The following is a 1,153,433-nucleotide window of genomic DNA, read 5'->3' as shown; positions in this document are numbered from 1 at the left end:
AAAGGTGAGGCAGCAACTAGGCCCTTCCGTCTTCTCCGGTGCCAAAGGCACCCCAAACTCATGCGCCATCTGCTGAAATTGGCTCAAGGCCGTTCCACAATCTCCCGTCTGTCCCACTCCAACAAACAAGAAATCATCCAAGTAGTGAGACACCAGCCGGTGCCCACTGCGGTCCACGAAAGCCCACTGCAAAAAGGAGCTGAAGGTCTCGAAGAGCGCGCAAGAAACCGCACAACCCATCGGCAACACTTTGTCAACGAAAATGGCCCCATCAAACTGCATCCCCCACAAGGAAAAATCCGCCGGATGAATGGGAAGGAGGCGAAAGGCCGACTTGATATCACACTTGGCCAATTCCGCCTCCGTCCCGCAGGCCCGGACCAATCCAATGGCATCATCCACCAATGCATACAAGACCCTGGAGTCCTCCTCCGCGATGAAGTCATTCACCGAACCTCCCTCCGGCCACGACAGATGATGGATCAACCTGAACTCCCCCGGCTCCTTCTTGGGCACCACCCCCAGAGGGGAGACCATGAGATCCGACATCGGCCACTCCTCGAACGGACCCGCGATCCGGCATTCCAAAACCTCCTTCTTCAATTTGCGCGCCACCACCTCCGGCAATTCTTTTGCCGACCGCAAGTTCTCAGCCCAACGCTGCCCCCTCAGCCCCTGATAGCCAATCCGAAAACCCTCCACAAACCCCCAGTACAGTCTCACCGCAGCCTCTCTATCAGGATACCGGGAGAGCCATGGACCCATGGCCTCCACCCTAACCGGAGTATGGGCCCTTGGGCCCAGCCTGTCCCCTGCCTCTTGCAATCTTCCACTGCTCCGAGGGTGTAGCCAGCGTGAGGCATTGACGTCCCCCGCACTTGGAACACTCATGTTTGAATTTACAGGAAGGCCGATTGCAGAATCTCTTATTGAAGCCCCAACAGGCCCCAGTGGATCCCGTCTTGTACTGCTGTCCAGCTGCCCCTGACCACACCGCCTGAGCTCCGTGCCCTCCGGCAGCCCCTGACCCACCCGCCCCAGATTGGGCGGGGTGCGACTGAAAGGACCGATAGGCGACTGGAAGACCACTGGCCGTATGTGTAGAAGCCGCTGCCTGCGTCGAGGACATCCACTGAACCCAGAGTTCTTGGTCAACGTCTCCCCACGGCTTGTCCGGGTTAACACTAATCCTGGCCCTGAACTTCTCGTCATAGCTCAACCAGGCAAACACCCCGAAATGCAACTGCGCCTTCCTAATCACGTCATATACTTAAATAGCGCAATCACCCAATCCGTGTGCTTCTCACAATAGATACTCGCATAGATCAAAAAGGCCGACGTCCAATTTTCCATTGTCACCGGCACTCTCAGCCGTCTGGTCAACACCCACTCTTCCTCCTTCGACCCTTCCTTCGCCTGAATTTCCCTGTGCAAGAGTTTAAAAACATCAACGTATTCATGCTTCCAAATCCATGCCTTCGTCTTCTCAGATAAATGAGACCCGAGAGGCATCGCCATACCCATGTACGGCAGTTTCTTCCGTGCCTTCTCAACCCCCTCATCCTTTCCCCCATTGTCCTCTGTCTTATCCGTCTGTGCACTGGCCATCACAACCGGTTTCTTACCATCCATCGGAGTTGGCCCCGCTCCACCCGAGGCCCCAAGCTCCCGCACAGACCCGTCCCCCACACCCACCAACCGGCAGGCCTTCTTCCTCCCTTCTTTCACCCCATCCCCCCAAGCGTCCCACCAAGCGCCCTCACCTGATAGAGTTGCAGAGGCGTCCCATTCAGTCCTCCGTGTGTCTGCCGGCTTCACAGCCCCTCGGCTGGCCCGACCGGCGCCAGCCCGTGCCTCCGGGAAAACTCCCGGCTTGCTCAATGCCACTTTACCCTTCCCCCAACTCTCAACCTCTCGCACCTCGCTTCCTCCAACTCATCCTCCTCATCCTCATAGTCCAACACCTCATCCTCCACCAACTCACGCACCTCAGTCACCACCCTCTTAGCACCTTTCCCTTCTCATTCCAGGCACAAATTCGCACTCCAACATCGCCGGTGCCCGCTCCCTCGGTGGAGGGCAGGCCGCCGCGGACCCCCCTGCTGCTTCGTCCCGGTGTTTGGAGGCCGCTTTGCGCCCCGCCGGCCCACCCCGGCCTCTGCCAGCTGCACCTGCCGGCCTGTACCCCCCCCCCGAGCCGTATGCGCCCGGGGAGGCCCCAGTGCCACCAGGTCTCTGCGTCGCCAAGGCAGTCCCTTACCCCTCTACCCAGACCCACTCACCAACGGCCCCAGGAACCCCTACATCCGGGCCCGTGTCAGACCTCCCCCCACGCGCAGGTACCGGGGCCCCTTTGCCCCCAGGCACCCCACCCGCCTTCGCCTCCCTGGCCGCACATAAGCACTGCCACTCACCCTCCGCCTCCTCAATAATGCGACGCTGGTTGCGGATCCGCTCCTCCTCCGACATGAGCTCCCACCTAGCGTAACATGACCCCTGCCTCTCCAAGTCCCCAAAGGGACCCTTTCCTGACGGGGGCACCGTGGGGGCCCCTTTCCCAGACCCCAATCCCCCCAACTGCTGTGCCTTCCGTGGGCCTTTGCCCTTGGACCCCTGTGCTTTGACCACATCCTTCCTGCCCTTGGAAAGGTCCACTGGCTGCCCCCCGTCAAGACCCCCCTCCTCCTCCCCAGACTCCCCTTCTGACAGCATGAGGGCGTAATCCTCCCCAGCCGCCTGCTCCCAGTCACCCAGGTCCTCCTCCCCACTGCCCTCACTACTCTCGCCATAATCCACTAGCTGGCCCCCCCCTCCTGACCCCCCAACCAGGGGGGGCAAGGGGACCAAACCCATCTGGGGGTTCCTCGCAGGCTGCAGGTGGGCCCCGAGCCCCTCCCCAGGACCACCCTCCCCACCTGGCACCACACTGCCTTCTGTATCGCGAGCAGGGAGGCTCAGCCGCCTCCCTCCTTGTTTGGAGCATCCTGCTCCTTTTTTCCCCTCCCCTGCCCTGACCCACCTCCTCGAGCCCCCAGGGGCTCATCCAGGCATGCGGCGACGGCCGCGGAAACCCCCGCTGCAGTGGCCCTATGTGGTCGGGTCATCCCGACCCATGATTGGTCTAAAACGCCGGGCCGGAGGAGGTTGGCCCTCCCAGCCCGGCCCAGCACCTGTAGGGCCGCCCGCACCACCTCGGCATCGGGTGTTGCCATGACGACTCCCGCCGTGTTCCGCACTCCGCTTTGCCTACGCTCCTTCTGTAGAATCCTGCTCGAGCCGCACACCGGGGCACCAGTGGCGACGCGCTCGTCAAATATCACTCCCCGCCTACACTAACTACCAAAAACACGGTGAGCCACAACACCAACTAACCTAATCCCTGAGGCACTGGGGACAGGAAGAGGAAGTCCTTCCCCTCCTGTCCCCTTAAGTAACCTCCTAACCCCCACCCCCTAATCCCACCCCTTAACTAACTTCCTGCCCGCCCGTCCTATCGCGCGAACACCCCGAGGAAAAGACTGGTCTGCCGACCTGCTTTCCCTGGGGGCCGCACTCTCTCCTATCACTATGACTTGCAAAGCTGTTGTCAGGCATGCTCTAACTATTTCATACGCACCGCTCCTGCATTAAGACCCAAGCCATTGTGTGTCCGTGAAAATACAGGCCTTCCCTGTGCAGTTTTGTTTTCTCACATGCATATTTGTTTTTCAGGCCCCGGGAAAGTGGCGGTCCCCAGGGCTACGGGGGGGCGTGTGCTCGCCCCCACGCATTATCAGTTATAATGGCCCCCGCTACATAATTCTGGATTGCCCCCGGACCTGACCTACTCGGGAGCTTAAAAAAATCAAAGCCCGCGCTTCAATTTAAAAAAAAATTCTACCGGATTTGTGGACCAGACACGAATCCGGCTGAAATTATTCTTGAAAATGCTTTTTTTGACCAGGCCTAGGGCGTCAGGGTGTTTCTACCCTGCCCCCCTTTTCTTGTTTTTTTCAATGTTTTTTCTCCTTTTTTCTTGTGATCAGGAGGATTTGCGAATCCTCCTCGGTCACCAGATATCGATATTTTTTATTTGTACATTTCTCAGGAACTACTGAATGGATTTACACCACTTAAAGCAAAGAGTGAACTCTAGACCAAGAGCTAAGTCTCTGCCAAATTTAGTGTAATTCCGTTCAGCAGTTTGAGCTGTAGTCGCAACAAATGTTCCTATGGAAATTAACATGGAGAAAATGGTTTTGGGACCCCCCTTTTTTCTTGGCCCCCGCTTGATGAATCACCCCAAAACTTTCAAGATAGGTGCTGACCGAAGCACCCCATTAGTTACTGCATATATCCATATTAATATAAAAAAGAGAGAGCCCAAACCTTTGAGGCGGGTCATCTCAGGAACCGCAGCACCAATCACAACACCCAATACAGCGTTGGAAAGGGAAGTTGCAGCAGAAGGACATAGGCTATACAGACGCCCACCATATACATTGAAAAGGTAAAAGTACCGTGCCAGCAAAGTAGTCCCTTGTGGGCGTGTCTGTGTTGTGCTGTGGGCATGTGCTGGGGGCGTGACATACGTTGGAGACGTGTGGAACGTTCCGCCCTTCATGCCATGTCTCATATCGTGTGCTAATCCCACCCTGCTCCCTTTAAATACCCCTGCACCCCATAATCATAGCCCACCCTTACTCCTTAAAATACCCCAACACCCTTAAACACTAACCCATCTTAACCTTATAAATATACACTGTTCCCCAAAACCCAAACCTATCCCTAAACCCTATAAATACCCCTGCACCCCAAACACCAAACCTAGCCCTGAACCCTATAAATACCCCTTTACCTCAAAATCCAAACCTACCCCTGAACCCTAAAAATACCCCTGTACCCCAAAACCCAAACCTAGCCCTGAACCCTAAAAATACCACTCTACCCCAAAACCCAAACCTACCTCTGAACCGTAAAATACCCCTGTACCCCAAAACCCAAACCTAGCCCTGAACCCTTAAAATACCCCTGTAACCCAAAACCCAAACCTACCCCTGAACCCTAAAAATACCCCTGTACCCCAAAATCCAAACCTAGCCCTGAACCCTAAAAAGAACCCTGTACCCCAAAACCCAAACCTACCTCTGAACCCTAAAATACCCCTGTACCCCAAACCCAAACCTAGCCCTGAACCCTAAAAATACCCCTGTACCCCAAAACCCACACATAGCCCTGAACCCTTAAAATACCCCTGTACCCCAAAACCCCAACCTACCCCTGAACCTTAAAAATACCCCTACACCTCAAAACCCAAACCTAGCCCTGAACCATAAAACTACCCCTGTACCCCATAACCCAAAACAATATCTGAACCCTTAAAATACCCAAACACCCCAAAACATATACCTCAGTACCCCAAAACATATACCCCTATACCCATACTCACCTTATCCAAACATTAAAAAAACATGCTTTTACCATTCATGCATTTACAACGAATTTCGTTGAAAATGTATGCGTGGTAAAAACATATAAAATGTAATGCCATGCGTTATAATGGCATTGCGGAGTCATGGTACTTTCGTAATGAAAGTATGCGGAGTGTTGGTATGCGGAAAGAAAGTTGCGGAATAATGGGTGTTTACCCTCCCCTGGTAAGTACATTGGTGGCACGGCGGCCCACATCTCCAGCAACATACTCATATTTTTTCACCACCCATTTGAAAAATGCACAGGTCTCTCTCATTGATGGCCAGCACCTACATACACTTTTAGACACACCTCCCGCCACAAGTTCTAGAATTACGAACTTTAGAGCTGGGGAGCTACGTTCAAATCTCGGCATCAGCTCAACATCCTGTGATTCCAGGCAAATCGCTTTGTCTCCCCGTGCCTACCACAAATGAATGTGTTCTTCTGTAATGTAACTTGTGCTCATGCCATGTTGTCGAGTTTGCGCTATATAATATTGCAAGGAAAAATAAAGTAGGGAATCTCGAACACGCACTCTTAAGTGCATCAGCAGTGCACTGTGAATCGGAGCGTTTCACAGGCCTGTCACAGATAAGAAATGCTATCAAAACGAAATCCTACAAAACAATATACTACTGGCCGGCATCAATTCATATCCGGACAACGTCGGGACGGGCTGCTAGTATAAGTATATATATATATTTTTCTTCTTTTTTTTAACACAGTCCAGTCAAACGGACAAAGGAATACAGCACACCACTCCAGTACACAACTCTTTATAACTAGTTGGGAGTCCTCTAGATGTAGGTGGGACTCTTCTGAGTCCCAAAGGCCTTTCAGATTCGGTATTTTACCACCCAATCCAATTGGGTGGTAAAATACCGAATCCAGGTGTGCTTGCACATGTGTGCATGCACACCTATGCCATGTGACAGACAGACATGCCCTTAGGGCATGTCTGTGTGCCACATGGCACACATGCCTGTATTTGGGGTGCTAGAGGGTGTCAAAGTGACACCCCCTGCACCCTTGCTGGAATCGGTATTTACCGATTCTGTAAATACCGATTCGGTAATGCCCATTGATTCCTATGGGCTTCAATGCCCATAGGAATCAATGGGCATTACCGAATCGGTATTTACAGAATCGGTAAATACCGAATCTTAACGATTTTGTATTTACCGAATCTGTAATACCTACACCCCCCCCCCTCTATTTTACCACTTCTTAAATACCGAATCGGTAAAATTCGGTATTTAAGAAGTGGTAAAATATAATTACCTACATCTGGGCCTATGTTCTTCCAAGTCACTTTGCTTAAATATTCCTGGCAGTATGCTTGTGGCATCTCAGGAAGATACGAAGAGTTCAAGGGGAGCAGAATGGTTGTCTTTAGAGCCTGCAGATCCATGGACTGAGAAATGAGTTTGACTTGCTTATTGATGGTACTCTTCCAGGCCGAGTATGGAATAGTGGCTGAGAGGAGAGATGACTTGTCAATCTCTAACACTCTGATGGCTTTTACAATCTGGGAATTCCAGGGATTGCCAGGACTAGACAGGATTCCTTTTAGCTGGGATTTAAGAGTGTTATCGCCTGCTTTTAGGGTCCTAATAAAATATTTCAGGATGTCGGCCTCGCAGTAAAGAGATTGTCTTTGTAGACCCAGCTCCAATCGTAGTCTTGCCCGCTGAATGAAACTAGGGAGATGGAAAAGTTTTTTATAAGTGGAGATTTGGGCAAGCTCAAGGCTGGAGGAGCATGCACCAGGAAAGGCCTGGTGTCCGTAGGTTAGCGCAGGAAGTAGAATAGCTTTAGTCACCTTCAGGATGGCTTCTGCAGAGGGGCTGCTCAGAGTTTGGTTCAGCCCGGTCAGGGAGTATGTAATTGCGCCTGCTCTCTTTTGCAAGGCGGCTAGGTGAGCTGTAGGCCTGGACGTCTCGTTAAACCAGACTCCCAACTAGTTATATTTTACTATTGTGTTAATCCTGGCGGGCCCGATATTCCATGCCAGCCTTTTCTTGTTCTTGCATCTGCCAAATACCAGTACCTTCGTCTTTGCCTGGTTGATTTTCAGGGCGTTGGTGGTGTTATATGTGTGAAGCGTACTTAATGCCCGTTGGAGACCCGATTTAGCTTGGTCCATTATAACAATATCATCTGCGTATTGTAATATGTGAAGAGGCTTTTTGGCGGGTCCCAGTTTTGGCGGGAGAAGATTACTATTCGCCGAGATCAGCTGTGTAGAGATTGAACAACAGCGGGGCAAGAACACAGCCTTGCTTTAGCCCGTCTTCGACGGCAATTCTTGAAGAAAGTGTCTTTGGGCCGGTTTTAATTCGCACCCACGTGTTCTTGTGCAGGGAAATTAGTGCTCCTAGTAGGTCGTGTGGAATCCCCCATTTGTTCAGCTTCCTCCACAAGATGTTCCGATACACTTTGTCAAAAGCCGCGCTGTAGTCTATGAAGCAGCAATAGAGTGGGAGGTGGTTTTTTTGTTCCGCTTTTTGACTCAGAGTGGCTAGAGTAATGATGTTGTCTATTGTGGAGGCCGATGCCCGGAACCCAGTTTGGTAGTATGGTATTATGCTATTTTCTTCGACCCATTTTTCAAGCAACCGAAGAAGACACCGAGCATATGCCTTTTCCTCCAGATCTAATAGGGCAATGAGGCGGTAGTTGGCCGGTGACTCAGGGTCTCCTTTCTTGAATATGGGGCATAGAGTTTAACCTAACCAAGAGTCTGGTAGCTGGCCTGTCGCGAACACGTTGTTATATAGGGAAGACAAAAGGTCCGCCCACTCTTCCGGGGCACTTTTAAATATCCCAGCAGGGAGTCCGTTGGGCCCTGGAGCTCCGTCTTTTTTCATGGCTCGCAGATACTTGGCGACCTCAGCTGCAGTGGTCAGTTCAAAAGTTTCTATTTGAATGGAAGCAGCGCGATCTCTTAATTCAATCACCGCGGGGTCCCCAGAGTCACTGCGATAGTGATCGGACAAATGCAGGGCCCAGGCTTCTTCACAGACTGTGTTTCCTCTCTTCTTGTTGGTGGAGCGAAGTTTGTTCATATGATTCCAAAACTGGGACTGACTTTTGCCCTTGAGAAGGGCACACATTTTTACCCACTCAGACTGTTCTTTGAGTCTCTTGGTCTCCCATAAGGATTTCTTGTAGGTCGTCCGCAGTGATGCCACCTTTTTGGCAGTGTGTATGGTTCCAATCAGTTTGTGCTGGCGGACGGCCTTCCTGAGAGACTTTCGTTGGGAGGCTAACAATGGGTCATGGGTTTGCTTCGGATGTGGCCCGAGTGTTCTATGTTGAACCGCGGGCCCTGCCAGGAGATCCTGTAGCTTAGCAATGGCGTTATCCCACCGGTAATGTGATTCTGTCGGGGCACTGTGTCTGAAGTTAAGGGTTTCGCCCTTGAGCCAGGTTCTCACCTTGGCAGATCCCCGTGAGTCCCATTTAATTCTTCTAACCATGGTGTGCAATTTGTCCCGCGTTGAATGCCCCACATCTGTCGTTGCAGGTCCAGTGTAGCCGTTATGGGGTTATGGTCACTCTCCAAACGATGCTGAATTTCCATCCTGGCCAGACGATTGCCCAGAAGCGGTGAAAGAAAAATGTAATCGATGGTCGAGATTCTCCTGAATGTTGGCAAGAAATGAGTGTCCGGGTGCAGTTACAATGAGATTTGCTGAGCCGAGCGGAAATTATGGGATGTTAGAAAAGTGATCATCGCTTCTTGCTCTTTGTTTTTCCTTGCTAAGAGGCCGTTGGTTGCGAGGTCTTTGATGTTAAAGTCTCCTAGTAGCAGTGCCTCCGTGGATGCAAATTCCGCTAACAGGTCTTCCAGTTGTTTTATCATTAGATCCGTTGCAGTTGATTTTGCGGCTTTTGCTGTATTATGATCAATGTTAATTAGGAGGATAGAGCGTGCCCTGCCTGAAAATGACAGACCGGTAATCAAGACCGTCTGCCCTGCCGTCAGGTTCCGAGAGATAGGTGTGGCCGTTAACCTGCACCTGTGACTGATGAAAATGGAGAGGCCCCCTGAGGGTCTTCCATAAAAATTGACCTTGGCGGCCGGTTGAAAAAGTTCATAGTAGCCAAGCAGAGGCGACGGAGATAGAGACCAGGTCTCCTAAAAACAAATTATGTCGCTTTTGTTCAGGAATTCAACGGCTGATTTTGAAGCAAGGGTTGACTTTAGCCCGCTCGTGTTCCAAGATGTGATAGTTAGTTTGGAATCGGGCCAGTTGGTGTTCTTGTTAGGAGGATCGCTGTTGCTGGGCGAAGTTGATTGACGGCTCTGGGACAAGGTCCCCGTAGCGCATGTCGTTGGCATGGGGGACAGGGCAATTGCGTTTGCAGCTTATCAAACCCTGATTTTTGTAGCATGCAATGTTTAGGAGATTGTCAACTTTCGACGCTTCTGGAAGCCAGGCATGTGTTGCGCCCCGGGACCCCTTCAGTACGCTGGTGAGCTGTTTCACAGGGGCCTGTGGTAGAAGAACGTGGGGGTATTTTTGTTGAGTGGGAACCCACATTTCAATGCCCCAGTTTTCAAATTGATTGGCTTCCTTAAAAATTGCATTCCAAATGGATTCCTAGGACCACATTGTAATAGTGGCCTCTGAGCCGCCTTTCCCTGGTATTGTGGAGAACTTAACTGATGTAAGGTCTGAGGAGGTGACGCCGGCCAGTGCTGGAATGCAGTTGAATAAGCGGAGGAGGTTGCGTCTGTTAAGGGTATCGTGTGGGCCCTTGTGCTCATAGTGTGGATAAAAGACTAGTTCTGCTCTCTTTTACGGGCTTTGGTGATCCTGACTCCTGCCTGTTCCGGGTAAAGGAGCTGTCGCCATCAGGAGTTGGAAGCGTGCTTCAGGTGGGTAAATAGTCCCCCCCGATTGACTTGTCATTCCCGAGACTTGTGGCACTTGGGGCAAAAAATGCCTCTGCGGCTGCATGTAGATGTCCCAACAGGCTTTAGTTTTGTCTTCTAATCGATGGGGCACACCGCGGTCTGTTGCATTGCCCACTGTTGAGCTATAAAGATCCGTGTTCGTGATTTCTGCCAATCCCTTGGATTTAGGTAGACTATTCCGGTCTTCCATTATTGCTTCAGTGATCTGTACAAGGTTATTCTGGTTCCCAGCGCTGTGATCTTTGGTACTTATTCCTGTAGATTTGTTTGGCAGTAATACGTTTACTGTGGTTGTGATGAGCGCGTCTGAGGCTCTTGTGATCCCGGGACTGCCCAGAGTTGATGACCCGGGCAGTTCGCTGGTGTCCATTGAGACCGCAGGGGTCGTGCTTTTGTCAATGTTTTTTATTTTGGGTTTTACAGGTGGGTTGAAAATGGGGAAGTAGGGGAGACCCCTCGATTTATTAACTTGTAAATTGGGTGCCGCTTACCCTTCAAGCCCCGCTCTTCTTTTCAATAAGCGTTGTTTTTTAGATTGTTTTTTAAGTTTTTTTCTCTCCCTCCTTGACAGTGAAGTTTTCGTTGGAGGCTTAGAAATTGTATGAGTCGGGCCCGTGTGGGTACTATCGGAGCGATCGGATCGCGTAGTTGATACTTGCGTCGATGTGGATTCAGCGAGTTCCAAGCCCTCTATGAGCGAGCCGGGGCTGGTCCCTGATGAAAGGCCGGCCGAACTTTTGGTAGCTTGGTCGGCGCAAGGGAATGTGTTTTTTCTCACAGAGCATGGGCCGGCTAGTGAGGCAGAGCGCAAAGGGTCTTCAAGGATAGATGGAGTTTGAAACTCTTGCATGGGCGTGGGCTGAGGTGTTCCTTGTCTGTTGCTGTGGCACTCTACGCTGTTCAAGATTGCGCCCAGGATTTCGGGGAGGGACGAGAGTTTGTTGATTATTGGGCTGCAGGAACAAGGATTCCGATTGCCCATTGTCCACGCCGAGCCTTCGAGGGTGCAAATCCTGGAGCCCAGATCTGACAGTGCTGAGGCCGGAGTTTGCATTAGATCGATCTGCAGCTCAGTTTTCTGCGACTGCCATAGCGCGGCCTTTGCAATCGCGTCCTGTTTGGCGTGGAGGGATGTCAGTGAGACCGAGATAGAGTTTATGGGATCCGACAAAATGAACACGGATGATTCCTGGTCCTCTGGAGGGATTCTGAAGAAGTTTGAGGAAGGGCTAAAGCCTGGTGAGTGGGCGAGTGATTCTTCAATTTGACTTTCTAATGAGGCGAGGAATCGATTGGATAGTTTGTGAGATAATGAGGGGCCATCATTTTTTGGGCTCTTGTTTGAAAGTAGGGGGTCGTTTCGGCTAGTTGAAGGGGCCCCTGAGCATGCACTTGGGCTGGGTTGTAATAGAGCCTTCGGTGTTAGGTCTGTAATGTGGAAGTTGTCAGTGTATTCAAGTGATGTAAACGGAACGCTGCCATGGACTTGGGCTTGGACTTCTAGCTTAGTCGCGTTGTTTAGGATCGTGATGTTTGTAGAGTCTGAGCTGAAGACTGGTGAGGATGGATTTCCTGGAGCTGCGGAGAAGGCACACAGTGAGAGAAGAGAACTGTCATGAGTCGTGGCGGTGAGCTCCTGGGAGAGGATGAGCAGCTGATGTGTCTTATGAGGTGACTCGTGGAGTATCTCTTGAGTGATGGGAGATTCAGGTGAGGGTAGAGAGGGTCTCTCCGGGGTTGAGTTTTTACCTAGGCAAGTCCTGGGGAGCAGTGGTTGTCAGACTGGATGTCAGCATTTAATTCAGTATCCTGCTGAGATGGTTGGGTAGAGAAGAAGCCCTTTTGGGCAGGGGTTTTAATAAAGAAGTCGCTAACCCGCGGTTGCGATCGCGATGATAGGCCACCTGTGTTTGACATTTTGTCTTGGGGTGGTGGTGACTCCTGTTGGGCCCCGCCGGGGGAGGCGGAGCGGAGGGTAATACCCTTCCTCCGTGGGAGTCTTCTGAGTTGCTTGGGGTTTTCCATGGTGGGCCCGCGAGGTATTAATCGCCGGTGTAGCAGGGGGGTTACACTCCTCCTGACCTGGCAAGAGTGGTAAGTGCACAGAGGTGGAGGAGGAAAGCCAGATAACAGGGACCAGGGCAGGGCTTCTCACCTGTTAACTGGTGGCCCCTCTCGACCACCTCGAGCTCGGCGGCTTGGTGGCGGATTGGTGGCGGTGTGGCGTCTTCCCTTGGCAACGGGTCTTGCCCTTCCGGTTCGTCCTGCACCCAGCTGACTCTTTGAACCGCTTAAACCCCCGTAATTGTCAGCTGCTTCCCACTGCACCTCGGCACGGCACAGCACCGCAGCACACCCGGGCTCTCCTTTTCCTGCCTCGGCTAGGAGTCGGGCTCCACTATCCGCGGCTCTGAAATGAGGCTGGGCAGGTCCGGGGCAGGTCAGCCGAGCACTGCTGTAGTTAACCGTGAACAATAGGAGTCTGCCCAGGTTAGCAGAACCGCTGCTACTATTGCTGTTGTGGCGGTTGCAGATCCAGCAGAGGAATTATCCGATGGCAATCCTGAGGCCCCCCCGCAGCAACCGGGTCCTGGAGCCTGGGCGAGGGCAGCGGAGCTATAGCCCAGGAGCTACGGTGAAGGGGGAGATGTTGTGAAGGGCGAGATGTTGTGGTGAGGTCCGCAGCTTCAGCTTCCACAGCTTCAACAGCGCCAGCGGGCGGACGCCGGTGGGTAACGTCCAACGAGTGGCTCCCGCGGTCCCCCAGCAGCACGGCACCTTCTCTGGGCTGGGCAGGGCAAGTCGTATCTCACGGCAAGTCGTATCTCACGGCAGGCCGGTCGCACCAATGGCACCCCCGCGCCCCCGGCCGCCGGTGGCACAGCTCACAGAAGCAGAAACGGGTAAAGCGAGTAAAACAGGTAAAATGCAAGCGGAGCACACGGGGCTGGCCACAGGCGTTGTCAGACCTGGTCAGACGCGCCAAGGACCACCACGCCCGGCTCTTACTTCGCGGCCGCCTCTATCGGCAGCCGCGCTTGCGTTTTTTCCCAATCTCACCTCATTAGGTGCTGGCAGTGCCGGAGCAGGATCGGGTGCCGGTAGGTTCACCCAAGAGACCTCACACCGCGCATGTGAAAAGGCTGTGGAATTTCCTTTCGGCTTCCCGGTCCCTGTCTTAGGTTCACGAAAGCCCGGGTTAAAGGCTACTCTTTTTCCACATACAGCGGCTCAGCGGCTCAACGGCTCAAGCTCTCTCCGCGATTCACTCTCTGCTCCTCCCTCCTTTTGCGATGTGGAAATAAGAAATGTCCATCACATCACCCTAAATGTCCCAGCAACAGTCCCCCTGCGGCGAAGTAAAAAAAAGTGCAGAGGTTCCTCTGGAGTTTTTATTTTTCCTTTGAGGCTCCTGACTCGCAGAAGCTGACTCGTGGCTCCTAAGAGTCAGCTGTTTTCTCGGCAATTATCCTTCTCCAGCCGCATTAGACAAGGACAAGGACTTGCGGTGCCAGCCGCGAACAGGCGACCTGGCAGGCACCCGAAAGAGAGCCAGCAAGCAGGGCAGCCCACCGCGGGTCTCGGCGTTTTCACTCGATATCGCACCCGATTTCGCACCCGGACTCAAAAGCGCGGGCAAAATTCGGTGCTGCGGCCGTCCGAATCTCGCACTGCTTCGCTGTTCCTGCGAGTTGCCTGCCTTCCTCCAACCTCCAACCTCGTTCGCCTGACTTCCGTTACGCCAGAGCTTTCCGGCCCAGGACAGCCAGTCATCACCCTCTATATGTTGCCAATTCTTCCCCCCTATTCATGCCAAATGGCATCCTGGTATGTAATTGATTATATATTGTGATTCATGGACGTGCAGCTGTTTTCTCTGTCACCACCCCGTATAGGTTTAAAAACACTATCTATTCCAAGGAATTTTAGTTGTTTGTTGTCTCTGTAATGTGTATTGTAACATTGTCTAGCCACAGGATAATTGAAATCCAAATTGGCTATGGCCCTGTGATGTTCCAAGATATGCTTCTTCAATTGTAACTTAGTGCTGCCTATGTATCTAAAGCCACATGGGCACTACAGAATGTAAACTACAAATCCAGTATTACAAGTGACGAACTTGTGAATTTGCCTCTCACTCCCATCCTGGGTCATAAAGCTCTTACAGCTGTAACTGTTTTTACACGCTTTGCATGAATTACATTTATAGAAACCCTCTTATGATTGTAACCAAATTGTGGAGGGTTCAGCTGCCTGGAAACTGTGCACAAGCTTATCTGTAATCGCTGTTCTATAAGTAAGCATAGGGGCAGCCCCTACACTTTTTCCATTTACTGGGTTGGATTGAATAAGGACCCAGTGTTTTTTAAGGGTTGTTTTAAATTTGTTTGATCTCCTGTTAAAGCTGGTAATCATACTAGGTATACCTTCTGATTGTTCGTTTCAGAGGTTTTGTGTGTTATTTTGGCTACAATGCTTTTGTTATCACGGTATTGTGGCCCTGATATTATGATTACACTATAGTTTTGAGGCAATATTTTGATGGATACCACATACTCTTGGATTCACTAATACCAGAGTACTGGTAACTCTTGGGGTGCAGAAATACAGGGAATTTTCAGGTTGAAACTTGAGGTAATCAGTACTTACAGGTCTTAGTCCCTCTATAATTTCTAATTTTTCCCATTACTTCAGGTATTCCATGAATGATTATGGCCCACCTTTTTGAAGTCTACATTAATGAATTACTAAATAAAGTGTGAGCATTTAGGGCAATTACTTTCTCTGCTAGACAGGTTAGAGCCATAAGCTTATCATCAGGATAACTATCCGGTCTAAACCCTTTCTGTTGATAGGAAGAAGGCTTGTATGCATCACTCAGTCCTCACGATGTTGCAGAAATATATCCCACACAAATGCTGAAGAGGGCAATTAACCTGTAAGCTCATTCATGTTTCAAACTGTGGTAAAAGACCTCTCCCAATAAAGCGGGTGTGATACTTTTTAAGCAAGAGAACATAAATCTGGGACTTCCAAATTACTCTGGACAAGCCATTCAGCTCAAGAATGGGAGGGTTTAGCTTTCATGGTAAGTATCTTAATTCACTTCGGGTTCATGTTTAAAGTCAGTAACATTAGTCCTACAGCTGCACTGTTGCAATATATGACTTATAAATGCATTCAGTTATATTTCTCAGATGATTGAAAGCATTACAGCATATTGTTCTCTCTGATAGATTCTAGTTCATTTAGACACTGGCATCCAAAAACCTTCTGTGATTTTTAATCAATGTACTCACACATTTGATACCAATTGGGTAGCCTTTAACCAGTGCTATAATTAGCAAATTTATTTATACTTTTACATAGTTATTTCATAGTTTCCTTTACTTACAAGCAAACCACAAGTCAGAGAACAAAACAGTTAAGGCAAATATTGAAGCCTTAGGCCCCCATTAGGATGGCAGGCGGACTTTGCCCGCCCGCTATTCCTGTGGAAAACGGGACCGCCCACGACCTGAGCGGCAGTCCCGCCATGCCTATTATGATGTGCCCGCCACACTGGCGGGCGCATCATGCATTTTTAACATTCTGAAATGTTAAAAATGCATGGCATGCATTTGCATACACAAAGCGGCAGGCACCGCGCCATGCCTGCCGCTTTGTGTATGCAAATGTAGAGGGGTACCACAGGTACCTTCATGTGCACCCCCCACCTCACCTTAACCATGGGGGCCCGCATGGGGCCCCCAAAGTAAAGACTGCATGACTTTCCAAGGCATCTGAATAAGGCCATCATAATATGGCTGGCGGAGTCTGATAGACACCGCCAGCCACATGAACCCTTTTCCGCCCCGGCCGCAAGGCGACCGGGGCGGAAAAGCGGCGGACGGTGTTTCCGTCCGCCGCGGTCCCCCCTGCCATTGTAATATGGCGGGGGGGAAATAGGTGGTGGGCAGTCAATGATGTCGGGCGGATTGCCACCGCCTGCATGGCGGTGGCGATACGCACGACATCCTAATGGGCCCCTTTGTATTGATTGGTCAACTCATTGGTTATCACCATCACAAAGGTCATCCATTTACCCTTATGTGTGACATCTAAACTACAGGACAGTTTCATAACACACACTCTTCTGACCTTATTCACAAAGATTGCCATAGAAAGTAAAGAAATTGCTTTAGTAAAACTATCATTTGGATTACAGTTCTGTGATCGGATTCACTTAGGACTCCAGAAGTACTCAGCAAAATCTATTATTGTTCTAGATTTTCTTGTTTACTTCAATGCATAAAATAATACATTCAAAATTTCCATATTCTAAATTCTACTTTTGTAAATCTGATGCTTCTGTGCATCTGCTAATCTAACTTTAAATTTTTGTTAATCCAATTAAAACGTATCCCCTTGGAAAAACCACTCCTCTAAAACCTCTATTATCCTGTTAACTATGGTGGTGATATTGCCCCAAGCCCACATTGAAAATGAACTTACTCTTGCTCCCTGCCCTTCGGGGTAATCAAGGTTTTGTTTCTCAGGAACAAACTGCCACCTTGAGTGTTAATTCCTGAAAAACAAAATTAATGAAGAGTAGACCTCCTTGACTTGGCTGTGTACCCCATCATTTGGTTACAAAAGTTCCCCTCCTGTGTCGACAGATTTACCTGAAATTATTGGCTGCTGTTGCAGAGGACTTTAAATAATGTAGGGATTCTGCTGAAAGTTTATGCAGAGGCAGGGTCACTGACACCCACCCATGTTTATTGGACTCCCTCAGAAAAATACATTTCTGGGCTTTACTTGTCCAACTTGTCCAACTAAAACGTTCCAGTAGAAGGGAGGTTTCATACTTCCCTCCTTCTGGACAATACAAACATTTTGGTATATTATATTCTGACAATACTAACGCAAGGGGGTCGGAGGGAAAGTTTAACGACTACAATGCTACATCCCTCAAGACTATTGAAAACCAACTAATAAGTAGCATTTGGTCGAGACCTCAGAAAAGGAATGTGTGTGAGCTGATAGCGAAATCGTTCACTGGGCACTCTCAAATAATTTGTAGTGTTCCCATCAGAGTTCCATCCTGTACCGACCTACATCATTTGGGAATATAACTGATAGCACAGAGGGAGTGACCTAATGCACGATTTGGCACAACGGTGCCCTGTTGGTATGCGATAGCCCAATGTAGTTAATTACTTGGTAGGTATCAGGAGGTAACCAATAAGCAGTGCTAAATAGTGTGATAAACAAAATATATCAGAAAGAAGTGGTGTAGCTAAAAAGGGGTAAAGGAAGGAAAAAAGTTTAATGGAAACCTTCCGTTCCCGCTGTTTAAAAACAGTGAAAAAGGTAGTGTCAACAAATAACTACCTTGACAGTTGTAATGGTCATGGTCGACATGTTTCTGCAGTTTTACCTTGGGCCCATAGGTCACCTACTGCTTCATCAGGACCTTCAATACTACTGCTTAGTTAAGTGCATAAACAAAAAGGGGAGTGAAGAATAAATATCACCTTTAGTTCTCCTGGTTGGAAGACCCCCGGATTTCACAATGTGACAAACACACCAATATATAAAGAAAAAAAGAGAAGAGAGAGCTCATTAGCTAATTCCTCACAAACAGCAAAGGTCATGCAAAGTACCTCACTGTGGCTGGTAATTAATTATGACAATTACAAATCTTGTTCCCTCAAGCGCGAGTCACAAGAGAGCAGAGATACCTGTAGTAAAATACACTCACCCAAAGTTCTGGAGAATGTCGCCCCACCTCACCCGGCATTAGCGCAGGTATAACGGAGCCCCGCTCTGTGTAAACAAACATAAGCAAACAAGGGGAGGGGTTAGGGGAAGCACAATTGGGTTGGGATAAGCCACTAGGTCCTGTGTTCTTATTCCCAAGCAATAAGTATCTTAACGTGAGCCACACAGGTTGACTGTTATGTTATTGCTTGGTGTATCTATGAAACATGGTCCCCGGCTCATATGCATCAAGAGGCATGCACTAATTCAATATACGAGCCGATTGTTGTTAAATGGGACAGTCTAAAAATGCGAGCGAACGAAAAGCACGTTTAGACTACGCACTGGCACGTATTTATCGGCAAAACAAACTCTTTGGGATCGTAAACTGGAAGCGCTATCTGCTTGCCATATAACTCACCTCTCCGTCGGTACTCCAGACGTCCATCTGGGCTGTCTGTGGGAGGTACCGACGGGACAGGTCAGCCTGCTTTTACATGTTCCGGTATCTCTCGAGAAAGGTAGGCGCGGCGCTCTGACGTAGCTGCGCCGCGCATAGACTCATGGGTAATGTAGTTTCTCATGCTTCCGATCCGACCGGCAACAAGATAAATACTGTGTTCGTATAATCGTACTGAGGTCACTCTTCCTATATATTCAGAGCATCCTCTTTTGGCTATGAATACTGAAGGATCCATAGCCCTTTGAGAGTGGTAAATAAGGCGCCTCTATTTTATCGCGCCGCGCCACTTGCTCCTGGGTAATGTAGTCTCTTGGGTGTTAGTTCTGTCGGACCACTTATATTGATACTGGTCCTGTCTCATTCGGTACAAATAAAAATAAAAGCAGTCCCTTGTTAACAGTTCAAATTGGCCTAAATCACTTAGGATACCGACCAGTCTGTTACTAAATCTTTTACTCATCAAGGGATGCGATGTCAGCCGCTAGGAAAGGAAATATGGACTACATGTGACATTATAGCGACATCCATGGAATGTCTTCATTCAGTCCTTGTTTGTCCGTCCGGAGTTTGTACACCCATTTCTGTTCACGCCGAAATAAGAAACTTTTAATATCAGTAATATGGGTGGGTATCATAGGCTGCTCTAACACCGTCCAATGCAGATCAGAGGGTGTGTGTTTTGCCTGTAGGAAATGGTTTGTGAGTCTAGTTGATTGTCTAGAGCACCTGATCGAACTCTTATGTTCTGAGATGCGTGTCTTAATCTTTCGAGTTGTCATACCCACATATCTTTTATTGCACGGGCAAGTGATTAAGTACACTAGGTTGGAGCTATTACAATTAGTAAATCTCCGCTGTTCCCAGGGACGATCAGTACCAATATCAATTGTCTGTGATTTGGTAGTATTAGGACACGCTGCACAATTACCACAGGGATGGTGTCCCGTGGCTGCTGGCATGTCCCACAGTCTGCCCAATGCTCGTGGTAGTTCACTTTTAGGACGGGTATGGACTAACTGGTCTTTCAGGTTCTGTCCTCTTTTAAAAGCGAATAGTGGAGCTGGTATGGAGTTGGTTCCAGTATTCAGAATGCTCCAATGTTTCTTCACTATTCTCTGAATTTGGTTTGACTGCGTAGTGAATGTGCTCACACAGGTAACCCGATCTTGTTGGGGTTTAGGCGGCATAATCTCCAATAGCCCTTCACGGTTATTATTGGAGGCTCTCTTTTTTGATCTGCGAACTAGATGTTTCGGGTATTCTTTTTGTAAGAGATCCTTTTCTAGACCTCCTGCATGGTGTTCAAACCGGTTTCTGGTAGAACAGTTTCTTTGAATGCGCAAAAATTGCCCATAGGGCAAGTTGTCGCGGAGAGACTTAGGGTGACAACTATGGTAATTCAATAGCGAATTCCGTGCCATCGGCTTGCGGAATAATTCAGACGCCAAACCAGTCGACGTAGATGTTATAAGGAGATCAAGGAATGCCAGCTGTGATCTGCTATGTTCCATTGTGAACCGCAGGAAGCGATTCCTTTCGTTCAGCCACTCGTGAAATTTACTGAGTTCAGCTTCACTGCCCCTCCAAATCACTAGGATATCATCTATATATCGCTTCCACAGACGCACATTGTCTGTGAAAGGATTGGTGTTAGAAAAGATGTTATCTATCTCAAATCTATGGACATATAGATTTGCTAGGGACGGAGCAAAAATGCTGCCCATACTTGTCCCGCTCACTTGAAGGTAGAGTGAATCTTCGTACTGAAAAAAGTTCTCAGTCATAGCTATATTGGCCAAAGTCATTATTAATCTTACTGGGGTGATTGAATCAAGGTCTCTTTCTGTTAGAAGCGCCTCTACTACTTCTAATGTTTCTAACTGCGGAATCGAGGTGTATAAACTCTCCACACCAAATGATACCAAGATGTCCGTTCTACTATCGTATTCAATATCAGGAAGAAGTCTCAATACATCTTTGGTATCTTTGAGGTAGGTAGGCATTTCGCTCACCATTGGTTTAAAAAAACATCAACAAAAGTTGATAACGGCTCTAATAAAGAGCCGATCCCTGAGATGATGGGACGACCTGGAGGCGGACGTTGGGGTTTATGTATTTTCGGTAAATGATAGAAATAGGGAACTCTGGGATTCACTGTGCACAGATATTGCCCTTCTTTTGCTGTTATCCAACCCTCACTAAGGGCTTCTTCCACGATCTGACCTATTTGTCTAGTCAGTCTATCAGTGGGGTCTGAAGTTAGTCTTTAATATGCCCTGGTGTCATTTAGTTGGCGAAGGCACTCTCGCCGGTAGGCATCAGAGTCAAGTAACACAATCGCCCCGCCTTTATCCGCCGGTTTAATAACCACGGATTGATTATTCGCCAAGTCGGTAATTGCATCTTGTTCCCTTCGCGAGAGATTGTGGAAAGGTCTGTGCTCTTCACGAAAAAGTTCTTGTAAATCATGATCCACAGCTTCTTCAAAAGTAAGTACTTTTGCTGGGAGTCACAATAGGACTCCCAGCAAAAGTACTTACTTTCTCTCGCGAAGGGAACAAGATGCAATTACCGACTTGGCGAATAATCAATCCAATCTGATGCCTACCGGCGAGAGTGCCTTCGCCAACTAAATGACACCAGGGCATATCAAAGACTAACTTCAGACCCCACTGATAGACTGACTGGACAAATAGGTCTGATTGTGGAAGAAGCCCTTAGTGAGGGTTGGATAACAGCAAAAGAAGGGCAATATCTGTGCACAGTGAATCCCAGAGTTCCCTATTTCTATCATTTACCGAAAATACATAAACCCCAACGTCCGCCTCCAGGTCGTCCCATCATCTCAGGGATCGGCTCTTTATTAGAGCCGTTATCAACTTTTGTTGATGTTTTTTTTTAACCAATGGTGAGCGAAATGCCTACCTACCTCAAAGATACCAAAGATGTATTGAGACTTCTTCCTGATATTGAATACGATAGTAGAACGGACATCTTGGTATCATTTGGTGTGGAGAGTTTATACACCTCGATTCCGCAGTTAGAAACATTAGAAGTAGTAGAGGCGCTTCTAACAGAAAGAGACCTTGATTCAATCACCCCAGTAAGATTAATAATGACTTTGGCCAATATAGCTATGACTGAGAACTTTTTTCAGTACGAAGATTCACTCTACCTTCAAGTGAGCGGGACAAGTATGGGCAGCATTTTTGCTCCGTCCCTAGCAAATCTATATGTCCATAGATTTGAGATAGATCACATCTTTTCTAACACCAATCCTTTCACAGACAATGTGCGTCTGTGGAAGCGATATATAGATGATATCCTAGTGATTTGGAGGGGCAGTGAAGCTGAACTCAGTAAATTTCACGAGTGGCTGAACGAAAGGAATCGCTTCCTGCGGTTCACAATGGAACATAGCAGATCACAGCTGGCATTCCTTGATCTCCTTATAACATCTACGTCGACTGGTTTGGCGTCTGAATTATTCCGCAAGCTGATGGCACGGAATTCGCTATTGAATTACCACAGTTGTCACCCTAAGTCTCTCCGCGACAACTTGCCCTATGGGCAATTTTTGCGCATTCAAAGAAACTGTTCTACCAGAAACCGGTTTGAACACCATGCAGGAGGTCTAGAAAAGGATCTCTTACAAAAAGAATACCCGAAACATCTAGTTCGCAGATCAAAAAAGAGAGCCTCCAATAATAACCGTGAAGGGCTATTGGAAATTATGCCGCCTAAACCCCAACAAGATCGGGTTACCTTTGTGAGCACATTCACTACGCAGTCAAACCAAATTCAGAGAATAGTGAAGAAACATTGGAGCATTCTGAATACTGGAACCAACTCCATACCAGCTCCACTATTCGCTTTTAAAAGAGGACAGAACCTGAAAGACAAGTTAGTCCATACCCGTCCTAAAAGTGAACTACCACGAGCATTGGGCAGACTGTGGGACATGCCAGCAGCCACGGGACACCATCCCTGTGGTAATTGTGCAGCGTGTCCTAATACTACCAAATCACAGACGATTGATATTGGTACTGATCGTCCCTGGGAACAGAGGAGATTTACTAATTGTAATAGCTCCAACCTAGTGTACTTAATCACTTGCCCGTGCAATAAAAGATATGTGGGTATGACAACTCGAAAGATTAAGACACGCATCTCAGAACATAAGAGTTCGATCAGGTGCTCTAGACAATCAACTAGACTCACAAACCATTTCCTACAGGCAAAACACACACCCTCTGATCTGCATTGGACGGTGTTAGAGCAGCCTATGATACCCACCCATATTACTGATATTAAAAGTTTCTTATTTCGGCGTGAACAGAAATGGGTGTACAAACTCCGGACGGACAAACAAGGACTGAATGAAGACATTCCATGGATGTCGCTATAATGTCACATGTAGTCCATATTTCCTTTCCTAGCGGCTGACATCGCATCCCTTGACGAGTAAAAGATTTAGTAACAGACTGGTCGGTATCCTAAGTGATTTAGGCCAATTTGAACTGTTAACAAGGGACTGCTTTTATTTTTATTTGTACCGAATGAGACAGGACCAGTATCAATATAAGTGGTCCGACAGAACTAACACCCAAGAGACTACATTACCCAGGAGCAAGTGGCGCGGCGCGATAAAATAGAGGCGCCTTATTTACCACTCTCAAAGGGCTATGGATCCTTCAGTATTCATAGCCAAAAGAGGATGCTCTGAATATATAGGAAGAGTGACCTCAGTACGATTATACGAACACAGTATTTATCTTGTTGCCGGTCGGATCGGAAGCATGAGAAACTACATTACCCATGAGTCTATGCGCGGCGCAGCTACGTCAGAGCGCCGCGCCTACCTTTCTCGAGAGATACCGGAACATGTAAAAGCAGGCTGACCTGTCCCGTCGGTACCTCCCACAGACAGCCCAGATGGACGTCCGGAGTACCGACGGAGAGGTGAGTTATATGGCAAGCAGATAGCGCTTCCAGTTTACGATCCCAAAGAGTTTGTTTTGCCGATAAATACGTGCAAGTGCGTAGTCTAAACGTGCTTTTCGTTCGCTCGCATTTTTAGACTGTCCCATTTAACAACAATCGGCTCGTATATTGAATTAGTGCATGCCTCTTGATGCATATGAGCCGGGGACCATGTTTCATAGATACACCAAGCAGTAACATAACAGTCAACCTGTGTGGCTCACGTTAAGATACTTATTGCTTCGGAATAAGAACACAGGACCTAGTGGCTTATCCCAACCCAATTGTGCTTCCCCTAACCCCTCCCCTTGTTTGCTTATGTTTGTTTACACAGAGCGGGGCTCCGTTAAACCTGCGCTAATGCTGGGTGAGGTGGGGCGACATTCTCCAGAACTTTGGGTGAGTGTATTTTACTACAGGTATCTCTGCTCTCTTGTGACTCGCGTTTGAGGGAACAAGATTTGTAATTGTCATAATTAATTACCAGCCACAGTGAGGTACTTTGCATGACCTTTGCTGTTTGTGAGGAATTAGCTAATGAGCTCTCTCTTCTCTTTTTTTCTTTATATATTGGTGTGTTTGTCACATTGTGAAATCCGGGGGTCTTCCAACCAGGAGAACTAAAGGTGATATTTATTCTTCACTCCCCTTTTTGTTTATGCACTTAACTAAGCAGTAGTATTGAAGGTCCTGATGAAGCAGTAGGTGACCTATGGGCCCAAGGTAAAACTGCAGATACATGTCGACCATGACCATTACAACTGTCAAGGTAGTTATTTGTTGACACTACCTTTTTCACTGTTTTTAAACAGCGGGAACGGAAGGTTTCCATTAAACTTTTTCCCTTCCTTTACCCCTTTTTAGCTACACCACTTCTTTCTGATATATTTTGTTTATCACACTATTTAGCACTGCTTATTGGTTACCTCCTGATACCTACCAAGTAATTAACTACATTGGGCTATCGCATACCAACAGGGCACCGTTGTGCCAAATCGTGCATTGGGTCACTCCCTCTGTGCTATCAGTTATATTCCCAAATGATGTAGGACAGTACAGGATGGAACTCTGATGGGAACACTACAAATAATTTGAGAGTGCCCAGTGAACGATTTCGCTATCAGCTCAGACACATTCCTTTTCTGAGGTCTCGACCAAATGCTACTTATTAGTTGGTTTTCAATATTATATTCTGAAGCATATATTCCTGGCTCACAAGGCCTAGAAGTCTACATTTTACTGATAGATTTTATGGGTATAATCATAAAACAATTGCTTTTGTTGTTTCACATTGGTGCTGGGCTAGATATGTGCAGCTAAATAAAGAAACACATCAAACGTGTCTTAAGTTTCTTGCATATACTGTTTCTGTGTTGGTGCCTCTAGAGATCCAAATATACTGCAAATTTTGTATCTTAATAGTCATAAGATCATATGGGTGCAAACTAGGTCTACTTTTGACACCAACATTTTTCTGTGTGAGAGTGTCGGGATAATTTGCTGTACTTTAAAGAAGTTGATTAAAAGACCGACTCAGTCCATCTTTCAAGAGGATTAATTGCCAATTATGTGTTATTCTGTTCAGGAATTTGTCTTCAGCACAGTTTTAATTTTGGTGGCTGACAACACCTGCTCAAGTCTAGTTCTTCCCATGTAGATGCACAGAATTATATGTCAGGGGCTCATTATGATGGCGGACACACATCAGTTCGCCTACCATCATAGCGGTTCTGGGACCGCCCACCTGACATGCTTTGGTCCCACCAGCCCAATTAGGATGCGTCCACCAGTATGGTGTGCGCATCCTGGCCTTTTAACATTACGGACAGTGCTGCTGGCTGCAGCACCTTTTGCAATGTTAAAATGGCACAATGTGCATTCCCATACACAACGTGGCAGGCACCGAGCAGTGGCGGTCCCTCCGTCATCGTAATGAGCCCCTAAGTTCCTGTGTGCAGGACAGAGGTAAAAAATAATTTGTGAAAATTCTGGCAGAAGATTAAGAAACAGGATATTTAAGCCAATGTTATATTTCATTACATAGACAGAATTTAAAACATATGTCTTAATTATGTTTCCTTTTGGCTCATAGCATCCTCGGGTCGATATCTGCCCCTAACTAATTGTTCACAAACTGCTCACGAGAGTTGCAGGCCTTGAAGGAAACTATCCTTATTGAAGAGCTACTCGCGTGATATTCGTCTGAACATGTAACTCATAAAAGTCAATATTGTGCCCAACTTTCTAAGTGAATTGTACCTACCTTTCAATTTCACACACACCTGTAGTTTTCGTACGATGCGCAGAATCGTAAAATGCAGTATTTTTCTGATTCTATAACCCTGAACCGCTGGGATTCTGACACCAAAATCAATTACAGTAGTCTCTTTTCCCACAACAATCTCTATGAAGACATAATCATTTGGTATTGCCAGCCTCATGAAATTAATGTGCCTGATTGCAAAAGTTGACAAAACAGAGAGCAATTTTGTTCAACTATTAAAATAAATCTTCACATTTCCTTTAATAATTTCGAGTGGACTAGCAAATATCAAAATTTGGGCTACCCTATTAAATAACTCTGGTTGCGCAAAAAGAGCCATAGAAGGTTTATTTGTTTGCATAACATCTTAGCACCATCAGACATTCCTCTACTGCCACCTTTGCAAAGGAACAACAGTTACGACCAATTCTGATTATAAGTGTCCATCCCTGAATGCCAAACCGCCCAGTCTCTGTTGATATAATCTCATCCAGGCTGAAATATCTGGTTTATGTTTTGAATTAAAATCCTATGCCAGGATTCTTATCTCATAAACTGTAGACTCCGCTGAAATACTCCCAATGCTGCTTCTGCTTTTTCTTTTTCCCTGCTTTTGGTGTAAACTGAAATGTGTTGCTATTCTTGTACTCTAGTGTATAATATTCCATTATATCAGTACACTATTCAAAATCATTAGGTATAATTCACTTTACTTTTGGTGAGAGAACCACAGCACTCTAAGGAAAGATAGCAAATCCATATTGTTTTCTGATTCTGCAAATATTACGGAACAAGGGGGCATATGTATCAAGCCCTTTCCCCGTTCACAAACGGGCCAATTCTGAGACTCGACCTGTTTGCGAACGGGAAAAAGCCTTTTGGGATGTATCATCCCAAAGGGCCTTCCCAAAATAGGGAATCCCTGAATTTGCAAATCCCTATTTTGCGAATGGATTTAAGGAATTACAAATTGCGATTCCTTAAATGCAATGTAGGAAGCACCCAAGTTGTGCGATTTTGGCTTAAGAGATTGCAAATTACCATCAACTTCAGGTTGGTGGTAAATTGTGATTTCTTGGAAAAAATTCACCTTTTTTACATTTTTAAAAGTGCCATGTGGCACACATACATGCCCTTAGGGCATGTATGTACGCCACATGTGCACACATGTGCATCTCAGGGGTGCAACAGGGTGTCCTTTCGGAACCCTTGCACCCTTCAAATTGCGCGCGCTATTTGCGAGTACCAATTGGGTAGTTTCAAATTGCGCACGCAACTCGCATTCATTCCCATGGGCCCCTTAGCCCATAGCAATGAATGGGAAGCCATTCCTTGATTGAGACTCGAAATTTGCGAGTCACAATTAAGGAATGTGAAAGGATCACAACATATTTGCTGATTTTTTATTACATCTCATTCTGCAATTCTCAATAGCGAGTCTCTAAAAATCGCTTTTTGAGAATTGCAAAACCATACATTGATACATATGCCCCAAGATGTAGGTGACTGGATAATGAATAACTAGTCAAACTTATTAAAGTCAATATTCTTCTTTTGTGCAGATGAAATTGTAAAAAAAAAAACTGCCATTTCTCTTCATTAACCGCACCCACTTAGGCACAAATCACAGGGGAAGTTGGGAGCAGGTTTTACATTTTTTCTGGGCCATCTAATCCACCCTTGAGTACTTTGTACTTGAGCAGCTTTAACCCACAACAAGCCATTTCTCCCCCTAGAAAATTGAACTAATTCAAGAAATCTTGTTGCGACTTTCTTTTACACGTTCCTAAGATATCTTTTGATAACAATAGTGTGAGAGGGACAGGCGGAAGAAAAAACGAGGAGGCCAAAGTCGGGGCTCAATGACGTTAAGATTTATTTGAATGTCCAACACAGAAGTAAAATAAGCAGGGAATTGAGCTGTCTTCGTCCCCTTGTGGCCGTGGCTGTTGTCTCTATTCTCCTCGGGCCATTCTTCTCTTTGGTGGGTGTCCCGGGAGGCTCACAGATGAGAGGAGAGAACAAAACAAAAAGGAGCGGTAAGTCACTCTGATCCTTGGTTACTCAGGCAGGATAGAACCCTCCACCTTTCTCTATGGTTGGTAGGCATGCAGTCTCCAAAAAAAAAAATAATAAGCAAAAGAAACCAAGGAAAGGGGCAAAGAGCCAAGGTTCAAGTCATCTGACCTCTTCCTATCAAGGTCTCTTGAAACGCTTTCTGCGTTGGTGGGGGGGGGGGGGGGTTGTGCAGGGTTCAGTGTAGGGCAGGTCGGTGGCCAGACGTGAGGGTCATGCACAGGGCAAGAAAAACGGCATAAATCAGCAGTGCCCATAGTGATCCCTTAGTGAATTACCCTCCCTTTATTCCCTCCCTTCTCCCTCACCCAAGTCAACTACCGCGTCAGCTGCAACTCTCCTGAGCTGCGGTGGCTCTCCAGCGTCCTCCGGGGCTATCCACCACTCATCCGACCAGACTTCTGGTCCTCCGCCTTCATCAGGGTCTTGAGGGTGGAGGCTTTCTGGAATTTCCGGCTCTTCTCCAGTTGCGGGTCTTTGCTTTCGTAGTACGGCATCTCTGCTCTCCTGCTCTTCCAGGCTCAGCGCGCCTTCCGGTTTCTCAGGGATCTCCTTTAGGTGCTGAGGCCCCGGACTTTCAGTTTCGCATTGGTCGAGGTCTCCCAGCTGGGCCACGCGTACCTGCACGCAAGAGGTAGCAGGCAGAGTTAACTCTTGATTCCCCAGCATTCTGGCACATTCAGTATTTCGTATGGTGTCCCTGTTGGCACTCTCACAATTAGAAATAGAATTGTAACAACCCTAAAACAATCTTTTAAATATAAAATGTAACATTGCAAAACTCTCGAGTTAGCATTTTTACAACCTGGAAAACCTGCATAACACTCTTCTGTCTTTGAGGTCAAATTCTCTGGAAGATCTAAAATGGGATTCCTGGATAAAATAGAGTATAGTTTTGAGTACATTTGTGATGTGCATTTTTTTTGTATTTTGCACATGCTTAGAACAGACCATTCTTAGAAGGAAAGTCTTGGTGCATCTGTCTTTCATAACTGATCAAACCATTGTGAATTAACCTTTGATTCACCTGGGATACCACAAAGCGTTGTGGTATGTTCTGTACTCAAAAATATACACTTTCATTAGTAATTTCAGTGGCGGCTGGTGGAATCTGAAAGTGGTGAGGTGTAAGAGCAACAACTGAATCATAGCGCGAGTGAGCGAAGCGAGTGAGCCCGATGTTTATGAGGAGTGTCCTGAGAAAATGAAAAAAAAAATGGATGAAAAAAACTATTCTTACACTGACTTCAGCCTGCCAACCTCCCTCCACTCACAATGCTATGTTAAGGCCAGAGCTGCCGACTTTGGAACTGGGAACGAGTTTCAGTTCGCAGCTTTGGCTGAATATTCTGTGATTCTGGTCTCTTAATCTTCCATGTGCTTATAAAAAGTTAATGTGACCTAGTGTAATGTAATTGGTGCTCATGTAAAGCACTTCAATGCATTTGAGTCACATTTGCGCTATAAAAAACTGCACAAAGAGGTTCAAAACAAAGCCTTCACTAAATGAAAGACAAATACATACCTATTTAGTGGCTGATTTGTACTAAGTGAAACCATAACATCTGGATAAATCACAGCTTCCCACCTTAAAAGTGTGATCAAATGCAAATATCTTATTTCACCAAAACTCCACTTTACTCATTATCATGTATGAGAGCACTTTCAAACATGTGAGTTCAGAAAAAAACCTATTGTGTTTGATTTATTACAATCTTATTTGCCCTATAGTAGGCTGGGCCACATACAGAGTTTACATGACTTGTGCCTTTCCTCTTATTTCACTAATTGTTCATGTTTAAAAACTATCACTTTTAAAAAGTACTTCTCAGTGCAGTGCTATAGTATGACATATTAATGTTAAAGCTTCCACATGTTAAAGAAATACAATTTTTTTAATTGATATCATAATATTTTAAGTGATGTTTGCTGTGTGATTTACGCAGAAAAGATTTTCAGGCCTTGGCTTATGCAAGGGCTCTAGGGGCCATATGTATCAAGCCTTTTTCGATTCGCAAAGGCCGGAATTCGCCGAATTCCGGCCTTTGCGAATCGCAAAAGGCTTTTTTGCATGTTTTGATATGTAAGAAAAATCGCATCATAAGGAATCGCAAAATTTGCGATTCCTTATTTTGCTATAGCATTTAAGGAATCGCAATTGTGCGATTCCTTAAATGCTATGTAGGAAGCATTTTTCTATAGCGAATTTAGCTTAAGAAATCGCAATTTACCACCAACTTTCAATTGGTGGTAATTTGTGATTTCTTTAAAAAATGCACAAATTGGCATTTTTGAATGTGGCATGTGACGCACATACATGCCCATAGGGCATGTATGTGCGCCATATGCACACACATGCTGATTTCAGGGGTGCAGCAGGGTGTCCTTGAGACACCCCTGCACCCTTGAAATCAATCTCATTTCGATTAGCAAATTGCGAATCGCAAAATGAAATGCATTTCACAATCATTCCTATGGGCCAAATGAATAGGAAATTATTCCTTATTTGCGAATTCGCAAATAAGGAATATTTGGGAATCGCTAAAAAATTGCGATTTTCTACATACATACCATTTTGCGATTTCTAAATAGCGATTCCTTAAAAATCGCTATTTAGAAATCGCAAATGGTGATGATGATACATATGGCCCTAAGAGCCGGGCCAGACCTTTGGCTCAGCTATCCGTGTTAAATTCCTTCCCTCCGTTACTTTCAAATGGCTCGCTTAGCGGTGTTTATAGCAGCTCACCATCTTGAGGTCAGGCTACAGTCAGTGCACATTTTTCACAGTGCCTGTCAGTGGATTAAAAAGGCATTTGACTACATAGTCATCCATCCATACATGCTAACCAGACCTCAGTGCCAGTGTTCTAACCCCTTACACAATTTATGAATTGGCTACTCCCTATTGGCATCAGGTGACTTACTACTAAGTCCCCCTTTTGCTTGTAATTAATTTGTGCCTTCCTGCTCGGTCCCGCCCCGGTCCGCCGCGTCCATTGTGGGCGTTTGCGCGGAGGGTGTCTCCTCGGCGCTAGGGTTAGCGCTCTAGCATTCCCTATTGCTTCCTATAATATGACGGCAAGCCTGCGACCACGCAGCGGACGCGCCTAGTGCGCGCCAAAGGCGCGCACAAGGCAAGCCCGTCTGCGCCCGTCCGCGCCCGTCCGCGCCCGACCGTGGCCAGGGGCCATACCCCCTGCTCCTGCTCAGATTGAGACGGCAGTAAGGAGAAGCTATACTAGAGATCAGTTGCTCTGCCTTCGGTCTACACCTAACACCGTATGTATTTACAACGGGTTACCTGAGGATGTGGCTCAGAAATGTAGGTCATGTAAGTTGGATTCGTCTTTACATCTGACGAACATAAAGGGGGCAGACCAACTTACCATGTTGTTAGTGAACTGTCGTTCATTTAGGAAACACAGTTTAGACATTTATGATGTCCTTACTGATCTCCAGCCTGACTTGCTGTTTCTTACAGAGACATGGTTGGACGAGGCTTCGGCGCCGGAGATTCTGCCTACAGCTTACTGAGAATTGATAGGGTGACCCAAAGAGGGGGGGGGGGATTGCTATGGTGTATAATACTAAGCTTGTGTGTTCATTAGAGCAAGTAAAAATTAATAATTGTGAAGCCGGCCTTTTTTCCATTAAGGTGTCCCCTGAATGCATAATTATGGGTTATCTCCTATACCGTCCCCCCGGGAGCAGTAAGCAGTTTGTGGAAAGCTTATTGGAATCGGTAGTTCAACCGGGCCCACGCTATAAGAATTTCTTGATATTGGGCGAGCTCAATATACATTTTGAGGATGCTACTTGTGCTGTGGCACAGTCTTTAATTGTCTCATTAAATTCACTGATGCTTACGCTTTTAGGTAAGATGTCAACTCACCAGGCGGGTCATCTTTTAGATCCCATATTTGCTAATTGGAATGGTGTAAGGGTGTTAACTCCCATTAGGACCTTGTGGTCGGATCATCACCTTGTTCCATTTACAATAACAGATGGGTCAGTAAGAACAACTTGCACAAAATCTATCCATTCTAAACGTAGGAATTGGAACAAATTTACCCAAAAGGCATTTGAATATACACTAATGCAGGATAAGCCCCCGCTTAGTAACACCTTTAATAAGGCATGGATGGAGTTCGAACAATGGATATCGAAGGCACTAGATAAGGTGGCCCCATGGACCTCAAAAGCCCCTGTACGTAAGACTAGGTCGGCCCTGTGGTATACCGATGAATTGCGCATGGCCAAGGCCAGATGTAAAAGATCTTAACGTCTGTTTCGCAAGGATTATGACCCAGCCCGTAAAGAGGCATATAGGTTGAGTCTGAGGGAGTACCACGGTGAGATTAACAAGGCCAAGAGAATATTTATCCAAGGGAGAATAGATTCCTCGGTAAATTCTTCAAAAGAGCTCTTTTTAATCTATAAGGAGCTCACGGTGCCTACACGGGTAGAGACTAAAGATCTCTATTCCACGGAGATTTGCGAATCTATCGCAGATCACTTTGTGAATAAAGTGGAACAGATTTATAAGTCCTTTCAGCAGGATCCAGGTGATGGAAACCTTATGGGGGATATTGGCCAGACATCTATTAAGAAAGCTCATCTTAGGGAATTCACGGTCCCCCCAAGGGAGGAACTGATAAACCTTATCATGAGTATTCAGTCAGGATCCCCTTTAGATGTGGCTCAGCCTAAAATCCTTAGTGAGCAGGTCCATCTCCTGTGGAACTACATTAGTAACTTGGCGTCCCTTTCATTTCAAGAAAGACATGTGCCTGAGGAATGGAAACTGGCACAGGTAGTTCCCATTAAAAAAAAGGCTAACTTGAATATTTCCCAATTGGACAACCTCCGGCCCATTTCTCTTCTTCCTTTCTGTGCTGAGGTGGTGGAAAAATTGGTGAATAACCAGCTGGTCAAATTTGTGGAGGATAATCAACTCCTGCATGCCTCCCAGTTCGGTTTTAGGGCTAAACATTCAACTGAGACTGCCCTCCTTTCCTCAACAGAGATGCTTCGTCAGAGAGTTGATGAAGGACAGACTGCCGCTCTAATATTGCTGGACTTAAGTGCGGCATTTGATACCGTGTCGCACTCTAAACTCCTGACTAATTTGAGTGAGTTGGGGGTTGAGGGGCCAGCCTATGAATGGTTGGTCTCTTTCTTGGCGGACAGAAAATTCCAAATACACTGTCCCCCCTTTAGATCCACGTCCCGTACTCTAAAACAAGGGGTCCCGCAGGGCTCAATTTTGAGCCCTACGTTATTCAATCTTTATATGGAACCCCTGGCTAGGATGGTGGAGTCTTATGGGGTGGACATTGTATCTTATGTGGATGATACGCAACTGGTGGTTACTCTATCTCACAACCCAGTTGAGACGGCGGATAATTTCTATGCATGTCTGGCATCTCTAGCAGCTTGGATGAAGGGCAATTGCCTTCGCCTTAATGGCAATAAGACTGAACTTTTGGCGATTGGTTCATCTCCATCCATTTGGTCATCCACGTGGTGGCCCATGGAATTGGGCCCGACACCTGTCCCCTCTAATACAGTGAAGAACCTGGGTGTTCTGTTGGACACCAATCTTTCGTATTTCCAACACATTGCCAAGATAGAAGGGAAATGCTATGGCATATTGAAGATCCTACGTAAGATCTTGGATCTTTTACCTATTACAGCGAGGAAAACACTAGTGCATGCCTTAGTTACGTCCCATCTTGATTATGGGAATTCCCTGCTGTGTGGCCTCAGTAATAAGGGCCTGAACCAGTTGCAATGTGTGCAAAATGCGGCGGCCAGGTTGGTTCTAAAGCTGCCTAGGAAGTCCTCGGGGAAAGGTGCGTTACAGACTTTGCACTGGCTCCCCGTGAGAGAACGTATTCGGTTCAAGACCATGTGCATAAGTCATCGGATTGCACATGGCAAGGGCCCGATGCATCTGCATAGGTTACTTACCATATATCGCCCGAACCGTCTTCTGAGATCTATGGGCAGTATGCAGTTTTCTGTCCCCCGCATATATAGATCACGGATGGGTGGGCGCTCTTTCAGGTTCTTGGCAAGTAAGCAGTGGAATGATCTTCCTATGGAGCGTCGTATGGAACCGTCGGAAACTAGGTTCCGACAGAAACTCAAAACCTATTTGTTCCCTGCACTTTAACATCTTCTTATTATTTCCCCCCCTCTTTCGTTTTTTGTTTCCCAGTGTAGGTGATGATCTTGTCCTTTATTCTAGTAGGAATGCATCCTAGCGCTGAGACGCAATGTTGTAGTGTATTCAGGCGCTTAATAAATGTTTTTATTATTATTATTATTATTATTAGTATATAGTACCAAGAGTACACAGGCATGTAAGTTCAGGGATGTGAAATTCCTATAGCCCGACGCCCAGGACATATTGTATGGGGTCAAGGGCAACAAGTTTTAATGTGCATTTTGTCCTTGGGACAAGCAGGCCCAACCCCTTGAGGCGCAAACCCTTTGGTTGCCAGTTTGCAGTACCACATTAAGGATCAGGGAAGGGTACTGCCTGCAGTTAAGTTAATATTTGTGTGAATATGTTAATACTGTCAAAACTTGTATTTATGGGTCATTAATTGAGAGCCTTTATTATTAGGCTGAGCGCTCTCAGTAAGTGTAAGTTCTGACTGCACTACTGACAGTGGTTCCAGTATAAAAATGTGGAAACACGGTTTCGAAGTTTAGCAATATGAGGCTATGCTTAATGCTTCCAGAATGCTCTCTGATTAGATGCAAAAATTTGCAGAAGCTTGAAAGCAAGATTAATGATTCTTTGCTTTCAATATAAAATGTAGGAAAAAATGTTTTTGCTAAACTACTGGAGTTTCAGTTACCATTTCTTTTCAGCATCATTTTGTAAAATGTGTTGATGCATTCTAGTATTTCCACAAAATATTCATATTAGAAAATCAGTGTAACCAGTTTCAATGAGATTTTGGGAAACAAAAATAAACAAGCATTTGCAAAGCCAGTGGGTCTGAAATGGTAGTCTGCTTTTTAGTTTTGGCAATGTGTGACTTGTTTTGGCCTGCTTTTTGTAAAACCATTATTGATGTGAGAGCTGCTGGGCCCTCACCAATATAACAAACATTTGCAAAAGCAAAAAACACACTGCCACATTAGTTACTGTCACTGAACAAAACGACTTTGTGTGCCGACATGCTCCTTGTGAAGGAGCAGAATGATGTCACTCACCGTGAAGCCAGCCGATACAGAGCGAGAATTTTAAGGAACACAAAAGGTCATGATTAACACCAGACCAAATTAGGGCCCAATTATTAAAGAAAGTCTCAAAAGTGCACCATTGGTATATGTCCTTGAATTAAGTGCAGCGCCAGCTATATGGCTTTCGTAATTCCCAAGAATTTACAGCAGTAGGGCAAGAAATAGTACTCCTAGAAAATATTTGTGAACTGCATTTTAGCATGAGCAAATATGCATGTGTAGATTAGCTCATGCGAACACCTGAGTGTTTGCAAGTTCATTTTTCCTCCAACCACTTTTTTCTCAACTCTGGAAGAAGGTTTACATCTGCCATTGTCAGGAGTAAATTTCCAACATTTCTCAGTATTGGAAAAGATTAGAGAAGAGTTGTTGAAAACCCTTAAAACATGCTAGTAGGTTTGCACAGACTCAAAAGGACATTCCAACCCTGGAACTATTATTTACCACTATTTATTTATTTATTTATTTTTTGCATTTGTAATGCGCACAGATACCCACAAAGGGTTTCCCGGCGCCATGGCTAAGAGAACAAGACACAGAAAGCAACTGCTGACAACAGATCGGCAACTATTTATTTAAACAGTTATTTATTAAACAGCCAGGTTTTAACTTGTTTCTTAAAACTGACAAAGTTCTCCTCTTTGCGCAAGGCTAAAGGAAGGGAGTTCCAAAGAACTGGTCCCAGGTGGGAAAAAGATTTACCTCCCATTCGGGCCAGTTTGAATCTGGGAACCATGAAGGTTGCTCCAGGCTGAAATATCTGGTTTATGTTTTGAATTAAAATCCTATGCCAGGATTCTTATCTCATAAACTGTAGATTCCGCTGAAATACTCCCAATGCTGCTTCTGCTTTTTCTTTTTCCCTGCTTTTGGTGTAAACTGAAATGTGTTGCTATTCTTGTACTCTAGTGTATAATATTCCATTATATCAGTACACTATTCAAAATCATTAGGTATAATTCACTTTACTTTTGGTGAGAGAACCACAGCACTCTAAGGAAAGATAGCAAATCCATATTGTTTTCTGATTCTGCAAATATTACGGAACAAGGGGGCATATGTATCAAGCCCTTTCCCCGTTCACAAACGGGCCAATTCTGAGACTCGACCTGTTTGCGAACGGGAAAAAGCCTTTTGGGATGTATCATCCCAAAGGGCCTTCCCAAAATAGGGAATCCCTGAATTTGCAAATCCCTATTTTGCGAATGGATTTAAGGAATTACAAATTGCGATTCCTTAAATGCAATGTAGGAAGCACCCAAGTTGTGCGATTTTGGCTTAAGAGATTGCAAATTACCATCAACTTCAGGTTGGTGGTAAATTGTGATTTCTTGGAAAAAATTCACCTTTTTTACATTTTTAAAAGTGCCATGTGGCACACATACATGCCCTTAGGGCATGTATGTACGCCACATGTGCACACATGTGCATCTCAGGGGTGCAACAGGGTGTCCTTTCGGAACCCTTGCACCCTTCAAATTGCGCGCGCTATTTGCGAGTACCAATTGGGTAGTTTCAAATTGCGCACGCAACTCGCATTCATTCCCATGGGCCCCTTAGCCCATAGCAATGAATGGGAAGCCATTCCTTGATTGAGACTCGAAATTTGCGAGTCACAATTAAGGAATGTGAAAGGATCACAACATATTTGCTGATTTTTTATTACATCTCATTCTGCAATTCTCAAATAGCGAGTCTCTAAAAATCGCTTTTTGAGAATTGCAAAACCATACATTGATACATATGCCCCAAGATGTAGGTGACTGGATAATGAATAACTAGTCAAACTTATTAAAGTCAATATTCTTCTTTTGTGCAGATGAAATTGTAAAAAAAAAAACTGCCATTTCTCTTCATTAACCGCACCCACTTAGGCACAAATCACAGGGGAAGTTGGGAGCAGGTTTTACATTTTTTCTGGGCCATCTAATCCACCCTTGAGTACTTTGTACTTGAGCAGCTTTAACCCACAACAAGCCATTTCTCCCCCTAGAAAATTGAACTAATTCAAGAAATCTTGTTGCGACTTTCTTTTACACGTTCCTAAGATATCTTTTGATAACAATAGTGTGAGAGGGACAGGCGGAAGAAAAAACGAGGAGGCCAAAGTCGGGGCTCAATGACGTTAAGATTTATTTGAATGTCCAACACAGAAGTAAAATAAGCAGGGAATTGAGCTGTCTTCGTCCCCTTGTGGCCGTGGCTGTTGTCTCTATTCTCCTCGGGCCATTCTTCTCTTTGGTGGGTGTCCCGGGAGGCTCACAGATGAGAGGAGAGAACAAAACAAAAAGGAGCGGTAAGTCACTCTGATCCTTGGTTACTCAGGCAGGATAGAACCCTCCACCTTTCTCTAGGGTTGGTAGGCATGCAGTCTCCAAAAAAAATAATAATAAGCAAAAGAAACCAAGGAAAGGGGCAAAGAGCCAAGGTTCAAGTCATCTGACCTCTTCCTATCAAGGTCTCTTGAAACGCTTTCTGCGTTGGTGGGGGGGGGGGGGGGGGGTTGTGCAGGGTTCAGTGTAGGGCAGGTCGGTGGCCAGACGTGAGGGTCATGCACAGGGCAAGAAAAACGGCATAAATCAGCAGTGCCCATAGTGATCCCTTAGTGAATTACCCTCCCTTTATTCCCTCCCTTCTCCCTCACCCAAGTCAACTACCGCGTCAGCTGCAACTCTCCTGAGCTGCGGTGGCTCTCCAGCGTCCTCCGGGGCTATCCACCACTCATCCGACCAGACTTCTGGTCCTCCGCCTTCATCAGGGTCTTGAGGGTGGAGGCTTTCTGGAATTTCCGGCTCTTCTCCAGTTGCGGGTCTTTGCTTTCGTAGTACGGCATCTCTGCTCTCCTGCTCTTCCAGGCTCAGCGCGCCTTCCGGTTTCTCAGGGATCTCCTTTAGGTGCTGAGGCCCCGGACTTTCAGTTTCGCATTGGTCGAGGTCTCCCAGCTGGGCCACGCGTACCTGCACGCAAGAGGTAGCAGGCAGAGTTAACTCTTGATTCCCCAGCATTCTGGCACATTCAGTATTTCGTATGGTGTCCCTGTTGGCACTCTCACAATTAGAAATAGAATTGTAACAACCCTAAAACAATCTTTTAAATATAAAATGTAACATTGCAAAACTCTCGAGTTAGCATTTTTACAACCTGGAAAACCTGCATAACACTCTTCTGTCTTTGAGGTCAAATTCTCTGGAAGATCTAAAATGGGATTCCTGGATAAAATAGAGTATAGTTTTGAGTACATTTGTGATGTGCATTTTTTTTGTATTTTGCACATGCTTAGAACAGACCATTCTTAGAAGGAAAGTCTTGGTGCATCTGTCTTTCATAACTGATCAAACCATTGTGAATTAACCTTTGATTCACCTGGGATACCACAAAGCGTTGTGGTATGTTCTGTACTCAAAAATATACACTTTCATTAGTAATTTCAGTGGCGGCTGGTGGAATCTGAAAGTGGTGAGGTGTAAGAGCAACAACTGAATCATAGCGCGAGTGAGCGAAGCGAGTGAGCCCGATGTTTATGAGGAGTGTCCTGAGAAAATGCAAAAAAAAATGGATGAAAAAAACTATTCTTACACTGACTTCAGCCTGCCAACCTCCCTCCACTCACAATGCTATGTTAAGGCCAGAGCTGCCGACTTTGGAACTGGGAACGAGTTTCAGTTCGCAGCTTTGGCTGAATATTCTGTGATTCTGGTCTCTTAATCTTCCATGTGCTTATAAAAAGTTAATGTGACCTAGTGTAATGTAATTGGTGCTCATGTAAAGCACTTCAATGCATTTGAGTCACATTTGCGCTATAAAAAACTGCACAAAGAGGTTCAAAACAAAGCCTTCACTAAATGAAAGACAAATACATACCTATTTAGTGGCTGATTTGTACTAAGTGAAACCATAACATCTGGATAAATCACAGCTTCCCACCTTAAAAGTGTGATCAAATGCAAATATCTTATTTCACCAAAACTCCACTTTACTCATTATCATGTATGAGAGCACTTTCAAACATGTGAGTTCAGAAAAAAACCTATTGTGTTTGATTTATTACAATCTTATTTGCCCTATAGTAGGCTGGGCCACATACAGAGTTTACATGACTTGTGCCTTTCCTCTTATTTCACTAATTGTTCATGTTTAAAAACTATCACTTTTAAAAAGTACTTCTCAGTGCAGTGCTATAGTATGACATATTAATGTTAAAGCTTCCACATGTTAAAGAAATACAATTTTTTTAATTGATATCATAATATTTTAAGTGATGTTTGCTGTGTGATTTACGCAGAAAAGATTTTCAGGCCTTGGCTTATGCAAGGGCTCTAGGGGCCATATGTATCAAGCCTTTTTCGATTCGCAAAGGCCGGAATTCGCCGAATTCCGGCCTTTGCGAATCGCAAAAGGCTTTTTTGCATGTTTTGATATGTAAGAAAAATCGCATCATAAGGAATCGCAAAATTTGCGATTCCTTATTTTGCTATAGCATTTAAGGAATCGCAATTGTGCGATTCCTTAAATGCTATGTAGGAAGCATTTTTCTATAGCGAATTTAGCTTAAGAAATCGCAATTTACCACCAACTTTCAATTGGTGGTAATTTGTGATTTCTTTAAAAAATGCACAAATTGGCATTTTTGAATGTGGCATGTGACGCACATACATGCCCATAGGGCATGTATGTGCGCCATATGCACACACATGCTGATTTCAGGGGTGCAGCAGGGTGTCCTTGAGACACCCCTGCACCCTTGAAATCAATCTCATTTCGATTAGCAAATTGCGAATCGCAAAATGAAATGCATTTCACAATCATTCCTATGGGCCAAATGAATAGGAAATTATTCCTTATTTGCGAATTCGCAAATAAGGAATATTTGGGAATCGCTAAAAAATTGCGATTTTCTACATACATACCATTTTGCGATTTCTAAATAGCGATTCCTTAAAAATCGCTATTTAGAAATCGCAAATGGTGATGATGATACATATGGCCCTAAGAGCCGGGCCAGACCTTTGGCTCAGCTATCCGTGTTAAATTCCTTCCCTCCGTTACTTTCAAATGGCTCGCTTAGCGGTGTTTATAGCAGCTCACCATCTTGAGGTCAGGCTACAGTCAGTGCACATTTTTCACAGTGCCTGTCAGTGGATTAAAAAGGCATTTGACTACATAGTCATCCATCCATACATGCTAACCAGACCTCAGTGCCAGTGTTCTAACCCCTTACACAATTTATGAATTGGCTACTCCCTATTGGCATCAGGTGACTTACTACTAAGTCCCCCTTTTGCTTGTAATTAATTTGTGCCTTCCTGCTCGGTCCCGCCCCGGTCCGCCGCGTCCATTGTGGGCGTTTGCGCGGAGGGTGTCTCCTCGGCGCTAGGGTTAGCGCTCTAGCATTCCCTATTGCTTCCTATAATATGACGGCAAGCCTGCGACCACGCAGCGGACGCGCCTAGTGCGCGCCAAAGGCGCGCACAAGGCAAGCCCGTCTGCGCCCGTCTGCGCCCGTCCGCGCCCGTCCGCGCCCGACCGTGGCCAGGGGCCATACCCCCTGCTCCTGCTCAGATTGAGACGGCAGTAAGGAGAAGCTATACTAGAGATCAGTTGCTCTGCCTTCGGTCTACACCTAACACCGTATGTATTTACAACGGGTTACCTGAGGATGTGGCTCAGAAATGTAGGTCATGTAAGTTGGATTCGTCTTTACATCTGACGAACATAAAGGGGGCAGACCAACTTACCATGTTGTTAGTGAACTGTCGTTCATTTAGGAAACACAGTTTAGACATTTATGATGTCCTTACTGATCTCCAGCCTGACTTGCTGTTTCTTACAGAGACATGGTTGGACGAGGCTTCGGCGCCGGAGATTCTGCCTACAGCTTACTGAGAATTGATAGGGTGACCCAAAGAGGGGGGGGGGATTGCTATGGTGTATAATACTAAGCTTGTGTGTTCATTAGAGCAAGTAAAAATTAATAATTGTGAAGCCGGCCTTTTTTCCATTAAGGTGTCCCCTGAATGCATAATTATGGGTTATCTCCTATACCGTCCCCCCGGGAGCAGTAAGCAGTTTGTGGAAAGCTTATTGGAATCGGTAGTTCAACCGGGCCCACGCTATAAGAATTTCTTGATATTGGGCGAGCTCAATATACATTTTGAGGATGCTACTTGTGCTGTGGCACAGTCTTTAATTGTCTCATTAAATTCACTGATGCTTACGCTTTTAGGTAAGATGTCAACTCACCAGGCGGGTCATCTTTTAGATCCCATATTTGCTAATTGGAATGGTGTAAGGGTGTTAACTCCCATTAGGACCTTGTGGTCGGATCATCACCTTGTTCCATTTACAATAACAGATGGGTCAGTAAGAACAACTTGCACAAAATCTATCCATTCTAAACGTAGGAATTGGAACAAATTTACCCAAAAGGCATTTGAATATACACTAATGCAGGATAAGCCCCCGCTTGGTAACACCTTTAATAAGGCATGGATGGAGTTCGAACAATGGATATCGAAGGCACTAGATAAGGTGGCCCCATGGACCTCAAAAGCCCCTGTACGTAAGACTAGGTCGGCCCCGTGGTATACCGATGAATTGCGCATGGCCAAGGCCAGATGTAAAAGATCTTAACGTCTGTTTCGCAAGGATTATGACCCAGCCCGTAAAGAGGCATATAGGTTGAGTCTGAGGGAGTACCACGGTGAGATTAACAAGGCCAAGATAATATTTATCCAAGGGAGAATAGATTCCTCGGTAAATTCTTCAAAAGAGCTCTTTTTAATCTATAAGGAGCTCACGGTGCCTACACGGGTAGAGACTAAAGATCTCTATTCCACGGAGATTTGCGAATCTATCGCAGATCACTTTGTGAATAAAGTGGAACAGATTTATAAGTCCTTTCAGCAGGATCCAGGTGATGGAAACCTTATGGGGGATATTGGCCAGACATCTATTAAGAAAGCTCATCTTAGGGAATTCACGGTCCCCCCAAGGGAGGAACTGATAAACCTTATCATGAGTATTCAGTCAGGATCCCCTTTAGATGTGGCTCAGCCTAAAATCCTTAGTGAGCAGGTCCATCTCCTGTGGAACTACATTAGTAACTTGGCGTCCCTTTCATTTCAAGAAAGACATGTGCCTGAGGAATGGAAACTGGCACAGGTAGTTCCCATTAAAAAAAAGGCTAACTTGAATATTTCCCAATTGGACAACCTCCGGCCCATTTCTCTTCTTCCTTTCTGTGCTGAGGTGGTGGAAAAATTGGTGAATAACCAGCTGGTCAAATTTGTGGAGGATAATCAACTCCTGCATGCCTCCCAGTTCGGTTTTAGGGCTAAACATTCAACTGAGACTGCCCTCCTTTCCTCAACAGAGATGCTTCGTCAGAGAGTTGATGAAGGACAGACTGCCGCTCTAATATTGCTGGACTTAAGTGCGGCATTTGATACCGTGTCGCACTCTAAACTCCTGACTAGTTTGAGTGAGTTGGGGGTTGAGGGGCCAGCCTATGAATGGTTGGTCTCTTTCTTGGCGGACAGAAAATTCCAAATACACTGTCCCCCCTTTAGATCCACGTCCCGTACTCTAAAACAAGGGGTCCCGCAGGGCTCAATTTTGAGCCCTACGTTATTCAATCTTTATATGGAACCCCTGGCTAGGATGGTGGAGTCTTATGGGGTGGACATTGTATCTTATGTGGATGATACGCAACTGGTGGTTACTCTATCTCACAACCCAGTTGAGACGGCGGATAATTTCTATGCATGTCTGGCATCTCTAGCAGCTTGGATGAAGGGCAATTGCCTTCGCCTTAATGGCAATAAGACTGAACTTTTGGCGATTGGTTCATCTCCATCCATTTGGTCATCCACGTGGTGGCCCATGGAATTGGGCCCGACACCTGTCCCCTCTAATACAGTGAAGAACCTGGGTGTTCTGTTGGACACCAATCTTTCGTATTTCCAACACATTGCCAAGATAGAAGGGAAATGCTATGGCATATTGAAGATCCTACGTAAGATCTTGGATCTTTTACCTATTACAGCGAGGAAAACACTAGTGCATGCCTTAGTTACGTCCCATCTTGATTATGGGAATTCCCTGCTGTGTGGCCTCAGTAATAAGGGCCTGAACCAGTTGCAATGTGTGCAAAATGCGGCGGCCAGGTTGGTTCTAAAGCTGCCTAGGAAGTCCTCGGGGAAAGGTGCGTTACAGACTTTGCACTGGCTCCCCGTGAGAGAACGTATTCGGTTCAAGACCATGTGCATAAGTCATCGGATTGCACATGGCAAGGGCCCGATGCATCTGCATAGGTTACTTACCATATATCGCCCGAACCGTCTTCTGAGATCTATGGGCAGTATGCAGTTTTCTGTCCCCCGCATATATAGATCACGGATGGGTGGGCGCTCTTTCAGGTTCTTGGCAAGTAAGCAGTGGAATGATCTTCCTATGGAGCGTCGTATGGAACCGTCGGAAACTAGGTTCCGACAGAAACTCAAAACCTATTTGTTCCCTGCACTTTAACATCTTCTTATTATTTCCCCCCCTCTTTCGTTTTTTGTTTCCCAGTGTAGGTGATGATCTTGTCCTTTATTCTAGTAGGAATGCATCCTAGCGCTGAGACGCAATGTTGTAGTGTATTCAGGCGCTTAATAAATGTTTTTATTATTATTATTATTATTATTAGTATATAGTACCAAGAGTACACAGGCATGTAAGTTCAGGGATGTGAAATTCCTATAGCCCGACGCCCAGGACATATTGTATGGGGTCAAGGGCAACAAGTTTTAATGTGCATTTTGTCCTTGGGACAAGCAGGCCCAACCCCTTGAGGCGCAAACCCTTTGGTTGCCAGTTTGCAGTACCACATTAAGGATCAGGGAAGGGTACTGCCTGCAGTTAAGTTAATATTTGTGTGAATATGTTAATACTGTCAAAACTTGTATTTATGGGTCATTAATTGAGAGCCTTTATTATTAGGCTGAGCGCTCTCAGTAAGTGTAAGTTCTGACTGCACTACTGACAGTGGTTCCAGTATAAAAATGTGGAAACACGGTTTCGAAGTTTAGCAATATGAGGCTATGCTTAATGCTTCCAGAATGCTCTCTGATTAGATGCAAATATTTGCAGAAGCTTGAAAGCAAGATTAATGATTCTTTGCTTTCAATATAAAATGTAGGAAAAAATGTTTTTGCTAAACTACTGGAGTTTCAGTTACCATTTCTTTTCAGCATCATTTTGTAAAATGTGTTGATGCATTCTAGTATTTCCACAAAATATTCATATTAGAAAATCAGTGTAACCAGTTTCAATGAGATTTTGGGAAACAAAAATAAACAAGCATTTGCAAAGCCAGTGGGTCTGAAATGGTAGTCTGCTTTTTAGTTTTGGCAATGTGTGACTTGTTTTGGCCTGCTTTTTGTAAAACCATTATTGATGTGAGAGCTGCTGGGCCCTCACCAATATAACAAACATTTGCAAAAGCAAAAAACACACTGCCACATTAGTTACTGTCACTGAACAAAACGACTTTGTGTGCCGACATGCTCCTTGTGAAGGAGCAGAATGATGTCACTCACCGTGAAGCCAGCCGATACAGAGCGAGAATTTTAAGGAACACAAAAGGTCATGATTAACACCAGACCAAATTAGGGCCCAATTATTAAAGAAAGTCTCAAAAGTGCACCATTGGTATATGTCCTTGAATTAAGTGCAGCGCCAGCTATATGGCTTTCGTGAATTCCCAAGAATTTACAGCAGTAGGGCAAGAAATAGTACTCCTAGAAAATATTTGTGAACTGCATTTTAGCATGAGCAAATATGCATGTGTAGATTAGCTCATGCGAACACCTGAGTGTTTGCAAGTTCATTTTTCCTCCAACCACTTTTTTCTCAACTCTGGAAGAAGGTTTACATCTGCCATTGTCAGGAGTAAATTTCCAACATTTCTCAGTATTGGAAAAGATTAGAGAAGAGTTGTTGAAAACCCTTAAAACATGCTAGTAGGTTTGCACAGACTCAAAAGGACATTCCAACCCTGGAACTATTATTTACCACTATTTATTTATTTATTTATTTTTTGCATTTGTAATGCGCACAGATACCCACAAAGGGTTTCCCGGCGCCATGGCTAAGAGAACAAGACACAGAAAGCAACTGCTGACAACAGATCGGCAACTATTTATTTAAACAGTTATTTATTAAACAGCCAGGTTTTAACTTGTTTCTTAAAACTGACAAAGTTCTCCTCTTTGCGCAAGGCTAAAGGAAGGGAGTTCCAAAGAACTGGTCCCAGGTGGGAAAAAGATTTACCTCCCATTCGGGCCAGTTTGAATCTGGGAACCATGAAGGTTGCTCCATTTGAAGAGCGGAGATTCCGTACAGGTACGTGGGGCCTAACCAATTTCTGCAGATACCGTGGTGCGGTTCCCGCTCTGATCTTGAACATGTAGGTCAAGGCCTTAAACCGGACCCGGTTCTCAACTTTCAACCAGTGTAGGTCTCTAAGGTGATTCGAGATCCTTGCTGTCCTAGGAATCTTACATAACAGCCTGGCTGCGGAGTTCTGGACCAGTTGTAACCGCCTGGTTACAGCTAAATTGGAGCCCAGATATAGAATGTTACCGTAGTCAAGCCTAGATGTTATTAGCGCATTGACTACGGTCTTCTGGGTATCCACGGGCAGCATCCAGATAATCTTCCGCAGCCATTTAATGATCGTGAAACAAATACCAGCCACTTTATTAGCCTGTTGTTTCATCGATAAAGAATCGTCGATACACACCCCTAAGTTTCTAACCTGGGTAGCTGGACTGGGGAAAGCGCCCAAGGATGGCGGCCAGTGCCTCTCCTGCCACAGATCACGATTTTTTCCCAGGAGAAGAATCTCCGTCTTCTCCCCGTTGAGCTTCAGCTGGTTTGTTGACATCCAGCTGAAGACCTCCTGAAGACCAAGTTTCAGAGCTGAAGGGGATGAAGACTCTGAGTTGGTAAGGGAAAAAATAATCTGTGAGTCGTCCGCGTAGGTCATAAGTTCAAGACCTACCCGCTCTGCTAAATCAGCGAGGGGGCGGAGATAAAGGTTGAAAAATAATGGACTTAAAATTGAGCCCTGGGGCACGCCATGGGGTGACGGAAAAATATCCGACTGGGCGTGTGAGGACGAGATCTGAAACGTCCGGTTGCTCAGATAAGATCTAATCCAGTCCAATGCGGTCCCTCCGACACCATCCCCACTCAGCCTGGCAAGCAGTCTGTTGTGCGAGATGGTGTCGAAAGCCGCGCTCAAATCGAGCAGGACGAGAGCCACCGTTTGTCCGTCGTCCAAAAGTCCCCTGATCTTCTCCGTGACTCCCAGGAGGGCAGATTCGGTGGAATGGCCTGCCCTGAAGCCCGACTGGGAATAATGGAGCAAGTTGTTGTTCTCCGTGTACGATGAAAGCACGCCATGGACCACTACCTTCAGTCCCAGTATGTAGATCTGCAGAAACGTAGCAACAAAGGGATTGCCAGTATTCAAACACTACTATGGAGAGGCTATATAAGAGCTCTTATATAATGAGATTGCTGCCATAATTTGTCGCCGCCCAACATGGCACCAAAGGAACAAGTGGAATTTGTTACAGGACAAGTAGATTTATGAAGAAACCTGATCCATGGATATTTTAATAAATTCCACACCCCTGTAAGTTATAGTGTCCACCCAGGGCAAATTACAAAATAGCTACAAGCCTGCCACTGCAGCCTGGAAGAGCAGTTTTAAACTGCTAGTTCGACTTTTCCATTTAAGTCAGTGTTGAAGATACCACTTCCATTAACAATATGTAGCAGTCTCCGCTAAGGAAGGCCTGTCAAGGAATGTTATATTATTAAGTGGGAGATATAATATGTCCTTACATTAAAACATCCAAATTGTCGATTTACTGGGGAAAAGCAAGTATCTCCATTGGCTGGTAAAGAATTACAGGCCGCCACCACAGTCCTGCTAACTTCTGAATAGAACTACTAAAATGGGTACTTCAGGTATCAAATTCATTGTCAAATTTAAAATCACTTTTAAGTTAAGGCAACTTTTAGAAAATTGACACTCTGTTGTCCAGGTTATCCTGTGGCCTGTCACAGCTGCTGTCAACCAGACAGCCTTTGACCCTCTTGGGGAGTTGTGTGATCAATCCCCCCGCCCTAGAACAACAGAAGCCTACCAGAGAGGAAGGTGTTACCGCCCTCCCCTCAAAGGGAGCAACACATGGCGTTGGCCCAACAGGCAAACTTCAAAGGAGTTGCCTCCTATGGTGAGAACATGGGGCTGCCCCTTTGTTCAGGTAAATGGGCTGGCACCGGGATCAGAGAGAGGAAACCAGTTGGCAAACTGTTTGTTCTGTGGACGTATAGCCCACAGGTAGCCACTCCTTTAGGGTTGGCTACCAAGCTTCTAACTTCCAAGGAAGGGTTCCGACATCTCGAGACTGGGCAGAATAATGCACTCAGGGATTGGTAGATGCCACACATAGCTGGAGGTCTTCACAGGTCAAGCAGGATCCTGGTAGCTTATTGGCTAGTGATTGTATCATCCCCAAGGCATTTCCTGGGCATAAAAATGGTACCCCTGGTACCCTGAACCTCAGACAGATCACATCTGAACTGGAGAGAGGATCGAAGAAAGACTTGTCTGCTGACCCCTGGACCTGGCAAGAGATACTGCAGCAACTATTGGACTGCACCTGCTGCTCCTTGGGCTTGTAAAGAGAGGTCTATGGCTCCTGGCTCTTGAAAAAGACACGCTAGAGTGCCAGACTGAAAATGTGAACTTCAAGGGTCAATCATCAGACCCCCCTTTCCAGCATCAGGACAATAAAAACTGAAGTAGCCCATCCTGTTAAGTCAGTAGCCACTCTCAAGGATACGCAACTGACCTCGCGTGCAGCCAAGAAGACCGCCCCTTAGGTTTTAAAAGTGCACCTGTGTCTGCTGGACTCGGGAGAGTCATCAGAGTGCGGACTGTTTGCCCAAGACAGACACTAGCCCTCACCAAAGGAAACCACTGGGACTGCTGGGTTTTGAAGGTTTGAATTCGATCTGCCTCGGTTGTTAGGGAATAACCAAAACTTTCTTTGGTCAAATTCACTGGCGATGTTGTGAATAGTGATGCATTGCTTTGCATTGTGGTCAAACCTAGTGTCCTATATTTCTTAAAGTGATTTTATTATCATTAATTACATTGAAGATCAATAACGTAATTGTTTATTTAAATGTCTCAAAGCTTCATTCAGTTGAGTACAGGAGTTATCATTGGCATGTTGCAGATTGTGTCTTTTTAGTTCCAAACCTTGAACGAGAACATTCTTCAGCTAGATCTTTCTTCGATAATATGACTCAAGTAATGCAAGGTTGATGATAAATGTTACCAGAAGTTTAGTAACCAATCCTACAGATCTGACCGGCTGCAACTACTCCACTGATCATTGAACAGGTTCACAAGATCATCCTCTCCAGAGCTTACACAGAGGTTAGGTTTAAGGTATTTTGTAACAGGTGATGCCCTTTGTTAAAAACCTTAAAATAGCTACCAAACTGTCAACAGTGGCCTCTTTGTTCTATCAGTGATATTCAATAACATTTCCTGTAACTTCAAAACCTGAACAGTGGCATTACCCTCTAGAAGAAGGGTCACATTGAGTCCCATGCAGAGGTCCGTGTAAATTGGCAGACCCTCCTGAAGCTTTCCATTGACCTTGGGCCCTAACACTATGAAATAAGAAATACTGATATCTATTTAAACAGGATTAATTTACCACCGATATTTTCTGGGTACAGATTCTACCAAAAATATATATGATTGAAAGGTTATCTCTGTCATTTAAAAGCTTACAAAACCCATGACAGTTCACAACTGTGGGGCATATTTACAAGCCCCTATCACCACAGGAACTGCACTTTTTGCGATGTTCCTGTGGCCTTGGAGGCTTTGCCTTATTCACAAGGCGGGTCCTAGCCACTTAACCCACTAGACGTAGCGTGAAAGGGGTGGGCAATGGGTGTTGCAGTGGGCGTTCCGCTGCAAAACCCATCGACATTGATGCTGCCCCTATTTACAAGGGTGGTGTAAATAGGAGACAGCGTAAAAATTAAGACCAGTGAAAACCTGGTCTTAGCATAGCAAAACAAGTGTGAATGCTTTATTTCTCCTCGGTATTGCTGTTTCTGATTGCCATGAATGATTATTTATGTGCAGGAAGGAGTCCCTTCCTGCACATAAGCAATCATTAAAAAAAGATGACAATTTGCAATGTCTACATGTGCTGCCCATCCAGCACACATAGGAGTTGCAAATCGCCATTTTGCATTGTTTATGTGCAGGAGGAGAAACCCTCTTGCACATATACAATCATTCCCTCAATTCAGGCACCTTTGCACTATGGTGCAAGGGTGCCTGTGTTGGCACTAGGCAGCTGCAATTAGTGCCAGTACAGGGAGAAATGCAGGGAAGTGCCGTATTGTTGTAAATACGATGCATCCCTGTGTTTCTAAAGTAATGGAGCTCAGCGTTAGTAAATTTGGAGCTAACATGCGCTCCGACACTTTCTTGTAAATATGCCCCTGTATTTGTGGTTCTGTAGAAGCAATACAGGTCTATGTGTCAGGTCCTAATCTGACTAAAACAGATTTGGCAGCCCAATTGTCAACTCCCTCTGGATTTGTCGGCTCACCTTTAAAGCACTGCTTTTCCTGGGTGGTGTCCCAGTGCACTAATATCTTGTGGGCAATGTGCTGTTCATTAGTCCCTTAGCATGCTTGAGGCTAGGAAGATGACCCTCATGACTCGCAATATGGTTCTTATGTGTGTTTGGCTCGAATTATTCTCTCCTTTCCCTCTAACCTCATCAGGTTTAAGTACTATTTTCCCCTATTACAGGTGCAAGATATAATTATTATCTTTTATCTGTTTCAATGTATTGGACTGGGAATTCAATCACTGCCCTTTCTGGATGTGGAAATAAAACACACTACCGATGGTTTGATGTCCTCACTGTACCTAAAAAACAACGACAAAAATAATGCATTACACTATCGGAGCTACCACCTGAGAAATTTAAAAAACAATCTCCCCTACGGACAAATCCTAAGGGTGAGGCTGAATTGCTCAAGAGTAGAAGACTTCGAGACACATGGCACAGCTTTATGTCATAAGTTACAGGAAAGAGGATGCCCGAGCAAACTTGTGAGACACTCTATGAAAAGAGCACGCTGGACCCCTAGAGAACATCTATTGGAGAAGAATCAGAAACCATCAACTGAACGAATAGGGTGCGTCTCCACATTCCGCCCTCACACGCAACCAGTGCAGAAAATCATCAGAAACCATTGGCAGCTAGTGGAAGATGCCATTCCCAACATTGGTAAACTAACCAAATTATGTCTACACGCCCTCCAGCGAAAAAGGAGACCCAAAGTACGCTATTCGGTCTAAGTCCAGTGATCGGGCACCGGAAATGTGGAACATGTTCAGTATGCAACATGACAGTAGAAGGCACGCTGTTCACAGTTGGCAAAAAGTAGGAGGCACGCTCAGTTTACTAATTGTAAATCAAAATATGTCATATATGCCTTGTATGCCCTTGTCAAAAAACCTACATTGGCAAAACAACGCAGGAAGTACGACAGCGCATCATTCAACACCGGTCCAGGGTGAAGAACAAAGGGGCATATTATCAACACAGGCGATAAAATTATCGCTTGCTTTATCGGCAGAAAACTGCCGCTAAAGCCACTTTTGCGGCAGTTTTCTGCCGCAAAAGCGGCTTTAGCGTCAGTTTTCTGCCGATAAAGCAAGCGATAATTTTATCGCCTGCGTTGATAATATGCCCCAAAGTGCTTACGGCACCATTAGTTTCCCATTTTTTGGAAATGAACCATGGCCTGAATGATTGTAAATGGACCGTCCTGGCATCAATAAAAATTTCTGTGGGTGCAGGAGGCGATCCGGATGTACAGTTGTCTCGAAAAGAGGCCTTCCTGATAATGAAATTTAACACGGCTTTTACCGGACTGAATGAGATTTCTGAGTTGAGCAACCTCAGATAATATGATGCTATTCGTGACCAGCCAAAACTGTAAAGATGAAATCGCAGCCACACACTGTGGGTTTATGATAGAGTGCGGTTTGGTACATAAGTAGCAGCATCGGTATATACTTGCAGCTACACGCATTGCGAAGCAGTTTTATTCTGCTGGAGAGAGGCGCGCACTACAGGTACCAAGTGCCCCAGCGAGTTCCCGGATCGAATGGCCCCTTTAAGTTACCACGGCCCGCACACCCCATTCCAACGTGATGCGAGCTGACACCTACCCCGGAAGTTGCTGGCTGTGAGCAGACTGAGGGAACACGAACGAACTGAGCTTTTTCACAAGTAAGCGCGAATACTGCCGGAAAATCGCAAGTGACATCGGACCCAAAAGTCCAGCAAACTTACATATGTTATTTTTGCATTTAGATTAAGATACGGGCAGTTAAAGAAAAATCGCTGCCCCATGGTATTCAATTAAGAGAACACACGGACGGTTCGACTAGATCGGGAGGTCCCAAGGTATGTTCTAACAACAGCCACTTTGATCTCCAGAACAGCTACAACCTTAGATTTCGTTATCTAACAGATTAATTATCATTACTTGCAGGATCGCGCCCCTTATCATTTACAGTCCACCGTACTGCAGTATAACCATTGCGAGGTAGGGGCCTAATGCAATCATTGCATGTTTATACTGAGTCATATTTGGTAGTGTTTTATACATCACACTGACAGTGTCCCTGTTTCCACACAATATTTCAGAGTGGTATTGCTTCCCTACAAACAACATACATCTGCCCCGTGACGACCCAAAGAATTACAGGTTTATATAGGTTGTGCGACAGGGTATAAGAGTCAGAATGGGTGGAATCTTATGAGTCCTTTCTCACACCAATCACATATTTATTTGTATGTCCCACAGGGAAGGCCATCTTCCAGTCCATGTCCTGAGGAGAACCCTTAAACAGAACCAGGGTTCGAAACGCGTTGACCCTGTGCTGGAACAGGATGTACAAAGGGTGTTACAGGATTAGAATTAGGATTAAGTCCTCCTGTTATTAGCCCCTTGAAATTAATAGGTTCCAGCATAGCTAGACAAGCAGGCCTGTAGAAAAGAGACTGGTGCCCCATGAATTGAATGACTAGAGGCATCTTTTCTTGTTTATTATTCTTGTATATGGTGTTAATATGAATGTTTATACTTACATGGTTCATGAAATGTGTATATGTACTATGGTGTTATATGTAAATGTCGTTATTTGAGGTTGCTTTATGTCTGGATATATTGAAATGTTTTGCAAAGCTATGAATTAAGTAAAAAAATTACTAAACAAAACATTTACCTGCTTAGGAGTATTGACTAGGTGGGGTGATAAGGTATAGAATTTTCCAACACCTCCTTGTTACTTTGTACTTCAGTAAGGAAAGAACCATCACATCATTCTTCTTGAATTGTCTATAAGAGTGCATTCCATCTACAACATCCCTCTTCAAAGGAATTTAAAAGTCAACTGGTTTCCTTTACTGATGTCCTAAAGCCAGATATTGAATCTAAATTAATTGTTTCATTTTATACATACAGTGTTACTATCTTCCTGTTTATATTGTTTCAAAGACACTTTTCTTCATCAATGTTTCAGGAATTTTGTAATTCATCAAATTTTGTAATTCATCACACGTAGTGTTTTAAAACAAAACGTATATCACAAAATGGTAACACAAAATCAAAATAGGAAATTTCATAGACACAACAACAAATAAGTATAATATTTATGTAGAATGTATTGTAAAAAAGGAGGTCATTTTTCTAAGGTCCTTTTTGGGTACTTGGACGTACATAATCTGTATGTTCCACAGCTGATGCACTATATGTAGCAAACTAGCAAACCCATCTTTGGGGCCTATTAGGATGGCGGGTGGACCTGAGTCCAGCCGCCATCCTCGCGTTGTTGGGACTGGCTGCCAGACATGCGGCGGTCCCGCAACGCGAAATAGGATGCGACCGCCACCCTGGTGGTCGCATTCCACCATTTAACATTGCGGCACTCGCCGCGATGTCAAAATTGCATGCCTGGCATTTCCCTGCACTATGTGGCAGGCACCACGCAGTGCCTGCCACTCGGTGCAGGGAACTGCAGAGGGTACCATGGGTACCCCCAAGTGCACCCCCCTACCCCTCAGGGGCCCGTAAAGGGCCCCCAAAGCCAATTCCCACCAGCCAAAGGGCCTGTATACCACCAACATCGTAATATGGCAGGTGGTATCTGCTAGGCAACGCCACCATATTACTGGCCCACCACTGCCTGGTCGGCAATCGGAACAATTGCGACCGGCAGAAAAGGGGCAGACGGATTTGCATCTGCCCCAATACCCCCGTCATCATAATATGGCAGTGGTATTTCTCGTTACGATGGTGTAACAGCGCCACCGCCGGCTTGGCTCTGGCGATCGTTACACCCTCGTAATGAGCCCTTATGTGTACTGTTTCTTTTACTACCTCTGATATTTGACATCTCAAATGGACTTAGCTCATCAATGTTTTGGTTTTTCCTTGCAGGCTGTGGTGTATTGGCTGTGCTCATAGTTGCTCTATTTCTGGATCAGATTAATCTCACAGAAGGTCATGAAAAGAAAGACAAAAAGCTGACCATATGCATGTCTTTTATGGCTACCTTCCGGCAACTGAAAGATAAACGGCAATGTCTCCTGATTCCTTTGACAATGTTCAGCGGTTTCCAGCAGGGATTTTTTGCTAGTGATTACACAAAGGTACGCATTAGTATGGGAAAGTGTTTCTCAAGCTTTCTCTTGAAAAATGTGTTAATTAATTGTGATTTGTTTTGTTATAGTTATTTATTGCTTCCAATGCATGTACCAAGATTCATAAAACAAAGAAATCACTTGTTAGGTTTTGCAAGACACAATTTTATCTGTTTGCCAGAGCACATGCAATTAAAACACACCACATAGAAAGAGGGGCAATGGGTCACGTTTGCTTGTAAAAATGTAATTCACATTTTGAAGGAAAAATGAATCAGGTCACCATCTGGACTCTTTCCAATCTGACTTTAAATCATGGACTGGCACTGAGTCAGAGTTGCTTGATGAAATGTTCATCTTTGACATTAAGTACAAATTGCACCTAGCTCTCTTGATAGTCTTAAACACACCTACTGGTTTCAATACCCTTGACTACAGTATTTGATGTAGAGAACAAAGGAGGTGATCGGGGTAAAGAATTAGCAGTTAAATGGTTGCAATCTTTTGCAGAAAATAGGGAAGTCAAGATCATTCTGGGCAATGTTTCATCTCTCCTTAATAAGGTACACCTTTGGAGAACAACTGTACCCATGGTTTCTCCTATGATTGTTCAACATATTTGTAAAATCATTTCATGATTTAATATTTTGTCCGAATGTAACATTTCACACCAACAATAATGACATACAGTTTGCCCTTAAACTCTTCAACAATAAGGGTGATGACAGAAAAGAGTGACACGCTTTGAAACTTGAAAGTGAAGTGATGGATTCCAACTTTCTGTGCTTTGATGAGTATTAAGGTTCATTTTTCGCCACAGATAGTTATTACTAATTATACTGGTGTTTTGTAACTATTGTCCTTGGGGTGTTTGTGTTTGCCCCCTGTTGCTGTGGTATAGGATTATGGGGACAAATGTGGGCCATACATATCATTCTAAGTTTTGATAGATTTGTTATTTTATTTAATTCATTGGTTTATCTTTTTCACCTTTATTCGAATTTATTTTTATTGGGCAGTTAGTACGGTGATTGACTCACTTGGAGCAGCTGGACTCCACTTCTGCTTTCCATTGGTCATTGCTTCATATTTCTTTCGACTCTCTTAATACATGGTTGGTTCTGTCTACCTGATCTCTCACTTTTGATGTGCAGGGACTTTACAACACGGCTTCAGCGATGGATGCACACAATCAGTGTGCAAAAGGGGGAGCCTATCTATGGCCATCTACACCCAAATACACAAGTAGGCTAAGAATGCTGCACAATTATACTCAGTGAAGTGCCTATGGTACATACCAACACAACAATCTCCCTGCCCATCCTTATAATTCTGATTGGTAGGCCTCCAAACATGTCTAAGTTTGACAATTTAAATATCTTAAGCATTAGTGCTAAGTTGAACCAAGTTTCACTGGTTGGTCTCACCCCTGGGAGGCCTTCCTGTGGAATCATTTTGCCCATGTCTCTTTTAATTTTTATCCTTTTTTATTATTAATGTTTCTATTGGATGTTCTTTGTTTTGATACTACTATGACTACTTGTACAATACGCAATTGTGCTCTGTATTTGTTTGATCTTACAGTCATTGGAAGAAAATCCAAAACGGGCCAGGATTGTATCTTTTTGAAGTCTATGTACTTTTTCTGGTGTTCATCCTTGTAGAAGCATTGACTGTGCTTTCTATGTTTTTGTTCAGAGTCAGACTGGTATTAATTGGCTTCATGATCCCTTGTATAATCATCTTCCTCCCTGGTTAACTCCTTCCTGATAGGAGCTTCTCCTGTGGCTGCGTGCAACCTAGCATTTCCACACAGATTCGCCTGATGCACTTTTGCCTTGCCCCGCCATCTCACGCCCTTATGCATAATCCATTCAGTCGTCCTCACATTTCAGCGTTGGGGCAAAGTAAAGTGGATGGAGATTCAGTCCTTACCCTTCCTGCATTTTGAGTTTGCTCCCAATAGCTGTCAGCTAGATACACTGTGTCAGGTACTCTGCTATCAATGTGTGGCACTGTTTGGAATTCAAGTAGCTGTACTTCTAAATAATTGAACAGCTACTCTGTACTCACAATTAAATACTCCAGTTTCTTCACCTGCCTTCCTTCTGAATATAAGATTAAGAGCTAATAAGGAAGTCAAAATCTTAAATATTTCTTGGCTACAATCCCGCACTGCTGTGGATTATTGCTAACTTCCCATTATATATTGATTTAGAATCATTAACCGACTGGTGCGGTTTAAGTATGTGCTTCACTTACCAGTTTGATACATTGTTTTTCTGTCACACAGTGTTGCTACTAATTGTCTCATATTATTTATTATGCATCCCCACAACCTACCTCATCAGATCGACTGAAATTATCTACTTGGTGAGTAACATTTATTCTCAGATACCCCCTTCTTGTCCTCTCAAGCTGCATTCTAACCTTAATTTGAACTTCTTGAGCACCTGGATTTATTGATTCAACATCTTGCAAGTGCGGAACAATCATGCACCCTGTATCCTCTGCATATTTGTCAGGGCTTCTAGGACCCCATTAAATATCAAAATATTTTTCTAATTTACTTCCGTATTATCCTCAACCAACCCATTATATATCATTTTATTTGTAAATACTGTCCCTTGATTTTATTCCAGACCACAAAATTCTTAAACTGTCCCACATCCTGATAATGACCTCTTATTTGCCACACAGTTCAAAACACCATCATCTATAGAAAATACATAGACTCACTGACCCCCATGGCAAAAAATCTTCAGTAGTCCAGTCATGGATCTTGTTTGCATACACACCTGTCGCTTACCAGCGTGATCACTATTTACAGCACTCTAAATACTGAGTACAATATTATGCATAAATACATGCATTGAGTACTTTGCTATTTTGGTTCAGTATGTCTTACCTTTGTTTAGGAATTTATATTCGAATGAATTATGCATTCACATGGTGAGAAATGTTAGTATTGAAATGAGTATACCGTGAACCACTGTGTTTCATTATTAGTAGCAGAATGCTAAGCCATGGCATCTAAACGTTTTGGAGCTGCTGTTAATTCCTGAAGGTTGACTTTTTTGATTCTAGTTCTGTACCTAAATTCTACAATAATTTACTCAATCTTATGGTTCATAACTCTTTTGACATAATATGCATAATGGAGACCATGTTAAAAGAATCAATCAATCAATCAGGGGTTTGTAAAGCGCGCTACTCACCTGTGAGGGTCTCAAGGTGCTGGGGGGGGAAGGGTGGAGAGCATCTCCGGATCAGTCGAAAAGCCAGGTCTTGAGGTCCTTCCTAAACGTGTGCACGGTCGACGAATGTCTGATGTTCACAGGGAGCATGTTCCGAGTCTTGGCTGCAATGTGTGAGAAGGCTCTTCCATCTGTTCTGTGTCTGCAGATGCCGGGGACCGCTGCCAGAGTCTGGCTGCTGCGTTCTGGGTGGTTTAGAGTTTGTTTAGAAGGGTCTGTTGATGCCGGCGTAGAGTGCGTTGCCATTGTCCAGTCTGCTGGTTATTAGCGCGTGAGTGAAGGTCCTTCTGAATTCCGGGGGATCCACTTGAAAGTCTTCCGGAGGATGCTCAGGCAGTTGAAGCTGGTGGTGGCAACGGCGTTGATCTGGCAGTTCATGGAGAAGGAGGAGTCGAGGATGATGCCTAGGTTTCGTGGGTGGTCTGTAGGAGTGGGTGGATTCCCGAGGGCGGAAGGCCACCAGGTGTTGTCCCAGGCAGAGCTGCAGGGTCCGAAGATAAGGACCTCTGTCTTTTCTGAGTTAAGCTTCAGAATGGACAAGTGGCATGTATAGAAAGACCTTCTCCCAATTTTGTTGCTTAACTAGAAAGGCAAACAACTACCTCCTAGATAGACATCTTGGCAATTGTTATATATATTACTTCTCGAAGAACATGTTATTGTCGTTTTGTGTACTATTTCCCTGGAAATTCTAGTGTCTTCATTTCAAATTTTGATGAGGGTATAACCTCTTTTAGTCAGTCTCAATCTTTCCCTAGAGCTTAGGAGATTTGTAGTTACATCTGATCAACTACCCGGACACATGTTTTCAAGAATTTACTCTCTATTTCAAGCATAATACTTGCAACAACATTCTACGGTCACTAGTCATGTAACAGGTTACCTGTTTGACTTACTAATCACACTTGAAAATTAACAAAAAGAAATTTAAAAAAAACAATAAGTAAATTGTATTATGCACAGAATATTCTAGCAAGCGGGGGGTTGACCCGTACATAGGAGCAAATGAACATTAAATTCAACCAATTTCTACAATAAATCATCTTGCAACAAATTTTGTTTTATATTATACAGTAAAGTAAAAAGGAAGTCTGTCAAATTAACTTCGCACCTCGAACACTGAATGTGCTATTTTTAAAAATTGAAGCATGAAAGCTGTGTGCACTCTAAAACGCTATTCATCTTCAGCACCAAAGACTTGAACATAGCGACCAAGATCAACCGGTCCCTGTGGGAAACCATGGTTGACGAAGAGCTCTGCTGCCATTGCACATAGAATCAATTACAGAACAATTCATTATATTATTTTAGATTAAGATCAAAGGTTTGTGTGACTTCTGCCTTTGGCACGCTTGGATTTTATGATCTAAAATCAAGAATATTATCGGAGCATATGAACATTGCCTATCACAAGGATTAAATGCGCATGGCCAAAAATATGAGGTCCTATTTTAAACTATGAAAATATTTTATACTGTATTTCTTTTGTTTATGTGAACATTGTTATCATTTTAATTAACTAAGCAATAAAATATATCATACCATACCACTTGAAAATGACATTATGGCATTCATATAATAGACCCCTATCATATTTAATTCCCAAGGATCTGTGACTCACCTACAAGCTCAAACCTTGGTTGAGAAACAATTTCGCTGGATGAATTATTTCCTAGTTTGGATGCATTTTCAAATTTGGCTTACTTAAAGTGAATGCCTCTTTCAAATCTGGGGAATTCTGCGCACAGGTCTAAAACCTCCTACACTGCCTTTCAGCCATTTACTAAAGACTAATTTAATCTTGAATTAAATCTGCTTACTGGTATAGGAATATGCTCCATAAACTTAAATGTGCTTCTCAAAAAGCTAACGATCAGTGGTGGCACAAATACCACATAATTTAAACTGAATACAACAACTCCTTGTAAGCCTGCTAGCGGGCTATACACCAGGTTTCTTCTCAATATTATTGTGCCAGAGTACTCAATTCTAATAAAACCAAAATAAAATATTTAAGACTGTGGATGAACTCTCTAGTATTAATTACCTAACTCTATCTTCTTACTTCTCACATTTTCTTTTGAAATTAAACTGACATCTTTTTTTTTATCTACAATCTTACTAAATTCAGAAGCAAAAATTAGTAGACTTGACGTAACTTAACATAATATGTGTTTGGATGAGGACTCCAGTGCAAGTAGGCATCTTGTGTTTTTTGTCTGTGCCTACTTTCTTGTTATGTGCTTGTCTCCATTTTGTAAACCACCTAGTGAGTGTTGACCAAAAGCATTATATTTCCAAAATATTATTTGATTTTTTCAGGCTCCCTACTGGTCTCATAGGGATCCCTGTGTCCTAATATACCCTCCAATAATATTAGGGTTGTGTCCCCTATATGCCCAAATTTACTAAATATTGTTCTGGTGTGTGGAGCGCCTTGCTTTGTGCGTAGGAAACATATAATTTGTTCAGATTTTCATTCAATCTTTTCCAGCCTCTTTTCTGCTGGCCCGGGGGCTGTAGGGCCCCTGCCATTTTCTCATATATTATTACTGCTTTCCTCATTTTCCCCACATTTCCTAGATATTGCCCCTGGGGGACTTTTATTGTATACTTTCAACAGGCATTATTTTTTCAGCATTTCAATTGCTTGATCAATTGATTTTTTTATTAATCTCCATGTTCTTCTCCTGGGAGTCTTTTCGGCGCCTGCATATTATTATTCATTTTCTAAAGGCCAACATTTTCAACATTGCAAAGGGTTCATGTTTACTACTATCTCATCATGCTAATATTATTTCATTCATTGAATTCTCTACATTGGGCAAGTCTGCCAATCAAACTTTTCATCTCTTTTTTACTGCAGTTATAATAAACAGGCTCATGTGCTTTTCTCTTTGAGTATTTCCAGACATTTGATCTCAGCTCATCCCAAAAACAGAAGATGACATCCAGAAATTGGTACATTGGATTAAATTGACAGTGCCAAGCCGGACGTCCCAGAATCAACCAGAACATTGAACAGTTTAGCATCAAAACATCTTCGTTTATTTAACCCACATGCACTACCTTGTAAACTTGGTGCTTCCTCTTTTGACCAGCACAATATTGGAAGTTGCCCTTGATCCAGTTTACCACTACTAAAATTATCTGTTCATCAGATAGAAATGCCTCTACCTCTCAGTACTGCAGTGAAGGCAGTCTTTGCTGACAGTAAGAATGTGTTGCTTCAACAAACAGAAAAGGAAGAAGAGTCCAAGACAGGTAAGAGCAGGGCGGGAGTTTGTGCTTGCTTCATTTTCAGCATCATCTTCTTCTGTATCTCCTCCTCTAAGAAAATAAAAAAGCCAAGCCCTCATCCTTTCCCAAAACAAAGCTTCAGATGATACTGATAAATATGATACCCCAAATATACTGTAAAAGGAAACTTCCAGAATGCTCTGTTGGTGGTGACAATGGTAACAAAGATAACGCCACCCTTGGCAGTATTGATAATGGCACCTGGCAAATGCTAGTCCTTTGTATTCAATTGAAGCACTAGATGTCACCCTCTATGCCCCATTGTCTTCAAATAAAATTAAAAAAAATACACAAGCAATATCTGCTTTTCCCAACCCCTGAACCCACTATAGCTGGTTCTACAAAATGTTTGGCACCCTGTTAAGGAATGTATTTTCCATTGAGAAGACCCAGGGACACATTGAGGTGCTCAGTGTTTATAAAGGTGAGGTGTATCATCGGAAGTTGAGCTTATATCTTGGTACCAAGAGCTCATTCACCAATGTTACAAGAAAACATTCATTCAAATGGCCAGAACACCACCAGAAGTCTTCTTCTAGTTCAGCTCTAGATAGAGTGGTTGAATGAGATAATAATGACAAAGCTGCAAAAAGTCCAGATGTCAGGGCACCAAGTTCACCCCTACAATGCAGGCAGCATAATTAAACTCAAGCTTGCACAAGGAAAAAGATTTATAGTCACCCATTTGCCCTCAGGCACCACATATTCATAAAGGACACATTCTAATAGGAAAAAAATTAAAGAATGCTATCATGGCTGGGTTCACAAGGAAACACCATACCATGAAAAGCATTTAATGGCTGGTTTCTAAAATGGAAAGCTGGACAAAAAGTTGGCACAAGAACTTCTTTTTCTGTGGTGGAAGGCGATAGGTTCCTTGAAGTTGTGGTGACCATTTGTGGGACATTGTTACATCAATGTCAGCAACTTTCCAGAACTGGCAAGGATCAAGAAGTGGACAGCTCACATACCTTGCGGTGTGCAGTTAATCTTGCTTGGTGCCTTCACAGCTTGGATTGTCATGGTGTTTCTGTTGTTGTGGTCACCTGGGCAGCTGTTCCATGATCAGTTTGGGGCATAAGATAAGTATGGGCTAGGCAACAGAAGTCAAACTTGAGGTTCTTCCTCATCTGTTAGGCTGATGTTCATTCCCTTATTTTATATCACAATCATAATCACCTTGCAGCAATGTCTTAGCCATAATTTTTCTACTCTTATTTAGAATCTCCCTTTGAATCTTCTGATGGATGTATTTACTTGTCTATTTCCTCTTCCCTGAGATCAGGGAGAGATGATACCTTGCTATTACATTTTGTATTTATATTCAGCTTCACTCAAGAACTACAAGATTTGCCTTTTGTGGCTTTTTCTTCTAACTGTGATCATCTAAAGACAGCTGACAACTTTCATATGATGTTCATGATGACACCATGCAACTGAAAGTATTTGCCTGACAAGCTTTCCCAACATTCTACAGAATTCATTGCCATAGTCATGACATGGCTTTAATCTAGGGGTGCTAAATGTTGCAACCCCTAGATAGGGGTTGTCCCCTGATGCACAGCGTATAAAACAAGGAATTGTTTTAATAAATGTTCATACTAAAGTTTCAAAAGCAAAGTCTTTAAGTACTGAAAAGTCTTTATTCAAGATCACTTGTTTTCAATGATCCAATTTTTCATAATTGACAGTCTTCACAACTTTTGTGGTTTGAATAAACTAATGATGTATACACATCCAAAATGTTTTTAACCATCATCCCAATGCAGTTCGGGCATTGAAGTTGCCCTTCGTCAGGGGATTAATCTAAAGAAAAACAAAATGTAGGGTTCTCAAAGGAGGAAGCACTCAAGTAGGCTTTAAGAGTCAATATCATTGTAGTCATGCAGGTGCAGAGAGTTTACGCCCAAAACTAGGAAAAAGTTACGGTGTCAGTAGTACAGCCATTTTGCAGTATTTAAAAAAAGTGGACAAGAAGGAACTATCAAGGTGTGTTGCTTATAGATGACGTGATGAAACAAATAGATCACGTTGTAGTCAATAATACAGGAAAAATGTGAGCCTCACCCAGTGAAAATGAGCTGTTACCTATGTGTGAGTATAGATGTGCTGGTGAACGGTGAACAAAATCAATTTCTGAAGTGCAAGTAAAACGCGAAAATCGTGTTCAGTGCAATGTTATAAAACACCAAGTAATGAGAAAATAAACTGGTTCTCACGTGTGGGCATATGCGCCGGATATTCAACGCTCTGGAAAGAGATATAATAATAAACGTGTACTCCGGTTAGGAAGTTAGTTTACGAGCGCATTAAACATGTGCAGGTGAAAAACGGGTCCGCAAATGGCGGAACTTGGGTCCGCAAATAGCGGTACTTACATATGTAAAACGGGGAGTGAAGCAAGTGACGATATCTCGGTAGTTAGTCCGCGCGGCTGGTCAAAGGTTCACGAACAGCGTGAGCTTGCGTCAGTGATGTGAAGTTAATAGTGTTAGGCGATAGAAATAAAAGAGGGACTGTTAGGAAGAAAAGGCGCGGGCGCCATATTGGAACGGTGTGAAAGCTAGTGTAGGAGATGGGAAACCCTGAAAGCGGTGGCTTGTCGTTGAATATTTGGAAACCACTACTATTCTTTTGTTGGTATCTTTGGTTTTGACAGCTAATAGATCTTGTCTGTTGAGTGGTTCACATCTGGTTTTAGCCGATCTTAAGATCTCCGCTGGGTATCCGCGATCTCTGAATCTCATTAGCATGGAATCGATTTGTTGTTGACATTGGTCCGGAGCAGATACTATGCGTTTGACTCTCAATAGTTGTGAGAATGGTAGGTTGTTTTTCAAGCCCTTTTGGTGGAAACTGTTGTAATGCAAAATGCTATTGCGATCAGTGCTTTTTCGAAACAAGGTGGTGGAAAGTTTGCCTTCGTTGAGTTGAACCTCTACATCTAGAAAGTGTATGCGTTCTTTTAGCATATCTTCGCAACACTGTGTGGTTTAGACAGTAAGCCTTGTTTGCACACGACAAATCCTCAATTCAATTCAACCGATGATAACAGGCTGTGCGTATCCACTACTTTAACTGTTTAATCTAGGGGTCTCAGAATTGAATTAGTTGACATTGATAATAGCTATAACATTGCCCATACCATGTCTGTTAGCAGATTCTGAATATTCTGTTTTGCTTGAAGTGCATGAAGTTGTAGCATTTCAGGAACTTCAGTGTATGTTTCCTGACTCAACTGCATGCATCTAAAAATATTAGGAGACAACACCTCATTAACTTGTTTTTGTGGCATGCATCTTCATTGGTGTTCTCATCTCATTCAAGAAGTTAAATACCACCACGAAGGACTTGACCAGTTGTGGGGGTTCAAGCTACTTTCTGCTGGATAATAGCAGGGATCCAAACATTTAAAAATATCTTAGGGTATGCCCATAAGATGTTTCTTTTAGTTAGTGGGACCCTGGCTATGATAAAGAAACACAGAGGATGTTTTTAAAACAATAGTTCATACATCCAATAAGTCTCGTCTACATGTTTTGGCAACTTCTGGTGCCACATTTGGTCACTGGCCTTCTGCAAGGCTGGGGTGCTCCCTAAGAACTGTGCATTTATGTTATACCATATATTCAGATTATGCATAAGACTCTCGTTGCTGTTCTAGAAGACATTTCTCTAAATGTAATTCATGTTGTGGTTAGAAATTAGATAAAAACAAATATATCAAAATATGAAAATACTGATTTTACTCATCATATACAGTCATTATATGAACATCCCTTTTGTACTGAACACTTCAAATCAAATTCATGTATGAAAATACACACACTTTCTAAATCAAAAAATCAAATCCCCACATCAGCAACAGAACAAAAACAGCCGGGTTTCTAAATCCAGTAAAACTGTAAGAATGCACAGTGGTTACTTTACTTCCAGTGTTTTGAATCTTTTCTCAGTTTTCTCCAGGTGGCAAGAATTTTGGCCTGATTTAAGTGAACACGACAGGTGTAAGAGTGGACTATTTTGAGGAACACTTCAGAGTAATAAGAACTGTGGCTGCTGCAGCAACTACAGTAGCTTGAGGGCCAGTTGCATGACAGCTGGATGATGGCTGATGTGCTGTGATAGATGATGCTGACCATGCCACACGTTTAATATAAAAGTAAACTTTCTGGGGGAAAGATTTAACAATTTTTAAAAACCTATTTCCAAGGGGAATATATGACCACTATAAAATGAATATTTACCCAAGTTTTATTATTTCCCCTTATATGGCATCTAGCTTCAAATTATTTTTTGAAACCCCAAATCCATGTGTGTCCTCCTTTACCCTTGTTGTGTTTCTCTATATAGCATTATACAATTCATGGCATTTACATAAATCTTGTAATTACACATAAAACATACACACATAAGACAATTCAATCATAACAAATATTTCAAAACACCAAATATAAGATATGCACATTTTATTCAATGTAGAGCCCTTTTATACAGTCATAAGTAAATAGTGACTAGTTTTCAAAAGTTCATCCTGATTCAATCTAACTGAATCTTATATGTAAATGCCATGGACACATTATCCAACTATCACCTATGCCAACTTCTCCTTCTCCTGGTTTGCATCAGTGAAATCCACTGCATGGCCATTATGCTGAGCCACAACCCCTGAGCTATCTCTTTCTAGACCAATTGCCATGCTGCTTCCTCAACCACCTGGGCCTGGCCCTTCATGGTAGCAGAAATTCCTATTGGAGGAAGAAAAAAGGCATTGGTGGCCACTGTATGTAGCACATGTGTTTGTACAGTCAGAATGAGTTGATGGTCATTATCCCTAACCTACCCTTCTCTATCTCCTGCAATTTATTATCATACAGCTAATGATACAACTATTATTCCTGGGTTAGATTTAGGTTAACCTTAGGGCTTGTTCTTGGGGTATCTTTACTGTATGGGTCGGCGTAAGTGTAGGTGTTGTGATTATAGGCTTGGAGTAAGGTTTGGTTTGGGGCAATTTTAGATTTTGCTAGTGTTACAGCAATAAAAGCATAAGCAATTATTCAGGCAATGGTGTTAAGCATGTGTAGCTACCATAGACATTGAGTACTCTTACGTACATAGCAAGCAATTGTGTACCAAATCCAATTTAAAAGTGAGGCATAATTACATAAATTCAAGTTAGCTCAGCATTCAGCAAGGAGTTTTTCACAATGCTAAATGAGAACTGTGTGCATATATAAGATTTGGTGCTTGCAGCACAGATGTGAATGCTAAACAGAGCCAAAATATCCTTCTGCAAGGTAAACATATAAGCATGTCAAGAAAAAAAAGAAATTGTTCTAGGCTAAAAAGTGGTCTGATCTTAGGCAGCTGAAATGTATGTAATGTGGGCTTTCTGGCAATCATGAATGAGGGGCCACTTGAATTTCAATCGCATGTAGCTGCACATGTTTAGGTGAAACTGTACTCTCCCCTATATAATGAGTGTAGGTCCAAATAACTAGATCTGGCTGTAGAGGGAACAGTTGTATTAGCATTTTTGTTGAAAACAATAATGTGACAAGTTGTTGCAGCGTTATGAGTAATGAAAGCAAAAGTAGTGCTCCGGGGCTTGCCTATAAACCGCTTGATCTCTTTTTTTCAGAACAAGTCAAATGGGTTCCAACTTTAATCCATACTTTTAATGCAGTTATCATACATGCCAATAGACCCAATTGAGGTGGGAGACTCCAGATTTTTTGAGCCAACAATTGCTTTATTTTGACGGCCTTCCACCAGAAATTGTCTCTGCTTCAATAGAAGTTAATGGGAAATACGTCCTCACGATTATTTTTTTTATTTTATTTTTTTATAAGTCTTCCACTTTCCTCTTCTAAAATGTTGTCATGTATGAGTTTCAGGGTCTGAGCAAGTTCCTGTTGTTTGGAGATGTGCTCTTCATATTCCATTTAATAAGAAAGTGCCAATGAATGGAATCTGGCAAGACTGTGAGGGGCCAAAGCACCACACACTGTTGATGGGTGGAACGCAGACATGGACCGGTGCATGCTGCGTGAGAAATATGTGTATGTCTCTAGAGGGTGCCCCAAGAAATGGATAGGTATTTGAGCAAGTGGAATAACTACCATGGTAATATCTGTGAACCCCCAGTTGTTCTCTCTTTGGAAGATCCTGCAACACCGTAGAAATCGCTACAATACTGTAATAATGTACATTGTAAAACGGTGAAGAATGTGCCCATGATCATGCAAATGTGAAATTGTGATTGGGATATCGTTTTATTGTTTAATAAAAAGATTCATTACAAAAAAAGAAAGGGCCAATGACTGAGGCAGGAAACTATCATACTATTTTCTCGAACAATGCAATTTCCAAAATAATTGCCAGTCATAAAACAGGAAATGATCTTGGTTGAAGGTGAATGATGTACTGTCTTTAGCACAGCATGGAAAGTTCAGAGTACCCTTGACAAAGATCTATGTCCTTTATGATTAATATTAAGTACTGTCTCATAGAAATAGGAAACCTGTTCCTGATGTTTATAGATCTTAAAGTCATGTTTAACGCTTTCAATCATCATCTATTATAGGACGCTCTCACAACAGCAGGGATTCTCTTGGCTTTAATAAGTATCATAATTCATTTACATCCTAACAGTATAGATAGAGTACAGTTAGGTACAGATGGAGAGTTGAGTGCACCATTGCCCTGCCCAACAAGTGTACTCTAACGCTGCATGGTGGCACCCACCATTATTTAACATGTTATTAATGATGTTGATGGTTGCTAAATATGAATGATGATGTTCCTTAAATCATTGGGCCTCCAGTGCCCCTGCTGCTCTTTGTAATCAATGCAATTATGTTGCCATGTAATGAAACTTGGCATAATAGAATATGTCCAATACTGTCATAAAAATTATTTGGTAGTTATTAAATACAAGTCAAAGGTAATGGTTTGTACTTCAAAGGATTCGATTAAGATGTCTTCTTCATACAAAAGATACCTCTATAAAATGTGGTAAAGTTTTTACTATTTTGGCCTTTGTTTAGCCAGTAACCTGTTGTTCAAAATTGGGTCACTAGTTGGCAGAGGTACGCACCCTGTCCAAGTCGGGACCACAGTCCTAGCCACTACACAATCAAAATTAGCATGTGCTCACCCTCTTGAAGCTTGGGACAGAGCAGGCAGGTTCAAATTAGAACACAATGTGTAAAGTATTTGTGCAATAACTCATACAGAAACACAGTAAAAACGCCACCAAAAGACTCCACAACAGTTTAGACAAATAAAGTCTGACGTTTTAAACAAAACAAAACCTAAATAATAAAAATCCAATGTGCAGAAGTTGAGATATTGGATTTCGAGGAAATAAATGCAGTAAAAAGATTAAAAGCAAGTAGTTTTGAAAATGTTAGTTTAGGTGACACTGGACCGAGGTAAAGTCAAAGTTCGGGCTGACCGTGATGGAGCGCCGCTCGGCTACAGGACCCTTGTAGGTCCCGATGAACTATGTACCTTTACTGGACACAAGCAGTGAGATGCAATGATTTTCTCCATGCACTGAAGGTGATGGTCAATTCCGAAGACAGGTATCGGAGTCAAGAGGTATCGAGCGATACACCAGATTTTGCCACACATTCAAGGGAATGCAGGGTTCTCACCAAGCTTCAGCGCCGGTGATACACTGTCCGATGAGCCGATCTCTGAAGGCACAACAGAGGTTCTGAGGTGATACCCCAATTTTACTCTCGCAATCGGATCGATGCGCCGGTTCTGCTACAGGCAGACAGAAGGTGCATTAAAATCCATGTTGCAAGTATCTGGGCCACTTCCAGTGCGCCAGACACAGGAGCAAGGGTAGAGGCTTTGATATCCCTGAGCCTCAAACAACAAAAGGCATGCTAACAAGCCCCTGGAGATCCCTTAGAAGAAGGCAGAGTGCAGCTTGTCTTCAGCAGCGTCAGAGAGCAGCAGGGAGCAGGGCAAAAAACAGAAAGCCTTTCACATCAACAGTCCAGTTAAGTCCATTGAGCAGAACAGACCTTCTTCTGACAGCGGTTCAGGTGTAGGTCCAGAAGTGTCTGATTTTCTGGGGTTAGAGATCCAGTACATATACCAAAATATGCTTTTGAAGTGGGGAAGACTTTAAAGAATGGCTTTGAAGTGCACCAGTATCCCTTTCACCCTGTGGGGAAGGGAGAGTAATCAGTCCTTTGTGTCGGGCTAGGCCACTGCCCTTTGAAGTGTAAGTGTGAGCCCCAGGAAGGGGCATCAGAATGCAGATGTATGTAGATATGTACTCAGCCGCACCTAACTTTCCTGTGTTTGTGGCTGGCTGGAGGGAATGCACAAAGAGTAACTGTCACCCAGCCCAGATGTGTATTATAGACAGGCTGCAAAGTACATAGGGGCATATTTACAAGCCTCTATCACCACCAGAATGTCACTTTTTTGGCGTTGTGTTGGCGATACGGTCTTTAACTTATTTACAAGGCAGTGTTAAGACACTTAACGTGGTTTAATGCTGCCTTGTAAATAAGGCACCCTTTAACCCTATAGTTAGCGTGAAAGAGGTGGGCAATGGGTGTTGAGTTGGGCGTTTTGCCGTAACACCCATTGATGTTGATGCTGCCCCATATTTACAAGAGGGGCGTAAATATGGGGCAGCGCCAAAATTAGGACCAGGAAATTCCTTGTCTTAACAGGGCGCAATGAGGAGAAATGCTTTATTTCTCCTCATTTTTGCTGTTTTTATGTGTGCTGCTTTGTGCAGCACACAAAAAAACAGCAAAACACCATGCATGATTTTTTATGTGCACGAAGGTGTTCTTTCCTGCACATCAACAATATATAATTTTTTTAATGAGTAGTTGCAACTTCTATGTGAGCTGCACAAAGCAGTTACAAATCACCATTTCAGATTATTTAGGTGCAGGGAGGGACACCTTCCTGCACATAAACAATCATTCCCCACAATGCAGGCAAGGGTGCCTGCATTGGGGCTAGACAGCTGAAAGTAGCGCCAGCGCAGCGGGAAATGCAGGGCTGCACCATATTGTTGTAAATATGATACAGCCCTGCGTTTCAGAAGTTGCGGAGTGCGGCGTTAAGCCAAGAAGGCTAACGCTGTGCTCTGTCACTTCTTTGTAAATATGCCCCATAGAGCAGTAAGAGCAGAGAAATGCCCCCTTTCTAAAAGTGGCATTTCTACAATAGTAATGTTAAATCCGACTCTACCAGGAAAGAGGATTTATCAGTGACATTCCAAAGATATGAATCATGATGCCTTTACTCCTTTCTAATTAGGAATTACAGCTTAAAAGTATTTTAAAGAATTCCCAATGTTTGCGTCTGAGAGGAGTTGGCCTCACAGCAGTGGAAAACAAATTTAGCAGTTTGTCACTACTAGGACATGTCCTACCTTTTGGTTGCACTACACCCTGCCCTTAGGGCTTCCTAGGGCCTACCATAGGAATGATTTAGGGGTAATAACAGGGGAGCTTGAGGCTTGGCAAGTAGTTTTAAATGACAAGTCGAAGTGGCAGTAAACTGCACACACAGGCCCTGCTGTAGCAGGCCTGAGACATAGTTAGGGGGCTAATTAGGTCCGTGGCACACGCAGTGCTGCAGGCCCATTAGTAACATTTAATTTAAAGGCCCTGGGCACATGTAGTGAACTTTACTAGGGACGTATAAGTACATTAAATATGCCAATTGGGCATGAAGCAATGTTACCATGTTTTAGGGAGAGAACACATGCAGTTTAGCACTGGTTAATAGTGGGAAAAGAGTGCATAGTCCTCAAGCCATCAAAACATAGTACAGACACATTGATAAGACAAGAATACTTTGTCATGCACAACTTAAGCTATCAACAGATTTATTATAAAATATGGTAGTAGAATTCCTTAAAGAGGCTTTGGAAGTCTAACATTGTTTAGAAATCTGTGAAGATTAGATAGGAAGACAAGATAAAATCAATTAATGCTATTGATGGCCACAGATGCATTATGCGATAAAGGACATGAATGGACATGGATAAAAAATGGATAGAGTTATGTTAAGAGATATCTTATCCCATGATGGTGCAGGACAAATATTGTGTTTACAGATTGAAAAGAAATCATTACATCATAAAATAATCCCAGCAAATTTGGGTGCCAGAATATACCATTGTAGCCTAAACAGACTACAAAGAGTTCTTGTTTCTGGCGTTTAGCTGAAAAATAAATATTACCCAGCTGCTCATACCACAATAACTATTAGGTATTTGGAAATGAAGGTTTTTGAATCATGTGAAATTTAGCTGGGTTTTATGACAAACTCGCTATTGCCTATTTACAGCACTAATTGGAGAAATTGGTCTCACAATGAAATATAATTATAAAGAATGGGAATACCCTACCAATGGGAAACAAACCACCTAGAATGGACACGCTAATGACATATATGTCGCCTTACTAGTTCAACGGTCTGTTCAGTGCTACTGAGATCTTCTGTGAGCTACAGTCGAGATTCAACTATTATGTCCATTTCTTGGCTTTTGGGCAGGCATCCAATACCAATGTGGGTCAGTGAATGCACTTCAAAATTCCAACCCACAAAATACTGTCGTACCTACTACCTACATGTATCTAGCCACGTGTAAGATCTAGAGACCTACTCTGATGGAAAATGTTGATCCTCATACTTCTCGCAACTCTTCATCCTCCAATTTCCTGGAGCACTCCTTTCTTCTTTCTTCCATCAGTGCTTTTTCCTTTATTCATCACTTTACTCTCTCACTCTCTGGCTTACCTTCTCATTATCCTTCCTTCTGTACATCTTGCCCTTCCCTCCAGTTCTCATTCCACTTAACGAAGACCTTCTCCATGCTTCCTTTTGCCATTCTCCATCTTCTGCATACATTACCCCTCACCTTTTTTTACCTGCCATTAACCCTTCTTATTTCCTCTCCCATTCTCCCGGTTTCTGTTTCCACAGCACTTCTTTGTTTCTATTCCTGCATCCCCTTTGGCTTGTTCTTACTCCCTTTGTCTGTCTCTCTTATGCTCATTTACCCAACCTTTTCCCACTTCTCCTTCCTTTAGCACCACTCCATTTTTTCTTCCTTCAGCTCTTTTCTTCCTTTCCTAACCCATTCAACTTTCCTATGCCATTCCTATTATGAAATTACAGACCTGTATGTCACAAATTCACAAATGGAGACTGCAGGGGCGTAAAGCAGGCCCCTGCAGCACAAAGGGCCCTAAATCTTCAAGGGACATCCACCCTTTTGTAGGGGACCTCCATTCAGCCATTGGCCAATGTATATCTGTTTGATACTATAGACCGATGGGGTCCTTATCACATTCTGTGGTGGTGGGTCATCATGTTGCGTTACACTACTGGCAGACTGCCCTGTTCCCATACTTACAGAGTACACTACTGCACTGAGCAACTGTACATTCAGCCCAGTTTACTGCCCAATTCTGAGATTTGGGGACACTTTATTAAAAGGGTCACCATGCCTTTTTTTATTAAAAGGTGTATGGGATCCTGAACCTCACTTCTTTTGTGCCCTGAGTTTGGTCATTCATATTGATAGCTCAGTAAGCTTTTACTCACATAAGCTTACCCTCAACTCTCCTACTGGGCCCATGGAGTAGGATCTTTACTCAGACTTAACACTTCACCTCTGAGGCAATGGTCCTCTGATGGATCTTTCTCTGTCATAATAGGGGTGAGGAGACAGGATGTCCATCTGCCAGATACCCAATGAGGGCCACTGATTGGTGGAGTTGCAGTGCAAGCATGGTAAAAGATTTTTGTACGCTTGCTCTCCTTACTATTCTAACCATACTGGGCCCTTTAAAATCTACGGTATTACCATTTACCACAGATGCAATGATCCTCTGATGAATCTTTCTTCGCCGATAAGAGGGGTGGACATTAGGGTGACCAAGCATCACATTAGCTGTCCGATCCGGATCATAAATTGACAGCTTACTTACAAATTTGAAATCAGGTTTAAGTACACCACTTTCAAGACCATGCTGTAGAACTAAAGAATTGCAATAGGAAGACCCAATCTCCTAAAAAAGTTAAGTCGGACTAGAATTATGCAAAGCTAAATTCTGCAACAGCCACTCAGAATAAATGAAGCAGAACTTGATATTCTGTAAAAGCTCTCTGATTCCCTCGACAACTCATTTAAATCATTGGAAAATAGCATGGTTGCAATTGAAGAACCAACAATACTCAATAATAGAGTCAGAAAGATATTACACTAATTTGTTTATTGTATTAGAGATTCAACATTCATCGCAATAAGCAGTATTTTAAGTAATGCAGTTAAAATTGCCACAGCTTGCAATACAATGCCAACCATTTGGGCCAAGCTTCAAAGAATGATTGTCGCAGAAATCAATTTCCTAAGTTACAGAGTCCCACTGCCATCAAAGCCAGAAGGAAAGTTCATTTATCTAACAATTCGCGATCCTAAAGAAAAAAGGAAAAAGGTTAAGATTTAAAGTCCACTAAGGGTGAGTCCATTAACATAGGACAAAAGAAGTAAAGACAATTACATGGTTCGGCAAACAAGAGTTTTAGTCCATCAACTAACGACTGTAGCTGCCACAAAAGCAGTCCAAAGTAAAGGATAGTGCTCTAAAATCATAAAAATTAGATCAATCCTCTCGCACAGGGAAAAGAAAAAGTATGGTGATGCCTCTCCTTTGGTGTTTCTTTTTTTACAAAGTCTCTGTAAGAGTCGTAGTGATGTAGCATCACATAATTGTTGGAAGATTGTCATGTACTCAGATTCATATAATATCTCTAAGGGCATTTGCAACTACAAGATGGTCTCCCATGCTAGTCATGAGAAACAAGAGATTTAAAGTCCACATAGGCCTACCAATGGTGAAAAATAATACAAAGTATCAGTTTGTAGTAACAGCTGAAATCATGTTCCCATACGAACAATTCACTGTGAACGTTGAGGAAATATTTAGGAACGCTGAATGTTACACACATACTGAAGAAATAAGGCAAAGATTTTACTAGTTACAAAATAACCATCTTAGAAGGCCAATGAATAAGACATTATTAAGAAAGAGCACTTTTGTAAAAGGCCTCAGGTTGGCATGACAATTTGAAATGAAATAAACTCTAAACCTGTATCAAATGTTAGCAAGAAAATCATTTCATATTGAAAATAAAGTTGAACTTTCATCAAGTATCATCACCTGAAAATGACTATGGTTAAAAATTGCCTACAACCCATTTCTTCTCAACTTTCACAAGGGTATACGATTTTCTAAGTTCATATCACTAAAATCATTTTTTACTTTTTATAAACGATAGAATCTCTAGTATTATCAGTTTAAATTTCAAGTTCCCAACAAGTATTTTTACAGTTCTTCACCAACTTTTCTACATGAAGCATTCTAATGGAAAGCAATAGAAACAATAGGCCATTTTATTAGAAGCACATTATTTTATCAGCAAATGCCAATAAACAACATTTTCATAAGTATTCTCATTAGTGCAACTCATTTATATGTATTAGTATTGTTTTGTATATATGTTTCTTCATCTTTCATTTCAAAGCAAGCTGTTACGGTACTTCTACTACACTTGTCTTAGTTTCGTGCGTAACTGTGTCTAATGTGTGCAAGGTACGCTTTCAGCTTTTCATGTCTTAAATCAGTAAATGTGTCAAGCATTATGATTTCTTAAAAATTGCGTCATCAGTAGCCAACTTACAATTTGGTGATCAGGTTCAGGTATATCACTTTCAAGACTAAGCTATAGAAATAAAGCATGCCAATAGGTAGACCACACCTCCTGAAGAAGTTCAGTCTAACAGGCATTGTGAAAACTAGGGGGCATATTATCAAGAAACGGCGTTAAAATTATCGCCGCTTTAGCGGCAGAAAACTGCCGCTAAAGCAGCGATAATAGGCTTGATAATATGCCCTTGTGAATTCCCATAGAAACCCATGTTCTGGTGTGCAAATTGGCATCTATGGAAATTCTCAAGGGCATATTATCAAGCCCATTATCGCCGCTTTAGCAGCAGGTTTTTGCCACTAAAGCGGCGCTAATGTCAATACTGTGCTTGATAACATGCCCCATAGTGCTTTGCCGTGCCTACACAGAACAAGAGCAAAAGAACTTGATGTTCTGAAAATAGTCTATGACTATCTTTATTATACAATTAGAATTTTAGCATAGTTTCTGTAAAATAACATTAGAGACAATAAGACTTAGACAACTTCAGAGTATTTGGTTATTCTATTAGAGATCCAAATCAATGCATATAAGTAACATTTTAAGATGTCGAGTCATAAATGTAATGGTTCAAAATATATAATCACAAATCCAAACATGGACAAAGGGGATCAAATTAACCTCCACTAGGGGCACAGTCCATGGGTATGAGGTAAGGGAAATAGAACATAAATCAGGAACGTTCAAGTCTGGTATCTCACCAAACTAACCCAAATTGTCCCACAGGCAAGTTCATCAGCAAGAGTAAAAACAACAGAACTTAATAGAAATAGTTTGGCAGGCAAGTTTGAGGCAAGGAAAAATGTCAAAGGACAGTCTGAGTTAAAACGGTCTGGTACTCCTCCTCCTGTACATCATAGTTAAATAGCTCATGTTTCTCATCATGACATCAATTGTTGGTCCACAATGTTTTGATCATCATGTGATCATCCTTGCCATCTTTCCAGGTACAAATCCTGGCTGACAACAGCTGATAGCCAGAAACCGGTCCTAGGATACTTGATACTGATCCAGGGAAGACATGGCTTGGCTTTTCGGGCTGGACTGTTCCCATGAGGCACAGGGTCAAGACTGATTTGCATATGGCCATGTCTGAACTGGGGTGCCGTGATGAGCAAAATTCTGATGGATTAAAGCCATATTTGTGACTGGGGGTGAATGTTTTGCCAATGTGCAACATTCTATCCATCAATGTGTGTTTTGCTGTACGCCCTATGTGGGAAGGGTATGCCCAGACGTGGTTCCCTTGCTAACTACGCAAGTGGAGTCAAGCTATCCTGGCTGATGAAGGCTGATAGCCAGAAACCTGTCCTAGGATGCTTGATTCTGATCCAGGGAAGACATGGCTTGGCAGTTCGGGCTGGACTATTCCCATGAGTCACTGGGTCAATACTGATTTGCATATGGCCATGTCTGAACTGGGGTGGCGTGGTGAGCAAAATAACGATGGATTAAACCGAGATCTCTGACTGGGGGTAATGTTTTGCCAATGTGCAGCATTCCGTCCATCATCTTTTGTGTTTTGCAAATTGTTACTTGAACATAATTCATGAGAAACTAATGTCCATGCATCCTCACATGTTAGTTGACTCATAGCGTATCGAGTTTGCAACTGTTTACGAATGTAGGGGAAGTTCTCTTTCCCACCATTCATACTTAAAGGATCATTGGTAAATTCTCTTTGTCAAAAGGATATCATATGAATCCAGGAACAAATAAAGCAACATTTGAGAACGCCTCAAGTCCATTGCACAAGACTGTGAAATAATGCAGCCTAAAGCGAAAAACATCTTCAAGTGTTTAAATTCGAAATTCATCTTTTAATACTATACAATCCTAATAAAGTTTAAGCATTTCGAAATAAATCACAAATATCATATATAAAATTTTTGCAAAGTTGTCAGTAAATGTTACACAGAAATGTTTAGCTTCAAGTATGGCCAACTGCCACTATTTCAGGAAAGTAGCAACATACAAATTAATTCTGAAAGTCATTAAAATAAAATTGTTTCTAAATTCAAATGATATTAATACTTTTAGGCACTTCTCCTGAACATTTCAGACATCTACTTTTTGACATTTAGGATTTGCACCAAAGTCGAGTTTGTTAGTACACTGCAATGAAGTCAAATAGCAATGCTAAGTTATCATCAACTTTCATAACATTTCTTGTTAATAATATAAGGTAATTAGTTACTTAAACATCTTACATCCACTAATTGATTAATCCTACAGTTTCTTCCTAGTCAAGCATGTTTTTAGGGTTCTGGCTTATCACTTTTTCTAACATTTCTGTGTTGTTTTTCTAAATGTGTGCAAGGTGCAAGTTCATTATTTTGACTGTAATTGTATGCGTATGTTGTGTAAAGGCATGATCAGCGTTTACTCTTTCTCAATATCATTCAAATACATGTTTATGGTAGCTTCGTAAAAAGAACTGTTGCTTAAGAATGAGTAACAGGGACTCATAATTCTAAACAATGCATGTTTTTCTTTCCTTCTCTCAGTCCTACGTGACCTGTGCTCTGGGGATACAGTTTGTGGGATATGTGATGATCTGTTTTGGTGCCACCAATTCCATCTTCTCAATGTTGGCTGGAAAGCTTTCCAAGTACACTGGCAGGGTCACCATGTTTGTACTAGGTAAGAATCTCCATGTGTACAGGTTAGTGAATGGGCGACGAAAGGCTGAAGGAAAATCTCGTCTTAAATCCTTCTTGTGTGAAAAAGCAGCACACCGTTGCATCACAGTTTATTCCATAAAAAAAAAAAAATATATATATATATATATAATATATATATATATATGTATATATATATATATATATATATATATATATATATATATATATATATATATATATATACATTTGCTCTTCGCATTTCTATTTCTATTCTATTTGGTGCTTATGAAGAATCTGAATGGCAAGCTATGGGAAGTAAGGTCAACGTTTTGAAATGAGCTGTAGCAGAGCTCTTACATCGTCCAAACTACTGGGGTAAAATCAGTTTTCCTTACGGGTATCTTTGAGTTACATTTGGTTGTTTGGATTAAACAAAAAGACAAACTGTTATATCTAGTGTATTTATCTATGCATCTTCCCCGTTGCTTTGGCCATGGCTGTTCAGCCAATGTGAATGTGCTGTGTGGAATCTTGGTGTGGTGATGATGTATCGGAATGTTTCCAACATGATCGGGCACTGAAATCAAACCACATGAAATTGCTCACTACTCCCTGCTTTCGTAAGGCCAGGATTGGCGGCAGAGCTTTTGCTTTCAGAACCACGAAGCTCTAGAACGCCATGCCTCTTTATCTCCGAATGGCAGAACCAGAATCAGCCTTTAGTAGAGCTTTAAAAACCTGGCTCTTTAACCATACTTAGTCTCTCTTATATGCCTCTGTGCATTCTGCAGTGTTAGCGCCTGGACGCCTCTGTTGGAGGTAGCTGCATGCTCTAAATTTCTACATAAAATAAATAAAGAGAAAATAAATGTGTGGGTGCCTGTGAGGTGAGAAGTGTCAGTTGGAGTATGGGCTGAGCAGTAGGGAGGCTGCTCCTGGTGGGATGTTCTAGGATCGATACTATGAGCGAAACAAAGAGCCTACTATGAATACTCTAATCTGCAACTAAGACACATAAATTATCATCTAAAACTACACCTCAGCTACCAAATTTTTATCCACAACACAAAACAACACAAACTGATGAATACATGTGTGAGGTTGTATTTGTCATAAAACTAAACAGCCAAATAGTATTACAGTAACAGATATAAAAAAACTGTAAGCAAAAGATGTAAGCAAAATGCCTCAAAATTGAGAAAATTAAAACAGGGATTTCATATTTAATAAAGAATGTGTAACTTTTGATTAGGAACGTATGGGTAAATGAATTACCACCGATGTCAATGTGAGCATTCAAAATAGTCAAAAAATTACATTTCCTATCAAAGAAGCATAGGGTCCAAGCACACGTGACCATCAAGATGACGGCCTGAAACTGAAAACTGGTTAACTTTAAAAATGGTGGTGTTTATATACTTGAGTAGAATTAAACAAAGCAGGCAATGACAGCTAGCCAACCTTCTGTCCTACAGATGTCTAGGGTTCGCCCCCTGAAACTATTTTGACGGACATGGGGCCAAATTGTGCACTTACAGTATTGAAATATTCCAGTATCCTCTTTAAGTGCTGTGCAAACCTTGTACCACCCAAAGGAATTTGGTATTTAATGATGAGCAAAGCAGGCGATAACATCCAGATGGGGTTAAGGGTTGTTACTACCCAATAAAGCAATGAAAATTGTGGTAAAACATTTATTTTTCGGCACATTATTCCTAAAGTCTGGCTAAAGAGCTACTGGCATTGAAGGCTAGTCACCCAATATAGGTATGCAATTTTGTATGGTCTATAAATCTTCAAAATGCATATAGCAACGTTTTTTCTTTCTACATTCTGTTTCCTTTAGGTTTTTTTTCCTGCCACTTCCAATTAGAATCTTGGTATCCTGTGACAGAGGATAAATCTGGTAGAGGCAGGGATGAAAACTGAAAGATATTCATATGTTACTGTCAAAGGTCATCTAGAGCTAGATAAATCTTACAGGCTCACAGAGCAGTGGTATAAACAAGGTGGTCCCAGATATATAACCAATCAGTTCAAAATTGAAAATACATACAAGAAATAGTTATAACAACATTGTTTTTAATCACAACGTGTAGCATTCACAAATATTGTAAAAATCAATACACAGTAAAACACATATAATGCCCCTGAAGGGTAGGATCGAGAAGAGGTAAGTGATGAAATAGTGAAAGTATGGAAATAACAGAAGGTTGGTCATTAATACCCAAATACAACAAAGATATTTGGAAGTTAACACAATGGAGAACAAATCAATGTTGGATTAGGTAATCATACCTCAACACAAAATCATGAATGATAATTTAACGAGAAGGCTAAACACAGAAGAGAAAGTCGACGTTTCGACCCAGGTAGATGCAGGCGTGCTTTAAACCTTGCTAGAGGGTCTTCATCAGGACGGGGAGTGTGAAGAGTGGGGCAATCGATCTGTACAAGAAATTTAATAAATATTATTTATGGGTCACAGGATGATCCCAAAAATTACTAAAATCATCTAAGGAAGAGAAGGAAACGCATTGATGTTATAAGAGGAATACATTACGGGGCACAGCTAGTTGTCAGAAAAACCCATTGGGTGCAGTAACTCAACATATTGGCACGGATCACAAGAAAGTAATTTAGTTCTCAAGGCAGCCCATATCAAGCATAGGACACAGAATAAGTAACGTCCAGAGGAAGGCTGCTAGATCACTAAACAAAGACCAAAATGGTTGTGAGGTCTACGATGTTGTTACAAACGGGTTTGTTGTCATTTAACGGCTCACACAGGTACGCGCTAGGAGCCTAACCAGCCATTATGCTAGTATATAGTCAACCTACTGGGCGAAGGATAAATTACCTAAGGTTAGTGTAATACACCCATAAACGTTATATTCGGTTACACAAACTTATCAGGAATTCAAGGTACATGCAACAACAAAAAGGCGACTGATTGTCGATTAGATTACATGATTGATATAAACACCGTAGGTTAGTGCGGCCATGCATACCTGATAGGCTGGTCCGTTATCAAGGCGTCATGAAAATAACAAATTTGGATGATGATGTCGTGTCTGAATTTAATAAAACAAACATAATGAGCGAGTCACTAGGATACTTCAGAATTATTAAATAGTTATGTACATACTACTGTGGCAAGTTGTCCAAACGCATACCTGGTGCTCGAGTGGTATTGTACAGTGATGGCAGAATCTGTTGTATTGTCGCAGTCTATTGAGATACAAAGCGGGGGGGGCCTGATTTAGAATACGTAAAGTATCACAGGCAATACAGTTAAACCAAATTTGTATATATACCCCACCCGTCACATACCTGTAACGGTGAAAGACACCGCCGGAGATGGGAGTCACTTAGGAAACTATAGCCGGTCTCGGCCGGAAATGGGAGTCACTTAGGAAACGGTAGCCGGTCTCGGCCGGAGCAAAGGTGAGCGCTCAATTAACGTGTTCAGGATTCACGGCAAAGGCGGGGGCTCTGTAGAGTAGCGGAACAAACATTAAGTAGCCGCTCTAGCTTAGGAGAACTCGACTAATCACAACGTTTACACTGAAAAAATGGGGGGATGGAGTCAAACATACCTCTAGCAGTGTAAGGACGGGGGCTTCTCTTAGGATTCAAGGAGCAGAAAAAGGACAAGGGCGTCTCTTAGGATACACGGAGCAGTAAACAGCAAAAAGCCGTCTGCTACGGGTCCCAAAATAACTTCCTGGTTGAACGGGTGTCCGGTCACGTGGTCACCGTAATAGAGAAAACACTCGGAGTGACATACTATTGTGGAAAAAAGACTATTGTGACAAAGTCTACAGTCATGCATGGAATGATTTGTAGACCATATTGGAACCAAATCAGACGTGACATATTGATGTGTGAGTCTACATAGAATCACATGATCAGTTGTGTCCTAATGCTAGAAATAGCGATATACCGTGTATAAGCTCATGGAGCCGATATATTTATTTATTTAGAGAGGAGACCTTCATAATGATACACTGTTAGTAGGGTAATATAAATAAAATTACGTCGATAAGAGTAAATAATAACACGACATGCAAGATTGTTCCATTAGATATAAAATCAAAGCACATCATAACTCGGTCAAATCAGTTAAAGCATGTTGCACCAGTTTCATATTATGATGTACACAACCACTATTGCTACATTGTATTTTGGAATCCAGGAAGATATTTTACGGCGTACCTATCGGCACGATGGTAAAGGGCGTGTAAACAAACTCAACAATGAATAACTGAACATAAATTCGAACAGCAGAATTTTTGGCGTACCTGTCAGGCACGATGGTAAAAGCCAAACATGAACAATTATTCATATCAATTTCATGAGACACAGGGCATATTACTGAAAAAGCAAGTTCCATTTACAGATTGGCCATCTGGGCAAAAGTGCTGTCAGTTTCATTTAACCCTGTTCGTACAGAATCAAAAAGGAACATCCATCTTGCTTCATGGACATTCAGGACATTGGAGACACTGCCACCCCTAGCCCCCAATGTGACTTTTTCAAGAATTACCCATTTAAGGCTTTCAGGCGAGTGTTGTTTTGCTTTGAAATGCTCAACTAGCGGGGCTCCCACTAACTCACATCTGACTCTGCTCATATGTTGCAGAATCCTAACCTTGGCCTTCTGCTGAGTTTGTCCTATGTAAATTAGGTCGCAATCACATATAATAGCATAGATCACGTTCTGCGTATTACAGTTCGTTAGTGATTTTAGTGGGATACGATGATCTTTATACTCAAAAACCTTCGTTTGAATTGTGCTATCACACGCTTTGCACTTGGTGCATCTGTGGTGACCCGTGACAGGTGGAAGATTCCAGAGTGACAGCACAGTGGTTGGTTCCACTGGGGGGAGAAAAGATCGGACAACATAGTCTCTGATATTCTTACCCCTCTTGAAAGCATGTAGGGGTGGAGTTGGATAGCCGATATCATCCGATATTAACGGCCAATGTTTATTAATGATTTTCTTTATCCTGTTGCTCTCAGTTGTGAAAGTGGTTACACAAACCATCCAATTGTTTTGTTTGGTATTGTGCATTTTGGGTTGTAGCAGGCATTCTCTCTGGTTGTACCACGCTCGTTTCTTAGCCCTCTTTACCAGACGTCTGGGATATCCTCTCTGTATTAATCTGTTCATAAGATCATCTGCTTGCTCCATGTAATGTACTTTGTTTGAGCAGTTTCTGCGAATGCGCAGAAACTGCCCAATGGGTAAATTATCCCTGAGAGATCTGGGGTGGTGACTTCCATAGGGGAGGAGCGAGTTTCGTTCCGTTGGCTTACGAAAAAGAGTTGTCCTTAGAAACCCATCATCGTCATAGATCGTAAGATCAAGGAAGTTAACATGGGATAAATCCGATTTGAATGTGAACTTGATGTCTGTGAACTGTGAATCCAGCCAATTTTGAAAGGCAAACAAATCGGTATCAGCACCATTCCAAATAAGAAGAATATCGTCAATGTACCGGACCCATAATCCAAGATGGTCTTTGAAAGGGTTCCGGTCATTGAGTATGATATCCTCTTCAAAAGCAGCCATGAACAGAATGGCAAGATCTGGAGCAAAGGTAGCCCCCATAGCCACCCCCTTCGTCTGTAAATAAAAGTGGCCTTAAAACATAAAGACATTTTTCATCATGGCTAGTCGTAGAAGTCCCACAATAAATTCTGTCGGTACCGGTGTTGGGGCTGTCCTCCGATCAAGGTATTGTGTCATAATGGTTAAGGCCTCCTCCTGTGGGATACTTGTGTATAAAGAGGTGATATCACAAGTGACCAAGATCTGTTTTTTGACATCATAGGGTAGGCCATCGACAATGTTTATAGTGTGCATGGTGTCACGAAGATAAGTAGGCGTAGCCTCAGCAAGGGGTTTCAAGAAGAAATCCATATATCGTCCCAAAGGTTCCAACATTGATCCACACCCCAATACAATCGGTCTTCTGGGTGGCTGATTCACGTTCTTATGTATCTTTGGTAAGGTGTATATCGTGGGTAGTCTTGGGGTTTGTTGGTTCAAATAGTTAAATTCTGCCTCCGTGAGGTAACCTTCATCAAGGCCCAGTCTGGTTGTGGATAGGATATCAGATGCCAATGTCAGTGAAGGGTCAGTGTTGAGTTTTTTATAGCTGATCCCATCATCCAGTTGTTTGTAAATTTCGTTCTTATAATTCTGGGTATCCTGGACCACAATGGCACCACCCTTGTCAGCCGGCTTGATTATTATTTCTCTATTGCTTCCAAGGGATTGGAGAGCCTTCTTCTCATCCCTACTGATGTTAAAGGGATGGTACCGGCGTTGTTCAAGAATTTGATTAACGTCACGTAATACCACCGCTTCATAGGCTAAGATTTTATGTGACATGATGTTAGCAGATGGTACAAAAGTAGAAGGATTTCTCAGGCCGGTGTGTGATTTACACTGGAAGGGTGATTTGTTCTGAAAGAAATATCTCAAACTGACCTTTCTAAAGAACTTGAAGAGTTCGGACCTGATGGTAAATTGGTCAGGGATGTTGGTTGGTACATATGATAGTCCTTTCCCCAGAACCTTCAATTCGTCCTCAGAGAGCTGATATTTTGAGATATTCACCACCGGATTGGGAGGATTTACCAACGATATACATTGCGGCGGGTCGATATCTCGCCGTGCTGTTCCGGTTGGAACCGCACCTGTTTCTGGGACCTGCCGCGGCCACTCTCCCAGTTCTGATTGCCGGACTGCTGGCCACGTTTGTACCCTCTGGACCAGTTGGTTCCTTGATTCCGCGGAGGTTGCCATTGCCCCTGGCCCTGTACTAAAAAAGGTTGTTGGCGGGGTTGGTAGTTGTATTCTTGTCCAGTATGGGAGTGGCTTGGTCCAGATGGATCAAAATCACCGTCGGAGCCGTAGGAAGAGTCAGAGAAGGTCTTATAGTTGCGTCTCCCACGCTGGTGGCCTGCTCCCCTGTTGATAAATTGACCTTGAGTGTCTTGGCGATAGTAATACTCCTGTAGATAGGGGTACGTTTTTTTCTTATCGTACAATCTAAGGTCACGGGCTAACTTCTCCAACTTTTTATTTTGCGTTGTTAACTCGAAATCTTTCAGCGTAGCATCCAAGTTGGTTAGTGCCTCTTTAGCATTGGTTAGTGCTTTATCACCATTAATTTCGGCTTAAAGGGCTGCAATTTCTTTGGAAATAGACTGAACTTGTTCTGCTGCAGTCTCCACTCCCAGCACCATCCAGTGCCGGGAGCAGTTGTTGGCCACGTAACTAAAGCCCTCTTTAAATTTTGGAACCTCGACAAAAATGGCCAGTTCGATCTTAATTTGCAGGCCGACTGGAATAATGTTCTCCTGAAGGTAACGTGTAAGCAGGTGACCGTGCCACCTTGTTCAAATTAGTTTCTTTTCCAATCTTTCCAAGCGAGATATCTTATCTTTAAGTGTAAAGTCAATAGTTGGTACATTCGAGGGGAGAAAGGTGTTAGCAGGATCCCCTATCAATTGCGTGGGGCACTTAATTAAGAGGCCATATATGGTTGAAAATGACAATATAAATTGACAAATCCCATTTAATTACAGGTACGTATATTGTGTAAATTTTGAGTCTAGAAGTGTGTGCACTATCAGTATTTTTTTCAGGAATAATGTTCTTATCTACAGCTTTCACCAACTCAGTTAGCTATGTGTGTACGTTAGTGTGTGCGTTACTGTGTATATGTGTGCATGTGTGTGAATGCTCTGCTTCAGTGCTTCTTAACCTTTTCCATGCTCTTAACGAGCTGAGCTCGTCATGAGGCACGGCGCTCCGGTGCTCATGACGAGCTGAGCTCGTCATGAGCCGTGGAACGCTCACACGCGGGGATAATTCCCCTGCTGTGCCGAGCGTTCCACGGGAACGGCTGGGGTCATGACAAGCTCAGCTCATCATGAGCACACGAGCACTGTGCCTCATGACGAGCTGAGCATCGGGGCGCTGTGCGCGCCCCCTCCCCCCAGCACAGCGGGGGAATATCCCGCACGGAAGGTGTCGGAGAAGAGCTTCATTAGATTCACTAAAATAGAAGGACATACCTCAGATAAAGTGTTTTCGGTGTCCTTGATTTCTCATCATTGTTGTGTTCCCTATTGTATCTTTGTTTTCTGACATCATGTACAAAAGGTGCCGACGCATTGACGATGCTTGTTCTGCCTCTGTTTCTAAATGTGGGAGACTATTTCTCACCATATAGGTGAGTGTCCTCCTTAACTATATTGACAGATTGCAATCTGGAATTAAAAATGTGTCTAGGGTATGGTTCTTGACTTCATAGATTTGTATCACCATGCACATATTAAAACCACAAGCATGTATTGACCTTAGTAAGTGGAGGTCGACAAGTTTCGCTATCCTAACTATTTGACAGATCCTTCAGGACCTGTGGACTATGACACTGTTAAGATCTCTCCAAGTTTCTCTTTTGTTTTCTAAGGTATTTATGGCCAGATGTTTGACAGTATTTAGCATGTGCTAATGGTTTTGCGACCCGTTTGCACATGCTAAATAACTGTGGCCAATGTACAAACACTATTTTGCGAGTCGCAGATAAATTGCGTCTCACAAAGTAGTGTTTAGGGACTCGCTATTAGGAAGGGACGTTCCCTTCCTTTTAGGGACTGCAAAGCCAAGTACCAATGTTTTGCGACCGCAATTGCGGTCGCAAAACACTTTCAAATGACCACCCTCTTCAAGAGGGTGGTAATGGAGGGGCAAATGTGAAGGGGTCCCCAGGGAACCCTTCCCATTTGTGACTGGCTCTGAAATTATTTTAAGGGCAGGCAGGCAGTGGTCCCAGGGACCACTACTGCCCTTAGAAGATGAAAAGAATCTAGTGTAAAATAGAATGGGCGATCTACTCCAAAAAAGGCAAACGAGGTAGAAAAATGGGGCTGGAAGTCTGGGATCTCATGGGCAAATGGATCAATGGGGTGTAGTCTGTATGTAACTTATTGATTTGTCTATTTGCCTTTATTTGCTGGGTCTTCCTTTTCCGTTTCTTTAATTATATGTAGAATTTTTGCCTTTTCTTTCCTCTCTTCCTTATCTAAACCCTCGCTCTGGTTTGCTTCCTTGCGACTTTTCTTCTTCTTTTTCCTTTTTCTCGTGTCTGCTTTTCCTTTCTCTCGCTCTTTTTTTTTCTTTATTTATTTTTAAGTACTCGATATAGCATAAATACTAAGAGATATTTTGCCACCTACCCTTTATGGGTAACTTATTTTATAAGTTTTTGTCTGCCCATTTAATAAAAAACAGAGAGTAATGTAGTGGTGGTGCGCAGGGGGTGGGCGGGGGGGGGTTCTTCTGGTCACTTGTGATTTTAACTTTGTATTTTGGTTTTTCTGAAGAAAAAAAAAGAAGATGAAAAGAAAACATGTCATTTTTTTTCTAAATGTGTCCCGGTTTCCTTTAAGGAAAACGGGCTACATTTTTTTTTTAACTGCTTTATTAAAAACAGTCCCAGTCATGGTGGTCTGCTGAGCCCAGCAGGCCACCTTCCCTGGGAGGGCCAGCCATTCCGAATGGGGTCGCAAATTGGAAGTGGCTAATTAATATTCATGAGCCACACATTTTGCGACCCCATTGGGAATTGCAATCAGTGTCACTGTACTACATTTTAAATTGCACCTCGCAATTTGCGACTCGCAATCAAGCGCAAATTGCGAGGCGCAATTTACAAGGGTCGTACATCTGGTCCCTAATATCTTAACCAAAACAAGCTGACCCAATTGTGCCTTGTTTGTCACATATCATAAATGTTATGCATAAATTACTTAAAAGCAAATCTCCTTTTAACTGTACTCAAAAGGTAAGGTGCACCCCAGTGAATACCTTATTGGTTGGTGTTTACAGTGGCCTTTGTAGCGTCATGGTGCCAATTGAAAGGTTCTTGACTGTTGCATTATATATTAGTTTCGTTTTTAACTTAAGGCCCAGGGTACTTAGTAAACCTAGCTGGAAAGGGAGAGTTTACTGTCACTTAATTGGTTAGTACTATGGCATGATCTAGTAAGTCAAATATGATTTGATATACAAATATCAGCTTTGCATACCTTTTAGAAATGTCATGATTTTGTCACAAAATATTACCTTACCAATTTTGGACAATACATGACTTGATACAAAATTCCACTTTTCATAATGGATCAAAAAAGTTAATTCCTCAAACACATCAATGTTATTTTCATTTAAATCAGCTTTTGTTCATTTTTACAAAATACAAACACACGCTTGTCATTTTAATCTCATACATGCTACTGCCACACATGGAAAGATTCAGTCATTTATGTCAATTTTCGTCTTCATCAAATGTAAGGGATGTCTATTATATGGGAAGAATTTCTATCTCGATTATGCTACACATAAATGCCGAGCTATTGACTAGACAGTACAATTTTCAGGCTAATACATCTGCCCAAGGACATCAACGATGAAGTGATAAATGCCCACAACATGTGAAGGAGGTGCAACATTAGGTTAGGGATTGCAGGAACTAGGTAATGAAAGATCTTAATATGTCATGGATGGGCACACTTATGTGATTTATAGTCACAACAGTATGCAAGATTCACACTGTGTAGGGGTCCCTGGTTCTCTGAAAACTACATATGTTGAAACTGACTTCTCAGACCCGTGCTCAAACACATCCATTTTCACAGACACACACCCAAGGATGCACACATATGCATACACTCACACAGATGCTCTTCACCACAACGCAAACTTATTTTTAGGTTGTGCCTATAGCAGCAGCACGCATGCGCTGCTCACTTTGCAAGGCATGCAGTAATGGAGTATGGAGTGATAGCTCTGTGGAAGCTCCACCCACTCTCCGCCCATATTTTTAATTGGTTTGTGTCATTGTCTTTTGTAAATGCAGCCATCTGATTGATTATGAGGCATGTTAGTCCCTCCTCGTTAATGCCATGTCATCATTTGTACCCTCCCATGGCTAATGGCCTCTTTACTTTGAGTGTTAGGTAGTACGGTACGTGTTTTTTAGACTGTGAGCACTACTTTGTCCGTGCCTTCTCGCCCCCTACTCCCCCGCCCATACTTCCATTTTCCGTGCTCCCCTTCCCATTGTACGTGATGCAATGCAATCGGTCTCGCGTGAATGCCGGTCCTATTGCATTGCAAATGCTTTTTTTTAAATTGAGATGGAGTCACTACTCGTGCAATCCCAATATAAAAGGACTCGTGCAATCCCAATATAAAAGGTTTGCTCTCTGTGCTTTGCCCCTTAAAGCGACCCCAACCCCTCCCCCACCTGTAGCATTTAAGCTCAAGCTCATCCCTGCATTGTGAGCCGGGGCACCTTGCTCCGAAGACTCCATTAAAACAGATCAATATGCCCAGACGGCCCAGGCAGTGGAGAATCAGTTTCAATTTCTAGACATAGCAGCTGAATTCTTTAAGGAATACCCATTAGCTATAACTGTCATTCAATATAGCAGAAGGAAGAGGGCAAGAGAGCAAGCATAGCAGAATATGTTTGCTCCATGTTTGAGCGATAAAGGTACTCTAAGTACTCATCAGTCGACCTGGTCTTAAAACTGAAAGAGCATTTTTATAAAGCACTGCGATTGTTACTAAGTGTAAAAAATTAATTAAACAAGCGGGGTTGTATGACGTTACAATGCATACTTTTACAACGCATACCTTGACAACGCATTTTTTACAACGCAACATCCATTACAACATATTCCATTACAACGCATTCCATTACAACAATTGTTTAAAAACTACCTTTACAACGCATTCCATTACAACGCATTCTACCTTTACAACGCATACCTTTACCACGCATAACGTTACATTGCATGTATGGTAAGTATTGGATAGTGTAGGGGTAAAAATTACTATTCTAACTCCAGGGGGTGCAACAGAAGGGTAAGTGTTGGATAGTGTAGGGGTAAAAATTACAATTCTAACTCCAGGGGGGTGCAACAGTAGGGTAAGTGTTGGATAGCGTAGGGTTAAAATTACTATTCTAACTCCAGGGGGTGCAACAGTAGGGTAAGTGTTGGATAGTGTAAGGGTACTATGCGTTGTAATGTTATGCGTTGTAATGGTATGCGTTGTAATGACATGCGTTGTAGTGGTATGCGTTGTAGTGTCATGCGTTGTAATGGTTGAGTTGTAATGGCATGCGATGTAATGGATGTTGCGTTGTAAAAAAAATTGTTGTAATGGTAGTGCATTGTAAAAGTTGCGTTGTAAAGGTTGTTTCCCAGGAAGCGGAGATCAAGACATGGGGATACAGAGTGAGAAACTCCAGCCAAGTATCATGCATCAGGTGTTAGACTCACGCATTCCAGTGTGGTACTCCGCATTACCGCACTGAAATGCATTGTCATGCATATGAATAGTCTCTGAATTTAAGCTGTGATACTCACCGAACTGCTGCCTAACTGTTAAGTATGGCAGGGCTGCAGTGCACAGCCCCGTAGATTGCGAGCGCTGCTCCAGGCTTGGGCTAAGGCTTCAGGCAAGCTCACAATCCCTGCTTAATGCTACACCTGTATCATTCTTGTGATGCCCTGTGGCGCGGCGCGGCGCCTGACATCATCGGGGCTCAGTCAGGTTGTGTCAATGCTGGCGCGGCGAGGGACATCACATCCTGCTGCGGGAGCAAGGAGTTTCAACTGTTAGGCGGCTTGCAGCTACTGGTATGCGGGCGGTGGTGCATATTTAGTCCTGGCTGTTAATTACTCCCCCCTGCCGAATGCAGTTGAGAGGAGTCAGTGATGACCAGAGTTGCAGTTATCGCCAGGACATTCTGTCACTGGATGGCCCGCTCAGCACTCTCCCTGAACAGCCTTGACGGACAATTTTCACTGGAGGCGGGCCAGGGAGGCAGATCCAAATCCGAAGGCCTGAGCCTGTCTTGCACACACTGGGTATGAATGGCCTGCAGTTAATGGAGCGCCACCGTCCTCCGGTCCAAGTAAGTACCAGCCTGCATTTTAAAATGACACAATTGCAAATGGCTGCCTGGCGCGATCAGGCAGCATGCTGTGCCTCTCGGTGTTCGTTCCTCTTAGCCTAGGTGACAGTGAGTTGCTAAGAAAGAGGCCGTTTGGTTTACAGACTAACGATAAAGATGATTTATAGTTTGACATTGGAGTCCCCGATCATAATACCTTCTCTTTTTATCTACTACTTCATACCTCCGTGAGCATCAATTCTACCTCGTGAGGAGGAAAGTATGTATGGTAGGCCTGACCCGGTGTTGTTTGCGAGCGCCTTCACTCACTGAGCCATTTTACCACGCTGAAACTGGATCGCCCGAGTATACAGATCCTGCTTTACAAACAAAATGACTAAGTTACAGCTTGAAGGTCCAGATGCAGCTGTTGAGGGAAGTGTAGGATGGAGCAATCATCACCCCAGGTCTTATAGGGGTGAGAGGCATGAAGGGCAAGAGAAAAGTCGTTTTTTTGAACTGAGAGAAGATAGCATTTCTACACTATTAATAAGTCAGTCAGTCAGTCAATAAAGATGTATTTCGGCAGTTTTCAACCATAAAAGCAGTATACAAAACACAATAAAAGATTCAAAATTTTAGACTATTGATCCAAAGGATAGTATAAAAATTTACATTCGACCAGATTAAAAGTGTGAGTAAAATAAAGATACAAAAATAACATATTACAAAATATTAAAATTGAAGGTAAAAATAGGGAGGGAAGCATATGACAAACACCACATGACAAGAATATTTAATAGTAATCAAATCAAATAACTTTATTCGATTCCACAGAGGAGTCATAAAAGTGTACATTAATATCATAAAACCACAATACATATGTTCATATATAAAATTTACAGTACGTTAAGAATAACCTTAAGTTGATAAAAACATTTATAAATGGTTTACTTTGGATAAAAATCGTGTAAATCCCAAACGGATATAGGGCCGTCTCTTTTTTGGGGTGGGTAAGCTCGTAAAAGGGGGACTATGTTCCTATCTCTAAATTTTACTAGGACCAGATCCCCATTTATATCTTCAGTTTGAGACCCTAGCCAGCCTATCCTTCTAACATTCAGGATACCTCCATCATGATCATGTGCAAGTGGTCAGTTTTTGAAAAACCAAAATATGACTTTATTTAAAAGTTCCTGACGGCTTTCAAATTTCCCACAGGGAGCAGGTGTTCCTGATAAAACGAGAACAAATGGGGCAGCTTCAGGCGGCAAGTGTATCGATTCTAAACTACTTGGGGTTGGGTCCTCTCTGGCGGCGTTATGCCTATTAAACCCTGGTTTAGGGACAGCTTTGGGTATGGTAGGTTTTTTAAGGAGCTGTGGGGAAGTTTGGGAGTGTTTAGTTTGATTAGTAGACAGAGAAACTTTATTTGAGGTGGAGAAATCAGAGCCATTGGGTGTTGCCTTCTTGAGGGTAAAAGGGGAGTTAATAGTAGTATTTATCTCTTTTGTTTTGGGGATAGCCATAAGGGGTCTTTCCCCGTTAGATGGATCGTTATTAGATGGTTTGAGATTGGCTAAAACAATTTTCTCAATCCCGGTTATCCTGTCACCCAGGGCATTGATTTTTCCTACCAATGGTGATACGATAGACTTAAATAATAACTCTATCTGAGACAGTAAAAGTACTTGGTCTACATAAGTCCCATTCTCTACCGTAGTTAAGGGGGGGTTGGTGACTGGCGCTAAAGGACCATTGCACGATTTTGGTGTATTAAAATGATTCCCACTTGCAGTAATCTCATCGTGGTTCCTTTTCTCATTAGTTCCCTGAGGCGAAGCAACACCTTGGGTATTGTCTATTAGAGATGGTAGTAGTAGGTCACCTTGGTTCCTAATTGGGGAAGTACTCCTAGTGGATTTAACATGGAATGGGGATGCCACTAGAGCATACTTAGTACCACATAGAGAATTCATTTCCTCCCAAAAAGATAAATTCTGTGAGCTAACAAGATTCGGTGGGGAAGATTGCCTAATGCCTATCAATGGTAGCGGCTCATTAGTATCTTCACAAAGAGTGGGCAGTGGTCCATTTATCACCGTAAAGTTTAGAGTCCCCTGTCCTGGGTCTAGTGTATGAGATGATTTCTTATTAGTCCGCTTAGATGACATAGTGCCACCTGAGAAGAAAACAGTCACACTAAACAATAATTAATTGGAAAATATATCAAACAAGTACTACCACAGGTTTCTGCACCAAGGGGGGTGGCCTGTCCCGTCCTCCTCGGACCTTTGAGGGCCTTAGAGGGCCCGCCCTTTGCCCGGGCTTAGCCCGCGCTGAGTCACGCGCGCATTCCGCGTGCGCGTTGGGGTTACCCAAAGTTAAAGGAGGAGACACAGGAGGGGGCGGGAAGAGGACCAGCTGCAGCCGATCAGCGCCGCTGAGCAGGCTGGTCCTCGCAGTCCCGCCTCTGTCCTGACTGTAGGGCGGGTGATTCCTGGCTGCTCCACAGTCCTTGGGGTCCAGGCAGAGTCCCACAGCCACAGGAAGGTTCAATGTCCCACGAGCGGCGAGAGGTGGCGAAGTGGCCGGCAAGGCAAGAGAAACGGCGGGATCCGCCGCAGCAACAACCCTCCCACGTGTCCCGGTAAGGCTCCTCCCTATTGAATAGTAGAAGATGCTTATCATTCCTAAAAGTTCATTTACTGCAACCTAGCTTGGGAGACTTTCTATAGCCTTAATCCTAGCTCTGCGAGTGCACCACATTGAAAACAAAAACCTTGAGGTGGCAAAAGCTATCAATGGGGTAGAGTCATATTTCAGGATCCTATATACTGCTAGGTAGTTCCTGAGACCCAAGTTATTACATAATTGCCGAATCCACCTTGCTCTGGCTTTTTTATAAAGGGGGCAAAAAAAACACAACATGGAGGTACGAATCTTCCTTTTCAGTGCTGCCAGGACAACCCAAGGGAGTAGTAGAAATACCTCTCCATTTGTTTGTTAGAGCCCTTGATGGCAGTGTTCCATGCCAGAATTGCAGGTAAACTTTATTTGCCATGAGGGGCTGGATGTTGTCCAGAGTCTGTTCAAATTTATAAGTATGTTTGACCACCGAAAAACTATTAGTTAGGGCACCCAGTCGACTGTTCTCTGTTAGACACGCCAAATTGTATTCCTTTAGTGCCAGGGAGAGTAATTTCTTGGAAATGAGAGGACATGCGTGCTCCGGTGAAGTTCAGAGATTTGGTCTCCCGATTTTAGTACAAAGATGTCTAATGTGCTGAAGCCATGGTAACTTCCCTGCACCCAAGATGGGCAGGACATTCTTTAATTCCTCTCGGTAGGTAACACGTTCGGGGGTGCCCCAGAGTCGTCGCCAAAAGAGGAGGGGGCGGTTGGCAATTATATCCTTTATAGGGTCAACTCCCAGATCTAACCTCAAGGGGATAAGTGGTGTACCCTTCGGTAGCCGCAGAAGACATCTAAAAAAGTTGTTCTCTGTCAGAACCAGTGAATTCTCGATGCGATGGCCCCACAGTTCGACCCCATAGAGGGTTCCCCCCCTGGCTTGAGTCTTAGAGATTTCCACCGGGGGCCCACCATTTTCAAACTGCATTTGTTGTGGACCTTAGGAATACCACGGAAGATTGTGTCAATTTAAGGTTTGCTTTTGTTACTTGGGGCCCCCAATCCATTTGGTTATTGATACTGACCCCCAGGTATTCAAAAGTGGACGTTCTCTCCAAAGCTACCCCATTCATTTGCGGATGAGTACAATTGAGAGTTTTTGATCTCTCAATTGTTCTTAGAGAGCTATTTGGTCTTAGAGAGATTAATCTCAAGATTTCTGTTTTTACAAAAGTTACAAAACTCTGTCAAAGTCCTTTGCAATCCCATAGGGGACTTGGATAATAAAAGCGTGTCGTCCGCAAACATAATTGCAGGGATCTTACGGTTCGCCAGTCGGGGGGAATCCAAATCTTTTATGGCCAATAAATCAGCAATCAGGCCATTAAGGCAGAGAGAAAAAAGTATTGGGAGTGTTTTTTTTGTTGAGTAATCTGCGAGGTGACCTGTGAGGCGGAGAGCGCAGGCTGCGCTGAGAGGAGGAGGGCTGCCTGCCGCCCGAGCAATGACCACGACACCACCTATACCCGGGCTTTGGACTACAGCCCCCAGGGTGCATCACTGCCCACACACCTGCTGCTAGTCAGGGGGAGGCACTGACATCGCACCTAAAAGCGCTGCCCCTGTGCCGCGGGAGTGTTTTTTTTGTTGAGTAATCTGCGAGGTGACCTGTAAGGCGGAGAGCGCAGGCTGCGATGAGAGGAGGAGGGCTGCCTGCCGCCCCGAGCAATGACCGCGACACCACCTACACCCGGGCTTTGGACTACAGCCCCCAGGGTGCATCACTGCCCACACACCTGCTGCGAGTCATGGGGAGGCGCTGACATCGCGCCTAAAAGCGCTGCCCCTGTGCCGCGGGAGTGTTTTTTTTGCTGAGTAATCTGCGAGGTGACCTTTGAGGCGGAGAGCGCAGGCTGCGATGAGAGGAGGAGGGCTGCCTGCCGCCCCAAGCAACGACCGCAACACCACCTACACCCGGGCTTTGGACTACTGCCCCCAGGGTGCATCACTGCCCACACACCTGCTGCGAGTCATGGAGAGGCGCTGACACTGCGCCTAAAAGCCACTCCCCTTTCTCCCCGGCGCCGAACAAAGCCGGGACTAAGCCCGGGACCAAGGAGGGGCCTGTCTGTGCCTGGGAGAGACTGGACTGGCCCCCTCCAGTTGACTTTGGTAACAGATTATACTTTCTGCTCATTTACTGTGGGATGTAGCGGTTACTGTTGGGGCCTGCAATTTTTTAGTCAAGTGGTACCTCCCTTTATGTTGCTTATCTTATATGCCAGAATACCCTAGTTTTAACAGTAGCATAGCCTTCTGTTAACAATGGGTAAATCCTACCTTTAAACGCCGACCCATGACAAGGCAGAAATCCAAATTACCCTGCCTGGGCACCCATCCCACTGCGATAAACAAAATGCTCCAACAAGCTATTGGTGCTGTATCCAGCGCTATTGAAAGTACAGAGAGGCGCCTGTTGCTTACCCACTTGACTGTATCTGATCCAATGAACCAAGGGTTAAAGGTCTCTCATATTTCTAATACCTGCATTACTGCGACTGAATCCTCTGCCGCAGAGATATCATGTGCGCAACCCCTACCATTGGAAACCTCAACATTAACATCTGAACATGCTAAGGGCCCTAAAAACAACAAAAAAGCTAGCTTGAAACAAACAAAAGTGAGGAGAGGCAAGACAACTAAGAAAGCGCAAATAGCTACCACTGAGGAAAATGGGGGACCTCACCAGGGTATTGATCCAGCCCAGTACCCACAAATCCCCCCAGAATGGGCACGTCATCTGCTGGCAGATTTACAAACTCATCTAGAGATTTTCATTAAATCACAGTTTAAAACTGTGCTAAGTTGGATTGACAAAGTAGTTTTCATGTTTAACACTAAGGGACGTCCTGTGGGTGGGAACACCGGTGTAGCAGTAATGGAGAGGAATACCACTACTATAGACACTGCTAATCGAGACAATAGTTCACCCTCAGCAGCCCATATATCTTTACAAGGGCCCCTGCACCGAGGCTTCCCCTTGAATTGCCCTCTACCCCAAAGCCCAAAACAACTGCTAGCACACATAAAGAATGCACAAATGAGGCCAATGTCGTAAACCCCCCATCTAACACCCAGGGCGAAAGACAAAGGCATGAACACCTGACACTAGCACCTACTGGTGCTAAAACAAAATCATACTACAATGATACCAACAGTCATCTACCCTGTCTGAATTTGCCACCAGTGGCATCTCCCTATGTAGTTGTTTTAGCCGGGGTCCCGAACCTAAAACCAGACCACTCAGAATCTTACCCTGAAATAAAAAAATAAGATAGTTTTCTGGTTGAACAGGAATAGACCATTTAATGTCCCCGAGCAGGGAGAAATATTGTTTGCTCGCAGGGTTAGTTGGGTCGGGTCAAGGTGTAAAGACATCTCGGGGGACTGCGTAGTAATTAACTTTAGGGACCGAGGTGTGGTCAACTATATACTCGAGTGGGGGTGTGGGAACACAGCTGGCACTATACAGTCACTCCCACTAGGTTACTTTTACCGACCGGATGTGATGACCTCTACGGGAAGACCTGACTACATGACAAGGGAAACTGGTACATTGAGGGCTCATAGGGGCTGTCAATCCTTATCTGCAGTGTTCGATGGGAATTTTGGTGTCCCCGTTAATAATAGATTTAGTTCCCTGGAACTGGTGGAGACGCACTCAGATTCCAATGGCACTTGTCGAGAGATGACACGTAATGAGGATAGATACACCTGGAGGGAGGTATTGAGTCCTTCCCATGCTTTGCAACCACCCTCAGATAATACAGAAAACAATGGGCACCCCTCTACCCGAGCTGAGCTAGCCTGGGGATCCACTTCTGCACCCAACCCCATGGTAGTTGAGCGCCCCAATATTAGGATTATATCCTGGAACATTGCAGGAATCAGCTTAAACCTGAATATCCCTGACTGGGGGAATATATAGACATGTTCTATCTGTGCCTATTCCAGGAAACCTGGGCACTGATAACCCCTCATAGAGCGGGATTCATCTCATTCCCAAACCCCGCTTCCCAGGGCTCTAGGGGGAGACCGGTTGGGTGTCTTTGTATCTGGGTGGGCACCCACTTAGGATGCTCTGCGAAACTGATTCACACCCAATCTCCAGACATTTTGTGTCTCCTTCTATCTTTTGTTGATAGTCCCAAGGTAGCCCTCATTAATGTGTACTCTCGCCCTACACCAATCACGCAGACTTCTCATACTTTGGCCTTGCTTTACACTTTACTTTTGTCCCTCTCCACTTCTGTACATAAAGTTATAGGGGGGGATTTTAAATCTCATTATGAACCATTGCCTGACATCAACTCTATTATCCACGATGAAGATTCAGTATGGTCCATCCCAGAATGCAATATGTATCCTGCTCGCGGTGGACCCCCTTAGGGGTGCAACTCTATAAGCCTACAATTTCCCATTCACTTAAAGCATGCAATGGTAGATTCCCTCAGGATATTCCTGGTAACATCACTTACAACAGGCCTGGAAGCAGCTCCACCATAGATTATATTATGGTTAGTGTTGAATTTTGGAGCTGTATAAAAAACTTCTGGGTAAGTCCTAGGCCCGATAGTGACCATAATTCAATGGTTCTGGAACTGAAATCTATCGCGTGATATGGTAAAAAACATCCCTCTGAGAAGCTTGTCCCCCATTCTAATTTAACTGTTGCCAATGGAGGGAGAAGGGTTAGATGGACCAAATTTGTACAGGCCAAGGACAAGGTTGCTGCACTATGCAATCTCGCCATTCCCTTTCTAGAGAATGATTTTAGCATACCACATGACAGTTTTAGCCAGGTCTATCTCTCCTCTTTTCAGAACATCCATCAAGAATTATGCGGTAAACTAGCGGGTTTCTTTTATACTACCACTGACTCCAAGGCAGGATCTCATAGTAAAAATCAATGGCACAATAAATCATGTGGCTTAGCCAAACGTGCTCTACTTGTGGAAATTAAAAAGGGAACTCCCTTGAGCATAAGAGCTGCTAGGGCCCATTATAAGAAAATTATTGCCGAGGCAAAGCGGGAATGGGAGGCGGACAGATGGGAGATTATTAAATCTGCCCTCGATAACCGTGACCTAAGAACTTTTTGGAACCTTGTCAAGTCTGGCAATACAGAAGGAGCACCAGCAATCGTGCCCAATGTTAGCGAAGCTGTTTGGAGTTGTCATTTTAAGAAATTATACTCCATAGACATTGAAGATACTATCCTAGACCCGCTAGTTGCTTTTGCGATCCCCAGTGCTACAACCGATCTCAGTAGTATAGATAATAACATCCCTCCATGTACTATGCAAGAAGTGGGGGTGGCTCTGGATTCTTTACTGCCAGCGAAGGCCCCCAGCCTGGATAAAATCCCTGGTGACTTGTATCGTAGCGAACGCAAGGTTTGGGCGCCCTATCTATGGGTATTCTTCAATGCCCTCCTTCAGGGCATGAAGCTACCCCAACCTGGCTGGGAGCAGAAATTGTGCCAAATTCAAAAAGGACTCTCCTTTAGACCCGGTGAATTACCGCCCAATTAGCCTAATTGATGTCTCCCAGAAACTATATGCACGCTTTTTATTGGCAAGGTTGCAGTCTTGGATGGAGGAACATCAGATTCTTACACCATTACAAGCAGGATTCCGGTCGAAGGTTTCTACCATCGACCAGGTATTCAGACTGCAAATGATCCACTGGAAGACTGTCATTATGGAAGGGGGTAGTTTGTACCTTACTTTTGTTGATCTAAGATCTGTGTTCGACATGGTCAGGCGTGACAAGCTCTGGGCCAAATGAGAGCCATGGGTGTGCCACCATATCTATGCGACCAGATCGAATGCCTGCACTATTAATACGTTGTTTTTTGTCATAAGTTGTAGGTTAGTGAGCAGTTGTGCAATACCAAGCTACAACTTTTAACAAAAACAGCATATTATTAATCAAGTAGGCGAAACCAGTGTATTCCTAATGCTTGTTAGGATATGGATGCACACTTGTTATTGATAAATTGATTGTTTGTAACACTAATTTATTTGCTGCACACACTTAGCTGGTTCATTCGTTATGATGTAAAACACCAGATGTGAATGGTCATGAGTATGTTATTGTGCAGGACTGAGAGGTGGTGCTACTAGTCACATTACGAATAAAAGTGTGTGAAAAGAAAAAGGAAACTAATGTGATAGGTCTTAAAAGGTTGGCACACACACTCATCCATCCTGCAGTGTCCTTAGTTCCCAAGTGCTATGCAGCAGTTTAAGATCTTTTAACGGTTTTTCGTTGCTCAAATAAGTGTGATTTCTTATATTTATATGTTTCTCCCTTCCTCATTGCTTGATTTTGATCTCGAGAAAGTGTCACTCATAGTTGTTGAATGTCACTCATAATGAGCAATCTGAAACCTTGGCAGCTATGCTCTAGAAGAGACAGCGAATGAGAGAGAGAGAGGGGAGACAGAGAAAGAGTGAGAGAGAGTAAAACAGCAAAACATGTTTAAATAGGAACACAGCTGACAGACAGATGCACCTCGTAAACATCTCCACGTCAATGGAGTTTGGAAACCTGAATACATTTTTGCCGCTCATGCAATCAGAAATCAATTGTTCATTGACCTCAGTGAGACACGTTCTAAAAGATTTCATTGGCGCAAATGCTATTCCACGAGCGCGACGCTTTCTCTTTTTCCAACACTAAAATCAGCCTGCGTATTGTAGCTCCTCCCACCGCCGCTGCCGGGTTAAGCAGACTGTGCCATTGTTATGGGCTGAGCTGAGCCTCTCCTGGGATCGCCTCTACAGCCGCAAGGACCACGGTGATCTGCCGCTGCCGGCCTTGGACCTGCCCACCTCCCCTTCAGCAGCTGATCCCCAGCTGTCCACACCACTCTGCAGCATGGTGGACAGAGAGCCACCTGGGCATAGTAGGTGTTTTTCATGCTTGTGTTTTGGGCAGTTGCAAGTAGCATGAACCCGACCCGAAGTAATTAGAGCACGTTCCATGAGCACTGGTTGCAGATGGACGTATTCATTTTTAGGCACGGGGAGAATGAGTGAATAACCCAGCTTTTCATGAGCACTGGTGTGTATCGACTGACCACCGCCTTTCTGCACCATTCTGCAAGATACTGCTGTCACCTGCAGTTCAGTTATTCCAACTCCAGCTCGTAGCTTCAAGCACTGCCCGTGTCCTGCTTTCAATTCACACATTGTCCATGTTGATAGTAGCTCTCCCTCCCCATCTCATGCTGTCCAGGCTCCCCGTTCCCCTCCCGTTGTCAGCATAAAGCACGTTTGTGCCTCAAACAAGCTGAACATGAGGCTACATCCTACCATCTGGGCTTTATTTTAAATCTCACCTAGTGATTTTTCTGTCGTGGTTCCTTACTCACCCCCACCCCTCCCATCATTGCCTTTCAATATCAACACATTCACCGTTTCAGAGCACAATGGCCCCTCATTCCATTTAGGCTTGATTTTAAATATCGTCTAAAGCTTTTTTTTTATTGTGGTTGCTTATTCACCCCCACCCCTCGCATCGTTGCTTGAATGTCCCACCCGCCACTCCACTCGTTTATGCTTCTTTAACTTAAAACTGTAGCATTTTCTTGCATATAAGACTATCTGTGCCAGTGGTATAATTATACATTTAATGGCTTCTGTCGGGACCCAGTACTGGGTGAGCAAAAAGTCATTGTGGATGTGTTGGATTCATCAACATTTTAGGGTGCAGTACTTTAATGTGGCCCAAAAATATCCCAGGGACACCTAGTAACATTCCTGTCGGAACCGTTCCTGGGTGAGCGAAGGGTCATTTGGGAGGTGTTGCATTCTTCATCATTTCAGAGTGCAGTGCCTTATGTGGCCAAAAGAGGTCCCAATGGAACCTAGTAACAGCCTGTGGGACTGCACTCTTTCCCTGCTTTTGTCGTGATAGCTTACTCACGAATGTCCCCCTGCCCCTCACCTCACTTGTGATTCTTTAACTCAAAGCTGGGGCATTCTCTTGCATATGAGACTGTCTGTGCCAGTCGTAAAATAATGCATTTTTATGGCTTCTGTCAGGACCCAGTACTGATTGCGCGAAAAGTCATTGTGGATGTGTTGGATTCATCAACATTTTAGGATGCAGTACTTTATGTGGCCCAAAAATGTCCCAAGGACACCTAGTAACAGCCTATTGTACTGTACCCTTTTCCTGCTTCGTGCATTTTCTTTTTTTGCTTATGCTCCTGCTGGTAGTCCAAGAGTCCCTTATGTCTGGCACAGTAGAACACTGTTGCTATACCCACAATAATGTGCTGAATGGTTAAATACTTATAAGATCCCAAAGGTGAGACCGATTGCATTGCAAATGCTTGTTTAATTCAATTGGTGCAGTAAGTCTTCCTAAAGATTTGCTCCCTGCTCAGGCTATGGGTAAATAGTTAAACATCAGGCAGAAACTGTCAAGTTCTACCTTTCTCTGCTCAAAGTTAAAACCATCAGGCAGTGTCAGCCAAAACTCAGGAGAGGCAGACGCATGGGGAGATCCTTCCTTTTGCCAGCACTACTGCATACACATTTGTGTGTGCTAGTAAAGCTCAAGGGTTTTTATTAGCATTCACACTGGAGGAAGATGACTGCTCAGCCAACCATCCACCCACTTAAGGGTTCTTGTTAGGAACAGTCCCTAGCTAAGCTGATGGTTGGAGTTAAGGACCTTACTTCATGGACATCAATTAGGGATTGTCAGGGGTCGCAACTGTCCCCCGCTGTAACCCCAGCCACCTTGCTTGTGACCCCTGGCTGTTTGTCAGACTGGACAAGCGCTCTGGTGGCTTAAATCACAGCAGTGTGAGCAACACTTGGTTGCACTGCTGTTCTTAAGCTTTGCCTGCAGAGACATAATGATGGCTTTCAAGCTGGGCCTAGGTGGGGTAAAGAACTTACCACACTCCTCGTTGCTATGGTAACCCCAGGTCAGCTGACAGAGTCCTTAATTTGATACATTGTCAGATTGCCAGCATCTCCGCTTTCAGGAACTATACATGTGAGAGGTTCTTGATCCAGTGCTAAAAGCAGAGTGGCCTCAGGCTCCGGGTAAGAAATGTTGACTAGTGCCCATGTGCAAATCATTGACAGATCCGCCATTTGGCCAAGGTAAGTGGTAAATCATCCGGAACTTCCCATCCCTTTTTTTGGGTACCACCCCAATGGTAAAATAATCAGATCTAATAGGGTCCACTCCCAGAATGGGCCCGCCATCCTGCCCTCAGCTACCTCTTTGTTTCTTTGCTGCCTCCTAAGAGAGATCCCTGGCCGATTTCAAATTGGCCGCACACCTCAAGCCTGTAGGACCCTGGTACCCTACCCAAAACCCTTCAATGTACCCCCATTCCAATTGCAGAGCCACCTACCTGTCTGAGTACTCAGAGAGCCTCCACACTAATTGGGGTAAGGGCCCTTAGGTCCAGACTCCCCCCGGCCTCAAGAAGTCTTCCACTGCTCTATGGGTGTGGCCAGTGTAAAACACTGCTAGAGGGCGTGGCGTTCCCCAGACTTGGAAGATGTGTGCTTAAACTTAAAGGTGTGTCAAGAATAGAACCCCTTCTTGAAGGCCCACCATGCCGCAGTGCTGGGTCCTGTTGGTTTCTGTGCATAACCCGCTCCCTGAGGATAGAGTGGACGACATCCACTGCATCCATAGCTCCGAATCCACTTCCCCCCATGGCTTATCCAGGTTAAGGCTGACCCTAGCCATAAACTCCTTGACGTAGCAGAGCCAGGCAAACCCCCAAAAATGCATCTGTGCCTTGTGAATAATGTCCATGTACTTAAGAAGCACAATCGCCCTATCCAAGTGGCATTGACAGTATATGTTAGCATACATCAAAAACACTTCCTTTGCCTGAATTGCCCTATGCAGGAGTTTGAATACATCGACATATTCATGCTTCAAAATTATTTTCTTCGTTTTCTCTGACAGATGGGACCCTAGGGGCATCACCAACCGCATGTTTTTAAGGTGGCCTCTTTCTAAGCTTATCCTCCTCAGTCTCCTCCATCCCTTCTGTCCCACTGACTCCAACCATACCATCTTTTTGGACTCTGATACCCAACACCTTCTTTCTTGCAGATACTTGTTCAGGCGCCCCAATAGCCGCCGCAGTGTCTAGCAGCGCCACCCGTGAGTTATCCACAACCCCATCCCCCAAAACTCACCAACCTACAAGGTTTACCCCCACCTCTAGGGTACTCAATATCCCACGCTGTCCACCATTCACCCTTACCTGTCGACAAAGCTCGATCCACCATCTTCTCCCTGCGACGTCCGCCACGGCTTCATGCCCCTTTTGGTCTTGGTAGTCCCCTTGCCCACACTAGACATCTGTAGACTCCAACTTCGCCAGTTGTGGGCTCCTTCCTTTCAGGCCTCCCTGCAGGTACCATCGCGTCACCACGCAACTCACCCTCTTCCCATTCATCACGGTCATCATTATAATCCAGTATCAATGAATCATCATCTACTGCAGCCACATACTCATACTCCTGCATCACTCTTTTCTACAACTGCACCGGCACATCATGCTGCAACCCAGGAGGCTCCTGCTGGACTCCATGTGCGCAAGCTCTTGTCAGAGGGCAGGCTGCCATGGACCCCCATGCTGCTTTGGGCCAATGTCAATGGGCCATTTTCTACCCAGCTGGCATCTCCAGCTGTCTCCCGGCCTCAGATGCCAATCTTGCTCACCCTTCCCCACCACGCTGCACCAACTTGGGGTGTCCCATGCACCACCGGGCCCACTAGCCGCACTGGCTCCTGACCTTCTACTTCCCCCTCCTGGTCCTCAGGCACCCATACCCACTGCCCACCTGGTCTGGGGTCTGCCACCCTGTGGGACTCGCCATAAGGGTCCTCCACCTGCAGTGGCAGGAGCTGAAGCCTTTTTCCTGGCCTCACATACACTGGCCCAATTCTCTTCAGTCTCTTGAATGAGCAGGTGCAGCTCATGTGTGCGATCCACTATATCCACACCCTGCCACTTACTGGGCCTGGAATCAAAATGGCCCAAGAGCCCGGACCCCCCCCAGGGCCCATCACGGCTACCTCCTGCTGTAAGGGTCCCCCTAGGCCCTTTCACTTGGAGCCTAATGCCAGTCACTTTAACTTTTTTAGTAACTGGGCCCAGGAGCCCAGCCTCTTTCCCAGACAGTAAGATCAGAGGCCCAGCCAACCCACGGAGGTCCAAAGTATTTCAGAAGGAGGGTGCGCCACTGCGTCCTCCAATTCCTTGGGCCCGCCCTCCTGCATATCTTGTTTCTCCTCAGCCGAGGATTGGCAGGCCAAGGCGCTTCTCATCCGGCCTTCCCACCATGTGCCAACCACAGCATGCTTTACACCTCTCCTGCGGGCCGCCCCTCTTCCCCGGCTGGTAGTGGCCACATAATGACAACCCGCTACCGCCACAACGCCGGCATAGACGGAGTCAGGCATCTCATACTCACCCAAACCGGGTACAGAGCTCCAGGCCTAAGAAGGTCGACTCTACCTACCTCTCCCAGCATCTTGAGTGCCGCCCTGGCAGCATCATTGTCGGGTGCTACCACCAGCTCCGCACATCAGAAAGTGGCCTGAAAGGAACTAGGCAGCCGGCAAGACACAACACCTAACTTCAAAAACTAACTTCCCAACTGGTGGTGCACAGTGTCAGGAAAAGGCAGGATACACCCTTCCTGACGCCTATATATCCCAAACCAAACCTGCCACATCCCTCCTAACTAAGCTGACCCCACCCGGTCCTGCAACCAGCATGAAGCACCATGGGGGAAGACTGGTCTCCGACCTTCTCCTCCCCTGTGGGCCGACAATCTGCTGAAAGTAAGGGGGTCTGTGAATAAAAGGGTATACTGTTATCACCAAAGGCAAAGCACAAAACCCAAGTGAAAAGCATGTCCAGGCTGTGGAACCGAATGGCATGAGCAGTGTAAAAAACACAGCCAGCCCTCGCCTTCAGCCCAATCTTGACTGGCATGGAGGGATGGGGCTGCACTTCACCTGCTCCAATGGTGTGTGACGTGTGCTAGTAAACTGCGGTGGAATTTGATGACTTGATCACAAGAACTGTCCTCAGACCGGACAAAGTACTTTCTAAAATAAAATAAAAGTTTCAGAACTACAGTGGGCTAGTCTCCACCCTCTGTGGCATAAATGTGAGCACAGTAAGCGCCTGGCTGTGCATTCTGTGGAATAAATGTGAGCGCAATAAGCACCAGGCTCCAACCTTTTTGACATAAATGTGAGTACAGTAAGTGCCATGTTCCACCTCCTGGGGAATAACTCTGAACGTAGTAAGCACCAGGCTCCACTTCCTGTCAATCAATCAATCAATCAATCAAGCAGACTTGTAAAGCGCGCTACTCACCCATAAGGGTCTCAATGCGCTGGGAGGGCGGAGTCGCTACTGCTCGAACAGCCAGGTCTTGAGTTGTTTCCTGAAGGAGAGATGGTCCTGGGTCAGCCGTAGGTGGGTGGGGAGGGAGTTCCATGTATTGGCCGCCAGGTAGGAGAAGGATCTTCCTCCGGCGGTGGCATTGCGAATTCGTGGGATGGTGGCGAGGGCGAGGCTGGCGGATCGGAGCTGGCGGGTGGGTGTGTAGAATGTGAGGCGGCTGTTGAGGTATTTGGGGCCCATGTCGTGGAGAGCCTTGTGTTCGTGGTTGAGGAGTCTGAACATGATCCTCTTGCTGACGGGGAGCCAGTGCAGGTCTTTCAGATGGGCGGAGATGTGGCTGTGACCGGGGATGTGCAGGATGAGTCGTGCCGAGGCGTTCTGTATGCGTTGGAGTCCTTTCTGGAGTTTGGCTGTGGTACCAGCGTAGAGGGTGTTCCCGTAGTCCAGACGGCTGGTGACGATGGCCTGGGTGACCGCCTTCCTGGTTTCGGTGGGGATCCACCGGAAGATCTTTCGGAGCATGCGCAGGGTGTTGAAACAGGATGACGAAACGGCGTTGACGTGCTTGGTCATCGTGAGGGAGGAGTCCAGGATGAAGCCCAGGTTGCGTGCATGGTCCGTTGGCTTGGGTGCGGTGCCCAGGGCTGGGGGCCACCAGGAGTCGTCCCAGGCAGAAGGGGATGGTCCCAGGATGAGGACTTCCGTCTTGTCTGAGTTCAGTTTCAGACGGCTGAGCTTCATCCATTCCGCGACGACTTTCATTCCTTCCTGGAGGCTGGCTCTGGCGGTGGCGGAGTCGTTGGTGAGGGAGAGGATCAGCTGGGTGTCGTCGGCATAGGAGATGATGTTAAGGTTGTTTTGGTGTGCGATGGCTGCGAGGGGGCTCATGTAGACGTTGAAGAGGGTGGGGCTGAGCGACGATCCTTGCGGGACGCCGCAGATGACTTCGGTGGCCGTGGATCGGAACGGTGGGAGGCAGACTCTCTGGGTTCTTCCGGCGAGGAACGAGATGATCCACTCCAAGGCCGTTCCTTGGATTCCGGTGTTGCTGAGGCGCTGTATCAGGTTGCGGTGGCATACAGTGTCGAAGGCTGCTGAGAGGTCCAGGAGGATAAGGGCAGCTGTTTCCCCGTTGTCGAGCAGGGACCTGATGTCGTCGGTTGCTGCGATGAGGGTGGTCTCGGTGCTGTGGTTTGCTCGGAAACCGGACTGTGAGGGGTCGAGGGAACCGTTTGTCTTGAGGAAGGTGGAGAGTTGTTTGTTGATGGTCTTCTCGATGACTTTGGCAGGAAAGGGGAGGAGTGAGATGGGGCGGAAGTTCTTGAGGTCCGTGGGGTCTGCGGTGGGTTTCTTCAGGACTGCGCTGAGCTCGGCATGTTTCCAGCTCTCCGGGAAGGTGGCGGATGCGAAGGAGCCATTGATGATGTCCCGGAGTTGGGGTGCGATGATGGAGGTGGCTTTGTTAAAGATGTGTTGTGTGCATGGGTCGGTAGGGGAGCCGGAGTGGATGGTGTTCATCGTGCGGGTGGTGTCTTTGGTGCTGACCGAGGTCCAGGTGCAGAGGGTGGTGGTTGGGTGTGCTGGTTTGGCGGTTGGGTACGTGGTCTGTGCGCCGAAGCTGTTGTGTATGTCGGCGATCTTGCGGTGAAAGAACGTGGCGAGTGAGTCGCAATGGTCTTGTGAGGGTGAGATGTCGTTGTTGCAGGCGCTGGGGTTGGTGAGCTCTTTAACAATGCTGAAGAGTTCCTTGCTGTTGTGGGTGTTGTTGTCCAGGCTTTCTTTGAATGTTGTCCTTTTGGTGGTGCGGATCAGCTGGTGGTGTTTGCGGGTGGCGTTCTTGAGGGCTGTCATGTTTTCTGTTGTTTGGTCGTGGCGCCAGACTTTCTTGAGGGTGCGGCAGTTTTTTTTGGGAGTTTTTGACTTTCGTTGGTGAACCATGAGGCTTTTTTGCTGCCGGGTCTGCTGGGTGGGTTCTTCAGTGGTGCGAGGTCGTCGGCCCAGTTGGTGAGCCACTGTGTGAGGTTGCGGGCTGCTTCCCTGGGGTCCGTCGTGTTGGTGGGAGGGTTCTGGCTGAGGGAGGTGGTGAGCTGGTCGGCAGTGATCTTGCTCCAGCTTCTGCGGGGAACCTGTTGCGGGTGGTGGTGGTGGGTCGTGGTTCTCCTGAAGTCGAAGTGGACGCAGCTGTGGTCTGTCCAGTGTAGTCCGATGGAGAGACTGAAGGAGATGTGCTTGCTGGAGGAGAAGATGGGGTCAAGCGTGTGGCCGGCGTAGTGGGTGGGGGTGTTCACCAGTTGCTTGAGTCTGAGGTTGGCGAGGTCATCCAGCAGGGTGGTGGTGTTGCTGTCATTGTTGTTCTCCAGGTGGAAGTTGAGGTCCCCTAGGAGGATGTAGTCTGGGGAGGTTAGGGCGTGCGGGCCGACGAAGTCTGCGATGGCTCCGCTGAATAGTGTGCATGGTCCCGGAGGTCTGTAGATGAGAGTGCCTCTGATTGTAGTCCTGGCGTCTGTGTGTATCTGGAAGTGAAGGTGCTCGGCGGCGGTGAGGGTGTCGTCGGAGTTGGTCGTGATGCGGATGGTGTTTCTGTGGACGATGACGACGCCTCCACCGGTTTGGTTAACGCGGTCCCTCTTGGTGATCTTGTAGCCATCCGGGATGGCTATGGCGATGTCAGGGGCTGAGGAGGCATTCGTCCAGGTTTCTGTGAGGAAGGCGACGTCTGGTGTTGTTGTGTCAAGGAGGTTCCAGAGTTCGACGGCATGCCTGTGGATGGAGTGGGTGTTGAGCAGGATGCACTTGAGGTGATTGTTGCTGGTGCTAGACTTGGCAGGTGCGGTGCAGGTTCGGAGGCAGGTGAATTTGCAGTCGTGGCAGGTGAAGGGTCCGTGGGTGCGTTTCGGGGTGGCTCGGTAGCAGGTGGGGTTCCGGCCGGCGTTGAGTGCGTGGACGGTGGCAGCGTCGTAAGTCCATCGGGTGGGCTAGCATCGTCGAGGGCCAGGGGTCCTGGCGCTGGGCGCGGTCCAGGCGCGGACGGGCGTAGAAGGGTTTGCCTTTGGCGCACCTTCGGCGCACAATCGGCGCGCCCACTGCGCGTGAATGCTGTGCATGAATGCTGTGCGTGAACGCTGTGCATACGCGTGAACTCCGCCATAAATGGCCAAGTGGGAGGGAGGAGCAGCTGGGAGGCGGGAGCGGGGCGGCGGATCGGAGGGGGGGAGAGGACACAGAGGAGAAGAAGGGGCGGGCCGCAGGGGAGCAGCGGCGGGGAGCTGGGGGTTCACGGAGCGGGAGAAGGCGGTCACGAAGGGCGGCGAGGGGGCACAGAATACAAGCAGTGGTACAATAATACAAATACAGGGCACAGAAAGAAAAAGCAAACTACAGTGAGAGTACTACAGAATAATCATAAAAAGGGCGCTCTCGCGCAGGGCGGCGAAGGGCAGAATACAAGCAGTGGCACAAAAACACGATTACTGGGCACAGAAAGAAAGGATTACTGGGCACAGAAGAAAGCAAATACCGTAGGAGTACTACAACTTATCAGGGAAGCGGCGAACTCGGGCAGCAGCGGTGAACACTCACGGCGGGGCCGCGCTGTGCGAACAGGGTCAGAGGTCACAGCTCACCACCTCACGGTCCTCGCCATAAATGGCCAAGTGGGAGAGAGGTGCAGCTGGGAGGCGGGAGCGGGCGGCGAATCGGAGGGGGGGAGAGGGCACAGAGGAGAAGAAGGGGCGGGGCCGCAGGGGAGCAGCGGCGGGGAGCTGGGGGGTCACGGAGCGGGAGAAGGCGGTCGCAAAAGGCGGCGAGGGGGCACAGAATACAAGCAGTGGTACAATAATACAAATACAGGACACAGAAAGAAAAAACAAACTGCAGTGGGAGTACTACAGAATAATCACAAAAGGGCGCTCGCGAAGGGCGGCGAAGGGCAGAATACAAGCAGTGGCACAAAAACACGATTACTGGGCACAGAAAGAAAGGATTACTGGGCACAGAAGAAAGCAAGTACCGTAGGAGTACTACAACTTCAGGGAAGCGGCGAACTTGGGCAGCAGCGGTGAACACTCATGGGGGTGCCGCGCGGTGCGTGGAGTGACCGGCCCTGCGAGCAGGGTCAGAGGTCTTGAATAGATATGAGCACAATACGCGCCAGGCTACACATTTCAAGACTCCAACTTCTGTACCATAAGTGTGAGCACAATAAACTCCAGACTTCAATTTCTGTGACATAAATTTGAGCACCGTCAATGCCAAGCTCCACCTTCATGAAATAAATGTGAGCATAGTAAGCACCAGCCTCTTACTTCTGTGGAATAAATGTAAGCACAGTAAATGCTATGCTGGAACTTCTGTGAAATAAATGGGAGCTCAGCAACCCCCAGGCTCGAACTTCTGTGGAATAAATGTAAGTGTAGTAAGCGCCAGTATTCTATGGGCTAAATGTGAGCACAGTAAACACCAGGCTCCAACTTCTGTGGAATCAACGTGAGCACAGTAAACCCGACTCCAACTTCTGTGAAATAAAATTGAGCTCATAAGGTGAATGGCTCTAACTTCTATCAGAAGGCCGAGTGCAGCATGGGATTAGATACAGACGGGATAGACTGCAGGGCCTGGCCGCTGGCTAGGCACAGCAGCCAACCCCCCGCCAGCGGTTCCATTAATGTATGGTAATTAAATGTTACTTTATGTTTAAAAAAACAAATTCCTAAGTTACATTTGTAATGTAGCACAGTGAGCTATGAACTGTCATCTAAGAGCTGCAAGCAAGCTGCATGTACATGTTAGAAAGTTATGTTTGTTTTCCAGTCTTTCTATCGTGATGTTTATAGGATACTTCTTTTGAATCTGTAAATTTTCTAGCCTCTGTTTGTGATGTAAGTAACCAAATGTTAGATGCATCACTTCCTGTGATAGCACCAAGCGAAAGGTCATGCAATGTCGCTTCGTTTGATTTCATGGGGTCCAAAGGTCAAGTGTTGTCACTTCCTGTGACGTCATCGAGTCAAATGCCTTGATATGTAATTTCCTATGACATCATCGGGGTGGGTCAAAAGGCAAGTAATGCCACATCTTGTGATGCCACCAGGTCAAAGTATGTGTAATGTTACTTTATATGACATCAGGCGGAAGTTACATGGCATGTGATGTCACTTCCGTAACGCCTGGCATTTTGGTGAATGGGAGTCCATGCCTCACTTTAGCTAATAACTAAATGAGTACCTAGCCTGATAGTACTGGAGCTCTGTCCACTCTTTTCTAGCAGCCAGCAATCACTTTGGCTTGGCCAGGTTAAAAACCATATCTTCTGAAGGAAAGGTTTTTGGAAGTTGGTGTAAATTAGCAGGATGAACCTGGAGTTAGAATCAAGTTAAATAATAGCAAAGCCAGATGCCACTGATTCAAAAACTCAGTGAGCACTGTTTGCACAGATGAGGCTCCACAGAAAAGGATAGGGCTCTTCTATTAGATATATATAGCATACATATAGGCCTGATTCAGAGTTCGGTGGACAGGTTACTTACTCCATAACAAATGTGACAGATATCCTGTCTGCCATATTACAAGTGCCATTGAATGTAATACACTTGTAATACAGCGAACAGGATACCCGTCACATTTGTGACAGACTGACCAGCCTGTCGAACTCTAAATCACGCCCTTAGACTGCACTCATGAGCAACTCTAAGAACATGGTGTCATGGCTGCTTCTTATTCCCTAAACTGCTGTAATCCATATGATGCAGCAGGAACATGCCAGAAAGAACCATTTGTCATGTGTAAAGACATCTTCCTTCTTTAAGTAAACCACTTCTCAACTGTGTCTTGAAGTCACATTGCCTCGATGCACAATGGGCAGAAGTAAAGAATGCTAACTATTCACTTACAGTGTCTTTACAGTAAGAGGTTTAACATGTTATACTTACAGCAGACGCTGAGGTAGCCTTCTAATTTTTAAATGCCGGCTTTAACTTCTAAAATTCATATTTCCATTATTTTACCTACATTTTGAGTACAAATTATTTAAATATGTTTTTATTAAGTTATGCATTTCTGGGCCCTGGCAGCTCCCAAACTGGATCAGACAGGATTTCTATAATTATATTACCAGTGGCGGACACCACTAACAAAGGGTGGGGAGGTGGGTGGGCGTAGTGCGAGGGTAATAATGTTTTAAAATAACTTACCTGAAGCCACTGGCCGCCTCCCACATCGCGTCGCTCTTGCTGTGCTGTTCCAGGTTCCAGCAGCCCCTGGGACAGGTTCCCATCCAATCCCCGTGCTGCAGAGTAGCGCGGGGATCGTACTGAGTGGGCCGTAAAGACGCTCTGCACAGGTCAGGGAGTCTGTGGAGAGAAACCTAAGCGTGCATGTGTGTTTTGGTTGGCCTGAGATGGCTGGTTAAACATGTATGCGCATAGGGAGTGTACAAGCACAACACAGGATAGCATATATTAGCATATGTATCAAAACACAGCTACCTGTGCTTGCCTTGGTGTGTGCCTTGCCAAAGCCAAGCTGGCTTCTGTGACCCCAGGGGATATCTTGAACCCAATCCAGCCTGGGTAGAGTTACCATTGTTAAGAACAGTGAAGAACTCTATTTTAAAGGTGAAGCCAATAGGTGTGCTGGCAGAATTCCAGCATTGGAAGTGGCCTGCTGCCATTTTGAAGCCCCCTAGAATAGATACTTCTGGAATACTTTTGTCTCAAGTCTGAACTGTTGAAAGTGTGATACCTTTGGTGGGATAGGTTCAGTGACTTCAACCATCAGCGAATCAGAACACTTCTCGGGATCCTGCGATCCTGCCATGCGGTGATGCTACTTGACGGCCTTCTGTTAGCCTGCTGCCATCATGAATACTAGTTTCCAACCTGTGCTGAACTTCAGTATTCAAACCCTCTTTGAAATCAGATACACTCGAGTTCCATTACAGGGTTTACTTTTCAACCACTAATGCATTATGGTACTTGCAAGCCTTACCTTACCATGAGAGCTGAAGAGGCGATTTTTGGTGAATCCTATTATACTTGAAACTATGTATAACCTCTTCCAGCATGCCCATGTGCTCCCTTGCATAAATTCTAGTCACATTACGAAACCAGAACCAATCCTTGTTCCAATCTGAATTTTCGTTCTGCCTACTGGTTGCTCTCTGGAACCACTGTGCGCTCCTTCAGGAAGAACGCTAGAGGAGGGACTTTGACAACTCTCTCCTGCACCATGTTGAAACCTGCTCACATCTTTTCTGAATTCCAATTACCCAGTGTGGCTGGGAGCCAGGAGGGGGGATTTAAGCCTGGTTTCTACATTCAGAACTTGTGCTTTTACTGCTGTTGCTGGGAGCTCCTGCTATCTTCTCCAGTTGCCTGCACTGCTGAATCCTTGAAAACTTTGAGAGCAGTTCCTGATTTCTGCTACTGCTTTTTGCAGTGTCCTGCTTTCCTGTGACTGCCCCGAGCAGCATTGTGCTTGTGTTTCATTGTGCTTATGTGTTTCCATTGTCTCTGAGCGTCACCTTCGTTTCTTGCTTGATTTCTGTGTTTTCCCTGTTTGGCTTCTGACCACGTATTTGCTGAGTTGGCAGAGGTTCCCTTTATTACCTTGTTCTGAATTTATGTTTTGTCCTTATTCTGAATTCCTGTGTTTATTCCATGTATCAGCAGGGCATAACTTCTTTCAGTGCCTGTTGGGTACGTCCTCAAGTTCCTTGCTCTATATCCTAGTTCCAATTCCCTGTACCAACAGGGCATTACTTGCTCCAATGCCTGTTGGGTACATCCTCGAGTTCCTTGCTCTAAATCCTAGTTCCAGTTTCCTTGTACCAGCAGGTCATAACTTGTGCAAGTGCCTGTTGGGTACATGCTCGAGTTCCTTGTTTTGAATCCAAGTTCCATTTCCCTGTACCAGCGGGGTATTACTTGTTCCAGCGACTTTTGGGTACAGCCTGCCCTTGATTCCTGGATTCCTGTTTTTGATTTCAGAATCCCTGTACATAATTCATGATCTTGTTTTTCATCTGGTCTGATTGTTCTCTTGTCTATTCTGTGTTCTATGTATTATTTAGACTTTGGTTTTCTGTTTCATTCCAAATTTGGACCTCTGTCTGTTGCAGTCCATATCCGTTTACAGTGTGGCCCCTTCCTTAGGTCATTTTTTGTTCTTGTCTGTCTCCTACCCTGTGTTGTTTAGTTGCCTCAGTTATAATTTGAGTAGCCTGGTATAACCTTGCCTAGTCTCCTTGCTAAGGGTTATCTCTGGAATCACTCAGCCCTGCCTTCGCTCCCTGACAATATTGCTTTGCTAATAGTAAGTAAAAGAAGGCTGCTGTCTTTCTGGGCTGATAGGGCCCGATTCACAGAATGAATTTAAGACTCAATCCTAAACTTACTACTATTTTGGTATTCACAGAATGCACTTACTACTTTTGGTATTCACGGAATGAACTTACTACTTTCGGTATTCATAGAATGAATTTACTACTTTCGGCATTCACAGAATAAACTTACGACTACTAACTTTACGGCCGCCGCCGGGCCATAATTTCTGCCACCGGGCCGTAATTTACAGCACTTTGGCGGAATTTACGATTCCAGGCCGCAATTTACGAAATAGTGCCGGAATTTACGATTCCGGGCCGGAAAATCCGATTACGGTCCGGAAGATACGAATTTTGGCAGTTGGTCATGTTAGCCAAGGGTAAGCACCTGTTCAAGTGCCAACCATCCGCCACCATGGATCAGGTGATACACTGTAGCCAATCCCAGCCAACAGCTCCATTTTGCCATGGTGAATGTTGCCAGTGCCTACCATCCCCCACCATGCTCCAGCTGAAGCCAATTAGCAATATTTGACCAGCACTAGAAAACACATAAAAGCAGCACACATTGAAGGAACATGTTTGTTCACAGAGAGTTTGTGTCTACAACGTTCACAGTGCCACAGAAAATGGAAATGAGGAGAAAAAGGAACTTTACAGCAGAGGAGACCACCATGCTTGTGGAGTTCATAGTCAGGCACCACAAGCGCCTCTTTGGACTCCCACCCTACTGCACCAGTGGGGCACAGAAGGCAGAGCTATGGCAGCAGATAGCCACTGCTGTCTCAGCCTTGGGGGAGGAGAGGCGCACAGTACAGGACATAAAACAAAAGTGGTAGGTCGAAAGGCAGAGGTTGAAGGAGAAATACTCCAGGATTGAATTAAGCAGGATCCTCCCTGCTGCCTGCCCTGGACCCCGCATCCAGCTCACCACACAGGAGGAGGATATCCTCACAACAATACACCCCCACTTGGTCCATGGCCTGCCTGTCAGTGACGTCCGCTACGTAGTACCAGGTAAGTGGAATGAAAAGAAAAAGTGCATGAAAAGATTGTCTGTGTTACACTGTCATTGGTATTAAGGAACTTGTCCAAAGTGTAAATATAGTCAGTCAGAGACTCATGTGTCACCCTCTGTATGTAGCACCACAAGTCCCAGAATCCTTTGCATTAGAAATGGCAAATCGTTCCCCCCCTTTTGAAAACATTGGCACAGTACTGCAGCCGTACATACATGACCTTGCAAATTCAATAACTGTTCATATTGACTGAAAATGTGCAATGCTATATGGAAATGCTAAATAAAGTTAAAAATATAAAGTAGCAATTGACAATTATTAGCAGGGAATCGCCAGTACCAATGTGACATGCAATTCAAACCTTGAGCAATCACGGATGTGTTGTGTTCAGATGGTGGTGCACTGTGGCGCAGGGATAGAAAGATGTGTGTTGAATCTGATGGTGTGTAGGTGGGGCTTTGCCTGAGTCGTGTTGCAAGAGCGATGCAACTCCAATAATGTCCATGCACTGCCCATACCTAACGTGCTGCACCACTCCTTACGTCTGCTTCAAGCAGGCGTAAGGCTGCGTCGCAGCGGCCTCTGAAAAGTGACTCTGTGAAACCTTGTAGATTTCACTGAATCACTTGTAAGCGGAATAATCCAAAGGAATGCCCACCCTGGCTACATCGAAGCTGACGCAGGTTCAATGAAGCACAGGGCCTCACAATGCAACGCTTCACTATAGAAGCGTCACGTTGCGAATTATCCTAAATGTGTCGTCTGTTGCACACCACCGTTGTGTCACAGAAGTGATGCAACAGCAGTGTAAATCTTATTCAAGGGGCTTGTAACCCTGCCACAAATTCTCCAAGAAGTACATCACCCTGTGCCACCCTAAATCACAATGTTTAAGAAAGACAAGGGAACCCAAAAGGTATGCCATAGGGACCTTGGGCAGTATCATGTTACAAAAAACAGTGGTCCCTACTCGTGGACACAATGGTATACTGAGCTGATAATCACACACCTGATAAGTGTTATGTCTTTTGTTCAGCCTGACAAGAAATTTATTTAACAATTTTCTTAATAAAAACTGAATGAACACATTAATAACAAGTGGGCACAGCCGTGACCCACAACATTCAGACAAAACAATGAACAGAATGGTAAAAGGAGCAAAGCAAAAATATGTCTGTGTATTTGTAGTCAGTGTTACAGACAGAGATTGTTATAACCACACCATTGCATTTCACAATATTTTAAATGTCATATTGCATACAGGGGTTTTTTGGTCGACGACGTTTCGATGCCTAAGTTAAATGAGGGGCATCATCATCAGGACAAAAATACAGTCATTGTTGTCTTTAAATATTACACTGCCTTTTAACGCAATTGCGTATCGCATCAGGCAATTCAACGGATCAGCAGATACTATGAACAATGGTGGAATCGGTACTGGTGTTGCCCCACCGTCCGCCACAGCGCTGCCGCCTTCTGCATGTCGAGCTATTATGCTCCCAATCCAGACGACTTTCCACGCTGGAAACTGCAGTTCGGGCTGGACTGTTCCCATGAGGCACAGGGTCAGACTGATTTGCATATAGCCATGTCTGAACTGGGGTGGCAGAGAGTGCTAAAGAACGGTGATGGATCAAACCCAGATCTTTTGACTGGGTGTGAGTGTTTGATTGGTTCAGGTGCTCCGTCCATCACCACCCCCTTTTGTACCGCTTTTGGCCGCCATAAGTGTAGCAGGGTATGCTCAGACGTGAGTCCCTTGCTCACTTTGCCACTGGATTCAAGCAAGCCGGGCTGAAGACGGCTGGAATGCCAGAAACCGGTCCTCGGAAGCTTGTTTCCGGTCCAGGGAAGGCATGGCTTGGCAGTTCGGGCTGGACTGTTCCCATGAGGCACAGGGTCAGACTGATTTGCATATAGCCATGTCTGAACAGGGGTGGCAGAGAGGGCTAAAGAACGGTGATGGATAAAACCCAGATCTTTTGACTGGGTGTGAGTGTTTGATTGGTTCAGGTGCTCCGTCCATCACCACCCCCTTTGTCCCGCTTTTGGCCGCCATAAGTGTGGCAGGGTATGCTCAGACGGGAGTCCCTTGCTCACTTTGCCACTGGATTCAAGCAAGCCGGGCTGAAGACGGCTGGAATGCCAGAAACAGGTCCTCGGAAGCTTGTTTCCGGTCCAGGGAAGGCATGGCTTGGCAGTTCGGGCTGGACTGTTCCCATGAGGCACAGGGTCAGACTGATTTGCATATAGCCATGTCTGAACTGGGGTGGCAGAGAGGGCTAAAGAACGGTGATGGATCAAACCCAGATCTTTTGACTGGATGTGAGTGTTTGATTGGTTCAGGTGCTCCGTTCATCACCACCCCCTTTTGTACCGCTTTTGGCCGCCATCAGTGTGGCAGGGTATGCTCAGATGTGAGTCCCTTGCTCACTTTGCCACTGGATTCAAGCAAGCCGGGCTGAAGACGGCTGGAATGCCAGAAACCGGTCCTCGGAAGCTTGTTTCCGGTCCAGGGAAGGCATGGCTTGGCAGTTCGGGCTGGACTGTTCCCATTAGGCACAGGGTCAGACTGATTTGCATATAGCCATGTCTGAACTGGGGTGGCAGAGAGGGCTAAAGAACCGTGATGGATGAAACCCAGATCTTTTGACCGGGTGTGAGTGTTTGATTGGTTAAGGTGCTCCGTCCATCACCACCCCCTTTTGTACCGCTTTTGGCCGCCATAAGTGTGGCAGGGTATGCTCAGACGTGAGTCCCTTGCTCACTTTGCCACTGGATTCAAGCAAGCTGGTCTGAAGACGGCTGGAATGCCAGAAACCGGTCCTCGGAAGCTTGTTTCCGGTCCAGGGAAGGCATGGCTTGGCAGTTCGAGCTGGACTGTTCCCATGAGGCACAGGGTCAGACTGATTTGCATATAGCCATGTCTGAACTGGGGTGGCAGAGAGGGCTAAAGAATGGTGATGGATCAAACCCAGATCTTTTGACTGGGTGTGAGTGTTTGATTGGTTCAATAGCTCCGTCCATCACCACCCCCTTTTGTAACGCTTTTGGCCGCCATAAGTGTGGCAGGGTATGCTCAGACGTGAGTCCCTTGCTCACTTTGCCACTGGATTCAAGCAAGCCGGGCTGAAGACGGCTGGAATGCCAGAAACCGGACCTCAGAAGCTTGTTTCCGGTCCAGGGAAGGCATGGCTTGGCAGTTCGGGCTGGACTGTTCCCATGAGGCACAGGGTCAGACTGATTTGCATATAGCCATGTCTGAACTGGGGTGGCAGAGAGGGCTAAAGAACGGTGATGGATCAAACCCAGATCTTTTGACTGGGTGTGAGTGTTTGATTGGTTCAGGTGCTCCATCCATCACCACCCCCTTTTGTACCGCTTTTGGCCGCCATAAATGTGGCAGGGTATGCTCAGACGTGAGTCCCTTGCTCACTTTGCCCCTGGATTCAAGCAAGCCGGTCTGAAGACGGCTGGAATGCCAGAAACCGGTCCTCGGAAGCTTGTTTCCGGTCCAGGGAAGGCATGGCTTGGCAGTTCGGGCTGGACTCTTCCCATGAGGCACAGGGTCAGACTGATTTGCATATAGCTATGTCTGAACTGGGGTGGCAGAGAGGGCTAAAGAACGGTGATGGATCAAACCCAGATCTTTTGACTGGGTGTGAGTGTTTGATTGGTTCAGGTGCTCCGTCCATCACCACCCCCTTTTGTACCGCTTTTGGCCGCCATAAGTGTGGCAGGGTATGCTCAGACGTGAGTCCCTTGCTCACTTTGCCACTGGATTCAAGCAAGCCGGGCTGAAGACGGCTGGAATGCCAGAAACCGGTCCTCGAAGCTTGTTTCCGGTCCAGGGAAGGCATGGCCTGGCAGTTCGGGCTGGACTGTTCCCATCAAGCACAGGGTCAGACTGATTTGCATATAGCCATGTCTGAACTGGGGTGGCAGAGAGGGCTAAAGAACGGTGATGGATCAAACCCAGATCTTTTGACTGGGTGTGAGTGTTTGATTGGTTCAGGTGCTCCATCCATCACCACCCCCTTTTGTACCGCTTTTGGCCGCCATAAGTGTGGCAGGGTATGCTCAGACGTGAGTCCCTTGCTCACTTTGCCACTGGATTCAAGCAAGCGGGGCTGAAGACGGCTGGAATGCCAGAAACCGGTCCTCGGAAGCTTGTTTCCGGTCCAGGGAAGGCATGGCTTGGCAGTTCGGGATGAGGCACAGGGTCAGACTGATTTGCATATAGCCATGTCTGAACTGGGGTGGCAGAGAGGGCTAAAGAACGGTGATGGATCAAACCCAGATCTCTTGACTGGGTGTGAGTGTTTGATTGGTTCAGGTGCTCCGTCCATCACCACCCCCTTTTGTACCGCTTTTGGCCGCCATAAGTGTGGCAGGGTATGCTCAGACGTGAGTCCCTTGCTCACTTTGCCACTGGATTCAAGCAAGCCGGGCTGAAGACGGCTGGAATGCCAGAAACCGGTCCTCGGAAGCTCATTTCCGGTCCAGGGAAGGCATGGCTTGGCAGTTCGGGCTGGACTGTTCCCATGAGGCACAGGGTCAGACTGATTTGCATATAGCCATGTCTGAACTGGGGTGGCAGAGAGGGCTAAAGAACGGTGATGGATCAAACCCAGATCTTTTGACTGGGTGTGAGTGTTTGATTGGTTCAGGTGCTCCATCCATCACCACCCCCTTTTGTACCGCTTTTGACCGCCATAAGTGTGGCAGGGTATGCTCAGACGTGAGTCCCTTGCTCACTTTGCCACTGGATTCAAGCAAGCCGGGCTGAAGACGGCTGGAATGCCAGAAACCGGTCTTTGGAAGCTTGTTTCCGGTCCAGGGAAGGCATGGCTTGGCAGTTCGGGCTGGACTGTTCCCATGAGGCACAGGGTCAGACTGATTTGCATATAGCTATGTCTGAACTGGGGTGGCAGAGAGGACTAAAGAACAGTGATGGATCAAACCCATATCTTTTGACTGGGTGTGAGTGTTTGATTGGTTCAGGTGCTCCGTCCATCACCACCCCTTTTTGTACCGCTTTTGGCCGCCATAAGTGTGGCAGGGTATGCTCAGACGTGAGTCCCTTGCTCACTTTGCCACTGGATTCAAGCAAGCCGGGCTGAAGACGGCTGGAATGCCAGAAACCGGTCCTCGGAAGATTGTTTACGGTCCAGGGAAGGCATGGCTTGGCAGTTCGGGCTGGACTGTTCCCATGAGGCACAGGGTCAGACTGATTTGCATATAGCCATGTCTGAACTGGGGTGGCAGAGAGGGCTAAAGAACGGTGATGGATCAAACCCAGATATTTTGACTGGGTGTGAGTGTTTGATTGGTTCAGGTGCTCCGTCCATCACCACCCCCTTTTGTACCGCTTTTGGCCACCATAAGTGTGGCAGAGTATGCTCAGACATGAGTCCCTTGCTCACTTTGCCACTGGATTCAAGCAAGCCGGGCTGAAGACGGCTGGAATGCCAGAAACCGGTCCTCGGAAGCTTGTTTCCGGTCCAGGGAAGGCATGGCTTGGCAGTTCTGGCTGTACTGTTCCCATGAGGCACAGAGTCAGACTGATTTGCATATAGCCATGTCTGAACTGGGGTGGCAGAGAGGGCTAAAGAACGGTGATGGATCAAACCCAGATCTTTTGACTGGGTGTGAGTGTTTGATTGGTTCAGGTGCTCCGTCCATCACCACCCGCTTTTGTACCGCTTTTGGCCGCCATAAGTGTGGCTGGGTATGCTCAGACGTGAGTCCCTTGCTCACTTTGCCACTGGATTAAAGCAAGCCGGGCTGAAGACGGCTGGAATGCCAGAAACCGGTCCTCGGAAGCTTGTTTCTGGTCCAGGGAAGGCATGGCTTGGCAGTTCGGGCTGAACTGTTCCCATGAGGCACAGGGTCAGACTGATTTGCATATAGCCAGGTCTGAACTGGGGTGGCAGAGAGGGCTAAAGAACGGTGATGGATCAAACCCAGATCTTTTGACTGGGTGTGAGTGTTTGATTGGTTCAGGTGCTCCGTCCATCACCACCCCCTTTTGTACCGCTTTTGGCTGCCATAAGTGTGGCAGGGTATGCTCAGACGTGAGTCCCTTGCTCACTTTGCCACTGGATTCAAGCAAGCCGGGCTGAAGACGGCTGGAATGCCAGAAACCGGTCCTCGGAAGCTTGTTTCCGGTCCAGGGAAGGCATGGCTTGGCAGTTAGGTCTAGACTGTTCCCATGAGGCACAGGGTCAGACTGATTTGCATATAGCCATGTCTGAACTGGGGTGGCAGAGAGGGCTAAAGGACGGTGATGGATCACACCCAGATCTTTTGACTGGGTGTGAGTGTTTTATTTGTTCAGGTGCTCCGTCCATCACCACCCCCTTTTGTACCGCTTTTGGCCGCCATAAGTTTGGGAGGGTATGCTCAGACGTGAGTCCCTTGCTCACTTTGCCACTGGATTCAAGCAAGCCGGGCTGAAGACGGCTGGAATGCCCGAAACCGGTCCTCGGAAGCTTGTTTCCGGTCCAGGGAAGGCATGGCTTGGCAGTTCGGGCTGGACTGTTCCCATGAGGCACAGGGTCAGACTGATTTGCATATAGCTATGTCTGAACTGGGGTGGCAGGGAGGGCTAAGGAACGGTGATGGATCAAACCCATATCTTTTGACTGGGTGTGAGTGTTTGATTGGTTCAGGTGCTCCGTCCATCACCACCCCCTTTTGTACCCCTCATTTCTTTAAAGACAACAATGACTATATTTTTGTCCTGATGATGATGCCCCTCATTTAACTTAGGCATCGAAACGTCGTCGACCAAAAAAACCCCATATGCAATATGACATTTAAAATATTGTGAAATGCAATGGTGTGGTTATAACAATCTCTGTCTGTAACACTGACTACAAGTACACAGACATATTTTTGCTTTACTCCTTTTACCATTCAGTTCGTTGTTTTGTCTGAATGTTGTGGGTCACGGCTGTGCCCACTTGTTATTAATGTGTTCATTCAGTTTTTATTAAGAAAATTGTTAAATGAATTTCTTGTCTGGCTGGACAAAAGACATAACACTTATCAGGTGTGTGATTATCAGCTCAGTATACCATTGTGTCCACGAGTAGGGACCACTGTTTTTTGTAACAGCCTAAATCACAAAGCAGAAGGTGAGAGTATCATCAGATGTAAATATGTCATACACATATTCTGTTGTCCATTTTCCACTCTGCCACGCCATTACATCCCCAACACACCACTGCTCCTACCTGCCCCGTCTGCAGCAGTACTTCACAACACTGTTAGCACGCAGAAGATATGGCAAATCCCCGAAAAGTTCCACAGGCACATTTCCCATTTGTTTACTTTTCTCTATTCTCACCCATTGACACATCCAGCCAGAGCACAGACAACTGCAGTAGCAGAGGTCACCACCTCTATTGGGAGGAATCGGCAATGTACAGAGGAAGGCATGACAACCATACTAACCGGTAAGTCAAACTGGCCAGGAGATGGTCAAAATGCATACATTGTCAGGAGATGACAGAGCGACAAATAGTGCCCAGCTATGTAAGTCAACCAGTGATGCAAAATTTGCTCCATTACAATTGGAGATGTCAATGGACATTCACCTTTACCATATGACATTTGTAAACAGCGAAAGACAAAATATAAAATGTCTTGGCTTATCATACCTTTGTAATTGTGGTACACAACATGTATTTCACCAACAGACCCAGAGCGGGGAAACCAATCCTGTAATCGAGGGCCACAACTAGTCAAAAGGGTGTACCCACTATATTGTAATAGTGTGTGTAGACCTAATCAAGAAAGTCTATTTGCACATATATGGAAATGAAAAACAAACAGTGAGATACCAGTCTCTGTAGTATTGACAATGCATACACTGTCCAACTTCAAATGTTTCCAAAATACATTATATTGCACAGTCCACACAGCTGGTCATGTACTGCGTACATTGGACGGATCATTTTCTGGGCATCAACAAAACACGATAGTGGACCTTACCTCTGAATTCTTAGACATGTCATTGTGATATAGGTAGCATCAAGGTAGTGGTCCCATTCTAAGTGATGTATGGGATCACTCCTTACATTATGTATGACACACTACTGCAACGGTTATGCCCACAACTGCTTGTGCCCGTCCTCTGTGCCAGAAATTGAATGCATCACATGTGGCAGCAGGAATGTAAAGTTGCAAAACACACTTATCATTGTAGGTATAATGCGGTCCTCCCAGAATCAAAGACACACACTGACTTCTGCTACTACGTTGGACTTGACATCTGTCTAGGGACCGCACACTGCTCCTGTGCTGGGCCAAGGTAAGTCAACCTTGGCTGAATGCTCATTAATTGTGCCTTTCACCTCCACCGTATGTGTTGTACAAAACTGTTGTCCTGCATCACAATATGCTCACATAGGGCATTTGAACACATGGCACGATCAGACCCTGGTGGCAAATGAGAGACTGACACAAAATGTATGCCCAGGTGTGTGCAGAATGGACATACAATAGAACAATGTGTCATATGAACTGACCAAAACACAACAGGCTTGCAATTCAATGATAGGATGAATTCCTAGCAAACTGTACATGGTTAAATCAAAATCACATTGGTATGGCTGAGGCACACACTGGTGCCACTTGTGTACCTTTCAGATGGGTGTAGGGACTGCTAAGTTGACTCTTCACGCAGTTACACCTGCAAAATGAATTGGCTGAAGAGCAACAGGATAATCCAGTGCAGGCGGAAAGCCTCAAAGCTTCTCTCCTCATCTGCAATGTGTGATCATAACCAAATGTTATTTTCTGCTTGCCTCCCTTCTATCGTATTCACATGTATACGTGTGTGTTTGACATATGAGGTTTGGATGTCTGCTGCACAAGACACCATCCTTTATCATGCAAGTAGTACCATGATGTTGGAATTGGAGTATGGGAACAGAGAACACTCAAAGGATGAACATTAGTAATCTGTGTCCTCTTATTTATAAATGAGCTGTGTGACCTCATGGGTAGGGAAGCACAAATGGGCAACATCATGTCCCTGACAACTGCACATCTCACACATGAACTCCTTTCGGACTTGTTAACAGACAACATTACACCCATGAAAAAAGTTAGTCTCAATGGTAAAGGTGAAATCAGTGTGATGCAGATGAGTCAGGGTCATTTATCCCCTAACCTTGAAATGGTCCCATGTTTAAATATCGATAACAAAAATATAGTTAACAAAAATAATATAGATGTAAAAATATCGATTACAAAAATATCGACTCCCTATATTTAAACAGGTAAGTACAATAATATCGACTCAAAAATATAGATGTAAAAAATATCGATTTAAAAAAATAAGATAACTTAAATTAAATATTTAAATAATATTAATATTATTAACAAAATAAATTAAATTACATTTATATTTTAACTAATTATAACAAATAAACTTAATTTAATCAATATAAACATAATAAATGTGTACATATTAAACTTAATTTAATCAATATAAACACAATAAATGTGTACATATACATATATTTTCTTAAATACATTTTATTATTATCTTTATTTAATGTATAAACTTAAATAATTATATGAAAATAAAATAAGCCCATATATAAAACATTTTGAATAAAATAAGATATGCTATATTCAATTAACACATTAAAGTATAAAAAAATATAATACATACATTTATTAACAAAATAGAAAAATTAGTAGTTAAAACATCTGAAAGCGAAGGGGTAAAAATTACTATTCCCACTCCAGTGAGTGCAACAGTAGGCAAAGCGCTGGATAGCCTAGGGGTAAAAATTACTATTCCCACTCTAAAGGGTGCAACAGTAGGGAAAGCATTGGATAGCGTAGGGGTAAAAATTACTATTCCCACTCCAGAGAGTGCAACAGTAGGAAAGGGTTGGATAGCGTAGGGGTAAAAATTACTATTCCCACTCCATAGAGTGCAACAGTAGGGAAAGCGTTGGATAGCGTAGGGGTTAGAATTACTATTCCCACTCCAGAGAGTGCAACAGTAGGGAAAGCGTTGGATAGCGTAGGGGTAAAAATTACTATTCCCACTCCAGAGAGTGCAACAGTAGGGAAAGCGTTGGATAGCGTAGGGGTAAAAATGACTATTCCCACTCCAGTGAGTGCAATAGTAGGAAAAGCGCTGGAACCCAAAACAATAAAAAAAAAAACTATCAAAATGTTTATTAAATTTAATTTCCAATATAAACATAATTATTATATACTTTTAAATATATTATTATTAACAAAGATAATAAAAAATAATTATTTACACAATATTTAAAACTATAATATCCACCACACACACCTAAAATTAATTACACAATTACATTTAATATTTACTAATTAATTAATGAAAATTAATGTCTTTTTTTATTAATTAATTAATTATTTACTTACCAGCTTTCACACCATTTACACTTATAAACACCACAACACACACCTAAAATTAATTACACATTTCAATTAATAATTACTAATTAATTAATGGTAATTAATTTAAAAAGTATTTAATAATTAATCAATAAAAAATGTATTACTTACCACCCTTCACACCATTTACACGTATAAACTCCACAACACACACCTAAAATTAATTAAACAATGAACATAATGAATTATTAATTGACTAATTCAAATTAATTGACAACTAATTATTAAACTATTATTAATAAATTAACACATTAATTAATCAATTAATTTTATATAATTAAATTACTTCCCACCCTATTACCCTATAAACCCACGACCCGCTACGGAACTAATAACACAAAATTCAACATAAAATACATTAATAACTAATACAATTCCAAAACATATAATAAAATGACAAACAATTCTCATTAAAACACTAAAATACATAACATTATTAATAAATCAATATTTTTGTAAACTATATTTTTGTAAACGATATTTATTACAACTATATTATTGTTATCAATATTACTTACCTGTCAGTCGATATTCTGGTCAAACTATATTTTTGTTGTCGATATTTCTTCCACTCGATATTTCTGTGAAGATATTAATGTCCCACGATATTTCTCCGTCGATATTCCTACTCTGCACCCTTGAAATATCAGTAACTTTCTCATACAAGTTTGTCAGTTGATGTGTCATCTTATTGATGTCAGTGCTGCATGGATGTAACAGCTGTCAAATACTGCTTGGGAGCAGGTGCCCACATGTAAAGTCAATGAGGTAAACATGCTGCACATCGTCCTTGATTATCCGCAAATGGTTAATGAGAATGACATGTTGGCTCATAGCTACAATCTGTTGTACTAAAATATGCACATGTATTTCTCATCACAGGTGCTGACAGGATGAGACAACTACAGCGGACAACATCCCGGGGGACGCATGACATCCTGGCTGGGACGCATGACATCCTGGCTGCAGCTGTGAAACTGTTGCGCACCTGTTCTTCAGGTAAATCGGGTATGAGGTGTGTCACCAGCTTAGATTACTAAGCCATGACAGAGATCGAGATCCCCTTCTGCATGGAATCAACAGTTGTTGTTTACAAAGTGAAATACAAACCAGGAGTGTCACATATGCCTGTCTGTCAACTGGTGATGCAGATCATTGAGAATGTAGTTTCTACCCTCTACAGCTATGTCTACAACAACTATGAGGAGACAGGTGCAGCAGGATACACCAGGGGGGGACGGCGAAGGGACAGAGGGTTGTGGCTGGAGCTGGTGAGTTTGCTAGTATTATGTACATCTCTGTGTAACACCTCAGTGCTATGGTGCAAACGGTCATTTGTGGTGGTACCCAACCAGATCACAGGATCCTCATCTGCTGACGCAAAGTACAGTTAATACAACCCTGGTGTCGCAGTACATGTAATACCTGGTCAATCACTAATACGGTTGCAACCTCTGTGTTTCAGATGATGCTGAGGGAGAGGATGACAGACCAACAACCAGTGCTGGCACACGGGGAATCAGAGGGGAGAATCCCCTGATCCTCCAGGCAGTAATGTCGGCAGCAACTCATGTCCAAGAGGAGGATCAAGATCAAGAGGACGTTGACTTTGAGGAGGATGATGAGTACATATCCATTGACTCCGGGGATCACAATATTGACGTCACGGCATCACATCCTCTGACAAGCAATGCTCGTCTGCCTCCTCTCAAACCAACAATACCACGGCATACATCAAACCAGCCACGGCTCACACACATCCAATCACAGACATCACTCCCTCACAGCCCTCACGTTCGGGACCGACATGGTGGTTCCCCTACCCGCTCTTCCCTACGCAGTGTATCACTGCCACCCTCTCCATCATCTGTGGGAAGTACCAGCCCTGTTGTGGTGCAGGTTCCCCAGGGCACCCTTCTCCTGCCCACAGTCTTCCACCTGCCACCCCTCCTGTTGTTCGACCTGCTCATCTCATCTCTGGAAGACACCTGCAGAGGGGGCCTGCACGTGGTGATGGTGGCCAGTGGGAGCAGGACTTCTACCAACAACAGGCAGATGTGAGACAGGACATTCGTGCCATAGGGGCTACCCTGTCAGTCATGTCAGGGTCCCTGCAGGACATGGTCCAATTCCCTCAGGGAGTGGACAGGGTGTGCCAAGCTTTGGATAGGATGGATAGCACTTGGCAGGAAATGTCTAGGAATATGACTGACCTGATATCAATCCAAAGGGAAGAGAGTGCAAGATGCCATGCCTTGGCCATGAAGATGATGGAGGGCATGGTGAGAGTGATCCAAAGTCTACCTTCACGGCCAACGCAGGGAGGGGAACAATCATATCGGCCTGCAGGACAGACCATCCCCACACCTGTAACACCAACTGCACAGCACCACAACCAAGGTAAACAAACACACCAGCACCCTGAACAGGCACCCCCACCACCTGCACAAACACCACCAACCTCTGGACAGTCACTCCCACCAGCCCCACCACCTGCGCAAACACCAGCAACCTCTGGACAGTCACTCCCACCACCCCCACCACCTGCACAAACACCACCAACCTCTGGACAGTCACTCCCACCACCCCCACCACCTGCACAAACACCACCAGCCTCTGAACAGTCACTCCCACCACCCCCACCACCTGCACAAACACCACCAACATCTGGACAGTCACTCCCACCACCCCCACCCCCTGCACAAACACTACCAACCTCTGTTCAGTCACTCCCACCAGCCACACCACCTGCACAAACACCACCAACCTCTGGACAGTTACTCCCACCACCCCCACCACCTGCACAAACACCACCAACCTCTGGACAGACACTTCCACCACCTGCACAACCTGCCCTTGTCCATGTACAGATACCAAATGTGCAGACACCATCTGCTCCTGCACCTCTTGATCACCCTGTACAACACCCACTTATACGAAGGCGACAAGCTCAACCTCACCCCTCACCGCGTTCATCACCCCCACTATTGCGGAAAAGCAAACACGATTGCCAGTGACATTCATGTTGACAATTTGTCTTGGGGTCCTTAGGTGTATCGTGAAAATAAAGATCTACAAAAGTAATATCCTGTTGTGTATCATGTCCTATCTAACGATGTAGGCATGTGTGTGAGACAGTTACAAGTGTAGCACATCATAGCAACACGTCATTATGAGCATAGCATATGACATCTAAATATGTGTCCATCTTTGGAAACAGACATTCAAAATGAAGTCAAACAAGTTATACAAAGTAGAATTACTCAAAGATATTTATGTAGGAACAAATACTGACCATCCGTTTGGAAGGGAGAAAGGAAAATAAATGATGATCTTAATGCAGAAGGAGAAGGGAACTTGGATTGGGGTGGGGCAAAACAAATATAATACGTCATGGAGCGTCAGGGAAACCAGTCTATTTACAAGGGGAAAATAAATCTTCATCCAAAACAATGTGTCAGTCTAAAAGTCAAGTGTCTTTCTGGTCATCCTCTAGGACCACAATGTCTAGATCCTCAGGGTCTGACACATCCACACGGCTGGCTTGTGCAGGAACAGGCACCACATGGGGACCTGACACGCGAGGAGTACGGGGGGAAACTGTGTGGGGCAACGGACAGGGGGACACAATGACGGAAGTATGGGAAGGGATTTGGGAGACAAAAGACGACATAGCTGTGCTCAGGGACTGCATGTGGGTGCCGAGGTTGTCCATTGATCGGACAAGGTCAGCTCGCATAGAGCGTATCTCCAGACACACTTGTAGCAACAAGCGAGCGAACCTGTCAGGTTGACCCTCGACCATCCAACTCAAGTCCCCTGGCACAGCCACAGGAGGAACAACACCGGGAGGGGAGGGTGGGGACAGAAGGGATGTGGTGCTTCTGGTCAAGAGCTGATTTGTTTGGCTTGGCGGCTACGAGGAGGGGACAGGTTTCAGGGGATCGAGCTGGAGCCCCCGATGGCATGGGGGACTCTAGAGGTAGGGAGGGGCAGGTGGCAGGCCCAGATTGAATGTTGGCCTGCCGCGGGGACACCTCTTTGTGACCCGCTGGTGATGAGTGTGTGGGTGGTGAGTAGCTCTCCACCACATCATGGTCCTAGGTGTCTGGTCCTTCTCCCCCTTCAATGTCCACAGCCTCCACCCGGGACGTAGTACCAGAGTCTTGTTCTTCCTCATCCTGGGTGGGCGCAACCCCCTGGCCTGCAGATGTAGAGGGCCCCTCCTCCTCCTCATCTACCTCGCTGGTGGAAAGAGGGTGTAGCCGCCGGCAAACTGATGTCCTCCTGCTCTGGACTTGTTCCTGCATATCTTCTGTCTCACCAGCCGTGCCTGCAAAAGTATAAGCAAAATCCTGATGTGGTGGTTGTTTCATGCAGGATGATACACATACATAGATGAGCCAAGGTCAGATTTTGTTCTCCTCTAATCACACTCTACAGTTGTCAGGGGCCGATTTACAACTTCTGGCGCATCTCTGCTAATCAGCAGAGAGGTGTGCCCGAAGAGTTGCGACGCATCTGCCCACTCGTGCGCCACCCCAGATGCGCCACATTTACAAAGTGACACACCGTGGCCCTTGGGTGGGCAGATGCATGTTGCATCCCCGGTGGAATAGCGGCGTTTTGCTGGAGTGGCGTGGCAAGTGCGACCCCACTCCATCAAGGCTCGGGGGTGAACGATCGCTAACATGCTGCGTCAATCATTACACCTGCTTCAAGCAGGCGCAGAGTTTTGACGCAGCATGGCCCTAAAAGTGACTGACTGAAATCTTGTAGATTTCACTCAGCCACTTTTAGGAGGCGTTCCTGCACCGGATGCGTCACGTTGTAATTACCCAGCAGCATGGCGCTTTGTTTTCTCCGCCGCTGCATCACAAAAGTGACCCAGTGGCGGCGTAAAAGAGGCGCAAGTGCCTTGTAAATCTGCCCCTCAGTCTTTATGGACTTAGTGGGGGTTGGGAGCACACTGCCTCACAGTCCCAGCACTGTTTGCCCCTTTGCATCCTGGTAAATGCAGTACACAGTTCAAACTTAATTCAAAATCATCTGTGATGCAAGGATCTCAAAGTCTTTCTTGACTCCATGGCACATGATGCTCTGTCTCAATTGGAACCCAACTCTACAGGTGCAATGCGAATCACAACATCCAATAGCCTATGGCCTGCCATGCGCACACTGGACAGTCTCTGTACCATAGCTCATCCAATGCACACATCAGTTATGATTTACTTGGTTCAATGATAGTGGTGCTGGCAGAGCCGAATTGAACATGAATGCATAAGTGTGGCTCAGTTACCCATTTGTCATGAAGTAACTTCAACTCCCAAAATGCACTCTGCCCTGTACAGTCCATATGCCACAGTGTGCTTCTTTAATCTTGGTGACTGCTGCTTGGACACGGATTTAGTGAATGTAGGCATGGGACACACAATGGTACAGCACTGTTTTACTCACATCATACTCCCAAACACATATTGCATATGATGCACTTACTAGGTCCCTGCTGCTCATGCTCCTCCAGCTGAGCATGGAGGGTCGGCCAAGCTGCTCGCAGGACCCTCCTGTACAGTGGGGAGAGGCGAGGACGATGCATATGGTGCTGGGAAGACAGGCCAGCCAGCTCCATAGCCTTGTGACGGGCCCAGCGCTTTAGGTCCTCCCAGCGCTTGCGGCACGCCCTTGCACTCCTGGTGGTCACTCCCACTGTACTGCAGCGCTCTGCGATGTTGGCCTGGCCCGGGCTGCAGTGCTCAGCTGGTGCTCAGAGTCCCCATATAGCTGAGGAAATTTCTCCAGCAACCCCTCCACCAAGATGTCCAATTCCATAAGGATTGACTCAGCATGGCAGGCATAGGGTCACCGCTTGTCTTGCTGGAGCTGCGTTGCGCTTGCAACGCAACTCCAGCAGTGCTTCACCTTTATGGCAGCATATGCGTCACGCTCCTTGTCTATACTTGCCCCAAGGCGCACCACATTGTAAATGCAGTGCATCCATGATGGCGCTAGACGTGTCTGCTGTGAGGCACAATAACTGGGGCATCCCTGCTGATATGCAGGGATGCACCAGGTATTGTAAATCTGCCCCTTGGTGCCTGATTCTCCCATGACATCATCACTCACATTCAGGGCCCATCATTTGTGGTGGAGTCAAATCTGTTGAGGTCACAGGCCTAAGTATGCAACCTTTTCTGAATTGGTGACCCATCCTTATGTGGTCCAGGTATGTCTCTCAGGACATGTATTGTTTGTCATCAGTGTGAATAGTTGGTTTTAGGGATGTCCACTACACTGATTGCTGACATGGGCACATGACCTGAGGCACACTCCACCTTTTGACTACTGTCAGCAGCTATGATTTGCATGCAGTTAGTGTGGCTTACAAAGTCGTCTCAGGGTGGGATTTATTGACACTGTCGTGTCTATCCAAGTTTCATCATTGATAACAGACAGCAAACCGCATTTTGTCCATGACACGACAGGTTGCTCATGTGAGAAACGTCGCAACGAGTTGATCACGGACTTGTACGCCCTGTCGTCGGTCATGTGCAATGGCCCGGTTTCCCAGGTTCAGAGGTAGCCGAGGTTCCAGAGGCATGTGTAAGCCATGCATTAAAGCAATGTTGTGCAGAACACAACAGGCTAATATAATCTTGCACACAACGTCTGGGTAGTACTGCAGCACCCCCCCTGTATGGTGGAGATATCTGAATCCCAACTTCAACAGCCCAAAAGTGCGCTCTATGATGACTCGAGTCCGTATGTGTGCCCTATTGTACCTACGCTGAGGTACAGTGTTTGCACGCCTGAAAGGGGTGAGGAGTTGTGGGGAGAGTGCATAGCCAACGTCGCCTGAGGAGGGAAGAAAGGGCAGTTGTTAAAATTTCCCTTTTTGACTTGCACGGAACATGATCTATACGTTCGTACACGCAGTGTCTATTGGGCCATGATTCTCATTGTACAATGGTTAATATTGGGGGGCATTCAGACATTTCAATAACACATATCACTCATTTTTAGTGCTTGGTATTTACCCAGTAGCCACATGTTGCCAAATTCTCCTGCAGAGGTGACATGCGGAATATAAAGCTGTCATGTGTACTGCCTGGGAACACTGCATGCACGTCGATGAACTTCCCACTTGCATCACAGACAGCTTGCACATTGATGGAATACCATCTGTGTCTGTTGCAGAAGATGTGTGCAATGTGGCGGGTTGGCTGAAGTGCCACATGGGTGCAGTCAATTGCACCCAGCACACGTGGGAATTGTGCAAGGAGATAAAAATCTCTTGCTGCTGTTTGTCTCATGGCCAGTGCATGTGGCATTTGTATGTAGTTGGGGGCTCTAGCAGTGATGCATCTCAGTACCTGATGCAGGCACCGCGACTGGCTCGCCTGGGAAATGTCCACAAGGTCAATGGTGACCCTTTGGAAAGACCCAGTGGCAACGAAGTGTAGGGCAGAAAAGATCATGAGGTATGCTGGTATTGCATGTGAGCAGCAGGTCACAGAATCAAGTTCCTGCTCACACTCACAGACCATATCCAAGATGACTTCTGGTGGGAAACGGTACCTGGCCCTTACATCTTGGCTGATCATTCCAAATAGGTTGATCCTCTGCCTGAAAATCCTCTCTGCTCTCCTCTTCCTCTTCAAGTAGTTTTGCCGCATGGCAAGGGGCAGTGCTACGAACACATTCAGTGACATCCTGAAAAGGTTTTTTTGTGTCTGCTCTGCATTTATCCATGTTGGTGGGCTGGGATTGGCTGCAGTGTGTCAGCTGATTAATGGTGGGGAATATTAGGCACTTGAAAAGGTGTTTACCCTTGGCTAACATGACCAACTGCTAAAAATCGTATTTTCCGGCCCGTAATCGTGAATTCCGCCAAAGTGGCGTAAATTACGGCCCGGCGGTGGAAATTACGACCCGGCGGCGGACGTAAAGTTAGTAGTCGCAAGTTTATTCTGTGAATACCGAAAGTAGTAAGTTCATTCTGTGAATCCCGAAAGTAGTAAGTTCATTCCGTGAATGCCAAAAGTAGTAAGTGCATTCTGTGAATACCAAGATGGTAGTAAGTTTAGGATTGAGTCTTAAGTTCATTCTGTGTATCGGGCCCATAGTGAGGCCTTTGAAGCAGCTTTCCTTTTTTTCCAATCTTTGGAAGAGCGTCTCTAAGATCAGACCACTTAGCCATCTATTGTCTCAGGGAGAAAAAGTACAAGAATTGTATCTTTACAGAATAATTAGTCGATGCTGGACTTTAGCTGAGCGAGTCCTGAAGACAATTGATCCTACTCCCACATCTTTACAGCTGTAGATTTGACCGCAAGGAAGATTTTCAGGAACCTTAGAATTTTGAACTTAGAAACGTATTAACTACGGGAGGACTGTGACAAGGTTAAGATGGTATTTGACCAAGATGCAACATCAGCTAGCAAGATATTCTGATCATCCGATACTGAGCATTGTGCAATGAAGTTCAAAGTTTCAGAATATCAATGGAAATAAGGTATCCAACCTCATTGTGCACTGTACAGTCATGGCTCCCAGCCTTGTCCTGTTGGTGGATTTAAGCTTCCAAAATAGTGACTAAATTCGAACATAGGGAGCAAGAAAAGACAAATGCAGCAAGGTGCTAATGTAAGTAGGCTATGAGAAGCCTGATGCATGGGATGCACAACAAGGCACTCCTTCATCTCCTTCATGACTATGTGAATGTCATACCACCTGATTATCAACAAATCCCTTATAACCAAAAACAGTGATATGAACCCATAACTTGTTACAATACCATGGGCAGCGGTCGAACATCATGATAGAGATTTGTGAAAATTGAACCCTCCTATCTTTCTGGTACGCATTTTGCACCTCCCTCAAATGGCTCCTTATAGCAATGAAGCACATAGAATGTTCATACTACATTAAGCAGTAGCTTTGTAAATCAATGATTTAGGTAGTAAAATAATGTTAATGTTCCTGTAAAAAAGAATATGTGCATGTTTTTACTTGACTTCTGTGTAATAAATATGGCATACCTCTCAGCGGTGTATTTCCTTGGTTATTGAACATATTAATGAAACATCATTAATATGATTATTATTGCAATAAAAATAAGGCTTCCTGCTGAACTATGATGGCCCTGTTGCCTTTTTGTGACATCCCATTCCCCTTGTCTGTGCAATAGTACTTCTGATTCATGGTGCACATGTTCATCTGGGAATATCCACATTGCTCTATAAAATATTCCTGCACAAGGTCTGCTGCCTTCAGCTTGCCATGTAGAAGGGTAGGGATTTTGTGTATTCCGCTATACAAGCACTCCGTTTTCTGTTTGAGGATGATGCATACTTGAGAATAGCTAATGTCAGTGGCTCTCTCCGGGATGCAACATTTTTGGCTGTGTAATTAGTTACGTATCCTCTCTTCAATTGTGATTGTGTTGTGGTAGGAAGTCAGCCATGCATTCAGTGAATGTCCAGTGTAATCTACTAGACAAACAGATATGCAATTTATTTTAACCTGTGTTACATCCTCTACAAAGGTGTGTGTGGCCACGCATATTGTTGTGACCTTCACATACACCCATGCATCATGTACTTTTTGTGGTATGTTTAGAAAAAGTTTTGGAAAATGCTATGTGAGCTTCAGTGTGTTTAAAGACTGCCAGATAGAGTCACGGATGGTTATAAGCCTATGATAACGTCTCCAGCAATAATTCCCTGAAGAGAGCCAGTGGCATACCATTGTATTCATCTCAGCAAACATGATTCACTTTTTTATCTCTAGGTGTTCCTCGAGCTTTGATGAGGTAAGTACTGATTTAAACATCCTCCATATGTTCCTCATCATTCTAGTCAGTCAGATTTTATTTCTGATTGTAATTTCTTCGTTCCATTTAGTCCCTTCATTCAATGTATGGGCTTTGTGAGAAATTGTCGGTTGTATTTAACTATTCATCTAATGTGGCACCATGTGCATGAACATAATTTTGGTAATATCCTTTGCATACAGAAATGTGGTAGGTGTGGGTGTGCATGACAGTTTTTTTCTGTGTTTCATCAATTGCAACTGATATCTTACTTGTTGTGTACTGTAATGGTAAACAACATTTCAGCAAGATTTAGTTTTCATGGTCTTTTTCTGAGGAGGTAGGTTTATATGACTTAAGTGTTTCTGCACAAGGGTGGAATGTAATTTGCTGAGTGCAACAATCACTCAGATGTGCATGTAGATGGGTTAATACAAATACGTTGCTAACAGCCTATGGTGCTGGCAACTTTGTCTACCAGACATCCATCTGCACTTTGCTCACACTGATAATCCCTATATATTAACAATTGCACAAATTCTAAAAAAGAGATGCCTACACTTGTATTTTCAAATTAGCATTTGCTAAATGTGGCTGATTCTTACACAAGTGCTACGCAGCAGAATGCTGAATAAAAATCATACATTCACCCCAGTCAAGAGATCTGGCTTAAATCCATTGTTCTTTTGCTCACCCTGCCACCCCAGTTTTGACCCAGACATATGCAAATCAGTCTTGACCCTGTGCCTCATGGGAACAGTCCAGACCGAACTACCAAGCCAGGTCCTCACTGGACCGGAAACAAGCATCCTGGGACAGGTTTCTGGGTATTACCCTTCATCAGCCAGGCTAGCTTGAATCCAGTGGCACAGTGAGCAAGTGACCCACGTATGGGCACACCCTTCCCATTTAGAGTGAAAAGTGCTACGCAAACAAATGATGCACGGAATTCTGAATAAATCATGCATTCACCCCTTGTCAAGAGATCTGGCATGAATAAATTGTTCTTTTGCTCACCATGCCACCCCAGTTTAGACCCAGCTATATGCAAATCAGTCTTAACCCTGTGCCTCATGGGAACAGTCTAGACCGAACTGCCAAGCCAAGACCTCAAAGTGGTCCCAGGATGATTGTTTCCGGTCCAGGGGTGACCTGGCTTGGCAGTTCGGGCTGGACTGTTCCCACAAGGAACAGGGTCAAGACTGATTTGCATATAGCTGGGTCTACACTGGGATTGTGTGGTGAGCAAAAGAATGATGGATTGAACCCAGATCCTTGTGACTGGGGGAGAATGCTTGCATTGTCCAGCATTCAGTCCATCAATTGTTTCTTTTCCATATGTCACCATTAGTGGGAAGGGTATGCCCAGACGTGGATACCACGCTCACTACACCACTGGACTCAAGCTAACCTGGCTGATGAAGGGTGATGCCCTGAAACAGGTCCCGAGATGCTTGTTTCCGGTCCAGGGATGCCCTGGCTAGGCAGTTCAGGCTGGACTGTACCCACAAGGAACAGGGTCAAGACTGATTTCCATATGGCTGGGTCTAAACTGGGGTGGGGTGCTGAGCAAAGAATGATGTAACCCAGATCCTTGTGACTGGGGGTGAATGCTTGCATTGTCCAGCATTCCTCCATCAATAGTTTCTTTTGCATATGATTCTTAGACACACACACACACACACATATATAAACCAACAACACCCACACATAACTCCCACCCTCTCTCTCTGTGTCTCTCTCTCTTTCTTCTCCATCTCTTTCTCTCTCTCTCACACACACACAGAACCACAATCACCCTCTCTCTTTCTATCTCTACCTCTCCCTCTCTCTCCCTCTCTCCTTCTCTCTCCGTGACCGGGATGCGATTCTTGTATCCCTTTGAGTTGTAACAAAGGCCACTCCTTATAAATTTATAAATCCAAAGAAAGTTTCACTATCTATAATGCTAATAACAAATATGGTGTTGCTGAGACAGTGTCCTATCCTTACAGCTGCAGCTACCAGCGCTTCCTGTATCATTGCCTTATTACTCTGGAAACCTCACCCTGATCAGTTTGTGGTGTTCTTCATCTTTCCTGCTCTGTGGAGCATGTCTGATTCCATTTGTCAGACCTTGCTGAATGGTAAGTTTTCTTTTGCGCAATTTCAGAAATATAAAAAACTTATATTAAAATATATCAAATTACCTAATCCCATATTGGGTGGCAGATCAAGGAAAGATGTGTATCTCGTCTTATGTGTAAACAAAATTGGACCGATCTGTCAAGATTTAGTACAGGACTCAAAACTGTATGTACTGGGGAACAGAATGTGTTCCTTCATGAAGCCCTCACCCACCAACCTAGTTGGTGGCATACTTCATCATCGGGCCCACCCAGTGACACTGAATGTGTCCCGGTTGTGCTTCAACTCCTGTATTACAGCGGACCTGGTATGTTACTGAGAGTGCAGTGGTGGTGGAGTGATACGTGAACAGGTTATAAACTATCCAGTGGTCCTAGTGCCCGCAGGGGCTGTCTTTAATATCTGGGCCTCTGGTAGCGTTACAAACAAGGCAGTGGATGTAGGTGGAGTGGTAATTATGAACTCCTGCATCCAGTGGTAGGTCTACGTGTTTCAGCCAGGCCTTTTCTTAAACTGGCTTTCCTCAGGACCAAAAAACTGTGAAAGTGGATACTACACTAATAGTGAGTGTGTGGTTTTGAAATGTGTTGCATGCGCTAAGGGGGCATACGTGTGGGAGGAGGGATTCCCTCTCCAAGCATAACTGCACATACAACATAAATGACAGACAAAACATACAGGGAAGAGTCTTAGCATGGTTGCAGTAGGAACAGCGAAATAGTATAGTTTCTGGTGATGATGTGCATATAAAACCGGTAATATGCGGTTAATTGTGTAGCCGTATTGGTTGTACGGATAGGTGATCATACCCACATATGCGCTGACACGTGTGGTGAGCTATATAGTAAAGCACACACACATAATTAACAGGTGGATACTGTGTAGTATGTTCTTAGGCTAGTGTTTTGTAACGAATGCCCCTATAGAGAAGTCCAGCAGAGGTATGGACCCTGTAAGAAAAAAGTGGTGGCCGTGGGCTTTGTATAACCTGTGGGGAGAAATTCTAACTCGGTAGTAGTGCTGGTTTGTCTGGCGTTTGTTTCTCCCAGTAATGGCAGTCACGACCCTTTCAAAACCTGTTCGGCAGCAGCGGCTCTCCGTAGGAAATGAGCCTCCATGTAAGCCGTCTTTAAAAACCCCAAGCGGTAAGTTCAGGTGTACCACATTGAGGCCAGAGGCGTCTGTTTTGAAAAGATAGCCATGGAAAGCAAACAGACATGTGTAGGGCTGACTGCGGGTGATGACGCTGGTGTCACGTGGATCTAACGCGTGCCTGTTGTCACGGTAACCAGTGAACACATTTGCAAGCGCTGTTTACGTGAGCGGCAGAGAAAAGAGAAATAAAATGGAAGGAGGGCGGAATAGCCCGAGGGTTTGGTGCATGCCTCCAATGATTAGTGCGTATTAAAAGAAGGTGCTCAGTACATGGAGAGGCACTGCTTGAATTAAGGATATGAGATTAAAAGATGAGGGTTAAAGTTTAAGGTTATGCGCAAACCCTAGGTGGGCCCACAGATTGATTGGAAACGCAAAAATGTATTTAAGATCCATGGTCAGTGGTAAGGAGTTCACTCGGAAACTACACCTAGAGTGGGGCGTATTAGAGCCGAGAACCCTGTATGGATTCACAGAGTATATTTAGGACCCAAAGTCAGTTAAAGGTTGGATTCACATGGAGATTACGCCTAAATGGGGGCATGTAAGGTGTTCATAGGCCCGTGCTAGGTTCTAAGGCTGTGCCAGGGGACAGAATCATTCAGTCCTTCATGGTCAGTGGACAAGCGGTAGATCCACCGCTGTTCTTTTGCCAGCAATATATTTTTTCAATGTTCAGTGGATCATGATTGAATTGTTTGATCACTGTCCAGATCATGTCATTGGGAGTATGACCACTCTGTATGAAATGGTTAGTGAGATGGCTGATGTTCTTTTTGCACCTGATGGTGCTGCGGTGCTCTACTATGCGAATCCTCACCTTCCGTGTTCGCTGGGGCAGGTGATTAAATAGTCGACGCTACTTGAGTTACAATTGGTGTGTTTTGCCTGCTTCCAGGTCTTGCCAGGTTCCAGATTATGTGTTTTGGTTTGGTTAGTGAGGTGACATACACTACAATCATTACACGGGTAGTGTCCAGTGACTTTGGGGAGACCCCATGTGGTGAGGATGGTGTTGTTAGCTGTGGTCTGTTTTTTAGGTTGTGTCGACACTAGTTGGTCTTTTAGGTTACTGGCACGTTTGTAGGCAAAAAGTCCCAGTCTCTTGCCCCTGAGTTGATGATGCGCTAATGTTTCGGGATAATACTGGCAACTTTATTTGAGACCATGTTGTATGTGGTGACATGTCATTGGTGCGTCTGGTTGATCTTTAGTGATGGTTTCAAGTAGGGCCTCCCTGTTTTGGTTAGGTGCCTGTTTCTTGGGTTTTGCAATGATTTTGGGTGGGTATCCACGTTCCTGTAGTTCGGATTCAAGTGTGTTGGCCTGTTGTTTGAAGTCATTGAGGTTACTACATGTCCTGCGGATGCAGAAGAATTGTCTGAAGGGAAGGTTTTCCCTCAGGGCTCTGGGGTGAAAGCTGTTGAAATGTAGGAGTGAGTTTCTGGCTGTGGTTTTGTAATGGATGTTGGTGGCCAGTGCTCCTGCTTCCGCTGTGACGTTTAGATCAAGGAATGCCAGGGTGGATGTGCTGGCTGTGCTGGTAAACCGCAGGTAGGGATCCCTTTCGGTCAGCCAGGTGAGGAATGAGGTCAATGATTCTGGGGAGCCCTCCCAGATCATGAAAATATTGTCAATGTAACGTCTCCACAGTAGGATTTGCCTGAGATGTGGATTCGTGGGGGATGAAACATGTAGTTGTTCAAGGTGGTGGATTACACCAATTGTAACTCAAGTAACATCGTCTATTTAATCACCTGCCCCTGCGGCCTCGGCTATGTGGGCATGACGACACGGAAGGTGAGCACTCACACAGTACAGCACCGCAGCACCATCAGGTGCAAAAAGAACATCAGCCGTCTCACATGATCTGGACTGTGATCGAACAATTCAATCACGATCCACTGAACAATGAAAAGATACTGCTGGCAAAAGAACGGCGGTGGATCTGCCGCTTGTCCACTGACCATGAAGGACTGAACGATTCTATCCCCTGGCAAAGCCTTAGAACCTAGCACGGCCCTATGAACACTTTACACGCCCCCAATTAGGCTTACTCTCCTTGTGAATCCAACCTTTAACTGACTTTGGCTCCTAAATATACTCTGTGGGTTCCATACTGTGTTCACGGCTCTAATACGCCCCAATCTAGGCGTAGTTTCCAAATGAACCCCTTAACCACTGACCACGGATCTTAAATACATTTTTGCGTTTCCAATCAATCTGTGGGTCCCACCTAGGGCTTGCGCTTAACCTTAAACTTTAACCATCATCTTTAATTTTAATCTCGTATCCTTAATTTAAACAGTGCCTCTCCATGTACTGAGCACCTTCTTTTAAAATGCACTAATCATTGGAGGCGCACACCATACCCTTGGGCTTTTACACCCTCCTTCCATTTTATTTCTCTTTTATCTGCCGCTCACATAAACAGCGCTTGCAACTGTAATCACTGGTTGCCGTGACAACAGGCACACGTTAGCTCCACGTGAACCCAGCGTCATCACCCGCAGTCAGCCCCACACTGTTTTCCATGTCTATCTTGAGAGCCGCTGCAGCCGAACAGGTTTTGAAAGGGTCGTGACCTCCATTACCTTGAGTAGCAAACGCCAGATCAACCAGCACTACTACCGGGTAAGACTTTCTCCCCACAGATTTTACAAAGACCACGGGCCACCACTTTTTTCTTACAGGGTCCATACCTCTGCCGGACTTCTCTATAGGGGCATTCGCTACAAAACGCTAGTGTAAGAACCTGCTACACAGTATCCACCTTTTAATTATGTGTGTGTGCTTTACTATATAGCTCACCACATGTGTCAGCGCATATGTCAGTAAAATCACCTATCCTTACCACCAATATGGCTAACAATTAACCGCATATTACCCGCTTTATATGCACATCATCACCAGAAACTATACTATTTTGCTGTTTCTACTGCAACCATGCTAAGACTCTTCCCTGTATGTTTTGTCTGTCATTTATGTTGTATGTGTAGTTATGCTTGGAGAGGGAATCCCCCGTCCCGAATCTATGACAAAATATCGACTACAAAAATATCTACCTACCAAAATATCGCAACAATTACTATTCCAACTCCAGAGAGTGCAAGAGTAGGGAAAGTGTTGGATAGCGTAGGGGTAAAAATTACTATTCCCACTCCAGAGAGTGCAACAGTAGGGAAAGTGTTGGATAGCGTAGGGTAAAAATTACTATTCCCGCTCCAGAGAGTGCAACAGTAGGGAAAGTGTTGGATAGCGTAGCGGTAAAAATTACTATTCCAGCTCCAGAGAGTGCAACAGTAGGGAAAGTGTTGGATAGCGTAGGGGTAAAAATTACTATTCCCACTCCAGAGAGTGCAACAGTAGGGAAAGTGTTGGATAGCGTAGGGTTAAAAATTACTATTCCCACTCCAGAGAGTGCAACAGTAGGGAAAGTGTTGGATAGCGTAAGGGTAACAATTACTATTCCAACTCCAGAGAGTGCAACAGTAGGGAAAGTGTTGGATAGCGTAGGGGTAACAAATACTATTCCAACTCCAGAGAGTGCAACAGTAGGGAAAGTGTTGGATAGCGTAGGGGTAACAATAACTATTCCAACTCCAGAGAGTGCAACAGTAGGGAAAGTGTTGGATAGCGTAGGGATAAAAATAACTAAGTTATAAATAAATGTATTTTTTTAAATAATAAAAATATTAACTATTAAATAAATATAAACCATTTACAAATACCAATACATAACTATTAAAAACATGATTAGCAATATTTTTTTAACCCCAAAAATTAATAAAAAATAGCATATAATAATAATTAATTACCAATTATTAATTATTTAACAATTATGTATTTAACAAAACAATTAATTAAAGAACATTATTACTTAATTACATTCAAATTACTTCCCACCCTATTTCCCTATGAACCCACAACCCGCTACAGAACATAATGATCAATCAATTAATTAAAATTAATTATCAATTAATTAAAATGAATTACCAATTAATTAAATTTAATTTCTAATTCTTACTAATTATTAATTAATTTAACATAATTAAATTACTTCCCACCCTATTCCCCTATAAACACACAACCCACTACAGAACATATTTATCAATTAATCAATTAATTAAAATTAATTACCAATTAATTAAAATTAATTACCAATTAATTAACATTAATTTATAATTCCTACTAATTAATAATTATTTAACATAATTAAATTACTTCCCACCCTATTCCCCTATAAACCCACAACCCGCTACAGTAATAAAATACATTTAATTAAATTACAAAAAAATAAATTAAAAACATATTAAATACATAATATACACAAAAATAATTTAAAAATCGATATTAGTAACATCGCAATTATTAACATCGATATTACTGACATCGATATTTAAAACTTCGATATTACTAATATCGATATTAAATCTATCGATATTACTTACCTTCTATATTTTGTCCCTTCGATATTTAAACTTCGATATAATTGTATATCGATATTTTGTCTGCATACCCCCCTCCCACACGTATGGCCCCTTAGCGCGTGCAACACATTTCAAACCACACACTCACTATTAGTGTAGTATCCACCTTCACAGTTTTTTGGTCCTGAGGAAAGCCAGTTTAAGAAAAGGCCTGGCTGAAACATGTAGACCTACCACTGGATGCAGGAGTTCATAATTACCACTCCACCTACATCCACTGCCTTGTGTTTAACGCTACCAGAGGCCCAGATATTAAAGATAGCCCACACGGGCACTGGGACCACTGGATAGTTTTTAACCTGTTCACGTATCACTCCACCACCACTGCACTCTCAGTAACATACCAGCTCCGCTGCAATACAGGTGTTGAAGCACAACTGGGACACATTCGGTCTTACTGGGTGGGCCCGATGATGAAGCATGCCACCAACTAGGTTGGTGGGTGAGGGCTTCATGAAGGAACACATTCTGTTCCCCGATACATACAGTTTTGAGTCCTGTAATAAATCTTGATAGACCGTTCCAATTGTGATTACATATAAGCTCCTTGGGGATACAGATTGGCTTCCCAATCCTCTCTCTCTCCTTGATAATGGATTATCTCGTCTTATGACCAGGCTTTAGGATGAAGTAGGACAAGGCTAGTCGAGTGACTGTATATTAATTTCCTATTTAAGTTTCAGAATACAGAAATGAATATGTTTGAGGGCAGTTTTCATCATTTAAGGGAATGTTCTTTGCAGCTTTTTCAGCTATTTTGAGAAGCCAAATGTCTTTTACTATTTAGAAGCCCCATGAGCCCACTGTTGAGCTAAAGGGATTAGGTATGAATGCTTTATGTCCGTGTGAATCAATCAATCAATAACCTGTACTGTGTTTTGCACTCAAATATTAGTTATTCTGGTGTGCAGTTCTGTACAGCTTCTATTTATCACATCTATTAGTTGTTGCCCAATATGTTAATCCCAAGGGATCTACAATTGGTCCAGCAGGAGTGGGTATAAGATAGAATGTCAAAAAATTATCTTGCACTTCCTCTCTTGTCACCTCTATTAGTTTGTTCATCCATGCAGACAGTAGAGCCTGTACAATGAAGCAGTGGCTAGACCTCTGTGTTTCTGAAGTATACAGCTTGCAGCTCATGTTCTAACTGATAGTGTTACTGAGTAAATATGCAAACTGTAGACAACAGTCTTTTAGGACAGAAAAGAGGCATGTGGCCCTCTTCACAACCTGCACCTGGGATCAGAAAACAATCAATCATGACATGGTCACAAGTGCTGTATGTTGGAAATGGCTGCATGTGAAAAAAAGTTTTGTGCATGTAAAAGAAGCACCTTTTACATTGTAAATTATCATGGAAAAGCATTTTTATGACGCCTGCTTTTCTGAATTTTCACTGCTCACTGATATTATGAACACCAACATAAAATATTCCAGCTTTGGACAACATGTAACCATGTTGCTCAAACGTGCAAAATTTGTTTGCATATGCACACCTTTACATGATATAGCAAATGCATTGTCTTCGCTGTCGGACAGCACTGGTCACTTAAACATCTATATGAAACACTGTCCTTTCTGTTGCTACACCCCCTACGTTGTTCTCCCATGCTCCTTATAAACAGGTAAAGATTCTAGGTGAGTCTGCATGTCAGATAATAAAACACTACAGGGTAGGATCCCATCGCCAACAAAGAATTCAGAACATATATGTGGTAGTACTCACATAAGGGAGAGAGGGGGAAATTGGAAACAGGGGTTCCCTCAATTCCCCATATCCTAAGCAATGCATATCATAAGGGAAGAATCCTCCTAAAATATGGTTAAACGCTCACTGTTAGGAGGGTATTTCTGTATTTAAAAAGGGGCTCTCACCCACACATTTCTATGTGGCATGCTTCATCACTGAGTCCTCACCTGGTGGGGGTGTGAGTGACACCAGGTGGGCTCTACACTACTGCTGGTGGGTGCACTCAGTTATATATTTAGGTTTGGGACCGGGAACAGCTAAAATGTCCTAAGGTGTCTAACCATGTTGCTTTATTTATATTTATATTCAGTCACCTTAGACAGATTAAAAGGCATATGGGCGAAGATGGATAGGTATTCTCAATGATCTTTGAGTCAACATGTTTCAGCTGTTAAGCAGGTCACTAAGGTTATCCAGCTATATTCAGGACTTGCCTGGCCCCGTTTATGTATTTTTTCACTTCTATATTTCAGACGGATATATGACGTTACCACGCGGTCTTTTACCACGCAGACCATTACCACGCATTTTTTACAACGCAGGATCCTTTACCACGCAGACCATTACAACGCTGGTATTTACAACGCAGGTACTATTACAACGCATACCATTACAACGTAATTATAGGTAAGTAAATAATATGGTAAAATAATTTAATTATTAATAATATTTTTTTAAATTAATAAATTATTATTTTAATATTTAATATTTTAATTATTTATATTAATATTTATTTATTGATTTTTAAATATATATGTTAAAAATACCCCTGTACCCCAAAACCCAAACCCAGCCCTAAAACCTAAAAATACCCCTGAACCCCAAAACCCAGACCCAGCCCTGAACCCTAAAAATACCCCTGTACCCCAAAAACTGAAAACTGACCCTGAACCCTAAAAATACCCCTGCACCCCAAAAACTGAAAACTGACCCTGAACCCTAAAAATACCCCTGTACCCCAAAAACTGAAAACTGACCCTGAACCCTAAAAATACCCCTGTACCCCAAAAACTGAAAACTGACCCTGAACCCTAAAAATACCCCTGTACCCCAAAAACTGAAAACTGACCCTGAACCCTAAAAATACCCCTGCACCCCAAAAACTGAAAACTGACCCTGAACCCTAAAAATACCCCTGTACCCCAAAAACTGAAAACTGACCCTGAACCTAAAAATACCCCTGCACCCAAAAACTGAAAACTGACCCTGAACCCTAAAAATACCCCTTTACCCAAAAACTGAAAACTGACCCTAAACCCTAAAAATACCCATTTACCCAAAAACTGAAAACTGACCCTGAACCCTAAAAATACCCATTTACCCAAAACCCAAACCTAAAATATTTTAAATAAAATTATATACTTACCAATACTTACGTTGTAATGGTATGCATTGTAAAGGTACCTGCGTTGTAAATACCAGCGTTGTAATGGTATGCGTGGTAAAGGGTCCTGCGTTGTAAAAGTTGCGTGGTAAAGGTAGGTCGTGGTAAAAGTTGTATACCATTTCAGACAGATCACTCTTTGTGTTGCCTAATCATTTTTTAGCGTGCACTCATTCAGACCACTCTACCACCTCTGTTCCCACACTTTGGGTAATGTGTTTCATGCTCAATTTGTTGTACCATTTCTTGGGTGGACCTGAGGTGTCTGTACTATCATAAAGTCATGCTTGGTAAGTCATTCAAGGTGTCCATATTTACTCATTAGAGATGTGCAAACCTATTGAATGTATCATATTCAAGAGGTAATTGTCCTTTTTCTCAGTACCTCTACCTTGTGACGGCATTGGCGCAGGTCATTGTAAGTTACGTACAGAGATGGTGTTCCTAGCATGCCCCAAAGAAAATTACAAGGAGGCAACCCTCACGACACACTGTGATTAGGGCTATCTCTTAAAGGGATCAAGAAAAGCAAAATGGAAAGAATGGACAAGTCATGTTATGCTGCAGTGTGTGTGCAGCGGCAGGCCCTATAAAGGGAGTGCCACCAGTAACTAAGTAGGGGCCATATTATCAAGAAAGGGCGATACATTATCGGCAGATTCCTGCCACTAAAGGGGCCATAATGGGCTTGATAATATGCCCTTGTGAATTCCCATAGAAGCCCAGGTTAACACAATAACCTGGGCTTCTAAGGGAATTCACAAGGGCATATTATCAAGCCCATTATCGCCACTTTAGCGGCAGTTTCCTACCGATGAAAGCGGCGATAATGTATCGTCCTTTCTTGATAATATGGCCCTAAGTACCCAAACCAACACTGATTTTTATTGATCATGATGTGATGGCCACCGTGTTTGGTGAACAGACTTTGAGTCCGAGCAATCATGGCACTGGCACTGTGTGTAATGCTCTGGGCCTGGAGGCTGAAAGAAGGGCAGCGCCTTGCCCTTTGGCATTAACCCTTTTCTGTCTAATAGTCGACATAATTAACTGTTGACTCGCATGAAATGCTGTTTTTCCATGCGTTTTTCATCTCTTTCGGATATACTTTGGTTTCAGTATTTTAGTTATATCTGTTCTCCCCGGTGTGTAATATGGCGAGGTGCACTGTTGTAAGTTTATTTCCTATGTCATCCTGCCCGGCCATGCACCTATTTTAGTGCCCTAACTCCTACATTATGGAGTTTGGACAGGCCACGTTACCTTTTTATTCCTTAATACCATGTGTGAAGTAACAGTGGGATATAAAAATAGTACATATTTATTTATAAAATATTTATTAACCTATTGTTAATTTAGAGCAGAATGTAACATTACAAAATAATGACATTAATTGGGCAAAGGTTGTCCCCGAAAATTTTCTAGAGGAACTGCTTCCTAAGATCAAGGGTAACAGGGCGACTTGAATGGATTGCAATGCTGATCACACAGAGACCATTGGTGCCTTTGAGATATTATGTTCTCAGATCTCTGAAGACTTGTCCATTAAAACACATCAGGGAGGTAACTCTCAATGCAGATGGTTTGATTCTAGCTGCTCTAGGGCCCACAGGGCTCTTTTACAAGCCTTGAAGGCCACCCCAAGAAATAAGGAGCTCGTCGCCGAGCTGAGGAGGGTTTATAAACAAACAATAGCTAGACGGAAAAACGAGATAAAAAACGAGCATGGGAAAGTTTACTCTCAACTGACATCATGCGCGATAGTGGACAGTTCTGGGTTACTTTAAATCACCCTTTTTTTCTCTGACTCAGAGAACACCATTTTGTATTGTGTCATCCCTGATGATAAATGGCTTAAACATTTTAAAGAGGTTTATGACGACCCAGGTTCTGGTTCCCTGATCGTCCCACTAGTGGTACCCGATTCTCCACCTTTATTTTTTAACTCTGCAGAAGTAGAGAGAGCGATATTAGAGACATCAAAAAACAAGGCTCCAGGCCCAGATGAAGTTCGTGCTGATCTTTATCGCCATTCTCCCAAACTCTTCCAGTGCTAATACTTTCCCTGCCTCGTGGGCCACCTCGAATATTGTGCCGATTTTTAAAAAGGGGCAACAAGGAGACCCCTCATGTTATAGACTGATTTCCCTTTTAGACTCCACGGTTAAAATTCTGGGCAGAGTCTTATTGTATAAATTAAGGGAAAACATAGAGCATTGTGGAGTTTTGTCTAATCTACAATACGGGTTTAGAGAAAAGAGGGGCACTCTGGATCAGTGTTTGAACCTTCATCTTTTAATTGCTAAATACACGGTGGCGAAGGAGGGGTCCTTATTTTTGGCCTTCATGGACCTCTCCTCGGCTTTCGACCTGGTGAACGGGCACAAGCTGTGGTCGATGCTTTTGGAGATCGGCATCGACCCCTCACTCGTCAGTTTCATGGGGTCCCTTCACCAGGAGTTCTTTGCCTCAGTTAGAGTCACCAAAGAGGGCAGGTGCACACGCCACTTTAGATCTGAGAGGGGGGTCAGGCAGGGCTGCACTCTGGCCCCTCTTCTTTTTACCAATCACATTAATGGTCTGGGTAATTACCTTGACATACCGGGGGTTGATGCACCGTGTGTAGGAGATTTAACAATACCAGTTCTCCTATTACCGGACGACGCAGTTTTGTTGGCTCACACTGGGGTGGGTTTACAGAAGCTGCTGGATATATTTGGTGTTTTTATGGATCGGTTGGATCTGAAGGTTAACATAAAAAAATCTCACACCATGATGGTGGGTAAAACCCGAAATAAGTATAAATCCAAAGTCTTCTTTTGTAAGGAAGAGATGGTCTCCAGGGTTTCCGTATTCCCCTACTTACGGGTTCTCCTTGATGAGAAGGGTACGTGGGGCTCTCAAATTAAGCATAAAAGCATCTCTGTGGCAAGATCTATGTCAGCTCTTTTGGGATTTTCATAACGCTTGGGGGCACGTCCAATGGAGGCCCTCTTGAAGGTATATAACACAAAATGCATTCCAATTGCTACATATGGTGCCTCTATATGTGGTTATGTATCTCAGGACAAGATACAATTAGCGGAAAATAGGTTCCTGAGATACCTTTTGACAGTCCCTCAGTCTACTCCCACTTTCTCAATACATTTAGAGGTAGGCCTGGACTATGTCACATATAAATTGAAAATGGCCCCTTCAATTTTCTGGGCTAAAACCTGGCTTAACCCTGAAATAACCTTGAACCACGCTATCTTGAGTGACATTGTAGCATTGGATTATGCTAAAAGGGTACCCTGGCTGGAATGCCTGAGAACAACATTTGAACGGTTAGGCCTTCCTGAGCTGTACTTAACCCCATCTTGCATTAGGAAGGAGGACGTAAATTGGATTAAGCAGCACTTTGTAGGTAGCAACAGACTAGATCATGAGGTGCGGAAATTAGTAAAACCCACAGTTAGATCTCACTTTATGTTACTGACTCACTTGAGCCATACCTGAAAATTGTGACTAAACCCTATCATAGAGTTTTACTGATAAAATTTAGATTTTATCAGATACATTATTCCCTGGGTACATACCAAATATGGGGTAATCCAGAATGCTGCCCGCCCTGTAACTGTGATAATTTTTCATCACAGGATACCATGCAATTCCTCATGTTTTGTGGGTTTTATGCAGAAATTAGGAAAAAATATTTGCTCCGGATCCTGCGAGAAGCTGGTTTTAGCCAAGTCAGACCTGCTCTTATATTTCTCCAGATGTTAGGCAGTCCCAGCACTACTTTCTCCGTGGCTAGTTTCTTAGTGGCAGCATTAAGAATTAAATCGGAAAATCTTGAGACAAATGTATAAACCTGCCTGTTTTTTTATAAATTAATTGTATTTTATCTGTCTTATATAGGCTCGCACTGAAATTGTATATATATGAAATGCTCAACTTCTGTATGTATGTATGAATTGTTGTTTCTTTTATGATTTTAATCAATCGAATAAAGTATTTTGACTGACTGACTGACTGACTGACATTAATTCTAACAAATGCTATACAGCACTTTTAATAATTATTAATGCACAGTATATCTATTTTTTTCTTCAGGTGGGAGTTTATTTTTAACATTTAAACTTCTCTTGTATGTGCCTGGTTTCATGTAAAGTTAGGTTTTACGATTTAAATATATCTGGCTTTGGGTAGAAACTATAATTGACATTTGCACTCCTGTGTGCAAGGCAATTTGACCACTGCACTGGCTTCACACCGGAGTTGATCTATGCTGCTGTTTGTGTTGCTTTGGACTAGAAAGTGCCACCTTGCAATCATACAGATGAGTGTAAGTCTAGGAGCAGATGTATAATTTATCAATTACCAGGAAAAATGCATTTTCTGCAGCAATCCGTCCAACATGTCAACAATTCTTCTTTTTTTTCACAGCTCTTTATGGAGTTTTATTTGCTGAGCACAAAGAGGCTGCCTTTGCCAACTATCGTCTCTGGGAGTCACTGGGCTTCGTCATTTCTTTTGGGTACAGCTCCTTCCTGTGCATTTACGTGACGCTTTACATAGTGCTGTCTGTCATGGCGCTTGGCTTCACTCTCTATGGAATTGTGGAAATCATCGAATCCAGGAAGCGACCAGTGACATTAACAGAGATTCAAGGAAACTAGAAGTCCCTGAGCATCAAAAATCCAAGCATCTCAGCACACACTATCTATTCGAGGAGACACAAATAAACTCAAACTCCAATATGTAACCACAATGCATGTTTGAGAAAATAATCTTTTATTATGATATGACAATAAAACCAACATCAGATAGTCTAAATTGTGCTCAGAACTTGGGTGTAGAGTCTCGAAGAGCTGGGTTACCTCTCCCGGACCCCGTTTTATTGATCATGACCATTCCTACTCATGTGCCCAAGTCCAGCACCACTACTCAACTTAGAGTCGACTGTGTTATTTGAAGTAGAGACTTTGAGGCAGATTTACAAGCCCCTTGCATCACTTTTACGCTGCTGCAGTATCACTTTTGTGACGCAACAGCGGCGTAAAAGATGCTGCAAATTTACTACGTGACGCATCTATGGAGATGCGTCACATTGTAAAGCCCTGCGTTACATTATACCTGTGCCAGGTATAATGTATGCAGGGTAGGCGTTCCCACGCAGGAAAGCTTCGTAAAAGTGATGCAGTGAAATCTTATTTCACTGCGTGACTTTTAGGATGCCACTGTGTCAAAACTTTACACCTGCTTGAAGCAGGCGTAAGCAGTGATGCAGTGTATTGGAAATAGGCCACAACACGCATTGCTGAAGTTGCGTTGTGCTTGCGACACAACTCCAGCTATGCGTGACTTTTCCACCAACAGATGCATTACAATTTCTGACGCATCGGTCAATCCTTGCGCCACAGTGCGCCATTTTGTAAATACGGCGCATCTCTGGTGGCGCAAGGGTTTTTCACTCAGGCCCAGGGAAACTGACGCACCTATACAGATGAGTCGGTTTCTTGTAAATATGCCCCATGGTTTTTCTAACTGAAAGGTGAGGTTGCTTTAGCATTGCCTCACTTTTATCATGCACACTGTAAACAAATCAGTATCAGAATTTCATTGGCTGTCATAATTTAACAAACCCTCAGTAGGCCTGCCACATTTAGAACCAGGCAGAACGTAAGTGTATGGTTAACGGAGCCCCATTAGCTCTGTCAATGGAGCACTTCTGTGAAAGTCTAAATTAGTCATAAAATGTACCTTGGTTAACAATGCAGAAAATGTGCCTGATTTAATTTTATCGTATCTGTAGAAAAGAAAACGGAAAACATAGAAAATGATTTTTCAAATGTGCCTAATAAGTAAAATAGCTTTAACCATGGGATAAGATGTGTTTTGAACAAGTAAAAAATAAACTTGCAGGTTAAATAAGTAGTAGGCTCTCATAGCTAATGTGCTCCTATGACTAGGCCCTAAAAATATTTGCGACTCCTAATTGACAGTAAAAATAAAATGCCTTTCAGAAACTCTGTCAATGGAGCACTTCTGTGAAAGTCTAAATTAGTCATAAAATGTACCTTGGTTAACAATGCAGAAAATGTGCCTGATTTAATTTTATCGTATCTGTAGAAAAGAAAACGGAAAACATAGAAAATGATTTTTCAAATGTGCCTAATAAGTAAAATAGCTTTAACCATGGGATAAGATGTGTTTTGAACAAGTAAAAAATAAACTTGCAGGTTAAATAAGTAGTAGGCTCTCATAGCTAATGTGCTCCTATGACTAGGCCCTAAAAATATTTGCGACTCCTAATTGACAGTAAAAATAAAATGCCTTTCAGAAACTGGTGACCTAATCCTCAAACTATACAAAGGCTCATCATTTTGAAATGTGCTGTTCTCCGAGACATGTATTTCTTTTGCTTCCTCACACCATATGATGTATTTCTTTTGCTTTTTCACACCATATGATTTCCCTCATTTCACTAAACAATGTATTCTGATATAGATATATATATTTTTTTTATTGATTTATTGTTCAGTTCATAGCATACAAACCAAACCAAAACAACACAACAACAAAGGGCAAAGAAGACTACTTCAAATTGAGACAACATAAAATAAGAAAAAATAAAACAATATACATAAATGTATTACATACACACACAGCTGGAAATACTAAATATATCATTACATCGTATCAATATAATTATTGCAGCGAGATTTCTAAATGTTGCAACATAGGCTGCCATACTTTCAATCCTAATTGCTTCTTTTTCAATGACTTAAGACGATACAAATTATATTCAAAGTAAAATACATTATAAAATTTAGCTCGCCACATTTCATACGCAGGTGCCTCTGGTTTCAACCACAATGTAGCTATGCACAGTCTAGCCACCGCCATAGCCATAAGAATAAAATAACGATTAGAGTAATTATTCTGTATAGATTCTGTCCTGCTGCAGACCCCAAAGAGCATCATTTCCCGATTTATTACACAAGGCACTTTAGTTGTTTCTAACAAAAATCGTTCAATACATAAGAAAAGCTGCGTAAGTGCATTGCAATCCAAAAATATGTGAACTATATCTGCTTCCTTCATTTGACATCTAAAACATCTACCATCATACCTAGCACCCCACTTCATCATTTTAGCTGGTGTATGGTATAAATTAAACAAGAATTTATAATGTTGTGTACGCAAATTTGCAGACAGAATTACTACATTTGCCATATCGATCGAAGTTTGTAATATAAAACCAGAGTTGTCCAATCGTCCCTGCCATTTAGAATCTTGAAGATCCAAATCGTCTCGCTGTTTAGAGATTAACATTCATATAATGTTCCTATCTTTGCCCCTTTATATATAGCTTCAATAAATTCATTATGCGAAATATCTTGTAGCCAGGCATGTTTATGTAAGAAATCACGTAACTGTAGATATTTAAAAAAATCGTCCTTGGTTACAGTATATGTTGCTATTAAATCCGAAAAGGCCATCAGTACACCATCCTTATACAAATGCCCCAAATGGCATATCCCGTTATTCCTCCAAACTTGCATCTTTGCATCCCAGAATATCCCCGGGAATATTTCTGTAGATTCTAATGGTGTATAAAAATTAATCCGTCTTATAGTCAAAATTTTGCGTATCATTTTCCATCCCTTATACGCTGCGATCATGATTTTAAATCACGTACGTTTAAAATAACTTGGCTCAACAAATTTCAACAAAGCTGCACGGGCCGTACTCCCTGCAACCATCTGATAGATATTAGGTGATTCAAACTGTCGTGTCACCCCCCCTGTTAACATATATTTTGAGTTTTGTATAAGGCACACTAAATAATATAAAAGAAAATTTGGAACACCCTACCCTCCACGTGAAAGTGGAAGCATCATATATTTTGATGCCCGACGAGCTTTCTTCCACCCCCAAATGAACCTATCAGTAACAGACTGAAGCTGCATTAGTTGTATCCGCGTAAGCTCTAGAGGAACTGTCTGGAAATAATAAAGTACCTTAGGGAGAATACACATTTTTAATACATTTTGGTTCCCGACCATTGACAAATGTAGGCATTCCACGTTTTCTAGTTGTTTTTTAACAGATCCTACAATGTCAGCCCAATTTACATCTATTATTTCCTGGACAGACATCCTGATTTTAATCCCGAGGTACTTGGCCTCCGGTGTTACACAAGGTTCGCCAGGGCACAGCCCAGCCGTACAAACAACTTGAGTTTTTGAGACATTTAGCTTGTACCCGGCAACCTGGCCAAAGCTTATCGTAATTTTTTCTACCGCTCTTAGAGCAGACACAGGGTCTGAAGTCAAAACTGTGATATCGTCCGCATATGCCAGAACACGTATTTTGTGCTCACCAACTAGCATCGATTGAATAAGGTTGGTAGACTCCAAAAGCTGTAATAGTGGTTCTATGTAGATAGCAAAAAGCAAAGGGGAACCCGGACATCCCTGCCGTGTTCCCCTAGTTATATATATAACTGGAGATTCCTATCCCATAGTACAAATTTTACATACTACGTACTGCCTGCATAACTTTGGTCCAAACACCATCCTATACATTATAACTCATAAGAAAGCCCATGTAACACGGTCAAATGCTTTTTCAGCATCAAGAAAGATAATTCCAATATCCTTTTGTACTGTATTGGCAAAATCTATAGCAGATATAACCCTATGGAGATGATTGATCGTACTTCTAACATGTTTCTGATGAGATACAAGTGAGGGGACAACTTGCAGTAGCCGAGTTGCCAATATTTTAGAATAAATTTTAGCATCAGCATTAATTAAAGATATAGGCCTATATGACCCTGGAGACCTAGGTGGCTTATCCTTTTTTTTTTAAAACTACGATGTTAGCATCATCCCACGAAACCGGAGGGTTTCCACCTTGAGCTATTATGAAAGTAGTAAGCATGTCCTCTTTGATAATTTCAAATAATAGACGATAAACCTCCAAAGGGAGTTTGTCAGGGCCAGATGCTTTCCCTAGTGCCAACTCGTCTAATGCAGTCTGTAATTCCACCATGGAAATTGGAACCTCCAACTTCTCCCTCTCAAAAGGCCCAAGTTTACAAAAATCAAAATCTTGAAGATAAGACTCAATTAATTCCTCAGCGACAGGGTCTTGAGTGTAGAGTTCTTGATAATACCTACAAAAAACGTCCATAATTTCCTCCATAGTTTCCACCATATCCCCACTAGCATTTTCTAGTGCTTCTATACGCTGCGCCGCCTGCCTACCCCGCATTCTTTGAGCCAAGCATCTACCTGTTGCCTCACCGTATTCATATCTTTCAGTTTTATAAACCTGATATTGAACAGCAATATCCTGACTCCATATCCCATTAATTCTAGCTTTACAGCTAGCAACCTTAGTTTGAGCCATTCGGGAGTCAGTTTTGGACTGGATTATGGCAACAAGCTCGCATTCTGCCTTGCTAAGTTCTTCAATCAATCCAGTTATCAAAGCTTTTTGTTTTTTTTGCTTAGCCCATCCATAGCTACATATTTCCCCCCGCAAGCCCGCTTTAAGCGAGTCCCATACCATAGGTTGAGAAGCAGTGCCCCGGTTAAAATCTAGGAATTGCTTAGCCCATGCTTTGATATGATTTATAAATTGCTCATCACAGATACATTTTTTACTAAAAGTGAATGCACGTACTTCACGTTTCATTTTACAGTATGTCAAGTCTAATACAACTGGGTTATGATCAGAAGTAATACGCGGCATTACTTGTATATTCGCACCTGCGGTAAGAAATCGGGGAAGGAATATATAATCTAATCTTACTAGTTTAGAATGGGGAGAGGAAAAGAAAGTATACCCCGGGTTCCCAGGCTGCAACGTTGCACACCCATTGACAAGTCCATGTTGGAGTATCAGCTGACTTAAGGCCCTAAATACCTTAGGCTTACGACCTTGGTAGTTCTTGAAAGAAGGGTTCCAAGTTTGAGTGTCTCTATGCACATTAAAATCCCCAAGTATCATCAAAGGGGTTTCCCACTGTGCCAGTTCTATATTTAAAAACTCAAACATTTCGGCCTCGTCAAAATTAGACCAATATACTGTGCATACTGTAAACTTAGTTGTCCCAATTATGCACTCTGTGATCGCCCACCGCCCAAAGTTGTCTACCCGCATCCTACCCGTTCCTGCAATCCCCGACTAGTCACAATCGCAACGCCTCTATTCATAGTAGTTCGTTTTGAAGCAGCAAGCAGCGTAAACCCCATCGTAGAGAGGATTGTGTGATTAAACCAAGGAATATGGGTTTCCTGCAAGCATAATACATCAGGATTGATAAGCCGCAGTTCATTAATCACCCGTTTTCTCTTCACAACATTATTAAGACCGCAGACATTGAAAGAGCAGATTCGTAAACACCTAGCCAACATCAAAACATATAGAATGCATGTCATTAATTATTACTGATAACCAAGAAGCTATACCTAATCCACAATGCTCAAAAAGACTGTTATGAACTGACATTTTATTTTTTCCCCCAGAACCCCACACCCCCACCTCATTCCCCTGGCACCGAGTGCCCCTTACCCCACCCACACACACACCAGCAACACCGAGCCCACCCACCCCCGAAGTGCTCCCCCCTTAACAAAGGCAATAGGGTAAAACACCCTTGTGATGTTCGGTGAGTGGCTCCCGAGAAGACTCGGCTCAAATCCTACTTCTTTTTTAGATAAATAAACAGAACATAGCAGCAAAAAGGAAAATCATGATCGGATGAAAGTTAGACCGGATAATCAAGCCATAAAAGTAAATAGTCTTTTGCTTCCACTTCAGATGAAAAAAAACGGGTCTGGCCTTTATACACAATTTTTAGAATTGCTGGCTGTAAAAGAAATACTTGTGACCCCTTAGCTTGGAATGGAGCAATTAATTGCCGGAGCTTCCAGCGTTTCTCAACAGTTGAGTGGCAAAAATCTGGCCGCACAAAAAACTGTATGCCTTTGCCAGTTCTCTTCCGATCGGGTCTGGCCTTGTGAGTACCTGTCTTGCCAGAAAATTATTTAACGAAATCATAATTGCCCGTGGTTGATGAGGTCCTGCTTGTGTACTTCTTGCTGGTCGCAGCCGAAAAGGGAACCTATGGGCCCTTTGAATCTCACGTGACCAGTCCCATTCTGTCACCTCAGGGAGTACCTCCTCAAAGAGTTCTGCCACAAATTGCCGTATGTCCTGCCCCTCTAGATTTTCCGGGACCCCGAGAATTCGTAGGTTGTTCCAACGAAGACGGTTTTCCAACTCGTCAATCTTATCCTAGACATCATTTCTGTGTGCTTTTATGCCTGCTAGATCAGCCTTTTGCGACACCATCTGATCTTCCAAAGATGATATCCTGGCCTCTGCTTCTACCTTACGATCCGTAAAATCATTGCAAGTCTACGAGGTGTCAGACAGTATTTTGCAGCTTCTTACAAGCTGTATGGGTCTTAAGGTGCTCAGCTCGGGCCTCCAGCCTATGATCGTTGATAGACTTATAAATCTCCTCCAATGATACGGAACCAGATGCTGAGCTAGGTATCACGGTTACCCCTGCACCATCTATTTGATCAGAAAGGTCTAATCTCTCCAATAACTGCGTTCCCGTAGATAAATCCCAATCAGTCACTTCGGTATTAGTAACCGATCCAGCACTGCCTCCTCTATCCTGCCTCTTCCGTATAGTAGAGGCCTGAGCCGAAGTACTTGTGGAAAAAGTATTCTGGTATTGTCCGCCATCTATATTAGGAGAATTTGAAGTATGGTCTCCACCACTATCCTCTGGAAGTGACAGTTCATCTTCCATGTCCGACCCTTCGGACTGTTCTGACAATGAATAAAATTCTCCATCCTTACTGCTTAGTAGCTCCGGTGCTTCCCCCTCACTGGCAGCACCTTCTCCATCCTCCTTAGCCCTCAATTCATGACCATCTTCATCAATCTCAGCCGAGCTAAAAGGTATCACTGAGAGTATTGTTGCCAGGGGCGGAGGAACTAGTTCCAGATTTACGCCATTGCTGGAAGTCACTTCCTCTATATTAAGATTAGAGCTAGAATTACTGCTGGGGTTAGGGGTATTAGGAGTATTAGGAATAGTAACAGCAGCACAAGTTTTGTTCCCCCCGACAGCACTCTGAAACATTTGTGGGATCTTTGGATTACCCACATTAGTATCTTTACTCATCCCAGCATGACCCAAGTCGTGGACGTCCTGCATTTCCTTGGACTTCGCGGCAAGTGCGGCACGTGTACCAATTGTCCCTTCCCCAGCAGGTCTAGTTTTTTCACCCCTAGCCACTTTTGGTGGCATAGTAAAATGGAGCTACCGCAGTTTTAGAAAGAATTTAAAGAAGATTCTGGCTCCTTAATAAACGTAAATGATTATTTACAACAACAGTCCTGATATAGCTATAATAGTCTTTTATCACACAATTCCAGTGACCAAAGATACGGTACACTGACTTGGCAGTACTATTCAGACTGTACTCCAATATTATTCCACTTGCAACATTAACCAGCAAATAAAATCAAAGTCCCAACAAGTAGCACGTTTGCTTCCTTCTTTTGTTTGATTTACCGTCATTTACAGTCATACGCCTGCTCCCCCGGTACCTATACCATGCAGCCTACACCCGTCGCCATCGTAGTGAATGAGCCAGCAGCCAGCAAACGTTGCAATGAAGGAGCGATGAAGGAGCGAGCAGCCAGGCAAACGCGGACTCGACACTCCACACTAAACCTCCCAGTGCGGCACACCCCAAACTGAAGCACCGCAGGTATTCACAGTAAAAGCTGCAGCACACGCCCTTGACGCCACTCCCGGGCTCCCGAACATAGAGCCGTTGCGGTCAGCCCACAAGGTCCTCAGGGCGCCGTAGCCCCGTTAGTGCAGCAAACAGTAACCCAACGGCAAATTTTTCCTTCTTTTTCTGCTGCCGTGTCTTCGCTTCCTTCCTGTGCTGGAACACATTAGTCAGCCAGCAAGCAAACAGCAAGATCCAGGTGAGCCGAGACTCGGGGTAGAGAGCTCCTCACACACACGTCCGAACGGACGCCATCTTGCCTTTGAAGAATCTATTCTGATATATTTTAAAAGGAATAGAGAATTAGTAATTTTGAACTTAATAAAGATATTTTTTTGTATGGTCTGAAGACTTACTGATAGAAATATTTCACTGCTTCAAACTATCCCTTTGTCCATACAATGGGATACTGACAACAGCTAACAGGAGAGGCCTGAGAAAGTTCTTATGATAGTGCAAGACATATTAGAAACTTTTACATAACTGCTCACTGGTGTAAATATTACTGTGAGGAATGGGAGAAGCGACATAGACCATTGGAATACCCATTCCTATTGGGCGAACCATGCTGGATGTTGCAATTGTTTTATGCTTTCATATTTACGTGTTCCTAGTTAGAGAGGGAACGTCATTCTTCTTCCCTTTTCCATGCCACCTTCCCCTTGATGTTTTATGCATTATTTCTCCCTTTTTCTTGTCCAGATTTCTGTGTGCTATTGCTACCAGCGATTCCCTATCACCCTGATCTTTTGACTGGGAGATGTTTTCTTACTGCCTATCATAGCTACTGCTGTGAATAATTCCCCTTGATTTAATTAACAAGTTGCTACTGCAACTTGCATATGGAATTCGGCTGAAATTCCTGAACTACTCTTCATGAGAGGTTCATTCTTCAGCTAACTAAATGCTCCGGAATCTTGCTCTTTCCCCCCCAAAAAACCTCTCTCTGGGTTCTTATTTAGGTGTAAGACGTAGGGGCTCATTATTATGGCGGAGGATCGCCACCGCCGGGCCGGCGGTGGTGGTCCTTCTGCCACCACAAAGAAAATTTCCCACCGCCAAATTAGGATGGCAGCGGAAATCCCAATGTGTCCGCGGTGGGCGCAAGGTCCATCCGCCAGGGTTCCACAAGGCGGTCATTTTCTGCCCGCCTTGCGGAACCAGGACACAGGGCAGCATTGCGATGATGAAATCCCTTTCTGCGTGGGCTGGATTTGGGGGGCCATTGCAGGCCCCCTCTGTGTGTGGTGGGTGCACTGGGAGAGTACCCATGGTACCTGCTATATTTCTATGCACAAAGTGGCAGGGACCGCGAGGTGCGTGCCACGTTGTGCAGGGAAATGTACTCAATGGCCATTTAACATTGAGGCGGGTGCTGCAACCAGCAGCACCCGCTGCAATGTAAAATTGCTGGATGCAACCACCACAGTGGCGGTCTCATCGTAATTAGGCGTGCAGGACCGCCGCCTTACAGGCGGATGGTCCCGATCCCGCTACGATGGCGGCCGGACTCAAGTCCGCCCACCATTGTAATCAGCCCCTTAGATCGGGAATGTTTACTTTATGGAACAAACTGTTTATATTGTGCTGATTCTAAGAAAGCTTTTCTTGATATTTCTGTAAATTGATTAAGCTGATCAAAAAAGACACAACAATACTTATTTCTTTTTGAGAAATAAAGCCTTAAAACTATTCCAAACCTCTCATCATTGACTGAACATTATGTTTCTGAACGTTGATGATTACATTTGAAATGAAATTTGTTACAGCTCCATTCTACAACAACACCAAAGATCCATTGGTCTGAAAACTAAGGAATGCCCCAAAAATAGGAGGCTTTTGGCTTGAGCCTGCACTGGTCACATCAAATTGCCCTCCCAGATTTTGGGCACAAACAATTCGGTTTACGTCCTGAATGGAGCTATAAAATACATCCCAAACCATACTTAAAAGTCCAGATTACTAATTATAGTGTCCAGAGCTTGCAGATTCTAAAAGGTAGCATAGTAAGGCAATTGCTCTTTAGAAGGTGAGAGTATCAATGGGGTAAATGTTGTGGTTGTGAGCGGGCTGTATTCTTTTCTTTTTAGGGTTGTGCGAGTGAATGGTGAGAATATTGATAAGAGATTGAAGAAGAAGAGATTGAAGATTTTAGTCTTGACATGGTTGAAAGATCCTGGGATAGTATACAATTTAAACCATGTACGCAAGATTTAGGTGTAGAGTGTGAGGTACCAACACCTATATCGGTAATATAGCTGTTTGGGATATGTTTGTGATTGACTAATGTTAATTGATGTTTGTGGAACCTAATTGCACAAATGAGGGAACCTGCATTGATTTGGGTGATTTCCCACTGGTCGGGAACTCATTTGAGATTTTGTAAAATTTCTAGAGCAGTGGTAATACTGCAATTCTTTTAGCAGAGCAAACAAGAAGTTATTTGAGAAGCTATCTAACAGACATGTGTGAATGCGAAGGAAAATGGTGAAGGATGGTGACCTTTGTGAGGAGTGGGAATTGTGCGTTATTGTCTTTCGTACTGAGATTGGTCAGTTGGTGTGATTTTGTGCTGGGATTGTTTGGTAACTTCACAGTGTCGTGCTGGGATCGGATCTTTAAAATGTGAATACAGTCTTTGGACTGTTGATTGGGTTCATGAGAAATAATGGCTGAAATTGTTTTGGGTTGCTGAAATTTGACATACACGAAACAACATCATAACATTCATTTAATTGAACTGTCAAAACTAAATTGTCAACATGAAATGTTTTAAAGATTTTAAGAAATTGGTGAGAGGAGTTGTTACTATTCCAGTATGTAATGGAGAGGAGGCACAGCTCGAGGGCATTCCGGCATACATTTTGACTACTGAGCATGGTTTAAACACATCTTTGGCACAACAGTAGCAAAGGCTTACTGAAAATGAGGGTGCACTGAGTTTTCATAGCTATGGGATATTTAACACCAGAATTCTGGATCACTTGAAGGGGAAATTGTATGAAATTAAATCACCACCTCGACCTATTCAATATGATGCATTTTTGGTTTGAGAAAAGGTTGAAAGGGAAATAGAGGGAGTGCAAAATTATGCAAATGCTCGGTGAGATGAAGAACAGCATAGATGGAGGGAAGCTATTATTAAGACAACTAGGTTATATCCAGTACTTACTTCAGAAGCTGCTAATAAGGAAAAGAAAAAAGCTGTCATAAAGAAAGAAGGGGATGAATCTGATATTTATTCAGGGGATGAGATATTAGAACAGATGCTAAATTACAAACCCCCACCATTGCATACTACACTTGCTGAGTGAGAGGATCTGAGTACCAGTACTAGTCAAACAGTGGTTACTGCCCCTGTGAATTCAAGTTTAACACTCATTGAGTGGCCCTTACAAGTCTTGCAGATTGTACCACCAGTTATGACTCGATCACCTGCTGTAGTTCCTACTAGGACAGCAGTAGCTGCTGGGCCGACAACAGCCCCGATACCTTTTGTTAATGTCCCTATTGCATTTCGAGTAGTTGCAAGTTCTCCTGTTTTAGCAGCAGTAAGGTCAGAAGTACAGCCAGTTGCTAAGTTTCTATTCGTTCCAACTTCTAAAAATGTACAGATAGTTTTGTGGAAGTCCTCATAAATGCTACAAACTTTGGTAGATGGAGAGGGACATTGGTCTTTACATCCCGAGGGCGATTTACATGTCATTAGTGAAGAGTACAAACCAGCATGGCTTGAAGAAGCTATGGGAGAGAATAAAACTGAAACTGGAGAATCACTAGAGAAGCCAGGAACATAAAAGGAGAGACCCTTAGCTATACCAAATGTAAAGGTAGAACTAGAAGAGATGACAGAGGGATGTTTGGAATTTAAACATTTAAATAAATACCAGGGGAGAAAAGTAATTTACCTGTGTAAAGAGGTTACACAGAGAGCAGATTTGGTACATGATCAATTGACTAAAGGGCGCAATTAGAGGAACATTAATCCCCAGGCACTGCAAAACGCTCTAGCAGCTTCAGAACCAGTTCTAACACCAGAGATAAAACTGGCAAGAGCTAACCTCACGAAGTGGGTTACGTCCGCAGTATACACTTCAGCTCCGGTGAGAAGCTTTACCTGTAAACGTGCCAAAAAATCTGAACCTTGGTCAGCGATGCACCACGTGCTCAGAAACAACTATGCAGAAAACTAGAGAGACGGTGGACACGGAATTATGATGATAGTGAAAAATCCATGTATGCACAATCACTAACTGTCTATAAAAAAATTATCCTGGACAGAAGAAGTAACTATTGTTCAAATAAAATTCGACAGGTAGGTAATTCTAGTAAGATACTTTTTTCAACCCTCAAAAAGTTAGTCACATTACCAGAACCAATAAAAACAGATAACCACAAAATCCGGAGCTCCCACGGACCCCTGCCCGCCAAAAATATATCAAAAGGCTTCAGATAATGTTAGCAAACCCTCCACTTACTGTTTAACAAAATCATAAACACAGGCAGTTTTCCCGACACCTGGAAAACGGTTTCAATTCTGCCCTTATTGAAAAAATCCAATCTAGTTCCCAGCAATACCAGTAATTACAGACCCATCGCCAGGATTCCTTTTCTAACTAGGGTATTTGAAAAGATTCTGAACTCACAAATGTCTGCATTTGTTTCTTCAGCAGACCTATTGGACTACTCGCAACATGGTTTCCGTCAGGGACATAGCACGGAGACTGCCTTGCTAACAGCAGTAGGGGAGCTCCGGGCAATTTTGGATACGGGTGCCAGGGCTGCCTGGATCCTTTTAGATCTATCTGCGGCGTTTGACACAGTGAGCCATGACATCCTAATCGGGAGGCTCCAAGAAGCAGGTGTCAAAAATACTGCTCTTAACTTGATCAAATCCTATCTGAACAAAAGGTATCATTATGTTCAGATTGGTGACTCCTGTTCTGAGCGGTTTTTCCTTCCTGGTGGAGTGCCGCAGGGCTCAGCATTGAGCCCTAAATTGCTCAATCTGTATGTCACCCCCCCTAGCGGACAATATTAGGCAGTTTTGTTTTTCTTTGGTCTCCTACACGGACAACACCCAAATAGTGGTGTCCATTACAAACAACTCAGAGGAAACCGCAAAACGTTTTTAGTCAATGTATGTCCCAAATTGACCAGTGAATGACAGCAAACTGCCTAAAGCTCAATGGGAGCAAAACTAAAGTGCTTCTGTTAGGATCTGACACCTCCTTCTGGCAACAGAACTGGTGGCCTTCAAATATGGGATCTTTCCTGACCCCTGTCTGTAAGGTGCGGAACCTGGGCTTCATTTTTGATGATAGACTTATGTTTCAATATCAGGTCAGCAAGGTTTCCTCCTCGTTCTTTTGATACTAAAAGCAATTAGAAAAGTATGTAATTTCATTACCTGCGAAGCAGTAAAAACCCCGGTAACAGCATTAGCCCTAACCATACTTGATTATTGCAATGCTTTGTACATTGGCCTTCAGAAGCAATATATGATCAAACTACAACGGGCCCAAAATGCAGCTGCCGGATTGCTGCTGGACATTGCTAAATTCCAGCCTATTGCCCATGGTTTAAAGAAACTTCACTGGCTTACCATGATAAAAAGGACAGAATTCAAATCCCTTAGTTTAGTTTACAAGGCTCTGCAGGGAACTGGACCAAGGTTTCTGAGACAACATTTTTCTTGGTACCAGCCTGCTAGAAACCTCCGTTCATCTCAAAGTAAACTTCTTCAGATATCCAAATATAAGAAAGCACGTTGGGGGGGAAGAAGTTTCATTTTGGGTACAGTGAAACAGTGGAATTTACTCCCAACAGGGATCAAGAACAGGCCGACATTGCTCACTTTCAGGAAATCACTGAAAACCTGTCAATTTGCTAGCTAACTCCACGTTATAATCCAGATGTAGGTTGACTTTCCGCTGAGCGCATAGACGCCCCCGGGCAATCTTGCGTTATACAAATCCTAAAATCAAATCAAACCAAATCAAATCAGTCTAGAGTGGCATAGTGACAAAAAGATAATGACCTTGAATGCAACCCAGAGTAATTACACAAGGCTGAGATTAATTCATGCATTCTACCCATCACTTTTTAAGGTCTGGGGTGCAATTGCAGCTGTCACCAGGCAAGTGTGGGATATTCACTAAAAGGGGCTTTGGTTCCACCCACATGTTGGTAACCAGTAGTACATGTTTTGGTCAGTCAGAAGTTTTGTGCTTCCACAAAAAACTACTTGTTTTTCACACAGCTGCGATCATTTTGCTTGCTTACCCAGCTTCCTAAGCTTGAATGTTCAGGGGCACAAACATGATATTTTAATGCTGTAAAAGTGTCTTAGATAACTAGATATGTTATGGTGCTTGACTTTCTCTGTCAAAATACAAAGAAAATGTCCTGTTAGGATTCATTCGTCATTAAAGTTATAAATCATTAACTTGCCGCCGCAGCGGGCCTTGATAGCATGAAAACAAGGAGAGAACAGAATTAAACTGTCTTTTATTTTTTTGCTTATAAAATTATTTCTTTTGGTAAATGATATGGCAACAAAAAATACTACACAAATTGTATGGTTACTAAACCAGTAGTATTAAACACCTTCTGCTGGTAACATGGAGAAACAATACCATGATCTGTCACTTGTTTGTCATATTTAACAAGCTGAGCAACCAAATAAATGATACATCGATGGGCAGAAAGATGTCAAGCGTCGACGTTTCGGTCCCCGTTGGTTAACATAATCCATAGGACCATCTTCAGGACCAGAAGTTGCACATAAATCTAAAACATCAATATATACATAATTACAAAGATCACAAAATACTCCTTGTAGATACTTATCTGTCTACTTATCCCAAGAAAATTCCAGGTGCATTAAAGTAAGAGCAGCCATTACCAATAGTAACAAACAAATTCCCATGTGACCTTCAGACAACCAAACTATCGTGTCAGTACTACCATCACCACTAGCGAATATACACCAAACTATATGAAACCTAGGACCATACTAATGTGTCTAAAAACTATCAATCCAAAATCCACTCTTCACTCAGTTCTTCCCAAGAAGACCTCCAGCCGGAAGTACTCCTGAATGTTGCCTCTCTTTTACAGAACTCTTTAGAGGGTCTAAAAATGGCAAGAATGAAAAGCCCATTTACCCTCATCTCAATTACCAGGATTATGCAACTATCGAATGTCTAACACAGTGCTTATGCCATCTCCCCAAAGTACTTACTAAGTTGATGGGCTTTTGGGACCGAAAATCAATCAGTTAACGCTGGTCAAGACGCTACAGTCGTCTGTCAGCACTGCACGAAATTGCAGGAACTTCTCACGTCATCTACAGATATAAAATAAACGACTACATTACTTCTCCGGACTCTCTGTGAGCCAACTCTATTTTGCACATGGTCAAACCCTTCCTACAATGCTTACTTGATCGTGTTGTAACGCCACCTCGTAGTCGGCTGCTTCTAGCACGGGGTCAGTGCTTACCGATAAACGCAGATATCCTGGCGCACGCGTCATGACGTCATTCCATATTACGGTAGCGCCATGTTGGTAAAGGCAGTACAGTCACTTAGAACTAAACACAGAAGATGCCGAACGCTACAAAAGCATTACTACTTAACAACGCAAATCTTTATAGATTCAACTAAATAGATCGCTATTATACTGAATCTACAGGATGTGCTAGATCTCGAAATATAACGCCAATTTTAATCTGACCTCATTGATCAGAATAAATACCGATAAAGCTACACCAATGACTGGGAGCGTTCAAGAACAGGACAAGTACTCCAATTTAGTGGCCCACCTAAGTGTGTAATCCAGAACCAACAATGTTAAACTAAACCAAACCAGGCGGCCATCTTACAGTGGAGCCACGCTCCAGTATGTTCATGCTCTAGTGGAAAAACTTCTTATATATGTCATATCACAAAGTTGCCACAGTGTGCCACTCAATAAAACAGTTAAGTCCCTTTTCTACAGTGTTACACATCCAAATCCACCAGTTTTCTCTTAGGGTAAGTAGACGGTCAACATTGTGGTAACGTTTGTTAGTCCTTATTACATCGATGACAAACCATTGCATATCATTAGGCAGATGTGCTTGTTGATGGTAATGTTCCACCAACGGAGCAGTAGTAACATTGCATCTTATACGAGACTGGTGTTGCAATATACGTTTTTTTACTGCTTGTTTAGTTTTACCTATGTAAGATAGCATACATGGACACTGTATACAGTAAATGACATTTCTGGTGTTACAATTCGAATGATGAAACAATTTAATATTTTTGTCATTAACCTTACAATTTTTAGTTGCTTTAGTAGTAGCACATGCTGCACAATTGCCGCATGGGTAATGTCCAGTTATCGGAGGCATGCCCCACTGTGTTTGTATCGTGTTGGCTACTGGCTCCTTGTATGCTTTCACAAGGAAGTCTCTCAAATTCCTAGCTCTCTTAAAGGCAAACCTAGGTTGCGTAAGATGAGGTTCTACCTTCTTAATCAAATGCCAGTTGTTATTGATAATTTTTCTGATCTGGTGTGATTCCGAGCCAAACGTGGTTACACATGTCAATCGATTCATACTGACACCCATGATATTTGTATCATCTTTTTTAGTTAGCAACGCATCTCTGTTGTAGTACCACGCGCGCTTCATCGCTTGTTTCACCAGTCTGCATGGATATGATCGCATTACTAATTTCGATTGCAAGATTCTTGCTTCGCGGAAATAATCTTCCTTCTTGGTAGAGATGCGCCTGAGGCGCAAAAACTGCCCAAAGGGAAGATTATCGCGTAAACTGCGCGGGTGGTGACTATCGTACTTCAAAAGGGTGTCAGCAGCACAGACGGTAGGAGGGCAGACATGAGGAATGGTTTACTGTTCCAGCACCCTCCCCTTCTATTATTAACTGTAGACTTCAGAGTACAGATTTATGTTTGAGAGTAGTAATGGATACCCAGGTCTACACTAATCTACATGGATGTTTAGGTTTGGTTTGACAGTGCAACTGTCACCTGAACGTATGGGATCCAAAAAGTAGAACTGTCTGTACTACCCAGAGAGGAGCATAGGTTCCATCCACATGTTGTTTCTCCTGAGTACAAGATTTGCTTGGGTCAAATTTGTGTCCTTTCACTAAAAAGAATGTTTGTAGTGCAATGTCTGGCTTATGGTCAGTACATGACAGATTTGTTTATGGCGACAAGACAATGATCATGGTGAAAAGCCATAACTATTTAGAAAATGTTATGATAAAGGTGCTAGGCCTAATGTATTTATTGTTAAAACTATATCTTAGAGTGAGTAGGTATTTAAGTGTTGATTATTATTACTCTATATTACATCCAATTGTATTTTGTTAATGGAATCTCACAGATTAGCATAGTAAGTAAGCATGGGCGATCCGCTGAGTGATGCTGTGGTGGCGCTGAGTGATGCTGTGGTGGCGCTGAGTGGTGCTGTGGTGGTGCTGAGTGATAATGTGGTGGTGCTGAGTGATAATGTGGTGGTGCTGAGTGATGCTGGGATAGCGCTGAGTGATGATGTGGTGATGCAGAGGGCAGAAAGGCACAAAAAGCAGTCTATCAAAGGGCAGAAGGGCAGAAAAACAAGGGAAAAACGAGTCTAACAGAGGGCAGAAGGGCACAAAAACCAGTCTAACAGAGGACAGAAGGGCAGAAAAACAAGGGATAAACGAGTCTAACAGAGGGCAGAAGGGCATAAAAAACTAGTCTAACGGGGCAGAAAGGCACAAAAACAAGGGAATAACAGAGGGCAGAAGGGTACAAAAAACGAGTCTAACAGAGGGCAGAAGGGCACAAAAACAAGGGAAAAATAAGTCTAGCAGAAGGGCACAAAAAATTAGTCTAACAGGGGGCAGAAGGGCAGAAAAACAAGGGAAAAACGAGTCTAACAGAGGGCAGAAGGGCACAAAAACGAGTCTAACAGGGGGCAGAATGAATCCCGCCCTGCGTGGTTGTCCACGAAGATGCCACATTTTTGTGCAATACCTCTACTCAACTGGAGTACTTTCTACTGTCTAATCAGTAAGTGCTCCCTCGTTGGCTAAATGTATCGGGGCAGATTTACAATAACTGGCGCATCCCCAGGGATGGGCCAGTTATTGTGCACCGCAGCTCCACCACCCATGGTGCGCCACATTTACAATGCGGCGCACCATGTGGCAAAAACGGCACAGATGCGTGACTCATCTGTGCCGTAAAAGCAGCGCATTGCTGGAGCTGTGTCGCACTTGCGACGCAGCTCCAGCAATGCTCTGGGGGGCCCTATCTCCCCAATGCTGCATCAAGCCTTGCGCCTGCTTCAAGCAGGCGCAGGGTTTTGACGCAGCATTGGCCTAAAAGTGACTGAGTGAAATCTTGTAGATTTCACTCAGCCACTTTTAGGAGGAGTTCCTCGAACACCCTCCCCTGCGCCGGAATGCCTCCTGACGGCGCAGGGCTTTACAACGTGATGCATCTCTCAGATGCGTCACGTTGTTAATACCCAGCACCATGGCGCATCTTTTGTGCTGCCGCTGCGTCACAAAAGGTCTCGGTAGAGGGTGGCAGTGGTGAACCAGAGGGTGGCAGTGATGAACCAGAGGGTGACAGTGATGAACCAGAGGGTGGCAGGGGTGAACCAGAGGGTGACAGTGCTGAACCAGAGGGTGGCAGTGCTGAACTAGAGGGTGGCAGGGGTGAACCAGAGGGTGGCAGTGATGAACCAGATGGATGGTGGCAGGGGTGAACCAGAGGGTGGCAGTGGTGAACCAGAGGGTGGCATGGGTGAACCAGAGGGTGGCAGTGGTGAACCAGAGAATGGCAGTGGTGAACCAGAGGGTGGCAGTGCTGAACCAGAGGGTGACAGTGGTTAACCAGAGGGTGGCAGTGGTGAACCAGAGGTGCTGTGATGAACCAGAGGATGGCAGTGGTGAACCAGAGGGTGGCAGTGGTGAACCAGAGGGTGACAGTGCTGTACCAGAGGGTGGCAGGGGTGAACCAGAGGTGCTGTGATGAACCAGAGGGTGGCAGTCGTGAACCAGAGGGTGGCAGTGGTGAACCAGAGGGTGACAGGGCTGTACCAGAGGGTGGCAGGGGGGAACCAGAGGGTGCTGTGATGAACCAGAGGATGGCAGTGGTGAAGCAGAGGGTGGCAGGGGTGATGTGACAGACCATGGGTATAGAAGGTTTCCTCTGTGAGAATCCTTGCCAGACTTTACACCTCTATTCAGAACATATTTGTAAATTTTCTATGGTATAGCTGATGGCTGCCCTGTGGGAAGGATTATAGCAAATACAGCAGGTCTAGTTGGTTATGGTGACAAACAAATGGGAACACCTTAAGGCCTGGTTGGTTCCCTAAGAATTTTTTTTTACCAATGCCCTATATCTGATCTGTTTATTGCTATAGTTCAAACCTTAGTTGTCAAATATGTGTTGTCAAAATAATACATTTAATATTCTGTTTTTGTTGACTTCTCAAAAGCATTTGACAGGGTGCATAGACCTACACTCTGGAGGAAACAGGTCAGACTGAGGATGCCTTTAAATTTATTAAGAATGATTATTGCATTATATTCTTCCACCTGTTGTAAACTCCTGATGGGTGGGAAGAAGGGCTTGCTCCCAAGATTTCCACAGATGATGGTATGAAACAGGGCTGTATTGTAGCTCCTCTTTTGTTCTATAGTTACCTTTATGATTGACCTGCTCAATACATTAAAATTGAACGTCAATGTCAATCCCATGGCTGCCCTCACCAAATTGCAATGTACAATTGTCCAACACGCTGACATCATACCCCTCCTAAAGAAAGTCTCAGATGACCGCAACGATGTCCAAAATTACAGTCCGCCTCTCCGCAATACCTCCACAAAGCAGGACTTTTGCATCTACTTACCATGGACATTGACCGAATTGAGGTAATAGGGTGGACTGAGTCCTGAAGAAGACCGTTGTGACCCTTGAATCTGGGCACAGGGTATTTTGGTCGAAACATGTTGACTATAGCAGTCCTGGGGGGCTGATGTGAGTCTTTAACCCTCACAGATATACCAGACCCTCCAGGATATTGCGGCATAGATTTGCAAATTTAGTGGCACAAAAATGGAAATTTAGCGGCACTTTATTTTACTCCTATCCATTCCTTTTCAGCCATAAATCAATGGTTCTGTTTTAGCAGATAATTCCACTTTGAAATAGGCATGTTTAAAGTGTCTGAGAGTGTTTGCTTGCCATATTCTCATTTTTGGTATATCTTTTAGCATAGGTTTAGCCAAGCACAATGGCACAGGGTTGCTGGCCATCTTGCTGCATCTGTGGAACTGAGTCCTGCCCCCAAAAAGCTGTTGTCAAGGTCCTGGACCCTTGACTGGAGTCAGAGTATACTTCTTCCAGCTGATCTGAGGGTTTCAACAGAACCCAGGCAGATTGACGCAGAGCCATGCATTACAGCACAGCGCTGCTCCTCATTGGCAGCTTCACCGGATCTCAGTGCTCCTCAGCTCCTGATCGGCAACTGCAGTGGGTCCAATGCAGAGTAAAATAGTGAAAGACTCTATATCAGCTGGGATCACCAAGGTTGATAGGGAGTGAACACTAGTGCCCATCCTAGTGATAGTAGCAGGGCCTTGTGGAGATGGAAACAAATTGAGTTAAATAAAGCTCTTATACACTGGTAAGGAGCAAGTAGCCCAACCATAATACAGATTACTGATGAAAGAGACAATCAGCAGTAAAGGGACCACGCCATGTTGTGCCAAGTGCACTTGCGTGTTAAGAAACAATAAGAGTGGCCCTACATAAGCGAGCTGCTGGCTAAGAAGCTACCTAGTCGATATAAGTAACTTCATAGAGATGTGTGGTAATGTTCCAAATGCCAAATGTAATGGATTGCGGGACACCAGCAGAATGCCTGTGAACATGAACAGGACAACATATGAGAAGGCAGACTAAATACAATTATTCAAAGATGAAAAAAGACTCACTGACTCAACAACAAGATCAACACGCTTGAAGGGAACTATAATGACATACGGCACTTCGGTGGGGTTACATTTTCTATAATGTCTGGCATTTGTAGAAAAATCCTAGATGCCTATTATTCGTTATAACTGTGCCGGCAAAAAGCCTGTGAAAATGAACATGTAGAAAGCACAAGAGCAGACTGATTTAAGGCAATGGAGATAGACACTGTATGAAAGGAAACACGAAGGAAAACTGATTAAAATTATATAAAGTAGTAAAGGAGGTCAACGGGTGAACAAAATCATAGATTATTCTGAGAGAGTTAATTGCAATTAAAACTCACCAGTCCTTCAATAATTCCGAACCGAAAGAGCCAAATGTCCAAAACGCAACCACAATTGCAAGTACGCCTGCAGAATAGTGAAAAATGAAAAATCCCTAGTATTACTTAACTAAACATATTTAAGGTCCGTACTTTGCTTATTGGAAATGTTGGGGCCATAAACTTTCCAGTTCGTAACACACCTCTGCCAAAAGGAAGGGAGTATCTTCATCTCAGTGCACACAACAAGCTTTCGGTGCTGTAAATCACTGCCCTGCTAAACACAAATGATTTCTGTAAACACTACCACATGAAAACAGACACAAGGCAAGAAGCAAAAAAAGAAACCTTCCTAGAAAAACGGCACTTTCTCATCTCGGAATATAATGAAAGCAGCATCCAACTAGACTTTAAAAGGACAGGAGGGGCCCCATACTGTGCCACAATGCCACATGCCATTTAAGAACAGTTTAAAAATAACAGCATGTAAACCCTTCCTGCTCCCGGTGACTCCCGTGTGTTCTCCTTTCACAGCGCTCTGTCTCTGGTGTGAACTGAAGGCTCTCGGTCTGAGAGATGTTAACAATTGACGCCGATTAAGACTAATCCGACCCCCGAGGAGCTTGCAACACCTGATTTCGTGGGCACTTTTGTAAAAAGCATGGCCTTTTTTCAAAAAGTGCCGATTTTGCGAATATTTTGCAAATCGCAAAATCCTGGAGGGTCTGATATACCCACCCCTTTCTACTTTTAATTCTGTCCGTGGGACTCCGGAATAAATAATGCTTAGAGAACCCACGAGGCAGTTTTAACATCACTCTCACTGCACTTGTCCTATCACGTTTTCCCAGCCTGGGTGGTAACACTTTGTACTCACCTTTTGTGTATACTTGTACCTGTTCGTCTGTATTATTTTATGTTATCCCCTTCCCTATGCTCCACCATGTGTGTGGCTAGGCCAGGGTGTATTGCAAGCAGACCCGATGATGAAGCTTGTCACACACAATTTTGTGTGTGAGTGAGGGCACTTCTTACCAAAACTGTTGAGTCCCTGTATGCTTTATCTGGATCTCTGTCCCTCTCTACCCCTCTGTGTGGGTGCAGGTTATTATTGTAGGGTTTGGGGTAGTGTAGTAGAATACCCTCTCCCCCTTATTTTTGTGTTAGATAGTTTAGGAGCGGCAGCTTGACCACAGGGGGCTCTTTTGATTTTAGAATCGCTAATTAAACTTGTAGAGTGTCTGTTTGTAGCTGACTGATAGATGACTTGTACCTTTCCTTTTCTTTTTTTGGTAGACGCCCTGTATACTTTGTAGCAACTTTCTTAATAACAAACCTTTTTCACTGAGTGGGTGAGTGACTGAATACACCCTGAGCCAGCAGAGATGGCTTTAATCCCGGGTTCATCTTTTGGTGAAGATATTGTTTCGGAGAATTTAGCAGGTCCATCACTTTTAGGAGATACCGTGGTTAATCAGGTCCTGACACAGGGGGAACTATGGGATACCCTATTGGAACTTAAAATGACACAGGTGAAAACTATACTACATGGGGCCATTTTAACTGAGTATGTGAGGGTGAATGCAGCTCCTCGTGGTCTACTTGTGACTAATGAACCGCTCGTCTTTCTGGAGGGAAACATCCTTTACAATGCAACTTTTACAACGCAGTACCATTACAACGCAACTTTTACAACGCAAGTTATTACAACGAATTGCGCTGGAGGGCGCTCTAGGATAGGGAATAGTTTAATTACTATCCAACACCTTCCCTACTATCCACGGGGACTGGAGTTGGAATAGTAAATTAAACTATTCACTATCCAGCGCCCCCCAATGCAAGTCGTTGTAACGACTTGCGTTGTAAAACCTGTGTCGTAATGGCATGCGTTGTAAAAGCATGCGTTGCAGTGACATACTGTCATGCCTCGGTTCTCCCCTACGCTATCCCTTTAAGACATGGGATATTTAAAGAACCAGGAAACAGAGAACGACGCTTCACGTTCTCGCGTCAAGCTTCCCTAGTTTCCGGTTCCGTCTACTCCTTGTTGCCTGACCTAGCAGTTCCTGTTTCGCTTCCCTGTTCCGTTGCCGGTTAAGCGTATTGCGTCCCCTGCCTTCTCCTAACTCGGGAGACGCCTACGCAGCATTGGTTTGGCAGTGTTCAGCTGCCTTCGGCGTACCTCGAGACGCCTATCTCCCTCTTCCCCTTTCCGTGTGCCTCGCCCGGCGGCCGGGCTTAGCTCCGCCATCCGGCCGGGCACAGCATTCTCCGGTGTTGATAAAGAGCCTGTACTCAGCGCCGGAGTATACTTCCTTGCCATCTACTAGTTGTGTTCTCCACCCGGCGGCCGGGCCTTGCTCCGCCGTCCGGTGGAATCCATTTCAGAGGGTTCGTCCCTAATTGTCCTCAGGCTGCATTCTCCACCCGGCGGCCGGGCTTTGCTCCGCCATCCGGTGGGGATTGTTTTCCCTATTTTGTTTTCATCTACTTGTGTACTGCACCCGGCGGCCGGGCTTAGCTCCGCTGTCCGGTGTCAGTATATTCCCCAAATTATTATTTTCTTTTCTTAGCTAGTTAGTTAGTTGCTCCCTCTCTATTTACCTGTTCCTATCCTATTTCCACCTAGTCCCTATTATCCCCCATTTCCAGAACATCAGCCATATTCGCTGAGATATTACTGGAACCCTCCTTCCTTGATATTTGGTGGCACTCTTGCGTGGATCAGGGTGGGTGCATATTCCTCACTACCAAGAATCGCGGTAAGAGCGCACATGCGCTACCAATCTTTTACTAGTACTATATATACATATGTATGACTTATATGTCCTGCTTTGGTTCTTCTAGATGGTGATACACTGTGTAAGATATCTCCAGAAGTGTTGGGTGAAAGTGTCTTCGAAGACTGGTCTATTATAGTTGATGTAAGAAGGGAGTTATATGGGCCGTTATTGTACCTAACACCATCTCACATGCAGGTGCTCAACAGCCTATTGTGTCATCCCTGTTATAGCTCCAGACGCTGTGCCATTGTCTTCACCTTCACATGTTACCTCTGCTACATACTAAGAACCTGGGGTATGTGATATGGTTGTATTTGTACGTTGGTATATTCTAGTTACTGGATTGGAGCTAGAATTGTTGACTTCCTCTTGTTATTACAGCCTACCTGTTTGTTCCGGTTCCTTACGTAGAGACACCATCGTATTCACTACTGGAGAGTACCATCAATCATCGTTGTCTTCCCCCATCTTTCCTTGTTTTGTCTCCCTGTTTTCCCCTGGCGTGTCTCTCGTACTCTAGTGCTTGATAGAGTCGGAAGACCGTAGGGGAAGGCTGCGGATTACTCTTCGGATTCCTGACGCTCCTGTGGAACCAGCCTGCAATCCTTACACATACATCCCTTTCTGGAGGATGAGGCTTCAGACGTTACTGGGCTTTGGTGGCATAGAAATGCACCAGGGAATGGCTGGTCTTAATCATCAGCACAGCCAAAAGACTCGCCGATGCCCTGTTATTTCAAATCCAGACTACTGAGGCAGGTTTGAGAACAGATGTGTTGATAGCAACGTTTGATCACAACTTGGATCAAGTCAATACTGAACTTGGGGAATAGAAGGGATTACTTTATGAACTCCAAAATTTCTAAATTACAAAAAGACTTGAAAAATTTCTCTAGAGAAAAGGTATATCCCTACACTACAGATGAGTATATCCAACTAAAACTTAGATAAAACGACAAGGGGGACAAACAAGGGAGACCTCGCCATTATACCACCAGTAGCTCGAGTGACAGTAGCGATAACGACTACTCTTAAAAAAAGAGAGGAAGGGGAAGAGGTCGGGCTTCTGGCGGGGCCCGAGACCACCTATTTTTCATCACCCTTTCCAACAATACTAGAACCAGGGCTTTAATTGGCCAATGGGGGTTTCCAACCACATCAAGCTTTCCAGAACCCTCAATTTGAAGACCCTCGGTTCCAGAATCGCCTTTTTCAAGCAGCCCAATTTCAAAACTTTCAGGGACCTTTTTTAGGGAGAGGCTGGAACAACGGCAGGGGGAAACAGAGAGGGCAACAGAGGGTGACGTGGGAGGACCAAGACCCAGAGATTACACAACGGGTCACGAGGAGCATGGCATCGAACATGACACCGGGGCCGAGCCATCCACCTCTTTAGTGGTGAACTTATCCTCCTTAACACTCTCAGAAGTCCAATGTAAATTGCTCAACAAGGGTTTGGGCTTTGTCCCCACCAATCACTTGAACCACTTTCAGTTGCGCCAAGACCTAGCAACTTTTTTCAGCAATCTTAGACTTCGCATTTTTTTCCAGGACAAGGAATATACCGACCCTTACAAAGGTGATACATCCTTCCGACCCAAGTCTACCTTCACTCCCCAACTTGCTGTGCTACCTCTAGGGTTAGGGACGTTCGAACAAGCAGTGGTGTATGACCTTGAAAACTTTCAAGAGAATAAAACACGTGGGTTTTCAAATGTATCCAATGCAGAGAAAAATCATTGAAAGAATTAGAGGGGAACCCTACTATTATTATGAAACCCGCTGATAGGGCGGTGTGATTGTCATTTTGGATAAGATTGCTTACAATCATGAATGCATCCATCTGTCATCGGATGAGAGAAATTACCAGAGGTTACCTAGGAACCCCACGCAGGAAATTACGAAAGAGATTGTCACTCTGGTTGAGGAGGCTCTCTCCAATGACTGGATCTCCGATCATGAAGCTGATTTCCTGGTTAACAAACAACCGAGGTTTCTATATTTTTAGGTCCTCCCTAAAATTCATAAGCCATCTAGACCACCACCCGGGAGACCTATTGTGTCGGGGTTGAACTCATTGCTGGAACCTTTGTCGCAATTTTGCGATTTTTATTTGAAACCCTTGGTACAGCAATTACCGGCATATCTTGGGGAAGCCCTTGACATCCTACAACATCTGAAGGACCTACCTTTTGATCCGGATTCTGAGTTTCTCATAGGCCTCGATATTGAGGCCTTACACACTAACATCCCTCAAAGGGACACTCTTAGAAGATATTCTGTTCACCACTGACTGGCCCTATTTAACACCCAGGGCAGTCATCTTACACCTGGCAGAAATATCCCTGACAAGAAACTTTTTTGAGTATGACGGAACACTGTACTTACAAACCCATGGAACATCTATGGCAGTGTTTTCACCCCGAGTTTGGCGGGACTTTGTGTAGGAGCCTTTGAGAAAACTGTGATTTATGACGTCTCGTGTCCCTGGTCTTCCAACATCAGGCTATGGAGTCATTATATAGACAATGTCCTACTTATTTGGAAGGGTGATGAGGCTTCCATTGATGAATTCTTGGAGTGGCTGAATAGCAGGAACCCGCTACTTCACTTTACTTACACTGCCACGAAAATTGAACTACCTTTTCTGGACCTTTTGATTGTACCTAGAGGAGGGATGCTCCACACGAAGGTTTATCACAAACCCACCGACAAGAATTCCTTGTTAGCGTTTGAGAGCTTTCATCCGAAATCCCTCTGAGAGAATTTGCCGGTAGGACAATGTTTCCGGATTCTGCAGAATTGTTCTGAACAGTTTGATTTAACGGAGGAGGCCTTGGTCTTAACTGATAAACTCACCAAGAGAGGATACCCTAAAAAGGTTATCAAGAGAGATGGAAAACCAACCGGGAGGTACTATTGACTAAGACAACTAGACCTGAATCTAACAAACCGGTGTTTGTATCTACTTTCAATACATCCTCGCAACAAATTAAACGGCTGATTTTGAAGAATCTGAGAATTCTTACTTCCAGTAGTTTGAACATGGAGAAAACTTTATTTTAGTTCCGACGAAGTCAAAATTTGAAGGACCTTTTGGTCCATACTAGACCCAGGATCACCAGAGGGGGTGGAGGCACTACATCCAGTTCCCTACCGCCAGTAAGGGGACACACACGGTGTGGTTCATGTAGCGTATGTCACCTCACCAATAACACGAAAAGTATCGACATCGGTCTTAATTTTCCCTGGGAACAGAGATCCCACACAAACTGCAATACCGAGGGGGTCATTTATTTGATCACGTGCCCCTGTGGGAAGCAATATGTGGGCATGACGAGTAGAAAAGTCAAGACCCAAATTATGGAACACCGCAGCACTGTTAGATGTGGCAGATCTAACCCAAAGCTGACCGCACATTTCCTAGAGATGGGACACACCACGGAGGATCTCAGGTGGACCATAATTGAGAGACCACAGGTTGCCCCTACCAATGTCACCTCTGGCGGGGATAGAAATAGAACCCTGTTTTTACGGGAACAGAAATGGGTGTATCGCCTAAAAAGTCACCTTTTAGGGCTCAATGATGAAATCCCGTGGCACTCAATTAACAGATGAGTCCCTCACAAGGGGATCTAGGATATAGTTTTGCATTAGTAATGTTGCCAGCAGGTTTTACATTGTGTGATGTGAGGGTTTTGCTTGTATATCTCAATATGGTTGATAAGTAAATATGGGCTGTACCATTCATGACCCGGGAGAGCATCTCGACTGTTTGGGTTTGACTGAATGTTGATACATGTGACTAGAGGCCCAGGGTTGGTCAGATACTCTATTTTGAATCAACCTTGGACTTTTTTTGTGGTATAGGAGCATCATAATGGTCTCCCCTTTCTGTCCTCGCGTGTGACTTTACTGTGGTTTGCTCCAGCTATAGATGAATATCTGACCAATTGTGTAAGGCAGAATGATCTGACCCTTCCTGCATTTATTCATTTACCTTACGGGATCCGGGCCCTTGAGTATGGAATGCAGAAGTTCCTTGCAGGACCGGCAGGGCGGAGTCTGGGTGGAATCACAGGACGTGGTATATCACGTCGGCACAGCGTCCTGGTTCTCAGGGCCTGATATGTTTTTGATTTTTGGCAATATGTTTACATCTTTGCACAGCCGCACAATAAACAAAGCGGAATTTTGTAAAATAAACATTTAAACATTCTTTGCTGTATGCATGTTGAGATTGGGACGTTCGCTTGCTCTTACGGTCCTTGGGTGACTTCATACATTATATACAGTCACGTGGGGAGGTATACAACGGTAACCACGCATTTTTTACAACGCGGTACCGTTACCACGCTACTTTTACCACGCAAGTCGTTACCACGACTTGCGCTGGGGGGCGCTCCAGGATAGTAAATAGATTAATTTACTATCCAACTCCTTTCCCTAGAGTCCACGGGGACTGGAGTTGGAATAGTAAATTAAAAAATTTACTATCCAGCGCCCCTCCACGCAAGTCGTTGTAACGACTTGCGTGGTAAAAGTAGCGTTGTAACGGTACGCGTTGTAAAAGTACGCGTGGTACCGTCATATATCCACGTGGGGAGCATGCTACTGACTGATTGGCCCTGGGACCAGGAAATAAAGTATTTTATGTGAAGCTTTGCCTGGCCGCTTTCTAACTGCACGGCAGTACCGCGGCCGGACGACTTGGCTTTGAACCGTCCTAGGGACAGTAAGTGGGACCATGGAACCCCTTTTTTTCTTTTTCTTTTTTTTTTCTTGTTCTTTTTCTTTTATTTTTACTTGTACAATTCGCATATAAAAAGGATCATCCCTAAGCCCCAACATCTACATGACCCCCTCGCAGACATTGTCTGATCCCACGGGCTCAACATAATCTCTAAAGCAGATGACACTCAACTAATCCTCTCGCTCACCGAGGACCCCTCCAACGCCAAAACCAACTACTGCAAATCAATGACATACATAGCCGAATGTATTAGAGACAACTGCCTCTAACTCAACTCCGACAAAAATGCTCTGCTGATCTTCGGGAAGAACACCTCCGCATGGGGTCACATGGGATCACAGCTGTTGACTTACAGAGCTCGGTCCCACCCCCACACCAATGGATCACATACACAGCACAAGTTGCGCTGCTCGCTGCTGAAGCTGCTAGGCATGCTCAAAGGCAATCTGTTGAAGTCCACCAACGAGGACTTTGAGGTACTTACTGACCTCAAATTAACAGGTAACTACCACCCAGTTTCTCACAAAGAATTGTAGCAAATTGCTGTATTCTTTTTAGGTCCTGAAGAAAGACCCCCTGACCCTTTCGGGCAGACAAGGGGCTGAAACATGTCGACCTTTTCTGGACACCACATGCGTAGGGCTAATAAATACGTCCACACACGCATGGAATGATTTTTAGACAAATCTGATACCTAGACTAATAACATTTCTTGAACCTAGGTAAACAAGATTTTTTTAAACTCCACCACTTTATTTCACAATCACTACAACACTGTTCGCCACTCACCATCTCGTTGATCACTATTGCAATAACCAGTGGTTTTCCTCCGGATGGAGGAAGCATACAACAAAAACTTTACCCAATGATGATACTGTCACTTTTTTAATATAAGGCGGAGAACTAAGATATACCGCCTTGCCATTTGAGTACGTGATTGAGGGTTTTTTATTGACAACTTGGACAATTATTGCAAACCCTGGTTACTCAGGTCAAGTGATCCATTCTTGATTGACTCCTGTTCTACCTCAGATGTTTTTAAAAAGGCAACCCATTGAATAAGTTATTCAAGTGACTTTTACCACTGTTTGTTAAAAAAAATATATAAACCTTATCCAGATATAGTAACATTTAAGCAGACTCAACATATCTATCCCTTTTGAATTTTAATTTCAATCATCTTTATTCGGATACAAAGATAATATATCCATTAAAGCACATTCAAGACAGACGCAATATAAGAACAGCACAATAATCAGTAGGAGAGGGGTTAATGAGATGAAAAAAGTTGATAAGCATGACCATCATAAATTCAATACATGTTAAAAATATAAAAAACAAAGCAGAGTTCATCAATTATGCAGTAAAAGTTAAATGCGATGTGGAATAAAAATAACAAATTAGACTTCAGGGTGTACACATTGAAATACGAGCACGCACTGCAGCTTTCAAAAAAGAGCCAACCCAAAAGATTAGCTCTTCATCTTCCAGGGCAATGACCATACTGTAAGGTGCCTTATAAGCAGTCTCAAGTGTGAACTTGAAAAATGGAATCAAAAACAATTTAGTATATTTTAAATATTACTTGCAAAAAAAAACAAGAAATGCAGCATAGATTGTTTACCTTGACCATCACAAGGGCACAACAACGTATCAAGGTTAGGGCTAAACCCCACAGGACAACATAGCGAGAATTTTATCGTATCAGCCCTTAGGCAAAAAAGCAGAAACCTCTCCCATCGGCTGATAGGTTTTAAAAGATAGCTATATGGAGAATGGGAGATGTTCTCAATTAGCATGTATCTAGCAACAGAGGATGTCAAAGCCTCTGTGTCATGTCTAGTTTTACTATAGAGAGTGTATAAGGCCTTCTGCAGGGTTTTCTTGCTTACACTTTCATAATCTGTGGGGTTTAAACATATATATTCATAATTCACACTAATAAGGCTCCTCCGGACAGCAGCTATTTTCCCTGCCACTATCCCACTTAATGCAATCCGTTATAATTTCTCTGGTAAGTCAAGCCACAGGGTTCTTCCAGGCAGCAAGCCAGAATAGGGCAGGACGTGCCTTGATGTAATCTTCAATATATGGCAGTTTAAGTTAACTGTGACAAGCGTACTGTAAGGAGGAAATGGGGGCACCCAGGAGTTTGCGCCAAAATCTGTTCTCCTCCCCCTGAATGCTACCACAGTTGCCAAAGTCCCAAACTTCTGCGCCCTAAGTGGAGGTAGGGGTACATTGCAATTTAAAGATTTTAATAAGGGCAAATACTACCTCTGAATTCCTGGGTCGGGGCATACCAAGTATAATATTGATAGAGTTAGAAAACTTTTACCTGCTATATGCTACATGATCAACCCACGCTCCATTGGCGGCAAATACCAGCCCTAAGTAAGGGAAAGTGCGAGTGCTATGTAAACTATCTGAGTCTAAAATAATAGAGTTATCAGAATGCTTTTTCGACCCACATGCCATTAAAAATGACTTTTTAAAATTAGTACATAGGTCCAAACTAGCCAAAAAATCAACAATACCCTGCACCAAGATACATAAGGCTTTAGGGGTGCAGCCCATTAGGACCACATCGTCGGCGTACAGCAGGGTGGGGATTAAATACTGGGGACATCATGGGTTACTATTACCAATGTCTTATGATATAAAGAATTAAAAAAAGAGGGGCCAGGACGCAACCTTGCCTGACCCCTCTGCCGACCTCGATGTCTTTTGATACCTCTCCGTCCATGCCAATCTGCACCCTGGCTTTCAAATATTTATGGAAATAAGCTAAAAAAGATACTAGTGCCTCGTACAAGCCATAGTTTAGAAGAATGGACCAAAGTCGAGACCTATTGACAAAGTCAAAGGCCGAGGTAAGAACAATGAATGCCAGGTAAACGGGGGATTTTTTAGCTATTGAGTATTTATTGATAATCAAATTGAGGTTGAGACATTGCTCTACGGTGCCAATTATGCTCCTAAACCCCAACTGACAATGATGAAGAATATAGTTATCCTCGGCCCAGACCCTGATCTTATTATACAATATCCCCACCCAAAATGTTCAACGTATTGTTGATCAGGAAACTTGGCCTGTAACCGCTTGGGTTGGATCGGTCACCCTTTTTAAAAATCGGCACGATAATTCTGGTGGCCCAAGTCTTTGCTATGGTAGAAACTGATAAGTTATTAAAAACATTTAATAACAAAGGCGCCCAGAAATCGGGTTGATTTTTATTCAAATCAATAGGCAGACCATCAGGGCCTGGGGTTTTATTTCCCAGGCTCTGATCAATTGCCTCCTCTACTTCGGACAAATTAATCTGAACCCTAGTAGCGGCTAGATGTTCAATGGCGACCTTGTCTGAGGCAGGGGCTAGGTAGATCTTTGAGAAATGTGCTGCCCATGTCTCACTAACGATATAACTGCCAATCACAGACAAAGGTTGGCCTAACGACCTCATTACTTTAAGAGCCATCCAAAAATCATTCCCATTTTTTTTTTTTTCACAACAGGTTTTTATTGATTGAATTCAGGCAAAGCAAGAACGTGGCACTCCACAGTCAGGAGAGACCACCAGACATGTTGATACACAGTATATTAACAGGCCAGAGTCCAATCAAGAGTTATAGTCAATACAAACTATAGAACGTCCCCTCCCTCCCCTACCCCCAGAACTCCCACCTCCCAACTTCACGCTACCTCCCGGTTCCCTCCCTAACCCTATGCACGTGTGTAGAAGAAGCAACAGTGCTTGGTCGTGGTGTGGCAGTTATGACGTATTTCATAGGCCTAATCAATGTTGTGCGTCTAGGGGTCTTCCTCAGGGTCCGCAGGGGGATCTAGCGGCAATTCTCTATAGTCAGCCCATCTTTACCATATCTTAAAGTGCTTACGGGGGCATCCTCGTGCTTCGAAGATTGGTCGTTCGAGACCCATACAAAAGTCCAATCCAGCTCTCCATACACACAGAGGAGGGGGCTTCTCGTCCTTCCAAGCGCGGGCTAGGTCCCGTTTAGCCAACACCAGCCCCAATAACAACAAGTGGCGTTTATATATATTCCCACCAACCCCTTCAAGAATGTGAAGTAGTCCCAAGCGATGGGTACACGGGAGGTCCCATCCCAGCACTTCAGACAAACAGTTCCACACACCCCTCCAGAAACCAGCTATTCTAGGACTCGACCATACTGTATGGAGCAGTGTACCCACCGCTGCCCCACAGCGCAGACACTCCGGTGAACCAATCAGTCCCGCTTTCCACAATCGCTCACGGGTAAAGTAGGCCCTATGGAGAATTTTATATTGGATTAACCTAAGCCGTATTCCAATAGCTGTTCCCCGCGGGGACTCCAGGGTCTCCCTCCAATCATCTTCATCTATGGATCCAATATCAGCCTCCCAGGCCGTACGCAGGGGAAGGAGGGTAGAGGAACAGTGGGTGACCAGCGTCTGGTATATTCGGGAGACCTTTTTCTCTCCCAGGTCGCCCATGAAGACCTTCGCCTCAATTGGGCTAAATTCGGGGAGTGAGTCCAGAGTGGAAATACTGGGCCTCAGAGCATGTCTAAATTGTAGATATCGAAAAAACTGGGTCTTGGGCATGTGGAACTCCGCACTGAGCTCTTGGAACGACTTGAGCATAGTCCCTGTCATAACATGTCCCAGCAACGAGATCCCGATTGCGTCCCAACCGTCGAATCCCGACAGCGAGGCCAACTCGGGAAGGCGTCCATTATGCCACAGCGGTGTCTCAGCAGTTAGTCTGCCCCACCAGCCCATACGACGTAGCGCCTGCCGCCACACAGGGAAGACCGTCCTTGTAACACTGGGCAGTGTCCGCCGCAGTCGGGCCGAATAAAGGATCGTGTGGAGGGTATTGTCGCCCATTAGTGTGCGCTCTAGTGCATAGGCTGGATCACCGCCATCGCTGTACCACCAGTCATTTAGCACGAGTAGATGAGAGGCTTGATAGTAGGACAGAAGGTCTGAGGTGGCAAGGCCTCCACAATACGTAGACAAAAAGCATGTGCGCAGCGCCACCCTGGCATCCCCACCCGCCCACAGAAAGTGTCGTAAGACAGAGTTGACCTGCTGAAACCACCGAGTCGCGATGGGGTGGGGGTAGTTCTGCAGCTGGTATAGGAGGCGCGGAAGCGCCACCATTTTAAAGATTGCGGACCTACCAAAGATGGAGAGGGGCATCCGAGACCACATTTTTACGTCTGCTTGAACCCGCTCCCAAACAGGTACTATGTTTCGTTCCCAGGCAAGAGTCGCCGATTCCGATAGGAACACCCCCAGATATTTCAAACCGCCGGTAGCTACCTGCAGTCCCGATGTCCAGGGGTCCGTCACCGCATCCCCCCCAAGGACCCATAGGGTGGATTTGCGCAGGTTTAGGTAGAGGCCCGAGACCTCACCAAAGACCCGCATTATCTCCAACACCCGAGGCCCCGAGCGTAGTAGGTCAGTGAGAAAAAATAGGACGTCATCTGCGTACAGCGCAATTCTGTCAGAGAGGTCTCTAGACCACACAAAGCCCCGCATCTGTGCATCTATGCGCACCCAAGCAGCCAGAGGCTCCATGGCAAGGGCGAATAAGTAGGGGGATAGAGGACATCCTTGTCGGGTCCCCAGTCCAATGCTGAATGTCTCGGACACCGCTCCCGCGACCTGCACCGCAGCCGTGATGTCGGTATAGAGTAGTTTGACATATGACAGGAACATCGGGCCTTGATTGAGGCGGGATAGGAGCGCAAAGAGATACGTCCAGCTCACCGAATCAAAGGCTTTGTTTATATCGGCAAGCAGCAAGGCCGCCTGTTCTCCTGAGGCCCCCATGGCATCCACCGCGGCCTGTGCACGCCGAATATTATGGCGCGTCGCCCTGTGAGGCATGAAGCCTGCTTGGTCCGGGTGGACCAGGTCCGTTATGTAAGGGAGCAATCGATTCGCATGGGCTTTTGCCAGTATTTTGGCCTCCACGTTAAGCAGGGAGATGGGGAGATAGGAGTCATGTCTATCCGGGGGTCTGCCTGGTTTCTGAAAAACCACTACCTCGGCATGACGCCAGTCTGAGGGCAGCCTGCCCCGTGTACGCGCAGTCTCAAGTGCACGACGATAGTGGGCACCAAGTTGTATGTGAAATTTCTTATAAAACTCACAAGGGTAGCCGCTCGGCCCGGTGGCCTTGCCTACATTGTGCTGTCCCAGGGCGTCTCCCAGCTCCTCCATCGTGAGGGGAGCATCGAGGGCCCTTCTGGTCTCATCTGAGACCGCCTTAGGCGGCAGATCATCTATGAATTTGGCCACGTCATCAGCAGACAAGCGGTCACACGGGGCATATTGCGTCGTGAAGTAGTTAGCAAAGCTCGCCGCTAATTCGTTCGGGTCAGTAATGACCGTCCCGTTGGCAGCAGTAAGACCCGGTAGCGTAATGGGTTGAAGACTACGTTGACAGAGTCTATGAAGCAGTGTACATGATTTATCTCCCCATTGATAGATCCTGCTCCGCATGGCCAGCCACGCCTGTTTGGCCTCATCCATTAAGACCGATGCATATGTTTGCTGCGCCTGAAGAAGCAAGTGTATCGCTACTTCATCTCCTCCTCCCCGACTCTGCTGCTCCAGCGTTTCTACCAGTGCAGCCGCCGCTGTGATAGTCTCTCGACGCCCGCGACGAGCCGCAGTACACCAGGCAATGTCCACCCCCCGTATTGTGGGCTTCAGGGCCTCCCACACCACCTCCGCATCAACCGCGTCCGTCAGGTTTTCACGCCAATAATGATCTATTGCCTCCCGAAGATGTCGGACATAGCCGGGTTGTTGGAGATGCCACGAGGATATCCTCCAGCGGAATGGTTGACGTTTCTTAAGAAGCTCTACTCTGACCGACACTGGGGAGTGGTCGGATAGGCCCCTCGGTAAAATCTCCGCCGCTCTCACCCTGCACAAGTATACTTTGGGCACAAACACATAATCCAGTCGTGAGAAGGAACCATGCACAGCAGACACGAACGTGTACTCGCGTTCTGTTGGATGAATGTGTCGCCAGGTGTCCACCCAGCCCAAACCCTCACTCATAGCATGCAACCTAGAGGGGGGGGGGGGTTTCAAGCACCTCCCGGCTCCTCCGGCGGTCCATACAGACATCCATCACCTCATTCCAATCTCCCCCAATCACCGCCAAGGAATCCGGGATGTCGCTCCACACCGTAAACAGCCGTTCAGCCAGGGCCCACTGCAGAGGGGGGGGGCATAGACACTTCCAAAGACCACAGGTTCCGTGCCCACCATCCCCTTGACAAAGAGATAGCGGCCCTGTGGGTCCACCCACTGCTGTTCATGAATGTAGGCCACCCTGCGATGGATTAAGATAGCTACCCGTCTGGACCCCCTGGTGAATCTGGCATGGAAAACCTGATGATAGCCAAATCTCTGAAGACTAAGCACCTTTGTACCCAACATATGAGTTTCTTGTAGTAAGAGCACGTCGGCCACCTCTCTCTTCCCCCAGCGCAAGACCGCCCCACGTTTGACTTTGTCCAGCATTCCCCTGACATTCCATGTAATTACGCGCAAGGACTCCACAGGGAGTCGATGTATTGACTTAACCATAATTAAAGGGGACCCACCAAGGAGGCCCTCCGCGCCAGCACCACTCATTGCGCACCAACAGCAATATTCTCATAAAAAGCACGTGCATTCCCCCCCTCTTCCCTTGAGCCCAAACACAACAAGAAAGGCAACATCTGCTTCCTCCCAAACCCCCCAACCTCCCCCCTCTCCAACCCTTTCCTTCCCAACAACTCGCACCTCACACCCCCCCCCCCTATACCTCACAAAACACTGAAGTACCTGTCGCGGCACGGGCAGCCTTGAGCCCAAAACAGAGGGCCCAAGACCAACCATGCCAATGGATCCCAACTCCCTGAGCCCAAAAGTTCCTAACCCCCTCCCCAATCTCTCCCACCGTAGCAGGAGAATGGCAGCCCCTAATGGGTCATCCCCGAGCCACACTCCACAACCCCACTCATGTTCAGTAATTCAGTCTCGAAGCAACGTTGAGGCATCAAAGGCACAGTCAGTCCACTGGGCTGCCACAGCAGCTTCTCCAGCCATCGGGAGCCATACCTCCGAACAGGGAGCACAGAGTACCTGAGGCTTTCAGTGATCTCTTCCGGACTGGTCAGAGTCTTCCGTTCTGCCGCTATCCTGTGCACCAGTGGCTGAAGCCGACCGCTTCCGCGATCTGGACCTCCGATGTCTCCTGCTCCTGGCCGCTCGGTCTCCCCGCTCCTGCGATGACCCCCGCGAAGAGCCCGGGTTCAGTCCCGGCTGGGCATGCGGTCTGAGTGCTACCGTTTCATCAGTCCATTTGAAGAGCGCCTCTGGAGAGTCGAAGAACAGTGTTTTAGACTGGAAGATCACCCTCAGGCGAGCCGGGTACAGCAGAGAGTATTGGAGATGCAGGCCCCGCAGCTTCGCCTTTGCGTTCATGAAGGATTGACGTTGTTGCTGTACGAGATTGGTATAGTCCGGGAAAATCATGATCTTTCGGTTCTCGTATAAGATAGCATCTTTGGTTCTCGCTTCTTTCAAAATAGCATCCCGGTCGTGATAATTCAAGAGTCTGGCTATTACCGCCCTGGGCTGTTCCCCCTCTGGCGGCCTCTGTGTCAGGGCACGGTGGGCGCGTTCAACAACAAAGCAGCTGGAGAAAGCTTCCGGGGGCATCCAGCTCACTAGCCATTGAGTGAGAAACAATTCCATGTTCCCCTTCTCACATCGTTCCGGAAAGCCGATGAAGCGGAGATTGTTTCAACGCGCGCGTCCCTCCACATCCTCCGCCCTGAGTGCTAGGCCCTTCTGCACAGTTTCCATCGCTGCCATCCTCTTTTTCAGGGAAGCCACATCATCTTCCACCACCGAGATTCTGGATTCTGCCTCTGTTATCCGCGCCACTGCGTTCCACAAGTCTTGGCGCAGCAGGGTGACATCTGCGCCAACAGCGCCTATCTTGGCATCCAGCATGTCTCTGGACTGGGTGATGGCAGCCATAAGCGCAGCATTGTCTGGTCCCCCTCCCTGTCCCCCTCCCGAGGGTCCGGGGCCCCCACCGGGTCCCGTAAACTTGTCAATGGTCGGCTACTTGGTGAGGCTGAGGAAAATTGAATTTTGCCTTGTCATATGTGCCTACGTGTTCCCCATCCTATGATATATGTACATGATCGATATGCATATATCCCCCTATGATCGATTAAAGACGCAATTATAGTTGTGTCCAACGTTAGTATGCCAGTTTCCAGTTCTCGTGAAAGCAACGAGTATTAGGCCTATGTTGCCCACGTTTTACATTAATGCACGTTAATTTATTGAATTGTCCCCGTTTCTAGGCCTCAAAGGGCCTGAGCACCAGATTCAAGCTCCAGTCTCCTGAACCCACTCCGAGGAGCGATGCAGCCCCCACCTGCATCCCTGACCCTTCACTTACTTCCTGCCGCGCAGCGCGGTGCCCGGCCTGGTTCTGCCTGCCTGTCTGCCAAGAATATGTTATGCCTCCAGTTATCAGTTCAGCTCTCCGTCTTCACATTCCTAAGCTAACGAACCGCATAAACAGCTTCAGCTATAGTCTAGTCTTTCTGTCTCCATGTAAGAGAATTAATTAATATCCATAGAAGATTCATAGCACACACAATACATGTAGAATATATGCATGCACCAGCCTTAGTGTCAAGTAGCCTTTGCCCTGATAACTTTTAGATTCTATCAACATGTACTCCAAAACACCAGATACCAGATATGCTATAGGTACATGTCGTCCTGACATCGCAGACTTTCGTCTCCTCTTCTAGTGCAGAAGTCATAGCCCCCAGTTCTCCCCGGTAACACGTCATGGCCCGTTTGCGCGCACCACTAGGTAAAAGGTTCCAGCTGCCCAGGTAGCCCCCTCCATGCATCCACCCACTTTTATGACACTTCTGTGACGTTCTCATCACATGTCCACGTGCACGCCCTGTGCACGCCTTCTTTTCACGCCCATGTGTTCTTATCTTACGCTTGTCACTTGTTACGCCTACTGTATGCAATGTAATTCTAATGTTTTACTATATATACCCTGTACTGTTAATGAGACGTTGCAGCTGCCACTCGTGCCATTCTATTTCAGGCTGTTCCGATCCTGTCCCTTCCCTTGTGCCTGATTAAAGCCTGTTAGACTCAGATACATCGGATCTTGCCTCTTATTTATTGAGCTATCTGTTTTATTAATGTATTCAAAAATAGTACCGGTAATTAATTATTTATTTACCACATAATGGCGCCCGAATAGGGACGAGCCCCTTCCCCACGCGCCGGCGATGTAACGCAGGCCCCCTGACCCTTCTACAGCCGTGACGGAACACTACCGTGCACGTGCAGATATTTCTGCTTCATCAAGTCTCCCTCAGGCTCACGGAGGAGACGGAGACTGCGGTCCGGCATCCAGACGAGGCGGTGAGGAATGCGGTTCGTCCCGACCAGAGCCCAAGCCGAGAGAGAAAGGTCCGAGGTATCCGGAGGCCCACCTGTAACCGAAGCCCGAGGTCCGAAGCGCATGCGTAGTAACCAGACGTCGTAGCAGTCCAGTCCAGTCCGAGGCCTTCAAGTTTTGCTTCCCAGTGAGTACCGTTGCTGGGGGAGTATCTAGACAGGTTCATTAGTTTGTCCCTGGTCCGATGGGTTTGGGTACGCAGATCCAGTCCGACGTGTCCACCTAGGTGGATACGGTATGACGTGTCTCTTTACGAGACCGGTATGTTCTGTACTGTTTTAGCAGTGCATCCAGTAATTCTAGTAAGTCCGTTCTCGAGAAATTCAAGTATTATGTTTTCAGTGTATCAGGTAGTATTCTGTTCGAACTGTTATTAATGTATTTCTATGTCGTGGTATGAGTGATTTGTTTGCCATTTCATTACTGTGATTATTGTGTATTGTGTTTAGTTTAAGTACGACCCGATTATGCCTCTGTTCTCGAAATTACGTCAGATCAAAACCAGAAAAGGGTTACTCGAAGAATCAGTTCCTGTCCCTCCTAGGGACAGTCATGGACATTTTATGTATCACAAGCATGGCTTAGATGCCATATTATATCTAGACTTATGGGTGGATTACACCAAGGATCTTGAGGAGAAATATAGATGGCCTGTATCAGGTACATGGGATGCCGAGTGCATCATGCGAGTAGAAGAAGCATTATGGAAAAAGAAAGCCAGACAGTCCCAGAAAGATGCCATCGAGTTATGGCGCAAAGAATCTCATAAAAGAACCGAAAAAGAATTCAGAAAAGCAGAGTTAAGTAGGGAATCCGCAGAAAAAGCCCAAGAAAGGGAATTAATCGAAGAAGGTGAACGAGTTAGAGCAGAACAGTCAGACAGACAGAGAAATGCCCTTATTAAAGGTATGTATCCTCTTCTTGCCGAGGACTTGCCGAAAGCGACCCCGGAAGCACCCTGTAATTTACCGCCACCATTGGTCCCGATTAAGCTACGTCATAAACCGACTGCAGCTGAAATTTTTCTTTCGTCCTACTTGGACGATACAGTCCCAGAATATGCAAATCCTATTCCGCCTGCTCACCCGCAGCACCCTGTCAATAATGTAATTCCTGCTCCTCCAGCCACTGGTCCCGGGGACCACGTTAATGTGCCAGTGCCCCCGGACCAGCCCACATTAGGTGTGCCTGTTTTGCCAGCCACTCTACCAGCACGTACAGTATTAACTGACGATTCCAGTTCAGGAGGTGCGGGGGGAGGTGCTCCTATCACCCCGCCTCAAGTAAGACGACTGACGCCGCGAGAAGCAGCGTTACAGCGTACGCCAAAAGTGGCTACATACGCAGACCTCAAGCGACTTCTTAATGACTGTATATATGATCCAGTTCCAGGCGAAGATCACATGGTATTATATTCAGTACGTTTAAGACGGGTTGCCAACTTTTTGGCCACCCTGCCTGACATGAAAGAACATCTAGACAGAATATATCATTTTGTCCGTACAGGGGAGAATCCAGGAAGTATTCACGAAGCTATGGCACACAGGAAAGCCGAGATTCAAAATATGATTTTACAGTTCTTGATTAACTGTTTAATAAGAGAGCAAGATCATCCTGATAAAGACCAAGACGAGATGAAAGGCCTGACTAGGTGGAGTGACAATATAGCCGAGGGAAAACACAAGACACTAGGTAGTATAGAAAGTATGTACAAGAAAATACGTAGGGAAATTATAAGTATACACCAAAAGGAGGAAGCAAAAAGAGCAACTGAGAAAGAGAATGACTCTTCCAGTGAAGAGGTAGACAGCGAGAATCCCTCCAGAATAGCGTATGTAGGTAGAACTAGACTTTCCGACCGACATTCACGTCTAGATTACAAGAAAGTTTTTCCTCCTCCCGTACCAGAACAGTGTTCTCTTGAACAAGTATTCCAGGCCACCGATAAAATTCTGAAATCACGAATAGGTTATAGTGAGCTTAGTACAATGCATGAACAAGAACTAGCCCGATCAGCAGTCCGTTGGACTAGTGATTCTACCACGTTTCCAGATGAAATAGTGGCCCAAACGTTTCTGAAACTGCCCCCAGCCGAGCAGCGTCTGGTGGGTACGTATATGATCCAGCACCTCATTACACTGTATGAGGATCAGCATTCTGATCCAGGTCCTTTACATGATGTACTGAACGAGTTACTCTTAAACAGATGGAAAGGTCTAGGTACCGATTTAATTAGTGTCATTTTAGAACAGCGCCACAAATACAGAACGTTCCTGAATCCACATTTTGTTCCTGTCCCACCTCCAGTAAGAAAATCATTCTACATAGACAGACAGAATCCGTTACGAGAAGTACATCCAGTTAAGGGAGAGGGGGGTGATCTAGAACGAGTATTTGTTTACACCCCTATCACGAAAATAGAACTTCTGGAAATGAAAAAGTTAATACCCTGTCACGATAAAGATCCAGCAGGGTTCCATCGTGAATTAAAGGACATGCTCCGTATGGGAGAATACAGGTATCCTGATATCATTAAAATGTTAAAGGTCCTGTTGCCTGCGGGCATATACGAAAAACTTAAAGAAAAAGAATGGGAGGTGGGAGAGAAAAAGATAGATTGGACCGCATTAGAGACTGAAGATAATACACGAGTTCCAGGTACCGGTCTTGGGGAAAAAGCTAAAGCATTGCCCGAGTTACTGATACAAGTCTTGCCAAGATTACTAGCCACGAAAAAGGAAGACTGGGATGCCATCTCAGCCTGTAAACAGAAACAAGATGAAGACACTAGTGATTTTTATTCTAGATTTGAGAAATGTTTCATTATTATTAGTGGGCTGAAAACAAGTAGTGAATCGTATCCACATCTTTTTGTTACCAAACTAGTCGAGAATTCTTTACCACAAGTAAAAAATCGAGTACTGAAAGTCGAAAGTACCTGGCAAGCTAATACTCCGTCACAAATGCTCCAGATGCTCCAGTATCACCAGAACAGAATTAGGGAGGAGCAGGAACATGAAAGGAGACGTATGAAAGACACGAAAATGAAGGTACTAGTTGCACAGTCTGTTCCACAAGACAGTCAGAAGAGGGGTCCGAATCAAGCTAGTCATCCTGCAACTCCCGTTAAAGGGACATGCAATTACTGTAAACAGCCAGGTCATTATATAAACGAATGTGCAGTTCTGAAACACAACATAGCTACTGGTAAAACGAAAGAGAGACCACGTCCGCCTAGACAAGAACAAGTTTCACAGACTTCCCAGCTACCGCAGAATGCACAGCAGACAGTTACAGTACCGCAGCCTATAGCTGCCACACAGCACGTTACACAGCAGATGTACCAGTATGCACAGTCAGAGTATCCAGATTATCAGCCGTATTCATGAAACAGCCTAGAGAGGGAGGTTGGCTTGCCTCTCATCGAGATTCCTGTAGATCAAGAGGGTCCCTATGTGCATAGTCAAGTATTAGGGAAAGACAGAAAGTTTCTGATTGATACAGGGGCAAGTAGGACTACCATCAGTCATGACGAGGTTCCAGGGGCTCCGCTCTCAGGCTCTAGAAATGTTTCCCTTGGATTTTCAGGAAAGCCTATTGTTAATGAAATATCGTAACCAGTTACTCTAGAAGTTGGTCCATTGTCCCGAACTACAGACTTGTTACTTACGAAATCATGTCCAGAAAATTTACTAGGCATTAAAACTCTGAAAGAATTAGGAGCAGTTATATGCTGCTCCCCAGAAGGGGTGCGACTGTTTTTGCGAGATTTTAAAGGTCATTATGTATTACGTGATTTTGATCCAAGATTATTGAATGTACCACAGAATTTATGGGCGCAAGGTCCAACTGATGTAGGTTGTATGCACATCACACCCTATCGTGTTACCCTGAAGCAAGGTGTTGTATTACCACGAATCCGACAGTACAAATTGCCACCTGAGGCTGTAGCAGCCTTATCCAAAATTATTGACGAGCTTATTGCTCAAGGAGTAGTTGTAGAAACTGACTCCAATGTATGTAATTCTCCTATCATTCCGATTCTGAAACGTACTGATCCCAATGCACCTCCAGTTTATCGATTAGTGATTGACCTTCGAGAACTTAATAAATGTATCATACCCCAGTACCTAGTGGTTCCAGATATTTCTTCCCTATTAACTGCCATTGATTCCGAAGCTACGTTCTTCACTGTTATTGATCTCAAGAACGCATTCTTTAGTGTCCCCATTCATCCAGACAGCCAATTCCTTTTCGGATTCTGTTTAAATGGTAGGAGCTATAAATTCACACGAGCTCCTCAAGGTTTCACAGAAAGTCCTAGCATTTACAGTCAAGCACTTAAAAGACAACTAGACAATATTCACATGCCAACTGACACTGCCCTGCTCCAGTATGTCGATGATCTATTGATCACAGCCCGTTCTGAACGTGACTGCGAACGAGCGTCACTTACAGTCTTGTATTTTCTGGCCAAGATGGGGCACAAGGTGTCCCCTTCTAAATTGCAATTCTGTGTCCAGCAAGTGGTCTACCTAGGACACTTACTGTCCAAGAGGGGTAGGCAGTTGACACCTGACCGTATCCAGTTAATAGCACATCTTCCACAGCCCAAGACTCAGAAGGAGGTACGAGCTTTTATCGGCCTCACTTCTTACTGCAGACAATGGATTCCTCAGTACGCATATCTAGCCAAGCCACTGATACAGTTAACGACACAGGAGGCAGCCGTATCGACTGTCCTCCCTTGGACCCAGGAACATAGACTTGTTTTCAATGAGTTAAAGAAAGCTTTATGCCAAGCACCTGTTCTAGCAACACCAAACTATAGTAAGCCTTTTACACTTTTTGTCACTGAACGTGATGGTAGCCGCAGTACACCAGGCAATGTCCACCCCCCGTATTGTGGGCTTCAGGGCCTGTAGACAACAAGGGGGGACGGAGATGGACAATATTTAGAGGGGTCCAGTGTACTTGTCCAGGGCACAAGCAAAAAAGGGTGTACACTGTTCCCCTGGGGTTAAACAAGTAATAAGGTCTCTCTCACAGCTAGCTGAGAGTCAGCTAGAGGGTGTGGGGGTGCCGGGTAGTCAGCAAGTTCCTTGACGGAACTAAGGAAGCCTCACACAACTGATGAGCTGGATGACATGTCTCATTCAGCCTACTGGGGATGTTGTTTATATCATCGGCTTCCTGCTCCTGCGTCGGGCCGGCGCTGCAATGCCCGACGGGTAACAACAAGTGTCACACTTTTGCGGAGGTCTTTTGTTCCTTGCCGTGATAAGTAGAAACTTGTGAGGCTTAAAAAGTGAGGTAGTGAGCAAAACGGTGAAAAATTGTTAAAAAAAAAAAAATAAGTTGGATAATCCACAGGGAAGTCTTTATTCAGGTAGTTAGCCACTTTATTAAAAGGTATAGGGAGGGGTACTGAGGACCAACGTAGCTATTGGTGTGGCCTCATATCGACCCTCCATCTGGTCAACATGTTTCATGCCCAGCGGGGCAATTCGTCAGGACCGAAAAAATGTGCTCATATGAACCTAATGTGCCCCAGAAGGTGAGCTACAGGCTTCAGGGCCTCCCACACCACCTCGGCATCAACCGCGTCCGTCAGGTTTTCACGCCAATAATGATCTATTGCCTCCCGAAGATGTCGGACATAGCCGGGTTGTTGGAGATGCCACGAGGGCTATCCTCCAGCGGAATGGTTGACGTTTCTTAAGAAGCTCTACTCTGACCGACACTGGGGAGTGGTCGGATAGGCCCCTCGGTAAAATCTCCGCCGCTCTCACCCTGCACAAGTATACTTTGGGCACAAACACATAATCCAGTCATGAGAAGGAACCATGCACAGCAGACACGAACGTGTACTCGCGTTCTGTTGGATAAATGTGTCGCCAGGTGTCCACCCAGCCCAAACCCTCACTCATAGCATGCAACCTAGAGGGGGGGGGGGTTCAAGCACCTCCCGGCTCCTCCGGCGGTCCATACAGACATCCATCACCTCATTCCAATCTCCCCCAATCACCGCCAAGGAATCCGGGATGTCGCTCCACACCGTAAACAGCCGTTCAGCCAGGGCCCACTGCAGAGGGGGGGGGGCATAGACACTTCCAAAGACCACAGGTTCCGTGCCCACCATCCCCTTGACAAAGAGATAGCGGCCCTGTGGGTCCACCCACTGCTGTTCATGAATGTAGGCCACCCTGCGATGGATTAAGATAGCTACCCCTCTGGACCCCCTGGTGAATCCGGCATGGAAAACCTGATGATAGCCAAATCTCTGAAGACTAAGCACCTTTGTACCCAACATATGAGTTTCTTGTAGTAAGAGCACGTCGGCCACCTCTCTCTTCCCCCAGCGCAAGACCGCCCCACGTTTGACTTTGTCCAGCATTCCCCTGACATTCCATGTAATTACGCGCAAGGACTCCACAGGGAGTCGATGTATTGACTTAACCATAATTAAAGGGGACCCACCAAGGAGGCCCTCCGCGCCAGCACCACTCATTGCGCACCAACAGCAATATTCTCATAAAAAGCACGTGCATTCCCCCCCTCTTCCCTTGAGCCCAAACACAACAAGAAAGGCAACATCTGCTTCCTCCCAAACCCCCCAACCTCCCCCCTCTCCAACCCTTTCCTTCCCAACAACTCGCACCTCACACCCCCCCCCCTATACCTCACAAAACACTGAAGTACCTGTCGCGGCACGGGCAGCCTTGAGCCCAAAACAGAGGGCCCGAGACCAACCATGCCAATGGATCCCAACTCCCTGAGCCCAAAAGTTCCTAACCCCCTCCCCAATCTCTCCCACCTTAGCAGGAGAATGCAGCCCCTAATGGGTCATCCCCGAGCCACACTCCACAACCCCACTCATGTTCAGTAATTCAGTCTCGAAGCAACGTTGAGGCATCAAAGGCACAGTCAGTCCACTGGGCTGCCACAGCAGCTTCTCCAGCCATCGGGAGCCATACCTCCGAACAGGGAGCACAGAGTACCTGAGGCTTTCAGTGATCTCTTCCGGACTGGTCAGAGTCTTCCATTCTGCCGCTATCCTGTGCACCAGTGGCTGAAGCCGACCGCTTCCGCGATTTGGACCTCCGATGTCTCCTGCTCCTGGCCGCTCGGTCTCCCCGCTCCTGCGATGACCCCCGCGAAGAGCCCGGGTTCAGTCCCGGCTGGGCATGCGGTCTGAGTGCTACCGTTTCATCAGTCCATTTGAAGAGCGCCTCTGGAGAGTCGAAGAACAGTGTTTTAGACTGGAAGATCACCCTCAGGCGAGCCGGGTACAGCAGAGAGTATTGGAGATGCAGGCCCCGCAGCTTCGCCTTTGCGTTCATGAAGGATTGACGTTGTTGCTGTACGAGATTGGTATAGTCCGGGAAAATCATGATCCTTCGGTTCTCGTATAAGATAGCATCTTTGGTTCTCGCTTCTTTCAAAATAGCATCCCGGTCGTGATAATTCAAGAGTCTGGCTATTACCGCCCTGGGCTGTTCCCCCTCTGGCGGCCTCTGTGTCAGGGCACGGTGGGCGCGTTCAACAACAAAGCAGCTGGAGAGAGCTTCCGGGGGCATCCAGCTCACTAGCCATTGAGTGAGAAACAATTCCATGTTCCCCTTCTCACATCGTTCCGGAAAGCCGATGAAGCGGAGATTGTTTCGACGCGCGCGTCCCTCCACATCCTCCGCCCTGAGTGCTAGGCCCTTCTGCACAGTTTCCATCGCTGCCATCCTCTTTTTCAGGGAAGCCACATCATCTTCCACCACCGAGATTCTGGATTCTGCCTCTGTTATCCGCGCCACTGCGTTCCGCAAGTCTTGGCGCAGCAGGGTGACATCTGCGCCAACAGCGCCTATCTTGGCATCCAGCATGTCTCTGGACTGGGTGATGGCAGCCATAAGCGCAGCATTGTCTGGTCCACCTCCCTGTCCCCCTCCCGAGGGTCCGGGGTCCCCACCGGGTCCCGTAAACTTGTCAATGGTCGGCTACTTGGTGAGGCTGAGGAAAATTGAATTTTGCCTTGTCATATGTGCCTACGTGTTCCCCATCCTATGATATATGTACATGATCGATATGCATATATCCCCCTATGATCGATTAAAGACGCAATTATAGTTGTGTCCAACGTTAGTATGCCAGTTTCCAGTTCTCGTGAAAGCAACGAGTATTAGGCCTATGTTGCCCACGTTTTACATTAATGCACGTTAATTTATTGAATTGTCCCCGTTTCTAGGCCTCAAAGGGCCTGAGCACCAGATTCAAGCTCCAGTCTCCTGAACCCACTCCGAGGAGCGATGCAGCCCCCACCTGCATCCCTGACCCTTCACTTACTTCCTGCCGCGCAGCGCAGTGCCCGGCCTGGTTCTGCCTGCCTGTCTGCCAAGAATATGTTATGCCTCCAGTTATCAGTTCAGCTCTCCGTCTTCACATTCCTAAGCTAACGAACCGCATAAACAGCTTCAGCTATAGTCTAGTCTTTCTGTCTCCATGTAAGAGAATTAATTAATATCCATAGAAGATTCATAGCACACACAATACATGTAGAATATATGCATGCACCAGCCTTAGTGTCAAGTAGCCTTTGCCCTGATAACTTTTAGATTCTATCAACATGTACTCCAAAACACCAGATACCAGATATGCTATAGGTACATGTCGTCCTGACATCGCAGACTTTCGTCTCCTCTTCTAGTGCAGAAGTCATAGCCCCCAGTTCTCCCCGGTAACACGTCATGGCCCGTTTGCGCGCACCACTAGGTAAAAGGTTCCAGCTGCCCAGGTAGCCCCCTCCATGCATCCACCCACTTTTATGACACTTCTGTGACGTTCTCATCACATGTCCACGTGCACGCCCTGTGCACGCCTTCTTTTCACGCCCATGTGTTCTTATCTTACGCTTGTCACTTGTTACGCCTACTGTATGCAATGTAATTCTAATGTTTTACTATATATACCCTGTACTGTTAATGAGACGTTGCAGCTGCCACTCGTGCCATTCTATTTCAGGCTGTTCCGATCCTGTCCCTTCCCTTGTGCCTGATTAAAGCCTGTTAGACTCAGATACATCGGATCTTGCCTCTTATTTATTGAGCTATCTGTTTTATTAATGTATTCAAAAATAGTACCGGTAATTAATTATTTATTTACCACATAATGGTGCCCGAATAGGGACGAGCCCCTTCCCCACGCGCCGGCGATGTAACGCAGGCCCCCTGACCCTTCTACAGCCGTGACGGAACTCTACCGTGCACGTGCAGATATTTCTGCTTCATCAAGTCTCCCTCAGGCTCACGGAGGAGACGGAGACTGCGGTCCGGCATCCAGACGAGGCGGTGAGGAATGCGGTTCGTCCCGACCAGAGCCCAAGCCGAGAGAGCAAGGTCCGAGGTATCCGGAGGCCCACCTGTAACCGAAGCCCGAGGTCCGAAGCGCATGCGTAGTAACCAGACGTCGTAGCAGTCCAGTCCAGTCCGAGGCCTTCAAGTTTTGCTTCCCAGTGAGTACCGTTGCTGGGGGAGTATCTAGACAGGTTCATTAGTTTGTCCCTGGTCCGATGGGTTTGGGTACGCAGATCCAGTCCGACGTGTCCACCTAGGTGGATACGGTATGACGTGTCTCTTTACGAGACCGGTATGTTCTGTACTGTTTTAGCAGTGCATCCAGTAATTCTAGTAAGTCCGTTCTCGAGAAATTCAAGTATTATGTTTTCAGTGTATCAGGTAGTATTCTGTTCGAACTGTTATTAATGTATTTCTATGTCGTGGTATGAGTGATTTGTTTGCCATTTCATTACGGTGATTATTGTGTACTGTGTTTAGTTTAAGTACGACCCGATTATGCCTCTGTTCTCGAAATTACGTCAGATCAAAACCAGAAAAGGGTTACTCAAAGAATCAGTTCCTGTCCCTCCTAGGGACAGTCCTGGACATTTTATGTATCACAAGCATGGCTTAGATGCCATATTATATCTAGACTTATGGGTGGATTACACCAAGGATCTTGAGGAGAAATATAGATGGCCTGTCTCAGGTACATGGGATGCCGAGTGCATCATGCGAGTAGAAGAAGCATTATGGAAAAAGAAAGCCAGACAGTCCCAGAAAGATGCCATCGAGTTATGGCGCAAAGAATCTCATAAAAGAACCGAAAAAGAATTCAGAAAAGCAGAGTTAAGTAGGGAATCCGCAGAAAAAGCCCAAGAAAGGGAATTAATCGAAGAAGGTGAACGAGTTAGAGCAGAACAGTCAGACAGACAGAGAAATGCCCTTATTAAAGGTATGTATCCTCTTCTTGCCGAGGACTTGCCGAAAGCGACCCCGGAAGCACCCTGTAATTTACCGCCACCATTGGTCCCGATTAAGCTACGTCATAAACCGACTGCAGCTGAAATTTTTCTTTCGTCCTACTTGGACGATACAGTCCCAGAATATGCAAATCCTATTCCGCCTGCTCACCCGCAGCACCCTGTCAATAATGTAATTCCTGCTCCTCCAGCCACTGGTCCCGGGGACCACGTTAATGTGCCAGTGCCCCCGGACCAGCCCACATTAGGTGTGCCCGTTTTGCCAGCCACTCTACCAGCACGTACAGTATTAACTGACGATTCCAGTTCAGGAGGTGCGGGGGGAGGTGCTCCTATCACCCCGCCTCAAGTAAGACGACTGACGCCGCGAGAAGCAGCGTTACAGCGTACGCCAAAAGTGGCTACATACGCAGACCTCAAGCGACTTCTTAATGACTGTATATATGATCCAGTTCCAGGCGAAGATCACATGGTATTATATTCAGTACGTTTAAGACGGGTTGCCAACTTTTTGGCCACCCTGCCTGACATGAAAGAACATCTAGACAGAATATATCATTTTGTCCGTACAGGGGAGAATCCAGGAAGTATTCACGAAGCTATGGCACACAGGAAAGCCGAGATTCAAAATATGATTTTACAGTTCTTGATTAACTGTTTAATAAGAGAGCAAGATCATCCTGATAAAGACCAAGACGAGATGAAAGGCCTGACTAGGTGGAGTGACAATATAGCCGAGGGAAAACACAAGACACTAGGTAGTATAGAAAGTATGTACAAGAAAATACGTAGGGAAATTATAAGTATGCACCAAAAGGAGGAAGCAAAAAGAGCAACCGAGAAAGAGAATGACTCTTCCAGTGAAGAGGTAGACAGCGAGAATCCCTCCAGAATAGCGTATGTAGGTAGAACTAGACTTTCCGACCGACATTCACGTCTAGATTACAAGAAAGTTTTTCCTCCTCCCGTACCAGAACAGTGTTCTCTTGAACAAGTATTCCAGGCCACCGATAAAATTCTGAAATCACGAATAGGTTATAGTGAGCTTAGTACAATGCATGAACAAGAACTAGCCCGATCAGCAGTCCGTTGGACTAGTGATTCTACCACGTTTCCAGATGAAATAGTGGCCCAAACGTTTCTGAAACTGCCCCCAGCCGAGCAGCGTCTGGTGGGTACGTATATGATCCAGCACCTCATTACACTGTATGAGGATCAGCATTCTGATCCAGGTCCTTTACATGATGTACTGAACGAGTTACTCTTAAACAGATGGAAAGGTCTAGGTACCGATTTAATTAGTGTCATTTTAGAACAGCGCCACAAATACAGAACGTTCCTGAATCCACATTTTGTTCCTGTCCCACCTCCAGTAAGAAAATCATTCTACATAGACAGACAGAATCCGTTACGAGAAGTACATCCAGTTAAGGGAGAGGGGGGTGATCTAGAACGAGTATTTGTTTACACCCCTATCACGAAAATAGAACTTCTGGAAATGAAAAAGTTAATACCCTGTCACGATAAAGATCCAGCAGGGTTCCATCGTGAATTAAAGGACATGCTCCGTATGGGAGAATACACATATCCTGATATCATTAAAATGTTAAAGGTCCTGTTGCCTGTGGGCATATACGAAAAACTTAAAGAAAAAGAATGGGAGGTGGGAGAGAAAAAGATAGATTGGACCGCATTAGAGACTGAAGATAATACACGAGTTCCAGGTACCGGTCTTGGGGAAAAAGCTAAAGCATTGCCCGAGTTACTGATACAAGTCTTGCCAAGATTACTAGCCACGAAAAAGGAAGACTGGGATGCCATCTCAGCCTGTAAACAGAAACAAGATGAAGACACTAGTGATTTTTATTCTAGATTTGAGAAATGTTTCATTATTAATAGTGGGCTGAAAACAAGTAGTGAATCGTATCCACATCTTTTTGTTACCAAACTAGTCGAGAATTCTTTACCACAAGTTAAAAATCGAGTACTGAAAGTCGAAAGTACCTGGCAAGCTAATACTCCGTCACAAATGCTCCAGATGCTCCAGTATCACCAGAACAGAATTAGGGAGGAGCAGGAACATGAAAGGAGACGTATGAAAGACACGAAAATGAAGGTACTAGTTGCACAGTCTGTTCCACAAGACAGTCAGAAGAGGGGTCCGAATCAAGCTAGTCATCCTGCAACTCCCGTTAAAGGGACATGCAATTACTGTAAACAGCCAGGTCATTATATAAACGAATGTGCAGTTCTGAAACACAACATAGCTACTGGTAAAACGAAAGAGAGACCACGTCCGCCTAGACAAGAACAAGTTTCACAGACTTCCCAGCTACCGCAGAATGCACAGCAGACAGTTACAGTACCGCAGCCTATAGCTGCCACACAGCACGTTACACAGCAGATGTACCAGTATGCACAGTCAGAGTATCCAGATTATCAGCCGTATTCATGAAACAGCCTAGAGAGGGAGGTTGGCTTGCCTCTCATCGAGATTCCTGTAGATCAAGAGGGTCCCTATGTGCATAGTCAAGTATTAGGGAAAGACAGAAAGTTTCTGATTGATACAGGGGCAAGTAGGACTACCATCAGTCATGACGAGGTTCCAGGGGCTCCTCTCTCAGGCTCTAGAAATGTTTCCCTTGGATTTTCAGGAAAGCCTATTGTTAATGAAATATCGAAACCAGTTACTCTAGAAGTTGGTCCATTGTCCCGAACTACAGACTTGTTACTTACGAAATCATGTCCAGAAAATTTACTAGGCATTAAAACTCTGAAAGAATTAGGAGCAGTTATATGCTGCTCCCCAGAAGGGGTGCGACTGTTTTTGCGAGATTTTAAAGGTCATTATGTATTACGTGATTTTGATCCAAGATTATTGAATGTACCACAGCATTTATGGGCGCAAGGTCCAACTGATGTAGGTTGTATGCACATCACACCCTATCGTGTTACCCTGAAGCAAGGTGTTGTATTACCACGAATCCGACAGTACAAATTGCCACCTGAGGCTGTAGCAGCCTTATCCAAAATTATTGACGAGCTTATTGCTCAAGGAGTAGTTGTAGAAACTGACTCCAATGTATGTAATTCTCCTATCATTCCGATTCTGAAACGTACTGATCCCAATGCACCTCCAGTTTATCGATTAGTGATTGACCTTCGAGAACTTAATAAATGTATCATACCCCAGTACCTAGTGGTTCCAGATATTTCTTCCCTATTAACTGCCATTGATTCCGAAGCTACGTTCTTCACTGTTATTGATCTCAAGAACGCATTCTTTAGTGTCCCCATTCATCCAGACAGCCAATTCCTTTTCGGATTCTGTTTAAATGGTAGGAGCTATAAATTCACACGAGCTCCTCAAGGTTTCACAGAAAGTCCTAGCATTTACAGTCAAGCACTTAAAAGACAACTAGACAATATTCACATGCCAACTGACACTGCCCTGCTCCAGTATGTCGATGATCTATTGATCACAGCCCGTTCTGAACGTGACTGCGAACGTGCGTCACTTACAGTCTTGTATTTTCTGGCCGAGATGGGGCACAAGGTGTCCCCTTCTAAATTGCAATTCTGTGTCCAGCAAGTGGTCTACCTAGGACACTTACTGTCCAAGAGGGGTAGGCAGTTGACACCTGACCGTATCCAGTTAATAGCACATCTTCCACAGCCCAAGACTCAGAAGGAGGTACGAGCTTTTATCGGCCTCACTTCTTACTGCAGACAATGGATTCCTCAGTACGCATATCTAGCCAAGCCACTGATACAGTTAACGACACAGGAGGCAGCCGTATCGACTGTCCTCCCTTGGACCCAGGAACATAGACTTGTTTTCAATGAGTTAAAGAAAGCTTTATGCCAAGCACCTGTTCTAGCAACACCAAACTATAGTAAGCCTTTTACACTTTTTGTCACTGAACGTGATGGTACTGCCTTGTCTGTTCTCACACAAGATCAAGCAGGACAATACAAGCCCTGTGCTTATTTCTCTAGCACATTAGATCCGGTGGCCCAGGCTCTGCCTGCGTGCCTCAAGTCAGTTGCAGCCACAGCTCTAGCTATCAGACAAAGTGATTCCATAGTGTTAGGACATTCCCTGACAGTACAAGTTCCACACTCTGTGGAAGTTCTTTTAAACCGAACACAGACTCAGCACTTGACAATTGCACGTTTAACAGGTTATGAACTGACATTGTTTCAGCCACACATAGAAATCAGACGCTGCAACATTTTAAATCCAGCTACACTGTTACCTTCAGTTACTTCAAATCCTGCCACACATGACTGTGTGGAAGTTGTTAACACCACGACGAAGCCAAGACAAGACTTGACAGACATTGCATTACCTGATCCCGACCTGACACTTTATGTGGATGGTTCATGTATGAGAACAAGTACAGGAGAACTAGTAGCCGCGTATGCAGTGACTACTGAAGCTGAAGTTATAGAAACACATCGTATTGACACCCTGTCTGCTCAAGCAGCAGAGCTTGTCGCTCTGACCCAAGCCTGCATACGAGCGAAGAACCTGAAAGTAAATATATACACAGATTCACGTTATGCATTCGGAGTCGTACACGACTTTGGAGTGCTCTGGCAAGAAAGAGGTTTTATGACTTCTCATGGAACCAAGATTCAGCATGGCCCCCTCATTCAAGCTCTGTTAGATGCAATACATTTACCGACAGCTATCGCTATCATGAAGTGCAAAGCACATACGAAAGTCACTGACATCATTTCCCAGGGTAACGACCTGGCAGATCGAACAGCCAAGCTTACAGCTCAGACTCCAGATATTCCAGTTAACACGACACAGACAGACATTCCAGATCATACTACTTGTATGACAGTTAAGGACCCTACACAAGATGTACTAGACATACAGTTACATGCTACCCCAGAGGAAATCAAGAAATGGTCCGAACAAGGAGGGGTCCACACATCAAGGATGGTTGACGAAGGGAAAAGCCACATGGTTTCTCCCCGACTCTATGGTTCAAGTCATTATTAACACCGCACATAGTCCAGCACACTTAGGAGAAAAGGCCATGTTAGACAGTATTCAGAACCTCTGGTTTAACAAGCATTTACGAGCAGCAGCCAAGCAGAAAGTGCGTACCTGCATGATCTGTTGTCAGTTCAATCCAGGTAAAGGTGTCCTGGTGGAACAAGGTGGATTCCATCCTCCTGACCACCCTTTTGAAGTCCTCCAGATGGATTATATTCAGATGGATCGATGTCGAGGTTTCAAGTATGTCCTCGTAGTTGTATGCGCTTTGTCCAGGTGGACAGAAGCCTATCCAGTCCCAGATTACACTGCTGCGACCACTGCCAGGCAGTTGGTTCGTGAGTTTTTCCTACGCTATGGATTACCGAGGGTCGTGTATTCAGATAACGGCCAGCCATTCTCATCCGAGCTTATGAAACAAGTATCCCTTCTGTTAGGGTACCAGTGGAAGTTCCACTGTGTACGACATCCCGAAGCAGCTGGTCTCGTAGAGAGACATAATCAGACTCTGAAAATCCGCATTGCCAAAGTATGCGCAGAAAAAGGCGTAGATTGGATGGTAGCCCTGCCAGTCGCTCTTTTTTATATGAGAATGGTCGCTCACTCCCGTTCAGGTCTGTCTCCTTATGAGGTAGTGTTCGGTCGTCCCCCAAACATGTGGGGTACACCTAGACCACGTACAATAACTGATGTTGACAGTAATATGCTGACAGATTACCTGGCTTCCTTGATGTCTGCACTACTCTCTTGTCGTTCACAGGTTGCCGCTGCTTTTCCAGACAACACTCAAGTAAAACCGCACGAGGTCATACCAGGCGACCTAATCCTCGTGAGGAATTTTGATCGTTCAAGTCCGCTGGAGCCCCGGGGGAAACAACCAAGACTTGTATTGATGACAACAAGGACGGCGGTCAAGATCGAAGGCCGCAAGGGGTGGTTGCACTCCAGTCATGTGAAGCGATTTCATGGACTTCGGCCAAAAACTCTTTTCAAAGACTGGCCCGTTCTCAAGGACTGCCCAGATACTGACTCTAAACTTCCCCTGTTAGAGAAAACTCCGCAGCAGGAGTATAAAGAAAAACTGAGGTCTAGTAAGTCAGCCAGTTTAATTGTCTAAGTCCCTCTCGGGTGAAACGGTTAGACAGGTTCCTGACATGTATGAGATAGACCCACACAGTGAGAGAGTTAGTCAAAACTCTAAGAGAATACGATACTGTAAGAATCTTCGAAGTCGATGTATTATTACTTTATTACTTTTGTTATTTCTGAGTCTTATGGTTACCTGCATAAGTTATGCCTTACATTTATGTTTTCCAATTAATTCGCATGTACATTTTTCCTCTAATGCTACAGTAGAGCACACTTTTAGCGACCTGCCTCCTCACGAGTTATCCTATCGTCTTGCCATGCGCAATAATACGTTTATCCGAACTTTTACACTATTCACATCAGACCAGCAATGCCACTAATTGTTGGGTGTGTGGTCGACTCCCCCCTTTCCAGACACCGAAGGGAGTTCTGCCACTCTCTCCCTACCCGTTTTCACACAATGGTTCGTGTGGAGCACGGTCCACGTTAACGTCATCCTCAAATGATATGTCCCTTCTGAATAGAACATGTTTCCCAGACAAGGAAGGTCCTTCCCATAGAACAGGGTTAGATCTAGAAAATGAAGTATATGATCTAGGTAATTATTCCTCGAATTTCATGGTTTTGAATGTTCAGTCCGAAACTACTCCAGATTTGCCTACTATTTCAGTTCTACCAGTGAAGGGTGAATTCTGTGTCAGAAAGAATGGTTCCGCACATGTAGGTCATAGTGATTGTACTACTGTGGTCGAGTATAGTGACAGTGGGAAATCTACTTTCAAAGCCTCACGTCATTCTTATTTTGTATGTGGCCAGACCGCATATGTACGTCTGCCCCTAGATTGGGATGGAACATGTTACATTGCCTTCCTACTGCCACCAGTTTTTCTAGCCCCATCCGATTATCACAGAAATACACATCTAGTACACGTTAGACATAGAAGGGAGATCGAGTCCCCGATTGTCGATCAAACTGAAACTGCCTTAGAACAGTATCAAGACTTCAATAAAGGTTTCTTTTTCTTCATAGGTCCTGTCCAGAATAGTAAACTGATACGTAGGCTAACCAGAACCCTTGAAGCAGTAGTGAATGAGACTACTTCCGCTCTAGGTAACTTAACTGAAGAGCAATCTGCTATGAGATTTGTCGTGCTCCAAAATCGTCTCGTCCTTGACGTCATACTGGCCGATAGGGGAGGAGCTTGTAGAGTCATCGGATCTAGTTGCTGCATTTTCATTCCTAATAACGCACCGTCTGTTTATTCAGCTATAACCAGACTTCATAAAATAGCCCATCAGCTACACCAGAATCCAGGCACCTGGACATGGTCCGGTTGGCTCTGGAGTATAATATCTGCATGGGGATGGAAAGTATTGTCATTCCTGGGTATAGCAGTAATGATCATATTCAGTTGCTGCCTCTGTTTACAATGTGGCCCTGCGATTTGCGGCTTGTGTGCTACCTCTTGTATTCCTAGTCCTAAGTCCCGTTCCAAGAAAATTCGAGACGAGCAAATGATGTTATATGAACAGATAGATGGTATCATGAATATTGATGTTTCCTGATGGAAACGTAGGGCACATGGAGGGAATGAGGAAAATTGAATTTTGCCTTGTCATATGTGCCTACGTGTTCCCCATCCTATGATATATGTACATGATCGATATGCATATATCCCCCTATGATCGATTAAAGACGCAATTATAGTTGTGTCCAACGTTAGTATGCCAGTTTCCAGTTCTCGTGAAAGCAACGAGTATTAGGCCTATGTTGCCCACGTTTTACATTAATGCACGTTAATTTATTGAATTGTCCCCGTTTCTAGGCCTCAAAGGGCCTGAGCACCAGATTCAAGCTCCAGTCTCCTGAACCCACTCCGAGGAGCGATGCAGCCCCCACCTGCATCCCTGACCCTTCACTTACTTCCTGCCGCGCAGCGCGGTGCCCGGCCTGGTTCTGCCTGCCTGTCTGCCAAGAATATGTTATGCCTCCAGTTATCAGTTCAGCCCTCCGTCTTCACATTCCTAAGCTAACGAACCGCATAAACAGCTTCAGCTATAGTCTAGTCTTTCTGTCTCCATGTAAGAGAATTAATTAATATCCATAGAAGATTCATAGCACACACAATACATGTAGAATATATGCATGCACCAGCCTTAGTGTCAAGTAGCCTTTGCCCTGATAACTTTTAGATTCTATCAACATGTACTCCAAAACACCAGATACCAGATATGCTATAGGTACATGTCGTCCTGACATCGCAGACTTTCGTCTCCTCTTCTAGTGCAGAAGTCATAGCCCCCAGTTCTCCCCGGTAACACGTCATGGCCCGTTTGCGCGCACCACTAGGTAAAAGGTTCCAGCTGCCCAGGTAGCCCCCTCCATGCATCCACCCACTTTTATGACACTTCTGTGACGTTCTCATCACATGTCCACGTGCACGCCCTGTGCACGCCTTCTTTTCACGCCCATGTGTTCTTATCTTACGCTTGTCACTTGTTACGCCTACTGTATGCAATGTAATTCTAATGTTTTACTATATATACCCTGTACTGTTAATGAGACGTTGCAGCTGCCACTCGTGCCATTCTATTTCAGGCTGTTCCGATCCTGTCCCTTCCCTTGTGCCTGATTAAAGCCTGTTAGACTCAGATACATCGGATCTTGCCTCTTATTTATTGAGCTATCTGTTTTATTAATGTATTCAAAAATAGTACCTGTAATTAATTATTTATTTACCACAAGGCCACCACCTCCTCCTCTGGTCATGGCCTCTAACCCTCCGAGGGTCACCGACAGCAGGCGCAGGTTCGGTTCAGCACCGGGTCTTCTATAGCGATTGTAGTCCCAGGAAGCGGCCCCTTCAGTAGTTCTCCCCACGCTGCGGGGTGCAGATATCGGTATCTCCTATCCGGCACCGGTCCACGGGCAGGTCAGGGCAGGTCCTGGGAACTACATCCCAGATGTCCGCAGTCGTTTTGCCTTCCACCCCTCCGATCGGCTTCCAGCACCGGCTACCACTCCTGTACGAATCAAGGACCCAGGCGGGGGAGGGGAAACACTCACTATTCGCTGGAAGTCCAGTCCGCCATCCACAGGGGGTCTGCAGCGAGGTCCCTAATCCGCAGTGTCAGGACCACTTCTGTCGATCACAGCCCAGGCGAGGCAGCCGCCCGTGGTGTCCTCTGGGTGGGGACCACGAAACTCGAGGCCCCGGCTGCACTAGGTCCACAAGGCCGCCGCGCCAGGCCGGACAGCCCCCAGCAGCCGGAATCGCCTCTCTTCAGGCGGGGGGCCCCTCGGAGGGTAGTGTCGGTCCCCCCGGTCCCTCAAGGCAGTCTAGATGCGGGGCAATCGGCGGGCCGGCCGCGCCGCGCAAGCACCCCCGGGCGTCCGGCCGGACGGCCAGCAGCAGTCGTAGTCTCTACTCCCCAGGCGGGGCCTCCGGAGGGCAGCGCCAGTTGTCCCCGTCTCTCAGGGCCGCCAAGATGCGCGGCAAGCGGCGGGATAGCCACGCCGCGCAAACACCCCCGGACGGGAGTCTCCAAAATCGAGGCCCCGGCTTTTCTGGTGTGTGCTAGGCCGCACGCTCCTCGCCTTCTCCCGGCCGCGCACGACCGGGCGGGGGCTCTGTGGACCACACCGGAGGATTGAGGGAGCCCTCGGCAATGTGTGCCACCCTCGGGTCATGGTGTGTAAACTCGGGGAGCAGGATAATTGGCCGGATAATGAGCGGGCCGACGGGAGCTCTAGGAAGCTGCAACCGCCATCGCCGCTTGCGAAGCCACGCCCCATTCCCATTTTTAAGTATAACAGCTTGTGCAAGATTGTCCCAGCGTTCTTTAACCATTTCCTCCTTTCTAGTTGAAATCTTTTTAAATGTATTACATCTTTTTTTAAATTATTTTAAAAGTTGCAGATATGTGTTATGATCCATATGTAAATCTTAATATATTGCTGATATGTCATGAGATATAATTCAATTCAATTTTTGACTTTGACATTTGATCTGTTTAGTGCAAGCATGTATGATAAATGTAATAGGCCTGGCTTAGTGATTGTGTTAAAGTCAATAGGTATTTAAGTGTGGGCTGTTATTTATCTTTATTAAAACTTACAGATAGGTATTTTGTTTACCTTTGTAGGCAAGGCGTTTGCACTGCAATAAGTATTGTTAGAATCTCTTCTTAGTTGCCTGCCAGGACCCTGCAACAAAACAATTCATTCAAGGAAAGCATACCCTGTCTTCCTCCAGGCTTTATATAGCAGGCAATCCTTCCTCCGAGTCTCCACGGGACCAGGAGTGTTCTGAAGAGAGGTTCTGGGGATGCCACTTTTAACCCCAATGCCAGACTGCGGGTGAGGGATTATGACTAACCCTAAACTGGTTCTGATCAGTTCTTCTCTTTCCCTTGGGTCTAGCTCGGGCCTGGCTAGTGAAACATGAGGCAAGAAGGCCAAGGTTTAAGCTGCATTTCCCAGTGACCGGACAGGCATCTTCAGAAGTCAGGAGGGGGCAGGGTAGAGCCCTTAGGATATCCTTTGATGTGCAGGAAGGGATTGGGTAAAACTCTAGGCCATCCTGCTCAGGAGAGGAACATCCTTTCTCACATCAAAGGCTCTTTTTTCCCTGTTTGATAGGAATACACATTACTCCACAGGAGAGCCATTACAAGTCATGTGACCCTGGATACTGACAGAAGAGCACATCTGATTTACGCTGAAAAATGCCAACTTTCTAATTTTCAAAATATTAATTAAAAAATCTGGCTTTACTATTAAAATGGATTTCATATTGTTATTTGTAATACAGTAGTGTATGGAATCTAAAGGGAATGTTCTGTGGTGTAACTCTAAGGCTTTTGGAATGAATACTGGCAGTTGCTGGAGGTAGGTCCAGAGTCAGGCAACATTCGCCTGTATGCTGATAGTATGCATAATAAATATTCAAAGGGCGTCTTGATTGAGAGTGGTTTGTAAATTGCCACATTGATGATGAGTGGAAGAACTATGTATTGCATGCAATATCATCTAAAGCAAGGTTTGCCCACACTCACAGGCACGAGACCAAAGTGTTTGACTGTGAAGGCCTTATTGCGCTCTGAACTCAGTCAGCCGACGTTGGGAGCTACTGTGGGGTGAGCCCTTCAATTGGCAAAGGCTGCATACTGGCTGGGGGCATTGTGAGAGTCTGAAGGCATGTGTTTTCGCAAATTTTGGAAAAAGCTGGTATTTGTGGTGGGCATGCATGCGCGTTGTTGCATTTTGAATGTCGCGATTTTAAAGTCAGGCATTCTACAATACAACCAAAGCACTTGGTCCCATTTTAAAATGAGGCAAATCAGGCAAATTGGTGCAGTAAACCATAAGCAACAATACAAGAGTAAATCTCAGTGGCCAGAGTGATTTTGACAAACAATCACAGGAATAAAAATTAAACTGCAAGGATACGGAAGTAATGCAAGACTTTGGTCAAATTACGGTGACCATTTTAACACCAGCCATATCTAATTGAATGTCATTGAAAAACAATGAGGCACTTTTTTTGAGCCAGGCAAAAAATATATATATATATTATTGTTTTTTTCTTCCTCTTTCAGCCAATAGTTATGTTACAGATGTGGATTACAATTCCCGCATTTAAAAATGTGTCTGGCTTTAGGAAAGCTAAGTAGAGAATGTGGAAAACCCCATCATTTTTATAGTGTATGTAGGTCTAAGAAAGACAAAAAGGGAAGTTGGACAAGAAAGAAAACTGGAACAAACAGAAAATTGCCAGATACTAGGAAAAAGCTAGGAAATACTGAATATCTAAGGCAAATGGAAGGCATTGAACATGACTTTATGAGAAGCAAGAGCAATCTGAAAGATTGTATATCATGTGTGAGGAAAATGACATAAATCATGTAACCGTGATAAAAAGAGAAAACATATGAATTTTATGGTTGGCTCTCAGAAAGTTGTGTTTGTCCCTGACAGTGGAGCAACATGCAACATTATGGGGCCGATTCCGATCCGGTAAAATAATCCGCCATACGATTCGTATTCGTAACCGAATCTGTACGAATGGGAAACTACCGTCCGACCTGCGTATTACGATCCATTTCCGTCGATTGCCGTACGAATATCAGCGAACCGTACGAACCACAGTCGATGACCCGTACGAATTAGCATCGGAAATCCTACCGTACGATTTGTAAACATGCCGTACAACCACACTAGTATGATCCTGTATGGAAAGCCTGTCCGCGATTCGTACGGGCCAAAGTATTCGCGCATGAAGAATGATTCGTACAGGATTTTTTGCCTCACAGCAAGCCGCATCAACACATACCACCCGTGTACCCCTCGATGAAGCGTACGCGAACCCCCCCACCCGCCAACGGCCCGTACAAGTCACCCGCACGCACAAGTACGACACGCACACCCCCCCATCAAGCCTACGTGAACCCCCCCACCCGCCAACGGCCCGTACAAGTCACACGCACGCACAAGTACGACACGCACACCCCCCTCAAGCGACCAAGAACCCCGCCAACAGCCCGTACAAGTCACCCGCACGCACAAGTACGAGTCGCAGAACAACACTGAACATGTCTCCTGTGTACACCCCATTGAGAAACAATGTCCTGGTCACAGCCAAACAGGTAAACAGAGACCAACTCTAACACCCACCCCATTTAACACACACACCACCAATTCAAAATAAGCCACACCCACAAATTGACCAATAAAAGGGCCCACACATACAACCCAACATCCTTTGCAAAATACCTATTTGCTAAACCAAGAGCCTTCCAGCACATCAACAACTGCACCCATTAACCTTCACACATACACCCCATCTCATCTACACCCACACCACCCCCTTCACAATCAGACCAACACACCCTCATCCATACACACCATCACCCCCTCAATCACATACACCCCACACCATGACCACACCCAAGAATCCAAAGTTCACTAACCCGGAGAATGAGATCCTTACAGATGAAGTCATCAGAGTCGAGCCACAGCTGTTTGGCGCATTGGTCAGACAGACCAGCATGGCTGAAAAAACACGCATGTGGGAGAGGATCGTTGACAAGGTCAATGCTGTTGCACCCATCAGGTGCACCAGGCAGGAATGCCAGGCCAGGTGGTATGATCTACGGAGGATGGTCAAGAATAAAATGGACCAGGACTACGCCAATGCACACTACACTGGAGGTGGTGGTCCCCGCAGACCTCCAGTATACCATCCCTGGGAGGAGAAAGTCATGGCCCAGCTGCCACCGGTGGGAGTACACGGAATTGAAGGAGCCGTTGAGCCTGGTGAGTGTACAAAAAACACATGTTACATGGGTGGACTTACAACAGTGCCCAGCAGCATGGGGTTGGGTGGCCATGAGTCCCAGCAGTACACAACAGAATGGGGGTAGTTGCAAGGGGGAGGCACAAAGGGTGGAAGGTGTAGGGTAGGAGGCTGCTCTCATCCCATATGTCCCAGGTACACACCCAAGCACCATGCCCAATGCACAGGGATAGGGAAATTTCACACAAGATAGTAGACCACAGCTTCAAAACAATTTCATGTTGCTGACACACTTTTCGGAGATGCATCATTTTGTGACACAGTAAGGCAGTGGAGCAAGCGAGCGAGCATAAACAACCTGTCACCATCCCTCTGTTGCCCTCCTCCCTCTGTCTGTCTCCCTCCCTCTGACTGTCTCCCTCTGTCTATCACCCTCTGTCTCACTCCCTCTGTCTCCCTCCCTCTGTCTCCCTCCCTCCCTCTGACTCCCTCCATCCCTGTCGCCCTCTCCCTCTGTCTCCCTCTCCCTATGTCTCCCTCCCTCTGTCTCCCTCCCTCTGTCTCCCTCCCTCTGTCTCCCTCCCTCCCTCTGACTCCCTCCATCCCTGTCGCCCTCTCCCTCTGTCTCCCTCTCCCTATGTCTCCCTCCCTCTGTCTCCCTCCCTCTGTCTCCCTCCCTCCCTCTGACTCCCTCCATCCCTGTCGCCCTCTCCCTCTGTCTCCCTCTCCCCATGTCTCCCTCCCTCTGTCTTCCTCCCTCTGACTCCCTCCATCCCTGTCGCCCTCTCCCTCTGTCTCCCTCTCCCTATGTCTCCCTCCCTCGGTCTCCCTCCCTCCCTCTGACTCCCTCCATCCCTGTCGCCCTCTCCCTCTGTCTCCCTCCCTCTGTCTCCCTCCCTCCCTCCCTCTGACTCCCTGCATCCCTGTCGCCCTCTCCCTCTGTCTCCCTCCCTCTGTCTCCCTCCCTCCCTCTGACTCCCTCCATCCCTGTCGCCCTCTCCCTCTGTCTCCCTCCCTCTGTCTCCCTCCCTCCTTCTGACTCCCTCCATCCCTGTTGCACTCTCCCTCTGTCTCCCTTCCTCTGTCTCCCTCCCACCCTCTGACTCCCTCCATCCCTGTCGCACTCTCCCTCTGTCTCCGTCCCTCTGTCTCCCTCCCTCCCTCTGACTCCCTCCATCCCTGTCGCCCTCTCCCTCTGTCTCCCTCTCCCTATGTCTCCCTCTCTCTGTTTCCCTACCTCGGTCTCTCTCCCTCTGTCTGTCTCCCTCTGTCTGTCTCCCTCTCCTTCCCTCTGTCTCCCCCTGACTCCCTCCCTCACTCTCACTCTGCCTCCCTCACTCTGTCTCCGTCTCTGTCTGTCTCCTCCCGCTCCCTCCCTCTGTCTCCCACTCTCTTTCCCTCTCCAACTCAATATGGCTCTCTGTCTCACTGCCTGTCTCAGTCTGTGCCTCAATCTGCCTGTCTGTCCTTGTGTCCCTCCCTTTCTCTCCCTCTGTATCCCTCCCTCTGTCACCCTCCTCCCTCTGTATCCCTCCCTCAGTTTTCCTCCCTCTGTCACCTCACCCCAGCTTCCTGGGCACACACCCAGTTGCACCCGAGCACTGCACAGGCCTTATAAAGACCATAGAGCAGAGTGTCTTGGGATGTCTCCTAATTACCAGCAGTCATGTATTAAGTGCCTGCGACACACCCACCATTTGCAGGCGAGACAGTACTTAGTCAGGACACAGAGTTTGGAAAGCTCTGTAGTACACAATGGGCCCAGGTGTAGGCAGCACAAGTCCCTCCTGTGATCATTGCAAACACAAACACCAGGACAAGGTCAGACATCCTGTGCAGGAACCCACAACCACGATTATGGCAGCATGCTACATGAGGGCTCAGCCAAATCACGAAGGATGGACGCTTGCAATTCCCACTCAAACTACTAGCATGGCCTGTCACACCCCCCCTTACAGAAACTTATCCCCTGGGGATAGGCAATGGAGTGCAACACTGTCACAATTGTCATGTACCACAACTAAACACTCACTTATACAACTTTAACATGCACATTGCAGATGCTCCAGTCCATTGTGCCTCTCACACAATGCACGTGCCCCATCTTCTGAACGTTGTGGATGCACTTAAGTACCAACATGGACATGGGTATTGACAAGGTGATGCGTCTTGGAGAAGTGTGACGTTCTAAAGCCATGATCTAGAAGTGGGTGTACAGGTCCAGGGGTGTTGGCATTGGTTGGCCATCACAGAAAAGCAACACCTTTCCAAAGTAGATGAATTTATCCTACTAAATAATGCTCTGTATCTTACATGAACATGCTGCATCTAAACTCTGTGCATGCTTGACGCAGGCATAAGGATATACACTGTATCCTGGATGTTGCGTGAAACAGAGCACTGCTGTATATGTGTTGTGCCGGCAAGACAAGACACAGCAATGGCTGTGTCAGTCATTATCAAGAGAATGGAAGAAGGAAAATACCCCTGAGTACATGTCAATTTGCTACCACTACATACACAACTGAACAATGACAACAATGTAAAGCTGGTGGAACTGTGATGCTGATAATGGTTAACAAATTAAGATGTCACATGATAGTGCATTAATAGTGTCTGTCTCTCCCACACACAGGGCAACGTGTGGAGACCACCCCCAACCAGGGGGAGAAGGATCCCAGTCCCAGGCTCAGCAGGACCCTGACCCCACCGACAGGGAAGCCACTCAACGCATTGTGGATGACCCCAACCAACCTGGTCCCTCTGGATCCCAAACCCCTGCAGCAACTGTACCAGCTACATCTGTGCTAACCACCGGAACCATTCCCACCACATCCCAGCAGACAGGTCAGAGCCCTGCCCATGATCCACCAGAGAGCCTGTCTGAAAATGAGGCACACCCTTTGTCGGGCACCCCTGAGGTGGCAGACAACATCCATCCTGCCAGCACTCGGGGGTCCCGTCGATTGGATGTGCCCACAAGCGCAGGCCGTGCTCGTGTGGGTCAGGGTGGTGGGAGGTGCGCAAGGCGGAGGCGAGATTCTGGCCAGTCAGCTGCAGGGCCCGGTATGACTGAACTGACTAACATCCTGGAGGCATACCGGCGGGACACCAGGGAGGTAAGCCAGGTAGCGGAGGCCCTCAACCAGGTGAAACAACAGCAGGCTGAGCAAAATGCCAGGCAAGAACAACATTATGGACGGGTGGAGGCAACACTGGCTGAGCTCTTGACGGTACATCGGGAAATGAGCCAATCACTACGTTAGATTGCTGCCAACATGCAGCACCCTCCCTGTGTCACCAGACCAGCAACATCAAGGCAAAGTGCAACACAACCACAGGGAGGGAGGAGGAGGAGGAGGAACTGTCTGACGTAGCGTCCCATGCATCATCCATGCCTGCACGTGAGGGTCCCCCAAGGAAGAAGGGTCGTCCACGGCTAAGACGTTGAGAGGCAGTGGGGCATGCACAACTCCCAGGACACCTGACCTGGCATATTGGCCTTGGGTGCAACAGCATCACCTATGAGACTCTCCCACATGGACTTGCTGGTCACAGTCTGCCCAATGATGCCAAGCACTGTGGCCTGGACTCTGTTGACTCAAACTGTAAGGCATCTCATCTCCAGCAGTGAACTTTGGATTCCCCCCCTTTCTGTACAGCACCTACTCACGTTTCCTGCACAAGATCACCCAATAAATATTAGAAACATCATACGCATTTGTGGAGTTATCTTGTACCCACAGTATAAAAGAATATGTGTGTGCAAATGTATGAAATGCAAGAGTATTCAACAAACTGCAGCCATCCACACACTTGGATCTGAGTCCGGGTGAGGACACACATAGGTCACAATATTCTAACAACTAGATACATGGATGGAAACACACACCTGTGATGGTTAGTAAATGCTGGAGGGGGGTTTGGATCACAAAACTGCAATTACAGACAGGCACAGGAGAGTCACTTGGAGGTGTATAGATCAGTGTTAAAAAGCTAGTTTTCCACGTAGGGAGTACCTACATCTGTGTCCTCAGGTATGTGAACTATCATCAGCATGCTGCTGTACTGTGGATGTGATGAATGGGGCACAGGCCAAGGGTGGCAGGACAGACTGTGGGCAATGGGCTGTAGCACTCTACCCAAGCTCACCTGATTACGTGAACTCCCCCTACGGAGCTACAAGTACTAAACTCCTGTGATGGGTGCAACGCATCCAGAACAACTAACCACGTCTGACAATTATCTACACCAGAACGGCCACATCACACCACACCCAAGAGAAGTGGTCATGGTGTGTGTCCCCTGTGGCTACTTGACTGACTGTGACGGCTATGTTGAAGTGGTGTGACAAGGTTGTGTACTGCCACATTACTGTAAGGAAGGCGAGTTGTGCTGCTGTGGTGTTAACAAGGTAACACTGTACAATATTGTGCCTATGGAAGGTGTGTATGTGCTATACAAGGCACATGACCTGGTGGTACGTAGACACACTGTCATGTGGCTCAGCATAGTCTTGCCAGTATGTGTTGCACACACAGGCATAGAAGCTGTTATGGGTGAGTTTGAGGCATCCTGATACCAGGAGGATGATTGTCTGGTGTTCTCTGTGTGTAGGGTGGCTGGAGCATGCTCTACAAATGGATGGAAGGAGGGGTATCCTGTAGGCGTGTGTGGTCCTGGATCTGGCTAGTGTGCGCTGCATTGTGGCTGTGAATGCAGCAGCAGGAATGAGTGAAGACATGACAGCCGGAGGGGTGTGACAACTTGCAAAACAAACACATACCACAAGGGCATTGGCATGCCACAAAGTGACATGTGTATGTGAATGCAGGAGTGGCTGCTTCACTCAGGGTCACTGCAAATAAAATGGCACAGTAATCACCAAAGATCACGGTCACAGGATCAGGCCCCTTAGGGACAAGTGGGCACAGGACACACAGCGTCAGCAGGTGAAGTCTACAGGTAGTGTGTTCCAAGCTAAACAGCAGCTACACAGCCATCTACCTCACACACAATATAGTACTTTAGCCTTAACCAATACCATGCATGCTGTCACTGTACACGTAAACACATAACAAGAATGAGCTTACTTCATGCCATGTAGTATACATTCACATTAGAAGGACATGTGCGTTGACATCAAGGAGGCACAATATTCAGTGGAAATCACACGTCATGCACAACATGATGATTTACCTGGGAAGGCCATGGAGCATTATCAAACATACATGGTCATTGGCATTGGTCAGAAGACAAAAAAAGTCTATGAATGATGTCACCTGTAATGCAGTAGAACGATTCGCTACAAGACTGCCAGGTACTGGCCGTACCTTTCTTCATCAGAGTGGTGTGATGCTCAAAGGGTTCCACCTCCAAATAGCCCCTTGGTCTGAGTACAAATGACAGACACAATAGGGTGATCAGGCGAGGGAAGGAGAGGATGGGAACTGCAGGGAAGGAGACCTGAAACAGAGGCAAATAACCATTAGGAGTACTTTCTCATGTCACTGACACTACAAATACCTCATGAGATACACTGTACCAGTCACACCTGTGAAGTGTAACGACTGTAGCCAATTTGAGATCACTCATTATGCTATCACATAAGATCCGATGCTGTAACACGGACACATAAAACCTAGGACAGTCTGTCATCTATTTGAGTCTTGTGTAACGCTCACAAGTCTGCTACTATGCAATGAGATCTATGTGGACAAAAACGAATTCACGATGTCTGATGATGTGTACCCTACAAACAAATTAAAATATATGACAATGCTACTTACGCAAAGTGTAATATCTGTATTTGTTTATGTGTACCCGTAAGGGCCATGTAGCCAAACTTGACATCACCCACAACAGCTGTAAGAATCACATATGATGAGGAAGCTAATGACCTACATGCAATGAAGGCACTCTGTAGCCAGTCTTTTGCTCTATCAACTTTGCATCACTAGGCTAAACATGACAAGCAGGTTGAAAATAACTCAACAGCAAGTGATGTGGATCCAAGCCACATAATGAACGCTACCGTCGCACAGAAATGCTTCACGGGACAAGAGAATCATGTGAATGACCGCACTCCACTGGTGCAACACAATAATTTACATATGCATCATCCCACCATTGTCATGTCTACTGCAAAACATACATGGCATCATGTTAATGAAAACAGAACTGCTACTCACTGTGAAGGCTGGCGTAGCAGTATTCTCAACCTGCACTGAGGCAACGACATGACAGTGACATGACATACTGCAACAAGGGGTAATGCATCCATGCGAACCGAATCATAGGACAGTTGTCTTAACATGTGGAACATACACTGGGCCACACCTACACAACATGGTTTTTTGGTAAACAAACTGGACTAGCCCACAAGGTTGAGGTGATGATCCAGAAACATTCTAATGCACACAGTGAGGCTGCAATCCCCCACAGAGTCCGTGGTTGTGACCTCAAACACAATGTCAAACCATGGTATATGCAATGTTTCATTGTCAATGTCTACACACATTGATGCATTCACCAGAGTCTAGAACTACTACAGATGACTGTCAGATGAGGTGACTATCCTGTCATGGGAGTGGGCCTACATGTAATAAGAAACATGATGTTGCATGTATGCATGGTCTAACAACATGCGCATGAACATGTACCACACAATTGAAACCATACCAACGCTAAACAGCCTCATATGAGTCCTTACCCAAATTGACTTTTCCACATGTCCATGCATGCTCCGTTGATTCGGCTGACGTTGCAATCATAATGAGCAATAGCAGGCTGACCACGATGACACCAACGGACAACAGGCAGGGCGAGCTGGGGATGAGAGGCACACAAGGGGTCAAGTTCCGTATAATGTCATTCTGACATTGTCCTGTTGAATAGCCTGATGTTGTAGTACACCTGTACATTCCAAGTACACACATAGCACGTATGTGTGTTGCATTACATCTGCACCTGTGTGACACTGCACAACAAACATCCAAGTGACATTGCATACAGTCAGTTGCATACACAGCATGCTACCCATGCAACTCTATAGTACATGTTTTACCAAAATGCACCTATGACTCACCATTATGAAAAGAAGTTGCGGATGAGGTGACTCCGGATATCATCTTCAACCTCCTCGTCACTGGCATCCTGGGCAAGGCCTTCATCCTCAACGGGCGGATGTTCCAGCTCATCAGGATCAAGGATGAGTGGCACAGCCTCCTCCACTGCCATGTTGTGTAGCATGCAGCACAAAGTGAAGATGTCACACACCTTGAGTGGGGTGTATTGGAGGGCTCCACCTGTCTTGTCCAGGCACCTGAACCGGCTCTTCAGGAGTCCAAATGTTCGCTCGATCACCCGCCTGGTCTTACCATGAGCATTGTTGTACCGCTGGTCTGCAGCTATCCTGGGGTTGCGTAGCGGAGTCATTAGCCACGGCATGTTTGGATATCCTGCGTCTCCTGCAAATTGACATCATGGAAATGAGTGTGTAATATGATGCAGTTCATGAAGTTATGACATACTGACATACATGGCTAACAGAGTTTACCCACCAACAAGACATGCCCGATGGTTGTGCAGATGCAGCATCATCTGTGGTACCCTGCTACGCCTCATGATGAATGCATCGTGGCACGATCCTGGAAAACGTGCACAAACATGTGAGATAAGCATGTTGGCAAGACACACCACCAGGGCATTTATCGAGTGGTAGTGTTTCCTGTTGCGGAAAACTTGCTCCTGAGCCTGTGGTGGCACCAGAGTAACATGTGTACCATCAATTGCACCAATTACATGTGGCATGCGTCCCAGGGCATAGAATTCCCCCTTGACATGTGTCAACTGTTCTGGAGTAGGGAATTTTATGAATTCATCAAGGTGCAGCAACATAGCAGCCAATACATCGCTTAATACCCGGCTAAACATGGTTTGTGACATCCCTCCCACATCAGCTATGGTAAATTGGAACGTACCTGTGACAAAGAAATGTAGGGCTGCCATCACCTTTACCTTGGGTGTCAGCGCAGTTGGATACCTGTGTCGTGGTTGCAGATGTTGCTCCAGCCTGTCCGTCAGGTCCTTGATCAACTGTCTGGTGAAGCGGTAACGCCGTATGCAATTACGTTCCCTAATGGCATCCAAGTCTGGTAACGGCCTTGCCAGAGGGGGTGCCCTGCAAAACATATTTAGTAGAAAATGTGTACAACTGTCAGAAAAAGACAATAACAATGTACATGGCACAAGCAACACTGCTTCAACAAATCTAGACAATTTTGAGTGTGGCGTGGGATACACACTGAGGAAACAAGTGCCAGCTGCCAGCCACTCCTCCGTGAAAAGTAAAGACCTGTGGTCTGTGGAATGGATATGACATGCATACAAATGATCTGATGGGAAGGTCTGAGTGAGCATTACAATGTATCACGTCAGTGACACACATCACGTGAATTGCATTAGGAGGTTGTCTGCACATCCAGACAGCTGACAGCAATACACACACCCACATCACATGTGCCATCATTTGCACAGATCTGACATATTCCTATTGCGGTGTGATATTTCCAAAACTAATACATGGACATCATCAGACAGCAGAAATGTTTGATTTGTGACAAATGGTCTATGATGCCATCACACATGTGAGCAGTTCATTTGCACAAGTGGCATGGTGTGGGTAATGTGAAACCCTGTCATCACGGCAAGGACCCATCATAGATGCTCCTACAGCAGATATACTGAACAGTATGAACAAGTTACTTACCTTTAGTAACGAAATATCTGTAAGAAACAGTAGTTAGTACCATATTCCTACCTTGGAATACATACCCCAGCAAGACCAAGCCCTGTGGTGGGTCTTCAAACCAACAATCACACCATTAAGTCCTGGAGGACCGAACGGCCAAAGAAGACATCCCTCTGGACTTGGCTGTCCAGGCAGTAGTGTCTTGCAAATGTGTGCATCGAGGCCCACGTAGCTGCCTGACAAATGCCCTGCAAGGGGACTCCCCAACCCAGGGCAGTAGTAGCCACCGTGGCCCAAGTCGAATGGGCCCTCAGGCCAACAGGAGACTCCTTCTTTGGCAAGGGTTACCAAGCATTCATACACAAGACACCCACAGAGAGATGGTCTGCTTGTGTACCAGACTTCCCTTTTCAGTGCCCACGTAACCAACTAAAAGTTGTTCATCCACCCGGAACTGGCGTGTGCGATCCAGATAGTATGAGAGCACACGTTTTGTGTACAGACGGTGTAGTGGCTCTATCTCCTTTGAGGGATGCGTAGGCGGAAATAATGTGGACAAGGTGAGAGATTGCCCGATGTGTAACTCGGTGTCAAACTTGTGCCGGAAATAGGGTATTGTCCGCAACGCAAGCTTGTCCGGATGGACTGAAAGGTCAGGAGTTTATGGAGAAAGAGCCTGGGGCATCACATACCGAACATGTGGAAATGTGTGTCTGATGCCTTTCAGAAAACGAGTCACAATAGGGGACTAGAACATGCAAGGTTGATCAGGCAGCCTTAGTAAGGCTGAAAGGGCAGGAACGTAGCCCTTGATAGTGCCCAGAGCAGAGCCCTGCTGGGCATAAGAAAGAAGTAAGAGATGAAATCCATGAAGAGGTGCAGAAAGAGGGTACACAGCCTTCCGTGTGCACCATGCCACAAATTGGGTCCACCTGCAGGCGTATGACGACTTTGTGGAGGGACGCCTGGCAGCATGGATGATATTACAGACTTCAGGATGAAAGGCAAATGGCCTCTACTGTCGCCGCTCACTCTCCAAGCATGGAGGTGGACACTGTACAGGTACGGGTGGACGACCGTCCCCTGCTGCAGCGACATAAGGCCCTCCAGAAGAGGCAGACAAACCGGGGGATCAACTGACATAAGGATGAACTCGGGATACCAGTACCAACGTGAACATCCGTGGTAAGTCCAAAGTGGAGCAGGGTAAAGTGAATATGCTTGTGGCCTAACGTGAACTGCAGGTAGCGCCGGTGGGCCGGCAGGACGGGGATGTTGAAATTACCATCCTGCAAGTCCAATGCTACCATCCAGTGTCCTTGGTCCAGGGCAGGTAGGACCTGAGCCACTGTCGGCATTTTGAGCTTCTCCTTCCGGAGGAAGCCATTGACGTTCCTTGTGTCCAAGATAGGGCGTAGGCCCCCATTGTCCTTCTTGGGTAGCAGCAAGTAGTGGGAGTAGCAACCACACCCTATTGCTGGCCCAGGAACGGGCACAATGGCCCCTTTGGCCAAGAGGGCTGTAACTTCTGCATGCTGAAGTTGCAAATGATCCCCCGATACGCGTTGGTATTGCGGTGGCATGGCTTGAGGGGTCGCATCAAGGGTGAGGGAATAGCCCCTTGGGACGATTTGCAGCACCCACCTATCCGATGTGACAGTGTCCCAGTGGTGGAGGTGATGGCGAACCCTGCCCCCCACTGGTGTCAGATGGCCCTGTAGGCACAGACTAGGAGGGTTTGTAGGCAGATGTTGCTGGGGAAGGTGTGGACTGACCTCGCCGTTGTCACCGACCGCCACCACGGCGGTTAACCCCGCCGCCACGGCGTTGGATGTGAGTCAGCGGTGCGTGGATGGCAGTACGTGTGTGTGTGCCACTTCCTTGTCCGCAAAATGAGCTAAAGGTAACACTTTGCTGTTGCGTGGCCGACAGGCCCATGGACCTGGCCGTAGCCCTGGAGTCCTTGATGTGCTCAAACGCATGGTGTGCCTTGTTGCCAGAAAGGCAACGGACATCAACGGGCATGTCCATGAGTGTATTATGGTCATCGTCAAAAAATTGGGCGTACTTCAACCAGGCTTTGCAACAAATCGCCTCCGTGGATGCCAACGCTCTGCCCAGTGAGTCGGTGCTATCCAGCCCACACCGGATCGAATACCGTGACGCAGATCGGCATTCTACAAGGGCTTGGCCAAGTATTGCCGGTACCTACAACATGCACTCTGGCAGCAGTTCCGCAAACGTGTCCCACAGAGAGTGTGTGTAGCAGACAAAGAGGCATGTGATGTTGGAAGACCACAGTCCCAGACTCAGGGAGGATGATACCATCTTTCCGTACTGCTCATACCTCTTGGATACCCTGTCCAGCAGAGCAAACAGGAATGCGGTCTGTGATTTGGAGGCCTGGATGCCCAGGCTCTCTGGGGTGGGAGGACAGGAAAAATGGGTCGTCCGGGGACGGGTGTGAGCGTCTGGCAACGTGCCTATCTACAGCCAAACCTGCAGCGGGCCTGGACATAGTGGCCAAATTAGCGTCAGTAAATGCCTCATGAAACGGCTGCAGAGGCTCAGCCGAGCTTGACTGCAGTTTAAGGACCTCAGTGAGGAGGTTGGTCCTCACGGGCGCGACGGGGAGATGAAGGGGCAAGGCTTTGGCCGCCCACGTAAACACAACACTGTACGTTGCCCCCTCCTCCAAAGACACGGTGGGATTTGAGACATTACCAGTGTCTGGAGAGGTGTCCAGACCACTCGCATCCCCCAGTCCACCTGTCCAGTCATCTTGGGACTGACACTCACGTGTCAGTGGGTCTTCAGAACCCTCCCAATACTCCTTATCACCCATTCCCTGATAATCAGGGTTGTCAAAAGATGTGCCCGGCTCGTTGAAGTGAAACTCTCCATGCAGCATCAAATGCGGCGTTCAGCCGCGCCGTTCCCACGCCGGAGCCGTATAGAGTGTGGTATCGGGGACGGCACCACCCGAGGACGGCGCCGAGGGTGACACCTGGGGGACTGTTGCCGGTGAGGTCGTGAGGTGAACCAGCGAGGACCAGGATCACCAATCGGATCCAGTGTGGCCCAGCGGTGCCGGGACGAAGGCGCCAGCGGTGCCGGGACGAAGGCGCCACCGGCGTCTGAGCCAAAGCAAAAGTCGGCATCGGGGCCAAAGCACCAGACCCGCTAGTGCCCCCAGACGGGTCTGCTGGGCCCAAGGCCGCGGCGTAGCCCGTCGGTGGAGTGAGGGACATCATGGCCATGAGGAGGCGCACTAACTCCTCCTGCGTCGCATGCTGGCCAGGGACCGGAGGTCGTGGTGCAGGCTACGACGCCCGCAAATCTGACAGAGCCGCGTGGGCGGTGTCACCCAAATCCCGTGCAGCATTGCACGTGCATTGTGGGGAGTTTGAAGTGCGATGACGTCTCTTTGACTTCTTGTGGTTACCTGACGAATTTGCCCAGGAGGAGTGATGTCAAATCCCGGGGCTCTGATGGCTCAAACCCCACGCCTGGTCACTCGACCTACGTCCAGACCATGAGCTATTGCGGTGCAGGGCCAACTGCTGGAGTCCGAGCCGCTTGCGGGACTACTCCCACCTAGCTTCAAAAGTCTTGGCCCGGCAGTCGGAGCAGCTCTTGTTGTCGTGCTTGACGTCGAGACAGTGGAGACACCGACGGTGAGGGTCAGTCACCGACATCAGTCAGTCGCAATCCTCACAGGCTTGAAAACGGCCATCCCTATAGGCACCGTCCTTTTTCAGACAATCCAATTTAAATGATCAGAAGTGATCGTACTAAGATTTGAAACAAAATGAGTAAGGTTACACTTATACGGGAACTGCGCTGCTGGTTTGAAAAAAGAGGACCTGACGTCAGCACGCGGAGGCGACGTATAAGTACTCAGACAACGTCATCACGGCGCACACAACGCCAACGACACACGCGGAGCCGCAGACAACGCCTACCGACACACAAGGGTACTGCTAAGCCCAAATTGGCAGATCCAGTCTGACGCTTGGGGATATTCTAAGGTGAGGTATATAATACTGGCCTGTTTCTTCCATATGCAAACAGCATGCACAATGTCACACATGGCACACACATGACGTGGTCACACAGGGTCATGCTGTGCGTCAATTCAAGATCTGTGACAGTGGGCATGTTGCTGTCATCATGTGACAGTTCCCTGTACTGAATGGTGTGCCATTCCAGTGTTGATGTGCATCACAATATGTTGATGACGTTACTCAGGTGCGAAGTGTTGAATGTATGTGAAACACATGTGCACAATGATTAATGACATGTCTCAACAGCTCTTCACACATCAACTGAGCCACAAGGTCACAGTCCCTGTGCTTCTTCGATGTCTGCCACACCTGGGGCCTGCTGATGTAAGGATGCCATGCTGATGTATGCATCCTCATCGTCAACATGAGTCTAGACTACATCCCTGCCAGGTGATTTCCTGGGGTCACTCTCCCAATGGTGACATGAAGGAGGTCAAGAACGCAGCCTACACAAGCGTTCACTTGAGCATGTCTGACGCACTGTACCCCAATGGTACGTGTGTGTGTACGCCTCGTTTCCCTATTGCATTGTAGCCATACGCGAGCACTGCGTACCCCAATGGTACGTGCATGTGTACGCCTCGTTTCCCTATTGCATTGTAGCCATGCGCGAGCACAGCGTACCCCAATGGTACGTGCGTGTGTACGCCTCGTTTCCCTATTGCATTGTAGCCATATGCGAGCACAGCGTACCCCAATGGTACGTGCGTGTGTACGCCTCGTTTCCCTATTGCATTGTAGACATACGCGAGCACAGCGTACCCCAATGGTACGTGCGTGTGTACGCCTCGTTTCCCTATTGCATTGTAGCCATACGCGAGCACAGCGTACCCCAATGGTACATGCGTGTGTATGCCTCGTTTACCTATTGCATTGTAGCCATACGCGAGCACAGTGTACCCCAATGGTACGTGCGTGTGTACGCCTCGTTTCCCTATTGCATTGTAGCCATACGCAAGCACAGCGTAGCCCAATGGTACGTGCGTGTGTACGCCTCGTTTCTCTGTTGCATTGTAGCCATACGCGAGCACAGCATACCCCAATGGTACGTGCGTGTGTAGGCCTCGTTTCCCTATTGCATTGTAGTCATACGCGTGCACAGCGTATCCCAATGGTACGTGCGTGTGTACGCCTCGTTTCACCATTGAATGAGTTGCATTTGCGACGGCAATCGCACCGTACTTGTGTGGGTATTCAAATAAATACATAGGGAACATCTAGGGGAACAGTATAATGATTAGAATGCAGCCAGGTTGTCATGGATACAGAGAGTTTTGAGCCTCCTACAGGTGTTCTGGAAAATTCAGTTGGTCAAAAGTATACAATGTTGCTAAAGTTGTTCAGCTCTGGCTCAGTTTTCAAACCATGCATATGTGTGTCATGGCCTTATGTGTGATGGGATTGGATGAAACATAGGATGCAAACTATGGTGGCCTATCACACACTACTCCTTGGACTCACATACCCTCTGCAGCACAGATATAAGGCAGCATGTGGCTGTGGGAGGGCACTTGCCTGCATAACATTGGAGTGGAAAACACAGCTGCTGTCTCTGTATCCTCTGGACCCTGATTAGCTGAGCATGGAGAGGGCACCTGCATTCAGTGATGGTGAGAACAAGGCCCTGCTGGATGCCCCCCTGCCTAACTTCAGCAAGCTGTATGGGAGACCAGAGGAGCAGGTGAGTGATGTGTGCACTACCTTGGAGTGTGCACCTGTTGTGTGTGTGACACTATAGTCACTGTGCATGTATAGTGGATAGATGCTATGTTGTTGGGAGTGAGTGCCAGTGTGTACAGTGTTGTGTGAAGAGAGTTATTTGTTGTAGTGGGGTGTGTGACAGCATGTCACGTGCTGTAGTGCACCCTGATGTAGCATATACTGCTCAGTGAGTGCCATGCTCAAAGAGTGGTTTGCACCCCTTATGTCATCTGTAGTCTTTACATGGCATGTAGTGCAGTTCTGTTTGCTCACAGGCCACATACTCCTGGGCAATGATGCAAGTGTGTGGAGCATCCGATGCCCTGTTGTCCTCAAGTATTTTGTGCACATATGTGTGTCTTTGGAACATGGACCAGGTGTACTGATGTTCTTTAACTTTACATTCGTGACAGGTGTCTGCCTATGAGAAGGGTGACATCTGGCTGGCCTTCGCCAGGGCTGTCAGGAGTGACGGGGGCCTCGCAGGAGGCTCAGAAACATCAAGAAGAGGTGGCAGGACATCCGGTGCTGGACCCGCCGCATCGCCTGGGTACAGCTGAAGCTGGAAGCTCCACGCCGGCATGGCGGCACCCGCCACCTCACCCCCCACATGCTCCGGGTCCTGGAAGTGGTGTTCCCAGACCTCCATAGGCAGTTGCAGGGGAGACAGCAGCAAGAAGGGGGTAGGTACATGTCTGTTTGTTGTCATGTGTGTCGCATGCTACGGGCATGCCTCAGAGGCATGCTTACACTCCCACAGTTGTAGTGGTGTTGTCAGACAGGCACTTAATGCATTGGCATGAAAATGGCCAAGTTTCATCAGATGCTTGTTTACATGCCTTGCCCTACTCAACATTTGCCCAGCGCTTTGACAACACATTTTCTTTCACAGGTACTCCTAAGGTGCAATGTGTTATTATGCATATCCGGTTAAACATCATCATGTTGGAGGGAGGTCTGTGACACCTGTTGGTACCTTACATGTAGCACTACATGTGCACTGTGTCTGCCCTTCTTCATATTTTGGCACTGATCAGGAGTGTCAACATGTGTTTTCTGCACGAGTCAGCCTCAATGGCCTTTGTCCATGGTGTACTTTCTAATTGTCATGTGTTTGCTACAGGTGCACACTGTACATGTAATCTAATTTTGGCATGTGCATACTCACACTGTGCAGTGTGTGTGTGCATATACTCAAAATAAGTAGCATGTTGTTAGGAAATTCTTATTGATGGTCAGCCACACAATGTGACTTTGGGTGTAGTCAGCTGTAATGCCAGTGTGAGGTCATGGTACACTTGGTCCAGGTCCCAGGATGGCATCACATGCCAGTTAATGAAGGAGTTGTCCCATGTGGCACAGGGTCACTGCAATTCAAACATGACCAGGTCTGGTTTTGTGTGGCAGGGTGGGCAAATGAACAGTGATTCATCATCAGCTATCCAGTTGTCGCCAGTGCCTCATCAATGTGTGTCTCATACTGGTTGTTGCCTTGCCTGTTACTTCTATCCTACTATACATTGAACGTAGTTTCTCTTCAAATTGGCCAAGACTAGGCTTAGCATTGTGCAGAGTTCAGTGGCTTGTGATTCATGATGCATGCCATGTTTATAGATGTGGCCAAATGATTTGTAGCTGATATGTCAGATGTGTACAGGTGACTGATATGTTTTTCTTATTCTCCTTGCCAACAGCATCATCACCACAATCTGGAGGAGACACAGGGCCGGACCAGGCAGAGGGACCCAGCGACAGTGCCACCTGCTTTGAGGAGTCAGAGGGAGGCAGTGGCACAGAGGGTGAGGAGAGTCTGCAGGCCGGACCCCATGTGACCGACACATCCTACCATGCAGACGCCTCGGAATCAGACTCTCAGGAGGAGGGGGAATATGCAGCAATGGTCTCTTCTTCATCTTTGGCTGGCCTCTCCTCCTCCAGTACCATCTCCACCCTCCCAGTTGTTAGGGTCCCTAGGGTCCATGCTAGCCCCCGTGTCTCCTTTGTTCCCGGCACCGCAGCACCTGTCCCTGTGTCCCCTGCTGCCCTCAGTGCTGAGTCTATGGACCTACTCCGGCAGATTGTAGTAGGTCAGACATCCATGTTGACTGTCCTCCATGGACATACACGACTCATTACACAGTTGGTGTCGTTCATGGAGGGCATGTCATCTGCCATGTCTGATCTACGTCGGAGTGTGGCTGCCATAGAGTCAACACTGACTGCAGCTCTGTGCACCCATCTGCATCTGTCCCTCCCATCCTTCAGACCCATCCACCTCAGCCTCTCCCATACCTACCCAACATACACGCAGACGCCACAGGTCAGACACAACAACAGACACACCGAGCACACCCACACGGCAGAAAAAGCACAAATCTCCATGCAGCCAATCTCAAGGGGATGTAGGCACACCCACAGGGAGAGGGGACACACCTCACACACGCGTCCACAGACCCAGGACAACAGACTCACAGCCCTCTACCTCCACTCCCAATGTGTCCCTGGGTTCAGGTGGTAGTTTTTCCGAACTGGCTGAAGTGTGCAGCCAAGTTTATCTTGCAACTTTCAGCGATGCACCGGCCAGTGTGGATGAATCCACAACACCTGCACCCACTACACCTGTCCTTCCCTCTCCATGCGGTGGACAACATCCATGAAGGCACAAACTGTTTTTCTGACTTGTTTGGACTGGCCATTGGCCTTCTGTAAGCAAGAACTCTTATTTGCGCTTTAAATTTTGAACCAGCTGAATAAAGCTATTTATTTCAGTTTCTGTACTTTAGTTTGTCTGATGATGTCTGTGACTGCTGGATGCCTGGGAGCTGGTGTGATGTTCAAATTTGGGTATAGTAACATGTGTCTATTTCCTGATGGTAATGAGGTTAACAATGGTATGTTTTTGCTTTAACTGCTGTGCACTGCTGGGCACTGCTGGGGGTCTTAGCCACACACACACTCTAATGCTGGGCACTGCTGGGCACTGCTGGGGGTCTTAGCCACACACACACTCTAATGCTGGGTACTGCTGGGGGTCTTAGCCACACGCACACTCTAATGCTGGGCACTGCTGGGCACTGCTGGGGGTCTTAGCCACACACACCCTATGCTGCTGGACACTGCTGGGCACTGCTGGGGGTCTTAGCCACACACACACTCCAATGCTGGGCACTGCTGGGCACTGCTGGGGGTCTTAGCCACACACACACACTCTAATGCTGGGCACTGCTGGGGGTCCTAGCCACACACACACTCTAATGCTGGGCACTGCTGGGCACTGCTGGGGGTCTTAGCCACACACACACTCTAATGCTGGGCACTGCTGGGCACTGCTGGGGGTCTTAGCCACACACACACTCTAATGCTGGGCACTGCTGGGGGTCTTAGCCACACACACACTCTATTGCTGGGCACTGCTGGGGGTCTTAGCCACACACACACTCTAATGCTGGGCACTGATGGAGGTCTTAGCCACACACACACTCTAATGCTGGGCACTGCTGGGGGTCGTAGCCACACACACACTCTAATGCTGGGCACTGCTGGGGGTCGTAGCCACACACACACTCTAATGCTGGGCACTGCTGGGGGTCTTAGCCACACACACACTCTAATGCTGGGCACTGCTGGGGTCTTAGCCACAAACACACACTTTAATGCTGGGCACTGCTGGGGGTTTTAGCCACACACACACTCTAATGCTGGGCTCTGCCGGGGGTCTTAGCCACACACACACTCTAATGCTGGGCACTGCTGGGCACTGCTGGGGGTCTTAGCCACACACACCCTATGCTGCTGGGCACTGCTGGGGGTCTTAGCCACACACACCCTATGCTGCTGGGCACTGCTGGGGGTCTTAGCCACACATACCCTATGCTGCTGGGCACTGCTGGGCACTGCTGGGGGTCTTAGCCACACAAACACTCTAATGCTGGGCACTGCTGGGGGTCTTAGCCACACACACCCTATGCTGCTGGGCACTGCTGGGGGTCTCAGCCACACACACACTCTAATGCTGGGCACTGCTGGGCACTGCTGGGGGTCTTAGCCACACACCCTATGCTGCTGGGCACTGCTGGGTGTGTTTTCTACACATCTCTTACACTTACACTGACATAGCAGACGTATATCCCACACGTCTCACTGTTACACAGGTGATATGCGGTAGCGTACTGTACCCCGAGGTCGATGACGTAGGTGCGGCACATCTCTGTATTACACTGGTGATGTGCGGTAGCGTACTGTACCCCGAGGTCGATGACGTGGGTGCGGCACGTCTCTGTATTACACTGGTGATGTGCGGTAGCGTACCGTACCCCGAGGTCGATGACGTAGGTGCCGCACGTCTCTGTATTACACTGGTGATGTGCGGTAGCGTACCGTACCCCGAGGTCGATGACGTAGGTGCGGCACGTCTCTATATAACACTGATGATGTGCGGTAGCGTACCGTACCCTGAGGTCGATGACGTAGGTGCGGCACGTCTCTGTATTACACTGGTGATGTGCGGTAGCGTACCGTACTCCGAGGTCGATGACGTGGGTGCTGCACGTCTCTGTATTACACTGGTGATGTGCGGTAGCGTACCTTACCCCGAGGTCGATGACGTAGCTGCGGCACGTCTCTGTATTACACTGGTGATGTGCGGTAGCATACCGTACCCCTAGGTCGATGACGTAGGTGCGGCACGTCTCTGTATTACACTGGTGATATGCGGTAGTGTGTGGCGCAACGTACCCAGACATTACAGTCGTGCAATGGAGATGTGTGCGTGTGGCACCAGGTACAGGTATGTTGGACTTCGTTGTACTCACCGTCTGCACCGTCGTCGGTTTCTATGTACGAAGTGGCGGCCGTACAGGATTGGGATGACACGGACGATGGCGTTCATGTCTTGTTTGTCACGTACCGGGGTGCGGTTCGTGCCGGACTTTGGTTTTACGGTAGTTTTGAGCTCTCGTAGCAGAAGAGCCGTACGGAGTGTGTTCACAACGGATCATACTTCCTGGTTCGGAAGAAGCGGTCTATTTACGTTCGGACGTAGCTTTGAGCGTCAGCCGACTATAAATCGTATGGACTTTCGATTTGTACGGCGTTTTTATGAGGCGTACGGAGTGACGCTTTTGGTTGGGATTGTACTTGCTGATTCGTACGGGGACGCTTACAGGTACGATTCGTATGGGGAAAAACGCTCCGAACGGCAATTCGGAGCGCTTTTTACCAGATCGGAATCGACCCCAAAGTGTATAACTCAGTATAAAAAAAAACAAAGAACAACTGTCTCTCATTCCGTCAAGTGTCAGTGTATTGCAATGGGAAACCAAAAATCCTGTTTCCTGTTTAGGGAAGATTGAAGCAGTCCTACAGAATGGAGATGTATTCAGTAAAGAAGAAATACATGTTCTAGAAGGTGAAGATCTACAAACAAATTGGATGAGAGACAACATATAGAAACAGAACAACGTGTGAACATTCAATGAGACCACCATATTCAAATGCTGTTATTCGTCTTTTATTTTCAGCTGTGCAAGGTATGCAGATGATGAAACCAGCCAACGCCTTTCACCCAAACATGGGCTTATTCAGGGCTGTAATAGCATACAATATTGACTAAACTTTAGTATATTGACAAGAACTACATGTATATGTCACAAAATACATGTTACAACTATAACAGCGAATATTAACGGAAAGACACCAATTGACCATGGATAAAAGAAGGGAAGAAAGAGGAATGTCTAGGGTCATAGAAAGCCAGTGCAGAGAAGTAAGGAGTGGTACGGTGAATAGCAAAGGTGAAAAGAGGAAAAAGGATGAAAAAAGACAAACATGAAAGTAATTAGTGAGAAACATTAGCAAAATATGTGCCGTGAGAAGAGTTTAAAATCATAACGAGTGCTCACAGTATCCAAAAGGATCAGTGAGTCACCTGTGAGTTGTATCTACACCAGGCCCCATGCTGAGTGGCATATGAGTAAAAATCTTTAGTGGTTGGCTTACCAAAAAATGTTAATGGTAGATACGATCCTTCAATGGCCGTCTATTTAACGGTGACAATTGTAAGTTCTAAAAAAGAAATGTAAGGGTATATCAGCAAAGCTGTTCCCTTGGATGCATTCACATACTTAGGAGTCAGTCCAATAAACGTACCTGATTAAGTACATTTATTTTTTATGGGAAAGCTCTCCAGTAGGAGGAGGATTCTCGCAGAGTATAGCCTACAGGAAAATATGGTATGTCAGAACAATGTTCTTAAAATGTGACCACAGCAGAAGTAACATGTTAAATTAGTGATGCCCTATGTTAATCACTAAACATAGATACTGTACGACCCCAGTTAGTAAAGGACCTACTCCACAAATAATTAAGTGCAGAGAGTTTTCATAAAGTCATAACCTATCACTAGCCAATACTAGCCTTGCAAGCCGTAAAGACGAGTTTTTATGGACCTGTTCTTTAGAAACAAATTTATAAAAGAGACGTGAGCCTAGCAGTTGCACCATCTGTCCACTTGGTTACAATAGAATCACGAATTTTCAATACAACACAAACATCCAGGACAGCATTTGACAGTTTATCAACTGTCTAACAAGGTTTGTTGTTTATGTCAGAATCTGTGGCTGCGATAAGATCTATGTTGGTAGCATGACTAGACAATTGAAGGTTCGCATTCAGGAACATCGCAGATCAGCAATTAATGGGGACACATCATATGCCATTGCATCACATGATTGTAAGAGGGGCTTGCACAGGTCGCGCTTCCGCTTTCATGGCATAGAGAGCATTGGGAGTGATCAGCGAGGCGGTGACAGTGCTCTGACACTGAGACAACTGAAAGCCAGGTGGATATGCCCACTACACTCGTCCAGCCTAGAACTTAACGCTGATAGGGAGATGCACTTCTTCCTTTAGATCCTCTTACCCATGGTCTGCCCCAGCTTGCCTACGAAATAACTTTGTGTCACTGAAGCTGTAATTTAGTGACACCATTCCTGTAGATACACAACAATGCTGGTTGAGTTATAGTAGGCACTGATGTCTAGTGTTATTGCATCACACAACATGACATTGGGGTATACTCCCGTCCAAACGCCACCGGAAGTACCTTCTTTAGAGATTACATGAGAAACTGTGGCAAAAAACACATTGTTTGAACTGATGAATACTTAATTGTGTGTTTCCTCCGTAATATTGTAGCTGTTCAAATTCTCTATGTGTACCTGAAAGTGAAATTTACATGTGTTTCTAAACCAGTTTGGCCACATAGACTCTAAACTATCTGTCATTGTGTGTAGGCTGTCACCTTTGTTCAAATGTCTAATGGCAATGCAACCGTTTTGCCGGCTAGTTTGTTGTATGTTGATCTCCTAAAAATACTGTGTTCTGCTAAATACTTTCTAACAGTGTCTTGTTGGGTTGGACCTCAGCTAGGCCTACCAGTCCTAGGGGTTCACCCTTCTCTGCAAAAAGTCCTCAGACCAATAGAATAGAATTTGGCACGGAAACTGGAATATAAAACAAAGCTTTAATTAATAAACCTCATGAGGTGGAACCAATTCACACAACACCCTTCGGTAGTGTATGAAGTAGCACACTGAACAGAAGGAGCATGGTCCTTGTATACCCACACAGGGGCTCAAAAGAAGGCAGTACAAGTACAGAAGAGAAGGGTTACATACATAAAAGGTCATACAGAAATGCACAGTCAACAAGTGGGAGTAGCTAGCAATTGCTAATTCTAGTAAACACATCCTGACAATTACACAATAAGGACAGGTGCATGGACAGTCACAGTCTCCTCTGCGCATGTGCAGAGTAGCAGAGCCTAAATATAGTCTGTCTCTAAGCCGAGTACAAGAGTAAACGACAGCAAGGTAGGACAGAGCACATGGTGAGGATATGGCATACAAGATGGCTTCAGCTAAATGCTAACCCCTATCGCTGCAAAATTACAACAGACAACCCTTTTAGCATTATCTGAAGACATTAGTTCATTTGGGGTAATCTAGATTCACATCTTGTACATCCATTTTCATTATTTCAGTGACTTCTTTATTTAGCATTCGTTGGGCTCTAATTTCTGCAACATTTCGCTTGGCAGGTGTACAGGCAGTAAGGCAGACGGAGCAATGCATTGAACCACATTGTATACATACACAGCATATAAATAATATCATGAGCATTATACATAGGATTGTCAATAGCTTCCAGCCCCAAGTGACAACGAGTGTCCAGAACCAACTTTCTAAAGTCCAGGTGCCAGTCTCTGGGTGAATTTCAGCAGTAATCTTATGTAGATTAGAAATTACATCAAACACTGAAGGTGAGTGGTCAGGAATGTAGACGCAGCAACTACTACCAATGATGCAACATGCACCACCTCGATCAGCCAGAATTACATCCAAAACCATACAATTTTGGAGTGCTACAATCCTCACAACTTGCAGCTCTTCCGTAATGTTCCCAAGTGCCATAGCTGTCTGATTGGTAACAGCTTCTACAACACGAGTCATTTGTCTTATCTTTCTACTGTTTAATCCGGCACCCATAAAGAAAAACACGCCCAAATTGAAATCAACATATTGTTTCAAGGTGGTATAATTCTGGTCCACCTCATCAGTACTTATTGACCTCTTATATCTGTTCTTAGATATATCAGTATACAACTTAAAGTCTCTGTGATACGATGCAGAAGCCAGAAAAACAGGGGGCAACAGAAAGGACACATAGCATACTCCTGACCATCCAACAGGTAGTTGGTAGTATCCCTTGTTAGTGCAGACACAGTAGTTATTATGTGGGGATATAAAACTACTGTTATTGGCACCTTCAATGGTCCCCGGGTCGGGGTTCGTGGGCCTCACCAGCAGATCTGTCAGGAAGAGCTTCTCGAACCTGTTGATGAATAGAAATCAAACTGTCAGTCAACTGTGCTAAGTAATCATTCATCAGAACACACGGTACATCATGTATGGGGCGTGGCTTAGGAACTCCCCAAATGTTCATCGGTCTCCAAAATACCACTTCATATGGTGTGAGCCCAGATCGTGAATGTGGTACTGATCTAATGGACAACAATGCCAAGGGTAACACATCTGGCCATTTCAGAGACATGGAAGCCAGTATTTTCGCTAATTTTAATTTCAACGTAGCGTTATACTTCTCCACTAATCCTGCTGATTGTGGGTGGAAGACTGCATGGAACTTCTGTTTGATCCCTAATCCTTTCAGAGCATACTCAACAACTTGCCCAATAAAATGAGGTCCGTTGTCACTCCACAAAAGTTTAAAAAAAACAAATCTAGGGAAGAATTCCTTTAAAAGCACCTTTGCTGTGGTGAGAGCCGTATTATTCTTTCACAGGCTCGTTGGCTAGCACAATCCTCTTCAACAATAGGCCTACTACCCCTTTCCAAGTTCAAAAAAGCATTGTGCTGTGCTTTATAGTGCTTAAGAGGAATTTCATAATTACTTGCTCGTGATCCAGTAATGTCCATCATCTGTCAATCTATATCGCTGCAACGTTTTAGTGAGGTATATCTGTTGTACATAGAGACAGATCCCAGTGCATCATACCTTCCCAAATTATTAACTTTGTTGTAGCAATACTCATTTTTTGGCCTATATAAGTATCCAAGTGGAACAGCAGTGATATAATCGCCCAGATATGCAATGGACTCCACCAAGGTGTTACAAAGAATATGTATGAAATTTCCTACCAGTTCCCTGCTACGGAAGTTAACTACCATAAAATCTCCCTGACATGTTTTCCTAGAACTCCCCACCCAGTTCAATCTTCTCAACATTATGATGTTTTGCTGTAGTAGATTAGCAGTGAGTTTAGACTTCATAGAGATCCAGTGCATGACTTGGTTCTTCAATGTGTCATATGTTTAACTTTTAGTTTCCATAGCTTTTGGGACATTTTTCAGAATGACCACATAGGGACTCGCCTGTGGGGGTAAGTGCAATGTTTCCCCAAAGTTATTTTTCGATGGTTTTAACTCCTCTATCCTTTCTGGTTTATTTTCTTTAGTTGTTGTTGTTGAATTAGCAAAACCCACTTTGTTCACCCAAGTCGTTTGACCTGATGACCAGTCATTCCGTTGTGGGGATGTAAAAGGCATAGATCTAGCATGCTTATTGTCTGCTATAGTAGGGACTCCAGGGCCATCTTTCTGTTTCCCAGTTGTTGTCTTTATACTCAGTGCTTTATTCAAAATTTTGGGGATGGTGAAGATAATTTGGTGACCAGTTCCGTTAGATGTATAACATCCCTTTTAACTGAGTCGATCTCTGACACCAGTCGGCGTTCGATACTATCAATTTTACCATGCAATTTTTTTAAAAGATTCTCCAGATTTAGAGTTTATGGGGCATGGTTATCCGTGTCAGTACCCCCCGACCATTTGTCACCCCCAGCGTTTCGCTCCTTTTTTCGGTTTAGTCTTGGATTTTACTTTGGTTGTCTGAATTACAGTAGGCATGGGCTTTGCTTGCGGGAGTTGTTTTGGGTTTTTTGCAGGTGGGGAAACTAATTCCAGAGAATCAGATAACACAGAGATTTCCAGAGGAGAGAATAAGACACAGGGATTAACAATGCCGGTGATATTTGCTGTATTGTTTCCACATCCACTTGTGGTTTCTACCATAGTGTCCTTTTCATTCCCCTTATTCATTGTGGCTAATGGACTATGTAGCGTGCTCCCGTCCTCTGTTAATGACCTTTTCATAGCAGCGTCTGGGGCATCTTTTGTAGCTGCCAGTTCTTCCTCAACCTGAGATATCTCATTATTAATTACCCCCACAGCATTTCTCGGAAAGTTAGTGATGGGCACGTTTTTGGTGGCGAGCTTCCCGCCATTAGTGGTTAATTTTCTCTTGTCCATAGTTTACTGATTTTACGTTTATTTAAGTAATTTAATATAGATGAGCTCCTTACCGTTCGAGTATTGCTCTTTAGAGCCAAATAAGGTGGCCCAGCCCAGCCCTGTTCTGTCCGTTCTCACATTTTTGTCACATTGAATACATTGTGAACTTTTACCCTCTCTTCCCATGTTGTTTATGCCTTGACATTTACGTATTATCATTATATATGTGGTCAAATGGGATAGTTGATCACCTTCATATTGTCATGTGATTCCCCATATTGTCACTCTTGACTTCCTTCTCTTACTTCAGTGGTGAAGGGAAGGGGCGGGGCCTGAGGTGACTTGTGTGTGTGTGCAAACACACCCTGTGGTGTGTTTTAAGTTGGGGAATTAATTCCTCTTCAATCCTGAGGGCCCCTGGGGGCCAACAACCCCACCAGGTCTTCCATAGAAAGGCTAAAAGGGATACATTCTCAAGAGCAACAGTTGCGATTTCTGATTTTGCAAAAAGATTGGGGAAGAAACCTGTTCAGGCTCTTATTAGGATCTACCAAATGAAGTGTATTTCCATTGCTAACTATGGGAGCAATATCTGGCACTATACGGACACCATGGAGCCGCACATAGTGGGAAATACATTCCTAAGACAGTTGTTAGCGGTTCCACAGTCAGTATCTTCATATATAGTGAATGAAGAGCTGGCAATGGGGTATTTTTATGACCTATTAGCGATCTCCCTTTTGTTGAGATGGGTGAGGATATGGACTAACCCAGACTTAGAACCTTAATCAGGCAGTGATCAATGATTGCTTGGTATTGGATAGGGGATTCACATTTGGTGGCTCAGATATAACTGCTAAATTGTGACGATCCAAGCTATTTGAGAACTCGACGGGTATTATAAAGAGAGCTCTGATTTGGATGAAAAGGCATTGCCTCTCAAACATGGAGTCAGAAAGAGAGGTGAGGGAACTTATCAAACCTACTGTACTTTTACTAATAACGTGTCCGTCATTAATTCCCTAATTAGTTCTGGTCACAATACCTCACCATTGCTTCCTGCTGACAAGGTTTAGATTACACCTTTTACACTGGTTATTGGCGTTTCCGCAGAGAAAATATAAGGTGGATAAGATGGATCCTTGTTCTTGTGAGAATTTCTCTACACAAGATACTACGCATTTCTGCATGTTTTGAGACCATCATCGTGCTTTGCGGCAATGTTTCATAGTGCCTTTGCTAAGAGAGAAATGCTTTTAGTATTTAAGACCAGCTTTGATTTATCTCCAAATTCTTACAAGTCCTTTAGTATGTTTTAATGTTGCTGTTTTTTTTACATGAGCTCCCAAAATCGAGAAGAAGCAATTAGGAAAATGTTTTGTGCATGTTACATGTATTTCTACTATATATATATTACCTAGGTAGTTATAGTTAGGACCTAGTTTCTATTCAAAAAGCATTATTTCTTTCCCCAATAACTTTTGTGCCGGTTGACGAATCATCAGGAAATTTTCCGAACTAGTGGGGTGCTCCAGTCTGCTCCTATCTTGAAAGTTTCGGGGTGATTCGGCAAGCGGGAGCTTGAGAAAAAAGGGGGGTCCCAAAACAAGTTTTCTCCATGTTAATTCCCAAAGTAAACTTTAGACACGGCTACAGCCCAAACTGCTGAACGGAATTACACCAAATTTGGCAAAAAGGTAGCCCTTGTTTAAGAAAGAACTCTTTTTGTTAAATGTGTCAATCCGTTCAGTAGTTCCTGAGAATTTTTCAAAAAAGAGGTAAAAAAATGCATTTCCCATAGCAAACTTTAGACACGGCTACAGCTCAAACTGCTGAGCAGAATTACACCAAATTTGGCATAAAGGTAGCCCTTGCCTCAGAAAAAAACTATTTTTCTGAGATGGTGTAAATCCGTTCAGTAGTTGCTGAGAAAATCAAAAAATATTGATATATAGAGGCACGGAGGATCCGCGCACCCTCCTGATCACGAGCTGCATTCTAATTGGCTGTCAACACTTCAAAGCAGGAAGTGTTGCACAAGAAAACAGAAAAACAAAGGCTCAAAACAAGAAAAGGGGGCAGGGTAAAAACACCCGGACCGCCTAGGCCTGCTCAGGGGGTCTCAAAAAGATATATATTTTTTTTAAATGGCCAAATTCACACTGGGGGTGCAAATCTAGCAGAGAAAATAAAAAAACGAAGTGCGAGCTCCTGCGCTTCATTTAATTGAAGCCCCTGGGTGGGCCAAGTCCCCGGGGACCGCTACCCCCTGGGACTTTGCAGCAATATGTGCGGGGGGCACACAGCCCACAGCCCCGGGGACCACCATCCCCGGGGCTTGTTTTGTGGGGGGCCTTGGATGACCCCCCAGCACCGGGGACCACCGCCCCGGGTCTTTTATTCATTAATTAGCAGGGACACACAGCTCCCCGCTACACTTGTGTGTGGGGGCTCACCCCCCACATGCCCTGGGGACTGCCACCTTACCGGGAGCTAATATTTAAATGTTGGGCCACAGGGACCACCACCTCCCTGGAGCTTTGCCAATGTTGGGAGGGGGGCCATGCAGCCCCCCTCCTGGAACCTGTAATGACCCTGGGGACCGCCACACCAAGGGCTGGCTCCTGCAGTGTCCCAAGGTGCCCACCCCCGGGAAACTGATGTTTGCTATGACAGGGCTAGAGCCGTGCATCTCCCTCCCTGTCGTAGCAAACTCTGTAATTTAAGATGTCATCAGTGATGTCACTGACCATGTCATGAGTGATGTAATATGTGACATCATCAGCAGTGCATTGCGGGGGTACGAATTATAGTTAGCTGAACTCACTATAACAGTGTAATTTTGATGGTTTTGTACAAGTGAAATGTCCAGCTAACTATATCGTCCCTGAAACTATGGTTTTTTCAGTGAATTTCTAAGGTTTTTTAAATGCTAATTTCTAACTATAATGTGCCTGAAATCTATGTTTTTTTCAGTGAATATATATATACACACCCACACACATATATATATATATATATATATATATATATATATTATATATATCCTACTGGCGGTCGCCAGAAGGGAGTTATAGTTAGGACCTAGTTTCCATAAGAGAAGCTTTTTTTGATTTGCCAATATCTTTGGCGCCGTTTGACAAATCTTGCAACTTTCCAATTCTGCTGTGGAGTGCAGTGGGATTGCTAGTAGGTCTTCTAAGTCCACGCCACCCCTTTCTCCTTCACTCTGCGAATGCTCCTCCTGACACACTACTTTTCGGGGGATACAGACCACTTTACTCCTGAGGGACTTTGGGGGCCAAGAAGGGGATTAGATACTAGATGATAGGGATTTATCCCCTTTTTCCTCATCTTTAAACCTATTTATAATATTTTAGGAAGAAATACCAAGGGCACTGTATTTTTACAGGGTAATAGGAATCAATTGTGAATTGTGGCATAACATTAGTAGGCATTGTTTTGAAATTGGACAAATGGTGGCTGATAATATATATGTGTATATATACATTCATTGATTTTTACAGAATTAATTCTGGATATGTGTAGTTGAGGTACTCACTACCTATTGGATGTACATATAGCTATTTATCTATTTATTCCATGTGTATATAGAGATGTTTTAAATTATTGTGTATATATGGTTATGCATTTATGTACCTATTTATTCATTTAAATATTTAAATATATTTGTACATATATCGATATACGTGGATTATCCATTGACTAGTCAGCACCGGGTTAAATATCATAGCATGCCTGATAAAATGATGCATTTATGCAATTACCACTGTAGCTGATTGCGTGTCCTCTTGCAGTCATGGAACCGTTTTATAATTATATGTAACCTTGAGAATATTGTCCATCAGAAATGTGAGAAAACAACATTTTGATAAGGTTATCTATTACATTATAGCGTTCTGTTACTGGATTAAACTGAGCACTGTTTTTTGCACTTTTAACCAGGTGGTATGTTTACAACCGATGACAACACTTATCTTTTAAATTGAAAAAAGGAAAAAAGTGTATTTAACTGTTTAAAAGGAATGCCATGGGTAGTTTGGCGTCATGTGATCAAGTCCCCAGGGAGGGTCAAAACGGTGCACAGTCTAAACATCAAGTTTGAAATAACGACCTACAAAAATATTGTGTTGGAAATATCGAAGGTATATAATATCGAGGTCAAGAATATCTTTGGACAGAATATCGACCCGAAGGTAAGTAATATTGATTTTTTTATATCAATGTAAGTAATATCGAAGGTACTAATTTCGATATTTGTATTATTGTTTTGTATTTTATTATGTATGTATAATATTTTTTTTGTTAAGTATTTTACTTGTTTTAAATTATCTGTGTATTATTTTTATATATTAATAATGTTATTTTTAAGTAAATGTTATGTTTTAGTACCGGAGCGGGTTGTGGGTTTATAGGGGAATAGGGTGGGAAGTAATTTAAATATACTAAATTAATTATTCATTTTTAGGAATTATAAATTCATTTTAATTAATGTTTGTGTTTATTTCTGTAGCGGGTTGTGGGTTTATAGGGGATTCGGGTGGGAAGTAATTTAATTATAAGTTACAGAGAGAGACCTTACCGTTCCAAGTAGGGCTTTCACGTTGGGAGACATCCTTTGCAGCAGCGCTAACAGCGCTTGAACACCTACAGGCTGTTGGTCCCCCCCGCCGCCGCAGCAGGAACACCACGCGGCCTCCGAGCGGGGGGACTACAGCCCCCACAATCCTTTGCGGCCCGACTCCGCCCTGACCCGCCCGCTGACGCGCCCGGAAGGCGCAGAAAACAGCAGAGCCCCATCTGGGGAGCGGGCAAGTTACAGAGAGAGACCTTACCGTTCCAAGTAGGGCTTTCACGTTGGGAGACATCCTTTGCAGCAGCGCTAACAGCGCTTGAACACCTACAGGCTGTTGGTCCCCCCCGCCGCCGCAGCAGGAACACCACGCGGCCGCCGAGCTGGGGGACTACAGCCCCCACAATCCTTTGCGGCCCGACTCCGCCCTGACCCGCCCGCTGACGCGCCCGGAAGGCGCAGAAAACAGCAGAGCCCCATCTGGGGAGCGGGCAAGTTACAGAGAGAGACCTTACCGTTCCAAGTAGGGCTTTCACGTTGGGAGACATCCTTTGCAGCAGCGCTAACAGCGCTTGAACACCTACAGGCTGTTGGTCCCCCCCGCCGCCGCAGCAGGAACACCACGCGGCCGCCGAGCGGGGGGACTACAGCCCCCACAATCCTTTGCGGCCCGACTCCGCCCTGACCCGCCCGCTGACGCGCCCGGAAGGCGCAGAAAACAGCAGAGCCCCATCTGGGGAGCGGGCAAGTTACAGAGAGAGACCTTACCGTTCCAAGTAGGGCTTTCACGTTGGGAGACATCCTTTGCAGCAGCGCTAACAGCGCTTGAACACCTACAGGCTGTTGGTCCCCCCCGCCGCCGCAGCAGGAACACCACGCGGCCGCCGAGCGGGGGGACTACAGCCCCCACAATCCTTTGCGGCCCGACTCCGCCCTGACCCGCCCGCTGACGCGCCCGGAAGGCGCAGAAAACAGCAGAGCCCCTTCTGCGTCGCGGGACGCGCGCGGGCTAAGCCCGGGCAAAGGGCGGGCCGTCTGTGGCAGTCCGGGGCAGGAAGAGGCAGGGCAGGGCCCCCCCTCTTACGTCGGACCTGATATTTATCTACAGGTATTTATTCACTATCCCGGTAATCGAGTATCGACTGTTTAGCCACACGGGCTGTACACTGGACTAACCTGGTGTATAGGGGTATTAGAAGACACTTTACTTCAAAACACTCAAATAGGAGTGGAATAATGGCTGGGAATTTATTGAACTCATCGCTACCCGCCACTCTAGGAATGAGTATATTGGGCCCTCTCGATAAGTTTTTTGCACGGACAAAAAGGGATATAGATAGAGAGCTAGAGTTGGCTGAGCGGAGAGCAGAGCGACGCCTCTCTATTGAACTACTTAAACAGACACCCTTACAATCCGCCGTAACTGAGGTTACTTCAACGCCAAATAACTCTATAGTGGGTGAGACAGATTCCGACCTATTCAATACAAATGACATTCCTCTAATCTTTAAAGAAGGTCCACCTGTAACAACACAAAAGGAGCATGTTAGCCCAATTATTATCACCCAAAATTCACGGACTTCAGCCGAGGTTATTGTATCGCTTTCATTAATAGACCTGGATGCAGATGCGGCATGTAACACCGTGCCCGTGGCCACATCCCCTCTTGAAGCTGGGAAACAAGGGAATAAACACACAGATAAACCTGCAGCTGGAACCATACAGAGTAAGAAAAGTGGCGAAGTTTGTCATTCCCCGCCAAGGAAAAAGGCGCGAAAGACTGGGAACAAAAAAAGGCCTGAATCCGTAAAAGCGCCACTGCCCCCAAAGAACTCTAATAATAAAACTCTCAAGGCCACTGTGAAAGAAGTACCAAGTAAGACACAAGCAGGGGAGAGTGTGCCTTTATTTAGCAAGACACACGGAGGGCTTATAGAGGACATTGAATATCTTCTTAGATCCTTTATGCTTCCTATCTTGGAGAGGGTAAAAATGCTGGGTAAAACTGTGGATCGTATATTGGAGATCCAAACAACCGGTGTCATGGGACAGAGCAAAGGGGGAGCAAATGGTCAAGCAGACACGCATTTAACACAGAACACAGTGTCTTACACTAAGGCTCAGCCACAAACAACCATAACTCATAATGATAAAAGGGTGACACCGACGGGAACTCTGGCACCCAAGGCGGGAAAAGCTATGATTATGACAAAAAAGGCCCCCGCAGTGGTAGAGACAAGGGGAACAACCAATCCACCTCAAACTCTATACAAAACAAAACATCTTAAAAATGTAGATCTACCCCCTGAGTCACTAAATTATGTCATTATAATGACTGGGGTCCCCAAGTTAACAGAGGGTAGTATAGAGCCTGATACATCCCTAAAAAACAAAGTAAACCACTGGCTGAAGGCTAACAGACCACTCCCACCACATTTAAATGGGGAGATTATATCTGTTAGACGCTGTGATTGGGTGGGCGTGACACCAAAAGAAATTGAAGGTGATATAATCATCATAAATTTCAGGGATCACAGGGTAGTTAATCATATCTCTGATTGGTTTTCGGGAAGGCAGGATGGTTCTGTAGCCACCCGAAATTTGAGTTATTTCTACCCTCAAGGTATGATGAACCCCCGTACCCAACCTCCAAAAAGGAACCACCATAACTCCCGTGCACCAGCTAACTATAGACAACAACCCACCTTAGATAGGCATAGGTACAATGAGCCGCCACCTGGCTTTCCGCCACATCACCCCAATAGACTTGGACACAGCCTAAATAGGGACAGGTATTACGATCTGCCACCTACCCCCTTGCCGCAATACTCCAATACGTTTGAGTATGGCCTAGGTAATAACCATAACAGGTACTATGACCTCCCACCCACCTTCTTGCCTTTTCATTTCAATGAGTTTGAGTATGGTTTAGGTAATAAACATCACCATACAAACCCAAATTCTTATTGGAATATTCCTCTTCATAATCTCTTTGAACCATTTTCGGGCCTAGATTCAAATGATTGACTTATTAAATCCAAAATTAAAACAAAAGGAAATAAGGTGAGGGATAATGAAACTACACATAAGAGTCCAACATCTGACAAAGGCCCAGGAAGAAAAAGAAACATGACCCTAGACACTGAAATAGGGATGATGAATAAAATTAAAAAGGCAAGTTGTACAAGGGATAAGGGTAATGAAATTTCAACAAAGAGGGAAGCCAGGAAGAATGTTGGGGGTGAGGCAAACCTGATAACTAGAACTAAAGAACGGCTAATAAATGTAGTAACGTGGAATGTGTGTGGGATTGCTAACAAAGTGGCAGAAACTCTTTGGGGTGAGTTTGTAACCAGTATTGACATACTCTGTGTCCAGGAAACATGGGCTTTAAAGGAGGTGCATTTAGAGGGTTTTAAAACTTTCTATGTTCCCGCAGTAATTTCCAACCATGGCAGGAATAAAGGGGGTCTATGTGTCTACGTGTCCAACCGCTTAAACACCAGTACTAGTACAGGTAGATCCACGTCACCCTACTTTCAATTGGTCACGATTGATTTAAATGGTAGGAGTGTGCTGATAATAATTAATTTCTATAACAATATCGAAAACGCACACTTCAGGGAAGTACTAATGGATGTGTACAAAGAAATGAGGGAGGTAAAACCCTTGAAAGGGAAGGAATTAATCTGGATTTGGGTTGGTGACTTCAATGTAAATATATGTACTAGTGACACATGTGGTTTTGCAGAATATGGGGTGGGGGAACAAGGGGAGAGTAGTCATTTCGCTCATCAACCTAAAGGGGAAATCTTAAATGACATTATGGCCAAGCTTGATCTAGGGTTTGCAAATAGGCTATGTTACCCAAAGGTTGACTTCACTCCAACCTTTATGGCAAGAGGACTACAGTCAACTATTGATTTCATAATTCTACCAAATAGGTTTGGTTGTAGTGTTATGAATTTTGAAACCCTTGCTATGGGTCTGAGCGATCACCTGCCATTAAAGTTGGTACTTAACATACAGGATGTTAAAATAAATACACTAACTGAGACTTTAACATGGACCCAGAACTTAGAGGTAGCACGACGAAATGGTATTGCTTTAAAATGGAGCATGGCAGACCCGGAAAAAATTATGCAAAGAATAGTCCATGAGGCTCTCCCATCTCTACTTGTATGTTTAGAGGATAATCCCACAAGTGGAGAAATACTGGAGGCCTTTCTTATCATTACGGAAATTATAAAGGGCGCTCTGACCAGAAAGTGCATAAAAAAGCAAAACACTCCAATGGGGTGGTTTAACACTGAATGCACTAAGGCACATAATGCGCTAAAAAAGGCCCTAAAAGACCCAGTAAGGGATCCTGAGACTATCAGAGTATTAAGGAAAGCGTATAAGGTTACAAGAGATCAAAGGAAGAAAGCAATCAAGGAGAAGGCTTGGCAAGATTTACTGGAGGCAGCGGAAAGTAGAGACCCTAAACAATTTTGGCAGGTAGTTAACTCACCATTTTTTAATAACAAGGCGACAGTTAAAATAGATATAGCTATAGATGAAAATGCTTGGGTAGAGTTTTTCTCTAATTTGTATTGTGACCCGCTAACCGAGCCACAATTACCAAGTAAATATCACCCGATTCTACTAGAGTTCGAATTAGAGGAGGTCAAGGCTGCGATTAAATCATCTCAAAACAATAAAGCCCCGGGCCCTGATGGAATCCCAAGTGATCTCTACAAAATGAACACAGATCTCTGGGCACCTGTATGTTTACGTGTAATGGGGGCATGTTGTGATATTGGTTTCATTAAAACCTGGGCAGAATCACTGATTATCCCTATATACAAAAAGGGGGATAGGGAAAGTCCATCAAATTATAGACCAATATCACTACTGGATACAATAGTAAAAATTGCAGGAAGAGTAATCCTGACTAGGCTCCAGGACTGGGCTGAAGATCAAGATATCTTGACTCCAGTACAATATGGTTTCCGACTAGGGATGGGCACTGTGGAACAAGTATTAAACTTTGTTCTTTTGCAGGGGAAATATACTAGTGCAAAAGAGGGGTCGTTCTACGCAATCTTCGTCGACCTTTCGTCGGCGTTTGATTGTGTCGTACATGATAAACTTTGGTCGACATTAGAAGAAATGAAAGTGGACCCTTCGATAGTCCTCTTCCTAAGACAATTATATTCGAATGCCTCTGCCAGAGTAAGGTATGGGCTGGGGGGGGAATGCACAGGGTCTTTTCGCATACAGAAGGGGGTGAGGCAAGGGTGTGTGCTGGCCCCATTCCTTTTCTCTCTTTACACTAACAGCTTGGAGAGGGAATTGGGTGCCAGCAACATTGACTCTCCTAAGGCCGGGAACACGCAGATCAGCTCCCTTTTGTATGCGGATGACGCTGTGTTGATGGCAAGAACAAAGGTTGGCGCGCAAAAAGTATTGCATAGATATATAACATACATGGAAGAGAGGGGCCTCAACCTGAATGCAAAAAAGTCTTTTGTGATGGCTTCTGGCAAAGGAGGAGCCAGATGTAAACAACTTAAGGCGGCAGGCACCCTACTACAAGCCACAAAAACATTTCCGTATTTAGGGGTCACAATCGAGGCAACAGGGGGATGGGGCCCCGAGGTAAAAAACAGAGCGCTAGCATTTAAACGCTCAGTTGCGGCGATAAACCATTTTGCCAGTAAATTGGGTAGAAAACAACCTGGTATAATGCTTAATATATATGTGGCCAAATGTAGAAGCATCGCCCTGTATGGGGCAGGGATATGGGGATATCATGATGTGACGATGCTCCAGATTATTGAAAACAATTTTTTTCGTTACCTTTTGTCCCTTCCGAAAAGTATGTCAAATTATAATTGTCATGTAGAAATAGGTATGGACTATTTGACGTACCTGATTAAAATCCAGCCAATCCTACTCTGGAGGAGAATTTGGGCAACGCAAGAACTGGCTCTCAATCGAAAAATTATTCTGGATGTTAAGAATTTAACCAATGCAAAAAGAATTAAATGGCTTGAGTATGTGAGGAAAGCCCTGACGGACATTGACAAGCCAGAATGGTATGATAAACCTGAATTAATTGCGAAAATTCCCAAACAAATCTTAAAAAATATGTGCATGGAACATTTTAATACCTTAAGGCTTGGGAATGAAGTTAGCAAAAGAACTGTTCTTGAACATCAGCCACTGTTGATTACCCTCAAAATGCAACCCTACCTAACTCTGACCACCTTGGGATTTGAGCGTTTTGTCCTAATTAGATTCAGGTTCAATATATTTCACCGCCTGGTCTCATATCCGGAGAAAAATGACTGGAATAGAACTCTGGCCCCATGCCCATGCGATAACATATCTATCCAGTCTACCTTCCATTTGGTACTCTTTTGCAAACTGTATAAAAAAGAAAGGGCGAGATGGTTGAAATCTTATCTTAGAGATGGGGCTTGGAGGCAATGTAGGCCAGCTTATTTACACCTCCAACAATTAGGAAACCCCCTTTGTATTAGCACTATGTCAATGTTTTTAAAAAGTGTCGTAAAATTACGGAATTTATTATGAATTTTTTAATTATCGATTTACCACCATACTTGGATTTAATGCTGTTTTTATAACTATTTATTGTGTGTATCTATAATGTGTAATTTGTTTACTATGTACTGCTTTTATGATTTTTTACTTGGTGAAAATCGAATAAAGTATTTGAAACTGAAACTGAATTATAATTAATTAATGATTTATTTTTGTTCATTTGAATGGGTAAATATATATTTTTGTATTAATTATTAATTGGCAATTAATTATTTTAATTGATAATTAAGTTTTTTAGCTGGCAATTAATGTTTTTAATTGGTAATTATTTTTTATTAATCGGAAATTATTTTTAATTAATTGGTAATCAATGTTTCATAAAAAGTATTATATGGTATGACAAATAATGTTATTGTTTAATATTTTTTAATTGTGAATTAATTTAAATATTGAATATTTTTGGTAATGAAAAATATTTTATTATTCAATATTTATTATTTGGTGACTATTTGTAATAATTAATATTTATTGGTATTTATTGTTAATTTATTGTTAATTTGTTGTTAAATAATTATTCAATTGTAATTATGTTTTTAATAATTATTAATGGGTATTCGTAAATGATGTAGTGTTATTAAAACATTTAAATATTTATTATTTTAAATACAACTTTTTTTTAATAAGTATGTTATATTTAGATTCTACGCTATCCAATGTTTTCCCTCCTGTTTCACTCTCTGGAGTTGGAATAGTAATTTTTACTCCTAAGCTATCCAACGCTTTCCCTACTGTTGCACTCTGTGGAGTTGGAATAGTAATTCTAACCCCTACGCTATCCAATGCTTTCCCTACTGTAGCACCCTTTGGAGTTGGAATAGTAATTTATACCCCCACGCTATCCAACCTTTTCCCTACTGTTGCACCATCTGGAGTTGGAATACTAATTGTTACCTCTACGCTATCCAACGCTTTCCCTACTTGCCCCCTCTGGAGTTGGAATAGTAATTTTTACCCCTACGCTATCCAACGCTTTCCCTACTGTATCACACTCTGGAGTTGGAATAGTAATTTTTACCCCTACTCTACCCAATGCTTTCCCTAGTTTAGCACCCTCTGGAGTTGGAATAGTAATTTTTACTGCTACGCTATCCAACGCTTTACCTACTGTTGCCCTCTCTGGAGTTGGAATAGTAATTTTTACCTCTACGCCATCCAACGCTTTCCCTACTTGTCCCCTCTGGAGTTAGAATATACATCTTTACCCCTACGCTATCCAACGCATTCCCTACTGTTGCCCCCTCTGGAGTTGGAATACCAATTTTTACTCCTACGCTATCCAACGCTTTTTCTACTGTAGCACCCTCTGTAGTTGGAATAGTAATTTTTACCCCTACGCTATTCAACGCTTTCCCTACTGTTGCCCCCCTCTGGAGTTGGAATAGCAATTTTTATCCCTACGCTATCGAACGCTTTCCCCACTGTTGCATTTTCTGAAGTTGGAATAGTAATTTTAAGTGTTACGCTATCTAATGTTATCATTACTGTAGTGTTTTGGTGACTTTGAATAGTAGTTTTATTTATTTAGCTATTTAATATTTTTATTATTATTTTTGATAATGTAGTATATTATGAATTTTAAAAATATTGAAAGTATATTTAATTTTTTTAATGTATTAAATGTATTAAATATAATTATTTACTTTTTATTTATGGTATTGTTTTATGTGTGTAGATGTATTTGTAATTTATAATACTTTTTAATAATTTATAGGTTATTAAAATAATTATTACAACATATTATTAGGTAAGTATATATAATATATTTTATGTATATGTTTATTTAATGTTATATTATTGTATATGTATTATGTATTATTTTAAACATTAATAAATATTTGTAACTATGTTTATTTGGTTTATAAGTATTATTTACTTTATTTTACACTTTTTTCATTTTAAAAAAAACAACTTATTTTTAATTATGATATTTTTAACTTCGATATTTTTGTTTCGATATTTTTGTACTTACCATGTTGTAGATAGGCGGTCGATATCTTGCTTCCGATATTCCAACGTCGATTTTTGTGTAGGTCGATATTTTTTCCGTCGATATTGTGTCAGTGATCCGGACGAAACGCCTCATGGCTGCCTACACTGTTTGTACGCTGTAAAGAATAAAACAGAAGGTATTTCAAGATTTATGCTGTCCATGCTCTTCATTTGCGTCCCGAGAAGGAAAAGCAGAGACGAGGAGTATTCTTCGATATATATATATGTATATATATATATATTCACAAAAAAAAACATAGGTTTCACAATCGTTATAGTTAGGAATTAGCATTTAAAAAACCTTTGAAATTCACTGAAAAAACCATAGGTTTCACACTCGTTATAGTTAGGTTTCACACCAGTTATAATTAGCTGAACATTTTACTCATACAAAACCATTGAAATTCCCACGTTATAGTTAGTTGGACTCACTATAACTCGCGCGCCCGCAATCCACTGCTGATGATGTCACATATTACATCATTCATGACATGGTCAGTGACATCACTGATGACATCTCAAATGACATCACTGATGACATCTCAAATGACATCACTGATCACATCACTGATGACATCGTTCATGTGACAATACGATGCACCTCCTCACACTCTAATCTAACCTTTGATACATCCAGTGTTAAATACAGACTACCATTCCAGAAACCATTGACACACCAATACCAGTCACTACATACGCACTCACTGATTCCTAAGTCTACACACATATCCACTCATTCACACATACAATGACTCATACATACAGTCAGTCATCAATACAACACTATTATATGGACTCATACACCTATACAGATACTCACACACTGTCACTCATTCATAGAGTTACTTACACACCTAGTCAGTCATGCAAAGAATCAATCACACTCCCATTTCCTCATCTATACAGTTATACACACAAAACCTTACTTATTCAAACATAGATTTACACATACTTACTCTCTTTTACAATCACTGTTAGAACTACACATTAATCCATACAGTCACTTACGCAATCACAGGCTTTCATGTATAGTCATTTATATATGCCAACTATCACATGCATTGTTTTTTATATATGTACTTACTTGGACATGTAGCACTGAGAAATCCATTCACTCACCAACACAACCATGCACACAGTCAACCGCCCATACAGTTCTTTCCACATGCACTCTTGAACCCATATACTAAGTGAATCAACTGCTCACACATCTATGCACAGTCACACACATCCCAGGCACCCACACACACACTCAGCCTCACATACAAATACTTGGGCAACCAATCAATAACCCATATAGCCACTCATATAACTACTGATCAACACATGCAGCAGATTACACAACAACAGACATAATAATGCACACATTCAGACAGTTTAGTCACTAACCCATGCATTCAGTAAGACACATTTAATCTCCCACTCATACAGTCAGTCACGCACCTACTAAATCCATTATCCAGACACTCATACATACACTCATTCTTCAATATGTTAAACATATTTTAACTTTACAGGAACACACAGACACTGGATGATGTCATCAGTGATGTCATGAGTGATGTCATTTGAGATGTCATCAGTGATGTCATCAGTGATGTCACTGACCATGTCATGAATGATGTAATGTGTGACATCATCAGCAGTGGATTGCGGGCGCGCGAGTTATAGTAAGTCCAACTAACTATAACGTGGGAATTTCAATGGTTTTGTATGAGTAAAATGTTCAGCTAACTGTAACTGGTGTGAAACCTATGGTTTTTTCAGTGAATTTCAAAGGTTTTTTAAATGCTAATTCCTAACTATAACGAGTGTGAAACCTATGGTTTTTTCGGTGAATTTCAAAGGTTTTTTAAATGCTAATTCCTAACTATAACGATTGTGAAACCTATGTTTTTTTTAGTAAATTTCAAATGTTTTTTAAAAGCTAATTCCTAACTTTAACAATTGTGAAACCTATGTTTTTTTCAGTGAATTTCATTGTTTTTTAAAAAGCAAATTCCTTTGTATATCGACTTTGTAACATACGATTTTTTTTATTAGCTGTTTTTTATAAGTATTATTATATATATATATTTTTTTTAAAAATATTTGTTCAATGTATATTTTTTTTAATCATTTTTTCCTGGTGCGCTCAGGGTGCGCGCACCGGTAAGCTCTCCCGAGAGCACAGCGAGAGCGCTATTTCTGCGTTCGTTAAAAAAAATATGTATGAAAAGTAAATAATAATGCAAGACATTCAGTACCATACTTATAAAAGCAGTATTTTTAATTTACGAAATGAAAATGATTTTGCATTTCTGTAAAGCTACCAAAACGTCACTGAGGCCCGCCGCGTAAGCGCCCCCGGAAGCGCTCCGGAGCACGTAGCGTAAGCGCGTCAAGCCATGTGACCTTAAAATAACACTTTTCATTGGTTCAGAACATTTTTTTTCCAAATATTGAGAAACCCACCCATTTCTCTCACTATGGCTTTGTACTTGGAGAGAGGAGGAGGTGTTCTGTGCATTATCTGCTTCTCAAAGTTTTCTGATCTACAGCAATGGCTGAAAGGGAGTCATCCAGCAATGATTCTGATGGTTTTTTGCATGAGGACCCTCCTCACCACAAAACAAAGGACCACTTAATTTGGAAATTTTTTGACATCCCTGAAGGAAAAAAAAAGGTTAATGCTGCTAAGGTAACCTGCAAGATATGTGGCACTATTTTATCCAGAGGCAATCCTAATAGGACATATAGCTTTGGAAATGCCACCTTAATTAGGCATGTCCAGAGAAGACACCCAAATAACACCTTCGGGAACAGCACATGGAAGAATGGTCCCTAATGTGCAGCCGGTTTTTTCAGGCATGAAATTTCTATGCTTGGATTGTGATGAACTGCTCTGTTATGGGGAGCAGAGCGTTGAACTCATTGCTATGAAGAGACAGGAACACCGCTGCCCTCCCCGTCCCTAATTTTTTACATTTTTTTTGTTCCTGTTGAGCATTTTTGGAATCCCAGTTTTTGTTTTTCCACTGCAAAAAATACAAAAAAAATATAAAATCGTTATAAAAAAGTATAAAAATTATTTTTTAAAAAGAAGAAAAAAAAAAGTTTTTTTCAGAACTACCTCCAATTGCCAAAAAAGAGCTGTATTTTCACTCTAATTTTTTACACTGTTTTTCCCCATGGTGCGCTCAGGGTACGCGTACCGGTAAGCGCCCATGTGCGCGCACCCTGAGCTTACTCCGCGAAATTTTTAAAAAAACTAAAACGTTTTTTTGCCCTTCGGAGTCCTCCTAGGCCCCCCTGATAAAACATAAGGGGGGCAGGGTGTCTATACCCTGCCCCCTATCAACGTTTTCCACTTTTATTTTTCACCTCTTGTGTCTCTGTTCTTCAGAGTCACAAGATGGCGGACTATGCAGACCATTTAGAATGTTTACAGACACCCAAGAGCCAATTAGCTTTTGAAATTTAGAACCAATTAAAATGTTTCTTTGGTTTTAAATTTGTGTGTGATGAAGTTTCATTGGTTTTCGACATGAATATACATGAAAAATGAGAGGGAAACAGCCATTTTGTGATAGTACTCTTTGAGGTACATTTTTGAGGAATTTTTGGTGTTCTATTTCTGGTCTGAAATTTACACAGTACTAACTCTTCTACTGCTTTCTAAAAGGTGAGTTGTTAATTTGTAAGGGGAATTTAATACTTGATAAAGCTAGGTTTATATTATCTAGTACTAAAAACGATAAAGTAACGTGATTTTTTTTCTGCAATTTACAGCAAGAAATTTGAAAAGAATATGGATCTGAATGAGGACACAGTTGATATTAATTTTGAAATTTCTGCGACTTTTGTTGAGGCGAGTTTTATTGAGGTCTTGAATGATCCTAATGGTAACACTATCCATGAAGAAGACCTTTTTTTGAGAGGAGATGGAATGGGGGATTTTAATGATGAGACTTTGGATGCTGAATTAATCGAATGTTTGGACTATATTGAATTCCAGGACTCATGTATGGAGACTTCTGATGAGGAGATTCCTGATCAGTTAATGTTAGAAGTTCTTCTAAATTATGAAAATTCTGAAGAATAAATTTATATTTAGAAATTATAAATTGTTTGAGAAATTTTTTATTATTCTACTTGTAATTTATGAGATAGTAGTGAAATGATTGTGGTAGAAAGTGAAACTTATAGTATAGAGTGCAACATTTCTGTGTTACATAGTAAGTTTACTCACAGTTACTTCCCTTCTCTTACTATATTTTCTCCAATGTGCATTTCACATCTCTTCTTCATCTCATGCCTTCTTTCTCTCACTGTCTCTCTCTAATGTACACTATCTCTGCCATTTTGTGTACTTTCAAAAGACAGTGCAATGTAATGTGAGAGTCTACCTTATAAACACACAGCTATATCAAAGATTGTGCACGCAGCTTGTAAATATGCCTCTCTTTTTTTGTATAATGCTCCAAAGGTGGAGTGCAAAATCATATTTACAAGACTCTTGCACAATTTTTGACATGGGTGCCAGCAGAAAATGCATGCAGAATATTAAAATTGGCACCCAGACAACAAAATGAAATGCTGTGACAGATGTTTAAAGCTTTTTTTAATGACATAAGTTGAGATAGAATATACAAAAAAAGAGAGGCATATTTACAAACTGCGTGCACAATCTTTGACATAGCTGTGTGTTTATAAGATAGACTTCTTTATAAATTGTTTTTATGCTTGGATTCAATGCTGGTTTAGAAATTGTGAAATGGTTTCATTGGACTTGTAAATATGCTCCTTTTTTTGAAGCGCCTTGTGCAACTTTTAGCATGGGTGGAAACAGTGAATGTATGGAGAGGGATAGGAATAGTAGATAGAAAACCATATGAAATGGTGTGGGAGATGCATAAAGTATTTCAGTAATGGTTTCAATTGAGATGGAATATAAGATAAAGAGGGGCATATTTACAAGACTCTTGCGCAATTTTTGACATGGGTGCAAGCAGAAAATGCATGCAGAATAATAAAATATGCACCCAGACAAGAATATGAAATGCAGTGAGAGATGTTTAAAGCTTTTTTTTAATGGCATAAATTGAGATAGAATATACAAAAAAAGAGAGGTATATTTACAAGCTGTGTGCGCAATCTTTGACATAGCTGTGTGTTTATAAGGTAGACTTCTTTATAAATTGTTTTTTATGCTTGGATTCAATGCTGGTTTAGAAATTGTGTAATGGTTTCATTGGACTTGTAAATATGCTCCTTTTTTTGAAGCGCCTTGTGCAACTTTTAACATGGGTGGAAGTAGTGAATGTATGGAGAGGGATAGGAATAGCAGATAGAAAACCATATGAAATGGTGTGGGAGATTCATAAAGTATTTCAGTAATGGTATCAATTGAGATGGAATATGAGATAGAGAGGGACATATTTACAAGACTGTTGCGCAATGTTTGACATGGGTGCAAGCAGAAAATGCATGCAAAATATTAAAATTGGCACCCAGACAAGAATATGAAATGCTGTGAGAGATGTTTAAAGCTTTTTTTTAATGGCATAAATTGAGATAGAATATATAAAAAAAGAGAGGCATATTTACAAGCTGCGTGCGCAATCTTTGACATAGCTGTGTGTAGGAACATTATGATCATTGTTCGAGCATTAGAAAACCACCGCTGCCATCCCCAGTCCCAATTTTAGTGAGAGAGGAAAGGAAAACGAGTGAGGGAGCAAAAAAAAGGGACGAGAGGGGAAGGGAAGTGAAGTAGGGGGATCGAAAGAAGGTGAGTGTGTGAGTATAACTAAGTTATAGGGAGTGAGCGTGACAGAAGAGGAGTGAGAGACTAAAGAGACAGAGAGAATGAGACTAACAGAGAGAGAATGAGGTAAGGGGAGTGTAGAAGTAAGAGGATAGATGGAGTAAGGGAAGGAATTAGTGAAGTGAATTAAGGAGAGTAAGGGAAGGGAAAACAGTTAAAGAGCAAAGGATGGGAAGAGAGAGGAAGGAATGTAAAGGAGAAGGTCTGAAAGAAGATGAATGTGGGAGTATGGCTCAGTAATAGGGAGTGAGCATGATAGAAGAGGAGTGAGAGACTAAGAGGACGGAGAGAATAGGGGTAACACAGAGAGAGTGAGAAAAGTGGAGTGAGTAAGTTAGAGGACAGAGGGATTGACAGAAGCAGTTACTGAATTGCAGAAAGAGGAGTAAGGGAAGGGAAAAGAGGGAAGGTGTGAAGGATGGGAAAGAGAGGAAGGAAAGTAAAGGAGACAGTCCGAAACAAGGTGAGCGTAGGAGTATGGCTGAGTTATAGGGAGTGAGTGTGATAGAAAATGAGTGAGAGACTGAGAGGACAGAGAGAATGGGGCTAACAGAGAGAGAATGAGGGAAGGGGAGTGTACAAATAAGAGAACAGAAGGAGTAATAGAAGGAGTTAATACAGTGGAATAAGAAAGTAAGGGAAGAGAAAAGAGTGAAGGAGCAAATGAAGGAAAGAGAGAGGAAGCATACTAAAGGAGAAGGTCTGACAGAAGGTGAGTGTGGGAGTATAGCTGAGTTATAGGCAGTGAGCGTGACAGAAGAGAAGTGAGAGACTAAGGGGATGGAGAGAATGAGGCTAACAGAAAGAGATTGAGGGAAGGGGAGTGTAGAAGTAAGAAGACAGAGAAAGAGAATGAGTAACTGAAGTGGAGTAAGGAGAATAAAAGAAGGGAAAATATAAAACAATGAAGTAAGAGAAGAGAGAGGAAAGAAAATAAAGGAGAAGGCCTGAAAGAAGGAGAGTGTAAGAGAAAAATGTGAAAAAAGAGAGTAAACGTGGGGATTCAGAATAAGTGAGGCAAGCGCAATAAGGGAACAGAGGTGTGGGAGTATCAAAGTAGAGTAGTGAGGTTATGGAAAACAGTATAGTGAAAATAAATATTGTACATGAAACTTACCTTATAAGTAATGTAAATTGAATATCATATTTCCATTAAAATTTATATCTGTGAAAGACAAAAAAAAATAGATTATTTATAATATATATTTTAGAATACAAGAGACAAAGTAAGATAAGTAAGGAAGTGTGGGTGATGGAAGAGGAGTGAGAGAGTAACAGGATCGAAAGACAGAAGCTAAGAGACAGGGAGTGAGGGAAAGGGAGTGAAGATGTGAGAGGACAGAGGAATTGAGAGAAGGAGTGAGTGAAGTGTAATAAGGTGAGTGAGAGAAGGGGAATTATTGAGGAAACAAAGAAAAAAACAACGGGAAGGGGAGTGAAGTAGAGTGACTGACAGCTGGAAAGTAGTGAATGGGAGAGAGGGAAAGGGCAGTGAAGGAGTGGTTAATAAGAATAAGTGAGGAAAGTGGAATATGGGAAGGGAGGTAAGGGAGTGTGAAAAAAGGCCACTGAAGATGAGTTAAGAGGAGTGATAGAGGGTGGAAATAGGTGAGTGAGCATAAGAGAATGGGAAAGTAATATGTATTTAATAATAATTTCAACATCATGTTAAATAGTTTATTTTTGCTGTTCTCAGAATATATTGAATTTCACTTAAAACAGTGACTTCAATAGTACTCATCATATCACATCGGGCCAAAAAAAACACTATCAAAATGATTGTGTTTAAAAAACCCATTGAATAATTTCTTAAATATTGTAAAATTTTAAAAACCATATGTAAACTCACTTTTGATCCATCCACTTTTCCACTAGGCCAAATAGTATATGGAAAGTGCTTTTCTATGTAAATTAGTCCAGAGTATTCTTAATGTCTCATTTACCCGACTTTCTGAAAGAAAAGCTCCAACACCTTTTACATTATGAAACAAGAGTTTTACTTCCAACTCTAGCTTACTTTTTTATAAATAATTTGTATAATTCTCACAGCACACACTATATGATAAAAATATACTATCTCTATGAGAACTACATGTTTTTTATTATCCTCATCACTCTCATTCAGAAAGTAATTTTGAAGAGCAAACTAAGTTATATTAACTGCTGCAATCTTCATAGGCCAATTACCTTCCCTAAAACTTCGGTTGTAAGAACACTAGGTAAGAATTTAGTAAGTCAGAAGGCAAACGTTGTTTGAAAGTCAATTGAGTATCGTTACAGAGCTTCCACCCTTTTTCACATTTTAAATAACATGTGTAATGTCCTGATGTTGTTGAAGGACCATCATGGTAAATAATTGCTGCAGTTGTAAAGGTTCTTCCTGAAATTGATAATTGAGAAGCCACAAAATGTTTAATTAATGTTGTCAATTTAGTTCCATCAGGTCTACATCGTTGGAACATTAAAATAACATACTGTCCATATCTTCTTAAAAATAAAGTTGATAGCATTGCAGATTTACATTGACTACAGACCATGTTTTGATTTGCTGCTCTAACTACATTATTAAAAGACACTGATTTGCAGTCTGGTAAAGTCAAATATATAAATCTTTCAGTGTCTACTGTAGTACTACTTGAAAAGGAGCAATTGTCACAGTCATGTTGCCATTTATAAGAAAGGCCAAAAAGATTTTTTACATCTACACCTTCATCTTGCAAAACAACAAGCATATATATTAGAAATTCCTGACAATCTTGCTGAATATTCTGTGTAAATTGATTTAGACCAGAACATATGGCTAAAACCTTTCTTATTTCAGAAACACTTTGTATTTTTGTTCTATCACTGCTACATTTCTCTAATACAGAATTTAATAAACAACAAAGTGTTTGATCACGATTTTCAGCAATCTGTTCTTTTATAGTTTGGAGAAAAAAAACAACATTAACCACTACATTAGCATAACAGTTGACACCAGAACTATTTTCAAACTGAAATCCAACTACATCTTTAACTGAATCCATTTAGTTTCTGCTTACAATTACTGTTTCATCTACTTTTTTTCTTTTTGCTACAACTTCACCACAATTTTTCTCATTTCTTCTTTTTCGGCCTACCACACGCTTTTCATACAGAGGATATTGAGGTAAATTTGGAGCATACTCTCTTCTTAACCTATTATATTCTTTTACACAATTTAGATCTGCAATAATCTTTGTCTCATCAAAATCAATCAAGTACAATCCAGATAAAGTTCTGACTCGAGATAAAGCAACATATGCCATGCCCTCCTTGAACACAGAATTTCCAATATTCACCAAAGCACTATCAACACTTAAACCTTGAGATTTATGAATAGTTACTGCATATGCCAAAGAAACAGGAAACTGTTTTCTGCAGACATATAAACCTTTCACTACCAAAAAACGAGCAGAACAACGACTGATTTGTTGTACGTCTTCAATACCATCAAATTGAATTTTTATAATTTCCATTCCATCTCTATTTCGGTAATTCACAAAATCCACAACATGACCCATTGCTCCATTTACTAAACCTCTTTCCACATGTAAATTACGTCGTAAAATTATACGACAATTTAAAGATGCATACAGAGTCTTTTCCATACCAGCTATTTTAGATATTGTCTTCTCTAAAGAATCCAATTTTGTTTTCAACTTTTCTGACAAAATAATAGTTGCTCCTTCATGTTCTATTTTATCAATAGCTTCCAGTTTCACAATCTCTTGATTTTCCAACTTTAACATTTTGATGTTGAAGATTGAACATTCTTGCAGAGTTGGCATCAAGCATATGACAGATTTGTTTTCAGGAAATTTCTTAAAAATATTCTCTGGGAGAATATTTTCCTTTGGAAACAAATTTGAAATGAATCGTCCATCTAAAGCTTCTTTGCCATGCTCAGTTAGGTTTCCAATTCTTACATCTTGTAGAATATTTTTATAATCTTCATCCTTTGCCTGTGGCATATTTTGAAGTAGTTCTACATATTTGAAATTTAGCCAAATGTTAACATTTCCAATGCTTCCTAAGCACTTCCTGGTATCGTCATGCGTAAGCATTTTAAACACTGGCTGTCCTTTCGCTGGAGTTAGTTGCAGTAGATCTCCAAAAATATTGATGTGTTTGCCTCCAAATAACACATCATAGTCAGTTTTAAGAGTTTCTTGCATTCTTACATGCACAAAAGCAAGCATTACATTTGATACCATGCTTACTTCATCAATGATAAGAAGTTTCATTTTCTTTAGGACTCTTGAAACTTCACAACAAGCTTCTCCAGATAGCTTTTGGTATTGTAATTTGTTATCATGCTCCACTGGCAGCATCAATAAGCAATGTAAAGTAATCCCCTTAATGTTGTGTGCTGCCAACCAGGTTGGAGCAGTAACAACACAAGAGAGCGATGATTCCGTTGTTTTCTGCAAATATGTTGCAATCGCTTTAATCAGGAAACTTTTCCCAGTTCCTGCTTCTCCACTCACATACAGTCGGATAGGTACAAATGATGTACATGAGCACTCTTTTTTCTCATGAGATAAACCATGCTTAATTTGTTGTGTGACTTGATCATATATTTGTCTCTGCTCAACGTTTAGTTCTTTTTCCAAATCTTCTAAGTCAACTCCATCCTCCTGAGCTTGTTCCATGGCTCTTTCAACTTCATCCATGGCAGTGGCAGCTTCATTTTGTATAATTGGTCCTCCTAGTGGATCCTGACTCAATGAAGCAGAACTCTGACTATCTTGAGAACTGTCTCTAGAAATCTCTGCTGCAATTGTAGCTTCTTGCTGTATTTCCTCGTTCAACATTTCCAGATAATTTGAAAAAACAGGACATTCTATTGTATCCTTGGTTGCATTGAACGAATCTTCATAAGTAAGAAAATCTCCAAGTAGTTCCTCTTCTCTAAGCCAAGGTTTAAAGAGTTGTAAAAGAGCTAAGTAATAAAATTCCCTTTTCTCTGGAGAATCACAACTCAATTTTCGATGATTAATCAAATGGCCTTTTTTTTGTTTTACTAGACAGCCTTCACATCCAATTACAGCATATACACCTTTATTGATGTCTTCTGTGACGTTCTTTTTAAAAATGTAGGTTTGCAGAACTTCATAGAGACAAGCATTCTCAAGGTGAGTACTTCTATTTGGATAGTATGTATCCAACATGTTTGTCTTCAAAATATCTGTACTGTCTGGTTCTTTCTCCGCCAAATACTCAATTTCTTGTACAGATTTCAAAACTCAGTTTCGTGTTGCAGCAAGACCTAGACTCACCGAAATGATGGTTCTAGATTTGGCATATAGACTTGCTGATGACAACCAATCAGAACATTCATATGCTCCAATTTCTCGATGCGACAACATCTTCAGACTGTAACTGTATAATTTCTTGCTTAGACTCTTTTCATGTGAAATTTCCTCCCACATTTCCTTCAGTTCCGTTTTTTCTGATTTTGTGATGTGAGACGTCACATATCGAGCCACAGCAATAGAGTTGTCAGCCACATATTGAATATCCATGTTAGCATTCCACATGGACAAAATGACTGGGTTTTAGTCATTTATTTATTTAGATTCCTCATTTCTTCTTAGGTTGTATGTATTTTTGGGTGATTTCCTTGTCACAGTATGTCGCAGAGAAGACATAAAATTGTTGACTCTTCCTTTCAATGTTACTGGACGTGGAAATGCAAAACGACATTTCGTGTAGAATTTGTCCTTGGATTTGTATTTTCGACGACAGTATTTCCCACAATGATGGGTTTGAAAGCGTAAAACTTGGTGTCTTAAATTGTTTTCTTCTGTACTTTTTGGAACAGCACATGTAGAATACTGCTCAATGAAACTCATCACTTTCTCATCTGAATCTGTTCCAAATTTAGGTGCATCTTTAATCCATAGCAACATATGTATATGAGGAGCACCTCTTGCTTGATACTCCTTTCTCCAAAAGAAATCCAACACCTCTCCAAGCGGAGGATTTTTTTTGTTTGTAATAAAAGACATCATAGCTTCAAACCTATGATTGAAATACCTGCATACATTAACTGGATCCAAAGAGCACAGTTCTCCAGGTGTCTTGTATTCAATATTTTCAATGTTTTTATTTGCCTCTCGTAGAAATTCAAGTAAGTCTTCCCAAGCATACTCAGCACAGCTAAGAGTGAGGAACCATGTAGGAGTTCCTAAGTTTCTTAGCATACATTTCAATTCCACATGATGACGGTACTAATACTCGTTAATACCACGCTGACATGCGATGAGATTAATTAGCTGAGATTCCAAAATACTGTCTTGCAGTTTGACTTTATCCATAAAGTCCCTTGCCGAAACATTTTGTAGATGTGATCCACTTTTCAGTATATGGTTTACTGCATAAGAAAGTCCAGACAAGTCACTCTCAAACAGTAGATGGAACAAATATGGAATGCATTGACGAAACCTTGGATCTTCTGCATATAATCTTGAAGTCCGGTATTCAGATGCAGGAATTTAAACGAGCTTCCAAACTTTCTTCCCATACACTAATGGGACTTCTTTCGGCTTTTTTCATCTGAAACAAGTCAATAGTATTCCCCATTACTTCTTTGGAATGCAAAGGATGAACAATATAATGTTCATAAATTTCTTCACTTCTAGAGACATCAACTTTTTCCATTTGCCCGGCAGAGACATCGGTGTCCTCTTCTACAGTTGTTTCTTCTTCTCCCACATACACATTTCTATAGTACTGATTATTTTTTACCAAATACAACGTTGCCTTCTTGACTTTCCTAACATCCACTAATTCTTGCCAGATTTTCTTACTTTTTGTCGGAACACCATTAACTAGAATAACCAGAGGTTCCTCTTCTACTTTTTCAACACCAATTGTATCAATATTTTTCTTAAAATCTAGAGGCAAATAAACAACTCTTCCCTTTAATCCTCTCTGTAAATCTGAAGGAGGCAATTTCCCTGTCTTAGGCTCCAAGCGAACAATAGCCTGAAAAGGATGCACACATTGAATCAGAATAGACTCATAGGTATTTAAATCCATCAATTCAGAAGGAATGTCTACCAACTCCATATTATTATGAAGAGCTCTAGCAGGCATTTTATTTTCATTTCATTTATTATAGCAATATGTACAAATACGTTGATCAGAGCCCAAATCAAAACAATTTTCAACCAACAAATAAGTTGCAAAATCCTTCCACTCATTATTATTTATCTTTTCGCTTTTTACATATAAATTAACTAATCTAGTCTGATGCTTATAATGAGTTCATCGACAACAAACACAAGAAAAATTAGGTATTTCACTTGAATTGACCTTAAACTCTATAATTTCATTTTCAAATTTTTCTGTACTTAAAATCTCTACATTCTCTTCTACATTACCTTCTATTACTGTATCAATTTCTGCACTGACCTCTTTTTCACCAAAGTAACAAAACTCAATTTCATCACAAATGTTTTTGACATCTAATTCAGTTCCATGCAAAAGAGCACTGTTTAACTGTTTTAGTTTAAGTGCTGGACTTTTTGCATAGTACAACCTTCTCACTAATTTCCTCACTTTATTATGATGCACTGCTAACATCCTAAAATAGTGAAAAACACTCTGACATACTTTTCTTGAAAGACAAGCCAGTGAATGCCCTTGCAAACCTGTTTTTTCTCTCACTCTACAAGGATCTAACACTTGTAAAATTTTCATTTTTTGTTTCTTACTTTTCTTAGTATATGTTCGTAAAAAAGTGTGAAACAAATCAATTGATTCCTGTCGGATACTACAAATACTACAACAATTCCATGTATATCCTGGAGCCTTAGGACATCTCCCTAAAACTTCATCAGGTAACACCTCTTCTGTATTTCTAGGCACAATCTCTTCTTTTTCAACCGGACAACCGTCCTTCACCTCATATCCTCGACTATTGGTGTCAACTGCATGCACCAAATCATTATCCTGAAAGTAACTTTCTTCATTAAAAAATGGCTCAGAACTTGAACTATGCTTCCATTCTCCAGAAAAAACATCACAGAAATTAGTTTGATTAATTACTCTCCTCCACTTACATTTTGTTTTGAACACATTGATTACCTTATCAAGTGTATGAATTCTATTCATTACTAAACTAAACAATTTATTTTTCACTTTAAATGCGTCATCCACAATCTTAACTATGGTTTTTTTTCTTGTAAAAAGCGGTCTTTTTTTATACCTTTTCACATTTTTTAATAAATTTAATACAATTCTGTTGTAAAACATTCGTCTACGAATGTCAGAAAATTGTTTGCTTCTTCTTTTGCTTTGCAAGATATCGTCTCCTTGTACACGTCTAACAATTTTAGAAGGACATCCTGTCTTTTTTGAAGTTACAGGTGTTTCATTGTTCTTAGTTAAAAAATCTTTTTTTTCTTGACATTTCAATACCTTCCTGAGAAAATGTTTACTTTACTTACCAGGAGCATTTTTCTTTTTCTCTGCAGATTTTATTTTGGTTGGTTCTTGATTTTCTTTTTCCTTAGACCTTAATTTTCTTTTATAATTTTTTTCTCTTCTTGTTTTAGAAGGCATCTTTTTGTTTGTTTGTATAGATGATTATAATCTGTGGAAAACAAAAAATAACATATTAAAGACCACTACAAACATATTACATAGCAATTACAATAAGTAAACAATATTAACACTAGTATACAACAAAAGGCTAATTTACATTACATGTGCTTTGCGTTGTGTCAAAAACGATTTACTAATTAATGTTATATCTTGTTTATATATAGGTGGCCTGTTTTTGGCCTGTAGATACAGAGAAATAATTAGTGCAGAGTTGCACATACTGCTTGCCGAGACAGAGATGGTAGATTACATGTAATATCGTGGACACGTGCCTATGATCACACCAAATCTATTGCATTTTCAATGCTTGTTTACCTTGGTTCCATCAAGAAAGCAGTCAGATGTGTCACACATTTGCCATAAATTTAGAATCTTAGCACTTTATTTCAAGCTTCACTCACAGTGTGATCTTAGGCAGATTAATTGGATTTTAGATATAATATACCATGTCTGTCACTGCCAACAGTATGTGTGACACCGAGGGCGAGATCTATTGCATTTTCAATGCTTGTTTACTTTGGTTCCATCAAGAAGGCATTCAGATGTGTCACACATTTGCCATAAATTCTGAATGTTTGACATTAATGCTGGTCCAGAGATAGTGTAAAGGTTTCATTGGCATACTTACAAGCCGCTTCCGCAATGTTAGATATCATTTACTAATTAATGTTATATCTTGTTTATATATAGGTGGCCTGTTTTTGGCCTTTAGATACAGAGAAATAATTTGTGCAGAGACACACATACTGCTTGCACAGACACAGATGGTAGATTACATGTAATATTGTGGACATGTGCATAAGATCACACCAAATCTATTGCATTTTCAATGCTTGTTTACTTTGGATCCATCAAGAAAGCATTCAGATGTGTCACACATTTGCCATAAATTCTGTATCAGCTTTAATGTTAAACATTGCGCACGCGGCTTGTAAATATGCCAATCAAACCAATACACTATCTCTGTATCAGCTTTAAAGTTAAACATTGCGCACGCGGCTTGTAAATATGCCAATGAAACCAATACACTATCTCTGTATCAGCTTTAATGTTAAACATTGCGCTCGCGGCTTGTAAATATGCCAATCAAACCAATACACTATCTCTGTATCAGCTTTAATGTGAAACATTGCGCACGCGGCTTGTAAATATGCCAATGAAACCAATACACTATCTCTGTATCAGATTTAATGTTAAACATTACGCACGCGGCTTGTAAATATGCCATTGAAACCAATGCACTATGTCTGTATCAGCTTTAATGTCAAACGTTGCGCAAAAGTCTTGTAAATATGCCCTTCTTTATCTTATATTCCATCTCAATTGATACCATTACTGAAATACTTTATGCATCTCCCACACCATTTCATATGGTTTCCTATCTGCTATTCCTATCCCTCTCCATACATTCACTGCTTTCACCCATGCTAAAGGTTGCACAAGGCGCTTCAAAAAAAGGAGCATATTTACAAGTCCAATGAAACCATTACACAATTTCTAAACCAGCATTGAATCCAAGCATAAAAAACAATTTATAAAGAAGTCTACCTTATAAACACACAGCTATGTCAAAGATTGTGCACGCGGCTTGTAAATATGCCTCTCTTTTTTTGTATATTCTATCTCAATTTATGCCATTTAAAAAAAGCTTTAAACATCTCTCACGGCATTTCATATTCTTGTCTGGGTGCATATTTTTTTATTCTGCATGCATTTTCTGCTTGCACCCATGTCAAAAATTGTGCAAGAGTCTTGTAAATATGCCCCTCTTTATCTTATATTCCATCTCAATTGAAACCATTACTGAAATACTTTATGCATCTCCCACACCATTTCATATGGTTTTCTGTCTGCTATTCCTATCCCTCTCCATACATTCACTGCTTCCACCCATGCTAAAAGTTGCACAATGCGCTTCAAAAAAAGGAGCATATTTACAAGTCCAATGAAACCATTACACAATTTCTAAACCAGCATTGAATCTAAGCATAAAAAACAATTTATAAAGAAGTCTACCTTATAAACACACAGCTATGTCAAAGATTGCGCACGCAGCTTGTAAATATGCCTCTCTTTTTTTGTATATTCTATCTAAATTTATGCCATAAAAAAAAGCTTTAAACATCTCTCACAGCATTTCATATTCTTGTCTGGGTGCCAATTTTAATATACTGCATGCATTTTCTGCGTGCACCCATGTCAAACATTGCGCAACAGTCTTGTAAATATGCCCCTCTCTATTTCATATTACATCTCAATTGATACCATTACTGAAATACTTTATGAATCTCCCACACTATTTGATATGGTTTACTATCTGCTATTCCTATCCCTCTCCATACATTCACTACTTCCACCCATGTTAAAAGTTGCACAAGGCGCTTCAAAAAAAGGAGCATATTTACAAGTCCAATGAAGCCATTACACAATTTCTAAACCAGCATTGAATCCAAGCATAAAACACAATTTATAAAGAAGTCTACCTTATAAACACACAGCTAACATTATGGAAAAAGGTAAAAATGTAATTCCTTAATTCACACAGACACTCACTGTGATACTTGTCAAAAATCTTTAAGCTCTCTATCTTTTTTAAAAGGCTCATTACTCACCTTTAAAAATGCTTTGGAAGATGTCAAACAGTGTCAGTCACAGTCAACAGAAATTCTTAAGCAGAATATCTGAACAATGCTTCCTTCACTGGAACCTTTCAATAATGGCACAGATCTTTTCTCATTTCAGACCCATATTCTTGTACATAGCCAATAAAAATTGTTCCCACACAAATTCAAAACCAAACTGCACATTTTAATTGGTTGTACATTTCAAGACTTTGAAACTCACATAACATTCACCCATCCCCCCAGTGCTCATTCACCAAGTAACCATGGTAACTCCCTCTTAAACCTGCACACAGTTCACAAGTTCATCATAGTATGTTGCAAAAAAATCCACAAAGGCTGTTTGACCTCTCAATCTACTAGCTAATGAAATGAAATGTTTCTTTTTCTCAACCATTGAAATGACTTCTTACAAAAAAAACCATGCACCCTAATTTTCAGTGGAGATTTTTTACAAAGCTCCAATCATTTCTGGTTATTCATCTGCACTGATTCTCAAACACTTTTTTTCATAATCAAACTGCCATTTCATTTCCACAACTCATCTGTCTAGAAGCACATCTACCTTCAAAATGACAAAAGTCTGGTTTGTGGGTCATAGCTATGTCCACTGGAGTCAAAATTACGCAGCTAACAGAGGTATTTACAATCTTGATTTACCAAATGTGGACGTTGTATGGATTGGACAGAGAGGATTGAGGAGTCACCAATTGATACCATTGGTAAAATCCTTTATGCATTTACCACACCCTGACCTTATAATTGTGCACTGTGGCGGAAATGACTTAGGCACTTTGACTGGGGTAGGTCTGGAAATGCTTTTAAAGGACATCTTTGGGCAATTGATGTCACTTTTTCCAAAAACTGCCTTGGTATTTTCTAATATATGCCAAAGGCAAAAATGGAACTGGTCCAACCAATTTTGTCCACAGATTGAGAAAGCAAGGAAACATGTCAATAAATCTGTTTCTGCTTACCTCAGAGACTATGGTATGGGTTCCATTTACCACAACAACTTGCGTTACAGCATGCAAGACATGTATAGGAGAGATGGTGTGCATTTTACAGATGAGGGGAATAGAGTTTTCCTCTTGAATATAAGACTCTGCATCGGTACCTACTTGTGGGTACAAAAAACACCTACTTAACACAACAGCTCTTTTCAGAGCTAACTTACCTCTAAACACTCTACATTATTTTTTTACTCTATTTTTTTATACTGTTTTTCCCCGTGGTGCGTTCAGGGTGCGCGTACCGGAGAGCGTACCCGGGAGCGCAGCCAGCGCTTACCCCGCGAAAATTTAAAAAAAAACAAAAAACGTTTTTTTGCCCTTTAAGGTCCTTCTAGGCCCCTCTCAGAAAACCTAGGGGGTCAGGGGGTCTCTACTCTGCCCCCTTTTAATTATTTCCCACTTTCTTTTTCACCTCTTGTGTCTCGAGTCTACCGAGACACAAGATGGCGGACTCTCCGGACTGTTTAGAATGTTGACAGACACCCGACAGCAAATCAGCTTTCCGCTCGCGCACTCCCGTAGCGCGCCGGGTGCGCTCCCCGGTACGCGTACCTGTAAGCGCTCGAAGAGCGCATATAGATATATATGTGCTTTTGAAGTTAATTTTCGTAAAAACTACTGGAGCAATTTTCAGCAAATATAGCAAAGGCACATCTGCGTACCAGTCCCTACAATTTTGCCAAGTTTGGTGTAATTCTGTTTAGCCGTTCGGGCCGTAGACTTGTCAGACCGTCCTATGGAAATTAACATGGGGAAAACACGTTTTGGGCCCCCCCTTTTTTCTCGGCCCCCACTTCACGAATCCCCCCGAAACTTTCAGGGAAGGAGCGCAGCGGAGCTGGCCAAAAGTTTGGAAAATTACACACAAATTCCTCAACCGGCGCCAGAGGTATTCCCAATAGAATGTTGCGGAATTCCTATGGTAGCCAATCCTAACTATAACTACCTACTTGCGACCGCCAGTAGGTAATATATATATATATATATATATATATATATATATATATATATATATATATATATATTTTCTCTCTCCACGAGTACCGGATAAGTCGGACTTGCTGTCAGCGGGCCGTCTGAGCACGGGTACCGGAAGTCCCCAAAACCGTTTTCCAAAGTCAGCTTCGTTATCAAGACAGACTGCTCGGACACTTCTCTTGTGCAATTACAAATAAAGATTTATTGGCAACAACAACGCGTTTCAGCGGTTAAGCCTTGATCACGCTAACTGTCTCATCAAACAAATGCCATTTAAATCCACATATCCAGACATAGACATAGACATAGGACTACTTTACAGGTCACATAGTAATGTCAGTAATCGTGTCGGCCATTTTTGCATGTCTTTAGAAGCAAAGCAAATCAAATGGTTGAAACATAATCAATGTACATATTATATAATCATTACTCTATTTTCGCAGGAAAACGTGAAAGTTCAAGTTACCACGCTTAAATGTAAATAAGCAGGCAAATTCGACAACAAGTCCAGCCCAAGTGGGCAAATTGTAATAACAATGCTGAATAGCAAATCAAGCTCGCCCAAGTGGGCGAACCATAAGATGGTTGTATCACGAATATCCTGTATATTCCGATTACTGAAAACTTCGTGCATATTAAGCATTATCTGGCCAGACAATCATATGTACCTGAAAGTAGAAAAGTTAAAATTACTAAAAACAACAGCTCTGACAAACTATTCAAATCCAAGACAAAATCATATTCAATGTAAATGTACTGCTAATTCTTCATTGACATTAAGTCCATTAGGTACAGTGCATTCAAAATCAATATTGTAAGTTGATTCAAGTTTGCGTAAAGACAGTTCACAATTACCGCCTCTCATTCCCAGGTCTACCTTATCAATCACCACCATCCGTAACTTTGTTGCATCACTAAAATGGTGTGACTGAAAATATATATATATATATATATTCAAAATGGGATTTCTTTTGTTTGTTCAAAGAAGTCATCCAGCACTCATTCGTGGATATTTCTCAATTAGGCTTTTTATTTGGTATTAAATTACATCCATCAACGCGTTTCGGGAGTCAAGCTCCCTTGATCACGATGTTTGTATCGCCATTGAATGCTTCTATAAGTACACAGGTAAGGTAATGAACATAGTAAAAGGACCATACAATGCTCAACAGGTTGTCTGTAAATGAAGCGGCCATTTTGACACTTTAAAGTTAAAAGAAATGTTCGTGCCGTAACAGTGAAAGGATATTATCTGTTCCGGCGCAAACCTTAAAAAAAAGAGTATCAAACATCAATGTTCCAATTTAAAATATGCAAGTACATTACGAACATCACCATCATAAAAACAGTAAAAGTTCAACAATTTTCTTGGCCAGTGCCCCTTAGCAATGCTTGCCTTAACAAATTTATAAAAAGAGGATTATTTACGTTTTCTTATCTTTTCCTGCACAAACTACATTCTCAATTTCTTTCTTGAATTTAGGCCTCAGACAACAAATTCTATCATCTTTTTTAACTCGGTTTGTGGCTGAATTAGATAAATTTCATTGGAATGGAAAAAATAACTACTTGTATCGCTCTCCTAATTCTGATTACCTCATTATTACATCATAAAGTGCAAGTGCATAACGTAAACAATAATAGTCATTGACTGTAAACAACTACTCTATAGATTGCATTTTGCCCACAATTAAAGTGCCAGTGCATTAGTAAACAATAATACTCTCTTATTGCACATCAATTTGTAAACATTAATAATCTCTTACTGTAAACAATCACTCTATATATTGCACAAAGCTCTACGAGCAATCAAAGTGCGAGTGCTTAAATCTACTAAATGTCTAAGACAAAAAGTGCTAATGCTTAAACAACAACATTAGTTAGTAATTGTTTTTAGCAAACACTACACTAATATTGCACATCAAGTTAAAAAGAAGAAGAGGTGTCAGCGCACAAGTAGTTAAAAAAAAAAAACATTACTTGGTACATTCCATTCTTATCAAAGCCACTTCAAATTTAAAAGTTACACTACCTTACATGTGTTAAAAGAAGCATAAAAGAAAAAAGAATTTGAATTTAAAAAAACTTTTTTCTTTAAAAATATTCACAATTCATAGTTTCAATATGCAGTTTTGGTACACCCGAGGCTGCTAAGTCATAATCTAGGTTAATGCATAATCAGGCTAGACAAGTATACAGATCCTCTTCCACGTTCAATCCATGTGGCTCTTTACTATTGAACTCTAGGATGAAATACGTTTCCAATTTCCTGAGCACCTCTTTTCTATTTCCTCCTCTTTTTTTCTTTGAGACTTCCGCAATACATGAGTATTGGAGGCCCTTAGGGTTACTTTGATGATGTAACTCAAAGTGCCGAGCCACAGGGTAGGATCTGTCCTGATTAACTATGGCACGTCTGTGCTGCAAAATTTGTTGATGCACTGGTAAAATAGTACTACCAATGTATATCTTGGGGCATGGGCATTGTAGCAGGTAAACCACATATTCACTTTTACAATTAATGGCACTTCTGACTGTCACAGTTTTATTAAAAGAGGTTTTAAAGTCAGTACAGTTCATTCCATGCTGACAGGCTTTACACTTTGAGCATCTCTTAAAACCAGATTTTGACTTCAACCAGTCGGCATTGCTCTTCTTTCTGTCTACAAACTCACTTTTCACCACTAGATCTTTTAAGGACTTGGATTTTTTATACGTAATTTCAGGATTCTTTTTGATCATCAAACCAAGTACCGGATCATTCCTCACCAGATACCAGTGTTTTCTCAATATTGTTCTGATTTCTTTATGTTTGGTGTTAAAGGTCGTTATAAATCTGGGAGAAACCTGTACGTTTTGTGTCTTGTCCAAATTCTTCTGCCTCTGAGTTCAAGATGGTTCAAAGAGTATATTTTGTCTAACCAACATTCTGGCTTTGTTAGATGCCCCTTTCAAAATCGTCTCCTTGTAACCTCTTTGAATGAATCTCTGTATCATTTCGGTTTCAATCTTATCATACTGCTCATCGCTGCTGCAAGTGCGCCTCGCTCTATAAAATTCCCCAAACGGAATACTCCTTATCAGAGCTGTTGGATGGGCGCTTCCTGCATGCAGGATTGAGTTTCCTGCAGTTGTCTTACGGAACACTGTGGTTTCTAGTCTACAGTCAATGGGGGTAATCCTAATATCAAGGAAGTCTATTGTCTTTTTGCTAGAGTTTCCCACGAATTCTAGATTTAATGAATTCTGGTTCAACTCATCTATGAATAGATCGATAGATGTCTCCGTGCCCTGCCACAGCACGAAGACATCGTCGATATATCTAACCCATAGTAGAATATGTTCCGTCCAGTGATCAAGGGGACCCCCTCTGAACACCCGCTCCTCCCACCAGCCGAGATGTAAATTGGCGTAGCTGGGGGCAAAGCAGGTGCCCATCGCGGTCCCCCTCTCCTGGAGATAAAGATCACTGCCAAAAAGAAAAATATTTTTCGTAAGACACCACTCCATGATTTCAAGAATCATTCTATTCTGTGAAACAAGTCGTGCCGGTCTCAAATTCAGATAATGCTCACAAGCCCTCAGCCCATCTACATGTCGTATGCTTGTGTATAATGTAGAAATATCTAATGTTAAAAGAACCATCGTTTCAGGATCCCAACATATATCATATATACACTTCAAAAAGTCTGTTGAGTCTTTCAAATAAGAAGGGAGTGATCTAACAATAGGGTTCAAGAAATAGTCAATATATTGCGATGCATTCTCAAACAGGCTTCCACATGAGGAGATGATGGGCCTCCCTGGTGGACTAGTGGCATTTTTATGGATCTTTGGCAACATATAGAAGACCGGACCCACTGGGTTCTCCTGTTTTATGAACTTATACTCATCCCAGCTGAGTAGTCCATTTTCTTTCCAGTGGTCCAGTCTTACATGAAATATATATATATATGTATGTATATGTAACCAAAAATGCCCAGAAGCTTGAGGCCGCACAGCACTGCAGGTGAGTAACAACTCTATTTAAATCAAGCAGGCAGCTTAACATCCCTTTGAAGTCCATGGCCTGACGCGTTTTGATGCCGCTGTTTGCATCTCCTCAGAGGCCGTGTCAGCAGAGGTGATTTGTGGCTACCGCGTCTCCCCTGCGTGTTTCCGTAATAGGGGGCTTCAGTGCTCCTCCTTTGGAGGTAGTTTGTTTTTAAATGTACGCTGGAATTTGAGGTCTCATTTTGCCAGTTAACGCCCTCTAGTGGGTTACCTCTGCTGCAGCTAATTATGGACAATTTTTCTCGGGCCTCCATTGAGCCTTGGATGAGACTCTGCCAGCTTCATTAAAGGTGCCCTGCAGCTTCGGAAAGAGGAAACTTCCTCTCTCCTAATGCCCATTAGTTTCAGGCAGTGCGATCCCTCTGCGGCCTGGAACCGCCACATAATATGTAACCAAAAATGCCCAGAAGCTTGAGGCTGCACAGCACTGCAGGTGAGTAACAACTCTATTTAAACCAAGCAGGCAGCTTAACATCCCTTTGAAGTCCATGGCCTGAAACGTTTCAATGCCGCTGTTTGCATCTCCTCAAAGGCCGTGTCAGCAGAGGTGATTTGTGGCTACCGCATCTCCCCTGCGTGTTTCCGTAATAGGGGGCTTCAGGGCTCCTCGTTTGGTGGAAGTTCATTTTTAAATGCACGCTGGGATTTGAGGTCTCATTTTGCCATTTAACGCCCTCTAGTGGGTTACCTCCGCTGCAGCTAATTATGTACAATTTTTCTCGGCCCTCCATTGAGCCTTGGATGACACTCTGCCAGCTTCATTAAAGGTGCCCTGCAGCTTCGGAAAGAGGAAACATCCTCTCTCCTAATGCCCATTAGTTTTGGGCAGTGCAATCCCTCTGCGGCCTGGAATCGCCGCATAATATGTAACCAAAAACGCCCAGAACCTTGAGGCCGCACAGCACTGCAGGTGAGTAACAACTCTATTTAAACCTAGCAGGCAGCTTAACATCCCTTTGAAGTCCATGGCCTGGCGCGTTTCGATGCCGCTGTTTGCATCTCCTCAGAGGCCGTGTCAGCGGAGGTGATTTGTGGCTACCGCATATGTATATGACTTTGATTCCTTCCGCCTCCTTTCCCTCCAGCAAGAAAGTCACGGCACCGCAGCAGATACGTTGTTCACTAAATTTTTATTTTTTAAAACACCATGTGCAAAAGTGCAAAATTACAGGACGGCCTACGCGTTTCGGCTACACTTAGCCTTCAACTGGACCATAGAGTCCCAAAGCGTCTAGAGTGGTTTTAAAGTGTATGTGTGCAAGTACCCTTTTCTATGTTCTAGAAACACTAGACAGATAACCTTTCTCTCATGCAATGGACCAGTGTTGCCACCATTTTCCCACTGTTAATTTTTGTATTCATTTTCATCTCTATTTCGCATGAAAGGTATGTAGTGTAGTTTCTATCATCCCAATAGGCTCTGCGCATTGGAATAATACCTTCAATAGTATAGACCTAGACCAGACGTTAACTAGGTCTTCTACTGTCGATATTAGACTTAAAGTTTTGGGTTTGCCAGCTAGCTCAGAGTTCACTAGAAACTTTCTCGAATAGGCAAGGAGGAGTTGCACCTCCCTGGATAGACAAGAAGGGATTTAGTTTCTGACAACCATAGAACATGACAACTTTGCTCTCCCCTAATCAAGAGTGTATCTCTAGAGTCGTGTGAAAACAAAAGACAACTTATTTTACTCAGTCAGTACGTGCATTCTTAGTCTCACCAGATTGTAGAGAAAAGGTAGAGACGGGCGTGTTCAATAAAAGATGGTATTTATTGATCAGTCTCTTTTCTCATACAAGAGAAATGGATCGATATTATCGCAATACTTATGGTTAAGTAAAGTGTATACAATAAAAGCAGAAGTATAAAATAATACTGTAAAAACATTTATATGGTTTCTAAGCCATAAGGTGGTTTAAAATGGATAAAATAGATACATACACATATACATTTGACTAATCGTACTCAACTGGTGTTTCTAACTACGCCTACCCCAGTGTACCTGACCTAAGCCTAATACGTGGGCGGGAATAGAAAGTAGCAGTTTAAGTTAAGTTTGTTTTGCCAAGTGACTGACTCAAGAATTCTCTGCAAGGGGTTATTCAGTTCTGTACCTGGAATCTAGGATGAATGAGGGATGGTATCTCTCGTCTCTGGTCTCGATATTCCAGGCTGCCTGCGAGGGCAACCCGGAAGCGCCGGAGCTGGATTTCTCGGCAGGAGAAAGCAGCGTCTCGTTCTCAGCGCGTCAGGAAGGCGGGGCTGCGCCAGCGGGGTCTGCTCTGCTCTGGGCTTCGGCAAGTCTGGCTGCTCCGATCTCGTCACCACCGCGTGTGTTTGCTTAAGGCAATACCGGTAATATTTATACCTGTAAGGTGCCGAGATTGACGTAAGGATGGACATAGATACGTCAATAAGGATGTCATACGAGCTGGTCGTTAGCACATTCTTTTGCTGAAGTTCTCGGTGAAATCAAAACAATGGCCGCAGGGTTTTTCCCAGGTTGTCATAGGTTTGATTTGTTTTGAGAACTCCGTATGCCTTATCAGGGGCTGGAGGAATATTGCTTGTCTAATTAGATGGCAAGAGTTATGACCTAATCAGATAACACGTTCCTGTGCCGTTGTGTGGCTTCATCAGATAACGGTTTCTGCATCATGGGATGGCTGCTAGTTAACTTGTTAACCAGAACAGGGTCAGGAATAGGGGGATCGATACAGAACCTATAGGAATACATCACACCCACTCCACACTAACTATGGCCATGTTTACGAATCTAGGCATAGTAAAACATACTGTAGAGTATCGTGTATACCTTACCACCCCAAAATACATATAATGCATTTCGAAATTATCTAATATACGGAAAAAGCAGTCACATGTAATATATGCACTCAAGCTGTAGAATAATGCTAAAGTAATCACGCATATGTATACACTATTGCTAAGTTGTATATGAGAATTTACACATGAAATGGCTCTTAATACAGAAAAAAGTTCGAGACCACTTCATCACAGAATAAAAATAGTTATGAACATACCAGCGGGCAGCTAATGTCTATAAAGTTTCTAAAAATAGAAATTTTAGTTCTCTAAGAATAGTTCTTACTTTAAGCAGATGATAAGTGTCCCGAAAAAATCGTAAAAATATTTTGGGGCTGCTAAAAAAATTGATGTCCGTGAACTGGAGGGGAAATTGTTCATGTAATTTTATCATTAAAGTTGAAGGCCAAATTCAGGGTGTTGGGAACGCCGTGTGCTAGCTTGCTCAAAAGTCTCTATTTCTGCTCTGGTGAGAACATCATATCATTTAGACTGTCGAAAAAGCTGTCAACAGCTTCCTGGGAGAGTTCCACTAACTCGGAAAAAGGTGTAACCATGCATTTGTGCGCATGATTGTGTCCATTGATGTTTTGATTAGTATTGCTGACAGAAGGTCGTACCTGATCGATGCTGCTTTCATCTTGAACTTCACTACCCCTTAATCGTAGTGGTGAAGTTTCCACGAATGCCGTCATCAGGATTGGTAGCCCTTGAGGGCAGCACAAAGCATGAGCCGTTATTGGACTCAACAATGTTTCTGCATCCATTGGCGCATCTGATTGTAGCGTCAGACAGGTGTCCAACACGCATTCTTCTCCGCACAGCAAGCACCTTAATACAGGTAAAACACATCGATGCCACATTGGTCGAAATGAAAGAAACCAAGTCATGTTCAGGTCTCTAAGCCGGGAAAGTCCCAGGATTTTTGATATCCGGTCCCGGTATCCAATGGCTCGGATTGTTTCTTCCCTTGTCGCAGGTGTTTTGTCTGTGACATGGTTTGCCATAACGAAATATAAGGACTAAGAATAGGATTCCTGCAATTAGTCCCAAAATGAGGGGAAGTCCGCCAAAAATCGAATGGACGAAATCTGGAAAAATACCCATTATGGCTTTGAATGGTGTTAATGCCATCAAAAATACTGTCTTAAATACTTTTGAGACTCCACTGGTATCGGAAATATTTAAGATTTCATTCAGAATTTCTGCGAAATGTATAGGGGAATTAGTTGATAACAATGAGTGAATCTCTGCAGTCGTCCTTGCGACTAGGAGATCATACGTTTCTTTTGATGACGTGAGCCTGGTCGGCGTCTGAAGAAGCACTGTTTTCATTCTGCTTAAAGTATCTATTCGAATAGAAGTAATTTTCAAGTTAGGCCATGCCCTTGCCTCCCTGTCTGGAAAGGAGCTGGGGAACAATAAGCGTCCACAGCACTTGACCTTCGCAGTCGTAGTTACGAGATAAGGAGTCCCGGGCATAAGACTACAACATCTGCGGTCCACAATTAGAATGCAACTCCCATTATAGAGTCTTTGAAAAAATGGTTCTATCTCTGTTGCAGGTGTGCCTAGCTGGTGACATGAAAGGTTATTTGAGTTCCCTTCACAGGCTCCATGCAAACTAATTCCATTACACAGCAGTGTACCGCTTAGTGACATCGCACAATTATTGCCACTAAGAAACACTTTCTGTCCTTTATTACTGACACATGCATGTGAATAGGGCAAGTTCTATGTTGTCTTAATGTACCCTTTTCCCAATTTTTCGTACATGCCAGCCTGTATATATTTTTGGCAGTATTGAAACCTGAAGGTTGATATTGGAATATTAATTATCCCATGTATTATCCATTCACTGACAGGTCGTTCTGACATTGTCACTGGTAATCTCTCGGGTTTCTCAATGCTCAGGATTGTATAATCAGCACCCTTCTGTGCCATACTGATTTGTTTATCAGTAAGGTTAAAGATATTGAATAGTGACGTTGTGTTGATTAAACGCCAAGGCACATAGCCTGAACGCAGGTTTTGTAACGTCCAGCCAAGCTGTACAATAGAACGCAATTGAGACTGACCGTGTTGTAACAACAGTAAGTCTTGCGATATTATGTCGATTGCTGAAGACACAATGCTGTCCAAAGAAAAAATTCTGGAGGACAGAGTGATTAACCCATTGTCCACTACAGAAAGTGATTTTTCCTAATTAATACGGTCAATTTCCCGTATACTTTCTGCTGTCTCAATTTGAGTAACCTTCCAGGCCTCGTTGTAAGCTGCATATACAGAGACTGCTATGAAGCGTTTTTGACGCTGTTTGCGCGGTCCCATAATGAAATCACGCAAGTCAGCACCATCAGTAAGTAAAGTTAGGTGTTGCTTAATTTCTGTCAGTGTGGAAGTTTGTAGCCATTGAAGGCATAATTTGCCCACACTGTAGGTGGTTATTATCCCTGGGTGTTGTCTTTGGGAATATCTAGGGTCTGGCCTGGTCAATGTGAACCCCTGTGTTTTGTTCAGGAATCTATCTTGACAGTTATTAGTATCTGTGGGCCAGATCAACCATTGTTTCCAATCAGGATGTGTTCTGTTTTGGTTTAATACATAGTTTACGTCTATCTCTTCATCTGTAGAGCTATTGCTGTTCATAGTTGGCTTTGGAATAGACGGTTTATTTAAGTCTTTGATTTTGGCTAAGCCAAGACAGGTGGTTTGTTGAACAGTGTCATTTAAAAATATAATTTGTTCTGGGATCATGCAGGCTCTAAACAATGATTCTATACCTTGTACTTGCCATTCTTTTGTACCCCAAACACTTTTTACTTCAACATTTTTGTCCCAATAATCAAAACCAAAAGTATTCATTTGTTCAAAAAATGAGTCTGAATATATCAATTTCGTGTTTGTTATCATGGTCTTTGTCCCTGTCTTATTTGACAATTTGAAATAAAATGTTTCAGCATTACTTGTGTTGAACCCTGAAAAGTATGAATATTTGTCATAGAAGGTTCTTGAGCTTCCTTTTGGAGGCGTTGCACAATGTTCCCATTGATTATCATTTAAAACATTTCTAGGTTGTGCAGATTTATGTAGAAAATGGTTACCATAGTGGTTGTAACAGTACATACTATCATAATTAGACGAACCCTGCAAATAATCATGTTTGGTAAATTTAGCAGACATCACTAGGTCAGACATCATATTATTTATACTTTCAAAGTCCCAATCATCAGCAAATGAGCTTGGTTTTACAAAGTCACTCAATGAGATCTTGATTTGGTGTGGATATTTCAGGATTTCAACCGGACCATAAATTTCGTAGTCAGTATTGTCCCATGCTACCCCACCCGGTATAGGATTGGCTGTGAAGTTGACTGAAGAAAGTTCTCTTTTCTCGACGTGTGAAGATGTGTGTGGTTTGAGGATCAAGTTGATTTTCTGACTTGCTGTGTCCATTTTAGCATATTTTCCCTCAATGAAGCGTCCCAAAGTTAGTACCATGATGAGCCAAAGTATGAGGATAAATGCACCAAAGCCCACCCAAAATTCAATCCATGGAGAAATCAGATAGGTTTCTTTCAGTTGTTTCAAAAGTTCTTTAGCTTTATCTTTAAAGGTTTTTGTTGATGGCTGTGTTTTTGATTCACTGAGGTCTTCAGAGGAATCATCGAAGTTTATGAAGTAGCCGGATGCAGTTCTGTCAATTGTTCCAATTGCTTCAGGATTACTGTTTCTTGCATATTCGTTTGTTACTTTATTGTAGGTTGGTGTGTCTGTACTAAATGTTTTTATTTGGGTTTTCAGAGGTTTAAGTTCCATTGCATTGTTGCACAGTCCTTGTTGTTGTTCTGTAGGCGTTTCGAATGTGATTAGCCTCTTAGTTAGGACCTCTGTATTGGTAGCAAACCTTGGTGTTCTACTACTTATCGGGAGTCCACTTGGCCTACTGTTTGTTATCGGCCACATGATTGTGGTTTTACCAGGTCGATGGATACAACTCGGTTCTCCTTTTTACCAGCAAGCGGCGGTAGTACAACTGATCTTGTCCCGTTGACAGACAAGACAGGAACTGCTTTTCTGTAAGAAGGCCCAAATTCCTTCTTTACCGCGATCTTTTCTCTGACTAGATCCCCGACTTTTGGAATCCAGACAGGTCTTGCTGGGACTGGTGGTGGTTCTTCAGTGGTTGTTGGCTGCTGTTTCAACTTTATGTTGCTCAGGTCTTTTCTTGTTTTGTTTAAGTCCTGCAAAATAGCCAAACGATCTTTGATATCAAAGCATTTTTCCTTCACCACTGAAGTCTGACTGTCAAGATCTAAGACTAACATCCTAGTTCCAAACAATAATTCGTACGGACTGAATCCCTTCAGAGAATTTCTTGGCAGGTTGTTTAGACTACGTTGGACACTTATTAGATGTTTGACCCACCCAGCTCCCGAACCTAATATCCTTTCCGTTATAGATAGCTTTATGCCTTGGTTTTTTCTTTACACCATCCCGTATCCCTCAGGAAGGAAGTGAGAAGAATCCCGCTGTGCTATGCTCATTTAGCCATGTTTCCCCACAGGCTTGAGGGCTAAAGTGAAAACATTGGTCAAACGTAGCATGCTCCTAGCGTATATGCCATTTAGACTCGCAAATCTTTGTATAACAGTCCAGACGTCAGCCGAGTGCTGGGGATCTACATTATAAGTGGAAACTAGCCTGTATATGTTAATCGGACGCTTTGCTTTTTACTGTTGATCCTTTCTGGAGTGAAACGCCACGGTAGTATACCGTTTCTCTCGCCACTGCGATCTCTGTTGCAGTCCGGGCATTTTTTTACAAAAATGTGATGCTGCAGGCTCATGCCTGGCCACCAGTACATTGATTGTAATTCTTCCAGAGAATCTTTTAGTTTGAGGTGTCTGAGACCCTCGCCCATATGTGCGTCTGCTATTAACAACGTTCTCCTGTCCTTGTTTGGAATTACTCTATCCCCCACTCCAGGGATTCGAGCAAAAGGGACGGAGTTTGCATCGATTATGTATGTATAATTGAGTGGATAGTTGATCGGTAGCGCTGAGCAGTCGCCTTTTGATGACGTTCTCACCGCCAGCACTGTTTCACCGTCAATGTATTTCACTGTACGCTTTTTTCGAGCTACGGAAGCCGATTTAGTTGCTACCGCTGTGGCTGTCTCAGCCAATGAATTCCCTGCAACGTGAACGCCATCACGTTGATGACTCAGTGTATGTATCACGTGAGTTTTTGGTAGTTCTTTTTGTAACAGAACTATTTGTTCCCAAAGCAGTTTTTGCTTTATTGTTGCACCTGTGTCATCTTTGTAACCGTTTTGAATCCATGTCTGCAAATCGTTGTTATATGATTTGACGCAGTAATATGAATCGGACACTATAAGTGTCGGGAATTCGCGATCTGCATTATCTAGCGCAATTTTCAATGCTATTATTTCAGTCTGTTATTCTGAATTAGTTTCTACTGAGTGTGTTTTTGTTAATAGAAGTCTTAGTTTACCTCCGCGCCACACTTCTTTTGTAATCTCACATGTGGGGTTGTATGCTTGTTCTCCCCAAACGGAGGGTTGAGCATGTCCGTCTGTATAGATTACACAGGCGTATTGTCGTAAGGGCTGAATGTCGATTGGCAGAGGGAATGTTCTTTCATATTCTAGATTGTTCAATTCTTTTAATTCTGGATCAAAGTAGTATTTTACTTTGTCCGTTGTAATTTAATTCACCCATTGTATCCATTCCGGATTCAATCTGTTGTTGGTAAATTACACGGTGTTGTTAATGCCTCAAAGGCTGATTCTGCTGTTCTGACTGTGATACGTCTACCGTCAGCTTTATCTTTTTCTCTAGCTATTGCGGTTTGAACTGCATGAACAATGTTTTCTTTAATGCTGAACTTCTTTTCAGCTTCTGTGTACAAGTGTGATTTGAATGCAATTGGTACCTTTTCTCCCTCATTAGAGGTCAGGTATGTGAATCCGCATATTCCTGGGATGACTCGAATCACAAGATTGCGTGTGTTATCACGTGTTTCTAATTTTGTTTTTATTAACATGTCAGTTTGTAAGGATCTCAGAATTTCTGTGTGTATTTGAGTCCAATTGGTTCTTTTAAAATCTGATTTTATTAGATCATAAAGGGGCTTGACCCTTTCTGCGTAATTTGCAATGTATGTTCTTCCGAAATTTAGGAAGCCTAGAATTGACTGTAGGTTTTTTAGTGTTCTAGGTGCTTGGAGTACGGCACATTTCTCTAGGAAATTGTCAGCCAGGCTTTTGCCTTCACTTGATAATTCATATCCTAAGAACAGGACTGTTAGATGGGCAATTCTAGATTTTTTAAAGTTGAATTTGTAATCCTCTGCTGCGAACCCAAGTATTATGGTGTTCACTCTCTTCAAGTGAGTATCCAAGTCATCATCTGTTAGGTATATGTCGTCGACATAAGATAATGCTTCGTCATCATATGTTTGTAGTAACTCTGTTACTCTCGCTGAGAATAATCCTGGGCTGTTCTTGAACCCCTGGGGTAACCGACAGAATTGTTTTTGAGCGCCATTTATTGAGAACGCGGACAAATATCTGCTCTCTGGTGCTATGTTTTGACAAAAGAATCCATTAGAGATGTCTAATGTTGTTTTGTATTTTTTGCGCACTATGTTATTCATTAGCGCTGCACTATGCGAGTTTTGCACTGCAAAAGTTTTGCAACATGAGTTAAGGTGTCTGTAATCCAAAACTAGACGATATGTATTGTCTGGTTTGGAAACCGGAAACAAAGGGTTGTTCATTTGAGAGGTGCAAGTTTCAATCACCCCCTGGTATTCTAGTTGAGCTAGGATTTCTTTTACCTGTTTTTTAGCTTCTTGCTTAATTGGGTACTGTCTTTGTGCAGTAGGTTGTGTTTTTAACCCCTTCGACGCTCATGACGAGCTGGGCTCGTCATGCAGTAGCCTCCTGCTACGCTCATGACGAGCCCAGCTCGTCATGAATAATGGTAATCATGATTTTCCAGCACAGGGGAAAAATCCCCATAGCATTCAAAAGGTTAACTGGATTTTGTGAGGAGGAGAGTCCTCATCCCATCCTACGTGATTTTTATATAAAGCAGGAGCTTGAGCTACTGCCCACTTTCTGGCAAGTGTGTATTTTTTATGAATTGGGATATGATTTGAGAAGGCAGGCATAATTATTTCTTCGCCATGAGGGCAATCCCTGACAAACTCTGGTGGCCAGTCTTTTTCAGCTAGAAGGATGTCATAGCCCTTGGAGAGATTATCCCAAAATAGTCCCCTTATTTTTCTAGTCTTATCCCCTTCTATACGTAAAGTTATTTCATATATTTTGTGAGGTTTGCTAACTCTGGTGTCTGCAGTTTCCACTTGAAGATATTCATTCGTGTCCACTGTCTCCAGATGATTCATAAGGACTTTGCGAGCTATGCTCACTTCTGCTGCGCTGTCTAGCATTGTCTGAGCCCATTCTCCGTTTTTCAGTTGTGTCCTCAGTATTCTCGGCATTGTTAACTACTTTAATACTGGCTACCTTCTTTTTTGGAAATTGTAATTTCTTTTTTAGATGAGCAGGTTCCTTGTCTTTGGACTTGGCGTGCTCTTCTCTTTGTTCTGATCGTCCTCTTCTTTCCGATTTCTGCGAGGAAGTCTGAAAAGATTGAGAGGGGCGTGTATCAATTTCTTGATATCTATCAGGCTTCTTAATATTATCCCTATTTCTAAGGTTGTATCTTTTCCCAGAGGGCTCACTTTGGGGAGACCTGTGTCCTTGGTTTGGAGATCTTTCTCTCCGCCGAGGAGACCTTCCTCTGGACTGGAATTTCTTTTCTTTAGAATTGGATTGTTTGTTTCCATCCCAGCTCTTTTTTTGTGATGTTAAATTATTATTAAAAAATACTTTTTCAGGACTTTCAATCAGTCGGGGTTTTACTGGTATTCCACCTAAACTATCTCTACCTAGTTCCTCATAGGATTTTTCTATAATTCTGGCAATTTCAGCTGGTTGGTCTGCTATATCTGTTTCTTTTAACCTTTGGCGGATCGCCACGTTTGCTGCTTCTCCCTTTATATTGGCTAGTAATATAGCCGAGACCTGCTTGAAGTCTTTTAGTAATTTCATACCAAGAGTTAAAGCGGGTTCTGGACCGTATTCATCTTGAATTTGTTTTAGCACATCTGGTATTACCGAGATGGATGGAACACCATGCGTTTTTGTGTAAATGGAAGCAAAGACTGTACCCCAAGTGTCACAGTCCTCCACGTGTGGTGCGATTCCCATTGGAAGACAGATAGTCAGAATCCTGTGTTTTTCCAACGGGGTGGTGTCTGGAAACACCGCCTCTATTTGGGTGATTTTTTGTGCTAACCAGAATGGTATTTGTTCCCTTTTAGCTGGTACTTTACCTAGGCAGGACTGTATGTTCTGTGGTGTAATTTTATTTGTGTTCCCCTGATGAGGGGTCAGCTGTGGAATTTTAATTGCTGGTTGGATTGTTGAAGTCCGCATTACATATTGGACTAATTGTCTATGTAATTTTATTAATTGTTTTAGTTGTATTAAAAGATCTGCTGCAGACATTCTTTCGATGTCTGGATGTGGTGTGTATCCGGCTAGGACCGGCCACGTTGCTCCTGGTCTACCTAATGGACCGAGCCTGGTGATGTGATTATTATGTTTTAGGGCGCCATTAAACAAGAGCAGGTGCTCTTGAAATTTGAGTGGTACTTCCACCTCCTCGAAAGGAGTGTACTCATTAGGAGGATCCTCTGTTTTGTAATAGTGGAAGTGCTTTGTTACAACGTTTGCTGCTGGAAAGTGTATCCATGAATAGAATACCTCTGTCTGCCGATATTCGTGTGCCTCAATTACGAATATGACTGTGCCACCTCTAGGTGTCAGTCCATTTTCTATAAGTTTTAAAGTTATAGATTTTCTTACGTTGACCGGGATGAGTATTATACCCGGGTCTGTTTCTTGCATAGCATTATCAGCTGCTACGAGTTCAGCTGCTATTCTAGCTGCCTCTCTTTCTCCTTCACTGTCTGACATCGTAATGTCCAGAAGGTTATTCCGTTTGTTTGCAGATCAGGTTTCTTAAGGAAACAAAGATTAGATGCACAATATTTTGGAACAGTGTATCCTTCAACGTTGACTAAACCAAGAACCATACATAGGAGTTTCCTCCTGCGAAGTTTGGCGGATATGACCTTTCACCCACTCCAGACGTCTTTGGAGTATTATGGGAAAAAAGGGGTCTGAGTGAAAAAGCACGACTGAGTTACTCTAATGTCTTGCGTTAGTTTTATCGCCTTTCCAAACGTTTGGGCGCCATGTAGTGTAGTTCCTATTATCCCAATAGGCTCTGCGCATTGGAATAATACCTTCAATAGTATAGACCTAGACCAGACGTTAACTAGGTCTTCTACTGTCGATATTAGACTTAAAGTTTTGGGTTTGCCAGCTAGCTCAGAGTTCACTAGAAACTTTCTCGAATAGGCAAGGAGGAGTTGCACCTCCCTGGATAGACAAGAAGGGATTTAGTTTCTGACAACCATAGAACATGACAACTTTGCTCTCCCCTAATCAAGAGTGTATCTCTAGAGTCGTGTGAAAACAAAAGACAACTTATTTTACTCAGTCAGTACGTGCATTCTTAGTCTCACCAGATTGTAGAGAAAAGGAAGAGACGGGCGTGTTCAATAAAAGATGGTATTTATTGATCAGTCTCTTTTCTCATACAAGAGAAATGGATCGATATTATCGCAATACTTATGGTTAAGTAAAGTGCATACAATATAAGCAGAAGTATAAAATAATACTGTAAAAACATTTATATGGTTTCTAAGCCATAAGGTGGTTTAAAATGGATAAAATAGATACATACACATATACATTTGACTAATCGTACTCAACTGGTGTTTCTAACTACGCCTACCCCAGTGTACCTGACCTAAGCCTAATACGTGGGCGGGAATAGAAAGTAGCAGTTTAAGTTAAGTTTGTTTTGCCAAGTGACTGACTCAAGAATTCTCTGCAAGGGGTTATTCAGTTCTGTACCTGGAATCTAGGATGAATGAGGGATGGTATCTCTCGTCTCTGGTCTCGATATTCCAGGCTGCCTGCGAGGGCTACCCGGAAGCGCCCGAGCTGGATTTCTCGGCAGGAGAAAGCAGCGTCTCGTTCTCAGCGCGTCAGGAAGGCGGGGCTGCGCCAGCGGGGTCTGCTCTGCTCTGGGCTTCGGCAAGTCTGGCTGCTCCGATCTCGTCACCACCGCGTGTGTTTGCTTAAGGCAATACCGGTAATATTTATACCTGTAAGGTGCCGAGATTGACGTAAGGATGGACATAGACACGTCAATAAGGATGTCATACGAGCTGGTCGTTAGCACATTCTTTTGCTGAAGTTCTCGGTGAAATCAAAACAATGGCCGCAGGGTTTTTCCCAGGTTGTCATAGGTTTGATTTGTTTTGAGAACTCCGTATGCCTTATCAGGGGCTGGAGAAATATTGCTTGTCTAATTAGATGGCAAGCGTTATGAACTTATCAGATAACACGTTCCTGTGCCGTGGTGTGGCTTCATCAGATAACGGTTTCTGCATCATGGGATGGCTGCTAGTTAACTTGTTAACCAGAACAGGGTCAGGAATAGGGGGATCGATACAGAACCTATAGAAATACATCACAGGTAAAGTACTCTTTTCAAAACGAACATAATAATCACCATATCACTTCATATAATATGTAAAGTACATTCAATTAAACAATGTGATAAAGTGAAAACATTTCTCTAAATTTCTATCCATGGAATTCAAAGATTTTATCAAATTTACCAAGAATATACAAAAACTATTCAAAAGATGTATATTAATATATATATACCATTTGTAGGAACATGCTCTTATTCAACTGACGTAAATATTTATAATAGAGAAATACACGAAAATGAGTATTGGTACTATACACTTTTCAAGCAGTGTTATCATTCAGTTAAATGCATATATATATGTATATATATATATATATATCCTACTGGCGGTCGCCAGAAGGTAGTTATAGTTAGGACCTAGTTTCCATCATAGAAGCTTTTTTTGATTTGCCAATGTCTTTGGCTCCGTTTGACGAATCTTGCAACTTTGTAAATCCGCTGTGGAGTGCAGTGGGATTGCTAGTAGGTCTTCTAAGGCCACGCCACCCCTTTCTCCATCACTCTGCAAACGCTCCGCCTGACACACTACTTTTCGGGGGATGCAGTCTACTTTACTCCTGAGGGACTTTGGGGGCCAAGAAGCCCACCTGGTACCTCTTGTAAGTCCTATGCAATGGAATTCCTGAGCGCTCGTTGGAGGCCCTGCCCCCTTTCTCCACCACTCTGCAAACGCGACTACTAGTTAACCAAACATTTGCAATTCAATAGGTCTCACATTTGTGAGAGTTAGAGCGATTGGCATTGTAAATGTAAACGCTTTTTCTAATGTTTTTTGGAGTGTAGTGGATGTACATTGTGTGTAGTGGAATTATGTTGTATGTTCTGCAGTGAAATTATGTGGATAGAAAGTATGTGGTATTTAGTGTATAGGAATTGTATGGAGTGGGACTATGTGGTATGGAGAGTAATTATGTGGTGAGGTAGTCTGTGTTGTGGAGTGGTCACCTCAGGTTTATTCTTCCTCGATTCCATAGAAGCTAAACTATAAACTCAATGAGACACAAAAAAGAAGCAACCACAGAGGAGCACTTCTGGACATAGTCAGAGATATGAGCAGGGCCACTGGAATAATGCGACTGTTCGGCCACATCGACTTTCAAACAATTGTACATTTACTGCCTTTGCCACACAATCCATATTCTGCAGATTTGAACAAAAATGTTTTTTTCTAGCTCAAATGGCTAAAACATTACCAAAATGGCAGTAACACGTGTTAAAGCATGGTGGAAGGCCCTTACTTATTGCTAAATATGGGTGTTAGATTGCTACTAATGGTACGAAACCTCTCTAGCTTCTTTCTGTTCTGCTCTTGCCTGTTTCTGCATTTCTCTTGCTTCTTTATGCACCTCTCTTGCTTCTTTCTGTACCTCTCTTGTTTCTTTCTACACCTTTCTTCCTATTACTGTGCCTTTCTTCCTCTCTCTGCACTTATCTTGCTTCTTTCTGCACCTTTTTTCCTCTTTCTGAACTTATCTTGCCTCTTTCTGCACCTCTCTTGCATCTTTCGGTACTTCTCTTACTTCTTTCTGCACCTTTATTTCTCTTACTGTGCCCTTCTTCCTCTTTCTGTACCTCTTTCTGTACCCCTCTTGCCTCTTTCTGCACATCTCTTGCCACTTTCTGTGCCTCTCTTCCTCTTTCTGTATATTTCTTCCTCTTTCTATGCTTCTCTTGCTCCTTTCTGCTCTTCCCTTGTCTCTTTATGCAACTCACGTGCCTCTTTCTGTACCGCACTCTCTTTTTCTGTACTTCTCTTGCTTTTTCTGCACCTCTCTTGCTTCTTTATGCACCTCTCTGGCTTCTTTCTGCACTCCCCTATCATCTTTCCGCATCTTCCACTTCCTGTGTCTTTCTTTCTCTTTCTGCAACTCACTCACTTCATTCTGTACCTCTCTTGCCTCTTCCTGCACCTCTCTTGCCTTTTTCTGCACCCCTTTTGCCTCTTTCTGACCTTTCTTGTCTCTTTCAGCACCTCACTTGCTTCTTTCTGTATGTCTCTTGCTTCTGTCTGCTCTTTTCTTGCTTCTTTTTTGCACTTCTCTTGCTTCTTTCTGCAGCTTTCTTTCTCTTTCTATACCTTTCTTCCTCTTTCTGCAGTTCTCTTGCTTCTTTCTGCACTTTACTTGCCTCTTTTTGCGCCGCTCCTGCACTTCTCTTTTCTCTTTCTGTACCCTGGTTGCCTCTTGTTGCACTTCTCTTGCTTCTTTATGCACCTCTATTGTTTCTTTATGCACCTCTCTTGCTTCTTTCTGTTCTTCTCTTGCTTTTTATGCAACTATCTTGCTTCTTTATGCACCTCTCTTGCCCCTTTCTGCACCTTTATTCTTCTTTCTGCATCTTTCTTCCTCTTTGTGTACCTCTCTTGCCTTTTTCTGCACCTCTCTTAGCTATTTCTACATCGCTCTTGCCTCTTTCTGTACATCTCTTGCCTCTTTCTGCACCCCACTCTCTTCTCTTTGCACCTCTCTTGTTTCTTTCTGTAATTCTCAAGCCTCTTTGTGCACCTCTCTTGCTTCTTTTTGCAGCTTTCTTCTTTTTTGCAGCTTTCATCCTCTTTCTATACCTCTGTTCCTTCTTTCTGCACTTCTATTGCTTCTTTTCGGTACCTCTCTTGCCGAGCCTCTTTCTGCACCTCACTTGCCTCTCTATGCACCCCACTCTCTTCTTTCTCCAGCTCTTTTGATTCTTTCTGCACCTCCCTTCTTTTTGTACTTCTCTTGCTTCTTTCCGTACCTTTCTTCCTCTTGCTGTGCCTTTCTTCCTCTTTCTGAACCTCTCTTGCTTCTTTCTGTACCTTTCTTGACTCCATGTGCACCTTTCTTCCTCTTTTTTCACTTCTCTTCCTTCTTTCTGTGCCTTTGTGCCTCTGTTTGCACCTCTCCTCTTCCTGTACTTTTCTTTCCCTTTCTGCAGCTCTCTTGCTTCTTTCTGCATCTCTCTTACCTATTTGTGCACTTCTCTTGCTTCTTTCTACACTTCTCTTTCTTCTTTCTGTGCCTCTTTTGTATCTTTCTGCTCCTCGTCTTCCTCTTTATGCACATTTCTTCCCCTTTCTGTACCTCTCTTGCCTCTTTCTGTACTTCTCCTCCTTCTTTCTGGACCTCACTTACCCCTTGCATCTCGCTCTTTTTTTTCTGTATCTCTCTAACTCTTTCTGAACCTCTATTGCTATTTCTGTACCTCCCTTGCATCTTTCTGCACCTCTCTTGCTTCATTCTGCACTTCCCTTGCTTCTTTCTTTATATTCTTCTTCTTTCTGCATCTCTCTTACCTCTTTCTGCACCTCTCTTGCTTCTTTCCGAACCTTTCTTTCTTTTTCAGCACCTTTCTTCCTATTTCTGCACCTCTCTTGCCTCTTTCTGCACCTTTCATCCTTTTACTGTGCATTTCTTCCTCTTTCTGCACCTATCATGCTTCTTTCTGCACCGCTCTTGATTCTTTTCTGCACCTGTCTTGCATTCTTTCTGCACCTCCATTGCCTCTCCCTGCACCCCACTCTCTTTTCTTTGTACCTCTCTTCTTTCTGCACCTCCCATACTTCTGTTGCTTCTTTCTGTACCTTTCTTCCTCTTACTGTGCCTTTCTTCCTCTTTCTGCACCTCTCTAGCCTGTATCTGCCCCTATCTTCACCTTTCTGCAGCTCTTGTGCCTATTTCTGCACCTCTCTTGCTTCTTTCCGCACTTCTCTTGCTTCTTTCTTTACCTCTGTTGCCTCTTTCTGCACCTCTCTTGCCTCTTTCTGCACCTCTCTTGCTTTTATCTTCACCTTTCTTGCTTCCTTTTGCGCCTCTTGCCTATTTCTGCACATCTCTTGCTTTTTTCTGCACCTCTCTTGTCTCTTCCTGGACCTCTCTTACCTCTTTTTGCATATCTCTTGCCTCTTTCTGTACTTCTCATGCTTCTTTCTGCACCTCTCATGCTTCTTTCTATACTTCTCTTGCTTCTTTATGTACCTTTCTTCCACTTTCTGTGCCTTTTTTCCTTTTTCCTCTCTTACCTTATTCTATAACTCTCTAGCTTCTTTCTGCACCTCTCTTGCCTCTATATGCACCTCTCTTTTTTCTTTCTACACCTCTCTTGCCTCTTTCTGTACCTCTCCGATCTCTTTCTGTACCTTTCATCCTCTTTCTGCACCTCTCTTGCCTCTTTCTGTACCTCTCTTGCATCTTTCTACATCTCTCTTCCTCTTTTTACACCTTTCTTCCTCTTTCTGCACTTCTCTTGCTTTTTTTTGCACCTCTCATGTCTCTTTCTGCACCCCACTCTCTTCTTCTGGCACCTCTCGCTACTTTCTGCACCTCTCTTGATTTTTTCCACACTTCCCTTGCTCCTTTTTGCACTTCTCTGGCTTCTTTCTGTACCTTTCTTCCTCTTTCTGCGCCTTTCTTTCTCTTTCCGCTCTTCTTTTGCTTCTTTTTGCACTTCTCTTGCTTCTTTCTGCACCTTTCTTCTTTCTGCACTTTTCTACCTCTTTCTGCACCTCTCTTAGTTCTTTCTGCACTTCTCTTGCCTCTTTCTGCACCACTCTTGCCGCTTTCTGTAATTCTCTGCTTTTTTTCTGCACCTCTCTTGCTTCTTTCTGTTCATCTCTTGCTTCTTTCTGCACCTCTCTTGCCTCTTTCATCACTTCTGTTGCTTCTTTCTGTGCCTCTCTTGCTTCCTTCTGTACTTCTCTTGCTTCTTACAGCAGCTTTCTTACTCTTTCAGCCCTTCTCTTGCTCTCTTCCGCCACTTCTGTGGCCTCTTTCTACGTTTTCCTTGCTTCTTTCTGTACCTTTCTTCCTCTTTTTGTATCGCTCTTGTCTTTTTCTGCACCTCTCTTGCTTCTTTCTTTACCTTTCTTCCTTTTGCTATTCCTTTCTTCCTCCTTCTGCACCTATCATCTTTCTTACTGTACCTCTCTTGATTCTTTTCTGCACCTCTGTTGCCTCTTTCTGTAGCTCACTTGACTCTCTCTGCACTTCAATCTCTTCTCTCTGTAACTCTCTTGCTTCTTTCTGTACCTCCCTTGCTTCTGTCTATACCTTTCTTCCTCGTTTTGCACCTTTCTTTTTCTTTCAGCATCTTTTTTCCTCTTTCTGCACTTCTCTTGCCATTTTCTGCACATCTCTTGCTTCTTTCCGCACTTCTCTTGCTTCTTTCTGCACCTTTCTTCCTCTTATTGTGCCTTTCTTCTTCTTTTTGTACTTTTATTTCCTCTTCCTGTACCTCTCTTGCCTCTATCTGCACCTTTCTTTATCTTTCTGCACTTCTCTTGCTTCTTTCTGTGCCTTTCTACCTCTTTATGCACCCTCTTGCCTCTTTCCATACCTTTCTTCATCTTTCTGCAAATCGTTTGCTTCTTTTTGCATCTCTCTTACCTATTTCTTCACCTCTCTTGCTTTGTTCTGCACTTCTCTACTTTCTGCACCTCTGTTGCCTCTTTCTGCACCTCTCTTGCTTCTTTCTGTACTTCTCTTGCTCTTTCTCACTTTTCTTGCTTCTTTCTGCACCTTTCATCCTCTTTCCATGCCTTTGTTCCTCTTTCTGCATTTCTCTTGCTTTTTTCTATACATCAGTTGCTTTTTTCTGTACCTCTCTTGGTTCTTTCTGCACATCTGTTGCCGCTTTCTGTACTTCTCTTCCTCTTTCTGTAAATGTCTTCCTCTTTCTGTGCCTCTCTTGGTTCTTTCTGCTCTTCTCTTGCCTCTTTCTACACCTGCCAGGCCTCTTTCTGTACCGCACTCTCTTTTTCTGTACCCCTCTTGCTCCTACTGCACCTCTCTTGCTTCTTTCTGCACCTCTCTGGCTTCTTCCGCACTCCCCTATCTTCTTTCCGCATCTTTCTTCCTCTTCCTGTGTCTTTCTTTCTCTTTCTGCACCTCACTCACTTCTTTCTGTACCTCTCTTGCCTCTTCCTGCACCTCTCTTGCCTATTTCTGTACCTTTCTTCCTTTTTCTGCACCCCTTTTGCCTCTTTCTGCACCTCTCTTGCCTTTTTCTGTACCTCTCTTACCTATTGCTCCTTTCTGCACTTCTCTTGCTTCTTTCCACAGCTTTCTTCCTCTTTCAGTACTTCTCTTGCCTCTTCCGGCACTTCTTTTGTCTAATTCTGCATTTCCTTGGTTCTATCTGCACCTTTTTCCTCTTTCTGCACCTCTCTTGCCTCTTTCTGCACCTCTCTTGCTTCTTTATGCACCGTTCTTACTCTTGCTGTGCCTTTTTCCTCTTTCTGCACCTATCATGCTCCTTTCTGCACCTCTCTTGATTCTTTTTCGCACCTCTGCTACCTCTTTCTGCACCTCACTTGCCTCTCTCTGCATCTTACTCTCTTCTCTCTGTACCTTGCTTGCTTCTTTCTGTACCTCCCTTGCTTCTGTCTATACCTTTCTTCCGCGTTCTTCATGTTTCTTCTTCTTTCAGTACCTTTTTTCCCTTTTCTGCACTTCTCTTGCCACTTTCTGCACCTCTCTTGCTTCTTTCTATATTTCTCTTGGTTCTTTCTGCACCTTTCTTCCTCTTACTGTGCCTTTCTTCGTCTTTCTGCACTTCTCTTTCTTCTTTTTGCACCTCTCTTGCCTCTATCTGCACCTTTCTTCATCTTTCTGCACTTCTCTTGCTTCGTTCTGCGCCTGTCTACCTCTTTATGCACCCCCTTGCCTCTTTCTTTATCTTTCTTCCTCGTTTTGCACATCTCTTTCCTCTTTCTGCACCTCTCTTGCCTCTTTCTGCAGCACCTCTCTTGCCTCTTTCTGCACTTCTCTTGTTCTTGTTGTACCTTTCTTCCTATTTCTGCATCTCTCGTGCCTTTTTCTGCAGCTTTCTTCCGCTTTCTGCAGTTCTCTTATTTCTTTCTGCATTTCTCTTTCCTCTTTCTGTACTTCTCGCGTGTTTCTGCACTTCTCCTGCTTCTTTCTGTATCTCTCTTGCCTCTTTCTGTTCCTCTGTTACTGCTACTTTCTTTCGCATTCAGCACCTCTTTTGCTTTTTCTGCACCTCTTTTGCCTCTCTTTAGTAACTCTCGTATCTCTTTTTGAGCCCCTCTTGCCTCTTTCTGCACCACTCTTGCTTCTTTTGGCACTTCTCTTGCTTCCTTCTGTGCCTTTTATCCTCTTGCTGTACCTTTCATCCTCTTTCTTTAGTTCACTTGCTTCTTTATGTACTTCTCCTGCCTCTTTCTGCAATTCTCTATATTTTTTCTGCATCTAACTTGCTTCTTTTTGCATCTCTCTTCCTTCTTTCTGCACCTCTCTTGCCTCTTTCTTTACCTCCCTTGCCTCTTTCTTCAGCACCTCTCTTGTCTCTTTCTGCAATTCTCTTCCTTCTTTCTGTACCTTTCATCCTCTTTTTGCACCTCTCTTATTTCTTTCTGCACCTCTCTTGCTTCTTTCTGCACCATTCTTCTTCTTTCTGTACCCCTTTCCCCTTTCTGTACCTTTTTTCCTCATTCTGCATCTCTCCTGCTTCTTTCTGCACATCTCTTACCTCTTTCTGCACCTCTCTTTCTATTTCTGCACCTCTATTGCCTATTTCTGTACTTCTCTTGCTTCTTTCTGTATAATTCATCTACTTTCAGCACTTTTCTTCCTCTTCCCACCGTTCTCTTGCTTCTTTCTGCACCTCCTTTGCCTCTGTCTGCATCTCCCTTGCTTCTTTCTGTATCGCCTTTGCCTCTTTCTGTACCTTTCTTCCTCTTTCAGCATCTCTCTTGCCGTGTTCTATACGTCTCTTCACTCTTTTTACACCTCACTTGCCTCATTTTGTATCTCACTCTCTTCTTTCTGCATCTCTCTTGCTATTTCTGTATCTCTCTTGCTGCTTTCTGCACCTCAGTTGTCTTGTTCTGCATCTCACTCTCTTCTTTCTTTACGTCTCTTGCTCTTTCTGCGCCTCTCTTGCCTCTTTCTGCATCACCCATGCTTCTTTATGCACTTCTCTTGCTTCTTTCTGCACGTTTCTTCCTCTTGCTGTGCATTTCTTCTTCTTTTTGCACCTCTCTTGCCTCTTTCTGCACTTCTCTTGCCTCTTTCTGTACCTCTCGTACCTCTATTTGCACCTTGCTTCCTCTTTCTGCGCTTCTCTTGCTTCTTTTTGTGCATTTATGTCTTTCTTTGTACCTTCCCTGCCTCTTTCTCTACCTTTCTTCCTCTTTCTGCAGTTCTTTTGCTTCTTTCTGCATCTCTCTTACCTATTTCTTCACCTCCCTTGCATCGTTCTGCACTTCTCTTCTTTCTGCACCTCTCTTGCCTCTTTCAGCATCTCTCTTGCATCTTTATGTACTTCTCCTGCTCTTTCTGCACTTTTCTTGCCTCACTCCTTAGCATTGCCCTGCCCTACTAGCTTCTGGGTCATCATTCAGGCCATTGCCAACTTGCTCATTTTCACAGTCGTTTACGTAAGGGTATAGATGTGCTATGTTGCCTGGTTTTTGGTTGCCTCACTCCCCAGCATGATGATGCCTTCCTAGTTCTGGTTTGGGTAGTGATGCGCAGGAACCAGGCAGACAAAAATCAGGAAGGAAGCAAATAGCATCTGAGCAGGACATGGTAGTGAGTGCTCTGTCTCAGCGCCTGATGCATGCAGGCCTTATGTTAATCTGTATGTCATATATTGCGATGCTGATTATGACTGTTATGTAGAGCAGCTGTCACCTATCACTAAATCCAGTTGTTATGCATCATTATAATTTGTCTGCCTGATAATTATGTTTGGTGATTCTCAGCCATACTTGACTCATTTCACATAACAAAGCTAAATCCATCAAGGACGCCATAGTCTCCACAAGACCAAAACCCAGTCAAAAAACACAGATTACAATCATCAACGCCTGGGGCCTGCCAAAAATTGTGGGCCACTTCGCATGCGGAGACTGCAGTGTGTGCCATCTCACCAGCACCACAAAAACACTTGACTTGGAACCAGGAAAGACGTGGGAATTACGTGCCCACACAAACTGTAACACGGCGTATGTAGTCTACCACATTGTATGTCCCTGCAACCTTACATACATCGGTATGACCAGTAGAAAAATCAAGACACGTATATGCGAGCACCGCAGCACCATTCAGTGCAAAAAGAACACCACGAAAATGACCAACCACTTCCTTGAAGTAGGCCACATCACAAACAACATGAAGTGGGTGGTCATTGAAGCCTTGGATCCCAACACACCAAATATCCATAACAAACTACTGAACAAAGAACAGAGATGGATCTACCGCTTGTCCAGCCACAAGTCTGGCCTCAATGACAATATACCAATGAACAGCCTTGGAAACCATAAAGTACTCACCATTAACCCTGATTCATCCATGTAGCAATTATTTATTAGTATTTTTTTCCCCAAGTCACTACTGATAAGTTTTTTTCCCATGCATTGACTGATGCGAACTCCACCTTATACTGATTTAACATGGCCACTGTGTCAATGATTCTCAAAAACACCTATACTTTGCGCCCAATGACTATCATCTAGGCACTTCGTGTACCAACCACCTTATTGCTCTCACAGCTCCACAAGAGCTACTACACATCATTGGTCCCACCCAGCACCCAATGATCAAACCTAAAAACACTGGTTTTAGTCATTATGTGCAATTTTTTTGCCAATTTTTTGGCCTCTAGAACACCCTTACAATATGGCCGCCGAACTGACATCCAGCACTGGAAATTTTGCACATGCGCACTTTTTCACTTTATCTCACACGCCGCTAGAGCACTCCCGGTATCTCCAATCTACAGGAGCCCCTCCCAACGCACTAATGTAACACCCCAGACCCTTATAATACCAAGTTACAAACATAGTGACAGGCCCCACGGACCCCACTCCAAGATGGCCACCATTAGAGTATCATTCCGGGCACCCTTTAGGCATGTGCCCAATATCCCAACAATGACTTGCAGTCTGAAAGTTAGGCGCATGCCCACAGGCAAACTCGGCACCGCTGTAGCCGGTTACTGAAGCGGTCACCATCGGAACACCATTACCAGCCGGGACACGAAGGGACCCACAGCAGGTATACCGGCGGAGGACACAGCAGTACCAAGTAAGGCCTCGCCTACCCTGAGACGCTGTTTACCGGCCAGCACTCTGACCGACTGCAGCTCACAGCCCTGCCCTGTCTCCCTTTACCTTATAGATCGGCATAGCAGTGCCTCCACCCCGCACCCCGAATCTGCCTTAGCACATTGTAGCAAAGTAAATATTGGTGCATTTTTAAACTTTCCTCATGTATGTTATGTTTGTATGTTTTTAACAGCATGTTAGCAACACTGAAACGTGATAGAGATCTCACTGTAGCCTCGACCACTTTTTATAATTCACTGCCTTCTATAAAACCTAGCGGGGCACATTCATTTGATTACACTAACTGCACACAGCGTGCCACGGGAACGCCGGGTTCTCTCCCTAGCGTACCCTGAGCACGTTTAAGTGCTACATAATGAGTACTTCCACAAGCGCCTTCTCAAGCTCATTGATAAGCAGCACAACACTACCTCCTACAAAGGCATGCCACACAGTATCGTCTCCATGCCGCTCATTGCCTGAGCCTCAGTCACTGTAACGGCCTATTGGACATATACTGCATGACACTCTAATTCATGCAAAGATTGCATTTTATGTTGCTGATACTATGAAGTATGTTGCTGAACCCTCTATTTCTGTGCATTGTCCCATCTTTTCCCTTACAGGAATCTTTCTGCTACCAATAAGTGCCTGTGAGTACTTGGACACTTATTAATTTTTAATTTTTATAGACCACACACCATAGCGAGTGTGTAGGTATAACACTGTGACACGTGGCACCCATTTTTTGCCACTCACTTCACTTTATTGGTCCTGAAGAAAGTCCCGTGATACATATAGAGAGGACTGAAACATGTAGACCGCTGCACATAAGTCAACACATAGGAAGAGAATTCCCATTTGTAGTTGCACTTCACATATTTTTAAACAATATCCTGGGCCGCCAAGAATAAAACATTAGGTAAGGATTCCCAGAGGTATTTTTTAGATCACCTTCACTCACACCACACTGTTGCACGACACCCGCTCCGCTGTAGTCAGGCGTCGAAGCACAACCAGGTGGCACTCGGCCGCCTGGTTGGGACTCCGATGATGAAGCATGACACCAACCAGGTTGGTGTGTGAGGGGTCTTTTAACAACACCCAATGGGTCCAGTCTCCAGGCCACTAACACAAGTGACTAAGAATACACACATACACATAGTGGGCTTGTCCACACTGTTTCTACAGTTACACTCAGTGCCACAGTCTACCCCAGCCTGCATGTGAGGGCAGCATCTGGACACTGAGCGTGGTGGGATGCACTGCTCACGCACTCCCTGGCCCATTGTTCCCTTCCCTGCAGCCAGACATAACTGTATGATGGTGATCACCTCCAGTTCATCGGCAGCCAGCCTCCTCATCTATATCAAGAAGAGTAGAAGAAGATGAGAACTCGGTGCTCCCATGCCGCAGCAGCACCACAACACCCCACACAGGCAGAGCAGCATAGGGAATGCCTAGCCCGACCATGGACCCTAGCCCATCATGGCTACTGGTGCATTAACCTTTTCCGATACCGCAGCAGTCCAAAGTTCCAGCCAGTATCCACAGCCCCAGAGTCTATTCAGGCGTGTCCTCTACCAGGGGAGCGAGCGCTTCCCGTCCGCCAATACTCCGAGTTAAGGGCGTATGGTGGACCATCATCTGTAAATACAAGTCCAGGGAAATGCCAGCTCTGGAGGAACAGAGGGGAAGGGATGGGGTATAAAGTGCTTCAGGATTTCTCTTTGCCAGACTGGAACCTGCCACAGCAGCACTGACATCAGCATTCAGCACAAAAGCATGGCCCGCCCTGGAGGCTCGAGGGCTGTGCACCACGGAATGCATTCTGGTGACGAAATAAAGGCTAAAGGAGGAGCTTGGTGAAGGATAGCCCACCTAGAGCTCAAGGAGGATACTGGAGAAACCTGCCCAGGGCCCGCGACCTGCCCTCCCAGCCATGTGCCCTTGTCTGTGTGCTTGCAGCACTGCTTAGAGCTCCACATTCCTCACTACACTCCACTCAGCCAGCAGTTGCAGAGCTTTTACTGAACTCCGCTCTCCGAGCGGAGCAGCAAAAACTCTACTGGGGGAGCAAAGTTTGCCGCCCACCCTACCAGAGATTTAGAAAAAGCATGCAGAAAATAAGGGGGACAGCAAGGGCCAACAACCAATCAAAAAGCATCATCTTAAAGGATCAGCTAACCAAAGCAGCATAAAAGCACAAGTAGCTGGCATGGGAGTATAAGTACAAGAGAAAATGACACGAGGCTGAGTGGATCAAAATCTTCGACCTAATTGCAGCCAATAAACACCAAATATTCTGACAGTACTTTAACAACTTATGCCATGGGAAGGGCAAAAGAGGAAATTCGGTGCCAGTAGAAATATGGATCGAATATGTTATTTCTCTTTATACAGCACCCCGAAAACAAATCTGCCTTAGACAATCTATCGTCCACGTTGTAAAAGGTAGAGCAAGGGAAGCAGGCGGGGCTAGACCAGTGGCACCCATGATTCTCCCAGCATTGAACGGTCAGACGGTCAACATGGTCTTGAAAAAAATCAGAAAACCTGTACTCAATGGCTTCTCAGGATCAATAATTGGAGAAGACATGCAGTTCTGGGCCACAGTGCTGGCCCCATTGTATGCTGAATGCAGGCTATACGAAGATGTGCTGGACTGATCGAAGAGCTCCCTCTTGCAGCTCATCTTTAAGGGCAATAACACCAATCCCAAAGACTACAGGCTTATAGCACTGCTGAACATTGAGGGGAAAGTCTATGCTAGTATACTTCTTCATGAGCTAGCCAACTGGGCTGCCGCTGAGGGCTTGCTGCCTTTTTTCCAAACAGTATTTCAAGCAGGAGGATCTACAGTGGACAACATTGTCACCCTCACTTATCTTGGCCATCAGGCTGTAAATCATAACTGTCGTACAGTTTCAACTTTCTCAGTAGGAGCAGGATGTTACTCCTGCTCGGACTGAGGGTCAGTTCTCCACCTGGAATCGGCCATGGCACAAATTGAATCGGGATCATCTGGTTGCTTGCCTTTTGGCTCTTCACCCGAATCTGTCTGAGGATTCCAACGAAGCATATAGAGTATTCTCTGAGTGGATAGAGCACCCATTAGACAGATTAGTCCCTATGAAGCGTTGAGTCAATCGCAAAACCAAATCACAACTATGGTTCAAGACTGAACTCGCTGATATGCGTAAGGGGGGCAAGAGATTAGAACGGATATTGAGAAGCGACTTTGGCTCCGCGGCCTAAGTCAGCTATCGGGCAGCGATCAAAAGATATCATAAGGCCATATATCAGGCACGTGCTGTGTTTATCTCCAATCAAATACGTGAGAGTGCAAAGCCCTCTAAGAGTACATACTCTATTCTTGCCAGTCTACAATCTAAACAAGCAGCGGCTCGGTCAACCATTGAGTCCAACAAACAGTGTGAGGACCTTGCCCTCTTTTTTGTGGAAAAGGTGGACGCCATCTATCAGTCCTTTCTGGCCACTCATAGCAACTTGCAGGAGTCACGCGGCTGTCAACAGGTTAACACCATCCACACTTTCCGTCAATCACGGCTGACCAACTTTCTGGTCTCTGCTATAGGATCAAGTCAGGATCTCCTGTCGACCAATTTAAACCAGACCAATTCAAGGAAGTGCTGTCAACTATTTTACCTACCCTGAATCAGTTGATAAATGGGTCCCTCAGAACAGCTACGGTGCCCAGGGCCTCGAAACAGGCTAAAGTGATTCCTTTACTTAAAAAACCTACGCTTGACCCAGCCAAACCAGAGAACTACCGCCCTATCTCCTTGCTTCCATGGGCGGTTAAGATTGCAGAGGTTTATGTGAACTCCCTCTTATCAGATCATTTGACCGCTAATAACCTACTGGATCCCTCTCAGAATGGTTTCAGGCCTGGCCATAGCACGGAGTCAGCACTCCTAGCAGTCACAGAACACCTCTGGTCAGCTGTAGACGAGGGTCAAACGTCGGCGCTGATTCTGTTAAATCTGAGCGCCTCATTTGACACAGTGTCGCATGATATACTGCTGCGACGCCTTGCAAAGGTTGGAATTACGGGCTTGGCTTTGGAGTGGCTTGGCTCATTTCTTCATGAGAGGTCATTCACGGTTATTGCCCCCCATTTACCTCCGGCAAACATCTAGTTAAACAAGGGGTGCCTCAGGGCTCCTTCCTTAGTCCCCTGTTGTTCAACATTTATGTTCAACCATTGGCGGCAGTTGCCAGCAGCAGGGGTCTGACCATGGTCTCCTACACTGACGATACTCAGTTGCTGGTGGCACTCTCCAACAACATCGAGCGGGACGCCCTTCAAGTTTCAGGGCGACCTTGAGGCAGGGCGACCTTGCGGCAGTGGCCGAGTGGATGAACAGCAATTGCCTCCAACTGAACTCTAACAAATCAGAGGAACTGTTAGTAGACAGGGACCATGGTCGGTGGAGTGATCTCTGGTGGCCAACCAGTCTTGGCAAACCCCATTCCCCCAAACAGGCATTAAAAAACCTTAGGGCTGTCTAGACTCTTCCTTAAATGATCAAGTCCAAACGAAAAAAACGTCCGGGACCTGTTTTGGACTCCTCCGGGGGCTTAGGCCCCTGTTGGGCTGTTTTGATGCTTCAACGCTGCAAGTCATCATTCAGGCAACGGTTTTGTCTAGACTTGATTATGCCTGCTCCCTTTATCTAGAGTCCAACAAGGCGGAGGTCGCCAGGTTGCACAGGGCACAGAACGCAGCTGCTAGAACGCTTTTAGGTCTACTCAAATTTTACTCTGTGATTAATGCTATCCGCCATCTGCACTGGTTACCGGTGGCCAGACGCATTGAATTTAAATCCTTATGCATCGCTTTGAAGGTTCTGAAGCTGGCCACGCCTTCCATTCTGGCTGATCTCTTGTTGCCTTATGCCCCTACACGATCTCTCCGCTCACAGGGTCAGCACTTGGTGGTCGTTCCCCGGCCCGCAGAGTCCGGGCTGGTGGCCGCTCTTTCTGCTACAGAGCCACCACCCTCTGGAATTCACCCCCTATGCAGATCCGTGGCCTTGATAATTATTAGGCAATTAAGACCTACCTTTTCCCTGCTTTCTAGTCTCCTGCCTGCTTTCTGCTGTGTTTGTGTTTCCTGCATTAGCGCCAGGACGCCCCTTTGCAGGGGCAGCTGTTGCGCTGTACAAGTTAAGATAACATAACATAACATAACATAACATCTGTTTGTTTGTTGGGCAACATACACGTTGGGATGGTGCCAGACTGCCTCTATGCACCTCCTCAGGTTATGTTGGCCCATAGTCCTGATAGCTCTCAGTGCCATCATAAGCACCCCTAAACATAATGAGGTAACACATGGTTTAGGCAACCTCAGAACATGACAAACCTGCTTCCACAGGAAATCATGGTAACAGATCTAGAACATTTATACTCAGACACGCATGCATACTCATGAGGATACACAAGAAATACGCACATTTTTATTGAACCATTGTGATTCTTGTATAGAATATATGCGCTGCATTGATTAATAGAGAGAAGCAGATAAAAGTGAATAGCAATATAAGAACAGCGAAAAGGATGAACAGTTAGTGTACTCCTACCATGCGTTCCCTAACCTAGTTGCCTAGAGTGGATATTCTGCCTAGATTCCCCTGCTGGATGACCTAACTCCCCATTACCTGAAGGTAAGTGTTTGCAGGTCCCTGTCTTGGTCATAAGAGGATAAACAAGGAAACAGATGGGCTGATACTCTGATTCAACGACCTCGCAATGACTGCAGAGTGCTCCTCTGATTTGAGCATGGAAATGCGTGTGTATTTATAATAACATCATCCATGCTTCTGTTTCGAGGCTTCAGCTATGCTGGCATTTTTTTATTCTCTTGTGATAGCCATGTCGCCTCAAGGACAAATAACAAACAACAACATTTGCACAATGTGTGTTCAGACCCTGTACTAAATGTTCAAGGTGTTGTGATAGTGTACTTATGAAGTGAAATTGTAAGCAATGGGGTTTCCTAGAAACTAATCCTGCACCGTCACACCAGCAGATGTGTGCCAAATGTCATCTTGTAGAAAAGAAGGCAACTTAAGAAACGTGGGCATGTGAAGATGGCAGTGTTTCGTCCTGGCCCTACCCTAACCAAGTGACATAACACTCTACCTGTTTTCGGTTGTTTCATCTACTACTCTGCAGCTTTTGATGGAGTAGTCCAGCACATTCTCTGGCAGAAGTGGAACACCTGTCCCAAATTACTGTGGTCTATCATGTCACTCTATACCAATACATAGGTGAGGGTCAAGTTCTCGGGGGATACAGCAACAGCAAATATTACCAACAAGCGGGGGTTAAGACAGGGGTGTGTGCTTGCCCCAATTATATTTAACCTATATATAGCAGACTTGGGCCTGGCAATATTTCATGCCTACCTAGCTACCCCAAGGATTGGAGTCAGGAAAAATCACCTCATGCATTATGCAGACAACCTCGTCCTTTTAGATCATACAAAAGTAGGATTACAAAAGACCCTGAATGTTCATAAAACAAAGAACAAACTTGTGACCAATGCTAACAAAACTAAAATTGTGAAAGAAAGTTCATGAAATGGAGGCTGGGGTCACAGAGGCTTTACAGTGTACAAAACTACAACTATCATGGGGTTTGGTTGAGCAAAACGGGCAAACCAGCCATGCATCTTCAAAAGATGAAGCCAAAGGAAAGATGGTCACACATGCCCTCTGCAAATTAAATAACATTCTTAACAGTCCAACGACCACGGTCATCAGGATGGTTCTCAAGGCTAAACTCCTGCCATCAGTAAACTATGTGCTAAAAGCCTTTCCATGTATACTTGCAGCTGAACTCGACAAACTTCAATGTACAGAGTACAAGAAATTGTTTCAACTGCGACCCTACACAAGAAACACATTGATTAGACTCTAGATCGGCCTCCTTAATCAAAGCCTTCATGGCCGCATTGGCCAAAGTGCATGGCTGCCTTGGCCATATATTTTTATCAGGCAACTGCTGCACCCGAGAATGCGATGAAGGCAGTAATCAAGTTAATCTTTGAAAGCAAGAACAATCCCTGGTCCATTCACCTTCAAGCGACAGTGGATACCCTGCACCTCGCAGAACTGGGCCCCAGATACCACTAATCACATAGCCATCAAATCAATAGCAACTGCTGCTCTACTCATCGGAAATAAACACCAAAATGCTACATGTGAGAGACCTACACGCTTCCCTATTGGCACCCCAAATAAGCCAATCATGCAAACCATATCTTTACCAGTCATTGGGAAAACATAGTTTAAAAAAAAATATCTGGGCAAGACTGGTGCCACTTCCAATCAAGGAACTGAACCCAGCCTGGAAATCACTTGAAAATATCACACATTGCATACTGTGCGACTACAGAAGGGAATCGCTGGCTCACATAAAATGTTGGTGCCCTGCACTGCAAAGTACCCGCCACACACTCCTGAGGCCTATTCTTCTACAGCTGGGCACACACTCAGTATTAGAGGCTCAGCCCCTCTTATCCTGCCTTGAAACATTGGCAGAGATGGCCAAACTTGAAAAATTTATATACCAAGCCCATCTGTTGGCCTCTAGCACAGAACAGTCAAATTTACAATTGACGCCCCACCTACATCAGCCTTAGGGCATGGATGGGGCTTTGCACTGGAACACTTTGATCACAGCACTTGAGTATGTTTGAGCTTTGAAATACCCTGTGTAACTGCACTGAAAAGCTTATATTTTTTCATCCAGCAAGACATAAAATAAGTGATCTTAAAAAGAAAATAATAATAAAAATAACCTGTTTGCGCTTTGATAAGTTTCATTTTCTTATAAACTGTAGTCTTATTTTATGCTGTTTTTACATTTGTAATAGTTTTAAGTAATCATACAATAAAGTATTCATTCATGCATAACATAACATACCATTCTGTAGCCTTCTCTGGGCATAAGATACATTTCAGTCCTCCAGCAAATTTTGGAAGACTTTTTGGTATAGGCTTTCAGCTTGTTAAAGATTTCAGCCAGTTACTGAAGCACCATCTGGTTCAGGAATGCCGCTGTCCAGTGCCATGATAGTGCTCAGTAATCACCATGATTTGTTTCATTATCACACACAAGGCTGCAGATACAATATTGCTACTTGCAGAAGTTCGCAGATCGGATGAGTTTCCACGACAACGTCCTCTGAGTTTATGTTCCTGATGTCACTTGGAACTCTTCTAAACAGAAATGTGCCCCAGTAGTCTTGTTGAAGCATTCTATTCCTAAACCATTTCTAACGCCTGACCAAAGCGTAATGAATCCACAAGTCTAGGGAAGATTACATATTAAAAATATAAATATTTCCGTACATGCTGTAGCGTGCTACAAACTACCCATATATCATCGATAGACGAAGCAAACTTATTATGAAACATTTAATTTTTACTTTTTATTAATTATTGAAATACATCACTAAATAAAACATATCAAATATAGTAGCAGACATTAATGCGTATCAACACACTACAGGATATTAGATTCATGAGTGAAGAGTCAGTATACAACATGTTTTGAGCTTTAGATTTATGTGTGCTACATTGATATCCGTTATTATTAGCTCTGATGATAGAGTACAAATGTCCTATTTCACATATCAGATGTATTCACCTATTTTTTGTGATGCCTTTTCTGGAGTGATCTTTTTAACTTTGTACATTTGTTGTCATATTTTCCCAGCTCTGTATGGCGTTTTATTTGACAAGCACCAGGCCGCCTTTTCTAACTATTGGCTCTGGGATTCAGTAGGATTCGCCATTTCCTATAGATGCAGCGCAGCCCTGTGTGTCTATGTGAAGCTTTACATAGTGCTGTCATTTCTGGTGCTTGGAATGCCTCTCTATGGAATTGTTGAATACATCGAAGGCAGGCAGCGACCTGTAACAGCTACAGAGATGCAAGAAAAATCAGGGCCTAGATGTATCAAGATTCCATTTTGCGAATCTTAAATAGCGATTTTTAGCGAATCGCTATTTAGAATTAGCAAAATGGAATGTATGTAAAAAATCGTTTTTTTTTAGCGATTCCTTATTATTCTTTAATTGCGAATTCGCATTTTGTGAATTCGCAAATAAGGAATAATTTCCCATGCATTCCTATGGGCCAGGAGGCCCATAGGAATGATTGTGAAGTAATTCTCAAATTGCGAATTCGCAATTTGCTATTCGCAATTTGAGAATTATTTCAAGGGTGCAGGGGTGTCTCATGGACACCCTGCTGCACCCCTGAAACTTACATGTGTGTGCATATGGCGCACATACATGCCCTATGGGCATGTATGTGTGTCACATGCCACCCTCAAAGTTGCAAAATGTTGGGTTGTGAAAGGATTTCGCAAATTAACACGAACCTCAAATTGGTGTTAATTTGCGATTCCTTAACCTGAATTCGCAATTGAAAAAAGCTTCATACATGGCATTTAAGGAATCGCAAAATTGCGATTCCTTAAATGCTTAAGCAAAATAAGGAATCGCAAATTTTTGCGATTCCTTATTTTGCTAATTCCACATACATCCCAAAAGATGCAAAATGTCCGTTTGCGATTCGTTAAGGCCGAAATTCTGCGAATTTCGGCCTTAACGAATCGCAAAAGGCTTGATACATCTAGGCCCAGGTCTCCTGGTTATCAAAAAAACAAACATCCCAACATACCCATACCTAAACAAGCAGGGATGAATAAACTGACAACAAGAAACACAAAAAAAGCTGTTGAGAAAATAGGTTTTATGGGAATACAGGAGGCTAGCAATATGCATACACCTTTCATGCACTCCTTCTGGGCAGCACTTAGAGTCTTGTAGTGGTTGATTATATGTTTGATATCTGTATGAGGTTAACTTTACCCAATTTATGGGTATCTTTTGGGAAGAAGATTGTGTTTATCGGAGTATTTTTATTTAAAGGAATGTATTTATTTATGTGTTAAATAATATTAATTTATGTAAATTGGTGTTATTCGAAGTACTAAATGATTTGTTATTTTCACATTGGTTTCTTAGAGTATGAGTGTAGTAATAAGTGTTTTTTCCGTTACTCGTTATCTTGTATTCGTTTTTGTCTCACGCTGATCTGCTTATTGGCTCGAGTGCAGAGTGCGGTTGATCATCCTTCAGAAGCATGAGGGAGTTTGGCTGTTCTCCGTGTGTATACTGTTCTACACGTGCATGAGGCTGTGATTGCAGGTGCAAGCTCCATGATTGAACAATGCATTGGAGCATAGGACGGCTTTAAATATTAACGCTCAGCTACGTTGATGGCTTGTAGGCTATTTCCTAAAGGAAGTTAGGCATTTATTGACATCGCTGCCTATTTCTGAAGGAGATAGGCATGCAAAGCCGGTTCTATGGTACTGTGCTGCCTGGTAGGATCGTTTGTTCTCGGGAGCGGTTCGAAAGTGCATTGTTTAGAAGAGGGAGAGCTTGTTTGTTTAAAAAAAGCAGGAAACTTTGGATTAATTGAAAATAAACAGAGGAAATTATAAAATATAATAATAAGAAGGTCAGGTGAAGAAAAAGGCAGGTAAGTTGAAGAAATGTCACCATTACTGAAAATCTGAATGAGGGCTCCAATCAGGAGGAGGTAATAAGGAAAATTATGAGTAAGAAGTTAAAGGGAGCCGTAGAGCACACACGGCGGTATGTGGCTGAGGAGGAATATTTCTCTGAATTGGATTAGGAAGACCTAAATAGAGGTCCTGTTGGAAAGTGCCTTAGAGAAAAGAGATGGATATTTGATCCAGTGACAAAGGTGCCCAAAGCAGCTCACAGAGAACAAGTGTCTGAAGCGCCACACAGATTGGTCAGTTTTACACTTAGAGAGGAATAAAACCCAAAGCTGGGAAAAATATCAAATGAAGATCTAGATAAGTATATTTTAGATTTAGAATATAAGGATGTATTTAAATCAGGAGAGTGAGATAAGCAGTAAGAATAGGATTAGAGATATGACAATGGTGATTGATCTGTTTGTGGAAAAATAGTTTGACTTAAGGGATATTAGACATCCCAGGGACAAGGACTGGTTGCCTTTGGAACATGTTTTAGAATACACTTAGCCCAGATTAAGTAAATCCTTGGAAAAGGAAAAAAGAAATATCATGTAGGCAGAGTGTTCCAGGCCCATAATAGATGAAAAGGTGACTATGACTCCAAATTTGGCTCCCAAGTTAATTCCCACCTAGGGCCCAATTACAATGCGGTTAGGAAGGCCTCCTAACGGCATTTGCTCCTTCCGTATCTGTCCGGGAACGTGTTTTCCCGACCGTAGGCCCAATTATGATGCAGTTAGTAACCTAGACTCCCATTGAAGTCAATGGGAGTCCAACCAAATTGTATCTGGAAGCATCCGGATGCATCGTACCTTGGTCAGTTTTACACGGAGAGAGGAATAAATCCCAAAGCTGGGAGAAAGATCAAATGAAGATCTAGTTAAGTATATTTTAGATTTAGAATATAAGGATGTATTTAAATCAGGAGAGTGAGATAAGCAGTAAGACTAGGATTAGAGATATGACAATGGTGATTGATCTGTTTGTGGAAAAATTCTTTGACTCAAGGAATATTAGACATCCCAGGGACAAGGACGGGTTGCCTTTGGAACATGTTTTAGAATACATTAAGCCCAGATTAAGTAAATCCTGGGAAAAGCAAAAAAGGTATATCATGTGGGCAGAGTGTTTCAGGCCCATAATAGATGTGAGGTTACTTTGACACCCAATTTGGATCCCAAGTTACTTCCCACCTAGGGCCCAATTACAATGCGGTTAGGAAGGCCTCCTAACGGCATTTGCTCCTTCCGGATCTGTCCGGGAACGTGTTTTCCCGACCGTAGGCCCGAATATGATGCAGTTAGTAACCTAGATTCCCATTAAAGTCAATGGGAGTCCAACCAAATTGTATCTGGAAGCATCCGTATGCATCGTACCTCGGTAGGTCGGACTCTCCCCATCCGAATAAGTCGGAAACCATTTCCAAACGGATTCAGCCGGGAAGATTTCCTAATCAGAATATAATCGGGCCTTAGGTGTTGGACATTCTGGGCCCCATAGTAAAAATATTTGATGCTGTGGGGGAAGCTTTTTAAAGGGTACTGATTTCGATCTCACTCTGGTAAGAGTGTGACGTCGGCGTGCGGTTTGCTTTTTAGGCAACACAAACGCAGGTCTTTTGGCAGAGAGGCACAAGATGCTGCCTATGCATATTAATCCAAAACTAAGTGAGTTGGCTGGAAAAGAGTCAAGTGAAGATGCAAAAGGATTGTTATTCAGGAATGGGATGGGAAGGTGAAGTCCCTAACCTAATGCGTAAAAACATTCACAAGTCTAGATAAGGGGCAATACTCTATGCGCAGGGTATTCGCAGGCAGTAGTTTTTATGGCAGGACTGGTAGGAGAGGGCACTCTTATGGCCAGACAAATTTTAGAGCCCATTATCAAAATGAAACATACCAAGAGTATAGATCTTCCAGGGGAAACCATGGAGGATCTTAATTTTACTCTCAGAGGGTCAGAGGACAAGACCGTAGTCAGCAGTGGAACAGGGCAACATCCCAGTCAAGGTCAAGGACAAGGTGAGTATGAGGACTGTTTCTAGTTTTATCACAACAAGTGTGGGAGGAAGGTTGAGATATTTCAAGGAGCAATGGGAGTCAATAACAAAGGATACATGGTGCTAGAAACAATAGAAGGTTATCGAATAGAGTTTGATACAGAACCATACCAGCTGAGGGAGCCAAGCATGTTGGTATTCCAGAGATATCTGGGGAATGTTATTCAAGAGGAGGTGTTACAAACGTTAGATAAGAATGGGATAGTAAAGGTAGATGAGAAGTAAAAGAAATGTGTAAGCACTATATTTCTAGTGGAAAAGAAGAACAAGGGATGGAGACAAGTGATACATTTAAGAAATGTTAATCACTACGTGACATATCAACATATCAAAATGGAAGGAATTCATTTGCTGAAGGATTTGCTTCAGGATTGGATTGTGTGGTGAAATTAGATCTCAAAGATGCATATTTCACAATTCCGATAGCAAGGGAGAGTCAAGGGTATTTGCTGTTCAGATGGAAGGGACTGTTGTATCAGTTCCAACTTCTCTGTTTGGGCTCTCGGCAGCTCCTTGGTGCTTCACAAAGGTGCTAAGGCCAGCTGTAGCTTGGAAAGTGGAATCAGAATGATTATTTACTTGAACAGAATACTGATAATGAATCAAAATGTAGACAAGTTAAAAAAGGGGCCGGGTATGGTAATATGTGCTTCAGAATTTAGGTTTTGTGATAAATTTATAAAAAGCTGTTATGATCCCGATACAGATAATAGAGTTTGTCGGTTTTGTGGTGGGCACAGTGGTAAGTCAGTCACGGTTACCAGAAAAGAAAATGAGGAAGATAAGGCAAGGAATGAACTTGTTGTCAAGAAGTGAAATTGAGAGAGTTGGCTCTGGTGATTGGCCTTTAGTCATTGTCAATTCAAGCTTTATTTCCAGGGGCCATTACATTGCAGGGCCCTTCAGTGTTGATGGTTTGGTGGAGGGTTTGTGGTACAGAGACATGGTGTCTCTGAGCAAAGATGCGAGAGAGAATTAGTGTAGTGGAAGGAAAATTTGGAAACAAGGAACGGTTGGGCTATATTTGGGACAAAGCTGGATTTCGCTCTAGAAACTGGTGCAAACAATCTATGTTGGAGAGCTACTTGCTTAAGTCAGGAAAAGGTTGAGTTTGGACAATGGTAGAGAAGAAAGAGTATATATATTTTTGAGAAATGTAAGCAGGTTTGTTTGCACTTCAGAATTTCCAGAAACATTTGAGGGAACGTTCATTGCTATTAAAGACGGACAATCTAACTGTGACATCATATATAAACAAATTGGGAAGAAGCAGGTCAAAGAGATGGAAATGTGGGAATTTAGAGCACATTATAGATTTTAAAGCAGCATATTTGCCTTAAAACCAAAATGTGATAGTGGATTAAAATTCACAAAATGCGATGGATTACAGCAATTGGAAATCGAGAGAGGATATTTGTCAAAGGATTCTAAGGTTGATGGGACTTTTGGAGGCGGGTCTGTCTGCCTCCAGGCTGACTTATCAGTTGCCAGGTTATGCCAGTTGGAGACTGGATCAAGGAGCAGTAGATTATTTTATGTAGGATTGGATGGGAATGAGAGGTTATACATTTTCCCCATTCTCTATGATTCAGAGAGCATTGGTACAGGTGAGTAGGCAAAGATGTCAGTTGGTACTAGTTACTCCTTTTTGGAAATCTCAACCATGGTTTCCAACAATGATGAAATTAGCAATTAAAAAATGTACTTGAAAATGTCATGCAAAGGTCTGTTATTAGGCACAGAGAACAAGGAGCACACTCTGGTGGAGTCAGGTTCTCCCAGCCTTCTAGTTTGAAGGCTATCAGATGCTCGGGAAGATTCATTAGACTTTCGAGTACAGCTTCAGCTTTACACAATGAGTCATGGGCTTCAGGTAGAAGGAAGAGAAATAGAGGAGCACGGAAGGTATGCTTTCGTTGGTATGTGGAAAGCGATTTTGATCCTGTGGAGGCAGATGATGTTGTAGAGGTGCCATACTTCTTAACAGAATTACTTGCGAAAGGGATGTCAAACAGGATGGTGCATTGCAACAGATCAGCTGTGGCAGCTGGTCATTCATTACAGCAAGGTTTGTCTGTGGGTAGGAGTCATCTGGTCTGCAGAGTGATGAAATGGATTCGGTTGAAGAGACTACCTAATGCAAAGTGTCAGGCTTTGTGAAAGTGAGAGTGTTACAGTTATTTGTGGATTGGCCACGTATCAAATATTTTGAGGAAAGGGAGTTAATTAGGAAGTAAATGACATTATTATGTCTCATTTAATACAGCAGAGTTTCAGATATTCACACCTTGGAGGTGCCTCGTAGATTTGTTTTAGCCTGATGGATTAGTTTTTGAGACTTGTTAGTGGAGAAACTATGTCAGGGTCTATTCTTGTACCCTAGATTTGACAGTTCACCATATTTGTGCGTTGTATGATGTTTAAGGAGTATGAAACAAGAATGTTAGATAAGCGATGTGCAGGGGTAGAGCAGTTGTTAATATCATATGTAAAACCATTTAAAGCTTCTACAAATGCAACTATAGCTAGATGGCTAAAGGCTGTAATGAAGGAAGCCGGTGTAGATATGTCAGAATTTACAGCTCATTCTGGTAGGGGTTCTATGGCAAGTAAAGTCTGTGTGATGGGAGGACAATCGGAGGACATCATGAAGGCAGCAGATTGGTCTACGTCTGAAACATTCAAGAGGTTTTATTTCAGAGCAGTAGAAAATGTTACAAACTGTAACTTGAAAGGCTTTGAACATGCATAATGCTAGCTGCCTGTCTTGCCACAAAATGATGATTCATTTAGGTTTACTGACTAAAGAATCACTCACAATTTTATTAAAGACAAGCAGTCTAGCATCATCCCACCCACCTCTCCTTTCTAAGGAATACAGTGAGCAGGGAATTCATCAGAGATGTCATTGTTTTTTAATCTAATGGACATTTTAAGAAATGTAATTGATTGCAGCAGATGTAACCGTTGATATTTGAGAAAAGAATATATTATATTTCATTTATTTCTGCAGATATTTAGGAGTGTTTAAGTGGTCGTATTATGGAAGAAATATGGAAGAAGTTGGAGGAAGAGACAAACAATAGAGGAAGAAGATGGAGGACATGGTGTATTAATGGGAACTGAAAGTTCTAAATTACATTGTGATGTTTTTTGAAGTTCTGTTTTGGAAACATTTTAGGTTGCTGCTCAGAAGGAGTGAATAAAATGTTTATGCATAAAGCTAGCCTCCTTGTCTTTAATAAAGTCGCGATTTTTTATTCTGTAAACCTATAAGAATTGTCAATCTTCTTTACAATATGATTATTAAAAGTGAAATCAAGTATTTCAAGTTGTGCCCAGCGCTTGAAATTATAGCCTTGAATACACCATGCTTTTCTTCACAGGGACCACATCTAATTTAGCGTGACTCTTACGATGCATGTGGCCAATATTGGCACCAGCGTTCGACCAATTCTTTTTAAAATGTAAATAATAATGTATCATTGAATTTAACATAGGCACATATTGTGCTAAAATGGTCAGCACATTTTGAAAAAGGAACTTTGTATATGTGAATGAAAAGTAAGTATGATAATTCCATAACTCACTTGTATCATGAGATAATTAAAACAATGTAAATATGATCCTACTGTAACATGTCAGATGTATTATTCCCAGTGCTTTCATGCAAGGTCTGAGATTTCACTACAATTATCCAAATATGAAAATGCTGTGTTTATCAAGATTATTTAATATTTCGACCATGTGGACTACATCACTAAGACCCTAAGACCCTTAATAATGTGACAGACCTTGTTAGCTGCAGGTGCAAAATAATTTGCATAATTATGCGGTTGGCATTTCTCCTTCTATATTTTCTACCAGAATGCCATTGCAATGTGTATAGCATAGCACTCACTGACTCTGTCATCACCCATGATTATGCGCAGAGTGACATTCGGAGTGTCAATATGGGCACTTACTAACAATACTGCGTCATTAGACATTTCAGCGCCCTTCACATCTCTAATACATGCAAAGTCATGAGAAGGGAGAAACATGAAATACAACATGTAAGTTAAAGGAAATTCTGGCCCAGTAGTAGGTGCTCAGTGAACCTTATATGTCGGCAAGCGTGTTCCAGTAGGGATATTGATAGGTAAAGGGAGAGTCCTCATATCCCCAAGACTGAGAGGTCATGCAGGTCCACCCAATACCCACTATAGTCTATCCCTGTGCAGGGAAGCAGCACCTCCAACTCAACTAGTATTCCCCTCCCTGACCTTCTCTTCCAATGCCAGTAGCACTGAGGGCACAAAAGTAGCCCACTCCAGCGGTATAGTTCCTAGATCTGGTAGACCCTGAAGCTATTGAGCACCTCAAAACACAAGTCCACAATAGTTTTTTTACAAAGCCTTGTAAATCCCTCTGCAACTGAACTATGTTATGACTTAAACACAATTGTTATGATTAAATCAGTTTTTATTGATTTGTTTGCAGAAAAGATAACACATAACACAACAGCTCACCTATATCAAGATGGGGATGTGAAACCATCAGCAGCACATCATCTCCATAGAGTGCTAGTATTTGATACTGACCTCCCATAGCAATACCGTCTTTATGCTGCCTGATCCTCTCAGCAAGGGGCTCCATATACAAGGTAAACAGGAGCGGCAACAATGGACACCCTGCAGTGTCCTTCAGAAGATGGGGAAGAAGCAGGACTTCAGCCCATTAACCCGGCCTGAGGCCGTGGGGCCAGGGTAACCAGACAAATTTCAATTGTGAAATCGGGGACCCAGGCCCACCCTCTCAAGGACGAGTCATAAGAAAGGCCAAAGTAGCCAATCAAATGCTTTCACGTAGCCGATTGATACCAACACAGCTGGGATGCGGGATCTGCTAGTCTTATCATTGAGATGCAGATACGTTTAGTGTTGTCACTGTAACTACGCCCCTGGATGAAGCCCGCTCTATCCAGATCTATCAAGCCTGTCATGTAGGTCTCCAGGTGGGTTTCCAAAATACCCATAAAAATGTTGGTGTCAACATTCGAGAGCTAAATAGGGCAATAAGAAGTGCAATGAGCAGGGTTGTTCCCCTACTTCGATATTACCGGTATAGTTTCTATTGTCATAGTACCAGTGAAGGTCCCTTGCATGCTGAAGGAATAATATAATCTAGTAAAAACTGTGGCCAATTGGGGAGTGAACATTTTGTAAAAGCTCGCAGTGAGCCCATCTTGACCTGGAGCTTTGTCTAATTGCAATTTCCCTATTGCTCTCAGGACCTCATGCTCTGCTGTGTCCACATCCAGTACTTTGAGCTGTGTTCTAGCTAAAGTGAGTGGCCTCCATGTTCTATGTGAGCCTGTCTTCCTGTGTGACTCCTCTAAATGTTTCACTTGGTCTCCAAGGCAGAGCATTTCCCCTTCTGTCTTTGTGTAGTTTTGTGGCTCCAGCTATGAAAGCCCCCTGACTACAGCTTTGAGTGTATACCACAGCAACGCTACAGGAGTGCTGGGATTATCATTAATCATAAAATACATCTGGATAACCTCCAGGATTTCCTCAACAGTGTGCTCATAGGCCAGCAACTTGAGATTCATTCATCATGTACACGATCATGGGCAATGTGCAGGTAAATGTAGAGTCATGGAAATTAGAGCGTGGTCCGACAGGGCCGTCACTCCAATGTCTGTGTGTTGAACTGCTGATGCCGGGTTGCTGGTAACCGGAAAATAATCAAGTCTAGTGTATGTCTGGTGGGCGGCTGAGACAAAAGAATACGCTTTCACAGGGGGGCTCATGGCTCTCCACACATCCACCAGGCCTGCCTCCATGAGCCATTGTGGTCCTGGAACAGTGAAGGACCCTGTCAGGCCCACCCGCTGAGCTGAGTGGTCTAGGAGAGCGTCCTGAGTAAAATTGAAGTCTCCTCTTAACAGAACGTTGGTGTCTTGGGAGGTGAGAACTTTCCCAATTGCTTGCTGATTGAACGCTTCTTGATGATCGTTGGGGGCATATAGATGGACCACAGTGTAGTTATGCGGATGGAGGGAATGTCGCAAGGACAGCAGCCAGACAGTAATTTCAGAATGCATCTGGAGAACTTGCCCCTGGAAATGTTTGGCCAGGAGGATTGCCACTCCCGCTTTCTTCCCAGGGCCCAAGGAGAAGAACCGTCTATCAAACCATGTTTTCTTGTAAGAAACATATATCACTCTGGGAGACTTTCAAGGAGGCCAGTAATGTCAAGCACTTTGCTGGAGCATTAAGACCCTGTATGTTAAGTCGCAATATCTTCACCATGGTTAAAAGAGGTAAGGCCACTAGGAAGTCCAAAAATGGGGCATAGGCTAAAAAGCCTCTCTTAAAGACCAGTAGGCTCTGAGCAAATGGTTGTGGGTGCAATATGGGAACAGGCTGGGTACATCTTAGGAATTGGGAGACAGTCAAACAAGAGAAGATAAACCAGTGGCGTGGCAAAACAAAGTATATGCAGGGGGCACAACACTTCCGGATCAAGTTCAGAGCTCTCAGGCCAGGGATCTGCCAGTGCCAGAGTTGGCCCCCCATAGCTCAAGCCCCGACACCACAGGGTCTGTGGGAACTTTTGTTATGCCACGGAGAAAAGCATTACAACCTGCATGATCCAATATACTGTGTGTTGTGGGTCCATGTCTCTGCCGAGAATATGGGTTGGAGGAGGAAGGGATAACACGGGAGATTTGCTGCATACAGAGATTGACAGATAAGACTTTCTTAATTTTCAGGAGGTGTAAGTACACAGCTGGGTGAGCAAGGCTTCCCTGCGGGGGCAGCCCATCATCAGAACTTTGGGATGAGCCAGTAATGTACGGAGAGGGAAAGTTCCCTCATAGGCGACGAGGCGACTTCTCATTCTGTGGCAGAGACTGGGGACCACTCCCTCTGTGTAAGGTGCTGAAGCAGGACCAATCACTCCCTTTGACTCCTAGTGGCAGATGGTTTGCCGGCCTTCTTCCAGAATTGGTGGCAGGATCTTCTCATGGTATGAGGTGGTGGAGAGTGGGACTGTTGATGCTTTGTTGACTTAAGATCAGGTTTCTCCTGTTCCTGTCCCAAAATTGAAGAGGCCTCTCCCAGTGTGTGGACTGCAGGTGTTTCCCCATTCCATATGAAAATAAGGAGAAACGGGTGGCACCGCCTATAGCGAATCACTTTCTCCCTGAGTACTGTGGTCACCGGTTTCAGGGCCCTGCACCATTGGAGCATGATAAGCGACAGGTCTTGATAGATCCACAGTTGTATGCCTTAAGATGTAATAGCACCTTGGTGCCTTACTGCACCATTTTCATTTCTTTCTGATGATAGTTATGCAGGCTTTTAAGAATGTCTGTGGGGTTCTGGACATCCTAGAGGGGTGGCCAGCCCTGTGGGTGCAATCCAATTCTGGGACGATGTGGCAGAAGGGGCAGAGGACATATTCCTCCAGACGTCCACCATCTGCCTGAAAAGTAACCCCCTTTACGAATGTTTGACCTTCGGCACCTGTTTTTAAGTCTTCTAGATGATAGTTGAGATCTGCATTTTGATCTTGAAGCTCAAGGATTTGGTGACAGCATGTTTCTAACTCGTCTTCTCTAGCGTTGTTTCCTTGCTCAATCATGTAAATTTGTTGACCTGGTCCCCCACCTCTCGACTAATTTCCTTAATGTCACCAGCTACTTGCTACTTCCTGTTTTAGGGTCATAATATCTTCCCGCAGTGTTAGCAAGAGGGTTTCAATTAAATCTCGAGTCACAGGGGATTGGATTCATCCTATTGTGGGTTTTTTTCTGAAGATATTCATGTGTGGGGCTTGTATGGTGTTCAGAGTCCTTCATGCCATCGCCCTGCTTTGCTGCAGTCTTAGAAAGCAGGTCCTTAATGGATGAATCCGTCTTGCCACATGGAGTTATCATTTCTACAGGGCAGCATCTCCCACTTTGTGGCCATTCTGCATATGTGCAGAGAAGAGAGGCCCCCTTTCAGACCGCTCCCCCAGTGTCTCCTCCAACAGTGGCACTTGGCAGTCTGTGTCGCAGCTAGGGCTGGTTCAAAGGAAAGGCGACATTGGTTATTGGCAGAACCCTCCCACTGGGAAAGAAGGGCTCAACAGGGCTCCCCTTTAGGATCCAGCAAGGCCCATGCCACAAAGGATAGACCTAAAGGCCCGGCCATCTCGGCTAGTCCCGGCCTCCCAAGCAGCTATGACCATCCATAAGGCTCTCTCCATCAACCAGGCCTCTGCTCTAGTAAAGACGAATACATTGGGTCAAGGGCAGCCTCGAGGTGCTCCCAGGCCACCAAATATACAGTCCCACAGGGCCCAGCACCAAGGAGGAAGCAGATTCATCCACAGCCCTGCCGCTACTCTCATGGCTCACTGGATTCACCCGTGTCAAGCACCAGGCTTTTTACCATCCATCGGGCGCTGCTGCTCACTGGTCAAGAGTCCATGGGGTGGCAGAGAGCCCTTACGAGACCCAGCGTGGTCTCAACTCGCCCAGGGACGGGTATCCCAGATCGCTGCTCCTGGGCTCCTATTCACCACCCACCTCAAAGGGCACAGGCCTGCCAGACACTTCGGGGTGGGCTGTGGCACCATCCAAGCCATGTCGCTCCCCACCGGCAGGCTCCATGACTCCCGGAGGCCCGCGGGGAGTTCAGAAGGTTTCTGCAGGTTTGGGAACACCGCTGATCTCTGGACGGGAGCCTGCTGGGGGGTCGACTCCAGCAGGAAACTGGAGTCAGCAGACATCCCATACATCAGGGCGTAGTCCTCCGACTACGACTCTCCCTCCATGCAGTTCCCCAGCCTCAGGGGGCTCGTAGGGGTACCAGGGGTGCACTGTAAGGCAAGGCATAATGGGTACCACCTCTAGTGCGGGCTCCCCGGCCAGGGCACACCACCGGCCCTACAGGTCTGTGGGGGCCAGCAAGGCTGCACGCCAACTCTCTCAGCCCTTATTTCACTGTCCATCAGCCGTTCTTCTGCAGAAACGACTCAATTCGTGCAGCAGAGCTCCATAGTCAAGCCCCTACACGGTGGGCATCTTGGACACATCCCCTTAAACACAATTTTTCATTTTATTTTTGTTATTTCAGTGATATGTTGTCCAATATAATACAGTTGTGAGATTTACCCTGCTAATGCTGAATGCACACCAACTGTCACTCGTGGAATCCTCCTTACGCGACTACTGCTGTGGAACTCTGAGTGAAAACATTCTACTATCTTATTATATCAATACAAGATCACCACATAACATCACCTTTTTGTATATAGAACAAGCAATGCATTACAATAAGACACAAATTAAATGATAAATAAAAAGATCAATACAATAATAAAATATCGGAAACTATAAATCAAAGGATGGCAATGACCCAAAACATTTGATACCCAACCAGGATAATTGCCAATGTTGTTGTTTACAGTTATTATTATTATTAAGCAACTTGTATCGCGCAAACTAAACCCGAAGGTGTCAAGGCGCCTATAAAACCAATCAAAAAGTTTGCAGAGCACCACTAAGGGTATGCACGTGTAAAAAGGTGGGTCTTTAGAGCAGATCTAAAGGCTTGTAGAGTGGGGCGGGACCTTACTTCCAAAGGGAGGGCATTCCACCATTTAGGTGCCAAGTTAGAGAAGGCCTTACCTCCCCATCTTGCTTTTCTAACACGAGGTACAGAGAGAAGAAGTTTGTAACTAGAGCGAAGATTCCTGCCGGGGTTATGCTGAGATAAAATCGATCCTATGCCTGTAGGGCTGGATTTAGCTAGGGCTTTGTACACCATACACATGGATTTAAAAAGGATACGGTCCTCAACGGGGAGCCAGTGAAGCTGCTTTCGGGCTTCGGTGGCAGAGGCACGTTTAGGTAGGTCAAGAACAAATCTCGCTGCCGCATTCTGGACCACCTGCAAGCGCTGTAGCTGACTCTTGTTCAGTCCTGCATACAGCACATTGCAATAATCCAGTCGCGAGCCCAGAAGTGCGACAGCAAGTTGCTTTCTTGCCTGGAGTGACAGATAGTGCCTGATTTTCCTTAGAATGTGGATAATCCCCCAGCAGGTCGATACAGTCCTGTTGACCTGTTGGCACATACTAAGGGTGGGGTCGATCATGACTCCCAGATTTTTTGCTGACGAGGTGGGCTCAGGACATAAGCCCAGCGAGTTCGGCCACCATTCAGCCGACCAGATCGTTTCCTTTCCTCCAAAAACCATCACCTCCGTCTTCTCTCCATTCAGTTTTAGTGAGTTGTGAATCATCCACTGGCCAACTGCCTCCATACAAGATCTAAAATTGGCGGCAGTTGACGTAACTGACTGGGAGAGAGAGACTAAGATCTGGGTGTCGTCCGCGTAAGAGACTACCTCCATCCCAAAAGATCTAATAAGTCTGGCAAGGGGGGTCACATAGATATTGAAAAGGGTAGGACTAAGCGCTGACCCTTGAGGGACCCCACATTGCACAGACAGGGATGGAGATAGAAACGATCCCAGCATTACCCTTTGTTCTCTGTGGTCGAGAAAAGAGGAGAGGAGTCCCAGAGCAGACCCGCGGACCCCAATCTCCCTCAGGCGAGATGTTAACACCGCGGGAGATAGGGTATCGAAGGCCGCTGTGAGATCTAGAAGGATCAGGAGGGATCAGGAGTTCACAGATATTTTTCTGTATTTCCAAATTCCTCCCGTGTTGATCTCCTCAGATTACCATTATCTGCAATGGGCCTTTTTTTGGTGCCCTGAACTCACAGAGACATCTAGAGAAGTAGACGATGCCTCTAGACCAGGGCTTAATACCGTTCCATGGAAATTACCCCCTTCAAACCTTATGGCATTGCCACATACTTTTTCTACAGTCACTGGCTCTCCATAAGTGCTAACTCCTTTTTTTTACAGTTTTGTTTTTAACTCAAACCACTTTTCCGTCTTGAAAAGAATAAGGTTTGGTACACTTCCCGAGATGATACATAACCTTTGTTTCTTTTGAGCTTCACACACCCTACTAAACATAGCTTCTTGATCCACATCCACGTTAGCTTTTTACCCAATAGATCTAAATAACTATGCAGGATATAGAACATATGTTAGCTGTCTTCCTCCTAGTAGAATGAAGGGAGACACCTTTGGGATCAAATGTGGAGTTCTACGATAGAACGACAACATGCTCTTCACAGCCCATTCAGCATCATATCCGTTTTTTTTTTCGCCCACTTGATACATTTCACAACCACCCTATTCATTCTCTCTACTTTTAGATTGGTTTGAGGATGGCAGAGAGAACTCCTGAGATGCTTCAATGGTGGAGAGAACTCCTGTGATTCTTCAATTCTGATTCCCACAGAAACCTTTCCAATTCCACATTCAAGAATTGTACCCCATTGTCGGAAATTATATTCTCAGGGAAACCGTCTCTTGTGAAACTCTCCTTCAGGAACAATAATGCATTGCCAGTTGTGGGTGCATGTACCTCTGGCCATATGCTGTAATAGTCCATTAATACAAATACATAGTGATGTTCATGGGGTAGGAATCTGAACATTTCTACCATATCAATCCCTAACTTGACCCAAAGTTTTTCAGGAAACTGAATAGAAGCTGAATCATGATGAGATGAAAAACAGACTCAGAGGGTGCCAATCCAAAAGCCATCTGGCAGAACTGATATGTGCCAAAAGGTGAATTAAAAGCGGTATAAATGCCTGGAAGACTCTTCTAGCACCACCTGATGATAGGCTGAGTCTAGATCAATCTTAGAGAAGCATTCTGCTCTCCCTAGCTCTTCCAACAAATAACTGATTCCTGATAAGGGATGGAAATCCACTCAGATCTCTCTGCTCAGGCTTCTAAGATCAACACCAATGAGTATACGCGCTACCCCCATAGGTGACAACCATAAACTAGACTCAATAAGTTCAATGACACTTTTACTCTGCATACTGACCAATTCCTTCTGTAAATCACCTCCTAGACTGAACGGCACTGACCTTATCTTATGCTGGGATGGCTCCCTGTTTCATCTTTATCTTGTCTTTCAACCCTGTGATTTTCCCCATGTGCAGGAAAAGACCATAGGAAACTCAAGTTCAGTGGAATGTGATGGCAACAATTCTTTAACGCAGCGAACACAAGGAGATGATGGATGGATCGCTGAAACTTTTCAGACACTCACCCCTAGTCACTATTAGATCTGGGTTGAATATATCATTGTTCTTTAGCGCACTTTGCCACCCCAGTTCAGACCCAGCCATATGCAAATCAGTCTTGACCCTGTTTCTCCTGTGATCAGTCCAGCCTGAACTGCCAAGCCAGGTCTTCCCTGGATCAGAAACAAGCATCCTGGGACAGGTTGTGGGGTAATACCTCTCATCGGCTAGGCTAGTTTGAATCCAATGGCAAAGTAAGCAAGGCACCCACGTCTGGGCTTACTCTGCAAACGTAGGGAAAACAAAGCAAACACAAGGAGATGATGGACGGAGCGCTGAAACCTTTCAGACTCTCACACCCAGTCACTAATTCTTTAACCCCTTCAATGCTCATGACGAGCTCAGCTCGTCATGCAGTACACTGCTTGTGTGCTCATGACGAGCTGAGCTCGTCATGAACAATGGGATTGATCAATCCTCAGCATGGAGGATTAATCCCTGTAGCATTGATGGTGTTAACAACCAGAACCTGTTCACTTGTTACAGATTTCAGTAGTAATCGAAGAGTCCCTGACGGAACCACCCCAATATGTTGAGGCCTTTAACCATTACATATACTTTACCTTGGACTTTACGTCCCTTCAAATTTAATACCACTTAAATGAACCCTCCAATTTGATTTGTCTGCCTTCATATGAATCCAGGGTTCGATCAAGGGGAAACAATTTCTTGTCTTGTCTAATTTGGCAAACCCTGACAAAATGTCACAATTTAGCAAATTTGTGACATGCCTAGCCAGACACCCCTTACCTCCCCTTCCATGGGGATTGTTAATGAATGTGAAACAAAAGTTTGTACGTTTAAAGAAATTCTTTTTACTAGACATCACCTGTGGATTACTTCAAACTACATAAACATTCTCTTTTACAGAAGTAGAAACATTCAATTCCTTCAACGATAATTGTGCCAATCGAACACTTTTTGCCTCCTTAATGACTTTTTCTAACAATGGATTACCCATGATTTATCACTTTTGTTGAATATGTATGTCACAGCAGTGACTAATAAAATGAACTCTAATTAATTGATCAGTATACACTTCAAATTGACACTGTGAGCACAATTTGCTCAAAATACTTATTTATGCATCCACATTCTCACTTTATGTTCGAACTGTGGTAAATAAAATATTACCCTGGCAGAATTTCTAGGCATTAACAAAGTATCATGCATCAAATGAGAGACAGGATCCGTGGTGTCCAAGTTAAAATGGGCTTTATTCCAATAACTCGAGTCAAAGGGAGAATATGTTCCATCACCACTGAGGTTCAGGAAGAGTAATCTGACATTTAATAACAATGAACAGAATATATACATTTTACTCCTTGTACATAGGGAGGAGCGCTCCAGGCAGAGCAAGAAAGAAGGAGATAAGAGCATGTGGGCGTGTATGAGGGTGCATGAGGGTGTACACTTGATGAGTCATAGGTAGGTGATAGGTAAGTGTCATAGGTGGGTGGGTACTTAGAGGAGGAGTATGCATGACCAGCTGGAACTCTGCCCTAATTGTGCAACTCGAGCATGGCGTGCAATTGACGTGTAACTGGGAGGAGAGATGACTTTCGGCCTAGCAGAGACATCTCTTGTGTCAGGGCGAAAAGCACATCTTGTACAATCTGATATGATAGGGGATGTATTGTCTGAAGCAAAAGGTTGTTCATCACTAGAAATAAAGAAAAAGCATATATTCCTCCATTCATTGCATGGGGGCTGAGACAGAGAGTTAGGCCTTATCTGTCGCAGACGGGTTCTGTTTGCTTTTCCTCACCGGGCAGGGATGCCACTCTGTACTGAAAACAGATAACTGTTATTCATAACACTGTCTTGGCAGGCTTCTTGCTGACGTGACTGCAGTTTTCAATGTGCCAGGAGTCATGTAAACAATATTTCAGAAAGTGGTTTCAGGCTCCAACCACAAGAAAAAAGGGCTCAGTACGATATTTATTTAAAAGTGCACAATGCAAAATGCAAAATACATGAGCCTTCATGTTAGCTTAATGTTTGGGAGACTTGATGACTTGATGACTTGCAGGACATGTTTGCAGAGGCCTAGTGATTCAGGCCACTACGAGAAATATGCATGGGTGACATGCACATGAATGTAACATAGGGTGTATGTAGTGGACATTTTTGGTCAGGCAAAATATCATTTTCCTCATTCCCTCCTTGTCACCTACATAACCCTTTAGGATACATCTATATTCATGAGACCGTATAGCTGATCATACAGAATAATTTCTTCATCTTTATCCTTTGTACATGTGGATGGGGAACGCAAGCAGTTGCACACAGGCCGCAAATCGCCAGGCCACACTGCAGACAGAGATAGTATCATGACAAACTGCTCCTGGGCCAAGTTCGCCAGGGCAGATGCAGTCACATTCACTACTGCTTCAAGGGTTCTTGTTAACTTGCGTATTAGTTGAGTTTGTCTAACATGTTCTAGTTGTGAATCTCTGTGATAATGGGACGGGGCCAAGGAAACAGGTGGCAATAGGAATGCTATATAACAAGTCCCACCCCAGTCTAAGGGCAGATGTACATAAGCTGTCTGACCGCAAATGAAATAGGTATGGCGTGACGTTTTGAAAGAAGAAAGTCCTTCTGAGAGTAAAGTTCCTTGTAAATAGCTCCTTGTAAATATGGCTTATGAAGAGCATGTCATTATTATAACTTGTTGAGTTTCTTGTAAATATGGCTTGTGAATAGCGCCATGTGGTCATGGTTTGTGCAGAGTATGTTGACATTACGTTAGGCAGGAGAGAGCTGGATTTGTTTGCGGGGGGCGTGTCTTTGAGCGGAAATTCGTACCCGTTCCAGTGGAGTGCTTTTTGGTGAGGATGTAGGGCATCGCTTGGACTACTTTGATGCCAAATTTGAAAAGGATCTGAGCTGTGGAAGTGGTGGAAAAAGCATGTCTTGTGCGGAGGTGCGATTTGCCATGTTATCCAATGGGCGTTTTTTCCTAAAAAAAATTTTTTAGAATCTATTTCGGCAGAACTCCCTTTGTTTTCTGATAAGGGGGTAGTTGGCCACATACCCAGCAATCAGTTGCATTGCTGGTCTGGCTGGTCACGTATGCATACTGGATGAATGTATATGTGAGGAAATGAAAAAGAAAACATGTAGCAATAAACTAACACCAATTATAACAATGCACAGAATAAAAATAATGATCAAGGTAACAATACATCTACTGCGTAATGTCTTGCAGTATTTTTCCTTTTTATCTCTCATCTTGCTATTCTCATATGTGATCTTATACATGTCAGAAACTGGTCTAACCGATTCACCACCGGGTGGGCTTAAACAATTAAACTACGTCTGACTTACTAGATCTTAGTTTGGACCTATACTCTTGCTGAGGGGTCTTTTCAAGCAAAGGCGGCACAAAGTCTGTATTGTCATTAAAGTCAATGTTCCTTGCAAATGTTCCACATTGTCCGAAATACCGCTTAACGTGATGGGCATGGATCCAGCCCTTGCGTCCCTCCACTTTCAGCGCGGTCCTCGTGGTAAGAAGCACCAATTTCGGGGTCTTCCAGCGCGGCTCGAGGGGGCTGGAACGATCAAAATTCCGGATGCACACAAAGTCCCCTGGGACTATGGCGTGTTCCTTGACCTGGGTGTTGTCAGGGAAGGCGGCAGCAACCTGTGAACGACAAGAGAGTAGTGCAGACATCAAGGAATCCAGGTAATCTGTCAGCATGTTACTGTCAATATCAGTTATCTTTCTGGGCATAGGCGTACCCCACATATTTGGCGGTCTACCGAAAACCACTTCATACGGAGATAGGCCTGTTCTGGAATGTGCTACCATACGCATGTAAAAAAGGGCAACCGGCAAGGCTACCATCCAATCCACGCCTTTCTCTGCACAGACCTCTGCTAATTTTGTCTTGAGGGTCTGATTATGTCTTTCTACAAGGCCTGCTGCTTCTGGGTGTCTGACACAATGGAACTTCCATGTATAACCTAACAGAAGGGACACTTGTTTAATTAATTCAGAGGAGAATGGCTGGCCGTTATCTGAATAGATCACCCGAGGTAATCCATACCTGGGGAAGTACTCGCGCACTAACTGTCTGGCTGTTGTTACAGCAGTATAATCTGGAACTGGATATGCTTCTGTCCATCTAGACAGTGCACATACAACTACCAAGATGTACTTGTAACCTCTACATCTGTCCATTTGGATATAATCCATCTGGAGAACCTCAAAAGGGTGGTCAGGAGGATGAAATCCGCCTTGTTCCACCGGGATGCCTTTACCTGGATTGAACTGACAACAGATCATACATGTTCATACTTTCTGCTTCGCTGCTGCACGCATGTGCTTGTTAAACCAGATGTTCTGTAAGCTGTCTAACATTGCTTTTTCTCCTAAGTGTGCTGGACTATGGGCTGTGTTAATGATTACTTGTACCATGGAATCTGGGAGAAACCATGTGCCTTTTCCCTTAGTCATCCAACCTTGGTCAGTCTGGACCCCTCCTTGTTCAGTCCATTTCTTTATCTCATCTGCAGTGGCATGTGTCTGTATGTCGAGTACGTCTTGAGTGGGATCCCTGACTGTCATACATGTTGTCAGTAATGGTACCTCTGTCCTTGTCGTGTCTGTTGGTGTCTGGGCTGTAAGTTTGGCTGTTCGATCTGCCAGGTCATTACCCTGGGAAATGGTGTCTGTAACTTTGGTGTGAGCTTTGCACTTCAGGATAGAAATGGCTGTAGGTAAATGTATGGCTTCTAACAGGGCTTGAATAAGCTGGCCATGCTGAATCTTGGTCCCATGGGAGGTCAGGAAACCTCTCTCCCTCCATAGTACCCCGAAATCATGAACAACGCCAAAGGCATATTGTGAATCAGTATAAATGTTTACTTTCAAGTGCTTAGCTCTTATGCAGGCTTGTGTCAGAGCGATGAGCTCTGCTGCTTGTGCTGACAATGTGTCTATTTTCTGTGTCTCTATGACCTCTGTAGCAGTGGTCACAGCATAGGCCGCTACTAACTCTCATGCACTCGTTCTCATGCATGATCCATCTACATAGAGCGTTAAGTCTGGGTCTGAAAGTGCAATATCTGTCAGATCTTGTCTTGGTTTCGTCACTATATTCATAACTTCCACACAGTCATGTGGTGGTGCATTTACTGTACTTGAGGGCAACAGTGTTGCAGGATTCAGAATGTTACAACGTCTGATCTCTATGTGTGGCTGGAATAATGTCAGTTCATATCCTGTCAGTCTTGCTACAGTCAAGTGTTGTGTCTGAGTTCTGTTTAAGAGAACCTCCACTGCATTTGGAACCTGTACTGTCAGAGGGTGGCCCAATACTATTGAATCACTTTGTCTTATGGCTAGGGCTGTTGCTGCAACTGATTTCAGGCATGCAGGCAGAGCCTGGGCCACTGGGTCTAGCGTGCTAGAAAAATAAGCACAAGGCTTGTGTTTTCCTGCTTGATCTTGTGTGAGGGCAGATAACGCTGTTCCTTCTCTTTCAGTTACAAAAAGCATAAAAGGTTTGCTGTAACATGGAGTCGCTATTACTGGCGCTTGACATAAAGCTCTTTTTAATTCCTCAAATGCCAAGGTGTGTTCTTGTGTCCAAGGGAGGACAGTCCCCCCTGCCTCCTGTGTAGTTAACTGTATGAGTGGTTTGGCTAGAAAGGCATACTGGGGAATCCATTGCCTACAGTATGAAGTGAGGCCAATAAAGGCACGTACTTCCTTTTGTGTCTTGGGCTGTGAAAGGTTAGCAATGAGCTGTATACGTGCTTGTGTTAGCTGTCTCCCCTCTTTGGAAAGCAAGTGTCCTAGGTACACTACTTGCTTTTCACAGAATTGCAACTTCGAAGGGGACACCTTGTGCCCCTTGTCTGCCAGAAAATGTAAAACTGTCAATGATGCATATTCGCATTCTTTTTCTGAACGTGCTGTAATCAGGATATCGTCCACATACTGTAGTAACGCAGTGTTGGTAGGCATGTGAATGCTGTCTAGCTGTCTTTTCAGAGCCTGACTGTAAATACTAGGGCTTTCTGTAAAGCCTTGAGGAGCTCTTGTAAATACAAAGCTACGACCTTTTAATGAAAATCCAAACAGGTACTGGCTGTCTGGGTGAATGGGAACACTAAAGAAAGCGTTCTTCAAGTCGATAACAGTAAAGTAAGTAGCCTCTGAATCAATAGCAGTCAACAATGAAGAAATGTCTGGCACCACTGGATATTGCGGTACTACACATTTGTTCAATTCTCGCAGGTCAATAATCAATCGGTACACTGGCAGTACACTAGGATCAGATCTTTTAAGGATAGGAATGACAGGCGAGTTACATACATTTGAGACTGTCTCTACCACTACCCCCCGTGCAATAAATTCGTCAACTATTTTCAGTAATGCTGTTTCGGCGTCAGGTGGTAACTTGTATTGTCTAATACGTGGAAGTACTACTCCTGCTTTGAGTGTGACATGGTGAGGCGTAATGTCCATGTAACCTACGTCAGTCGGTCCTTGTGCCCACAGGATCTGTGGCACGTTCTTGAGTCTGTGGTCAAAATCAGTCAGTACATAATGTCCCTTAAAATAACGTAAGAACAGGCGTACTCCTTCTGGAGAACAGCAGATAACTGCTCCTAGATCTTTTAATGTCTTCATACCAAGTAAGTTTTCTGGACATGACTTAGTAAGTAGCAAGTCAGTGGTACGTGACAGTGGACCAACCCCTAGGGAGACTGGTTTTGATACTTCATTAACAATAGGCTTTCCTGAAAATCCCAGGGAAACATTCTGTGAGCCTGAGAGAGGTGCCCCTGGAACCTCGTCATGACTGATGGTAGTTCTGCTCGCCCCTGTGTCAATCAGAAACTTTCGATCCTGACCTAGAACACGACTATGTACATACGGACCCTCTTGATCTACAGGAACCTCAATAAGGGGCAAGCCTACTTCCCTCTCGAGGCTGTTTCATGAGAACTGTTGATACTCTGGATAGTCAGACTGTGTGTACTGATACATTTGTGGTGTGGCATTAACAGGCGGTGGTGGAGGATAATTTGCTACTGTCTGTTGCGTGTTCTGTTGCGTGTTATTCTGTCTAGGAGTGTACTGTCTCTCCTTTGTCTTGCCTGTAGCTATATTGTGTTTCAGAACAGTGCAGTCCTTTACAAAGTGACCTGGTTGTTTGCAATAATTACAGTTCCCTTTGACAGGTGTCGTGTTATGTTTGTTTGAAGTCGCCGGTACCGTCTGGGCAACCAGCACCTTCATTTTTGTCTCTTTCATGCGTCTCTTTTCATGATCCTGCTCTTCTCTAATCCTATTCTGATGATACTGTAGCATCTGTAACATTTGTGAAGGGCTGTTTGCTTGCCAAGTACTCTCAACCTTCAGTACTCTATTCTTGATCTGGGGTAAGGAATTCTCTACTAATTTGCTCACAAAAAGATGTGGAAATGACTCGCTACCAGGCTTAAGGCCACTATTAATAGTAAAACATTTCTCAAATCTAGAATAGAAATCACTAGTGTCCTCGTCTTGCTTTTGTTTACATGCTGAAATAGCATCCCAATCTTCCTTTTTAGTAATCAATAATCTTGGCAAAACTTGTATCAGAAATTCAGGTAGTTCTCTAGCTCTTTCTCCAAGACCAACTCCTGGGGCCCTGCCCTTCTCTTCTGTTTCCAATGCATCCCAACTTAACTTTTTCTCACCCACTTCCCAGTCTTTTTCCTTAAGCTTTTCATAAATCCCTGCAGGTAACAGTACTTTTAATAGCTTCAGAATGTCAGCGTATGTATAATCTCCTATGCGGAGGATGTCTTTTAATTCACGGTGAAATCCCCCAAGGTCTTTATCATGACAAGGCAACATCTTTTTCATTTCTAAAATCTCTAGTTTCGTTAAGGGGGTGTAAACATACACTCGTTGTAACTCATTGGCCGCATTCTTAACGGAATGAACCTCTCGTAGGGGGTTCTGTCTGTCTATGTGTACGTTATGTCTGTCATGGTGTAAGACTGGAGGCATGTATGTAGTCAGAGAATCTATGTACTTATGTCGTTGATCCAGGATTACATTAATTAATTCAGTACCTAAACCTGTCCATCTATCTAGTAAAATGTCGTCAAGTATTTTATGCAAGTGACCAGGATCAGAATGCTGACTTTTATACAACGTTATCAAGTGTTGAACCATGTAAATACCAGCCAAACGCTGTTCGTTCGGTGGAAGGCTTAAGAAGGTCTGAGCCACTATATCACTACTATATATATTGGCATTGGACACCCACTGGGTGGCTGACCGGGCCAACTCTATTTCGTGTTGTGTGGGAGGTCTCTCACTCCCTATCCATTGTTTCAGTGCTTTTTCAGTAGCCTGGAATAATGCTTCAAGGGAATACCTTTCTTTTATAGCTGGCCCCTGTTTACGGTAATCAAGGCACTTGGGTCTGTCAAACTGTCGCGCTTTTCCTACATAATTAATCTTGCCTTTCGGATCCTGACGATCCTCTACCTCTTCGGATGATGACTCGCCCTTCTCGTCAGACTCTTTTCTGTGTCTTTCTATTATTTCTTTTCGTATTTTCTTGTACATGGCATCTAAGCATGAGCGCAAAATCCGCTCCGATCGCGGATTTTGCGGATTTTCGGTAAATCCGCGATCCGCGAACTCTCGCGGATTTACCGAGAATCCGCAATCCGCGATCGGAGCGGATTTTGCGGTCAAAAGTTCAAGCCTGCATAATTTACGATGGCGCCGGCAAGCTGCCAGCGCCATCCTCAAATGGTTACTTAATTAGCTTCGACAGGAAGCTCTAATAGATAAGATACAGCAGGGGCTCGAGCGCCTGCTTTATTTTAACAGTTGGAGCTTCCTGTTGAAGCTAATTAAGTAACTATTGCAGGAAGGCGCTGGCAGCTTGCCGGCGCCATGGTAAATTATTTCAACGGTGCCCTAGTTGAAGCTTTAATTCAGTGACTCATTGATCAGCCCAAAAATTAATCTGCTGCTCTGATCGGTCTCTGCCCTTTTATATAAGCATGAGCGCAAAATCCGCTCCGATCGCGGATTTTGCGGATTTTCGGTAAATCCGCGATCCGCGAACTCTCGCGGATTTACCGAGAATCCGCAATCCGCGATCGGAGCGGATTTTGCGGTCAAAAGTTCAAGCCTGCATAATTTACGATGGCGCCGGCAAGCTGCCAGCGCCATCCTCAAATGGTTACTTAATTAGCTTCGACAGGAAGCTCTAATAGATAAGATACAGCAGGGGCTCGAGCCCCTGCTTTATTTTAACAGTTGGAGCTTCCTGTTGAAGCTAATTAAGTAACTATTGCAGGAAGGCGCTGGCAGCTTGCCGGCGCCATGGTAAATTATTTCAACGGTGCCCTAGTTGAAGCTTTAATTCAGTGACTCATTGATCAGCCCAAAAATTTATCTGCTGCTCTGATCGGTCTCTGCCCTTTTATACACACAAGAGGCATGCTCGCATGGACGCCCCGTCCGTTTGGCCCCGCTCACACACTCGAGGTGTGCACCGTCTTCCCGCCATTTACCCACTATGATGGACATTTCACTAAAGGGACCCCTGCGCACTTCGGCGCGATTGCATAGTAACACACACTTGGTCGCTGGAACTAGTTGAAGCGCAAATGCAGTGACTCATGCATCAGCCCCAAAAAAATCGTGAGCGTTGGGAGGCTGGGCAGATGTGCCTTCTTCCCAAATATACCATCGATGCTGCTCTGACCTTTTAGACACACAAGAGGCATGTGCGCTCGCGTGGAAGCCCCGTCCGTTTGGCCCCGCCCACACACTCGAGGAAGCCCCGCCCCCAATCCGCAAATCCGCTGAATCCGCTAAATAGGCGGATTTTGCGGATCCACGATCCGTGGATCCGCTAAATCCGCGAATCGTGGATCCGCAAAATCCGCCCATGCTTAATGGCATCTATCTGTCCCTGTTTCTCATGTCGACCGGCATCTATGTGATCACTCCATTCTATCAAACCTGGCTTTACATCTCCGTCCCCTTCGTCCTGTTCCCTGATCAGGCAGTTAATAATAAAACGTAAGACATGGTTCTTAACCCCTGCTTTTCTCTGTGCCATGGCTTGTGCTATACTATCTGGTCCCTCCCCCGTTCTAATAAAACGATACATGCTATCTAGGTGATCTTTCATGTCTGGTAATGTCTCTTGATATGCAACAGCTTGTCTTAGTCTACGTGAAATCACGACCATTGAACCCTTTCCTGGTTCTGTATCATATACACAAAATGGAATGGCTGCATCTACAGTAGGCACCCCTCCCACTGCCCCGGGACCTACGTCATCTTTTGCTAGCTGCTGCTGAAGTTGCTGGAGCTGATCTGCTTGTGGGGGTGGAGGAAAACCTGCATTAACGTAGTCTGGAAGGGACTCGTCTAGATACGAGGAAATGAACGCATCTGATGCTGTCGGCTTTATTCTATGTACTCTATATGGTACAGGTGGTGGCGTTCGTGACCTACTGGATCTTTCTGAGGTGGTCACTTTAGTTAGTTCTTCTGACAGAACGGGATAAATACCATTAACAACGGCGTTTCTTTCCCTATCAGTCTGTTCTGTTTTGACACGTTCCCCCTCCTCCCGCAGTTCCTTTTCTCTGGCTTTCTCCCCAGCTTGTCTAGTTCTATCTGCTTTATTCAATTCTTTCTCTGTTCTCCTATGTGACTCTTTGTGCCACAATTCGATGGCATCTTTCTGAGAGGGTCTTGACTTCCTTTTCCATAGTGCTTCCTCCACCCTCATAATACATTCAGGATCCCATGTTCCCGAGATTGGCCATCTATACTTTTCCTCCAGGTCCTTTGTATAGTTTACTCATAAATCTAAAAACAAAATGGCGTCTAATCCATGCTTATTATACATATAATGACCAGGTGTGTCTCTAGGCGGGATGTTAACTGATTCTTCTAGTATACCTTTTCTGGTCCCTATCTGACGTAACTTTGAAAACAGTGGCATGTTTGAAACCAATATTCACAAAAACAATCAACAATCATTCACACACAACAAATATTAAACACTAAAACAGTTACAACCTAAACTGATACAGAGAGCTAAACATGTACTTGAAAAACTTTATGCACTGAAATACAGTACAACCATACCGGTCTCAAAAATGAGATACGTCTTGACCGTTCCCACGTTTAACCGTGGGCCCGTCTTTACCGGTCTCACGTGAATGAGACACGTCTTGACCGCTCCCACGTTTACCATGGGCACGTCTTGAATCTTGATGCATTCCCCATAGTGGTACTCACCGGGAAGCAGCAGAACTTGAAACTTGAAGGCCTCGGACTTCTACGCATGCGCCTTGGAACAGGTGGACCTCTGGAGACCTCGGACCTTGCTCTTTCACGGGCAGGGCTCTGGGTTGAGACGATCCGCGTTCCTCACCGCCTCACATGGATGCCTGGTCGCAGTCCGTCCTCCTCCTGGGCCTGAGGGAGTAGCGGGAAATCCCAATGGCGTGTACACTTTAAAGTCCGTCACGGCTGTGGAAGGGGGCAAAGACTAGACCAACAACTCCGGCGAGTGGGGAAAGGGACATGGGCCTATTCGGGCGCCAATTAATGTGGTAAATAAAATATTACCCTGGCAGAATTTCTAGGCCTTAACAAAGTATCATGCATCAAATGAGAGACAGGATCCGTGGTGTCCAAGTTAAAATGGGCTTTATTCCAATAACTCGAGTCAAAGGGAGAATATGTTCCATCACCACTGAGGTTCAGGAAGAGTAATCTGACATTTAATAACAATGAACAGAATATATACATTTTACTCCTTGTACATAGGGAGGAGCGCTCCAGGCAGAGCAAGAAAGAAGGAGATAAGAGCATGTGGGCGTGTATGAGGGTGCATGAGGGTGTACACTTGATGAGTCATAGGTAGGTGATAGGTAGGTGTCATAGGTGGGTGGGTACTTAGAGGAGGAGTATGCATGACCAGCTGGAACTCTGCCCTAATTGTGCAACTCGAGCATGGCGTGCAATTGACGTGTACTGGGAGGAGAGCTGACTTTCGGCCTAGCAGAGACATCTCTTGTGTCAGGGCGAAAAGCACATCTTGTACAATCTGATATGATAGGGGATGTATTGTCTGAAGCAAAAGGTTGTTCATCACTAGAAATAAAGAAAAAGCATATATTCCTCCGTTCATTGCATGGGGGCTGAGACAGAGAGTTAGGCCTTATCTGTCGCGGACGGGTTCTGTTTGCTTTTCCTCACCGGGCAGGGATGCCACTCTGTACTGAAAACAGATAACTGTTATTCATAACACTGTCTTGGCAGGCTTCTTGCTGACGTGACTGCAGTTTTCAATGTGCCAGGAGTCATGTAAACAATATTTCAGAAAGTGGTTTCAGGCTCCAACCACAAGAAAAAAGGGCTCTGTACGATATTTATTTAAAAGTGCACAATGCAAAATGCAAAATACATGAGCCTTCATGTTAGCTTAATGTTTGGGAGACTTGATGACTTGATGACTTGCAGGACATGTTTGCAGAGGCCTAGTGATTCAGGCCACTACGAGAAATATGCATGGGTGACATGCACATGAATGTAACATAGGGTGTATGTAGTGGACATTTTTGGTCAGGCAAAATATCATTTTCCTCAGAACTCTTGAAAAACTTGTGACGAAGAACCACTAATCTAGGTTGGATTTTAAATCTTGCTTCAAATTTTTTTACAACTTCCTGGTACTCATATAGGTCATCCCCCACCATTACTGCCAAATCCAGAAGGTGTTTGAAAATGTCCCTACCTTCAAATCCCAGGGAATGGAACAATATTTCCTTACCTTCAAATCCCAGGGAATGTAACACATTTTTTTCTTTCTTTTCTGCTATGAACTGGGATGCCCCTGTATCTCCCAGGTCCATTTCAAAGGAATCAAACCATTGTTATCATGGAACTGCTGGATATGTGATTCCGGAAACAATGGCAGTGGATTTACTGATTGCATCTCACACACTTTATCAAAACAAAATCTTAAGAAAGCCTGATATCAATAGGTGATTCACATGGCATACACAATATGCAATAGCTCTATACCCTCTAAACAATTACTGAAAAGAACCTATAATGGAGACAATATGTGTCTTTGTTGTGAAAAGCGTCTGAAAAATGCACTGTTTGTCAAGTAAATGTTATGATGATCGAAATGTTGTTCAAGGTGTATGTGTCATCGTGCTTCTACGTGCTTCTAAATGATTAACTTTTATACAGCACAATGCCAGCACCGTCATGGAGAGAGATGTGCGTGTCAGCATGTTTCAAAATGCCTTCGAAGGGACCAATAAAACCCAGTACATTTACAGTGAGGAAACAACTATTTTGCTAGGCTCTACCGCTGTTTCTGTATATTGATACTCGTAAAGAAAAGCCCTCCGCACCCGCAAAAACATTGTGAAGTGCTGCCGATAAGCCTGTGGTGTTGCCTGATCTTAAAATGGCGGTGTTCTATATGCCATCAGTACTGTTGCATTGCCTGATGCTAAAATGGTGGTATGAAAATGCATTGGACAGCCAATCAACACTGACCCAATCGTTCTAAGCTGCAGTAGGGTGGGTGCATATATGCTGAATAACTAAGATAGAGTTTGTTCTGCTCCGAGCACCGCCTCTCACTCCACCCCTCTTGCCTTCATCTACCCTTGAAAATGTTTGTAGGAACTCACCTTTATGTGTGGTGTTGTCTGACGAAAGCGCTCCTCCCCAGGGCTTCTACTCGCTTAAGCAGAGATGAAAACTCCTGACCTCAGTGTAGTGTTAAATAAAAGACAAAGACAAAGTCCTGACTATCTTCTGATGTGATCTCAACCCTGATGGGTAACGCTAGATGAGGAACACACAATGGGTAGGTTCTTAGCAGTTTCTCTTACTCAGCTCATTGCCACAATTTATGTCGTAATCAAAGCAGGAACAGTAAGCTGTGAAGTAGTGATTTTATTGTAATAAGTCTCAACAATGAGCCACCACCATGTAGGCCGTCTCAGGAGCACAACAACTAATGGAATGCTCCTACTGCTCCTATTGCTGTAGAACTCTGAGTGAAAATACTCTACTACCTTATTACATCAATTCATGATCACCACACAGTTAGCTATAATCAGTGTAAGACTACCAATCCTCTATAGTGCAAGATTGCTTACTTCTTTAACTGATATGGCACAGTCATGCAACCAATTTCATTGGTGGCCACTCTGCCTATTGGGAATATAAAACCAACAACCAGGTGCGTAACAAAGGTCCTGCAGCCCCCGTAGCGCAGAGGGCCCCCCTCTTCCTGGGGACCCCTCAGCACCTGCAAAGACAGTGAAAACATACGCTTGTGCAAGCCTCTGCCACCACAGAGCTAAAATACAAAGCACTGCAACATTATTACTGTAATGTTACTGAGTGCAGGCTTCTCCACGGACATAAGAAACAACACTGCAGGAGTGGTAATGGTGGTCAGTGTTCAGCTGCCAGAGCTGAGCCTGCGGAAAGTTACAGGACTGGAAGGGAACAGAAGCTCTATCCTACTCTGCTGTATGGAGGCCCAACCACTTTGCCTGCCATATTACTTTGGCCACTTCTCCTCATCCACCCTAGCGAGCGATTCCAGCCATTGCCTAGTACAGTTCCTAAGATGTCACAAGTAGCAACTCATGAGGAGAAACAGTACTACTGCAGCTGCATTTATAGAGGTGAAATGCACATTTATTTTACTTAGCTTACAAGATAATTACAGCCTGACGCATAGTGATAATGTTTGCATGGCACTCACTCGCAGGCAATAGGTAGTAGAGCTTGGGCTACATATCTCATTTTATGCTAAAAAGCAATTAACAATTCTTGTTTCTGACATTGCAATTAACAAACATTTTCCTTTTGTAGCGGTAACTTAAGAAAGCAATGGCAAAACCGAACATAATAGTAGCACTAGTGACGCGCTGAATGAGGTAATTTCACCTACTGTGGAGATCTATGCATACCAAGCAAGCCTCTGGGTATGATTCTAGTACGGAAGCTCAGTTGATTAATGCACTTGCAACAAAGGTGTGTGTTGAATCCGCTATGCACACATTTCAAATGGCACAACTATATGAATATTCCTGGTGCATTGAACTGCTGTAACCGGCCCATCATAAAGTAGCCTTCTAAGATTAATATGGGAGAATCTAATATATGAAAAATGGGTATGAATGAAACCTATGTATTTCTCAAAAGTACACTTGTGGATTTGGGGTTACCCATACACTCAAGTGATTCAGAGGGTATTTTAAAAAATGTGTTCTTTTTTATGCACTGGCATATATTTGGAAGCCAAAAATAAAAAAAATAGACAATTGGCAATAACATATGTTCTACCATTCTTTGTTTCCACACTTCTACTGGAAAAAAACTATACACCGTGGAAACCCCACATTTTCTCCATCAAAATCTACCTTCTTTGATGATGTTGAATGCTGAGGAATTTCGACCCGGACTCAACATCCACCTTAAACAACTTCCCAACCAATAGATTTCTGAAAACTAGACAACCAGGGTAGTCCAACATGATCTGGGTTGCACAAATCCTACTAACGTTTCTCACTCACAATATCCAGCAAACCTCAAATTTTGGTGAAAAGCACAGACTTTTGCCATATTTCTGAGAGGAACAGGTCCAAAATCTGTAGAAAGCCTTAAAATTCACGCCACCCGGTATTACCACACTTCTTCTGATAAAAACAATACTGCCCTCCTGTGGGTGGGCTTAGTGCTCACTACGTGGAAGGCCACAAAATATAACATACACAGATCACATTTTCCCAATCAAATTCAACTATTATTGGGATGTGGGTATCTGTGGAGGTTCGGCCAAATTCAGTCAACTTTCAAGGAAACCCAAAAACTCTGACATTTTGGAAAACTAGACACCCAGAGAAGTCCAGGGTTACCTGGCTTGTGTGTCTCACCCTAAATGTTCTGCACACATCAAACTTTAGATAAAAGCACACATTTTCCAAGTGTTTGTATCTGCAGAGATCATCACAATTCTTAGGACTTAGCATTTTTCTACTTCCCCCTAAAAACAGTGCCCCAGTGTGTGAATGGGCCAAGCATCTGTGAGAGGAAAGGCCCCAAAAACCAACTCAAATTTTCTCAATCAAATTCCACCCAGTTTTGCAATGAGGGTATCTGCAAACTCCTGAAACCTACCAAGCCCACACTTTTCTGAAAACTAAAGATGTAGGGGAGTCAAGAATTATCTTGCTAGTGTGGCCTTATCTTACCTGCTATGCCTTGCAAATCTCGTAGCTAAAGATGCATTTTCCTCATAATACTATGAGAGAAAGTTCTGGAATAGGCATAAAGCATTCCCATACTTCTCTGTAAAACATTGGTACCACACTTGGGTGGCTCAATTTGGCCTTCGCCACAGAAACAGATCGAGCCAGGGTCTATTGAAGGAAGTGACCCGCTTGGGGCCACCCGGGTCTCCTCAGACCACCCCTTAGCCTTCCTTACCAAATGAAGAGTGGTAAGAACAGGGAAGAGTTTACCAATAATCGTTTTATTCAGATGCACTCAGAGTGGAGCTGCGTCTGCACAGTCTCGAAGAGTGGTACAGAGGGAACTGAAATGAACAAGCATAGAGATACATTATGTACATTTCATAGCTAGGAAAAACACATCGACAGTGGAATTTTTCCAGGCAGATGGAGCTTGACAGTGAATACCAAAAAAATAGGTTTTGATTCTCGTATCTCACACAACCTAGCACAGTCTAAGGTTGTCTCACCCTGCGCCTGCCACCAGACAAATGGGAGAGGGCCTCTATCTAGTGAGAAAGGTATGCACTAATATGAACCGTCTGTTCATTACTGAAGCAAAACCTAAACTAAACTTTACAAAGGCTTTTTCTCAGAAATAGCAAAGGATAATTTTTGATCATGATTCAAATTGGCACCTGAACATAAAATAGTGCAGCAAATGCTGACTTATATAGGGTACTGCGTAAGCAATCTTTGGTCCATTCTGACAGACCCTCCTTTTAGCATGAGCTCAAACATTTTACGACCATAGCGGGAAAGAACAGAATTGAAAATAATAGCAACATATGAAATTAGGGTACAGTTAGGAACATTCCATATCATCGACATCAAGCAGTGAAATATCAAGGAGAGATGAATTCCAAAATATTCCTTCATCCATGTTCATCAGATCATCAACATCTTTCTGAAGCATTATGGCTGCATAGGTGTCATGAATTGATATTTTCTTTTTGGGTGTAAAAACAGGGGCACAATTGGGAACAACAAAAAGGGAGACACTGAATGAGGATACAACAGAGCATCAATACCACAATAAGATAAATCACATTTTCAAGGATCCAACTACAACTGACGAAAAGCGACCAACTCCAGTTCCCACTCTCCATTCCCTTAACATTTTCAAGAATATCTAGAATATGCTTGGGAATATTCTTTTCCATATTCTTAGTCCTGACCACACACTGATTGCCAACTACTGCGCATACACCACCACTTTCAGCTACGATAAAATTCACTTCATATCTAGTCTGTTCCGAATATATACGCATACTTTCCAACTGAGTGGTGAAGTCGCCCAAACCTGCTACTGTAGTATTAGAATTTGCAGCATGCACCCAAATTGTTCTATAGCTTTTTCACCCCTGCCCATGGAAGAACCACCCAATGTGGAAATTGAGGAAAGGATGTATCCAAGAGTGATACCATTACTGTAAATATTGACCTCTATATTAGTCACTCCCTCACAAAATTATTTCATTAGTGTCCTTTTAATCCATCTTATTTTAGGTTTGGCATATTTACAAGGCACACCCAAAGGCAATACCATTCCAAGAGCTATATCATATGTACCATTATAGACAGTGGAATAAGTCCCATTAGACAAAAAGAAAAAACCCTACATGTGCATAAATTGGCCCCTCAAAATCCACTGTAGCATGCCTAGAATTGATTCCAAATGTACTTGAATCCATTTTATTCACTAAAGGGATTGTGTGTTTGTGCAAAACTATTCCTGAACAATTTATATACAATGAAGTATTCATACTATTCACAATGGGACAACAAGCAGGGTAATAACCAGCCTCTCAATTCCCTGTAATGCCAACCCACTAATGTTACGTTCTGTTCTTCCATATAAAAATGATTGCAATTTGTATTGTTATCACAACCCAGATAACCCACCTCCAGTGGCTCTCTGTGATATAACATGGACCCCGATAACCAAAACCAAACACTCCTTTCACTTTTGTAAATTGGGGTGGTAGAGTATATGTGTAGTTTACGAGTGACAATAGATATGCAGTCCACAGACTGGTGACATCTTGAGTGGGGTAACAAGCAATCCCTTTACCAAAGAACCTCTTATAGGTTTCCAGGAATACATTACTCGGAACTGTTCCCTTACTTCACACCGGTAAAATGACCTTATATTTACTGCGTAAAGGCACACTTTGAGCATTTTCCAAAACCCAGGATACCCCACACAGTATTATTATCAGCAGAATTAAAAGAACAACACACATTAATTTGCTTTTTCTGGACCACTGCATACTATGCTGTGCAGCTGTGGTAAATAAATAATTAATTACCGGTACTATTTATGACTATAATAAATAAACGGTTTAGCTCAATAAATAAGAGTCAAGATACGAGGTAGCTGGAGTATACAGGCTTTAATGAAGCATAAAAGGACAGGAACAGGACAGCCTGCATGGGAATGGGATGGCAGCTGCCGGGGGCAGGATCTGGGCAAGAGTGGCAACTTTTAATAACAGTACATTAGTATATATAGTTAAACAAAATACATGGTAGGCAATACAGTAGGCGTAGCAGTAGGCGGAGCTTTTAGCAGTCGCGAAAGATAAGGACTGAATGAGGTAACAAGAAGGCGTGAACAGGGCGTATACATAGACATGTGATGCAAACGTAACAGAATATGTCATAAACGGGGCGGAAACATGGAGGGGGCTACCTGAGGAGCTGGGACCTCTGACCTAGTGGTGCGCGCAAACTGACAATGACGTGTTACCAGGAGGAACTGGGGGCTATGACTTCTGCGCTGGAAGAGGAGACTAAAGTCTGGAGTGTCAGAGCGACATGTACCTAAGCATATCTAGTATCTAGTGTTTAGAGAACATGTTGATAGAATCCAAAAGTTATCAGAGCAAAGGCTAACAGACATTAAGGCTGGTGTATACATAGTCCTATATGTAGTGCGTGTGCGGGGAATATTCTATGAATATTAATACAGTATTTCTCTTACATGGAGACAGTAAGGCTAGACCATGACGGAAACTTATTGATGCGATTCAGTAGCTTAGGAATGCAGAGAAGGAGGGCTGGACTGATAACTAGAAACATAACATACTCTTGGCAGACTAGGAGGCAGAGCCAGGCCGAGCCGGGCACTGCGAGGCATGAAAGTAAGCTAAGGGTCAGGGATACAGGTGGGGGCTGTATCGCTCCTCGGAGAGGGTTCAGGAAACAGGAGCTGAATCTGAGTCCGGGCCCTTTTGAGGCCTAGAAACGGGGACTTTTCAATGAATTAACGTGCACACTGTAAAACGTGGCAACGTAGCTTTACATAGGCCTGATATTCGTTGTATTCACGAAGACTGGAAACTGGCATACTAGAGATGGACACAACTGTAATTGCGTCTTTAATCGATCATAGGGAATACATATGCATATTAATCATGCACATATAACATAACATGGGGAACACGTAGGGACACAGAACATGGCAAAATTTACTTTTCCACATTCCCTCCTTGTGCCCTACGTTTCCATCAGGAAACATCAATATTCATGATACCATCTATCATTTCATATAGCATCATTTGCTCGTCTCGAATTATCTTGGAACGGGACTTAGGACTAGGAATACAAGAGGTAGCACAAATGCCGCAAATCGCAGGGCCACATTGTATACAGAGGCAGCAACTGAATATGATCATTACTGCAATACCTAGGAATGACAATACTTTCCATCCCCAAACAGATATGATACTCCAGAGCCAACCGGACCATGTCCAGGTGCCTGGATTCCGGTGTAACTGATGGGCAATTTTATGAAGTCTGGTTATAGCTGAATAAACAGACGGCGCGTTATTAGGAATGAAAATGCAGCAACTAGATCCGATGACTCTACATGCTCCTCCTCTATCGGCCAGTATGACGTCAAGAACGAGACGATTTTGGAGCACGACAAATCTCATAGCAGATTGCTCTTCGGTTAAGTTACCTAGAGCAGAAGTAGTCTCATTCACTACTGCTTCAAGGGTTCTGGTTAACCTACGGATTAACTTACTATTCTGGACAGGTCCTATAAAGAAGAAGAAACCTTTATTAAAGTCTGTATACTGTTCTAGAGCAGTTTCAGTTTGATCGACAATTGGGGACTCGGTCTCCCTTCTATGTCTGACGTGTACTAGATGTGTGTTTCTGTGATAATCAGATGGGGCTAGAAAAACTGGTGGCAGTAGGAAGGCAATGTAACATGTTCCCTCCCAATCGAGGGGCAGACGAACATATGCGGTCTGACCACACACAAAATAAGAATGACGTGAAGCTTTAAAAATAGATTTCACACTGTCACTATACTCGACAGTAGTAGTACAATCACTATGTCCTACATGTATGGAACCATTATTTCTGACACATAATTCGCCTTTGACTGGTAGTATTGAAATAACAGGTAAGTCTGGAGTAGTATCAGACTGAACATTCAGGACCATAAAATTCGAAGAATAATTACCTAAATTATAAACTTCATTTTCTAGATCTAACCCTGTTCTATGGGAGAGACCTTGCTTGTCTGGAAAACATGTTCTATTCAGAAGGGACATATCATTTGAAGATGACGTTAACATGGACCATGCTCCACACGAACCATTATGTGAAAACGGATATGGAAAGAGTGGCAGAACTCCCTTCGGTGTCTGGAAAGGGGGGAGTCGACCACACACCCAACAATTAGTAGCATTGCTGGTCTGGTGTGAATAGTGTAACATTCGTATAAACGTGTTATTACGCATAGCAAGACGATAGGATAACTCGTGAGGAGGCAGATCACTAAACGTGTGCTCTACTGTAGCATTAGAAAACTTATTTACATGTGAACTTGGAAAACATAAATGCAATGCATAACTTGTGCAGGTAATCATCAAACTTAGAAACAATAAGAAGCTTAGAAAAACGATACATCGGATAGAGTTTTGACTAACTCTCTCACTATGGGGGTCTATCTTATACATGTCAGAAACCTGTCTAACCGTTTCACCCGAGGGGGACTTAGACAATTAAACTGGCTGACTTATTTTACTAGACCGGAGTTTTAACTTATACTCCTGCTGCGGAGTTTTCTCTAACGGGGGAGGCTTGAATTCAATGTCAGTAGCGGGACAGTCCTTGAGAATTGGGCAGTCTTTCGAAATGGAACAATCCTTGGAAAAAGTTTTAGTTCGTAGTCCATGGAACTTCTTGACGTGAGACAGATGGACCCACCCCTTGCGGCCCTCCAACTTCACGGCCGTGCGGGTGGTCAGAAGGACTAGTTGAGGTTGCTTCCAGCGGACTTGAACGATCAAAGTTCCGTATCAAAACGAAATCCCCGGGGATGACCTCATGCGGTTTCACTTCAGTGTTGTCTGGAAATGCGGCGGCAACCTGTGAACGACAAGAGTGTAGGGCAGACATCAAGGAAGCTAGGTAATCTGTCAGCATATTACTTGAAACATCTGTAACACTGCGGGGTCTAGGTGTACCCCACATATTTGGGGGGCGGCCGAATACGACCTCATAAGGGGACAGACCTGATCTGGAGTGTGCGACCATGCGCATAAAGAACAAAGCAACTGGCAGGGCAACTAGCCAGTCTACACCTTTCTCTTGACATATCTTAGCAATACGGATTTTCAGGGTCTGATTATGTCTCTCTACGAGACCGGCTGCTTCAGGATGGCGCACACAATGGAACTTCCACTGGTACCCTAACAAAAGGGAAACATGCTTCATTAACTCTGATGAGAATGGCTGGCCGTTATCAGAATACACGACCCTAGGGAGTCCATAACGGGGGAAGAATTCACGAACCAACTGCCTGGCAGTGGTCGCTGCTGTGTAATCTGGAACTGGATATGCTTCTGTCCACCTGGACAAAGCGCATACAACTACAAGGACATACTTGAAACCTCGACATCGCTCCATCTGAATATAATCCATCTGGAGGACTTCAAAAGGGTGGTCAGGAGGTTGGAATCCACCTTGTTCCACCGGGACACTTTTACCTGGATTGAATTGACAACATATCATACAAGTACGGACCTTCTGCTTGGCTGCAGCTCGTAAGTGCTTGTTAAACCAAAGGTTCTGGATACTGTCTAACATGGCTTTCTCTCCTAGATGTGCTGGACTATGTGCGGTATTGATAATTACTTGAACCATAGAGTCGGGGAGAAACCATGTGGCTTTTCCCTTCGTCAACCATCCCTGATCTGTCTGGACCCCTCCTTGTTCGGACCATTTCTTGATTTCTTCGGGAGTAGCATGTAACTGTATGTCTATGACATCTTGTGTAGGGTCCTTAACTGTCATACATGTAGTCGGATCTGGAGTGAGTGTCTGTGTCGTGTTAACTGGAATGTCTGGAGTCTGAGCTGTAAGCTTGGCTGTTCGATCTGCTAGATCGTTACCTTAGGAAATGATGTCAGTAACTTTCGTATGTGCCTTGCACTTCATGATAGCGATAGCTGTCGGTAAATGTATTGCATCTAACAGAGCTTGAATGAGGAGACCATGCTGAATTTTGGTTCCATGAGAAGTCATGAAACCTCTCTCCTGCCAGAGCACTCCGAAGTCGTGTACAACTCCGAATGCGTAACGTGAATCTGTATATATGTTCACTTTCAGGTTCTTGGCACGTATGCAGGCTTGGGTCAGAGCAACTAGCTCTGCTGCTTGAGCAGACAGGGTGTCAATACGGTGTGTTTCAATAACTTCAGTGTCAGTAGTCACTGCATACGCGGCTACTAGTTCTCCGGTACTGGTTCTCATACATGAACCGTCCACATAAAGTGTCAGGTCAGGATCAGGTAATGGAATGTCTGTCAGGTCTTGTCTTGGCTTAGTCATAGTGTTAATGACTTCCACACAGTCATGTGTGGCAGAATGTGAAGTAACTGACGGTAACAGTGTAGCAGGATTTAAAACGTTGCAGCGTCTGATTTCTATGTGTGGCTGGAACAATGTCAGTTCATAACCTGTTAAACGTGCAATGGTCAAGTGCTGAGTCTGTGTTCGGTTTAAAAGAACTTCCACGGAGTGTGGGACTTGTACTGTCAGGGAGTGTCCTAATACTATAGAATCACTTTGTCTGATAGCTAGAGCTGTGGCTGCAACTGACTTGAGGCACGCAGGCAAAGCCTGGGCTACTGGATCTAATGTGCTCGAAAAATAAGCACAAGGCTTGTACTGTCCTGCTTGATCTTGTGTGAGAACAGATAATGCTGTTCCATCACGTTCTGTGACGAAAAGTGTAAAAGGCTTACTGTAGTTCGGTGTAGCTAGAACAGGTGCTTGGCATAAGGCTTTCTTTAATTCATTAAAACTAAGTGTATGTTCAGATGTCCAAGGGAGAACAGTCGATACGGCTGCCTCCTGTGTCGTTAACTGTATCAGTGGCTTGGCTAGAAATGCATACTGAGGAATCCATTGTCTGCAGTAAGAAGTAAGGCCAATAAAAGCACGTACCTCCTTCTGTGTCTTGGGCTGTGGAAGACTCGCTATTAACTGGATACGGTCTGGTGTCAACTGCCTACCCCACTTGGACAGTAAGTGGCCTAAGTAGATCACTTGCTGGACACAGAATTGTAATTTGGAAGGGGACACCTTGTGCCCCTGCTCGGCCAGAAAATACAGAACTGTAAGTGACGCTCGCTCGCAATCACGTTCAGAACGGGCTGTGATCAGTAGATCATCGACATACTGGAGCAGGGCAGTGTCAGTTGGCATGTGAATATTGTCTAGTTGTCTCTTGAGTGCTTGACTGTAAATACTAGGACTTTCTGTGAAACCTTGAGGAGCTCGTGTAAATTTATAGCTCCTTCCTTTTAAACAAAAACCAAAAAGGTACTGGCTATCTGGATGAATTGGAACACTGAAAAATGCGTTCTTGAGGTCTATTACAGTAAAAAATATAGCTTCAGAATCAATAGCTGTCAATAGAGATGAAATATCTGGGACTACTGGATACTGGGGTATGATACATTTATTAAGTTCTCGAAGGTCAATCACTAATCGATATACTGGAGGTGCATTTGGATCAGTACGTTTCATGACTGGAATGATAGGAGAATTACATACATTGGAGTCAGTTTCTACAACTACTCCTTGAGCAATGAGCTCGTCAATAATTTTGGTGAAGCTGCTACAGCCTCAGGTGGCAATCTGTACTGTCTGATTCGTGGCAGGACTATACCTTGCTTGAGAGTCACACGATGGGGTGTGATTTGCATGAAACCTACATCAGTTGGACCTTGCGCCCATAAATGCTGCGGTACATTGGACAATCTTGGATCAAAATCTCGTAATACATAGTGACCTTTATAATCCCTTAAAAACATGCGTATTCCTTCTGGGGAACAGCAAATGACTGCACCTAATTCTTTCAATGTCTTAATACCTAACAAATTTTCTGGACATGATTTCTTAAGTAACAAATCAGTAGTTCGGGACAATGGACCAACTTCTAGAGTAACTGGCTTTGATATCTCGTTTACAATAGGCTTTCCTGAAAATCCAAGGGAAACATTTCTAGAGCCTGAGAGCGGAGCCCCTGGAACCTCGTCATGACTGATAGTAGTCCTACTTGCCCCTGTATCAATCAAAAACTTTCTGTCTTTCCCTAATACTTGACTATGAACATAGGGACCCTCTTGATCTACAGGTATCTCGATGAGAGGCAAGCCTACCTCCCTCTCTAGGCTGTTTCATGAATACTGTTGATAATCCGGATACTCGGTCTGGGCATACTGGTACATCTGTTGTGTAACATGCTGTGTTGCAGCGATAGGCTGCGGTGCTGGAACTGTCTGTTGTGCATTCTGTGGTGACTGAGAAGTCTGTGAAACTTGCTCTTGTCTAGGCGGACGTGGTCTTTCTTTAGTCTTACCAGTGGCTATGTTGTGTTTCAGAACTGCACATTCGTTTATGAAATGACCTGGCTGTTTACAATAGTTGCATGTCCCTTTAACGGGAGCTGCAGGATGACTGGCTTGATTCGGACCCCTCTTCTGACTATCTTGTGGAACAGATTGTGCAACTAGTACTTTCATTTTCGTGTCTTTCATACGTCTCCTTTCGTGTTCTTGCTCTTCCCTGATTCTGTTCTGGTGATACTGGAGCATCTGTAACATCTGGGACGGGGTACTAGCTTGCCAAGTACTTTCGACTTTCAAAACTCGATTTTTAACTTGTGGACTTGAATTCTCGACTAGTTTAGTAACAAAAAGATGAGGGTATGATTCGCTACCTGTCTTTAAACCACTGTTAATAATAAAACATTTCTCGAATCTAGAATAAAAATCACTAGTATCTTCATCCTGTTTCTGTTTACATGCGGAAATTGCATCCCAATCTTCCTTTTTCGTGGCTAGTAACCTAGGCAAAACTTGAATCAATAACTCTGGTAATTCTTTACACTTGTCCCCGAGACCGGTACCTGGTACTCGTATTTTATCTTCAGCTTCTAGAGCTGTCCAATCAATCTTTTTCTCTCCCACCTCCCATTCTTTTTCCTTGAGTTTCTCATATACCCCTGCGGGCAACAGGACCTTTAACATTTTAATGATATCTGGATACGTGTATTCTCCCATACGGAGCATGTCTTTTAATTCTCGATGGAACCCTGCTGGATCTTTGTCGTGACAGGGAATTAATTTCTTCATCTCTAAGAGTTCCATCTTTGTGATAGGGGTGTAAACAAATACTCGTTGCATTTCACCATCTGGTGTCCTAACTGGGTGTACTTCTCGTAACGGATGCTGTCTATCTATGTAAAATGGTTTACTTTCTGGAGGTGAGACGTGAACAAAATGCGGGTTCAGAAACGTTCTATATTTGTGGCGCTGTTCTAGAATGACACTAATTAAATCAGTACCTAAACCTTTCCATTTATACTGGAGTAACTCGTTCAGGACATCATGTAACGGACCTGGATCAGAATGTTGACCCTCATACAGTGTAATGAGGTGCTGGATCATATACATACCCACCAGTCGCTGCTCGGCTGGGGGCAGTTTCAGAAACATTTGTGCCACTATTTCGTCTGGAAAAGTGGTAGAATCAGTAATCCATCGGACTGCTGATCGGGCTAGTTCTTGTTCGTGCATGGTACTAAGTTCACTATAACCGATTCGTGATTTCAGAATGTGATCGGTAGCTTGAAATACTTGTTCAAGAGAACCTTGTTCTGGTGCTGGATGATGGAAAACTTTCTTGTGTTCTAGGCGTGAATGTCGGTCTGGAAATCTAGATTTACCTACATACGCTATTCTGGCGGTATTCTCGTCGTCTACCTCTTCAGTAGAAGAGTCGTTTTCCTTCTCGCTTACTTGTGCTGCTTTGCGTTTCTCGTGTAACCTTATTATTTCTTTACGTATTTTCTTGTACATACTCTCTATACTACTGATTGTCTTGTGTCTACCCTCGGCTATATTATCACTCCACCTCGTCAGGACTTTCATTTCGGTCGGATCTTTGGTCGGATAATCTTGTTCCCTTATTAAACAATTGATTAGAAACTTTAATAACATTAGCTGGGTCTCAGCTTTCCTTAAGGACATGATTTCACCAATACTTTCTGGATCTTCTCCTGTACGGATGAAACGATATATTCTGTCTAGATCTTCTTTCATATTCGGTAGGGTGTCCAAATACTCGGTCACCCGTCTTACACGCAATGAATATATAACCATATTATCATCGCCTGGGACTGGATCATAACGGCATTCGGTGAGAGCTCGTCTGATATCTGCAACAGACTGATATTTGGGCGTACGCTGTAACGCACGTTCATGTAACTCGACTAACCCTATACGTTTATTTGGCGGCGGGGTGCCAGGAGGACCTCCTCCCGCAGCCCCTAAACTGGAATCGTCGACTGATACTCTTCGTGCTGGTAGAGTGACTGAAGTAGCGGGAACTTGTACTGTGGGCTGGACCGGGGGTACCGTAACAGGTACTGCAACAGGTGCCCCGGTGGTTGGAAGAGCAGGAATTACATTATTTACAGGAGCTGGCGGAGCAGGATTCGCATACTCTGGGACTGTGTCGTCCAAATAGGACGAGAGAAAAATATCAGCTGCGGTCGGTTTGTGACATAGCTTAATCGGAACTAATGGCGGCGGAAAATTACATGTTGCTTCCGGGGTTGCTTTTGGCAAGCCCTCGGCAAGAAGAGGATACATACCCTTAATGAGGGCATTCCTCTGTCGGTCTGACTGTTCGGTTTTAACTCGTTCACCTACTTCGATTAATTCCCTTTCTTGGGCTCTTTCTGAGGATTCTCTACTTAATTCTGACTTTCTGATTTCTTTTTCGGTTCTTTTATGAGATTCTTTGCGCCATAACTCGATGGCATCTTTCTGGGACTGTCTGGCTTTCTTTTTCCATAATGCTTCTTCTACTCGCATGATGCACTCGGCATCCCACGTACCTGATACGGGCCATCTATACTTTTCCTCTAACTGTTTGGTGTACTCCACCCATAAATCTAGATATAATATGGCACTTATGCCATGCTTCTGATACATAAAATGACCTGGACTGTCCCTAGGCGGGACAGGAACTGCTTCTTCGAGCAGACCTTTTCTAGTTTTTAACTGACGTAACTTTGAAAACAGAGGCATGATTAGACTGGAGTCTGGACACAATACAATACACAATGAACACAATAATAACTTGAAAGAACAATTCATCCATACCACGACATTGAAAACACATGGAATAACATTTAAAATAACAGTTCGGACAAGATACTACCTGAAATACTGAAAACAGAATACATGAATTTTCTCGAGAAACAGAACTTACTAGAACAGAAACTGGAATGACTAGATGCACTGCTAAAACAGTACGAACTTACCGGTTCCCTCAAGAGACACGTCAGGACCCGCATCCACCTAAGTGGACACTTCGTGTTGGATCTGCGTACCCAAACCCACGGACCAGAGACAATTCAATTGACCCTGTCTAGATACTACCCCAGCAACGGTACTCACCGGGCAGCAAGAACGGAAGGCCTCGGACTGGACTGGACTGCTACGACGACGGACGGACGAACTTCGGACTTCAGTTACAGGTGGGCCTCCGGATACCTCGGACCTTGGACTCTCGGCTTGGGCTCTGGTCGGGACTCGCCGCGTTCCTCCACCGCCTCGTCTGGACGCTGGACCGCAACCTCCGTCTCCTCCGTGGGCCTGAGGGATACTTGAAGCAGAAATATCTGCACGTGCACGGTATGGTTCCGTCACGGCTGCAGAGGATCAGGGGGCCTGCGTGGCTTCTCCGGCGCGTGGGGAAAGGGCAAGTCCCTATTCGGGCGCCATTATGTGGTAAATAAATAATTAATTACCGGTACTATTTTTGACTATAATAAATAAACGGTTTAGCTCAATAAATAAGAGTCAAGATACGAGGTAGCTGGAGTATACAGGCTTTAATGAAGCATAAAAGGACAGGAACAGGACAGCCTGCATGGGAATGGGATGGCAGCTGCCGGGGGCAGGATCTGGGCAAGAGTGGCAACTTTTAATAACAGTACATTAGTATATATAGTTAAACAAAATACATGGTAGGCAATACAGTAGGCGTAGCAGTAGGCGGAGCTTTTAGCAGTCGCGAAAGATAAGGACTGAATGAGGTAACAAGAAGGCGTGAACAGGGCGTATACATAGACATGTGATGCAAACGTAACAGAATATGTCATAAACGGGGCGGAAACATGGAGGGGGCTACCTGAGGAGCTGGGACCTCTGACCTAGTGGTGCGCGCAAACTGACAATGACGTGTTACCAGGAGGAACTGGGGGCTATGACTTCTGCGCTGGAAGAGGAGACTAAAGTCTGGAGTGTCAGAGCGACATGTACCTAAGCATATCTAGTATCTAGTGTTTAGAGAACATGTTGATAGAATCCAAAAGTTATCAGAGCAAAGGCTAACAGACATTAAGGCTGGTGTATACATAGTCCTATATGTAGTGCGTGTGCGGGGAATATTCTATGAATATTAATACAGTATTTCTCTTACATGGAGACAGTAAGGCTAGACCATGACGGAAACTTATTGATGCGATTCAGTAGCTTAGGAATGCAGAGAAGGAGGGCTGGACTGATAACTAGAAACATAACATACTCTTGGCAGACTAGGAGGCAGAGCCAGGCCGAGCCGGGCACTGCGAGGCATGAAAGTAAGCTAAGGGTCAGGGATACAGGTGGGGGCTGTATCGCTCCTCGGAGAGGGTTCAGGAAACAGGAGCTGAATCTGAGTCCGGGCCCTTTTGAGGCCTAGAAACGGGGACTTTTCAATGAATTAACGTGCACACTGTAAAGCGTGGCAACGTAGCTTTACATAGGCCTGATATTCGTTGTATTCACGAAGACTGGAAACTGGCATACTAGAGATGGACACAACTGTAATTGCATCTTTAATCGATCATAGGGAATACATATGCATATTAATCATGCACATATAACATAACATGGGGAACACGTAGGGACACAGAACATGGCAAAATTTACTTTTCCACACAGCAGGAACCACTGACTGCTCCTCCTCTATAACCTTTCTACAAAAAGGGTGCATGATTAATTCAAAGGAGTACAATGCAAGAAAGTAAAAAGCTCCCAGTGTCCGTCAGTGCCTCAGTGGTACAGGCTCCTATTGTCCATCAATAAGTTGGCACTCTAAACCACAGGAAGTAGAGCTTGCTCTGTCCTAAGCTATTTTAGTCTATCCTACGTCGATAAAGGTGGCATACCAGCAGTATACTTTTTCCCTAACTAATGTTCAAACAGCAACGGCAAAGTAAACACAGAATCTTCCACTTCTTTCAATTATTTGTTGGTACTGTTACTCAGCATTACCTATCTTGTCCAGTCCATCGCTAATCTTTTTTCTCCTTGGATTCGATAGCCCCCAGCCGAGGGCACAAATAGTACCTGGAAGCCCCAGGCACTGTATGATCAATGAACAAAGGCTCCTGGATAGCTCGTATTTCTGGTGGAAGAGCCTCATTCAAAACATCCTCATTCTCCTCAACTGTCTGCGTCCGGGTTAATTTGGCATCACTAAAGGGGACAAACATGGGCACTTGCTCACACTCAGTGTCGCCTATGCGCTAGTCATATGGCAACGGTAAAGGAACCCTCCAACATTGGGTGGAGTGCACCCAGTTCTTTCAAACAGCAACCGTTACAGCCGTCCGTGTCACCAACAGAACCTGCTCAGGACATTTCCAGCAGGGCTCCAGACTTTTCTTCCTCTGGAAGTTCCTCACCAGGACAAAGTCCCCAGGCTTAATGTCGTGGCCGAGTCCTTCTACTATAGGAGGTAGGTTCTCCCGCACCTGTTGGTGAATAGAAAGTAGACTTTCTATTAACTTGCCAAGATAATCAAGCAACACAAGATATTCAATATCAGAAAATTTATGAGGATGTGGTACGCCCCATATTTTTGCCGGGTGATGGAACACAACTTCATAAGGTGAAAAGCCTGTTCTAGAATGAGCTGTGGTTCTAGTTGACAAAAGAGCTACCGGTAGAGCATCTGGCCATTGTAACCCTGTTGTGTCTTGGATTTTTGCCAATTTCAATTTGAGAGTACCATTGTACTTCTCAACCAAACCAGCTGACTGAGGATGATTGGCAGCATGAAATTTCTGTCTAATATGCAAACCTTCACAAATCAATTTCATCACTTTCCCATTAAAATGAGACCCGTTGTCACTCCAGATAATTCTGGTCAAGCCGAATCGAGGAAAGTACTCTTTAAGGAGTACCTTCGCAGTTCTAATGGCTGTATTATCTTTAGTGGGGTAAGCCTCAACCTATTTGCTGAACGCACATATAACCACCAAAACATACTTAAGATTATTGCATCTTTCTAGTTCAATGTACTCCATCTGGAGGACCTCAAACTGAAAAGTAGGTGGTGCAAAATTACCAGGTGGTGTAGGGATACCCTTCCCTGGATTATGTCTCATACATGTCATAAAATGTTTCACCAAATGGGCTAACAGTTTACAAATACCCTTCGCACTAATATGGGCTAGACCATGGGCATGGTAACCAACATCCTTCCTCATTTAACTGTGCTGTACTCTCCTGCTATTTCGCTAATTCCTCTACCGTGGCTTCACTTTGTATCTTCTTCACACTTTCAACTATATTTTCAAACATAGCAACTTCAGGAACACGCCCAGCTGGACCTACAACAAACATGTGTTTCATTCTTCTTCGGGCCTTCTCCTTGGCTACCAGATCTGCAAAAGCATTTCCTCTATCTACATCATCAGTGACCTTCCTATGTGTGCTGCACTTAATGATTGCTAGTTTCTTGGGGAGCATTAGAGCATACAAAAGCTGCAGTATAAGGTGCCCATATTGAATCTTGGTACCAGGGAGGTTAGGAAACCTCTCGCTGTCCACAATCGCTCAAAATTATGCGTGACCCCAAATGCATACTGGCTTTCACTATAGATATTGCCAACCAGTCCTTCACTCAATTTACAAGCTAGAATTGGGGCAGCAAGCTCAGCGTCTTGAGCTAACAATAGGGGACCTATAATGTCCTATGAATATCCAATTTATTTTTAGTTATATATTGCATCCAAGTTCCAAAGGGCATGGGAGGCCAAGTCCTCCACTTCACAGGATCGGCCAATCCCCACTGTCCATGGTTGGCTCGGTCTTGCACTTTAGCTGTGTACAGCCAGTGTTGTTTATAAGGTCTTGAGTGGCAAGCCTTCAGCGGTATGCAGTGGAGTTTGGCTGCAGAGCATCACCTTCAGCCATGCTCTGCATTCAACCCGACATGGTAGACAAACCCACTCTGCGCATTGCCTTTGTCCATGCACAGCGGAGCTTGGCTGCTGCTCTAAGTGTGAGCTAATGAGCTGTGAGCACGCCACGCTGGCGCTATCTTAACCTGTGGGTTGGCACTTCCCCAACATCAATTATGCGGGTGGACAATCCTTGAGGCGCTAGACCTTCATCCATGCCCAGCGAGGGAAGGCCAAAGGATCTGGGCTGCAGCAGAAGTAAAAACACCTTGTATCCATTATGCGCCTATTTTCTTTATTTGAATGTCTATGTTTAAAAGAAACAAACAGAAGATAATTCTATTATTTCTTCTAAAAAAGTTCAATTTTTTACAAATAAAAATGGTCACAGTCAAAAAAAATCCACGGCAGGACCTCGATATTTGCAAACCCAGTTGTTGATTTACAGGTCCATGATACTTGAACCTAGCTTGAGGCCCTTCTTGAAGTTTGTAAACACAGTTTGAATTCCAGAAGTCTGCAGACCCTCCTTGAAGGTACATGGACCCAACACAAAGAAAGAAGCGAACCCATGTAGAAAAGGCAAGTGCTGTGGGACTAGTCTAACTTCAACTACGCTTAAAAATTTGTCCATTTTGATCTGTTATCCTCAGCTGTATAGGTGTCCTACATTCTCAAGTGGCTTTAAAGTAAATGAGTTCAACCCATTTAGTAAGTCAGAATTTTTTGCTTTCTGGTCACCTGGTCTTTGGACTTTTATTGTGGGTGACTCTCACTCACAGTAATTACATGCTAATTGGACTGTGTGAGGTTACCACCAAAGTCTTTCTTTTCAGATAAGGCACTGCGCTGATTACACATGAACATGTGCGCACATGCGGGTGAGCTGTCTGTGTTAAATGACCGTCACTTGCAGCTCGCTATTTGCACGCAGGTAACTTGGCACAGGTGAGACCCTGTAGAGGTAGGTGCTAATCTGGAATAACCCTTATAATATTAGTTTTACAAACTAGATTGCGTTCTGTCAGGTGTTGCAATTGCTTTACAGGAAAATTGGTGTTGAATTGTCACACCTATATATGAAGATTAATGTTTGTCCTTCAAAAAGCTGGTAGAGTGTGAGTTTATACTGACCATTATTCAACACCCCCAAAAGCATATCACCTAAATAAACAACATACGACAACAATTATAATTCTTGAGTATATTCAAAGTCATATATCTAAATACAAATATTTTTCTTTTTCATATAAGACTGTCAAAAACGCAAGCATATATATCAAATATGTGAATTGGTGATAAAGTGACAAAGAGTGGAAAAACAATTGACATTTGTGAATGTACCCCTTTATATTGTGGTGTTTCATGTACTATAGATGGAGAGGCTATTTTAATTATGAGGGTCATGACTCACTAGGGGTCGAATGTGATTTCAAAATGTCACGGAAGGTATTTCCATCTGCCATATGTATACATTTGTAAATTGATGTGCAGTATTAGTAGTGTGTCTGTGTGTAACAAATGCAATTTTCCTTTTACAAAGAAAAAGCACTGACTGCACAATCATTTATTGAGTGTTTTTATTGTGTGCCAGAGGACCGCGATTAGAAGCCCACACCACCTCCCCTGAGTAGGCCTTGGCTGCTTTGCTTTCCTACCCTAAGAGTCAGGTGCCACATTGGGGTACTTGGGGGCATATTATCAACAACTAGCGATATTTATCGCTAAATGAGCTAAGCGATATTTTCTTATCGACGCGCATCGCCGGATTTTATCGCAGCGCTAACGTGTTATTAACAACGTTTATCTCAAATGCGATAAAATATCAGGCGATAGCGGCTCAATGCGTGAATATCGCTGGAAATTTCCAGCTATTTTCAGGCATTAACGCCAATAGGGTCTCAACCTGAATATCCAACTCCCATTGGATATCCAGGTTAAGAAGTGGTCTGAGCAGGCGTTAGTTTTTGTGGATATACGCGCTTAGCGTGAATTTTTTAATCGCTGTGGCTGCGTTGATAATAGGCGATAGCGATGTTAGCAACTGCTTCCAGTCACTAACAGGTTGGGTACGCCCACTTTGCATGTCATTAGCGATACATATCGCTGCCGTGCAAAGCGGGCACCAAACCACTTGCTATTGCCTACAAACTGTCGCTAACTGCTGTTAGCGACAGCTTGCTAATAGGGCGATGAAATTATCGCCTCTTTAGCGGGAAAAAGTCCCGCTAAAGCGGCGATAAGGCCCTTGATAATATGCCCCTTGGTTCCCAGTAAAGAGACTGTTATCCTTCACAACTAATAGCCCAATTTCTTACAGGCTTATTTAATGGTTTTTGCTTTGCCTTGTCTGTTATTCTATGCTGTTAATTTTTTATCTTGTCTCAGTCTTTAGCTTCGCATCCTTTTATTATGCACAGACAGAACTATGGTGTCAATTTTGTTTTAACTTCTCTTTCTCCCCTGTATTTTTTTCTCTTTTGGAGTTAGCTGACCTGGGTCCACACCAGGGCTGTCTTAACAGCATTATAAGCCGCTGGTCAAAACAGTGCACTGGGCCCTGCCTACACAAGCATCCACAGGAATAAAAATGTTTAACAGAAAATGAGTGTTAAATTCTGGTCTGCATGGGACCCTATGCAAGTGGAGCTACCGGGCAACTATCCAGCGTGCCCATGCGTTAAGATGGCACTGGTCCACAGCCCTCCACTATCTCCTCTTATGGAAATTGAAGCTGCTTCTTCTGGAGTTGAATGCCTCCCTGACAGCAGTTCTTTGTATCTTTATGACAGCTTTATGTTGGACCACACTCGGGACTTGACCTGCTGCATGTATATGGCACCATCTCCGTTCTGGGTAAGAGATTATGGAGGAATGTTATGGTTGCTGTCTTTCTTCATTATTCTTAGCATTGCTCACCCTTTTTTTTTTTTTTTGACTTGTTTTATTGTTTAACAAGCTGACAGATAAAAAAGACATAAATAAGTGCATACATGAATTAAAGGACATCAGAGTAGATATATTATATAGCAAATAAAATAATATATAAAGACAAAGAGGAAGTTCCAAATTCATTGTCAGTCAATATAAGTACATATCTTTACATAAAGGAAAAAAAAAAAAAAAAAAGCACTGAGTAATTTTTATTCTAGGAAGGTTCCCCAGTTTCTATTAAATTTGATCAGTGAGCGCATTCCCCTAAGATTTGCTAGGGCTAGCTCCATGGCATGTATCTCTGTTGCTACACCAGTCCCAAACCGTCGGTGGTTCCGTACAAATCCAGGCTCTAGCCAAGGTTAATTTAGCACAAGACATGAGTATAGCTGATTGTGGAGATGACAAGGGATAAGAGTCTAGTAAGACCGAAGCAGCCGTAAAGGTAGGTAGCATAATGTTCTTTATTCTTAATATATTCTGTATGTCCCCCCAATAGGTCTTAAGTTTGGGGCATGAGAACAGCATGTGTATTAAATTGGCTGCGTCGGCTGAGCATTTAGGGCATTTAGTGCAATCACCATAAACGGCATTAGGGGACCATCTAGAGATTCTTTCAGGGGTATAATAGAGCATGCAGGTTGTTCTGAATTGTTGAAGCCTAAGGCTGGATGACCGTACAAGTTTATTGATATTAGAAAGAGAGTGCTCTATTTGTTTCGGAGTAATATTTAGGCCCAATTGAGTGCCCCACTTCACGGCTAGTTTAGCACTATCATTCGTTTTAAAGTTACTGAGTGATTTGTATGCTTCGCTTATGACTGATTTGTTCTTGTTTGAGTATAAGCAGGTCCATACATCGCATTCAGCAACATTTTGAATCTTTTTTTTATTAATCAAGTAATCATGTATCTGTAGATGTTTGTATCTTGTGGCTTCCGGTAAGTCATATATTCGTTTAAGCGTATTAAATTCCAAGAACCCTTGTGTGTCATACAAATCCGCCAAAACCCTGATCCCAAGTGCCGCCCAATTGTGAGTGATATTATCCGTAAAGATAGCCGGGAGACCTGGGTTGCCCCATAACGGAAGCTTTGGATGAAAGAAAGATGTTTTGCAATATGTTAATACATTGTCCCAGATCCTAACAATGTCTCTAGCAGTCTTGAATCTCACCCTCTTGTAATAATTCGGGTCATTAACTCTGAGTAAAAAAAAAAGTGAATCTTGTTTCAACATAAAAAAATGAAAAAATAAAGCTCCTTCTCCATGGAGTAAAGATTGCAAACGTGTAAAGAATGCTGACCAGAAATATAATTTAAAATCTGGAAAGTTGAGCCCTCCCATATTTGTATTGTTCTTTAGCAATTTTAGTGACCTTCTCGGCTTCTTATAGCCCCATATAAAGCTACTCAGAACTCTATCTAAATGTTGAAAGAACTGATTGTTTAATGTCAGTGGGATGGATCGAAATAAATAGACTAACTTTGGCAGTACCTTCATCTTTATGAGATTAATTCTTCCAATCAGATTCAGGGGCAATCTATTCCATTTTTTTAGTAGTAGAATGGTTCGTTTGATCAGTTCATTATAGTTTATATTGTTAATATCTTGTATTTTGGCCGTTATTTTAACCCCTAAATAGGTAGCATCTTTGCAGATCTTGGGGACAGCCACGGCAGGGGAGTAGTTGGCTATAACTTGTGTCTTCTAGTGGATCAAGTTTATAGCCAGACACCTTCCCGAATTTCGAGGCCTCTATAGAGATCCCTTTCAATGCTTTGACAATATCAGAAGTATAAATGGCAATGTCGTCCGCATAGGCTGTCATTTTCAGCTCCTGTGAACCGGAGCTGAAAGGTACAATCAAAGTTTGGGAGTGTAGGGCAAGCAAAAAAGGTTCTAGCGAAAGGGCAAATAAAAGAGGTGAGAGGGGACAGCCCTGGCGGGTACCACGCATAATTGGAAATTCTGAAGAGGTCAAACCCCCGTAGCTAATGCAAGCCGTGGGATTATCATATAGTGACTGTATGCCCTTCAGGAAGTTCCCCCCAAAACCCATCCTAGACAGCGCGCTCCAGAGATAGTCCCACCCCACTTGGTCAAAAGCTTTTTCAGCGTCTAATAAGATTATGCCGAGTGGGGTGGATTCTGCCTCCGCAACGTCAAACGCCGTGATGGCCATGTTTACATGTGTCGTAGTGTCTCTCCCGGAGATGAACCCATGTTGTTGTGGATTAACAATTTGGGGCATAATAGGAGCTAGTCTAAGTGCCATAATTTGTGTGAATATTTTCGCATCAGTATTTATCAGGGAGATTGGTCGATATGACCCTCTCTCCTCCTTGGGCTTATCTTTCTTTAAAAAAAAATTATTTTAGCCCTGTTCCAAGACTTGGGAGCCTTTCCGTTTAGCCCGACTGATTGCATAACTTCCAGCATTAGCTGTTCCAATTCCATTTTACAGGCTTTATATAATTCCAGGGGTATTGTATCCTCTCCTGCAGCTTTCCCGGCAGGCAGGAAGTTGATGGCCTGATATAATTCTGCCATCGTTATATCGTCGGATAGTGAGCCCAGGCCTAAGATGTTCTCTACATTCAGTGAATATTCCTCAACATAGCCTCGGATTAAATCGTGGTTTACAGAGTTGTCTGGGGTATAAAGATTTCTGTAGTAATCGGCAAATTGCTCAAGTATATCTTGTGGTTTGTTAAATAATTTGTTGCCATGCCCCCGGATATTAGAGATTAGAGTGTCTGCTCTGTCTTCGGCGACTTTATAGGCCAGGATTTTGCCGATTTTGTCCCCCCCCCCCTCGTATTGTGCAATTTTAAATTTGTGAATCTTGGCGCTATTTTTTCGGATAAAATTAGTTTTTGTGTCGTTTTTAACCGCATGCGTGCAGGCAGAATTCCGCTCGTACGCTGAGATTTTTTAAAGCGCATGTTACGTGACGAGCTGGGCTCGTCATCAGCGTGCCAGGAGGCTACCTCATGACGAGCCCGGCTCGTCATCAGCGTGGAAGGGTTTAAGCGCACTAAGTTTGAGGCTGATTTCGCCAATTGTTGGAAGATTTAACTGAAGCGCAGAAGCCAGCAGTTCTTCTTGTTTAGTTATGCTTGATATTAGCATGGCCTTATGCTTCCTTCGTTCTGCGTTTTGCCCGATCACATAGGCCTGCGAGAAACCCCTGATACTAGCCTTACAGGCATCCCAAACCATACAGCATCCGGTTGAGTTCTTATTAATATTTATACATTCAACAAGGCGAGCTTTAAGCTGCGTCAAATTGGTTGAGTCAGAGATTAAGTATCTAGGAAAAGAAAATGGTCTAGGGGGTGTCCTAATGCTTGGTGTGTCAAATGTCAATATTAGTGCGTTATGGTCTGAGGTAATTCGGGGGCATAAAACCATGGAGCTAGTTCGCAGTAAATTATCACTAGCTAATGCCATGTCCAATCTGGTGCACAGTTTATGGGGTGCTGAGAAATATGTATACCCCGGTGTTTTTGGGTGTAGATGGCGCCAAGCATCTTTGATATTATGAGTCTGGCATAGGTCTAATATAGATGACCTGGTCTTATGCATCCTCTGATGAGTGCTCGGCTTAGTTGTATCAGTTTTATAGTCCATGATGCAATTAAAATCCCCCATTATAATAATTTCTCCCTCCCAATCCAAAAGTTTCATATTTAATTGGTCAAAAATCGTTGGTTCATCTAAATTTGAGCCATACACCACGCATAAAACATATTTGTTGTTTCCATAGTTAATCTGAGCGATAGCCCATCTGCCGTCATTGTCGTGGGCAGTTTGGGTTACTTCAACCCTGAAACGCTTATCTTTGAGGATGGCTACCCCTCTTGTGGGGCTCCCATAAGTAGAGCAGACCATCATATCATACCCCAATTGGCTTAGTATTTTCCTGTCCTTCCATATAATGTGAGTTTCTGACAGTAAACAAAAATGAGGATTGTGTAATTTTAGCTCCTCTGACACCAAGGATCTTTTGTTTTTGCTGTTGAGCCCCGCTACGTTCCAAGCTAAACATTTTATTACATACATTTGCAAAGTAGCAGGAAAATCATACCCAGCTTCAAATAATCAAGTAATTGTTCTTGGTCTTGGTCCCTCAAACAACTAACACAGCCGATAATCCATTCAAAAAACAGTGTTTTGATGTCTTTATCAAAATTTTTATCATATTCTCCCCTGTCAGCCTGCAAACACATTTTAAGTGATTTTTTTCTCCCCCCCCCCAACTCCCCTAAACCCCAACCTGCGGAGATGGGTCCCACCCCCCTCCCACCCCCTTGGCTCTCTCCCCTGCCGGGGAAGAGCCACTCTCCAGCTATAGCTGCCGTTGATAAGGCAGCTCGTGTGGTGGATCACCCTGAGAGGCTCCTGCCCCCCCCCCCTTGTCAAACATCATTGTACATACTAAGCAAGTGTAAAAATAGAGTGAAACTTGTTAAGCATTTCTCATATATTGAGGAGTAATCCTCTGTTAACCCCTCTAAGCTAAATCATATCTTTTGGAGAAATTATATATTTATGGTTTTTATTTTTTTGTGCTTTTATTTCCCCCATCACCCTTAGTGCCAGTTGTGGTTATTATTTTACACCCGGCTCTAGCTAGAGATGATACTAGAAAGGTAAGCATCTGCCTCCTTAACATCGTTGAAGAAATGTGTCCGCCCATTTCTAATAACCTTAAGGCGGGCGGGTTCTTGAAGGAACACCTGCCCTCCAGAAGACTTAATGGGGTCCATCAGTTTACGGAGCTGCCACCTCCTTTCCATGGTGTCCCTGCTTAGGTCTGATCGTGCAAAAAATGAAAACTCCCCTACAGCTATTGGAGAGTTAGGGCGGGCTCTCTGCCAGACCGACTGGCGCAAAAGAAAATTGCCAAAATAAATTAGAAAGGGACGTGGGAGTTGATTCTCTCTATTTTTTTTAAACAAAGGCAGACGATGGGCCCGCTGAATTTGCGAGTCCCAATCCCAGTCTGCCAAGTCGTGAAAAGCCTTCTGGAGTACCCCAACAATGTACGCTCTTGGGTCTGAGCCCTCAGATCTCTCCGGTATACCAAATAGTCTTAGATTAGATCTTCTCTGCCTGTTTTCCAAATCCTCGACTTTTAACTGTAGTGCAGTCAGCTGGTCATCATGCTTTCCTACTGTAGCTGTCATTTTAGTGGTAGAGTCCTCCACCTCTACCAGCCGTTGCTGCAGTTCCTTGGTTTCCTGCGAAATCCCCCCGATTTTAGTGGTGAGGTCGCACAAAGAGGATTGCATCTTATTGTTGTCCTCCCTAAGTTGGAGGTAGTGCTCCTGTGCTTCTGCCCGTTGGTTGCTCAGCTGTTTACTCAATATCTTTAGTATTTCGTCCAGAGGGGAAGAATTGGCAGTTTCCGCTCTTAAGTCTTGTCTCATTGATCCCTCATCTGGTGAATTCCCCCTGCTTTTAGCCATAACAGGTGACGAAGAGGCTAGAACTGGGCCGGGAGTTGACCCCTCCGAACAAGGGAAGCTGATGTTACCTGTTATATGGGCAGCTAAATTAGTATTAGGATGCAGGGCATCGTTTGTGTAGGCTAATGTTAGTCCCGGAGTACCAGACGGGGCAGGCAGATTTCCCTGCACCTGAGGCTGTGCTTCCTCTGTATAGTCCTCTGAAGGCAGACTAGCAGGGTTGGTTGAGATGCTTTTATCCGGAGTGATCAGTACAGGTACAGGTATAGAGTCTGTGGGGCTTGTTCCTGAGAGCCTTAATGTCATGGTTTTGACCAAGCCCTTCGTTTCAATCCATTTTCTAAGTGGGCTTTTGTCCGGCAGGTTCTTCTTTAAAGCTTGGTTATTGCCTAGTTTTGAACGTTTAGAGATAACACCAGCCTTACTACCTCTTCTTGTTTTTTGTTTACCCTTCACCTTAACCTTAGAAGTGCGCCCCTCCGCAAGAGGGTTGGCAATAGAGCCATCCTCGGCTTCCGTCTCGGTCTCAGCCTCGTAGTCCTCATAGGAGTCCGGCTCAATGTCCACTATAGACGCTGTAGGCACTATATGCACTATATGCTCATTTTGTGCCCCGTGTTCATCGTCTTTCAAGTGAGCTTCTGGTAATCTTCCCAGACTGGTTGGGCCTGGATCGCAGAGTGCTGGCTGAGTGACACTTGAAGGGTCAGGCCGTGGTACAGGGGCTAATATGGCTGGGTCACCTCCCCCAAGCAGTGGCTGTTCAGCGTCAGCGTTACCATGCTTCACTAACAGTGGCTGCGAGGCCGAGGGGTTAGTCGAGAGTCCCTCAGAGTCAGTGCCAGCATGAATATCGTCAACATTGTTGTCATCATGGCTATGTGTAGGCATTGCTGTTTGCCCCCCTCTTGGGTTGCATTGGGGTTTGTAGCAACTTTTCTTAAGGACTGTGGATCTATTTCTCCTGCCACCCCCCCGTTTTGGTGGTCAGTTCAGGCCACGTTTTAGCTGTCTTAGGGGTAAAGTCCTTACAGGTTTTAAGTTGAGTCCCTGCTAAGAGAATAGGTGGTCTCAATACCTGTTTGTCTTTGACCAAATCTTCGGCTGGGTTCCGTTTCTTGGCGGTAACAGCTGGCTCCCCAAACGATGTGGCGCCTGCAGCTTTCTTTCCGCCAAGCAGAGCGGAGCCCCTGCTGTCTTCTGATGAGGCGCCCTCGTTTATAACCTCCGCAATGGGCGGGGGTGGTGCCGCCACTGCTGCTGCTGCTGCTGTAGTTACCGGAGCGGCTGTGGCGGGGGGGGCCGCTGTCGCCTGCTTGCTGTTCCTCGTCGAGCGCGGCGGGTTCGGATTCTTGGGAGAAATTCTCCCAAGCCTCAGAACGCCGGCAGTCACTCGCCGGCTAAGCCCAATCCAACCGATCCCGGAGCTGCTGAGCAGGTCGTAGAGCATCCGCCGGAGCAGCCAAGCCGGGTCTGGGAGTCGGAGCATCGGCATTCGAAGAAAAGAGACATCAGTGAAGTTTTTCTTTTTTATAAAAGATTTGGAAGTTTTAGCTTGTTAGCTCAGCACTTATATGCTCAATCCGTTTCTATCACATCTCAATTTCCAGTCAATGCCATTCCGTTAAATCGCAAACCCTTGCGAGGTCAGAAGAGGGGAGAGTGGAGCCTCCAGGAGAGCCAGCGGCACGGATCCTCACTCCGCCATCTTGGACCGAAACCTCCTGAGCATTGCTCACCCTGATCCCATCAGCTACAACCAGTCCGCCCTTCCTTGACTGATCCAGCCTTTGGTTCTGGCATGCATATGTCATGGAATGCTGGGAATGGACGTATTTTTGTGGCGCCGACTGGAGTGGCTGCGCCTTACATTTGTAGCAATCTTCAGAGGTTTGACTGTCTCGATTTGCGATTCACCTCACGAGTGCTAACTGGACAAATACTACAAGCGTAATTAAGATTATCAGTGGAAAAATAGTGGCATTATCTTCTCAAACACGTTCCAGGATCACATACTTGCTCTTTGTAATCACCTCATTTACAATGTTTCTTCCCTGCGAATCTCATTCAGTCTTTGCTGACAGATATGAGAACGGCCTGACTCATCGCCAAACTTTATAAACAGCTGGATTAATGATACTCATTTCCTTGTCCACTCCTTTACATTAGTGCTGCTTTTCAAATTAACCCACAGCCTGCTAAAGCAACCTCTCTGTGATGTCCCCAAGTTCATTGGCTTTCAAGTCTGTCTTTTAAATATGCTGAATTATGGGTTTGACTGATATAACTACTAGCGGAAGTAAATACACTGAAGTGCAATATATTAAAAAATGCGGATTAAGCACTGGTCGCATAATAAGCCTCTGTTCTCATTTGACACTTGCTTTGTGTGGTTTATTTCCTTGTATTAGGTAATCCGAGACTGCCAGCACATTAATCTATTTGGCATGAACTATTAAATATTCTTTGTGTGTTGCAATTCATCATAACAGACGGCGTGTTTGTTTCACCTTACATCTATTGACTGTGAACAGAGACCTTTTGTAATCAGCTGATATTAGAAGACATTTCTCATGTGAACGGTGTCAGGAAGTTGTTTGGCGAGCAAGTAGTGTTTGTGGAAAAAAAATAAGTGCAAGGGCTCTTGTCAGGCGGCCACTGCAGCTTGCACCACACATTGGCCCTGCCATGCTGCCAATGATGGTAACAATGCAACTAACAACCATCACACTCCTCTTACAAGTTTGACAAGTAGGACTATTCCAGGCCCCCAAAACTATAGCAATGGCTTGGGCAGCAGGGAATAGTCATTGTAATGTATATTGAATTCAAAATTAACTGTTGTTGTGGTCATATCTAAATTAGCCAGACAGAGCCACCTTGTGGCAGACTGCCTCAAGTGCTGATCTTGACAATTTTTGTAAATAGGTTTGTAAATAGGCCCCTGAATGTATAACTGTATTAGAGATGAACAGAAATAACTTTAGCACAGGGATTATCTGTTTTATTCTGTTATTAATCTATATTTTTCTCTACCTTTCATAAATGTATTTATTTATTTATATGAAGGTTTTATATAGCGCAAACAAGAACCTTGTGAGTATCAGAGCACTTTACAGGACAAATGTAAGAAACTGAGAAAATCATAGCAAAAAATATGAGTGAGTCTAACAAGCTGGCAAATATATTACACGGATATATAAATAGTTCAAGTATATTTACCCATGAGAATTTCACTTTTTTCTTGAAAGAGGCAGTAGAAGGGTTCTGCCTCATTTCTGGGGGGCAAAGCATTCCAGATCCTGGGAGCCATTCCTGAGAAGGTCCGGTTGAATGTTTTATTCTTGGTAAATCTTTGCGGTTTCAAGAGAAGATTCCTGGATCTCCTGATGGATCTGTCACCACAAGAGAGCATAAGTTTCTGAGCTAGATCGGAGTATTGTGATGTAGGGCCTTGTGAGTCAAATCAAATCAAAACCAACTTTATTCGGTTTTTCATCATTGTAGAAATACCATAAAAGTTCATAAAATACATTTTATACACTTTCTCATTTAAAAATCTATTAAAATATGATATTAGTTATTGCTATACAATAAAACGAAATTTGCATATAAATGACAATTCATAAAAATGTTACCATAACGTAACTTGCAGTTTTTACAAAGATTTGTTCAGTTCCCTGATGTGTAAACAAGACGAGTTATCTTTATCAAAGATTCAGGCGATGACGAAGGCAAAACTTAAGAAAGCATGCCATAGCTTTTGCTATTATTTCATCTTCAAGGTACTGAAGCGTCAGGAATGCTGGACGAAATTGGCGCATACCCCAGTTTCTCAGTATGGGTAGTATCCAACGCCTTCGTGGAATAATATAAAATTTGCAAAAGAGTATTACGTGCATGGTCGATTGAGTCGAAACAGAATCACAAGGGCATGGGAACGATTTTGATGGCCAGTCGTTTTGAGAGGGAAAGGAAACCATTTGATGGAACATATTCCGTCTGAAACGTGTTAACAATAGTTTTTCAAACTGGCTTAATCTGTACAACAAGTAAGGTTCAATAGAAAACACAGTCTGAGCTAATAAACCCTGTTGGGCAGAGGGTTTCCCTAACTCCTTTAGTAAGCAGACCTGCCCCAGGTGTGCCAGGCATGCTTTTTTCAAATCTGCCTTTGAGATCTCTGCTATTGTTAATGGTTCAGCAAAGAATTTTTCGTAGCCTAGGTCTGTTAGTAGAGCCTTGACGTATGCCAGCCATTTTATCTTACCACAATGATCAAGTGTCTTGATGTCTTGTACAATTGATCTTGTTAAATGGCATTGTTCACTTACCCAAATTCGGCGCCACAACATTACTGGTTGCATTTTTATAGTGTCAGATATATAATCTATGCCGAGCTCTAGGTGACAGCCATATGTGGGAGAGCTCTTCGGTACTGCAAGTAAGTATCTGACAAAGGAATTTTCAATTTTTTGCAGTTCGTCCACATTTGCAAGGCCCCATATCCCAGCGCCGTATGTGGCAGTACTGACACATTTTGCGTGGTATATTTTCAGTAGTTCTAATGGAGGTCTCTTGTCCAATTTTTGTGCGAACGATTTTAATGCAGTAGTTGCTCTTAAAAAGGCCAGCTTCCTTGCATTAATCGCTGCCTTCCATTTAAATTTTTCGTGGATTACAATTCCTAGGTATGGGTATGTTGCAATTCTGCCCAGCGCCTCCCCGTTCACGTATATACTTTTGATCTTTGCAGATTTTTTACTTCCCACATGCATTGTAAAGGTTTTTTTTACATTCAGGGACAGGTTTAGACCTAACAAAAAACAACTGTGTGGGAGGGTCTATAGGGGAAACAAATTTAGAGACCTACAAAGTATCCTATCCCCCAATCCAACTATACCAAACACAGAAGGGATACTGGAGGTCTATCATGGGCTCAATATTGTGTGCCAATTCCAAAATGACGCATGTATGAACAAGTGTCTGATCACAAAAGGAAGATAAAGTGTGAGAACAAGACAGAAAATACTCCCATCAGCCCACCACTTGGCGGAAAATCGTCATCTGGGATTTTTTGTACAAAAACTGGTATCTGTTAGGTCTCTCACCTGATGATATTGTGAGGAGACCTAAAAACAGATCCTCCAGTGACGAAAAGAATGTATGAATAACATGGCTGGATGGGAGGGGTTGCAGTGAAACAAAAAAAGGGGAAGTGAAATAAAATTACCTAGTGTGATGCCAAGGCAAAGTACTTTATTAGGGGGGTCATCACAGAGGTAATGTTAAAAGCAAAAGTATGTGGATAGTATATACACAAATATTACTATCAATCAGATGGATCTGGTCGACATGTTTCAGCCTATAAAGGCTTTCTTCAGGACCTATGATATAGGATACTACTGCAACAAATACTAAACAAGTTAACAATCACTTGATAGAAAAACCACAAACTATGTGGGTGCCTACCGTGTACCATCTAGTAGGTCAGTGGATTCTCACCTGTATTAAAATATAAGAGACAGACACGAGACATACATGCAAAAATTATGAAAAAACAGCATTGTATACACTGTACAACACATATATTGGCCTTACATCCCATGTGGGACAAATATAGTGAAAAAAAGAACTCACCCAATGAATTTATGGGGAGAGGCCTCACCTCGACTGGCACTCGCTCAGGTCTAAAAAGAGGCCCCGCTCTGAGGAAATAGAAAAGGTAACAACATATCCATTTTCAAAAGATTCTATTGAAAGTAACAGATTAATGATATGTTAATCCATGTTCATTATGAGTGTTCCTTTAACTACCTGTTTAAAACATAAAGCAGTGGACAAAAGGATGTGGACCAAAGGCCAGTCAAGGCTGACCGATGACACTTAACAAGCATTCTCTAAGACATAAAAATGTATGTTGGTAGAGCAAGAATTTAACCAACATCAACTGGAGACAAAAAGATCAGCCCAGGAAAACAGGTTAGCTAGGTACACCAAAGCCAGCATTCAAAAGGAGTCGCTTGTTGAAAGGAAACAGTTCAACCCACCTATCCGTCGGTACCTCGGGCTTTAACTGAGCCGAGGGGGAGGCACCGAGGTCAGGGTAGACTGTGCTTTTAAAGCCCACGGGCTGACCAGAATGGAAACCGCCAACCGTGGCCGGTGATTGGTCCACGTGTGGGCCAATCACATCGCCCATATGGCCATATCAACCAATAGGCCCAACGGACATGAAAACCGCCAACCGTGGCCGGTGATTGGTCCACGCGTGGGCCAACCACATCGCCTATATGGCCATATCAACCACACAAACTAGTCGTATGACTAAAAAGTATGCAAACGGCCCATTGGATAGCGGGCCGTTTCAGCGTTCACCATTGGTCCGTGATCGACCAATCACAGTTCACAGTGCTCAAAAAACGGCTTGTTGCCATCCATAGCCAGCTCAGCACTGAATCCCCGAGACATAAAAATGACTGATTCTAGACACTTATATACACCGGAAGGAAAGAGGGGAGGGAGAACTCCGCCTTTGTCGGCGGGTATGATTGTTATACTCTGGTCCTTTGACAGAGTGTTGAGCGCCAATCTTTCTTCCTTAGACAGATTTTGAAAGGTGTCATGTTTGGAGAGATCCAGAGAGCCTATTTGGTGGACCACTGCCTTTTCAAAGGCACCAGCCTTGGGCGGTACCTGTTGTAATAAGTGAGTGAAAGTCGATTTATTTTTAAGACCGGTGTTAGTGTCTGGGTCTGGTTGATTTTCATCCCTTGTCGTGTCAGCAAAGAAAAAATGGAGGCAAACCTTCCGGAAGAATTTTTCAACTTCCCCACGTAATTGGAAAGCATCTCCACTCTGTGTGGGGACAAATCCCAAGCCCTTGTTAAGGACTTGATGTTCTATTGTGTTCAAAGTCTGGTTGTCAAAGAATTGAGGCTGCGGTTGAAATTGGGGCATGGGTTGAGGGAATTGTGAATAGCCCCAGGGCGCAGGTGGCCACCATGGACCTTGTTGGTAGTAGGGACCTTGTCCACCTCGCCTCCGATTGGGCCGATTGTGTTGGCCTCTACCTCTTGCTGGGGGTGTTGTACTAGTCCCTGCTTCTGAGTCACAGAGTGGAGATGCTTTCCAATTACGTGGGGAAGTTGAAAAATTCTTCCGGAAGGTTCGCCTCCATTTTTTCTTTGCTGACACGACAAGGGATGAAAATCAACCGGACCCAGACACTAACACCGGTCTTAAAAAGAAATCGACTTTCACTCACTTATTACAACAGGTACCGCCCAAGGCAGGTGCCTTTGAAAAGGCAGTGGTCCACCAAATAGGCTCTCTGGATCTCTCCAAACATGACACCTTTCAAAATCTGTCTAAGGAAGAAAGATTGGCGCTCAACACTCTGTCAAAGGACCAGAGTATAACAATCATACCCGCCGACAAAGGCGGAGTTCTCCCTCCCCTCTTTCCTTCCGGTGTATATAAGTGTCTAGAATCAGTCATTTTTATGTCTCGGGGATTCAGTGCTGAGCTGGCTATGGATGGCAACAAGCCGTTTTTTGAGCACTGTGATTGGTCGATCACGGACCAATGGTGAACGCTGAAACGGCCCGCTATCCAATTGGCCCTTTGCATACTTTTTAGTCATACGACTAGTTTGTGTGGTTGATATGGCCATATAGGCGATGTGGTTGGCCCACGCGTGAACCAATCACCGGCCACGGTTGGCGGTTTTCATGTCCATTGGGCCTATTGGTTGATATGGCCATATGGGCGATGTGATTGGCCCACGCGTGGACTAATCACCGGCCACGGTTGGCGGTTTCCACTCTGGTCAGCCGGTGGGCTTTAAAAGCACAGTCTACCCTGACCTCGGTGCCTCCCCCTCGGCTCAGTTAAAGCCCGAGGTACCAACGGACAGGTGGGTTGAACTGTTTCCTTTCAACAAGCGACTCCTTTTGAATGCTGGCTTTGGTGTACCTAGCTAACCTGTTTTCCTGGGCTGATCTTTTTGTCTCCAGTTGATGTTGGTTAAATTCTTGCTCTACCAACATACATTTTTATGTCTTAGAGAATGCTTGTTAAGTGTCATCGGTCAGCCTTGACTGGCCTTTGGACCACATCCTTTTGTCCACTGCTTTATGTTTTAAATAGGTAGTTAGAGGAACACTCATAATGAACATGGATTAACATATCATTAATCTGTTACTTTCAATAGAATCTTTTGAAAATGGATATGTTGTTACCTTTTCTATTTCCTCAGAGCGGGGCCTCTTTTTAGACCTGAGCGAGTGCCAGGCGAGGTGAGGCCTCTCCCCATAAATTCTTTGGGTGAGTTCTTTTTTTCACTATATTTGTCCCACATGGGATGTAAGGCCAATATATGTGTTGTACAGTGTATACAATGCTGTTTTTTCATAATTTTTGCATGTATGTCTCGTGTCTGTCTCTTATATTTTAATACAGGTGAGAATCCACTGACCTACTAGATGGTACACGGTAGGCACCCACATAGTTTGTGGTTTTTCTATCAAGTGATTGTTAACTTGTTTAGTATTTGTTGCAGTAGCATCCTATATCATAGGTCCTGAAGCAAGCCTTTATAGGCTGAAACATGTCGACCAGATCCATCTGATTGATAGTAATATTTGTGTATATACTATCCACATACTTTTGCTTTTAACATTACCTCTGTGATGACCCCCCTAATAAAGTACTTTGCCTTGGCATCACACTAGGTAATTTTATTTCACTTCCCCTTTTTTTGTTTCACTGCAACCCCTCCCATCCAGCCATGTTATTCATACATTCTTTTCGTCACTGGAGGATCTGTTTTTAGGTCTCCTCACAATATCATCAGGTGAGAGACCTAACAGATACCAGTTTTTGTACAAAAAATCCCAGATGACGATTTTCCGCCAAGTGGTGGGCTGATGGGAGTATTTTCTGTCTTGTTCTCACACTTTATCTTCCTTTTGTGATCAGACACTTGTTCATACATGCGTCATTTTGGAATTGGGACACAATATTGAGCCCATGACAGGTTTAGACCTTTCATAAAGGCACAGTATCTATCTAGCGCTCGCTGCAACTCAACAGGAGTTCTTGCTAGGATAACCGCGTCGTCGGCGTATAACAAGGCTGGTATCTGCCGACGACTAATTGAAGGGAGATCTTTGCTTCCCTCGAGCATAGCTATCTCTAGGCCATTTGTGTATAGGGTGAATAGAAAGGGGGCCAGCACGCATCCCTGTCTGACCCCTTTTTCCACCCTGAAACTTTCCGTGAGTTGCCCCTTTGTCCCACATCTTACTCTCCCCGTTGTTCCTGTGTATAATTCCCGCAGGAAATCCACTACCGAGGGGTCCACGCCCATATTTAAAATGATTTTCCACAGCCTCGAGTGTACTACACAGTCGAAGGCTGCGGATAAATCAACATAGACCATATGCAGCGCACTGCCCTTGGCTTCCATGTATTTTCCAGCTAATAGAGACAGGTTTAATGCTTGGTCTACTGTACCTAGCCCCTCTCGGAACCCGTACTGTATTGCGGAAATGATGTTATGACTGGTTGTCCACTCCTGGAGTCGGTCGAGAAGAATCCGACCTGCCTTCTTCCCGAGCGAATCCAGGAGCGAGATAGGTCGGTAACAGGATGGGCTGTTTCGGTCCCCTTTTTTAAATATGGGGACCAATATCGAAGTTGTCCAGGATTCTATTAGACCCTCGTCTATAGTGCCGTTTAAGACGTTTGTCAGTAGTGGGGACCAGAGATCTATTTCATGTTTGAAAATGTCCACTGGCACTCCGTCCGGGCCTGGGGCTTTGCCTGACTTTGAGGATTTTATTGCTTTTTGTACCTCGTCATATGTGAATCGCAATGCTATTGGGTAAGTGACCTGGGTCAGCGGATCTGTATGGTCTGTGGCCCGTGTGTTCCCATTACTGAAAACTTTGGAGAAGTAGTTCGCCCATTCTCTGTCGCTAATCGCAACGTCAATGGATGGTAAGTCCTCCCTGTCTGTTAAAAAAGGTGATCTAACTATTTGCCAGAAAGCTGCACTATCTTTTAGTTCTGAGCTTCTAGTTAGTTGGTCCCAAAGATCAGCTTTCAGCTCTTTGTTTCTAGTTTTTAGGGCTAGGCCATATTCCTTTCTTAGTCTAACGACCTCCCCTCTGTTTCTCTTTCCCCTAGTTAGGGCTTCCTTTAATCGTGAATACGCTTTAGTACAAGCCGGGCTAAACCAGCCTTTTTTTCCTGGCTCTTTCGTTTCTGTGTTCTGGTAAGTTCTTGTTTTATGTTTTGAGAAATGGTGTTAAAACTAACCAGAACCTCTTTGGATTTTGACCTAGGATCAAGACAGTTTATTATGTCTGGGTGGCTTTGCTTGACTATTTTTGCAGTAGTCGCTCCTTGGTCGATTTTTCCCCATTTTAATGTGTATCCATTTAATGATCCTAGTTCCAGCTCTTGCTGGTCTAAAATGTTCATTATTTCGGGATCTTTATGAAGTTTTGACTCGTGTAAAGCGATGATGCTTGGGAAATAGTCGCTCAATGGGTTTTTAATTACTTCAAAGACTTCGATGTTTTGCCCCTTACATGATGATATCAGGACGTAGTCTATCAAGCTTACTAGTCCCCTTCCATTAAATGTTGGCTCAAAGGCTACTGGGGGGGTTTTAATCTCATTAGCGAAACCTAGTTCCAATTCCATCATTGTCTCATTCATTTTTTCTCCCTCGATCGAATGTAAGAAGTGTGTTATGCTGTTACCATTATCCGCTTTAATTCCACACTTATCAGCGTTATTATTTCTGCATAGATGAAGATTGAAATCACCACCCCACAATAACGTGCATGACTTCTTAATATACTTCCCTCGAAGATCTTGGAGAACTAGGGAAATCTCTGATAAAAGATTAATTAAGTCACTTACATTCAGATTGTTGTAAAAATTTAGTATTACATAGATCTCTTGTTTGGTTCTCTTCAGAACTATTAGCTGGTAATTCTCTTCCAACTTTAGGGGGAGAACATCCTCGCTATGTAAAGTATTTTCAATGTACGTGATTAGACCTCCACTACTTCTTCCAGAAGCTGATTTTTTTGCTGCGGAAAAAAAGGTCCTATACCCCGTTATGTGTATGGGGTTAATAGCCCAGGTTTCCTGAAGGCAGATGATGTTGCTCTGCTTTACCTGGTTCAAGAAGTCAACGTTTGTCTGTTTGGCAGATAGACCAGCTATATTCCAATATATGAAGTTTAATTGGGAGGTAGGTGGATTAGGGCTGGGAAGGGATGATGCAACCATTAAGTTGTCTGTTTGCCTAGGAAAATCTATTGGGACAGGGAGTTGCTCCTTAGCCTGCGTCCGGAGACCACCTACCCGTGTAGGCATGGTTTGACAGCTGAGGATGCGGAATGCGCTCATTGTCGGTTCCGCTTCGTCACTTTGCTACCGGGCACTGTGGAGCAAGCCGCGCTAGTATGTGGCCTTCTCAATGTGAGATCACTGCGGAAGCATAGGCTTGATATATTCGATCAGCTCACGGAAAGACAGTTTGATCTTTTGTTCCTTACGGAAACGTGGTTAGACCAGTTCTCTGATTCGGATATTATCGAGGCTATGCCGGAGAATTACTCTATGGTTAGGCAGGACAGGCCAGTGGGGAAAGGAGGGGGGATTGCGATCATTTTTAAAAAATATCTTGGTTGTCTATTGGAGATGGCCCAGGTGGCAGATAGCGAGGCGAGAGCCTTTACTATAAAAATCAATGGGGGTATGACGATTAAAGGCTTTCTTATATACAGACCTCCGGGGCCTTGCACTAAGTTCAGGGAGAGTTTGCTAGATAAAGTAACAGAGGCAGCGTTACGCAGGGATAAATTCCTATTACTGGGAGATTTAAATCTACATCTGAATAGCCCAGGGGATAAAGGAGTGGAGGAGTTCTGCAGGGACATTCAAGCCCTTCAGCTAGAACTTAAGATCTCAAGCCCCACTCACCGTCAAGGCCATCTTTTGGACCCGATCTTTGCAAATTGGGGAGGGGTTGAGGTCTCTACAGTTGAGCCGATCCCCTGGACAGACCACTTCCTGGTGGTATTCTCCATAAACAGCATTAAGGCCATAAAACATATTCAGGCACCCCTGAACTACCTGAGGAGGAAGTGGGCAAAATTCTCCTTGGAGGATTTTAATGAAGCACTGACACGAGAAGGCCAGCCAGGAGGAGAGGACATAGAATCGGCTGATCATAACCTGAATAGGTGCATTAAAGAGGCGCTAGATCATTCTGCACCACTCTGCCGAACATCCGCGGGTGGCCGCACGAAGAGAACAGCCCCATGGTTCAATGGAGAGCTACGGCGGACCAAGGCGGAATGTAAGCGAGCGGAAAGATCATGGAGGGTAGCGTATGACACTCAGGCTAGGGAACTGTTTTTAGAAAAAAGGCGGATACATCACAGGCTGATTAAGAAATCGAAGGCGGCCTTTTACGCTGGAAAAATCCTAGGGGCAAAGAACTCGGCTAAGGAGCTCTTCTGCATTTATAAGTCCTTGACAACTATAGATTCGTCTGCAGACCCGGAGAATTGTTCGACGGAATCATGCGATCGAATCGCCGACTATTTCTCCACTAAGGTTGCAAAGATCTATTCGACCTTCCCTAATCCTCCCCCCACAGGGGTTGAGCTTGATGTAACATCTGAGGGCATGGAGAACCGGGGGCTTCTCACAAGCTTCAGCACCCCCCCTCCTGAAGAGCTAGTCAGGATTTGTCTCTCTGTAAAATCTGGCTCCCCTTTGGATCCGGTGTCCCCTAAACGGTTGGGAGACAGCCTGGAGGTCCTGGAGCCTTATATAAGGCATGTCCTGGATGTCTCTTTTAAGTCTGGAATGTTACCCAAGGGGTGGAAACAGGCAGTGGTGCTCCCCCTCCGGAAGAAACCTCACATTAGTTTTGAGGTGTTAGAAAATCTGAGGCCCATCTCGCTCTTGCCCTTTATGTCCAAAGTGGCTGAGAAGGTGGTAAACACTCAAATTATGGAATATGTGGAGGAGGCAGGGTTGCTCCATACCACGCAGTTCGGCTTTAGACCTCGCCATTCAACGGAGTCTGCCCTACTGATGGCAACAGAACATCTGAGACAGGGTGTAGATGAGGGGCAAACGATGGCCTTGATCCTGTTGGACCTCAGCGCGGCGTTCGACACTGTAGCACATACCACCTTGCTACAGTGTCTGAGCAGAGGTGGCATTGCTAACACTGCGCTGAGGTGGATCCAGGCCTTCTTAACGGGCAGAACCTACCAAGTTAGGCAAGGAGATTGCTACTCCAAAGGGGTCCCTTTGGGCCAGGGCGTGCCTCAGGGCTCGTCTCTGAGCCCGACCCTTTTTAATCTGTATGTAGCGCCTGTTGCCTCCATTGTACTGAGTCATGGCCTCCAAATAGTATCTTATGCCGATGATACGCAGCTGGTCATCTCCCTGTCGCACGCGCCCTGTCTTGCGGCAGACGGCTTCCGGACGTGCATGAAAGATCTTGCCGATTGGATGGCTATGAACTGTCTGAAACTTAACGGTAGCAAGACAGAGGTGCTTGTGGTGGGGAGAGACCAGTCCGCTTGGTCATCGGCTTGGTGGCCACCCTGTCTAGGGCCGACCCCCACCCCCTGTCAGGAGGCAAAAAACCTGGGAGTGTGGTTTGATGCGGGTCTCACTTTTGGGCCCCAAATCAACCGTGTGGTGGGTATGTGCTTTGGAGTCTTGAAAAGGCTGAGGAAAGTTCTGGAACTGTTGCCCATGGAGGCCCATAAAACCCTGGTACATGCATTGGTGACCGCAAGGTTGGATTATGCGAACCTGCTGTACCTGGGGGCACCTGGGAAAAGTTTTGGTCGCCTTCAAGTGCTGCAAAATGCGGCAGCACGTTTGATCCTTAGGCTGCCCAAAAGGGCTCCCTCGAGGGAAGCCTTGCAGAAGCTACACTGGCTCCCTGTGAGGAGCAGAATAGAGTACAAGGCCCTCTGCACCTGCCATCGGATACTGAATGGCAGGGCACCTCGACCACTGCAGAGCTTGATTGAATCCTATGAACCAGCTCGAGCGCTAAGATCTGCGGGTGGAGAACTGTTGAGAATCCCCAAGGTTAAGAAAGCCCGCATGGGAGGCAGATCTTTCAGGTACTTAGCGGCTAATCATTGGAACAAACTTCCAGTGGATCTACGCTTAGAACCGGCAGAAACTAAGTTCCGTGCTAAACTAAAAACTTACCTATATGTCAGATAGACTGCCCGCCCTTCAGTTAAAATCCCAGCTTCTGCCCCTCTCACCTTAGCGCGGGGACACGCCGGTGTGCGTAACTCAGCGCTCTACAAATGCCCCTATTATTATTATTATTATTATAGGATTGGAAGGGGCTATTGGTAGTTTGTCCAAGTCGCCCGGCCGATGTTGCAAGGAAGCAATGGAAATATACTTTCCAGGAGTAAGTGTTATATTTTTATCCTCTGTACCTGGGATTTTTCCTGTAAGGAGTTCTCCTATATTGAATGTGTGCAAGTTTACCCCTGTAGACTGGTCCTGATTCAGTCAGTCGTTATAATCCAGACCGGACAATGCTGTGAATCTATTATAAGTGGGGATGCTATAAGAATTACCTTGTGCTGTAGCAACTTGGCGCCAACGGGCGTCTCTGGGCTCATAGTGAGGCGTTGTAGACAGATAAGGGTGAGTTATCAAATGTGGATGATTTTGGGCCTGATGCCACTGTACAGGACCATTAGGATAAGTAAATTGTGAATTCTGGTGAAGAAAGGGAGAGTTACTTTTGGTTGGCAGATATTGGTCGTTAAACGGAATAATCAGATTGTTTGCTGTGATGGGATATGTACTGATCAGGTGTCTATAAAAATATCCCAAAGGGAGAAGGGTGGTATTAAATTCCCAGGAAGAGGGGGGGGGGCCCTGTCCAGAGTTTTTTCAGCCCATTGCGGATTTTTAAAGTTAACGGTTACACAGTCCCCCTCAAACTTTTTCTTCAAAGGGCCTATCCATCCTACTCTCTGGGTGTGTATAATCTGTTCAGAGCTTTCCATCGGGAAATTCCAGTTAGCTATTAACCAATGTAGAGTCTTGTTCTTTAGTGATGAGGGGGTTTTGTCTTGATTGTACCTAAGTTTAGGGACGTTACCCAAAACCAACACATAGACCCCGCACTCAGGGGGCAGACTAATGCGTGGAGGTATCTGCTTTGAATTATAAGGTACATCATGAGTTGTTCGGGCCCTATGAAAGGTTGGCACAGTGTCGCTAGTTTGGCTTAATGTCTTTCCTTCACTTTGAGAAGTTATACGAGTTTTCCCTGGCTGAGTATTTGAGATATGAGTGTTCATGTCAGTATTATGAGTGGAGCTAGTAGTTGCTTCTGGCTTATTTGTGGCGGTTTCTTTATTTGAGGAAATACTGGGTTTTGGTTTTATTACAGGGTTTGAAACTGGGGTGATCTTGGATTTAGAAGAAGTAAAATTACTAGTGTTTGTCTTGGAACCTACATTTATTTGTGGGCCAACACTCAAAACTTTTTTGTTGTAAGCTGTTAGTTCGTCAAGCTGCTTTTCGATACGGGCAAGCCGAGATTCGATTGGCGACATAAAAATACTTAAAAGGTCGCCGAATCTTTTGACTAGTTGGTCATTTGCTATATTTGCATCGGGCTTGTCCACATGCACATGGGAGGTCCCCTGGGAGTCTTCGCTTACTATCTCTATGGATGAGCTTATGCCATTTGCATTTAAGTGTATATTTGTGCCTTTCCTGGGTTGACCTTTTTTAACAGTGCGTTTTCTAACAACGGGGGTGATAGATTGGGCCGTTTGTTTTGTTTGCTTACGAATTGCACCCTCTTGCCTGCCTCTTTGGTGTCTCTCATTGTTTTCCACTATCTTTTCTGGTGTAGGGTCAATGTTTAGTTCTGGGGTCCTTTCTAATTCTCTGCTTAAATCTAGGTCGGAATCAATTAAGGGATTTGAAGCTGATAGATTGACCTCATTAGGTATAGTGTGAAGGTCAACTCTAGTTTCGCGAATACAGTCTGTGTGTGGATTTTTGGAGCTAACTGGGGTTCTTGCTGAGGCAATGCTCCCAAGGGAAGATCGTTTTGCAATTTCTAAGTCTTGCGAGACCCTATGCTCTAGGAGCGAAATGCTAAGTTCAATTGCTCCGTTAGTCCTTGTTATAAAATTGTCTATAGGTCCTATGACAGGTAATCCTCCAGCGGCTGTCTTGCTTCTACTGCCTCTAGTGGACATACTGAATAGAATAAGAGAAAATTGACTTAATCAAAACAAATGTTTCAGGAACCAATTAACAACAAGACGTTTTTGTACAGGGGAAGGAGCCTTCTAATATCCGAGCACGATGAAAACAATCACAAACCCTAGCAGATGGGGAAATACAGTCGTTATGGGAGTGCACCCGACCTCTTCGTCCTCTGAGGCCCTCAGAGGGCCCGTCCTTTGCCCGGGCTTCGTCCGGCGCTCCCGCGCGCTCCCGCGCGCTCCCGCGCGCTCCCGCGCAATGTGTAACTGGTGTAGTTATAATGTGTTTCAAGGCGACCTGGGGCGGGGCTAGCAGGGGGCGCAGACCAGCTGACAGGGGTCAGGCAGGGACTCCTGGGAAATAGAGTCCCTGCAGCGCAACACCCCTGTTACGGTGAGTCCTCTCACCCCTGGCACGCTCGAAGTTTCAGGGAGTGGACCCGCGGCAATTCACGAGCCGCGCAGCGGCACCCGCGAAGCGGGTGCGGCAAGTCGTTGCTCCACAGGCAGCAAAGGGATTGATGAGAAACAGCGTCCCAGGTAGGGTCCTCGGAGGTTTGTAGTTTCCCTCTTTGCCCAGGTAGGGAAGTTTCCTTTATGATTTGTGCCGTCCAGGGGGCGGGGCTAGCAGGGGGCGCAGACCAGCTGACAGGGGTCAGGCAGGGACTCCTGGGAAAGAGAGTCCCTGCAGCGCAACACCCCTGTTACGGTGAGTCCTCTCACCCCAGGCACGCTCGAAGTTTCAGGGAGTGGACCCGCGGCAATTCATGAGCCGCGCAGCGGCACCCACGAAGCGGGTGCGGCAAGTCGTTGCTCCACAGGCAGCAAAGGGATTGATGAGAAACAGCGTCCCAGGTAGGGTCCTCGGTGGTTTGTAGTTTCCCTTGTGAGTCATACATGCGATTTTCAGATGAATTCTAGCCTTGAAAGGTAGCCAGTTGAGGGCTCTAAGGTCTGGGGAGATGTGACAGTTTATTTTGGAGCCTGTGATGAGTGTGGAAGCTGTGTTGATTGTAGCTCTTAGAGGGGCCTTTGTCGATCTGGGACACTCCCATATTCCACTTTTGGGATTACTAGAGCTTGAACTGCCTGTTTGAAGTCGTTTGCTGGCAGTGAGGGTTTAAGTCTTCTCAAGATGGTCATCTGAAAATGTGCTCCTTTTGCAAAGGTGCTGATGTGTTTTTGCATGTTTATATTTCTGTCCAGCGTTATTCCCATCGATTTGCCTGAGTCGATAATGAGAGGTTGACCTTTGAGTGCTGTTAGGTCATTCAGCCAATCGAGGATGACAGTCGATTGGTTGGGGGGAGCGATTAAGAGGAATTCAGTTTTAAACGTTTTTAGTTTGAAATGTTTTTGGGCCAGCCAGGTCTGTGTTTTTTGAAGTGTTGAATTGAGAGATTTGATGTCCTCAAGTGAGTGGATCTGAAGGAGCAAGGATTCGCACGTAAAGCGCCTTGCTTGTAATCATGAACCTCAAATAACTTTAACTTATTAATCAACCTGTTTGTCTTATTATTTGCCCCTTATTATGACATTTTGGGTGTCCGAGAGACGCTTGCCTATGTGTTTACTAATCCTAATATGCTTGCTACTTAAGATGGCTGCTGTTACGCGGGACTTTCTTTTGCGCATGCGTCGGTCATGGTCAGGGGATGTCATGAGGAAGTACAATCAGGTAATGTTGTATATGAAAGGGAAGGTGCCTGCAAAAGAAACTGATTGGACCCGAATAGATAGAACTACCCAGAATCGAGATGAAACTGTGCATTCATACTATGAACGACTGTTACAGGTGTTCAAGACATACAGTGGCCTGGATAACATAGAGATGAAGGACATGGCCCATTTCATTTATCAATTTGTGTTAGGGTTAAGGCCTGAAATCTCACAGTGGATCAAAGACAATAAAATCTGCTGGCAAGCTAAACCAATTGATGAAGTCCTTAAATATGCTAAATACTGTGAAGATGAGCTGGAAGATAAACAAAAAGAATTGAAAGAAAAAGTCATGTGGGCACAGGTAAAATTGGCAGAGCACCAGGAACAGCAGTTAAGCAAAATGAATAATAATCAGAGTCAGGGCCCTGGGGGTGGGGGTGGGGGAAAGCCGAGAGTAAAAATGAGCAGAGAAGAGGCACGGAAAAAAATTTCCCTGCCACGGGTGCGGAAAGATAGGACACTGGAGAGACGAGTGTAAGGCTGTACAGAATGGTAATGTGCAAAGTAATGATTTGAATCCACAGACGCAGAATGAGACACCGCGGAAGACCCAGCAGCAGGTAAAACAGAATCAGTTGCCTCGTGCACCTAGGCCAAATTACAGTAGCAAAGCACAACAGAGTGAAGATACTGAAGTTTGGGAAGGAAGGGAGGATAGAAATGCAGCAACTTCACAATTTCTGTTAAATGACACATTCCTCTGGGACGATACCTACTGACGGTGCCTGAGGGGGGAGGACGGGGAGTGCGTGCTTGGCGCCTCTTTGCCGGTGGACCAGTCAGGGCCATACATTGAAGGAAAGGTTAAAGGAAATGACGTCACCTTCCTGTTGGACACTGGGGCTACCCGTTCTACTGTAAGAACAGCAGACGTTTCAAACCTACCCCTCTCGGGAGAAGCGATCCAAGTAGTGGGCGTTTCTAATCAGCTAGTTAGTACCCCAGTTACAGAACCTATGGAGATTAAAATTGGGACTTTTAAAGAAAGGCATAGGTTTGTTGTTTGTGATTCCAGTCCTGTAAACCTATTAGGACGAGATTTGTTGTGCAAAATGAACTGTACCATCTTTTGCACTCCAAATGGTGTTGAAATTCAGACCCCAGATGAAGACGGAATATACAAATTAATGTTAGCAAGACTCGACTCAGAAATTAAAAGACTGACAAAACAAGACTTACCTGAAGAGCTCCAACAGACAGTGAAACCGGAGGTATGGGATTAGATGTAGGATTAATGGCAAATGTTGACCCAATTAAAAAAGCAATAAAAGAAGATGCAGTCTACCCAAATACCAAACAGTATAAAATGAGTGCAGAAGTAAAAGCAGGGGTTGCTATTGAAATCAAATGGTTGATAGAAGCAGGCATTTTACAAGAAGTGTTGAGCAGTCCTTGTAACTCACCGATAATTGGCATAAAAAAACCTAGTGGTAAGTACAGGGTCGTACAGGACCTGCGCAAAGTTAATAAAATTGTAGTTTCTTGCTGTCCTGTCGTGCCAAACCCTGCAGTGATTCTATACCAGATACCATGGAATGCTGGATGGTTTACAGTCATTGACTTGTGTCATGCATTCTTTTCGATTCCATTGCATCCAGACAGCAAATTTCTTTTCTCATTTGAATTCAACAGCCATGTCTACGTCTGGAATCGTGTTCCTCAGGGGTACACAGAAAGCCCTTCTATCTTTAATCAAATTTTGAAAAAGTGCCTTGAAACTCTGGTATTGCCTGGAAAATCAGTCCTGGTGCAAGATAAAGACGACCTCTTGGTGGCGTCTAAGAGCAGGAAAGACTGTGTTGTCGACACCATTGCCTTACTGAACCATTTAGGTGAAGGAGGACATAAAGTGTCACCAGAAAAACTGTAATTCTGTACCTCATCAGTAAAATATCTGGGACACCAGATAGAGAGAGGTATCGGGAAAGTTACCACAGAAAGAATTAGGATAATTCGAAACATGGAATTGCCAAACACTCAGAAAGAAATCAGAATGTTTCTAGGAGTTGTAGGATACTGTAGGCAGTGGATTGTGGGATTTGCAGTCCTAGCAAGACCATTGATAAAAATGACAAAGAAAGGAGCAAAAGATCCTGTGGAATGGGATGACGACAGCATGACTGCTTTTGTAAAATTGCGAGAATGTCTGTGTACAGCTCCTGCATAAGGAATGCCTGACTATTCAAAAGATTGTGCACTTTTCTGTGATACACAAGACAATTGTGCACTTTCAGTCCTGACCCAAATTCATGGTTTAACACGACATCCAGTGGCATATTTTTCTTCCACATTGGACCCAGTAGCAGCTGGATTACCTGGATGTTTGAAAGCTGTAGCTGCAACCTGCATGAGTCTTGAACAGAGTGAGTCCATTGTGATGGGACATCCAGTAACTGTGTATGTTCCACATTCAGTGTTGATCTTGTTGACAAGAACTAAAACTCAGTATCTCACACCAAGTCGGCTGACTAAGTATTAAAGAATCCTTGTAGATGCAGGAAACGTGACCATTGCTTGATGTAATATTCTGAATCCAGCTACCCTACTGCCTAATTCATTTGCAGCAGAAGTGAGGGAGGAAATTGAACATGACTGCATTGATTTGACCGAGTTTAGTACAAAACCACGCCCAGATATAAAGGAAGCACCCTTAACTGACGAAGATTATGAGTTATATGTAGATGGCTCGTGTCTGAGACATGAGGAAGGAGGCCTAAGCGATGCTTATTCAGTATGCACAGTGGGAGGTCCAGTAGAAGCATCCTATTTACATGGAGTCAAGTCTGCACAAATAGCTGAATTGGTTGCTTTGACAAGAGCTTGTAAAATTGGGAAGAATTTGAAGATAACCATATATACTGATAGCCAGTATGGTTATGGGGTTGTGCACGACTTTGGCCAATTATGGATGCAAAGGGAGTTCCTGACTTCTTCAGGCACCCCTATCGGAAATTGAAAATACGTACAGGATTTACTGGAATCAATCCAGTTACCAAAAGAATTGGCTTTGGTCAAGTGTGCTGCTCAAAAATCTGTCAATGATACCGTGACAGCAGGTAATTGATATGCTGACCAGTTAGCCCAACATTGTGCAAGATACCGAATAGCAATCAATATAAAGGTTGGGGGAAACGGAAACAGCTGCCAATTTCTGATGCTAGAGGTAATAAATACATGGGAGGAAGTGAGAGACTTACAGGATGCAGCAGAAGCAAAGGAAAAAGCCTTGTCGAGGAATGAAATACCTACTTGTCATTGTCGGCCTGTTTTCAAAATGGGTGGAAGCTTACCCTGCACATAGAAATGACAGCATCACGGTAGCCAAACTATTACTTAGGGTACTCATACCTAGGTACGGTTTTCCAGTCACAATTGAATCTGACAGAGGAAGTCATTTCCAAAATAAAATAATAAAGCAGATTTGTGAAGCATTCAAAATCACGCAAAAACTGCACTGTGCATCTCGCCCAAAGGCTTCTAGAGTAGTAGAACAACTGAATGGCACAATTAAAGCAAGATTGGAAAAAAAGTGTGAATACACTCAATTGGAATGGCCTGATGCTTTGCCACTTGTGTTGATGGGACTCAGAAGTATTCCAGACCGAAAAACGGTGTTCAGAAAAGGGGGTGGTGATGAACAGAGTGCCTGAATTAAGCAGACCGGTTTCTGTCAATTCAGGCGTCGTCGGCCCGGCTTGCTTGAATCCTGATGGTGCAGTGAGCAAGGGACTCACATCTGAGTATACCCTTCCACGCTTATGGTGCACAAAATTATTCAGAAAAGGGGGTGGTGATGAACAGAGTGCCTGAATTAAACAGACCACTCTTACCCAGTCCAAAGATCAGGGCTTGATCCATCACCGTTTTTTAGCTCACTGCACCATCCCAGCTCAGAACTTGGCTATATGCAAATTAGTCTGTTCCTGTCCCAGTGCATGATGGGAACAGGGCAAACCTAACTACCAAGCCAATTCTTGTACTGGGAAGGAAACAAGCTTCCGGGGACCGGTTTCTGCCATTTCAGGCGTCGTCGGCCCGGCTTGCTTGAATCCTGATGGTGCAATGAGCAAGGGACTTACATCTGAGTATACCCTTCCACGCTTATGGTGGACAAAATTATTTAGAAAAGGGGGTGGTGATGAACAAAGTGCCTGAATTAAGCAGACCACTCTTACCCAGTCCAAAGATCAGGGCTTGATTCATCACCGTTTTTTAGCTCACTGCACCATCCCAGCTCAGAACTTGGCTATATGCAAATTAGTCTGTTCCTGTCCCAGTGCATGATGGGAACAGGGCAAACAAAACTACCAAGCCAATTCTTGTACTGGGAAGGAAACAAGCTTCCGGGGACCGGTTTCTGCCATTTCAGGCGTCGTCGGCCCGGCTTGCTTGAATCCTGATGATGCAATGAGCAAGGGACTCACATCTGAGTAACCCTTCCACGCTTATGGTGGACAAAATTATTCAGAAAAGGGGGTGGTGATGAACAGAGTGCCTGAATTAAGCAGACCACTCTTACCCAGTCCAAAGATCAGGGCTTGATCCATCGCCGTTTTTTAGCTCACTGCACTATCCCAGCTCAGAACTTGGCTATATGCAAATTAGTCTGTTCCTGTCCCAGTGCATGATGGGAACAGGGCAAACCAAACTACAAAGCCAATTCTTGTACTGGGAAGGAAACAAGCTTCCGGGGACCGGTTTCTGCCATTTCAGGCGTCGTCGGCCCAGCTTGCTTGAATCCTGATGGTGCAATGAGCAAGGGACTCACATCTGAGTATACCCTTCCACGCTTATGGTGGACAAAATTATTCAGAAAAGGGGGTGGTGATGAACAGAGTGCCTGAATTAAGCAGACCACTCTTACCCAGTCCAAAGATCAGGGCTTGATCCATCACCGTTTTTTAGCTCACTGCACCATCCCAGCTCAGAACTTGGCTATATACAAATTAGTCTGTTCCTGTCCCAGTGCATGATGGGAACAGGGCAAACCAAACTACCAAGCCAATTCTTGTACTTGGAAGGAAACAAGCTTCCGGGGACCGGTTTCTGCCATTTCAGGCGTCGTCGGCCCGGCTTGCTTGAATCCTGATGGTGCAATGAGCAAGGGACTCACATCTGAGTATACTCTTCCACGCTTATGGTGGACAAAATTATTCAGAAAAGGGGGTGGTGATGAACAGAGTGCCTGAATTAAGCAGACCACTCTTACCCAGTCCAAAGATCAGGGCTTGATCCCACACCGTTTTTTAGCTCACTGCACCATCCCAGCTCAGAACTTGGCTATATGCAAATTAGTCTGTTCCTGTCCCAGTGCATGATGGGAACAGGGCAAACCAAACTACCAAGCCAATTCTTGTACTGGGAAGGAAACAAGCTTCCGGGGACCGGTTTCTGCCATTTCAGGCGTCGTCGGCCCGGCTTGCTTGAATCCTGATGGTGCAATGAGCAAGGGACTCACATCTGAGTATACCCTTCCACGCTAATGGTGGACAAAATTATTCAGAAAAGGGGATGGTGATGAACAGAGTGCCTGAATTAAGCAGACCACTCTTACCCAGTCCAAAGATCAGGGCTTGATCCATCACCGTCTTTTAGCTCACTGCACCATCCCAGCTCAGAACTTGGCTATATGCAAATTAGTCTGTTCCTCTCCCAGTGCATGATGGGAACAGGGCAAACCAAACTACCAAGCCAATTCTTGTACTGGGAAGGAAACAAGCTTCCGGGGACCGGTTTCTGCCATTTCAGGCGTCGTCGGCCCGGCTTGCTTGAATCCTGATGGTGCAATGAGCAAGGGACTCACATCTGAGTATACCCTCCCACGCTAATGGTGGACAAAATTATTCAGAAAAGGGGATGGTGATGAACAGAGTGCCTGAATTAAGCAGACCACTCTTACCCAGTCCAAAGATCAGGGCTTGATCCATCACCGTTTTTTAGCTCACTGCACCATCCCAGCTCAGAACTTGGCTATATGCAAATTAGTCTGTTCCTGTCCCAGTGCATGATGGAAACAGGGCAAACCAAACTACCAAGCCAATTCTTGTACTGGGAAGGAAACAAGCTTCCGGGGACCGGTTTCTGCCATTTCAGGCGTCGTCGGCCCGGCTTGCTTGAATCCTGATGGTGCAAGGAGCAAGGGACTCACATCTGAGTATACCCTTCCACGCTTATGGTGGACAAAATTATTCAGAAAAGGGGGTGGTGATGAATTAGTCTGTTCCTGTCCCAGTGCATGATGGGAACAGGGCAAACCAAACTACCAAGCCAATTCTTGTACTGGGAAGGAAACAAGCTTCCGGCCAGGGACAGACTAATTTGCATATAACCAGGTTCTGAGCTGGGATGGGGCAGTGAGCTAAATAACGGTGATGGATCAAGCCCTGATCTTTGGACTGGGTAAGAGTGGTCTGCTTAATTCAGACACTCTGTTCATCACCACCCCCTTTTCTGAATCGTTTTTGGCCACTATAGCTGTGGCAGGGTATACTCAGACATGAGTCCCTTGCTCACTGCTCCATCAGGATTCAAGCAACCCAGGCCGACGAGGCTGAAATGCCAGAAACCGGTCCCCGGTAGCTTGTCTCCTTTCTGGTGAAGAATTGGCTTGGTAGTTTGGTCTGCCCTGTTCCCATGATGCACTGGGCTAGGGAAAGACTAATTTGCATATAGCCAGGTTCTGAGCTGGGATGGGGCAGTGAGCTAAATAACGGTGATGGATCAAGCCCTGATCTTTGGACTGGGTAAGAGTGGTCTGCTTAATTCAGACACTCTGTTTATCACCACCCCCTTTTCTGAATCGTTTTTGGCCACTATAGGTGTGGCAGGGTATACTCAAACATGAGTCCCTTGCTCACTGCTCCATCAGGATTCAAGCAAGCCGGGCCGACGAGGCTGAAATGCCAGAAACCGGTCCCCGGTAGCTTGTCTCCTTTCTGGTGAAGAATTGGCTTGGTAGTTTGGTCTGCCCTGTTCCCATGATGCACTGGGCCAGGGACAGACTAATTTGCATATAGCCAGGTTCTGAGCTGGGATGGGGCAGTGAGCTAAATAACGGTGATGGATCAAGCCCTGATCTTTGGACTGGGTAAGAGTGGTCTGCTTAATTCAGACACTCTGTTCATCACCACCCCCTTTTCTGAATCGTTTTTGGCCACTATAGCTGTGGCAGGGTATACTCAGACATGAGTCCCTTGCTCACTGCTCCATCAGGATTCAAGCAAGCCGGGACGACGAGGCTGAAATGCCAGAAACCGGTCCCCGGTAGCTTGTCTCCTTTCTGTTGAAGAATTGGCTTGGTAGTTTGGTCTGCCCTGTTCCCATGATGCACTGGGCTAGGGAAAGACTAATTTGCATATAGCCAGGTTCTGAGCTGGGATGGGGCAGTGAGCTAAATAACGGTGATGGATCAAGCCCTGATCTTTGGACTGGGTAAGAGTGGTCTGCTTAATTCAGACATTCTGTTCATCACCACCCCCTTTTCTGAATCGTTTTTGGCCACTATAGGTGTGGCAGGGTATACTCAGACATGAGTCCCTTGCTCACTGCTCCATCAGGATTCAAGCAAGCCGGGCCGACGAGGCTGAAATGCCAGAAACCGGTCCCCGGTAGCTTGTCTCCTTTCTGGTGAAGAATTGGCTTGGTAGTTTGGTCTGCCCTGTTCCCATGATGCACTGGGCCAGGGACAGACTAATTTGCATATAGCCAGGTTCTGAGCTGGGATGGGGCAGTGAGCTAAATAACGGTGATGGATCAAGCCCTGATCTTTGGACTGGGTAAGAGTGGTCTGCTTAATTCAGACACTCTGTTCATCACCACCCCCTTTTATGAATCGTTTTTGGCCACTATAGGTGTGGCAGGGTATACTCAGACATGAGTCCCTTGCTCACTGCTCCATCAGGATTCAAGCAAGCCGGGCCGACGAGGCTGAAATGCCAGAAACCGGTCCCCGGTAGGTTGTCTCCTTTCTGGTGAAGAATTGGCTTGGTAGTTTGGTCTGCCCTGTTCCCATGATGCACTGGGCCAGGGACAGACTAATTTGCATATAGCCAGGTTCTGAGCTGGGATGGGGCAGTGAGCTAAATAACGGTGATGGATCAAGCCCTGATCTTTGGACGGGGCGTGGCTTAGCAAGCCACGATGGCGGCTGTGTCCTGCTGAGGCTCCGCGATCGGGCTAGCATCTTGCCCATTTCCGATGATCGCCTGGAGCCTCAGCCTACCAGCGACTACCCCATAGCGGCTTACCTGCAGTGGGGCACCCTCTGGCTGCATTGTGGGAGCAGCGGACGACCGCCGGACACTGACCGGTCCCTCTTCGTGTCTGGAGCCAAGTGTCGAGCGCCGGAGGTGGCGGGCGCGGCTCCTCCTGCATCTAGTGGCACTGCCGGACTCCTACCCCCGGGGGGGCGACCCCGCGCCGAAGCGGACTGCGGACGGCGCCGGTGCCCTGGTGAGGTACGCAGCGACGGACAGCAGACGTCCACTACGGAGCAGACGACTTGTGGAGGCGGCCTGGCGCGCAAAATGGCGGGCGCTCTGAGGTAGTAGCGCTATACCGGCGCTTCCTCACGACTGAGAGCCCGACCCCGGGGCTGTCCGGCTCACCGCCGCGGCCCGGAAGACACCAGCGGATGTGCCGCCTGTGTAGTGCTGGACCCCTCGGGCGATCACGACCCATCCTGGAGGCGGTAGGTGTCGGCCCTTCCCCCTCCCCCCGCCCCCTTCTCCTCCCGTGTACCGGCGGCCCCCCTGCCCCCTCTGGTGCTTGCCGAGGGATCGCGGACTGCACCGACCCCTACTCCCGGGGGGGGGGGGAGCCAGAACGCCTCTATCTGTTCGTGTGGCCCGGAGGACCTGGGTGCCTGACCCTAAGATGGCGCCCGAGGAGACCAGGGCGCCGTGATCAACGTGGAACCTACCTCGGAGGCGCGGTGTTCTTCTGTCCCTGAGGCCGTGGCACGCCATATCGTGAACACTTCTCGGCCTGGGGGGACCTCCCTGGACCCTACTCCCTGACCCCCCCGCCGGGGGTAGCCTGGGAGACAGCGCTGCGCACCGGGGAAGTGGGGACGCAAGATCCAGTCTCACTGAGGGCATCCAATGGTGGTGGTGCCCCCCGGTTGTACATCTCCTCCTACCTGGACTGTCGCCCCCTGCAGTCACAAGTTACTGAGAAGCGCCCTGACCTGGCGGAGGTCCTCTAGACGTGGAGCAGTGACTGCCCCGGGATTGCATGGGTCTGGTCGTTTAACCTGCGTTGAGCTGCTGCCTACCTGAACGCGACGAAGGGAGGTGACCCGTTGAACGCAAAGTGCACAGGGACCTGGGGGTCCCCTTTCCATCTTTGACAGCACTCATGGGGAAACCTAATTCCTCGAAAGGGACGACTGTCCCCGAGACGGCCCCCGAGAGGATGCCGCAAACAAGAACATGGACGCAAGCCCACGCGTCGCAAACCGACCCTACACTGTCGGCAAAGCTGGACCAGGTGCTGGCAGCAATCGAATTGTCCCGCCTTTCGATGGAGGAACGATTAGGCGCCCTAACAACGGACATCAGTCTAATCCGTGACGACCATCGCAAGCTGGCGGACAGAGTGAAGGAGGGAGAACGAGTCGTGTCCGAGCTGCAACCTGCGATGAAAACACAGGACGCGGAGCTGAAGGAGATCCTACACCGCGTGGCGGCCCTCGAGGAACGCACAGTGGACTTGGAAGGGCGCTCCAGAAGATGTAACATCCGCGTCCTCGGTCTGCCGGAAGGGATCGAGAACTCGGACCCTCTGACGTATATGGAATCCTGGACCAAATCTTTCACACCGGAGGCAGACAGATCGCCATACTTCTCCATTGAAAGGGCCCACAGGGTCCCGGCCCGGGCGCCCAAGCCGGGCCTTCCTCCGCGACCCATGTTGGCTAAATTCCTACATTTCCGAGACCGCGACGCGGTGCTCCGTGCGGCCCGGACGGCGGGCCCCCTACAAGTGGAGGACCAACATGTAATGGTGTTTCCGGACTATGCACGAGAAGTCCAGCTCCAGCGCTCCACCTACCTAGACGTCAAGAGACGCCTCCGCGCAAATGATCTTCAATACTCCCTGCTGTTCCCGGCCCGCCTGAAAGTGCTACACAAAGGGAAAGCCCTCTTCTTCAACACGGCGGAGGAAGCACAGGATTGGGCTGAGTTTCACTGCCCAATAATCCCTAACCCTGGACCCCAAAGAGCTCGCAACAACGACTTTAGACGATCCAGACGACGAGGGGCAAGCCGGGCCCGATCGGGCCGCCCCAGGGACCGGGAGTCACCCCCCACGGGCTCACCCGACCTCACACAAATTATGCAGGAGCGACGAGAGGCCTTGAAAGCGGTGACCGGACTGCGCACGTCGCCCACGACGTCGGATCTGGAGGGTCAACCACACCTGTTCACTCCTGAGAAGGACCGGGACAGTGATGGAACAATGTCACGGATCGGGCCGATCTCCTCCCCCCTTGTTGCGGGGCACACCTTGGACGCTACCCTGGCCAACCGACCTGGCGCCTCTTCATGACCTGGCACCTCCTCATGATGTCAGAACTTTCCACTGTTATATCCTTTTCATGGTGGCCTATTGTATTGCGCGACGTCTAGGAGCCTAGACTGCTTTGTTTAATAATTGTGAGCGCTTGCGAGCGATAGACGCTTATCCTACCAGAGCCCGACCCGCGCACAGGCCCAGCAGCGACACATGCTGCCACCCCCGCAGATACCCGTTGTATTTCTCCCCTAGTGGGACACTTGTTTGGATATGCCACCTCCGGTGAGATATCCTCAGTATTGGGACTGTTTCCCACCCAAGGTTCTGTTTACTGTTAATTCCCAAAGTCCCTCCCCCATGATTGTGGAAGCATGGCGCACTAGAAATACACGCGACACATACACACTGGCGACCGTCGGGGGCTTCAAGGGGGTCCCTCTCCCACTCATGACACCGTACGAATGGCGGACTCACGCTCAGACATAAATGTCCTTACACTGAATGTGCGGGGCCTGCACACTCCCAGCAAACGCTACTCTGTTTACTCATACATTAAACGTATGTCAGCCAGTATTGCGTTCCTGCAAGAGACGCATATGAACACCACCGAACTCTCTCGCTTGCAGGTCAAATGGCGAGGGACCTTCTGTGCCACTCACTATTCAACGTTTGCGCGCGGCGCGTTAATTTGGGTCAGGCCAGGTACTCCCTTCCGAGAGCTCCGACGAGTGATAGATAGAGAGGGCAGGTATGCGCTCCTAGAGGGAATACTTGATGGTCAGGGTGTACTCCTTGGCAGCATTTACGCCCCCAATACAGATCAGGACAAATTTTGGGACCACCTCACGGGCGTTCTAGCCCAGTTCACTACAGTTCCGTGGGTGTTGGGAGGTGACTTTAACTGCACGCTGGACCCCACCCTGGACCGCTCGCATCCTCCCCCCGTACATTCCCCGGCTCCCCGACAGGCAGAACTCTTCAGGGCATGGACCACGCACTGGGCACTCACTGACGCATGGCGACACCTACACCCACTGACTCGCATTTACTCCTTCCACTCGATTCCACACAACCTCAGGGTCCGCCTGGACCGTTTCCTCTGCTCTACACCGATCCTCCCCAAGATCACTTCCACAGATTACCTGGGTCGGATCCTCTCGGATCATGATGCTCATATCATTCGCCTAACTTGGCGCCCCCCGCACCCACCGGTCCCCACCTGGCGCCTCCCTAGGGACTGCCTTTCAGATCCAGTATTCAGAGACACACACGAATCCAGTATCCGCGACTATTTTACGCACAACACTAACACGGCATCGTCGGTACTAGTGGAATGGGACGCGTTTAAGGTGGTGGCGCGGGGAGAATGCATCAAGCAGGTGGTGGGAGTGCGTCGCACCTTGGAACGGGCGCTCCAAGCCTCGGAACAATCTTTGGCCGCACTCACTAAACGGCCTGACGACTCGGAGGAGCACGCCGTGCTCGTGGCCAAGACTAAGACGGAGTATCAGACTGCCTGCGCTGACCTCCGCAGATACAATTTTAGGGCTTACGCCTCTAGGGTGCATAAGGACAGAGATAAAACTGGAGCGCTACTAGCCTGGATGGCGAGGCAGGATACCGAAATCAAGCCAATCACGGATATTGTCGATCCGGACGGTGTATTGGTACACTCGCAGGCCGAGATCCTCCTAGCGTTCCAGCGCCACTATACGCAAGTGTACGGGGCCCCGGCCCAATCCTCCCCATTCTCTGTGGATCGTTTTTTGAACCCACTGACATTGCCCGCGAACTCGGATATAGACAAGCGCACCCTCAACGCCAAGATAAAACCCTCTGACATCACCCAGGCAATACGTGCCATGTCCAGGAATAAAGCGCCGGGACTGGACGGTTTCCCGCTGGAGTACTACTCGACTTTCTCGCCCCTAATAGTCCCCCATTTATCACGGGTGTTTGAGACGTCTCTTCATCTAGGGAGGTTACCCCAGTCACTGCGGGAATCCGTGATTGTCACCTTTCCCAAACCCCACAGAGACCCACTCCGCATGGGGTCGAATCGCCCCATCACGCTCCTGTCGGCCGACTGTAAAATCCTGGGGAAAATTCTGGCTGACCGTTATGTGCAGATTATACGCCCGCTGGTCCACCCAGATCAATGCGGCTTTGTTCCGGGAAGGAACACCTCCCAGAACCTCCGCCGAATCTTCCACGTTCAAGACCAGATACGTGGCAGATTTCCCCGCGCCGCCTGCCTCATTATGGACCTGGAGAAGGCGTTTGACACCCTCACCTGGCCCTATCTCTTCTCAATCTTGCAGCGCCTAAATATTGGCCCAACGCTCATAGCGTACACACGCCTCTTGTATACCGACTTGACCACGCGGGTACGTATCGGGAAACGCATATCACCAGCATTCGCAGTTCGGCGAGGTACGAGACAAGGGTGCCCCCTGTCGCCTCTCTTGTTTACGCTAGCAGTCGAACCGCTGGCGATTCGGCTCCGTCAGGAAGGTAGGGAATGGGGCATTCCACTTGCAGACAACACGCACTGCGTGTCCATGTACGCGGATGATCTTCTCATATACGTCCGTGACATCGAAACGGACATAACCCCTATAGGGACGACGCTGGCGGACTTCGCAGAAGCCTCGGGACTACAGGTGAACTGGGACAAGTCCACGGTTTACCCCTTACACCCGAACCTATCCCCCCGGGAAGTCAGGCTCGGAGCACATACCCTCTCATGGTCCGCGGAAGCCCCCCGTTACCTTGGTGTCCGCTTGTATCACTCCCCGGCTGACCTTTTCGAGGGGAATCACCGCACAGCACTTGCCAATCTGCGCCCGGCGGTCGCTTTTTGGAATAAGCTCCCACTGGCCCCGATAGGAAGAATAGCTCTAGCCAAAATGATAATGCTCCCCCGACTCCTTTACCACTTCACGAATTTGCCGGTAATACCACCCAGATCCTTCTTCCGCGACGTAGACTCCCTCCTAGGGACCCTTATCAGGGGCGAGGGCCGCCATAGGGTCGCCCTGAAAACCCTTCAACTTCCTACGACGCTGGGAGGACTCGGAGCTCCGTCCTTCGAGTCATATTTCCTTGCGGCACAACTCCAATGGCTATCATACTGGACGGCGGACCGTTATCCCCAGGAAACTGTCACCTCGACTGGCAGAATCGCAACCCCGGAACTCACCCGTCTTCTTCTCCCGGGCACCAAGCCACGGCGTACGTACCCCCTCCAAGTGGCGATAGCGCGCCGGTGCATGATGCGGATCCACCGAATGTCCCCTAATAGGCCTCCGTATTCCCCGTTGTTACCATTGGTAGGCAGCCCCAGGCAAGACTCCTATTACACAGCTCCGTTCTTCTCCGAATGGTCGCACTGCGGCATCACGGATCTGGAATCGCTATTTGAGGAAGGCCAGTTAAAATCCCTTGACCGCTTGACCGCTGAATACGGGCTCCCTCCGGGCCAATTCCTCAGATATCGACAGCTGATTGACGGATACCGGCCCCATTTTAATCTCTGTACTGGCGAGCCAGACACGCATCCAGTAATACACGCTGTCCTGCGTATGGGGGTGGGACGCCACTTAGTTACCTGGCTGTATAAATCCATCCGGGAACTCTTACACGCACCTCTGACAACATTGCGGGCTACATGGGAGGAGGATATAGGTCGCGCACTGCATGACTCGGAGTGGACTAGAGCGCTCGAGGCCCCTAAACGCGTATCTAGGAACGCCCGCTTCAAGAACATCCAATACTATATCCTACACAGGGCGTACCTCACCCCAGCGCGATTACAGAAGTTCTATCCCTCCACACCATTCTTATGCCCCAGATGCTGCTCCCCTGCTGCAGACTTTCGCCACATGTTCTGGAGCTGTCCAGACCTTCACCCCTTTTGGCAAGCGGTACACAACACACTGTCTGACCTGACAGGTCTCACTACACTATCCACCTGGGAATCTAGCGCATTAGGCATCTTCCATGTCCCTAAGCAAGCCCCAGTGCATAGGCGCTTCGTGTCCTTAGCGCTCCTGCTGGCGAACAGATGCATAGCCATGCGCTGGCGATCCCCGGAGGGCCCCCCTATAGCAGCATGGACGGGGGCAGTCGGTAAATGGGCGGCGGCGGAGGAGGATGCTCTTAGAGAGGAAGAAGCCAGGGGTGCGCGTAAATTTCCCATATCCATGGAATGGGCCATGCTCCTCTACAGTTTTCGACAGTCCACGCAAGTGGGTGACCCACCTACCCCTTCCCCTCCCTCGACCCGGGGAGACCGTTTACGTCTGTCTGTTGTCCCCCTCCCTGAGGTAGGGTCCGGATACCCCCTGCATCCTGATTGACTTCCCGCCCTTCTGGAGTGCAGGCTGAACAGTTCCTTGGGCCCGTTTATTCCCCCCCCCCCCCGGCGCCCATCGCCGATATTTCCATCGCGCTAGCGCCCACATGCTTCCCCCCCACGGTTTTGTCCCCCCCGTTTTCTGGTAACACCATTACACGGACTGAACAGGCCCCGATCCCCCGCCCTTTGAGACGGGACTTTATATTCCTGTTCTCATGCACTGTCCTCCTAGCTATACAGGTTCATTGTCTTCTGACCTGCACACATGGCTGCATGGTATGTATTGTTTCTGGAGGAAATGGATATTTGTACCAGTTGGTTAAATAAAAAACACGTTGCACGCATGGCTGAATGTTGAGGCCACGTCAGCGGCTTATTCACACTGTACCGTATACTTTGATGCAACAATAAAACAAATTTCAAAAAAAAAAAAAAGCCCTGATCTTTGGACTGGGTAAGAGTGGTCTGCTTAATTCAGACACTCTGTTCATCACCACCCCCTTTTCTGAATCGTTTTTGGCCACTATAGGTGTGGCAGGGTATACTCAGACATGAGTCCCTTGCTCACTGCTCCATCAGGATTCAAGCAAGCCGGGCCGACGAGGCTGAAATGCCAGAAACCGGTCCCCGGTAGCTTGTTTCCTTTCTGGTGAAGAATTGGCTTGGTAGTTTGGTCTGCCCTGTTCCCATGATGCACTGGGCCAGGGACAGACTACTTTGCATATAGCCAGGTTCTGAGCTTGGATGGGGCAGTGAGCTAAATAACGGTGATGGATCAAGCCCTGATCTTTGGACTAGTTAAGAGTGGTCTGCTTAATTCAGACACTCTGTTCATCACCACCGCCTTTTCCGAATCGTTTTTGGCCACTATAGGTGTGGCAGGGTATACTCAGACATGAGTCCCTTGCTCACTGCTCCATCAGGATTCAAGCAAGCCGGGCCGACGAGGCTGAAATGCCAGAAACCGGTCCCCGGTAGCTTGTCTCCTTTCTGGTGAAGAATTGGCTTGGTAGTTTGGTCTGCCCTGTTCCCATGATGCACTGGGCCAGGGACAGACTAATTTGCATATAGCCAGGTTCTGAGCTGGGATGGGGCAGTGAGCTAAATAACGGTGATGGATCAAGCCCTGATCTTTGGACTGGGTAAGAGTGGTCTGCTTAATTCAGACACTCTGTTCATCACCACCCCCTTTTCTGAATCGTTTTTGGCCACTATAGGTGTGGCAGGGTATACTCAGACATGAGTCCCTTGCTCACTGCTCCATCAGGATTCAAGCAAGCCGGGCCGACGAGGCTGAAATGCCAGAAACCGGTCCCCGGTAGCTTGTTTCCTTTCTGGTGAAGAATTGGCTTGGTAGTTTGGTCTGCCCTGTTCCCATGATGCACTGGGCCAGGGACAGACTACTTTGCATATAGCCAGGTTCTGAGCTTGGATGGGGCAGTGAGCTAAATAACGGTGATGGATCAAGCCCTGATCTTTGGACTGGGTAAGAGTGGTCTGCTTAATTCAGACACTCTGTTCATCACCACCCCCTTTTCTGAATCGTTTTTGGCCACTATAGGTGTGGCAGGGTATACTCAGACATGAGTCCCTTGCTCACTGCTCCATCAGGATTCAAGCAAGCCGGGCCGAGGAGGCTGAAATGCCAGAAACCGGTCCCCGGTAGATTGTCTCCTTTCTGGTGAAGAATTGGCTTGGTAGTTTGGTCTGCCCTCTTCCCATGATGCACTGGGCCAGGGACAGACTAATTTGCATATAGCCAGGTTCTGAGCTGGGATGGGGCAGTGAGCTAAATAACGGTGATGGATCAAGCCCTGATCTTTGGACTGGGTAAGAGTGGTCTGCTTAATTCAGACACTCTGTTCATCACCACCCCCTTTTCTGAATCGTTTTTGGCCACTATAGGTGTGGCAGGGTATACTCAGACATGAGTCCCTTGCTCACTGCTCCATCAGGATTCAAGCAAGCCGGGCCGACGAGGCTGAAATGCCAGAAACCGGTCCCCGGTAGCTTGTCTCCTTTCTGGTGAAGAATTGGCTTGGTAGTTTGGTCTGCCCTGTTCCCATGATGCACTGGGCCAGGGACAGACTAATTTGCATATAGCCAGGTTCTGAGCTGGGATGGGGCAGTGAGCTAAATAACGGTGATGGATCAAGCCCTGATCTTTGGACTGGGTAAGAGTGGTCTGCTTAATTCAGACACTCTGTTCATCACCACCCCCTTTTCTGAATGGGAAGAGCAATGCGGCAAGCATGGGTGCCAGGATACAAACTGATAAGCATATCTGATGATTTGGTACGAGAATACTGCAAAGAACTGGCCGACCAAGCGCGTTCTATCTCTCACTAGGTTGGGGAAGACGCTGTTGCCAGGCCAACGACTCCAGCGCATGACCTGAATCCAGGTGACTGGGTCGTGATTAAGAAACATACTCGGAAAAATTGTCTTGCACCAAGGTGGGGTAAGGCACGCCAGGTAATTCTGCTAACCACCACAGCTGTGAAGGGTGCAGGAGTACCTCGCTGGATCCATGCCAGCCACACGAAGAAAGTGACTGAACCTGAAGAAACTGAGGTTGAAGGTTGTGCAGCTGAGGGGTCCCAAGAAATCGGTCCTGAAGTAGCTGACGAAGAACAACCGAGCTCCAGTCAAGAAGATTGGGTCCCAATAATCGACCTGACTATAGATCCTATAAGAATCAGAAGGCAAATCTATTTAGATAGACAGTGGGATAGTGAGGACGAGACAGGTGAAGAGGAAGACACTCAGATCATCAAAATCCAAGTCAAATCTGATTCTGAGGAGGACCAGATAGGGAGAGAACAGGTAATTGACACTCCACCAAGAACTTCTGAGCCAGAGGAGGGACAGATAGATCTCAGGGAGGAAGTTCAAGCGGAAGAAAATCAGGAGTTCGAAGAGCTTGAACAGGACCAGATAGGAATAGACAATTGTGTTCAGGAAGAAGAAAACGAAACAAACCAAAGCTAAAATCAGTATACACCTGAACAAGGCCAGTTTAGGGACCAGGCAGAAGAAACTGATGAAAGACCTGGACCTAGTCAGTTAGGGAAAACTACAGAAGACGATCTTGAAGCAGATGTTCCACAACTAAACGAAAATAAAAGAGGGTTTGAAGAGAGCCAAGATACAGTGTCAGTTAAAAGACTCAGAAGAGGTGACTCAGTACCTAGATTTGTAAAAAGACTGAGACTGCGACTGAAGACAATAAATGAAGAACCTGAACAGATAAATGAAGTCTCAAGTCAAACTGATCCAGCTGTAATAAAATGAAAGCGAAGAAGTGCTTGAATAAAAAGACTGAATAACAAGTATCAGAGTCCTGAGTGTACTTACTTTGTATTGGAAGAGTTTGAAACTTTGGAAATAAGTGGCGAAAGTGATGAAGAATTGATTAATGACCAGACTGACGAAGAGGCGAAACCAACCTGAAAGTTGCCCGAATAAGCAAGTTGTACAAAGTTACAAAGAGGGGTTGAAGCTTCTTTTGAGTCAAAAATGTCAGATTCTTCTGTGAATGGGAGACCGAGACGAGGTTGTTTAAAAACATGCTGCCAAGTATGTTTATGTAGTGTAGCAGTAGTACTGATACTTTGGATAGGACTAACAATTGCCATTCCTTCTATGATGAGTAAAAACCCGAACCCGTACCCAAATAATCACCTACCAGAAGACACTGTAGAATCACACACTAGAAATACACCGCAAACAGTAGATGCACCAGAGAAGACACTTAGCCTTAAGCAAACAAAATTCGACTTAGAAGCACCAGATGAGGAAGGATTACATTACAATAAAATCAAGAACAAATTCCATTTAAATGTTTTCGCAAACCTGTTAGTACATTATGTAGAAGCTATGGAAATAGAGGACTGTTATGTCTGTATGAAGCTGCCTACTTCGGTTGCTGAAGGTGTGACATACCACCATTTGCCACTAACCTATGGAATCTCCTGTAGTATTCTAACTAGTGTATTTTATAGAAGAGGACCTTTACAGTATTATTACTCAAATCTTGATGTGATATTTTCTGAACTTCCTGTGCGACAAAACCTAAACCCTGTACATACAACTAGAGATGTAGATAAATACATGAGTGACTACTTTCTAACTGTAGGTAAAATTAATATAGATGACGCACACAAAGATAACCTGACCTGTTCATTACACAAAAAAGAGAAAATGTTTCTGAACATGGTAGAGAAAAGAAGAGAAAGTTTCCAAAAGAAAGCAAAAGACAAGAATCAGAACATTCCCAAATGGGCTGAAAGCATAGGGAGCACCTCAAATGGTGGGGCTAATGCTGCTATGTTGCTGGATTTCAAAAAGAAAGGGAAACTTTGTCTTCAAAGAGAAAGAACCAGTTATTATAACAATATATTCATTGGTTCCAGTGAATGCAAACATAATTACAAGGTAATTGGGGGTTGGGGTTTCAAAGATGGGTCAGAGTTTGTGTTTCCTGGAATTTATTATATATGTGGGAACAAGCCTTATTTCAAATTGCCCGACCATTGGTACGGAAGCTGTTACTTTTGTATTGTCTTCCCAAAGATATACCATGTGGGGAAAATCGCTGGAAGCACTGAAAGCACTAATGAATTAGTCCGTAGTAAAAGAGAAAGTGTTGGTGAAATAGTAGGTGATATCTTTAGTTCATTGATACCTACAGTGGGAGTGGCTCTGAACACACACAGAATTTGCAAATGATCTACAGTAGTGGATCGGTGGGTATCAACTGATACTGCTGGAGGTTTCCTGGTGGTCAATACCGAAATGGTTGTGATCAGATCAATGGTTTTACAAAACAGACTTGCTCTTGATACATTGTTGGCAAAAGAGGGGAGAGTCTGCAGAATGTGGAAAGCGCAACATTGTTGCACTTACATACCTGACAAAAGTGTGGAAATTAAAGGGTATGTGAGAAACATTACAAATTTGGAAAAAGAGCTCAATCCACTGGAGGTTGACAGTGCCTGGAAGAGACTTACTGATGGTCTCTCCGCTGTAGGTAGTTGGTTTTCTAACTTAGGTAAAAGTCTTGTGAGCAAAATACTGATGCCAATAGCGGGAATGGTGTTAGTAGTGTTCATAATAATAATTTGCTGCAAATGTCGAAACACAAAGAGAAATATACTGTGAACAAGCTAGGAGTGAAGAGAAATGTTGATGAGCTTGAATTAGAAGAATTAAATAATCAAATTTATAAAAGGGTGAAAAATTCTCACCCTAACAAAGATACTGAGAAAAAGCTGAATAGAATGTTTGAAGAGATTGAACTGGGTAAAATGTGAAAAGTTGGCATCTGGTTCCATTAATTTGTGATCATATAAAATATCATCAAAGAGGGGTTTGATGGAGCAAGGATTTGCAAGTAAAGCGTCTTGCTTGTAATCATGAACCTCAAATAACTTTAACTTATTAATCAACCTGTTTGTCTTATTAATTTGCCCCTTATTTTGACATTTTGGGTGTCCGAGAGATGCTTGCCTATGTGTTTACTAATCCTAATACGCTTGCTTCTTAAGATGGCTGCTGTTACGCGGGACTTTCTTCTGCACATGCGTCGGTCATACCCATGTGACATGACGTACTCGCAGTTATGGTGGGAAACTCTTTGCACTTGCGCAGTAGAACTAAGATGGCTGCTTTGTGTCCTCACATGCCTGAAGCTTGCAGCGATGCTTTTGCTATGCTGTTCGTTCTGCATTCATTTTTAAGGCTATAATTATTATGAAATAATGGGAGTAATATAGGGATTCATGGTATACAGTGCATTATTTTTTTCTGTGTTCTAAAACTGTTCTTTTCTATTTTATGGTACATTACAAAATGTGGCCTGCCTTCCCTTGCCGTACTCCATCTTGAGTGAAACTGAGTCTGCGCGAGATCTGCGAGTCTCCCGAAGCAGATGACCTTTGAAATGCTGCCAAGGAGCTGACTGACTGAGAAGATGCTCATGAGAACCTCACCTTACGAACTCTAGTCGCATACATTGTATTTGTAGAAAGGAACACGTATTGTTGTACATCATAAGAACCTGAAGTTCGATGGGCGGTCTTGAAAAATGCAAATTATGAGCTTGAGAAAGTCAAATCCTAGGTGGTGTGATGACCTGTCCTTTTTTTTGTCCAATAGAAATTGGGGATCCTTACACTTGCAACATTTGGGGGGTGGAACACTGACCTGAAAACAGTATAACTAGCCTAGGTTAGCTAGAGAATTTGTCCGACTTGTCCGAATAGCTGACCTGTCACTGACCCAATGCACTCAATAGCTGATCGAGAAACAGAGATGCAGCGGAGCACTCTGTCAGACAGACTCACAGACCCATTCAGGGTTTGAGAACCTTAAGTGCTGGTGAAGCACTTTTGCTGGGGAATTCGATAACCCATTCGGGGTTTTGACTGATAGCTGCAGAGAGGGTGTAGCGCAGGCGTTGCAACTGAACTGCGGGTGCTGGTCTCAACTTTGATGGTCCTGTCCTGATCCTAATCTGGTTTTCCTGTCCTGGGTTTCCATTCTGCACCTGCTGGCCTACTGGCGACTGCATTCCTCGGGGTTCCTACTGTCCTTAACTGACCCGTGGCCAGGGTTGGTCTCCGCACCGTTCTAGGTAAATATAAATCTGTGAGAGAAACACATTTGCGTCCTTTTCTTGCCCTTCTTGAAATAGCTAAAGTCTTAATTTCACATTGTTCCTTTCTTCTTACCCTTCCTATCCTGATCAATAATAAAGTCATACGTTTTGCGGTTTATTAGCATGTTCCATTTTTCCCCATCCTTTAAGTAAATGGTGACATGCAGGTTATGAAATATAGATGTTCCCTTTCTTTACCCTCCTTTTAGCCGAATTAAATTGATGACTCTAAATCATTAGCGTGTTCCATTTTTTCCCTTCCTTCTTTTAGCTGCATAGTTACTTCCAAATCCTTTAGTACGATTTAAAGTTCTTTTGCCTTACCCACCTTCTAGGGGTACTCAAACTGTGACATTCTAGCATGTCCTTGTTTTTCCTGTCCTTTAGACACACCATAATAAGTCTAATTTCTGAAATTTCATACTAGCATGTTCCCTGTTCTTACCTTCCCTTTAGAGTTCTAAATGGTTGGCATAATCTATTTTCTGCATGGTTACACGATTTTCATGATTTTGGTCATTGATAGTTTACTCGCTGTGAATTTCATGCTTTCTGACTTTGACGAGAACTAGATAAAGGTTTTCAGAAACTTCCTGAGTCTGTGGTTAGTATAAATATAAATGTTATTGTATTTTGGTGACTGCTTATCTTTCCAGCTGGCTCCCTGATCCGTTGTGATCATAGGTACCTGTGACGAGGATTGGTAAGTCGGGTACATAGAAAAATAGGTAGGAACGAACTGGGTTACTGGTAGTAGAATGTAGGTTACCCGATCAATAAATATGGTAAATTGAATTTATGGGCCCAAATGTGCATATGGTAAAAATTATAGTCGGGTGACCTGCACGCTCTATCAGATCTTTATGTAGAGTTGTGGGTCATCTGCGTACATGTGATCATGGACCTTAGAGGAGTTATGAAGTTCAGTGAGGGGTTCCATGATAAGGTTGAAAAGTGCGGATGAGATGGATGATCCCTGTGATACTCCTAAAGTGACCGGGACGGATTTGGATAAGGATTGATTTATCTTGAATCTTTGTGATCTATTTTGGAGGAAAGAGGTGAACCAAGTACAGATCCAGATATTCCAATTCTGTATTTTAGGAGATCAAGCAAGTTGTTGTGTTTGATGGTGTCAAAGGCCGAAAGTAAGGTCAAGCAAGATTAGTAAGCAGGCTTAGTTTTGGTTAAGGGTTTTTAGAGCGTCATCTATTATGTGCTCATGGCTGATTCCGTACAGTGACCTGCCCAGAAGCCTGAATGGTATTGGTTGAGCAGGTTGAACTGATCCATGTGGTTGCCAAGCTGTGTGTGAACACATTTTTCTAGGAGTTTGGCCAGAGTGGGGATGCTGAATATTGGGCGATAGCTGTTTAATTCTGACGGATCCGCTGATGGCTTCCTTAAGATAGGGATTACCTGCCCTGCTTTAAGGATTTCTGGGATGGTTCCTTGAAGTAGGGAGGTGTTTATAATCTTGGTCCATAGAGACAGTAACAGTGGAATTAAGTATTTTAAGTAGTTTGTGGGAAGAGGGTCTGTGAAGTGGCTGGTGGGATTCAAGGCTCTTAGCGTTTTTAGTATAGTTTCTTCACTGTGCATGTTGAAGGAGGACCAGGATGCTTTGTTTTTGAGGTCGAACTTTGCGGAGCCTATGGGTAGGGCTCCCAGCGGGGGCAGTGAAGTGTTCATATGAGTGTCAGTAAAAGATATTAGGTTGTTGAGCAGGTCCTTCTTTATTTTTATTTATTTATTTATTTTAAGTTTTATAGAGCGCGAACTTGCCCCGTGAGGGTATCAGAGCGCTTTACAGGTTGAAAGAGTAATACAGAGAGAATAGCAATAAGTCAGGGGGGTAAATAGCGATGAGGGTCCTATGGTAGGCAGGGAGTCAAAGGGTATGTACAAGGAAGGAGGGGGTGAAAAGGTACAAGGAGCATTTTACAGAATAAATGATCATACGTTAGGGAGGAAAGTGCAGGGGTGCTTTACGTTAACTCAGTGATCAAGGATCATACATACATCATCATACAATAGAACAGGGTATCACAAAGGTGATAAGTCTCTCGGTGCTAGTTGCACGGGTTAGTAAAGGAATTTAGCCATGAGAAAGGATTTAGCCTCTTTTTAAAGCGTGCCAGGGAGTGGATACTTCTAATGTCAGGCGGGAAGGCGTTCCATATTCTTGGAGCAGATCCGGTGAAAGTGCGATTGTAGTTTTTTTTTTCTTAAAACGTGCAGGCCGGAGTAGAAATGTTTTATGTCTTCATAGTGAAGGTGGCAAATTCCTCGCAATTGGCTAGAGTGTCGGGGTTATCCTGGTGGTGGGGGGTACACCTTTAGTTTGACCTTTGATTTATACGAATAGCTTTTTGGGACAGTTTCTAGCTTGGTCTAATTGATTACTGAAGAAGTCCGCTTTTAATCGTCTGATCTTTCTGTGATAGGAATTTCTTGAGGTTCTTAGTAGCTTGAGGTGGTCAAAGGATGGAGCAGGTCTCCACAGTTGTACATTTAATCTTAGGGATTGTCTGTCTTCATTTAAGCTACCATCATACCATGGTTTTGAGTCTTTTGTTGTGACTCTATTCAATTGTAGGGTAGCTAGTTTGTCTAGTACCATATTCATGGAGTGGAAGTAATGTTTAATCAGACTATGTACATCGGATAAACCTTCAGGGTGAAGCAGGATGTTAGGATTGGATGTTGAGAGTAAGTCGAAACTGATATTTCCCAGATTCCTCTTCCACATTTTCGGTCTTGTGGGTTGTGCAGAGAGTAATTTAGCTGATTCATTGATGTGGAATGTAATGATGTGGTGATCAGACCGCTCACAAGGGAGGATCGATTCTAGCTGAGTGGAGTCAGCCTTGTAAATTAGTAGATCGAGGAATGTGCCTTTATCATGTGTGAGGCTGTTGCAGATTTGGCTAAGGTTAAGGTCTGCGAGGAAAGCTTTGAGGCTATTGACCCCTGTGTCGTCCAGGTCATCCCAATGGAGATTGAAGTCACCAAGGAATATTTGAATATTTTGAAGACAGGCACTTGTAGCAAGAATATCCATGAGGTGTTCAATGAATGAGTGACATCTTGTAAGGCGCAACTTAGCCCAAGGGCATCAAGGTGCCTACATGATGGTACTGCTTGTATTATGGACGATAACAAGATTACAGATAGGCCTCTGTAAAGAGCAATGTTTTTAGTGCCTTACGAAAAAGCAGGATGGATGATTGTCCTTTAAGTTCGGAAGGAAGAGTATTCCACAGCCTAGGGGCAAGGGAGGAAAAAGTCCTCCCTCCCCACCTGGCTTTAAAGGTCCGGGGGACAGACAGAAGGTTTTTATTGGAAGAGCGAAGGGCTCTGCTAGGGGAGTAATGAAAAAGAAGGGACCTTATGCCTTCTGAGCTTGCGCCATACAGAGCCCCATGGATGAGGCACAGGATCTTAAAAGAGATCCTAGCCTGAATAGGTAGCCAGTGCAGGTTCTTCCTGGCTAGAGAGGCTGAGGAAAATCTAGGGGCGTCAAGAACAAGCCTAGTGGCCGTGTTCTGCACTATCTGAAGGCGCTGAGTGAGCTTTTTATTGATGCCTGAATAGAGCGCATTGACCTGCTTTTGGGCTTCTGGGGAGAGGTAGTGTGCGATCTTTCTCAGAATCCTGATGACACCGCAGCAGGTGGAGACCGTTCTACTGACCTGAAGATCAAAGGAGAGCGTAGAGTCTATCAGCACACCCAGCTTCCGGGCGGATTGAGAAGGCAGAGGGCACGCTCCAAGGGACGGAGGCCACCAGCCACTTGACCAAATGTCCTGATTGCCCCCAAATATCAGAACTTCGGTTTTCTCTCCGTTTAACTTCAGGAAGTTCCGGATCATCCACTTAGAGACTGCCTCCATGCAGTCCCTGAAGTTAAGTGCGGAGGTACTCACCGATTGGGAGAGGGAGACCATAATTTGGTCGTCAGCTTATGACAGCACTTCCAGCCCCAAAGATCTTACTAACCTGGCAAGTGGGGCCACATAGATATTAAAAAGAGTGGGACTCAGAGAAGATCCCTGAGGGACCCCACACTGCACAGGTTTAGAGGGGAGAAAAACTCATCCACCTTGACCTTCTGTTCTCTTTGGTTAAGGAAAGAGGTCAAGAGGCTCAGTGCTGGGCCCTCAACTCCCATCTCCCTAAGACGTGTTACCAAGACAGAGGGAGACAGGGTATCGAAGGCAGCTGTCAAGTCGAGCAGGACCAGAAGGGTAGTCTGGCCCCAGTCGACTTTCGAACGGATGTTATTGATGACCACCGTAAGGGCAGACTCAGTACTGTGGGCCCTTCAAAAGCCGTGTTGGGATGGATCCAGCAGGCTAGAGGCTTCCAGAAAAGCGTTCAGATGTTGATTGAGATAAGCCTCGAGCATCTTCGCTGGGGCGGGCAGCAGGGATATAGGGCGAAGATTCTTCAAGACTCCGGGGTCCAGTGTGGGCTTCTTCAGAAGAGGCTTGACAACCGCCATTTTCCAGGAGGATGGAAAAATGCCTTCAGTGATTGCTAGGTTCATCACTTCTAAGAGAGGGGGCAGCAGTACCTCCCTGCAATCCTTAAGGATCTTGAGGGGACAGGGATCCAGAGGGGATCCAGATTTTATTTTGTCGAGGAGCAGGTTTAGCTGTTCGGAGGTGCGGAGAGGGAAGTTGATAAGGCTACTCCGGGGGTCGTTCACCTGGCATTCGATGGAGAGGGGAGAGGCACGGGGGTAAAGCTCCCAGCTCGCAATTAAGAGATTCAAGAGCGGTATAGATGTCCACTATTTTCGTGTGGAAGAAGGTAGAAATCTTGTCACACAGCTCTTGAGATCCTACTATGGGTTCCGGCGTTTGGAGATTGGAAAGGGAATCCACAATCTTAAAAAATTCCCTAGGGGAGTTGAGGGAGGCCGTCAGATTGGAAAAATGGGCTTTCTTTTCCTCAATTACTGCCGATTTATACTCTTTCAGGAGACGTTTATGTTTTTCCTTCTCTTTAGGGTCGAGACGCATCAGCCAGAGCCTCTCCTGTTTCCTACAACCCTGCCTTAACAGCCTGAGCGAATCGGAAAACCAGGGAGCTGAGGGTCTCTTTCTGGCGGAATAATGCTGCTTAATGGGGGCCTAGAAATCTACTGCTCTCGTAATGGTATTAGAAAATTCGAGGGCGGCGGCATTGGTGTCCCTCCAGGTGGACGATCTAAAGCAAGTCATGAGGGGAGCAAGTGTCTTGTTTTTGATCATCCTATAGTTCCTTCTCAATTCCCATTTCCTAAAGTCAGGGAGGGGAGTAGAGGAATGGTGAGTTTTGAGTTCAAATGGGACTGCCATGTGGTCCGACCATGCTAAGGGAATGGGGGAGCCTATCCTTAATCTGGGGTCTTTAGAAAAGACTCCACCCAGAGTATGACCGGCTAGAGGGGTAGGATAGTCCACAAGTTGCAGCAGACCACATGAGGCCACATGAGGCCAAGGAATCTAGAAGAGAAGAAGTATCACTAGAGCATGTGTTTTCTAAATGGAAATTGAAATCTCCCAATATGGTCAGGTTGGGTCTGTCGATGAAGGGTTCTAGAATTTTCAACAGATCGTGACTGAAAGGAGGCCTGGGGCCCGGGGGCCTATAAAGCAAAAGGCCAGAGAAGGAAACTGTAGGGAAAGAGTTTAGAGAAAAATACATAGCCTGGAAGGAATCTGAGGGGGTAGAGAGGGACTTCTAACGACAGATGGAAGAGCTCTTGTGCAATATGCCCAGTCCTCCTCCCCTGCGTCCGACTCTGTCCATCCGAGCTAGAGCATAGTCATCGGGGATGGCATTGACAAGCTCAGGACCAGCGGATTCAGATGCCCAGGTTTCCGCAATGAAGACGCAAGAGGGCTTCCTAACGGAAACTAAATCCCTAAAGGCAATATTATTTTTGACTAATGATCTTGCATTAACAAGAAGGCCATCTTCAGCGATTGACAAGGGAGGCTTTTGCGTCTCCGAAATAGGCTGCTTTTAAAGGTGTCGGGAGTTTTAGGGGGGCTAATTTTGATGGAGCGGCTACAGCTGAGGATACCAAGGAGCGCCTCTGGGGGAAGCACATGATGGCAAGGCAATCTGCGGGGCTTAAGTGACAATAGTTCATGGAGAGAGTAAAGAGGACTTACTTGGGGGCAATATGGAACAGATCCAGTCTCCCTGGCCCCTGGCGCGTACTCAGTGCGGACTGGCGCAGACGGGCTGAACTTAGGCGTGACTTCGGCACGCGTCCGCTAAGCGCGGAGATAGCCATCTGAACTAAATAGGGATGGACCTAAATGGCAAGCCCCGCATGACCCTATGCAGCCAATCAGGGCAGGGAAAGCAAATGTTTGCCGGTGCCCTCCACAGCAAACAGGAAATCCCGTGGTGGACCGGGGCGCTGGTAGGAGCAGCGTAGAGCAGGTAAGAAAACGCGGAGCGGTATAGCGGGAGACACAGTGAAGGTCACAAATTAAAAAGAGCGACACAAATCAAAGCAACATCCAAATCATGCAGCTGAGATAGGCATTTAAAAAGCAACGTTTAAAAACGAGGCATCGCAGTCATGCACTCGGTACCATAACACAAACAGACTGAATTCTAGCCATCCGAACTAAATAGGGATGGACCTAAATGTCAAGCCCCACGTGACCCTATGCAGCCTATCAGGGCAGGGAGAGCAATTGTTTGCCGGCGACCTCCACAACAAACGGGAAATCCCGCGGTGGACCGGGGCGCTGGCAGGAGCAGCGTAGAGCAGGTAAGAAAACGCGGAGAGGTATAGCAGGAGACACAGTGAAGGTCACAAATTAAAAAGAGCAAAACAAATCAAAGCAACATCGTAATCATGCAGCTGAGATAGGCATTTAAAAAGCAACGTTTAAAAACAAGGCATCGCAGTCATGCACTCGGTACCATAAGACAAAAAAATGATGAAGGTGAGGTTATCACATGGAGGGTGGTAGAATGTGTATAGTGAGCTTATTGGTTTCTTATTACTAGTGATGATTAAGCAAAGGTATTCATAGGAGGATAAAACCGGGAAGTGGGAATAGTTGACTGATAGATTGCTCCGATGAATGCACACAATACCACCACCTGGCCTGTTAGTTCAATCTAGTGATGTCATAGTTTCAGGGTACCAGTATGTCTAGGATGGGCCTAGAAAAGTCATTTTGCCATGTTTCGGTCAAAATTAGTAGGTCAGGTTCATTGGTGAGAATGAGGTCAGCTATATCAGTTGCATGTCTTGATGCCGACCTGCAGTTTAGAAGTATGCATTTTAGTTGAGTCTTGATGGGTGCTGTGTTGGGTTCGAGTATGAGGGGGACTCGCATGAAGTTGTTTTCAACTATACCTCTAGAATTGTGTCTTGTAACTCTATGGGTATTAGAGGGAATGGATTGGATTAAGGAATGTTTAAGCAAAGTTATCTGGTTGCGCAGTATTAAGTGGGAGATACGGTAGCTCATAGGAACGGAGTAGGGTGCTTAAGTCTTTCGCTGATAGAGAGTTTTTCCTATGGACCAAATGGGATGAGGCATTGGGGTATGGCACTGTTCTCCATCTTGAGGGCTCATGTTTCAGGAAGCTTGCGTGCAGTTGTTGGGTGAGTTTTGAATGTTTGATGTGGAGGAATGTTCTGGATTCTAGTTCTGGGTGCGTGAATTTCGGTTGTTGTAAAATCGAGGAATGAAGAGTTTGGATGTCCTCTTTGAGTTGTTGTAGAGATAGTAATATCTCATCGAGTCTGGGATCGGTAATGAGACGTAGATATTTAATCTATGAACTGTGGATGTGGGAGGTGTGGTTGTGCCATGTGTGTAGAATAGGGGGAACCGTAATCTGGTACATTGCACTGCAATCTTCCTGTGTGTTTATCAATGGGGGGGTGTACAGGCGAGGTGCTAAGGGGTCTGGATGTGGGTAATGTGAGTGTAGTGGTGTGGGGAGAAAGGGTGTGTGGAAAGGCGGGATGTGAGGAGGTAAGGGTATGGGGTGTGATTGGAACAGTGTGAATAATGGTGGTGTTGGGGTGGATTAGGAATTGGGGTGCTGTCTGCCATCTCGAGGATGTGAGGAGGTATGGATGTGGGAAAAGAGTGGGGCAGTGGACGTATTGGAGAGGGGAGAGGGAGCAGGTGGGAAGGTGGGATACAAGGTGATAAGGGTGTGGGGTGTGCTTGGGACAGTGAGAATATTGGAGGTGCTGGGGAACAAGTAGGACATGGGGAGATATGTGTTATCACCAGGGGTGACAGTTAGGTCTGGGGTGGGTGTTTATGCAGGATGGGACAACAGGGGAACACGACTGAATGGGGAATCAGACACGGAGTTGGTGAGTGAACTGAGATTGCGATCGGCTGGTGGGGTGGGATGGGGTGTTGCAACTTTTTCCTTGATGAGAGGAAAGATATTATCCAGTAGGTTTAGGTTACGGTCCGATGATTGCATGAGGATGATCCCATTATGATAGATGGTATTTATTGCTGCAGCTTTGTAGATTTGGGAGGGGTTGATAGATAGCGTGAGATCATGTGCTGTTTTCCGTGTTGAGGCGATCAAAAATAGGGTGAGAAAGGCTTTCCTTCATTGGGCTCTTCTTTTGGTATAGAATATGATGTCATTGGTTATGTGTCCTTTGTTAGTTGAGAAGTAAGGTTCAAAGATAGGGGTTTGGGTGAGATGTTAAAATATTGTATTTAAAGCCTTTGGTTGCTTTTTTAGTAAGGTTGGGGTGTAATTAATGGAATAGGTGTGTAGTCCAATGTGCTCCATAGTGGAGTTGAAGCTTTTTAGCGGGGGTAGAGAGGGTCGGGGGAATACGTGAGGCAGTGTGCACTATGAAGTTGAGGTGGAGTTAGTTCAGAAGGGCACAACTGTTACCTATGACATTTTTGAAAGGGGAATCAAGGATGTTGACTGAGTTCTCTGGGAACCAACCCATTCAGAATGAATCAGTCCAAGATGACCGCCCTGTTTACTACCTAGATCTGTTCCTGTGAGGTAGTCCTCTTTCACTTTCAATTGTATGGTCCTCTTGGGGTGTAGTCTTGTTTCTGTTTTTATATGCAATGTGATGAGTGGTCCTTTCTTTATTTTCTATGGCTTGATATTATGAAGAAGTCCTAAGTCTCTTTCTGACAAAATCCATGTCTGGTTAGTGTTTCTCCCTTGTTATACCTATTGCTGCCATTTTGTAAACTGTGTAGAGGCAAAATGGTGACCTTCGCCCACTTACATAAAGGAGATCACAAAACAAAATGGGCTCCCAGCTGTGTGTAAAACGGTCTGCAGCAACCAAACAAACAAACAGACAGACCAGGTCATACAGATCCTGATGATCTCCTACTACTGTGCATCAGAGACTGCAGTCCACAATGAATGAAGCCCACATGAGCAAAAAGAAAAAAGCCACAAATTGCAAATTGTCAGCAGACCTTTCTGTAATCACGGCAGGAACAAGGACCCACCTGAGTCTGAGGTCCCACAGCACTGCCCTGCTCCCCCAATTGAGCACCAAATGTTGAAGCCCACAAATCAGTTTGCAAGAGCAGCGTGAAAATCGCAAACTGCAAGTTGTCTGCAGTCGCAGCGGGCACGAAGACCGATCTGAGTCAAGGGTCACGCTGCACAACAAGGAGACGCCAGAACTGCTCTCTCTTTCCAGAGTGTGTACGAGCCTCTGCTTCAGTCCGCCTCTCCAACTTTTCTGGACCGAACTCGAGAGAATGGCAGGGAAGGCGCTAAGCCTGTGAAATGCTGATGCCCCAAGTGCGCCGATCAGGTGCACGTCCTCAGCGAGCTCTACCAGTCAAGCAGTCTCGGATCCTCCCGCTTCCTGGGAGATTGCCTCTCTTGGACCCTATGCTTCCTGGGAGATCGCCAAGCGATCCGACCATGCCCTCCTTAGACAGGGCTCCAAGGGCGAAGAGGGGAGAAAAATAGATGACGGTGACCGCTTCCCTGTTTGTCACAGTCCGTCTCACCCCCGACTGCGGTCTTACAGTAGGGGGATCGCAGCAGGAAACCAGCAAGGAGATAATGCTGTGTGCCCCTAAGCTCAAGAACAGTGACCCACAGCAAGAGTCCCCAGCAGGCAGGGCTTCTCAACTGCCGGGGGGGGGAAACGGTCTTCATGGCGGGCATCTCCCTGTGTGTCCGCAGCCATGCCCGCAATCGAGCACGGTCCTGTGGGAGAGAGATCATCGCTGAGATTGGTCGTGGGACTACCGCTATGGATGCCTCCCGATTCCTAGGTCCGTAAATATAGTCACTTGGTGTGCTAGAATATATGATTTTGTTTTCTTCTCTACCTGTTGAGACTTGAAGGTCACCTGTTTGTGCTTGGGTATTCCTGATTAGTAATGGCTTGGACAGGGACAGAAGACATAGAGGAAATGTTGTCATTACTTACAGGCAATCTTTACAGTCATTACACCCTATCACTTATCTGTCACTAGAATAGCCCTTGATGAGAGGCTTAGAATGTCAGATGGGAATACCAATCCCGTTTATAGCACACATATAAGGGTGAGCAGGACTTGCATCTTAGCTTTTCCAGAAGTCTTCTCTGTCATGAGGAAGTAGGATACACTTAATTTGCAAATACTTTGATGAGGGGAATTTGAACTAGGAGTAATACAATTTCCTGGGAAGTAAGTAGAGCTTCTACACAAATAGAAGTCATTGTTAAAATAGAATTTTTAGCAAATCATATTTCATGCATCACAATTAAATGCTGTATCTTTAAAAACAAATATATATTGATTTTATGGTAGAAATGTATTTACAAGATATGTTTACTTAATTTCTTTGTACTAATATATTGTTATATGGGAACAACTTGTGTGTGTGATGATAATATTAATAGCAATGCTGAAAATACTAATACTAGTACCACTGCTAATAAGAACTCCTTTTTTTGTCAAACATATTTTTATTGGTTTTAGAGGTAAGACATCACACCACAAAACCAAACGACGTAAGGAGACAACAATACCGCATATATGCTGAGAGTTAATGAGAGCTAAAGCATCATATACCCTTTGTGTACTAGGACTCGACAAGCCCTTAAAAACACAACATGAACCTCACGGACCCCCCATATTGAACAATTCAGCCCGATCTCATGGAAGGTCGGAGTAGGCTCTAGCAGTCATCCCTCCTCCCCCCCCTAACTCCCTAAAAATAAACACAAAATACAAACTATAGTGTCAGGGTAAAACAAAAATGATATGTAGATCCTGGTGAAGTCTGAACTATGGAGAGGGATCCCCATGCCCCCGGCACCTCCCTGACTAGTCGGGGGAGCCAACAGACTCTCTAGATGTGAAAGAGATGGTGGCTCGCAAGCGTGGCCCACATGCAAACAGGGGTAGTCGACAATGTCCCCCATTCTTTCCATTGCCAGAGCGTGCCATAACCTGGCATGCCATTGGATAAGAGAGGGGGCCTCAATTTTCTTCCATGCAGCTGCAACAGCCATTTTAGCGGCGCGAGGCACAACCACATCACGGAGCTATCCCCCTGTGTTTGGCCCTTCAGGATGGGGTCCCTAATCCCCGGGAGAGTGTGCTCTACTGTGTCTGGGATCGGATGTCCCAGAATTATTTTGATTTGGGAGAGTACCTCCTTCCAGAAGGGCTTGATATGCAGACAGTCCCATCAGATATGTTTGAAGTCCCCCAGTAGTCCACAACCCCTCCGACACCTGTCGAAGGAAGTAGGGAAGATAGCGTGCAGCTTCTGAGGGTGTAGGTACCATCATTTTATAATGAGCCTCCCTTAAAAACAAGGAACGGTTATACTTGGGAATATCTCTATTCAGGGCGGTCCATTGTTTCCTCTCTAAAGGGGTAGCTAAAATTGAGTCCCAGAACTAAGCATGGGCGTAAAATCCGTTCCGTGCGTGGACTTTGCGGATTTTCTGCAATTTCGCGGTCCGCGAATCTCGCGAAATTGCAGAAAAATCCGCGAAATCACGTGTGGGACGGATTTTAAAAAACTGAAGTACATGAAGCACTTACAGGGTTACAGCAGGTGCCCAAGTTGAAGCTAATTTCTTTGTAACCATTTACAAAATGGTTACAAAGAAATTAACTTCAACTTGGGCACCTGCTGTATCCCTGTAAGTGCTTCCTGACCGGCGCCTCCAGAGTTGTTGCCTACTTGCAACTATTCTCTGACCCTGCTCTGACCCTCGAAGCAGGGTCAGAGAATGATTACAAGTATGGCACAATGCTCCAGGCTGTCACAAAAATTAAACCACAACAGGAAGCACTTACAGATAAGGAAGCAGGTGCCGGACTTGAAGCTCAAATTCAGTAACACATTAACCAGCCCCCGGTTGAGGCTGGGCAGGTGTGCTTTCTCTCCATAATCTACAGTGGTGAACCAGAGGGTGCTGTGATGAACCAGAAGGTGCAGTCGTGAACCAGAGGGTGTTGTGATGAACCAGAGGGTGGCAGTGGTGAACCAGAGGGTGTAAGTGGTGAACCAGAGGGTGCTGTGATGAACCAGAGGGTGGCAGTGGTGAACCAGAGGGTGGCAGTGGTGAACCTGAGGGTGGCAGTGATGAACCAGAGGGTGGAAGTCATGAACCAGAGGGTGGCAGTGGTGAACCAGAGGGTGGCAGTGGTGAACCAGAGGGTGGCAGTTATGAACCAGAGGGTAGCCAGGATGAACCAGAGGGTGACAGTGGTGAACCAGAGGGTGACAGTGGTGAGCCAGAGGGTACTGTGATGAACCAGATGGTGGCAGGGGTGAACCAGAGGGTGGCAGTGGTGAACCAGAGGGTGGCAGTGATGAACCAGAGGGTGCTGTGATGAACCAGAGGGTGGCAGTGGTGAACCACAGGGTAGCAGTGGTGAACCAGAGGGTGGCAGTGATGAACTAGAGGGTGGCAGTGATGAACCAGAGGGTGGCAGTGGTGAACCAGAGGGTGCTGTGATGAAACAGAGGGTGGCAGTGATGAACCAGAGGGTGGCAGCGGTGAACCAGAGGGAGCTGTGATGAAGCAGAGGGTGGCAGTGATGAACCAGAGGGTGGCACCGGTGAACCAGAGGGTGCTGTGATGAACCAGAGGGTGGCACTGGTGAACCAGAGGGTGCTGTGATGAACCAGAGGGTGGCAGTGATGAACCAGAGGGTGACAGTGATGATCCAGAGGGTGGCAATGGCCAACCAGAGGGTGGCAGTGATGAACCAGAGGGTGGCAGTGATGATCCAGAGGGTGGCAGTGGCAAACCAGAGGGTGACAGTGATGAACCAGAGGGTGCTGTGATGAACCAGAGGGTGGCAGTGGTGAACCAGAGGGTGACATTGGTGAACCAGAGGGTGGCAGTGGTGAACCAGAGGGTACTGTGATGAACCAGAGGGTGCTGTGATGAACCAGAGGGTGGCAGTGATGAACCAGAGGGTGACAGTGATGATCCAGAGGGTGGCAATGGCAAACCAGAGGGTGGCAGTGATGAACCAGAGGGTGGCAGTGATGATCCAGAGGGTGGCAGTGGTGAACCAGAGGGTGGCAGTGGTGAACCAGAGGGTGGCAGTGATGAACCAGAGGGTGGCACTGGTGAACAAGAGGGAGCTGTGATGAACCAGAGGTTGGCAGTGATGAACCAGAGGGTGGCAATGGTGAACCAGAGGGTGCTGTGATGAACCAGAGGATGGCAGTGATGTAAATGTAATGTAAATGTGTTGGACTTGTAAAGCGCACAGCTGCCCGTGAGCGTCCCGGCGCTGAAGACCGCTGGGGAACCCGTCCTGGCTTTCCCAGTGAGATGGTCCCTTCTGGGTATCTCCAAGGTGAAACCAGGCATCCCCGGCATCTGTGGAGGGCCGTTGTAGAGATGAGGCAAGCTTAATGCCCAGAGTTGCCGAGTGTGATCCCTGGTTAGAGTAGGCACCGAGGCGAGAATTGTTGAGTCCGCTGACCCTGGTCCACGATCCTGCCGCGTCGGGAATTGAACCCTAGTCCCGGGCCGTTCTCTGCTTCCGGGTCTGCCGCCTCTAACCAGTGAGCCACACCTCTCCACCAGTGATCAACCAGAAGGTGGCAGTGGTGAACCAGAGGGTGGCAGTGATGAACCAGAGGGTGGCAGTGATGAACGAGAGGGTGGCACTGGTGAACCAGAGGGTGCTGTGATGAACCAGAGGGTGGCAGTTAATAACCAGAGGGTGACAGTGATGATCCAGAGGGTGGCAGTGGTAAACCAGAGGGTGGCAGTGATGAACCAGAGGGTGCTGTGATGAACCAAAGGGTGTCAGTGGTGAACCAAAGGGTGACATTGGTGAACCAGAGGGTGGCAGTGGTGAACCAGAGGGTACTGTGATGAACCAGAGGGTGCTGTGATGAACCAGAGGGTGGCAGTGATGAACCAGAGGGTGACAGTGATGATCCAGAGGGTGGCAATGGCAAACCAGAGGGTGGCAGTGATGAACCAGAGGGTGGCAGTGATGATCCAGAGGGTGGTAGTGGTGAACCAGAGGGTGGCAGTGGTGAACCAGAGGGTGGCAGTGATGAACCAGAGGGTGGCACTGGTGAACAAGAGGGAGCTGTGATGAACCAGAGGTTGGCAGTGATGAACCAGAGGGTGCAGTGGTGAACCAGAGGGTGCTGTGATGAATCAGAGGATGGCAGTGATGTAAATGTAATGTAAATGTGTTGGACTTGTAAAGCGCACAGCTGCCCGTGAGCGTTCCCGTGCTGAAGACCGCTGGGGAACCCGTCCTGGCTTTCCCTGTGAGATGGTCCCTTCTGGGTATCTCCAAGGTGTAACCAGGCATCCCCGGCGTCTGTGGAGGGCCGTTGTAGAGATGAGGCAAGCTTAATGCCCAGAGTTGCCGAGTGTGATCCCTGGTTAGAGTAGGCACCGATGCGAGAATTGTCGAGTCCGCTGACCCTGGTCCACGACCCTGCCACGTCGGGAATTGAACCCTGGTCCCGGGCCGCTCTCTGCTTCCGGGTCTGCCGCCTCTAACCAGTGAGCCACACCTCTCCACCAGTGATCAACCAGAAGGTGGCAGTGGTGAACCAGAGGGTGGCAGTGATGAACCAGAGGGTGGCAGTGATGAACCAGAGGGTGGCACTGGTGAACCAAAGGGTGCTGTGATGAACCAGAGGGTAGCAGTGATGAACCAGAGGGTGACAGTGATGATCCAGAGGGTGGCAGTGGCGAACCAGAGGGTGGCAGTGATGAACCAGAGGGTGGCAGTGATGATCCAGAGGTTGGCAGTGGCGAACCAGAGTGTGGAAGTGATGAACCAGAGGGTGCTGTGATGAACCAGAGGGTGGCAGTGGTGAACCAGAGGGTGACAGTGGTGAACCAGAGGGTGGCAGTGGTGAACCAGAGGGTACTGTGATGAACCAGAGGGTGGCAGTGATCAACCAGAGGGTGGCAGTGGTGAACCAGAGGGTGGCAGTGGTGAACCAGAGGGTGGCAGTGATGAACCAGAGGGTGGGACTGGTGAACCAGAGGGTGCTGTGATGAACCAGAGGGTGACAGTGATGAACCAGAGGGTGACAGTGATGATCCAGAGGGTGGCAGTGGCAAACCAGAGGGTGGCAGTGATGAACCAGAGGGTGGCAGTGATGATCTAGAGGGTGGCAGTGGCGAACCAGAGGGTGGCAATGATGAACCAGAGGTTGCTGTGATGAACCAGAGGGTAGCAGTGGTGAACCAGAGGGTGACAGTGGTGACCCAGAGGGTGGCAGTGATGAACTAGAGGGTGGCAGTGATGAACCAGAGGGTGGCAGTGGTGAACCAGAGGGTGGCAGTGGTGAACCAGAGGATGCTGTGATGGACCAGAGGGTGGCAGTGATGAACCAGAGGGTGACAGTGATGAACCAGAGGGTGGCAGTGGTGAACCAGAGGGTGGCAGTGATGAACCAGAGGGTGACAGTGGTGAACCAGAGGGTGGCAATGGTGAACCAGAAGGTGGCAGTGATGAACCAGAGGGTGGCAGTGGTGAACCAGCGGGTGGCAGTGATGAACCGGAGGGTGGCAGTGATGAACCAGAGGGTGGCGCTGCTAAACTGCCTGGGAGCCCTGTGGGTGTGAGCCCCCACGCTGCTGAGCTGCCCAGGGGTTGTGGGCCCACGCACTACTGAACTGCCCCAGGGCCCAGTGGGTGTGAGCCCCCGTGCTGCTGAACTGACCCGGAGCCCTTTCAGTGTGAAAATCATTCGTGCTCAATTGCCTGGGAGCCCTCTGGGTGTGAGCACACATTGTGCTAAGTGCCCCCCTGTCCCCAGTACATATATACTTGCACCGCACAGCATCATTATGCTCTTGCACCATTATGCTCTTGCACCATGAAGTCTGGTGCCTGGATGCTCCTGATCCGTGTAGGTGGTATCACCGTCTGGTGCAGTCAAAATGTAAAGTCATAACTTGCTACACAGCACCAATAAACACGTGTCCCCCCCTGGCACCCGTATGCGCATGTACCAGGCGTGGAGCACCCGCATGCCACTGCACCCTACTGCCCAGGGCCAGCATATGTCTGTACGGGTCAGTTTAGTATGAGATGGGACATTGTCCAGCAGCAGCAGCTGCATGCGCCTAAACCCACTGAGGAGGATCAGAATGGCATTGTACCAACACGTGCAGCAGAGCTATTTTGGACATCTGAAGGATTCTGGGGTCCTGAGCCAAACGTATTTTTGCATCCATGAGTTTCCCGAGCGCCATCCCTGTGTAGCTCCTGTGACCAGGAGGCTGCTTTCTCCTCATCTGCTGCTCTGCTCGGTCTCTGACCCTTTATAAACAAGAGGCATGTGAACTCGCATAGAAGCCCCGCCCGTTTGGTCCAGTCCACCACACACTAGTGGTATGAAACGTCTTCCCGCCCGTCCCCACTATAATGGCCAGCTCACTCAAGGGACCTCAACGCCTTTTGGCGCGCTGGCAAAGTTACAGGCACACGTGGTCATATATTTGTGCAAATGACACAAAAATACGCACGTTTGTGGGAAAATTAATGAGCTTGCGGATTCTTTTGCCATTTCGCACGAATTCGCGGACCGCAAATTCGCAAATTTCGCCCATACTTACCCAGAACCTTTGGTGTCTAGGGGTGTGGTGTAAACCCAGAGACCGTACGAGTGAGTAAAGGAGAGAGATGGTCCCCCTGGAAGAGGCTCCGGTCTGAGCAAATTTTTCGATCGGGAGTAGGTCCCTAGTGGCAGCCTATCGTATCTATGGTTGGAGAGCCCAGTGCTTAATTTGCGTGTAGGAATACTCCTTCGAGGGCTGTAGGTGGAAGGCTTAGACACATTCTACAAAGGTCATCAGTTTCCCCTGTTCGGACAGATGAGAGAGTAGAAGACAACCTCCCTCCCGCCAGGCCTCAAATGACCCCTTCTGCAGCGCTGGATGAAATTCTGGGTTACCGTTGATGTGCATGTATGGTAAAGGGAAGGTGGCAATGGGGGTGGATCTAACTAGCTCATCCTAGCCCCTAAAGTGGTAGCTGTAGGGGTGCTAATATAGGCATTTCAAGGCTGATTGTGTTTCTGCCTCCACAGGAGGTCCCAGATGGTCCTACCCACTATCTGTCAGTCCATGTGCAGCCACAGTTTGTCTGGTTCTCAGTGGGACCATTCTGTAATCACCCTAAGCTGAGCTGCTCTATAAGACCCCAGGAAATCCGGAAGAGCCTACCCCCCTCCTCTCTCGACCTACTTAACACTCAATTAGAGAGTCGAGCTCTTTGCCCTTGCCAAATAAACTTGGTAATCGTTGTCTTCAGTTCAGAGAAAAGCGCCCGGTCAACTGGAACAGAGAGGCCCTGAAATAGATACAGTAGGCGCTTGAGGACGTTCATTTTGATAGCATTGACTCGCCCCAACCCAGAAAGGTAGGTAGTCCACCATCTAGTCAAATCCGCCTTAAGCTGGCACAACAGGGGTGGGTAATTAGCTCCATAGAGATGTTTAGCTTGGGGGTGAGTTTAATGTCCAAGTATGTGATTTTTTTTGCTCCGTCCGTCCTCGGAACACGGCGACCGGGAACACACAGAGGAGGGATCCCGCACCACAGTGACCTTTCGTTTTGCAGTAACGCGAAAGGAACTCACTCCGTTACTGACTTTTGGGATCCCCTCCCGGTATTGACTGACACTTACACGTGTCTAGTCTCCCCTGTCTTGTGCTGATCTTATGCGCTTCACAGAACGTTGCTGTCATATTAGTAGAGACAGAATCTATTTTGAACCCGGAACCAGGGCTCTTGGCATGTATTAAAGACTGACCACTTGTCAATCTTGATTTGGATTCGTCGCTCGACTTACCTACGTGTAGCATCGACCCGTAGATGCCTGGGTCTTTTCACCAGCCCTGAAGAGTCGTGTTGACTTAACTGTTGGGAACACGACGAAACACGTGTCGGCTGAATGTGGATCCAATAAAGTCCTGGAAAACTTAAAGAACTTGAAGATCTGTTGTTGTATTTACTCAATTGAAATCACTATTGTACTTTTTGTGCACACTGCTTGTGGTTGCGAGAGTTTAGCTGTTAGTTCATGAACGAAAGTTTAGATTTTCTTGGAACGGTTTAGGGTTTAGCCGTTCGCTCTTCACGCACCACATCATAGACATCATTTTCCTATGAATTGTAACGTGTACTCTAGGTAGAGCGCCTGGGTATCTGTAATTACAAACCCTATCAGCTGCCTCATCGCTGGGAGAGAGGATTGCGGCTATGTTACAGGGAGTAGCACGTAATCCACAAAGAGAGAGATCTTGTGTAACCGTGGGCGTAGTAGGCGTAGTGGGGCTACGCGAAGCTACGCGAAGTGGGCAAGAAACTACTTCCACCTACGCACTTCGCGTAGCCCCACTACGCACCACCCGCCTCCCTCCCGCCCTCCCGAAATACTACCCGCCTCCCTCCCGCCCTCCCTAAATACTTAAATAACCTTTTTAAAAAGAATAAAAACCACTTACCTTGTCCGCTGCGTCTCCAGGGCTCCCTCTCGTAATTGCGCCGCCATCTTGGATACTAATGCGCATGCGCGGCCGCCAGCGCATGCGCATTTCTCGTGGGAAAGGCGCAGGCGTGGGCGGCCGCGCACGCGCATTAGTGTCCGAGACGGCGGGCCGATTACGAGAGGGAGCCCCGGAGACGCAGCCGACAAGGTAAGTGGGTTTTATTCTTTTTAAAAACGTTATTTAAGTATTTAGGAAGGGCAGGAGGGAGACGGGTGTCGGGCAACTTCGCTACGCCCACGTACGCCCACTTTGCAAATGGCGAAGTAGGCAGCACTACGCCCACTCTGTGGGCGTAGCGAAGTACTACGCCCAGGGTTAATCTTGTGTTCATCCGTGCCAAACGGGACACCGCCATGTCTGGATTGTACTGAATGCGCTCCGCAAGAGGTTCAATGCTGATTGCGAACAATAGGGGGGACAGCGGACACCGCTGCCTAGTTCCCCTGGAAAGTTTAAAGGGTTCCGATGTGACCCCATTTACTAAGACCCTGAATCTCAGAGCGCACATCATGCCAATGAAGGTCTCGTTAAAGCCAAACCATCTTAGTGTACAGTTCAGAGAGGCCCAGTCAAAGTGGTCAAAGGACTTCTCCGTGTCTAGCGAGAGAAGGACCGTAGGTATGACCTTCCTCTGTGCTTTCTTAATAATGTGAGCGACCCTCTAAGTGGTTATCATGAGTTTGCCTCCCTTTGATGAAACCCACCTGATCTGACTGGACGAGAAATGGCATAATAGTGTCCAAGTGTGAGGCCAATATTTTAGAGTATAACTTGGCATCCAAGTTCAGGAGCGCTATAGGCCTATAAGAGGCGCACCTAGTGGGATCTTTTCCCGATTAGAGGACAATGGAGATCAGAGCCTCTCCCATAGAAGGGGTCACTTCCTGCCTATCAGCCATATCGTTAAAAAGCTGCACTAGGCTGGGCACCATTTCCGCCGCAAAGGTACGATAGAAGTGGGCATTGGGGCTACTTAAGTCTTCATTTACAGAGGCTGCGACCTGGGGTAGGTTCAGAGCCTCGAGATAATGGTCCAGAACCTGTGCATCTAACAAGTCTGCAGTATACAAGGAGTGATAGAATTCCCCTACGACCTTGGCTTTCCCTATTTCGCTTTAGTGGGAGCGTCCCTGCCCGTCGATTATGTGTTTAATGTAATCCTTTTCCTGTCTCGCACGCAGTTGGCTTGTCAATAGGAATCCAACCTTGTTTCCCCCCTCGTAGTTTTGCACTTGCAAGAGTAATAGGGTTTTTTTCAGCCACATTAGTGTAGATAGCCTGGAGCTTCCCCTTGACCTGTGTAGTCTTACAGAGGGTTTGAATCGGGGGGTTAGATTTGCGGGCAGCTTCAGCCTTTCGGAGCTCCCCCTCATGAAGGAGACACTCCCCCTTATGTTGTGTTTTGAGGGTGGCATCCCGTTCGACGCACTTCCCTCATATTTGAAGGTGGCATCCCAGTTGTTGGCCAGGGAGGTTTGCGCCAGGTCGTTAAGTTAAAAAAAAATCTGTGATTGCCTTCCTTTACTCATCTCTTAAAAGCCGATCCCTAGAGAGGAAGTTAGGAAAAAACACCTGGCAAGCTTAGAGCGTGGGCGGGCCAATCAAGAACTAGCTCTAGGGGTGCATGACCTGACAAGCAAATTGGGTGGAACTGGGATCCCGCTATTGTAGGGAGGAAGGACTGACTAATGAATGCATGGTCGATCCTGGAGTATGACCTATGTGAGTGCGAGAAAAAGGAATAGTCCCGTGTCGTGGGCTGGGCATTCCTCCAAACATCTACCAGTCGTATACCCTGTAATATTGCTTTAAGTAGTTTGCTAAATACCGCCCCCGCCACCCTGTGTGAGTGAGTAGTGTCCAGGGATGTGTCCCATATCAGATGGAAGTCGCCAACAACAAGATGTCGCCTCTTGCGAACCCTTCCAATGTAGCTAAAAAAGAGCTGAGGAAATCATGTTGCCTTGCTTTGGGTGCAAAAATCGTGGTAATAGTGCACAGTCAACCCCATATTTCACCCCAACCAACAGGAACACCCCCTCTTTGTCCATTTTAGTGTCATTGTGGAGAAAGGGGATTGAAGAGAGTGCACCACCCCATTGTGTTTGGTGTGAGAGGAAGAGCGAGAGATCTGTGGGCAGGCCCTGTGTTTCAATTGTTGTTCCTCTTTACATTGGAGGTGTTTCTCCTGCAGGGCTGCTATTTTAATCTGGTGATCATTTAGGAATTTCCATATCCGTTGCCTCTTGTTATGTGAGTTAAACCCCTTTGCGTTCCAGTTAACCCAATCAGTCATCATACAAACTTGGTAGCTTGACCACCCACTCTCATTCCCTTGAACATTGCCCACAATGTTCCTCCCTCAGAGGAGAACCTCATTTCGAGCAGTATCTGGGGGGACCAAATTCGGCCTCCAAGGCCCATAAACAGCTCTCTAGGCATAAATAAGCCACTAACTTACAAACTCTTTAAATGTTTAGGACAGCATGATAACTTCAAGCCTTTACCCCCTACCACCTCAGCTCACAAGTCAGGGTGTCTGGGACCAGACTGGATCGATCCCAGTGCCCCCGCCGTGGCCCTTGAACCTCTGGACGTCTTGGTTGTCTCAGGCGGGGCAAAAATCTCAGAACGACAAAAAAACAGGACCTCATCAACCCGTAGTGTTTGTGCCTGTTCTCCGCTGTTGAAGCCAAGGGCCCCCCTTGCTTCTTCGGGCTCACCGTCGCCTCTACTCTCCTCGACTCCACCACTTGCGTCGGGACTGGCATCTCGATACCCAGGATAGACGCTGTCTCTTCTAGTTCTGTGCAGTGAAAGTTCCTGTTGTCCAGTGTACCGGCTAATCCAAAGGGGTAAGCCCAGAGGTATTTCACCTTATGTTCTCTTAAGGCTGCAGTGACAGGTCGGGACTGCTAACGCCGAGCGAGTGTGACTTGTGCCACATCCTGGTAGTTACACTTTGTGTTCTGGAAGGACACCTTGTTGAGGGCTCGCCGCGCCTTCTGTAGGGCCAACTCCTTAGTTTTAAAAGAGTTGAATTTCGCCAGCACACCCCTGGGCCTTTTGGCATCTCCTGGGGTTTGAGGCCCCACTCTGTGAACTGTCTCTAGTCGAACCTCCAATTCAGAATCTCAATGGGGCATATTATCAAGGACTGCGTTAAAATTATCGCCGGTTTAGCGTCAGAAAACTGTCACTAAAGCAGCAATAATGGGCTGGATAATATGCCCTTGAGAATTCCCATAGAAGCCCATGTTCTGGTGTGAACGTGGGCTTCTATGGGAATTCTCCAGGGCATATTATCAAGCCTATTATTGCCGCTTTAGTGGAGTTTACTGCCGCTAAAGCTGCAATAATTTTAACGTTGTTTCTTGATAATATGCCCCCAAGTACTGTTGAAAACAGCCCCACCATAAGGGCCTCCAGATCCGGGCCCTCGCATCCTTCTTCCAGGCCTCTCACAAGTATGTTCTCTCGACGGGAGCGATTTTCAAGGTCTTCACATCTGAGCACCGTGGCTTTCAACTGAGCAAGCAGGTTGTCGGATTGGGCCTCCAAGGGTCTCACGCGTTCCTCCACCTCCTGGTGTTTTGCCTCAAGGTCGAGAGCAGAGGCCCCAATTGAGTCAACATCAGATTGCAGGACCATCAACTGGCCTCCCATTTCGATCGTAATCGCTTCATAAGAGGCTCCCATATCAGCCTTGATATCATCCCGGAGTTCTTGCTTAAATTCTCGAGACAAGGCCATCATGTCTTCTCGTGTGAGCGCAACACAGTCGTCGGGCCGTGTTGTCTCATAACTGACTGACCCCTTGGTGGCGGGGGAGAAAAAGCTGGAGACCTTTCTTGGCTGTGCCTATTTGGGTGGCATAGGGACCCCCACATACTGCTTGTAGGTCTCCCCACAGTAGTAAATATCATGAGGAACTGGGCGCTGCCTCTGCCCACCATCTCTGCACACCTGAGCCGATCAGGAGTCTTTCCGTATCGGGTGAAAGAAGCTCAGTGGCGTTGAGGTAAAGTGTTGTGGGGACCAGGGCTTGCCGTACTGCAGTAGAAGGCGTTACCTAGGTGACCCAGAGTTCCTCGGGGTTCACAGCCAGGGACCACCACCTAGGATGGGATCCACGTCCAGGATGCTCCGCATTCAAGACAGGGCCCCTGAGGCCTGGGGATCCCTGCCTTGCTTCTGATGCTTTCGTATAGCCCTTAGGCAGTCACTCATGATCAGCTCCAGTAAGGGTGCAACGCCCCCCAGGGTCCATGGATACTCCACCTGAAGAACCGGGTTATTTAAGACCCAGCGGCGTCAGGGGACACGCCCAAAGTCTCCGAGTTCACCTGTCTTCTAAACACAGAGACACAGAATCTTCTTGGTGACGTCAAAGATCAAATTTATTGGCTGCAACCAGAAACAGAGGTCCACAAAGTACAATGGCTGTATATTCGTAGGAGACTGCTCAATTTTTACAAAGCAAGCCATCCTTTTTATGCCAAAAATCACATTCCAGACAAATACTTTACATTTACAAACTGTCCAATCACATGCCTCCAAATCAGAGGTATCGCATGACGGTAAAACCCACTTTTTAGTTGCCCAGCCCACGATCGATCATTGGTCGAATCCTACATTCTTCATCAGACAGGTCGATCGAACCCATCATAAAAACGGGCACCTCCTCATCGTAAAACGGGTCATAAAGAAAGGAGCAGAGACAGGTGTGAGTCCGATAAGACATAGTTGTGTGTAATAAAGTGTTTATGATCTACTGTGCCTTGATCCTCAATCTCGATGATCTTCTGGGAAGGAACTGGGCTAACAAGTTCGGCTTCAGGCAAGAGGGTCGTTCGCTCGGGTCATTTAGAAGTCAGCTAAAGTGTACGTGTGCTAGAGACTCGTTTGGCCGAAGTCATTGGCCTATGTGAGGGCAACCACAAAATGGCTGCCGTATACAAAATGGAACCCGAGAGTTCAGAACGAATCCCTAAATACGTAGTGAATCCATCGGTGTAACGTGACGAAAACACTCATGCTTGCCGTACTAACTGGTTACGGTTTGCTAATACCAAATTCGTAACAAAACAATGACCTTTATGAAACGGGTTCAGAATTCACGGAACCTCAGACCCTCCTTTTGCCCTTACATAGGCAATTAACCTACACTCACGTTAATCTGAGTCCAGGTCTATATTCATCAGATCATCAAGATGTTGCTGAAGCATAATCCTATTGCTTAGTACCTCTCTGGGAACAGGGCTCCTTGCACATGTAGTAGCACGGAGGCCACATATAGCCGGAGCACACTGCACACAAAGACAGAACAGAAACAGAATCGCTAAAGCCATCCCAATGACCATAAGAATCTTCGATCCCCAGGTGGATAACAGTTCCCAGAACCATCCCATTAACGACCAATCTCCTTTATCCACTTGTATAGAATCGGAGATCTTATGTAACTTGGAAATGGCCTGGTATACTGTTGGAGCATTGTCTGGTATGAAAATACAGAAGCTCGATTGGATCACTTTACACACCCCACCTCGATCTGCAAGTATGACATCTAACGCAACTCTATTCTGGAGTGTCATAAGATGATCCGACTGGAGCTCCGCAGTCAAGTTACTAAGGGCACCGGCAGTTTCAACTACGGTGGACTCAACCACTCTCGTCAGCTGCCGTATGTTTCTGCTGTTAGCCATCGGTCCCCAAAGCGGCAGAAAACCCTTAAAAAAATCTCCTAATTCTTGTCCTGCAGTGTCTTCCTTACTGAAGACACCTCTAACAATTCTCGTCTTGTGGTAATCTGCCGCTGCTGTATAGGTGGGAGGCAACAGAAACGGGACAAAACATGTGCCCGAGAAGTCAGGGGGCAACCATGTGTATGCCCTATCGTAACGGACAAAATAGGTACCCTTAACTGCTAGAAACGATGGGGAAGTTTGGGACGCAAAAACATACGTCTCCGCGCAGATACTCTTCCCTAACTGAGCTCTCGGATTCTTGCCATTACCTTGCAGACAAAGATGACCCTGATGGGGTACGATTCAAATCGGAGAGGATCTTTTTGCTCGCTGGTTCTCACTCAGACTAACTCCATATCCAGTCACGTTCCATCCAATATACGCTAGTGTCTCTTCTCTCGGGATCGTCTCGTAGGAGCTAAACCCTCTAATCATATCGACTATTCCCTTAACTAGAGCACTATTCTTTGGATTGTCCTTTATAGAACGTAGGGGGTAAACTTCACGAGCATAGATGAACATCGTTCTGTATGCCCACACAGAACCATTGTAGCTGAATGGCAGGACCAGGCAAGGAATACCTTTATCAGTAGTATGCGGCATAAGGCCACACACCCAACAGTTAGTCGTGTTTACTACTAGTTGGTGTTGGTGCAGAAGCTGAACAAAGGAGTTATTTACGAATTCCAATCTTCGAATGGATTCATGTTCAGGCAGCGGATGAAAAGAATGTGAAGAAACAGTAGAAGAAGGTATAGGTTGTGTAGTGGGTGCAAACGTCACTTGAAAAGAGAATACAATATATCCCATTAAAAACATCATCAAGCTAAGTAACATAAAAAGACACAATATTAAAAAACATTTCCTGCTCATAATTTTACACATTTTGCTCTTAAAATTCGTTTCCTTAACAGGTCTCTCCATCTTAAAAAACTCCATCCTCTAATCATGCCGTTGGCGGCGGTTGGGTGTTCCGTGCTAAGGAATGCACCTGTCAGTCCAGGGAACGCCCTAGAACCAACCGGAACCGTTGACCTTGTGTCTTCGGCTTGCACTCCAAAGACTTGACACCGCAACCCTAAAGCTGAACCCGGATGGCGGTTCGAAAAACAAAAATCGGTCAAAACAGTTTCTCAGATGGGAGAGCTGAATTTCAAAAATAGCAAAAAGGAACATTTGGTCACTTTATTTGTCCCATGACTCTTGGTCGCAAATTATAACGGCCTTTATCAGGCAATGTCTGGTCGCGAAACAGCAGTTCAGGCTCAGTAGTGTCCAATCGAACTGGCCGTGGCACAGCTTCTTGTAGAAGATCGTCGCTTTCTCGCTCAGAACTTGTCCCAATTAAACGTGCATCGCTAAAAGGCATAAGGCGAGGCACAGTGTCAGATTCTGAGTCAGGAATGCCCTCCTGGACCCACCGGTCGTACGGCAGAGGCAAAGGGACCCTCTTACAGTGTACGCCATGGATCCAGTTCTTTTTCCCTTGTACTCGCACTGCAGATCGCGTTGATAAGAGTACCAAGTAGGGACCAATCCAGCGAGGCTGATCGTTCTTTGTCCGCTGAAAGTTTTTGATCAGCACCCAGGAGCCAGGATCGATGACATGTCCTGGATCGTCAGAAGCCTGTGGCAATGTATCATGAACCTGTTGGTGTAAGACATGCAATTTAGCCGTCAAATCATACAGATAATCAAGCAATACAGGGTGTTCAATCTCGCTAAATTTCGTCGGCCTCGGCACTCCCCATATGTTTGCCGGGCGACCAAAAATTATTTCATAAGGACTAAGTCCCACTCGAGAATGTACAGTCATCCTGGTTGACAAAAGTGCTAATGGCAATGCGTCAGGCCATTTAAGACCAGAGCTGTTCGAGCAATAGCAGACCCCTTCCCCCAAGCACCTTGAGTAGTGCGCTATACAAATGTTATGATTGATTGATTGATTGATTGATTAAGCTCACCTGTATTTTGGCAAGTTTTAACTTAAGAGTGCCATTATAGCACTCTACTAGTCCAGCTGATTGTGGGTGATTTGCAGCGTGGAATTTCTGTCGTATTCCTAACCCCTCATACACTCTCTTCATCACTTGACCCACAAATTCACTCCCATTGTCACTCCAGACCATTCTCGGCAACCCATATCTAGGGAAAAACTCCTTAATAAGGGCTTTAGCTGTGGAGAAGGCAGTATTATCTTTTAGGGGATATGCTTCTACTCATCTCGAAAAGGCACAAACAACCACGCGTACGTATTTCAGGTTGTTGCATCTCTCCATGTGAATGAAATCTAATTGCAAAACCTCAAACGGATACATTGGAGGCGCGAAATGACCAGCTGGAGTTGGGGTTCCCTTACCAGGATTGTACATCAGGCAAACCATACAATTCTTGACCACATTCTCTGCACACTTAGGAATTCCAGCATTCTGCCATACTGGAGCCAACAACTTACAAATTCCTTTCACACTGATATGAGCCATTCCATGAGCCATCGTAACCACTGCAAGTACGTACGCATCGGGTAACAACCATCGCTGATGCTCTGACAACTCAACCCAACAACCATTTGCATCCAATTTACCCGTACTTTCTCTCCATACGCTCAACTCTCTCTCTCTGTAGCTTCAGCTTGGATAGACTTCACACTTTATATCGTATCCTCACACATTCCAACGTCACCAATCCATCTTGCAGGGCCAGCAACATACATTCGGCTCATCACATCCCTTGCCACATCTTTTGCAACTTCATCGGCAAACGCATTACCGCGACCAACGTCATCGGTAACCTTTTTGTGTGCACTGCATTTCACAATCGCGACTTGCAACGGCAAGGTGAGTGACTCAAGAAGTTCGTTCACCAACTGACCATTCTGAATCTTTGTTCCATGAGACGTGAGGAACCCACGTTCCTTCCACAAACGTCCAAAACTATGAGCCACACCAAACGCATACTGGCTGTCGGTATATATGGTTACTCTCTTTCCTTTCGATAACACACACGCTCTGGTAAGTGCAATCAACTCGGCTGCTTGAGCTGAATTATGTGGGATACGTGCAGCTTCAACAATCGTATGCAAAGTCGTAACAGCATATGCCGCAGTCGTATCACCATTCGGAAGCTTGAAGCATGAACCATCCACCCATAAGGTACCATCACACTTCACAAGAGGAGTATCCCTAAGATCTACTCTCCCTTTCGTTTCCTCTTCTGTCCTAAGAAAACAATCATGCTGTTCAGAAACGTCTGTCTCTCCTGAGATTGGCAACAATGTGGCTGGATTCAACGTATTGCATCTCTTTATGTGCACATGACTCGCTAAAAGTGTCAACTCATAACCTGACAATCGAGCACTAGTTAAGTGCTGTGTCTTAGTCCTGTTTAACAAGGTATCCACTGCATGTGGAACCATTACAATCAACATATTATTCATCACCAAACCAGCAGACTGTCGAATGGAAACAGCTGCTGCCGCTCCCAAACAACTCGGCAACCCTCTAGCTACCGGATCCAAAGTCGACGAGAAACACGCGCATAGACGTTGCTTGTCCCCGAAAGATTGTGTCAACACTGCCAACGCACATCCCTCTCTCTCGTGGACATACAACGTAAAGGGCTTCCTGTAATCGGGGGTACCCAACACAGGAGCCGAACACAATGCATCGCGCAATTCAGAAAAACTCTTCTGACAATCATCAGACCACGGGAGGGGATTCGGTGTATCTTCACAGGTCAATGCCACCAGAGGTTTGGCCATCAAAGAAAAATTCGATATCCATTGTCTGCAATATGACGTGATACCCAAGAAAGCACGCACGTCTCTCTGTGTAATGGGCACACTCATTTTTGCAATCGCCTGAATTCGTTCTGGGGTCAATCTTCTTCCCTCCTTCGATAAGAGATGACCTAAGTAGGTCACTTCTTGTCGACAATACAGTAACTTCGAAAGAGACACTTTGTGATGAAAATCAGACGAATGACGCAACAACGACAATGTAGCTTCCTTACAAGTCTCCTCAGTATCGGCAACGACTAACAAATCGTCAACGTACTGGAGAAGAGCAGCACCATCAGGTAAAGCAATTGTATCAAGCTGTGTTTTTAAGGCCTGACTATAGATAGAAGGACTCTCGCAGTAGCCTTGAGGAGCTCTTTTAAACCGGAAGCTTCAGCCTCCTAAAGAGAAGCCAAAAATATCCCTACTCTCTTCGGCAATCGGGATGCTGAAGAAAGCATTCTTCAAATCAATTACGGAAAACCACGTGGCCAAAGCTGGAATCATCGTCAAGAAGGCAGTAATATCTGGATCAACAGGAAACTGTGGCACAACTATCTTATTCACCTCTCTAAGATCGATCACAAACCTGTAAACAGGTGGCTGAGAAGAGTCAGTGCGTTTCAAGACAGGCAAAACAGGGCTATTGCAAACATTACCTCTTGTTTCCTCAATTACGTCTTTCTCAATTAGATCGTGGATAATCGCTAACAACGCTCTTTCACCATCACTGGAGATCCTATATTGAGGAATGCGTGGCATTTTAACGTTCGCTTTCAGCGTCACAACATACAGCGGTATCTCCAAAAGACCCACATGATTAAGACCAGTAGCCCAAATAGTATCAGGAAGAGAAGACAATTCTGTCGGGAGTTGATCCCTCGACAAATACATCGGAGAGACCACTTTCTTGCCCAATGTAAGTTGCACTCCCGAAGGAGAACAATACAATGTCGCATACAATCTTTTCAACAGATCCAATCCCAACAAGTTCTCACCACAACCTGTCGTCAGAATAAGGGGTGCTTCGAGTTCACGAGGTCCAACAGAAAGAGACAAGGGATTAGAAATCGGATTTCTAACTGGGGCGCCAGAAAAACCTACCGAAACATTCGTTAAGCCAGACAAAGGTGCGCCAGGGAGTCTAGAGTGCATAATAGAACTCTTCGTAGCACCAGTGTCCAACAGAAAAGGCTCTGACACACCTGATGTAATCACTTCAACATAAGGTCCACTCTGGTCTACTGGAACTGAAACAACTCCCTCTCTTCGTCCATGGCTGTCCTAGCAATCGTTACCATCCACATTTTCACCTTCGACATAGTAGTCATCAGCATAGTACTGAGTCGTTCTACCAGACGCGTTATTTTGCTGATCAAAACAATTAATTGAATTCTGCTGAGGGAAAGAACGCGCGTTCTGGGGGAAACCTCCACGTCCCCTACCTCTAGAAGCTTGTGGAACACCCCGACCTCTTGCACCAGAAACACCATTCATACGCTGTAACAAAACAGGGCAACTATGTTTAAAATGACCCTCTTCTTTGCAATATGCACATTGGTTAGGGGCCTACAGGGAAACGCGGTTGGGAAGGCTCAAACCGTTGCGAGCTCCGCTGAAACTGCTGAGGTTGCTGATAATCACGTTGGTTATTACGAGGCGGGTACGCTTGCTGTAAGAGAACCTTCGTCTTCAACTCTTTAGTCTTCTTGTCTGCTCTATCCTTCTCATCCTTATCCCTATTTTCGTAATATTGTGCAGTAGCCAATATCTGTGCTGACGAGGAAACAGCCCAAGAACTCTCTGAATCCTTTAACTTAGTACATAATTCAGGTAGTAAATTATGTACAAACTTATCAACAAACAACCATTGACCACCCTCGGTACTCATGTCTTGACCACTATGGTCAATAAATGTTTCTTCAAACCTCGTGAAGAAATCAGATACGGTTTCATCCTTCTTCTGCTTACACGCAGACAACTTGTCCCAATTAACTCTCATAGCAGGCATTAATGTTTTCATGTAAGTAATGATCTTACCAGGGAGTTCTGCAACTACGGGCTCAGGTTTAGCACCACCAACTTGTCGGCCATCCGCAGCGCTAATGTTAACCCATGAATCACCTAACTCCTGCGCATGATTAGTATGACGAATCAATCCCCTCAAAGGCTGCGGGACCACATTACTAAACAACATGTCTATATCCGCTAGATTCATAACACATGAGTCTGCGGTCTGTGATAATTCCTTGTAATATCCGGCAGGATTTTTACGGGGGTCAGGTAAAGTCTGTCTAAGGGCCAGAACTTCAGCTCGTTTCCACGGTACATGCACCCAAACACGTTGAAAATGAGCCGGTGCAGCTACAATACCAAGACCTACATCAGCCTGAACTGCTTCCTTCCATACCGGAGGAACCTCTCTCATTGGGTACTGTCTCACCTTTCTCCTAACAGAAGGGTCAGGCTCAAACAGCGACCGAGAAGGAGACTCACTCCTGAATGAAAGCAGCGTCGCTACCGCTCTTTCAACGTCGGGACCCACAATCGTGCCTTTCGCAAACTCGGATTGCACATTGGACAACTCAGGCGGAGTTAGTTCCAGATCACCATCTTCCCATTCCTCACGAAGGAACGTGCACATCTTATCAAAGACATATCTCTGCTTTGGTTCTTCCTATTGACGGAAGACATCCATAACAGACTCTACATCATATCTTAAAGGACGAGTGACCCATTTATGCGCTAAATGATCCAATACTTCCCTCTCTCGGGAATCAGGCAGTTGGCTACGCAACTGTTTACGCTCTGAAACGGGGGTCATACTAAATGCCCCAAAGAAAGGGGACAAAAGACTAGTAACAGTATCAGTCATTCTCTGTCGAACAGAAGGAGAAGTTGACAGGACAGGAGATAAAGCTGACTGAGAAAAATTCAACGTAGGAGCAGGAGCAGAGGAGGCAGCGAGAACAGGCGGAAAAGCCACAGGAATTAAAGGCGGAGCGGGTAGCAAAGTCAGCAGCCCTTGAGAAGGCTGTGCCATAGGAGTAGGAGCCAACTGAAGAGGAGCTGGCTGCTGTGCAATAGCGAGAGGAGGTTGCGCAACTAAAGGTTGCGGAGGTGCTGTAGCATTCTGCGCATAAGGGGGTGGCGAATTCAACAAATGTGACATCAAAGGATCTTTCACAAGATCCTTCATCGCATCTTGCTGAAGAGGCGGCAAGACTGGGTAGCATTTATCAATCGCCATTTTACGTTGCCTGTGGAACTGCTCACTCGCTTGTTGTTCTTCATTATCTTTAAACTGTAAAGCAGCTTGCATTATCGAGATACCCTTTTCTCTTTTATTCTTCTTCGCTAATTTAATTTCTCTCTGTTTGGCTTCCTTTCGCCATAGGCGAAAAGAGTCAAACATCGCCGGCCGGACTTTCTTCTTAAAAAGTCTAACCTTTAGATTATTTAAAACTTCCGTGTCAAAACTACCATATTGGGGCCATTTGAGGACACCGTCCTTCCTTGTGTATCTAACCCAAACTTCATTATACGTGATGGGGCCCACGCCATGTTTCACATAGAGCTCATAGGTTGGAGTTCCAATCGGAGGAACCGGACACGAGTCCTCCAATCGGGAATCCCTATTTCGACCACAACAAAATATTCTTCCAAGTCTGCTAAGACCAGGCATCTTCGCTCTCTAGTCTAGCTTCAAACTTCAAGGGAGTATCGAATACGATAGTCTCGTGAATACAAAAGTCCCTCGGCTTTGGAGCTTGCAAGTTCCAAATCAAAGATCCCAAGGGATACCCAAAAACAAAACTAAGGACTGGGAGACGCTCCACTCATACTTAACTGAAGTATCGATGACGTCGCCAGAAGGTCCGTCTATTGTCTCGCTCTACAAATCATCAAAGGCTCCAAGACATGGCGACACTCAGGGCAGCAGTCCTTCGTAGCCATCGGAAAGTGGGAAACCTCGCAGCAAAGACTTACGGACCACGATGACATACAGGGGTCGATGAAGTGGCAGGTCTTCCTCCAGAATTTCCACACGAAGCTCCTCACGATCTTCAGGCTTGGACCGGTACCGCTGAAGTCACCCTACGTTGGGCGCCAAATGAAGAACCGGGTTATTTAAGACCCAGCGGCGTCAGGGGACACGCCCAAAGTCTCCGAGTTCACCTGTCTTCTAAACACAGAGACACGGAATCTTCTTGGTGACGTCAAAGATTGAATTTATTGGCTGCAACCAGAAACAGAGGTCCACGAAGTACAATGGCTGTATATTCGTAGGAGACTGCTCAATTTTTACAAAGCAAGACATCCTTTTTATGCCAAAAATCACATTCCAGACATTTACAAACTGTCCAATCACATGCCTCCAAATCAGAGGTATCGCATGACGGTAAAACCCACTTTTTAGTTGCTCAGCCCACGATCGATCATTGGTCGAATCCTACATTCTTCATCAGACAGGTCGATCGAACCCAATCATAAAAACGGGCACCTCCTCATCGTAAAACGGGTCATAAAGAAAGGAGCAGAGACAGGTGTGAGTCCGATAAGACATAGTTTTGTGTAGTAAAGTGTTTATGATCTACTGTGCCTTGATCCTCAATCTCGATGATCTTCTGGGAAGGAACTGGGCTAACAAGTTTGGCTTCAGGCAAGAGGGTCATTCGCTCGGGTCATTCAGAAGTCAGCTAAAGTGTACGTGTGCTAGAGACTCGTTTGGCCGAAGTCATTGGCCTATGTGAGGGCAACCACAAAATGGCTGCCGTATACAAAATGGAACCCGAGGGTTCAGAACGAATCCCTAAATACGTAGTGAATCCGTCGGTGTAACGTGACAAAAACACTCATGCTTGCCGTACTAACTGGTTACGGTTTGCTAACACCAAATTCGTAACAAAACAATGACCTTTATGAAACGGGTTTAGAATTCACGGAACCTCACACCAATCGTCGCCGCAGCCCTTCTTTGTTAATGTGCTAGGAAGTCTCTTGCGATGATAGACCGATGAGACAGGGAAAGGCAACAGGGACGGGAAGCCTCCAGCTGGAGCCTCCTAATGAGGCTTTGTACAGGTGCCTGACTGTTGCCATATTAGGGTCAGGCAGCGTGCAGTTCAGCATGTTTCAGGCGGGCAGCATTGGTGTAGAGGGCCCCCCCGGCTCATCACCGCAGCTGATGTTTGCTTACGGGGGGTCCTCCAGTATCTCCGCTTGCTCTGGGGGCTCACCTCTGCCCTCTCGAGTCACCATTGGCCGGTCGCGTCTTCCCACGTGGGTGCCAGTAGAGCCAGGCGCTGACGATCTGTGGGCAGTGTCAACATCTGAGGGTGAGGCAAGCGCAATCTCCTAAGCCTGCAATCCACCCATCACTCATGTGGTCTTTTGGAGGTCCTGGTGCCACGGAAAGTATTTCTGCGATATCTTCCTCCTCACATCTCACTTGGTGGTCCATTATTGCTGCCAGTCAGCCTTTACATCTCCAGGTGCCTCAGGTGGGCAGGTGACCTGGATTTAAGGTGATTAGTGCATCCCAGACTTCAAATTCTTTAGGGCCTGGCGCTGAGCCAATCGGAGTTACGTCCGGTCGACCATGATGGTTGGCCACGCCCCTAATAACTCCTTTTTTAATGGAGATACAGCATTTACAATGCCATTTTTACCACGCAATGCCTTTACCACAAAACCATTACCACAACATACCTTTACAATGCAATGCCTTTATCAGCCATGCCTTCATCATGCATATGCCTTTAACACAGACGCCTTAACCATGTAGGTAAGTTCATTTAAGGTAAGTATGTGAGTGTGCGTGGATATATCTGAATGTAGTTACAGTTAGGAGCTAATTTCCATAGGAAAAGCATTTTTCGACTTAGCGTCGTTTGACCAATCTTCATGAAATTTCCTTAAAAAATGTCAAGGTAGGCTCTGGTTGTCATGGAAAGTATGGTTGTAATCCGTGCAGTGGGGCCCGAGAAATTGGGGAGAGAAATAAGCGTGCTTTTGTAATGTTAATTTCCATAGGAACCTTTAGCCACAGCTACAGTCCAAATTGCTGAACGGACTTACACCAAATTTGTCAGGGAGGTAGATTTTGGGTCAAGGGAGTGCCTTTTGCTTATTTGGTGTAATTCTGTTCAGTAGTTGTTGAGAAATGTAAGTTTAAAATTATAGTGATATCTCTGGTCATGAAGTCTTCGTGAACAAATATATGTTCGTGCAGGGAAATGCACTGCTCTGATTGGCTGCCAACACTTCAACCAGGAAGTGTTGGCATCCATCTTGGGACTCGGCTTCACCAAGTCCCCCTAAAAAGTGAAAATAAAGAAAAGGGGGCAGGGTAGGAATACCCTGACCCCCAAATCATGGTCTTGGGATCCCCCTGGGACCCTGCCATGGCATAAAAACATATATATATATATATATAAAAAAATTTTAATTGCCGCAAATTTGCGATATTCTTGAATTTGTGGCAAAAACATTATTTTAAAAGCAAGCGCGGGCTCCTGCGCTTGCTCCAAAATAACCCCAGCGTGGGCCAGGTCCCGGTGGCTTATCATTTATATAAGGGTGGGGCACACTGGGCCCCGGTCCTATGGCTTATTAAAGTTCCAGGGACCGCTACCTTCATGGGCTATTATTTTTATTAATGCAGGCCGGCCCACTGGACCCACCGGCAGCCCCGGGAACTGCCACCTCTCCAGGGCTAATTGAAACAATATGGGGGGGACTCTCAGACCACCCCTGCCCTGAGGACCGCCACTTCACTGGGGCTAATTTCAATAGTATGGAGGGGCCTCACGTGCCCCCCCACCCCAGCAAAAGTGGCCCTACAGCCTCCCCATAGCCCTGGGAACCTCCACCTCACAGGGACTAAAATCAATAAATAATTATGTTTTGGGGGCTCTGCGCCTGCCCAGCAGCCCCGGGGACCACCACCTCTCCAGGGCTATCTATATACAAGATGGGAGGGGGCAGTGTGGCCCCCCTACTGGAGCCCTACATGGCCCTGAGTGACCACCACCCCCCTAGGCCGGCTTCAGCACTTTCCCGGGGAGCCTGGCTCAGGGACATTGCAGTATTCTATGGGATGGTGGGGACACTGCACCCGCATACACTGTGAGAGATCGTAACTTAGTTTGAAGACATTCGAATCTTCTCGCCTTTCATACTCAAACATCCCCAGATTAAGGCAATCTTGCCGAAATGCATTGGGATCACCATAATCTATTAACCAACTAAAATGCATTCTGGGAATTGAAGTGTATGAAGATTGAAATATATTCAGAAGAATTGTGATGTAACAATTCCAGTAAATTCGGTATTTCAAGGACAAAAATTCATTCTTTACAACGTTTTTGCCTATCTGAGCAACCTTTGTAATAAGGACTACAGAACCTGTGCCCGGGGGACATACCCCACTTGTATGGGGATGCACCTAGTTGATATTCAGTGCACTCAGGTTCGGGGAGTGACACCCTGGAGCACAGCACAACTACACAACCACGTTTAGCCCTGGTAGTGCGCACACTAAACCCGTTTGGGGGCACTGCTCTCGCCATCTGATAGCAAACATCTCTGCCCTGCTGAGGACACGGACTGGACCCATCTCACCTGAACCCAGAGTGACTCCAGTGAGTTTTTGGTTTGCCCTCTGTTCTGAAGTCTCAGGGCCATCAAAGACTTCCTACAACTCTGCTGCTGGACTCTGTCATCTGTGAGTCCTCCCTTGCCTGAGGTGGCAATCCAGTCCTGGGCTTCTGAAGTGGGTTCTGCTGCTGTTTTGCTTCAAAATCGAGGCAGTGATGACTTTGCGCCGAACGGAACCAACGCAGTGCCCTTTGACACCAACGCAGTGCCGATCTGAGGACATCCCTGTGTGGCTCGACAACAATGTGCGACCTGACTGTGAGATTCAACGCCTTCATCATAAAGGGTTCAACTCCAATCCGGTACTCAACTGCGAGGTTCAACAATGATGCTTCAACTCGATTGCATGAATGGGAACTCCCATATCGAGTTTTCAATACAGACACTTGCTCCATCCACTGTACTTTTTCAGCAAGCCCTGCGTTGGTCCTGTAGTCAGCCTGCCCTCCACCCTGGTCAGCCTGAACTTCAAATTTACCCCAGTCCAGCACAACCTCAAGTAACCCCTAAGCGCTATTTGACTCTAAGCACTACTTTTTGGTTTCTTCTTTAAAAATTCATGAATCTGGTTCAACCTATTGGAATATTGTTGTTTGGGTCTTGACTTTCTCATAAAAATATTCACTATTTTTCTAAACCTATGTGAAGTATTTTGTGGTGTTTTCATTGAGTTACTGTGTATTGCACAAATATAAATTGCCTTTTTAGATAAGCCTGCCTGCTCTGTGCCAATCTACCATAGGGTGAACACAGGTTATCTTTTAGTGTGAATCTAGCTTACCCTGACTAGGATTGTGGTCCTTACTTGGACAGGATGCATACCTCTGCCAACTAGACACTCCATTTCTAACAGAAAGAAATGCCCAGACGTGGGTCCCATGCACACTGTGTCACTGGTGCAAAGCTGTACTCAGCTGATGAGCCTTTAACTAGGGCAAAATTGGTCCTGGGTTGCCTGTGTTCTAATTCAGGGAGGACATCAATTGGTATTTCAGGCTGGACTGTTCTGAATAGAGCAGGACCAAGACTAATTTGATATGTCTGGGTCCATATGTAGGTGAAATGGAGTGCAAAATAATTATTGATTGGGATTCGGTCCGGGTAATCAACAGTGGCTGAGATTAATTCATTCATTCTATTTATCACCTTTTTTGTAAACTTTCTAAAACTTCCATTTTCCAAATTGTAACCTAAAATCGGAATTTGCCATTAAAGAGAATTTTAGATTCAATTTTTCAGACTGCAAACATGAAATGTTTACCTGATCCCAATTAAATTGGAGGACTTTTTTAATGTAATAAACAACCCAATGCTATACCATGGGAGAGGTAAGTCTCACAGTAGTGAAAAACCTACCTAGACATGTGAAATGTAATAGTACATGTCCAACCTTTTATTAACATTGCACCCAATCCTATGGGCTACGAAGGACATACCTTAGCGATGACTTATATGAAATAAAGGGAGGTTTATGGCTTGGCAAGGGTGTTATATTGCCAAGTTAAATTGACTGTTTAAAACTGCATTCAGGCTGCAATGGTGGGTCTGGGGCATATTTTATGGGGCTATTTAAGTGGGTGGTACAGTAAATAGTGCATGCCCACTATTAGCATTTAATTTAGAGGCCCTGGGTATATGATATATCACTTTACTAAGGACTTAAAAGTAAATTAAATATGCCATTCAAGTGTAAGCTGATTTTACCATGTTTTAGGGAGTGAGCACAAGCACTTAAGCACTGGTTACCAATGGTAAAGTGGACAGAGTCCTAAAGCCAACAAAAACAAATTCAGGAAAATTGGAGGGGTAAGACAAAATTTTGGGGGTTAGACAACCCTAATTCTGACAGATCTAATTGTAAGGCTATAGGGTGGTAAGCAGTAGCGGCTTGTGGAATTTATGATTGGTGGGCGAAAGCAATCAATTAATTTTTGCATGCGAGCAAGTGAAGCCCGATGTTTTTTTATAGTGGGTTGGGGGGCACATTTTTCATAAATTGTGTACTATTTTTGTGATAATTGGACCAAAAATACAGGTATTTAGGGTCACCCCAACACATTCATTCAAGCAAACATTGCCAATTTTTAAAATGAGTAGAATGGTAATTTCACAATATTTTTCCAAAAGCTGCAGCAGTTGGGACATTCTGTGGCAAGGCACCATCTTCAGGAAGCGAATAAACTGCAGACCTCTGCTTCATTCAATTACTTCTGTCTTCCCACAGGGGCAGGGAATTCATATTTGTCATGAAAGGGAAAGGGCTGCTTAAATGCTTCAAACCAGTATTGCTTAAACATTGCAAGGGGACAGTTTGACAGGATCGTGACCTAACCAATTAGGTTACACAAATTTCTTTTTTAGGCACAGGGAGATTAGGTGATTTTCTAAAAATCACAGGATGATGAGTCAATGCGGAGACTTTAATTAGGCAACTTGCTTTCTTGATATAGGAGTATTTCTTGGATAAATAACTACTTTTCAGAAGCATCTATCCTCGTTCCTTGTGAGCTAGTCAGGATTTAAAATGTTGCCAACTTCCTAATGTGTTGCCTAATCACACTAAGGGAGCGCAAAAATGAATAAAGGGAAAGGAAGACGAGAGTGAATATGAATTCATTAGAGGAAAGTGAGAAACAGATAGGGATAGAAGAAGGGAGAGCAAGAGATAGGAAGAGAGAGCATTTGAAACTTTTGCGTACCCTTTTTTAACCCAAGTTTGCTGAGTCGTGTGTTTGGAAGTGGTGCATGATTTTTGTAGATGCTCTTTCCATTTATTCCACTATGAGCCTATTTTTGAAGTGTTTGCATCGCTCAACATGGCCCATGCAAGACGCAAACCCTAAAATGCAATTTATCAAGTCAATCAAGGCCACTTTGAGTGGCTCTGTGTGGCTTGATAAATCAGGAGTAACACAACACCGTTCAAACCGCTGTGTTACGTTACTCTGCCCTAGGAAAGTGTTCTTGGGTGTCGCATGGGTGTTCCCGAGCAACTCCCATGGTTTTGATGTATTCCTAGATTTATCATCAGTGGTGGACCTGGGAATGGACCAAAAAGATACACCTTCTCAGGGGAGGAATACCAAGTAGAAATATCTTCATTTCTCCTTGTTACTTCCTCTTTCTATGTGTGCTGCATTCTGCAGCCTGTGTAGGTAGAGGAATATGCCTCTGAGGATTGTTTTTGTGCAGGAAGATGCCCCTTCCTGCACAAACATGAGCCTGCATGCCTTGCAGGGACTCATGCAAGGGTACCTGCATTGGCGCTATGCAGCCCCCTGTGCGCCAGTGCTTAGGAAAGGACAGGAATGCACTGTATTGTAAAAAATACACCACAATCTTACCTTTTCCCTGTAATGCGGTGCACCAAGCTAAATTATTTTATAAATAGCCCCCCAAATCTCTCATAGTGTTGAAGCTGATATGAGGAATTCGGTTTTTGTTTGAGTTTCATTTCTCTTTGTGTCATCCAAATTGATAATCTGCCACAACAGTGATATGCCCTGATACCATTAAATACTTTCAACCTCTCAAGCTACTCCTAGCACTAGACCCCAGCCCATGTGTGACCACTTTAACATCTTCTGGCTCTTTATCCAAATGCACTTTGCATCTTGGAGCTGATAGTGTCAGATCCGAGTGCTGACTGAAAGCTATAGAATTTAAGTAATAAGCGAGGACAGGTTGATGTTGTCACATTTGCTCCTGGGCCACTCGGCAGCAAGACTCTCTATTTCCAACTTTACACTCTCTCAAGATCTGTGTGTGGGAGGTAATCTGTATAATGTTCTTTTGTGAAAGGTTTAGGGCGTTGAGACAAGAAGGGGAACAGAAAAGCTTTCATTCCAGTGCAGATAACTGACATATATACCACACAACGCTCACTGCGGCCCTGTGATAGGCACGCATTGGATTAACTTGCAAGTGCCTGGGAGCCATCCATCATCTGAAGTTATGTGTGATAGGTCAGGCCTGGTCTGATAAAGAATGCTTGCTTTTCCTCCCTGGAGCTCATTCTGCCTCAAACTCCCTGTCTCACTGCATGTTAGACATCACTGTTCACAGCACGGTGCCTCATTGTTTTCCGACTAACACAGGATTCGCTAGAGTAAAACCATGCAGTAATACTACTACAACAGGGCTGCACTGACTGTAGGAAATGTGATAGACAGTACACAGCACACTGAGGCATTTACTGCTCCTTGTACTCTATGTAAAGTTGTTGGGCCTTAGGCCACCATATACTAATATTGATTACACACACACTGGAATATCGTTCCTGGAACTAGGCCAGGACATGTGCGCCCGGCCCCTTTTATTATCAGGGTCACATGTGTTGGATGGGGGTAGGGTGTAGTATAACCCAGCCCTCGGGGAGTGGCTCGCACATCAAACATTAGAATAGTGACCAGTCGGTCATTACACTCTGTACAATGCCAGTAAACATAAATGTGAGAAATAAAAGCGAGACCAACAGAGCAAAAACATTATATCAGTGTAGCATAGAGCAGTTTTAAATCCTAGTTTGCTGACTAATAGACAGCAAGCTAGGATAGGACTGACTTCCTCAACTTATAGGCTTGTCATCCTCTCCGTTGGTTTTGTAGACGCAGGTACTGCACAGCAACAGTGGTTTAGTTTCCACCAGCGGTGCTGGAATTAAATGCTCTCACTGGCAGAAATGTTCTAAACAGAATACTTGAGGCACAGAAGCATGCAGGTATTTAAGGGCGGGCTGGAACAATGTCAGCCATAATCTGTGGAAAATTCACCACCATGGCAGATGCGTACTGTGTCTAACACGTGCTCTCCATCTCACTGGAATCAAGCTATCCTGGCTGATGAGGGCTGAAAGCCCGAAACTGGTCCTAGGATGCTTGTTTCCAGTCCAGAGAGGACCTGGCTTTGCAGTTCGGGCTTGACTGTTCCCATGGGACACAGGGTCAAGACTGATTTGCATATGGCTGGGTTCAAACTGGAATGCATGGTGAGCAAAAAAACGCTGAATTTAGGCCCAGATCTCTGTACTGGGGTGAATGTATGAAATTGTTCTGCATTCTGTCAATCAACTGTTGTTTTTGCATTTGTCACCCTGAGTGGGACAGGTATGCTCAGACGTGAGTCCCATGCTCTCCATGCCACTGGAATCAAGCTATCCTGGCTGATGAGGGCTGAAATGGATAGGATAGGATGGATAGGATGCTTGTTTCCAGTCCAGAGAGAACCTGGCTTGGCAGTTCGGGCTGGACTGTTCTCATTGGGCGCAGGGTCAAGACGGATTTCCATATGGCTGGGTTCAAACTGGAATGGCATGGTGAGCAAAAAAACGATGGATTTAGGCCCAGATCTCTGTACTGGGGTGAATGTATGACATTGTTCTGCATTCTGTCCATCAACTGTTGTTTTTGCATTTGTCTAAGAATACCAGCCTGACTGCCTGTCTGACGTCCATTGGTGCAAGCATCACTCAAGGCAGTCCAACTCACTCCATAATAATGGAAATGTTGGTGGTAATTGCTTTTTGCAATTACCATACATAAAGATTGTAAAATTACTAGGATGCAGCACCTCGAAATAGCTTCAGGAACTACCCCTTGTGGTAAGATATTTTAAGGGTTATGGGGTGGGTACGGGTGTAGGGTGGGAAGGGTAATTAAAAATTGAGTTTTTGGGGGAGTTTCCCCCTTAATAAAGAAAACAATTTCATTTTAAAATATTTTAAGAAAAATGGGATTTAAAAAAAAATGCATTTACAGACGGACAGACAGAGTATTACAAACTCCCCTCCGGCTCTTGACTAATTGGATTGTCATTCTGCTTTCCTTTGGGGTTTATAAGGAGCATTTTTGCATCTCGAAAGCATACTTAATCATCCAGCTGTTTGTCACATTCAAATATGTATCTCCTGTGTGCATGCTAAACAGCCCTCCCACATACAGGGCCATACACATTACCTTAAAAGAGGTTTTGTGCTCTATATGTTTATGAAAGTGGCCCATTGAAATTAAGAGAATTTGGAGCCACAATTCAAAAGAAAAGACTCGACCAAGTTTAGTGCATTCATTTCTCAGGAAACAATTCGAACAAGGAGACAGAGGGCCCGATTCACAGAATGAACTTAAGACTAAATCCTAAACTTACTACTATTTGGTATTCACAGAATGCACTTACTACTTTCGGGATTCACAGAGTGAACTTACTACTTTCGGGATTCACAGAATAAACTTACTACTTTCGGTATTCACAGAATAGATTTAAGACTACTAACTCTAAGTCCGAAATCGGGGAGTAAATTACGGCCCGGAGGCGGAGCTTCCGGCTTGGGGGCGGAGCTTGCGGCCCGGAGGCGGAGCTTCCGGTCCGGAGGCAGAGCTTCCGGCTCGGAGGTGGGGATTTTTGCCATGCTGGAATCTCCAACTCTGGGCCGGAAGCTCCGCCTCTGGGCCGCAAGCTCCGCCTCCGGGCCGCAAGCTCCGCCCCCAAGCCGGAAGCTCCGCCTCCGGGCCGTAATTTACTCCCCGATTTTGGACTTAGAGTTAGTAGTCTTAAATCTATTCTGTGAATACCGAAAGTAGTAAGTTTATTCTGTGAATCCCGAAAGTAGTAAGTTGACTCTGTGAATCCCGAAAGTAGTAAGTGCATTCTGTGAATACCAAATAGTAGTAAGTTTAGGATTTAGTCTTAAGTTCATTCTGTGAATCGGGCCCAGAGAGGCGAGCTAGGCTTTTAAGAGCCTTACACTACAATCACGTGACAAATCAGCGAATCCTGATCCACTGTTTCTGAAATCAGTTTTTTAATGAAACACATCCCTGCCGTGACTTCCGAAGAGTTTATTTTTTCAAGCACGAAGGGTTAATTCTGAGGGTTTTTATAGTGGTATGTTTACATCAAACATGTTTTGCTTTTATTATAGATCCTAAAAGAAAAAAACATGTCAACTCACGTTTCAAGCAGCTAAACCTGAACAACTGGTTCTGTCGGAGTGTTCCACCAAACGGAGCTACAAACCTACCTACTGTGGCGTGTGCACAGACAAGAGGTGCTGCGTCCCCAACAAGTTCATAATGATCACCGTACAGTTTGACTGCCCAAAAGAAGGGTCCTTCAAGTGGAAGATGATGTGGATCACATCATGTGTTTGTCAGGAAATATGCACTGATCCTGGAGACATGTTTGCTGAACTTAAATTTATGTAAAAGGCCAGATTATTGCAACCTCTCTAAACAGATCACAACATGCTACCTGACGTTCGAAACCGGAAACGAGGATGTGAACATTCTTGTTGCCCTCCAATATTTTGTTTAAAACAAAAAGATGTGTTTGATATCACTATTTCCCTCACTGTTTCTCCTGTCATTTCCTCTTTCTCAATGTCAAAATTATTTGATGCATCTTATAATTATTATTGTGCCTGTCTTTCTTGTCTGATTCTCTATTCACTTTAGTTTAACATGTCACCTTCCATGCTTTGTCCTCTTAGATGTCAGCAAGGTTGCCTAGAGCAGGCAGCCACAGACAGTGACATGGCTATCAATGATGCAGCAGGTGCAGTGGTACCGAGGCTCAGAGGCCTTAGGCTCTATTTTCCTACTGAACGAGCAGACGGGGGCGGGAACATTGTTCTTCCTTGCACGTGGGCCAATGGCACCTTTACTGCGCCACCAGCCACAGTGGCCAATAAGCACCCTGAAACGGAGGCTGCTGAGGGTACTAGCAAACAATGTATCTGTAGTGGAAAATAAAACTCTTCAATCCTCTTCGACTCACCAGGTAGAAGTGAATGATAACCAAGGGTGAAACTCAATTTAAGGTGTGTGGATTTTAGTAGAGTATCACACAAACATCAACAGTGTAGTTAAGTTTGACTGTCCAGTCCAAGTTGTGGGCTGCCTGACACTGTATATTAACTCACAATATATTAGGTCTGTTCAGGAAGTTTGGAACAGATTTGGCAGGAGAATAATGTAGCAGTACAGAACTGGTAATACACTTACACCCAGTTCATAAATGGACTCTGTTTGTGAAGCCCCAATCGATAATGATGCAGTTTACAGGAACAAAATGTAGCCGCTCTAAATGGGTAATTTGTAGTAATGAATTGAGGCTTGAGTTTGGACATTGGTGGACAGGATACACTATCGTCCGCCTGCCTTATTTAGAGACAGGGACCTTAAGTATTCCACCGACAGAGCTGCTGTCAACAAAAACTCCCTCCGTCGGCCCGATGGAATACAAGGCAGTTGGAGGAAGGACTATACACCACCCGCCCCAGTTAGGGTGGATGGTGTACTGTCTTTCTTTTTAATTTTGTTTTACTGTTTGTTAATGCCAGGAAAATCCTGGTGGTGAGGGACCAGAAAAAAACTTTAATAAAGCCAACACCTACCTGGGAAAGACACATGTTTTTCAAAAACAAATTTCTGCTTTGGGAGTAAAATGTTTGGTGTGGCCCACCAAATCGTCTGTGGCCATCCAACAATCTTTAAGTACACTGAAAAGAACCAGCTTGATGGCGTTTCCTTTCAGTGTTCGGAGATGACCACTGGGCGAGCAGTCACCTTTAAATTTGACAAACAGTAGTAAGATTAAGAGTAGGTGCAAGCAAGTGTGAATGCCAGCAAGTGAGAGCAAGAGAGGGCAAGCAAGTGAGAGTCAAGCAGTGAGAAAAGAGAGAGTGAGTGAGAAACTGTCTATGAGAATGAGGGAGTGTAGGTAAATGTTAGTGAGAATGAGGGAGTGCAGGTGAATGAATGTAAGTGAGAATAAGAGAGTGAGAATGCAGTGTTGTGCTTGCAAGTCTGCAGTTGTCCCTAGCACACTTAAGAAAATATTGGCTTACAAACAAACATTACAAAATGATGCCACTGGTATGTTGGAGGTTATACTTGGCACTGGTGTGTTAGAGGTAATACTTTGAACTGACAAACTACAGGTAATACTTTGCATTGGGATACTGGAGTAATGCTTGGTACAGGCATACTAGCGATAATACTTGGAAGTGGGATACCCACAGCAAAATGCTGGCACTGGTATACTGAAGGTAATGTGTTGCAAAATAGGCACCTGTGTCAAAATACTGACACTGAGATACTAGAGGTAATTCATGGTGTATGGGCCACGAAAAACAAATGCTGGCGCTGTCATAATGTAGGTAGTCCTTGGCATGTAGGAGGATACAATTTCATATGAAAGAGACTTAACCATGACAAAGTGCTGGCCGTAACAAACTAGAACTACTTTTTGACATAAGGTTCACCCATACTATATAGACAACAAAACATTTTAACATTCTGACACTGCCCTATTGCACGTCATTTTTGGCATAGGGAGGCACTTAGGTGGCACCCATGACTAAAAGGTATCTGTTACACAATGGACGTAATTATGGCAATATGTTTTGGAAATAAATTGGGCTCGACTCCTTGGAAGGGTTTCACTGGTTTGGCACATGATAAAAGGACTAGTGTTAGAAATTGGGGCTCTTGTTGGCAGAAGCATGCACCTCATCCAAGTAGGGACCTCAATCCTAGTCAGTGAAAGCTACATACACACTAACGGCCACATGCATCATTGTTACCGTTTGCGATTTCTTAATTGCGAAAATTAAGGAATCGCAATTAAGAAATCGCAAAAGGCTATACATCAAGAAATCACAATTTTTTTAGCGATTTCTTAAAATTCCTTAATTGCGATTCACAATTTGCGAATCACAATCAAGGAATCCCTACCTATTGATTCCTATGGGCCTAGAGGCCCATAGGAATGAATGGGAAGTCATTCTCAATTTGCGATTCGCAATTTGCGAATCGCAAATTGAGAATGCAATTTCAAGGGTGCAGGGGGGGTCCAAAGGACCCCCCTGCACCCCTGAAATATAACTTTAAGTGCATTTTTCACACACACACATGCCCCAAGGGCATGTGTGTGTGTAAAATGAAACTTTCAAAAATGCACTTTTGTGCATTTGTAAAAATTTTCGCAAATTACCATGAAGGTCAACTTCATGTTAATTTACCTCTCCCTATTTGCGAATTCACAAATTTAAAATGTTCTTGCATTGCATTAAATAAATCTCACATTGCGATTTCTTAAATGCAATCGCAATTTTAGAAATCGCAACATGATTGCGATTTCTAAAATTGCGAATAACATGATGCATCCCAATTTTGTCAATTGCATTCGCAAAAAGCCGAAAATTGTGATTCGCACCGTTTGCGAATGCAATTGACAATGATGCATGTGCCCGTAAAAGATAACCTGTGCTCACCCTCTGGTAGCTTGGCACAGGGCAGCAAGGTTTATCTAAAGAGGCAATGTGTAAAGAATTTGTACAACTCACACACAAATACAGTAACAAAACCACAAAAATACTCCACATAGAGTTAGAACAATAGATTATATTTATATGAGTAAAACAAGACTAAAATGATAAAAATTCAATAAGTAGTACCAAAAGTTATGAAGGATTAAAGAATAAATCAAAAACTGTTGCTTAGAAGCAAATAGCACTTGGAGGTTACTTGGAGTCGCACTGGACCAGGGTAAATCCAAAGTTCAGGATGACCGCGATGGAGGGCAGGCTAGCTACAGGACTCATGCAGGTCTCGTTAAAAGAGTGCTTTATATGGCGCAAGTGTCGACGTCTCATTGCGTCGGTTTCGATCTGCACAGGCGATGAAGGCTTTGTTGTTAAACCTCTTTACAATGCAGGCGCTACGGCTTCGTCAAACCGCCCTGTCTGGTGCCGTCGAACCGCACAGTCCATCGAGGCAATGTCATCAATCGGCTCCTGCGGTGAAGGGCAACACGCCGAATCAGATTGGCGTAAAGTCAGCACTGAGTCTGTTTTGATAGATCTGAACAGCTTGAGCTCACTTTAAAGGGCCCAGGACTGGTTTGACACCACTTGGCATGGCAGTTCTCACATATGGCAGAATGCAGGTGCTGTTGCAGAGTTGTGTGAAGTCTTTGACAGCCCTGAGACTTCAAAATATGAGGCAAACCAGCAAGCTCTTGGAGTCACTCTGGTTCAAGTGAGATGTGTCCAACCCTTGTACCCAGCAGGGCAGACTAGCAGGCAGCACAGGAAAGCAGAAATGAAGGTATTTCAGAGCAGACGTCAAGCAGAGTAGTAATTCATGTAGCACTGCAGTATTTACTCCTGCCAGAGTTTGTTACAGGTCCAGTTGTGTATTGTTTGATAGGGTCAGAATCACGGAACTTATACCCAGGTGTTCCTTTGAAGTAGGGGTGATTTCAAAGCAGGCCTTTGAAGTGCACAGGTCCTCCTTTCTTCCCAGCCCGGGCTCCAGACTATGAGTAGGGGGTAATCAGTCCTTCGAGTGGGAAACAGGACGCTGCCTATTCAGGTGTAAGTGTCCGCTCCCAATCTCTTTTCCTCTCCAGGAAGAGCTATCAGAATGCAGATGAGTTCTGTGTGACACCCACTCTTCCTCTGTTTGTGACTGTCTGGAGGGGAATGCCCAAAGTGAAGCTGTCACCCACCCCACACATGTATTGGAGATAGGTTGCCAAGGACACAAAGCAGTTAAGCAGAGAAATGTCCACTTTTAAAAAGTGACATTTCTAAAATAGTAGTATTAAGTCCAACTTTACCATTAAAGATGATTTATCATTACCATTCCAAAGATAAAAAAAACATGATGCAGCTACTCCTTTCTGATACAAGTCAAAAGAAAAGAGGGAGGAAGAAGCAGAGGTTAATTTAGCTTCCAAGAGGTACTGACTATCTATCAGAAAGGGGGGAATTAACAACATAAGTCTCAAAACCAAAGTATCAGAACCTTTTGTCTCAGAGACCCTCAACTAAAATGTTCACAGACTGTGGTGTATGTAATCTCCCCTTAGTGTGGTTCAGTGGATGGGGTCATCATCTTGTCTAGCCACTTGAATGTCCTATTCTGCAAGTGACATAAAAAACCTCTACCAGGAGGGAGACTGCCTTGATGTTGAAAGTGGTGAGTAATTTAAAATTATCCTACCCTGAAGGCGAATCTTTATTAGGCGAAAAGAACAGGATAGGGATAAATCTAAAAACAAAGCAGTGATTTGTGGATGAGTCACTGGCCCACAACACCTAGTGGTCGGTTCAACATGTTTTGGCCTGGAACAGCACCTACAGGTCTATGGCCTTCAGGACCAAAGGAATATATATGGAGTCAATTTCAAAATACTTTATTCGGCATTCTTTCATAGAAGCCATAAAAGTAACATTTTAAAATACAACACGTTCGATGTCTTAAAAACAATAAATTGATAACAGTGTTTCACAATGATAAAAACAATTTAAAGCGGCATTAATACAAAAAGGGGGGGCTAAAATGACCATTAGAAAAGACCTTTGAGACACAGTAATTTTAAAAGTCCAGACATTTTCTGTAGTTCTTTGCACATTTCAGGAAGCCAGCCACAAACGGCATACAGTCAGGTTTAAGCAATTGCAGATAAAACAGAGCGGGATGTACTTGTGCAAAATTTAGCTTTTTTAAAAGAGATTTCAAATAAATAGTCCTGGGCATTTCATAGTATTTACAAAAAAACATGAAGTGAAGTAGGTCCTGTGGAGACTTAGAGTCGCAGCCACAGGAAGCCAACACACTCCCTTTATGACTGCCCCTTGGAACTGCCAATACAAAATGAAGAAGGTTAAATCTGAACCTAGTTAATAAAAATCGCTCATAAGTGGGCAGTGGCCACAATAGATACGGCTCAATGTCTAGAGTGGTTTTGAGTATCAAATGTGTCCTCACACTAGGTTTCAACAGTTCTTTCTCTTCTCTTTCCATTTTCCTAATTTGTGTGAAGGAATGCTTTACAAATGCGACATCCAGACTATTGATACCTTCAGGATTTAAAAACAAGTCCAAGCGTCCCAACTCATAAAAACAGGTTTTTAGGTATTTGAACCTGGGAATATTTATCATATGGTCAAGGCTCAGGGCCTCTCTAAGTATAGTGTGAGTGAGGTTTATGTGTTTGTTGAGCCAGCATTGCAACCAAAATGTAAGTGGACGTAAGCCAAAGTATCACTTAAATAGGGCATGCCTGTTTCCTCATGGACAGACAGATTCGCAGTCCCCTTTGGGACGCTCAATAATTGTTTTCAAAAATTGTTTTCTGTCACCTGAAAACCCTCGAGGTCGCAATATCCCCATAGATCGCTACCATAGCTTGCTATAGATAAGCACTTAGCCCAATACATTTTTAGCATCGCTGCCACTGGCCAGTTGCCCATTTTGGCAGCAAAGCCAAAAAGTGCTGCATTTGCCCTGGTTGCCTGGCCCTTTTTTTTGTTTAGGAGTGCAGCCCAGTTAAGCAGGTGATCCAGCAGGATGCCCAAATAGGAGAATGTTGTACAATTCGGCACCCTCACTCAGTTCACCACAAAGGAGTACTCTCTTTTAGGACGAGGCCCTATGTGCATCACGTAAGATTTTGAATTGTTTATGGACAGGTCACGCCTGTCCATAAAACCGTGAAATGCATCAAGTAGTGTTTGGAGCCCTTTGGGGGTTCGTGCCAAGAGGACTGCGTCGTCCGCATAAAGCAGGACTGGCAGTCCTCGCTTTCCCACATACGGAAAATCGGCCCCAGTTTCTAGCAAGGAACCTTCCAGATCGTTAATATATAAATTAAAAAGGAAGGGGGCCAGTATGCACGCCTGCCTGACCCCCTTTCAATATTAAAGTTCCTAGATGCCTTCAGGTCATTGGAATATCTAATGTTGGCCTTGGTGTCTCTGTGAAGGTCCCTCAAGAAGTCAACCAAGGCGCGCTCCACCCCCATGGCCTCCATGGACCACCACAGCCTTCCCCGATTAACGCTATCAAAGGCGGAAGAGAGGTCCATGAAGGCCATGTAGACGGATCCAGAGCGAGCCATGGTGTACTTCCCTATGATGGAATAGAGGTTTAGACATCGGGCCATAGTAGAATGCCCTGGGGGGAACCCGTACTGAATGTCCGAGATAATATTGTTGTCCTCCGCCCAGGTACACAATCTTTTTAAAATTGCCCCCCCCAATGACCTTAACAACAGAGTCAATCAGAGAGATTGGCCTGTAATTCAGCGTGCTGTTTCGGTCCCCTTTTTTGTACACAGGGACGATCGTCGAGATGCCCCAGGATACAGGGCATCCTCCTTTGGCTGCAGCGTTACCCACGGCAGTCAGGATGTCGGCCCAAAACGAGGGTTTTGATTTAAAAAGGTCTGGGGGAATACCGTCCGGGCCTGGTGCTTTTCTATTAGTCAGGTTAGCAATGCCCCCTTCAATTTCATTCATGGAGAACATCAATATTTCCTTATCTGTGAGCTTATCATGGGGGTCTATCTGGCTCCCTATACTTCAGGGCTTCCCGGATAGTGTGTTATTAGTGAGTGGAAGTACTCACCCATCTTCATCAGTGAGCACAATTTGCTCAAGACGGATCATGTTTATAGGTGACGTTTTCAGGCCTATTACTTAAATATTTCATTTGCATCATGGTGTTGACAAATGTAAAACAGGAGTTTTAGCTTGGCTTTAAACTGGTGCAGACAGGTTTGAAAGACTGTGCGAGTTGCACAATCAGTGCCCAGTAGTAGCATTTAGGAAACAGGTCCTGTGTATATGCTATACCACTTGACAAGGGACTTGCAAGTAAACTGAATAGGTCAACTGTGTATACACCAATATTACCATGTTTAGAGGAGAAGGATATGCACTTTAGCACTGGCAAGAAGTGGTAAAGTGCTCAGAGTCCTAAGGTCATCAAAAAGGTCCAAAAAATAGGAGGAGTAAGGCAAAAGATTTGTGGTGACCTTTCAAGGAGGGCCTTTTTCCAACAACTAGAATATATAATGACTCCTTTTTCAAAGCCTATGACATGTTTATGGGCTAATTCTACTTTAAAGTGCGCTATTTGAACCGATTATTTTGCTAAATGTTCACAGGGGGACACTGTCCAAAGTTTCCAGGAGGAAGTCAGACTCACAGTCTTAACTCGCTTGCTGGGATTCGAGCCAAGTATTATGCCCCATCACTTTCAATGGCCATCAGGCATCGCTTTGTGTCACAGTAGTACAGAAAAGTATACTGCTATCAACTCCAGATTTATCTTAACAGGATACACATTTTGCAAATGGTTACATAATGGAGCAAATTGTCTCAGCACCAAACGTGTCTTATGGAATGTACTAAAACTTCAATCACTCCTCCTCTCTCATTTTGCAAAAAACGTTTTCTTCATTAAAATTTAAGGATAATTGTTTGATGATTGAAGGCAACTTTCAGAAGAACTCCAGCATCCTTCTCTCAATACCTGGCACACTCTGGACACCTTCTGAAGACTTCATTCATACTGGCCTCTTGGTGTCTCCTGGCCAGTACTGTGCATTAATTAGAAGTCCTTTTCTTTCAACACTTTAGGGTCAATTCAAGGCTAACCATACTTTAGTTCATAAAATTCTCCCTTGCATCTTTAGTTGTGCCTCTATCCTTAACTAAAGGTGCCAGAACGAACTGCTGATTCCTTGGAACGAGCAGACTAATACAACTTTTATCCAGTTCCCTATCTACATCGTTTCTGTAGTGAGCTGCAGACAAGCAGCTCCAATCTTTCAACAAAGAGTTTAATATTCGTGACCCATTCCAGCTAGGCTTCTGTCTATAAATTAAGCATCCTTGGTAATCGATGACCTGAAATTCCAAATCGATGGCTTTAGCTCACTGATTTTATTGCACATATCAGCTGCTTAAGAAGATATTGATTCATCCCTTATTGTCAGATAAAACTAGGGATTAGAGCCAAACATTTTCGTCTACTGAATCCAGAGACATTGCCCTGCCGTTCTCTAATTATTACCTGTAGACTCTTGCCTTAATACTTATTGCATACATCACCAAATGTCTCATGAACATCAATGATATCCACATTTTTTAAAAATTAATCTGAACTTGTTTTCCAATGGCCAATTGGCGGACGTCCAAACACATTCTCAAATTAAATGCAATTAAATCAGAAATTCTGCTTTCAGGCTCCACTCCATCCTGAGGGATACTTGTGTCTGGAATTTACATATTGACCGCATTGAAAGCCTTTGGCAATGGTTAGAAACCTATGCATTTTATTAGACGGATGTTTATTCTACATGCACAAATTAGCTGCTTTTATACTCTTAAATTATTAAAGCACATCGTAATTTTCCACTTCTTTAGTCATCAAATTGCTGCCGTTAATAGGTTGATCTCATCCAATTTAGATGATTATTTCTTTTTTTTAAAAATATTTTTATTGGTATTTACATGTTACAGAGTACAAAGTGACATACAACAAATAGCCAGTTTGTCGGGCATTTGCATAGGTCCCTCCGGGTTTCATTGGTGGTTGTGCTTACATCCAGTTTGGAGATTGGTTGTACAGTCTTCTCGAGTCTGCCCCTCGTTCTGGCGCCCATATAACATTGAACATATAGGTTGGTGCGGGTGGTTGCAGTTTAGTTGGAACATACAAAAAACGTGACATAGAACATAAAATTGACGTGCGGTTGTTTAGTGTCAGGTCGACAGGTCGCCTTGGAATCGTGTTCGGCTGGTTTGGTTCTGGATTTTTGTTTTTCATGGCGGTTTGTAAGGGTTTAGGAATATGTATAGTTTCGCCCACAATCCTCTGTTGGGGTTCTTCCATGGTGTGTGTCTCAGTGCAGTGTTGTTCGCCCCTCTGAGAAAAGTTACCCAGTTCAGCCACCCTTTGAATGTGACTTTGGAAGTATCTTTCCATTTGGCCAGGACTGATTTGACTTCTGTCGTCAAGAGGAAGTCTAGGATGAGTCTGTCCTGTTGGGTGGGTACGTCTGTTGTGATATGGGCAGTGGTAGTTGTGGCAAATGCTCGTTCAAGAGTGCAGCCTATGGTTTTGTTGATGAAGCTGTCTACCTCCCCCCAGAATTTGCTAACCTTACTGCAGTGATATATGAGGTGTGCGATGCCGCCCTTTTCTGTTTTGCAGTTCCAGCTTCTGTGGTTCTCTCTCAGTCCTATTATTGCTAGGTGCGCTGGTGTCCAGTATGCTTGGTGTAATAGCCAGAAGTGTGTTTGTGCTAGTATCGGTGATATCATGTTTTTCGACGGGGCTGCCCAAAAGGTTTGTAGTTCTTGTTCCGTGAGTTTGGTACCCAGCTGGGTTTCCCAGTAGTTGGTGTTTTTGGCATTGAGTCTGGTGGATGTTGGGCTGAGGAGCTTGCACAGGTGTGAGACCTGGTGGCCAGTTGCTTTTATTGTTTCCATGTATTGAAAGATTGAGGGTTTGTGCTTGTTTAGCTTTGATTTTGTCAGGGCAGTTTTGATAGCCAGGCAATTGTATAGTTCCCTGTCTGGGAGTGTGTGTTGAGCTTTCAGGTGGTTGAAAGTGTGGGGAGACCCTTCGGCCTCTAGCTGTGCTGGGTAAGAGAAGCCTAGCTATCTCCATGACTTTATTTCCAGGGACTTCCCCCTGTATTTAATCTTGGGGTTTGCCCAGAGTGCTTCCCAGTGTGAGTTTCTGATGCTGTGCTCTAGCTTCTGGTCTACCCCTTAGCAATTTCTCAACAATATTCAATGAACTCGGAAGGCAGCTGCCTTCCCTGATTGATATTAAGTCATGTAGTTCAAACTTCACATTCACGTTTATTTATGATAGGTAATTAAAACAACTGAATAAAACACCAAATTATAAAAAAAATCATAAACATGCAATTTAAAAATCTATACACCCTAAAAGAATTAATTTTCTATGGATTTTGCCAGCTTTTTTTGGAACAAACTTCTTAGTTTTACAAAGTGAGGGCTCAAGCTAACTTGAATTGAAGCTACTAATGCGTGCCTGGACGCGTGGAGCATTCGTCTCGCTGGTGCCCAAGCGGAACAGGCACACAAAATGTGATCTATGATTTCCTTGAAATACCCCCAGAGTTAAAGCTGCAAGTCACTTGGATTGCACCACTTGGGCAAAAGGTCCAAAGTTGGAAGTCCTCCCAAGCGATATAACAAACGTTTATTGTTTGAGAAGTGTTTAGTTATGTGATTTTAGTAGAGTGTAGACCAGGTCCACTAGAAAGTCATAGTGCTGTACATGTTAAAGAGTAGAATAATGCAACAGTGCACACTTGAATGACAGTGCAGAGCAAAAGTACATCAAAATCATATTGCGGAACACACAGACTATACAGTAATGGCTAATCAATCTAGATTGCAACAAACGTGCTTCCAACAACAGGAGAAGAAGTTGACATAAGAGATTGTAGATTATAAAAATTACCAAAAGATAAAAATGAGAAAAAAGTTACTAATTGCACCATTGCACGTATCTGTTTTGTAACAGTGTTAAATGTCTTTCCAGGAGTTGGAAAATGTGTGCATGAAACAGAGAGCCTGAGCAAGGTGTTTTCAGATTGTTGGAAAGTGTCAGAAAGGGATTGGAAGATGGTCCTTTGTTTTCTAAAATGGGGGTTCTCAGATCGGATGAGGTCTAAACCTTGCAGTGCGTGCTCCGTCACTCAATGAATAGCTTACAGATTAGATACTGAGATACATTACGTGTACTGCCCTGACCAGAAAGAGAGTTTGGAATACCCATCAACCATTCAACAAGCATTTGCAATGCAATAGGTCACGCATTAATTAAGTTTGAGCTATTGGCATTGCTAAATATTGCAACACCAATTGCAATAAAAGTCTATAAATTGAAGGTAAAAAAAAGGTGTATTTATTTTTATAGCAATGATGGCATGCTGCGCTTTACATGAATATGTTTAAAAGTAAAGTGCGCCATACTGCGATTGCTGCAATAGTTAATTGTGGATGCGTTAACAATTGATGTGTGCACTGAGGCTGGTGGTGTGTGTGCCTGTAGAAATTGTGCACTGATGGCTGGTGGTGTGTGTGCCTATAGAAATTGTGCACTGATGGCTGGTGGTGTGTGTGCCTGGTGGAGGAGTGCACTGCTGGCTGGTGGTGTGTGTGCCTGGTGGAAGCGTGCACTGATGGCTGGTGGAGTGTGTCTGGTGAAAGCGTGCACTGACAGCTGGTGGTGTGTGTGCCTGGTGAAAGCGTGCACTGACAGCTGGCGGTGTGTGTGTGCCCGGTGAAAGCTTGCACTGACGTCTGGTGGTGTGTGCTTGGTGGAAGTGTGAACTGACGGCTGGTGGTGTTTGTGCCTAAACAAAGCGTGCACTGACGGTGGTGGTGTTTGTGCCCGGTGAAAATGTGCACTGATGTCTGATGGTGTCTGTGCCTGGTGAAAGTGTGCACTGACGGTGTGGTTGTATGTGTGGTTGTGTGTGTGGTTGTGCGTGGTTGTGGTTTTGTGTGTTTTTGTGTGTGCGGTTGTGGTTGTGTGTGTGGTGGTGGTTGTGTGAGTATGGTTGTGTGTATGGTTGTGTGTGTGTGTGTGGTTGTGTGTGTGTGTGGTTGGTTATGTGTGTGTGTGGTTGTGTGTGTGGTTGTGTGTGTGCTGTTGTGTGTGGTTGTGTGGGTGTGGTTGTGTGTGTGTGGTTGTGTGTGTAGGTGCGGTTGTGTGTGTGTGGTTGTGTGGGTGTGTGTCTGTTTGGGGTTGTGTGTGTGAATGTGTGTGTGTGTGTGGTTGTGTGTGTGGCTGTGTGGATGTGGCTGAGGTGGTTGTGTGTTAGGTGTCGTTGTGTGTGTGGTTGTGTGTGTGTGGTTGTGTGTGTGGTTGTGTATGTTTATGTGTGTGTGGTTTTGTGTGTGTGGTTGTGTGTGTGGTGTTGTGGTTGTGTGTGTGGTTGTGGTGTTGTGTGTGTGATTATGTGGTTGTGTGACTCCTTTGGCATTTCCAGATGTGAGACTTCAGAGCATACATCATTTAGGAAGTTTTGCTTGTCAGTCGCGGCCATAGAACACAGCTGGCGGGGCACTCCTGCACTCAGTCGGCTATGAGCCCCCGCCCCAATCATACAGCACAGCTGGCTGTCAGACTCCTTTGCACACGCAGCCGGCTACGAGGCCCCCCAATCATAAAGCGCAACTAGATGTCAGACTCCTGGAATGCACCCGGTTGTGAGGTCCTGGGCATTCAGCGAAGCTGCTGGCTGTCAGACGCCTGGGCACGGATTCAGCTGACAGTACAACTGGCTGTCAGACTCCTGGGCAAGGACAAGACTGTGAAGATCCAGCTGGCCGTCATACCTGGGCTTGAAGCTTTACCCTGAGATCTCTGGCACAGCTGAGCACAGCTGGCTGTCAGACTCCTGGGCACGCACCCGGCTGACCGCCCCAGGCATACTGGCTGTCAGGGTTGTAGTAGTGCAGTCGTTACTTAATACAATAGTGGGTCAATGCCCCACTCACAAGGCAGCAACAGAGAGCAGACCCGACTGGGTCATCAGGTGCCCTGCTGGTGTCGTGCTGCTTGCAGGACGGGATGGTGCAGTGCTTAAGATTAGCCGGTACGTTTTCTACAGGTCCCGTGTCACAGTGCGCAATGCTCGAAGGATCATGGCCAGTTGAATCCGAGCCTTCCACCTACAGGGAGGTGGCTGTGGCTTCCCCCCTACTGCTGTACCCCGTGGTCTAGGCCTGACCTGGCATCCGGATCCACATGGCACAAGTCCTTCAGTTGGAGGAGGAAGAGAAGAGGTGGGGGAAGTAGGTGTGCACCTTGTGATGACAGTCCGCATTGGCTTGTCAACTGTGCTCCGGTGTTCAGTTTTTCAAGGCCGCCCTCTCTGTCGTCTGTAGGCGGGTATTCTACTGTCTGACATACATGTATCGCTGGTTCACGCTCAAGCTCCCTTGACCCTACCAGTTAGGTCGCTCCCCCTCTGCACAGCACCGCCTGTGTCTCCGTGCACCCACGGCCGCTGCTGAGGAAGTTCGAGGCCCTCCACCACCCGCAGGCTACCACCTGCGCCTCATCCCTGGTGGCCAGTGGTGGACCGTAGGTAGGTTTGTTCATCCTCCGCTTTATTGCTTTTATTGTATTGCCTGTATTTTCATTGTTGTGTCTGTGACTGCTGTTGTCTGTCTTCCCCCACTGCCTGTACGTGGTCCGTGCCCCTTTTTCTTCCCTCAGTTCCCCTCGCTGTCCCTGTGCTCTCTCTGCCCAGTCTTTCCTTCTGTACCCCTCGCTGCCCCATGTCCCTGCCAGGTTTTCCCTTCTGTTCCCCTCGGTACCCCCGTGCCTCTCTGCCCGTCCTGCCTTCTGTTCTTAGCTACCCCTGTATTTCTGTATTCTGTATTTTGCCTTCTGTGCCACTCCTTTTTCCCTCGTTCACGTGCCCCTTTTGCCTTCTGTTTCACTTGTTTTTTGTGCCTGTCTGCCCTCTGTGCCACTCGTTTTTCCCTCATTTTTTGTGCCCTTCTGCCTTCTGTTCCACTAGTTTTTCTTTCTCTTCTGCCCTCTGTTCCACTCATTTTTTGTGCCCTTCTGTGCCACTAGTTTTTCCCTCGTTTTTGTGCCCTTCTGCCTTCTGTGCCACTCGGTTTCCCCTCGTTTTTGTCCCTCTTTTGCCTTCTGTTCCACTTGTTTTTTTTGCCCTTCTGCCCTCTGTTCCACTCGTTTTTGTGTTCCCTTCTGCCCTCTGTGCCACTCATTTGTCCCTTGTTTTTGTGCCCTTCTGCCTTTTGTTCCACTCGTTTTTGTGCCCTTCTGCCCTCTGTATCACTTGTTTTTTTTTTGGGTGGGGGAGGGGGGTTGTGCCCTTCTGCCCTCTGTTCCAATCATTTTTTTGTGCCCTTCTGCCCTCTGTGCCACTCGTTTTTCCCTTGTTTTTTGTGCTCTTCTGCCTTTTGTTCGACTCGTTTTTTGTGCCCTTCTGCCCTCTGTTCCACTCATTTTTTGTGCCTTTCTGCCCTCTTTGGCACTCCTTTTTCCCTCGTTTGTGTGCCCCTTTTGCCTTCTGTTCCACTCGTTTTTTGTGCCCTTTTGCCCTCTGTTCCACTCATTTTTTTGTGCCGTCCGCCCTCTGTGCCACTCTTTTTTCCCTTGTTTTTGTGCCCCTTTTGCCTTCTGTTCCACTCGTTTTTTGTGCCCTTCTGCCCTCTGCTCCACTTGTTTTTTTGTGGCCCTCTGTGCCACTCATTTTTCCCTCGTTTGTTTTTGCCCTTCTCCCTTTTGTTCCACTCGTTTTTTGTGCCCTTCTTCCCTCTGTTCCACTCATTTTTTGTGCCCTTCTGCCCTCTTTGCCACTCCTTTTCCCCTCGTTTTTGTGCCCCTTTTGCCTTCTGTTCCACTCATTTTTGTGCCCTTCTGCCCTCTGTTCCACTCGTTTTTTTGTGCCCCTCTGCCCTCTGTGCCACTCGTAGTTTCCTTGTTTTTTGTACCCTTCTGCCTTCTGTTCCACTCTTTTTTTGTTCCCTTCTGCCCTCTGTGCCACTCGTTTTTCACTCATTTCTGTGTCCCTTTTTCCTTCTGTTACCTTCGTTTTTTTGTGCCCATCTGCCCTCTGTTCCACTCTTTTTTTGTTCCCTTCTGCCCTCTGTGCCACTCGTTTTTCACTCATTTCTGTGTCCCTTTTTCCTTCTGTAACCTTCGTTGTCCCTTAACGTCCCCTGCGGCCCCGCCCCCTGACTGCCCACTGCCCATGCGCTGCCCCCGCCTCCCACCTCCCAGCTGCTCCTCCCTCCCACCTCCCCATATATGCCGGCCGCTGCACGGTGAAGAGAGCGACCCTTGACCGTACCAGGTAGGTCGCTCCCCATCCGCACAGCACAGCCTGTGTCTCCCTGCCCCAGCTGCCGCTGCTGAGGACGTTTGAGGCCCTCCAGCACTCGCAGGCTACCACCTGCGCCTCATCCCTGGTGGCCAGTGGTAGGCCGTAGGTAGGTTTGTTCATCCTCCGCTTGTCATGCGTGGTCTGTTAACGGCCTTGTTGTCTCAGGAGCGTCACTGGATCAGGAAGCTAGACCCCAACTTCACCCTATCACCATCACATGACAGGTTTTAAGATACTGATGCATGCACTGGTGACCAGGGGGAAAGAGGGAAACAAAACAAGGATAGGAAGGGGAATAAGAAATAAATGCTTTAGTCTTCTCAATGGCTGGATTCAGGTAGATCTTCAGAAAGGCAGTAAAGGCTGTATAAAAGAGAAAGCAAATGATGAACAACATTCTCTCTCTATAGTGTCTGTGACTATCTATGCATCTATGGGAAAGGTACCTTATCTTGATATATATCTTTCCTTGCTTCCCTCTACAAATAAGCATAGGCCCAGTTTAATAAGTGTATGCAGAAGCGTTAGCTCTGAAAAACAGAGGACAAAGAATTACTGGTAAGGAATATGTCTAACCTTAATGTAGATGCGTGCTTTCCTCTCTGTCTCACCTTGTGTTTAGAAATCTGGCAGAATAAATACTGGGTTCCAAAATATGTAGAATATATATACTAGACTCCAAATGTACTCAAAAACACTATAAACTGCGTTATCAATGAGGTCTGTTGAACATCACAGACTTTAACGAAATATCAATATCATGAATCAGAATGCTACTCATAAACATTCTCTGACGTATCAAGACAAAACATGCCGAAATCCTACCGGCAATATCCTGTAGGATTCGAATTCAGGTTTTCCCCCAATAAAGGAGTAACTAACAAAAGAGCAGACCGAAACAATAACATGTAGCTTCGAAAGTTCAGAACGTTCAAAAGAGCGTGAGAACAGAATATAGGCGGCTCGAATAGATAGTACTCACGAACAGCGATATCCTAAAACCCCGCGCCGAATGCCTATCTCCTCGGACACCCGCCACCTTGACCCGGAAACGGAAACTGGAACCTGGCTTGAACGCGAAGCAGTTCCGGAGGCGCTGGGTGGGCATAAATTCTTGACTATACTTCCTGCGCATGCGCGAGCTCTTGCGCACGTCACTCATGAGGAATACAGTGATTTTGCCAACCATTCTCCATGTCATGTTGCCAACCCCGCGTACAGGCATGACACCGCTTTATTGCTTTTATTATATTGCCTGTATTTTCGTTGTTGTGTCTGTGACTACTGTCGTCTGTCTTCCTCCGATGCCTGTACGTGGTCCATGCCCCTTTTTCTTCCCCCGCTGTCCCCATGCTCTCTCTGCCCGGTCTTTCCTTCTATACCCCTCACTGCCCCCGTGTCCCTGCCCGGTTTTCCATTCTGTTCCCCTCGCTGCCCCGTGCCTCTCTGCCCGTTCTGCCTTCTGTTCTTAGCTGGCCCTGTATTTCTGTATTCTGTTTTTTGCCTTCTGTGCCACTCGTTTTACCCTCGTTTTTGTGCCCCTTTTGCCTTCTGTTCCACTCGTTTTTTGTGCCCGTCTGCCCTCTGTGCCACTCGTTTTCCCCTCATTTTTTGTGCACTTCCGCCTTCTGTTCCACTCGTTTTTTGTGCCCTTCTGCTCTCTGTTCCACTTGTTTTTCCCTCATTTTTGTGCCCCTTTTGCCTTCTGTTCCACTCGTTTTTTGTGCCCTTCTGCCCTCTGTTCCACTCGTTTTTTTGTGCCCCTCTGCCCTCTGTTCCACTCGTTTTTCCCTTGTTTCTGTGTGCCTTTTTCCTTCTGTTACCTCCGTTGTACCTCACCACCCTCGCTGCTGCGTCCCCTATGGCCCCGCCCCCCTGACTGCCCATTCGCTGCTCCCTCCTCCCACCTCCCAGCTGCTCCTCCCTCCCACCTCCCTTCTGTTCCCCTTGCTGCCCCCGTGCCTCTCTGCCCGTTCTGCCTTCTGTTCTTAGCTGGCCCTGTATTTCTGTATTCTGTTTTTTGCCTTCTGTGCCACTCGTTTTTCCCTCTTTTTTGTGCCCCTTTTGCCTTCTGTTCCACTCAGTTTTGTGCCCATTGGCCCTCTGTGCCACTCGTTTTTCCCTAGTTTTTTGTGCCCTTCTGCCTTCTGTTCCACCCGTTTTTGTGCCCTTCTGCCCTCTGTTCCACTCGTTTTTCCCTCGTTTTTGTGCCCCTTTCGCCTTCTGTTCCACTCGTTCTTTGTGCCCTTCTGCCCTCTGTTCAACTCAATTTTTGTGCCCCTCTCTGCCACTCGTATCCCCTCGTTTCTGTGCCCCTTTGTCCTTCTGTTACCTTTGTTGTCCCTCACCGCCCTCGCCGCTGTGTCCCCTATGGCCCTGCCCCCCTGACTGCCCATTCCCTGCCCCCGCCTCCCAGCTGCTCCTCCCTCCCACCATCCAATATATATGCCGGCTGCTGTGCAGCCACGCCGCTGGCATGCCAAAGAATAGCATCAGTGTCTCGACTAGCACCGACGACACTCCCAGCACCGCTGAACACATGTATTTCCAGATCCACACAGACCCTAACTCCACCCTCAGAGGCACCCTCTTCTACCGACCCCCCGGGCCCCGCACCCAGTTCAGCGACTCCATCGCCGACTTGATTAGCTCGCACGCCCTGACCTCCACCGACTACATCCTCCTCGGAGACCTGAACTTTCACCTTGAGAACAACAACGACAACAACTCCACAATCCTAATCGACAACCTCACCAACCTCGGACCTCGGACTGAAGCAACTCGCCACAATGCCCACCCACTCCACCGGCCACACGCTTGACCCCGTCTTCTCCTCAAGCATGCATGTCTCCGTCAGCCACACCAACGAACTCCTCTGGACTGACCACCGCTGCATCCACTTCGCCTTCCAGAAACACACCACACACCACCGCACCCAACAGATGCAAAATCTCTGAAGACCAACTACATGCAAACCTCGCTCTCAGCCCACCCACCGAACCCTCCAACACTGACGACACTGCCCACAGCCTCAGACGCTGGATCAAGGACTGCACCAACACCCTCACCCACTGAAGAAACCCCCCCACAGAGACACCAGCAAGAGGGCCAGCTGGTTCACCCCAGAACTCCTAGCCTCCAAGCAAGCCTGCCGGAAACTAGAGAAGAAATGGCACAGTGAACCATGCACACAATTCACTCCGGCTCTCCGTCAGACCCATTCCCGTACCACGTCTTCAACAGAGCAAGCAGCTCCATCACACCCCACCTGCGCAACATCATCAATCTCTCCCTCGAGACTGCGACCTTCCCAGAGATCTGGAAACACGCCGAGATCAACGCCCTACTAAAAAAACCTAAGGCAGACCCAAGAGACCTCATGAACTTCCGGCCCATCTCTCTGCTCCCCTTCCTTGCCAAGGTCATCGAGAAAACCGTCAACAGACAGCTAACCCGATACCGCGAAGAAAACAGAATCCTGGCCCCTTCCCAGTCAGGGTTCCGCAGCAACCACAGCACCGAGACTGCCCTCATCACCGCCACCGACGACATCAGGACCCTGCTGAACAACGGCTAGACCGCAGCACTCATCCTCCTAGACCTCTCTTCCGCCTTCGACACCGTCTGCCACCGCACACTAAGTTACTTACAAAATGTATTCCAAATACAGCAAAATCCATGTTCTGCCAACATTATCCATTCATGAATAATAATGCTGCCCAAAAAAAAAAGGAAAAATACAACTGTACCAAAAAAGAATAATCCACGTAATGATAGTCCTTTCGAAATCCATAAAAAACTTGAAAATATATAAAAGAGTAAAAACACACTCGAGGAAAACAGAATAATATAAAGAAGTGTAAAAAATATATTAGTTAATAAAACTAACACACACTTCTTTAAAAAGAAAAACGACTCCTTCCGATACGAAGAGCTCCTGAAAGTAAAAACACGCAAAACAAAATAACACAGTCCCACCCACATAAAACAACACATAAACACTTCCTAACAATAATATTAACTTTACATTTCATTAAAATATACTTTAAACACCGAAATACTAACTCTCGAACCAGGCCTAGACAACCGTAACAATACGTAAAAACACCACATGTAATTCCAACATATAACAACGCCTAATTCAAACAACTAACTTATAACTACACTAAACAGTATCAAACTAATATCATAAATAATATAAAACACACTTAAAACATATTAAACAAACCTTACCTTTAGCGTTGTGAAATGTCTCCCAACCGCGAGCTTCACTTCAACCCAAATGACACAAAACGACATAATGCGATTACAAAATAAGAGACCCAAAACATAATAAAAAGGTTGACATAAAAATCATATCATTTAATTTATTTAAATGTTACTTGACAAGTAAAAAATACAATACTATGTCAATAAAATTGGACTAATTTTGTACTATTATTAAAATATGTAACAAAATATACCTATGTTATAAAACTATAAAAATAAATATGACAATAATAATATTTATTATTATAATTTAAAATAAACTAATAAAAATGTACACAAAACTTTAGAAATGTTTTTTATAAATTATATAATTAAACATCTGTTAAAAATGTGTTTTCAAGTGTAAATATTGTAAAATAATTAATATTAATATTCAAAATAGTAATGTTAAGTTTTAAAAATTAATATGTACACAAAGCATGTATTCAAAGTTTAAAAATGTACATTTTATTTAATAAAACTACACTTTCTTTTCAAAACTGTATACAATACCTAATATTGTATTAAATATAATTTCTTAATAAATTGTACAATTTACTTTATAATTTAAAAAATGTGTAATGCATTGATATATTTGTATAAAACAAAAATATAATAAAAATGTTTTCTGTTTTATTCTACTTATATTAAATTACTAAAAAAATATAACAACTACAAAAAAATGTATTCATTGTATTTTTTATTTACATTAGATACAATGTAAATACGTAATATAGTACTTATTCTTATACACATTATAAAACAATTTCTACTAAATATACTAACTCCTATTTGTAGGTGCTGGACACTAATTAACTATAATTTACTCTTCCCACTCCAGTCTACATTAAATTGGGGTAGGTGCTGGACACTAATTAAATATAATTTACTATTCCCACTCCAGTCTACATTAAATTGGGGTAGGTGCTGGACACTAATTAAATATAATTGACTATTCCCATTCTAGTCTACATTAAATTGGGGTAGGTGCTGTACACTAATTAAATATAATTTACTATTCCCACTCCAGTCTACATTAAATTGGGGTAGGTGTTGGACACTAATTAAAATTAATTTACTATTCTCACTCCAGTCTACATTAAATTGGGGTAGGTGCTGGACACTAGTTAAATATAATTTACTATTCCAAATCCAGTCTACATTAAATTGGGGTAGGTGCTGGACACTAATTAACTATAATTTACTATTCCCACTCCAGTCTACATTTAGGGGCCCATTCCGATTGCGTTCGGAAATTGTCCCGACCGACTCGTACCGGTAATGGAGTCCGACCGACACCTATAGGCACCGTACGATCCGTGCAGTACGATGTAAAGCCTGTGACTTGCAACCGAGCCGTACGGAAAGCAAGCCGTATAACCGAGCCATACAAAAATCAGCTATCCGGCCGGAAAATGGACATGAGCCACACCGACCGACACAAACCCGGAATGAACCAGACCAATACGTACCCACGACATCCGAGATGCACAGTACAACGCAAAATGCATGAAACCCGACCGATTCGCACGGAGCCCAAGCCGCACGACCGACACTGCCCGGAAACGTACCTGAAGCTAGAGACCACAGCGATCGAATTGCATGCAACACAGAACACAATCAGCGTGACAGACACGGAGCAGCCCGCACAAGCCAACATGAGCGTCCAACTTGCTCAGAAGAACGTCTCCTACATGCCCACAAAAAACAATGAGAAAACACAAAAAAAGGACCAGCCGAGCAATGACAAAGTCAATAAATAAAAAAATTAAAAAACACACAGACAAACCCACAATTCCACCTATAAAAAGGCAAAAAAAACACTTCCATGATCCTTTGCAAATACAACAGGGCAGCCAGCACAGAACAACTTGAGACACCAGTCACAGACTCACACACAACTCACCCATCACACAACCTACACACCACCAGCACCCCTCCAAAAGCTCTCACACATACACCTACCAAATCAGACACCCATCCACCCACCCTCACTAGTATCCACACACCCACCCACATCACTCCTCACCACCACCCATCACCATGCCCCTAAGAAGAATCCACAATTCACAGACACTGAGTTAGAAATATTGGGAGATGAGATCCTCAGAGTGGAGCCACATTTGTTTGGCACATTGGTACAAAGGACCCCCATGTCACAGAAAACCAAGATGTGGGAGCGGATCGTGGACAAGGTAAATGCACAAGCACCAGCATATTGCTCAAAGACCGACATCCAGAACAGGTGGTATGACGTGCGCAGAAGGGTCAAGAAGTTCTTCCAGAAGGAACACGCCTTGAGCCAGCGCACTGGCAGTGGCCCTCCTGTCAAACTAGTAAACTTCAGGTTCTGGGAGGATAAGGTGTGGGACCTCCTACCACCAGAGGGCGTCCATGGCCTACCATACTAGAGCCTGGTGAGTACACAACCAATATACTCAATATTGTGTCACAATACACACACATCACTGTTAAGGAGACAGTGAAACCATGCACTGATAGCAAAGGCATAATAAACAAAAGTCAATCAGCCCAAGAAGTGTATGCAAGTCAGATAAACACAATAATGGCCACATCATAGTGATTTGTAAGTGTATCATGACATGTACAAACCTACCAACAAATAGGGCAAGGCAGTGGCACTAATCTGAGTAAACACTGTCAGACATTCTTGCCACCACAGCCACTATCTCACAGTGAAGCTGACTGACAGGAAGGAAGAGTGGGTATGCTGGTGAAGTGAGTTTATACAAAAACATGATGGGGTTGTTGTCACAGATAATGCCCTCCCTCCCAATTTGACCATCAAAAACTCTCTGAAGAATGCTCACCTCAGAGGGGGTGGAAATGGGCTGGAAAGTACTCTGGGACTGGACTCTGATGTGGGGAGCACAAGGCCCTGCTGGGAATTGGCCACCATCAAACACCAGAAATCCACTGTCTGCCATCTTGACAGCACAGGCACGCCCCTCACAGGGAAGCAGAGTCTGAAAGAGGGAAGTGAGGCCATGCTGGGAAGGGGGTGTAGCCCAGAGCTTTATGAGACTTGCAGTCACTCATAAACCTCAGCCACCTACATGGCCCAGCAAGCCCACACTGCACCATGTTAACCTCACAGGGGGTGGAAATGGGCTGGCAGGTACCCTGGGACTGGGCTCTGTTGTGGGGAGCACAAGGCCCTGCTGGGAATTGGCCACCATCAAACACCAGAACTCCACTGTCAGCCATCTTGACAGCACAGGCACACACCCTCACAGGGAAGCAGAGTCAGAAGGAGGGACGTGAGGGCATGCTGGGAAGGGGGTGTAGTCCAGAGCATGGTGGGACTTGCAGTCACTCACAGACCTCAGCCACCTACATGGCCCAGCAAGCCCACACTGCACCATGCTCACCTCCCAGGGGGTGGACATGGGCTGGCAGGTACCATGGGACTGGGCTCTGTTGTGGGGAGTACAAGGCCCTGCTGGGAATTGGCCACTATCAAACACCAGAACTCCACTGTCTGCCATCTTGACAGCACAGGCACACACCCTCACAGGGAAGCAGAGTCAAATGTTAACAGGGATTATACTCCTGTGTCAGCCACCTGATGGCCCTTGAGTACCAATGACCATCTACATCGAAATCCATACATGAGCTGGGTGTGCGCACACATCTACATGCACATTAAAAGGCTTCATTTTGGCAGGACAATGTGCTACCACAATAGCAACCTCTGTCTGTGACAACTGAAGACAATGCAGTGTTCAGGCATGTATCCAGACGTCCCGTTGCAAATGTCATTTATATCAAACATTGTTACAAAAATCAAGGAGGGGTAAATGGATCACTCTTCCTGTGCAACCCGGTTCATTACTTATTTTGTTGCCTCCATTGACAGCCTCACATATGTACACATGCGTAGAGCGTGATATCATGCTTTTCCGCATCAGTGTACTGTAGCAGCATCATCATTGGCTTCCCATTGTTGCAAATATGCTGTGCCTCCCCCTGGAGGTAAAGTGGCTGGTTCCCCAGTAGTGCCCAGAGATTAAAGCTGAGAGTGTGTGTCTGTGCTCAAGTGCTGTGAGTCAAAAGCACTTACAAATAAAAAGGAAAAATGGTGTACATTGTGATGTATGAAGTTACAAACAAGGGTGTTGCGTGTGTGGATCCAGCTACAGATCCACCGCACCAGGGTCGGTCACTGTTGGTCAACATGTTGCAGCCCCATGTGATCCTAGAGCTATTTTCTCCTCTGGGCACTACTGGGAAAGCAGCCAGTCTATCTCCAGGTGGATGAACATCATATTTGCAACAATGGTGACCCAAAGTAAATGCTGCTACAGTACACTGAGGCAGCAATTCAAGAAGCACCACCCCCTTCCTGTATACGTATATGAGGGAATTTACTAAGGAATGAAATCATGTAAATACAATGGCTGCACAGGATGAGTGATCCCTTGCACTCTGCTGAACTAAGCCTTTTTTGTTACCCTTGTGCATTTGATTTAGCTGTGGATATTGTTGATGCTGTTTACCATGACCTTGCTGTGATGATGCTGGATTTACAAATGTCTCCTACTAAGGTGTTGATGTGGTGTACTCCATGTGGACCATGAGATATGTTTCCTGTTCAGGTCGGTATACATGTCATTCTTTGCAGCTGACTGGGTGTGTTAGGATTAACTAATTTAGCACAGGGATGTTAACATTTCATTGGCATGGCCACATCTGTGGCTTGCACCCATGCACATACGATGTGCTTCACATTGTATAATTTGACACTTTCCCTGACTGTTGTCTCATCTCAATTGTATGTGCAGGTGCGGGCATCATTGGTGTAAAGTCAACTGTGTCCTCTGTGCAACTTGCTAGACATATGTATTGTCTATGTGCAAGTTACTTAAGGGGCTGTACCGTACCCAGGCGTATGTCACCAGTGCCTACATTGGGTGGTAAATGATGGTTGACTGAACAAGTGTTGTGCTGACATGTCCAGGAATCATACATACTGTTTGGCATGTGCTGATATTTCCATGATGACATTTACCTTGAGGTCACTGTGATGATGGGGGATTTTCACCCTTTGCCACAATGCTCAACTTTAGCTGCAGTTTGTGTCCACACATTTTACATTGGACGTACACACTGATGGGGGTTATGACAACATTAGCCCAGTGACATTTCAAAGCTTGACTTGTGTAGCCCACACTCAAGTGTTGTTCACACGTGTGATGGTAGTTGCATTTTGTGTCATAAATCAAATTCACTGTTGGGGGTATTTGTCAGGCACTACACACTGTTGGCATGATGTTGTGGGGAAATGTATTTTGGCAGACATACCTGTGGTTGATGTTTGATGGATGTGTTGCACATCATCCACCCTATGGGTGGGGGTGTCAATTTTGTCAGACACACTGACCCCTATGGGTGTGTGAGGCAGTAGTGATGGGCAACATGCCCCTATGGGTGGGGTGGCAGTATGGATGGGCAACATGCCCCTATGGGTGGGGTGGCATCAGTGATAGGCAACATGACACATATGGGTGGGGTGGTATCAGTGATAGGCAACATGCCCCTATGGGTGGGGTGGCATCAGTAATAGGAAACATGACACATATGGGTGGGGTGGCATCAGTGATCGGAAACATACCCCTATGGTGGGGTGGCATCAGTGATAGGAAACATGACACATATGGGTGGGGTGGCCTCAGTGAAAGGCAACATGCCCCTAGGGGTTGGGTGGCAGTGTGGGCGGGCAACATGCCCCTATGGGTGGGGTGGCATCAGTGATAGGCAACATGACACATATTGGTGGGGTGGCATCAGTGATGGGCAACATGCCCCTATGGGCGGGGTGGCACCAGTGATAGGCAACATGACACATATGGGTGGGGTGGCATCAGTGATAGGCAACATGCCCCTATGGGTAGGGTGGCATCAGTGAGAGGAAACATGACACATATGGGTGGGGTGGCATCAGTGATAGGCAACATGCCCCTATGGGTGGGGGGCATCAGTGATAGGAAACATGACACACATGGGTGGGGTGGCATCAGTGATAGGAAACATGACACATATGGGTGGGGTGGCATCAGTGATCGGAAACATGACACATATGGGTGGGGTGGCATCAGTGATAGGCAACATGCCTCTATGGGTGGGGTGGCAGTAGTGGTGCCCATGGGTTCACTAAGGAGGTGTGGTACTGGTGGACAGGGTCTGGACCCCCTGGATGTGTGTGACATTTGGCGGGTACGTGTCGTTTGTTTGTATGGTGGGTGTCCGTCTTACCGTCTGCGCCGTCAGTGTCTGTTCCTGATCCGGTCATATATGTACAGGACTGGTATGACCTGCGCGATTGGATTCATGCTCTGTCTCGATCCGTTGCTAGGTGCTCCGTTTTGAAACCGTGGATTGGGTTACTGGCGCGATTCGGAGTTGATATGCAGCTCTTCCGGGTGCTGTGACGTGCTGTACGTGGCAACCCGTCTGGAACGTAGGAAGTACGCATCGTACTTGACCGGCCAGAAGGAGCAGTGTTTATGGTGCCGTGTGGCGCGAATTGTGTGTTTCCGGGTCAGGCTCAGATGGAAATTGTGGATGGAGTCGGAACGTGCGTGTTGGTCAGGAATTAGCCACTTTTCCGCATCATACTTCCTCACCCGCAGAAGCTGGAACAAGATCACAGCCGACCAGCTCGCGACCTCCCTGAGCATGAACCCTCCCACCAGCACAACTAACCCAAGCCAGGCGGCCACCAACCTCACGAAGTGGAACAACAACTGCGCAGACGACCTCGCCCCTCTGAAGACCAGGCCTAGCAGACCCGGCAGCAAGAAAGCCCCATGGTTCACCGACGAACTCAAGAGCTCCAAGAAGAACTGCCGAGCACTCGAGAAAGCCTGGCGCAGAGACCCAACACCGAACAACATGACTGCCCTCAAGCTAGCCACCCGAAAACACCACCAACTGATCCACGCCACCAAGAAAACTGCATTCAAGGAACGACTGGACAACAACTCACACAACAGCAAGGAACTCTTCAACATCGTTAAAGAGCTCTCCAACCCCAACGCCGGAAACAACGACATCACCCCTTCATAAGACCTCTGCAACTCCCTCGCCTCCTACTTCCACAACAAGATCGCGGACATACACAACAGCTTCAGCACTCAACCGACGCACACCACGACTGAACCACCGCCCCCCACCACCACCCTCCGCGCCTGGACCCCGATCAGCACCGAAGACACCGTCCGCACGATGAACTCCATCCACTCTGGATCCCCGACCGACCCCTGCCCTCACCACGTCTTCAACAAGGCCGACGCTGTCATCGCACCCCACCTGCGGGACATCATCAACACCTCCTTTGACACCGCTACCTTACCAGAGAGCTGGAAGCACGCCGAACTCAGCGCTCTACTAAAGAAGCCATCAGCCGACCCCACCGACCTCAAGAACTACCACCCCATCTCGCTGCTTCTGTTTCCTGCAAAAGTCATCGAGAAGACCGTCAACAAGCAGCTGGCCGCCTTCCTCGAGACGAACGGATCCCTCGACCCCTCGCAGTCTGGCTTCCGGGCCAACCACAGCACCGAGACCGCTTTGATCGCAGCCACCGACGACATCCGAGCCCTGCTCGACAACGGAGAAACAGCTGCCCTCATCCTCCTAGACCTCTCCGCGGCCTTCGACACTGTCTGCCACCGTACCCTAGTGCGGCGCCTCAGCAACGTCGGAATCCAGGAGAAGGCACTGGAATGGATCATCTCGTTCCTCGCCGGAAGGACACAGAGAGTCCGCTTCCCCCCGTTCAGATCGGAAGCCACCGAAGTCATCTGCGGCGTTCCTCAAGGCTCCTCGCTCAGCCCAACCCTCTTCAACGTCTACATGAGCCCCCTCGCAGCCATCGCACGCCAACACAACCTCAACATCATCTCCTATGCCGATGACACCCAGCTGATCCTCTCCCTCACCAACGACCCCGCCACCGCCAGAGCCAATCTATACGAAGGGATGACAGACGTAGCCAAGTGGATGATAAACAGCCGCCTGAAACTGGATTCGGACAAGACGGAAGTCCTCATCCTGGGATCTTCACCCTCCGCCTGGGATGACTCCTGGTGGCCCCCCGCCCTGGGCAGCGCACCCAAACCAACAGACCACGCACGCAACCTGGGCTTCATCCTAGACTCCTCCCTCTCCATGACCAGGCAAGTCAACGCCGTCTCCTCGTCGTGCTTCAACATCCTGCGCATGCTACGTAAGATCTTCCGGTGGATCCCCACCGAGACCAGGAAGACGGTCACCCAGGCCCTCGTCACCAGCCGTCTGGACTACGGCAACTCCCTCTACGCCGGAACCACCGCCAAACTCCAGAAGAGACTCCAGCGGATTCAGAATGCCTCAGCACGACTCATCCTGGACATCCCCCGACGCAGCCACATCTCCGGACACCTGAGAGATCTGCACTGGCTCCCGGTCAACAAGAGAATCACCTTCCGTCTCCTCACCCACGCACACAAAGCCCTACACAACCAAGGCCCAGGATACCTCAACAGCCGCCTCAACTTCTACGCTCCCACACGCCAGCTTCGATCGATCGGCCACGCCCTCGCCTCCGTCCCCCGCATCCGAAGAGCCACCACTGGAGGAAGGTACTTCTCCTACCTGGCCGCCAAGACTTGGAACTCCCTCCCGACTCACCTCCGCCTGACCCAGGACCACCTTGCCTTCAGGAAGCAGCTCAAGACCTGGCTGTTCGAGCAGTAGCGGACCCCCCCTCCCCTAGCGCCTTGAGACCCTCCGGGTGAGTAGTGCGCTATATAAATGCCTTGATTGATTGATTGATTGACCCGCTCCTGGTGCGGTTCGGCTGTAAGGTAAGGCTACTAACATGTCTCGGAGGGCTGACCGACCGAGATCGGAATCCACCCCATAATTGGGGTAGGTGCTGGATACTAATTAAATATAATTTTCTATTCCCACTCCAGTCTAAATTAAATTGGGAGAGGTGCTGGACTCTAACTAAAATGAATAAATTATTTTACAAAAAAAAAAAAAAATTACATTAGAATTTAATTTTTTGCAATTTAAAAAAAATGTCTATTTTAATTCTATATCTTTAAAACACTCCTCACTCCTAACACCTATACACCAATCATCCCACTCCTAAAATTATTTTCAAAATTATATTTTGAAGAAAATTACTTTTTTTTATTTTCAAATTTATTTAAAATTTAAAAAATATTAAATTTAATTTATACATATTTAAAACACTCACCACCCTTAACATATTGTATTTTGAATATATATATTTTAAAACATTCCCCACCCTTAGCCCCTATAAACCCAACATTCCTCTCCTTAAATTATTTTTCAAATCTTTTTTAAATAATTAAAAAAAAAAACATTTTTAATATTTATTAAAAATTGTAAAAAATATTACATTTTGAATATATATATTTAAAACACTCCCCACCCTTACTCCCTATAAGCACAACATCCTGCTCCTAAAATAATTTTTCTTTTTTTCTAAAATAAAAAATACAAATTAAATTGTACATTTTATTAAAATTAGTAAAAAATATTACATTTCAAATATATATGTTTAAAACACTCCCCACCCCTATCCCCTATAAACCCAACATCCCGCTCCTAAAACTATGTATGACATTTTCTAAAATATAAACGTTTTTAAAATATACAATACATATTTATATTACCTTTAAAATTACATATTAAAACACTTTTAAAAAAATGTCATAATATACTAAAACTTACAAAATACTACATATTATCGCCATTTTTACACAGCGATATTTTGACATTCGATATTTTTCTCATCGATATTAAAACACACATACCTAAAACTATATTTTTACCATCGATATTTAAAAAATCGATATTTTTTACTATCGATATTACAACATCGATATTCTGTCATTTCGATATAAAAAAATCGATATTTTGACTAGAACAACCACCGGTGGGAGATCCTTCTCCCCCCTCGCCACCAAGACATGGAACACCCTCCCTCTGAGCCTACGACAGACCAAAGACCTGCTGACCTTCAGGATACTACTCAAGACCTGGCTGTTCGATCAGTAGCGTCCCCCCCCCCCAGCGCCTTGAGACCCTCGCGGTTATGTAGTGGGCTGTACAAATGATTGATTGATTGATTGATTGATGCCTAATCGGACCACAGCTCATCTTCCAGGCTCTGTGTCTTGTTCGAGGGGCTAATTACAGGTGGATGCCATAAGCCCGTCTGCTTCTACAGCTACGACGTCTCACTGCTTATGCTGGCCTGCATGTATCGCGGGTTAGCGCTCAACCCTGATCGCGCCTGTGCACCACTCGCGGCTTTGTTTTTTTTCCGAATGCTTTCAGTTTTAACCTGCAGACTTTTGAATATGACTTTTCCGGGAATGACACACATACAGTTTTTCTGAGTTCTTTGGCCCCTGGCGATATCTAAGGGCTCCACCGGGCTGCTCTGGCCCTGAGACAGAGTGTCTCCCTGGTTTCACTATTCCTTCCTTTTACTTGTCAGGCGCTCCCTGGAACCCCGTAGTGAGGAGAGCAATATCCAAGGGTCACGCGGAAGCCAATGGTAAGCACTTACGTGCACCGGCTGCCCGCGGTGAACTCGAGGGAGGCAGGTTGCACAACTGGGCACAGGCAGCGCAGGCCGATCCATGGCTAGAACAGTAGGGGTGGATAACAGCCTGAGGCACTTCGGGACATTCCAGCATCAAAGGCTGCTTCGGCCACGTGCAGACTGCGAGGCTTGTCTCTTAATTACCCATGGGGCTGGGGAAGAATCGGTTCTATGTCACGCTACGCTTGTCATGGAAAGACTGAGCGGCTTGGGGTAGAGTCAAGTATTGGGCGTTCTCTTTCAGATAGGTGAGGAGACAGTCTCATGACATGCTAAGTTCAGCACAGGATTGACTCTCCTCCAGTCGTACTTGCCTTTTAAAGGCAGGTTTATGTCACATAAATGTCCCCGGGGTTAAGGGGTGCTGGGGCAGGCCTCGATCACAGGAGTCATCCTGTAATGCGAGGTTTTAGCCACACCTTCCAATGGTCCATTCCAACCTGATTGATGATTTCACGTATCATGGCTGCACACGAAATCTAAGCCATGGCTTACATCGACTAGTCAGGGTAACTGATAACTAATACTAGATCTACTTTTCACTGCCATGTTGACCGGACCCTTTCCAAATGCCTCCTGGTGGCCTGACCCGTGATTGGCTCTCTGGAATTAGAAATAGTTATTCTGAGTTTTCCTTCTCAATCTTGTCCTGTAGGAATCTTCAACATTTAAATCCAAATGACCACACGTGGCCAGTGTCCACATGGTAGTTCTGTTTGCACCTGGGCCTTACAAGGACACAGAGGGTTCTCCCCACCCGCAGCTGCCATTGCTGTCACGCCTGAAGTGCAGGGCGCCCCTCATACCCAGACCTGCCCCAGTGCAGCCTCGGCAGAGACTCCCTAGAGTGCTTTGAGGTTATTTAGAGGGCACAAGGGCGCCAGAAGCTTCTCGGACCCCCCAGGTTCACACTTAAGACTCTCACTCTTAAGTCAAGAGTACACATTCAGGCCAGTTTAGGACACGCATGGTTTGCTGGAAGCCTGCAGCCCTCAGACTGAAAAATGCAGGACAGCCATGACCAGTCTGTGATGCTGAGGCTGGCTCGAGGTGGGGATGGCAGTTCATTACTCGGGGTGATTAAACCCCTTGCACTGGGATGGGGGTCGAGAAGGCCTTTAGATCTCTGGGGACTGGTCGACACCCAAGGAGAAGACACGGTGGGGGGTCGCACCCATCACGACCTGTGGCTAGGGTGCCAGAGGGCGATTACTGAAACAGTGGCTGCGGAGTTACGATTTTGAGCTTTGTGCCTTCAAACAAAAGCTTAGGTGTCAGAATTTGTGACGACCTTTGAACTGTTAGCTATAGGGCAGGGCGTGGCACCCTGGGTAGTTGTGACCATAGGAGTCGCTAAGGAAGTGGGTGGAACTTATTCTAAGCCCCGAGCGCCTCCTTCAGGTTAAGGGGCTCACTACCATTCGACGATATAAGGGAGTTCAGCAAGATAATTCACCTTTCCAGAATATTGAACATACTTTATGAATCCCTGTGACATGTGGGTTTGTTCATTATATGGGCGGTCCCAAATTACTTTGCACAGCTTCACTATTGCCCTTTGTTTAATGAGCAATATATTAAAGATAGGTAAACAATACCCAAACATTGTGATTTCCGTCAGTACCTGGTGTGTGGTCTACAAACAAAATAAATTCTTTCACAAAGCAAAGAGTGCTTCTAAAATCCTATAGTCTTAAATACATAATAAAATAGTTCAAATTCCTTTTCTTTTTTTACAACCAAATAGTACAGTCCGATATTTCACTTACTGTTTTCAGTAAATAATTCTCCGTTTGGAAAAAAAAAACTATTTTTCCTGTGTAACTGACCCAAAATAAACATGTAACAAAATACTTAACAGCTAACGTGATATGACCCTATGTTTCTGCCTCTGGCCTGTTGACATTTACAAACTACTTGGACTTGTGGCCTATGATGCCTCATAACCCCTGAATGGCCATTTAGGCCCATTTTGTTCAATTATCCGTTATGTGTCCCATGTACATGTAGTATATATCGAGGTATGAAGTTCGGTCTACAAACTGCTTTCACAGTTGGTTGTTTGAGAATGCCACACGGTCGTCATATTACTTGGCCACAACTTTTCCATTCTTTTAAAGGCAAAGAAGGAATTAGTGTTGTGTGACTGATATTTTTCCATTTCCATTTGCTAATAAGAAAGCAAATATTCCGAGGCAGGCCTGCGTGTGCAGGCCTCTCCCCGCAGACTCCGATGGCAAGCTGGCCGGCGCACGGCAGTGGCATGGGAAGAGGGCTCGGGTGAGGCTGGCCTTGGGGTTTGGCTACGTGACCGCTAATGCCAACTATAAGCACAGATCCTGGAAAGGCTCGTGTTCCACGCCCTGTGGCATTGCAGGTGGGCACCGTGTTCTCTTGCCAATGGGAACTGAGCATACATGGAACAGAAAGGGCTCTGGGAGTCCAAGGCAGGCCAGCCTCTAGTGACGCGAAACTTACTGACAGGCCTATCTCGGAAAGACAGACAGGGCTGGCTGGATCAGGCTTGTTCTCATGTCCTGCTAGCAGGCTTGTGCTTGTGAAGGCCTGCGGGGCTGGGTCAGGGTCAGACGTGTGAATGACTTGACCCTCTGCATATGGTTGCCATCCTTTTTCAAAGCAAGACTCGAACTTTACTAAATTAAGGCCTAGACTTAAGGGGTGCTTGCGCAATACTGCTGAATTTTCCTCTGCGCTCACTGGCTTTTAATATGGTAAGTAAATGAATGGAAAGTTTTCCACACAAGTGTGCCGCTCTAAATCTGAGTAACTAGCCCTGTGGGAATTCTGAAGGTGTAAACCCGCTATGGGCCCCTATAGCATGGTGCTCTTCTAGCAGTGACAACACACGTCCCTCTGACTGAGGTGGGTCTGCTGAGATATCTGATAAGCCCAAACCGGAAGTGTTGCCAATGCTAACCCCACCAGCCTGTACGGGGCCTTGGCCTGCCACAAAATGTCTGGTTTTATAATAGTTGATTCTGTCACTTGCAGCAGACGTAAACCAATTATGTACGTCACCACGAATGGTTGGTTCTGAATTATTCCCTTTAAATGCCCTACCGTGTTTCCTCCTGAGACTGCATGAGTTTGTCAAATGAGATTAAACATACTAATGTCACGTGTGGCAGCGGAGATACTGGTGCTGGCTATGCTTGGAGCATATTAACAATGCTTCTTCTCACAGGAAGTTTGCAAGCTTGTGACACTGGACATTCAGTCAGCACTGAAAAAATTGTAAAAAAAAAAAAACACGCCCAAGAGTGGTGTGCGCGCGCCACTGCGAAGCATATATTTTCAATTATCGCGCCCGTGTCTGGGCACGATAATTTAAAACATATGGGCTTTGGTGCGCGTAACAGACACTAATAGGCCATGGGTGGAGCTATGCGACCGCCTATGGCCTATTGCGTGTTCTGTTAAAAAACAACACGCACTACAAGCCCAATCAAAATGGACCATAGGAAATGAACACGCACGAGCGTGTGCATTTCCTAGGTCCATTTTGAAAACCTGGACAAAAGGACTCTCGCTGCGCGAACACTGCTGCACAGTGTATCGCTAGGCGCAAGACCTAAAAACAGCATTGGCATAGCCAATAGGTCTTGCCTTTGGGACCTTATAAGTGTTTAGCCAGAGCAATTGGCTCTGCCAATGCCTTTAGGCTATGTTGTAGAGCAGCGTGGCTGCTGTGCAGCATGTTGAAAAGTTATATTAAAAAAGTAGTATATGCATTTTTGTTAACTTATATTCTGTTTTGTTTTGCTTATAACCTTTGTGGAAGAGGTGTGGCGCAGCGGCCAGGGTGACTGATGCTGGATGTTGGGGATCACGGTTCGATCACCGGTGGCAGGGGTCTGCCCAGCACCATGTAACTCTGGGCAATTGCTTGCTTAATTTTCCCGATGGCCCCCAGTGCCGGGAAACCTAGGATAGCTGTGCGCTTTACAAATACAGGATTATTATTTATTATTATTATTATAATTTGCAAAGCTCTCTGATACCCTCGGTGGTCATGTTCGCGCTACATAAAACGTTAAAAATGAATAAATAAATAAATAAATAATGGGCCGCAGAAGCTGGCCTGCAATATTTTCTATCACAGACCGAGAAGAGGCGAAGATGTCACTGGCCATGGGAGGTGTGTGGCATGCGTCGGGGAAGGTTAGAAGAAGTTGAGTGAGCTGGTGTGAAAGGAAAAAAAAATTCTTGGCGAGGCGGCTGCTCGTGCACTTTCTCGTGTCGACATTGTTGACACCAGGCACGTATTAACAAGCCAGGAGAAATTATCTGCTGGTGGTAGGCAGGGCAAAAGACACAGCGAGGCGAAACCAGTGCCAGAAATCCGCCGAGCAGCTAGTTAAACCACTCAGTCGTTCCCGAACACAAGAGATCTTTTTGTGACTGCCAGACTGACGGATGTGCCTTCATTCAGCAAACATCCGACCTCTTTCTTTTCAGGATATGGACCGCACCAAAAACGAACAAGGTACAGTTGACGTCCGAACCATGACGTGTATACAGTAGTATCGGGCATGCATGTATTTTGCGTAACGGGGTGGGAGGAGTGTCATGGATAGGTTTGGAGATTCCGAGGAAGGTAACACAGTAGCGTAACGCAAAATGTTTGGCCACCCGGCAGAATGTAAAGTAGACACTTGGACAGCCCCCCCCCCCCCCCCCCCGCCTCCCGAGTCCGCATATAAAGCGTTTATGTATTAGTCATGGGCTATGTGGGGCCCCTTCAGGAGTAGGAACCTCTTGAAGGGTTGCCCCCCCTTGCAGGGTTACGTCACAGAACACAAATTCAATGAACTGTAAATGTGCTCTCTGGGCATGTGGTACCCGCCCAATCCCGGATTTCACGGCTCATTTGTACAAGCCACGTGGAAAAGAAGGAAAGGGCAGTAACCATGTTACATACTCACAGCCCTCTTCGAGAGATCGCTCGGACAAGTCTGGTAATACTTTGCAGACTCTTCACTCGCTGCCCGTGTGACTCTTTTTTCCAGAGAGGCAAGAAAAAGCAATACTTTTAAAGTATTATAGTTATAGTTAGTTACCTTAGGACACGAATCTTTTGACTTTTGGTGGTTTTATGTCCAGCATCTAGATGCACTGAGATGGCGGATATATTCCTCAACAAGAGATGTGTGTAGTTTGCATCCACGTGCGCATGTTTGAGTTATGTTTATGTGTGTGTACGACCATGACTGTGGATGTGTGTGTTTTGCGTGTTTGTTTTGGGTGTTTGTATATTTGCTAGTGCGGCTGTGTTAATGTTTATTTTGTGTGTCAGTATGTGTATATAGATGAATATGTGTGAGGCCCCTTATTTGAGTCTGGATCCGGGCACCTCTGTTCACCTCAGGCTAATATATGGCCGAGTGTCCGCAGGGCTGTTAAATCTTCACCTTGACCCAGGCGGTAGTTTATTGGCATTCTTTGCCATCCAGTCAGTGCCTTGGTCAAATATACATGGGAAGTAAGCAGTGGTCGAAGTAGAGGGGATCTGAGGGGCACGACATGCCCATACATTTTAGGTCGAGCCCGAGCCAGCGGCATGCGCTGCTCTGGCAATCTGCTGTAGTGGAGTAGGGAATAGCAGCCCAGCCCACTTTCTGCCCATATTTGCCATTGGCTTGTGTCATTGTCCGTCCTTAATACTGGCTTCTGATTCGTAAATAGGCTTGTTAGTCCCTCCTTAGTACCGCCTCCTCTTCATTTGCCACCTTCCATGGCGACTGGCCCCTTTACTTCGGTTGTTACACAGTACATGTTATTTAGACTGTGGGCACTATTTTCTTTATCCAGTTTTATTTACTGCAGGCACAACGTGATTTGGTACCTTCTTTACAACACCACCCTGCCTCCCGTTGTCCATGCCTTCTTTACCCCCCCACAGTCCGCCATCCCTCCTGTTGTCGTGATGCCGACCATTTGCAATAGTTCATGCATTTACGCGAGTTTGAGCTCAGGCGTTTGTATTTGTCCCCAGAGCTATAAATTAATACATCTCCCAGTAGTATCATCAGAAGGGTTCAAGGCAGGTCTCATTCATTTTCTCTCCCACCTCTCCTGGTTTTGAATTCCTGTTTTAATTCTCACCAAAGTACTTTTTGTTGACTAATGCCTCTGCAAAAGGAAAACAGCACTAAAACTTAAAGAAACTAGGATCACTGTTGCTAGATTCTGCCATGACATGAGCTTCTTATCAGATCAGTTTTTGAGGTTGCCAAACAGTAGTGTATGTCAGGAAAAATTGCATAGGGAGGAGAGGCTCGTGTTTTTGACTAATGTGTCAACATGTTGTGACGTAAGACCAAGTGTGACGTGTGCTTAAGAGGTACATCTGTTGCTACAATCAGTGGCATTTCCCTAATTAGTTACTGACCTCATGCTGACTATCGCCTGTGTATATGGTGACTAGATTACTAGATTGTTAATAAGCCTCCTTCTTTGTTTGTTTTTTTATCCATGTAAGAATTTGGGTAACTGGTTTAGGGGGGTGAAACTCCACTCAAGCAGCAATCAAAATTCTCATCTGGGTGAAACACAAGCAAACCTCAAATGAACCTATGTGCTCCCCAAACCACATGTGATTTTGATCTCCTGGTTGCCACAGAATATTGTTGCCAGATCTGCTCACTACAGACTAATTTTTTTGAATCCGCATTATTACTTTGTCCCATGATTTACTACACTTAGGGTGATTTCTAGTGCCCAAAGTTATCTGCGAAGTGCGACTCATGCAAATGTCCCTTCATTTTATTGTATTTCTGTGTCTAGCAATGTTTTTACTATATCTGATTTTTATTTTTAGTTTATCACTTCTGGCAACATTTCTAGCTTATGATAAGGTGAGCCTTGGTGCCAGTTTCCCTGTATGCAAAGGTGGCATTTCTTTGCTCCGCTCCGCTGTGCTTTGCTTTCTAGCTATGATTTTGATTGTTGTTTTTTTAAAACTTTATTCATCATTTTCCAAAAGAAAAGCAAAAATAAGGGTAAACATACATGAGAAAAACATACAGATGAATCATAGTGTGTCACTCTAGTCACATACGTATAATATACAATAATCAGAACATACTCAAATAACACACTTGGGCCAAGGCGAAAGGCACATGGGGGGGACGCAGATCCTAGGTAGTACATCGGAGGGAGCGAGACCATACATTTGGATCAACGGGATATTAACATCGCCTGAGTTTCCCAATCAACTTGAAAAAAAAGGGGTAAAATAAACAGGGGTAACGTACCATGCATTACACAAATCAAGTGACAAAGTCAGTAACCCTGCACAATCCTTCAACCAATCCCCTCAGGTACAATATTATGAGTAGGGCTAGTCTGGCTCCTGGCCATGGCACCGGCGATATATGTTCGGTACGGGCCCCGAATATCAATGGGTCTGGAAGTAGAGGGAACCATGGTGGAATACTCCTCACTGTTGATGTTGCAAAGCGCCAAGCTCCGGAGCCAAGAACCGTGTGACGGAGGGGGGCGGTCACACCATCGCAATGCCACCTCGCCCGTAGCCAATAAAAAACCCAGCGCTGCTAGCTTACGTACTGCCCGTAGAAATTCGGCCACATAGCCCAAAAGGGCAATCTCAGGGGTGGGAACCAGATTCAGGAGCAGCATATCACCAAGTGTGCGGTGCACCCGGGACCAATAATCATGGATCACAGGACATGACCACGAGAGGTGTACAAAGTCCGCAAAGGGGCCACCGCACTTCGGGCAAGCGTGGGGTCTTGCCGGGTCTATCCTATGCAATCGCGCTGGTGTGTAGTATAATCTACGCAAGAATTTAAAGTGCAGAAGCTTATGTTTACTATTGAGGGAGATGTCTTTGGTCGCCCTACAGCACCACTGCCACTGTTCGTCTGAAATAGGGTAACCCAAATCTGCCTCCCATGCGGTTCGCACTCCTAGATCCGGGGAAGGGAGAAGTTCGCAGCACTTATGATATAACTTAGATACCAAATGATTGCCCGAAGGGTGTTGAATGAGAAAGGTGAGGGGGGACATCTCCTCAGGAGGGAGGGGGAACGAGAGGAACGAGGCACGCAGTAAAGAGCGCAGCCTGGTCAGCACAAAGGAGTCCATAAATGATCTCTCCGTGAAGCGTTGATCTTCTGTGAGTGAGAAAGCATGGCCGTCAGGGAACAAGTCCCCAATGGTAGAAATGTGGAATTTGGTTAATGTTTGCCGCACCACAGATTCCCCAGTTATTGGTAGCCAGGTGGGGTTGGGCAATGGGAGGGCCGGAGAGTACAGCTGGTCAAGGCCAATAAGTCGACGCAGTCTTCCCCACGCCCAGCAGGTCGATGAAACAGTTTGAATATCCCGCGGGTCTCTGGGAAAGCCTGATGGTAGAGTGGTAGATAACAGCCCCAGCAAGACCAAGTCGGCTTCCGGTTTCAGATAAACAATCCGGGCGTCAGGGTGGAACCATGGATATGCGTAGGAGCATTGTGCTACCTAAAAAAAAAAATAGGTAAAAATCAGGGACACCAAGCCCACCAAGCTCATATGGGAGTGTCAACACGCGCCAAGAAACGCGTGGAGTCTTATTTCCCCACACCAGCTTTAGTAATAAGGAGCGTAACTGTGTGAAAAATATTTTGGTAAGGGGCACAGGTATGTTATTGAAAAAATATAAAAACCGTGGCAGTACTATCATTTTAATTATGGCGATACGCCCAGCCATGGACAATGGGAGCCGATTCCATCGCTCAATCTGGCCCTCTAGGGCAGTCATCGCAGTACCGTAGTTTAGTCTAATGATGGATTCAGTATCTAAATGAACGTGGACTCCCAAGTATTTCACGGAGTCCCAGTTCCACGTGAGGGGAAGAGACTTGGCCATTCTACTGTACTGGGCGTAAGTGGAAATATGACAGATTTATGCCAGTTTACACGCAGACCCGAAAACTTGCCAAATCGAGTTATCTCCAAGATCAAAGGCTCAAGGTTGATCTGGGGCTGCCTGACATAGAGGATGGTGTCACCCGCGTAAAGCGAAATTAAGAATGGGCCTGTGCGAAACTGGAGACCTCGGTGCAAGTGCTTCTCCTGAAAATGACGGACCAACGGGTCCATCACTAAAATGTACAACTGTGGCGACAGAGGACAACCCTGACGTGTGCCACGCGTCAGGCGGAACTGGTTAGTGATAGTACCATTAAGGCGCAGTCTGGCCGTAGGAAGAGTATACAATAACTCCATCGTATTCACTAAGCACTCAGGCATTCCCATACGGCACATTACAGACATAAGGAATGGCCACTCTAAAGAATCAAACGCCTTCTCGGCATCTAGGAGAACCGCCGCTGCCGGAGTGGCAGGGTCAACACAGTGCAGAATGGAAAAGAGGGTTCGGAGATTAAGTGTGGTGGAGCGATGTGGCACAAAGCCAGATTGGGCCGGGGATATAATGGACTCCATTAGTAACGAAAGGCGGATAGCGATGACTTTCGCTAGGATCTTGTAGTCCAGGTTTAATAAAGATAGGGGACCGTAAGATTCACACAAAGTGACATCCTTTCCCGGTTTGGGGAGCAGGACTATGACCGCCTCCTTAAGGGTGGGGGGCAGACATCCCGTTTCGGGTGCCTCGGCGTACATTTCCACCAAGCGGGAACCAACAGTTCCTTATAGGCCTTGTAAAAGTCGTCCGAGAAGCCGTCCAAGCCAGGGCCTGAAGACCCTCTCATGGAGTTAATAGCTTCGACAATATTGTCTGGCGTGATAGGATCGGCCAGAAAGTCTTTCATCCAATTCTCCAAGTACACCATCGCTATCTCATTAAGGTAGTTACCTCGGTCAGTGGCGTCATCAGCTAACGTGGAAGTGTACAAAGATGTGTAATAAGATAAAAAGGTCTCACAGATCTCGGGTGTGGTGCGCAGTGTGTCTCCTGTCGGGCCCTTGAGTTCCGTGATGTAGGAAGATTTGTAAGGGGGGCGTAGCAGTTGTGCCAACAATTTGTCCGGTCGGTCGCCTTCACCATATTGCCTAGCCGTGTGTGAATTAGTCAAAAATCTGAGTTCCCTGTCGGCCTCCTCCCTAAACTCCACCATCAACTGTAAGCGCTTAATCTCCCTCTCCTCAGTATGTTGTTGAAGCTGTTCTGCATCTAGCGCCGCTTTGGCATGCTCTATTCGGGACAGGGCAGCGCGGACATCGCGCAGCGTGCCAGTGTGTTTAGCAATGCATACACCCCTGATGGTTGCCTTAAACCCCTCCCACAGGACAGCCCAGGTGTCAACCGTACCTGTATTGAGCTCGAAATATTCCTCAATGGCCCCCCTAATTTCTTCTGTGAAAACCGGGTCTGATAAAGCTTTTCCGGGGAAGCGCCACTGTCTTTCATAGCCACCCACCCTAGGAATCCTCAATCTCAATACTATAGGAGAATGGTCAGACAAGGTGCGTGGGAGCGTAAGGAGGTCGTCAACCCACCCAACCACTTCCGGGGAAATTAGCCTATAGTCAATCGTGGTCCAGGTATCATGGAACCCGGAGTAGTGCGAGTAGGCCGGTGACGTGACATGCATAGACACATCGATGTCTATGAGGGAAAAGTGGGAGCATATATCAAGGAGAACTGGAAGTGAGTGGTTTTTAGTGTCTGGGGCAGAGGATGCACTGTCTCTGGATGGATTAAGCAGCAGATTAAAATCGCCACCAACTAGCAGTAAACCTGGGTCCGACTTCAGTAAATGTACCTGTAACTCGTGGAAAAAAGCAGGAGTGTCTGTGTTAGGGCCATAGACTCCAACGAGAGTGATCTTGTGGCTCAAAAGGCTCCCCGCAACGATGACATATCTGCCATCTTTGTCAATTACAGTGTAAGTTAGCACAAAGGGTACCCGCTTATGTACACAAATAGCGACCCCCCTGGAATATCTGCTATAGTGGGAGAAGAAGCGGTGTGATCCCCAGCTTCTGGCAACATGTGAAGTGTCATCCAATGATAAATGAGTCTCTTGCAAAAAAACTATGTCAATCCTATGCCTAGCAATGTAGTTAAAAACTTGCTTACACTTCCTGGCATTGTTTAGTCCCCTAACATTCCAGGACATCATCGAGAGTTCAGAGGGGCCGAGCTGTAAACCTAACCTGGCCATGAGTACAGGGAATGGAAAGTTGACCTATACCATGAGCAGTTCAACACGATAATTGCTATTGTGGAAATGACGTGACACATTATCAAAAAACAATACCAAACAAAAACCCTCTCCCACCCCCCACCCAACCTCTCACAAACCCCAAAGAGGAAAACCCAACCCAGTGTGGCGGTTGTAGGAAACCGGCTATTTCTGGTAGGCTAAGGCTGATGCCAAAGCCAGGCAGAAACCACCATTCCCGTCAGGGCAAGGAAGTCACACGCCAGGATAACCCCTGCTCACCCTCTAGGTAGCTTGGCACGAGCAGTCTAGGCTAAACTCGGAGGCGATGTGTAAAGCATTTGTGTCAGTGCACAACAGCAACAACATACTAGGTACACCACAAAAGAGACTCCACACAAGGTTATATTAAAATAACTTTTGTATTGTCAAAACATATCAGATAGAAATTACACATGTACATTGTGCCAACTGGCACGGCAATATTCACAAGGGATTATGTACAAGACAGGGCCACATGGGCCACTGTCGGAATCAACACTTTGCAGATATAGAAATACTTATGTAAGTACCACCTATGCAACCCTAAACCCCTTAGGAGACTGTCACGCAGGGGACCAGGACCTCACTAGGACCACCTGTACTAAAAAGAACAACCCCCTAAGTATCACACAGCATTTAGGGGTCTAAGAAAGAACACATTACCCATGATGTATGAAACACATTCAGAGGAGTAGTAAAGGAAAACCACCTAAGTAGCACACAGCGTTTTAGGGGTCTAAGAAAGGACACATTACCCATGATGCATAAATATACATTCAGAGGAGTAGTAAAGAGAAACACATAATGCATAAACCTACACATTCAGCGGTGTTAAGAATAAAGCACATGATGCAATGAAATTACATTCAGAGGTACCAGAATAATACAGTAGCGCAATAGTCACATGATGTCTAAAAACATTCAGAGGTGCAGGAATAAGACATGATGCAAGAAATCCCATTCAGAGGTGCAAGAACCATACAATTGCGCAAAACCTACATAAGCCACCACCTGTGGCAGTCCCTAGGCCAACTGGCCTAGTTGGGGCTAGCACGCCCTGAGTCTCAATGTCAGGGGCCTAAACGATGCAGGGGCCCACTACTTGCTGGGCCCCTGGGAACACTCACAAGGGCCTAAACGTTGCAGCTGGCACTAAGTGCTACGCAGCTGGGAAGGCCGGGCACCACTGTGCCCTCGCTGTCCCACACAGGGACTCTCTCCTGAAATTGCGCCTAAACGGTGCAGCTGCCCACTAATTGCTGGGCAGCTGGAGAATCATCAAAACTGTGCCCGGGCCCTCACTGGCCCTCAGGCGCAAACTGCGCCACGCTGGAGCCCCACGGGCTCTACCCACAGCTAGGTCCACGTTGGAGCCACACAGGCTCTGGCATGACACTGCGCAACGTTGGAGCCACCCAGGCTCTGAACAAATATGCCCCCTGAGCCTAGCAGGCTCTTAGAACAACCATGGTGCTTTCACTGGCACCAGACCTACACAAGCCCAGGAGGGGACGGGCATCGACAATATGCCCCGAGGTTTCCCAGGAGCCATCTCGACTCCTTAAACAAATATGGCCTGCGTTGGAGCCTCTATGGGCTCGTAGGGAAGTCACCCACTCCGTTGGAGTCCCACTCGGGGGACTCAGAGTTACGACACGCCCCCTGCGCCTCCCGGGGCTCTCAACATAAATATGGGCTTTGGAGCCTCAGGCTCCGTCGAAACTTGGGGGCGGCCCACTGTCAGCTGGGGCCGCCCTACCTCCACTCCCGCCCAGGTGCCGCTCTCCGGCACCAACAGCAGCTGCACGGAGCCCCCCCAGCCCTTCCGACTCACCGGGCTCTCTGGGGCGGGCTCCTCCGGGCGGCGTCTTCTCTGCTGGGCGGCGGCTCACTCTCGCCGGCTGCGGTAGGGGCAGGCACCGACCATGTGCCTCGCGCCCCCTCCGCTCTGCTCACTCGGGGCTCCCTCAGCACACGGGAGCCCCAGCAGCCATTCCTCGGCACGCCTTCCTCCGCGCGGCAGCTCCGGTCACATGGGAGCCTCGCTGCTCCCGCGCCGGACCTCTCTCTCTCGGCAGGGCTCCCTCGGCACACGGGAGCCCTGTCAGCTGGCCGCCACGTTTCTCTGGGGCTCCCTCAGCCGAGAGGAGCCCCGTCCACCGCCGCCATCTCCCGCGCCTTCTTCGTCCTCTCCCCGCCGACTGCGGGGGGGCGGGACTTCCGGCCGGCCGCGCTGAGATTGGCCGGACGGCCGACCACTTCCGGGTCGCTGCGGGCAGCGCAGCGGCCCTCCTCTTTAGGCAGGCAGGCGGGGAACCACGATCCGAGGGGTGGCACCCTCGATACAACCAGCCCCCATAAAAGTTGAAGCGCTATTAAGCGCTTGGGGCCAAGTAGCGCTGTGAAGACAAATAAAGCGCTCTCCAGCGCTTGGGGCAATAAAGCGCTCCAAAGCGCTAGAAGAATAGGCAAAGCGCTCCTAAGCGCTATTGACCAGCAAAGTCTTACAAGCAATGCAGCAGGCAAGGGGACAGTCAGGAAGAGTCCCCCAGCAGTCCATCAGCCTCCAGGGGCTGGGCAGCGCCCGCCCCGGGTAGATTCCCGTCAGCAACAGAACAAGACAAGAACAACTTGGAAGGGAACAGCCCCTTCTTATACACAGAAAAGGCTTTGAAGTCTTTTGAAGTCTTTGTGTAAGCGAGCCCTAAGCCCTGGGTGCATCTGGTTTCCCTCTCCTGTCAGCCTCAGGTCAGAGGTGACAGTGGGCCATCCGGAGGGAGAGGCAGCAGGGTGGGCTGACAGGCACCGCCTGGTACCACCAGAGCTCTTCCCTCCCATCCGTGACAGCAGATGGGGGCCTTTCATCTATGGCTGACTCAGACCCCCTCCTCCAGGGCCCTGCAGACCCCGTCCTACTCACCAGACAGTCCATCTACCAGCAGGCCCAGGCATGCCTGGGCCAGGCCCATCAGCCAATCACGTGCCAGCAGACTCACTACACAATTATGCCAACTTCTAAAAGTGGCGCTTCTAGACTAGACACAGCCATGCCGCATATACCATTCTGCAGCATTCCTTACCACGAGTTCACACATATCAAACTCGACCCTGCACTCCCCATGCATCAGGAATCTACCATGGGCATACATATTCCCCATTCATTCCTATGGGAGGGCAGGTCGCTCACCATCCATACACAGAGAGCACACGCACTTTACACTGTACCACAGTGAAAAAGTGCGCAGAGGCCTAAAATCACCAATCCAGGTTCCAAAAACAGGCTAGGAAAAAGCAAAAAGTCACGGGGTGAACCTGCCCATAGGATCGGGTCCAACACATCCCCCTTCCAGCCAAAACGCAGGGTAGACCAATCACTACACTGATGGTCTTCAATGCTTTGGGCGACAAAACCACGGAAACGGGCCTGCAGGGCAGGGCCACCTTCCAGTTTTTCGCCACTCTGAACCCACAGGGATTTCCCTCAACAAAAGCTCTCTGACACAACTAGGATACCCCACTGGTAGACACTAGTCATCCACAGCCAGGACCAGGCCCTAGGCCATCCATATATCACAGGTCCTAACCAATCCACAGAGTGGGGGCAGAAGCCCCTGGCACACAATAGCCAATCTCCACTCTCTCTCTCTCTCAGGGTAGCTACACTACCACTGATCCTACAACCTAGGGACCACACCCTCAGGCTGACTAGAGGTCACGGGCAAGAATGCCCCACCCTACCTCTATTCTACCAATGTTAGAACTGGGGGTCTCTAGTTGGCAGAGGTAAGTATCTTAGACCAAGTAGGGACCCTTGCTTCTAGCCACGATGAAGGAATAACCCTCACAGGGAAGCACTCACCAGAACACAACTCTCCTACCAGATCAGGACCTCACTCCGTCACTGGTCTATCACCCGGAAACTATTCCACTTCTGAGGTACAAAGCACACAGCACAGTCCCTCTTCAAGCAGGTGGGGGGCACAGCACACAGCAAAGCCCCCTTTCCTCCACCTTAGTGGAAACAACAAACTGCAGGTGGGCCCCAGAACACACAGCAAGGGCAGCCCCCTCAGTCTCTTCAGCTGATTCACTTTGGTAGAGTTCCTCTTGACCTAGAAGTTTCCTAATCTCCCAACCTAGGATCCAAACCCTCAGGTTGCACCGGGGTCAGAAGTACACCGTCCTTCTGCACCCCCTTCCAGTTCCATGATTACAGGCCCAGTATGTCTCAGGCTAGACAGAGCACACGCCAGCGGCGTAGCAGCGACACACTCTCCTCCAGTACTCCCTATCACAGGGTGATTCTCAGTATGTTCCAGGCTGGACAGAGCACACGCCAGCGGCGTATCAGCAACACACTTTCCTCCCACCGGGGTCAGAAGTAAGGACACCGTCCCTCTGCACCCCCCTCCAGAGTTCTGCACCCTCCCACCTTGGAGCTGTACCCCTGGAAGCCAACAACCGGTCAGGACACTGATTACAGATGCCCTTCCCTCCAGGTCAGGCTGAACCCGAACCTGGCCTCCCCCCTCCTCGGGGAATGACCTCCAGAGGCCCAAAAAAATGGTCAAGCACTCTAGACGGTCAAATGCCCAGCGAACCAGGACTTCTGCACCCTCCACTTAGGAGCGGTACTGCCCAACACCAGGACCGCCGGAGTTCTGATTACAGACACTCCCCGTCCTCTAGACACAGGAAGCTCCTCCTCAAATGACTTGTAAGTACAGCCTAGGCCCCTGACCTGGCGCTCCCTTAGGGAACCCTCCAGGCCCTGAGACAGGGTTTCGGCCCAACGTGGGACACACCGTCTCACACTCACTCCGCCTCCACTGAGACAGGACGCGAGCCCCTACACCCCTACCATCCTAATGGGACTTAGCCGGGCTACACATGAACCTCTTCACCTACACAGGATCATCAGATACACAAGCCACTACTGTTAGAATCACTCCCTAATGTCTCTGTAAGACATCCAGCGCACCGCCAGACATCCACCTTCTTGTCCAATGCCTCTGCAGGACGTCCTGCACACCACCAGAGGTACACCTCACGTGCAAGCTCCTTACAAAAAAACTCACACGAACTCCTCCAGTTCAAGACACCACTCATCCACACACTCCCCCTCCAGACTGGTGAGACAGTTCCTCACTGCCTCTGACTCTCAACCTGTCACCCTCTTACTGAGCACCAGGCACCATACTCTGGGAACTGGGAATGGGACTACACGCACTGGACACATTTAAGCTGCCACCACTGGATCCTACCATACGGGGGAATCCAGACACACACACTACACTCAGGGAATAACCACCCTCCTGAGCAAGCAATTTCTCCTCCACCCTCCCTCTCTTCCATCTACCCACACAGGGACAGGAATAGGAGTTGGACACTGGACCCAGCAAGCGATTCCTAATCTATGGGAACCTCCCCTCTCTACTGGCGTCCCGCCCTGTCATTTTCTCTCACCTGCCACTAAACATAAAGCGCAGGAACACCATCTGAAAATGACACTCTTGAGGAAAAACAAAATCAAAAACAATAATCCCAAATATGTGACTATCTGAAAAACGCAGAGTTTTTGTAATGTAGCCAGTTGTTGCTATGGCACTGTGCAAATACAAGTCCAAATCTGCACCGCTGACCAACAATGTAGGTTACCGGCTATTTCTGGTAGGCTAAGGCTGATGCCAAAGCCAGGCAGAAACCACCATTCCCGTCAGGGCAAGGAAGTCACACGCCAGGATAACCCCTGCTCACCCTCTAGGTAGCTTGGCACGAGCAGTCTAGGCTAAACTCGGAGGCGATGTGTAAAGCATTTGCGTCAGCGCACAACAGCAACAACATACTAGGTACACCACAAAAGAGACTCCACACAAGGTTATATTAAAATAACGTTTGTATTGTCAAAACATATCAGATAGAAATTACACATGTACATTGTGCCAACTGGCACGGCAATATTCACAAGGGATCATGTACAAGACAGGGCCACATGGGCCACTGTCGGAATCAACACTTTGCAGATATAGAAATACTTGTCAGTAATTAGAATAAAAGTATAGAGACTTCACTGTAACACAAAGTAACAGTTATAGATCACATCCAGTAACTACTGGGAACAGGTAAGTACCACCTACGCAACCCTAAACCCCTTAGGAGACTGTCACGCAGGGGACCAGGACCTCACTAGGACCACCTGTACTAAAAAGAACAACCCCCTAAGTATCACACAGCATTTAGGGGTCTAAGAAAGAACACATTACCCATGATGTATGAAACACATTCAGAGGAGTAGTAAAGGAAAACCACCTAAGTAGCACACAGCGTTTTAGGGGTCTAAGAAAGGACACATTACCCATGATGCATAAATATACATTCAGAGGAGTAGTAAAGAGAAACACATAATGCATAAACCTACACATTCAGCGGTGTTAAGAATAAAGCACATGATGCAATGAAATTACATTCAGAGGTACCAGAATAATACAGTAGCGCAATAGTCACATGATGTCTAAAAACATTCAGAGGTGCAGGAATAAGACATGATGCAAGAAATCCCATTCAGAGGTGCAAGAACCATACAATTGCGCAAAACCTACATAAGCCACCACCTGTGGCAGTCCCTAGGCCAACTGGCCTTGTTGGGGCTAGCACGCCCTGAGTCTCAATGTCAGGGGCCTAAACGATGCAGGGGCCCACTACTTGCTGGGCCCCTGGGAACACTCACAAGGGTCTAAACGTTGCAGCTGGCACTAAGTGCTACGCAGCTGGGAAGGCCGGGCACCACTGTGCCCTCGCTGTCCCACACAGGGACTCTCTCCTGAAATTGCGCCTAAACGGTGCAGCTGCCCACTAATTGCTGGGCAGCTGGAGAATCATCAAAACTGTGCCCGGGCCCTCACTGGCCCTCAGGCGCAAACTGCGCCACGCTGGAGCCCCACGGGCTCTACCCACAGCTAGGTCCACGTTGGAGCCACACAGGCTCTGGCATGACACTGCGCAACGTTGGAGCCACCCAGGCTCTGAACAAATATGCCCCCTGAGCCTAGCAGGCTCTTAGAACAACCATGGTGCTTTCACTGGCACCAGACCTACACAAGCCCAGGAGGGGACGGGCATCGACAATATGCCCCGAGGTGTCCCAGGAGCCATCTCGACTCCTTAAACAAATATGGCCTGCGTTGGAGCCTCTCAGGGCTCGTAGGGAAGTCACCCACTCCGTTGGAGTCCCACTCGGGGGACTCAGAGTTACGACACGCCCCCTGCGCCTCCCGGGGCTCTCAACATAAATATGGGCTTTGGAGCCTCAGGCTCCGTCGAAACCTGGGGATGGCCCACTGTCAGCTGGGGCCGCCCTACCCTCAGCACACGGGAGCCCCAGCAGCCATTCCTCGGCACGCCTTCCTCCGCGCGGCAGCTCCGGTCACATGGGAGCCTCGCTGCTCCCGCGCCGGACCTCTCTCTCTCGGCAGGGCTCCCTCGGCACACGGGAGCCCTGTCAGCTGGCCGCCACGTTTCTCTGGGGCTCCCTCAGCCGAGAGGAGCCCCGTCCACCGTAGCCATCTCCCGCGCCTTCTTCGTCCTCTCCCCGCCGACTGCGGGGGGGCGGGACTTCCGGCCGGCCGCGCTGAGATTGGCCGGCCGGCTGACCACTTCTGGGTCGCTGCGGGCAGCGCAGCGGCCCTCCTCTTTAGGCAGGCAGGCGGGGAACCACGATCAGAGGGGTGGCACCCTCGATACAACCAGCCCCCATAAAAGTTGAAGCGCTATTAAGCGCTTTGGGCCAAGTAGCGCTGTGAAGACAAATAAAGCACTCTCCAGCGCTTGGGGCAATAAAGCGCTCCAAAGCGCTAGAAAAATAGGCAAAGCGCTCCTAAGCGCTATTGACCAGCAAAGTCTTACAAGCAATGCAGCAGGCAAGGGGACAGTCAGGAAGAGTCCCCCAGCAGTCCATCAGCCTCCAGGGGCTGGGCAGCGCCCGCCCCGGGTAGATTCCCGTCAGCAACAGAACAAGACAAGAACAACTTGGAAGGAAACACAGCCCCTTCTTATACACAGAAAAGGCTTTGAAGTCTTTTGAAGTCTTTGTGTAAGCGAGCCCTAAGCCCTGGGTGGATCTGGTTTCCCTCTCCTGTCAGCCTCAGGTCAGAGGTGACAGTGGGCCATCCGGAGGGAGAGGCAGCAGGGTGGGCTGACAGGCACCGCCTGGTACCACCAGAGCTCTTCCCTCCCATCCGTGACAGCAGATGGGGGCCTTTCATCTATGGCTGACTCAGACCCCCTCCTCCAGGGCCCTGCAGACCCCGTCCTACTCACCAGACAGTCCATCTACCAGCAGGCCCAGGCATGCCTGGGCCAGGCCCATCAGCCAATCACGTGCCAGCAGACTCACTACACAATTATGCCAACTTCTAAAAGTGGCGCTTCTAGACTAGACACAGCCATGCCGCATATACCATTCTGCAGCATTCCTTACCACGAGTTCACACATATCAAATTCGACCCTGCACTCCCCATGCATCAGGAATCTACCATGGGCATACATATTCCCCATTCATTCCTATGGGAGGGCAGGTCACTCACCATCCATACACAGAGAGCACACGCACTTTACACTGTACCACAGTGAAAAAGTGCGCAGAGGCCTAAAATCACCAATCCAGGTTCCAAAAACAGGCTAGGAAAAAGCAAAAAGTCACGGGGTGAACCTGCCCAAAGGACCGGGTCCAACAGCGGTGAAATACAACATTATGTATGGGGGAAGTACATTGCAAACTGAATTGACCGCAGCAAATAAACCCAGGAAACAAAGGCGTTCGCCATTGGGGGTAGCAACGCCATGACATCCGGGTTAACCAATACAAATGACCATGTAATAACCAGACCTGTAGAACATCAGACAATCCCCAAATTGACCATGTCATAAGAGGTGAACCAAAAAACATGGGTAGGAGTCAAAATGTCCGCCAGGGCCTGAGCTCGAGAACAGTTCCACGCTGTGCTGGGAGTCTCCCTCTGACCGGAGAGGGCGCTCTGGAGCTAGCATTAGCCTGAGTGCCTTTGTTCTTATAAGATTGACAAAACTCCAGAACTTCCGTCGGGGTGTCGAAAATGCGGGCCTTGCCAGCGACTTCCACCCTAAGGCGCGCAGGATAATGCATACCATACTTAAGACCTAAATTGCGTAGAGTAGCTTTCACCCCAGTGTATTTCCGTTGTGCCTCTTGAACCATGAGGGTGATGTCTGGATAAAAGGACAGGGAATCGCCTAGCCATCGTATCTCCCCTTTCTCACGGGCCGCTCGAAGGGCAGCATCGCGGTCCCTGAAGTTCATGATCCTGGCTATAATGGGACGCGGCGGTTGACCCGGTCTTGGTCGGGGACCCAGGGACCGATGAGCCCACTCCACCACAAACCCTGGAGTAAATTGTTCCCTGCTGAACAGGTCGATGAGTAGGTTTTCAACAAAGATGTCCATCGGACCAGTTTGGGTAGATTCTGCCTTGCCTAAAATACGAACGTTGTTGCGCCGTCCCCGCGCCTCTAAGTCTTCATTTTTTATGGCCACTTCCTTTAGGATCTTTTCAACGCGCTCAAGTCGCTTCAGCGCTTTGGCGTCCGCGTCCTCAACATCGGAAACATGGGCTTCAACAACATCTAGCCGGCGATCATGTGCTTGCACTTTAGAACCCATGTTGCCAAGCTTTTGCTCCAAGGTGTCAAATCTGCTGTCGAGTGATTTGAATCCGGCCCTCATTTCGCTCATCATGGCCGTGACCAAGGAGGTGGTGTCGCCCTGAGGGGGGGGAGGTATCGCGTCCGATGAGGATCCAGTAGAAGTGTCCGTAGCCAGCATGGAGGCCTGGTCAAAGCTGAGCTTTCGCTGATTAGGGTCTCTTTTCCCCATGCTGACTAGTGGGCAGCAGGGTGCGGAATGTCAAGTAGAAAGGTAGGTGAAGGATAAGCGAAATGGCCGCCTACAATCGATCAAGAAAGTGCGTGCAGAGTGGGATCGCAGCAGCGTTCAAATAATTCCTCCGAAGATGGGAGGTCTCACAATAGTCAGGCAGCCAAGGCAGTGGAGTGGTGCCTATGAAATCAGGAGCCAAGCAGTTGTGAAGGCAGGCTACACACCGAGAAAGACACCCCCAATACTCTGCAGCTGGTCAAGACAATACACCTTCCCCAGGTTCCAGAACGATCAGGACCATGAAGGCAGCACCCTCCGACAAAATGGTGGACCAGGTCTGCTGTGCCGGCAGGTAAGGAGCAACAGGATCAGCCGCTACAGCGCCACATTCACCAGGCGGCTACGGGAGGAAGACACCGAGGGGAGGCGGGGCCACCCGGCCTCGCAGCAGCTCATACCCCCAAGATGCCCGCCACCACCCACGCGTCCCCTCGCGGCACCTGGGCCACACCGCACAAACCCCCAGAGTCCGCCGGGACCGGCCGCTACTAGAGTCCCCAGCTCCGGCCCACGCTCCAGGCCCTAAGGCCACAGTGCGCCCCAGAGCCGTGGAACCAGCACGGTCCAACCCCCGAGCTGGACCAGAGGAAGCGCGCCCAAGCCCCCAGTGCCCCAAGCGAACGCGGGGTGAAAAACGATGCGCTTCCGGCGCAGAACTCACCGGATGGCCAGGCGCAGATAGAGAGGACGCCGGTGGGGTGGCGCTCCGTCTCCTCCGCCGAACGGACCCTGACACGGCACCCCCAAGCCAAGGGCGGGTGTCAGATGGTGGCGAATTGCCACAGCTACAGGATGGAGGCACGTAGCGGGTTCAGGTCAGGCTTATGTCCGCAGGATGGTGTAAATTGGCTGCCCGGACGGCGGAGCTTCAGTCGGAAGCGGCCATCTTGGTCGCCTCCGTGGCCACGCCCCCCCATGATTTTGATTGCTTTATATCACTCTGGTTAATTTACCAGGATCCATGGCTTTGAGCTCGATTAATTATCTGTTGTGCTTTTCTGTACACGTCTTGTTCAGCTTTGGATTGCTTGCTTTTTTTGGGGCTCATTTGCATGTATTTGTGTTTCAGAGTTATGGGGGACAGGGAGTGCCTGCATCATCCCAACATCCGCTACAATGCGGCATGATTACCACTGTCTGCTAGACGGCCTAAGAATTAACAGCATTTGTAAGGGCCTTTATTACTCATTAGATGTGTGCGTGCCTGGTCTGTATGGATGGGGGTCCAACCCAAAGCACACAGTGTTGTTGTGAAATACTGTTACTATCCTCAGAGGTAAATTTCCAATCTGTCGTTGAAATGGTTAGTGGAGTCGCATGTGCGGCGTGAAAAGGTGAAGTTGTGGTGTGTTCGGACTGCAAGCAACATGTGCAGATCTCGGTATGTCAGAGCCACACCAGTTTCAAGGGTTGCACTTTTCAAGCTGCCCTTGACTATGAAAAACCTCATGTTGCCGAATTTGTGTTTTACATGCATATAGCAGAAACTGCATGCACACAGTTGGGTTGAGGTAGTTCAGACAGTAGTCACATGCAGCCCCTGACATTATTCTGGAAACTCACTGATTTATTGTATTTTATACACAATGCATGAAAGCTGCATCTTGACTCAATTAAAGATGAGATTGAAAATTGTGAATATGTAAAATAATGTAAGCAGATACTTAGTACATGCCAATGCTCATGTGTAAGAGATGGTTGCTGTGCCCTTGGTTTAACATAATGCAAAGTTCGGCTTTCGCCTTGTTTCTTAGTGCAGTCATTTCACTTAAAATACTTAAGCCCATCTCGGTCTCACTGTAACCGTTTCAGAAATTAAATATAGCTTCTTGGAGTAGTAATAAGGCACATTTTGGTTGCTTTAAATCCGATCAGGTTTACCCATCTATATGCAATGCTGAAGGGTTATGTCCTTTGTAATTAAATCAGCAGACTTCTGCTGTGTGCTGTATTTTTGCTCTGTATAATGAGTAGTACTAGCTCTGAGAGTTTGTCACTGTGCATTGTCCTTGATATGTAGTGCATTCAAATAGCTTATTGAAGTCTTGCACGGAGAGCCACTACTCACCTATCTGAGCTATAGGTCTTTAGTCAAAGTTCTAACAAAAGCAGTCGAGACTTGCTTTGGACAATGGAACGTGTTCTCTCTCTCTGTTTCATGTTATGGTAAATGGCAGTGTTAATCAGAGGGGACATAAACCATGCAAGCCATGTCTGAGTTTTGTTTTATGTAATGAACGGTCACAAATGACATGCATCTTCCCTTTACTGGCCATTGAACATCTCTGAGCCTCATTAGTAGAGTTTTGATCAAACTTATCAAACCTTGTAAATCATGCAAAGTTAAGAAGGGTTGCTTTTCCCTGCAGCATTAAATGTGCGCATATTGTCAGGTACAGACTATGGGGCCCATTAGGATGGCGGGCGGATCGCCCCCGCCAGGCTGGCGGTAGCCACCGCCTGCCTGGCGGGGGCCTTCCGCCCGCCATCCTTGCTGCAAAGACCCCCCACCATATTAACATGGCTGGGGGGTCCGCGGCGGACGGAAAGACCGTCCGCCGCTTTTCCGCCCCAGTCAGGGCGACCGGGGCGGAAATGGGTTGTATATGGTAGCAGTGTCTATCAGACACCGCCAGCCATATTACAATGGGCATTCAACAATGCCTTTCTGTGGCTGCAATGCCGCCACGAAAAGTTATGCGGAGTCTCCCTGCGGGGGCCCGTTGCGGGCCCCCAGGGACTCCAGGGGGTGCACATGGGGGGTACCTATGGTACCCCCTGCATTTCAATGAATAACGTGGCAGGCACCGCGTGGTGTATACTCGGGGTTAAAACGGCCTATGCTAGATTATATCTGTGTATATTATGGCCTGGGCCAATTTATACACTGGGGTATATTATGGCCGAGGGAGCTCTTGTGTGCGATGGCGAGTCCTCCTCCTGGGCAGTTGGGGCGGTCCTTCTTCTGGATCTTGTATCGGTCGGGGATGGTGGTGGCGATGCCAGGGACGGAGGTGGGATTGGCCCATATTTCCATGAAGAAGCCAACGTCTGATGAGAGGGTGTCTAGGAGGTCCCAGATCTCTATTGTGTGTCTGTGAATGCAGGAAGTGCAAGTTGAGGAGGATGCATCTCAGGGCTTCGAGGCTGCTGGTGTCCGGCGCGGGGACAGTAGCTGTGGCGGTGCAGAGGGTAGTGAAGATTTGTCGGCAGTGTCAGCAGGAGAACTGGCCGTGGGTTGTGGCCAACGTAGACAGCTGGCAGTTGTTGTTCCTTTCCGGAGTCGAGTGCGAGGAGGAAAGCAGAGTCGTAGCGGTAGGTGGTCGGAGAACCAGGGTTCCTGGCGCTGGTCACAGATGGGCGCAGACAAGCTTGCTTTTGGCGTGCTTTCAGTATGCCAGCGGTGCGCCCGCTACGCGCAGCCGCCATTAAATAGAGGAAAGGAAGTGCAGCTGGGAGGTGTAAGTGGGAACCGGCAGGGGGCGGGGCCTCGGGGGCAGCAGCGGCAGGGAAGAGGATGGCGACAACGGGCACGGAGGACACAGACAAGGGCACAAATAACAGGCAAAATAAACAAACACAAAGTTAGAGAAAAAGGCAGACAAAGACAGAAAACGGGCACAAACACAAGACCGACAACAGCGGACCTGCAGAAGAGCAAGGCTCTCCCACTGTACCTCCAGGGATGAGGCCCAGGTTGGAGCCTGCGATTAGAGGAGGGCCTCAAACACCTACCAGCACTGGGCAGTGGCAGCGGCAAAACAGGGGAGCTGCTAGGGGAGAGAGCAGGTCTCTGACTAGGTCAGAAATCTTGCTCAGACACCCGAGCAGTGGCCGACATTAAATAGGGAAGGGGCAGGAAAGCACAGGATCATACTCCCATCCCCTCTTGAAAAGCTTCAGTTACTTAGCTGAAACAATGCTAACCAAAAATAACACTCCAAAGCAATGACTGAACGGATTGATGGAAAACATTTTCATTTGAACTCAATTTGACCCTGCTTTGAACCTCATTTATTATTATTGTTTTTTTTACCGTTAGGAGGCATATAAAGACTGAGGGCTTTAAGTGGGAAACAAATAGCTACCTGTTAAATCCGAATGACTGAAAACAATGTCTGAAAATCCATCACCACTTTTTGTTTACTTTCTAAAGAAGCTATTTTGTAATCTTCCTTTCTCCATTCCCTCTTTACCTTTCCTCCCTTTGTACATTCCCTCCCCCCTCCTTTTGTAACGGTCCTCTAGAGCTTACTTTAGAAAGTTGCTGATGGGAGTTATCAGTTGGAGAGCAGATGACTGGAAATAAAGACGCACTTGAATCATCTTGCCCCAGCGTCTATACTTTATAATAGCTATCAACATTCATGTTTTGAGTTTGTTGCTTGGTTGTTTGTTTGAAATCTGTGTTTTTTCAGCCAATGGATTTGAACAATTAGTCTTCATCAACTGGTTATAGCATGTTCTTGTTTTCAACTACACAAGAATGCCTAAACGACATGGTGAGTACGTTGAGGTTTAAGGAGGTATTCATGGCCAAGTGATGAGTGGAGAAACAGAGAATGACATAGGCATACTTTACGTTATATTGTCCTGTTCTGTTAGGCTAATGGGCTGGACATAGGTGTGTGTTTTTTGTGTGTTAGGGGTGTGATTTGAGGCACTTGGGGAAGAAGACTGTAAAGTAATCAGGCATTTCTTTTGCCACAATCAGAGTTGGTGTTTTTTTTTGATGCCCAGTGTTGATATTGTGGATGGAGGTGATTGCTTGCAGGTTATCGGGGAACTACTTTCAATTTAGAGTTCCAAGCAAGTCGAAGAAACGATATTTAGAAGTGGCACATGCGCCTTTCGGGTGGAAAGCAATTAGTGGTTGGGGGAACATTGGGGGCGGGAGGAAGGGGCGTTCAGTGAATTGTGACTGTATACCTTATTCATAACAGTTGGATAAAAAGACTGACCTACACCATGTGGCCTGTGATCAAGGTAGTCTTGTTTAAGCTGCACTGGCATTCTGTAGTTAGAAAAGGGGGAGGGTGTCAAATCGATTCTGTTGTCGTCCATTGTCTGCTAGGGGCTCAGACCCTGGGGCTTGGGGTACAGATTAAGTAGCAGTGTTTTGCTTTGGCTTCAAAGAGGACACTATCGGGGGCAAAGAGGCAGTGATGGAAGATGTAGCTAAATATGCTATTGGTCTTGGACAGGAGATGACAGACTATGCTAATGACGGTGGCCGTGGAGGTCACAGTTGTATGGATGGTGACCAGATCATTATGGTAGTCGAGTGCTAGGAGGTACAGAACATTGCTCACTGAAAATAATTTTCCAAACTCCAGAGAATATGTGTAGTCTCTGTAATGCATCACTGTTTGCTAAATGGCCTGGGGTGAAACAAGGGTTCTAACTAAGAAGTAGAATGCGTTCTTTCAGGGAATACAAAGTGTCCTTTGGGTACAGCTCCCGACATTATTAATGTTAAATTGTGAAAGTGTCAAAACATTGATGTGACGGAATTAGTTTTGATATATGCTAAATTGAGCTGTGTGGCTGAGTCAGTTTTAGTTAAAGGTGAGTTTGGGACTTTCCTAAAGAGATGTAATGTTTGTTTATGCGTATACACAAGATCATTATGAGTTTTAACCTGGCCCCTTTCCTGACAAAGCATTCCTAATCTAGGGGTACACCTATTGATTTCCCGTGCCATTGGAGTTCTTAACTCGTTCTTTAAAAAATGTCAGAGTCGAATGTGTCATAATTTGAAATCTAATTTTTGGACTGGCACATCTTTTATGCTAAATGCATTTTTGAAACTTTTGGAAACGTGAAGCCAGTATAACAGAAAGTGCGCCTCTACCCCAATTTTGACCTTTGCATTTCACACCTTCATTTGTATAGTTTCAATTGGGATCATATGCGCAGTGCCGCTATTACCTGAACAGGAAGGTGCAGGTTCTTATGCAATAAATCCCCTTATTTCCTCAAATTCACAGGCTTCTGTTGAAACGAGTGATGGAGTTTTACAAAGGAATGCACAAATATAGGGGCTTATTTACAAGCCCCTTGCGCCACCCGTACTTCACTTTTCCCATGTTAAAAATGATGCAAACGTGACGCAAGGAGCTTGTAAATCTGCCCCATAGTTTCCATGGTGATTGGTGCATTCAGTGTGTGTAAACATAGTTCACGCAATGAACACCAATCCCATCCCTGTGCCAAAGGCAAAGAATCTAGGTTTTCTGATTGACAAGGACTTAACACTCACCTCACAAATTAATCAAGTTACCTCGCCCTGCTTTATTATGATTAAGGTCGTGCGAAAAATACTGCCATTTATTCCTTTCTCTTTAAGAAAAACGGTATTAGGAGCCTTGGTTCTATCGTGAATCGACTACTGCAATGCGCTGTATGTTGGAACTGGGGAAAGCCAGCTTTCCAAACTTAAGTCATTGCATAACGCTGCCGTAAGAATACTGTTGGATCTTCCAAAACATCACCCGACGTCGAGTGGCATAAGGCAGCTACATTGGCTCCCAGTCCGACGATGGGTTGACTTTAAGGCGTTATGCCTAGTTCACAAAGCTGTATAAGGAGGAGGTGAAGCGGATATCAAATCTCTCTTTCCACGGTATGTACCGACCCGTGCATTAAGGTCTGGCAGTGTGGGGCTGGTCTGCCTCCCCACGATAAGAAGAGCCAGATGGGGAGGCTAGGGTTTTTCAGTTCAAGCGGCAAAGCAATGGAATTCCCTCCCTACAGAGCTACGCTGGCAAGCTAACAAGATCTTGTTCAGAAAGGCATTAAAAACCTGGCTTTTCATAAAATCCTAGTTCAGGAGCAGCCACTCCTTATCCTCACTCAGCGCCAAGACGCCTTGGCAATAGTGCGCTTAATAAAAACTTCAGTCACTCAGTCAGTCAGTTGTACATGTTGCCGGTAAAATTGTAGTTCACGTTGTCAATGGTATGGCCAAATGGTCCGATTGTAATTCTCTAGGTGAGTAGTACATGCACCGAGTAGTATGTAGTTTTGTGCAACTTCAGTAAATTACGTTTGTTTAGAGAGTTGTACATGCAGTTAGTGGAAATGTTGTGTTTTAGTGGAAACCAGTGTACATCTGATACTCTACGCCTAGTAGACTACTGTTCTTCATGCAGCGAATTCCCGCTCTATATATTAGTCAGATGAGACTAGAATGTTCATCCTGCTTGGGGTGGCGCATGCTTTGCTTTTTGAGGCCATGGTAGTTTGGTGTCATAAGTATGTTTTCCTTTCTATGGTTCCAGGACCTTTTGGCTGTTAGGGTGGCGGGCTATGCTGATGTCTCTTAATTCTTATTTTTCATTTGCATTTTCTGGTGATTCTGATATTGTCTGATGAGGTGGAAGGGATGTGTTTGATATTTGTTTGTGCTATCTTGGTAGATTATTGGAAAGGATGGAACATGTTTTATCTTGTCTTGAGTGGTTATACCATGGAATGTGCTGTCGGTGACTGGCACGGAACTGCCTTTGGGGCATTTGGAAATAGATGAATAAACAGGAAAACGTTTTGCTTGTATCCTGAGAGATGATTAGTTTACTGGTATTTCCGTGGATCCTAAAGTTCTTTTTCTTTCAGTCCCATAGCTTCTTGCTTCAAGGTCTGTGTTAGGGGGTAGTTCAAGAAGGCAGATTTTTATGGGCATTTCATAGCTACGTTCTCTTTGCTATTAGGTCATGTCTCTTAAACTTGCAAGAATATAAACTCTAAAGATCTCAAAGACGAGAGAATAAAGACGCTGACCAACTCAGAGAGAAGGCTTCAAAGCAAAAGAAACACCAGCAGTAGAGCCATACACAACCAGCTCTGACTAAGCCTTTTATTGTGGAGTTGAGGTGTAGAGGGTTGACCATACCTTCCAGGGTGGGTAGAAACAACTTCATTCATCATCTGCCACTTTGGGAGTGATTGCCAAGCCCCTTTCAGAAGATAGTATATACCATTCTCTCTGCTCTCACTCTCCTGCCTCAAAGTCTATACTCATTGTTTAGGAAACAAAAAGCAGTGACAGCATTTTTTATGACTATTTCGACAACAACCACTTTAGCACAAACATGAATTCAATTTGGCACCCAAATACCATATACCATAAAACTGGATGAATTGAACACAGATGGTGACTGCACCTTGAGTAATGTTTTTTTTCCTTAATGGTGAGAGGTGGCGATGTCAATGCAGATGGCATTCACGAGACCCAATCAGAGAACAAGACTACTGCCTAGATCTGGTAAATATACGGGCTCATATAGAGTCCCACACATATGAAGTTAGTCAGAAGCTCACTAGAACCAACTTATTTTAACATCACACGGCCACAGCGATATTAGAAAAAAGATTTCATTTTTATTTTATTTTTCAAATTTTCAATTCAAACATCAGATTGAAAAAATCATTATAAATACTTAATATATAATCGCAACATTCAAACAGCGTCCCACACATCCCTTCCAAGAGTCATACAAAAACACACATACAACAACAAAATTCATTCATCCTTATCACAACACAATCAGATTGCCAACTGATGCAGATGACTCGGGTCCCATGGGGTCTCATACACAGTTGAGACCAGATTAAGCAATTTTGGGACTATCTTCAAGCGCCCATGGGTGCGGATGAGGATTATGGCGACAAATAGGGAGACTTGCTTCCTGACTGTGCATAAAATGTAAGCTCTTGGTAAATTTGCCTGTTCTGTGGTCACTTAAAGGTATATTACAAAATGTAATATCCCTGCAGGCAACAAAATGCTAATGTCTTTCTGTGTGGATTATGTTGACACTCTTTTAGCATCTAAAGTTGGTATATCCGGGATTTCAGTTTTCCAGGATCCTATTGTCCGACAATAGGTATTTTTGTTATCCATTTACCAGTGCCTTTCCAGTTTCTCTTAAAAGAAGAAATAGAGTCTCTGCCATCTTTAGTGAGGGGCTAGATAAAATATTCCTATTTGAAAGTGTGTGACCAACAGTATCAGATACGTTTTAAGGTCAAGCCAGCTCGCATGTGCTGCTCTGGCGATCTGCTGTAGTGAAGTAAGGAATAGAAGCCCCACCCACTTCTCTGCCCATATTTGCTATTGGCTTGTGTCATTGTCCGTCCTAAATACTGGCTTCTGATTCGTAAATAGGCTTGTTAGTCCCTCCTTAATACTCCCTCCTCTTTACTTGTGACCTCCCATGGCGACTGGCCCCTTTACTTCGGTTGTTACACAGTACATGTTATATAGAATGTGAGCACTATTTTCTTTATCCAGATTCTCTTACTGCAGGCACGATATGCTTTGGTGCCTACTTTACAACCCCGCTCTCCCTCCCGTTATCCGTGCCTTCTTTAACCCCCGCACAATCCCTCCCGTTGTCACCACTTCTTTGCCACCCGCCCTCCCTCCCGTTGTCATGAGGTCTACCATTTGCAATAAGTCTCGAATTTACGCGAGTTTGAGCTATTGGCACTGTAAATGACAATGCCTTTTAGTTAGTGTTTTGGTTTTTAAAACATAAATAAAACGCATTGTCATTTACAAGGCCAATAGCTTAAACTCACGTAAATGTGAGACCTATTGCATTGCAAACGCTTATTTAATTTTAGAAAACAGTTCCCCTATTTTGTGTAAAAAGACGACCATCCCGGGACGGCTAATTCTGACAATTAAAAGGCTTCAGCTGACATGTAAGGAAGACAGTGTCCTGTGCTGTGAAACCGAGGGAACCACACACAGATATGCAAGTCAGCTTGCCAGGGCACCTGCTTGCCTGAAAGAAATCTAAATGTGCACAACTGGGTAATTCACAAATGTAAAGTGTGTCTGGAAGGGTATTGGCTTTAATTGATGTAATCTCTTGAAGTTTCCTGATGACACACCTTTATGTTTTAGAGAGGCAATCTAAGGTAGCTACCAGCTAAGCTGAAAAGTGTACTTTTAAAAGACAGTTATAAATAAACTGCATTATGTGCATTCTGGGTATTACTAAACTCTGTATTTAGAAAGCACTTTTTTTATCGTAGACCTCTGCACATTTTGTTGCAGCCTTTCTTATATTGTGAATCATGCAAGTTCAAATTAATGACATACAGGTTCATAGTGCTTTCTGTCACAGACAAAACAGGGACCTTGTTGCACTAAACATGCACAAGTTACTATTCTCCAATTGCACCAATCAGGATTCAATTAAGTAGCTCTCTGGTGCAGTGCATTAACAAAAAGAGGTTTCATAATGTCTGATTGTGCATTTCCCACTAATGAACATAATTTGCATTTAATTTTCATTTAAGCTGTGCGTTATTATATGTGTCGTTACCTGAAGGTGAAAGAGCTAAAAAAGCTACAGAACAATTTGTATTTTTAGCCACACCGTTGAGCACGCCCCCCCTCTCACCCACTCTGCCCCCATTGCATGCAGCATCATAGTTTCCATACTTTTTGTATGCACTTCGACCACTGGAGGTAAGAGGAAAAAGTACGATCAAAAAGCGTGTTATAAAAATGCAATTTGAATAAACTTTTTCCTCACGCTCTACTCTAGAACTCTACATTTTTTGTGCAGCTTTAACCACAGTTTCTCCGCTGGTGCAGACATGCTTTACCCTGACCCCTTAGACCTGGTAGTGGGGTCTCACAGGGACTCTTCAGGTGACAAAATTTTTTATTTTTTAAAAAGAAGGATCCAGGGATCCCGAGGGAACCCCCCCCCCCCCACACAAACGTGGTTTTCCGCACTTGTGTTTTACCGGCCCCCCAGGAGGGCCGGTGTCCGGGGGAAATCCTTATTAAATATACAGGGGAAGGGGGCACATGCAGCCCCCCTCTCTTGGCTGCTTTTGGCCCCAGGGACCCAATCCCGGGGGCCCAGCTCTGCAGGCCAATTTTTCCCCAGGGGCCCCATTTCCAGGGGCCTGGCCAATTAGTCAATGGGGAGGGGACATGCAGCCTCCCTCACCGGGTTGATTTCTACCCCAGGGACACCATCCCCTGGGCTGGCATCTTTTTAATTGGGGAGGGGGGCACACATCCCCCATCCCCGGGCCCATATATGACGGAAAATCCCATACCTTAAGCCTGGCCAATGATTAAAGGGGGGCATGTGGCCCCCCTCCATGGGCCGATTTCAGTCCTGGGTACCCCATCTCCTGGGGCCCAGCCAATAATTATAGGGATATTGGGTATGCAGCCCCCGTGCCAAGGAAATTATTGACCCCATCACCTAGGGTCCGACCAATAATTAAAGGGGGAAGGATCAACGTGGCCCCCTCGCTGGGCCAATTTCAGCCCTGGGGACTCCATCCCCCAGGGTCCGGCTAATTAAGCAAGGGGGAGGGGGATGCGCGCCCCCCCTCCCGGGTCTGTTTCCTCCTCATTTCCTAGTTGGCCAGGCTCTGGACGATGGGGTCACTGGAGCAGAAAACAGCCTGCAGAGAGGGGTGGCCCCCCTCCCATTTACAAAAGGTGCAGGACCCAGACTAATGGGGTCCCCATGGTTGTGTATGGTGGCAAATGGCCAGGCCCTGCGGCCAACCCCCGCTGCACATAGCCAATGTGTAGCGGCGGGCTGATGGATTACTCTATGTTAAAAAAAACTAGAAATCCACTGAAAAGACCAAAGGTTAAAGGGACGTTATAGTTAGGAAACAGAATTAAAAAACCTTGGAAATTCACACAAAAAAACAACGGTTACATGTATGTTATAGTTAGGTTCAGATTTTAACACACTAAACCATAGAAATTCAGCAGTTATACTTAGCGTTATGTTAATTTTAATGTTAACGTTAACTGGGATTCATAGAGTGCATAATCACCGACAAGTCTCTTAGCGCTGTGAGAGAGTAACTAAACTCTGTCTTGAGTCTTTTCCTGAAATGGAGAATGGCGGATTCCTTATGTAGGCTCTCTGGTAGCCTATTCCATAGTTGAGGGATTAATACAGAGAAGGCTCTGTCACCTTTAGAGACTGTTATAAATCATGGGCAGGCCGGTAGGCCTGCCTCTGATGATCAGAGGGTACGTCCAGGCACATAGTGTATAAGGCGTTGCCATAATCCAGCTGTGACACAATCATTGCAGACACGACCATCTGTAGTGTGGAGAATGAAAGAAGGGGGGCTAGTTTCCGCAGTTGTCTCAGTAAGCCCGCGCAGGCCCCAACCACTGTGAAAACTTGGTTCGACATGGTGAGTTTGGCATCTATTTTAATGCCTAGACTTTTTACAACTGGGACTAGTGTAGGGGTAGTGCACAGCTCCTGTGGCCAGAAGAGGTCATTCCAATGGTTGTTTTTTTGGTAGAATTGGCGAGGACCTCGGTTTTATCGGAATTGTTTTTAAGCGAATTGGCTGTTATTTAATTAACCATGTAGGTAAGTATGTTTTGCACGCATGTGTGGGCCTGGGAGGAATTGTCAATCAGGAGGATCATTTGTGTGTTGTCCGAGTAACACTTGGCAATCCATGCCGGCCAGAGCGGCCACAAGTGACTGGAGGTAGATGTTAAAGAGGAAAGGGGACAGCGCTGAGGCTGGGGACCTCCGCAGCTTAGTGTGCTGATATTAGACACCGGCTCACCCAGTTGGACCCTTTGAGACAGACCTAACAGGAAGGACACAATCCATTGGTGTGCCAGCTCATGGATACCCAATTCTGAGATCTGGGCCAGTAGTTGTTCTCGATTGACCGTCTCAAACGCCACTGATAGGTCTAATAGAACTAGGGCACTAGGCTTCCTGTTGTCGGCCGTGAGTCTAAGTTCGTCCAGCAGTGACAGCATCATCAGTTCTGTGCTGTGGTGGGTCCTAAAGCCTGCCTGCATGCCATTCCTGGAGTAGCTGGTGTTCCTCAATAAAGAGTGACAGAGTTTTGAGGTCATATGGTTCCACTTCTTTCACCAGGAAGGGGAGCTGGGAGAAGGGCCTGTAGGTCTTAAGATCGGCTACATCTGCCCCTGGTTTTTTCTGTAGAGGGATAACCCTGGCTTCCTTCAGGTTAGCGGGGACACAACCCATCTCCAGAGATCGGTTAAGCAGGCCAGCTCAAGTGCCCTAAGGTAACTATAACTCATGCCCTCGCCATGCACTGCTAGTTACCCCACATATTACAGCACTCATGACATCTTCTATGACATCATTAATAATATCACTGCAACATTTGCTGTTAAATTATTGATGAGAAAACTGTGTGTGCTAGGGGCACAAGTTATAGTTACCTTGGTGCACGAGTTATAGTCACCTGAGATAAATCTAACTCTAACTGCTGAATTTCTATCATTTTGTGTGTGTAAAATCAGGACCTAGCTATAACGTTCCTGTAACCTTTGGTTTTTTAGTGAATCTCCAATGTTTCTTTAATTCTTTTTCCAAAATATAACGCCCCTGTAGCATTCAGTTTTTCAGTGAATATATGTACTACCTGCTGGTGGTCGCCAGTAGGTAGTTTTAGTTAGGACCTAGTTTCCATAGGAAAAGCATTTTTTGACTTGGCAATAACGTTGACGTTGTTTGACCAATCTTCATGAAAATTTAATAAAAAAGTGCCAAGGTAGGTTTTAGTTGTCATGGAAAGTTTAGGGGTGATTCATGCAGTGGGGACCAAGAATTTGGGGCGTGAAATATGGTTGTGTTTATAATGCTAATTCCCATAGGAACTTTCAGTCACACTTACAGCCTCTTAGAACTGACTTACACTAAATTTGGCAGGGAGGTAGATGTCAGTTCAAGGAAGCGTCTTTTGCTGATTTGGTGTAAATCCGTTCAGTAGTTTTTGCGAAATCTAAGCTGAAAATTATAATGATCATTCTGGCTGTGGATATTTTGTGGAGGTTTTCTGTTTAATTGCTAATGCATGCGTGGCTGCCATTTTATTGATCGGTAATGGTTCCCGGGGCTGAAAGTTTGTGTGAAATCCGACATAAGAGGTCATTGTGCAGATATTCTGACCCCATGGTTGAGAAATGGGGGTGTTAGTGACACAAGTTATGTGCGCAAAATAAAAAAAATTATATCACGCCACCACAAACCTCCAGGGCAGTCCCCCATTTTCCCCCCACTGGGGACATCGCGACTATCAACATCATCACGAATATTGGTTAAAATATATAAAAATATATCAGTGACTCATTAATACACATTGTTATAGAGATATTGAGATTTGATAAATGTTTTTATTGAGTTATTTATATAGTGAGTTATATACTATGATGGTTAGAATTAATTATATAGTTTTAATATTTGGTTGTGTTGGTGGCCATTGAATGTCTGCATTTATTTTCCACTTTTGCGACGTGTCCTCGGTAAGTGTGGGCGAAATTAGCGAATTCGCAATCCACAAAATCCGCGAATTTGTGCAAATTTGCGAATTTTTGGTTTTCTGCGTGTTCGCGGGGCTTTTGCGTGTTCGCAGGCCGCTTGCACGGTGAGGTTACCCATGCGGTTGTGTATGGGCGCGGCCATCTTGTTTGCGTGACGTGTTTCCGTTTCCGGGCACTAGTTGCATGCTCGCGTCGTATGCGGCGCGCGATTACGTGTTCGCAGGCTTTTTCGCGTGCTCGCGGGGGAAATATCGCGCAAACTTACCCACGCGGTCCTCAATGGGCGCCGCCATCTTGTTTTTCATTCATTGCTATGGTTATGTGCATGCTTTCTAATCCTCCTTTCATCTGTGCAATCCTTTGTTTCTTTGGGCTTTTTTGTAATCTTTTCTACTCTATATCTATCTCTCTTTTTTTCTAGATCTATATTTTGTGTTTTTTTCAACTTTTAGTTACTTTTAAAGCTACTTTTTAAACTTTTTTTTTCTTTACTTTTTCCCTATTCTTTACTTTTTTTCTTTCTGCTGTACAGGACCATGGCAAAGGGAGCCAGGAAGGAGAAGGGGAGGGGTCCCGCACCCCGTACCCGGCTCCCTTGCGGACGGTTACGCGGGGAGGAAGTGATGGCCATGGAGATATTCAGCGCGTCGGTGGTGGCCGCAGAGATCTTTTATGTGCAGCGCCACCTCCCCAAGACTGTGGCAGCAGGGGGCAGGCTCGCATCAGGGTATGGCCTCCGGGAGCGTCGCCAGCTGTGGGGAAAGGTGTGCCGGGCCATGTGGAGGGAGTCAGGGGTCCGGCGCACCTACCAGCAAGCGACGCACCGGTGGTCAGACCTCATTGACCGCGAGCAGGACCTGCTCCACCTTCTCGGTGTGGAGATCCCTGGCCTTGGTGAGTAGCTATTTAATAACTACTTTTCTTCTGCTCTGTGTTATACTGCAAATATATTTTTTTCCCGAAGAGCAAGAATGCTGCCAATTCCATTACATTGCAGGTAAATTAACGTTTAAATAGCTTCTGTGATTGCAGATGCTTGCCTGCTCAGTGGCGTTGCTACTATGCTTACTTGTTTGCAACTTTGTGCTCATTTGGACTGAATATGTATGAGTTTAGTACTTTACAGAACTGCGTAATGCAAGAGAGACTACAGACTCAAGTCTAGTCCTTCCTTTGTACTCCTGCTGCCACTAAGAAGAAGAGATAGTGATGGATTGATAGGTTCAGGTTGAGTATATTATGACTTGTTATTAGTAGTAGTAGGAGGACATTTTTTAGTGCTCTGCAATCATGATGACGGACTGTGTCTGTCACGTCGCGTGCTGCTGAGTGCTGGCAGTCGTAGTAGAACATTTTTGTTGTTAGTTTAGTTAGTGATTTACATAACTTTCCAAGTAGACGATCTGAAAATCCAGCAATACTGTACTAGTATCCTCCTAGGTGACCAGATCAGATAGGTCAATACATGTAGTGCAATTCTTGCTAATTTGTTTCCCCGAGATGATTTAGGATTGCGGTCAAAGAAATCAAATATTTCCAAAACACAATCATCCATGTTTGTGTTTATTTCATGATCATCAGCACCTCCCAGGGACAAGAAGACAGCACCACCCCAGACTCCGGCGGAACAGAGGGGGCAAGCGGAACAGTCCACTGCAGGCTATTCTGCTGGCCCCAGTAAATAGTTCTGTTGTTAATATAATTATACTTCCCTAACTCTATTTTTTACAAAATAGTCTTTGATCTTCTTGTAGACTGTTTCTACATTCTTATCCTGCCTCTCTACCATCACTCTCTGTGCTACTACTATTTACTATTATTTATGAGTCGATCTGTGTAGGTAGCTAAGCTTGCCTAGTCGGCAAACGGTGTTAAACAAAACTCTGATCCAGCAATAGCTCTAGAGGCACTCAGTGCAGTCCTCTGGGTTGCCCTTGCTGTCTATCCCAGTCTTCTTAATGTTAGTGCTTTGACAATTTCCAACAACAAAATGTCAATGTCCACCAAGAATAAGCTAGTAGTTGTCTTTTTGATTTGAAAGTAGCACATACCATACCGCTAGTGTTTCAGGGACTATTCTGCACATACAGAAGTATGGACAAGAGAAATAGGACATTGTTGATGATAGGTGCAGTTTGACATTCCACATACCTCAGTCAGAAGTAACTGTGCGGGACTCGGGAGCCCTCACCTTGTTGGAACTTCAAGTCCTCCTGGTGGTGATGAGGAGTAGTTGGTTCTGTCTGTAATTATAAAAATGTTGCACGTAGCATTAATCAGTTGTGCCAAAAAGAGTTGCATGTTATGGCTAAGCATATAAGTTAACACCCTCCCCAAAACCGTAACTTCTTTTCACTCCCAATAATTAAAAATTATTTAACATTTTCTCTTCCATTACGAGACGAAGTAGGGGGTGGTGTATGGCATCTAAATATATGACATGTTTTTTCTGGGCATCACAACATCTGATGCAGCACTTGCCACCACCTGTGCCGGGGCCAGCACCGCGGAGGGGTCCACTCAAGCGGTGGCGCCACCAGGTGGAGCTGACGGGGATGGCTCAGCAGCGGCGGACGGTGGTAAGTTATTATTATACTCCTTACTTATTGACATTTTAGAGTAGGCTCGCAAAGCAGTGTATGATGTACTGTACAGTAGAAAGTAAACTACTACAAGTACACTGTCCTGTTAAGAACAGTTACTGATTTAGAACGACATTTTTTTTTAGCCAATCACGGAGAAGACAATCACGCTTGACATAGCAATAGCATTAGCGGCGGTAGTTCTCGAGTAAGCAATGGCCCCCTCTATTTGACTTCAAATCAGCTGGGAAACTTTTATCGTGAAGCCAAGTCATATCAGATGAACTTGAGGGATGTGATAAACGAAAAGGGAAAGAACTTAGGGTCAATGGAAGGATGAGCGAGTCGTAACATTTATGACTAAAGAATGATACATGTTTTTGAATGCAGGCACAGGTGGCTGATAGGAAGGAATCAGATGCATGGCTGCTTGAAGCAAGGATGGTTGGAGGAGAAAGAAAAAATGACTGCCTGTGTGGGTCAATCAGAAAATTCATGTGTGATGTGCATTGCAATATATCATTTGGGTGAAACTCAAATGCAAGTCAAGACGATGGTTTACCAAATAAAATGAAAAGGGTGTTATTTGGTTGTTGAGTTGTTACAGTTGAGACATTAAGAAGAATGATAGACGTTTACTTTGGAAGCCTGCATGGTATCTTCTTCCTCATACATAGCAGAGGCGTATGTAGAGCAGACGGTCAGTGCATGAAGATTGTTACTTTGTTCGAACAGCATGTCCGTGCCAGAGTAGCAAAGCAGAGGAAATCCGAATACTACAAGTTGTGATTGTTCTGAAACTCTCCCTTGCCTAAAGTAACAGTACAGTAGTTTACTTTGCAAGCACAGCATATATTGTGTATGTATTGTATAGTTGACAATTATATCAAGTCAAGTCCCTTCCTCCGGCAATTATGGTTACCACACTCACTCCCTATGTTCATAATTTTCTTTCTGCTGTGTTAATCATGGGTGGTCTATCGCTGTTGTTCACTCAATCTATCAGAATAAAGCACCTAAAGTCATGCATCACATAAGCAAAGAGATCATGTGATCGGCTGGAGACATGATCAGAAATGAATAATATTCATTTTCCTTTTCTAGTACTGAAGGCCCAGGGGGGAGCAGTGCGAAATATAAATTACATTGAGAAGTAGCCCTTGATGTAACCGAGTATGGCCATTGCCACCCCTATACAAAAGTAAGAGCTTCCCTATCCCCACCTGCATATGCTGCTTAAAGTAATGCATGCAAGTCTGCGTCATCATGGCTTGTGTCTTTTTTTCTTGGGTGCAAGCTGACTGAGCTGGCATTATGCCGGCTACTACAAGTTCACGTACAAGTAATTTCTTTCGCAAAAGTAGAGAAACAAAGACGAATACTGGTGTAATCTCTGACTCTCTAACTATGTATTGAGTCCAAAGTGCTGCCTGGTAGTAGAATTCCTGAAACTCCCACTGTTACAGGCCTACAAAGACGGCGGAAAGATACATGCCAGAATGTTATATTGTGCTTGCAAATTGCTAGTGTTACTGTGAGACAACTTTCTGTTGAATTATTTTGTGTTATTGTTAAAGAGTATTGGTTACATTATTTTTCTCTTTTTCTTCATATAGATGCTCCCAAGAAGCTCACCAGAGGGGAGATGGCTGTCCGGGCCAGGGCCCGGAATATGGAGGCCATTCGGGTTGAATATTGCCGGCTGTGGGCTCGGGAAAACAAGGAGGAAACATCAACAACCTCCTCCAGCACTGCCCCCGTGTCCACCAGCCAGCAGCCTCCACCCCAGCACCGTGCTCGGACAGCCCCCCGCCGCCGCTCAGCTGCAAGACCATCAGCATCTGGCCCCCTCAGAGCCTGGAAGGCACGCGTGCACCGCCTAACCTTATGAGTGGACTTCCTGGAGCGCAAGGTGGACGACCAAGAAAAAAAGCTCCAGGACCTCCGCAAGGACCGTCTGCCCAAACACCGCCGGAAGTGACGGTGTCCCTTGACCCTTTTTTAAAGACTGTTGGGGGGTGGGAATCCGGAGTTGGGGATTATTTATTTTTGGACTACTTGAAATGAACACTTGCTTGGGTTAGGGAGGGGTGGGACTAGTTTATTTTTGTTAGGGGAAATACATCATTATTCATTTTACATACTTCAACATAGTCTACACTTTGATCTTATTTGTGCTTTCGTAGGTGGGAGTTACGCCACGTTTGGTTTTCCTCAAACTTACCAGCATGAATTATCTAAAATGTCCAAAAATGTTCAAAAGTGCCACTAACAGAGTTAGTGAATTCAATTCGCCTACTAGTGCTTTACTTGTACTACTATCAGTCTCTCCTCCGCATCCTAGCCCATCTTTCTACCTCCCCAAAATGCTTATCTTACCTGTGATTCGTGTTTGAGAATAGAGCTAGGCACAGCGCTGGCTGCATGGCAAATGGCGATTACACCATCCCAGACCGAAATTCTGTTGTTGTAGTGTTAGTAGGAGTGGTACCACACTAGCAGTAGTAGCATATGAAAAACAAAGTAAAAAAATGAGACATTGAGTGGCCTGAGAGGAGTATTAGAAGGAACAGTAGCCTAAGCAATGCTGAAGATAAGTATGGGGAAAAAAGAATTGGATGGATGATTATGGCTACAACAAGAACAGTGACACACCAGCGTAACACAAGTCTTCTTGACATGTAGGAGGATAATGTTGACGATGGATCCAATCGATGGTGGGCATGAAATTCAGAATTTATTTTAAAATACTCATTGTTGTTTTTTTAACCAGAATTACAATATCCTAGGATTCATCTAACTGCCTTACAATTGAGTTGAGGAGGTTGCTTGCACCTTATCCTCCCCAGCAAGTATGTGGAATTATTGTTGTAATTTATTCACACCTCAATGAAAACCACACAGCCCGGGGGAAGAGGGTTAGGGTTTTAAACTTGGATGGGAATGGGGTTTGTGGGTAAAGTTTTTTGGAGAGAGGAAAAAAAACACAGCATGGACAAACAACAAATGAAGATAAACAAATCTTTGGATACGAAGCTATTCGTAAATCTTTTAAGGGACATAAAGGAAGTGCATGCACTACTGCATGCATGAAGTTGTTTGCTAAATGGATAGGTTAGGTAAAGTAAGTAGTACTTTCCACAATGTACTATGAAGAAACAACAATGTGACAGTACAGGGCTGCAGTAATTACAAAATTTCACTTGCCTATCTGCCCTCAGAGAGAAGAACCACTTAGTACATTAAATTAGTTTAAAAAATAGCAAAGAAAAAAGTATACAATGGCTGGAGGGATGAATTGAAGCAGAGAGCAAACAAATGCACAGTGTCACACTCACAGAAGTTCACAGCAATAACATTACTTAAAAGATAAGTCGAAATGAAGATGGATACTGTAACTGTATGTTGTTGTAGTTGTTCTGTTAAATTTAAGAAGTTGCATGCATCCAGCCATTCCTCTTTTGCGGTACTCCTCCATTCCATCTGACGCTCTGCCGATCAATGTTGGGGACCAGAAGACACCTTGTCCACTGCCTGCCTGGCGGATGCTGAATTGCGGCTCGCTAAGCCTGAGGTCATCCTTTTTGTCATTGCACTTTGTAGAAGCCGGCCTGTAATTGTTGATGGAAAAACAGGAAGTGATATTAAAACACCACGGAGAAAAAAATATAAGGTACGCTGTGTAGTGCAAAAATAACACTTTCAGTTTCGGAGCCGACAGTATTACAAAACATACAAGCATCATTTCGGAACTGCGTACTCTGGGTCTCCTTTTCAAGGATAAAAAAGTGTGGGCGAAATTTGCGGATCTTTCCCCTCAAGCTATGTGTAAAGTGTAAACAGTGATTTTAGAACGCTAACCCTAACCCTAACTCTAACCCTAGGCCCTAACCCCCCTTTTTCACCATGGATTCTGTCCAAACCACTTGCGCCCGATATTAGACCTTCCCAGCAATGCCCCAAGACCCGCCAACCCACCCGCAAAAAAGTAGACCCCCCCAAACAGCCAAAAAAGCAAAAATGCATAATCTCACACTAAAACAAAAAAAAATGTCGCCCTTCCTTCAATTCTGTCCAAAGGCGCTCTCAGCTAGGCCATAACTCCCCTTTTCCACCATGGATTGCCTTAAAAACAAATGCAATCAAAATTAGACTGTGCCAGCAGTGCTCCCAGACCCCAAAACCCACCCTCAAAAACCTAGAACCCCCCTAAACAGCCCCCCAAAAACAGGCAAGTGAGCAAAAACGGAAAAACGTTTTCACCATGGATTTTTCCAAACCACTTGCACCCGATATTAGACCTTCCCAGCAATGCCCCCAGACCCGTCAACTCACCCGCAAAGAAGTAGAAGACCCCCAAACAGGCAAAAATCAAAAATGCATAATGTCACACTTAGAACATTTTCGGCCTTCCTTCAATTCTGTCAAAACGCGCTCTGCAGCTACGCCATAACCCCCCTTTTCCACCATGGATTTTCTTCAAACCACTTGCAATCAAAATTAGACCTTCCCAGCAGTGCTCCAAGACCGCCCGACCCAGCACCGCAAATCTAGAACACCCCCAAAGAGCCCCCCCAAAACCTGCAATACTGGTATATTCAAAACATGGCAAATTGCGCTGTGCACAAAAAACACAAAAAACAAACAGCAATTGGTTTCAACAGATCCAGACAGCCATTGCTGTCCACTGCATGCCATCTTCTCATTATTCATTACCTGTTCTACTTTTTGTCCACATCTTCTTCGGAAAGTGAGGGCCCACAGGGCAGCCTCTCCTGTCAATTTCAGAAGTAAGTCTGTCAACAATCAGCAAGCATGTAGTCAGTCAGCAATTTCAGTCCCACTTGAGGGGACTTGTCTACGAAGACAAAGTTTCTTTATTCTCCATAATCCATCCATATGCCTTGAGGGAAATGGATAGCGGGAGTCTGGAGGAGGAGGATAGAGGAGCATAATTCCGATATTTGACCTTCCCAGCAATGCCCCAAGACCCGCCAACCCACCCGCAAAAAGGCAGAACACCCCCAAACAGGCAAAAAGCAAAAATGCATAATCTCACACTAAAACAAAAAAAACAATTCGGCCTTCCTTCAATTCTGTCCAAACGCGCTCTGCAGCTAGGCCATAACTCCCCTTTTCCACCATGGATTTCCTTAAAAACAAATGCAATCAAAATTAGACTGTGCCAGCAGTGCTCCCAGACCCCAGAACCCATCCCCAAAAACCTAGAACCCCCCGAAACAGCCCCCCAAAAACCGGCAAGTGAGCAAAAACTGAAAAACTTTTTCACCATGGATTTTTTCCAAACCACTTGCGCCCGATATTAGACCTTCCCAGCAATGCCCCCAGACCCTTCAACTCACTCGCAAAAAAGTACAAGACCCCCAAACAGGCAAAAAGCAAAAATGCATAATGTCACACTTAGAACATCTTCGGCCTTCCTTCAATTCTGTCAAAACGCGCTCTGCAGCTAGGCCATAACCCCCCTTTTCCACCATGGATTTTCTTCAAGCCACTTGCAATCAAAATTAGACCTTACCAGCAGTGTTCCAAGACCCCCCGACCCAGCACCGCAAATCTAGAACACCCCCAAAGAGGCCCCCAAAAACCTGCAATACTGGTATATTCAAAACATGGCAAATTGCACTGTTCACAAAAACACAAAAAACAAACAGCAATTGGTTTCAACAGATACAGACAGCCATTGCTGTCCACTGCATGCCAACTTCTCATTATTCATTACCTGTTCTACTTTTTGTCCACATCTTCTTCGGAAAGTGAGGGCCCACAGGGCAGCCTCTCCTGTCAATTTCAGAAGTAAGTCTGTCAACAATCAGCAAGCATGTAGTCAGTCAGTAATTTCAGTCCCACTTGAGGGGACTCGTCTACGAAGCCAAAGTTTCTTTATTCTTCATAATCCATCCATCTGCCTTGAGGGAAATGGATAGGGGGAGTCTGGAGGAGGAGGATAGAGGAGCATGATAGAGTTGTGAACTTGTGAACCTCAGGAATGCAGACTGCGGCACTTTCAAATCAATAAGGAAAATCAGATGAAGACAGTGCTGATGATGGACTTGTTGTGATTAGGTGATTAGAGTTTTGTTGTGTTAAAAGTTGCAAAACAAAGAAAGACACACAGGAATAAAAGTGAATAAGGACGAAAAAAGGAAGTAATTTTCAGGCCTCGGTGTCAGGGAAGTAGAGCTTGTACTCAAAGTCTATGAATTGAGACGGGAGTAGGTCAGGTAACAGAGAAGAACTTCAGTCGGCGTCATCTAAGTCGGTGTCCTCTTCTTACTGCGTGCATTCACGTATTTTGTAATCGGGTGGTATGAAGTGCTAATTCATCTTGATTATTGTTAACCTCTCCACATTTTTGCGCGAGAGGCGGGTCCTTTTTGAAGCTACAATGCCACCAACAGCACTGAAAACACATTCAGAAGACACGCTTGCGAGTGGCCAAGACAAATAATTTAGGGCCAGGTTGGTGATCAGTCGCCATACAGGCCTTTTCCTATACCAATCCAGCAATGGGTTTTCATTAAGACAGACCTCAGTTGGGTCATCCAGATAGGCCTGCACCATCGACTCAAGGTTCTCCAGGGTTGCTCCACTTTGCGTACCATCTGTGGCCTTCGCAGCAGTGGACCGAGCAAACCCTTGCTGAGTTAGCCAATCCGCTTCCGACAATATTTTTTTGGGGCCTGGTGCAGGTGAGGATGATGACACGGTTTCTGGTGTCGTTAACGGCTGTGAGGGAAAGTGACTCCCTTCGGCCACGGATTCAGAAGTGGAACTTGACGCCGGATGGCCTGCTGAGTCAGTTGTACTTGTGCTGCCTCCTTGAACTTTCTGCCGCTCTTTTTGAACTGAGTGGCTGACACAGCTAGCCAATGTTTGTACTTTGAAACATCTGCTTCATCAAAAGAAATGAATGCTTTGCTGGCCACTGCCTTTTTGTACCATGGATCCAGAATAGTGGCACAAATGTCATGTTGTTGTGTATGTATGATTTTAAGCCTTTCATTCTGAAGTAGGTGCCTTAATAACTTCTCCGCCAAATCATATGCTTCTCGCTTTTCAGCATCATCTCTGAACGTTGAAGACACGTCCTTCAGTTGGTGCTCTAGCATGACCAACAATGAGATAGCTTTGTCCAAAGAACAGTCCTCCCTGCTGACTTCACGCGTGAAGATCTCAAAAGGACGAAGCATGTCTGTCAGGCTTGCAATTAGCTTCCATTCCTCCAACTCTAGCCTCATGTCTTTCTGAGTAGAACCCTGTTTATAGACATACTCATTTAATACCCCCCACTGCTCAGACAGACGCTCAAGCATGTAAAAGGTTAAGTTCCAACATGTTGCCACCTCCTGGATTAGTCCTTTGACTGGCAGTTTACGTTCATGTTGAATGCTCCTCAGCTGCTTCCGTGCCTTAAAAGAATGGCTGAAATGTGTGCAGATTCTTCGGCAGATGGTCAGTAATTCGATGACTGTGTCTTCTTTTTTCAAGAATTCTTGCACCACGATGTTAATACTATGCGCCAAACACGGCACTCTGAAATATTCACCATCAGCCATGGCCCTAACTATATTACTGCCATTATCCGTGGAAACTTAACCAACTATGCGATTTCTTGGATGCAGCCATTCATTGACCTTCCTGTTAAACTCCTTCCAAAGATTAGGTGCAGTGTGAGATTTCTCCATGGCAAACATGCCTACTGTTGCATGTTTGCGAGTAGCTTGAAAAACTGTGTCCTTGTCAACACCTGCTTGTTTTAACTGTTCTTTGACCCCTGCAAAAGAGACCCAGTGTGCAGTGATGCACATGTAATCAAGGGCTTGGCACCGGGTCCACATGTCTGTTGTAATGTGGATAGTGTGAACAGCACTCTTCAGAATAGCTGCGCCAATCACCTCCAGCACATCTTGATGTAGTGCTGGAACAGCAACCCTTGCAAAATAGGACCGGCTAGGAACCTTCCATTTAGGGCAGACTATTGCCACAAATTCAAGAAAACCCACCCCTTCCACGAAAGAGAAAGGGAGAAGGTCCAGCGCTAGCATTTTAGCCAGCTTTGCGTTATACAGACGTACCGTTGGGTGGTTGCGTTCAAATAGCGCATTTGACCAAAACATGCTTCTAATGGTGGGCTAGGCCGTTTTACGTGATGATGATGATGCTGCAGACTTCAAACCAGTTAGGCTAATTGATGTAGTTTTTCGCATTGGTGTCTCTCCCAGACTCTTAGTGTGACTCATACATGTTGCAGGGGTAGAGGGTGTGGGCGCTACCACTGCAATGCTGCTGCCAGGGGTACTGGGTGTACAAGAAAAAATGTCGGTCGGTTCTTGACTTCCCCCCTGCACAATCAGCCCCTCATCAGCATCAGATGCAATGTGAATGGATACATTAAGATCAGTTCTACTTTGGTTTTCCCGGATCTTCCTTAGGTACGCCTCCCACCGGATAGTGTGGTGTTTTTGGAGATGACCTCTCTGGCCTCTGGTACCATAGTTGGTACCAACCTTACCCCGACTAACTAATCCTTTACAAATCGAACAAACGACCATGTTTTCTGCTCTTTGGCTAACAGTAAAGAAGTCCCAAACTGGGGACTGGAAATGTCTGCTGGTGGTGGAGGTGCTACTTTGACTTTCAATGCCAGATGAAGTGGAGGATGGGTGTGGCTGAAATCGTTTCTGTTGTTCACTTACAGCACAACTACTTGAGGTAATTGAGGTCGAGCTGGATGGAGGTCCCTGCCGGCCCTTCTGACTAAAAAATATGGAAGCTGTAGGTCGTGTTGGTATTGTAGTTAACTGCCTTGGTGGTGGTATCAGTGCCACGCCGCCCATATCCCGCTCAGCAGCCAGTCGGGATAGGGTGAAAATGTCTGTCTGCTGCATGCCCGCTGGGGCTGGAGTGATGTCTGTGATGACTGGGTCGTCGTCAGACTGTTCATCAGCAGCAGAAGACACCACTTCTTGTTCGTTGTCATCACACATAAGTCGAAGCCTTGCGGGAACCTTCCTTTTAGGCTTAGCTACCTTTGTCGGCTCATGGCGTGCCTCACTCTCAGACTGTATTTGTGGGTTTCAATCAGGATCAAGGTCATCAGAATGAAGGGGGCTTGAAGAAGAACTTGTAGTAGTAGTAGCCCTCCTTGACCTTTTTCTTGCTGGGGATCTGGAAGAAAATGGATCATCCTCAGGAGGAGTGGCTTGCTCGGATGATACCTCCACTTGAATATCAATTTCCTGATGTGCCCCTACTTCTGGAGGAACAAGCGTTGTAGGCTCCATGAACCTCTAGTTGCACCTCTATATGCACCTCTCCATGTGCCTCTCCATGCACCTCTCCATGCGCCTCTCCTTGCGCCTCTCCTTGCGCCTCTCCTTGCCCCTCTCCTTGCCTATGAACTTGCATTTGTACTAGTTACACCTGTGGTTGTCGTTGCGGCTGTGGTTGTTGAACACTCGTCAGCTGAGTTACATCCGACGTTGATTGGATGGTTCTTTCTTGTGATGAGCCAACATCACTGGTCGATGGTGATTGAACAACCAAAGTGGCTGCCACAGCAGCACTCATCGTCTTGGACCTAACTTGGCGTGGTGGCACTGAGCCCAATGAAGCGGAGGTGCTGCTTCCAGCTTGGTCCCCGGCGGACACCGCTGCTGCTGCAGGCGTAGGTTTTTTTTCCCAAAAAAGGTGTCGGTAGGCACACCAGTCTCCTTGGTAGCTGGTGCCACTTGCTTCTTCTGCTCCTTCTTACTGGCAGTGGCACTCGCAACTTTTTTTGCTGAGGCGCTACGGCCACCTTTCTTTGGGGCCATCTTCATCAGATGTCAGAACAGCAGGCCGCAGTTGCACGAGTTGCAGAGTGGTCTTCTCTGTGGCCACACGTGACGTCACGTGACGTTGTGCTGCACACAGCGCTTCTTCCTGGCACTGGTGGTTGTCTTGTGCACCTAAAAGCAATGGAAGCAAGAGGAACATCAGTTAAACACCCCAAAAAGTCGAAAAACACACAAAAAACACCACAATCCAATGCCATCCATGCCCTCAATGATATTTAAATTCAAGACACCCCACAGAAAGACTTGGTCCATGCACCACTCACTACCCCTGGGCCTAATGGAAGAAAGCAAGGCAAACTGGGTGCAGGCCTGAGCACACTGCCTGGCTTCAAAATGCCCCCTTGTCTCCCTGCCACATGGCCAGGTCCTGCCTGTACCAGGCCTCAAAATGGGCCCCACCCAAATGGCCAGGCCTCAACACCACCCCAAAAAGTCGAAAAACACAAAAAAATCACCACAATCCAATGCCATCCATGCCCTCAATGATGTTTAAATTCAAGACACCCCACAGAAAGACTACGTCCATGTACCACTGACTACACCTGGGCATAATGGTTGAAAGCAAGGCAACCTGGGTGCAGCGCTGAGCACACTGCCTGGCTTCAAAATGGCCCCTTGACTGCCTTCACATGACCAGGCCCTGCCTGGACCAGGCCTCAAAATGGCTCCCACCACATGGCCAGGCCCCAAAAACACCCCAAAAAGTCAAAAAACACACAAAAATCACCACAATCCAATGCCATCCATGCCCTCAATGATGTTTAGATTCAAGACAACCCACAGAAAGACTTGGTCCATGCACCACTCACTACCCCTGGGCCTAATGGAAGAAAGCAAGGCAAACTGGGTGCAGGCCTAAGCACACTGCCTGGCTTCAAAATGGCCCCTTGACCCCACCACATGGCCAGGCCCTGCCTGTACCAGGCCTCAAAATGGCCCCCACCCACATGGCCAGGCCCCAACACTAACCCAAAAAGTCGAAAAACACAAAAAAATCACCACAATCCAATGCCATCCATGCCCTCAATGATGTTTAAATTCAAGACACACCACAGAAAGACTTGGTCCATGCACCACTCACTACCCCGGGCCTAATGGAAGAAAGCAAGGCAAACTGGGTGCAGGCCTGAGCACACTGCCTGGCTTCAAAATGGCCCCGTGACCCCCACCACATGGCCAGGCCCTGCCTGTACCAGGCCTCAAAATGGCCCTCACCCACATGGCTAGGCCCCAACACCACCCCAAAAAGTCGAAAAACACACAAAAATCAGCACAATCCAATGCCATCCATGCCCTCAATGATGTTTAATTTCAAGACACCCCACAGAAAGACTTGGTCCATGCACCACTCACTACCCCTGGGCCTAATGGAAGAAAGCAAGGGAAACTGGGTGCAGGCCTGAGCACACTGCCTGGCTTCAAAATGGCCCCTTGACCCCCACCACATGGTCAGGCCCTGCCTGTACCAGGCATCAAACCCTCATGGCCAGGCCCCAACAACACCCCAAAGAGTCGTAAAACACACAAAAACCACCACAATCCAATGCCATCCATGCCCTCAATGATGTTTAAATTCACGACACCCCACAGAAAGACTAGGTCCATGCACCGCTGACTACCCCTGGGCATAATGGGTGAAGGCAAGGCAAACTGGGGGCAGGGCTGAGTACACTGCCTGGCTTCAAAATGGCCCCTTGACCCCCACCACATGGCCAGACCCTGCCTGGACCAGGCCTCAAAATGGCCCCCACCCACATGGCCAGGCCCCAACAACACCCCAAAAAGTAAAAAAACACACATAAATTACCACAATTCAATGCCATCCATGCCCTCAATGATGTTCAAATTCAAGACACCCCACAGAAAGACTAGGTCCATGCACCGCTGACTACCCCTGGGCATAATGGGTGAAAGCAAGGCAAACTGGGTGCAGGGCTGAGCACACGGCCTGGCTTCAAAATGGCCCCTTGACCCCCACCACATGGCCAGGCCCTGCCTGGACCAGGCCTCAAAATGGCCCCCACCCACATGGCCAGGCCCCAACAACACCCCAAAATGTCGAAAAACACACAAAAATCATCACAATTCAATGCCATCCATGCCCTCAATAATGTTTAAATTCAATACACACCACAGAAAGACTTGATCCATGCACCACTCACTACCCCTGGGCCTACTGGCTAGTGAGGCTTTACAGGCACCCCAAAATTAAAAAAAAATCAACATATAACAGTGAGCGAAAATTCCATGACATAAATGAGAATTAAGTTAAAAAACAAATCACATAAACAGTTGTATCATGCACCCATGACTAACCCTGGGCCTACTGGATACTGTGGCTACCCACAATATATGGCCCCTTGACTCCCATCACATGACCAGGCCCTGCCTGGACCAGGCCTCAAAATGGCCCCCACCCACATTGCCAGGCCCCAACACCAACCCAAAAAGTCGAAAAACACACAAAAATCACCACAATCGAATGCCATCCATGCCCTCAATGATGTTTAAATTCAAGACACACCACAGAAAGACTTGGTCCATGCACCACTCACTACCCCGGGCCTAATGGAAGAAAGCAAGGCAAGCTGGGTGCAGCCCTGAGCACACTGCCTGGCTTCAAAATGGCCCCTTGACCCCCACCACATGGCCAGGCCCTGCCTGTACCAGGCCTCAAAATGGCCCTCACCCACATGGCCAGGCCCCAACACCACCCCAAAAAGTCGAAAAACACACAAAAATCACCACAATCCAATGCCATCCATGCCCTCAATGATGTTTAATTTCAAGACACCCCACAGAAAGACTTGGTCCATGCACCACTCACTATCCCTGGGCCTAATGGAAGAAAGCAAGGGAAATTGGGTGCAGGCCTGAGCACACTGCCTGGCTTCAAAATGGCCCCTTGACCCCCACCACATGGCCAGGCCCTGCCTGTACCAGGCATCAAACCCTCATGGCCAGGCCCCAACAACACCCCAAAAAGTCGAAAAACACACAAAAATCATCACAATTCAATGCCATCCATGCCCTCAATGATGTTTAAATTCAAGACACACCACAGAAAGACTTGGTCCATGCACCACTCACTACCCCTGGGCCTACTGGCTAGTGAGGCTTTACAGGCACCCGAAAATTAAAAAAAAAATCAACATATAACAGTGAGCTAAAATTCCATGACATAAATGAGAATTAAGTTAAAAAACAAACCACAGAAACAGTTGTATCATGCACCCATGACTAACCCTGGGCCTACTGGATACTGTGGCTACCCACAATATATGGCCCCTTGACTCCCATCACATGACCAGGCCCTGCCTGGACCAGGCCTCAAAATGGCCCCCACCCACATGGCCAGGCCCCCAAAACACCCCAAAAAGTAAAAAAACACACAAAAATCACCACAATCCAATGCCATCCATGCCCTCAATGATGTTTAGATTCAAGACAACCCACAGAAAGACTTGGTCCATGCACCACTCACTACCCCTGGGTCTAATGGAATAAAGCAAGGCAAACTGGGTGCAATATATTTTGTTTTAAACTTGTGAAAAAAGTTTTAAAACTGTAGTTGCAGCAACTGCAATGCCCCAAACAAACAACACCAACTTACTTGTAAAATCCAAGTCCAAAAGTGATCCAAACTCCAAAGTCCAAAAAGTCCTCAAATACAAATATCCAGCAGTAGCCACAAAAAGAAATCCTTCCAGCTCCAGATCCAAATCAAAAGTGACCAGGACATGGACAAAGCACTGGGAGGAGCCTGCTGGACAGGAACAGGAAGTTGAAGACTCTGGGGCACTTCCTTCCTACCCCCAAAATGGACTCCTTGCACAGAAAAGTGTAGCCAAATGTCAATCTGAGAAGTTATTCTGATCAAAATCATCATTTTCAGAAGGTTTATGCTTCCTGCGGTGGATTTCTTGTGCAGAATTGCAGTTTTTGCAATTTCGGGAAAGCGAGCTGTTCAAATCTCCCCCCGGAAGTTAGCTGCGCGCCGCATCTACGTGTTCGGCATTGTTTACTCCCGCAATGCGTAATCGCGGGCCCTTATGACGTACTCGCGTTGTCAAACTCTCGCTGTGCAAGATGGCGATCCGCGATGACGTAATTGGGTTCGAAAAACTTTCGCACAATCACGCAGCAAGATCCAAAATGGAGCAGCACACGCAAACCGGGAGAAAAACAACTCGACGGACTCAGAATCACGGTAAGTCAACGCCGCACACGCGATATTGTATTTTTCAAGCGCGACCAAGTAAAAAAATCTGCATCTTGCGAATTTGCGGATTTTTGGGCAAATTCACGCGATTCGCGGATCGTGAATTTGCAAAAATTCCGCGAACGAAACGGATTTTACGCCCACGCTTACCCATTAGCCGCATAGACTCTATCCAGAAAATAGTGGCGAGGCTAGTACTGAGCCGAGTTCAGCAGTGGATAGAGGAATTTAACATATTATCACCTATGGAGGCAGGGTTTCGACCTCATACCAGCACAATCAACCAAGTGCTTAGATTTGTAATGATAGTCTGGTGGGTTGTTACTTTAGGTGGGGGTACGCTATTTGCGGCCTTCATGGACTTAAAGTCTGCATTCGACCTTGTCCCTCGTAATAAAATGTGGCGAGCTTTTTAGGAGGTGGGGATGCCAACGGAGCTGTTAACTATGATAGTTAAATTGCATTACCATAACTATGCCCAGGTCCGATGGGGTACACACGGAGAAGTTACAGATTGATTTCTGGTAACTAAGGGTGTGCGCCAGGGTTGTGTCCTTGCCCCTACCCTGTTCTCACTATTTATCGATAGGGTGGTACAGTATTACTCCACATGCCCCACCGATGCTCCAACTTTGGGGGGCCTAAAAACACCCCTGCTCATGTTTGAGGACAACACCCTGATTCTATCTAAGACCCAATCTGGCCTACAGGCAATGCTGTCCAGATTTGAGGAGTTCTGCCGTGATCATGAGTTGGTAGTAAACGTGGACAAAACAAAGTTTATGGAGCTCCATTCCCAAAAGGTTAAGAGGGTCAAGGTCCATATGAATAATATTCTCTTAGAGCAGACTGAGATATTTACCTACCTGGAGGTAACTTTAAGCAGGAAATTGCATTGGAAGCCCCAAATCGATGTACTTGCTCTGAAACATGCGCAGCTGGCAGGCGCTCATTTAAAAGAGCACAGGCTTTCCTTCACTAAACCCCTGGCTCCCGCACTAAAAATATATAAAATTCCAAGGTTACGAGCGCAATCTTATATGGCGCAGAACTGTGGGGCCAGGAAGATATTGCACCTATAATCACAGCCCAAAATAAATTTATGCCGGCACTGACAGGCCTGCCACAATCCACTCCTTTGGTGCCCCTGTTTTTGGACTTAGGATGTTTTAATATTGAGGATCTGGCCCGATTCAGGCCGATAGCACTGTGGAGAAGGCTGTGGGCTACACCTGAGCTGTCCTTGTATGCTAAATCCCTATTGGATTTTAGGGGAGTTGAGTGCCTAAGCAAGATCAAGTGGCTCAGGCATATAAAAAATACTTTGATAGATATGGGGAAGGGTACACTGTGGAGAATCCAGAAACGTCCCCCCTCACGTCAAAAAAAGAGCTTAAAGCAGCTTACATGGACAGAGTGAAGTCCAAAAGTTTTCCTCTACTACTAGGCCTACCTTGACTAGGGATTTTTTGTCATTGAAACATGAGGCTGGCTTTGAACAGTATTGGGACACCATCTTAAAACCTCTGGATAGGAAGCTTTACCACCAGTTTAGGATAGGTTCCCTTCCTACCAGAGTTTTTTCTGGCAAACGGCTTACACCAATGTCCGATCTATGCCCGCTGTGTTTAGGCCAGCCAGAATCAGTTGCCCATATTTTATTTGTATATCCAGCCTACAAGCCACCGAGGTTGAAATGGCTTAAACCCATTTGTTCCAACTTAGGTACAAGAGATTCTGCAGTTGCTCTAAGGATCCTACAGACCTGCACACAGGATCCCATCGTCATTGATATAGCAAAATTCTGGAGTTGGGCTTGGGTGATACGGCCAAACAAAATTAAGGGCTGATCATTCTAACTTGTCCACTTAGTTTTATTCTTCCCACACCCTCCATGAAATTGTAAACGGGCTGAGATTTTATTCAATACTTTTAATTAGATGTTTTAACTGTCATCAGTGCAGCGAATTAATGATTTAATGCTTTTTTTAGGTAATTTATTGGGTGATTTGGTCTGTGTAATTTTGATATTGTCAACACTTATGTAATCACAGTTTGTATTTGCTTATTCTTTTGATAGTATGTCTTTTATGGTTTTACAATCTAAATAAAGACTGATGAAACTGAAATTGATTATTATTCATTATAAAAATTAATTCTATCACTATACTAGAAAACCTGAGGTAATCAGAAATATACTCAATATTAAACGATAATGTATGAAATGTGTATATGAGTGTAATGGGTTAATGTTAACAAAGAATTATGATACTATAAAATATAAAAAAGTATTCAAAGTTTGTTTAGGTTGAAAGCAACATTTTGGAAATGTACTTTGGATAATAAATTAAATCTGTTCTCAGCTGCATCTTTACTACATATAAGTCTGTCATAGATCTTTATGAGACCCTAGCCCTCCAGTGGCTCACCTGGGTGAAACATCTGTCTTGAGTTTAACTGCTAGGCGGATCTGCATCTGAGTACTGATGATTGGCTTCATGGAATATATTCCCTTCTTTGGGTTTTTTTCTGGGAGTTTTCTAAGCCATCGTGTTAGCTTTGTTTCAACTATAGCCCTCTCTTTAACTCATATTCCATATCTTTCTCTCAGTGTTGCTCCTCTCAACTGTCTTTAGAATCTACTGGGCCCCTCTCTTTCAAGCATTGACCAACTATGCTCAATTGCATTCAAGCGAACTAAGCAGGCACATGTTGAAAACATTTTTTGTCCAGCCTCTGCTACTATGCTAAGAATGACAATGTTATTGGTCAAAAAACAAAATTTCAAGATTGATCCTTGAGAAGAGACTTCTCCTCAGATCATGAAAAGTGACCATCCACAATTGAGGGTAATTAAGAAAATAAAACCTTTCATCCCCATGCAAAACCTAAAACTGGTTCTCTAAAAAGAATAAACTTTAACATTACTCTCTTAATGACCCTCCAGACCAGCATAACTAAAAGCAACAGTAAATGCAACTGCACATGTGGTGGATGGTATGAGGTTTAAGGATCCTATCACTACAGTGCTGAAGGATCTCAGACGGCTCCCACTCGAACCAGGATGCACTTGGTCACCTCAAATTAACGTGAATATGTTGTCTCAAGGCCAGGCTGCGAATATGCTTAGCAATGTTTTTGCATAGGTTATGCTCATGATCACGCTCTTGTTTAACAAAACTGTGTTACAAATCATTATACCATACAACAGTCGCAACATAACCTTATTTTCGTTTGGCCAACACCACCTGACACACTTCGGGCATGTATTGTGATATATATTGTTAACCTATATGTTAAACGATCCACCTACCTCTATTTAATAATGACATCTGTATTTTCTTTCTAGATTGTTAGAGCCTCTCTTGCTCAGTACTTAGATGCCTTTATGGCCACTTCCATGCCTTAGAAAATCATTTAAGTCAATAAACTCTTTACATCCAAATAAGAGAAATTTTACAAATGCTGTGATCAGCCTGTAGGACTTTCAATTACCTTAGCACATTAATAAATTAACTCACGGTTCTCTAGATGTGAGTGAAACTTTATAGTCAGGCTTCCTTTTAGGAGCTAAATACCTTCTGACTGAGTATGCACAGACCACAGAGGACAAGTACATGGTGTCTGTGTGCGGATTGGGGAACAGCCATAACAACGCGGGCATTACCCCGCGCTGCTATTATAACGCTGCCTTTACAACGCAAGTCTTTACAATGACTTGCGCTGGAGGGCGCTGTTGGATAGGGAATAGTTTAATTTTCTATTCCAACACCTTCCCCACTGTAACGTGGGCTGGAGTTGGAATAGAAAATTAAACTATTCCACTATCCAGCGCTACCAGCGCAAGTCGTTGTAACGACTTGAGTTGTAAAAACAGCGTTGTAATGACACGCGGTGTAAAATCCTGCGTTATAATGCCATACAACCGTGCAGATTACCAGGCATAGGAGCAAACCTATTTGTCAACATTTTTGGCAGGAGGCATCTCTGAACTCCGTGACAAATCAAGGGAGTGCAATCCATTAATGAAAGAAATAAGCACTTTAACTGAGTGCTACTTTTTCCTACTGAAACAAGCCAAGTAGCAAAGAGATACTGGACTTAATCTCAGCTACATTCAATCAATCATTTTTCCTGACCCACTCTAGAGGGAGGCCAATCCTAGACAGAGCAGTCACGGTCCTAACCCTATCTGAACCCTATGGTATTAGTCCAGCCCAATCTGCCATGTTAGGTCACCCCCAGACAAGATAACAAGCAACCCCAGGCAACTTTCAGCTTACACAGGCCTCATCAGTGATGTGCAGTTTGAGTTCCGTATTAACGTGGCCACAGTACCGTGTCTGGGTATACACATCACACTTAGGACATGCACTGAAACAAACAGCAAAATGGTGGAACGGGTGCTTGAATTAATCTCAGCTACCGGCAATCGCTCAGTTCACAGTTGAATCCATTGATTTTGGTCCTCCTTGGCACACAAGACATAGACCATCATATTGGAAATCATTCTTGATCCAGCCCCTACAGGCCCAGTCTAGCTATATGTTTTTTTACAATTCTGAGTTAACCAGCTAATAATATTTTGTCTATAAAGGATGAAAATAATCTGAGAACAACAACTCCATGACCTCTTCTTCATAGCTTATATTTGGCATATGTGAGCATACTGCATTGTAGCATTTATAAAGCACTTCTTATCCCTGATGAGGCCATGAAGATCTCCAGTTTTCACATTGTGCCTGGAGTCCTGATGTGATGCATAGTACTTAGGGTGTCAGCTGCAGTCTGGCCTTTATGAAATATGTTGGGTGAGATGTAAGAGGACCATAGGCATGCTTGAATGGTAAGGTGAACATAAGCATCAGTTACTGCTGGCCCTGTGAGAATAGACACAAATACTCAAGCTCTTTAGAACTTATCTGTATCCGTCATAGATTGCACAGCATGTGTGTGGGTGGAAACCACCAGGAAGTATGTGTACTTACTTTTGTAAGGCACAGAAGTTGGATTATAATGCAGTACCACCAGTAGGATAATTCTCTTTCCTTCAAGAGGTCTATTTGGGAAACATCTGTGCAGAACTAGTAAATTTGTGAAAAAGATTCACCTTTCTTGTGTGTCAGGCTTTTTCCTCTGGCTACATTACAGCCTTATAATCTGCTGTCGAGGGCTATACCGGTTGTTAACGCCCTGAACCTGAGTAGGCCTATAACAAGGGTGAGGACCTTTAACAACTAGTATAGCCCGAGGCAGAAGGGCTATAAGGCTATTAAAACATTATACCCAATAAGGGTACAATGTTCTACATTAAAAAGCAAGAAACAGAAAGACAAAAATTGGAGTGTTGGAGCAGAAGGCTTATAACAGCTTTTATAAGACCATGTCACTCAACATTCCAAAGTTCTAATACACTGGAGTGCTCTACGTTGTAAAGTTTAATACAGTTATATGTAGTTTCAAGGCACACTTCTCTTTTTATAGCTTCCTACAAAGATTGAAAAGAAAGTTGAATATGGTTTGTATTTTCCTCCTCTGCTGAGACAAAATTGCTCTTAGTTTATCTTTCTCAAGTCAGAATAATTGTAGACATATTTTTTCCTAAGCACAGATTGTCCGCTAAGGTGACTCATCAAAAAATGTTCAATAGGATTATATAAAAAAAACTCTAGACTGTCATAGACAGTTCCACAGTGAATCTACAATCATAGAATAAAATGTTTTTGTCTCTTTTTTCAGCAGTATCTGCATCTCTATCTGACCGTGGTCAAGAACCTGGACAACTCTAAGAAATTTTAAGTGTAGCTATTTAACTGAAGCTGTTGCATATAATGGACATCCGTCACTTGAAGAACATCCTCGTCATTGCTTTGGGGTTTATGCTTATAGCCACTGCCTATGGAGGTCTTCAGAATTTGCAGGTAAATGACATGGGGTTGTTTTACATAACGCAAGTACTTAGAGTGCTAAGTTTAAATATGGGCCTGATTTAGAGTTTGACGGATACAGATTTATAGTTTGGGAGACAGCACCATGTCCGGCAAAACCCTAGATCCTCCCACCTCATTTAGAGACTGGCAGACTTTAAGTTTTCACTCGCTGGACCCCTCTTTGTTTCCATCGAAGGAAAACTTAGTCAAACAACCCGATGGAGTAAAGGCCGTCCGCAGAAGGACATTACACTGCCTGCCCTATTTGTGATGGGCAGTGTATTGTCTTTTTTTTTGTCCGTCACTGCTAGTAACAACCTGGCAATGAGGGACAGAAAAAAACTAAATTTATTGCCACACAATGGCAGAAATCTCACAGGGTGTGGGGGGTCACTTGATTTTGTTTTGAGGGTTTGTTTCTGAAAAACAAAAGCTTTGGAAAGGTTTGATGAGTGGCCATCAAAACTGACAGTGGCCTTCCACCAAAATATTTGTACATTGAAAAGGACTGCTGTCCTTTCAATGAACAGAGTTGACTGCTGGGCCGGTAGACATCTCTAACTTTGGTGGGTGATATTCTGTTAAGGTGGCAGAGGTAATGTGCTCCACCCCCTTATGGGCATTGTACCACTTGTCAAACAATAAATCAGGCCCTACATCTCTGACACACAGTTGGGCTGACTGGTGTTTTAAATATGTACAAGAAAAAGTGGGAACAGTGCTTTTTTACCATCTTACACAGAACTTTACTGGCTGGGTCTGCATTGCAATAATGCAGCACAAAAACACACAGTAGCACAAATGACCACCACAACAAAAGGACACACATCAAATATGTACAGATGTTCCTGGTACACATAGCCACCTTGTAGGAAATTGGGTTAGTAGTGTGGCCTGCACAAGTATGGGTCCTGAATTGTCCTTACTGGGAATCAAGCACCCCATTGTAGACCCTGACTCTCTCAGGATAGCGAGGCAAAGTAGTCCAAGGCCTACTCAGAGGAGTTGATGTGGGCTATTAAATACTGTTGACTGACATGCAATAATAATACTCAATAAATTACTGCCCAATCAGTACTTTTAGAAAAAGAAGAAGTACAGTTATTACACATACACTGCTAAAGACTACGCTGTAATTTACACATATACACATAGGTAGATGGAAAATACCATAGCTGACATTGCATGATCACCTTTGACCCCCTAAATGGGTCATGCAAACATATAAGCTAAGTCTATAGGCTTGGTCAGAGGTTCAGGTTGAACAAACCATGTGTAAAAGACATCCCTTTGTGCATAATGCAATCATCAATAACACAAATCAGGTGTAAATGCACATATTACTGTTAATGAAATCTAAACATGATGCCACCTGTCCTCAGACCAACAGCATCAACCCCAAAAAGGGCTAGTACAAATAATATAGGGAGAACGAAAAACAGAACGCAATCGCAGCATAACATAAGGGAATCATTGCATATACTTACAGAACCCCATTCCCACCAATCCGCTACGGACAGTGATACCTGGCAAATCACTTTAACTCCCCAATACAATTCAAGAGGTCAGCAGGATATACTAAATAGAGGAAACATCATGAGACTGTTAGCTGAGATACCAATATTGTGTCATATTAAAACATCAGATCTACCATCAGTCAGGTTTCTGTCGAACGAATACAACAGTCGCTCAGAGTTAACCCTGACATCTTGAAAGTTGGAGGAAATAGTCAACTAAATTAATAGTGTAAAGGATCAATTTGAACTGTGGGGCATATCACTTATGAAACCCTTATTGCAGCGATATCCAGTACCTCTGACAAACCCAGACCAAAGACATAACATTCACACCAACGTGTACTCGATTTTGCAGAATTCCCAAGGTCCAATGTGTTCTGACATTGACCCTAAAGATAGAGCAATGAAGAAAGTCAATGGCACTGGCTAGGGTCAGCATTAAAAATCCCATATACACAATGACCAATCAATCAAACAGTAAGCACCCCAAAAGAAGATACACTTAGCATCCTTTCTTGGAACATCGCTGGTGCAACACTTAAACTTATGGACAGTGCATTGTTAGACACCTGGGCTAAATATGACATCATAGCCTTGCAAGAGACCTGGTTGTCAGGGCCACTCCAATTGAACGGTTACTTGCTTCATCAGGTGGATGACCAAAAAATGCATTGCTTTAGAAGGCCAAAAGGGGGACTATCTGTCTATATATCAAATGCCCTAAAGACTGAATCAGCGCAACTGCCAATGACAAGCTCAAACATACAGATAATCAAGCTAAATTTTGGCCAAGACCACTGGACAAGTTCGGAAATTCTGTTTAACATTTATGCTCATCCAAACGCCCAAGATACATATGCAACAATTAAATAATTAACACATGAAATAGCTGAAGTAAAATATAACATGCTGACTTGGGACATAATGATAACAGGTGATTTCAACACACCTTTAATATATACACCAGATGATGATGAGCAGCTAGTAGCCGAAAGTCAGTAAAATTCCAAGCAAACAATCCTCAGAGGCGAGTCAATGAGTTTGGTCACTGTCCTAGACAACTTCAGCCTGAGAACATTGGATGATAATCCTCCAAACTTTATAGACTACGGACCACCTTCAGGATCAATAATTGACTATACCATTCTCTCTTTACCATTACTACAACAACAAAGAAAGTTTAGAATTAAATTTTCAACGGACAGTGACCAGTAAATCTATTTAAACCCTGACAGACACCATTTAGCACCTGCAGTTAGTGGGGGAAGCAAAGCAATAGATCTAAAAAATTGACCTGATCACATCACTCGATCCCAAATCTAGCACACAAAGTAAAATCAGTTATGGAGGCCATTCTTGCGTCATCCCCCAATGCAATAAAAGCCTGGACAGAGATTACAATATGGTTGTTAAATTCCGCTCCAAGTATAGCTTCAAGTTGGTGCAAAACACCAAAATGTCCAATGACATGAAAAACTGGAGAACTAAGGAAGGAGCTTAGAAGGGAGATTTGGAAGGCCAGAAAACCCAGAACACAAACGGTTGTATGGGAAAAACAAAAAAACTGAAAAAGGAAATCAAGAAACATCTCTGGCAAGAGAGGAGAAGAACAACAGAACATTTCTGGACTGAGCTTCTGTACAACTGCAAATGATCAAATACCAAAACCTTTTGGAAAACAATAAATGGCATTGGTAGGCAAGTGAGAGCAACGGATGCTTCAAATGTCACAGAAAAAGACTGGGCAGCTTACTTGGCAAAGATCTTTGCCAATAAAGAGAAAGTTCAGTGTACAAAACTAATAAAGTAATTGAGTCGGACAGTATAAATAACTCTGCAATATCACCCTTCTTTGACCGCTTAATCCTTCCAGAATATGCACAATGTACACCGCTAAGAGTGGAAAAAGTCATCAAAGACTGGCAGAAGTGATGGTGCTCCAGGCCCAAATGGTATTCCGCAAACAATACACGAGCAAGAGCTAAAATATTGGACCAACCCAATAACGGTATTGTTCAAAGAGGTGGAACACATGGGCAGAGTCCCAGACAACTGGAGGGGGTCGATAATAAACCCAATCTTCATGGGGGCGGGGGGGTCGAACAAGAGAACTATAGGTTAATAGCGAGCATAGACCAGGCAGTTAAATATTATGCTTCTCTAATACTGTAAGGTTTAATCGATTGGTCTAACTCCAACAACCTGATTCCACCACAACAGACAGGCTCCTGAAAAGGGTATGGAACCACCATCAACATGCTTACTGTGCCAACAATTGCGGAGAAGGGCAAGCGTCTAAATAAAAAATTGCAACTCTGCTTTATCGACCTTAAAAATGTTTTCAATCAAGTAGACTGAACCCTTCTGTGGGTGAAATTAAGATGATGGGGCATTTTATGGCGCACCTATACCCCCAGCTCGACTAGGCAAAATCCCACGCTCCAAGATTAGGACCACTGACCATATCACATCTTTCATACGCAGATGATATCGTATTGCTGAGCCACACAACGGGGGGATTTTAAAGATTACTTGAGGAAGATGCTGAATTTACAAAGACCAACAAATTGAAAATAAAGATAACAAAGACAAAAACGATGTTATTAGGGAACAGATCCAGTGCTCCACTGAAAATTAAACTAGGAAATGCTAGCATAGAAGAGGTTAATAACTACAAATATTTAGGCTCATATTTTGGCAACAATTTCAATTTTCAAACACACAAGCAGTACATGGTCAAAAAGATAATGCCTTAATACATGCCTTCTGTACACTTGTGAAAAAACTGGAAGGACCCTCTTTCCAGCCATTGTTAGCAATCATTAATTCAAAACTGCTTCCCACATTAGCTTATGCAAGCATGGTAATGCATGGTAAAGATACTAAAATTTTGGATAAACTGCAAACATATACTTTTAATGTGTCTTTGGACTTTCTTGCAATGCTTCACCTACGCAAATCCGCCTGGAATTTGGAATGATACAACAGCATACAGCAAGAGATACCATACAATTAAATCATGGCATAAAATACGAAACAATCGGTCCAGCCCTCTAGTCAGCGCTCTATGGCAGTCAGTGATTGTCGGCAATGGTAAAAACTAACACTGTTGACTTATGTGATCTAAATCTGTCACACCAAACTTTTTGCTGTGTGATCAACAAAGCAGCAAAAATTAAGTTACTTATGGATGACAAGAATATTTTTTTGCTGCGGTCACATGCCTGGATGACAATGCAAACATATGTTGCCTTACAACCAGCAGCACATCTTTCTTTAACTTATCCTGTGTACCTTAAGAAAAGGTTACTTGCTATTTGTCTTAGAGTGCTACAGTCTTTAGTGGACAAACCGTCTTGGAGATTCAAAGGACCTACAAAATGCAGGCCTTGTGGCACCTTTCAGGAGGATTTTTTGCATTTGGTCTGCGTATGTCCCGCGTTAAGGAAAGCACGCCTCTCACTTCTTAAATGCATCTCCAACAAGAGGAGGATTCATTCTTGTTGAACGGCAATAATGCATAGCCTTGACCCTACGGACCCTCAGTTAAATTGTAAACTTTTGACATTTTTTCAATTGCATGCCAAATTACTTAAACAGGGCATCAAGGGCACAACGCCAGAATGAGACAGCTGCTAGTATAGCAATAAAACAACCAGATGTCTGAGGACAGAAGATAGCTATTGGATTCTTTAAAAATCTGGGACTCTGGTACCTAGAATAAACAGAAACAAAAATCCAACTGGCTACTTCCATGTACAATGACACATTACAATAACCTTGCATAAACAGAAACAAAAATCCAACTTGCTACTTTCATGTACAATGACACTTTACAATAACGTAGTCGAGAGACAATCACTATTGAAGAAAAATGAAATAACAAGACCTGAGTTGGTAAATGTTTTTTAGTATATTTTACATCATTGAAAAAACAAAGTGAACTCATTAGAAATTGATGAATTAGAAAAGTAACTATTAAGCATTTTTTCAAAAACAGTTTTATTATCTTGTATTATTGTGATGGTTTTAATGAACTTATAACAATAAAACCGAATTTAATTGAATTGAAACACTGTGAGAAATAACCATTGTTAATGTTATTATCTCAATAACGTATTTAAATGGACAACACACGTGACTTTGTGTGTTTTATAGGCTTTCAACAATAAAAATGCAATAAGACTATCATGCCCTAGAGTGGATCACAATTTTATTACATTACACTGCAACTAAAGACTTGGCCCCTAGAAGACGCTTCAATACATGTACCTTTTTAGGTCGAGCCAAGTCAGCGCATGCTCTGTCAAAAGACCTGCAATATTCAGTAAACATTGGTCGCTCCCGCCTGCCTTGACTATGTGTTCAGGGCAGTGTCGGTCTTCTCTGTCTGCTGGCATCTAATTGGTTTAAGCAGCGTAACTGTTATTTGGGGAACTCTTTTTTGTGTGTATTGCATTGCTTCATGCTTGTGGCAGTGCGTGATCTACGTCTGTGCCCCCCCCCACCGCCACCCACACTCTGTGCGCCCCCTGCAGTACCATCTGCCCATCGCTCCTTGTTTATTTTAATTTTTGTCAGCTTTCTGCAAGCTGCTCTCAGGGGCCTAGTTGTTTATTACATTGCTTCATGCTTGTTTCTTTTTATTCACTTTTTTTTTACAATGGCGGCATCTATTGCTTTTGCTTTCAACATCGTAAGCTAAAACACAAGGTTCCACAATTGCTTTAAAAGTAAAAAATAGTTTACTTTTGTAGCAATCGCGGCACCCATGCTTTAGTGTAAGGTGTTCAAAGATAAAGCGCGGGTGCCGCGATTGTATCAAAAGTAAACAAGTGTGCAGCCGCCATTTTTTTCTATTTCCTTACTTCCCCCGCTTTAGCTTTGAACATTTTAATACTTTACTTTTGAAGCAATGACGGCACCCGTTCTTTAGATTACGATGTTTAAAGCGAAATCTCGGGTGCCGTGAATATTTTTTTCTTTTTCCACAGATTCCCTAGAGTGGGTTTTCTGAGGTAATTTGCGAGGTAACCTCAAGTAATTGTTTCTTTTGTCTTTTTAACTTGAACACTGTTCTGTGCAGTCAGTTTGCAAAGAGAACAATTTAGCCATAAACAGAGGCAATTCAAACATAACACTCATTCCTTATTCTGAAATAGTTTTAACCTTATTGTTGGATACTATGTTTTCCGCTTCTCCATATGCAGCAATGAAGACGTTTCGAATGAGGACCATTCAGAATGCCAAACAACATCTGGGAAATATGAATGACTGACTTTTTTTTATTTGTATTTTTGGTTATCCATAAAAATTTACTAAAAAGATAGATCTGGAAAAGGTGCGCACTTTCGCGAGGCAGACTAGGTGTAACAGAAGGACAGAGGAGAACACTCCAGAGTGACCGCAGCGTGCACTGCAAAATATAGAGAGAGGTGGGGTGAAGCATTCAGGGCTTTAGGGCTGTAATACCCATGCGTGCGAGTGCGACCAGCTCGTCGATTACTTTGGCCCTTCTGTGCCCTCCCCATTTATCAGTTGTTAATGTAATAAAACTGGTTGTTACTGCTTGTGCACAGTGGGGATTTCATTGGTGCTACCCTAGGTGGAGTTTCTTCACTCTTTGCTCCAGATCTCCACAGGTCAGTCACTTGTGCATAAAAATCATTCTGCACTATGTGATGGTTCCCCTGCTGACTGGCTTTAAAGAATAGGTTGTGTTGCCTAATAAATAGGTAGGTCTGGTCCTTAGTGAGGTAGCTATTACTAATTCAACAGATGAAACTGCACCTGGCTCCATGCGTGCTAGGGACCCACTGTACCACAGTGTGGCTATATTTTACTGCCTAAGCGGGTGTCAGGAAAGCGATTTCCTTGCCTGTATTAGTCCCCATGGCACCCTTGCTCAAGGTGTTTCTCTTTGGACTTCGGTCATGGTATTTCAGCCTGCTACATAAAATACTTGTGCATTTAAGATACAGTAGATCAGTTGTCTGTTGGAAGACTTTGCATAGTAAATTACTTTATAAAAGTTTCAGCATTCACATGATTAATTGTTAAGAAAATTATGTGGGTTGAGTAGATGACTTTTCGGGAGATGACGTTTTTAATTTTGTGTTGCTATTATTTTTATGGATGGCCCTACATTTCACCATGCTTGAGACCTAGTATTAGACCTAGTATTTGAGCTGCAACAGGTTAAGTAACCTTAAGACGTGGACATGTAATATGCCTTTTGCATGTATCCCCATATATTTGCACACTGCTGGTTTTGGAGTATCTTGCTTTTCTGTGCAGGAAACCCGTCAGTCTGTGTGTCAGAACAATTCCTTTTCAGACAACCTGCCTCTTATGCTGGTGGACGGCAGGTTCACAAACTTCCTTTTTTATCTAGCCATATTGCGGGTACAACACCATATGTGGGCAAAAAAGGCACCCACATATGCCGCATATGTTACTGCACCCACAACATGACTAGGTAAACAACCATTTGCAATGCAATAGGTCTTGCTTTTGTTGGTTAAAGTTGTTGGTGTTAAAAATGACAATGTTTTTCACTTTTCCTTTTGTATCCCAATGGCAATAGCGTTATGCAAATATAATTACTCAACTGCAAATATAAAAACAAAAGCAAAAAACATTGTCATTTTCAACTCTAACGGCTGTAAATTTAACAAATGCAAGACCTATTGGATTGCAAATGCTTGTTTATACATTTCAGGCCAAAATCCCTGCAACCATACAAGCAGCCCCGAGAGGGTACTGCACTCCAGCTGTAGAGCAAAAGCTCCAGCATCGGGAGCGCTTGAAAACAGTGAGAGAATCCAAGAGAGGTTCTGGATTATATAACCCCGTAAACATAGGGTCGAGGGGCCTGATTTACAGAACTAACTTAAGGCAAAATCCTAAACTTACTACCGTTTTGGTATTCACAGAAGGCACTTACTCATTTTGGTATTCACAGAAGTTAGTTTTGGAGTCCTAAAGTTATGAGTCCCAACTTTACTACTCCAAAACTGAGAAAAATCCTAACTTTCAGACTTTCGGTATTCACAGAAGGCATTTAGGAGTCCTAAAGTTAGGAGTCCCAACTTTACTACTCCAAAACTGAGAAAAATCCTAACTTTCAGACTTTCGGTATTCACAGAAGGCATTTAGGAGTCCTAAAGTTAGGAGTCCTAACTTTACTACTCCTAAACTGTGAAAAATCCTAACTTTAAGACTTTCGGTATTCACAGAAGGCATTTAAGAGTCCTAAAGTTAGGACTCCAAACTTCTGTGAATACCGAAATGAGTAAGTGCCTTCTGTGAATACCAAAATCGTAGTAAGTTTAGGATTTTATCTTAAGTTAGTTCTGTGAATCGGGTCCAGTATATTTAAAATATTCTTTGGGAGGGAGCTGCTGCACTCCTGCAGTTCTCTACCCTTCCTTGGTTTCGTTGGTGGTACCCTCACCATCCTGGGGCCACCATGAGTGAAAAAAACATTTTTAAATTGAAGTGCCCCTGGCTGGCATTATGGGGCGCTCCCCTGGTGCCATGCAGCTTTGCGTCGCATGGCTGTTTGCACAGTGCTGCTTTTTGCTTTGTATTTGGGGGTGCCTGGTGGCCCCAAATGTTGGGGACAGCTGTGGTATCCCACCCCACGCTGGCTCCTGCGCAGCCCGCACCTTCATGTGCGGCCACGGGAGAGCAGCTTCTTTCCCCCTGTCTGCTATATTTTTGAGTGGGTGTCCGCAACCCCCAGGCACGAGCACAGGTAGCGGGGGCAAGCCACCACATTAGAGCGGGACACAATGGCACTCCCACGGTACTGGTGCATAGGTCCCCGGGGGCCCGAATGAGCCTGCGGAGAGGGCCCCATGCACATCCCCACTGGATGATACTCGAACCGACCTCTGGACCCTGGCCCACCCCGGGAGTATTTTAAGTAATGGCGGAGCCTCACACACTTTGTCGCCAATAAAAGGTTATCAATCTTTAAAATGCCATAACTACAGCCCCATTGGACCGATTCTGACATTCTTGTACTCATTTTACTCCTGGTGGTTTAGCTCTAGTCACTGGGGTAGTTGCAGCAGACTGCCTCTCCTCTGAAATGGTGCAATTCTCAGGGAGCTGGTTCTCCTAGCTCCCTGTGCCAGCCTTCCTCCTTGTCTTGGTTTCTAGGTGCAGAAATCCTGAGCTTTCCCTGAACTGGTCCTAATGGGGTGTAGGAGGGCCAGCCTCACTAGTCCTTAGGGAGACCCAATGCCCTGGATGTTAACTAGGCAGAGTCCTTATTCCTTTCTGGCCATCAAGGGGTTCATCCTTCCAGTTCTCCATGGTGGTCCAGGTTCCAGCAGTGAAGTGCAAAAAATCACCAGGCAAAAGAGAGTCTCTCTGTTGTGCAAGAGTATTTAAAGGGAAGATGAAGGTTTCAGAAGCCAGGCACCCCTGGCCAATCCTAAGGTGCCATGTCACCTGTCACCCCTATCCCAACCCTCCTGCCCAGCATGCTGGGACAGTTCAAAATTATATCACCCAGGAGTCACTGGCCACATCTGCTCCTGATGCTTTACTCCATCCCTCACTGACATTGCTGCCAGGGCCTTTCACACCAAAAGTTCAAAGAGAAGCCCCCCTTCTGGGTTGGCTCCAGTGTTCTGTGCTCTCTCCTTTGTTCAGTGGGATTGGGCTGTCGTCAGCCCTTGGGGCAGTGAGACAGGTAATTCACAAATGCAGATTTTCTATTGCCACCCTTTCCTGAGCAGGAGCTGAGGGAAGCACTGTTAAATACTCCTTTGGTGTGGGGCCACCTTTGTTCCTGCTGCTCGATAGAGATGTAATTAACATGGCACACCAGTGTGATAAAAGTCCTTCACGCTGATACCGAGCTGAGCCAGAGAAATATGACAGTCCTGGATGACCCATAAATTGTACTGATATCTTTTTGCAACTTGCAGAATTCATTTTCCTTCGCAGGTTACACCCCAATTCGATATGTTGCTGGTCTCTGTAGGCCAAAAGGAAGGGAAATTGCACTCTAATTCAGTGTTCTCCCTATGTGCATAATAAAGTGTCAGTACAGACAAAACAGTTAATCACACTGATGTTCCCTATTAGTGTACACTAACATTATAAGGCCATGAGTAGGGTCGTTGGAAGGCCAGCGGAGCCTTCTTTCGGTTCAGGCTTTGCCAATCCTTCCCTGCCCTTGTTGGGGCTGGCTGTGATGGCAGGTGAGCGTGTGTGAAGAGGCTGGATGTGTTGTAGGGCTCGTGGTCTCGAGGCCTTGGTTGAACAGTATTGCACGCTTGCACAATGTTAGAACTAGGGACTATCATGACTAATGGGGGAGGGGTGATGACATTCCTAGTCGCCCTCCATCCACACCTGGCTCAATCCATTTCATTCATTCTCAATGGGGATTCATAGTGGTAGATACCAGGCAGAACAAACCCTACCCACCTTAATTGCTGTAAGGTCAGGCCAGCAGACAGGGAGGTCAGTGATACTACGGGGGAAACATGGCGGCAGCGAGCTGAGCTGCCGCGGTGCTCCGAGCTTGGGCTCCCGCCATGGGCTATTTTTTCTAAGTTCGGGACACTAGAGATGTGGCTCGGCGGCCATATTATTTCCCCATGTACATTTGGATATGGATTTTGAGTGTTTTGTGAACCTACCGTAATTAACGGTTGTTTTTTTCCTGGTCCTGGTGTATGGACGGCGTCCGTCTTCTCACTCTCCATGTGTTTGGAGGGGGCGTGTCTTTCTCCCTTCGAACGGCTGCAGCCGGGTTCGCTGAGTTTGCTGAGCCTGCCATCAGCTCCATTAGGTTTATGGCTTTGGTCCCAGGCCGCCCTGGAGCTCAAAAGAAGAATAAGGCTCCGCAGTCTCCTTCAAAGTACCCGCAGTATTGCGGCTGGGTCTTTGGGGAGTGGAGGAGATTCGAAGATGACGGAGGAGGCAGAGGAATTACTTTTTCGGCAGCCAGAGGAGCTGACTGAGGGTACGGAAGGTAAAGAAGGTGAACATTCTGGACAATCTGGTGAGACTATAGTTTTTTGTGCTTTAGCGCAGCCCTTACCAGCGCCCATAATGAAATTAAATTAAATGAAAAAGGGTTTTATTAAGCGCGGCTGCTGCCCTGAGGCGTCCAGGCGCTAGCAAACTAGGTTAGTACCCTCCAATGAGATCGGGACAGGGGTTAACCTGATTTATTGAAAAGAAAAGTTTTTAGATGTTTGTGGAAGGTCTTCAAGTTAGGATTAGATCTTAAATTAAGAGGGAGTGAGTTCCATAACTTGGCTGCGTTGTAAGAAAATGATCGACCTCCAGCTCTGGATCTCCGGATCCGGGGAACTACCGCCAAAAAGGCGTGAAGAGAACGAAGCTGTTTGTTGGGTCGATGAGGGGTGATCAGAGAGTGATTGATTGCTGGGCCGGATTTGCAATACGCTTGATGGGAGATGCACATAGATTTGAACTCAATCCTCTCCCTAACAGGGAGCCAATGCAGGGCTTTCAGCCCAGGCTTCACCGAGGTTCTACGTGGCAGGCCAAGCAATGTACGTGCTGCACAGTTCTGAATCCGCTGGAGTTTTTGCAGGCAATATTCAGGTGCCCCTAGATACAGGGCGTTACTGAAGTCAAGGCGGGACTGGATAAGACCCTGCATAACTACCTGCTTGGCCTCAAAAGGTAGAAGCGGGAGGATTTTTTTCATCATCCTGAGACCAAAGCAAGTCGCAGACAGCTTAGTTGCTTGGATGGTAAAGGTCAGGGTTTTGTCCAGCCACACCCCAAGACTTTTTATATTGTCTCTGGGTGTGGGGGGCGCGCCCAAGCTAACGGGCCATAGCAACTCCAAGGTGGAAGGAGCTGATGGACCCAGAAGCATCAGCTCGGTTTTATCACGTTAAGCTTGAGACACGACTTCTTCATCCAGCTCTTGATCTGTTCCAGGCAAGTTGTCAGGCTGGTTTGTGGTTGGTGGCAGTACTTTTGCGCAGGAGAGACCACTAGCTGAGTATCGTCCGCGTAAAAGATGATCTTAATACCACAGGGACGGACGATCTCAGCCAGCGGTCTCATGTATGCATTAAATAGCGTAGGGCTCAAAGATGAGCCCTGCGGGACCCCACAACCCAGCGGCCTGCTTGCAGAGACAGAGGATCCTTCAAAAACTTCGAAAATCCTGTCACTTAGAAAGGACTTGAACCAGGACAAGGCTTCTCCTGATACTCCCACATTATAGAGACGGCTTAAAAGGAGTTTGTGGTTCACCGTATCAAACGCTGCGCTCAGATCAAGGAGGATCACTGCCACTGATCCCCCCTGATCCAAGATCCGCCTGGCTTCCTCTGTAACCGCCATCAAAGCAATCTCCGTCCCATGTTTTGGGCGGAAACCCGTCTGAGTAATGTTGAGCAGATGATTACTCTTGAGAAACCTAGTTAGATGGATATTAATATGTTTCTCAAGGATTTTGCTTACCCAGGGGAGCAAGGAGATCGGGCGGTAACTGTTGAGGTTGCCGGGGTCAAGGGTGGGTTTCTTCAGGAGTGCTCGTACCATGGCATGTTTCCAGGTAGGTGGTACTATACCAGTCACTATGGAGGAATTCAATAACTCCAAGAGCGTAGGCAGAATGGCCTGGCCAACTGAGACCAGCGTATTTGGAGGGGCGGGGTCGCATGGGGAGCCAGACTTTATTTGATGCATCAAAGGCTAAAGTGTTTCTGAGTCCAACTGGGGAAAATGATCCAAGATATTTTGATGGGAGTCCTCGGCATCTATAGCGAGCTGTGGTCCTTGGATAGGGGGATCTGGGTTCGTGTCTGGGAAAGATGAATAAATACCATTTTACACTGACCTTGCCCTGATCGGAGGAGCCGCACCACCGGATTACTGCTTGTTGCTTTTCCCCCTGGGGTCTTGCCTGCTGCTCGCCGGAACCGCTTCGCGGGTCCCGCATCGCGAACCTAGGAGAGTGGGAGCGTGCACCTGGACTTGCGCTTGAGGCGCTGAGGTTGGGAGAGGCGAGGGTAGGACTAACAGCAGGGCTGCGAGCGGTGACGCAGGGACTCCATCTCCCAGGAGTCCCTGCACAACTAATTTGCACCACCTGGTCCCCTCTCCCTGCTTGCCCCGCCCCAACAACTTCCCACCCCTTATAGCAGGCACAGGAAACCGCTGCGCGGGAGCGTCCCGGGAGAAGCCCGGGACAAGGGTGGGACCGTTTGTGACAGTTAGTGGCCGGGAGAGGCTGGGCTGGGCCACCCCGCCTGGTCTTACGGTCCCGCACCCCAGTGCTTTAAAAGGACCTTAGAGGCAAGTTCTGATAAGCGCTAAATTCTCGCCCAGTTTCTCGATTCCCACCCCTTACTTCATAAATTGAGTAGAAATGGGGAGGCGTAATACCATGAGCTCTGCCACAGCACCCAAACAAAATGCAGCTACTAACCAAAAGCTTCCCAGTTTGACTGCGATTGATCGTATGCTGCAAAAAACTATTGGGCTGGTGGCAAACGCTATTGAGAATACGGAACCTCGCATATCACTCCCCGTGGGTTTTCCTCCTCCTATGCTCCCCTCTAATATATCAATGTTTACTACTAATTCTCAAGACTCAATCCTGGCACCTTCCTTTGTCTCCCTTCCTGGTATTCGCCAGATTCAAACGGCTCAAGCTCTTCCCTTATCTTCTTCTAACAGTAATGGGCCTTCTATGATACGACTCGTATCCCCGCAAGAAAGGCTGTCCCAGTCCCGGACTACCCCTCTATCCCAGGTAGATGATAGCAAAATTAGTGAGAACCTTGAAATATCCTTAAGCCCTACCTCGATCTCCGAGGATGACCAAGGCACAAATAGTCCCCGTGTAATAACTAGAGGACAATTGGGTAGGTTAAGGTCCCAACTTGTCTCTGGAAATAATCTCTGTGACCAGAACCCAAAAGCGAGTGTAGGAGAAAATAAGAAGAATAAACATAAAAGGGTTGAAAAACAAAAAACAATACCACATAATAGGAGCAACAATAGCTATGTGTCAGATCCTGTAACCACACTCACTGAAACTGATAGCCCCATACCCGCAGAACTCTTCTTGCAATGATTGGAGGCCTTGTTGCACAAACCTTCTGCCCAAACTAGCAATGGATCTCCAAATATTACCACTGTTCCACTGTCTTGTGAAACACCAAATCTAGAAAGCTTACTAAGCCCTTCCAAAGATATGCTAATCACTACCCACATTGAAAAGACCATGAAGTCCCTAATACTACCGGTACTCGAGAGGGTAAAAGAGTTGTCAAGAAGACTTGACAGCTTTGAACAAAGGACTCTTGATAACTTTTTCTCGGTAAAGGCACTTATTAAGCTACACTCAAAAAATAGTTTTTCCTCTAAAGAGAAAAATTTGCAAGCCCCGATGGAGACACTGACTATTGCTGACGGTCCCTCTGGGACAATAGGCAACAACAACCTCTCAGCTCCTATTACAAAAAGGGAAGCAAACTAAATAAAACTCCAGTAGAAAAAAGGGACAAGGGACGTAGAGAAAGTTTCCAGTCCCAAAGCAATAAAAATGTCCCCAAAAAGGTAGCCACCAAAGACAGTAACGAAGGTAATAGCGTTATACCTATACAAACTCAGAAAGATAAAAATATCTCGAGTAATACTGTAAATAAGAGGATAAATCCGACTATCAGATTGTGCGTTACAGATAGTGAACAGCCTAGATACTCCCACATAGACCTGCCTCCTGCAAGTCTGCCCTATGTGGTTGTCTTAACAGGAGGTCCCAAACTCCTGCCCGGTAAAATGGAACCATATTCCTATTAAAAAACAAGTCTACATATTGACTGAATAATAATAGGCCTCTACCGAGGCAAATTGATGGAAAGGTTTTACTTGTTAGAAGAGTTAGTTGGGTGGGCAGTAGAGCAAAAGATGTCTCAGGCGATTGTATCCTGGTTAATTTTTGGGATACACGCGCCGTAAAGACTATTTGCAACCAACATAATGGGCCTGGTAATAGCACAATAAGAGCAGTTGGTTTGGGGTACTTCTACCCACAACATCAAGTGCCTCCCCCCATTGGCAGAACCATGCTTATCCATCCTGGGGAGGGCCATTTAATGATTGTTGCCCTGAGCCAACTCCAAACTTTGTCATTAGCCAAGACTATTATGGCCCTGGTGTAGGGTATTGACATACCGACTCCCTCTCATCTCATCTACAAGATAATCTTACTCGTGATCCTTTGACCCTAGGAGCTCATCTAACCAACCAGAAAGATGCCCTAAATCCGGCTAAATCTCCCGGGTTGATTTCGGCTATAGATCCTATAGAAACTGAAATTCGTCCCCCTAGAGCACGACCGGGTTCACCAATAAAATCCAACTTAGACAATACCGAACTACTCAAGGTTATTAGTTGGAATGTAGCAGGCATTCATAGAAAGTTAGGCTTACCAGATTGGAATACCATGGTAGAAGCGCATCAAATTTGCATTTTCCAAGCGACATGGAGCCTGAAACCCCTCCACAGAGCTGGCTATGTCACTTTTTTTTTGCCTGCCATACCTCCTATTACAGGGAAGGGTCGCCCTTCGGGGGGGGGGGCTCCTTATATGGGCAAGCATCTCACTGGGCTGCCATATTACACAAAAACTAACCAACTCTTCGGATATTCTTAGAATTTCGATGAGGGGCTCCAATAGGGGGCAATCCATCGAGCTATTTAACATCTATGCTAGGGGAACAAAATACGGCTCTATATCCCCGACAGTAACCTTCCTTAAAAGTGAACTCAACGACTGTAATGAAGGTAGCCAAGTTCTGGTCGCTGGTGATTTTAATTGTACATATGAACCTCTTGTGACTGAGGACATTTTAGATCAAGATGACGCAAGGAGGGGCATACCCATGCTATCCATTGAACCAATCAAAAGATGGTCACAAAGGGTGATCAAGCTAAATGCACTGACAATGGAGTATGGGTTAAGAGCTCTAAACGGTCGAACTATTTCGGACCCTTTGGGCGCCGATACTTTCAATAGGACGAACTGTACGTCAAGGATTGATTATATCCTCCTTGACTTTATGCTGTGGAAGTTTGTTAAGGATATGGCCGTCCTGCCTACTACAGATAGTGACCACAATCTTCTTTCATTAACTCTTAAAAGTTTGTGGCCTAGTAAAACTAATGGAAAAACATTTAATAAGGTAGAGCCTGCCTTTAACCGCTTCCGCGCTACCGCGAATTCCCGCCGTGCGCTGAAATTTCAAAAATGGCTTGATTGTGACAAAGCCAGCTCGTCATGCGCGCAGCGCAGGTAACACCCATGACGAGCTGGCTTTGTCATCCGCGCTGAAGGGGTTAAAGACTTTCCATCTAACTGTGGGAGACGCATCAAATGGTGCAAAGTAGCCTTAGATGAACCCAAATTAAAAGCTATTGATATAGCATTAATAACCTCGCAAAGGGAGATGGATACTATCCTTCAAGCCCACCTAGTCCCGGGTAGGGCAACTCTTGTGTTTCAGGAAACTATTAAGACGGTAGGGAAATTATTCCTGAAGCAAGTGTCTGGGGGAAAGCCTATTAGGACTCAGAAACTCAAGGGCCCAGATGACTGGTTTACCCCTACTTGTCGCCATAAAAAATTAGCCCTGATCAAGGCCATTAAAGACAAGTCACAACCCTTGATACAGTATGCCAGGAAAGAGTACAAGCAGGCGATAGTAAATGCAAAGAAGGAGTGGGAACATGAGTATTGGCAAACCTTAAAAGAAGCTAGCTCTAGCAAGGATACCAGGCGCTTCTGGGATACCATAAGAGCTCAAAATAGACCAGATAGTGATCTTATTACATGTAGTATCACTAGCCAAGCTTGGTTTGACCACTTTTCAAAACTGTATTCCTGTCAGCATCAGACCAGCGTCTTAACCACATCCAACTCCTATGTTCTGAAAGGCAACTCAAATGAGTTTCCCTTTACAATTAAGGAGGTGGAGTACGCAATCACTACTATTGTGCCCCAAAAAGCACCTGGCCTAGATGGTATTCCTGGGGACCTGCTTCGCTCAGATAAGCTGAAATGGGGGAAGTTCATTCATTCTTTGCTCACTGCAATTGAAAAAGGTGCTGCTATTCCCCAGTCCTGGAAAGGGGCCGAGGTAGTCCCTATTTTTAAAAAGGGGATGAGGGATGACCCCTCTAATTATCGGCCCATAAGCTTGTTAGACACAACCCAGAAGGTCATCGGTAAGGTGCTGTTGGAGAGAATAACACAATGGATGGAAGAAAATCAAATTCTGTCCGATTTTCAAGTGGGGTTCAGGGCGGGAACAGGCACAATAGAGCAAGCGTTTAGGTTAATCCTAATCTATTGGAAGATGGTGGTCATAGGCAAGGGCAGTCTTTATCTTGCTTTTATCGACCTAAAGACTGCCTTTGACTTTGTGCCCAGGGAGACCCTTTGGGGAGTACTTGCCGTCATGGTGCTACCCTCTTACATTCTTTCCATTCTGGTTAGTAAGCATGGGCGGATTTTGCGAATTGGCAATCTGTGAACTTGCGTGTTTACGGATTCGCAATCCGCAAAATCCGCGAACTCTCGCGAATTTGCTGATTTTTTTTTGTGTTCGCAAGGATTTCTGCCAGTTCGCGAGGGTTCTGTACCAGTTCGCAATTGCGAACGTACTTGTCGGCTCGCAATGGCCGCGACTATGTTGTTTCTACATCTGGTTCATCATCACAGGTTCACAGCACCCTCTGTTTCACCACTGCCACCCTCTGGTACACCCACGCCACCCTTTGGTACATCACTGCCACTCTCTGGTTGGTTTATCACTGTAGATTATGGGGGTGACAAAAAGCAAGCACACCTGCCCTGCTTCAACTGACATGAATTAATTTGGGGCTGATTAATGTGTCACTGAATTTAAAACTTCCAGTCTGGCTGGCACCTGCTTCCTTATCTGTAATTTGCTTTCTGTTGCAGTGCAATTTTTTTTCACAGGACCTTTGTGGCCTATAGTTGCAAGTAGGCAACTGAACTCTGAAGGGGCCCCTCAGGAAGCACTACAGGGAATGGTTACTAATGATAAGATTGAACTTTTGCACCTGCTGAGTGCTTTCAGTTTTGTCTGTAATTGCTTTCTGTTGCAGTGTAATTTTTTTAACAGGACCTTTGTTGTATACTTGTAGCTATTCTCTGAGCCTGCTGTGAGGGTCAGAGCAGGGTCATAGAATAGTTGCAAGTAGGCAAATGAACTCTGAAGGGGCCCCTCAGGAAGCACTACAGGGAATGGGTACTAATGATAAGATTGAACTTTTGCACCTGCTGAGTGCTTTCAGTTTTGCAAAACTCCAAATATCCAGCAGCATCCACAAAAAGTAATCCTTCCAGGTCAAGATCCAAATCAGAGTGACCAGCACATGAAGAAAGCACTGGGAGGAGCCTGGTGGACAGGAACAGGAAGTTGGAGACTGTGGGGCACTTCCTTCCTCCCACCCCCACCCCCCAAAATGGACTCCTTGCAAAGAAAAAGTGCAGGCAAATGTCAACCTGAGGAGTTATTCTGATAAAAATCATAATTGTCAAGGTTTATGCTGCCTGCTGGTGGATTTCTTGTGCGAAATTGCAAATTTTGCAATCTCGCAATTGCGAGATTGTCGCTGCCCGCCGCATCTACGTGTTCGCAAGTGTTTACTCCCGCAAAATTGTATAGTATTCTAGTTGGCAAGTGCGACCAAGCAAAAAATCCGCTTCGCACGGATTTTACGAATTTTCGGCAAGTTCGCGAGAGTTCGCGGATTGCGAATTTACCAAAAATCCGCAAAATCCGCGAGCGGAACGGATTTTACGCCCATGCTTACTGGTTAGGCTCCACGAAGGCAATGTTGCCCAGATAAGGTGGGGTACAGAGGGCGAAAAAACTGATAGAATCCCGGTAGAGAGAGGGGTCCGCCAGGGATGTGTTCTTGCTCCCACCCTTTTCTCACTGTATGTTAATGGTGTGGTTGAGCACCTCTTAAAAGATCCTTCAGACGAACCATCCCTGGCGGGCGATCGAATACCTACCCTCCTATTTGCGGACGATACACTCCTGTTGTCCAAATCTCCTATGGGCTTGCAAAAACTCCTTGATAATTTCCATATTTTTTGCTTGGAGCGGGGCCTAATAATTAACACTGCTAAAACAAAATACCTAGTGATGAATCCCCCGAAAAATCTTGTCTGAATCCCTACCCTGAATCTTGTCCCTCTGGAAAGGGTTACTGTGTTCGACTACTTGGGTATACGAATATCACATACCATGCAGTGGACCCCACACCTTAGCAAAATGCTGCTAACCCATAAGATGGTCGCTGGAGCTTTGCTCAAGGAGCAGCGTTCCTGCTCAACAAGACCAATTGCCCCAGTGATCGATATCTACAAAGCTAAGGCTGTTAGTGCTGCCTTTATGGGGCAGAACTATGGGGTACAGATAGTATAAATTAATTAACGAGGTCGGAAAATACATTTTATAGGGCTCTTATGTCACTTCCCCAGAGCACCCCGATGTTACCACTCATCCTCGACCTAGGCTGTCGCCCTATTAGCGACTTGGCAAAACTACGGCTGCTGCTCTTATGGGCCCGGCTGTGGCGAGTACCGGAACTGGCCAAATACGCTAAAGGGCTAGCGGAAGTCATGTCATTGCCTGGATGCTACAAGATAAAGTGGTTAAAAGATCTAAAAGCCTTGCTCGGCAATCTGGGACTAAGTGAGGCATGGGATGGCAGGTTTTCTCCCCCGAAAACAACTCTAAAGTGCTTGTACTGGAATTGGGTTGCGCTTCGAACTAGCACCAACCATGATCTGGGCAGGCTTGCGGATGATTTTCTGAAGTTCAAGGACCTACCGATCCGCGAACTTTATCTGGATATCATCTCCAAACCATTTGATAGGGCCCTCTACTTTAGATTCAGGACCGGGGCTCTCCCTGTGCGAGCCTTCACAGCTCGCTGGAAACCCCCGGCTCAGACAACAGCATTTTGCCCCATCTGCCCAACTAGGCCAGAAACAATAGCGCATACCATGTTTGAGTGTCCGGAGTACACGCACCCAAGAGATAGGTGGCTTAAACCATTATGTCGGTCATTAGGCACCAGGTCTCACACTGAGGCATTGCGTATTTTAAGATCAGACCCGCAGGCATTGTATGCCTGTGGCATGTCCAAGTTTTTAGCATGGGCATGGCAAATTAGAAGCAAAAGGCTCAAACGAAATGTTTAATCGAATTTTTAACCAATTGCTTGAAATGTTCTTATGTAACTAATGAATTTAAGATTGATGTAAATAGATTATCTCATGTTTTTATCCTAAAACTGTGTGTTTTTTTTTAATGTGAAGCTTTTATTTTAAATTTTTATCAAAATAAAGCCCTTTGACTTGACTTTTGACCTTATGAAAAAAGAAATCTGCCAGATCATTGCATAGGGAGAGTGGGTTGTGGTTAGCAGCTAAGAGGGGTGGGAGCGTGGTCAGATTTTTTACTATTTGATACATCTCTTTGGGCTTGGATTTGGCCAGCATAATTTTCTCATTGTAAAAGGCCGATTGTGCTAATTTTATTTCAGATTTATAGGCTCTAATAGCCTCCCTATAAGTGGCAGTCAGTCAAATACACTTTATTCGATTTGTTAAAATCATAAAAGGAATAAAACATTTATATACATTTAAAAATCACATATTACATACATATACACGATCATAAAAATCATTGTGGGTGCGTACATTGGGCAGAAGTGAAGATAGATGTAAACATGTGCACCATGCAAACGTTATACTAATATTGCACACTAAAACTGTACAAAATCACTCAGTGGCCTCTTTTGGATTTAATTCTATAGGCCGCCACTAAGAAGCTAGCTACACAGAAAATAACCCGGTTGCTACCCAAGGACTGTAAATAAACTAAGGCGGGCCTAACCTGGATAAACCCTGCCTCTCTCAGTAGCGGTGTCAGATATTTCTTCCTGGGGTCCGTGTACAAACTACAAAACATAATAAAATGCATGGAGTCCTGCGTAGAAAATTCATCACATCTACACGGAGGGCCACATTCTGGCTTGCACCATGATTGATAGTTGCCTAGTGAATAATGAATTAAATTGAATCTGAATTTAATTAACAAAAATCTATGGAAGGGTTTGGTTACAGTTCTAAGATAAGGCTCGATGGAAGGTGATGTTAATAACAAATAGTGTAATCTAACAGTAGGTTTCTTAAGTTCCTGTTCTTCTCGAGCCAATCTCGCCCCATCCATAAAGCTCTTTTTGGTCCAGATGATATCCTCACGCCTAATACTCAAGGGATCATTATATAGATCTGGGCGACCTAGCTGTGCAAAAGTAAGTCTTACATATTCTAGCCAAGGTATTTTCGCAGCATGGTCTAAAGACATAACGTCTGTTAGAATGGAGTGATTGAGTGTTAACTCAACATTAAGCCATGTCTTTAGCCAGAATAATAAAGGGGCCATTCTGATTCTGTCTGTAACGTAGTCTAGACCCGCTCCCCGTGAGTTGAAAATGTAGGTGTAGACTGGGGGATGGACAGCAGGAGTCACAAACATTTATTTCAGCTTTTTGGATTGGATCTTGTGGTGCATACCCCCATACAGAAGAGTCGTATATGACTAAGGAGATACATTTAGCATCGTAAATCTTTAAAAGAGCCTCCATTGGCCTAGCCCCCAATCTTTTTGCAAAGCCCAGCAAAGCTGAGGACGCTCTCACTAATGATAGGCTTTTGGCCTTTATTTGTGGACCCCACAAGCCCTTCTCGTCAAATATAACTCCCAAGTAAGGAAAGGCTTCCACCCTCGACAAAAGCCCTTAGCTGCCTTACAAAAATCTGTAAGGCAGCTAAGGGACATAAGGCCACTGTTAATCTTGGGTCTAAGATTACACCATCTCTTCGGTCTTATTTTAAGGTAGTCCCGCAAGTATTAGATTTGTCAGAGGATCGTGCTATACCTGGCCCAGGGCTTTCGATCCCTCCCGTTCCTCCTATGGACCTTGAGCCGCCTCCTTTAGTATCTAAGACTCCTGCGGTCAACGTCATGAAGGAAGCAGATCCTATGGAAGAAGCTGAGGCTAGCGAAGGGAGTGCGGTGTTATTAGCCTCTGTACCCGTAACGTCATCTTCACAACCAGCCCACAGTTATCCCCATTGTTATAGGAGTTAAGTGAGGGAGACACAGAGGCACTAAGTGAGGTTGACACAGAGGCAGTGATAGAGGCAGGGTCACAAGGGCCACAAGGAAAGCTCTTACAGGGTTGCATGGCTACGCTCTCCAATAGTATCATTGAGGGCGATAATACTGGCTCGATGGCCACTTCATTGCAACTCATGTTTTCTTCCCTGTCCATGGATATTAAAAACTATGGTGATGTGTCAACCACAAATCAGTTGGAGATCAGGAATTTTTGTGAATCCCTTGAGAACAAGATTGACGGCCTCACTTCTAGAACAGCGGTACTTGAAGAAACAGTGGCTGGCATTTCTCTGCATTTAGATCAGGCTAAAGATGACAAAGCCAAACTCAAAAAAGAAGACCTTTTGCTATCTGAAAGAATGGAATCGTTGGAAAACAATGCCAGGCGGAGTAACATTCGTATTCTTAATGTTCCTGAGGGAAATGAAGGAACAGATATTAAACAATACGTTATTTCTCTCCTAAAGGATTCATTAAGCCTTGAGCAATCAGCTGAAGAGCTAGCCATTGACATCCAACGTATTCATAGGGACCCCTTTAGAAAGAATCCCCAAAGGTCTAAACCTAGAAAGATTCTTGTAAACTTCCACACTTACACTCTCAAGGAAGTAATCCTTAACTTAGCTCTGAGGCAGAAATCTTTGACTGAGAAGGGTTTCAACTTTCAGATTGGGTCAGATCTATCCAGGGTTACCTTAGACAAACAGTGGGAGTTTGGGAGATGGCTTGATGCATTTAGAAAGTTAGGGGCAGTCGCACAACTCTTGTTCCCTGCTGCGCTGAAGATAATGCATAACAATAAGATGTATAATATTAGATTGGTTCAGGCGGCAGACGAGCTACTGATGTCTTTGGGGAATAAGAAAGGGCCCTCTGGCTAGCTATAAGGCATAGGTCAGTATTAACATTAATGGTCTCTTAGAGCGCCTATTACCTATATAGTTCTATATATCTATATATCTAATTTTCTGTCCCGGGTAAAAGAAACAAGAAAAAAAAATTGTATACATGGAAAACGAATTACAAAAAGAGATGCTCTCCATGTATAAGATTAATGTTATCACTTATTAGTTGAGGTATTAGGTTGGGGGGATCCTTAATTTACTAGTACATCATTCATTCCGCTGTCTCTAGTTTGTATCAATTAGACTCTCGGCGCGGCTTTCGGGATGGGGCACTATCTCTGGACTTGTTCCGGATAGATAGAGCAAGGTTTTCCCAAAGGGGTGGGGGGGGGGGTAGTTTAGGGCACTGGGGTATAGGGTGGGTGTGGCAAGGGAGAAAAATTTAAAAATTCCTTATTTTCTGCCTGGTATTGGTTATTTTAAGCAATGAGAGATTTTCTTGCGATGGAGTTGTCTCACAGTTTTTGTTGATTATTGCTAGCTTATTTTCAAGAGGAGGTTTGAAGGAGGAGGGTTTTGATTCTTTTTTTTTTCATTTTTCTTTTGTCCTCATTTGCCATGTCCTCCATCCATAACTAGGTGCCAACCACCATGCGTGTCATACCCCGTGGGGTAACACGTACTCTTATGTCCTCACTCGCCCAGACACGATTATCTTAGCAGTGGGAGACAGCGTATAGCGCTGGAAAAGGGAGGAGTGGGAGCGAACCCGTTGTTACTCCAACCAGAAAATTCGTTACCGTAGAGGCCACTGACCCAAGGTCCATGGAGTATAGTAGGCATAATCATAGGACCCGGGGAAAAGAGAAAAAAAAAACGGAACTCCTATCTCCATTTGACCAATATGTCCCAAAAAGAAAGATTTCTTTTACTACAGGTTCTGGCCAAATCAGCCTTAGAGATTTCATATAATGAAGTTAGCCTACCTGCGTGTGTAGGGGCAGTTGCCTCTTCCCACAATTTGCATATTTGACGTGGATTGTATAAAAGAGGAAAGTTTTGGCTTCACCAATTACCCTTTCCTCTAGCCCAAAAATTATTAGTTGGAGGGAAATGATCAATGTTATCTTCAGCATACTTTCCAACAAAGCTTTTACTTCCTCCCAGAGTGTAATAGCGGGACAATCCTTAAACATAGGTATGTCCGATGCTTCCAAAAGGTTGCATTTGTTGAACTTCTTTCCTGGCTGGAATTTTGAGAGCCTTAGAGGGGAGAGGTAGGCACGATGAACTGTGAACAAATGGTTGCATCTCAGCCAAGCTGGTTTGACCGACTTATACAATAGCGTAAAAGATCTTATCCATAAGTCCTCACATTGCGAATCTATTTCCTCTCCCCAAAGCTCATCTGGCAGCGTAAATTCGCCATCTACCTCCTCAACTATATTCCAGTACCAATTAGCCACCTCTTTACCACCTTCTAACCTTTCTACCAACTGTTGTTCTAAAGTACTGGACACCGCCAACTGGACTCCCCTACTAGCCATGGCTCGGCCCCAACTATCTAGCTGGATATATTTAAATTTAGATAAGGTTGGGCCCACCCTGTCCCGTAATCCTTCCCAATCTAATAACTTCCCTTCAACCATTATCTCCCCCCCATCTAGTGATCCCAGCCTCTTTTAAGGGGGTTGCAAGGCTATCCTGCAAAACATAGTGGCTGCCCCGGGGAGTCCCACAATGGAGCAAAGTTGGAAAAATAGGGAAGCCCTATCTTCTTTCTAATCTGCAACCAAGAAATTGCAGCCAACTGTAAGGTCTTTAATCTAACTTTTTAAAAGAATTTCTGATCCCCATATTTAAATAGAAATCCATCAAATGGGAGTTCTGCCCCTACTAACATGGCCTTGTACATTACTCCCACAGATGATCCCGAAGGTGTTTTCAATAACATCCTGGTGTATGTCAGCTGAAATGCCCATGCATAGTACAACAAATCTGGCAGCGCAAGCCCTCCCTTCTCCCTCCTTCTCCTCAACTTTTTCCAGGCCAACCTAGATCCCTTGTAATTCCAGACAAAAGAATTAATCTCCCGTTGGAATGTATCCAGCTTTTTAGGGTCAAATGGCAAGGGGATAGTACTAAAAATAAACGTAAACTTTGGCAAAATAGACATCTTGACCAGATTAGTTCTTCCAAGTAGAGGCAGTGGAAGAAAGGCCCATGATTTTAAAAGTTTCCGACAGTCCTTAAAGACTCGATCTAAATTAGACTGAACAATATTCCCGATGCCTTGGGTAATCCATATTCCCAAGTATCTCATAGAAGAGGTCTTGGTTAGATGAGAATTAGGAATGTTCCACATCATGATTTCTGTTTTAGTGGGATTGATTTCGTAGCCCGAAATCATCCCAAATTCCTCTGCCCTCTTAATTACTGTAGGGAATGATCTATCCGGGTCAGACGTATAGATAAGGATGTCATCTGCAAAAAGGGCCACCCGTTTCTCCCACCCCCTGAAAACAAATGAAGGAATATCTTGATCTTCTCTAAGGACTTGTGCAAACACTTCTATATACAAATTAAACAAGAGGGGGAGAGCGGGCAGCCCTGCCTGGTACCTCTAGTAATTGTAAAGGGGTTGGTTAAGGACCCATTAACCAACAATCTGGCCCATGGGTTCCTATAGAGAAGATGAACAAACCGACAGATGAGCTCTCCCAACCCAAATTTCTTCATTACCACGGCCAGATAGGGCCAATTGACCCTATCAAAGGCCTTGGTGGCGTCCAGGGTGAGGGTAGCCAGTGGGAGCTCGAAGGTGGTTGCAATATCTATTGCTCCCACCAAGTCATGAGTGTGATCCACCAACTGGCGTCCTTTTATAAACCCTTTCTGATCCCGATGAATTATCAAACCGATTTCGCCCCCTAATCTAGATGCTATGATGGACGTAAAGATCTTATAATCGTTATTTAGGAGCGAAATCGGGCGATAAGAGCCACATTTCGTCGGAGTTTTACCAGGCTTGGGGATCAGAACGATCGTTGCATCACTCCATGATTCAGGGGGAGACTCGCCTCTCAATAAAATGTTATTAAAGAGGCCGTCATTGGTGGAACTATGACTAGACTTAATACCCAATACAGTTCTCCGGGTAGGCCATCCGGGCCTGCCGCTTTACCTTGCTTTATATGACCAATGGCCTCCCCCACCTCCTCTTCTGATATTTCTTTCTCCAAATCTCCCCTCTGTGCTGTTGATAGAGTTGGTAAGGGAACCTTGTCTAGCCACTCCTCCCTGGCCTCTGGATCATTACTAATTTCCTCCTTATAGATATTGTGAAAACATTTGTGGAACGCCTCCCCTATCTCCTTGTTCGAGGTTCTAAAAGCCATATCGCTTTCTAATTTGATTTCTCTTATATGCTTTTTAACCTGGTCTGATTTTATTTTCCATGCCAGGATTTTCCCTGCAGCTTTCCCAAATTCGAAATTCAAGATCTTACTCGCTTCCCATCTTTTTGCCACTCTTTCCTGTAATATTTTCTCCAGCTGATTTCTCATCTCAACCTGTTTTCCTAGATCTTCTGCTGAGGCCAAGGCAGGACCAGATTTTTGCTCTAAGAGGAGAAGCTCTTGCTAAAGATTCTTGATTGACTCCCTGTAGACCCTCCGTCTGTGTGTGGCTCTATTTGTTATAACCCCCTCAAATATGCTTTCAAGGTGTCCCATACTATTGCTATGGATGTGGATCCCAAGTTTACCTCCAAGAAAGACTTCACCTGCTCTAACAGAAACCCTTTCTCTTCCTCGTCTAGTAAGATCGTACGGTCAAAAGACCAGGAGGAAGCTACCATCTGTTTATCTTTTTTTAAACTAAACATGATAGCTGAGTGGTCGGACAGGTGCGGGGGAAGATAGTCCAGCTCCCTCAGCAAGTCCTTCAAGGAGTAACTGAAGAAAGCATAGTCAATCCTTGACTTATGCTTATATTTAAAATTTTGATAAGAAACCCCCAGCCTATTACCGGACCTTTCCCTCCAAACATCAGCCAGCCCCAGCGAATCCATTATAGCCACCAGGGCTTGCCTTGATTTAGATAGCGTATGGGCTCTTGATTTAGGCGACTTGTCCAATTTAGGATTAAGGACTATATTAAAGTCCCCTACCCATATAATAGGGTCCTGGGATTCGATCAGAAGATTATAAATTGCTTTTAGAAAGGATGGATCGTCTTGGTTAGGTCCATAGTAACCCACTATGTTATATGTCACCTCTTTTATTAAGGTTTTTACTATGAGCCATCTCCCACCATGATCCTCTTTGTAGTCAAGAATTTGAGCATTAGCTTGTTTTTTGAAAATCATCAGGATTCCTCTAATATTTGCATTTTGGTCAGTATAGATAACCTTGTCGACCCATCTCTGATTCTTCAGCATATTGTGAACCTCTACTTTAATTAGATGAGCCTTCTTAATGACGATGACTTGCGCAGGCGAGTCTCTCAGGTACTGTAATATCCTATTCCTTCTACTGCATACACGCAAGCCATTAACATTCCAGGATAGAAACACTAAGGAGGTCATCCTGATTTCCTCATCTCAACCCCCCCCCCCAGTCTCCTGCCTTGGAAGCCCCACAATTCAAAAAACACCCGCTGCCTGATATCCTTCTGATAGTACGGACTAAAGCAATCCATCACTAAGTTCCCACTAACGAGGACTGACTCCTGAGGAATTTTATCATTTTTACCCCTCCCCCGGTACCCCCCCTGGAAAACCCTCCCCTACTCTCAATGGCCCGATGAACGTCCATCTTTGCGTCTTCCCTCTACCCTTTCCATCTCACCCCTCTTTATATGATCTTCCCTAAGTGCCACCTAACCAGCTCACTCAACAATAGAAAAGTTACCCTATAAAACTCCTAGAAGTGAATGTTTCTTGTGCAGTTACCCAAAAACTCCGGTGCAATTTGATATTTGTAAGTATACATATACATATATACATACATATATATATGTATATACTAGCAGCCCGCCCCAGCGTTGCCCGGGGCAGAAGGGGGCTGGGGGCAGCATTTCAGGCTTGCGTGCACCTTACCTCAGCGCTTGCTCCCAGTCGCACAAACCCAGGCCCCCACTCCAGTCCGCCTCACTTCACCGCCCCCCACTACTCTCACTTAAATGTCTGCACCAAATGTGAAAGCCGTTTTGAAACCTATCATTTATTTTGCTATCCCGCTCCAGTCCGCCTCACTTCACCGCCCCCCACTACACCAAGCCAGTCTACACGCCCTGCTGCAGTCCGCTAACCCGCTCCATTCCGCCTCACTTACCGCTCCTCCCCGCGTACTTCAACGCTCCTCCCCGCGTTTCACATACCTCATGGCGCTGCAGTCTTGCTACGTTCTCCGCTCCTCCATGCGCTGTTGTCCTCCATTCCGCTTCAGTCCGCCTTACTTCACCGCTCTTCCTCGTGGTTCACGTACCTCATTCCCTCCAGTCTGGCTAAGTTTTCCGCTCCTCCTCGCGTTCCTGTCCTCCGATGATGTCAGCAAGCACGTTGTTAGCACACACGGCCGGCGCTACTTCTTAGGGACTACCTTTTTTTATTGTTTATTTTTTAAATGACGTTTATTTTTATATTTTTTATAGCCTATGCCCATCTACTGGACCCCCACTTTTCAACGCTGTATTGGGTGTTGCGATTGGTGGTGTACTTTTCGAGTTTACCTGGCTCAAAGGACACAGTTCTCTCTTTATAATAGTAGTATAGATATATATACACACATATTTTTTTTGTATGCTCTATGCTTTAATTAAGTGTGGTCTCCTACGCACTCTTTAATTCCCGTTTATTCCTTTTTTTTTAAGTTTGTTAGATTGTTGTTCGCTAAAAACAGGGAAGAAGTTACTAGTTTACTGTCATAAACATTGGTTGATACCAGGTTTTGAGTTATCGTATCTAACCATCTTCCAATTTCCCAAGTAACTCGTCTGCCTCGAGGGGTGAACGAATATTGTACATTTTATTGTTGTACATGACCCTCAGAAAGGCAGGGAACCTCATCTGGACCGTGGCCCCAGCCGCCCTAAACTTATCCATTCTTCGCCCCAGCTCCCACTGACGATCTAAGGTGGTTTTGGAGAGATCTGATCTGACTTCAAAGAAGAAATCTGTAGCCTTAAGTGATTTAAATTTAAACGCCAAGTTCAAGATTTTTTCCTTTAAAGTGTACGTTAGAAAGTTCACAAGTATCTTCCTAGGTTTGGTTCTACCTGGATTGAGGCGGAAGGGGTCTCTATGTACCCTCTGAATGTCGTTGACCAAAAACTCGGTTTCCTCATCTAAGTTTAGGGAATCTTTCAATAACGTGGCCACAAAGATTCTAATATCTCCCCCCTCTTTCCCCTCCGGGACTTTCAGAAGCCGAAGATTGTTCCTCCTTGAATAATTCTCCAAGGATTCAACCCTCTCTTTCAAAACATCCCCTTCCTTACGCAGAGTTTGAATCTTGGATACCGCTACTTCCAAATTTGCTTTTAACGCCCCCACTGATCCCTCCAACTCCTCTGTTCTTTCAAACAGCCCATCTACCTTCTTCTCGAGGGTTTCGCATGCAGATCTGATATCGTTCTGGTTCACCTTTGATACCGCAAAATCACTTCTTATTTCTTCCCTCATAGCTGTCAAGAGAGCTTCAAGAGAACCTGTGGCCCCTAGGTCGCCCCCGGGCTCTCCTGGCATCCCCTTGCTAATTGCGGACCCCTCTGTAACATCCGTAATTTCCGGTGACCCACCTTTGTCTGCTGTGTCCGTAAGGTTGGTAGGCTCCATATCATGGGTAGAGTTAGGCATGCTTGCAAGAGGGGGGGAAGTATAGGAGGGGAAAGAGCAGAAGAGCACATGGAGGGAGGCAGGAGAGGGTCTAAAAGAGGGTCTAAGTGTATTGTCTGGGCTGTTGGCACTGAATTCACCCTGTTTGAGTCCACCAAACCACCAGGGGGGGCCGGGATTATTTCCAATACGTTATGTTATGTTATGTTATGGGGATTTGTATAGCGCTCAGCTGCCCCAGCCAAGGGGCGTCCCGGCGCTGTATGAATGACTGGAGGCAGAAGGGAAGGACACAGAAGAGGGAAAAGAGAAAGGTCATTGAAAGAGGTGAGTTTTTGATGGCTTTCCTGAAGGCCAGAAGGTCCTGCATGCCACGGATGGTTTCCGGTAGGCTGTTCCAGAGTTTGGCAGCCAGCAGACTGAAGGCTCGGCCGCCCATCCTGGCTAGTTTAGTGCGGGGAATGACCGCAAGATGTTGTCCTTCTGAACAAAGTGACCTCCTGGGAATGTACTCTGTCAGGAGGGGGCATAGCATAGGGGGGGAGGCGGTTTTGAGGATTTTGAAGGCCAGACAGAGTGCCTTGAACTGAATCCTCTTGCCCACCGGGAGCCAATGTAGCTTCTTCAGGACTCCAGCCACTGAGGAGTGGCGGGGAAGGCCAACCAGAGCCCTGGCGGCAGCATTCTGCACTCTCTGAAGTCTAGTAATCTCTGCTAGGTTGGCACCAAGCAAGAGGGAACTCGCGTAATCCAGCCTAGAAAGGATAGTAGCTTGAACAATTAGCTGGCGTGTGTGGCAATCAAAAAACTTCAGTATGGGTCTTAAGTTGCGCAGGATGCCAAAACAGGTGGCTGCCACTATTTTGGTGTGGTGGGTGTATTTCAGTGTCGAGTCCACCCAAGCTCCCAGATTTTTGACACATTCTTTGGGCTTAGGGGGTTGGCCCAAGGTTTCTGGCCACCAGCTGTCACCCCAGGATTCTGTGTTTTTACCCAGGAGCAGTATCTCTGTTTTCCCGGCATTGAGTTGGAGGAAGTGGGTCGTCATTCAGTTGGTGATCTCAGTGAGGGTCTGTTTGAAATGATGGGCCTTCAGACCATTGTCGTCATTGAGAGCTACCACCAACTGGGTGTCGTCTGCGTAGGATACTAGTGTCAGCCCATTCTTTTTGGCCACCTCTGCTAGCGGCCGAACATAAACATTGAACAGGGTGGGGCTCAGTGCTGACCCCTGGGGCACCCCCTGTCCAATATTATGTTCTTTAGAGAGGTAAGGAGGGTGGAGACTTTAAAGGATCTGTTGGAGAGGAAGTCTCTGAACCATCCCAGGGCAGTTCCCGAGATTCCAATTTCCTCTAATCTAGTCAGAAGGACCTCGTGTGACACCGTGTCGAAGGCAGCACTGAGATCCAACAGGATCAGTGCTGCCGTTCCGCCGGTGTCAAGAATAGCATGGAGGTCCTCTGTAACACTGAGCAGAGCTGTCTCTGTGCTGTGTCCAGCTCTAAACCCGTGTTGGGAGTTGTCCAAGATGGTGTTAGTAAAAAGGAAATTGGTAAGTATGGTATTGACATGTGTCTCTATTATTTTGGCTGGCCAGGGAAGAAGTGAAATAGGCCTGAAGTTTTCAAGAAGGGTTGGGTCCAAGGTGGGCTTTTTTAAGATAGGGGATACCCATGCCTGCTTCCACTTGGAGGGTATTTTAGCTGAGGAGAGGGACAGATTAATAATGTTCCGTAGGGGTTCAGTGACCAGGTCGCTAGCGTTGCTAAAAGTTTCAGGTTTAAGGGGATCAGCCGGGGATCCAGATTTGATGTTATTGCCAATTTTTAGGAAGCTCTCACGGTCAAGTGTTGGGAAGGAAGAGAGACAGGGTCTGGTAGGGTCCATTGTAACGGAGATCTGGGGAGAGTTGGGGAATGTATCATAAATTTTCTTTATTTTGTCGGTGAAGAAATTAGCCATGTTATTGCATAGATCAGGGGAGGTGGCGGCGGTGACTGCCGTTTTTTTTGCAGTTAGTTCTTTTAAAATTTTAAAAACTGCTTTAGAGGTATTGGTACTGCTGTTGATTTCGGCAGCATAGTATGCTGCCCGGGTTCTGCAGACATGACGATGATAGGTTTTTTGGGATTGGACATATATCTGCTTAAGGTTGGTGTCGTAGTTCTTTCTCCAGCCTCTTTCCGCTTTTTTACATTCTTTTTTCAGAGTGGCTAATTCTGAATTGTACCATGGGCTTGCAGCGTGGGCGCGGGCCTTAGTCCATTTAAGTGGGATCAGGGTGTCCAATGCTTGGGTGATCCAGTGACAGAACTGGTCGTACCCTGAGTTGGGATCACCGGTAGGAGGAGGAGGGTTAGATACCAGGAGATTGTAGAGGTCTTCTAGGCGGAGTTTCCTCCACGGACGTTTTTGGACTTGAGGGGTGGGCGCAGGAGTGGGGGTGGGGCTGCAAGAGATAGTCATGATCACCAAATGGTGGTCCGTCCATGCCATGGGGGTGGAAGTTCCTACCACTCCGTTTGTTAGGTTCGAGAAAATGGGATCTAAAAGGTGTCCCGCTCTATGGGTGGGGCCACTCACGAGTTGATTAAGCTGGAGAGCAGCGAGATCTGCTAAGAAGGCAGAAATTTTAGGCTCCGTATCCCGGTCGAGGTGTATATTTAGGTCACCTATGATCGTTAAGTTGGAGGTTTTGGTTATGTTGGTGCCCAGGTACTGTAGGAGTGAATTAATAAATGGAGTGTCGGCGCCGGGGGGTCTATAGATTAAGAGGCCTGTCACACAAAATTGGGAATTGGCTTTAATAGAGAATCGTGTGCTTTCGCTGCCCTTAATATCAACTTTAGTTAACTGGCAGGCGAGGTGTGCTTTGGCTAGAAGCGCTAGTCCGCCTCGCCTGGAATTTCTGTTCAGGGTGTATGTAGTAAATCCCATAGGGGTGGCCAGGTTGATAACCGATTCCATGTCCTCGTGGAGCCATGTCTCAGACATAAACAGGACGTCAAGAGAGTGATCAGCCAGGAGATCGTGTATGTCTAGGTGATGCTTCTGCATCGATCTGACATTAAGATGTCCCATCCTGAGGGCAGTCTGAGGGAATTGAGGAGCTATAGGCTTTAAGTTGAAACGGTTGCAGAGTTGGGAAGGGTGAGGCAGTGGATTGGAGATGTGTGCTGGGTTCCTCCTGGTGCACGTACAGTTGTGTTGTCGAAGCCTCAGCAATTCTGGCTTCGAGTAGGATATCTTACCGCTCATGGTGTGGCCACGTGTCGGCAGGGATTCTGGCGCCTGGCGCTGCCTTAGCGCGGACGGGCGCAGACGGGCTTCTCTTAGGCGCGTCTTCGGTGCGCCCGCTGCGCTCGTCTGCTGCGCTCCCTCTCCCCTGCCGGTAAATATACTTCCGGCTGTCTAGGTTGGGGCGGAGCAGCTAGACCGCTCACCCAACCAAGATGGCGGTTCAGATCGGGGCAGTCAGGAAGTGAGTGAGAGGCTCTGTAAAAACGGGCTGTCCCCGGAGTCTCCCTCCACTTCGAACAGTCAGCTGACTGGCGGTGGAACGAGGAGTCTGCGGGTGCCGAGACACTCAGGGTAAGGTGTGCACAGTTTTAAAATCACTGCAGAACACAAACACAAGTATACTCAAATCTATACAAATGTTTTTTTTTAAAAAGTATTCACCGAGTCAGTTCCTCCCCTGGGATGGATTCAAGTGCAAAGTGCAGATTAAAAGGTTAAAATACACAGCAGCAAGTCGGGCCGGAGAGCGAGAGAGTATGTCCCACTCCTCCGCCTAGTCATCCATCAATGCGCTCCCTCTCCCCTGCCGGTAAATATACTTCCGGCTGTCTAGGTTGGGGCGGAGCAGCTAGACCGCTCACCCAACAAAGATGGCGGTTCAGATCGGGGCAGTCAGGAAGTGAGTGAGAGGCTCTGTAAAAACGGGCTGTCCCCGGAGTCTCCCTCCACTTCGAACAGTCAGCTGACTGGCGGTGGAACGAGGAGTCTGCGGGTGCCAAGACACTCAGGGTAAGGTGTGCACAGTTTTAAAATCACTGCAGAACACAAACACAAGTATACTCAAATCTATACAAATGTTTTTTTTAAAAAGTATTCACCGAGTCAGTTCATCCCCTGAGATGGATTAAAGTGCAAAGTGCAGATTAAAAGGTTAAAATACACAGCAGCAAGTCGGGCCGGAGAGCGAGAGAGTATGTCCCACTCCTCCGCCTAGTCATCCATCAATGCGCTCCCTCTCCCCTGCCGGTAAATATACTTCCGGCTGTCTAGGTTGGGGCGGAGCAGCTAGACCGCTCACCCAACCAAGATGGCGGTTCAGATCGGGGCAGTCAGGAAGTGAGTGAGAGGCTCTGTAAAAACGGGCTGTCCCCGGAGTCTCCCTCCACTTCGAACAGTCAGCTGACTGGCTGTGGAACGAGGAGTCTGCGGGTGCCGAGACACTCAGGGTAAGGTGTGCACAGTTTTAAAATCACTGCAGAACACAAACACAAGTATACTCAAATCTATACAAATGTTTTTTTTAAAAAGTATTCACCGAGTCAGTTCATCCCCTGGGATGGATTAAAGTGCAAAGTGCAGATTAAAAGGTACTTGTGGCAACGCTTTAAAGTAAGACCGAAGGGACGGGGTAATACGAGCTGCTTTACCGTGTAAAGATTTGCCTCACCCCCTTTTCTTTTTATTAGACACTTTGCACCAAGCTTCGTCCCCTAAGTTATCCGCATCTTAACCAGGGTCGTTCTCGAACTCGCTGCCCCCCTCTAGGTTTAGCTTCTGGGCTCCTGGGCTGACTCGATTTTACCCCGCTCTCCACTAGGGCTCCTGGGTTGGGTACCACCTTTCTTGACTTTCCCCCGTCCTTTGCCCTTGCCCTTGCCTTTGCCCTTTGATGTCAACCTTGTTGGAGTACCTTGAGTCAACTTGGGGGTCGTCCCCCTCCCCTGCACCTCCACCTTCCCCTTTTCCTCTCTCTTACTACCACCTTCCACGACTAGCACAGGATTATTCACTTGGGCTCCTTCCTCTTCACACCACACCGTTACAGTTTGCCCACCTTTAGATGCTAATCGGGGTTCCAGGCCTTTTGCTCCTCCGCTCCTTCTGTGGTCGTCCGCCCTCGAAGAAACCCGCGAGCAACCGCCCTGCGGTTTCGCCTCAGCTCCACGGCTGCTAATTTCCATCTAGGAAGAAAGGCGGGGCGGAGCCTCAGGGCCGTGACCGGCTCCACACACATCGACTTAGCTGCGTCCTCAAAGCCGCCGAAGACAGAGTTACCGAGACGCCAGCTCTGGGACCCTAAAATCACCGCACTGTAAGACACCGGGACTCCTGGGGTAATCAGAACTCTTCCATCCGTCCTTGCAGCTCCACTACCGGCATGGAACGTACGGGGTGGATGCGGGTGAGTTAGATGCGCGGACCGCAATAGCCTGCCGCCGCCATGTTTTCCGCACAGTCCACTTTGATTCTTATGAATAGTTTGAGAATCCTCTCAGGAAAATCAATGGCCTTCGCACCAGACCCAGAGGGGACAAGATTATGCAGTATCTGCGGGACTCTGATGCGCAGGTCATTGTTATCCAGGAGACGCATCTTATCGAGACCGAAATGCTTTCTTTGGCAAAAAAAATAGGTGGATTGACTTTTGTGTCTCAACAACACAATCTATGAACATCAGGGGTGTGACGAATATTTTTAAGAAACCACTAAAAGCACAAGTAGTTTCTAAACTAGTAGACCCAGCTGCTAGATGGGTCATTGTAACGGTAATCATCGCTGGGGCTCAAATTGCTATTTTTGGGTTTTTATGGGCCCAATCAGGATGATCCATCGATCCTGAAGTCCATTTTTTCTCACCTTTATCTTTTCCGGAACTGATCATCTTGGCTGGGGATTTTAACATAGTCCTGGACCCCTTTCTTGACAAAACTCCTAATAGCCGGCATTTAACTCTTTCTAAAACCAGGGTCCTCTTGCTTAACAGCATGAAGCAGTATGGTTATATGGACATTTGGAGAATGAGGTCGGGTAAACTTCAGGGCATCTCTTTTCGTCACAAAAAAATACCATCATCAGTCAAGAATCGACTTTATCTTAATTAGCCAGAAATTGGCAGATTTGGTTAAGAATATCTGCTACCTTCCCTCCCATCTATCAGACCATTCAGCTGTATTTATGGAACTTGCTGGTTTTCCTAAAGCTTCCCCTAGAATCTGGTCATATGACCGCTCATTACTCTCGTCATCAGAAGAAATTGTCTTCTTAGTAACCGAAGCTCAGTGCTTTATGAATGACAATATTGGCTCCGCTTCATCAGGGAGTGTATGGGACTCTTTTAAGGCCTTTTTAAGGGGCCTGATTACTAATAAGGTTTCATATAGGAGGAAACTTTATAGAGAAGAGGCAGCATCTATTGAAGCTGAGATGGTCAAGACTCAAGCTGAAATTGATTTAAATACAGCTTCCCCTGGAAATGTTTTACAGCTACTGCACAACAAGTTACTCTCCCTAAAGGGTCAGCTGGGCTCAGTCCTAAACCCACATATTCTTGAAAAGTGGGAAGCTAGCAAAGTATCCCATTTCCAGTATGGAGAAGGGGCGGGGAAACTATTGGCCTGGAAGGCAAAATCTGACCAGGTTTGTAACAACATAGATTCCATTACCTGTAACAATGTGTTTTCTCCTCGGATGATGACATTAGAAGAACATTTCGACAATTCTTTCAAACCATCTATCATGAAGATAAACAAATTGAATTAGAGCGTATTGAGGATTTGCTGAGTGGGATTTCCCTCCCCTCATTGACCTCAGAACAGTGTACTTCTCTTGATAACATCATTACGGAGGAGGAGGTCAGAGCAGTAATTTTAAGTAGTAAGAAGGGGAAGGCAGCAGGACCTGATGGCCTTCCGGCCGAAATCTATAGGGCTTTGGAACAGGCAATTGTTCCTTTTCTTACTATATTATTTAATCAGATTCTGCAGGAAGGACTGCCACCCCCTGTCTGTTGGGATAGCGCATCTATAACTTTAAAGCCGGGGAAACCAGCATCGTGTTGTGGGTCATTTAGACCAATTTTTATCTTAAATGTCAATCATGAAATCTTTGCTTCTGTCTTGTTGAAGAGGTTGGGGGCAGTAGCAGCTGACATTTTACATCAAGATCAGAAAGGATTTGTCAAGGGCCGTCAACTCAATGAATTGACATATGATCTGATAGGGGCTATTGACATGGCAACAACCGATTTTCTCCCTCTGGCTGTTCTGACGCTCGACGCAACCAAGGCCTTCGACAAGGTGAATTGGTCATACCTGTCGGGGGTCCTGGCTAAGTTTAACATTGGTGACGGTTTTCGTCGAGCAGTCAGACTACTTTATCAGAATCCCACAGCTTGCCTGTTGGTGAATGGAGAACTATCAGACCCGTTTGCCATCACAAGGGGAACACGTCAGGGTTAGCCTCTCTCCCCTCTCCTATTTGACTTATATATCGAACCTTTCGCACAACGATTGAGGGACGACAGTAACATCAAGTCTTTCAAGTATAAGGGATGGGAGAAGAAGGTGTCCCTGTACGCTGATGATATCCTGATTTTCTCTTCAGAATTACGCACATCCCTTCCATCAGTCATCAAGTTTGCCTTTGATTTCGGGGAAATCTCTGGCTATGAGGTTAATGCCTCAAAAACAGAGATGATGGTTTGGAATGATGATGACCTTGGGATAGGGGTTCAGCCTAGCCCAACTTTGCATTATCTCGGTCTCAATATTGTCAAAGATGTAAATAAAATCGCTACAATTAACTTTTCTGCTGCAGCAAAAGACTGCCGTAGACTCATGCGATCATGGTCGCAACTTCCATTATCTATCTTGGGAAGAGTGAACCTGATAAAGATGACTATTATACCAAAGGTTTCTTTTTTGTTTAATACTAGCCCTCTTTATTTCGAACCATCATCTTTGTCAAAACTACAGAGCAAAATCAGTTCATTTATTTGGGATAAACATATCCCAAGGATTGCCTGGAAAAAACTTAGGCGGCGCAGGGAAAAAGGTGGCCTAGCAGCTCCAGATCTCCAAATATATGCATGGGCATTCCAACTCTCTCATGCTCGCATGTTACTAAAGATGCCCACAGGCTTTGGTATCGGATGCATGTTTGCAGCTTTGCTTAGAGGGGAAGGAGTTGTGCAGACCGGCTTCCTGTTTAAATTTGGAGATCCCAAATTTTTTAAGAAGATTAAATTGAAGGTATTGCAGGGGATGGCAAAAACTTGGGCTAAACTCAGGAGCTCCATAAAGCTGGAAGCCCTGGGTGGCTGGTAGACAATTTAGCTGTGCCTTTGAGAGCTGCAGGTCTGGAGGTTTGGGATGATCTGTTTGTGGAAGGTTGTTTGTTACCATGGGAATCTCAGAAGGATAAAGTTGGGTTAAACCTCCCTAGATTTAAATACATCCAGATTGTTAGTTGGGCTCAGTCATATAGCTCACATACCTCATTTAGGAGTAGATTCCCACAAGGAGGGGGTAGTCACCTTGAGTCCCTACTGCTTGATAAACCCCCAGCTAGAAAGGAGGTTTATTTATAGTATAATTTACTGTTAGAGGAGGGTGACGGCGAATTCCAACTGCCGGAGAAGTTGTGGGGTTCCTCCCTAGTTGGGCATAACATGGAAATTCTATGGCTTACATCGTTCAAGGTGTTGTGGGACATTGTCAAGCCCGCTTGGCTTTGGAGGAACAATCTTCACAGAGCTTACTATTCTCCACATAGACTGTCAAAATTTTCTGAAGACACCCCAGTGGAATGTGCCAGATGTGGTTTGGTAGCTGCCTCTGATGCTCATATGTTTTTTGAGTGTCCCCTCCTTTCTTCGCTTTGGGATTATGGATGGGGCTCGAAGTCCAGCTAAAAATCTTATTTTTTATCCGATTTTACTGTCCAGAATGGAGATCTGCAAAAAATGGTAGGACCCTACATCACCCTCCCTCCTAGACTGACGTGCCTCTGTTTTGCAGGTGTCAAAGCTGGATTTGGTTAGGTCTGGAAACCGAGAGAAAAGAGCCTTTTGGTATTTGTTGAAATGGGATCAATAATGAATCTTGACTGTGGGGTTTTTGTTTTTGTTGTTGTCCCCACCCCCATTGTCCAATGATGAAGCTACTGTGGTTTTATTTCCCTGATTTGTCTGGTGCACCTAGGTACCCCGGTCCGATTCCAGTGACTGGGGTAAAATGGCAGCAACTTCTCACTTTAATGGTTTCGTTAGTGTGGGGGTCTTGGAAATAATCCGACATTGCTGATGGGTGTCGCTGAATCATAGCCGACGGTCCCTGCCAGTTCTTACTGTGACAGCATGTCAATCTCTGTTGGCCCTAGCACTTGAAACCATGGTGGAAAATGAGGACAAAAAAAAAAAAAGGTCAGGCCAGCAGGCCATTGGCTATTCAGCTACCAGGCAAGTCTGAGCCCTCCTCTCACACCTGCACAGGTCCCTAAAGGCCTTGCTGGGTGCTCCCCAAATCATTCTCCTCCATCTTGTGAGTTGCAGCCTACCTGTGCCCCAGATTGCAGTGAGCAGAGTCCAGGAAGTGGTAAGGAGACAGACTAGTGCTGTCTCTTCCCAAGACAAAAAGTTGTTTAAAAAACGATTTTCACTTTCTGTGTTTACTGTCTATGCCTGTGGTTGTTACAATTACAATTTGTAGTTTTAGCCTGCCTGTAATTGCATATTTTATCACCTGTGTTGTGTTTTAAATTTGTAGTTTTCCCTGCCCATGATTGCCTCCATTTAGTGTGTTGAATTGTGGTATTTGCTTCTGTAGTTTGTCCTGTGTTTTACTAGGGCCTGTGCACTTTTTGGCCAGCAGTGGGAGTAAAGTTTTATTCAAACAGTATTGTTAGATTTCAAGTTAGTGAGGCCCTTACCTGCTGAAGTCCAAAGTGTGGATTGAGCCTGTCTGTCTCCTAGACGATTCTGAACAGGAGAAGCAGTAGCCCAGCCCCCACTCCCAGGCCAGCAGACCATTGGTTATTCAGCTACCAGGAAAGCCGGAGCCCTCCTCTCACACCTGCCCAGGCCACTTAAGGCCTTGTTGGGTGTATCCAAATCATTCTCCTCCATCTTGTGAGTTGCAGCCCACCTGTGCCCCAGATTGCAGAGAGCAGAGTCCAGGAAGTGTTATGGAGACAGACTAGTGCTGTCTCTTCCCAAGACAAAAAGTTGTTTAAAAAACGATTATCACTTTCTGTGTTTACTGTCTATGCCTGTGGTTGTTACAGTTAAAAATTGTACTTTTAGCCTGCCTGTAATTGCAGATGTTATCACCTGTGTTGTGTTTTAAATTTGTGGTTTCCCCTGCCCATGATTGCCTCCATTTACTGTGCTGAATTGTGGAATTTGCAGTTGAACCTCTGTAGTTTGTCCCTCTCATTCCTTGGTTTCCCTCCAAATTTCTTCTTTGCTCTGTGCTAAGACCTGTATGTTAAAACAGTGCACTCCCAGCCACCATTTTGTGTTCACAAGCCAGTGAAACCAGCCCCCCTGCCCCCCCCCAGCAACAGGGATTTTTTCTACATCAGAGGGTGCTTCTGTGAGCTGTTTAAACTGTGTTTTACTAGGGCCTGTGCACTCTGTTTTTTGGCCATCAGGGGGAGTAAAGTTTTATTCAAACAGTATTGTTAGATTTCCAGTTAGTGAGGCCCTTACCTGCTGAAGTCCAAAGTGTGGATTGAGCCTGTCTGTCTCCTAGACGATTCTGAACAGGAGAAGCAGCTTCCAACTCCCTGGTCAGCAAACCTTGTCTGAGGTCGCAGGAACCTTATGTGGTCTGCCAGTGGTTGGTACATGTCTACTCTGATTGGTGGTTGTATCTGGTGTTTCTATTGGATTAGGGTTAATGTCCTCATTGCTGGGATATTTGAGGGTTCTGATTGGTTTCTGGATCTGTGATTCAATCATTGTACTAGGGCTAGGGTTAGGATTTCTATTGGAAGTAGGGACTAGGGCTTCCTATGTAATTGGCTGTTGGGAGTAGGGTGGGACTAGGGCTAGGGTTAGACCTTTAATTGGCGGTAATGATTAGGGCTTCTGGTGTGATTGGTTGCTGGACTTGGTGTGGGACTTAGAGTAGGGTTAGGATTTCTATTGGAAGTAGGGACTAGGGCTACCTGTGCCATTGGTTGCATGGACTTGTTTTGGGACTACTGGTAGGGCTAGGGCCTTTATCCGACGTAGAGATCAGGGTTTCTGAACTGATTGGGTGCTTGTACTAGGGCTAAGATTGGCTGTAAGGTCCTGGTCTCCTATTGGTTCATAGATTTTAGGGCTAGTGTTGTGATTGGATAGTGTTAGGGCTAGGGTTCCTATTGGCTGAAGGGGTCACCTGATTACTAAGGCTATAAAAAAGGCCAGGCTTAGGGCGTTTCAGCCCGGGCGGCGAGGCTAAGTCTAGAGGGGACAAGGGCAGTTTCCTATTTGAGCCTGTTAAGGGCAGAGAGGACAAGGGCAGTTTCCTGTTTGTACCTGTTAAGGGCACAGAGGACAAGGGCAGTTTCCTGTTTCAGCCTGTTCGAGACTGGTCGCAACAAGGCCCCGAAATGCTGCCCTTTTTCTTATTTAGCAAAACCCAGCCCACACCATCCACATCCACAAACAGAGCAACACACTCACACAAAATGTACATCACGCACAACACTATGCACAGATTAATATACCAGTCTGCACTACAAACCCAACCAAACCACATCTACACACCCTACTATCCAAACTACCACACATATCCACCATCACCTACAAGCAGTACACAACTCTATCCTATACCACTAACCAATACACTCATCACTAACATAACACCAATCAACACCATACATAACTACATCCCATTCAGACACACTCTCCCTGCTGTAATTACACCTAACAGACCTTCCATCAGTTGTCTAACAAACACCCTCCTCTCCCTTCTACCATAATAACACTAACACACAACACACACACTGCACACCACCACACTTTGTAAATCTTGCAACACATATACTTTCAATGTAATTATGGATCTACATATTTATCACTTTCTTCTAATTTAGCATTTCCGATGCACTACCCTATTTCTCCACCTATACTTCGCTCAATATATCTTCTAGCCAACCTTCTGACTCATCTCAAACTTCTTCTACTACTCCTTCCAATGCACTACCCTATATCTCATCCTATACATCTATCAATATATCCTCTACATCCACTCTCTCATTTATCCCAAACCCCATCCCACTACTATGAATGCCAAAATAACCCTTTCTAGACTCTCTCCTACTCTACCGCTCCTTGTATCATCTGACACCTCATTTACTATACCGATCTCCTAAAACAAACCTTTCTAAACTCTTTCCTCTGAGTCCTCCCCTCCAAAACTCCTTTTTACTCATCCAGTAGCCTCCTCCTATTGCTAAGACCTAAAAAAAATAAAAAATAAAAATCTTTCACTCTTTTATCCCTGCACTATCCTTTTAAATCGAAATTAACAGACTAACATGTTCACTTCTCAAATTCCATATTAAACTATACTAATATACTACCCAAATAACTGAATAACATATCCACTACTCAAATTACTTCATATTCTTTTACTATACTAATTTTCAACAGTAATCCTTTATGGGTTCCGGAGTGGCGTGCTACTCACCAGAAAAGCGATTCAACACCCATCAGGGGTAACAAGTGATATATGAATGCAAATCTGTCTTCCCCTGTTATCCCTCCGCTATCCTTCTCACTCCAAGTAACTGACTAATATCCACCACTGAAATTATTTCATATTTCAACGTATTAATTCACCACTTATCCCTTGTAGGCTTCCTGAATAGCGTTCGTCATCAAGCGCTATATAAATACAAACCTTTGTACTCCTCTATCCTACTTCCATCACTCCAAATCCAAATAACTGACTAACCTATCCACCACTTAAAATGTACTTGCAGGTTTCACTATATTAATTCAACACTAATCCTCTATGGGTCCCGGAGTAGCGTGCTACTCACCGAAAAAGCGCTTTGATGCCTCGTCAGGGGTGGTAAGTGCTATATAAATGCAATTAAAATTACAATTACAATAATGCCTATCCCAGGTTAATATCTAATCCTGCAAAGTCCCCTTTGCGCCTGGCTACCTGTGCACAGATACCAGGCTGTGCATGACAGTAGTCTCCAACGTGTAACCTGCACACATGTACAAATGTGTGTGCACATGTTCACGTGTAACCAACCAAATGCCCCGTACCCTTGCTGCGCCGTAGCTTCCTTATCTGAAAACACAGACACTGGTGGCAAGCATGTACAGTCCGTTTGCCATGTGATTATGGTGGTTGCGATACCTGTAGTGAGATTAACCCACAGTCAAAAAATCCGAAACTGGGCGGAATCCACTTGCAGCAGACCTCCAGAATACTGTATTCATGGTACAATACTGAAAGGCATTAGGAGCAAACACTGCTTTGACTTACTACCAAGGCCATAAAATCGTGCCATTTGAAAGTGTTTTGTGGTTCAGTTTTTGGTTTGATTTGCATTTTACACCATGCTCATCTATTTCCACAACAAGGCATGTATCTATTCTATTCCAGTGAAATTCAATAGTTAAAGTTACCTGAGCTAACTATAACGTATTCCCCGGCAGTGCACTGCTTATGACCTCACATATTACATCACTCATAACATGGCCAGTGACATCACTGATGACATCTCAAATGACATCACTTATGAAATCATCCTGTGAGTGCAAGAGTTTCATAAATGTTTCTGAGACTTAAAGACATCAAGGGGTTATTCTACAGCATAAGTTAAATTGCTCTTTTCTTTACTAGTAATTAGTCATACTATTTGCAGGGAGACTCAACATTACTTTCCTTTAGAAAGAATTTAAAGACCAAGGGCCAGATGTAGGTGGCCAATTACCGGCCGCTAACGGCCGATTTCGGCCGTTACTGACCGGTAAATGGGTTTTTGGGATGTAGGGGCATCATTTTACAGATTTGGTAAATTTACCGAATCGGTAAATTTACCGAATCTGTAAAATACCGAATCGGTAATTTTACCGATTCAGTAAATCCAAGATGTAGGTAGCACTGTTTACAGTGCTACAGGCCTTCAGAATTTGGTATTTTACCACACAATCCTATTGTGTGGTAAAATACCGAATCCATGTGTGCATGCACATCTGTGCATGCACCCCTATGCCATGTGACAGACAGACATGCCCTTAGGGCATGTCTGTGTGCCACATGGCTCACATGCCTGTATTTGGGGTGCTAGAGGGTGTCAAAGTGACACCCCCTGCACCCTTGTTGGAATCGGTATTTACCGAATCTGTAAATACCGATTCGGTAATGCCCATTGATTCCTATGGGCTTCAATGCCCATAGGAATCAATGGGCATTACCGAATTGGTATTTACAGAATCGGTAAATACCGAATCTTAACGATTCGGTATTTACCGATTCTGTGTTACCTACATCACCCCCCTCCATTTTACCACTTCTTAAATACCGAATCGGTAAAATTCGGTATTTAAGAAGTGGTAAAATGAAATTACCTACATCTAGCCCCTACTTGTTTAAAAAGATAACATCAACACCCTAATGGGGTTTGATGGCGGAATGGCATCTTGGGCTATAGCAGGTTTTGTACTTTTTCTGTGAAAGCGCTTAGAGACCAGTGGTGATTTGCGCTATACAAAAACATTGTAACATAACGTAACATAACATAACATATTTCTAACATATCTCATCTGAGTGGCTGTGTCACTGTATCAGTGTGTTAGTGGATTTCTGAGTGGCAGTTTGGGTGTGTGAGTGGGTATGCAAGTAGCTGTATGGATGTGTTAGTGGATATGTAAAAACTGTATGGGTGAGTGAGTGGCTTTATTGGAGAGTGAGTGGGGTGTGAGTGGCTGTATGGGTGCATTAGTAGCTGTGTGAGTGGCTGAATAGGTATATGAGTGGGTGTGTGTGTGAGTGGAGTGGCTACATGGGTGACAGAGTGGCTGTGTTAGTGGGTCTGTCAGTGAATGTGAGTCTCTCAGTGGGTCTCTGAATGAGTGTATAAGTGTCTGGGTGGGTCTGTGTGTGACTGAGTCAGAATATCAATGGGTCTGCGAGTGACTGTGTGAGTATCTGTATGGGTGAGTACATGAGACTATGAGTGAGGTTCTGAATGAGTGCATGAGTGTCTGAGTATAGCTGTGAGTAGATGCATCAGTCTCTCAGTGGGTCTGTGAGTGGATGCCTGAGTCTCTAAGTCAGTCTGTTAGTGGGTGGATTAGTGTCTGACTGGGTCTGTGAGTGTGTTGATCAGTGTCAGAGTAGGTCTGAGAGTGGGTGTCTTAGTCTCTGACAGGGTCAGTCAGTGGACGCATGAGTCTGTCATAGGGTCTCCGAGTGGGTTTATGAGTGTTTGGGTGGGTCTGTGTGTGACTGCATCAGAATGTCAGTGGGTCTGTGAGGGACTGCATGAGTGGCTGTATCAGTGGGCACCGGGAAACCCTTCTTGGGTAGCTGTTGCACCTTATAAATAAAATAAAAAAAGAGAAAATGGGTGAGGCTCGGAATGAGTGTGTGAGTGTCTGAGTAAATCTGTGAGTGGATGCATCAGTCTCTCAGTGGTCTGTGAGTGGGTGTATGAATCTCTGAGTTGGTCTATGAGTGGGTGCATGAGTGTCTGAGTGAGTGTTGCAGTGGATGAATGAGCCTCTGAGTGAATCTGTGAGTGGCTGCATAATGTCTGAGTGGGTCTGTGAGCGAGTGTGTCAGAATATCAACGGGTCTCTGTGTGACTGTGTGAGGGTCTGTATGGGTCTCTGAGTGAGTGCATGAGAATAGGAGTGGGGCTCTGAGTGAGTGTCTAAGTAGATCTGTGAGTGGAGGCATCATTCTCTGACTAGGTCTGTGACTGGGTGTGTGAATATGTAAGTAGGTGCATATGTTTCTGAGTGTGCCTGTGAGTGGGTGTGTGAGTGTATGAATGGGTCTGTGAGTAGGTGTATCAGTGTCTGAATGAGTCTTTCAGTTGGCAATTCTATCTCCGAGTGGGTGTGTGACTACTGGGGGTGTGAGTCTCTGAGTGAGCCAGTGAGTGGGTGTCTGAGTTCCAGACAGGGTCTGTGAGTGGACACATGAGTCTCTCAGTAGGTCTCTGAGTGGGTGCATGAGTGTCTGAATGGGTCTCTGAGTGCATGAGAATATAAGTGGGTCTGTGAGTGAGTACATGAGTCTCTGAGTGGATCTGTGAGTGGACAGGTCAGTCTTTGAGTGGTTCTGTGAGTGGGTATGTGAATCCCTGAGTGGGTCTGGGAGTGGGTGCGTGAGTGTCTGACTGGGTCTGTGAGTGGGTAAATGAGTCTCTGAGTAGGTCTGTAGGTGGGTGCGTGAGTCTCTGACTGGGTCTGTCACTGGGCGCATCCATCTCTGAGTGGGTGTGTGAGTGCCTAAGTGAAACTGAGGGCGGGTGTATATACATATTTATGTCAGAAAAAATCTGTGATATTCGTGAATTCGTCGTGACGTAGATCCGTGAATTCGTTGCACCGTTACACAGTGGGGTCGCACTACTAGTCGCAGCAAATTAGCAAATATCGCGAGGGAAAAAACACCTTATTATGCTCATAAGGGATTCCTCAAACACCCCTATATTCCTCTCATGGGGCCAGGGCACATGCAACCTGACCACTTATGCCAATTTCTACCATTTGGTTCGAGCCCTGGGGACTGATCCGATGAGATAAAATTGCAGTCAAAACTCTCTGCTCAAGTTGCGGCCAACCAATCACGGCATGTTGGTGCACTAATTCATGATCAATCATGAAATCATAGTGAATTAGCCATGATCGCAGACAGATTTATACCAGATAACTGAAAGCGTGATCTGCGAATCAAAATCTACCTTCCTGCCAAATTTGGTGTAATTCCATCAAGGAGTTTGGGCTGTAGTCATGTCTAAAGCTCCTATGAGAATTAACATGAGAAACACGCTTTTGTGACCCTCATTTTCTTGGGCCTCCACTTGGCAGATCACCCTGAAATTTTCGATGCACAACAAGATTCACTGAGGCACTTTAAAAAAAAAGAAAATTGTGAAGATTCCTCAAAGACGCCAAAGATATAGGTAAGTCAAAAAACGCTTTTCCTATGGAAACATGGTCCGAACTATGCCTACCTACTGACATTCAACGGCTGCCAACAAAAAAAGGTGCATATTTTGTGGTAGACTCTTTCTCCTTGTCTAAGCTACTGTCTCCACTTGCTTTAGTTACACTTCTCAGTTAGTCTTTGCAGTTGTCTGCACAGTGCTAACTTAAAAATCCAGTAATGCAAGAATCAACAGCAGTGAGAGATAAAGCTTGCCTGTGCTTTGAGGTGGATAGGATTAGGTGTACATATGATATGATGTTGTAAATCAAAGTTAATCCACTTTTCTTAGCTGGTTCGTGCTGTTGAACACTAGCCAAATGAAAGCTGTCATGTATTTTATTTATTTATTTATTTGAAAGGTTTTATAAAGCGCATACTAGACCCATAACGGGTATCAGATTGCTGTATAGAGAGGACAATTAGCGTTGCCATGGGAGACCGTAAAATTACAATACAACAAAGGTAGCATAGGAAGGGCCAGGTGAAGGCCCTACTAGAAGAGGCTGTGCAGTTTAAGCAGAGCACTACAGCCCAAGAACGAAAAAGTACATTTTAAATTGAGTACAAATTTAACCCATATTAGAGAGAAAGTTTGTCAGGCATACATTTTAATACACAAAGTAAAAAAGATTGTCAAGCACTCGAGGGAAGTGATTATCACACGAACATAGAGGCTATTGCTGTTGAAGCTCTTCCAAAAGTAGCCATTTGACTAGTTTCTTAAAAGAAGCAGTTGAGGGGTTGGTTATGATTTCCGCCGGAAGGGTGTTCCAGATTCAAGTGTGCCAGCCCTGAGAAGGTTTGATAATAGGTTCTTTTTTTGTTGAATTTGGGTGGGTTCAGGAGTTGGGTATTCGAGGTTCTTAAGTTTTGACTGGAACCGGAGAGCCCAAGTTTCTTTGCCAGGTAAATGGGGCTATTGCTGTGAATAGCTTTATGTGTCAGACAAGCAATCTTGAAGTGGATCCTTGCGTCAATGTGAAGCCAGTTAAGTTGAATTAGGTCAGGTGTAATATGATCATGCTTTCTGGAACCTTCTTTTTATGCTTTACAATTGCTAGAAATTCAAAGCAACCCAACTATACACTTAGGTTTTGAACAGGATTAAACGGGGCACTGGGGACAGTTCATTGTACTTTTCTACTGTCATAATGTTTAGCAATCTGCCACTGTCTATGATAAAAGGTATGGAGCACCCATTCATCTTCAGTGTGATTTTGGGATAGTGTCCAAATTAATTTCGCGCTTTCACTTGTCGATCTTGCTTTGACCGGCATTCTTCCTTGCAAAAAGCTAATCCTACATACGCACGTTGACCAGTGTTCAACATTGACATCACACACCCATCTTCCTTACCGTCTCTTGACAATGACGCTGACAAACTTTTAGACGAGGAATTTGATGACAATCAATATGCTTACCTTTCTACTTTCCTCAACTGATGTTGCCGCTTGGTCTTGTGGGTGTGGTTGCAACATCTCTGGATCTTTCTGGCATCCATTTTAATTTCTCAACAAGACACCCTTGATCTATTGTTCACTCTGCAAGCCATTACAAAATGGCTCTCTTTCCTGCAGCCTTTACATACCTGTCCAATGGCGGGATGTGGAAAGGAAAATACACATCGAAAGCACAACTTCTTTTTCCTTGGTGGCAATACTTTTCGGCCTTCCACCTTATGTTTTGGCTTACTTTTCATACTCAGGGCTGATTTGTTTTGGGCCGTTCCGGCCTCCATGTTAGCAGCTTCTCTGTTAGCTCTTTTATCAGCTCTAGCAGCCATGAGTACTTGCTCCAAGCTGAGTGTCACTTTCAGAAGTCATCATCTGAAGGAATCAGAGAGACAATCATACATTATTCTGAGATGCATGGCCTCTTCATCATTGAACTCCTTGAACATGCAATGTTTAATGAGCAAATCCAGACTTTCTATGAACTGGTCCATTATCTCACCAGCTTTCGGCCTTTCTTGATTAAAACTATGCCCTTTCATAGTCAACATTTGGCATTAGATTGAAATTGGTGTTTGATTCCTCTTTGATTTGACAGTGCGTCACTTGATCGCTGTGTGGCATTTTTTTTATTACTTCCTTTATTCCTAGTAGTTTTTTTGTCAAACCAGTCTCACAGTGGATTTGTGGCTCTGTCAGGTATTTATGAAGCACGAATATGCCTCTGTATACATTGGGCTAGTATGATGTTGAATAGCCTTTCCTCAGAGAATTTTGGTTCCACATAAGAGTATAGGTAATAATTTAAAGCGTATAACTTTAAAGTGGGGCTCCATCAAAGGACAGTAATGTTTTCCATGTACTGTTTTGAAATTAAATGCCAAAGCTCGTGCCTCTACTCGTAAGGATGAGAGATGATCCTTAAATTTGTCTTTTTTTAATCGAAAATCACCCTGATGGAAGTGTAAGACGGACTGAGGCTATTTTTTCCTTAAAGAACCAAATGCCTCTTTTTCTTAAATTAATACCAAAAGAGATCATTTATGTTTACTGTATATTGATCTCCATTCTATTGTTTTTTATGTATACTTGGAAAGCTTTGATTAACCTCTGGAAACCAAACAGGGTTTGCTCTATAATGTGATGTAATTTGCAAATTGTAAACGTGATAGATGTTGGACAGGTCCTGAACTGGTCCTAGGATGCTTGTTTCCAGTCCAGGGAGAACCTGGCCTGGCAGTTCGGGATGGACTGTTCCCACTGGGCACAGGGTCAAGACTGATTTGCATATGGCTGGGTCCAAACTGGAATGGCATGGTGAGCAATAAAAAAAACGATGGATTTAGGCTTAGATCTCTGTACTGGGGTGAATGTATCACATTGTTCTGCATTCTGTCCATCAATCTTTCTTTTTGCATCTTTAACCAGTCGTCGCACAAAACGTGAACAAGACTTTTCAAACCAAATGGTGTTTCAGGTGTTATACTGGACGGTTTCCTCAAACAATCGTTTTTCAACATGATAATGCAATTGAAAATTCCCTTGCAAAATCACAGCTAGTGCTTGGATAAGTGAAGAAAAACATAAAAAACAACACAAAGACAAATAAAAACAAGAGCAATAGAAAAATCTGAAAAAACACCAGAGATGAGTTGATGTTGAGGTGTTTCCAAATCAGATTTCATGTAATGAATCTATTCAAACAGAGAAGCCTAATAAATCTATTTGCTAATTGCCACTCATTTTACACAAAATGAACAACCATTCAAGACTAATTTCCAAACAATGGCACAGCCATCTCATTATGGGATACTGTTGAATATATATTCTTCTTGTAATATGGCTGACAGTAGTCATTAGCCCTTCCTTAGTGTTTTTACCTTCTCAGCCTCCCAGAATACCTGTGAGTGTTCAAACTTGTACCAGAGTGTTCTACCTGTGTCAGTTGATGGTCTGGTCATCTGGCGAGGTTTGTACTCAGCTGTGTCTTGGAATAAATCTACATGTAATCAACCAGAAGTATCCTGTCATCTATCTACAACTTATTTACAACAGTTACATATGTAATTGAAACAGAGCCCAGTCTGGGGCAACATTCCAGGAGTGCCTTCACACTGAAATTAGTGAAGGGTTGGCAGCGCGGAGTGAAGGACGCTATTCACTCCCTAGAATGGTCCCCCTGTTTATTATCGTGCACGTTGCCTTAACAGGAAGCAACCGGCACCCAGAAGTCCTCCAGCACCCAAGATAATATTAATTTTGAATATACCCATCTGAGAGCTGTCCAAAAAGAATCTGCGCCCTGAACCCGGAGCAGGGAACCTCTGATAGAGGTGCAAAAACAGATGCGTTTCTTTGGCACACAAGTACAGCACATCGCCCTAGGGCAATAACGACTCTTAAACGCATGTCTGTGAGAGAGTAGCCCGTGACGCTGTACCTCGGGCACCAGAGCCATGCAAAGAGGTGTCAAAGAAAGTGAAAGTAAGGAATGAAAATGAGCGGAAAGCGAGTCACTACGATAGCAGGCAGATATTTGATTTTTACTTTACTATAGTACAAGCTTAATCGCGCAAGTGCGCCTGGGTTCTAAGAATAAGCACCGCCTTTCATCAGTGTGCTTGTTCTCTTTTATTTTCGCCAACATGGTGAAGAGTTAATGTCAGGAGTATATTGGGTCCCGTGATTTATCCCATGGCAATACAATGCAGCGCCTCGAACCAGCCAGCGGGCATCTCTCGGCGTCCATTTAATTCTCACAGTATTTGCATTGCATGGCGGCTAGTTAGGGAAAAATTAATAAGCAAAATATGTACCTTCATTGGCATTTATAAAAGCTAATATGGAAATAGACAAATACATCTAAATATTGGGTTTGGAAGTATAATTAAATCATGTACGGAGATCACAAGCTGTCCCTTGTGAAGTGCAATAGTATATGTAGTGTACTCTTTTCCTTCTCGTTTTAGGACTTGTGTTCCTCCATGTGTAACATTAAATACAGTACTACAATTACCAGAATGAAAAGCGAACTTCACTGAGACCTTTTCTCCAGACTCTTGAGATGTTTTAAATGTGTGAGAACAGTCCCTGTTTGTTCCATTTACAGGGCACATCTTTCAATGCTCGCTCTTAGTGCCAATATCGGCAACACTCCCCATCCCTCCCACAGCAATACTTCAAAGAAATAATCAGGCACAACACATTTTTAGTAGAGAAAATTGCTGCAGGTTTATGTGCATAACAAATATGTCAACATGGTGGGTTATCTTACAGGCGATTCCAGGGCAGGCAGCCCCTCGCCACCTGCCCACCTGATGAGCCAATCTACCCGGTGTTTGTCGATTTGGGGGAGGTTCTAGCCCCTCCCTCCGGCGTACCGCCAGTCCACCCCTTACTCACGCCCCTCCCAGCTCAGGGGGGCGGAGAGTTGCAGGCAACCCTCGGTTGCTCAGGTCCACAACTGCCCGAAGGACTAACGGGGCGCCGTCGCTCCTCCAGGGTCCAACGTGAGGACCTCCGTGGGGATTTTGGCTTTCGCACCCTTACTGTGCTCCTGCAGAGGGTACCCTTACTGTACCTTATAGCCTCTGGATCGCCCTGTAACTCCTCCACAGCACTGGGTGTGGCCACCGTCACCCCAGGGCCCCCCACCACAATAGACCTGGCTACCTACCCCCTGCTGATTCCAAGGCCTCCCCCAGATTAAGCAAGGATAAGTCCATTCCTCCTTTGGACAGGTGTATCCCTTCTGCATCTAAACACCCTGTGGACTTGCCGTGCCGTAACCCATACAAAATCAACCAGACCCCTGTTCTCAGTGAATATATGCATGGCGCCGTCCACCCTCCTGCGCGATGTCTCCATGGCTTCCCCTGAACGCGCCCTCTACCACCGCTGCCGGATGGGTTACTTCAGACCACCATATTTACCGGACCCAAGTGTGATGCTCAACTCACACCTCTGTGTCTAAACCAGCAAAACCAAAGCAATTTGCCCTGCTTGCAAGATCCCGCCAAAGCGTCAGGAAAACAAAAAATACGCATTTGCAATGCAATAGGTCTCGCATTTGCGAGAGATTGAGCTATTGGCATTGTAAATGACAATGCCTTTTAGCTATGTGTTTTGAAAACCTGGAAGCAGTGCGTAAACATGCACTTTTACTGCCAGCCTTGCTTCTCGTAAGCAAGTGCTATAAGTGGAAAGAGGCGCAGTTACTGCCAGCCTTGCTGCTTGTAAGCAACAACTATAAGTACAAAGTCCGGGTTTAGGCACTGCTTGCAGGTTTTCTAATCAAATAAATAATGAGCATTTTTATTTACAATGCCAATAGCTTAAACTCTCGTGAATGCAAGACCTATTGCATTGCAAATGCCTGTTGAGTTTTGGCATTCCTCAATTAGATTTAAACGAGCCAAGATATGAGGGAATTAATAGAAAGCTGTCTGATTTAGTGGAACTAAGTTTTCTTCTACAATACACACTTCTAGGTTTTGGAGAAATCAGCCTGTGAAGAATTTAGCTTGAACCTATTATTCATTGTGTCTTCTTGAGGTATCGATTTTACAGATCGGATGCAGGATCGATCCTCTTCAAGAATCAAGGATCTCATTTATACCCAGACAATATTTGCCTAAAAATAATCTGGATCTTGGACCAATAATTTGCATCCGGCTTACATAATGTGGTTGGGAGGCCCCGCCCGCTCAATAGAACGCGCCACGCAGGCGCAAAATCAGCGCCACGTAGGCACGTCGGGCGGGCCATGACGGAACCGCTCCGTCATCAGCACAGCGCTACCGCGGCTGATGACGGAGCGGTTCCGTCATCAGCACGGAAAGAGTTAAGCCAACAAAATGGTTACTTTGCTCTAGTTGGATTGAGTCTGTAGGCGAAATGCCATAGAGCTTGGCTATGTGATTGTTCCAGGCCAGCTCCCTATTATCTGCTTTGTTTGCTCTATTAATTTCAGTGGGATAGTTTATTAATCCGTTCCGTGCTCCCGTCGGCCACTACCTGGCTGGTGATGCGAACGACCCTTGGCCGTCGCCGCCCCGCCCGTGTCTTCGAACGTTCTTACTCAAACTTAAGTTGCACAATTGCAGAAAGATCTGAAAAAATTTGCCTTCAACAAAGTTTATCCTTATTCAGATCCAACCTATACACCATCTAATAAGCCGAATTCAAATGCGGGCAGTTCAGATGATAATTCATCTAACAGTAGCATCTCCAGCAATGGAAGCTATAAACAGAGACAGAGGGGTGGTTTTAGAGGGAGATCTCGCCCCTTTTCCCAGCAACCCATGTGGCCTTAATACCCAATGCAAGGAGGACGAGGTATACATCCCATGCTTTTCCAACATCCACAAATGGTACCAATGGGTTCGAACCCGGGTTTTGCACCCTCACACTCTTACCAACCAAACCACTACAGCCAACTTTTTTTAGAGAGAGGCCGGAGGGGACGAGGCAAAAGGAGAGGTCAGTCACAGGTGCACTGGGAACAAGACGACCCAGTGGGCAATCACACTTGGAGCAAACAACCACAAGCAGGCACGAGTGCACAAGGAGTTTGATTGTAAATCTTTCAGACTCAATATTGTCAGACGATGAAACTAAGGTCCTGGAGAAGGGCCTTGGGTTTGTTCCCACGGCTCATCTTGATAAATTGCGTTTACACTGTGAAGTCTCAAACTTTTTCAGAAAGCTAAAGTTGAAAGCTTTTTTTGAAGGAAGGGAGTTACCAACCAAGGATGATAAAGGAGTTAATGAAGTTCCAGCATTCTTTTTGGGTTTTTGTGCTTGCAGATTGAAAATAAGAATGACTTTTTGTACTTGCAGATTGAAAATAAGAATGACCATATTTTGTCTTAGCTAGATGTGTTGGCCCTTCAAACTACTTTTTTGAATTATACCTTAATTCATGGATTTTTTTGGGTGAAATTAAGTAGGGCTTACTGACTTTTTAATTATCCTTATTGCTTTGCTCAGTACTGTACTTTTAGAATTCGAAAATCATGCATTGACTTAAATTAAATTGCCAAATTGCAACCTAGAGGAAAATGACAGGGCTCGAGGTATAAGGAGCACAGCATAGGCCCAATAGAACTAGTATGCATCAACCCATTTTAAGTAATCTAATGGTGGCAAGTATTTCTTTCTGAGTCACACTAGTATCCAAGAAGGCTCCCTGCTACGGGGGAAGAAGTTATTCACTCTTAACATAACCTGGCCATGGTATCCAGTCTGGCACTTGTTGGTTCTGCAGTATATTGACTCACAGAACATACAGATCCCAACATTAATTCAAACTGCAATGTAACTAGCAAGCCCTGAAATGTCATTGCTCCCTATATTGCAGTTGGCTTTCTTTTAATCTGAGACCCCTTGTCATACTCCAGTAGGATGTTGTTAGAGTTTGGGGATGTAAACGTTAACGAGGTAGACCTACAGAAAGTGAAATTTACTAGCCATCGGAAAGTGGGTTGCTTTGTACTCAGACTCATAACAACAAGAGAGGAAGGGAACAGAATTGGCGCTCCCATCCCCTCAAGGTAATTCAAAGAAAACAACAAAGGAGCGTCAAAAGACTTTGAGAAAAGAGCAAGCATGTAACAACACTCACAGTCACAATCAGCTGTGAGGGAGACCTCTTAAGGTTATTCAGAAGGCCCTCACTCACCAACCTGGTTGTTGACATGCTTCATCATTGGGCCCCACCAGGAGTGTCCGAATGCCAACCTAGTGTGCTGCAACGCCAGTTTACTTTGGAGCTTGTTTTCTTGTGAAGTGTGATTTTTTGAGTGATTTAAAAATTTACCAATTGTGTAAAAAAAAACAATTTTAATAGTTTTGCAAATTGGACATGAGTAAAAACAATGGTGTAGGATATAGGACCAAAATTAAAGGTCCATATTTATCCTGTGTTGTTGGTCAACATGTTTCTGCCTCGTGATAGTGGTATGTCAGGCGTTCGTCAGGACCAGTGGAAAAAGTGAAGTGAAAATGTTATGATAATAAACCCCGGTGGTATGGGCGCTCTAAGGCCCACCCTCGCCTGAGGTACAAGTGTTAAAGGAAAGATATTAACCGCATGCGCGCTAGCGGGTTTTCCCGCTGTGCGCTGACTTTTGAAAAACGCGCGGTTTGTGACAAAGCCAGCTCGTCATGCGCGTAGCGCAGGTAACGCCCATGACAAGCTGTCTTTGTCATCCGCGTCGAAGGGGTTAAAAAAAACTGTTTCTAGATTCCGATTTATTGGAGTGGAACCGAGTTTATTCTGTCAAACATGGACAAAGACAGACAGACAAGACATAAAAAACTAAAATAATTAGATATATAAATACCTGTTGTCATAAGGGTAAAAACAAGAACGTGCTACAGTGCTCTAGGGATGTGCTAGTAGCCATAACAAATCCAAAAGTGAACTGAGTTACAATGTGCATATACAGGATAGTATTACCCTGTGAGGCTATCGGGACATCAGTCCCTGACAGGCTTAATATGGTGGTCATAAAAAAAGGGGCAGTAAATGGTGACTATTATTCCCAGTATATCGCTACATTGTTACAGGTGTCAAAACTAGAGGTAGATTAGCTGTATTGCCTCAGTGTTCATGGGCAAAAGAGTAAAGTACAGGTAAGCATAAAAACTTCCTTACCGAAATTGCTAAATGTTCAAGCACCATGGGTCTCGGGAGGGGGGTGGTAGCAATTAGGCACACCCTGCAAAGAAAGAATCACATGCCAAAGTTGGCTGCTGCATCAAAAAGGAGAAAAGCGATACTTATCTAACAGGCTTCGTACTCACGCCCTCTATGCTAGGCACCCGTTCGGTACCTAGATGAACCCTCGAATGCCGGTCCCCGAGGATTGACATCTTCACAGCATTCAGGATAAATATAGGAAGAAGGACGTAATTTGCGCGCCACCAGCTCACGTGAAAAGTGGGCTTGGAAGGCGTTGAAGATGAATCATATTCGCCGATAGGCTGAGATCGCGGTCATGTGATAGGCCAATGAGACAATCATATGCCTACATAAAAAACCGTCGTGTTTACCAGCTTGTGTGCTTAGCGTTGGCATAGCAACCCATAAGAAGGAGCCAACGGATTGTAAAAATGACAATGAAATAACACAAACAGAGACGCGCTTTAAAGCAACTTTGACTGCTACAAGAAACGGTTGGATGACATCACTAAAGATATAAATGAGTGTAAAAATAATCTTACTCAACCTAAAGTGGCACAATTTCAGAAAGATCTGAAAAAAATTGCCTTCAACAAAGTTTATCCTTATTCAGATCCAACCTACACACCATTTAATAAGCCGAATTCAAATGCGGGCAGTTCAGATGATAATTCATCTAACAGTAGCATCTCCGGCAATGGAAGCTATAAACAGAGACAGAGGGGTGGTTTTAGAGGGAGATCTCGCCCCTTTTCCCAGCAACCCATGTGCCCCAATACCCAATGCAAGGAGGACGAGGTATACATCCCATGCTTTTCCAACACCCACAAATGGTACCAATGGGTTGGAACCCGGGTTTTGCACCCTCACACTCTTACCAACCAAACCACTACAGCCAACCTTTTTTAGAGAGAGGCCGGAGGGGACGAGGCAAAAGGAGAGGTCAGTCACAGGTGCACTGGAAACAGGACGACCCAGTGGGCAATCACACTTGGAGCAAACAACCACAAGCAGGCACGAGTGCACAAGGAGTTTGATTGTAAATCTTTCAGACTCAATATTGTCAGACGATTAAACTAAAGTCCTGGAGAAGGGCCTTGGGTTTGTTCCCACCGCTCATCTTGATAAATTGCGTTTACACTGTGAAGTCTCAAACTTTTTCAGAAAGCTAAAGTTGAAAGATTTTTTTGAAGTAAGAGTTACAAACCCAGGATAATAGTAAAGGTGACATGACCTTAAGAGCTTAATCACGCTTCACTCCTCCCCCTATACGGTACCAGCAGAGGTCACTGCCTTTGAAAAGGCTGTTTTCTCAGAGATTGAGAATCTGGAGACACCCACTATCTTTAAAAACATGACTGCCACTGAATTCAGGCTATTGACAAACTGCAGCGTAACCCCTTGATCACAATAAAACCAGCTGACAAGGGTGGGGCTGTTGTGATCTTAAACACCACAGACTATGAGCACGAATGCCTTTGATTACTGGGTGACACTAAGAACTACTTACCACTGATACATGATCCATCATCTGACTTGAGAAGCTTGATCACTGATTTGGTTGAGGATGCTGAAAGTAAGGGCCATATTTCTAAAAATGAAGCTGCATTTCTAACGGAGGGAGAAGGCACTGTACCATACTTGTATACATTGCCCAACATACATAAAGGCAGGATACCACCACCAGGCTGCCCAATTGTTTCAGGCATTGGCTCCCTCCTTGAGCATTTATCACGTTTCCGTGACCATTTCCTCAAACCAATAGTGCAACAGACTCAAACATACCTGAAAGACACTAACACCCACATGCATCATTGTAGGATTTTGCATTTCCTAAATTGCGAAAATTAAGGAATCGCAATTTAGGAATTGTAAAATCCTATGCATCAAGAAATCCTACATTTTTTTAGGATTTCTTAATTTTCTGACTTTGCGATTCCTTAATCGCAATTAAGAAATGGCATTACATTGATTCCTATGGGCCTAGAGGCCCATAGGAATCAATGCCGTTTTGCATTTTTTTTTTGGGTACTCGCAATTTGTTGATGCATTGCAAGGGTGCAGAGGGGGGTCCAAAGGACCCCCCCCCCTGCACCCCTGAAATGTATTTTAAAGTGCATGTTTCACACACACATGTCCTAAGGACATGTGTGTCTGTAACATGAAAGTTTAAAAAATTTATTTTTGTGCTTTTTTAAAGATTTTCGCAAATTAACACGAGGGTCAACCTCGTGTTAATTTGCACTTCCTATTTCAAAATTCACATTTTTTTACAAATGCATTTGCATTTTTAGGAATTGCAAAAAAATGCGGATTTTGAAAAATTGTTTCATGCATCCCAAAAACTTATTTAGGAAGCGCAAACGGCTGAATTTACCGATTCGCACCGTTTGCACTTCCTAAATAGGTTGATGCATGTGGCCGTAAGAGCCTTTTAAACCTTCTGAAAACTTTACAATGTGACATGGAACACACTATACTGGTCACACTGGACATTTAAAGTCTCTATACCAGCATCCCCCAGGACGATACCATCAAGGTCCTGGGGGAGGCTCTCAATACTATTGCTTGGTATTATAATACCCCGAAGGAATTTATATTGCAATGCGCAACCCTGGCACTTAAAAGAACTTTTTTGAGTTCAAAGGAAAACTTTTCCTCCAGTGTACTGGTACTTCCATTGGCAGTACATTTGCCCCCAGTGTGGCGGGGTTTTATATCCATGCTTTCGAGCAGAAGTATATCTAGTCACATAACAATCCTTTTTCTCCTCCATAGGCTTATGGAGGAAATATATTGATGATGTGCTGGTGGTCTGGCAAGGATCAGGAGAATCACTGAAGATGTTTCTCCAGTGGCTGAACACCTTGGACACTAATCTCAAATTCACCAACACAGTTGATGAGCACGAGGTTATCTTCCTGGATGTAGTAATATCAAAACAAAATGGGCAATTTACATCAAAAACACATTATAAACCAACAGCCAGGAACAACCTGTTGGAATTCACTAGCTTTCACCTTAGAGCCCTACGAGAAAATCTCCCTTATAGACAATATCTCCGATTGAGGAGAAACTGTACCCATCTTGATGATTTTCGAACACAATTAAATGATCTAACGGTAAAACTTCAAGATAGAGGTTACCCTGAAAAAGTCCTGACTAAGGGCTATAAAAGAGCTAGAAACCAACCCAGGGAAGCTCTTCTCGAAGAAACACGAAGGTCCAGGGTGATATTCCTTTGACATGCGTCACAACTTATAGTTTGGCATCTAATGTCGTGAAAAAAACTATTCAGAAGCACTGGCGCATTATTAATAGCAATCACAGAAACTGGCAAACCTCTGTTTTCTTTCAAAAGAGGGCGCAGCCTGCGAGATACCCTGGTTCACACTCGTCCAAGAGTGACCGCTTCGAGAGGTTCCCCATCTGTGACTGACGCTTGGGGTTTACCCAAGATCACTGGTCACTATCCGTGTTCAAATTGCAGCATTTGTCATCTCACAGCACACACAAAAACTTTGAATCTTGAACAAGATAAAGTGTGGCCTCAAAGAACGCATATCAACTGTAACTCTATGAATGTGGTGTACTTAATAACTTGCCCTTGTGGGCTACGTTACGTTGGTATGACAACACGCAAAGTGAAACTGAGAATCTGCGAACATCGGAGTAACATCAGATGTGGTTGCTTTATGACGAAACTGAGTGAGCACTTTATAAAGATCAATCATACCACCAACGACATGCGGTGGAAAGTTATTCAACAGGTAGACACAAGCAATCACACCCAGAAAATCCTTTTTGAAAAAGAACAAAGGTGGGTGTTTCGTCTTGGTACCAGTATACGGGGACAGAATGACACCATCCCCTGGGCCTCTGTACTTCAAAACTAACTTACGTGGTTTTTACTTTTGTTTATTTCCTATTTAATGTGCTCCCACAGTCTCCCTTTTGTGAGCCCCCCCAGCGTGAGGTGATATTTTTCTTACAAAAGCTGTCCTGCGCAACTTGGTTATTGCCTCAACTCTATTTGGGATTTGTAATGTGCCCTCACACTTTCTCAGTATGACGGGATACAACATTGATACAAGCTGTCTAGAAAAACTTTATTGTTCCTTGAAATCTTTTCTTGGACAAAATACCGTTTTTTCAAGGACAATTGTTATTGCAGTGCCATCCAGGTCTACCTAAAAACATTTTGTAGCTGGCACATGGTTTTTCCAATTTTGCGTCATCTTCAGCAAAAAAAACTTGACCACTTTTACCGTTTTATCAGTGTAATTAAGTCAGTCCGAGTACAAATGCGCGTTTGTCTTTAGCGCACCTCATTTGGATATGTTCCATAATCTATTCTTCATATTTGTTCTTTTTGTGTCATTTTTACAATCCGTTGGCTCCTTCTTATGGGTTGCTATGCCAACCCTAAGCACGCAAGCCGGTAAACATGCCGGTTTTCTATGTAGGCTTATGATTAGTTCATTGGCCTATCACATGACCGTGATCTCAGCCTATCGGACGATAGGATTCATCTTCAACGCCTTCCACATCCACTTTTCACGTGAGCTGGCGGGCGCGCAAATTCAGTCCTTCTTCCTATCTTTACCCTGAACGCTGTGAAGACGCCAATCCTCGGATCCAGCATTCGAGGGTTCATTCAGGTACCGAACGGGTGCCTAGCATAGAGGGCGTGAGTAGGAAGCTTGTTAGATAAGTACCGCTTTTTTCCTTTTTGATGCAGCAGCCAACTTTGGCATGTGATTCTTTCTTTGCAGGGAGTGCCTTATTGCTACTACCCTCCTTCCGAGACCAATGGTGCTTGAACGTTTAGCACTTTCTGTAAGGACGTGTTTATGCTTACCTGTACTTTAGTCTTTTGCCCATGAACACTGAGGCAATACAGCTAATCTACCTCAGTTTTGACACCTGTAACCATGTAGCAATATACTGGGCATAATAGTCACCATTTACTGCCCCTTTTTTATGACCACCATATTAAGCTTGTCAGGGACTGATGTCTCGATAGCCTCACAGGGTTAATACTATCCTGTATGTGCACATGGTCACTCAGTTCACTTTTGGATTTGTTATGGCTACTAGCACATCCCTAGAGCACTGTAGCATGTTCTTGTTTTTACCCTTATGACAACAGATATTGATATATCTAATTATTTTTGTTTATTCTATGTCTTATCTGTCTGTCTTTGTCCATGTTTGACAGAATAAACTCGGTTCCACTCCAATAAATCGGAATCTAGAAACAGTGTTGTACCCCAGGCTAGGGTGGGCCTTAGCGCGCTCATACCACCGGGATTTATTATCATAACATTTTCACTTCACTTTTTTCACTGGTCCTGACGAACGCCTGATATACCACTATCACTGAGGCAGAAACATGTTCACCAACAACACAGGTTAAATCTGGACCTTTAATTTTGGTCCTTTATCCTACACCATTGTTTTTACTCATGTCCTATTGGCAAAACTATTAAAATATTTTTTTTTACACAATTGGTAAATTTTTACATCACTCAAAAAATCACACTTCACAAAAAACCCAGCTCCGCAGTAAACTGGTGTTGCAGCACACTAGGGTGGCATTCGCCCACTCCTGGTGGGGCCCGGTGATGAAGCATGTCACCAACCAGGTTGGTGAGTGAAGGCCTTCCGAATAACATTAAGAGGTCTCCCTCACAGCCGATTGTGACTGTGAGTGTTGTTACATGCTTGCTCTTTTCTCAAAGTCTTTTGACGCTCTTTTGTTGTTTTCTTTGCTTTGTACTCATTCTGAACTGGACTGCCCTGCAGGTAAGAACCCATACCCTTCAGGAATTCAATGTAAATGAGGGATAATATGGTTATCCATCCCATATTTGTATGTACTTGCACACTCTGAGGGATCTTTTCTCAGACACATTACTCTGGCCTTTAGCAGCTTAAGTAGTAAAGAATTATCTGGTGCTTGATCGGGGAATTGATGCGCCTAATGTTCACTGTCAGTAATTTAGAGGTGGACATTGGCATTCAAAATTAGAGGCATTGGAGGAGGCTGAAAGTATTATATTTTTTAACAATTCACACATATTCGTCTGTGATAAACTTCAGTCAATCCTCTCAAATATCAAGCACATTATACTGGAATATCTGTTGACTATTTGCTTTAAAAAATGAAAAGCATCTCTCACTTCCCACCCCCCATGCGTCCACCCAAACTAATAAAGCAATGGGAATAATCCCATAAAAGTTGAAGTGTCAGACGATACATAAGTGTGTTAAGGTGTGTTCAGACAGTCATGGCTTACTCAGGGAATTGAATATTGGGCATTGTGGGAGTGGGAGGGATAAGACAAACCATATGGCCTGAGTTCACACTTAAATATCAAGTGTTATCAGTCTCTTTAAGAGGCCTCTGGGATTGATGTTTTTATTGAGAGAGTAGGGTTTCTCATGTCAGGAACATCATTGCATATTTGATGTTGTGTATTCTGTGTTTTTCTTTCACATTGTTGACATTGCGATGCTCCTGCTAGAACAACTATCTGGAGTTGGGCTAGAAGGAAAATCCACACATCCTTATATAATCTGATGGCATGGTGTATTTTGTCATGGTCTCTACTGTTGATACAGTCAAGATGTATGGGCATGGTGATGCACCCAACCCAAGAGGGCATGTTGGGCCCTTGTGGTCCCATCAATAATGAAAGAGGCAGGAAGCAATTTGTCAATAAAACAGTATGAAGAACCTAAAGTATGAATTTTTCCATGGAAGCCATATCATTCATACAGGGGAGGCAAGTAAATTGCATGTTGTATCAATGCAGGTAGTTTTCAAGGTCATTCAGTTTGCCTTGTTGTTTTTGGGTGTGTTTTGGTGAAAACCTCCACAGCTTTTGAATTGGATGTGATTGTCTGCTACAAATCGCTTGTTTGTTTAAAAAAATCATGTGGGCATGCTTCCTAAATGTATGCATTAAACTTGTAAGCAGGCCAAGTTAACTTGCTGCACTGCGTTGCATGAAAGGGAGAGAGCAGAAACACACCATCTTTACAAACATATGGCACATTTCTGCTGTCTCCCAGCACTGGCGCATATGTGGTTGCCTAGCTCCAATGCAGTCACCCATGGCCCATGCTACAAGGGTGTCTTCCTGCACAAAAATCCTTAACGGCATTTTCCTGTTTTTATGTTTGTTGCTGCATTTGGGATTACTAAATCTCACGGAGCCATGCAAGGTGTCTTTGCATGGAGTAGTAAATCCCAATAAAGGACTTGCTTTGCTTTGCAATGGCATGCATCACACAAGGTAAATGCAAGCCCTTAGTAAATCTGTACCTAAGTTTCGAAGCATGCTGCACTACACCAAAGGTTCATGCTCACTGTGCCTATGGCCAATACCCACACCAGCCCTATCAACAACTGCGCATGAACAAAAGCTGTGCACAGTGTGTTCCAAGGAGATGATTTTGTTTTGGTCAGGTTCTGCACATTATGTTGCTGTATGTAGTGTGCTCTGGTCATAGGGTGTGGCCTGCAGCCGGATGCTGAGGCTTCCTCAGTGCACCAAATGTGTTGTGCATGGCATCTGACGATGTGTGTGGACTATGGGAACACGCTTTCTTCAAAGGACTTTGGCCATGCAAACACCGGGCTCGGAGTTAAAGGTTTTCACCAGCCATAGATCCTCTGAGCTCTCTGCACATAACATTTGGCCAGTGGCCAGGTCTTGTACTGAGCCATGCCTCAGAGCAGGCTCTGTACACATGGCCTGGCTTGTGACCAAATCCTGTATCACTCCATCCTGAAACAAAACCATGCCCAGCCTTTGGCTATGCACAGTAGGGTAATGGCACACAGATAGATGTCAAACTGCCAATACACAGGGCCTTTTACAGAGGGGGTTGGCTAAAATGCCTGCCCTGTAATCAGACTCCCATCTGCCCTTGCAATAATCTAACTCCCACGTGAACAGCCTTTTTATTATTTGTTTTGTAATAAACTTTTGTGGCAAATGGCCACTTCTAAATAGTATTTCATAGACGTTTCGAAAAAGTCTTGGAAAGAAACAAAAGATAATGGTGAGATTTCTTCATAAGTTAGTAGAGCTTAGCACAGACTATTTTGGTTATTGTTCTCTCTCTCTGTCTCTCTCTCTCTCTCTCTCTCTCTCTCTCTATATATATATATATATATATATATATATATATATATATATATTTTATCTATATATATATATCTCTCTCTCTCTCTCTCTATATATATATATATATATATATATATATATATATATATATATATATATTTTATCTATATCTATATCTATATCTCTCTATATATATATATATATATTCACTGAAAAAACCATAGGTTATAGACCATATATAGTTAGGAATTAGCATTTACAAAACCTTGAAAATTCACTGAAAAAATCATAGGTTATAGACCATATATAGTTAGGAATTAGCATTTAAGAAACCTTTTTTTTACTCACACAAAACCATTGAAATTCCATGTATAGTTAGTTGCACTAACTATATATCGCGCACCCGCAATCCACTGCTGATGATGTCACATATTACATCATTCATGACATGGTCAGTGACATCACTGATGACATCACTGATGACATCTCAAATGACATCACTGATGACATCACTGATGACATCATCCATTGACTGTGTGTTTCTGTAAAGTTTAAATATGTTTTACATATTAAAAAATGAGTAGATGTAGAAGTGCCTAAATAAAAGATTTAGTAGGTGCGTGACTGACTGTATGAGTGAGTGATTAAATGTGTCTCACTGAGTGCATGGGTTAGTGACTAAACTGCCTTAATTTGTGCATCATTATGTCTGTTGTTCTGTAAAGTGCTGCATGTGTTGATCAGTAGCTATATGAGTAACTATATGGGTTATTGATTGATTGTCCAAGTATTTGTATGGGAGACTGAGTGTGTGTGTGGCTGGCTGGGAGATGTGTGACTCTGTGCAGATCAATGTGTTCTTGTATCAATGATTGTATAAGAGAGTAAGTATGTGTTAGTATATGTTTGAAAATGTAAGGTACTCTATGTTTAACTGTATAGATTAGAAAATGGAAGTGTGATTGATTCTTTACAGGACTGACTAGGTGTGTGAGTAACTCCATGGATGAGTGGCAGAGTGTGAGTGTCTGTATAGGTGTATGAGTGCATATGATAGTGTTGTAAAGATGAGTGATTGTATGTATGAATGATTGTATGGGTGAATGAGTGAATGTGTGTGTAGACGTAGGAATCAGTGAGTGCGTATGTAGTAACTAGTATTGGTGTGTCAATGGTTTAAAAAATTATATTCTGTATTTAACATTGGGTGTAACAGAGGTTATATTAAAGTGTGAGGAGATGCATTATATTGTCACATGAATGATGTCATCAGTGATGTCATTTGAGATGTCATCAGTGATGTCATCAGTGATGTCATTTGAGATGTTTTCAGTGATGTCATTTGAGATGTCATCAGTGATGTCATCAGTGATGTCATTTGAGATGTCATCAGTGATGTCATCAGTGATGTCATTTGAGATGTCATCCGTGATGTCATCAGTGATGTCACTGACCATGTCATGAATGATGTAATATGTGACATCATCAGCAGTGGATTGCGGGTGCGCGATATATAGTTAGTGCAACTAACTATATATGGAATTTCAATGGTTTTGTGTGAGTAAAAAAAAGGTTTCTTAAATGCTAATTCCTAACTATATATGGTCTATAACCTATGGTTTTTTCAGTGAATTTTCAAGGTTTTGTAAATGCTAATTCCTAACTATATATGGTCTATAACCTATGTTTTTTTCAGTGAATTTCATTGGTTTTTTAAAAGCTAATATCTATAGCTGTAAAATGTATTCTTCTTTAAATCAAAAAATATATTTTATATGTTTATTAATCATTTTTTTTATTATTATTTTTTTTTGTTCGCTCCCGGTTCGCGAACCGGGAAGCTTCCCGTTAGCTCAATTTGGTGCCGCGAACCAGTAAACGTTCCGTTCGTGCAACTATCGCGTTAGAAATCAACATCGTGACGCGTCGCGGAAGCGCGACGTATCACGTTGTCGCGTAATGCGTCTTATGACGCGTCGCGTTAGCGCACCCGGAAGTGCTCCGGAGCGCGAACCGAGGCGCGAAGCGCAGCTCCCCGGAAGCGATCCGGGGCGCGTTCCGCAGCGCGTAACATAAGCGTAACAGGTCATATGACTTGTTAATAAAACTTTTCATTGGTTCATTTCACTTTTGGTTTCCTAATGATGTAAGGCTAGGTCATGTGACCTAAAAATAACACTTTTCATTGGTTTAGACCTATTTTTTTCCAAAATGATGAAAACCCCTCCTTCTTTCCCCACTCTGACTTTCATCTTTGTGAGAGGAAGACCCTTTGTGATCACTGAGCAATGGCTTCATTAGTAGCTTCAGCTGGTGCACCCCCACCACCACCACCACCTCTTCATAGGAAGAGAGGACCACCTCCACAGTTCATTACCAACACAGAGGAGGAAGAGGATGAAGAAGAGGAAGAGGAGATACAGGGAACACAGTTTTTACAAGAGGAGCCCCGGGTATCTCATCATAAAACTAGTTTCATTTGGCAGTTTTTTCTTTTCCTGAAGGACAGAAAAAAGTTAATGCTCGATATGTGACGTGCCTGATATGTAAAGAGGACTTATCTAGAGGCACAGAAAAGAAGTTTAGTTACGGCAACTATACTATGCACCGTCACATGGTGAGGTGGCATCCACTAAATTACAGCCGGGCAGAGATGCGTGACCTTCAGGATAACCCACCAACTCCTGTGGCCAGGACATCGGCACAGATATCTCTGTCGGGGCCAGAGGCACGGGAAACAGTGCCAAACATTCAGGAAAACTTTGTCCACATAAAGATGGTCTGTTTATATTGCGGTACATTACTCTCATGTGGCAATATGAGCATTAACTTAATAAACAGAGCATTTGAAAACCACAAGTGCTCTAAACGCCCCAGAAAATAAAAAAATGTTTTGCTCCTGTTGAGCCCTTTCCAATGCCTGTTTTTTGTTGTTTCCCCTAAAAAAAAACCAAAAAAAACATAAAACTGTTCAAAAAATACAAAAAAACCAAAACAAATTCAGAAAAATAAAAAAAAATATAAAACAACAAAAACATTAAAAAAAAGTTCTTTTCAGAACTACCTCCCCTTTATAAAAAAATTGCTAGAATGTTTAGCACTCTGCAAGCTCTATTTCTTTTGGTTCGCTTCCCGGTTCGCTCGCCGGTATGCGAACCGGGAGCGAACCAAAAAAAAAAAAAAAAAAAAAAAAGAAGAGTAAGTATAAGGGAAGTAAACAGAGAGTAATGTTAAAAGAAAGACAGCTATAGGGACTAAACCAGAGATACTGTTTAATAGATTTATTTACCGAAGAAAAGAGGGAAGAGGATATAATTCTGAAAAACAAAATAGATAAGGAAGTGAAAGAAAAAAAGGAGAGTAGAAGAATAACAAAGAAGAGTTTGTTAGAGAATGTGAGTGAATGTTCAAAATAAGATTAAAACATGTGGAATAACAGAGAGAAAAAACAGAAAGCAGAAAAGAAGAAGTAACGGAAAAAGAATAATTGAAACAGCAAAGAAATGTAAATAACATAGGGGCATATTATCAACATAGGCGATAAAAGTTTTGCAGCTTTTATCGGCAGAAATGTGTCGCTAAAGCCGCTTTTGCGGCAGAAAACTGCCGCTAAAACCGCTTTTGCAGCAGTTTTCTGCCGATAAAAACAGCAATAATTTTATTGGCTGTGTTCATAATATGCCCCTTAGTGTGCTTCAACTACACAGAGAAAGCATAATGAACAAGTAGTGAAAGAGTGATCAGTCAAAGACACTAAGAGTAATAGAGACGGAGTGAGTGAACAAGAGTGAGGAACTATGAGAAGAGAGGGACTGAGAAAAGGAGTGGAAGGAGTAGAGTAAGTAAGTAATAGAGAAAGGAATGAGGGAAGTAGCAAAGGCAGGAAAGTGAGGGTTAAAGAAATGAAGCAGTGGAACTAATAGTAGTTAAATGTGATAGAAATGTAATGAAAAGAGTACAAAACATTTACCTTATAATTGTCGTTAACTTAGTCACTTGTTATTTTTATACTTTCAATCTGTGAAAGAGAGAACAAACATTTGAAAAATATTAAAACATGTATTTAAAAATTAGAAAAGACAAGGGAAAAGATTGAAGGACAAACAGTTTTTCAACAACTTTGACACTTATAGAAGCTTCTGCTTCTCCAGGCCCCCTACACAGTCCTAAAGATATACATTTTAAACTAACAGTATCTTGATGCAGATGAAGTGAGGCCTATCTTGGAACATGGTGCATCTTTTGCACTGCTGTTGTCTCACAAAAGTGACGCAATGGCAGCGCAAAAGAGGTGCACAATCATCATAAAACGGTTCCTAACATTTTAAATGATTGTTTCAGGATGGCAATAAGGTTTGTCCTATCCAGACGTTTGTTTCAGGTGAGGCCTACTCAGGGTTGCAGATCAAATTTAGCCTTGTTGAAGAGTACAGACGAGATAATATATGTGAAGGCCTACCAATGAAGTAAGTCATGTCCACTTCACTCTTGAACAAAGGCCAGACCTCTTCTATGTCCGTGGACAGACCTAAACCTCATCTGCACAATGTCATTCGTAAACTTAGGAAACACAGGTGATGTAATTGAAAAATGTGGAGTTTCTTTTCCTCATTTCACAATCACATCACCTGGGTTTCCTTTGCTTAGGTATCTCATTGTGCAGATGTAGTCCAGCATATGAAAGAGTACGCACTGCATGCAACAACTTTGACACTTACTGAAGCCTCAGCTTCTCCATACCTCCTACACAGTCCTAATTATATACATTTTAAACTGACGGTATCTTGCTGGAAAAGAACTGAGGCGTATCTTACAACATGGTGCATCTATTACACAAAAGTGACGGATTAGCGGCGTAAAAGAGGCACACAGCCTTCATAAAACTGCCCATAACATTTTAAATGAATGTTTCTAGATGCTGATATGGTGTAACCTATCCACAGATTTGTTTCAGGTAAGTCCAACTCAGGGTTGCAGATGAAATTTAGGCTTGTTGAAGAGTATAGAGGACATAATACATGTGCAGGCCTACTAATGAAGTGAGTCATGCCCACTGCACTCTTGAACAAATGTCAGACCTCCTCTGTCTCCTGGAACAGGCCTAAACCTCATCTACACAATGTGATGTGTAATGTTAGGAAACACAGGTAATATAATAGAAAAACGTGCAATTTTTTTTTGCTCATTCCACAATCACATCACCTGTGCTTCCTTTGCTTAGGTATCTCATTGTGGAAATGTAGTCTATCATATGAAAGACTACGTAAAATGTGAGCACTGTATGCAACAACTTTGACACTTACAGAAGCCTCACCTTCTCCATGCCTCCTACACAGTTCTAAATGTACATCATAAATACAAACAGTACAGAATTAATTATACATGTTAAATGGTTTATTTTTGCTGTTCTCAGAATGTATCAAATTTCACTAAAAACAGTGAGTTGAAGGTATTCATCATATAACAGCGGGGAAAAAAAAACACAATCAAAATGATTGTGTTTAAAATGCCCATATAACATAACCAATCAGAAATCAGAACTCCTCAAAAGTAACTTACTTTCCATGACGTCGAAGGATGTCCTATGAACAGCTTACACTCGGTTGTGCTGTTTTTATTTTCAGCCCGCCACTTTCTGAAAGAAAACCTCCATCGTTTTGAGAAATATGTTACATACAATAAATGACTTCTCGCTCTCTACCACACGTTTCCACAAGGCCAAATCATGTAAGAGCCATTTATAACTCTTGGAATTCTTGTAAGCAAATCCCGTCATTTTCTATTTCCGCAACTTTCAGAAAGAAAACGTTCAAGATCACTTTCACAATCCTAGACTAGTAATATCTTACCCTTCTTGCTCAGTCATGTTCTACATTTCCTATGACACTGATACTGCTTACTATGAAGCAGACTTACACTACCTCTATGACTACTACAATTATTTAATTCTCTACATCACTTTTAATCACAAAGCAATATAAAACAGTAGATAAAATTATATCAACCTCTAGAATCATTATACGCCAGTTACCTACCCTAAATTCTCTTTTCTGAAAACAGAAAGTAAGAATATTTTTAAGTAAAAAGGCAACATTGTATCGTAGTAAAATGGCAATAATTTCCGAAACAGCAAATTTTTTTACATTTTATATAAGCTGTGTAATAAGCGGATCTTGTCAAATGTCCATCATGCCATATAATAGCTGCAGTTACAAATGTTCTTCCTAAAATTAACGACTGTGTAGCCACAACATTTGTAATTAAAGTTGAAGACTTACTTTCATCAGGTTTATATACTTGGATTTTTAAAATGACATTATAATCAAAAGTTTGGACCAATAATCTAGACAGCATTGCAGACTTACATTCCCTCTACTCCATGTTTTGATTCGCTGCTTGAATTAGCTTATAAAAAAGAAACAGTTTTTCTGAACTCATTCAAAGTGCAGTTATTTTTCCATGACGTCAAGTGTTATGGTAAGAAGACCGTTTGCTTTGGGAAATACTCTGTTGTCCCTCAACTAATCTGTGCCCACCACTTTCTGTATGAAAATCTTCTTTTTTTCCAGGAACTATTTAATACTCAAAAATAACTTATGTCTCTGTACTACACTTATCCTCAAGGCCAAATTGTGTAGGAGCCATTAGAACCTCTTGAAATTCCTCAGAGCACATCCCGAGATTCTTTCCCTAAAATTTTGGTTTTAAAAACACCAGGTAAGAATTTTTAAGGTCATACGGCAATTTTTTTTTGAAAGTTAAAACAGAATCGTTGCAGAATGACCAGCCGTTTCTAGACTTTAAATAAGCTGTGTAATGTCCTGATGTTATTGAAGGACCGTCATGATATATAATTGCTGCAGTTACAAAAGTCCTTCCTGATATTGACAACTGTGAAGCCACAAAATTTTTAATTAAAGTTGTCAATTTTGTTCCATCAGGCCTACATCGTTGGAACATTAAAATGACATACTGGCCATATGTTCGTATAAATAATGTTGACATCATTTCAGATTTACATTGGCTACACTCCATGTTGTGATCAGCTGCTTTTACGAGCTTATTAAAGGACACTGATTTACTGTCTGGCAAAGTTAAATATATAAATCTTTCTGAGTCTACACTAGTAGTACTTGATACCCTACAGTTCTCGCAGTCATGCTGCCATTGATAAGAAAGCCCAAACAGGTGATCTACATCTACACCTTCAGCATGCAATACATCAAGCATATACATTAAAAACTCCTGACAATCTTGCTGAATATTTTGAGAGAATTGTGTTTGACCTGAACATCTGTCTAACAGATTTCGAATTTCAGACACACTTTCTATTTTTGTTCTATCAGTGCTACATTTCTCTAACACAGAATTTAACAAACTGCAAAATCTGTGATCCGAATTGACCACAATCTCTTCTTTTACATTTTCTAGAGAAAACAAAACATTAACCACTACATTAGCATAGCAGTTGACACCAGAACTGTTTTCAAATTGAAAACCAACAACATCTTCAACAGAATCCATTTTCTTTCTGCTTATAATTTCAGGTTCATCAACTTTTCGTCTTTTTGCTACAACCTCCCAGGTATTGGTCACATTTCTTCGTTTCCGGCCTACCACACGTTTCTCAAACAAAGGATATTGAGGCAAATGTTGCGCATACTCTCTTCTTAACCTATTGTATTCCTTAACACAATCTAGATCCGCACAAATGTTTGTGACATCACACTCAATCAAGTACAATCCCGATAAAGTTCTAACTCGTGACAATGCCACATATGCCATACCCTCCTTGAACACAGAACTGCCAATATTCACCAATGCACTGTCTACACTTAAACCTTGTGATTTATGGATTGTCACCGCATATGCCAAGCAAACAGGAAACTCCTTACGGCGAACATATAAGTCTTTTACAAGCAAAAATCTAGCAGAGCAACGACCAATTAGCTGTACTTCCTCAATGCCATCAAATTTAATTTTTAAAAATTCAATTCCATCTCTATTTCTGTATTTCACAAAATCAACAACATTACCCATTGATCCATTTACCAGACCTCTTTCAACATGTAAATTCCTTCTTAAAATTATACGGCAATTTAAGCACACATTCAGAGTCTTTTCAAAACCTGCAGTTTTAGATATAGTCTTCTCTAAAGAATCCAATTTTGTTTTCAAATTCTCAGACAAAATAATTGTTGATCCCATATGCTCTACTCTGTCAATAGCTTCCAGTTTCACAATCTCTTGGTTTTCTAAATGCAACATTTTGTTGTTGAAGATGGCACATTCTGCAAGAGTTGGCATCAAACATATTCCAGATTTCTTCTCAGTAATTTTCTGAAAAATATTCTCAGGCACAACGTCTTGTTCTGGATATAAATTTGACAGTAATCGTGCATGTAAAGCTTCTTTCCCATGCTCGGTCACTTTTCCAATTCTAACATCTTGTAGAATATTCTTGTAAACTTCATCCTTCGCCTGACGCATATTTTCATGCAGTTCAGCATAATTGAAGTTTAACCATATATTGACGTTGCCAATGCTCCCTAGGCACTTCCTGGTATCTTCATGCGTGAGCATTTTGAACACAGGTTGTCCTTTCACTGGTGTCAGCTGCAGAAGATCTCCGAAAACAATGATGTGTTTGCCACCAAATAACACATCATACTCTGTTTTAAGAACTTCTTGCATTCTCAAATGCACAAAGGCAAGCATGACATTGGAAACCATGCTTACTTCGTCAATGATAAGAAGTTTCATTTTCCTCAAGACTCTTGAAACTTCACAACAAGCATCTCCAGATAACTTGTGGTATTGTAATTTGTTATCATGCTCCACTGGCAGCATCAGTAGACGATGCAAAGTAATACCTTTAATGTTATGTGCTGCCAGTCCAGTTGGAGCGGTGACAACACAAGACAGCGATGACTCAGTCCTTTCCTTCAAATAACATGAAATTGCTTTAATGAGGAAACTCTTTCCAGTTCCCGCTTCTCCACTCACGTACAGTCGGACAGGCTTCAACGACGTACATGAGCACTCTTTCTTCTCATGACTTAATCCATGATCAATTTGCTTGGTAACTTCGTCATATATTTTCCTCTGCTCAACGTTGAGTTGTCTTTCCAAGTCTTCTAAGTTAACCGCATCCTCCTGAGCATGTGCCATGGCTCTTTCCACTTCATTCATGGCAGTGGCAGCTTCATTTTCGATAACAGGTCCTCCTAGTGGATCCTGACTCAATGAAACAGAACTCTGACTGTCCTGAGAACTGTCTCTGGCAATCTCTGCTGCAATCGTTGCTTCCTGCTCGATTTCCGCATTCAACATTTGTACATATTTGGGAAAAGCAGGACATTCTATGGTCTCCTTGGCGGCAGTGAAAGAGTCTTCGTAACAGAGGAAATCTCCAAGCAGTTCCTCTTCTGCACGCCAAGGCTTGAAAAGTTGCAAAAGTGCTAAATAGAAAAACTCCTTTTTTTCAGGAGATTCGCCACTCAATTTTCGATGGTTTACCAAGTGGCATTTTCTTTGCTTGACCAGACATCCCTCACTTCCAATTACAGCATACACTCCTTTATCAATATCTTCTTTGATGTTCCTCTTGAATATGTAATTTTGTAGAACCTCATACAGACAAACATTCTCAAGGTGAATGCTTCGATTTGGATAATATGTATCCAACATGTTGGTCTTCAAAATGTCAGTACTGTTTGGCTCCTTTTCCGCCAAATACTCAATTTCCTGCACAGGTTTCAGAACTCGATTACGCGTTGCAGCAAGACCAAGACTCGCCCAAACGATACTCCTAGATTTGGCATAGAGACTTGCTGAAGACAACCGGTCAGAACATTCGTAAGCTCCGATTTCTCGATGCGACAACATCTTCAGACTGAAACTGTACAACTTCTTACTGAGGCTCTTTTCATGGGAAATGTCCTCCCACATATCCTTCAATTCTGTCTTTTCTTTTTTGGTGATGTAAGATGTCACATACCGAGCCACAGCCATACAGTTATCAGCCACAAACTGTATATCCATGTTAGCATTCCACATGGACAAAATCACTGGGTTGTAGTCGTTGATGTACTTGGACTCTTCATTCCTCTTCAAATTGTATGTGTTTTTAGGTGATTTCTTCATCACATTATGTCGCAGCGAAGACATTAAACTGTTCACTCTTCCTTTAGAAATCACCGGTCGTGGAAAGGCGAAACGACATTTGGTGTAGAACTTGTCCTTGTTTCTGAATTTACGACGACAGTACTTTCCGCAACGATGGCTTTGGAAGCGTAGAACTTGTTCTCTTAGGCTTTTGTCCTCCTTTGCGTTTGGAACAGCACATGTAGAATACTGTTCTATGAAACTCATCACTAAGTCTTCTGGATCTGTTCCAAATTTAGGTGCATCCTTGATCCACAGCAGCATATGTATATGAGGAGCACCTCTTGCTTGGTACTCCTTTCTCCAGAAGAAATCCAACACCTCTCCAAGAGGTGGATTCTTCTTATTCATGATGAAAGACATCATGGCTTCAAATCTATGATTGAAGTACCTGCATACATTCACTGGATCCAAAGAGCACAGTTCTCCGGGTGTCTTGAATTCGATGTTTTCGATGTTTCCATTTGCCTCTCGTAGAAATTCAAGTAAGTCTTCCCAGCCATACTCGGCACAGCTCAGAGTGAGGAACCATGTGGGAGTTCCTAAGTTCCTCAGCATACATTTTAAATCACCATGACGACGGTACCAGTACTCATTAGTACCACGCTGACACGCCATGAGATTAATCAGGTGACAATCCAAAATACTGTCTTGGACATTGACTTTATCCATAAAGTCACTTGCCGAGATGTTTTGCATCTGTATACCACTTTTCAAGATGTGGTTGACTGCATATGACAGTCCAGACAGATCGCTTTCAAACAGGAGATGAAACAAATAGGGAATGCATTGTCGAAACCTAGCATCTTCTGCATACAATCATAAAGTCCGGTAATCAGAAGCAGGAATTTGATGAGGTCGCTCATCATATCTTCCTCCTTGACCTGTTGGAAATAGCTGTGGGAAACACCGAGCTTCCAAACTTTCCTCCCAGACACTAATGGGACTCCCTTTGGCTTGTTTCATTTGAAACAACTCAATAGCATTCCCCATGACTTCCTTGGAATGCAAAGGATGAACACTATAATGTTCATATATTTCTTCACTTTTAGAGGGTTCTACTTTCTCAATTTGACCAGCACACAAATCGCTATCCTCTTCCTCACTTACTTCCTCTTCTACAACATATACATTCTTATAGTACTTATTATTTTTTTTCAAATACAATGTTGCCTTTTTGACTTTCCTAACATCTACTAAATCTTGCCATATTTTCTTACTCTTTGTCGGAACCCCATTAACTAAGATAACCAGAGGTTCCTCTTCCACTTTTTCTACTCCAATTGTGTTAATGTTTTTCTTCAAATCTAGAGGCAAATAAACAACTCTTCCCTTTAATCCTCTCTGTAAATCTGATGGAGGCAATTTCCCTTTCTTTGGCTCCATTCTTACAGTAGCCTGAAAGGGATGGATACTTTGAATCAAAATAGATTAATAAGTATTTAAATCCTTCAATTCAGAAAGAATCTCAACCAATTCCAGATTATTATGAACCGCTCTAGCAGGCATCTGGTTTTGATTTAATTTATTACAACAATAAGTACACACACGTTGATCCGATCCCAAATCAAAACAATTTTCTACCATCAAGTATGTTGCGAAATCCTTCTATTCACTATTATTTTCCCTTTCACTTTTTGCATATAAATCCACTAACTTAGTCTGATTCTTATAATAAGTGCGTCGACAACACACACAAGTGAAATTAGGCCTCTCACTTGATTTCACCTGAAACGTGGCAATTTCCTTCTGAAAATGATCTGTACGGGAAACCTGTACACTATCTTCCACATTACCCTCTTCTTCTGGGTCAATTTCAACATTCTCCTCTTTACTTCCAAAGTAACAAAACTCAATTTCTTCACACATATTCTTCACATCTATTTCAGAACCATGCAAAAGAGCAGCGCATAATTGTTTAAGCATAACTGCTGGACTCTTAGCATAATACAACATTCTAACTAATTTCCTCACTTTATTATGATGCACTGCTAGCATCCTGAAATGATGAAAAACACTCTGGCATACTCTCCTGGAAAGACAAGCCAGTGAATGACCATGCAAACCTGTCACTTCTCTGACTCTGCAAGGATCTAATTCTTGCAACAACTTCATTTTCTGCTTCAAAGTTTTCTTATTAAATGTCCGTACAAAATCACAAAGCAAATTGATGGAATCCTGTCGCACACTGCAAATACTACTACACTTCCAGGTGTACACAGGTCCCTTAGGACGTCTTCCTAAAACCTCATTACCTAACATCTCTTCTGCCTCTGTTGTCACAAGTTTTTCTTTTTCAACTGGACAACCATCTTTCACCTCATAAGCTCGACCGCTGGTGTCAACTGCATGCACCAAATCATTATCCTGGAAATAACTCTCCTCATTGAAAAATGCCTCACAACTTGAACTATGCATCCATTCTCCGGAAAAAACTTCACAAAAATTACTACGATTAACTATTCTCTTCCATCTACTATTTCTTTTGAAATCATAAATTGCCTTGTTTAGCTTCCTAATTCTATTGATTATCAAAATAAATAACTTTCGTTTAATTTCAAATGCCGGATCAATAACTTTCTCAACTTTTTTTTTCTCTTATAAAAAACAACTTTCTGTTGACCTTTCTTAATATTTTTTAACAAATTGCCAATTATCCTGTTGCGGAACATTCGTTTACGAATGTCCCTAAGCTGTTGTTTCCTTCTACTATCATGCACAGAGTTATCTCTTGCTCTAGCAGTAACATTTTTGACTGGCCTTTCCTTTCCGTTTAAATTGCTTCTCTTTTTCTGGACATTTTCTGTAGTACTACTTTTTTTTCTAGAAATGTTTCTTATGAATGTTTTCGTGGTCTTACCCGGTGCTTTCTTGGTGACTTGACGATTTTTTATTGTAGAGGACTGCTGCAGTAAATGATGGACCTGCTGTCTTTGACGTTTTGTAGCCTTTCTCATTCTATCCTTAGTTGGCATCCTCAAAATTTGAAATGATCTGCAGTTGAATCTGTGGTAAAATATAATAAAAAAATGTATTAACCACTATTACCAAACAGTAAATCAATAACAGTCATCAAAAACTTAACACACTACTTGACATTTTTACATAGAATATTTTTTAGTGCTTTGGCAAATTTAGAATACACAAATATCAGAAAAGAAATGCAATTATTTTTCATTTTAACTGTCCTGTTTTATATGTGAATCTGATCTAATTTTATGAGCATATTTTAATATTTTATTGAAGACACTACACATAACCTGTTTTTGAAGGTGTGTTTAATTTTAAATGAAACGGTTTACATTTTTACTTTTCATTTATTGTAAATTTTAAAAATAAATGTTTATAGTTCCATAGGCTCAAGCAGGTCAGCTTCCCACCCTATGTCATACAATTCTGACAAATCGGCATCCTCATCATGTTCTTCATCATCCTCAGGATTTAAATCATCCAAGGGATCTACTTCCACTGACGTTTCAATTACAAGTTCAATGATGAGGTCGAGATCAACTGATTGCTGATTGTCACTCATGGTTGATGTTGTCGTTATCTTTAAAGAAAGAGAACAACAATGAGATGTTGCAGAGTAAGAGACAAATCTCAGAGATTATAATAGTAAAATTGTTTAACAAGAGTAACATTTTGCAGCTATTATTTAGCCATGTCCAGCGATGCTGAGGAGGTGAGGCCTATGTCCAACTTTTCAGTGAACAGGACTCATCTCTTCTTAACCTTGGATAAGCCTCACCGACTCTGTGTCCCCTGCTCATACTTAAATGTACAGGGGCAGATTTATGCTAAGTGGCGCATCCCCACGGATGCACCAGTTAATGTGCACCGCTGCACTGCCACCCATAGTGTGCCGCATTTACAATGTGGAGCACCATTGAGCAAAAACAGCACAGATGCGTCACACATCTGTGCCGCAAAAGCAGCACATTGCAGGAATCTTGCATAAGCGCGACATGTCTACTGCAATGCACAGGAGGAAGCCTCACATTGCATGGTGCATCACTTCTTATGCCTGTTTCAAACAGGTGTAAGGATTTGATTCAGCAATGCTATAAAGCTGACTCAGTGAAATCTTCTAAATTTCACTGTGTTAGTTTTACAGGGCTTTCATGCAAATTAATGCATACCTTGCAACAAAACACCTATATGAAAACTGACGCAGGTTTCATGTGGCACAGGACTTTACAGCATGACACATCTGCCTAGATGCATCAAGTTGTAAATATGTCGCCACATAGCAAATCTTTTGCACCGCCGCTGCGTCACAAAAGTGACGCAAAAGAGATATACACCTATCATAAATCTGTCCCTAACATTTTAAATGATTGATTCAAGATTACGATAAAGTGTGGCCTATCCAGAGGTTTGTTTGAGGTGAGGCCTACTCAGGGTTGCAGATGAAATTTACGCTTGTTGAAGAGTACAGAGGAGATAATACATGTGAAGGCCTACCAATGAAGTAAGTCATATCCACTTCACTCTTGAACAAAGGCCAGATCTCTTCTGTGTCCGTGGACAGGCCTAAACCTCATCTGCACAATGTCATTCGTAAACTTAGGAAACACAGGTGATGTAATTGAAAAATGTGGAGTTTCTTTTCCTCATTTCACAATCACATCACCTGTGTTTCCTTTGCTTAGGTATCTCATAGTGCAGATGGAGTCTAGCATATCAAAGAGTACACAGAATTTCAGTAGTGTATACAACAATTTTGACATTTACAGAAGATTCAGCTTCTTGTCTTGTTGGAGATGAAGTGAGACCTGTCTTGCAACATGGTGCATCTTTTGCATCACTGCTGCATCGGTTTCATGTGGCACGGGACTTTACAGCATGGCACATCTGCCTAGATGCATCAAGTTGTAAATATGTCGCCACATAGCAAATATTTTGCACCGCCGCTGCGTCACAAAAGTCACACACAGTGACGCAAAATAAGCTTACACCTATCATAAATCTGTCCCTAACATTTTAAATGATTGATTCAGGATGACGATAAAGTGTGGCTTATCCAGAGGTTTGTTTGAGGTGAGGCCTACTCAGGGTTGCAGATGAAATTTACGCTTGTTGAAGAGTACAGAGGAGATAATACATGTGAAGGACTACCAATGAAGTAAGTCATGTCCACTTCACTCTTGAACAAAGGCCAGACCTTTTCTGTATCCGTGGACAGACCTAAACCTCATCTGCACAATGTCATTCGTAAACTTAGGAAACACAGGTGATGTAATTGAAAAATGTGGAGTTTCTTTTCCTCATTTCACAATCACATCACCTGTGTTTCCTTTGCTTAGGTATCTCATAGTGCAGATGGACTCTAGCATATCAAAGAGTACACATAAGTTGAGCAGTGTATACAACAATTTTGACATTTACAGAAGATTCAGCTTCTTATCTTGTTGGAGATGAAATGAGGCCTGTCTTGCAACATGGTGCATCTTTTGCATCACTGCTGCATCGGTTTCATGTGGCACGGGACTTTACAGCATGACACATCTGCCTAAATGCATCAAGTTGTAAATATGTCACCACATAGCAAATCTTTTGCACCGCCGCTGCGTCACAAAAGTGACGCACAGTGACGCAAAAGAGGCATACACCTATCATAAATCTGTCCCTAACATTTTAAATGATTGATTCAGGATGACGATAAGGTGTGGCCTATCCAGAGGTTTGTTTAAGGTGAGGCCTACTCAGGGTTGCAGATGAAATTTACGCTTGTTGAAGAGTACAGAGGAGATAATACATGTGAAGGCCTACCAATGAAGTAAGTCATATCCACTTCACTCTTGAACAAAGGCCAGATCTCTTCTGTGTCCGTGGACAGACCTAAACCTCATCTGCACAATGTCATTCGTAAACTTAGGAAACACAGGTGATGTAATTGAAAAATGTGGAGTTTCTTTTCCTCATTTCACAATCACATCACCTGTGTTTCCTTTGCTTAGGTATCTCATAGTGCAGATGGACTCTAGCATATCAAAGAGTACACATAAGTTGAGCAGTGTATATAACAATTTTGACATTTACAGAAGATTCAGCTTCTTATCTTGTTGGAGATGAAATGAGGCCTGTCTTGCAACATGGTGCATCTTTTGCATCACTGCTGCATCGGTTTCATGTGGCACGGGACTTTACAGCATGACACATCTGCCTAGATGCATCAAGTTGTAAATATGTCACCACATAGCAAATCTTTTGCACCGCCGCTGCGTCACAAAAGTGACGCACAGTGACGCAAAAGAGGCATACACCTATCATAAATCTGTCCCTAACATTTTAAATGATTGATTCAGGATGACGATAAGGTGTGGCCTATCCAGAGGTTTGTTTAAGGTGAGGCCTACTCAGGGTTGCAGATGAAATTTACGCTTGTTGAAGAGTACAGAAGAGATAATACATGTGAAAGCCTACCAATGAAGTAAGTCATGTCCACTTCACTCTTGAACAAAGGCCAGACCTCTTCTGTGTCCGTGGACAGACCTAAACCTCATCTGCACAATGTCATTCGTAAACTTAGGAAACACAGGTGATGTAATTGAAAAATGTGGAGTTTCTTTTCCTCATTTCACAATCACATCACCTGTGTTTCCTTTGCTTAGGTATCTCATAGTGCAGATGGACTCTAGCATATCAAAGAGTACACATAAGTTGAGCAGTGTATACAACAATTTTGACATTTACAGAAGATTCAGCTTCTTATCTTGTTGGAGATGAAATGAGGCCTGTCTTGCAACATGATGCATGTTTTCCATCACTGCTGCATCGGTTTCATGTGGCACGGGACTTTACAGCATGACACATCTGCCTAGATGCATCAAGTTGTAAATATGTCGCCACATAGCAAATATTTTGCACCGCCGCTGCGTCACAAAAGTCACACACAGTGACGCAAAATAAGCTTACACCTATCATAAATCTGTCCCTAACATTTTAAATGATTGATTCAGGATGACGATAAAGTGTGGCCTATCCAGAGGTTTGTTTGAGGTGAGGCCTACTCAGGGTTGCAGATGAAATTTACGCTTGTTGAAGAGTACAGAGGAGATAATACATGTGAAGGCCTACCAATGAAGTAAGTCATGTCCACTTCACTCTTGAACAAAGGCCAGACCTTTTCTGTATCCGTGGACAGACCTAAACCTTATCTGCACAACGTCATTCGTAAACTTAGGAAGCACAGGTGATGTAATTGAAAAATGTGGAGTTTCTTTTCCTCATTTCACAATCACATCACCTGTGTTTCCTTTGCTTAGGTATCTCATAGTGCAGATGGACTCTAGCATATCAAAGAGTACACATAAGTTGAGCAGTGTATACAACAATTTTGACATTTACAGAAGATTCAGCTTCTTATCTTGTTGGAGATGAAATGAGGCCTGTCTTGCAACATGGTGCATCTTTTGCATCACTGCTGCATCGGTTTCATGTGGCACGGGACTTTACAGCATGACACATCTGCCTAAATGCATCAAGTTGTAAATATGTCACCACATAGCAAATCTTTTGCACCGCCGCTGCGTCACAAAAGTGACGCACAGTGACGCAAAAGAGGCATACACCTATCATAAATCTGTCCCTAACATTTTAAATGATTGATTCAGGATGATGATAAGGTGTGGCCTATCCAGAGGTTTGTTTAAGGTGAGGCCTACTCAGGGTTGCAGATGAAATTTACGCTTGCTGAAGAGTACAGAGGAGATAATACATGTGAAGGCCTACCAATGAAGTAAGTCATATCCACTTCACTCTTGAACAAAGGCCAGACCTCTTCTGTGTCCGTGGACAGACCTAAACCTCATCTGCACAATGTCATTCGTAAACTTAGGAAACACAGGTGATGTAATTGAAAAATGTGGAGTTTCTTTTCCTCATTTCACAATCACATCACCTGTGTTTCCTTTGCTTAGGTATCTCATAGTGCAGATGGACTCTAGCATATCAAAGAGTACACATAAGTTGAGCAGTGTATACAACAATTTTGACATTTACAGAAGATTCAGCTTCTTATCTTGTTGGAGATGAAATGAGGCCTGTCTTGCAACATGGTGCATCTTTTGCATCACTGCTGCATCGGTTTCATGTGGCACGGGACTTTACAGCATGACACATCTGCCTAAATGCATCAAGTTGTAAATATGTCACCACATAGCAAATCTTTTGCACCGCCGCTGCGTCACAAAAGTGACGCACAGTGACACAAAAGAGGCATACACCTATCATAAATCGTTTTTTTTTAAGCCCTTGCTCCATTTTTAGATCACTTTTAACATGGCTATGTAAGTCAAATAATCAAGATCTAAATTTGCCAAGCACAGATGGGGGCGTATTTACAAGGACCTTGCACCACAGGGAAAGGTCTTAAATTAAAATGGGAAAAATAACATCAGAGAGACACAAAGGCCTTATAAATATGCCCCAAGCAACCTATGAAGCTCTAGCAGTACATATCAAGAAACCTAATTTTTTTCATAAACCGTTTTTAAACACATCAACTAAATCAATTAGATACCTACATTCAAGGGGAAATGACTTAAAATGGCCTAAGACACATGAAAGCGTTTTTTTTAAGTCCCTTGCAACATTTTGGGTCACTTTTAACATGGCTATGTTAGTCAAAGAATTAAAATCTAAATTTGCCAAGCACAGATGGGGGCATATTTACAAGGACCTTGCACCACGGGGAAAGGTCTTAAATTAAAATGGGAAAAATTACATCAAAGGAAGTCAAAAGCCTTGAAAATATGTACCAAGCAACCTATGAAACTCTAGCAGTACATATCAAGAAACCTAATTGATTTCAAAAAACGTTTTTAAACACATCTTGAAAAGCAATTATATTCATACATACATGGGGAACTGAGTTAAAATACCCTAAGACACATGAAAGCATTTTTGTAAGACCCTTGCACTTTTTTTGCATCACTTTTAACATGGCTATGTAATACAAAGAAACAAATCTATTTGTAAAACACTTGACACAAAGCAACATTTTAAATACACAACTTTCTTCATAATTTTCTCCCTAAACCATACTATTCTCTACCTAAATTAAATGAATCTTTTCTCACCTTAGCAAATACTTTATGAGTTTCAAAACAGTCTCAGAAACACACCAAATTGTCTTTAGCAGAGCAAAAGGTATGCACTCCAGAGTCTGCAGCTATGAAAAGCACAGAAATGCTGTAACTCATCACACATATCTCTCATGTCACCCAATCAAAACTCTTCCCTCACTTTTTTCAAATCAACACCCTTCCCCCCTCTGGCCTTTCTGCCTTTTTTGCATAGCAACCACCTCCTGATAGACCTCTCATGTTTGCAAGTTCACACAACAATGTTTCAATTGAACTCTGAACTCTCAGTGCACCTGTGTATCCAGTGCAATCTTTCATTAAATGATTTTTTCTTGACCATTCAAATTACATCTTTCAAACAACACATCCATGCACCCTAACTTTCTGTTTTCAGCAATCAAAATCCACCAATCACTGCTACTGCTTCCTTAACACAGAAACTCCACAGTTTTTTTCATTTTAAACTCTTATTTTTCCAACTGCCATTTCATTGCCACACTTCATCTGACTGCAGCAGAACCTTCTCTCACCATGTTTTCTGTCTGGATTGGTGGACATAGTTACATCTACTGGGCTCAAAGGTATGCTGAGAACAGAAATTTACCTAACCTCAATTTACAAGATGTGGAAATTAAGTGGTTTGGCCACAGAGGATTAAAATGTCACCAATTGATACCATTGGTGAAAACCTTTATGCATTTGCCTAAACCTGACCTGTTAATTTTGCACTGTGGAGGTAATGACTTAGGCACTTTGACTGGTGTAGGTCTGGAAATGCTTTTAAAGGACACCTTTGAGCAATTGATGGCACTTTTTCCTCAAACTGCCTTGGTATATTCAAATATATGCCAAAGACAGAAATGGAGGTGGTCGAACCAATTTTGTCCACAAATTGAGAAGTCGAGGAAGCATGTAAACAAATCTGTTTCAGCTTAAATGAGAGACCATGGAATGGGCTCCATGTACAACAATAACTTGCGTTACTACATGCACGATATCTACAGAGGAGATGGAGTTCACTTCTCAGATGAGGGCAACAGAGTTTTCATTTTGAATTTAAGACTGTGCATTGGTACCTACGTATAAGTACCTAAATGTACCATAAACCCAAAAGCTCTTCTCAGAGCTACCCTATTTATTTATTTATTTATTTATAAAATTTCTAGAAGTGCACAAATACCTTGCGGTGTCTCGGCGCTGGAGTTCGTTAAGATTGCAGGGAGCTCCCACAGGGACTTACTGGTTGAAAAGCCAAGTTTTTATGTGCTTCCGAAATATAAGCAAGGAAGAACTTGATCTGATATTAAGGGGGAGCTGATTCCACAATTTCGAGGCAGCAACTGTGAAGCGTTTATCACCCCATGTTGCTTTCCTAGTGCGTGGAATATCAAGTAGCTGAGATGCCGCAGAGCGTAAGGAACGATTGGGTTTATGGAAAGTGATAGATTTTTTTAGGAAAACAGGTCCAATATTGTTCAATGTTTTATAAATGATGCACAGCGCCTTAAACTTTGTGCGACTTCTGACAGGCAGCCAATGTCGTTGGCTGATGATGGGAGAGATGGATGAGAATTTCGGTGTACCAGTTAGAATTCTCGCAGCAGCATTTTGCACTAGTTGTAATTTATTCATGACTTGTTCCTGTGCATTCAGCCATAGTCCGTTGCAATAATCAATTTTTGAAAGGACTAGCGTAGACATTAGGGTTTTACCTGAGTTTTGAGGAAGAAACGGAAGAAGCTTTTTTACCATTCTCAAGGTATAAAAGGACGCTGAAACCACTGCATTGGCGTGGCTAAGGAAAGTAAGCTTATTATCGAATAGGACTCCGAGATTCCTAACTTTTAGCACCGGGAGAGGTGGATCTCCTAGCTCTGCTGGCCACCAAACTGGTGACCAAGACGGGGTCAGTTCACCGAAGAGCATGACCTCCGTCTTATCGGAGTTTAGTTTTAAGCAGTTCTGGTCCATCCAGGTACAGATCGCTCTCATTCCTTCCTGAAAGTTAGCGGCCACTGCAGCTCCATTTCTGTGAATAGCCAGGACTAATTGAGTGTCATTGGCGTATGAGGTTATTCCTATGCCGAATTACTTAATCACCCTCGCTAAGTCCGATACATAGATATTAAAAAGCGTCGGACTTAGCGAGGAGCCCTGAGGAACTCCACACGGCAAGGTGAAATCAGGGGAATAGTAGCTACCCATTTTCACAGACTGTTCTCTGTCTGATAGAAAAGATGCCAGAAGATCCTTAGCTTTGCCTTGGATGCCCATGGCATTGACACGGTCGATCAAGATGTTATGATCGACCGTGTCAAAAGCAGCCGATAGATCTAAAAGTATCAAAACTGCTGTGCCGCCTTGATCTAAAATTATTCTGACTTCTTCAGTTGCTTTTATCAGGGCGGTCTCGGTGCCATGCCCCTTTCTAAACCCAAATTGGGTATCGTCTAATAAGTTGTTGTTATCAATAAAGCTTGAGAGTTGTAAATTCATTGCCTTCTCAAATACCTTAGAAGGATAAGGAAGCGAGGCAATGGGTCGATAGCTTTTTAACTCAGCTGGATTTAGTGTTGATTTTTTTAGAAGGGGCTTCACGATGACTTTCTTCCAGATTTTGGGGTAATCTCCTGTCTGGAACATCGTGTTACAAATGTGGGTAAGCACCGGAGCTACTTGATCAGATGCCAATTTGAGAATGCTTGGAGGACAAGAATCCATAGGAGATCCTGATTTGACCGCATTCATAATTTCTCTATAGATGCTTGAGAGAGTGAGGAGAATGCTTCTAGGGTTGGTCTGGCAGGTATATAAGGAGCAACTGGGCCAACTGTAGCATCAGAAGTTTTCTTTTGTGTGAAATGATTAAAAATATCTGTGACTTTTCCTTTGAAAAAATCTGCAATTTCATTACAGAAGGATTGAGAAGGTTCTATAGAATCAGGGACCATGGGGTTGGATAGCTTTTTTACCACCTGGAATAACTGTTTGCTCGAATTTTGAGCTGATTCTATTTGTGTGGTGTAATAATTACATTTTTCCTTAATAAGAAGTTTTTTATAATTTTGCAGGGCTGTCTTGTATCTCTCTTTGTCATTATTGTCGTAATTCCTGCGCCAGCGTCTCTCTAGATTGCGACATCTTTGTCTCTCGATCCTTAGTAGTTCGGAAAACCAAGGAGCAGAAGGTTTATTACGGTTAGGCCGTAGATTTTTGACAGGTGCCACATAATCTAGTGCGTCGTTCAACCAGCGCACGTAGTTATTGGATGCTTCACTTGGGTCATTTGACTTTTTGTATTTATTGGCTTTGAGTACATTATTAAAAACATGGTGGTCAATATTTTTCCAATCACGACATTTAATTTGTGAACATGTAGATGGTACGCAATGTTTATGTTTCCTAATTAAAATAGAGAATACGACTGCTGAATGATCAGTCCAGGTGAGTGAAATCACCGTAGGTTGATTCATGAATATGTTATTAGTGAATAGTCCGTCCAAGATATGGCCGGCTTGGTGGGAAGCTAACCGCGCGAAATATTTTTCAAAAATGTTTTTTTCCGCACATATGGGCCTCCTCAGCCACCCTCAGAAAACCTAGGGGGTCAAGATACGTCTACTGTGCCCCCTTCTACCCATTCTGAACATTATTTGCCCTCCAATCTTGTATTTTAATTTGACCGAAAGACAAAATGGTGGACTCCCGTAACGCTGCAGGTTCGCGTACCGGGGCGCTCACCGGGAAGCGTTCCATTAAAAAAGGTGGGAAATTAATTTAATTTACCCTACATCTGATCACTCACAATTATTATTTTACTCTAACTTTTTTCACAAATTTTCAACAAAGTACGCTCCCTGGAGCGCTACCCGGTACGCGAACCGGAAGCTAACCGCGCGAATTTTTTTTTAAAAATGTTTTTTTTCCGCACATATGGGCCTCCTCAGCCACCCTCAGAAAACCTAGGGGGTCAAGATACGTCTACCGTGCCCCCTTCTACCCATTCTGAACATTATTTGCCCTCCTTCTTGTATTTTAATTCGACCGAAAGACAAAATGGTGGACTCCCGTAACGCTGCAGGTTCGCGTACCGGGGCGCTCACCGGGAAGCGCTCCATTAAAAAAGGTGGGAAATTAATTTATAGAAGAAACCCTGGAGACACTTTCACCAAATATAGATTTGCTCATACTACATACCAATCCCTACCATTTTCACAAATTTGGTTGGACTTCCATTTAGCCATTTAGCCTGTAGACCTCTCTAAATACCCTGAGGTAAATTACTTCACAAAACACATCTGAAGTGTTGGAATTCACAACCAAATAAAATGTTACTTTCATTTTCTATTTTTTTTTACCTGACATTTGATTGGTTATGTACCTGAATATATATATAAAGGAAGAGAAGGAAACACAGCCATTTTGACTACTACTTCCTGGTGTACATTTCAATAGGATTTTCACTAATAACTTCAACTTCTTTTTAAAGGTAAGTTGTTATTTTAAAAACTGAAGTATATTGTGCACTTTAAGTTAATATGGTAAACTTGTTCTGATAGTTATATACTATCCCTCTGTAGTAGTTATACATTTAGATAGACTTCTCTGTTATAGTTATGGATGGAGTTAGGCTTGTCTTGTATAATTATGAATTTACTTACGTTAAATCACATACACTTTTTTATATTCCTACTTCCACTCTGATACTATACACTGCCCAAAGATAAATTCACTGTTAAAAACTGCCTATCTAAAATTAATCCCAACAGTGCCCTATCTCTACTAATATATATTTTATTTTATGCAAATTTCAGGCAAAATGGAAGGCGAACAGAAAATTTCATTTGAAATTGTCCTTGCAGAGACCAACCAAGAAATCATTGATCCAAATGACATTGATTTTATGGATGAAACTTGGGACCAAGAACTACTGCAATGTGTGCAATCAGTAGATGTCCTCCTTGAAAATGAGGACATTTTACACACTCAAACATTACAAGCTATGTTCAATGAAAATAACAACATTTCAGACAGTGAAATGTTAGACATTTTATTAAATTTTGAAACACAATCACAATAATAAATAGTTGCTTAAAAAATAAAGAAATAAAAAAAATCAACAAAGCAAACAATCAATTAACATACAATATTTGAAAAGTCTATCATTCTTTTTTCCTTATAGTACGCTCCCCGGACCGCTTCCCGGTTCGCGAACCGGGCGCTACCCACGCAAAAAAAACAATTTTTTTAAAAAAAAATTTGCCCCGCGGGGCCCTTTTAAAGCCTCCACATCAAACCTAGGGGGTCAGGGAGGATCTACTATGCCCCCTTATGGTCATTTCCCCCTTTGTTTTGGCCTCCTCTTGTCTCTCGATCCTACCGAGAGACAAGATGGCGGCCGCTCCGGACTGTTTAGAATGTTGACAGACACCGGAGAGCCAATCAGCTTCGCTACGCGAAGTTCCGTTCCGCGTCAAGTACGCGAACCAGAGCGCTACCCGGAACGCGCTTACAGATATATATCTTTTTTTGAACGTTAATTTCTCAAAATCCACTGGATCACATATATTGAGACCTAGCAAAGGCACATCGGGCTACCAGTCCCTACAATTTTGCCAAGTTTCGTGCAAATCCATTCAGCCGTTCGGGCTAAAAGTGAGGCCAACCGCCCTATGGAAATTAACATGGGAAAAACACGTTTTGGGACCCCCCTTTTTTCTCAGCCCCCCCTTGACAAATCCCCCCCAAATTTTCAGTTGCTGCTCAGAAACAAAATGTTCAATTTTCCTGAAAATTTCAGCCAATTCCGTCCACAAACGCCAAAGTTATTAGACATAGAATTTTCAAAAATCCCATAGAGAAAAAATCCTAACTATATATACCTACTGGCGACTGCCAGTAGGTAATATATATATATATATATATATATATATATATATATATATATATATATATATATATATATATATATATATATATATATATATATATATACACACACATATATATACACATATATATACATATATATATATATATTACCTTCTGGCGAAAGCCAGTATGTATATATAGTTAGGACCTAGCTACCATAGGAAATCTGAAATGAAATGAATGAAGTGAAATGAAATATGTATTTATACAGCGCGATTGCTGCCCTGAGGCGTCCGAGCGCTAATGCAGTTATGATTTACTTAAAGAGAAAAGGAGTGAGTGAAAAATTAAAGAGGAACATTAAAAAGGAAAGTTTTCAATTGTTTTCAATTGTTTCCGGAAGAAGGACAGATTTGGATTGGACCTGAGTTGAAGGGGGAGTGATTTCCATAACCTGGCGGCGTTATGTGCAAACAGCCTGCCGGCCGTTCTTGCCTTTTTTATTCTGGGGACTACAGCCATGAACGCCTGGCTGGAACGCAGATTCCTACTGGGATGATACTGAGTTGTTAGGTCTCGACTGATGGTTGGTCCTGTGTCCCAAAAGGCTTGGTGCGATATACACATAGCCTTGAAGGCAATTCTTTGCCCTATCGGCAGCCAGTGTTGACTGCTCAGTGCGACTTTAACTGACTGTCTGCGTTGCAGCTGGAGTAGTGTGTGGGCCGCGCAGTTTTGTACTATCTGCAGCTTGCGCAATGTGTATTCAGGGGCACCGAGGTATAAGACATTGCTAAAGTCTAGACGTGACTGAATCAGACCTTGAATAGCCACCTGCTTTGTCTCCAGAGGCAGGAGAGGAAGAACTTTCCTCAACATCCTGAGCAGACCAAAGCAGGTGGCAGAAAGTTTCGTGGCCTGGGTGTTGAACGATAGAGTTTTATCCAGCCAGACCCCCAGGCTTTTTATAGTATCCTTGGTGGCTGGTGGAGTGCCTAGGCATGGGGGCCACAAGGAGTCAAAGAATGTGGGGTTCGTGGGACCCAAGAGCATCAGCTCTGTTTTGTCCCCATTAAGTTTGAGGGAGGAAGAGGTCATCCAACCCTTTACCTCCTCCAGCCACCTCCTCAGCCCTACAGATGCTGGGCAGCCACCCTCCTGCGCCAGAGAGACCACTAGCTGAGTGTCATCCGCGTAAGAAACGATTTTGACACCAAACGGACGGACAACCTCAGCCAGTGGTCTCATATAGATGTTAAAAAGTGCAGGGCTTAGGGAGGAGCCATGTGGGACTCCACACCTCAGTGGCCTGCTTGTGGATACCGTATCACCCTCAAAATTTGGAAGGACCTGTTACTCAAAAATGATTTGAGCCAGAGCCATGCTCCGCCTGTTATTCCGATACTCGAAAAACGGCTCAGCAAGATATCATGGCTGACCGTGTCGAATGCTGCACTTAGATCAAGGAGGATCACTGCCACTGATCCCCCCTGATCCAAGATCTTTCTGCTTTCCTCTGTGACTGTCAGCAGCGCAGTCTCCGTCCCATGTCTGGGACGAAAACCCGTCTGGGTGGCATCTAATAGCTGGTTATCCTCGAGATAGTCCACCAGATGGTTGTTGATGTGCTTCTCGAGAATCTTGTTCACCCAGGGGAGCAGGGAGATTGGACGATAACTGCTAAAGTCACCAGGGTCCAGATTATGTTTTTTTAGCAGGGCACGGACCATTGCCTGTTTCTAAGCAGGTGGGACGGTACTAGAAATAATGGAGGCATTCAGGAGGTTCATGATGGTAGGGAGTACAACCCGCGCTGCCAGCATCATAACTTCTGGGGGTGCTGGATCACTTGGTGACCCCAATTTTACCTGGCGTGCTGTGGAATCCAAGGAGTCAGAGTCTAACAATGGGAAGTGATCAAGGGTTATTAATGCTTGGGCTATAGTATCCCCCGGGTTTGTCTGCTCCTGAGCTGTGGGTTCTGATATAATGGATGGAAAAGAGGAGTAAATTTGATTGACTTTGTGGTGAAATAATCTGCGAAGGCATTGGGCTGAGGTTTTGCCCAAATGCATGCCCGGGGAGGAAAGTTTAGTGAGGCTTTTTACGATATGAAAAATTTCCTTTGGTTTGGACTTGGCTCGCAAAATTTTATCCGAAAAATAGGTGGACTGGGCAGATTTAATCCCAGTCTTGTAGGATTTAATTGCCTCTCTATATTGGGTTTTCTCATCCAGTGAGTATCCCATGCGCCACCGTCTTTCTAGTTGCCTACAGTGGCGTTTCTTTTCCCTGAGAGCCTCCGTATACCAAGGGGGGGTTTTTTGAGAACGTTTCGGAGTAATTTTGCGCAGGGGAAGGGTGGCCTCAAGGGTTTGTGCAATCCAATCTTCATATTCCAAATTGGTCACGCATGGGTCCCCGTTGTAAGAGGGCTGGGCAAGCACAAGTCTGTTAGCCCAAGAATCAACCGGTAGTCGAGTCCAGATTCTGGCGTTTCTTGCGGTGATGCTAGGCAGAAGTGGCTTATGAGTGGTCCAAGTGAAAGGCACTAGTAGATGGTCAGTCCAGGGAATGGCGATTGGTAGCCCAACCGCCAGCTCAACACAGTTGCTAAATACTGGGTCCAGTAAGTGACCCTTAATGTGAGTGGGTGCCTCAACTCGTTGATTTAACTGTAATGCCACTGAAATCTGCAACATTCTATTGGGAATAACTTTGGCGCCGTTTGAGAAATTTGCGTGTAATTTTCCAAAATTTTGGCCAGCTCAGCTGCACTCCTTCCCTGAAAGTTTCGGGGGGATTCGTGAAGTGGAGGCTGAGAAAAAATGGGGGTCCCAAAACGTGTTTTCCCCATGTTAATTTCCAGAGGACGTTCTGACAAGTCTACAGCCCGAACCGCTGAACGGAATTACACCAAAATTGTAGGGACTGGTACGCAGAAGTGGCTTTGCTATATTTGGTGAACATTGCTTCAGTGGTTTTTATGAAAATTAACTTCAAAAACACATATATATCTAAATGAGCTAACCCTAAGCTTACTCGTAAGCTTACCCGTACGCGTACCGTACACGTACGTACGTGGACGGTACGCGTATGTGCACATACCCCTACGTGCACGAGCTGCATGCTGATTGGCTGCCACTGTCTGTCAACACTCTAAAACAGAAATTGTGGGCAGCCATCTTGTGCCTCGGTAGAGTGAGGTACAGGAAAGCAGAAAAACAAATGTGTAGAACTCAAAAAGGGGGCAGGGTAGAAGCACCCTGACCCCCTAGGCCTGCTCAGGGGGTCCCACAAGGACCCCCAAGGCAAAAAAAAAAAAAAATATATATATATCTTTTGTCCTGGAAGGTCCTTGTGGGACCCCTGAGCAGGCCTAGGGGGTCAGGGTGCTTCTACCCTGGCCCCTTTGGGAGTTTCACACCTTTGTTTCACTGCTTTCTTCCTGGTTTGGAGTGTTGACAGACAGTGGCAGCCAATCAGCATGCCTTCCCGAGAAAGCTGCATGGTCATTGGCTGTCAACACTTCTAACCAGGAAGTGTTGGCATCCATCTTGGGTCTCAGTAGACTGAGGCACAAGAATGCAGAAAAACAAACGTGTAGAACACAAAAAGTGGGCAGGGTAGAAACACCCTGACCCCCTAGCGCTGCTCAGGTGGTCCCACTAGGATATTAATATATTTAAACGTTATCCGCTAATAGAATTAGCATTTAAAAAACCTTGCAAATTCACTAACAAAACTATAGGTTTAAGGCCTTATATAGTTAGAAATTAGCATTTAAAAAACCTTTGAAATTCACTGAAAAAAACATAGGTTTCAGGCCTTATATAGTTAGGAATTAGCATTAAAAAAACATTTGAATATATAAACGTTATCTGCTAATAGAATTAGAATTTAAAAAACCTTGCGAATTCAATGAAAAAAACATAGGTTTCAGGCCTTATATAGTTAGGAATTAGCATTTAAAAAACCTTTGAAATTCAATGAAAAAACCATAGGTTACAGGCCTTATATATTTAGGAATTAGCATATAAAAAACCTTTGAAATTCAATGAAAAAAACATAGGTTTCAGGCCTTATATAGTTAGGAAGTAGCATTTAAAAAACCTTCAAAATTCACTCAATAAACTATAAGTTTTAGGGGTGTTATAGTTAGCTGGATATTTCACTCATACAAAACCATTGAAATTGCTCCTATATAGTTAGTTAGATTAACTATATTTCGCGCACCCGCAATCCACTGCTGATGATGTCACATATTACATCATTCATGACATGGTCAGTGACATCACTGATGACATCTCAAATGACATCACTGATGACATCATCCCCGTGACAATCACATACACCTTTTCATACACTAGTAAAATCTTTCATCACTCTTTGTAAAATACAGAGTATCATATCTGAATTCATTGACACAGCAATACAAGTATCTAAAAACCCACTCCGTGATTCCTGGATGTACACACACATCTAATCACTTACCTGTAGATTCAATCATACATGCTGTCAATGAAAAATAGAACACTATCAAAAATACTTATACACCTATATCGTCATTACACACCAGCACACAACCTATTAAAATATGAAGTTATCCTACTCACTTATGCAAACAATGGATCATACTTACATACTTACTTAGCTAAACACTTATACAAACACCACTTCATCTATTCATTTACATAGTAAGTCATACTTACTGTATTATAAAATCAATATTACAAGTATACAGTCATCCATATAGTCACTTACAGAATCATTGAATCTTATGAATACTTATTTATATACAAAAACTGACATATAAACTGACATATACACTGCCTTTTATTTTTCTACTTTGTTGGACATGCACCAAAGAGAAATATATTTTCTTATCACCACTCCCATAAAGATATTCATTCACCCAAACAACTATTATAACATGTAGTTTTAACTTCATATATCTACTGAATCAACTATTCACACATCTTTGGGCACTCACACAACCCCCACCGATCCACACACACATTCACTCTCCAATACAAATACTCAGTTAGCTAATTAATAAGTAATATAGACTTTCACATAGCTAGTAACCAACTGGTGAACCAGTTTACACAACAACTGACAAAGTGATACAGATATTCACACAGTTTAATCACTATCCACTATATTTAGTGAGACACTATACATTGTTAGAGTAAACAGTCAATTACATTGCTACTAAATCCTCCATCCAAATATTTATTTTTATATATCCACTCATTATTCAATGCAAATTGCTATATATAATGCATATTTAAATAACGAAGCAAACCACATTCACTGGATGATGTCATCCGTGATGTCATCAGTGATGTCATTTGAGATGTCATCAGTGATGTCACTGACCATGTCATGAATGATGTAATATGTGACATCATCAGCAGTGGATTGCAGGTGCGCGAAATATAGTTAGTCCAACTAACTATATAGGAGCAATTTCAATGGTTTTGTATGAGTGAAATGTCCAGCTAACTATAACACCCCTAAAACTTATAGTTTATTGAGTGAATTTCAAAGGTTTTTTAAATGCTATTTCCTAACTATATAAGGCCTGAAACCTATGGTTTTTTAATTGAATATATATATATATATATATACATATATATATCTGTATATATATATATGTATATATATATATATATTGAGCTGAGTCATGAGAAAAACTTAAAAAAAGATTACAAACAAGAAAAGGGGGCAGGGTAGAAAGACCCTGACCCCTAGGTCTGTTATGGGGTCCCACAGGGAACCCCAGGGACAAACAAATCAATAAAAAAAAAGAAATTGCTGGGATTTGTGTAGGGTGCGTGAAACCAGCCAAAAATGAATAAGCTCTGGGGTGGGGCAGGTCCCGGGGGCAATGAGTAAAATATATGCGGGACCCATGGGGCCCCACTGTCCCAGGGACCGTCATCTCCCTGGGTCATGCTCAATAGTATGTGGGGGACGCAGCCCCCCGCAGCCCCGGGGACCAACACCTACCCGGGGCTTTTTAACAACAAATGCGTGGGGGGCTCCTGCCCCCCACATTCCCCTGGGTGCCGCCCCCTCCCCGGGGATTTACTTAATTAGGATGGGCCCTGGGGGCTGCCACCTCTCTGGGGCTTTATCTAAAAACAAAGTGTGAGGGACTCGGCCACCACCTCCTGGGGCACTAATTATCCAAATACGTAGGTCTGTTGCGGCCCCCCGGCCCCGGGGACCACCACCTTCCCAGGCTACATAGTTGGTGGGAGGGAGGCCGCTTGGACCCCCTCCTAGAGCCCTCCTTGTCCCTGGGGACCGTCACCCCTCAGGGCCAGCTCCAGCAATGTTCGCTGTGCCTACCCCGGGACATTGCAGTTTGAGTCCTGCCCTGCCATTGCAAACTCTGCTTTGCTTCATGGAAGCAATTGCTTTTGGACAAGGGGAGCTGCATGTTAACAGCTCCCCTTGTCCAAAAGCAATGCCAGCTCCCCCAGGAGGTGGGGAGCTGGCAGGGACCGTTTGGGCATTAGGGATTCCCCTACAGTCCCCAATGTGAGGACAGGCCCTGGGGATGGGGCCCTTGGGGCCAAAAGTGGCCAAGGGAAGGGGGGCAACGCAGCCCCCCTCCCGTACTGAATATTAAAAGAAAAATAAAGAGGCAAAGCCCCCTGGGGATGGTGTCCCCAGGGCTTAAAATGGTTCAGGAGCGGGGCAGTGCGACCCCTTCCTTTAAATGCAAATTTGAAAAAATATATATAAAATGTGTCAGGCCCGGGGGGATGTGGTCCTCAGGTCCCAAAAAATATTAAGAGAAGGGGGGCCACACAGCCAACTTCTAACAATAAAAAAAGAGAAGCAGCATCTCGCCCGAGGCCCAACCCCCTCCCTGCACCGCTCTGTAAACACTCCTCCTGGCGTGTTCTGGGTTGGGGATTTAAGTCCTCTACAATCTTAAGAGTTCTTAGGGGCCAACTAGACCAACAGGTACTTCCAGTAAGCCCTACACTGTGGGATTGCTGAGAGGTGGTAGGAGGCCACGCCCCTTTTTACAACACTCTGCAAACTCGCCTCTTAGCACGCTACTGGTGGGGCGAGGAGGTCCTCTTATGTCCTGAGGAATTCAGGACTAAAGTGGACTTCATTCCCCAAGCAGCAGTGCTTCAAGAGGCACGTTTGCGGAGTGGTTAGAAATGGGGGCGTGGCCTCTGACCACTCTTAGCAATCCAGCTGTGTGGGACTTACTTGAGGTAACAGGAGGGCGTGTTGGCCCCCAGGAACCCTCAGGAGGCAAGGGGACTTCATCCCACAACCAAGAGCACACCAGGAAGCACATTTGCAGAGTGGTGGAGAAAGGGGGCATGTCCTGTGTCCACCTCTCAGCCATCTCACTGTGTGCAGCTTACTGGAGGTAATAGGTAGGGTAGTTGGCCCCTAAGGACGCCCAGTAGCAAAGGGAACTTCAATCCCCATCTAAGAGCTAGCCATGGAGCGTGTTTGCAGAGTGGTGTACAAAGGGGGTGTGTCCTGCTATGAGAACTTAGCAATCCTACTGTGTGCGACTTACTGTAGGTAATAGGAGGGATAGTTGGCCCCCAAGGAGTCCTTGGGGGCCAACTACCCCTCCTGTTAACTCCAGTAAGTCCCAACAGTGGGATTGCTTAGAAGCCTTCAGAGGCCACGCCCCCCCTTAGCCCACCACTCTGCAAACGCGCCTCCTAGCACAAAACTGTTTGGGGGATGTCCACTTTACTCCTAAGGGACTTTGGGGGCTAAGATGCCCTTCTGGTACCTCCTGTAAGTCCTACGCAGCAGAATTCCAGAGTGCTTGTCGGAGGCCCAGCCCCCTTTCTCCACCACTCTGCAAATGTGACTACTAGTTAAAGAAGCATTTGTAATTGTAATAGGTCTTGCATTTGTGAGAGTTAGAGCTATTGGTGTTGTAAATGTAAAAGTTTTTACCAATGCTTTTTGGAGTGAAGTGGATGTAGTTGTGTGTAGTGGAATTTTGTATGTTGTGCAGTGAAATTATGTGGAGAGAAAGTATGTGGTATTTAGTGAATAGGAATTATGTAGAGTCAGCCGAGCACTGAGGCCAAACCCATAGGAATCTGGAGCATTAATCCACTGCAACCATAATATATTTATATGCCCCATCTGATTGTAAAGGGCCGCAGTGGTCCAAATAAACACAAGGGAGAGATTTGTCTGATTTTAGTTATGGCGTCTGTGCCGGGTGTGTTATGGTGGAGCCTTTCATCTGCTGTCAGATGTCACCTTTCAAGACATATTCTTTAGTTTGTTTAGTTAGACCTGGCCACCAATCGCGCTGTTTCAATAATGAAATAGTCGCTGTAATGCCTATGTGCGCAGAACCCAACCCCTTGTGTGCTGCTAGAATTAAACATTGCCAATGATCCATATATGGCATTACTTTATCCCCCACTCCAGTAATCTGAGCATATGGAATGTTGTGTTCATCTAACTTGTAGGAGTACTTGAGTGGAAACCTTTTCGGTACTGCTATGCTGTTTTTGCGTGAAGCAATGACAGCCACCATATTCTCACTGTCAATTATCGTTTTTGAACGAGTGATTGCAGCTACAGAAGCCGTGCTTACAGCCCCCTTTGCGGCTTCATCAGCCAATGGATTCCCTTCAACATGAACCCCATCACGTTGATGAGTGTATGGATCAAGTGAGCCCTCGGTAGTCCGTTTTTCAACTCCACTGCCTGTTTCCAGAGCATTTTATGCTTAATTGTGCCCCCTTTTGCATCTTTGAACCTGTTTTGTTCCTAGTGATGTAAGTATTCATTGTATGACTGCGCACAGTAAATGGAATCACACACAATCAGTGTGGGGAATTTGTGATCCGTATTTACCAGTGCCAGAATTAGTGCTTTTTACTCCGCCAACTGAGATTACATTTTAGTACAACTCGGATGGAACTTTCCATCCTGCATGCGACCTTTAATGATTGCACAAGCTGCGCTGTATTGTTGCTTACTCCCTATGGCCGGTTGAGCAGATCCATTTGTGTAAATAATGTATTCATACTGATCTAGAGGCAAGATTTCATTTGGTAGAGGATATTCTTGTTCGTATTCCAGAAATGCTTATGTTTTTAGGCTTGGATCAAATCTGTATTCATCATCTATTGCACTAAGAGAATTAACCCATTGTATCCATCTCGGATGTAAGGCTTTTGCATTAGGAATGCTAACCTTTGTAACAGCTTCGAAAGCTGGTACTGGAGTTACAACAATTATGCGTTTCCCCTGAGCCAGTGCTCTTTCTTTTGCTACAGTGGTCTGGACTGCTGTCAGAATTTTCTCTGTCGAAGTGAAACGTTTGTGTACAGGTGTGATTTATATGCGAGTGATACAGTTTTTCCTTCATTGAAGGTTAAGTGGGTGTACCCGCATTGACCCGCTATAACATGGATCACTAAGTTGTGTACTTTCACACGTGTCTGTAAATGTTTAGAAGCAATCAATTCTTATGGTAGTGAACGTAGGATGTTTGAGTGTTCCTGTGTCCAATGTCTAACTGAAACATCAGGTTTTATTAAGTCATAGAAAGGTTTTACTCTTTCTGCGTCATCCAAAATGTATGTTCTGCCAAAATTTAGGAATCCCAGTATCGATTGTAGATTTTTTAATGTTTTTGGAGGTTGGAGCAGCCCACACTTTTCTAACAAGTTAGCTGCCAAGTTCTTTCCTTCACTTGACAGCTCATATCCTACAAACAGGACAGTGAGGTGAGATGGGCAATTTTTGATTTTTGATTTTTTAAAGTTACATATATAGCCCTCATAGGTGAATCCCATAATTATTGTGCTCCCCCTGGTCAAGTGCCTCATTAAGTCATCATCCACATCCAACATAGGACAATGCTTCCTCTTCAACATTTTGGAATAACTCTGTTAACCTGCTGAGAATACCCCCGGGCTGTTTTTATACCCCTGGGGGGTCGACCAAAGTTTTGCTGGGACCCTAACTCTGAGAATGCACTTAAATACCTGCTCTCAGGCACTATATTTTGGTAGAAAAATCCATTTGAGATATCAAGAGTTGTCTTATATTTTTTGGGCACAATGTTATTCATTAATGTGGCACTATGTGCATTTTGGACAGTGGATGTATTTGTGCAAGTGTTTAAATGTCTGTCATCAAAAACTGTCAGGTTTCATGACAGGAAACAAAGGATTGTTCATTGGTGAGGTGCAATTTTCAATCAACCCTTGGTATTTAAGTTGATCTAAGATCCCCCTGGCTGTTTTTTTTAGCTTCTTGCTTTATTGGATATTGCCTCTGTGCATTTGGTGAAGTTTTTAACAAGATCACATCTTGGGTTGAATTCTCATCCCATCCGGCATGATTATTATACAATGCTGGAGCTAGGGCAACCACCCACTCCTGTGCGTATGCATGTTTAAGATGAATGGGAACAAGGTTGGAGAAGGCTGGAAAAATTGCTGTTTCCCCCCTAGGGCAATCCATAATGAATGCTGGTGGCCAATCTTGTTCTGCTAATAGGATGTCATACCTAAATGACAGATTTTCCTAAAAGAGACATTTAATTTTCCTGGGCTTGTCCCCCTCCATTAGGAGTGTTATTTCATGTAACTTGTGCGGGACACTCACCCTTGTATCTGGTATTTCCACTGTGATGTAATCATTCAAGTCCACTGTCACCAGAAATTCCTTCAGGTTCTTGCGAGCTAATGTCACCTCTGCCACACTGTCTAGCAACGTCGGAGCCCATTCCCCGTTCAGAAGTTGCGTCCTCAGGATTCTTGGCATGTCTGATTTTCAGACCTGCGACTTTCTTTTTCTTAAATTGAGTTAAAGATTTTGGCTTGACTTCTTTTTTAGAAGTGTAGTCTTGAGCATGCTGCTTCTCCCTGGACTTTGTACGCTCTTCTTTGTATTCTGACCATCCTTCTCTGTTTTTCGTCGAGCTCTGAAAGGAATGAGAGGAACGTGTATCAGTATCCTGATACCTGTCAGGTTTCCTAATATTATCCCTATTCCTGAGATTGTACCTCTTTTCAGAGGGCTCCTGTGGAGGAGATCTACCTCAGGATTGAGATCTTTCTCTTAAGAGTTTTGTGTTTTTTTATTATCCCACTTCTTTTCAGAAGGTGAGGGTGCCTGCTAAGAAGTGTCATTTTCAGGACTGCCAATCAGTTGGGGTTTTAAATCTTTCCCACCCAAACTATCTTTGCCTAATTCTGCATAAGCAGTTTCAAATATTTTGGGCAGTTTGTGTTCTTGAATCAACTGACTGATCTCCCTTATGAGTTGGCAGATTGTTTCTGATGCTGCTTTCCCCTTAATATTAGCTAGTATTATTGCTGATACCTGGTCGTAGTTATTTAGTAACTTCATCCCTAAGTTCAGAGCCGGTTCTGCTCTGTACTCATTTTGTATTTGTCTTAATACATCTGTTATCACTGCTAATGAAGGAATACCATGTGTCCTGGTACATATGGCAGCAAAGACTGTACCCCAAGAGGTACAATCCTCGACTTGTGGTGCTATCCCCATGGGCAAGCAGATTGTTAGAATTCTGTGTTTTTCATGCAGGGTAGTATTCGGGAATAGTGCCTCGAGCTGAGTTATTTTCTGAGCTACTCAGAATGGCATTTGTTCATGTGTCGTCGGCATTTTGCCCATTACCATGTGTAATGTTTGTGGAGTTATTTTAGTTGCTGTACCCTGAGGTTGAGTTCCATTTGTTGCAACTGGTGTTGGTTGGACTGTGAAAGTCCTCATAGAGTATTGCATGAAGTTTCTGTAAATTTTAATTACATCTTTGTGTTGTATGAGTAAGTCTGGCTGTGGCATTGTTTCAATGTCAGGATGTGCTGTATAAGCTGTTAATATTGGCCATGTAGCCCTGTCTCCTCCAAGTGGGCCTAATCTTACTCTAGTTCTTATGTGTGGTAGGGCGCCTTAAAACCAGTAAACATTTTCCTGGTACATGAGTGGAATATCTATGTCCTCGAACGGACCATATTGCCATGGTGCATCTCCCTCTGTGTAAGAGTGATATGTGTGTGTTCTTGCATCTGCTTCTGGGAATGTAACCCATGAATAGAATACATCTGTTTTGTTTGATTTGTGTGCCTCAATCACAAAAACTACTAAGCCACTCCTAGGTGTTAAGCCATATTCTAATAGTTTCAGGGTGATAGTATGTCTGAATTTAGGTGCAATTTGTATTGGATTTACATCATTGTCCTTGTCTTTTTAATGAAACAAAGATAAGGTGTTTATTGTACATTCTTAGGAACACTATGTCCTTCAAGCTTGAAATATCCAATAGCCAATAAATAGGATTTTTACCCTACTCAGCTGTGGCGGAGTTTGTGCCCAACCACTCCAGATGTCTCTGGTATTTTGTGAGTGTGGGTCTCTGAGAATAGCACGACTGAACTACTCATATTCTTCTGTTAAATAAGTACCCAACCAATGTTGGTGGCGCCATGTCGTGTAGTTCCTATAGAACCCTTGCAGGAACTGCGCGTTTGGATAACATACACTGTGGGATTGGTGGCTGACTGATTCCGTGCACCCCTACCAAGAATGTTAGCCTGTTTGCAAATAGCTAGCTCGCAATGCCATTAGAATCTCTTCTTATCAGGGAGAGAATAGTGTCTGTTAACCTCAAAACATGACAACCCTGATCCCTCAGAATCGTGGAAACAATGTGCTACTTTTCGCTCAGTCACTCGTGCTTACTGATTATGTCTCAGAGATACACAGAATAAACAGTGTGGATGTTTCAATAAGGATTTATTGAACAGTTGTTATTCTTGTGTAGAATATATGAGCTACAACAACCATTAGACAGTAGCATAGATATATTATTTGCAGTAGAGCTAATATAAAAGGATAGTACAGTTCTACCATATTGCAATAAGCATGAATAGATACATGAGCATAAAATATAGGCTAATAGTGCTCATACTCCCATGATGCCTATCTAGATGTACCTAAGTGTACCTAGCATGTGAGTAGGTGTGAAGAGCGAAGAATCCCTCTAGGATTTAATCAAACTCCATTACCTGAGGTGAGAATGTAGGAGTCATTCTTGGTCTCGAGTTGGACACCCCGCAAGGGATGTTCAGACCACTGTCACCTGGAGCGTCTGCATGCAGGAACATCAGCATCTCTGGTCAGTGTGTCGGCCTGGAAGTCTTGGTTCCCTCTGTCTATCATTAGCAAGAGGTGCTACATATATACAGAAAGTATCTAGGGCTCCTTTGCCCCTTGTTGCTTGCATTAGCCAATGTTGGATTTGAGGATGACATCTGGGATGAACCGTGTATGTAGATTTGGGCAGGAAGGTGGTGTAGCCCCAGCCTGGTTTTCAAGAACTCTCATGAATATTCATTCATACGGTATCAGTCTAAAGATGAAGTCATAGATCGCTATTGTTCAGGGAAACCCTCCTTCTGTGCTCAGGAGTAGAACTAGGTAAAAGGTTCAGTCTTAAAAAGGCTTGTTACTGTGTTATGTAGGGGAGGTGATGTAGGTGAAAGGGTAAAATGTAACCCGGGCCTATATTAGGGTACCTATATGAAACATAACAGAACCACTGAGGAGCACTCTGGACCTAGTCAGAGGTATGAACAGGGTCACTGGAATTATGCAACTGTTTGGCTGCACCGACTTTCGCATAATTATAATTTTTCTGTATTTACCACATAATACATCATCTAAATTGAAAAAAACCTGTTTCAATCTCAAACTGCTCAAACGTTACCAAATATTCAGCAACAAGAGTTATAGTATGGTGGAAGACCCTTTGCAAACCTAGAATGTTCACCTCTTACTTATTGCTAAATGTGGGTGTTAAATTGGTAATAATGGTGCGCAAACTACTCTTGCTTGTTTCAGCGCCTCTCTAGCCTCTTTCTTCATTTCTCTTGCTTCTTTCTGTACATTTCTTCTTTTTCTGCACTTCTCTTGCCTCTTTCTGCACATCTCTTCCGCTTTCTGCACCTACCTTCTTTCTGCACCACTCTTGCCTCTTTCTGCACTTCTCTTGGCTTTTTCTGCACCTTACTTGCTTCTTTCTGTACTTCTCTTGCTTCTTTCTGCACCTTTCTTGCTTCTTTCTACACCCCTCGTCTCTCTTCCTACACCTCTGTTGTCTGTTTCTGCACCTCTCTTGCACCTTTCTGCACTTCTCTTGCCTCTGTCTGTACCCCTCTTGCTGCACCGCTTTTGCTTGTTTCTGCACTTCACCTAATACTTTCTGCACCCCTCTTGCTTCTTTCTGCAGTTCTTGTGCCTCCTTCCACACATCTGTTGCTTCTTTCTGCACTTCTCTTGCCTCTTTCTGCAACTATGTTGCACCTTTCTGCACTGCTCTTGCCTCCTTCGTACCTCTGTTGCTTCTTTCTGTACTTCTCTTGTCTCTTTCTGTTCCTCTTTTGTCTGTTTCTGCACCTCTGTTGGTTCTTTCTGTACTTCTCTTGCCTCTTTCTGCACTCCTCTTGTTGCTCCTCATTTGCTTCTTTCTGTACTTCACTTGATTCTTTCTGCACCACTCTTGCTTGTTTCTGCAGTTCCCTTGCCTCCTTCTGCACCTTTGTTGCTTCTTTCTGCACTTCTCTTGCCTCTTTCCACACCTCTTTGGTTCTTTTTGCACTGCTCTTGCTTTTTTCTGCACCTCGTTTGCCTGTTTGTGCAACTCTGTTGCATCTTTCTCCACTTCTCTTGCCTAGTTCTGCACCTCTGTTTCTTCTTTCTGCAATTTTCTGCACCCCTCTTGTGTCTTTCTGCACCCTTCTTTCTTCTTTCTGTACCTCTCTTGCCTCTTTCTGCACCCCTTGTCCCTTTTTCTGCACCTCTCCTGCCTGTTTCTGCAACTATCTTGCCTCTTTCTACACTTCTGTTGCCTTCTTCTGCACCTCTGTTGCATCTTTCTGTACTTGTCTTGCCTCTTTCTGCACCCTCTTGCCTCTTTCTGCACCTCTGTCGCTTCTTTCTACATTTCTCTTGTTTCTTTCTGCACTGCTCTTGCTTCTTTCTGCACCTCTCTTGCAAATTTCTGTACCCCTTTTACTTCTTTCTGCACCCCTTGTCCCTCTGTTGCTACTTTCTACAATTCTCTTGCCTCTTTCTGCACCCCTCTTGTCTGTTTTTCCACCTCTGTTGGTTCTTTCTGCACTATTCTTGCTTCTTTCTGTACCTCTCTTGCGTCTTTCTGCACTTCTCTTGCCTCTTTCTGCACCCGTCTTGTTGCACCACTTTTGCTTCTTTATGCACTTCACTTGATTCTTTCTGCACCCCTCTTGCTTCTTTCTGCAGTTCCCTTGCCTCCTTCTGCACCTCTGTTGTTTCTTTCTGCACTTCTTTTGCCTCTTTCTGTACCTCTTTGGCTCTTTCTGCACAGCTCTTGCTTTTTCTGCACCTCGTTGGCCTGTTTGTGCATCTTTTTGCACCCCTCGTGTCTGTTTCTGCAACTCTGTTGCTTCTTTCTGCACTTCTCGTGCCTTTTTCTGCACCCCTCTTGAATCTTTCTGCACTTCTGCTGCTTCTTTCTGCATCTTTCTTCACCATTCTTTCTTCTTTCTGCACCCCTTTTCCCTTTTTCTGCACCTTTTCTACCTGTTTCTACAACTCTCCTGCCTCTTTCTACAGTCCTGGTGCCTCCTTTTGCATCTCTGTTGCTTCTTTCTGCACTCCTCTTGTCTCTTTCTGCACCCCTCGTGTCTGTTTCTGCACCTCTGTTGGTTCTTTCTACAATTCTCTTGCCTCTTTCTGTACCCCTCTTGCTTCTTTCTGCGCCCCGTCCCTTTTTCTGCACCTCTCTTGCCTGTTTCTGCAACTCTTGTGCCTCTTTCTGCAGTTCTCTCGCCTCCTTCTGCATCTATGTTGCTTCTTTCTACAATTCTCTTGCTTCTTTCTGCACATCTCTGGCAAATTTCTGCACCCCTCTTGCAAATTTTTGCACCCCTCTTGCTTCTTTCTGCACCCCTTGTCCCTTTTTCTGCAACTCTCGTGCCTCTTTCTGCAGTTCTCTTGCCTCCTTCTGCATCTCTGTTGCTACTTTCTACAATTCTCTTGCCTCTTTCTGCACCCCTCTTGTCTGTTTTTCCACCTCTGTTGGTTCTTTCTGCACTATTCTTGCTTCTTTCTGTACCTCTCGTGCGTCTTTCTGCACTTCTCTTGCCTCTTTCTGCACCCGTCTTGTTGCACCACTTTTGCTTCTTTATGCACTTCACTTGATTCTTTCTGCACCCCTCTTGCTTCTTTCTGCAGTTCCCTTGCCTCCTTCTGCACCTCTGTTGTTTCTTTCTGCACTTCTTTTGCCTCTTTCTGTACCTCTTTGGCTCTTTCTGCACAGCTCTTGCTTTTTCTGCACCTCGTTGGCCTGTTTGTGCATCTTTTTGCACCCCTCGTGTCTGTTTCTGCAACTCTGTTGCTTCTTTCTGCACTTCTCGTGCCTTTTTCTGCACCCCTCTTGAATCTTTCTGCACTTCTGTTGCTTCTTTCTGCATCTTTCTTCACCATTCTTTCTTCTTTCTGCACCCCTTTTCCCTTTTTCTGCACCTTTTCTACCTGTTTCTACAACTCTCCTGCCTCTTTCTACAGTCCTGGTGCCTCCTTTTGCATCTCTGTTGCTTCTTTCTGCACTCCTCTTGTCTCTTTCTGCACCCCTCGTGTCTGTTTCTGCACCTCTGTTGGTTCTTTCTGCACTGTTCTTGCTTATTTCTGCACCTCTCTTGCCTCTTTCAGTTCCCCTCTTGCCTCCTTCTGTACCTCTGTAGGTTCTTTCTGCACTGCTCTTGCTTCTTTCCGTACTTCTTTTTCCTGTTTCTGCAACTCTCTTGCCTCTTTCTGCACTTCTCTAGCCTCCTTCTGCACCTTTGTTGCTTCTTTCTGTACTTGTTTTGCCTCTTCCTGCACCCATCTTGCCTCCTTCTGTACCTCTGTTGCTTCTTTCTGCACTTCTCTTACTCCTTTCTGCACTGCTCTTGCTTCTTTCTGCACCTCCCTTGCAAATTCCTGCACCCCTCTTGCATCTTTCTGCACCCCTCTTGCCTCCTTCTACACCTCTGTTGGTTCTTTCTGCACTGCTCTTGCTATTTCTGCACCTCTTTTGGCCTGTTTTTGCAACTCTCTTGTCTCTTTCTGCATCCCTATTGCCTACTTCTGCACCTCTGTTGCGTCTTTCAGCACTTCTCTTTCTTCTTTCTGTTCCTCTCTTTTTTTTATGCACCCCTCTTACCTTTTTCTGTACCCCTCTTCCATCTTCCTGTACATCTCTTGCCTCTTTCGTCACCCCGTTACCTTTTTCTGCACCTCTTCTGCCTGTTTCTGCAACTCACTTGCCTCTTTCTAGTTCTCTTTTTTCCTTCTGCACCTCTGTTGCTTCTTTCTGCACTGCTCTTGCTTCTTTCTGCACATCTCTTGCAAATGTTTGCACCCTATTGCCTCTTTATGTACCTCTCCCTTCAATTTGCACCTTTCTTGCCTCTGTCTGAATTCCTCTTGCCTTACTTCACCTCTTTTGCTTCTTTCGGCACCTCTCTTGCCTCTTTCTGTACCCCTCTTGCTTTACCTCTTTTGCTTCTTTCTGCACTTCACTTGACTCTTTCTGCACCCTTCTTGCTTCTAGCTGCACTCTTGCCTCTTTCTGCAGTTCTCTTTCCTCCTTCAGCACCTCTGTTTCTTCTTTCTGCACCCCTCTTGCCCCTTTCTGCACATCTCTTGCACGTTTATGCACCCCTTATGCCTTTTTCTGTACCCTCTTCCTTCTTTCTGTACCTTTACTGCCTCTGTCTGCATCCCTCTTGCCTCTTCCTCTACTTCTTTTGCTTCTTTCTGCAGTTCTCTTGCCTTTTTCTGCACCCCTCTTGCCTCTTTCTGCACCTCTGTTGGTTCTTTCTGCACTTGTCTTATTTCTTTCTGCACCACTCTTGATAATTTCTGTACCCCTCTTGCCTCTTTCTCTATCCATCTCTTTCTCTATTCATCTTCCTTCTTTCTGCACCTCTCTTGCCTCTGTCTGCACCCCTGTTCCCTCTTTCTGTACTTCTTTTGCCTGTTTCTGTTACTCCTTTGCCTCTTTCTACACTTCTCTCACCTCTTTATGTATTCAAATTGGAAGTGCAAGCTGTCAAGTTGAAAGTTCTGTGTGCTCTTGTGACTGAGATATATGTCTACTTGTATATGTATTCTCGCATTGGTTATGCATCTGAAGATGGTAGTTTAAAAAGCCGGTAACTTCTCCTACAGGTAGTCAAATCTTCTCAGTTCTGCTCTGTCATTTGGTTGCACAGGCTGACGTGTCTTATATATATATGTGTTATGGAGCCCCTCAAATATATTATTGAATACCCATGTGCCCTGTATTGTGAGCAGAAAGAAATGCATACATGTTTTGATTATGCTATTTGAAACACAGGTATTCAAATATTTGTACATTTATTTTTATGTAACATGTCACTAGGCAAAAGCATAGGCACACATGCAAACCTTCACAAACATGGTCAGACTTACAACAGTGTGTTCAGTTTAGCTTTATTCGATTTTTGTTCAAAACCATAAAAGCATACATTTAAAAACATTCATGACAAAAATTACATACAAAAGCACAGAATGGCAAAAGGATAAAACATTTGTCTATGCTAAATGAATAAATTCCTTTGTTTCATGGTAGAATTCATGATTTTCCATACCCATGGCCAATGTACATTGTTACGGGGTGATTGAGGGCGGAAAAGCCATGGCCACAGAGTGCACGGGTATTTCTGCCCTTCGAGTGAGCTGACTCTGGTTTTAGGCGAGTGGTATATGCCATGCTTGGGTAAGAGTCACGTAGGTCCCAGACGGATATAGGGCCAGCACCTTCACGGGGGTACAGAGTTCGCATGTAGGGAACGACTGAACTGCTTCTAAATTTTATTAAAACAAGGTCACCTTCAATGTCTTTTTTTAGGGGGCCAAGACAGCCCACCCTTCTAACAGCCATGATGGTACCGTCCAATCCTAGGGGCAGGGGCCTGTTTTTAGTTAACCAGTGCGTGACTTTGTTACGTAAGTCTTCATCCCGCTCAATTCTCCCACGTTTGAGTGCTGGAACTCCCGCAAGAACACACACAAAGGGTGCAGCCTCCGGGGGTAGCTGTATGTGTGTTGTATTATTAGGCTCTACTCTTGTAGCAGTATATTGTATAGGGCCAGATTTGGGGTTAACTTTAGGGGCATTAGGGGGTGAAAGGATGGGGACTGGAAGGCGAGTTTGATTGTTACTGCTTATACCTGGTGGGTTGGGACAGATTGATGTTACAGGTTTTTCAGTACATATTTGGTTGGCCTTAATACATTTCTCTATTCACAGCAACCTATCCTCTAGGGTGGGAATTTTGACAATCAGAAGAGAAATGAGTGAGCTAACCATTTGTTCAATCTGGGACAGAAAGTTTGAATTGAAGGATGATACCAATTGGTCAATTTTTTCTTCCAGTTTTAGAAAAGGGTTAGTTGCAGTCAGTGGGGAGCTAAAACACAGTTTTTGTTGTTTTAGTTTGTTCGCTGTGGGGTTAACCCCATCCCACTTCCTTTTGCTAGTTGCGGACTGTGGAAAGACTGTGGTTGGTGTATTAACATTTTTGGATTTGGGAAGATGTATCAGAGGACTAGCGGTTGGGGTTGACATAGCAGGACAAGGGGAGGGAATTTTAGTTTCGTTTCTGGGTACCACAGTGGCATACCTTGTTTTGCAGAGGGAATTTAACTCGTCCAACAGCGAGAGTTGTTGCGCTATACCATTAGTTGGATCGGGCGGTTGGTTGGTGGATACGCTAGTCTTTGCAGGTTCATTCATTAGGGCGGTGGGCGGAGATGGCCTACAAAGAACTTGTGACCCTGAGTGCAGGCCTCTCTGGCTGATGGATTTATTGGTCATTCCCTTGTGACTCATAGTAAGGTGTGCAAAGTTGGGCTATAACAAGGCCGCAAAAAATTCTGAGGGTATTAGAGAATTAGCAACTTAAGTCCAGTGGGTATTTCCTTGCCGGAATGTCAGGGAGATCATAAAGTTATTACCTTGGCAGTGTAATGGAGTCAAGTGGGATGCCCCGTCCCGTCCACCTCGTGCCTCTGAGGGCCACAGAGGGCCCGCCCTTTGCCCGGGCTTAGCCCGGCGCCGATCCGCGTGCGGTCCCGCGACGCGGATGCTGGTGTCCCTTTTCAAGCGCCTCCTGGTGTTCCGCCGCTAGGGCGTCTGGGTAGTGTAGTCCTGGTAGCAAGAATGCCCCCCTCGCACTGCGGCCGCTGGTCTGGCTATGCGGCGGCGGAGGGGAGCGCTGGAGCTTCGCTGTTCCTGGATGTTAGGCAAGGTAAGCCCCCAATTGTATCTGGTCCCCCCACTCCACCGATGCTGGTGTCCCTTTTCAAGCGCCTCCTGGCGCCGGATTTCCGTACGGCGGCGTGTTCCGCCGCTAGGGCGTCTGGGTAGTGTAGTCCTGGTAGCAAGAATGCCCCCCTCGCACTGCGGCCTCTGGTCTGGCTATGCGGCGGCGGAGGGGAGCGCTGGAGCTGGAGCTGGAGCTGCGGTGTTCCTGGATGTTAGGCAAGGTAAGCCCCCAATTGTATCTGGTCCCCCCCCTTACAACAGTGATATGCTTAGGATTGTTGTTTTACATTTGGTAGTCCTAACATTCAGAACAGTCAATTAATATTGAACCTTCAAGAGAAAAGTGAGGTTTAAGACATCTTGGGAGAAGGATTAGTGATTAGGCTACTTTGTATGAGTCTATGGTAAGGTACAGTCGAAGTAGGCCTCTTTCTGCATCTCTGTTGCTTCTTTCTGCGCTTTTCTTGCTTATTGCTCCACCTTTCTTCCTCTTTCTGGACTTGTCTTGCCTCTTTCTGCATTTTTCTTGCTACTTTGTACACCCTTCTTCCTCTTTCTGTACCTCTCTTCCCTCTTTCTGTACTTCTCTTGCTTCTTTCTGCTCCTTTCTTCCTCTTTCTGTACATGTTCTGCCTATGTAGGCATTGTTAGAAATTAGCATTTAAAAAACCTTAGAAATTAGCTGAAAAAAACACAGATTTCAGGGACATTATAGTTAGGGATTAGCATTTAAAAAACCTTAGAAATTCACTGAAACAACTAGAGGTTTCAGGAACATTATAGTTAGGCTGTCATTTCACTCGTACAAAAGCAGAGCAATTCAGCCGTTATATTGAGATGAGCTAACTATAACCTGTGCCCCCAATGCACTGCTGATGACATCACAAATTACATCACTCATGACATGTCAGTGAAATCACTCATGACATCACTGATGATATCACTGATGACATCATCCAGTGACTGAGTGTTTCTAAAAAGTTAAAGAATGTTATATATATACACGCCAAGGTTTATTGAAGAATGAGTGGGTGTGAGAATTTCTAAATTGATGATTTATTGGGTGTGTGACAGACTGTATAAGTGGTTGATTAAATGTGTCTTATTGAATGCATGGGTGAATTACTAATCTGTGTGAATGTCTCTATCAGTCTGTCAGTTGGTGTGTATGTGGCTGCATGGGTTGGTTAGTAGTTACATGAGTGTATATATGGGTTAATGATTAGTTATCTGATTACCTGTATGGGTGCCTGAGTGTCTATGTGGGTGGGTGGGGGTGTGTGTGACTCCCTGCATGGATGTATGACGTCCCATCGCGCACAATTACATCGCGCGCTTTTTCCCCGCATCTTTTTGCTCGCCGAGTCCATTACATCGTGTGTTTTCACCGCGCAATCTATTGCAGCGCGATTCAATTGGTTTCTATGGGGCCGTACTTTACCCCGCAGTACAGCATGTTGCATGCCAAAACAACGCGGTCTTTCTAATCACCTGCGAGAACTCGCCTCTAAGCCCTGGCCCCCATCTCCCCCCGCCGCCCCCCCCCCACCTCAACGCCAAATCTTTGCTTTCTATGGTAAGTTTGCACATGTTGAATTTTTTTGTGGGGTTGTGTTAAATACATTTTTAATTATACATAAAGAAATTTCATGCTTTTTAAAGTGCTTCCCCTTACATTACACATATTGGGGTGGTATATAAGGACTCGCCCCCCATGCCTCCATCCATTTTGCAGTTGTTCGTCCAGCTCGCCAGACGTGAGTGCAACGTCCCAGCGTCCCGACCTCCGCCATTGCAAGTAAGTGACAATAAAATATTTGGGTGGGTGGATGGATGCGTGGATTTATGCGTGGGTGGCTGGGTGTGGATGCATGGATGAGTGGGTGGGTCGATGCGTGGATGGGTTGGTGGATGGATGCGTGGATGGGTGGGTGGATGGATGCGTGGATTTATGCGTGGGTGGCTGGGTGTGTATGCATGGATGAGTGGGTGGGTCGATGCGTGGATGGGTGGGTGGCTGGATGCGTGGATGGGTGGGTGGGTAGATGGGTGTCATGTAAACACGCACCCAATACTTCAATCGCCAACTCTATTTATTTCTTTCGCTTGCAGAGTCCCAAAGGCCACCGAGTTCAAAGACAAGCTAAATTTTTGTGGGTGTGAGCGCAAAGAGCCAGAGCACAGTGTCCAAAAAGGTAAAAGAGCTAACGTTCGTAATGTGTGAGTGAAGCAATGTTTTTGGTAGCCTAATGCATGGGTGGGTGCGTGGGTGAGTGGGTGAGTGCGTGGGTGGGTTGGTGGGTGGGTGAGTGGGTGAGTGGGTGAGTGGGTGAGTGAGTGAGTGCGTGGGTGAGTGGGTGAGTGGGTGAGTGCGTGGGTGGGTTGGTGGGTGAGTGGGTGAGTGAGTGAGTGGGTGGGTGAGTGGGTGGGTGGGTGGGTGGGTGGGTGAGTGGGTGAGTGCGTGGGTGGGTTGGTGGGTGAGTGGGTGAGTGGGTGAGTGGGTGAGTGAGTGAGTGGGTGAGTGGGTGGGTGGGTGAGTGGGTGGGTGAGTGGGTGAGTGGGTGGGTGGGTGGGTGCATGGATGAGTGGGTGGGTGGGTGGGTTAGTGGGTGAGTGCGTGGGTGGGTTGGTGGGTGAGTGGGTGAGTGGGTGAGTGAGTGAGTGGGTGGGTGAGTGGGTGGGTGGGTGGGTGGGTGGGTGAGTGGGTGAGTGCGTGGGTGGGTTGGTGGGTGAGTGGGTGAGTGGGTGAGTGAGTGAGTGCGTGGGTGAGTGGGTGAGTGCGTGGGTGGGTTGGTGGGTGAGTGGGTGAGTGGGTGAGTGAGTGAGTGGGTGGGTGAGTGGGTGGGTGGGTGGGTGGGTGAGTGGGTAAGTGGGTGAGTGGGTGAGTGGGTGGGTGGGTGGGTGGGTGAGTGGGTGAGTGGGTGAGTGGGTGGGTGGGTGGGTGCATGGATGAGTGGGTGGGTGGGTGGGTGAGAGGGTGAGTGCGTGGGTGGGTGAGTGGGTGAGTGCGTGGGTGAGTGGGTGAGTGGGTGAGTGGGTGGGTGGGTGAGTGGGTGAGTGCGTGGGTGAGTGGGTGGGTGAGTGGGTGAGTGGGTGAGTGGGTGGGTGGGTGGGTGAGTGGGTGGGTGAGTGGATGAGTGGGTGAGTGCGTGGGTGGGTTGGTGGGTGAGTGGGTGAGTGGGTGGGTGAGTGGGTGGGTGGGTGGGTGGGTGAGTGGGTGAGTGGGTGAGTGCGTGGGTGGGTTGGTGGGTGAGTGGGGGAGTGGGTGAGTGAGTGAGTGGGTGGGTGAGTGGGTGGGTGGGTGGGTGGGTGAGTGGGTGAGTGCATGGGTGAGTGGGTGGGTGGGTGGGTGCGTGGATGGGTGGGTGGGTGGGTTGATGGATGGATGCGTGGGTGGGTAGATGGGTGTCATGTAAACACGCAACCAATAATTCAATCGCCAACTCTATTTATTTATTTCGCTTGCAGAGTCCCAAAGGCCACCGAGTTGAAAGACAAGCAACATTTTTGTGGGTGTGAGCGCAAAGAGCCAGAGCACAGTGTCCAAAAAGGTAAAAGAGCTAACGTTCGTAATGTGTGAGTGAAGCAATGTTTTTGGTAGCCTAATGCATGGGTGGGTGGATGGATGCATGGATGAGTGGGTGGGTAGATGGGTGTCATGTAAACACGCACCCAATAATTCAATCGCCAACTCTATTTATTTCTTTCGCTTGCAGAGTCCCAAAGGCCACCGAGTTGAAAGACAAGCAACATTTTTGTGGGTGTGAGCGCAAAGAGCCAGAGCACAGTGTCCAAAAAGGTAAAAGAGCTAACGTTCGTAATGTGTGAGTGAAGCAATGTTTTTGGTAGCCTAATGCATGGGTGGGTGGATGGATGCATGGATGAGTGGGTGGGTAGATGGGTGTCATGTAAACACGCACCCAATAATTCAATCGCCAACTCTATTTATTTCTTTCGCTTGCAGAGTCCCAAAGGCCACCGAGTTGAAAGACAAGCAACATTTTTGTGGGTGTGAGCGCAAAGAGCCAGAGCACAGTGTCCAAAAAGGTAAAAGAGCTAACGTTCGTAATGTGTGAGTGAAGCAATGTTTTTGGTAGCCTAATGCATGGGTGGGTGGATGGATGGATGGATGAGTGGGTGGGTAGATGGGTGTCATGTAAACACGCACCCAATAATTCAATCGCCAACTCTATTTATTTCTTTCGCTTGCAGAGTCCCAAAGGCCACCGAGTTGAAAGACAAGCAACATTTTTGTGGGTGTGAGCGCAAAGAGCCAGAGCACAGTGTCCAAAAAGGTAAAAGAGCTAACGTTCGTAATGTGTGAGTGAAGCAATGTTTTTGGTAGCCTAATGCATGGGTGGGTGGATGGATGCATAGATGAGTGGGTGGGTAGATGGGTGACATGTAAACACGCACCCAATAATTCAATCGCCAACTCTATTTATTTCTTTCGCTTGCAGAGTCCCATAGGCCACCGAGTTGAAAGACAAGCAACATTTTTGTGGGTGTGAGCGCAAAGAGCCAGAGCACAGTGTCCAAAAAGGTAAAAGAGCTAACGTTCGTAATGTGTGAGTGAAGCAATGTTTTGGCACCCTAATTTAGTAGGTGCTGATGTCCGTACGCATTTTTAGTGTTTACAAATATGTTTTTGGGGTATTGACGCAATGCAAATCATTGTTTATAGGTCTTGGCTAGGCCATGGATTTAGCGGTGCTTCTGCCAGATATTATTTAGTGGCTTGCAAAAATACCCACAAGCCTTTTTTCAGGTGGATTGCTCTCAGACATACATTCTCATTCCACAGCCTTGTAGTGGTGACCCTTCCTTACAGCAGCAGGTTAAAGGATTGGCAGTTATTAATTGGATTTTAGAATTAGAAAGGTGCAACATATATTGTGCAAATGCAAACAAGATAGTGCACAAAGCGATGAGTACAGTGTACAGAGCATCCTCACAGTGTACACCTTTTACGACTCCCAACTTAAATGACACAGCCTGTTTCTGTCTTGAAAATGATTCCCTTATTTTTCCTTTTCACCCTATTCACAGCGTACACCTTTTACGAATTTCAACCTCAATTAAAGCTCCTGTTTGTGTATTGTCAATGATTCCCCTTTTTTTCCTTTTCCAGGGAATGTCGGATCCTAAGATGGCCAAATACATAACTTCCAGCAGAGGGAACCGGCTACTAAAGCACACTGGTTATATATACTGTAAGGAGAGACATTCTGAGCCACGGGCTCATTGGAAGTGTGTCCAATATTACGCCAAGCAATGCAGAGGCCGAGCGGTTACTGTGGGTGACTCTGTTTTAAGAACTACAGACCATAACCACTCTGCCTCTGCAACTGCAATTGAAGTGAGAGAATCAATAAATGAGATGAAAGAGATTGCAGGCAACTCCAATGACCCGTGTGCTGCTATTTTAAGGGAGGTATCCCAAACCATTCCTGAACATGTCGCTAGTAGCATGCCTGCTATTCCAAACTTGCGTCGAATAATCCAACGTAAGAAACAGGCTACTAATCCTAAGCGCATTACACCACGAACCTTTTCTGACATAACAATCCCTCGTGAACTTTCTGTTACAATTGCGAATGAACCGTTTCTAATATATGACAATGAAAATGCTCTAAAGCGTGTTGTAATATTTAGTACCCCCCGTAATCTAAGTAGGTTGGAGAACAGTGATGTTTGGATGATGGATGGTACATTTAAAAGTATGCCCACCCCTTTCACCCAAATATACACTAATCACGGCTATGTTAACAGCACAGTAGTTCCTTTAGTGTACAGTTTGCTGCCAGACAAACAATCCTCAACATATACTGAATTTTTGTCAGTCTTAAAATCTAAAATGCCAAACAAAAGTCCGAGAAAAGTCATCATGGACTTTGAATTACCAATGATCAATACTGTAACCAAATTGTACATGGATACCCAAATTCAAGGATGTTTGTTCCACTTTTCTCAGGCGTTTTGGCGTAAAATCCAAAAAACATCCCTCATTGAGGATTATGCGTCTGACAGCAAACTCCAGTTTGAGCTTAAAAAACTAACTGCCCTTTGCTTTGTTCCTCCTCACAGTGTAGACGAGTACTACACATCGATTACTGAGTCTGAGTACTTTATAGCAAACGAAGACAAATTGGCACCAATTTTAAATTATTTCGAAGTCACATGGATTGGCCATCTAAGCAGGTCAGGTCGCCGGAGGAAACCACGTTTTCTTGTGGACTGGTGGAACTGCTACTCGACCTGCTTAGAGGGAGGAGCAAAGACAAACAATGCAATAGAGGGTTGGCACAACTCTTTGAACACGAGTATTGGTAAACCGCACCCTAACTTTTACAATTTTGTAGAGATTTTGCGAAAGGAGCAAAGCTACCAAGAAATGCGCATGTCACAATCTTTAGCATGTACTTTAAACCCACGGCTTTCACAGCGCACAAAGGAAATGTCGACTCGACTATTGGCAGCACTAAAACTTTTCCCCTTGTCTGTGGTTAGTGACTACCTTGCTTCGTTGGCACATATACTGAATTCCTTTCACTAACAATGTGTGTACCTTGCTGCCTATGACACCAAATTCCACGAATAACAAATACTGTCAATGTTAGATGAAAATGTTTCTGTTAAAATTTCTGTTTTACATCCAACAAGAATGAAATATGTGACATGAGACCGTAATTTTCCCCAGTGTAAATTCAAGTTCAATAATGTTAGTCATGTCCTACATCAGAAGTATCTATCTCTGTGATATAAATTGAACAGAATGCAAAAAAATATAGCCGGTTTCCCCTAAAAAAATGTAGAAGTTTTCCCCGTTAACCTTGTGTGTTGTTATTACATTCTATCAATTTCTGTGATCCCAATCCAATGTAAATCCATAAACATGCAACTTTACTATGTAAAACTGGGCTTTACTTTCAACGCTTGTGCTTCGATACTCATAAAGAGTACAGGGGATTTTTCTTGTAATAAATACTTTCTTTTTTTATAATATCTAACGTGTGTGGTGTCCTTTCATTTGATATTACAGGATTGCATATGGTAAAACAGATGTCTTCACATGCCCTCTTGAGTTTAGCCTGAATCCCAACTTTTCACATTCCACCCATCCACCCATACACCCACCCACCCACCCACCCACTCATCCATGCATCCACACCCAGCCACCCACGCATAAATCCACGCATCCATCCACCCACCCATCCACGCATCCATCCACCCGCCCATCCACGCATCGACCCACCCACTCATCCATGCATCCACACCCAGCCACCCACGCATAAATCCATGCATCCATCCACCCACCCATCCACCCACCCACGCATAAATCCACGCATCCACCCACGCATCAATCCACACACCCATCCACGCATCTAGCCACCCACCCATCCACGCATCGACCCACCCACTCATCCATGCATCCACACCCAGCCACCCACGCATAAATCCACGCATCCATCCACCCACCCATCCACGCATCGACCCACCCACTCATCCATGCATCCACACCCAGCCACCCACGCATAAATCCACGCATCCATCCACCCACCCATCCACCCACCCATCCACCCACCCACGCATAAATCCACGCATCCACCCACGCATCAATCCACACACCCATCCACGCATCCAGCCACCCACCCATCCACGCATCGACCCACCCACTCATCCATGCATCCACACCCAGCCACCCACGCATAAATCCACGCATCCATCCACCCACCCATCCACGCATCGACCCACCCACTCATCCATGCATCCACACCCAGCCACCCACGCATAAATCCACGCATCCATCCACCCACCCATCCACCCACCCATCCACCCACCCACGCATAAATCCACGCATCCACCCACGCATCAATCCACACACCCATCCACGCATCCAGCCACCCACCCATCCACGCATCGACCCACCCACTCATCCATGCATCCACACCCAGCCACCCACGCATAAATCCACGCATCCATCCACCCACCCATCCACGCATCGACCCACCCACTCATCCATGCATCCACACCCAGCTACCCACGCAAAAATCCACGCATCCATCCACCCACCCATCCACCCACCCATCCACCCACCCACGCATAAATCCATGCATCCACCCACGCATCAATCCACACACCCATCCACGCATCCAGCCACCCACCCATCCACGCATCGACCCACCCACTCATCCATGCATCCACACCCAGCCACCCACGCATAAATCCACGCATCCATCCACCCACCCATCCACGCATCCATCCACCCACCGATCCACGCATCGACCCACCCACTCATCCATGCATCCACACCCAGCCACCCACGCATAAATCCACGCATCCATCCACCCACCCATCCACCCATGCATCCACCCACCCACGCATAAATCCACGCATCCACCCACGCATCCATCCACACACCCATCCACGCATCCACGCACTCATCCATGCATCCACCCACCCATGCATCCACCGACCCACCCACGCATCCAACATCCAACCCATCCAGCCCGTCCACGCAGCCATAAAAAGGAAATATATATGTTTTGCATTATTTGCATCTGTGGCTATTTGTTATTCTCCGTAATAAGTTCCCGTCATAACTTTGGTGAAGGTTTTAGGCTTTGTGACGATGTCATGCCTTTGCCTCCCCGTAATAACTTTGGTGCATATGAAATAAACATAATTAACGTTGGCCTTTCCCTCAGACCAATTCGTCAATCATTCTTTCCCATTCGACCCACCCACTCATCCATGCATCCACACCCACCCACCCACGCATCGACCCACCCACTCATCCGTGCATCCACACCCAGCCACCCATGCATAAATCCACGCCCACCCACGCACGCATAAATCCACGCATCCATCCACCCACCCATCCACGCATCCATCCACCCACCCATCCACCCATCCATCCACCCACCCACGCATAAATCCACGCATCCACCAACGCATCCATTCACACACCCATCCACGCATCCACGCACTCATCCATGCATCCACCCACCCATGCATCCACCGACCCACCCACACATCCAACATCCAATACATCCAGCCCGTCCATGCAGCCATAAAAAGGAAATATATATGTTTGCAAGTAACAAAAACACCTAAAATGTATTACGGGTATATTGTTGAATCTGACACGCAGTGTATAAAAAAATAATTTCTTTTGTGAATGTGTGTGTATTTTTTATTGTCGACGTGACAGGAGGTTCGAACATTAGTCCCCGGGACCAAAGTTGTGCGCGTTGCCCTCAGACCACATCGTTACCCGTTATGTGGCCATAAATCTTTTCTGGTATTTGTGCGCATAGGAAATAAACATAATTCGTTACCCGTGCGCATAGGAAATAAACATAATTCGTTACCCGCCCTCAGACCACATCGTTACCCGTTATGTGGCCATAAATCTTTTCTGGTATTTGTGCGCATAGGAAATAAACATAATTCGTTACCCGTGCGCATAGGAAATAAACATAATTCGTTACCCGTTATGTGGCCATAAATCTTTTCTGGTATAACATAATTAACGTTGGCCTTGCCCTCAGACCAATTCGTAAATCAGTCTTTCCCATTGTCCTGTCGTAAATCATTCTGAAATCATTCTTTTGCATTATGCTTGTGGCGATGTCATGCCTTTGCCCTGTAATGCGATGTAATGCCTAGCGCTCTCAAAGTCATTGCGGCGTCTTGCCATGCGTCGCAGTAGCATGCGGTGTGCAGGCATCTGCGATGTAATTGTCGCGATGCAATAGCAACGCGATGCAGTGCTTCCGCTGTAACGGGTGTTTCCCCCCTGCATGGATGTGTGCGTGGGTGTATGGGTTTATGAATGTGTCTACGAGGGGCTGTATGGGTGAGTGAATGTGCGTATGACTGTGTTGGTGAGTGAATGGATGTCTCAGTCGTATATGTGTAAATAATCACATATGTGAATGGCAGTATATGTGAGGGTTGGAGTATAAGTGATTAAATGTGAGAGTGAGGGATTGTGAGAGTGGCTGCATGGATGAGTGTGTATTTGTGTTAGTGATTGCAGAAGAGAGTATGTATATGGTACTATCTGTATGACTAAGTGAGGTGGTGTGTGTTTATAACTGTATAGGTGAGTAAATGGCAGTGTGATTGATTTTTTGAGTGGCTGACTAGGTGTGTGAGTAATTATGGGTGAGTGGTAGTGTGTGGTAGTGTGTGAGTGTCTGTATGGGTATATGTGTGCCTATATCAGTTTTCAGTACTTTTCAGGTGATGCTAGTGTCAAGTCCAGGGCAGTGTCTCAATATTTTCTCTTTCCACAAAAATGATTAGACGGCACACCTCTTGGCTGTCAAGGATGTTGTTTATTGCAGACCATACATTGCATATATATATATATATATATATATATATATATATATATATATATATATATATATATATATATATATATATATATATATATATATATATATATATATATATATATATATATATATATATATATATATATATATATATATATATATATATATTTTATTTTTTTTTTCACTGAAAAAAACATACGTTTCAGGGGTGTTATAGTTAGTTGGACATTTCACTCGTACAAATGATAATTTCTAACTTTAACATGACTGAAACCTATGGTTTTTAAGTGAATTTCAAAGGTTTTTTAAATGCTTGTTTCTAACTGTGCCTACAGAGGTAGGACATGTGAAGAAAGAAGAAACGCACAGAAAGAAAAAAAAGAAATGCAGAAAGAAGCAACAGGAGTCCTCAAAGACGAAGAAAAGTTCAGGAAGTAGGAAAATGTGCCTTGTTGCAAAATCATCCTGTACCCTCAATGTTTTCAGACGGGTACTGGTGGTAACTGACTAATCAGTCCTAGAGCCTGTGCTTTGTTAAAAGACACCTCGAATACAGTGAAAACACCTACATACACTAGGGAACACTATGCATTGGGGTCCCCCTGTGATTAGCATAACCTCCTCTGTAAGCCCCTAGTATATAATAGGGTAGGGGGATTACAACTACCTCTTAAAACATGCCATGGGGTGCATTTGTACAATGGTGAAGGGAGGGGAAGGTCTGAGTTGACATGTGTGCAAACACTACCTGTGGGCGTTTTAAGTTGGGGATAACGTCCCCTTGAATCCTGAGGGTCCCTAGTGTCCAACTAGCCAACTAGGTACCTCCAGTAAGTGCCAGAGAGCTGCGTTGCAGAGAGGTGTAAGAAGAGGCATGGCCTAGACCACCTCTCTGCAACGCAGCGCAGTGCACTTACTGGAAGAACCAGGTGGGTTAGTTAACCCCCAGGGGCCCTCAGGACTGAAGGGGAATTATTTCCCCAACTTAAAACTCGCCAAAAGGCGTTTTTGCACATGTCACCTCAGGCCCCGTCCCCTCCCTTCACCACTGTGTAAACGTACCCTGTGACCGTTTTAATTTGGGAGATTAAGTCCCCTTGAATCCTGAGGGTCCCTAGGGTCCAAGTAGCCCACTAAGTACCTCCAGTAAGTGCCACAGAGCTGCGTTGCAGAGAGGTGTAAGAGGGGGCACGGCTTAGACCACCTCTCTCCAACGCAGTGCAGTGGCGCTTACTGGAAGCACCAGGTGGGTTAGTTAGCCCCCAGGGGCTCTCAGGATTCAAGGGGAATTATTTCTCCAACTTAAAACACGCCACAGGACGTGTTTGCACACTTCACCTCAGGCCCTGTCCCCTCCCTTCCCCACTGTGTAAACACACCCTGTGGCCGTTTTAAGTTTGGAGATTAAGTCCCCTTGAATCCTGAGGGTCCCTAGGGTCAAACTAGCCCACTAGGTACCTCCAGTAAGCACCGTTCCAGAGAGGTGTAAAAAGGGGCATGTCCTGGACCAGCTCTCTGCAACGCAGCCCAGTGGCGCTTACTGGATGCACCTGGTGGGCAAGTTGGCCCCCAGAGGCCCTCAGGATTGAAGGGGAATTATTTCCCCAACTTAAAATGCGCCACAGGGCGTGTTTGCACACGTCTCCTCAGGCCCCGCCCACTCCCTTCACCACTGCGTAAACACGTCCTGTGACCGTTTTAAGTTGGGAGATTAAGTCCCCTTGAATCCCGGGGGTCCCTAGTGTCCAACTAGCCCACTAGGTACCTCCAGTAAGCGCCACAGAGCTGCGTTGCAGAGAGGTGTAAGAGGGGGCACGGCTTAGACCACCTCTCTCCAACGCAGTGCAGTGGCGCTTACTGGAAGCACCAGGTGGGTTAGTTAGCCCCCAGGGGCTCTCAGGATTCAAGGGGAATTATTTCTCCAACTTAAAACACGCCACAGGACGTGTTTGCACACTTCACCTCAGGCCCTGTCCCCTCCCTTCCCCACTGTGTAAACACACCCTGTGGCCGTTTTAAGTTTGGAGATTAAGTCCCCTTGAATCCTGAGGGTCCCTAGGGTCAAACTAGCCCACTAGGTACCTCCAGTAAGCGCCGTTGCAGAGAGGTGTAAAAAGGGCCATGTCCTGGACCAGCTCTCTGCAACGCAGCCCAGTGGCGCTTACTGGATGCACCTGGTGGGCTAGTTGGCCCCCAGAGGCCCTCAGGATTGAAGGGGAATTAATTCCCCAACTTAAATGCGCCACAGGGCGTGTTTGCACACGTCTCCTCAGGCCCCCCCACTCCCTTCACCACTGCGTAAACACGCCCTGTGACCGTTTTAAGTTGGGAGATTAAGTCCCCTTGAATCCCGGGGGTCCCTAGTGTCCAACTAGCCCACTAGGTACCTCCAGTAAGCGCCACAGAGCTGCGTTGCAGAGAGGTGTAAAAAGGGGCATGGCCTCTGAACCCCTCTCTGCAACGCAGCTCCCCGGCGCATACTGGAGGTTCCTGGTGGGCTAATTGGGCCCCAGGGACCCCCAGTATTCGAGGGGAATTATATCTCCATCTGCAATAGCGCTAGGGGAGGCGTGTTTGCAGAGTGCTGCAGGAAGGGGGCGGGGCCTCCTGCGCAATGCCGGTCTTTTTTTTATTTTATTTTTTAAAGAAGGAGGGCTGTGTGGCCCCCCTTCCTTTTCTATGTTATTGGCCCTGGGGACCCCACCCCACAGAGCCTCACCCCATTTTTTAAAAATAATATAAAATGTAACGGGAGGGGGGCACCATGGGCCCCCCTCCCGTGGCCAATTCCGGCCCCAGGGACCCAATCCCTCAGGGCAGGGCCAAATATATATTTTTTAATATGGACGGGGCTGAGTGGCCCACCTCCTAAGGCCTCTATTGGCCCCGGGGAGCCCACCCCCAGGGCTGGCATTTATTTATTTATTTTTATTGTATTGGGAGGGGGGCCGCATGGCCCCCCTCCTGGGCCACTTTTGGCCCGAGGACCCCAACCCCTAGGGCCTGCACATTGCTTTTTTAGTTTTTTTTCTGAGGGGGGCCACGTGGCCCCACTCCCTGGGCCTATTATGGTCCCGGGGACCCCATCCCCTGGGGCAGGCCTGCCTGTTTTAAAAAATATTTGTAGGGGAGGGAGGCTGCCTGGCCCCCCTCCTGGGCCACTTCTGGCCTGGGGGAACCCATCCCCCTTCACCACTGCTAAACACGCCCTGTGGCCGTTTTAAGTTGGGAGATTAAGTCCCCTTGAATCCTGGGGATCCCTAGTGTCCAACTAGCCCACAAGGTACCTCCAGTAAGCGCCACTGCGCTGCGTTGCAGAGAGGTGTAAAAAGGGAAATGGCCTCTGAACCCCTTTCCGCAACGCAGCTCCCTGGCACATACTGGAGGTTCCTGGTGGGCTAGTTGGCCCCCAGGGACCCTCAGTATTCAAGGGGAATTATTTCCTCATCTGCAAACGCGCCAGGGGGGGCGTGTTTGCAGAGTGCTGCAGGGAGGGGGCGGGCCTCCAGCGCAAAGCCGGTCTTTTTTTTTTTTTAAAGAAGGGAGGCTGTGTGGCCCCCCTTCCTTTTCTACGTTATGGGCCCTGGGGACCCCATCCCCCAGAGCCTCACCCCCTTTTTAGAAAAATAATATAAAATGCAATGGGAGGGGGCAGCATTGGCCGCCCCTCCCGTGGCCAATTCCATCTCCAGGGACCCCATCCCTCGGGACAGGGCTAAATATATATTTTTTAATTATGGAAGGGGGCTGCGTGGCCCACCTCCTAAGGCCTCTATTGGCCCTGGGGACCCCACACCCAGGGCCGGCATTTATTTATTTTGATTTCATTGGGAGGGGGCCGCGTGGACCTCCTCCTAGGCCACTTCTGGCCCCGGGGATCCCAACCCCTGGGGCCTGCCCATTGCTTTTTTAGTTTTTTTCTGAAGGGAGCCGCGTGGCCCCCCTCCCTGGGATAATCTTGCTGATGTAAGGGGAAATATCTCTCCTCCCACTTTATATAGCCATATTAGTCAGTAAGCATGCTTGTATGTGCCAGGACCTCCCCTTGGTTTTATGCTAACTATGTAACCTATGCATATATAAGGCCCTTGTTCTCTGTACTTCTTAGACTGGCTCCTACAGTGACCTGAGTGTACCGTATGATGCAGACTCCCTCATCTGAGGTTAATAAATACATTGTTTTTATGTTGCAGTTTTTGTGACAATTTCTTCTTTGTTGGTTAAAAGGCCCAGGTGTATCAGTGAACGCCTTAGAAGGTTTTTATTTCTTCAGCATGTGATCTAGAATGTGCACTCTGACCGTGGCTTCTGTTACTTCTTAGAGCCACCAGTACCCAGGCCGAAAGAGAGCTCAATAATGTGCACACACACACACACCAGGGGCATTGTGTAACGCACATTTGTTTTTTGATGTAATGTTTGAGATGCGTGGCCATCACACGTGGAAGGCTAATCTACAGACCATGAATATTGATCAAGATGATTGTTGCATGTTGTATGTAGTATAAGATATGTGTATACAGGAAAAAGTTTTCAAAAAGGCTCTCTAAGCAGAAGAGGTGTCACTCATCAAACGTTGTAGAGAGAATGACTAAAATCGGTGCGGTCTTCTGACTGTTACAATAGGGAATGTTATAAACAAATCAAATGCTTTGTTTTAAGGTCACATGGCAATCGCATACCGAGCACGGAAGGAGACCACACTTGACGCAATTTTCACAAAATATATTCATCATAATATAAGTTTATTACAGTAGAAATATATAAATGTTTAAAATATTAGATTATCGCTAGCTCTCATATACACTTTAAAGTTATTTGGATATACTTTTGAGACAAAAAAAACGATGAAATGGCGTACCCAGCGTGACACTATACGTGGGTGTGACATAACACAGGGCCTGGCAGCATGTATTCGTCTTATACGCAACGTGCAGCGGCCCCCGACCCCATACTTACATGACGTAATGCGTGGCTTGGTACTACGTACCCGTCGAATACCAAAGTAGCAGCTGGGGCGACTGCATGCGTATATAATGTTACGCTGGACGTGGTGCCACAAACTCGTCGGATACGAAATGCGCATCATTTACGAGTTTAGCAATATGGTGGATCGGATTCGCTTTCTGATGGAGATTGGTACGCTACCGGTATGGGAGTGCAGTTTTCTAAAAATATATATATATATACATATTTTATGGGGAAGATATAAAACATTACATCATTTTACAGTTAAAAAAAAGTATAATAGAGTGCCAAAATATTTTAAAACGTAATAGAAAAAATATAGGTTTTATAAACATTAAAATGGGAAATTAACATTTAAAAAACCTTCGAAATTCACTGAAATAACCATAGGTTTTACAGACGTTATAGTTATGAATTAGCATTTAATAACCCTTAGAAATTCACTGAAAAAAACCATAGGATTCAGGGGCGTTATAGTTAGCTGGACATTTCACACGTACAAAACCATAGAAATTCCACTGTTATAGTTAGTTCAGCTCACTATAACTCGCGCTCCCGCAATGCACTGCTGTACAGGACTATCATATACACTCATATACCTATATAGACACTCACACACCACCACTCATCCATAGAGGTACTCACACAGCTAGTGAGTCATGCAAATAATTAACCACACTCCCATTTACTCACCTATACAGTTATACACACCAGCTCACTTACTCATACAAATACTAGCACATTCTTACGCTCTTATGCAATCACTGATACAAGCACACACTCATCAATACAGCCACTCTCATAATCACACTCTCACTTATAGCTTTATATACTCGAACACACATACATACTGCCTTTCACATATGTAGTTACTCATACATGTACCACTGAGATATACATTCACTCACTAACACACCCATACACACACTCACCCACCCATACAGTCCATCACAGAAGCACTCTTGAAACCATGAACCCAGTGAATCACCCACTCACACATATATGCACAGAGTCCCACACCCCACCCACACACTCAGGTACCCATACAGATACTCAGACAACCAATCAATACTCAATAGACACTCATGTAGCAATTCATAAACCCTTGCAGCCGCTTATATACCAACAGACAGACAGATACATACATTACATTCACACAGTTTATTCACTAACCCATGCAATCAGTAAGATATGTTTAATCACTCACTTATAGAGTCTGTCACGCACCTACTAAATCATCCATTCAGACACTTATACACCCACTCATTCTTCAATACGCCTTTCCCTCTATATATTAAACATATTTAAACTTCACAGAAACACACAGTCACTGGATGATGTCATCAGTGATGTAATTTGAGATGTCATCAGTGATGTCACTGACCATGTCATGAGTGATGTAAGATGTAATATGTGACGTCATCAGCTGTGTATTGTTGGGACGCAAGTTATAGTTAGCGGAACTAACTATAACGGGGACATTTCTATGGTTGTGTATGTGTGAAATGTCCAGCTAACTATAATGCCCCTAAAACCTATGTTTTGTTCAGTGAATATATTTATATATATATATATGTATATATATATATATATCGCGCTCGTCACAATCCCAAAATCCCAGGAAAGAGATGACAGAACTCGGGGGGTACCTCTGATCACACAGTAGTTTATTTAACTACAAGCTCGCCACAGACGCGTTTCAGCACTTGGCCTTCGTCAGTGTGTGTGTTTACACACGTACAACCGGTTCATTTAATATTGATGACACAGTACAAAGGTTACACCTCTCAGTCGACATCGACAGAGGACTACAGCTCTCCCAACAAGCGCCATCTTGTAATGGTAAAATATACACACATTACTGAAATGCTCATAATAAGTATTCGCACCGTACTCATACCTATGGATAGGTGAATATGCACGCATGGGAGGTATCTTGTACATTTCAAGTGATTTGTTGTACACTATTCGATATATCCGTGGATCGGCAATGGTCCTCTAAAATAAAGAGAGGTGACTCTATATACAACCTATTGTACAGAATTATGTACACTAAGAAATTAAACGTAAACATATCATACATAGTGCAAAGAGTGTGAGGTACCAAAGAAACTGTGAAGATATGCCAGTGGTAAATTATAGTCTAGTTAATGTTGATTTAACATGTAACATAGGAATCAAAGAGCCCTTTTAACCTATTAAGTTACCACTTGTTTCGAACAGTGTAAGTGTATACAATAAAACTGATTCTCTGCGTTGGTTAAATATATATGTATATACATATATACACATATATACATACATGTATGTATATATGTGTACTGGAGAAGAAATTTATCGATTCATCTTGATTAACCTCCCCTGTGACTGTACAGAGACATATAATATATACACACACACACAATGATATATACAGTGATATATACAGTGATCCACAAAACTTCAGCGAAGACAGAATACATTTAGATATGGGGACAGCAGTGTTACTATTTGCTTAAATGAAAGACCATTTCTTCCCCACTATTCATCCCTTTTGGCCACTTAGTGGAAAGATCTATGATATAGCGTGACTCAAGCCTGCGTAAACGTCGCAGGCGATCACCCCCTCTAGCATTGGTTTTAATGGTGTCAAGGCCAAAGTATTGAAGCTGGTTGCGGTCCCTGTTGTGTTTTTCGGCAAAGTGCCGGGCAACTGGGTATGCTTGGTCGGCCTTATCAATAGCTCTTAGATGTTCTAAAATCCGCAGTTTTAGCATATTGATAGTGCTCCCTATGTAGCGGAGTCCACAGGGACAAACCAAGCAATAGACTGCTAGGGGAGTGCTGCAAGTGATAAACTGTTTTATATGCAGTTTCTTGCCCGTATCTGGATTTTCCACTGAGAGAACTCTTTTACTCCCAGCGCACGCTTTACATTTTCCGCAAGGGAAAAAACCACTCATGGATTTTAAGGTATTACTTTTAGGGAGTGGTTTCTCTAAATGGCTGGTCACCAGATAGTCTCTTAAAGATCTGGTTTTGTTGAAAGTTATAAGTGGGTGAATAGGTAGGTCGTCTTTAATGGTGCTGTCAGTTTTGAGAATGTGCCAGTTTTTACGCAGCATTGATCTGAGATCATTAGCTCCAGCCGAAAAAGGGGTTATAAGCCTGAACTTTCCTTTACCATCCTCAGCTTTCTCAATGGCAGGTTTAGTGGTGATTAGGGAATCTCTGGGAATAGCCCTTACTTTCCTCAAGGTGTTTTTCAAAATAGACTCTCCATACCCCCTGGCCTTAAATCTCTTCACACACTCATTAGCTGCCTCATCAAAGTCTTCCAATCTTGAACAATTCCTACGGAGCCGAAGTAGCTCTCCGTACGGAATGCTCTTGATTAGTTGAGGAGGGTGGCTACTACTAGCAAAAAGAGTGGAATTACCAGCGGTTGTTTTTCTGTGTAGAGCTGTGTGGATCTGCTGGTCTTGTGAAAACACTTTCAGGTCTAGGTATTCCGCTGATGCCGGACTTACCGTCCCTGAAAAGTGTAAATTGTAGGCATTCTCATTCAATTTACCAATAAAGGCTTGTGCTGTTGCTGATGAGCCCCGCCAAACAATAAACAGGTCGTCGATGTACCTGAACCAACCCTCCGTCTTTCCTTCCACTCCATCCACCATACAGCTCCTGGGCACCTGCTCCTCCCACCAGCCGACAAAAAGGTTCGCGTACCTGGGAGCGAAGCAGGTACCCATCGCTGTCCCAGACACCTGTCTAAACAATTGATCCTCAAATAGGAATATATTGTTATTCAAACAGAATTCGATGAACTCAAGAATCATGATGTTATGGGTAGTGAACCTCAATTGTCTTAAGTTCAGAAAGTGCTGCATAGCCTCAAGGCCCTGTCGATGGTCAATGACAGTGTATAAACTTGTGATGTCAAGTACAATCAATAGGCAGTCGTTGTCCCAATTCACATTCCTTATTAGGTTCAGGAATTCCTTGGTGTCCCGTACATATGAGGGCAGTGTTAGTACCAAGGGAAATAGGAACTTGTCTATGAACCGGGACATATTTTCGGTGAGACTGCCAATCGATGAGACGATCGGACGGCCCGGAGGAAGTAGACAGTCCTTATGTAGCTTTGGCAAATGGTAGAAGGTTGGTGTGAGGGGTTGGGTTGTCCCGAGAAAGAGAAATTCATCCTTACTCAGCATGTTGCAGTTATGCCATTTCCCTATCAGTTTATCATAGCTCCGGATACTTTCCAAGTATACATCGTTGGTGCATTTGACGTAGAACTTGGTATCAGAAAGTTGGCGTAGTGCTTCAAATCTGTAGTATTCTCTGGTGAGGAGTACAACATTACCCCCTTTGTCCGAAGGTTTAATGATGATATTTTCATCCTTCACGAGATCTTGTAGGGCCATTTTTTGTTGCTCTGTAATGTTGTACTTTATAGGATGGTTTGCTTTCCTGTACTGCATGAGTTCTTGTGTCATGGCCTCTGAGAAGGCGTCAATCGCATCCCAGGGCATCTGTGGGATATATATATATATATTTCAATAATAACCAAAGTTATAACGCACTCTCAGAAGCCAGGATTATACACAGTGCCATTTATTGCTGTTACGTGTTTCGGAAGCCCTTGCTCCCTTGCTCACACAACAATACCTCTGCTCTCCACCAGTTACATACACAATTCGTTATGGCTATAGAAACAGGACTGCACAATTCATTTTGGCTGACATCTTGCAGTGTGTCTATATCACGATTTCTTTTCTCATGATGTCTCACTTTTTTCAAGAAAATCTTAATCTTTCTCTAGGTAAAGTACATTTTTATCATTTATCATTATCATTCTTTCGCCACAGTGGCCAAATATGCTATTCTGTTTCATTACCCCTATTCTTTCGCCAAGTGGCTTTATAAGGGTCCAATGTCTCTGGGGAGTGCTGATAAAAACATTTAAGTGAAAAAAACGTGAACTATAGTGAATAAATCATAACATTACTAAGTGACGTGATCTCATATCCTATCTTGTTATAGGTACTTCCAGGTGACAGGTTCATTTGCTCGTGAAGTGCACGTGATATCTACTCTGAGCTCCCTGATGCCACCTGTTAGAATAAAACAAACATGTAATTACAATTGAGCTCCTATCATAGTTAAAAACATATATACATTTTCAAGCATTTCTTGTTGCCATTCGATGGGAGGCTCTTAAACATAATAGCCCTCAGTAGATGCAATTACTGATGAGTCAACATTCATACTACTTTCTAATTGATACACTATTTTCTTTTAGCATCTCTTACTTTTTTAGGAATCATACAGGTGTACTACTAACTCTTCATGGTCATTATGTCCATTAGGCTGTCTCGTTTCTAATTCAAGGATCCATTTGGATTCCTTCTTTCTCAGCTGTAGCTCTCTGTTTCCCCCTCTCGGATTCGGGTTCACCTGTTCTATTGCAAAATATGTTAGTAAGTTGCAATTAGATTTATGATGCTGGGCAAAATGTCTCGCGACAGGGTATTGTGGATCCCTGTTCATGATTGCCCTTAAGTGCTGCATAACTCTATTTTTCACCATCACAGTTGTGCTCCCTACATATCTCTTTTGACACGGACACTCAAGTACATATACTACATGTGTTGAGCTGCATGTCAAGAATTGGCCAATAGTCTTTTTCTTATTCGTTCCATGAGGGATCTTAAACTCCTTTCGCATTGAGCTATATCTGCAGGCTCTACAGTGCCCGCACGGGAAAAATCCTTCAAGGTTATGTTGGTTCCTATCCTTGTATTCTGTGATATCTCCCCTTGTGATTAAGTCCCTCAAACTCCGACTTTTTCTATATGTGATTGCTGGTCTTTCACTTAGTTTAGGGCCAATGATCGGGTCGCATTTCAAAATGTTCCAATTTTTCGAAATTATTTTCTTCACATTTTGTGACCCCCTATTGTAAGTAAGGATTACTCTGGTGGTATCATTCTTTTTATCCTCACCTTCCTTTGTTGTCAAGGTCTTTTCTCTAGTTATGCTTTCCATTTTAGATAAGGCCCTATCAAGGACCCATTTAGGGTAACCTCTTTCCCTAAATCTCTGTATCATGTTTTCGCTCTCTTGTTTGTATTCATCAGTATTAGAGCAGTTTCTCCTTGCTCTTAGAAGTTCCCCATACGGAATACTCCATTTTAGGGTCTCAGGGTGGCTGCTAAGAGCATGGAGGACACTGTTGCCCGCAGTTTCCTTCCTGAACAATCTGGTTGTGAGTCAGTCTCCTTCTGCTCTGACCTCAACATCTAAGTATTCAACCTTGTGTCTATCCTTGCAGTGAGTCAACTTTATGTTGTAGTTATTAACATTAAGTTGTTCCACAAAGTTTTCAGCCTCCACTTCATACTACAAACAGGTCATCTATGTATCTTAGCCATACTTTGACTTTCTTAAAAGCCTGCATGTATCGGGGATCTGTTTGGATTTCCTCTTCCCATTTCCCTAGGAACAGATTCGCGAAGCTCGGCGCAAAACTCGTACCCATACAAGTATCTGTAGTCTGTTTATATAGCTCACCATTAAACATGAACACATTGTTCTCTAAGCACGTTCTTATCATGTCACCTATCATTCTTGTGTGCTCCAGGTACATTATATTGCGCTCATTTAGATAATACATGCATGCATCAATGCCGTGTTTGTGTTCAATTATAGTATACAATGCGTTGACATCCATTGTCATCAGTAAATATTCTGGTTTCCAGTCTATGTCGTTAACTTTTTTCAGGAAGTCCTGAGTGTCCTTTACATATGACGGGAGCTTTCCCACATATTCTTGCAAAAAATGTTCAACGTATTTAGAAACATTTTCATAGACACTTCCTATGGATGACACTATAGGTCTCCCTGGCAGTGCTAGTGGGTTCTTGTGGATCTTTGGCAGAAAATTAATTATCGGCAGTTTTGGATAATCTTTCTTTAGGAACACATATTCCTCCCACGATAAGAGTCCCTCCTCCTGTCATTTGGCTAGCTTTGACCACATTGTCAAAATGTTGTCTCTATACACTCCACCATTACTCTTGGAGTAGAATGTTTCGTTTTCCAACTGTCTTATAGCCTCCTCAATGTACATATCTCTGTCTTGTATGACCACATTTCCCCCTTTGTCTGCTGGTCGTATTATAATAGAGGAATCAGTAGCTAAGGATTCAATCGCTTTTCTCTGTTTATAGTTCAAATTAAAGCCTCCTTACTTTTCTCTAGAGTAATGTTTATATTTTAATAATGACTTTGTTGTAACGTCATGAAAGGTGTCTACATTGTCATGAGGGAGATTTGGATAAAACACAGATTTGGGTTTAAACCTCGTCAAGGCAGCTCTATCTGTAGTTATATTCCATGTCTCCATTTCCTCACTATGGCTGGATATATTTATACCCTCTCCTTCCCTAAGTAGACTGTGCGCTACTTGGATAGCATTGGCATCGCCTGCTTCTAAAGAAGGCTGACTAGGGGCTGTGGGTTCTTGCACAATAGGAGTTCGAGTATCTGCTCTTAGTGCATGGCATTTCGCCAGTTTTAACTTTCTTATAAAGCGAAAAATGTCTATTCTAGTCTCACTGTAGTTGAATATTTCTGTTGGGCAGAACGAAAGTCCTAAACTTAAAGTATTCTTTTCTATGTTGGTTAACTCTCTAGCATCAGGATCACAGCGCGGGGACACGCCGTCTGGCGTCACCATGCGCTCTACAAAACTCCCTAGTATTATTATTATTATAAATTTACTATTGTTTTATTTACCATATATTTGTCCTCCATTATTGATTGCGTTTCTTGTAGCCCCCAAATCTGGTTCCCATTGGCTCGCGTTCCATTCCTTTTGCTTTTCCTTTGTTTCCTCCTTTGTCTCCGCTGTTTGCTTCGTCCGACCCTCTTCCTGCTCCTCTTGCTTTCCCCCGTGGTCTCCCCCTGGTACCTCTTCCTCTTTGTGCTGGAGGGGGTGAGAATCTTCCCGACTGCTGCCCCCTCCTCAGCGCTCGGAATTCGTCAAAATACGTCGGTCTCGATGTTATTATTTCCATTTCAGCATTTGTGCTGGTACTCTGTATGGAGGCATCCGTGTCTGACCCTTCTATTGTTTCTGCATCTACTTCTTTCCCTTGAATTCGTGGGGTTCGGCTGGCTGGAGTAGATTGTTTTATGTCGTACATATGGTCATATTTTCTGCTATACGTGAGGATGCGACCGGAATCATAGTCATTGCAGTCTCTATGCAGTTTCCTTTGTTTTCTTATCTTTATGTCATCCTCATGCTGGCTCAATCTGGCTTTCATGTATTCCTTGTATTTTCTTATACTCGTTTGATCAGTCTCATTCTTGAGTTCATCTTCAATGTCCGATATTTCTTTTAAAATTTTCTCTCTATCCTCCCAGGCATATTTCACCAGTATACAGAGCATAGTTCTAGAGCTATTTGTTGAGTTCTCAAACCACTCCTCAAGCATGCGTGGATTAGGAGATTCATGTGAGGGCGTGATATATATTCTCAACCCTCTGGGGATCATATTCTTGTCCACATAGTCTTGTAGGGATACTGCCTCCCACCATTTGGATATTTCATTCTTTTTCAATTTCTCATATTTTCTCAATTTTCCAATTAATGTTGTTTCCATTTGTTTCTGGGTCCCAGTCTGTTGTCCTTTACCGGGTGCTCTTGCTAGCAGTGACTGAGCAGCAAGTCTGCGTTGTGTGTCCTCTTCCATTTTCCTTTAATGGCGTTCATGTTACTTTTAGGGTCTATCAATGAGTTTCTCCCACGGTGCTTGAATTACTTTTGCCAAGTACTAAAGTTACATCACAATAGTGCCTCAGTTGTGTGTTCACGTTTCACAGTCAGATTTTTATTTCCTTTGTGTGCACTGCGTGCGTTCCTGCTTCCCTCCTTTAGTAAGAGTTCCAGATGCCCTCCTAAAATATATACTTTCATCGCTGAGTTGTGCGCATTTAAATGTTCTCTTTAAACGCGCTCCTCCTGGGCTTGTCAATTATCTTTCACCTTATCCGTGATTTATCGCCCCGAGGTCCGATGCTCCCTTTCACACGCCCAGGACACCCGTCGGCTCCCCCGCGGTCTCGGCTTTCACTCCGACGGTTTCCGCGTCTCCACGCTTTGCCGTCGGAGTTCCTGCTTTGAACTTGGGCTTACCTTCGGATTGTCCTCCGTCGGGCTGTTAGGCTGATTCGGTTGCCGTCTCTCAAGCGGGCGCCGCTTGTGGTCCGTCTGTTCCTCGTGGCTGTTTTCTGGACATGGGCCGGTAGTTCCACCCTGATCAGCTGCTTACTCTCCGCGGCTCGTTTCAGGTGGGACCGCCCGTAGTTTGGTGGCGCGTAGTTCTGGCAGAGCCCCGCCAGATATTCGAATTTCAATAATAACCAAAGTTATAACGCACTCTCAGAAGCCAGGATTATACACAGTGCCATTTATTGTTGTTACGCGTTTCGGAAGCCCTTGCTCCCTTGCTCACACAACAATACCTCTGCTCTCCACCAGTTACATACACAATTCGTTATGGTTATAGAAACAGGACTGCACAATTCATTTTGGCTGACATCTTGCAGTGTGTCTATATCACAATTTCTTTTCTCATGATGTCTCACTTTTTTCAAGAAAATCTTAATCTTTCTCTAGGTAAAGTACATTTTTATCATTTATCATTATCATTCTTTCGCCACAGTGGCCCCCACTGTGGCGAAAGAATGATAATGATAAATGATAAAAATGTACTTTACCTAGAGAAAGATTAAGATTTTCTTGAAAAAAGTGAGACATCATGAGAAAAGAAATCGTGATATAGACACACTGCAAGATGTCAGCCAAAATGAATTGTGCAGTCCTGTTTCTATAGCCATAACGAATTGTGTATGTAACTGGTGGAGAGCAGAGGTATTGTTGTGTGTTCGCAAGGGAGCAAGGGCTTCCGAAACGTGTAACAGCAATAAATGGCACTGTGTATAATCCTGGCTTCTGAGAGTGCGTTATAACTTTGGTTATTATTGAAATTCGAATATCTGGCGGGGCTCTGCCAGAACGACGCGCCACCAGACTACGGGCGGTCCCACCTGAAATGAGCCGCGGAGAGTAAGCAGCTGATCCGGGTGGAACTACCGGCCCATGTCCAGAAAACAGCCGCGAGGAACAGACGGACCACAAGCGGCGCCCGCTTGAGAGACGGCAACCGAATCAGCCTAACAGCCCGACGGAGGACAATCCGAAGGTAAGCCCAAGTTCAAAGCAGGAACTCCGACGGCAAAGCGTGGAGACGCGGAAACCGTCGGAGTGAAAGCCGAGACTGCGGGGGAGCCGACGGGTGTCCTGGGCGTGTGAAAGGGAGCATCGGACCTCGGGGCGATAAATCACGGATAAGGTGAAAGATAATTGACAAGCCCAGGAGGAGCGCGTTTAAAGAGAACATTTAAATGCGCACAACTCAGCGGAGAAAGTATATATTTTAGGAGGGCATCTGGAACTCTTACTAAAGGAGGGAAGCAGGAACGCACGCAGTGCACACAAAGGAAATAAAAATCTGACTGTGAAACGTGAACACACAACTGAGGCACTATTGTGATGTAACTTTAGTACTTGGTAAAAGTAATTCAAGCACCGTGGGAGAAACTCATTGATAGACCCTAAAAGTAACACGAACACCATTAAAGGAAAATGGAAGAGGACACACAACGCAAACTTGCTGCTCAGTCACTGCTAGCAAGAGCACCCGGTAAAGGACAACTGACTGGGACCCAGAAACAAATGGAAACAACATTAATTGGAAAATTGAGAAAATATGAGAAATTGAAAAAGAATGAAATATCCAAATGGTGGGAGGCAGTATCCCTACAAGACTATGTGGACAAGAATATGATCCCCAGAGGGTTGAGAATATATATCACGCCCTCACATGAATCTCCTAATCCACGCATGCTTGAGGAGTGGTTTGAGAACTCAACAAATAGCTCTAGAACAATGCTCTGTATACTGGTGAAATATGCCTGGGAGGATAGAGAGAGAATATTAAAAGAAATATCGGACATTGAAGATGAACTCAAGAATGAGACTGATCAAACGAGTATAAGAAAATACAAGGAAGACATGAAAGCCAGATTGAGCCAGCATGAGGATGACATAAAGATAAGAAAACAAAGGAAACTGCATAGAGACTGCAATGACTATGATTCTGGTCGCATCCTCACGTATAGCAGAAAGTATGACCATATGTACGACATAAAACAATCTACTCCAGCCAGCCGAACCCCACGAATTCAAGGGAAAGAAGTAGATGCAGAAACAATAGAAGGGTCAGACACGGATGCCTCCATACAGAGTACCAGCACAATTGCTGAAATGGTAATAATAACATGGAGACCAACGTATTTAGACGAATTCCGAGCGCTGAAGAGGGGGCCGCAGTCGGGAAGATTCTCACCCCCTCCAGCACAAAGAGGAAGAGGTACCAGGGGGAGACCACGGGGGAAAGCAAGAGGAGCAGGAAGAGGGTCGGACGAAGCAAACAGCGGAGACAAAGGAGGAAACAAAGGAAAAGCAAAAGGAATGGAACGCGAGCCAATGGGAACCAGATTTGGGGGCTACAAGAAACGCAATCAATAATGGAGGACAAAGATATGGTAAATAAAACAATAGTAAATTTATCAAATAGAGAGTTAACCAACATAGAAAAGAATACTTTAAGTTTAGGACTTTCGTTCTGCCCAACAGAAATATTCAACTACAGTGAGACTAGAATAGACATTTGTCGCTTTATAAGAAAGTTAAAACTGGCGAAATGGCATGCACTAAGAGCAGATACTCGAACTCCTATTGTGCAAGAACCCACAGCCCCTAGTCAGCCTTCTTTAGAAGTAGGCGATGCCAATGCTATCCAAGTAGCGCGCAGTCTACTTAGGGAAGGAGAGGGTATAAATATATCCAGCCATAGTGAGGAAATGGAGACATGGAATATAACTACAGATAGAGCTGCCTTGACGAGGTTTAAACCCAAATCTGTGTTTTATCCAAATCTCCCTCATGACAATGTAGACACCTTTCATGACGTTACAACAAAGTCATTATTAAAATATAATCATTACTCTAGAGAAAAGGAAGGAGGCTTTAATTTGAACTATAAACAGAGAAAAGCGATTGAATCCTTAGCTACTGATTCCTCTATTATAATACGACCAGCAGACAAAGGGGGAAATGTGGTCATACAAGACAGAGATATGTACATTGAGGAGGCTATGAGACAGTTGGAAAACGAAACATTCTACTGCAAGAGTAATGGTGGAGTGTATAGAGACAACATTTTGACAATGTGGTCAAAGCTAGCCAAATGGCAGGAGGAGGGACTCTTATCGTGGGAGGAATATGTGTTCCTAAAGAAAGATTATCCAAAACTGCCGATAATTTATTTTCTGCCAAAGATCCACAAGAACCCACTAGCACCGCCAGGGAGACCTATAGTGTCATCCATAGGAAGTGTCTATGAAAATGTTTCTAAATACGTTGAACATTTTTTGCAAGAATATGTGGGAAAGCTCCCATCATATGTAAAGGACACTCAGGACTTCCTGAAAAGAGTTAACGACATAGACTGGAAACCAGAATATTTACTGATGACAATGGATGTCAACGCATTGTATACTATAATTGAACACAAACACGGCATTGATGCATGCATGTGTTATCTAAATGAGCGCAATATAATGTACCTGGAGCACACAAGAATGATAGGTGACATGATAAGAACATGCTTAGAGAACAATGTGTTCATGTTTAATGGTGAGCTATATAAACAGACTACAGGTACTTGTATGGGTACGAGTTTTGCGCCGAGCTTCGCGAATCTGTTCCTAGGGAAATGGGAAGAGGAAATCCAAACAGATCCCCGATACATGCAGGCTTTTAAGAAAGTCAAAGTATGGCTAAGATACATAGATGACCTGTTTGTAGTATGGAGTGGGAGCGAAGTGGAGGTTGAAAACTTTGTGGAACAACTTAATGTTAATAACTACAACATAAAGTTGACTCACTGCAAGGATAGACGCAAGGTTGAATACTTAGATGTTGAGGTCAGAGCAGAAGGAGACCGACTCACAACCAGATTGTTCAGGAAGGAAACTGCGGGCAACAGTGTCCTCCATGCTCTTAGCAGCCACCCTGAGACCCTAAAATGGAGTATTCCGTATGGGGAACTTCTAAGAGCAAGGAGAAACTGCTCTTATACTGATGAATACAAACAAGAGAGCGAAAACATGATACAGAGATTTAGGGAAAGAGGTTACCCTAAATGGGTCCTTGATAGGGCCTTATCTAAAATGGAAAGCATAACTAGAGAAAAGACCTTGACAACAAAGGAAGGTGAGGATAAAAAGAATGATACCACCAGAGTAATCCTTACTTACAATAGGGGGTCACAAAATGTGAAAAAAATAATTTCGAAAAATTGGAACATTTTGAAATGCGACCCGATCATTGGCCCTAAACTAAGTGAAAGACCAGCAATCACATATAGAAAAAGTCGGAGTTTGAGGGACTTAATCACAAGGGGAGATATCACAGAATACAAGGATAGGAACCAACATAACCTTGAAGGATTTTTCCCGTGCGGGCACTGTAGAGCCTGCAGATATAGCTCGATGCGAAAGGAGTTTAAGATCCCTCATGGAACGAATAAGAAAAAGACTATTGGCCAATTCTTGACATGCAGCTCAACACATGTAGTATATGTACTTGAGTGTCCGTGTCAAAAGAGATATGTAGGGAGCACAACTGTGATGGTGAAAAATAGAGTTATGCAGCACTTAAGGGCAATCACGAACAGGGATCCACAATACCCTGTCGCGAGACATTTTGCCCAGCATCATAAATCTAATTGCAACTTACTAACATATTTTGCAATAGAACAGGTGAACCCGAATCCGAGAGGGGGAAACAGAGAGCTACAGCTGAGAAAGAAGGAATCCAAATGGATCCTTGAATTAGAAACGAGACAGCCTAATGGACATAATGACCATGAAGAGTTAGTAGTACACCTGTATGATTCCTAAAAAAGTAAGAGATGCTCAAAGAAAATAGTGTATCAATTAGAAAGTAGTATGAATGTTGACTCATCAGTAATTGCATCTACTGAGGGCTATTATGTTTAAGAGCCTCCCATCGAATGGCAACAAGAAATGCTTGAAAATGTATATATGTTTTAACTATGATAGGAGCTCAATTGTAATTACATGTTTGTTTTATTCTAACAGGTGGCATCAGGGAGCTCAGAGTAGATATCACGTGCACTTCACGAGCAAATGAACCTGTCACCTGGAAGAACCTATAACAAGATAGGATATGAGATCACGTCACTTAGTAATGTTATGATTTATTCACTATAGTTCACGTTTTTTTCACTTAAATGTTTTTATCAGCACTCCCCAGAGACATTGGACCCTTATAAAGCCACTTGGCGAAAGAATAAGGGTAATGAAACAGAATAGCATATTTGGCCACTGTGGCGAAAGAATGATAATGATAAACTATAAAAATGTACTTTACCTAGAGAAAGATTAAGATTTTCTTGAAAAAAGTGAGACATCATGAGAAAAGAAATCGTGATATAGATACACTGCAAGATGTCAGCCAAAATGAATTGTGCAGTCCTGTTTCTATAGCCATAACGAATTGTGTATGTAACTGGCGGAGAGCAGAGGTATTGTTGTGTGAGCAAGGGAGCAAGGGCTTCCGAAACGCGTAACAGCAATAAATGGCACAGTGTATAATCCTGGCTTCTGAGAGTGCGTTATAACTTTGGTTATTATTGAAATTCGAATATCTGGCGGGGCTCTGCCAGAACGACGCGCCACCAGACTACGGGCGGTCCCACCTGAAACGAGCCGCGGAGAGTAAGCATATATATATATATTTATATATATATATATTATCGCTCCTTGTTGCGCCAAGTCGTGCACTCATGCACGGGTGCGTGTCGCGAGCGGCGCTGCTCGCTATAATCTCCGCTACTTTTACTTCTCCTTACGTAAAGAAAACAGCACTCACGGGAGTAGGATCTAGGTTTTTATTTTTTGGATCCTTTGAGCACCAGACGCGTTTCGGCTCCTGCCTTTGTCAAAGGCAAAGGCAGGAGCCGAAACGCATCTGGTGCTCAAAGGATCCAAAAAATAAAAACCTAGATCCTACTCCCGTGAGTGCTGTTTTCTTTACGTAAGGAGAAGGAAAAGTAGCGGAGATATATATATATATATATATATATTACCTACTGGCGGTCGCCAGTAGGTATATATAGTTAGGATTTTTTCTCTATGGGATTTTTGAAAATTCTATGTCTAATAACTTTGGCGTTTGTGGACGGAATTGGCTGAAATTTTCAGGAAAATGGAACATTTTGTTTCTGAGCAGCCCCTGAAAATTTGGGGGGGGTTCGTCAAGGGGGGGTTGAGAAAAAAGGGGGGGTCCCAAAACGTGTTTTTAACATTGAGTTTTCCATAGGGCGGTTGGCCTCACTTTTAGCCCGAACGGCTGAATGGATTTGCACGAAACTTGGCAAAATTGGAGGGACTGGTAGCCCGATGTGCCTTTTGTAGGTCTCAATATATGTGCTCCAGTGGATTTTGAGAAATTAACATTTAAAAAAAGATATATATCTGTAAGCGCGCTCTGGGCAGCGCTCCGGTCCGCGGACCTTAAGCGTACCGGAACTTCGCGTAGCGAAGCTGATTGGCTCTCCGGTGTCTGTCAACATTCTAAACAGTCCGGAGCGGCCGCCATCTTGTCTCTCGGTAGGATTGAGAGACAAGAGGAGGCCAAAACAAAGGGGGAAATAACCATAAGGGGGCATACTAGATCCTCCCTGACCCCCTAGGTTTAATGTGGAGGTTTTAAAAGGGCCCCGCGGGGCAAAAAAAACAAATTTTTTTTTTTGTTTTTTTTGCGTGGGTAGCGCCCGGTCCGCGAACCGGGAAGCGTTCTGGGCAGCGTACTGCAATGAAAAATGAATGATAGACTTTTCAAATGCTGTATGGTAATTGATTGTTGGTTTTGTTTATTATTTTTTATTTTTTTTATCTTTTTAAGCATTTTTTTTATTGTGATTGTGTTTCATAATTTATTAAACTTTCTAACATTTCATTGTCAGAAATTTCATAATTATCATTGAATATACATTGTAGTCTCTGAGGGTGTAAAATGTCCTCATTTTCAAGGAGGTTATCTACTGCTTGCACACATTGCAGTAGTTCTTTGTCCCAAGTTTCATCGAAAAATTCAATATCATTTTCATCAATGATTTCTTGGCTGCTCTCTTGCAGGACAATTTGAAATTCAACTTTCTGTTCGCCTTCCATTTTGCCTGAAATTTAGATTAAAAAAATATATATTAGTAGAGATAGGGCACTGTTGGGATTAATTTTAGATAGGCAGTTTTTATCAGTGAATTTATCTTTGGGGAGTGTATAGTATCAGAGTGGAAGTAGGAATATCAAAAAAGTGTATGTGATTTAACGTAAGTAATTTCATAATTATACAAGAGAAACCTAACTCCATCCATAACTATAACAGAGAAGTCTATCTAAATCTATAAGTACTACAGAGGGATAGTATATAACTATCAGAAAAAGTTTACCATATTAACTTATAGTGCACAATATACTTCAGTTTTAAAAATAAAAACTTACCTTTAGAAAGAAGTTGAAGGAATTAGTGAAAATACTATTGAAATGTACACCAAGAAGTAGTAGTCAAAATGGCTGTGTTTTCTTCTCTTCCTTTATATATATTCAGGTATATAACCAATGAAATGTCAGGTAAAAAAAGTAGAAAATGAAAGTAACATTTTCATTGGTTGTCAATTCCAACACTTCAGATGTGTTTTGTGAAGTAATTTACCTCAGGGTATTTAGAGAGGTCTACAGGCAAAATGGCTCAATGGAATTCCAACCAAATTTGTGAAAATGGTAGGGATTGGTATGTAGTATGAGCTAATCTATATTTGGTGAAATTGTCTCCAGTGGCTTTTCTGTGAACTACTTTCCCACCTTTTTTGAAGGTGCGCTTCCCAGGGAGCGACCCGGTACGCGAACCGTTGAGCGCCCCGGTTTGCGAACCTTAAGCGTTCCGGGAGTCCACCATTTTGTGTTTCGGTCGAATTAAGATACAAGATGGAGGGCAAATAATGTTCAGAATGGGTAGAAGGGGGCACGGTAGAGTTATCTTGACCCCCTAGGTTTTCTGAGGGTGGTTGAGGAGGCTTATATGTGCGAAAAAAAAACATTTTTAAAAAAAAATTCGCGAGGTTAGCTCCCGGTTCGCGTACCGGGTAGCGCCCCAGGGAGCGTACTTTGTTGAAAATTAGTGAAAAATGTTAGAGTAAAATAATAATTGTGAGTGATCAGATGTAGGGTAGCTCTGAGAAGAGCTTTTGGGTTTATGGTACATTTAGGTACTTATAAGTAGGTACCAATGCACATTCTTAAATTCAGAGAGAAAATTCTGTTGCCCTCATCTGAGAAGTGAACTCCATCTCCTCTGTAGATATCTTGCATGTAGTAACGCAAGTTATTGTTGTACAGGGAGCCCATTCCATGGTCTCTCATGTAAGCTGAAACAGATTTGTTTACATGCTTCCTCGACTTCTCAATTTGTGGACAAAATTGGTTTGACCACCTCCATTTCTGTCTTTGGCATATATTTGAATATACCAAGGCAGTCTGAGGAAAAAGTGCCATTAATTGCTCAAAGGTGTCCTTTAAAAGCATTTCCAGACCTACACCAGTCAAAGTGCCCAAGTCATTACCTCCACAGTGCACAATTAACAGGTCAGGTTTGGGCAAATGCATAAAGGTTTTCACCAATGGTATCAATTGGTGACATTTTAATCCTCTGTGGCCAAACCACTTAATTTCCACATCTTGTAAATTGAGGTTAGGTAAATTCCTGTTTTCAGCGTACCTTTGAGCCCAGTGAATATAACTATGTCCAACAATCCAGACAGAAAACATGGTGAGAGAAGGTTCTCCTGCAGTCAGATGAAGTGTGGCAATGAAATGGCAGTTGAAAAAATGAGAGTTTAAAATGAAAAAAACTGTGGAGTGTCTGTGTTCATGAAGCAGTAACAGTGATTGGTGGATTTTGATTGCTGAAAACAGAAAGTTAGGGTGCACGGATGAGTTATTTGAAAGATGTATTTTGAATGGTCAATAAAAAATCATTAAATGAAAGAATGCACTGGATATGCAGGTGCACTGAGAGTTCAGAGTTCAATTGCAACATTGTTGTGTGAACTTGCAAACACCAGAAGTCTTCCAAGAGGTGGTTGCCATGCAGAAAAGGCAGAAAGGGCAGAGGGGGGAAGGGTTTTCATTTGAAAAAAAGTGAGGGAAGAGTTTTGATTGGGTGACATGAGAGATATGTGTGAAGAATTACAGCATTTCTGTGCTTTTGATAGCTGCAGACTCTGGAGTGCATACCTTTTGCTCTGCTGAAGACAAATTGGTGTGTTTCTGAGACTGTTTTCAAACTCAAAGTATTTGCTAAGGTGAGAAAATATTTCTTTAATTTAGATAGAGAATAGTGTGCTTTAAGGAGAAAATTATGAATTATGTGGCGCAAATTGCTTGTAAATATGCTCCCACCTGTGCATGGAAAATTTAGATTTTGAATGTTTGTGTTACATAGCCATGTTAAAAGTGATACAAACATGCTGCAAAGGCAATCAAAAAACGCTTTTATGTGTCTTAAGGACATTTTAAGTAATTTTCCCATGTGCAGTGTTTTGAAATTATGATTTGAAAATCGTTTTTGGGGAAAAGGAATTGTTTTTAAATTTATGACAAGGACATAATGGTGTATGCTTCTTTATAAGGCAATTGACTGTCCCTGATGTTATTTTTCCCATTTTAATGTAAGACCTTTCTCTGTGGCGCAAGTTGCTTGTAAATATGCTCCCACCTGTGCATGGCAAATTTAGATTTTAAATGTTTGTGTTACATAGCCATGTTAAAAGTGACCCAACCATGCTGGAAAGGCAATAAAAAAACACTTTCATGTGTCTTAAGGACATTTTAAGTAATTTCCCTGTGGGCAGTGTTTTCAAATTATGAATTGAAAATCGTTTTTGAGGTAAAGGAATGTTGTTAAAATTTATGTGCGCCATATGCCCCCAAATTTCTTTTTCAAGGGTGCAGCAGGGTGTTATTGAGACACCCCTGCACCTTTGGAAAAATTCCTAATTTGCGATGAGCTAATTGCTAATCGCAAATTGCACCTTCTTTCATATGGGCATCCTGGCGCATGGAAATGAATGGGTTATTTGCAATTAGCAGTTTGCTCATCGCAAATTTGGAATGGTAAAGAATCACTATTTATTCCTTAAAATTCGCTATTTTGGAAATGCAAAATAGTTATATGATACATATGGCGGTTGATGTCTAACAAGATAAGAAGCTTAGGGATACATTTATGATGACTGGCGCAATGAAGTGGACATCACTTACTTCATTGGTAGAGCTTTACATGTATTATGTCCTCTGTATTCTTCATCAAGCGTAACTTTAATGTGCAATCCTGAGTAGGCCTCACCTTAAACAAACCTCTGGATAGGCCACATCTTATTTTCATCCTGAATTAATCATTTAAAATGCTAGGGACAGATTTATGATAGGTGTATGCCTCTTTTGCGCCACTTAGAAAACACTGTCCATGGGGAAATGACTTAAAATGTCCTTAAGACACATGAATGTGTTTTTTTAAAGCGTTTGCAATTTTTTTGGGTCACTTTTAACATGACTATGTGACTCAAACAGTCAAAATCTAAATTCACCATGCACAGGTGGGAGCATATTTACAAGGAATGTGCTCCATGGGGAAAGGTCTTATAATGTAATATGGGAAAAATGACATCAGAGACACTGAAATGCCTTATAGAGAAGCATACACCATTATGTCCTTGTCATAAATTTGCAAACCATTACTTTTCCCCAAAAACGATTTTCAAATCATAATTTGAAAACACTGCACATGTGGAAATGACTTAAAATGTCCTTAATTCAAAATTTGCTATTCCTTATTTTGCGATTGCACTGAAGGATTTGCAAATTTTGCGATTCCTTAAATGCAATGTATCAAACAAAAAATATGTAAAAAATGATATTAAGGATTTGGAAACTACCACCAACTTCTAGTTTGTGGTAATTTGCGAATTCTTTTCAAAAAGCATTTTTTTCCAAAAAACAAAAGGTGCCATATGACGCCAATACATGTCCTTAGGGCATGTATGTGTGCCATATGCCCCCAAATTTCTTTTTCAGGGGTGCAGCAGGGTGTTCTTGAGATACCCCTGCACGCTTGAAAAAATTCCTATTTTGTGATGAGCTAATTGCTAATCGCAAATTGCAACCTTCATTCCTATGAGCCTCCTAGCCCATGGAAATGAATGGGTAATTTGCAATTAGCAATTTGCTCATTGCAAATTAGGAATGGTAAAGAATTGCTATTTATTCCTTAAAATTTGCTATTTAGGAAATGCAAAATAGTTTGATGGTACATATGGTGGTTCATCTGTAACAAGATAAGAAGCTTAGGGATACATTTATGATGACTGGCGCAATAAAGTGGACATTACTTACTTCATTGGTAGGCCTTTACATGTATTATCTCCTCTGTATTCTTCATCAAGCGTAATTTAATCTGCAATCCTGAGTAGGCCTCACCTTAAACAAACCTTTGGATAGGCCACACCTTATTGTCATCCTGGATTAATCATTTAAAATGCTAGGGACAGATTTATGATAGGTGTATGCCTCTTTTGTGCCACTGTGCGTCACTTTTATGATGCAGCGGCGGTGCTAATTTGCAATTAGCAATTTGCTCATTGCAAATTAGGAATGGTAAAGAATTGCTATTTATTCCTTAAAATTTGCTATTTAGGAAATGCAAAATAGTTTGATGGTACATATGGTGGTTCATCTGTAACAAGATAAGAAGCTTAGGGATACATTTATGATGACTGGCGCAATAAAGTGCACATTACTTACTTCATTGGTAGGCCTTTACATGTATTATCTCCTCTGTATTCTTCATCAAGTGTAACTTTAATCTGCAATCCTGAGTAGGCCTCACCTTAAACAAACCTTTGGATAGGCCACACCTTATCGTCATCCTGGATTAATCATTTAAAATGCTAGGGACAGATTTATGATAGGTGTATGCCTCTTTTGTGCCACTGTGCGTCACTTTTATGATGCAGCGGCGGTGCAAAAGATTTGCTATGAGGCGACAAAATTACAAATTGATGCATTTAGGCAGATATGTCATGGTGTAAAAAAAATGTACCACATGAAACCGATGCAGCAGTGATGCAAAAGATGCACCATGTCGCAAGACAGGCCTCACTTGGGGCCATATGTATCAAGCTAATTAGCATTCGCAAAGATCAAAATTCTACGAATTTCGGCCTTTGCGAATGTTAATTAGACAAATGGTATGTATCAAACAAGTTTGATGCAAAATAAGGAGTAGCAAAATTTGCTATTCCTTATTTTGCGATTGCACTGAAGGATTTGCAAATTTTGTGGTTACTTAAATGCAATGTATCAAACAAAAAATATGTAAAAAATGACATTAAGGATTTGGAAACTATTGTGGTAAATTGGTGGTAATTTGTGAATTCTTTTCAAAAAGCTTTTTTTCAAAAAAACAAAAGGTCCCATATGACGCCAACACATGCCCTTAGGGCATGTATGTGTGCCATATGCCCCCAAATTTCTTTTTCAGGGGTGCAGCAGGGTGTTCTTGCGACACCCCTGCACCCTTGGAAAAATTCCTAATTTGTGATGAGCAAATTGCTAATCGCAAATTAAACCTTCATTCCTATGAGCCTCCTAGCCCATGGAAATGAATGGGTAACTTGCAATTAGCAATTTGCTCATTGCAAATTAGGAATGGTAAAGAATTGCTATTTATTCCTTAAAATTCGCTATTTAGGAAATGCAAAATAGTTTGATGGTACATATGGCGGTTCATCTGTAACAAGATAAGAAGCTTAGGGATAGATTTATGATGACTGGTGCATCACCAGGGATGTGTCAGTCATCCTGCGCCGCTGTTCCGCCACCCATGGTGTGCTGCATTTACAATGCGGGGCATCATGGGGCAAAAATGGCACAGATGCGTGACGTATCTGTGCTGTAAAGGTAGTGATTGCTGGAGTTGTATCGCAAGTGCGATGCAGCTCAAGCTAGGCTCAGGGGTGCCCCATCTCCACAATGTTGCATCAATACCTATGCCTGCTTAAAGCAGGCGCAGGGTTTTGACGAAGCTTTCTCCTATCTGATTGTAAATACGGCACACCATGGGTGGCAGAGTAGCGGTGCACGTTAACTGGTGCATGCCTGGGGATGTGCCATTTAACATAAATCTGCCCCTTTACATTTAAGTATGTGCAGGACACACAGAGTCGGTGAGGCTTATCCAAGGTTAAGAAGAGATGAGTCCTGTTCACTGAAAAATTAGACATAGTCTTCACCTGCTCAGCATTGCTGGACATGGCTAAATAATAGCTGCAAAATATTACTCTTGTTAAACAATTTTACTATTATAATCTCTGAGATTTGTCTCTTACTCTGCAACATCTCATTGTTGTTATCTTTCTTTAAAGATAAAGACAACATCAACATGAGCGACAATCTGCAATCAGTTGATTTTGACCTCATCATTGAACTTGTAATTGAAACATCAGTGGATGTTGATCCCTTGGATGATTTAAATCCTGAGGATGAAGAAGAGCGTGATGAGGATGCAGATTTGTCCGAATTATATGACATAGGGTGGGAAGCTGACCTGCTTGAGCCTATGGAAATATAAACATTTATTTTTAAAATTTATAATTAATAAAAAGTAAAAATGTAAACCGTTTAATTTAAAAATAAAGACACCTTCAAAAACAGGTTATGTGTAGTGTCTTCAATAAAATATTAAAATATGCTCATAAAATTAGATCAGATTCACATATAAAATAGCACAGGTAACATAAATATAAATGTCATTTCTTTTCTGCTATTTCTGTATTGTAAATTTGCCAAGGACTAAAAAATCTTCTATTTAAAATGTCAAGTAGTGTGTTAAGTTTTTGATCACTGTTATGGATTTACTGTTTGGTAATAATGGTTAATAACATTTTTTATTATATTTTACCACAGATTCAACTGCAGATCATTTCAAGATTTCACCATGCCAACAATAGAAAGACAGAGAAAGGCTGCAAAACGTCAAAGACAGCAGGTGAAACAAAATAAGCAGCAGTCCTCTAACAAAAAGATTTGTCAAGTCACGAAGAAAGCACCGGGTAAGAGCACAAAATATTTCATAAGAAATATGTGTAGTAAAAAAAATATTACTACAGAAAATGTTTCAGTCCATAAAACGAGAAGGAATTCAAATGGAAAGGAAAGGCCAATCAAAAATGTTACTGCTAGAGCAAGAGATAACTCTGTGCATGATAGTAGAAGGAAACAACAGTTTAGGGAGATTCGTAAACGAATGTTCCGCAACAGGATAATTGGCAATTTGTTAAAAAATATTAAGAAAGGTCAACAGAAACTGGTTTTTTATAAGAGAAAAAAAAAAGTTGAGAAAGTTATTGATCAGGCATTTGAAATTAAACGTAAGTTATTTATTTTGATAATCAATAGAATTAGGAAGCTAAACAAGGCAATTTATGATTTCAAAAGAAATAGTAGATGGAAGAGAATAGTTAATCGTAGTAATTTTTGTGAAGTTTTTTCTGGAGAATGGATGCATAGTTCAAGCTGTGAGGCATTTTTTAATGAGGAGAGTTATTTCCAGGATAATGATTTGGTGCATGCAGTTGACACCAGTGGTCGTGCTTATGAAGTGAAAGATGGTTGTCCAGTTGAAAAAGAAAAACTTGTAACAACAGAGACAGAAGAGGTGTTAGGTAATGAGGTTTTAGGAAGACGTGCTAAGGGTCCTGTCTACACCTGGAAGTGTAGTAGTATTTGTAGTGTGCGACAGGATTCCATCAATTTGCTTTGTGATTTTGTACGGTCATTTAATAAGAAAAGTTTGAAGCAGAAAATAAGGTTGTTGCAAGAATTAGATCCTTGCAGAGTGAGAGAAGTGACAGGTTTGCATGGTCATTCACTGGCTTGTCTTTCCAGGAGAGTATGCCAGAGTGTTTTTCATCATTTCAGGATGCTAGCAGTGCATCATAATAAAGTGAGGAAATTAGTTAGAATGTTGTATTATGCTAAGAGTCCAGCAATTATGCTTAAACAATTATGCGCTGCTCTTTTGCATGGTTCTGAAATAGATGTGAAGAATATATGTGAAGAAATTGAGTTTTGTTACTTTGGAAGTAAAGAGGAGAATGTTGAAATTGACCAAGAAGAAGAGGGTAATGTGGAAGATAGTGTACAGGTTTCCAGTACAGATAATTTTCAGAAGGAAATTGCGACGTTTCAGGTGAAATCAAGTGAGAGGCCTAATTTCACTTGTGTGTGTTGTCGACGCACTTATTATAAGAATCAGACTAAGTTAGTGGATTTATATGCAAAAAGTGAAAGGGAAAATAAAAGTGAATGGAAGGATTTTGCAACATACTTGATGGTAGAAAATTGTTTTGATTTGGGATTCGATCAACGTGTGTGTACTTATTGTTGTTGCAAATTAAATCAAAACCAGATGCCTGCTAGAGCAGTTCATAATAATCTGGAATTGGTTGAGATTCCTTCTGAATTGAAGGATTTAAATACTTATGAATCTATTTTGATTCAAAGTATCCATCCCTTTCAGGCTATTGTAAGAATGGAGCCAAAGACAGGGAAATTGCCTCCATCAGATTTACAGAGAGGATTAAAGGGAAGAGTTGTTTATTTGCCTCTAGATTTGAAGAAAAACATTAACACCATTGGAGTAGAAAAAGTGGAAGAGGAACCTCTGGTTATCTTAGTTAATGGGGTTCCGACAAAGAATAAGAAAATATGGCAAGATTTAGTAGATGTTAGGAAAGTTAAAAAGGCAACATTGTATTTGAAAAAAAATAATAAATACTATAAGAATGTATATGTTGCAGAAGAGGAAGTAAGTGAGGAAGAGGATAGCGATTTGTGTGCTGGTCAAATTGAGAAAGTAGAACCCTCTACTAGTGAAGAAATATATGAACATTATAGTGTTCATCCTTTGCATTCCAAGGAAGTCATGGGAATGCTATTGAGTTGTTTCAAATGAAACAAACCAAAGGGAGTCCCATTAGTGTTTGGGAGGAAAGTTTGGAAGCTCGGTGTTACCCACAGCTTTTTCCAACAGGTCAGGGAGGAAGATATGATGAGCGACCTCATCAAATTCCTGCTTCTGAATACCGGACTTTGCGATTGTATGCAGGAGATGCTAGGTTTCGACAATGCATTCCTTATTTGTTTCATCTCCTGTTTGAAAGCGATCTGTCTGGACTGTCATATGCAGTGAACCACATCTTGAAAAGTGGTATACACATGCAAAACATCTCGGCAAGTGACTTTATGGATAAAGTCAATGTCCAAGACAGTATTTTGGATTCTCACCTGATTAATCTCATGGCGTGTCAGCGTGGTACTAATGAGTACTGGTACCGTCGTCATGGTGATTTAAAATGTATGCTGAGGAACTTAGGTACTCCCACATGGTTCCTCACTCTGAGCTGTGCCGAGTATGGCTGGGAAGACTTACTTGAATTTCTACGAGAGGCAAATGCTAACGTAGATAACATCGAATTCAAGACACCCGGAGAACTGTGCTCTTTGGATCCAGTCAATGTATGTAGGTACTTCAATCATAGATTTGAAGCTATGATGTCTTTCATCATGAATAAGAAGAATCCACCTCTTGGAGAGGTGTTGGATTTCTTCTGGAGAAAGGAGTACCAAGCAAGAGGTGCTCCTCATATACATATGTTGCTGTGGATCAAGGATGCACCTAAATTTGGAACGGATCCAGAAGACTCAGTGATGAGTTTCATCCAACAGTATTCTACGTGTGCTGTTCCAAACGCAAAGGAGAAGAAAGCCTAAAAGTTCTGCGTTTCCAAAGCCATCGATGTGGAAAGTACTGCCGTCGTAAATTCCGAAACAAGGACAAGTTCTACACTAAATGTCGTTTCGGCTTTCCACGACCGGTGATTTCTAAAGGAAGAGTAAACAGTTTGATGTCTTCGCTGCGACACAATGTCATGAAGAAATCACCTAAAAACACATACAATTTGAAGAGGAACGAAGAGTCCAAGTACATCAATGACTACAACCCGGTGATTTTGTCCATGTGGAATGCTAACATGGATATACAGTTTGTGGCTGATAACTGTATGGCTGTGGTTCGGTATGTGACGTCTTACATCACCAAAAAAGAGAAGACAGAATTGAAGGATATGTGGGAGGACATTTCCCATGAAAAGAGCCTCAGCAAGAAGTTGTACAGTTTCAGTCTGAAGATGTTGTCGCATCGAGAAATCGGAGCGTACGAATGTTCTGACCGGTTGTCTTCAGCAAGTCTCTATGCCAAGTCCAGGAGTATCGTTTGGGCGAGTCTTGGTCTTGCTGCAACGCGTAATCGAGTTCTCAAACCTGTCCGGGAAATTGAGTATTTGGCGGAAAAGGAGCCAAACAGTACCGACATTTTGAAGACCAACATGTTGGATACATATTATCCAAATCGAAGCATTCACCTCGAGAATGTTTGTCTGTATGAGGTTCTTCAAAATTACATATTCAAGAGGAACATCAAAGAAGATACTGAGAAAGGAGTGTATGCTGTAATAGGAAGTGAGGGATGTCTGGTCAAGCAAAGAAAATGCCACTTGGTAAACCATCGAAAATTGAGTGGCGAATCTCCTGAAAAAAAGGAGTTTTTCTATTTAGCACTTTTGCAACTTTTCAAGCCTTGGCGTGCAGAAGAGGAACTGCTTGGAGATTTTCTCTGTTACGAAGACTCTTTCAATGCCGCCAAGGAGACCATAGAATGTCCTGCTTTTCCCAAATATGTAGAAATGTTGAATGCGGAAATTGAGCAGGAAGCAACGATTGCAGCCGAGATTGCCAGAGACAGTTCTCAGGACAGTCAGAGTTCTGCTTCATTGAGTCAGGATCCACTAGGAGGACCTGTTATTGAAAATGAAGCTGCCACTGCTATGAATGAAGTGGAAAGAGCCATGGCACATGCTCAAGAGGATGCGGTTAACTTAGAAGACTTGGAAAGACAACTCAACGTTGAGCAGAGGAAAATATATGACGAAGTTACCAAGCAAATTGATCATGGATTAAGTCATGATAAGAAAGAGTGCTCATGTACGTCGTTGAAGCCTGTCCGACTGTACGTGAGTGGAGAAGCGGGAAAAAGTTTCCTCATTAAAGCAATTTCATGCTATTTGCAGGAAAGGACAGAGTCATCGCTGTCTTGTGTTGTCACTGCTCCAACTGGACTGGCAGCACATAATATTAAAGGGATTACTTTACATCGTTTACTGATGCTGCCAGTGGAGCATGACAACAAATTACAATATCACAAGCTATCTGGAGATGCTTGTTTTGAAGTTTCAAGAATCTTGAGGAAAATTAAACTTCTTATCATTGACGAAGTAAGCATGGTTTCCAATGTCATGCTTGCCTTTGTGCATTTGAGAATGCAAGAAGTTCTCAAAACAGAGTATGATGTGTTATTTGGTGGCAGACACATCATTGTTTTCGGAGATCTTCTGCAGCTGACACCAGTGAAAGGGCAACCTGTGTTCAAAATGCTCACGCATGAAGATACCAGGAAGTGCCTAGGCAGCATTGGCAACGTCAATATATGGTTAAACTTCAATTATGCTGAACTGCATGAAAATATGCGTCAGGCGAAGGATGAAGTTTACAAGACTATTCTACAGGATGTTAGAATTGGAAAAGTGACCGAGCATGGGAAAGAAGCTTTACATGCACGATTACTGTCAAATTTATATCCAGAACAAGATGTTGTGCCTGAGAATATTTTTCAGAAAATTACTGAGAAGAAATCTGGAATATGTTTGATGCCAACTCTTGCAGAATGTGCCAAATTTAACAACAAAATGTTGCATTTAGAAAAGCAAGAGATTGTGAAACTGGAAGCTATTGACAGAGTAGAGCATATGGGATCAACAATTATTTTGTCTGAGAATCTGAAAACAAAATTGGATTCATTAGAGAAGAGTATATCTAAAACTGCAGGTTTTGAAAAGACTCTGAATGTGTGCTTGAACTGCCGTATAATTTTAAGAAGGAATTTACATGTTGAAAGAGGTCTGGTAAATGGATCAATGGGTAATGTTGTTGATTTTGTGAAATACAGAAATAGAGATGGAATTGAATTTTTAAAAATTAAATTTGATGGCATTGAGGAAGTACAGCTAATTGGTCGTTGTTCTGCTAGATTTTTGCTTGTAAAAGACTTATATGTTCGCCGTAAGCAGTTTCCTGTTTGCTTGGCATATGCGGTGACAATCCATAAATCGCAAGGTTTAAGTGTAGACAGTGCATTGGTGAATATTGGCAGTTCTGTGCAAGGAGGGTATGGCATATGTGGCATTGTCACGAGTTAGAACTTTACCGGGATTGTACTTGATTGAGTGTGATGTCACAAACTTTTGTGCGGATCTAGATTGTGTTAAGGAATACAATAGGTTAAGAAGAGAGTATGCGCCACATTTGCCTCAGTATCCTTTGTTTGAGAAACGTGTGGTAGGCCGGAAACGAAGAAATGTGACCAATACTGGGGAGGTTGTAGCAAAAAGACAAAAAGTCAATGAACCTAAAATTACAAGCAGAAAGAAAAAGGATTCTGTTGAAGATGTTGTTGGTTTTCAGTTTGAAAACAGTTCTGGTGCCAACTGCTATGCTAATGTAGTGGTTAATGTTTTGTTTTCTCTAGAAAATGTAAAAGAAGAGATTGTGGTCAATTCTGATCAAAGATTTTGCAGTTTGTTAAATTCTGTGTTAGAGAAATGTAGCACTGATAGAAGAAACATAGAAAGTGTGTCTGAAATTCGAAATCTGTTAGACAGATGTTCAGGCCAAACACAATTCTCTCAAAATATTCAGCAAGATTGTCAGGAGTTTTTAATGTATATGCTTGATGTATTACATGCTGAAGGTGTAGATGTAGATCAGCTGTTTGGGCTTTCTTATCAATGGCAGCATGACTGCGAGAACTGTATGGTATCAAGTACTACTAGTGTAGACTCAGAAAGATTTATATATTTAACTTTGCCAGACAGTAAATCAGTCTCCTTTAATAAGCTAGTAAAAGCAGCTGATCACAACATGGAGTGTAGCCAATGTAAATCTGAAATGATGTCCACATTATTTATACGAACATATGGCCAGTATGTCATTTTAATGTTCCAACGATGTAGGCCTGATGGAACAAAATTGACAACTTTAATTAAAAATTTTGTAGCTTCGCAGTTGTCAATATCAGGAAGGACTTTTGTAACTGCAGCAATTATATATCATGACGGCCCTTCAATAACATCAGGACATTACACAGCTTATTTAAAGTCTAGAAATGGCTGGTCATTCTGCAATGAATCTATTTTAATTTTCAAAAAAAAATTGCCGTATGACCTTAAAAACTCTTACCTGGTGTTTTTAAAACCAAAATTTTAGGGACATAATCTCGGGATGTGCTCTGTGGAATTTCAAGAAGTTCTAATGGCTCCTACACAATTTGGCCTTGAGGATAAGTGTAGTTCAGAGACATAACTTCTAACAATAAGACTGGACGTCATGGAGAAATACGTGCACTTTGAATGAGTTCAGAAAAACTGTTTCTTTTTATAAGCTAATTGAAGCAGCCAATCAAAACATGGAGTAGAGGGAATGTAAGTCTGCAATGCTGTCTACTGTTTTACATTGCTTTGTGATTAAAAGTGATGTAGAGAATTAAATAATTGTAGTAGTCATAGAGGTAGTGTAAGTCTGCTTCATAGTAAGCAGTATCAGTGTCATAGGAAATGTAGAACATGACTGAGCAAGAAGGGGAAGATATTACTATTCCAGGATTGTGAAAATGATCTTCAACATTTTAATTCTGAAAGTTGCGGAAATGCCAAATGACGGGATTGGCTTACAAGTAATCCAAGAGTTATAAATGGGTCTGACAAGATTTGGCCTTGTGGAAACTTGTGGTAGAGAGCAAGAAGTCATTTATTGCATGTAACATGTTTTTAAAAACGATGGAGATTTTCTTTCAGAAAGTGGCGGGCTGAAAGTAATAACAGCACAAAAGAGTGTAAGCTGTTCATAGGACATCCTTTGACGTCATGGAAAGTAAGTTAACTTTAAGGAGTTCTGAATTCTGATTTCTTATGTTGTATGGGTTTTGTAAACACAATCATTTTGATTGTGTTTTTTTCCCCGCTGTTATATGATGAATACCTTCAAGTCACTGTTTTTAGTGAATTTCGATACATTCTGAGAACAGCAAAAATAAACCATTTAACATGTATAATTAATTCTGTACTGTTTGCATTTATGATGTATATGTAGAACTGTGTAGGAGGCATGGAGAAGGTGAGGCTTCTGTAAGTGTCAAAGTTGTTGCATGCAGTGCTGCACTTCTGCGTATTCTTTCATATGCTAGACTACATCTGCACAATGAGATACCTAAGCAAAGGAAACACAAGTGATGTGATTGTGAAATGAGCAAAATAAATTGCACGTATTTCAATTACATCACCTGTGTTTCCTATCATTACGAATCACATTGTGCAGATCAAGTTTAGGTCTGTCCAGGGAAACATAGGAGGTTTGGACTTTGTTCAAGAGTGCAGTGGACATGACTCACTTCATTGGTAGACCTTCACATATATTATCTCCTCTGTACTGTTCAACAAGTGTAAATCTCATCTGCAACCCTGAGTAGGCCTCACCTCAAACAAACCTCTGGATAGGAGACATCTTATTGGCATCCTGAAGCAATTATTAAAAATTTTAGTGTCTTGCGACACTTTTCTGAAACAACAGCAATGCAAAAGATGCACCATGTTTTAAGATAGGCCTCACTTCATCTGCATCAAGATACTGTTAGTTTAAAATGTATATCTTTAGGACTGTGTAGGGGGCCTGGAGAAGCAGAAGCTTCTGTAAGTGTCAAAGTTGTTGAAAAACTGTTTGTCCTTCAATCTTTTCCCTTGTCTTTTGTAATTTTTAAATACATGTTTTAATATTTTTCAAATGTTTGTTCTCTCTTTCACAGATTGAAAGTATAAAAACAAAAAGTGAGTAATTTAACGACAATTATAAGGTAAATATTTTGTACTCTTTTCGTTACATTTCTATCACATTTAACTACTATTAGTTCCACTGCTTCATTTCTTTAACCCTCAGTTTCCTGCCTTTGCTACTTCCCTCATTCCTTTCTCTATTACCTACTTACTCAACTCCTTCCACTCTTTTTCTCAGTCCCTCTCTTCTCATAGTTCCTCACTCTTGTTCACTCACTCCGTCTCTATTACTCTTAGTGTCTTTGACTGATTACTCTATCACTACTTGTTCATAATGCTTTCTCTGTGTAGTTGAAGCACACTAAGGGGAATATTATGAACACAGCCAATAAAATTATTGCTCTTTTTATTGGCAGAAAACTGGTGCAAAAGTGGTTTTAGCGGCAGTTTTCTGCCGCAAAAGCAGCTTTAGCGACACATTTCTGCCAATAAAAGCTGCAAAACTTTTATTGCCTATGTTGATGATATGGCTCTATGTTACTTACATTTCTTTGCTGTTTCAATTAATCTTTTTCTGTTATTTTTTGTTTTCTGTTTTCTATTTTTTCTCTCTGTTATTCCTCATGTTTTAATCTTATTTTGAACATTCACTCACATTCTCCAAGAAACTCTTCTTTGTTAATGTTATACTCTCTTTTTTTTTCTTTCACTTCGTTATCTATTTTGTTTTTCACAATTATACCCTCTTCCGTCTTTTCTTCGGTAAATAGATCTATTAAACAGTATCTCTTCTTTACTCCCTATAGCTGTCTTTCTTTTAACATCACTCTCTGTTTACTTTCCTTATACTTACACTTTTTTTTTTTTAAACATTTTTTGGGTTAGCTCCCGGTCCGCGTACCGGGAAGCTAACCGGGGAGCGAACCAAAAGAAATAGAGCTTGCCAGAGTGCTAAACATTCTAGCAATTTTTTTTGAAAGGGAAGGTAGTTCTGAAAAGAACTTTTTTTTTTATATTTTTGTTGTTTTATATTTTTTTTTTATTTTTTGAACATTTTTTGTTTTTTTTGTATTTTTGGAACATTTTTTATATTTTTTTTGGTTTTTTTGGGGGGGGGAAACAACAAAAAACAGGCATTGAAAAGGGCTCAACAGGAGCAAAAAAAAAATTACTGGGGGCGGTTAGGGCAATTATGGTGTTCATATGCCAGGTTTATAGCATTTATGCTCATGTTGCCACAAGCTAACAATGCACGACAGTGCATACAAGAGTGAATCATGTGCCCAAAATTTTCTTCAATATTTGGCACAGTTTCCTGTGCCTCTTCTGGTGTTAATGAAATTGGTATTCTTGGTCTGGCCACAGGAGTTGGTCTTGGATTGTCCTATAAATCCCTTATTTCCGCCCGGCTGTAATTGAGCGGATGCTTCCTTGTCATGTGCCTGTGCATTGTGTGATTTCCGTAACTATATTTCTTGTCCGTCCCTCTGGACAATTGTTCTTTGCATATGAGGCAGGTGACATACCTCGCATTGACTTTTTTTTGGCCACGAGGGATCGAATAAAACTGCCAGATGAAACTGGCTTTCTTTCGGGAAACCCGGGGCACCTCTTCTAAGAACTGTGGTTCTTCTCCCTCCTCTTCATCCATTTCTTCCTCTTCCTCCTCAGTGTTGGTCAGGACCTGGGGAGGTGGTCCTCTCTTCCCATGAGGAGGTGGTGGTGGTGGTGGGGGTCCACCAGCTGAGGCTACCAATGAAGCCATTTTCCAACAAGCAAAATAGGTCTTCCTCTCACAATGATGAAAGTCAGAGTGAGGAAAGAAGGAGGGGTTTTCATCATTTGGGAAAAACAATACTTCTCAACCAATGAAAAGTGTTATTTTTAGGTCACCTGACCTAGCCTTACATCATTATGAAACCAAAAGTGAAATGAACCAATGAAAAGCTTTATTAACAAGTCACATGACCTCTCACGCTCATGTTACGCGCTGCGGAACGCGCCCCGGTTAGCTTCCGGGTCGCTAAGCTTCGCGCCTCGGTCCGCGCCCCGGGACACTTCCGGGTGCGCTAACGCGGTCGTCACAAGACGCATTACGCGGCAACGCGATACGTCGCGCTTTCGCGACGCGCTGCGGATCGCTTCCGGGGAGCTGCGTTTCACACCTCGGTCCGCGCCCCGGGGCACTTCCGGGTGAGCTAACGCAGTACGTCATAAGACGCATTACGCGGCAACCCGATACCGTCACTATGTTGATTTTTTACCGGTTTGCGGACCGGGTCGCGGCATCAAATTGAGCTAACGGGAAGCTTCCCGGTTCGCGGACCGGGAGCGAAACAAAAAAAATATTTAAAAAAAATTATTAATAAACATATAAAATATATTTTTGGATTTAAATAAGAATACATTTTACAGCTATAGATATTTGCTATTAAAAAACCATTGAAATTCACTGAAAAAACCATAGGTTATAAACCATATATAGTTAGGAATTAGCATTTACAAAACCTTGAAAATTCACTGAAAAAACCATAGGTTATAGACCATATATAGTTAGGAATTAGCATTTAAAAAACCTTATTTTACTCACACAAAACCAATGAAATTCCATATATAGTTAGTTGTACTAACTATATATCACGCACCCGCAATCCACTGCTGATGATGTCACATATTACATCATTCATGACATGGTCAGTGACATCTCAAATGACAACACTGGTGACATCACTGATGACATCTCAAATGACATCACTGATGACATCACTGATGACATCTCAAATGACATCACTGATGACATCACTGATGACATCTCATTTGACATTACTGATCACATCACTGATGACATCATTCATGTGATAATACGATGAACCTCTTCAGACTCTAATATAACCTTAGATACACTCAGTGTAAACAGACACTCACAGACTGTCACTCATCCATGGAGTTACTTACACACCTAGTCAGTCATGCAAAGAATCAATCACAGCTCCATTTTCACAACTATACAGTTATACACACCTTACTTATTCAAACATATACTAAAACATATTTACTCACTTATACAATCCTGGATACAAGAGCACAATGATCCATACAGCCACTCACACATTCACTGGCTCTTATGCACAGTTATTTATATATGTCAACTCTCACATGTACTGTATTTTACATATGTACTTACTTTGACATGTAGCACTGAGATATCCATTCACTCACCAATACAGTCATGCACACAGTCAACCGCCCATACAGCTGTTTCCACATGCACTTTTGAACCCATACATCTATGCACAGAGTCATACACCTCCCAGCCACCCACACACACACTCAGTCTCCCATACAAATGCTTGGGCAACCAATCAATAACCCATATAGTTACTCATATAGCTACTGATCAACACATGCAGCAGTTTACAGAACAACAGACATAATGATGCACAAATTAAGACAGTTTAGTCACTAACCCATGCACTCAGTGAGACACATTTAACCACTCACTCATACAGTCAGTCATGCAGCTACTAAATCCTTCATCCAGACACTTATACATCCACTCATTCTTAAATATGTAAGACATATTTTAACTTTACAGAAAAATACAGTCACTGGATGTTGTCATCAGTGATGTCATCAGTGATGTCATCAGTGATGTCATCAGTGATGTCATTTGAGATGTCATCAGTGATGTCATCAGTGATGTCATTTGAGATGTCATCAGTGATGTCATCAGTGATGTCACTGACCATGTCATGAATGATGTAATATGTGACATCATCAGCAGTGGATTGCGGGTGCGTGATATATAGTTAGTACAACTAACTATATATGGAATTTCATTGGTTTTGTGTGAGTAAAATAAGGTTTTTTAAATGCTAATTCCTAACTATATATGGTCTATAACCTATGGTTTTTTCAGTGAATTTTCAAGGTTTTGTAAATGCTAATTCCTAACTATATATGGTTTATAACCTATGGTTTTTTCAGTGAATATATATATATATATATATATATATATACATATATATATATATATATATATATATATATATATATATATATATATATTGAAAGCAAAAGAAGCCAAACTGCAGTCCCGGGTCCCCAGGGCAGAAACAGATGACTCCACGATTCCAATCTGAGGCAAAAGATTTATTTGAGCAGCTTAAGGATGCCCTTGATCACAGTTGCATCTTATCCCCTCACATTTGAACTTTTAAAGTGCTAGTGCATATCATGTGACAAACATAGACATTGAAAACATACTATCACTACGAATCACTGGCATGGGTTTGAAATTAGAGGGCAGACATTCTGTAACCACATTAGTATTGTATCTCAAACACCAGTTAATACCTGAATAAATTCATTTGGTATGTTATAACAAAACAAGATTGCTTCTGCATGAATGCTCAAAGAAAGTTCTAAATAAGGATAATGATGATAAACTACTAACAAATATAGGTATTTAAAAGAAAGGCATTATTATAGCAGCCCACAAAATATCCACATACTGACCTCCATAATACATCTGAATATGGGACACAGCATATATATGAAAAATAATGTTTTTGCTAAAAATGCACATTTTACCATTACTGCATGTTGTTATGAGAAAATGCTCTAATTAATACACTATGTATCTGTACAATAAAGGTAATATCATATGTGCAAAGTTTCGCCAATAAATACTATACATATATACAAATAAAATCATCTATCCTATTTACAATCTTGTGGAGACATCTCATAGTGATGGCAACCCCTATGTGGTGCTGAAAAAAAAGGGGACATCTGAACTTGATGGCAACCCCTCATTTACCAAGCCAATTTCCTACGTCTAATAGTACATTTTCAAAATTAAGTGAAATGTGTGCCCAATATATAATAAATGAAATAGACAAAAGAACCAAAATTATTCTCAAATATGGTTCCATTTTTTAGTACATTTTCTACAACATAATCCAATCAAAAATGATAATTGTATTTGAGTTCAAACAACAAAAGAAATATTAAACAGGGTGAATAAGGAAAATAAACAGAAAATTATTTTTTAGAAAAAAGAAAAGGGGACAAAAATTAATAATAATGTCGTAATTTGAAATTAGCAGGAATGTCAGTATGATAACATAAAGGCAGATTTCAGAACTAACCGATGGATACAGATAATGAAGGCTACAAATGAATACAGACAATGGACAATAACGTAACTAAGACAGGATCTTATAGGAAATGATATAGGTCCTCCGTGGTGTTAAGCCCATTGGGGACCTTCGTATCTAATTCTAATATCATTCTAGATTCCAACCGGCGAAGCATCTTGTCTCTGTCCCCTCCCCGGCGGGGTTGGGGTACAGATGTCAGGACAAAATAGCTTAGACACTCCAGATCGTTGTTGTGAACACTCTTGAAGTGTCTTGCCACCGGATAGGAACTGTCATTATTGACAATTGCTCGGAGATGCTGCAAAATACTGACATGCACCGCAAGCCGAGTACTGCCGACGTACCTCAGGCCGCAAGTGCATGTCAGGACATATACAGCAAACTCCGTCCTGCAATTGAAGTTGCCCGTGATCTGTATTGGTAAAGGACTGAATGGAGTCTTGTAAGTACTGGTGTTTATACCAAACGTACATGCTCGGCAACTAGAGCATTTGAAAAATCCTCGTCGTTGCGGGAACCAGGATTTCTGTTTGAGGATTTCAGGAAATGGATTCGTGACATGGTTGCGGAGGGAAGGTCCTCTCCTGAAAGTAATCTTGGGGTTATCAGGGAGTTCAGATGATATAACATTGTCAGTTTTGAGAATTGGCCAACTCTTCGTGAGGATTGATCTAATTTTCCTATTTTGGCAGCTATAGGGTGTGATAAATCTCAATAATGATTTTTCAGGGTCATCATTTATTGTTGCACTCAATTGTTCCTGGTGAAAGAGACAGTCTCTAGATTTTTCATTTACTTTGTTGACTGCCTTTTTCAGAGTGTCAACATGGTACCCTCTTCTTCTGAACCTACTCAACGCTTCCATAGTACACTTCTCAAATTCCTCATCACTGCTGCATATCCTTTTAAGGCGGAGCAGTTCCCCATAGGGGATATTTTCAATAGTATGGTGCGGATGAGCACTACTAGCGTGCAGAGTAGAATTGCCCGCTGTGGCCTTTCTATGGAGAGTGGTAGCAATCTTGCCTGACTTATGGTAAACCTTAACGTCTAAAAAATCAACTGATTGGCTACTGATGTGATGAGTAAACCTTAGGTTGTAATCATTAGCGTTAAGTTGGTCAATAAAAGCGAGTGCACTCAATTCATCCCCTCTCCAAATTAAAAACACATCGTCAATAAATCTGACCCACATTTGTACATTTTCCATGAAGATGTTATGGTGTGTGCCCATGAGGACCTGCTTTTCCCAATATCCCACGTGCAAGCACGCGTAACTAGGGGAAAAGCAGGCCCCCATTGCCACCCCCCTCTCCTGTAAATAAATGTCTCTACCAAACATGAAAAAATTGTGGTTGAGGCTCCATGCAGTTAGGGCTACCAACATTTTACTGTGGTTATAACACTCTACAGGTCTCGTGTTTAGAAAAAATTCCAAAGCCCTCAATCCAGTTTTATGTTCTATGCTCGTGTAGAGAGCTTCAATGTCAAGCGTAATCAGAAGAGAGTCATCTGTCCAGGTAGTATTGTTAATTTTGCTCAAGAAATGTCCAGTGTCTTTAATATACGTGGGCAACTTGACCACCAATGGTTGTAAGAAGTAGTCTATATACTGCGCAAGATGTTCACCCATACTGCTGATGGCCGAGATAATCGGCCGTCCTGGTGTGTGAACTGTTTCCTTATGGACCTTGGGTATCAAATAAAAGCGTGCCATGACTGGTAATTCAACATGCAGGAATTTAAACTCTTGAGTGGAGACTAAACCCTCCCGTTTGTACTGAAGGAGGAGTTTTCTCAGTTTTTCCCTTGCAAGGTCATATTGCTTGACACACGATTTTGTGTAGCATGCAGAGTCTGAAAGTTGGCGAGTGGCCTCCGCAATATATTGTTCTTGCGGCCAGATAACAATATTGCCACCCTTGTCAGAACTGCACACTATATTGTGATGGTCATTCTTTAATTTCGATACTAAAGCCCAATATTGATTTTCTTTCTCTTGCTTGATTCTACCTCGATGTTTCACCTGATGGTATAATTTCTTGAGGTCTGACGTCACTACATCATGGAAAGAATCGATTGCATCCTTAGGCATAATGGGCACGAAGTTTGACGATGGTTTGAAAGGACTTGATCCTGCTCCGATTTGTTGGATTTCAGCAGTCCTTAGTTCCTCCTGTGTTGACAGGTCATTGCTAGTGTCATTCATTTCCTCATCCAACTGACATAGAGTGAGTAAACCTCTGACGTCATTGGCTTGAAGACTAGAGGTCGAGGGTGTTACTGAGATAGATTCCATAGGATTTGGGTTTTGTTTAATTTTGAAGAATTTGGACAATTTCAATTTGCGGATATAACGGAAAATGTCTATTCTTGTAGCCGTATAATTGAAATCTGTAAGTGGACAGTACGTAAGGCCAAAACTGAGTAACTGTTTTTCCGCTATTGTCCGGGTTGTAGATGAGAGATTGATTATAGTTTTTTCATTTATTGTTTGTTCTTGCGCCAGAATTTTTTCTTTTTGTTGTTGTTTTTTGTGCCTGTTTTTTCGGCGTCGCTCTTTTCTGCGGCGGTTAATTCTGGCCCTTTTTTCTGCTGTTTGTGTGGTTGCTTGCGTGGGCGTAAGGTTTGCAATCGAGCATTGACTAAAAAATCAATTTCTTCGCCCAAATTAAGCACCATTGTAGAATCAGTCTCTTCATCTCCTGTTATTGAATTGTCACTATAATTACTGCTCAAATTCGAATTGGAGTCACTTGTGCTGGGTGCTCGCTCTCTTGGGGGTTCGCGTGTGTTGCTGTTACCAGAAGCTACTTCTCCATCTGCTGGTAATGATACCTTATTTTGGTTCATTTTTAATCTCTTTGCTTCTTCAAATTTGCGCGCGAAAGTATAAATTTTGCCATGTTCGTAATCGTCTTTGTCGCGCGCACATTTCCACGCTTTTCGCACCTTAATTTTTTCCTCATGTGCGTTTACCCTTTCTTGGACCTCCTTTCTCATAGATGTGATAAGATCATTAGGTTCGAATTTGAGTAACTCCTCATTGATTATTTCCAGCTCTTTTAACAGAAGATCACGATCTATCTCTGCATATTCAATCAATATAAGTATCAGATTTCGTGAAGCTTCCAAATTACTCTTCCCCCACTTTTTCAACATTTCAGGATGGGGTCTGTCATAATTAGGTGCCAATAAAATTCATAACCCTCGCGGAACACGTTCCTCTGCAATATACATTGTAAGTGATTTGTGTTCCCACCATTTGGTGACTTCATTTTTCATGACCTTCTCCAAACGTTTCATGAGAGCCTTAATCTGTGTTTCATCTGAGGGGGGATGTGTTTGCATTGCCCCTGATGTGCCTGCTACATTGGTAGCCCCCCTCTGGGGGATTTTCGGCAGGTTAGAAAAAAGTTTTAGTGAGGCCGCCTCCCGCCGCTTGACTGCATCTTCTGTCATTTTCAATTTATGGTTTTCTGCTGTTTAGCGCGTGTGCTCAAAATATACAATGCGGGGGGATTTTGCTTTGATATAACACGCTGTCCCTCCCGCAAAATGCCTGTTTCCTCCTCACCGCCAAGGTTGTAGACTCACCCCCACACGGGAACCGCCACGCCAATGTCTGCCTACTCGCTCAAGAATCGACGGAGTGTTTTCACACAACGTGCCTCCTTCGGCAATCGGCGTTTTCGGCAGGTTGATTCTTTACCATGTGGGTGTGTCACTCTCGCAAGGCAGGGTCCGTCGACAAATTTCTATTTCCACAGAAAAACTTCGTCCTGGTTGACGACGGCGGACTGCTTTAGAGGAGTGGAATCGTAGCGGAAGCAACCACCTTCCGCGGAATAAATCTTGAAAGCAAAAGAAGCCAAACTGCAGTCCCGGGTCCCCAGGGCAGAAACAGATGACTCCACGATTCCAATCTGAGGCAAAAGATTTATTTGAGCAGCTTAAGCAGAAAGCACAAACTGACGCGTTTCGGGCGGATGCCCTTGATCACAGTTGAATCTTAACCCCTCACATTTGAACTTTTAAAGCGCTAGTGCATATCATGTGACAAACATAGACATTGAAAACATACTATCACTACGAATCACTGGCATGGGTTTGAAATAAGAGGGCAGACATTCTGTAACCACATTAGTATTGTATCTCAAACACCAGTTAATACTATATATATATATATATATATATATATATATTCACTGAAAAAACCATAGGTTTCACACCAGGTATAGTTAGGAATTAGCATTAAAAAAAACTATTAAATTCACTGAAAAAAACATAGGTTTTACACCAGTTATAGTTAGCTGAAAGTTTTACTCGCATAAAACCATTGAAACTCCCACGTTATAGTTAGTTGGACTCACTATAACTTGCGCGTGCAATGCACTGCTGATGACGTCACATATTACATCACTCATGACATGGTCAGTGACTTCACTCATGACATCACTGATGACACCATCCAGTGAATGTGTGTCTTTCTGAAAAATAAATATGTGTTATATATGTATATGTAAAAGTTGATGGAAGAATAAATGTTTAAATAAGTGTTTACATGGATGTTTTTAAAAAAAAAATGATTGGTTAACTGGCTTATTAAATTTATCTTAGTGAATACATATATTAGTGAGTAATGTTTAAATATTTAAATATATGTATTATTGTTTCACTTTGTGTATAAGTGGCTGCATGGGTTGGTGAGTAGCTACATGTGTATGTATATGGGTTATTCGATGTTTTTCTTAGTATCAGTATGAGTGTTTGTATGGTTTGGTGGGGGTATTACTTAGCACATAGATGCATAAATGACTGACTCTCTCTTTGTATGTGTTTTGAAGACAGCATATGTGCAGGACTGTATGGGTGGATGAGTGTGTATATGTGTGTGTTAGTGAGTGAATGACTATCTCACTAGTGTCTTTATCAGTAACTACATATGTTTTAATCTAGTATATGTGAATATTGATGTATATAAGTGAGTATATGTGAGAGTAAGAGATTGTAAGAGTTCCTGTTTAAATAAGTATGTGTTTCTATAAGTGATTGATTAAGAGAGTAAGTATGTGTAAGTTTCATTAGAATTAAGGTGGTAGTGTGTGTATAGCTGTATATGCAAATAAATGGATGCTTAATATTTACTTGCATGTGTGAGTATGTGTGAGAGTTACTTTTGGATGACTGTCGGTGTGTAACAGGATGTATAAGTGTATCACTACATATGATGAGTCAGGATATGTATGAGTGACTATATTGAACTGTTGGTGAATGAGTGCATGTGTATATAGATAGTGGAATTATTGAATTGGTTGTTGTAAGTGGTATGGCTATCTCCATTTTTTTGTAAATGTTAGTTTCTATTTTTGAATATTTGTTTCAAGGGTTACATTACAGTGAAAGGAGGTCTGTCACTCTGTCACAAGGATGGTGTCATCAGTGATGTCATGAGTGATATCACTGACCATGTCATGAGTGATGTAATATGTGACGTCATCAGCAGTGCATTGCACGCGCAAGTTATAGTGAGTCCAACTAACTATAACGTGGGAATTTCAATGGTTTTATGCGAGTAAATCTTTCAGCTAACTATAACTGGTGTAAAACCTATGTTTTTTCAGTGAATTTAATAGTTTTTTTTAATGCTAATTCCTAACTATAACTGGTGTGAAACCTATGGTTTTTTCAGTGAATTTCAATGGTTTTTTAATAGCATCTCTTTATAGGTATAAAAAGTGAAAAATTTTAAAACTAATTTTATATTGTATAAATATGTTATTTATTTATTTATTTTTTTGACCCGGGGGCGCGTACCGGTGAACGCACGGGTAAGCGCAATATTAAGGCGCGCCCCAGGGCGCGTACCGGGGAGCGTCCCGGGAGCGCTATTCCCGCGATCGAAAACAACATCGTGATGTATCGCGTACACTCGTGATGCGTCATATGACGCACAGCGTAATCGCAACCGAAAGCACGCAATCGCACACGATCACGAAACGTCCTGACGCGCTTACACTACGCATCCGCAGGGGCGCTGCGGAGCGCAACTACGGGCGCACCCCGGGGCGCGTAGCGTAAGCGAGTCGGGTCATGTGACCTGAAAATAACACTTTCTATTGGTGCTGAACAGTTTTGGTTTCCAAATGAGTATAGCCTGGGTCTTGTGACCAACCTGGGTCTTTTGACCTGAAAATAACACTTTCTATTGGTGCAGAACAGTTTTGGTTTCCAAATGAGTAAAGCCTGGGTGTTGTGACCTGAAAATAACACTTCTGATTGGTTCAGCACAGTTTCTTTTTCCAAATGATAAAAAACCCCACCTTTCTTCCTTACTCTGACTTTGTCCTTTGACTGAGGAAGACCTGTTTCATCTACAGAGACAATTCTTTTGAACTTTGAAATGGCTACTGTAGCAGCAACAGCTGGAGCATCTGCACCACCACCACCACCACTACCACCAAGAGGACCACCACAACAATACATTGGTGGTGAAGAAGAGGAGGAGGAGGAAGAGGAAGAGGAGGAGGGGAGAAGTTGGCTGCCTGAAGAAAATACCCCATACAAGCCAAAAGAACACATTGTATGGGATTTTTTTTCTCTTCCAGAGGGCAAGAAAAAAGTTAATGCGGCCAAGGTAACATGTCGAATCTGTGGTGCAGAACTCTCAAGGGGCAATCCAGATAAAAAATATTCATTCGGTAATCATACCATGATTCGGCATATGACCCGGAAGCATCCTGCTAACTATTCTCATGCAGAGATCAGGGAACTGGCCAGTCACCTCCCCCAGTGTTCAAGGACCAGCTCCAAAAGAAAGCAACCCAGTCAATCGGGACCAGAAACAACGGAGACAATGCCTTGCATTCAGCAACAATTTGGTACTTTTAGAATCACTTGTACTGAATGTGGCAAGCTCATCGCCTATGGTGAAAAGAGCGTAAAGCTGGTCGTCCTTGCTGGTGAGAATCACATTTGCCCCAAAAAAAAGAAGTAATTTTTTCCGTTTTTTGTTTTTTGCTCCAGTTGAGCCATTTTCAATTCCCTTTCTCTTTGTTTCTTCCCATAAAAAATACAAAAAATATATAAAACTGTTTTGAAAAGCCAAAAAAAGTACAAAATGTTCAAAAAACATTAAAAAAATATAAAACAACAAAAAGAATAAAAAAACAGTTATTTTTAGAACTACCTTTCATTTATAAAATTAAACCTATATTTTTAAAGGATCTCTGTCAATTTTTAGTCCTTAGGGTACGCGTACCGGGGCGCGCCCCCCAAAAAAAAATAAAAAATCAATTTAATGAAGCAGTTAGCATGAGGGAAGGACACAAAGAGAGTTATGTTAAGAGAAAAAGAGCTGCAAGATGACCACAGAGGGATTGTTTATTACATAGTAAAAAATAGAGAAGGTGTAATTGGATGAAAGTGAGAAAAGTAAAATGACTAAAGGAGCGAAAGAAAGGAAAAGAGAGGAGGAACACTAAAGTAGAGATAGTGTGAGACTGTGATTGGCTGTTAAAAGAAAAAGAAAGGACAGTAAAAAATGGAGAATGAAGGGTAGTGGCGGAACCACGATAAATGAAGAACGATGAGGGAAAGTGAGAAAAGACCAGGTAGTATAAGTAAAGAGGGGTGAAAGAGGGAGAAAAATTGAATTAGGATAACACATGGGGAGTGACAAAGAAAGAGGACAAAGAGAGTAAAGGAAACAGTACCTGAATGGGCTTGAGTAAAACAGTAAAGAAAGATAAGTAATGCAGTGTGTGTGACTTATAGGGAGTCAGTGGGTGTAGGTCGGGGTGTGGATGTGTAAGGTGTGTCTGTGGGTGTGGTTGTGTGGAGTGTTTCGGTGTGGGTGGAGGTGAGGGTGTGTGAAATATGTGTGAGAAGTGTATGAGTGTGGGGTGTATATGTGTTCGATGTATGTGTGTGTATGGAATGTGTGTGTGTGTTTGAGTGTGTGTGGGAGGATTTTTTGTGTGTATGAGGTGTGTGTGTGGTGTGTGTGTGGGGTGTATGTTACAGGTATGTGTATGTGTTGGGAGGGGGATGAGGTGTATGTGTAGGAGTAAGGTAAATAATTAAGAAAAAGAGAATGAGTGAAGAAGCAAAGGAAGGGAACAGAGGGTAAGTGAAGTAAAGAATAGGGATTGAAAGAAGTTGAATATGAGAGGGGAAATAGGGAAAGGGGAGTAAACATGTAGAATAAGAATAAGTGAGGGAAGCAGAGTAAAGACACAGGAGTGAGGTAGATTGAGAAAATGTTAGTGACCTTAAAGCAAAGGGTGATGACAAACTACATTTTTTTAGTCATACTTACCATATAATAAATGTAACTTTAATTAATTTATTTTACTACACTTTGTATCTGTGAAAGAGAGAAGAAAAAATAAGTTATAATTAGTAAAATATGTATTTTAAATTAAAAGATACAAATGAAGAGGTTAAAAATCATAACGCTATTTTTAGAAATAAAGTTAAAGTGAAGGACACAGAAAGGGAAATAAACTAAGGTAGAAGGACAAAAAGAGAGAAAAAGAAATAGAAGGAGAGCAAATTACAAAGAGTTAAGCATATAGATTCACTGACAAAAAGAGAGAGAAGAACAGAGAAATGAACTGAAGGTAAGAAAGATACTAAAACCATGTGAGTTAGCAAAACTAAATTAGGAAACAGAAGTAAGTAAAAAGATAATGACTGAGACAGAAAACAGTCTAATTAAGGATGCATTTAGAAGAATGAGGAATAGAAGATAACTGAGAGTAGGTGAAGAACAGTCATAGAGTGAAAGGATGAAGGAAGACAGGATAATATACAACGATTGAGGGAAATGGACTGAGGAACTTATAAGGTAGACACACTAAGAGAAAAACTGAGTGAGGTGGAGTACAATGAGTGAGAAAAGGAAATGAGTAAGTGAGCAAAAAGAAGGAAAGAGAGGAGAAGACGACTAAAACAGTGGTACTGAGAGAAAATAATTTGGTGATGAAAGTAAAGAGAAGGACATTGAAAGAAAGGAAATGAGGGATAGTAATGGAACCAGAGTAAAAGAAATGGGATGAAGAACGGTGAGAGAGGAGCAGTGAAGTTGTTGTAAAAGAAGTGATAGAAGGTAGATAAACACAAGTGAACATAACACAAGTAGAGTGAGGCACTGAGGACATAGAAGTAGTGAACGAAAAATAGAGAGAAGAGGTCAAAAGTAAGGAGCAAACAAAGATAATCGAGGGAGAGTGGGTGATTTATAGTGATAGAGTGCAATAATACTGCTGAGTGAGTAAACAGGAATTACTAAAAGAGCAAAGGAGGAAAATACGGAAAAGAGAAGTAAAGCAGAGAGACTGAAAGCTGAAAAGTTATGCAAGGGAGAGACGGGTTGAAATGAGAATGAGGGGTTGTCAAAGAAGTAGAGTAAGGAAACGGGGGTTACAGAGAGTGAGAGAAAGACATTATAAGTGAGTAAAAAGAGCTGAAAGAGGATGGAAAAAGGAAAGTAAGTGTCAGAGAATTTGGAATACAATTTAATTTACACAATCCAAAGTATAAAATAACTTGTACAACATGTTACATAGTTTATTTTTGCTGTTCTCAGAATATATTGAATTTCACTTAAAACAGTGAGTTCAAATTACTCATCATATGACAGCGGGAAAAAAAACACAATCTAAAAGATTGTGTTTTAAAAAAAAACTTAAATACTGACAAATGACAAATGTACGCTAATCTTAGATTGACTTACTTTTCCTTGAGGCCAAATACTGTATCATGGTGGTCCTTTTCTCGTTGGAAAGTACTTTGCTGTTCACTTAAAAATCCATTTCATCGACTTTCTATAAGAAAAGCTCCAAGAACATCTGAAATATTTTCAATATTTTCATATACTCCTTTTTTTCAGTCATGACTCTTTACTCATTCCTGCACCTTTCCATTTGGCCAAATAGTGTCAGATGTATGAGTATATGTTCAAAATAATTCTAAGGCACTCTGAAATGACCTTTTTCCCGACGTTCTGAAAGAAAGGCTCTACAACCTTTTCACAATATTTAAGTATTTGTAAAACCATCTCTGACTCACTCATGTTCATCATTTTGTATAATACTAATATCACTTACTATGAGATCCACTTACAGTACCTATATGACAAGTCAACTTTTTATATTGCCTGGCTCACTTTTACTCAGAATATATTTTTAAACAGCAAAATAACCTTTATTAACTGCTCCCGTCTTCATTGGCCAATTACTTTTACCTACATTTTGGCTGTAAAAACACTAGGTATGAATTTATAAAGCCAAAAGGCAAACGTTGTTTGAAAGTGAAATGAGTGTCGTTACATTGGGTCCAACCTTTAGAAGTTTTTAAATAGCATGTGTAATGCCCTGATGTTGTAGAAGGACCATCATGAAAATAATAGCTACAGTTGCAAAGGTTCTTCCTGATATCGATAACTGAGAAGCCACGAACTTTTTAATAGAAGTTGTCAATTTAGTTCCATCAGGTCTACATCGTTGGAACATTAAAATGACATAGTGACCATAATTTTGTAGAAATAATGTGGACAGCATTGTAGACTTACATTGGGTACACACCATATTGTGATCCGCTGCTTTAACTAGATTATTAATATATATAATATATATATACATCTTTCTTTGTCTATTCTAGTAGTACTTGATGAAGCACAGTTATCACAGTCATGTTGCCATTGATAAGAAAGGTCAAAAAGATTTTTTATATCTACTCCTTCATCTTCCAATACATCAAACATATACATTAAAAATTCCTGACAATCCTGCTGAATTATCTGTGAAAATTGATTTTGACCTGAACATATGTCTACAAGATTTCTAATTTCTGAAACACTTTCTATTTTTCCTCTATCACTACTACATTTCTCTAACACAGAATTCAATAAACAGCACAATGTTTGTTCCCGATTTTCGACAATCTGTTTATGTAAATTTTGAAGAAAAAAAACAACCTTAACTACTACATTAGCATAGCAGTTGACACCAGAACTGTTTTCAAACTAAAATCCAACAACATCTTCAACAGAATCCTTTTTCTTTCTCTTTACATTTACACTTTTATCTACTTTTTGCCTTTTTGCTGATACCTCACTGCAATTAATCTCATTTCTTCTTTTTCGGCCTAGCACACGTTTTTCAAACAGAGGATATTGAGGCAAATGTGGAGCATACTCTCTTCTTAACCTATTGTATTCTTTAACACAATCTAGATCAGCACGAATCTTTGTTTCATCACACTCAATCAAATACAATCCTGATAAAGTTCTGACTCGTGATAATGCCACATATGCCATACCCTCTTTAAACACAGAACTTCCATTGTTCACCAAAGCACTATCTACACTTAAACCTTGAGATTTATGAATTGTCACTGCATATGCCAAACAAATAGGAAACTGTTTTCGGCGAACATATAAGTCTTTCACGAGCAAAAATCTAGCTTAACAACGACACATTTGTTCTATTTCATCAATGCCATCAAATTTAATTTTAAAAATTTCAATTTCATCTCTATTTTTGTAATTCACAAAACCAACAACTTGACTCATTGCTCCATTTACCAGACCTCTTTCAACATTTAAATTCCGTCTCAAAATGATACGACAATTCAAACACACATTCAGAGTCTTTTCAAAACCAGCAGTTTTAGATATAGTCTTCTCTAATGAATCCAATTTTGATTTCAAATTTTCAGACAAAACAATTGTTGCTCCCATATGCTCTATTTTATCTGTAGCTTCCAGTTTCACTATCTCTTCATTTTCTAAGTTTAACATTTTGTTGTTGAACATGGAACATTCTTTCAGAGTTGGCATCAAACATATGCCAGATTTCTTCTTGTTAATTTTCATAAAAATATTCTCTGGTAGAATGTTTTCATTTGGGTACAAATTTGAAATTAACCATCCATTTAAAGCTTCTTACCCTTGCTGACTTATTTTTCCGACTCTTACATCTTGTAAAATATTTTTATAATCTTCTTCCTTTGCCTGCCGCATATTTTTAAGCAGTTCTGCATATTTGAAGTTTAACCATATATTAATGTTTCCAATGCTTCCTAGGCACTTCCTGGTATCTTCATGCGTGAGCATTTTGAACACAGGTTGTCCTTTCACTGGAGTCAACTGCAGAAGATCTCCAAAAACAATAATATGTTTTCCTCCAAATAAGACATCATAGTCTGTTCTAAGAATTTCTTGCATTCTCAAATGCACAAAAGCAAGCATTATATTTGACACCATGCTTACTTCATCAATGATAAGAAGTTTCATTTTCTTCAGGACTCTCGAAACTTCGGAACACGCATCTCCAGATAGCTTGTGATATTGAAATTTGTTATCATGCTCCACTGGCAGCATCAGTAAACGATGTAAAGTAATCCCTTTAATATTATGTGCTGCCAGCCCAGTTGGAGCGGTAACAACACAAGACAGCGGTGATTCAGTCCTTTTCTGCAGATAAGATGCAATTGCTTTAATCAGAAAACTTTTTCCAGTTCCCGCTTCTCCACTCACGTACAGTCGGACAGGCTTAAATGATGTACATGAGCACTCTTTCTTCTCATGACTCAATCCATGTTCAACCTGTTCTGTGACTTCATCATATATCTGTTTCTGCTCAAGGTTTAATTGTTTCACCAAATCTTCTAAATTAATTACATCCTCTTGAGCTTGCTCCATAGCTCTTTCCACCTCACCCATGGCAGTGGCAGCTTCTTTTTGGATATTTGGTCCTCCTAGTGGATCCTGACTCAATGAAGCAGAACTCTGACTGCCTTGAGAACTGTCTCTCGCAATCTCTCCAGCAATTGTTGCTTCTTGCTCTATTTCTTCATTCAACATTTGCAGATAATTTGGAAAAACAGGACATTCTATGGTATCCTTCGTTGCATTAAAAGAGTCTTCATAACAGAGAAAATCTCCAAGTAGTTCCTCTTCTTTACGCCATGGTTTAAAGAGTTGCAAAAGAGCTAAATAATAAAATTCTCTTTTATCTGGATTATCACAACTCAATTTTCGATGATTAATCAAATGACCTTTTTTCTGTTTCACTAGACATCCTTCACATCCAATAACAGCATATATTCCATTATTGACATCTTCTCTGATGTTCTTCTTATAAATATATCTTTGCGGAACTTCATAGAGACAAGCGTTCTCAAGGTGAGGACTTCTATTTGGATAGTATGTATCCAACATGTTTGTCTTCAAAATATCTGTACTTTCTGGTTCTTTCTCCGCCAAATACTCTATCTCTTGTACAGATTTCAAAACTCGATTTCGTGTTGCAGCAAGACCTAGACTCACCCAAATGATGGTTCTAGATTTGGCATAGAGACTTGCTGACGACAATCGATCAGAACATTCATATGCTCCAATTTCTCGATGCGACAACATCTTTAGACTGTAACTGTATAATTTCTTGCTTAGGCTCTTTTCATGTGAAATGTCCTCCCACATTTCCTTTAGTTCTGTCTTTTCTTTTTTTGTGATGTAAGACGTCACATATCGAGCCACAGCAATAGAGTTGTCAGCAACAAATTGAATATCCATGTTAGCATTCCACATGGACAAAATCACTGGGTTGTAGTCGTTGATGTACTTGGACTCTTCGTTTCTTTTTAAATTGTATGTATTTTTTGGTGATTTCCTCGTCACAGTATGTCGCAGAGCAGACATCAAATTATTTACTCTTCCTTTAGAAATCACTGGTCGTGGAAAGCCGAAACGACATTTTGTGTAGAACTTGTCCTTGTTTCTGAATTTTCGAGGACAGTACTTTCCACAACGATGGGATTGAAAGCGTAAAACTTGTTGCCTTAAACTGTTTTCTTCAGTAGTTTTTGCAACAGCACATGTTGAATACTCTTCAATGAAGCTCATCACTGTCTCATCCGAATCTGTTCCAAATGTGGGTGCATCTTTAATCCATAACAACATATGTATGTGAGGAGCACCTCTCGCTTGATACTCCTTTCTCCAAAAGAAATCCAAAACCTCTCCAAGGGGAGGATTTTTTTTGTTGGTAATAAAAGACATCATAGCTTCAAATCTATGATTGAAATATCTGCATACATTCACTGGATCCAAAGAACACAGTTCTCCGGGTGTTTTGAATTCTATATTTTGTATATTTGCATTTGCCTCTCGTAGAAATTGAAGTAAGTCCTCCCATGCATACTCGGCACAGCTAAGAGTGAGGAACCATGTAGGAGTTCCTAAGTTTCTTAGCATACATTTCAATTCCCCATGACGACGGTACCAATACTCGTTTGTACCACGCTGACATGCCATGAGATTGATTAGATGAGATTCTAAAATATTATCTTGCAGATTCACTTTCTCCATAAAGTCCCTCGCCGAAAAAGTTTGCAGATGTGCTCCACTTTTCAGTATATGGTTTACTGCATAAGAAAGCCCAGACAAGTCACTTTCATACAGTAGATGAAACAAATAGGGAATGCATTGACGAAACCTTGGATCTTCAGCATATAATCTTACAGTTCGATATTCAGATGCAGGAATTTGAAGTGGACGATCGTCATATCGCCCACCTCAACCTGTTTGGAAATAGCTGTGGAAAACAACGAGCTTCCAAACTTTGTTCCCATACACAAATGGGACTTCCTTTTGCTGCTTTCATTTGAAACAATTCAATTGCATTCCCCATTACTTCTTTGGAATGCAAAGGATGAACAGTATAATGTTCATATATTTCTTCACTTCTAGACACATCAACTTTTTCAATTTGGCCGCCTGAACAATCACTGTCTTCATCTGCAGCTGTTTCCTCTGCTGCAACACATACATCTTTGTAATACTCATTGTTTTTGACTAAATACAATGTTGCCTTTTTGACTTTCCTAACATCCACTAAATCTTGCCAGATTTTTTTACTCTTTGTCGGAACCCCATTAACTAGAATAACTAAAGGTTCCTCTTCTACTTTTTCTATACCAAAGGTATCAATATTTTTTTTTAAATCTAGGGGCAAATAAACAACTCTTCCCTTTAATCCTCTCTGCAAATCTGTAGGAGGCAATTTCCCTATCTTAGGCTCCATGCGAACAATTGCCTGAAAAGGATGGACACATTGAATCAAAATAGACTCATATGTATTTAAATCCATCAATTCACGGGGAATGTCTACCAACTCCAGATTATTATGAACAGCTCTAGCAGGCATTCTGTTTTGATTTAATTTATCATAACAATATTTACAAATACGCTGATCAGAACTCAAATCAAAACAATTCTCCACCAACAAATAAGTTGCAAAATCTTTCCACTCATAATTATTCATCTTTTCACTTTTTACATATAAATCAACTAATCTAGTTTGATGCTTATAATGACTTCGTCGACAACACACACAAGTAAAATTCTGCCTTTCACTTGATTTCACCTTTCTGTATTTGAAATCTGTACATTGTCTTCCACATTACCTTGAATTGTTGTGTCAATTTCTACACTGTCCTCTTTTTCACCAAAATAACAAATCTCAATTTCTTCACAAATCTTCTTCACATCTAATTCAGTTCTATGCAAAAGAGCACTGTTTAATTGTTTAAGCTTTAGGGGCACATTATGATGGCGGACGGACCTGAGTCCGTCCGCCACCATAGAGTAGGAGGGAACCTCCGCATGGCCTGCGGAGGTCCCTCCAGTGCAATTGGGATGTGACCGCCACCCTGGCGGTCACATCCTCTATTTTTAACATTGCGGCGGGTGCGGCTTCAAGCTGCACCCGCAGCAATGTTAAAAATGCACGCATTGCATTTGTATGTAGAAAGTGGCAGGCAGCGCGCGGTGCCTGCCACTTTCTGCATACAAATGCAGGGGGTACCATAGGTACCCGCCATGTGCACCCCCCACCCCCCTTCACCTAGGTGGCCCGCAACGGGCCCCCGCATTGAAGTTACACATGCTTTTCCACGGCGGAAAAGCCGCCTCAGAAAAGCATGTTTCAGAGCCCGTCCTAATCTGGCGGACGGTGTCTGAGAGACACCGTCACCATATTAGTGCTTTTCCGCCACGGTTGTGAGTCAACCGCGGTGGAAAAGCTGCAGACGGAAACCAGGACCCACCAGCCATCCTAATGTGGCGGTGGGTCTTTGGTGGGTCCGCAGAGTATTTTCCGCATCCTCCGGGCCGGCGGTGGCTACCTTTTTGCGCCATATTTAAAAAGTGACGCATGTAGGTAGATGCGTCACTTTTTAAACCTCTGCGCCACAATATACCTCTGTCAGGTGTAATGTACACAGAGGGGGCATTCCCTCGCAAAAAGCCTCGTAATAGTGACGCAGTGAAATCTATGACATTCCACTGCGTCACTTTTACGACACTGTTACATCAAAATCTTACACCTGCCTCACAGCAGGCATAAGACTGAAGCAAACGCTTTCACATGGGGCTTTCCCTATGTGATAGGATTCTGACACCTAAGCAGCAGTGCAGATGAGATGAACCCTATTCAGGAGAGCACAAAAGGTAAGGCTTGTGTCCAAGAGTGCAGTGGAGAGGACTAAACTGGAGTAGTGTTCAAAAAAGATGAACCTCATTTATGTGGCCCTGCGTCACTTTTGCACTGCTGATGCGTCACTTTTTGTGACGCATGGGCGGCATAAAACATGTATCTTTTTGCGCCATATTTAAAAAGTGACGCATGTAGGTAGATGCGTCACTTTTTAAACCTCTGCGCCACAATATACCTCTGTCAGGTGTAATGTACACAGAGAAAGTGCATTCCCCCGCAAAAAGCCTCGTAATAGTGACGCAGTGAAATCTATGAGATTTCACTACATCACTTTTACGACACTGTTACATCAAAATATTGCACCTGCCTCACAGCAGGCATAAGATTGAAGCAAACGCTTTCACATGGGGCTTTCCCCATGTCATAGGATTCTGACACCTAAGCAGCAATGCAGATGAGATTAACCCTGTCCAGGGGAGCACAAAAGGTGAGGCTTGTGTCCAAGAGTGCATTACACAGGACTAAACTGCAGTAGTGTTAAAAAAAAGATGAACCTCATTTATGTGGCCCTGCGTCAGTTTTGCACTGCTGATGCGTCACTTTTTGTGACTCATTGGCGGCATAAAACATGTACCTTTTTGCGTCATATTTAAAAAGTGACGCATGTAGGTAGATGCGTCACTTTTTAAACCTCTGCGCCACAATATACCTCTGTCAGGTTTAATGTACACAGAGGGGGCATTCCCCCGCAAAAAGCCTCGTAATAGTAACGCAGTAAAATCTATGACATTTCACTGCGTCACTTTTACACAACACTGTTACATCAAAATCTTGTACCTGCCTCACAGCAGGCGTAAGACTAAGGCAAACGCTTTGACATGGGGCTTTCCCCATGTGAAAGGATGCATTGCTAGAGTTGCGTCATTTTTGTAACACACTCCAGCAATTCATAACTTTTGCACTTACAAATACATCAGAAATAGTAACTTATCTGTAAGTCCTAGAAACATGTTGCGTTAAACATTAAATATAATGCACCATTGGTGTCACAAGGAGTGCACAGTTAAAAGTGACGCATCGCTGTTTTCATAAATAAATCTCTCAGTGTGCTTCCAAATCTGAGATAACACAGATGTCATGATTGTGAAAGCTTTAAATTATTTTACTTAATCATGCACACACTTCTTATTCTATCTCAAAAATGTAAAAGCTATTAATTTGCACCAAAATCGATTTTTCAATAACATTTTAGAAACAGAGTGCAGATCCTATGTACAATCATTCCATTTCAGTCTTGAAAAGGCACTATTTTACAAAATACATTTCCTATCTCTTGCAAACATTCTTACTAATCATTTCCCAAAAAATTAAGCAAACCAACAGCAAAGAAACTCAGTCTGCTTCCCAATCTGCGGTAAAACACGTAACATGTTTGTAAAAGATTCAAATATTTTTATGTAATTATGCACACACTATTTATTCCTTCTTAAAAATGTTAAAACCATTCATTTACACTAAAATCGTTTTTCAATTACCATTTTATGAACAGAACACAGGTCCTATTTACAAGCATTCATTTTGACTACTAAAACCCATTGTTTTGCACTGAAATCGTTTTTCAATTACCATTTTAGGAACACAACACAGGTCCTATGTACAAGCATTCATTTTCACTACTAAAACCCATTGATTTGCACTAAAATCGTTTTTCAATTACTATTTTAGGAACACAACACATTGTCCTATGTACAAGCATTCATTGTCACTTCTGAAACCCATTTATTTACCCTAAAATTGATTTTTAAAGTAACATTTTGGATACAGAGTGCAAGTCCTATGTACAACCATTTAACTTCACTACTGAAACATCACTATTTTACAAAATACAAATCCTCTATTTTACAAATATGGAAACCATGCATTTTCAAAAAACATCAAACAAACCAACAACAAAGAAAATCAATGTGCTTCTTAATCTGAACTCTCTATCCAAATGAATCATAACTCACCTTTACATATGCTTTAGGAGATTCAAAACAGTGTCAGATACACACACCAATATTTCTTTAGCAGAGCAAAAGGTATGTTCTCCAGGCACTGCAAACCTTAATGGCACAGAAAACCTCTAATTCTACACACATATTGCTCATGGTAACCAATCAAAACTCTTCCCTCTGTATTTTCAAACCAACACCCTTCCCCCCTCAGCCCTTTCTACCTGTTACCATAGCAACTCCCTCCTCACTAAGCTCTCAGGTTTAAAAGTTTATTCTACAATGTTGCAAATCACCTCAGCAAGGATGTTTGACCTGCGAATACACCAGCTTATCTGGTGCAAGGTTTCTTTAAATGACGTTTTTTTAACCAGTCAAATTACTTCTTACACAGAACACAACCATGCACCCTAACTTTCAGTTTTCAACTATCTCAAACTACCAATCATTGCTTGTGATTCAAGAGCACTGAAACTCCACAGGTTTTTTTTGCAAACTCCTTCTGTTCCAACTGCCATTTTATTCCTACACTTCATCTGACTGCACCAGAACCTCCTCTACCATGTATTCTGTCTGGATTATTGGACATAGCTATATCCACTGGGCTCAAAGGTATGCAGCTACCAGAAATTTTCACAACCTTGATTTACCAAATGTGAACATTAAATGGATTGGCCAGAGAGGATTGAGATGTCACCAATTGATACCATTGGTGAAAACCTTTTTGCATTTGCCACACCCTAACCTCATAATTCTGCACTGTGGTGGAAATGACTTAGGCACTTTGACTGGGGTAGGTCTGGAAATGCGTTTAAAGGACACCTTTGAACAATTGATGGCACTTTTTCCTCAAACTGCCTTGGTATTTTCCAATATATGCCAAAGACAGAAATGGAAGTGGTCCAACCAATTTTGTCCACAATTTGAGAAAGCACGGAAACATGTGAATAAATCTGTTTCTGCTTACATGAGAGACTATGGAATGGGTTCAATATACAACAACAACTTGCGTTACAACATGCAAGATATCTATAGAGGAGATGGTGTCCACTTCTCAGATGAGGGGAATAGAATATTCCTCCTGAATTTAAGACTGTGCATTGGTACCTACTTGTAGGTACCTAAATCAGCCACAGAACCCAAAAGCTTTTCAGGGCTACCCTACCTCTGATCACTCCAAATGATTATCTTTTTCTAACTTTTTTCACTATTTTTCACCAAAGTACGCTCCCCGGTATGCTCCCCGGTGCGCGTACCGGGCGCTCCCCCCGCGAAAATTTTAAAATTATTTTTTTGGGCCTAAATGGGCCTCCTAAGCCCCCCTCAGAAAACCTAGAGGGTCAGGGAGTGCCTACCGTGCCCCCTTATACCCATTCCCAACGTTGTTTGTCCGCCATTTTCTGACTCAAATCTACCGAAGCACATAATGGAGGACTCCCATAGCAATCCCGGTACGCGTACCGGGGCGCGCACCGGTAAGCGCTCCCAAAAATGATAAAAGTTAATTTACATAAAAACCACTAGAGACACTTTCACCAAATATAGAATAGGCCATACTACATACCAGTCCCTACCATTTTCAAAATTAGGTGGAATTCCAATGAGCCATTTAGCCTGTAGACCTCTCTAAATATCCTGAGGTAAATTACTTCACAAAAACACATCTGAAGTGTTAGAATTGACAACCAATTAAAATGTTACTTTCATTTTCTACTTTTTTTTCCTGACATTTGATTGGATATATACATGAATATATATAAAGAAAGAGAGGGAAACCCAGCCATTTTGACTACTACCTCCTGAAGTACATTTCAAGAAATTTTTCACTGAGAACTTAAACTGCTTTTTGAAAGGTAAGTTGTTATTTTGAAAACTGAAGTATGTTGTGCACTTTAAGTACATTTGGAAAACTTTTTCTGATAGTTTTATACTATCCCTCTGTTATAGTTATAGACTTAGATATACTTCTCTGTTATAGTTATGGATGGATTTAGGCTTGTCTTGTATAATTATGAATTTACTTAGGCTTCATCGCATACACTTTTTTATATTTCTACTTCCAGTCTGATACCATACACTACCCAAAGATAAATTCACTGTTAAAAAATCCAAACTACCTGTCTGAACTTAAACCCAACAGTGCCCTATCTCTACTGATTTTTATTTTTTTTTGTGCAAATTTCAGCACGAAAATGGAAGGAGAACAAAACGTTTCCTTTGAAATTGTCCTAGAGACAAACAATGATGAAATCATTGAACCCAATGACTTGGAATTCATGGATGAATCACGGGACCATGAACTTCTACAATGTGTAGAATCTGTGGATTTGCTCATTCAAAATGAGGACATTTCTGACAGTCAAATGATAGAAGTTATGTTTAATTTAGAAAAAGAATCTGAAAAATAAATGTATATTTAATAATTCTAAAATTGTTTGAGACATTATTCATTTTTATATGTAATTCTTAAACTAGTACCAAATTGATTATAATGTAAAGTCAGACTTATAGTATACTGTGCAACTTTTTTGTGTTACATAGTAATTTTGCTCATAGATACTTCCTTTCTTCCACTATATTATCTCCAATGTGTATTTGACATCTCTTTTTCATCCCCTGCCTCCATATTCTTTCTGCTTTCCTGACAGACTATGGTATGGATTCCATATACCACAATAACTTCTATAACAACATGCTAGATATCTACATAAAAAAGGTGTACATTGAATTTAAGACTCTGCATTGGTACCTACATGTTGGTACTTTAATCATCCACACAACACAACAACTCTATTCAGAGCTACCTTACCTCTAAGCACTTTAAATTATTATTTTACTGTTTCACTAGGTTTTCCCCATGGTACGCTCCCCGGTACGCTCCCCGGTGCGCGTATTGGGCGCTCCCCCCGCGAAAATCGAAAAAAAAAAAATGTTTGTCCCGCGGGACCCTTTTATGACCCCCACATCAAACCTAGGTGGTCAGGGGGGTCTACCCTGTCTCCTTTTGGTCATTTCCCCCTTTGTTTTTTACCACCTCTTATGTCTCAATCCTACCGAGACACAAGATGGCGGCCGCTGCGGACTGTTTCGAATGTTTACAGACACCCGAGAGCCAAACAGCTTCCCGTGCGCAAGTCGCGTGGCGCGCCTGGAGCGCTCCCCGGTGCGCGTACCGGGGCGCGGCTATAGATATAAACTTTTTTTTGAACCTAAATTACTCAAAATCCTCTGGAGCACATATCTTGAGACATAGCAAAGGTACATCGGGCTACCAGTCCCTACAATTTTGCCAAGTTTGGTGCAAATCCATTCAGCCATTCGAGCTAAAAGTGAAACAGACCGCCCTATGGAAATTAACATGGGGAAAACACGTTTTGGGAGCCCCCTTTTATCTCGGCCCCCGCTTGACGAATTCCCCCCCAAACTTTCAGGGAAGGAGCGGAGCGCAGCGAGGCAAAGTTAAGGAAAATTACAGGCAGATCCCTCAACTGGCGCCAAAGTTATTCCAAATAGAATGTTGCGATTTCCCTATGGAAATCAATCCTAACTAAAACTACCTACTGGCCACCGCCAGTAGGTAATATATATATATATATATATATATATATATATAAATTTCTCACCTGCAAACTGGGTCGGCTCACGTCACTTGCTCCGGCGAAATCCTGAGGACAGTGGGACCGCTGGAGTGTTGGTTCGAGTTTCTTCGAGCATATATATATATATATTCACTGAAAAAACCATAGGTTATAGACCATATATAGTTAGGAATTAGCATTTACAAAACCTTATTTTACTCACACAAAACCATTGAAATTCCATATATAGTTAGTTGTACTAACTATATATCGCGCACCCGCAATCCACTGCTGATCATGTCACATAATACATCATTCATGACATGGTCAGTGACATCACTGATGACATCACTGATGACATCTCAAATGACATCACTGATGACATCACTGATGACATCTCAAATGACATCAGTGATGTCATTTGAGATGTCATCAGTGATGTCATCAGTGATGTCACTGACCATGTCATGAATGATGTAATATGTGACATGATCAGCAGTGGATTGCGGGTGCGCGATATATAGTTAGTACAACTAACTATATATGGAATTTCAATGGTTTTGTGTGAGTAAAATAAGGTTTTGTAAATGCTAATTCCTAACTATATATGGTCTATAACCTATGGTTTTTTCAGTGAATTTCAATGGTTTTTTAATAGCAAATATCAAAAGCTTTAAAATGTATTCTTCTTTAAATCGTAAAATATATTTTATATGTTTTTAATACAATTTTTTTTCTTTTTTATTATTTTTTTTTGTTTCGCTCCCGGTCCGCGCACCGGTTAGCTTCCCGTTAGCTCAATTTGGTGCCGCGACCCGGTCCGTGAACCGGTAAACGTTCCGTTTCCGCAACTGCCGCGTTAGAAAACAACATCGTGACGCGTCGCATCAGCATGACGTATCGCGTTGTCGCGTGATACGTCATATGACGCGCCGCGTTAGCATACCCGGAAGTGAACCGGTACTCGAAGCGCAGCTTCCCGGAAGCGATCCGGGACGCTGCGCAAAGCGCGTAACGTAAACACAACAGGTCATGTGACTTGTTAATAACACTTTTCATTGGTTCATTTCACTTTTGGTTTCCTAATGATGTAAGACTAGGTCATGTGACCTAAAAGTAACACTTTTCATTGGTTTAGAACTATTGTTTTTCCCAAATGATGAAAACCCCTCCTTCTTTCCTCACTCTGACTTTCATCTTGGTGAGAGGAAGACCTTTTGTGATCACTGAGCAATGGCTTCATTAGTAGCTTCAGCTGGTGCTTCCCCACCACCTCCACCACCTCCAAGGAAGAGAGGACCACCTGCTGAAGTTATCATTCAGCAAGAAGAGGAAGAAGAGGAAGAAGAGGAAGAGGAGCAAGAGAGGAGGCAGTTTTTGCGTGAGGACCCAGGAGGTCTCACGTCAAAGAAAACTTTATTTGGCAATTTTTTAAATATCCCCGGGGCCAAAAAAAAGTCAATGCCCGGTACGTAACTTGCCTTATCTGTAAGAAGGATTTGTCCAGAGGGACAGATAAGAAGTACAGTTACGGCAATTATACAATGCATCGCCATATGGATAGGTGGCATCCTATCAACTACAGTGCTGCGCAGTTATGTGACCAGCAAGATAATCCCCCTTCTATGGCCAGAAGATCAGTTGTACAGGAAGTGACGGGACCAGAGGCGAGGGAGATGGTCCCAAATATACAGATGAGGTTCGGGGAAGTCAAACAAGTGTGCGTGCGTTGTAATCAGTTCATTTGCTACAGAGAAAGTAGCATCAATCTAATCAACAGAGCTATCGACAATCATGATTGTCCGAAACGCCCCAGAGAATAAATTCTTTTTTTTTTGTTGCTCCTGTTGAGCCCTTTACAATGAATCGTTTTCGTTTCCCCCCCCCAAAAAAAAACCAAAAAAAATATAAAACCGTTCAAAAAATACAAAAAAAGTAAAAAAATGTTCAGAAAAATAATTAAAAAAATATAAAACAACAAAAATAATAAAAAAAGTTCTTTTCAGAACTACCTCCCCTTTATAAAAAAATTGGTAGAATGTTTAGCACTCTGCCAACCTCTATTTTTTTTAGTTCGCTTCCCGGTTCGCTCGCCGGTACGCGAACCGGGAGCGAACCAAAAAAGAAATTTAAAAAAAAAAAGAAGAGTAAGTATTAGGGAAGGAAACAGAGAGTAATGTTAAAAGAAAGACAGCTATAGGGACTAAACCAAAGATACTGTTTAATAGATCTATTTACCGAAGAAAAGATGGAAGAGGGTATAATTGTGAAAAACAAAATAGATAAGGAAGTGAAAGAAAAAAAGGAGAGTAGAAGAATAACAAACAAGAGTTTCTTAGAGAATGTGACTGAATGATCAAATTAAGATTAAAACATTGGAATAACAGAGAGAAAAAACAGAATGCAGAAAAGAAGAAGTAACAGAAAAGGAATGATTGAAACAGCAAAGAAATGTAAATAACATAGGGGCATATTATCAACATAGGCGATAAAAGTTTCGCTGCTTTTATCGGCAGAAATCTGACGCTAAAGCCGCTTTTGCGGCAGTTTTCTGCCGATAATGACTGCTTTTATCGGCAGAAAACTGCTGCTAAAGCCGCTTTTGCGGAAGAAAACTGCCGCTAAAGCCACTTTTGCGGCAGTTTTCTGCCGATAAAAGCAGCGATAATTGTACTGCCTGTGTTGATAATATGCCCCTTAGTGTGCTTGAACTGCAGAGAGAAAGCATAATGAACAAGTAGTGAAAGAGTGATCAGTCAGAGACAGTGAGAGTAATAGAGACGGAGTGAGTGAACAAGAGTGAGGAAGTATGAGAAGAGAGGGACTGAGAAAAATAGTGGAAGGAGTAGAGTAAGTAAGTAATAGAGAAAGGAATGAGGGAAGTAGCAAAGGCAGGAAAGTGAGGGTTAAAGAAATGAAGTAGTGAAACTAATAGAAGTTAAATGTGATAGAAATGTAATGAAAAGAGTACAAAAAATTCACCTTATAATTGTCGTTAACTTAGTCACTTGTTATTTTTATACTTTCAATCTGTGAAAGAGAGAACAAACATTTGAAAAATATTAAAACATGTATTTAAAAATTAGAAAAGACAAGGGAAAAGATTGAAGGACAAACAGTTTTTCAACAACTTTGACACTTACAGAAGCCTCTGCTTCTCCATGCCCCTACACAGTCCTAAAAATATACATTTTAAACTAACAGTATCTTGATGTAGATGAAGTGAGGCCTATCTTGCAACATGGTGCATCTTTTGCACTGCTGCTGTCTCACAAAAGTGATGCAACGGCAGCACAAAAGAGGTGCACAGCCATCATAAAACTGTCCCTAACATTTTAAATGATTGTTTCAGGATGCCAATAAGGTGTGTCCTATCCAGAGGTTTGTTTGAGGTGAAGCCTACTCAGGGTTGCAGATGAAATTTAGAGTTGTTGAAGAGTACAGAGGAGATAATACATTTGCAGGCCTACCAATGAAGTGAGTCATGTCGACTGCACTCTTGAACAAAGGCCAGACCTCCTCTGTTTCCCTGGACAGGCCTAAACTTGATCTGCACAATGTGATGTGTAATGTTAGGAAACACAGGTGATGTAATTGAAAAACGTGCAATTTCTTTTGCTCATTTCACAATCACATCAATTGTGTTTCCTTTGCTTAGGTATCTCATTGTGCAGATGTAGTCCAGCATATGAAAGAGTACCCAGAAGTGCAGCACTGCATGCAACAACTTTGACACTTACTGAAGCCTCAGCTTCTGCATGCCCCCTACACAGTCCTAATTATATACATTTTAAACTGATGGTATCTTGCTGGAGATGAACTGAGGCCTATCTTGCAACATGGTGCATCTTTTACACTGCTGCTGCGTCACAAAAGTGACGGAACAGCGGCGCAAAAGAGGCGCACGGCCATCATAAATCTGCACTTAACATTTTAAATGATTGTTTCTAGATGCTGATAAGGTGTGGCCTATCCAGAAATTTGTTTCAGGTAAGTCCTACTCAGGGTTGCAGATGAAATTTAGGCTTGTTGAAGAGTATAGAGGAGATAATACATGTGCAGGCCTACCAACGAAGTGAGTCATGTCCACTGCACTCTTGAACAAATGTCAGACCTCCTCTGTCTCCTGGAACAGGCCTAAACCTCATCTACACAATGTGATGTGTAATGTTAGGAAACACAGGTAATTTAATTGAAAAACGTGCAATTTCTTTTGCTCAGTCCACAATCACATCACCTGTGTTTCCTTTGCTTAGGTATCTCATTGTGCAGATGTAGTCTATCATATGAAAGACTACGTGGAATGTGAGCACTGTATGCAACAACTTTGACACTTACAGAAGCCTCAGCTTCTCCATGCCTACTACACAGTTCTAAATGTATATCATAAATACAAAAAGTACAGAATTAATTATACATGTTAAATGGTTTATTTTTGCTGTTCTCAGAATTTATCAAATTTCACTAAAAACAGTGACTTGAAGGTATTCATCATATAACAGCGGGGGAAAAAAACCACAATCAAAATGATTGTGTTTAAAAAACCCATATAACATAACCAATCAGAAATCAGAACTCCTGAAAAGTAACTTACTTTCCATGATGTCGAAGGATATCCTATGAACAGCTTACACTCTGTTGTGCTGTTATTATTTTCAGCCCGCCACTTGCTGAAAGAAAAGCTCCATCGTTTTGACAAATATGTTACATACAATAAATGACTTCTCGCTCTCTACCGCACTTTTCCACAAGGCCAAATCGTGTAAGAGCCATTTATAACTCTTGGAATTCTTCTAAGCAAATCCCGTCATTTTGTATTTCCGCAACTTTCATAAAGAAAACGTTCAAGATCACTTTCACAATCCTGTACTAGTAATATCTCACCCTTCTTGCTCACTCATGTTCCACATTTCCTATGACACTGATACTGCTTACTATGAAGCAGACTTACACTACCTCTATGACTACTACAATTATTTAATTCTCTACATCACTTTTAATCACAAAGCAATTTAAAACAGTAGATAAAATTATATCAACCCCTAGAATCATTATAGGCCAGTTACCTACCCTAAATTCTCTTTTCTGAAAACAGAAAGTAAGAATATTTTTAAGTAAAAAGGCAACATTGTATCGTAGTCAAATAGGAATCATTTACGAAACAGCAGCTTTTTTTACATTTTCAATAAGCTGTGTAATAAGCGGATCTTGTCAAAGGACCATCATGTCATATAATAGCTGCAGTTAAAAATGTTCTTCCTAAAATAAACGACTGTGTAGCCACAACATTTGTAATTAAAGTTGAAGACTTACTTTCATCAGGTTTATATAGTTTGAATTTTAAAATGACATTATAACCAAAAGTTTGGTCAAATAATCTAGACAGCATTGCAGACTTACATTACCTCTACTCCATGTTTTGATTGGCTGCTTGAATTAGCTTATAAAAAGAAACAGTTTTTCTGAACTCATTCAAAGTGCAGTTATTTTTCCATGACGTCAAGTGTTATGGTAAGAACACCGTTTGCTTTGGGAAATACTCTGTTGTCCTTTAACTAATCCGTGCCCACCACTTTCTGTAAGAAAACCTTCTTTTTTTCCAGGAACGATTTAAAACTCAAAAATAACTTTTGACTCTGTACTACACTTATCCTCAAGGCCAAATTGTGTAGGAGCCATTAGAACCTCTTGAAATTCCTCAGAGCAAATCCTGAGATTCTTTCCCTAAAATTATAAGTGTTATGGTAAGAACACCGTTAGCTTTGGGAAATACTCTGTTGTCCTTTAACTAATCCGTGCCCACCACTTTCTGTAAGAAAACCTTCTTTTTTTCCAGGAACGATTTAAAACTCAAAAATAACTTTTGACTCTGTACTACACTTATCCTCAAGGCCAAATTGTGTAGGAGCCATTAGAACCTCTTGAAATTCCTCAGAGCAAATCCTGAGATTCTTTCCCTAAAATTTTGGTTGTAAAAACACCAGGTAAGAATTTTTAGGGTCAAAAGGCAATTTTTTTTTAAAAGTTAAAACAGAATCATTGCAGAATGACCAGCCATTTCTATTCATTTAAATAAGCTGTGTAATATCCTGATGTTATTGAAGGACCGTCATGATATATAATTGCTGCAGTTACAAAAGTCCTTCCTGATATTGACAACTGCGAAGCCACAACATTTTTAATTAAAGTTGTCAATTTTGTTCCATCAGGCCTACATCGTTGGAACATTAAAATGACATACTGGCCATATGTTCGTATAAATAATGTTGACAACATTTCAGACTTACATTGGCTACACTCCATGTTGTGATCAGCTGCTTTTACTAGCTTATTAAAGGACACTGATTTACTGTCTGGCAAAGTAAATATATACATTTTTCTGAGTCTACACTAGTAGTACTTGATACCCTACAGTTCTCGCAGTCATGCTGCCATTGATAAGAAAGCCCAAACAGGTGATCTACATCTACACCTTCATCATGCAATACATCAAGCATATACATTAAAAACTCCTGACAATCTTGCTGAATATTTTGAGAGAATTGTGTTTGACCTGAACATCTGTCTAACAGATTTCGAATTTCAGACACACTTTCTATTTTTGTTCTATCAGTGCTACATTTCTCTAACACAGAATTCAACAAACTGCAAAATCTCTGATCCGAATTGACCACAATCTCTTGTTTTAAAGTTTCTAGAGAAAACAAAACATTAACCACTACATTAGCATAGCAGTTGACACCAGAATTGTCTTTTTGCTACAACCTCCCTACTATTGGTCACATTTCTTCGTTTCCGGCCTACCACACGTTTCTCAAACAAAGGATATTGAGGCAAATGTGGCTCATACTCTCTTCTTAACCTATTGTATTCCTTAACACAATCTAGATCCGCACAAATGTTTGTGACATCACACTCAATCAAGTACAATCCCGATAAAGTTCTGACTCGTGACAATGCCACATATGCCATACCCTCCTTGAACACAGAACTGCCAATTTTCACCAATGCACTGTCTACACTTAAACCTTGCGATTTATGGATTGTCACCGCATATGCCAAGCAAACAGGAAACTGCTTACGGCAACATATAAGTCTTTCACAAGCAAAAACCTAGCAGAGCAACGACCAATTAGCTGTACTTCCTCAATGCCATCAAATTTAATTTTTAAAAATTCAATTCCATCCCTATTTCTGTATTTCACAAAATCAACAACATTACCCATTGATCCATTTACCAGACCTCTTTCAACATGTAAATTCCTTCTTAAAATTATACGGTAATTTAAGCACACATTCAGAGTCTTTTCAAAACCTGCAGTTTTAGATGTACTCTTCTCTAATGAATCCAATTTTGATTTCAAATTCTCAGACAAAATAATTGCTGATTCCATATGCTCTACTCTGTCAATAGCTTCCAGTTTCACAATCTCTTGGTTTTCTAAATACAACATTTTGTTGTTGAAGATGGCACATTCTGCAAGAGTTGGCATCAAACATATTCCAGATTTCTTCTCAGTAATTTTCTGAAAAATATTCTCAGGCACAATGTCTTGTTCTGGATACAAATTTGACAGTAATCGTGCATGTAAAGCTTCTTTACCATGCTCGGTCACTTTTCCGATTCTAACATCTTGTAGAATATTCTTGTAATCTTCATCCTTCGCCTGACGCATATTTTCACGCAGTTCAGCATAATTGAAGTTTAACCATATATTAACGTTGCCAATGCTCCCTAGGCACTTCCTGGTATCTTCATGCATGAGCATTTTGAACACAGGTTGCCCTTTCACTGGTGTCAGCTGCAGAAGATCACCGAAAACAATGATGTGTTTGCCACCAAATAACACATCATACTCTGTTTTGAGAACTTCTTGCATTCTCAAATGCACAAAGGCAAGCATGACATTGGAAACCATGCTTACTTCGTCAATGATAAGAAGTTTCATTTTCTTCAAGACTCTTGAAACTTCACAACAAGCATCTCCAGATAACTTGTGGTATTGTAATTTGTTATCATGCTCCACTGGCAGCATCAGTAGACGATGCAAAGTAATACCTTTAATGTTATTTGCTGCCAGTCCAGTTGGAGCGGTGACAACACAAGACAGCGATGACTCAGTCCTTTTCTGCAAATAACATGAAATTGCTTTAATGAGGAAACTTTTTCCAGTTCCCGCTTCTCCACTCACGTACAGTCGGACAGGCTTCAACGACGTACATGAGCACTCTTTCTTCTCATGACTTAATCCATGATCAATTTGGTTGGTAACTTCGTCATATATTTTCCTCTGCTCAACGTTGAGTTGTCTTTCCAAGTCTTCTAAGTTAACCGCATCCTCCTGAGCATGTGCCATGGCTCTTTCCACTTCAATCATGGCAGTGGCAGCTTCATTTTCGATAACTGGTCCTCCTAGTGGATCCTGACTCAATGAAACAGAACTCTGACTGTCCTGAGAACTGTCTCTAGCAATCTCGGCTGCAATCGTTGCTTCCTGCTCGATTTCCACATTCAACATTTCTAGATATTTGAGAAAAACAGGACATTCTATGGTCTCCTTGGCGGCATTGAAAGAGTCTTCGTAACAGAGGAAATCTCCAAGCAGTTCCTCTTCTGCACGCCAAGGCTTGAAAAGTTGCAAAAGTGCTAAATAGAAAAACTCTTTTTTTTCAGGAGATTCGCCACTCAATTTTCGATGGTTTACCAAGTGGCATTTTCTTTGCTTGACGAGACATCCCTCACTTCCAATTACAGCATACACTCCTTTATCAATATCTTCATTGATGTTCCTCTTGAATATGTAATTTTGTAGAACCTCATACAGACAAACATTCTCGAGGTGACTGCTTCTATTTGGGTAATATGTATCCAACATGTTGGTCTTCAAAATATCGGTACTGTTTGGCTCCTTTTCCGCCAAATACTCAATTTCCCGCACAGGTTTCAGAACTCGATTACGCGTTGCAGCAAGACCAAGACTCGCCCAAACGATACTCCTGGATTTGGCATAGAGACTTGTTGAAGACAACCGGTCAGAACATTCGTAAGCTCCGATTTCTCGATGTGACAACATCTTCAGACTGAAACTGTACAACTTCTTACTGAGGCTCTTTTCATGGGAAATGTCCTCCCACATATCCTTCAATTCTGTTTTTCTTTTTTGGTGATGTAAGATGTCACATACCGAGCCACAGCCATACAGTTATCAGCCACGAACTGTATATCCATGTTAGCATTCCACATGGACAAAATCACTGGGTTGTAGTCGTTGATGTACTTGGACTCTTCGTTCCTTTTCAAATTGTATGTGTTTTTAGGTGATTTCTTCATCACATTATGTCGCAGCGAAGACATCAAACTGTTCACTCTTCCTTTAGAAATCACCGGTCGTGGAAAGGCGAAACGACATTTGGTGTAGAACTTGTCCTTGTTTCTGAATTTACGACAACAGTACTTTCCACAACGATGGCTTTGGAAGCGTAGAACTTGTTCTCTTAGGCTTTTGTCCTCCTTTGCGTTTGGAACAGCACATGTAGAATACTCTTCTATGAAACTCATCACTAAGTCTTCTGGATCTGTTCCAAATTTAGGTGCATCCTTGATTCACAGCAGCATATGTATATGAGGAGCACCTCTTGCTTGGTACTCCTTTCTCCAGAAGAAATCCAACACCTCTCCAAGAGGTGGATTTTTCTTGTTCATGATGAAAGACATCATAGCTTCAAATCTATGATTGAAGTACCTGCATACATTCACTGGATCCAAAGAGCACAGTTCTCCGGGTGTCTTGAATTCGATATTTTCAATGTTTCCATTTGCCTCTCGTAGAAATTCAAGTAAGTCTTCCCAGCCATACTCGGCACAGCTGAGAGCGAGGAACCATGTGGGAGTTCCTAAGTTCCTCAGCATACATTTTAAATCACCATGACGACGGTACCAGTACTCATTAGTACCACGCTGACACGCCATGAGATTAATCAGGTGAGAATCCAAAATACTGTCTTGCACATTGACTTTATCCATAAAGTCACTTGCCGAGATGTTTTGCATCTGTATACCACTTTTCAAGATGTGGTTCACTGCATATGACAGTCCAGACAGATCGCTTTCAAACAGGAGATGAAACAAATAGGGAATGCATTGTCGAAACCTAGGATCTTCTGCATACAATCGTAAAGTCCGGTATTCAGAAGCAGGAATTTGATGAGTTCGCTCATCATATCTTCCTCCTTGACCTGTTGGAAATAGCTGTGGGAAACACCGAGCTTCCAAACTTTCCTCCCAAACACTAATTGGACTCCCTTTGGCTTGTTTCATTTGAAACAACTCAATAGCATTCCCCATGACTTCCTTGGAATGCAAAGGATGAACACTATAATGTTCATATATTTCTTCACTTTTAGAGGGTTCTACTTTCTCAATTTGACCAGCACACAAATCGCTATCCTCTTCTTCACTTACTTCCTCTTCTGCAACATATACATTCTTATAGTACTTATTGTTTTTTTTCAAATACAATGTTGCCTTTTTGACTTTCCTAACATCCACTAAATCTTGCCATATTTTCTTACTCTTTGTCGGAACCCCATTAACTAAGATAACCAGAGGTTCCTCTTCCACTTTTTCTACTCCAATTGTATTAATGTTTTTCTTCAAATCTAGAGGCAAGTAAACAACTCTTCCCTTTAATCCTCTCTGTAAATCTGATGGAGGCAATTTCCCTGTCTTTGGCTCCATTCTTACAATAGCCTGAAAGGGATGGATACTTTGAATCAAAATAGATTCATAAGTATTTAAATCCTTCAATTCAGAAGGAATCTCAACCAATTCCAGATTATTATGAACCGCTCTAGCAGGCATCCGGTTTTGATTTAATTTGTTACAACAATAAGTACACACACGTTGATCCAATCCCAAATCAAAACAATTTTCTACCATCAAGTATGTTGCAAAATCCTTCCATTCACTATTATTTTGCCTTTCACTTTTCGCATATAAATCCACTAACTTAGTCTGAATCTTATAATAAGTGCGTCGACAACACACACAAGTGAAATTAGGCCTCTCACTTGATTTCACCTGAAACGTGGCAATTTCCTTCTGAAAATTATCTGTACTGGAAACCTGTACACTATCTTCCACATTACCCTCTTCTTCTGGGTCAATTTCAACATTCTCCTCTTTACTTCCAAAGTAACAAAACTCAATTTCTTCACAAATATTCTTCACATCTATTTCAGAACCATGCAAAAGAGCAGTGCATAATTGTTTAAGCATAACTGCTGGACTCTTAGCATAATACAACATTCTAACTAATTTCCTCACTTTATTATGATGCACTGCTAGCATCCTGAAATGATGAAAAACACTCTGGCATACTCTCCTGGAAAGACAAGCCAGTGAATGACCATGCAAACCTGTCACTTCTCTCACTCTGCAAGGATCTAATTCTTGCAACAACATAATTTTCTGCTTCAAACTGTTCTTATTAAATGTCCGTACAAAATCACAAAGCAAATTGATGGAATCCTGTCGCACACTGCAAATACTACTACACTTCCAGGTGTACACAGGTCCCTTAGGACGTCTTCCTAAAACCTCATTACCTAACACCTCTTCTACCTCTGTTGTCACAAGTTTTTCTTTTTCAACTGGACAACCATCTTTCACCTCATAAGCTCGACCACTGATGTCAACTGCATGCACCAAATCATTATCCTGGAAATAACTCTCCTCATTAAAAAATGCCTCACAACTTGAACTATGCATCCATTCTCCTGAAAAAACTTCACAAAAATTACTACGATTAACTGTTCTCTTCCATCTACTATTTCTTTTGAAATCATAAATTGCCTTGTTTAGCTTCCTAATTCTATTGATTATCAAAATAAATAACTTTCGCTTAATTTCAAATGCCTGATCAATAACTTTCTCAATTTTTTTTTCTCTTATAAAAAAACACTTTCTGCTGACCTTTCTTAATATTTTTTAAAAAATTGGCAATTATCCTGTTGCGGAACATTCGTCTACGAATGTCCCTAATCTGATGTTTCCTTCTACTACCATGCACAGAGTTATCTCCTGCTCTAGCAGTAACATTTTTGATTGGCCTTCCCTTTCCGTTTAAATTGCTTCTCTTTTTCTGGACTAAAACATTTTCTGTAGTACTACTTTTTTTTCCACAAATGTTTCTTATGAAGTATTTCTTTAATCTTACCCGGACCTTTCTTGGTGACTTGACGAGTTTTTATTGTAGAGGTCTGCTGCAACAATTTATTAAGCTGCTGTCTTTGATGTTTGGTAGCCTTTCGCCTTCTGTCCTTCGAAGGCATGCTTTAATTTTGAAATGATCTGCAGTTGAATCTGTGGTAAAATATAATAAAAAATGTTATTAACCACTATTAGAAAACAGTAAATCAATAACAGTCATCAAAAATTTAACACACTACTTGTCATTTTTACATAGAATAATTTTTAGTGCATTGGCAAATTTAGTATTCACAAATAGTAGCAAAGAAATTGAATGCTTCTACATTTGACCTGTGCTGTTTTATATGTGAATCTGAACTAATTTTATGAGCATATTTGACTATTTTATTAAAGACACTACACACAACCTATTTTTGAACTTTTGTTTAATTTTAAAGGAAACGGTTTACATTTTTACTTTTCATTTCCAGTAACTTTTAAAAATAAATGTTTATAGTTCCATAGGCTCAAGCAGGTCAGCTTCCCACCCTATGTCATACAATTCTGACAAATCGGCATCCTCATCATGTTCTTCATCATCCTCAGGATTTAAATCATCCAAGGGATCTACTTCCCCTGACGTTTCAATGACAAGTTCAATGATAAGATCGAGATCAACTGATTGCTCATTATCACTCATGGTTGATGTTGTTGTTATCTTTAAAGAAAGAGAACAACAATAAGATGTTGCAGAGTAAGAGATAAATCTCAGAGACTATAATATTAAAATTGTTTAACAAGAGTAACATTTTGCAATTATTATTTAGCCATGTCCAGCGATGCTGAGGAGGTGAGGCCTATGTCCAAGTTTTCAGTGAACAGGACTCATCTCTTCTTAACCTTCGATAATCCTCACCGACTCTTTTTACCCTGCTCATACTTAAATGTAAAGGGGCAGATTTATGTTAACTGGCGCATCCCCGGGGATGCACCAGTTAACGTGCACCAGTTAACGTGCACCGCTGCTCTGCCACCCATGATGTGCCGCATTTACAATGTGGAGCACCATTGAGCAAAAACAGCACAGATGCGTCACGCATCTGTGCCGCAAAAGCAGCACATTGCAGGAATCACGTCGTAAGCGCGACATGTCTACTGCAATGCACAGGAGGAAGCCACACATTGCATGGTGCATCACTCCTTATGCCTGTTTCAAACAGGCGTAAGGATTTGATTCAGCAATGCTATAAAGCTGACTCAGTGAAATCTTCTAAATTTCACTGTGTTAGTTTTACAGGGCTTTCATGCAAATGAATGCCCACCCTGCAACAAAACAGCTATATGAAACCTGACGCAGGTTTCATGTGGCACAGGACTTTACAGCATGACACATCTGCCTAGATGCATCAAGTTGTAAATATGTCGCAACATAGCGCATCTTTTGCGCCGCCGCTACGTCACAAAAGTGACGCACAGAGGCGCAAAAGAGGCACACGGCTATCATAAATCTGCCCCTAACATTTTAAATGATTGATTCAGGATGACGATAAGGTGTGGCCTATCCAGAGGTTTGTTTGAGGTGAGGCCTACTCAGGGTTGCAGATGAAATTTAGGCTTGTTGAAGAATACAGAGGAGATAATACATGTGCAGGCCTACCAATGAAGTGAGTCATGTCCACTTCACTCTTGAACAAAGGCCAGACCTCTTCTGTGTCCGTGGACAGGCCTAAACCTCATCTGCACAATGTCATTCGTAAACTTAGGAAACACAGGTGTGTTTCCTTTGCTTACGTATCTCATTGTGCAGATGGAGTCTAGCATATCAAAGACTACGCAGAAGGTGAGCACTGTATGGAACATGGCTATCTAACTCAAAGAATCAAAATCTAAATTTGCCAAGCACACATGGGGGTGTATTTACAAGGACCTTCCACCACGGGGAAATGTCTTTAATTAAAATGGGAAAAATAACATCAAAGGGACTCAAATGCCTTTTAAATATACCCCAAGCAACCTATGAAACTCTAGCACTACATATCAAGAAACCTAATTGATTTCAAAAATCGTTTTTAAACACATCATCTAAATCAATTATATACCTACATTCAAGGGGAAATGACTTAAAATGGCCTAAGACACATGAAAGCGTTTTTTTAAGGCCCTTGCACCATTTTTGGGTCACTTTTAACATGGCTATGTAACTCAAAGAATTAAAATCTAAATTTGCCAAGCACAGATGGGGGCATATTTACAAGGACCTTGCACCACGGGGAAAGGTCTTAAATTAAAATGGGAAAAATAACATCAGAGAGACTCAAATGCCTTATAAATATGCCCCAAGCAACCTATGAAACTCTAGCACTACATATCCAGAAACCTAATTGATTTCAAAAAACGTTTTAAAACACATCATCTAAATCAATTATATACCTACATTCATCGGGAAATGACTTAAAATGCCCTAAGACACATGAAAGCGTTTTTTTAAAGCCCTTGCACCATTTTTGGATCACTTTTAACATGGCTATGTAAGTCAAATAATCAAAATCTAAATTTGCCAAGCACAGATGGGGGCGTATTTACAAGGACCTTGCACCACAGGGAAAGGTCCTAAATTAAAATGGGAAAAATAACATCAGAGAGACTCAAAGGCCTTATAAATATGCCCCAAGCAACCTATGAAGCTCTAGCAGTACATATCCAGAAATCTAATTGATTTAAAAAAACGTTTTTAAACACATCATATAAATCAATGATATACCTACATTCAAGGGGAAATGACTTAAAATGCCCTAAGACACATGAAAGCGTTTTTTTAAAGCCCTTGCACCATTTTTGGGTCACTTTTAACATGGCTATGCAACTCAAAGAATTAAAATCTAAATTTGCCAAGCACACATGGGGGCGTATTTACAAGGACCTTGCACCACAAGGAAATGTCTTAAAATAAAATGGGAAAAATTACATCAAAGGAACTCAAAAGCCTTGAAAATATGCCCCAAGCAACCTATGAAACTCTAGCAGTACATATCAAGAAACCTAATTGATTTCAAAAAACGTTTTTAAACACATCTTGTAAAGCAATTATATTCATACATTCATGGGGAAGTGAGTTAAAATACCCTAAGACACATGAAAGCATTTTTGTAAGACCCTTGCACTATTTTTGCGTCACTTTTAACATGGCTATGTAACACAAAGAAACAAAATCTATTTCTAAAACACTTGACACAAAGCAACATTTTAAATACACAACTTTCTTCATAATTTTCTCCCTAAAGCATACTATTCTCTATCTAAATTAAATGAATCTTTTCTCACCTTAGCAAATACTTTATAAGTTTCAAAACAGTCTCAGAAACACACCAATTTGTCTTTAGCAGAGCAAAAGGTATGCACTCCAGAGTCTGCAAGCAACAATGCCACAGAAATGCTGTAATTCATCACACATATCTCTCATGTCACCCAATCAAAACTCTTCCCTCACTTTTTTCAAATCAACACCCTTCCCCCCTCTGCCCTTTCTGCCTTTTTTTCCATAGCAACCACCTCCTGAAAGACCTCTGAAGTTTGCAAGTTCACACAACAATGTTTCAATTGAACTCTGAACTCTCAGTACACCTGCATATCCTGTGCAATCTCTCATAAAATGATTTTTTCTTGACCATTCAAATTACATCTTTCAAAGAACTCATCCATGCACCCTAACTTTCTGTTTTCAGCAATCAAAATCCACCAATCACTGCTACTGCTTCATTAACACAGAAACTCCACCGTTTTTTTCATTTTAAACTCTTATTTTTTCAACTGCCATTTCATTGCCACACTTCATCTGACTGCAGCAGAACCTCCTCTCACCATGTTTTCTGTCTGGATTGTTGGACATAGTTACATCTACTGGGCTCAAAGGTATGCTGATAACAGAAATTTACCTAACCTCAATTTACAAAATGTGGAAATTAAGTGGATTGGCCACAGAGGATTAAAATGTCACCAATTGATACCATTGGTGAAAACCTTTATGCATTTGCCAAAACCTGACCTGTTAATTGTGCACTGTGGAGGAAATGACTTGGGCACTTTGACTGGTGTAGGTCTGGAAATGTTTTTAAAAGACACCTTTGACCAATTGATGGAACTTTTTCCTCAAACTGCCTTGGTATATTCAAATATATGCCAAAGACAGAAATGGAGGTGGTCGAACCAATTTTGTCCACAAATTGAGAAATCGAGGAAGCATGTAAATAAGTCTGTTTCAGCTTACATGAGAGACCATGGAATGAGCTCCATGTACAACAATAACTTGCGTTCCTACATGCAAGATATCTACAGAGGAGATGGAGTTCACTTCTCAGATGAGGGGAACAGAATTTTCATCTTGAATTTAAAACTATGTATTGGTACCTACTTATAAGTACCTAAATCTACCACAGACCCAAAAGCTCTTCTCAGAGCTACCCTAACTATGATCACTATAAACAAATTTTAAATGTAACTTTTTTTTTACAAATTTTCACAATTTACGCTTTCCGGAGCGCTACCCGGTACGCGCACCGGACGCTAACCGCGCGAAAATGTGAAAAAAAATGTTTTTTTTCGCACATATGGGCCTCCTCAGCCACCCTCAGAAAACCTAGGGGGTCAAGATACGTCTACCGTGCCCCCTTCTACCCATTCTGAACATTATTTGCCCTCCATCTTGTATCTTAATTCGACCGAAACACAAAATGGTGGACTCCCGTAACGCTGCCGGTTCGCGTACCGGGGCGCTCACCGGGAAGCGCTCAATTAAAAAAGGTGGGAAAGTAATTTACAGAAAAAACCCTGGAGACAATGTCACCAAATATAGATTAACTCATACTACATACCAATCCCTACCATTTTCACAAATTTGGTTGGAATTCCATTTAATCATTTAGCCTGTAGACCTCTCTAAATACCCTGAGGTAAATTACTTCACAAAACACATCTGAAGTGTTGGAATTGACAACCAATTAAAATGTTACTTTCATTTTCTACTTTTTTTACCTGACATTTGATTGGTTATGTACCTGAATATATATAAAGAAAGAGAGAGAAACACAGCCATTTCGACTACTACTTCCTGAACTACATTGCAAGATCATTTTCACTCACAACTTAAACTTGTTTTTAAAAGGTAAGATATTATTTTATAAATTTGAAAACATTTTCAGATAGTTATATACTATCCCTCTGTAAGAGTTAGACATTGAGAAAGGCTTGTTGATTATAATTATGGATTGATTTAGGTTTCTGTGGTATAATTATGAATTTACATAGGCTTTTTCACAGGCACTTTTTAATAGTACTACTTCATGCCTCAAAAGTACCTGTCTGAACTTAAACCCAACAGTGCCCTATCTCTACTGATATATTTATTTTTTATTCAAATTTCAGCACAAAATGCAAGGAGAACAGAACGTTTCCTTTGAAATTGTCCTAGACATGAACAATGAGGAAATCATTGAACCCATTGACTTGGAATTCATGGATGAATCACGAGACCATGAACTTCTACAATGTGTAGAATCTGTGGATGTGTTACTTCATTATGATGACGGTCAAATGTGGGAAGTTATGTTCACTCAACAAGAGGACATATCGGACAGTCAAATGTTAGACGTTCTATTAAATTTTGAAAAAGAATCAGAAAAATAAAATTATATTTAATATTAAAAAATTGTTTGAGTCTTTAATCATTTTTATATGTAATTCATAAACTAGTACCAAATTGATTATAATGTAAAGTCAGACTTATAGTATACTGTGCACAATTCCAAAAATAAATTTATATTTAATAATCATTAATACTGCTACTTAAATAAAAAAAAAAAAAAAACAACAAAAAGAACAATCAATAAACATACAATATTTCAAAATATCATAGTCTATCATTCTTTTTTCCTTATAGTACGCTCCCCAGACCGCTTCCCGGTGCGCGTACCGGGCGCTCCCCACGCAAAAAAACTAATTTTTTGTGGGTTTTTTTTGCCCCGCGGCGCCCTTTTAAAGCCTCCACATCAAACCTAGGGGGTCAGGGAGGATCTACTATGCCCCCTTATGGTCATTTCCCCCTTTGTTTTGGCCTCCTCTTGTCTCTCGATCCTACCGAGAGACAAGATGGCGGCCGCTCCGGACTGTTTAGAATGTTGACAGACACCGGAGAGCCAATCAGCTTCGCTTCGCGAAGTTCCGTTACGCGTCAAGTACGCGAACCGGGGCGCTGCCCGGAGCGCGCTTACAGATATATATATTTTTTTGAACGTTAATTTCTCAAAATCCACTGGAGCACATATCTTGAGACCTAGCAAAGGCACATCGGGCTAACAGTCCCTACAATTTTGCCAAGTTTTGTGCAAATCCATTCAGCCATTCGGGCTAAAAGTGAGGCCAACCGCCCTATGGAAATTAACATGGGAAAAACGCGTTTTGGGACCCCCCTTTTTTCTCGGCCCCCCCTTGACGAACCAAACTTGGCAAAATTGTAGGGACTGGTAGCCCGATGTGCCTTTGCTATGTCTCAAGATATGTGCTACAGTGGGTTTTAAGAAAATTAACTTTGAAAAAATATATATTGGGCTACATTGGGCTATATATATGTTAGAGCCCAAATGTAGCCCAATGTAGCCCAATGTAGCCCAATGTAGCCCAAAGATGGCCACCAGAGACAAACAAAAACAAATGTAGCCCAAATATCAGCCAGATGTAGCCCAACTATAGCCCAATGACAGAATGTCCTAGAATGTTCTAAAGAACAACTAGAGCGCTAACAGTCTTACTTATCACAAAAGTATGGCACACCTGAAGTCATCTTGATTGGAATAAAGTGTTAACACTTAAAACATTTAATTTGCAAAGGAACAAAATGAGGGGTTTCATTTTGCCATAGAAATTTTATATATATATATATATTCACTGAAAAAACCATAGGTTATAGACCATATATAGTTAGGAATTAGCATTTAAAAAACCTTATTTTACTCACACAAAACCATTGAAATTCCATATATAGTTAGTTGCACTAACTATATATTGCGCACCCGCAATCCACTGCTGATGATGTCACATATTACATCATTCATGACATGGTCAGTGACATCACTGATGACATCACTGATGACATCTCAAATGACATCACTGATGACATCTCACTTGACATCAATGATCACATCACTGATGATATCATTCATGTGACAATACAATGCATCTCCTCACATTTTAATATAACCTCTGTTTCACCCAGTGTTAAAAACAGAGTATAATTTTTGAAACCATTGACACACCAATACTAGTTACTACATACGTACTCACTGATTCCTACGTCTACACACACATTCACTCATTCACCCATACAATCATTCATACATACAATCACTCATGTTTACAACACAATCATATGCACTCATACACCTATACAGACACTCACACTCTGCCACTCATCCATGGAGTTACTCACACACCTAGTCAGTCCTGTAAAGAATCAATCACACTTCCATTTTCTACTCTATACAGTTAAACATAGAGCACCTTACGTTTTCAACCATATACTAACACATACTTACTCTCTTATACAATCATTGATACAAGTACACATTGATCTGTACAGAGTCACACACCTCCCATCCAGCCACACACACACTCAGTCTCCCATGCAAATACTTGGGCAATCAATCAATAACCCATATAGTTACTCATATAGCTACTGATCAACACATGCAGCAGTTTACAGAACAACAGACATAATGATGCACAAATTAAGACAGTTTAGTCACTAACCCATGCACTCAGTGAGACACATTTAATCACTCACTCATACATTCAGTCATGCACCTACTAAATCCTTCGTCCAGACACTTATACATCCACTCATTCTTCAATATGTAAGACATATTTTAACTTTACAGAAACATAGTCACTGGATGTTGTCATCAGTGATGTCATCAGTGATGTCATTTGAGATGTCATCAGTGATGTCATCAGTGATGTCACTGACCATGTCATGAATGATGTAATATGTGACATCATCAGCAGTGGATTGCGGGTGCGCAATATATAGTTAGTGCAACTAACTATATATGGAATTTCAATGGTTTTGTGTGAGTAAAATAAGGTTTTTTAAATGCTAATTCCTAACTATATATGGTCTATAACCTATGGTTTTTTCAGTGAATTTTCAAGGTTTTGTAAATGCTAATTCCTAACTATATATGGTCTATAACCTATGGTTTTTTCAGTGAATTTCAATGGTTTTTTAATAGCAAATATCATAAGCTGTCGAATGTCAAGTACGTGGTAAGAATTTTTTTTTTCGTGTTTATGCACACTGATCTGCTTTGATTGCTGCCCCCCACCCCTCATTTCTATTAGGAGTACTCTCTCTTTGCAGATAGTGAAGGGTAGTTAACGCAGCCCTTTCCCCCTTTGTAATCCGTCGTGCCTGCTTCTCTCTCCATTTGATTGATTGTTCTCTTTGGTTCATTCTCTATTTACAAACAAGCACAGAGTCGCAATACTCTGTTTAGTCTTTGCAGATAGCGAAAAATCGTGTAAAAAAACAAAAGGAATCGAGCAAAATCAGTAGGCCACTAATGGGATCTCTTTTGACCTCGCTAAAATAGAAACATTAGGAACAACCTGTTGAAAATAGCAATGCGTATGTATATAAGCGGCGTTCATTTGTGTTCACAGTACCCCTTGTTGATTGTTTCAATCGAGCATTGAATTGTTCGAAGTTAATTCTCTTAACGATCTTCTCTACCTGCAAACGAGGAAGAATAGGAATATTCTATCTCCCTTTGCAGATAGTGAAGGGTAGGTAACGCAAGCCTTTAACACGTCGTACCTATTTCATTCCTCATTGATTGATTGATTGTCCGAACATTGACTGTTTGGGAATTAGTTCTTTTTGGAGGTATTCCCTGTTTGCAAATAAACGTAGGAAAATCTTTGCAAGTAGTGAAAGGGTACGTAATGCGGACCGTTCTCCCCCGTTGTAATCTGTCATGCCTATCTACTCCCCACTGATTGATGCACCTTTTTCACCCGGACCATTTACTAGAGATACGTCATCTGGCCCGACCAGAGAGCACCCCTAGTGAAAAGGACATATGCAATAATAACGAAGTGATCACTGTATCCTGTTAACAGAAACTTTACCATGAAACAACCTGGAAAGAAAAAAATAGGAAAACGAAAATCAGTAGGCCACTGATGAACATGAACTTTTATTAAACAACGAACAAAGAAACGATAACATAACGTAATGATAAAACCTATTAATGTCCTAGAAACAAGAAAACGTTAAAATATGCCAGTGGTGAGAGACCAGAAAAACAGTAAGAGAAACCAAATCACCCCTCGCTGTCCCACCGCCTGCCACGCCAAAAAAATCGATAGACTAGGGAAAATGCAAGTCAGTAGAACATCCACCCCCACTCTGGAAACTTCCAAGGTGGGGCAGGGTTCCGGCTACGCCCAGCCGGGAGCAGCCCATATAAGGCAGGTCCTGCTGCCACGCCTCGGCCAGGAGATCCTAACGTAGGGTGTAGCCGGAGGAGAGGCCGAGACCAGCGGGACCCGGCCAGGGGATTGCCTTTACAACGCTGAACAGTTGCAGGGGGGGGGAATGTCTCCTCGACCCTCCCCTCTCTCTCCCAGTCCGGCCGCGGTGGCCCTTGAGAGTTGCAGGTAGTCCCGCCACATGCTCTTCCGGTCCGACCACCAACGGTCGGGGGGCCGAGGCCGACGGGATCCGGCTGCAGCCGATAAACCAAGAAACCCGTTCATGGGGCCAGAGCCAGGGGCGTCCGGCCGACATCCACCGGAAGCCCGGCCCGAAGACGGACGGGACACTTCTTTCTTTTATAATGGCTGCGACAACACTGGAGGGGGATGTCTTGCACATGCCTCCGACCCCCCCCTCGTCCTCATCGCCTGGTCCGGCCATAACAAATCTCAAGCGAGACGCCGTGGGGTGCACTGGGAGGGAGAGACGGTGCGAACAGGCCTCTCCCGCCTCCCCAGGTGGAGGCTTCCCAGCTGCACCCTCAGCGCTCCAGGCGGTGGCATCCTAACAACTACAGTGCTGCACAGTTTCGGAACGACCTAGATAACGGTTCTTCCACTGTGGCCATGCTGCAACGTCTCGCCCGGCAGGGTGGAGCCCGTCCGCTCATGTGACCCCGTGATCGCCGGTAGCTGCCGAACTCTCAAAATGGCGGTCGACCTGGCAAGAGCGGGCCCAACATAAAGAAATGGCCCGGTCACTGGTTGACTCCACCACCGTAGTCCTCCACGACCTTGAAGATTCTAGAGGAGCCGCGGGAGTCTCCGACCCCCGATGGGGAATGACTGCCATGATCGCCCGTGGAGTGACGAAACTGTATCCGCGGGACGTCGGCGCTCCCATGCTGGCGCCAGCCTCACTTTGAATTACTACAATCCTGCAGACCTTACTTCCGGTGAAAGCACAGTGTGACCCGGTAGGAAAAATTATTGCACCCCCTCCCCTTTTTGACTGATAGTTCAAACCACCGATCCTTTCCTTTGCCCTTTTAACGGAACTTTGGACTGCCTCCCCCTCTTTTACATTTTCTAGAGAAAACAAAACATTAACCACTACATTAGCATAGCAGTTGACACCAGAACTGTTTTCAAATTGAAAACCAACAACATCTTCAACAGAATCCTTTTTGTTTCTGCTGTGACCCTGCTACAGCACAGGCATTGTCCCCAGCAGTAATTCTGCAATGCCGGTAAGAATAGCTGTGGTGCCTACTGGACTCACTCACCCCCGCGGCGCCCCACGCCGTTTTTTGCTGGGCGGCAACTTACTAGACATCACTTTCGTGCCATCTAGATTTCAGCGCGTTCTGCTGCCTTGGAACTATTCGCACAACAGACCGCTACTGACAAGAATATTTCATTATTGGTGCTGTCAATTTCAATAAATCTATTGGATAATTAAAAAGAAATTGCCACGGTCTCTTCGTTGTTTAAATGTTTTTACTGTTTTTGTTTTGTTGTATATATTTATATGTTATTAAAGTTTTATATTCCTACTACTTTGTTGGAGTGCTATATATTTTTAATGTGACACATAATTGTAAAAACTTTGATGTACAAAGAGTCATTCCTGGAATCTTCCGCTTCAGGCTCGGTCCCCTCCCCAATCACAATACAGGATGGTTTTCAGATAGTAGGAACGCGTGTGCTGTGACGGATCACATCGGGTGTGGGCCTTGATCTACTATAACTCCTTTGAAGAGGGGTGATTCTTTACAGCTGGGGCCATAAACTACATCTGCAGGGCTAGCTGATAGCCTAGGACCGGCCTGGACATTCGGACACAGAGGAAGAGGAGTGTCAGAGGGTGCGGTAGTGAATAGGGCGAAAGGGAGGTGTCGGGCGGGCACAGAGTGTGATTCTCAGGGAAGAGCAGCGCAGATGGGGGAAGGTTTATTGCCCATGCATAAGACAGAGAGCGGTGGTGACCAGTGCCTGGGGGAGATGCTTACGAGGGTGAGGAGCCATGCTACGAATCGACAGCGTGCAGAGAGTGGGTCTGGTCAAGACATCTAAAATGGCTGCCGTGCACGACAAAAGTGTGGCATTTCAAAAAAGGCAAGATGGCGCAGACAATGTTTTTCAACACTTCCTCATTTCCTTCGAATCGAACGTTAACAGACGTTGGGGCATATTACCAAAGTTAAGCGATATTTATCGCTAACGATGCTTACCAACCAATTTTTTACCACTAAGCATCGTCAGAAATTATCGAAGATAAACCTTACTATTATCAAGGTTTATCGCAAATGCGATAATAAACGGCCGCAATGCATGAATATCGCTAAAAAGTCAGCGATATTCATGCATTACCGAGCTAATACTCTTAGCCATGTTATCCACCTCCCATTGGATAACATGGCTAAGAACTGCTCAGGGCAGGTGTTACTTTTTGGAGATATTCGCGCTTAGCGCGAATATCTCCAAAAGTTGGTAATAGGAGATAGATATCTTGCATGTTGTAATGCAAGTTATTGTGGTATATGGAACTCATACCATAATCTCTCAGGAAAGCAGAAACTGATCCTTTTGGGACCGCCTAAAAAGGCCTAGGGGGTGAGGAGTACTCTACTTTGCCCCCTTTTCACGTTCCGAACTATTTTATTTTACTCTCTTCTGTAATTACACAAAATACCAGCGATAAGATGCATCGGAGACACACAGTGAGAGAAAGGAGGCCGGAGATGAAGAAGACATGTCAAATACACATTGGAGATAATATAGTGGCAGAAGGGAAGTAAATATGAGTAAACTTACCATGTAACATAAAAATGTTGCACTCTATACTATAAGTCTCATTTTATACTACAATCACTTCGCTACAACCTCATAAATTAAAAATAAAAATAAATAATGTCTCAAACAATTTTTGATTTCTAAATATAAATTTATTCTTCAGAATTTTCTAAATTTGAAACAACTAGTAACATGTCCTCATCAGTAATTTCCTCTTCAATCATCTCATCTGGAATCTCCTCATTAAAAGTCTGCAATGATGATTCTTGTAACTCTATGGTCTCCAAACACTCGATAAATTCGCCATCAAGAGATTGATCAAAAAAATCATTCAAGTCATCTCCTCCTTCTGACAATATTTCATTATTGGTGCTGTCCATTTCAATCAATGTAGTGGAATCATTCAAGTCATCTCCTCGTGACAATATTTCATTATTGGTGCTCTCAATTTCAATCAATGTAGTGGAATCATTCAAGTCATCTCCTCCTTGTGACAATATTTCATTATTGGTGCTGTCCATTTCAATCAATCTAATGGAATCATACAAGCCATCTCCTCCTTGTGACAATATTTCATTATTGGTGCTCTCAATTTCAATCAATGTAGTGGAATCATTCAAGTCATCTCCTTGTGACAATATTTCATTCTTGGTGCTGTCCATTTCAATCAATCTAATGGAATCATACAAGTCATGTCCTCCTTGTGACAATATTTCATTATTGGTGCTCTCAATTTCAATCAATGTAGTGGACAATTCAAAAGAAATTGCCACGGTCTCTTCATTGTGAGCCATTTTATTTTGAAATTGCTTGCTGTAAATTGCAGAAAAAAATAATCACTTTCATTTATCGTTTTTAGTAATACATAATATAAAACTAACTTCATCAAGTATTTAGTATAACAGAAGGACTGCAAATAAATAACAGAAAACATTTTTCAAATTATCTTCAAGTGTACAACATAGTTCCCCTTACAAATTAACAACTCACCTTTTTAAAAGTAGCAGAAGTGTTAGTACTGTGTAAATCAAACACCAGAAATTCACCACCAAAAATTCCTCACAAATGTACCTCAGACAGTAGTATCACAAAATGGCTGTGGTTTCCTCTCATTTGACATATATACATAACCAATTAACTTTCATCACACACAAATACAAAACCAAAGTAACATTTTAATTGGTTCTAAATTTCAACACTTTCAAATGTGTTTTCCCCATGCAATTTTCCATAGGACATTTACATACGTCTACAGCCTGAATGGCTGAACGGAATTACACCAAACTTGGCAAAATGGTACATCAAACCTAAGAGGTCAGGAAGGATCTACTATGCCCCCTTATGGTCATTTCCCCCTTCGCTTTGGCCTCCTCTTGTCTCTCAATCCTACCGAGGGACAAGATGGCGGCCGCTACGGACTGTTTGGAATGTTGACAGACGCCGGAGAACCAATCAGCTTCGCAAAGCTCCGTAACGCGAAAAGTACGCGAAGCGGAGCGCTGTTACAGATATATATCTTTTTTTCAACGTTAATTTCTCAAAATCCACTGGAGCACATATATTGAGACCTAGCAAAGGCACATCGGGCTACCAGTCCCTAATATTTTGCCAAGTTTCGTGCAAATCCATTCAGCCGTTCGATTATTATTATTTTGTTTTTTTTTTGCCCCGCGGGGCCCTTTTAAAACCTCCACATCAAACCTAGGGGGTCAGCGAGGATCTACTATGCCCCCTTATAGTTATTTCCCCCTTTGTTTTGACCTCCTCTTGTCTCTCGATCCTACCGAGAGACAAGATGGCGGCCGCTACGGACTGTTTGGAATGTTGACAGACGCCGGAGAACCAATCAGCTTCGCTTCACAAAGCTCCGTTGCGCGAAAAGTCCGCGAACCAGAGCGCTAACCGGTCCGCTGTTACAGATATATATCTTTTTTTAAACGTTAATTTCTCAAAATCCACTGGAGCACATATATTGAGACCTACAAAAGGCACATCGGGCTACCAGTCCCTACAATTTTGCCAAGTTTCGTGCAAATCCATTCAGCCGTTCGGGCTAAAAGTGAGGCCAACCGCCCTATGGAAAACTCAATGTTAAAAACACGTTTTGGGACCCCCCTTTTTTCTCGGCCCCCACTGGACGAACCCCCCCCAAATTTTCAAGGGCTGCTCAGAAACAAAATGTGCCATTTTCCTGAAAATTTCAGCCGATTCCGTCCACAAACGCCAAAGTTATTAGACATAGAATTTTCAAAAAACCCATAGAGAAAAAATCCTAACTATATATACCTACTGGCGACCGCCAGTAGGTAATATATATATATATATATATATATATATATATATATATATATATATATATATATATATATATATATATATATATATATATATATATTACCTACTGGCGGTCACCAGTAGGTATATATAGTTAGGATTTTTTTGAATAGGGATTTCTGAAAAGTCTATGTTGAATAACTTTGGCGTTGATGGACGGAATTGGCTGAAATTGTCAGTAAAATGGCACATTTTGTTTCTGAGCGTCCCCTGAAAGTTTGGAGGGGTTTCGTCAAGCGGGGGCCGAGAAAAAAGGGGGGTCCCAAAACATGTTTTTAACATTGAGTTTTCCATAGGGCGGTTGGACTCACTTTTAGCTCGAACGGCTGAATGGATTTCCACAAAACTTGGCAAAATTGTAGGGACTGGTAGCCCAATGTGCCTTTGCTATGTCTCAAGATATATGCTCCAGTGGTTTTTACGAAAATTAACTTTGAAAAATATATATTGGGCTACATTGGGCTATATATATATGTTAGAGCCCAAATGTAGCCCAATGTAGCCCAAAGATGGCCACCAGAGACAAAAAAAAACAAATGTAGCCCAAATATCAGCCAGATGTAGCCCAACTATAGCCCAGTGACAGAATGTCCCAGAGTGTTCTAAACAACAACTAGAGCGCTAACAGTCTTACTTATGACAAAAGTATGGCACACCTGAAGTCATCTTGATTGGAATAAAGTGTTAACACTTAAAACATTTAATTTGCAAAGGAACAAAATGAGGGGTTTCATTTTGCCATAGAAATGTTATATATTACCTACTGGCGGTCGCCAGTAGGTATATATAGTTAGGATTTGAATAGGGGTTTCTGAAAATTCTATGTTGAATAACTTTGGCGTTGATGGACGGAATTGGCTGAAATTTTCAGGAAAATGGCACATTTTGTTTCTGAGCGTCCCCTGAAAGTTTGGGGGGGTTTCGTCAAGCGAGGGCCGAGAAAAAAGGGGGGTCCCAAAACATGTTTTTAACATTGAGTTTTCCATAGGGCGGTTGGACTCACTTTTAGCTCGAACGGCTGAATGGATTTCTATGAAACTTGGCAAAATTGTAGAGACTGTTTGCCCGATGTGCCTTTGCTAGGTCTCAAGATATGTGCTTCAGTGGATTTTGAGAAATTAACGTTCAAAAAATATATATGTCTGTGACAGCGTCCTGGTTAGCGCCCCGGTTCGCGTACCAGACGCGTAACGGAACTTCGCGAGGAGAAGCGGATTGGCTCTCCGGTGACTCTCAACATTCTAAACAGTCCGGAGCGGCCGCCATCTTGTCTCTTGGTAGGATCGAGAGACAAGAGGTGGAAATAAACGAAGGGGGAAATGAATGAAAGGGGCAAGGTAGACCCCTCCTGACCCCCAAGGATTGATGTGGGGGCTATTAAAGGGCCCCGCGGGGCAAAACAATAAAATACATTTTTTTCAATTTTTCGCGGTGGAAGCGCTACCCGGTACGCGAACCGGGTAGCTCACCGGTAGCTTAACGGGAGTCCGCCATCTTGTGTTTCGGACGAATTTAGTCACAAGATGGAGGATAAACAATGTTGGGAATGAGTATAAGGGGGCACGGGAGACATATCCTGACCCGCTAGGTTTTCTGAGGGTGGCTGAGGAGGCCCATATATGTAAAAAAAAAAACTTTTTTTTTTAAATTTTCGCACGGTTAGCGCCCGGTCCGCGCACCGGGTAGCGTTCCGGAAAGTGTAACAAGGGGAAAACCAAGGGAAATAGTAAAATAATATTTTAGAGTGCTTTGAGGTAGGGTAGCTCTGAATAGAGCTGTTGTGTTGTGTGGGTGATGTAAGTACCAACATGTAGGTACCAATGAAGAGCCTAAAATTCAATGTACACCGTCTCCTCTGTAGATATTTTGTATGTTCTAATATGGGTTATTTAAATGTAAATGTGTGGAAAAGTACTTCATGCTTTAAAGCAATTGTATTTTTGAACTGATTGTTCTTTCCTCTTAGTCCTCCTCTTTGTTTTTTTTCCCCACACTCTTCTTCAGCATGATAGTTGATAAATTCGTTCCCTCAAAAAATTTATATACATAAAAAAATGATATTAAATACATATAAAATATATTTTTCCTTTAAAAGAAGAATACATTTTACAGCTTTTGATATTTGCTATTAAAAAAACATTGAAATTCACTGAAAAAACCATAGGTTATAGACCATATATAGTTAGGAATTAGCATTTACAAAACCTTGAAAATTCACTGAAAAAACCATAGGTTATAGACCATATATAGTTAGGAATTAGCATTTACAAAACCTTATTTTACTCACACAAAACCATTGAAATTCGCATATATAGTTAGTTGCACTAACTATATATCGCGCACCCGCAATCCACTGCTGATCATGTCACATATTACATCATTCATGACATGGTCAGTAACATCACTGATGACATCACTGATGACATCTCAAATGACATCACTGATGACATCACTGATGACAACATCCAGTGACTGTATGTTTCTGTAAAGTTAAAATATGTCTTACATATTGAAGAATGAGTGGATGTATAAGTGTCTGGATGAAGGATTTAGTAGGTGCATGACTGACTGTATGAGTGAGTGATTAAATGTGTCTCACTGAGTGCATGGGTTAGTGACTAAACTGTCTTAATTTGTGCATCATTATGTCTGTTGTTCTGTAAACTGCTGCATGTGTTGATCAGTAGCTATATGAGTAACTATATGGGTTATTGATTGGTTGCCCAAGTATTTGTATGGGAGACTGAGTGTGTGTGTGGGTGGCTGGGAGGTGTATGACTCTGTGCATAGATGTGTGAGCAGTTGATTCACTAGATGTATGGGTTCAAAAGTGCATGTGGAAACAGCTGTATGGGCCGTTGACTGTCTGCATGAGTGTATTGGTGAGTGAATGGATATCTCAGTGCTACATGTCAAAGTAAGTACATATGTAAAACACAGTACATGTGAGAGTTGACATATATAAATAACTGTGCATAAGAGCCAGTGAATGTGTGACTGGCTGTATGGATCCTTGTGAACTTGTATCAGGGATTGTATAAGAGAGTAAATATGTGTTAGTATATGTTTGAATAAGTAAGGTGTGTATAACTGTATAGTTGAGGAAATGGAGGTGTGATTGATTCTTTGCATGACTGACTAGGTGTGTGAGTAACTCCATGGATGAGTGACAGTCTGTGAGTGTCTGTTTACACTGAGTGTATCTAAGGTTATATTAGAGTCTGAAGAGGTTCATCGTATTATCACATGAATGATGTCATCAGTGATGTGATCAGTAATGTCAAATGAGATGTCATCAGTGATGTCATCAGTGATGTCATTTGAGATGTCATCAGTGATGTCATCAGTGATGTCATTTGAGATGTCATCAGTGATGTCATCAGTGATGTCACTGACCATGTCATGAATGATGTAATATGTGACATGATCAGCAGTGGATTGCGAGTGCGCGATATATAGTTAGTGCAACTAACTATATATGCGAATTTCAATGGTTTTGTGTGAGTAAAATAAGGTTTTGTAAAAGCTAATTCCTAACTATATATGGTCTATAACCTATGGTTTTTTCAGTGAATATATATATATATATTCACAGAAAAAACCATAGGTTTGAGACCATATATAGTTAAGTATTTGCATTTACAAAAAATTGAAAATTCAATGAAAAAACCATAGGTTTGAGAACATATATAGTTAGGTGAATATTTTAATCATACAAAACCAATGAAATTCCCATATATAGTTAGTTGCACTAACTATATATTTCGCGCACCCGCAATCCACTGCTGATGATGTCATATATTACATCATTCATGACATGGTCAGTGACATCACTGATGACATCACTGATGACATCTCAAATGACATCACTGATGACCATTTTCAAACCGCCGCCACCGCCGAGAGTCATATTAACTTACCTCCTGAACGCCAGAGGAAGGCAGAGGCCATTGCCCACGCCGCCGCCACCGCCAAGAGTCAAGGGACAGCTGAATCCGCGCCGCCGCTCCGGGAGACTCCAAATCCCGGCGGGCACCGCGGCGGCGCGTCTGAGTGACGCGGCAGCGCACAGGGAGGGCAAACAGAGGCGCTGAAAAGGAGGAGCACCCCCGCGTCGCGGGACGCGAGCGGGACGCCCGGGGCGAAGCCCGGGCAAAGGGCGGGCCCTCTACGGCCCTCATCGGCACGAGGAGGCAGGGCAGGGCCAGAAACCCTGCGTAAGGTTTGCGAGGCATTCTACTGCTCAAGTAAGACTGTACTGTTGTAATATATAATTTGTTGTAGCCTGAGGGGTACTGGTTCCCTGTTAGCTACCATCAGTATGCCTAAAAAGGGTCCAGCACCACTCGTACAACCTACTAACACAATGGGAAATTATTTGGTGCAAACAGTGAAAAAAATTAACTTACAGAGGAGAGAATCGCTGGGTTTGAGTCTCTCACCTGACTTACACCGTTTGTCGCCATCTTCATCCCCCTCACCTGAAGACGCAGTGACCCTTCAGACTTTCTTTGATGCCTCTTCAAATTGTCCGATTACACAGGAATCTGGCCCCCTAAATGATAATATGCTGTCTGGTCCCGAGGTCTTTATCGTGGAGCATGGAAATAACTCTGACAGTGATATGGGACAAGATAATCGTGTTGACCTCACAGATGAAGATATTTCCACCACTGAACAAACTTCACGATTAGCCGCTGTGAAAAATAAAAATCCACCTAGACGGGGGGGACTAAGATCTGGGGCTAGGAGGAAGAGGGTAAACATTCCAAAGGCAAACTCAAAGGAAGCCGAAGGGGGAAGTGCTGAGATTAATGTCTGTCATGATGAGGACTTGTTTGTAAGATTTGCTGACCTAATAGATAGCAAAATCAAATCCATTGTTAAACCGTTACTCTCTAAAATCGATAAATTACAATCTGAAGTCAAAAAGCTGGGAGGGCAGTTGAACAAACTAACAGAGGGAGTTGTTAACGTTACGACGTTGGTAGCAAACCTGGATGAAAATAGCAGAGGAATTGATGATCAGGAGAGGCAGAATACGGATGATGCACCAAATAACCTACCAGCTCAGCCACCTGACCCAAAACTTATTGCTCCCAATACTAATAGAGGGGATGGTCCGCTAACGGTTGAGATACCCCCTGTACATGCTCAGTTAACTGACCCTCTTCAATTTATAGTTGAAGCGTCCCCTGTTGTTTTAGTATTGGCAAATGTTCCACCCTTAGAAGCCGGCATTGAAGAATCCCCTTCCTCTCTGTCTAACAAAGCCTTACAGTGGCTCACTACTAACATCAGGTTAGCTCCAGGGGGGGGTCAATTGCTGGCTCAAGAGATCAAAACTGTTAAAAGGGTGTCATGGCTAGGTAATCGCCCTAAAAAATTTAAGGGGGATTGCGTGGCAGTACGTTTCTTACATCCAGGCGTGTTGCCTAACATTCTTATTAACTTACTCCCACCCCAACGTAGGCAGGGTTCTGTTGTACCATTAACATTGAAGTTCTTTTATGGTGAACAGCAGAATGTCACCTACCCTAAAACACCAGCCTTCGGATGGGATATTAATTCTGACTCAAACTATAGAAGGGGCTGGGAACAACAGCGGAATACTGTAAACCAATCCGCCCCCATAGTATATCAGAATCCTTTTGCCCAACCCCTGTTATTGTCTAACCGATTTGCACCCTTATCCTTTCTGGATCATAATGACTGACTCTTGTTAGATCACTCTAGCCAGATAGAGAATAGTGTGTCAGATCATTCTAGCCAGATAGAGAATAGCGCGTCAGCCCTCAGTATACTTACTTGGAATATAGCTGGTATAAAGTCCAAAGTAGGTAATGCACCTTGGTTGGCTTTTATAACTTGGTTTGATATCATTGCTCTGCAGGAAACCTGGGACACAAATTCTTGTTTTTCTCTTGATGGCTACAGCTATTTCTGTATCCCTGCCGTGACTAGCACGGCAGGAAGAGCGAGGGGAGGACTGTTAAGCCTCTTCAAATTAGATATCAAAGGTAGCCTTAAGAAATGGGACTCAGGATCTGAGCAATGTCTTATTGTTGAACTGTCTCGCGTGGAATCTCCTAATATTTTATTTATTAATTTTTATAATTCCAATGCTGCCGACTGTACTACATATAGCCTTGGTAGATTGGACTATTTTCTGTCAGTCTATAGTGAGGATGTTAAAGCATTCGAAATCATTTTTTGGGGGGATTTTAATATACATCCCTGCTCACTTATGTGTGTTTGCGATGACTCAGAATCCCCTCCATATGGCGTATTGGTCCATCTTGAACATAACAGACAGGGGGGCTGTTTAGAAAACTTTCTCGCTAGATGGAACCTATATGAATCCAGCTGTGGGGAGGGGGGGAATAGGGCCCCTACTTTTAAGGGCTCAGACAATGACTCTATTATTGATTATATTTTTATTTCTGCATGTTTTTTATCCAAGGTTTTAATGTATAGAACTGTGATTTCCATTTTTAGCGACCATAACCCAGTCTCCATGGACCTCGTAGTGTCCGATCTTTTGGGGCGCAACCATGGTTCTTGCTATGGGATAAAAAAGCTTAAAGTTAAGGACCAGGGAAGGAAACTGAAATGGGACAGTATAATCCCAGAACCCTTCATTCAAGAAGTTCTTTTAGAGGCTGAGGAGGAGGTAGGAGTGTGTTTATCTAGCGACTCTAACGATGGGGAAGTGATCTTTGCATTTAGCAGCATTTGTAACAAGATAAATGGCAGGCTTTCTGTGACTAGTAATCCCAAGCCGAAACCTCCTAAAAGATGGTTTGATCACAGTTGCTCGAAAGCACATTCTGCATTGCTTAATGCACTGAAAACCGTTCCAAAAGATCGTGACCTCATTAGCAACAGTAGAGCACTTTACAAAAAGGCCATTGTATTAAGGAAAAAACAGCTTAAAGATGAAGCTTGGACTCAACTCACTGACCAAGCAATTTTAAAAAATAGTGGAGAATTCTGGAGGATTGTCAACCAACCTTTATTCACAGGGGAGGATAACTCCCCCTTAGAAACTAATATTCCTGATGAGGGTTGGATTAAGCATTTTAGAGACATCTATTCAGCTCATAATATCGCTGTTACTAGGGAACAGGAAGATAACACTATTTCATTAGGGAACTATTTGCACTTTGAAGTCTGTGAAGTATTATCTGCAATAGATTGTACCTTAAAGAAAAAGGCACCAGGACCAGATGGTGTTCCTGCTGATGCCTTTAAATGCTTCCCTAACTTCTGGTCAAGATTGCTCTGCAGGGTCTTTAATGCCTTAAACCGTGATAATATTCCCAAGTCATGGAAAACATCAATAATTATTCCTGTTTTTAAAAAAGGAAACAGGCAGGATCCTGCATGTTACAGACCAATCTCACTGATTGATTCTTCAGTTAAAATTCTCGGGAGAGTCATATTGGTGAAATTGAATGAATGGGCTACTGAGAATGACATCTTGAGTAATGTGCAATATGGGTTCAGACCTAAAAGAAGTACCCTGGATCAGTGTCTTAATCTTCACCTCTTGATCGAGAAATACACCAGGGCCATGGACGGGTCCATGTACCTTGGGTTCATGGACCTCTCCTCGGCGTTTGATATGGTCAATAGATCCAAGCTCTGGTTGAAGTTACTCGATATGGGTCTGGATAGATCCATAGTTAATTTACTAGCTGATTTACACACTGGCCTTACTGCTAAAGTTAGAGTTACAACGAACGGAAGGTGTACAGATGTCTTTGCGTCTGAAAAAGGAGTAAGACAGGGATGTATTCTGGCACCATTGTTATTTTCGCTTTATGTGAACACGCTGGAGCCAGCCCTTAGGGGCGTTACTAGCGACATCCCACGAGCAGGAGAGCAGGGGATACCAGTCCTCCTTTATGCGGATGACGCCGTTCTTCTTGCTCGTACTGGGGTGGGGCTTCAACGACTCCTGGATGCCTTTGAATCTTTTATGGCCTCACTTGACCTGAAAATAAACGCAAAAAAATCACAGGTTATGCTTATGGGTAGGGCCTCTAGGAGACCCTTCCATAAAATTTTCCTTTGTGGGCAGGAAAAGTTAGCACGTGTTTCCTCCTTCCCCTACCTGGGTCTCACCTTTGATGACAAAGGTAGCTGGGGCCCTCAAGTTACAAGTAGAGCATCCATGTTGGCTAGGACATCTGCTGCCCTCCAGGGGTTTTCTAAGAAACTGGGGGGTAGGCCATTTGCAGCTATCAGCAAAATATATAAGGCTAAATGTATTTCAGTTGCATCATATGGTGGCTCAGTGTGGGGTTATAGGGGTATGGAACCCATACAGACAATGGAAAATAAATTTTTTCGATCTGTTTTGGGCGTCCCCCAGTCAACCCCGACCTATACAGTTCACATGGAATTGGGGGAAGGCTACATTTCAGATCTCATTAGAACAGCCCCTTTAGTTGCTTGGATGAGGATGTGGCTGAACCCAGAAATACCTCTTAATCACACCATATTGAGGGACTGTCTGAAACTAGATAATGTACATAGGATTAGGTGGTTGATGTACATTAAGGAAAATTTTTGGAAGCTAGGGAGGCCTGAATTTTATACTGCTACTGATTCTCTAATGCTAAAAGATATAGTTTACATTAAAGCTGGAATGAAGGAGCTCCTAACCTTGGAGAGGGAAGAAATTGAGTTGAAGAAACCCTGTGTCAGGGCCAGTATATTGTTGGCTATACCCAATGGTCCTGACAATTATCTTAACGTGGTGACCCATCCATACCACAGGTTTATCTTAACTCGTTTTCGATTTAATTTGATTCATTTTAGCTTGGGGTTTTATCCTGTTTGGAGTAGCCCTGAAAAGGCACCACCATGTTCTTGTGATCATTTTTCGGAGCAAAGTACCATGCACTTTATAATGTTTTGTAGCCACTATAATGAAGCCCGGAAAATGTTTCTTGTACCTATACTCAAGGAGGCAGGATTTATCTTGGTCAGACCTGCTCTTATTTATTTACAAATGCTACAAACTCCCAGGATTATGTTTTATGTGGCTAGTTTCCTGGTGAGAGCTATTAGAAACAGGAATATTAGACTTAAAAATGTGCCTACTTGCCCTTGTAGTATAGATTAACATTTTAGTTAGTATGTTGACCTCTTGGGTCAGCATTCTTAGAAGTGAAGTAACATGGTCAGTAGTTGCCTGTTCTAATTATTTTTCATGGGACACCCTTAGCATACTTTTTAACTTTTTAACATTTCTTAGTTTTTATAGTACTTTTGCACTTTTGCACTTTAGCACTATGCACTTTTTACCAGCTAGGCTGATGTTAAAATGTAATATTGTGTATGTTGGTCTCATCAACTCGTCGCTGGTTCTTTTTAAACTTGTTATTTTTAAACTGTTTCTTAAATGTTTTTAATGTATGTGTTGTTTTTGTTTTATACACTTGTCATTGTCTTTGTATGATATTAAGTTATCGCAATAAAGTATTTGACTGACTGACTGACATCACTGATGACATCTCAAATGACATCACTGATGACATCATCCAGTGACTGTGTGTTTCTGTAAAGTTTAAATATGTTTTACATATTGAAGAATGAGTGGATGTATAAGTGTCTGGATGAAGGATTTAGTAGGTGCGTGACTGACTGTATGAGTGAGTGAATAAATGTGTCGTACTAAATGCATGGGTTAGTGACTAAACTGTCTGAATGTGTGCATCAGTATGTCTGTTGTGGTGTAAACTGCTGCATGTGTTGATCATTAGCTATACGAGAGGCTATATGTGTTATTGATTGGTTGCCCAAGTATTTGTATGGGAGATTGAGTGTGTGTGGGGGTGGCTGGGAGGTGTGTGACTCTGTGCATAGATGTGTGAGCAGTTGATTCACTAGGTGTATGAGTTCAAGAGTGCATGTGGAAACAGCTACATGGGCGGTTGACTGTGTGCATGAGTGTATTGATGAGTGAATGGATATCTCAATGCTACATGTCATAGTAAGTACATATGTAAAACACAGTACATGTGAGAGTTGGCATATATAAATAACTGTGCATGAGAGCCAGTGAATGTGTGAGTGGCTGTATGGATCATTGTGAACTTGTATCAGGGGTTGTATAAGAGAGTAAATATGTGTTAGTATATGTTTGAATAAGTAAGGTGTGTATAACTGTATAGTTGAGGAAATGGAGGTGAGATTGATTCTTTGCATGACTGACTAGGTGTGTGAGTAACTCCATGGATGAGTGACAGTGTGTGAGTGTCTGTATACACTGAGTGTATATAATGTTATATTAGAGTCTGAAGAGGTTCATCGTATTAGCACATGAATGATGTCATCAGTGATGTGATCAATGATGTCAAATGAGATGTGATCAGTGATGTCATCAGTGATGTCATTTGAGATGTCATCGATGTCATCAGTGATGTCATTTGAGATGTCATCAGTGATGTCATTTGAGATGTCATCAGTGATGTCATCAGTGATGTCACTGACCATGTCATGAATGATGTAATATGTGACATCATCAGCAGTGGATTGCGGGTGCGCGAAATATATAGTTAGTGCAACTAACTATATATGGGAATTTCCTTGGTTTTGTAAAAAAATTTACCTAACTATATATGGTCTCAAACCTATGGTTTTTTCATTGAATTTTTATATATATATATATATATATGCCTCCCAGTCCAAGCATTAAAGCATTACATGGCGATTCTACATGGCGATTCTGCAGCACTGACTTGTTTGAGTGCATGTTTCTGTCAGAACATTCTCAGTAGCATTTTGCTCCCATGCAATATTCTGTCTTGTACTGCTTCTTTGCTTCTTATGTTTCTCTTGCAGACGGTCTATAGCATAACATCTGCTGGCACACGGGCAAACCCGAGGTTGGCAGCTCCATTATGGTACAGCCTAAATATGTCATGTTTGGTATCAAACAACATGCCTTCTCACCCCTGACACAAATCTCATGTTGAGGGCAATGTGGCATCCACCTTAGAGGTTGCCCTACTGGCCAGCTTCTCTGTGCTCTAGCTGGCAAGCCCACGTTTCCCGCAGTTGCTGACGCCAAGACAGAATATTGACCTCCTTCCAGGGAGTGTGATCACTCCCAGGAACAAAGGCTTGGGCAGGAAGAAGGTCACTCCTCCCTCGTCCCAAGCAGGCTAGTGAAGTGGCACATCAAGGAAGTGAGCTTCAAAGGCTGCACCGCCTCAGATATGTATCAGAGCTCACTTCCAGAGAAGAAAACAGCCCTGCCCTCAGGCACATTTGCACCCAGACAGGCAGGAAATTAGTTAGTCAAGGTAATGTACACCCCCAGAAGGCTACCCATAACTCCAGGGTGAGCAGCCTGGTCTTTATACTAAAATTAGATAAGATATCCGCCATCTTTAGGAGTAGCAGAATAGAGGGTTCTGGGTAGAAAAGATGACCCACTCCCGGGGATGTGGTCACCTCAGTGGAGGATTAGCTGCAGGGACTAGCAACCCTTTGGTTTCTTCTCTCCCACACCCCTAACTCCCCTAAATATAGGATTTAAGGGACACCCCTGACACCAGAACCTCAGTTCTGAAAACCCACATCAAAGAAGACAGAAGAAGAGACCTATGTCTGGGAAAACAGGACCTGTACAAAGCAAAAGAGGGATACCCAGCACCTGTGGCAATACTCCTGGAACTGCCCAACCGAAGCTCATACTAGACCATCTCTTGTTTCTCCCCAGTCAGAGAGACACCCTGTGGAAGCCTTAAGCACCCTCAGACTCCCCTGGATTAGTAGCACGAATCCCCTGCAAACTGCAGGTAAAACAGCGCCCCGTATCCAAAGAATCGCTGTCCATTGGGCCCTCAGAGGGATCACCCAAATCCAGACGGTCTAGCGCATTGTGGGAACTGTAGTTCTGCCTTCCATGAAGTTACAGGCAGCCACCCCATTCCCTGGGACCATCGGACATCAAAGTTACCTTCTGATCTACTTACCACTGCCAAAGCGTGTTGGTCGCAGTCCAGCAACTGACCTCTGCATTCGACTCTGCACCTAGAGAGACCTCCATCCTACATTCAGCCGACATCAGCAGCAGCCACGGTATTGTGTTTTTGCAGCGTTTTCCCTGTAGCACTGTTTCAGCAGTAAAAGCAGCTCTCCTGCGGCTCCCGTTCAGCACCTGGGACAGCCAGGACAACTTTGCACCCTGTATCCACGGCCAGGTAAAATTGAACTGACTGTCGTGGCTTGGTCCTGGGACCCACATCACTACTATCCCGCAAGGGTGCAACGCGACTTGACCTGAACTAATGGTTTTTCCCATTCACCGCAATGTTACATTTTCACTGTATTATTTATTTTGCAAGCTTTTATGTTGCTTCAAAAATCTATAACTCTGATTATATGTATGCTATTCTGTTTCTTTTAGTGTTTAAATTACCATCAAAATATTCTCTATTTTTATAAATTGGTTTCAAACTTCTCACAAGTTGTCTCAATTACTGTTGGTACTTTGAAATGCTTAACATATGTTCCTCAAGTAGAGCCTGACTGCTCTTTGCCACACTACCAGGACTGAGCTAATTATTTATTATTGTGAATCCAAGGACCATCTTTTGGGTATCATGATAGTATGGCATGGTGAGGCCTAATCCCCACAACACATAATACTCCACTTTCCTACAGTTACCTCATGTGATTAACTGCCAATGCAGGGGCGGAGGCTTGCAAGGAACAGAATTTTTTTTAACACAGTCCATGTTCATTGAATTGACTTGTGCTGCGTTTAGAAATAATGTTTCCTTTTTGGAAAGACATTGGGGAGAGCAGGAAGGGGACTCTCAGACTATTGCCTTTTCCCTCGAGGTAACCAGAAAAGATTCTCAAAGGAAAGGGGTCCCAGGGAGACCCTGTCCCCTTTGGGAATCAGTTACCACCTCCTTTAAGATGATGGTAACTTATTAACAGTTTTGAATCCCAATTGCAGTCGCAAACCATTGATACTTACCATACTGATTCACAATTAGAAAGGAATACCCCTTTCACAGAGCTTCCTAGTTACAATTCAATATGAGCCACAAATCTAGTTTTGTGAGTCACACATGTTTTCCTCACTCTCAAAATGGGCTTAGTATATAGGTAATGGCTCTTATGCAGTCACAGACAATGATTTTATGAATTGCAGGGTTTGTGACCACAAATGGGCTTTGCATATTGGAACATAGTTTTCATGCTTTTCCTTCAGGTATCTCTCAATAGTTAAAGTTCCAAAGGAGTACAAGCCTTGGTTTCCCAGCTCAATATCTACTCACAAAGTCTGCAAGTGGCCTTTCTAAAATGAGGGAGTCTTTGGCAATTTGTCTCCTGCTTGTGAATATTCTCTAGTGCAAATTACACCTATGCCTTACTGTTCTAAATGTGCAGAAACTTGTGATGGTAAAGCACTTTCTTTGTCCCCAGTGGTCAACAAGTTCTTTCTTCAATATAAAATGAATTACTACCCATGTCTCCTGTTTACACAAAACAATGGCAGTGTTTAAGAGTAGGGGCTTTTTAATCACACATGCACTTTGTTCAGGTGAAAGGATTCGTACATTTTCAAACACTGAAAGCATTATTTTCCCTTTAAAATTCCAAGGCCATGTGACTTTTTTTAAGCTCAGTTAAATATGATTGCGCATTCTAAAAACAAATTTCAGCCTTGGCATAATCTGAAGAAAACATTGTGGGGAAGCTTATAATGCAATACTTCCTGAATGCTCTTCACTACCTCTGCTACCAATTTGACACACATTGTACAAGAAAGCAAAATCCACTATGCTTTTCTCTAATTCAAAACACCATCGTCATTTATTGCTTTAGGTAGGCTTTGTGTAGCTGGTGATAGACAGGGTCCTACCAAACTGTTCTCAAGAGACTGCAGTTTAACTTTCTTTTTTATCTCACCAAATTGATGTTTGCTTTTTTTACAGAGCAGCCTGAATCCAATTAAGGGGATGGGTGTCGCCTCATTGAGTGTCATCTACGGCTCTCTCATCATTTCCTCAATGTTCCTGCCATCTATAATAATCAGGAAATGTGGTTGCAAGTGGACTCTGGTTGGCTCCATGTGTTGCTATGTCATATACACATTGGCAAACTTCTACCCACAATGGTACTGAACATATTGAACATTTGTCATGTAGTAAAAAACATGAACTGCTGTAGACCACCAATAAAGTGCAATGATACACCATGCGCTCAAGGGATTTCAAGCCAAAATGAATTAGAGAAAAGGCGAACTACAAGTACCAGAATGCAATGTGATTTACCGAAAAGCCACCTCTGGTGCCACACATGAGATCTGGCTACTTGGTGACTAGGAGACATATTCTTTGTTGGATAGTGAAACCTAGATATTTCCTATCAAGTTCACCTTGCAATAGGGGTCTTGGGCGCCTACTTATAAACCTGCCATCCTGAAGAATATAAAAACAAGTATTGCGAAAGCCAAGCGGTCTCTGCTTTTAGGACATATTGGCTCTGTCAATGTTGTTTGGCAATTCTGTGCAGCATTAGCAAAAGAAAAAGAAAGATTGTATTTCCCCACTGTACATCTATTATTAATTCTACCTATGTTGCTCACATTCATTAATCTGATCATTTGCTACATGTTGGTTTACTTTCCATTTTGTACCTCAGTGCCTTTGTCTTTTGGCCCTAAGACTATAATATCATTACATACGGTCTCCTCTAGGACTTGGTGGCTGGCCCAACCTGTGCCAGGGCAAAAGAGTCATTCACTCCATCCCCCTGATGGAGGTGTCAACTGTCAAATTTTAAAATGTCCATCAGCCTGACAGATATTTCAAGCACTGATAGGAACCACCATCAAGACAGTTCCTGCCAATGCATTGAAACTTTGCCGAATGGCTCCGTCCAACATGACAGAGCCATACCGTAAAGATAGAATATTTTTTATTTTCAAAACAAAAATCCTAAAGCGGTATTTTCTTTTTGAAAAAAAAGCAGTGCCCCCTTGCAATGGGAGCTTTCTCTCACAGTGAAGGGAGATTGAAAAACAGCTATTTGTCTGAACATCTAAATTAGGCGAGTGGACTTATATAGCCAAATCTCCAATGGCCCTTAATCCATTGGGATGTAGTAACAAGTACCCCCTGGGAAAAGTTTAGATTCCTAGGGCAGGGCAATATACAATTGAGATAAATATCCCTAGGCAACTCAGAGTCAAGACAAGTTAACAGACCACAGAATTCACATGTATGATATAGGACTCAGGTAACCTGCAAAATCATTAAAAAAAATAATTTCTTTAATGCAAATTTCATTTAAAAACATTATGAGACACAATTTACCCATCCATTGATTACATATATGAGTAGATATTTCCAATATCAATGCTCAGAGACATATAGTAAAATCGACAGACATACATTATCAAAAAGACATAACAATATACAATCAATAAAGAGACAAAAATGCAACAAACACTATATAGATAGGTATTTTTGGAGTGGCTATACATTTGATCTTCTCTGCGTGCATTTCGGCGTATAATGCGCCTTCATCAGGACAGCCACAAAACTTCATAAATGAAGAAATTTAAAATAAGTACACTGAGTGCAACGATTCACAATAAAAAAATGGTGGGACTATCACTACCTTCAAAAGACCGTCAACCTCTAAGTGTGAGTGGAGTAAACAAGGGTGAGTAAGTGAGCCACTAGAAGAGACCATCACAGATAGTGTGGAGATGTTCATGCACACATAGGAGGATAGTGTCTATTCTGAGAAAGGACGGGAAAGGGGGAAGTATTTGGGGGTGCGTGGTTTGGGGGGCAGACCAATTATTTACAATATGTTATCTTAAGCATAAAATATTCTTGCGTTTGTCATGATAAGTAGTTAGATGTTACACACCTTAACCTTTTTTAAAACATGGTGGTGGAGACTACCTAAGGGTCTATGGTGAACCGTTTACCAGACGCGAGATGCATGTCTGGTCGCCAAAGAAATAATCTTATTGAGAATAGAAGGGAAGGGAATATCTGAAAAATTAGAACAGACTGGATAAGCTTGAAAGCTTTCTTGAAGACAGACAACAAGGTGTCAAATTAGGCTCCCATAAATCTGTCTGCAGGAAGCTTACCAAAGGTGTGCCACAGGGCTCATGTCTGAGCCCTACGTTATTTAACGTATATGTGGCCCCTTTGGCAGAGATTATAAGATCTTACGGGTTCTCCCCAATCTCCTACGCTGACGATACTCAGCTGTTGTTTCCCTTTCAAACCATCACACCTGCAGTCATGCAGTCTTTCCAAAACGGCATGAGAGCGGTGGCTGGTTGGATGGCCCAGAACTTCCTCCAATGCAATGTGACCAAAACGGAGGTCATGTTGTTTGGAGGGGCCACCCTGCTCTGGTCGCCAGATTGGTGGCCACTTGAGCTAGGACCTGTCCCAGCGCCCAAACAGACCATCAAAAATCTGGGGGTACGCCTGGACCAAACTTTGATTATGAAAGATCACGTCAGCCAGGTCACGGGAACGTGTTTCCGCACAATTGGTCTTCTCTTATTGAGAATAGAAGGGAAGGGAATATCTGAAAAATTAGAACAGACTGGATAAGCTTGAAAGCTTTCTTGAAGACAGACAACAAGGTGTCAAATTAGGCTCCCATAAATCTGTCTGCAGGAAGCTTACCAAAGGTGTGCCACAGGGCTCATGTCTGAGCCCTACGTTATTTAACGTATATGTGGCCCCTTTGGCAGAGATTATAAGATCTTACGGGTTCTCCCCAATCTCCTACGCTGACGATACTCAGCTGTGGTTTCCCTTTCAAACCATCACACCTGCAGTCATGCAGTCTTTCCAAAACGGCATGAGAGCGGTGGCTGGTTGGATGGCCCAGAACTTCCTCCAATGCAATGTGACCAAAACGGAGGTCATGTTGTTTGGAGGGGCCACCCTGCTCTGGTCGCCGGATTGGTGGCCACTTGAGCTAGGACCTGTCCCAGCGCCCAAACAGACCATCAAAAATCTGGGGGTACGCCTGGACCAAACTTTGATTATGAAAGATCACGTCAGCCAGGTCACGGGAACGTGTTTCCGCACAATTGGTCTCTTACGGCGTATATTCCCTTTCCTACCAAACACCTATAGGAAAACGCTGGTACAGGCACTAGTCCTTGGACGGGTAGACTATTGTAATAGTCTACTCATTTCCGCCAACCATGAACAACTACGTAGACTGCAGGTGGTGCAGAACACCGCGGCAAGACTCATCCTGAATGCCCCTCCCCGTACCCCCTCCCGTCCTCTCCTCTCCCACCTCCACTGGCTTCCAGTGCAACAGAGGGTAAACTTTAAACTCTGCTGCATTATGCATAAGTGCATTTATGGGTCTGGTCCCAAATATCTAAAAGATATTTTTTTTCCCTACTCTCCCGGACGTGCTCTGCGATCCAGCAACACTATGTTGCTGCATGTACCTAAAGTTACCAGAGCGAGACAGGGAGGCCGAGCACCCTCCCTTAAAGGCCCCTTGTTGTGGAATTCCCTTCCACCGCAGCTGAGACAAATTTCCAATCTTTTTTCCTTTAGGAAGAAACTAAAAACTCTCCTGTTCACATCAGATTAACCTGACCTTTCTCTCGGTCACCCCCTCAATATAATTTGTCCATCTCATACAGTAGCCACGCGCGGAGATACCCCTTCGGGGCTGATTCAGGCGCGCTATAAGAATTTAAATAAATAAATAAATAAATAAGTATCTAATCATTAGGAAGTGGTCATTTATATGTGGAGCCATTTTTTAAAAGACAGACGATTATTTTACCAAGAGTTCAGACAGTGAGTTGTCTATGCCCGAAAAGTGATAATTATTCCAGGAAAGTCCGATGAATGTGCACTAAATAAGGTCATGATGAAAATGGGAGAAAGAAAAAGATTTAAAATGGGGAGAAGCCAAATTGCGTGTCTAAAGGCAAAGTGATATATGTATGAATACCTGCATAGTGAGTGACAAATGGAGCCTTGTACTTCTAACATGAGGTTTACATAAGTGGTCGACTTTCAGGACTTCGTCTCAGAAAGAGATTAGGTTTGTAATACAGGGATGCGAGAACCACACGATATTTCAAAGTCAAGATGAAAAGGTGTACATCAAAACTAAACCCTTTGGGCCATGTGAGAAGTTTGGCCACGACGGAAAAAGAGTAGTCTTAGCCATCGTCAAACTGTGGTCCATCTGTATTAAATGTAATTAATCAACTGGGAGGGATGAGGAATTAACAGTGTCCGTTTCTTTCCCCGATAATATTCAGTTGCAATCAACAAAATTGGACACTTGTTACACTGTTTGACTTTTGGTTCAGTGCAAATAAGGAAACCCTCAGAGAAGTCAATGTATGTTTGAGGTTAGCGGTATATTGGCTTCATCCGCCCCACACTGACATTCATGCAGTTATCATCGGGTTTTTCCTCTTGGTGTGTACTGCTAGCCTCATCCAGAGGCACCTCCAGTCTCGAGTGCAGTGTCCAGAGACAAAAAGGACTTTCCCAAAAGGATAGGATAAAAATGAAGGAGAGTGCCCAGAATTTTTTTTAATATTGGGCAAACTTTCATTAGTTAAAAATTGCGAATACTCATTAGTAGGCCAAGTTACGGGACTATATGGTATTACTCAGGTAATATTGTCGACATGTTTCAGCTCGACAATATTGTCAGAGTAATACCTTATAGGTATATCACTCCGGGGGCAGAGTCAGCACAAGGCAGGAGGAAGGACTCCATGCGGCTCTGTGGCGATCGAAGGCACCCCTGTAGGAAGTAGAAGTCGTAACTACGACAGATCAAGAAGAATACAATACTCATCTCAATGTATTGAGTTGTGGGATTACCGCACAATTCGTGTGAGTAGCTTTATATGTTTGTTTGTACCAACCCTTTGTAAGTCCTGACGAAAGCTCTACAGACCGCCTGGCCCAATAGAGCTGAAACATGTCGACAATATTACCTGAGTAATACCATATAGTCCCGTAACTTGGCCTACTAATGAGTATTCGCAATTTTTAACTAATGAAAGTTTGCCCAATATTAAAAAAAATTCTGGGCACTCTCCTTCATTTTTATCCTATCCTTTTGGGAAAGTCCTTTTTGTCTCTGGACACTGCCCTCGAGACTGGAGGTGCCTCTGGATGAGGCTAGCAGTACACACCAAGAGGAAAAACCCGATGATAACTAATGAAAAAAAATATTATGGCCTAATGAGACCCTCACAGGGAACTCTGGATATTATATTTTTATTTATAGTGTTTTATATAGCGCGGACAAGACCCGTGGGTATCAGAGCGCTTCACATAAAAAGATTACAAATTACAGATTGACATTATAGTAGCAATTATAACAACAAACATATATGAGGTAGTAGGCGATATGCTATCAGGGGTGATTAGATAAATATATTCCTAACGCCTGTGACATTAGCCTTAGGAGGTGCATAGGCTTGTGTCATAGTCATATCGTCAGGCTCGGTGAGGTAGGGTTACGTAGTATTATCAGTACAATTCCATGAGTAATTAGCAATAAGAGTTGAATAGGTTTAGCTTGTGGCAAGGATTAAATAGATAAACCAAGTAGGGTAGAGAATTATATCATTATGGGTGTGAGATACAGTGTAGAGATCACATATATATGAGGTAGCCTTAAAGTGTATAGCCGAGGTTTGATCGGGAATCAGTCATTTGTCTAATTGATCTTCAAATTATTCATGGTGAGTCCGATCTTCTTTGTCTTGAGTGTTCATAATAATGGTCGGTAGGTATCTCTTATGTAGGGTATTTACTCATCAAGTGGTTCTTCAGTTCCCGTTTGAATTTTACAGTGTTTTGAATCACCCTGATGTTAGGAGGGAGTGAATTCCAGACTCTGGGGGCGGCTCCGGAGAATGCTCGGTCATAGGTCTTTTTCTTCCGGAAGAAGGCCGGTCGTAATAGCAACTCATTAGCGCTTCTAGTTGGTCTGTTACCTCCCGATAGTTTAATTTTCTTGGCTAGATATATAGGCGTGTTGTAGTGAACCGCTTTGTGGGTAATACAGGCCATCTTCATTTTAATTCTAGCTTCGTAGGGTAGCCAGTTTAGTGCCTTTAGGTGGGGAGATATGTGATCGAATTTCCTCGTTCCCGTGATGAGTCTTGCCGCAGCGTTGAGACAGGCTTTTAGTGGTGCAGTGGATGTTTTCGGTAGGCCAGCTAACGTGGTGCAGCCATATTCAATTCTCGAGATCACTAGTGATTGGATAGCCAGTTTTAGATCTGCTTCGGAGATAAAGGGTTTCAGTTTTCTTAGATAGTTCAGGTGGAAACGGGCGCTCTTGGCCATTGTGTTGATGTGGTCTTTCATGTCGAGGTTCTCATCTAACGTAATTCCTAGTGATTTAGCTGAGTTAATTAGGGTCGGAGTACAGTTTAGCGCAGTCACCAATTTAGTCCATTCTTTTACCTCTGGTTGACTCCTTGCTGGTGATATTAGTAGGAATTCTGTTTTATCGGCATTAAGTTTTAGATGATTAGCTGTTAGCCATTGTAACGCTCGCTTTAGTGTTTCATTCATTAGGTCAATGTCATCCCGACAGGCGATCTTCATATATATTTGCGTGTCGTCTGCGTACATGTGATAGGAGATCTGTGATTTTCGAAGAATCTCCGTGAGAGGTTCTACATACAGGTTGAATAGATCTGGGGATAACGTTGAGCCTTGCGGGACCCCTATTGCGTTAGGGCACGGGGAGGAGATTGCTTGGTTGACCAGGAATAGTTGTGTCCTGTTCTGTAGGAAGGAGTTAAACCATTTCAGTACGTTTCCAGATAAACCCATCCTGTCTCGTAGCCTGGTCATCAATAATTCGTGATTTACAGTGTCAAATGCTGATGACAAGTCTAGTAGGATCAGTAGGCACGCATGATTTTGGTCTAGGGCTTGTAAGGCGTCATCAACAATATGCAGGATCGCCATTTCAGTACTATGTCCAGTTCTGAAACCTGATTGGCAGTCATCTAGTAATGAGAACTTAGCGATGTGTTGACTCAGTTGGCCCTGCACGCATTTCTCAATAAGTTTGGCAAGTAAAGGGATGTTGGTCACTGGTCGATAGTTCTTCGGGTCTGTTGCATCCGCTGTCGGTTTTTTGATGATGGGAACTACCTGCCCAGTTTTTAGGCAGTCAGGGAGGGTCCCTTGTGCAAGTGAAGCATTTATAATCTCAGTCCAGATGGGAATTAGGGTGTGGCTGATTTCTCTTACACATTTTGCCGGTAGAGGGTCTTGATAGTGGTTGTTCGGTCTGAGTTCTGCTAGCGTTTTGGCGATCTTTCCCTGGTCATATAGTTCAAATGTGTCCCAGTTTGCCTTATTTTTTGTTTGAAGACCTTCAGTTGTCGCATTAGCCTCATTTGTAGGTGAGGGAAGGGTCATGAGGTTAGCTGCTGCACTTGTGAGCTCAACTTCTAGTAGTTTGTTTTTTTCCGTGAAAAATGAAGAGAATTCCTCGCAGCTTATGGGAGTTTTTGAGTTCTCTTGAGTCGTTTTGGCTAGTTTATTTGACTGTTGTTTTAAGATCTCGAAGAGTTTTCTTGGTCTGTTTGTGGCATTGTCGAGTTCAGCCCTTATAAATTCTTTTTTGGTGTTGATTATCTTTTTGTTATATTGTTTTCTAGTTTTTCTGAGGGCTTTCAGCTCAGGGGAGGAGGGATGTTGTCTCCATTTCCTTTCAGCCATTCTCAGTTTTCGCCTGTCCTCGTTCAATGCCTCATTAAACCAAGGATTTTTTGGCTTTTCTGAGACACTTTTCAGTTTTTGAGGCAAGGTGTCATTGACTATATTACCGATCGAGGTTATGTAGTGATCCGTCAGCTCGTTGACATTGACATTCTGCCTGTTGTTACTCACATCTTTCAACCAGTAGTTCAATATTAGCTTCTTTTGTATCTCGAATCAGTTTTTTGCACTTGCGGGGTTGCACGGTCCTGCCCTTTTTCATTGTGGGTATCGCGAATGTTATGGCGTGATGGTCAGACCAATCACACGGGTCTATAGCAAGGATTGAAGTCTCTTTGTTTCTTGAAATAATCCAGTCTAGAGTCGCTCCTTGTGAGTGAGTGGGCTGGGTGCATGCTTGCGTAAGGTTTAGCTCATCGAGGAAGTCTTTAATCGAGTTAACCATTTTGTCATTGCCGTCGTCCCAGTGGAGGTTAAAGTCACCTAGGAATATGTTGTTGGCATTCGAGTTAGAGTTGGCAGTGATGATCTCTATTAGTTGCTCTGTGAATTTTGTGTTATCTCCTGGTGGGTGGTAGAACGCATGCAGGTTATACCTTTGATTATTTAGTGATCTTATGTTAAGACCAAGGTATTCACAGGATTCTATGGGGTCAGATTGGAATTGGTTGACCTTAATCTCCGAACGGTGAATGCACGCTATACCTCCTCCCACTTTCCTTGGTCTGTCTAACCTGACAATGTTATATTGAGGTGGTACTAGGAGATCAATGGTAGGAGATGATGATTCACTGAGCCATGTTTCCGTGAGGATGGCCAAGTCGATTTCCTTGTTGATGATGAGGGCGGCTATATCTGACGCATGTTTAGTTGCCGAACGACAGTTAAGAAGTAGGCATTTCAGGGCTTTCTGTGAGTTAACGGGGTTTTCATTTTCAGTTTCGGTTGTAGTTACCTGAATATGTTGTAAGTTGTGGTGGATTGCTTTCCTGTCATTCTTTCTGGACGTTCTATTAGAGTCAATAGGTACAATTTCGATATACTCCTCCTTTCCCTGAGCCGGTTGTTCATAAGATCGAAGTAATATAACCTAAATAGTTAACAAATGGGTGTTACCATATTGTGGTAATGAAGTGGTACATTTTGGTATCAAATTTCATGTTGCTGCTATCTCTACTGTCACTTTTTTGGGTCAAGTGTCTTTTAAACCCCTGCCTCATGTGTTTTTGAAAAAGCTTTGACATGTTTCTTTCATTTGAATTAACTTTTAGATTACTTTTTTTGTTTCACTTTTTCAATAGACATTTTGGATTAGAAGTTTTTGAAACTGAGATAGAGCATTACAATGTAAAGTATTCCATTTAAATAAAAATCAGCCATGACAAAAGGAGACATTATGTGCCTAAAATACAAAAACAGCAATGGCACTTAAAAACAGATACAGAAGGTGATGGTAAAACATGGCTGTACATTGAATTACAAAAGTAGAGACAATACAACCGATATAATTCATATATTTTAACTTAACATTTTGAAAATATTGCACCTCTATAGTAATACTTCACATACCTTCATGAATCATCCCCAGTATGAGTATGTAGGTTCAACCTAAACACAAACATGTGTCTATGGATTCTGTTAATCATCTCTTAATTAAAATAACTTAAATCTCCTGCTCTCTGGTTCTTTATAACATCCTCTAGGTTAAGCATATATAATACTCGAGCACGAACTGATAATAGCATTGAATACATTTAATAAGAATACATAATGGTAGGCATCTGGATTAATAAAACACCTACAATCTTCAAGACACTTTCGGTCACATGCCTCTTAATATACTCCTAAAACGTTATTAGGGATACATTTAATCTCAGGTGGTATATTCATAAAAGGTTTAAATAACTAATTACAAATATTATTTTGAGTTATTGTTTGTTATTCCAAAACCTTTGGTTTTGTTGAAATTGGACATTTAAGCTCAATATGCAATTTATAGGTATTCATACTTTTCCATGATCATTCTGTTGAGATCATTTCTAATGAGAGAGACAGATGAACATATATTGCTATACCTCCATTTGCTGCAGAGGTGTACATACCCCCTAACTGATGTTTCTTAAGCTTATCCACTTTTCCGTGAAACAATGTTCCTCTTGAAAGAATATTCTCCTTGAATAAGTGCTACAAAAATGTAATTAGATGAGATAAGAAAGTATTTTGTTTCTTCCCAGTAAAAATATACCTCTAACAATCCTAGATAATGTGAGCATTTACCACTTTTTAAAAGGAAAATTAAACTTCTATCTATAAAAGTAAACATAACTATTTAAAACATCTTTTGCTTTAATAAAACAAAACTTTTTGGGTCAAATGTAAATAATACAACAATATAAGATATGGCATTGCAATACACGCATAGGGGTAAGACTAAAAAAATCTAAAATAAGAATAAACTTGGAATATCAAAAGGAAGGGCAGTGACAAGAAAACAGGCCCAAGCTGAGCCGAAATGCAAGCAAAATACCTTGGACTGATGACAGAGATGAACAAAGCCAAGGAAAAGCTCCCTGAACACAGAAACATAGTTAGCAAAGCAAAGAAACAAACAAAGAAACCATCAAATATATTTAATGTAAAACATATTCATAACAGAAACCTATGTAAAACAAATCCATCAAGAATGTTATTAATACATTTGGAAAGCTATAAGTAAATTAAATGCATCGACTAGAATTACATGAGTAAAGTAATATTTGGTGGCCCATTGAAACCGATGACAGGAAACAACTCCAATTGATTAAAATGAATACAGGACAATGGCGAGTCAGTGTTGTTGTAATGAACATGTTGTATGGTGGAATGGTTTATTAAATTACTGCATTACTTTTCAGGTACACTTTGATCCCAGCTGCTATTATCCTGGGAATTGGTGGAGGCCCATATTGGGCTTCAAAATGCACCTACCTTACTTTAAGTGGACTTCGGTATGCAGAGAAAAATGGAAAAGACAAGATGGACGTTGGTAACCTGTATTTTGGAATATTTTTCCTGGTATACCAATCATCCGGTGTATGGGGAAATCTAATTTCTTCTTTGATATTTAGTCAGAGACCCATTAATGGTAAGTAGTAAACATGTTTTTGTTTTTGTTATTAGCATTAAACTAGTTCATATATTGTATGTACCTGACCCTGTTTCATTAAGTTGGTCCATTACTGAACACTGCAAACGTCCTCCAAACATAATACACTTTAGTCTAAACATATCTGTATCAAAACTGCCAATATTCTCTCTACGCACGATCATCTCCATTTTTGAGTACTTCTCACTGAGGCATCATAGGAAAGATATGTCATTCTTGTACCATATGAATTAGTTCTTTGGTGTCTATTAGGATGGCCGGTGGATCGCCACTGCCCGTCTGATGGTGGTAATCCACCCGCAATTTTCCACCGACCGCCCACCAATTCCCCCGCCAAATTACGATGGCGGTGGGGACCCTGGCGGACGGAAAGACCTTCTGCCAGTTTTCCGCTGGTCAGACAGGCGACCGGGCTGAAAAGGGCTTAACTATGGTGACGTGTCTGTAAGACACTGCATCCACATTAGGATGGGCGGCGGTGCAGGGCTTTCCATGGCGGAGACCCTGCTTTGGAAAGCCATGCGGAGTTCACTTTTGGGGGCCTGTTGCAGGCCCCCAGTTGTCAGGGGGGTTGGGGGTGCACTTGGGGTGTACCCATGGTACCCCCTCCATTTGCATACACAATGTGGCAGACACCGCACGGTGTCTGCCACATTGTGCATGTAAATGCACAACATGCATATATTGCATTATGGCGGGTGCTGCTTACAGCAGCGCCCACCACAATGCAATATATGTGGGATGCCACCGCCACCGTGGTGGTAGCATCCTAATTTCCATGCCGGGACCGCCACACCTATGGCGGTCGGTCCCGTTTCCTGGTACTGTGTCCATCGTAATATTCCCCTTAGTGTCCAAAAGTGCATCTAGTACCTCTAATTGGAAAGGCTGTTATTTCATGCTAGCATCAAAAGAGTTACAACTCAGTGAAAAACACTATTTCGGAACTCGATGAACACCTAACTCCTTCAGACAATGAGAGGCCATCAACGGCAAATCACTCTCTAGAGTGCTACCATTCCTTCATTCATTCATTCATTCATTCGTATTTAGCAATTATGTTCACAGTATTTACAGATTAAAATGGCTTTGCTAAAGGGAGCTCAAATCTCCATGACCAGCTCAAATCTCAGGAGGAAACAAAAAAAATCTGTGTTGTTCTCAGGCATCTCATGATTCTGCCAATGGTTGTAATTCCTGTTCCTAGCAATATGGGATTTCAGGAGCCACTCATAATGAGTTCCCCCTTCTTTAGCACTGCTGTGTAAGTACCATCCAAAGTCTAATAATCTCTTTTGGATTCTCTAGGAACTGTCTTCAACTACACATACTGTGGAGCAGGCAATTGTCCAGACATGACCATTGGTTCACTTAATTCCACAGAAACAGCTCGACCATCGACTGCCTTAATCTACATACTGATGGGAGTTTATACTGGTATGTGTTTATTCAAGATAATATTTATTTATGTGTCAAGGAGACTCTGCAAGGTTAACCTCAATACATGAATATATCCCCATATGTCTCTTTCTTAACATATTTGCATATCTGTAAAGCTTGTTCTTAATTCGATCTTTCATGAACTAGAATTGTGACGTAGGAAGACTTACATTTCCTTAACAGACAAAGCACATAGCTTGCCTTCAAAAGTGATTGGGTGTCAAAGTAAGTAGTATAATCACCCACGGTCCGTCCAGGTAAGAGCCGTGGGGCCGGGTGAGGGGGGATTTCAGAGGATGATGTGGAGGGAAAATTATTTTGACTCCTGTTATATTGAACACAGATTGAAAAATTATCTATGAAAATCCAGGATGAGATTCCACAGATGCTAAGCATAGCCTAAAGTCCATCTTACAATGTGCCCATGATCTCCAAGGAGCCTCGAAGCAGTTGGTAGTGAGCTCATCTGAATTATAAATGGTTGTGTTTCACACAGAACTTTCAGCTGCAGAAAACACTGGGTACAACATTGGGGAAGGCATGCTGGAATTAGTGCTGAAGCAGTGATATCTGGATGTTATTCCCCAAAACCTTGTAATCCCCATTATTTACCCGCCTGCAGAATTACTGTGACCCCCAGAAACTGTAATTCTGGATCCAGGAAAATAACAGGGATTACTCTGGATCACTGATGAGAGGTAGAACATTTATGAGAAGGTCAAATGAACAGGACCAAACATTGAGATGTAAAAGGCTGAAGCTGCGGCTAAGCAAACTAGCCATAGTAGTTTCACCCCACTGCACTAACAATAGAGACATATGTTTGATGCAAAATTCTTTTGTGGATTCACCCACTGCATTAGAACTCTTTAGATCCAGTTATTGTTGTTAAAAATAATAAAGAACATTGTCACTTTCACTCGGGAGGATGATTTGGGAATTCTTAAACAGATATCTCTGGAATTTATTATTCAGGATGTTCAGTTCCTCAGACCTTTCTTCAAGGTTTTGTCTATATATCTGATTCTTGAAGAGAAATAGGTTTTTTCCACTTTTATGCTTCCAATAGACATGGGGATGGGCAATATAGAAAATCAAATAGATCCTCTTAAACGATTCCTATCTTGCACTTTGACCTAACCGGCATAAGACTTCAAGAGTATGCACAAGGGCACGGAGTGAAAAATATTAATCTTCTACAGAATCGTTCTTTTAACATAAAACATGGAGATATGCAACATGACAATTTCAAATTCCTCATTTTCCTGTGTTGCCCCAAAGCGAAAAGCTTTGTAAAATTCAGGATTTGCAATGTTTTCCAGTTTCCAGTTTTCCAGATTGTCAAAAAATGCACCAACGAATTACAAAAATGAGTCCTGCCATGTGAGACAGTATGTTTTTGTGACCCAAAAACCCTGTCACTGCTGGAGTACTCTATTCTATTGAAAATTAAGCACTGGAGGGAGAGTAGGGCGTCTGTACAATATGGAACCTGCACACGTATTTAGGTGGGTCATCATGGTATCAACTGACAACTAATCCATGGGACCTACTGAGCTGAGATTGGAGATTTGAGAAAGTATACGCAGTAGTAAAAACCAATATTATGATATTTCTTGCTAAAAACATAAAAAAACTCAATGTTTCCCAAAGATATCTGGTCACAAGTTTCCAGGTCATGTTTATAGACTATTTGGTACATACAAGGGGGCTGATTAGGATACCGGTTTTTCCGTATCCTCCGGGCCGGCGGAAGCCTCCGCCGGCCCAGAGGATACGGAAAAACCGCAGCGGACCCACCAAAGACCCACCGCCACATTAGGATGGCTGGTGGGTCCAGGTTTACGTCCGCAGCTTTTTCACCGCGGTTGGCTTACAATAGCGGCGGAAAAGCCCTAATATGGTGGCGGTGTCTCTCAGACACCGCCAGCCATATTAGGATGCCCAAAAAGAAATGCTTTTCCACGGCGGGCTTTCCGCCGTGGAAAAGCATATGGAGCTTCACTGCGGGGGCCCGTTGCCGGCCCCCTGGGTGAAGGGGGGGTGGGGGGTGCACATTGGGGGTACCTATGGTACCCCCCTGCATTTGTATGCAGTAATCGGCAGGCACCGCGCGGTGCCTGCCCCTTTCTGCATACAAATGCAATGTATGCATTTTTAACATTGCGGCGGAATGTTAAAAATAGAGGATGTGACCACCAGGGTGGCGGTCACATCCTAATTAGAGAGGAGGGAACTCCGCAGGCCATGCGGAGGTTCCCTCCTCCTCGATGGTCGCGGACGGACTCAAGTCCGTCCGCGATCATAATGAGCCCCCTAGTCTTTGATATGGACTACATGGTCAGTCAGAGAAATTCTTCACAAAATGTAAATGCCTTTACTCCTTTTTTTTTATTTTTAAAAGATTTTTTAACCCATTTTTACAATGTACACCAATATAGCACATAAGACAATCCGTATACGGAGAGAAAAGAAGAGTAATAAACAAAAAGAAGGAGAAAAAACAATGCAGAGCAACCTCATAAAATATTAAGCGAAAAAAGACCCAAAAGTAATACAAATAATCATATTCATATGTGTTTTGATATTATCTACATACCATAATACAACTTGGTGCAAACCTATCGTAAACATTATTTTCTGGCTTCTTACCCATTTCTACTCACTCCCGCCTTGAGTCTTACTCTGCTTCCAGCGAGTTAGTGGTTGCCAAATTCTTTCCCCCATCACTCTCGCCCTCCTACCCTTTCTTTCATAAATAGCTTTTTCCAGATTGTAAGTAGAAATCAGCCTTGCTATCCAGAGTTCAAAAGTGGGGGGAGCCTTGTCAAGCCATGCTCTCGCGATTCCAATTCGATACACCGCCGTTACCATAAACATAAATTCTATGTGGTACTCCTCTGTTTCGCCCGCGATTCCTAAGATTATAATATCATCTGTCAATTTTCGTGTGATTCCCAACGAGTTTGCCAAGAAGTTCTCAATTGCCCCTTTTAATGTATGTAGTTGTGGACATTGGGCAAACATGTGGACAATATCCGCCTCTGATGAGTTGCATCGTGGGCATGTGATTCCATTGCCCCCCCCCCATTGTGCAATTCTTGCTGGCGTGTGGTATAAAGAGTATATTGTTTTGTAGTGCTGCGATTGTAGTGTTGCAGAAGATAAAACTGTATGGCCTAACTTCAAAGATGTCTGTAAGTCCTCCATGGAGGCACCCACCTTTTCCACCCATTTAGTGGCAAACTTATCTATATCGTCGGTTTTTAATGTATACAATTCGGCATAAAGCTGTCTAATTGTGCATCTATCCGCCTTCTCTATGTACTCCATAATCCTACTGAATTCGAACCCTATTGGTCCTCCTCTTTTATCTGCTAGGTAACTTCTTAGCTGTAAGTATTTAAAGAAATTGTTCCCTCTTATGTCATATTTCCTCCGTAAGTCCTGAAATTGTCTAATTGTCCCCTCCATGTCAATAAGATCTCCTATCTTTCTAATCCCCTTGTTATCCCATTCCTTCATAATTGAATCGCTGAATATTTCCCCTGGTAATGAATGATTGTTATATAGTCGTGTGTAATGATTATATCGGCCGAACCCCAGCTTCTTTGCCACCCCTCTCCAAACTTTATAAGCCGCTTGTAAAGTCTTAAACTTAGTGTGTTTAAAATAGTTATAATCCACTGTTTTCAGCAGGCCATTCTCGGCTTCATCCCCAATAAGTGCTCTATATACATTTGTATCCTGTTCCTCAATACTCCCACCACCTAACAACCCTTGTGCGTATTGCAATGTTGCTGCCCAATAGTAAAGTCTAAAATCCGGGGCTCCCCAACCTCCCTTCTCCCTTGGGAGAACCATGTACCGACGCTCTTCTCGTCTTCCCTTGGGCCCAGATTAGCCTATTAAGTATTACTTCCAGTTTCCGGAACCATGATTGTTCAAAAAATAATGGGATCGCTCTGAAAATGTATAAGAATTTTGGGAAGGTAATCATCTTAATGACGTTTATTCTCCCCATTAGCGTCAGGTGTAGGTTGTGAATCCTTTCGGTGTTCCTTTTAACTTTATCTAGTAATGGGGTCATATTAATTTCTACTAATTTATCTAGGTCAGTGGTCACCTTTATCCCTAGATATGTAGCTACGGGAACAATTCTATTGTCTTGGTGTATTGTGTATTTATTTTGAACGATCTGGGTTTTGCCTTTATTAATTGAATATCCTGCAATCGTTCCAAATTTCCAAGCCTCCTGCTCTATTTCAACTAACGCCCTCCCTGGTTTTGGTGTTATAATGGCCACGTCGTCTGCATAGGCGAATAGTTTATACTCCCTCCCGTGCAGTATCACTGGGTGGATAATCCTATTAGCCTCAAGTTTTCTAAGCAGGGGATCTAGATATAAAGCAAACAGCAGCGGCGACGCTGGGCAGCCCTGCCTGGTCCCTCGTTTGATCTGAACTTCCTTTGTATAGTTTCTATTTATTCTTATCCTGGCTATTGGGTTTTCATAGATAGCCTGGATTGCCTTAATGTATCCCTCGCCTATCCCGAACCATTTCATAACCCTCCATAAATAGTCCCACGAGACCCTGTCGAAGGCCTTTTCAGCATCGAGAAATATGGCTGCGACAGGATCTCGCAATACCTCAACTGCATCCAGAATAGTTATCATCTGCCTAGTATGTTGGGTCGTGCCTTTTCCAGGAATGAAGCCATGCTGTGAAGTACTAACTAATCCTTCAATGATTTTACTAAGTCTTTGAGCTAATGATTTTGAGAAGATTTTTGTGTCTGCATTTAGGAGTGTAATTGGTCTATAGGACCCTGGCTCCATCGGAGGCTTGTCTTTTTTAAGAATCACTATTATGTCTGCGCCTGCCCATGACCGTGGTATCGAACTCCCGTCCTGTGCCTGTCTAAGGGTTTCTAACATGTCCCCCCCCAGTTGCTCCCAAAAGATTTTATAAAATTCTGCCGGGATCTGATCTGGTCCTGTGGCTTTCCCCCCGGTAAATAACTTACGGCCTCCCTTATCTCCTGTAGTGTTAGTGGTAGATCTAATTCTTCCTTAGCTGTAGTGTCTAATATATCATGCTGTATTCCCGCCAAATAATCTGTAATTTCTCCATCCACGTTTCCTATGCTTGAATCGTATAGGTTGCCATAATAGCTTCTAAAAACCTCCTGTATCTCCTCTGGAGTGGTAACCACGTTGCCTAGCCTATCTTTAATTTCTTTTATATCCCCTGCTGATACATTTTGTCGGGTGCGTATTGCTAATAAGTGTCCCACCCTTTCATTGAACTCATAGCACTTTTCCCTCTTTGCTAGATAGTTCCCTGCCGCCTTCTGAGCCAGGCTTGTCCCTGCCTCTGCTTTATTTATTTCTATTTCTAGAAGTATTTCCTCCAGTGGGTCTCGCTTGTGGATTGCTGTAATTAGACTTTCTTCTAGGACCTCCAGTTCCCTCATCCTTTCCTCTGTCTTAATCCTCTCTTTCTTAGTTCTTTGCAGTGTATAGCTTAATGTTTCTCCCCTGATTCCAGCTTTAAATGCGTCCCAAATCATATTAGTAGTAGCTGTATTCCTATTCTCAGCCCAATATTGGGGTATCCATTCCTGCATATGTCTTATATAACCTGGGTCGCTCAATAATCCTCTCTCAAATGTCCAAGTGCTATTTTTACTCACACTCTTATTGATCATTGGTATACTCAGCACTAGTGGATTGTGGTCCGAGACCACTCTGGGGAGTTTTATTAATTTAGCATCTTTTATAATCGATCTAGAAATAAAAAAGTAGTCTAGTCTGGCTACCATCTTATGCGGGGCTGAATAAAATGTACTCCCCGTCCCCATTGGATTATTTTCCGCCCAGACGTCAACTAATGCATTATGCCTCGCCATATAGTGTATGGCCTTGCATGTTTTTTTCTTTCTACCATTATACCCTCCCCTGTTCAGCAAGCTCATCCCATTTAGTCCATTAATGTTAAAATCTCCACAGCATATTATTGGTTCCGCCCACAATGCCAGTTCTCCATCCAACATTTCAAAGATATCTGGTTCATCATCGTTTGAGGCATAAACTGACACTATTGTATAACACCTCCCCTGTACATCCACCTCCACAATTACCCATCTTCCCTCTTGATCTTCTTTTTTCCTTTTAAGTTTTGCGACCCCTTTTTTAGCTAATATTACCACTCCTCTTGTCTTTGTCTCTTGCTTTGAATAGGCAAGGATATCAAACCCCATTTGTCCCAGCAAGAGAATTTCTTTTCCTGCAATATGTGTTTCCTGTAAGCATATTATCTCTGATCTAAGCGATCTCAGCAAAGCAGCGACTTTTTGTCTTTTATCCGCATTGTTCAACCCGCATACGTTCATGGAAATCACCCTTAACGCCATTTATAAATCACAAAAATATCCCTACTACAATGACATACTCTTCTACAGTGACATACTCTTTTAGTACTTGCCAACCAATTATTTACTGGTACTTTTTCCTCTCTAGTACATTCTTTTCTCCCTTTTCTCGCTATTTGTGCTCTTATCCTACAACTTACAACCTCCCTTTTACCCACCCTCCCTCCCAGCACCCCACCCTCAGGACTCCCGCCCCCCCCTCACCCCTTCCACAGGCAGATAGGTCACACATGACCTATATGTGGCTGCTGTGTGCTGTAGAGTCGCTTCCCTCTCCCTCCCAATTTTCATATCTTGCCTTCATCGCCCCGCACCCTGTGTTGCAACCCTGTCTTAGCACTGCCACTTAAAACTTTATCTATTTCCCCCTCTTCCCTTATTTTTCTCTGTCAGCTCTGTTAAGTATTCCCCGGCCTTTACCTCCGAGAAAAACATCCTCACATAACCCCCCACGATGGTCTTCAATTTTGCAGGAAACATTAAATAAGCCTCTGCTCCTTGCTGTTGGAAAGGTGTTATCATCTGCCTAAGTCGCCACCGTCTCTCTACCGTTACGTGGCAAAAATCGGGGCGAGCAAAGAAAGTTACTCCCTGAGCTGTTTTCTTGGCATCTGGTCTGGCTTTTTCCATTATTTCTTGCCTTGCCAAATAATTGCCGCAGAAGACCAGCATAGCCCTAGGCTTGTTATCCTGTCTATCATCTTTCCTCTTTTTGTTAACCAGCGGGAACCTGTGCGCTCGTTGTACTTCTAGTTCCCATTGCCATGGTACTTCAGGGAAGGCCTCTTTCAGCAATTTAATGACGAAACCCCTGGGATCCTGCCCCTCCACCCCTTCCTCCAGTCCAAGAAGTCTCACATTACTCCGTCTTTGCCGATTCTCAAAATCTTCAATTTTCCATTGCAGGTCCTCTGCCACTTTAGTCTGTTCCATTTTAAATGCTTGCCAGTCAGTAATCTCGTCCTCGACTCTGCTAGTCCGTTCCTCAACAAGTCCCACTCTTTCTTCCACTTCCTCGTATTTTTTATTCATTTTCCTAATTGAGGTTTGAATTTTCTTAGTGTCATGCCTGGCTCTTCTGCTCTCTGCTCTTGCCTCAGCCTGCATTTGTTTAAGAGTACCAAACAACATGTCCATCGTGACATTTTGTGAGATTTCCGGGACCCCACCTCCTGCTGCCCCACTTCCCCCTATTGAGGTTTCTTGAAAGGCGCTTGCAGTTCCTGAATAGTCCCACAGCAGGTTTTTATTTGCTTTATCAGGGGAACCCCCACGCTTCACGGTGTGTTTCCTTTTTTTTTTTGTATTTCTCTCCCCGCTCTCTTCAGTTTCAGAGCTAATTTCTGTTGTGGATTTACCTATAGATTTGCCCGCATCATCACTCGAAGTAGTGTCTGAGCCTTCATTCACCGAGAAGAATGTATCCCCCTCTCTCTCTCTCGACTCCACACTTGCCAGGCTTCCCCACATAGCACAATTACTCTGTCCCAGCTTACTGGACCATTCTTCTTCAACTTGTATCAGTGCGTCTAGCATCCTTTCATTGTTGAGGTTCCTTACCTCCTCTGACTCTGCTACTGACGCCGGCGCCTGGCCCTCCTGTTTGTTTGAGCTACAGTCAGTCTCCTTGAGCTCCAGTGCTGTTCCCGCTGACGCTCAGCCATCGCCTGCATTCGCTTGTTGCTTGGTTACCGTGGCGTCCATGAAGTCGGCGTCCGGCTCCCTCGCGTCTCCTCCAGCAATCGCCTGGATATCGCCCATCTCCCTCGCTTCTCCGCTACCAGCCATGGGAGTGCCGTCTGGCTTTCTCCCTTCTCTGCTAGCATTCGCGGGGGCGCTCACTGAGGCTGCGCTCCCTGGTTGCCTGGATACTGAGCCGCTGGCGTCCGCGAGGACGGCGCCCGTCTCCCTCATTCCTCCGGTGGCGTTCTCGCTGCCGGATACTTGCTCCTCCGCTGGCTTCGCCCCTGATGCACTCCCTGCTGGCTTTGCACAAAAGGATTCCGGCAAGGTAGGCTGCCTGAAAGTTGCTTCTTTGCCCTCTTTTGCCACCATAATCCTGTTTCTTTGCTCGAGTGCGTCTTTATTTAGCCAGGCAGCAGCAGTCTGTGTCTCGTCCCTCATAGTCAGGGATCTGACTCCAATCTTCTTGTCTTTCTCGGCTTTTTCGATTTTGCGTTGCAGGGTTTTCTGGACCAAGGTAGAGTTTACGGCCGGTGCAGGCGTCCCTCGTTTGCCGGGACAGGGTGTTTTGGGGATCGCGCCTGTGCCCTGTAGCCTAGTCACACTACCGGCCATGGACGCTACTTTCTCCTTGTTTTTGTCCTTCTCAATCTTCTCTCTCTTCCCTTTCTGGGACATCACGCTGACAATCTCTTCCCAGTACCTTCGTGTAGTTATAAGCGCTGTTCTGGCTGTTAGCAGGACGCTTTCTCTAAGATTTCTTTTTAAGCACCTCTGTTCGCTGCTCACCGCCCTGCTAAACCACCAGAGCAGTCTCATGTCCAGTGCCTCGAACTCCTCCGGGCATCATCCATACCGTCCTGGTCGGGAGAGGGAGTAGATGCGACTATTCGCTACACCACACTGGCGGCCATCTTGCCTCCTCGTCTCTTGCCTCCTCGTCGTAAATGCCTTTACTCCTAACGTTAATACAGACTTTAAAGGTCAAAAGAGAAGGCCAGAACTTTAATGAAGATTACATTGGGAAGATTTACGAGCCCCTTGAGCAACTTTTGCGTCACTTTTAATATGGAAAAAGTGACACAAATGTGGTGCAAGGGGCTTGTAAATCTGCCCCCATGTGTTTAAGAAAATGCAAGTCTACATATGAAAGTTTTATTTTTTTAAACTACATGATGAAACTAAACACTCCATCAAAACTCTTTCAGTAACATTTCTGTAATATGTAGAAATGTAAAAACCGCGAGTAAACCATGTTTGTGTTCCCAACACTTCATGGATTTAGTGCATAAGGATCTATAAAACAATGGTGTTTAAGGTATTCTCTCCATAAATATAGCAACTGCATGAATGTGTTCAAGTGTTTTAATATGTTTGCCACAAGTCTGTAACTTTCATTGTATTCAGATTTTTTGCCCGGAGTTCATCAGTCTCTAAAATAGAAACTTTCCTCAACTCTAGTTTCACCAAACTATCCTTTCTACTCTATTGGAAATTTAGGAAATATATACATTTGAAATTAAATATATGACTTTCCCAACATAAAAATCTCATTGTTTAAAGAAGGTGGTATAGTATAATCTTCTGAAAAGTTGTGGCAATATAATTTCCTCCCTAAGGGGTATGGTGACGGTTGATCTAACAGCAGAAAATCTTCAGGTGCAAATTGAATTTATGGATGAAATTATGTTGTTACAACAAGAGGCAGTGCTGTTTTTGAGCCAAGCCATTTCACTAGAGAAGAAAGAGAAGAACAGATTACATCAGTGCTGCCTTGTAGGTGACGGATAAAGGAGATCCCGAAAAGCCGATGGGCAAGATGTTCTCTTAAGACTACTGCATGCAGACATGCCTGGAGCACACAAACAAGCACAAGGACGATTCCATGAACTTTGCTGAGTTCCCTAAGAAGTGCTCCGAGAAGTGGAAGACGAGGAACATCAAAGAAAAAAGCAAGGTCAAAAAGATGTCATTATGATTAATGTTTACAATTATTTAAAAAAAAAATATTAATGTTAAAATACAAATCCCAGTAAATATTTTACACATAAAAATAATTCTTAAATAAAATGTATACTAAGTATAAAGTTTAACAAAATAAAGCAACATATTTTTACATTTATTCAACTACATACAAGAAAAATTAATATCATTTAAAATACAAAAAGTGAAAAAAACACAATAGAGAAATAATGTAAATTTTAAATCATGCATATTTTGTAATTACATATGGTTACATTTTCATTTTATATATATATATATATATATATATATATTCACTGAAAAAAACATAGTTTTTAGGGGTGTTATAGTTAGAAATTAGCATTTAAAAAACCTTAGAAATTAACTGAAAAAAACCACAGGTTTCAGGGACGTTATAATTAGAAATTAGCATTTAAAAAACCTAAGATATTCACAGAAAAAACAAAGGTCCCTCTCAGACATTATAGTTAGTCTGACATGTCACTCATTCAAAACCATAGAAATTGAGCCATTATAGTTCGCTGAGGTGATTATAACTCGCACCCCTACAATGCACTGCTTATGACCTCATATATTACATCCCTCATGACATGGTCAGTGACATCACTGATGACATCTCAAATGACATCACTGGTGACATCAGCGATGACATTATCCTGTGACTGGGGGTGTTTTTGAAAAGTTTATGAGTGTTAAATAAATATACCAAGGTGTATTGGTGAATCAGTGGCTTTATGAGTGACTATATGGATGACTCAGTGGGTGCATGACTGACTGTATAAGTGAGTGATTAGGTGTCTCAGTGAATGTATGGTGAGTGACTGGTTGTGCAAATGTGTGTATCTGTTTATCAGTTAATGTCTAAGTGGGTGTATGAGTGTGTTGGTGGGTACGTGAATGGCTATATGGGTTATTGATTGGTTGTCTGACAACTTCTATGGTTGTCTGGGTGTATATGTTTGTGGGTGAAGAGGTGTGTGATTGCCTGTATGGATCACTAAATGGGTGAGTCAGTGGCTGTATGGGGTACTGTTACGTGTGTGAAAAGTTGTATGAGTGAGGAGTGAGTGTCTGTATGGCTGTGTCGGTGATTGAGTGCCTGTCTCAGCAATTCCATTATGTGAGGCTTACTGGAGATACCTGGTGGGATAGTTGGCCCCTAAGGACCCTCAGCAGCAATAGGGACTTCATTCCCAACCAAGAGCACGCCAGGTGGCGTGTTTGCAGAGTAGTGGAGAAAGGGGGCGGGCCTCCAGTAAGTTGCCATCTCCTATATTTTTGTTAAATTTAGGAAAGGGGGCTGTGTGGCCTGCCTTCCCTTGGCGTTTTTGGGCCCCGGGGATCCCATCCCCCGGAGTCTGACACATTTTTTTATTTGAATTTATTCAAAAGGGAGGGAGGCCATGTGGGCTGATCAATTCCACAGGGCCTGGCAATGTTTTCCTTTTTTCGGCCCAGGAGACCCAATCCCACAGGGCTTGGCCATTTCTTATACGGACCTGGGGACCCCATCCTCCGGCTCTTGGCCTCTCGTTGGGGACCGCAGGGGTAGCCCCAAGGCCCCCATGGTTCATGATGTCTCCCCACCTCCTGCAGAAGCCAGCATTTCATGTTTTGGTAACATGCAACTCCTTCTGCCCAAATGCAATTCTGCTTTGCTTCATGGAAGCAAGAGCATTTTCCATGCTCTCACTTCCATGAAGCAAATAATTGTTTTCTATGGCATGGCGGTAGCAATGCTCTCGCAAAGCCATAGCAAACTGCAATGTCCCAAGGTGGGCACCCCGGGACATTGCTGGAACCGGCCCTGGGAAATGGCAGTCCCCAAGGCCATGGTGGGCTCATGGAGGGGGGCTATGCAGCACCCTCCTATCTTCTGTGTAGCACCAGGGAGGTGGTGCTCCCCAGGGCCCAGGGGCGTAACAGCCCCCGCATTTACCTATTTTGTGCCCAGGGAAATGGTAGTTCCCGGGGCTGTGTGGGGGGGCTGAGCTGAAAATTAAAAAAATAAATGCTTTTTTTTTGGCAGGAACTCCCTGAGCAGGTCTAGGAGTCAGGGTGTTTCTACCCTGCTCCCTTTTCTTGCTTTTTCATCCTTTTTTTACCTTTTTTCTTGTGACTCGGTTCAACCAGGTCACAAGATGGCTGCCAACACTTCCTGGTTGGAACTGCTGGCAGCCAATCAGATTGCAGACTTGAGATATATGGATATCTGAGAAATGTTTAAATTTCTCAGCAACTACTGACCGGATTTATACCAAAAAGAGTGCTTTTTTTTTGCCAAATATGGTGTCATTCAATTTAGCCGTTTGGGCTGTCTAAAGGTGAAGTTGACATGGAGAAAACATGTTTTGAGACACCCTCCTTTTTTCTCGGCCCACACTTGACGAATCACCCTGGACTTTGAAACACAGGAGCTGACCTGACCACCCCATCAGTTTTGAAAATTTTGAGAAGATTCATCAAACGGCGCCTAAGATATTTGCAAAAGAAAAAATGCTTTTTGAATAGAAACAAGGCCCTTACTATAACTACCTGCTGGCAACCACCAGTAGGTATATGCTATATGTCATTTGAGATGTCATCAGTGATGTCATCAGTGATGTCACTGACCATGTCATGAATGATGTATTATGTGACATCATCAACAGTGGATAGCGGGCGCGCAAATTATAGTGAGTACAACTAACTATAACGGGGGAATTTCAATGGTTTTGTATGAGTAAAATGTCCAGCTAACTATAACTGGTGTGAAACCTATGGTTTTTTCAGTGAATTTCAAAGGTTTTTTAAATGCTACTTCCTAACTATAACGAGTGTGAAACCTATGGGGCCTTATTTACGAGCCCCTTGCGCCTCCAGAACGTCACTTTTTGTGACGTTCCGGTGGCGCAGAAGACTGAGTGATATTTAACAGGCAGGACTAAGCCACTTTTTGTGGCGTAATCCTGCCTGATGAATATCAGCCCCTTTAACGCAGTGTCCTGCGTTAAAGGGGCATGCAATGGGTGTTGCTGGGGGCTTTCCCAGCAGCATCCACGGACTTGAGTAATTTATAGCATCCTCAAAGTCAGTCTTTCAAAAATTCCAAAGTATAGGACATGATAATCCAAATCCAAATGTTTCTCAAGAAAAGTCATTAACCGTGTCATATCTGCCCAAACGACTATATTCCGAACGATTGAAAATGACTTTTCTTGAGAAACATTTGGATTTGGATTATCATGTCCTATACTTTGGAATTTTTGAAAGACTGACTTTGAGGATGCTATAAATTACTCAAGTCTGCCCGAATTGAGTGGGTAAAATTGATACCTAGTCACTTTGAATAAGAATGTACTTACGACTCGTCTAACATTTGGAAGAAATATCTAGTTATATGACAACAGGATACCGACATAACTTGAAGGAAATAAGAACGCCCTGAAGAAGTTCTGTTGTACAGAATGAAATGTGTCGGCTGGCTGTGGTACATAAACTTAAGGAAAATAAAAGCATTTGAATATACACCAAGCTTCAGTGCTTCAATAAGGACTCTAAGTGATATGATTTGATTGGACTTGTTGTGCCAGCGGTGCTGTGCCAAACTTTGGAATTTTCTCCATTACTCTCTACTACTCACTCTCTACTACTCCACTACTCTCTAGTACTTACTCTCTACTACTCATTCTCTACTACTCTACTACTCTCTTCTACTCTCTCTACTACTCACTCCCTACTACTCTCTCTACACGCGCACATATACACACATATATATGCATATATATGCATATGCATTTATAAATATGTATGTGTATATTACCTACTGGCGGTCGCCAGTAGGTAGTTATAGTTAGGATCGTTTTCCATAGGAAATTCTCAACATTCTATTGGGAATAACTTTGGCACCGGTTGAGGAATCAAATTTGCCTCGCGGCTCTCCGCTCCTTCCCTGAAAGTTTGGGAGGGATTCATCAATCGGGGGCCGAGATAAAAGGGGGCTCCCAAAACGTGTTTTCCCCATGTTAATTTCCATAGGGCGGTTGGACTCACTTTTAGCTTGAATGGCTGAATGGATTGTCACCAAACTTGGCAAAATTGTAGGGACTGGTAGCCCGATGTGCCTTTGCTATGTCTCAAGATATGTGCTCCAGAGGATTTTGAGTAATTTGGGTTAAAAAAAATATATATATCTATAGCCGCGCCCCGGTACGCACCCCAGGGAGCGCTCCGTGCGTGCCACGCGACTTGCGCACGGAAAGCTGATTGGCTCTCGTGTGTCTGTATACATTCGAAACAGTCCGCAGCGGCCGCCATCTTGTGTGTCGGTAGGATCGAGACACAAGAGGTGGCAAAAAACAAAGGGGGAAATGACCAAAAGGGGGCAGGGTAGACCCCCCCCGACTCCCTAGGTTTGATGTGGGGGCCATAAAAGGCTCCGCGGGGCAAAAAAAAAAAAGAAAAAAATTCGATTCCTGCGGGGGGAGCGCCCGGTACGCGCACCGGGAAGCGTACCGGGGAGCGTACCAAAGAGAAAAAAGAATGACAGAGTTTTTAAAAAATTTAGCATTTTTTATAAATTGGAGGTAGTTCTAAAAAGAACAGTTTTTTTCTTCTTTTTGTTGTTTTATATATTTTTTAATGTTTTTTTGAACATTTTGTACTTTTTTTGGCTTTTCTGAACAGTTTTATATTTGTTTTGTATTTTTTATGGGGAGAAACAAAAAAAAGGGAATTGAAAATGGCTCAACTGGAGCAAAAAACAAAAAACTGAAAAAATTAGGGTTTTTTGGGGCAATTGTGGTTGTCACCAGCAAGGACGATGAGCTTTACGCTCTTTTCACCATAGGAGATGAGCTTACCACAATGAATACATGTAATTCGGAAATCCTCAAACCGTGGTTGAATGCAAGGAATCGTCTCCCTTGTCTCTGGTCCCGATGGAGTGGGTTGCTTTCTTTTGGCGGTGGTGCTTGAAGATTGGGGGAGGTTACTGGCCAGTTCCCTTATCTCTGCAGCAGAATAGTTATTCGGATGCTTGCGCTGCATGTGTCTAATCATGGTATTATTACCAAAAGAATATTTCTTGTTAGGGTTCCCCCTTGAAAGTTCCATGCCACAGATTAGGCAAGTCACCTTGGCCGCATTGACTTTTTTCTTGCCATCTGGGATAGAAAAAAACTCCCATACAATGTGTGGCCTTGGCTTGTATGGGGTATTGTCTTCATACAGCCATCTTCTCCCTTCCTCCTCTTCCTCTTCCTCCTCCTCCTCTTCTTGACCACCAATCTAATGTTGTGGTGGTCCCCTTGGTGGTGGAGGTGGTGATGGTGGTGCAGATGCTCCAGCTGCTGCTGCTACTGTAGCCATTTTAAAGTACAAAATATTTCTCTAAGTTGTTCAAACAGGTCTTCCTCAGTCAAAGTACAAAGTCAGAATAAGGAAAAAAGGTGGGGTCTTTCATCATTTGGATAAAAAAAACTGTCCTGAACCAATGAAAAGTGTTATTTTCAGGTCACATGACCCGACGCACTTACGCGACGCGCCCACGGGCGCGCCCCGGGATGCGTCGCGTAAGCGCTTCGGATGTTTACGTTACGCGAACGTATTCGGACGAGTGCTTCCAAGTGCGCTTACGCCGTGCGTATCACATGGACGCGGCTACGCGATACGTCACAATGTTGTTTTCGTTCGCAGCAATAGCGCTTACGGGACGCTCACCGGTACGCACCCCGGGGCGCGCTGTAAAACTGCGCTTACCGGTGAGCGCATCGGTACGCGCCCCAAGAGCGCTCCGGGGCACAAAATTTAAAAAATTAAAAAAATTAAAAGAATTACATAATTATACATTATAAAATTCGTTATACATTTTTTTTACTTTTTATACCTATAGAGATTTGCTATTAAAAAACCTATGAAATTCACTGAAAAAACCATAGGTTTTGCACCAGTTATAGTTAGGAATGAGCATTTAAAAAACCTATTAAATTCACTTAAAAAACCATAGGTTTCACACCAGTTATAGTTAGCTGAAAGTTTTACTCGCATAAAACAATTGAAATTCCCACGTTATAGTTAGTTGGACTCACTATAACTTGCGCGTGCAATGCACTGCTGATGACGTCACATATTACATCACTCATGACATGGCCAGTGACATCATTCATGACATCACTGATGACACCATCCTTGTGACAGAGTAACAGACCTCCTTTCACTGTAATGTAACATTTGAAACACATATTCAAAAATAGAAAGTAAAATTTTCAAAAAAATGGACATACCCATACCAGTTACAACAACCAATTCAGTAATTCCACCATCTATATACACATTCACACATTCACCAACAGTTCTGTGTAGTCACTCATACATATACTCACTCATCATATATAGTGATACACCTATATATCCTGTTACACAACGACAGTCATCCAAAAGTTACTCATACACATACTCACACATGCAAATAAACTATTGAACATCCATTTATTTGCATATACAGCTATACACACACTACCACCTTACTTCTAAGAAAACATACACATATTTACTCTGTTAAACAATCACTTATAGAAAAACATACTTATTTAAACAGGAACTCTTACAATCCCTCACTCTCACATATACTTACTTATATACATTAATATTCACATATACTACATTAAAAGATATATAGTTACTGATAAAGACACTAGTGAGACAGTCATTCACTCACTAACACACACATATACACACTCATCCACCCATACAGTCCTGCACATATGCTGTCTTCAAAACACATACAAACAGAGAGTCAGTCATTCATGCATCTATGTGCTAAGTAATACCCTCACCAAACCATATAGACACTCATACTGATATTAAAAAAACATCTAATAACCCATATACATACACATGTAGCTACTCACCAACCCATGTAGCCACTTATACACAAAGTGAAACACTAATACATATATTTAAATATTTAAACATTACTCACTAATATTTATTTTTCAGAAAGACAGACATTCACTGGATGGTGTCATCAGTGATGTCATGAGTGATGTCACTGATCATGTCATGAGTGATGTAATATGTGACGTCATCAGCAGTGCATTGCACGCGCAAGTTATAGTGAGTCCAACTAACTTTAACGTGGGAATTTCAATTTTTTTATGCGAGTAAAACTTTCAGCTAACTATAACTGGTGTGAAACCTAAAGTTTTTTAAGTGAATATATATATATATATAAAACAAACCAATTGATCGGAGGGTCCAAGGACGAGTTTAGAGACCTCCACTAGGTACATGCCCCAATCAATGTAACTCATACCACAAAGAGTACTTGGAGGTCAAAGCATATCTGTAACTCAACTGTTGGTCCAGACCCCAACACCCTACATGTAATAATATAGTGGGAACAAACAATGTGACTAGGTGAAAAAAGCTCAAGAGCAAAGGGAAAAATTCCCATCAGAGGCCACACTGTACCGCCCTCTTTTGCATCATTTGGATACCCCTTCACTCAGGAGGCTGAATAGATGGTCTAGCAGTGTTACTATGACGGTATATAAATGTGCACAAAGTGTAGTAATAGAGGGAGGTTATCATAGAATAGGTGTTAATGTGCCTACTGAAAAAGCAGTGTAAGGACAAGTGAAAAGTGATGGAAGAAAACCTAAAATTGGATAGGCTGAGTAGATGTCAGTAATTTATTATCATCTCTCAGTCTCCCAAATCTAAAAACAGAAAACAAAGTGAAAACACAGATTTAACATAATATCTGTGACTAGTAGTGGTCAACATGTTTCAGCATATCAATGAAATATTTTCAATGCATTCTTCAGGACCCGTTGTTAATCAACTACTGCTTTTGTAAGTGAAAAATTAAAAGATATCACCTACGACGTTCAGGTTGTGTGTTCAACCACATACCATTAGTTGTGGTTGTTGCGCTTCACCCCACATGGCTGCAGCTCAGAATAAGAGGAGCACCGTTCTGTCTGTCGGTGTCTCCCGGCAGTCATCCGAACTGTCTGAATCTGCATATCTATATAAATACAAATATAAATGCATGCATACATATACATATATGCATACATATGTATGTTATTTACATGAAAGTTTGAAAAACACTAATAAAAGCAAAGCTAAAAAGCCACCTCATTACAAACAGAATGGCTTTAACTTAAACGACGGCGAGATCTTTTGCATTTTCAATGCTTGTTTACTTTGGTTCCATCAAGAAGGCATTCAGATGTGTCACACATTTGCCATTAATTCTGAATGTCAGCACTCTAGTTGCTCATTAGATCACTGTAGTAAAGATACTGCTCACCAGGGAAGTCTGCTGTTCAAAGTGCATGTTTCAGTCTGCGTGTCAGAATTTTTTTAATGAAATAGAAGAGGATTTGAGAAGTCAAAATGTGCCTTAATTTTTCTTTCTTCAGCACTAATCATAATTTCTTTGGCAAAATGAACCCCCTCATTTTGTTCCTTTGCAAATTAAATGTTTTAAGTGTTACCACTTTATTCCAATTAAGATGACTTCAGGTGTGCCATACTTTTGTCATAAGTAATACTGTTAGCGCTCTAGTTGTTCTTTAGAACACTCTGGGACATTCTGTCATTGGGCTATACGTGGGCTACATCTGGGGGATATTTGTGTTACATTTGGGCTCTTTTGTCTCTGGTGGCCATCTTGGGAGACTTATCTGTTATGAAGTTTCCTAATTTCCTCATTTACTACAGTCTCCTCAGTAGGAAATACTTTCAGTTTTCTACTTTGATTCCATCAAGAAGGCATTCAGATGTGACACACATTTGCCATAAATTCAGAATGTTAGCACGCTAGTTGCTTATTAGATCACTGTAGTAAAGCTACTGCTCACCAGGGAAGTCTGCTGCTGGTATTGAAAGTGCATGTTTCAGTCTGCATGTCAGAATTTCTTTTATGAAATAGAAGAGGATTTGAAAAGTCACTCAAAATGTGCCCTAATTTTTCTTTTTGAAGCACTAATCAGACTTTCTATGGCAAAATGAACCCCCTCATTTTGTTCCTTTTTAAATTAAATGTTTTCAGACTTACCACTTCATTCCAGTCAAGATGGCTTCTGGTGTGCGATGCTTTTGTCATAAGTAAGACTGTTAGCGCTCTAGTTGTTCTTTAGAACACTCTGGGACATTCTGTCATTGGGCTATACTTGGGCTACATCTGGGTGATATTTGGGCTACATTTGGGAGCTTTTGTCTCTGGTGACCATCGTGGGAGACTGCATGTCAGAATATTTTAATTAAATAGAAGAGGATTTGAGAAGTCACTCAAAATGTGCCCTAATTTTTCTTTCTGCAGCACTAATCATACTTTCTATGGCAAAATATACCCCCTCATTTTGTTCCTTTTTAAATTAAATGTTTTAAGAGTTACCACTGTATTCCAATCAAGATGGCTTCAGGTGTGCCATACCTTTGTAATAAGTAGAACTGTTAGCGCTCTAGTTGTTCTTTAGAACACTCTGGGAAGCTGCAGTAGAACACAAAGGAATAAACTGACAGGCTCTGTCCTTGTTGGATGTACATGTTTTACTGAGAATGTCAGACTTCATTCTCACATGACTGAGAAAGATAATGTGTATTTACAGAAAATATGCTTTCAGTTTAGCTTATAGATGCCCATCCAAACAACTGTGGGAAAAGCATGAGATAATAGTTTTCTTTCAAACATGATTCATGATATCCCAGCAGAAGGCTTTTTCACATGGTAAAATCACTTTAGAACACACCACAATTCCTAAAATGAGTATGGTACCATCAACAAATGATTTCTAATGTAACTAAAGTCCTAAAACCTTCTATTAACTGCAATGCTTTTTAATGAGGTGCTATCATGTATATTGGTCCCAAGATGGCTGCCAACACTTCTTGGATGAAGTGCTGACAACCAATCAGATCTCACGATGAGATGTGTGGTTAGGCTCCGCACAGATATATATTTTTTTCTTTCGATTTGCTCAGGAACTACTGGAGGGATTTACACCATTGAACCAAAAGGGTGATCTGCATACCAGACCCTACCCTTTTCCCAAATTTGGTGTAATTCCGTTCAGCGGTTCGGGCTGCAGCCGTGTCTAATCGTCCTATGGAAATTAACATGGGAAAAACACTTTTTGGGACTCCCCTTTTTTCTGGGCCCCCGCTTGACGAATATTCCCAAGACTTTCAGGGAAGAAGTGGAGCTGAGTGGGCCATCTTCTTTGAGAAATTCGCAAAGATTCAACAACCGGCGTTAAAGTTATTCCCAATAGAATGTTGCGGATTTCCTATGGAAACTAGGTCCTAACTATAACATAGTTAGGACCTAGTTTCCATAGGAAATCCACAACATACTATTTAGAATAACTTTGGTGCCGGTGGATGAATCTGGTGGAGGAAAGGGGGCAGGGTAGAAACATTCTGAGCCTATAGTCTTGGTCAGGGGGTGTTACATGGATCTTTAGGCTCAATTTTTATTTTTTTTAAATAAAAAACTGCAGGATACTCGTGCAGTACTTGTACGTGGTGGAAACGGTGAAAAAAACTAGAAGTCCGTTTTATTCATTAGGTCTCGGGGGAGCAAATTACGGGGGTAATTTTTCTGCATAATGGGAGCTTGTAAGGTGCCCTGAGCGCTGGGGAAGGGCACTCCTCTGGTTTTATTTTGAAGTATGTGGGGGGGGTTACAGTCCTACTCCCCGCAGTCTCGGTGAGCGCCACCCCTGGGTTCTTTTTAAAAAAAATATATGTTTTGAGCTCTCTCTTCCCGTACACGTCGCGGGGAACGCCACCTTTCTGGGGCAGTAATATGTAAAATTACCTTCCAGCTCCGGGTACCTGCATTGTCTGGAGTTTTTTTATTAATGTTGGGAGGGTGAGCTTCATAATATGTCCTTGTAAATTCCCATAGAAGCCTATGTTCTGGTGTTAACATGGGCTTCTATGGGAAATAACAAGGCCGTATTATGAAGCTCATTATCGCCGTTTTATCGGCAGTTTCTTGCCAATAAAACGGCGATAATTTTAACACCTGTGGTTGTTGATATGCAGCTAAGTTTACTGGTCAAAATAAAGAGGAACGGGCCATATTATCAAGAAAAGGCGATACATTATCGCTGTTTTTATCGGCAGGAAACTGTCGATAAAGCGGCGATAATGGGCTTGATAATATATCCTTGTGAATTGCCATAGAAGCTCATGTTGACACTAGAACCTGGGCTGCTATGGGAATTTACAAGGGCCTATTATCAAGCCCATTATCGGCGCTTTAGCGGCAATTTTCTGCTGATAAAAGCGACGATAATGTATCGCCCTTTAGTGATGATATGGCACTGATGGGCGTATTATCAAGAATCAGTGTTAAAATTATCGTTGTTTTATGGGCATGAAAGTGGCGATGAAACGGCGAAAATGGTCTTGATAAAACGCCTTTGTTAATTCTCATAGAAGCCCATGTTCTGGTGTTAAAATTGGCTTCAATGGGAATTAACAAGGGCCTATTATGAAGCCCATTATCGCCGGTTTATCGGCAGTTACTGGCGATTAAAGCGGTGGTAATGTATCGCCTTTTGTTGATAATATGCCCCTTCATTTCTATGATAGAATGTAAAACTTTACTTTTTTTGTGTTGCAGTTGTACTCTCTACGCATGAGGAGCCACGTTTCGAAGCGCACGTTTTTTCTTTTTCTTCAAGTTCAACAAACAAAGCTTTCTTTATTTCAGGTATTACATTTGGCGCTTTGTTTTCCCGGGTCGTGTGTGTCATCCGCTGCTGTACTTTTGTAATATATTAATAATCGTATTTTATCTACATTTATTTAGAACGTTGTGCCGAGGCGCCAAACATTGATCACGTACTCCGTCCAGCGCCATTTTAGTAGTTTTTCACCGTTGTTTTTATTACATCTGTTACTTTCATTTTATCGTCCTCCTATTTTCTTTGTGATTGACGAGTTTTTCGAGTCACAGACACCGTGGTGTTTGTCCTTAAACTCTGATGTAATCAGACTTGGTCACACGTATACCTAAAAACTAATTTGAAGGACGTAAGTCACAGGCATTGCAAAGCGTGCTCGTCAACAGAAAGATATTATCGCCGCTTTTATCAGCAGGAAAACTGCTGATAAAGCGACGATAAAGGGCTTGATAATAGGCCCTTGTGAATTCCCATAACAGCCCAAGCTAACACCAGAACCTGGGCTGCTATGGGAATTTCCAAGGCCCTATCATCAAGTCCATTAATGCCGGTTCATCTGAATTTTTGCTGCCGATAAAAGCGGCGATAATATATCGCCTTTTGTTGATAATATGCGACTTCGTTCCGTGTCCTGCATCGCATTTTGCGATGCAGGGCACAGGATACGAAATTCATTTTATTAATTTAATTGTTTACTTGCCTGCAATCATCCAGATTCCGCTGTTTATAACCCCCCCTTCCCCTCCCCCGCCCCATTTGCCTACCTCACCACAACTCCCTTCACGGGCCGCGGCTGAGACAGTTATTTGTACTTACGATAAGCATAATAAATAATAAAAAAAAGTATATATTGTAAAATTGTCACCTGTGGAATATACAAAAAAACACAGTTAATAAATATATTTTACAACACAAAATAATTTGTAAAACATTTCATTTGCCTTTTTTGCTGTTCTCAGAATATATTGAATTTCACTACAAACAGTGACTTCAATAGTACTCATCACATAAGAGCGGGCAAAAAAAAAGACAATCCATAAGGATATCTTAAAAAAAAAACAGTCAACATTGTCAATAACAATATAAAAAATAGAAATAAAACATATCTTAAATGTTTTTTTCTAAGAGCAATTTCTTACGATAAGATAACATATCTCAAGCAATCATAAAATAACAATATATTCTGATTAATTTTCTTACACTGTAAATAATGTTACTTACAAGTAGATGCTGACAAAATCCACAGCAAAAAGTCCTTAATGGTTTTGCACACTTTTCCTTACGGCCAAATTGTATGCATCAAGTCCTTTGTTTGGAAGTTGTTCAATAGTAATCCTGAATGTCTGCCTCCCAGCCTTCTGTTCCAAAACCACCGACATCATCTATGGGTCTCCCAGGACTCATCCATCAGTCCGGCGCTGTTCATCATCTACATGGCCACCCTAACCAAGTAGGCCACCATCACAACTTCAACAACATCTATTACACAAAGAACACCCAGCTCATCCTCTTCATCACCAAGAAGCCAAATACCACCAAAAGGAAGATCCACGACACAATGAAGGACGTCACCAACTACATAAAGTGCAGCACTGTAAACACAAACTGGCAAAAGATACTCATCCTCAGACCCACTCCATCAGCATCAGACAACTCCTGCTACCTGACTACAGTGTGAAGAGTACCAACACCTACCAACCATGTGCACAACATAGGATTCAACCTCAACTGCTCCCTCTCCATGTGTAAGCTAGCCTACACCGTGTCCTCGTACTGCTATAACACCCTCCATATGCTCTGCAACATTTACAAGTGGATCTTAACCAAAAGAAGAACAGTGACACAGGCCCTCATCAGCAGCACACTACACTGTGGTAAAACACTCTACACATGAGTTCTAGCCAAACACCTACAACAACTACAACAAATCCAAAAGACCAGTACCTGACTGATCATCAATGTCCCCGGCTGCACCCACATCACCCACCACCTGATACACCTACACTGCTTCAATATCAAGAAAAGGATCACCTTTAAGCTCCTCACTCTCACTTACAAAATACTCGACAACACCAGACTAATCTACCTTAACAGCACAAAACCTAAAGGGCAAATTTTGATCTTAAAATTTTGTCTTTAAAAATATTAGATAAGAATTTGGTAACTCATTGGGCAAACGTTGCTTAAAAACTAATTGAGTATCATTACACTGTATCCAACCTTTCAGACATTTTAAATAAGCAATGTAATGTCCATATGTGGTAGAATGTCCATCATGAAAAATAATAGCAACAGCTATAAAAGTTCTTCCTGATATTGAACATTGACCAGCTACAAAAAAAATTATTTAAGTTTTCAATTTTCTTCCATTAGCTCTACAACGTTGCAGCATTAAAATAACATACTGTCCATATCTTTGTAAAAATAATGTGGATGACATTTCTGATTTACATTGGCTACACTCCATATTTTGATTTGCTCCTCTAATTAGCTTGTTAAAAGACACTGATTCACAGTCAGGTAAAGTCAAATATATGAATCTCTCAGTGTCTATGTCAGTGCTACATGTAAACAAACAATTTCGACAGTTATAATGCCATTTATAAGAAAGGCCAAAAAGGTTTTCAACATCTATACCTTCATCTTCCAGTACACCAAGCATAAACATTAAAAATTCCTGACAATCTTGCTGAATATTCTGCGTAAATTGAGTAGAACCAGAACATATGTCCAAAACATTTCGAATATCAGAAACACTTTGTATTTTACTTTTATCACTAGTACATTTATCATAAACAGAATTCAACAATGAACAGAATCTTTTGTCCCGAATTTCTACAATTTACTGTTGGAAACTTTAAAGAAAAAAAACAACATTAACAACTACATTAGCATAACAGTTGACACCAGAACTATTTTCAAATTGATAACCAACATTCTCTTCAACTCTGTCCTTTGTATTTTTGCTTGGAGGTGCAACTTCATCTTGTTTTTTTTCTTTCTCTACAGTTTCAGAAGCGATATTCTCAAATCTTCTTTTTCTAAGTACCACACGCTTTTCAATCACTGGATATTGACCCTAAAATTAGTGCATATTGTCTTCTTAACCTATTATACTCTTTCACACAGTTTGTATGTGCAGAAACCTTTGTCTCATCAAAATCAATCAAGTACAATCCAGATAAAGTTCTGACTCGAGACAAAGCAACATATGCCATACCTTCTTTAAACACGGTACGTCCAATATTCACTAAAGCACAATCTACACTTAAACCTTGAGATTTATGAATGGTCACCGCATATGCCAAACAAACAGGAAACTGTTTTCTGCAGACATACAAATATTTTACAAGCAAAAATCGAGCTGCACAACGACTAACTTGTCAAATTTGACTTTCAAAAATTCAATGCCAGCTCTGTTTACATAATTAACAAAATCAACAATTTTACCTATTGCTCCATTTACTAAACCTTTTTACACATCCAAATTACGTCGCAAAATTACTCTACAATTTACACATGCATACAAATTCTTTTCTAAACCAGCAGTTTTACTTATCGATTTCTCTAAACAATCCAATTTCCTCTTCAAGTTTTCGCTAAAAATATTACTGATTCTCTCATGTTCTATTTTATCAATTGCTTCCAATTTTATAATTTCTTCATTTTCCAACTTTAACATTTCTTCATTGAATATAGAACATTCACGCAGTGTTGGCATTAAGCAGATTACAGATTTGTTTTCTGCAATTCTCATGTATATTTTTTCTGGGACAATATTTGCATTTGGAAACAAATTGGCAAGTAATCGTGTCTGTTAAGCTTGTTTGCCATGTACGGTCAATTTTTATATCTTGAAGAATAGTTCCATAATCAACATCATTTGCTTGTCGCATATTTGTAGTAAGTTCCTTATACTGAAAATATGACCAAATGTTTACATTGCCAATACACCCCAAAGCCTTTCTAGTATCTTCATGCATGAGTGTTTTAAACACTCAGTGTCCTTTTACAGGAGTAAGTTGTAGAAGATCTCCTAAAACTATGATGTTTTCCTCCGAATAATACGTCATACTCTGTTTTAAGAATTTGCTGCATTCTTAAATGCACAAAGGTAAGCATTAAGTTTGAGACCATGCTTACCTCATCAATACTGAGAAGCTTCATTTTCTTCAACACTCTTGAAACTTCATAAGAAGCTTCTCCAGATAGCTTGTGGCATTGTAATTTGTTGTCATGCTCTACTGGTAGCATTAATAAATGATGTAAAGTAATTCCTTTAAAATTGTGTGCTGCCATCCCAGTTGGAGCAGTGACAACACAAGACAATGCGACTCAGTTCTTTTCTGTAGAAAACGTCATTAATTAAAACACTTTTTCCTGTTCCAGCTTGTTCACTCACATACATATGGATAGGTTCAAATGATGAGCAAGAGCCCTCTTTCTTCTCATGAAGAAATCCATGGTCAATCTGTTCTCTCACTTGCTCATATATTTCTTTCTGCTCATGATTTAGTTGTTCTTCTAAGATTCCTAAGTTTGTTAGATGTTCTTGACCTTGATACATTACTGTTTCCACCTCTTCCATAGCAGTTGCTGCTTTATTTAGAACAATTGGTTCTCCTAGTGGGTCCTGACTCAATGGAGGAGAAGTTTGACTGTCTTGAGAACTATCTCTAGCAATCTCAGCTGCAATTGTAGCTTCTTGCTCAATTTCATCATTTAACATTTTGACATAATTAGCAAAAACAGGACATTCTATAGTATATTTAGTTGCATTGAAGGAATCTTCGTAGCTCTCAAAATCTGCAAGTAATTCCAATTCTGAACGCCATGGCTTGAAAAGTTGCAAAAGAGCTAAATAGTAAAATTCCCTTTTGTCAGGTGTTTCGCAACTCAGTTTACTGTGATTAATCTAATGTCATTTTCTTTGTTTCACCAGACATCCTTCAGAACCAATAACGGCATATATACCATTATTAATGTTTTTGGTAATATTCCGTTTAAAAATATAGTTTTGCAACACTTCATAGAGACAAATATTCTCAAGATGATGACTTCTATTTGGATATTATGTATCCAACATATTTGTTTTCAGAATATCAGTACTTTCTGGCTCTTTTTCAGCTAAATATTCAATTTCTTGTTCAGATTTAAGAACTCGGTTTCGTGTTGCAGCAAGACCTAGACTCACCCAAATGATTCTTCTAGATTTGGAGTATAGACTAAGCATGGGCGGATCTAGCGGACCTCGCGTACGCGGATTTGCGAATTTACGGATTCGCAATCCGCAAAAATACGCGAACTCTCGCGGATTTGCAGATTTGTACATTTTTTGTGTTGGCGAGCGTTCGCGAGGATTTGTGGACCATTTCGCAATTGCGAACTTACTTTTCGGCATGCAACGGCCGCGACTATGTTGTTTCTACGTCTGGTTTATGATCACAGGTTCACAGCACCCTCTGTTTCACCACTGCCACCCTCTGGTACACCCATGCCACCCTCTGGTACATCCTCACTGCCACCCATTAGGTTTGTTTATCACTGTAGATTATGGGGGTGAAAAAAAGCAAGCACACCTGCCCTGCTTCAACTGCCATGAATTAATTTGGGGTTGATTAATGTGTCAGTGATTTTGAAAATTCCAGTCTGGCTGGCACCTGCTTCCTTCCTTATCTGTAATTTGCTTTCTGTTGCAGTGAAAGCAAGCACACCTGCCCTTCTTCAACTGACATGAATTAATTTGGGGGTGATTAATGTGTCAGTAATTTTGAAACTTCCAGTCTGGCTGGCACCTGCTTCCTTCCTTATCTGTAATTTGTTTTCTGTTGCAGTGCAATTTTTTTTTCACAGGACCTTTATGGTCTACTTGTAGCTATTCTATGAGCCTGCTGTTTGGGTCATAGCAGGGTCATGGAATAGTTGCAAATAGGCAACTGAACTCTGGAGGGGCCCCTCAGGAAGCACTAGAGTGAATGGTTACTAATGTTAAGTTTGAACTTTTGCACCTGCTGATTGCTTTCAGTTTAGCAAAAATCGCTTTTCTGCAATTTCGCGCGATTTGCGGGGCGCGAATCCGTGCGAATACAATTTTTTTGTTGCGGCGTGTATGTTCGCGTGATTTTTTGCGTGTTCGCAAGGCGCTTGTAGCTATACGTTTGCGAAGTTACCCTAACGGTCGTACACGGGCGCGGCCATCTTGTTTGCGTGACGTAATTCCGTTTCCGGCCGCTATGTGTAATCTCGCAAAGTGTGCTGCTCGCTAGTACAATTTTGCGCGTGATCGCGAGGAAAATCTCGTACGAACTTACCCACGCGGTCGTGAATGGGCGCGGCCATCTTGTTTCTCATTCATTGCTATGGTTCTGGGCATGCTTTCTGTATCCTCTCTGAATCTCTGCCATCCTTTGCTTTTTTGAAGTTTATTTGATCTATTTTACTTATTATCTATCCCTCTATTTTTCTAGCTCTATATTTTTGTGTTTTCTGCTACTTTTTGTTAATTTTAAACTACTTTTTTAAACTCTTTTATTTTCTTCTTCCCTATTCTATTTCTTCTTTATTATTTAACTCATTTCTGCCCAGACCATGGTAAAGGGAGCCAGGAAGCACCCTGAGAAGGGGAAGGGTCCCGCACCCCGTGCCCAGCTCCCGTGCGGGCATTTGAGGGGGGAGCAAGTGATGCCACGGGAGATCTTTAGCACGGAGGAGGTGGCCGCACTCATCTTCCACGTCCAGCGCCGCCTCCCCAAGACGATCCTGGCAACTGTAATGCCCCAAACAAACTTACTTGTGAAAGTTGATTTCTAATCCAAAAGTGATCCAAAGAAAGTCAAAAAGGCCTCAAATCCAAATATCCAGCAGCACCCACAAAAAGTAATCCTTCCAGCTCCAGATCCAAATGAAAGTGACCAGGAGATGGACAAAGCACTGGGAGGAGCCTGCTGGACAGGAACAGGAAGTTGGAGACTGTGGGGCACTTCCTTCCCTCCCCCCCCCAAAAAATGGACTCCTTGCAAAAAAAAAGGCCATGCAAATGTCAACCTGAGGAGTGATTCTGATAAAAATCATCATTTTCTGAAGGTTTATCCTGTTTGCTGGTGGATTTCTTGTGCAGAATTGCAAAATCTCTATTTCGCGAGTGCGAGATTGTTCCTTTCCGCCGCAACTACGTGTTCGCAATTGCGAACTCTCGCGAGGTGTGCTGTGCAAGGTGGCAAGCCGTGATTACGTATTCGCGGGCGCCAAACTCCCGCGGGATCACGCAGCAAGATCCAAAATGGCGCGGCACTCGCAAAATATGATCGAGAAAAACAACTCGGCAAACGCTTAATGACGGAAAGTGAACGCCGTGCACCACGCCGCGCGCCGCAACCAAGCAAAAAATCCGCCGCGAGCGGATTCACGGATTTTCGACAAATTCGGATTGCGAATTTGCCGAAAATCCGAAAAATACGCGAGCGGAGCGGATTTTACGCCCATGCTTAGTATAGACTTGCAGATGATAAACGATCCGAGCATTCATACGCTCCAGTTTCTCGATGAGATAACATCTTCAAACTGTATCTGTATAATTTCTTACTTAGACTCTTCTCATGGGAAATCTTTTCCTACATTTCCTTCAATTCCGTCTTTTCTGACTTTGTTATGTACGATGTCACATATCGAGCAACAGCAATGGAATTGTCTGCAACATATTGAATATCCATATTAGCATTCCACATAGACAAAATGACTGAGTTATAGTCATTTATGTATTTTGACTCTTCATTTCTTCTTAAGTTGTAGGTATTTTTTGGAGACTTTCTTGTGATATTATGTCGCAAAGATGACATAAAACTGTTCACTCTTCCTTTCGATATTACAGGTCGAGGAAATGCAAAACGACATTTGCTGTAGAATTTGTCCTTAGATTTGTACTTTCGACGACAGTATTTGCTACAACGATGGCTTTGGAATCGTAAGACCTGTTGTCTTAAGTCCTTATCTTGTGTACTTTTGGGTACTTCACATGTAGCATATTCTTCAATAAAAGACAACACAGTATCATCTGAGTCTGTTCCTAATTTGGGCCCATCTTTGATCCATAATAGCATATGTATGTGAGAAGCACCTCGCGCTTGATACTCCTTTCTCCAAAAGAAATCCAGAACCTCTCCAGGAGGAGTATTTTTTTTGTTGGTGATAAAAGCCATCATAGCTTCGAATTTATGATTGAAATACCTGCATACATTAACAGGATCCAAAGAGCACAATTCTCCAGGTGTCTTGTATTCGATATTTGGTATATTCTGCTTTGCCTCTCGAAGAAATTGAAGTAAATTATCTCAAGCATATTCAGCACAGCTTAGAGTCAGGAACCATGTAGGAGTTCCTAAGTTCCTTAGCATACATTTGAGTTTTCCGTGACGACGGTACCAGTACTCATTAGTACCATGCTGACATGCCATCAGATTAATCAGCTTAGTTTCCAACACATTATCTTTCTGCTGTACTTTATCCATAAATTCCTTGGCTGAAACATTTTGCAGATGTACACCTGTTTTCAATATGTGATTTACTGCATAAGAAAGTCCAGACAAGTCACACTCAAACAAAAGATTAAACAAATATGGAATACATTGTTGAAATCTTGCATCTTCTGCATATAATCTTTATGTGCGGTATTCAGATTCAGGAATCTGCACAGGTCGTTTATCATATCGTCCTCCTTTTCCTGTAGGAAAGAACTGAGGGAAACAATGAGCTTCCAAGCTTTTTTCCCATACACTAATGGGACTTCCTTTTGCTTCTTTCATTTGAAATAACTCTATAGCATTCCCCATCATTTCTTTGGAATGCAATGGATGAACACTGTAATGTTCGTAGATTTCTTCAGTTCTGGACACATCCACTTTTTCAATTTGACCAGATGGCAAGTCAGTATCTACTTGTACAGATATTTCTTCTTCTCTCATATACACATTTTTGTAATATTGATTATTTTTTAACAGATACAACGTTGCCTTTTTCACTTTCCTAACATCCACTAATTCTTGCCAGATTTTCTTACTCTTAGTAGGAACGCCATTAACAAGAATAACTAAAGGTTCATCCTCTACATTTTCTACACCAATAGTTTCAATATTTTTCTTTAAATCTAGTGGCAAATATACAACTCTTCCCTTTAATCCTCTCTGTAAATCAGAAGGAGGCAATTTTCCTGTCTTAGGCTCCATACGAACAATAGCCTGAAATGGATACACACATTGAATAAGAATAGACTCATAGGTATTTAAATCTTTCAGGTCAGAAGGAATATTTACCAACTCAAGATTATTATGCACAGCTCTAGCAGGTATTTTGTTCTCTTCTAATTTGTTATAACAATATTTACAAATACGCTGATCAGAACCCAAACCAAAACAATTCTCTACCAACAAATAAGTTGTAAAATCTTTCCACTCATTATTATTTCCCTTTTCACTTTTTAAATACAGATCAACAGTCCTGGTCTGATTTTTATAATGAATTCGTCGACAACAGATACAAGAATATTTTGGCCTTTCACCTGAAATCACCTTAAACTGTATAATTTCTTGTTCAAAATTTTCTTCACTGCACTGTCCCACATTCTCTTCCACATTTTCTTCTATTAATCTCTCACTTTCTGCACTGTCCTCCTGAGGACCAAAGTAATTAATCTCAATTTTATCACAAATATTTGTTACGTCTGATGCAGATCCACGCAAAAGAGCAGTGTTCAACTTTTTTAACATTAGTGCTGGACTTTTCGCGTAATACAATGTTCTGACTAATTTCCTCATCTGAGTATGATGAACTGCTAATATCCTGAAATGGTGGAAAACACTTCAACATACTTTTTTAGAAACACAAGGTAGAGAATGACCTTGTAAACCAGTATTTTCTCTCACTCTGCAAGGGTCCAGTCCTTGTAACATCTTAATCTTTTGTTTAACCCTTTTCTTGGTGTAATTACGTAAGAAATTGCGTAAAAAATCAATAGATTATTGCCGGACACTGCAAATACTACTACAATTCCAAGTGTACACTGGAGCTTTAGGACGTCTCCCTAAAACTTCAGCAGCTAACATCTCTTCTGCATTTCTAGGAACAATTTTCTCTTTCTCAATAGGAAAACCATGTCTAACCTCATAAGCACGACAAGTAGTGTCAACTGCATGTAACAAATCATTACTGTGAAGATAACTTTCTTCATTAAAAAAAGGTTCAGAAGAGGAAGTATGTTTCCATTCACCCAAAAAAAACTCACAAAAATTACTTCTGTTAATTAATCTTCTCCACCTACTTTTGCACTTCATTAAATGGATTGGTTTATCTAGTGATCTAATTCTATTGATTACTAATATAAACAGTTTTCTTTTCAATTCCAAAGCTTTCTCAACTACATTTTCTATAGCTTTCTTATTCCTATAAAATACTGTTTTTTTCTTATATACCTTAATTTCTTTCATTAAATTTGATACCAATCTATTATAAAACATTTTTTTCCTACTTTCTATGAATTTATTTTTTCTCCTTTTACTATACACTGTTTTGTCTGCACTTGATTTTCCAATATTCTTTTGTTTATTAGTAGTTTTTTTTTTTTCGTTACTGATACACTAAGGAATTTTTTTTGTTTCTGAACACTATTCTTAGTCTTTAGTATTTTCCTCAAAAAAGTGCTCCTGCTCTTACCAGGAGTTTCTTTCTGTTTGTTAAGACATCTCTCTTCATGTAAATCTTCTTGGTGAGTTCTCTTCAAATACACACTTTTCTTTCGTTGCTTCTTCTGTTGGTACTTCGTTGGCATGATGCAGTACTTTTAGTATCGATAAACACAACCTATAATAAAAAAATATATGTAACATTACAGAAAAATATATATCAAATATGCTCTTATATTACTTACAAGAAGAGAGGGAGGAGTATGAGGACAAAGCTCGGAGTATACAAATAAGAGGACTTAAAACAAAAGAACAAAGAGTATGAAGCAAGGCAAATTTTATAAAAAATTAGAGTATAAATAGACAGTACAATATAACAGAATATAGAAACAGCCGTGGCCCATGGAGGGAGTTGCAAGGGGGCAGGCAGGTGGTGCAGAGGAGGGGCAGGGTGAGGAGTGATAAACAAAAGAGTCTGGGGGCATATTACCAACAAGTAGCGATATTTATCGCTAAATAGGGTTAGCGACGATTTTTGTTATCGCTGCCTATCGCTGGATATGTTAGCGAAGAAAACATGCTATTAGCAACGTTTTTCTGCATTGTGGTAAAATGTCCAGCGATAGCGGCGAAATGCATGAATATCGTTGAGAATACAACGATATTCACGCATTAGAGACGAAATGGTCTTAGCCATGTTATCCACTTGCCATTGGATAACATGGCTAAGAACTGGTCTGGGCAGGTGTTAGTATTTGGAGATAATCGCTGTTAGCGCGAATACTTCCAACGGTACTCCTGCCTTGCTAATAGGCGATAGCGACGTTAGGGACTGCTTTCAGTCGGTAACTGGTTGGGTACACCCACTTTGCACGTCATTAGCGATAAACATCGCTGACATGCAAAGCGGGCCCCAAACTGCTCGCTATCGCGTAAAAGCTGTCCCTAACATCAGTTAGCGACAGGTTGCTAATAGGACGATAGAAATGTCGCCGCTTAGCGGCCGAAAACGGACAGTAAATCGATGATAATTGCCTATCGCCCCCCTTGGTAATATGCCACCTCGATCATTGCAGGTAAGTAAACAATTAAATTAATAAAATGAATTTTGGGACATATTATCAAAAAAAGGTGATAGATTATTGTCGTTTTTATCGGCAGGAAAATGCCGATAAAGCAACGATAATGAGCTTGATAATATTCCCTTGAGAATTCTCATACCAGCCCAGGTTAACACTAGAACTTGGGCTTCTATAGCAATTTCCAAGAAGCTATTATCAAGCCCATTTTCACCGTTTTATCTGCAGTTTACTGTCCATAAAACTTCAATAATTTTAACACTGGTTCTTAATAATATGCCCGTCAGTGCCATATTATCAGTAAACGGCGATACATTATCGTCGCTTTTACTGGCAGGAAACTGGCACTAAAGCGGCGATAATGGTGTCGATAGTATATGCTTGTGAAGTTCAATAGAAGCCCAGGTTAAAACCATAACCTGGGTTTCTATGGGAATTCACAAGGATATATTATCGAGAGCATTATCACTACTTTACCGGCAGTTTCTTGTCGATAAAAGCGGCGATAATGTACCATCCTTTATTGATAATATGGCCCATAATCCCTTAATGTACAGAGGCATAAAATTATATTAAAGAAAAAAATATAACAGCTTGCATTATAGCAAAACACGTTTACTACTATAAAACGTTTAACAATGACGAATATAGGAGCATATTTTCAATGCAGGCGATAATATTATGAACACTTTATCAGCAGTTTCCTGCCGATAAAGTGACGATAATTGTATCGCCGAGTCTTGATAATATACCTTATAATTCGTTAATGTACAAAGATACACAGCACAGACGCACTCCCATACAACTTTTTAACTCACCTTTCAAATTGAATTCTAGATTAACAGGAATACCACTCACACAGTGGATATTCTTCTACATAATCTCTGGAGTTAAGTATTTGCAGCACAACCGTCAAATGGAACATTTTCCCTCTCATTTTACACATACATACATATAAATAACCAATTAAAATCATGTTCACATTAATTCAAAAGAAAACACACATTTGGTTTACATTCCAAAGCTTTCGAACTAATAGACTTTTCAACCCTTCCCCCGTTCCACAATCTGCCAGTTACTATAGAAACACTTCAGGAAACACCTAACTCAGCACACAGGTGAAAAGGTCATCATACATTGTTGCAAATTAAAACAGCAAGTGTGCTTGACTGGCGAATATACCAGCTTATCTTATGTAACGTTCTTTTCTATCACTTTTTCTTAACCAATAAAAATATGGCTTTTAAATAAGAGGAACATGGAACCTAGTTTTCTGTAACATGTTATCAAACAACCAATCATGTCTTTTCTTTTTTCAAAACTACATGTTGTCCACCATTTTAGAAAACTCTTACTTTTGAAACTAGCATTTCATTTACAGACGCCATCAGAGTGCATCCAGACCTCTCTTCAAAATGCTTACAGTGTGGATTGTGGGACACAGCTATATTTTCTGGAGCAAAGGTACGCAGAACGGAAAAGAATTCACAAGGACCTAGGTTAACCAAATGTAGACATTAAATGGATTGGACAGAGAGGAGTAAAGTTGCACCAATTGATGCCATTGGTGAAATCCTTTATGCATCTCCAACACCCTGACCTCATAATTGTGCACTGTGGTAGCAATGACCTAGGCACTTTGACTGGGGTAGCTCTGGAAATGTTCATGAAGGACACATTTGCCCAATTGATGACACTGTTCCCGAAAACTGTCTTTGTATATTTTAATATATGCCAAAGGCAGAGATGGAAGCGGTCCAACCACTATTGTCCACAGTTTGAAAAAGCTAGGAAACAAGTGAACAAATCTGTTTCTGCCTTTCTCCGAGACTACCAAATGGGGCCCATTTAAAACAATAATCTGCGTTTCAATATGCATGGCATCTATAGGAGAAATGGTGTACATTTTATAGATGAAGGGAACAGAGTGTTCCTCATAAACTTAAGACTCTGCATTGGTACTTACTTGTAGGTACTAAAATCTCGCAATAAACACAACGTCTCTTTTTAGAGCCACACTACACATAAACAAATACACTTCATAAATATCTAAAATTATTTTTAGTTTTCTTGGTTATGTACGCATACGTGACGACTTTCAACATTACAGCTGTATGTCGTCCATGATTCTAGTGTGTACTTAACGTCTCACCTCAGGGCAGAGTCCAAAGATACAAAAAAGATTTTTTAACTACTGATAAACGTATGAGATATAGTTACATTTCCAATGTCCTCTTGCCCTGAGGTGAGACGTTAAGTACACACTAGAATCATTGCAAAAAAGAGCACTAAGCTCATAATAACCATCTTTAGACCCTGCTAAAATGCAGGCTAATGGCACTCAGCCATTTATTTGCAGGCTCACAGCCTGCAACTTATAGCGTGATGCTTTGTTAAACATGCAAAGAATTGCAATAACATTAGCCACACTAGATTCCCACTTAGGTAAACAACAGTAAGCGATGATCAGTGGTTGGAAAAATGTAAAACTGAAAGGCGGCATCATAGATAATTTGTGCACACATTTTAAAAAACTGCTTAGCCCACAATGCTTCATAATAACAAAAGTGGTGACTCAGTATAAATTGCTAGAAACTAATGTAGGACTTGTAATGCTACCGTGAACAGGAACTGTATACTTCGAAACGCGTAGGAGTAAGAGGAAGATAATGGGTCAATAAACCAGTTTGAAGCTATCAAGGAACAGTGCGGCATACTTTGTTCTTTGCTGATACCTATATATTACCTACTGGCGGTCGCCAGTAGGTATATATAGTTAGGATTTTTTCTCTATGGGATTTTTGAAAATTCTATGTCTAATAACTTTGGCGTTTGTGGACGGAATTGGCTGAAATTTTCAGGAAAATGGCACATTTTGTTTCTGAGCAGCCCTTGAAAATTTGGGGGGGGTTTGTCAAGGGGGGGCCGAGAAAAAAGGGGGGTCCCAAAACGTGTTTTTAACATTGAGTTTTCCATAGGGCGGTTGGCCTCACTTTTAGCCCGAACGGCTGAATGGATTTGCACGAAACTTGGCAAAATTGTAGGGACTGGTAGCCCGATGTGCCTTTTGTAGGTCTCAATATATGTGCTACAGTGGATTTTGAGAAATTAACGTTTAAAAAAAGATATATATCTGTAACAGCGGACCGGGCAGCGCTCCAGGACGCGTACTTTTCGCGCAACGGAGCTTTGTGAAGCGAAGCTGATTGGTTCTCCGGCGTCTGTCAACATTCCAAACAGTCCATAGCGGCCGCCATCTTGTCTCTCGGTAGGATCGAGAGACAAGAGGAGGCGAAAGCGAAGGGGCAAATGACCATAAGGGGGAATAGTAGATCCTCGCTGACCCCCTAGGTTTGATGTGGAGGTTTTAAAAGGGCCCCGCGGGGCAAAAAAAATAATAATAATAATAATCGAACGGCTGAATGGATTTGCACGAAACTTGGTAAAATATTAGGGACTGGTAGCCCGATGTGCCTTTGCTAGGTCTCAATATATGTGCTCCAGTGGATTTTGAGAAATTAACGTTCAAAAAAGATATATATCTGTAACAGCGCTCCGCTTCGCGTAACGGAGGTTTGCGAAGCTGATTGGTCATTCTGTCACTGGGCTATAGTTGGGCTACATCTGGCTGATATTTGGGCTACATTTGTTTTTTTTCGTCTCTGGCGGCCATCTTTGGGCTACATTGGGCTACATTGGGCTTCATTGGGCTTCATTGGGCTACATTGGTCTACATTTGGGCTCCAACATATATATAGGCCAATGTAGCCCAATATATATTTTTCAAAGTTAATTTTCGTAAAAACCACTGGAGCATATATCTTGAGACATAGCAAAGGCACATCGGGCTACCAGTCCCTACAATTTTGCCAAGTTTCGTGGAAATCCATTCAGCCGTTCGAGCTAAAAGTGAGTCCAACCGCCCTATGGAAATGAAGGAAATGAATGGGTAATTTGTAATTAGCAAATAGCTCATCGCAAACTAGGAATGGTAAAGAATCGCTATTTATTCCTTAAAGTTCGCTATTTAGGAAATGCAAAAAACTTTGATGATACATATGGCGGTTCATCTCTAACAAGATAAGAAGCATAGGGATAGATTTATGATGACTGGCGCATCACCAGGGATGTGTTAGTCATTCTGTGCCGCTGTTCCGTCACCTATGGTGTGCTGCATTTACAATGCGGCGCATCATGGGGCAAAAACAGCACAGATGCGTGATGTATCTGTGCCGTAAAGGTGGCGCATTGCTGGAGTTGTATCGCAAGTGTGATGAAGCTCCAGCAAGGGTCGGGGGTGCCCCTGTCGCAGGGTTTCTGTTCTCACACAGAACTGTGGACAGAGGATTGGAACCTCGGCGAATTAGGGTGTCCCAAAACTCACCTTAGTAATCAAAAACCCCTTAGCAAGCTAGGTACAGTGTCACATTGGATATAACAAACTCTCAATGTTTAGACAATCCAGAATATGAACTTATAGTACCTCAGGATACGTGGAACTCATGAACAGTCGGTCGTTATATATTTCTTAGAAACCAGAACATGGAGTTAAGAAGAACACATGTGTATTTGAAATGTTTATTTACTAATGCCGTCTTCTCAGGCGTAGTATCTTAGATAATACAAGTACACATATTATCAGTAGCAAAATTACCAGCATAGTTACTAGTACATAAAAAGCGAATGGTGACAGTATGTTAACATGCTGTAAATGAATAAGAGTTAGCAACACTTATAAGCAGCCGCGGGCCGTGGAGGGAGTTACGGTGGGGCAGGGAGGCGGGGAGGGGGAGGGGCAGGGTGGAGAGGGCTCCACCCTGCTTCTCCCCCTCCCCGCCTCCCTGCCTCACCGTAACTCCCTCCACGGCCCGCGGCTGCTTATATCTCACCCTCCCTAATACACATATTATATTATTTGCTAAGAAGGTCTCTTTGTGTTGGTTTAGGGTGTGCCCATACTTTAGTGTCTTAGATTTGAAGGAATCACATCAGCATACACCAGCTCTCTCTTCATGTGAACCGCATCAAGTGTTGTGTATGTGTGTTCGGCAAAGCAATATAAAACCCGCCTCATGCCCAGAATTGGCAGAAGTTGCACTTATGTTATGAGTATGAAGTCGTGGAGATCAGACCTCATAACAATTCTGTATCGTGTTGTTCTTGAAACTTTAGCACTCGCTGTACAGATATAGTTTAACAAGCAAAGCAGATAGTAGAGCAATAACATATTATTCTCATGTAAACCACGATGAACTACTAGGTTGAAAGCTAAAGCAACAACTAAGTGTCGTGTGCAGAAGTTGCAAAAAAGGAAAAATGGCGTTTAAACCGGTAATGAGCCCATGCTAACTTAACACGGTGTAAAGATATCCAGGACCTAGATGACACCTCCCCATGATCCGGAAACGAACTGAATAAGATAATAGAAGTGCCATCTCATGAGAGCAGATTGCGAGTTTATATGTGGACGGTCCGCAAGGTAAAGCATTAAAAACTAGGAAAATTTAATGCTAAAGAAAAATAAAACAGCCAAGTACTTTATCGAGTCTTAAGCCAATAGGCAAGGTAAATAATTAAAACTTGACAAATAAGTCAATGAATTGTCAATGAAATGCTAGTACTCAGCATATCAAACATGAAAAAGGTCTATGACATAACTGTGTATGCAAAATAAGCTGCAACAGCCTCCAATAGGAAGTCACCGTCTTCATCCGAAAACAGTTCAGCCATCCAATTTAAAAGCGGAAAAGAACATACGTGCTCTCCCAGCACCGGATCCTCTATCACCATCAGAGGACAGCTCGGTGGGTTTTCAAGAAAGCTCTGTTCCAAGAAAGACTGTGTTGCCGCCAGTAAATTCCAGGGACCAATTAGTCCATGCATCAATGCCACAGCCATAATCCTTTCGCCAGGACAAACCAACTCGTGAGTAATGATAGGAGTCATCAGCTGATTAAAGTCGACGTCAGGAGAAACCGGTCCGCAGAGACACAAATCAATGGCCCAATCGAAATCACAGGTCAGGCAGTGAAATACAGGCTGGACACAGGTGAAGTAGGAGAATCGAAAAGATAATCCATATGCCGTGCTTAATATCGCCAACGGCATTGTGCCATAATATTCTAGCATGCGATTGCGGAACAGTGTCAGCAGCTGCAGGGCGGGAGGTTTCATAGGAGGGACATCCATATTTAAAAATGTAAAAAAGCACAAGAGCGTCCGCTGGTAATGCAAGTAAAAATGGCAATCCACGAAGCAGAGTGGAAAAAATAGAATGAAAGAAAGCAGGGATGACTCCAAAGATTTTCTCAAATGAAGTCACGAGACCACTGGTAACAACTTTAAAAAAGTGCGCCAGGGCCTTTGTGGAGGATGCGTTAAAGATAGTCCGAACCATCTTGCTGAAATGGAAAGGCAAATCTGAATTGAAAAGGGTCTGCACCTCTGTACGGGTGTTCGCTATGTGAAGCACGAAAGTTTCACAGGCCGAACTCAAGGCCACCTCTCTCTGAGACAAAAGAGCTCTTATTCTTGCCATGCCGTTGAAATCTGCTCCCAAGGTTGGTATTTGTGGCGAGATTGAAAACTCCCTATGTTCATGTGTGGGAGGAAATAGAACATTTCTGCAGCAAATAACCCGTTCACTTACTGTTACGATAAAAGGAATACTTCTAATTAACCCAGAACAATCTTCATTATTGAGCATCAAATAACTACCATTTTCCAACAACTTGAACGTGGGGATGATAGCAGGAACTGGTGTGTCTTGCAACACGCAAGCCATATTTGGTCGGTGTTTGTTGCATGAACCGTGTAACTGTATGTGCCTACACATTAGTGAATGATCTGGCGTCTCAGTGCATTCCTCTCCATTCAGATAAACTTCTTGATCATCTTTGAAACATCTGTGTGTGTATGGAAGCGACCAGACCTCATGAAGAAAAGCACTACCTAAAGGTTCATAACGACCTATTGGTATATATTTCATACAATTTGAAAACTTATATAAAGCAAAAGGCAGCGTTATTAAACCGTGGATAAGGCACGTTGCCAAAAAACCCGCAATCCTCTGCTGATGATGTCACTGAGCATGTCATGAATGATGTAATATGTGACATCATCAGCAGTGGATTACGGGTAATAGTATCTCTAGTTTACTCCCCTATAGCTGTCTTTCTTTTAACATAAGTGTCTGTTTCCTTCCCTTATACTTACTGTTTTTGGTTCGCTTCCGGTTCGCGTACCGGCGAGCGAACTGGGAAGCGAACTAAGAGAAATAGAGGTTGGCACAGTTCCAAATATTGTACCAATTTTTTATTAACGGGGAGGTAGTTCTGAAAAGAACTTTTTTTTTTATTGTTTTTGTTGTTTTATATTTTTTTAATTATTTTTCGGAACATTTTTTTACTTTTTTTGAATTTTTCTGAACAGTTTTATATTTTTGGGGGTTTTTCTTGGAGGGGGCAATGAAAACGATTCATTGTAAAGGGCTCAACAGGAGCAACAAAACAAAAAAAAAGTATTTATTATTTTGGGCGTTTCGTACAAACTTGCATATGATAGTCAATAGCTCTGTTGATCAGAGTGATGCTTCTTTCTCCGTAGCAAATGAATCCATCGCAAAATACGCAGATGTGTTTTACTTCACCAAATCTCATTTGTATATTTGGCACCATCTCCCTGCCCTCTGGTCCCGTTACTTCCGGTACAACAGATCTTCTGGCCATAATAGAGAGACTATCTAGGTCGTTCCGAAACTGTGCAGCACTGTAGTTGTTAGGATGCCACCTAGTCATATGGCGATGCATTGTGTAGTTTCCGAAACTGTATTTTTTCTCGGTTCCTCTGGACAGTCTATCTTGACATATAAGGCAAGTTACGTATCTTGCATTTACTTTTTTCTGACCTTTGGGAATTTTAAAAAATTGCCAAATGAAGTTTTCTTTCCGGTGAGACGTCCTGGGCTCCTCAGGCAAAAACTGCCTCTCTTCCTGCTCTTCCTCGTCTTCTTCCTCTTCTTCCTCTTCTTGCTGAATTATAACTTGAGCAGGTGGTCCACTCTTCCTTGGATGTGGTGGAGGTGGTGGGGAAGCACCAGCTGAAGCTACTAAAGAAGCCATTGCTCAGTGATCACAAAGGGTCTTTCTCTCACAATGATGAAAGTCAGAGTGAGGAAAGAAGGAGGGATTTTCATCATTTGGGAAAAACAAGAGTTCTCAACCAATCAAAAGTGTTCATTTTAGATTATATGACCTAGTCTTACATCATTAGGAAACCAAAAGTGAAATGAACCAATGAAAAGTGTTATTACCAAGTCACATGACCTGCTGTGTTTACGTTAAGCGCTTTGCAGGGCCTCCCGGTTTGCTTCCAGAAACCTGCGCTTTGCGACTCGCTTCGCGTACCAGTTCGCTAACGTAGCACGTCATATGACGTATCACGCGACAACGTGAAACGTCATGCGGACGGGAGGCGTCACGATGTTGTTTTCTAACGCGGCAGTTGCGGTAAAGAAACGTTTACCGGCTCGCGGTCTATTTCGCGGCATCAAGGTCAGCTAACGGGAAGCTTCCCGATTCGCGAAGCGGGAACGAAGAAAAAAAAATATTTAAAAAAAAAATTATTCATAAACATATAAAATATATTTTTGGATTTAAAGAAGAATACATTTTACAGCTACAGATATTAGCTGTTAAAAAACCAATGAAATTCACTGAAAAAACCATAGGTTATAGACCATATATAGTTAGGAATTAGCATTTACAAAACCTTGAAAATTCACTGAAAAAACCATAGGTTATAGACCATATATAGTTAGGAATTAGCATTTACAAAACCTTATTTTACTCACACAAAACCATTGAAATTCCATATATAGTTAGTTGCACTAACTATATATCGCGCACCCGCAATCCACTGCTGATGATGTCACATATTACATCATTCATGACATGGTCAGTGACATCACTGATGACATCACTGATGACATCTCAAATGACATCACTGATGACATCACTGATGACATCTCAAATGACATCACTGATGACATCATGACACACCAATACCAGTTACTACATACGCACTCACTGATTCCTACGTCTACACACACATTCACTCATTCACCCATACAATCACTCATACATACAGTCACTCATTATTACAACACTATCATATGCACTCATACACCTATGCAGACACTCACACACTGCCACTCATCCATGGAGTTACTCACACACCTAGTCAGTCCTGTAAAGAATCAATCACACTTCCATTTCCTCATCTATACAGTTAAACACAGAACACCATACTTCAGTGACATCACTGATGACATCACTGATGACACCTCAAATGACATCACTGGTGACATCTCAAATGACATCACTGATGACATCATGACACACCAATACCAGTTACTACATACGCACTCACTGATTCGTACGTCTACACACACATTCACTCATTCACCCATACAATCACTCATACATACAGTCACTCATTATTACAACACTATGATATGCACTCATACACCTAGTCAGTCCTGTGAAGAATCAATCACACTTCGATTTCCTCATCTATACAGTTAAACACAGAACACCATACTTTTTCACACATATACTAACACATACTTACTCTCTTATACAATCACTGATACAAGTACACATTGATATGCACAGAGTCACACACCTCCCAGCCAGCCACACACACACTCAGTCTTCCATACATCCACTCATTCTTCAATATGTAAAACATATTTAAACTTTACAAAAACACACAGACACTAGATGATGTCATTTGAGATGTCATCAGTGATGTCATCAGTGATGTCATTTGAGATGTCATCAGTGATGTCATCAGTGATGTCACTGACCATGTCATGAATGATGTAATATGTGACATCATCAGCAGTGGATTGCGGGTGCGCGATATATAGTTAGTGCAACTAACTATATATGGAATTTCAATGGTTTTGTGTGAGTAAAATAAGGTTTTGTAAATGCTAATTCCTAACTATATATGGTCTATAACCTATGGTTTTTTCAGTGAATTTTCAAGGTTTTGTAAATGCTAATTCCTAACTATATATGGTCTATAACCTATGGTTTTTTCAGTGAATATATATATATATATATATATATATATATAATATATTCACTGAAAAAACCATAGGTTTCACACACGTTATAGTTAGGAATTAGCATTTAAAAAAACCTTGCAAATTCATTGAAAAAACCATAGGTTTCACACATATTTTGGTTAGCTGGGCATTTCACTCATACAAAACCATTGAAATTCCCCCGTTATAGTTAATTCAGCTAACTATAACTCACGCGCCCGCAATGCACTGCTGATGACGTCACATATTACATCACTCATGACATGGTTAGTGACATCACTCATGACATCACTGATGACATCTAAAATGACATCACTGATGACACCATCCTTTTGAAAGAGTGGCAGACCTCCTCTCAGCATAATATAACCTTTGATACACACATTCAAAAATAGAAACAAAAAGTTTAAAAAAAATGGAGATACCAATACCAGTTACAACAACCTATTCAGTAATTCCAACATCTATACACACATCCACTCATTCACCAACACTTCTATATAGTCACTCATACATGCACTCACTCATCATATGTACTGATACACCTATACATCCTGTTACACACCGACAGTCATCCATAGAGTTACTCACACACATGCTCACACATGCAAATAAACAAACATCCATTTATTTGCATATACAGCTATACATACACTACCACACTTACTTCTACGGAAACGTACACATACTTACTCTCTTAAACAATCACTTATAGAAACACATACTTTATACTTGTGTATGATGAGGTGTATCAGATTGTCACGTGTATGATGTCATCAGTGATGTCATTAAACATGTCATCAGTGATGTCACTGACCATGTCATGAATGATGCAATATGTGACATCATCAGCAGTGCATTGCGGGCGCACAAGTTATAGTTAGCAGAACTAACTCTAACTTAGGAATTTCTATGGTTTTGTACGAGTAAAATGGCCAACTAACTATAACACCCGTGAAACCTATGTCTTTTTCTGTGACTTTCTAAGGTTCTTTAAATGCTAATTTCTAACTATAACGTCTCTGAAACCTATGGTTTGTTCAGTGAATTTCAAAGGTTTTTTAAATGCTAAGTTTTATGCTGATAGTAGTTATATCTATTTTTTTGTACTGATTTTCTACAGTTTTTTAGCTGTTTATTTATAAATATTTTGTTCATTAAATAACATTATATATTTTTCTGAAAATTGCAAAAAAAATTGAAAAAAATTCAAACTGAAATATTGAATCATTTTTTTGTTTTCATTTTTTATTTTAATACATTTATATTATTTTCTTTTTAAAAAAAAGTTCCCAATTTTTTTTCGGAGTTGCGCACTCAAAGCATACACATCACGGTGGGTGCGTGGATTCTAGACACCATTTTAGAAATGTCATGAAGGATCCGCGTATGGTGTGCGAAGGATGCGTGTTTTTCAGTTACATCATATACATTTAATATTACGTGATGTGCGCGATTGGTATGCGACCATCCGCGACTCCTGCTCCCGCGCATTCACGACACATGCGCATTACAGTATGAGACGCTTGCACGGTGGCGGGACCCGCGTGACAACATATACGTGCTGGGGCACGCTGGGTGCTCAACTCCCGCAAAAAAAATTGTGTTCCAAAATTATATGTATGTATCTTTAATATACATATTAGGGCAAGAGATTATCGAAGATATTCATAAAAATAATATATTTGTACTTAAAATAAAATATGATTTTTAAATATATTTTCTAGAAGTCGGGTGCATGCATCGTGAGCGCAGAGAACCAGGGCAGCAGAGCTGCTGTAGAGCCAGAGAAACCAGGTCAGCAGAGCCGCTGTAGAGCCAGAGAACCAGGTCAGCAGAGCTGCTCTAGAGCCTAAGAGGCAGGTCAGCAGAGCTGCTCTAGAATCAGAGACCCAGGTCAGCAGAGCTGCTGTAGAGCCAGAGAAACTAGGTCAGCAGAGCTGCTTAAGAGCCGGAGAACCAGGTCAGCAGAGCTGCTCTAGAGCCAGAGAACCAGGTCAGCAGAGCTGCTTTAGAGCCATAGAACCAGGTCAGCAGAGCTGCTCTAGAGGCAGAGAACCAGGTCAGCAAAACTGCTTTAGAGCCAGAGAACCAGGTCAGCAGAGCTGCTTTAGAGCCAGAGAACCAGATCAGCAGAGCTGCTCTGGAGCCAGAGAACCAGGTCAGCAGAGCTGCTTTAGAGCCATAGAACTAGGTCAGCAGAGCTGCTTTAGAGCCAGAGAACCAGGTCAGCAGAGCTTCTCTAGAGGCAGAGAACCTGGTCAACAGAGCTGCTTAGAGGGAGAGAACCAGCTCAGTAGAGCTGCTTTAGAGCCAGAGAACCAGGTCAGCAGAGCTGCTCTAGAGCCAGAGAAACCAGGTCAGCAGAGCAGCTTTAGAGGGAGAGAACCAGGTCAGCAGAGCTGCTTTAGAGCCAGAAAACCAGGTCAGCAGAGCTGCTCTAGAGCCAGAGAACCAGGTTAGCAGAGCTGCTTTAGAGCCATAGACCAAGGTCAGCAGAGCTGCTCTAGAGGCAGAGAACCAGGCCAGCAGAGCTGATTTAGAGGGAGAGAACGAGATCAGCAGAGCTGCTCAAGAGCCAGAGAACCAGGTCAGCAGAGCTGCTGTAGAGCCAGAGAAACCAGATCAGCAGAGCTGATTTAGAAGGAGAGAACCAGGTCAGCAGAGCTGCTTTAGAGCCAGAGAACCTGGCCAGCAAATCTGCTTTAGAGCCAGAGAACCAGGTCAGCAGAGCTGCTTTAGAGCCAGAGAACCAGGTCAGCAGAGCTGCTCTAGAGCCTAAGAACCAGGCCAGCAGAGCTGCTCTAGAGCCAGAGAACCAGGTCAGCAGAGCTGCTTTAGAGCCAGAGAACCAGACCAGCAGAGCTGCTCTGTAGCCTAAGAACTGGGTCTGCTGAGCTGCTCTAGAGCCAGAGTACCAGGTCAGCAGACCTGCTGTAGAGCCAGAGAAACCAGGTCAGCAGAGCTGCTTTAGAGGGAGAGAACCAGGTCACCAGAGCTGTTTTAGAGCCAGAGAACCAGGTCAGCAGAGCTGCTTTAGAGCCAGAGAACCAGGTCAGCAGAGCTGCTCTAGCTGACACTGGCTGACTGACTGACACTGACTGATTGACACTGTCTGACACTGATTGACTGACACTTACACCGACTGACACTGACGGAAACTGATTGACTGACACTGACTGACTGACACTGACTGACACTGATTGACTGACACTGACTGACTAAACTGACTGACTGACACTGATTGACTGACACTGACTGAATGACACTAACTGACACTGATTGACTGACACTGACTGACACTGATTGACTGACACTTACTGACTGACTAACACTGACACTGACTGACACTGACTGACTACTCTCTACTACTCTACTACTCACTCTCTACTACTCTCTCTCTACTACTCACTCTCTACTACTCACTCTCTACTACTCTACTAATCTCTCCTACTCACTCTCTACTACTCGCTCTTTACTACTTTCTACTACTCACTCTCTACTACTCACTCTTTACTACTCTCTCTCTATTACTCTCTACTATTCACTCTCTACTACTCACTCTCTACTACTCTCTCTCTACTATTAACTCTCTACTACTCTACAACTCACTCTCTACTACTCTCTACTACTCACTCTCTACTACTCTCTACTACTTCCTCACTAGTACTCACTCTCTGCTACTCACTCTCTACTATTTATTCTCTTTACTACTCACTCTTTACTACTCTCTACTACTCACTCACTACTACTCTCTACTACTCACTCTCTAGTACTCTCTACTACTACTCTCTACTACTCACTCTCTACCTCTCTCTACTACTCACTAATACTCTCTACTACTCTCTACCACACCCCCTCTACTACTCTACTACTCACTCTCTACTACTCTCTCTCTACTACTCGCTCTCTACTACTCTCTACTACTCACTCTCCACTACTCACTCTCTACTACTTGCTCTCTACTACTCACTCTCTACTGCTCTCTCTACTTCTCACTCACTACTACTCTCTCTACTACTCTCTCTCTACTACTCTCTAATACTCACTCTCTACTAAACACTCTACTACTTGCTCTGTACTACTCTCTACTACTTACTCTCTACTACTCCCTACTACTCACTCTACTACTCACTCTCTACTACTCACTCTCTACTACTCCACTACTCTCTACTACTCATTCCCCACTACTCTCTACTACTCTCTCTCTACAACTCACTCTCTACTACTCTCTACTACTCACTCTCTACTACTCTCTCTCTCTACTACTCCCTACTACTCTCAACTACTCACTGTCTACTACTCACTCTACTACTCATTCTACTACTCACTCTCTACTACTCACTCTCTACTACTCTCTTCTACTACTCCCTACTACTTACTCTAATACTCACGCTCTACTATTCACTCTACTACTCTCTACTACTCACTCTCTGCTAATCTCTCTACTACTCTCTACTACTCACTCTCTACTCTCTAATACTCACTCTCTACTCTCTACCTCTCTCTCTAATACTCTCTACCTCTACACCTCTACCTCTCTACCTCTACCTCTCTACCTCTCTCTACAAGCACACATATGCACATATATATATGCATATGCATTTATATATAAGTATGTGTGTATATATATATATACATACATATATAAACATATATATAAAATGCATATCTATATAAATACAAACATAAATTAACCCTGGGCGCAAGACTATGCTCCGCCCACGGAGTGTACGTAGTGTTGCCTACTTTGCATTTTGCAAAGTAGGCGTAGTAGGCAACACTACGCACGCTCCGTGGACGGAGCGAAGTTGCCCACCACCCCCCTCCCTCCCGCCCTCTCCTACATACCTAATTTTAGTAAATAATAAAAGAAAAGTAAATGAAAGGCACTTACCTGGTCCGCGGCGTCCCGGGGCTCCCTCTTCTCTTTTGTGCCGCCTTCTTTGATCCCAATGCGCATGTGAGGCCGACCGTGCATGCGCATTTCTCTCTAAAATTAGGTATTTAGGAGAGGGCGGGAGGCGCGTAGTGGGGCTACGCAAAGTGCATGGGTGGGCGTAGTTTCATGCCCACTTTACGTAGCTTCGCGTAGCCCCACTATGCATACTACGCCCAGGGTTAATATAAATGCATGCATACATATACATATACGCATACAAATGCATGTTATGTACATGAAAGTTTGAAAAACACTAATACAAGCAAAGGTAAAAAGCCACCTAATTACAAACAGAATTGCTTTAACTTAAACGAGGGCGAAACGTGAAACGTCATGCGGACGGGAGGCGTCACGATGTTGTTTTCTAACGCGGCACTTGCGGTAAAGAAACGTTTCACACATATACTAACACATACTTACTCTCTTATACAATCACTGATACAAGTACACATTGATATGCACAGAGTCACACACCTCCCAGCCAGCCACACACACACTCAGTCTTCCATACATCCACTCATTCTTCAATATGTAAAACTTTACAAAAACACACAGACACTAGATGATGTCATCAGTGATGTCATTTGAGATGTCATCAGTGATGTCATCAGTGATGTCACTGACCATGTCATGAATGATGTAATATGTGACATCATCAGCAGTGGATTGCGGGTGCGCGATATATAGTTAGTGCAACTAACTATATATGGAATTTCAATGGTTTTGTGTGAGTAAAATAAGGTTTTCTAAATGCTAATTCCTAACTATATATGGTCTATAACCTATGGTTTTTTCAGTGAATTTTCAAGGTTTTGTAAATGCTAATTCCTAACTATATATGGTCTATAACCTATGGTTTTTTCAGTGAATTTCATTGGTTTTTTAACAGCTAATATCTGTAGCTGTAAAATGTATTCTTCTTTAAATCCAAAAATATATTTTATATGTTTATGAATAATTTTTTTTTAAAATATTTTTTTTTCTTCGTTCCCGCTTCGCGAATCGGGAAGCTTCCCGTTAGCTGACCTTGATGCAGCGAAATAGACCGCGAGCCGGTAAACGTTTCTTTACCGCAAGTGCCGCGTTAGAAAACAACATCGTGACGCCTCCCGTCCGCATGACGTTTCACGTTGTCGCGTGATACGTCATATGACGTGCTACGTTAGCGAACTGGTACGCGAAGCGAGTCGCAAAGCGCAGGTTTCTGGAAGCAAACCGGGAGGCCCTGCAAAGCGCTTAACGTAAACACAGCAAGTCATGTGACTTGGTAATAACACTTTTCATTGGTTCATTTCACTTTTGGTTTCCTAATGATGTAAGACTAGGTCATATAATCTAAAATGAACACTTTTCATTGGTTGAGAACTCTTGTTTTTCCCAAATGATGAAAATCCCTCCTTCTTTCCTCACTCTGACTTTCATCATTGTGAGAGAAAGACCCTTTGTGATCACTGAGCAATGGCTTCTTTAGTAGCTTCAGCTGGTGCTTCCCCACCACCTCCACCACATCCAAGGAAGAGTGGACCACCTGCTCAAGTTATAATTCAGCAAGAAGAGGAAGAAGAGGAAGACGAGGAAGAGCAGGAAGAGAGGCAGTTTTTGCCTGAGGAACCCAGGACGTCTCACCGGAAAGAAAACTTCATTTGGCAATTTTTTTAAATTCCCAAAGGTCAGAAAAAAGTAAATGCAAGATACGTAACTTGCCTTATATGTCAAGATAGACTGTCCAGAGGAACCGAGAAAAAATACAGTTTCGGAAACTACACAATGCATCGCCATATGACTAGGTGGCATCCTAACAACTACAGTGCTGCACAGTTTCGGAACGACCTAGATAATCTCCCTATTATGGCCAGAAGATCTGTTGTACCGGAAGTAACGGGACCAGAGGGCAGGGAGATGGTGCCAAATATACAAATGAGATTTGGTGAAGTAAAACACATCTGCGTATTTTGCGATGGATTCATTTGCTACGGAGAAAGAAGCATCACTCTGATCAACAGAGCTATTGACTATCATATGCAAGTTTGTACGAAACTCCCAAAATAATAAATACTTTTTTTTTGTTTTGTTGCTCCTGTTGAGCCCTTTACAATGAATCGTTTTCATTGCCCCCTCCAAGAAAAACCCCCAAAAATATAAAACTGTTCAGAAAAATTCAAAAAAAGTAAAAAAATGTTCTGAAAAATAATAAAAAAATATAAAACAACAAAAACAATAAAAAAAAAGTTCTTTTCAGAACTACCTCCCCGTTATTAAAAAATTGGTACAATATTTGGAACTGTGCCAACCTCTATTTCTCTTAGTTCGCTTCCCAGTTCGCTCGCCGGTACGCGAACCGGAAGCGAACCAAAAACAGTAAGTATAAGGGAAGGAAACAGACACTTATGTTAAAAGAAAGACAGCTATAGGGGAGTAAACTAGAGATACTATTACCCGTAATCCACTGCTGATGATGTCACATATTACATCATTCATGACATGCTCAGTGACATCATCAGCAGAGGATTGCGGGTTTTTTGGCAACGTGCCTTATCCACGGTTTAATAACGCTGCCTTTTGCTTTATATAAGTTTTCAAATTGTATGAAATATATACCAATAGGTCGTTATGAACCTTTAGGTAGTGCTTTTCTTCATGAGGTCTGGTCGGTTCCATACACATACAGATGTTTCAAAGATGATCAAGAAGTTTATCTGAATGGAGAGGAATGCACTGAGACGCCAGATCATTCACTAATGTGTAGGCACATACAGTTACACGGTTCATGCAACAAACACCGACCAAATATGGCTTGCGTGTTGCAAGGCACGCCAGTTCCTGCTATCATCCCCACGTTCAAGTTGTTGGAAAATGGTAGTTATTTGATGCTCAATAATGAAGATTGTTCTGAGTTAATTAAAAGTATTCCTTTTATCGTAACAGTAAGTGAACGGGTTATTTGCTGCAGAAATGTTCTATTTCCTCCCACACATGAACATAGGGAGTTTTCAATCTGGCCACAAATACCAACCTTGGGAGAGATTTCAACGGCATGGCAAGAATAAGAGCTCTTTTGTCTCAGAGAGAGGTGGCCTTGAGTTCGGCCCGTGAAACTTTCGTGCTTCACATAGCGAACACCCGTACAGAGGTGCAGACCCTTTTCAATTCAGATTTGCCTTTCAATTTCAGCAAGATGGTTCGGACTATCTTTAACGCATCCTCCACAAAGGCCCTGGCGCACTTTTTTAAAGTTGTTACCAGTGGTCTCGTGACTTCATTTGAGAAAATCTTTGGAGTCATCCCTGCTTTCTTTCATTCTATTTTCTCCACTCTGCTTCGTGGATTGGCATTTTTACTTGCATTACCAGCGGACGCTCTTGTGCTTTTTTACATTTTTAAATATGGATGTCCCTCCTATGCAACCTCCCACCCTGCAGCTGCTGACACTGTTCCGCAATCGCATGCTAGAATATTATGGCACAATGCCGTTGGCGATATTAAGCACGGCATATGGATTATCTTTTCGATTCTCCTACTTCACCTGTGTCCAGCCTGTATTCACTGCCTGACCTGTGATTTCGATTGGGCCATTGATTTGTGTCTCTGCGGACCGGTTTCTCCTGACGTCGACTTTAATCAGCTGATGACTCCTATCATTACTCACGAGTTGGTTTGTCCTGGCGAAAGGATTATGGCTGTGGCATTGATGCATGGACTAATTGGTCCCTGGAATTTACTGGCGGCAGCACAGTCTTTCTTGGAACAGAGCTTTCTTGAAAACCCACCGAGCTGTCCTCTGATGGTGATAGAGGATCCGGTGCTGGGAGAGCACGTATGTTCTTTTCCGCTTTTAAATTGGATGGCTGAACTGTTTTCGGATGAAGACGGTGACTTCCTATTGGAGGCTGTTGCAGCTTATTTTGCATACACAGTTATGTCATAGACCTTTTTCATGTTTGATATGCTGAGTACTAGCATTTCATTGACAATTCATTGACTTATTTGTCAAGTTTTTATTATTTACCTTGCCTATTGGCTTAAGACTCGATAAAGTACTTGGCTGTTTTATTTTTCTTCAGCATTAAATTTTCCTAGTTTTTAATGCTTTACCTTGCGGACCGTCCACATATAAACTTGCAATCTGCTCTCATGAGATGGCACTTCTATTATCTTATTCAGTTCGTTTCCGGATCATGGGGAGGTGTCATCTAGGTCCTGGATATCTTTACACCGTGTTAAGTTAGCATGGGCTCATTACCGGTTTAAACGCCATTTTTCCTTTTTTGCAACTTCTGCACACGACACTTAGTTGTTGCTTTAGCTTTCCACCTAGTAGTTCATCGTGGTTTACATGAGAATAATATGTTATTGCTCTACTATCTGCTTTGCTTGTTAAACTATATCTGTACAGCGAGTGCTAAAGTTTCAAGAACAACACGATACAGAATTGTTATGAGGTCTGATCTCCACGACTTCATACTCATAACATAAGTGCAACTTCTGCCAATTCTGGGCATGAGGCGGGTTTTATATTGCTTTGCCGAACACACATACACAACAGTTGATGCGGTTCACATGAAGAGAGAGCTGGTGTATGCTGATGTGATTCCTTCAAATCTAAGACACTAAAGTATGGGCACGCCCTAAACCAACACAAAGAGACCTTCTTAGCAAATAATATAATATGTGTATTAGGGAGGGTGAGATATAAGCAGCCGCGGGCCGTGGAGGGAGTTACGGTGAGGCAGGGAGGCGGTGAGGGGGAGAAGCAGGGTGGAGCCCTCTCTACCCTGCCCCTCCCCCTCCCCGCCTCCCTGCCCCACCGTAACTCCCTCCACGGCCCGCGGCTGCTTATAAGTGTTGCTAACTCTTATTCATTTACAGCATGTTAACATACTGTCACCATTCGCTTTTTATGTACTAGTAACTATGCTGGTAATTTTGCTACTGATAATATGTGTACTTGTATTCTCCACCCTGCTTCTCCCCCTCCCCGCCTCCCTGCCTCACCGTAACTCCCTCCACGGCCCGCGGCTGCTTATAAGTGTTGCTAACTCTTATTCATTTACAGCATGTTAACATACTATCACCATTCGCTTTTTATGTACTAGTAACTATGCTGGTAATTTTGCTACTGATAATATGTGTACTTGTATTATCTAAGATACTACGCCTGAGAAGACGGCATTAGTAAATAAACATTTCAAATACACATGTGTTCTTCTTAACTCCATGTTCTGGTTTCTAAGAAATATATAACGACCGACTGTTCATGAGTTCCACGTATCCTGAGGTACTATAAGTTCATATTCTGGATTGTCTAAACATTGAGAGTTTGTTATATCCAATGTGACACTGTGCCTAGCTTGCTAAGGAGTTTTTGATTACTAACGTGAGTTTTGGGACACCCTAATTCGCCGAGGTTCCAATCCTCTGTCCACAGTTCTGTGTGAGAACAGAAACCCTGCGACAGGGGCACCCCCGACCCTTGCTGGAGCTTCATCACACTTGCGATACAACTCCATCTGTGCTGTTTTTGCCCCATGATGCGCCGCATTGTAAATGCAGCACACCATAGGTGACGGAACAGCGGCACAGCATGACTAACACATCCCTGGTGATGCGCCAGTCATCATAAATGTATCCCTATGCTTCTTATCTTGTTAGAGATGAACCGCCATATGTATCATCAAAGTTTTTTGCATTTCCTAAATAGCGAACTTTAAGGAATAAAGAGCGATTCTTTACCATTCCTAGTTTGCGATTAGCTATTTGCTAATTACAAATTACCCATTCATTTCCTTCATTTCCATAGGGCGGTTGGACTCACTTTTAGCTCGAACGGCTGAATGGATTTCCACGAAACTTGGCAAAATTGTAGAGACTGGTAGCCCGATGTGCCTTTGCTATGTCTCAAGATATATGCTCCAGTGGTTTTTACGAAAATTAACTTTGAAAAATATATATTGGGCTACATTGGCCTATATATATGTTGGAGCCCAAATGTAGCCCAATGTAGCCCAATGAAGCCCAATGTAGCCCAATGTAGCCCAAAGATGGCCGCCAGACACACAAAAAAACAAATGTAGCCCAAATATCAGCCAGATGTAGCCCAACTATAGCCCAGTGACAGAATGACCAATCAGCTTCGCAAACCTCCGTTACGCGAAGCGGAGCGCTGTTACAGATATATATCTTTTTTTGAACGTTAATTTCTCAAAATCCACTGGAGCACATATATTGAGACCTAGCAAAGGCACATCGGGCTACCAGTCCCTAATATTTTGCCAAGTTTCGTGCAAATCCATTCAGCCCTTCGATTATTATTATTATTATTATTTTTTTTGCCCCGCGGGGCCCTTTTAAAACCTCCACATCAAACCTAGGGGGTCAGCGAGGATCTACTATGCCCCCTTATGGTTATTTCCCCCTTTGTTTTGGCCTCCTCTTGTCTCTCGATCCTACCGAGAGACAAGATGGCGGCCGCTACGGACTTTTTGGAATGTTGACAGACGCCAGAGAACCAATCAGCTTCGCTTCACAAAGCTCCGTTGCGCGAAAAGTACGCGTCCTGGGACGCTGCCCGGTCCGCTGTTACAGATATATATCTTTTTTTAAACGTTAATTTCTCAAAATCCACTGGAGCACATATATTGAGACCTACAAAAGGCACATCGGGCTACCAGTCCCTACAATTTTGCCAAGTTTCGTGCAAATCCATTCAGCCGTTCGGGCTAAAAGTGAGGCCAACCGCCCTATGGAAAACTCAATGTTAAAAACACGTTTTGGGACCCCCCTTTCTTCTCGGCCCCCCCTTGACGAACCCCCCCCAAATTTTAAGGTCTGCTCAGAAACAAAATGTGCCATTTTCCTGAAAATTTCAGCCAATTCCGTCCACAAACGCCAAAGTTATTAGACATAGAATTTTCAAAAATCCCATAGAGAAAAAATCCTAACTATATATACCTACTGGCGACCGCCAGTAGGTAATATATATATATATATATATATACTTACTGAATATTACTATATATTTGCACTGTAAAAACACAGGTTTCAGGGATGTTATAGTTAGGGATTAGCATTTAAAAAATCTTAGAAATTCACTGTAAAAACCACAGGTTTCAAGGACAGTTTAGTTAGTGATTAGCATTTTAGAAAACCTTAGAAATTCACAGAAAAAAAACCATACTTCAGGGACTTTATAGTTAGGCTGACATTTCACTCGTACATCAGAGATGAAGTGGATGATGTAATCAGTGATATCATTTGAGATGTCATCAGTGATGTCAGTGACCATATCATGAGTGATGTAATATGTAACACCATCAGTTGTGTCTTGTGGGGGCGCAAGTTACAGTTAGCTCAGCTAACTATAACAGCCATATTTCTCTGGTTTTGTGTGAGTCAGCCTAAATATAAAGTAATGTAAATGTCCAGTATTTGTAAAGCGTGAACGATTACCCGTAGGTGTCACAGTGCTGGGGGCCGTTGGGAAGATTAAGTGAGCTATTTCCCAGAGTCATATGGTGCTGGGCAGACCCCTGCCGCCGGAGCCGGGGATCGAACCGTGATCCCTAGGGTCAGTCGCCCTGGTCGCTGTGCAACATCTATTCCCTGAAACCTGTGTTTTTCAGTGAATTTCTAAGGTTTTTAAAATGCTAATCCCTAACTATAACCTCCCTGAAACCTTTGTTTTTTTCCAGTGAATTTCTAAGGTTTTTTAAATTCTAATCCCTAACTAAAACATCCCTGAAACCTGTGTTTTTTTCAGTGAGTGTCTAAGGTTTTATCAATGCTAATTTCTAACTATGCCTACATAGCAAGAAAGGCTCAGAAAGAGGGACGAGAGGTGCTGAAAGAGGAAAAAATGTGCAGAAAGAAGCAAGAAAAATACAGAAAGAGGCAACAGAAGTCCTAAAGGAGGACAAAAGGTTAAGTAAAAAGCAAGAGAAGTGCAAAGAATCAACAGAGATTGTGATGTATTCCTATAGGTTCTGAATCGATCCCCCTATTCCTGACCCTATTCTGGTTAACAAAGCAACAAGTTAACTAGCAGTCGGCCCATGAGGCAGCAAACCCCCATGATGCAGATACCGTTATCTGACGAAGCCACACTACGGCACAGGAACGTGTTATCTGATTAGGTCATAACGCTTGCGATCTAATTAGACAAGCGATATTCCTCCAGCCCCTGATAAGGCATACGGAGTTCTCATAACAAATCAAACCTATGACAACCTGGGAAAAACCCTGCGGCCATTGTTTTGATTTCACCGAGAACTTCAGCAAAAGAATGTGCTAACGACCTGGTCGTATGACATCCTTATTGACGTATCTATGTCCATCCTTACGTCAATCTCGGCACCTTAAAGGTATAAATATTACCGATATTGCCCTATGCAAACACACGCGGTGGTGACGAGACGGAGCAGCCATACTTGCCGAAGCCCAGAGCAGAGCAGACCCCGCTGGCGCAGCCCCGCCTTCCTGACGCGCTGAGAACGAGACGCGCTGCTTTCTCCTGCCGAGAAATCCAGCACCGGCGTTTCCGGGTAGCCCTCGCAGGCAGCCTGGAATATCGAGAGCAGAGAAGAGAGATACCATCCCTCATTCATCCTAACTTCCAGGTACAGAACTGAATAACCCCTCACAGAGAATTCTTTAGTCAGTCACTTGGCAAAAACAAACTTAACCTAAACTGTAACTTTCTATTCCCGCCCACGTATTAGACTTAGGTCAGGTACACGGGGTAGGCTTATTTAGAAACACCAGTTGAGTACGTTTAGTCAAATGTATATGTGTATGTAATATATTTTATTCATTTTAAACCTTCATATGGCTTAGAAACCATATCAATGTTTTTACAGTAATATTTTATACTTCTGCTTCTAATGTATGCACTTTACTTAACGATAAGTATTGCAATAATATCGATCCATTTCTCTTGTACGAGAAAAGAGACTGATCAATAAATAACACCTTTTTATTGAACACGCCCGTCTCTTCCTTTTCTCTACATTCTGATGAGACTAAGAATGCACGTACTGACTGAGTAAAATAAATTGCCTTTTGTTCACACGACTCTCGAGATACACTCTTGATTAGGGGAGAGCAAAGTTGTCATGTTCTATGGTTGTCAGAAACTAAATCCCTTCTTGTCTAATCAGGGAAGTTAATTCCTTCCTGAACATTCGAGAAAGTTTCTAGTGAACTCTGAGCTAGCTGGCAAACCCAAAACTTTAAGTCTAATATCGACAGTAGTAGACCTAGTTAACGTCTGTCTAGGCCTATACTATTGAAGGTATTATTCCAATGCGCAGAGCCTATTGGGATAATAGGAACTACACTACAAGATGCAGAAAGAGGCATAAGGGGTGCAGAACGAGGCAAACTAAGTGCAGAAAGAAGCAACAGAAGTACAGAAAGTGGCAAGAAGGATGCTGAAAGAAGCAAGAGAATTGCAGAAATAGGCGAGAGGGGTGCAGAGAGAAGCAACAGAGGTGCAGAAAGGGGCACGAGGGGTGCAGAAAGGGGCACGAGGGGTACAGAAAGAGGCAAGACAAGTGAAGAAAGAAGCAACAGATACGTAGTAGTGTACAACTTAATGGGGTAAACCTAGAACAGGTTAACACGATGACGTATCTGGGGGTCACTCTGGATTGCCGATTGTCCTGGAAACCACAAATTGAGACTCAGCATCTAAAACTGTCCCAACTCACCGGTTGTCTTTTGCGGGAGCAAAAGAAATCGATCACTAAAAGGGTTGCCCCGGCTTTACAAATTTACGATGTCAAAATTAACGCTGCGACATTGTACGGGGCAGAGTTATGGGGTTTTATGGACCTTTCAAGTCTGTACAAAATACAGTGCAGATTCCTTCGCAGTTTGGTGGGACTCCCCCAATCAACACCACTGATCCCTCTTTGTCATGACATGGGTTGCCGTCCAATAACAGATATGGCACGTTACAGAGTAGTGTCTACCTGGAGGCGTCTGTGGACCACGGAGGAGTTGTCACTTTTTGCAAAGGAAGTATCCGAGGTAAAGGATATAGGTGGCTCAGAGAGAATCCCATGGCTACAGATGGTGAAAAAGACCCTGGTTGACATGGGCCTTAGCCACCTGTGGTTCTCGCCAGACATTAGTAATTTTCCCACTAAAAAGGAATTTAAGAGTCTATTCTGGGCTTCCATCCGCCATTCCCTGGTCCAGGCATCCGGTTCAGAAAATCTGACAGGGCGATTTTTAAAATTTAAACTGGATCCAGTTCGGGAGTCATATTGGGATCTTATTTCAAAGCCCCTGGGAAAAAAACTGTATCACCAATTCCGGGTGGGCACCTTACCCCTAAATTCCTTCACAGCAACATGGAATAACAAAACTAGTAATCTTTGTAGCCATTGCTCTGGGTGCAAGGAATCAGAGGGACACTTTTTGTTTGCTTGCCCGCGATATAGTGAACCCCGTTCAAAGTGGTTAAAACCCATTTTTAAACGTATAAACTGCAATAAATCTTTAGACGCAATATGGGTTTTAAAAACAAATACAACTGATTTTATTGTGATATGCTTGGCTAAATACCTGGGTTGGGCTTGGGTAATCAGATCAAGATGGAATCTTACCGCTATTTGACAGAGTGTAAGCTGTATAGTGCCCACCACTAAAACCTGTCAAACCTATTTTAGAGCTTTTTAACTGTTATGAAATGATATTATATCTGGATTATTTAATGTCTTGACTATTGTCGTTGATGGTTTAATAACTTTTTAAACTTTAGACCCAAGTTTGATGTACATTGTTGTTTTTATATATATGTATGCTTTGCAAAGCTGTCTTTTATGATTTTATCTATCGAAATAAAGACATTAAAACCTGACTAAGAATGCACGTACTGACTGAGTAAAATAAATTGCCTTTTGTTCACACGACTCTCGAGATACACTCTTGATTAGGGGAGAGCAAAGTTGTCATGTTCTATGGTTGTCAGAAACTAAATCCCTTCTTGTCTAATCAGGGAAGTTAATTCCTTCCTGAACATTCGAGAAAGTTTCTAGTGAACTCTGAGCTAGCTGGCAAACCCAAAACTTTAAGTCTAATATCGACAGTAGTAGACCTAGTTAACGTCTGTCTAGGCCTATACTATTGAAGGTATTATTCCAAAGCGCAGAGCCTATTGGGATAATAGGAACTACACTACATGGCGCCCAACGCGTTTGGAAAGGGCGATAAAACTAACGCAAGACATTTAGAGTAACTCAGTCGTGCTTTCTCACTCAGACCCCTTTTTTCCCATAATACTCCAAAGACGTCTGGAGTGGGTGAAAGGTCATATCCGCCAGACCTCGCAGGAGGGAACTCCTATGTATGGTTCTTGGTATAGTCAACGTTGAAGGATAAACCGTTCCAAAATATTGTGCATCTAATTTTTGTTTCCATAAGAAACCTGATCTGCAAACAAACAAAGTAACCATCCTGTCGGTAAAATGGTAGACAGTGATGATGAAAGAGAGGCAGTTAGATTAGCAACTGAACTCGCAGCAGCTGATACTGCACTGCAAGACGCAGACCCGGATATAATACTTATCCCGGTCATTAAAAGGAAATCTATAACTTTAAAACTTATAGAAAATGGACTGACACCTAGAGGTGGTACAGTCATATTCGTAATTGAGGCACACGAATATCGGCAGACAGAGGTATACTATTCATGGATAAATTTTCCAGCAGCAAATGCTGTAACAAAGTACTTCCACTATTACAAAATAGAGGAACCTCCTGAAACGTACACTCCTTTCGAGGAGGTGGAAGTACCACTCAAATTTCAAGAGCACCTGCTCTTATTTGATGGCGCCCTAAAACATAATAATCACATCACCAGGCTCGGTCCTTTAGGTAGACCAGGAGCAACGTGGCCGGTCCTAGCCGGATACACACCACATCCAGACATCGATGGGATGTCTGCAGCAAACCTTTTAACACAGCTAAAACAATTAATAAAAATACATAGACAATTAGTCCAGTATGTGATGCGGACTTCAACAATTCAGCCAGCGATTAAAATTCCACAGCTGACCCCTCACCAGGGGAACACAAATAAAATTACACCACAGAACATACAGTCCTGCCTAGGTAAAGTACCGGCTAAACGGGAACAAATACCATTCTGGTTGGCACAGAAAATTACCCAAATAGAGGCGGTGTTTCCAGACACCACCCCATTAGAAAAACACAGGATTCTGACTATCTGTCTTCCAATGGGAATCGCACCACACATTGAGGACTGTGACACTTGGGGTACAGTCTTCGCTTCCATCTACACAAAAACGCATGGTGTTACATACATTTCGGTAATACCAGATGTGCTAAAACAAATTCAAGACGAATACGGTCCAGAACCCGCTTTAACTCTTGGTATGAAATTACTAAAAGACTTCAAGCAGGTCTCGGCTATATTATTAGCCAACATAAAAGGTGAAGCAGCAAACGTGGTGATCCGCCAGAGGTTAAAGGAGACAGATATAGCAGACCAACCAGCTGAAATTGCCAGAATCATAGAAAAATCCTCTGAGGAACTAGGTAGAGATAGTTTAGGTGGAATACCAGTAAAACCACAACTGATTGAAAGTCCTGAAAAAATATTTTTTAATAATAACTCAACATCACAGAAAAAGAGCTGGGATGGAAACAAACAATCCAATCCTAAAGAAAAGAAATTCCAGTCCAGAGGAAGGTCTCCTAGGCGAAGAGAAAAATCTCCGAACCAAAGACACAGGTCACCGCAGAGTGACCCCTCTGGGAAAGATATAACCTTAGAAATAGGGATAATATAAAAAAGCCTGATAGATATCAAGACATTGATACACGTCCCTCTCAATCTTTTCAGACTTCCTCGCAGAAATCGGAAAGAAGAGGACGATCAGAACACAGAGAAGAGCACGCCAAGTCCAAAGACAAGGAACCTGCTCAGCTAAAAAAGAAATTACAATTTCCAAAAAAGAAGGTAGCCAGTATCAAGGTAGTTAACAATGCCGAGAATACTGAGGACACAACTGAAAAACGGAGAATGGGCTCAGACAATGCTAGACAGCGCAGCAGAAGTGAGCATAGCTCGCAAAGTCCTTATGAATCATCTGGAGACAGTGGACACGAATGAATATCTTCAAGTGGAAACTGCAGACACCAGAGTTAGCAAACCTCACAAAATATACGAAATAACATTTCGTATAGAGGGAGATAAGACTAGAAAAATAAGGGGACTATTTTGGGATAATCTCTCCAAGGGCTATGACATCCTTCTAGCTGAAAAAGACTGGCCACCAGAGTTTGTCAGGGAGTGCCCTCATGGCGAAGAAATAATTATGCCTGCCTTCTCAAATCACATCCCAATTCATAAAAAATACACACTTGCCAGAAAGTGGGCAGTAGCTCAAGCTCCTGCTTTATATAAAAATCACGTAGGATGGGATGAGGACTCTCCTCCTCACAAAATCCAGTTAAAATCACAACCTACTGCACAAAGGCAGTACCCAATTAAGCAAGAAGCTAAAAAACAGGTAAAAGAAATTCTAGATCAGCTAGAATACCAGGGGGTGATTGAAACTTGCACCTCACAAATGAACAACCCTTTGTTTCCGGTCTCCAAACCAGACAATTCATATCGTCTAGTTTTGGATTACCGACACCTTAACTCATGTTGCAAAACTTTTGCAGTGCAAAATTCGCATAGTGCTGCACTAATGAATAACATAGTGCGCAAAAAATACAAAACAACATTAGACATTTCTAATGGATTCTTTTGTCAAAACATAGCACCAGAGAGCAGATATTTGTCTGCGTTCTCAATAAATGGCACTCAAAAACAATTCTGTCGGTTAGCCCAGGGGTACAAAAACAGCCCGGGGGTATTCTCAGCGAGAGTAACAGAATTACTACAAATATATGACGACGAAGCATTATCGTATGTCGACGACATATACTTAACAGATGATGACTTGGAGACTCACTTGAAGAGAGTGAACACCATAATACTTGGGTTCGCAGCAGAGGGTTACAAATTCAACTTTAAAAAATCCAGAATTGCCCATCTGACAGTCCTGTTCTTAGGATATGAATTATCAAGTGAAGGTAAAAGCCTGGCTGACAATTTTCTAGAAAAATTTGCCGTCCTCCAAGCACCTAGAACACTAAAAAACCTACAGTCAATTCTAGGCTTCCTAAATTTTGGAAGAACATATATTGCAAATTACGCAGAAAGGGTCAAACCCCTTTATGATCTGATAAAACCCGATTTTAAAAGATCCAATTGGACTCAAATACACACAGAAATTTTGAGATCCTTACAAACAGACATGCTAGTTAAAACAAAATTAGAAACACGTGATAACACACGCAATCTTGTGATTCGAGTCATCCCAGGGAGATGCGGATTCACATACCTGACCTCTAATGAGGGAGAAAAGGTACCAATTGCATTCAAATCACACTTGTACACTAAGGCTGAAATGAAATTCAGCCCAACGGAAAAAATTCTAACTGCAACACAGACAGCTATAGCAAAAGAACGAGCCCTGGCACAAGGTAAACGAATAATAATCGTGACACCGATACCAGCCTTAGAGGCTGTAACAAAAGCAAGCATTCCGAATGCTAAAGTGCTCCATCCGAGATGGATACAATGGGCTAATTCTCTTGCTGCAACAGACGTGGCGTACGAATTTGATCCTTACTTAAAAGCACAAGAATTTCTCCAATATGAATTTGAATGTCCTCCGCCGACCGAAATTCTGCCTCTAGAACACTACGGCTGTATAATATATACAGACGGATCAGCACAACCCGCAGTGGGGGGTAAGCAAGCTTACAGTGCTGCGTGCGCGATCGTTAAAGGTCGCTGGCACGAAGGGAAATTTAAACCATCAATCACTAAAACACAATCTTTAGGAGATTGTACAGCTCAGCGAGCTGAACTACTGGCGTTCAAGATGGCGCTTGAAAATACCGATCGAGAATTCCCCACACTCATAGTGTGCGATTCGTATTATTGCGTTCAGTCTTACAATGAATACTTGCAGATCTGGCTTCAGAATGGTTTCAAGGATGCGAAAGGTGGCACAATCAAGCATAAAATGCTCTGGGAACAAGTAGTTCTTTTACAAAAAGAACTACCAAAGACTCACGTGATACATACGCTGAGTCATCAACGTGATGGCGTTCACGTTGCAGGGAATTCATTGGCTGATGAGGCCGCGAAGGCAGCTGTGCAAACGGCTTCCGTAGCTGCCATCACCCGGTCAAAAACAAAAATAGACAGCGAAATATTACAAGCTGTCAGCGCTACAGAAAAGGATTCGATAGAAACACTCCCGAAAGGCTTTCCTGTAAAATACTCATACATAACTGATACAAACAATGTTCCTTTTGCTCGAATCCCTGGAGTGGGGGATAGGGCAATTCCAAACATGGAACATAGGTTAGGACTTATAATAGCGGCACACGAAGGGCTTGCTTCTATACATGCTGGCGTCTCAGCCACAGTATCATTATTAAAACAGAGATACTGGTGGCCACAAATGAGAAGACAAACAAGGAATTATGTTTTAGAATGTGAAATATGTCAAAAAATGAAAGTATCAACGGTGAGACGTCCAGCACAGACGCCCCTTCTAATCTCGGATAAACCATTAGCCTGTGTTTACCTAGACCACTGTGGTCCCTTACAAAGTGATGGTAACTATAAATATATCTTGGTTGCAGTGGACTCATGTACGAGATTCATATGGATGTGGCCCCAGCGAACGGCTGACGCCAGAACTGTTATAAAAGATTTGCGAGTCTTTATCGGCACATACGCAATTGGCATGCTGCATTCAGACCACGGTCCTGCTTTTAGCTCTCGGGCTTATAAGGAGGCCATGGTCAGCATGGGCGTGGCATTGCGGTACTCTTGTCCATTTCACCCTGAGGGGAACGGAATTGTTGAAAGAAAAAACCGTGACATAAAGCAATCTATAACGGCAAAGGTATTAGGTTCGGGAGCTGGGTGGGTCAAACATTTAATAAGTGTCCAACGTAGTCTAAATTACTTGCCAAGAAATTCTCTGAAGGGATTCAGTCCATACGAATTATTATTTGGAACTAGGATGTTGATCTCTGACCTTGATAGTCAGACTTCAGTGGTGAAAGAAAAAAGCTTTGATATCAAAGACCGTTTGGCTATTTTGCAGGACTTAAACAAAACAAGAAAAGACCTGAGCAACATAAAGTTGAAACAACAGCCAACAACCACTGAAGAACCACCACCTGTCCCAGCAAGACCTGTCTGGATTCCAAAAGTCGGGGATCTAGTCAGAGAAAAGATCGCGGTAAAGAAGGAATTTGGGCCTTCTTACAGAAAAGCAGTTCCTGTCTTGTCTGTCAACGGGACAAGATCAGTTGTACTACCGCCACTTGCTGGTAAAAAGGAGAACCGAGTTGTATCCATCGACCTGGTAAAACCACAATCATGTGGCCGATAACAAATAGTAGGCCAAGTGGACTCCCAATAAGTAGCAGAACACCAAGGTTTGCTACCAGTACAGAGGTCCTAACTAAGAGGCTCATCACATTCGAAACACCTACAAAAGAACAACAAGGACTATGCAACAATGCAATGGAACTTAGACCTCTGAAAACCCAAATAAAAACATTTAGCAGAGACACACCAATCTATAATGAAGTACCAAGTGCAAATGCAAGAAACAGTGATCCTGAACCAATTGGAACAATAGACAGAACTGCATCCGGCTACTTCATAAACTTCGATGATTCCTCCGAAGGCTTCAGTGAATCAAAGACACAGCCATCATCAAAAACCTTTAAAGATAAAGCTAAAGAACTTTTGAAACAACTGAAAGAAACATATCTGGTTTCTCCATGGCTCGAATTTTGGGTGGGTTTTGGTGCATTTATCCTCATACTTTGGCTCATCATGATACTAACTTTGGGACGCTTCATTGAGGGAAAATATGCTAAAATGGACACAGCAAGTCAGAAAATCAACTTGATCCTCAAACCACACACATCTTCACACGTCGAGAAAAGAGAACTTTCTTCAGCCAACTTCACAGCCAATCCTATACCGGGTGGGGTAGCATGGGACAACACAGACTATGAAATTTATGGTCCGGTCGAAATCCTGAAATATCCACACGAAATTAAGATCTCATTGAGTGACTTTGTAAAACCAAGCTCATTTGCTGATGATTGGGACTTTGAAAGCATTAATAATATGATGTCTGACTTAGTAATGTCTGCTAAATTTACCAAACATGATTATTTGCAGGGTTCTACAAATTATGATAGTATGTACTGTTATAACCATTATGGTAACCATTTTCTACATAGATCTGCACAACCTAGAAATGTTTTAAATTATAATCAATGGGAACATTGTGAAACACCTCCAAAAGGGAGCTCAAGAACCGTTTACGACAAATATTCATACTTTTCAGGTTTTAACATAAGTAATGCTGAAACATTTTATTTCACATTGTCACATAAGACAGGGACAAAGACCATGATAACAAACACAAAATTGATATATTCGGACTCATTCTTTGAACAAATGAATACTTTTGGTTTTGATTATTGGGACAAAAATGTTGAATTGAAAAGTGTTTGGGGCACAAAAGAATGGCAAGTACAGGGTATAGAATCTTTGTTTAGAGCCTGCATGATCCCAGAACAAATTATATTTTTAAATGACACTGTTCAACAAACTTCCTGTCTTGGCCTAGCCAAAATTAAAGACTTAAATAAACCGTCTATTCCAAAACCAACAATGTACAGCAATACCTCTATAGATGAGGAGATAGACGTAAATTATGTATTAAACCAAAACAGAACACATCCTGATTGGAAACAGTGGTTGATCTGGCCAACAGATACTAATAACTGTCAAGACAGATTCCTGAACAAAACACAGGGGTTCAAAATGACCAGGCCAGACCCTAGATATCCGCAAAGACATCACCCAGGGATAATAACCACCTACAGTGTGGGCAAATTATGCCTTCAATGGCTACAAACTTCCATACTGGCAGAAATTAAGCAACACCTAACTTTACTTACTGATGGTGCTGACTTGCGTGATTTCACTATGGGACCACGCAAACAGCGTCAAAAGCGATTCATAGCAGCCTCTGTATATGCAGCATACAATGAGGCCTGGAAGGTTACTCAAATTGAAACAGCAGAGAGAATACGGGAAATTGACCGTATTAATTTGGAAAAATCACTTTCTGTAGTGGACAATGGGTTAATGACTCTGTCCTCCAGAATTTTTTCTTTGGACAGCATTGTGTCTTCAGCAATCGACATATTATCGCAAGACTTACTGTTATTACAACACGGTCAGTCCCAATTGCGTTCTATTGTACAGCTTGGCTGGACGTTACAAAATCTGCGTTCAGGCTATGTGCCTTGGCGTTTAATCAACACAACGTCACTATTCTATATCTTTAACCTTACTGATAGACAAATCAGTATGGCCCAAAAGGGAGCTGATTATACAATCCTGAGCATTGAGAAACTTGAGAGATTACCAGTGACAATGTCAGAACGACCTGTCAGTGAATGGATAATACATGGAATAATAAATATTCCAATTTCAACCTTCAGGTTTCAATACTGCCAAAAATATATACAGGCTGGCATGTACGAGAAATTGGGAAAAGGGTACATAAAAACAACATGGAACCTGCCCTATTCACATGCATGTGTCAGTAATAAAGGACAGAAAGTGTTTCTTAGTGGCAATAATTGTGCAATGTCACTAAGCGGTACACTTCTGTGTAACGGAATTAGTTTGCACGGAGCCTGTGAAGGGAACTCAAATAACCTTTCATGTCACCAGCAAGGCGCACCTGCAACAGAGATAGAACCATTCTTTCAAAGACTCTATAATGGGAGTTACATTCTAATTGTAGACCGCAGATGCTGTAGTCTTATGCCCGGGACTCCTTATCTCGTAACTACGACTGCGAAGGTCAAGTGCTGTGGACACTCATTGTTCCCCAGCTCCTTTCCAGACAGGGAGGCAAGGGCATGGCCCAACTTGAAAATTACTTCTATTCGAATAGATACTTTAAGCAGAATGAAAACAGTGCTTCTTCAGACGCCTACTAGGCTCACGTCATCAAAAGAAACGTATGATCTCCAAGTCGCAAGGACGACTGCAGAGATACATTCATTGTTATCAACTAATTCCCCCATACATTTCGCAGAAATCCTGAATGAAATCTTAAATATTTCTGATACCAGTGGGGTCTCACAAGTATTTAAGACAGTATTTTCGATGGCATTAACACCATTCAAAGCCATACTGGGTATTTTTCCAGATTTCGTCCATTCGATTTTTGGCGGACTTCCCCTCATTCTAGGACTGATTGCAGGAATCCTATTCCTAGTCCTTATTTTTCGTTATGGCAAACCATGTCACAGACAAAACACCTGCGACAAGGGAAGAAACAATCCTAGCCATTGGATACCGGGACTGGATATCAAGAATCCTGGGACTATCCCGGCTTAGAGACCTGAACATGACTTGGTTTCTATCTTTTCGACCTATGTGGCAACGATGTGTTTTACCTGCATTAAGGTGCCTGCTATGCGGAGAAGAATGCGTGTTAGACACCTGTCTGACGCTACAATCGGATGCGCCAATGGATGCAGAAACATTGTTGAGCCCAATCAAGGTTCATGCTTTGTGCTGCCCTCAACGGCTACCAATCCTGATGACGGCATTCGTGGAAGCTTCACCACTACGATTAAGGGGTAGTGAAGTTCAAGATGAAAGCAGCATCGATCAGGTACGACCTTCTGTCAGCAATTCAAATCAGAATGTCAATGGAGACAATCATGCGCATGAATGCATGGTTACACCTATTTCCGAGTTAGTGGAACTCTCCCAGGAAGCTGTTGACAACTTTTTCGAAAGCCTAAATGATATGATGTTCTCACCAGAACAGAAATAGAGACTTTTGAACAAACTCGTACACGGCGTTCCTTGAATTTGGCCTTCAACTTTAATACTAAAAGCACATGAACACTTTTCCCTCCAGTTCACGGACAGCATTTTTTCAGCAGCCCCAAAATGTTTTTGCATATTTTTCGGGACACTATCTTCTGCTTAAAGTAAGAACTATTCTTGGAGAACTAAGATTTCTAAACTTAGATAGCTTATAGACTTATAGCTTATAGACATTAGCTGCCCGCTGGTATGTTCATTGTATTATATTCTGTGATGAAGTGGTCTGGAACCTTTTTTCTGTATTAAGAGCCAGTTCATGTGTAAATCTCATATGCCTAATAGCATTAATGTATACAAATGCGTTATTACTTTAGCATTATTCTACAGCTTGAGTGCATACTATACATATGACTGCATTTCTTCCGTATATTTGAAAATTTCAGAATGCATTTATGTATTTTGGGGTGGTAAGGTATACACAATACTTTATAAATATATTATACTATGTTTTACTATGCATAGATTAGTAAATATGTCCATAGTTAGCGTGGAGTGGGTGTGATGTATTCCTATAGGTTCTGAATCGATCCCCCTATTCCTGACCCTATTCTGGTTAACAAACCAACAAGTTAACTAGCAGTCGGCCCATGAGGCAGCAAATCCCCATGATGCAGATACCGTTATCTGACGAAGCCGGGGAACATCCATTACAACGCAAGTATTACAACGTAGTGCTATTAGAACGCAGGTAATACAACGCAGGTTCTGTTACAACGCATGTTTTTACAACGCATGGTGTTACAACGCAAATGCTATTACAACGCATGTTTTTACATCGTAATTATGATATATGTTTAATTGGTAAATGTTATTTTGTGGATTAATTGTTAAATGTTATTTTGTGGGTTTTTTAATAATAATAATAAAAATATTTAATTTACTTATAAAAATTTGTATAATTTATTAATTTTAATTGTATAATTTATTAATATATAATAAGTATTAATAGTATTTTTTGTAGCAATTTTTAATTATTTATGTAAATAAAAAAATGTAATTATTATTAATTTTAAAGATAATATTTAATAATTTTAATATTTAATTATGTATGTATGGAATACATTAATTATTTATTAAAATATAATACGTTTTAATACTCAGGTATTTTTTGTTGCAATTTTTAATTATTTATTTAAATAAAAAAAAATTAAAAAAAAATATTTATTAATAATTTTATTAATTAATTATGTAAGTATGGAATACATTAATTATGTAATTATGTAATATTCAGGCAATTTTGTTTAATTTATTAATATATAATAAGTATTAATACTCTGGTATTTTTAGTAGTAATTTTTAATTATTTTTTTAAATAAAAAATTGTATAAAAAAGTAATTATTATACATTTTATTATTTAATTATGTATGTATGGAATACATTAATTATTTAATTATGTAATATTCAGGCTATTTTGTATAATTTATTAAAATATAATACGTTTTAATACTCAGGTATTTTTTGTAGCAATTTTTAATTATTTATTTAAATAAACAAATGTTTAAAAAAATATTTATTAAAAATTTTATTAAATAATTATGTATGTATGGAATACATTAATTATTTAATTATGTAATATTCAGGTAATTTTGTGTAATTTATTAAAATGTAATAAGTTTTAATAATCATACTCTGGTATTTTTTGTAGCAATTTTTAATTATTTATTTAAATAAAATAATGTTTAAAAAAGTACTAATTTTATTATTTAATTATGTATGTATGGATGTTTAAAAAAGTACTAATTTTATTATTTAATTATGTATGTATGGAATACATTAATTATTTAATTATGTAGTATTCAGGTAATAATACTCTGGTATTTTGAAAGCAATGTAGATACTTTATTTGTATTAAATAAATACTGTAGTATTTTTGAAGAAAGAAAAGTGATTATGATTTTTTTAATAAGTATTAAAATATTAATTACATGGTTTAGAAGGTAAAATTTATTATTAATAAATATTTTATTATTAACTTAGGTTTAAAATATTATATAAATAAATTATAAATAAACTGGAATATTTATAGATGTATTTTTGTACATTTTCTCACGCTTTTCCATTGGTTCCAATGAAGGTTTTAGTCCTTTATTTATTTCTATGAATACTCCATTGGAATACGTGGAACGGTTTATAATGGATGAAAAAGAATAGAAGGAGGATGGAGAAGAAGGATACAAGGGTAGCATAATGGTAAGTGAGTAAAAACATTATTTTTGGTATATAAACATTATTTAAAAACGTTATAAATTAAAAAATAAATGGAACAAGTCTTTCTGTTTTCAAATATATTTCATTATTTAATGAAAATAACATGTAAAAAAAATATATAATATTTATTGAACATTTACAATATTTTCTTATTTTTTTAACTTTTAAAATGATAATTTTAATGTATTATAACAAAAAATAAATACATTATATAAAAATAGTCCTTTTTTCATTTTGCGGGTTTTTGATCACGTCGTTACGTTAACGTCGACGTTAGACGCCATCTTGGATTTCATCGATTGCTGGAAGTAGCTGGAAGCTGATCTGCGCTCAAGGTAGGAAACTTTTACAACTTAATTAACAGTAACATACATTAAAAAAGTATATATATTGTAACGAGAGGATAAGGAGAGTTTGCTTTTTAAACTAATATTTGTTTTTCATTGAAATTGAACATGTCGCCGAACATTTCACTTGTATATGCCTTCGTCGGGTAATGTATCGGGAAAAGTCGAGGGTAAATATTTTTCAATAAAGTTACTTTAAAAAAAAAATAATCATTTTGAACGTTATATGTTTTGTGTTGAGATGGAAATGTATTTATTGGTTAATTTGTACAACATCGAAAGCTTAACAACGTTTATTTGAAAAATGATACTTTTGGCCATGCATTGTTTAATTGAAAACTGGTTTTTGAATTTTCGCATGTTGAAATCATAAAAATAAAAATGCAGTATTCTTTGTTGATATTTTGAAGTAAGGGGCTGGATTTGAAAGAAAACTGGTTTTTGAATTTTCGCGTGTTGAAATCGAAGCAATATATGTGCGGAATTCTTTGTTGATATTTTGAAAAAAGGTTTGGATTTGTTGTTTGGTAATGCATATCTTCGAGTGCTTTCATGGATGCAAGTTATAATTATGAATAATTGGTTAAATTGGTTGATTTCTTTTCATATTTCAAAAAGCATGTTTACAAAAAAAATAATTTACATGCGTGTTTTACAAATGGTAAAATTTGAAAAATTAAAAGATTTAGTCAGCGAGACAAATTGCAGTTAGGATGTGTTGTTGGAAAAATATTGCAAATATTTACAGGCTAGAATTTATTACTATATTTAGTAAGTCAGACTATATTCAGTTAGGTTGTGAATTTACATAACCAATAAAAAATTATTATACGTTGCTTATATCACATTTTTACATGAAGAAATGTTATATTAATAGAATAATGGGTAATATCTCAGTAAAGGTGCTTTTTTGTTTGTTTTCTGTTTGAAAGACAACAGAAATTTGTAATATAAACCAGTTATTCGCAAAAATTTTACACAAGCCAGTATCATTTTTGAAATAGTAAGTGGGGAAAAAAGTGTTTCAATATAACCTTAAAACCAACGTTCAAAATGTTTACTTTAAGGAAAAATATTCCATTACAATTAGTATGGAATTTAATCAGAAATGTTTTTTTACAAAGAAAAATAATTTCTATATGCTTTCTATGGGTTTTTAATTGTAAAAAGAAAGGGGATGGATTTTTCCATTTCTAAAAAATGTGCAGATAAAAAGGATGATTTTTCTAAAGGTAAGGGAGCCCGACGATTTATAATTTAAAATGTTTGTCACAAAAAAACCAATTGAATTCAATATATAAAAAATAAATTTAGGGCAAAGCAGGAAAGTAAGTTTTAGTGTAGATTTTAGAAATGTAGTATGTTAGCAACATTTTCTAAGTAGTCTGATGCCACACACAACGAAAATTGTTGTAGTACACCCAATAGTCTCCTGGACATTTCCTTTGTTTGTCTTGAAGGCCGTGGATTCAGACTACCTGAAAATGCTTGTGCAAGTCTCATTTCTTGAAAACTTTGCTCCTTCTTCAAAGTTTTCAAAAAAGAGTAAAAATTAGGATGATGTTTGCCAATTGTATGACTGAAGGAGTTGTGCCATCCCTCTATGGCATTATTTGTTTTAGCACCACCTTCCAAGCAGGTTGAGTAGCAGTTCCACCACTGCACATGGTAACGTGGCTTCCTCCTGCGACCTGATCTGCCTAGACGTCCAATCCATGTGTCCTCGAAATAATTTAAAATTGGAGCCAATTTTTCTTCATTTTCTATAAAATAATCAGATTCTGAAATTGCAGTGTAGTATTCATCTACACTATCAGGTGGTACAAAACAAAGGGCAGTTAATTTTTTTAATTCAACTTGTAATTTACTATCAGAGCAGTAATCTGTAACCAGGGATGTTTTTTGAAGTTTACGCCAATATGCCTGGGAAAAATGAAAAAAACATCCCTGAATTTGGGTATCCACGTACAATTTGTTGATGACATTCATCATAGTCAATTCAAAATCCAAAATGATTTTCCTAGGACTTTTTGCTGATGTTTTCTCTTTAATTACTGACAAAAATTCAGTATAGGTTGCAGATTGCTTGTCTGGTAGTAAACTATATACTAAGGGAACTACATTATTGTTTATTTGTGCGTGAATGCTGTAAATTTGTGTGAAAGGATGGGGCGTACATTTAAACGTACCATCCATCATCCAAATTTCAGTATTCTCTAATTTGTAAAGGTTACGGGGAGTGCTAAATATTAATATGCGTTTGAGAGGGTTTTGGTTGTCATAGAGAAGGAAAGGTTCATTAGAGAAAGAAAGAGTTAATTCGTGTGGAATAACAATGTCAGCAAAACTTTGTGGAGTAACTGTTTGTGTGTTACTTGCCTGCTTTTTACGTTGAATAATTCTACGCAAATTAGGGATTGTTGGCATATTACAAGCAACATGTCCAGGGACATGTTGTGCAACCTCTCTTAAAATTTGACCAGGAGTTGCATTGGAGGTGGATGCAATATCTTTCATTTGGTTGATTGTCTCGCGTATTTCTATTTCCATTGCAGAGGCAGAGTGGTTATGTTCAGTGGTTTTGATTATGTTGTCACCAACAGTAACCGCTCTGCCACTGCAACGAGAAGAATAATATTGAACACACCTCCAATGTCTCCTTGGTTCACTTATCCTCTCATTGCAATATATATACCCACAGTGTTTTAGAAGTCTGTTTCCTTTTCTTGATTTTGTATAAATTGCTGTTGTATTGCTTGACATTTTCTGTGGGGAAAAAAAAATATATATAAATTAATATGTTGGTTCTGTTTAAATAAATTAATTGAACAAAAAGACTTTTTAGCACTTTTCAAAATTATGCATTTATATGAACTTGGAATTGTAAGTGGCACTTCAACACTATCCAGCACTTTCCCTACTCATGCACTTTACTGGAGTTACAATAGTAAGTGGCACTTCAACACTATCCAGCACTTTCCCTACTTATGCACTTTCCTGGAGTTAGAATAGTCAGTGGCACTTCAACACTATCCAGCACTTACCCTACTCATGCACTTTCCTGGAGTTAGAATAGTAAGTGGCACTTCCACACTATCCAGTACTTACCCTACTCATGCACTTTCCTGGAGTTAGAATAGTAAGTGGCACTTCAACACTATCCAGCACTTACCCTACTCATGCACTTTCCTGGAGTTAGAATAGTCAGTGGCACTTCAACACTATCCAGCACTTAAACTACTCATGCACTTTCCTGGAGTTAGAATAGTCAGTGGCACTTCAACACTATCCAGCACTTACCCTACTCATGCACTTTCCTGGAGTTAGAATAGTCAGTGGCACTTACACACTATCCAGCACTTTCCCTAATCATGCACTTTACTGGAGTTAGAATAGTAAGTGGCACTTCAACACTATCAAGCACTTTCTCTACTCATGCACTTTCCTGGAGTTAGAATAGTAAGTGGCACTTACACACTATCCAGCACTTACCCTACTCGTTTACTTTCCTGGAGTTACAATAGTAAGTGGCACTTCAACAATATCCAGCACTTACCCTACTCATGCAGTTTACTGGAGTTACAATAGTAAGTGGCACTTCAACACTATCCAGCACTTTCCCTACTTATGCACTTTCCTGGAGTTAGAATAGTCAGTGGCACTTCAACACTATCCAGCACTTACCCTACTCATGCACTTTCCTGGAGTTAGAATAGTCAGTGGCACTTCAACACTATCCAGCACTTTCCCTACTCATGCAATTTCCTGGAGTTAGAATAGTCAGTGGCACTTCAACACTATCCAGCACTTTCCCTACTCATGCACTTTAATGGAGTTAGAATAGTAAGTGGCACTTACACATTATCCAGCACTTTCCCTACTCATGCACTTTACTGGAGTTAGAATAGTAAGTGGCACTTCCACACTATCCAGTACTTACCCTACTCATGCACTTTCCTGGAGTTAGAATAGTAAGTGGCACTTCAACACTATCCAGCACTTACCCTACTCATGCACTTTCCTGGAGTTAGAATAGTCAGTGGCACTTCAACACTATCCAGCACTTACCCTACTCATGCACTTTCCTGGAGTTAGAATAGTCAGTGGCACTTCAACACTATCCAGCACTTACCCTACTCATGCACTTTCCTGGAGTTAGAATAGTAAGTGGCACTTCCACACTATCCAGTACTTACCCTACTCATGCACTTTCCTGGAGTTAGAATAGTAAGTGGCACTTCAACACTATCCAGCACTTACCCTACTCATGCACTTTCCTGGAGTTAGAATAGTAAGTGGCACTTCAACACTATCCAGCACTTTCCCTACTCATGCACTTTCCTGGAGTTAGAATAGTCAGTGGCACTTCAACACTATCCAGCACTTACCTTACTCATGCACTTTCCTGGAGTTAGAATAGTCAGTGGCACTTACACACTATCCAGCACTTTCCCTAATCATGCACTTTACTGGAGTTAGAATAGTAAGTGGCACTTCAACACTATCAAGCACTTCCTCTACTCATGCACTTTCCTGGAGTTAGAATAGTAAGTGGCAGTTACACACTATCCAGCACTTACCCTACTCGTTTACTTTCCTGGAGTTACAATAGTAAGTGGCACTTCAACAATATCCAGCACTTACCCTACTCATGCAGTTTACTGGAGTTAGAATAGTAAGAGGCACTTCAACACTATCCAGCACTTACCCTACTCATGCACTTTCCTGGAGTTAGAATAGTCAGTGGCACTTCAACACTATCCAGCACTTACCCTACTCATGCACTTTCCTGGAGTTAGAATAGTCAGTGGCACTTCAACACTATCCAGCACTTTCCCTACTCATGCAATTTACTGGAGTTAGAATAGTAAGTGGCACTTCAACACTATCCAGCACTTTCCCTACTCATGCACTTTAATGGAGTTAGAATAGTAAGTGGCACTTACACATTATCCAGCACTTTCCCTACTCATGCACTTTACTGGAGTTAAAATAGTAAGTGGCACTTCAACACTATCCAGCACTTATTCTACTCATGCACTTTCCTGGAGTTAGAATAGTAAGTGGTACTTACACATTATCCAGCACTTACCCTACTCATGCACTTTACTGGAATTAGAATAGTAAGTGGCACTTCAACAATATCCAGCACTTTCCCTACTCATTCACTTTCCTACAGTTACAATAGTAACTGGCACTTACACAGTATCCAGCACTTACTCTACTCATGCACTTTCCTGGAGTTAGAATAGTAAGTGGCACTTATACATTATCCAGCACTTTCCCTACTTATGCACTTTAGTGGAGTTAGAATAGTAAGTGGCACTTCAACACTATCCAGCACTTACCCAACTCATGCACTTTACTGGAATTAGAATAATAAGTGGCACTTCAACACTATCCAGCACTTACCCTACTTATGCTATTTCCTGGAGTTAGAATAGTAAGTGGCATTTCAACACTATCCAACACTATTCCTATTCATGCACTTTCCTGGAGTTATAATAGTAAGTGGCACTTTAAAACTATCCTGCACTTTCTATAATCAAGCACTTACCTGGAGTTTAAATAGTAATTGACATTTTGTTACTATCCTGCACTTTTTTAGTTTAAAAAATTTTTTTTGAATGCAATGTGAGCAGCAAAGAAAATGTGTTTATTTAATAGTTACCTTTGACTTTTGAAGGTAGCTTTGTGGGTTTCTTTCAGGTCTTGCTAATTGTTTTGAGATTGGCTGAGCTTTGATTGCTTTTTGGGTTTTGGATTTTCTTCTTTGGCTGTAAAGAAAAAATTTACATAAGTGTTATATGGTTTGAAAATGTTTTTATTCTATTTCTTTTATAAACATTGCAAAAATTATTCTACATTTATTGATGATTACAAATTTGAGACATGTTAACACTAATCAGTATTTTCTTTGCTCATGTCTTTACGTGGACTTGGAATTGTAAGTGGCACTTCCACACTATCCAGTACTTACCCTACTCATGCACTTTCCTGGAGTTAGAATAGTAAGTGGCACTTCAACACTATCCAGCACTTTACCTACTCATGCACTTTCCTGGAGTTAGAATAGTAAGTGGCACTTCAACACTATCCAGCACTTTCCCTACTCATGCACTTTCCTGGAGTTAGAATAGTCAGTGGCACTTCAACACTATCCAGCACTTTACCTACTCATGCACTTTACTGGAGTTAGAATAGTAAGTGGCACTTCAACACTATCCAGCACTTTACCTACTCATGCACTTTCCTGGAGTTAGAATAGTCAGTGGCACTTCAACACTATCCAGCACTTTACCTACTCATGCACTTTACTGGAGTTAGAATAGTAAGTGGCACTTCAACACTATCAAGCACTTTCTCTACTCATGCACTTTCCTGGAGTTAGAATAGTAAGTGGCACTTCCACACTATCCAGCACTTACCCTACTCATGTACTTTCCTGGAGTTACAATAGTAAGTGGCACTTCAACAATATCAAGCACTTACCCTACTCATGCAATTTACTGGAGTTAGATTAGTAAGAGGCACTTCAACACTATACAGCACTCTCTCTACTCATGCACTTTCCTGGAGTTAGAATAGTAAGTGGCACTTCAACACTATCCAGCACTTACCCTACTCATGCACTTTCCTAGATTTAGAATAGTAAGTCGCACTTACACATTATCAAGCACTTTCCCTACTTATGCACTTTAGTGGAGTTTAAATAGTAAGTGGCACTTCAACAATATCCAGCACTTTCCCTACTCATGCACTTTAGTGGAGTTAGAATAGTCAGTGGCACTTCAACACTATCCAGCACTTTCCCTACTCATGCACTTTACTGGAGTTAGAATAGTAAATGGCACTTCAATACTATCCAGCACTTACTCTACTCATGCACTTTCATGGATTTAAAATAATAAGTGGCACTTACACATTATCCAGCACTTTCCCTATTTATGCACTTTACTGGAGATGTGAACAGCAAATAAAATGTGTTTATTTAACAGTTACCTTTGACTTTTGAAGGTTGCTTTGTGGGTTTATTTCAGGTTTTGCAAATTGTTTTGATATTGGCTGAGCTTTGATTGCTTTTTCGGTTTTGGATTTTCTTCTTTGGCTGTAATGAAAAGATTTACAAAAAGTGTTATATGGTTTGAAAATGTTTTCATTCTATTTCTTTTATAAACGTTGCAAAAATTATTCTACATTTATTGATGATTACAAATTTGAGACATGTTAACACTAACCAGTATTTTCTTTGCTCATGTCTTTACGTGCATTTGGAATTGTAAGTGGCACTTTAACACTATCCAGCACTTTCCCTAGTCATGCACTTTCCTGGAATTAGAATAGTAAGTGGCACTTCCACACTATCCAGTACTTACCCTACTCATGCATTTTCTTGGAATTAGAATAGTCAGTGGCACTTCAACACTATCCAGCACTTTCCATACTCATGCACTTTCCTAGAGTTAGAATAGTAAGGGGCACTTCAATACTATCCACCACTTACTCTACTCATGCACTTTCCTAGATTTAAAATAATAAATGACACTTACACATTATCCAGCACTTTCCCTATTTATGTACTTTAGTGGAGTTTGAATATTAAGTGGCACTTCAACACTATCCAGCACTTTCCCTAGTCATGCACTTTCCTGGAGTTACAATAGTAAGTGGCACTTACACACTATCCAGTACTTACTCTACTCATGCACTTTCCAGGAGTTAGAATAGTAAGTGGTATTTACATATTATCCAGCACTTTCCATACTTATGCACTTTAGTGGAGTTTGAATAGTAAGTGGCACTTCAACACAATCCAGCACTTTCCCTACTCATGCACTTTCGTAGAGTTAGAATAGTAAGTGCCACTTCCACACTATCCAGTACTTACCCTACTCATGCACTTTCCAGGAGATAGAATAGTAAGTGGCACTTCAACACTATCCAGCACTTTCCCTAGTCATGCACTTTCCTGGAGTTAGAATAGTAAGTGGCACTTCCACACTATCCAGTACTTACCCTACTCATGCACTTTCATGGAATTAGAATAGTCAGTGGCACTTCAACACTATCCAACACTTACTCTACTCATGCACTTTACTGGAGTTAGAATAGTAAGTGGCACTTACACACTATCCAGCACTTACCCTACTCATGCACTTTAGTGGAGTTAGAATAGTACGTGGCACATCAACACTATCCAGCACTTTCCATACTCATTCACTTTCCTAGAGTTACAATAGTATCTGGCACTTACACACTATCCAGCGCTTACTCTACTCATGCACTTTCCTCGAGTTAGAATAGTAAGTGGCACTTACACATTATCCAGCACTTTACCTACTTATGCACTTTAGTGGAGTTAGAATAGTACGTGGCACTTCAACACTATCCAGCACTTAACTTAATTATGCACTTTCCTGGAGTTAGAATAGTAAGTGGCACTTCAATACTATCCAGCACTTTCCCTACTCATGCAGTTTCCTGGAGTTAGAATAGTAAGTGGCATTTCAACACTATCCAGCACTATTCCTATTCATGCACTTTCCTGGAGTTATAATAGTAAGTGGCACTTTAAAAATATCCTGCAATTTCTATAATCAAGCACTTACCTGGATTTTAAATAATAATTGACATTTTGTTACTATCCTGCACTTTTTTAGTTTTTAAAAAAAGTTAGAATAGTAAGTGGCACTTACACACTATCCAGCACTTACCCTACTCGTTTACTTTCCTGGAGTTACAATAGTAAGTGGCACTTCAACAATATCCAGCACTTACCCTACTCATGCAGTTTACTGGAGTTACAATAGTAAGTGGCACTTCAACACTATCCAGCACTTTCCCTACTTATGCACTTTCCTGGAGTTAGAATAGTCAGTGGCACTTCAACACTATCCAGCACTTACCCTACTCATGCACTTTCCTGGAGTTAGAATAGTCAGTGGCACTTCAACACTATCCAGCACTTTCCCTACTCATGCAATTTCCTGGAGTTAGAATAGTCAGTGGCACTTCAACACTATCCAGCACTTTCCCTACTCATGCACTTTAATGGAGTTAGAATAGTAAGTGGCACTTACACATTATCCAGCACTTTCCCTACTCATGCACTTTACTGGAGTTAGAATAGTAAGTGGCACTTCCACACTATCCAGTACTTACCCTACTCATGCACTTTCCTGGAGTTAGAATAGTAAGTGGCACTTCAACACTATCCAGCAATTACCCTACTCATGCACTTTCCTGGAGTTAGAATAGTCAGTGGCACTTCAACACTATCCAGCACTTACCCTACTCATGCACTTTCCTGGAGTTAGAATAGTCAGTGGCACTTCAACACTATCCAGCACTTACCCTACTCATGCACTTTCCTGGAGTTAGAATAGTAAGTGGCACTTCCACACTATCCAGTACTTACCCTACTCATGCACTTTCCTGGAGTTAGAATAGTAAGTGGCACTTCAACACTATCCAGCACTTACCCTACTCATGCACTTTCCTGGAGTTAGAATAGTAAGTGGCACTTCAACACTATCCAGCACTTTCCCTACTCATGCACTTTCCTGGAGTTAGAATAGTCAGTGGCACTTCAACACTATCCAGCACTTACCTTACTCATGCACTTTCCTGGAGTTAGAATAGTCAGTGGCACTTACACACTATCCAGCACTTTCCCTAATCATGCACTTTACTGGAGTTAGAATAGTAAGTGGCACTTCAACACTATCAAGCACTTTCTCTACTCATGCACTTTCCTGGAGTTAGAATAGTAAGTGGCAGTTACACACTATCCAGCACTTACCCTACTCGTTTACTTTCCTGGAGTTACAATAGTAAGTGGCACTTCAACAATATCCAGCACTTACCCTACTCATGCAGTTTACTGGAGTTAGAATAGTAAGAGGCACTTCAACACTATCCAGCACTTACCCTACTCATGCACTTTCCTGGAGTTAGAATAGTCAGTGGCACTTCAACACTATCCAGCACTTACCCTACTCATGCACTTTCCTGGAGTTAGAATAGTCAGTGGCACTTCAACACTATCCAGCACTTTCCCTACTCATGCAATTTACTGGAGTTAGAATAGTAAGTGGCACTTCAACACTATCCAGCACTTTCCCTACTCATGCACTTTAATGGAGTTAGAATAGTAAGTGGCACTTACACATTATCCAGCACTTTCCCTACTCATGCACTTTACTGGAGTTAAAATAGTAAGTGGCACTTCAACACTATCCAGCACTTATTCTACTCATGCACTTTCCTGGAGTTAGAATAGTAAGTGGTACTTACACATTATCCAGCACTTACCCTACTCATGCACTTTACTGGAATTAGAATAGTAAGTGGCACTTCAACAATATCCAGCACTTTCCCTACTCATTCACTTTCCTACAGTTACAATAGTAACTGGCACTTACACAGTATCCAGCACTTACCCAACTCATGCACTTTACTGGAATTAGAATAATAAGTGGCACTTCAACACTATCCAGCACTTACCCTACTTATGCTATTTCCTGGAGTTAGAATAGTAAGTTGCATTTCAACACTATCCAACACTATTCCTATTCATGCACTTTCCTGGAGTTATAATAGTAAGTGGCACTTTAAAACTATCCTGCACTTTCTATAATCAAGCACTTACCTGGAGTTTAAATAGTAATTGACATTTTGTTACTATCCTGCACTTTTTTAGTTTAAAATTTTTTTTTTGAATGCAATGTGAGCAGCAAAGAAAATGTGTTTATTTAATAGTTACCTTTGACTTTTGAAGGTAGCTTTGTGGGTTTCTTTCAGGTCTTGCTAATTGTTTTGAGATTGGCTGAGCTTTGATTGCTTTTTGGGTTTTGGATTTTCTTCTTTGGCTGTAAAGAAAAAATTTACATAAGTGTTATATGGTTTGAAAATGTTTTTATTCTATTTCTTTTATAAACATTGCAAAAATTATTCTACATTTATTGATGATTACAAATTTGAGACATGTTAACACTAATCAGTATTTTCTTTGCTCATGTCTTTACGTGGACTTGGAATTGTAAGTGGCACTTCCACACTATCCAGTACTTACCCTACTCATGCACTTTCCTGGAGTTAGAATAGTAAGTGGCACTTCAACACTATCCAGCACTTTACCTACTCATGCACTTTCCTGGAGTTAGAATAGTAAGTGGCACTTCAACACTATCCAGCACTTTCCCTACTCATGCACTTTCCTGGAGTTAGAATAGTCAGTGGCACTTCAACACTATCCAGCACTTTACCTACTCATGCACTTTACTGGAGTTAGAATAGTAAGTGGCACTTCAACACTATCCAGCACTTTACCTACTCATGCACTTTCCTGGAGTTAGAATAGTCAGTGGCACTTCAACACTATCCAGCACTTTACCTACTCATGCACTTTACTGGAGTTAGAATAGTAAGTGGCACTTCAACACTATCAAGCACTTTCTCTACTCATGCACTTTCCTGGAGTTAGAATAGTAAGTGGCACTTCCACACTATCCAGCACTTACCCTACTCATGTACTTTCCTGGAGTTACAATAGTAAGTGGCACTTCAACAATATCAAGCACTTACCCTACTCATGCAATTTACTGGAGTTAGATTAGTAAGAGGCACTTCAACACTATACAGCACTCTCTCTACTCATGCACTTTCCTGGAGTTAGAATAGTAAGTGGCACTTCAACACTATCCAGCACTTACCCTACTCATGCACTTTCCTAGATTTAGAATAGTAAGTCGCACTTACACATTATCAAGCACTTTCCCTACTTATGCACTTTAGTGGAGTTTAAATAGTAAGTGGCACTTCAACAATATCCAGCACTTTCCCTACTCATGCACTTTAGTGGAGTTAGAATAGTCAGTGGCACTTCAACACTATCCAGCACTTTCCCTACTCATGCACTTTACTGGAGTTAGAATAGTAAATGGCACTTCAACACTATCCAGCACTTACCTTACTCATGCACTTTCCTGGAGTTAGAATAGTCAGTGGCACTTACACACTATCCAGCACTTTCCCTAATCATGCACTTTACTGGAGTTAGAATAGTAAGTGGCACTTCAACACTATCAAGCACTTTCTCTACTCATGCACTTTCCTGGAGTTAGAATAGTAAGTGGCACTTCCACACTATCCAGCACTTACCCTACTCATGTACTTTCCTGGAGTTACAATAGTAAGTGGCACTTCAACAATATCAAGCACTTACCCTACTCATGCAATTTACTGGAGTTAGATTAGTAAGAGGCACTTCAACACTATACAGCACTCTCTCTACTCATGCACTTTCCTGGAGTTAGAATAGTAAGTGGCACTTCAACACTATCCAGCACTTACCCTACTCATGCACTTTCCTAGATTTAGAATAGTAAGTCGCACTTACACATTATCAAGCACTTTCCCTACTTATGCACTTTAGTGGAGTTTAAATAGTAAGTGGCACTTCAACAATATCCAGCACTTTCCCTACTCATGCACTTTAGTGGAGTTAGAATAGTCAGTGGCACTTCAACACTATCCAGCACTTTCCCTACTCATGCACTTTACTGGAGTTAGAATAGTAAATGGCACTTCAATACTATCCAGCACTTACTCTACTCATGCACTTTCATGGATTTAAAATAATAAGTGGCACTTACACATTATCCAGCACTTTCCCTATTTATGCACTTTACTGGAGATGTGAACAGCAAATAAAATGTGTTTATTTAACAGTTACCTTTGACTTTTGAAGGTTGCTTTGTGGGTTTATTTCAGGTTTTGCAAATTGTTTTGATATTGGCTGAGCTTTGATTGCTTTTTCGGTTTTGGATTTTCTTCTTTGGCTGTAATGAAAAGATTTACAAAAAGTGTTATATGGTTTGAAAATGTTTTCATTCTATTTCTTTTATAAACGTTGCAAAAATTATTCTACATTTATTGATGATTACAAATTTGAGACATGTTAACACTAACCAGTATTTTCTTTGCTCATGTCTTTACGTGCATTTGGAATTGTAAGTGGCACTTTAACACTATCCAGCACTTTCCCTAGTCATGCACTTTCCTGGAATTAGAATAGTAAGTGGCACTTCCACACTATCCAGTACTTACCCTACTCATGCATTTTCTTGGAATTAGAATAGTCAGTGGCACTTCAACACTATCCAGCACTTTCCATACTCATGCACTTTCCTAGAGTTAGAATAGTAAGGGGCACTTCAATACTATCCACCACTTACTCTACTCATGCACTTTCCTAGATTTAAAATAATAAATGACACTTACACATTATCCAGCACTTTCCCTATTTATGTACTTTAGTGGAGTTTGAATATTAAGTGGCACTTCAACACTATCCAGCACTTTCCCTAGTCATGCACTTTCCTGGAGTTACAATAGTAAGTGGCACTTACACACTATCCAGTACTTACTCTACTCATGCACTTTCCAGGAGTTAGAATAGTAAGTGGTATTTACATATTATCCAGCACTTTCCATACTTATGCACTTTAGTGGAGTTTGAATAGTAAGTGGCACTTCAACACAATCCAGCACTTTCCCTACTCATGCACTTTCGTAGAGTTAGAATAGTAAGTGCCACTTCCACACTATCCAGTACTTACCCTACTCATGCACTTTCCAGGAGATAGAATAGTAAGTGGCACTTCAACACTATCCAGCACTTTCCCTAGTCATGCACTTTCCTGGAGTTAGAATAGTAAGTGGCACTTCCACACTATCCAGTACTTACCCTACTCATGCACTTTCATGGAATTAGAATAGTCAGTGGCACTTCAACACTATCCAACACTTACTCTACTCATGCACTTTACTGGAGTTAGAATAGTAAGTGGCACTTTCACACTATCCAGCACTTACCCTACTCATGCACTTTAGTGGAGTTAGAATAGTACGTGGCACATCAACACTATCCAGCACTTTCCATACTCATTCACTTTCCTAGAGTTACAATAGTATCTGGCACTTACACACTATCCAGCGCTTACTCTACTCATGCACTTTCCTCGAGTTAGAATAGTAAGTGGCACTTACACATTATCCAGCACTTTACCTACTTATGCACTTTAGTGGAGTTAGAATAGTACGTGGCACTTCAACACTATCCAGCACTTAACTTAATTATGCACTTTCCTGGAGTTAGAATAGTAAGTGGCACTTCAATACTATCCAGCACTTTCCCTACTCATGCAGTTTCCTGGAGTTAGAATAGTAAGTGGCATTTCAACACTATCCAGCACTATTCCTATTCATGCACTTTCCTGGAGTTATAATAGTAAGTGGCACTTTAAAAATATCCTGCAATTTCTATAATCAAGCACTTACCTGGATTTTAAATAATAATTGACATTTTGTTACTATCCTGCACTTTTTTAGTTTTTAATTTTTTTTTTTAATGCAATGTGAGCAGCAAATAAAATGTGTTTATTTAACAGTTACCTTTGACTTTTGAAGGTAGCTTTGTGGGTTTCTTTCAGGTCTTGTAAATTGTTTTGATATTGGCTGAGTTTTGATTGATTTTTCGGTTTTGGATTTTCTTCTTTGGCTGTAATGAAAAGGGGGAACATCCATTACAACGCAAGTATTACAACGTAGTGCTATTAGAACGCAGGTAATACAACGCAGGTTCTGTTACAACGCATGTTTTTACAACGCATGGTGTTACAACGCAAATGCTATTACAACGCATGTTTTTACATCGTAATTATGATATATGTTTAATTGGTAAATGTTATTTTGTGGATTAATTGTTAAATGTTATTTTGTGGGTTTTTTAATAATAATAATAAAAATATTTAATTTACTTATAAAAATTTGTATAATTTATTAATTTTAATTGTATAATTTATTAATATATAATAAGTATTAATAGTATTTTTTGTAGCAATTTTTAATTATTTATGTAAATAAAAAAATGTAATTATTATTAATTTTAAAAATAATATTTAATAATTTTAATATTTAATTATGTATGTATGGAATACATTAATTATTTATTAAAATATAATACGTTTTAATACTCAGGTATTTTTTGTTGCAATTTTTAATTATTTATTTAAATAAAAAAATGTTTAAAAAAAATATTTATTAATAATTTTATTAATTAATTATGTAAGTATGGAATACATTAATTATGTAATTATGTAATATTCAGGCAATTTTGTTTAATTTATTAATATATAATAAGTATTAATACTCTGGTATTTTTAGTAGTAATTTTTAATTATTTTTTTAAATAAAAAATTGTATAAAAAAGTAATTATTATAAATTTTATTATTTAATTATGTATGTATGGAATACATTAATTATTTAATTATGTAATATTCAGGCTATTTTGTATAATTTATTAAAATATAATACGTTTTAATACTCAGGTATTTTTTGTAGCAATTTTTAATTATTTATTTAAATAAACAAATGTTTAAAAAAATATTTATTAAAAATTTTATTAAATAATTATGTATGTATGGAATACATTAATTATTTAATTATGTAATATTCAGGTAATTTTGTGTAATTTGTTAAAATGTAATAAGTTTTAATAATCATACTCTGGTATTTTTTGTAGCAATTTTTAATTATTTATTTAAATAAAATAATGTTTAAAAAAGTACTAATTTTATTATTTAATTATGTATGTATGGATGTTTAAAAAAGTACTAATTTTATTATTTAATTATGTATGTATGGAATACATTAATTATTTAATTATGTAGTATTCAGGTAATAATACTCTGGTATTTTGAAAGCAATGTAGATACTTTATTTGTATTAAATAAATACTGTAGTATTTTTGAAGAAAGAAAAGTGATTATGATTTTTTTAATAAGTATTAAAATATTAATTACATGGTTTAGAAGGTAAAATTTATTATTAATAAATATTTTATTATTAACTTAGGTTTAAAATATTATATAAATAAATTATAAATAAACTGGAATATTTATAGATGTATTTTTGTACATTTTCTCACGCTTTTCCATTGGTTCCAATGAAGGTTTTAGTCCTTTATTTATTTCTATGAATACTCCATTGGAATACGTGGAACGGTTTATAATGGATGAAAAAGAATAGAAGGAGGATGGAGAAGAAGGATACAAGGGTAGCATAATGGTAAGTGAGTAAAAACATTATTTTTGGTATATAAACATTATTTAAAACGTTATAAATTAAAAAATAAATGGAACAAGTCTTTCTGTTTTCAAATATATTTCATTATTTAATGAAAATAACATGTAAAAAAAATATATAATATTTATTGAACATTTACAAAATTTTCTTATTTTTTTAACTTTTAAAATGATAATTTTAATGTATTATAACAAAAAATAAATACATTATATAAAAATAGTCCTTTTTTCATTTTGCGGGTTTTTGATCACGTCGTTACGTTAACGTCGACGTTAGACGCCATCTTGGATTTCATCGATTGCTGGAAGTAGCTGGAAGCTGATCTGCGCTCAAGGTAGGAAACTTTTACAACTTAATTAACAGTAACATACATTAAAAAAGTATATATATTGTAACGAGAGGATAAGGAGAGTTTGCTTTTTAAACTAATATTTGTTTTTCATTGAAATTGAACATGTCGCCGAACATTTCACTTGTATATGCCTTCGTCGGGTAATGTATCGGGAAAAGTCGAGGGTAAATATTTTTCAATAAAGTTACTTTAAAAAAAAAATAATCATTTTGAACGTTATATGTTTTGTGTTGAGATGGAAATGTATTTATTGGTTAATTTGTACAACATCGAAAGCTTAACAACGTTTATTTGAAAAATGATACTTTTGGCCATGCATTGTTTAATTGAAAACTGGTTTTTGAATTTTCGCATGTTGAAATCATAAAAATAAAAATGCAGTATTCTTTGTTGATATTTTGAAGTAAGGGGCTGGATTTGAAAGAAAACTGGTTTTTGAATTTTCGCGTGTTGAAATCGAAGCAATATATGTGCGGAATTCTTTGTTGATATTTTGAAAAAAGGTTTGGATTTGTTGTTTGGTAATGCATATCTTCGAGTGCTTTCATGGATGCAAGTTATAATTATGAATAATTGGTTAAATTGGTTGATTTCTTTTCATATTTCAAAAAGCATGTTTACAAAAAAAATAATTTACATGCGTGTTTTACAAATGGTAAAATTTGAAAAATTAAAAGATTTAGTCAGCGAGACAAATTGCAGTTAGGATGTGTTGTTGGAAAAATATTGCAAATATTTACAGGCTAGAATTTATTACTATATTTAGTAAGTCAGACTATATTCAGTTAGGTTGTGAATTTACATAACCAATAAAAAATTATTATACGTTGCTTATATCACATTTTTACATGAAGAAATGTTATATTAATAGAATAATGGGTAATATCTCAGTAAAGGTGCTTTTTTGTTTGTTTTCTGTTTGAAAGACAACAGAAATTTGTAATATAAACCAGTTATTCGCAAAAATTTTACACAAGCCAGTATCATTTTTGAAATAGTAAGTGGGGAAAAAAGTGTTTCAATATAACCTTAAAACCAACGTTCAAAATGTTTACTTTAAGGAAAAATATTCCATTACAATTAGTATGGAATTTAATCAGAAATTTTTTTTTACAAAGAAAAATAATTTCTATATGCTTTCTATGGGTTTTTAATTGTAAAAAGAAAGGGGATGGATTTTTCCATTTCTAAAAAATGTGCAGATAAAAAGGATGATTTTTCTAAAGGTAAGGGAGCCCGACGATTTATAATTTAAAATGTTTGTCACAAAAAAACCAATTGAATTCAATATATAAAAAATAAATTTAGGGCAAAGCAGGAAAGTAAGTTTTAGTGTAGATTTTAGAAATGTAGTATGTTAGCAACATTTTCTAAGTAGTCTGATGCCACACACAACGAAAATTGTTGTAGTACACCCAATAGTCTCCTGGACATTTCCTTTGTTTGTCTTGAAGGCCGTGGATTCAGACTACCTGAAAATGCTTGTGCAAGTCTCATTTCTTGAAAACTTTGCTCCTTCTTCAAAGTTTTCAAAAAAGAGTAAAAATTAGGATGATGTTTGCCAATTGTATGACTGAAGGAGTTGTGCCATCCCTCTATGGCATTATTTGTTTTAGCACCACCTTCCAAGCAGGTTGAGTAGCAGTTCCACCACTGCACATGGTAACGTGGCTTCCTCCTGCGACCTGATCTGCCTAGACGTCCAATCCATGTGTCCTCGAAATAATTTAAAATTGGAGCCAATTTTTCTTCATTTTCTATAAAATAATCAGATTCTGAAATTGCAGTGTAGTATTCATCTACACTATCAGGTGGTACAAAACAAAGGGCAGTTAATTTTTTTAATTCAACTTGTAATTTACTATCAGAGCAGTAATCTGTAACCAGGGATGTTTTTTGAAGTTTACGCCAATATGCCTGGGAAAAATGAAAAAAACATCCCTGAATTTGGGTATCCACGTACAATTTGTTGATGACATTCATCATAGTCAATTCAAAATCCAAAATGATTTTCCTAGGACTTTTTGCTGATGTTTTCTCTTTAATTACTGACAAAAATTCAGTATAGGTTGCAGATTGCTTGTCTGGTAGTAAACTATATACTAAGGGAACTACATTATTGTTTATTTGTGCGTGAATGCTGTAAATTTGTGTGAAAGGATGGGGCGTACATTTAAACGTACCATCCATCATCCAAATTTCAGTATTCTCTAATTTGTAAAGGTTACGGGGAGTGCTAAATATTAATATGCGTTTGAGAGGGTTTTGGTTGTCATAGAGAAGGAAAGGTTCATTAGAGAAAGAAAGAGTTAATTCGTGTGGAATAACAATGTCAGCAAAACTTTGTGGAGTAACTGTTTGTGTGTTACTTGCCTGCTTTTTACGTTGAATAATTCTACGCAAATTAGGGATTGTTGGCATATTACAAGCAACATGTCCAGGGACATGTTGTGCAACCTCTCTTAAAATTTGACCAGGAGTTGCATTGGAGGTGGATGCAATATCTTTCATTTGGTTGATTGTCTCGCGTATTTCTATTTCCATTGCAGAGGCAGAGTGGTTATGTTCAGTGGTTTTGATTATGTTGTCACCAACAGTAACCGCTCTGCCACTGCAACGAGAAGAATAATATTGAACACACCTCCAATGTCTCCTTGGTTCACTTATCCTCTCATTGCAATATATATACCCACAGTGTTTTAGAAGTCTGTTTCCTTTTCTTGATTTTGTATAAATTGCTGTTGTATTGCTTGACATTTTCTGTGGGGAAAAAAAAAAATATATAAATTAATATGTTGGTTCTGTTTAAATAAATTAATTGAACAAAAAGACTTTTTAGCACTTTTCAAAATTATGCATTTATATGAACTTGGAATTGTAAGTGGCACTTCAACACTATCCAGCACTTTCCCTACTCATGCACTTTACTGGAGTTACAATAGTAAGTGGCACTTCAACACTATCCAGCACTTTCCCTACTTATGCACTTTCCTGGAGTTAGAATAGTCAGTGGCACTTCAACACTATCCAGCACTTACCCTACTCATGCACTTTCCTGGAGTTAGAATAGTAAGTGGCACTTCCACACTATCCAGTACTTACCCTACTCATGCACTTTCCTGGAGTTAGAATAGTAAGTGGCACTTCAACACTATCCAGCACTTACCCTACTCATGCACTTTCCTGGAGTTAGAATAGTCAGTGGCACTTCAACACTATCCAGCACTTAAACTACTCATGCACTTTCCTGGAGTTAGAATAGTCAGTGGCACTTCAACACTATCCAGCACTTACCCTACTCATGCACTTTCCTGGAGTTAGAATAGTCAGTGGCACTTACACACTATCCAGCACTTTCCCTAATCATGCACTTTACTGGAGTTAGAATAGTAAGTGGCACTTCAACACTATCAAGCACTTTCTCTACTCATGCACTTTCCTGGAGTTAGAATAGTAAGTGGCACTTACACACTATCCAGCACTTACCCTACTCGTTTACTTTCCTGGAGTTACAATAGTAAGTGGCACTTCAACAATATCCAGCACTTACCCTACTCATGCAGTTTACTGGAGTTACAATAGTAAGTGGCACTTCAACACTATCCAGCACTTTCCCTACTTATGCACTTTCCTGGAGTTAGAATAGTCAGTGGCACTTCAACACTATCCAGCACTTACCCTACTCATGCACTTTCCTGGAGTTAGAATAGTCAGTGGCACTTCAACACTATCCAGCACTTTCCCTACTCATGCAATTTCCTGGAGTTAGAATAGTCAGTGGCACTTCAACACTATCCAGCACTTTCCCTACTCATGCACTTTAATGGAGTTAGAATAGTAAGTGGCACTTACACATTATCCAGCACTTTCCCTACTCATGCACTTTACTGGAGTTAGAATAGTAAGTGGCACTTCCACACTATCCAGTACTTACCCTACTCATGCACTTTCCTGGAGTTAGAATAGTAAGTGGCACTTCAACACTATCCAGCACTTACCCTACTCATGCACTTTCCTGGAGTTAGAATAGTCAGTGGCACTTCAACACTATCCAGCACTTACCCTACTCATGCACTTTCCTGGAGTTAGAATAGTCAGTGGCACTTCAACACTATCCAGCACTTACCCTACTCATGCACTTTCCTGGAGTTAGAATAGTAAGTGGCACTTCCACACTATCCAGTACTTACCCTACTCATGCACTTTCCTGGAGTTAGAATAGTAAGTGGCACTTCAACACTATCCAGCACTTACCCTACTCATGCACTTTCCTGGAGTTAGAATAGTAAGTGGCACTTCAACACTATCCAGCACTTTCCCTACTCATGCACTTTCCTGGAGTTAGAATAGTCAGTGGCACTTCAACACTATCCAGCACTTACCTTACTCATGCACTTTCCTGGAGTTAGAATAGTCAGTGGCACTTACACACTATCCAGCACTTTCCCTAATCATGCACTTTACTGGAGTTAGAATAGTAAGTGGCACTTCAACACTATCAAGCACTTCCTCTACTCATGCACTTTCCTGGAGTTAGAATAGTAAGTGGCAGTTACACACTATCCAGCACTTACCCTACTCGTTTACTTTCCTGGAGTTACAATAGTAAGTGGCACTTCAACAATATCCAGCACTTACCCTACTCATGCAGTTTACTGGAGTTAGAATAGTAAGAGGCACTTCAACACTATCCAGCACTTACCCTACTCATGCACTTTCCTGGAGTTAGAATAGTCAGTGGCACTTCAACACTATCCAGCACTTACCCTACTCATGCACTTTCCTGGAGTTAGAATAGTCAGTGGCACTTCAACACTATCCAGCACTTTCCCTACTCATGCAATTTACTGGAGTTAGAATAGTAAGTGGCACTTCAACACTATCCAGCACTTTCCCTACTCATGCACTTTAATGGAGTTAGAATAGTAAGTGGCACTTACACATTATCCAGCACTTTCCCTACTCATGCACTTTACTGGAGTTAAAATAGTAAGTGGCACTTCAACACTATCCAGCACTTATTCTACTCATGCACTTTCCTGGAGTTAGAATAGTAAGTGGTACTTACACATTATCCAGCACTTACCCTACTCATGCACTTTACTGGAATTAGAATAGTAAGTGGCACTTCAACAATATCCAGCACTTTCCCTACTCATTCACTTTCCTACAGTTACAATAGTAACTGGCACTTACACAGTATCCAGCACTTACTCTACTCATGCACTTTCCTGGAGTTAGAATAGTAAGTGGCACTTATACATTATCCAGCACTTTCCCTACTTATGCACTTTAGTGGAGTTAGAATAGTAAGTGGCACTTCAACACTATCCAGCACTTACCCAACTCATGCACTTTACTGGAATTAGAATAATAAGTGGCACTTCAACACTATCCAGCACTTACCCTACTTATGCTATTTCCTGGAGTTAGAATAGTAAGTGGCATTTCAACACTATCCAACACTATTCCTATTCATGCACTTTCCTGGAGTTATAATAGTAAGTGGCACTTTAAAACTATCCTGCACTTTCTATAATCAAGCACTTACCTGGAGTTTAAATAGTAATTGACATTTTGTTACTATCCTGCACTTTTTTAGTTTAAAAAATTTTTTTTGAATGCAATGTGAGCAGCAAAGAAAATGTGTTTATTTAATAGTTACCTTTGACTTTTGAAGGTAGCTTTGTGGGTTTCTTTCAGGTCTTGCTAATTGTTTTGAGATTGGCTGAGCTTTGATTGCTTTTTGGGTTTTGGATTTTCTTCTTTGGCTGTAAAGAAAAAATTTACATAAGTGTTATATGGTTTGAAAATGTTTTTATTCTATTTCTTTTATAAACATTGCAAAAATTATTCTACATTTATTGATGATTACAAATTTGAGACATGTTAACACTAATCAGTATTTTCTTTGCTCATGTCTTTACGTGGACTTGGAATTGTAAGTGGCACTTCCACACTATCCAGTACTTACCCTACTCATGCACTTTCCTGGAGTTAGAATAGTAAGTGGCACTTCAACACTATCCAGCACTTTACCTACTCATGCACTTTCCTGGAGTTAGAATAGTAAGTGGCACTTCAACACTATCCAGCACTTTCCCTACTCATGCACTTTCCTGGAGTTAGAATAGTCAGTGGCACTTCAACACTATCCAGCACTTTACCTACTCATGCACTTTACTGGAGTTAGAATAGTAAGTGGCACTTCAACACTATCCAGCACTTTACCTACTCATGCACTTTCCTGGAGTTAGAATAGTCAGTGGCACTTCAACACTATCCAGCACTTTACCTACTCATGCACTTTACTGGAGTTAGAATAGTAAGTGGCACTTCAACACTATCAAGCACTTTCTCTACTCATGCACTTTCCTGGAGTTAGAATAGTAAGTGGCACTTCCACACTATCCAGCACTTACCCTACTCATGTACTTTCCTGGAGTTACAATAGTAAGTGGCACTTCAACAATATCAAGCACTTACCCTACTCATGCAATTTACTGGAGTTAGATTAGTAAGAGGCACTTCAACACTATACAGCACTCTCTCTACTCATGCACTTTCCTGGAGTTAGAATAGTAAGTGGCACTTCAACACTATCCAGCACTTACCCTACTCATGCACTTTCCTAGATTTAGAATAGTAAGTCGCACGTACACATTATCAAGCACTTTCCCTACTTATGCACTTTAGTGGAGTTTAAATAGTAAGTGGCACTTCAACAATATCCAGCACTTTCCCTACTCATGCACTTTAGTGGAGTTAGAATAGTCAGTGGCACTTCAACACTATCCAGCACTTTCCCTACTCATGCACTTTACTGGAGTTAGAATAGTAAATGGCACTTCAATACTATCCAGCACTTACTCTACTCATGCACTTTCATGGATTTAAAATAATAAGTGGCACTTACACATTATCCAGCACTTTCCCTATTTATGCACTTTACTGGAGATGTGAACAGCAAATAAAATGTGTTTATTTAACAGTTACCTTTGACTTTTGAAGGTTGCTTTGTGGGTTTATTTCAGGTTTTGCAAATTGTTTTGATATTGGCTGAGCTTTGATTGCTTTTTCGGTTTTGGATTTTCTTCTTTGGCTGTAATGAAAAGATTTACAAAAAGTGTTATATGGTTTGAAAATGTTTTCATTCTATTTCTTTTATAAACGTTGCAAAAATTATTCTACATTTATTGATGATTACAAATTTGAGACATGTTAACACTAACCAGTATTTTCTTTGCTCATGTCTTTACGTGCATTTGGAATTGTAAGTGGCAATTTAACACTATCCAGCACTTTCCCTAGTCATGCACTTTCCTGGAATTAGAATAGTAAGTGGCACTTCCACACTATCCAGTACTTACCCTACTCATGCATTTTCTTGGAATTAGAATAGTCAGTGGCACTTCAACACTATCCAGCACTTTCCATACTCATGCACTTTCCTAGAGTTAGAATAGTAAGGGGCACTTCAATACTATCCACCACTTACTCTACTCATGCACTTTCCTAGATTTAAAATAATAAATGACACTTACACATTATCCAGCACTTTCCCTATTTATGTACTTTAGTGGAGTTTGAATATTAAGTGGCACTTCAACACTATCCAGCACTTTCCCTAGTCATGCACTTTCCTGGAGTTACAATAGTAAGTGGCACTTACACACTATCCAGTACTTACTCTACTCATGCACTTTCCAGGAGTTAGAATAGTAAGTGGTATTTACATATTATCCAGCACTTTCCATACTTATGCACTTTAGTGGAGTTTGAATAGTAAGTGGCACTTCAACACAATCCAGCACTTTCCCTACTCATGCACTTTCGTAGAGTTAGAATAGTAAGTGCCACTTCCACACTATCCAGTACTTACCCTACTCATGCACTTTCCAGGAGATAGAATAGTAAGTGGCACTTCAACACTATCCAGCACTTTCCCTAGTCATGCACTTTCCTGGAGTTAGAATAGTAAGTGGCACTTCCACACTATCCAGTACTTACCCTACTCATGCACTTTCATGGAATTAGAATAGTCAGTGGCACTTCAACACTATCCAACACTTACTCTACTCATGCACTTTACTGGAGTTAGAATAGTAAGTGGCACTTACACACTATCCAGCACTTACCCTACTCATGCACTTTAGTGGAGTTAGAATAGTACGTGGCACATCAACACTATCCAGCACTTTCCATACTCATTCACTTTCCTAGAGTTACAATAGTATCTGGCACTTACACACTATCCAGCGCTTACTCTACTCATGCACTTTCCTCGAGTTAGAATAGTAAGTGGCACTTACACATTATCCAGCACTTTACCTACTTATGCACTTTAGTGGAGTTAGAATAGTACGTGGCACTTCAACACTATCCAGCACTTAACTTAATTATGCACTTTCCTGGAGTTAGAATAGTAAGTGGCACTTCAATACTATCCAGCACTTTCCCTACTCATGCAGTTTCCTGGAGTTAGAATAGTAAGTGGCATTTCAACACTATCCAGCACTATTCCTATTCATGCACTTTCCTGGAGTTATAATAGTAAGTGGCACTTTAAAAATATCCTGCAATTTCTATAATCAAGCACTTACCTGGATTTTAAATAATAATTGACATTTTGTTACTATCCTGCACTTTTTTAGTTTTTAAAAATTTTTTTTAATGCAATGTGAGCAGCAAATAAAATGTGTTTATTTAACAGTTACCTTTGACTTTTGAAGGTAGCTTTGTGGGTTTCTTTCAGGTCTTGTAAATTGTTTTGATATTGGCTGAGTTTTGATTGATTTTTCGGTTTTGGATTTTCTTCTTTGGCTGTAATGAAAAGATTTAAAAAAGTGTTATATGGTTTAAAAATGTTTTCATTTTATTTCTTTTATAAAAATTGGAAAAATTAATCTACATTTATTGATGATTAAAAAATTTGAGACATGTTAACACTAATCAGTATTTTCTTTGCTCATATCTTTACGTAGACTTGGAATTGTAAGTGGAACTTCAACACTATCCAGCACTTTCCCTAGTCATGCACTTTCCTGGAGTTAGAATAGTAAGTGGCACTTCCACACTATCCAGTACTTACCCTACTCATGCATTTTCCTGGAGTTAGAATAGTCAGTGGCACTTCAACACTATCCAGCACTTTCCCTAATCATGTTTTTATCTGGAGTTAGAATAGTAAGTGGCACTTCAACACTATCCAGCACTATAAAGAAAGTGCTGGATAGTGTTGAAGTGCCACTTACAATTCTAAGTCCAGGTTTGGAGTTAGAATATTAAGTGGCATTATCCAGCCTTTTCACTAATCATACACTTTCCTGATTTTTGAATAGTAAGTTCCACTTCAAAATTATTTAGCACTTTTCTAATCATGCACTTTCCTGGAGTGAAAATATTAAATAGCAATTCAACAGTATCCAGCATTTTCACTAATCATGCACTTATGTGCTGTTAGAATATTAAGTGGCACTTCAATACTATCCAGCAATTTTCCTAATCTGGCACTTTCCTGGAGTGAAAATAGTAAGTGGCACTTCAATACTATCCAGCACTTTTTCTAATCATGCACTTTCCTGGAGTGAAAATAATAAGTGGCACTTCAATACTATCCAGCACTTTCACTAATCATGTATTTACTTGTACATTGCATATTAAGTGGCACTTTAACAGTATCAAGCACTTTCTCTTATCATGCACTTTATTGGTGTTGGAATAGTAAGTGGCATTTCTAAACTATCCTTCACTTTTTGTAATCATGCTCTTACCTGGAGTTAGAATAGTAATTTCTATTTCAATACTATAAAGCACTTTCCCGCATCAAGCACTTACTTGCACTTTAATTAGTAAATGAAATTTTTTCACTTTTTCTACGTTACATTTATATATCGTGTACAAAATAAGCAGGAAAGCAAATGTGTTTATTTGACAGTTACCTTTGAGTTTGGAAGGTTGATTTGTGGGTTTCTTTGAAGTCTTGTAAATTGCTTTGATATTGGCTGAGCTTTGGTCGCTTTTACAGTTTTGGTTCTTCTCCTTTGAATGTAAAAAAATAAATTCGGAAACATGTTATGTTTGGATAATGTTTTATTTATTTATAACTTTTCTACGTTGACTTTAAACAAATTATGGTTATTAATGTTTAGAAATTAGTGAAATGTTAACATTAACCAGCAGTTTTTCAGATCATTTATTTACCTGGACTTAGATTTATAAGTGTAATTTCTATACTATGCAGCACTTTCGTTATTAATGCATTTAACTGGACTTGAAATTGTATCATGCACTTATTTGCTGTTGGAATAGTAAGTTGCAAATCAAGACTATCTAGCACCTCACTTAATCATATATTTTAATAGAATTGAAATAAAAAGTTGTTTCTCTCGAGTACGCATTATTTTCTAAAGTCATGCACTTTCTCAGAATGGAAATAATAAGACACATTTTCTAAATATCTAGCACTTTTCTTAGTTTCTATTAATATTAAGCATTTTTTTCGAATAGCCAATTATCTACAGTTTGATTAATAATTTACTTTTTTGCCACTATCCTAATGTGTTTATATTTAAAAGTTACCTTTGAGAATTGAATGTGAAAATATGGTGTTATTTCAACTTTTCCAAATTGTTTGCATATGGCCTGATTTTCGGTGACTTTTTCGGTTTTTCTAGTTCTGGTTTTGCTGTACAAAAAACATTTCAAAACGTGTCATATATTCTTTCATAATACATACGAGTTTTATCACAATGATATATTTTTGAAGAAAATAATCTACTTTTTATACTAATGTATATTTTTTTAAAAAGATATTCTATTAGTACATTAAAACTGTTAAGTATTTACCTTGATGATAGACCTTTATTTTTCTTATATTTTTTAATCTTTTGTTGAGTCGATTGGCGTTTCTGGTTTTTTTCAAAATATATACTGCTTCACAACATACATTGAAATATCTAAAAATAAATGTTGATTAGCATGAGATACAAAGGAAAATAATACATATTCATATTTTATTTTACATTATTCTAACATTTAGTTGTCATCTATTTTTATGCTGTATTATGTCTCTATTTTACCTTTTAAAGTATATTAAATTATCGATTAATTTTCGAAGGGTGTGAGGGAGAGGGAGAGTACGTTTAGAAATGTAGCTTGTTTTATTTCATTATGGTAATGCATTTCTTACTTTATTTATTTAAATAGTTTAAGGTGTAATAAAACCTTTTTAAACGTATTCAGTAGTTACCTTGTTGATAGTGCAATTCTTGGTTTAAAATATTTTCAACAACGTTTGATTTGATTTTTTCTAAGTATTCTGTTTAATAATTATAAAAACTTTAACACATATAAACGTTGCTATTAATCGTTTTAAGACTTTCTTAAAGTATATTAAATTATCGATTAATTTTCGAAGGGTGTGAGGGAGAGGGAGAGTACGTTTAGAAATGTAGCTTGTTTTATTTCATTATGGTAATGCATTTCTTACTTTATTTATTTAAATAGTTTAAGGTGTAATAAAACCTTTTTAAACGTATTCAGTAGTTACCTTGTTGATAGTGCAATTCTTGGTTTAAAATATTTTCAACAACGTTTGATTTGATTTTTTCTAAGTATTCTGTTTAATAATTATAAAAACTTTAACACATATAAACGTTGCTATTAATCGTTTTAAGACTTTCTTTCTAAATGCTTATTATTAAATTAAATAAACTATGTAAAAAAAAAATTTAAAAAATATTGGTGCAGATATGTTAGCACTACATAATTTTAATTCTTATTTCATTTCACTTACTTCAATGAGAAAAAGAAAAGCGTATATTTTCCTTTGCTTTCACATTTAATTCACGAGGTCAGAGGGTCAGGATTTCACGTCTGCTCACTCTGTTAGTTGATAATCAACTGGCTTCAAAATGGTGGTTTCTTCTATTTATAACTTTTCGTAATTCTCATTAAATTAACTGTAAATTATACCGTTCCGTTTCTAAATTTATTTTTTATCATTTCATGTGGAAAAATAGAATTTAAAATAAGTTTAGTAGAAGTAAAGTTTTCATATTTTCGTTTCATTTTGGCATCCATCTTGAAACTCTTGTTGATATTTTAGGTCATTAAAATAGTAGATGGACTTCACTTTAGTTTGCGGTGTGTAAAATGGCGCTACTTTCCTCGTTAATGTGTTCTTTTTGATTATAAAGTTTTTAAACCAATTATTTACTAATCATTTAATCGTTATCATTTTAATACGTCGTAATTTTCTTGATATATAATAATTTTTTTAGTATAACTACTTTGTAAAATGTATCGAGTACGTTTTTTATTATTCTCGATTTAATTAAAATATCTCTATGCATTTGCATTGTATCTGTGTTGTTGTAATAATAGAAATATAGGTCGTTTATTTATAGCAATAATTTAATAACCAATACGTCGTTTTTTTTTATTTTACTTAAATAATAAAAATTAATTATTTATTTCATTTAAATAATAAATATATATATTTTGTTAAAAATCTAATTACTAGATTTCATAAATATTTGTTTATAGATAATGTGACAATATGAAATAATTTAACGAAATTATTATGTTTAATAATGTGATTTTTAACATTTTTTATTTATTTATTGTTACTCAAGTATTAATTTTAATACTCGAGTATTAATTTTAATACTCTGATGATTAAATAGTGTTTCCGTATGATTTTTGGCTATAATAATTTTTTTTAATTTAACTTAATTTATTTAATTAATTTTAAATTATAATATTTTAACATAATATATTAATATTCAAACCAAAAGAGTATGTTTTTGTGGAGTTTTTTTAACAGATTTTAATACACTTCCCCACCCAAAACCCCTATTTTCCCTGCATCCCGTGCCAGATTTTATGTTACAAAAAAAAAACGGTATACGTTTAAATTATTTATTAAAATATTGTTACTTTTACGTGTAGTTTTTCACTATATTTTAATACACTTCCCCACCCAAAACCCCTATTTTCCCTGCATCCCCTGCCAGATTTTATATTACAAAAAAAAAAAAAATATTATAATTCGATGTAAATGTATGCGTTGTAACAGAATGCGTTGTATTAGTACTTTTTCATTAATAACATTATATTGCGATGTAGTGGTATGCGTTGTAAAAAATCGCGTTGTAATACACTTTGCGATGTAAAAAATGCGATGTAAAACCATCCGTTGTAATAACATACGATGTAGTGACACCAATCCGACGAAGCCACACGTGTTATCTGATTAGGTCATAACGCTTGCGATCTAATTAGACAAGCGATATTCCTCCAGCCCCTGATAAGGCATACGGAGTTCACATAACAAATCAAACCTATGACAACCTGGGAAAAACCCTGCGGCCATTGTTTTGATTTCACCGAGAACTTCAGCAAAAGAATGTGCTAACGACCTGGTCGTATGACATCCTTATTGACGTATCTATGTCCATCCTTACGTCAATCTCGGCACCTTAAAGGTATAAAAATTACCGATATTGCCCTATGCAAACACATGCGGTGGTGACGAGACGGAGCAGCCATACTTGCCGAAGCCCAGAGCAGAGCAGACCCCGCTGGCGCAGCCCCGCCTTCCTGACGCGCTGAGAACGAGACGCGCTGCTTTCTCCTGCCGAGAAATCCAGCACCGGCGTTTCCGGGTAGCCCTCGCAGGCAGCCTGGAATATCGAGAGCAGAGAAGAGAGATACCATCCCTCATTCATCCTAACTTCCAGGTACAGAACTGAATAACCCCTCACAGAGAATTCTTTAGTCAGTCACTTGGCAAAAACAAACTTAACCTAAACTGTAACTTTCTATTCCCGCCCACGTATTAGACTTAGGTCAGGTACACGGGGTAGGCTTATTTAGAAACACCAGTTGAGTACGTTTAGTCAAATGTATATGTGTATGTAATATATTTTATTCATTTTAAACCTTCATATGGCTTAGAAACCATATCAATGTTTTTACAGTATTATTTTATACTTCTGCTTCTAATGTATGCACTTTACTTAACGATAAGTATTGCAATAATATCGATCCATTTCTCTTGTACGAGAAAAGAGACTGATCAATAAATAACACCTTTTTATTGAACACGCCCGTCTCTTCCTTTTCTCTACATTCTGATGAGACTAAGAATGCACGTACTGACTGAGTAAAATAAATTGCCTTTTGTTCACACGACTCTCGAGATACACTCTTGATTAGGGGAGAGCAAAGTTGTCATGTTCTATGGTTGTCAGAAACTAAATCCCTTCTTGTCTAATCAGGGAAGTTAATTCCTTCCTGAACATTCGAGAAAGTTTCTAGTGAACTCTGAGCTAGCTGGCAAACCCAAAACTTTAAGTCTAATATCGACAGTAGTAGACCTAGTTAACGTCTGTCTAGGCCTATACTATTGAAGGTATTATTCCAATGCGCAGAGCCTATTGGGATAATAGGAACTACACTACAAGATGCAGAAAGAGGCATAAGGGGTGCAGAACGAGGCAAACTAAGTGCAGAAAGAAGCAACAGAAGTACAGAAAGTGGCAAGAAGGATGCTGAAAGAAGCAAGAGAATTGCAGAAATAGGCGAGAGGGGTGCAGAGAGAAGCAACAGAGGTGCAGAAAGGGGCACGAGGGGTGCAGAAAGGGGCACGAGGGGTACAGAAAGAGGCAAGACAAGTGAAGAAAGAAGCAACAGATATGTAGAAGGAAGCAAGAGAACTATAGAAAGAGGCAAGCAAGTTGCGGAAACTGGCAAGAGAGGTGAAGAAAAGGGTAATGGGGTGAAGAAAGACGCAAGAGAGGTGCAGAAAGAGGGAAGGGGGTGCAGAAAGAGGCAAGAGGGGTACAAAAAGAAGCAAAAGAGATGCAGAATGAAGCAAGAGAAGTGCAGAAACAAGCAACAGAGGTACAGAAAGAGGCAAGAGAAGTGCAGAAAGAGGTAAGAGACTTGCCGAAACAGGCAAAAGAGGTACAGAAAGAGGGGAAAGGGATGCAGAAAGAGGCAAGAGGGATATAGAAATGTACAAGAGAGGTGGAGAAAGAAGCAAGAGCAGTGCGGAAAGAGCCAATAGAGGTGCAGAAACAGACAAGAGGGGTGCAGAAAGGGGCAAGAGATGTCCAGAAAGAAGCAACAGAGGTGCAGAAGGAGGCAACAGAACTGCAGAAAGAGGCAAGAGAGTTGCAGAAACAGGCAAGGGGGTGCAGGAAAGGGGAACAGGGATGCTGAAAGAGAGGTGCAGAAAGAGGCAAGATAAGTGCAGAAAGAAGAAACAGAGGTACAGAAGGAGGCAAGAGAAGTCCAGAAAGAGGCAAGAGTGTTGCAGAAACAGGCAAAAGAGGTACAGAAAGAAGCAAGAGCAGTGCAGGAAGAACCAACAGAGATGCAGAAGGAGGCAAGAGGGATGCGTAAAGAGGCCAGAGGGGTGCAGAAATTTATAAGAGAGGTGCAAAAGGAAGCAAGAGCAGTGCTGAAAGAAACAACAGAGTTGCATAAGGAGGCAAGGAGGTGCAGAAAGAGGCAAGAGGCTGCAGAAAGTTGCAAGAGAGTTGCAGAAAGAAGCTAGAGCAGTGCAGAAATAGCCAACGGAGGTGCAAAAACAGACAATGGGGGTGCAAGAAGAGTCAAGAGGAATGCAGAAAGAAGCAACAGGGGTGCAAAAGGAGGCAAAAGAACTGCAGAAATAGTTGCAGAAACTGGCAAAAGGGGTGCAGAAAGAGGGAACAGGGGTGCAGACAGATGCAAGAGAACTATAGAAAGAGGTAAGAGAGCTGCAGAAAGAGGGGCAAGAGAGGTGCAGGAAAATGGAAGAAGGGTATAGAAAATTGCTAGAGAGGTACTGAAAGGGATGCAGAAAGAGGCAAAGGGGGTGCACAAAGAGGCAACACAAGTACAGAAAGAAGCAACAGAGGTTCAGAAAGAGGCAAGAGAAGTACAGAAAGGGGCAAGAGACTTTCAGAAATATGCACAAGAGGTGCAGAAAGAGGGGACAGGGGTGCAGACATTGGCAAGAGAGGTGTAGAAAGAGGGAAGAAGAGCGCAGAAAGAGGCAAGAGAAGTACAGAAAAATGGAAGAAGGGTACAAAAAATAGAAAGAGAGGTGCTGAAAGATGCAAGAGGGGAGCAGAAAGAGGCAAAATAGATACACAAATAGGGAACAAGGGTGCCGAAAGAGGCAAGAGGGGTACAGAAATTTGTAAGAGAGGTGCAGAAATAGGCAAGAGGGTACAGAAAGAAGCAACAGAGATACAGGAAGAGGCAAGAGAAATGCAGAAAGAGGGACAAGAGGTGCAGAAAGAGGAAGAAATGTGAAGAAAGAAGCCAGAAACATACAGAAAGAGGCAACAGGAGTACAGAATGAGGCAAGCGGGGTGCTGAAAGAAGCAAGAGAGTTGCAGAAATGGGCAAAAGGAGTGAAGAAAGGGGGAAGAGGGGTGCAGAGAGAAGCAACAGAGGTACAGAAAGGGATACAGAAAGAGGCAAGAGAAGTGAAGAAAGAAGCAACAGTGGTGTAGAAGGAAGCAAGAGATTTATAAAAAAGAGTCAAGCAAGTTACAGAAACAGGCAAGAGAGGTTCAGAAATAGGTAACAGGGGTGAAGAAAGACACAAAAGCGGTGCAGAAAAAGTCAAGAGAAGTGCAGAAAGAAGCAACAGACGTGCAGAGAGAAGGAAAGGGATGCAGAAAGAGGCAAGAAGGGTATCGAAATGTACAAGAGAGGTGGAGAAAGAAGCAAGATCAGTAAAGAAAGAGCCAACAGAGGTGCAGAAACAGACAACAAGGATGTAGAAAGAGGCAAGATAAGTGCATAAAGAAGCAACAGAGGTGCAGAAGGAGGCAACAGAGGTGTAGAAAAAAGCAAGAGGTGTACAGAAAAGGGGAACAGGGATGCTGAAAGAGGCAAGAGAGGTGCAAAAAGAGGCACGAGGGTTGCAGAAACAATCAAAAGAGGTGCAAAAAGAAGCAAGAGCAGTGTAGACAGAACCAACAGAACTGCAGAAAGAGGCATGAGGGGTGCAGAAAGAGACAAGAGAATGCAGAAAGAAGTAACAGAGGTATGGAAGGAGGCAAGAGAAGTCCAAAAAGAAACAAGAGAGCTGTAGAAACAGGCAAAAGAGGTGCAAAAAAGAAGGAAGAGCAGTGCAGAAAGAACCAACAGAGGTGCAGAAGGAGGCAAGTGGGGCACAGAAAGAGGCAAGAGGGGTACACAAATTTGTAAGAGATGTGCAAAAAGAAGCAAGAGCAGTGCAGAAAGAACCAAAAAAGGCACAGATACAATGGGGCTGCAGAAAGAGGCAAGAGAAGTGCAGAAAGAAGCAACAAAGGTGCAAAAACAGGCAAAAGAGGTACAGAAAGAGGGAACAGGGATGCAGACAGATGCAAGAGAACTACAGAAAGAGGCAAGAGAGCTGCAGAAAGAGGGGCAAGAGAGGTGTAGGAAAGTGGAAGAAGGGTACAGAAATTAGTAAGAGAAGTGCTGAAAAAGGCAAGAGGGGTGCAGGAAGAGGCAAGAGTGGTACAGAAAGAGGCATGTGGTGCAGAAAGTGGCAAGAGAGGTACACAAAGAGGGAACAATGGTGCAAAAGTTGCAAGAGGGTGAAGAATTTTGTAAGAAAGGTGTAGAAAGAGGCAAGAGTGGTGAAAGAAGCAACAGAGATACAGAAAGAGGCAAGATAAGTGCTGAAAGAGGCAAGAGACTTGCAGAAACAGCCACAAGAGGTACAGAAATGGGGCACAGGGGTGCAAAAAGAGGCAAGAGAAGTGCGGCAAGAGAAATGAGGCAAGATGGGAGAAATTTCAAGAGAGGTGGAGAAAGAAGCAAGAGCAGTGCAGAAACAGCCAACAGAGGCACTGAAGAGGGCAAGAGAAGTGCAAAAAGAGCCAAGAGAAGTATAGAAAGAGACAAGAGATGTGCAGAAAGAGGCAAGAGAGGCACAGAAACAGGCAAGAGAGGTAGAGAAAGATGCAAGTGAGGTGCAGAAACAGGCAGGAAGGGTGCAGGAAGAAGCAACTGAAATGCAGAAAGATACAAGAGGGTGCAGAAAGAGGTAAGAGAGTGCAGAAACAAGCAAGAGGGGCATAGAAAAAGGCCAAGAGAGGTACAGAATAAAAAAGCAAGAGGGGTACAGAAAGAAGCAAGAGAGGTGGAGACAGAAGGGAGGTGCAGAAAGTGGAAGAGATGTGCAAAAAGAGGCAAGAGAAGTGCAGAAAAAGGAAGAAAGATGCAGAAAGAAGCCTGAGAAATGCAGAAAGAGGCAAGAGAGGCACAGAAACAAGCAAGAGTGGTTTGCACACCATTAGTATCAATTTAACACCCACATTGAGCAATACGTAACAGGTCACCATTCTATGTTTGCAGGAGCCTTCCACCACGCTGTAACACCAGTAGCTGCATTTTTGGTAAAGTTTGAGCTGTTTGAGGCAAGGTTTTATTTTTTTCAAACCTGCAGATTATGTGGCAGATATGTAGCAAATGCAGAAATGTATAATTGTGTGAAAGTCGGTGCTGCCAAACAATCGCATAATTCCAGTGGCCCTACTCATACCCCTGACTATGTTCAGGAGTGCTCCTCAGTGGTTCCTTCTTTTTTGTCTCATTGAGTTTATACTTTAGCTTCTATAGAAATGAGGAAGACTAAACATGAGGTTACCACTCCACAACACAGACTACCATACCACATAATTAGTCTCCATAACGCATAATCCCACTCTAAATAAATCCTATACACTACGTACCACATACTTTCTATCCACATAATTTCACTACACACAACTTACATCCACTCCACTCCAAAAAACATTAGTAAAAAGCTATTACATTTACGCCAATAGCTCTAACTCTCGCAAATCAACCAGCACGTAAAAGAGTGGTACTTTACCCACTGCTAAAATGTCTTTGTGAACAGGCCTCATCTCCACCCCTAACCTTTAGTTTGACAATCGAATACACTCTGGGACCTGTGTTTTTGGTACATGGCAGTTCAGCTGATGCTTGTGGTAATGATTTGCAGCAGAAATGCCCAGAACTGGAACACAGTGTGGAGATTATGCCCCCTCTCATAATATCTTGCAGCCAGGCCATGTCATTGTGCAATTGTATAGAACCCTGATCTCAAGCTGTAAATGTGTGAACAAATCTTCAATCACTTGCTGATTCAAGCCTTGAGAAAGAGGCAATATAAAATAAATACTGTGATGGGGTAAGGAAGGGCTAATACTTTTTTGCAAAAGTGCTAGTGTGCTAGGAAGGTGCTCAGTGCTGGAGGGAAAGCAAAGGTAAATCTGGAGACCAGGTGGAATCTGTGGTGTTACGGGTAGATGGGAAATGGGTAGAAATGGTGAAGCTTATAGTCATCATAGTCCATTAAATTATGTTTCCCTGATTTTATGTTATGTTTGACATATGGACAAAACGAGACTTCACGAAAATGCCAATAAAATAGCTCAATCATCCAAGCCTATTCATGTCACATGTCCAATTCCTAACAGAGTGACTCCCCCTTTCTGTCTTCTAAGCTTTATAAAATGAGTGTCAATCAGTTCTATACCAATTCTACCTATTATTCAAGTAGCAAGATAACTCCGTTTTTTAACCGTGGGCTGCTTTAAGATCAATATCGCAAGATGTTTCACGTTAACATCACAGAATTTTGTAATATCTATGGGACATGGCAAACCTGGAATGCACAATTAGAAAACGGTGACAGCTTTTCTTTCTCCTTACCTTACAGAGTAAATAGACAAGGGGAAGAAAGTTAGACGGATATTAGGGGTCATTTTCTAGGCACGTCTTCCAAAAATATCAGTCTTGTCTGATATTGGTGAGGTGGGGTGGAGAGGCGTCAGAAAAGTGATAAGTCTGAGCACCAGTTATAAGTGAGATAATGCAAAATCCTCTAGAAATATCACTAGTCTCTTCGGGGTGCGAGTTTGGCCAACCAAGTCAAGATCGACCTTATACATAACACCCATGATTCAAGCGCCAAGAGGCGGCTTAAGCTTCATGCGTGCACACTGCAAGTGGCTTAAGGGACTATTACGTAACCTGCACTGACAAAATATGCTAATGTGAAGAGCTGGGCCTGTCTCTCAATAAAAGTTCCAACATTTGCCCCAATGGGCTTTTGTGAAAGACGGGCAGACACAGCAGCAGCCGCAGTAATAATGCCATCCCCACCCTGGCACGGTCCTCCAGTGAGGTGCGGTTGCATCACACGCTACTGTCCGGTCCCACGGCTCACCCCCTCCTTTCAGGTATTCCACTCTCACAAGTACTACTCGGGGCCTTCAGAACCTGGGGCGCACTTTCTTTTAATAGCAGTGTCTGCAGGAGTGGCTGGGCGAGAGCTCGGGGGGAAGGGGACACTGGCAGGTCAAGATCCAGGGGCAAAGAAGCTTCCCCCTCTCTGCCAGCCTCGGCTGAGTCGGCTCTACTTCCCAGTCAGACACACCCCCGCCTCCCCTGCAAGAAAGAGAAAAAAACCAACACAGCCATATACATCATCTGAGCAGACAAACAGGGGTGCTCGGCACGGCGCCCCCTCCTCCCGCAGGACAGGCTGAGCTGCCCATTTCACTCCACTCGCACTCCTGGGGTGACACTTATCCCAGTGGGTGACATTGTGCACGTGCCCGGTCCTGATGCAAATGGTAAAAGCACTGTTAAGGCCTGCACCCCCCCTTCACTCCTAAGTGAATCTGATCACAGAACTGATCTCCAAATAATAGTTTTACTAAAGCCATTTTTTTACTTTCTATGGCAATCTTTGTGAATAAGGTCAGAAGAGTGTGTGTTATGAAACTGTCCTGTAGTTTCGACAGCACACATACGGGTAAATGCATGACCTTTGTGGTGGTGATAACCAATGAGTTGACCAATCAATACAAAGGCATCAACATTTGCCTTAACTGTTTTGCTCTCTGCCTTGTGGTTTGCTTGTAAATAAAGGAAACTAAGAAATAATTATGTAAAAGTACAAATTCATTTGCCAAGGATAGCAAAAGTACTCAGCAAAATCTATTATTATTCTTGATTTACTTGATTACTTTAATGCATAAAATATTACATTCAAAATTTCCCTATTCTAATTTCTACTTTGGTAAATTTGATGCTACTGTGCATCTGCTAATCTAACTTTTCATTTTTGTTTGTCCACATAAAACATATCCCCTTTGAAAAACCACTCCTCTAAAACCTCTATTATCCTGTTAACTATGGTGGTGATATTGCCCGAAGCCCACCTCAAAAATTCACTTACCCTTGCTCCCTGCCCATCCAGGTAATCAATGTTTTGTTTCTCCGGAACAAACTGCCACCTTGATTGTTAATTCCTGAAAAACAAAAGTAATGAAGAGTAGACCTCCGTGACTTGGCTGTGTGCCCGGTCATTTGATTACAAAAGTTCTCCTCCTGTGTCGACAGAGGACTTTAGATAATGTAGGGATTCTGCTGAAGGTTTATGCAGAGCGATACAAAAGGGGATGATGGACGGAGCGTTTGAGCAAATGAAACACTCACCCCAGTCAACTGATCTGGGTTTAATCCATCACCATTCTTTAGCTCACTCAGCCACCCCAGTTCAGACATGGCCATATGCAAATCAGTCTGACCCTGTGCCTCATGGGATTAGTCCAGCCCGAACTGCTAAGCCATGTCTTCCCTGGACCATAAACAAGCATCCTGGGACCGGTTTCGGATTCATAATCCTCATCAGCCAGGCTATCTTGAATCCAGTGGCCAAGTGAGCAAGGGACTCACGTCTGAGCATAACCTGCCAATTTAGGGCAAACAAAGCGATACAAAAGGGGTTGATGGGCGGAGCGTTTGAGCAAACCAAACACTCACCCCAGTCAACTGATCTGGGTTTAATCCATCACCATTCTTTAGCTCACTCAGCCACCCCAGTTCAGACATTGCCATATGCAAATCAGTCTGACCCTGTGCCTAATGGAATTAGTCCAGCCCGAACTGCTAAGCCATGTCTTCCCTGTACCGGAAACAAGCATCCTGGGACCGGTTTCGGATTCATAATCCTCATCAGCCAGGCTATCTTGAATCCAGTGGCCAAGTGAGCAAGGGACGCACGTCTGAGCATACCCTGCCAATTTAGGGCGAACAAAGCGATACAAAAGGGGATGATGGACGTAGCGTTTGAGCAAATTAAACACTCAACCCAGTCAACTGATCTGGGTTTAATCCATCACCATTCTTTAGCTCACTCAGCCACCCCAGTTCACACATGGCCATATGCAAATCAGTCTGACCCTGTGCCTCATGGGAACACTCCAGCCCAAACTGCTAAGCCATGTCTTCCCTGGACCGGAAACAAGCATCCTGGGACCGGTTTCGGATTCATAATCCTCATCAGCCAGGCTATCTTGAATCCAGTGGCCAAGTGAGCAAGACACTCACACCTGAGCATACCCTGCCAACTTAGGGTAAACAAAGCGATACAAAAGGGGATGATGGACGGAGCGTTTGAGCAAATCAAACACTCACCCCAGTCAACTGATCTGGGTTTAATCCATCACCATTCTTTAACTCACTCAGCCACCCCAGTTCAGACATGGCCATATGCAAATCAGTCTGACCCTGTGCCTCATGGGAACAGTCCAGCCCGAACTACTAAGCCATAGTATGTTCTGTACTCAAAAATATACACTTTCATTAGTTAGTTCAGTGGCGGCTGGTGGAATATGATAGTGGTGAGGCATAAGAGCAACAAATGAATCATAGCGCGAGTGAGCAAAGCGAGTGAGCCCGATGTTTATGAGGGGTAGTTCAGAGAAAAAGTAAAAGAAATTGTGTTTTTTGGTGCAATTCTCAGCACTATTTCTGTAAAAATGCATGAAAAAAACCGTTCTTACACTGGCTTCAGCCTGCCAACCTCCCTCCACTCACAATGTTATGTTAAGGCCAGAGCTGCCGACTTTGGAACTGGGGAACCAGTTTCAGTTTTCAGCTTTGGATGAATATCCTGTGATTCTGGTCACTTAATCTCCCATGTGCTTATAAAAAATGAATGTGACCTTCTGCAATGTAATTGGTGCTCATGTAAAGCACTTCAATGCAATTGGGTTGCGTTTGCGCTATAAAAAAAACTGCACAAAGAAGTTAGTGAAGTTGTTAGGCAACTTAAGCATGGGAAGGCGGCAGGCCCTGATGGGTTGCCAGGTGAGCTATATCGAGCCTTGGGTGATGCTATCGTCCCTACACTGACAGCCCATTTTAATGGGATTCTTAGGAAGGGGGAAGTACCTCCAAAATCTTGGGGTGAGGCGACCATAGTTCTGATCCCCAAACCAGGGAAGGACCCAACTGAGTGTGGGTCATATCGACGATATCACTATTGAATAGTGACTATAAGATCTTCGCTTCCATCATGTCAGCAAGATTGGGGTCAGTAATAGGGGAAATTGTCCACCAAGACAGATGGGTTTTATCAAAGGGCATCAGTTATCTGACTTGATGTATGATTTGGTGGGGGCAATAGATATAGCTTCGGCTTTCTCTCTTCCATTGGCCACACTCACCTTAGACGCGACTAAAGCCTTCGATAGGGTCAATTGGCCCTATTTGGCTGCAGTGCTGAAGAAGTTTAACTTCGGCAAGAACTTTTGTCGGGTCGTCACCCTTATGTATGATGCCCCATCGGCTAGGCTACTAATCAATGGTGCTTTGACAGAATCCTTCAAAATCATGAGGGGCACAAGGCAGGGCTGCCCGCTCTCTCCCCTCCTCTTCAATCTGTACATTAAACCGTTTGCTCAGTGCCTACGGGGAGATGAAAATATTACATCATTCAGATTTGGGGAGTGGGAGAGGCGGGTTGCACTTTATGCAGACGATATTCTCATCCTAACGTCTGATCCGGAGGCATCATTCCCCGTGGTTATCAAGAGGGCTGAAGAGTTTGGTCGCATTTCGGGGTATGAGATTAACGCTAGCAAAACTGACATCATGGCGTGGAACATTCCTAACTTACAACTGACTGTTACCAACTCTATGTGCTATCTGGGAATCCGGGTAATTCAAGAAGTAGGTGACATTGCTCAAGTCAACTTAGAGAGAGTCTACAATGAATGTAGGAAGCTATTAAAATCTTGGTCCAATCTCCCACTTACCAGGGCAGGGTGAGTTTGATAAAGATGTCTATCCTCCCCAAATTTACATTCATTTTTAATACCATTCCCCTGGCCTTTGATGTTAAAACCTTAGATAAGTGCCAGAGAGAGATCAATTCTTTCATTTGGAATTATAAATCATTGAGGGTGGCATGGAAGAAGTTGAGGAGATGGAGGGAAAAGGGCGGGCTTGCCTTGCCGAATTTGCAGTACTATACATGGGCTTTTCAGTTGTCCCATTCTAGAATGCTTTTAAAAACACCATCGAATGCAACGGCTGGGACAATGTTTAAAGCCATGCTGGTAGGAGCTGCATTACCAACTGATGGATACCTGTTTAAATTTGGGGACCAAAAAAGTCAAGTTAAAATTTCTTCTGTCCCTGGCAAAAGTCTGGGTACAGATTAGGAAAAGATTAGGTTTGCCTTACTTTTCTAACTACGCACCTGTGTGGGACTCCCTGGGCATCCCAATATGTCTAAAAGACATGTTAGCGATCCCGGTGAGGGATGGAGGGATAACAAGATGGGGAGAATTGTTGGCAGGAGGGTCTTTGATGTCTTGGGAGGAGCTTCGGGGACAGCTGGGCCCTGGGTTCTCTAGATTTAAGTATTTACAACTTGTTAGCTGGGCCAGGGCCTCGTGTAGGAAAGGGATTCCACTTGGGAAGATCAGTAGCCTGGAACAACAGCTGGTGGAATGACAAGGGGGGGCAAAGATCTGGTCCAGTGGTACTGGAGTTTGTTGGAGGAGGCTGATGGGGAGTTTACTCTTCCCGAGGAGTTGTGGGGGGAAGAGTTAGGCGCCCAGTGTGTAGAAACTTGGATAAAGTCTTTCACCCTCCTATACAAAATTGTCAAACCAGCATGGCTGAGATTTAATCAGCTGTTCACGATACACCAAGCCTATCTCTCACCCCTGAGATTGTCTAAATTCCTCCCAGGCAAGAAATGCAACAGGTGTAACTACATCGAGGCCTCGGACGTGCATATGTTCAAAGTCTGCCCTTACATCGCCCAGTTCTGGGAGGAAGTGAAAGTAACCTTAGACTCAATCTTAAATACATCTTTGTCCATCACACTGACATTAGTTATTTTTGGCTTGGATGCTAGTATGACTGGTCAGGCAAGGTCCTTTCTGGTTTATGCAGTTTTGCTGGCCAGGAGACAAATTTGTAAAGTCTGGGCAGAAAATACGGCGCCATCACACGCAAGTTGGTTGTCGTCCACGTATGACACATCTAAAGTGGACCTGGCCAGAAAGTGCAGCAAACGTAACTTGGCTTTTTGGGACCGGTTGGTCCAGTGGAGATAGTGTCCGGGTTTTTTTTTGTGGTTTTTTTTCTTTTTCCCCTGGTCCAATGATTATGCCTATTCTACTCCAAGGACCAGCCCCCCCCTCCGCTCCATCGCCGGTCCTACAGGTATAAAAACCAAGATGGAGTAATTAAGTGCAAGCCCGCTTTCATCCACCCCCTCCGTCTCTCAAGGTTCATCTACTGCCATTACTGTTAAATCGTGTCACCGAGTGGGCGATAGCTAAAATCTCGAGTACCTTGGAGTGCGACACGCCAGGCAGTTGGCGGTTATCTGAGAGGAGGGCAAGGCAAATGAGGACAAAACCACAAAAAAACCCAAAAAAACAACAACAAAAAAGAAAACATTGTCTCTCACTTCTACCCACAGGATCTGATGATGTCACTGCAAGAACAGACCAAGAATCATAGACCCAGACTCCAGTTTAACCTGAGATTTCCAGCGTAGATGTCTCTCAGCCCTCTTCGGATAAAGACGACCTACCTGGCCCCTCCAGGGTGAGTCAGCATGCAGCACCAGCAGCAGTAACATCAGCACCCCCAACGGCCACTTCTGCAACATCTGTGACCACCCAGATGACCAGTACCCACACGGACACACCAAGCAAGACAAACCCTAGTTAAATGTTAAATGTTAAAAAAATTCTAAAGCGCATGGCTGCCTGCAAGCGTCCCAGCGCTGACAGATGAAAGAACCAGCGAGCAAACGGGAGGGAAGTTACGGGAATAGCCAGGTCTTTAGAAGTTTCCGGAAAGGCAAGAGATTGGGTTGGGCACGGAGGTCCGGAGGGAGCGTGTTCCACAGTTTAGACGCGTTGTAAGAAAAGCGCCGGCCTCCGGAGCACGACTTCTTGATCCTAGGTGGCAGGGTTAGGTGGGTATTGGAGGATCGTAGGGTTCTGGAGGTAGTATAAGGAACGATGAGGTCCTTAAGGATAGGGGGGGCTTTTCCGTGGAGGATTTTGTGGGTAAGGCAGAGGGCCTTGAACTGCACTCTTTGCAAGACGGGCAACCAGTGCTGTGCTCTGATGGCCGGTTTGGCCGAACAACGATTCTTGGTGTCAGTAAGAATCCAGGCGGCAGCGTTTTGTACTACCTGGAGCTTTGATGTCACTTTCTTCGGTGCTCCAAAATACAGGGCATTTCCATAGTCCAGTCTGGACAGGATAAGGCCCTGTATAAGGAGTTTTCTTGACTGAAAGGGGAGCAGCGGGAGAATCTTACGAGTGGTGCGTAAGAGACCATAGCAGACTCCTGCCATTTCCCTTGCTTGAGTGTTCAAGGTGAGATTTTGATCGAGCCAGATCCCCAGGCTTTTGATGTCAGATTTGGGGGTTGGAGGCAGGCCCATACACGGGGGCCACAAGGATTCCGGATGGAAGTGAGACTGATTGCCCATCACCAGTATCTCAGTTTTTCACTGTTGAGTTTCAAGTGGGATCTATCCATCCAGCTGACTATCTCACCCAGACAGGAGTACAAGTTGATGTTAGGATTTTCCTGCTGACTGAAAGAGACAACCAGCTATGTGTCATCCGCATATGTCAGGAGTTTAATTCCGTGGGGGGTGATGATTTTTTCAAGAGGAAACATGTATACGTTGAAGAGCGTCGGGCTCAGCGAAGAGCCCTGAGGCACTCCGCAATGTATAGGGGTCTCTTTGGAGATGTAGTCACCCACCGCCACCTGAAAGGAGCGACAGTGAAGAAAAGATTTTAGCCAAGACAGGGCAGACCCTGAGATACCAAGGTCTCTGGGCCGCTGAGCCAGGATGTGGTGCTTGACGGTGTCGAAGGCTGCACTAAGATCCAGGAGGATCACTGCTACTGACCCTCCTGCAGGTATACAACGTTTACAACACAATTTTTACAACGCACTACCATTACAACGACATTTTTACAACGCAAAATCTATTACAACACATACATTTACAACACAGTCATTACAACGCATGACACTACAACGCACACCACTACAACGAATACCATTACAACGCAGTCTTTACAATGCATACCATTACAACGCAAAACTTACCATCCAACACTTACCCTACTGTTGCACCCCCTGGAGTTAGAATAGTAATTTTAACCCCTACACTATCCAAAACTTTCTCTACTGTTGCACCCCCTGGAGTTAGAATAGTAATTTTAATCCCTACACTATCCAACACTTACCTAATATGCAATGTAATGAAATGCGTTGTAATGGTATGCGTTGTAAATGTAGTATGTGTTGTAGTGGAATGTGTTGTAAAGGTATTTTCTAAGAATTCGTTGTAATGGTATGCGTTGTAATGGTGTGCGTTGTAATGGATGGTGCGGTGTAAAAAATGCGTTGTAAAGGTATGCGTTGTAAAAGTGTGCGTTGTATCGTCATACATCCCTCCTGCATCAATGTTCCTCCTAGCCTCTTCGACAACCGCCACCATCGCTGTTTCAGTACCCTGGCCCGGCGAAAACCTGTTTGAGAATGTTTGAACAGGTCATTGAGTTCCAGGTAATTGGACAGCTGGCCGTTAATACATTTTTCAGCCATCTTGCTAATGCAAGGAAGGAGAGAAATCGGCCTGAAGTTGGTCAGGTTTCGAGGGTCCAAGTTAGGTTTTTTGAGTAAGGCCCTGACCACCGCCTTCTTCCAGCTCGGGGGTACTGTTCCATCTACTAGTGAGGCATTGATCAAGTTCACCATTGAAGCAAGGATGGTGGGTGTTACCTGTTTTAGGTACTTGACTGGGGCTGGGTCGCATGGAGAGCCACTCTTGAGGGATTGGAGAATAGGATAGAATAACCTCACTAATAAGGGAGAACGTATCTAATCCTGTGTTTAGGATCTGGGCCTGCGTCAGGCAGAGGTGCAGAGGGTCCCCAGGATTGAGAGTGGGAAGTTGGTGTAGGATGTTTTGGATTTTTTGGTCAAAATAGGTGGCTAGCTCGTTACAATAATTGTCCGAGAGATCACTCGTGCGTATGGGCTCCAAGGTTTTCAGAAGTTTTTTTACAATTAGAAAAGTTTCTCTGGACGAGCAAGATGCAGTACTATTTTTTTCGTTGAAGAAGGCAGTTTGTGCAGTTTTTATAGCTTTTTTGTAGTTGAGGATAGCCAATTTATAATCCTTTTTGCTGTTCGGGTCAAAGTCTTTCCTCCACGCTCTTTCAGATCTCGTGTGTGAACCATGGGGAGGTGAGTTTTTTCCGTGGTTTCAGATATGGTTTTTGAGGGAGGACAGTATCCAGGGAGTTTTCAATCCAGGAAGAAAACTTGGCGTCTGCTGTAGCGGGGTCAGTTTCATAGTTAGGCCTAGAACGCTCCAGAACTTGCTTCCATTTGTCAATATCTAATTTGGCCCAGGGACGAGAGAGTCTTCCCGGAGCTTGGTTGGGAGGAGGAGTGGTCGAGATCCACCAGCTAAAGGGGATAAGCAGGTGATCGGACCAAGGTAATGGAATTGGTGCTCTCACTTTGAGATCAGGAATGTTGCAGAAAATGGGGTCAAGCAGGTGCCCAAGAGTATGCGTGAGTTGGTCGTTCTGTAGGTAAGGATGATGGGCTGCTAGGTCTAATAGCAGTTCTGTGACATTATTGTCCGTGCTATTATCAAAATGGACATTAAGGTCCCCTAAGATTAAGAAATTGGGCAGGGTGCTGGCCATGGCCAAGGAGGATTCCAGGAGGGAACTGCAGAACTGACCCAAAGCCCCTGGAGGGCGATAGATGAGAACTCCCGAGAGGGAGTTGTGTGAGGAAATTTGGATGGTAAAGTGCACATTTTCGCAATCCGGAAGGGCGCTGTCGTGAAATCTGCATGAAAGATGGTCTCTGTACATAACAGCTATCCCTCCTCCTCTTCCCTTAGGACGATCCAGATGTTGTATGAGGAAGCCATGAGGCAATGCTTGTACAATGTCTGAGTCAGAGTCAGGGGCAAGCCATGTCTCAGTGAGAAACAAAATCTCCAGTTGGTGCTCTTCTAGGAGCATATGAATTTCGTGGGCGTGTTTGGGCAGGGATCTGCAGTTAGTCAAGGCCATGTTAATGACCGTCTGGGTGGAATAATTGGTCTTGGCGAGGGTAAATTTGAATGGGCAGTGGAGACAGTGGGTGTGAAGACCCTCACCTCTAATAGATTGAGTACATAGGGACCGAAGGGGCTGATTGAATTGGCACAAGAGTTCCCTAGAGTAGGATAGCCTCATCTGATGGGGAGTTTCCATGGTGCCCAACCCATGGCCCGTCCTGGCGCGGACGGGCGCAGACAGGCTTACCTCTGGCGCACCTCCGGTGCCCCAACGGCGCACCCGCTGCGCGTCTGGCAGAGAGGGGTCTATATGTAGTGTGAGGGCCTAAATCTCCCACAACACTATAGCGCCGACCGACCTTCCCAAGATGGCGGCCTTGAAGAGCGTATGGGGGAGTCACAGGGAGGTTGGGGATGGGAATAAGATTTTGTTTTTAAAAACCTGTGTCTAACTCACACAGCATTCAAGTGAATGGCAAAACAAATTAAAATAGGTCACCAGAAATAACAATTCAAACAATTTTTAAAATAAGCCCTTGGCTCCCGGCTTCCGCCTCAGGAGTCGCGAGTTCTGTCAGTGAGTCAGCCTGACAGTCCACCCTATATGTAGTGTGAGGGCCTAAATCGCCCACAACACAATAGCGCCGACCGACCTTCCCAAGATGGCGGCTGTGAAGAGCGCTGTTGTTCCTGCCTAGTACGCGGTCCAGGAGACCCTAAATCGACCACCAGTGGAGCACGAGGTATGGGGGAGTCACAGGAAGGTTGGGGATGGGAATAAGATTTTGTTTTTAAAAACCTGTGTCTAACTCACACAGCGTTCAAGTGAATGGCAAAACAAATTAAAATAGGTCACCAGAAATAACAATTCAAACAATTTTTAAAATAAGCCCTTGGCTCCCGGCTTCCGCCTCAGGAGTCGCGAGTTCTGTCAGTGAGTCAGCCTGACAGTCCGCCCTATATGTAGTGTGAGGGCCTAAATCGCCCACAACACTATAGCACCGACCGACCTTCCCAAGATGGCGGCTGTGAAGAGCGCTGTTGTTCCTGCCTAGTACGCGGTCCAGGAGACCCTAAATCGGCCACCAGCGGAACGTGAGGTATGGGGGAGTCACAGGGAGGTTGGCGATGGGAATAAGCTTTTGTTTTTAAAAACCTGTGTCTAACTCACACAGCGTTCAAGTGAATGGCAAAACAAATTAAAATAGGTCACCAGAAATAACAATTCAAAATTTTTTAAAATAAGCCCTTGGCTCCCGGCTTCCGCCTCAGGAGTCGCGAGTTCTGGTAGTACAGTGAAAAGAAGACTCAAACAGGTGCGGTAGCGGAGCCTCCTTTTAATGCATCCAGTATACAGCTCTCCCGGCAGCAACTGCCGTCCGGGCATTCTTACATTCCATAGCTCATAACCAAGCAACTACCACACACGAGCCACAGACCCCAGAGGCATATAAGAGGACAAAATAACATTAAACAAAATAACATCCCAACACATCCCCATCCCTTCATTTTTTTAAAACGAAAAGAATACAGTGTTGCCCTCACCTCCCTTTTTCCCAATAGAGAAAGACAAACAAAGAGAAGAAGAAAGAGAAAAATAAAACAGGAAAGATAAATACAGACAAAATTATACAGTTCCTAATGCATCCAAATACCATAACAGAAAACTGTTCAATACGTAATGAAATTGCGATACCTGGAAGGAACAAATTTAAATCTTGTAGAACTGCGCAGAGGAACAGTTCTGCTGTTAGCAGGAGACTTACACGGATCAACACTGACATTGGGCAAAGCTTGAGAACCAAGACCAAATTTATTTTTCACAAATTCAACCTTAGATTTAGGTACTATTGAAATGCAAGACTTATTTCAAATCTTCCAATTATCAAGTACCACAACATGATCCTTTACCTCTTTGACTTGTACAGGAGGAGAGAATCGAGCATAATCTTTGCGCATAATCACAGGTTTTTTTATTCTCACCCAGTCACCTTGGGTCACAGGAGATGATCTGATGCTTTTATGCGCATATGCCCCTAACATCAGATACCTTCCCAATCTTGGTTACATCAACTTCCTTCTTCAACATCCAATCCTTGTTAAGTTTTGAACCAGCTACTCTACCCCTGAGTAAGGTGAATGGTGATACACCCATACTGACATGAGGAGTAGTTCTCATGGCCCAGAGCATATCGGAAATTACTTTCTTCCAATGAAAACCATTGATGGAAGCTAATTGCAATTGATCCTTAATCACACGATTGAAAAGCTCCACTAAACCATTACTGCATGGATGATAGAGAGAGGTGAGAACATGTTTAATTCCATGTGTCTTAAAAAAATCTTGCATTTCCACAGAAACTAACTGAGTACCATTGTCAGATACTAACTCTTCCGGAAAACCTTCCCGCAGAAAAAACATCTTTGAAGAAATTAATAACAGTATCAGAATTGATACCTTCAACAAATCTGACCTCAGGCCATTTTGACATGTAATCAATCAAAACCAATGCATATTTGGGAGTACCGCCTAAATCATTAAATGGACCGGCCACATCGAATGCTAATTTATTCCAAGGCAATTCTTTCACTAAAATGGGATTTACAGCAGATGGACAAGTAACTTGAGTTTTGTCACTCAAAACACATGCTCCACAATCTCAAACATAGGGGTCGATTAGGATCGCGGTTTTTCCGCATCCTCGGGGCCGGCGGAAGGCACCGCCGGCCCAGAGGATGCGGAAAACCGCAGCGGACTGACCAAAGACCCACCGCCACATTAGGATGGCTGGTGGGTCCTGGTTTCCGTCCGCAGCTTTTCCGCCGCGGCTGGCTTACAACCGCGGCGGAAAAGCTCTAATATGGTGATGGTGTCTGTCAGACACCGTCCACCATATTAGGATGGCCTGTAAAGTATGCCTTTCCGCGGCGGGTTTTCCGCCGTGGAAAAACATACGGAACTTCACTGCGGGGGCCCGTTGCGGGCCCCCTAGGTGAAGGGGGGGTGGGGGGTGCACATGGGGGGTACCTATGGTACCCCCCTGCATTTGCATGCAGTAAGCGGCAGGCACCGCGCGGTGCCTGCCTCTTACTGCATGCAAATGCAATGCGTGCATTTTTAACATTGCGGCGGGTGCAGCTTGAAGCTCCACCCGCCGCAATGTTACAAATAGAGGATGTGACCGCAACCCTTGCGGTCACATCCTAATTGCACAGGAGGGAACTCCGCATGCCATGCGGAGGTTCCCTCCTGCTCTGGGGTCGCGGACGGACGCAAGTCCGTCCGCGATCCTAATGACCCCCATAGTGTTCAATGGCACAATCAACACCAGGCCACCAAAAATCTTCTCGCACTTTCCGTTTCATGGCATGAATGCCCAAATGACCAACATGAGCCAAGTCCAAAACTGTTTTATACAATGTTTTAGGAACAACCAATAAAGCCCCCCTGCGCAAAATTCCATCGACCAAGGATAATTCATCGCAAATCCTCCTGAAGGGAACCAACTCAGAGGGTAGAGATTTGTCACTAGGCAACCCATGAGATAGAAAATCAATCACCTTGCACAAATCAGAATCTTCAGACATCGCAAGTTTCCAATCAGCCTCAGATAAAGCAGCACCAGTATCAATCACTGAACTAACAGCACACATCATTTCCAGTTGATCACATTCCTGTTCCAAATCCTTCTTGGGAAGCGGTAACCTAGACAAACAATCGGCTAAATTGTTTTTTACTCCAGGAACATACACCAATTGATAATTGAACTCAGCCAGTCTGTACTGCCATTTTGCTATTCAAGGTTTAGCTCTGCCACCACCTTTAGTTGTAAAAAGGTCTACCAGGGGTTTGTGATCAGTTTTTAGAATTATGTGATTCCCCCACAAGAAATTCCTGAAATATTGTACTCCCCACCATAAGGCTAATGCCTCCTTTTCAACTGTCGAATAAGTTCCCTCAGCACCACGGAGAGTTCTGGAAGCAAAGGCAATCACTTCTTCTCTATAATCAGGTCTTTTTTTGCATTAAAACCGCTCCCAAACCAACATTGCTGGCATCTGTAACTACAATGCATTGTATTAATGTTGAATAGCTTGAGAGGACGTGCCTTCACAATTACATCTTTCAATAATTTGAAATCGTATGCACATTGCTCAGACCACACATATTTCACATTCTTTTTCAGCAAATTACGTAGGCATAGTCTTATCAGAAATATTTTGCACAAATTTTGTGTAATAATCAACTAGACCTAAAAAAGAATGCAATTGGTCTTTGTTTTGGGGTTCAGGTGTATCCTGGATGGCATCTAAAAGTTGAATTTTTGGTTCCACCCCCTTGGCAGAAATATGGTGACCTAAATAGTCTACACCATCTCTGAGAAATTTGCATTTGTCTTTTCTTAAAGTCAAACCATAAAATTTTATGATATCCAAAACTGTTTTAACTCTCTTATTATGTTCTTGTACTGTCTTGCCATGTACAAGAATGTCATCTTGAAAGAAGACGACCCCTGCAGTGACCTTAAAAAGATTTCCCATAAGACGTTGGAACACTGCAGAAGCCGACGCCAAGCCAAATGGCATTCTTAGATAACGAAATGCACCCTCAGGAGTTACGAATGACGTGAGATGCCTGGAATCTTTACATAACTCAATCTGGTGGTATGCAGAAAATATGTCAAGAGTAGAAAAATACTTAGCACCTTCCAGAGTGGCAATCATTTCATTAATGTTGGGCAATGACTGTCGATCAATCCATGTACAGGAATACAGATCGCGTAAATCCACACACATCCTAAGGGATTTATCAGTCTTGCGCATCAAAACTATGGGAGATAACCATTCTGACCCTTTGATAGGTTCAATCACTCCCAATAGACTTAATCTTTCAAGCTCACATTTCAACTCATTGCGCATGCTTAGTGGTACCTTGCGAACTTTGTGTGCAATTGCCTTAGACCCCTCTTTTAAAACAATACGGCGTTGGAAACCCTTGAGCTTACCCAGTTTCTCATTAAAAACCTCGGGATAATTTTGCACCCACACATTCTCACTCAATGTACTCAAGGAATGTACAGACCCATTGTCTGACAGAGAAGCGTAATACTGCTTTGCCTCTCGCCTCGATAAAACCATATCCACATGATTGGGATCAAGAATGATACAAAGCTCCCCTTGCTCATGCCAACCCAATAGATTAGCACCCTCCTTAACAACATAAATAGTACATGATGTGCAATCACCCTTGAATTCTAGTTTACCTTTAAATTTCCCACCATAAGCAAACATTTTGATGGATGATTGTGACAAGGAAATTCCACCCAAAGTATCCAAATCCTTCACATTAACTAAAGTGAAAGGAGAACCCGAATCAGCAAGAAATTTGATGCAGATATCATTTAAATTGATGACACAGGTGGGGGATTTTCTCCTTTGAGACTCATCAAGAGATGCAATCTCCACTATACCATCCGCTTCCATGGAAGAAGCAGGTAACATTAACAATTCATAACATGTGTCGTCATCATCACATTCTACATTGTGATCCTCTATATTCTTTACAGTATATGAAAGTCCTTTTTGTGCAATGGTAGCCTTGCACATGCGTGCTAAATGACCCTTCTTCCCACACTTAAAGCAAGATTGACTAATGGCGAATCAAAATTTGAAATTTCCCAGGTGTGATCTACTTCCACACCGATAACAAGATTAGCCTTGAGCATCGTTCTTTGATTTGTTGACTGAAGTACACGAGGGAGATCGAGCAACATTCACACTGGTGACTTTGGATGTCTTCGATGATGACTTGGAAGTGACTTAATTAACCTCAACTGCCGCAGATGTAGGAACATAAGGTGATGTTGGTATGCTCAATTCCTTCATACGGAACTGAGAATGTTCAACAGTCTTTGCCAAAGTCAGAGCAGTCTCCAAATCAGGATCATCAGAGGACAAAAGTCTCTCTTGCACTTTCCTGTCATATGTGCGTTCGATAAGTTGATCTCGAATAATTTCATCTCTGAATTCTCTATATTTGCAGTTTACTGCTAAAATTCTCAAGGCTGCAACAAAATCATCTATAGATTCGCCAGGCATTTGTGAGCGTTGTAAAAACTTGTGACGCTCTAAAACAATGTTCCGTTTCGGATTAATCCTCTTGTCTAGTGTTTATATCAGGGAAGCATACTCGTCGATGATGGGTGAATCACCATCAGAATGTGCGCTTACTCTCACCTCCTCAAGAGGTAATGTTTCTAGGATGGATCTGCCTTCAGCACCCAAATTGTACACTAGTAGTGCACTCTTTTTCTTCGAAGTAAAAGTATCGCCATCAATTGCTTCATTATATGCCTCAAAAGTGGCTTTCCATTGCTTCCAAAGCATAGGAGGAGGACCAGGATTTTGTAAAAAGGGAGGTGGTGTAGCTACCTTTTCCATTTGCGTGGGTGAGTTGCTGCCACCTACAAAGTAGTACTATGAAGAGTTGCAATGTCACCTTTCAAATACTTTCAATGCTCGAAATTATCTCAAAATGTCCTGTTAGCCATACACACAATTGACTCCAATACTGTTGTGTGGTTTCAATAACACAACATACAAAACAACTGTCACAAATGTGTATATGTAAGAATTAAAATCGTCAATTTTCATTCACTGCAAATACGCCTTGATTATGAGCAAGTTTGCGCTTAAACAGAGCGTATGCCAAAGATGTTGTCACAGCACCATGGCAACGCGTGTTTGTAATTACACAAAGCGCGCTGTGACATTGAGACACAATAGACGCTCCTGATGCAATGCGTGATGACGTATGAACACAGGGAGCTCGGGGACAGCTCGCGCACAGTAGAGCTCGTGAAGGAAGCATCGAGGGCTTAACAGGCAAAAGAGATAAATGACAAGATAAATCCTCAGGAGAGGATCTCACAACACCCTCAGATGAAGAAATTCAGAACATGCGTGCGCCGACAGAATCCAACGGAGAAGTCTGACGCGACGTCGCAGTTGCCTCGTCCTGGGAAGACGACTGCCAGGACGTCCAGCAACACCCGTGGAAGAAGCAGACACTGGATCCTTGTCGCCAATGAAAATAAGACTCAAACAGGTACGGTAGCAGAGCCTCCTTTTAATGCATCCAGTTTACAGCTCTCCCGGCAGCAACTGCTGTCCGGGCATTCTTACATTCCATAGCCCATAACCAAGCAACTACCTTGCACAAGCCACAGACCCCACGACGCATATAAGATGACAAAATAACATTAAACAAGTTAACATCCCAACACACAGCAACACAGGGCACTCCGGACTTGGCAGATAACATCCCCACTGTTAACCGTGAAGGACGCCCTGTCCTGTCTGTGCATGCTGCAACAGGATCTGCTCTTGTGGGTAGGGCTGGTGGGAGTGGGCGTGGTGTGAGGTCACGTCATGCAGCTGGTGCTGATGATCAAGCTGACCCACAGATGGGATGCATTCTTGATGTGTTTCAAGAATGCACCAGACACTGTGGCAAGGTATTGGGATCCTCAGGGACATGAAACAATTGTAGGCTGTCCTTTTTGACCAAATGGAAAGACATATGGACCATATGGAAGCAAACTGGTCAAAAACAGATGATCCTACTGTGGTGCACCGGGACATACTCATCTGCCTCCGCCAGATAGCAAACACCATGAACCCACCTCCCTGTGTGCCCGCTACATCTTTTGCCTCAACATCTACAAATACCACAGGGCGGGCTGAGGACTCTGGCTGAGACTCCCCTGCACCGCAGTAGCCTGCACCTAAGGGTCCCCCCTAGGAAAAGAAGAGGGGTCGTCCAAGGAAGGGCAATTGAGAGACTGATGGTCATGCATCCCCCCAGGGAGTGACAACATGTTCATGATATCCTCCATTGTGTGCTAAATCTTTACTTTGTTAACAGTCACTGGACTCTCCCATATGGAGGGTCTAACTTGGATAATTTGAACAAATGACTGAGGACTTGGCACCGAAACCTTTCATCTACCACCACTTCCTACTCCTGTGTGAACATGGATTTCTCAATTTGTACAGCATTTCACCTTTCTTGTTATATTTCACACATGCACTGCAATAAAAATATATTCACACTATACTTGTTTCTGTTATGTGACTGAAACACTGTTTCCACAATTGGAAATCTATATATAACAAGGAATTATCTGTTAAAAAGTAAACAAGCATAGCTACCATATTGTGAATAAATATCACATGACACAAATGAGAGATACACACAACAACGTCAACACAACACACATAGTACATGCCATACATCATTATTGCTTCAACTGTTGTAACATTTAAGAAAATACCTGCTCAAACTATGATCATTGTTTTATGAACTGAACTTCAGGGCATAAATACTGTATAAATGAATGTTGGATGTGTGGAAACAGATAAGGCACACCTCAATGTGGCGCACAGCTTAATTAGACAGGCACAAGCTGTTGCACTCACCACAAAAGCACGTAGATGACCCAGTTCAATAAACACAAATAAATAGAAAATATCATAATATGTTGAAAGTGAAAGTGTGGTATTAAAGTGAGAGGTACCCCTTAAGGAATGCAAGGGAAATGAGGTTATCTAACCATTGGAAAAAAGGGATTCCCTTGAACAAATAACCAGATATAGCTCAAACATAGTCTAAATATACACAATGAAACAAATTATATTGCAACCACAAATATATAAAGTACAAAGCATTTATTATACATCAAGAAGTTAAAAACAATTCATTACGCTACTAAACATATATGAATAAATTCCTAGTAAATGGTTAAAACCTAAACAAGAAAACAATCAATTATGACCTGCACAATTGAGAAGACAGACATAAAATGTTAAACATAAAGATTGTAAAATACAATTTGTACATTTGTAGCTCACTAGTACTGGCACCTATGTTTTATCATTACTCGTTTTTGTATATAAACATTGGTGGTGGAGACGTAAATTGAACTGAAGAGTGAGCGTCGACGCGTTTCGGTGGTTGGAACAGATTAATGCCACCTTTTTCAAGACCTTTCTTTTCGTCTGTCGTAACAGGGGATCTGATAGATTACCCCTGAGTTTGATCTGAAGATTATGGAAACACTGAATTCCTTAGTCCTGTTCTTATAAGGTTCTCAACCGTCTAATGTGGACATTTGTTGAGCGATCCTAAGACTGTTGTTACTTGATGAGGCCCCACTGTGTGCGGTACTGTAGTACACGTCCAAACTGAGTTTATATACTTTTCCACGGAATTCGGCAAATGGGAATTTATACCCCGTAATACCAGAGAATTGTAAATTATATCCAAATTGCACTGTTCGTAGGCCAGGATAAGGCGATCCTATTTGGAGGCTTGTCGCCTGAAATACGAGAGGCTTGAATATATTCTCCCGTTTTGCGCTGTAAGGAGTGCAGCTAAAATGCCATGCTTGCTTCCAGGTCCAAAGGCCTGCTCCAGGTTAAATGCTGTCACACTTCTGGTGGGGTTCTGTTGATTGGGATTGGGGCCATTGGTAGGTATAGCCCTTTATGTTATTTTTATGGTACTTTAGTTGGCGACTTTGGTGGGACTCTGTGATAGGGTCGTCCTCCCTGTAACCGGGTAGAAAGGACAAAGAAGGGGAGCTCTGGTAGAGCGGGTAGACGGACCGAAATCTTTTTGACTTACTCCGCTCTCGCGATCAGAGTGCCCCCAGCTGCTAGTGACCCTTTGCCGGAGTCCTACGGGCGTAACCCAGGAACTGACCGTGTTGGTCTTCAGGAGTTGACAGTGGAGAATAGGCAATTGTACCTGCATGCACCAGGTGAGTGGATTGTGTTGATGTCTTTTGGAATGCGCCATTGAGCAATGCTTTTGAAGCAGTTAACTGTGTTGGATCTGGTGGTCGGTGTACCACGGAGAATTTTGGGGGTCTGATGGGGCAGCATTGTGGCTGCATGCGTAGATGCTCCACGGACTTGTTTTGTGAACAATAGAGATGCCGATCGGACACCCTGGTGTGGCTCGTGTGGTGCGCACCCGGCCAGACTGGTCTCGGAAAGGCCTGTGGTTGTACCTGGGTAGCCTTGGGGGCATATCTGAAGCGGTGTTAAGCAAGCGTCAGAATAGTCCCAAGGGTAAACCAGGAAGACCGCAGGATGGTCTGTAGGACAGTCTGTGGTTATTCCTGTCCAGCGGTCTCTTGGTAGGCTTTGGACTGCTTGATTTAGGTATCTGTTGGTCTAGAATCTGAATTTATTGATTCTCCATGAACAGGAGTCGACGGGCTCTGTTCCTTGTTTGGAAAGACAGAAAAGAGACATGTCGTTTTGAATATCTTTGTATGTACATATATTATTGTTCCGTGTATGTTTGAAGAGTGAGGCCGAATAGGTTGAGAATGTTTGAACATGGTCATGTTTGGAAGTATGTTTTTATGATTGAATGAGAAATACGTGACAACAATCACTATGCCGTGTGTTAGCAAATTGAGTTGTTTTGGATATTGTTGCCGCCCTAATGATACGCTGAAAGTCAACCTGCCCCGCCTGAGGGCAGCCCGAGTTATGATATGTATGTAAAGCATTGTATTACACCTCTCTTGTTTAATACACTATGGCATAAATATACTAAGGATAATGTAGAGTTGCAATGGCCTTTAACCGGGCCTTTTGATGAGAAAAATATATATTTTCTGCAGGATCAACTGTTTTCTAAACGTAGTTGACAATCAATGTTTGATTCCCTAAACCTATGGCAGGGAAGCAAAGCGTAGACGTATACGGGAGGAGAAAGTCTGCAGAATGAAGGGAGGTCAGACGATTACGTAGAAAGCCATTGCTTATGATAAAGCTCAAACCGAACAGGGAATTGATTGTGCCGATAGGCAATTTAGATTGCAAGTGGATAAGACCTACGTGGCTAGGACTGAAGCGGAGGATGAGATGGAGGATTTATTGGATACTCGTCCCCCTCCACCTTATGCCCCACAAAGTATATATCCTGTTGTTCTCCCAACTTCAGTACAGGTCCCTTCAGCCTCTGCCCCTGTTGTTTCCTCTTCCCCTGTCTCTCCGGGAACGTCCTCTGTTTTATCTCCCTCTGTGTCTGAGACGGCTCTCTTATGGTCTGTTACATTGCCATCCTCGGTTATGTCCACAGCTGTTTTGTCTCCCCCTACCCTTGCGTGTGCTTCCCATTCCGCGAGCAAAACCCTATCCTTAGCTGTTTCAACTCCAGCTCGTGCTCCGAGGGATTTCGACACACAAAAGTTGTTTACTCGTTAAACTGTAGGATTAAATGAGAAACAGATAAATGAAAATCCGTCATCCCAGTGGATGCGACAGCCTATTTATACTATAACTGATGTATGGAGCACAATTCGAGACTTTGAGCCTTTTATGCAGCAACATGCCCAGGAACACATGGCCACATGTCTTCTTACTTTATGGGAACTGTGTTTTGCAGGAGGGATGGCTCCCCAAGTGATGTATGATATTCGGGACAGGGCTCATAAGTCGGAACTTACACTAGAGGAAGTGTACAAAAATGTTGAGATGTTATTAAGTTATCGAGGGCGGATGCACCAAAAATGTTCCTCATGGGACTCTCAGCACCCTATCGAGAGGTCCATCCTATCTTTCGTCCTGAGATACCGGAATTAAAAAATAATCAGGATGAGGTGACTAGACCTTGTGTAGAGGCACGAGTGCAGTAACAATGAGTTTAAACCCCCTGGAAGAGGAGTGAAGTCCTCTCGCTAAAATCACAACTACCTGACCCCCGTAAGAATCCCACGGCTTATTATAAAGAACTCACAGAAGTGGCTTACTCAGCCGTTATGACCTTAGCAGACGTAGAACAATTTTTTGCGTTGTTAGTCCCTGTTGATGTATGGCATCAGGTGCATGATCAGGACCATGTTCAGGAGTTAGGCGGAACATGGGAACAGATAAAAGATTGGGACAAGGAACGTAAGCCTGGTGATAGTGGAGTGGTGTGGCTCACTGGTTAGAGGCGGCAGACCCGGGAGCAAAAGTCGGCCGGGACCAGGGTTCGATTCCCGACGTGGCATGGTCTCGGACCAGGGTCAGCGGACTCGATAATTCTCGCCTCGGTGCCCACTCTAACCAGGGGTCCCACTCGGCAACTCTGGGCATCAGCTTGCCTAATCTCCACAACGGCCCCCCCCAACGCTGGGGATGCTTGGCTCCACCTTGGGGATTCCCAGCAGGGACCATCCCACAGGGAAAGCCAGGACGGGTTCCCCAGCGGTATACAGCGCCGAGATGCCCCCCGGTGATTCGCGCGCTTTACAAAAATACATACATAACATAAACCAAAACCCAAACTATTTGCGTTACTTGGATGTATTATTACTTACATGCATTCCTAAATTCCGCCTCGTAAGGTGGATTGGGATGAATTGACAGCATGCAAGCAGAAGAAAGATGAAAGTGTTTCTGATTTCTTCACTAGATTTGAAGGCATTTTCATTGATTTTAGTGGACAGGATTTATCATTGGCAGGCGCTATACGATTATTTGTTAATCGTTTTGTGACCAATTTGTTACCGGAAGTTTCTGCGCGGCTACAAGCCGTTGAAAGTACCTGGACCATGTCTACGCCCTCGGTAATATTTAGTATGGCCCAATATTACAAACATAGAGAAAATGAGAGTAAGGATAAGACGGAAAAGAAAACAAAAGATCTCAAGACACGGGTGTTGTTACAGCAAGTTGTTCGAGGACGAGGCAGAGAGAGAGGCAGTAGAGGGTTTGTCCCGAGGGGGGCGGGAACCGGACGAGGCAGAGGGCCTGCTGTTGTTTTGGGAATAAACCAGTGCACCTATTCTAAGGAGGAAGGGCATTGGCGATTTCAGTGTCCGTTGTTGCTGGCTCAGAATGGGGCTATGAGAGGAGGAGAAAGAGGTTGAGGTGGTGTGGATCGCAGTGATATGCGATGAGAGGAGGCGACGTACATCGGATCAGAAAAGAATTATTCCGATAATCCGAGAGCTAGGCAGTATTATAATGAGGACTGTGCAATGGATGCAACCGAAGGGTACACCTATACATAGGACAGCCAAGGACAGAGTGGGGGCCTGGTGTCAGTACCCGTTGATCAACAAGGTCCTTATGTAAAGGCACATTTGATGGGGACATCTGAACATTTTTTAGTTGATACGGGTGCGATGAATATTTCTATTTCTCGTTCTCTGGTCCCAGGGGCTGCTCTGTCCGGGCAAAATAATGTTTCAGTGGGATTCTCGGGAATTCCGGTGGTGAGCCCCATTTCCAAACCTATTCCGTTCACAATTGTTCCAATTACGGTAGACTCCCCGTTACAGTTGACATCACCATTGTGGTGAAAATGTATTGGGCTTGGATTTGTTGAAGAAATTACATGCAAAAATTAATTGTTCACCTGATGGTGTTTATTTGACTATCAATCCCATTGGCAAGCATACTTTGCAGTGTTTCACCAAAATTGAACACCTCCCTCCCAGCAACGCTGTGGGCCACTGGACGCACAGATGTAGGATTATTAAGGATTCCACCTGTTTCTATTACTTTGAAGCAAAATGCTCGGCTTCCACATATACCTCAGTACAAAAGTTCTCCAGCAGTAGAGAAAGCTTTGCTCTCCATCATACAAGATTTGATCAAAAAGGGTGTGGTGGAGGAGACAGCTGCTAATGTATGCAACAGCCCCATTTTACCAATCTTAAAAAAGGTCCCTGTTGGAAATGATCCTGACTATGTTGATACTTATGATTTTGTGATTGGTTTGCTTGAAATAAATAAAATAATGGTACCCCAATACCCTGTGGTTTCTGACATCACTACTATTCTCACTATGATTCCTCCCACTGCTAAATATTTCTCTGTGATCGACTTAAAGAATGCTTTCTTTAGCATTCTGATACTTCCTGATAGCCGTCATATTTTCGGCTTCTCATTACCTGGTCGCAGCTGCCGGTTTTGTCGTGCTCCCCAGGGGTACACAGAGAGTCCTAGTATTTATAGTCAAGCTTTAAAGACATTATTGAATGTTTGGTCCTACCCCTTGGTAATGTGCTTTCGCAATATGTTGATGATCTGTTAGTGGCCTCCGATACTGAGGAGGGTTGTAAGGAAGCTACTGTACAATTATTGTCTCATTTGGCGGCTAATAGCAATAAAGTATCTCTTTCTAAATTCCAATATTTTCTACAGGAGGTGACCTACCTAGGTCATCTACTGTCGAAAGAGGGGAGGAGACTAACCCCTGAGCGTGTGACTACCATTTTTAATATGTCTGTACCTCGTACTCAGCGTGATGTTCGTGCATTCCTCGGCATAACTTCTTACTGTCGCCAATGGAACCCTAATGTTTCCCTTCTCTCTAAGCCTCTCCTGTATTTAACCACTAAAGATGTGCATGAACCTTTACCCTAGACTGATGCTTGCCAAAAATGCTTTTGACTCTTTGAAATCTGCGCTTTGCTCTGGACCCGTTCTTGGTACCCCTGATTACCGAAAACCTTTTGTGCTTTACGTACACAGGTGGACGGTTTGTCGCTTTCTGTGTTAACACAAGGATTTGGTGGAAAGCAGAAACCTTGTTCCTATTTCTCGGCGGTGTTCGATAACATCGCCAGAGCACTCCCTAGCTGTTTAAGAGCTACTGCTGCGATTGCAGTGGCTATTCGACAGTCGGAAAGGCTCGTTCTGAACACTGATCTCACAGTGATGGTACTGCACGCTGTGGATACATTATTGAACAATACAAAGACCCAGCACCTTACGGGTTACGAATTGACTTTCTTTGCTCCTCACATTACAATTAAACGATGTGCCACTCTGAACCCTGCCACGTTACTACCCCTCCCTTCGAACAAAAGGAACAATGATGTTCATGATTGTATATTTCGGACGGAGGAAGAGACGAAGGGATGGCTAGACCTGACAGACAATCCTCTATTTGACCCTCAAGGGGAGTTGTATCTCGATGGCTCTTGTTTCAAATGACCAGATGGCACGACAACTGCTGCATATGCGATAACTACTCTTCACACTGTAGTTGAGGCTTCTCGAGTACCCTGTCAATCAGCACAGGCAGCTGAGTTAGTGGCATTGCTTCGGGCCTGTGATCTAAGTGAAGGATTGAGAGGAAATATTTATACCAACAGCCACTACGCCTTTGGCTTGGCTCATAGTTTTGGCCGACTTTGGGCCGAAAGAGGTTTTCTCACTTCCCATGGTCAACGAATACAGCATGGCCCCTTGATTTTGCGATTGCTGACAGCATTGACGTTACCAGAGATGGTGGCTGTAGTTAAATGCAGTGCACACAAGGCAGTGGTTGATGCAGTGAGTGAAGGTAATGCCTTTGCTGATCAAGTACCTAAGGAAACTGCGGAATCCAAAATGACCTCAATGTTTGTGACTAGCTCTGCTAGGTGGGTGGCTGAAACAGAGATGTTTATTAACACCATGGAGAGTGTCCGAGATATACAGGAAGAAGCTACCCCTATTGAGCTGGCTCACTGGAAAGAGAAAATGGGGAAATTAGATGCAGAGGATTGTTGGATTGATTTGACAGAAAAACAGCGATGGTTGTTGCCTAATGCATTAGTGAATGCGGTGGTGACAATGGCACATGGTTCAGCTCATATAGGGGCAAAGGGTATTTGTTCATTATTAGATCCTGTATGTTACAATCCCAATATTCCAAGGACCGCTGCCCATTTGGTGCAATATTGCATGGTTTGATTGCAACATAATCCTGGGGGCAGGGAGCCTGTTCTTAGTGAACACTTTGCACCACCATCTTTACCTTTTGAGGTGCTCCAAATGGATTATATTCAGCTGTAGCGCGTAAATAATTTGAAGTATGTCCTGGTTGTGGTGGGCGCTTTCAGTAAATGTGTGGAAGCCGACCCGACCAAAGAAAATACTGCTTTAGCAACGGCAAAGGCGTTGGTAAAGGAATACTTCTCACGCTATGGATTGCCTCGGGTGATCTGGAGTGATAACGGGGGACACTTTAATGCAGAATTCATTAGGCACGTTTGTAATGGACTACAGATTAAACAAAAATTCCATGCAGCTCAACACCCCCAGTTCGCTGGGTTGGTCGAGAAATATAATGGGATACTGAAGCTCAAATTGGCAGAAATCCAAGAAAATACCGGATTGAAGTGGCCAGATGCTCTACCACTGGCATTAATGTCAATACGGGTTACCCCACATTCCAGTTCTGGCTTATCTCCATATGAGGTCATTTTTGGGCGCCCTGCTTATGTTTGGGGCGTCCGAAGACCCAGAAAAGTTTGTGATATAGAGTATCCTTTGTTGACAGATTATCTGTATGCTTTGACTAAAGATCTCTGTTCCATTCATCAACAGGTCTCAGCAGTTTTGCAGCCCCTGCCGGAGGGTCCCGGACATTACTTGGAGCCAGGACAGTGGGTTCTGGTCTGTAATTATCAGTGAAAATCCAGCTTGGATCCCCGTTGGTCTGAACCATTTCAAGTCTTGTTGGCCACGCAGACGGCGGCAAAGGTGAATGGCAAGCGACACTGGATCCGGATCACTGAAATATTATCGACGGTCACATTATCGACTTGCAATAATATCGTTGAATAATTATCGACTACAAAAATATCGACTTTGTATACTTATTACACAAAATACAAAAATATCGACTAAAAAATATCGAGTATTTAGAATATCGAGTACATAAATATCGTCTTATTAAATATCGACTACTAATATATCGTTGTTCATGAAATTACACCTAACACTACAAAAATATCGACTACTAAAATATAGAGTACAAAAATATCGTTTCTAAACAAATATCGAGTTATTTTTTGTACCCTTTCATGTCTAAAATACCATATTAATCGTCTATAAAAGTCATTGCTCTATACAAAAAACATTTTACATATAATACCTGTTACTTTTATAACATTACTATTTATCATCATTTGCTATACATTATATTAAATGCGTTCTATCATTTGAAAAAGAATCTTTACATGTAACTAAAATTTTCATAATATTTTTACACTTACACATCTATTTTATTTAACAACTAACCTTCTTTAATGCGGAAAGCACCACATACCACCATTCTCACATCAACAAACACACCAATTAACATAAAAAAAACTCAAACTAGCCTATACAATCCTTCCTTTCATCCTACAACCAATCAAATCCAAGCACACAAAATACACATACTATAAAAGGGATAAATGCATTCTACCATTTGCTGCTGCTAACTCTATAGAAAGAAGATGCCAACACTCTGAAGAATTTGTTCCTGAACAAACATCTTTAAAGATCCAGCTCACTAGCTAATCATTCAAGTAAGTTACATTGCATTATTTAAACATCTAAATTAGTAGTCTATTATTTTACTTATATCTCCTAACTCTTCCACTTATTTAATTTTTATCTCCTCCTACTTTTCTGATAGAAACTACTACAAAAAAATTCCTAATACATGCTCCTATTTCTTCCCCTGCAAAATAAGATAGTAAGTATATATTAATGGTCTGTTATACAACAACAGCTGTTTTTAAACAGTATATCACAAGATTCATACTTAATTTAAAACATTTTATTTACAGATATTCAGCGATTTTCCGATTTCAACACTACAAATGTATAGAACTACACTAATTAAACATGTAAGTATATATGTTTTTGTTAGTAAACAACCAATGTTTAAAATGCTATTTTCTAAACAACATATCTTGCATATTACATCTTCCCTACAGATCCAATAAAAGCATCCTACATCAACTATACCAAAAGACAAGACTACCCTTGTAAAAAATGTAAGTATACTTCAATTTGTCTAAAACTTCGGATAAAAACAAGAACTATGTTCTTAACACCATGTTATGTATTTTATATTTCCTCTACAGATATTGTGAATACATCATACATCTATTCTACCTACAGCAAAGAAAAGTACATATTTAGAAGTTAGTATACTTTTAAATATTTCCAATTTCCCAACGGTTCACAATAATTTTTATCATATGTGACATGTATTTATTCTATCTTCTCTACAGATCTAAACTTTACTACCTTGATGTACTCCACCAAATACTACAACTCAACTATTTAAACAAGTAAGTATATGTAATGTTCACATCAAATGTAGTACTAAGCAAATTAAAAAACTGCTTTTTCCTAGGAAAAACGTTTGTTATGTATAAACATTAACTTAGCATTTCTATATTTTCATACCAACAGTAAATAAAGAAATACATACAAGAAAGTCCTTCAAAATACAGTTCTGCATTTGTGATTACTACTTTTAGTAAACGTAAGTATAAATACAACATTAATTATGTTAGCACCACTAAGTGAAATACATGTTATTTGATTTTGTTTCTTTCTACTTTTTCCTAGAACAAGTAAAACAAAATGACAGAAGGTGCAGAATTTGTTATGTCACATAAAAATAAATTACTGTTATGTTATATGGGTTATGTTTATAGTCAGGAAAGACAAAGTGGTACAAAAGTTTTCTGGAAATGTACAAAATATTACTCAAACAAATGTTATGGAAGGGCTACTACAGAGGAAACTAATGTGCTATTTACCAGGGAACACAATCATCCCCCCAATGTCACAGAAATTGAAATAAGAGATGCTTTAGAAAGTATGAAGACTGCTAGCACACAAAGTGATAGACCAACAACACAAATCCTTAAAGAGGAACTGTTAAAAGTCCCAGCCCATGCTTCAGGTCAACTACCCTCTATAGACTCCCTAAAACGCACAATTGCATACACTAAAAGACGCACTTCCACAACCCCACCCAACCCTACTACTTTTGAGGAAATTATTATTTCACCAGAAATGTCCATCACACACAATAAAGACAAATTTATCCTTTTTGACAATGAAAGCAGTACAAACAGAATCATAATGTTTGCAACTGCAAGTAATTTAAGAAAAATCCAACAGTGTCCCCAATGGATGATGGATGGAACATTTAAACCATGCCCAAAACCTTTTTATCAGCTATATTCCATCCACGGGTTATACCATAACTATAACATCCCTTTCATTTACTGTTTGCTACCAAACAAACAGCAAAACACTTACACAGAAATATTAAATGTTCTCAAAAATGAAATCAATAATTATTTTCCTGAAAAAATAATTATTGATTTCGAATTAGCTATGATTAATAGCATTTTGAAAATATTTCCCCACACAGCAATCCAGGGTTGCTACTATCATTTCAATCAGAGCATATGGAGACATCTCCAAAAATCAACTTTAAGTATTTTGTACTCAACAGATAGCACCTTTGCCTATCAAATTAAAAAATTGATAGCACTGGCCTACGTTCCTGTTACCGATGTAGCAGAACACTATAATTTATTAATTGACAGCACATATTACAAGAGGAATGAAGATAAACTAACCCCATTACTGGATTATTTCGAAGATACTTGGGTGGGAAGGTTGCACAGATCTGGACATCGACGCCAACCCAAATTCCGAATCCCTTGGTGGAATGTCTATCTTAGTACTTTAAACCAAGAGGCTAAAACCAACAACAGTGTAGAAGGGTGGCATAATGCCTTCCAAGCTACCACAAGCAGAACCAGACCCACATTCCATAACCTACTAGAAGCTTTGATAAAAGAACAAAGCTATCAAGAACTAAGAATGGAACAATCTGTGACCCAAATTGGTCCAAAACTAAGTAAACAAACTAAGCAAATGTTCCGACTACTGCAAAGTCAAGTCACACTATACCCTACAACTAGAGGATTAGAATATCTGTCAATAATAGCTAAAACCCTACTATAAAAATGTCGACAAAATAGACTAATATCTTCTTACAATAATGATACATATAACAATCATAAACATTTCTAACAATTATAAATAAGACATATTTGTTTTACAAACTTATCAACATTTTGGACATTATTTCTGAACAAATATGCAATATTTATAATTACATCACACATACACATTACATAAAGATCGACATTTCCCACCCAATAAATAGAAATATAAAAATACTTACAATTTCTGTAGATGAAAGAGACGTAATGAAGCAAAATACAATCCATACAATCCATTACAAAGTAAGAGAAATCCAATATGGGAAACCATCAAAAACCCGAAAATTATGTAAAAATAAAATAAACGCTCCAGGAAATCCCGAAAACAGTAGTGTGGACACTTTAGTATTTAAAGTGATATACACACAACTTTAAAAAAAACGGTGACGCATACCAATGTATCAATCCAATACGAAACCCTCAAAAATCCCGAAAAAAGGTTAAAAAATCAGCTCCTGGCAAACACGAAAAATAGGAGATACACGTAAAAATATAACCATAATAAGTCATACATTAGTATCTCCGAAAAAAAACACGCTTCCTTCCATGTACTTTTCATGCAAGGAACCGGAACCTGTAAAAAAACATACATAACGAAACCCACCCACAAATAGGCCATAAAATTTGTAAATACACTCACAATTAACATTAACCATGTAAGAAGACATTTCCTAACAATTCAAATAACACTAGAACTAAAACATACACGACGCATCTATAACGACGACATTACACCTAAACGCTACATTAACAAATCATACATACACACAAAAACACTACACAGTTCGAATATACCCTCAAACATTACCACTCAGTCATAAATGGTATATAAAATTTACCTTACCTCTCTCCACACGAAGCAACTCCCAACCGCGAGCTTCTCCAGTCCTGAATGAAGCGCAATAACCTTACGCGGTAAAAAAGTAGTCCCCTTAAACCAATTTTGAAAAGGTATCATAGAAAATACAATGTTATAGTATAAAAATATAATACATACACATTGTTATTGTAACAAATTAATAGAGTAGACTCATTATAATTTAAACTGTTTAAATTTTTTTAATTTATTTAATATTAATTAATATATAGTAATTAATATATATTATTAATATTAAATACGTATGTAACACTTGAAATAATATATGTAAAAAATTTATTTTTGTGTACATTTATAGGAATAAGTTTGTGTTTGTTTATAACTAAACATTATTAATTGTTTTGTAAATTATTAATAATAATAAATAATATAACTTATTTATTATTATTAATATAAAAATTATAACCATTTACTATATAAATAATGGCCTTAAATAATGTATTTTTATTTCTCTGAATGTATGTATTTCTGAAAAGAAAAGATAAATGTTTAAGTTTATTAATTAATAATAATAATAATAATAAATATATTTGTTATTATTTTTATTAATTAATTTAAAAAATGTATAATAATATCTAAGTATTATAAAAGTATATAATTGCATAAATAATCTTTTACCAATACCAGATATTATTATTAAACATATTATTCCCCTTTATAGTTATAAAGTTAACAACATAATATATTTATATGTATAATTTAAAAACAACATTGTCAGAAATATGTGAAAATAAATGTCTTAATTTGTATTTCCATATCTTGAGCAAATATAAAAATTGTCATGTTACTTTATAAAAATGTAAATATTAAAATTAAATATTTAATAATATTAATATATAATATTAACATTATTAAATATAAATAGAAGAAACAGAAAAATAACTTGAATTTAATTTATTTCAATATAAATACTTGTTACAGAAAGTGATTGATAATAATATTTTGTTTTGACATAAAAAAAGTTGTGAAAAAATTTTGTGTGACAAATTAAAACATGTACATAAATGATAATGTGTTATTCTGCAAATACAACATTTCCAAAAATGTTTATGTTATATTTGATAGTGATTGTATTGTATTACACATGAAAAAATTGGAAAATTGTAATAAAGTTTTGTGAAAACATCCATTTTGCATTGTCTTGAAATATAATAACACACTAATGTAAAAATATATGCAAATGTGCTGGACACTGACCAATTAATAATTGCTATTCCTACTCCAGTCAAAGTATTATCAGAGAGGTTGCTGTACACTGACCAATTATTATTTACTATTCCTACTCAAGTGAAAGTAATATCTGGAAAGGTGCTGAAGACTGACCATGTATAAATTAGAATAGCTACTTTAGTATAATGTTATAGTGTAAAATTTGTCAAATATTTATATATATTGTATAAATATTATTAACATATATTTGTAGTATATTTTTTGCTGAGTAGTTCAAAAAATTATTATTAGCATAAAAATTAGCAACTTTTTTCCACTAAAATGTTTCAATTATTTGTAATATTTATAATTTTTTTTCTCACACTTTATATACACAAAACACACCCTGAACCCTAAAAATACCCCTTTACCCTAAAACAGAAAAGTGTCCATGAACTCAAAAATATACTCCTTTACCCAAGAACTGGAAACTGACCCTGAACCCTAAAAATACCCCTTTACCCAAAAACTGAAAACTGACCCTGAACCCAAAAAATTCTCCTTTACCCAAAAACTGAAAACTGACCCTGAACCCTAAAAAATACCCCTTTACCCAAAAACTGAAAACTGACCCTGATCCCAAAAAATTCTCCTTTACCCAAAAATTGAAAACTGACCCTGAACCCTAAAAAATACCCCTTTATCCAAAAACCCAAAACTGACCCTGAACCCTAACAATTCCCCTTTACCCAAAAACTAAAAACTGACCCTGAACCCAAAAAATACCCCTTTACCCAAGAACTGAAAACTGACCCTGAACCCAAAAATATACCCCTTTACCCAAAAACTGAAAACTGACCCTGACCCATTAAATATACCCCTTTACCCAAAAACTTAAAACTGACCCTGAACCTAAAAATATACCCCTTTACCCACAAACTTAAAACTGACCCTGAAGCTTAAATACACCCCTTTACCCAAAAACTGAAAACTGACCCTGAACCTTAAATATACCCCTTTACCCACACACTAAAAACTGACCCAGAACCCTAAAAATACCCCTTTACCCAAAAACTGAAAACTGACCCTTAACATTAATTATACCCCTTTCCCCAAAAACTGAAAAGTGACCCTAAACCTTAAATATACCCCTTTACCCACAAACTAAAAACTGACCCTGAACCCTAAATATACCCCTTTACCCACAAACTAAAAACTGACCCTGAACCCTAAATATACCCCTTTACCCAAAAACTGAAAACTGACCCTGAACCTTAAATATACCCCTTTACCCACAAACTGAAAACTGACCCTGAACTCAAAAAATACCCCTTTACCCTAAAACTGAAAACTGACCTTGAAACATAAAAATACCCCTTTACCTAAAGAGAGAAAACTGACCCTGAACACTAAAATGCCTCCTGTACCCAAATTAAATTAATATTATTTAATTAACTATTAATGATTAATTAACTATAATTAAAAAGTTAATATATTAGCAAAATAGCTGTAATTAATTGAATGTAATTATTTATAATATTTATTCCCAAACAAATATTTAATAATAACAAAATATGAAAAAAAATTATTTATGAATAATTAAATCAACTAATTAATATTAATGAATTACTATTTATTTACTAATGCTAAATATGTACCAAATTATATGATTTAATTTACAAATTAATATTTATTCTTTACCAATTAATTGATATTTTAAATTTGTCACAAACATATCATAATTAATTATTTCTTTTTAATTACTCCCCACCCTTATCCCCTATTAACGCAACATCCCGCTCCTAAACATTAACTACAATTTATACCAATAACAAAGATGAAAATATTTTAGCACATTAGCTGTAATTATTTTCATGTAATTATTAAAACGTTTTTCCCCAATTATTTAATGAACTATAACAAAATATTATATATATAACAATTACTCTAAATAATGTAATTAACTAATTAATAATAATTATTTACCAATTAATTACTAATACAAAATTTATACCAAATTATAATAATTAATTAACTAATTAATATTATTTATTTTCCAATTAACTAATTAATAATAATCAATTACCAATTAATTACTACATAACATTTTATTACCAATTATATTAATTAATTAAGTAAATAATATTATTTAATTTCCAATTAACTAATTAATAATAATTAATTACCAATTAATTACTACATAACATTTTATTACCAATTATATTAATTAATTAACTAATATGATTTATTTTCCAATTAACTAATTAATAATATTTAATTACCAATTAATTACTAATAAAAATGTATTACCAATTATATTAATTAATTAACTAATTAATATGATTTATTTTCCAATTAACTAATTAATAATATTTAATTACCAATTAATTACTAATAAAAAATTTATATAAATTTATATAAATTAATTAACTAATTAATATTAATTATTTCCCAATTAATTAAAATATAAAAATATTTACAAACATATATTAATTAATTAATTATTTTAAATTACTCCCCACCCTTATCCCCTATTAACCCAACATCCCGCTCCTAAACATTAACTACAATTTATATTACTATTACAATTTATTTATATTTTTTACCTTTTTTCAACATAATATCGATATTTTTTACTTTGACTATTAATCGATATTTTGTCATGTCGATATTTTTGAGTCAATATTTTTGGACTCGATATTTTATTATCATTATTGTAATCGATATTTTTTACAACGATATTTTTGTTCTCGATATTTTATTATATTCGATATTTTTTACTCAATATTTTGTCCATTCGATATTGTGGAGTCGATAATATGTCTGTGCACCACTGGATCCATGTGTGACATCTGAAAAAACTACCCCTCCCGCTTCCCTATGATCAGCGAATCCAGGAAGGGGTTCTGACCCAGGAAAGGGAGCAAGTTCCTCATTTTGTCCCTTTTCTGACACCCAGGTAATTGTAGAAGGGCAAGGAGAAGGTGTTTGAGGCTCGGAAGGGGCGCTGTCATCAGAAACAAGTGATTGCCCCAAGTTCTGTTGCCCCTACAGTCGAACGAGAGGTTCACAGTACCCCTGTTTCACCGTATTCATCATCCTCTGTTTTGTTCTCTGATCAAGAAGTGCCTGGACATGCTCAATACAACCTGAGGCCCAGAAAACAGCGTGGTACCCCAGGTGAATATGGTAGGAGGTAGGGATAGACTTGAGTGATAGGGTACAGACCTGTTCCACGAATATCTGTTAGATGCGCTTCTGGGATACTGAGCGAGACACTGGAATGAACGCGCTGAGAGCCTTGAACATTTGCCTGCTCTGTTCAGAAAGAAAGACTGAATTTCTTGTTTAAAGAGGCCCAGGTTGTGTTATCTTCAAGGGTTGTTTGAGAACATAACTGCAATGTGAGAAGCTTACTTTGGTATTATTTGTGATGAACGATAGGAGCCTGCCTGTGAGGCTCTAAGTGGACACAGGAAAGAAGCACCCTCTGGCAGGTTGGACTGCATCGCCCGAGTTTATTTTTGGGCTTTTAGTTAGTATGTATCCCTTTGCTCGTTTCGTTCCGGAAGAGGAAAGTCCTTTTGTACCGCATTATTTCCCTGCATATATGCCTGTCTTTTCTAGTTGGACCCAACAAGTTAAAATTGCATTCATAGTTATTATAGCAATATTACTAATCACACTGATGGGAGTATTCATCTATTTAGAATTTTGCCACCATATGCATACTATTTTAGGAACAACTGCCCCACCTCTGGAACATGTGTTACATACTTTAGCCCCACATAAGGAAAGGCATTGTCAGACTTATGTGAAAAATGTATTTGTTGAAATGCTTCATCAAACACACAGTGCCACCAATACTACAAATTGTTGGGTTTGTGGTCTTTTACCATCTGTTATGCACAAGCACGACTTATTCATATCCCTTCCCTTGTCTCATCTGGGGAGCTGTGAGGCTTGGTATAAATTACTTTCAATGATGTATATGCATTATACTGTGGACACTCAAAGGTTTTCGGAAAAGGATTATGAAATAATTTTAGCATATATTGAGGTTCATCAGGGATTCGACCCCGAGGGGAATAATCGAGAGGTAACATTAGATCCGAATGCATGTATGAATATGTATACAACACATGAAAATACCACTTGGTTGAAAAATGAGATTTTGGATTTTGTTGAGTTTAATTTCAGTATTTTTGACATTTTCAAGACTGTAATGTTACTGAAGATAGGGCTATTCCAGTGCCTATACTAAATAGTACCTCTGTGTTCTGTGTTCGGGGAGTAGGGTACATAACAGTAGGAGAAAGCCAATGTAATTACACTTATCAGTTGAGTACTTTTAGTAGCCCTCCATTGTTAACCCCTACTAATGAATATTTTGTTTGTGGAGAAAATGCCTATACTTGGCTTCCAGGAGATTGGGCTGGACGTTGCTACAGGTCCTTCCTGTACCCACCAGTATATATTGCCCCTTCTAATTATCACAAGGATCTAAAGAGAAATAAAAGAGAGATAGATACTACCAATATAGATCAGACAGATACTCCACTGCAGCATTTTACCGACATTATAAAAGGAGTGTTTCCCAATTGGGGGGCCTATAATAACCAGCAAAGAAGTACGGCGTTTGTCCAGAGTAGTTGAAGGGGTAATTAACACTACTGTAGGAATATTGACTAATATAACTGTAGAGCTGCAAGCGACTAGACTCGTTTCGCTTCAGAATCGTATGGTTTTAGATGTTATCTTGGCAGATCGAGGAGGAGCATGCCGTGTGATTGGCAGCTCTTGCTGTGTTTATATTCCTGACTCGGCCCCCTCCGTTCATTTGGCTATCCAGAAGCTACATCGTTTGGCTTCCGAAATACATGTAGAGACAGGTACATGGTCCCTCTCTGGTTGGTTCTGGGGTCTGTTGTCTTCTTGGGGATGGAAAATTCTAGTTGTGTTGGCATGTATAGCCGGTATCATATTCACGTGCAGCCTTTGCGTACAATGCGGACCTGCATATTGCTCTTATTGCGCAACTAAACTCACCTCTTCTGTGGCCGGTCCATCCCCAGCAGCAGTAAAGGCTCAGTTAGTTCAGCAGGAGCTCAAAGATTTAATGATGATTGATGAGGGAATATTTGAAGATTGAGCTGTTTTAGTTAGCTACATCATGCTAAAAGGGCCGTTCTGAGGGATAAAAAATGGATTTCCCATTCCTAAGGAGCATCAGACCTATAATATGTTAGCATGATGCATCTATACGTACTCTCTTTTGCTAAAACTATATGTATATATTTTATATGCGCTTGCAGGGGGGAAACGTTTATTTGCTCCTTGCGTATCTACTGCTAACAGAGTAGGCCAAGAACCATACAGACGCCATTTTCCGAAAATATGCTCGAACACGGGCTGTGATCACGTGTTAGTCTCCGGCAGATGTCAAGCCCCAGTTCATCTGAATTACTGGGAGCAGCTGAATGAAGGCTGTCTACTCGACTGTCCTAAGACTCAAGCTCGGAGCTGGCTTTGGGTGCGATAAGCGCATTCCTGGAGGCGCCGTGCCTACACTATCGGGCACCAAGAAGAAAGGGAGTCACCCCTCCTGACCTTCCCAGTAATAAATAGTTAGGCTTTGAACTAATCATGTGTGCCATATATGGTCCTTTCCTGGAGCTCGAGGGCCAACTGGTGTTTTTCCTTTTACAGTGATTATATGTGTTGAACTGAAAAGTATATAACCTCATGTTTGAATGCAAGCCAACAGTCTTCTCCGCGCACCTGATGGGTGAGAGTTGGAGAGGCTCCTCTATAGAGTATTTTTGATTAATAAAAGATTTAACTTTCTTCACTGCCAACTGACTGATTATTTGGTAATGGGATTGGGGCTATTGGTAGGTACAGCCCTTTATGTTATTTCTATGGTACTTCAAAATACAGTGCTGTACTTTGAATAATCAATGGTGTCTGTCACTGGTCATGTGATCAAACATCCCATACTCAACACACACCTTTCAAAGTATCAAAGATAGTTGTTTGTAACAACTGTCACATGTTTGAAAAGTACACTGACATTTCTCATGTAATTCAACCTAGCCGGTACACTAGATTCAGACAGCGTGTCACCATGTAAATGTAAATGTAGTTGAGCTTATATAGCGCACAGCTACCCGCAGTGGGTTTCCCGGCGCTTGCTTAGGGAACCCTTCCTGGTATTCCCCTGTGAGATAGCAGGGTATCCACAAGTTGAAAGTCAGGCATCCCGCCGCGAGGGGCCGTTGTGGAGATTAAACAAGCTATTGCCCAGAGTCGCAGAGTGTGAACCCGTGAGTCGAGGAGGCACCGGGGCGAGAATTATCGAGACCGTGGAATTTTTAGCCCAAGACCCCGCCGAGGCGGGGAATTGAACCCTGGTCCAGGACCGATCTCAGCTTCTGGGTCTGCTGCCTCTAACCCCTGAGCCACACTTCTCCACACATGCACACCACTGTCATAGTGTGCACTATGTCATGTTGTGATGTCTGTCAAAAACTGGACTATCACATACACAATACATCCATGATGTGTAGCACATCAGTATTTGACACACATACATGTAAGTGTGTGACACAAAAATACAACAGCAACTCACATGACAAATACAAGAAGATAGCTATGATTAAATACCATATTTACTTCAACAATGAAGTGTCTGCATTATACAAGACTCACTTACTGTGGATACACATTAACTGACTTCACACTAAGCAATTTTTGACACCCAGTTAGGAAAAGCAATGATTATGCATGTATGTAACCTGGGTTAACACAATGATCCCCTGGGACTGTGTCCAAGCATATAGGTTGATCTGCAAAGTGGTCACTCACAGTTGTGATGTTCCTCAAAAGCAATATATTTGGTGCACATGAGGCTTGGTTCATCATAGGAGTGTTCTTTGTAATGTTACATGTACATTATGACAAGTGCCTCACTCTTTCCACACATTGAGCAGAATTGCATGAATATTTGTTATACTGTGTGACATGCTGATGTATCATTGTTGTGCACTTGAGGCCCATCAAAAACGCGTTGTTAGCATGCTTTGTCTGTTCACTACAAAGAGGAATGAGGCGGGTAAGTACTGTATGGACAAGTGAGCCGCATCCTGACCGAGCCTGACGCACAGATCACCTGTTCACTACAATGAGGAACGAGGTGGGTAAGTATTGTATGGACACGTGAGCCGCATCCTGACCGAGCCTGACGCACAGATTACCTGTTCACTACAATGAGAAACGAGGCGGGTAAGTATTCAAAGGACGCATGTGCTGCATCCAGACCGAGCCTGATGCATTGAGTGTCTGTTTAGTACAACGAGTAATGAGGCGGTGAGTATTCAAAGGATGTGTGCGCCACATCCTGACCAAGCCTGACGCACTGATTGGCTATTGGTCATCATGATCACAGACACGCATTTTGCTTTATGTACAATTCGCGTGTGATCAGAATCAGTTAGCTATTTACACAAAAGTATCCAATTCAATAGTGTTATGATGATTTAAATTTGAACGTCGCGGTAGGCGTGTCCGATGCGTGCAATCTTATGGATTGCACTAAATCATATAATGCTAACAACTCGGACCTATCAATTTTGAGCCATGGAACAGAGTCTGCCTCTGCTGCACAGATATGAGTCTGTCTGTTCCCAGGGAAATCACTTGCCTGCACTATATGACACTGTACTTCATCTCACCGTACCACTGCTGCTGTCTCTGCATACTCTGGATTCTACAATGGCATGTACTGTGGAGACGGACCCAGCCTTCACAGAAGAAGAAAACAAGGCCCTGCTGGACAGCCTCCTTCCACAGTACAGCAAGCTGTAGGGAAAACAAGAGGAGCAGGTGAGTGTCAATTTCACTGCAATTTCGATGGGACATGTAAAAATTAAAATAATAATACTAGCATTGTGATCCCAAGGGCAAGCATGCAAACCTAGGTCATGTAAGTCTTAAACTGTATAGATGTGTGTACTGGACAGCTTAAGTGATGTAGGAGTGTGTGTAGAGCCTTAGACTTTTCTGCACTGTTCTAATGTTTCTGAGGGAGATGTTCACACAGGACAACTGGCCATGATGATACTTGGCTACCCTTTAGACATCATATGCCAGTCTGACCATGACTCAAATGTCCATGTGTTTGAAGCATAAACATGTAGCAAATTTAGTAATGGTGTGTCACCATGTCATCCTTACAGGTCGACGCCCATCCGAAGCACAAGATTTGGATGACAATCTTCCGGGCCGTAAGATCTGTGGGGGAATACAGACGACGTGTCCGCCACTGCCAGAAGAGGTGGCAGGACCTCCGTGGCTGGACCAGGAGGAATGCGAGGGTCCAGCTGAAGCTGTCACCTCCTTGCAAAAGGGATGGACAATAGACCCTGACCCCCCACATGCTTAGGATACTGACAATGGTCTTCCCTGACCTGGATGGGCAGTTGAAGGCCAGACAGCAGCAAGGAGGAGGTGAGTTTGTGCCATGTTGATGAACAATGTATGACATGCTTTTAGCACTCCCTCAGCCAATTACCCTCTCACAGGTTGTTGGTATACTAAGACAACACTTCAGGTTCAGATTGTGTCAAGGTGTGTCCCTTTCCATCTGAGACATGCGTCACTTAGGTGCTGTGTATTATTTGTAGTCCAATTTTCTGTGATCAGCACCATATACGACTAGTGGAGTATTGTGGCTCACGGGTTAGAGGCGGCAGACCCGAGAGCAGAAGTCGGCCCGGGACCAGGGTTCAATTCCCAACGTGGCAGGGTCGTGGACCTTGGTCAGCGGACTTGATAATTCTCGCTTCGGTGCTTACTCTAATCAGGGGTTCCACTCGGCAACTGTGGGCATTAGCTTGCTTAATCTCCACAACGGCCCCATCAATTCCGGGAATGCCTGGCTCCACCTTGGGGACTCCCAGCAGGGACCATCCCACAGGGAAAGCCAGGATGGGTTCCCCAGAGTTATACAGCGCCAGGAGACCTATGGACGGGTAGCAGTGCGCTTTAAAAGCTCAAATACATTTACATTTACATAGTGCATTGTTTTGTCCATCAGGAGTGAATACATTGTCTGACCTGTGTCAGCACATTGATTGACATATGACCTGTACTCTGTGTAGCACCCATATTTAATTTAAATATGTGTTTGTAGGTGTATTCGGACAGGACCTGGCTCAGGGCCAGTCCCCCTGGTCGTTTAGCCTCAAACATTATCACATAGGACCTTCTCAGGCTAAATCCAGGAGGGTGATTTCAAGATGTCCATGGCTCCCCTTGGAGACCTCACGCAACCTCTTGACAAGGGTTTGTGTTAATTGTTGTTCACAGCTGCCCCAGATATTAGACTACTCAGCCACTGGCCCTCATAAAATGCCAGGATGAGGGAAAAAATTAGATGATGCACCTCCCCTTAGATGTGCAATTTTGAATGCCAGATCACTGCTCAAACAGAGCACAGTGTGTGCGCTACTTATTGAGGAGCAAAATATCAAACTGACATTCATAACAGAGTCCTGGGCAGACCAAGCCTCTGTACCTGATTTAGTCAAAGCTACCCCCTCAGTATTCTATTGTTGCACCCTGAACAGACCTCATAGGAGGGGGGTGGACTAGCTGTTATCTATCATGCCACAATTTAGCCTGTCTTCCATAATGCTTCCAACGCTTCCTGTGAGCCTCTATACTGAGCATTATAGCACCTTCAAAGGGATACTACTCTATCACCCTCCAGGCCCCCCCGGAAATGCCACTACATTCTTGGCCTCCCTTGATGAAACTCTGGCAGCTTTTCTTATCCATTACCCCACCTTCACTCTTTTTGGAGACTTCAATCTTCATCTGGAATCTGACACTGACCCCCACACTCTCAATTTCCGCCACTCACTGGAGATTTTCGGTCTCTCCCAATTAGTCTCCCTTCCTACCCATGGTGCTGGGCACACCTTGGACGGCATTTGTACCAATCTGTTCTCCTTAGATGCCGCTACCCCCGTACCACAAATATGGACAGATCACTGTCTCATTCCCTTCTCCATTAATAACAAAACCTTGCCCCCTCCCCCCATTAAACTCCCTCACACCCCTTTCCCTGTTAATTGGAAAAAGGTAGCTGAATACATCAAACTCAATCCACAACCGGCAGTACCCCCCCCTACCATCACGGGCGACACCTCATTAGATTCCACAAACTTCCACCTGTGGATTGAGAGAGTAATCTCTGTAAATGCAAAATCCGTCAGCCAAAAAACCGTCCGAGGAAAAAAGAAACCCAATGCCCCCTGGTATACTCCGGCCCTCGCTGTCTGCCACCTCAAGTGTAGGCTCTTGGAGAGAGAATGGAGAAAAACCTACAACTCGACGTCCAGATCCACTTACACTCTCCAGAGAAAGCTATATCTCTCCGAAATAAAAAAAGCAAAAAAGGCATTCTTCACTTTAGCAATAGATGCAGCAAAACAGAAACAACATACGATTTTCAATATCGTAAAATCTTTCACTCATCCCAAAGCACTGGCACTTGAAATTCCCCCCTCACAAGCCCTCTGTGATCAAATCGCTGATTTCTTTGAGGAGAAAATCAATAATATCCATAAGGACTTCCCCCCGGCTCCCATCCTAATCCAAGCGTCTGACACATCTACTCCCTCACTAAACCAATTTACAGCAGTCTCCCTATTGCAAACGCACAAAGCCATACTAGCCTGTAAATCAGGTGCACCCACAGACTCCTGCCCCCCAGTCATCTTGCACCACCTCATTGAGTCTGTCAACCCTCTAATCAATGCGATTGTGAACGAATCCCTTGACTCCGGTATTGTTCCTATTGAGTGGAAGAAGGCCACAGTCAAGCCCCTCATGAAAAAGCAAAATAAATCCCCTACTGATTTGTCCAATATGCGCCCAATCTCACTCCCCCCTGCACTAGGCAAAATTACCGAGCAACTAGTCCACGAGGAATTAAAGAATTTTGTGGAAAATCAATGCATCTTACACCCGCAGCAATCCGGTTTTCGTTCCGGCCACTCCACAGAGACCGCTTTGATTGAGTTGTCTGACACCATCAAGTTCTTGCAGGATGAGGGCAGGCAGGCCGTCCTCATCCTGCTCGACTTAACCGCGGCCTTCGACACCATCTCACACACTATTCTAATTAATAGGATGCGTGAGATCGGTGTCTCCGGCTCCGCACTTGCTTGGATTACATCATTTCTATCCAATCGCTCTCAATCGATCTCCTTAGGCCCCTTTGTTTCCAGTGAACGATCCATCACCTCAGGGGTACCACAGGGATCCATCCTGAGCCCCCTCTTTTTTAACGTGTATATGGCCCCCCTTCTTGCGTTGATTGAATCACATGGGATTCTCGTGACATCCTACGCTGATGACACCCAGCTTGTCGTCACTATTGATAAAAGACTCCCGGATGCTGCCATCAAATTCCAAAACTGTCTGTCAGAAGTCTTTTCTTGGCTCAACCTGCACCATTTAAAATGCAACAGCGCCAAAACAGAAATAATTCCCCTCGGTAAAGGCACATTCTTTTCCCCCAAAGACTGGTGGCCTCATAAATCCGAAGCACCACCGAGCGCGGTAGCCTCAGCACGCAACCTGGGTGTTCAATTTGATGCTTCCCTCAGCTTCGATGAACATGTGCGCATTACCGCAGGGCGCTGTTTCAGTCTGATCAGGCAATTAAAGAAATTTTTTAATTTTCTGCCTATCAGTGCCAGGAAATCAGTCGCGGTGGCGCTTATCCTCTCCCGGCTGGATTATTGTAACGGCCTCCTGGCAGGTATCAAGAAGTCCTCTCTGAAAAAGCTACAAACTGTCCAACATGCAGCAGCCAGGCTTGTTCTGAAACTCCCCCGCAGGTCCTCAGCCTCTGCAGCCCTCAACGCCCTCCACTGGCTGCCCCTCCACAAGAGAATCCTTTTCAAGCTCTTAGTCACTGTATTTAAAGCTAACAGGTGCTTGGGTCCATCCTACCTGATTAAGCGCTTCCAGCGCTACAATCCAACTCGCTGTTTGAGGTCATCGGGCGCCAACTTCATCTCTGAACCCCGTATAAAATTAAAATCCAAGGGTGGAAAGACCTTTTCTTTTCTGGCGGCCAAGGCATGGAACCGCCTTCCCCCCAGCCTTAGGCACGCCCCCTCCGAAAGCCTATTTAGGAAATCCTTGAAAACTTGGATTTATACTCAGCCCGACTCTTCAGTTCTCGCAGCCATTTGATCCATGCTCCCCATAGACGACTTTCTGTGTGCTCAGCGCCAAGATGCTCCCTCCGGAGCGAAAGTCAGCGCTTTACAAATGACAATAAATATCAAATATCAAATATCAAATGTGGCTTTTTAAAGTTATTAGGGTCTCTACTTGAAGAAGGACTGTGCTCAGACTCCTTTACGGTACTAGGGGACTTCAAATTTTATCTTGAGGCCCCGCCGATCCAGACACCATCATACTGGAGAAAATGATGGAGGCCGGTGAACTTAAGCAGCTGGTTGAAGGCCCAACACATCTCAAAAGGCATATGTTAGATGGGATTTATTCCAGTAATCCAAATCTGACCAGCACTGCAGTACGCCCATTGGCATGGTCCGATCACAGGGCCCTTTTATTTGAACTGAAAGAGACATAGGACCTTCAACCCAGATCCAAACCCATAAGGAAGATTGTAAAGAGAGCCAGGAAAGATGTAGGTTGTTTAGAAGTGGAAGGGGCATTGAAGAGAACCTTGCGCCCTATCCCTTCTGGGGTGGACAAGGCTACGTCAGCCTATACAGATCGGATAGACGTAGCATATAATAACCTAGTTCCTAAACAGGCCCAACTCTCAGCCCCCTGGTACTCAGATGACTTAAAAAACCAGAAACAGGCCTGTAAAAGATTAGAACGGGCATGGGGGAAAGGGTATTCAAGTAAGGACAGAGAAATTTAGAAGCACAGTCTCAGAATCTATAAGGAATTACTGTTGGAAACAAAAAAGAAGTTCTTTACAGAACAAATTTCTCAAGCTAATTCCAATCCTAAAGAACCCTTTAAAACCATTACCAAACTGACCGCACAAATAGCCCCTAAGAGCTTGAGTAGTACTGAACTGTTTGAAAAATTGGCAAATTTTTTCCAACAAAAGGTAGAATGTATTTTTTCCACATTCACTCTGGCCCAAAAAGGTGTAAGAGTGAAGCCACCTACAATAGAATCTAATAGACTCAACCCTACATTGGTTCTAGATAGATTCTCATTGTTAGAACCATCAGACTCAATCAAACTTTTGAGTTCTATTCGATCAGGATCTCCCATGGATCCATGTCCGGCGTTTGTACTGAAATTAATCCCTGACGTTATAGGGTCAGCTCTTACCCCCTCTGCTTAACACTATATTCACTACCGGCATATTTCCCAGGGACTGGAAGAAGGCCTCTATCCTCCCCTTATTGAAAAAACTGACTTTGGATCCTAAGGACCCAAGTAGTTATAGGCCAATTTCACGTCTTCCGCTCCCTGCAAAAATTGCTGAAAAAGCTATCAATACCCAGCTCAGTGTATTTCTCCGAAAAAATAATCTACTCGACCTGTCTCAATACAGTTTCAAGCAGAACATAGAACGGAGCTGGCTTACATTAAATCTACAGAGGAAATGAGGTAGGCCCTAGACTGTGAAGGCAAGGCAATACTGATCATGTTAGAGTTGTCAGCGGCTTTCGACACGGTCCATCATGAAGTTCTGATGGACCGGCTGTCTGAAGCCGGGGTAAATGGTGCTGCTAGTCACCTCCTGCAGTCCTTTCTATCTGAAAGAACACACACAGTCAATATGGATAACAACAAGTCAAAACCATTTTCGCTCCCTTGTGGGGTGCCGCAGGGCTCATCGTTAAGCCCAACACTTTTCAATCTGTATGTGATAACTCTAATGCAAAAAGAACAATTGATGGACAGGATGCAGAACAATGTCATACATTCACCCAAGTACAGAGAACCGGTTCCAGGAAGTTTGTGTCCGGACCATTGAGGACCTGGCTTGGCAGTTCGGTCTGGACTGTTCCCATGAGGCACAGGGTTAAGACTGATTTGCATATGGCTGGGTCCAAACTGGGGTGGCGTTGTGGGCAAAAGAACAATTTATTTAAACAAGATCTCTTGACTGGGGGAGAATGTCTGAATCACTCAGCATTCCATCCATCATTTGTTGCAGATACACTTTTCGCCCTAAGTGGGATGGGTATGCCCAGACGTTGGCCCCTTGCTCACTGTGCCACGTGATTCAAGCTAGACTGGCTGCTGAAGGGTGACATACCCTGAAACTGGTCGCAGTATGCATGTTTCCGGTCCAGTGAGGACCTGGCTTGGCAGTTCGGTCTGGACTGTTCCCATGAGGCACAGGGTCAATACTGATTTGCACATGGCTGGGTCCAAACTGGGGTGGCGTAGTGGGCAATAGAACGATGGATTTAACTCAGATCTCTTGACGGGGGGAGAATGTCTGAATCATTCAGCATTCCGTCCAGCATTTTTAGCAGATACGTGATAACTCTGGCAGGCCTGATAATATCCTTTGGCTTCCATCTCACCTCCAATGCAGATGACACTCTTATAGTATTATCGCTTAGAGATGGGGAGGAAAAGGAAACGGGGCGCATTTTCACGGCTGTATGAAAGCTATCTCAGGGTGGATGTCGACCAATTGCTTGAAACTAAATTCAAGCAAAACATAGGTCATTATATTTGGGAACAACCCACACTAATGGACACCTGATTGGTGGGCAGAAGATTTGGGTATCTGCCATGCTCCCGCCCGGAAAGCAAAAAACCTGGGGGTGTTAGTGGATAACAAACTTATGTTTAGTGACCACATAAGCACGGTGATATCAGCTTGTTTTCTGATACTCAGAATCATGAGAAAAGTAACGCTTTATTTCCCTGAACGAAGTCTTAGAACAGTGGTCATGGCACTTGTTATGGCACAGCTGGGTTACTGCAACAGCCTCTATCTGACTGCCCCAAAACAGAAAACAGGACATTAACAGGCTTCAGATCGCGCAGAACGCGGCAGCCAGGTTGTTGTCAGGGACATCGAAATTTGTCTCTGTCAAAAAAGAACTAGTACAACTAAACTGGCTCCCTGTGAAACAAAGGGTACGCTTTAAGGCCCTCTGTATGGTCTTGAAGGCGTTCAATGGAATAGGCCCCAACCATTTGCGGCAAACATTTAAATGGTATGTTCCTGGAAGAACTCTTCGGTCCACCGGAGCAAAACAAGTCCTACTCCCTACATTTAAAAAAGCTAGTTAGGGAGGTAGGAGTTTTATCACCTGTGCATATAAGGCCAGGAATAATTTGCCGTTCTATTTGAGGAATTCAACAGATCTCTTCTGTTTTAGATGGGGGCTGAAAACATGGCTGTTTACCCAATGACATCACTTCTCCTAATACCAAGCAGGCAGTGCATATTACCAGGACACCTCAGGGTAACCGTTGCACTCTAGAAGTTTAAATAACATAACACATTTGTTAACAAAAACAATGTTACCCATACCTGCAGCAGGTGAGACCAATGTGGAGGCCTCAGTCAACTGTGATTTATAGTTTTTCTAAATCTCTAGTTACCTACATAGTGCTCTGTTTAATCACATGTATCATATGTACCAATGTCATGTATGTGAAATAAGGCCATACAAGACACTGGCACATCAGATGTTTGTGTGTCGGGCAACACTTTCACCATTGTAATTTGATGAATACATGTATCAGACTTCTTGGTAGTGTGTACTTGTATAAATGTTTGAAATACATGTGTCATTTATTGGAAATATTTACATACATCTAATGTATGGAATGTGTCTCAGATACACAGGAGTTAACATGTGTGTATCATCCCTTGACTGTGCCCAATGTTTGCATAAACATATACGTGTATGCTGCATTACTTCCTCTTTGAGGGCTTAGAAGACTTCATGGAGACATATTTAATAACTTGACATACTCCAATGTTTGAGTTGAAAAAACGTAAGCTTGTTAAAGTGTTAGTATTGTGTGTAGCACATACGGGACATGTATACTTGACCACAACAGAGGTTGCTTTGATCTATCATTACATAGTTTGTACACAGTGATAACTTAACACTTGAGTTTTACTGGTCTGTTACAAGAGTCAGTACATACTGTTCAGACTGACAGGCTAGTGGCATATTTTTACTTAGCTCATTTTGTGAAGATGCAGTATTTCAAAATGTCTGTTTTTTTGCCTGCAGAGTTTTAGAGCACTGATGTTCAATACATAGGTGCCCACCTTGATGACTGTGGATGGAAATATGTTCATCATCTAAACTCAATTGACTTGTCCCTCCCAAATACTGTGTCACTTCCGGATTCCCTTGCAGGAGATGGTCCAGGTTGGTAAGGACCATGACCCTCAGGAGCATTACTGATCTGACAAGACATCAAATAGTTTGTTTGTGGACATGTATTTATTGGTTATCTAAATATATCTAACAGATGTTTCACATGCCATCAGGTATTTGGGAAGCATAGTTTACTGGCAGACAGAGAAGTGCCATTCCCACATATGTGTGAAGATAACAAAAACCTAAGTCAAAATGAGGCTAATGTTTGTTCTGTGACATGTTGTGATGTAACTCATGTGTCAAGTCTATGCAGATGATTGATGAGAATCTCTTTCTCATCCTTGTTAACAGCATCATCAACAGCTACAGAAGAAGGAGACAGTTCCACGGAACAAGAGGAAGTGGAGAGCCAGACTGGGTCGACTGCGGAGGAGGAGGAGCAGGAGGGACCCAGTGGCACAGAGGGTGAGGGAAGCCACACTGAGGGCCGGGCAGAGACATCAACATCTGCAGAAGACAACAAAAGCTCCAATCATGACTCCCTTACAGTGGTGGCTGCTCCCACATCAGTGGACACTAGTTCAGAGTTTGCCACCACCACCACTTGCACCCTCACAGCCGCTCCCATTCCCAAGGTCCGTGGATCCTCCCATATTAGGGAGCATGTCTCCTTTGTGCCAGGCACTGCACCCCCTGCATCTGTCCCCCCTGCTGCCCTGAGTTTGGATGCCTTGGATTTACTGAAAGAGTCACATGTGGGACAGACATCCATGCTGAGTGTCCTCCATGCACACACCAGTCTTTTGACACAATTGGTGTCATTCATGGAGGGCATCTCATCAAACATGTCTGCCCTACAGCGATCCAATCAGACCATGGCCTCTTCACTGACGGCAGCAGTGTCCCTCCTTCAGCAGTCTCTCACCCCTCCCACCCCTGCCCCAGTCACAGTCACCACTATCCTACCTGACCCCATAACACTCACACAGGCATATGCACACACAGCAACTGACATAAGCAGCACACTACCACCCAAAACAAAGTAAAAAAAAAACAAATCACGCACACTCATGGGACTGACATCACACACACAGGGGAGAGGGTAAAAAAACTCACACACCCATCCACAGGCACTCCACATTCCGCAGCTACCTCTACCTCCAAAACACCCACCCTTCACTCTCAGGCAAAACCTTCTTCACAGGTTCTCTTCCTCTCAGATCTTGGCCTCTACCCCAAGGATTCATCTGACAACAGAGAGCATATCCACGCCTGCAGGTACCGCCACCCCTAAGAGTAGCTACACAGAGCCCCCCCGTACTTCACCCAGGACCAAAGAATCTACTTCCCCAACACCATCCAAAACTTACACCACAAAATCAACTTCCACAAGATCCAAGCCAACCCCTCCTAAGGTTCAGACAGACACCACACACTATTACATCATTACACCATCCCCAATATAATCAGGCCTTCCCCCCTACCGCAGTCACTTCCCCTCCCAGGACACCACATGTTCTGTGATCCACTGCAGTACACCCACCACCCCTCAATCCGACTAGTCCACTGCAGTACACCCACCACCACTTCAATCCGACCAGTCCACTGCAGTACACCCACCACCCCCTCAATCCTACATGTCCACTGCAGTGGAAACCAACACTAGAGTAGGCACCATCCCTCCCACAACCCGCACTGGGACACCCTAGTCCTGTCCCTGTCGTGCCTGGCAAGAACATATAGTTGCCCCTCCAAGGTGAAATGTCACATATTTGTTTTAGTGCAGGCATGCACGTGGGTGATTCTTATCTGCATCCCCTCAAGGACTCTAAAATATTAGACCTGCCTTTGCCCTTATTGTTCTATTTGGAAATGTTGTCATTATGAGAATGCGGAATAAAACACTTATTTATTTGAAGTATTTATTTGGTTATAACAAGCTTTGTTAATAAGTGCACTATCATTGATGGGCTAATGTTATATTGGGTGTACGATGATATGGTGATATTATGGACTGCATGTGCTCCATGGCATATGTTTCCTATCACAGTTTGTATCTGAGTCCTCATTGAATAGATTAGCAGGTTGTCATGAGTCACAACATTTGTGAGCATGACATTAACATGCTCATATGAAAATGAATAAGAGTGAATTCACTTTTGGACATAGATCAGCTGACATTTAAAGAGATTGTACAATTCTTTTAAAGTGCAAACATCTAAGATGAACATGCAGAATAGCGCTGTAATGAGCTACAAGTCATATGTCTCATATTAGAAATGGTGTATACCTGACCTTTTACTAAGCGCAGATGAGTTCAGACACACACATGTACACATGCTGATGTAAACTAAGTCTGCAGTTACTTGTAAGTGTTGTAGCCATATCTGAGAGTCATCATGACATGGTAGACCCCTGCCAAGGACTAGCTTTAAAAAGATGAACTTTCACTGCAGGGAATTCAACTCATGGCAGTGTGTTAATCAGTGACATATCCTGTAACTATGATGTGTGTGAGGTGAGCAGTAATCTCTGTCTTCCAAACAACTTTCATACCAAGACTATAGTCCCTACATATTTCCCTGTTCCAGTAGCTTTCTGTGTGCTGACTAGTCCAGTGCTTTCTCAAACTATTTAACTTTGAGTGGCCAAGATGTGGGTGCAGCATTAGAATAGAGTCATTCTGATGACATCCCAATTTGGGTTGAGACAAGGGCCTGCAGTATGATGAAACCCCCAGGTGACACATTCTAAATTTTCACAAGTAACATTTCTGATTGCAACATCATCATGTTTTAAATCTGTGATATATTTTTGCAAATGTGGCACTTGTATGTGTCAATGACTGCTCCCAATCAGCATATTCTACTATTACAAATAGCATGCATGGCACGTGACACAGTGAGCAAGGGTTAGTGTGATAATATAAGTATGGCACACATCCTGACTTAGCATCACAGAGGGTCAGCATAAATGCTTAACACGTCATTTGCACTTCGCGGCGGGTGCAGCTTTCAGCAGAACTCACCACAATGTTAGCACAAACCTCTTGCCTCCCCAAGCTGCTCGCTTGAACCTAGTGACCACAGCAAATTTGGCCATGGCCAAGCATACGGTTCGGTTTTGGGTGTACCATTTGAAACTGTGTTGTAGGAAAACTGGGCCAAGACCATGAAGAGCTTGTAGGCAATACAGAGTACTTTGCAGTTCATTCTTTTTTCTTATGGGAAGCCAATGTTTTTTTTATAGATTTGGCTGCCGAATGGTGTTAGAGAATCTTAAAAAGGAGTCTTACTGCTGCGTTTTGCAGTGTTTGCAATTTATTCAGTATGTATTGGTATGCAGTGAGAAGTAAGCCATTGCAGTAGTCTAGCTTTGCTATCACCAGAGATGTGACAAGTGTTTTTCTAGGGGCAATGGAATATAGGTTAGAATTTTTTTTAGAGTTCTCAGAGTGAAAAAGGCAGAGGAGGTCACTGCATTAACATGGTCTGTATAGGTAAGGTTGTCATCCATCAGAACTCCCAGGTTACGAATCTTCCTAACAGATGTCGATAGGGAGCCTTTTTCCTGCACCCAGCAGGTCAGGGTCCAAAAGGAGGTTTGAGCTCCAAACAATAAGACTTCAGTCTTTCCTGAATTAAGCTTTTGACAATTCTTGTCCATCCAAGAGTTAACTACCTGCGTACAGTCACAGAACCTTTGTCATCATTAGCCAGGGAATGGGCGATTTGCGGTGCCATCTGCGTAGGATGTTTGGGAAAAATGGGTGTGACAAAATATTAAACAGTGTTGGGCTGAGTGAGGAGCCCTCTGGGACACCAGACGAAAGCGAAAAATGATGTGAGGTAAAATATCCAATAGGATCTATTGCTCATGACCCAGGAGGAAGGATTTCAGTAACACCCCTGTGGAACCAGTGATCCCAATTGTTGCTAGCCGGTCCAGCATCAGCCCGTGATTAATGGTATCAAAGGCTGCTGAAAGATCAAGCAGGATAAGGGCTGCCCCTATGCCATGGTCTTGCGCCATCTTAATCTCTTCAGTAGCCTTGATCAATGTTGTCTCTGTGCTGTGGCCACTACAGAAACCAAATTGAGTGGAGTCTAGAAGATTGCGGCATTGAATGTGATCAACAAGTTGGATGTTCATGATTTTTTTGCTGCCTTAGCTGGCAGAGATAGGCAGGAGATAGGGCGGTAGCTGTTTGGATCTTTTAGATGTGTCCGTGGTTAACTTGCTGACCATATTGAAGAGTTGTTTCGTTAAATTTTTGGTTGGTTTCTTCTATCTAGTGAAGTATGAGGCTTTTCCTCAACAGTAAGAGCTTTGTAATTTGCTAAACAGAGCTTGTATTTAGCCTTTTCTACTTCATTGTAAGCAGTGCTCTATCTATTCTCCTGTCTCCTGCAGTTTTGTTTGTGGGTCCTGAGCTCATGTTGTGCCAGGCCCAGGAGGAGGAACTGGTTGGTCGGACTTTGGTACAGGGATTGAGCTAGTTACTACAAATGTCAAAGAGGACGGCACTGTGTTCTGATCTGATCAGACTAATGCAAGTGTTTTAAAGATGCCTAAGCCAGAGTTATTGGTAAGGATTCCATCAAATGTGTGTCCTGGCTGGTGTGTGGAACCTACTTCCAGTTCAGAGAAACCAAAATCTGACAGTGTCTGCAGAAGATTTGCTGTATCTGTGTCAAAGTGGGTCTCTAAGTGAAAGTTGAAATCGCCTACCACCATGTACTCGGTAGATAAAATGTGTCCCTCTAAGAGACTGCTAATTTTCTGGGAGAAAGCTTGTCTGGCACCCGGTGCTCTATAAATTACCATACCTTTGAAGGACTGATTTTTTTGGACCTCAATGCTGAAGGAGACTGCTTCACAGTCTGGTGAGGGGGCACTGCTGCAGCAGACTACTAGGTCTGCTCTGTGAACTATCGGTATGCCGCCCCCAAGTTTCAGCGGCATATATAATCTGTAAATGGCAAGTCCCTCAGGTAAGGCTGCCAGCACATCAAGATTACAAGCAGGGTAGGCCCAGGGAAGGGGTGTGGGTGTCCATGAACAGCAGGAATTCGAGCTGTGTTTTACCAATGATCTGGCATTAATTAAAACACAGAGCATTATCTCTTTGGATGTTTTAGCTTAAAATTGGAGGCTGCAAGTGTTTAGACGTATATCAGAATCCACACTAGGCACTGTCAGGGGGTGGAACACCGTCAGAAGTGTAGTATTGTGGAGTAAGGAAGTGAAATGTGAAGTGTAACTATAGTTGATGTTTAGAGAAATGATTACCCAAGGGTTCCACCTGGTTTCACCTGGACCCCAGCACAGCTGTCTGTGATAATGCCTTGAATAATTTTGGGAGACACAGAGTGGAGGAGGGATAAGTGGTTCACCTATCTCTGCAATTACTGTAATATGAACTTATGTTACTGCACAAGGAATAGAATGGTAAGATTTATTAGGCATGCCGGCACTATAGTACAAAGAATGTATTACTGCACAGAGGATGCACGAGTGAGGCTCCTTAGCATTTTGAATGCAACCATGGTATGCAACACCATCCACCTCTGCAGACAACAGATGGTAATGTATGGTTTATATCGAGAATGAATCACTCTTTACTCACCTCATCTACCTTATGTCACTGATTGCATAGTACTGACATGGTACTTCTTGGGAGTAACCATGGTTTTCATTCTTAAAAGTGCAACCTAGATGTTTAACCATATGGATTTGCCTCATGAACTGATTTCTGTTTCAACACTTCCTTTAGTTTTACTTGCAATTATTCTCTCTTTTCCCTCTAACCTCATCAGGTTTAAGTAGTATTTTCCCCCTATTACAGGTGCAAGATATAATTATTATCTTTTATCTGTTTCAATGTACTGGACTGGCAATTCCATAATTGGTGCTCATCTGTAAATAAATGTTACCAACCCTATCACTTTTTTTCCAGTCCTAAGGAAGTCTTATGGTTTGTGCCACACTACCACAAAAGTTCAGTCATTTCATTTACTGTAGGGTAGTGTCTGTTGCAGTTGAAGCTAATCAAAATATTATCTTGGGTATTGAATGTGATGTATAGAGCTTTCAAACACCTCCTTGCAACTTTGTACTTTAGTAAGGAAAGAACCATCATATTATTATTCTTGAATTGTCTATAAGAGTGCATTCCATCTACAACATCCCTCTTCAAAGGACTTTAAAAGGCAACTAGTTTCCTTTACTTATGTCCTAAAGCCAGATATTGGATCTAAATTGTTTCATTTTATACATACAGTGTTACTATCTTCCTGTTTATATTGTTTCAAAGACACTGTTCTTCATCAATGTTTCAAGAATTTTGTAATTCATCAGACAGAGTGTTTGTAAACAAAAGGTATATAACAAAATGGTAACACAAAATTAAAATAGGACATTTCATAGGTACAACAACAAATAAGGATAATAATTATGTAGAATGTACTGTAATAAAGGAGGACATTTTCTAAGGTCCATTTTGGGGTCTTGGACGTACATAGTCTGTATGTTCCACAGCTGATGTACTATATGTAGCAAACTAGCTAACCCATCATTGTGTACTGTTTGTTTTACTACATCTGATCTTTGACATCTCAAATGGACTTATCTCATTATTGTTTTGGTTTTTCCTTGCAGGCTGTGGTGTGCTGGCTGTGCTCATAGTTGCTCTATTTCTGGATCAGATTAATCTCACAGAAGGTCATGAAAAGGAAGACAAAAAGCTGACCATGTGCATGTCTTTCATGGCTACCTTCCGGCAACTGAAAGATAAACGGCAATGCCTCCTGATTCCTTTGACAATGTTCAGCGGTTTCCAGAAAGCATTTCTTGCTAGTGATTACACAAAGGTACGCATTGGTATGGGAAAGTGTTTCTCAAGCTTTCTCTTGAAAAATGTGTTCATTAATTGTTATTTGCTTTGTTATAGTTATTTATTGCTTCCAATGCATGCACCAAGATTCATAAAACAAAGAAATCACTTGTTAGGTTTTGCAGACACAGCTTCATCTGTTTGCCAGAGCACAGGCAATCAAAACACATCATATAGAAAGAAGGGCAATGGGTCTATCCCATTACGTTTGCTTGTGAAAATGTAATTCACATTTTGAAGGAGCAATGAATCAGGTAATCAATCAAGCATTTGTAGAGCACACTACATACCCATAAGGATCTCAAGGCGCTGGAGGAGGGAGCTGCTACTGATCAAACAGCCAGGTCTTGAGCATCCTCCTGAAGGTCAGCAGGTCTTGGGTCTGTTGTAGGCTCAGTGGGGGGGGGGTGTTCCAGGTCTTGGCGGTGAGGTGGGAGAAGGATCTCCCGCCAGTGGTTGTTCTTCGGATGCGCGGGACGGTGGCGAGTGCTAGGTTGGCGGAGCGGAGCTGGCGGTTGGGGATGTGGAAGGGAAGTCGTTTGTTGAGGTAGGCTTGGCCGGTCTTCTGGAGTGCCTTGTGTGCGTGGATGAGGAGCTTGAAGGATATCCTCTTGTTGACGGGCAGCCAGTGCAGGTTTCTCAGTTGTGGGGTGATGTGGCCGTGGTGTGGTACATCGAGGATCAGTCGTGCCGAGGCGTTTTGGATGCATTGCAGTCGTTTGATGAGCTTGGTCGGTGGCCCCCGCGTAGAGGGCGTTTCCGTAGTTGAGTCTGCTGCTGACGAGGGCATGGGTGACTGTTCTTCTTGTATCTGTCAGGATCCACCTGTAGATCTTGTGGAGCATGCGGAGGGTGTTGAAGCAGGAGGAGGAGACGTAGTTGACTTGCTTGGTCATGGAGAGTGTTGGATGATACCCAGGTTGCGCGCGTGGTCGATGGGTGTTGAGGCTACCCAGAGTGGCGTCGCCCACCAGGAGTCGTCCCAGGCTGAGGGGTTGGAGCTGAGGATGACGACCTCCGTTTTCTCCGTGTTCAGCATCAGTTGGCTGGTCTTCATCCATTCGGCAAAGGCCTTCATTCGTTTGTGGAGGTTGGCTTTGGCGGTGTTGGGGTCCTTGGTAAGGGAGAGGATCAGTTGAGTGTCGTCGGCATAGGAGATTATGTTGAGGTCGTGCTGTCGGGTGACATGTGCGAGCGGGGCCATGTTGATGTAGAACAGTGTCGGGCTGAGGGAGGAACCTTGGGGTACGCCGCAGATGATCTCGGAGGCTTCGGATCGGAAATGGGGGAGGTGGACGCTCTGAGTTCTGCCGGAGAGGAAGGAGGTGGTCCATTCCAGTGTTTTGTCTCGGATCCCTAAGGCGTGGAGGCGTTTGCGTAGTGTGCTGTGGCAGACGGTGTCGAAGGCGGCGGAGAGGTCCAGGAGGATGAGGGCTGCGATCTCACCGTTGACCAGCAGTGTCCTGATGTCGTCGGTGGCGGCGATGAAGTTGTCTCTTGACGATCTTCTCAATGACCTTGGCCTGGATGGGGAGCAGTCAAATGGGCCAGAAGTTCTTGATGTCTCAGGGGTCTGCCTTGGGTTTTTTGAGTAGGCCATTGATTTCGGCGTGTTTCCAGCTCTCTGGGAAGGTTGCGGTCTATAGGGAGAGATTGATGACGTTGCTTAGGTGGGGTGCGATGGAGCTGCTGGCTTTGTTGAAGATGTGGTTCGGGAATGGGTCTGACGGGGAGCCGGAGTGGATTGTGCTCATGTTCTTGATGGTGTCATCGATGCTCACGCTGGTCCAGGCTAGCAAGGGGTCGTGGTCGATGGTGTGCGGGGAGTCTGTTGTGTTGCTGTCTGTTGGAGCTGTCTGGGTGTTGAAACTGTCGTGGATGTCTGCTATCTTGCGGTGGAAGAAAGTTGCAAGGGAGTCGCACAGGGCTTGCGATGGCGGCATGTCGTTGGTGTTGGAGCTGGGGTTGGAGAGTTCCTTCACGATGTTGAATAGCTCCTTGGTGTTGTGCGCGATGTTGTCGAGGCGGTCTTTGAAGGAGGGCCTCTTTGCAGTCCCGATGAGGCGATGGTGGTTGCGGGTGGCGTCCTTGTGGGCTGCGTGGCTGTCCGGAGTCTGTTTGCTGTGCCATTTCTTCTCTAGTTTCCTGCAGGCTTGCTTGGAGGCTAGGAGTTCTGGGGTGAACCAGCTGGCCCTCTTGCTGGTGTTTCTGTGGGGGGGGGGGTTCTTCAGCGGGGCTAGCATGATGGCGCAGTTGTTGATCCAGCATCTGAGGTTGTGGGCAGCATCATCAGTGTTGGAGGTTTCGGTGGGTGGGCTGAGAGCGAGTGTAGAGTGTAGTTGGTCTTCAGTGATTTTTCTCCAGCAGGGGCGAGGGATCTGTTGGGCGCAGTGGTGTGTCATGGGTTTCTGGAAGGAGAAGTGGATGCAGCGGTGGTCGGTCCAGAGGAGTTCGGTGGTGTGGCTCAAGGCGACTTGGGGGCTTGCGGAGAAGATGGGGTCCAGTATGTGGCCTGTGGAGTGGATAGGCATTTTGTTGAGTTGCCTCAGTCCAAGGTTGGCGAGGTTATCAATTAGGGTTGTCGAGTTGTTGTTGTTGTTGTTCTCCAGGTGAAAGTTCAGATCTCCAAGGAGGATGTGGTCGTGGTCAGGGTGTGCTTGCTGATGAAGTCGGCGATGGAGTCGCTGAACTGGGGTATGGGTCTGGGGGGTCTGTAGACAAGGGTGCCTCTGAGGGTAGAGTTGGGGTCTGTGTGGCTCTGGAAATGTATGTGTTCAGCGGTTCTGAGCGCGTCGTCGGTGCTAGTCGATATCCTGATGCTGTTCTTGTGGACGATGGCGATTCCTCCTCCGACTCCGTTGTTGAGGTCTCTGTGGATGATCTTGTAGCCATCTGGGATGGCTATGGCTATGTCGGGTGCGGAGGAGTCGTTCATCCATGTCTCTGTCAGGAAGGCGATGTCCGGGGAAGATGTGTCGAGCAGGGTCCAGAGCTCAACAGCGTGTTTGCGTGCGAAACGGATGTTCTGTAGGATGCATCGGAGGTGGTTGAGGTCCTTCTTGGCGGGTTGTTCGGTGGCTCTGAGGCTGGTGTAGCTGCAGTTCTGGCAGGTAAAGGGGCTGTATGTGCGTTTTAGGGCGGCCTTGAAGCAGGTGTGGGTCCCTCCGGGGTTGAGAGCGTGGAGTGTGCTGGCATCGTAGCGGTGGTGCTCGTCATGGCGGGTGCGGGGACCAGGGGTTCTGGCGCTGGGTGCGGTCCAGGCGCGGATGGGCACAGAAAGGCTTGCCTTAGAGTCTAAGGCAAGCCTGTCCGCTGTGCGGCCGCTGGTGTGCCGAAGGTGCCTCTAAGGCTTAGACGCACCTTCGGCACACCAGCGGCCGCACAGCGGCCACCATATATTGGGAGGTGGGAGGTGGGAGGCGGGAAGCAGGGACAGCGAATGTGCAGTGAGGGGGCAGGGCCGTAGGGGACACAGCGGTGGGGATGGGAGTGGTGAGGGCACAATCAGGGGCAGCGAGGGGGAAACAGAAGGCAAAAACGGGCACAATCAGGGAAACAGAAGGAAACAGAAGGCAAAAAACTGGCAGATATCAGGGGCAGCGAGGGGGAAACAGAAGGCAAAAACGGCCACAATCAGGAAACAGAAGGCAACAGAAGAATACAAAAGGCAAAAAACGGGCAGAAATCAGGGGCATCTTTCCAATCTGACTTTAAATCATAGACAGGCACTGAGTCAGAGGTGCTTGATGGAATGTCCATCGTTGACATTATGTACAAATTGGACCCAGCTCTCTTGGTAGTCTTAAACACATCTACTGGTTTCAATACCCTTGGCTACAGTATTTAATGTAGAGAACAAAGGAGGTGATCGGAGTGAAGAAGTAGCAGTTACATGGTTGAAATCTTTTGCAGAAAATAAGGAAGTCAAGATCATTCTGGGCAATGTTTCATATCTCCTTAAGAAGGTGCACTTTTGGAGCACAACTATACCCATGGTTGCTACTATGATTTTTCAACATATATGTAAAACATTGCATGATTTATTATTCTGTCAGAATGTTACATTTCACACCAACAATATTGATATACAGTTTGCCCTTAAACTCTTCAACAATAAGGGTGATGACAGAAAAGAGTGACACGTTTGAAACTTGGACCTGAAGGGATGGATTCCAGCTTTCTATCCTTTGATGAGCATTAAGGTTCATTGTAGCCAACAGATAGTTATTACTAATTATACTGATAGTTTATTACTATTGTCCTTGGGGTGTTTGTGTTTGTCCCCTGTTGCCGTGGTATCGGGGTATTCTGACAAATGTGGGCCATGGATATCATTCTTAGTTTTGATAGATTTGTTATTTATTTAATTCATTGGTTTATCTTTTTCACCTTAAATTTGAATTCATATTTATTGGCCAGTAAGTACGATGACTGACTCAAACACCTCTCACTTGGAGCAGCTGGACTCCAGTTCTGCTTTCCTTTGGTCATTGCTTCATATTTCTTTCAACTCTCTTAATACATGGTTGGCTCTGTCTACCTGGTCTTTCACTTTTGATGTGCAGGAACTTTACTTCACGGCCTCTGCGATAGATGCACACTATCAGTGTGCTAAAGGGGGAGCCTATCTATGGCCATCCACACCCAAATACATCAGGAGGCTAAGAATGCTGCACAATTATACTCAGCGAAGTGCCTTATGGTACACACCAACACAAAGAACAATCTCCCTGCCCATCCTAATAATGGGTATTGGCAATGTCAAGCCTCAAAACATGTCTAAGTTTCACTTTAAAAAAAATGTTATGCAGTACCACTAAGCTGAACTAGGTTTCAATGGTTGGCTTACTCCTGGGGCTCCTTCCTTTGGAATCATTTTGCCTATATATGTCACGATTCGGTCCCTGTGCTCTCGTACCCACCACCAGGGGGCCGCATAGTGGGACTTTCCAGTCTTCTAATAAGCTTCCAGCCACTCCCCTGCATGCATATGCTGACTACCAGCCATTTGGATACTTATTGGGAATTGACATCCATTCCCAATCCATGCTGGGTTTTGTAAAAGCCAGCCTGCTTATCCTTGAAGCCAGCCTACTCATGCCTGAAACTCAATTACCCAGAATTCCCTGCTCACTGCTTTGTCTCCACCCCCGCAGGCCAAGGATGGGCGGAGGAATTCCACTCACCTGTGGCTGGCTGCTGCTAGCCTGCTCACACCTGATGCATGTGATTACTGAGGTATCTTTTAAGCCCCAGCTCCCTACAGCCCAGAGTTTGTCATTGTAGTTGTTTACCAGTGAGACCGATCCTTGTTTCCAGTGCTCCTCAGCTTTTGCTATTCTTGTTTCCTGAGCTTTAGTTATGCCTTGTTCCTAACCTGCTGCTGTTTTCCTTGTTCCTTAATTAGCACTGCCTGCTGTGCTACCCTGACCCATGAGCCTTAGTTTTGCTTGTTCCTGAACTGCAGCAGTTTCCCTGAGTTCCTGAGCTATAGCTATTCCTTGTGGCTGAATTAGCAATGCCTGCAGTGCTCTTGTTTCTTGAGTTCCTGAGCTATAGTTATTTTTTGTTCCTGGGCTTAAGCTATTTCTTGTTCCTGATTTGCACTGCTTGCAGTGCTCTCTTAACTCCTTCTCTCCTGAGCTGTAGCTATGTCCTGTTTCTTGAACTAGCACTGCTTCAGTGCTGCCTTGACTCCTGAGCCTTAGCTCACTTCTTGTTCCTGCCCCAGCACTGCCTTCTATGCTACTTTATTTTCTTGATTCCTTAACCTGCACTATTCTCGTATACCCTTGTAGCCTCCCCTTCTGCATATCCCTTTCCAGTCCCTGCCTTTCTTCACATTCTCTTGGTTCTAGTTCTAGTTTGTGTCTTTCTATTCGACTGTCTTACTTCTGTTACCTTGTATGTTTGTTACCTGCTATCTGCCACGTGCCCTGTGATTTCCTTCCTTTCCTGTTAAGCACTCTTCCTTGCTAGCTCCTTGTCTATTGTGCTTGTGTTTAGTTCTACCCCCTTGCTGTTACTGCCTTGCTTGTTCCTGTTTGATCGCCAGGATCCTTGGGCAAAGCTGACTACCTAGCTGGTGTTTCTTGTTCACTGTGAATATTGTCTTTGAGTTACATTTATAACATCACCATAGGTATAAGCTCCACAGACCCTGCCTTTGCATACATATCCTACATGTGGGTATTTGCAGTCAGTATCTGTAACAGCAATTGTGGGTAAGAAACTGAGCTTCAGTCTTACCGTGGGGAGCTCCTGAGTGCTTTACCCCACACCCCCCTTTATTGTTAATGTTGTTTCATATATATGTCCTGCGCATTCGTCCTGGGTGTAGTTATTCTGAATGCTAAATTGCATCGTGAGGGCCCTTCCTTTCCAAGTCTTACCCATCTTGTTCACTTGTAACGGCCTCCTCCTTGGATCCATATTTCTCCTTTGACTCCCTGTTTTATCATGTGCAGCGCTGCTTCCTCTTCCTGTGTAAGTTTTCTACCCAGTTCCCAGTCCTTGCCCAAGTCCCTGACTGTGTTTCCCACATAGGCCCGGACAGTCCCTGACAACATATCTCTACATTTTTATTATGTTTTAATATTAATTGTTCTATTGGTTTGTTCTTTGTTTTGATACTACAATGACTACTTGTACAATATGCAATTGGGCTCTGTATTTTGTTGATCTGACAGGTATTGGGAGCAAATGCAAAACACAGGAAGAGCCAGGATTATATCTTTTTGAAGTCCATGTACTTTTCATGGTTGTCATTGTAGAAGCATTGACTATGCACTCAATGTTTTTTGGTCACAGTCAGGCTGGCATTAATTGGCTTTAGGATCCCTTGTATAATCATCTTCCTCCCTGGTACGAGCTTCTGTATCCGCGCGCGATCTAGCATTTTCATCAGATGTGCCTGATGCACTTTTGCCATACCCCCATCTCACGCCCTTATACATGATCCATTCAATCGTCCTCACATTTTGGCGTTGCAGCAAAAGTAAAATGGATGGGGATCCAGTCCCGGCCCTTCCTGCATTTTGAGTTTGCTGCCAATACCGGTCAGCTAGATACATGGTATCAGGTACTCTGCTATCACTTTGTGGCACTGTTTGGAATTCAAGTAGCTGTACTGCTAAATCTTTGGACAGCTGCTCTGTACTCACGGTCAGATACTTCCTTTCCTCACCCGCTTTCCAATATAACTTCAAGATTAAGAGCTAAGAAGGAAGCCAGAATCTTGTCTACTATCCCACACTACTGTGGATTATTACTAACCTCCCATTATATATTGATTTTTGCATTATTATCCGACTGGTGCAGTTGTAAGTATTTGCTTCACTTTCCATTTTGGCACATTGTTTCATTGTTACACAGTTCTACTAATTGTCTCCTATTATTCATTATGGATCCCCACACCCTACCACATCAGATTGACTGAAATGATCTACAGGGTAAGCACATTGATTTATAGATTCAATATCTTGAAAGTGATTATAACTGTCAATTGCACGCGCGAGTGTTTTAAAACTTGTAGGTGCGCAGGGCGGCTGATCAATAGCGCCACTCGCACTCTCACCTGAATTGCGGCCCCTCTGCCTCGTTCCATCGCGGCTTCTGCCAATTGTGTGGAGGGCGGCTCACTTACCGCGGCTCCTAGTGCCGGTCCGGTGGTGGGAACGGGCGCCATATTGGGAGGAGTCAGAGAGCGCAGGGACCTGTGGCAGCGGTCCAGTCGCTCGAGGCTCCCTCCCATAAAACGTTTGGGAGTCTCTTTTCACTCGTGGATTCCGGGTTGGTGGTAGCAGCCCGGCGCCATTGGTTGAGAGACTGCATAACGGCAGACCTGACTACAATTGCTCTTATTTTAAAATTGTATTAATTTCGGGCCATTTTGTGTTTTTAACTGGTACATTGTCACTCTGTGCAAAGCGGTGATTATAACTGTCAATTGCACGCGCGAGTGTTTTAAAACTTGTAGGTGCGCAGGGCGGCTGATCAATAGCGCCACTCGCACTCTCACCTGAATTGCGGCCCCTCTGCCTCGTTCCATCGCGGCTTCTGCCGATTGTGTGGAGGGCGGCTCACTTACCGCGGCTCCTAGTGCCGGTCCGGTGGTGGGAACGGGCGCCATATTGGGAGGAGTCAGAGAGCGCAGGGACCTGTGGCAGCGGTCCAGTCGCTCGAGGCTCCCTCACATAAAACGTAATGTGCTGGAGGGAGCGCAGCGGACGAGCGCAGCGGGCGCGACGGAGGCGCGCCGGAGTCGCGCTAGAGTCAAGCTCGTCTGCGCTCGTCCGCGAGCGTCCGGGGCTAGGGGCTAAGGACCCTGTTGGTCCAGTAATGTATACATCCGCTGACCTGTTAGCGTTGCGACCCACTATTACCACATGCCCCCCCGTACCCCTTAATACGGTGAAACGGACATTTCGCCTAGGCATTACCAATCCCATTAATATAGCCATGGACCCTGGTTCTAATTACACGGTGCTGGAAAGTACGGCTGGTGCTATTTGTAATTTTAAATGTGTTTATTTAAACACTCGCTCTATGCCCAAACATCAGATGGACATTTTTTTGTTGCTATCCGATCTTAAACCGGACTTACTTTTGTTGACCGAGACATGGCTCACATTGGATTCTCTACCGAACATCTTGGCTGCCTTGCCTGCTGAGTATTACATTATGTCTGTGCTACGATCGGCAGGTAAAATTGGGGGCGGGGTGGCCATCATTTCTAATAAGAAACATCAACTTAGACAACTCTCCTCCTTGGACTTACCTAACGTGGAGAACATTGTTGTCAAGCTGGATACTGTTAATGGGACACTTGTGGTGGTTTTGTTATACCGCCCGCCCCAAAACATGGCTATGTTTCCTGCTATTCTTGCTGAGCAACTGGCCATGCTGACCACCAATAATTCTAAATTACTCTTGATCGGGGATTTTAATCTCTGGTTTGACAATATACTATTAGACCCCCTAGCAGCTGAAATGAAGGTTCTTTTGAGTGATCTGAATTTATTACAACATATAGACACTCAAACTCATCAAAAGGGCCATAGTCTCGATCAAATTTGGTCATTGAACCTACCTATTGATTTTATTGATATTAAACCATGTAGTTGGTCTGATCATTTTATTATCAGTTTCTCTTTTTGTGTTGTGAAAGCCCCCCAATTTAAACTGAAGGCTACCAGTCTGATTCGGAAATGGTCCTCTTTGGACATTTCAAATTTTTTAAATTTGTTAAAGTCTACCTTGCCAGAACAGAGCTTGGATGTGGAGACTACTGATTGTAGGCTTCAAGAATGGCTTAATTTGGCCATTAATGCATGTGTCCCTCTCACTCGCTTCGATAACTCACGCGGTGTGGGTGCACATAGGTGGTACACACCGGAGTTGAGGAAATTAAAACTTGAAGTGAGGCAATATGAGAGGACATGGCGTACTAACTACTGCCCTCATGCTAGGATTGCATACTGCCTAATCCGTAAAGCCTACCAAAAAACACTGCACACTCACAAAACTGATTATTTCTCTTCTAAAATACTTAATGCGACTAATAAGTCGAAAGAAATTTTCAGGATTGTGACTGAGTTGTGCAATGATGAGAGAACTTCTCCTCCAGTTGTCCCCTCACAATCTCTATGTAACTCCTTGAATGATTATTTTTATGACAAGATAGCATCGATTAAGGATACTCTATCTAGGCTGCCAGCTTGCATGCCGATAGATGATACCTTTTTTAACCCCCTTACTTTGCATTCTTTTCCTCTAATTACTGACCAAATCCTCCCAGATCTGCTGACCAGAGTTAAGTCTGGGTCTCCTCAGGATGTTTGTCCTCCTCAAATAATGAGGGAGATTGGTCGGGCAATTCCCAACAGCCTACTTCCTTTGCTTAATAACTCCCTGATGTCTGGGACTGTCCCGGTCAGTTTCAAACAGGCCTTGCTGATCCCTCTAAAAAAGAAACCCGGCATTGATTCCTCCGACCTCTCAAATTATAGACCAATATCGTTACTGCCTTACCTATCCAAAATATTGGAGGCCCATGTGACCAATTGTCTATCGAGTTTTGTGGAAACCTCTGGTTATTTACAACCTAACCAGGCAGGTTTCCGGCCAGGTCATTCCACCGAGGCAGTGATACTGGCCGTTCAGAACACCTTGAGGTCTAATGCTGACGGGGACCTGCACCAGGCCTTGGTGTTATTAGATCTGTCCGCCGCGTTCGACACGGTTGACTATACCATCTTGGTCAACCGTGTCGAACAGGCCGGACTTCGAGATTCGGCTTTGGCTTGGATCAGGTCCTTTATTTCAGAACGTACCCAGTCGGTTCGTCTGGGTTCTTTTACAGCCCCTAAAAATATCTCCTTCTGTGGGGTTCCCCAAGGATCTTCCTTGTCCCCTTTATTATTTAATTTGTATATGCGGCCTCTTTTGTTCTCCCTACAACAGTTTAATGTTGATGTGTACAACTATGCAGATGATCTGCAGTTGGTCTTTGTTTTAAACGCAGACAACGCGGCTGAGGATTTTCGAGCAACCATGTCTTTTATTCAAAGGTGGATGTCGCTAAATCACCTTAAGCTAAACCCGGGAAAAACTGAGCTCATTCTACCTGGGAAGAGTGAGATCAGTTGGAACCCTTGTTTTTGGCCATCGGACATGGGCTCGCCTCCTAAAAAATCTCGTACAACTAAAAGCTTAGGAGTGACTCTCAGTGAGGATCTTTCCTTGGAAAGTCAAATTGGAACAGTGGTTTCCACGGGATTTTTCCAATTGAGGAAGATCAAGAAAATAGCACATCTCCTCACAGGTATGGCTTTAATCCAAACAGTCAGTGCTCTTGTCCTTTCTCACATCGATTTTTCAAATGGCCTCTATTTGGGGGCTCCTATTGGCCAGCTGAAAAGATTGCAATATCTGCAAAATCAAGCAGCGAGACTCATTTGTAAAGTCCCGAAGTGGGAATCGATTAGACATGGACTGGAGACCTTGCACTGGCTGCCTGTGGAGCAGAGAGCAATGTTTAAGGTGGGCTGCATTGTGTTTAAGGCCTTGGAAGGTAAGGGCCCTATCTTTCTTAGACAACTACTGCGTAGATATCAACCCTCGCGCAGCTTGAGATCTGCCCAGCACGACCTACTTGAGGTTCCCCGTTTTAAAAGGAAACGTCAGGGAGGTAGCAGCTTCCAATTTTTAGCGGCCTCATTGTGGAACTCTCTCCCCCTGACTCTGCGACACAGCAGGGACCTCCTCACCTTTAGGAAGACATTCAAAACTTTTCTTTTTTCTCAGGTTTATTGTAAGTAGTGATTTGTGTCTTTTTATGTACTGTTATGTTTGATTCTCTCCAGCGCCAAGAAGCCTTCGGGCGTATGCGCGCTTAACAAATAAAAAATAACATAACATAACATAAAGTGCAGTTAACCATGCACCCTGCATTCTCTGCTTATTTATCATGGCTTGCAAGGCCCTAGTAAATATCTAATTATTTTCTGATTTACTTCCTTATTATCCTCAACCAACCCATTCTATATCATGTTATTCGTAATACTGTGCCTTGATTTTATTCCAGACCACAACGCTCTTAAAACTCATATCCTGATAATGACGTGGTAGTTGCCATAGAGCTCAATACACCATCACATATAGACAAAAGATAGACTCACTGATCCTCTATAGTGAAAAAAACATCAATAGTCCAGAGTCATGGGTCTTGTTATGAGTACTCATCCCTTACCTCCGGACTGTTTTTGCACAGTGTGATCACTATTTAGAGCACTCTAAATACTGAGTACTGTATTATGTATAAATAAATGCTTTGACTTTGGTTCAGTATGTCTTAAGTTAGTGTAGAAATTTATATTCAGATGTATTATGCATTCTCGGACCGAGAAATGTTTGTACTGAAATGAGTCTACCGCGAACCACTGTATTTTTAATTATTAGTAACAGTATGGTAAGTTGTGGCATCCAAACTTCTTTGAGCAGCTCTTAATTCCTGAAGGTTGAATTTCTTGATTCTATTCTGAGCTTAAATACTCCAATAAGTGGCTCAATCTTATGGTTCATAAACCCTTCGACATAATCTTCATCACAGAGACCATGTTAAAAGAATGATTAAGTGACTCACTTATCAAAGCCCTTCCCCCTAGATGTTTGCTTCAACCAGAAAGGCAAAAAAAGTGTTGGCAGCATTCCTTTCTCTATTAAATCTATTTTTTCTACCTCCTAGTAATACACCACAATGTGATCCTTCGACTCCGCGCGCTCTGTTACGGGTGCTCAGCATGGGGGCCGGATCCTGGCCCAATTCAACAATTTTCACACCAAGGATGCGGCACTCATGTTTTGGATTTCACACTTTTTAGTTTATTTCAACTTCATGCTTGGACCAACGCGTTTCAGCCTAGCCTAGGCTTTGTTCACGGTCAACGTGAACTAAGCCTATGCTAGGCTGAAACGCGTTGGTCCGAGCATGAAGTTGAAATAAACTAAAATGTGTGAAATCCAAATCCCGAGTGCCGCATCCTTGGTGTGAAAAAAAAAATATATAATATATATATTCCTTCTCGTCTTACATGTTCTTGTCGTTTAATGTACTATTTCAGATGTTGGTGAAGTTATAACCTCTTTTAATAGGTCTCAAACTTTCCCTACAGTTTAGGAGATTCGAACTTACATCTGATCAACTACCAGGTCATATGTATTCAAGAATTTACTGTTTCATTCATACTACTTGCAACTACATTCTAAGGTCTCTATTCATATAGCAGGTTAGCTGTTTGTTTTAGTAATCTCATTTGAAAATGACATTATGATAGTCAATACTGTAATGTTCGGATGAACAGGCGACTATCATATTGAAATCCTAAGGCTCTGTGCCTCACCTACAAGCTCATCGTTTATGGGAGAAAAATGTCACTGGATGATTTTCCCCTATTTCGGATGCACTTTCAAATCTGGCTTACTTATAATGGATACCTCTTTCAAATCTGGGGAATTCTGCACACAGGTCTCTAGCCCGCTCCACCCATTTTCACCCATTTACCAACTACTGGTTAAATCTTGAATAGAATCTGCTTATTCGTATAAAAATGTTCTCTATAAACTTAAATGTACTTCTGAAAAAGCTGAGTCAGTGGTGGCACAAATAGCACCAAAGAATTAAACTGAATACAAGACCTTCTTGAAAGCCTATACGCAGGCTATACGCCAGGTTTCTTCTCAATATTAATTTTCCAGAGTACTCAATTTTATTACAACCAAAAGGAAATCTTTACGACTGTTGATGGTCTTTCTGGTATTACTTGCTTAACTCTAGCTTCTTACCTCACATTTTCTTTTCCAATGAAATTGCCACCTTTTTTATCTACACTCCTATCAAATTCAAAAGCAAAAATTAGTTGATGTGGCATAACTAAACTTCACATAACATAAGACAACATAATGTAACACAATTTTATCGCAGGTTTTGAGTATGTTTGTGCAATTTTTGCTCTACATGAGTTTAGATTCGGGCTCCAGTGCAGTTAGTCATCTTGTGTCTTTTTTGTCTGTGCCTTCCTTTTTGTTATGTGATTGTCTCCATTGTAGCCAGTAAACAGTCTGGAAAGAGTTCCTGTTGGGGTGGGGTAGGTTTGCTGAAAAATAGATACGACCTATCTGTTCATACCACGATGACCACTAGCTATTTTGAAATGGAGGTTTTTGAAGGATGTGAAATTTACCTGGGTTTTATGACAAACTCACTATGCCGTAGCCTTACACAAAGAGCTGGGCATTTATCAAGTAACAAACCATACAATAAATTGGAAAGAGTATGAAGATTGTGTAAGTGAATCTGATTACTCAACCCATGCTTGTCATTTCGAAAATGTTGCTCCTTTCTTGATTTTTATGCCTATATACAGCACTATTAGGAGAAATTGCCTGTTAACAGTCATGAGGGGTGTAGAGGTAGGGCCTGTGTAAAAAGTTTTATGTTTGACTGAAAAACTTAAAATAGTTTTCTGTGCTTCAAGTTACATAGCTAAGGCATGCGTTGCACACATTAGATATGTAGCTATGAAGATGTGTAGATACATAAATAAATATGTAACAATATCTTTTGTGCTTCGAGGGACATATGCTGTATATTTGCACAAATCGTTCAAATAAGAATTTGAATAATTGTGTGTGGCATTATTTAACATATTTTATGTAAATAGGGTAATTCTCGAATCTTAATATATTGTGATGTCAATTTATATCTTATATGATATGTACATGGTTTTAAAGATTTGTTTTAATAATTTCAAAATAAAATTCAGCCAGCTTTGTAAAAAATTGCTGGAGAACCTTAACCCTGCCCGATAAACAGAGATAGTATTTTGTCTCACAATGAAATATAATTATAATGAATGGGAATACTCCTCTCAACGAGATTCATCACTTAGAATGGCATGCTAATGCCATAGATGTCGCCTTACTCATTCAATGGTCAGTTCAGTGTTACTAGATCTTCTATGAGCTAGATTGGAGCTCAAACTATTACGTCCATTTCTTGCCTATTGGGCAGGCAGCCACTGCCAATGTGGGTCAATGAATGCACTTCAAATATGTCAACATGTAGCTAGTAATGTATAAGATCCAGAGACCTGCTCCGATGGAACATTTTATTCTTCATTCTACTTGCAACTCTTCATCTTCGAATTTCCTGGCACAATCCTCTTTTCTTTTTTCCATCAGTGCCTTTTCCTTTTTTTCATCACTTTCCCCTCTCACTCCCAGGCCTACCTTCTCATTCTCCTTCCTTCTGTACATCTTGCCCTTCCCTCAAGCTCTCTTTCTCCTTTACAAATCCCTTTGCCCTTCTCCATCTTCTGCACACAATACCCCTCACCCTTGATTTCCTGCCGTTGACCCTTCTTATTCCCTCACCCATACTCCCAGTGTCTGTTTCCACAGTGCTTCTTTGTTTCTGTTCCCCTATCCCTATGGCGTGTTCCTCCTCCCTCTGCTTTTCTCTTACGCTCATTTCCCAACCTTTGTTCATCCTTCTTCCTTTGGCGCCACTAACATTTTTTCTTCCCTCAGCTCTTCTCTTCCTTTCCTAAGCCATTCTACTTTCCTCTTCCATTTCTATTGTGAAACTACAGACCTGGATGCCACAAATACACATATGCAGACTGCAGGGAGTAACCAGTGGTTAATTTGTCAAAAAATAAGTCCCGGAGCTCTCATCAGGAGGCAGTGTGCACCAGCCCATTTCTCCTGTTAGAGCTGCCTAAAACAGAGCCAACTACTAACCATAAAAGTGAGGAGGGAGTGTGGCATAATGGCCAGAGCAGCCGTTCCGAGCTGGGCAATCAGGATCCAGTCTCAGCATCGGATAAACATTCTGTGATTCAGAGCCGCGGCATCTCCGGGGGCCGCCTGATGAGCACTAGCCAGGCGGAGGCAGCCGTGGTCATTAAGGGATCTCTGGGCAACCGTGACACCTGGCTGCATCAGTAGCGGCCGAGTGCTGATGGAGAGAGAGCTGCGAATTGAAGATGCCTTCCCATCCATCGGAGCTGCACAGGTAACAAGGCTCCCTCAGCACTATCACACATTTGTACTACAGAGGACTGGCAGACACGTATTGAGGGCCATTGCAAAGGACAACAAAGGATTTCGGGTGCGGGAGACGATATACAGAAGTCTCTTATGGCTGATCTTGACACTGTGGTACGCTCCAAATTGCCTTTGCGGGGTCTCAATTTTTCTGAACTTTTAAATATTGACTCTGGACTGGCACCCATTTTTGAATTGCCCGGTGGCTAACACCTCATTTTGGGCTTCTTCTACCACCACTAGAAATAGAAACTGTGTGCTTCTTGTCCTGGATGGCAAAACTTCTGGAATGGCCTGTGCTAGGTTTTTACCTTTAGATGGGGCAAACTCATGGCCACAGAGAGAAAACAGTCTGTTCCCTAAACTGACGCTGTTTGTTCCCATTTAGTACTCTTTCTTTCTTTGTCTATTTCCCTTGCTCCTATCCCCTCTTCCCTGAATCTTTCCCCTTGCCTGATACTCTGCCTAGCCCCCTGCCCTTTGTTGCCCTTTGACTAAGCAATCCTTCTCCCCTTGTTGGGGAAATATCCAATATTTATACTCTGGAGTCTCAGCGAACCAGCTGAGAGAGTCCACAGCGCAAAGAGAGACACTCACAGAAGAGGTATGGTATGGCACCCCTTGCCAAAGCACTCCCTCTCCCCTTTTTGGGGAAGGATCCAGTATGTAGGCCTTGGAGTCCCAGAGACCCCTCTGAGAGAGTCCACTGCGTTAAGGGAGCCTCTCGTAACAGAGATGGGGAAATGATACGACTTCCCCTAGGATCACTCCTTACTGGACTTTGGACGCAGCTTTGACTCTTTTACCGGTGTGTGTCCCCTTCGCCCTCCCCCACCTCATTCCTGGCTGTTACTCCCACCCTCCCCTCCTCTTTCCCTCCTTCATTCACTGTCTACTTCCCCTGCTCCTACTACCCTCCCCTGATTCACTCCACTTGCCTGCTTTTTCCCTTACGTATTTGTGCTTATTGTTTATCTCGACCTTACATGTAACTATGTTGCCATGCTCTTAAAACTGTGTAACTTTTGTAATGATGTAACCTGCAACTATGATCTGATACTCATGTAAAGCACTCTAATACCTCTGGGTCTAGCCAGCGCTATATAAAACCTTTAAAATAAATACATTAAATAAAAAATCTCCCCGTACATACCATAAATAAATGTATCCTTATCTGGTATTCAAAAGCCCCGGTGTTGATGATTAAGTGCCATTGCTGAGCACCGAAAACCACAGGCTCAAATTAGGCACTGACCTGCTTAACGCAGGCCATTGCACCCCCTGCAGCACAGGGGGCCCCCAGCCCTTCAAAAAGCCCCAGCCCTTTGAATGGACCTCCATTCAGCCTAAGGCCAATGTATATCTGTGAGATACAGGAGACAGAGGGGCTCCTCATCGCATTTTGTGGTTGTGGGTCATCAAGTTACAATACACTACTGGCAGACTGCCCTGTTCCCATCCATACAGAGTACACTACTGGACTGAGCAACTGTCCATTCAGCACGCACTGTCCCATTGCAGTTCAGCGTCTTTCAGTGTTAACGGTATACTGCCCAGTTCTGGGATTTGGGGACACTGCAATAAAAGGGTCACAATGCCGTCCTTTGTAATTAAAAAGCATATGGCATCCTCAACCTCACTTCTTTTGTGCCCTGGGTTTGGTCATTCCTATCATTCAAATACATGTTTATGGTAGCGCCTTAAAAATAACCTTTGCTTAAGAATGTGTAACATGGACTCACAATTCTAAACAATGAATGTTTTTCTTTCCTTCTCTAAGTCCTACGTGACCTGTGCTCTGGGGATACAGTTTGTGGGATATGTGATGATCTGCAGTGGTGCCACCAATTCCATCCTCTCAATGCTGGCTGGAAAGCTTTCCGAGTACACTGGCAGGGTCGCCATGTTTGTACTAGGTAAGAATCTCCATGTGTACAGGATAGTGAATGGTTGACGAAAGCCTGAAGGAACATCTCGGCTTAAATCCTTCTTGTGTGAAAAAGCAACACCCCTTTGCATCACATTTTATTCCACAAAATGCATAGGTATATATATTTACTCTTTGCAATTCTATTTATATTCTGTTTAATGCTTGTAAAGAATCTGAATGGCAAACTATGGGAAAGCAAGGTCCCTTAGCTATATTGGCATATAGCTATCTGGAGTTAAAAACAGGTCGACGGTATACTTCTTGTCTTCACAGATTTGTATCTTGTTTGTCACATATCATAAATAATATGCACAAATTAATTAAAAGCATTTCTCCTTTTAACTGTACACAAAAGGTAAGATGCACAACAATGAATAAATTATTAGCATTTGAAGTCCAGGGAACATAGTGAACCTAATGGAGAGGAAGAGTATGCGGTCACTTAATTGGTTCCTACTATGGCATGATCTCGTAAGTTAAATACGATCTGATATACAACACTCCATTCAAGGAATATAACATGGTTCAAAAACTGACAGGTTACAGCAATCATACACGCTCATGCCATGTCGCAAACAACAGTAGTTACAATAGTAGAACATTGTAGATGATGACATCCCTCTACATGAGTAATGAAATAGTAATATAGGCTCCTTAGCACCAAAGAACTGAGATCTAAAAGAGGGCCTTCAGAACTCTTCTTTAATTGCCACTAAAATAGGAAGCTTTACATACTTTTCAGAAATAAAATAGCTTTGTCCCCAACTATTACCTTACCAATTGTATTCAAGACTTGATACAAAATGACACCTTTTCATAATGGATGAAAAAGCTGAATTCCTCAAAACAAGATTGTCATTTATATGAAAATCAGCTTTTGTTAATTTTTACAAAATACAAGCAAACACCATTTTCATTCCATACATACTGCTGCCACAAATAGAAAGAATCTGTAATTTATGTCCATTTTCTTTGTCATCAAATGTGAGGGATGTTTATCATATGGGAATAATTTCTGTCTCAATCATGATACAGATAAATGCCCACAAGCTATTAACTCAACGGGGCCATTTTCAGGCCCACACACCTACCCAAGAATATCCACAATGAAGTAATGAACACACCCAACATGTGAAGCAGGTGCAACATCATGGTAGGGATTGCAGGAACTATTTATGGAAAAATTGTAACAAGTCAGGGATGGGCACACTTATGTGACTTATAGTCCATGGTTCATTGACAACCCCATATGCTCAAACGGACTTCTCAGACACGTGCTCAAACACGTCCATTTACTCAACCACAGACACACCCAAACACACACATATATGCATTCACCCACACAGATGCACTTCACCCCAACGCCAACGTGTTTTTTAATGCCATTGGTGCTGTAAGTCATCCTTTTTTTAATTTAAGATGCTTTATTGATAGGATAAAAACAATGTAAAACATCAGTACAAAGTAGTAGCAGGAAAAAAATAAAGATGACAACTTGGAATGCAGAACAAAAGCACAAAAGTGCAATAACCCATGAGATAAAAAAGAAAAACTGTACTTAGTAACAGGAGCATTTTGGAGAGAACATTTTTAACAGAATGAAAAAGAAGAGAGGAAAGAAAAGAAGAAAGAGAAGAAAAAAGAAAAAAAAGGGGGAAAAGAAAGAAAAAAGGAAGATGAAAAAAGAAGAGAAACTTCAGTAATAAAATTACCGCAAAAAGATATATAACAATTAAGTGATAAAATCAACAATAAGTCAAGTTAACTTTTTAGATAAAAAGTAGTTAGGGGTAACCATAATAAGTCGCTTTTGATCAACAAGGAGGTGGAGTTAGCGAAAGCTCTCTTCATTCTGTGGTGATGACACAATAAATTCCACTAAGCTTGATAGGATATTTTTGAGGTGTCCTTCCAATTAACTGTAATGCATTGAAAAGTAATAGCTAAAAAGAGGTTAATAAAAGGGGCTACCTCTTTATGGGTGGCAAACAGTGGAGAGAGACTACCCAGGAACACATGGTGAAAATGAAAGGTAACATCTAATTGGAGAATATCTTTGAGTTTACTCCAAACAGTGGTCCAAAAAGTGTTGGTCATAGGACAATGAAAAAACATGTGAAGTAAATCCGCCTTATCGTGAGGACAAGACCAACATTTAGGGGAATCTATCAAATGAAAACGGTGAAGGTCGCAGGGGGTGAAGAAAAGTCTATTATAAAATAGTACATGGTTTGCGTTGTACTGGCAGAATGGGAGGTAGTGTGAATCCTGGACCAAAGTAATTCCCAAGTGTGTATATGAAGATCAAGGCTTAAATCATTTTCCAATTGTAATTCTAAGGGAGATTTAACTCTAGTAACCTGGGGGTGAGAAAGAAGTTTGTATATAGTAGCTGCCTTAAATTGAGTGGAAAAATCAATATTGATTGGGGGGTGATATAACTGATCAGGATAGGTAGTGGGAGTAGAGTGCATGGGAGTATATAAACGAGTAACGACATCAATGAGTGTAGCGTAATGAGATGCATAATGGGAGGAGATGTGATAAAGAGATTGAAGAGCAGAAAGGGGCATAAAAACACCATCTTTCATCAATTGTTGGGGGGGTTAAGATACCTTTATCAATCCACTCCTTCCTAAACAAGGCGCGATTATTAATCTTAAAATGTTTACTATACCAAAGAGGAATGATAGTGGAACTGGAATTAAAAGAGGGATGAGCACGGAGAGAAGAAAGAGCTAATGTTTTAGAATGAGTAAAAGTGGGGAAAGAAAAACGTTTAGGTGGTAGAGAAATCAAAATAGCAGAAAGAAGGGAAAAGGAAGAGAACTGGGCCTGTTCTAAAGAACTCCATGCAGTATGAGAGGATGAGGAGGATTCAGAAAGGAAAGTCCAGAATTGCTTCAAAGTGAAGGCGGAGTGATATCTTTTAAGATTAGGAAAATTAACTCCCCGGAATCCTTAGGGAGTTGAAGTTTAGCAATTGACAATCTAGATTTACGATTATTCCACAAAAACTTAATAAGTATAGTGTTGTTTTTACGAAAGAAAGTATTAGGAAGAGAAATGGGAAGCATAGAGAGGTAAAAATTAATGATAGGAAGAAGCATCATTTTGATTGTAGCCAAGCTACCCCACCATGAAAGGAAACAAGGGGACCAACTATCAATGAGGGCAGAAATTTTCTTACAAATTTCAGCAAGATTAATCTTAATAAGATCTTTAAGATTATTACAATAGAGAACACCAAGGCATTTGATATGGGAGGAAGACCATTCAAAGCCGGAATCAGAAAACATGGAGGGAAGACAGAATTTGTTAAGGGGCAACATTTCAGATTTATCAACATTTAACTTATATCCTGAGACAGCAGAATAACAATTCAATAAGGAAAAAAACTCTGGTAAAGAGACAGATGGGTTGGAAATGAAGAGAAGGATATCATCAGCGTAGACCGTAAATTTAATATCAACATTTTGAAATTAAAAGCCAGTGTAATGATTGGAACGTCGAATGGTTTCAAGGAAAGGTTCTAGGGCAAGAATGAAAAGAAGGGGAGAAAGGGGGCAACCCTGTCTGGTACCACGAAGGAGAGGGAAGTAACCAGACTGACAGCCGTTGACCCAAACAGAAGTGGACGGAACGGAATATAGGAGTTTGATCAAATGAATAATGGTGGGGCTAAAGCCATGCCATCTCAAAGAGCCAAAAATGAAATCCCAACTAACCCTATAAAAAGCTTTTTCAGCAACTAGGGTAACTGCTGCAAGAGGAGAGTCAGATTTGGAGGCTAAATGTATGATATTGAGCAGGGTGCGTGAGTTGTCAGTAATTGAGCGACCTTTAACAAAGCCAGATTGGTAGATGGTAACTAATTCGGAAATAACCTTATTGATACGGAGAGCCAAAAGCTTGGCATAGATTTTACAGTCGGTATTAATAATGGAGATTGGTCTGTAATTCTTACACAAGGTGGAGTCTTTGTCCTTTTTTGGAATAAGACAAAGCATAGCCTGCGTGAAGAAGCCCTGGGACTCGCCAGTGGATAGAAAGGAATCCACTAGTGACAGTAAAGGAGGGACCAAAAGAGTGTTAAAGTGTAAAAAGAAACAGACAGTGAAACCATCCGGTCCTGGAGTTTTATCCTTAGGTAAAAGGGATAATTATTCAGCAAGCTCCGCAGCAGAGATGGGTGAGTCCTATGAAGTAAGGTCAGGAGCGTTATCAGGAGACTTAGGAATTTTTTGAAAAAAGGAGTCAAGAAGGTCAGAAGAGGGAGAAGTCTCTGGAGTATTTAAAGAGGAATAGTATTGAGAAAAGCAGTCGAGTATGGAAGAATCATAGAAATGTAAGGTACCTGAAGTATCTTTGATGGCTGCAATATTGGACTTTTGCTTTTTAATCTTCAGGTAATTCGCTAGAGATCGGCCAGCTTTGTTGCGACCACCATACATCTTAGAAGTAAACTTGAGAAGAGTAGCGCTTGCCGAATCCCAGGAAAGTTTATTGTATTGCATCTTAGTACGAATAAGAAGAGGTAAAGTTTCAGGAGAAGAGGTGGAGAAGTACTTACGCTGAAGAGCTTTAATTTGTTTAAGAAGAGATAAGGAATGAGAAAGGGCTATCTTTTTCTTTCGAGAAACATAATCTATAATAAAGCCCCTAGCAGAGGCATTAAAGGCATCCCAAAGAACATGAAAATGAGAAACAGAGAAGAGATTAAGATGAAAGAAATCCTGAGCAAAAGCAAGGAATTGTTCAGAGAATTGAGGGTCTAAAAGAAGAGAGTTATTAAAGCACCATCTTTTGGAAGCAGAGGAAGGAGAAGGATAATCTATGTCTAAAATAACAGGGGCATGATCAGGAATGAGGATAGATCCAATTTCAGTTTTGTTCACAAATTAAAAAGCGGGTTGTGTGAGGAAGAAATAGTCAATCTGTGAGTGCAATTTGTGAACAGGGGAAAAAAAGGAGAATTCAAGAGTATCAGGATGAGAAGTGCGCCATGCGTCTATGAGCCCTCTATTAGCTATAGTTTTGGAGAAACCTTTCTGCATTCTGTTGGGAATATATCGGGATTGGGATTTACGATCTAGGAAAGGGTCCATTAGTTGGTTACAATCCCCACCAAGGATTAAATGCTCAGCAGAGTGGGAGGAGAGGAAGGTGGAAAAGTCACTCCAGAAGGATAAATCAACACCATTGGGATCATAAACATTACATTAAGAGAAAGGGTGATTATTAAGCGTAACATCTAAGTATAACCATCTACCATTGTTATCAGAGAATTCATTTTGCAAAACAACATTTAAAGATTTATGAAATCAAATAAGCACTCCGTTCTTATTATTAACAGCAGATGAACAAAAGATCTCGCCAACCCAGTACCTGCTTAGCATGGATATGTCTTGGGTTGTGAGATGAGATTCCTGCAACATAGCAATTTTACAATTCAATCTAGACAGGTGCGAAAGCACTCGATGTCTTTTAATAGGGTTACGCAAACCCTTAACATTCCAAGTGATAATGCGTAAACCTTTAATTAGAAAGGGGTAGAAAAAGGTAAAGGATTAAAAAAAGGAAAAATTTTAAAAGGGAAAGTGAATAGAATAAAATATATGAGGTAAAAATTGAAAAAGGACGATATACGGTGAGAGTGAATAAAGAGAAAGGCAGAAGCTCAAGGAAAGAGGAAAGCCATAAAGCGAACAAAAAGAATATAAAGATGGAAAAGGATTCCAGAATTGTGAGATGAACCGAAGAGTGAGAAGCGGAAGGAGCAAAGAAGTAAAGAGAGTCTGAAGAGAAAAATGAAAGAGAGAAAGACAGAGAGCAAAGGGAAGAGAAAAGAAAAGGCAGTGGATGATAGAACTCCACCAGAAGGAATATCGAGAAGAAGATGACCAAGAGTCTGTAGACTCGAGTCAAAGAGCGATGTAGAGGGAGAGGCATTAAAGAGGGAGAGGGGGCAACGAAAGGCAAGACAGCCACACAGGATTAGGACACCGAGAAAGAAAAGTGATACACTGGGACAGAAATAAGAAAAAAAAAACATGGTAGAAATTAAGCAGAATAGGGTGGAAAAGAAGTTAACATAAAATCAAAATATGAGAAGATAAAAAGTAGAATACGTACGAAGAAAAATATGAAGGGGCTTACCATATAACGGGAAGGAACAGGATCGTGGAGCAATACAGCACGCAAAGGACTCATAGAAGGACAAAAATGACGGGGAAACCATCAACAGGACTAGGAAAAAATACCTGAAAGACACAAGGATGATAATGAGGAGCGACAAGACAAAGAACAGGAAAACCGCAAACAATGAATAAAAACCAGTGACAGGAGATATGAGGATTAAGAAAAACAACAGAGATAACAAGAGATCTTCATGGCTTGCTGAGTTCCATCTGTTAAGCTCTGTGTGAATGAATAAACTTGGGAAGGTCCGCTGGGTCTTCAAAGCTAAAAGTTCTTTCTTTGTATGTGACCTTGAAGAAGTTAGAAATAACGATGATAGAGTGTTTATAGGATGCTGGATAATTAGGGTGAATAGGAGATTAGATGTGGGAAAAGGTATATTTTAAGCTAAGGTATGGGTGTTAGGTGCTTAACTTGGAAAGTGTGCGGCTTGAACAATATTCAAAAAAGATCAAAAATATCGGTAGCCTTAAAACAAATGAATGTGGATTTTGTATGCATTCAAGAAACTCATGTTATGACAACACAAATACACTTTCTTAGACAGCTAGGATTTTATTTACTAGTAGACTCCAGTCAAGGGGTTAAAAAAAGAGGAGTTGCAATCTTAGCTAGAAATAAAAATACTATCACCAGGAAGAAAGCACAGGATAAATGGGGAAGATGGGCTATGATCGAGTGTTTGATAGACGGAGAGTGGACAACTCTCGTACATGTTTATGGCTCAACGGAAGACGATCCCGAAATTTTTCAATTTTTAGATGTGGAATTAGCTAGCTGGGCACCTAAAATTATATTGGCTGGAGATCTTAATATAAATGGTGCAAACGGTTTAGGATTGGGTTCCTTTGGAAAATATAAAGGACGGAAAAGGAGGGTTAACCAGGCATTACACAGCTTAATCCTGAACAATGCTCTCTCAGAAGTATGGGGGAAAAAAAGACCGGAGAATAAAGGATTCACATATTATTCACCCCCCATCAAATCTGTGTAAGACTAGATTATTTTTTTGTCTCAAGTACCAACATATCGAACGCAAACATTGAAAGGTTGCCACGTATTCTTAGTGACCACAATCCCTTAATACTCACAATAGCAACAAACACTAATGCTAGACAATACACGAATCGGACTTTCGAAAGAGATTTGCTGAAAGAGGAGAAGTACATAGAGCACATGAATAAGTGGCTTAGTGATTTTTTTGTTATTAATAGAGATAGTGCTGAACAGGGGGTGGTATGGGACACGTTTAAAGCAGGGGTACGGGGGGAGACGAAGATCTTTAATTCTTATAAACGTAAGCAGGAGCAACTAAGGAACGCAGAGTTATATGAAAAGGTATCCAAAGCAGAGAAGGACTTAGAAAAATGCGTATTAACTGGGGCTCCAATGGATAATGCCTTGATAAAACTGGTGAAAGTAAAAGGCGAGGCAGAGAGCCACATAGCTAGCAAAGCGGCAAAACTTTATACTACTAAAAGAGAGAAGTGTTACGAACTCAGTGAGTCGGTAGGGAGAATTTTGGCTACACGGACAAGACAGGAAGAAGCGTTGGGAACAGTGAGAGAAATTAGAGACACATCGGGCAGAGGTCACACAGATTCGAATGAAATAAGGGAGGTGTTTAGAACTTTTTATGAGAAGCTATACGACGACGACTTATCGGGGAAAGACTCAGAGAGAATTACAGAGGATATACAGGAGTATTTACAGCAGACTCGGGTAGACACACTGGATGAGGATGATGCAGATAGTTTAGAGGGGGAATTGCTGACAGAAGAAATCAAGGAGGCAGTATGGAAACTTCCCTCAGGGAAATCAGCGGGCCCTGACCAAATACCTATAGAGTTTTATAAAGTATTCTGGGATATATTGGAGAAAGATCTAATGAAGACCATGCAGTGCGCACAGTTGGGCGATTCAGTACCCAAATCATGGGGAAGTGCTGAGGTGGTAGTAATTTTAAAAAAAGGGAAAATTCCGGAGGAACCAGGCTCTTACAGGCCCATTACATTAATGAACGCAGATGTGAAAGTATTTTCAAAGGCATTAGCATCAAGACTCGCTAGAGTAATACACAAAATAGTTAGTACTGTCCAACATGGATTCATACCGGGAAGAGGGACTACTCATCACACACGCAAAGTAATAACTTTATTTGACGTTACAACAGTCACAGGAGACCCGATGGCAGTAATGCTACTTGACGCAGAAAATGCATTTGATCGGGTCTCCTGGGAGTATCTTTGGTGTGCATTAAGGAGAACAGGAGTTAAACAGGGATACCTCAAAGCAATAAAGACCTTATACTTGAACCCGGTAGCAACTCTGCGTGTGAATGCTGGCAATACGCGACAATTCCAAATAAAAAGGGGCACAAGACAAGGGTGCCCATGCTCACCGCTATTGTTCGCAATATATATGGATCCATTAATCCGTAGAATAGAGGCGTCTGAGATGATTACACCCCTAACTACTCTCATTGGGCAGTGTAAAATTTTAGCTTATGCAGACGATCTTGCTGTAATCACTCCTAATCCTACTGAATCAGTAGTGCACGTAGAAAACAAGGCACTAAAATTTGGGAAGATATCGGGCTATAAATTAAACACATCAAAAACACAGATAATCAAAAACTCCAATACTATTTGCACAGATAACCGAGTGGTACAGTCAGGCATTTATTTAGGGGTAACTATCTTGGCAGATCTGGAATCATTAGTAGATAAGAATACTTCCTTATTAATTAAGAAAGTTGAGAGAGATTTAGATAGATGGGATAATTTACACTTATCAATTGTAGGCAGGACGAACATAATAAAAATGTTGATCCTTCCAAAAATTTTATATTTATTTAGAGCCATACCATTGTTATTTGATACCAAATTTAAAAAAAAATTAGAGTGTATTATAAATAGATTTATTTGGGCTAAGGGGAAAACTAGAAGAGCCTTAAGATATATGACACTCCCGAGAGAGAGGGGAGGTTGGGCAGTACCAGAATTAAAACTTTATTATTGGGCTGCAGCTCTTCAAAACATGGCCGGCCTGTTGGGAGGGGCAGAGCAAGAAGGTTGGTGTGAATCTGGTACGCTAGCAATATATGGACTAACTATTGGAATTGAAGTGGAGAATGTATTGTTGAAATTCACAGAGCCAAGCTACTATAAAAAGACAAAATTCAAGACGCTCATAACAGCAAACATAATTTGGAAAAGCTTCAGTAAAAGAGTTGGTCTGGGGAAATATAATTTATATACCAGACTTATACATAATCCAAATCTCCCACAAGAGATCTTTTCGGGTTCTACATTTGGTGAGTGGGTAAGAAAGGGAATTAGAAGCATAGGGGATGTAATGGGACCTCAGGGGGTAGCCCAATTCTCAGAACTGCAGAGTAGATTCAATCTACATACTAGCCAATTTTTAAATATCTACAAATTAGGAGTTTTTTACAGAACAAAAAGGGAGGTCCTCTGGGATTTATGCAAGATCCGATCATGGAGATGATTCAATTGGGGGAAGACTGCACTATTAAGAGGCTTTATGCTGAATTGATAAAATCAAAACAGGATGATTACGATAAATGGAATGAAAAATGGAAAGAAAATCTTAATACTAATGGGGAAAGTTTTGGCACCTCTTTGCAATATGGATACTCTCTTTTATGCTCGGCACCATTGCAGGCGCAACATTATAAAACGCTATATCATTTATACTATACCCCTGCTAAAATAGCACAATGGGGGGGCACTGTGGGTATTAATTGTTTTAGGTGTGGAAGTTTGGACGCAGATTTAAAACATGTATTTGCAACGTGCCCCAATTTAGATATGCTTAAAAAGATATAGAAGGTTTTATAAATAACATTTTAGGAACTAAAATTGTATTAACTCCTGGAACTATTCTACAAGGGGTCGTTATAGAGGACGAACAACAACTATCAACTGGGAGGGAATTTTTATTTGTAGCACTATCAGTTATGAGATTATGTATAGCCTCTGCATGGATCGATCCTATTCCCCCTACTTTTCATAACTGGTTGGCCAAATTAATAACAACATATAATGTCGAGAAAGAGATATATGCACGGAAAGGGAAAAGGGGTAGGAAGCTGGGTAACTTAATCTGGGGTCCCATTACACGATGGAAAGAGGATGAAGCAGATTAAAAATCTCATTTGAATGAAATAAGACTCAGTTAAGATCTCATATATGATACTGAAGAATATTATTGTACCATCTTGAGGGAAACAAAAGAGTGAGATTAAATAGATGAGCATGAATAAATGTCATACAAGTAAATGTAAATGTATGTAATATGTTAGAATAGCATTCTACTATCTTTGTGTTCATTCTTTAACTAAGGTGATTACCTTACTTATACTTTTGACTTTTCTCTCAATGTATTATTAGTTATTTCTTGTAATAATGCAGTGTCCTGTATGTAACAACAAAATTTTTAATAAAAAGAGTTTAAAAAAAAAAAAATGAAGAAGCAGGGGTGAATCAATCCATAGCGGGCATTCATTGAACGAAGTGCAGGTCTCAGATCAAGGAATTCCTTCTGACGACTGGCCGTAGATTTAGAGACATCTTGGCTTAGGAAGAGTCTGTGACCAGACCATACGAGTTGTTTATGCTGCTTTGCTGCATTGAGAATAGCAATGAGGTCAGAGTAGAGGAGGAAATAAGCAATGACACCGCGTGGTTTAGTAGGAGTAGAGGCATTTCGAGGCCCAAGCCTGTGCCCCCTCTGAATATTGAAGTCCATAGTTTTAGGAAGACCAACAAGCGGGAGGATTTGCAACTTCAAGAATGTTATTAGATCATTACCCTCGGAATTCTCTGGAATACCATAAAAGCGCAGGTTGTTGCGCCTGTTTCGGTTTTCCAAATCCTCCGAAGTCTTTTTCAATTGACTAACCTCTTTGTGCAGGGTTTCAACTGTAGTCATCGCATCTTGGACATCGCTGACCTTCTGTTCCACATCAGATAATCTGGAGTCAAGGCCATTCCATTTGCCCTCAATGCGCTGTATGGCAGCTGCAGTGTCAGACATAAAGGGCTTGAGAAGGTGCAGTTCTTCCATAATGTCTTCCAGTGTGCGTGGAAGAGGCGACTTGGAGGGAGATGGTGGGTCATGTTTAAGGCATTTACTGGTGTTGGCCTTATTGTCCTTTCGAGCTCCGGTGAAGGGACCCTGGGACTTCTGTGCAGATTCCATAATAATAGCAAATGAAGAGCGACAAGCAAAACAATACAGCAGTAAAGTCTGGCAGAGGGCAACAATGTAGGAAATCCAGAAGATAATGTGAAGAGTCCAAAAATATTTCGAGGAAAAATAAGGATTCTGCGAGGAAGGGCGCACTATGAAGACAAAAACAGGAGAAGTAACTGTACCATAGCAAAATGAATGTGTTTCCTCAAGTACAGCAATGAAAGTAAAAGAAATTAGGCTAGTATTTGAAAGGGATGAAAAAAAGACATATTGCCCCACTAAAAGGTCCAGCACTAAGCATGAAAAATAAAGAATGGGGCCAAAATGAAGAAAAAACGGCACTGCAACACCACGCTGAGGAGAAGAGAAGTGCGTGTGTAAAATTACCTAAAATGGTGGCCGCCGGAGCTTCTCGAAAAACGTGAGCCAAAAAAGGCACCAAAAGACATCCCTGAGGTCCGTCAAGTAAGGAGAGCATTCCCCATGTGTTCCGACATCAGAATTCATCGTCAGACGGAGGTAGGAGGGGGTAGAAGAGGTCCCTGACATCAGAGGGCTGCTCAGTGCGATGGAGACTCGTCGGAAACGGCCATCTTGCTTCGCTGCTGTAAGTCATCCTAAAAATTCGCTCCCTGCTCAGGCTATGGGAAAATAGTTAAACATCAGGCTGAAACTGTCAAGTTCTTCCCTTCTCCGCTCATGAGTGAAACCATCAGGCAGTGTCAGCTAAGACCCAGGAGAGACAAATGCATGGGGGAATCCTTGCTTGTACCAGCACTATTGCATACACATTTGTATGTGTTAGTAAAGCTCAAGGGTTTTTGCCTACTGGAGGAAGATGACTGCTCAGCCAACCGTCCACCCACTGAAGCGCTCGTGTTAGTGGGAGTGACAAGCTAAGCTAAGGGCCTGAGTAAAGGACCTCACTATAGCTAATAACTAAAAGAGTGCCTAGTCTGAAAGTGCTGCTGCTCTGTCCACCTTTTTCTAGCAGCCAGACATCGCTCTTGCTCGGACAGGTCGAAACCATATCTTCTGAAGATAAAGTTGTTTGGAAGGTGATATAATTTAGCAAGAAGATGATCCTGGAGGTAAAATCAAGCTAAATATTAGCAAAGACAAATACCACTGATTCAAAAACTCAGTGAACACTGTTTGCAGAGATGAAACAGCACTGAAAGGGATAGGGCTATTTTACCAGATAGATATATACCACCATTTCTGGATACATGTTGGGGGGGACCTGAAATTCTCTGAAAGTAATGTTTGTTTCTGCAAGACTCACATTTTCTCCCATACCCTGGAAACACCAGATGAAAGCAGTTTTTTACATAGCTTATCATCCTGGCTTCTGAACTTCAGGTTTCAATAATCACTGTCCACATCAGTGTGAGCAGTGTGGGGTCTCCAGAAGGTAGGCAAGAAATCCAATTGTCCCCCTGTCCTTGCTAGATCAAGTCCCAATCGAGGATGTCAAAACTTTTTGTACAAAGTCGATTATAATAGCTGTTAAATAAGGCAGTATAGAAGAGCAGTAAACTGGATAGATTCCAGAAAAGCCATGAAATAAATAAATAGGTTATTTTGCAAGATTACTTTTTGAGGAACTCCCTTCACAGGAATTTAGATTAATGTGAATGAAGAAGAATGACTGAGTTTGTGTGATTTCAAGTTCGTGGATATTAACTTCATTACTACTAATTTTGAAGAATAGACTGCAAAATTATGAAAGGCATTCATAATGGACTAATGTTGTTTTCACTTAATTTTCGATGTAATATAATGAATTAGTTAGATATGGTTAATTAATTTCTGAGTTGAGATTTTTGATAAGGTGGACTTTATTGTAAAATTAAGGTGTGACTCTCATTTTCCTAATGAATGTTACTGTATCACTAAAAGGTTAAATCTAGACAGGAATTATGATTACTAGAAGAGTATCAACCTTGCATTATAATTTCTAATGACAGCCTTTACCCTTGATACTCTGAAGAATGTCATTACATGGGCTGATTGGGTAAAATAAGTCATGAGCGCACTCTATTGATTAGTTATATAAGCTGTATGATTTTTGCTTGATGACAGTAAAATCGCAAGGAGGTGCCATACATAAACTGAAGTTTTTCAGTACTTCTATATCACCATTTTACTCCTTGTCTTTTAATCCGTAGCTTCAATGTTAAAGGACAAGAACTAGTGTGTGTTTCCTGTGCATGGGTGTTATGTGGCTTACTGAAATACTGTCATATTTTCTAGAGAATGTGTGAAGAAGCAGCTACTCATGACCATAAATTGAGATGTTCTTCTAAATTGATCCTTCTGTGGGAGTGCAGTGGAAATTGCTGGACTTTTCATTTATATAATTGGCCCAACATAGCTTAAATATGTCTTTTGAAATATACACATATCTCCTTTCCTGTTCATTGAAACTATAAAATGGTAATTTTTGCTCTGAGACATATAGGAATGCCCTCCATTTATCAACTAGCAAGCAATCTGTAATCAAAAGAAAATTAATACGTTTGTCCTTATTTGGCTGTATTGAAAGACTTAGTGGTGAGATAATAATTCAGGGGTTTAGTGAAATGCATCATTGTGCATAGTTCCCTCCATTTTTTGACAGGATTTTGGTGTTGGTGATTGATTCTGGGCACTGGCAGCTGCTAAACACCCCCCGGTGTATTTGCATTGACACATAATAATGACAAATAATTGGCCTACTCCATCTGATATATCTGACATTTAGGGAACACCATAGTAAAGTGGCACAAAAAATCACACCAAAGGCATTGCATTCGAATGGCGAGTGTGGGCTGCATGGCAGACATTAGGGCCTGATTCAGAGTTGTCACAAATGTGACACATATCCTGTCCACCATACTAAAAGTGCCATTGGATCCAATGCACTTGTCTTGAACTGCTGTAATACATATGCTGCAGCAGAAACATGCCAGAAAGAACCATTTTGTCATGTGTAAAGATTCCTTCTGACTTTAAGTAAGTCTCTTCTCACTCAACTGTGTCTTTAAACCTAATTGCCTAGGTGCATGATGGGCAGAAGTGAAACATGGTAACTATACACTTACAATGTCTCTACAGTAAGAGGATTAAAATGCTTTACTTATTGCATAGGCTAAGGTAGACTACTCCCTATTAAATGCCAGCTTTAATTCTAAAATTCCTATTACCATTATTTGACTTAGATTTTTAATACAAATTCTTTAAATATGTTTTAAATAAGTAATGCATTTCTCAGCGCTGGCAGCTCCCAAACAGGATCAGACGGGATTCCTATATTCATTTTACCCCAGCCAGTCCAAAGGGCAGATATGAATGGCATACATCAGCATCTTCCTAGAAAACAAGGGGCCTTTTATGGAATCTGCTAAAATATTCTTCCCAGGAATACAAGAGGTCAATAACATCCACCTATATCTATCTAAGTAATGGGAGAGGAGGGGGAAGAGAGCAGTTGAGATAAAGGGACTGATTTGAATCTTGGTGGTATAGATACTCTGTTGTATCTATACCGCCAAGAGTGTGGCCCACCCACCAAATTTATATAAGGGCAGACCTTAGATGTAATCATGTCAGAGACTACTCCGTCTTCACCGTGATTAAGCCCCTCCAAAGGCGCTACGGAGTAAGGGCTGTCAGAGGCAGACATCTAATTTCGCCCACCTAATTTAGATGGGTGGAATTAGTAGTCACTTTTCACTGTCCGTCACCGCAGGTAAGGGGCAGTGTAAACTGCAAAATGCTCCTTTCACCCTAGGCGAGGGAAGCATTGTCTTTTTTATTTAAACATTTGTTTATTGGCATTTCCAAAATATGATTCACATTGTTCAGTATGCATATATTACAATCTCAATTTTTCAGTTTTAGCATTTCACATTCTGAGTTCCGATCATTTATTCTTATCGGGGATGACCCAGCTTCCCATGTGTTGAATTTTTTTATTTTTTAATAGGGTAAACGTAACTTTTTTTCCCGAGAGTTGGCATACACATTATTAGCTAACATTGTGTTTCCCTATTTTGCACTCCATCTTAGCTCATGCATGTGTGTTTCCAATTTTTGTGAATGCGTATTGCAAACTTAACTAAGAACTCTGTGCCTTACAACTTGAGCATATCCTGGTTTCGCATGTAGTCACGTTGTTGCTATTCAGTGTTGTAGTAGCCAAGCTGTATGCGCGGGGTCTGTACTTGATGTGCGGTACTTGCTATGCTAATCTCTATAGTAGTCTCTAGGTGTCTTAAGTGTGGCGTATCTGATGATGCCTGTCTTCCCCTGGGTGTGTTTTTCCTGCCTCATTGGGCTCCCACCCTCTCTTTTATGCTAGGTCAGATGGTCTATCCCCATTTCCTTCATTTTCTGCCTCGTTATTTTTAAGGTCTAGGGTCTCCCAAGCTCTCACCAGCTCCTTCCGTTGGTCCGCTATTGGCTTCTTATTCACCCTCCTAATCTCTAAGGAGTGTCTAAGGAGTGTCCTCGTTTCTACTTCGGCCCAATTCGTGAGGTCCCTCTTCCAAGTTTCTATTCGTGGTCCCATGTTGGACATCGCTACTCGTCTCTTGGCAAGGGCCATAGCCAGGTCAACAAATTTATTTCCTACTTTCCGCTTCAGTGGTCGGGGAAAAAGGCACAAGAGGCATGCTCCCACAGTGTTATTTAATCCCCCCCCCCAAATGTCGCCAGTGTTCGGGAGCATTGTCTTTTTATTTTCAAAAAGAAAATTCAGCTTCTGGATTGTAATCTGAAAATGTAAAAAAAGACTATGGGGGCGATTAGGATCGCGGTGAATCCGTATCCTCCGGGCCGGCGGAAGCCACCGCCGGCCCGGAGGATGCGGATTCACCGCTGCGGAGGCTCCAAGAACCCACCGCCAGATTAGGATGGCAGGTGGGTCAGGAAGACTGCCCGCCGCTTTTCTGCTGCAGTCGAATTCCGACCGTGGCGGAAAAGCTCTGATATGGTGGCGGTGTCTATCAGACACCGCCAGCCATATTAGGATGGGGCAGAAGACATGCTTTTCCAAGGCAGCTTTTCCGCTGTGGAAAAGCATGTGGTCTTTCGTTTTTTGGGGGCTCTTTGCGAGCCCCCAGGGTGTTGGGGGGTGGGGGGTGCACATGGGGGGTACCTATGGTACCCCCCTGCATATGCATGCACAAAGCGGCAGGCACTGCGCAGGTCCTGCCGCTTTTCTGCATGCATATGCAAAGCATGCACTTTTAACCTTGCGGCGGGCGCTGCTTCAAGCAGCACCCGCCGCAATGTTAAACATAGGGTATGTGACCGCCAGGGTGGCGGTCACATCCTAATCTGCATGGAGGGAATGCCACAGCCCTTCCGGACGTTCCCTCCACCTCGGGGGTGGCGGACGGACGCAGGTCCGTCCGCCATCCTAATAGGCCCCTATGTTTGGTGTACAGGTCCGTCATGGTGATGGAGCCTGACACCAAACTGTATGGACAGAAACCACCCTGATGGTGGTTCCTGCTAATGCTTCAGAAATGACCACCATTTCTAAATTTTACGGGTGGCACCTCTAACAAGGCCAACTCAAAATTTAGGCCCAATGCATCACAATGTTGAAGGGCAGGAACAGCACAGAATATCATAGAATAGCTCATATATACATATCAAAACACAGCTACCTTTGCTTGCCTTGCTCAGTCCCCAGGGGATACTCTGAGCCCAATTCAGCCTGGGTAGATTTTCCATTGGTAAGAACAGTGAGGTACTTTATTTTAAAAGTCATGCTAATAGGTGTGCTGGTAGAGTTCCAGCATTGGAAGTGCCCTGCTGCCACCTTGCAGCCTCCTAGAATAGAGTCTTCTGGAATACTTTTGTCTCAAGTCTGAGCTGTTAAAAGTGTGATAGCTTTGGCGGGATAGGCTCAGTGACTGCAGACAACAGCGAATCAGAACACCTCTCAGGATCCTGCAGTCCTGCCATCAGATGACACTACTTGAAGACCCTCTGTGAGTCTGCTGCCATCATGAATACTACTTTTTGACCTGTACTTAACTTCAGTATTCAAACTCTCTTAGAAATCAGATCCACTCCATATTCCATTATAGAGTTTAACTAATGCATTATGGTACTTGCATGCCTTACCTTACTATGAGAGCTGGAGTGGATATTTTGGGAGAATCATATTATACTTGGAACTATGTATTACCTCTTCCAGCATGCCCATGTGCTCCCTTGCACAAATTCAAGTCGCATTATGAAACTAGATCCGATCCATGTTCCAGTCTGCATTTTCATTCTGCCTACTGGTTTCTTCCTAGATCCTCTGTGCACTCCTTCAGGCAGAAAGCTGAAGGAGGGACTTTGACTGCTCTCATTTGCACTGTGTTGCAAGCAGCTCACACCTGTTCTGGATTCCAATCACTCTGTATGGCTGTGAGCCAGGAGGAGGGATTTAAGTCTGGCTTCTGCATTCAGAGTTTCAACTGTCTGTTTCTGGTAGCTCCTGCTTTCTTCTCCAGTTGCAAATGTATGATGTTACTACACATAAATTCCCCACGCATGGCTTTACAACACGGTCATTACAACAACTGCGTTGTTACCACACGTGCCATTATATTGCAAGTTGTAACAGTGATTGGCTGTAAGGGGCACGCTGGACTTAGGAATAGGATTTAAAATCCAACACATTCCCTGGTGTTGCACACCCCCTACAGCAAGTCGTTGTAGGGGGTCATATGCGATGTTGTAATGGCATGCGTGGTAACAACGCAGTCGTTGTAACAACCAAGTTGTAAAGCCATGCGTTCTAGAAACATCGTTGTAAATGCTGTTTCCCCCAGTTGCCTTTACTGCTAAATACTTAAAACCTTGCGAGGAGTTCCTGATTCCTTATTCAGCTTTTTGCCAGAGGTTTGCTTTTTACCTTATTCTGAATTCCTGTTTTGACCTTGTTCTGAATTCCTGTGTTTATACCATTTACCAGCAGGGCAAAACTTGTTTCAGTGCCTGTTGGCTACATCCTTGAGTTCCTTGCTCTATATCCTAGTTTGAGTTCCCTGCACTAATAAGCTATTACTCGTCCCAGTGCCTGTTGGGTACATCCTCGAGTTCCTTGCTCTAAGTCCTAGTTCCAGTTTCCTTGTAGCAGCAGGGTATAACTTGTGACAGTACCTGTTGGGTACATTCTCGAGTTCCTTGTTCTGAATCCTAGCTCCAGTTCCCTGTACCAGTAGGGCATTTTTTGTTCCAGTGCTTTTGGGTGCAGCCTGCCCTTGGTTCCTGATTTCTGTTCCTGATTTCAGAAGTCCTGTTCATAATTCCTGGGCTTGTTTTTCTTGTGGTCTGAGTTTTTATCTTGTCCGTCCTGTGTTCTGGGTATTCTCTCGACTCTGGTTTCTGTTTCATTCCCAATATGGTCCACTGTCTGTTACAGTCCATATCCGTTTACAGTGTGACCCCTTCCTCTGGTCATATTTTGTTCTTCTCTGTCTCCTTTCCTGCATTGTCTAGTGGCGTCAGTTATACTTTGAGTAGCCTGGTATTACCTTGCCTAGTATCCTTGGTAAGCGATATCTCTGGAATCACTCAGACCTGATTTCGCTAATAGTATGGAAAAGAAGGCTGCTGTGCTTCTGGGCCAATAGTGGGACCTAGGAAACAGCTTTCCTTTTTTTCCAAGATTTGGAAGAGCATCTCTAAGACCAGACCCATTAGCCTTCTATAGTCTGAGAAGAGAAAGTACAAGAATTGCAGACAAGAAGAACTAGTTGACTCTGGACTTTAGCTAAGCCAGTCTGAAGACAGTCATTGAGCCTATCTCCCACACCTTTATAGCTGTACATTTTACCACAAGGAAGATTTTCATGATCCCGAGAATTTTAAACTAAAAAAAAAAAACTAAACGCAGGAGGACTGGGACTCAGTAAAGGTGGTATTTGGCCAAGACGCAACCTCAGCTAGCAAGATATTCTGACCATCCAATTTGGAGCTTTTTGCAATGAAGTTCAAAGTTTCAATATGACCACGTAAATATGATTTCCAACCTCATGTGCACTGTTCACTCATGGCTCCCTGCCTTGTCCTGTTGGTGAATTTACTCTTCCAAATTAGTGACTAAATTCAAACATACAGAGCAAGGACCCCCAAATGCAGCAAGATGGTGATGTAAGTAGGCTATGAGGAGCCTGATGCCCTCAGATGCATTACATGGAACTCCATCATCTCCTCCACAACTATGTGAATGTCATAGCACCTGATTATCAACAAAACCTTTATAACCAAAAAGCAGTAACATAAAATATCTTGTTAAAACAGCATAATAGAGATTTGTGAAAGTTGAGTTCTCCTGTCTTACTAATACGCCTTCACACCTCCCTCAATTGGCTCCTTATAACAATGAAGCACACATTTCCATACTATATTAAGCAATAACTTTGCAAATCAGTGATTTAGGTAAACAAATAATGTTAATGTTCCTGTAAAAAACATATGTGCATGTTTTTACTTTACCTCTGTGTAATAAATATGGAATACCTCTCAGCAGTTTATTCCCTGGCTATTAACATTATTAATGTGATATCATTAATGTCATTATCAGCAGCGGCTCCTCTGCTAAGGCAGAGGAGCGCTGCTCCACTGCTGTATGAGCAGTGGAAAAAGGAAAAACAAAATGATAACACTATGCTATAATCATTTTATTTTTCCGTAATGAGGCAGGTTTACAGGTTGGGGCGGGGCTGGGCTGCCATCACAGCCAGCAGGGGAGGAGTGGTTGGGGCAATTAAGTGCGCATGACGGTTTTGGGAGGCTGCCTTGGGCCGGCCAAACAGTCATGCGCACTTTGCATGTTCTCCACCGGCTTTATTGTGCAGGCTGGGTGGAGAACATGCACAGGCTCATAGTCCTCATCTGAGCGTCGTACCACGACACTCAGACCAATCATGACACTGCTGTCATAGTGACAGCAGCGTCGTGATTGGCTTAAGGGAGCCTGGTTGTGCGTCCTGCTTCTGGCATGAACAAAAGAGGATGGAAGTGAGGTAGCGACTGGCAGCAAGGTAAGTCACTTTGACGTTATTTTTCTATCCCCACGTCTCACCCATACTACTCAGTGTCAGCCACCACTAATTATTATTATTGTAATAAGAATAAGGTTTCCTGCTGAACTATGATGGCCCTGTTGCCATTTTGTGACATCCCATTCCCCTTGCTGTGCAATAGTACTTCTGATTCATGGTGCAAATGGTCATCTGGAAATATCCACATTGCTCCATAAAATATTCCTGCTTAAGGTCTGCTGCCTTCAGCTTGAAATGTAGAAGGGTAGGGATTTTGTGTATTCTGTTATACAAGCACTCCATGTTCTATTTGAGGTTGATAGATGCTCTCTATCTAGAGATACTTAAGAATATCTAATGCCAGTGGCTTTCTCCAGGATGCAACATATTTAGCTGTGTAATTACTTATGTGTCCTCTCTTCCGTTGCGATGGTGTTGGTAGGAAGTCAGACATGCATTCAGTGAATCTCCAGTGTAATCTACTAGGCAAACCCATATTCAATGTATTAAACATGTGTTACATTCTCTACAGAGGTGTGTGCGTGCACGCGTATTGGTGTAACCTTCACATACACCCTAATCTTCATAATGTCAGCCTCATGTAACTTTTGTGGCATGTTCAGAAAAGTTGATAACGTAGTGTGGGGAGGGTCACCTACCCACCAAAATGAGCGCTCAATATGTCATGAAACTCTCAGGTTTCTTCACAAAGTTCACTTGAATTTCATTCAAAATTTGTCATTTATTCAAAGTACTTCATTCAGTTCATTGTTAATATACTGTGTTATATGCAGGCATAATCAACATCTTATGTTGCAAAGTTCTTCACAGTTTTTCAAAATATCCAATGCATTTCGGGTCGACAACACTGGACCCTTCATTAGGGGTCTATAGAGAAAAGAAGCAGGACCTGATCATTTACTCTACTTTAAAATTGACGACATCAACATCAAAAAATAATACATGCCAATAAAAAACTGTCTAACTTATTCTATTATTATTAAATCTATTAAAAGTATTTGTACCGCGCACTATCACCATAGGTTTCTTGGCGCTCATAGACAGATGGCGTGAACCAGGTTGAGGTTTAGTCAAATGCGGCTTGGAAGAGCAGGGTTTTTAAAAGTCTGCGGAAGCAGTCAAACTTTGGACAGAGACGGAGAGAGAGTGGAAGGGAGTTCCAAGTGGAGGGGGCCAGGACTGAAAAGCTCAGGCCACCGTGCTTTTTCCTTTTGAATCTAGGGACCTCGAGGAGGTTTAATGAGGCTGAGCGAAGAGCTCTCGTAGGGATATGACGGGACAAGACCGAGGAGATGAAATCGGGAGCTGCATCTGATAGGGCTTTAAAGGTGGTACATGCCAGTTTAAAAGTGCAGCGTTTGGATACCGGGAGCCAGTGTAGGCTACGAAGGAGGGGAGTGACATGTTGATGCTTGGGCTGGTGGAAAATCAGGCGGGCGGCCTGGTTCTGCACCAGCTGCAGCCGTTGAAGATGGCATGCAGGAATGCCTGCATAGAGAATGTTCGCATAATCGAGCCTGGAGGTGATGAGTGCAATGACAACTTGGGTCAGGGCTTCTTTGCTGAAATACCTGCTGATCTTGCGGATATGCCTGAGGTGGAAGAAACAGGCAGATGTGACCGCGTTGATGTGGGGTCGCATTGATAGGTCTTCAGAGATAATCACCCCCAGGCTTTTGACTGAGCTCACGGGAGAGGGTGCGAGCCCCAAGGAAGTTGGCCAGAACGTGGAGTTCCAGGGATGATTGGGGCCTCCTACCAGGACGAGCTCAGTTTTTGTAGGGTTCAGCTTTAAGTGGCTGTGATGCATCCACTCTGCAATGATCAGCATGGTGGTCTGAAAATTAGTGCGGGAAGAAGGGAGGGAGTCTATGGGAAAGATTAACTGAAGGTCATCCGCATAATTAAATATTGTGACCGGGGAGTTGCGGAGGGAAGCTAAAAGAGGTTGGAGGTACAAATTAAAGAGGAGAGGAGAAAGTGCTGAGCCCTGTGGAACTCCGCAGGGAAGGGAAGTGTAAGGAGCGGAGAAGGTGGAGAGGTGAATGGACTGAGAACGTTGATGGAGAAAAGATCTGAGCCAGTCAAGGGCCACTCCCTGAATGCCGGCGTTGTGGACACGGTCGATCAGAAGATTGTGATCGACCGTGTCGAAAGCCGCAGAGAGGTCTGATAGAACAAGGGCTTGAGAAGTGTTTTTATCCGCACCTTTTCTAAGGGAGTCCATGACAGCTACTATGACCGCCTCGGTGGAATGGAGGGGTCTGAATCCTGCTTGTTGGGGGTCTAAGAAGGATGATTTCTCTATAAAAGAGCTCAAACAGCGGGTAACAAAGGTCTCCAAGATCTTTCCTAGATAAGGTAGGAGAGAAATGGGTCTATAGTTGCTGAGTGTTGAGGGGTCTGCGGTGGATTTCTTTAGTATAGGTAAAACTGCAGCTTGCTTAAAAGAAGATGGAACCTTCCCGGTGGCAAGGGAGTTGTTGAGTAGTGCCAAAGGGGGACCTGGGCAAGCAAGGAAGGCTTCTTTTAAGACCTGCGGGGGGCATCAGTCGTTGGGGGAGCCCGAACTGACTTTATGAAGGAGAGTAGTGAACTCTTCTAGAGATATAGGTGGGAACTCTGTAAGGATACTGGTATTTGTGGGGGGAAGAGGAGGAGAACTGGGGGATGCCGGGGATGGAATATTATTTTTTATTGTGATTATTTTATCTGTAAAGTAAGAGTTGAGTGAGTCGCAGAGGGTTTGAGTCGGCTGCGGTTGAAGGGTGACTCTGTCTGGCAGGGAGAGCTCATTTACAATAGAAAAAATATCCTCAGTTTTATTATAGGAGTTCAAAATTTTTTGTGAAAAATATGCCGTCTTGGCTTCCAAGATTGATCGTTTGTAGGATTTCAAGGTCTCGATGTAGGCAAGTTTAAGCAGAGGGTCATAATGGCGACGCCAGCGGCGTTCAGATTGCCGCAGTGCAAGTTTTTCCGCTTTAAGTTGGTCCGTGAACCAACGTTGTGCGTCATGGGGGCGCTTAGTTTTAATTTTTTTTAGAGGAGCAGCTTCATCGCTAGCCTGTCGCAGCCATTCATCAAGATTGTCAGCCTGATTCTCTAATGAGATCGACGACAAGGGTGCGGTGGAAATCAGTGAGTCATAAAAGTCAGGCAAGTTGGCCCTTTTCCAGTTACGAGCCATAATATTTGTGAGGCGGGGGGGAGGACACAGGGTGTGCAGATGTAAGTGGAAGGAAATGAAATAATGATCGGACCAGGAGCAAGGGAAGACGGAGGGAGGTGAAATATCGAGGTTTGATGTCCAAACTTGGTCAAGAATATGACCTTTCAGGTGGGTGGGGGTGTGAATGTGTTGGATAAGATTCATGCCTGTGAGAAGGTCTGTGAATTCTACCGACGAATGACTTTCATGGACATCAGCTGGCCAATAGTTGAAATCTCCAATTACCACGATGTTGGCGTGGTTAATTGCTAAATGAGCGATTGCATCGCTGAAGAGTTGAGGAAAGAGTGGCATAGAATCCGGGGGTCGATATACAAGGACACAAACAAAGGACGATTTAGGGGAGGTGAATTTTAGTGCCAGAAATTCAGTTTTCGGGATAGAGTTTACCGAGATTTCAGAGAAGACATGTTCAGAGCGGATGATAGCCGCCACTCCGCCACCAGTCTTCCCAGCAGGCCGGTTACTATGCATAATATAGTATCCCGGAGGGATAGCAGCGAGAATATCAGGGGCAGAATCTTCAGTGATCCAGGTTTCTGCTAGGAGGAGAATATTGATGGAGCTTTGAATCAGTAATTGAAACACCTCAACCTGATGGCGAATAAGGGAGCGGGTGTTAAGATAGAAGATTGATAAGGAGGTGGAGAAATGTGGGGCTGAGGGGGACGGGTCATGGAGAAGGGCCAGTGCCGAGAAGCCGGATGGGATGAGAATGCCACATGTCTGGGCCGCTTTGACGGCACGAGTTGGGATAGGTCCAGGTAAGTTAAGGCTCAGGAGATCAGAGGAGGAGTAGGAATAGAATTGGGCATTACGACAGGGCCCTGGGCCTGGTCGGCCGCGGACGGGCGCAGACGGGCTTGACTTGTGCGCGACTTCGGCGCGAAGTCGGCGCTCCCGCTGCGCTCGTCCGCTGCGCTGCCTCCATACTGCCATTAAGTAGTGGGGGTGAGGGAGTACTAGAGCGCTAACCTGCAAAGGTTTCGTGCAGGGCGGAAGTGGTGCCACGAGGCAGGAAGTACCGCTCCTCGAGCTGACCCTCCGCACAAACGGCACAGAAGCCGGGGCGGAACGGGCTCACGAGGGCAAGGAAGTGCAGGTGGGTACAAGAAGTGAAAAATACAGTTTTAAAAAAGCTTTCAGGGCGTGCTAGTAAAATCAGCAAATAACAATTTTTAAAATGTTATCAAAGCGTGCTTGTAAGATCAGCACTCAAATACAAATTTTATAATTAGTCCACAACAACACACCGCCGCAGCCTGGGTCGCCGCGAATGTCAGTGAGGCTGGGAGATGAAAGCGCGGTCTAAATAGGCTGCAGGCTCGGCAGCACTAGAGCGCTAACCTGCAAAGGTTTCGTGCAGGGCGGAAGTGGTGCCACGAGGCAGGAAGTACCGCTCCTCGAGCTGACCCTCCGCACAAACGGCACAGAAGCCGGGGCGGAACGGGGTCACGAGGGCAAGGAAGTGCAGGTGGGTACAAGAAGTGAAAAATACAGTTTTAAAAAAGCTTTCAGGGCGTGCTAGTAAAATCAGCAAATAACAATTTTTAAAATGTTTTCAAAGCGTGCTTGTAAGATCAGCACTCAAATACACATTTTATAATTAGTCCACAACAACACACCGCCGCAGCCTGGGTCGCCGCGAATGTCAGTGAGGCTGGGAGATGAAAGCGCGGTCTAAATAGGCTGCAGGCTCGGCAGCACTAGAGCGCTAACCTGCAAAGGTTTCGTGCAGGGCGGAAGTGGTGCCACGAGGCAGGAAGTACCGCTCCTCGAGCTGACCCTCCGCACAAACGGCACAGAAGCCGGGGCGGAACGGGGTCACGAGGGCAAGGAAGTGCAGGTGGGTACAAGTAGTGAAAAATACAGTTTTAAAAAAGCTTTCAGGGCGTGCTAGTAAAATCAGCAAATAACAATTTTTAAAATGTTTTCAAAGCGTGCTTGTAAGATCAGCACTCAAATACAAATTTTATAATTAGTCCACAACAACACACCGCCGCAGCCTGGGTCGCCGCGAATGTCAGTGAGGCTGGGAGATGAAAGCGCGGTCTAAATAGGCTGCAGGCTCGGCAGCACTAGAGCGCTAACCTGCAAAGGTTTCGTGCAGGGCGGAAGTGGTGCCACGAGGCAGGAAGTACCGCTCCTCGAGCTGACCCTCCGCACAAACGGCACAGAAGCCGGGGCGGAACGGGGTCACGAGGGCAAGGAAGTGCAGGTGGGTACAAGAAGTGAAAAATACAGTTTTAAAAAAGCTTTCAGGGCGTGCTAGTAAAATCAGCAAATAACAATTTTAAAAATGTTTTCAAAGCGTGCTTGTAAGATCAGCACTCAAATACAAATTTTATAATTAGTCCACAACAACACACCGCCGCAGCCTGGGTCGCCGCGAATGTCAGTCTTATCTCATACCTAAGGTGTGCACTGATCGAATTGTGATTTAATCTAATGCAATGGAGGGTTACGGTGATGAAAATGGTGCTCGATGCGTTAACTCACATGCAAAAAACTCTGGGCTATACTCTAAACAAGCAGAATGGTGCACCTACAATTACGCGAATGCCAATTTAAGTGTGTCATAATGACACTCTAGATAGCACTGAGTGAAAGATTAATAGTTAGCGCTGATTGAGCAGACTTACATTACGTTGCAACGAGCCGTATCTCTGCTTTTCTCTCGAGTGGTAGCGTATAGGCATTGAATTTACGCGCAAGTGAGAAAATGGTGAACGACGGACTACCGGCGATCACCTGACTCTGACTGGCCATTAGAAACGCGAGATGCGCGTGTAACCTCTATCACATGATCAGAGTGTTTAGGCTTCAACAGGAAATAAACAAATGATCGTAAAATGAAATAAAACGTGCTATGCTAGCCCAACTATCAAATTGTCGGCATGGTACAAAAGCTTATACACATATTTACACAAAAATACATGAAAACACAAATGAATTCAACACAACTCGAATTCGATACTGAGACCAATTATACTGGTCTATTTATCTCAGGAACCCAGAGTAAGTCCAAAGTCAATGTAAAGTTCAAAAGCTTTAGAAGAAGCATGAATATTCTATTCTGTCATTTAATCCTGTAGGGAAGGTGGAATTCAATTTTTTGATCCAGAAGTATTCTGCTCTTAATCTTTGTTTGACAGGATCCCTGTCTCGGTGCTGCGGGATTATCACCAAAACCATCAGACGTAATTGAGAGATTTGATGTTTAGCATCATTCCAATGGCTGGCTATTGTAGATTTCATATTTGCAAGTCTTATGTTTCTCTTATGTTCTGTTATACGTACTTTCACTTGCGTTCCGTTTGACCAACGTATACTTTGCCGCACGGGCATTTAATCATGTAGATGCAATTGGTCGTGTCACAGGTACTGGTATGGTGTAGTTCAATTCGATGACCTTTGGTGGGGCGTGTTAAGTTATTGCCAGTTATCACGTTACTACAATGTATACAATTTTGACATTTTAGTATGCCTCTCCATTTGGTATCTTTTTTCTTCGGTGCATTAAGAAGCTCTTTTAAATTTCTTGATCTTTGGAAAGCAAATGTGATTTTGTCATTATACAAACCATTCAAATCAGATTCTGTTTGAATTAGTGGCCAGTGATTGTTAATGATGCGTTTGATTCTGCTAGATTCAGTGGAATATTTCAATACACACACAGTTTTTGAATCTTGTATTTTTGATTTATCTTTTTCTTTCAACAATAGTTCTCTGGGTTGTTTAGAAACTTTTTTTAAGGATGAATCACAAATGTCTTGTGGATAACCACGTTGGCGATATTTTTCCGTTTGAGCTTTCAAAGAATCTTCTAAATCTGAATTGTTGGTTATGATCCTTTTTAATCTGATATATTGTGAAGTGGGTAAATGCTTTTTGAGTGGCTCAGGATGGAATCTCTGGAACAAAAGGCTTGAATTTCTATCAGTCTGTTTAGTGTATACTTTGGTGCTGATTACGTTGTTCTGCATCAATACCTGCACATCTAGAAATGCTATGGCTTCTTTATCGATGTTGAATGTGAATTTTATGCGCTCATTGACAGTGTTCAATGTCTTGATGGGTTCTTCCAATTTTTGTCGTGAACCTTTCCAAATAAGGAAAATATCATCAATGAACCTTTTGAAAATTATAAGACCTTCCATCCACATTGGATTCTCCAGAATATGATCTGTCTCGAATTTGCACATAAATACATTATCATATGAGGGAGCCCCCCCAAAAACCACGCTGATTAACTATCACAAAAACAAAAGAATACCGAGAGGACTCAGAATTGCTCTAAAGCCAATGCTTTGTAAGAATAGCAAAAAATTTGTAGAGAAGTGGTTTCAAATTTTGAACAAATGTTCATTAGAGCTATCAAAGGTATTGTTGGAATTGGAGGAAGAAATAAAAATCATACAAACTGAAATCAACAAAATTCCTGATTTACAAAAAACATTGGAAGAGATCAACATGAGATTAGAACGTTACGCAAAAGAGGTGAATGAACGTAAAGTACGCAAATACCGTAGGGATACCTTAGACTATAAACTTGAAGAAGTTTACACGTGGGCGGAGATCTACAATCAAAGACAATGGCAACCACGACAGCAAACACAAAAAACAGGTACAAATTCTTCTCAAGAAAGTGTGGTTTCTGATTCTGACATCGTCTCATCTAGACAACCAGTGAGCAAAACAAGCAAAACCTTATTGAAACCGACAACTAATATCACCACTCAGCAACCGTCTTTTTTAAAGATCAGCCCAGCAGCAAACGCACAACGAACGCTAATAGAACAAGAAGGGGTCAAAGAAACCGAAGAAGAAATTGCCAAAAGGACGAGAAGTCAACTGTCGAAAGCGATTTGGTTATGAACATTTCATCTAAACCATTAACCACTATGCAGAAAAAACTGCTTAATAAAGGCACCACATTTGTCCCTACATTTCCTCTAACCTGGCAGAAACAGAAATAGCTCTCTTCAAGTTTTTTAGGTCTCTCAAATTAAGATTTTTCTTTAAAGACGCACAAGAAATTGAAAGAGAAGACTCATGGGATAAAGATTTCAGACCAAAAAGTAGTTTCTGTGCACTATTTTCACACAAGACTATTGAAACCTTTGAAAGAGCCATATTATCAGAAGTACGATCTATCTCCTTCACTAAAGCAAAACAAAATAATCTGTCCGCGAAAGAATGGAATACACTAAAGAATCTTAGCCAAGATAAACACCTGACATTCCAAAAGGTTGATAAGGGAGGAGCCCTCGTTGTAATGGACACTGAGTATTACATTAAAAGGGTTAATGACCACGTTTCTGATGAAAACATTTATTTACCATTGGAATCTGATCAGACAGACGAATATCAATGTATTCTTCAAAAGATCCTAGATCATGTATTGAATATGAAGTGTATCAATCCTAAGACTCATACAGTTTTTTAAATGAAATTTCCAAGGAGACCACAACTATATATGTTGCAAAAAATGCACAAAGATCCCATTAACCCACCCTTTAGACCCATTGTTTCAGCCTGCGGGTCAATCTCTGAACCCATAGGGAAATTTGTGGATACATTTCTTCAACCGATCGTACAAAAGAACAAAACATACATAAAAGACACCACAGCATTTTTAAATCTTCTGAAGATAGTGGAACTTGAAGAACAAACAATATCCTGGCTATGCACAATTGACGTTACTGCGTTGTATACGTCAATTCCCCACAACGAGGGCATTGAAGCACTAGAAAGGAGTCTTTTAAACAGTGACTTGGAAGAAACTCAAAGAATCTTCATCATGGAATTGATGCATTTTGCACTTTATTTCAGTTATTTTGAGTAGCAAAAAAAATGTTCAACCAATGCAATGGGACGTCGATGGGCTTTGGGGGGGGGGGCTTCCTCATATGCTAATATATTTATGTGCAAATTCGAGACAGATCATATTCTGGAGAATCCAATGTGGACGGAAGGTCTTATAATTTTCAAAAGGTACATTGATGATATTTTCCTTATTTGGAAAGGTTCACGACAAAAATTGGAAGAAAACATCAAGACATTGAACACTGTCAATGAGCGCATAAAATTCACATTCAACATCGATAAAGAAGCCATAGCATTTCTAGATGTGCAGGTATTGATGCAGAACAACGTAATCAGCACCAAAGTATACAATAAATGGACTGATAGAAATTCAAGCCTTTTGTTCCAGAGCTTCCATCCTGAGCCACTCAAAAAGCATTTACCCACTTCACAATATATCAGATTAAAAAGGATCATGACCAACAATTCAGATTTAGAAGATTCTTTGAAAGCTCAAACGGAAAAATATCGCCAACGTGGTTATCCACAAGACATTTTGGATTCATCCTTTAAAAAAAGTTTCTAAACAACCCAGAGAACTATTGTTGAAAGAAAAAGATAAATCAAAAATACAAGACCCAAAAACTGTGTGTGTATTGAAATATTCCACTGAATCTAGCAGAATCAAACACATCATTAACAATCACTGGCCACTAATTCAAACAGAACTTGATTTGAATGGTTTGTATAATGACAAAATCACATTTGCTTTCCAAAGATCAAGAAATTTAAAAGAGCTTCTTAATGCACCGAAGAAAAAGATACCAAATGGAGAGGCATGTTTAAATGTCAAAATTGTATACATTGTAGTAACGTGATAACTGGCAATAACTTAACACACCCAACAAAGGTCATCGAATTGAACTATACCATACCAGTACCTGTGACAATTGCATCTCCATGATTAAATGCCCGTGCGGCAAAGTATACGTTGGTCAAACGGAACGCAAAGTGAAAGTACGTATAACAGAACATAAGAGCAACATAAGACTCGCAAATATGAAGTCTACAATAGCCAGCCATTGGAATGATGCTAAACATCAAATCTCTCAATTACGTTTCATGGTTTTGGAGACTATCCCGCAGCACCAAGACAGGGATCGTGTCAAACAAAGATTAAGAGCAGAATACTTCTGGATCAAAAAATTGAATTCCACCTTCCCTACAGGATTAAATGACAGAATAGAATATTCATGCTTCTTATAAAGCTTTTGAACTTTACATTGACTTTGGACTTACTCTGGGTTCCTAAGATAAATAGACCAGTATAATTGGTCTCAGTATCGAATTCGAGTTGTGTTGAATTCATTTGTGTTTTCATGTATTTTTGTGTAAATATGTGTATAAGCTTTTGTACCATGCCGACAATTTGATAGTTGGGCTAGCATAGCATGTTTTATTTCATTTTACGATCATTTGTTTATTTCCTCTGGAAGCCTAAACACTCTGATCATGTGATAGAGGTTACACGCGCATCTCCCGTTTCTATTGGCCAGTCGGAGTCAGGTGATCGCCGGTAGTCCGTCGTTCACCATTTTCTCACTCGCGCGTAAATTCAATGCCTAAACGCTACCACTCGAGAGAAAAGCAGAGATACGGCTCGTTGCAACGTTATGTAAGTCTGCTCAATCAGCGCTAACTATTAATCTTTCACTCAGTGCTATCTAGAGTGTCATTATGACACACTTAAATTGGCATTTGCGTAATTGTAGGTGCACCATTCTGCTTGTTTAGAGTATAGCCCAGAGTTTTTTGCATGTGAGTTAACGCATCGAGCACCATTTTCATCACCGTAACCCTCCATAGCATTAGATTAAATCACAATTCGATCAGTGCACACCTTAGGTATGAGATAAGTTAGACAGTTTTTTATTGCATGTATTATTTGTTGATGTTGATGTCGTCAATTTTATAGTGGAGTAAATGATCAGGTCCTGTTCCTTTTCTCTATAGACCCCTGATGAAGGGTCCAGTGTTGTTTACCGGAAATGCATTGGGTATTTTGAAAAACTGTGAAGAGCTTTGCAACATAAGATGTTGATTATGCCTGCATATAACACAGTATATTAACAATGAACTGAATGAAGTACTTTGAATAAATGACAAATTTTGAATGAAATTCAAGTGAACTTTGTGAAGAAACTTGGAAGTTTCATGACATATTGAGCACTCATTTTGGTGGGTAGGTGACCCTCCCCACACTACGTTATCATATTTAAAGGCACAGTGAGACGACGTGCGACAAACGAAGCGCCAACCGGATTAAATTAACTATTCTGAAGAACTTTGTACACAAAGAGTGCACGGGGATAATACTTTGTTCTCATGTTCAGAAAAGTTATCATGAATGCTGTAGTGTGTTTCAGTTTGTGTAAGGACTGCCAGATAGAGTCACAGATGGATGGTTATAGGTCTATGAGAATGTCTTCAATAATAACTCCCTGAAGAGAGCCAGTGGCATACGATTGTATTCATCTCAGCAAACATGATTCACTTATTTATTTCTAGGTGTTCCCCGAGTTTTAATGAGGTAAGTACTGAGTTAAAATCATCCATTTGTTCCTCATCATTCTAGTCATTCAGATATTGTTTTTGATTCTAATTTCTTCATTCCATTTGGTCCCTTCATTCAATGTATTGGGCTTTGTGACAAGTTGTCAGATGTATTTAACTATTCATCTAATGCCGCACCATGTGCATGATCACAATTTTGGTGGCGTCCATAGCCTACACACTGTGGTAGGTGTGGGTGTGTGTGAGAAGTTGGCCTGATGTGCAGTGCTCACTATTCTAGTGATCACTATATATCAGTCCAAACAACCCTTATTGATGATTGGTTGTAAGTCAACCTTATAGACCAGCTATCCTAGTAGCATGGATACGAGCAGTCTAAGGCTAAGACTCTAGAGGGCGTGTTAAGCCAGCTGTTTTACCATCACATTACCCCTTGAACACCCAGTGAAAGGACACCACACAAGTTGTTATGAAAATAAACAGTGTATTTATTTATAACAAGACTACCCTGAACTCTTTATGAGTCAGGGAGCTAAGCACACAACAAAACTCTTACGAAAATACTTAAGTTAGCACAGTATATACAAATGCCCGAGGGGCACGGTAAACCATATACTCTGAAAGTGGAATGCGAAATTACTAGCAGGTAAGTACAGCACTAATAGGCTTTGGAATCGCTAGGACTTGACTATAGAATCGTTAGATTACTTCTAGGAGGCCCAGGGGACTCGGGTGCAGAGTGTGCACTCTCACGCGGGATGCGGGACAAAGTCTATGATAGCTAGTAAAGTTAAAGTTAGTGTTCACGGGCGAACCCGACCTGGTAGGGAGAAAACGAAAGTGGATCCTGACCCTTGGATAGTGAGGCTATGCTGGGGCACCGAAATGCCGAAGTTACCTAGCCCAGGGGCTGCAGCTGCATATGTCTCAAAAGACGTCGGGAATCCTCGTTGACGAACCAGGAGCCTGGAAGAAAGATGCTGGCAGGCGACCAGTGAAGAGAGTTCGAAGTGATCCAAGCCTGGATCTCGAAGATGGATGACACCTGAAAGCAGAGGGGACCAAGTTCGTGACTACTAGCCAGTAGTCAGGGGGCACCAGGAGGGCACCGGATGGTAGTCACCTCGACTAGGTGAGTGGGCGACCCTGTGCTCTGCAGATCTCACGGACCAGGAGGCGTTGTCGGCAACCAGGATGGAGAGGCGAGCTGTCCCACGATGGATGAAGCTGTCGGCGTCGAAGGACCCAGGATTGGGCAACAAAGCCTTGGCTAATTCAAGCCCACGCGGTGGACTCAAAATGGCGTCTTGAGTGGACCAGGAGGGTCCGGGGTGCTCCTCTTCTGGAAGGGAGCAAGAGCCAGTCTGGAGCAACCAGACCAGCAGCAGTGATGTCGTCGGGCGTCGTTCAGAAGGCCACAAGCCAGCGGGCTAGTAGCCAAACAACGCGGTGAGCAGCAAAAAGCAGAAGGGCCCCACGCCGATCGTGGAGATGCTGGGGGGCTGCTCTTCGGTGCTGGAGCTGCTCAGGGTCGGGGCTTCTCGGACCCCAAAGCACTCGCCAGTAGATTACTCGGCGGGCTTGCTGTGAAGAAGTCGTGCAGTCTTGGCAATAGTCGGTCCCTTGAGGTCTCGTCGCACTCACGGTTCTCAGCTTGGCTGTAGAGGTGAGTAGAGGTCGGAGGTGCCAGGGAAGCCGGGTCTTGTCGAGCTGGGCAGTCGGATTCCGGAGGAAGGACTTACAGCAGACCGCAGTGTTCTTAAGATGGTGCCTGCGGATGCAGGGTGACTACTCCTTAGCCACAAGGGAGAATCTTGAAGAAGAAATCTTGAAGTCCTTTCGCAGAAAGTCGTGGCTTGATTCCAAAGATGATCTAATTTGGAAGGGGGCCTGCTCCTACCTTTATCTGGGAAAAGGGGGCTGGCACACGACTAAGTCCTGCCCTATGGGTGGGACCAGGAGGGGGGTGGTTACACCCCTCTCCTTTGGCGGGCTTTCCCCAGGCCAGGGGCTGGAGTGCCCCTGGAACTGGTTTCAGCCGGCCTATGCACAGTGAGCACCGGGGTGCCACTTGCAGTCACCTTCCTCTGAAGCCCTGCCTACCTAGGATACACAAAATCCTGTCTGGGACGGTGCTGGCACCGCCCCTGGCAGGAAACCCTTTGTCCTTATCTCCTGCTCTGGGAGGACTCCCAGCAGCAGGAGGGCAGACTTGTGTCTCGGTGGCAGCATCCATTTTGTGGAGCTGAGGCTCTGTTTGACTTTAACCGGGGTTATAGGTTACATACATGTCGTGTCCCTCTAGAAGGGTGGAATGCTAACCCCGTCGCCAGAATTGGCGAGGGGTTAGTATTCCAATTCGTATGACACCTTACTCGACATGTTTTGATAAAGCGATACCAGAGTTGGCATATAACCGCGAGGATTATAATGCACTTAAGAGTATATGGTATGCGATATCATGGAAACGGCTAAGGGATAGATCCCGAAAGCCGCAGACAGGCTCAGCTCATGCCAGAGCACCATCTCACACGATTCCAAGCACTCTGCCTTCAGGATTGTTAAGGCCTGCCATAGGAGTGACTGATAGGAGATCTGTGTGTCCATTTTGGGGTTAGATATAGGTATACTATATCTAAAGCAAAGGGTGAGTACACCACCTTGCCCCAGCTGTCGTGCAGCCAGTTGTGTCAGTTTAGTTAGTCAGTCCAGGGGTGGCACAATACATGCTTCAGCCCCTGGGAGACTTCTGGGTGCACCTCAGCCCTGGGTACAGGGACTTGGAGAGGGCCCAGTGCCAATTCAGTACCTGGGTACAATTTGGATAGAGAGAACAGCTAGGCTGTGGGTCTGATTAGCAGGCCCACAGCCAGGGAAAGTCGTAAACCAGTGCAGCAAAAAGCAAAAATCTGGGTGATCATAGGATTGCAGACCCTACTCTCCTACATGACCCCCCCCCAAACTTTGGGACAATAAACTAACCTTGACCAGGTGAGTCTTCTTGCTCTAAGTGGAAATACCTGGAGAGCCCATCAGCATTGCTGTGATCAGTACCAGGTCTATGCACCACTGTAAAATCCATCCCCTGTAGGGAAATGGACCACCTAAGCAGTTTGGGGTTTTCACCCTTCATCTGATTTAGCCACAAGAGGGGCTTATGGTCGGTCTGAATGGTGAAGTGAGTGCCAAACAAGTAGGCCCTCAGCTTCTTCAGGGCCCAAACCACAGCAAAGGCCTCCCTCGCAATAGCTGACCAATTTTTCTCTCTGGGGGTCAGCCTCCTACTAATGAAAGCAATAGGCTGATCATTACCATCAAAATTCAGCTGAGACAGAACAGCTCCCACACCCAACTCAGAAGCATCTGTTTGGACAATGAATGGCTTGGAGTAATCGGGACTCTTTAGGATAGGTGCTGTGCACATGGCCTGCTTTAGGTCATTGAATGCTTTCTGACAGCTTGCTGTCCACTGAACTTTCTTTGGCATCTTTTTGCTTGTCAGGTCATTAAGAGGGGTCACTATGGACCCATAATTTCTGACAAACTTCCTATAGTACCCAGTCAGGCCCAAGAAAGCTCGAACCTGAGTCTGGGTGATTGGAGGAGTCCAGTCCTTGATGGCCTGTATCTTACTCTCCAGTGGCTGAACCTGGCCTCCACCTACAAGGTGGCCCAGGTATACAACCTGTGTCTGCCCTATCTGGCACTTAGTGGCCTTGATAGTGAGGCCTGCCTTTTGCAGAGCCTCTAACACTTTCCTCAGGTGGACCAGGTGATCCTCCCAGGTGGAGCTAAAGACAGCAATATCGTCAAGATATGCTGCACAGAAGTCATCCAGCCCAGTGAGGACTTGATTCACCAACCTTTGGAAGGTGGCAGGTGCATTTTTCAGACCAAAGGGCATTACCACAAACTGATAATGCCCACCAGGGGTAGAAAATGCTGTCTTGGGTTTGGCCTCCTCAGCTAACCTGATTTGCCAATACCCAGCTGTCAAATCAAATGTACTTAAGAAGTTGGCAGAAGCCAATTTATCTATAAGTTCATCTGCTCTTGGTATTGGGTGGGCATCAGTCTTAGTGACTGCATTGAGGCCTCTGTAGTCTACGCAAAACCTCATCTCTTTCTTACCACCCTGGGTGTGAGGCTTTGGCACTAGAACTACTGGGCTAGCCCAAGGGCTATCTGAGGGCTCAATGAATCCCAGCTCCAACATTTTCTGCACTTCTGTTTTGATGCAGTCTCTAACATGATCAGGCTGTCTGTAGATTTTACTCTTGACAGGCAGACTGTCTCCAGTGTCAACATCATGGGTACACCAATCAGTTTGGCTGGGTGTCAGAGAGAACATATGTCTGAAGGATTGCAGAACTTGCCTGCAATCCTGTTGCTGATGTTCAGTGAGGCTGCCACAAAAGACAACACCATCTACTGATCCATCATCAGGATTCTGAGTGAGCAGGTCTGGGAGAGGGTCACTCTCTTCCTCCTGTCCCTCATCTGTGGCCATGAGCAAGCTCATGTCCTTCCTGTCAACATATGCCTTGAGCCTGTTTACATGGAGCACTCTGAGAGGGCTCCTGGGAGTTCCAAGGTCCACCAAGTAGGTAACCTCTCCCTTTTGCTCAATGATGGTGTGGGGCCCAGACCATTTGTCTTTCAGAGCTGCTGGGGCCACTGGCTCCAGCACCCACACCTTCTGTCCTGGCTGGTACACAGTCAGAACAGCCTTTTGGTCATGCCAAGCTTTTTGAAGTTCTTGGCTGGCCTCCAGGTTTTTAGATGCCTTTTCCATATACTCAGCCATCCTGGAGCGGAGACCAAGTACATAGTCCACTATGTTGGTTGCAGGCTTTTTGAGAGGTCTCTCCCATCCTTCCTTCACCAAACACAGGGGTCCTCTTACAGGATGCCCATACAGAAGCTCAAAAGGGCTGTAGCCAACCCCCTTCTGTGGGACCTCTCTGTAAGCAAACAAGAGGCAGGGGATCAGGACATCCCATCTTCTCCTAAGAGTTTCAGGTAGCCCATGAATCATCCCTTTGAGGGTCCTGTTGAATCTCTCAACAAGCCCATTGCATTGTGGGTGATAGGGTGTGGTGAACTTGTAGTTCACACCACACTCCTTCCACATTGCAGTCAGATATCCTGACATGAAGTTTGTACCCCTGTCAGAAACAACCTCCTTAGGGAAGCCCACTCTGGAGAACACTCCAACTAGGGCCCTTGCCACTACAGGTGCTGTAGTGGTCCTAAGTGGAATAGCTTCAGGATACCTGGTGGCATGATCCACCACCACCAGTATAAACTTGTGCCCTGATGCTGTCTGGGGTTCCATTGGACCAACAATGTCAATCCCCACTCTTTCAAAGGGGACCCCCACCACAGGTAGTGGTATGAGGGGGGCCTTTGTTGTGCCACCTGACTTACCACTGGCTTGGCAAGTGACACAGGAGCGACAAAACTCCTTGGTATTCTCATTCATGTGGGGCCAGTGAAAGTGTGAGACAAGCCTGTCCCACGTCTTTGTCTGACCTAAATGACCTGCAAGGGGAATCTCATGGGCCAAGGTGAGAAGGAAACCTCTCAGAGACAAGGGGATGACCAGCCTCCTGGTTGCACCAGGCTTGGGGTCTCTTGACTCAGAGTACAGGAGTCCATCTTCCAAGTATACCCTGTGGGCACCTGTGGCATTCCCTGCAGCCTCAGCAGCAGCCTGCTGTCTGAGGGGTTCAAGGGAAGGGCAGTCTAACTGTGCCTTCCCCAGGTCTGCTCTGGAGGGTCCCCCTGAGCCCAGAAACTCAACTTGATCAAGTTCAAGCTCTTTAGGCTCAGTTTCCCTCAGTTCTCTCAGATCAGCCTCCTCAGAGACTTGATCCTCAACCTGGGGCAAGGGGGAAGGCAAAGCCTTAACCCTACTGCTCTTCTTCTTGGAAGGTGTCTGGTCCATACTTTCAGGATCCAGCACCTGTTCAGTGGGGCATCTTCTGGCCTGTGACCTAGTCACAACAAGCACATGTGCTGGCAAGCCTAACATTTCCATGTGAGTCCTCTGCTCCACTTCTGACCATAGTGATGACTCCAAATCATTGCCCAACAAACAATCAACTGGGAGGTCTGAACTGACCACAACTTTCTTTTGACCCTTCACTCCACCCCAGGAGAAAGCCACAATCGCCATACTATGACTGGTAGTGACGTTGCTGGCATTGGTCACCAGGAAATCTGTACCTGGCATGATCTGTCCAGGGTCCACAAAGTTAGGTGTCACCATGGTGACACTGGCACAAGTGTCCCTATAGGCCTGAGCCATCTTGCCATTAATCAAAGGTGTCTGCCTGTATTTGCCCAAAGTATTGGGACTTATATCAGGGGACGGATCTATATCCCCTGTACAGACAAGGACAGCCTGAGTGAGTGTGCCAACTAAGTTGTCAGACCCCTCAGTTCCCAAGGTTAACCCAACTAATGCCTTGGGAGGTACACTACCACTACTGACTGTACTAGGGGGTGCAGTTGCCTTAGGGGCTGTAGTGGCAGGAGTTTGTCCTCCTCTTTTGGTGCACTCACTAAACCAGTGAGACTTACGTTTACAGTACTGGCACCACCTCTTTGACTGGCCTTCTTGAGTCTTCTTCTTCTGGGAAGCCTGACCCCCACCCTCTTTGGTTTGTTGGGGACCTGGTGAAGACTTCTGGTCATTTTGTTCACTCTTAACATTACCCTTCTGGTCTGCTTTCTTCTGACCACCCTGGTTCTGGTTCTGGTTCTGCTTGATCCTTGTCCTGACCCATTTGTCTGCCTTCTTTCCCAATTCTTGGGGAGAGGTCAGATCTGAATCAACAAGGTGCTGGTGCAACAACTGGTTCTGACAATTGTTTAAAATTTGTTCTCTCATCATAAGATTATACAATCCTGTGTAATCTGTAACCTTGCTACCCAGCAACCAGCCCTCCAAAGCCTTAGTGGCACAATCCACAAAGTCAGACCAGTCCTGAGACTGAGTTTTCTGGGTGTCTCTGAACAGCAACCTGTACTGCTCAGTGGTTAAACCAAACCCATCAACCAGTGCATTTTTCAGGACCTGGTAATCATTAGCATCCTCCACTCATGTAGTGAGGAGCTTATCTCTACCTTTACCATCAAAGGAGAGCCACAGTATAGCTGCCCACTGACTTCGGGGAATGCACTGCACAGTGCAGGCCCTCTCCAAAGCAGCCATCCATTTCTGGATATCATCCCCTTGTTTAAAGGGGGGCACTATCTTAGTCAGGTGTTTAGTATCTAAACCCTTCTCTCTATCTCTTGGGAGATTGCTGCCACCAGTGGGAGCTAGCCCACTCATCTGCTGCTCTCTAGCAAAGGCAAGCTTTTCTTTGGCCAGGGCAAGTTCTTCCCTTTCAATCCTCAGAGCAGCCTGTCTCATTCTAGCTTCATGCTCTATTCTCTGAGGGGAAGTCACTCTCCTCTGTGGAGAGTTCCTCCTCCTCTGGGAAGAGGCATTAGAGTGCAGAGATCTATTGGAGTCCCTAGAAACAGATCTATCTCTCCTAACTCCAAGGTTAGGCCCACTTCGGGTTAGTACTGGGGGTCCCCCAGATCCTAGCCCAAGTAAGTCTAAGTTGGCCCTGGTTAGCCTTCTGACTACCTCAAGACCTTTGTCTACCTCATCCCCAGAGAGTTCCTCTTGATCCTCCTCCTCAACTGCATTGGCAGTGTTGGGGAGGTCTGGATCCCCAGAGGTTCCCTCTAAGGCTGGCATATTCTCATGTAACTGAGAAATCTTTCTGGCATCATATGTCTCTAAGAGACCTATCAGAAAGGGAATGGTGGGGTTAGACCCCTGCTTCAGTTTCCTGGAGGTACAGACTTGTCTCATCTCCTGGAAACTGAGAGCTGCATATCTTGAAGTGACCTGTGGAGGGTCAACGCTCACCAGGGGAGTCTCAGTGGACTCTCCATGGTTAGACATGATTTTCTAGTGAGGTGTAAGTGGTGCACTTACCTACACTATATGTTTGCCTACTGATCCCTTGCTAGAGTTGTAGTTTAGGGTGTGCTAGGCCCTAGGAGCTACAACAGCTGGTTCAGTAGAACTCAGGGTATTCTAAGCTAAGTTATATGTACCTTTAGTACTTATGTGATCTTTCACAAGATATTCTTAGGATATGTGTGGTAAAACAACAGCAAGCTCAAATCCCAACCGCTGCTCACCAATGTGAGAAGTTGGCCTGATGTGCAGTGCTCACTATTCTAGTGATCACTATATATCAGTCCAAACAACCCTTATTGATGATTGGTTGTAAGTCAACCTTATAGACCAGCTATCCTAGTAGCATGGATACGAGCAGTCTAAGGCTAAGACTCTAGAGGGCGTGTTAAGCCAGCTGTTTTACCATCACATTACCCCTTGAACACCCAGTGAAAGGACACCACACAAGTTGTTATGAAAATAAACAGTGTATTTATTTATAACAAGACTACCCTGAACTCTTTATGAGTCAGGGAGCTAAGCACACAACAAAACTCTTACGAAAATACTTAAGTTAGCACAGTATATACAAATGCCCGAGGGGCACGGAAAACCATATACTCTGAAAGTGGAATGCGAAATTACTAGCAGGTAAGTACAGTACTAATAGGCTTTGGAATCGCTAGGACTTGACTACAGAATCGTTAGATTACTTCTAGGAGGCCCAGGGGACTCGGGTGCAGAGTGTGCACTCTCACGCGGGATGCGGGACAAAGTCTATGATAGCTTGTAAAGTTAAAGTTAGTGTTCACGGGCGAACCCGACCTGGTAGGGAGAAAATGAAAGTGGATCCTGACCCTTGGATAGTGAGGCTATGCTGGGGCACCGAAATGCCGAAGTTACCTAGCCCAGGGGCTGCAGCTGCATATGTCTCAAAAGACGTCGGGAATCCTCGTTGACGAACCAGGAGCCTGGAAGAAAGATGCTGGCAGGCGACCAGTGAAGAGAGTTCGAAGTGATCCAAGCCTGGATCTCGAAGATGGATGACACCTGAAAGCAGAGGGGACCAAGTTCGTGACTTACTAGCCAGTAGTCAGGGGGCACCAGGAGGGCACCGGATGGTAGTCACCTCGACTAGGTGAGTGGGCGACGCTGTGCTCTGCAGATCTCACGGACCAGGAGGCGTTGTCGGCGACCAGGATGGAGAGGCGAGCTGTCCCACGATGGATGAAGCTGTCGGCGTCGAAGGACCCAGGATTGGGCAACAAAGCCTTGGCTAATTCAAGCCCACGCGGTGGACTCAAAATGGCGTCTTGAGTGGACCAGGAGGGTCCGGGGTGCTCCTCTTCTGGAAGGGAGCAAGAGCCAGTCTGGAGCAACCAGACCAGCAGCAGTGATGTCGTCGGGCGTCGTTCAGAAGGCCACAAGCCAGCGGGCTAGTAGCCAAACAACGCGGTGAGCAGCAAAAAGCAGAAGGGCCCCACGCCGATCGTGGAGATGCTGGGGGGCTGCTCTTCGGTGCTGGAGCTGCTCAGGGTCGGGGCTTCTCGGACCCCAAAGCACTCGCCAGTAGATTACTCGGCGGGCTTGCTGTGAAGAAGTTGTGCAGTCTTGGCAATAGTCGGTCCCTTGAGGTCTCGTCGCACTCACGGTTCTCAGCTTGGCTGTAGAGGTGAGTAGAGGTCGGAGGTGCCAGGGAAGCCGGGTCTTGTCGAGCTGGGCAGTCGGATTCCGGAGGAAGGACTTACAGCAGACCGCAGTGTTCTTAAGATGGTGCCTGCGGATGCAGGGTGACTACTCCTTAGCCACAAGGGAGAATCTTGAAGAAGAAATCTTGAAGTCCTTTCGCAGAAAGTCGTGGCTTGATTCCAAAGATGATCTAATTTGGAAGGGGGCCTGCTCCTACCTTTATCTGGGAAAAGGGGGCTGGCACGCGACTAAGTCCTGCCCTATGGGTGGGACCAGGAGGGGGGTGGTTACACCCCTCTCCTTTGGCGGGCTTTCCCCAGGCCAGGGGCTGGAGTGCCCCTGGAACTGGTTTCAGCCGGCCTATGCACAGTGAGCACCGGGGTGCCACTTGCAGTCACCTTCCTCTGAAGCCCTGCCTACCTAGGATACACAAAATCCTGTCTGGGACGGTGCTGGCACCGCCCCTGGCAGGAAACCCTTTGTCCTTATCTCCTGCTCTGGGAGGACTCCCAGCAGCAGGAGGGCAGACTTGTGTCTCGGTGGCAGCATCCATTTTGTGGAGCTGAGGCTCTGTTTGACTTTAACCGGGGTTATAGGTTACATACATGTCGTGTCCCTCTAGAAGGGTGGAATGCTAACCCCGTCGCCAGAATTGGCGAGGGGTTAGTATTCCAATTCGTATGACACCTTACTCGACATGTTTTGATAAAGCGATACCAGAGTTGGCATATAACCGCGAGGATTATAATGCACTTAAGAGTATATGGTATGCGATATCATGGAAACGGCTAAGGGATAGATCCCGAAAGCCGCAGACAGGCTCAGCTCATGCCAGAGCACAATCTCACACGATTCCAAGCACTCTGCCTTCAGGATTGTTAAGGCCTGCCATAAGAGTGACTGATAGGAGATCTGTGTGTCCATTTTGGGGTTAGATATAGGTATACTATATCTAAAGCAAAGGGTGAGTACACCACCTTGCCCCAGCTGTCGTGCAGCCAGTTGTGTCAGTTTAGTTAGTCAGTCCAGGGGTGGCACAATACATGCTTCAGCCCCTGGGAGACTTCTGGGTGCACCTCAGCCCTGGGTACAGGGACTTGGAGAGGGCCCAGTGCCAATTCAGTACCTGAGTACAATTTGGATAGAGAGAACAGCTAGGCTGTGGGTCTGATTAGCAGGCCCACAGCCAAGGAAAGTCGTAAACCAGTGCAGCAAAAAGCAAAAATCTGGGTGATCATAGGATTGCAGACCCTACTCTCCTACAGTGTGCATGACAGTTTTTTTCAGTTTCATTAATTGCAACTGATATCTTACTTGTTGTGGACTGTAATATTAAACAACATTTCAGCAATATGTGGTCTTCATGGTGTTTTTCTGAGGAGATAAGTTAATGTGACTTAAGTGTTACTGCACAAGGGTGGAATGTAATTTGCTGAGTGCAGCAATCACTCGGATATGCATGTGGATGGGTTAATTCAAATACTTTCCAAACAGCCTATGGTGCTGGCAATTATGTCTACCAAACATCCATCAGCACTTTGCTCACGCTGGTAATCCCTATATATTAACAATTGCACAAATTATAAAAGGAGATGCCTGCACTTGTATTTCCAAATTATCGTTTACTAAATTTTAATGATTCTTACACACACATAAATACACACACACACACGCGCACACACACAATACACACACACACCCACTCTCCCTCTGTCTCTCTCTGAACAGGATGCGATTCTAGTATCCCTCTGAGTTGTAACACTGGCAATTCCTTCTAAATATATATATCCTAAGAAAGTTTCTCTGCCTATCTATAATGCTATTATCCTAGCACAAATATGGTGGTCGTGTGACAGTGTCCTCTCCTTACAGCTGCAGTTACCAGTGCTTCCTGTATCATTGCCTTATTGCTCTGGAAACCTCACCCTGATCAGTTTGCAGTGTTCTTCATCTTTCCTGCTCTGTGGAGCATGTCTGATGCCATTTGTCAGACCTTGCTAAATGGTAAGTTTTGAGCACCTTCAGAAATACAAATGAATGTATTAAAATATATCAGATTACATAATCCCGTAATGTGCGGTAGATCCAGGAAAGATGTGTATCTCGTTTTATGACCAGACTTTAGGATGAAGTAGGACAAGGCTAGTCGAGTGACTGTATATTAATTTCCCATTGAAGTTTCAGAATAGAGAAATGAATATGTTTGAGAACAGTTTACATTATTTCAGTGAATGTTCTTTGCAGCTTCTTCAGCTATTTTGAGAAGCCTAATGTCTTTCTATTTAGTGGCCCAATGACCCCACTATTGAGTTAAGGGGATTAGGTATGAATAATTTCTTATCTACCTAATACATGTGTGGCATTGGCTAATTGCTTTGTGTCCCTGTGGATCAATTAATCAATCAACTGTATTGTGTTTTGCACTCAAATAGTAGTTGTTCTGCTGTGCATCTTTCTATTTATCACTTCTATTAATGTTTACCCAATATGTTAATCCCAAGGGATTTACAATTGGTCCAGGGGGAGACGGCCTAAATTAGATTTTCAAAAAATTCTCTTGCACTTCCTCTCTTGTCACCTCTATTAGTTTGTTCATCCATGCAGACAGCAGAGCCTGTAAAATGAAGCAGTGGCTAGACCTCTGTGTTTCTGAAGTATACAGCTTGCAGCTCATGTTCTAACTGATAGTGTTACTGAGTAAATATGCACACTGTAGACAACAATCTTTTAGGACTGAAAAGAGGCATTTGGCCCTCTTCACAACCTGCACCTGGGCTCAGAAAACAATCAGTCTTGATATGGTCGCCAGTGCTACTTCTTGCAAATGGCTGCATGCGAAAACACCTTTCGCGCATGTAATAGAAGCACCTTTAATTATCAAGGAAAAGCATTTTTATAATGCCTGCATTTCTGAATTGTCACTGCTCACTGATATTATGAACGACAACATAAAATATTCAAGCTTTGGACGACATGTAAAAGTGTTGCTCAAATGTGCAAAATGTGTTTGCACATGCACACCTTTTGTTTGCAAATGCTTACATGATTACATGATATAGCCAATGCATTGTCTTCGCTGTTGGCCTGTACTGGTCACTGAAATATCTAAATGCAACACTTCCTACCCACTGTCCTTTCTGTCGCTGCTGTCCCTACATTGTTCTCCCATGCTTCTTAACTCCAGATACTGTACTTTTGAGTAAACAGGTAAGGAAAAGAAAGGGCTTACCGTATTAAAAAACTTCTAGGGTGAGTCTGCATGTCAGATAATAAAACACTACAGTGTGGGGCTCCCTTATCCAACAAAGAATTCTGAACATATATGTGGTAGTACTCCCATTAGGGAGAGAGAGAAAAAATTGGACACAGGGGTTTCCCTCAATTCCCCAGATCCTATGCAATACGTATCATAAGGGAGGTATCCTCCTAAAATATGGTTAAATGCTCGCTGCTAGAAGGGTATTTCTGTATTTAAAAAAGGGCTCTCACCCACATATTTCTATGTGGCATGCTTCATCACTTCGCCCTCACCTGGTGGGGGTGTGAGTGACACCAGGTGGGCTCTACCCTACTGCTGGTGGGAGCACTCGGTTATATATTTAGGTTTGGGACCGGGAACAGCTAAAATGTCCTAAGGTGTCTAACCATGTTGCCTTATTTATATTTATATTCAGGCACCTTAGACAGATTAAAAGGCATATGGGCGAAGATAGATAGGGATTCTCAATGATCCTTGAATCGACTGGTCAACATGTTTCAGCTGTTCAGCTAGCCATTAAGGTCGTCCAGCTTTAATCAGGACTTGCCTGGCCCCGTTTATGTATTTTTTCACTTCTATATTTCAGACAGATCACTCTTTGTGTTGCCTAATCATTTTTTAGAGAACACTCACACAGACCACTCTACCATCTCTCTTCCCACACTTTGGATAATGTGTTCCATGCTCAATTTGTTGTACCATTTTTTTGGACGGACCTGAGCTGTCAGTACTATCATAAAGTCATGCTTGTTATGTCATTCAAGGTGTTCATATTTACTCAACATATTTAATAACCTATTGTTAATTTAAAACAGATTATAACATTCCAAAATAATTACATTAATTCTAACAAATTCTATACATCACTTTTAATAATTATTAATGCAGAGTATATATATGTTTTTCTTTAGGTGGGAGTTTATTTTTAAAAGTAAACTTCTCTTGTATGTGCCTGGTTTCATTTGGCATTAGGATTTCATGTAAAGTTAGGTTTTGCTATTTAAATAAATCTGGCTTTGGATAGAAACTATAATTGAGGTTTACACTCCTCGGTGCAAGGCAATTTGAGCACTGCACTGGCTTCACACCAGAGTTATCCATGCTGCTGTTTGTGTTGCTTTGGACTAGAAAGTGCCACCTTGCAATCATACAGATGAGTGTAAGTCTGGGAGCAGATGTATAATTTATCAATTACCAGGGAAAATACATTTTCTGCAGCAATCCATCCAACATGTCAACAATTCTTCTTTTTTTTCACAGCTCTTTATGGAGTTTTATTTGCTGAGCACAAAGAGGCTGCCTTTGCCAACTATCGTCTCTGGGAGTCACTGGGCTTCGTCATTTCTTTTGGGTACAGCACCTTCCTGTGCATTTACGTGAGGCTTTACATAGTGCTGTCTGTCCTGGTGCTTGGCATCACTCTCTATGGAATTGTGGAATTCATCGAATCCAGGAAGCGACCAGTGACATTAACAGAGATTCAAGGAAACTAGAAGTCCCAGAGCATCAAAAATCCAAGCATCTCAGCACACACTATCTATTCGAGGAGACACAAATAAACTCAAACTCCAATATGTAACCACAATACATGTTTGAGAAAATAATCTTTTATTATGATATGACAATTAAACCAACATCAGATAGTCTAAATTGTGCTCAGAACTTGGGTTTAGAGTCTCGAAGAGCTGGGTTACCTCTCCCGGACCCCGTTTTATTGATCATGACCATTCCTACTCATGTGCCCAAGTCCAGCACCACTACTCAACTTAAAAATGGTGTATCACTGAGTTTTACTTAGAGTCGACTGTGTTATTTGAAGTAGAGACTTTAAGGCCAGATTTACAAGCCCCTTGGGTCACTTTTACGCTGCTGTAGCTTCACTTTTGTGACGCAACAGCGGCGTAAAAAATGCTGCAAATTTACTACGTGACGCATCTATGGAGATGCGTCACATTGTAAAGCCCTGCGTGACATTATACCTGCGTCAGGAATAATGTATGCAGGGTAGGCGTTCCACGCAGGAAAGCCTCGTAAAAGTGATGCAGTGAAATCTATTTCACTGTGTGACTTTTAGGACGTCACTGTGTCAAAACCTTACGCCTGCTTGAATCAGCCGTAAGGAGTGATGCAGTGTATTGGAAATAGGCCACAACACGCATTGCTGAAGTTGCGTCGTGCTTGCGACACAACTCCAGCTATGCATGACTTTTCCACCATAAGATGCGTCAGAATTTCTGACGCATCTGTCTATCCTTGCGCCACAGTGCGCCATATTGTAAATACGGCGCATCTCTGGTTGCGCAAGGGTTTTTCACTCAGGCCCAGGGAAACTGACGCACCTATACAGATGCGTCGGTTTCTTGTAAATCTGCCCCATGGTTTGTCTAACTGAAAGGTGAGCTTGATTTAGCATTGCCTCACTTTTATCATGCATACTGATAACAAATCAGTATCAGAATTTCATTGGCTGTCATAATTTAACAAGTCTTATCAGGTGAAAGTCTGGCTTGCACTGCAATAAAACCAATATGAAAAAAATATTTGTTTAATCTATTGTAAAAGGAAAGAAGGATTATCGCTTATTGCTGACTGTGTTGAATCTGGCATGAAAGTTTTGAAAATCTACCTTTATTGATCCAATGTAAAGCAAAATGGATGGCAGAGCACCTGAAAATAATGAATGTTTGTATCTTGAGGATGATGGTTTGGTCATGCCTGGTAATGAACAATGAAGAGTGGCACTCAGTAAAGACGATCCCTGTGATCCTGCATCAAGATGTGGTGTAGAATGTACTGGGTAGGCATTTATATAAGTATGGACATTTGTGAAGCGCTGGGGCAACAGAGCGCTCACCAGGAGCAAGAATACCGAGGCCCCCATAAAGAGAGGCCTGGTTTTATGTGTGATAATGATTCCGCAATTAAAACTGACACAAGGTATAAGTAGGTTTAGATTATTAACCTAAAGTGCATAAATATGTGAATTTTGTTCTAAAATGCACATTTCGCAATATCATATTTCTCCCAAATAAATGTTGTCAAGTTAGATCTGATGTAAATTATCCATGGGAGGCAGTTTTTTGCACCCAATTTGTCCCAGGTCTGACAAAAACTGCAAAATAGAATAATTCTAATGTCTGTAGTAACTTCAGGTACCACAAATATTATAAGTTATCTGCCCACTCGTACTAAGAGCCTTAGGATCTTTTTTAAAGTTTGGCAAGCAGTCTACTGCATTACAAATACCAAACCCTGAGTAGTCCTGCCACATTTAGAACCAGGCAGAACGTAAGTATTTTGTTAACGGAGCCCAATTAGCTCTGTCAATGGAACACTTCTGTGAAAGTCTAAATTAGTCATAAAATGTACCTTGGTTAACAATGCAGAAAATGTGCCTGACTTTAAAAAAAACATTTAATTTTATCGTATCTGTAGAAAAGAAAACGGAAAACATAGAAAATTATTTTTTAAATGTGCCTAATAAGTGAAATACCTTTAAACATGGGAGAATATGTTTTTGAACAAGGAAAAAATAAACTTGCAGGTTAAATAATTAGTAGGCGCTCATAGCTAATGTGCTCCTATGACTAGGCCCTAAACATATTTGCGACTTCTAATTGACAGTAACAATAAAATGCCTTTCAGAAACTACTGACCTAGGGCCATATGTATCAAGCAAATTAGCATTCGCAAAGGCCGAAATTCGTAGAATGTAGGCCTTTGCGAATGCTTATTTGATAAATGGTATGTATCAAACATTTTTGCATCAAAATAAGGAATCGTAAAATTTGCCATTCCTTATTTTGCGATTGCACTTAAGGAATCGTAAATTTTGCGATTCCTTAAATGCAATGTATCAAAGAAAAATCAATGCAAAAATGCGCATAAGGATTCGCAAATTAAGTTGCGAATTCTTTTGAAAAAGCAATTTATTTAAAATTCAAAGGTGGCATATGACGCTCATACATGCCCTTAGGGCATGTATGTGCGCCATATGCCCACACAAGTCATTTTCAGGGGTGCAAGCGAAATGTAACAACCTAGGCAATTAAATACAACTAGTCATATAAAAAAGATAATAGAGAGGGAAACACTAATTACAGTTCACAATCAGATATTTATTAACATAATTAAAAATTCATTGAAAAACACATAATTATACAGTATAAATCAACTCTCAACTATAAGATTAAAATCAACATCATGGACAAAATTCAAATTATATTCAAAGTTTAAAAAGTGGCACAATTATATCTCGACGCGCGTTTCGGCGACCAGCGCCTTCTTCTGGAGTTGCCACACACTACTAGTTTTGTGACTTTAGAGTTTTTGAAGAAGTTTGAAATCCGTAGGGTCAAAATAAAGGATAATATAGATTAATTCAGACCATAAGTGTAGTTGATTTTTCGACTTGTTTAAGTTCGTTTGTTAGGTATTTATTGATAGCGGTTCATCTTATGGACTTTTGATATATTGAACCAGAGGTAACACGATAGCTTTTAAAATTTGTACTGGAGCCAGAATTCTAACACATTTGATAGTGAGTCCCCAATCTGGTAACTGATAGATGTTATATGCCAAACAGGGTGGATAAATTAAAACATACGAATCTGAAAGGAACATAAAATACGAATAGAGCCTCCTGGTCGCTGATCATGTAAACGATAAACTGCGTAAAAAAGTATCAAGTAACATGTATAAGCTTCTGTTCAGAATACTTGAGCATATCAAGACCCACAATATTGTCCTGTGTATTTGGAGAAAGCAGAAATGGACATGGAGCAGTAAATTTGTCAACATGAAATGCAAGTGGTTGTGACAGTGGGCTAACGGAAGGTGTTCCATCGAAACCTATCGATGTAATGGTTAAGCCAGGCAGGGGAGTCCTTGAAACCAATTTTTTAGACAAGGCGCTACGAGTAGCTCCTGTATCAACCAGAAACTGATCAGTAGAACCCAAAACATGTGCTGTAACATAGGGACCCTTCTGGTCTACTGGAACTTCAACTGCTTCCTTACCCCATGCTAGGCAGTTTCTATGCATGAGCAGAATCTTTCAAATCAGACGGCAAATAATCAGACATTTGATATTGATTCCGTCTATCAAAAGTGTTAAACCCATCTTGTCCACGTGTATTAGCATCAAACCTAGCACGATCATTCGTGCTTCCTCTAGGCCCTGAATATCCTGAACGATTTCTCATTCAACCCCTTTCACATGGATCCTGCTGAGCACGCAATGCCGGACAATCGGCAGCCCTATGTCCAAATTTCCTGCAGTGCGCACACTGGTCAGCAGACAAAGTTGAATGATTATAAGGAGAAAAAGACGGACCATAGGACCCTCGTCCACCTCTATCACTACCTCTAGAAGGTGGACCATAAGCCTGAGCCAACATAACCTTAGTTTTTTAACTCTTTTTAGTCATCTTTCCTCATTACCCTTTGCTTCCAACTCCTGGCGTTCCTAATACTGAGCCATAGTCAAAAGAGAAACCGGAGAAGAGGTAGTCCATGAACTCTCACTGGCCTTTAGGCGACTAGCTATTCCTGGCAACAGGTTGGCAACATATTTATCGACAAACAGATGCCTGCCTGTGTCATCTGTCAATGACTGGCCACTAAAATCGTGGAATGCCTCCTCTAAGCATGTAAAGAAGTCAGAACCCGATTCATCTGCTTTTTGCTTGCAAGACACTAACACAGTCCAATCTATCTTTTTAAGGGGAATAATCGTCTTTAACTTAACTAATATAGCTGCGGGCAGATCTAAAATTAACTGACATGGCTTCGGTGCGGGTTCCCTTTCTACATCCATTTGTTCCAATTCTTTCCATAACCACCCAAAAGTCACACGATCATCAACTTTATGAACAGTCCTCCACATATCAGGGGGGGTAATATCAATCCGAAAAACATGTCAATATCAGGCAGAGTCGGAGTATAAGAGCTAACGGCTCTCTCAACTTCCTCATAAAAAGCGGCTGGATTTTTCCGCAGATCAGGCAATGCAGCTTTAAGAGCCATAACATCCGCTCTATTCCAAGGAGTATAAACCCAATTATAAATAAAATAACCCTGTGCATCAACGGAATCCTTATTATCACTTGTTTCCTCGCCTCTAGGAGGAACATACAAAGGCTGGGCTTCCCGCATAGGTTTCACATGACAATCATAGTCTTATCTGTTACAGAAGCAGAAGCCTGTGTCACGCTGGTCAAGGATGTTTGTGCAGCTGCGTCTGCTGTCTTTTTCCCTTCTCGCAAACGGACTGCTTCAGCACGCAGTTTAACCAAACGCCTGATTGAGTCAGCCACCTGAGAAAAGACAAAAAGACCATCACGCATTTGCTTACAGTCCTTTGCTACATCAACGGGCCCTAACTCCTCAGAATGTTTCTTAAACCGCTCAAGGACCTCCGCGGCAAATACCTCAGTAAAATATATTTACTCCCTTTCCTGCCAACTTTTCATGTTATCTATAAGTTCAGAAGCAGAGGCAGTACTATGAACGGCTTTACGAGCAACAGATCTAAGCACAGATGAATGTTCAGCAGACAACATAGAACGAGTTTCCCATGCTTTCTCTTGTTCTGAAGTAGAGTCCTCCTCTGACTTATGAGGAGCAGAAGGAAGAGTATACGGAGGTGGAGAACGATCTAATAAAAAGAAAACATCTTGCGGTTTATTAAGGATATGATAGAGGGGTCGCCGCACAGCGTATTGGCCAGTTACCTGCAAATGGTGCTTCCTATCCTCTCTCTCTTTTAGTTCTTTCATTTCTTTATTTCTCAAATCTAATGCTTTCGCATAAATAGTCTTTATTTGCTCCTTTTCAATCAAGGCTTGCTCACGCTTCATTCGTTCACGTACTTCTTTCTCCCACATTCGTACAAAAGTCAAACATATCTTGCCTAGTCTTTCACTTAAACATACATTGTTCCACATACTGAATCTTTCGTAAATCCAATGACCCATGCATAGGCCAACGCAACTCAGGACCCTTACTAGTATATTTATTCCATTTCGTGTTGTACATTATAGAAGAAATACCATACTTAATATACATGTCCCTTTTAGGCGTCCCCTCAGGGGGGCCGGTTGTGCTTCATCAAGTCTCAAACTGGTACCACTACAAAAGCAACACATCCTACGAAGTGTGTTAGAAACAGGCCTGACGAACATAGTGCAGAATATGCATTATTATACAGAAAGTAGCGCTTAAAGTACGCATGTACGGTGCTCCGTTCATATCTTAGTCAAAACAGAGAAAATTCTCCTCATTACCAGCCTATATAAATTGCAATTTATATATACACATCACAGTTTCCAAAATTGGCCAATACAAATTCCAAAACCAACAGTAAGTCCCATAAAACGATCTTACCAATCCCTGGTATCAAACGAACAGCAAGTGTCGCATAACGACCCTTACCAATCCCTTGGTGTCCAGATTCTAACTGCCAAGTTCTTGAATCGACCAAATGGTCACTGCACGGCGAATCAACAGAAGAGATCTCAGTCAAGGACTGGCACCACCTGGAGGGTCAGCTTAGAAAGATAGGAAAAATGCCGTGGTTGCCAAGACACGGGTCTCCTCGGTCAGCGATCGTCCGCAGCGAGATTACAATCCTTCATTTCAACCACACCTTCGGGCATCCGAGTCGCTGATGAGCCCCACTGGTTGGGCGCCAATTGGTTAGGGTGGGCCTCAGCTAGGCCTACCAGTGCTAGGGGTTTGCCCTTCTCTGCACAAAGTCCTCAGACCAATAGAATAGAAGTTGGCACGGAAACTGGAATATAAAACAAAGCATTAATTAATAAACCTCATGAGGTGGAATCAATTCACACAACACCCTTCGGTAGTGTATGAAGTAGCAAACTGAACAGAAGGAGCATGGTCCTTTTATATCCACACAGGGGCTCAAAGGAAGGCAGTACACGTACAGAAGAGAAGGGTTACATACATAAAAGGTCATACAGAAATGCACCGTTAACAAGTGGGAGGAGCTAGCAATTGCTAATTCTAGTGAACACATCCTGACAGTTACACACTAAGGACAGGAGCATGGACAGTCACAGTCTCCTCTGCGCATGTGCAGAGTAGCAGAGCCTAAATATAGTCTGTCTCTAAGCAGAGTACAAGAGTAATCAACAGCAAGGTAGGACAGAACACATGGTGAGCACATGGCAGACTAGATGACTGCCAAATACAAGATGGCTTCAGCTAAATGCTAACCCCGATTGCTGCCAAATTACAACAGTCTTGGTGCCTACACTGTATTGTGTATGTCCTTCATACCAATGTAGCCCTCTAGTACTGTCTATGTGTACGTGAAACAGTGAAATGTACATGTGCTTCTGTACGTGAAACAGTGGCATTTACAGGTGCTTCTGTACGTGAAACAGTGAAATGTATATGTGCCTCTAACTCTCTAAACTGTGTGTGTATTGCACCCTTTGAAAGGCGTAACGATAGTGCAACCACATTGCCGTTTGCTCTGTTATATGTTACTCATTGCTAATAATACTGTATACACTATGACTCTACAGTACTGTTCCTGTTCCTTTTCTTTCCTTACTGCTTATTTTGGGCTCCTTTTCTTTAATTTTCCTTCTGTTTTCCTTTTTTTACACCTTTGCGCCCTTAAATCAATGCTCATTCCGTCCAAAGTAGGATATTACTTGTATTTTAATTATACACATTTTTGGTACCTCTATTTATGGTGCATAACGAGGTAAATATGCTGCAAACATGTAACTGTGCTTCTCAACACGATTGTTGGCTTATCTTGGCTCTTCTTTTTATCTCATGATTCCCCATTATTTAAATCATGCTAATATTTCACCAACTCAGTATGTCCGTCAACACACCTGGAAGTATGAATTTTAAATGTATCCATCGCTTTCTAGTGGCGCTCTTGCGTCATGCCTCATCTTACTTCCGCGTTAGGGAAGTGTGGGAGTTTTTGCCTTGTGAGCGTGGTATCACGTGATCGTCATTGAGACCGGGTCCTCACCCAGAAGTGAAAGATTGCCCTTCCGTGTCTGTTTGAATCAGCTTATACGATATAAACGTGGGCTCAAGCTTTTCATGGTTTTGCGCCAGCTACACTGCCTGAAAGACGCGCTCCGGACACGGCTCCACAAACACGTTGCGTTAGATTAGGGATTCCGGTAAGAACGTGCCTGCTTAGATTTGGGTGGCTACGCGGGTTAGTTGACAAATTTAGTCCTTATTGATGTTTGTGGCTTCTCATTTTTAGAACCCCCCGCCATATTTTACTGCTGCATTACCATGCACTGTTACAGATTCTTGTGAAAACGTCTGTTCTGGGTAAACACCTTCCGCTTTAGTATTGCACTGCCAGGCACTTGTGGAAACCGCTATTTCATTTCAGCGCTGTGTGTCATCAGTTATTGGCGCTTGGTCTTGTGCAATAATACTTCCAACCATGCCTGATTGACATGCTGTTCATAACTCTGTTCCAGGTAAAGACTCACACGTAGGTAGGCGCTGTTAGATATCCTTATGGTGGTATATCGCTGTACACTATCGGTCACTAGCGCGTAGTTACCTTTGTTAAACAAGCTCAAAACACACAGGGAAACCGGCACTAATATGACAGAGCATGCAGGATGTGTGACGTGAGTAAAGCAATTGAATGTCGCAACCTCTGCAAAACTTATGCCCTCTTGCGCTTTGTTTTTGGTCAGTGTTTCCAGTATACTGACTGGCTTTTGCACCTTTAGAGTGTTGGTGTGCTAACACCTACCATCTTTAAAATAAGCTTTTCTTAATATTTTTCCGATGGTCCGTGAGTCCTTTTAGGCTCATGTCTCTTTTATAAATTTGTTTCTAAAGGACAGGTCCATTAAAACTCGTCTTTACGGCTTGCAAGGCTAGTGTTGGCTAGTGATAGGTTATGACTTTATGAAAACTCTCAGCACTTAATTCTTTGTGGAGTAGGCCCTTTACTCACTGGGGTCATACAGCCAGGTAATGCCCAGTATCTACGTTTAGTGATTAACTTAGGGCATCACTAATATAACATGTTACTTCTGCTGTGGTCACATTTTAAGAACATTGTTCTGACACACCATATTTTCTTGTAGGCTATACTCTGCGAGAATCCTCCTCCTACTGGAGACCTTTCCCATAAAAAATAAATTTCCTTAATCAGGTACGTTTATTGGACTGACTCCTAAGTATCTGAATGCATCCAAGGGAACAGCTTTGCTGATATACCCTTACATTTTTTTTTAGAACTTACAATTGTCACCGTTAAATAGACGGCCATCGTAGGATGGCCGTCTATTTAACGGTGACAAAGGATCGTATCTACCATTAACATTTTTTGGTAAGCCAATCACTAAAGATTTTTACTCATATGTCACTCAGCACGGGCCTGATGTAGGTATAACTCACGGGTGACTCACTGATCCTTTTGGATACTGTCAGCATTCGTTATGATTTTAAAACTCTTCTCACGGCACATATTGTTGCTAATGTTTCCCATCAATTACTTTCATGTTTGTCTTTTTTCATCCTTCTTCCTCTTTTCACCTTTGCTATTCACCATACCACTCCTTACTTCTCCGCACTGGCTTTCTATGACCCTAGACATTCCTCTTTCTTCCCTTCCTTTATCCATGGTCAATTGTTATCTTTTCGTTAATATTCGCTGTTATAGTTGTAACATGTATTTTGTGACATATACGTGTAGTTCTTGTCAATATCCTAAAGTTTGGTCAATATTGTATGCCATTTCAGCCCTGAAGAAGCCCATGTTTGGGTGAAACCCATTGGCTGGTTTTATCATCTGCATACTTTGCACAGCTGAAAATAAAAGACGAATAACAGCATTTGAATAAATCGTCTCATTGAATGTTTACACGTTGTTCTGTTTCTGTATGTTGCCTCTCATTCAATTTGTTTGTGATTCTTTTTCATGGTCTACAAGCAGCAGGCCACTTGAGTTTGGCAATATACTTCTTTCATTTTGTGACTAGCCCTGGTAGTGCAGTCTTCAAAAACCTGGCTGCTTAGTGCTGAGTTAATCCATTAATAAAGGGTCTATTTGCACGCCAGGCACACGCTCATAATCATATACGCAATGAATTTTGATGATGGGAGTGAAGAACTTGCCAAGGATCTCTTCAAACCCAACAACGAGATGAAACAGGCAGTGTCTGTTGGGGTAACTAAGACTGAAGGTCTGAAACTAAAATTTCAGAAACTCGAAAGGCTAAAAAACAATTAGCTTTCAAAGTGGTGGGACGGAGTTACCCTCAAAAGATATCTCGACAACCAAAAAGTCCCTAGAGGTTTGAGGATACTCATGTTCCCCAATACTGACGATCTTGACCCGGATCTCTTGTCCGAATGGGAGGATAATCTCCATAATTCCTCGTTTACAATGATGAGGACTCTGATAGCCCATGATGATAGGAAATGTGTCAAATTACAAGCAAAAATAAATATCCTTGAGGATGAAATTAAACAGTTGAACCTAGTAGAGGCAACCACCAAAAATTATGCAATCCTTAAGGACCAGATTGCAAATCATCAGACCGTTGTGAAGAATAGGAAACTACATAAGATCATGCGTGACGACCAAGACTATGATCATGGTCGTATCTTCACGTTTGCAGCCAAGTTTGATAATATCCAGGTCCCAAATACTGCTACTAAGCATGGGCGTATTTTGCGGATTCGCAATCCGCGAATTTGCGGATTTGCGTATTTGCGGATTGCGAAAATCCGCAAATTCTGCGAATTCTCGCGGATTTGCGGATTTTTGGAGGGGGTGTGTTCGCACGGGTTTCTGCAAGTTCGCGATGGTTTTGTACAATTTTGCAAATTGCGAACTTACTTGTCGGGTCGCCAGTTTTGCGAACTTGTTGTTTCTACGTGCCCAGCCTGTTTGCAAGGCTTTCTTCATCACTGCCACCCTCTGTTACCACTGGCACTCTCTTTGGTCACCCATGCCACCCTCTGGCTCACCCATGTTACCCTCTGTGTCATCACAGCACCCTCTGGTTCACCAGTGTACATTATTGGGGCAAAGCAAAGCACTGCCATCCTGTCAACACTGGCACTCTGGTTCACCCATGCCACCCTCTGGCTGGCACACCCATGCCACCCTCGGTGTCATCACAGCACCCTCTGATTGACCAGTGAGTGTACATTATTGAGGCAAAGCAAAGCACACCTGCTAAGTGCTTTAAGTTTTGCAAACAACAACACCTGCCCTGCCCCAACTGACATTAATGAAGGCTGGCACCTGCTTGTCTGCTCCCTTTCCTTTTTGTTGCAATGTAAAAAATTTTAACAGGATGCAATGGCATACTTGTAACTATTCTGTGACTGTCAGAGCAGGGTCACACAATAGTTGCAAGTAGGCAACCGGATTCTGGAGGGCCCCTTCAGGAAGCACTACAGGGAAATGGTTACAAATGATGAGCTCGAACTTTTGCACCTGCTCGTTGGTTTTGCTTTTGCAAAACTCGTTTTTCGGTAATTTCGCCCTATTCGCGAGGCGCGGCGTCGTGCGAAATCGACCGTGGAGGCCGCGAAGTCGTGCGAGTTACCCCAAGGTTGAGTATGGGCGCCGCCATTTTGTTTGCGTGACGTGTTTCCGTTTCCGCCCGCTATGTGTAATCTCGCGCGAAGAGCGCCTTGCGAATACAAGTTCGCACGAGTTCGCGAGAGAAATCGCGTGCGAACTTACTTACACGCACGTGTTCGGGCGGCCATCTTGTTTTTCATTCATTCCTATGTGTCTGGGCATGGTGTTTCTATCCTCTGTATATCTCTGCCATCCTTTGCTTGTTTTAATATTTTTTTGATCTATTTAACTTATTTTCTATCCCTCTAGTTTTCTAGGTCTATATTTTTGTGTTTTAGTCTACTTTTGTTTACTTTTCAACTACTTTTTTAAACTTTTATTTCCTTCTTTTCTACTCTTATTCTTTTTCATTTTATCTCCTTACCTGCCCAGAACATGGTGAAGACAGCAGTCAAGCTGCCCAAGACGGCCGCCGCAGCCCGTGCCCGGCTCCCGTGTGGCCGCTTGAGGGCGGAAATGGTGGTGCCCCGGGAGATCTTCAGCCCTGAGGAGGTGGGCGCACTTGTTTTTTATGTGCAGCGCCGTCTCCCCAGGACCATCGCGGCAGGCGGCAGGATCGCTGCTGGTTACACCAACAGCCAGGAGCGACGGAAGTGGTGGGGGCAGGTGTGCCGTGCCCTTTTTAAGATCACGGGGGTCCAGCGCACCTACAATCAAGTCACCCACCGCTGGACCGATATCCTGGACCGAGAGCGTGACCTGCTAGACGTGCTGGGAGTGGAGGTCCCCGGGCTTGGTGAGTAGTAGTAGCAATTTTTTCATCACTCACTACTCTGTTTTTTCTCCTGCTCTGTGTGACTGTGTTATATTGCAAATGTTTGCTTTAATTTTTTTACAAAGAGCAATAATGCTGCTGATTACATTGATAAGAGAGGTAAATTAATATTTCAAAATCTTCTGTGCATTTCAGGTGCACTGTTCTCCTTCTCTGTGGCGGTGCCACTGCTTATTTGTTTTCTATTTTGTGTTCATTTAATTGGGCTGAGTAATGTATGAGTGTATTTTACAGAACTGCGTAATGCTAGACACAAAGGGGTAGATTTACAAGCCCCTTGTTCCACGTTTACGCTGCCTTACCTGACGCACAGCGACGTAAACGTGGCGCATCCCTGCGAGTCATGTACAACGTGATCCATCTAAGGAGATGCGCCACGTGAAGGCCTGGGCCTGCGCCACAATGGGTGCGATCCCACGCAAGGGGGGGGGGGGCGGTCAGGCAGCTGTGCGCCTCGCAAAAGTGCCTGCGTGAAATCTACAAGATTTAACGCAGGCACTTCCGCGACACTGCTATGTCAATTCTTTATGCCTGCTTGTTTGAAGCAGGCGTAAGGACTGATGCGGTATGTTGAGTATTGGGCAGCCCTGAGCATTGCTATAGTTGCATCGCGCCCGCGACGCGACTCTAGAGATGCGCCCCTCTTTCGTCACGAGATGCGTCACGCATCTGCCTACCCTTGCGCCAGGGTTTGCCGCATTGTAATAGCGGCGCATCTGCCGTGACGCAAGGTTAGTTTTGCGTTACGCATTTGTTCTGGTGCACATCTGGAGGTGTCCAGCTCAGAACTCGTAAGTATGCCCCTAAGTGTCAGATTAGCAATTACCTGCGCATCCCTGCAAAGTGTGCGGCACGCCAGCACCACCCATGGTGTGCCGTATTTACAATGCTGCACACCATGGTCCCAAAACGTCACCGAAGCGTTACGCATCGGTGCCGTAAAGGCGGCTCATTGATGTAGTTGCGTTGCAACGATGGCGCAGGTCCAGCAATGCTGCGTCAAGCCGTAAGTCTGCTTCATGCAGGCGCAGGGTTTCAGTGACGCATCATTGTCCTAAATGACTGATTGAAATTTTATATATTCCCCATAGCCACTTTTAGCATGCGTTCCTGCGCAGGAACGCCCTCCCTTGCGCTGGAACGCTCCCTAATGGCGCAGGGCTTTAGAATGGGATGCATCTCCCATATGCGTCACGTTGTTAATATACGCCACACCATGGCGCCTCTCTTGTTGTGGCGCTGCGTCACAAAAGTGACGCAAGAACGGAGCAAAAGAGCTGCAAGGGGCTTGTAAATCTGCCCCTAGAGTAGAGGCTCAGGTGCAGTCCTTCCTTTGTAGCCCTCTTTTTGACTGAAATAGTTGGTTCTTGTTCTTTCTAAATGTTTGATTTGGTTGACAAGGACATCGACAAGCAGCAATCATCAATGTTTTCTGTTCTTTCTTTCATGTTGTACGTCAGGTCCGCCTAGGGGCAAGCGGACCGAAAAATCGGATGCAGTGGCTCCAAAGGAGGAGGATGCAGGCCAGGGCGGCGAGTGCTCCTTTGCTGGCCCCAGTAAGTTTTCATTTAAATATAGAGGACCTATTGTTGTCCAAGCGTTCCTAATTTAATTGTTTCGAAATAGTGTTTAGATAGGAGCAAAATCAATAATCCTACTGTTGCAGGGACAATTCTCCACAAACCGAACTATGGACACCAAAGACCAGAGGAATAATATTTCAGAGTGGCGTGTTTGGCACACTGTATAAATAAACCTGGTAGTGTCAGCGGCACGGACTCCTCCTTGCAAAAATTGCAAAACTTTTCGCTCAGTCACTCTAGTCTGGAGGACTAAAAACCACAGAGTCTATTCAAGTTTAGAAGCTTTATTAAAAGTTTAAGTAAACACATATATTAAAATAAAGTTAGTTGGAAATGGAAAAGTGCTTGGTGCTGAGTTGATGAGTAATGGAACACATTTCTTGTGGTCGAGCTGAGCTTTCACCTGGTTTGAAGTTGATGTTGCTCTTGTCCTTAGAAGTCCAGTTTCTGTCTGTTCAGAGAAAAATGGAGTGTGTTAAAATTAAGCAAGCATTCAACAATTGTGACAAAAAAATGAAGCAAGACAACAGCTTTCCCTGGAAGGAGGGACATTTTTACTTTAGACTAGAGTAGACAGTCAATTAATTTTTCTGTTGTTTTCACATTTTTTCATTCATAGACCAAATACTAGTGGAGTGGTGTAATCTAACATTCTTAAATCAACTTTGTAGGTGGAACATCTGGTGGCGGGGCCAGCTCGGATGTGGTGGTGATCATTGACTCGGAGTCCGAGGATCAATCTGGGGAGGAGGCGGCGCTAGAGGAGTCGGACCAAGAAGTACAGACTGTGAGGAAGGAGACAGTGGCGGTGGCGAGTACAGGTAAGCTGGATCATGGTACTATCTGACTCTTAGATAGGATATGATGTGTATCCAGTGGTGGCCCAGTGACAAATTACAATATGGTAATTACAGCAGGCTGGGACCGACAGACAGATAGAGGCAGAGACAGAGAGAGAGGAAGACAGAAGGAGAGAGAGAGAGGGAGGGAGCCAGAGGGAGGGTGAGGGAGGGAGACAGAGAGAGAGAGACAGCGAGGTAGAGGGAGACACAGGGAGACATAAAGAGGGAGACAGAGAGAGAGAGAGAGGGGGAAACAGACATATCGCCTGGGCTTCTGCCAGATCTCTTTCATATGAAAGAGCATCAAACCAAGGATACAAGTGAGTTGTGGGAAGGGAAATGGTGATTCAAGCGCCCCCCCTTGCCCCTCCCTGCGGACGCCCATGATACTGGCCTGAATAGTTTTGTACTGCGCTGGCTAGTTGCTAGTTGTACTGTGACACAACTTCCTGCTGAATTATTTTGTGTTAATCATATTCTTAAAGAGCATTGGTTACATATTATGTCTTTCTTTCTTCATATAGTTGGCAATACTAAAACCTCAAAACCGATGAGGAGTATGCTGGCTGTACTGGCCCGGCAACGGAGGCTGGAAGCAACTGTTGCCCAATATCGGCGGCTGGTGGAATTGGAGGGGGACGACACACAGTCCAGTGCATCAACATCTGCATCCTCCTCCGTGACCCCACGTTCTGCCGGTAAGCGCAGTGCTCCAGCGAACCGGAGCCTTGCTGGAAGACGCCACCGCCGAGCAGCAAAAGCTGCACCTCGCAGTACTGTTAAGGCTCGCTTGCGCCGTGCACTCCGCAGAGTGTCCGACCTAGAGGCGGAGGTCCAGAAATGGAACGAGTATCAGAATGTGGTGGAGGGCCTCCGCCTAGATCACGCCACCCTCAAGGAGAAGTATGATGCCCTGGCCCTAAGGCATGATGCCCTGGAGGCCAAACTTAACAGCTTGCATCCCTAGAGTGTCCCTTGCCCCTTTTTTAGAAACTTTTGGGGGGTGGGAATTGGGAGTTGGGTTTTTTGGGGACTTTTGAAGGACTATTTATTTGTTGGGGTTAGGGAGGGTCTTGCGGGAGATTATTTTGTTAGGGATATAAATATACTTTTTCAAACTTTATCTGAGCATACCTGGTTTTTTACTACTTTTGAGCTTGGTGGGTGGTGGTTTTGCAGTAAGTTCATTTAACTGAACACTGTCATCGTGTTGGTTCACGTGCAATAGGCCAAATGTTTTCCAAAGTAAATGCCTGTCACAGAGTTTGTTAATTCAAGAGCCCTAGGACTTTACTACCAGTACCACTGTCACTCTCTCGCCTCTCCGAACACTCCATTATACTACCTCCCATCCAAAGGCTTATCTTACCTGTAATTTGTGTTTGAGGGCTGGCTCCACCTGGAATTCACAGAGTCCTAAGGCGTTCTGCAGCAGGGCCACAACTGGAGTTTCCCGGCGTGGATTTTCTGCAAAACAAAAGCAATCAACATTAGAAATGTGGCAGCGGTGCTCACACGCCACAAAAACCTAGAAGCCCCACAGACAGCACCCCTAAGACAGGCAAGCGAGCAATAATAACGCCTAAACGTTCACGTGCAATAGGCCAAATGTTTTCCAAAGTAAATGCCTGTCACAGAGTTTGTTAATTCAAGAGCCCTAGGACTTTACTACCAGTACCACTGTCACTCTCTCGCCTCTCCGAACACTCCATTATACTACCTCCCATCCAAACGCTTATCTTACCTGTAATTTGTGTTTGAGGGCTGGCTCCACCTGGAATTCACAGAGTCCTAAGGCGTTCTGCAGCAGGGCCACAACTGGAGTTTCCCGGCGTGGATTTTTTGCAAAACAAAAGCAATCAACATTAGAAATGTGGCAGCGGTGCTCACACACCACAAAAACCTAGAAGCCCCAAAGACAGCACCCCTAAGACAGGCAAGCGAGCAATAATAACGCCTAAACGTTCACGTGCAATAGGCCAAATGTTTTCCAAAGTAAATGCCTGTCACAGAGTTTGTTAATTCAAGAGCCCTAGGACTTTACTACCAGTACGACTGTCACTCTCTCGCCTCTCCGAACACTCCATTATACTACCTCCCATCCAAACGCTTATCTTACCTTTAATTTGTGTTTGAGGGCTGGTTCCACCTGGAATTCACAGAGTCCTAAGGCGTTCTGCAGCAGGGCCACAACTGGAGTTTCCCGGCGTGGATTTTCTGCAAAACAAAAGCAATCAACATTAGAAATGTGGCAGCGGTGCTCACACACCACAAAAACCTAGAAGCCCCACAGACAGCACCCCTGAGACAGGCAAGCGAGCAATAATAACGCCTAAACGTTCACGTGCAATAGGCCAAATGTTTTCCAAAGTACATGCCTGTCACAGAGTTTGTTAATTCAAGAGCCCTAGGACTTTACTACCAGTACCACTGTCACTCTCTCGCCTCTCCGAACACTCCATTATACTACCTCCCATCCAAAGGCTTATCTTACCTGTAATTTGTGTTTGAGGGCTGGCTCCACCTGGAATTCACAGAGTCCTAAGGCGTTCTGCAGCAGGGCCACAACTGGAGTTTCCCGGCGTGGATTTTCTGCAAAACAAAAGCAATCAACATTAGAAATGTGGCAGCGGTGCTCACACGCCACAAAAACCTAGAAGCCCCACAGACAGCACCCCTAAGACAGGCAAGCGAGCAATAATAACGCCTAAACGTTCACGTGCAATAGGCCAAATGTTTTCCAAAGTAAATGCCTGTCACAGAGTTTGTTAATTCAAGAGCCCTAGGACTTTACTACCAGTACCACTGTCACTCTCTCGCCTCTCCGAACACTCCATTATACTACCTCCCATCCAAACGCTTATCTTACCTGTAATTTGTGTTTGAGGGCTGGCTCCACCTGGAATTCACAGAGTCCTAAGGCGTTCTGCAGCAGGGCCACAACTGGAGTTTCCCGGCGTGGATTTTCTGCAAAACAAAAGCAATCAACATTAGAAATGTGGCAGCGGTGCTCACACACCACAAAAACCTAGAAGCCCCACAGACAGCACCCCTAAGACAGGCAAGCGAGCAATAATAACGCCTAAACGTTCACGTGCAATAGGCCAAATGTTTTCCAAAGTAAATGCCTGTCACAGAGTTTGTTAATTCAAGAGCCCTAGGACTTTACTACCAGTACCACTGTCACTCTCTCACCTCTCCGAACACTCCATTATACTACCTCCCATCCAAACGCTTATCTTACCTGTAATTTGTGTTTGAAGGCTGGCTCCACCTGGAATTCACAGAGTCCTAAGGCGTTCTGCAGCAGGGCCACAACTGGAGTTTCCCGGCGTGGATTTTCTGCAAAACAAAAGCAATCAACATTAGAAATGTGGCAGCGGTGCTCACACACCACAAAAACCTAGAAGCCCCACAGACAGCACCCCTAAGACAGGCAAGCGAGCAATAATAACGCCTAAACGTTCACGTGCAATAGGCCAAATGTTTTCCAAAGTAAATGCCTGTCACAGAGTTTGTTAATTCAAGAGCCCTAGGACTTTACTACCAGTACCACTGTCACTCTCTCGCCTCTCCGAACACTCCATTATACTACCTCCCATCCAAACGCTTATCTTACCAGTAATTTGTGTTTGAGGGCTGGCTCCACCTGGAATTCACAGAGTCCTAAGGCGTTCTGCAGCAGGGCCACAACTGGAGTTTCCCGGCGTGGATTTTCTGCAAAACAAAAGCAATCAACATTAGAAATGTGGCAGCGGTGCTCACACACCACAAAAACCTAGAAGCCCCACAGACAGCACCCCTAAGACAGGCAAGCGAGCAATAATAACGCCTAAACGTTCACGTGCAATAGGCCAAATGTTTTCCAAAGTAAATGCCTGTCACAGAGTTTGTTAATTCAAGAGCCCTAGGACTTTACTACCAGTACCACTGTCACTCTCTCGCCTCTCCGAACACTCCATTATACTACCTCCCATCCAAACGCTTATCTTACCTGTAATTTGTGTTTGAGGGCTGGCTCCACCTGGAATTCACAGAGTCCTAAGGCGTTAGGGGACTCGTCAACGTAAGTTTCTTCATTGTGCAGAATCCAGGCATCAGCATTATGGGTAATGGATAGGGTGAGTCTGGAGGAGGAGGACTCAGGATAGACGACCAGGACTGACTTCTTGTCAACTAACTGTTGTGAACCTGAGGAATGCTGCGGCATCAAAATCAAGACAGTTCTGTTGATGGGCTTGTTGTTTTTTTGGTTGATTACAGTTTTGTTGGGAATGTGATGAAGCACTTGCTAAAGAAAGACAGACACACAGGAATAAAAGTGAATAAGGAGGACTAAATTTACAATTAATGAATGATTGACTAATTTTCAGAACTCGCTGTCAGGGAAGCAGAACTCGTCCTCATACTCTGCTAAATCATCAGTCGGGGTTACTTCTAGTAACTGAGGAGAACTTTCCTCAGGTAGGTCGGTGTCCTCTTCTTCCTGCGTGGATTCTCGTACTCTGTAATCTGGTGGTATGAAGTGCTGGTTCATCTTTATCAAGGTGAGCCGCTCCACATTTGCGGGCAAGAGGCGGGACCTTTTGGAAGTCACAATGCCACCAGCAGAACTAAAAACACGTTCTGAAGACATGCTTGCGAGTGGGCAAGACAAGTAATTGATAGCCAGGTTGGTGAGCTCTCGCCATATTTTTCTTTTCCCATGCCAATACGCCAATGGGTCCTCAGTAATATTGACCTCTGTTGAGTCATCCAGATAGGCCTGCACCATTGAAAGAATGTCCTCCCGGATTCCTGTACTTTGCACTTCTGTGTCCTTTCTAGGACAAGGAAACCCTAGCTGAGTTAGCCAACCCGCTTCAGACATATCGCCTGGGCCTGGTTCAGATGATACGGTTGCTGGTGTGGTTAACGGCTCAGAGGAAAAGACACTCACTTCTGCCACAGGCACAGATGCAGAAGTGCTTTTTTGGGACGCCTGATGGTCTGCTGATTCACTAGTAGTACTGTCTTCTCGTACAGTTTCCTTCCGCTCTCTTTCAAAACGAATGGCTGACTGAGCTAGCCAACCTTTGTACTCTGTAACATCCGATGTTTCAAAAGGAATTATTACTTTGCCAAACAATGGCTTTTTGTAACGTGGATCCAGAATAGTAGCACAAATGTAGTGCTGTTGTTTCTTGATTTTTACAAGCCGTTCATTGCTAACTAGGCGTTGTAATAATCTCTGCGCCAACTCATGTGCTTTGTTCTTTCCAACGTCCTTTAATTGTGAAGACACCACCTTGACTTGGTGCTCGAGCTTCAGCAACAATGGGATAGCTTTGCTCAAAGAACAGTCCTCCCTGCTGACGTCACGCGTGAAGACCTCAAAAGGACGAAGCATGTCTGTCAGGCTTTTAACTAGCTGCCATTGCTCCACCGCTAGCATCATTTCTGTTGTATCACCACCCAGGTTGTAGAAATACTCATTGACCACTGGAAACAGCTCATGCAGACGCTCAAGCATGTAGAAGGTTGAGTTCCAACGTGTTGCCACCTCCTGGATAAGTGCTTTCACTGGCATTCTACATTCATTTTGCTTGCGCCTCAGCTCCTTCCGGGCCTTAAAAGAATGGTTGAAATGTGTGCATATTCTTCTGCAGATGGTCAGTGTTTTGTCGACTGCAAGTTCTTTTTTCAAAAAGTTTTGCACAACAAGGTTGATACAGTGCGCCAAACACGGCACTCTGAAATAGAAACCGTCCTCCATGGCCTTAACTACATTGCTGCCATTATCAGTAGAAACATAACCAACCTTGCATTTTCCTGGGGGCAGCCATTGCGAGACCTTTTTGTTAAAGTCAGCCAAAATGTTGACTGCAGTATGACTTTTCTCCATGCCAAACATGGCTAATGTTGCATGTTTACGAGCACCCTTAAAAATCTCGACCAAGTCACCACCTGCATTTATCTGTTTTATGACTCCTGAAAAAGAGACCCAGTGTGCAGTGATGCACATGTAATCAAGGGCTTGGCAACTGGTCCACATGTCGGTTGTCAGGTGTATAGTGTGAACAGCACTCTTCTGCAAAGCTGCACCCACCAACTCAAGCACCTCTTTATGTAGTGCTGGAACAGCAACCCTGGCAAAATAGAACCGGCTAGGAACCTTCCATTTAGGGGCCAGTGTTGCCACGAGTTCAAGGAAACCCACACCTTCGACAAACGAAAAAGGGAGAAGGTCCACCGCTAGCATTTTAGCTAACTTAGTGTTATACAGGCGTACAGTTGGGTGGTTGCGCTGAAATTGCACATCTGAGGAGAACATGGCTGAAATGGTGCGCTGGACAAATTTACGGGATGATGCTGATGCCTTCTTCGACCCACTTCTGATCATTGTTGACATTTTCCGCATTGGTGTGTCTCCCAGACTCTCAGTGTGCCTCCTATGTGTTCCGGAGGGTGTGGTGCTGCCAGGGGTACTGGGTGCAACCGGACACATGTCTGACGCTTCTTCTACCTCCCCGTCATCTTCAGATGAAACACCTAGTATGGGTATATTTTGGCCACTTGCCCTTTGGGATCGCTTTCCCTTGACGTTTGCTAGGTGCGGAAACCATTCGACAGCGTGCTTTCTTTCAAGATGACCTATCTGGCCTCCGGTTCCATAGTTGGTACCAGTCTTACCACGGCTAACGCTAGTCTTACAAATGCAACAAACGGCTATGTTATCATACTTTTCATGGACACTAAAAAAGTTCCAAACTGGGGACTGGAAAGTTCTGGTTTTGCCGCACGAGGTGATACTGCTGCCAATGCCAGATAAAGCAGTGGTGGATGAGCCTTGCAGACATCTACTGGGTTGTGCAATTATTGCAGCAACCTTACTTGAGGGAGTCGAGCTGGATGGAGTCCCCCTCTGGGGAGAAAATATGGGAGCTGTAGGTTTTGTTGAACTTGTTGTACTACTTGACTGCGTTGGTGGTGCTACCAGTGCCACGTCGCCAGGGTCACGCTCAGCATGACGTCGGGATAGGGTATAAATGTCTGTCTGCTGCATGGCCGGTGTGGCTGGAATGACGTGTGTGATGACTAGGTCATTGCTGTCATCCTGTTCATCAACATCAGAATGAACCACTTCATCAAGTCCGACGTTCGGATCCATAAGTATGAGCTTTCCGGGGCCCTTCCTTTTAACATTTGATACCTTTCGCAGCTCATGGTGTGCCTCCCCCTCAGACGTCGGAGATGGTTGCCAATCTAGATCCAGATCATCATCTGATGGAGCGGGGCTTGAAAAGGAACTTCTACACACCCTCCTTGATCTTTTCCTTGCTGGGGAGCTGGGAGAAAACGAATCATCAGGAGGAGTGGCTTCGTCTTCCTGACATGATACCCCGGCTCCAAAGTCAATTTCCTCCTGTGCCCCTACTTCTGGAAGAACAACCATTGTGGGCACTTGCACCGCTCCATGCGCCGCTACATGGGCATCTTCACTGATCTCTACTTGCAAGTCTCCATGGACCTCTCCTTCTCGGTCTTCTCCTTCTCGGCCTTCTCCTTCTCGGCCTTCTCCTTCTCGGCCTTCTCCTTCTCCTTCTCGGCCTTCTCCTTCTCCTTCTCGGCCTTCTCCTTCTCGGCCTTCTCCTTCTCGGCCAGCTCCTTCTTGGCCAGCTCCTTCTTGGCCAGCTCCTTCACAGCCAGCTCCTTCACAGCCAGCTCCTTCTCGGACAGCTCCTTCTCGGACAGCTCCTTGCGCATGTACTTCTGCTTGTACTAGTAGCCCATGCAGTTGTTGTTGCGGCTTTGGTTGTTGAATAGTACTTGTGAGATGAGTTACAACCTGTGTTGATGGTGTGCTGCTACTTTCTTGCGATGAACCAACATCACTGGTCGTTGGTGATTCAACAAGTAAACAGGCTACATGTGCAGCACTCATGGTGGGCCTTTGTTTTTTTTGTTGTTTTTCCCCAAAAAATGTATTGGTTGAGCCACCAGTCTCCTTGGTAAGTGGTGCCACTTGCTTCTTCTCTCCTTAGTAGAGACATCTTTCTTGCAAGAGGACCTACGGGCACCTCTTTTTGGAGCCATCTTCTTCAAATGTCGGAACAACAGGCCGCAGCAGGACTTCTTCCTGGCACTGATGCTCAACGATGATGCAGAGTTTTGTGCACCTAAAAGCAAACGAAGACAGAGGAACATCAGTAAATATATGTTGCTTATGTAGCGCTTCAATAAACAGTTTGCAAGTAGGCATTTATGAATACACACATGCACAGTGCACACCACACAATATGGAAATGTCAAAATTAGGATTTGCTAAATTTTTGGGAAACAGGAATTTAACATTGATCCAAGAGAGCACACACAGAGAGGGTTGTACTTTCATGTACCCCTGACTCCGCCTGGGCACAATGGGTGAAAGCAAGGCACAATGGGTGCAGGCCTATGTTTCAAAGCTCACTGCCTGCCTTCAAAATGGCCGCTTGACCCCCATCCACATGGCCAGGACCATGCCTCAAAATGGCCACCACCAACATAGCCAGCCCCCAACCCCTACTCCAAAAAGTCAAAAAAACACAACACAAATCAAATCACCACAATCCAATGCCATCCATCAAGTTTCAGAAGGCTTATGCTGCCTGCTGGTGGTTTTCCGGTGCAAAATTGCAATTTTTTACAATTTCGCGAGTGCGAGATTGTTGCTTCACGGCGCGAACGTGGCGAAAAACCAGCAAAATCCGCGAACAGACAGATTCTGGGCCCCCTGGGCATAATGGATGACATCAGAGCACACTGGGTGCAGGCCTATGGCACAAAGCACACAAACTGGCTTAAAAATGGCCCCTAGACCCCCACCCACACGGGACCAGGCAATAAAATGGCCCCCACCCACATAGCAAGCCCCCAACACCACCTCAAAAAGTCGTAAAACACACAAAAATCACCACAATCCAATGCCATCCATGCCCTGGCCAGAATCATGTTAAAAAAAAAATTCAACAAAACAGTTGTATCATGCATGCACCCATAACTAAGCCTGGTGGTTTTCAATTCATGTGCAGAATTGTAATTTTTACAATTTCGCGAGTGCGAGATTGTTGCTGCGCGGGACACGAGCAGTGCGAACACAAGCAAAAACATCCTCAGCTCGCGAACTTGCAGATTTCCCCCCCCCAAAAAAAGTTGAAAAAAAAGCAACACACACAAAAATCACCACAAACAAACAACATCAACTTACTTCTTTGTCAAATCAAATTTCGAATCCAAAAGTAATCCAAAAGGCCTCAAATCCAAATATCCAGCAGCAACCACAAAAAGTAATCCTTCCCAGTCAAGATCGAAATCAAAGTGGCCAGAAAATGGAATAAGCAATGGGAGGAGCTTGCTGGACAGGAACAGGAAGTTGGAGACTGGGGCACTTCCTTCACCCACCCCTATGGGAGGAGCTTGCTGGACAGGAACAGGAAGTTGGAGACTGGGCCACTTCCTTTACCCCTCCCCTTGTAATTTTTGTACTTTCGCGAGTGCGAGATTGTTGCTGCCCGCGCCGCGGACCGCGAGCAGTGCGAACACAAGCAAAAAATCCGCTTCGCGCGGATTTGCGTATTCTCGCCACATCCGCGAGAGTTCGCGGATTGCGGATTCTCCGAAAATACGAAAAATACGCGAGCGTAACGGATTTTACGCCCATGCTTAACTGCTACACAAAATCCATCCACTGCAAGGAGCATTTCCAGCATTAACGTTAGCTCTGAGGCGTCATCAGTGGATGAAGCCAACAGAGATGGGGTCACAGAAACAGGCGCAGGGTGTATCCTCCTCGCCTTTTTTAGAGGAGGTTCGTCGTTTCAGAATTGGGAACAGAAAGCAAAGAGATGAACCAGGAGAGGGGGGAGGAAAAACACCCACAGATAAAGATCGGGTTCTGACAAGATAACAGAAGAGGCAGATGAACAAGCGTTAGACACATGTGATGTCAGTACCGCCGTTGCCCTCCCTCTAATAACTGTTGCTGACATCTTGATTGTGAATTTGTCTAATATTTCTTTAAATGTGCATGAAATTTATGTATTGAATATAGGTCTTGGATACTGTCCAGTGTACGGGGACCTGTTTACTGATCTTCATGTTTACATATATAAGTTTGTGAGACGTGCTAAACTAAAATGTCACTTTGCTCTCAACAACTATGAATCCCCTAGAGCTGTTGTATCCACACCACAAACTAACATTAACGTCTCACACAAGAAAAATGTGTCTTTGCTTCTTTTCTTAGACAATGACAATGAATCATCATATGACCATGTGTTAGAAAGTTTGAATCTAGTGCAATACTACACATGTGATAGTGGTCTTCACAACAGAAGTAAATTCATGCCCCAAGGTGCACATCTAAACAGTTTAGATGTTTTTCATAAGTTGGTGACGGAAGAACTACACAATTTAGAGGACAGGCACTGAACTAGATCTAGGAAGTACCACACAGACAACCTAACATCACTTGATAGGGTAGAAATTCAAAACCTACGCTCTAATGGTGAAATCATAATCAGAGAAGCAGACAAAGGGGGCAATGTGGTTGTGATGAATAGGATTAACTATGAGAACGAAGTAGCAAGACAACTCAACAACAGTGCACATTACACCAAGATTGGTCACTACCCTTGCAGCATAGCCACCTTTAAGATCAATGCCAAGTTGAGCCATTGGAGGGAGATTGGTCTTTTATCAGATACTTGACACAAGTTTCTGTCCTTCAGCAACCCCAGGTACCCATGCATATATTTTCTCCCGAAGATTCATAAAAACATGCCCTTCCCTCCGGGATGGCCAATTATTTCGGGTATTGGCTCTATAACTGAGGCTCTAGCTAAGTTTGTGGACACCTTTTTGCAACCTTTAGTCATTAACCTTCCGTCTTACATTAGAGACAGCACTGATCTGCTCAATAAACTTATTGACCTAGAGTGGGATGATAACATGTGGTTTGCCACTTTGGATGTAGAATCCTTGTATACCTGCATTAAAAGAGGCCTTGGGGAACAGGCAGTGGACTTCTATCTTTCGACCAGACATGCTAGCTTACATGATCACAATCTGATGTTACTGGAGATGATAGACCTCATCCTCGATAACAACCTTTTCATGTTCAACATCACATGGTCTAAACAGGAACAGGGGACTGCCATGGGTTAAAAATGTGCGCCGTCATACGCCAACCTCTTTAACTGGATGTTTGTGTTGTTTTGAAAATTCGTGATTCTATTGCAACCAAGTGGACAGATGTTGCAACTGCTACATGTGTAAAAGCCCTTAGGTTTTGTAAGCCAGCTTTTGTGTGTAGAAGCCCTCGGTAATGTATAGCGGGGCAAAGCACGTTTTTCATAGTTTAACTTCTTTTGAAGGTCATGGAGGGTCTGTCAGTAATCATTTGACTGACCCCAGGTACCCCCTTAAGTAATGGCCAGTGTTTGCCCAGAGACTTAAAGACTTTGTGATTCAGAGTACAGTAGGTGGTAATGAATGATAATCTCTGGTCTTCCTGATCTTGTTTTGATTGTCTGCTAATTAGGGCATCTTCTCTTTTGATAGTTCGGATCCTTTTATTGGCTGTCCTACGCGTGTGCAAATCATAGCCCCTCTTCCTGAGTCTTTCTGTGGCCATGCTAGATTGGAGGGTAAAGTTGGCTTTCTCGCTACAGTTTCTGCGAATACGCAGAAGCTCTCCTAAAGGAATAGCTTTCTTTGTGGATGGTGGATGCGAGCTGGTATAGTGTAGAATACTGTTTACCACTGTTGCTTTCCTGTGTAATGTGCTGTGAAGGGTCTTATCCTAAACATAAAGCTCCAGGTCAAGGAAATCTATCTTTGTTTGTGCAATTTGTAGGGTAAATGAGACATTGAGAGTATTATCATTCAAGAAATCAAAGTAGTCTAGTAACTCCGCTCCCGTACCTGTCCATATGATGATAATTTCTCGTTGATGTAGCGGCCCCAGAATTGGACATGTCTTGTCCATTCCGAGGCCGCCCTCGACCATGCATGGGTACCCTTTGTCCTCTTTTTGTACCTCTCTTGCCTTTTTCTGAACCTCTCTTACCTATTGCTCCTTTCTGCACTTCTCTTGCTTCTTTCCACAGCTTTCTTCCTCTTTCAGTACTTCTTTTGCCTCTTCCGGCACTTCTTTTGTCTAATTCTGCATTTCCTTGGTTCTATCTGCACCTTTTTCCTCCTTCTGTACCTCTCTTGCCTCTTTCTGCACCTCTCTTGCTTCTTTCTGCACCTTTCTTACTCTTACTGTGCCTTTTTTCCTCTTTCTGCACCTATCATGCTCCTTTCTGCACCTCTTTTGATTCTTTTTCGCACCTCTGCTACCTCTTTCTGCACCTCACTTGCCTCTCTCTGCATCTCACTCTCTTCTCTCTGTATCTTGCTTGCTTCTTTCTGTACCTCCCTTGCTTCTGTCTATACCTTTCTTCCTTGTTCTTCATGTTTCTGATGATGATGATTAATGATGATTACTCATTTGTATCGCGCATGGCTACCCAAAGGCATCCCAGCGCTTTGGACAAAGCGTTCATTCACCCAATTTAGGGAAACAGCAGGGTTTTCAGCGACTTCCTGAAACTAAGGTGGTTCCTTTCCATTCTCAAATCGAGTGGCAAATTGTTCCAGAGTCTTGAGGCCTGTAGGGAGAAACGTCGGCCCCCCATCCGCACCTTATTAGTTTTAGGGATTGAGAGCAGATTCTTGTTAGAGGATCTCAATCCCGGCTAGGGAGGTGGGGGCAAAAAAATGATTGTAACAATAGAGGTGCTTTTTTATTATTTACTTTGTGGACCGTCACCAAGGTTTTAAATTCAATTCTCTGTTGTACTGGAAGCCAGTGCAGCTGACGGAGTGCGGGTTTGGCGGAAGTTCTCCGTGGAATGTTCAGCAGCAAACGTGCAGCACAATTCTGGACGGTTTGCAATGTCCTGATTGTTCCTTGGGGGGAGCCCAGGTAAAGTGCATTCGAATAGTCAAGGCGTGACAAAATCAACGCCTGCACTAAAATCCGTCTGGCCTCAAAGGGGATAAGAACAATGACTTTCCTTAAGAGCCTCAGGAGTGCATAGCATGTAGCAGCTACCTTCAGGGCCTGCACAGAAAAATTAAGGGCTGGGTCCATCCATACCCCAAGGCTTTTAATTTGGGCTTTAGGTTTGGGTGGTTGGCCCAGCTTATCCGGCCACCAACCATCCACTGTGGTGGGTGCTTTATGTCCCAGCAACATCACCTCAGTTTTTGACCCGTTTAGTTTCAGGAAGGATTCCTCCATCCATTCCTGAACTTTATTAAGGCAGCTGGAGAGTCTTTCAAAAGGGGCATCATTGGTAGATAGTGAGATAATCAGTTGTGTATCATCTGCGTATGTAACAAGTTGTATTCCCCAGGGAAGCACCACCTCAGCCAACGGCTTCATATAGATATTGAATAAGGTGGGGCTGAGGGATGAGCCCTGGGGTACACCGCAGTTAAGACACATCTGAGGGGAGGAAGCTTCATTTTCAAACACCACAAAGGTCCTATTGGCGAGAAAAGACTGTAGCCACTGAAGTGCGCGGCCCGAGACACCAACCTCCTCCACCCTATTAAGTAGAATGGAGTGGTTAACGGTGTCGAAGGCCGCGCTAAGATCTAATAGTAGTATGGCCGCATGATTCCCACTATCTACGATCTTCCTTGCCTCCTCAACCACTGCAATGAGCGCTGTTTCAGTGCCTTGATTTCTCCTAAACCCTGTCTGCGTCGTGTGAAGAAGATTATTCTCCTCGAGAAAGGTAGCCAACAAGGAATTGACATATTTCTCTGTGAGTTTACTAACAGTAGGTAGAAGAGAGATGGGGCGATAGTTTGCCCAATCTTCGGGGTTAAGGTTGGGTTTTTTTAACAGGGCCTTAACTTTGGCCTGCTCCCATGTTGGCGGCACCAGGCCTGAGGTCAACGAGGCATTGATCACTTCCTGAATGACTGGGGCCACAGTGTCTGACACCAGATTTAGTTTGGTGGGGGTGCAGGGTCATTCGGAGAGCCTGATTTTAAGCTTCTTAGGAGACTCTGAGTAGTGGAGAGATCTATGGGAGGGAACTCATTAAGTTGGATTTGGGCCATATAAGGAGCTAGGGAAGGTCCAATGGGAAGGGGCTGAAAAGAGGAATATATGGTGGCAACTTTGTTGAGGAAAAATTTGGCGAGTTCCTCACAACGTGCCTGGGCGAGTCCTGGGTCTTCAATTGGGGCAGGAGGGGTGACCAAAGATTTAAAAATTTTAAAAATTTCTCTAGGTGAGTTGGCAGCCATACTAATTTTGGTCTGAAAATCATTAGATTGGGTAATTTTAATCTCTTCCTTATACTTTTTTAGAGCAAGTTTATAGTTAGCTTTATCATTTTCGGAGTAGTGTTTTCTCCACTTCCTTTCTTGTTGCTTGCAAGCAAGCTTCAATAGTTTCAGGTCCTGGGTATACCAGGCCTTCTTGTTCTTACCACTTCTGTGGGAGAGTTCCACCTCTGGAAGAGAAAGATCCAGAGATGCCTTCACCCATCGGTTAAAGAACATATCGGCTTCCACCGGCTCTGATGGAATTTTTGGAAGGGTATTTTTTAGATTAGTATCCCAAATTTGAGTAGGGAGTTTGGACCATCTCCGACATAACTGCTTCGTGAGTTTAGTGTGTTCGGGTTGATTCTGAAAAGGCAGGGAGAACAGTAATAGCGAATGGTCAGACCAAGGGATCCGAATCGCATCATCATAGCTGAGAGACTCAACGTTGGTATAACAGTGATCAAGAATATGTCCTGCAGAGTGTGTTGGATCAGTAACTAGTTGTTTTAGACGGAGAACTTCCAGACCGGTCCTCAGTTTTATAGGGGCCGGTGCATCCACTTTGTCTGCGTGGATGTTAACATCCCCCAGAATAGTAAAGTTGGGAGAAGTACTATCATAGTTAATAGCTGTGCAGGAAAGTTCTTCACAAAATTGACTATAAGGGCCAGGGGGTCTATAGATCAGAATTCCCGAAAGAGTATTAATGGGGGAAAAGGAGATAGCAAATTTGAAGCTTTCAGCTCCAGAGATGGAAAGATTTTCTATTCGACATCCGAGGGCAGTCCTATAAATAATAGCAATTCCACCCCCCGATCGAAAGGTCGATCTTGTCTTTGTATGGCATAGTTGGGGGGTAGAGCCCGCACAAGATCTGGTTGGGAGCTGTCGTTTGTCCACGTTTCCGTGAGGAAGAGTATATCTAAGTCTCGTTCCTCCACTAACATGGCGAGCTCAATCGCGTGTTTAGGTAGAGAGCGGCAATTAAGTAATGCCAAACGGTATGTGTCAACACCGGCTCTCGTACGATGGTGATTTTCAAGGTGAAGATTATATCTGCATCCAGAGCAGATATTAGGGGCCGAGGTGTGAGCACCCAATAAGGTACAATTCCCAGATCTATGATTATTAAAGGACAGCAACTCCTTTCGGCTATAGGAAAGAACAGGTCTAACCTGTATTGTAGAAGATAGCATCCTAGCCCCTGGGCCCGGTCTGGCCCGGACGGGCACAGACGGGCTTTCCTTAGGCGCTCCTTTGGCGCGTTGTTGGCGCATCCGCAAAGCGCGTCCGCTGCGCGGAGGAAGTGCGTATGGTTAAGTACTAGCGCCGAGTGCCTTGCACCTCAGAGCTAGACTGCACCCTGCTCAGCAACCTGGGAGATCCCTCCCTAAGATGGCCGCCGCGTTCCTATACTTGCCTCCTAGATCGAGGCTGGACTGAGCCCTCAATTGGCGCAGTCAGTAGAGTAAGGACAGTATTATATATTTTAAAAATGCCACCAAGGCTAAAGGAATAAAGTAACACAAGAAAAAATGATTTTTAAAAAACGAACTAGTAAAGTTTCCAAAGTGTGCTGAGGTGGTGTGTGTCTCCCGGCTTTCCGCCTCAGGAGAATGAGCGTGTCACGCGAGCTGAAACAGATTCCTGGTTAAGTACTAGCGCCGAGTGCCTTGCGCCTCAGAGCTAGACTGCACCCTGCTCAGCAACCTGGGAGATCCCTCCCTAAGATGGCCGCGGCGTTCCTATACTTGCCTCCTAGATCGAGGCTGGACTGAGCCCTCAATCGGCGCAGTCAGTAGAGTAAGGACAGTATTATATATTTTAAAAATGCCACCAAGGCTAAAGGAATAAAGTAACACAAGAAAAAACGATTTTTAAAAAACGAACTAGTAAAGTTTCCAAAGTGTGCTGAGGTGGTGTGTGTCTCCCGGCTTTCCGCCTCAGGAGAATGAGCGTGTCTCGCGAGCTGAAACAAATTCCTGGTTAAGTACTAGCGCCGAGTGCCTTGCGCCTCAGAGCTAGACTGCACCCTGCTCAGCAACCTGGGAGATCCCTCCCTAAGATGGCCGCCGCGTTCCTATACTTGCCTCCTAGATCGAGGCTGGACTGAGCCCTCAATCGGCGCAGTCAGTAGAGTAAGGACAGTATTATATATTTTAAAAATGCCACCAAGGCTAAAGGAATAAAGTAACACAAGAAAAAACAATTTTTAAAAAACGAACTAGTAAAGTTTCCAAAGTGTGCTGAGGTGGTGTGTGTCTCCCGGCTTTCCGCCTCAGGAGAATGAGCGTGTCTCGCGAGCTGAAACAGATTCCTGGTTAAGTACTAGCGCCGAGTGCCTTGCGCCTCAGAGCTAGACTGCACCCTGCTCAGCAACCTGGGAGATCCCTCCCTAAGATGGCCGCCGCGTTCCTATACTTGCCTCCTAGATCGAGGCTGGACTGAGCCCTCAATCGGCGCAGTCAGTAGAGTAAGGACAGTATTATATATTTTAAAAATGCCACCAAGGCTAAAGGAATAAAGTAACACAAGAAAAAACGATTTTTTTAAAACGAACTAGTAAAGTTTCCAAAGTGTGCTGAGGTGGTGTGTGTCTCCCGGCTTTCCGCCTCAGGAGAATGAGCGTGTTCTTCTTCATTCAGTACCTTTTTTCCCCTTTCTGCACTTCTCTTGCCACTTTCTGCAACTCTCTTGCTTCTTTCCATATTTTTCCTGGGTCTTTCTTCACCTTTCTTCCTCTTACTGTGCCTTTCTTCATCTTTCTGCACTTCTGTTTCCTCTTTTTGTACCTCTCTTGCCTCAATCTGCACATTTCTTCATCTTTCTGCACTTCTCTTGCTTTGTTCTGCGCCTGTCTACCTCTTTATGCACCCCCTTGCCTCTTTCTTTACCTTTCGTCCTCTTTTTGCACATCTCTTTCCTCTTTCTGCACCTCTCTTGCCTCTTTCTACAGCACCTCTCTTGCCTCTTTCTGCACTTCTCTTGTTCTTTTTGTACCTTTCTTCCTATTTCTGCATCTCTCTTGCCTTTTTCTGCAGCTTTCTTCCGCTTTCTGCAGTTCTCTTATTTCGTTTTGCATTTCTCTTTCCTCTTTCTGTACTTCTGTAGCCTCTTTCTGTACCTCTCGCTTGTTTCTGCACTTCTCCTGCTTCTTTCTGTATCTTTCTTGCCTCTTTCTGTTCCTCTCTTTCTGCTACTTTCTTTCGCATTCAGCACCTCTCTTGCTTTTTCTGCACCTCTTTTGCCTCTTTTTGTACCTGTTGTACCTCTTTTTGTGCCCCTCTTGCCTCTTTCTGCACCACTCTTGCTACTTTCTGTACTTCTCTTGATTCCTTCTGTGCCTATTATCCTCTTGATGTACCTTTTATCCTCTTTCTTTAGCTCACTTGCTTCTTTATGTACTTCTCCTACCTCTTTCTGCAATTCTCTATCTTTTTTCTGCTCCTCTCTTGCTTTTTTCTGCATCTAACTCCCTTCTTTTTGCACCTCACTTCCTTCTTTCTGCACCTCTCATGCCTCTTTCTGCACCTCCCTTGCCTCTTTTTTCAGCACCTCTCTTGTCTCTTTCTGCAATTCTCTTCCTTCTTTCTGTACCTTTCATCCTCTTTCTGCACCTCTCTTGTTTCTTTCTGCACCTCTCTTGCTTCTTTCTGCACCATTCTTCCTCTTTCTCTACCCCTTTTCCTCTTTCTGTACCTTTTTTCCTCATTCTGCATCTCTCCTGCTTCTTTCTGCACCTCTCTTACATCTTTCTGCATCTCTCTTTCTCTTTCTGCACCTCTATTGCCTCTTTCTGTACTTCTCTTGCTTCTTTCTGTATCGTTCATCTACTTTCAGCACTTTTATTCCTCTTTCCACAGTTCTCTTGCTTCTTTCTGCACATCCCTTGCCTCTTTCTGCACCTCCCTTGCCTCTTTCTGTACCGCCCTTGCCTCTTTCTGTACCTTTCTTCCTCTTTCTGCATCTTACTTTTTCTTTCTACATCTCTCTTGCCTTGTTCTATACGTCTCTTGACTCTTTTCACACCTCACTAGCCTCATTTTGTATCTCACTCTCTTCTTTCTGCACCTCTCTTGCTCTTTCGGTGCCTCTCTTGCTTCTTTCTGCACCTCAGTTGTCTTGTTCTGCATCTCACTCTCTTCTTTCTTTATGTCTATTGCTCTATCTGTGCCTCTCTTGCCTCTTTCTGCATCACCCATGCTTCTTTCTGCACTTCTCTTGCTTCTTTCTGCACCATTCTTCCTCTTGCTGTGCCTTTCTTCTTCTTTTTGCACCTCTCTTGCCTCTTTCTGTACTTCTCTTGCCTCTTTCTGTACCTCTCTTACCTCTATTTGCACCTTGCTTCCTCTTTCTGCGCTTCTCTTACTTCTTTTTGTGCATTTATGTCTTTCTTTGCACCTCCCCTGCCTCTTTCTCTACCTTTCTTCCTCTTTCTGCATTTCTTTTGCTTCTTTCTGCATCTCTCTTACCTATTTCTTCACCTCTCTTGCATCGTTCTGCGCTTCTCTTCTTTCTGCACCTTTCTTGCCTCTTTCAGCATCTCTCTTGCATTTTTCTGTACCTTTCTTCCTATGTCGGCACCTTTCTTCCTCTTTCTGCACCTCAGTTGCCTCTTTCTGCACCTCTAATGTGTCTTTCTGTACCTCTCCTGCCTCTTTCTGAACCTCTCTTGCTTCTTTCTGCACTTCTCCTGCTCTTTCTGCACTTTTCTTGCCTCACTAGCTTCTGGGTCATCATTCAGGCCATTGCCAACGTGCTCATTTTCACAGTTGTTTACGTAAGGGAACAGATGTGCTCTGTTGCCTGGCTTTTGGTTGCCTCACTCCCCAGCATGATGATGCCTTCCTAGTTCTGGTTTGGGTAGTGATGCGCAGGAACCAGGCAGACAAAAATCAGGAAGGAAGCAAATAGCATCTGAGCAGGACATGGTAGCGAGTGCTGTCTCAGCGCCTGTTGCATGCAGGCCTTATGTTAATCTGTATGTCATATATTGCGATGCTGATTATGACTGATTTGTAGAGCAGCTGTCACCTATCACTAAATCCAGTTGTTATGCATCATTATAATTTGTCTGCCTGATAATTACGTTTGGTGATTCTCAGCCATACTTGACTGAAGGAGAGAAATCTTACACTGGCAATGAGGAATGCATGGAACACGCATTGTGACACCGCCCTTGATCTTGTACAACTAACACATTAACAATATAGCTCACAGCATGATCACTTTAGTATCCAAAGAGGACAAGCCATTCTTCACTGCAGGTAAAAGTTCCTCTGAATATTTACCTGTGCAATCACCTTTGCCTTCTGCATCACTTCTCCTAAGTCATTGTTCTTAGGGGGGCCACTGCCTTTTAGTTTAATTGATGCCTACATTTTTGGTTCCAGGTGAAGTCCGGGGCCTAGAGAATGTAAAGCACCCTATTTATTTGTTAATGGACTGTGTGGGTTCTGATACTTGTGACATCATTTACCAGTCGGATGATAACAAACGATCATCATATCAAGGTCTGAAAAATTGGTTCATGATAGATTTTCAGTCCAAGAGAAATGTTGATTATCAGCACTATCATTTTCATTCAACAAGGATGAAGGAGCATGTACATTGTGGGTTAATCAACTACAAATGTGAAGAAGACCTCAGATCTCAAGTCTTTGCTGTTTGTGAATCGACTGCTTTCAGACCGAAGCTACTAACGAAACCGAGAAAACTTGAAGCCATACTTATCATTGCGTGTATATCCATAACTATAGAATATCATGCAAAAGTAATGAGTAGGCACAAAATAAAAACTGAAGCAAGAGAATCTGTAATTCACATCAAAGATCTGCACTTTCCTGATGTCAGCTCCAAACAGATGTGTTCCCACAAAAAAGAAAATGAAGACCTATGTTGATCCAGGGCAGAGAGCTTATTCCTCAAACCTATTGCAAAAGAGATTTATACTTGTTAAATCCTGGAGTAATCATAAGAAACATTCTAGCTATGACCCTAAGCTATATGTGGTCAATTGATGCCCCTGGGTTCATGACTTTGTCATGATGAGATGGGCACTACATTGCAAAAAATCCTTCTTTCTCCTGGACATTGCATCGGGCACTATTGAACAGTTATCTGAAGGAAAATCAATTCTCGCAGAAAGTTACTCTGCGGACAAAGTTGAAGAGGACTGTGAATTTCCATATGAAGGCTGAAATATGTCAGATGGCCATGTATCCTGTCATTCACTCTCCTTTTCATTCAGTCTGCAGACTATCACACTACTTTATCCTCTGTCTGTCAATCTGAAGCAGTCTCAAATTCTAATACTTCTTACTCTGTCACTCATGTTGTATCTCTTGTCTTTTCCACTTGCCTTCCAAGGCCAAAATGAAAGATTGTAGCTCCAGAGCACTGCATAAACAAATGAACTAATGTTGACTGTAAATTTAATTAGGGGGGAGTTTTAACCACTTGCATGCTAATGACAAGGTGAACTCGTCATGAGGCACACTGGAGCTGTGCTCATGACAAGGTCAACTCGTCATGTATAATGGGAAACATCAAAGCTCAGCGCAGGAGGGGAAAACCCCTTAGCAGCCAAGTGGTTAAAGAGTGAGAGTTTGCCTGGACATCGGACACTTTCTCTTTCCTGAAAACGAACACACTTAACCATCTTACTTATAATCCCATTAGATTTCAATATAAACCTAGAAAGGAAAATTTGGAAAATGTTTAAAGAACAATGAATGAAATGTAAAGTACTTAATTTTTGGAAATATTGTGTATAACAATGAGGCTTTGAAAGATACAAAGAAAACACCAGAGGAACTCAGAAAACTAATCGGTGTTAATTTTATTTTCTAACAAGATCTTTCCAAATATCTAACCCATTCTGAGCAAATATAAGGTCAAGCCAATGGCAACAAGCATTGTGCCACATCAAAAACGATATTATTAATGTAAGTTTTTAGGGCTATTAAGTACTAACCCAATTGCTTTATAGAATCTGCTTCCTCTTCAAGGCAAAGAGCAGCAACAGTATTATTGACTAGTATGTAAGTTGGATTGAGGACATCAGGTATCTTTTATAGAATCAGATCATAAGATACTCTTACTAGGACTGAGAATTGGTTTGTAGGACAGGTAGAGAAAACTAATGCCTGGTTCAGCATCACCTTTCTGCAAGATAAGCCACAGAGAAACCTGCTTTAAAGAGTGTTTTCTCGTCTGTTTTCTGTTCCTAGTAACAATGTATTTGTGACTGAAGAACCACATAGCAACCAGCAACTCTAGACTGGATCATCGGATCACAGCAATATCCATCAATTTCCAGCATAGTTTCTAGTGTATAGCTTTATGGTTAAATGGGAAAAAACTACTGTTAAGTTGGATGAGGAGAGGATGGATAAGCATCCTCGGTTTATCAGTCATAAAGAAAAGATCAGCAACAACCCAAATCTCCATAAATACGCCCTTCATTAGGTCCCATCTTAGGAGCACTCACTTCTAGTCACTTTTGAAATAGGCCTATGTTTGGATAATGAAGGTTGAAGGTAGGATGATATTTACATATCAAGAATGTCATTAAACCTTTTATAGTAACATAAGATCTTCAGAAGTATTGGGGAGATCTCAGCTATGGTGGTAGCAAGCATTGCAAATAATAATATGTGGAATCATATAATCTAAGACACAAAATTCATGGCAGGTGTTATTTAGATCATCAAAGAGCACAACAACTCTTCTAAGTTGTAGGCATTGCCCTCCATTAACCACCAAGCACTCTGTTTGACCCATGCCCATTGCTTGAGCTAAGACACTGAGCTCGGTAATTGCTAATTCATCTTGTGTCACTCTTAATCAGTCTCTCTTGAAGATTCTATTACTCCTGAGATCAAGGATGGAAGTGAGGCCTTCCCTGTCAAGAAACGAAGTCTTAAACCCTTTTTGTCAGCCAATTGTAGAGTATTCCATGATGCTCTTGGCTGTGAAAATTATTGAACGCCATGTTCATAGCTTGCAGATACCCTTCCTAGTGACTAATCTAATAGTATATGATGCAAAGACTTTGCTCCATCTGCTCTGGGCAGAGAGTAATTTCTTGTGACTGTCTTAACAACCTATTGGATAGTAACTGATGACAGTGGTGTCAGAATCTGATACATTTGGATCTATCGGCATGATCTGACACAAGTTTGCTAAACAGGCTGCAGAAATTCCATGATTGGATGTTTTCTTTTGACTGAATATTGCCAGAGAGTATCCCTTCCACCATTTCAGCCCTTCAAGCATCAGATGTCTGTTGAGACTCCACAAGATTCTGCCCTGTACCCTACCGCTGGCCAGGCTTATATCTTCTCAAAAGCCCCCGTTTAGTATCAGCCGAAGCAGTACCCCTTGGGGGCATACCATCCCACCTGAGTGTCTCGGGGTATGAGAATACACAGGTAAAACCAAATTTATTTTTGCACACATTTCCCTGCTGCTGGAAGTAAGATGAAATAGTGGGTAAAAACAGACCCCAGACCCAGCAATTAGAATTGGAATTCGACTTGCTAAATCCTGGACCTGAATATTTTCTTCAGATCTGGGTTAAAAAACACATAATGGCCCTATTCTTAGGGTGTAGTTGTTAACCAGACTCGGGATCCCAAGTCCCACGATTTTTACTTCAAATTACTGGCAGACTTGTGTTGGCACCGGACGTCTCCAAATGTTTATGTGTACTTATGACATCCAGAATATCATTCTGTTTGGCTTGGTGGTGCTTTTGGATGTCAGTTCAAACTTGTGTGATTGAGGTTTCAGAGTGGATGTGTGCGACCTGACTCACACTAAAATCCATCAAAACTGAAATCCTGGTAAAAAAGCAATAACTGAACATTCAATGTAGGGATATTGGCCTACTGAGATGGGTTCCGGTGCTGTTTGAAATAAAATTGCGAAAAAATCTTGGTTTCATCATTGATGCTAATCTTCAAATATCTTCTCACACCATGAGGAAAATTCTACCTTAGCTTACTGAGGAAGTATATTATACTCCATCCCTCTGCATTTGAGTATTGCGAAAGGCCTATTTAAATGCCTACAAGTATTCAAGAAGAGAATGCTGCTGCTAGGACAGTATCCAATATGCCTACATTTTACAGTGCATCTTCAATTTTCCACACTTTACATTGTCTCCGTTTGAATGTCAAAATGTGCTTTAAGGTATCTTTTTTTTGCCATAATGTTCCATTAGGAACTGTGCCTTATTGCTGAAAAAAGTCTAACTAATCAATGCCTTGCTTCTTGCTTAGACTATACATTACATACCTCATTGCGTTTCCCCATTACCGGTGACAAAAAGCAATTTGTTCTTTCTTCTGACACTTAAACTTAGTCTTACCCTTTACAATTCTCACCCCAACTCCCTGAAAGGTGTTTTGAAGGTTAGCTTTGTCCTAGCTGCCCTCATTTCTTCTGGTCTAGTTTGCCCTCTTAGGCCATCATTCTGAGTAGCTTGCCGTTCTAGGTTGTGACTTGCTGAATCATGAATAACATATAGGCGTCGATTCCGATCCGGTAAAAAGCGCTCCGAATTGCGGTTCGGAGCGTTTTTCCCTGTACGAATCGTACCCGTAGGCGTCCCCGTACGAATCTGCAAGTACGATCCCAATCTAAAGCGTCACTCCGTACGCCTCGTAAAAAACGCCGTCCGAATCAAAAGTCCATACGAATTGCAGTCGGCTGACGCTCCACGCTACGTCCGAACGTAAAAAGACCGCGTCTTCCGAACCAGGAAGTACGATCCGTGTAGAACACACTCGGTACGGCTCTTTTTGTACGAGAGCTGTAAACTACCGTAAAACCACACTCCGGCACGACCCGCACCCCCGTACGCGACAAGCAGGACATGAACGCCATCGTCCGTCTCATCCCTATCCTGTACGGCCACCACCTCGTACTTAGAAACCGACAACGGCGCAGAAGGTGAGTACAACGAAGTCCAACATACCTGTACGTGTTGCCACACGCGCACATCTCCATTGCACGACTGTAATGTCTGGGTACGTTGCACCACACACTCCCGCACAACACCAGTGTAATACGGAGACGTACCTCACCTACATCATCGACCTCGGGGTACGGTACGTCACCGTACAACACCAGTGTAATACGGAGACATACCGCACCTACGTCACCGACGTCGGGGTACGGTACGTCACCGCACAACACCAGTGTAATACGGAGACGTACCGCGCCTACGTCATCGACCTCGGGGTACGGTACATCACCGCACAACACCAGTGCAATATGGAGACGTACCGCACCTACGTCATCGAAGTACGTCACCGCACTCCACCAGTGGAATACGTGTCGCATGTACGTCATCCAGCTCGGGGTACGGTACGTCACCGCACAACACCAGTGTAATACGGAAACGTACAGTACCTACGTCATCGAAGTACGTCCCTGCACTCCACCAGTGTAATACGTGTCGCATGTACGTCATCGAAGTACGTCACCGCACTTCACCAGTGTGATAGACGTGTGGGACATACGTCTGCTATGTCATTGTAAGTGTAAGTATCAGAGTGTGTGTGTGGATAACACCCCCCCATTGCCCACCAGTGCCCAGCATCAGAGTGTGTGTGTGGATAACACCCCCACCACTGCCCGCCAGTGCCCAGCATCAGAGTGTGTGTGTGGATAACACCCCCCACTGCCCACCAGTGCCCACCAGTGCCCAGCATCAGAGTGTGTGTGTGGATAACACCCCCACCAGTGCCCACCAGTGCCCACCAGTGCCCAGCATCAGAGTGTGTGTGTGGATAACACCCCCCCACTGCCCACCAGTGCCCAGCATCAGAGTGTGTGTGTGGATAACACCCCCACCAGTGCCCACCAGTGCCCACCAGTGCCCAGCATCAGAGTGTGTGTGTGGATAACACCCCCACCAGTGCCCACCAGTGCCCACCAGTGCCCAGCATCAGAGAGTGTGTGTGGATAACACCCCCCCCACTGCCCGCCAGTGCCCAGCATCAGAGTGTGTGTGTGGATAACACCCCCACCACTGCCCACCAGTGCCCACCAGTGCCCAGGATCAGAGTGTGTGTGTGTATAACACCCCCACCAGTGCCCACCAGTGCCCAGCATCAGAGTGTGTGTGTGGATAACACCCCCCCACTGCCCACCAGTGCCCAGCATCAGAGTGTGTGTGTTTATAACACCCCCACCAGTGCCCACCAGTGCCCAGCATCAGACTGTGCGTGTGGATAACACCCCCCTACTGCCCACCAGTGCCCAGCATCAGAGTGTGTGTGTGGATAACACCCCACCACTGCCCACCAGTGCCCAGCATCAGAGTGTGTGTGTGGATAACACCCCCCACTGCCCACCAGTGCCCAGCATCAGAGTGTGTGTGTGGATAACACCCCCACCAGTGCCCACCAGTGCCCACCAGTGCCCAGCATCAGAGTGTGTGTGTGTGATTAACACCCGCCCACTGCCCACCAGTGCCCAGCATCAGAGTGTGTGTGTGGATAACACCCCCACCACTGCCCACCAGTGCCCAGCATCAGAGTGTGTGTGTGGATAACACCCCCACCAGTGCCCACCAGTGCCCAGCATCAGAGTGTGTGTGTGAATAACACCCCCACCACTGCCCACCAGTGGCCATCAGTGCCCAGCATCAGAGTGTGTGTGTGTATAACACCCCCACCAGTGCCCACCAGTGCCCACCAGTGCCCAGCATCAGAGTGTGTGTGTGGATAACAACCCCCCACTGCCCACCAGTGCCCAGCATCAGAGTGTGTGTATGGCTAACACCCCCACCACTGGCCACCATTGCCCAGCCTTTACATCAAAAACATACCATTGTTAACCACATTACCATCAGGAGATTGACACATTTCAACATACCTATATTTTAACATCACATCAGCTCTCAGGCACACAGCAGTCACAGACATCATCACACAAACTACATTTCAGAAAAGGAAAATATTTGCTTTATTCAGCTGGTTCAAAATAGAAAAGAAAAGGAGAGTCCTCGCTCATTAAAGGCCAATGGCCAGTCCAAAAAATTCTCTGCAACAGTTTGTGCCTCCATGGGTGTGATCACACCCAAACTTGCCTGCACATGGCGTTTAATCCGCTGTGGAAACTACGGGGGCACCATCTGTGGAATCCTCCGGCACCGCATGGACAGGAGAGGGAAGGACAGGTGGAGTGGGTGCAGGTGTAGTGGATTCATCCACACTGGTTGGGGCATCGCCGAAAGTAGCTTCAAAAACCTCGCTACACACCTCAGCCAGTGCGGAAAAACTACCACCCGAACCCGGGGACACATTGGGGGTGGAGGTACAGGGCTGTGAGTCTATTCTACTGGGTCTGTGGATGCGTGTGTGAGGTGTCTCCCCTCTCCCTGTGGGTGTGCCTACTTCCCCTTGAGACTGGGTACGTGGAGCTTTGAGCTTCTTAGGCTGTGTGTGTGCACTGGGTGTGTCTGACCTGTGGCGTGTGCGTGTATGCTGTGTAGGTATGTGAGAGGCAGAGGTGGATGGGTCTGAAGGATGGGGGGGGACAGATGCTGCTGGGTGTACATAGCTGCCGTCAGTGTTGACTCTATGGCAGCCACACTCCGACGTAGATCAGACATGGCCGATGACATGCCCTCCATGAACGACACCACCTGTGTAATCAGTTGTGTATGTCCATGGAGGACAGTCAGCATGGATGTCTGACCTACTGCAATCTGCCAGAGTAGGTCCACAGTCTCAGCACTGAGGGCAGCAGGGGACACAGGGGCAGGGGCTGTGGTGCCGGGAACAAAGGAGACACAGGGTCTAGCACGGACCCTATGGGCACTAACGACTGGGAGGGTGGAGATGGTACTGGAGGAGGGGAGGCCAGCCAAAGATGAAGATGTGACCATTGCTGCATATTCCCCCTCCTCCTGAGAGTCTGACTCGGAGTTGTCGGCATGGTAAGATGTGTCAGTCACATGTCGTCCGTCCTGCTGACTCTCCTCACCCTCCGTGCCACTGCCTCCCTCTGACTCATCAAAGCAGGTGGCACTGTCGATGGGTTCCTCTGCCTGGTCCACGCCTGTGTCTCCTCCAGATTCAGATGATGATGCTGTGGGCAAGGAGAAGAATAAAAACATATCATTCACCTGTACACATCAGACATATCAGCTACAAAACATTTGGGCTCATTTCTAAACATGGCATGCATCATGAGTCACATGACACTGAACTCGGCACAATGATAAGTCTAGTTGTGGCCAATTGTGAGAGACACAACGCTCAATGTATAGTAGGATACAAGCAACAGTCAAGGCAAAAACTTTTATGAGAGACACAATGATGATCCACTGCCTGACAACAGGATAGCTGATTATGCATCACAGCTCATTTTCCCACCCTGCCACCCAAACCCAGACCTGGACATGTTTGATTTGCTTAGACCTTGTGCCACATGGTAAAAGTCCTGCCTGAACTTAAATGTGATGCCATCCTGGGACCTGAACCAAGTGTAACATCACCTCACACTGGCATCACAGCTGTTGACACCCAAAGCCTCATTGTGTGGCTGACCATCATTATTAGTTAGAAACAACATTCTACTTATTTGGTGAATATGCACACACGCACTGCCCAGTGTTGTTATTGTTATTGTTATTGTTACTTTAGCTTATATAGCGCCATCTCACCTACAGGTCTCAAGGCGCTTATGACCAAAGGAGCAGCCAGGAAATCTCACGCAGAAAGAAGGGAAAGAGCAATAGATTATATAGATCCAAAGGCTTCTCTAAACAAAAGAGTTTTTAGCTGTTTCCTAAAGCATAAGAGGCTAGTCTCTTTCCGAAGATAGTCTGGCAGCTTATTCCACAACAGTGGAGTCTGTATGGAAAAGTCTCTTCCACCCTTAGTTGGCATTTTAAAACGGGGACAGGCCAACAGCTGGGCGTCGGATGATCTAAGAGTCCGTTTAGGCAGATATGGAGTCAGGCGTTCCTTAATATAGGCAGGCGCCTGTCCATAAAGCGTCTTATGCGCAATGCACAGACTCTTAAATTCCACCCTCTGTTTCACCGGGAACCAATGGAGTTTTAGCAATAACGGTGAAGCATGAGAGCATCTAGGAAGCCTAAAAATTAGACGCGCAGCATCATTTAAGACAACTTGCAGTCTGTGTGTCAGATTTTTTGGCAAACCCAAGTAGAGGGCGTTGCCATAGTCCAGGCGTGATATAATGGTGGCAGAGACCACCGTACGGAGCATAGATTGGGATAGGAGGGGAACTAGCCTACGCAGCTGCCTAATTAGGCCGATACATGTGCCACGACGGTTGAGATCTGAGCCGTCATTGACAATTCCTGGTCAATTTTTATGCCAAGGCTTTTCACACTTGGCACTGGCAGCGGTGCTGATCCAAGATCTTGGGGCCAGAACAAATCCCCCCAAGGTGATATGCCCGTAGATACCACAAGAACCTCTGTCTTTTCAGGGTTGATTTTCAGCCAATTGGCCGTCATCCACTCCACTGTAAACTTGAGCACCTCTTGCACATATCCATGTGCTCCAGTTCTCAATGCTAAATAACAGCTGGGTGTCGTCAGCATAGTTAAAAACACGACAACCCATAAGTACCAGAGATTCGATTAAAGGTTGTAGGTAGAGATTGAAGAGCAGCGGTGACAATGCTGAACCCTGCGGGACTCCCCAATCCACACTACCAACCTCGGAGATGTCATCCCCCAAATGAATCCTCTGCTGCCTCCCAGTCAGAAAGGATTTAAGCCAATTATATGCCATGCCTCCAATTCCAAAATCAGCCAGTCTGTCCAGAAGCAGGTCATGTCTGACAGTATCAAATGCCGCTGATAGGTCTAAAAGTGTGAGTATGCATAAGCCCAAAATATTGCACATCTACATCGTGCACCTGTAGCCAACACATGACAATTCGAAAGAGTACCATGGACAAAGGCCACTGAGGCTGACTCGTGCAGAAAACACATGTTGAGACTCAAGATCAGTGCCAAAATATGAGGAATGGCAGACACAGTGCACATGTGGTGCTACATGTAATGTACCAACAGGTGTCACAGACCCCCCTCCAACATGATGATGTGCAAAGGAAGATGCATACTGAGACATTGCACCATAGGAGTACATGTGAAAACCAAACATCGGCCAAAGCGCAGGGCAAATGTGGGGTAGGGCAAGGCATGTAAAGAAGCAGCTGCAGAAACAGGGACATTCTAATGCCAATGCATGGAGTGCCTGTCTGACCACACCACTCAAACTACGGGAGTGTTACCATGCCTTGGAGCACTGCAGGGAGCATGTGACACACATGACAACAGACAGACATGTACCTACCCCCTACTTGCTGCTGTCCCTCCTGCAACTGCCTATGCAGGTCTGGGAACACCACTTCCAGGACCCGGAGCATGTGGGGGGTGAGGTGGCGGGTGCCGCCATGCCGGCGTGGAGATTCCAGATGCAGCTGTACTCTGGCGATGCGGCGGGTCCAGCACCGGATGTCCTGCCACCTCTTCTTGATATTTCTGAGCCTCCTGCGAGGCCCCCCTCACTCCTGACAGCCCTGGCAATGTCCAGCCAGATTTCACCCTTCTCATAGGCAGATACCTGTCACAAATGTAAAGTAAAAGAGCATCAGTACACCTGGTCCATGTTCCAAAGACACACATATGTGCACAAAATACTTGATGACAACAGGGCATCGTAGGCTCCACACATTTGCATCATTGTCCAGGAGTATGTGGCCTGTGAGCAAACACTACTGCATTACATGCCATTGAAAGGCTACAGATGACATGACGTGCGCTAAACACTCTTAGAGCATGGCACTCACAGAGCAATGTGTGCTACATCTGGGTGCAGTGCAGCCCGTGACACGCTGTCACACACCCCACTACAAGAAAGAACCCTCTTGAAACAACACTGTACACCCTGGCACTCACTCCCAACAACATTGCATCTATACACTATACATACCCAGTGGCCATGATGTCACACACACAACAGGTGCACACTCCAAGGTATTGCACACATCACTCACCTGATCCTCTGGTCTCCCAAACAGCTTGCTGTAGTTGGGCAGGAGGGCATCCAGCAGGGCCTTGTTCTCACCATCAGTGAATGCAGGTGCCCTCTCCATGCTCAGCTAATCAGGGTCCAGAGGATTCAGAAACAGCAGCTGTGGTTACCACACCAATGTTGTGCAGGCAAGTGCCCTCCCACAGCCACATGCTGCCTTATATCTGTGCTGCAGAGGGTCTGTGAGTCCAAGGAGTAGTGTATGATAGGCCAACATAGTTAGCATCCTATGTTGCATCCAATCACATCACACATAAGCCCATTACACACATTTGCATGGTTTGAAAATTGAGCCTGAGCTGAACAACAACTTTTGCAACATTGTATACTTTTGCCCAACTGAATTTTCTAGAACACCTGTAGGAGGCTCAAAAAACTCTGTATCCATGACAACCTGGTTGCATTTTGATCAGTACACTGTTCACCTAGATGTTCCCTATGTATTTATTCAAATACCCACACAAGTACGGTGACATTGCCGTTGCTAATGCAACCCATTCAATGGTGTAACGAGGCGTACACACGCACGTACCATTGGGGTACGCTTTGCTCGCGTATGGCTGAAATGCAATAGGGAAACGAGGGGTACACACGCACGTACCATTGGAGTACGCTTTGCTCGCGTATGGCTGAAATGCAATAGGAAACGAGGGGTACACACGCACGTACCATTGGGGTACGCTTTGCTCGCGTATGGCAGAATTGCAATAGGGAAACGAGGCGTACACACGCACGTACCATTGGAGTACGCTTTGCTCGCGTATGGCTGAAATGCAATAGGGAAACGAGGCGTACACACGCATGTACCATTGGGGTACGCTTTGCTCGCGTATGGCTGAAATGCTACAGGGAAAGGAGGCGTACACACGCACATACCATTGGGGTACACTTTGCTCGCGTATGGCTGAATTGCAATAGGGAAACGAGGCGTACACACGCACATACCATTGGGGTACGCTTTGCTCACGTATGGCTGAAATGCAATAGGGAAACGAGGGGTACACACGCACGTACCATTGGGGTACGCTTTGCTCGCGTATGGCAGAATTGCAATAGGGAAACGAGGCGTACACACGCACGTACCATTGGGGTACGCTTTGCTCGCGTATGGCTGAAATGCAATAGGGAAACGAGGCGTACACACGCACGTACCATTGGGGTACGCTTTGCTCGCGTATGGCTGAAATGCTACAGGGAAACGAGGCGTACACACGCACATACCATTGGGGTAGACTTTGCTCGCGTAGGGCTGAATTGCAATAGGGAAACGAGGCGTACACACGCACATACCATTGGGACATGGGTGTGTAACTGCTGGCAGAGTGTGCGTTGTAGGTACGGGCAATACTTGGCCACGCCCTTGTAGGATGCCAATCAGCGACACTGTCTTTTTTCCGGTGTGGCCTGGATAGCCCCGACTCACTGGGCAGATTGATGGCATCCAGGGAGGCAATTTTGTCAAAAGCTTGTTAAGTATTCAAAGTCGGGAATATGCTACTAACTACTGTTCCTTACTGATATTTTGTTACAAAAGGTAAGTAACTAGTCCATACAGTTCAGTACATCTGCTGTAGGAGCATCTATGTTGTGTCCTTGGCGTGATGACCGGGTTTCTAATGTACGCACACCATGCCACGAGTGATAATGACCCGCTCATATGTGTGATGGCATTACAGACCAATTGTCACAAATCAAACATTTATGCTGTATGATGATGGTCATGTAATAGTTTGGGAAAGTACACACCTCAACATGACTAAGGCAGAACTGTGCAAATGATGGCACATGTGGTGTGTGTGTGTGTATTGCCGTCAGCTGTCTGGATGTGCAGACAACCTCCTACTGACATTCACATGACGTGTGTCACTGACATGATACATTGTCATGCTCACTAAGACCTTTCCATCAGATCATTTCTATGCATGTCATATCCATTCCACACACCACAGGTCTTTAACATTTCACGGAGGAGTGGCTGGGAGCTGGCACATGTTACATCAGTGTGTATCCCACGCCACAATCCAAATTGTCTAGATTATTTGAAGCAGTGTTGCTTGCGCCATGTACATTGTTATTGTCTTAGTCAGACAGTTGAAGACATTTTCTAAAAATTGTGTATTGCAGGGCACCCCCTCTGGAAAGGCTGTTGCCTGACTTGGAAGCCATGAGGGAGCGCAATTGCATCCGTCGTTATCGCTTCAACAGACAGATGATCAAGGACCTGATGGACAGGCTGGAGGCTCACCTACAACCACGCCACAGGTATCCAACTGCGCTGACACCCAAGGTAAAGGTGATGGCAGCCCTCCATTTCTTTGCCACAGGTACGTTCCAATTTACCATAGCTGATGTGGGAGGGATGTCTCAGACAATGTTTAGCCGGGTATTGGGCGATGTATTGGCAGCTATGTTGCTGCACATAGATGAATTCATTACATTCCCTACTCCAGAAGAGTTGACAGATGTCAAGGGGGAATTCTATGCCCTGGGCCGCATGCCACATGTAATTGGTGCAATTGATGGTACACATGTTACTCTGGTGCCACCACAGGCTCAGGAGCAAGCGTATCGCAACAGGAAACACTACCACTCGATAAATGCCCTGGTGGTGGGTCTTGCCAACATGATTATCTCACATGTTTGTGCACGTTTTCCAGGATCGTGCCACGATGCTTTCATCATGAGGCGTAGCAGGGTACCACAGATGATGCTGCAGCTGCACAACCACCGGGCATGTCTTGTTGGTGAGTATACCCTGTCAGCTATGTATGTCAGTATGTCACAACTTCATGATCTGCATCATATTACACACTCATTTCCATGATGTCAATTTGCAGGAGACGCTGGATATCCAAACATGCCGTGGTTAATGACTCCACTGCGCAACCCCAGGACAGCTGCAGACCAGCGGTACAACAATGCTCATGGGAAGACCAGGCGGGTGATCGAGCGAACATTTGGACTCCTGAAGAGCCGGTTCAGGTGCCTGGACAAGACAGGCGGAGCCCTCCAATACAGCCCACGCAAGGTGTGTGACATCTTCACCGTGTGCTGCATGCTACACAACATGGCAGTGGAGAAGGCCGTGCCACTCTACCTTGATCCTGATGAGCTGGAACATCCGCCCGTTGAGGATGAAGGCCTTGCCCAGGATGCCAGCGACGAGGAGGGTGAAGATGATATCCGGAGTCACCTCATCCGCAACTTCTTTTCATAATGGTGAGTCATTGCAGCTGTAATGTGAAACATGTACTATAGAATTGCATGTGTAGCATGCTGTGTATGCAACAGACTGTATGCAAGGTCACTTGGATGTTTGTTGTGCAGTGTCACACAGGTGCAGATGTAATGCAACACACATACGTGCTATGTGTGTATTTGAAATGTACAAGTGTACTACAACATCTGGATATTCAACAGGACATTGTAAAAATGACATTATACAGAACTTGACCCCTTGTGTGCCACTCTCATCCACAGCTCGCCCTGCCTGTTGTCCGTTGGGGTCATCGTGGTCATCCTGCTATTGCTCATAATGATTGCAATGTCAGCCAAATCAACGGAGCATGCATGGACATGTGGAGAAGTCAATTTGGGTAAGGACTCATATGAGGCTGTTTAGCGTTGGTATGTTTTGAAACGTGTGGTACATGTTCATGTGCATGTAGTGAGACCATGCATACATGCAACAACATAATGTTACTTATTACATGTATGCCCACTCCCATGACAGGATAGTCACGCCATCTGACTCTCATCTGTTGTAGTTTGAGACTCTGGTGGAAGCATCAATGTGTGTAGACATTGACACTGGAACATTGCATATACCATGGCTTGACATTGTGTCAGAGGTCACAACCACGGACTCTGTGGGGGATTGCAGCCTCACTGTGTGCATTAGAATGTGACTGGATCCTCACCTCCAGCTTGTGGGCCTGTCCAGTTTGATTACCATCAAACCATGTGGTGTAGGTGTGGCCCAGTCTATGTTCCACATGTTAAGATAACTGTCCTGTGATTCTGTTTTTATGGATGCATTGCCCCTTGTTGAAGTATATCATGTCACTGTCATGTCGTTACCTCAGTGCAGGTTGAAAATACTGCTACGCCAGCCTTCACAGTGAGTAACAGTTCTGTTTTGAATCGCATGATGCCATGATTGTTTGGCATGAGAAATGAAAATGTTGGGATGATGCATATGTGATTTATTGTGTTGCACCAGTGGAGTGCAGTCATTCACATGAATCTGTAGTCCCGTGCAGCATTACTGTGCAATGCTAGGGTCTCATTATGTGGCTTGGATCAACATCACTTGCACATTATATTTCTTCTACCTGCATATCATGTGTAGCATAGTAATGCAAACTTGACAGATCAAAAGACTGGCTACAGAGTGCCTTCATTGCATGTAGGTCATTTGCTTCCTCATCATATGTGATACTTACAGCTGTTGTGGGTGAAGTCAAGTTTGCCTACATGGCCCTTATGGGTACCCATAATCACATACAGACATTACAGTTAGCGTAAGTAGCATTGCCATATGTTTCCATTTGTTTGTAAGGTCAACCTCATCTGAGCCAGTGAATGAGTTTTAACAACATAGATCTCATTGCATGGTAGCTCACTTGTGAGCGTTACACATGACTCTAATGGATGACAGACTGTCCTAGGTTTTATGTGTCCGTATCATAGCATCGGATCTCATGTGATAGCATGATTACTCATCTAAAATTGTCTCCAGTCAGTACACTTCACAGGTGTGACTGGTACAGTGTAGCAAATGAGGTTTTGGAAGTGTCAGTGACATGAGAATGTACTCCTAATGGTTATTTGCCTCTGTTTCAGGTCTCCCTCCCAGCAGGTCCCATCCTCTCCTTCCCTCGCCTGATCACCCTTTTGTGTCTGTCGTTTGTACTCAGACCAAGGGGCAATTTGGAGGTGGAACCCTTTGAGCATCACACCACTCTGATGAAGAAAGGTACGGCCAGTCCTTGACAGGCTTGTAGCCAATAGTACTGCTGCATTACTGGTGACATCATTAATAGTGTTATTTGGAGTTCTTGCCAATGCACATGTATGTTTGATAATGCTTTATGGGCTCACAATGTAAATAATCATGTTGTGCATGACGTCTGAATTCTACAGAATATTTTGCCGCCTTGATGTCAACGCACATGTCCTTCTAATGTGCATGTGTACTATTTGGCATGAAGTTAGCTTATGCTTGTTATGTGTTTACCTGTAAAGTGACCACACGCATGGTGTTGGGGAAGGCTATAATACTATGTTGTGTGTGAGGTAGATGGCTTTGTAGCTGCTGTTTAGCTTTGAACACACTAGCTGTAGTCTACACCTGCTGACGCTGTGTGTCTTGTACCCCACTTGTCCGTAAGGGCCCTGATCCAGTGACTGTGATCTTTGGTGATTACTGTGCCATTTTATTTGCAGTGACCCTGAGTGAGGCTGACACTCCTGCCTTCACATACACATTTCAGTTTGTGGCTTGCCAATGCCCTTGTGGTATGTGCTTGTTTTGCAAGTTGTCACACCCCTCCTGCCGTCATGTCTTCACTCATTGCTGCTGCTGCATACACAGCCACCATGCAGCGCACACTATCCAGGAACACAGAGACCTACAGGATGACCCTCCTTCCATCCATTTATAGAGCATGCTCCTGCCACCCTACACACAGACAACACCAGACATTCACCCTCCTGCTATCACAATGCTTCAAACTCAGCCATTGCAGCTGCTATGCCTGTGTGTGCAACACATACTGGCACGACTATGGCAGATTCACATGACATTGGGTCTATGGACCAACAGGTCATGTGCCGTGTACAGCACACACACACCTTCCATAGGCACAATATTGTACAATGTTACCTTGTCAACGCCACAGCAGCAAAAACATAGCTGTCACAGTCAGTCAAGTAGCCACAGGGGACACACACCATGACCACGTCTGTTGGGTGTGGAGTGATTTCCCCATTCTGGTGTAGGTATTTGTCAGATGTGGGTAGTTGTTCTGTATGTGTTGCTCCCATTACAGTAGTATAGTACTTGTAGCTACATAGGGGTAGGTCACCTATTCAGGTGTGCTTGTGTAGAGTGCTACAGGCCATTGCCCACAGTCTGTCCTGCCACCCTTGTCCTGTGCACCATTCATCATATCCACAGTACTGCATCATGCAGATGATAGTTCACATACCTGAGGACACAGTTGTAGGTACTCCCTACGTGGACAACTAGTTTTGTCACACTGATCTGTACACCTCAAAGTGACTCTCCTGGGCCTGCCTGTGATAGCAGTTTTGGGATCCAAACCCCCCTCCAGCATTTCCTATCCCACACAGGTGTGTCTTCCATCCATGTATCTAGTTGTTATGAATTTCTGACCAATGTGTGTCCGCACTCAGATTCTGATCCAAGTGTGTGGTTGGCTGCTGTTTGTTGGATACCCTTGCATTTTATACATTTGCACACACATACCAATTTATGCTGTGGTTCAAAGATAACTCACCAAATGCGTATGAGGTTTAGTATATTTATTGGGTGATCTTGTGCAGGAAACGTGAATAGGTGCTGTACAGAAAGGGGTGGAATCCAAAGTTCACTGCTGGAGATGAGATGCCTTACAGTTTCAGTCAACAGAGTCCAGGCCACAGTGCTTGGCATCATTGGGCAGACTGTGACCAGCAAGTCCATGTGGGAGAGTCTCATAGGGGATGCTGTTGCACCCAGGGGCAATATGCCAGGTCCAGTGTCCTGGGAGATGTCCATGGCCCACTGCCCCTAAACGTCTTAGAGAGGGCGACAGTGGAAGAGGGCGACAGTGGGAGAGGGCGACAGTGGGAGAGGGCGACAGGGATGGAGACAGGTTGTTTGTGCTTGCTCGCTTGCTACACTGCCTTACTGTGTCACAAAATATTGCATCTCTGGAAGGTGTGTCCGCAACATGAAATTGTTTAGGTGCAGTGGTCTACTATCTTGTGTGATATTTCCCTATCCCTGTACATTGGGCATGGTGCTTGGGTGAGGCCCTGGGACATAACGGATGAGAGCAGCCTCCTACCCTCCACCTTCCACCCTTTGTGGCTCCCACTTGCAACAAACCACTTTTAGTTGTGTCCTGCTAGGACTCATGGCCACCCACCCCATGCTGCTGGGCACTGTTGTAAGTCCACCCATGTGACATGTATTTTTTGTACACTCACCAGACTCAACGGCTCCTTCTATTCCATGTACTCCCACCGGTGGCAGAAGGGCCATGACTCTCTCCTCCCAGGGATGGTATACAGGAGGTCTGCGGGGACCACCACCTCAAGTGTGGTGTGCAGAGGCGTAGTCCTGGTCCATCTACTTCTTGACCATCCTCCGCAGCTCATACCACCTGGACTGGCATTCCCCCCTGGTGCGCCTGATGGGTGCAACAGCTTTGACCCGGTCTACGATCCTCTCCCACAGGTGTGTTTTTTCGGCCAGGCTGGTCTGTCTGACCAACGCGCCAAACAGCTGTGGCTCAACTCTGATGACTTCATCTGTAAGTATCTCATTCTCCGGGTTAGTGAACTTTGGATTCTTGGGTGTGGTCATGGTGTGGGGTGTATATGATTGAGAGGGTGATGGTGTGTATGGATGAGGGTGTGTGGTTGTGATTGTGAAGGGTGTGGTGTGGGTATAGATGTGATAGGGTGTATGTGTGAAGGTATGTGGCTGCAATTGTTGGTGTGCTCTCTGTTTCTTCGCAAGAATGGGTATGTTACAAAGGATGATGGGTTCTATGTGTGGACCCTTTTATTGGTCAAATAGTGGGTGTGGCTTAATTTGAATTGGATGTGTGTGTGTTATATGGGGTGGGTGTTAGTGTTGACCTCTGTTTGGCTGTGACCATTGATTCTCTATGGTGTGTACACAGGAGACATGTTCAGTGTTGTTGAGCGACTTGTTTGCAAAGTCCTTGTGCTGGTTTGGGTGTTGGCGTTATGTGTGCGTGTCGTACTTGTGCGTGCGATTGACTGGTACGGGCCGTTGGCGGGTGGGGGTGTTCGTGTGGGCTTGTTGGGGGGGTGTGCGTGTCGTACTTGTGCGTGCGATTGACTGGTACGGGCCGTTGGCGGGTGGGGGTGTTCGCGTGGGCTTGTTGGGGGGGTGCGTGTCGTACTTGTGCGTGCGATTGACTGGTACGGGCCGTTGGCGGGTGGGGGTGTTCGCGTGGGCTTGTTGGGGGGGTGCATGTTGTACTTGTGCGTGCGATTGACTGGTACGGGCCATTGGCGGGTCGGGGTGTTCGCGTGGGCTTGTTGGGGGGGTGTGCGTGTCGTACTTGTGCGTGCGATTGACTGGTACGGGCCGTTGGCGGGTGGGGGTGTTCGCGTGGGCTTGTTGGGGGGGTGTGCGTGTCGTACTTGTGCGTGCTATTGACTGGTACGGGTTGTTGGCGGGTGGGGGTGTTTGCGTGGGCTTGTTGGGGGAGTGCGTGTCGTACTTGTGCGTGCGATTGACTAGTACGGGCCGTTGGCGGGTGGGGGTGTTCACGTAGGGGGGTGTGCGTGTTGTACTTGTGCGTGCGATTGACTGATACAGACCGTTGGCGGGTGGGAGTGTTCGCGTGGGCTTGTTGGGGGTGGTGTGCGTGTCGTACTTGTGCGTGCGATTGACTGGTACGGGCCGTTGGCGGGTGGGGGTGTTCGCGTAGGGGGGTGTGTGTGTTGTACTTGTGCGTGCGATTGACTGGTACGGGCCGTTGGCGGGTGGGGGTGTTCGCGTAGGGGGGTGTGCGTGTCGTACTTGTGCGTGCGATTGACTGGTACGGGCCGTTGGCGGGTGGGGGTGTTCGTGTGGGCTTGTTGGGGGGGGTGTGCGTGTCGTACTTGTGCGTGCGATTGACTGGTACGGGCCGTTGGCGGGTGGGGGTGTTCGCGTAGGGGGGTGTGCATGTCGTACTTGTGCGTGCGATTGACTGGTACGGGCCGTAGGCGGGTGGCAGTGTTCGCGTGGGCTTGTTGGGGGATGTGCGTGTCGTACTTGTGCGTGCGATTGACTGGTACGGGCCGTTGGCGGGTGGGGTTGTTCGCGTGGGCTTGTTGGGGGGGTGCGTGTCGTACTTGTGCGTCCGATTGACTGGTAGGGGCCGTTGGCGGGTCGGGGTGTTCGCGTGGGCTTGTTGGGGGGGTGTGCGTGTCGTACTTGTGCGTGCGATTGACTGGTACGGGCCGTTGGCGGGTGGGGGTGTTCGCGTGGGCTTGTTGGGGGGGTGCATGTTGTACTTGTGCGTGCGATTGACTGGTACGGGCCATTGGCGGGTCGGGGTGTTCGCGTGGGCTTGTTGGGGGGGTGTGCGTGTCGTACTTGTGCGTGCGATTGACTGGTACGGGCCGTTGGCGGGTGGGGGTGTTCGCGTGGGCTTGTTGGGGGGGTGTGCGTGTCGTACTTGTGCGTGCTATTGACTGGTACGGGTTGTTGGCGGGTGGGGGTGTTTGCGTGGGCTTGTTGGGGGAGTGCGTGTCGTACTTGTGCGTGCGATTGACTAGTACGGGCCGTTGGCGGGTGGGGGTGTTCACGTAGGGGGGTGTGCGTGTTGTACTTGTGCGTGCGATTGACTGATACGGACCGCTGGCGGGTGGGAGTGTTCGCGTGTTATTGTTGGGGGTGGTGTGCGTGTCGTACTTGTGCGTGCGATTGACTGGTACGGGCCGTTGGCGGGTGGGGGTGTTCGCGTAGGGGGGTGTGTGTGTTGTACTTGTGCGTGCGATTGACTGGTACGGGCCGTTGGCGGGTGAGGGTGTTCGCGTAGGGGGGTGTGCGTGTCGTACTTGTGCGTGCGATTGACTGGTACGGGCCGTTGGCGGGTGGGGGTGTTCGTGTGGGCTTGTTGGGGGGGTGTGCGTGTCGTACTTGTGCGTGCGATTGACTGGTACGGGCCGTTGGCGGGTGGGGGTGTTCGCGTAGGGGGGTGTGCATGTCGTACTTGTGCGTGCGATTGACTGGTACGGGCCGTTGGCGGGTGGGAGTGTTCGCGTGGGCTTGTTGGGGGGTGTGCGTGTCGTACTTGTGCGTGCGATTGACTGGGACGGGCCGTTGGCGGGTGGGGGTGTTCGCGTGGGCTTGTTGGGGGGGTGCGTGTCGTACTTGTGCGTGCGATTGACTAGTAGGGGCCGTTGGCGGGTGGGGGTGTTCACGTGGGCTTGTTGGGGGGGTGTGCGTGTCGTACTTGTGCGTGCGATTGACTGGTACGGGCCGTTGGTGGGTGGGGGTGTTCGCGTAGGGGGGTGTGCGTGTTGTACTTGTGCGTGCGATTGACTGGTACGGGCCGTTGGCGGGTGGGGGTGTTCGCGTAGGGGGTGTGCGTGTCGTACTTGTGCGTGCGATTGACTGGTACGGGCCGGTGGCGGGTGGGGGTGTTCGCGTAGGGGGGTGTGCGTGTCTTACTTGTGCGTGCGATTGACTGGTACGGGCCGTTGGCGGGTGGGGTTGTTTGCGTAGGGGGTGCGCGTGTCGTACTTGTGCGTGCGATTGACTGGTACGGGCCGTTGGCGGGTGGGGGTGTTCGCGTAGGGGGGTGTGCGTGTCGTACTTGTGCATGCGATTGACTGGTACGGGCCGTTGGCGGGTGGGGGTGTTAGCGTGGGCTTGTTGGGGGGGTGTGCGTGTCGTACTTGTGCTTGAGCGAGGGGTACACGTGTGGTATGTGTTGACGCTGCTTGATGCGAGCCGAATATTGCCGTACAAATCATTATTGAAGTGCGATAACTTTGTTCCGTACGAATCGCTGTCAGGCTTCTCGTACAGGATCGTACTTGTGTGTTTGTACGGGCTGGTTACGATTCATACGGTAGGATTCCCGATGCATATTCGTACGGATCATCGACTGTGATTCGGACGGTTCGATGATATTCGTACGGAATTCGACGGGAATGGATCGGAATTCGCAGGTCGGACGTAAACTTCCCATTCGTACGGATTCGGATACGAATGCGAATCGTACGGCGGAATATTTTACCGGATCGGAATCGGCCCCATAATGTGGTTTTCAGGCCTTCTTCACCCCGCACATTTCACCATTAGAAACCTGGTGAAATGTCTGGATGCGGAAAGGGTCTAAATGGGTAATTACCACTTCAAACTGGGTGCCACAGGCAGATTCTCACACAATTCCTCATTTTCCAGATAGCAATGAAGGCTCATCTTAGATTACCATGAAATTCGTACACCTTGGAATTACCAATACTCATTGAACTCTGTATTTTAAAATGCTGGAATACAGAATCAGGGTTCTCAAACGATCTATAAAGAGAGTCTTAGCGCCATGAGACCTGTCTGCATGAACGGGCTCTTTAGAAAAGCTGCATTACATAAGATAACATTGCATAACATAACATAACATAATCTAACGTAACATAACATAACATACTTTAGCTATCCATGCTACAATCCATCCTCACTACACTAGTCACTGAAATGAAAGCCATAAACAACACCCCAACCCAAAGGGAGGCATCATGAGACGGGCACTAGGTCGTCACTGATGGACATACACCCAGAATCTCAAAATATAATGCAAATAGAGACTGAGGGGGAGGCTCCAGATCTCAGCGAGGAACCCAGCTCTAGCAGCAAACTGAAAGAACAGCCTAAGGTAAATAATGCAAATTCTGTGAATACAGAGGGAGGGGCAGAGCCTTCTACAACTTCACTGTTAAACCGGAGAGCTAAGAAATACTTAACCCTTTAAGTGCTGCCGTCGGCCAACGGTCGTCACGGGCACTACCTCCCCAGTGCTGCGTGCGACCGTTGGACGTCCATTCAGCACTGGATAATGGACAGCGCAGCACTGGGGAGGTATATTTACGAAGCTCCTAAGATGTTAAAGAAATGCCAGAAACAAATGAAAACACAGGTAATGAAAACAGATGCCGTCAAAGCCTGCAATGAAGCCACAGGATGAAAAAACAATGGATGACAGCCAGCGCCTCAACAAAACCCTTATATCCAATTTTTCGGGTTGCGACATTCGGCCCAGACTAACGGGGCTGACACAAACCTCACAGTTCCAAATAAGCCTACATATGCACAGGTCATGCACAGCTCGCCCAGCGACAGCAATAAATGGATAATCAACATGGGCAAGCCAGCCACACACAGGCAGACTGAGCAGCTTGTAGGACAGTGGTAAGAAGAACAGCCTTACTATTCAAGACAGGTAACCCCTCACCTGGGAGGAGGATTCCAAGACACGGGCACATTACATCGCATGAAACCAACATTCACGCATCCCACAACACCATTCTAAGCAGGGTACAGTACACACAAAACACGCTGGAAGAAAGGTCTCAATAAGGAATAAAGAAAACAAGAGAGAGGGCCCAGCAGAACAACAATCAATCAATCAGGGGTGACTAAAAGCGCAGCTACTCACCCGTGATGGTCTCACGGCACTGAGGTTGGGGGGCGGCTCTGTGGTGTGCTGGGGTCATCCAAAGAGACTTGTCTTGAGGTCTTTCCTGAACTGGGACAGTGTGGGGGTTTGCAGGTGGCAGAGGGGGAGGTTGTTCCAGGCCTTGGCTGCGAGGTAGGAGAAGGACTTTCCTCCCATTCTGATCTTCTAGATACATGGGATGGTGGCCAGAGAGAGGTCAGCTGATCAGAGGTGTGTCTTGGATGCGTGGAAGGAGAGGCGGTTGTTTAGGTATACTGGTTTGATGTTTTGGAGGTCCTTGTAAGCATGGGTGAGAAGCTTGAAGGTAATTCTTCTTTCGACGGGGAGCCAGTGGAGATTGCGGAGGTGATGGGTGATGTGGTAGTGGCAGGGTATGCTAGGAATTGCCCGGCTGCAGCGTTCCGGACTGTCTGGGGCTTGCAAAGTAGTTTCTTGTTGATTCCGGCATAGAGAGTGTGGCTGTAGTCCAGTTTGCTGCTGATGAGGGTGCGCATGACTGTTTTTCAGGATTTGGGTGGGATCCATCTGAACATTTTTTGAAGTATGTGTGGTGTTGAAGCAGGCCGATTATCCAGCGTTGATCTGGTGGTTCATCATGAGGAGGGAGCGGATGTCGTCGGTGGCAGTGAGTAGGGCGGTCTCTGTGCTGTGTTTGCTGTGGATTCCGGATTGGGAGATGCCCAGGACGTTGTTGGTTTTAATGAAGTGTGCTAGCTGGGTGTTGTCGGCCTTTTCAATGACTTTGGCTGTGAATGGGAACAGGGCCTGAAGTTCTTGGGATTTATTGGGTCTGTAGAGGCTTTCTTCAGGAGGGGGGTGACTTCTGCGTGTTTCCAGTCATCGGGGAATGTGGCGCTTTCGAGGGAGTGGTTGATCGTCTGGCATAGCTCGGGTGCGATGGCCGTGGCGGCTTTGTGGAAGATGTGGGGTGAGCAGGGGTCTGGGGGTGCTCCAGAATGGATGCTCTTCATGGTCTTTAAAGTGTCTTCTGTCATGAGCGGGGTCCACGTGTGCAGGGTCTGTTGGGTGGCGTTGTTTGGGGTTGGAGCTGGGGCTGTGCAGAGGTCTTAGTTGTCGAAGTAGTCATAGATCGTCTTAATCTTGAGGTGAAAGAAGGTGCTGAGTTGGGCACAGAGGTCTTCGGAGGGTGGGGCCTCTGTTGGTTTGCTGTCGGATTCCCTGAATTCCTTGATGATGGAGAAGAGTTCTTTGGAGTTGTGGGCATTGGTGAGGATTCTGTCTTGGAGGAAGTTCTTTTTGTGGCATTGATGAGGTGGTGATATGCCGTGATGGCTGTTCTGCAGGCAGTGCGTGTTTCTGGGGTTTTGTTGTATGACTGTAGAAGGTAAGGGGCTGTACAAGATATCTGTCTCCAAGAGACATGGGCGTTAAAACCCAAATTGCTACCCGGGTATGCTGAACATCATAAGCCGGCCAAAAAGATCTTCTTGTTTGGGGGACCCTCTGGAAGGGTATCAATCCACATTCAATTCAATTCAATTCAAAACAAGCTTTATTCAATTTTTGATTTAAAATCATAAAAGCGTAAAATCAAATTTTTACAAGTTTTAAAAATAAACAAAATACAATCCATACTATACAGAATAGGCTTGATTGAATGTAAAAACCATCTTCAGTCATCTAGTAAAAATCATTAATAACAACGAAATTGCATTAATAATGCATTATCAAGCAGAGCCAGAATGGGATCTAATTACAGGGAACGTCTGACTTTTATGACAGCTTTTAAGAAACATGAGACAGCGTAAATAACATGTTCATCTTCTAATTGTAGTAGTTTCACGAATGCTGATCTACATGTACGAATCCCCCAAGATTTAAGGATTGGTAACAAAAACAGCTTTCTGGGATTCATATAAAATTTACAAAATAACGGGAAGTGGAGGTTCGATTGGGGTGAACTGTTGTCACAAGGGCAAATTAGTTTGGCAGCAGACCAATCATTACAAGTTGGTAGAGTGGCCATACGGAAAAAGGTACCCAATCTAAAGCGTGTCAACAACATGCTGGAGTAAGGGCTCTGGACCAGGACAAGGTAACGTTGTAATCCCTCGCAAGGTGTAATTTCCTGAAATCTGAGCACAGTATTTTTAGATTTTTCATGATTCCATCTGATGGTATCAAGGTGAGTGGCCACCATCTTTTTCAGTGAGGATCTAGTAATCCCTTCTAAGGTGGTAGGCTTGTCAAAGAACTCTGGATGACCTAATTCAATGAACAAGTTTCTCACGTAAGATAGCCATCTGATGTTAGCTACCCCGTCCAATGCCAGACAATCGCTGATTAGGTCTCTATTCAGTGTGGTTTCTTTCATAACCCACACCTTATGCCATAGCAGAATAGGGGACATCCTAATAATATCAGTAATGTAGGTGACTCCCACTTCAATGTGTGTCATGTAAGTTGATGTAGTTTTTGATACACCCAGTAAGTGATGGATAAACTGGTTTTCACAACATTGTAAAGTCTGGGCACTCTCGATTCCCCATAACCCTGCACCATACGTGGCCGTAGATACACACTTTGCTTTGTATATGTGTATTAATTCTTTGACGGGTTTACCACCAATTTTTACAGAGAAATTTCTTAGGGCACCTATGGTCTGGGTAAAAGCCAATTTTCTAGCTGCTATTGCGGCCTGCCAGCCACCCCTCCTATCGAACATTACTCCCAGATAACAAAACCTGTTGGCTGTTTCAATTCTTTGGTCTTCTAAGAATATGGGGCAGGGGACCCTCCTTAACTTTGATGCACAGGGCATGGTGTAAGTTTTAGAAATGTTCACCCTTAGACCTCTGTCCCTCATGAAGCTCGTAAATTTTTTCACTGACCGCTGTAATCCGAGCCTCGTTCGTGACATTAATGCCGCATCGTCAGCATATAGTAGGATAGGCACCGGGGACCCGTTTACAGAGGGGTACTCATATAGTGTGTCTGTTAAATATTGCCCAATAGAATTGATATATAGGGTAAATAACAGCGGTGCTAATATACAACCTTGTCTAACCCCTCTCAGTATGGAAAATTTATCTGAGCATTCTCCTTGTTGGGCAAACCTCACTCTAGCACCTGCATCCTTATATAGTTATTTTATAAAGGTGATGATTTGATCATCGATGCCAATGTCACGAAGTGTTATCCAGAGGAGCCCGTGGTCGACGCAGTCAAATGCCGAACTTAAATCAACAAAAGTGATATAAAGTTTTCCGCATTTGGCCTGGGTATATTTGGAGATGAGTAGAGACAGGTTTAGACATTGTTCAATCGTCCCTTTCCCTGTTCTGAACCCATACTGCAGCTTAGAAATAACATGGTGATCCTCCTCCCAGGATTGAATTCTGTTCAGGATTATTCTGCCGGCCACTTTCATGAAGGCATCCAGAAGAGAAATTGGCCTGTAACAGGTGGGGTCATTTCTATAGCCTTTCTCGAAGACTGGGACCACGATAGCATCAGGCCAAGTAGAAATGAACCCACACTGGTTGGCCTTATTTAAAATGTTCGTAAGCAAGGGGGCCCACAAATCCAACTCTGCCTTATAAACATCGATTGGGATGCAATCAGGGCCTGGTGCCTTGCCTGATGCACTTTCTTTAATGGCCACGAATACCTCATGACAGCTGAATGTTATATCCATGGGAAATGGATTGCAATAAATAGAATCACTGGGGGTGACAGTAGGTACGCTTGATGTAGGTAAGTTCGCCCCGGCTATCGATTTATTGTACAGTTGTCTGAAATGAGTGACCCACGTATCACCTGTTATTGCAACATCTATGGTATTTTCGCCCGTGTTTTGCAGAAATGAGGACTTGACCACTTTCCAGAAAGCGGTATTGTCTCTTAGGCGTGAAGCCTCAATCAAAGACGCCCAAGCCTCTTTTTTCAAAGCAGATTTTCTCGCCTTATTGGACAGTTTATATGACCTTCTAGCTTGGCGGATTGTATCTAGGTTTTTAGATGTACCCTGCAGGGCCTTTTTTTTTTTTTTATTATTTTTATTGGCTTTTTGAAACAATGCGATACGGCGTCACACATAATCACAAAATAAGTCAGGCACCATAGCTTGGCAACAGAAACTTGCGAGAGCGCATCTTGTACATATGAGCATTCTTTCTTACAAAACAAAACATGGGTTGTTAACCAAAATCGAAGTGTTAAAGTTTCATTCCGCATCGGAGCCAGAGCTGCCCGTATCAGAGGGTGGGTCGCAAATGTTCCCCCTGTACTCATTCCATGCCCCCCAGACCCTATTCCATTTCTTGGGACAACCTCGATTTCGAAACACTGCCCGTTCTGCAACCATCGCAGCGTCCATATCCTGTCTCCAGGCCGATATTGATGGTGACATTCCCCCGCCCCATTTCTGCGCTATATTCCGTTTCGCTACCATCATACCTAGCGTCATCCAGTTCTGCCCATATCGTGTGAGGTCGTTGGGTTCCCATATGTTTAAAAGGCAACGCTTGGGGTCAGGCAGTATGGAGAGTTTCTCTGATTGAGACATGGTGCGCATCACTTGAACCCAGTAGTGTGCAATGTGTGGGCATTCCCATATTGTGTGGTAGAAGCTACCTATTTCCCCACATCCCCTCAGGCAGTATGGGTGTGTGATCCTTTTCATCTTGTGTAGCGCCTCCCTCGTGTAGTATGATCTGTGAAGTATACGTAGTTGCACCAGGCGAAGACGCGAGGGGACACCTACTTCCTTCAGAGACGAAGTCGCCTCCTGCCACTCTGAGTCATCAATGTCACCACAGTCGTGTATCCATTTCTCCCTCAGGGTCTCTAGAGGGTCAGGTAAGTTGTTTACAAGTTTCCTGTATGTTAGAGATGCCGCTTTAGACGGCATAAAGTCAGTCAGCAGCTTGTCCTCTAGCGGGGATGCCTCTGGGATGTCCGTACCGGACTGGAACACAGATGTCAATGCATGTCGTACCTGTGCGTACCTAAAATGCTCTGTCAGCGCCAAATCATATTGCTGTTGCAGCGTCTCAAAAGGTAGCACCTGCCCCCTCTGCCATAGATCTCCAATGGTCGAGATGCCGATAGCATCCCAGCGGCCGAAGCCCTTGGAGTGCCTCAGTCGTCCCAGCTGTTTTACGTCCCACAACGGGGTCTGCTGTGTAAGTACTCCTTGCCATTTCAACCTAGTCAGCGCCGCGTGCCACACGGTGAGTGTGTGACGTAGTGGGCCGATCTTTGTGGTGATTAATGATTTATCGTACAGGGGGGCTAGCATTCCTGTGAATCCCAACTGCGCCCTGTCTGCCTTTAGGGCTGGTTCAGACTGGGGAAGATGAAGCCACTGGTTAAGGATCTTCAACTGTGATGCCTAATAGTAAAGGTTGACATCTGGGAGTGCTATGCCTCCGTCGTACCAACCGCGTGTGAGCTTGGCTTGTGCTATACGGGCGGGCTTAGAGCCCCATAGTAACACAGAGACGTGCGCTGCGATGGCTTTGAAGTACGCGGGAAGGACAGGGTATGGTGTGTTTTCTAGAACGTAGAGGAAGCGGGGCATGGCCATCATTTTGAACAGGGCCGCCGCCTTACCAAGCAGTGTCAGCGGTAGTGATTCCCAGTGTCGGATGTTACGTTTGAGGCGGTCAAGAGGGGGCTGTAGGTTGCGTGTGTTAAAATCGGCAGGGTCAGCTGTGATGTGTATCCCTAAGTATTTGAACCCGGCAGCAGAGATCCGCAGCGGGCAGCTGTCCGGCAAGCACGGTGCGGGACCACGCAGTATGTACATGGTGGACTTGGACCAGTTGATCGAATAACCGGAAGCTCGTCCGTATGCCGTGCAAACATCGAGTAAGGTGTTAATCGAGCGCTTGGGAGAGGTGAGATATATCAGAACATCATCGGCGTAAAGAGATATTTTATCTTCCCAGTCGTCCGTCCAGCGGATACCATGGATCGTGGCCTCCCACCTTACCCACTCAGCCAGAGGTTCAAGGACCATGGCGAACAGTAAAGGGGACAGTGGGCAGCCCTGGCGCGTGCCTCTAAACAGAGGAAAGTCAGCCGAGATGTGGCCATTGGCGGCTACATGCGCCATCGGTCTTGCATAGAGCAGCCGGATCCAGGAGCAGAACTTCGGATCAAAACCAAAGTGATGTAGCACAGCAAATAGAAAGGGCCAGTGGACCGTATCGAACGCCGTATGTGCGTCTAGGGATAGTACCACCGCGGGTTCTAATAGGTACTGCACGCGCGCAAGTGCACCGTGTACTCTTCGCAAATTGAGTGCCGTGTTTCTGCCCGGCATAAAGCCGGACTGGTCTTTATGTATGAGTTTGGGCAGATGGGACGTAAGGCGCTGCGCCAACAGCTTCGCGAGAATTTTAGCCTCGGCGTTAATGAGGGAGATTGGGCGGTACGACGTACATTGTTATGTTATGTTATGTTATGTTATGTTACATTTGTTTTCTATAGCGCACGGCTACTCCAGCGGAGTGTCCCGGCGCTTTATAGTGGCCGCTCATAAAAGAAAACATAACAGATGAAGACATTCAGAAACAAACAGGATAACACAACTAGAGGGTAAAAAGCCAAGTTTTTAGGCCTTTCCTAAAAGACAGCAGATTAGAGGTACTGCGTAAGGCCAGTGGCAGAGTGTTCCAAAGCTGGGGCGCCCTCAAACTAAAAGAGCGCCCCCCAATCCGGGCCTTCCTAACTCGGGGGACCACCGCAAGAAACAAAGATTCAGAGCGCAAAGCTCTGGTAGGGCGATAAAAAACAAGCCTGCGTTGGAGATATTAAGCTCCCAAACCGAAGAGTGCTTTATGGGCCAGGGTCAGTGCCTTGAAGGCTATCCGCTTCCGGATAGGCAGCCAATGGAGTGACTGTAAAAGGCCGGACACTCTGGCTCGCCTGCGGAGGCCAAAAATGGCACGCGCCGCGGAATTCTGCACGGCCTGTAATTGCTGCACAAGATAATCCGGAAGACCCAGATAGAGCACGTTGGCATAATCCAATCTGGAGCCAATCAAAGCTTGCACCATAATCTTCCTGTGCTCTTCAGTGAGCAGAGGGAGGAACTTCCGGAGCATCCTAAGGATGCCGAAACAAGTGCCCATGAGGCCGAGGATCTGAGATCTCATCGTCAGACTGTTATCGATCTTAACTCCCAGGTTTTTTGCCACCTGGGATGCCTGAGCTGGAGGAAACATATCAGTCGGCCACCATGCCTGGCAATCAGGGTCCGCGGTACAGCCAAAGAACAGCACCTCCGACTTGTCAGAGTTACATTTAAGGCTGTTCTGCTGTAACCAATTGAAAACCGCTCCGAGACAATCCCGAATGCTCTCTCCGTCGAAGTCCTCGCCTTTCCTACATGTGAAGAGAAGCTGGGTGTCATCGGCGTAGGAAACGATCTGGGCCCCAAAAGACTCCGCCAGTGCCGCCAAGGGGGTCATAAAGATGTTAAAAAGAGTCGGGCTCAACACAGAACCCTGCGGAACTCCGACTCCCAGTGGCGGCATCTCAGCGGAGCTAGGGGGGACCCAGACCGTTTGTTGACGGCCAGCTAAGAAAGATGTAAACCAGCTGAACACCGTCCCCCTCAGACCGATGTTATGGAGTCTGGCGAGGAGCCCCTCATGGGTCATCCGGTTTCCCTGGTTTTAGGATAGCCACAATTGTGGCCGTGCGTTGATCTAACGGGAGTTCCCCTGCCTCCAAGCTTTCCGTAAACATAGGCAGCAGGTGCGGTGCAAGCGCGTCCGCCTGTTGCTTATACAAGTCAACTGGTATTCCATTTGGCCCCAGCGCCTTACCCGTCTGCAGGGCTTTAATCGCCAGTTGTACCTCATCGGTCGTCAAGTCTGCGTCTAAGGCCCGTGCCTCCTCTTCTGTTAGTGCTGGCATTTTAAGATCTTTAATGTAGGTGTATGCCTCCTCCTCCGAGATCGAGGACGCCGACGCGTACACCGTTTCGTAGTGATGAGCTAGCGCGTGCACTATTGCACTGGGATCTCTAATGGGGTCACCCCCCTCTAAAGTCAGTTGCGCTATCCATCTGTCACGTCTGTCACGTCTGTCCAGCCAAGCCAGCAACTTGCCTGCTTTGTCGCCCATCTCGTAAATTTTGTGTCGCGTGGCAGATAGTTGCAGCTTGACCTCCTCTGTCAGGTGTGTTTTATGACGGTGTTGTGCTATTCGTAAAGCGTGCGCTGTAGTGGGGTTTGGGTCCGCCGCATGCCTCGCCTCAGCCCCAGTCATCGCCGTTTCTAGAGCTAACAATTCCGTCTGCCCCTCCCGCTTAAGCGCTGTATTGGAAACTATTGCACGCCCCCTAAGCACTGTCTTGTAGGCCTCCCACAGAATGACAGCGGAGGACACCGAGCCAGTGTTGTCTTGGAAGTACTGTTTGGTCCCCACCCTCAGCTCCCTCTTGATCTTAGAATTGTGGAGGTGAGCAGCGCGGAGTGGATAAATCCGACGCCGTGTGGGCTGGTGGTGCGTGTAAGTAAGCAGCAGTGGAGAGTGATCTAAAATACCTTGTGGCCTTATTTCTACCTTTTGACACAGTGCCCGGACCACCCGGTGAGCCAAGGAAGTAGTCAAGCCTGGTGAGGGTCCCATGGACGCTGGAGTGATATGTGTACTGTCGGTCCTGGGGGTTGTATTTCCTCCAAAGGTCTTCCAGTCCCATAGCAGTCAGGAAGCCCCCCAATCGTGTTGTGCCAGCAGGAGCTGATTTCGGGGGGATCCTATCCTTCAGGCTATCGGCTACCAAATTAAAATCTCCCCCGAGAAGCAAATCACCCTCTGGGAGCCCCAATATGAAAGCGCTAAGATCTGTTAGGGCTATCGCCTGTAAGGCAGGTGGAATGTAGACGGAGACGATGTTGATGGGTTTTTCCTCCCACTGTGCGTGGACAGCGGCAAATCTACCCGCTGTGTCCGACTTAGCAGAGTGTATGAGTAGGGGGAAGTGTTTTTTCACCAGAACGCCGACCCCCCTAGACCCAGAGGTGAACTCGGAGTGGGCCATCATCTTAAAACCCCATCTGTCCATGGCTTTTGTGGCCGTGCCAGTGAGGTGCGTCTCCTGTAGGAGGATCACTGCAGCCCCCTCCCTTTTATTGCGTTTCAGGACCAGACCCCGCTTAATTTTGTCCCCAAGACCCCGGACATTCCAGGACAGTATCGATAGGGATGGAGTCATACTATCCTCTCCGCCCCGCGGAAGTGTGTGAGTGTCAACCCCCATCATCTTGGATCAGTGTGCTAATTAGACAAGTAACCGTTTCTGTGGTTCCAAACATCCTGCCACTCAGTGTAGTTCGGTGCATCGCAATAACATAAAACATTACGAACAACAAAAACCCAACCCCCCTTCCCTCCCCCCTCCCTGCCTCCCTGCTTCGCGGACTCCAAACTGCCCGCCACCCCAACTCAGCAGAGTGCTTACAATCCCCGTCATGAAACAACGTTGCTAACAAGAGCATAGGGGGGGTGAAAGTCCAAGGAGGACCAAATAGCCCCTATCAGTTCCAGAGTCCCAGCTCATGTGTAAAGTTTCAGTAGCATAATAAGGAAGGTGATCAGCAGTAAAACAAGGTGGGGTTCAATTGCTACAGTTCACAGTAAAAAAGTAGAGTCACTTCCCTTAAGGCAGCAGGAGTCATTCCCCAGAGTCCGCAGCCAGGTCGGTCTCGGCCTTCTCCTCTTGTCCGGTCAGGGCAGCCTCGTCGGTCTGTCCTTGCCTTCTGCGCCTACTGTTCTGTCTGCCGGAGCCTTCTGCCGGTCTCCATCCCTCGAGCCAGTCGTGTGCCTCCTCCGGCGTATCAAAGAACCAGGTTTTTTTATCAGCCACCACCCTGAGGCGCGCCGGGAAGAGCATGGAGTATGGCAATTCACGAGATCTCAATGTTTTTTCACCTCAATGAAGCTTCTCCTTTTCGCCACCACCGCCGTCGTGTAGTCTGGGAAAATTAAAACTTCCGAGTTCTGAATTTGTATGGGCGGCGCGATCCTCGCCGTTTGTAGGATGGCATCGCGATCCCTGAAGTTGAATATGCGCGCTATAACAGGCCTCGGTCGCGCTCCGGTGCGTGGACGCCCCCCCGGGACCCTGTGCGCCCGCTCCACCAAGAAGAACTTGGAGAGACCATTCAGTTGCAGCACATTCCTCACTAGGTCTTCCACATACAGGTCCATGGCAAGCTCCCCTTCCGATTCTGGCAGACCAATGAGGCGAATATTATTGCGCCTGGAGCGCCCTTCCTGGTCGTCCATCTTGTCTGTCAGGAATTTATTATCTTCCTCCAATTGGGCCACCCTTTTTAGCAGCGATGCAGTGTCTGAGGTAAGGGTCGTAGTGACCTGTTCCACTGCCGAAACCCTCGACGACATCTTTTGTAGGTCCGCCCGCAAAAGCGTGACGTCCGTCGAGATGGACCCCACCATGGTTTGTACCTGAGTCAGGGCCGCCATGATGTCCTCCAATGTTATGGCAGGGATTGCGCCTCCCTCTGCGCCCTTAGCGCTGGTCCTTTTTTGCTCCGCCAGCGGGGGAAAGTCCTTGGCGTAGGCAAATTTATCTAATTTGCTCTGCTGGGTCCCACGATTACCCCTGCCGCTCATTATGGGTCCGCGAGGGGTGTTGCTTCGGGTCACACTGGAGTAGGTGAAGGGGTGCACAGTTGTATGGGTCGAGTCTTCAATCAAGGAAACCAAGCCTAGTACAGAGAACGCCCGGTGTTCGCCTTCCCAGCCGCGTCACCAGTCGCCTCCCTCTTCTCACACGTCGTCTAGGCGCCCTTCGGAGACACCAATCCCAGGCTCCGTCAGTGGGTGAGTAGGCACTAGACGTCCTGCTCTTCTCATCAGGGGGGGCCCTCAGTCAGACGTGGGCTCCAACAGCCGATGTGGGAGCAGGAGTCCCCACCGCTTTTGCGCGCCTTAGCAGGGCCGCCGGGGGCGCGGGTCTGGTCGTGGCTGGTTCCGGAGCTAACAGCGGTTCCTCGGCCTCTAGGACACAGGCCCTCCGGTGGAGGGGATCAGCGATCTCACTCGAGTGCCCGCCGGAGGGGCGAAGTCAGGCGGGGGGGGGATCAGGCGGGACACCACTCACCCGCCTCCCGGCGTCCAAGCTCCGCCTCGCGCCCTCACTCGGGGACAGTCAGTGGCGCTCCTCCGGCAGTGCTATCAAATTTAGGCCGGTGCTTCTGGCGCGGGGGTAGGCCGCGAGCTCGCGCACGACGCAGCTCCGGGCTCCAATGTCGTAGCAAGTTCGGAGTGGGGCCGATGTGCGTCGCTTCACCTCCGCTACAAAGTCCTGTCGTCTGGGGTACTCTGGAGCAGGATAACTGGCCGGATTAATGCTGGGCTACCGTCTCACCCTCGGAGCCTCACTAGTTCGCGGCCATCTTGGTTGATCGCCGGACACGCCCCCCCTGCAGGGCCTTTTTAAGGTTTTTTAAAGCTTTAGTACAGTCACTATCAAACCATCCTTGCGATTTGTTAGTACCGCGTCTAGGTGCTCTAAACAGAAGGTTCTTTATTGCTAGTTGGATTTTCGAGAATGCGGTCAATACATCATCAGGGTCCTCATTATCTCCCAAGCACCGCAAGATGTCGCCAAGAGAAGATGATATTAAGTTTTTCAGAAACCCGGCGGGTTCAACCCTTTCCCATATGATGACATAACCTTTTCTTGCCGTCAAATTGATCTTTGGATTATAGGAACAAGTGCCCGATTCTCTACTTGATGCCCCCCTGAGTTTTACAGTAAATGTTATAGGATAATGATCACTAAGTAAAACTTTTCCTATTTCCCAGTTGTTTACAAACCTTGCGGGCGTAGAGGTCATTAGGACAAAATCTATAATAGAGTTACTGCCGCGACCATTACAGGTTGGTTGAAAAGGGACGGGTGGTGAGAATAACTCGTTTGCAAAAGACAAATCAAAGTGAAATGCGATATTATTAAAGAGATTACCTATCTTTGTGTGGGTAAAATGTGTGGGACTATCTTCCCCATATTCTCCTAGGCCGCACAAACCTGTTGCATGGTGGGGACAGATGGTACAATTGAAGTCACCAACCCAAATTATCACCTTTTCCCCTGGTATTTCTTCTTCGAGCGAGATTAGGCTAGTCATGAGGGTACAAAGAGTGGGCTCTATCATGTTACTGGGCACGTTGTTATAAAAGTTAACTAAGATAATATTGTGTGTAAGGCCCCATCTAAACACCAAAATTTGATAGTGCAAGGTGGAAAGAAACTTGCGTACTTTAACATCCCCTGTTGTTGCTACGTATATGCAAAGGCCTCCTTTGTTTCGACCCTGGATGCTAGGAAGGGCAGGTGAATGAAATGTTTGGTATCCACTAATATGCTGTTCCTCCATCAACCATGTTTCTTGTAAACATATTATACTATGTTTCTTGACAACATCTAGCCAAGTTTGCAGGAAAACCTTATTGGCTGATCAATCCACATCAATCACTCAGTAAGTCTGTCCTTCCGTCAAATAAACAGCATATCGGAAATGCTTCAAGCAGACATTATAAAGGGCTCTGTGGTACTAGAGAATCACAGCCAACACTAATCATTAACATCTATTTTAGTGCTCATGGAGTCAGCGGGCTAAAAAAAAATAGAAATCTTGATTCTGCATCTAGAATCACTAATAGGCACTCACACAGGCATGTTAATTATCCTGGTGGGGACTTCAACATACATTACCCCCTCTCTTTGAACATTCAAACCACAATTGATTACGTCTTCCTGTGCCAGGGTCTAAGCAAAGCCCTCTCGATCTCTAATGTGATCCAATGGACAGAGATAAACCCTGCAACCCTGTTGATGCAGCTGACCCTATCAGCTGGGAATCGTGCACCACTACCCGCACTAGGAAGACTAAAAGGAGAAGAACATTTTTAGCTCCTGGGGAGGAGTACATGGTCAACCATCTCTACAGGAAAGTTTGGGAATGGAAGAGAAAATAGGATGGCTGGACAACAGAGTGGCAGAAGCTTGACATTATCAAGAGCTGGCCAAGTCTTGTCCTCGAGCTGTACACTTTCTTGCAAAAGGACAGTCCAAACAATACCAGAAGAGCAATGAAACACACTCTGTGATCACTGCCAGAGATTAGGGCTGGGTGAAGCTCGCAGGGTTCCACTCCATGGAATTCTGTGGAGTTACTGAAAAACTCTGCCAAATTCCACTGAGTTCTGCAAGCAGGTCGAGTATTGCTCAGCCAGTGCCGTTTTTGGTTATTTTACACTCTTATTTAAGTTTACACATTTACTTTAATTTCGAACAATATGCTGCTACTTTTTTGAGAATCCTCATGTGTTACTACAAATAGGGAGAGCAGAGGTATGCACAGTGCCCCACATTAGGTGCGGGAACATGTGGCTCATGCACAGTGCGGGGCAGTTACGCTCAGTGCCACAGTCTACCCCAGCCTGCATGCCAGGGCAGCATCTGGACACTGAGCCCGGCGGGATGCACTGCTCACGCACTCCCTGGCCCATTGTTCCATTCCCCGCAGCCAGACATAACTGTATGATGGTGATCACCTCCAGTTCATCGGCAGCCAGCCTCCTCAACTACATCAAGAAGAGTAGAAGAAGATGAGAACCCGGCGCTCCCATGCCGCAGCAGCACCACAACACCCCACACAGGCAGAGCAGCAGAGGGAATGCCTAGCCCGACCATGGACCCTAGCCCATCATGGCTACTGGCGCACCGAACTTTCCCGATACAGCAGCAGTCCAAAGTTCCAGCTAGTATCCACGGCCCCAGAGTCTATTCAGGCGTGTCCGCTACCAGGGGAGCGAGCGCTTCCCGTCCGCCAAGACTCCGAGTCAAGGGCATATGGTGGAGCATCATCTGTAAATACAAGTCCAGGGAAATGCCAGCTCTGGAGGAACAGAGGGGAAGGGATGGGGTCTAAAGTGCTTCAGGATTTTTCTTTGCCGGACTGGAACCTGCCTCAGAAGCACTGCCATCAGCATTCACCATAAAATCATGGCCCGCCCTGGAGGCTCGAGGGCTGTGCACCACTGAATGCATTCTGGTGACGAAATAAAGGCTAAAGGAGGAGCTTGGTGCAGGATAGCCCACCTAGAGCTCAAGAAGGATACTGGAGAAACCTGCCCAGGGCCCGCGACCTGCCCTCCCAGCCATGTGCCCTTGTCTGTGTGCTTGCAGCACTGCTTAGAGCTCCACATTCCTCGCTGCATCCAGTAACTCCACTCCGCCAGCAGTTGCAGAGCTTTTGCTGAACTCCGCGCTCCGAGCGGAGCAGCAAAAACTCTACTGGGGGAGCAAAGTTTGCCGCCCACCCTACCAGAGATTTAGAAAAAGCATGCAGAAAAAAAAGGGGGACAGCAAGGACCAACAACCAATCAAAAAGCATCATCTTAAAGGATCAGCTAACCAAAGCAGCATAAAAGCACAAGTAGCTGGCATGGGAGTATAAGTATAAGAGAAAATGGCACGAGGCTGAGTGGATCAAAATCTTCGACCTAATTGCAGCTAATAAACACCAACTCTTCTGACAGTACTTTAACACCTTATGCCATGGTAAGGGCAGAAGAGGAAATTCGGTGAGAGTAGAAATATGGATCGAATATGTTATTTCTCTTTATACGCACTGTTCACATGGCCTATTTGCCACAAATTATAAATAAACTCTTCACAATTTTTGATTGTACAATGTTATATTGTATATATTCATGTCATATTCATCAGTTGTATACATTTCAATACATTGACAGTATGTACATCATTCACTTTTATACATGTGTCACTGCACAATTCATAAACCAAATCAATAATCAATGTTCATTGTAGTTCCATATACATTGCCCAATGCCTTTCGGAACCAAATGGTTCCTTCATCAGGGGATGATCTGCAACACAAACATCATAATACCTTGTTAGTGGCCATGGGGATCAATGTAAAAATCAGTGAAAAAAATCAGAATATTTGAGTTGCTACTCATGTGAAGGTATGAGCCTACCTTGAGTCTATGTGATAAGGAGTGTCATGGGTAGCAATGCTTGTCTCTTAAAGAAAACAAGATCATAGCTTAGTCTAGATATAATAGCTCTACCCTTTGTGTACTCTACTAGTAGATACAACGAACAACCACTAATAAACTTTTGCTTACCATCAACGATGAGTGAATTCAGTTAAATTCTACACAGTTCCACTTTTTTTAGATAACATACCTCAATAGAAGACTCCTATCAGTCTGCTGTAAAATATATACAAAACATATGTATACAAATTGTGTAAAAAATCACTCAATTACACGTCCTCACATACATGAACCAACCGGTGCTGTTGCCAGAAAAAAGTTCTTACCGCAATGAAAGATTAAAGTGTTTCCCTGAAAAACAAAAACTAAAAAGACACTGCAAATTACTTCGACGCAAGTCAAATGCTTTGTGGTATTTAAAGTAGCTGACTTGAACTGCTACCACATTTCGTAAAAAACATACCTTGAGATATTAGAGATTCGCCGAATAATCAACCCGTGCTGAACACCTTAACGCCGTGCGCAGAACACCCGGAAGATCTTAAAGTATTTCCTGATGCCAACCAACAAAAATAATGACGGACTAAACCCTACATCCTCCTTCGATATCGGCGGCCATCTTGAAGTGTCAGACGGACTCAAGTCATCGCCTAGGGATTACTCGACATAACATCATTATTGGAATATCCAAAAACGATAAAACAACACAGCCCCACTACAAAAAGAAAAACGGAAAAAACGAAGCATCCTTAATACATGAGGGTGTAGACGCCTTAGTGTGGCTGCCTGTCAGCCAATCGTCAATGTGAAGCACGCCCCTAATCAACCAAACAGTCAGTAAAACAAATGCTAATGTCAATCACTAAACCATGTGAATATAAGAAAAAATGGGAATAAAATGAATAAAGAATATGCCAAATAACACTGCTGGTGAGTGGTAGAACTGGAATGTTGAGGATATGGCTGTGTAAATGCATATATGTTTATATGGGAAGACATATTTCCAACATTTCTTAGTCACACTTATAATTGTTAAACATTGTTGAATGATCAATGAACATAAGTGGAGACTATTTTGGATATCTCACCACATCATATCCAAAAAAGCCAAGATTATGTATGATTCCAGAAATCCATAAGAGCATTTCGAACCCACCTTTCAGACCTACAGTTTCAGGGTGCAGGTCAATCTTTGATCCCCTTGGACGATTCCTGGATCATTTTTTTCAACAATTTGTGCGAAACTGGAGATCATATATTAAAGACACTACCCATTTCATATCTAAAATCGAGGAAGTAGCTCAACAGATGAATCCAACATGGTTATTGTGTACTATAGATGTAGTGGCCCTGTACACTCAGACAATTCGTGAATTAGAAGATGAAATTTATGTATTAAAGGGTGAACTGGAAACCAGACTTGAGTCGAACACCTGGCAAATTAACCTAGAGAGTTTGAATCAGAAGCTTGATAAATACAGCAAGGAGCTACAAGAGGGTAAATTAAGAAAATACAAACGGGACACAATAGACTATAAACTTAACGAAGTCTACACATGGGTCGAGATCTATGCCCAACGCAGATTCACCCAAAGGAAGCCTACAACTAGGTCTTCTGAGGAAAGTCTTGTTTCAGATAAAGATACTTCTTCTACACGAGCCCCGGTACATACAATGACATCAAAAATCACCCCGAGTGCAGGACCATCATCAGAGCAAATACCAACATCAAGCTCGGTTGCTTTTTTATCCCAGGTACAGGACGAAGGATTACCTCCGCCACCACCACCACAGTCAGCATCAGGACAACCAGACGTGGACAAGGGAGGCAAAAGTCTAAGGAGCGGGAGAAATGTAGTTTAATAGTGAATATATCATCTAAGCATCTGACACACCAAGAACTGAGAGTATTAAACAAAGGACTATCATTCGTACCAACCAACACACCGAATGAAATACAACTTGAAGCCAGCATTTACCGGTTCATGAGAACATTACGTTTAAAACATTTTTTCACAAATGTTATTGTACCTGACCCGTCATTGGAAACAAATGCAGACAAGAAATTTAAACCCAAAAGTGCATTTCTACCACCGGTATCACACAAGATGCTTGACACTTTTGAAATCATGGTGAAGAAAGACATTAAAGCATTAGATTTCAAGTCAGTGAAAAAGCATAATCTTATGACAACAGACAAAAATATCATTCGATCAATTGCTAATAACAAGGAACTAACAATTCAACCAGCTGACAAAGGAGGAGCCATGGTTCTCATGGATTCTTCTTTTTACACACACAGTGTTAACCTACATGTAACAGATACTAATACCTATCTATTACTGGAAGGCGACCCTACTGAGGTATTACAATCAATGTTAACTCAAATATTACAAAATGCAACAGATTTGGATTGGATTGATACATCAACACAGCAATATCTCACCACATCATATCCAAAAAGGCCAAGATTACATATGATTCCAAAAATCCATAAGAGCATTTCGAACCCACCTTTCAGACCTATAGTTTCAGGGTGCGGGTCAATCTTTGATCCCCTTGGACGATTCCTGGATCATTTTTTTCAACAATTTGTGCAAAACTGGAGATCATATATTAAAGACACTACCCATTTCATATCTAAAATCGAGGAAGTAGCCCAACAGATGGATCCAACATGGTTATTGTGTACTATAGATGTAGTGGCCCTGTACACCTCAATACCCCATCAAGAGGGGTTGGAAGCTGTTGAATGGGCGCTTCTGCAACTTGGAGAACTATCAACCAATAAAGTATTTCTGATACAACTTCTCAAATTTTGTCTACAAAACAGTTATTTTCAGTGGAATGATCAGTACTATGCCCAATTAACCGGGACATCTATGGGTTTTTCGGGGGCGCCCTCATACGCAAATATTTTTATGGCACAATTTGAGTTTGATCATTTGATGACAAAGTTGGCATGGTGGAATAACATCAAATTATATTGTCGATTCATCGATGATATTTTTTTAATATGGACAAACTCAAGAGAGTCACTTGAAGACATGATAGAGCAACTCAATCAGGTATATCCCAGAATCAAATTCACCTATAAAATTAACATGACAGCGATGGAATTTTTGGATGTCCGAGTAATTAAGACCACAGAAGGCAACAATTTACAAACGGAGCTCTACACTAAAGCCACTAACCGGAATAATGCATTACTATACACCAGTTTCCATCCAAAGGAGTTTAATAAACAACCTACCATATTCACAACTCATACGCATTAAACGGATTTGTTCAGACTCCAGTACATTTCAAATTAAACAACAAGAGCAACTTCAAAATTTTTCGGACAGAGGTTATCCGACAACTGTATTGCAATCCTGTGAAAACAGAGTATCTGCATTAACTCGGAGAGAATTGCTTATGCCCAAACAAAGCACCAAACAGGATAAAATAGTATTTGTGTCACGATACACAACACAATCAGTAAGAATTAAACAAATCATCAAAAATTGTTGGGATCTTCTAGCAAATGAACCAGATTTCAATGATATATTCAAGGAACCACCTATCAATGCATACACCAGAGCCCCTAATTTGAGACAATTTATATCAAAATCCAGTGAAAATAGGGATACACAACGGTTTAAAGGAACCCTAAAGTGCTATAGCTGCAACCATTGTAACAATATAGCAGTTGGGAACACTTTCACTCATCCAACGACAGGAGCCATTATTGGTCTCAGACACACTTTGGATTGCAACTCTCAGAACATTATATATGGTATCAAGTGCCCTTGTGGTAAAATGTATGTTGGGAAAACGGCACGTAAATTAAAGGTGAGAATTACTGAACACAAAAACCGGATACGGACTCAAAGCACCAACTCCCCTCTGGCAGTTCATTGGCTCGTATGGAGACACATCATCTCACAACTTCGCATTATGGTTATTGAAAAAGTACCGCTTAAAAATGGGGTTGACAACCACAAAATATTGCTTCAACGAGAGATCTATCGGATCGCATTCCTAAATACCATGACACCTATGGGGTTAAACGACAGGGTAGATTTTTCTTGTTTCATTTAGATTTTTGAGTCTCAGATCATCCAAAATAGTTTCCACTTATGTTCATTGATCATTCAACAATGTTTAACAATTATAAGTGTGACTAAGAAATGTTGGAAATATGTATTCCCATATAAACATATAAGCATTTACACAGCCATATCCTCAACATTCCAGTTCCACCACTCACCAGCAGTGTTATTTGGCATATTCTTTATTCATTTTATTCCCATTTTTTCTTATATTCACATGGTTTAGTGATGGACTTTAGCATTTGTTTTACCGACTGTTTAGTTGATTAGGGGCGTGCTTCACATTGACGATTGGCTGACAGGCAGCCACGCTAAGGCGTCTACACCTTCATGTATTAAGGATGCTTTGTTTTCTTCGTTTTCCTTTTTTTAGTGGGGCTGTGTTGTTTTATCGTTTTTGGATATTCCAATAATGATGTTATGTCGAGTAAGTAATTGTTGCCTCAGAATTTGGGCGAGACATTATTAATCCCTAGGCGATGACTTGAGTCCGTCTGACACTTCAACATGGCCGCCGATATCGAAGGAGGATGTAGGGTTTAGTCCGTCATTATTTTTATTGGTTAGCATCAGGAAATACTTTAAGATCTTCCGGGTTTTCTGCGCACGGCGTTAAGGTGTTCAGCACGGGTTGAGTATTCGGCAAATCTCTAATATCTCAAGGTATGTTTTTTACGAAATGTGGTAGCAGTTCGAGTCAGCTACTTTAAATACCACAAAGCATTTAACTTGCGTCAAAGTAATTTGCGGTGTCTTTTTCGTTTTTTGTTTTTCAGGGAAGCACTATAATCTTTCATTGCGGTAAGAACTTTTTTCTGGCAACAGCACCGGTTGGTGCATGTATGTGAGGACGTGTAATTGAGTGATTTTTTACACAATTTTTATACATATGTTTTGTATATATTTTACAGCAGACTGATAGGAGTCTTCTAGTGAGGTATGTTATCTAAAAAAACGTGGAACTGTATCGTGGCTATTTTGTTAATTCTCACACGGGTAAAATTATGACGTTACCCCAAATATTGTTTTTTACAGAGGAATGTAACTGAATTCACTCATCGTTGATGGTAAGCAAAAGTTTATTAGTGGTTGTTCGTTGTATCTACTAGTAGAGTACACAAAGGGTAGAGCTATTATATCTAGACTAAGCTATGATCTTGTTTTCTTTTAGAGACAAGCATTGCTACCCATGACACTCCTTATCACATAGACTCAAGGTAGGCTCATACCTTCACATGAGTATCAACTCAAATATTCTGATATTTTCTCACTGATTTTTTCATTGATCCCCATGGCCACTAACAAGGCATTATGATGTTTGTGTTGCAGATCATCCCCTGATGAAGGAACCATTTGGTTCCGAAATGCATTGGGCAATGTATATGGAACTACAATGAACATTGATTATTGATTTTGTTTATGAATTGTGCAGTGACACATGTATAAAAGTGAATGATGTACATACTGTCAATGTATTGAAATGTATACAACTGATGAATATGACATGAATATATACAATATAACATTGTACAATCAAAAATTGTGAAGAGTTTGTTTATAATTTGTGGCAAATAGGCCATGTGAACAGTGCGTGGCTTTAACAAACTACTTGGTTTGTATTTAGTTTGCTTATGTAATAGACAAGGAGTGACAGCCCTTGTAAGCCACAGCACCTTTTGTTAAGCCTCAGCAGGTTAAGCAGGATTAACTGAGTGCACCTCACACCCAATAGTTTGTTCATTTCTCTTTATACAGCACCACGAAAACAAATCTGCCTTAGACAATCTATCGTCCACGTTGTAAAAGGTAGAGCAAGGGAAGCAGAGGGGGCTAGACCAGTGGCACCCATGATTCTCCCAGCATTGAACGATCAGATGGTCAACATGGTCTTGAAAAAACTGTACTCAATGGCTTCTCAGGATCAATAATTGGAGAAGACATGCAGTTCTGGGCCACAGTGCTGGCCCACTGTATGCTGAATGCAGACTATACGAAGATGTGCTGGACTGATCGAAGAGCTCCCTCTTGCAGCTCATCTTTAAGGGCAATAACACCAATCCCAAAGACTACAGGCTTATAGCACTGCTGAACATTGAGGGGAAAGCCTATGCGTGTATACTTCTTCAGGAGCTAGCCAACTGGGCTGCCGCTGATGGCCTTTTTTCCAAACAGTATTTCAAGCAGGAGGATCTACAGTGGACAACATTGTCACCCTCTCCTATCTTGGCCATCAGGCTGTAAATCATAACTGTCGTACAGTTTCAACTTTCTCAGTAGGAGCAGGATGTTACTCCTGCTCGGACTGATGGTCAGTTCTTCACCTGGAAACGGCCGTGGCACAAATTGAATTGGGATCATCTGGATGCTTGCCTTTTGGCTGCTCGCCCGAATCTGTCTGAGGATTCCAACGAAGCATATAGAGTATTCTCTGAGTGGATAGAGCACCCATTAGACAGCTTAGTCCCCATGAAGCGTTCAGTCAATCGCAAAACCAAATCAAAACTATGGCTCAAGACTGAACTCGCTGATATGCGTAAGGGGGGGCAAGAGATTAGAACGGATATGGAGAAGGGACTTTGGCTCCACGGCCAAAGTCATCTATCGGGCAGCGATCAAAAGATATCATAAGGCCATATATCAGGCACGTGCTGTTTTTATCTCCGATCAAATACGTGAGAGTGCAAAGCCCTCTAAGAGTACATACTCTATTCTTGCCAGTCTGCAATCTAAACAAGCAGCGGCTCGGTCAATCAATGATCCCAACAAACAGTGTGAGGACCTTGCCCTCTTTTTTGTGGAAAAGGTGGACGGCATCTATCAGTCCTTTCCGGCCACTCATAGCAACTTGCAGGAGTCACGCGGTTGTCAACAGGTTAACACCCTCCACACTTTTCCGCCAATCACGGCTCTGCTCTCTGCTGTAGGATCAAGTCAGGATCTCCTGTCGACCCACTTAAACCAGACCAATCCAAGAAAGTGCTGTCGACTATTTTACCTTCCCTGAATCAGTTGATAAATGGATCCCTCAGAACAGCTACAGTGCCCAGGGCTTGGAAACAGGCTAAAGTGATTCCTTTACTTAAAAAACCTACGCTTGACCCAGCTAAAAAAGAGAACTACCGCTCTATCTCCTTCGTGGGCGGTTAAGATTGCAGAGGTTTATGTGAACTCCCTCTTATCGGATCATTTGACCGCTAATAACCTACTGGATCCTCTCAGAATGGTTTAAGGCCTGGCCATAGCACGGAGTCAGCACTCCTAGCAGCCACAGAACACCTCTGGTCAGCTGTAGACGAGGGTCAAACGTCGGCGCTGATTCTGTTAGGTCTGAGCGCCTCGTTTGACACAGTGTCGCATGATATACTGCTGTGACGCCTTGCGGAGGCTGGAATTATGGGCTTAGCTTTGGAGTGGCTGGGCTCATTTCTTCATGAGAGGTCATTCACGGTTATTGCCCCCCGTTTGCCTCCGGCAAACATCTAGTTAAACAAGGGGTGCCTCAGGGCTCCTTCCTTAGTCCCCTGTTGTTCAACATTATGTTCAGCCATTAGCGGCAGTTGCCAGCAGCAGGGGCCTGACCATGGTCTCCTACGCTTATGATACTCAGTTGGTGGTGGCACTCTCTAATAACATCGAGCGGGACGCCTTCAAGTTTCAGGGTGACCTTGCGGCTGTGGCGGAGTGGATGAACAGCAATTGCCTCCAACTGAACTCTAACAAACCAGAGGAACTGTTAGTAGGTAGGGACCATGGTCGGTGGAGTGATCTCTGGTGGCCAATCAAGTCTTGGGAAACCCCCTTCCCCCAAACAGGCAGTAAAAAACCTTGGGGTCTGTCTAGACTCTTCCTTAAATGATCAAGTCCAAACGAAAAAAACGTCCGGGACCTGTTTTGGACTCCTCCGGGGGCTTAGGCCCCTGTTGGGCTGTTTTGATGCTTCAATGCTGCAGGTCATCATTCACGTGACGATTTTGTCTAGACTTGATTATGCCTGCTCCCTTTATCTAGAGTCCAACCAGGAGGAGGTCGCCAGGTTGCAAAGGGCACAGAACGCAGCTGCTAGAATGCTTTTAGGTCTACTCAAATTTTGCTCTGTGTCTAATGCTATCCGCCATCTACACTGGTTACCGGTGGCCAGACGCATTGAATTTAAATCCTTATGCATCGCTTTCAAGGTTCTGAAGCTGGCCACGCCTTCCATTCTGGCTGATCTCTTGTTGCCTTATGCCCCAACACGATCTCTCCGCTCACAGGGCCAGCACTTGGTGGTCGTTCACCGGCCCGCAGAGTCCGGGCTGGTGGCCGCGCTTTCCTCTACAGAGCCACCACCCTCTGGAGTTCACTCCCTGTGCAGATCCGTGGCCTTGATAATTATTAGGCAATTAAGACCTACTTTTTCCCTGCTTTCTAGTCTCCTGCCTGCTTTCTGCTGTGTTTGTCTTTCCTGCATTAGCGCCAGGACGTCCCATTGCTGGGGCAGCTGTTGCGCTGTAAAAGTTAAGATAACATAACATAACATAACATCTGTTTGTTTGTTGGGCAACATACACGTTGGGATGGTGCCAGCCTGCCTCTATGCACCTCCTCAGGATATGTTGGCCCATAGTCCTGATAGCTCTCAGTGCCATCATAAGCACCCCTAAACCTAATGAGGTAACACATGGTTTAAGCAACCTCAGAACATGACGAACCTGCCTCCACAGGAAATCATGGTAACAGATCTAGAACATTTGTACTCAGACACGCATGCATACTCATGAGCATGCACAAGAAATACACACATTTTTATTGAACCATTGTGATTCTTGTATAGAATATATGCGCTGCAATGATTAATAGAGAGAAGCAGATAAAAGTGAATAGCAATATAAGAACAGCGAAAAGGATGAACAGTTAGTGTACTCCTACCATGCGCTCCCTAACCTAGTTGCCTAGAGTGGATATTCTGCCTAGATTCCCCTGCTGGATGACCTAACTCCCCATTACCTGAAGGTAAGTGTTTGCAGGTCCCCGTCTTGGTCATAAGAGGATAAACAAGGAAACAGATGGGCTGATACTCTGATTCAACGACCTCGCAATGACTGCAGAGTGCTCCTCTGATTTGAGCATGGAAATGCATGTGTATTTATAATAACATTATCCATGCTTCTGTGTTGAGGCTTCAGCCATGCTGGCATTTTTTTATTCTCTTATGATAGCCATGTCACCTCATGGACAAATAACAAACAACAACATTTGCACAATGTGTGTTCAGACCCTGTACTAAATGTTCAAGGTGTCGTGATAGTGTACTTATGAAGTGGAATTGTAAGCAATGGGGTTTCTTAGAAACTAATCCTGTACCGTCACACCAGCAGATGTGTGCCAAATGTCAACTTAAGAAACGTAGGCATGTAAAGATGGCAGTGTTTCGTCCTGGCCCTAACCTAACCAAGTGACATAACACTCTACCTGTTTTCGGTTGTTTCATCTACTACTCTGCAGCTTTTGATTGAGTAGTCTAGCACATTCTCTGGCAGAAGTGGAACACCTGTCCCAAATTACTGTGGTCCATCATGTCACTCTATATCAATACATAGGTGAGGGTCAAGTTCTCGAGGGATACAGCAAAAGCAAATATTACCACCAAGCGGGGGTTAAAACAGGGGTGTGTGCTTGCCCCAATTTTATTTAACCTATATATAGCAGACTTGGGCCTGGCATTATTTCATGCCTACCTAGCTACCCCAAGGATTGGAGTCAGGAAAAATCACCTCATGCATTATGCAGACAACCTCGTCCTTTTAGAACATACAACAGTAGGATTACAAAAGACCCTGAATGTTCATGAATCAAAGAACAAACTTGTGACCAATGCAAACAAAACTAAAATTGTGAAAAAAAGTTCATGAAATGGAGGCTGGGGTCACAGAGGCTTTACAGTGTACAAAACTACAACTATCATGGGGTTTGGTTGAGCAAAACGGGCAAACCAACCATGCATCTACAAAAGATTAAGCCAAAGGAAAGATGGTCACACATGCCCTCTGCAAATTAAATAACATTCTTAACAGTCCAACGACCACGGTCATCAGGATGGTTCTCAAGGCTAAACTCCTGCCATCAGTAAACTATGTGCTAAAAGCCTTTCCATGTATACTTGCAGCTGAACTCGACAAACTTCAATGGACAGAGTGCAAGAAAGTGTTTCAACTGCGACCCTACACAAGAAACACTTTGATTAGACTCTAGATCGGCCTCCTTTATCAAAACCTTCATGGCCGCATTGGCCAAAGTGCATGGCTGCCTTGGCCATATATTTTTATCAGGCAACTGCTGCACCCGAGAATGCGATGAAGGCAGTAATCAAGTTAATCTTTGAAAGCAAGAACAATCCCTGGTCCATTCACCTTCAAGCGACAGTGAATACCCTGCACCTCGCAGAACTGGGCCCCAGATACCACTAATCACATAGCCATCAAATCAATAGCAACTGCAGCTCTACTCATGGGAAATAAACACCAAAATGCTACATGTGAGAGACCTACACGCTTCCCTATTGGCACCCCAAATAAACCAATCATGCAAATCATATCTTTACCAGTCATTGGGAAAACATAGTTTAAAAAAAAATATCTGGGCAAGACTGGTGCCACTTTCAATCAAGAAACTGAACCCAGCCTGGAAATCACTTGAAAATATCACACATTGCATACTGTGCGACTACAGAAGGGAATCGCTGGCTCACATAAAATGTTGTTGCCCTGCACTGCAAATTGCCCGTCGCACACTCCTGAGGCCTATTCTTCTACAGCTGGGCACACACTCAGTAATAGAGGCTCAACCCCTCTTATCCTGCCTTGAAACATTGGCAGAGATGGCTAAACTTGAAAAATGCATATACAAAGCCCATCTGTTGGCCTCTAGCACAGAACAGTCAAATTTACAATTGACTTCCCACCTATATCAGCCCTAGGGCATGGATGGGGCTGTGCACTGGAACACTTTGATCACAGCACTTGAGAATGTTTGTGCTTTGAAATACCCTGTGTTGGTGCACTGAAAAGCTGTTATTCTTGTATCCAGCAAGACATGAAATAAGTGATCTTAAAAAGAAAATAATAATAAAAATAACCTGTTTGCGCTTTGATAAGTTTCATTTTCTTATAAACTGTAGTCTTATTTTATGCTGTTTTTACATTTGTAATGGTTTTAAGTAATCATACAATAAAATATTCATTCATGCATAACATAGCATACCATTCTGTAGCCTTCTCTGGGCATAAGATACATTTCAGTCCTCCAGCAAATTTTGGAAGACTTTTTGGTATAGGCTTTCAGCTTGTTAAAGATTTCAGCCAGTTACTGAAGCAGCATCTGGTTCAGGAATGCAGCTGTCCAGTTCCATGATAGTGCTCAGTAATCACCATGATTTGTTTCATTATCACACACAAGGCTGCAGATACAATATTGCTACTTGCAGAAGTTCGCAGATCGGATGAGTTTCCACGACAACGTCCTTTGAGTTTATGTTCCTGATGTCACTTGGAATTCTTCTAAACAGAAATGTGCCCCAGTAGTCTTGGTGAAGCATTCTATTCCTAAACTATTTCTAACGCCTGACCAAAGCGTAATGAATCCACAAGTCTAGGGAAGATTACATATTAAAAATATAAATATTTCCGTATATGCTGTAGCGTGCCACAAACTACCCATATATCATTGCTAGACGAGGCAAACTTATTATAAAACATTTAATTTTTACTTTTTATTAATTATTGAAATACATCACTAATTAAAACATCCATACTAATATTATAAAGAGAGAGACCCCAAACCTTTGAGGCGGGTAATCTCAGTAACCACAGCACCAATCACAACACCCAATACAGCGTTGGAAAGGGCAGTTGCAGCAGAAGGACATAGGCTATGCAGACGCCCACCATATACATTTAAAAGGTAAAAGAACCGTGCCAGCAAAGTAGTCCCTTTTGGGCGTGTCTGCATTGTGCTGTGGGCGTGGGCTTGGGGCGTGACTAACGGTGGGGCGTATGGTATGGGCATCATATCGTGGGCTGTGGGCGTGTGCTGGGGGCGTGACAAACGCTGGGGGCATGTGTCCGCCCTTCATGCCATGTGAGTCGTACATACAAGCGCCAATTACGTTGCTGCGCAGCATCAAGGGGCACCCTGGGAGCGTGACACACTGGGGGCGTGAGAAACGCTGGGGGCGGGTGTCCGGCCTTCAGAGAGACAAAATATCGAAATTAAAATATCAATATACAATAATATCGATGTTTTAATTTCGATGGTATAGAATATCGATGTGCAAAATATCGACAGACAGAATATCGTTTCGATGGTATAGAATATCGATGTGCAAAATATCGACAGAGAGAATATCGTTTTTAAGGTATGTATGTTACTAATATCGAAATTTACTAATATCTAAATTTTGTTTAGTGTTATGTATTTTATTATGTTGTTTATATGTTTGTTAAATATGTTTTGTAATGTATGTTTGAAAATTAGTAATTTTGTTTACATTTTACGTTTTAGTATCAGAGCGGGTTGTAGGTTTAAAGGGGAATAGGGTGGGAAGTAATTTAATAATATTGAATTAATTAATATATTTTTGTAAATATTTTAATTAATTATTAATTGGTAAAAAGTTAATATTAATTAGTTAATTAAATTAATTAGAGTTAATATGCTACTATATTTATTTTTTGTTATTGTTAATTGATAATTAATTGGTAATTAATTAATATTCATTAGTTAACTAAATTAATTAGTTAATGTGCTAATATATTTAATTTTTAGTTATTATTAATTAATAATTAATTGGTAAATAATTAATACTAATTAGTTAATTACATTAATTAGAGTTAATGCGCTAATATATTTAATTTTGTGTTATTGTTAATTATTAATTAATTGGTAATTAAATAATATTAATTAGTTAATTAAATTAATTAGAGTTATTGTGCTAATATATTAAATTTTTTGTTATTGTTAATTAATTAATTGGTAATTAAATAATATTAATCAGTTAATTAAATTAATTAGAGTTAATGTGCTAATATATTGCATTTTTTGTTATTGTTAATTAATAATTATTTGGTAATTAATAATTATTAAGTTATTAAATGATGTGAGGTATTTATGTGTAGTGGGTTGTGTGTTTATAGGGGAATTCGGTGTGATATAATTAAATGTAATTAATTAAAGAGATTGTATTTATTTATTGGTATTTATTGTTAATTAATTGGTAATTAATATGTGTTAATTAGTTCATTTATAATTACATCAATTTAATAATATTAATTGTTATTAATTGATTAATTGAAATTTATATTAATTGTGCTTTTTGTAAGTGTAGTGTGTTGTGTGTTAAAGGGGGAGTAGTGTGGGAAGTAATTTTTACCCCCATGCTATCCAATGCTTTCCCTACTGTTGCACCCTCTGGAGTGGGAATAGTAATTTAAACCCCTACGCTATCCAACGCTTTCCCTACTGTTGCACCCTCTGGAGTGGGAATAGTAATTTTTACCCCTACGCTATCCAACGCTTTCCCTACTGTTGCACCCTTTGGTGTGGGAATAGTAATTTTTACCCCTACGCTATCCACGCTTTCCCTACTGTTGCACTCTCTGGAGTGGGAATAGTGATTTTTACCCCTACGCTATCCAACGCTTTCCCTACTGTTGCACCCTCTGGAGTGGGAATAGTAATTTTTACCCCTACGCCATCCAACGCTTTCCCTACTGTTGCACACTTTGGAGTGGGAATAGTAATTTTTACCCCTAAGCTATCCAACGCTTTCCCTACTGTTGCACTCTCTGGAGTGTGAATAGTAATGTTTACCCTTACGCTATCCAACGCTTTCCCTACTGTTGCAGCCTCTGGAGTGGGAATAGTAATTTTTACTCCTACGCAATCCAACGCTTACCCTACTGTTGCACTCTCTGGAGTGGGAATAGTAATTTTTACCCCTACGATATCCAACGCTTTCCCTACTGTTGCATACTTTGGAGTGGGAATAGTAATTTTTACCCCTACGCTATCCAACGCTTTCCCTACTGTTGCAATCTCTGGAGTGTGAATAGTAATGTTTACCCTTACGCTATCCAATGCTTTCCCTACTGTTGCACCCTCTGGAATGGGAATAGTAATTTTTACCCCTACGCAATCCAACGCTTTCCCTACTGTTGCACTCTCTGGAGTGGGAATAGGAATTTTTACCCCTACGCTATCCAACGCTTTCCCTACTGTTGCACCCTCTGAAGTGGGAATAGTAATTTTTACCCCTACGCTTTCCAACGCTTTCCCTACTGTTGCACCCTCTGGAGTGGGAATAGTAATTTTTACCCCTATGCTATCCAACGCTTTCCCTACTGTTGCACCCTCTGGAGTGGGAATAGTAATTTTTACCCCTACGCTATCCAACGCTTTCCCTACTGTTGCACCCTCTGGAGTGGGAATAGTAATTTAATCCCCTACGCTATCCAACGCTTTCCCTACTGTTGCACCCTCTGGAGTGGGAATAGTAATTTTTACCCCTACGCCATCCAACGCTTTCCCTACTGTTGCACACTTTGGAGTGGGAATAGCAATTTTTACCCCTACGCTATCCAACGCTTTCCGTACTGTTGCACTCTCTGGAGTGTGAATAGTAATGTTTACCCTTACGCTATCCAATGCTTTCCCTACTGTTGCAGCCTCTGGAGTGGGAATAGTAATTTTTACCCCTACGCTATCCAACGCTTTCCCTACTGTTGCATACTTTGGAGTGGGAACAGTAATTTTTACCCCTACGCTATCCAACGCTTTCCCTACTGTTGCAATCTCTGGAGTGTGAATAGTAATGTTTACCCTTACGCTATCCAACGCTTTCCCTACTGTTGCATCCTCTGGAATGGGAAAGTAATTTTTACCCCTACGCAATCCAACGCTTTCCCTACTGTTGCACTCTCTGGAGTGGGAATAGGAATTTTTACCCCTACGCTATCCAACGCTTTCCCTACTGTTGCACCCTCTGGAGTGGGAATAGTAATTTTTACCCCTACGCTTTCCAACGCTTTCCCTACTGTTGCACCCTCTGGAGTGGGAATAGTAATTTTTACCCCTACGCTATCCAACGCTTTCCCTACTGTTGCACCCTCTGGAGTGGGAATAGTAATTTTTACCCCTACGCTATCCAACGCTTTCCCTACTGTTGCACCCTGTGGAGTGGGAATAGTAATTTAATCCCCTACGCTATCCAACGCTTTCCTTACTGTTGCACCCTCTGGAGTGGGAATAGTAATTTTTACCCCTACGCTATCCAACGCTTTCCCTACTGTTGCACCCTCTGGAGTGGGAATAGTAATTTTTACCCCTACGCTATCCATCGCTTTACCTACTGTTGCACCCTTTGGAGTGGGAATAGTAATTTTTGCCCCTACGCTATCCAACTCTTTCCCTACTGTTGCACCCTCTGGAGTGGGAATAGTAATTTAAACCCCTACGCTATCCAACGCTTTCCCTACTGTTGCACCCTCTGGGGTGGGAATAGTGATTTTCACCCCTACGCTATCCAATGCTTTTCCTACTTTTGCAATATGTGGAGTAAGTATATATATTAATTTACATGTAGAGTTTTTAATGTATTTTAAAAGTCTATGTGTTAGTTATATTTTTTTAATATGTTTTAATGTTTTTATTTAATATTTGTAAAATATATATGTATTTTTAAATTGTTTTTACATTATTATAAATACATTTAAAAAAAACTATATTTTTGATTTCAATATTTTTGTACTACGTTATTTTTGTTCGATATTTTTGTACTTACCTTTATGAAGATATAACTCCGATATTTTTGATATCGATATTTTTGTGTCGATATTTTTGTATGTAGATATTCTGTCTGTCGATATTATGTGATAGATCCTGTATTTAAATCAGGAGAGTGAGATAAGCAGTAAGAATAGGATTAGAGATATGAATGTTGAGTGATCTGTTTGTGGAAAAATGGTTTGACTTAAGGGATATTAAACTTGCCAGGGACAAGGACTGGTTGCCTTTGGAACATGTTTTAGAATACACTAAGCCCAGTAAATCCTTGGAAAAGGAAAAAAGAAATATCATGTAGGCAAAGTGTTCCAGGCCTATAATAGATGAAAAGGTGACTATGACACCAAATTTGGATCCCAAGTTAATTCCCACCTAGGGCCCAATTACAATGCGGTTAGGAAGGCCTCCTAACGCCATTTGCTCCTTCCGGATCTGTCCGTGAACGTGTTTTCCCGACCGTAGGCCCAATTATGATGCAGTTAGTAACCTAGACTCCCATTGAAGTCAATGGGAATCCAACCAAATTGCATCTGGAAGCATCCGGATGCATCGTACCTTGGTCAGTTTTACACTGAGAGAGGAATGAATCCCAAAGCTGGGAGAAAGATCAAATGAAGATCTAGATAAGTATATTTTGATTTAGAATATAAGGATGTATTTAAATCAGGAGAGTGAGATAAGCAGTAAGACTAGGATTAGAGATATGACAATGGTGATTGATCTGTTTGTGGAAAAATTGTTTGACTCAAGGGATATTAGACATCCCAGGGATAAGGACTGGTTGCCTTTGGAACATGTTTTAGAATACATTAAGCCCAGATTAAGTAAATCCTTCGAAAAGGAAAAAAGAAATATCATGTGGGCAGAGTGTTCCAGGCCCATAATAGATGTAAGGTTACTTTGACACCAAATTTGGATCCCAAGTTACTTCCCACCTAGGGCCCAATTACAATGCGGTTAGGAAGGCCCCCTAACGGCATTTGCTCCTTCCGGATCTGTCCGGGAACGTGTTTTCCCGACCGTAGGCCCGAATATGATGCAGTTAGTAAGCTAGACTCCCATTGAAGTCAATGGGAGTCCAACCAAATTGTATCTGGAAGCATCCGGATGCATCGTACCTTGGTCAGTTTTACACTGAGAGAGGAATGAATCCCAAAGCTGGGAGAAAGATCAAATGAAGATCTAGATAAGTATATTTTGATTTAGAATATAAGGATGTATTTAAATCAGGAGAGTGAGATAAGCAGTAAGACTAGGATTAGAGATATGACAATGGTGATTGATCTGTTTGTGGAAAAATTGTTTGACTGAAGGGATATTAGACATCCCAGGGATAAGGACTGGTTGCCTTTGGAACATGTTTTAAAATACATTAAGCCCAGATTAAGTAAATCCTTCGAAAAGGAAAAAAGAAATATCATGTGGGCAGAGTGTTCCAGGCCCATAATAGATGTAAGGTTACTTTGACACCAAATTTGGATCCCAAGTTACTTCCCACCTAGGGCCCAATTACAATGCGGTTAGGAAGGCCCCCTAACGGCATTTGCTCCTTCCGGATCTGTCCGGGAACGTGGTTTCCCGACCGTAGGCCCGAATATGATGCAGTTAGTAAGCTAGATTCCTATTGAAGTCAATGGGAGTCCAACCAAATTGTATCTGGAAGTATCCAGATGCATCGTACCTAGGTAGGTCGGACTCTCACCATCCGAATAGGTCGGAAACCATTTCCAAACCGATTCAGCCGCCAAGATTTCCTAACCGCAATATAATCGGGCCCTAGGTGTTGGACATTCTGGGCCCCATAGTAAACATATTTGATGCTGTGGAGGAAGCTTTTTAAAGGGTACTGATTTGGATCTCACTCTGGTAATAGTGTGACGTCGGCGTGCAGTTTGCTTTTTAGGCAACACAAACGCAGGTCTTTTGGCAGAGAGGCATAAGATGCTGCCTATGGATATTAATCCAAAACTAAGTGAGTTGGCTGGAAAAGATGCAAAAGGATTGTTATTCAGGAATGGGGTGGGAAGGTGAAGTCCCTAACCTAATGTGTAAAAACATTCACAAGTCTAGATAAGGGGCAATGCTCTAAGCACAGGGTATTCACAGGCAGTAGTTTTTATGGCAGGACTGGTAGGAGAGGGCACTCTTATGGCCAGACAAATTTCAGAGCCCATTATCAAAATGAAACATACCAAGAGTATAGATCTTACAGGGTAAACCATGGAGGATCTTAATTTTACTCCCAGAGGATCAGAGGACAAGACCGTAGTCAGCAGTGGAACAGGGCAACATCCCAGTCAAGGTCAAGGACAAGGTGAGTATGAGGACTGTTTCTAGTTTTATCCCAACAAGTGTGGGAGGAAGGTGGAGATATTTCAAGGAGCAATGGGAGTCAATAACAAAGGATACATGGTGCTAGAAACAATAGAAGGTTATCGAATAGAGTTTGATACAGAACCATACCAGCTGAGGGAGCCAAGCATGTTGGTATTCCAGAGATATCTGGGGAATGTTATTCAAGAGGAGGTGTTACAAATGTTAGAGAAGAATGGGATAGTAAAGGTAGATGAGAAGTAAAAGAAATGTGTAAGCACTATATTTCTAGTGGAAAAGAAGAACAAGGGATGGAGACAAGTGATACAATTAAGAAATGTTAATCACTACGTGACATATCAACATATTTAAATGGAAGGAATTCATTTGCTGAAGGATTTGCTTCGGGATTGGATTGGATGGTGAAATTGGAATTCAAAGATGCATACTTCACAATTCAGATAGCAAGGGAGAGTCAAGGGTATTTGCTGTTCAGATGGAAGGGACTGTTGCATCAGTTCCAAAGTCGCTGTTTGGCTCTCGGCAGCTCCTTGGTGCTTCACAAAGGTGCTAAGGCCAGCTGTAGGTTTGAAAGTGAATGATTATTTACTTGAACAGAATATTGATAATGAATCAAAACGTAGACGAGTTAAAAAAGGGGCCAGGTATGGTAATAAGTGTGCTTCAGATTTTAGGTTTTGTGATAAATTTATAAAAAGCTGTTATGATCCCGATACAGATAATAGAGTTTGTCGGTTTTGTGGTGGGCACAGTGGTAAGTCAGTCACGGTTACCAGAAAGAAAATGAGGAAGAGAAGGCAAGGAATGAACTTGTTGTAAAGAATTGAAATTGAGAGAGTTGGCTCTGGTGATTGGCCTTTAGTCATTGTCAATTCAAGCTTTATTTCCAGGGGCCATTACATTGCAGTGCCCTTCAGCGTTGATGGTCTGGCGGAGGGTTTGTGGTACAGAGACATGGTGTCTCTGAGCAAAGATGCGAGAGAGGATTAGTGTAGTGGAAGGAAAATTTGGAAACAAGGAACGGTTGGGCTATATTTGGGACAAAGTTGGATTTCGCTCTAGAAACTGGTGCAAACAATCTAGGTTGGGGAGCTTCTTGCTTAAGTCAGGAAAAGGTTGACTTTGGACAATGGTAGAGAAGAAAGAGTATATATATTTTTGAGAAATGTAAGCAGGTTTGTTTGCACTTCAGAATTTCCAGAGAAATTTGAGGGAACGTTCAGTGCTATTAAAGATGGACAATCTAACTGTGGCATCATATATAAACAAATTGGGAAGAAGCAGGTCAAAGAGATAGAAATGTGGGAATTTAGTGCACATTATAGATTTTAAAGCAGCATATTTGCCTTAAAACCAAAATGTGATAGTGGATTAAAATTCACAAAATGCGATGGATTACAGTGATTGGAAATCAAGAGAGGATATTTGTCAAAGGATTCTAAGGTTGGTGGGACTTTTGGAGGCGGGTCTGTCTGCTTCCAGCCTGACTTATCAGTTGCCAGCTTATGCCAGTTGGAGACCGTATCGAGGAGCACTAGAATATTTTATGTAGGATTGGATGGGAATGAGAGGGTATACATTTTCCCCGTTCTCTATGATTCAGAGAGCATTGGTACAGGTGAGTAGGCAAAGATGTCAGTTGGTACTAGTTACTCCTTTTTGGAAATCTCAACCATGGTTTCCAACAGTGATGAAATTAGCAATTAAAAAATGTACTTGAAAATGTCATGCAAAGGTCTGTTATTAGGCAAAGAGAACGAGGAGAACCCTCTGGTGGAGTCAGGTTCTCCCAGCATATCAGATGCTCGGGAAGATTCATTAGACTTTCGAGTACAGCTTCAGCTTTACGCAATGAGTCATGGGCTTCAGGTAGAAGGAAGAGAAATAGAGGAGCACGGAAGGTATGGTTTTGTTGGTATGTGGAAAGGGATTTTGATCCTGTGGAGGCAGATGATGTTGTAGAGGTGCCATACTTCTTAACAGAATTACTTGCGAAAGGGATGTCAAACAGGATGGTGCATTGCAACAGATCAGCTGTGGCAGCTGGTCATTCATTACAGCAAGGTTTGTCTGTGGGTAGGAGTCATCTGATCTGCAGAGTGATGAAATGGATTCGGTCGAAGAGACTACCTAATGCAAAGTATCAGGCTTTGTGAAAGTGAATTGAGTGTTACAGTTATTTGTGGATTGGCCAAGTAACAAATATTTTGAGGAAAGGGAGTTAATTTGGAAGTTAATGACATTATTATGTCTAATTTAATACAGGAGAGTTTCAGATATTCACGCCTTGGAGGTGTCTCGTAGATTTGTTTTAGCCAGATGGAGTAGTATTTGAGACTTGTAAGTGGACGAACTATGTCAGGGCTATTCTTGTACCCTAGATTTGACAGTTCACCATATTTGTGCGTTGTATGATGTTTAAGGTGTATGAAACAAGAATGTAAGATAAGCGATGTGCAGGGGTAGAGCAGTTGTTAATATCATATGTAAAACCATTTAAAGCTTCTACAAATGCAACTATAGCTAGATGGCTAAAGGCTGAATTGAAGGAAGCCAGTGTAGATATGTCAGAATTTACAGCTCATTCTGGTAGGGGTTCTATGGCAAGTAAAGTCTGTGTGATGGGAGGACCATTGGAGGGCATCATGAAGATTGGTCTACGTCTGAAACATTCAAGAGGTTTTATTTCAGAGCAGTAGAAAATGTTACAAACTGTAATTTGAAAGGCTTTGAACATGCATAATGCTAGCTGCCTGTCTTGCCACAAAATGATGATTCATTTAGGTTTACTGACTAAAGGATCACAATTTTTTTAAAGACAAGCAGTCTAGCATCATCCCACCCACCTCTCCTTTCTAAGGAAATACAGTGAGTAGGGAATTCATCAGAGATGTTATTGTTTTTCAATCTAATGGACATTTTAAGAAATGTAATTTGTTGCAGTAGATGTAACCGTTTTATTATGGAAGAAATATGGAAGAGGTTTGAGGAAGAGACAAACAAAAGAGGAAGAAGATAGAGGACATGGTGTATTAATGGGACTGAAAGTTCTAAATTACATTGTGATGTTTTTTGAAGTTCTGTTTTGGAAACATTTCAGGTTGCTGCTCAGAAGGAGTGAATAAAATGCATAAAGCTAGCCTCCTTGTCTTTAATAAAGTCGCGATTTTTTATTCTTTAAACCTATAAGAATTGTCAATCTTCTTTACAATATGATTATTAAAAGTGAAACCAAGTATTTCAAGTTGTGCCCAGCGCTTGAAATTATAGCCTTGAATACACCATGGTTTTCTTCACAGGGACCACATCTAATTTAGCATGACTCTTATGATGCATGTGGCCAATATTGGCACCAGCGTTCGACCAATTCTTTTTAAAATGTAAATAATAATGTATCATTGAATTTAACATAGGCATATATTGTGCTAAATGGTCAGCACATTTTGAAATAGGAACTTTGTATATGTGAATGAAAAGTAAGTATGATAATTCCATAACTCACTTGTATCATGAGATAATTAAAACAATGTAAATATGAGCCTACTGTAACATGTCAGATGTATTATTCCCAGTGCTTTCATGCAAAGTCTGAGATTTCACTACAATTATCCTAAATATGAAAATGCTGTGTTTATCAAGATTATGTAATATTTCGACCATGTGGAATACACCACTAAGACCCTAAGACCCTTAATAATGTGACAGACCTTGTTAGCTGCAGGTGCAAAAAAATTTGCATACTTATACGGCTGGCATTTCTCCTTCTATATTTCTACCAGAATGCCATTGCAATGTTTATTGCATAGCACTCACCGACTCTGTCATCACCCATGCTTATGCGCAGTGTGACATTCGGAGTGTCAATATGGGCACTTACTAACAATACCGTGTCATTAGACATTTCATCGCCCTTCACATCTCTAATACATGCAAAGTCATGAGAAGGGAGAAACATGAAATACAACATGTAAGTTAAAGGAAATTCTTGCCCAGTAGTAGGTGCTCAGTGAACATTATATGTCTGCTAGCGTGTTCCAGTAGGGATATTGATAGGTAAAGGGAGAGTCCTCAGATCCCCAAGACTGAGAGGTCATGCAGGTCCACCCAATACGCACTATAGTCTATCCCTGTGCAGGGAAGCAGCACATCCAACCCAACTAGTATTCCCCTCCCTGACCTTCCCTTCCAATGCCAGTAGCACAGAGGGCACAAAAGTAGCCCACTCCAGCGGGAGAGTTCCTAGGTCTGGTAGACCCTGAAGCTATTGAGCACCTCCAACCACAAGTCCACAATAGTTTTTTACAATGCCCTGTAAATTCCTCTACGTGCAGCGCTGCACCCTCTGCAACTGAACTATGTTATGACTTAAATACAATTTTTATGATTAAATCAGTTTTTATTGATTTGTTTGCAGAAAAGATAACACATAACACAACAGCTCACCTATATCAAGATAGGGATGTGAAACCATCAGCAGCACATCATCCTTGCTAGTTTTTGATACTGACCTCCCATAGCAATACCGTCTTTATGCTGCCTGATCCGCTCAGCAAGAGGCTCCATATACAAGGTGAACAGGAGCAGCAACAATGGACACCCTGCAGTGTCCTGCAGAAGATGGGAAAGAAGCAGGACTTCAGCCCATTAACCCGGCCTGAGGCCGTGGGGCCAGAGTAACCAGACAAATTTCAATTGTGAAATCGGGGACCCAGGCCCACCCTCTCAAGGACGAGTCGTAAGAAACGCCAATGTACCCAATCAAATTCTTTCACATCGCCGATTGATACCAACAGAGCCGGGATGCGGGATCTGCTAGTCTTATCATTGAGATGGGGATACGTTTAGTGTTGTCGCTGTAACTACGCCCCTGGATGAAGCCCGCTTTATCCAGATCTATCAAGCCAGTCATGTAGGTCCCCAGGTGGGTTTCCAAAATGCCCATAAAAATGTTGGTGTCAACATTCGAGAGCTAAATAGGGCAATAAGAAGCGCAATGAGCAGGGTTGTTCCCCGGCTTCGATATTACCGTTATAGTTTCCATTGTCATAGCACCAGTGGAGGTCCCTTGCATGCTGAAGGAATAATATAATCTAGTAAAAACGGTGGCAAATTGGGGAGTGAACAATTTGTAAAAGCTCGCAGTGAGCCCATCTTGACCTGGAGCTTTGTCTAATTACAATTTCCCCATTGCTCTCAGGACCTCATGCTCTGCTGTGTTCACATCCAGTACTTTGAGCTGTTTTCTAGCTAAAGAGAGTGGCCTCCATGTTCTATGTGAACCTGTCTGCCTGTGTGACTCCTCTAAATATTTAACTTGGTCTCCAAGGCGGAGCATTTCCCCTGTCTGTCTTTGTGTAGTTTTGTGGTTCTAGCTATGAAAGCCCCCCTGACTACAGCTTTGAGTGTATACCACAGCAACGCTACAGGAGTGCTGGGATTATCATTAATCATAAAATACATCTGGATAACCTCCAGGATTTCCTCGACAGTGTGCTCATGGGCCAGAAACTTGAGATTCATTCATCATGTACACGATCATGGGCAATGTGCAGCTAAATGTAGAGTCAGGGAAATTAGAGTGTGGCCCGAGAGCTAGTAACCGGAAAATAATCAAGTCTAGTGTATGTCTGGTGGGCCGCTGAGACAAAAGAATACGCTTTCACAGGAGGGCTCATGGCTCTCCACACATCCACCAGGCCTGCCTCCATGAGCCATTGTGGTCCTGGAACAGTGAAGGACTCTGTCAGGCCCACCCGCTGAGCTGAGTGGTCTAGGAGAGCGTCCTGAGTAAAATTGAAGTCTCCTCTTAACAGAACATTGGTGTCTTGGGAGGTGAGAACTTTTCCAATTGCTTGCTGATTGAACACTTCTTGATGATCGTTGGGGGCATATAGATGGACCACAGTGTAGTTATGCGGGTGGAGGGAGTTTCGCAAGGACAGCAGCCAGCCAGTAATTTCAGAATGCATCTGGAGAACTTGCCCCTGGAAATGTGAGGCCAGGAGGATTGCCACTCCTGCTTTCTTCCCAGGGCCCATCGAGCAGAACTGTCTATTAAACCATGTTTTCTTGTAAGAGACATATATCACTCTGGGAGACTTTCAAGGAGGCCAGTAATGTCAAGCGCTTTGATGGAGCATTGAGACCCTGTATGTTAAGTCGCAATATCTTCACCATGGTTAAAAAGAGGTAAGGCCACTAGGAAGTCCAAAAATAGGGCATAGGCTAAAAAGCCTCTCTTAAAGATCAGTAGGCTCTGAGCAAATGGTTGTGGGTGCAATATGGGAACAGGCTGGGAACATCTTAGGAACTGGGAGACAGTCAAACAAGAGAAGATAAACCAGTGGCGTGGCAAAACAAAGTATATGCAGGGGGCACAACACTTCCGGATCCAGTTCAGAGCTCTCAGGACAGGGATCTGCCAGTGCCAGAGTTGGCCCCCGTAGCTCAAGCCCCGACACCACAGGGTCTGTGGGAACTTTTGTTATGCCAGGGAGATAAGCATTACGACCTGTATGATCCAATATACTGTGTGTTGTGGGTCCATGTCTCTGCCGAGAATATGGCTTGGAAGAGGAAGGGATCACACAGGAGATTTGCTGCGTACAGAGATTGACAGATAAGACTTTCTTAATTTTCAGGAGGTGTAAGTACACAGCTGGGTGAGCTAGGCTTCCCTGCGGGGTCAGCCAATCATCAGAACTATGGGATGAGCCAGTAATGTACGGAGAGGGAAAGTTCCCTCATAGGCGGCTTCTCATTCTGTGGCAGAGACTGGGGACCACTCCCTCTGTGTAAGGTGCTGAAGCATGCCCAAGCACTCCCTTTGACTCTTAGCGGCAGATGGTTTGCCGGCCTTTTTCCAGAATTGGTGAAAGGATCTTCTCATGGTATGAGGTGGTGGAGAGTGGGACTGTTGATGCTTTGTTGACTTAAGATCAGGTTTCTCCTGTTCCAGTCCCAAAATTGAAGAGGCCTCTCCCAGTGTGTGGACTGCATGTGTTTCCCCATTCCACATGAAAATAAGGAGAAACGGGTGGTACCGCCTATAGCGAATCACCTTCTCCCTGAGTACTGTGGTCACCGGTTTCAGGGCCCTGAACCATTGGAGCATGATAAGCGACAGGTCTTGATAGATCCACAGTTGTATGCCTTAAGATGTAATAGCACCTTAGTATGTTACTGCACCATTTTCATTTCTTTCTGATGATAGTTATGCAGGCTTTTAAGAATGTCTGTGGTGTTCTGGGCATCCTAGAGGGGTGGCCAGCCCTGTGGGTGCAATCCAAATCTGGGACGATGTGGCAGAAGGGGCAGAGGACATATTCCTCCAGACGTCCAGCATCTGCCTGAAAAGTAACCCCCTTTACGAATGTTGGACCTTCGGCACCTGTTCTCCAAGTCTTCTAGATGATAGTTGAGATCTGCATTTTGATCTTGAAGCTCAAGGATTTGGTGACAGCATGTTTCTAACTCCTCTTCTCTAGCGTTGTTTCCTTGCTCAATCATGTTAATTTGTTGACCTGGTCCCCCACCTCTTTACTAATTTCCTTAATGTCACCAGCTACTTGCTACTTCCTGTTTTAAGGTCACAATATCTTCCCGCAGTGTTAGTCAGAAGGATTCAATTAAATCTCGAGTCACAGGGGATTGGATTCATCCTATTATGGGGTTTTTCTGAAGATATTCATGTGTGGTGCTTGTATGGTGTTCAGAGTCCTTCATGCCATCCCCCTGCTTTGCTGCAGTCTTAGAAAGCAGGTCCTTAATGGATGAATCTGTCTTGCCACATGGAGTTATCATTTCTACAGCGCAGCATCTCCCACTTTTTGGCCATTCTGCTGGTGTGCAGAGAAGAGAAGCCCCCTTTCAGACTGCTCCCCCAGTGTCTCCTCCAACAGTGGCACTTGGCAGTCTGTGTCGCAGCTAGGGCTGGTTCAAAGGAAAGGCGACATTGGTTATTGGCAGAACCCTGCCACTGGGAAAGAAGGGCTCAACAGGGCTCCCCTTTAGGATGCAGCTCGGCTAGTCCCGGCCTTCCAAGCAGCTATGACCATCCATAAGGCACTCTCCATCAACCAGGCCTCTGTCCTAGTAAAGGCGAATACATTGGGTCAAGGGCAGCCTCGAGGTGCTCCTGGGCCACTAAATATACAGTCCCACAGGGCCTGACACCAAGCAGGAAGCAGATGCATCCACAGCCCCGCCGCTGCTCTCATGGCTCACTGGATTCACCTGTGTCAAGCACCAGGCTTTTTACCATCCATCGGGGCGCTGCTGCTCACTGGTCAAGAGTCCATGGGGAGGCAGAGGGTCCTTACGAGAACCAGCATGGTCTCAACTGGCCCAGGGACGGGTATCCCAGATTGCTGCTCCTGGGCTCCAATTCACCACCCACCTCACAGGGCACAGGCCTGCCAGACACTCCGGGGTGGGCTGTGGTACCATCCAAGCCATGTCGCTCCCCCTGGCAGGCTCCATGACTCCCGGAGGCCCGCGGGGGAGTTCAAGAGGTTTCTGCAGGTTTGGGAACACCGCTGATCTCCGGAGGGGTGCCTGCTGGGGGGTCGACACCAGCAGGAAACCAAAATCAGCAGACATCCCATACATCAGGGCGTAGTCCTCCGACCGCGACTCTCCCTCCATGCAGTTCCCCAGCCTCAGGGAGTTCGTAGGGGAACCAGGGGCGCACTGTAAGGCAAGGCATAATGGGTACCACCTCTAGTGCGGGCTCGCCGGCCAGGGCACACGACTGGCCCTACATGTCTGTCGGGGCCAGCAAGGCTGCACACCAACTCTCTTAGCCCTTATCTCACTGTCCAGCAGCCGTTCATCTGCAGAAACGACTCCGTTCTGCTTGCGGCTCAATTCGAGCAGCAGAGCTGCATAGTCAAGCCCCTACACAAGGGCATCTTGGACACATCCCCTTAAACACAATTTTTCATTTTATGTTTGTTATTTCAGTGATATGATTGTCCAATATAATACAGTTGTGAGATTTACCCTGCTAATGCTGAATGCACACCAACTGTCACTCGTGGAATCCTCCTTACGCGACTACTGCTGTGAAACTCTGAGTGAAAACATTCTACTATCTTATTATATCAATACAAGATCACCACATAACATCACCTTTTTTATATAGAACAAGCAATGCATTATAATAAGACATAAAATAAAATGATAAATAAAAAGATAAATACAATAATAAAATATAGGAAACTATAAATCAAAGGATGGCAATGACCCAAAACATTTGATACCCAACCAGGATACCTGCCAATGTTGTTGTTTACAGTTCACAGATAATTTTCTGTATTTCCAAATTCCTCCCATGTTGATCTCCTCAGATTACCATTATCTGCAATTGGCCTTTTTTGGTGCCCTGAACTCACAGAGACATCTAGAGAAGTAGACGATGCCTCTAGACCAGGGCTTAATACTGTTCCATGGAAATGACCCCCTTATGGCATTGATTTTTCGTAGTCATCACACAACGGAGCTCGGTTAACCTTCTCAATATCAAGGAGATTGCAACTTTATACCATCCCGCAACAGTGAGCAGCACGAGTTCGACACCCTGGACACAACTCTAAGTCTCGGCCACTAACATTGGAGATTCATCACCCAGCAGTAACCAAGTTTTGGGCGTTCGTTTTTACTTACCTGATTGATACTTCACATCGTGTCGCCACATTAGGGACACATTTGCAGTTTCTCAGATCAACTGGCTTGGTCTTGCAAACCAGAAACGTTAACATACAGAGTTGAGCATCAGTACTTTATCTTCGACGCTTAGTTCTACCACGATTTAGTTTTGTAAACACCACGTTTCCTGGAAAAAGCAAAGTTCTCTAAAAACCTGAGCATAGGATTCCAACTTACAAGTTACATACAGTAGTCAAGGATTTTTTCCCTGAAGAAGGGTACCTTCAGGTCCCGAAATGCATTGGGCATCATGTTTCCAGAAAATTAACTCTATGGAATCATAGTTACTATGGATCATGGTTTTCTTGTCAACAAAAATATGAGCAAATAGCGTATCTGTTTTGCTATTCATCCAAAATTAAGAATACATATCAATGTTATGTTTTATATTTTTGATGTTCTTCTGTACAAATAATAAGGAATTGTTATATAACATGTTGAACAACCAACACATGAACTAAAATTAAAAAACTGAAAGTAAAACTCCGGATATTTTTATGTTAACTACTAGTATTTCATTGGTACATAATTGTTGGAAAAGGGGTTCTTTTCCCATAGGAACAGTGCACACTACGAGTAGGTTCCCCCTACTTAACCTTTATGTTTTTCACTTTTTGTGTTAGCCAAACACAATACTGTAGTGCAGCACCCTTGGATTAGACGAGACTATTTTAGTTAAAATTGATGAGTGCTCCTCTATTTCTTACTTCCCCTTATGGCATTGCCACATACTTTTTCTACAGTCACTAGCTCTCCATAGATGCTAACTCCTTTTTTTTTACAGTTTTGTTTTTAACTCAAACCACTTCTCCGTCTTGAAAATAATGAGGTTTGGTACACTTCCTGAGATGATACATAACCTTTGTTTCTTTTAAGCTTCACACACCCTACCAAACAAAGCATCTTGATCCACAGCCATGTTAGCTTTTTACCCAATAGATCTAAATAACTATGCAGGATATAGAACATATGTTGGCTGTCTTCCTCCTAGTAGAATGAAGGGAGACACCTTTGGGATCAAATGTGGAGTTCTACGATAGAACTACAACATGCTCTTCACAGCCCATTCAGCATCATATCTGGGGGTTTTTCACCCACTTGATACATTTCACAACCACCCTATTCATTCTCTCTACTTTTACCTTGGTTTGGGGATGGTAGAGAGAACTCCTGAGATGCTTCAACGGTGGAGAGAACTCCTGTGATGCTTCAATTCTGATTCCCAATAAAAAGGAGAGATTCGCTTGAGCAAAAGTACAATTTTTAAAGCTTTATGGGCAAAAACAATTACAAAATTCACATATAAGAAAAAAGACCACAGTTTATTGATCATACAGTAATTAAAAGAGTGGACAATAAGAACCACTTGACACAGATTTAAAACAATTTAAACCATAAAAAACCTAAAACAACTGACATTCAATGTTGACCAGCAAGATTGATACATGAAGACAGAAAACAGTGAGACATAAAACTTGTACAGTACTAAACGTATACTAAGCTCTATTTCTGACACCGATGTTATGTACACAACAATACAGTGTATCCACAGGGATACAGTGTATCCACAGGGATATCCGAGTCAAGGATTATACTGGAGAATGCGTTGACGCGTTTCGGTGGTTTCTCACAATTCTATCCCCCTACTTAAACTTTATGTTTTTCACTTTTTGTGTTAGCCAAACACAATACTGTAGTGCAGCACCCTTGGATTAGACGAGACTATTTTAGTTAAAATTGATGAGTGCTCCTCTATTTCTTACTTCCCCTTATGGCATTGCCACATACTTTTTCTACAGTCACTAGCTCTCCATAGATGCTAACTCCTTTTTTTTACAGTTTTGTTTTTAACTCAAACCACTTCTCCGTCTTGAAAATAATGAGGTTTGGTACACTTCCTGAGATGATACATAACCTTTGTTTCTTTTAAGCTTCACACACCCTACTAAACAAAGCATCTTGATCCACAGCCATGTTAGCTTTTTACCCAATAGATCTAAATAACTATGCAGGATATAGAACATATGTTGGCTGTCTTCCTCCTAGTAGAATGAAGGGAGACACCTTTGGGATCAAATGTGGAGTTCTACGATAGAACTACAACATGCTCTTCACAGCCCATTCAGCATCATATCCGGGTTTTTTTCACCCACTTGATACATTTCACAACCACCCTATTCATTCTCTCTACTTTTACCTTGATTTGGGGGTGGTAGAGAGAACTCCTGAGATGCTTCAACGGTGGAGAGAACTCCTGTGATGCTTCAATTCTGATTCCCAATAAAAAGGAGAGATTCCCTTGAGCAAAAGTACAATTTATAAAGCTTTATGGGCAAAACCAATTACAAAATTCACATATAAGAAAAAAGACCACAGTTTATTGATCATACAGTAATTAAAAGAGTGGACAATAAGAACCACTTGACACAGATTTAAAACAATTTAAACCATAAAAAACCTAAAACAACTGACATTCAATGTTGACCAGCAAGATTGATACATGAAGACAGAAAACAGTGAGACATAAAACTTGTACAGTACTAAACGTATACTAAGCTCTATTTCTGACACCGATGTTATGTACACAACAATACAGTGTATCCACAGGGATACAGTGTATCCACAGGGATATCCAAGTCAAGGATTATACTGGAGAATGCGTTGACGCGTTTCGGTGGTTTCTCACAATTCTATCCACCTTTGCAATCTAAAAACAATCCGATATAGCCTATGTACCAAATACCTTTACAAACAATCACAATACATTTTCTAATATGCTAAAACACTCATTTCGGATATATGCACTTCTATGTATGTGGGAGCTGACTATATCGAATTGTTTTTAGATTGCAACATGCAACTGTAAAAAGAATTGTGCTATTAATTGTAATGCATTAGGAAGGTTTTGATTTATGTAATTAATTCTGTAAATATTTTTGTATTGTTACCTTCTTAACTGTAGGAAAACTTTGTCAAAAAATTGCAACAATTTAGAATCATGATGTATCCACTCTAATTTATTGTGTATCCATCCTTTAGGGAGATTATATTGACCCCTGAACTACGACAGATATCACTTTTTAGTCTTGACAAAGGTGGATAGAATTGTGAGAAACCACCGAAACGCGTCGACGCATTCTCCAGTATAATCCTTGACTCGGATATCCCTGTGGATACACTGTATTGTTGTGTACATAACATCGGTGTCAGAAATAGAGCTTGGATATACGTTTAGTACTGTACAAGTTTTATGTCTCACTGTTTTCTGTCTTCATGTATCAATCTTGCTGGTCAACATTGAATGTCAGTTGTTTTAGGTTTTCTATGGTTTAAATTGTTTTAAATCTGTGTCAAGTGGTTCTTATTGTCCACTCTTTTAATTACTGTATGATCAATAAACTGTGGTCTTTTTTCTTATATGTGAATTGTGTAATTGTTTTTGCCCATAAAGCTTTATAAATTGTACTTTTGCTCAAGGGAATATCTCCTTTTTATTGGTTGGTTAACCCTACTTCCCTTGATTTTTGTTAAGGGGTACCTCTCATATGTTCTATCAATTCTGATTCCCACAGACACCTTCCCATTTCCACATTCAAGAATTGTACCCCATTGTCGGAAATTATATTCTCAGGGAAACCCTCTCTTGTGAAACTCTCCTTCAAGAACAATAATGCATTGCCAGATGTGGGTGCATGTACCTCTGGCCATTTGCTGTAATAGTCCATTAATACAAATACATAGTGATGTTCATGGGGTAGGAATCTGAACATTTCTACCATATCAATTCCTAACTTGACCCAAGGTTTTTCAGGAAACTGAATAGAAGCTGATGCATGATGCGCTGAAAAACAGACGCAGGGGATGCCAATCCAAAAGCCATCTGGCAGAACTGATATGCGGCAAAAGGTGAATTAAAAGCAGTATAATGCCTGGAAGACTCTTCTAGCACCACCTGATGATAGGCTGAGTCTAGATCAATCTTAGAGAGCCATTCTGCTCCTCCTAGCTCTTCCAACAAATAACTGATTCCAGATAAGGGATGGGAATCCACTCAGATCTCTCTGTCTCAGGCTTCTAAGATCAACACCAATGAGTATACGCGCTACCCCCATAGGTCACAACCATAAACTAGACTCAATAAGTTCAATGACACTTTTACTCTGCAAGCTGACCAATTCCTTCTGTAAATCACCTCTTAGACTGAACGGCACTGACCTTATCTTATGCTGGGATGGCTCCCTGTTTCATCTTTATCTTGTCTTTCAACCCTGTGATTTTTCCCATGTGTGAGGAAAAGACCATAGGAAACTCAAGTTCAGTGGAATCTGATGGCAACAATTCTTTAACGCAGCAAACACAAGGAGATGATGGACGGATCGCTGAAACTCACCCCAAGTCACTATTCGATCTGGGTTGAATATATCATTGTTCTTTCGCTCACTTTGCCACCCCAGTTCAGACCCAGCCATATGCAAATCAGTCTTGACCCTGTTTCTCCTGTGATCAGTCCAGCCTGAACTGCCAAGCCAGGTCTTCCCTGGATCAGAAACAAGCATCCTGGGACAGGTTGTGGGGTAATCCCTCTCATCGGCTAGGCTAGTTTGTATTCAATGGCAAAGTAAGCCAGGCACCCACGTCTGGGCTTACTCTGCAAACTTAGGGAAAACAAAGCAAACACAAGGAGATGATGGACGGAGAGCTGAAACTTTTCAGACTCTCACACCCAGTCACTAATTCTTTAACAACCAGAACCTGTTCACTCGTTACAGATTTGAGTAGTAATCGAAGAGTCCTTGACGGAACCACCCCAATATGTTGAGGCCTTTAACCGTTACATATACTTTACCTTGGACTTTACGTCCCTTCAAATTTAATACCGCTTAAATGAACCCTCCAATTTGATTTGCCTGCCTTCATATGAATCCAGGGTTTGATCAAGGGGAAACAATTTCTTGTCACCCCACGTTTTATGGAACAACTCAGATGTTATCATGATAATTCTCGCTTCAAAGTCCACCAAAAGATGTAAATATCTATCCCCCACCAAAACATCAATGTACGGATGAACACACTTGTTAGGATCACCAATCATCACTTCTTGCTAATATACAAAAAGAATCATATCCTGGAACTCGTTCATCAAATTTTGCTCCACATCCTCTGAAGCATATTCTTCAACTATATTTCCTACGTTAGGCACATTTGCCTGGCTAATTTGGCAAACCCTGGCAAAATATTACAATTTAGCAAATTTATGACATTCCTACCCAGACACCTCTTACCTCCCCTTCCATGGGGATTGTTAACAAAAGTTTGTAAGTTTAAAGAAATTCTTTTTACTAGACATCACCTGTGGATTACTTCAAACTACATTAACATTCTCGTTTACAGAAGTGGAAACATTCAATTCCTTCAACGATAATTGTGCCAATCGAACACTTTTTGCCTCCTTAATGACTTTATCTAACAATGGATCACCCATGGTTTATCACTTTTGTTGAATATGTATGTCACAGCAGTGACTAATAAAATCATCTCTAATTAATTGATCAGTATACACTTCAAATTGACACTGTGAGCACAATTTTCTCAAAATACTTATTTATGCATCCACATTCTCACTTTATGTTTGGACTCTTGAAAAACTTGTGACGAAGAACCACTAATCTAGGTTGGATTTCAAATCTTGCTTTAAATTTTTTTACAACTTCCTGGTACTCATATAGGTCATCCCCCAACATTACTGCCAAATCCAGAAGGTGTTTGAAAATGCCCCTACCTTCAAATCCCAGGGAATGTAACAATATTTCCTTACCTTCAAATCCCAGGGCATGTAACACATTTTTTTTTCTTTTCTGCTATGAACTGGGATGCCCCTGTATCTCCTAGGTCCATTTCAAAGGAATCAAACCATTGTTATCATGAAACTGCTGGATATGTGATTCCGGAAATGATGGCAGTGGATTTACTGATTGCATCTCACACACTTTATCAAAACAAAATCTTAAGAAAGCCTGATATCAATAGGTGATTCACATGGCATACACAATATACAAAAGCTCTATACCCTCTAAACAATTACTGAAAAGAAATCAATAATGGAGACAATATGTGTCTTTGTTGAGAAAAGCGTCTGAAAAATGCACTGTTTGTCAAGTAAATGTTATGATGATCGAAATGCTGTTCAAGGTGTATGTGTCACCGTGCTTCTACGTGCTTCTAAATTATGAACTTTTATACAGCCCAATGCCAGCACCGTCATGGAGAGAGGTGTGCGTGTCAGCATGTTTCAAAATGCATTCGAAGGGACCATTAAAATCCAGTACATTTACAGTAAGTAAACAACTGTTTTGCTATGCTCTACCGCTGTTTCTGTATATTGATACTCATAAAGAAAAGCCCTCCGCACCCGCAAAAACATTGTGAAGTGCTGCCGATAAGCCGTGGTGTTGCCTGATCTTAAAATGGCGGTGTGCTATATGCCATCAGTACTGTTGCATTGCCTGATGCTAAAATGGTGGCATGTAAATGCATTGGACAGCCAATCAACACTGACCCAATCATTATAAGCTGCAGTAGGGTGGGTGCATATATGCTGAATAACTAAGATAGAATTTGTTCTGCGCCGAGCACCGCCTCTCACTCTGCCCCTCTTGCCTTCATCTACCCTTGAAAATGTTTGTAGGAACTCACCCTTATGTGTGGTGTTGTCTGACGAAAGCGCTCCTGCCCAGGGCTTCTCCTCGCTTGAGTAGAGAGCAAAACTCCTGACCTCAGTGTAGTGTTAAATAAAAGCCAAAGGCAAAGTTCTGACTATCTTCTGATGTGATCTCAAATTCTCAACCCTGATGGGTAGCGCTAGATGAGGAACAGACAATGGGTAGGTTCTTAGCAGTGACTCTTACTCAGCTCTTTGCCACAATTTATGTTGTAATCAAAGCAGGAACAGTAAGCTTTGAAGTAGCGATTTTATTGTAATAAGTCTCAACAATGAGCCACCACCATGTAGGCCTTCTCAGGAACACAACAACTAATGGAATGCTCCTACTGCTCCTATTGCTGTAGAACTCTGAGTGAAAATACTCTACTACCTTATTACATCAATTCACGATCACCACACAGTTAGCTATAATCAGTGTAAGACTACCAATCCTCAATAGTGTAAGATTGCTTACTTCTTTACCTGATATGGCATAGTCATGCAACCTATTTCATTGGTGGCCACTCTGCCTATTGGGAGTATAAAACCAACAACCAGGTGCGTAACAAAGGTCCTGCAGCCCCCGTGGTGCAGAGGGCCCCCCTCTTCCCGGGGACCCCTCAGCACCTGCAAAGACAGTGAAAACACAAGCCTGTGCAAGCCTCTGCCACCACAGAGCTAAAATACAAAGCATGCAACATTATTACTGTAAAGTTACTGAGTGCAGGCTTATCCAGGGACATAAGAAACAACACTGCAGGAGTGGTAATGGTGGTCAGTGTTCAGCTGCCTGAGCTGAGCCTGCGGAAAGTTACAGGACTGGAAGGGAACGGAAGTTCTATCCTTCTCTGCTGTATGGAGGCCCAACCACTTTGCCTGCCATATTACTTTGGCCACTTCTCCTCATCCACCCTAGCCAGCGATTCCAGCCGTTGCCTAGTACAGTTCCAAAGATGTCACAAGTAGCAACTCATTAAGGAGAAGCAGTACTACTGCAGCTGCATTTATAGAGGTGAAATGCACATTTATTTTACTTAGCTTACAAGTTAATTACAGCCTGACGCATAGTGATAATGTTTGCATGGCAAATCACTCACTCGCAGGCAATAGGTAGTAGAGCTTGGGCTACATATCTCATTTTATGCTAAAAAGCAATTAACAATTCTTGTTTCTGACATTGCAATCAACAAACATTTTCCTTTTGTAGCGGTAACTTAAGAAAGCAATGGCAAAACCGAACATAATAGTAGCACTAGTGACGCGCTGAAGGAGATAATTTCACCTGCTGTGGAGATCTATGCATACCAAGCAAGCCTCTGGGTATGATTCTAGTACGGAAGCTCAGTTGATTAATGCACTTGCAACAAAGGTGTGTGTTGAATCCGCTATGCACACATTTCAAATGGCACAACTATATGAATATTCCTGGTGCATTGAACTGCTGTAACCGGCCCGTCACAAAGTAGCCTTCTGAGATTAATATGGCAGAATCGAATGTATGAAAAATGGGTATGAAGGAAACCTATGTATTTCTCAAAAGTAGACTTGTGGATTTGGGGTTACGCATACACTCAAGTGATTCAGAGGGAATTTTAAAAAACTGTGTTCTTTTTTATGCACTGGCGTGTATTTGGAAGCCAAAAAGAAAAAAAGAAAAACCATTGGCAATAACATATGTTCTACCATTCTTTGTTTCCACACTTCTACTGGAAAAAAACTATACAACGTGGAAACCCCACATTTTCTCCATCAAAATTTACCTTCTTTGATGATGTTGAATACTGAGGAATTTTGACCCAGACTCAACATCCACCTAAAACAACTTCCCAAACCAATAGATTTCTGAAAACTAGACAACCAGGGCAATCCAACATGGTCTGGGTTGCACAAATCCTACTAACGTTTCTCACTCACAATATCCAGCAAACCTCAAATGTAGGTGAAAAGCACAGACTTTTGCCATATTTCTGAGAGGAACAGGTCCAAAATCTGTAGAAAGCCTTAAAATTCACCCCACCCGGTATTACCACACTTCTTCTGATAAAAACAATACTGCCCTTCTGTGGGTGGGCTTAGTGCTCAGGACATGGAAGGCCACAAAATATAACATACACAGATCACATTTTCCCAATCAAATTCAACTATTATTGGGATGTGGGTATCTGTGGAGGTTCGGCCAGATTCAGTCGACTTTCAAGGAAACCCAAAAACTCAGACATTTTGGAAAACTAGACACCCAGAGAAGTCCGTGGTTACCTGGCTTGTGTGGATCGCACTTCCATGTCTCACCCTAAATGTTCTGCAAACATCAAACTTTACATAAAAGCATACATTTTCCAAGTGTTTGTATCTGCAGAGATCATCACAATTCTTAGGACTTAGCATTTTCCTACTTCTCCCCTAAAAACAGTGCCCCGGTGTGATTGGGCCAAGCACCTGTGAGAGGAAAGGCCCCAAAAACCAACTCAAATTTTCCCAATCAAATTCCACCCAGTTTTGCAATGAGGGTACCTGCAAACTCCTGAAACCTACCAAGCCCACACTTTTCTGAAAACTAAAGATGTAGGGGAGTCAAGAATTACCTTGCTAGTGTGGCCTTATCTTACCTGCTATGCCTTGCAAATCTCATAGCTAAAGATGCATTTTCCTCACAATACTAAGAGAGAAAGTTCTGGAATAGGCATAAAGCATTCCCATACTTCTCTGTAAAACATTGGTACCACACTTGGGTGGCTCAATTTGGCCTTCGCCACAGAAACAGATCGAGCCAGGGTCTATTGAAGGAAGTGACCCACTTGGGGCCACCCGGGTCTCCTCAGACCACCCCTCAGCCTTCCTTACCAAATGAAGAGTCGTAAGAACAGTGAAGAGTTTACCAATAATCGTATTATTCAGATGCACTCAGAGTGGAGCTGCGTCTGCACTGTCTCGAAGAGTGGTACAGAGGGAACTGAAATGAACAAGCATAGAGATACATTATGTACATTTCATAGCTGGGCAAAACACACCGACAGTAGAATTTTCCAGGCAGATGGAGCTTGACAGTAAATACCAAAAAAATTGGTTTCGATTCTCGTATCTCACACAACCTAGCACAGTCTAAGGTTGTCTCACCCTGAGCCTGCCACCAGACAAATGGGAGAGGCCTCTATCTAGTGTGAAAGGTATGCACTAATATGAACAGTCTGTTCATTACTGAAGCAAAACCTAAACTAAACTTTACAGAGGTTTTTTCTCAGAAATAGCAAAGGATTAATTTCGATCATGATTCAAATAGTGCAGCGAATGCTGACTTATATAGGGTATTGCGTAAGCAATCTTTAGTCTATTCTGACAGACCCACCTTTTAGCATGAGCTCAAACATTTTACGACCATAGCGGGAAAGAACAGAATTGAAAATAATAGCAACATATGAAATTAGGGCACAGTTAGGAACATTCCATATCATCGACATCAAGCAATGAAACATCAAGGAGAGATGAATTCCAAAATATTCCTTCATCCATGTTCATCAGATCATCAACATCTTTCTGAAGCATAATGGCTGCATAGGTGTCATGAATTGATATTTTCTTTTTGGGTGTAAAAACAGGGGCACAATAGAAACAGCAAAAAGGGAGACACTGAATGAGGATACAACAGAGCATCAATACCACAATAAGATAAATCACATTTTCAAGGATCCAACTACAACTGCCGAAAAGCGACCAAATCCAGTTCCCACTCTCCATTCCCTTAACATTTTCAAGAATATCTACAATATGCTTGGTAATATTCTTTTGCATATTCTTAATCCTGACCACACACTGATTGCCAACTACTGCGCATACACCACCACTTTCAGCTACAATAAAATTCACTTCATATCTAGTCTGTTCCGAATATATACGCATACTTTCCAACTGAGTGGTGATGTCGCGCAAAGCTGCTACTGTAGTATTAGAATTGCAGCTTGCACCCAAAGTGTTCTATAGCTTTTTCACCCCTGCCCATGGAAGAACCACCCAATGTGAAAATTGAGGAAAGGATGTATCCAAGAGTGATACCATTACTGTAATTCTTGACCTCTATATCAGTCACTCCCTAACAAAATTCTTTCATTAGTGACCTTTTAATCCATCTTATTTTAGGTTTGGCATATTTACAAGGCACACCCAAAGGCAATACCATTCCAAGAGCTATATCATATGTACCATTATAGACAGTGGAATAAGTCCCATTAGACAAAAAGAAAAAACCCTACATGTGCATAAATTGGCCCCTCAAAATCCACTGTAGCATACCTAGAATTCATTCCAAATGTACTTGAATCCTTTTAATTCACTAAAGGGACTGTGTGTTTGTGCAATACTTTTCCTGAACAATTTATATACAATAAAGTATTCATACTATTCACAATGGGACAACAAGCAGGTTAATAACCAGCCTCTCGAGGGACTGTCAATTCCCTGTAATGCCAACCCACTAATGTTACGTTCTGTACTTCCATATAAAAATGATCGCAATTTGTTTTGTTATCACAACCCAGATAACCCACCTCCAGTGGCTCTCTGTGATATAACTTGGACCCGGATAACCAAAACCAAGCACTCCTTTCACTTCTGTAAATTGGGGTGGTCGAGTTAATGTGTAGTTTACGAGTGACAATGGATATGCAGTCCACAGACTGGTGACAGATTGAGTGGGGTAACAAGCAATCCCTTTACCAAAGAACCTCTTATAGGTTTCCAGGAATACATTACTCGGAACTGTTCCCTTACTTCACACCGGTGAAATGACCTTGTATTTACTGCGTAAAGGCACACTTTGAGCATTTTCAAAAACCCAGGATACCCCACACAGTATTATTATCAGCAGAATTAAAAGAACAACAGACATTAATTTGCTTTTTCAGGACCACTGCATACTATGCTGTGCAGCAGGAGCCATTGACTGCTCCTCCTCTATAACCTTTCTACCGAAAGGGTGCATGATTAATTCAAAGGAGTACAATGCAAGAAAGTATGAAGTTCCCAGTGTCCGGCAGAGCCTCACTGGCACAGGCTCCTATTGTCCATCAATAAGCTGGCACTCTAGAGCACAGGCAGTAGAGCTTGCTCTGTCCTAAGCTATTTTAGTCTATCCTACGTTGATAAAGGTGGCATACCAGCAGTATACTTTTTCCCTAACTAATGTTCAAACAGCAACTGCAAAGTAAACACAGAATTTTCCACTTCTTTCAATTATTTGTTGGTACTTTTACTCAGCATTACCTATCTTGTCCAGTCCATCCCTAATCTTTTTTCTCCTTGGATTCGATAGCCCCCAGCCGAGGGCACAAATTGTACCTGGTAGCCCCAGGCACTGTATGATCAATGAACAAAGACTCCTGGATAGCTCGTATTTCTGGTGGAAGAGCCTCATTCCAAACATCCTCATTCTCCTCAAGTGTCTGCGTCTGGGTTAATTTGGCATCACTAAAGGGGACAAACATGGGCACTTGCTCACACTCAGTGTTGCCTATGCGCTAGTCATATGGCAACGGTAAAGGAACCCTCCAACAGTGGGTGGAGTGCACTCAGTTGTTTCAAACAGCAACCGTTACAGCCGTCTGTGTCACCAACAGAACCTGCTCAGGACCTTTCCAGCAGGGCTCCAGACTTTTCTTCCTCTGGAAGTTCCTCACCAGGACAAAGTCCACAGGCTTAATGTCATGGCCGGGTCCTTCTAGTATAGGAGGTAGGGTCTCCCGCACCTGTTGGTGAATAGAAAGTAGACTTTCTATTAACTTGCCAAGATAATCAAGCAACAAAAGATATTCAATATCAGAATATTTATAAGGATGTGGTACGCCCCATATTTTTGCCGGGTGACGGAACACAACCTCATAAGGTGAAAAGCCTGTTCTAGAATGAGCTGTGGTTCTAGTTGACAAAAGAGCTAACGGTAGAGCATCTGGCCATTGTAACCCTGTTGTGTCTTGGATTTTTGCCAATTTCAATTTGAGAGTACCATTGTACTTCTCAACCAAACCAGCTGACTGAGAATGATTGGCAGTAAGAAATTTCTGTCTAATATGCAAACCTTCACAAATCAATTTCATCACTTTCCCATTAAAATGAAACCCGTTGTCACTCCAGATAATTCTGGTCAAGCCGAATTGAGGAAAGTACTCTTTAAGGACTACCTTCGCCGTTCTAATGGCTGTATTATCTTTAGTGGGGTAAGCCTCAACCTATTTGCTGAACGCACATATAGCCACCAAAACATACTTAAGATTATTGCATCCCTCTAGTTCAATGTACTCCATCTGGAGGACCTCAAACTGAAAAGTAGGTGGTGCAAAATTACCAGGTGGTGTAGGGATACCCTTCCCTGGATTATGTCTCATACATGTCATAAAATGTTTCACCAAATGTGCAGCTGTCTTAGAGATGGTGTCATTATGCCACATAGGGGCTAACAGTTTACAAATACCCTTCGCACTAATATGGGCTGGACCATGGGCCATGGTAACCAACATCCTTCCTCATTTAACTGTTCTGTACTCCCCTGCTATTTCGCTAATTCCTCTACCGTGGCTTCACTTTGTATTTCCTTCACACTTTCAACTATATTTTCAAACATAGCAACTTCAGGCACCCGCCTAGCTGGACCTGCAACAAACATGTTTCATTCTACTTCGGGCCTTCTCCTTGGCTACCTGATCTGCGAAAGCATTTCCTCTATCCACATCATCAGTGACCTTCCTATGTGCTCTGCACTTAATGATTGCTAGTTTCTTGGGGAGCATTAGAGCATACAAAGCTGCAGTATAAGGTGCCCATGTTGAATCTTGGTACCAGGGAGGTTAGGAAACCTCTCGCTGTCCACATTCGCTAAAAATTATGCGTGACCCCAAATGCATACTGGCTTTCAGTATAGATATTGCCAACCAGTCCTTCACTCAATTTACAAGCTAGAATTGGGGCAGCAAGCTCAGCGTCTTGAGCTAACAATATGGGACGCGTAATGTCATATGAATATCTGATTTATTTTTAATTATATATTGCATCCAAGTTCCAAAGGGCATGTGAGGCCAAGTCCTCAACTTCACAGGATCGGCCAATCCCCACTGTCCATGGTTGGCTCGGTCTTGCACTTCAGCTGTGTACAGCCAGTGTTGTTTATAAGGTCTTGAGCGGCAAGCCTTCAGAGGTATGCAGTGGAGTTTGGCTGCAGAACATCGCCTTCAGCCATGCTCTGCATTCATCCCGACATGGTTGACAAACCCACTCTGCGCATTGCCTTTGTCCATGAACAGCGGAGCTTGGCTGCTGCTCTAAGTGTGAGCTAATGAGCTGTGAGCACGCCACGCTGGCGCCATCTTAAACCGTGGGTTGGCACTTTCCCAACATCAATTATGTGGGTGGACAATGCTTGAGGCGCTAGACCTTCATCCATGCCCAGCGAGGGAAGGCCAAAGGATCTGGGCAGCAGCAGAAGTACACTCCTTGTATCCATTATTCGCCTATTTTCTTTATTTGAATGTCTATGTTTAAACGAAACAGACAGAAGATAATTCTATTATTTCTTCTAAAATAGTTCAATTTTTTACAAATAAAAATGGTCACAATAAAAAAAAAACCACGCCAGGACCTCGACATTTGCAAACCCAGCTGTTGGTTGACAGGTCCATGATACTTGAACCTAGCTTGAGGCCCTTCTTGAAGTTTGTGAACACAGTTTGGATTCCAGAAGTCTGCAGACCCTCCTTGAAGGTACATGGACCCAACACAAAGAAAGAAGCCAAACCATGTTGTGCATGTAGAAAAGGCAAGTGCTGTGGGACTAGTCTAACTTCAACTACGCTTAAGAATTTGTCAATCTTGATCTGTTATCCTCAGGTGTATAGGTGTCCTACATTCTCAAGTGGCTTTAAAGTAAATGAGTTCAACCCATTTAGTAAGTCAGAATTTTTTGCTTTCTGGTCACCCGGTCTTTGGACTTTTATTGTGCGTGAGTCTCACTCACAGTAATTATATGGTAATTGGACTGTGTGTTTTTACCACCAAAGTCTTTCTTTTAAGATAAGGCACTGGGCTGATTACACATGAACATGTGTGCACATGCGGGTGAGCTGTGTGTGTTAGATGACCGTCACTTGCAGCTCGCTATTTGCACCCAGGTAACTTGGCACAGAAGAGACCCTGTAGAGGTAGATGCTAATCTGGAATAACCCTTATAATATTAGTTTTACAAACTGCATTGCGTTCTGTCAGGTGTTGTAATTGCTTTACAGGAAAATTGGTGTTGAATTGTCACACCTATATATGAAGATCAATGTTTCTCCTTCAAAAAGCTGAAAAAGTGTGAGTTTATACTGACCATTATTCAACACCCCAAAAGCATATCACCTAAATAAACAACATACAACAACAATTATAATTTTTGAGTATATTCAAAGTCATATATCTAAATATTAGGTACAAATATTTTTCTTTTTCATTTAAGACTGTCAAAAACGCAAGCATATATATATCAAATTATGTGAATTGGTGATAAAGTGACAAAGAGTGGAAAAACAGTTGACATTAGTGAATGCACCCCTTATATTGTGCTGTTGCATCTGCTATAGATGGAGAGGCTATTTTAATTATGAGGGTCATGACCCACTAGGGGTCGAATGTGATTTCAAAATGTCACAGAAGGTATTTCCATCTGCCATATGTATACATTTGTAAATTAATGTGCAGTATTAGTAGTATGTCTGTGTGTGTAATAAATGCAATTTTCCTTTTACAAAGAAAAAGCACTGACTGCACAATCATTTATTGAGTGTTAATATTGTGTGCCAGAGGACAGAGATTACAAGCCCACACCACCTCCCCTGAGTAGGCCTTGGCTGCTTTGCTTTCCTATCCTGAGAGTCAGGTGCCACATTGGGGTACTTGGAGGCATATTTTCAACAACTAGCGATATTTATCGCTAAATGAGCTAAGCGATATTTTTTTATCGACACGCATCGCTGGATTTTATCGCAGAGATAACGTGTTATTAACAACGTTTATCTCAAATGCGATAAAATATCCGACGATAGCGGCTCAATACGTGAATATCGCTTGAAATCCCGCGATATTCAGGCATTAACGCCAATAGGGTCTTAACCTGAATATCCAACTCCCATTGGATATACAGGTTAAGAAGTGGTCTTAACAGGCGTTAGTTTTTGTCGAGATTCGCGCTTAGCGTGAATTTTTTAATCGCTGTGCCTGCGTTGATAATAGGGGATAGCGATGTTAGCGACTGCTTTCAGTCGCTAACAGGTTGGGTACGCCCACTTTGCATGTCATTAGCGATAAATATCGCTGCCATGCAAAGCGGGCCCCAAACCACTCGCTATTGCCTACAAACTGTCGCTAACTGCTGTTAGGGACAGCTTGCTAATAGGGCGATGAAATTATCGCCGCTTTAGCGGGAAAAAGTCCCGCTAAAGCGGCGATAAGGCCCTTGATAATATGCCCCTTGGTTCCCAGTAAAGAGACTGTTATCCTTCACAACTAATAGCCCAATTTCTTACAGGCTTGTTTAATGGTTTTTGCTTTGCCTTGTCTGTTATTCTATGCTGTTAATTTTTAATCTTGTCTCAGTTTTTAGCTTCGCATCCTTTTATTATGCACAGACAGAACTATGGTGGCAATTTTATTTTAACTCCTCCTTCTCCCCTGTAGGTCTTTTTTTTCTCTTTGGAGTTAGCTGACCTGGGTCCATAGCAGGGCTGTCTTACCAGCATTTTAGGCCTCTGGTCAAAACAGTGCACTGGGCCCTGCCTACACAAGCCCCCACAGGAATAAAAATGTTTAACAGAAAATGAGTGTTAAATTCTGGTCTGCATGGGCCCCCATGCAAGTGGAGCTACCGGGCAACTGTCCAGCGTGCCCATGCGTTAAGATGGCACTGGTCCACAGCCCTCCACTCTCTCCTCTTATGGAAATTGAAGCTGCTTCTTCTGGAGTTGAATGCCTCCCTGACAGCAGTTCTTTGTATCTTTATGACAGCTTTATGTTGGACCACTCCCTGGACTTGACCTGCTGCATGTATATTGCACCATCTCCGTTCTGGGTAAGAGATTATGGATGAATGTTATGGTTGCTGGCTTTCTTCATTATTCTTAGCATTGCTCACCCTGATCCCAGCAGCTACAGCCAGTCCGCCCTTCCTTGACTGATCCAGCCTTTGGTTCTGACATGCATATGTCATGGAATGCTGGGAATTTACGTATTTTTGTGGCGCCGACTGGACTGGGTGGCCTTACATTTGTAGCAATCTTCAGAGGTTTGACTGTCTCGATAGGAGATTCACCTCACGAGTGCTAACTGGACAAATACTACAAGCGTAATTAAGATTATCAGTGGAAAAATAGTGGCATTATCTTCTCTAACACGTTCCAGGATCACATACTTGCTCTTTGTAATCACCTCATTTAAAATTATGTTTCTTCCCTGTGAATCTCATTCAGTCTTTGCTGACGGTTATGAGAACCGCCTGACTCATCGCCAAACTTTATAAACAGCTGGATTAATGATACTCATTTCCTTGTCCACTCCTTTCCATTAGTGCTGCTTTTCAAATTAACCCACAGCCTGCTTAAGCAACCTCTCTGTGGTGGGGCCCAAGTTCATTGGCTTTCAAGTCTGTCTTTTAAATATGCTGATTACGGGTTTGACTCATATAACTACGCAGCGGAAGTAAATACACTGAAGTGCAATATATTAAAAAAGGCGGATTAAGCACTGTTCCCATAGTAAGCCTCTGTTCTCATTTGACACTTGCTTAATGTGGTTTATTTCCTTGTATTAGGTAATCCGAGACTGCCAGCAAATTAATCTACTTGGCATGAACTATTAAGTATTCTTTGTGTGTTGCAATTCATCATAACAGACGGCGTGTTTGTTTCACCTTACATCTATTGACTGTGAGCAGAGACCTTTTGTAATCAGCTGATATTAGAAGGCATTTCTCATGTGAACGGTGTCAGGAAGTTGTTTGGCGAGCAAGTAGTGCTTAATTTGTGGGGAGAAAAAATAAGTGCCAGGGCTCTTGTCAGGCGGCCACTGCAGCTTGCACCACACATTGTCCCTGTCATGCTGCTAATGATGGTAACAATGCAACTAGCAACCATCACACTCCTCTTACAAGTTTGACAAGTAGGACTATTCCAGGCCCCCAAAACTATAGCAATGGCTTGGGCAGCAGGGAATAGTCATTGTATTGTATATTGAATTTCAAAATTAACTGTTGTTGTGGTCATATCTAAATTAGCCAGACAGACCCACCTTGTGGCAGACTGCCTCAAGTGCTGATCTTGACAATTTTTGTAAATAGGTTTGTAAATAGGCCCCTGAATGTATAACTGTATTAGAGATGAACAGAAATAACTTTAGCACAGGGATTATCTGTTTTATTCTGTTATTAATCTATATTTTTCTCTACCTTTTATAAATGTATCTATTTATTTATTTGAAGAATTTATATAGCGCAAACAAGAACCTTGTGAGTATCAGAGCACTTTACAGGACAAATGTTAGAAACAGAGAAAATCATAGCAAAAAATATGAGTGAGTCTAATACAAAGTAGTGACTAAAATAAGCTGGCAAATATATTACACGGATATATAAATAGTTCAAGTAAATTTAGCCATGAGAATAGATTGCACTTCTTTTTTGAAAGAGGCAGTAGAAGGGTTCTGTCTCATTTCTGGGGGCAAAGCATTCCAGATCCTGGGAGCCATTCCTGAGAAGGTCCGGTTGTATGTTTTCTTCTTGGCAAATCTTTGCGGTTTCAAGAGAAGATTCCTGGATCTCCTGATGGATCTGTCACCACAAGAGAGCACACGTTTCTGAGCTAGATCGGCGTATTGTGATGTAGGGCCTTGTGCGTCATACATGCGATTTTCAGATTAATTCTAGCCTTGAAAGGTAGCCAGTTGAGGGCTCTAAGGTCTGGGGAGATGTGACAGTTTCTTTTGGAGCCTGTGATGAGTGTGGAAACTGTGTTGATTGTAGCTCTTAGAGGGGCCGTTGTCGATCTGGGACACTCCCATATTCCACTTTTGGGATTACCAGAGCTTGAACTGCCTGTTTGAAGTCGTTTGCGGGCAGGGAGGGTTTAAGACTTCTCAGGGTGGTCATCTGAAAATGTGCTCCTTTTGTAGAGGTGCTGATGTGTTTTTACATGTTTATATTTCTGTCCAGTGTTATTACTATCGATTTGCCTGAGTCGATAATGAGAGGTTGACCTTTGAGTGCTGTTAGGTCATTCAGCCAATTGAGGTTGACGGTCGATTGGTTGGGGGGAGCAATTAAGAGGAATTCAGTTTTGAGGGTGTTTAGTTTCAAATGGTTTTCTGCCAACCAGGTCTGTGTTTTTTGAAACGTTGAATTGAGAGATTTGATGTCCTCAAGTGAGTGAATCTTTATGTAGAGTTGTGGATCATCTGCCTACATGTGATAATGGACCTTAGAGGAGCTACGAATTTCAGTGAGTGGTTCCATGATAAGGTTGAACAGTGTGGATGAGATGGATGATCCCTGTGGTACTCCTAAAGTGACCGGGACGGATTTGGATAAGGATTGATTTATCTTGAATCTTTGTGATCTATTTTGGAGGAAAGAGGTGACCCAAGTACAGAGCCAGGCAATCCAATTCTGTATTTCAGGAGATCAAGCAAGTTGTCGTGTTTGATGGTGTCAAAGGCCGAAAATAAGGTCAAGCAAGATTAGTAAACATTCTTAGTTTTGGTCAAGGGTTTTTAGAGCGTCATCTATTATATGGCTCATGGCTGATTCCGTACAGTGACCTGCCCGGAAGCCTGATTGGTATTGGTTGAGCAGGTTGAATTGATCCATGTGGTTGCGAAGCTGTGTGTGAACACACTTTTCTAAGAGTTTGGCCAGAGTGGGGATGCTGGACATTGGGCGATAGCTATTTAATTCTGACGGATCCGCTGAAGGCTTCTTTAAGATAGGGGTTCTGCTTTAAGGATTTCTGGGATGGTTCATTGAAGGAAGGAGGTGTTTATAATCTTGGTCCATAGAGACAGTAACAGTGGAATTAAGTATTTTAAGTAGTTTGTGGGAAGAGGGTCCGTGAAGTGGCTGGAGGGATTCAAGGCTGTTATTTTTTTTTAGTATAGTTTCTTCACTGTGCATGTTGAGAGATAGTAGGTTGTTGAGCAGGTCCTTCTTTATGTTTTCCGTCTTCATAGTGAAGAAGGAGGCGAATTCCTCACAATTGGCTAGAGTGTCGGGCCATCCTGGTGGGGGGGGTACACCTTTAGTTTGAGCTTTGATTAATTCGAATAGGTTTTTGGGACGGTTCCTAGCTTGGTCTAATTGATTACTGAAGTAGTCAGCTTTTGATCGTCTGATCTTTCTGTAATAGGAATTTCTAGTGGTTCTTAGTAGCTTGAGGTGGTCAAAGGATGGAGCAGGTCTCCACAGTTGTACATTTAATCTTAGGGATTGTCTGTCTTCATTTAACCTACCATCATACCATTGTTTTGAGTCTTTTGTTGTGACTCTATTAAATTTTAGGGTAGCTAGTTTGTCTAGAACCATATTCATGGAGTGGAAGTAATGGTTAATCAGACTATGTACATCGGATAAACCTTCAGGGTGAAGCAGGATGTTAGGATTGGATGTTGAGAGTAAGTCGGAAATGATATTTCCCAGATTCCTCTTCCACATTTTCGGTCTTGTGGATTGTGCCGAGAGTTATTTAGCTGATTCATTGATGTGGAATGTAATGATGTGGTGATCAGACCAGTCACAAGGGAGGATCGATTCTAGCTGAGTGGAGTAGCTTTGGAAATTACTAGATCGAGGAATGTGCCTTTATCATGTGTGAGGCTGTCGCAGATTTGGCTACGGTTAAGTTCTGCGAGGAAAGCTTTGAGGCTATTGACCCCTGGGTCGTCCAGGTCAACCCAATGGAGATTGAAGTCACCAAGGAATATTTTAATATTTTGAAGACAGGCATTTGTAGCAAGAATATCCATGAGGTGTTCAATGAAGGTGAGGTTATCACCTGGAGGGTGGTAGAGTGTGTATAGTGAGCTTATTGGTTGTTATTACTAGTGATGACTAAGCAAAGGTATTCACAGGAGGATAATACCGGGGAGTGGGAATGGTTCACTCACAGATTGCTCTGATGAATGCACACAATACCACCACTTAGTTCAATCTAGTCTTGTGATGTCATAGTTTTGGGGTACCAGTATGCCTAGGATGGACGTAGAAAAGTCATTTAGCCATGTTTTGGTCAAAATTAGTAGGTCAGGTTCATTGCTGAGAATGAGGTCAGCTGTATCAGTTGCATGTCTTGATGCCGACCTGCAGTTTAGAAGTATGCATTTTAGTTGAGTCTTGATGGGTGCTGTGTTGGGTTCGAGTATGAGGGGGACTCGCATGAAGTTGTTTTCAACTATACCTTTAGAATTGTGTCTTGTAACTTTCTGGGTATTAGAGGGAATGGATTGAATTAAGGAATGTTCTAGCAAGTTATCTGATTACGCAGTATTAAGTGGAAGATACAGTAGCTCATAGGAATGGAGTAGGGTGCTTTAGTCTTTTGCTGATAGAGAGTTTTTCTTTTGGACCAGATGGGATGAGGCATTGGGGTATGGCACTGTTCTCCATCTTGGGGGCTCATGTTTTGGGAACCTTGCGTGCAGTTGTTGGGTGAGTTTTGAATGTTTGATGTGGAGGAATGTTCTGGATTCTAGTTCTGGGTGCGTGAATTTGAGTTGTTGTAAAATCGGGTCATGAAGAGTTTGGATGTCCTCTTTGACTTGTTGTAGAGATAGTAATATCTCATCGAGTCTGGGGTCGGTAGTTAGAGGAAACATATTTAATCTATGAACTGTGGATGAGGAAGGTGTGGTTGAGCCATGTGTGTAGGATAGGGGGAACCGTAATCTGGTACGTTGCACTGCAATCTTCCTGTGTGTTTATCAATGGGGGGGTGTACAGGCGAGGTGTGAAGAGGTCTGGATGTGGGTTATGTGGGTGTAGTGATGAGGGGAGAAAGGGCGTGTGGAAAGGCGGGATGTGAGGAGGTAAGGGTGTGGTGTATGATTGGAACAGTGTGAATAATGGTGGTGTTGGGGTGGAGTAGGAATTATGGTGCTGTGTGTCATCTCGAGGATGTGAGGAGGTATGGATGTTGGAAAAGAGTGGGGCAGTGGGAGTATTGGAGAGGGGAGAGGGAGCAGGTGGGAAGGTGGGATACGAGGTGATAAGGGTGTGGGTGTGCTTGGGACAGTGAGAATATTGGAGGTGCTGGGGAACAAGTAGGACATGGGGAGATGTTTGTTATCACCAGGGGTGACAGTTAGATCTGGGGAGGGTGTATATGCAGGATGGGACAACAGGGGAACAAGATTGAATGGGGAATCAGACAGGGAGTTGGTGAGTGAACTGATATTGCGATCGGCTGGTGGGGTGGGATGGGGTCTTGCAACTTTTTCCTTAATGAGAGGAAAGATGTTATCCAGTAGGTTTAGGTTACGGTCCGATGATTGCATGAGGATGATCCCATTATGATAGATGGTGATTATTGCTGCAGCTTTGTAGATTTGGGATTGAATGATAGATAGCGTGAGATCATGTGCTGTTTTCCTTGTGGAGGCGATCAAGAATAGGGTGAGAAAGGCTTTCCTTCATTGGGCTCTTCTTTTGGTATGTGTCCTTTGTTAGTTGAGAAGTAAGGATCAGAGATAGGGGGTTCGGTTGAGATGTTAAAATATTGTATTTAAAGCCTTTGGCTGCTTTTTTAGTAAGGTTGGGGGGTAATTAATGGAATAGGTGTGTAGTCCAATGCGCTCCATAGTGGAGTTGAAGCTTTTTGGCTGGCGTAGAGAGGGTCGGGGGAATACGTGAGGCAGTGTGCACTATGAAGTTGAGGTGGAGTTAGTACAGAAGGGCATAACTGTTACCTATGACATTGTTGAATGGGGAATCGAGGATGTTCACTGAGTTCTCTAGGAACCAACCCATTCAGAATGAATCAGTCCAAGATGACCCCCCTGTTTACTATCTAGATCAGTTCCTGTGAGGTAGTCCTCTTTCACTTTCAATTGTATGGTCCTCTTGGTACTTGGTCTTGTTTCTGTTTTTATATGCAATGTGATGAGTGGTCCTTTCTTTATTTTCTATGGCTTGATAATATGGAGAAGTCCTAAGTCTCTTTCTGACTAAATCCATGTCTGGTTAGTCCTTTCTCCCTTGTTATATCTATTGCTGCCATTTTGTAAACTGTGTAGAGGCAAAATGGTGACCTTCGCCCACTTACATAAAGGAGATCACAAAACAAAATGGGCTCCCAGCTGTGTGAAAACCGGTCTGCAGAAACCAAACAAACAAACAGACAGACCAGGTCATACAGATCCCGATGAACTCCCACTACTGTGCATCAGAGACTGCAGTTTACAATGAATGAAGCCCGCATGAGAAAAAAGAAAAAAGCCACACATTGCAAATTGTCAGCAGACCTTTCTGCAATCACAGCAGGAACAAGGACCCACCTGTCTGGGGTCCCACAGCACTGCCCTGCTCCCCCATTTGAGCACCAAATGTTAAAGCCCACAAATCAGTTTGCAAGAGCAGCGTTAAAATCGCAAACTGCAAGTTGTCTGCCGTCGCAGCGGGCACATAGCCCGATCTGAGTCAAGGGTCCCACCACACCACAAGGAGAAGCCAGAACTGCTCTCTCTTTCCAGAGCGTGTATGAGCCTCTGCTTCAGTCCGCCTCTCCAACTTTTCTGGACCGACCTCGAGAGAGTGGCGGGGAAGGCGCTAAGCCTGCAATATGCTGATACCCCAAGTGCGCCAATCAGGTGCACGTCCGCAGCGAGCTCTACCAGTCAGGCAGTCTCGGATCCTCCCGCTTCCTGGGAGATTGCCGGTCTCGGACCCTCCTGCTTCCTGGGAGATCGCCAAGCGATCCGACCGTGCCCTCCTTAGACAGGGCTCCTAGGGCGATGAGGGGAGAAATATAGATGACAGTGATCGCTTCCCTGTTTGTCACAGTCCGTCTTGCCCCCGACTGCGGTCTTACGGTAGGCAGATCGCGGCAGGAAACCAGCAAGGAGACAATGTTGTGTGCCCCTAAGCTCAAGAACAGTGACCCACAGCAAGAGTCCCCAGCAGGCAGAGCTTCTCAACTGCCGGGGGGAGAACCGATCTTCATAGCGGGCAACTCCCTGTGTGTCCGCAGCCATGCCCGCAATCGAGCACGGTCCTGTGGGAGAGAGATCGTTGCTGATATCGGTCGTGGGACTACCTCTATAAATGCCTCCCGATTCTTAGGTCCGTAAATAAAGTCACTGGGTGTGCTGGAATACATGATTTTGTTTTCTTCTCTATCTGTTGAGACTTGAAGGCCACCTGTTTGTGCTTGGGTATTCCTGATTAGTAATGGCTTGGACAGGGACAGAAGACATAGAGGAAATGTCTTCATTACTTACAGGCAATCTTTACAGTCATTACACCCTATCACTTATCTGTGACTAGAATAGCCCTTGATGAGAGGCTTAGCACGTCAGATGGGAATGCCAATCCATTTTATAGCACACATATAAGGGTGAGCATGACTTACATCTTAGCTTTTCCAGAAGTCTTCTCTGTCGTGAGGAGGTAGGATACACTTAGATTGCAATTACTTTGATGAGGGGAATTAGAAATAGGAGTAATAAAATTTCCTGGAAAGTAAGTAGAGCTTCTACACAAACAGAAGTCATTGTTAAAATAGCAATTCTAGCAAATCAGATTTCATGCATCACAATTAAATGCTGTATCTTTAAAAACAAATATACATTAATTTTATGGTAGAAATGTATTTACAAGATATGTTTATTTAATTTCTTTGTACTAATATATTGTTATATGGGAACAACTTGTGTCTGTGATGATATTGATAGCAATGCTGAAAATACTAATACTAGTACCACTACTAATAAGAACTCCTTTTTTTGTCAAAAATATTTTTATTGGTTTCAGACGTAAGACAGCACACCACAAAACCAAACTACAGAAGGAGACAACAATACACCATATATGCTGAGAGTTACAGAGAGCTAAAGCATCATATACAGGTTGGGTACTAGGACTCGACAAGCCCTTAAAAACTCAACATGAACCTCACAGACCCCTCATATCAGACATTTCAGCCCGATCTCATGGAAGGTCAGAGTAGGCTCTGGCAGTCATCCCTCCTCCCCCCCTAACTCCCTAACAATAAACACAAAATACGAACTATGGTGTCAGGGTAAAACAAAAATCATATGTGATTGCTGGTGAAGTCTTAGCTATGGAGAGGGATCCCCATGCCCCCGGCACGTCACTTACAAGTCAGGGGAGCCAACAGACTCTCTAGATGTGAAAGAGATGGAGGGCTCGCAAGCGTGGCCCACATACAAACAGGGGTAGTCGACAATGTCCGCCATTCTTCCATCGCCAGAGCGTGCCATAACTAGGCATCCCATTGGATAAGAGAGGGGGCCTCAATTTTCTTCCATGCAGCCGTAACAGCCATCTTAGTGGCCCGAGGCACAGCCACATCACGGAGCTATTCCCCTGTGTTTGGCACTTCAGGATGTGTACCCTAATCCCCAGGAGAGTGTGCTCTGGTGTGTCTGGGATTGGATATCCCAGAATTATTTTGATTTGGGAGAGTACCTCCTTCCAGAAGGGCCTGATATGCAGACAGTCCCATCAGATATGTTTGAAGTGCCCCAGAAGTCCACAAACCCTCCAGCACCTGTCGGAGGAAGTAGGGAAGATAGCGTGCAGCTTCTGAGGGTGTAGGTACCATCATTTTATAATGAGCCTTCCTTAAAAACAAGGAACGGTTATACTTGGGAATATTTCTATTCAGGGCGGTCCATTGTTTCCTCTCTAAAGGGGTAGCTAAAATTGAGTCCCAGAACCTTTGGTGTCTAGGGGTGTGGTGTGAACCCAGAGACCGTACGAGTGAGTAAAGGAGAGAGATCGTCCCCCTCGAAGAGGCTCCCAACTGAGCAAATTTTTCGATCTGGAGTAGGTCCCTAGTGGCAGTCGTATCTGTGGTTGGCGATCCCAGTTCTCAAGTCGCTTTTAGGAATACTCCTTCGAGGGCTGTAGGTGGACGGCTTTGACACATTCTACAAAGGTCATCAGTTTCCCCGGTTTGGACAGATGAGAGAGCATGAGACAACCTCCCTCCCGCCAGGCCTCAAATGACCCCTTCTGCAGCGCCGGAGTAAATTCTGGGTTACCGTGGATGGGCATGTATGGTAAAGGGTTGTATGACAAACCATCAGCTGCAACGTCCTCGCGGGCGTTCGCATCGCAGCCAATACATCGCAAAAGCAATTACATCGGCCATTTTAGCATCGCGCGTCGTTGCGACGCAAATGCGGCCTCAGACTAGGATCGCGTGTCACATCGGCGACATGACATCGCGCAACATGACAACGCGATGTTTCACACAGCCAATGGGTTGGTGGGGCGGTGGGGAGTATACTGGACGATGGTGTTTTGGAAACCGGTCTCGAAGCAAAGTGTCTCAGTGCCCGCTCTGTCTCTGACTCTCTGTCTCTTTGCCCGCTCTGTCTCTGTGCCTGCTCTCTCTCTGTGGCCGCTCTTTCTCTGTGCCTGCTCTGTCTCTGCTGCTCTGTCTTTGTGCCCGCTCTCTCTCTGTGCCCGCTTTGTCTCTGTGCCTGCTCTGTCTCTGAGGCTCTGTCTCTGTGCCCGTTCTGTCTCTGTGCCCGGTCTGTCTCTGTGGCTGCTCTGTGTCTGCCGCTCTGAACCGTTACTTTTCCTGCCAAACTGGACGATGGTGTTTCGGAAACCGGTATCGAAGCAAAGTGTCTCAGTGCCCGCTCTGTCTCTGACACTCTGTCTCTGTGCCCGCTCTGTCTCTGTGCCTGCTCTGTCTGTGTGCCCGCTCTCTCTCTGTGGCCGCTCTTACTCTGTGCCTGCTCTGTCTCTGCTGCTCTGTCTCTGTGCCCTATGTCCCCATCCTGTACAGGTCCGAAGGATCCGTATCGTAGGTCACCAACACCACCACGTTGGATGATGCCGCGGGGCATGTCCCCTTTGAGTGCACTTCACATTCACAAACTGCACACGGTGCCAATTAGTCAACCAGCAATAGTGTAGTCTATCTTCAACTCATCGTTACAACTGTATTCACACTTAACACTTCAAAATGTACCAGTCTGGTTACCACATAATCCTGATATAAAGGCAAGCACTGCAATTTGAGTGCTGAGTAAGCACTAAAAAAGCCTGTTGCAATGTAAAAATATAAAAAAGAACTTGCTTTCTCTATCTAATGCATCTATGAAGTTAAGAGTTCAATGTGTGGTGATTCAGAATACTTTTGAGATGGTAAAATACACCTCCGTGTATTGTAATGCAAGTATTCCACTGACAACAGAATTATGCATCCAATAGTTAATAGCATGAGGAGAGAGAGAGAGAGACATACTCCGGTGGGGGGGGGGGTCAAAACCAGTTCGAATTAGTAAAAACACTTCTTTGGGCAGCTGTGCTATCACATGCTAAATCTACCCTGCACAAACTGCAAATGATTCAAAATGCGGCGGCCCGGCTTGTTTTAAGATGGCCTAGGAGATCTTCCGCATCAGCTGCTCTGAATGCGTTGCACTGGCTTCCCATCCAGAAACGGATACTATTCAAAGTCCTTCTGATCACATATAGAGGCTTTCATAAGTGCGGACCCAAATATCTGTCAACCAAATTTCACAGATATCTCCCAAATAGGGAACTTAGATCAGCTACTGCTAACCTAATGACCATACCCAAGTTTCGACTGACCACCAAGGGTGGCAAATCCCTAGCAGTCCTAGGCGCCAAGGCCTGGAACACTCTGCCAACTAAACTTAGAGCATCACCGTCTGAAAAAATCTATAAAAAACTCCTAAAAACATGGATTTACGGATTATCTGATGCAAAATGTAAGACTCTAGTCTAAGGACATGCAAAGCTCAGCTACTACCCCCAGACATTTCATCCTTGCAGTGAAATCAGAAGCGCTAAGATGCTCCATGGAGTGTATGTGCGCTATACAAAAACCAAAAAACATCAAACATCAAACATGAGATATTATGAGGAATTGTGGCGGCCACTCTGCAGTACCACTGTTCCAGGGCCCAGTTGTATATTTTTAACAACTACTTCCTCTCTTTATATTGATTCAATGAGATCTGTTTTAAAATAGGTTTAGTAGTTCTACAGTTTCATACTTTCTCACCATAGACCTCATATAGGTCTATGGTACACACAGAAAACAAATGCTGTCTACATATCATTTTTGTGAACACGAATGCACCTAATCTTTGGGGCCACCTTACCACAGAAATATATTAGTATTCGCCCGAAGGGTGAAAAGGGAAAGAGAATAATACCTTTACTCCTTCACCCGTATAATGTTACTTAATAATCCATAAAGGAGGTAGAATAGAATAGGGAAGAATAAACACCCACCACCTCTTTGTACTTAAGGACCGGAGCATGGTTACCTAAGACAGCAAGCTCTTCACACTATCTGGAACATGGACTCTGCCCAGAGACTCACTAACCCTCGGGGATTCGCCAAGTTCAATTAAGTTTATTGTTTATTATAATCAAAACGACATACAATACAATGATAAAATATTAAATTAAAAAGTAACCAGGACAGTGGTCTTCCACACACAAAAAACAAAATTATGTCAGTCATGGATATCTTTTCACCTGATAACAAAGGACAAATTCATCCAGGTCTTTACAAAAATATGCGGTAACAGTGCTTAATTTGATCCTGTGGTTGCAGGTGGGCCCACCGGCACACACTTTTGGGGACTGGCACTTGTTTTCTCCCACAGACTTTGACCCAGCTCATGGAAGCGAAAAACACACAAGGCAGAAAGACTTGGGTTAGCATAGCTGGTATCTTGATTAGACGCTTAGTGATCACAAAAGGCTGATGCTAAAATGTCTGCAATACCTTTTTATATTTTATGAAAATACGTGTAAACCAAAGTTGATGGATGCTCGTCCCACCAAGGATTGATAAGGGCCATCCATCCATCCACCCACCCACCCATCCACCCATCCATCCATCCATCCATCCATCCAGGCACCCATCCATCCATCCATCCATCCACCCACCCACCCATCCACCCATCCATCCATTCACCCATCCATCCATCCATCCATCCACCCACCCATCCACCCATCCATCCATCCAGGCACCCATCCATCCATCCAGGCACCCACCCATCCATCCATCCATCCATCCATCCATCCAGGCACGCACCCACCCATCCGCCCATCCATCCATCCAGGCACCCACCCACCCACCCACCCACCCATCCATCCATCCAGGCATTGTGGCCACAATTATGCGCGATAAATACACTTTGAACACATATGTGCGTTATGAACTGAAACTTTTTAAAAAAAGAAGTATATTATCTGGATATGAGGAGGCTCGAACCTTGTCTGACAGCACCAAAGTCTGCCTAGCTATCCGTCAGACCACATCTTGTTGCAGTTATTGACGCTGTAACTGTTACGTATATATGTAGCAGATGTTTATTAAATATGATTTCAGATGTTTATTAAATATGATTTATGTACATTTTTGTTAATAATTCTGCGCCCGCGCTCTAAAAAGAAAACAGTAGTAGATGTATTAATTTGAACACGTTTGTATCGTATCTGCTCTTGCTATGAGGGGATGATAGGAGGCTCGAACCTTGTCTGACAGGACCAAAGTCTGCCTAGCTATCCGTCAGACCACATCTTGTTCCAGTTACAGCCGCGGTAATTTTTGAAATATGATGGTTTAATTTCAACCCGTTTATGTATATTTGATAGCTTTCCCGTTTATGTATATTTCCGCTTGATAGCTTTCCCGTTTATGTATATTTCCGCTTTCAGAAGTAAACTTGCATGATGGTTTAATTTCAACCCGTTTATGTATATTTGATAGCTTTCCCGTTTATGTATATTTCCGCTTTCAAAAGTAAACTTGCATGCGTCCCGATGTCTTGAATAAACACAATTCTTTCAAAAGTAAACAGTGGCAGATGCTTCACATTTAATAAACACAATTATTTGAATAAACACAATTCTGCTGGTTTTTTTTTAATAAACACAATTCTTTCAAAAGTAAACAGTGGCAGATGCTTCACATTTAATAAACACAATTATTTGAATAAACACAATTCTGCTTTTTTTTAATTCAATTTCGACGTAACTGTTAAACAATGTATGTGTTATTGCGATGCACTTGCATGTGTCCCGATGACATGCGATGTGATGACGTCCGCGATGTAATAGCCGCGATGCAATGGCTGCGCGATGCGATATATCCGATGTAACGGGTGTTTCCCATGGTAAAGGGAAGGTGGCAATAGGGGTGGATCTAGCTAGCTCATCCTAGCCCCTAATGTGGTAGCTGTAGGGGTGCTAATATAGGCATTGCATGGCTGATTGTGTTTCTGCCTCCACAGGAGGTCCCAGATCGTCCTGCCCACTATCTGTCAGTCCATGTGCAGCCGCAGTTTGTCTGATTCTCAGAGGGACCATTCTGTAATCACCCTAAGCTGAGCTGCACTATAAGACCCCAGGAAATTCGGCAAAGCCTACCCCTTCTCCTCTCTCGACCTACTTAGCACTCGATTAGAGAGTCGTGTTCTTTGCCCTTGCCAAATAAAATTGGTAATCGTTGTCTTCAGTTCAGAAAAAAGAGCCCAGTCAACTGGAATAGGGAGGCCCTGATATAGATACAGCAGGCGCTGGAGGACATTTATTTTTATAGCATTGACTCGCCCCATCCAAGAAAGGTAGGTAGTACACCATCTAGTAAAATCCGCCTTAAGCTGGCACAACAGGGGTGGGTAATTAGCTCCATAGAAATGTTCTAGCTTGGGGGTGAGTTTAATGTCCAGGTATGTGATGTATTTTTGCGCAGTCTGAAAAGGGGATGCTCTTTCAATAAAACGCATGGACTCCCTAGGCACGGTGAGGTTGAGAGGGAAAGATTTTGAGAGTTTCACCTTGAACCCTGATGCCTGTTTGTATGACGCCAGCTCGGACTGATTCGCTGGGAGAGAGGATTGCGGCTTTGTTACAGGGAGTAGCACGTAATCGGCAAAGAGCGAAATCTTGGGTTCATCCGTGCCAAACGGGACACCCCCATGTCTGGATTGGACCGAATGCGCTCCGCAAGAGGTTCAAAGCTGATTGGGAACAATAGGGGGGACAGCGGACACCACTGCCTAGTTCCCCTGGAAAGTTTAAAGGGTTCCGATGTGACCCCGTTTACTAAGACCCTGAATCTCAGAGCGCACATCATGCCAATGAAGGTCTCCTTAAATCCAAACCATCTTGGTGTACAGTTCAGAAAGGCCCAGTCAAAGCGATCAAAGGCCTTCTCCGTGTCTAGCGAGAGAAGGACCGTAGGTATGGCCTTCCTTTGTGCTTTCTTAATAATGTGAACGACCCTCCAAAGGTTATCATGAGCTTGCCTCCCTTTGATGAAACCCACCTGATCTGACTGGACGAGAAATGGCATAATATTGTCCAAGTGTGAGGACAATATTTTAGAGTATAACTTGGCATCCAAGTTCAGGAGCGCTGTAGGCCTATAAGAGGCGCACCTAGTGGGATCTTTCCCAGCTTTTAGGACAATGGAGATCAGAGCCTCTCCCATAGAAGGGGTCACTTCCTGCCTATCAGCTATATCGTTAAAATGCTGCATAGGCGGGCACCATTTCCGGCGCAAAGGTACGATAGAAGTGGGCATTGAGGCCATCAGGGCTGGTCGCTTTTTGGAGCTTAAGAGAGTTGATTGCTTTTTGGACCTCTTCCGCGGAGATGGGGCTACTTAAGTCTTCATTTACAGATGCTGCGGCCTGGGGTAGGTTCAGAGCCTCGAGATAATGGTCCAGAACCTGTGCATCTAACAAGTCTGCAGTATACAAGGAGCGATAGAATTCCCCAAAGGCCTTGGCTTTCTCTATTTCACTTTAGTGGGAGCGTCCCTGCCCGTCGATTATGTGTTTAATGTAATCCTTTTCCTGTCTCGCACGCAGTTGGCTTGTCAATAGGGATCCAACCTTGTTTCCCCCCCTCGTAGTTTTGCACTTGCAAGAGTAATAGGGTTTTTTTCAGCCACATTAGTGTAGATAGCCTGGAGCTTCCCCTTGACCTGTGTAGTCTTCCGGAGGGTTTGAATCGGAGGTTAGATTTGTGGGGAGCTTCAGCCTTTCGGAGCTCCCCCTCATGCAGGAGATGCTCCCCCTTATGTTGTGTTTTGAGGGTGGCGTCCAGGTCGATGCACTTCCCTCGTATAACAGATTTGAAGGTATCCCAGTTGTTGGCCAGGGAGGTTTGCGCCGGGTTGTTAAGTTAAAAAAACTCTGTGATTGCCTTACTTAACTCATCTCTTAAAAGCCGATCCCTACAGAGAAGTCAGGAAAAAAACACCTGGCAAGCTTAGAGCACGGGCGGCCAATCAAGAACTAGCTCTAGGGGTGCATGATCTGACAAGCAAATTGGGTGGAACTGGGATCCCGCTATTGTATGGAGGAACGACTGACTAATGAATGCATGATCGATCCTGGAGTATGACCTATACGAGTGCGAGAAAAAGTAATAGTCCTGGGTCGTGGGCTGGTCATTCCTCCAAACATCTACCAGTCGTATTCCCTGTAATGTTGCTTTAAGTAGTTTGCTAAATACAGCCCCCGCCGCCCTGTGGGAGTGAGTAGTGTCCAGGGATGTGTCCCATATCAGATGGAAGTCACCAAGCAATAAGATGTTGCCTCTTGCGAACCCTTCCAATGTAGCTAAAAAAGAGCTGAGGAAATCGTGTTGCCCTGCTTTGGGTGCATACATTGTGGCAATAGTGCACAGTCGTCCCTATATTTCACCCCAACCAACAGGAACGGCCCCTCTTTGTCCGTTTAGTGTCATGTGGAGAAAGGGGATTGAAGAGAGTGCGCCACCCCATTGTGTTTGGTGTGAGTAGAAGAGCAAAAGATCTGTGGACAGGCCCTGTGTGTCAATTGTTGTTCTTCTTTACGTAGGAGGTGTGTCTCCTGCAGGGCAGCTATTTTAATCTGGTGATCATTTAGGAATTTCCATATCCGTCACCTCTTGTTAGGTGAGTTAAGCCCCTTTACTTTCCAGTTAACCCCATCAGTCGTCATGAAAACTTGGTAGCTTGACCACCCACTCTCACTCCCTTGAACATTGCCCACAATGTTCCTCCCTCCTTCTCCCTCCCCACCCCAGCAACCTACTAAAAAAGTGCACAAAGTACAGTGACACCACAACATAATGAACCTTAACAAAAGTACACCATAACTTTGAGCTCGGGGGTTCTAACTCCCAGAGGTGAACCTCATTTCAAGCAGTATCTGGGGGGGACAAAATTCTGCCTCCAAGGCCCATAAGCAGCTCTCTAGGCACAAATAAGCTACTAACTTACAAACTCTTTGAATGTTGTGGACAGCATGATAACTTCAAGCCTTTACCCCCTACCACCTCAGTTCACGAGTCAGAGTGTCTGGAACCACACTGGATCGATCCCAGTGCCCCCGCCGGGTCCCTTGAACCTCTGGACGTCTTGGTTGTCTCAGGTGGGCCCAAAATCTCAAAACGACAAAAAAACAGGACCTCGTCAACCCGTAGTGTTTGTGCCTGTTCTCCGCTGTTGAAGCCAAGGGCCCCCCTTGCTTCTTCGGGCCCACTGTCGCCTCTACTCTCCTCCACTCCGCAACTTGCGTTGGGACTGGCATCTTGATACCCAGGATAGACGCTGTCTCTTCTAGTTCTGTGCAGTGAAAGTTCCTGTTGTCCAGTGTAACGGCTAATCCAAAGGGGTAAGTTCAGAGGTATTTCACCTTATGTTCTCTTAAGGCTGCAGTGACGGGTTGGAACTGCTAACGCCGAGCGAGTGTGGCTTGTGCCACATCCTGGTAGGTTACACTCTGTGCTCTGGAAGGACACCTTGTTGAGGGCTCACCGCGCCTTCTGTAGGACCAACTCCTTAGTTTTAAAAGAGTTGAATTTCGCCAGCACATCCCTGGGCTTTTTGGCATCTCTTGGGGTTTGAGGCCCCACTCTGTGAACTCTCTCTAGTCAGACCTCCAGTTCAGAATGTCAATTGGGCATATTATAAAGGACTGCGTTAAAATTATCGGCGGTTTAGCGGCAGAAAACTGCCACTAAAGCAGCAATAATGGGCTTGATAATATGCCCTTGAGAATTCCCATAGAAACCCATGTTCTGGTGTGAACATGGGCTTCTATGGGAATTCTCCAGGGCATATTATCAAGCCTATTATTGCCGCTTTAGTGGAGTTTACTGCCGTTAAAGCTGCAATAATTTTAACGTTGTTTCTTGATAATATGCCCCCCAAGTACTATTGAAAACAGCCCCACCATAAGGGCCTCCAGATCCGGGCCCTCGCATCCTTCTTCCAGGCCTCTCACAAGTCTGTTCTCACGACGGGAGCGATTTTCAAGGTCTTCACATCTGAGCACCGTGGCTTTCAACTGAGCAAGCAGGTTGTCGGATTGGGCCTCCAAGGGTCTCACGCGTTCCTCCACCTCCTGGTGTTTTGCCTCAAGGTCGAGAGCAGAGGCCCCAATTGAGTCAACATCAGATTGCAGGACCATCAACTGGCCTCCCATTTCGTAATCGCTTCATAAGAGGCTCCCATATCAGCCTTGATATCATCCCGGAGTTCTTGCTTAAATTCTCGAGACAAGGCCATCATGTCTTCTCGTGTGAGAGCAACACAGTCGTCGGGCCGTGTTGTCTCATCACTGACTGACCCCTTGGTGGCGGGGGAGAAGAAGCTGGAGACCTTTGTCGGCTGTGCCTATTTGGGTGGCATAGGGGGCCCCACCTACCGCTTGTAGGTCTCCCCACAGTAGTAAATATCATGAGGAACTGGGCGCTGCCTCTGCCCACCAACTCTGCACACCTGAGCCGATCAGGAGTCTTTCCGTATTGGGTGAAAGAAGCTCAGTGGCATTGAAGCAAGGTGTCGTGGGGACCAGGGCTTGCCGTACTGCAGTAGAAGGCATTACTTAGGTGACCCACAGTTCCTCGGGGTTCACAGCCAGGGACCACCGCCTAGGATGGCTGATCCACGTCCAGGATGCTTCGCGTTCAAGACAGGGCCCCTGAGGCCTGGGGATCCCTGCCTTGCTTCTGATGCTTTCTTATAGCCCTTAGGCAGTCACTCATGATCAGCTCCAGTAAGGGTGCAACACCCCCCAGGGTCCATGGATACTCCACCAATCTTCGCCGCAGCCCTTCTTTGTTAAGGTGCTAGGAAGTCTCTTGCCACCGGGGTCATGCACCAAGAACCACTGTGGGGTGGGTTGCTGCTGGAATCAGGGACCTCCCAGGGGCGATGACAGGACACTGAGACAAGGAAAGGCAACAGGGGCGGGAAGCCTCCAGCCGGAGCCTCCTATTGAGGCTTAGTACAGGTGCCTGACTGTTGCAATCTTAGGGACAGGCACCGTGCAGTTCAGCATGTTTCAGGCGGGCCGCATCGGTGTAGAGGGGCCCCCCCGGCTCCTCACCGCAGCTGATGTTTGCTTCCGGGGTGTCCTCCAGTATGTCTGCTCGCTCGGGGGGCTCACCTCTGCCCTCTGGAGTCACCATTGGCCAGTCGCATCCTCCCATGTGGGCGCCAGTAGAGCCAGGCGCTGTTGGTCTGCGGGCGGTGTCAACATCTGAGGGTGTGGCGAGCGCAATCTCCTAAGCCTGCAATCCGCCCATCACTCATGTGGTCTCTTGGAGGTCCTGGTGCCACGGCAAGTATTTTTGCGGCATATCGGGGGGAGCCGCCATCTTGGTTCGTGCCTCGGGCTCCGTCCGTGAGATATCTTCCTCCTCACATCTCACTTGGTGGTCCATTCTCGCTGCCAGTCAGCCTTCACATCTCCAGGTGCCTCAGGTGGGCAGGTGACCTGGATTTAGGGTGATTAGTGCATCCCAGACTCCAAATTCTTTAGGGACTGGCGCTGAGCCAATCGGAGTTACTTCTGGTCGACCATGATGGTTGGCCACGCCCCTAATAACTCCTTTTGTAATTGAGATACAGCATTTACAATGCCATTTTTACCACGCAATGCCTTTACCACAAAACCATTACCACAAAATACCTTTACAATGCAATGCCTTTACCACCCATGCCTTTATCATGCATATGCCTTCAAGACACATGCCTTTACCATGTAGGTAAGTTCATTTAAGGTAAGTATGTGAGTGTGCGTGGATATATCTGTAGGTAGTTACAGTTAGGAGCTGGTTTCCATAGGAAAAGCATTTTTCGACTTGTCGTCGTTTGACCAATCTTCATGAAATTTCCTTAAAAAATGTCAAGGTAGGCTCTGGTTGTCATGGAAAGTATGGTTGTAATCCGTGCAGTGGGGCCCGAGAAATTGGGGAGAGAAATAAGGGTGCTTTTGTAATGTTAATTCCCATAGGAACCTTTAGCCCGAGCTACAGTCCAAATTGCTGAACGGACTTGCACCAAATTTACCGCTCCTACTCTTTCCAGCTTCTGTCCTCTGCCATCACCTGCCTTTGCCCCTTGTCCCCACCCTGTTTCTCATTGAACCTCTTCCCTCGATACTTGAGACCGAACTATTTTGTCTGATGCCTGATGGAGCTACCTGGTTTAGCTATAGGGGAGATGGGCCATGGATTCCCTCCTTGGTCGTCACCTACCCAGTCGGTCTTTAGACAGACTTCCTTTCGTCTCTACGGTTGTCTCTTCCCTTATCCTCACTTTCTCACCTCCTCTACCCCCACTTCTTTTCTCTCTCATTTCTCTCCTCTCCTAATGTAGTGTTGATTGTCTGATGTAATGTGTAATTGTCGATCTTTTTCTGTTATATTGTTGAACCACATTGTTGCACTTCCCTTCGTCTCTCCTGTCGTCTCCTCCCGCATCCTCCCTCTAGTTATGTATCTCCTTCTCACCTCTCTCAATGTATTGAGAGTGAACTATTTTGTCTGATGCCCGATGGAGCTACCTGGTTTAGCTATAGGGGAGATGGGCCGTGGATTCCCTCCTTGGTCGTCACCTACCCAGTCTATCTTTAGACAGACTTCTTTTCGTCTCTCCTTATTGTCTCTTCCCTTATCCTCACTTTCTCACCTCCTCTACCCCCCACTACTTTTCTCTCTCCTTTCTCTCCTCTCCTAATGTAGTGCTGATTGTCTGATGTAATGTGTAATTGTCGATCTTTTTCTGTTATATTGTTGAACCACATTGTTCCACTTCCTTTCGTCTCTCCTGTCCTCTCCTCCCGTGTTCTCCCTCTATTTTATGTCTCTCCTTCTCTCCTCTCTCAATGTATTGAGACTGAACTATTTTGTCTGACGCCCAATGGAGCTACCTGGTTTAGCTATAGAGGAGATGGGCCGTTGACTCCCTCCTTGGTCGTCACCTACCCAGTCGGTCTTTAGACAGACTTCTTTTCGTCTCTCCTTAATGTCTCTTCCCTTATCCTCCCTTTCTCACCGCCCCTTCTCCCTCCACTACTTCTCTCTCTCCTTTCTCTCCCCTCCTAATTGTATTGCTTATTTTTTGATGTATTGTGTAATTTGTTGAACTTGTTCTGTTACATTGTTGATTCTCATGTAAAGCACTCTGATACCTTCGGGCCTAGCCAGCGCTATGTAAAACTCTTTTAAATAAAATTAAATAAAAATAAAAATTTTGGTTCAAGGAAGTGCCTTTTGCTTATTTGGTGTAATTTTGTTCAGTAGTTGTTGAGAAATGTAAGTTTAGAATTATATTGATATCTCTGGTCACGAAGTCTTCTTGAACAAAGAAATGCTTGTGCAGGGAAAAGCACAGCTCTGATTGGCTGCCAACACTTCAAACAGGAAGTGTTGGCATCCATCTTGGGACTCGGCTTCACCAAGTCCCCCCAAACAAGTGAAAATAAAGAAAAGGGGGCATGGTAGGAATACCCTGACCCCCAAACCATGGTCTTGGGATCCCCTGGGACCCTGCCACGGCATAAAAGCATATATATATAAAAAAATTTAATTGCGGCAAATTTGCGATATTCTTGAATTTGTGGCAAAAATATTATTTTAAAAGCAAGCGCGGGCTCCTGCGCTTGCTTTAAAATAACCCCAGGATGGGACAGGTCCCGGGGGCATATCATTTATATAAGGGTGGGGCACACAGGGCCTGGTCCTATGGCTTATTAAAGTTCCAGGGACTGCTACCTTCACGGGCTATTATTTTTATTAATGCAGGCCGGCCCACTGGACCCACCTGCAGTCCCGGGGACTGCCACCTCTCCAGGGCTAATTGAAACAATATGGGGGGACTCTCAGACCACCCCTGCCCTGAGGACCGCCACCTCACTGGAGCTCATTTCAATAGTATGGAGGGGCCTCACGGGCCCTCCCCACCCCAGCAAAAGTGGCCCTGCAGCCTCCCCATAGCCCTGGGGACCTCCACCTCACTGGGACTAAAATCAATAAATAATTATGTTTGGGGGGCTCTCCACTTGCCCAGCAGCCCCGGGGACCACCACCTCTCCAGGGCTATCTATATACAAGATGGGAGGGGGGCAGCGTGGCCCCCTTACTGGAGCTCTACATGGCCCTGGGTGACCACCACCCCCCTAGGCCGACTTCAGCACTTTTCCGTGGATCCTGGACCCGGGACATTGTAGTATGCTATGGGATGGTGGGGGCACTGCACCCAGATACACTGTGAGAAATTGTAACTTAGTTTGAAGACATTCGAATCTTCTTGCCTTTCATACTCGAACATCCCCAGATGAAGGCAATCTTGCCGAAATGCATTGGGATCACCATAAGCTATTAATCAACTGAAATGCATTCTGGAAATTGAAGTGTATGAAGATTGAAATATATTCAGACAAATTGTGATGTAACAATTCCAGTAAATTCTGTATTTCGAGGACAAAAATGTAATCTTTACAACGTTTTTGCCTATCTGAGAAACCTTTTTAATAAGGACTACCGAACCTGTGCCCGGGGAACATACCCCACTTGTATGGGGATGCACCTAGTTGATATTCGTGCACTCAGGATCGGTGAGTGACACCCTGGAGCACGGCACAACTATACAACCACGTTTAGCCCTGGTAGTGCGCACACTAAACCCTTTTGGGGGCACAGCTCCCGCCATCTGAAAGCAAACAGTGTGCTCCGCTCTGCTCAGCTGGGGAGGAAGCAGATCTAGACCGTTTTTACTGTTGTCAACAGTGGATCACTTCTTGTCCAAAAAATGTTTATTAAAATAAATTACCAGGTTAACTCCTGAAATTGAAGAATATATATTTGTGTAGTGATTTTGGTTACCTGAGCGTTACAATGTTTGGCAAGGGCCCTCATTGGGGCAATGCTGTTTTTTGAAGAGGTCTATTAACAACAATACTAGATCTGCTTCCTCCCCAGCTTGGGCTTACTTTTCTTCTTTCATCTTTTTTCCTTTTTTTTATTTACACAATTTATGCTTAGGACCAAGAGCGAGTTCACTTTTTTTACCTTTTCATGTCATACAAATAATGTGTTGTTGTTGTTTTGTGATGTCATTTATGTGACCAGCTTATCATGAATTTATAAGTGGAATGTTATTGTTTTGTGATTCCTATGAACTTATGTTGAATTCTCTTCCAAAAATGAGCTATAAAAAAAGTGAATTAAAAAAATAATGATAAAAAAATGTAAAAAAAATGTTTATAGTCACTATGAGTGTCACGTGTGATTGTGAACAAAGAACAATTTAGTAATCATCTTTTTTCCTTTTTTTTATTTACACAATTTATGCTTAGGACCAAGAGCGAGTTCACTTTTTTTACCTTTTCATGTCATACAAATAATGTGTTGTTGTTGTTTTGTGATGTCATTTATGTGACCAGCTTATCATGAATTTATAAGTGGAATGTTATTGTTTTGTGATTCCTATGAACTTATGTTGAATTCTCTTCCAAAAATGAGCTATAAAAAAAGTGAATTAAAAAAAATAATGATAAAAAAATGTAAAAAAAATGTTTATAGTCACTATGAGTGTCACGTGTGATTGTGAACAAAGAACAATTTAGTAATCATCTGCATTGGCAATTGTGTTGTTTTTCAAATATTTCTACTTTTAGAGAGTGAACATTCCTCTGCTCTTACTGCTCTGTGTGCCTTGCAGCCTGTCTCCAATACACATCTGGGGCAGTTGACAGCTACACTTAGTGCATTCCCTTTGCACAGCCACAAACACAGGAAGGATGGGTGTGACAGAAAACACATGTGCATACATCTACATTCTTATAGTTCTTCCTGCGAGGGAAGAATAGACAGCATCCCATGTCCCACACAAGGGCTGTTTGTCCCTTACTGATAGCCTGGCAGACAGGGCTGGGATGGAAGGGGACCTGTGCAATTCAAGGGCCTGCTTTGAAGTCAACCCCACTTCAGAGGCACATTTGGGTATAAGGACTGGGGCACTGACCCTACCAAGACAATACACTACTGTACCTGTGACAAACTCTGCTAGGAGTGCTACAAGCATTGGCTCTTTGCTTCCCTGACTGTTCCGAAGGAACTGCTTCTGCTGCTTTTCTGAGCTGCTCCGCTGCCCATTAATCTCTGCCCTGCTGAGGACAAGGACTGGACCCATCTCACCTGAACCCACAGTGACTCCAGGGCCTGTTTGGTTTGCCCTCTGTTCTGAAGTCTCAGGGCCATCAAAGACTTAGTACAACTCTGCTGCTGGACTCTGTCATCTGTGAGTCCTCCCTTGCCTGAGGTGCCAATCTAGTCCTGGGCTTCAGAAGTGGGTTCTGCAGCTGTTTTGCTTCAAAATCGAGGCAGTGATGACTTTGCACCGAACGGAACCAACGCAGTGCCCTTTGACACCAACGCAGTGCCGATCTGAGGACATCCCTGCGTGGCTCGACAACAATGCGACTGTGAGGTTCGACGCCTACATCATAAAGGGTTCAACTCCAATCCGGTACTCGACTCGACTGCGTGAATAGGAACTCCCATATTGAGTTTTGAATGCAGACACTTGCTCCATCCACTGTACTTTTGCAGCCCTGCGTTGGTCCTGTAGTCAGCCTGCCCTCCATCCTGGTCAGCCTGAAATTCAAATTTACCCCAGTCCAGCACAACCTCAAGTAACCCCTAAGCGCTATTTGACTCTAAGCACTACTTTTTGGTTTCTTCTTTAAAAATTCATGACTCTTGTTCAACCTATTGGTTGACTTTCTCATAAAAATATTCACTATGTTTCTAAAACTGTGTGATGTATTTTGTGGTGTTTTAATTGAGTTACTGTGTGTTGCACAAATATACATTTCTTTTTTAGATAAGCCTGCCTGCTCTGTGCCAAACTACCAGAGGGTGAACACAGGTTATCTTTTAGTGTGAATCTAGCTTACCCTGACTAGGATTGTGGTCCCTACTTGGACAGGATGCATACCTCTGCCAACTAGAAACTCCATTTCTAACAGACAGAAATGCCCAGACGTGGGTCCCATGCACACTGTGTCACTGGTGCAAAGCTGTACTCAGCTGATGAGCCTTTAACTAGGGCAAAATTGGTCCTGGGTTGCCTGTGTTCTAATTCAGGGAGGGCATCAATTGGTATTTCAGGCTGGACTGTTCTGAATAGAGCAGGACCAAGACTAATTTGATATGTCTGGGTCCAAATTTAGGTGAAATGGAGTGCAAAATAATTATGGATTGGGATTCGGTCCGGGTAATTAACAGTGGCTGAGATTAATTCATTCATTCTATTTATCACCTTTTTTGTAAACTTTCTAAAACTGGCATTTTCCAAATTGTAACCTAAAATCTGACTTTGCCATTAAAGAGAATTTTAGAATCAATTTTTCAGACTGCAAACATGAAATGTTTACCTGATCCCAATTAAATTGTAGGACTTTTTAAATGTAATAAACAACCCAAAGCTATACCATGGGAGAGGTAAGTCTCACAGTAGTGAAAACCCTACCTACACATGTGAAATATAATAGTACATGTCAAACCTTTAATTTACATTGCACCCAATCCTATGGGCTACGAAGGACATACCTTAGCGATGACTTATATGAAATAAAGGGAGGTTTATGGCTTGGCAAGGGTGTTATATTGCCAAGTTGAATTGACTGTTTAAAACTGCATTTAGGCTGCAATGGTGGGTCTGGGGCATATTTTATGGGGCTATTTAAGTGGGTGGTACAATAAAGAGTGCATGCCTACTATTAGCATTTAATTTACAGGCCCTGGGTATATGATATATCACTTTACTAAGGACTTAAAAGTAAATTAAATATGTCAATCAGGTGTAAGGTGATTTTACCATGTTTTAGGGACAACCAAATTCAGGAAAATTGGAGGGGGAAGACAAAATGATTGGGTTTAGACCACCCTAATTCTGACAGATCTAATTGTAAGGCTATAGGGTGGTAAGCAGTGGCGGCTTGTGGAATTTATGGTTGGTGGGCGTAATCAATCAATTAATTTTTTCATGCGAGCAAGCGAAGCCCGATGTTTTTTTATGGTGGGTTGGGGGGCACATTTTTCATAAATTGTGTATTTTAATGCAATATTCAGCACTACTTTTGTGATAATTGGACCAAAAATACAGGTATTTAGGGTCACCCCAATACATTCATTCAAGCAATCATTGCCAATGTTTAAAATTAGTAGAATGGTAATTTCACCATATTTTTCCAAAAGCTGCAGGAGTTGGGACATTCTGTGGCAAGGCAGCATCTTCAGGAAGCGAATGAACTGCAGACCTCTGCTTCATTCTATTACTTCTGTCTTCCCACAGGGGCAGGAAATTCATATTTATCATGAAAGGGAAAGGGCTGGTTAAGTGCTTCGAACCAGTATTGCTTAAACATTGCAAGGGGACAGTTTGACAGCATCGTGCCTAACCAATTAGGTTACACAAATTCATTTTTTAGGCACAGGCAGATTAGGTGATTTGCCAAAAATCACAGGATGATGAGTCAATGCGGAGACTTTAATTAGCCAACTTTCTTTCTTGATATAGGAGTATGTCCTGGATAAATAACTACTTTTCAGAAGCATCTATCCTCATTCCTTGTGAGCCAGACAGGATTTAAAATGTTGCCAACTTCCTAATTTGTTGCCTAATCACACTAAGGGAGCGCAAAAATGAATAAAGGGAAAGGAAGACGAGAGTAAATATGATTTCATTAGAGGAAAGTGAGAAACAGATAGTGATAGAAGAAGGGAGAGAGCAAGAGAGAGGAAGAGAGAGCATTTGAAACATGTTCGTACCCTTTTTTAACCCAAGTTTGCTGAGTCGTATGTTTGGAAGTGGTGCATGATTTTTGTAGATGCTCTTTCCATTTATGCCACTAAGAGCCGATTTTTGAAGTGTTTGCATCGCATTTGTATCGCTCAACATGGCGTATGCAAGACGCAAAACCTAAAATGCAATTTATCAAGTCAATCAAGGCCAATTTGAGTGGCTCTGTGTGGCTTGATAAATCAGGAGTAACACAACACCGTTCAAACCGCTGTGTTACGTTACTCTGCCCTAGGAAAGTGTTCTTGGGTGTCACATGGGTGTTTCTAAGCAACTCCCATGGTTTTGATGTATTCCTAGATTTATCATCAGTGGTGGACCTGGGAATGGACCAAAAAGATACACCTTCTCAGGAGAGGAATACCAAGTAGAAATATCTTCATTTCTCCTTGTTACTTCCTCTTTCTATGTGTGCTGCATTCTGCAGCCTGTGTAGGTAGAGGAATATGCCTCTGAGGATGCCCCTCTGAAGATGCCCCTTCCTGCACAAACATGATCCTGCATGCCATGCAGGGACTCATGCAAGGGTACCTGCATTGGCGCTATGCAGCCCCCTGTGCACCAGTGCTTAGGAAAGGACAGGAATGCACTGTATTGTAAAACATACACCACAATCTTACCTTTTCCCTGTAATGCGGTGCACCAAGCTAAGTTATTTTATAAATAGCCCCCCCCAAATCTCTCATAGTGTTGAAGCTGATATGAGGAATTCGGTTTTTGTTTCCGTTTCAATTCTCTTTGTGTCATCCAAATTGATAATCTGCCACAACAGTGATATGCCCTGATACCATTAAATACTATCAACCTCTCAATCTACTGCTAGCACATGAACCCAGCCCATGTGTGACCACTTTAACATCTTCTGGCTCTTTATCCAAATGCACTTTGCATCTTGGAGCTGATAGTGTCAGATCCGAGTGCTGACTGAAAGCTATAGAAAAGTAATAAGCGAGGACAGGTTGATGTTGTCACATTTGCCCCTGGGCCACTCGGCAGCAAGACTGTCCAAAGATAATATTTGGACTTGAGTATTTCCAACTTTACACTCTTTCAAGATCTGGAAGGTAATCTGTATAATGTTCTTTCGTGAAAGGTTTAGGGCGTTGAGACACAGAGGGGAACAGAAAAGCTTTCATTCCAGTGCAGATAATTGACATATATACCACACAACGCTCACAGCGGTCCTGTGATAGGCACGCATTGGATTAACTTGCAAGTGCCTGGGAGCCATCCATCATCTGAAGTTATGTGTGATAGGTCAGGACTGGTCTTATAAAGAATGCTTGCTTTTCCTCCCTGGAACTCATTCTGCCTCAAACTCCCTGTCTCACTGCATGTTAGTAGTGTGCGCACAACGTGACATGCCCTCCTCCCCAAATTCCTTCACCTTACCGCCCACTACGCCCAATAACTCTCAGGATCAGGGTTTGTTGTTCACGGCGTAGCCTTTTATTGATATTACTTTGGGCAATTTACCACAGATTATTACCAAAGAAAGATACCCTTCTTGGGTATATAAGAATTATTCACAGCATCTCACTTTAGCTGCATCACATGTCACATTTCAATGGCAGTAAGGAAATTAGTTAAAAGCTTACACTATAACTTTGACTCAACCGTACACAACTTGGCCGTACATTTAAACATTACACTTTAACTTTTAAACTCGGCCGTACACTAGAACTTGGCCGTACATTTCAACTTGTCCGTCTCGGCCACAAATGTCCCAGTGTGCTGCGCACATTGCGCCGTCAGGCCCCAACGCGCGACAGCCAACAGTTACTTGACATCCAGGGCACTGCATACACCACCGGCCCACCGGGGTAATGTAAATTGATACTTGTATAGCGCACTACTCACCCGCAAGGTACCTGAACACAGGCAGCCTCCCAAGATACTACTCAGTCCTTACGTTGTGGGTTAGGGCAGTAGAGTCCAGGACCACCGTCAGGTCGGTCCCTCCTCCCCGCCAACCCAGTACACACGTGGAATTTACCCCCTCCTGGGGTCCATGGCTGCACCTCCATTGTTGTGCAACCCTCTTTGTTGTTAACTGTCAGCGCTCCTCCTCCATGAAACCACGCTCTTCTGCCGGGTGGGTAGGTGGTCGACGAAGCTCCTGTGCTCAGGCTGCAGCCTAAGGGGACAAAGAGAATGAAACTCCCCAGGACACAGCCATAAATACTTGGCAAGTTTCGTTTTTCATAAGTTTCGTTTCTCCATGCCAAGTATCACGTCATCACCACCAACCCCCTTTCTTTTAGTCCTGGGGCCCGGAGGAGGCTCAACCCCGTGGCGCAACTAAGGGCGCCCCTCCCCTAGGCGCGGGGGGCGCTTGTTCATAGTGTGCGCACAACGTGACATGCCCTCCTCCCCAAATTCCTTCTCCTTACCGCCCACTACGCCCAATAACTCTCAGGATCAGGGTTTGTGGTTCACGGCGTAGCCTTTTATTGATATTACTTTGGGCAATTTACCACAGATTATTACCAAAGAAAGATACCCTTCTTGGGTATATAAGAATTATTCACAGCATCTCACTTTAGCTGCATCACATGTCACATTTCAACGGCAGTAAGGAAATTAGTTAAAAGCTTACACTATAACTTTAACTCAACTGTACACAACTTGGCCGTACATTTAAACATTACACTTTAACTTTTAAACTCGGCAGTACACTAGAACTTGGCCGTACATTTCAACTTGTCTGTCTCGGCCACAAATGTCCCAGTGTGCTGCGCACATTGCGCCGTCAGGCCCCAGCGCGCGGCAGCCAACAGTTACTTGACATCCAGGGCACTGCATACCGCACCGGCCCACCGGGGTACCTGAACACAGGCAGCCTCCCAAGATACTACTCAGTCCTTACGTTGTGGGTTAGGGCAGTAGAGTCCAGGACCACCGTCAGGTCGGTACCTCCTCCCCGCCAACCCAGTACACACGTGGAATTTACCCCCTCCTGGGGTCCATGGAATGGCTGCACCTCCATTGTTGTGCAACCCTCTTTGTTGTTAACTGTCAGCGCTCCGCCACAGGGTGAGAAGCTCCCCGGCGTACTTGCCCTCCCCCCGCCAGACGCTGACTGTGCTCCAGAATCTATCAGTGGCTCATACTGGAGAATATGCGGGATAACGTCAGTATATGCCTATTTCATCAATTATCAGGGGGGAACATACCTGTTTACCAATGGCATGCACTGGAAAAAAGGCTGTTTGACTTCCCCACATGCCTACTGAGTCCACAATCCATGGATAATGCACCGTTTGTAATGTTTGATGCACGTAGCGCTAGGGGCACTGCATACCGCCTTGGCCCCCTGCGCAGTTGTTCATTAGAGCTAGGGAAATACCATAGCGTGCACTGAGGTATCACATGGAAGGGCACTTATGTTTGAATTGTGGGCATCAGAGCAGAAGAAAGTTGGGCACCTGTGCTACTTGTTTCAGAAAGGTAGCACTGCTACTGTGATACCAGACCCCCGGAGACTGTTAATAATAAACTACGAGGATCTCTTAGCTGCATTAATACGAGATCACCCTTTAACTTTAACTCGGCCGCCCACTAGTTCAACTTTGCCGTACCTTCGAACATTATAATTAAATATGAAACTCGGCCGCACACTAGAACTTGACCGTATAACTGAACTAGGCCGCTTCAGACACTACCACCCCATTCTGCCGTGCACCTCGCGCACAACTATTAACAGGGCCGTATAGTTAACCTGTACCTTGACGCACACGTTAACTTTTACCTTGGCGCACACTAGAATGTGGCCAACATTTGACCTTGTCACCTTGAAACAAATTAGCCATTTTCTGTTTTGCCTTTAGTAGGCGCGGTCGGACAGCCATAAGGCTAACTTAAGACTTTGAGGGCATTGAGCTCTGCAATTTATAGTAGCTCCATAAGCAAGTAGCGTACTGGAAACTCCTTTCCAAACTGGAGATGTTAGAACTGCCAGGTCGGTGAGCCCTGAGAATTATAATAAATCTGAAAGCAAGCCTCTGCTAAATGCACCTCCCCAGCATCGTCTGATTATGTGCTGTGGAATTGGATTGTGTGTTATGGAATTGGCAGACCATACACCCCAGACCTACCCTCACCTATGTGAACCAGAATTTAGAAAATGGTGACTGTGTTGCGAGAGAGGCTCTGTATTGCACCGGGATTATGCTTATGCCACTTTCTAGTGAAGCCTGGCTATAACTCCCTTGAACACCCTTGCATATACCATACCACACCATCAACACATGGAATATGGAATCCTTCCCATGTTGGCTGGTACCGACATTTGGCTGTCCTCCTGCAGTTCCTGCTAACTGCCATCCATCCGAAGGACATGTGGTTTCCGTGCCAATGCAGTGCGCCACCGAAGATGAAAGGGAAAGAGAAAACAAGCCATTAGTATTTGACGCAACCCTGAAACTGCCACCCCCCTCGTAACCATGTGGTCACCCCTGGGGAATTAAGCAGCAGGTCCATAACCGGGACATGATTACATCATAATTTTAGGAGGTATGGGCTATACCATTAAGGCATGGTGTACAACTGTAAACAACATTTTGGACTTTTTACCTCAGGACCTGTCTAGCCCCTGATTGCCCCTGTGAGGGATTCATTGTACACCAGCACAACACAGAACTACTGCAATACCCTAGATACCACCATATCCAAAATACGGCCCGGAAGCCACCTGCGGCCTTGTTGACGTGTACATGCTGCCCCCCTGTATTGCAGCGGCACCTGGCTGCTGTTTACTGGACTCTGCATCTGGAGGGACCTCTTCACACTGGGAGTAACTGCTACCCCCCTCGTACCCAAAGTGGTCCTCCCTGGGGCATTAAGCAGCCGGTCCATAACCGGGACATGAATAAATCATAATTTTAAGAGGCATGGCTATGCAATTAAGGCATGATTTACACATTTGAAAACAAACATTTAGGAATTCTCACCTCAAGACCTGACTAGCCCCTGATTGCCCCTGTGAGGGATTCATTCTATGCCAGCACAACGTGGAACTGCAACTATACCCTAGATACTATAATATTCAAAATACGTCCCAGAAGCCACCTGCGGCCTTGCTGGAGTGTACATGATGCCCCCTGCGTTGCAGCGGCCCCTGGCTGCTGTTCACTGGACTAAGCATCTGGAGGGACCACTTCACACTGGGAGTATGAAGTCCCTTAAGCTTATACCTGTTGGCTCAATTAAAGCACCTAACAGTAATTAAAGCTTGTGTTCTTATTGTTGGTACTAATGCATCTTAGGAAACAATACCTCGGAATTTAACATCACCTTATTATTTTGTGACGATGCTGCGCTAATGTACCGCTGCATGGTCGCAACCTGCTGACCCAACTGTGGAATAACCACTTTTAAATTGATCCCAAACCAGCTCTGAACGCCTATTAATAGTACCATGCAAATCTAATAGGAAGCTATCTGTGAATGCAAGGAATTGTAGATGTAAGCATGGTAAAGCAAGCATTTCCACTTGAATGCAATAATTTGAGCAAGAGGACTAAGGCTCACTGCTTTAACTGGACATTGTATAGTTCAATTGGAAGTTACTCAAAGAGGCAAACCCAACATCCCAGTCATGTCCCTGCCGATATTAAGTGGATAAGCAGCATGCTTGTCATTATTGTTCTAATTCATGTTTAAAATGTATTATTTGTTGAGTGAATTAACCACCATTGGCACTAGCTGAAGCATTGGGCCAAATTAAACTTAAGAGTTAAAATTCAAGTTTGGAAGCAGGCCTCTGCTGGCTCTACCTCCCAGCTCACAGCATTGTCCGTGCACACATCATACACAGTGGCAGACCATACCTCCTAGTCTTGTTCCTGCCCATCCGAAGGAATTAAAGTAAATCATTCTCCCTGGAATGGGCAATAACAAACATCTGCCATTGAGCGCCACAATGCCCACGGGTAAAAGTGTGCTTTACCCATATAAAGGCAGACAACAACCAGTTGCCTCAAAGGGCTTCAGTCCCCCCGTCGTGTGTGGCAGCCCGGTATGAGACACTTCCCGAGCCCGCTCACTGCCGCACCTGAGCACTTCACAAGTCTTTAAAAGACCTTGTGCATGTTAATGGGGCTTTGTTGTTGTTTCACCCCTTCTAAGAGCCCCTGCAGCTTGACTCTGCCGATCGCCTAAACATTCAGGCCCCCTCTAAATGTTTTCTTAGCCCCCCCTGATTTTTTACTCCAGTTGCGCCTCTGCCCATACACACACTATGTGATTTATGTAACAAGACAGGCAAACTTTAAAATTGGTGTGCCTCGCGTGGGAATATGCCAAGACAATCCATTTTGTTTGTGAAAATGTAAGCAGAACATCGTAATTTGCCGCAAACCTGGCAGGTCCACTGCTTTCCCCCCATCCCTTTGAAGTGGACAAAGTAACCGCTATGGAGCTGGGCCAAAACCGACATCTGCCATTGACCGCCACCACGCCCCTGGGTGAATGTGCGGTTACGAATGTATGGTATGTTATGTTTGTAACATAAAGGCAAACTACGAAAACAGTGTGTCTCGTATGATTTGCTAAGAGAATTAGGACACCTTAGAGCACTGCACGCACGTACGTCAAAGCAGTGCCTCTCCCACCACGTACTATATAAACAACTCATCCAAGCGTACCCTTTAAACCGCACATTGTACATGTACACCCTCTTGCAACACATCCCAGATATACCCTATGGGTGGGCTTCCACATTATCACAACCACTCGATAGAGGCGAGGATTATGTTTTCCCTTCTAATGCATTTACACCCCACCGCCATCTCTTAACTTCAGTAACATTATCTATCGCCTCTGAGTCAAATTGCTCCTTCTGGGAAAAACGAGGTGCGTTGTGCTGGCCTCTATGGCACCGCGCATCAAAAACACCTCCTCCATTTAAAATGGTTCAATCTCGGGTGCTCTGGACAAAATTATCAGTGTATATAGAGTGAACACAACTGACATTATGAGAGCGCTTTAAATGAGCCCCTGTTGCTGAACACAACCGAAAAATAACAGAGCACTATAAGTCAGCCCCGATTGCACTACCACGAGGATACCTTATTTGTAGGCATTGGAAATATCAAAGCGCCTTAAATGGGCCCCGGCTTTAAATGAGCACCGGTTGCATAACACCACCAAAAATATCCAAGCGCTTTAAATGCGCACCTGTTGCAGAACACAACCGAAAAATAACAGAGCACTTTAAGTCAGCCCCGGGTGCACTACCACGAGGATACCTTATTTGTAGGCATTGAGAATATCAAAGCACCTTAAATGGGCCCCGGCTTTAATAATAATAATAATAATAATAAAAACATTTATTAGCGCCTGAATACACTAAGAACAGTGCGTCTCCGCGCTAAGATGCATACCAACAACCCCAACCAAAAATCAAACCATTGAGAAGAGAAAGGAAGAGTAGGAGAGACCCTGAATGAATACTAATCTTCAGGAAACAGGTAGGTCTTCAATTTCTGCCGGAACCTGGTTTCCGATGGTTCCATCCGCAATTCAGTAGGGAGTTCGTTCCAATGTTTACTGGCCAAAAACCTGAAAGAACGCCCACCCATTCGTGTTTTATAAATGCGGGGTATCGAAAACTGCATACTGCCCATAGATCTCAAGAGGCGATTTGGACGATAAATAGTTAACATCATATGGAGGTAGGTCGGGCCCTTGCCGTGTGATATACGATGACTAATGCACATGGCCTTGAACCGGATGCGTTCCCGCATGGGGAGCCAGTGAAAGATCTGTAATGCACGTTTTCCCGAAGACTTCCTTGGCAACTTTAGAACAAGCCTGGCCGCCGCATTTTGGACGCACTGCAGCTGGTTCAGTCCCTTTATACTGAGGCCACAGAGCAGGGCATTCCCATTATCAAGATGGGACGTGACCAGGGCATGGACTAAAGTTTTCCTCACTGTAATAGGTAAGACCTTCAGTATGCCATAGCACCTCCCCGCCATCTTACCTATGTGTTGGGAGTATGAGAGATTGTAATCCAAAAGAACACCCAAGTTCTTCACAGTATCAGAAGGGGAGGGTGTAGGGCCCAGGTCAGCGGGCCACCAAGCTGATGTCCAGATTGAAGGAGAGGAACCAATCACAAGAAGTTCGGTCTTGTTCCCGTTCAGGCGAAGGCAATTGCACTTCATCCAAGCTGCCAGTGCCACAAGACAAGCAGTAAAATTATCTGCCGTCTCAACCGGGTTGTGAGATAGAGTAACCACCAGTTGCGTATCATCCGCATATGATATGATATCCGCCCCATAAGATTCCACCATCCTGGCCAGGGGTTCCATATACAGATTGAACAGCACAGGGCTGATAATGGAACCCTGCGGGACCCCTTGTTTCAAAGTTCGGGGCGTGGATCTAAAGGGGGGACAGTGTATTTGGAATTTTCTATCCGCAAGGAAGGAAGCCATCCATTCGTGCGCCATCCCGGCAACTCCTATCTCGCTCAGATGGGCAAGAAGTCTAGAGTGTGATACAGTATCAAATGCCGAACTCAAGTCCAGCAATATCAGGGCGGCAGTCTGTCCTTCATCCACTTTCTGGCGAAGCAATTCTGTGGAGAAAAGGAGGGCAGTTTCCGTAGAATACTTCACCCTAAAACCAGATTGGAGGAGTGTAGAAGATGATTATCCTCCACAAACTTAACCAACTGGTTATTAACCAACTTTTCCACCACTTTGGCACAGAATGGTAGCAGGGAAATGGGCCTGAGGTTATCCAAGTGGGAGATACTCAGGTTAGTTTTCTTTTTAATCGGGACTACCTGTGCAAGTTTCCATTCATCAGGCACCTGTCGTTCTTGGAAGGAGAGGAAAGCCAGATTGCCTATGTGGTTCCCTAAGAGGTGAACATGGTTCCTGAGAATTTTAGGAGGGGCAACATCCGTAGGAGATCCTGACTGGATGCTCATGATTATCTTTATCAATTCCTCCCTCGGGGGCACCGTGAATTCATTCAAACATACATTCTTAGTAGGCCTTGAATCGGTGTCCCTGACCGAAGCTTCTTCAGCTGGACCCTGCTGAAAAGACAGGTATATCTGCTCCACTTTGTTTACAAAGTGATCGGCGATAGATTCACGTATCTCAGTGGAGACGAGATCTTTAGTTAGTCTCTATCCTAGTGAGTGCCGTGAGCTCCTTATAGATTGAAAAGACCTCCTTGGAGGAGTTTTCAGCAGATTCAATCCTCTTTAAATGAGCACTGTTTGCATAACACCACCGTAAGTATTCAAGCGCTTTAAATGCGCAAATGTTAGGCATTGGTGAATATCAAACCCCCTAAAATGAGCCCCTGCTTTAAATGAGCACCGGTTGCATAACACCATTGAAAATTTCCAAGCGCTATAAATGTGCACTTGTTGTGGAACACCATCGGAAATATGAGCGCCTTTACGTTGTAACTTATGCTCACCAATAATCTCACCCTGTTTATATGGCATGATATACCGTGACGAAAATGTTACTAGTCTAAATATTACTATATTGGCTCATTACCATAAAAACGTTATCAATTTATTGTTTTGCTATTGTCACAGTTTCAGCTTACAAATTCCCTAGTGGTCTAAACATATAATTTGCGTTTTCACCTTTTACTCTAAGTTACATTTTTATCCCCACAGATTTCCCTTATTTAAACTTTAGTATCACAGCAGGGGAATTGTGTTGCCGAAGAGCACTGCTGCATTTTCAGCTGAAAACATGGCTCACTTCAATGTCCCCAGACAAAGCATATTCTTAACAGCATGCAACAACCAATACCTTCCATGGGGGCATAAACTTACTGTATCTCTCCCTTGTTACAGTAATTACAAGGTAAGGCCCACATGCCATCAAAGATATATATATATACTAGCAGCCCGTCCCGACCTTGTCTGGGAGCAATCAGGCTTCCCCGACCCCCGCCTGCCCCGACATTGGCCAGCAGCCCGGGCCCCTGTCTGCCCCGTCCCCCGGCTGCCCCGACCCCCGCCTGCCCTGACATTGTCCTCCGGAGGCTTACCTCACACAATTATGCCAGAGGCCCAGTGTTGCAGTGGTGGCCAGCAGCAGCGCCTGAGGCACTGGGGAGCTTTCTGGGTAAGTGGGGCTCTCGCGCTCCCTTTGCAGGGAGGCGAGGATGAGAAGAGGTTGCAGGGATAAGAGTAGGAGTTCACAGAGTATGGAGCGGCCGGCGGGAGTCGGGAGCTTGAGCACAATTATGCCAGAGGGTCCCCCGCCTGGCCCGACCCCCGCCTGTCCCGACCCCCGCCTGCCCCAACATTGTCCCCCGGAGCCTTTTTGTTGTAACTCCCCATCCCCCGCATGCCCCGACCCCCGCCTGCCTCGACATTGTCCCCCGGAGCCTTACCTCAGCCGCCGCTCCTCAGTTCAGTGCTCCTCGCCGGTCCGTGGCTGCTCACCGCCTGTGTGCCCCTCGTCAGTGCTCCTCCCCCGCGCCATGTCCGCCGCTCCTCCTTGCGTTC

The 1,153,433-nt window shown here is 43.6% G+C and overlaps 2 protein-coding genes across 5 annotated transcripts in view; both read left to right on the top strand.

Moving 5' to 3' along the window:
• Positions 1–150,615, top strand: part of LOC144761597 (protein unc-93 homolog A-like) — a 643,799-nt gene extending 493,184 nt beyond the window's left edge. Inside the window, exons 6-9 of the mRNA XM_078646898.1 lie at positions 53,803–54,014; positions 76,846–76,981; positions 136,675–136,806; positions 150,018–150,615. Of these exons, the coding sequence (XP_078503024.1) occupies positions 53,803–54,014; positions 76,846–76,981; positions 136,675–136,806; positions 150,018–150,250 (713 nt within the window). The 3' untranslated portion in view covers positions 150,251–150,615. The remainder of the gene's footprint in view (positions 1–53,802; positions 54,015–76,845; positions 76,982–136,674; positions 136,807–150,017) is intronic.
• A 331,399-nt stretch (positions 150,616–482,014) lies between these two features.
• Positions 482,015–1,000,991, top strand: LOC144763193 (protein unc-93 homolog A-like). Of its 4 annotated transcripts, none has more exons than XM_078648556.1 (9): positions 482,015–482,156; positions 535,563–535,741; positions 760,843–761,024; positions 771,543–771,772; positions 773,102–773,230; positions 935,347–935,558; positions 952,971–953,106; positions 996,748–996,879; positions 999,395–1,000,990. In XM_078648556.1, the coding sequence occupies exons 2-9, from the start codon at positions 535,652–535,654 to the stop codon at positions 999,625–999,627; spliced, it is 1,344 nt and encodes a 447-aa protein (XP_078504682.1). In that variant the 5' UTR covers positions 482,015–482,156; positions 535,563–535,651; the 3' UTR covers positions 999,628–1,000,990. The 4 variants fall into 4 exon arrangements, with proteins under 4 accessions (XP_078504682.1, XP_078504681.1, XP_078504683.1 ...); XM_078648555.1 differs by having other exon boundaries at positions 535,560–535,741; XM_078648557.1 differs by lacking the exon at positions 482,015–482,156 and having other exon boundaries at positions 535,578–535,741; positions 760,848–761,024; positions 999,395–1,000,991.
• The last annotated feature ends 152,442 nt before the right edge of the window (positions 1,000,992–1,153,433 follow it).

Source organism: Lissotriton helveticus, chromosome 6 (assembly GCF_964261635.1).
Source record: "Lissotriton helveticus chromosome 6, aLisHel1.1, whole genome shotgun sequence".
Taxonomy (NCBI): domain Eukaryota; kingdom Metazoa; phylum Chordata; class Amphibia; order Caudata; family Salamandridae; genus Lissotriton; species Lissotriton helveticus.
The sequence above is the reverse complement of the archived record's forward strand: the minus strand, read 5'-3'. Positions and strand labels throughout refer to the sequence as shown.

What these genes read in the sequence shown, in the direction of transcription:
- LOC144763193 (XM_078648556.1), top strand. Translation starts at nt 535,652, where the DNA reads ATGGACATCCGTCACTTGAAGAACATCCTCGTCATTGCTTTGGGGTTT. An exon ending in GCAAACTTCTACCCACAATG is followed by an intron (nt 761,025 to 771,542) that starts GTACTGAACATA and finishes ATTACTTTTCAG; the next exon opens with GTACACTTTGATCCCAGCTG. An exon ending in TTGCTAGTGATTACACAAAG is followed by an intron (nt 935,559 to 952,970) that starts GTACGCATTGGT and finishes TCCTTCTCTAAG; the next exon opens with TCCTACGTGACCTGTGCTCT.